Raw genomic sequence first — 1,153,433 nt, forward strand, 5'->3', positions numbered from 1 at the left:
AATTATCTTCTGAAAAATTGTGTAAGCTGATTTTGTTTCTCATGTAAGATATATGAACACCTTCTTTTCCCAACAGTGAGAACTCCTCTCTGTGGAGAAAAGGATTGAAACCAAATCAAATGCTCAAATCTGTTTAGTTTGCACAGTGTGTTACACTTTATGAAGAAGAATCCACTTGAAATTCAAAATACCACTTCATATTTAATCACCTTCTACACTGCACAGGGTGTGCTAACATTTGTGCTTATCTAAGGAGCATTTAGATACATGGGAATGAAGAATTATTTAACACTTGCTAATATAAACGAACACACATGTGAGTTACACAAGAATACGGCCAAATATAGGACCACCTTCTGTCTGTAGAGATACTAAATTCCCACTGAATGCATTTGAAGACAGAACTGAGTCCCCCACTTCAAAGAACTTGACTGACTGGCAATGTGCAAAAAAAGTGGACATGATAGTTTTGTGTTGAACTGTTTGTAGCTAAAATTGATAATAGACACAAGGGAGAGAAAAAATAATTTGCCAACACAATGAAGAGATAGCAACTGCTTAATTTCACTGACTTGGTCATAATATTGGATTAAGTAAGTCAAAGTCTCTTTTCAGAGAAGCCCTAATGAATTCTATGGATCTCCTGAATAAAAATGAATTTGGACTAGGTTTATAAGGCAAGCATTGCCAAAGCAAGTGAAAAGAGGGGTTCCAACACCTTCTTATGACATGCATTTGGAAAAATAATCAGATGAATTCATAACAATTATGTATTTTGAATATTTTTTTATAGGAACAAATTAATACACTTATTTGGCAGTGGAACATTATCTTATATGCACTATTTAACAGCATTTAATCAAGGTTAAATGTCCAAATAACGGAATAACAGATAATTCTGTCTGTTCAAATACCTGGGCATTGTCCAGACATTCTGTCTATGTGCATTTTGTTAAGTTCATTTCAATGTTTAGTTTTTGGTAATTCAACAAATGAACTGCATTTTCTTATATGCTTATTAAAGCCTCAGAGGAAAATATTCCTTTCATGCTGTACTTTATTGAAAGGCAAATATGATCTTGGTCTTACAGAAATAATATCAGAACTCCTTGGGATAATCTTTAACTCATTACAGATAAGAGTTTTTTTAATATAATATACTCACTATTCTGTTCCTTTTAATAGAAAATGTAAATGCTCATTCCTTATCCAATATGCCATTCATAGCATTTTCATTTAATTTTCCTTCCAATTAAATCTATTCTTTACAATTTAATATATGCAGTAATTATTTTGAGTCTTGATGCAATCATTCTGAGCATAAAGAATTAAGAACTTCAGCTAAGTTTTTCACACATCTGTACATCTTTCTCTTCCTTGCTCTCTCTGTGCATATTTCAGATACCGTGTGGATTCAAGGTGATAAGCCCTTGAGAAAACCATAATGTGATTATCTTGCAGAGAGGTGGTAGAATAAATAAGATTATCCATAACAAGCTTAGCCACTGATGAGTTCAAGCTGTGCTGATACAGAAAGTCCTGACACAATTGTAAGGTAATAACAGAAAAAAGTATGTGTTTGCAAAGGAGAGAATACTGTTTGAACTATGAAACCTTCAATGATTAATGCAAATGCACCTATAGCCCTTTTATAAGAGTTTCACTACATTTTCTAAACCTCTTTCACAGAACATTCCATTGCACAATGGAATTTAAGACTCTTAATGTCTATCAGCATCACTGTTATTTAAAGTGTACTAAATTTCCCTTTTCTACTTCTTTTTATTTTTGCTAATGGCTTTGAGGATGTCTAGCATTTGTCTGAATTTACAGTTACCCCTGATTTGTGTTTGTGTGAATGCACAGTTTGGATGAATTGTGTGCATGTGACCATGCAGGTCGTAACAAAACACCAGAATATGCAGACTATCTTCCGAGAGCATGGAGACAGCTACTACATGTCATACACACTAATTTTATTACAGAGATGACTAGCATTACTTATTTTATTTTATTCTTTTAGGAAACATCCATTTGTTAAGAAGTTTCTTATTTTAATCCATCTTTGACTCCAATAGTTCACAAGCCTCTTCCTCTCTTCCCTCCAGACCACTAAAATATGTGGAAAAGTTGTTGCTGCAAAAGGTAATCTAACTACTTAATTCACTATTTTGGGAATAACAAACAAACAAGCAAACAAAAAACACATATTTGACTGTTGTATATAATAAACATATAATTATATATATATATATATATATATATATAATAAATATATATATTATATATATATAATAAATATATCAAGTAATCAAGAAATGAGTTTATAATTGTTTTCTAATATTCCTCATGTGAAAAACAGTATATGCAGAAATCAAAAGATTTCTGCAGTATCAACAAGAAGTACACAATTTTAGTTAATATAAAAATTCTACGGTGAGGTTTTCAAATACTATGAACAGACTCCGCTTGCTACAACTTAATTTCCAGAAGTTTAGTGTACAGGTTTTTTTAAGACTATTGGTCATTAGGTCATGTCACTGTGTATGTGTGTACTAGCCTACAGATTTGGCTAAAGAATTTAGTTTTAGATAATCAGTTTAGAGCCTGTCTTCCAGGCCAAGATAAAATCCTTGTATTTTTTTCCTAAATTATATCTAGTATGGGAACTATCTGATTTCAGGGACATTGTTGCCTTCAGCTATTCATTGTGCCAAGGAAAGAAATTAAAATCAATGAAAAGAAGCAGATTCTATAAGGCTCAGTTGAGTTGATAACAACAGATAAGCATTTATTATTAATACAATACAGATAAAGGAGCTGACAATCTTATTATTTCTAAAGTGGTACATAAATGTAAAAGCCTTTGAAGAGTTTATAGTAGAAGACAGAACTTAACGTTTTCATATGTACGTTCATATATTTTTGTTTAAAAACATATGCTGGAAGGTGTATGATGCAATCATACCTTTGCAGTTAATTTTAGTGTGAGTGAGGTCAGAATCAGATTCCTCTTGTTCAAAGGAACTAACAAGTTGCTTTGGACAGCCTGTTCATTAGTGTCTGCAGAGAAATACTAGGCCCTACAGACAATCGACATCCATGGTGAAGTTACATAGCTGCCACCTGGTACTCTAATGAGATTGAAGGCAATTAAAAATAATTACCACAGGAAACTCATTAAAATTCTGAAGGTTTGTTCAACTCTGACCCTCATAATTGCTGCAGAACACTTTAGTATACCTCAAAAATTGCAGTGAAACTATCTATCATATTTTAAAACAAGAACTGAAAGTTAATCACAAATGTTTATTTCAAAGAAGACGGCATATTCTTAACTACAGAACACTGAATGAGAAGGTTAGCATTTACATATTATTGTAGTATCAGTGTATCCCTTCACCATATTTGAAAGTCTTTCTGTACATTGTTCCCAGGTTTCAAATTTTGATATGCATGTACATACACTTGTTGTTCTTAGTGCTTTGAAAAGTAAAGCTGTCAGGAACTTTTTACAGTTTTCAAGGCAACGTAACAGATGTAATGAAAATGTTGAAGTATGTATCTTACTATGTAATGGTTTCCATAGGATTATTTACTAGCAGTGACATGTGAGAATTCACAGCTTTTTGTTGCATCTGGTGGGAGGCCTTTAATTTCAGTGACTACAGGAAAACAATTGCCTTTCCAGGTAGGGCCCTGCTTCTAAACAGCTAAGCAGTAAGTGGTGTCACTTACGTGACTGGAATTTTGAGATCGCTACATCTCTTTGGGCAGTATCAGCTTTTTACAAATGTAAAAGTGGTGCATTTATGAGGCTGTAACTGACTGGATTCTTTAAAAGCATGTAAAGACATTTATAGGATCCCACTTATATCAGCCAAAGTCACTCCTATACTCCATGTATGTTGCACTAAGTAAACCTTATGGTTCTTTCTGATCTGAAAGAGATCTCCAAGTCTTGAATGATGATCTAGACAAAGTGAGCTGTTTAGATTTTTCTGTATTCTTGTTCTAAACTTTTTAGCCAGACAGGAAATAGAGTACAGCATCCTTTATACAAGATACATATACCATACCATGCATACAGGGTGTTAGAATCTAGCTTATGAACAGTACAAACCTTGTAAATAAAAACAAAGGTTAGAGATAATAGAATTAGATTAGAATAGAATACAATAACATGGAGTACAGTAGACTAGAAGAGAAGAGAAGAGAACAGAGGAGCAGGCATGGGAATTTTGTCAGTTTTAAAGAGGGGGGAGGCAGGCCTCCAAGTGGGACTTTAATGCAGTCTAGGTACATACTTCCTGCATCCCCTTAACATAAAGTATTGATCTTCTGGCTTTCAGTTGTCTAAAGACACAGTGCAATTCAGATGCACTAATAACCAACTAGAACATGAGATAAACTGAAAAAACTACATTAATAGTTCACAACATTCAACCTCCGCTATTGTATACTACCATAATGCTGAGATAGGTATGTCCATAACCTAGGCAGTTATAGCTGGGCTGGTTACAGAGCTTGATACAAGAAATTTCAGGATTTTTTTTTTTCAGTCTAGTTATATATTCTTATTTTATGCAAAATCACAAATACTGTATTATGAAGAAATGCTGTATCATAACCCAAGAATTTACTAAGATGATATTCAACTCTAGAAATTTTCAGATTTTAATTCCTCATTGCCATAATTATCCTTCACATCTGCTTTCTCTTACAAAATCTATTAAAAAAAATAATAAAATGCATGTGCCAGGGGACTGATAACTTTTCCCAAAGGCTCAAATCTATTTTTTCCCTACTCACAGTACAATTATTAATGATGGCAATATGTTTCTCATTTTCTTTTTCTTAGAAATGTGTTACTTCTCCATATTAGCAGAGACAAGCCATCATATTGCAAAAGTGTGCTGTCATTTGTCATTATGGACAACAGCATTTACATACTTTAACAACTGTCTTTCGCTGTTGGTTTATTGGTATTGAGTATTTGAACAGCAGCTATGCTGGGACAGCCAGCATATAACACATTTTATCACTGCGTGAGAATGAAAATGTTCATCACTACAGAAATTCAATATACAAATTCAAAGAGTGGAACACTCCTTTTGTGGGCTTCCTGTATTTATATTTGAAATACTGCAGTTGCTGTGAGAGCACATGGTCACAATAGCTGAACACAGTTTCAGAGGTCTAATGAATTAGGTTTTTCCTTGGCTCTCATGAAAACACTACAATCAGCAGTTTCAGCAACAGCAAGCTCATCTAATTAAATTAAGTGCCTTAGCTATTGATGCCAACAGGACTGCATAAGGCTTATGTACTAAAGTTTTCTGATACTGTTTGGCATACATCCCAATGAGATGATTGTACACATTTTAGAGAATGACTATAAGGTCATAGAATATTCCAAGTTGGAAGCAATCCACAAGGATCCCTGAGTCCAAATCCTGGCCCCACACAGGATGACCCAAAATTCAAACCCCATGCCCGAGAGAATTGTCCAAACACTCCTTGAACTCTGTCAGCTTGGAGCCACCAATTATTGCCCTGGGGATCATGTTCCTGTTCCAGGGTTTGACCACCCTTTGGTGAGAAACCTTTCCTTGGCACCTAAACTGACTGGTCCCTGCTGCATCTACATGTTGTACCCTAGGGTCCTGTTACTGCCACTAGAGGGATCAAGCTCCTGCCCCTTTGCTCCCCTCATCAGGAAGCTGTAAGCCTGATGTCTGGATGGTGTTTGAAATGCCGAAATCAGGGAACAGCTGTAGCCAAGTCAGGATGAGTGGGGAAAACGTAAACAAGGGCAAGTTGTTTATTTCAGCTGGAGGCTGGACAGGAGAAAAGCAGCTACCAAGGCATCTGTCATTGGGAAGATGAGGCCAGGGTCTGGGTTTCTGCTGAGAAATATCATCATCAATACCACAGTAGTGCCAGGGGGTGTGAAGAGGTGCAGTGTTGGTGCTAGATGGAGTGCTGTGGGACTGTCAGGCTTCCCAAGGGCGACAAAACTGAGCAATTAATTTTGATGCCATGAAGTCATGATGTGTGACATCTCCAGGCAATGGACTGTGACCTCACAACTCTCTACTGCATACACTGGGCTGACAGTAGAGCCTGTCTCAGCCTTGCTTCCTGGATTTTGTCTGAGCATGTTTGCAAGGCCTGGAGGCTTCCAGAGAGGCTTTGCTTTGGTTGTGCTGTGGGCAGCTATCAGCTGTATTCAGTGCTAGTCTCCACATCATTGCCAGCACTTTTCCAGCCCTGCTGGTTCAGTGAATGGCTGTGGCCTTTCCTTGCAGCATGCAACATCCAGTGGCACCAGTGAAGGGCGCAGCTTCACCTTCAGCTCCTCCCACCCCACTGCAGTGTGAAGAACATGGCTATGGAGGAGGTACGTTCATGTTCCATCTGCCATGACATGAGAACTGATGTGGCCTATGTGGCTCCCTGTAACCACACATTCTGCCCCAGCAGCATTCTTCAGCAGACCAGGAAGAAACACATACTCTCTTTCTCTAGGAGGCTTAGGAATTCTACCTGCTTTTCAGTGAAGGCCGATGACTGTCCAGCATGCCATCACACTTCCATTAGAGTCCACAGCTGAGAGAAGTTAGCCTCCCTTCAGGGCACTGTCACTCCAAGCCTTGGACCATCTGTCAGCTCTGCAGGTCCCAATGAGCAAAAGCCACCACTCACAATCGGTCACCAACTAGATCTAACTCCATTCACCACAACAATCTGGGCCCCACTATCCAGCCAGCTCTTTACCCAGCAAAGAGTGTATCTGTCCAAGCCACAGGCTGCCAGCTTCTCCAGGAGAATAGTGTGGATGACCGTATTGAAGGTTTTGCTGAAGCTTATGTAGACTACGTCAACAACCTTTCCCTTGTCCATCAGGATGGTCATTTTGTTATAGGAGATCATGCTGTTCAAGTAGGACCTGCCTTTCATGAATGCATGCTGGCTAGTTCTGATCCCCCAGTTTTCCTGCGCATACTGAGTGATCTTCAAGATGATCTATAACCTTACCAAGTTCAGGCTGACAGTTCCCTGCATACTTACAGCCATTCCTGTAGATCAGTCACACTGGCTAGCTTCTAATCCTCTGGGACCTCTCCAGTTGACCAAGAACACTGATAAATGATGGGAAATGGCTTGACTATCACTTCTGCCAGCTCCCTCAGCACCCTGGGGGGATCCCATCAAGGTCCCATAGACTTACAGTAGTCCAGATGGAGTAGTAGGTCTCTAACTGTTTCCACCTGAATCATGGGGGGTCTATTTTGCTCCCAATCTGACACATCCAGGTCAGGAGGTAGAGTACCCTGAGGATATAACTGGTCTAACTTTTAAAGACAGACATAAAGAAGGCATTGCAAACCTCAGCCTTTTCCTTATCCTCAGTGGTGAAGTAGAACAATTTTAAACAAATATTTGAGATGATCATAGCCAAATATAGAATAAGCTCCAGATTTTTCATAAAATAAAAGTAAAATTCAACGTTTCCACATGACACAGATTGGCATATCTTTATTGACATCAGCCAAACCCGTATCTCTGCTAGAGAAATTCCTGTTTCTTTTCCTGAAACTATGGTATTGTGCCAGCTGAAGTATGAGTTATCAAATTCATTATGTTCTCATTTTGTTGCTTACTGTGGTTGTTAAGAGTGGGATAAGGTTGATAACGTTTTAAATTCTAAGTTAATTAAGCCATTCTCAGTTCCATAAAGTTTGCTTATGCAGTGCTATTCCCTTCAGATAAAAAGCTGTGTGCTTTGATTGTATTCACATGTTTTCTATTTTTTCTTATTATTGAACAGATTTATAAAGGAAATATTATTTTATATCTGCATACATTCCCTAAAGAATATATGCAGATCTAAAGAATTTCTCTCTTGATGCATAAGTGATTCTTTAATTGCATCCTGGGTAGTATCATCCCTTCCAACTATGTTAATACAACAAGCCAATTTTCAGCCAATATTACTAAGCTATTCCTATGTAAGTATCCTTGCTAGATGCTAAACTAAATCAGTTCCTTACTGAAGTGATGTAATTCTCTTTTCCAAAGCAAAGATCCTTCTAGCACTCACTAGCTCTCAATATCTGTGCAAGTCCACTTTCTCAGTCACGGCTCGCAGAAGCTCTTGCTTAATTCTATACTGGTGATGTTTAGATTCCTGCCAAATTTTCCTTATCCAAAGAGGTTTTCCCTACTTACAAACTTTCCATTGTTCTAAATAAATGAATAGGTTCCATTTTTTTCTGACCATCTGGCGTTCCTCTTGATGTTAACAGTAGCCTTGAGGAAATAACCTTGTTAGCAGCATCATATCGGTATTTTCAAAACTAGGTAACCCCGGTTTCTTTAAGGACATTGATATTCTCTGCAGTATACTCGCTGCTTTTCCTGCTTTCCTGCTTTTCTTCCTCTAAAGCTGAAGCTGATTTGAATCCATGCAGTCTGTTAGATCACCAACAAATAGCCAAACTAAGGCACAAACAAAATAAACACAGCAACAGTTATGTAAGCAGTTCCAAAAGTAATGTCTCCTGTTAACTTCCATGGAAACAACAGATACAAAGAGCAAAATAACACTATTTGACAGAGGAAATTGTCAACTTCAGAACACTACTTTTCAGTGTAAGTCGCCACCACTAGCCAATGGTATCAATGAATATCAATGGGTACCATTTTCAACGCATGAAGGAACATGCACAGATTTGTGTATGTATCTATACAGTAAGGACTCTATGTAGTTTGTTTCAACTACAACTTCAAAGAAACGTTTATAATAAGATAAGAAATAAAAAAGATCTGATCTTTTTTAGTTGAAATAGCAATAGTAAGACAAGTAATCTCTACATAGGTCCTAAACAGTCTGTCCTTTCACCCTCTCTTCATCCCCTTCTCATCCTCTCCATAGGCAATAAATGGATAAAATTCATTCTAACAAGGAATTTTCAGTATCATGTGGGTCACTGGAGAAAATTATGTGAATCAACACAGATTTGGCAATTTGCTGTGGGCGGATAATCTTCAGAGAAGAAGTGAAAAATGTTATGCTTATTGATGAAATAAAACACACATGAAAACATACATACACGAATGAACTTTGCTTTTAGTTCCATGGTTATTCCAGGATATGATAATGGGCATGTCTAACATGATGAAAACAGAGAATGCGAAGGAATGGGATAAAGGCTGAAATTCTGTCTGTCTACCATTTTTTTTCCCTTCCTCTTCAAAACTGAAGTAAATTGTATGGTGTCGCTCACAAGCTTAAGCACAATCCGTGCTCTGTTCTGAACTAGAAACCCTTTGACACGCTTGGAGTAGAGGTTATGAACACCTACTTTTTGCACTTCAGTTATTTCAGGTCCAGCTGTCTTTTCCCTCTCAATTAAGCAGAGCAGAAAGATTTTGCCACAGTTAGCAATTTGCTTTACATACAGCATTTGTAATGGTAGTGAGTGACTTCTATTGTTTGACAATAGATGCCACTAGCTTGTATTAGTCATCTTCCTGAAGCCATGGCTTAAAATCAACTTTGCCCTTTATTTATTTATTTATTTATTTATTTATTTATTTATTTATTAAGAGTAGAGGCTTGTCTGTGGCAAAGATTAAAGTGTTCTTTCTCTTTTACTTCAAAATATTCAATTTTCTTTTCTAGGTCGGCATCAAGCTATCCAAGTACTACCGCAACTGACTTTTGCTCCTCCAGCAAGAGTAGCAACAACTGCAATTTACATATTTGGCCTAACAGGCACACCAGAATACACCACAAAAGATCAGTTTGCATTTTGTCCCTTTTGGTCTCCTAGCTTCATCAGTGATTTTCACCAAACTATCAGAATAAATAATAGGTGGATTAGACCTTTTCCCATTGGATCATCACACAGTTTTACTGTTTTAATAGTTAACTCGAAACCCTATACTTAATTTGCAAGAAGAGTCCTTTAAAGATTATTTTAAATTATGTAGGCATTTAAGAAGGAAGTTGCAAAATGAAACCTTTAAGAAGTGACAGCAACCTCCTGGTTTTTTACAGAAAATTGAAACAAAAGTTTTCTCCTTTTTTCCTCTTCTTAACTTCTAATTTAATTGCAGCAAGGCACCTCCCTCCATTCTCAACCCCTCAACCCAGTCACAGCATTATGTTCCCAAGCAGTCCTTCATTTCAAATGACAAATAGGTAATTTACTTACACTGTGATGCAAGGCATCTCTGTCATCATTTCTCTGCTTGAAGAGAATTTTTTTTTACAAGGAATGTGCCCTAAACATTCATTTATGGATGTTCTAGTTCGAAGGGACTGTCTGCATCCTGCTGAAGCTGTCACACTGAATGATGAACTTACTAGCTGCAGAAAAAGAACAAACTACTGTTATTCAACAGTCAAGCAGATGGCTTCACTTTCTTGAGTAGGTTGATCTTTTGCAATGAAAATTTTGCTCTTTCATAGTAAATATTCAGGATTTTGTAATGGAAGTAATAGTATCTTCGCACAAACAAGAAAACTGGAAGGCAAAGCAATGAGAAGCTCACTCTACCTTCCAAAGCTTAGATCAGGGCAGCTGAAGCAGCTTTCTCCACTCTGCACTGGCAGAAGTTGAAACATTTTTGATCCAAGCATAATTTACACTCATCACTGTAATGACACCCCAGCAGACAGTCGACTACCAGCTTTGCAGAACATAAGAGGCAACTTTCATATTCTTAACCTCTCTCTCATAAATTTTATTAGCTTTTCATTCTTTGAATTTAAAGCCTTTAGTTTCTACTGCTCAACATACAGTATGAATGCAGCAGAGACTGACATCTAGGGCTTTCGTGTACCTGTTCTGTTAGTAAATTGAAAATTTGATTCATATTTATTTAAGTATCATGAATAAATTTGCACAAGTGCACAATCTCAATTTCCTGAAATCTCTCTCGTGTTATGCACAGTCTCCAGGAATTGACAGCATGCTGAAAGACAATTGGAAGTGCTGCAGAACAGACTCCACTTTCTGTATGGGATTTGTTAGAGATCACAAAGACAAAGATCTTGATAGTGTAGATTTTGACATATATGGAGGCATATAGTAGCTGAATTTGAGCTGTAATAAGAAACCAAATAGAAAAGTAGTATCCCTAAGCATCTTCATTAGCAAAACAGAGTGATGTGAGAGGCTTGGTGAGTTTCTATTAGCAGTCTTACAGTGTTTTATATCATGGACAAAAACATAACTACAGGGATTTGTAAAAGGGAAGTTTTGAGCCCTTCTGATACATCTTCTTGTTTCCTGACTTTGAATATAAACCACATACTTCACCGGAAATATGTAAGAAACAGGTTTCTGGGGTATATATCCCAGCCTCATTAATTACCTCCGATGTTCATGGTAATGATAAGTCAGTCATTTCTTCCACATATTCAACTAAGGATGCACCCAAGCATTTCTAATATTTTCACAGTATAGCAGTCTTGCAGGCAATTGCCCCAGTGTCCTTCATCTGCCTGTTCTCTAATAAATGCAGGTGTTTCTATTTCCTGTTCAGCCCTGCTAGTACAAAAATGGGTCTCAGATATATCTTGTTCACTTCGCTATATCTTGTAATTGTGGATTAATAATGCTGTTCTGTCTTCTCAACCAGAAGGGTCACAAATGTGACTGGCTTGAAAAGTAAGACTATGTCCACCACATAAACGAAATCTTTTTAGTTTCATTATATTCCCTTGGCTGGGCCAAAAGAAGTGTAGTTCTTATAGTCCATCCTGAAGGAAAACAGACTGGGCTGCAAAATCGTGTGGCAGTCAGGAAAGAAACATGTCATGGCCTTGCTTTTCAAACATGACATGTTACATGGCCCAAGTCATGCTACCCATCACTTAGATAACATAGAGCTCAGGAAGTCTAACAATTTTATTGATTAGTAGATGTAAAGAGTGAAAAGAGCCATTATTAACTCACAGTCTGACATCCTCTAATGGCAATGGTTGTCAAACTTTCTGCAGTGACTCCTGCACTACGCTTTTTAGCATCCTTTAGGTGGTGCAGGGGAAGAAAATTGATGGAGATATTCTTTTCCTCTTGAAAGCCTTAAAAATTACCCATTAGCTTTGATGAAGCCAAAAATGCTTTTTCTTGTTTGTTTGTTTTTCTTTATCTCCTCACAAAACTGCCTACCCTTACACTGTAGAATTTCTTCCATAGAATATTCTACAGAATATGTTCTATAAAGACACGTATGTTGTGTTCTTGTGTGAGAAAAAAAAGTAACAACTGCTCTGTTTTCACAGTCCAGAATGCTACCATTTCAAGAGCAGATTTGAATGACTATTCACAGCTGAGGAAAACAGAATCTAAGCAATAGACACTGAAAATAAACATACCTTTGCTCACAGTCATATTGTCAGCAAATTTGCACTGATTTCATAGAATCATATAATCACAGAATGTCCTGAGTTGGACTTCTAGTGAGAGTTGACATTTTATGCGGTCCTATCCACTATATTTATAAATATGTATTTATAAATCTTCAATTTTATTTGAGAAGTAATGTCTTTGCTTTTTGTTTTCTTATGTTTGCTTGGCAATATAACAGCTATATGGGAAAATTCTGACCGCAGTTTAAAATGTGAACAATATACACCTCAAAGAATGCCTCTCCAAATCTCTGGTACTGATGTTATGCAATACCCAAATTATAGAATTTTATCCTCATTGTTCTCTGATTTCACACCAATGTGACAGACAAAAGAATCATTCACAAACTCAGAAGCTGATCTAGAGCAACTGTCTACTGTGAATTCTTCTAGCCCATGGCAAAAGCAAAATAAATTGAGTTTGCTTAGCCTTGTTTCATGCTAACTTGAATTAAGTTGCATTTGCCACAGGCTAAGAGCACTCAAACAGATATTTATTGTGGATCTGCCAGCACACAGTAACTTCTTACCCTGAAGTAATGTATTTGTGTGATGTCTCAGGCAGAGAAGTTCTAATGTTGCAAGTTTTCACATTAAGCAACAAAATTAATAAGCACTTCACAATTTAGTGCCAGATCCTGTGTGGGGAGGTGTGAGAGGGGAGGCTGCATAAATTGGAGTCTGAAATTCTGAAGTCATTTTGTGGACAGAGAACAGAAAAGAAGTTGGCATAGTGGTATCAAAAACGAGTCCATTCTACTCATGAATCAAAGAAAACAGAGAAAAAAATATAACTTTTTTGTTAGAAATCTGTTCAAAAATATCTGAATACTTGAAATTAGTTTTGGATGTTTATAAAAAATTCTTCTAACTTATCTTTCTTCCTTTTTATAGCAGAAATCTCAATCATGATTAACAAATTAAAATCTAGCTTCTGCCAATGGTATTTCTCTTCTGTCACTTTTGTCTTAGGCTACAAGATCATCCTGTTCTGGATTTACCTGGGATAATTTTCCTCCTAGTAGCTGAGCATTTTGCTGTGTTTTGGATTTAGTATGAAAATACTCTTGCTAACACACTGATATTTTAGCTGTTGCAGTGCAGTGCTTACAATGAGACAAAGACTTTTCTGTTCTTCGTGCTGCTCCTGGAGCACTGGGGGCTGAGAAGGAACACAACAAGGTCAGCTGACATGGCTGACACAATTGATGTACCATACAAAATGGCATCACACTTAGCAATAAAAACAGGGAGAGTTGGCTGGGGACTGGCTGACGCTTGTTTTGTATATTGTGTTCATATTTTTATTGTTGTTCTTCTTTCCTACTTATTAAACTATCCTTATCTCAGTTCATGAATTCTTGAACTTTTCTATTTGCTCCACCATGCCACTAAGGGAGGAGTGAGGCAACCGCTGTGTTAAACCACAACACTCATAATTTCCCAGGCTTTGTAATACAAAAATCACTACCATTTCCACTAGCTTGAGAAAGCTGTTATTTTTACGTATGTAGTTCTTTATACATAAGTATACAAAGAAATTTGTTGGTGGATCTATATTCATTTTGCACAGGCACACTTACATACTCTTTGCAATAATAATTTCAATATTTCACTTATGTCAAAATTATTCAACTATTTGCTCTTGAGAAGCAGGAAAATTGGAAAATCTTACTTTTAAGAAATGCTAAAAGCAGTTGATTCTCTGGGAGAAAACTAATATACCTGGTAGTCTTAGACAGATTCTCAGACAGAGTGTCTGTATGAGATTATTCTTTTTGCACCTTTCCTTGAAGGCTTGCTGGGGAACACAGATGGCCAAGACCAGGCAAGTCCTCGTCAAAGCTGGATAAATCTTTTGTCTGAAGATTTGTAGGCCAGGGACAAGAGGAGAGAGCTGAGTAGCATCTCAGTGGCAGGGAAGTGGTCTTCTGCCTGGGCTTGAGTGAGAAAGCCATACCTGCATGCTAAGGGGTGCTGCATGTGACCCTTACCTAACTGCCCAGGACTGCCTGCACATGACTCACCACAGTACCCAGGAAAGCCACACTGGCCAAAGAAGAGGATTAAAAAAAAAAAAAAAAAAAAGGGCCTACAACCAAGAGGGTTGTGTCTGAGATCAGATGCCTCATGACATGATGCCTGCCTACTGACAGACTTCTACTTAAGGCCGGACACTCTGTTGCTGCCCTCCACTGTGCTTTTGCTCCTGCACTGGCCACTGACCATTGGAACAGCAAGCAATGAGACGCTTCACCCCAATTCATAATAGTTGCTGGCCTTCCCTTCCTCATTTCCCTGATTGATTAGGATTTCATAATAAGCTGGCCAGACCATTGTTTGGACCTCTGTTTCTTAATGTCATGTTGGGTATTCACATGTCAAATAACCTTGTCTTGCTCTGATAATCAGAGCAAGGCAGTGTCCTACTCAGATGTGGGCCTCAAGGACCATTCTCCTGATAAGAGAGAACCTTAATTGCCTAAGACATATTAAGCAGTCTCCAAAAGTACTTGCAGAGAATGTAGACTATAGGGAAATAAGCCTTTTTTGATCTGATTATCAAGTTAGTCACTAGTTGCAGTTACTGAGCCATCTAATAGCTAGGTAGCTGTAACAAAATATCAAAACCAATAGCTGTTGGGTGGAATAATTAGAATTAGTCATATCAAATAGAATTAGATTAACCTCCATTACTGCTGCTTGTTTTCACTGTGTAAAGACAGCACTACTGTGCTGAAGGAAGCCCTGCTCAGGTACCTGTGGCCATGCTGATCACCTTGCCATAGCTGCCTTCCCCTTAGGCTCTGAACATCTGCTCTATGCCCTTCTTCCTCATCAGGGAAGCTCTGGCCTTGCTGCCTAATGGCACACCATTCCCTTCTGGGCAGGAAGACTAAGCTATTTATTTGTCAAGGGGAGAGTCATTCCTGAACTGATCTGTCTGCTCATTTTTTTTCACTTAGTCTGCTAAACACAGCTTGCTAAACACCAAATATAGCTGCTAAATACAAAATAGTAGGGCCAGCTGTTTTTGTTTGTTTGTTTCTTCTTGTTTGTTTTTAAGTACTAGACAGGTGGAAGAAATTAAGAATTTAATGTCAAGGTGGAGAACAGTGGTGTGTGACATTTCTCACAGGTTGGTAGTGGGACAAGCACTATTTAACATCTTTTGTCAGTGGTGGGGCGCAACACCAAGTTGAATGGTGCAGTCAACATAATGGAGGGAAGAGGTGCCATACAGAGGGATGGTGACCAGCTTGAGAAGTGAGAATTGGGCATATGTGAAAAATGTTGTTCAACAAAACTAAGCACAAGGTCCTACACCTGGGTTAGGGCAGTCCCACAACTGCGTACAGAGTGAAGAGTGTAGCCCTACAGAGAAAGGCGTGGGAACACCAGTGGATAAAAAGGTTTATAAGAGCTAGTAGTATATGCTTGCAGTCAAGAAAGCCAACTATATCCCTTTCTACTGTTGTTAAGACCCTACCTGCAGTAGAGTGTTCAACTCTATGACCTGCAGCATATGAAAGTCATAGACTTGTCAGAGTGAGTCGAGAGCAGGACCACAAAGATGTTCAGATTGCTGAAGAAGTTCTCCAACAAAAACAGGTTGAGACAACATGGGTTAATTTAGCCTAGGGAAGGCTCCAGGGAAACCTTACAGTGGTTAAAGAACTGAAAGGGGGCCTACGAGAAAGATGGGGAAGGACTCTTCATCAGAAAGAGTAGCAGTAAGACAGGAGGTAATGGTTTTTAACTAAAAATTAGAAACAGATCTGCAAGGATGTATAAAGATTAAGGTGCTGGTATAGAACAGCCAGGGAAATCTGGAGATAGATCAGGCAGGCAGCAGAGACAGAGTAGTCCTCATCACCATTTCCCTAGACATGGCTGCAGAATTTGTTCAACATGAGAAAACAGATGCTGCTACAGCAGGATTCACAATCACTGGCCAAGTAGCCCACTGAATCATTCCAGATGACCAATGATTACAGATGTGTATCCAGCAACCTGAGAGGCCCACAACATTTAAGACTCTGTTTGCAAGGTCTGGGTAAAACAATACCATGTAACAACACCAACCTTTCTTAGGAGATCTCCACATGAAAACCAGCGATTGGAAGTCTTTAACCTTTCTTAATTTTCAGAGCTGAATCCCTCCAGAGGCTTCCCCATTTTCCTCAGACATACAGTGCTTCTGCCGATACAATATGCTGATGCATTTCTACGGTGGAATAAAATTAATTTATTATAGAACATATTGTGGCTGTCCACACATAGCTAAAGTTTAGAATACATTCAAAAATTTTGGAGAAGGTTGTTCTTGAAATAATATACATGCATTATATACACATATATATATGTATATATATAAAATCAGTGAAATATTATTTTGATGGCTCAGTTCTCACTTAAAATGCATCCTCCTTTACAACTAAAATGGATGAATATCTTAACACCTGAAGTACAACTATATACTTAAGTCAAGCAACAATCACTTTCTTACACTGCAGAAGTGGAGGTTAATTTTAGAAGATAAACTTTTGATCTGGGACCTGTCTGTTTAATTGAAGAAAGCTTTTCAGTAGCAATGTAACCATGATCATTCTTAATGATGATATAATCAGATACAGCACCAGAATTTTAAACAGCTAAGTAATTCAGGAAACTCAAATCCCATGTAGAAATATGACAAGTCTCATTGTGTATATTCTTACACACCAGCACTGAAAACAAGCATTTCATATGCAAATGATTTGTGTACCCCTGGGTAGGCACAGTTAAGAGATGATATATACACCATACATCTTGGCTGCACTCCTGCAGAAACTGTGCACTTTAAATACAGTCTGCTAAATTGTTACCTCTACAGAAGAAAAAATACTAAATATTACAAATTAATATATAAATGGAAACTGTCAAGATAAGCAGTTACAACTTATTTTCCTGGCCTCACTCATTCAGCTGAGTAACAGAACCTCTTTTCTTTCAGCACAAAATGTAGGATATCACAAATGCAGCACATGAGCCTGTGTGCATTTTGCTCTTGGTGTATTTTAAAATAAATGTTTCTGGAATCTCCAATATTTTCTTAGCTATCTACTCAGCAGAAATTATTCTTGCTGATGCTGCGTACCATTTTATTGGTTTATGGAGTCACTGAACTTAATTTGAAATTCATTTCCAACATTATGTGTGTTGTGCAGAACACAAACTGCTGGTCCTACCAACCTGATCTATACTTTCTCTCCTTTTCTTACCACAAACGAGTGGAAATCACTCACAGCTACTTTGATGTGTCACACTGCCTGACATAAAAAATTCATTAAAAACTATTCAAAACTGAAGAGTCAGCACATAGGAAAGCCAAAGGATCTTAGTATCCTATCTACAGAAAATGCTCATCAAGACTTAGAGTGAATATCAGTGTAATCACTCAGGTATTTATGTTGCCGCCTAGTTTTACTTCAATGAACACCCGTTTTACAGCAAGTTACACTTGCATTAGGGGAGCTGTGAAACAGTATAGTGCCAGCAGAATTTAGACATGCTATTTCCTGTTGTTATGTAAAGCCTCATCTCTCTTCCACAGAACATCTGTAAACTGAAAATTCTCCTTTCTCCGGAAGGGAAAACAAAACAACAACAACAACAACAAAAACTTCCCACAAAATACTTCAGAAACCACTATGTTTAATTAGGTATTAATATAAATGTTGTTGCTCCACATTTAGTTGTGGATTCAAGGACACAGTTACATTTCAGAGAAAAGTGCTGATGCTGCTGCAGCAGTTTCTCAGGTCATTACACATGTACAAAGAAAAGTACGATGAGCTAGTATGAAAAAGGACAGTCAAGAATAAAAAGGGACTAATACCTAATCTGGGATGCTGCAATGGTGGGGAGACCATCTGTGGTTTTAGCTTCTAGTTATTGCTAGGAAAATAAGATTACTGAATCTAAATCTCTTCTTCAGATTTGAGTCAAAAGGGTAATAACTGGTCTGTTGTAGAGATACATCAGCTGACTGCTGACTAAACAAAAGGGCTATGGATCTCAAATGAACTGTGGTATCTCTCTGGACCTTGTGTGATGCATCCTGGTGAAAATATTACTTCAGCTGCTCATGTTGCGCACATATGCCCACACAAAGCCAACCTGTACATTTTTTACCCCCATCATCATTACAGAGACCCAAGATATGCAGGCAGAGTGAGCAGTTCAGAGTCAGATGCCTGGACACTTGGTAGACACTCAATTTTTACTGTTTAAATAGCCCTATAGAAAGTAAAGGTTTTGTGCTGGAGTAGCAGACATATGACTTCATCAGAAGCAACAGATACTGAATGTGACAGTGTGAGCAGGAAGAGCAATTGAATAAGACCTCATTCCTTTGTACATCAAAAACTACTGGAAAAGCATGACCAGAAAACAGCCTCATTACACTGCTCTAGGCCTGGCTGAAATAGTGTTGAATTTCTTCTAGTAGACTGTATGGATTTGTGACTGAAACAGTGTTGATAATGCAAAAATGTTATTCACAAAATCATAAATGATGGAAAAGACCACTAAGATCATCTAGTCCATGGTGGGCCAACCTTTTGGCTTGCCCAGGCCACAATGAGTAAGGAGGAATTGTCTTGGCATGCATATACATAAGTTGCCTCTAAGGTAATGCCTCCTATTTATCTATTTATTTATTTGGAAACTACAGCTACTACAAAGAGAACAATATTTGATAGAGCAAATTCTCAGTTACAAAATACTATTTTTCAATATAATAATATAAAATTTTTCAGTCGCCACCACTAGCTCTGTGTTTTCACCAGCAACAAACAAGAGCCTGCATGCCATACTCATAAAAATATGCATCAGCTGAAGTGAGCCACTGCTGCTACAGCTGAGAAGCACCATCCATTGCCTCTGCTGACCCCACTGTGTGGTCTCCATAAATGTTCAGCAAGCATCAGTGAATGTCAGTATATGCCACTTCTTCCACATGGAGGAATTCAATAACACACCTCTGCTTTATCTGCACTTTCATGTCAGACAGCGTTTTGTCAGTCTGCCCATCTGCTGCTATCTGTCGCACAGTAACAAAATGTAATGGAATGCTGTTGGGAAGGTTCAACCTCTACTTCTGTACCACCACCCTTTGTCCCTGATATTGCGGGCCAACATAATAAAACAGAAGGTATTGCTTTTAGAGCAGCCTTTGTAAATATGCACAATACTGTTACAAGGAAAGTAACAAAACATTTTAATATTTTTCTTAAATTTTTTAAAAGGGAGAAACAAAAACATAAAACTAGTGGGATACGTAACCTTGTTTTTGCAAAGCTGAATCCATCAGCCTTGCTCAGTGGCAGTGGTTACAAATCTCAGTGTGTACTCAGTGTGTTCATCAAAGACTTCCGATGAAATTTTACTCTTTCTGTACTCCAGCCTTCACAACTGTTCACAAATTTGCATACTGCCAAAAAGTAAGGACATACATAAGGCATGGTTGTGAAGTGGAGGATATTTTTCTCTGGTAAAAGAGATCTTACGGATGTCTGGTAACAGGTCATAATCAGATTTCTGAATTGAATATCTGATTGCAACCCTATACATTACATTTGAAAATATGCAGGTAATATATTTACAGGAGAAAAGTATGGTAGCCAAAGGTCCCCTACTGCTTGCTGCCTTGTAATACTATAAGTTCTGGGCCTTTGCTGGGCTCCTGGTAGTGCTCTTTGGTCTCTGATAGCAGCAGAAAAGGAGCTGTGAGCCACTGAGCAGCAGCAAGCAAGGAATAGGACAAGGATGATGGCAAAGTAGAAGAAGACAGTGACTCAACACATGGGATCTGGGCATAATTTGTAAAGATCACCTTCAGTGCCCAGTGCCATACATAGCTGACAAGTGTAAGGTTATGGAAGAGAGCTACTGGCTGGTTTTCTTGGGACCTGCCAAGAAACACCTTCAAAGAAAGATGCAGTCAGTCACTTGTGTACCAGAAGATCAGACTGCCCAAGAAAACAACATTCTCTGCTTGGCTTATGCCAAGGCCTCCCTGCGGGCACACCTTCCACCAGGAGCTGGGTAATACATTGGACATTCTGGTGAGGAAGTCCTGCCTATGTGTGGCACCAGAGTCAACCCGCATGAGACTGACATGAAGGCTGCTGGTGGGCACGCTGTGCTTTCTTCACCACATACGTGACAACCTGGAAGGAAAACATGAACCCAGCCTCCATAACACCTCCTGCAAGAGCTTGTATCTAAATACTGAGGAAAAAAGCTGTTGTTTCCAAGCCTTGGTGAAAGAAACCTGTGAGGTTCTCCTTCAGTCACATCACTGCTGCCTGACTGTGCTGCCTTAACCTATCCTACAGTGTGAGGAGGACCTGGGCCTCCATTAGTGCACTATCTGCTGAGATAATGGTCAGGATGCAGCTCAATGACTCAAACATCTTCCTTGAAAATGGAGTAGATCACAGTCAGATTCACCAGCAGCATAGTGTAGCCAGAAAGCTTTGCTGCAGCAGAGATGCAGTTTGTTGGACATAAAGCCAATCATTCCCAGCACCATAGCTTCCATCACAAATATCTGTAGACCTGCACACATTTACTGGTGACCAAAGATTTTTCCCACAAGCCTCGAAGATGGCTGTAATTCACCACCTGATTACTCTGCTTAGCCTGGAGCAAGAAAGGACTGCCCCTGAAGCTGGGTAATCTCCTGTGGTACCTCTGCTGCAGCCTGGAGAATAAACGCCTCAACCATTTCTTCTCAGAATGCCCAAGGAAATTGCACAGCCTTTGACCTTCCAAATGGCCAGACCACTCAACCTCTTCCAATACCCAGCATAAGAGATTGCCATCCACACAAGTCTGAGGAGCTATGAGATTGGCTGATGATTAGGCCCTTCCTCTGCTCATGCTGGAATAGGACTTTTCACACAGAGCTGTGTTTACAGGGCTCACTGCTGGTGGCAGATGATGTCCTGCTACCAGAAGAAAGAAGCAAACAATATGTGGGAGATGAAGAGGAAAAACAGCCCTGTGCAGCATCCCACAGCCAAGAGACAATGTTTTCCTCAGGAGGTTTCCCCAGCGCAGTATCCACTGATGACTGCAGTACTGCAAATTGCATAGTGATAAATTTTCACTCTCTTCACCTCACACAGCCTTGCGTGGCCTAGGTAGCCATTTTCAATGCTCCAGACATTCCCCCTTGCAGCTGTGGTTGCACAGGAATGAAGAGAGAGGCACTGCCAGTTAGCATCAGTGTGCTTGCCAACAGCAGGGTGGAGAACCTGACATCCCAGAAACTCCCTGGACACTGGTGTCCCAGGACAGAGCACACTGAGCACACATAAAATGCCGCCCAACAGACAGTGGGAGATACCTTCACACCTTTTCTCCACAGCTAATCCTTTTTGTAGAGATGGACCTCATGCAGCTGAGGAAGATGCTGCATGGAATCCTGCAATAAATACAAGCTTTAGCATCCAGGCAGTGACCACCCCAACTCACGGAGAGTCCACTTCTCAGGGATATTCAGCATGCACATGAGGGAAAAAAAAAACAACTGTTTAATATGTCTTCTTTTTATGAGAAGGTTACCCATCTAGCTGACCAAATAAAGCCAGCTGGTGCCATCCTTTCAAAATCCACACAGCTTTGAATACTGCTTCTCAATTACCCTTCTGGGCCCACAGCATACAGCTAGATGAATATGTAAAACAATGGGCTAACAATTAGCCTGCGCTCCAAGCATTATTATAGTAAATGAGTTTACACCAAGCTGGCAGTCAGTTACTCATGGGGTTCCAGAATGCTCTGTTTTAGAGCCAGTTCTCTTTAATGTTTTAAAAATGATCTGGAGACAATACTCAAATGTATACTGAGGAAGTTTACAGAATTTTCTACATTAGGAGGAGCTGTTGACTCTCACAAGCATACAGAGACCTGACAAGAGAGGATCTGGCAAATTAGAGGGCTGGGCAGTTACCAACTGCACGAAATTTAACTATTTCAAGAGCCAGCTTCTGCATCTGGGATGGGGCAACCCTAGATCTGTGTACAGACTGGGCAACACAAGGCTCCACAGAAATTCAAGGAGTTCAAATTTCAGCTTGCCACCCCATAGCTCAAAATTGGCAAGCTTGCCTTTTCATATTTTATCAATCAGCCCTGATAACTCCTGCACAAAAATCCATTTTCCCCTCTGAGAAATGTACATCTCACCATGCACCCACAAGCCTGGCATTATGTAGACCATCCCACCATCAATAAACCCAAGGTATGGAGCCGCATCCTGATCAGCTGGGTCTGCCTGTTCCTTTCAATGTATTTTCCCACTACTGGAGCTGGTATGAAGAAACAATTAACCAGAGAGATGTACCAAGCTAGTGAGATTTTTAGTAACACCTCTTGCCCAGGTCCCAGGGAGGCTGAAGACTTCCCTACAGGCCAGGTCTGGCCAACATACTATGCCCTCTGTTCCCCTCCAAGAAGTCACATACGACACCTCTGTTCTCCCCAGAGAGACCACCTATGGCAACAAGCCCCTCTTTGTGACTCAGTGGATGTAGTCAGGATGCAAAGAGCAGGTTGACTAGCCCTCGGTGACTCTTCCAATCCAGATGGGCCTTCATCCACATCATCATTTAGCTGCCCATCAAGATCCTGAACATCATAGCTGCTATAAGTTTGGTAGAAGGAGGGCAGGTTGAGCAACAATCCTGCCTTGTCCCACTGTCCATGACTGCATTCCCTGCTGCCCTCAGAAACTGAGGAAAGCCCTCTCAGTGTACATGCTACATCCTGAAGCCTAAATGGCTGTATGTTCCCTCTGTTTCTGGGGCTGGAGAGGATGCAGAGCACACAGCTCTCTACCCCCTGCTCTCCAGAAGCCGCAGCCGAATTCACTGCAAGAAATGGCTGCAGCGCCGCCGGCCCCACCCCCGCACCGCAGCAGCAGTCACAGAATTACAGAATCACAGCATGACCCGGGTTGGAAGGGACTTCAAGGATCGTGTAGTTCCAACCCCCCTGCCTAGCAGGGCCACCAAACATACGCCTTTACTAGATCAGGTTGCCCAGGGCCCTGACCAACCTGGTTTTGAACACCTCCTGCCGGAGCCACCCCAGAGCAGGGGCGGCCCTGAGGGTTGCAAGGAGCTGATCGGGTAGCGTTGGAGTCAGACATATGGCTTACATGCAAATTTTCAGTTTAACAAGGAATCTGTTCCCGGTTCACTCAAATTAGAGCCATATAAATCGATTTGCTCACTAGATAATGATATTTGCTGTGCAAAGCCTCGTATAAATGTAATTGTCTTTATTCCTAAAAACCCTTGGAGAATAACTGCTTTTGAATCCCGTTCTGATTACGGTCTGGAGGGGATCAATAATACCTACATTAAAAAAATAGAGTACCATAAGAAGTGTCTGACAGTGCCTGTTGTTTATATGTTGTCAGTGTTGGTGAGTGACTGGTTGGTGTTCCGATGTGTATCTATTTTCCAACAGAATGAGGCAGCAGAGGTTAAGAGACAGGTGTACAACAGATACCTATTTTAATGTATGTCATAGTTCCTGACGGGTCTGAAAGATTTTCTTTACCACTTTGTTGTTCTGCAGTGGCCAGCGTGGAGTAATATGTGAATATTTCATCTTTGTATATTGGGATCCAAACACAATTAGTTAATAAGCATAAATGAGTGCAATTATTCCTTTAGACCATAAGCTGTTGGCCATCTGGATGAATGTCAGGGCTGTGGATTTGCATTGTTGTCACTTTCAGGACTGCAGCGCCGTTAGTATTAGAGGCAATACACTGCCTTTATAGTCCCTATTATTATCTTCAGTTCAGTTCCAAAATCTATTTGAACATTAGGGTGGAGGCTGTAGCTTGATTATTCCCCGCTCAGAATTCTCTATGGACTACTCACTGACTGTAGGATGGGAAATTAACCTTGCTAAACTAAATTAGTCTCCATGAACACTGCTTTTTATTCCCTCTGTCCTTCATCCTACAGCCATAGCTTACAGATAACCCAAACAGAATACACAGCTGAATGCAAAATATTATTTTTCCTTCCAAACATGATAGATGCCTACCAAGGTACTGGTCTCTGTTTTCAATAGGGCTGTAAAAATAACTGGCCCCTAAAGAGGCATGATCTGGAGTGTAACAGTCCCTTTCAGACTTTGATTTCAGTTAAGAGTACCTCAGAGTTCTGGTCAAAGTATATTAGCAACTTGATTAAATTTCTTTCTGTTTCTCTCAGACAATGCCCTTAACCGCTTCTGTTGTTTCACTGTATTAAAGGCTCATCAGAGTTATGGCTTCTGACTTATAGGGTATTAATCACCACTGGAGAGCACCGCCAGGGCAAAGTCATGACATTACTGATACACTTCTGCGTGTTTTATGAAGGTCAGTATCACAGAATCACAGGATCACAGAATCGTAGGGGTTGGAAGGGACCTCAAGTTTAACCCCTTGCCAAAGCAGGTTCCCTTCAGTAACTTGCAGTTATAAACTTTACTAAATTGTAAGTATTAGCTGTATTGAATTGGCATTTGTAAGACAGCAGTTCTAGATTTAATTTTTTTTAAGTGTCAAGAACCTGTTGCTACTAACTGGATATGTGATGACAGTTTCAAACTTCCCTGCAGGCCTTCTTATTAAGACATATAAATGTCACTATTGTACCTGTATGTGATCTGGGGAAAAAAAAAAAAAAAAAAAAGCAGTAGTTTCATAGACGTATTAGGTCATTAAAAGTGATATCGCTGTTATCTATACACATTTTATTTTTTTGTTTCATTTACGTTATATTTGTAGAGCCATATCCACTGATACACTGTTACCTAAAAAGGTACGTACACATACGAGCTTGATATTCACATGGGGGAAAAAGTTGATATGGCCCACATCAGACATGCGTAAACTCTGTTTATACTTAATTTGACGGGACCTTTAGCTGCAGAAATATGAAGGTAATGTGAAAGCAGAATTCTGGATTATGATTATTAAAGCAGTAGGTGAGCAAATTTGACTGTGTTCTCTGATTAAATTGTAGATGTGCTTCTTTTACTAGATAGATTTCTTTCTGAAAACAGGTAAACGTCACTAGCTATCCCTGATGGTTAATGTTGCTAGCTGTTCCTGATCAACAAGGTAGCTGTGTGTATTAAAAATACTTCTTAGATGTAAGCCTTCAGAAGAAAAGGGTATGGAAAACTAGTTTATGGTTATGGAATTGGAAAAATGATTTTGTCTTGTGTTTTTAGATACTTAAGTGTCATTGTGAACAACAAGTCTCCAACTACTGAAAGTTGTGCCAATGAGTTTGAGGCTGGCTAGTGCCTGTACATTTTTGGTATGCTTTTCCCCCCCATCTTTTTCACATTTTTTTGGTTATTGGATACAGTCATATATTTAATGATTAATCATTTGATATGAGCCAAGGTGACCTTTTTAATGAGCAGTAGCACTACTTGTTTTATGTTTTATGATGGCAGGTCATTTTTTATTTATCATTTACTTTCTTAGTAACAGATTCAGGAGAGATGTTTATCAGGACAGTTAGTAACCCTAGGGTTCTACTGGTTAAGAAAACAAGCCAGAACAAAACTATAACATCCCAGCATGCTTTTGATCAGCTGCAATCTGCTCTCCGTGGAGTCAGAGAACATGCGCCTTTGCCAAGAACATCTGGCTTTTGAAAAGCTGATAATAAGTTTGGGATTCCTTTAAGAAAAACAGAAATGAATTGTAAACCCAGGAGTAACATGTAGTTTTTTCAAAGTAGCATCAGTTTAATTTTGCTTGGGGCTGAAGAGCAGAATGGTAAGTACTTACCAGTAAAGCTGGCCTAAACAAATTACGCAGTAGGCACATGTAGTTCTGCAAAACCCCAGAAGTTTCAATTTTATCTTCAGTTTGCAAAATATGTTGGCACCTGTACAATATGAGCATGAAGCAGTGTGATAGATTTTTGGATTTTTGAAAACTTCTTTTTTTCCCCTCCCCAGTTCTCTAGGGATTGACCTAGTTATCAGTTTATGCATGTCTAATTCCAAAAATATGATTAACTTTAAGGAGGGTTTACTCATTTGCTTTAAGTCCAACGTGTCACTAAAGTAATTTTCTGAATTAAGGTTCACATTCTGTGACAGCAAGAATATTCATACTTTTTCCAGCTGTGATGCAAACATTGTTAACTTGACATTATAGCTAAGTCTTTTAGTTTAATTCACACTGCACAGTGTAGCTACCAAAATCTAATTACCTTTTTTGCATTTCCCAAATAATAATTAAAATTTTTAGACCATTATCAAGTATATTTTGTCTTCCTTGATGTAGAACACATTGTGTTCTGATGATTATGCTTTCCCCAAAGTCCAGACAACTAAAAGATAAAAGCAACCAGGACGAGGGTGCAAAGGTGTTTTCTTGGTGACACAGATGTTGTCATTTTCCATACCAGGGAAATAAGAAGCAGAATGACTCATCAACCAGATGCATTTACTTTTCTGAAGTATCTTATCAGTAAAAGAAACAGACTAAAATATAAATTGTGCACACAGATGAGTTTTGAGGTCCTTTATTTTGCACAGATGTATGCTAAGCAGCAGTATCACAAGGCCTCAGTGAAAGGGAAAACTGATCTTTTCTCTATGAATATATAAGGTTGTCCTTGGTATGTCCTTCTGACATATTCCACTTGTGGTTTTTTTTTTGGAGAGCAGAGTGAAGGCTGACTAGAAGCCAGTCTTGTGTGCTGCAGGAAAGCTAAAATTTTTCTGTTCAGCCCCAACATGCTGCTACCTGGGAGGACACAGGCTTATGTGTTTTGGGAAGACAAGCATGAAACAGGTATAATTACATATGTTGTCATTTATGTGACAGTAATCCAGTTCTTGGTTGTGTGTGAGCATTACTTCAAAGACCTCACTGAAATCAGTGGTAAATAGCTGTTGTAAATTAGCAGTAGTTTGTGAATATAGACGAGAATTTTGTTTGTTTTATATGTTCATTGGTAGTATGTTTTTAACATGAAGTGTTTGCAGTAATAAGGTGTACACTGAATTTGGGAGAATGTTTAAGACTGTTAATGTTTTGAACGAGTGATAAATTTAACCTATGTTAATAGTATTTATTTACTATGCAGAGATATTTTGTTTCCTTGCTTATCTTTCTCTAAATATGCAACAAGATCCAGTGTCACAGAATGAAATTCAGTGAGCTATCCCTTTTTTAGAGATTGGTGTATTCTTCATTTACGTAATTGAGTGAAGTATGGCTTGTGGTATTTTAGGAGGAAAAGATCATAAAGAATATTTACATATTTAGAGATCTGAAGAATTAAAATCAATATCTAATTAGGTTTCATAAGAAATACTACATTCTGTGATGATCATAACACCAAGTGCCTTAATACTACATTCTGAATTGCATCATTCTGTTTGCATCTTATTACCTTTTTTATGTTTTTCATTCCAGTTTTTATCATTTACCTTGATGAAAGTTCAGCATAGTACTGGCATGTGTGTGTAACTTTTAAGCACTGGATTATCTGTCATGGTTTTACAAATTCTGTTATCAGTATTTCACCATCATAACATCATGTAGTGCACTGGGATTTAAAAAGTTAATGCGCCAGCACTGTGTATTGTTGATAGTTCCAGGTATGCCTTTATCAAAAGAGAAGAAATACAGCTTCCAGAAGACTTCATTATTCAATTTCTGTTTTGTGTTCAGAGGGAAAGATAAAACTGTTTTGGAGTCACAAGACCGCCCCTTCTTTCTGCTCATCTCTGTGGTGTGTGCTTCCTAGCCATCTCAACTTTAACATTAGAGTAAGCCCTTTAGTTTTGAACACTCTCATTTTATTTATTAGCTTCAATTCCAAATATATTGTATTATGTCGTATTATCTTGTAGTCCGCTGCCATATTTAGTAAATTATTTTTTTTCCCTTAGCTCATTGCCACTGTTTTGTTTTTAGTCCCATCTCCCTATTGTCCCTCTTTCCCCTTTTCTGGGACATGAGTCCACGCGTCCCTCCGCCACATTAGTCATGGAACCGGGACAAACTGGGTTAGACCTTGACATTATCTTATTATCTGGTTGCACTTCAGCTCTTGTTGACAGCCCTGCCCATACAACAGTATGCACAAATATACAAAGTTTTACTCATCATGTAGGAATGAATGACTGGCTTGGTGACTTTAACATAACTTTATCATTAGACCCTGCTAAGGAACTTAACCAAGTTTGATGTTTGAAGACCTGACATGGGACAGCATAAGTCCATTGGAAAATAGAATTTGTAACACACTCTGTGAATATAATCAATAATGCGGATTAAAAAAGGAGTAGGGGAAAAGATTATAGTATCAAAGATAGGGTGATTCTGTAATGCAAATTTAATCAGAGTCTTCTGATTTTTCATTTAGAGAGAATGGAGAAGGCTGTTAAATGGCCTTTCTTAGGCAACATACTCTTCTGGCTCTAGCAGCAATACTGATATGATTACAATTTCAGGTTGTTGTGCTTTTTTTTTTTTTTTTCTTTTTTATTCTGCCCTACGGTGGTTAATATAGTTACCTGGAAAATCACAGTTTAGATCAGGATACTGATTTCAACCTCAACCTTTGATTAACATCAGATTTATTAAGAGAGAAAGTTAAAAGACTGGACATGGAAAAACAAATGAGAAGCGTCAAGTGAAGGAAAGGAATTCATTACAGTTACTACAGAAGACACACACATGGGCAAAGAAAGGGTACAGATTTTTTGCTTTAATGTTTTCATATCTGTCTGTGATTTCTGCTTTTTTATTTTTTAAATAAAATTTAAAAACAGTGCCGTATTGGAAGGATGTTGTGTGTCTGCTGACAGCAGCAGTAAAGGAATATTGTAACTTAAAGTGTATAACAGTAATAGCCATTGTATGTTATAATCACATAGGATTAGTTTATGAAAGAAAAATAATAAAAATATCAAATGATAAATAATAGAATAAACAAAAGCATACTCCCAGACCTTGTACACCACTGGTTACACTTCATATTTTGAATCTGCTGGGAGGAAATATTTATTCTTCCCTGTCTGCTAGTATGAGGGAAGTCAGCTTCTGATTCTCAGAGCAAGTGACTGTTATTATCATCTAAAGCCAAGTATAAATTGAGTGGCTAAAATGCAAGCTGCCACACGCAGTTTACCAGTCTGCTGCACTGAACTATTATGCTCTGCTACAGTCCTTTAATGGCAGTTTAGTGATTAGAAATAATGTTATTTGCTGCACATGCAGTGACACAGTGGCTTTGTCTAATTAAGGCAATATTAAAGAACTGTTCCCTTGGTTAGTGGTAAATGACCATTTTCAATGTGGGGTGTTCCCATCTTCAAAAATGCAGTGGAAAAAATGATTCTACCTCTAGGCACAATAGCTTTTTCTTTCATTAGGCCCACAGCAGTTGGACATACCTGAATTAAACTGTTGGAAGAACTGCAGGGGCAGTGTAAGGAGAACACGGATTGTATCCCAAAGCTCAGGTCCTTGGTCACGTGAGAAGTATTAAATCTTTAAATAGCTTTCCTGTGTTCCATTTTTCTGTGTGTTAGAAGATTTGTATAAAAGAGACTAATAATGTCTACATTATTTTAAGGATAATATCAATATATTGTTCTCCCTTTCTAACATTTCAGTTTCATGTTAGAATCAAGTACTTCAGTTAAAGAGAACAGAAAAATACTGCAGAAACTGGCTGTATCAATGATTCTTCCACACATACTGTGCGTCACTTCATTAAAATGTACTACCTTAGGACTTAATCTCCATCCTCAAAACCCACATTACAGTCATAAAGTGGCCTGAGTATACTACACATTCCCACAACTTTATATTAAGTTGTATTTTTATTTTTTTTTTCAGGGTCTGGCAGGTGGGTTGTTCACTCATTTGCTTTCCCTGTACTGCAAGACTTCAGGTCTAGGAGATCACTGGTCTCCAGTTCAAGGGGGATTTCTGGGGAATGCTTTCTATTTGTGTTTGTATATATTGAATCTGTGCTTTCAAAGTCTTTTTGTCCTCTGAACACTTTCTTTCATAGGCTTGTGCGTATTTTTTTTTCCCATTGTAATAACATACTTCTTTGAGACTAGAACCCAATGGGACACATACAGCTAAATAGCAATTTTCTGATAGAGAATAGAAAGCAAACAGAAACTTACTAAAGCAAATCTTGATTTAGATGTTGCTTGAACTACTTCTAAAATCAAAGGGGAAAAGACATGTATTAAGCTTTTGCCTGTTAAATTACTTGAAAGTCTATCTGCAGGCTCAGCGCAGATTCTCAGTAGCAGTTGAGCAAGCTGTATTCTATTAAGTCTCTTTTTGAAAATATTTCTGGTTAAAAGGAACATTCAGAAACATTGATACAAAAACCACAAAAGCCACTGGGATGAGTTTACAAATGATTTAGTGAAATAGTAAGTTGCATGTGCTATCGGTGTTTTTGCCTTCTCTCACATAGTATAAATTGGGGCAATTTTAATGCAGTAAAAGAAGCCTAGAAATGCAAGGACAGGTAACTTGCAAATAAGGTAGCATACCTATACCAGCTGAGCATTAAGTGATTTTTTTTAATATGGAATGATAAGCCACATTTGTCTTTGCGTATAATAGAGATTCTTTGGCTTTTTGGTTTGTTGTTTGTTTCAGCATCCTCATGTAGGTGCTGGTGAAGAGTCTCAGAAACATCATTTCTAAGTTAGAAAGAAAATACACAAAGATTGTGAATATATGGAAACTGCATTTCAAAGAGCAGCTTCATCTTAGACAGTCTCATCTCCTATTGATCTACTGTTGTTTTCTTAGATTATGTTCATGTTCCAGAGTTGACCTGTAGGCATCTTTTTGTGCACATGTATACCACAATTCATTGCCACCTGAGTGTTACACAGCTGGAAAATTCACCCATTATCATGGCTATCTGTTCCAGGATAGCAAGAGAAATTACTGTTCTTCATCAGCTGACACCTGAAGAAAACGTAAGTCTTTCCAGGGTAAGGAAGCTGAACGGGTAATTCTGAGCACTGCACATCATTTATTCAAGTCACTAACACCAGTATTTCACTCAAAAGTATTTTAGCAGGAAAAATAGTATGCATAATAAATTGAAACCAGTAATCAATCCAGATATCAAAAGGCCCTTTAACCAGTATTACTGACTGATTTTAACATGGCTTAGAGATGTTGTCAGATTTCAGCTTTTATTGCATCATGGTCTCTTTGAAATGACTGGGCTCTTTTTCTTACCAACCTTTTCACTGGTTGAAGGTTTAGCTTTTCACTCAGTCATCTGCTCAGAACTGCCCTTAACTGTCCATAAAATCGAAATAAATTTCAGCAGTGTCATTTTCACATTAACTGTAACTTATCAGGTTGCTTTTGGATTCTCAGTCATTATTTTAAACTCACTATTTTTTATAATGATAGCAACAATAAGAAAATCCTGTTGTCCAGTAAGAAAACCAAATTGTCTTCAACACTGTATTTTCAGAGACAGAAAGATGGAAGTGAAAACACTGAGGCACGCACATCTCCTGCCCCAGACTGTGGCACTAAACCCCAGTGTCACATTGTGATGAGAAGCTATGTGCTGACAGCTTCCACCCTTCTTTCCAAAAAATTCAGAATATAAATGACATGCAGGGATATACCAGCACTGTTGCATAGGGCAAATAGTTAGCATGTACAGAGCGAATCTGACACATCCTGATCACAGTTTGACTCTGTGAATAATCTGTGAAATGGAGATACTCGGGGGGCTCAAGTATATTATTGCATGGAGCTAGCACTGCACCAGACATGCATGGTGGGGCACTCTGGCATATTTCTGTGCACATACTACACATTTGAACTCTGCCATCTGTTCAGGACATAAGGGCCTCGAGCAGGTTTTCCAAACATCTGGAAACTTTGGACTAAAGGACTGAAGTGGATGCTGTTAATAATAAAGAAATACAGGACCCTTAGTCCTTGCCTTAGTCTACAAAATTCTATGCCTCCACATGAGCTCAAAATGCTACATGAGTTTGGTTGTAAATGAATAGCAGGTGTTTTCTTCTGACAACTTACAAGCATTTCAGAAGTCATGTTACTTAAAAAAAACAACACATGATTTATAATTCATGAGGCATTACATCTCATTATTCCCTAGCAAGATGCATGAAGAGACCAAATCCTCTGAATGAATTCTGCAGTGGAAGCTAAAAGAATTCCATTTTATTTTTTTTTATTTTTTTTTCATGGATAACCTGACCTATCTCTTTCCTAGAAAACAGTGATTTGTATTCATCAGCAGAAATTTTTCAAGGCTATAGAGAGATTCAGATGTTCAGTTTCTTTTTTCTCATGTAACATTCATTAAGTCTACAAAATGATGCTAATTTCTCTTAATATTTTGCTGTATTCCCATCTCAGTACAATTAAGAAACATAGTGTTTTCAGATCTCCTCTGGGAAGAAGTCTTTTCATAAAAATAGAGTGAGATACTAAGTGAGACCCATATATGTATAATACATGGTTCTGATGTACCTAGATGTCTCAACTCTGTAATGGGCCATTTGATTGCACGCAACAGGCAAGCTCTCACAGTTTTACTATTCCCCAGTTCTCCCACTCATCCCACTGTTAGAAGTAAACAAACAGCTGTGTGGTGCTCAGCTGCCAGCCAGGTTAAATCACCACAGTCATTTTGGTGTCCAGTATGACCTCTGAATCCATAAACCACAAGACTAAGAGTCTCATGCTCTGCTAAAAAAAATACGTAGCACTTCAGGAATTTTCATGTCATCTTTGTGCAGGGGCCACTCTATTCTTCTTTCCAAATCATACACTAGGTTTCTTTGGATGATTATACAGTCAAGAATATAGAATACAGGATTGCAAACATCAGGGTCTTCTAGAACTTAGTAGATGAAATACAGATTTAGTTATGTGGGAAAGGGTGACTAAAGTCAATTTAGTGAAGTAAGTTCATTAAAAAACAAACTTTTTTGCTTGTTTGAAAGAACCCTTATGTTTACACAGAATTATGTATAAATAATTACTTTGAGGAAATTGAAAATTCAGCAACTGGTCAATGTAGAATAGGTTACTTCTAAGGCTTCTTTCAGTTTTTAATCCAGAAATGCCCACAAAATTCAGTTCATACCTGACGTAACTCATTTTCTAGAAATGCTTTATAGTCTCCACTTGATGGTTTGATATCCAGGGACAATCCTCAAAATTTGCCTGAATTTTCACATGGAAAATTTGGCATGCATTTTTCTCCTGAGATCTTAATGGTGGCCAAGAGGATGAAGCTTTCTTAATTCCAGCCAGCTGCACCACTTGGCAGCTTTGTGCTAAGATGGTCCAAGGGACCTAGGGGAAGCATTTGTTAGACATTTACCCTGTAAGTGAGGAGAGGACCAGAGTCACACCTCTCATTTTGTAGCACATGAGGAATTATCTATCATTTTCACGGCACTTAACAAATTGTATTTGTTAGAGAGCACTTATCTTAAGGTCAGAAATCCAATTTGATATGTTTATTCAATCAATGGGATCTCCAGATGATGCTAATGCTTAAGAAAGTTTAAAGAAATAAGTATCATTAACAAGCATCTATCTATAAGACCGTAACTGATTGCTGAATTGAATTGAAGAGAGGAAGGATGAATGTCTAACTTTTCTCTGCACTTGAATATGATAATAAGTATGTTTGGTTTTGAAGTAGTAGTTTGAGTACTAAATTAGTTTTTGCACAACAGAATACAATGAAGCAGATTTTTCTATGTGGAAAAACAGACAACACACAGGTTGTAAATTACATAATTATCTCCTAGATAATGAGACTGTTAAAACATATGTAAAATAAAGTAAAACTGTAAAATGCCCGCTTAAAGGACTGCTCTCTATAAATAGACACATTTAAAACTCATTTGTGAGGGATTAAGAATTACTGAAGCCCTGAAATTTATGGTTTATATAAATAGACATTGCTTTTATTCCAAAAGGTAGTTTGTGTCAAGTTATCAGTCTAGAAAATAATCTCTTTATTCATTTATTCTTAGACACAGCTATATCATTAAAAGTATCTAATCAATTTCTGCAAGATAATTATAAGAAAAAAAACCACAACAGAGTATACTTCTGGAATATTTATATGCTAGTACTAAATTGTGTCATTCTCTACCTATTTTATTTGCATAGCATGCATACTTATTTATTTCCATCTAACTTTATTTCTTTCCCATTCTTTGTCATTCACACTGTTTTGTGTTGCAAATCTCTGTAAAGCAAGTTGCATGTCAGAATTATTCCAGTATTAGCAAAATGACTTGTCTTCTACACATTTCTCTGACTTTGTTTATAAAAGTAAAGTTCATATCTCTAAGACATTTGCTTTTCAACATTGGAAGAAAATATTTAAGGTAAAAACATAAATTCTGATATGAAAATCGTGGTTAAATGTGATTTCTGATGAGGAAATTGTCTACTGCAGAATTCTTCAAGCATTTCAAATAGAAATAAAGTTTTTGTTTGTTTCAAACTGTGCCTACTATGCAATCCATACAATTAAATATACTGTAAGAAAAAGCTATTTATTTCATACACTTAATGCTTAAATATTTATACTTCTTTATTTATTTTTAGTATAAATAGACTAGTAATTTAATATCCACATCTTACCTCTGAATGCTGCAGTACCTGGAAGAGTTTTTGCTCATTATAAAATTATTTCTGTAAAATGTCAGGAATGTGACCAGTTAAAAATTATGAGCAATCTGATGACATTAATATCTGTTGAATAACCTAGACTTAGTTCACAGAATCACAGAATCACAGAATTGTAGGGGTTGGAAGGGACCTCTAGAGATCATCGAGTCCAACCCCCCTGCCAAAGCAGGCTCCCTACACCATGTCACACAGGAAGGCGTCCAGGCGGGTCTTAAATATCTCCAGAGAAGGAGACTCCACCACCTCCCTGGGCAGCCTGTTCCAGTGCTCCGTCACCCTCACTGTAAAGAAGTTCTTGTGCACATTTGTGCGGAACTTCCTATGCTATACTTTCATCCCATTACCCCTAGTCCTGTCCCCACGCACTACTGAAAAGAGACCAGCCTCACCACTATGGCTCCTATACCTCAGGTATTTATAAACCTGGATCAAGTCCCCTCTCAGCCTTCTTTTCTCAAGGCTAAACAGACCCAGTTCCCTAAGTCTCTCCTCACAGGGGAGATGCTCCAGGCCCTTCACCATCTTAGTGGCTCTCCGCTGGACTCTTTCCAAGAGATCCCTGTCTTTCAATTGCATTAAAAGAGGTTGCATTATTATTATTATTTATTAATTAATATTATTATTAAAGTTAATCATAATAATATTAAAACAAAAACAAAAACCCACACACCATATTTCTCTCATGTAACAAGAAGAGCAGCTTGAATATGCATTTTTCATAATTACTAGTGCTTACTGTTCACTTTTTTTGCATGATGGGTAAGAGAAAAGCATCAACAATGTGTCATATAAAACCAGAGTGTGTCTTCAAGATAATTTTCTCTGTTCCAGATTAACTGGTGGAAGTATAGATGTAGCTGTTTGTGGAGGATAAATTATTTTCATGATCTTTTAATATATACATGAAACAAGACAGCAAATATTTTGTATATAATAGCCCAGACCAACTTAATTCTACTGTCTCTTTAACAGTCTTTGTTTTTGTATCAAAACATTTCTACAACCATGAAGGTGTACTAATGTTCTTCATACTAAAGAGCTTGTAGTGTCCTGTGGACCAATTGGCAGGCTTTTTGTAATATTAGAGAAAGCGTAATTAAAACTCTAATTCAATGAAAGAAGAGGGGGGGAAAAAAAGGATCACTACTAATTAAAAACAAACAAACAAAAAACCCAACATTTTCAATTATTTTAAGAGTTTCTGTGCGATTTCTACTAAACTAGATGCTGATTCAGAATTTTGAACTGAAGGACACTGTCCCTATTTTTCTTGGAATGTACAGTATCTATGGTATGTCATGAGCTTTGAGACTTTTTGAAGATTGTTCTTTTTCTATACTTCTGTTAGCAACCATCAGTAAAGCCTGCATTCACTAGATAAAACTGGATAGTTAGAATTATCTGTTTAACAAGCATAGTCCTAAGGAGTTAAGACCAGTGGGCCAGTGAACATCTGTTACACAGGCATGTACATGTCAGTGCATGCAAGAACACATGCAGATACTGTTTCTAAAACATTTGTAATTAAAACATTTCTTGGTATTCATTGAATTTCAAATCCAATAATGTTTTCCAATGTTATTTTTGTAGGTGTAGAAATGACTTACAATATTTCTACTCGGAACAGTAACCTTGTTGATTTGTCATTCTAGCACTTGGATGGATGTGATAGGCAATTGCATATGACAGTTTTTCTGAACAGATTTTCAAAAAGCGTGTAAGTAGAATGAACTGATATAGAGAAAAAGCAGTAAATAGACAGATTACAATAAATAACATTTTGAAATTGTAAAGCACGGTTACAATAAAGAAATTCAGGAGAAATTAGGCTACAGAACTCAGAATTTGGTTTGGAAAATAATCTGTTAGACACTGTCAGTCTTAACCTTAGCTGATATAAATCCTGCAAACTCCACAGGCAATAATAGCACCATTTTGATCTGTCACAGCTAAAAAGCTAGCTCTAAATCTTTCCAAGCAAATTTTCCTCTTTTAAACTTGTGCTCTAAGTGCACTTTTAAATATGACCATCTGAGCAAAGTAATTTCTCAAATACAATAGGTTTTAATTACGATGGAAATTAATTTAATTTCCAGAGTCAGAACTATTTCTAATTTATTTGAACAGTTCTTTTTTTCCTATTTGCCATGTATCTTGGTGATAGTTAATATTTTGTTTGTCATCGTTAAGAAATTTCCAGAGCAATGCAAAAAGCATGTCCTCCTGCTTGTTATACACAGAAGCCCTGAGTATTGATCTTTTCTTATCATGTAGAAATGATCTTTGACAAATTAATTCTGGTGTATCTTGCTCCAGCAGTGTAAGGTGAATGCATGGCCGTCTATTCTGGTAGAGATTACCATGCTAGTGGCAGAGCTAGGAAAAGAGACTTTGGCCCCTTAGTTCATGTGCTTCTGTAAGCAGCCTATGAATCTTATGACATTTACTGATACTCTGCAATCCAAAAAAATAACTAACTGATAATGCACACAGCACATTTCAGGCCACACGTTGTAACTGCAATGTACATGCAGTCTTCTGAGTGAAAAAATAAATAAATAAATAAATAAAAATAATTGTATTAGTTTAACGGAGAGGTCTTTAAAATCAGAGTTTGGAGAGACATACCACGAAATGGAAGAAGGTAGACTATTTTGTGCATGAGTTGGAAATGTAAACAGTGGAAGGAAGGAAAATTTATGAAAATACATAAAATTCTGAGTGAGAGGCTTTGGAGGTTTTGGAATAGTCATAAAAATGAGAAATGACAAAAACTGCCTCATTTGGTGCTTTAAAATTAGATTTTACAAGATAATAAGGAAGGGAAAAGAGGGAAACCGATAAAAGGAGCACAAATTCTTTAATCCTGAGGCTAGCTGAGTTTCATTTATACATCTTAACAGCAGTAACCTAGGCTGATCTAAATTACATTGATAGCAACAGCTCCCAGAAGACAAGAGTTATGCTCCCTACATTGCAAGGCTGACAAAAGGAACAAAAGATTTTGAAATGAATGTTAGGTTCAACTAATTTAATTCAAATAGATTAGCCATTTGAGAAATGTTTTGCTCTCTGAAGGAGACAGGAAGTACTGGAACAAATTTTTTCTTTTATATCCTTACTCTCGGTAGAATTTTATCAAATTTAAATTTGGAGTGCTCCAGTGCAAGGGAGCAGTGGAGTTCTCACATTTTTCACAGCAGTGAAGTGCTGAGTTTGCTCAACTCGTTGCTGGATTAGAGATTACCTTTCAATTTATGTGAATATGTTTTATGATCTATTTTTAATTTATTCCATTCCATTCTTTCAAGACTAACTTAAAAGAAGTTTTATCAGAATCTAGGGAAGTTTGCAAAATCCAATCAAAAAATGAATGGTTATATTTCCATGACTGTTAGTTTTCAGAGGGCCACCCTTGCTCTCTAAAGAAAACTTTGTAGTATATGCAGTCTAAGGATATCTTTCCGCTCAGTGAATTCAATGAATAGTTAGTGTGGTTTCAAAAGAAGTTGTGATGAGTTATCATGCTTGACTGCTTCCTTAGAATATTTTGCAGAGCGAATTTGATTGTTTTAGAAAGAAAGAGGATACAATTTACTGAACTTACATTTTCAGAAGATAAACACAGAAGAGAAACAATTACAGAAAAAAAAAGAAAAAAAAATCAGTAAAAGCTATCAAACACTCTTTATTAAGCTAGACATTATAAAAAATGAATAGATTATTTTGCAGGATTGATTCATAAATATGACTGGAATCTGTGAGTTCGATAAAAAACAGTATTATTTTTCAAAACATTTATTGTCAAGGATACAGTACTTTGCATAGAGAAAATGGTAAAAAAAGACTGACTAAAAGATAAAAGATAAAGGGAAAAATAATTAATAAAATGTGTTATGGTGAAATCACAGAACTGATGAAAAAAATCTAGCTTCAAATAGCTTCTTATTATTTCTAATTTTTTTGTACTGCTTGAATAAAAAGGATGGAAAATTCTCCAATCACAGAATCACAGAATGACCCGGGTTGGAAGGGACCTCAAGGATCATGTAGTTCCAACCCCCCTGCCTGGCAGGGCCACCAAACATACACCTTTACTAGATCAGGTTGCCCAGGGCCCCATCCAACCTGGCCTTGAACACCTCCAAGGACGGGGCATCCACAACCTCACTGGGCAGCCTGTTCCAGGGCCTAACCACTCTCCTAGTAAAGAACTTCCCCCTAACATCCAACCTAAATCTTCCCTCTTTCAACTGAAATCCATTTCCCCTTGTCCTGATGTTATCAGCCCTTATGAAGAGTTTACTCCCCTCCTGGATATAGGTTCCCTTCAGGTACTGAAAGGCTGCAGCGAAGTCACCCTGCAGCCTTCTTTTCTCCAGGCTGAACAAGCCCATCTCCCTCAGCCTGTCTTCACAGGGGAGGTGCTCCAGCCCCTTGATCATCTTCATGGCCCTCCTCTGGACCCTTTCCAACAGCTCCATGTCTTTCTTGTACTGAGGGCTCCATACCTGGACACAGTACTCCAGATGGGGTCTCACAAGAGTAGAAAGAGAGAATCACCTCCCTGTCCCTGCTGGCCACCCCTCTCCTAATGGAGAGCAAGTGAGATTTTCCAAGGTAAATATGCTGTGAACAATTGCTCCAGAACTTACTGTAGCACAGAAAACAGAGAGAATTTGGTAGCTCTGTGGTTGCTTGTGATACTTGCTTGTGAAACATTCAAAGAATGTTTTTAAAGCCTTTGGCTAATCTAACTTAAGGACTTCTTAAAGAAGAGCATTTAGAAAGTATTCAAAATTAGTAAGAAAAATTAGATTTTAAGTACATACACACTTTCTAAAAACAATAAGCTCATCTTTATTTTTCCCTTAAATTTAAATTCTACTGGATACTTACAGTACTAGCTTAAAATGAAAATTATACAGTAAGAATAACCAGAACACAGAAAATTATTCTTTAAAATGAGAGTAAAATAGAAATAGTCTTTTGCACCTGCAAATAGAGTTTTCTGTTAGCTCAAGGGTTCATAGAAGATCACTGAAAGTAACTCTTCCAAAGATCCGTATTTCAACTGGAATTATTTTTTTTTTCAGAAAGGAAATACCTAATAGTTTAAGAATATACAGTCTTGAGTGCTCTTACTGCAAATGTAGCCTGGTTTCTTCAGGTCATTCTGGATTCTGTTAGTTGCATTTGCATTAGAATGCATGTATTTCATCAACATACTATTGTAAATACATCCTTCAGAAAAAATGACCTACTGACTATAATGTGTAATTTAATTTCAATTTCTGTCTGAAATTAATTATAAGCCCTGTGAGACTTAATAGAAAATAGCATTTTCCGCTTTGCTTTTTTATTATTATTATTATTTTTATTTTTATTAGTGGCAATAAATTCATGCTGATTCTTCTTGAATTATCTTTAGGTTTTACTGATATAAAGCTTTAACTGATAATACTAGAGAGATGGCAATAAGTAAGGTGAAATATACATGAATGCACTTAATCATGGTTTATGATTAACCATAAAAAACACTAGTTTTTTGAGCAGCTTATCTTTTTTCTAATGTCCTTTATTGTGTCTCCAAGGCTTGGAATTAGGTAAAATATATGCTGCTCTTACCATGAATAGAAATTAAAACTACAATTTATTTACAGGACATTTTTATAGCCATATGTATGTGTACTGCTGGTCATAACCTTGTATGAGGCTGAATGAAAATGATTTCAGTGTAAAATATGTTGCACCTGATATCATATAGTTTGCAGCAGTACTGCATAGAATGCATAAAAACAGTCACATACAATGGCTTGTATATAATGGAATACATTTCCATCTATATAGCTGTTTTCTTATTGCATTTTTTACAACCTTTATGTTAAAAACTTGGACTTCATAATGTGAAATGTAATATTATACTAGTTTCTAAGTAGCTTTTGTTGGAGCTTGGTCTAGTCTCGGGGCTTTCTTTTTTATATTGCCATAGACTGAATAAAAAATTTAAGGTCAGCCTTCTTTCAGATTAGGTTGTTTTACATTGCATCCAATATCAGATGTAGTTAGATACTAGAGAAGAAGCAAGCTGCTAAACTTTCAAGTTCTATAATGCTTGAAAGAATGCCCTTAAGGCAAAAACCAGAGTCAAAGAAGTTAAATCTGTTTTGGATGGGTGTAGCAATATCCCAGAGTTACCAAGGGAGATTTAATTAATAAAAACATGTTAGCTTCCTGTTCTGCATTGGAATATTATCTCATGATCTCTATTAAGATATTTAACAGCAAAAATTCAAATTGCAGCCTCTATTCAGGCTGCTTAGATATATCTGCTTAGAAAACAAGTGTCAATATTTTTGGAATTTAGAGAGTTTTCCAACATAAATAAACGTACTTCTGAGTGGAAAACCCTCAGATGCTGAGATTAACATATAAACCAAAGACAGGTGAAAAGTCATATGTAGTAACCTTTACAAAGCATATCCTTCCCCTGCTTATCTCCTTCAACTTGATGGTCTGAGACATAAAAAGTAATATCCAATTTCTTGTAGAAATTGCTGAATTTCTACTTGTCATTGGCAAAACACTGGTGCAAGAAAATAAATAGATAGATAGATAGATAGATAGATAGATAGATAGATAGATAGATAGATAGATAGATGATAGATAGATAGATAGATAGATAGATAGATAGGCAGATAGATACCATATTAAAGTTATCCACACGGATTATGTTGGAATGAAGTCAGTGATCCAGAAAGAAACTTCACCTGACATAATGTCCGTTAGGCCATTCTCAGTCTTGGTGTTCAGAGTACCAGAAAACTATTACAGCAAAAGTAGTTGAAGGCAGATTTTATTGTTGCTTCCTCTCCAGCTTTTATGCTGTCTCTAATTGTAGATACCTTCCTGAAATTCTTTTTCTTCTGCCTATCTTCTCTGTTTATTAGGTCATTTCATCATCAATTTAGTTTTACTTATTCTATTTTCTTCCATTACTTAAAATTTTCCTTTCTGTCAGTTTAATCTGTCATGCTGAGTTGTTCAATAACCATAATTAAACATGTCATCAAATTATCAAACTAACTAAAATTTCTGGAATATGATCAACTATTGCAAAATACATTTTTTATATTCTATGAACATAATCTAGTTGGTTTATTAAAGATATTTTCGTATACAAAAATATGAATTTCTAGCTATCTACTCTCATACTGTCGTCTTCCACAGATAAATACACATTTTTAGTTCATATCAATAGTAGTGGACACTTCTTTGGGTTAATGACCCTTTTGAGAACTGTGGATCACTGGCTCCCAGGAGATTGCTGATTCTTAGAAAAAGCCCTGTTCTTCTGCTTTTATTATATAAATATATTGTGTGTGGAATTGTTCACTGCTATATAACATAAATTTTGGCCAGAAAAGAAAAGGCAAGTTTGCAGCTGAGGGGAAACAGATATGACTCAAATTGACTTTATCTTATGCTAACAGTTGGATGTTAGCAATTCACTCCTCATCCCTATTCTAATAAAAATTTCTGGATAAAAGACTGCCATTTACTTTTTCTTTATAAAGGACCTGAAGATAAATTGTTTTGAGAGCAACAGATGGAAGTTTTCAACCATAACATGAATGAAGCCTAAACTATTTGCATATTGTTCTTCTAATTTGCATCCCAGAAAAAATGGCATTACAGCTTTTGTTTGTTTGTATTCATGAAATTATATTTTTCTTTCCTTGTGATTTGTACCACTGCCTGTTTCTACCAGGAATAGGACAACCAGAATTAAACCATTATATTAATTATAGCCTCAGTTGGATTTGGTGTGTAAAATATTAATTACAACTTTTAATAGGTGGAGCACAGTAGTAAAATAGACTTCCGTAGTCCTACAGTTAAAATAATAATAATTTTTTAAAAAGCTTTAATAGCAACCCCATTCTATTTTCTTTTATGAGTTTTGTTGGGTTTATTTGAGCCTACATCTAACTGGCTATTCTTAATTTGAGAAGGCTTGTCCATGTCTATGCTGTGTATATCACCAAGTTGTTAACACACCTCATGGAACACAATGCATGGTTAAGAGACAGTAAGAAATCATTACTGTTGCAATTTCAGAGCTGCCAAAACTCACTCTTTTCTGTAGAAAAAAAGTTGGCATAGATGATAAACCTCTGTAAGCAGAATTGAAAGTATAGACAGGAAAAGCATTATTTATCAATTACTTCTTCTTCCTTTTAAATCTTGTTATTGTGACTCTCTCTGTGTTTGACCAGCTTTGTCCTGTCACATTTTCATTAGCTTGAATACAAGCCCTTAAAGTTTTATAAAAAATGAACAGGCTGAAGTTAAATTCCACTGGAAGCCAGAATGCCAAATGAAAGGTTATAGTGATTTATTTTTTTTCTAGATTAATATTTTCTATACTAAATTTTTATCAGTTTGACTGCCTTTTGGACCATCTATTCACTTGCTAAAGAATGATAATACATGCAGAGATGACCAAATCATTTTTATCAGAAGCATCATAGTTTTTTTGGCAGCTGAGTGACCAGTCAGAACTGTTCTTCAAAGCTAAGTCAATCACTCTGATACACAGTGAAGAAGTGTATGAAGTCCCCAGATCTGCATATTCCATATAAATTATTATTCCACATTTCCACAAATCACTGTTGTCTACACTGAAGCTACTGTGCAATGCCAAGGTAGACCAGATAAAAAAATCTGTATGCAGAACTCCTTATATTAAAAAAAAAAAAAAGTCTCCTTGGGGGCCCTGGTGGACATAGAGCTAGATATGTGCCTGCAGTGTGATATTGGACTCTTGGGCTGCATCAAAAGAGGAGTGACCAGTAGGGAGAGGGGCGTGATTGTTCTGATAGACTGTGCCTTTGTGAGGCCCCATCTGGATTACTGCATCCAGGCCTGAGGCCCCCAGCACTGGAAGGATGTCTGTCTCTTGGAACAGATCCAGAGGAAGCAACAAAGGTGATGAAAGGGCTGGAGCACCTTTCCTGTAAAGAAAGTTGGAGGGGGTTGGGTTTGTTTATCTTGGAGAAAGCTCTAGTTAGGTCTCATTGCAGAGTTCTAGTACTTAAAGGGAGCTTACAGGTAGGAGAGGGATTTGATAGTGACTGGAAAAGGAGAAATGGCTTTAAATTAAAAGAGGGGAGAGAGAATTAGGTTACATGTTTGGAAGAAGTTGTTTACTCTGATGGTGCTGAGGCATGGGCAGAGTTTGCCCAGAGAAGCTGTGTGTGCCCCATTCCTACAGGTGTTGAAGGCCAGGTTGAATGGACTGCTGGGCAGCCTTAGCTGATGGGGGTAAGCAGGGTGTAAGAACAAAGTGGCTTTTAAGGTCCTCTCCAAGCTAGACCATTTTATCATTCATATGATATGATTCTATGATCCTTAATGGTGACAAGATATGCAGTATTATATCTACACATAATTGAGACTTGAATCATAGCAAACAGTTGTTTAAATGCTTACATAGTGTGTAATTAGATTGATTTCTAACAAAACCTTAAAGCAATTTGTGCCTGATCTGGGACATGCTTTAGAGACTCAAGGTCTTCAAGTGCCCAGTGTTTTGCTTCTCAGTGCAACTTCCAAAGCCTCAGCTTCTTCAAGCAGCTAAATGTCAAAGTTCTACTAGGAAAACCAGGCAAGGTACATTTTGCTTCTCCTGAAATGCTAAATTCAGTGGACCTTCTGCATTTATTACAGAACAGAGGTCCCATAATTCACAAGAATAATTTAGTTAAACACATAGGATACTCCAAAAGTAATGCCCCCTGTTTTTTTCCATGGAAGATATAGGAAAGACCGCAGTAAGACTATTTGAAAGAGCAAATTCTCAGCTACAGAACACTGCTTTTCAACACCATAAGCTATGCATTTTCATTAGTGATGAACAAGAGCCTGCATGCCATACTCATAAAAATCTACACTAGCAAAAGTGATCCACTGTTAGTGTTGCAGTTCCTGAAATGCACCACGCACCACCTCACTGTGCTTACACACACTATGTGGTCTCCATAAATGTTCAGCAAACATCAGTGAATGGGAGATGTATTTTTCCGCATGGAGAAATACAATTACACACCATTGCTTCATATACACTGCCATGTCAGATGCCATTTAGTCAGACTGTCCTTCTGCTGCCATCTGTCATACAGAAACAAAATGTAATGGAGTATTGGTGGGAAGATTCTACCTTTAGTGCCATACCACCAACATCCATCTCTGCATTCATAGGCCAACAATATAAAATAGGAGGCATCACTTTTGGACCAGCTCTCATAGAAGCATGGCACACTACCTTCTCATTCCTCTACTAGTCCTTCTTAATCAATAGCATAGCAACCCTATCTGCATAACTTGGTCTTTAAATGCTTTTTTTTCTGTAGGGAGAGAGACAATGTTCACCTGTCCCCAAATCTGCATTTTCAGATAAAGCAATGATCATTCCAGGGCAATTTTTGTAGAAACTTTTCAAGTCTTTAAATCAAGGGGTAACTGGAGGGAAAAATCACACATGCATCTTTATGATTCCTTCCCAAATTTTATTTTTCTCTATATACAGTGCATTTCAACATTTACTGCTTTATGTTACACTGTGGCAACTTTGATCACTCACCACTATCTTTCAGCCTCAAGTCAGAACTTCCTGCTTTAGGGCTTGCACTTGTTTGGATGACCTCCAACAGAGATTAGCTGGGGAACAGAATATGAAATCAATTAAAAATACTATTTATGTGGTCTAAAAATGAACTATGGAATTCAGACTCACCAGAATGTTGCCAAAATGATAGTTAAGAGGCACGGAGGGACTATTAGATGTTTTCTATTTGAATTTATAAGTATCAATACAAAAATTAGAGGTAAACTTCAACAGTATAACACAGTGGCTGTATAATGCTGACCTGAAGTGCAGAAAAGATCTCAGTGCTTCTCTTTATTTTATGAAAATATTGAGTACTGGACTAGTATATGTTTGTCACTGTATTCTAATTATTCTACCTTTGTGGGTGAATCATTTGCCCAGAAGGATTTCTATACATATACATAGATAATATATATATTTGTGCTCTGTTTTGTTCTGGTACTTTCACAATACAAATGTGGACTTTGGTACACTGGGACTTATTTGTAAACTTAAGATGTAAATACAGTCATAGTAAATAAGGAAAAATTCTTACATTAACTGCATATTCTTTAAAGGGACTACAACAAGGGTTAACATTAATATATTTCATATGAGAAGCAGTATGGAACAAAAAGTAATGGACGTGACTGCAGTATTTTGGAAGATATACAAAATAAAATGCATTAATCAGTCTGCTCACAGAACGACTTATGCCAGAAATCCCATTAAGTGCTTAAATTGATTTACTCTTCCTCCTACAAAATAATAAAATAAAATTCTTCAAGTGTCTATTAAATCAGACAATAAATAAGGGTAGGTAGGCAGAATCCTTGGGGAAAAGGGGGACCTTAAGGCCATCTGATTCATATTTCATATCTCTACCATTTCTCCATCTTTTTTTTATCCTTGTTGAAATTCATACATACACAATATTAGAAACTAGTGTTACTTTAGATTCAATTTATTTCTCAAAAACAAACAAACAAACAAAAACAACTACCAGAACAATTAATGTGGACTGAGGCCAAAATAGTCTTGTGAAATAATGTGTTTTTGTTTTTTTCATTTATATGCAGTGCCATGTCTCTTCACTGAAGTTAATGCGTTTTCCCTGAAAGGTAATTCATTTCAATTTAAATCAATACAGTATCTTTGAACTAATGCCTTCCAGAAATGCTGTGCTTGAATCAACAGCAGTATGTTTGTTTAAGTTGCAAATTTTATTGGTAATTGCACCAAAAAAAGGTGCTCAACATAAAAAATTTTGCTTCCAGCCAGTACAGAGCATGGACATAATTATGCAGATATTGTTTTGTTTTGACTTGGTATTCAGGAGTTTTATGGGTTTTGACATAAAGACTGGAAGTAAAAAGCTACTCCATTTATCTTAATGCAACCAGGTATAATTCTTGCCTAAAACATGCTTCCATGAAAAGTGATTTTGGGGCAAATTTAGGGGGTCACTAAGTCATCAGGGTTAATGTTGTAAATTCATAACTCAAAATCACAGGCGTGTGCATCAAGCAGTTATCTAACAGAGGTTTTAATATTCATGAAAATAAGAGCTTTTCCTAATAGCAAAGCATGATGAAGAGCTTTCCTGATAATTTTTCCTGTCATAAAGGCTTTCCATGACAATTTTGTTCAAGATGGAATGACCCAACCAATCACACAGATCACAGAATGACCCGGGTTGGAAGGGACTTCAAGGATCATGAAGTTCCAACCCCCCTGCCTGGCAGGGCCACAAAACTTCCATGACCAATGTTTTGTAAGAGGATCATGCAGCCTTATGTGGCCATTCAGCAGCCCAAAGTCTCAGATATGTACTTCATCCTCCTTTTTCTTCATATAATTTTCTCCTTTAACTCACCGTATGGCCACCTTTTTTCCCAAAGAAAAGGAGGGGGCAGAAGAGTGCTGTTATGTTGTATATTTAAGAATAACAGTAAGGTGTCGCTTTTTTTTTTTTTTTTTTTTTAATCACTTTATCTTTCTGTGTCCAGTTCATTGTTTGGATGGGTATTGATCTTTAAATACAATACCTTTCTGTATGCTTTTGACAGCTCTCTTATTTATTCATTTATTTATTTATTTATTTTCCTTCCTTCCTTCCTTCCTTCCTTCCTTCCTTCCTTCCTTCCTTCCTTCCTTCCTTCCTTCCTTCCTTCCTTCCTTCCTTCCTTCCTTCCTTCCTTCCTTCCTTCCTTCCTTCCTTCCTTCCTTCCTTCCTTCCTTCCTTCCTTCCTTCCTTCCTTCCTTCCTTCCTTCCTTCCTTCCTTCCTTCCTTCCTTCCTTCCTTCCTTCCTTCCTTCCTTCCTTCCTTCCTTCCTTCCTTCCTTCCTTCCTTCCTTCCTTCCTTCCTTCCTTCCTTCCTTCCTTCCTTCCTTTCTTCCTTCCTTCCTTCCTTCCTTCCTTCCTTCCTTCCTTCCTTCCTTCCTTCCTTCCTTCCTTCCTTCCTTCCTTCCTTCCTTCCTTCCTTCCTTCCTTCCTTCCTTCCCTCCTTCCTTCCCTCCTTCCTTCCCTCCTTCCTTCCCTCCTCCCTTCCTCCCTTCCTCCCTCCCTCCCCCCCTCCCTCCCTCCCTCCCTTCCTTTCCTTCCTTTCCTTCCTTTCCTTCCTTTCCTTCCTTTCCTTCCTTTCCTTCCTTTCCTTCCTTCCCTCCCCTTCCCTCCTCATCCCTCCCTCCCTCCATGGCTTCTTTTCTTTTCTTTTCTTTTCTTTTCTTTTCTTTTCTTTTCTTTTCTTTTCTTTTCTTTTCTTTTCTTTTCTTTTCTTTTCTTTTCTTTTCTTTTCTTTTCTTTTCTTTTCTTTTCTTTTCTTTTCTTTTTCTTCTCTTCTCTTTTTTTCTTTCTTTTTTCTTTTCTTGAAGTAGGAAAGCCTAAAATGGTTATATACTATATATACTATATATAGTATAGATACCATTAAAATATGCTAAGTAAGGTAAATGTGTAAGAGAGAGAGGATGCAGACATTTTTAAAGGTTATGATCTATTGCAATACTTCTTAGCTTTAGAGTCAGTTTAATTGAATTAATTGCAGCACTGAAGAAGATGAAGAACAAAGAGAGTTCTGACTCTGAATGTATTAATGGAAAATATTTGACCTTTTCAATATGTTCCATTTTGATTGGCACTCCTTTTTACTGTAGCTCTCTTAACAATTATTTCTTTATATTTCCTCATGAAAATAAGGTAGGTGTGTCAAAGAGCCAAAGCACAGCAGAGATAATTGGAAAGAGCCAGAATGAGAAGCATGCAAGTATATAGGTACACAATCTTCCATAATTGATAGAACGTTAGCAATGGGGTTTTCATTCTGTTGGCAAAGCTTTTATCATAAAGAAAACAGCAAACTAATATAAAACTATTTTTTTTCCAATTACTATGCTAATTTCAGACTTATTTTAGTTTACAGAATCTAAGGAACCCACTCTTCACAAGTTTTTATCTCTGCTAAAACCTTTTCCCCTGCTATACATGAGAATAAAAAAGGGTTTTTTTTGTTTTTTTTTAAATGTCATTCATGTTATTTCTTAACAGATTAGTCTGAAAATTGAAAGTACTTTTTTTTTTTTTCTTTACACATTTGTAACTTGCTAAGATAAAATCAGTTTTCTGAAAAAGCAGCAAGATTTTAAGTTATCATGACATTTACCCAGGATATAGACATTTCTTTTACCTCTTAATTCTTCATCTTAATTACTAGATGCATGCTGTTCTCATATTTCACTGTGTGCAGTCTGTCCAGTTCCATAGCCTCATGTTTATGCATTACTCATTCCAGAGTTCATTGGTGTTTTCAAATCTTTTCCTTATGATTATCACACAGGACTGCTCCATAGGCAATACCTCCTACTTTATTATGTTGGCCACAGAATCAGAGGCAGATGCTGGTGGTATAGCAGTAGAAGTTGAACTTTCCACCAGTATGCCATTACATTTTGTTGCTGTATGACATGGCAGCAGAGGGCCAGTCTGACAATATCACATCTGGCACAGAAGTGCATAGGAAGGAAAGGTGTATTTCAGCAGTGGGTCTCCTCTGCTAGTTCAGATTTTAATGAGCATGGCATGCAGACTCTTGTTCATCTCTAGTGAAAATACATAGCTAATAGTGGTGGCTGTTGAAAAAGACAGTTTGTAGTTGCAAATTTCTTCTATCAAATAGTGTTATTGTGCTCATTGTGTCTGCTATATTTTACAAGGAAATAAATAGTAAATATTGATTTTGGAGCTACCTTCATATATAAAAATTCAGGTAAATGGCACTTTATCAGCCTAGAAGTGTTCTCTACAAGAGCTTATACAGTCCTGGTACACCCTGAAGACTTCAGGAACAGTCCTCACAGTATTCTTATAGTGGATAAGGGAAAAATACCAGGTACTATTGTCTGTTCAGCCCGTACTGATTCCAGTGCGTAGCTTTTACTGGAAAACCTGTCTATTTTGGTTTTGTTTAAAACAAAGAAAATGAAAACAGGTAATATATGAGTTACTGATGTTTTCTTGTTTATTGAAAATACCCAATTTCGCTTTACATGCAAATCTTCTCTAATCCCTCAAAGGTGAGGAAACGTGTATTTCTACACAACCAATATCTCTTTCTGTAGTGCTGTAATTGTATGCAAAACCGAAACAGAAATTGTTTTTCTCATTTGGATTAAAGCATGCTCAAGGCAAATATCTGGGCTTGTTTTCAATTGATGAATAATTTTTTTTACACTACCTAGGCACCATGTTTCTGTGCTGCTGTTGCATCTCTTTAAAGTCCTTGTAAATTGTTTAGGAGCAAAATAGCGATTTTGATCTTTAATAGCTGATGGGTATTTTCCTTGTGTGAAGTTGGAAAGCCAGTAAGTGTTTTGGGCTGGTTCCATGTAATTTACTGATTATTTTTAATTGCCAAAACATTTACAAAAAGTCTCACAGTGTGCCCTTGCCATTATAGGAAGGATATCTTTTAAATAACTTTCTGCTTCTCATTTTAAATTCCCGTTGACTTCAGTTTTTGGTGTAGAGAAGCACTTCACATTCAACACATCACCAGATCACTATAACCTCTTTGAAAATGCATTTCAGAAGCCTTGACGGATCTCTTGCTCAGCAAGTGGCCTTGGGAAAGTGTACTTTTTGTGTCATACTGAGTGTCACATGCAATAATCTGTCAGAAAGTGAGCAGAAAATGCAATGGAAGGCTGAAAATGATCTTTTAGCATTGTGGCGTTATTTGTGCATTTGACACTACAAGAGATAATTTTGTCATGCATATGGTTGATGTTGATCTGAGGCTATAACCGGTGAATTGGCTGTGTGTCTGGTGTCTGAAGAGTTCTGAAGCATGACTTAACCTGCAAGTTATTTCAGCTTCTCTCCATAATCTTTGAAGACTAGGACTGATAAGATCTCCTACATAAGGTGCTCCACTGAAGTGAAGCTGAATGGTTGTGATGCGTTTCCAATTGCCTGCAGAGCAATTTTGAAGGAACTGAGCTTCACTTTTATTAACCCCAGAGGTCTTTCCATTTGTTTGGCTTTCTTAGTCTGTGTCTACCTTTTACTGTCCAGCTAAATTGACAGAGCACTGTCCTGTTTCATATAGCATGCTTCTTTGTAGGAATCCCTTTAAAAGCTCTAGCACTTAAGAAAAATCAATAGCACTTACTTATGATGTCTTGCAGGCATCCCCTCTCCTGCCCACTAGATTCTTGTAAACCCATTATTAGCCTGGCTTGAGTTACTGTAGGAAAAGGAAAGTAAACATCACATCTTGAAAGCACTCTTTTGGCATTGCACTTGAATAACGTTGTCCGACCTTCTAAATGAATTTATTGGAGCTGTGTTACTGTTATATTTGGAAAGAGAAAGAACTGTTCAAAATGCAATGTAGACACAGCGAAGTATATTTATTATATACAAGTCCACTGAAATAAAATGAGCCTATAAAAATAATCATATTTTACACAACTCTTTGAAACGTCAGTGATTCTGAAGTCTATAAGATATTTTTCCTCCAGATTTATTTTTTAAATCCCTGAAAGATTAAACTTTAATTTATTGCAGGGGGAAAAAAGGAAAAAAAGAAAAAAGTAAAAAAAAAAAAAGGATAAAAAGAGAAGAAAAAAAAAATAGAGATAAAAATGTTCAGTGAAAAAAAAAAAAAAAAAACAACCAAAAAACGTGGCTGAACTTAAGAATTTAGGAAACAGAAACAGCAAATACAGACACCTAAGTTTCAAACATACAGTCTCCAGATGCTTTCACATGGTTTCTGGGCCTGTTATAGTCTCCGTCTTGGAAAGAGATCTGAAAGAATGGAATCTGGAGCCATCTGAAGCTGAATGCAGGTCAGTAAGAATAACAGTTTGTCTTTAATCTTGTTCCTTCTGAGAAGAATGAAGAGCAGAAGAGCATACCTCAGGGCACTGAGTTGTATGCTGGTTTCCTTTACTTGTTATTGGCAGTTTAGATTCTCTTCATGTTTAGCATGCATGTGGTTCTCTAGGGGTTATAGGCCTGATGGGTTTCTTTTATAAAAAGAAAGCTGTGGAATCTGTTTTGGGTGGTTGGTTTTTTGTTTGTTTGTTTGTTTGTTTTGTTTTGTTTTTATGGAATATTCCATATAGCAACACAGAATATCTGAGTCCCAGTTTCAAGCTCCTTATTTTCTTAATTAATCTTAATTCAGTGATTCAGATATTCATTTCCATAGAAAACAGCTAGTTTACCAAGGTGCTGTCTAGTTCAGCAGTGTTTCTACGCCTATTAAGAGAGGATAAGGAATTTCCTATTCTGTATGTTTAAGTGTTTTTCCTTAAAGTAAAACTATTAAAGATTTTTATTCCAAGAGTGACAGTGTGAGCTTAATCCTGTACTCTGATGATGATGATTACGTTTCCTGGAAAGAATCCAGTTTTATTCATGCAAAATTTATTATTTATTTATTTGTTTAATTATTTACTTATTTTAATTAGTCATAATGATTAAGCAGCCTCTGGAGATTAGTTTATAAGCTGAGTTCACATCTTCTCACAGAGTGTGCCCTGTACATCATGTTTAAGTGATATGATCACTTACTGAGTCTAGATTTTCTTTACCCATTTATTTTTCTGCTCATAGACCTGCGATTTACCATTCTTCAACCCACTTTGGTAGTTACACCATGTTTTGCCAGTATGAATAGAGTGAAGGTAAAATTCACTGGACTTAAATGTGAGGGTCTTGCAAGGTGAGTGTTCTGTCACAGTAGAACATAGACCAGTCTGTCTCTACTGAGTTTTACAACAGAATGTTTTTCTCAGAATTTGAGTGAAGGCAGAGTACATGCATGTCCTCACAGAAGAAAAGGAAAACCTATTTTTCTGATCCATATTGGTCTTTTACTTGTAGCACAAAGTACTAGATGATGACAAAAAACAGTACTGGATGTTCCTCCATTCCCTCCCTCCTCATGGTTATGGTACAACTGCACTTTGTCCCTTTATCTTTAATGCAGATACAAGATGTATTTTGTATTCTAAACTTGATTGCTGACATGAAAAGCAAACAAGCAAATAAAACAAACAAACAAACAAAAAGAGACATTTAAAACAAATTACAAATGCATACATAGCAAAGTGAGAAATTTGAGGAAATGGTCTTCTCTATGGTAAAGAAAAGAAGACGATGAATAGGCTTTGCAAATAAAGAAACTGTGCAGTGGCATGACGCCTTTGGTTTATTTATAGCCTAAATCTTGCATATTTACTGTCAGATCCATTTAGGATGAATCTCTCATAATCTGCTTCTTGTGGAGGAACATATTTTTTTTTCTCTGATCTATTATAATATTACCATCAACAAGTCTTTCCCCCCTTTTGAGCACAGAAAGGAGTGGCATTTCACACCTCATCTGCAGGAACAATGGGTTTTGGCATCTTCTATGCCCAAGAGGATAGTGTGAAGCATGCCCAAGAGAATTCCAGATTTGTAGCTACAAGGAGTGTGATCTTTGTTTTCTGTCACCTTTGCTGACCAAAGAGACAAGAATACTTTGTATTGCCTTCAGTAGGTTTAGGATCAGGTTCTAATTCCTTTATCTATAAATTCATTATTTCATACCTAATATATAAACTACACAAACTCAGCATAACCTTTTTATCTATCTATATTAAGTATACAATGCTTACAGTGTTCCTTTTGCTGTTATGACATACTGGTGTGGGAGCATCTCAGATTTAAATATTTCAATAAATCTAAATATAAATTTAACATATTTTTCTTTATAGTGTTATTTGAATTGTAAATTTTGATGGAATATAAACACAGTAACATATCTGAAGATGAAAACTAAACATTATAATCCAGAATAGGGGATAGAGCTGGAGAAAGGAAGCTGGAAGGTTTAACTTCAATCACTGTTATATAATAGACATAAACCACAAAATAATTCTTTCTGTGGCTGAAAAGAATGTGGAACGCAGTTTAATTTCACATACAAGACAGCCTTTTTGATAAATGATCATATATGAAAAAGTAAGGAAAGTGGCTTGCCATATCTTAAGACGAAGTTCACTATGATTAGTAAAAACAGTCAACCGTACTAGGATGAGGTAAACTAATTATATTAAATACTAAAATTCCTGTGTATCATCATTTAATAATCAAACTATGTAAGCATGTGACCTTTTCTTCATTTTTAGTATTTTATGGAGTATTACAAGGTAGGGAGTTCTTCAAAACTCATCATCTTCATGTACAAGAATCAAAACAACTCTGTCAGCTTACCAAGGATTTATCTATTTATTTATTTATTTTATGATGTATGGAGAAATACATCTACAGAAGATAAACACTTGAGATAATTTATCCAAATTAAGCTCAAATCAAAACAGGAAATAGGTTTGTTTTGCTCAGACCAATAGGAAGGATCCATATTGGCACGTCATTTAACATGATGGGTAGTCCTGGCTTAGCAAAAACAAAGATAAAGCTCAGGTATATAAGCAATGCTGTTTGAATAAAATTCACTTCTGTCCAGTGATATCAGCACATCTTTTGTATTTTTAAGAGAGTAATAGAGGAAAAATAGTAAATCGGAAAAGCAAGAGGAAGCTGCTTTTTCATTTATGACACCAGTCTCTGTTCATATTGCATTCAGTGCATGAATTGGTTAGGTCAAAGACTGTCAGTTTAAATTTTATGCAAACTGGAAAACTGATTTAAAAGAAAAATTACTTTAAAATCTGACAAGCAGACAGAAGGTAACCTAATGCATCACTGGACATCATCACAAATTGTGACTCAAGATTGCACGAAGAAGTAAACTGTGTATTGTTTTCCTTGGTGCTGTGGTATAATGTAGGCAATATACAAACGTAGCTCAGTAGTACTGGAACAAGCAGGTCTTCATTTTTTTTTTTTCCAGTACAGATGATGCAAATTCTCAAAATGGCTTTTAAGAAGCCATTACATATATATATACATATGTAAGCCATATATACATATATATATATATATATATTACTGTAAGAATGTCAACTTATCTCTTGGTGATAGTGCATTTTCTTTACAAATGCTTAGGTTAAATGGAAGTTGTTGACCTTTATTCATCCACATATTTTCTAATCAGGTGAAAGACTGACCAACCTCCCCTCCTGCTGCTCAAACAACAAAAACAAAAACAGGAAAGCTTCCAAATAAATACCTGGCAGCCAGGGAAAATGAAACCCTGTGGGAAAATCTTGTTTGTCATCATGTGCCACTGTTCTGCCCACTCTGATGGGTAATCATTTTGCGCAGTTTCTCCAGATATCTTTTGCCCTGTGGGAGAGATGACAGTGCTTTTCATCCTGTCTCCAAACTAGGAAAAATTGTGGTCAAATATTCACAACTGCCAACTTCAAAGCAATTTTTCCATGGCAACCATACCTCAAAAGCCTGGATTTGCAGAACTTGCCAATTAGCAACTCCAAAGGGGGCCATTAGCTCCTTCAAAAACATAGCAGACACTGTTTTCAATGACCGTTGTTTTTTTCAGCCTTACAATAAACACTAAGCTAACACTATTCATACAAGTGTAAGACTGACTACTTAGAAAGAAGTTGATGATGCATGAAAAGAATAACACGTATTGTACTCTACTTTTTAATAAAGAATAATTATTCTCGGTAAGCTATTTTATTGTTGTTTAATTAAAGCAAGGCGTATTTTCTCATTATCACCAGTGGTAAATCACGCATAACAGCAACAGAATTTGCTGTTAGTAGGAATTTCAGCTAGATTGCGGAAATGAACAGGTATCATAAAGTAAAGAGGATAAGCATAAATATGAACCAGTAAAAGGAACTGTCTAGCTGTCAAAATGTTCTGAGAAAATGGGAGAAAATAAACATGTAAGAAACAGGAAATGCAGAAATCAAGTACACTGGGTCCTTTGCTTGCAAGATCACTTTATCTTCTTTGAAGTATGTGGAAGGCTATTACATTTTTAGCCATGAAGTCTAGATCTGTATTTAGTTAAGATTTGTCTGTACTTACGAGGAAAAGAATAAACAACCAAAGCCATTTATAATAATTAAAAGAAAAAAAAAAAAAAAAAAAAAAAGCAATACAAAACAACAAACTATTTGCTGTTCTCAAGTAATTATTTCTTTATGAACATAAATGATGTGCCATGTCCTTTTAGAGGTCACAATATGTCAGCAACAGAGTAAGAAATACATGAACTTTACCCATTTATTTAAATAGGATGTCATTTGTGAAGAGCAATTATTCCCATTACCATTTACACTGCAATGCTTCTAACTAATTTATCACCTACAGTCCTATCATAAAACCCTCGTTAGCCAGCTATTCTTGTGTTTCTGGCTGTGTTCATGCCACTTTGACATCTGGTGCAGTTGAGAGGAAGGTCTGTGTAAATTTTGACTGCTTACCCAACTTATGTGCCTCTCCAAGAAGTTGAGATGATGTTTACATAAAATCAGAATATATCAGAAGAAATGAAGCTTACCATGTTTTATATGAAACCTGTCTCACTGTCTGAATGCTGATGTGCAAAACGCTGTTTTTAGAAACATAAAGAGTAGGAAGTGTACTGGATTCAAGTGGCAGGTGTTGTCCCAGTCATATCAGGCCATGAGACTGAGCATGGGACTGCTGGCTGTTGGCTGAATTTCACTCCCTGAAGGCCTGACATGGCATAGTTTCACAGGGCATCGCAGGCTGCAATGGCTTGGCAGTGCTGTTGTGCTGCTGCTTCACCATGAACCTGTATAAAGCAGCTCAGATTTTTTGTTGGAAGCATGAGAGATGCAGGCCATGGGAAAAGGCTGTACTGTGAAGGCAAACTGAGCAAATGCCATATGCAAGCACAAGTCTTGACAGATCAGGAGAATAATGGCAGCAAAATAAAATCATATCTTAGCAATTTAAAACCAGATTCTGACAGGCAGATATTGTCCTATCCAGTAACTGGCTTAGTGAACTGGTAGCTGCATCTGGCAGGAACTGTTCTAATCAGATTGGTGTTGTTAATACATCTATTTGAATTATTTCAGTCCCTTAAAATGTAAGTAATTCTGAAGTGCTCTCTAAGGATGAAAATCAAATAAGTAATACCTCTTACTTGCATCTCTATGAAAGCCGGGAAATTTGGGTTTACAAGAGTCTCCAAGATATTGTTATATCTACAGATACAATTTAGCATCCACCAAACAAAGCTGATTTTATGATATTAAAATCAGCTGCATGGTCTACAGGAAGGTTTAGTCATGAAATATCAGTCAGTGCTTTAAAACACTTTGAAAGGAAGCTGGTAACATTTCAGAGATGCACATTTTCTTGCACACTCCTCATTGGTATTTCACTGTTAGATGTCTCACTTCATAAGGAAAATTCATATTACTGCTAGTTCAGACCACATTTTTTTGAATACATTTTCTGTAAGCAAAGCCTGTAGATATGCCCTTTCTCTGATATTTGGTCCTGGAGTCAACAGAGTAGGGAAAGGATGGATATCATAACAGTATGTATACCGTCTCTGGGCTGCCTGGTCTAGCGGCTAGCAACTCTGCCCATTGCAGTGGGTTTGAAACTAGATGATCTTTGAGATCCTTTTCAGCCCCGGTTATTCTATAAGTCTATGGGATTAGAAGCCTTAAATCCAGGAAAATAAAAATATTTTAAGGGGAAACACTTATGTGTTGCACATACAGAATATATTTCCTTGTTAATTGTGTGATTTTTGCTTATCTGCATTTTTTGATAGTATCCTAGAGGGGCCCTTGACATGCAAAAGTTGGAGGAAGACTATCTTAAGGGAAAAGAAAAATTGCCTCTCAAAGGCTGTGTACACATGCATAATTATGTACTGATGGATAGCTAACATCTTTTTTTTTTTTTCTTTTTTCTGTTACTACTGAAAAATAAAGGTATTTAAATACTATTCTGGTGCTTTTCCCTGCTTTACATTGCTTTTATCCTCCCAGTTACAACTTTATATAACAGCAGAAGAACATATTAAATGTTGTGTTTTTTTAAAGTGAGTAATGTGTTTATGTCACTTATTCTGTCTGTACTATATATCACTTATTCAATACAGTGAAGGTAAAAATGTGAAAAATGCATGCAGTGTCAGTAATAATAAAGTCATTTTGGGTAAAGTTCATCAGACATCCTAGACAAACACTTGGGTGGTACACCAGTAGAACATTTCCCAAACTACTTATAGCATTAGTGTAAAACATAAACTGCATATTCCTTCTGTCATTAATCTTTAACAAAGTTTCTGCTTTTTCTAATATCATTACCTTTTAAAATACAGTCTTTTGCAAAGGCAAGCAGATGATACAAACCTGAGATTTGTTATCCTTCACTATATGAGTACCACACATTATCCCAGCACTTGCAATTTCACACACTTTAATCACATACCCAAAAGCAAATATGCCATCTTCACTATGTCATAGCTTATTATAGACTGCTTTCTGGCAACCAAATACCTTGCCACTATCAGTTGAAAATGTGTCTGTTGAATATCACCAGAAAATTCTATATTAAATCTATTATTTGCAACTGTGAAAAATATACTTACAGGTTCTCACTCATATGAATTAATGAAGTATTTCCATTGTTATTATCCACTGGAGTTGTAAAGAAATGTCCAAATGCATTTGTAATAAATGTTTTCACTTTTTTTCTGTGAATTTATAAATACATCCAAACAACAGCACCACTGCTACATACATGAGAGTAAAGAAAATGGTTACTAAATCTTGCTTAATAAAAATGTCACAAAGGATTCTGCAAAAATTGAGAACTTTGTGCTATACTTCACAACATATATGGTAGTTATAGCAGTACTGCATGATTACTACAGAAAGTTTGAAAACAGAGAATTTAAAAACACTTGGATGAAATGTTTTAAACTACATATTTACTTTTAAACTTCATGTAGTTATGTCCTTTGTTTAGACATTGTCTTCATTTTTTACTCCCTCCTGCCCATTTCATGGGTGTAAAGCAACACTTTTTAAAAATCATGAACACTCGTGAAAAATCATGACTACTGTTGAAGTTTTCTGCAAGAAGGCTTTGTGAGTCTTCTGGTCAAAACCTGCCTTATGGTGACAAAGGCCATGACACATGCATGGTACAGTGTCAGGAATTGGGATGTGAATTGGACCGGTTAAACAGTGAAGCATAACTGACTAGTGAAAACAATTGCACAGTCAGAAAAGAGATTTTGGAAAGATGCTGGAAACATGGAAAACGAGTCTGCTTTTGGTTAGTTTTTTCCCCCCATAATCTCTCCCCCCACCTACCTCTCCACACCCCTCTCCCCCCCCTCACCTCCCATTCCCCCAGGAGGAAAAAGAAAGAAAAAAAAGTAAAAAAAAAAAAAGTAAAAAAAGACAAGGAACTATTTAGTCATCTGGCATATTATTGTTCTGCTTGCTTGATTTGCCATTACAGGCTGAAAAGTTCATCAGCCATCCTACAGAGTTATCACATCACTTTTAACTTTGATTGTGACCATTTTACTTCAGCTTGCAGAGTTGATGGCCTCCTTTCACATTTTACTTGATTATTTTTTTCAGAATCAGTTTCTCTCACTAACTGGAACAAGGCAATGCAAAATGACAGTTTAAATGGCATGGGGGGTTTTTTGTTTTTGTTTTTGTTCCTGTTTTTTGGGTTTTTTTTTTTTTTTGTTGGGTATTTTTTTGGGTTGTTTTTTTTTTCAGGTTTAGATTTATCATTTGTCTAAAATCGTAAAAGACTGACAATTTTAATACATGAGCATATACATATTCTTTTACTTTACAAAAATCTTAGCTGCCCAATGATCCCAAAAACCCCGCTGTCCTTTTCTTTCATGCCTGTAGGTTTTCCTGACCACTGAAGATTTGCTGTGGATCTGCTGACTGTGAGCAGACTGGACACTGTTCAGAAGGTCCTACATGATCTCCCTCTGTACACACTCATATATATTAAGACTTAGGGATCAAATATGTGATGAGAAGATGAGAGTGTGGAACTACAGAAGATCCAGAGCACTCCATAATTCTTTTTATGAATTGAAAACAGTATTTACATATATTCACTTATCTCTTCCTAGCATGGGATTGAATTTTGACAGCTTCAGGAAATACTTTTAAGAATCATAGTAACATAGTCTCATGCAGGTTGGAAGGGACCTTAGTGATCATCTAGTCCAACCCCCCGGGATTCGAGCCTCCTGTGTAGCAGAGCGGCACTTTTACCACTTGTGCCACAGGGGAAATTCGAACACAGGGCCTCCGGTGTTGCAACGCGGCATTCCTACCACTGCGCCACCGGGGCAATGGAGAGTAATGGAAGTAGCTTTTGAAAACACAAAGCTTGCTTTCAAGGAATGGACTCATCCTCTCATTTTAAACCTCTAAAGAAACTAGGTCATGATTCATCATGTGTTTGTTTTAACTTGTTTGATTTTCTAAAGCTTAGCAGACTAAAATGTTCTAATTTCAAAATGAAGAAACAACTAGAAGACATTGCTTCAAACACGTGGCATCTGTTCCCAGAGGAACAATACTTTAATTAAGAAAAGCATATCAGGATCATGCCCATTGACATGCTTTGCTACAGTCTCTGTTATCGGGAGGGTTCAGCCAATGCATAGTTATGCTGCCCAGTATTACTTTGCAGAAAAAAAAAAAAAATAATAAAACCAAAAATATAAAAACAGAAGAAGAGAGACAAGAGAGACTGCTACTCAGTAGTTTCCTGATAAGTCACAGTGATAATACAAACATATGGAATGATTTTCTACATCCCCTTGATTAAGAGCACAACCTCAGATGAGGACACACTGCTGCTTAAAAATCCAAGGTGAAAATAAAAATGGAGTGAGGAGGGAAAGAAAAGGAAAAACAATGATGGAAAAAAAAAAATTAAAATTGCATAAGGTGTTTTAGGAGCCAGCTCAATTACTCTCCATTCTATGTACTGTACTCTTCTCGCTGCTGTGATGGAAGATCACCTTGTCCTTAATTTCCCCTCTCACTATCAGGATTTTCTAGTGAAACTCTGCTAGGTTGGAACACATTTTTTCTTTGCTTGTTTTTCCTGTTGGAAATATCTTGCACCTGCAGGCAGATGTTGTCACAAGTACAAGGCAGTTCTTTTCCTAGCATGTACTGAACATGAAGGATGTGTAATGAAAAGTGTTAGTATTCTGCTCTTGACAGTGCATCCCATAGAGTAACCTTCAAAGGTGCAAATATTTAATGACTGGTATTACATAGCTCCCCTGGGATCATGCTACTGCAAGTACTGAGATTGCAGCAGAACTCATGAACATGTTTTAGCTCAAACTGTAGCCTTGCAGGATCTTTACTTGGGAGACCATGTTAGTCATTGTGCAAACGTTATGAGTTGTTCCACACCTCAGTATTGCTGTGGTACTTGCTATTTTCTTTTTATAATCAGAAATTCTGCAGCAACAAAAATACTAAGGCTCACTGAGAATCATGCTCTTCATCCTTCGGACTTTGTATTTTTTTTTTTTCACAGAGCTGACAGGGAGAAATCTTTCAGGGATCAAAGCCTGACCTGGACTGTCATAAGTATTCTCATAATTTATTGAGGATGCTGAGGCTGCATCTTGTGAATTGTATTGGGCTAATTCCTGTAAGGGTCTCTGGAAAACCTGTCCACCATGTTTTATGACCTACACGTTGTTACAGTTTCTAAGCAGTCTTGTCCTAAAAGCATCCAGGTTTTGCCTTACCAAGTATACTTACTCTTTCCTAGATGTTCCTTTGATCAGGTAGATCAGGAAGATGATTTTGGTGATGTTACCTACTACTTCTATAAAATCAACTTTTTATTGCAATCATCATTCTAGAGAGAGAGGCTTATTCACTCTGTATATTTTGAAGTTTCTATTTTTAGGATAGAATACAAATGCTTAAATACATTTTCATTTGGAAAGCAAGTTTATTCAACATAATTCATTTATTAATGAAACTAAAGTTATTCCGGCAGTGGTTTGCTGAATTGAAACAGATAAAATCAACAGTTTTAATGCAGCTGATAGTATAAGATTTGCCAATTCAAGGTAAATTAATGCCTAAGGACAAATCCGTAACTCAATTTTCAAATTTTTGCTTCTCATCTTATACATTAATTGCATGTTTTGAAGGGAAATGTGTGTTCTGGGAGATATGTACAAAAAACTGACCTCCCCTGTAGGTTACATTGCCAGCAATAGTATCATCAGTAGCAGACTCCATTGTGCACGGATAAATCTTTTTGCTACTGCTTCAGACATGGCAGTAAATTTTGAGACATTTAAGGACTGCTCCAAAAGTAATGTCTCTTATTTATTATGCTGTTAATTGGTGCCATTTTTTTCTGCATGAAAGAATTCAATTACACACTAATGGTACTTTGTACACACTTCCATGTCAGACGCCATTTTGTCAGACTGCTCCTCTGCTGCCATCTGTCACATGGCAGCAAAATGTAATGGAGTAATGGGAAGAAGATTCAATCTATACTGCCATATCACCAACATCCGCCACTGACACTGTGGGCCAACATAACAACATAGAAGGCAGTACTTCTGGAGCAGCCCTAGTATGTCAGAAATGCTCAGCCACACAGAATAAATTATCATAAGATGCTGTCTTTGAGGAAGAGAAAAAGAGTGTACTACTATACAAGTAGAGCTTTTCATTTAGATGTATGCAATTAAAGACCTAGAGTAAAAAGCAAGAGGCAAAACCTGAGCAGAGGAAAATTGTTCTGGGAAACCCCAGGGTAAAGAATTTGGCTATGGAAGAGAGTCAGTAAAGCTGCATTTCTAATTTGTGCAGATGAAGGAAAGGCGTTGATCTGGGTCTCACTGGGAGTTGTGGGGGAAGTCATAGAAGGAATATTTCCAAATGCAGAATTAGGAGTTTCAGCACAGCCTATGTTTTGAAGAAGAACAAAGGAGTCACAAGAAGATTTACACAAAAGACAGAATGTCCGTAGGGAAATCTCAGTGAAGGAAAGCCATGGCACCTGGTAGTGAAGCTTATTCTGCATATTGAATGAGGTCATGAAAAAGCAATTTTGCCAGTGATCAAAGCGTCTCTGGAGAACTTGAGCAAAAAGCATCAAAATGCTGTACCAGAACTACAGACCAGACCCTGAAATATTAAGAATATACTTTACTATTCCACAGTAGAGGTCAAGAGCTCTGTAGGCAGACCTAAAGCATACAGTAATATCTCACCAGGAGCACTGTTTGTAGAAGTGATGCACAGAAACTTCCAACTACATGCAAATTTATAAATAGAAGATATGATTATTTTAAGAGCCTACTGTCCTGTTCATTGGCACACAATCACTCGGAAATAAAGCACCAACCAAAACAAAAATAATTCATTATCTCCTTTTTCCTAAATAGGACAGATTGAATGCTTTTTTTTGTCATTAAACATGTATGGGTATGCAGAAAGGCATATTTATATTTATATTTCTTTATGTTTGTGCATTTATGCAAAGCACATGGAGTTCATGTATATATATATTTATATAATTACATATGTATGTATCTGCATATATTTTTGTACAATATAATATATGAATTCATGAATTCACATTCATTCACAATGCAGTGTGAGCACACATTTCTTGAAAACATGATGAAAAAGTCTGCTGAACTGGTTACATAAAGTCAAGTCTTTCTAGTCTCAAGTAGACCTGTTTCATCTGAGCTTTGCAGTGTAGGCGTACATAGCCAGTGTTTCAGGGCAGTGGAAATATGCCATATATAAAGAGAAAAATCAATGCATGCAGGGGAACAGCAGGACAACAGAAGCTATAATACAAAGCCATACTGCAGAACTGAATTTTTAGGAATATGTTTTATTATTCTTTCAAATTTCTAGACTATGCAATTAAACTGCCCAATTTTTTTTTTAAATATTGATTAATAGTCAGCACATCACAGAACAGTGAGAGATTGACTTTTTCATTTTATTTATTTATTTATTTGTTCATTTATTTATCTCACTTATCACTTAAGAAGACCACAGGTATCCTGTTTGCTCGTGCACTTTCCAACTTCTGTGATGTTGCATGGGATTTACACTTGGGTGGAACGTGCCTATGATTCCAAGTGATTTTTCTGCATGCTAACTGTAAAAAGGAAGGTCTCTTCATCACATCAGTTAAAAATAAATAAAGAATCACTAAGTAACTGTTCATTTTGAATCTTATTTTTATAGATATTTAGTTGAATTTTAATATATATATGAATATATATATGAATTTATTTATTTATATATATATATATATATATATATATATAGTGTGTGTGTGTGTGTGTGTGTGTGTGTGTGTGTGTGTGTGTGTGACTAATGAAAACAGTCACTAGTGCCCTGTTGCATAAATCAGTGGGGGACTTCCCAGAGCCGGATTTGTCAGAACATCTGACAAAGGCACAGTTCAGAGAGATTAAATGGAGAGTCTTGGTGAAGCTGCCCTGGTGTAATATACTTCATTTGCCCAAGGGAAATATATTCCAGAATGTTCCTTCTTTGCTTCTGAGTTTATATGGCTGCCTAAAATTCCTTATAGTCCGCTTGAAGAACTTTGCACTTATTAGAAAATTTGGTTATAGATATTAAATGTAACAGCCAATCATAAAGCTCCAGTTATACCCAGCACTGCTGTCTTTCAGAATGGACTTAACAGAGGCACTAAGCAATTGGCTGCTTTCTCAGGTATTTAGAAAAGGACTTCTTCAGCAGTGTTCTGAATGTGCAGTCAAAACAATGTTTTGTTTTGCTCTTTTTGGTTAGAAAACGGGAAGTCTCCTAGGTAGCCAGGACCAGAAAGAAGAGAACAGGATAAAAAGAGAATAAAGTCATACACACAAGGGAGGAAGGTTAAATGATGGCACAGCATCTGAGCAGCACATTGCAATTTTGAGCAGATTTGCTTTCACTGAATTAACAGTTGCTTCTTTCCAGAGACTTCAGCATAGCTGAAGAGCGTAGCTCCATAGCTGTAGTCACTTTAGGTATCACTCTACTCTCATCACTCTCAGCTTGTACATCTTAGTCATTCCAGATCAAATAGTTGACACCACACTGCATGTGGACTCATTAACAAGTCATATGTGCACGATGCCAGCCAGCTGACAGTATTCTGGGAGAAACAGATTTCAGTGGTATTGAATATAACATTTTGAGTGTCACACGAGGCTGTTATCCCTCTTACCAGGAGACAGTTATATGCAACCATATCCCATACAGATGTCAATAGTGGAAGTGTTCTTTTTTAACTGTGCTTCATATTTTCAGATTTGGGTGTCACATGCAGTTTTCAAACAATCCTAGAGACATATAGCATGTGTGCATCATGTAAGTGGTCTTACATGGATCCCTGAAGATGTTTTATTTATGAATTGCTTAGGCTCATACAGATTTAGAAACTGAAAAAGAAAGAAAGAATGAATGAATAAATAAATACATACATCCATAAAACGAGGGCTGCTTCAAAAGTAATGCATTATATATTATAATATTGGCTTGTGACACCAGAGGCAGATTTTGGTGATATCGCTGCAGAGATTGAACCTTCCCACCAATATTCCATTACATTTTGTTTGTGTGTAACGGATGGCAGCAGAGGGGCAGTCTGACAAAATGATGTCTTATGTGGAAGCATGGATGAAGAAAAGGTGTGTCACTGAATTCCTTCATGCAGAAAAAAAAATGGCACCCAATGACATTCACAGACACTGTGTGAATGTTTATGAAGACCAAACAGTAGACGTGAGCACAGTGATGTGGTGGATGATGCATTTCAGCCATGGTGGTGGAGATGAGAATGATAAGCCATGTTCCAGATGGACATTCAGATTTTTATGAGTATGGACTGAAGACTCTTGTTCATCAGCAGTGAAAATGCATAGCTGATCCTGGTGACTATGTTGAAAAAGAGTATTTTGTAGCTGAGAATTTGTTATTATGCTCTTTGTTTTTGCTACAGTTTCCATGGAAATAAATAGGAGGCATTACTTTTGGAGCAACCTATGTATGTGCCATATTTTTTGTATTGGATGTCAGTTTTAATTGGGAAAATGTTCTATCCAAAATACTTCAAAACTACCCCTTTTACTTTTTACAATAGAAACTGATAGAAACTAAATTTTTAGTAGTTTGGGTTTTCTTTAGGATCTTAGATCACATTATGATGAGAAATACAAAACAAACAAACAAACAAAAAAAAAACCCTCAAATTTCGCTTCAATGAGAGTCGAATTGGAGGAACATGGGCTTAGAAATTTGAGCTATGATAAGTTATGGCAAACTCTGTGGGAATACAAGAAAAGCTGTTCAGAGCAGCAGCTGTGGAGCAAGATAAACAGCATGAGAACCAAGGACACCTCTGCAAGAAGAAGAGTCTCACAGCTCTGATTGGATATGTGCCTGCATGGACAGTTGAAAAGTGTTTTGTAGAATGCTTTGTTGACATGTAAGGTGTTTGGGAAAGTTGTAAGGGCGGATGGGAAAGTTAGAAAATAACAACTTGTGAAGGTATATAAGGGATGTGAGAACTTGTAATAAACGATTTGGATCGTTCACATCTGAGTCCGTGCCGAGTCGCTGCAAAACTCCAGAGACAAAACCATGTCACCATGGCATCTCCAGTACTTAGTGTTCTCTATGATCGAGAGCATATGTACCACAACAAACTGCAAGATATGAAAGAGAGGAAGGAGAGATCAAGAATAAAGTCCTGATGCAGTCCAGGAAAGTTATGGTATTAACTATTTCCTGAGGAATTAAGTATAAGAGAACTTATTGAAGTCATAGTTGCATATTCCAGTGTGAAGATGAGAAAAGTTGCCTTTGTTTGCAAATAATTTTCTCCATGTTCCCTCTTATATTTGCTATAGATTAATAAATAAATAAACAAATAATCAAGCACATTATTTCATCCTCTGTTTTCATAAGGAAAAGACCAGATTGGAAAGTTTGTTTGTTTATAACCACAAAAACACTCTACAAAACACAGAGTAGAATCAAAAGGGAAGATAAAGGACAGGAGTTGATGCCAAGTAGCCTGACCATAGAAATACTTTGACGGTAGTGAGGTTGAGAAACTTCATGTAGAAGAATAAACTGAAACAAAATATTCCAGATCCAAAATGAGGAAATTAAATGGCCTTCAGAATTGCCTGCATTTTGTTTATGTCCAAGTCTCTTCCATACTATTTGGCCATCTCTTCTCTTGCCCACATCCAGCATCTATATCCACAGAATTAAGCATAATCCTATGGCTAGTGTAGCCCTGTGATATGGTGATGTTCGCTTGCCAGTATGATTATGGAACAGTTAAGAAAAAGGAGTTTTATGCGCGCTATGTGCTCTGGATTTATATAAAACTATAAAGAATATTAAAATTTAACTATACAATTTTAATTTTAGAATAGAACTTCTTTTATGTATGTATATATTCCATCCTGCAGGTATACCACTTTAAAATCCAGATTTTAAAAGCCATATTAAACTTCTCTGTAGTTGAATGTCCAGTACCACTACCATAGCAGCACAACAACATAGTGTTTTAACAGTGAATGGTTTTAACAGTGAAATGCTCATGAGTTTGCAAGTGTGCTTCTGTTAGCTCTGTTGATCATTTTTATGTCAGATAATTCACCTCAACAGTCATGGCTACTGAAGGCAAAAAGAAAGTGGGATCCCTGTGCAGCAAAGGTTACTTTTCTATAGCTACTAGTTTCTGCGGAGGCAAGACAAATAGCGACCCTAATGATGACACCTGGTGTCTTATTAAACAACTACAATGAAAATAAACTTCAAGCCTTTTTAATATGAGTAGAAATGGGTTGAATTTGTCCAGTTAAAATTAAAAACATAACTTACTTGTTTATTTGTAACATAACTTACCTATTTATTCATATGTCTTACCTCTTAGAATCATAGAGTTATAGAATCATTAAGGTTGGAAAAGACCTCTAAGATCATCTGGTCTCTCCACCTAACACTAGTATTGTCTACTAATTCATAATTCTTGAACACCCCTAGAGACACTGTTTCAACAGCCTCCCTGGGCAGCCTGATCCAATGCCTGATCACCCTTCCTGAGAAGAATTTTTTTCTAAATATTCAATCAGAACCTCCCATTGCAAAACTTCAGATCATTCCCTCTAGTCCTAAATCTAGTTATCTGGAAGAAGAGGCGAACCCCCACCTCACTACAGCCTCCTTTCAGGCAGTTATAGAGAACAGTAATGTCTCCCCTGAGCCTCCTCTTCTCCAGACTGAACAATCTCAGCTCCCTCAGCTGCTCCTCATAAGGGCTGTGCTCCAGATACCTCACCATCTTTGTTGTCCTTCTCTGGATACACACAGTGGGGGCCTAAAACTGAATACAGTATTTAAGGTGTGGCCTCACCAGGGCTGAGTACAGAGGGACAATCGCTTCCCTGCTCCTGCTGGCTGCACCATTTCTGGTACAAGCCAGGACGTTGATGGCATTCTTGGCCAACTGAACTGCTGACTAACAGTTAATTGAGCATCAACGAATATCTCCAGGTCCTTTTTCTCTGTGCAGTCTTCCAGTCTGCCCCAAGCCTGTAGTGTTGCCTGGCGCCATTGACCAAAGTGCAAGACTTGGCACTTGGATTTGTTGAACTTCATCCTATTGGCCTCAGTCCAGCTATCCAACCTGTCCAGGACCCTAAGCATTTTCCTACCTTCAGGCAGATCAACACTTCCTCCCACCCTGGTGTTATCTGCAAACAGTGAGAGTGCACTAAATCCCCTCAACCAGATCATCAACAAAGATATCAAACAGGGCCAGCCCAGTATTGACTGTTGGGGAACACCATTTGTGGCCAATTGCCGGCTGGATTTCTCATCACCACCCTCTGGGCCTGGCCCTCGATCCACTTCTTAACCCAGCAGAGAGTGTACTTATTATAGGTATATTATTATATTTTGTTTATAGCTATAAATAATTGCATAAAGTCAGGACGTTCTTTGATTTATGACAGGACACAATAGCTTAACAGAGATCATCTAGTATAAGATCATGGAAAAAAACAATTTATTGCTTAACACCTGACAGTCACATTTGTATTGGTGGAGGTAAACAGTTCAGAAGCAAAATGCAATCTGAAGTTTTATTTGTTGTTTCACTTTAGCTTTTGTGAGACTAGCACATAAGGCTTATCATTCTTCTTGTAAATCTGCTCTCTGCAAGTGGGTCTTCTTTTTTTAACAACCCATCCGTTATAAATAACAAATTTCCTTACCAGTCCATTTTTACAGGGGATAGAAATAAAAAGACGGATATATCCAAACACAGAATCGGTGTTCATTTCCCACATGCAAAATTGTCTTTGGCAGATGGGAATGAAAAGGAATATTTTAAAGGAAGATGATTCAGCATGTTAGTGCAGTAGACTTGCCCTCAAGAGCTGTGAGTGACAGCGCCCTCTGTGTCAGTAAATGTTTGCTCAGGACTTAACAGAACCCAAGCCCAGCCAGCATGCTTTATTCTGCTTGTTTCTGTACAGTAGTTGTGATTGTTAAACTGTTCTAATATCTGAACAAAACATTACTAGGATTTACTTATCTTTAACCCAAAATTGTCTTCTGTACTTTTAATTTGTTCTCCTTTTTTTCATAGTTTTTTTAAAATAAACAGTCATATTAGAACCATTGAAGAAGGAAATCTTAAAAAAAATTACATCATTAGGGCTGTTCAGGTATTCATGAAGTACTGAAATATGGATAATGACTTGAACATGTCAGGAAAATGATCATCCATCCCCAATTAATATTGATGTATTGCATTTGTGAAGGCTTTTAATGATCACATTACTAGGAAATTATTGCTTCTCATATAATTTGTTCTTATAATCATGTATTTATCATAGATACAAAAGACAAGTTCCCCAAGAGGACTATGAAAGCCCATATTCTGCTGATGCTTAATTGGTAGAGAAGACAGTCTTTACACTTATGTGGAAACAGCCATCTTTTATCAACACAACAGACTCTTTTTAATTACAGTATATATATGCTACACATACCATATGTTTTATGGACATGAGACATAACAAGATTTCTGAAAAATAGCTGTATGTCACAGAATAGATAACCAGTTAGGCAAAAATCAACCTGAGCAACTTTCAGAAATTATTATTAAAAGGGAAAGTGATAAAATAAGAATATTAATAGTTTTTTCTCTGCATACATTGGGTACCAATTTTATCTGAGATACTGAATCACAAATACTTCTGTAGCTCATGGCTACAGGTATTGGATCTCAAGATAATGCTACAGGTATCTGAAAGCGGTGTTCAATGGAAAGATAGATTTCAGACCACTGACTTTTATAGGCTCAGACATAAATGAGGCCTCCATGGCTAATCACTAAGTCTTAGTCTACAATATGAGTTTATTTGTCCAACTGAACTGCCATAAAGAAGTTAAAACAGTTGTTGTATCTTCCATCTTGTTCTTTCTGTAAATTAATGCTATACATGGCCACTGGGTATACTTTTTATTATGGTTAAAAGTCCTGGAGCCTTGAAATTATAGTTTGCTGTCTATGTAATTTAGAATGATATCTACTAGACCTTGTTCCTTTACAATAGAAAAATATGTTGGACTTAGGTCTTCTAAATATGAAATTCACTGGTTCTGTTTCTGTAATTCTAGGGCAGTTATGACTGTTAACTTCAGAGGGTATTTTGCTCATAGGGACTACCATGCCATATAGGACTGTAAAACAATATATTTAAATTGCGAAGGAATTATTACAGCTAAACTTTTTATATTTATGTGAAAAATGAAAAAAAAAAATACTGTTTAAATGCTGTTCAGACTTCTCTAGCAATATTGGTGTTTGCTCTAATAACTAAGACTTTTCATGAACAGAATGTAGTTTTCTATTAACCTTCCTAGTTCCAAAATTTCAGTTTCCATGATTCACTTCAGTTATTTTGTACAGAGAAGTCAGGAAGCAAATGCCTTCAATGTAAATGTGAGAAGTGGATTAAGGCTGCTGTTTGTTGAGATATACACATACGAGGGAGATGGAGAGAAAGTTGACAGGTCTCAGCAACATCCTGGAATATCTCTCTTTGGCATGTCACAGGGAGTTAGTATCACAGCCATTCTGTCTTGAAGAGCCAGGAGAAAATGCCTGCTCTCACTGTCCTGCCTGGGGTTACTGACAGGTGACCATAGTAAGCTCTTGCCAGAAATTGGCCCCATCAGTGACAACTAGTCTCCAGTTCTGCTTTATTAGTTATGTATGACAAGCCAAATGATAGTTTCTTCTCCCTACCCCTGACATTATTGTCCAGGCTCTGGTGTATAATGAGACTATATGCACCTCATTCTGCAAGGTCTCCTATGAAATCACCAACTCTCCCTCAACCCTCATAAAGATTATTTGGAAGACTGACTGCATCTTTTTTGCCTTGGGTTCTGTGTTTTTATTATACAATGCTGAACTGTCCTTTTTTTTTTTTTTTTTAATATAGCTCTTTATTATAAAAAATACTTTTTTATTATTATGTTTTTCCTTGGGGATGTTGGTTTTTTTGTTGTTGTTGTTGTTGTTTGTGTGTACCTCTAATTGTGTGTCTAGATTCCCCCAGGGAACTCACGTGGGCTCTTTTATACAACATGTGTCTAGCTGTGTAAACAAAGATTACAGGTCTGTGTTGTATTGTACTTCTACCTGGAATAAATTACTTATCATATTCTACAAACACACTGAGTAATTGCCAATTGCTATCATTTTTTTTTTTTCTCCCAGAAAGTTGTCACTTATATTTTTTCATAAGAATAAAATATATCTCTGCTGACAGAAATTGCAAAATTCCTATATCAAATAATCAAATTGGCTGATAGTCTCATAAACGAGAATGAAAATACTTGAAGCTCATCAGAAACTTAACCTAAGTGATTGCAATTAACATTCTAATGATATGTGCAGTATGCTTGCAGGAAGCATGAAGATTTAAGATGGCTAGAACGTTTTGTCTTCCAAGCGGAAATGTGAAAAATTTCCTAAGTATAAAAAAGTATGTTTTAAGTATGTTTTTTTTTTAATAAAATCAATGACAGAACAGATCTATTTTCTTCTTCTTCTTTTTTTCTTTTTTTTTTTTTTAATTGATCTATTTCACTTTTCAAAAGAATTTACATATATTTTAAAATTGACACAGTACTGAAAACATATCTCCTAAAAATGACTAAAACTGAAACATTTCACCCCCCAGGTAATTTTTAAAGAAATGAATACAGCAAAGAAAAAAAAAGAAAAAAAGAAAAAAAAAAAGCATCACCAAACAAACAGATTTTTTTTTTTCCTTCACTGGAAAGATTTGAATACAGAGGCTTTGCAGCCAAGACTATGAGTCTCAACCTTATCATGTTCTTACCCCTCTAGTTACAGCATATCCAATGTCAGCTTCTCTCAACCTTTCCTGCTGACAAAATAATTCAGCACAAATAGTTAAACTCTTAGGTGAGGATATCGGCTACAGGGTTAAGGAGTTGTGTTAATCTGTTTGCTCATGGGTTCAATTAATACATAAATACATTGCGTATTCCCAGTAGGCAATGTTGCAGACATCCTAATTCTGGTAGTTTACTGAGGACAAGAGATATTGTGTCAAATTCCTTCTCTGAATAAGGTATCTCTGTCTTTTGTCTCTTTGTCTTTTGTCTGCTTTTCTGGAGACTTGCTTTCATTACAGAGTCTAAGATGAATCTGTTGCTTGTTGGAGGTGGAAAATAAATTAAATATATATTGGTCTAGAAAGCAAATTTAAGGATGACTTTAATCAGGAACAATGTCTGTGAAGATGAGACAGGAAGAATGCAATCTTTCCCCTTGAAAAGGCAAAATCAGATGAATGGCACAAACAAATGAGACCCTTTTCCTTCTTGTTTGTTATTATCCCATTTTCATGGGATTTGTAGATACAGATTACTTTGGAATAATCACACTGAAACTGTGAAGTTGTTTTGTTTTTGGTTTTTTTTTTGTGTGTGTGTGTGAGGTCCTATTAGGGGCAGCTAAATTTTGTCTAAGAGAGGACTACCACAGGTGCTATTTGAAGCTATGTAAGTTCAAAGAAGTCTATCTGAATATTGCTTGGATATAGAACATTTAAACTGATAATTCACAAGATTCAAATGTTACATAAAACTTTGCAGTTATGATATAGACAATTATTTTATTAACCACAATTAATTATGCAACTGTGAAGAATAATTCCTGTAGAAGTGTAATACCTACCACTTAAATATAACGCTTCAGAGTAAGAGAGGTGAAAGATCATTTAGACAGACCATCTGATGTTAACAGTTTCTGAATTCATTTCTGCTGTTCCACAGGAGGCTTCATTCATCACACAGAAAAGTGGAGGTTGTATGAACATAGGTGTAGGAGGCAGTCCTGCCTTGGTCTCCGTAGTAAACCTGTTTACCTGGAAGAACTGCTGTTTATGGAGAAGGCTGTGGCAGATAGAAGAGACCTTGTACGTGTACCTAATATGCACTTGTGAGTGTATGTTTGAAGCAGAACCATAAAAAAGCAGCAGGGTTAAGCAACATTCTGGTTTTCAGTGATATCTGTATTTAAGACTTATGAATAGTACCACAGTTACCCTGTCCTTCCTTCAGAGAAGACTGTAATACATGGTCCAAGTTTGTGTGACAAGTCTTATAAAAACTGTGTTTCTTTCTTCTCCTTCCTTTTTTTTTTCTTCCTTTTTCCTTCTTTTTCTCTTATTTCCTTTTCCTCCTTATTTATTTATTTATTTATTTATTATACAGGAAAGGCAAAAAAAACAACCTATGGCAATTCTGACAAGTTGCATGGCAGTTTCAGTTAGATATGATGTAAGGCAGTCAAGTTATAAACCCTGAAGAATGGGGTTTATAATGGAAACAGCTGACCCTGAACTTCAATGTCATGTGCACATGTGCTATAATAGCTGCTACTTGACACTCACTTTCCATCTCTCAATTCAATCAACAGATAAATAAATATGCAGCTTATTTATTAGCTTATATCTTAGGTTGCCCATGCGTGGGCATTCAATTTCTCCTCTTCATCTGGCTGTTGCATATCCTTCTAAGAATCGCTGATCAGGGAGATTTAAGCTTTAGTTTGCTTCTTGTGAACTCAAAATGGTTGCTTTGCAGATTATCAGTTAGAACACAACGTTTTGTGGGTTTGGAAGATTTTTATATGTTTGGGTAGTACTAAGAAATTCGTTTTCCAGACCTTATTCAATACTTTTTCAATAAGAAGTTGTTGTATAAAGAACTAACAAGATCATATTATTCTATGTCACAATGGAATTTTGGCCTGTTTCAGAGCCAAGATGCTCCAGAGTGAAACAGCAGTCTCCCAGAAGTGCTTGCCTAGCTGGAATAACATGAAGGGTAAACAAACAAACAAGCAAACAAACAAATACCTCTGGATAGACATCTAATAATTAGAGACTTCTTTCTATCAGCTTTCCCACAAGGAAACGTTAAGAACCATATGACTGTTTTGTCCTTTTCATTACCAAAATACAAGCAGTTTCCCAGCTGCTCTGTTCCTTCTCCTTTGATCTGCAGTGTCTTACGTAGGGAAGGTGAAGGGCAAAAGTACTTCATGGAATTGCTTCTACAGCTTGCAAAGTAAAAATAGGTAGTTCTCAGTTTGAAAGAACAAAACTAATTTTTCCATTAGGAACACAGATAAAGCAGGTGGAGCTACAAAACTGATGGTCTCTTTGGATGGGTGTACAGTAGGCAGAAATGGATGGCTAAAAAATTAATGCAGAGACTGAGCAGATAGGATTGATCTAGATTAAGAAACAACTGATTTACAAGGAGAAGACAGACAGGTGAAGAACTGAGCCTTCGAACACTTTCCCTTCTCTTATATCAGAGTATCTTTCATCCGCAGATCAATAATAATTTCACAGAGCACAAAGCCTGAAAAGGAAAACTATGTATGCATCACCTCTGCACATCAATAGAATATGCAGAATTTGTCAAAGTAAAGTCAGTAGTAAATTCCAAATGGATATAAAGAAAATCCATCAGGCTGGAGCCATGGCAGGGGAAAAAAACAAAATTCTTTTGCAGAACAATCTTTGATTTAAGAACAATATATTTGGAAGTGTTGAGATTTTAAGAAGCATACATTAGGTGAAAAGAATAATAAGTTTGTTGTATTAGGCGTGCACGAACACTCAGGATGTAACACGATAGGCCCTCCCCTGTTTGGTCATGCATATGTAGAAGGGGTCATCCATATGTAGAAAAGGTATAGATGAAACAGGATACCTATATAAGGGACCCTCACATTCCAATAAATGCCATTTTACCGCTCACCATATTGGTGAAATGAACACCTGTAACTTGGTCGGGATCGTCAAGACACATTCACGGAGGGACTTCACTTCCCAGGTTACCAGATCGAGGTAACATAAGTTGACCCAAATTACTGCTTTATCCTCACAGAAAAGCCATTAGCAGATCCCAGTGAAACCTAGAAATTCACCCGGAAAACTGAAATTCAAGAGGTCTCAGGAGCTTTTTCCAAAATACATGACTTATCTATATGTCTATCACACTGAAAAGACGTATCTTTTTTAGACAGGTAAAGGAGAAATACTGAAAAGCTGTCCCTAAGCAAAAATCTTGGATGTTTTCTTTCCTGTGCAACAAAACTTTTGGGAAAGAGCATGAAAAAATAGCTCTAAAATATTTTTACATTCAATGGATGTATCTGGACTAGAAACATTAGCTATTTGCTGGATGTAGAAATGGCAAGCATGCTAAAACTCTACAGAACTCAAGCTGCTTAAGAATCCCACTGTTTTCAGACTTCTGAAAGGGTCACAGCAACTCATACCTACAGATGCTGTAGACTGGTGTGGTGTCACTGGCTTCAGTTAAGCCATGCCATTAGAAGATCTGTAGGACCCCGTAATGATGGGAGCTTGCTGGGCTTATATTGCATTTGATGATTGAGGAACCAAAGCACATTCTAACAAACCACAGTGATTTTTTCCTTAGTTTTATATTTTTAAGAATGGTGCTTGGGGGAGGAATTTGTATGAAGTACTGATGTACTGGTACTAGAGATAATAAAAGTACTGAAGGTTTCAAAAGGGAAGAATTCAAGCTTGTACTGAGCCTCTCTTTTGAAGCAGAACACAGAAGTAAAGGCTTAAGACTGTCTTTTAGAATCTGAAAGAGTACTTTATATGCTTTTAAACAGGAAGGTGAGGATAATTTCTGAATAATACCTGAGAGCACTTCTAAGGGCACCTCACATTAGGTGAGTTGACCTTTTCTTAATTGCAATTAAAAGACTTCTGTCATCTCCACATACTTATATAAAAATGCTGAAGAGGTTTTATGATCTATAGTTTTAAATGAGTATGTATTCTCTTCATTTCTGTGGTTCTATTTTTCACATGAAGTCAATACTTGACCCAAATGACAATGTATGGAAAACAAAAATGAACCAAACAGAAACAAGAAAGGTAACAAATACAAACACAAAAGCTATATCCCCCACCATGAACAGTCTAACTTCCAACATTCATCTCCAGTGCCCCCTTTAAGAAAGAAACAGCCATTAAATGCTCCTTCCTGTAAAGTAGAGGAATTAATAGCTGTTACATTTAAATACTGCTTACATTGTTTAAAAGGCAGACTTTTATAATGTCAAGTTAATGAGAATGCCAATCAAGGAGGAATACTGTGTGTTAAACTATGCAAATGAAATGTTAGCATAGTGAAGTTGCTGTCATCTTTAAATTGTGAGAGATGTTGCCAATCCACGAGAACTTCTTCAGGAAAAGGCCAGATTGCAATGAAAAAGACAAACTTAAAGTGCTTACTAAATTCATAGTTTGTCACTTCCATGACAGCTGAGGGAAGAAAGCAATGTCAGACCATGCTCAAGCATAGCTTCATTTTATGTAACTGAACAAAAAGCACAATTTATGACATCTTGAATACAACAACTGTAATCAAGTAAGAATTAAATTTAAAAAAATAACCAGAGATCTCTTAAAGTGATAACTGAGAGAAACAGCTTGTAAATGCCCTTTTGCAGGCAATTTATTTTTATCTTTCAGGAGATTATTATTATTATTATTATTATTATTATTATTATTATTATTATTATTATTATTATATTTTATTTTTATTTTTTTTCCAGAGTGCTGAGTGAAAGTAAAAGTAGCACTTCCAGCCTGTGCAGCAGTAATTTGGTGAAATTCTCAGCTTAACAAAGCCAGAGCTCTGGGCTTGTTGGTCATTCTGCAAACAGCTTTAATTAGAAAATGCTTTCTCCAGGCTCTATGCAAAGGTACTTCTAGTATTACCATATAAGAATGAATTGTCAAAGTTAGCTAAGCTCCCCCTGGTGAACACTAATTTGGACACCTCATCTACAGTGTGCCACTCTCAACTTATGTATTTAATGTAAAGATCTAGTCTTGTTTTATTTTGGAGGGTGCGGTGGAGCCTGAGGATTCTGGGGCAAAAGATGTGTGTGACTACTGTGTAGACAGTTATGGGAAATGAACCTCTTGGTTCAAAGGCCTTGAAGCATACCGATTGCAAAGCTATCTCCTCCAAAAGTCTGTTGAGGTTCCAGTTTATATCTTCAGAGAATGTATTTCTAAAGCATATGTGCCACATACCATACAATAGTTCCTACTGGGTCTGAATACTTTTCTCCAAAAATTCCAGGGAATTTTTACTATCTTGGGAAGTTTATCAGAATGCTTAATTTTTTCCCCACAATTTCGATGCTCAAAAATGACTGGTTTTCTGGTCTGTCACCAAGAAAATCTGTTCTGTTCCTAATCTATTGACAAATTGCTTAAGGGGAAATTTTACTTTAATGCTGCTTCAACATAATTTATGTTCTAATAAATACTAAAATGTGTTCAGGTGAATGTCCCATTGTCTTAACAAGTTTCATTATTAGAAATACTGTTTTAATATGGACTCGTCTGTAACATGCCTGAAGCGAGTTCCTATTATATATTGTGCACATTTAATTATTTGTTACAATGGCAAACATTGTATTAATCCCTCTCTATTCTATAACAATGCCGTGACTTTGGAATTTTCTTTCTCTTAACAGAGGCCAGAATTTAGGATTTAGGACAATGTAGAATATATTTTATCTGTCAACATATTTTAATATACTTGTATTTTAACATTTGCTGTCATGACTGGAGTGAACTTAGATTCTCTCTTCCTTTGTTGTACTGGGGAGACTGAAAATATGAGACCTTATAACTTTTTAATACAACAACTTTATCACAATTTAGTATAGCTCTGCATGTGTGTGTTTTGTTAACGGTAAGTAAAGCTTAATCCAAGCTGCAATCCTTCACAAACAAGTAAGGAATGTGCCAGATACACACGGTGCCAGCATTTGAGGCTGAAAAGAGAAACTTCCCTCATTGTGCTGCAACCACATATCATCCAGAATAGTACCAGGTACCTCTTGGCTTTCATCCTCATTTCTTTGCCTTTGCCCAAAGGAAAACTCTCACAAGACCACTGCATCTTCTCATCATGGCAGCTGCAAATCCCCTCAGCCCCTAACATCTTTCCATGGCAAGTTCGAGGATGCTTGGTGTGACTGACTGCCTGCTCTGAAAGGCCAAAAAAGAATGAATCCCACTGGGCTGAACTGGATGCACTAAAATTTTATCCTCACCTTTAAAACAGTGGGAGGCCCTGCTGACTCAAACCAAAGTTTAGCATCTTGACATAAAATGAAATGTGGAACATGGCACGTTGCCTGAGTAGATGAAGAGTAAAAAGGCAGACTCCCAAAGGTTAAAATAAATAAATAAATAAATAAATCTGTCCTGGTTTTGGCTGGAACAGAGCTGATTTTTCCTTTGTAGTTTCTGGTGTGATGTCATATTTTGGCATTGGAAGTGAAACAGTGCTGGTAACTCAGCCATGTTTTAGTTCTTGCTGAGCAGTGGCTGTACAGAGCCAAGGATGTTTCAAATTCTTATACTGTCCAGCCAGCGAGGGGCCTGAGGAAGCACAATGATACTAGCTTGGAAGGAGCTGCTAGCTGTGTCAAGGGTGGAGAGGCCTTGCAGAGTGATCTAGACAAACCAGAATGCTGAGCAGTCACTGACCATGTGAAGTTTAACAAGAGCGAGTGCTGGATACTTCATCTGAGAAGAGGCCACTCTGTGAACAGACTGGGGGATGAGATGCCGGAGAGCAGACCTGCTGAAAGGGATCTGGGTTTCTTGGTCAACAGCAAGCTGAACATGGGTCAGCAGTGTGTCCATGCAGCTAGAAAGGCCAACCATATCCTGGTGTGCATCAGGCCAGCACTTCCAGCTGGGTGAAGAAAGGCATCATCCTGCACTAACGCAGCCTTATCTTGAGTACTGTGTGCATGTTTGCATGCCATAGTACAAAACATAAAACTGTTAGAGCGTCCCAAGAAGGGGCACAAAGATGGGGCAGGGTCTGGAGGACAAGATGTATGAGGAGTGGCTGAGGTCCCCTGGTTGGTTCAGCACAGAGAAGAGGAGCTGATGGTGGCTGCAGCCCCTCACAAGGGGAGCAGAGGGGCAGCGCTGAGCTCTGCTCCCTGTGACAGTGGCAGGACTCCAGGTATCAGCATGGAGCTGTGCCAGGGGAGGTGCAGCTTGGGGTTGGGGACAGGTGCTGCACCAGAGGGTGGTGGGGCCCTGGAACAGGTTGCCCAGGTCAATGGCCATTGCTCAAAGCTGATGGAGTTTAAGCAGTGTTTGGAAAACACTCTCAACCATAAGCTCTGATTTTGAAGTGGTTCTGTGTGCAGCCAGGAGATGGACTCTGATCCCTGTGGGACCCTTCCAACTCAAGATATTCTATAATTCCACAATTCTTTGATTCTATGATTCTAAGGAGCTGGGAGGGGGTATAACTGGAACAGCTGTCCTAGACTGGCCAAAGGGTATTGTGCACCACATGACATTATGTGAAGCAACTTTTAAAAACTGTGAGGAACTGACTGGGCACGAGTCAGCCACTGCTCAGGGACTGGCTGGGCACAAGTTGGTGGGTGATGCACAGTTCTTTTGTACATTGCCTTTGTTGAATATCATATTATTATCATTACTATTTTCTTTTCCTTTTCTGTCCTAGTAAATAGTTTTTATCTCAACCTGCAGATTATACTTAGGTTTTTTATTGTTGTTGCTTTTTTCATTCTCTCCCCCATGCCTCTGGGAGGGGGAAGTAAACAAAAGACAGTCAGGTGCTTAGCTTCCTGCCAGGTAAGCCACAACACTCTCCCCCTAAAAAACAAAACAAAGCAACAGCAACAAAATAACCCTAGGACATTATTTAATAGATCTTTTGCTTTCAAAGGAACTCTTCACAGGACAGTTTCCTGCATTAGTACCTGAATGGCATCTGGGAAAGCATGGATGATGCTTTGTCTGGGTTATTGCACTATATTGTCTAAAAGCCCTTGTAAAATGACCAGCAAACGAAGTGAGGGTTTTACATTAACCCCATTAGGTGTCAAATTAATACAGCAGTTTCATAAAACTCATTCCTTTATTCCTTTCTTTGTCTTCTATCCAGCTGTGTTTTATGAGTAATCCAAACCCTGTTTCAAATCCTGAAGGCACCTGACTGCCAGTGGGTTTCCTCCTGTCACTGAAACTGTTCATTTCCATAAATCAGCAGCAACTTCAAAACACACAAACGCCATCACAGCATTCATTTGCAATATCCTTTCTGGTGTAAAATCTCTATTTTGTGCTAGATATTTTTGTTTAACATATTATCAATCTTTTTGGGTTTTTTTTCCTTTTGATTCTGTGATTGATGATAGAACCTTCATCTGCTGAGTGTATTCATATTAGGAAATTTTTCTAATAATTAAGAAATAAAGCTCTAGATTCTTCTTTTTCTTCAAACATGTAGTACCTGAGAGGAAAGACACTAATTAGACTCTCTCCTATTAGCGCTGAAATATGACAGGGATTCAGAGGCGTTAGTATAATTTTTACAGAGCTAGACTGGAAAAATAAATTCCATTTGAAAACTGAAACCTTTGACCTCAACTGTCTTGGAAAACTGTTGGATTAATTTGGATAAAATTTAGCTAAAAACTGATCTTATCAAGGGAGGACACACAGGCTGTTTCCATGTGAGAGGGAAATCTCAAAGGTGTGATTGCTTCTTCTGCACAGTTGAAATTGGAAGAAAGAGACTGGTCAGTTAGAGGTCATATACTCACCACATCACTTATTTATATTCATATGCATATAGGCATATTTTGTTAGAATTTTCTGTATCTGTTTCAACTTCTCAACTAATTTCCAGCAGTTCTCAATGATCTTTGAAATAATCTAGCACAGCATAACTAATGAAGTATAGAAGTATTTCAGAGAAAAGAAGCCTATAAATTATTACTTTAAATGGGGGAATAAAAAAATAAATTAAAAAAAGTAATAATTCCTTTGGTTTCCTTCATTGTGTAAAAACTAAAAGAAAGATGAATGGTTTGGAGCCAACAGGTATTTAAACATTAAGATGGCATTAAGAATGTTTTGGGAAAAATATGCCTATAGTCTCGTTTTTAATTCTGTGGTCTACAGTGGATAAATGCATTCTGTGGTTCATTAGTAATGTAAATATATATTCTTGAAATAAGATATGCTTCAGTAGAAGGAAGACAGTTTCATAATAAAAGCTGAGGAGTTGAACCTGATTCAAGCAATCACAGTCAGAGTAGAGGGAAAGAGGAGAGACTTCATTCCACTGACAGTTCTTGGAAGCTTTCTGTATCTACAGCACATGGTAAGGCAGAATGCATTTGCAGTATCCACAGAACAGATGGACCATCTCTGAATCAACTTGAATTAGTTAAATATTAGCTTCAAGGAAATTTCAGGTGGCCCCATATTAATATTTGTCTAATTTTGTCTTTGTGTGGCTCTTTCTGACCTGTTTTTGTTGGCAGTGGTAGGGCTTTCTTTTTCTTTTTTTTTTTTTTTTTTTTTTTCTTTTTTTTTTTTAACAAATGCTTCCCTTGTAATATACAGTTTGAAACCACATAATCACAGAATTGCACAGAAATGCAGTGCCTTTCTCTAATTCTACCTGCATGATTCCAATGAAAACGTTTTCTTAGTATTTACTGGAAGTAAAATGTAAGTATATATGACAGGGTAAATAGAGGGCCATTTCATAAAATTAATTAACATTTGTCTTATGTGCATGGATGAAATTCTAAGATTGTCATATGGTAAGACAAATACTGAGAGGAAGATTTTAGTAATATGTTTTTCCAGGTTCTTCCTTCTTTGTTATCTTTTCAAGTTTTCTACTAGATACACTTAGGAAGGCTGTAGCAACACAAATTTAGAGCATAATGATACCAACTCTGTCTTTCATATAGATCTTTAGTAGAATTACCCTCAAAACTGCAGAATATATATTGAGAAGAATCAAAGAATTTTCCACAGAATGACTGGATAGCTATAGTCTGTTTTGTTAGTGTGCCTTCATTTTACTTTAGCACTCTACATGCCTTCTCAATAGCAGCTGCGTATTCACGTGTATAGAAATACTTCCCAGGCTCAAATAAAGGAAAATAAAAATCAGAATTGAAAAAACACTAGAGTTCTGTTTTTCAGTGCAAGGCCATTTATGTGAACCTTAAAAAGTAGTTCTTTATTAGATGACTACCTTGTAGTTTTTTCCACAAGATTCCCAAGCTCTGCACACATGATGACCACGTGCTGATGATTAGGGAGGGTATATACTGTGAAGCAGTGGTCTGGATCCTTGCTGACTGGAGAGAAATATATTCTTGAGTCTAGATTGACATTTTCAGTGCTGGAGAAAAACATCCTGCAGTGCATGAATATTCATCTGCTTAGATCTCTCCCCCTTCATTTTAATCTCTATTTTTATTCATCTAGCATCACTCTTTAGTCCCTACTTTTCTCTCATATTTCTAATGTCCATATTCAATCACTTTCAATCTCTTAAAGTCTCAGATATCTACATCAAAGAGTTTCTCTCAAACTTGCCGCCAGGGTGTCTCACTTTCACCAGTCTGTCACTACAATTTCTTATCTACCTCTGCCTGTTTCATGCCATATCCTTGTTCCATGCCAGGTCTGCCTGCCCTTCTTATTCCTCAATTCAGTTCTTTCCCTGCTGAAGGGGGCTGTACAACCACAACTGATATGTCTCCAGTACACGTTTTCAGTGTCTCACCCAGTAAATGCCAAATGATACCTGTTCCAGTCACTCATTATCATCCTGTAGTTTCCTTATACAAACCCTACGGTGTTTTCTGTTCTTGCTTACAGTGGCCACTATTTTCTTCTTTTACATGGACTGTCTACTTCTTTTTTTAATAATCACTCTTCATCAACCTGCAGTCATTGACTCAGTGGACAAAAAATACAAGTGAGAATTTAAACCCCTTTGTCCTACAAATTCATGTCACACTTCACTGTCCCAGAAAAGGACAATTGGGATACTGAAGCTCTTTATGAAACAGTAGAAAACATTTGTTTTTCTGCATTACCATTGAGCTCTTATGATAATGATAAGATGTAAAGGAGAACTTGTGTGTTGGTTTTGTTTTTTTTTCAGAGAAAGTGGAATATGCATGCTGAAAACCAGCTACACTACACCAGCTGCTTCATCCTGGGTTTAATTTTATTTCCGTTCTTTCTCTCCTTGCCAGTGGGGAAGGCTGAGTAATGTCATTGTCTTCCCAGTCATCTTTATCACTAACAATCATTCTGTGTGGCCTATGTTAATCATTCTCACCTGTCTTCATCTCTTACTATTAGATTAATAGTTGCCAATTATGCATACTCTCCTCTGCACAGCTATTGTTTATATACTCTCTAATTCTCTTCATTAGACCAGTGAGTAGGCATAATTATGGTTGTAAGTTATCCATTCATTTTCTTAAGGACAGTGAGAAATTTAGTACAACAAGTGTTTGATTTCATGGTAACATCTTGGACTAATAAAAAGGAAGTTCAAGCATTGCATTATGGAGTCCTATCACATGCTGTGGGGAAAAAAAAGGTCTCTTGTTCAGTACAGATGTATTAAAACTGTAAATTCCTTGTGATTTAAGAAATTTTAGGTGGAACATGTAAACAGTTATACACTATTGCCTCAGTCCTCATTGCTTTCCATTTCAATGGGGAAAAAAATAAAATGAAATAAAACATTAGTATTCTAGCAAGCAATAGCCAAGACAGAAAATGGGTAGTGGCAAGGTGCTCAGTTTTTCAGCATTTTTGATATAAACTGGAGATAGGAAGTACACGCAAGGGAGCCATTGTTTATTTGCTGAGATGAGCAATCAGAAAGTTCAATTAGAAGTCAGCTAAAGATCCGTTTTAAGGATCAAATCTTAAAAAATATATTCGTTCTGTAAGGAAATTACTGTAGTCATTTGATTTATAACATGCCTCTGTTAAAGGTGTCTATCTTTATTTGTTTTGGTATCATTTATTCAAGAGATAGTAACAACAAACATTTACTTCATATTTCTCATTAGCAGATTTTCTCAAATAAAAATAGTGTGTGTACTGAACAATTAATAGAGGAAACCTCTCTGTAATTGCAATCAAAAGTTTATTTACAAATAAGATGACTTCACCAGTCCAGAAAAAAAGGCTGAATATTTTGTAATTGATTATCTGATGCTCTCATTTAATCAACATATACAATCAGAATGCACCAATACATGAAACAGCATTTTAATAATCCTTTTATAAAATGGGAAGCAGACTAAGCTAGAGTAACGTTATTACAGTAAGAAGTTCAGGAATGTTTTCTTAGCTTTTTGTGCTAACTGCTAAATTAGTATCTTTTAAGTCATCTATGTTTCATATTTAAGAAAAATCTTGATTTAGTGACCTTACATTAATTTCAGATTATGTTCTTTAAAGAGTTTCAGCTATCTTCTCTCATTTCACAGAATACTTGATTTGGCAGGAAAGTTGTCTGGTCCCCAAGCAGGACCATCTACAGCAGTCTGCCCAGAACCACATATGGGTAGCTTTGGAAGATCTCCAGAGATGAAGGACCCATAATCTCTCTGAGCAACCCATGCCAGTGCTCTGTCACCCACCCAATAAAGACATTTTTACTGATACTCTAGAATTTCTGATGCTATAGTCTGCATTAGTCTCACTACTTGCTTGTTCAAACAAAACTTTTTTTCTACTACTATGCTTCCATATCTTGTATACAGGCTGTACGGTTTGTACATTGTAGCACATTGTATTTGTAGCGTGTTACTTCCATTGATTAGTTTTCATGATTGCAAGTGTTATACATGGTAGTTCTCAGTAAATGCAAACCCTTGAATAGTTCCCTGAAGCTTTATGGTGCGAGGGGAAGGAGAAGAAATAAATCAGTTAGGATATCTTTTCCACTATCTATTGTGATTAAAGTCTTGTCTGCGTAAAGTGCTTCACTATTTCTTCTGTGATCCACTGTTTAGACTTTCTTCTAGAAGGGAGTAACCATAAAGATGGATCTCCCTCAAATCTCAGCCAGAACAGGATCAGTTCAAATGATGAAAGCAAGGAGAGTTGCAACACATGGAAAAACATCAAAATTCAACAACAAAAAGTAATTGATCCAAAACAAAAAGAGTACTGATGTTTTTATTAAAATGAAAGTAGAACACACAAGTAAATCCACAGAATATATCTAACACTGAACACACTTGACATGCTCAACAAAAGACTGATATATTATTTGATGGAATAGCTGGGACTGAATCTGATGTGTGCAGAAGACATGGAAGTCAAATGTCCTATAAATTAATGTATTATTCAAGAAATGCTATTCACTGATCAATTAAAGAGGCTGATTGTAAAGTGTATATAGCATATGTGAAAATGTTTTGATAAATACTATGTAGCTCTTTTCAGTTAATTTAGGTTAGAAGATTCTCAGATGGCTTATAACTAAATAAAGACAGCAATAAAAAGTTGCATGCTGTCTTGATGATAAATCCAAGCCTTCTGGTTTGAAATGAAATGACAAGCAGCCTTGCAATTATCTCGTAAGTGTCTTGTGGGTTTTTAGAATTTCTCCCTGAAATTATGCTTTCTATTCAAGCACTTCCAGTGGAAATCTATATCAAGATACTACATGTACAAGCTCCCATTTAAATGTTATTTGGGGTAACAAGATCCACGGGGTTAATTAAGAAAGCATGACACCGTCCACTACTGAGGAATGGGCTAATGACTCCAGACCATAGGGGACTGAACCAGTTATACAAATATGGGACCTGAGAGGATGGTTTAATGGGGGCAGCAATAAAAGCAGAGCAGAAAAATTTTACTACCCACTGACGGTCAATAGCTTTCTTAACACAACATCTGCGACAGCTTGGACTACTCTGATCATCGGTAGTCATCCCAAATTAGAAAATGAGGCTGAATAAAGGCCCCAGAAATCTTTTTCTAAAGTAAATAAGAAAATCTAAATTTATCTCCTAGACTAACTGACCCTATTTTATAATATTTGCTGAATCAAATCAATCAGCTTAAACTGTTAGTTACAGAGGCATTGAAGTGAATGAAGCAGTGTTGATTTGACCATCGGAGTATCTGGTTTATTAATTCATCCTCTGAACAGACAGGAAGCTTTAACTCTCTCAGAGCTCAAATTGCTGATATGGAACTCCAAGACTGTCATTTCAGAATAAAATATTTAGATTTATACAGAAAAGTCATGGGCATTCAAAAACAGAACACTTAAACTTGAGATAAAATAAATACAAACAAACAGTAGTGACAACAGTGACAAAACATTTTGTCAGTATGAAAAGATGATGCCTTAGAAACACTGAAAATAGCTTTTAATTAGAAAGAGTGATAATCATTATATGTTTATATGTTTTTGTGTTGTTTTTTTTTTGTTTTTTTTTTGTTTATTTTCAGACCTGAATTTTGCCAGGATTGTATTTCTTGCATACACACAGGTTTGAAAGTCAAAAAAGAGATCAAACATTACTTGCGTAGGAACAACACAAGTAATGGTATCTTTAGTATCTGTTACTAACTTAAGATGAAGAAATTGGATTAGCTAAAAAGCAGGGAACCATTATAAGAAATCAAAGAAAGCAAAGCTGTTTGATGAAACAGAGATCAAAGTATCAAATATGCCAGTCATTCAGAGCATCATTATTCTTTCTGTCCCATCAAGTACATGTGGCAGAGCTCAAATGATGCTAATCACCCTATTTATTTTTCTAGTTCACTCATTTTCAGTCAAAAAGGAACTGTTTCCTACATTATTACTGCAACAATTTTGCTTTCTAAGAAGTATTTGTTTAAACTACCTATTACTGGATATTCTCAATTTTTCTCTCATCATCTCAGAGATGATGTGTTGATCTTTTTTTATATAACTTGTATCATTTATAAGTCCTCTAAATATTGTATATAGATGCTGGATTTGACTTCTTTTTCTTTCTTTTTCCTTTTTTCTTTTTTCTTTTTTCTTTTTTCTTTTTTCTTTTTTCTTTTTTCTTTTTTCTTTTTTCTTTTTTCTTTTTTCTTTCTTCTTTCTTTCTTTTTTTTTTTTTTTTTCCCAATTTATACGATATAGTCATAGGAAGGATAGCATTATTGCTGGAGAGAAAGTTGTTCTTTTTCCTTAATTTAGGAGAATTTTCTGCTTTATTAGAAAACAAGTAATTCCAGGAGCACCAAAACTTTGAGAGTTGGTTCCCTGTGGATTCAAGGTTGAAAGTAATAAGAGAGCTGAACCCTTGTTACCAGTTTACAGGCTGGTTCAGCCCAGTTCCAAGACTAGTGGGGCCGAGGACCCATGCCTCCAGAGAAGGGAAACAGAGGACCCCAAAATAATTAGGAAAAAAATCATCAGCAATGATCTGAGTAGAAACAAACTAATTTTGCTAAATATAGTATCGGAATGCAAAATAATTGAGTTGAAGCCAATAATCGGGTGTAATGAGAGAGTATCTGAAAGCTGTAGGCCTTACAGTAATTGTGCAGTCAGGACGAGCAACAGCAAAGCAGAAGAGCGGCAAAGAGCAAAGCTGAAGGGAAGCAAGAGAGAGTCAGATGACCCAACACCGCCTTATATGCGTTCACCCTGTGTGGAAATGATATCAGCACAGCAAACAGTTTTCTGAGGAACGTAGTTTCTTCTCTTTGCTCTGTGGACCTGGGGCATTAACACTTTAGACCACAGTACACTACATGATGTGATGATGTGGAATACTGATGATCATAAAACCACAACAACCCTTCTTTCACTCATGGCAGAGACAGTCTGTATTACTTACTGTATTTTCTACATGAAATTTATTTTACACTGATTGTGAGAAAGACTGTAAAGAGAACATCATTATGCCCATGCAGATGCAAACAAATGCCACAGCAGGAATCAATTGGCTGTGTAATGACCGGTGTCAAACAGTTTCCCTCTCCAGTGTCCCCTTGTAACAGGATTAGCTTGTGAAGAATTGAAAGGTTAAAGCAAACTTTTTCTGTTTTACCTTTTGCATTTGCAAAGTTTGAACAGGTCTTCAACTTCACAGGAACATCCAAATTTTAACAGATCTCTTCATAAATATCTGAGTTGACGGTATAAATTTTTCCACAGGAGAAAAAAATAACAGGTAGGCACTGATAATGCTTTTAAGTTGGCAGTTTCAAACAATTAGGCCCCAAACAGTCTGACAGTTGTCTAAACATACCATGCATCTTTGTCTTAATTTTAGTTGGGACAGAATTGTTTTCTTCAGACTGCCCAGTATGATGCTATGTTTTGGTTCTAGAACAAAAACAGTGTCTATAGTTGCTTCTAAGCAGCGCTGTACAGAGCCAAGGCCATTCTTAGTGAAAGCTCCAAGGAGCTGGGAGGGGGCAGAATTAGTACAGCTGATTTAAGCTGGCTAAAGGGATATTCCATACCATATGTCATCATGCAGAAGGAGTACTGAAGGGAGTGGAATTTCATCTCTCTCTTCCTCTGCTTGGAAGGTTAGCTGGGCATTGGTTGAGGAGTGGTAAGCAACTGTTTGTACATCATTTGTTACATATATTCAAATGTATATAAATATAATATAGTAATAACTATAATCATTTTCCTTTTCTCTATTTTAATAAATAGTTTTATCTCGACTCACAATTTCTACTTTTTCCCCCCCTGATTCTTTCCCCTATCCTACTGGGAAGGAGGAGGTGAATGAACAACTACATGGTTCTCAGCCACCTGCCAGGTTAAACCACAACAGACTTATATACTTCATTTTCTAAGGTACTTTTTTTTCTTTTTTTTTTTTTTTCTTGGGGGGGGGGGGGGGGGGGGGGAAGGGGAGAAGGGAAGAAGTCTCAAGTTGTTTCCTCCCACAAAATCAGGTAGAGTCTAAACACTTGCCAGAACCTATCATCTGATCTTACTCCTATGGAAAATGATAAAAATATCATCTTTCTTGTTTTGGAATTGGGTTAATTCCTTCAGTTGTCTCTCTAAATAAGGCATTCTTCATATCAATCTGTTCATTGTTAAACTATGACATTAAAGATAAAGACTAAAATATCATAAAATAAAACTTCTAAAATAAGTTTTTCATTTTTTCTTGTAACAGTTTAAAAACACTTAAAGATTCCTATGGTCATAGTGTAAAATATATAGATATGTTTTTCTGTATGTAATAAAAAATAAATGAAAAGTTAACAAGGTTACTTAAAGGTTCTGTAGGATCACTGCAGAGGTTGCAGCCAAATCCTGGATCACCCTCACTGAACCGTGATCAAATCTACATCACTGTATTTTATCTTTCTTTCCATGAATTTTACCAGTAAAACAATATATATTTTAAAGTATTAACAGAAACAAAATGTCCCAAAGCACAAAGCATAAAGTGAAGTTTATACTTAGAAAGCTCAGCTCTTAGAAATCACTGGATTTAGATTTAGTTCCTTTCTGACTTTACTAGGGAATAGCCCAGTTGCAAACGAGAAACATGACTATTAAGTAAAAGGCAGTTCCCTTACCAGTGGCGCAGAGAGAGACTGGAGCAAGCCTTGAGTTGCTTGAAGCAACACAGCCTCATTAACACAGTGCCCTACCCTGAGTAACTGCATGCATTTGCCCTGGCTACCTAATTCTGTCTGCTCAGGCAGAGCTTCAAAGTAATCCTGTCTTGACAGCTTCCAGCCTTTAGGCTGGGTTATTCACAGGTCACTTCAGTAGCCCTGCATTGCATGTAAACCTGTCATGTTAATGCTTCTCTCTCAAAGTGACTACTCAAAAAATTCTTTCACTTACATGTTCCCTAGAACTAGGCATTGAAATAATGGTAGCACAAAACTTACATATTTCCTTAAATGTCACTTTCAAACATCTGTAACTGAAAAGCAGGAGGATTTGTGGTTGCCATGTTTGTTTTTTGGGGGTTTTTTGTTTTGTTTTTTTTTTTGGTTTGGTTTGGTTTTTTTGGGTTTTTTTTTTTTTTGCTTTCTACCACAACGCTAGCAAAATATGGTATCGGAAGCAAACTAATTCCAATTTGTGGTGTTAATAACAATTTGTCCTTGATATGAGGTGCATTTCTTGTCACTCTAGCATTTTGATGGGAGCAATGAGTAAATTTTTGGTGGCAGCCCTTACAAGTTCCACCTTCTGTGTTTGTGATCTGTGCATACCAGATGCCAGTCAGAAGTTCTGTGCATCCACTGCACAAAGATAATCCAGATATTTATTTTGTAACAAATAGAAGCAGAAATAAAATATCCCACTAAGAAGAAATGACATAAACATTTACTAGCTGGGAATACACCACAGCTACTCCTTATTGGAAGGGGGAACGTCTGCCATTTTATGTTTGCACAGTTCCTAGCAATACAGGATGCTGTGTCATTTGGCCTCTAGATGGTACCAGAATAAAATGATTTAACAGTGCATTACTGTTTTAATCTCTAGAGTCAAGGAATTCTTTCTAAAATCTCCTCTAAATCCTCAAGTCTGTTTATCTTCTCTCGTTTGCAGTGTTCTCAATTTCTCATGAATTCCTAGTTTGCTATCTGTATTTTCTCTCATCTGAATTAGATTTATTTGCCTTTTAAGTGTGAAAATATTTTGGTCATCTAAAAAGAGTTCCTGGTAGAAACATTCATACACAGCAGAATTTAATGCAGTTAAATTTAATCAAATGTTCACATTTTCAATATTCATGAGGGGTACCGTGATTTCTTAATCTGATTGCCTTTATAACTGCTAAACACTCCCGTATGCTTAGACAGTTGAAACATTAAGAGCTGAATTAGATGGTGGATGATTTGGAGATAAATGTTTTTTTGTTTTGTTTTGTTTTGTTTTTAATTATGCTTGCTGCAGTAGCTTCTTAAAGCACATACTAAAATGTGGATATTGGTGTGTCTGTCATGCAGAGGCCATCTGAAGTTTCTCTTTGCCTAGTCCAAGTCATGCTGTTTCTCTCAGTTTTATTATTTATTTTTGTTTCTTTCATCTGTATCTGTGAATCTTTTTCTTCCACGAGTAGGTTTCAACATGCTTTTTGGGTCAGCACATTACACTTTTCATCTGTTGATAGCAAGTGACTTAAAGCATGTAGAGCTTTGTGGCTAATTTGCTTTCAGAGTCCACCAGTCAATGCCAATCTTTAATGAGTGAGAGAATAGGAAAAATGAAATAGTCACCTTAATGCATTAGCTTTGTATCGGTCCCAAAATCACGTAATAATTATATATTGTCTTAATCGCAATGCAGTGTTTTCATGGAGTGTGTTACAGGATATTTTTTAACCTTAACATCAAACATGTAGACATTTTTATACATTTTACTTCCTCAGTTGGGTAGTTTAATAATATTTTTCCTCTGGGACAAAATGAAACCAGATCATCCTTGTAAATCTGACCTGACATACTGAGTTATCCACTTAATCAGGACAAGAAAAGTAGGAATAGAACCAAAATGAAGTTAAAAGAAAATTATTACATGTCCACAGATTGGACAGCTCTGTATTTGAAAAGTAAAATAAAACAAAATACAAGCTTTGGAAGTGTAATTTTTTTTCCCCCACTGTTCAGCTTGCAACTCAGGAGGAACTCCACTGATTTTATTATCATCATTGTATGTTTATACCCTTGTAAATAAGAGTAGTACCTAACCTTTTGTCAAATGCTAAAAACATGTATGGATCTTCATCTCCCATTGTTTTCTCTAGACACGAGCAGGGCAATCCAAAAAATGTCTCATGTGGAACATACATATTATGACTCTTGCAAATTTTTGCTACAGCTCCCATTCAATAATCCAAAATCAATTACTTTTCTTCTTTTTTCTTCAGGATAGAAAATTCTCACAGAGGAAATTAAAGACAGGAAACTATGTCCTGTAGTATGTTTGTTACCAAATATAGTTCTTATCTAGTCTTATCATCAATCAAGACATTTTCCAAATTCCCCATTACAGTATACACCTTTACCTCCTTTAAGAAAGCCAGAATTAAAAGCCTAGAATTTCTACTCTGCTCTTTTAAGACCCCACCTCCAGTACTGCATTCAGATCTTGGGTCCCCAACACAACCTGCTGTTGGAGAAGGTTCTGATGAGGTGCATGAAAATTGTCATCTCTCCTTTGAAGACTGATTGAGAGAGCTGGCCTTCCAGTAAACCTCACCGTGGCCTTCCAGTACCTAAAGTGGACCTACAGGAAAGATGGAGAGGGACTTTTTACAGGAGTGTACAATAAAAGTATAAGACACAATAGTTTTTAACTAAGACAGGGTAGATTTAGTTTAGATATAAGAAAAGAATTATTTGCTATGACAGTAGTGAGGCACAGGAATGCGTTGCCAAGATAAGCTGTGGATACCCCATACCTGGAGGCATTCAAGTCCAGGTTGGATAGGACATTGGGCTAGTGGAAGTTGTTCCTGCCCATAGCAATGGGGCTGGAGCTGGATGACCTTTAAGGTTACTTTCAGCTCAAACAATTATGTGATTTTATGAAAAAACTCAGTGATACTATTTATAATTTGAAAACAATTACAGTTTACATATAAATGGGTAGATGTGCTAATCAGTATCCTGTTTTGTGATTCAAGTCCAATATTAGTCATTTCTTACAAAGGAATTCTGTGCATATACTTCCCTAAAAGATTCCAAATAATGCCCATTTTGTTGAATGGAAGCTAAAGATATACCACTTATCCTAGAAATGCTCTTTTCTGCATGAGGCTAAGTCCAGATGGAGAAAGAAAAATATGGGTTAAATGTTGGATATCTGAATAACTCACAGCCCAATTAGACCCACTGGCACAGTTACAAAGCTGGGCTTAGAGGAGAGCTCAGTTTGTGTGCACAAATGGACACGTTTCTGCCCAGACTGAAGGATGTGTGGGTGTCCTGCCCAGGGTGTCTGACAGCAAGATGACTGTGGTGCCTTCTAGCACACCACACAGCTGAAAGTGTTTGTCTGTCTATAAGTAATCTGTTTAAAATAAATAAATCAATCAATCAGAATTTGTAATCTCTTTGAGCAAAGCCCATTCATTTATTGCATATTTTAGTAAAGATTTATTGTCCCACTCTTTGAGATTCTAGACACAGAAGCCAAGTTAATGGAGGAATTTGGGTTCCTCAGAATGAAAATAGGTAGATAGGTGTAGAATTGTAGAATTTCTGAAACTAAATATAGGAAATCTTTGTCCCTAGCATGCTACTAAGATACATAGACCAGTTTCGGGCACTATAATATTTATTTCTCGGTGGAAACAGTTTCACTTTATGTGTTTTGATTAAATTTACTGCCAGGACAAAAATATCTCCACACCTATTTGTCTATTTATTTATTCACTTACTACCTTTTTATCCATGCTTTTAAGCAGCTGTGCTCTGACCATTTCAGATGAAGCCCTAACCATAGCATTCAAGGTTTGCTTAAAATTGTAAAGCCTATAAATCCAAAACAATCTAGAAAAAAAACAAAGAGTGCTTATATCAGGTATGCACAAGCAAGTGTATCTGATGCATGAGGTGTGTGTGTAAGCACATGCTGTGTCAACCCATGTGAGTGGATGTAGAAAAGATCTGAGATAGAATACTCTGGTATGAAAAGCCAGCAATACACAGGCAAATAGACATCACTGTTAATATTTTATCATTTTTTTCCCTTGTAATTTAAAGTGCTGTGTTAGCTTTAACATGTGAGTTATCGATTGTACACGAATACTGTGCAGCTTTTTTCATTTAATAGTTATCCAAACACAGATACTGCCAATTTATTTTAGTGTTACATTTATGGGCTGAGTAGTAACGTAAGCTATAACAAAATCACAACTTCTGGAAAGCCTGGGGCATTTCCCACTCTCTCTTCCAGTAGATGGTGCATTATAGATTTCTGAGAAAGAAGCAAACAACCGGGGCAAGAATATAATTGGGCCAAGAAAATACTCGGAGGGTGTAGAAGAATGATCACCTGGCAGATATATGTGATGGCCCTGAAGATTGATATCATGTCTAAGCTCAGGAACAGGAGATGTTGGGAAAAGAAACCTTTGTGTACTCTCATACTATAACAGGGGGGGGGGGGAAGAAAAAAATAAGTGGGGGGATTGATTGTGAATGGTTATGAAAGGTAAGAGTGAGCTATGGATTGGAAAGTGACAGAGCACGGAGAGTGATGGTAAGCGTACATAAGTATAATAGGTTTAGTTAGAGGAAAGACAGTTAAGAAAAATTCTCTTAATGGTTTCTATGCCTTCCTCCCTTTTTATGATTGATAGTTTTTCTGAAGCTTTAGCTTCACATTTAGCATTCAAAGGACTAGGCAATATTCAACTACAATAGATTTTTAAAAATCACACTGTAGTCACACATGATAATATTACACGATTCAGAACAGTATTTAATACTCTACAAAATGAGAAAAAATAAATCCTGAAATTAAGTATGGGAAAAAAGGAAGAGCTGAAAGGACACACATTTACAGGCATCGCTATTGTTAAAAGCTACCTGATGGCTTCGGCTATTTATTAGAGTACCTAAGAGACTGTCAGTTTATCTGAAGGCTCCATAGTCTCTTCAGAGAAAAGAGCTCTGAAAGATAAATAGTAGAAAGTAGAAGAAGTATCTCCTTACAATTTACTTTTCCTCTATATAAGTTCATTAAATTTCCTCTCTCTTGAAACCATCGTGCATAGTTTCCTGAACAAATAGCTTCTAAATATAATGAAAAATATCTCTCAGTCACAAGCAATACTTTGTGGATCAATACAGACATACAATAGAAGACGAGATTTATTTTTAAAACCACTGAAGGATTAGCAATGAAATACATATATATTAAACACTATGAAAAATGTTACGATGCCGACAATGAATCTAGCACTATTTTCACAGGTATTTTTGTCTTCAGATTAGTAGTAAATATTTTCTTATATCAGTTCGTATTTAATATTGAGTCCTAGTCATAACAAGGCAATTAACACTAGGTGCCTTCTAGCGGCTAGTACTGCCCAAACATGTGAAGTGTGCCTTCATTATAGCTACTCCCCACAGGTTCCTGGGAAATATATGTCTTTTGTTAATGCTAGAAATAAAATTCTCCTCAAATGAAACTCATTCATAGCTATGCAAAGGTTCATGTTAACATCATACACCAGCTTTTAAGAACCTCTAATTAAATAGTGAAATTTGAAAGAATTTATCTCCCCAGTGGCCAGCAAATATGTACTGACAGGTCTGACTTAGTTGGAGTATCTCATGTTCTTCAACTTCTTTCTTAAATTTACACCCACTGCAATCAAAAATTTAAGGACATCAAAGTATGAAACTGACACTGAAAGGTATGTCAGCATGTTACAAATTGTTGTGTATATCAGTACTATTTAAAAGACATTGTTAGCTCGAGTGACAATTTATTTATTTTTTTTACCAGTCTTTGATAGCAAGACACCTATATGTCTCTTTTATTGTAAGCTTGGTTACATGAAGATCTGCTTTTGTCCACCTCTCAAAGGTGCATAGCAGCTTTAATTATGAAATAAAATCCACATAGTTATCATTCTTGAATAAACTACTGAGTGATTAATATCTCTGCAGGGTTGTGTGTGTCTATGTCCATACAGTGATTGAGAACTGTTTAGTTTAGGAAGATTTGGTTGGCTCAGGCACTCAAATCTAAGATGCAGTGCTGAAAAATATCCAGTCAAACCTGGTTTTTATCACAAAGAAACTCTGTAGTATTTTCACTTTTTTCTTCCAAGATGAAAGTCTGCTTTCAAGACCTGGTCATGTTCTTGCCCACAGTAAATAACCTATGTAACAAACTATTCATAACAATGAGTGGCAAGTAGGATATGACAACTGACAAATGTATGCTTCCTTTAATCAGCAAAAATGACAGTGCTCATTTCCTAAGTAATAGGATAAAATTTTTCATTAATAATTCCTTAAAAATTACTGGAAAACATACATATGATGATTTTACTATTCTATTAGTTCTACACTGTGTTTTTAGTGTGAAAGAGAACGGAGAGCAAAAGAGTGATAATATATTTAATAAATGAAAAAATGGAATAATCCAGATTCCTGATTTTGGATATTACATTAATAGGTATAGTTCTTCTGGCCCCCTAATTACAGGTGTGAGTAGTATTCTTGGGATGGTGTAGAATGGTATCCAGCACTGAAGGCAAAATAGTGAAAGGGAGTCAATCCCACAATATATTCATTTTGTAATTTCTTTGTATAAAATATGGGAGACCTGAAGTGTAATTTTTTTGGGGGGTCATTATCATTGCTGCTAATTGATCTAAAGGTCCTGTGGATAATAGTACTGCCTCCTTTCAAGATGCAAGCAAATCCCTAAGAATTATGTTGCTGAGATATGTGTATTGGGCACAATTTTTTACTGGCACAAAAGGAATCCAATTTCCAGGTTCATTACCCAAAACAACATAGAAATTTGAAACAAGAAAACATTTTAGTGCTTGAACTATAGATCAAACTATAATTCATAAGCCACATTCCCTCATGGATAGTGAGGAAAAAGAGAAGGAAAAAAGCAATTTTTCTGCCCACTTGATCGATGTTCTATTTGACCTCTGAAATGCCCTCTTGCCATAACCTTTTAAATACCATCTGCTCTTTTTGTGAAGAGTGTGATGGGAAGGAGTCACTTCCAGACAGCAATTGATTACAAAAGCATTAATCAAGGACGAGGATTATCTGCAGCATGACACTGTTTTCTGTAGTTAAGCAATTTCACCTTAAATGTGATTGGAAAGGTTAATCCTGTTTCTCAAGACTAATTTAGATTTTGTATCAAACAACTGAAGACATCATAAAAACAACAGTAGCAAACAGGAAGTGAAAAACTGTCAGCTTATATTATAATGTACTGTAAACTTTGGCTCTGAGAATACATATATAGTATGTCTGTAGTGATGACCTTCAAAATTGAGGTAATTTTGGTAGCTTTCCATCTCAAGTCACTGAAATTGTTCTTTTTTCTGCAAGACAACATGAACTTCTTTTTCAGTAATTAGTATTCTAACAGGTAACACTGACCATTTAATTGTTATCTACCACTGAAAAATAAAAATGACCTTTACTGCCATACATTTATCCTCAAGAGGTCTGACACAAAATTATCACTGGGCTTGTTACATTGGTGGGTGTGTTGCAGATGAGGCAGAAATGCAGAAGGCAAAATCTTGTGGCACAAAGCAACCGAAGACCAGACAGTTACCAGAGCTGCACTTCAGCAACCAGACTGCTCTTTCTCATTAGCACTCCCCTTCATGCTTTAGGGTAATGTGTGAGAAGTTAGCTCATGGATGTATGGCAACTGCTGATAGAGAATCCTGCAATAAATATGTGTCAAGTATATTGTAGGGTTAAGGTAATTTATTTTTATCTGGGGCTCCAAACAGGTTGATTATGCTATGAAAAATTAGGATATTCTGTACCTTTCTCAGTATCTGTTGTCAGCATCTTCAGATAGTGCAATTTGCAATTAATAAAGTGACCTGTCAATGCTATTGCATTTAAAGTAATCACTAGGGAGCTTGGCAATGGTCAATTCAGACAGCTGGAGTGGATGGGAGTGTATGAACATGTTAAGGAAGTCTTCAAAGGCCAGCAAAAATAGCTTTAACCATAACATATTGTTTTGGGAGAACTGGATCACAAGAGAAACACAGAAGGTCAAGCTGCCATTAAGAGCTGTATTCATATGTTTCATGGTAAATTCCTTCTAACGGAGAAGGAAGCTTTAGCTTGTTTTCATGTCCATCTATTTAAAGTGATCTTGCTTCCCCCAAAGTCATTATATAAGGCCACGGTTTTTAGCCTACTCTGATCATTAAATAAGAATATTGGAAAAAACAAATACACTGAGGGAAATAGCTTGTTTTACTCCTCCTATCTGCTTTCTGGTTAATTGTTTAATTTCCTGTTCCTGCAGACAACATCAGGGCACACGTGGTCTGTAAATCACGAGCATGTATTACAGATGGAAGTTCTCACCTCAGAGACATAAATACCACAGCTCAGAAGCAATAAAAACCCAAAGAATAAATGCCAACACAGCACCAAGTGTGTCAGTAACCTTTCTAAAAGAAAGCCACGTATCCCCTATGTATAATCCTATATGTAAATAAAAGTTAAACAAAAGTTCCTGTTGAGTAAGACTAAAGATAGTACTGTTGTTTCCAAAGAGAAATGTGGAGTTCAGTGCCATTTATGTTTTTTTCTTGATTGACCTTTTTTCCTAAATTGAAAGCATTCTTCTACAATATAAAAGAATAACAAAACAATAACAACAACAAAAAATCAGTAGTTACATGCTTATACACACGAAGGAGATCAGTTGCCAGCACTTCATTGTTCTCAGATGCATAACAGAAAATCATAGTCCCAAAATACCTATTCTTGGAATTTCTGTTTACTTCTAGTTCCTTTTTCAGTTTAACAAAATGATGTGTACTCATGGTCAGGAAGCACAGTTAAAGCACATTTTAAATCATGTCTTTCATGAATCTGAGAACAATATTTAGTTGTGGATTCAGTGGTGGAGACTGACAGATCTATAATCATCAGTCATGGAGCTCATTAAAGTTCTTGAAATTCTTGAAACTTTCCTGTCATACAGAAAATATATACTGTTTTTCTGGCAAGTTTACTGTATTTTGATTCAAGAAGATGCGGAGAAGAATTCCAAGAGCTGGTAGATGCTCCAGCTGGAAGCAGCAAGATTACCTGCTTCTGATGACTCCTGTGCTCCTTTTGTCATTTTCATCTTGAACTTCATGCTGAGTTCTGGAATAAAAAGAAAGAGATCTAAAATCTCTGAAATGTTTGAATGTTTGAAGGGTTTGAAGTTTCATTCATATTGTCTAGTGAGAAGAAATGCTACTTATGCTCAAAAAACTTCTCCGGTTAGAAATATCACTTGGATTGGAAAAAGAGATGGTTTTGTAAATATTGTCTAGGTATAAATTTCATATGTTGACGGGAACTTTTAGTTTCAGTTCTTCTGAATAACAGTAGAGAAACAATCTCCTCAGTCTAAAGGCAAAGAAAACATGATTTCATGAAAGCTTATGGAGTACATTTTCATTTAATCTTGGAGTCTGATAAATTATGTGTTACTTGAAACTCTGGGTGAATTTTATTTTTCACCAGGCTTTTATAATCAGAATTTCTCTTCCACTCATAAGGCTTTTTAAAACATGGCAGTGGCAACTGTTGCAAATGCTATTACAGCATGCAGTTTCCCTGTGATTTCAGGAACTTGAAATCTGATGACTTAGCTTTAGCATTTCCTGATCTGGCTGTGCTTCCCTTACAAATACTCATTAATGATGTCACATATATCTTTCTACGGGGCTTTCATTTATTTTAGACTTCTGCTGATCTTACAAAATACTGTGCATAATTTTATAATTTTCTGATTTAATTTTAAATTAAAAACTTGAGATTTTGCATGTTTCTCCTTCCATTCATCATCACAGGTTTTTCCTTCCCTCCATTTTTTATACTTCAAGTTATATTTCAGGTTTTAATTTTGATAAATAAATAAATAGAATACATGATGCAGTTCCATGATATTATCGAGATCCACAGAAACAGACAACTCAAATATCATTTCCCTTCTCAGAGCAGATCTCAACCTGACAAACAGCTACAGTCATAAGGATCAATAAAACTTATAAAATTACTCTAAGAGGCTTGATTCATAAAGCTTGTTTCATGTCTGTACAGCTATAAATAGATAACCAAAAAAATAACAAAATGCAGGAGCTTGTCTTCAAGTGCTATAAATGAACTTTAGGCTTTAAAACATTTTAAAAGATGCATTTGGGCCAAAGTCCTTTCAAGTACGAAGAGAGCACAAGACAATGGATATTTCATTCATTTTGTCTTGGTACAAATGACAATATGACATTCAGGGCAATAGGACAGAAAAGGAGGCCTTCCATACCAAAAATATATAGCTCATAAAGTTCTATGTTTTTGTTTCCCGCACAAACCTGTCAGCTGACTGAAATATGGCCCAAATCTATTGTACCAATCTTTGGAGGTTTTAATGAGATGCCTAAGTTTGAAGTATAATCACTGCAAACTTCTGAAACCCTGTATGTCCAGTCAGATTATCAACTGCATGCAGTTACAGCTCTCTAAAATTCTGTGTTGGTTAGCTCTTGCTCTACAGAAACCATTAATGATGTATGAGAACAGAATGTGTAGGATAACTATGCTAACACATACACTAATGCCTTGTGAAGTGTGATGTACTGTCCCAGCATCCATTCATTCCATTAAAAAAAAAAAACACAATTTGATGTTTTATAATCCTTGGATTTTCTTGTTTCTAGTGTGATTTGCCATTATGCATATTTCAGTTGTTTATGAAACAGCCTAATTATGGTAATTCATGACCTTGGATTGCATGATTCCTTTTAAATACATCAAAATGAAGACATCAGCTCCAAATCAGCATTCTGTTTTCCACATAACATTTAAGTATCTTTAAATGTAATTAACCAAGGCATTAATGTTTTATAGAAATGATACATTTACTCTCACAAACAATACTTAAAATATTTATCTCAAGAAATATACACACATGAAATCACTGCCTGCTTGCAGGTACTGTCAGAAGACAGCAGACATTCTGTAAGTACATTTGTTTGCAAGGGCTTCCATTTATCTGGCAGCAGCAAGGGGGTGTGTGCTGGAGGTAGCTTGTTTGTACTCCATTTTTTCAGACCACTTTCTGAAATCTTTTAGAACAGAGAACAATCTGATTCAGGGAGTAACAAAAAACATTATTCTTCAAAAAATAACCTTCCATTCTTCTTACAGATAAATATATATTTTTTACTTCCTCCAAAGAGCCCAACTATATTGACATGTACTTTAATTAGATCTCAGACAATAGAACAGAAAGACAGCCAACAGAACTGCATAAATTCTTGTTCAAAGGAGCATAATTAGAGAGTTAAACTAAGAAGCAATGAACAGCTGCATAAAAGAACTACAAATTCATTAAACACTTTTTACTGTTCATTTAACATCTATTATTGAAAATTAAACTATGCAGGTTTCCAATGTTGAAATTACTATTCTTCACTATTTAGGCTGTTGATGGGGAGTTAAAAAATGATTGCATCTTGGCACTGTCTTCTCTGTGGGGATTGCAGACAAAGCAACACAACTAAATATCAAGGACAGGCTTAACAAAGAGCTCTAAGCAAATCATTGCTGTGTGTTTGTAGGTATGGGTGCTTTTCATCCTTTTGGCTCTGAAGCTAATCACTATGGTAAGGTAAAACAAGATTGAGTAGGAAAATTGTGCCAGATTGCAATGAGATGAGGGGGGAAAATAGAGCCAAAAAAAATGTGGCCATCTTTTGAAAACATAATTTTCGATCTTATGCCAAAAATAATGCATTTAAATAAGTGCCTGTCAAGTAAGCAATAGTTATTCAGCCATTTGAAATTAATGACTCTCAAATGCTTGCCATGAAATACAGAGCTGCTGATATGAAAAATGATACAAAGTAGAGCAAAATGATTCTGAAATACTGTCTTAGATTTCCATAACCTTAGAATTTACATACTAAAGGAGAAAATTATTAAACTAACAGCAGTAACTTCTTTTTTCACTGTAGCATGTGTCTGACAGGAGAATCTAGAATCTATGCCAAGGCTCCCAAGTGGCTGAAGGATGCTCAGTGAATAACAGGGGAGACCCTTTGACCTTAATGAATTTGGGTCAATACTTAGACCTATTTTATTACCTGGCAGTAAGTCTTTTGACATGCTGATGCGGTGACAAACTCTGTAACACCTCACTCTCTTTCATCTTGAGAACTTCTCTATTCTGCACAGTTTGTTAAGAAATTCTTGCTACACCTCCTGGCTACCTGAGATATGTTCTCACTGCAATTTTGCCTGGAGAATTAATTAGTAATTTAATCTAACAAGGAACTAGGGCCTTTTGCCTCATAAAAGACATTATTCTTAACACAAGCACCATTTAGTTGCTAACTAAAAGCCTAACAAGCTTTTGGTTTTCCACTTAAAATACTCAAATCCAAGTTAACTGGGCAGTAAATTGATATGTTGGATAAACCTATCTCTGTCATCCAACACTGTTTAATCCAGAACCCCTCCTCAGTTGGGAAAAAAAAAAATGCATATGCAGAAAAACTATACATATATATATGTGCACACACTTATTAAAAATGTACCTGTACTTTCTGAGGTTAATTTACATTCCAATGCAGCAATTTCATCTGACCTGACAGGGCAGGAGTGGCATGCCACCAAACTGCACTGCTCAGTGAAGTGTGTGTCAGTTGGAATATCCACTGTTTAAGATGTGAATGACATCAAGCTTGGGCAGGAAGAGGGGATTACCCAGGCAATCACAACAGGCAATTTGTTTCCCCTAGGTCTTAAGTAGAGTTATCACCATATTCATAGCAATGTTTCACAAGAGAAGACTATTGTATTTGAGTCTGAACTGATAGACAGTACAGGGTATTTTTATCTTATTTATTATTATTATTATTATTATTATTAATCAAAGTATATTTAAAATGGATACAAGATAGAAATGTTTCTTTTTCACTTCACCTTCCATGTCAGCTCTTTTGCTTCACTGAGTGGGGGAACAACTCAGCCCAGAACCAGCTCAAGGTGGTTGCTGCCTGCTGCCAAATGTGAGTTTGGTCATTGAAATGAGGCATAGTCAGACCTGCTATCCTTGTTCCCCACCTCCCAACACCCACCACTGGGCACCTGACGTGCTGTAGCACTTTAATCATGTTTCAGGAGATTCAGATATACAACATTCAGGTTTATCACTACGGGGTATGCAAACTGAATAAGGTCACCCAGTCTCTGCACGCTAAACAAAATGCAAGTGCCCAAATATATTTTGTGGATGCTAAAGTTGATTAGCATTAGGTGAGATCTTCCTGTCTACATTTTAAAAAGCATTCAGACCTATTATGCATTCCAGGAGACCAAATCCCTCGAGGTTTGAAAGTTTTAAGCTTAAAATTGTGCATTCTTGTCTATAGGCACTTACCAGGCTTAATTGCAATTCTGAGCACACTTTTCTTTCACTTACAAATCTATTTCACTAAATTGCATTCATAGTACCTTATCAAGATTAGTTAAAAAACAAAAACAAAGACAAAAACAAAACCACAAAACACAAAAACCAAAAACTGAAAAACAAAATGAATTTCAAACACCCTCCAGCTCTCCAAGTATTTTGTAAGAAAAAGAAAAAAAACTGAAAGATTGAATTCATCAGCCAGAAAGAAAAAGAATTGGTGATGCAGAAAATGATATGCTCCCGTGGCTTAGCAAAATATGAAGTAATATAACCAAACCAACAATCCAGCATCACAAAGAGGACTCTGCAGTTTTCCTGAACTATATAACACTCAGACTTTCTTTGCTAACAGTATCTTCTTTTTAAAGGAACTAAAATGTTATTTAAACAATTATATGCTATTAAGTAAAAGATGAATTACGGAGAAAATTGCACCATTAGTCTTAACTTCATGCAATAAAAGATGGTAACCTTTTTGTAATGGCTTTTCAATTTACCATTTATTATAAAAGTCTAATTTAGAAGCTAAAATGAATTCTCGTTCCAGTCCTATTACTCTGGCTGTTACATTTCTATGGAAGTTTTAATTCATAACACAGCTAAAGAAAAATTAATGAAGAATATCTTAAGATAATTTAAGATCTTGGTTCTCACGCTGAAATAAGTTGGAGATTATACCTTTGATTAAAAAGATAAGGAAGTACATTTATAAATAAAGAATACAGAGAACTTCTGATATTTAAAATACATCTCCTGCCATTCTTGTTTTGTATTTATAAGCCTTTCAAAACATCACAGTGTTTCAGAGAAACACTGTAGTAACTTCTGGAAGTTTGGGTCCTTCGTTGTTCCTTCTATGAAATGCTATCATTTCTGTTTTCTTAGTTATTAGGAATTAACCTGTTTTTTAATCCCAAGATAAAGTAAAACTGAAATATAGTACTGGAAAAAATTAATATTTATTTATTTATTTATTTATTTTTAAAATTATTAGTATTATGGGATTGCAAATACTAGCAAACTTGCTAATTAGTGATACTGATGAACTAGGATGACTGGTTCACATCTTTTGCTTCCTTATGTCATTCTGATAGTCCCAAAAGGCAAAGTGACCTCAAAATTTGACCTAAAGTAACTAATCATCATCATCATCATAGTATCATAGTCTCATGCGGGTTGGAAGGGACCTTAGAGATCCATTATACTTTCAGCAGAAGAGAAATAAATATTTTAGTTAAAAGCTACAATAGGTCACAAGATTTTGGCAAACTGGTGGAGATAGAGATGTATTTCATTAACTGATTTGTATCTGTCTTTATTTTAGCCATTCCCATACTGTCTCCATGGTGCAGGCACTGCATCTGTGAAAATGGTAATGCTAATAGCATCACCTTAATGAGAACAAATACCTTCGTTTAAAAATAACTGATATTTCTTGATGCAAAGCCTGAGATTCTTTCTCAGTCAGAAAGAGAAGCGAAACTGCAACACCTCAGGCCAGCAGTCATTTTTCCATGAAGCTGTCACCATTAAAAAGCTAACATGAACATCCAGATGTACCTGAGACACCACAGCATGTAACAGGAGTTCTGGTACCAGAGCAGGTAATGACCTTTGGTGTTTCAAACCTATTTAAGAGAAAGGGAGCTCACACATACATGCTGTACCATCTTAAAAGGCTGACTTTTTAACATTGACAGCTATTCCTCAGTGAGATCTCACAAAACAAACCACAGGTAGTTAAGAATTCAGAGAAAGAAGCTTTGGAATAAAAGGTAGAAATGTGCTTTTATTTTTCTGCTGTAGAATTCACTGTTTCTCATGCTGCTTTGCTTCAGTCTTCATAAGAATTGCAACCATATTACAAAATGTATATTGATTATTTCTTCATAACATTATGATCTGACTGAGGCTGGACTAACATCTCTCACCTGACCTTTATTGAACATAGCCTTAGCATTTGACTTGTCTTCTTTCTGTCTAGGTCATTTTCAACACCTAGCAAATACAAACACAGGACTGAATAATAATTTCTGGTTAGTTTGGGGGGGGGGGGCTTTTTTTGTTTTCTTTCTTTCTTTTCTTTTTTTTTTCTTTTTTTTTTTTTTTTTTTTTTTCCCTCAGTTAAACATGTTGGATCAGTGCCTTGGGAATTATGAGATGAGTAAACTAGGGAATTCAATCCACTGGATGTTCAGGTCATCTGGTTAAGCAAACAATTGTAGATGATCTCCTTTAACAACCTCAGAAATTTAAGAGAAAGGTTATCAGCTTTGCACAATCAAAAGCTACCATATCCACAATCAGATGTTATACAGTTGGGATTAGCATCATAGGCTATATTCTACAGAATAATTTTCCTTTTCATGAAGAGAGAAGAAGTCTTGATGTTGGTGTCTCTATGTATTTTTTGTACAAGATAAGTATTCATCATGTATCACAATGGTGTATCTATCACTTGCACACAAGGACAAATGAACAATGCTGACAGCTTAAGTCCTTCCCAGACAACCCTCAGTGGTCTTGTATTCTTGTACAGATCCTGATTCAAAACAATAAAGCTAACTGTCATCAGAGCAACAGAAGAGTTGTCAGAATGTACAAAAGGACTTCATCAGTGCATTGGGAGGTTTATTTATTTATACTTAAGTCTGAGTTTAAAAGTGAGTAGGAATATTCCAAGTAATTCCCAGAGTCCTAAAAGGCTCTTTTCATGGGAACAGAAAAGGAGAAAGATTTTAGTGGGAATCTCATATAAAAGGAAGATGAAGGAGAACCATGGACTTTATTATCAGCTCTTCCTAAACTTGTAATAAAATAAAATAAAATAAAATAAAATAATAAAAAAAAAAAAACAAAAAAACACCTTTCTAAAACAGATTATTAGTAAATTGGTCATGCTATAAATAAACAAAAATTATTAGCAGAAACTTAAGTTTAAATAAATAAATAAATAAAAAGACAAAACTGCTATTTGAAACCATGGCCTACATTTCACCTTTCAGTGTATAATAAACTGTCATGAATCCCTTCCTGTTTAAAACGCAAATGTACATGTGCATAAGGAGTTACCATGGAAGAGCTGACATGCAGTAATGTCAAACATCTTGCATGTTCTGTGACCATGTACTCTCATACCTGCTGTTAGAATTCTGTGCCTAAAACCTAATTCATATGCTAAAAAAAAATGCTTTGCTCTTTGTATCAAAGACTGCAATCCCTGCATCATTAGCAAAATACACCTTCCCTTCATGGTCTCAAGACCCTCCTTTCATTGTCAACTAACAGGCAGTGCCTCAGGACTTTGCTTATCTCTCTGTTAGACTGCTAATCAATTGTTTTGAGTAAATATTTTATTTCAAAGAGAGAAAGGGTGCCCACATTCAAAGCCTGTTTCCAGTAATTTTAGTGAAATTAATATGCCAAATATTAATATAGATAACAACATTAAACAAGAATAAAAATGCATTTGCTTGATCTAGTCACTTTTAACTGAACAAAGAGTTCAAAAATCATTCAAATGTTTTGCAACAGATGTGTCTTTTCACAAGACAGCTAAACCATATTGTATAAATATTCTGGCATATGTGAAGATGATCTGACTTTCAGTCATAAAAGAAATAGAGGTTATGTAAAGAAATTATAGGTTGATTGAAATATTTTGAGCCATAAAACACAGGATTGTCTGCATATTGTTACTCTGAAGAGGTTACAGAATGATAGGTCTAGAAGAGAGGCCAGCTTCTTCACTCACTGTTAATAGCACACTTGATTAGGAATACAAAGTGTAATGTAGTCACACTTCAGTAACCAGATGCTCTGTTGATACCAGACATCCCAGACCACCTGTTTTCACATCCTTTACATACACTTTAGTCTGTCATTCAAAATGGTTTTGTGCAGCAATTTGGCACTGAACATGCCTATTGCTCTGGTAGTGAGCCAGACCAAAGCAAAGTGCTCTCTGTCAGTAAAATCAAGCATGGCCATGAAAAGTGATAAAACCTGTGCTTCCATTTTTATAAGCACTGGTTTTGTAAAGAGAAGGAGGGAAGAAGCATGTGAAATGAAATGGTTATATCTCTGCAGTTACTGCATAATCCATTCTTGTAAGTGTTCAGACTTATCTGTTTCCCAAACACCTCGGTTACTCTGTCTCTCGCAGTTCTCCAGATGTTCCACAAAACACATGCATGTCACAATGCTGTGAACATACTACAAATTGGGAAATATCAATTACCTCACTCTTTGCTAATATAACTCCTAAAGAGAGGAAAATATATTACAGCCATCTTTCATTTTGATATCTTACAAATAATAAGAAGAAAAAAGAATCTGCCTTCCTGGAACACTGTCAAAGTTTTGGCTTCTGTTCTTGTATCTGAGAAATTTCAGATAGATGTATGAACAGGTGCATAGATGCACATCAAACAGCATCACTTGAAACTAATGCACTCAGAAGGTCTTCTGTGTAGAATGTCTGCTTAACAGCTCTGCATCGTTCAGGTTACATACATTATGAAACTCAGCTGTAACAGGGTCATGTGATATGCAAAACTGTGAAGAAATTGACAAATCTTTTCCTTCCCTCCGCCTTTCTTTTTGTCTAGTCAATTTAAAGGCATACATATGGGCCTCTGTTCTGCCTCACACCACATTCTTCATTGTTGTCCCCCTTCAAAACTTCCTATACAATGATATATTTTAAAATACTGACTGGTCTTCTTTGTTTGTGTGTGTTTTTGGGTTTTTTTTGACTTTTTTTTTCCCATCAGCTTTGCAGTGGATATTAAACTGAAGGATTTTGCCTAAATATCTTCACTTAAGGTAACCAGCTGTACACCCCTGCTTAGAGATTGGAGTATCTTTACAGTCCCCTCAGACAGAGAAATGAGTTTAGGTTAAAGCATTGGCAAATACAGGCATGGTCTAATTGGTCTGACTTTGAATTCAATTAGGAATATGTAGTATAAATGTCAGAGCTGTATAGTAGCACTTGCTGAAAATTCATGAACCACTATAGGCAGACAGTTTTCAGCTGACACATTCAGATCCAGGAAAGCATATATAACCTTTTAACCAACCTTAATCCTCCTGGAATTTTCTTGCATGTTCTGCTGTCATGAAACTCTTTTATATGCTGGTGTTCTTCAGTTTCTTCTAAGTTCTTCCATAATTCTTCTGACAACTCTTCAATGAAGATGCACAGTGTTTGGGGCACAGTCCAGCTAAACAGTGTTTCATTTATGTGCCTTGAAGGTGGACAAGATGGCTTGGGTTACCAGAGGGCACCAGTTACAGAAGTCACTGTCTTCTGGTCAAGAAAATCAGTGTATGTGTGCACAGACAAACCTTCAGAGAGAATGGGTCTCATAGCAGTAGGTAGTGAGTGCAATGAACAGCAGGCAAGATGAGTGCCTGCAGGTCTCTTTGCAGCCTCAATGACATCAAACCTTCGTCTCATGAAGATCTTTCAAATATATTTTCAGTGAGGGATGAACCCCTGGTGATTTGTGTGCATCCTAGCCATCAGGTGGGGCTCTACCAATGTTCCTCTGAGAACCCATTTTACGTTGCATACATCTCACTTAAAGGGAGAATAACTGTGAACTGCTCATTCTCTGCAAGAGTGCAGCATGTGTAACACTGAAGTATTTACTGTCTAAATGGAAAATCAAATTTGTTCTCTGAATTTACACTTTTTCATGCTTTCAGATAATACTCAAACTGTCCATTCCATTAAGCATTAGGAGCCAAACAGCTATTTTTTCCCAGTGTTTTATCATATTTCTGCCACTATCACTATCACTGCCACTATCCCCTCAAAGGAAAGAAAGGAAAAATAAACTACATGTTATATTTTTTTTCCATTTGTATTCCTCATCTTGCCAAAGTTTGTGGTGTAAAAAGATGATGAACTGTTGTAAATATTACATTTTCCTTTTAATAACATTTTATATAACCTCTGGTCTTGTGTGTGGAAAATGTCACATTTAAAAGGTAGTTTATGCACATACTATCAACAAAAGTTTAAGATTTTAGGTAGACAAAGTTAAGCTTTACAAAGGAAAATTAAGTGCATCCATATTGTGGCCAATATTATTTATGTAAATCAAAGTCTCATCCAATAGTGAAGAAAATGCAACAGCTAAGATTGGTACCTTGCTCCCAGTTTGAGGCAAGCTCTACATGGAACTGGAAAGGCAGTTGAGAGTCAGGCTTATGCTGAGAGTGCCTGATGCTGATGCTTTCAACAACTACAGTTGCAATCATAAGCAAATAACATTATTCAATTTCATGCTAATGCATATTTTGCATTATCTCACGTTGTAATTCCCTTGAAGTAGTCACAGATCATCAGATTAGGAGGTGGAGAAGAAAATTTTGTGGATTGTCTAATAGGGCTGGCTATCAAACTAATTATGAGTCATTAAACTTGCTCTCTTAAGGCTTATGCACAACTCGTTTAACTGAAATCAGGGGGGTAATAAAGTTCAGAAAAAAACTGTATCAAAGGAAAGGGCCATCAACATAGAGATGCAGGAGATTCTATTGAATACTTCAAATTAGATATAGATTAGTCACAAATCACTGAGAGAGTTTAACAAGAAATCAAAAGCAGCACCTTGACTATGGAGGCTCCCTGTCAATACACAGCTCACTAATGTGCTACATGATCAACATTTCAATGTATTACACCTCACTAAACCAAATCATACCTTGGTTGAATTGATGTGATATGTTTATACTTTGATATAGCATTCAGAAATCATGAGGTACTCCAGCAAATGCTTTGGTATGAGAATTTTGTTTAATCACTTATTTGGTCATTTTATCTGACTACCACCGGTTAATCTTTTTTATAATTTATTTGATTATTTATTTATTAAATTTAGACTGCTTACATTTTTTGCTATTATATAATAACGAATTTCAAATACAATCCGATCTGAAGATTAATTACTATGAGATTTCCAATTGAACTCAGAGGGTGCTGGACGATACTCTTTCTTCAGAGTATACTGTCATTTAGGTGGTACTGTCAGTCAGAATATATTTTCCCCTCAATTCAACTCAGTCACCTTTCCTATATTTCATTTACTCTTCAGCTGGATGATAAAATGGTTTAGATCTTCTAAAGATGGAGTGACTGTCTCAATTCCTGTAAGCCTGCAGGTCAGGGCTTACTTGTCATAGAAACTTGTATGACATCTTATGTGGTTTTTGCTTGAGGAAAAAAATAGAGAAATACCACATGTAAGAATCAGATTGCCACTTGAAACTCCAGTGTCAGATTAGACTTTTGTGTACTCAGTAGACCTTGCCTTCAAAAGAAGCAAGTTATAAATAATGTGCTTCAGCAAAACATCTGAATGCATATTTTGTATAAAATAGTGAAAAATTCTCATTTAACATAAACGATTCCTGACTAAAAATTATCTTTTCAAGGGCCTTGACATTGGTCCAAGTTCCTTCACATTCTTCTTCTATAACAATAGATTTTCCAGTGGGTTCTCCAACAGCCTTAGATTCAAAGAAAGAGTAAATGTGTGATACCAGAAGTCTCACAAAAATAAATAAATAAAATAAAATAAACAAACAAATAAATAAATAAATAAATAAAAAGAAAAATAATCTCACCTCTACCAATTCTGATTTGATAACTTCCATATATATTTCTGAAATTGTATGTCCAACTTTTCTTTGAATACACATTTAAAATGTTGTGTACTGCACTCTGCAGGATACAATACAAATCATATCAGAGGGAAGAGTAAAACAAAAGTAAAGCAAACAGAAAGGGGAAAGGAAAGGGAAGAAATCTTTTTTGGATATTTGAGAGCTTAGTATCTGCAGTTGAAAACCTAATTGCTGATCAATGTCAGATTGAGATACTGCTAATGCATAGATGTGAGCTTCATCTTATACAAAGAGCAGGAGTCTGGCTGGCTCTGTGCTGAAGGAAAAACAAGCACTTTCTCAGTGTGATGACTGTTCTACGTATATCACTAATCCAAATTTCACAATATTAAATAAACTTTCTCCCTGTGCAGGCAATATATATATTTTAAATGTCACCTGATAGCTTTTTCTTTTTTAAAGAAATTTTAAAGTGCTTCAGGAACGACAATTGTAATGAGTATAAATCATCACATCAGAAGGAAATAGTATGTGAAGGTAGAATTCCAAAATGAATATAAACAATCAATCAAGCAAACAAATAAATAAAATGTTTTTAACTCCAATTAGCTTAGGAAATAAGGATCACCACCCTGGATCTGAATTTGTAGACCTTTTCATAAAAGCAAGTATTTATAGTAGATGCAAACACACTCAGTTTAGAGAGATACATATGATTTCATATTATTGAAAAACGTGATACAGATTTAGATTTATTTTTAAAGTAGAAATTTGTTTTCCAGCACTGTCTTACCTCTTGTCCTCTATGCATTCTATTTTTCTGAAACATAATTCAAGAAATATATCATATTTATTAGCAAAAATTACATATTTCTTTTTCATAGTACGATGTACATGATAAGGTCTCCCCAAGTCTCCTCTTCTACAGGTTAAAGAATCCCAGTTCCCTCAGCCACTCCTCATGAGAATTATGCTACAGACTCCATCACAGCTTCATTGCCCTTCTCTGGATACAATCCAGGGCCTCAATGTCTTTTGGGAACTGAGGGGCCAAAACGGAACACAGTACTCAAAGTGTGGCCTCACCAATGCTGAGTATATACAATGGAATGATCACTTTGCTGAACTGGTGTTTCAAATTTTCATCTCCATCTTTATCATTCACTTTTCCTACTCAAAGAGTGAAATAGGTAAGTAGCAGAGCAACAAAGAGGAAAATAACTTTTATGAAAGGCATCGTCCTGTAAAATGATGAATAAGTAGAGTGAAACTTCTTTTTTTTTTTTTTTTTTTTTTTTCCCCTGTGGTAATTCCAGTAAAGTCTGATGATTTAGAAAAGGGATGAATTTGCTTCACTCTCTTCCACACACAGATGAATTTCTTCATTGAGAGCTCTTCTTAGTAACTGAAGCCAGTCTTACAGCAACCAATTGAATCCATGATAGACTTACTGTAGAACGTCATTGAAATGAAGCATGATACTTCTTCACGCTAGTCTGTTATTACAGAGGTGCTTATCTGGAATCATCATGATGAGACAGAGAGCTAAAAAAAAAAGATCTAATTTTTGCAAGTGGAGAAGAAATCAATGAGGTAGGGTTTTTCATTTGTATTTCCATTGAGAAGTATCTGACCTTATCTGCCATGTCTCTAAAGACTCTTAGAAGAAAATAATCACTACACAACATGGAAACATTTATTGCTTAATGATATTAGTAACAATTAAAAGAAGAATAACAATGACATTTATTTTTAAGAACATGTCTTCTATTTATTTCAGTCATGTACTGCAGGAAAACAACAAATAAATAAATGAAGATCTCTTTTGAAGTTATTATCAGGGAAGTAGTGGGGTAGCAATGAAATAAAGTTATCTCCAAGATTCATAAAATAAGTCAAATATTTAAATAATAAAGAAATGAACGATGACAGAATAGTGCTTTACACTGAAATAAAAAATGCACAAGGTATGAAAATAATCCAAATGTAAAAACAGTTGTTTGTTCTTACAGTAAAACTTTTCAGTAGAGGGATAAGAATAATCTTCTTGCCACTCTTAGTTATCTAAAAAAGCAAAATTAGCTGAGGCTATAAGGAACCTTCCTTTATTATACTTACATGATACACAGCTTCATGTCCAAACCATCTAAATGTGTGTCTGTGTGTGTATAAATATGTATACGTATATGCAGCAGTAGGTAGATTTGATATGAGTGCTTCAATCATATCTTTCTCCCATAGGTGATTTCTGGTTTGTATCTCAGCTTGAAAACTGTTCTGGCCTTGAACAGTATACCTTCCTTCAACTCTGCTGCTGCATTCTTTAATGAATTTTCTTTTCCTCAGTGCAGGAGACAAACACAGTGAGCAGCTCTTAGAATCAAGTGCCCAAGACCACAGGGGTACGTAGATCATCTGTAGATACTGTACGATAACTGTATAATGGAAGATGCATTAAATATTAGTATTCCAAAATTTTTGCATGCATGAAGCTTTGCCAGGATCACGCCTTTCAATTGTCTGTTTAGCAGCTCAGATAAGTGAGCAATTAACTACTCTCAGAGAATGATATATGATTGACTGTTTTGCTCCAGCATAATTTAACAATTTAAATAAAATGAAAAATAAAATTTATACTATATAGAATTTTTCTGAAATGTGGTCCTTTTGAAAACATGAATTAGTTGTAGAAACATCACTGTTACATTTCTGAGTTTTGGAATCAACAAAATAAGCATTTTAAGCAATTTTTAAAATTACTCTATACTAAAAGTTATTTTCTCCTGGTTTCAGAAGTACTATCTTATGGGCTTAAAATAAATTCTTTTCCAATAATTACAAATTTAATGCAATCAAAACATACATATAATTTCCAACCTATTCTGGTTGCTATCATTGAAGTGTGTTGGCTGGCACAGTTACAAGATAGGTTTACAATCTGCTTTGCTTCAAATACTGAAAATATGGAAGGTTATGTATATTAATTTCAATCAGTTTGCTTTCACACAAAACTTGTCTTCCATTTTTTTCATTGTGCTTACACATTAAAGGCAATGAACAGAATGTAGTTATTGTATTACGTGTACGCTTGGGATAAAAAACAATCACTTGCTATCTTTAACAGGATTTTTTAAAAAAATAACCAAGGGTTTTAATTCAGCACCAAAGCAACAATAAAGAAAGAAGACAAAACAGTGAAGAAATGGATTTCAATTCACATTTTACTTTCAAATACCAATCATTCTACTTTTTCACAAAGGCTTGGATTAAAAGAAAGAAATAAGGCTAAGGGTCAATTGATTTGAATTATTTTGTACTATGGAGAAAACCAGATTCCAGACAAAATCCTGTTGCAGTGGATAGCCAGTAATCTGTTGTCTTCTCTAATGATGAGATCCAGCTTCAGCTTTCATGATCAAAGAGCTAATGAAAAGGAAACAAGGCTGTCTCTGAAAAGTAAGTCTCAAATCATTTAGGCCTAAACAGTTAGAGAATTAAATGCTGTTGGGAGACAAACATAAAACAAAAGGAAATCTTTCAGCTCTATTGTCAAAAATTCAAAATAAATATCTGTAAGTTTTGGTAGTTGTTCCAAACATACTTTTTGATTTCCAGGTGTAATTTTAGAGAAACAGAAAGGGATAAAGGAATTTCTGATTTCTGAGTAGTCCTGAAGTGAATCTCATAGTCTGCCAACAAAGCGCTTGGAGTTTAATTGATTAAAAAATTAATAAGATTTTTTTGTTTTTTTTTAAACAAAGCTAGTCAGTGTAGATGCACAATTTACAACATATGGAGGTCTTTCTCAAAAGTTTCACATATACTGAATATAATGAATACTGATAATACATCGATAAGAAACATTTCAGTGTACAAATTATATCATTAACCAGCCCCCTCCATGTCCTCATTTCAGCGAGACCACATTCTTATCTTAAGTTGTTATTGATTATTCTACTTTATTTTTTCCCTAGACAGATTTAAAATATATACATCCTGATGGCCAAGATGCTTAGTTTGGAAATCGGTGCAGGCGACTCTTAACCCCCTTCCAATTATATCTTGTGAAACAGATACTCTGGAGATTTTCAATAAAAATGTTCTTTCATTATTACTCAAATTACATCTTCAGGTTTATTGACAATAATCTCGATGCAGGTGAGTTTCTGCTGTAAATCAGCTTTGACCATCAGGAGTAAGGGTTGTAAGAAAACGTGCATAAAATCTACTGCAGAAATTGTAGGATTTTATTTCTACAGAATGTTGAGAAAATGGCTATCCTACTGAACACATTGCTGTTATAATATTAGAAAAAAAATAGGCTTACTTACCCTGAAACACCATTTACAACCTTAAATGATACAACTTGTAACAACAGACTATCATCTAAACAACAAGGTACAAATCAATTTAGAACATGAATGATAAAAACCAGATCGTGAGCTGTATTTCAGAAGGTATTATTTCCACTGTTTAGTCTGATGGATGACTATTCAGCAGGTTTGCATTACTTTAGTCCCTGTTCAATCCAGGCACTTAAGGAAAGAGAAACATAGAGAAAATACATTTAAGTCAGTTTCTGAAATGAACTGATTTTCATTACCAGCTCCTAAACACTGCAGAATACTTGTATGATGTGTTTGAAAGGCTTCCACAATCTGCTCAGCCTCTTCCACATTCAGTAACTAATTAACTCATCATTTTAGCTGAAAGTAACTTTCAGGTTTGGAGGTTTTTAAATTCTCATTTCACATTTAAGTAGAAATAATCATCTTACAAGTAGGGAAAAAATTGGAACATAGTTTTTGAAGAAGAATAGGAAAGAAAACTCATACAAAAATATTTTAGCTACATAAGTATGAAATTCATTTCACTTGCTGAAACCAAATTTTCTAACATTATTAAAAGAAACAATCTCAATTTCTGTAGCCTGTAGTAGTAGGAAAATATAAATAACTTTTTAAAAAATATATTCAACATAAAATTACTTCTTTTTTTCTAATATTTTTTCTATTCAGACATGATATTAGAAATCCATTATTCATATAACACACTGTAGTGCCACTTCTTTAAGTAAATTGGTTCCACCTTGCTGAAGTAGTTGCACAAGCAGCCCAACAAGTTAGAGATATATTGGTCTCTGATTCAATTTAAAATTATTAATTCCTCATTATTGTATAAAATAGCCCTTTACTATATTATCTGTCTAAGCTAGAGGCTTTATTTTATTACAAGCATTACAACGAAGATGCTATGCTGCAATCATGTCTACCGTATTCCAATCCAAAATGAGGAGGATGTTACCACTCTGTCCCCACAGATGCCCTCACATTATCTTTTGGCTTTATTGCGGCTGCTGATCAAATACCAGTAGAAATTCCTAGTGGTAAACAGAGTTGCCTACTCTAAATCCAGACCAGCTCCCTGTTTCCATTAGCTCCAATATTTCTACTTTGTTTGGATTAATCACTGTTTCATAAATTGCAACTTCAACAGCAGCTTACAGAGCTGTGACATCTTGAAGATGGCCAGCACTGGTGCGACTGATGAGGACCATATGTGCCTGGCTACGGCCCCTTAAAAAAGGTACATACTTCACAGTCCTGTTGGTGGTGTTTCATCTGCACTTTTCACAAATGTTAAGGAAAATGTGATAAGACAGAAGAAAATAGTAATATTAAGCTGCTCCCATGATATAATTGGAAATGACCATGGATGCATTTATTCAAAAAGATGGTGCAATACGAAACGTTCAAATGTGACACTTGTATGGCAGAGCAGTTTCACATGTAATGCTTAAAACTCAAGGATTTCAGTGGACACTTTGCGTGAACAAATACTGCATGGGAAAGAGTTGTGACCTCCAAGATCCCGGTGCCTGACAACTGATGGCCAGTTGCATTCTTAATGAACCCCTGGGGAATTCTGATTTCTAGTCAGTTAGTGAAAAGCTGTTTAGCTCTAAATTCATCTGGTCATCTGTTTTGTTTTTATTATGATTATCACATTTTCCCTGCAATTGTATACAAAGGATAATGAAAAATCTCAGTTTGGTTTGGTTTGGGTTGGGTTTTTTGCATACATTTCACAAAAATTCGTTATTTTCTTCACTCTAATTTGTAAATGTCATGAATTTTTGTAATTTTGCATTTTAGTAAAGACAGTTGAATAGACCATAAATGCTCTGAAGCCGGAAAGAAAATTTAAAAAGCCACAAAAACAATTTTAAGAATAAGCTGATATTTCAGAACAGCCTGATCAAGCTATACTATTCGACTCCTGAGTTTCAAATTCTTGACATCAGAAACATAAGATTAAAAAGCTGAAACCTCCTTTTACCCTCAGGCCTATTAATAAGCAGACAGTATCTAGGCACTGGCTGCCTGTCATTTATGTCACCACACAAAGCAAAGATGTATCCCAGGCTCTTCATAATTTCCTTAGATTTACCTGCCTTCAGCTGGTTAGAATGTTTTCCTAAAGACAAACCAGGAGAAAAGCAGTTTACTTCCCTATCCTCCTTGCTAGTTTCTCACTAACCATATTTTACAACAGTCTTTTGCAGAATTAGAGAGTGTTTTATATTAGTCACTTAAAAAGGCACATTAAGAAATACAGTTTTCACCTACTCTTATGAAGTTCTCTCTTCTCAGATAGACACTGATCACAGTTCAAATCTTTGTCCAAGTTTTCCAGGAAAGACGTTGTAGAAGATGGCCTTCTGTACCCACCCAGATTGATCAAGACAATCTTAAGTTAGAGTCTTGGTTCACTTGGTAAGTGTCCACTACTTAATTTGCCAGAGACCAGGAAATCTACAACCTAAACAGAGGTAGGGCCGACATTTAGTGGGTGATCTCCTCCATCTTAGGAAAGTGTATACTGAAAAGGTGGGAGTTGATTCAGGTAAGATCTGGTCACATTCACGCAGCCTAACAAGAGCTCCTCAAACTATGAGAACATATGGTCCCAGAAGATATTACATGTTCATTATGTAGTATAAAATGAGACAATTTGTTTACTAGAGGAAAAAAAAATATATCATCAGTTTCAGGATGGTGGGATTATTTGAAGATGAACAGTGTAAGATATTCCTTTCTCAGGGGAAACAGTAACCCTGCTTCTCCTTGATGACTACTGCATACAGTTTTTGAAAGCTGACTATTGAACACCAATTGAGTCAATGATTTTATCTCTACTCTGATAAATGAGTGTGAATAAACAAACCATCAGGTCTTCAAGAGCACTTTTTCACCTTCCTGTGAAAACCTTGGGCTGGGAAGCTCCAGGGTATATACTGGAGCACGATCCTACCTTTCAGTGTCTGTTCTTAAAGGAAAGAGTGTCTCAGCAGATAGGATGTCTTGGATCAAGAGACCAGAGGATATGAAGTGGTTCTAAAATTGCTTTTCAGGATTTTCCTAGAGAATCTTTTTCTGATATAACCATCTTCACACAAGACAATTCTCAGCTATTCCCAGAACCTAAAAGATTGCTCTTAAGGGTATACCCTTTAACTTTCCATTTCTGTTCCAGTATATTTTCCAAAGTCGATAAATCTATTTTACTCTGTAAAATCTGTACTCTGGCTAAAATCTAAGCTCTTTGTGAGTAAAAATTGTTATTCTGTATTAATCAGCTTATTTGTCTGCAAAACAATTCAATGAGAAAAAGTAAATGGAATGAAGGTGGCTAGCAAGAGAGCAGTGAGCTGATTAGCTTCAAACACCTCTTTTTGTTGACATAATGGGATAATGCTATCATTCAGTTAGTTAAAAAGCATGATACCTGAGTAGTGACAATGTAATTTGACCTTTCAGCTTGGGCTACACAAATGCTTCTTGACCCTTCGTTCCATGCATTTCTATGTGACTGGCTTAATGCTAGTATAAACTAAAGAGAAAAAAAGATGCTGTTTCTTAATCAGACATTGTTCCATACAGAAATCAGGCCGGGAAAGACGTGTAATTGATAAAATAACTAGATTTCCAGCACTTTATCCACTAGAGAATTGGATGTTAATAGCACACTGAGCTAATGCACTTATGGTTTTCTGGTTAGCATCCTGATTGCATGGATGTTAAAGCACGTGTCGCTAAATTTGGGAAACAAAGAAAGAAAGAAAGAAAAAAAAAACTGCTTCATGTGCAGGAGCTAAATAAAGTTCCCGAGGTAAGTGAGAAAGCAACCGCAGAATCACAAACACTTCTTGAATGTGATTCTCAAAATACATAAAGAATACATGAGAAGTAGAAAAGCAGATATGGTTTCATTGGATTGTGCGAAATGCACAGGCTGCAACATGCTTTTTTATAGTGCTGTGAAATATATCAGTGTATTTTAAGAGCTTTATTAATAAAACACCATTGTGAATTCAAGTAGAAAATACTAAAACACTCAAGGGTATAGTGTATGGTTTTTAGAAACTGTGTATTTTAAATACTGTGTGTAAATTGAGCTGAACAGAGAGGTTATTTGATTACCATGACTGCTCCTAAAAAAATATACTTTGTTTAATGTGTACTTTTAAGTGTGATTTTAATTTGATGCTTATTTTAAGTGCACATAAAATGCTTTGTTGCAAGTGTATATGCAATTATGTTATGTTCCTTTTTGTATAATCTACTTGTATTGTAGCCCTGTGTGTTGGGAGATGCAAACATTCATTAGATTAACTCTGGATAGCCTAGATTGTCTGTGTGAGGCTAGAAATAACACACATATTCACTAAACCAATCAGAAAGAAACTGATCAATAATGATACACTGATCAATTTTCATTCTGCTGCAACAACATAATTTTGGATGATTTTGTCTACATCAACCATTTAGTTTAACAGATAAAAAGTAACGAGAAAGGGCATCATCACAGAATCAATTTATTCCTACACTGTGGCTAATTTTCTCAGAAAATGTTCTGCTTTTCTAATGCAGATTTCAAAATCAACATTCCATGTTGTCTTGTACAAAGTTGGAGTTCTTGCAGCATTAAAACTGAGCTTCTTAAAGGTCTCTCTTAAAATACGTTTTTAATCTGCTTTTAAGAGAAAGGGTAGAACTGAATCCTCTTTTCAAACAGAGAATGTAGAGCACTCACACATAAAACTATTCTTCAAGTAGGAATGCTGAACATTACTACTATCTTTCATCCCTTTGTCATCTGTTTTCTCAGGCTGCTTTAATCAGACATTATCTAGGGTACTAAGCAAACATGCTAAGGAAATATACAATATTTGATTCCCCATGTCAGAGTAGGTTTGTCTAACTTTTCTATTTAACTAAGACACGTAAATTTTAAAAGATTATATATATGTTACCATTATCATTATTATGTTTTACTTTGTAATGCTGTTTCACAGGTACAAAGCAGAGCAGACAGCCAAGAATGTTTCTGGAAAATAGTTTTTCTTTTCAATCCCTATGTTTGAACAACTTAGTTCCATTTTCTTGAAAATCTGAGAAGGCTCAGAAGAGATCAGATTTTGGCAACTGAAATGCTGGAATCATGAAAATGGCAACCTGCCTAAAAATTAATTAATTAAGTATAATTAATAGTCATGGGACTTAACTGGAATTCAGAGAAATAAGGCTCACAAATTTTCTCAAGTTTTTACAAGACTGTATGTTGTTTGGTAAGAGATGATATTTAAGATGTTTTACATTGCCTAAAAAAATTTGATTTTTTGTCGTTGTATTCAAAGTAACATCAATCTGTGAAAAGTATCTCTCACTGCCTTTCAGAAGCGTTCCACAGGAAAGAGTGCAAGCTACTTCAGAGCCAAACACGTTTTTGCAAAGAATGCAGAACAAAAATCTAGCAAACTGTGCAGTATATCTTAAATGCTCTACCATCATACAGTAGTTTTATGTCCTGATCCCAGCCATTTTGTGGATTTGTTTTTGCAGAAATAAGCATGTGAGCCTGTTTTGACTCTCCAGTTAATATTCTTCAGTTATTCCCTAATTTTCAAAATTTTAATGTGCTGGCTGATTTTGCTGCAGTCTGTCTGAGTGCAGCAATACAGCCATATGGAGAAGATTGCAGAAGTGAAGCCTAACATGGCATGGCAGAACACAGAAGAAAGTCAACATTCTGGCATCAGAACAGTTGCTCTTCATGTGTATGGCCTAGGTTTTAGCTATACCTACTGCTGGAACAGATTTTTTTCCATCCATCTCTGCTCTCCCAAATCTAACTGAGCTTAGTTTTTGAGGTTACTGTACTTGTCTGATTTCTTTGGCAGAAAATGCAGAACACAATGAACTCCTAAGCTAAAAATGCAGATTGCACTTGCAAACCGAAGACAGTACTATTACAGACTCATTTTGCTTTTCTCCTTTTCTTCTTGAAAATTGCATGAATCTGTGTTCTGTCAAAGATTTTGCAGAAAGAAGTGTTTTATTTGATGATGACTTTCGCAAACGTACCCAAATTCTCCTCTTTGTTTTTATTTAAATCTGCGCTTATTCCTGTCACAAACAAACAAATATACCTTCCTGTTTGTAATTAGGACATTTGTTCTTCTTCTGCAGTGTATACTTTCACTAAATAGCTGCAATGTTTTGTGCCTTCTGTCAGGTGGTGAATAAGATGTTCAACAGACCCTATAAACAAAACATTTGTTGCACAACTGATTTTGATGAGGTAGGGTTCAAGTGGTTCTCTCAATCCTGCTGTGTATGACCATAATATTAAAATAAATGATAGATTTTTGTACTCTCAGCAAAGCAACTTAATGCCAATATGTCGCTTTTAATGGTAATAATAGTCAAACACATATTTCCAGTTGTTCTTTACCCGTCTTCTTCCTCCTTGATCATGGAAGATTAGCTAAACGCTACCTTCTTGTAATTTTTTTCTTTCTGAGATGAACAAATAAAAGTCCCTGTTGTTTTCACTACATCAGATCCCCCCATGATGAATCAATACTTCTCTGCTAGCCTGTCACAGGAGGACAGCAGCAATCTGAATTTAGATTATAGAGCTCTCAGGAGAGAGATGTTTCAAAATAAACCAAAACAAAAAAGAACTGCATACAACCACTTCCCCTGACAGCTGGTGTTTAAAAATATTACTAATTCTTTTTATGATTTAAGACCCTAACAATAAGAAATTCAGAAAAATATTCTGATTGCACAAGATAATTCTGTTCACAGATCAATGGTGCTTCTAGAAAACTACGGTCCATATAGGCAAAGTTTATATTTTCCCCAAAGTGTCAAGATAAAATTGCCAAATTGCCTGGAATTTACATCTGAATTTAAATCCCTGTTCAACTGTAAATAACCAGATGCTCGGAGTAGGTGACGTAAAAGAATAGCATATTAGTATTTTCCCCTGCTAACAGAAGAATATTTAGACTGTTGTTGTAGCCTAGACAGAAGTACCCAGAACTTTTGTGGACTCTTAGTGCTAAGCAGCAGGAGAAAATTTGCTAAGAACAAATTAGAGAAACAAAAAATGCCTAGAAATGATGTTTAACCAGCAGATTTAATGACAGTCAAGAGTAGCCTATCTCATCCCAAAAATCTGTATGCTCTCCTGTGATAGAGTAAATTTTCACAAATCATGAAACACTCCAGAAAAAAAGAAAATGAATTTAATTTAATCTACTCCTTGCTACAGTTGATCCTTCAACTCAGAACAATGGATGTGAGACATGGGAATTTAATTAACAACACATTGTTCAGTGTTTTAGTCTTCAATACACTATTAAGTGTCACATGTAACTCAAGTTCACAAAAACTCAGATTTTTAAACATATTTCATGTTTCTTACTGTAAGAACTCATTGAGATTCCCTGCATGTCACATGGACAGTGTGCACACAATGAAAAAAAGAATAAGTAAATATGTGAGAATTTCATAAGATCTTGGAAAAAAATAATGCTTCTGTGGTTGTGGAAATGTGAAAGGTATTTCATGTACATATGTTTTCTACTTTAGTTGAAAAAAAAATCAACAACAAAACAAACAAACAAAAAAACTCAAAATAACAACGAAAAACAACTCACAAAGCTATGAAGACCAGTGCTCATATTTGCTAGCAAGTCAATATTTCTTTCAGACATCAAGAGATGACCTCTTAAGACCCAAAGATTTATCAAGTCAGCAGTTTATTCCCTTAGGCCACCATCTTCAGCCTCTTCCTCTTCCAGTCACGTCTCTTGAAGGACTTTGCAAACCCCCATGAGGAAATGGACTAATCTACTTCTTTCTACAGGACAGGAATGATGCTTATACTGACTGTGCTCTATGGAATGAGAAAGCTAATAAAGGGAAGGAGACTACATCTATTCGTGAAAGATTCAGTGCGGTGTTTGTATTATAAGAGACAGAGTTAGAGGGCTGTAGCTGTCAATCAGAAAAAGTGATTTTGTTGCTCAGCATCTGCAACCAATAATGAGAAATTATTAAGGAAATCCATTGACCATTTTATTTTATAAGCCTAAAATATCACTGGATTCATGGAGAAATTAAATGACGGTTTGAATGAAAAACTTCAATATTTCTTCTCTCACGTGTAATGATTTAAAGTGGGGAAAACAAATAAATAAATAAATAAATAAATAGAACACACAATTTATTTATTTATTTTAATGTTACTCCTATTTGTTTGTATTATATGGTTGTACCTAAGCCTTTTGTCATCATTTGCTTAGAAAAATCCGTATTATTACTTGTAAATATTGCACTGGTAAAAGGAAATGGTAATACAGTCGCTGTATTGCAACTTCATCAATGTATATACTGTAGAAAATATATTCTAAACATATAACCAGGTTAAAGCAGTGAAAAGAAACAAGAAACAATCTCTTTTAGCCAGTCAGTAGTTTCTAATAAATAAATCCAAACTTTTTTTTTTTTTTACCTTTATATGTGTACTAAGCTCTGTATTATTCTTCTCACTTTGGTCTGTTTGGTGATGTCCCTGAACTTCATGTGTCCCTCTCAGCCGCCTTTTCGAATGTTTCCATCTGCCTATTTTTAAAATATAAACAAAGATTAACTTCATTCCCTTTTCTTCATATCCCTTCACTGTGAGATTTTTCTTTTTTGTCATGGCAGACAGCATCTAATTTTCAGGTTCAGAAGTGCCCCATTATCTACTCTGCTGGCTGTTACAGTGCTGAAAAAGTGTTACCATGGGGAAGGATAGAAATCAACCTGTGAGGCTCTGATAAGCAATTCTAATGTTTATTTTTGAAAATTTTGTGTAACCTGCCAGTTTAGGAATCTGACACTGAAAATACACAAATCAAACCAACTGAAAGAAAACAATAAATATATATTTTTTTATCTTAAGCAGTTTAGAGTTATATTAAAGACTACATGCTAAAATAAATACTAGTAATGAATTTGCCTAATTCCCCTTTTGTAAGTTAAGAAAGAAGATACGATCATGTAAGGTATTTCAGGTCAAGGAGTTCGAGGATCGGGTATCCTAAATCACAGCGGGATAAACTAGCAACAGTGCTGAGGGAGTATCCACCTTTTCCTCCAGTCCTGTGATCAACTACTCAGTTCGGATACTTCACTAACTGCAGGGCAGACACCAGCCACTCCTGAAACTTCCCACTGATCCATTAGAACACATTTTGAAAGTTCCATTGTGTGCCGTCAGTCTGTCACTACTTCACTGACTGCGTAGAAGCTTTTCACTCTCCCACAGCAATGTGAGCAGCGACAGCTCCTTAAAAACAACGGACTGAACTCATTGCTCTGAAACATTTGGATGCCTCCTTCTCTGAAATTTCAGAGAAGCCAGGAGAATGCATTCATGGTTTTCCACATTTGCTGTTTTTCAATTTAAGGCAAGCAGATTAAATTAAAAAGGTCAAATAAAGACTTATCAGACAACTAAAAGGAGCAATGAAGCTTAATACAAAGAAGAGGAAATAAAAGATATACTGGGAATACAAAGAGCATTGAATTTAAAAAATAAAAAATAAAAAAATATCAGGCTAGGTCCACATTTTCCCACTAAAGTACTGGATACAGCAGAACATGCCTACAAATGTACTAAAGGCATATTAAAATCATACACAGCTCATAGTTCATAGCTGTTCTCTTTTAAATAATTTACTGGATATGTAGAAAGTCTGTAAATCTATCAGTGTGCTTTGGTCTTGATAAAGTTGAAGATCCATTAACAAGCACATCAAATGGAATTACTTTGTAGGAAAATGAAATTTATTTGTAATGTTGTTGTGCATCCTGAGGATTTTCCCATGCAAATTACCATGTAAGATGTTCATTAAGTCATAAATCCTTGTTTTATTTGCTGTCCCAGACACCAGTAACAAAATGTATATTTTAGTTCAACCATCTGACCAAAACATCTGTTACCTGTTGTTATATTTTGGACCTTGAAATCTGTCTCCTTTTCAGTAGATCCCCACTACGTGTTTTACAGTCTGCAACTGGCATAAAAGTACATAGCAGATGTTACTTACTATTGGACTGCATGATTTCCCATTGTCCAAGGCTGCAAATCTTTTCTTAAATACATCAGCAAACATAAGGATGCTTCCATAATCCAGTCTTTAACACAACTAAACCATCTACAGAGACAGTCACAGCCTGCAAATGCCTAACAAAAATCCCCTTTTCTGCATTTTGTTCCATGAGAGTAGCAGTCAATAAAAGAGCTGTCTCTGCAATTCTTCCCCTAAATAACTCTCTCAAGCCTATTTCTGCATATCCTCTACAGGCTGTAAGAAATTTGATGGATTAACACTTTGAATGCACTTTTGTCTGTAGTTCCTATGTAACTGCTGGATTTTTTTGCTTTTTTTTTTTTTTTTTTTTCAGTTTCCTATGATGTATATTTCCAGTGGAATACAGAAGCTATCATCATCATTGATAAAATTCTACCACCATATGCCAATTTTGCAAAGAAAACTAATGTATATTCAGTTAATGAAATGCTTGGGATTCATTAAAAAATCCAGGAGAACATTTCAGGACTTACACTAACCCAACAGAGTTAAATAAATAAATAAATAAATTGTCACTTTTTTAAGCCTTTTCAAAGGGGTGGTAACTACAATTTGAGAAACAAGAAACAACAGCCTATAAGGCTACATTTTAGGTGCATGGTCTGATAAACTAACAATTTATTGTTTTTTAATTTTTTTTTCAGACTCCTTTCTACTCTGTGTCTCTATATTTTATTTAGTGAAATGAAATACTGCTTTTATGGTGACAAAGAAACAGCAGAGAACATAAACCATCTGCAGCATCTCACTCATGTGAGCATATAAGAGTAATTCTGGATGCCAGATCCTGAGTCATGTCTGGGAGCAAGGAAAGATCAACACTTATAGTCAGTGTCCTCTAAAGCAGTCCTCCGTAGCCCCAAAGTCCCACCAGGGCCACATTCCCTCAACCAACTTCAACACACTCAGGAAGAAAAGAAACTTTAAACCAAACTAAGCACCATGTTGGTCCACAGAAAGATTTGCTATGGACTTCAGTACAACAATATGTTTATCAGCAGGCTGAAGAAAATAATACAGGAAACATGGCTACAGTACTGTTTATTTATTGTGCATTACACTTTCCTAAGATCTTAAGTTAAAGACTGAGTCTGTAAGTGATTTTGCTCAGTACAAACACACAAAATTACATATTTATGAAAAAGTGATGACAAAAAAAATAAATAAATAAATAAAAAAGACAAAAGATGAAAAAAGCATGACAATCACTCCACATGCTACCGTTTCTTTCCAACATCTTAATTCTTTGTAAATTATTCATGTTATTTGGAATGAAAATTAGTTATGACTCTCTTAATGGGAAAACATAGGCGTTGAAATCCTCCCAAGCCATTGATGAGCTGTCAGCATTTCAGAAGTTAAATTTTTGCTATTAGTATCTTAACAACTGTCTACACTGCTTTTCATCTAGAACTGGTCATGAAAGTGTGTCTAACATGTCTACTTTGAATTTTCAGATAGTGATCTTAGTTTTGAGGCTGCCACCGTACTTCCTTCATCCATCTGAACTGTCTTCTGGCCAGGTGACTATTCCACTACTGCTCTGTTTCAGTGTAAAACTTTTTTTTACACTTCATCTTAGGTAGGAGATGAAAGACACTGGAAAACTGCAGAGTACTGTCAATCTGAAAATGTTGTTGTCAGCTAAGTGGCTAATACATTAGATTTTCTCTGAGGCCAAATGGAAGAATCTTTGTACAGTTAGACTCCAGTGCTACTTGTATATGGTTAGATTGCTATCTAACTCAGGATTAACAAGATATTTCCTGTTTTATTTTGTTTTTTGGGTTTTTTTGTTTTTTTGGTTGTTTTTTTTTTTTGTATTTTTTTTTCCCTTTAGCCATCTAAAAATTAATTTTACTCATGTAAATGTAGCTTCTCTCTCCAAATGCCAGTTATTGCTCACATTTTGTTTGCTTATACATCTTCCATAAAGTTCTATTTTCCTCATGTTTAGTCCTCCTTTTCATTGCTTTCAGGGGTTAACTTACATATTAAGAAGTCCTCTCTATTATAATCTTGCTCGCCCATGAAAATTTGACCTCTGATGTAGTTTCACAGGTTGCTCTAAATGCAATACCTCTTATTTGTTTCCATGGAGATTACAGCAGATACAAAGAGCACAATAACACTATTTCAAAGAGCAAATTCTCAGCTACAAAACAACACAATTAGCTATGCATTTTCACCAGCAATGAACAAGATGAACAAGAGCTTGCATGTCTCACTCATAATAATCTGCACCAGTGGTAGTGACCCACTGTTCCATAGCTGCAATGCTAGGAGAATGTTCCCATACGTTTCACCTTTCATCAAGCTGAACACATGGAAGTAAGAAGTACTTCTGCATCTGAGAGAATTTTATCTTCTAATTTGCAGGCCTTCCCTATGTATGTATGAGAGCTGGAACTAGATGATCTTTAAGGTCCCTTCCAACCCAAGATACTCTATGATTCTCTTTTCAAGTGCACTGTTTCCACTTCCTTTTTTAAAACTTTTAGACTAGTGATTCATGGAAAATATTATATGTATGGAGAAAATTACTAAATATTTTATAAATAATCTTTAGAGGTTCAACCAGAAAGTAGAGCTAGCCTTCTAGTTAGTCAGTTATATTTTAGTAGCTGGTGGATTATCTCCATCCATGATTGAGAGCAAACACTTAGGTCAAACTTAAGTTTTGGGTGGACACAGAAGAGCAGTAGCAGTACTTGTATAATTAGAAACACACAAAAGAAGATTTAGGAAGCAATTGCCTCCTCTTATTAGTTGTCTTTTAAGTGAGAGGAATGCCTGTCTCTGAAAGAGTGAACTGACTTAAGCAATTACACTAACGTGGTGCATATTCAGGGTTTTAGCAAAATAAGTAGAAAGAGCTAGGGATAAAGGGCTAAGTCACATTTTGAGCAGACACTGTCTTACACAAAGAACAAAAATACTACAGCTTTTTAAAAAAAAGCTTCTAACTGATTTAAGATCTTAAATGCCATTGTCTTTCAATAGGATTTCAATTACTTGTGGCTACATATTTGCAGGCATTCAAATCCCCAGCCCCCATTGAAATCAAGGCATCATTTCAAGCTTTGAAAAATACACGATTCAAAACATGTTAAGTAGGTACTTAGCACTAATTCCAGATTCTTTAATTTTTAATGAATATGTGTGCGTGTTTTCTGTACAAATAGTGAAGGAAATTTTGAGCTGTCTTCCTAAGCAGAAAAGTATAACTCTCATATTGGTATGTGTTAATTTCAGCATCCCTACCACAGGATCTTATTCCTCTGAGTAATTTATTATTATTATTATTTTAGTGAAAACTTTACCTTATAAAGACAAGGAATGTTCCTTCCACATCCAACCTGCCGTTCTTATTTAGGTGTCTGATTGATTTTTCCATCTGAAAACAAACAATTTTTGCAATTTGATAGCAATGAAAATTCAGTCTTTAGGCATTCCTTAATACTGTAATTAGTTGACTAGCAATACATTAAACCTTTCTCCTGGATTCCGAAATGTCATTGTAGATATCCTACTCCAAAAGCAGTACTGCTGAACTGGAGGAGAACTGGCATTCTGGTCAGAGACAGTTTTCCTCAGGGGTGTTTACATTGCTTTAACACTGATCTGTGACAAAAAGGCTCTGTCAGATTCTTATTGCATTTAAGAAGGTTTTGGTGAGATTTGTATTGATTTAGAATAAAGCAACTGACAACACTGCAATAAATTTTTACTACTTAGTACTGATCAATATGGATTTTTTTCAACCTTTCTCAAGAAAATTGCTTTCTGTTGCTTCAGATATGGCCAAACTGCTGCTAAATTAATTGTATCTCATGCAACAGGTCACACACTCTATATAGACCTAATCTCTGACATGAAACCATTTTTAAAAGTCTAGAAAAACTTTGTGCCTACATCTATAAAACTTACACCTTGCTGCCCTAACAGGAGTTCATCAGCAGCCATCTATGTCATTAACAGCACCTTGATTTCCAGGTAAAATTCTGTTGTTGCATCAGAAACTGGGAGTATCTACCACTAAAATGCTAATACAGAATTTTCTTCAGGATTTTCCATAATCTTGTTATCAGTTTTAAGAATTTACACTTGCAGTTTAGTTTTTCCTCAGCTAAAGGTACAGCATCTGAGCTTATCACAGAATCACAGAATTTTAAAGGGTTGAAAGGGACCTCTAGAGATCACTGAGTCCAGCCCCACTGCAAAGCAGGCTCCCTACAGCAGGCTGCACAAATAGACATCCAGATGGGTCTTAAATATCTCCAGAGAAGGAGACTACACATCCTGCCTTGGCAGCCTGTTCCAGTGTTCTGTCACTCTCACTATGAAGAAGTTCCTTTGCATATGCTGCTGGAATGCACATAACTGTGTTAGAGAAGATAGTACATCTGTGATGTCTCGCAAACAATAATGTTGAGATCTCTGCCTGAATTGATATGTGAAAGACATGCACTAGTGATGCACAGGCTGTCTCTGCGTGAGTAAGTAGTGTGGAACGAGAAGCATGGATGTCACACACAGAGGAAGTTTTGAGGAGCTGATTAACTATAGTATCTATGCTTCAAGAGGTTTGCCTTGGACCAGCTGTGGTCTGATTTTGAGGGCCTGACACCTATTCAGAGATAGAAACATGTTGGCATCTTTTGTGTTACTCCATTTCAAAGGAAGTTTATTTGTACTCACCAAGGTAACAACGCAAACTACAGCACAACAATATGATAACAATCTCTCCCCAAGAAATTTTGTTGTCGTTGTAAGATGCCTTCAACTATGGGAGTTACATGTAATTGAGAGATCAGGCAGGATGAGCAACATTTGGTACAGTGTCTTTAGAAATTAGTTTTATAAAATCTCCATAACACCATAATTCTGCATCAGGTAAAATGACATACTGTCCCAAAAATAAGTGTAAGCCTATATTTCTTTATGTAAGTTTTTAAATAATTCTCAAAGACTCTAATCATAATGAAAAGAAAATATATTAACAGTCTGCCATTTTACCCACTGGCAAATCATAATGATAGCCCCTCTAATTAAACCAAGACTTCATTAAAGTGTTTCTCATTATCATTTGCAATATTTTATGATAATTATCTGCCTTTTATATAATGAATTAAATTGATGTTTTTAATAACACCTTTAACCTTAGCGTAGGTAATTCTGAATGACAAACAATGTAATGAGTACACTTAAATGCATACTTTAATTGCCCATCACATTAATTATTTTATAATGAAATAATTTAGGTAACTCATTAGTTTTTCTTTTTGCATTGCAATTAAACACTCGATATGCTTCATAAGCAATGTTAACACAGGCTGAAATTAGTTCAGCTGCATTAGGATGTTTATAAAACATCAATATTGAAGAATTTTGCAAGTGACATAATTTTTTTTATCATTCCTATTACACTGTATTGATTGAATTAGATTATGCTATGGAAGCAAAATAAAGACTTGTAATGTGAATTCCTATCAAGAAAGCAGTACCACAACCATGGGCTAAAAATGACACTGAAAATCAAAATATCATGAACCTTCAATGGCTTAGATCTATACGAGTTACTTTGCAGAATTCTGGAAACATCACTCTGATTTGCCTGCAGCTGAATTTTTTTAACTTGAAACCTCAGAATTTCCAGTAGAAAGCTGAGGTTTGGGCAGTCATACATGATTTTAGGATTAAGGCTCAGAGGTCGAAAACCTACTAAGTCTGACCACAGGGCTTTCACTCAGGTTCACTGAAGTAATTTCCTCACCACATCCTCCTCCAGACACAGCAGCATGTTATGAGCAATACAGTGTTGAGCCTAAAACAGTATTAATCAGAGTAAGATTTCTTTATTTTGCTTAATCAGGAATCTAATGGATAGTACACACACATGAATAAGAATGTGGTGGGGATTTTTTGTGGTTTTTTTTTGTTGTTGTTGTTTGTTTGTTTGTTTGGGGTTTTTTTGTGGTTTTTTTTTGTTTTTTTTTTTTCTCTTGCTTACAAAGAACATTTTAGGAATAAGTTTCAGAATGCAGGTTAAGGAGAGACTAAAAGGCATCTTTTTCTTTCTGACATATGATATAATAGCTGCCACACTGTCAAAACTAGAGTAAGGCTCACAGGATGGCAGCTGCAGGGTAAGTCAGAGAGGGCTGGAGAGATAAATAGTGCAAAGATTTCAAATTTCCTTGGAATTTGCATACATAATAATAATAATAGAATCTACTTACTGCAGGTAAATTTCAGTATTTATTTATTGATCCCAGTTGAGTTGTCCTGCCCAGTAGAATTGATATGAGACTAATACACACATTTTTAGAATTTAATTCTGCATATTCGTCACTTAAGCTGTCATAAAAATAACCTGATTTTTTTTTTTTTTAACAAATTGATTTAGGTAAATGTAAGGTGTTCCACTCTGTTATTTTGGAAGTAAAAAAAGCAATAAGTTTCCATAGGTGTATCATCAAAACCAAATTCAAAAGAAGTTGGACAGTCCAGCAGTAATTGTCGTAAAAGTTAGCTAAAAGCTTTCTCTTTTTTTGCCAACTTTTTTATTATTGTTACTTTTTTCTTACCAAGCAACTATTCCAATATGGAAGCAAGGTAGATTAAGTTTGCCTTGACTTTTTCTCTTCAACATGGGTAGGTGACAAATGGCTTTTCTTGACAGCACTCTTAATGCTACTGCTGCAGCAGTTGTCACCAAGCCATTTGTTATTTTCTTACTACTTTTAAATCCCAAAACATTTGCTATATAAATTGATCAAAACTGATTTGTGACTCACACAATTTCTAGTTTAAAATAACAAATAAATAAATAAATAATCAGAAGAGGTGCTTGCAATTTTCTATGAGACTATTATTCATGTGATCACAGCATTATACTTGCTAGAAGCACAACTGCTTCTCTATTACTGTAAAATTAATTACAGAGCCTTTCCAAAAGCCCTCCCTCTGAGTCAGTTATTTAACTGATTCTGGTATCTAAATATGTCTAGGCATATACTACAATACCTGGATAGACCTGACGATAACATACATCGATCTCCACTTGACACAGAACTGTCAGTTTTACAGAAAAAACATCCCTATATTTACAAGAAAGAAGACATATACTTGTTCTAAAGTGATGCTAACCTATATGAAGGACAAAAAGGTAGATCCAGGGAACTACAGGCCTGTCAGTTTAACCTCAGTGCTGGAGAATGTCATGGAGCAGATTATCCTGAGAGACATCAGCTGGTGCGATCGAGCCTGGCCAGCATGGATTTATGAATGGCCAGTCCTGCCTTACTAACCTGACCTCTTTCTGTGATCAGGTGACTCTCTCAATAGAAAAGGGAAAGGTTGAGGATTTTACTCACTGGGGCTTCAGGAAGGCTAAATTTGATGTTTCTTCAAGTTTTCCCCTGAAAAACTGTCTGATCATGACACGGACAGATGTACTGTTCACTCGGTAAAAATCTGTCTGGATGACTAAGCTGGATATCAGAAATAGTTCCTTCATAAAGATGGTGGTAAGCCATTGGAACAGGCTGCCCAGGGGCTGGGTAGAATCGCTATCTCTGGAATTATTTAAGAGATGTGTGCTTGTAATTCTTGGTGGTATGGTTTAACAATGAACATGCAGTGTTATGTAGATGGTTGGAATTATTGACATAAAATATCTTTTCCAACCTAAAGGATTCTGCAATTATATACAAACAAGAAAGACTTTAAGGAGGACCCAGTCCTATGTAAGGACTAGAAAAATATCTTTTTTTCCCTTCCTTTTTTTTCTTTTCTTCTTTCCTTGCAATTAGACAGAATGATACATTGCTTCAGCAAATCCTTTTGAATGGACTGCTTCACTGTGTATCTACAGACCTAACAGGACCTGATTTTAGAACAACCAACTAGGGCTGCATGTACCTTGTAATTCAGAGGTGTCCCCCATGGATGTCCCACTTTCTAAGAGAGAAAAAAGTACAGGAAGTCAGAATGTTCTTACAAGCACCAAAGTAAGATTTCTGATTGTATTATTTGGCCACAGTAACCCCATGCAATGCTATAGGCTTGGGGCTGAGTGGCTGGGTGACTGTGAAGAGGAAAGGAACCTGGGGATGTTAGTTGATGCTCGGCTGAACATGAGCCGACTGTGTACCCAGGTGGCCAGGAAGGCCAATGGCATCCTGGACTGTATAAGAAGTAGTGTGGTCAGCAGGTGCAGAGAGGTCATCATCCTCCTGTACACAGCTCTGGTGAGGCTGCATCTCGAGTATTGTGTTCAGTTTTGGGCTCCTCTCTACAAGAAAGACATTGAGGTCCTGGAATGCATCTGGAGAAGGGCAACAAAACTGGTGAGGGGTTTGGAGAACAAGTCTTATGAGGAATGGCTCATGGAGCTGGGACTGTTTAGCCTGGATAAGAGGAGGGTAAGGGGAGACTTCATTACACTCTACAAGTTCCTGAAGGGAGGTTGTGATAAGGAGGGCCTTGACCTCTTCTCCCAAGCAACAAACAGGACCTGAGGAAATGGTCGCAAGTTGTACCAGAAGAGGTTTAGATTGGACATAAGAAGAAACTTTTTTTCTGTCCCTGGCAGTGTTCAAGAGGGACATCATCCGGATGAGGATCTCCAGGATATGGTTTAGTGGTTTGCTGTAGCTGGGGTGATGGGAGGACGGTTGGATTAGATGATCTTGTAGGTCCCTTCCAACCTTGTGATTCTATGATTCAGAGACAACTCTACACAGATGCTGGACTTGGAAATGACCTGGACAATATCTGTACAATTTATCAGGGTTCAAAGAATGGGACCTATCCACCTTTAGGCATCTTTTTGGAGCCAATTATATCTGAGCTGAGGAACTGTCTCTATTTCTTAAAGCCAATACAGAAAAGGAGACACTTTCAAGACACAGTCTTCTTTAAGTTATTCAGTCTAGAACATAAACAGAAATGCATAGTGGTGCTAACTTCTCTGCTTTGGTGAAAAAAATCATGGAACACTGGCCAGCTGTAGTTGTTTAATTGTTGGATGGACAAATCTGGCTGAAATGATGTCTCATTCTGCTTAGTGGATTGTGAGGGAGGTGAGTCTTCTTTAATTGTTCTGAGTGTGGGATTTTTCTGGTCTGCAGGACCACATGGTGATTGAGTCAATGTGACTCAGTCACTGCACTGACCAAGGGAATGTAACAAGATTAAACAATCAAACCATCTTTTCAATGTACTGTCCTCAATATTATACAAGAGCTATGCGAAATAAGAAGTCAGGCAAATCACATAACAGTAAAAAACACACAAAACAGCACTAAAACCATGCAAAACAGAAAGCTGGGCAAATAAGGTAATAGTGAAAGTCAAACATAATGGCAAGGCTTGAGTACAGAAAGAGAGTGAGAAACAAAGAAAGATAAAGAGGCAGATAAATACATAAATTCACCACCTTGGGATCCAGCAACACAGTCTTCAGTTCTTTGCTCCAAGGATGGAAAGTTGACTTGCAGCCTCCCTTGAATGGGTGCTTTTACAGAATCAGCAGCTCCAGATTCTTAAGGGGCAGTGCCTTATTTACATCTGTCTTTAAAAGTCAGACCAGTTATCTTTAGGGTACATGAGCCAGCAATGTGCCCAGGTGGCCAAGAGTGCCAATGGCATCCTGGGTTGTATCAGAAAGAATGTTGCCAGTATGAGCAAGAAAGTAATCATACCTCTGTATTCAACAGAAGTGAGGCTTCACCTCAAGTACTGTATCCAAAACTGGATCCCCTTGCTTCAAGTAAGTCCTTGAGGCCCCAGATCATTTTTTGAGCAGTGCAGCTAAACTGGTGAGGGGGTCTGGAGCTCAGGTCATGTGAGGAGTGACTGAGGGAGCTGGGACTATTCAGTCTGGAGAAGAGGAGGCTCAGGGGTGACCTTTTTACTCTCTACAACTGCCTGGAGTATGTGATGAAGCGGGCTTTGGCCCCTTCTACCATGAAACTATAGCAATAGGACTAGAGGGAATGGCTTCATGTTGTGCAAGGGGAGATTCAGGTTGGACATTAGAAAATACTTCTCAGAAAGTGTGGTTAGGCACTGGACTTAGGACCACAGAGGTGGTGGAGTCAGTATCCATGGAGGTGTCCAAGAAACATTTAGATGTTGTACTGAGAGACATGGTTTAATGGGAAACATTGGTAATAGGTGGACACTTGGACTAGATGATCTTAGACATCTTTTTCCAAAGTTGGTGATTCTGATTCTATGATTTTATCATTTCCAGAACACTCAGCATTGCTGTTTCATGTTAAAGTCAGTGAAAAAAATCCAGTAACTTCAAAGACAATGACAACATCACATTTTGAAGCATAACCTAAAACATAGATGTTTGATGCTGCCTCTGCCTTCACCAGTAAATAAATCCAGTAGTTAAATGTGTACACACACTTTGCATCAAACATTAGGATACCTAACAAAATACAGAAGAAAAGGCTTAAACCACTTGTTATAATTTTGCATCCATATATATACAGCAACCTTCTACTTATTTCCCAAATTTCTCTAGTTAATCTGTTCTTAGGCACAGTCAGCTCATATAACCATTACCCTTGTATTCTGAGGGATGGCAAGAACAGACTATTCAAAGGAAAAAACCCTTCATAAGCTGCAGTTACAAAAAGATCTGACTAAACCTCGAGTGCATTTTATTCTGTGTCCTACTAGCCATTCTTATCCACTTTGAAAAATCCAGGGAATTCTAAGAAAGATTATTTATGAAAAAAAATCTAGACAGGGAAATTGTAGAAAAATCCATTTGAACCCAATTGGTGATACATCTCCACTGAACTGACAAGCAGCAGGGTACCAAAAAAGTAGTGACAGTATAAGACCCTGTTGAATTGGATCTGAGAATTCATTTATTTTCCACAAGTCAATTTTATATTCAGTATCAACATGCCAGCACTCTATCAGAAGATCTTGTTATTAGTATAGAACACAGTTACTTATAGAATGGGCCACTTACATCTGAGGCACAAATATAATGTTTTTTGTAATTATATTTGTAAAAGACTGTTAGCAAACATGAAAAATCAAGAAAAAGTCTTGTAGAAGACAACTTTTACCTCTTACCTTAATTTCTTGTTTGAAATTCTTGGAAAAGTACCGTATCCTATAACAATGAACAAATTACATCTGTGCTGCATCAAAAGAGATCACTAGGAGAAAGAATGCATTCCATTTTGAAAACAAGTTCCATGTTGAAGATGATAGAAAATGATAGAAAAGCATCGAGACTTGACTCAAATCTCCTCTAAGAACATTGGTCTGAAAATATATTCTTCAATCACTAGCTTCTCTACTGTTAACATTTTTTAATGATGCATTTTGTTAACATCCATGAACACCTCAAAAACAGAACCCATTTCTTCTTTGTGGAACAAAACATAGTTTAATGCTTTTGTACAAGAGTTGAAAGAATGTAAACAGAAAGTTGTTCTGTATATGAGAAGTACCATATATACAGTACGTGTTTTACAAACCAAACGAGAAGCATATAGGAAAGAAGTCAGACACATTGTAAACGTAAAATTTTCATATTTTTAGGACTTTTAATGAAATTATTTGGTTTTGTGTGCCTTGTACATCCACTGAAATTCTCTCAAAACACATATAAAAATGTATATATGAAATCATTGCTCTTCTCTCATTTAATCCATCAAATATTTCCTGCAGTTAGATTTTCATCAATCTCAAATTTTACACTGCAATATCTTTTTTAAATTCCTTGGATGCACAGAATCAGAGGATGATTGAATTGTTCAGGTTGGAAAAGACTTTCAAGACCATCAAGTCCAACCACAGTCTAACCATAGTACCCTAACTTTAACAGCCCACTGTTATATCATGTCTCTGAGCACCACATCCAAATGGATTTTAAACACGTTCAGGGATGGTTACTCAACCACCTCCCAGGGTTGAGAGCATTACTGACGTAGTGATGGCAATGCTCACCTTTTCAATAAGAAAGTCACATTTTATTAATATTTAGACTGCTCTAATTAGTGACAGTAGCCAGCAATTTAATGCCTTAATTTTTAAAATTCACAGCTAAGTTTAATGTACTTTTCAGATAGTTTTGCCAGTTCTATAACGTGCCAAATCTGATTTCATTGATTTGTGTCTTTTTTTATATGACCACTAGTGATGACACTGACTGACCTGATCTTCCTGATCTTTTACCATTTTGGTTAAGCAAATACTAAATTAAATCCCTGTTTTCTGGGATGACACTGGACTTTCAAGAGTATTTACAGCTCTAGACTTGTTCTATGTTCTTAACAATATGGAACTTGGGTTCTTATAGGGGATAACTGATGTGGTCAGATATCATGGGAAAAATAAAAAAGGCAAAATTCATTTACAGCATATAAAATTAGTCTATAACAATCTTTCAATTACTTTGTCATTATTATCTAATGTACTTGTTTCTTTTAATTCAGAAATTAAATAAAATTACATTGTATATGCTTGTATATATATATATATATATATGTATATATATATATATGCATATATACACCTTCCAGTGAACTTGTTTTTAATATTATATGTGCAGTAAGATCTGCTCTTTCAACATGCAATTGATTTGCATGTTTGCATCTATTTGACATCTGCTACAGAAGCCTAAGTAGGATAAGTATCTTGGCAGATACAGTCACACTAACATTGTGGTTCAAAGGGCAAGAGTGATACAGTAGTGGAGAGAAGGAGAATACTTTGACACAGAAACTAATCAAAGAAAATACTTACTTGTGAAAATTACAGACAACCTGAAAGTGTTATGAGAAGACACATCACTAATTTGTCATGTAATAGCAATCTTTATTGTTATAACAAGATTATCTTATACCATTCTCTGGATCTCGGCTTCTGCAGTGCCTGTGGTAAAATATAACACAGTTTGAAACAGAATTTTAGGAACATCCAACATGCAAGTCATAAATTATAGTTCTTCTGTTACACAGAAATTTTCTCCATCTCACTTCTTTTTTCTCAGTCTATGACACGAAGGAACATGAATCATGTTTTCTTTTATTGCATATTCAAGATTTCCCACGGAAGTAGTAAAACTTTACCATAAAAAGCAGCTGTATGAAACACTAACAAAACTTTTATAGGGAAGCATCCGCAGTTAAAGATCTCAGTGTTCTGTTTGCTTTTCTCCCTTTCTGAGAGTCATAATGTCCACCACCATACTTATCAAGTTTAGCAAGAGAAATATGTATATAACCTCGCTCAGTAACTTCCTGGGTAATTTGCACAGTTCATCCAGATATAATGTTCTGTTACGTCAGTCCAGGAGCAAGATTAATTACACTCATGAACCACATAAGGATGAAAAGATTTAATCTAATTAACAATTTCCTTTAATACTAAATCTCCTTTCTAGTGGAGATTTTATCAATCGTTATTTTTAACTACTTAGAACAGATTCATCAGTTTTACTTCAGTATCAACATTTTCTTTTCAACTCTGCATATTTAAAGACTAAAGTAAAAAGAACTGGATTGGCACTGGAATGCCACTGAGAAGTCTTGGAATACACAGAGACCCAGTTTCCTAGCATAAGTTTTGCTTTAATGTATGCAAAGCTAGCATTAGTGAGAAATGTCTCACACTCAAATTTCTTTGACACACAAAGACACACACACAAACCTTAATCATATGTCATTACTTTAAAAAACATCGATTGATCCTCACTTTCTAAAGCTCCTGAAGTTGATAACTTTTCACTCTTGCAGCATGATCTTTTGTAAAATGGTAACATTTTTAAACACTTGGACACTGCTTATAGGGCTTCTTTGGAAGGCCCACACTCTAATGTCTAAGACTCATCCTCTGAACTACTGCTCTGATCTCAGTTTTCTTGTAAAGCCTTGGTCAAATCTAGAAACATTCTCAGTAGCTATATTTGAAAACCATCTCCATGCAAATACGATCTATTAAAATATTTTATGCTGAATACATAAATAAACTAAATATTTAAATGTGAAAGCATCTTCATCAGTTTGAATTCTATTGCATTTAAGAACTAGGGACTACTGTTGTAAAAGATAACCGTATTTTAAACAAAACCAAAAAAAAAAACCAACAAAAAAACAAAAAAACAAGCAGCAAAAAAACTTATCTTTTTCATTTTACAATAGAAAGCAGGTGAAGTTACAGCTAGGGAGACTTTTAAACATTTCTGATGCACTAATATATATGCTTGAAAACATTGTATTTTGATCACAAAATTGCCCACCATTGCAAGTTACTGTGAGCTGCTCTGCTTTCAAAGTGGGATTTTGAAGCAGATCTGCAAGTTCAGGTTGGTTTCAAACTGAAATAAATTTTGCTTCAGTTTTAAAAACAAAGCATTCTCTTCGTAGATACTGCCACAGATACCTAGGTTCAGTCTGAGAAATGAAGGAAGGAATATTAGCACACTGTCACTTCATCACAGCTGTTATTTTATCAAAATAGCCATGTGAGGCATGAATGATCATAGAAGGAGGTTTCTTTAGATGATATGAATTTCCCAAATTCCTCTCTGCATCTGGTAATATTTTATTTTATACTGACAATTGGAAAAAGCTTGTCTAGTGGGAGCAGCAGATGTATTTCTGCTAGTTTTATACTTTCAAAATTCTAGAGGTGTACTACATTTTTCAGAAAGCAAACAGTTTTATTAATAACAGTAATCTTCTATTACTAGTTCAAGCGATCCAATTTAATGCACTTGTTATTTCTGACAGTGAGTCTTTTGAGCAGCAACTTTAACCACTCAAAATGGCTAGCCTTGCCATGTATATGAAAGATTTGTCATTAGCAGTGTCCTTCTGGAAAAGAAAATAATGATAATAATAAGAGAAAGAAAGAAAGAAAGTGAAAAAGCCTACCTTTTATTCCCAATAACTAACTTAAATATAGCAATTAACATGTTATCTGGCAGATCTGCAATCATCATCATCTTTTCCAAATAGGTAAACTCATCATTATGCATTTTAAGCTTCAAGATTAATGTATTCCAAAAACACACTGAAGAATAAAAGTACTTCATGGCTGTCTGATTTTAGGCATCTTCCCATCAACCTAAAGTGTAATCCCCTGGAGTGATCATGTGTGAATAATTTAGAAAAGTGCACGATGCCTGAGGTTTATAGACATAATGTAATCCAATATTTGTTCAGTGGCATGTCCATGGCACTCCAGATAGACTGTAATGATCTTGCTGAGGGCACAGAAGACAGTTCACATGTACACTGACCACTCTTTCACCTTAGAGCTTTATTTTTTCTTCATAAAAATAGGACTATTAAACTTAATTTCAGGAATGCATGAAAAAATACTTGCCAAAATGTAAGCCTATCCCTAATAAAAAACTATGAAATGTAATACAGCAACTGGAAGAAAAAAGAAAAAAGCCAAACAAAAGATTAACTGCAATTTTCAGCATCTGTGTCATTTAGAAGCTGAAATGCTATCAAATCCTAGCAAAAGAGTTCAAGTTCTCAAGTTTCCCATGAAAGTTATGTGATCTCTTGTCTTGCATAGGTAACAGTTTTTTTATGCATTGTTCATTTCTGACAGAATGTTACACAGTTATGTTGTATCATCATTGTCACTCTACAAACAGCTGGTTTCTTTTCCCTTCTCACATGAATCCCTCTCTTTGTGGAATAGCATCTGCTCCCATATAGAACATAGTATTTCTTTCAGACATGTCACTGAGAATTTAATCTCTAAAGATGCCCGAAATACTAAAGTAAAATATAATATTTTGCACATCTGTGGGAAATTAACACAAAAGGGATTAAAAAAAAAAAAAAAAAGGCAAAAAAGAAATTTATGTTAGTGATGTTACAATCTCAAACATTTGTAAATAATTTATGTTTTCCAGTTCCATTTACAATTTATCAACCCTTCCTCAAAGAATAAAGTTCTATATCAGGGATTTCTAGATAGGCTTTTATTTTATTTTATTTTATTTTATTTTATTTTATTTTATTTTATTTTATTTTATTTTATTTTATTTTATTTTTTGTCTATTTCCCACTTCTTTGTCTAATTTTTTGCATACTCACTTGTCCTTTCATTGAACCAGAATGGTTAGTTTTGCACACAAATTTAAAGAAAAACACACTGAGTATAACTATCTATCTGAGGTTAATGCTGAAGAAGTAGGAAAAGACACTTTCCTACATTTCTCCAGTAGAAATGTCTATAGTTCTAGTTTATTAAGTACGAAATATGAAAGCAACCTCCATAACAATAAAAGCACTGTTTTGTATTAGGCAAGGTGTCCCATTCCATCACACGGAATAAACTGTAAGGAAAACAACTCAAATACACATATAAGGCATATGTCAAATTCAAAACCTTTGTGTGATAAAGTAAATGTAGAATTAAAAACCGAGTTGGCAATTTTAGTCGACATTGCATATTATTGCTAATATTTTACTACTTTGTTGTACTTGATAATTCTGCCTTCTAGGATCACATACCTCCAAGATTCAACTTCTCCAAGACATCTTCCAAATTACAAAGTATAGCAACATTCACACAAATTGAATTTATTTAGCTTTATCTACAAAAGGCTGACCATAAAATCTGGATTCAGGTTAGGATTTTTATACCTGCTCTAAAGTTTGTATACAAGATGATCTAGCATTTATCTGGATAAATAAATTAAATAGCAATTCAAGTCATTTAGCATATCTGTTGAAAGTAGAACTTTGTTTCCTTTATCATAGTCTTCAAGATTATGACTGATATTACTATTTATTCATCTGACTTCTGATGGCTATGTAATTTTCTTGGAAAGACAATGCTGATTGATGTTACCATTGCATTACTATTTCATAATTTGATTTATTAATAAAGTTCCAGTATGACAACATAGTTATATTGATTTGTTCATTATTATTGCATACTTGTTTTGTTGATCTTAACATACAATGCATAATTTAATAAATCTTAAAACTTTATAGATTTTCCCAAGGTGCAATTTAAATGTTAACAATGAGTTATTGACTATATTGTTTTATTCCTACATATAAAGTACATATTGATCACAGTAAAATGCTTATACTGTATCTGAACATTTGTTTGTATTAGTACAGAATTAACCAAATGACAGAGCTGGTCTTATCCATAATGTATGGCGGCTTATGAATTTGCTTTTAACTCAGGACTTGGTAAAGAACTGGGAAAGGATATATTCTATGTTTGATGACTTCTTCAGTTACCTGTTATCTAAATGGAATCTAGAGGAAACAAACATAAATGCTCCATGTTAGCATAGCTGTATGTAGCCTTGTGTTACAATCTACATTAGGGAACATTGTCTATTTCTCCACAGAATAAAGGGTTTACTTTTAACTTTTACTTTTTACAAGACGAACGTGGCCCTCCTGGAAATAAAATAAATAAAATTAAAATAAATTAAATTTTAAAAGAAGTGTATTCTTTGTGAAACACATCTTCGAGATTTCCAGTTGCACATTCCTAATTTTAAAATGCACTAGTAAAGTTTTTTTCGTGTAATTTTTCTACTTTTTGCTTTATCCTTCTAAGCGTATAGAAGATAACATATTTCTCTTTCAGATCAATTGTGTATTTTTTTTTTCCTCTTCTTTGGATGGTCTTAAACTACATTCCCTTGAAGAAGATAATTTTTGAACTGTAATCAGCTCATTTTGCTGTATTCTCTTAAGAGATTTAATCAATAGAAGTAATTCCTCACATAATGGTACTGCAGTTACAAAGTCAATCTCATGTTGAATTTTATAGTTATGTTTTAGACACTGATTAATAATTCCACAGTAGCAACGTCTACTGTTGAGCATTTTCTTAACTTTGTGTACTATCAATATGCTTAATAGAACTACCAAGTTTACCACATAGCTGTACCTTGCACAGAACAAAAAGAGAGCAGAACATCCTATTCTCCTTCTCAGGGCAACTTCCTACATTCCTCATTACCTCCTTACAGCTGCCAACAAACAGAAGAGGCAGTCACATGTGTAACTACTACAGCTTGGTGCCTCCTATCCACATCATATTTGTGTGAAAAGGAAGAAGGGAGGATACCAAGTGCTGGCCCCACACCATGAAATGAGCAAAAAGTCAGAATGTTGGTTCTCCTCAGCTTTCCATGCCAGCTACTTTATTCCACAAGAGCAAAGAAGTGGGAGAGGACAGAGATCTAGAGACACTGCTTCTTTGTGAGAATGAATTCAAAGATTAGATCCAGTGCTGGTATTTTTGCTATGGAGATTAGGGAGCTGCAACTTAACACTGATATACAGCATTGGTTGGATGCATAGTGGCACTTTTAGTATCCTATTGTATTCAAAAGAAAGCCACCCCCAGATCAGGCCCATTGTAATTTCACTGCTTTTAGAAGAAAACAGATATAAAATACTAAAAATGTCTTAAAGAACACTTTGAAGCATTATTTTAAGAGGCTTTTAAGGTTCAGGTAGGTGCAACTGTAAGTGGATTGAGTAGAATACTTATAGACAAAAGCCAAGCATATCAGACTGTACAGTTACAGTTCTTGCAACTTTCAGACAACTTTCACTTATATTTCAAAGATAAAACTAATGATAGGTCTAAGCATGGATTTATGAAAATATGGCTTGATCTTTCTCTTGAAAAATGTTTGCCCAGGAAAGCTTATTTAAAGATCATGTAGCAACGTTCAGTTACACTCTAATGCAAAGTAAATTAGAGACTAGAAAGCTAAATCCCTCATTGTTTGCATCCCTCTTCAAATAATCTGTTATTTTTTTAAACACACACAAAAAAATTGCTTTTATTTCAATTTACGCCTTCTGAGACATGATTTACAAATCACTAAACCTCTAGCTTCCCTGAGAGGTCAGCTGGATAAACCACAGCTCTTTCGTCAAGACATTAGTTTTGTTATCACAGTAAGATAATGCTATATACTATGTATTTTTCTGGTAAGATTAATGAATAACTGCAACACGTTACCATGCCTGTTTACATGTATATATGGAAACACTGCCCTACAAAAGTACAGAAATTTAATAGGAAAAGCTATGCATGACATTAGTAATACCTTTGATTTTCATAGAAGATTTTCAGTAATATGTCAAATGTTTAGATAAGGTAACTAATTAATGGCATCTTTAAGCATCTAAACAAGGTTGAATTAAATTAATTTCAATAGATGTCCAGTAATTATCAGTAAGTCCACATGAGGAGTGCTACATTGCACACTTACTATTCTGTGCAGCAATATAACTTCCTTCTTTGTACAAATTTTATTAAATCCTTGATTCAACCTTCTGATCTCTAGTGTTATGAATTTTTGAGCAAGCTACAGAAGAAACTTGGCCAGAAACTTAATTAGCCGAGATGTTTAAACAAAGAATTCAGTGACATAGTTCAGAATTCATAATAGCCTCAACCTTAAAACACAGGGCTCTGCAGAGACTTCTATACTGCTTTTGGCAGAAAGCTAGCTAGGTTTTTGTTTCTTTATTTTATTCAACGAGAACATGTTATAACTGCAATGTTAAAATAAAAGCACACCAATTTAAAAAAATAAATAAATAAACAAAACAATCCCAAAACCAAAGAAAAACAAAGAAAAATAAGCAACAACAAAAACCAGGTATCTCAAAGTCCACAAAATATGAAAGAACAAAGCAAAATAAGACACAGATCAGTCTGAAGAGAACCTAGTTCAATTTATAATATATGCAAAACTAAATTGTTGCCCTGTTTGGGAACTGGTTTGATCTAGCAGCTAGAGCATCCACCAGTAATCTGTCCGACTGGACCATAGGATTCACATTCAAGCCACAGCCTCTGCATTAACCCTGCCCAAGGCAGGGGACTAGGTGATCTTAAAGGTCCCTTCCAACTCAAGACATTATTTGACTCTATAATAAATGAATTGCAAACTCACACACTACTTTGCGATCTAATGAATGAACTTAGTCATTTCCTGCTCTACTGCATCTTCAGAAGCTTTCAAGGTTTTCATTGTCAAGTCATGGATATCATTCTCAGAGAACCTTTGAAATCTGGATTGAAATGCTAGCTGACAATCATGCAGCTGACTCAGGCACCTGTTGGAAACTCTGCACTTCAGTTCATCTTGTGCAGGTTGTCTGCCCAGTCTTGGGCTTGGCCTGGAACCCAGTAAAGTCCCATGCAGTGTATGCATCCTGTTTTCCAGAGGGGCCTCACCCCTAGGCTGCTGCATGGCACTTTGTGAGAGGAAAGGGTTTATGTGAATCACCTAACAAAACAGCAGATGCAGAATGGACTTTGTTCACCTTTCCCATTTCTTTCACGTATTGTAAAACACAGAGCCTCTTGCCTCATATTGTTTTGCTGAAACCTATCTTTCCCAAAACACAGCTTTTGTTTTTTTAAAAATACAGAGGTATAAGAACTGGGGACCACTGTATTTACTATCCTCCAAACACCATGAAGAAAACAGATTTTATGGCATGTTGTCTTATCAAATGATTTCACGAGAGAGAAAAAAAAATGAGAGTTCATAAAAATAGAAACACAGCCAGATATAAAAACAGAATCTTTGACACACAAATACTAGACTTCATGCAGCTCTGTAATAGCAATTGTCTCTATTTCTGATTGTTCCTCTTTCCCTTGGCACTCAATCTGAAAGTCCAATTTGCCAGAATAATGTATCTGGTGTGAGAGACAATTTCTACGATTGAAGTAACTGTTTCTTAGCAACCAGAGATGCTCTAGGAAAAGATTTCATTTTCCCCCATACCCACTGAGATACAGAATAATTGTCAAGTTAATTATAACACATTTGTGATTATTTCTGTAGTTTTTATGTAATTATTTACAGGACTGCTCAATAAAATGGAGTGTTAATTGACCACAGCAACAAGGATCCATGCCTGATTTATAGATAGCCACTAGAAATCAGAATGAAATACAGTAGCAGTTGACCAGGGTTACAGATTTCTAGCCTCATAAACACATTGCTATGTTTTATTTCCATCATTCTAATAACAAGAGAGCTCTTAGCTCCTTACTTTCCCCTCCTCCTCTGAGGTCATGGTGCTGCTGTAACAGGCACTGCACATACTTGCAGAAAGACAGCTTGTGACCTGAAAACCTTGCTACAGAAATATACAAATGACGTGAAAAAAGAGATTGTTGTACTTCTCAGAATTTAGAGGAAACTAAGCAAAAGGAAGGACAAAGAACCAGGTCCTTTGAGATGCAATTTTAACAGGTTATGTAGAAAGCCCCATAATCCTCATTCTTAGTGTTGGAAGACAAACCATAACATGTTTCTCATCCCCACACTGTTAGAGATATGCGGATAAGCATCTCCTTTCCACATGCTGTGGCTACAGGGTGTTGTAAGCTGATTTTAACCTAGGCTGCTATTCCTCTTTTGCTCAGAAGAGAGCACAGGGCACTCTGTTAACAATTAACAGGTGAGAGAAAATACGACTCCTACTATTAAGACAATGAAGATGCATACTGAATTAATAGCCTGTAATTGTGAAACGTCATTAAAATGTAGGAGATGTAGCTACAGAAAGGTGTCTTATTGTTAGAGCCGATAGTCTGGGAGCCCTGTACTAGGAGAGGAATTGTTCCTAACATCATTTCCTTTTTTTTCAATCAGTGCAGATCTCCAGGATTAAGCTAATATAAAGAGTTCTCACCCTCAGTCTACTGGATATTTGCTTTTTTCAGGTGACTATGACTGTCTATGGAAGACAAAAATCTCTGATGCTGTCACTGCATCAATATTATTTACTTACAGAAAATGAGTTGACCTTCACGTTCCAACCATTTTTGTCACCTTCTGCCGTCCAAACACTTCTGTTATGATTGGATCCCAAAACAGTGTATTACTGAATTATAGTTTCTCTCTGGTTTGTGTGCCAAATTGGCCCTGGGCTCTAGTCTCCCAGGTAGCTGTAACATCCTTTAGTAAACCTTCTGTGAATGATTATGGTAAAACTAGCTTGCAGCAGTTTCTATTCTAGCTACCTTTTTTTTTTTTTTTTTTCACCCACCTGCTTGTGTTTTTCTTTGTTGTTTATTTATTTATTTATTTGTTTGTTTGTTTATTTATTTATTTATTCCTGATTTTCAATTCCCTTTCTTACCCTATACCCTACAGCCTAGTAGGCTGTCATAATACACTTCTTTATCCCTGCTATCTCTCTATGTAGTCACTGATAAAGTATGATTTTGAAACCTTCCAAGGTAAGTAATTTTCTGCTAAAAACATTGGTGCTAAGCACCCACAGAAATCAAAATGGCAGAGGTAAGATCATTTTAGAAACAGCTTAGGTACCGATTTTCATATCAGTAGCACTTTGAAAATATAACTATAATTCTTCCCTCCACTGAATTCCTACAACAAGGTCAGCATCTCAAATACTGAAGTAAAAATGATGTTCAAGATAAGGCCAGTCTTTAAAAACATGATAAGGGATTTACCAATCTGTGATTATTTTTAATTCCTTATTTTAAAATGAAAGAAAAAAAAATCTAAATACTTTAACTCAGTACAAACAGATACAAACATAATACAATTGTGTGGATAAACACACTGAAAAACAATATGCAGTATCAGCATCAAATGCAGATTCTCAGAATTTTGGGGGAAAAAAGATAGCAGATTTGCACATTTTAATTAATTGCTAATGAAGAATAGCATCTTTCTGAGCTGAGCTGGTGTTTCATAACAGAAGACTCTATATACTGGCTCTGCATCACCACCTGAGGGGAAGGATCTTACTCAACAAAACTGCTAATAGAATTGGCACAAAATTTTGAAATACCTCAAACTTATAGCATTCATGTTCAGTAAAGAAATAAAAGACACTCTTTGCTTATTCAGCCATTGGCTAAATATCATCTTATGTATCCTCAGGACTCTTTATACAACCATAAATTATGCATGTACAGGAATCACTTCAATTACAAGTGAAAGCAATCATTTCCAAAATGGAATACAGCAACTGTTTAATACCAGAAAGCACTGCTCCAAAACATTTTTCAGTAGGAGCAATGAAAATTATCCTTTTTTTTATGCATATTTAGGTGAGTAGTAATAGAATCTTAGCTGGGACACTCAGAATTATAAGTTTTATGAAATCTGACATGGCAGGAAAGAATGATTCTCAAATAGAAACTGTGATTTTAAGTAGCACATAAATAAGGGCTTTGGTTACTAGCTTCACACCTCAGAAACCCAAAATACTATTCAAAGTGGGATTTTGGTTCTGAAAAAATGGATTGATCTGACTTCCCTCTATTTCAAAAACTTATTCCATGTATGACATGGAAATTTCTGCAGCAGAAACAGTAGCTTTTTGGGATTCTGTGTTAAGATATATTTTAGTTAGTCTGTTCAGCTACTGATCCATCTTAATTTATGCTGCTAAGATAGATTTCATTTTGTTACCACAAACAAAGGAGTCAGTTCAAAGCTAAGCAACCCCCCCTTTAAGTTAACCATCTTATTACTTTCTAAAATAGTCCCTTTGTTTTGTTTGTTTGGAATCTGTTCTGGCAACTTGTCCCAAAAACTGAATTGCTAGTAGTTCACAGTGATCTTGTAAAGTGTGACTTACACAGTCAGCATTCAACTAAGTTTACTGCATTGAAAATTTGCCTTTGAAGTGAAGTTATTTGAATGATAGATTACGAGTTTATTCCTTCCTCTTTCACTGATTTCTAAGCAATCTAGAAAAGCATCATTTTTAACTACTGTACTTCCTGGGAACAGGGCTCTTTCTACTTACATACAATTTAAAAAAATATATTTAATATCCTGTCTATTGGATTAGGAGGAGTCTAGTGAAACATCACCAGATGGCTTTTTTTTTTTTTCACGTTTACATTCCAGGAGCTAGATCATATATAAAAAAGTAATCTCCAGCTCCCTATTACTAGCTGTTTTGGTTGTTTGTTTGTTGTATGCTCTTTGTTGTTGTTGTTGGTTTTGTCGTTTCTTTCCCCCCCCTAAATAAATAGATTTTCTGTGATTTCTCCATTTCTCCCTGGATGTTCTTTACAACATTTTATTTTCATTAGGTTTTAAATCACATTTAATTATTTTTATTTTTTGTGAGTGATGCGTGAGTTTTGGTTTTGCACAGAGAGAAGTCATTCTACCAGTCAGAAATCTGTTCCCATCCCCCATCACTATACCAAAGAAACTGCAGTGGGAAAGGACTTAGCTTGTTTCAGTGTTTATTATCAGAGCACTGAAAAGTTTTCTGTGTTTTCTATGAATCTAAATGACATTAAACTACTAAACAGTTGTAGGTTTGGTGTAGCATGAAAAATGCCATTTAGTCTTGTGTTAGCATTAACCACTCTGCAGAAAATTACTGACCTTAGTAGAAGGTAGCCATAAAATGCTAATTCTCTTTTTCTACTTATTTTAGCATCAACAGTATCATAAGCATACATACTTACCCTCCTTGGAGAAAATCTATGAGATTAGAAGTAAAAATGCCAGTTGCTTACAGAATTAGGCAGTAGGAGTTTTAAGCAAGTAGTGGTGGACTTTATTCCAGAGCATTCAGTACCACATAGTTTATTTAAAAAGATATAAGGGAAAAAAAATGTGAACGCACATATATGAAGCTGAAGGCAAACACATAATTCTTCCCCATCACACTGGATATTGCTGTTTTACTATGTTCCCTTGCCCTTTTGTACTTACAGAAATACTACTTCAAAGAGGCATTATACCTCTAGTTTGCTAAGACTCATTTGGAAAGGTATTCACAGTGAGGTCAAGCAAGACAGTCTACAGCTGCTCATTGACAACTGCAAGATCTGGGACTTAAGTTATTTAGAAGGCTCTGTGAAAGTATACATGCTTATGTGATAAAGGTAGAAGCAACTGGTCAAGGAATAAGGGGGTGAATATATCACCTTCAATTGAAAGGTAGTCAGTTTTTAGGGGGGGTAAAAAAAAAAAGAGCCTAGGAAAATGGGAGGTGTGGAGGGAAGGTTTTGTTTGTTTGTTTGTTTTTGTTTTTTTTACAGTTTTTGTTCTGTTTCTCACTCTCCAACTCTACTTTAATTGACAAAAAAATTAAACTAATTTTCCACAGTTTGAGCCAGTTTCACCGACTACAATAATTGATTTCCCTGTCTCTATCTCAACTCATTTCTATCCTATTTTCTTTCCGCGTTCTGTTGAGGAGGAGCATTCAAAGGTCCACGGACCACTGCACCATAACTTTTTGGAAAGTGGTATTATGGACCAACTTGCATTACATGACTATTTTCTAAAATAGGAGATGGCTATTTAAACAAGTGACAATTATTTAATTCAATTATTTAATTCACCATGCTAAATCACTGTTCTGGCTATCTGCAAGTGAGAGCTTTATATGTCTATGCCTGACTTTCTTCTTCATTTATTACCATTTGAGACTTTTGTTCATTTCTTAAATGACAATGATATGATTGATATCTAAATGAGCAGAATCATTGACTCAAAAGCTAGATTTAATAAAATGACAATTTTGTTCAGTTGCAGTATTGGATTCAGATTTTTCATTTATAAAGTCAGAAGGAAAGCCGCCAATTTATATGATGAAGACTTAATTTAACATTTCATCTATAAAACTGCAGTTTATAAAGTTAGCTACATAAATCACTAGCTCTGGAAATATGCTGAAAAATCACATTGAAAATAGTCAGTATCTTAAAAGATCCACATCATCTATTCCAATCCATGGTAATACCAGATAGGATGGAATATAAATTTTTCTTCTGTGTAGGCAGAATGAAGTCTGACAGTATTGGCCATTTATTCTTAAGGGGTAGTCTGTTCCCAACAGTATATATTAAGGAAGTAATTAAGGAAATGTCTCAGAATGCTAGGTTGTCAGAGTAAGGCAAGAAAAGTGTAAAACCACTTTTATTGCTCTTGAAATATGGTTGCTACACTGTTAAATCAGAAGGAAGCCAAATCCCAGCAAATATCAGAGTAAACTTTAAAATCCTTGAACTCCTTGAGGCTTTGGTTATGGTGGGCTTGTGGCTCTGTCTACATGGGACAGCAACGATCCTTAAGCAGATATGTTGAACTTTCAAGAAAAAAGCATCATCAGTTTCCTCCCAGGCAAAAGTGCAAGTAGTTCTAACCACAGTATGATCACCCAATTTCTTTTGCATCTGCTCAAATATGATTTCTTTCACATTCTCTCTTCAAATTTATATTTGTGTTCTGCGTTGCAATAAGCATATGACAAAAGATACATAATAGTCAAGAGCAATCCCAAGAATGCATAGTTGAAAAGATCAACTATGTAGAATCCCCTAAATTATCAAAAAATCAGTGAATTTTAATTCACTGAAAGCATTCAAGAAAGTATTTGTGCAATGAAGACTTAAATAACTTAGAGACAAAAAGAAAAATCTTTCAGAATACTTTCATAATGAACAAATCTTGGATATTTAGACTATTCCTACATATTAGAATTTTATAGTTATATGATATGTTTACATTAATTGATGTCCTAAAGATATTCTCCCCTGCCAAAAAAGACACATTTTTAGTTTTTATTCAATCATTTCCAATGACATAAATACCCAGTTGGATTTTGTGTCATTCAACTCAATGTTTGCATTTCTCTTTCAAACATCAATTAATCTAAGAAAAGCGTCACTTCTACTGAAATACCAAATGCTCTTTAAAACACAAGGCATCATTTAATTATTTTATTTATTTTATTTTTTAAATTCAGAGTACTATACTGACTGCTGATACACTATCCTAGTGCTTGTTGCCTCCTCCAAAGAACTCAGACAGATCTGTGGGTCATAACTTCCCATTACTAAATCTAAACTGATTTTTAAACAATATCACTCAGTCTTATTGTCCTATTTTCTAATATTCTATTTTCAAGGTCTCAGCTGGCACTGTAAAGAGTTCTGATTTCTTTGCATGAGTCTCTCCACAGTGCCCCACTATCATCCTAACTATTTGCATTTATTCTAGATCTGCTTTCAGAGAGATGCTCATTCTAAACATGAAGTTCACCTATACAGCTTTTCTGATAAGAATGTTTCAAACAGAGTGCTTCTCTTGTGTCAGCTCACAGACATTTGTCTTCCCAACAACTGAAAGTGGTGCATTCCAGTTTCACTATTTGACAGTCCCTTCTGTCAGGAGCCATCAGTAGACAGTAATGCAGCCTGGGCCATTAGTGAATGCAACATGCACTTCCTCCAGGTCATGGCTCTGGCTGATCACAGGGCTGTGAATGCTAATGAGTATGTGCTGCAGTGTGCATTGCAGCTGAGTCAGGACATGGCTTGGCCACTGCCAAGACGGAGTGCAGAGAGTGAGAGCAGAACAAAAGGAAGCACTGCTTTTCAATGTATTTTGCTCCTTTGTAACAGTGGTAGCTCTGGGCCTTTGCTGGGCTCCTTGTCCCATTCTTTGGGCCATGCTGGTAGTTCAGGAAAAGGAGCTATGAGATCTGGACAGCAGCAAGCAGGCAGCTCCACAAGCAAGGAAGGAGAATGAGAATGACAAGGTAGAAGATTAATTCTATTGATGCTTGGGGTCTAGGCAGTTTTGGCTAATCATCTCCAGTGGCCAGTGTCATATGTGGCTGACAAGTGTAAGGTGATGTAGGAGATGGTGAAATACCATTTTGAGGCCGCTGAGAAACATTTTCAAGCCATTGTTGCAGCCTGACATGAAGCTTGGGAACATCTACAAAAGCTGTTGTGCCCATGAAGATGATCTCCTCTACCTCCTGCTCACGCCCCCAAGGCTTCCCCCCCCCCGCCCCCCCCCCCCCCCCCCCCCCAAGATACACATTTCTGAGCAAAAAGTAGGCTGCAACCAGCTCCACCAGTAGTACAATGCAAACAGAAAAGTGCACTGTAGTAGAGATGCAGTTTGTTGGGTGCACGGTCAGGCAACCCTGGCTCCACAGTTCCCAGTTCAGCTATGTGCAGACTTGCTGGTGGGCACAGGATTCCTCTCACACAGCCTGGCTCAACCCAAGATCCAGAGAGTCCCCCTTACTACTGTGGCTGCATAGGGTCTAAGCAAGAGGCACTGGTGAGGGCAGTGTAGGGAACATGTCTGGTGCAACAGGACTGAGTATACTCAAAAGTCCGTTCAACAGGCAGTGGGAATTTTCTCCACAGCCAAACTACGTTTTAGAGAGCAGCTAATGTAGATGTTGGATGGAGGCTTCCAAGAGAGACTGCTGCTAACATCCAAGCAGTGACTGTCCAAACCCTTAACAAGAGTCCATTCATTTAGGAAGCTTCACCTTGTGCACAGATGCCAGTAAGTTGCTTGTGTGAACCTCTCCATGAGTGTCTGCCCAGCACTTTTTTGATGAGAGATGAGAGGAAAAGCATCACCTGCTAGCAACTTTTTTCCTAACAGTACAGGATACAGTCTAGCCTTCTTTACGTCAAGGAAACAGTAGTTGCTTGTGTTCAGCTTGCTTTTACACAGGGAACCTCATTTTTTATTTTCAAAGGTGCTTTGCACTGCTCTCCCCTCATCCACTGTGTTTTTCATTTCATTATAGCAGCTTATCAACTTGGTGGAGCATGGTAGAAATCTTCTGCAGCATGAAAAAGTAGTGAGGAATGGGAACAAGATAGACTCACAAACATTGGTTGAGAAAAGTGAAGAATGAATCCCAAAACAAGAGAAAAAAAAGCACCTATGGGAAGGTGGGAGACGAAGAAGAAGAAAAGGAAAATATAAAATACTTAAAATAACTTATTAAGAGAATTTTCCAAGCAAGATTTTAGTTGGCTTTGACAGTCAAAAAATAGTGAGGCAATATGGTTGCTAAAGCCATGGAAAGAAAGCATGTAAAAGTAAAATAATGTTTTAAAAATTCAGACCAATTTTTTTTTCAGTCCAATTTCTGTTGTGTTGTTTTTTTTTCTCCTGCTTTTTTTTTTTCTTTCTTTTTTTTTTTTTTTAAACTAATTTCTACTTTTAATGAGTTTAGCTGGTAAATGTTCTACTATGAAGAGCTGTGCTTCTTTTTACTGCAAGATAGTCTGATTATTTTGCATTCATAAATATGCATAAAGACATGTGCAATTAACAGAACTATTAGAATTGAATTGCTTTTATGCTTCTGTGAAGATCGGAGGAGAATTACATTGATTTTGTTTCATTATTAGTACAGTTGCATAAAATTATGTCTATACTTCTAGAATACTCATCAATACTCATTGCATATTCTACAGTTATATCAATATACTCTTCTGACAACTGTAACCTGCGAATTTATTTTAGAACAGAAGTTATTAATTGACTCAAACCACACCCTGGAAGCAATCTGAAATTGTTGCTCATCAGATTTCTCAAGCAGTACAGTTTTAAACTATCATTAATAGAGAGAAAGAAGTCATGTGTGAAAAATGCTGAGAAAATTCTGCAGAAAACATAAAGATATTATAGCATTGAATTAATTTTGCAACAAGTTCCTGCCTATCTACATAGCATGTATTGCACTGATATTTTCCAGTTATGCTTCCAGTTTTCTTACAACATGCATATTAGTTTTGCGTCAATCTAAGCTGTAGTTAAATCACTGATGAAGCCTCAAATTTGTTTTTAGTTCAGAAGAAAACTGTGCTTATTTTCTGACTTGAATTCAAGATAAGTGCTTTTGCACAAGGCAATACAAAAACCTAAACTTAGTGCTTTTGTCAATATTGTTGCAAGTGCATTGCAGTTCTAAAAGCTTTATTGAAAGATGTGGCAAAATGAGGAAGAAAATATTTTTGTCTATAGCTTTTTCTTCATCTTTCTGATCAACACTTAGATCTATTCCATGTATTCTTGCTAAAGCTACTATATCTGGAGTGAAAGAGAAAAGGCTACAGTTGGAGTGGGCTGAGAAAGACTGAGCAGGAGTTTCAGACATCCTTCAGTTATCTTCAAAAGAAACATATGGACTTGTCAACTGCTACTTTGAATTAGGCAAGACATCTCATGTTAGGAAGAAGTAGTTAGAAAAGAAATTATAAATAGATGAGAAAATCATGAAGCTTTTTTTTTTTTTTTTTTTTTCCTTTTCTTTTTTAAATTCAGTTCAAAAGGACTTTCTTTCCTCTGTACGTGTATTAAGCACTACAGCTCTAATAAACCAGGCTTTCACATCTCTGAGGGCTTCCAAGGCCTGGAATATTCATCTGAATTTATTAACAACTGTACGGATCTACTATCAGTACTTTGATGGATTAATATTTTCATTTTTTCTTTCTTAGAAGCAGTATTTTTATTCCTCTTCACTTTCTTTATACAGCTGTTCTTATACCCTGAGCTCACATGGTGTCATATGTTACAATTCAGTTACTGTAAGGTTGCTGGTGTTATCTTACTATAGTGCATTGCCTTTTTTGTTATTTCCAAATGATATGTCATACAGCAAATTTCAGTAGAGACCCAAAATAGTAACAAGATTTGACAATTTTTGCCAGGATTTTTCTGCCCAGCAACTGCATTCACATTGGAAAAATGGAGCAATTTAAGTAAATAAGGTACAGACAGTCTTTTCTCTCCTCATAGCCAAAATATCTACTGCACTGATTAAATTAAGTGCATTGTTAAAAATAGAATACTTCAGATATATTAAGAGATGTCAGACACTCCATACATTTGTAGAGGCATCTGGAGGTGTAGAATTTAGATTCGTCTGTTCTGGAGCTGGAAAGTCCCAGCACCGTTATTTTGAGGCTTAAGATATCAAGCATTTCCAGTACTATTATTTTCTGGTGATTGCTGGTAGAGAACAAGAACATTCTGAAGCTTACCTTTGTCAGAACTATGAAGGACAATTTATTTGGTTAAAAAATCCCAAAGATGGGAACCATTCTGTTGTGAAGCCCACCTAGTATAAGATAAAGGCTTTCTGGTATGACAAAGGCCCCATAAGAGCTGTAGATGTGAATCAAACAGCACTTGCTATGGGCATAAAGGCCTAATTGAAAGATGAATCACTGCAGTCATCTTCTTCCAAATCATAAAAAGTTATTAATTTATACTTATTTTTATGAGACATCTTAAGTATAGAAAAACCTAGCAGTCATTTATCTAAAGTGCTTTCTAGCTTTGCTGTGTGCCACAAACTGGATGATGACTCAGTGCCGTGCAGGTAGAAATCTGAAGAGTTTGTTTTGTTATAGTTTCATGAAATAGCAACTAATTCGTTAATGTTTATTAATGTCATGGTAGGATACTCCTTCAATAAATTTAAGTCTGAGATTAATATTTCTCTTCATTTTTGTGAAGGGATCTGAGTTAGCAACTAGCCTGTTGAAATGACAGATCATTATACTATTTATCAGTGACATAATAACACATGTGAAGTTTATGATTTGTACAAGTAATCAAGTACAGCACCATACTGACCCAAGAAAGACAAGATGCGCTCCTTTCCACTGATGAAGTGACAGCAGAACTAACCTTTTGTGCCACAGGATATTTAAAACTCTGTCTTTTGACACTGGAGGAATTAGTCAGTCATGCATGAGCAACCCTGCTGTTACTGATGGGAATTTTATTATATAGTTGACCATAGAGTAGTGTTATTAGACTCAAGAAAAGGAGACATTTAAATGATCTGACATTGTGTCGTTTTTCTCCAAGAACATTCTGCAGTATCTGCTGTTGTCCTCTGAGATCTCTCATCAGTTTCTTGAAGAACAGGTGCCATTAGCCTTTGTTCCCCACCAGTCATCTCATTAAGACTTTTTTGTTTTTCCTTTTTATCATCTGTGGGAGCAAACCACCAGTAGTGTTTTAGTGAATGCATTAGGCAGTGAAGCAGGAAAGGTAACTCTTACCTTCTGTGTTGCTATCAGCACATTCTCTTACATTATACCAACATGATCACAGAATGAAGAACAAGAAGACTTATGAATAGTTAATCAAATCTAAGAAAGGTATTCTCATGAAGAAGAAAAAAATCAACAACTTTATTCCTGAGAAATTAATTATTTTAGACAGGGATGAGTGGTAGTGAGAAAATCTGAAGCCAAAAATTCTCCTGCTTCTTTCTTGTCTTGTAACTAAAAGCACAGACTCAAAATTCTGGAAACCTTTGGAGATCCGCTTCAGTAAGTGCGACTTTTACACTTAGTACTTGTTGATTTATTGCATAGACAGAAGAAACTGCACACATAGACGTATTTGGGTCTTTAATTTTTATTTATTTAGTTATTTAGTTATTTCTATTGTGTTCTTCTTCAGTGAAAATTTAGGGAGTGAACATGAGATCCATCAAAAAGAAGGGGATTAATATTTCCTAATTTAGACATTCTAATAATTTCAGGTCTTCTCTGAGGATAAAAACTGGTACTTGAAGGTGTCATTTTATGTCTCTGAATAGGATAAGGAGAAGGATGTTTAAAAACTGCTCATTTCTCCTTTGAATATAAGGGAAGTCTGACATGACCAGCTTAGATGTAAGTGTTGGGCTGTAAATATCTCAACTTTTCTTTTTAAAGAATAAAACAAATTTCTCATAGGATCAGCTTCATTCACTTCTAAATTGAAAATTAGTTCATTTACTTCTAAATTGGTCTTACTTTGTATTAGATTGGACAATACATTTCTGGCAATTCTCTTGTCTTTACTGGTGCTATTGAATTTAAGCAATTTATGCAATCTGTTAAGAACAGTCTTCATCTATAAGTACTTCTATAACTTCCAGAAGAATTGCTCTGAAAATATATGACATGAACATGAGTAGCAGGACTGGGTCATGCTTAAGAAAGCAGTTTGCTTACATTCTTCATTCATGTGCACCTACTTATACAGATATGTATTATTTTTATTTTGCCATTGTCATTGTGAATATCTACTCTAGTCAAAAGTTAGACAAGTTATACATTTTAATAGATTTATTGTTTGGAATTTTTTTCTCCTCTGTGTTTAAATTACCATTATACTTAAACATCTTTTTAAATATTGAGGAGATAATTATTAATCTAATGTTGTATCACTGTATTATTACTTTCATTAAGAAAAAAATAATTGGAACAGCAGAGTATAACAACTAGAAACTAGAATTTTACTACTAAATAATGAATGACAACTCTTAATTTATAGTTATGAACTAAACTCTCCCATTCCACATATCAATATTTCATATATATTTTGAAGAAATTTAAGGAAACACTGAGTGTGCATAAAACGTACAGACAGCTAGTAATATCAAAGGGAAGAATTTCATGTATACATAAATCAATCTTAGCAATCTATGTATTAGGCAAAGGGAATATTTTTGATATTTTGAACAATAATATATTTAGTTGCTGCCTTGGGAATGATTTAATTTTAGAAATGTAAAGAACTTTTCCATAGCACTGCAGAAGCAATAGAATACTTAATTTCTCCAGCCTCTCACAGGAGGTTAGGACATGCTACGCTGTAAGGTGTATATTCTGTTGAAGTATATGACTGAGTTCAAAATGGCTTTATCCAGGTATCCCACCAACATTTTCTAAAGACATGCAAAACAGATGTTTGCATTAATGCATGGAGACACACACAAAAAAACAACAGAAATAACAACACAAAACCTCACTGCATCTAAGTAGCATGTGCTGAGATAAACAGAGCAGGGAAGGAAAAATGAGCAACTGTCATTGTTACACCCTCCCTCCAAATGCATTCAGATGACCAACCTCATTGGTTGGTCTTTTAAACATTTCACATTTTATCATTTAAGCACTTTACTCAACAAGTAGCTCCATTGATTACTATGTAGATAAAAAAAACATTCTAATAAACAGCAAATAGCAGAATACAACTTCCAAACTAATTATGCCTGTTAATTTAAAACTCAGAATATAATATTTCAAACCATAATTGCAGCTACAGTGGCTGTGAATTTTGAGATATTTGCATTATTTGCAAGCAACAATGTTAAATTGTGTTATATATTTTTGTTTGTATACTCAGAATGAGATTTATATTAAATTGCTCTGGTTTCTGTTTTAAAAAAAAAAAAAGTCTCTAGTTTGAGTTTCATTAGGAGTAGCACTTCTACAAGAGAATTTTTCTGTACTATTGCCCCAAGAAACATCAAAGAAACAAATAAATACTAATAATAAAGAATTCTGTACTAAATGTGAATGCTATAATTATTGAGCTTTTTCATCTTTATTTTTTCCCAAATCCACAATTGGCAGATGTGTATAAACAATATTCCTTCAACCAATCTCTCCCTTTAGAGATATCTGAATTATTATTTTTTTGCTATATCAAATAATCACACTTTGGTGAAATACTAATAAAGGTGTTTCTATTGCTTGAAACCAAATGCAATATTTTAAGATATTATCAATTTTGATTCACATTGCACTGTCTTGATCTAACACAGTGGATCTACATAGTCAGTTAGTAATATCTAAAATATCTATTGAGAGTTCCAGATCTCAAACATAATCTGTTTTTCTGAACTACTTCATTTTAGTGTCCTTGAAGTATAACTATTTTTAACAGTTTTTTTTTTTCCCTCCATTTTACATGAAGGTAGTTGGGATATGAGATGTAATGTTCAGTTTTCTTGAGCAGACCTTGTGCAAGATTTGAACCAATATGGTACCAGACATTATTTCACATATAACTCATCACCTTCTTAAGCAAAATAGCACTGTTTCTTCAGCTTTGTGTTCATATAATGTTTCAAGTAACACATAAAATAATTAAACACAAATACACACATTCTAGGCTTCCATATATACCACTATTTAACATAATGCAACACGTAATATTAGGTTCATTCAGATATGAATATATCTGAATTACATGACCTGTAATGTATGAAGTGTTCAGGAAAAATAATGTCTGAAAAGGTGTCCATTACAGAAATTTGTATGTCTATTGACTTAGAAATTACCTAAATGTTCATTATGAAATGGAGCCTTGCATGAAGGACTGCATGCAAGTGCTACTGATTTAAAAGCTTTTCTTCTCTTTTCTTTTTTCTTTTGTTTTCTTTTTCTTTTTTTCTTATTTTTCCTATATATATATATATATATATATTTTCCCCAGTAATGTACTGATTGACAAAGGTCTTTCGTACCTTTTAAGTTTTTCTGCCTGCATTATAGGCAGCAGTTAATGGTCCTTCTGTGTTACAAGAAGACTATACTAAGAATAGAAAAAAAAAAAAAAAAAAAAAAAAGAAAGAAAAAAAAAGTCAAAAAGTCAATATTTGCAGGACATCATTCATTTACATTTCTTCAACTAGGTCAGTACAATAATTCAAAAGACTAAACTGTCTGCTTGTAATAAATATGTAAGAATTTAAAACAAAATATACTGAAGCATCCAAAGTTATCAAAGATGTGAAGACATAGTAAAAATAAACCTCCTGAAATTATATATATATATATATATATTTTTTCTGTTTTTTGTTCTACATTATATGGCCTTTCTCCCACTTGCTGACAACTTAAGTTTTTAGGAAACAGATACACTGGAAAAATACAAACCGAACTAATAGAAGTAGCATGAAGGGCAAAATGAACAAGTAGCTGGAAAGAGGCCAAAGAGATCTGCAATACTGAGTACTTTATACATTTCACCTTGGTACAGTTAATGGTTTCCAAGTGAATTGATCCAAAGTTGTTTTCCTTAGTAGTATTAGATAAAAAGGTAAAACACACATAGTAAATCAAACTGTTGGTCTAAGATGACTTGGACAACTGCAAACAAAGGTTTGTGTTGTGTTGAATGTATCACAATTTTGTTACTTTAGGCTCTCTTACTAAAAATAGCATTGTATCTATTTATGAGCTATATGTTTCACATTTTCAAGGACAGCACTGTTGGAAGGTCCTTTTCTCTTATTCTGATGCCAGGCAATTAGTCTTAGGAGGAGAAATGGAGAATTTATTTCTCCTTGAATCGTATCGAGATTCACACACCAAAGAAGCAATTTCGTAGTCCTGAATTATGAACTGGTCATGGGACCTTGAAGCTGTCTGAGTTAGGAAGCAGCTCCTATTCACAACTTGACAAAATATCATATTCGTTTCTAAGCAGCAGTGGAAGGGAAGGCTGTAAATGCTTCACTGTACCAACTATCTGAGCCATCAGTCCTAAAAAGATGGGCATCCTGTACTCCAGAGCAAATGCACATCACATTAAATGTCCTACATTTCCCCAGCAAACCTGGCCAAGCCTCATTGTACTGTCCAGTGTTAATGTCATAGCATATAACATGGATGATTCCAGCTAACCTTATTGGGTAACCAACCCACTGGCAGTGGATGTTTTTGTAGGTTTTGAAAATCTTGCTTTATAAATATAAAGGTTTAAATATAGAGAGATACTCTGATGATATTATAAGTTTTATTAAAAATAAGTTTTATTAAAAATAAATGGCCTAATCCCCCAGTTCATCACTTCAGGATTACATTAATGAATTTCCATGGAGTTATAATCAGTGAAAAATTCAAGATCTGTGCAATCATAAACCTAAAGTAATATATTGTGGAGTTTTTGCACATTTGGGGAATAACTGTAGCAGAACACTTTCAGTGATGAAAGTTCTGAGTGGAAGTGGAAAAGTGGGAGTGAGTCTTTCTTCCTTTCCCTTCTTTCCATTTTTTATACATTATGAAGAATTTGTGAGATTAGTTTGCTTGTCAAGTGTCAGATGCCCTTGTTACCTATTTGAAGGAATCATTTTTCATAATAAAAGAAGTAAGAACAGATGGAGAGTGTTTTAATATATACACATTATTGTTTCAAATATGAGTACCATTCACTGAAATTTTAGGTTTTATGACTCAACTTTTTTAACAAGAAGATGTGAATGTAAGGCATTTGATGGATTTTATTTTGAGAACTTCAAAACAAAACAATTGGCTTCCAAATCAATTGTTAGTGTTTTGTTTTGTAACTTAATATAGCTTCTTTAGCTACAACAGCTTCGCTTACTGTACCAGAACACTTTACTTTTCAACTGCTATCAAGAAAGGAATATTATGTATCTATCATCCTTAATGGTTTTACTCATAGCACTGAGCTCAATACTAAGAAGTAGGTATTTGTAAATTTGAGCTGTGATACACATTCCTAACACCAGCTCACAAACAACATGGAACAGAGGAAAAATTGCTTTGCTGCACAAAATCTGTAGCAGTAACCTTTCCAAGCAATGGTAACTGTTAATATCTTTGCATTTGTATTCCTTTTTTTTTAATTGTAATTATAACACCCACTAAACAAAATTATATTAGTTAGTTTAAAAAAAAAATTAAAAAAATGTTTTCATCAGATGTAGCAGAAAGCAAGATTAAGGTAAAAAATGTTATTATCTATTCTTGGTAGATGAAGGACTATAACTGAAAGAGTAACTTTTCTTTTGCACTCAAGTATGGAGAGTTCTAAGGTTGAACTTTAAAGCTGTTACTGAATGTTGCCCACAGAAATATGAATAGATTGGAGTAAGAATAAAGGAAACCCTCAGAAATGCTAAAAGTGCAGTCAGAGAATTTCTCAAAGTCATATCTTTCATAGCATCAATCTACTATAGGAATCTTTCTCTCAGCTCTTTTCTATCTCTGTGCAGCAAGACTGTGAGAAGCAGAAAGAGGAGCAGATAGTGCCTGTATGTGTCTAGGCCAGCTAGTTCTCCTGGGATTAGACCATAGAATGCTGGGAGTTGTTTTGGCTGTTAATTGTTCTAGGGTTAGAAAAATGGTATTGAAGCAATTTTTCTTTCAGCTGTGCAATAATATGATCACATAATCCCATGTATTGATTCTATAATAGTAGATAAAGGATCCAAGATATGAAAGGAGATTTGATTCTGATCTCAGAATTGTTGGCTGTAATAGTACCGCTCCAACTGGCAGAGAGTTGATCTTTATTTATCCTGCTTAACCAGAAATTGATACAATCCCAAAGAAATTGTCACAGATTTCAACATTTGGGTCACTAATCCCAAAAGACCATAATGATATTTTACTTTTGCACTTTAGGCATGAAAACTTGAAGCACTAGTTTCTTTGTCTCTGTTTGGATAAACATTGCAAAAGAAATGATAGCTGGAGACAGACAAAGTATATAAAAAAATACATTGTATAGATTTAATTGTCACTCATTTTAAGTTGTATAATATAAGCAAATTACTTCCAGTTATGTTTTGGCAATACACTCACATTTACTACGAGCTGTGGAATTACTCACATTTACTACGAGCTGTGGAATACAGAAAAATAAGCTTGAGAAAAAGCTATTTAAATTCAGTGCAGAAAGAGAAGCTATTCTAACAACAACAACAGTAAAAATTATGTTAGAAAATTAAAAAAAAAAAAAAACCACAATGTATTTATTGTGGCTTAATTTGGAAAATAACACAGCAGTATACCAATATTTCTATTAAATTCCAAGTACTCTGAACTATTTTACATTGCTGACAGGTTGGAAATCAACACCTTGTAGAAGCAAACCACCAGGGAAGATTTCCAGCTTGATCATAAATAAAGATTTAGTGATTTGACAAAGCAAATTGGAACATGACAAAGAAAGTTTGATCAGCACAGATCATGAAAAATCACCAGCATAATGCAGAGTTCATATTCTTTTGTGGCCATGTGTATTCTGTAGATGTTCCTAAATGAAAAATCTATTCAAGCCAAAAAGATATTTGACAAGCATGACACCAAATCTGCAATTTAGCAAAAAGCAACATAAATAATTGTTTCATATTAGTAGAAAGAGTCAAAGGCTAAAAAAAAGAAGACATTACATGGTGCAAGAATGGAGTGGAATTTTTTGAGATTTCTCTAGTGTGTAACAAGGTATAATTCAAGGATGTGTTTTCCTATTCATTTATATGCCTGCAAATGCTGAATGTCTGAAAGAGACTATACAATTGTGTACAGGGATTGGTTACCTAATTTTTAATTTGTTGCTATTTTTCCTAAACACGACTTTCCTCCAAAAGATAATAATATTATAAGTTCCTTTTTAACCTTCAGTAAAATAATTTAATTTATCTGAATAGTATAATGTTATGTGTTAACATGATTATAGTGTCATCTAAGAGCCTTTGGTATTCCACCATATTTTTATGTAAGGATACTTTAAATCATTTCCTTCTGTGAGTGCAGTGCATGAAGACTGCCCTGAAATTATTGCCTCCTATTTTGTGATGCTGACCCATGACATCAGAGGCAAGTGTTGGTGGCATGGCAGTAGTGGTTGAACCTTGCCACCTGTATTTCAGTACATGTTTTTGTCTTGTGAGAGATGGCAGCTGAGGAGCAGTCTGACAGAATGGCGTCTGACATGGCAGAAGCAAAGATGTGTCATTGAATTTCTCTGTGTGGAAAAAATGGCACCAACTGACATTCATCAATGCTTGCTGAACATTTATGGAGACCAAACAGTGCATGTGAGCACAATGAAGCAGTGGGTGGTGCGTTTGAGCAGTGGGAACAGCAATGTGAAACACAAGCCTCATTCTGAATTATCATACTCAGCTTTCACATCATGAAATGAGCATATCAATCAGTTTATCCCTGTAAATTGGTTAATGGTGGTGAATGCTGAAAGATAGTGTTTAGTAGCTGAGAATTCTCTCTATCAAGTAGTGTTACTGTGTTCTTTGGATCTGATGTAGTTTCCATGGAAATAAACAGGAGACATTACTTTCAAAGTCACCATCATATATCTCTTCATAAACTGCATAGATATCATTGATTTTCCTACTCTGAAACTAGTAAAAGAAAGAGCGTTAACCAGCAGTTCCACTAGGGTTTAGTCGTTTCATGATTGTTTGATGTAATTATAAAACAAATCTTGTGGAATCACTCTATTCACTATTTCTCTATTTCAGGCTTCCCATGCAATTGCTGAAATTAGTAAACAAAGAAAATCCATTTTATTTTGACTTTTGACCCAACAACTTTTGTAAAGAAGACTCTGAGAATGGCGTAGATTGTTTTGTGTTGGGTTTTTTTGTTTTTTTTTTTTTTGTTTGTTTGTTTGTTTGTTTTTCATGTGGATTTAAAACTTTGCTTCCCTTCAGCCTGACAACACCTTCTACCATTGTGTCCTGTAGAAGGAAATTATGCCAGTTCCTCTGGGCATGGTTCCATCTCTGGACCTCAGTAGTGCTGTATATATATTAGCAACTCAGAGCTTTCAAGATTTGAGTAGCTGAATGTATTTGCTCTGATTGTGAATTTGAGTATTGTTAATACTGTGTCTCATTGGGCAGCCTTTTCAAAATCCCCACTTTGGTCTTGATGGCGAAAGTCAAAAGTATATAGATTAGTGGATCCAGAATAATGCTTTTAAAAATTATATGGGTTTCTTTATTTCATTTAAATAAATGAGATTACCGTGACTCAAAAGCCTTAAAAATCCTATGAACTGATTAAGAAAAAGCCCTATTCAGTGTAAAATTGAAGTTAACATTAAACATTTTTCAACCAAGAACAGGGACATGATAATATTTTTAGAAATACTAAGAGGTTCTTTTTTACCACTAGTCTGAAACTCATGAATGTAAATAAATATTATCTTGTCACATTTAATATTTATATTACAGAGATGTAAAAAAGACTGAAGTTTCTTCAGTGAGATACGGATTCAAATTCAGAGTTTTTCCATCAAATTTCCTATGTAACCTCTGGAAAGGCACCTAAGACTCTCCTGTTCAGACTGGCATATAAATCTGCAGAACATTCTACCTGGAGAAAATACATATTTTTTCAGGTAAATAATATTTAGGAATACATGCAAGGGATAACTACACACCACAGACTCCTCATCCTTTATGAAAATCCCACAAAAATTAAAAAGTACAAAAAGGAAAAAAATGCAAATGCATTCTGCTGCACCTTTTCTTTAATATATGTATATATATATATTAAGTATAACTTTAATATATATTTTTTTTTTTAATATATTTTTTTTTTCCTATAGAAGAAGACTTACTTAAACTGAGACCTAAACTGAGATAGAAGAAAAGCAAAGGACAATCAAAAATGAGGAAAATAAAAGCATACATTAAAAAAGCTTCACAGAATAATTTTTAAAACTTTGGTGTAACAAGGTTGTTGGTATCGCCAATAACATAAGGAGTACTTGTACAAGTATGGGATTCCAAGATAAATACAAAGAAATTGTTTAACTCTTCTGCTCATATCCAAACAAAGGAAGAATATATTAAACCATAGAAGAATAAAAAACTGATTGTAATTTTTCATTCAGATATCGTATCTACTATCACAATATTAGTAAGTAAGGTCAAACCATACAATCCAAAGAGGCTGAGGCATTACCATGTCTTATGAATGAATCAAAATCTCTGGAATCTTTTAGTAGAGTTTGCTTGTAGCTGGGTAGCAGTTTAAGTGTGAACTTTTCTTAATGACCATGAATGCTCAGTGTTGAGCTAGAAGAGTTTCATAAACAGTATGTTATGTAGTTCAGACAGCAAAATAACTTAGTCCTTCTCAGTGCTGAAGCTAGGATTGTCTGGAAGTGTAACTGAAATAAGGTTTTTGCTAACAGTAATCTTAGTGAAGTTAAAGCTTGAATTAATAAAGTAACATTTTTTTTATTTTATTTTTTAATGTGAAATAATACTTCAATTTAATAAAGGAAAGTAATATCTGTATGGATCCATACACCCATGTGAACTGTACTCAATGTCTTTAATAATGAATATGGAATTTACAGAATTTGTTTTATGCAGCGCAGACTGGAAGCAAAAGTAAATAGGTGTTCTGAGGTTCAAATTCTAGAACTGCTACCAGCACCAGTCTCTCCCCAGTAATTTCATAGGCCTTCCTTATTTCTGTCTTAATCTAACCTTTTCCTGGATCGAAAATACAATCTCCACCACTTCTTTTTTTTTTTTTTTTTTTTTTTTTTTTTCCAGCTGTGATGTTATATTTTACTATTTTGCACTTCCTTTGGGGCTCTTTCTTTTCTAATTATCACACTAAGTGGATCTGGCTCTCTTTCTCACAGCTTGATCACTTTTTTCCTGTGTGATGCCATCTGCCTAACAGGGTTTCTTAAATGGCTTAAGGGAAGACTGCTATTGTAGATTCTGCTATATATCCCCAGAGATCTTAATCCATGTTTTCTTATCATTAAAAAAAATTTTTTCTCATTTTATAACAGATTTCAGCAACAAGTATTTTAGCAGAGCATGCTTTTCAACAGCATGATCATACAAAGCTCATAAAAAGGTTTCTTACACAAGACTACAGCCAGTTAAAGTCTTTTTATTCAAATACATTTCTTGAAGAATTATACAAAATATGCATGCCTTGAAAGAAATATATTTCCTTCATTCTGTCTACTGGCAGAATAAAATTTTCACCTAGCAGAAATCAGAATAGATCTGGTTGACTTTAGAAATTCTAATAATATGATCATGAGAGCAGGCAAAACAAAAAACAAACAAACAAAAAACCAAATATATATTATATTTATATTTATATATATATTATATACTATATATATATATAATATATATAGTTGTTTCTGTTAGATTAATTAATAATAGAAATGTTCCAAGAAATTAAACACTCTGCTGCCACTGGGGAGTGTGGGTACCTAGAGCTGAACTGAGATGAGCTTACATAATTTTGTATCCTTTCTGGAGGAAGGTTCCTGTTCTTTGTAAGCAACAATGCCTGTGGCATAAAAGCCAGAATATTACTGTCTGATTTACTTATTGTATGATTCATTGATTAATCATTTCTTTGCATTCAGTGCTACAGAAAAATATACAGAAGTAATCCAAGATAATACTAACCTAAGGCATACAGGCACACACACACACAAAAAACAAACAAACAAACAAAAAAACTCCTTCCCTGCTTTGTATCACAACTATGTGAAAACCTGGCAGACAATAACAAATTTGGATGGAAAATATGTTGCTCTGAAATTTTTAACTTCATGAGGGATTTCTTTGTGTTTGATCTGGTGAAAGAAGTTGTAATTGATTTGTTGGTGGTAAAACACAGTATAATCCAGTCCATGCTAGAAAGCATTCTTGTACTTTTCCTCACACATCCCCTCAGATTTTTTAGCTAAGTCCCTCTTGATTTCTAAAAGGCCAAGTCTACCTATACTAAGCCATCATTCACTATGTTGGTCTATGTTTTTAATGACATCATACTTACATATAAATTGTTTTAAGAGTATGATTGCTTACCATTTAGCTTGAAACTGTTCATCTCTTACATTTTTCTCTCTAATGTTGTATTTGTTGTTAAATCGTAAAACATACTGGACAAAACAGCAGGTTAGCAAGTAACATGATGAAATTCCAATGACTTAGGCCCGGTTTGTTGGAGCATATGAAATCACATACCTGGGGATGTGGTGCTACATAGAAAAATACCAGTTTCTCACATCACTGGACAAGGGAATTATACAAGTCTTCCCTGAAGCTCTGACGGAATTGTTGAAATTCTGGCCATGTGGTATACATCTCACAGGCACTTGCTTTGATTAAGTTCATAACACATGTTCGGATTAATTCCTTTCCTTTGACTAGCGGGTATGTGTAGAATCACCGTTTTTCTTTTTAAATCAATGCTAATGTCAGACAGGATGATGTGATGATCTAGGTGGCAAAGGAATGTTGTAGAACATGCGCAAATATTTAATGAAGCTACACATTTGTTTGGTTTTGTTTCATTGTAAGTGGAAATCGTGTTCTACTCCACCCACCTGCATGCACTGCTATTTGAGCTGAAATGTGCTCCAGTGCACACAAAAAAAGTATTCTGCCATATGCAGAATGCCAGCAAAACTAATACACAGGGAATCTGAATGTGGTGATAAATACATTAATCTTACTGGTAAAGCTTCTTCACAAATCAGTATTATTTCAGTAGTTCCTCTATACTAACCTGACTGAAAAACTACAGAAGCCAGTAAATGCCAGTTAGTGATTAACTGTGACATCAAAGGTCCCCCACACACCTCCATTTTCATTACCATTACTTCATTTTATGTTTCTGTGAATACTGTACGAACTCTCTGGAGTACTGTGGTACTGAATTGTTTGATCTCTCAACCAAGTTTCTTAAGACACACCAATCCAACAAATTCAGTATCTACTACATATAGCTTAACTTGTTCACCTGTGAAAGACATTCAGTTTGAGAAGCTTTCCATTGTGAGAAGCATCAGGCATTGGCTTTGACTTACAAGATCCTGTTAATTTTGCAACTGCACTGTGAGTAAGACATCTGGAAAGATACAGAACAGTCACTTGGTTTGAAATATTGGCCAGTTAGATGTATATTACATTGTGGTCAGATCCACCCTGTTCTTGAATTGATCCATTATTTTCAAAAATACTTCACTAAGGGAAAGAGTACAGAACCTTTTTTCTGTCTTGTCAAGCACACTGGCTTATCTAAAGTTTATAATTTGAGGAGATTACAACAGACAGAAATAAAATCATAAAGTATAAGAGGGAAAAGTCTCTATGAAATAAAAAACACAAGTGTAACTTAACAAAAACAATCATAATAATAAAAATAATAAAAAATATGAGACCATGCATGCAGAAGAGAAAGACGAGAGACATTATCAACTTCTATAAAAATAATAAAGTTCAAATCCCATTTAATTTCTCAATATTTTTTTAAAGGGCTGGGGGGGGCGGGCTCGGGGGGAAGAGAGAGTGTTAAAAAGGAAAAAACATAATGGGGAGATTCTATTTATTCTACTATGCTACGTGGAAATACTACTATGTCAAATTTAATATCCATACTTCTCAGTAAGGTAAAAGGAAGGTTTTCCTAGGACTGTCTAAATTTTAAAAACCCTTGCAAATTACAGAATGACAGCAGCAAGTATGATAGTAACATGAACAGCTAAAATGAACAGAGATCATTGGTTCTTTCTTCTACAGTTTTCTGTCTAGTTCACCTACAAAATACTCTGTTCTGTTTCCTCGCTTCTTTGTTTTGGTACACAGATAAATATTGGGGATAATAACAGCTGCAAATTGAGTGTCTGTTTTTACTAGCATCTGCTTTATAAACACTGGAACTTTTTTTTTCCCCTGATAGCCCTTAACTGGATGATGATTTTTGTGTATGGAAGCAACTAGTCCAGACAGGGAGAAAGCCAAATTAAAAATACATTTTCTGAGCCTGAAGGAAGCTATTTATTGTGAGAAGCTTCAGGCACTGCACTGCAGAGTAGCTCTAAGTTCTAAGATCTTGGAAGATTATTAGATGAAAAGTTAAATTATTTGCCTTTGGACCTACAGCTTAGATTATTTTTCTCAAGTCCTTTCCTAGCTCAGAGAAAGATGGCTGTGTAATTTGTATCATTCAGTCTTAGAGGTGAAGTCCCTGGTATTAAATCCAAATCATCAGTTAAAATATTTCTAATGATCTTAAAGATGATGGATGTGAAAGGAAAAAACAATAACCACAGATATTATAACTGCATCACATCTATTTATAATATATTCAAAACTGAAAGAAGCCTTTGATTTTTAATGATTGGTATTGCTAGAGAAAATTAAGAATTGACCCATTCTGAGCAATCTGGTGTCTGCTGATGACAACCAGAAATGTGGCAGGTCTCCTGAAAATGGCTCTTCTCTGAAAGGCATTACTTAGTGAATTAAAGCACTTCACATACCTGCACTCAAAAAATTTTAACCAAGGATGTATGTGAATTTGGTATCAAATACAGCAATGTATTGTAATAACCAAGTCTAACAATTCAGCAACCAGAAACAGAAGTAAACAAAATATTTGTTTGCTTGTTTTTTAGGGTTTTGTGGAGAGAGAAATGCTAATTGGACCAAAGACAGCCATTGCACTTTGATACTTCCCAGTCCCCTGCGTCGCTCTATGCCATTTATCATCAGACTGTCTTTTGATACCACATAGACTATTACTAAAGGAGAAAGGGAGAGAGGAAATGAGTACCTCTCCCCTTCCGGAAAGCCTCTTCAGCACTGCACTTGACAGTGATCTACCTACACTTCTTTCTAAAGTAGTTCTTCCTAAACCCCTAAATCTTAATTGAGATTCCTCTGTTTAGTAAACATTTTGCATTTTGTCATAGTACATGTTAAGGAAACAAATAAACAAACAAAAAAACCCAGTAAGAACCAAAATAAACTGTTAGCTTGATGGGTTTCGTTCCAGCAGAAAGAAATAGCATGCATATAATTATGGTACACAGTCAAGCATTTTCCTAGTGAAAATATATTAATCAATATATATACAATAGGAAAAAAAAAAAAAAGTCACATGAGCTTACCCCTGTTCAACTCAAGGGCAGCTTGTTTCCTTTGAGACAACCCTTATTTTTGCCATGTAACCTGGGCAAAATTTTAATGTTGCTACAAGCCCTAGCTTTTCCCACAAAAGCTTATCTATTACTAATTAGATAGCCATTAGCTAGCCATTGCATTCATGATTTTCTTTTCCACTATTTTTTCAGAAAGTTGCATTCAGCCTCAACAATATGTAATAATTATATATATTTTTTTTAATTCCTGGCATCGATGAAAGACTTTTCTCCCATCTCAGACAGCCCACAACCCTCCCTCTCTTCTCTGTGTGGTATTCAGATATATTTATCAGCATTTGTAGATGAGTTTTTAAAATGTTTTAAAATCTGTCTTTAACTATGGAACACTGACTGTAATTATAATTCTGGCATTATTTGTAAGATCAGAGTCTACTTTCCAGGGAGAAGTCTTCCATTATTAGTCAGTCATGGATTAGAAAAGATTTCACAGGTAAGCACAGAATATAAGCACTGTCACTCAAGAACTTTCCTAAGAATATATTTATAATTCAAATTAGATTAAAAAAAGCAGATATAAAGTGTGTATTCTATTCTATTCATTTAACATATTAATGTTAGGTTGCTAGATGGATAGATAGATAGATAGATAGATAGATAGATAGATAGATAGACAAATAGATTAATCAGACAGATGCTGTTCAAATTCCTCGTCTTTTAAGAACTAAATGGTGGAGTCATTACTATTACATTTCTTCAAATCATTCTAGGTACACATATATACCTTCAACAGATAAAAGGGGCCACTTCCCAGATTCCCCATCACGTACAAATGGTAGATGTTCTGTGTTACCATAGTAATGGAACAGCACCACAGAGCCATATAATCATGTGTATATCTTCAGTGAAGACACACATAACTATGCTTAAGGAAAGGACATGCTGGGATTACCTCCCAAAATTATGATGACCTTGCCTCTGAAATTGCTTCTCATGACATCTGCAGTGTTTTCAGTGACTGATTTGAAAGCAGGGTACAAAGGGGAAACAAAAGAAAACCTTTACTGAAATTCCATACAGACAATGAAAAAGTACCCAGAATACAGAAAATGTAACAATGGCATTTGTTTTCTTCAACAAAGGTGTTGGAAAAAAAAGAATAATTAAATAATGAGAAACTAAAGAAATTATAAGACTGGAGAAATGAAAGGAAAGCAGGAAATGAAGAGGGAACTAAGGATGAGAAACATAGCTGCAAAAGGCAGAAAAAACAGACCAGAAAAGGAAACAGAAATATGAGCAGTAGTACACAAAGGTGAACAGGAATAGGAAAAGTAGAGATGAGAATAACAAGAAGAAAATGCCTAAGAAAAATTGTTTTGGAAAAGGAAGCAGTGAGAAGAAATGCAGAGGAAATGCCAAGATTTGAAAGGAATTTAGCACAAGCTGACTTACTGAATCAGGTAAATGTCACATACTTTGAAGGCAAAAGAAACAGATATACTTACTTCTTCTTAATGTCAATAACAAAGCAGTGTTGTATCTCACAGTATCCTTTTATTTCAATATTCACAGACATTAGAAAACAGTATGAGAAGAGACTGTGAAATTTAGCCATGCTTTTTATTTCTGGAAAAGGATCATCCAAGATCTATATGATCATTGCATATGTACTTTAATTCCCACACAGGTATTCCATCACTGAAAACAAATAAGTAATAAAGAAAAAGATGCCTGGTATTAAAATCCTAGAGCAATGTTCAGATATTAGGTACGTGATGGGCACCTGACCTGCTCATGAGATATTCAAAAGACATAGGAATTGACAGCAAGAACAGCACTTCTGAAATACTATTTGTTTATTTTTATGTGTATATAAGAAATACGAGGTCCTCTTTTTTTGTTGTTGTTACCTTGGGTTTTTTGGGGGTTTTTTTGTTTGTTTTTTTTTTTTTTCTTAATTTTGGGCCTTACATAGACGCTACTCAATGAGGATCAAAGAACATAGATAAATATTGTATAAGTAAATAAATAGGCTAAATTATTTTTAAAGAACTCTCAGACTTTAGTCTCTTTCGATCTTACAGTCAACTACTCTCCATCTTTGGAAAATACTGTGATAATAAGAAGATCCTTAAGATTTACTTTATAAATTGTGTATGTTTTGAAGGGGGAAAAAGAACGTTACAACCAGCTGCCTTTTAATTTGCTGAGATTCTCATTTGTTTTGGCCAGAGCGGAGAATTTTTTAGTCTGTCAGAAGACTTACCATTTCAACAAAATAAAGTGTCCTGAGAAGACATTTTTAAAGAAAGAAGACTGCAATTATATGCTGTACAAATTTACAAACATTTGTTTTTAACTGTAGCAAGAACTAAATGAATAATCAGCAATTTGTACAGTGTTATTCAATCCAGACTACTCAGAAAACAAAAAATAAATAGCTATTCATGCCTGAAAAAAAAATAATAATATTAATTATAAAAAAAATAAGAAAAAGCTCACTTTCTTACATCATTCTTACAGAAAGATATTTCTGCTTCTGTATAATAATTTATTTTGGTTTTGACATAACACAATATGGAAATTAAGTCCAGAATATCAGACAATGAAAAAGTCACAATAAAACTATATATATGTATACCTGAAGCTCTGACAAATGATAAATTAGAGAGGGAACCAATCTGCTACCTTTTCCCATGTTACACTCGGGGACAAATCTCTGAAGGCTCTTCCACTGTTGTCAAAGTTTCATTAAGACTCAGCATCCTTCCTAGGCTTCTCCAGGTGCCAGTTTGATGGATGTGCACTAAGCAATATCTGCTGGGCACTGAAGGGGGTTGGAGTACCTGCTGTACAGCTGTCAGGTGCTTGTTAACTTCATCGCTTTAACAACAGAGGCCATGTAAATACAGACTAAAAATGCAAGGCAAACAAAGGCATAAAGCTGCAAAAGAAAAACAACACCTGGAAAAATCCTTAAGTCTGGAGAATTAAGGCTGCTGTGGGGAGAAAATAATTTTCAGTTTCCACTGGTGTCTTAAAACTTTTATAAACAGAGTTTCGACGGTGATTTTTATACATTTTTTTAGAAAACTATATTTATTTGTCCTCCAGTCTAAATATTCAAAAACGTGAATTGATTATTGCTCAGTTTTTATTCTGTTACAGACTTTTTATGAAAACAAAAATAGGTACAATAGAAGGAGCTAAAACGTTAAGCATAAGTGACAAGTTATTTTTTACAGTGTCAGGTAAAAAAAATAAAAAATAATAATTAGGGAAAAAAAAATCAGAAGAAAAATTAGACTAAAACTGCATAAATCTCTTAGTAATGTTAATTAACTTACAAGTAATATAGCCTCTCTCAATTTCCCAAAGGGAATACAGTGATAACAAAGGTTTGACTTTCTTCTTGTAAATTCAAATATGTAATAGCAATATTATTTTAATGCTTATAATTGAAAAATAATATTTGGTTTTTAAAGAATGAGTTAGCATTATTGAAGGTTGAAAGAAAAACCTTATAGAAATTCAGTGCAGCAGTACTGTACCTGCCATCACAATTCCCTATGAATAAAATTCTTTGCAATTCATAAATTAATTCATAACCGTTGTAATCAACACACCAGCACCAGTGAAATCACGAATGTACTGTGTAGAATTAACAACTCTGGACAAGACAGTATTATGTTACTAGCTATGTTCTTCAATTAACACATAAGCAGGGTGAAATGAAGAAAATATTTAGACTGTATGTAATTATTTAGAAAACCCCAAATGATCTCAAGTTTCTCTAGTAACTGGTTTAAGATTCACTCCAAGTTTACAGTTGAATGAAAGGTTATTTTTAAGCATATATATTCTACTGAAAATAAACTTTAACGTTTTAAGCATTAACTTCTTTCACTCTGTACAAAAAGATAGAACATGCTAGCAATACATACTGAGAATATTTGTTTATTTGTTCCACTAAAACTGCTTGGCTTATTGTTCTACTCACATGTAAAAGTTGTTAAAGGCTACACAGATACAAATGTACATTTCAGCTTTGGGGAAGGCAAACAGAAAGTTTCTTTTTTTCTGAAAAACGGAACTGATTTCCACTGCATGTAGCTGAAACACTCTACTGCGAGTTCAGGCTCTCAAGGAAATGGAAAACAGGTGGAAAGAGACCTCGTGCTGTAGGCGAGTACATCAAACACTCCCTTCGGAAGTCTTGCAACAGAATTCATATGGCAGCCAGTTAAATTCCAAGCACTGCTTTTCTTCTGTCTCAAAGCAGAGGGTTCAAAAGTTGCTTTTAATTTCCAGCACAGAATCATATACACCAAGGTTGTCTCTATTTGTCCTTTGACAAGAGTTATTCTTTCACTGAGAAGAAATTCTCCTTTCTCTACACTTTCCTCTTAGACATTTAAGCACAGCTTTTATTTTGCTAGGACTTTTCACTGACTCTATAAGCAAGGCTCCCACTTCCACAAACATTCTGCTACACTTTCATTTAATCTTCCAGAATACAGGCTGCAATAATTGCACATGGTGTTGGAACAGATATCTCGTCAGTATTCTATATGAAAGAGTAAGAATAGTCTATTTATGCTTGAAATAGCTCATTCTGTACATTTCCCATAATGTCAGTACTAACAGGAGTAACAACCTCCCCTTGCTGCCAGTGTCTTCAATTCAGAGAGAGATTTTTGATGAAGGTCTCAAAAAGCAGAGCAAAAGAATCCCAATGACCTCAGAAGGTTTTTGTACTAACCCCTGAATTTTGCACCCCATCTGCAAAGTCTTTTCTTCCTCTATGCACATCTTCTGTCCTCTTGAAATTGTTTTATGGAGCACACACCTCATCCTATGTACAGGTTTTTCTTCCTGTGAACCAGTACTTTCCTATTTTGCTGAATCATCCTTGTTTTTTGTGAAGCTTCCCTTCTTTGGTGAATTCTCATATGCTTATCCTACCTTTCACCATTTTATACCAATCATACCAATTCCCACACTTGTGTGTAACTTCCAACCTATTCAGTTCTCAAGAGAGAGAAATTAAAATTAGTGTTCCAAAAGCCAGCTACATATTATGTTTGCCTTATCTCCTTATTTGTTATTTTTGTGTACTCTAATGTACTGTCTGAATGCTCCTTCTTTAGTAGATAACCAAGAAATTTAGTGGGCAATTTGTGTGTATTTTATTATCTTATACTCTTGAGTCAGATTTGGAACATATGTTAATATTCCAAGCTTCACGCTTTTATGTGAGAGATGACAACATTACAAGAACTGTCTTCTAAACAAATTACATTTAGAACTGCTGCCCCATGGATAATGCTAATAATCATGAGCTCAGTAAAACACACCGCCGTATTCATGTGATAAATTCAGGGCCCCATCCAACCCAGCCTTGAATGCTCCCAGGGATAAGGCATCCACAGGTTCTCTGGGCAGCCTGTTCAAGTGTCTCATCACTCTCTGAATAAAAGTGCAAACCAGATGTTTCTCAGTCATGGGCATCCAAGAATCCTTCCTCCTAATTACACTGAGCACTTGCTAAAAATTGTGTTCTGGTTGGCAGATCTGTTCCTGACATTAGAAATGAGGGGATGGTGAATGCCCCTATTCCGCCAACCTCCCATGTCACCTGTTGCTGAAAAAATTTTGGAACTAGAAGCAGGTTAGGGAATCTCCAAGATAAATAGAGCTTTTCACTTCCTGAGCAAATGCTGTAACCACTACTGAACTAGATAAGATGTACCATACTTGTACAAAATATGTATGTTTATAATCGCTCCCAACATATACTTTAGCAGAGGTCTCATTTTAAAGAGAAATGTTCTACCTGCTGTGGATATTAAATGAGGAGAGTTGGGATCAATCTTGGCTCAGGCGCCTGGGTAAGAGTGAAAAGTATACTAAGAATATTATTTTTCAGGGCCTGTCTCAGATTTTGCAGATGACAGAGCTAGTCCATATGAGCAAATAACAGGTTTTGTCACTAAAAATATCTCTGACCAAAAATTACCTTCTCTAGGATTCCATGTGCAACACTGAGCAAGTCCTTAAGGTGTCATCTGTTCTTGGTGCCCATAGACATGCCTGTCATGAATATGTCTGGACGACTCTGCTTAGATACTTTAACTTCAGGTACTATTGAGGCCAGACACTTAAAAGGTAGATGTTGTAGCACTTAGCCACTAGATGTCTGAATCTTTAATTTTCTCTAACCCTGGGATGTAAGTGATAGGGGACATTTTTACACTTAACAAGCCTTCACTTACAAAAATGATCTGTGCTTCATGAAACAGTCTCTTCTTCATGAAAGAGAACAAGCTTCAGGGCAAAAAATGTTCTTCTACTTTGAGAAATTACTAAGTAAGATTTTCTGCAGGCAAGAATTTCTGGCAGAGCTGTGGTCTCTTTATACCCTGCAGAAATATCTCCCTAGCTCCCTGTGTGAGTGAAAATCTATTTTGCCTTCTTTATCCTTTACTCAGAGCATGTATTCTTAAATGTGCTTTATCCATGTCTCTAAATTTCCCATCATTATGCTCTTTGGAGAGCCTCATTAGCCCACGGTGCAAAGGCCAAAGGTATCCTGGGGTGTATTAAAAAGAGTGAGGCCAGGAGGTTGAGGAAGGTGATCCTCCCCCTCTACTCTGCTCTGGAGAGGCCACACTTGGAGTCGCATGTCCAATTCTGGGTTCCCCAGTTCAGGAAAGACAGAGATCTCTTAGAACGAGTCCAGAGAAGGGCAACAAACATCATGAGTGGCCTGGACCATCTTCAGTACAAGGAAAGGCTGAGTCACCTGGGACTATTCAGCCCGGGGAGAAGACTAAGAGGGGATCTGATAAATGTTTATAAACATCTAAAGCATGAAGGTCGAATGGATGGGGCCAGGCTCTTTTCAGTGGTGCCCAGTAACAAATGACAGTGGGCAAAATCTGCAACATAGGAAGTCCCAGCTGAATGTGAGGAGTAACTTCTTTATTTTGAGAATGACAGAACCTTGAAACAGGCTGCCTGGAGAGCTTGTGGACTCCTCTGGAGTTACCTAAAATCCTCCTGGACACTTTCCTACTGTAGGCAAATGCTTTATTAGGGCATTGGACATCATGATCTCCAGAGGTCTTTTTCAACTCCTATGATTCTGTGATATTCCATTACATTTGCAGTGTTCCCTGAGAGAAGAGTGGTTAGGCTCTTGTATTAAAATTATGCCTATCTATTTTAGATGATGATTATTCACCACAAAAAAAAAAAAAAAGTTTCTGGTCTGAACCGTATCTGATATTTCCTACTTCCATTGCAATTGTAAATGTAGAGGCAGCAGGGATAAGTCTTCATTTGTAAAATATGTATGGCAATTCTCTATGATCCATGATTCTCCTACTGTTTATTTTCAAGCCCTTATGCATTTACTAAAATAATAAAATTAAATATAGTCAGCCCTGTCTTGAAAGGCAGGGCTTGAAATAATTCTGAATAAATAATCTGAATCTTGTGCTCTATTTTGAAATTCTTTAAGAGATGAAGAGCAATAAAACTGATAGGTAAGCTGGAAAACATAGGTACATTCTGTCCTGTTACAGCCCATTGCAGTGGTATTTTGCACACTGATGTTTCCAAGTTTTAAAGGAGTGACATTTTTATCCAGACAATAAACTTCAGTCAGTCTGTACCAGCACATTTTTCTGACTTTTAAAACAGGGACAAAAGTTTGAATCTAAGCCTTGACTCAAGTGTGTCAAATATAACACACTGCAGATTGAGTCTGCTGTGGGGAATTAGAAGATATAAATCACAATAAAAATAGGATCAATTTCACTGGTTATAGAGAAGAAAATTTATTTTCTGAGATATTCTTAAAAATGGAAGGGAAGAAAAAAGTAGAAGAAATCACCCTGAGAATTGCTTTATTTCTGAAACTATCACTGGAGGCACGGATAAGGGCTGGCAGCCGAACTGTTTTCAGCTTTAAAGTCGCTTCTGCTTCATGTTCTATGATACTGCATATCAGAATCAAAGTAAAGAAAAAAGAAAAAGGAAATAGATAACATTAAAATAATGTGAAGAAAAAACTGGCAAGAAAAACACAGCAAATTACTTGAAAATATTACTGTCACTCCTCTAAATGTATATATATATACATTATTATGATGATGATTATCTGTAGATCAAGAAGTTAACTTTTAAATTGTGCTTTGGAGGATAATTTAATAAGATATTAGCTAGTAACACCGAGGGCTTGAAAGACAATGTCAGCGTGTCAACGTTGCACTTTTATTTTCCTGTAGATGAACCCTTTTCTGAGACAATTCTCAGTGCCTGTGGGCCACAGTAAATTTGCTTAAAATGCAGCAACTGTTCCAAAAGAAACTTTGTAAATGGCAGTGAATGAGAACTGAAGGCAGTTGGAAAGTTAGCTAATTCTGAGAATGCTTTTATGCAAAATAAGAAAGGGAGTAGTGATAGAAAGCTGAATATTCAATTTTGATGTTAGTTCTGCCTCAATTTTTAATGGAGACCAAACACACTTTTAAATGTCGATTTACTTAATTACAGGTTTAACTTTAGAAATTGAGTGAAATATTATTGCAACAATATATATATTGTGCAAATGGAAATAGAAAAATAAATGGACTTATCTCCATTTACAGTGTTGAAGTTGATGACAGTGATTTAGCACACACAAAATTAAAGAAAGAACATTTTACTTATAAATACAATTCTAAATATGTACGTAGATAACAGATTTATAACTAAATGTATAAATGTGAAGAGATTTCTTATTCCAAGTCTTACACCTCCTCTCTCACGTCTGTAATATTACTATCATAAAGTTTACTCAAAAACTATTGAGAGTTTGAAGGCAAGCACAGGGTAATATTCAAGGGAAAAACACATATAGAGTTTTATGTTCTTCTACATATCTGTAAATACATGTATTTGCATATAAATTGACACACATACTTGTATGGCATTCATAGTTCTTAAAACAAAGCTGCTTTAAAAGTTACTTCTAGGACAATTTTTTGAAGGCCTGAGACTACTGCCTCAGGTGTGCTACCTGGTTTGATCTGTGACTGCAGAAAGCATCCTACATTCCCTGCACTGGAAAGAAAGTCCAAGGCTCTCATTGCAGTAGCCTGCAGTATCCCATAAAAACCTGTTCCTGCCTTTTTTCCTTTATTGTTAAATTACAAACTTAGAATTACCTTTCAGTCACTGTTCAGCTTTGCTGTGAGATTGTTATCTTCACCCTCAGCTTGCTCATGTCCATCTCCCAGGCTTTCTTGCTGCTAAGCCACATGGATTTCTTACAAGGGCAGAAGAGCAGAGCAGCATTGCTTTACTATGCTGACTCCTATAGCTTTCCTGTTGATAATCAGCCTTCCCAGGTCAGTGAGGATTAATAACAGAATTCAAATCATTCCACAGACAAGGCCTCAAGCTACAGCATGTGTTAGAGCAGTCTGGGAAATACTGGTGCCTGATAATTCTATAAAATTGCATAAAATATATACAGAAAATTTTAATAGTATAAAGCAGAGAGGTTGAAACTCAATGATCTTTAAGGCATCTTCAAATCTAAGCCATTATATTAAACTAATTAAAATTGTAATCAAGAAAAAAATATTAATTATTCATAATCATTAAAAATCATCAGGAAAATATTTTTTAAAGATTTCTTTATGTCTGGAAGTCCGAATATAAAGATTGAGTAATTAGAAAATCAAAATCCAAAAAGTTATTGTAAAAAATCTTGTTCATGGAAAAATCCTGTTGGCTTTTTAAAAATTAACTATTGAAGAACATTTTCCAAAACTAAAGTGTAAACATTCAGAAGATAAGAGAAATAACCATTAAAAGAATGCTAGTATTTGAACCACAGGAAGCTACAGTGGGTGTCTGAAGCTGCTGATGACTTTCAAAAGAACAAAGAGAATGTGAGGTACTGTTAATAAGTCTTTCAAGAGAGCTGGACTTGAGCCACATAGTGCTTGGTCTGCAAATACTATGTTTAAAAATCAATCCTTTGCTTCACAGGAAGCCAATGCACTTTTGTCAAAATTAGAGCAACATGAACATCTGTCTTGGAGCCAGTTAACCATCTCACTGCTTGTATTTTTCTGTTTTGTCCTTTCCCCTGTAAGAGGAGGAGGGTAAAATTAAGCTTCCACAGAAACACAAAGGTTAATATATTGGCAGTGGTGTGGCTGTACCATATGAGCACACATCAGGGTCGATGATTGAAAATTCAGGCAGGCATCAGTGCAAGATGGAACTGAGGATACTATATTTCAAAGCAGAACCTGAAGCCTGAAAGTTAGAAGCAATTAAAATGTTGAGAATAAGTGAGAAAAGATCAGCACGGGTTATCACTTCATGTCTTCAAAGTTGCCTTTTAAAATCTTTCAAATGTTCTTTGAGTCTGATTATTAGGAAGCACTAACAACAAGGTGCTGGCAATAGAATCTAACTGGCATTGCTTGCCCTCAGATTTTTTTCTTCTTTTTGACAAAAGCAAAAGAAAATGTTTTTTTATTATTTTTATTTATTTCTTTATTTATTTTTTCCTAAGGATAAGTCAACATCATTAGGAAAGGCAAAAGGAGATTCCTACCAGAAATAATTTCTTCACAGGATCACTACTAACCAAAGGATTAAATAACTGCTACCACAACCTCTGCTCAGCTGAGAATGCTTCTCTTTTTCAGGAGGAGTATGTGTGTGGATGCAGGTGCCATGTACAATGGAGTGGGATTAGGATCAGCCTCAGTTCTGCCTTCTGAATCCTGCCTTGTGGACCACCTGGACTAATACTTGCGTCACTTAGATGACATTCCCTTCCCATTTCCTTCTTAAGGGCAGGATTTTGCCCTAGTTCTTTGCAGTGTCATTTTGAGGCCACAAAAATAAGATCTGATTACAGCCTCAGTTAGTAAAGAGATACGCAAGTGAAATGTTCCTACTTCAAAGCTGTCACAACAGGGACTGGAAGGCTATGCCCTGAGCCTCATGCTGGTAACAGGACTTGAAACCCTGCAGCAAGCAGCAGATTAAATACCTCAGCTTCAGAAGTGCAGACACATTGTGGATATAGTGTGACACACTGGGTATCCAAAGGGAGGATCTGAGATGCTGCATCTCCATTACATCAAATTCTTAGGCAGCACTATCTTGAAAACTGAAGTTTGCAATAGATACTGCTGCTACTAAAGGCATGTTAGTTCCTGTTTCCTCAGCCCTGGTAAGCCACAACTTTTTACATATTTGAAATGCATCTGTCAGGAACCTTTCAGTCCGTTGCTATACAGGAGACTTCATCTTGGGCTATTGGGTACAATAAATAATATTTCAAGCTCTTAAAAGAAGATTACCATATCTTAAGAAGAACATTCTTAAGTGGGGAAAAAACGTATACATTTATATATGTATTTAAAAGGAGTCTTAGCACAGGCAAAATAACTATTGGTTATCAACTGCCTCATGGAACCAATAGTAGACAAGAAAAATAATTTCATGGACATACAAGTTCAAGAGTAATATAATGATTATTTTTAATATCATCTGCTGCTTTCTGTTAGAAAGTAGTTAGAATTTTCATCTTTTTCAATATTGTGAAGAGGATAACAGAACTTAATGGGGATTTTGGTAGTCTGCACAGCCTTTTCCTCTCCCTTGAGGGATTGAATTTCAGACAGTATGCTAAAAATCATCAAGCTCCACTTCCCCCCATATGTACATGTTAAACAAACCTTTACAGTGCAGTAATCATCAGTCTGTGTCTTTTGGAAATCAGTTTGTGCTCTCAGTCCTGTACACAAAGTCTTCTCAGGTAAGAAATAAAGTCAGTGAGGAACCTGACTGTGAGAATTTCTTGGCTGCTTGAACACAATTGTATGGTTTCATGGTAAGGCACAGCATTTCCATTTTCTCCCTAGGTAGCTTACTAATCATTTTAGACTAATCTTTGTAAGCTGAAATTCACTGTTACATCACAAACTGTATGAGAGTCACAGAACTCTGGGATTTGTGTATTAAACTCAGTAGTAAAATGTTTTAATTTTTCTTCTAGACTTCACAAATGAGACGCACTTTAATAATAAGAGAAAGCAATAAATGGGACTGAAGGAAATGCGATTATGACAACTTGTCATGGAGTATTAAATAATGTAGCATTGATATAATTAAGGATCAAAGACATGGATACATCAAAATAACTTATGTTAATTATTTCATTTGAGGGTTAAGAAATATTGCATAAGCATCCAGATCCATATTTATGTCCTTATTTACATATTTATAGCATTTTAGCTATACTAGGGCAGTGTCTATTTTCATTCTGCTTCTTATAGAGCCTCCCTGCAGTGCTAATCAAATCCTGACATCTGACTCTAACACTAAGAGTTTTAAGATAATTAAGCACTTTAACCTAATGAACTTGCATTTTAATCCACAGTATTTGTTTAGGGTGAACCCAGGAGACCAGTAATGAGATATGGAATTTTACACACATTTAGACTGAAGGTTCTGATTGAGCCCGGGTCAGGACTGAGGCAGATCTGCAAATTCATCTTGCAGACAAAGCACAACGAAGTGATAGCAGAATACATTACATGAGATTAGATTTTTCTTGCTGTAATAAAATATATTAGTTATTTCAAGGTTTTCCTGCACAGAGCTCCCCAAAATAAAACTGCACTGCAATCAACTTTAATTGACACTCTCAGCAGGCCAAATATTGAATGGAAATGGAGCCTGCATAAGGACTTTTTCTCTGTGGCTGAGCCAGGAAAAGGATAAGTTTTGCAGTTGAAACAGCAAAAGGAAGCTTGCAACTGCCATCACTGTGACTTTGGATATCAGTCCCTAAGTGTGTTTCATCAGCATTGCATTCCTTTACACTAAATGATATTGCCAGCAGCTAGAGGCACGCCTCTGGTATGCTCAAATCCATGCTAGCAGGCAGAGTTATCTGATGCAGAACTCCACAGGGAAATGCTTTATCAACCTATTCACAGCAAACCTCACCAACATGAGGGAATATGAGCTGGCCATGTTTCCTCAGTTTAATAAAGAAAAGAAACAGGTCCAGGAAAGAGATTTATTTTTTGCCATATCTGCTTAGGCTGTTTTCCCCTACCCCACAAAAAGTTTTAAGAATTCATATATTCTTTTGTTTAACTGAAACAAGCCAGTATTTTTGAAAAGGGAGAAAGGAGACTCACTCCTTTCCAGAATAATTACTGCTCTGTACATAATGCAGGGAGAGGAGCTCAACATTAACATACCTTTTGGAGGCATCTCCTAGTCAATTGGTCTTTTTTATTCCATCAAAAACAATTTAGAGATTTCTTCTTTGGAGCTGTTCTTTTCCTGTAATAAATTACTTTTCATCATCGTGACTCTATAGCCCTGTTACTGGGCTATAATGCAATGCATGTGAGAGTAAAGCTGAAGTCATTATAGTAGTTAAGGTGGGATGATTCCTGAGGGGCAGACCAAGACATCTACAATGCAGTACACCCAACAGCCTGACAACTAGAGCACTCCCCTGAGCTACAGAAGGCTGGGTTATGTTACTGTTCTGCTTCAGCATATGCTTTTTTTGGCAGCTAACATGCTACTGATAGTATGGAAACAAAGACACCAAATTATAATGCATAGCAATACAGCTTCTAACCATTCAGAAATAATGAGCTGTTCCTCTCTCCCTAAACATTTTTGTTATCTCTCTTGGTTTTCTTGTTTATAGATTTTTAAGGTTGCATTTTCAAAACATTCACTACGACCATGAATAGCGAAAGATTTGGAAATTTGCACATTCATTAGCTGAAGATGTCGAGCACTAACCTGATTTTCCTACACATATTTTTTTTTAAAGTTTCCCACTGTTTTCAAGCCTGTAAAGAAAATAGTGACACAAATGTGCACTGGCAACACCGAATAGAGTTTCACTTCCAGTTCCATGCCATGTGGTCATATGTAGGAGGGAGAACAAAGTAGAAGCACTCTTATGAAGGGATGGCCCTTCAGTAAACAGGGAACAACCAGATCACAGTGAGTATGGCTCTAGTTGTGTTCAAATCCAGTAATAAACAGAACAATTCCAATTTCTGCATACATTTGCTTTTGTTAATTTCTGAAGGAAATCTTCATAATAATAAAAATGTCTTCAGTGGAATAAGTGGCCAAAAGAATCTTTCCCAACCTGTTCTGATAGGTAAGAGAAAATTAATTTATTATTAAAAAAAAAAAAAAGAAAAAAGAAACATTTAAGATAGTTCACTATTTTAGTAGTCATTTTCTTTATAGCTGTGAGATGAGAAGCATTATGTATTTAATTTTCCAATTTTCTTTCATTTCCTAAAAGATTAATGTACAGTGTACATCACTTTCAAGTTTTTCACTCAGTACTTTACATGAGATCAGTGTCTGTCTTCATCAGCTAAGCCTGTGTACAAGCCTGCTGCTAAGCAATCCTTTAGCTAAAGATTCACAAAAGTAATCAAAAAAGGATCCACAACAGTGGCAAATCGTCTTCCAAAAGTTAGATAAATGCACATGTATGTTATTAAGTCAATGTTAACAGCTTTTCTTATTCTTAACACAGTCACTGAGTTTTTGGTAGCTGGACTGTAGCCTACTGAGTTCACTAAAAAGAGCTGAGGGCTTCTGATAAGAGTGCTTATGTGGATTATCCATTTTTAGCTCAAATAGATTGTTTAATAGAAATATAGTCAAAGGACTCTCCAGCTTGAGTTGCTTGGAGATTTAGCTAAGCTGTTTTTGTTGTTTTTTTTCCCCACTCTTTAAAATTCTATTTTTTTCTGATGGAAAATTCATATTCTATTTTCTCTCCAGATTGCCGTCCACCATTACCACTATCACTGACTATCAGCTGAAACATGTACATGATCTTCAACCTACTCTGTATTTGAAAAGAGGATTTTAAGAATCACACATCAATACATGCATCAATAGAATGCACATGAATTTTAGAAAAAAAAGTTTATGTAACACATTTTTCTTTTCATCTCTTATTAGAGATACAAGATTATTTAGTGCTAAATATTGGTTTCAGTTTAATTTATGAAAAAATATATTTTTAAACTTGCAAAGTGGATAATTGTACTTGATATAGTTTTAAATGTCATTTAATAATTTCCTTAGTCAAAATATGCAGACAAATGTTTCTTTTTGTAATATTTGTAACAGTTCCATTTTTGTAACAAAATATTGTACTTTTGTACCTATGTTATCATATTGATTTTTACATTAAACATTAAATTAAGACAACTGTGCTATCTATGATCAGATTAGTACTCACTAGTTTCAGGCATACTGTAGAGAATATAATATATTTATCTTTCCTCTAGAGCAGAGGAAAGTATTTAATTAACTTCATATAGATTAATGATGTGGCAAACAGTTGTTTGTTTCTGTTTGATGGTGATCCCATGAAACCATTAGAGGTCCAACTTCAGCTATTAGTCACAATTCAGTGGCAGCAGAGCTCCAGAAAAGCCAAATGCAACACATCCCTGTGCCATACTGCACTGAAAATCTGATGAAATATTAATCTCCCAGGCTCCACATACAAAACATAACAGAAGAGGAAGTCAGAATAAGAAAAAAGAGCACAGCAAGGGTTCTGTATATTAGCATCAACAAGCCACATTTAAAGGCTAAAGCAAAATGCAGCAATCCTGGCCCCACATGTTTGTAATTTTAAAACTCTTGTCATAGCTAAGTAATAGCATGGCCACAGCAGGATGCACCAAAATTAAAGGTAAAAGCTCTCCTAAGGGGTGAAGAGAAGAGGTAATGGTGCCAGAATGGTCACGGAAAAAGCCATTTATATTGAGAGTGACAGAGAGATCAAGGCAGAAGGACTAGATTAATTACAAAGATTCATTTAGTACTATTATCTTTTTCCTATGTGACATCTGAAAGCCTTTGACTATTATCTCCCGTTGCAGAATTTGCTCTGGTGTAGGCATTTGGTCATTCATACATGCACTGATTCTTGCTGACACAGAAATAAGCAGTGTTCTGCAAGTGACACCAGTCTCCCCAGCTAAAAGGCTGTCTTGAATGAAATACTTCAGGAATTTATGAGGTGTTCTCCAATAACAATAAGAAAAACAAGTACACAGACATATTTAAAAAAAGGGAAGACATAGTTTGTCAAAATGCTTTCATACGACAAAAATGTTTATGTCTAAGTTTCCTAATGTTTCAGATTTTGGTCTTGTAGCAAACAAAAATGAGGGGTAAAATAATAATTTGCATCTCAATTACCTCATCCAAATGTGCTCTTATGCAAAATATTACAAGATCAGTTTAGCACCAATTTCACTTTAATTTCACCAGTTATGCACTTTAGCAATTGCACCAACTTGGACCTAGAATGTCAGCAAAAGCCTAGAAAACACCTACACAAAATGCCCTTAGTTTCATTAGTTTCATTAGCTGTTTTGATAACTGCTGCAAATCTATGACATAAAATTAATGGCTATCATGTTCTAACTTTTTCCACACACCATCCCTGCTGACTCCTCAGCAGCAAGCACACTATTATCCTTATCTACCCTGTTCAAACTATCATCTTCCTCCTTCTGACTGCCACAGTTCAGTAAATAGGCCTGTTTCTTACATTAAGTAACATATTCTGATCAGATATCTGTCATTGTTCTCAAAATGTACTCAAATTGTACAGGAGCTTATGTATATAAAATATTTCAGCTTTTCCAATAGTATCAGGATTTTCAGTAAGCAGTAACATCCATTATCTGTGAACCTGAATACAAGCAGGAGAATTGGGCAGAGGAACCTCTTGAAATTCAACACAAAGATAAGTGCAGTCTTACATCTGCGGAGTAACTGCATGCAGCAATACAGGTTAGGGGTTGACCTGCTGGAAAATGGCTCTGTGGAGAAGGACCTGCGTGTCCCAATGGACAACAGGTTGGCCATGAGCCAGCAGCATGCCCTTGTGGCCATAAAGGCCAATGGTATCCTGGGGTGCATTAAAAAGAGCATGGCCAGCAGGTCAAGGGAGGTGATACTACTCCCTGGTGAAGCCTTTAGACTACAATTAGACTACTGCGTCCAGTTTTGGGTTCCCTGGTACAGTACAGACATGGAACACCTGGAGGAAGTCCAGCAAAGAACTACTCAGATGATTAAGGGACTGGAGAATCTCTCATATAAGAAAATGGTAAGATAACTTGGCCTTTTAAACCTAGAGAGGAAAAGGCTCAAATCGTGTATAAGGATCTGTGGGGAAAGCATCAAGAGGGTGGCACCAGACACTTCTCAGTGGTGACCAGCAATAGAACAGCAGGCAACAGACACAACACAGGAAATTGCATCCGAACTGGAGAAAAAACTTCTTTGAGAATGACAGAGAACTAGAACAGGCAGCCTAGAGAGGTCATAGAGTCTCCTGCTCTGGAGTTATTCAAAACCCACCTGGACATTTTCTTTTATAGAATACTCTGAGGATCCTGCTTCAGGAGGAGGGTTGAACTGGACGATCTCCAAAGGTCCATTCCAGTCTCAACTATTCTGTGATTCTGTGATTCTTCCCCTAGGTAAAAAAAAAAAAAAAAAAGCTGTAGTGGATTTTCTAGATGTGATCATCAACTAGGGAATCAGATGAGTCAGTGTTTTAATTCCAGCTACAGTTACATGTGAGAATACTTGGGTATTATACTCTTAAGTACTCATCTCAGTTATACAGAAGTTGCTTAGCAAGAGTCTCATGAACAAATGTTCCATGATGTTCCATGATGTTCCATCAACTATCGTATTTATACACTGACATGACATAGCAGCAACTTTAAACAATTTCAGTCTGGGATTATTGCTGCTGCTCTTTTCTTCTCAAAAGACCTTTGCTTACTAGGAAATTACTATAGTCAGGCAGAATAGTGATGCTCACATAGCCTCAATTTTGAATGAAGTATTGATTTTCAATTCACCTTGTAGTATCTAAAACCATTTACCAGGTTACATATCAAGTCCTCTCATTGCTAAATGAATGTAAAGTGTACACATTATTATTAATGCGAGGGGGGGAAAAGGAAACATGAATTGTACTTTTTTTGCTAAATTATGCATTGGTTTAACCAAAATATGTAATGAAAAATAAGTCAGTATAGTTGATGTTTCTGTTTCATGCAAGGTTTATTCAAACAGATGGATGATGGCTTCTTAGAAATAGATCAGACCTTTACACCAACAAAGAAAAAAATTAACTAAGGTAGAGAAAAGGAGAAAGCTTTGGCTTTATTGTTGCTTGTTGTTGTTTTGTTGTTTACTATCAATTTTACCAATCTATAATTTCTTCCTTCTTATAGCTTTGTTGTTCTTTTTTTTTTTTTTTTTAGTAGACTAAGATTTTCAAATGTGCAAAAAAATCAGAAGGAAATGAGACAGTTAAATAACAGAGTTCCATATCTTTTCCATTATGTGCCATCATATGAGATTCCAGAGTGTAACACAGCAAAGGTCACGGTAGAGGCACACCACAGCTGGACAAGTAATATTTGAAGAGCATCCTGGAGTGCTCAGTTAAATTGAAGACTACAGCGAAATCCCTCTTTTTCTCTGATACCAGGCTCAATCTTTCTGGTTTGTAATCAGTGATTAGGATGCCTTGCTGCATCTCATATTGGACTGATTTTTGTGCCCAACGCATAAATGAAATGGGAGCTTTCAAAAGAGTGAAAGAGTATCAACCAGTTATCAGCAAAAAACAAACAAAAAACCAAAAAACCAAAAAAAAACCCCAAAAAAACAAAAAGCCATTACATTCCCCTTTTTCTGTAAACTGAAATTCTTCTACAAAAGGTACACTGAAGGCCCTTGCCATTTGACCTCCACCCTGTCGGTCAACACTAAAACATTTTGTTATTAACCCAAAGCCTGGAGACTTTGCAGGCTTCTCATAGCCCACTAAGTACAATTTTTTTACACTTCGAAATAAAGGCCACAGACTTCTTACTGAGCTGGCAGCACAGAGACTAATGTTTTGCACAGGCTCATGCTGGGGTGCCTGGCAGCTGAGACACAGCCACCATGGCTTTTGACTTCGGCAGAGACAAGGTCAGGGTTCTGGAAGACAAGGGTATGTGGGAGAGGGCATACTCAAAAGGATGCCAGTGTCTTCAGCTGCAACTACAAAGGACAAACCACTCATGAAAGGTAATATCCATTTTAGGAACAATGGAATAACTAAACCCAAAAACCTTGCACAATGTTGAACTTGGAACCAACAGGGACAGTGCAGGATGTTCTAGAAAATCCTGTAAATAATGCCATTTCAAGAGGAGGTGGAAAAGCTACCTCATTCAACATGCTATGCCCAGCAAAGAGAGATAGCTTGCCATTACACATGTTCCCATCCTGCTGAAACTTTGGCCTTACGGCTCAGGTTAATGCAAGAGTGACCAGAGCGCCAGAGAAAAATGGGCAGGAATTAGTAGGGTTTTGTATGAAAATTTACACTGCATCATCAAAGAGGTTTTTCTTCATGGATGATTTGTTTGCAGGCATTGGTATAATTGAAGCTGGACCAAAAATCTTTTCTTTTTAATCACGCTGAAAAAAATTTAAACTTAGCATAAATTGTTATTTCTCTCTATAAAGTATGTTCTCTTTTGTTACAGCAAGACTGTGAATTTAACATCCTTTCCAACTTTGCAGTTTTACATAGTAGGGTAACGTACCACCATTTATTGTTTTACTACTCTGCCCTCCCTTTCATTTTGAAAATTTTACTTAGAGGACTGAGTAAGCAAATTTCCTCTACCAGCTTATACAATAGGGTGTCATTTGGTGCCTGTGAAAATGAAACAATGTGGTAGTGACTGGAGGCAACTTTCAAGGATTTAAAAAAAAAAAAAAAAAAGTAAGCAAAAGAGAAGCACAATTACATTCTTTTACAATTAACTGACTTTTTTTCCCATGTCATGTGATTAATAAATAAATAAATAAATAGATAAATGAGTAACACATTTAAAGGTCTGTAAATACATACTTGTTTAACTTTACATTTTTATTAACAATATCAACGTAAGAAATTAAATTAGGAGTATGCAGTGTTTTGCTGGTTACTTTCACTCAGAGCTGAAGTCAGCATCTCTACGTCCATGTGGAAGCCACTGATGAGTGCTGTTCCTCAGCGGTCGGTATTGAGACTACTGAGACTAGTACCATTTAACATTGCAGTTGGCAAAACTGGCAGTGGGACTGAGAGCACCCTCAGCAAATTTGCTTTTGACACCAAGCCGAGTGACGCATTTGGCACGCTACAAGGACAACATATCATCCAGAAGTACCTTGTCAGGCTTTAGAGTTGGGAAGTTACAAACCCAAAGCTCAAGTGCAACAAGGCCAAGTGCAAGGTCCAAAACTTGAATGCACGCTGGACAGAGAATGTCTTGAATGCAGCCCTGAGGAAAGGGACTTGGGGACATTGTTTGAACTCAGCATGAACCAGCAACTTGTATCCTGGGATGCTTCAAACGAACCATGGCCAGCAGCACAAAGGTGATGATTCTCCCCCTATTCTGCAGTACCACATGCAGCTTGGACCCCCCAGCACAAGGTCATGGACCTGTTAGAAACAGTGCAGAAGTATGTCATAAGGATATTCAAAGGGATGAAGGACCTCTCATATGAAGTCATGCTGAGAGAATTGAAGTTGTTCATCCTGGAAAAGAGAAGGAGCCGGGGAGACCTCAAGTATATCTAAAGAGGGCCTAAAAGAAAGTCAGAGACGATAGAGCATTTATTAGAGAGCAGAGTAACATACCAAGAAGAAATTGCTTTTCTCTAGAAGACTGTAGGTTTAGATTAGGTATTAGGAATAAATTATCCATTATGAGAGTGGTGAGGCACTGGCACAGCTGTCCAGAGAAGCCGTGGTGCCTCATCTCTGGAGGTGTTCAAGGCTGGGTTGGATGGTGCCCTGGGAAGCCTGAGCTGGTTGAGGCCAGCCCTGCCCATGGCAGGGTTGTTGGAACTAGATAATCTTTAAAGTCCCTTCCAACCCAGCCTGGTGTAAGTTGCTGTACTTAAGTACAGTAACTTGAGTAACCAGGATACCATCTTTTAGTAGTGAGTTATCACAGGTCATCTTTTTTAGGTAAATCAAAGCGTGTTTTCATTTACTTTCTCTCCAGACCAAAAATGAAACATGTCCTTGATTATCACTTGCTAATGGACATTTCTGTAAGTCATCCATTGATTATATCCGTTTGATTATATCATCAAATGGGCTCATCTTGAAAAATGCTATTTTGTATCATCAAAAGAAGCTTTCAGTGCAGAAGATGTGCAGTAAATTCATGTTTAAATGAGCATACTAATATTGAAGCTCAGATCCTGCAGACTTAGCTAGGAGACTTGGGAAATTACCACTGTGGAAGATGGAAACAGAGTAATCATGACCACCACATCACCTGTCCACACATCCCATCTTACTTTGTCATTATGGCATTTCAGATACTAACAAACAGAACTGCACTTGATGCTGTTTCATGTTGCTTTTATGTGCACATTTATAAAAATATGTAAATGATATTTAACCACTAATAACTTGTACTTTACCTAAGAAGATCACAGCAATGTCTGCTTTCTAGGTCCTAAAACAGTGGCCTGAGGAAGTTCCAGAATGGGAGATAACATTTTAAGATATACCATGGCTCATCTCAAGTTTATTCAGGTAAAACTGTACCAAAAATACAGTCCCAAGATTTTATTACATAGAAAATGCAGCTTTTGAAATGAAACCTTCCTGTGTTCTCCTTTTGCATTTCCTTGTGTTCTCCTTTTCATCTCAGCTATTTATCCCCTCTTTTTTCAATAAAGTATTGAATATAAAGAGGAGATTGATTAGGTTGAAAATCTTTCTTTTTTAACTAAGTCATTAATTTTTTTGCCACAGTTTATTATACATCCAGCAGAAATATGCCTTCACATATAGCTCAGTATTCTTTTTGTCTTTTGAAAGTAGGCACTGCATTGTTGTCTTAGGCATCCACTGAACAGACCCTGTAATGGAAGAAATGATGGTAAAATATGAGAAATACCCTATGAGTCATGTCAGGGATGCATGAGAAGAAAACAGATTAATTTGTCACTTTTATCTCCTATGTATAGAATGCAATCCTGGTTTTGATTTGTTTGTTTAGGCAATTTGCATTTTCTCCACATTCAAATCAACTTTCTCCTCTCATGTCACAGTATAAAAAGGCTGATCATCTTGAAAAAACAGAACTGATAGTTTGGAAAGTGTTACTTTAATATTCAGATGCACAAAGGGAAGCTATGCTTTACATCTGTCAATAGAAAACAGGTACTGTTACAAGGGAGAAAAAGCAACTGTTGGCTATTTTCTCCCGAGCGCTGAAATTAGCCATTTTACTTGTTTACATCACATTTATTTAGATTGCAGCAAGCCAGACACAGATGAACAGAAGTACATCTGCAAACAGACCTAAGTGGCTCATGGTTCACCAGCGCCAAATCACACTGGTGGGGTCAGCACCAGATGCAGAACAACGCTGCTACCTCTTTCTCATTAAAGAGACAGAGACCAGAGCAGCTTGTGGGCACTTCGGGACTTCTTGGCCCTCCCTAGCACAAGCGGAAAAAGGGCAGACACCAGCCCAAAAGGCTGCTGGGGCAGCTGGCACTGCCAGTTCTGGAGCAATCCCAGGGAGTACGTGCATAGAAGTGCTAATGGGAGATTATGACCTACAGCAATCCTCGTAGACACTGCTGCTAAAGCACTGTAAAGCCGGCTCCCTGTGGGGCAGCAAGGGGCGGGGGAGAACACAATGGAACAAAAGAGGCTTTTGATACTCGTTTCCTAGGTAGGCAAACTGTTGTTGACCATAGTTGGGAATTATTTTGCGGGAGGCAAAATGAAAAAAAAAACAAAAAACAAAAAAACAAAACAAAGAAACATCAACAACAACAAAAATCAGGAGAAACAGCTGCAGCTTTTATTGCAGCAGTTCACAGTCCTGCTGAATACAGTAATATTTAATGAACTTCTAATAAGCAGAAAGGCTGGTGGTATAAAAAAGAGCAGTTTATCAGCACAGCTTCCTCTTCTGAGCATTGGCTGTATCCTCACAATAGCAAGAAACCATAAAAATGAGCAGCTTATAACAGCTGAGATCATATTCAAAAACACTTCCAGAGAAATGTTTAAAGTTTAAGCACATAGATATTAGGTGACTAATTTATTATTATTATTATTATTGTTGTTGTTGTTGTTATTGTTATTATTATTATTATTATTATTATTATTATTATTATTATTATTAATGGTAGCACAGACAATTAAGAGATAGGGCATAAAATGACTGTTACAATGAACAGCTCTCCCTAGGAACTGGTGTGTAGTGGTGAATAAAAAGTAGATTTCCATAAGAGTACTTTACAGGTCATCAGAGATCTCTATTATTATCTGCTGTAAGAAAAGAGGGAAAAAAAACCTATTCAACCTCTTCTTTTTAATGTAAAGGTACATTCACATAAACTTAATAGTCAAACTTTTATTCCCTATAAAAGTCATGCCTTTCTTATGAATGCTTTAGATGGCTGGGAACGTTTAACTTGGAATAGGAAGTATAAACGCTAGGGTCACAGGGAAATTAATCTAAGTGACAGCATCTGGAAAAAACAAAACACTGCAAAACAAACAAACAAAAAATAAAGTCAAATAAAATCAATATTTGCAGAAATCAATTGTGGGGAGAAAAAAAAAAAATGAAAAAGAAAAAAAGAGAGAGAGAAAGACACCCAGAACAGATTGCAAAAAGAATTCCTTTGAATTCAGTGATCACTCTGACACCTGATACCTCAGTATAAGCAGTGAGAATCTTATTCTGCATATATTATCAAAACTATTGCACTGACATTTAGAAAGCAAAATTTATTCTGTTTAATATAGACAAAGCTTTTCTGAAATTCCCAAACATTTTAGCCATTCAGAATTGTAGTATTTAATGATGAATAGACTAATTAAATCATCTGATCTCTTATAGAAAACAGTTGTTTCCAAGTTCTGCATGTTTTGTCTATTCTACAGATTTTTGCCAGTATTGAAAGGAAGAATTTCAGCTTGGACCAAATAAAGCAATGTACTTTTACTATTTTTGTGTGCTTGTTTGTGATTTACTACAGTACTTATGTTCATAGTTGTTTGATTTTTTTTCCTTCCTATTTCAGCAATTGTAAGCTTCAAAGTGCATACAGTTTAATTTCGAAACATTAGTCAGACAAAAAAAAAAGCCAACTAGAAAAACTGCATGACGCTGAGGCTTGATGAATTTTCATACTAAATAAGAAAGCTACATCAAGCATGTGAAATCAAGGTGCTAAACCTCAGGTCAAGACCAAGGATCCAGGACCTAGGGCTCCTCTGGTAATGTCTTACTGGCCTGCTCTATTCTAGGAACTGAAACAGAAAAGCTGTCAGAAAAATCATATCTAGTTATAACAAAATTTAAAAGTATGAAAAGTTGGCTTTTGGTGTTCTGAAATTTGTTTATATACCTAAACCATTCCTGTTTAAATTTGCAGTTCAAATTTGGTTTTAAATACTTTACATCAACCACACCAACCAGACTGGGGCATAAGTTCTTGAAAAGTCACTGTGTTACATCCAGGTTTCCTAGGATGTGATGTTAGAAACCTTCAACTCTAATGTAGGTACAGTATTGATAGAGTGCACCAAGGGAAATCAGGTTTATGGCCTGTACACAGGGGCTCCTGCTTTAGATAAAAACCAGTTGTCCTTAACACAAATGTTCTTATATTCTGGTAAATTAAATAAATACATAAGTAAATAAATTAGTAACAAAAAAAACCTCTGCAAATAATAGTTCTGTTTTCCTTTGTAATATGAGAGCCAACCAAGAGTTAAACGCAAGAGGAAAAGGAAGAATGATGTCAATAGACCATTTCCTCCTTCATATACCAACTCACAAGGAAATGATTTTGGGAATAAGTGTTTATCGATACCAAAACCTTCCAGGGGAAGCAGCTGCAATGGCAAAAGATTATTTTAACTTCTCTTTCTCAGGGCAGGCTCCAAGATTCCAGCACTTAAAATGTGCTAGATTAACTCGTGGTTGAATAATCCATGCAAAATATAAAATTTGTCCCACAGCTGATACAGTCCCCTTCACTACTCCCTTGATGCGCATTATAAAGTCTATTTCTAGGCTGCCTCAGAATGGCATTTCTGGTAATGAGGCTAGATCTCAAGTGTCTTTGCTATCAAGAGCTCTGTTCTTTAAGGAGAGACAAATAAACCACCCCACCAGTCCAGGCAGTATTTTACATCTGTCACTACAACAATACTATTGCAGAAGCTATACCCATTGTAACATAACGTAACAGAATATTCACATTGCAGTCTTCATCCTGCAGTTTTCTCACAGAGCTTCTGAACATTCACCATCCCCACTCATTTCACTGAGGGCTGCAGCCTGGATAGCATGGCCATATTTGCCCTCACCATTAAACCATGTGCAATGAACTGCATCAGCTGCAATAGATAAATTCTATTTTGTAGAATGTGCCTCTGATTATAAAGTCAGAACACCTAGGAAATTATAGTTTTGTTATGCACAGGTGATCTGTTCTGGCCTTATAATTGTGATAGGCTGAGAATTGACAAATGTCGTCTTAGTGATTTACATTCAGTGATAGCAATTATTAATTAACTGTACCAAGATATTTAAAGATAGGCCTTCTAAGTTTGGTTATGACTTTGAGAGATAACTGATAACTGTTCTGCTAAGTACCGTGTACCTTTTTATCTGTAATGAAGTTTATTTTCCCTTTTAACATCAACAAGAAGAAGCTACAGAAAAACAGACAAGGAAATTAAATCTAGAAGTTATGTTAAGGATAATTAACATCATGACATAATCTGACGAAAGCCAGGAAATTGAAAGCTAAGGCTGACACTCTAATGCTGTTTTTTCCATGACATGACTTTAAGCATGAGTTACAGCTTTAACTTTAAATTTCCTGTCTTTTGTCAGTTTGTGTCACAACCTCCACATATTTAAACATCAGTCTTGTGCATTAAATGCTGTATTACCCTTTTTACTACTAATTCACATTTCAATAAAACAGAACCTTCTAAAAATAGTTCTGAGAAAGGCATATATGACTTTGAAATAGTTCAAGTCTGGCATTTGACCTTCTCTATACATTTTTCTCAAATGAAAGTTAGCAGAAAACATTTTCTGGCATCAAACAAAGCTATTTCATTTATAAACCACATGTGATAAAAATAAATCTCTAGGAGAAATAGCAAAATCTATATTCGGTGGATAATCCATATTTCGTATCACGATTGTTATTTATTGCATCTGTAGATCCATCTCATATTAATAATTTTACTTTGTGGGGCATAGTAAAAAAAGAGAATAGTAACTGATTCCATGGAATGCTGCACATGACTTTAATTGCTCTGAATGGGCCTCAGACTTATTGTGTAACAAAAATACTGTATTTCAAGGAAGAAATATTACTATTGCAAAGGTCAAAGGTGGAAAAGTAGAGGAAATGTGCTTGTAAACATCAGCAGTTTCAAAGCACTGCAAATATGTTTGCATGGTATTCTACTCCATTTACAGGAGAAAAAGAAAAACTAAATTAATTAGTAACATATATCTTGCTGCTAGTAACATACTACTCCATTCCAAAAGCTTACATTTTTCCATCTCTTTGTAGATATTAGGTTAACAGGTAGAGATGATAATTTAAAGAATGCAGCTTTGTACTTCTACGCTATAGATCCAGAACAGCCGGCATTTCAAGTTGTCTGGAACAGCTGTATATAGTTTTTAACAAAATCTCATTGAGACTGTAAGTTCATTCAGACCATTAAATTCTTATTTACATTTTTTTAAAGCTGAGTGAAGTAAAAACATAATAACATTAGTTGTGTAACTATAGGCATCTTGTTAGTTCTAATTTGGTCAGTGAGTAGATAGAAAATAGCATACTAGACATTTTTCTGCAAATCGGTAATATCACATATGTGATGCAACTACATTATTTTATATCTGAACTTGTCTAAGGAAGACATATTTATTCACAGTATTCATCAGAATTACACCAAGAATTTTCCCTTGGGAATAATTTTACCTGGTGCAGATTCTTCTCCAATATAAACCCCCTGATTTGCTTTGATTTGAATTCTGACAGGTAGGTGAAGTTACATAAACACGTTGATCTGCATCTCTCTATATCTCTTCCCATTACCCACATGAGCATACACGTCATTTGGTCCAGTATTGATTCCTGGCAGCTAAATTCCTGGACATCTTTCATTATTTGCACATGTAAGCAGAAAAATAAACATGATAAACTATTAAGTTGCATACATTAGCAGTTTTACTAAAGGCATAAAAATGAAAGCTCCAGTGTATGGGAACTGTTGAGTCCCAGCTTGAACAATCAATTGACCACCTGAAAAAGGACTGAGCAGAAGGGCTGGAGCCTGACTGCACCTCTTCTAGACCCCATTTAAGGGCTGAATGCCACTAAGGCAGGATTTCTGGTTGGAGATCAATCCATTTCGGAGTTTTTCCTCTGAGCCTAAATCTTGGGAGGCAGGCAGGCATTCTTTCCCCGTTTGTTCCTTTTTGCTATTTCACTCTTGTATTACCTTTCTACTGCACTAATCTTTCCAACATCCAGTCAAAAGGCACCAAGCTCAGCAACAGATGACACAAGTTTCTTCCTTTGCAAAAATGAAGCTATACAGCTTTTCAAATCGAAGTAATTTAATATCAGACATGCACAAGTGTTTTTTGTTGCCAGTATACTGCATTCCTGTTTTGTCTAGTTGTTGATGGATACTACAGGAAGACTCTGACTTCATATCTGTTCCTCTGTGGGATTTACATTCTACTGCTATAGAAACTTGTATAGGAATGATTTGGTAAATGCTACATTTGAAAGGGAAGCTGAAGCATATGTAAAGTATACTGTCTTCAGTGTGGAGTAGAACTACTTTTGAATTCACATTATGGATACAACTGATTTATAAGTAAAATCTATGCCTTTTCTCTCTTTAGGCCACTTTTGGATAACCTGTTCCTTTAATTTTTTTATTTTTTTATTTTATTTTATTTTTTGCAAGCCTTGTATGTGAAGGGAAGGATTTTTGGCAATAGTTTAGAGAATTCCTCCACCACATATTATAATGAACTCCATCTGGCCAGTGAAAGAATTTAACTTGAACAGTATATCAAATCCCCAAGTGATATACTCCTAAATACATTGTTTCTCATTATGTTTTAAGGAATTATGTTTGAAAAGGAAATTAAGGACTTAGTAGTGTATTGATAATTAACACAGCAGATGTTTTGCGACTCTTGGCTATAATCACTTTTCTTTTTGAAAAGAAAGTAAGTAAATTAGGCAACAAGAAATACGTTATGGGGGGGCTGATTTAGTTTGATTTTTAAAATAGCTTAGCCTTATAAATATTATATTTCATGTCTGAAATGAAGATATTCTGCAGTCTTTAAAACTTGCTTTTTTGCTTGTGTAGTTTTCTGTTGGTTTTTTTTTTTTTTCATTTAAGCTCCAAACGAACCCATATTTTCTTTGATTTATTGGGTAACATCGTAAGAGAGGCAAGACTGTAACCTCAGGCAAACCATATGTAGTGAGCAGGTTCCAGAGACACTTTATTGCTTTCTACCAGTGGTAGGTTAGCATTGGCTTTCTTCCTTCTGAATAGGTTACAACTGATATCAGATGCATCTGTTCAGCATTTTACTGCAAAGAGAATGTAATGCCAAAGCAATGCTAAACTTAGATTGCCCATTTCCTGAGATTACTGTTCTCAAAAAGTTCATATAAAGTTTTCTGCTCTGTAATCTTAATGTCTGACAAACAAAATGTGAAGCAATATTTTAATTTCATACATTATCCATAAACTTCTGCAGAAAATGTAATTAGTATAATCACCATCATCTGCCAGCACAGAAAATAGATTCCAGAAATAATTTATGCTGTTTTATTCTGTTTTGGTGCTAATGTTTTCTTTGAATGATTACTGTATTTCTGTGCTCTCGCCTTGTGTGATGGACAATTCTAGACAATTGTCTATTCTTTTCTTTTTAAGAAATAGCTTGGATTTTGTTTCATACAGTTTAGATATTTACAGTGTTTTCAAAGGAGATTTTACTTTTAAACTTTCTGTTCTGTTTCCATCACATGAACTTATACAACCTTAAAACACAGAATCATAGATATCATTAAAAAAAGACCTCTGAGTTCATCTAGTCCAACCATAACCCCGTCATTATGCCCACTAAACCAGATGTGTTGAGGTGGCCAAAGTAGCAACAAAAACAAGGGTAATTAAAGCAAATGTCACTACATTCACCCTCTTGGAAGTCAAAGTCTTCCTCTCTATATAGATGATTAAGAAAAGAATGGACTATTCCTGGTGTGTGATGAGTGTTTAAGTCTGTGACTTAGCATCAGGATAAAGGTCAGTTGTAGAACATCTACTTCCATGATTGCTTGTTGTCCTTCTGCAGAATTGGTGGTGTAAAATACAAGTATTTGTTCCTGTTGTCACAGCTCAGATAACAAATGCTAAAAGCCTAGCATCTAGATTTACTTTCCCACAATTGGCTTTGTGAAGCACAGGTAAATAGTTCTCTAAATTGTGTGAGTACTTAGAGTTGTACAGCTTTCCTAATCCAGATGGATAGGAAGCTTCTTATAATAAATAAGAGCATTGTAAGGCTTTCACAACTAGAGAAGTACCTTCTTTTTCAGCTGCCCTGGGCTCATGGGAAATCTGAGATCTTCAAGAGGTTTTTCAAGACAAGACCAGTATGTCTGCTTATGCCTCCCCATGCTCTTGTAGCCTATGCGAGCATTTTAAGTCAGCATTAGGCAACATTGCTTTTCACTATGGATAAGCACCTGTAGAGGCTGCCTCCGTTCCTGCATCATTTGGGCACTCATACATGTAAGCCAGGTACAATGAGAGCAATGAGCAGTGATGGAGATAGGTGCAATGTTGCCTTTCTGTGAACTGGCTCACTGCACCAAGGCACAGGTCGTTTTAGTGGAGAGCAAACACACTGGCACCCAGACTGCAAGACAAAGTAAATGCAAGCAAACCTGCTTACTTGAATGCAGGGGGAGACAGTCCTGTGACAATGTAATACTTAATATAAGATACTTTAAGAGAATTTGTGGGAATACGTGAAGATTGTTATGGGGTACTTACAGGAATGAGTGAGGGGCCATGGACTGGAAGAGCTCATAGGACAAGTGTATGTGTGTCCCTATGTTCATACATAGCACGGATAAATACAGACTCAGCCTCACTGTTGGCTGTGGCTGGGGACCTGGAGCTGTGGCAGCTTTGCTGCATATATCAGAGCAGGAGGACACCCAGGATTCAGCTACAATGAACAATCTGCACAAGACATGTCGCAAAGTGCCATTTCAATGGCTGAATCTTTCAGCCTCCACAGTTTGTGTCTCAATATTATTTTTGACCTATCAGTTGCCTCTGCTACATGACTGCATCAAAAATGAGAGATAATGAACAAAAAAAAATCAGAAGATGGATCAAAACAATTTTATCTATATATATCCAAACCAGGTGAATTGATGACTGAAGGAGATAGATAGAAATTTACTTCCAGCAAGGTAAGGTTGAGCCATTTTTCAAGACACAATGCACTAGTTTTAGCAGTGTTTCCAGTTTTAAATTTAACATGAAAACAAGCAGCACCAGTTAAAAAAAAAAAAAAACAAAAAAAAACCAAACCAAACTGTTATATTCTTATTTCTATTTGAAATTTAAAATGGTACTAGAATATATATATGTATATATATTTTTTCCTCTTGTAATTTCTTTGTATTAGTGTTCCATGAAGGTAGGAAATGCATTACTTGGCATGATATTATAATTATTTCTTAATACACCTGTATTTATTAGCCAAGAACATAATGTTTCATGATGCAATTTTTCTGAATTTTTCAGGTGTAGAAAAGGAAATATAATGTATTGTTGTTGTTGTTTGCTTGTTGTCTCTGAAAACTTTTTTCTTCCTCTCTTTTGTAGGAAATACTTTTTGGTGATCCAAATATTTGAAACTCCTATAACATCTGATTAAGCACAAGCACATAGAGAAATATACTGTGAAGACACTTCTGGAAGAGCTGACAACATTTTCACAATGCTTAGGCACAAACCTCTCAGATTCATGAAGGAAGCCATCTGACTTAACCTGAAGCTGAAAAAGGAACAGAGTAATGCTTTCCCTTTTCCCATTTCACTGTGCACACAGGAAGCTGAGCTACATTGCCTTCTCAATGTATACATTCCTTATGTTCTTTATGCTACACAAAAAACTCTTCAGAGAGCATCTTGAATATATCTTTTCAGAAATACCATTTTTGTATTAGATATGTTTTAAGTTTTCTATGATGCATTTAGCATGAAGTTCTAGTAATAGCAGTCAATTAAGAAAAGAACAGCGGTCAAGTAAGTTACTAAGGTGACAAAAGCATCCAATTATTCTCTGAATTATTTACTTAACAAATATATTTAAAATCAATATGCATTATTCTAGTTTGATAATATAGTTGAAAATAACATTTTCTTTAAATCATTTTCATATGTAGTTCAAAAATGTATTTTACTAGAAGACTAAAATCCCTAAATCTGACTTAGTTCACACAGAATTTGGCAGTCCTGTTTCATCTGGTCCATGTAAAGCAAAGGTATAGAATACATTTCCTAGAGTAAACTTTTAATGAATTATCATGTATTTACTGACACCTGGACAAACTCTGGGAATTATGTCTATTTGTTTGTCACTTTGACTGCATCTCATCTCTTATTTCAATACCAATCCAGTGAAAGCTGTGGCCGTACTTTTTTATCAGATGAATTTCTTTATAAGTGCTAGGCATTGAATTGTGAAAGTAAATAGAAATCTTACCACTGTCACTGAAATGCTCAAGTTTGGACTATTAATATTGCAGCTGAACAAACCCCAAGAAGAATTTTTTGTTTTCCTGTGAGTGAATATACACAAACTTTCCGACATTATAATTACTGATCTAGTAACAAAGTCATGCAAGGCTACTGACACTCTCTGCTTCTTTTTATCTTGGTATGACTCAAAGCTTGTACTGAGGAAAGCACATTAAGAATGTGTTTAAGTCATAAAGAAATTAGTTTTATTTAACCATAGGCTTTCAAGGTTTTTTTTAAGGCTCGGCTCCTGCATGCTATGAGTTCAGTTGAGTCAGGACGTGCAAAAATTTCAAAGACATTTTTAAAGCATACAAAATAGTTGTGTGCAAGCCAGTGTCACTCAGCTATGTCCTAGACCACAGTAACAAACACTCATAAAGCTGGGATGGAAAACAGACCTTACGCTATCCTGAGTTAACAGTTAACTTAAGTGAAAGGACAGTGACACTGTCCTGCAGTCACACTTGAAATAGCAGCAGTAGAACAGAGAAACTAAGCTGAAACCCAACCACAGGAGCCCAAAATAGTATTTCTGGCTCAAATTGTCTACGCAGAAAAGTTTTATTCATTTTTATTTATTTTTAAAGCGATTTAGTGACTAAATTGTAAAAGAAACTAATCCAAACAGTCTCCAGATGCAATACAAAAAGATACCGGTGTGCAAGAAATTATGTTAATAACTCCTGTGTTATTGTGTATTGACTGACACAGAACTGTGTGTGTAGGTGATCTATACTGGTTGGAAAATCTGGTATCATTCAGTTTTTTGTTTTTTTAATGGGAAATTTGGAAGAGTTTAAGTGTTCTATGGAATGAATTGCAGTATTTCCCACAGCAGCAGAGGACTATTTGGCAGCTGTTCTGTTAGGAAAAATGCAGACAAATAACAGATTTTTTGGGGGGAACAAACCCACTGAGAAACCCAGAACAAAAGCAAGCATTAATTTTTAGGTTTAAAAGCTAGAACTGTTGAGAGTTCATCGTGTGTATTAGCACTAGAGGAAGGAAATAATAAATTCTATCTACAGTCAGGTATGGACACAGTATAAAGGTAGGTCAGCCCAATTTATTGCAGATATTTATGATTTTCTTTTTTTCATAGAAAACAATTAGCTAAAGAGTAGACAGAACACTGCATGAGTGAAACACATCAGGCTGTGTGAGACAAGTCTAATCTCAGCCACTGGACAAGCTGTTAATAGACATTCAAATCTCAATGCAGTTACATTTACTTTCCCCTGCTAAGTAGAAAGGTGTTTGGTATTCTCTGCAGCTGGTGTCACTAGAATGATGCTAATGATAGTTGATCTCCTCCTTGCTCTTGTGTAACTCAAGTCCTCTATTAAAATCAGAGCTGTCAAAAACAGAATGATAGAATAAAGCCAAAGGTAATGTTAATGTCCATTTCTGGCATCATCCACCCAAATGTGCAAAAATATTCTTTCCTTTATCAGATGCAATTGCTTTTGTGAACATTTACATACATGCCTCCTTAATCACTGACATTTACTTGGTGTAAAAAACAAACAAACAAACAAACAAAAAACGCCTCTTGCTGTGCAAATAAGCAAGTAGAGTGTGTTTCTCATCGGTTTTTCCTCCCTCTTTACTGATGCCCTAGCTTGTGGCCTTACAAAACATATTACTTGATCTGACTTTTATTGGTAATTTAAACAAATGAAAACCCTCTCTTGAACTCAGGGACCACTTAGTATTCATTGAGACTTCATTCCAGTTCAGTTTTCTTATTGTCACTCTCTCTCTAAAAAATAAAGTTCCTCATCCATCTTATTACCATGTTGGCACGAATCTGTCTGTACCACAATCCCTCTCTGACATGTCAACCACTTCTACATCATCAAAAGATAAATTCACCAAAAATGTTTTTCTTTGGCATCAAAACAGATTTTTTTCCATTCAAACTAGGGATATACTGAATGCTTTCAATAATGTAGTTGAATCTGACTTCCTTGATTCAGCAAAAGAAAAGCCAAAGTAGCAGTTTGCTAACGTATGGAAAATAGTTATATCTAGCTGAAGAGAAATGTGGATTTTTATTTAAACCTGTTTTGTTTTTAATATATATATAACTTTAGTCTCTCTTGAATGAGCACATTTTAATTTCAGACAGTGTTTATACAATTAATCCATAATGTGTTTGGTTCCACTAGAGCTAATACCATCACTGCAGAATAAGGCAAAGACGATGTGAATGGAGAACCAATTTTCTATGTGTCATTCTCTTTACAGTGTAAAAAAAGCATCTTGAAATTTTAGGACAACACACACCTTTTCAATCTGCTTTGCTCTGTGCTACACCAGGTCTAAGGCACCATAGAGTTTAATCATTCAAGTGCACACAAGCGCATGATGAAGGACCAGGCTTCACAATCAGAAACATTCTCTGCTACAGATTTCACTGTCTATCAATACAAACTGCTATCTCTACCATTATATCAAATAATTCTGTTGATATACAAATAAATAAATATGTTAAAATTCTCATTCCAAATCAAGTTTAGCAATTTACTTTAACATAGTAAATTTCAAAATATGGGCTTCGTCCAAGAATTTCATCAGGGTTTTAATCATTTATTTTAAATATCTATGTATTATTATCAAAGATATGATGCAAGACTGTAACAGAAACATAAGAATCCCAGAAAGAGACTGGTGAGTCAATTCACCTGGAAGCTTAGTCTGTTCCTAGAACCTAAGCTAAGGTGATGAACCATATGTGTTTCAGCCTTCTCAAAGCCAACTCATCATGTTATTAGAATATAATATCTCTATCATGTTGGTCCATACTGCGCACTACAGATATATTGTTAGACCACTTAAATAATCAGCAATCCTCTTATCTGCAAAATCGATCAAGATTCATTTCCTAGTCATAGGACTTGCACTCAAATGTGCATATGGAGAGATCTGACAGATCATTAGCAGAGCAACACTGATATAATACGACTTTAAATATAAAAATTACGATTAATGAAAAAAAACACTAAGAATTGTTGTTAAAGCTGTACATTTATTTAGATGTTTATCTAGATACATTTCTTCCCTTCATTTAAAGCGTACTTCTCAGGCCCTCCATGCAGCTAATATTACCATTACTCTCAGCTGTAACACTCCCAACAGTGAAAAAAAAAAAGAAAAAAAGAAAAAAAGAAAAGTAATTTTATGCAATCCTCATGCACTGTATTTCAGCTCTATTTTAATTTTAATGCTTATTACATATTCAACACATGAACAAACTATACAGCTACAAAATAAAATTTATTTGCAAAGTTAAGAGTGTAAAAGTATGTATTTATGTTACAGCAGCTGGATTTTTTTTTTTCTTGTTTAACCTGCTGAAATGAATAACATTTTTGTAATACAGAAAATAAAAGTTATTAATTCACCATGATGACTGATTACAGTGAAAAAAAAAATAAACAAGTAGACATTTGCATCTAGGCCAGTAAATTTTCATGACAATTTTACAAGGCTTTATTATGCAGTAGTATTAAAACAATTTGCAGTAAATCAATTTCCTCTTTTCTTATTGGATTAAAGTTGGACAAAGCTAAATATCTCCATGATTTGCACTTACTGAAATGCTATATCACAAGGATTTTCTAATTTTTGTAATATATATTCTACCACACATACCCATTATTTATCCACATTATTTATTCCATTATTGCCAAAGAATTTGCCCTCACCCTTAAAATATGATTTAAAAAATAATCATTAAAAAAAAGAAAACCAACCAAGAATGAGATGCTGATAATAAGCCACTTAGAGAAATGAAAACAATAATCTTAATGTTGGTTTGACAGTTCTACTCATGTAAACTTGGTCTAAGTTATTTCCTTAGTGCTAATTTTTAATATTTGTAACTATGGTTCTCTCAAATATCCATCTCTCTAATCTCTCAGAATACAGTACCACTTTTTTTAATGTAATGTTTTTTAGTGTCTTTTAGCAAAGGAAGAAAATTTCCTTTGTTCTACTTCATATTCCTTCTTTTGAGAGAGCTGAGGCTCTTCAGCTTGGAGAAGGCTCTGGGGAGACTTTATAGCCACCTTCCAGCACTGGAAGGAGGCCTGCAGGAAAGCCGGGGAGGGACTTGGCATGCAGTGACAGGATGAGGGGAAATAAATAGTTTTGAACTGGACGAGGGTAGATTTAGACTAGATATTAGGAAGAAGTTATTTACTGTGTGGATCATGAGACACTGGAACATGGTACCTAGAGAGGTTGTGAATGCCCCCTCACTGGAAGCATCCTTGACCAGGCTGGATGGGGCTTCGAACAACCTGGTCTGGAGGGTCCTAGGCTGTTCCTCTTCTCTAGCAGGAAAGCTTCAACTAGATGCTCTTAGAGGTCTTTTCCAACCCAAACTGTTCTGTGACAATGATTCTACGATGAAAAGCTCTTTCAAAGTGATATTTTAAATGGCCAAAATATTTCTCTCTGCAATGAAATGGTCAAAGTTCAAGATAAGAAAGTTCATGAGATATACCAATGCATAAAAAAGAGAACACAAATAATAATAATTATTATTACTATAATTATGTAAGGATGTAGAGTATCTGTATATCACAAAAATGTATCATTTGAATTACGTTTGGAGTCTGGGATTCCAGCCAAAAGTAAAAAGCTTTTAGGTTATGTTGTTTCATGTTCAAAAGATCGTAAGTTTTATTTTGTTTTAGTTGGTGTGAGTTTTTGTTGTTGCTTTTTCTAATCTACCCACAAAGAGTCAAAAGACATATGGTATGCTTTCTCTTGTTCTATCAGCTTACAGAAAAGTATTAGCATGAAGATAATGAGGACTGTCTGAAAAAAATAAATATGTAATACTATCAGTAAATAAGAAATATCCAGCCATTTTTTGTAATATTAATCTTGTTGAATGGTTTTGTAGCTTATATAGATAAATAGGCAGATTAAACACATAGTATTTCTGTGGTAAGTTATCATATTCCTTTTCAGACAGACATTGTGTGAAGATAGACTTTGAAGAAAGGGGAATCTTCTATGTCCTGTTTTCCATTGCTTCTCATCCTAAGTAATCATCTATATTATGCAGAACTGGTATAGACAGTTACTGTATCAGGACTGTTAAGGAGCGAATGGTACAAGATGATCCTTATGGCCTCAGCAGTTTGTGCAGATTTTACACATATATTAAAATAGCATGAAGCACAACTTTTCTTGTTTGAACATCTTAAAGCTCACAGTTTCATAGCATATAGCAGTTGCCTGTGAGACCTTGACTCTTTCAGATTGCTCTGTTGCTCTAATTGTTTCTACATTACATATCTCTCTTTTTCAGCTGAAGTCCCCCAGGAGCAGGATGATAGTATCTTCTAAACTTGGAATGTGCATCAAGCACTAATGAGCCATAATAATACATATTTTGCATACTTTCCTTGGATTTATTTCTTATGCATGCCTGTATACTTTAAAATAAGATGCTGATATGAAAAATGAGTCCACATTGAAGGTAATTATGGGAGGTTTTTAAACTTTAATCCTACACAGAAAGATTCAAGAAATTTCTGTCTTCAGTATTGTCTTTACCTAGACTTCAGGCTCAAATTTCTCCTGCACTCTTGTCATTTACACTAATGAAATGCTTTTCTGCAATTTTCTACCCTAAATTTATATGCAGAATAAATCAAAATATCAGTAATTTTAATTTAACGGTACAGATTAGCTAATTTTAGACAGATGATGGCTTTATTTACCTCACTTCTGAGAAGGTGAAAAACAAGTCTCAGATTTCAGGGTACATTCCTTGAAATTCTGGTTCCTTCAGTCAAATAATTAAGTATCACAATAAAGAAGAAAAAAATGTTTCTAAATAGATGGTAAGTTTATGATTATGATATTAGACTGCTTGGAGCAGTCAAAACTAAGGATTGGAACAGTCTTACCAAATTAAAATATCTGCTGCAGTTATCAGAACTCCTGTCACCAGTCTTGCTTTATTGGAGCAAAAGCAGTCTCTATGAAAAAGAGTAAAGTACTGGCTGTACGTTTGCAGGTTAGGAATCTAATAGGTTAGGTGTGAAAGGTAATGAACTTCAGAGTTTCGGAGGGCAACTCAGATTCTCTTCAAAGCCCCTCTGTTCACACACAGGAGATCCTATAATGTGCTAGAATACAGTGAATGAACATCTATGAAGAATATTTCTCAGCATGCTAATAGAATACATATATATCAACTGATGCATTTAGGCAAGGAAAGGTAACAGAATCACACAGAATCACAGAATCACAGAATGACCCGGGTTGGAAGGGACCTCAAGGATCATGTAGTTCCAACCCCCCTGCCTAGCAGGGCCACCAAACATACACCTTTACTAGATCAGGTTGCCCAGGGCCCCGTCCAACCTGGTCTTGAACACCTCCAAGGACGGGGCATCCACAAGCTCCCTGGGCAGCCTGTTCCAGGACCTAACCACTCTCCTAGTAAACAACTTCCCCCTAACATCCAACCTAAATCTTCCCTCTTTTAACTTAAAACCATTTCCCCGTGTCCTGCTATTGTCAGCCCTTTCGAAGAGTTTCCTCCCCTCCTGGGAGTGACAAATGTGAAAACACCACTTCCTTCCATTTCATAGTTCTTCTAAAGTTTGTTATCACATAGTTCTATTCTCCACTGGAAAGAAAATAATGTAATTAGTAAAGCCCTTTCAGACCTTGTTGGGTTCTTTAAAGTGTCACTGTAAAGAGTAACAGGCTGCCAGTATTTTTGACTGGTGGATGCAGTTCTGTGCATCTTTGTTGTATTCTGTAGTTTTATGTTTCCTCTATGTCTGTGTTCAGTAGAAATTCATAACCTGGGATGTATTTATTCTGGCTTGAGCAAAAACTACCAGCCATTCTAATCAGAGAACTACTCTGTTCTTCCTTGCTGTATACAACTTAATACCTTCAAGGCTAGCAGTAAAATAGAGTAGCAGCAGATACTACCTTTGTTATTATTTGTCTGTTCTACCTGTTCTACCAGTAAAGGAAGAAAGTGCTTACTCATACAAATAAATAAATAAATAATAATAAAAAAATAGTTTCAGTTTCAAAGAGTATTACAGATGCATAATGCTAAATTGTCACAGTTTTTCCGTAGGAAATCATTTGATATTTTCTAGATTACTTTTTTTTTAATTGTAGTGCCTGGTTTTAGTACTGTAGACTAAACTATATGTACATAGTCTACAGTACTAAAATCAGGCACTACATATATGTTCTTATTGGTCATATATGGATACATAGATATATATTCTTATTGGTCATATATATTTATATATATTTTTCTCAAATTTAGTTTGCATCTACAAAACATTAACAAGCACACACTATGGCAGTAGTGACTAATCTAGTTGGTCTTCTTACCGTCTGTCTCATTATGGTAATTTTCTATTTTTTACTGCTTTGTACAGTTTCTTATTTTTTCCACCAAGGTTCAAGACATTCATATTATTCACAGACCTCTGTGCTGCTAAACTTTTCAGAAGGTATCAAAAATGAGAGATACCTTCTTGGACATATATGTGATATGCTAATGTCTAGATCTAAAGCACCATCAAATAAATTGTATTGGTCAGGTGTCTAAAATTCCAGCATAACAGTATATATGTGAAGCAGCTGTGCAATGTTTGATGTTAGATATGCACCAAATTTAATTAGTGATTTCTATTTATGGAGTAAAATTGATATAGACTGTGGAACTGGGAAGGAGTCTTTGTTAGAGTCTGGCTCTGTTTCTCAGCAGACAAAGTAAGAAAACCATCTGTGAAGGGGCTCTGAAGCATGAAATCTAGCCAAAGAACAGCAGCTCGAGATCAGGAAATTGCTTGCCACGAAATAAAGAGGCAACAGTTGAAGACATATTTCTAAGTCTCAAAATGTAAGACTAATTTAAGAAAGTGAGGGTCTGGACCAAAAAACCAAAAAAAAAACCAAACTAAACCAAAACAAACTAACTAACTAACTAACTAACATTTGAAAGCTGATTTTCTTTCTACAGATTTGAAACAGATTTGCAGAGATGGCAGATTAAGGTATGACATCCTTCTACTCAAAACCACCACAAATTCTTTATTCTTTGACTTCTTCCTTCCTGGTGGCCAATATTTATTTAACAACTACAACAATATATGATGACTGCTATGGTTTATCTTTTGACAGTTCAGCTGAAAGTTGGTCCCTAAGATTCTAGTCTAGGTTTTAAAACTACTGGAAAACCACAATTAAACAACAGGTTTACTTCACATGCTTCAATACCTGAGCAAGAGATTTTCTGCCTATCTAGAAATATTCACTTTTTTCTTTGATACAAGTTGTAAAGATCATCTCCTTTATGAATTACCAAAGGCATCGAAGGGTAAAATGCGAAATCTTGAAATATACTTAAATAAGAAAAGATACATACCTTGGAAAATAAGTATTTCAAGTCATAACCATTTACTGATTTTTATTTTTATTTTTTGGTATTTTTAATCTTCACAGTATAATGAAATTAAATCTTTTGTTTTTGTTGGCACAAACCAATTGGTAAAATCCATGTTATATATTCAAGTGTTCTTCTTTTACTTTTTAACAGGATTTACAAGATTTTACAAGAAAGGGAGGAGGGGAGAACAAAATTTCTTCAGAGGGAATAGCAGAGCTTAAAAACCAAAGCCAAACACAAAAGATTTCCAGACCAGCAACTTCCTCTGGCTGTTTGATAAAAAGCACGAACAGCTACACAAGGTCAAAATAGTGTGGTAGGAAGGGATTTACTTTTTCTGTACATAAAAATGGATTTTTAAGTTCAAGGTCTAGATTTTTTTCATTTACATCTTCAGTACCTCTGGCAAAGAAAACAACCTGTTCACTTTCACATTTTCTATTTATATGACCATGAACACACTATTACATTTCAATAAACTCATGTTTACAAGCAGGTAGTAAAATATTGAGAAAGTCATGTTAATAACAAAACAGATATCAGGTTCTGTTTTAAATCCTTAGTTATTACAGCTTGCTTTGGAAACATAGCAGTTTAAACATTGAGTATTTAACAGTTTGTGGAGTGCTATAAATTTCAGATGCATTTTTATGTTATATGGTACTGGGCAAATCATAATCTGAAAGTCAGTTTCATTTCTGCAATGTGTTCTTTAATAGAAGAAAAGCAGTTTAAGCATGCGTGATTTCTGATTTTACAAGGATTTTAAAAGATTATATAAGTTGAAGGAAAAGCAGATTCTTATGAAATTTGAGCTACTGACTGAAGAAAAGATCACAATCAATAGCTGAAATGACAAAGCACTTAGTAAAATTCTAACTTTCTCTGTTTTATGAGCAATTAAAAATTTTCTCTGACATTCCACTGAGGGACAGGGAAGATGACAAAAATACCTTGTGAGCAATTCTATGATGCAAATCACTATATCTGGTTCTGTGTTATGATTTGATTCCAGTCAATTCTCAACTGCTGATTGTTTTGATTGATAACTACTTCAACAAGCAGGGTAGCTTTGCTCCTTGGGCCACATGGAAGTGGAGCATCTTCCTTGGTTTGCTCACAGAAAAGAAAAAAAAAAAAAAGAAAAAGAAAAAGAAGCAAACACAGTATAACACAGTATAACAGTGCAAAGCTGTAAAGTCCTGGAGGAAACTCTCCAGAGCAAATAAACAAATAGGAAGTACAGAATGGGGGAGCACAAAACACCCATTCTATCCTATTCTGTTCTGTTCTGTTTTGTTCCGTTCTACTGTGTTGTTCCATTCCATTCTAGAGGTGGCACAAGCCATAGCTGAACAGTGTTGGAGACCCAACAATCTGAGAACTGCTTTTCAAGAAATTTACTCTTCTCCAGCCCACCCTGACACAACAGCTGGGAAAGCCTGTGAGTCCCCATAGTGAGGCGCTAGCAGAGGGTTCTGCAGACCTTAGGAGGTTGCAAAGCATTAACAGTTTTAGGGTCCCTGCCATAGTTCATATTACTGTGTTGCTAAAGTTTTCCAGAGCTAAATGCTGGCAAACATATCCATCATAACCATATGTGACATTACTGTGTTTGAGCAATTGCAGTTGTGTCTTGCAGTGCTCACGACATTAAAGGACTGCTGCCATACATACACATTTACCTAATCACAGCCTCTTCCTTCCCTGGATAATGCTACTCTTTCGCATCTTTTTGCAAATAGCTGCTTGTATCAGAAGTTCTGCTAGCAATTTCAAGGAAAAAATAAACCTTCTTATATTCCTCAGCTTCAGTAATTTGTAAAAGGACCTACTTTCTCTTGGACCTTGAATGTTGCCTTAGTTACAGAAGATGGTAAAATAAGATAACTGAAAACAAAATATAGGTTGGAAAACTTTGGAAGGAAGCTAGTTCATTTATTTTTAAATAGTGTCTTTGCCTCTTAAATAAGAACGAATAACACAGCGCTCACAGTAGAGATCAGTCTGACTGTTAGGTCTGGAACAGGACACATAAATATTTCTTTTATCCTGTACAAGACTTCTGATGACTGGGGATTAACAGATAAATTCTAGCCAAATATGCTGTAGAAGTTAATACCCTCCCCACGTTCCTTGCTAGAGCCTACCATTATCACAAAAGAGTCAGGAGAAACTATTAGTAACAGAGAATTTGAGCTAAGAGTATACAAGTTTCCTCCTGCTAATATTGCTGGAAGGCAGCAATCTCTTGAGAAATAATACAGATCTGGGTTTTTAAAACCTGAACTACAATAGCAAGAGTTGCCAGTAGTTGTAAATAGCAGCAAGTAAACATAGTGTTTCAAGAGTCATTCTGTAATAGTGGATGAGTATTAAATACACTTTATATTAGTCAAAATGTATAGCATTAATTTAACACAGGGTTAGTTCCCATGAGTAGAAAAGAATGCAACATCTTCAGATAACTACCTATCTAGCAACACTTGAGAAACAATACAAGGACTGACCTCTTGTTGAACTCACCAGCCCATGTTGTCAGAGAGGAAAGTCACAGAGAAAATGAGAAGGACAAAGGATTTCAAACTGTTTTAAAAGTCTAAAATCACTTACTTTTTAGAAATTGCACTCAGATAAATAAGACAAATTATTTTTTATAAAGAAATCCAAATTCCTAGGTTCCAAGAAAAAGGTAAAATAATCATGAACATAATTATTTCATCTGTTACAAACTACACTTGGTGAATTTTTGTACCACTATTAAACAGTACTTTGGAAAGACCTTCTGATCACTATTTTTGTTACTGATCACGAAGTAGCAGGATTTTGAACTGGTCCAGGGATTTCACAAAACAAATTGCCATGGGAATTACAAGTGGAATTGCATTTCACTTCAGAATCAGAGATAGCTCAAATGTGATCCCTACTGAGGTGTTATCAAAAAAGCAAGAATTGAAAAGATATGGCTGTAGTCAATATGACAAGTCAATAAATACTGTTTTGGTAGTGTATTCTTGTTAATACTACAACAGTTTTGATTCTTAAATTAGTTCTGTTTATTTAAGGCTTTCTTTTTTACCTTGTATAGTTGCAGCTAGAAAAAAAATTACTCATCAGAACAGCCTGCACTACTCATGGTAACATTCCTCATGTTTGCTTTAGCCTGAAGACCAGGGCTGGTCATGGTCTTCATACTACAGTTATCATTGCTCAGTGTATTCTGGGAGATACATAGAGTATCACATTTTTTCCATAATGTACTTGGTACATTGCTCTCTGAAAATCATCTAGAAAGCATAAAGCGATTCCTGTGTTCTCAAGCAAATGTATCACTCCATAAATTGTAAACAACACAAGTAGCTCAGGGAATCCAATTTCAATTGGATTTAATCTCCTAATTACTTTGCATTAATTTCTTGATGTGAAACTTCAATACCAGTCATCAGGGACCTTAAAATCTTTATAGTAAATAGTAGGGTTATAAGTCTCATGTGGTTATTTCTAGTATTCTTTGCAAAAATATACATATATATATATATCACCATGACAGCCAAGCTAAAGCATTTGACATTGCATTATCTCTGACCAAAATCCAAGCACTTTTATTGCTACTGACCAAGAAGAAATTCTATTCGCATCTGCTTCACAGACACAACTTAATAGTATTCACTTATTTTAGATTGTTTTTAAATGGGTAACAGATATTAGAATGCAGCCACTACTTCAAATCAAACTAAGTCATGGTATCTCTGCCTGCAATAAAATGGAACATGCTTTAGGGTGCCAAGGGAGGAATATCTAAATTGAACATTAGATATAACAGACTTTCATATCATGTAATTAAAAATATACTGTCATTGTTTTTGGAGACATTCTCCTGTTGGATGCCTTTGTTTTAGAGTATTTCTGGTAACTAACACACTGTGACAGACCATGGAAACTAGGCCAACTTTTTTTTTTTTTAATTATCATCCAGAGGCTTGGTGTTTAAAGTGGCTCGATAGCAAAAAGGCTCCTTACCAGACTGCAGAAAAACAAGAGCAGACTGTTAGAAATGATATTTCTTTTCTTTCATCCAGCATTGATATAACTCCCAGAACTCAGTGCACAGGAGAAACTCACTTTCTTCTTCCCTGGGAGAGACTTTGTTTCTTCTCAAACAAGTTGCCTAATTTATATTAGGATTTTCCTCCAATGCATAAAGCTATGCCCTTGGCCTAGAGTTTGGGTGATCTTCTGCTGTGCTGCAGCCCTACTGAGTCACACTTTATCTTCAGTATAAGGCACCAGTGTGCTTTTGCTTTTATTCAAGTGCAATGAATTTGGACAACCAGGTACTCCTGACAATACCCCAAACTCCTTCTTCAGTCATAACATGATCTGAGCAGTATCAGAACAGACTTGGAGTTCTGGAAGTACATGATTGGGAGAAAATTCCAAAATTGCCTCACCTGAAACTATTCCAGTGCCTTACCACCCTCATATTGAAGAATTTCTCTCTAATGTCTAATCTAAAACTACCCTCCCTTGATTAAAAGCCATTCCTGCTTGTCCTATTATTAAATGCCTTTGTAAAGAGTTTCTCTCTGGCTTTCTTGTAGTCCCTCTTTTAGATACTGGAAGGCCATTATCAGGTCTCCCCTGAGCCTTTTCTTCTCCAGGCTGAACAGCCCCAGCTCTCTCAGCCTGCCTAGATTTGAATTCAAGCCTTGTTACTAAGACCCTGCATAGAGGAAAACATATTTAATTTTTATTTTTTCCCAGAAAATTAAAAAGACAGAGTTTCAGTCATAAATCTAACCACATACTTGGTAACAGAACCATAGGATATGTTTAAAGAGTTCAGATTCATAAAACTTAACATACTATTAAGCAAACTCCCATCTTTAAGAATAGAGTAAATCTTTAACTGATTTCTAAATAAATGTCATGTGTTCCCTTGAACACCCCCAGGGAAGTGGTGGAGTCACCGACCCTGGGGGTGTTAAGGAAAGACTGGATGTTGTGTTGAGGGGCATGGTTTAGTGGGAGATATTAGTAATAGGTGAATGGTTGGTCTTTTCCAACCTTGGTGATTCTATGATTCTATGATTCTATATTTATGTTTTTAATTGAGATTAAAAACCCTGATGAAATCATACGGAACTCTAACTGAAAATAACCACTTACCTTGGCAGCAGGACTTCATCTGCAGGCTGTGCTGAAATACTGATGTACACGCCCCTGACTCATCCCATTTACAAATAATACTGAGGGTTCTGGCAGATCTCTTGTAGCAGCTTCCAGAGGTTATTACAATATGAAGGTGAGCAACTGCCTAAACACAGAATGCAATTGCTGACAGCTGATAGGAATAATTGTTGGAGCAAATCTTTGAATAGTGGGTCTTAGAATATAAACTGTCGTGCCTGATTTCACTGACTGACAGTTTTTAGTGTTTGAGTAGGTAAAGAGCAGTGAAAATTCTTCACTTCATAAGCATTTTGAAAGTGAATTCTGACATATAAACTTTTGGCAGCAATTTTCAAGGGGGTCATCTAAAATGACTGATACAGTAGTTAGTGTGATGCAGGCGTAGCACATTTAACAGTCACTGAGCTTCGAATATGACATAGTATGATCCTAATTGCAGCACTGCAAGCAAGGCATAAAGGAGTTGCTCATAGTGCTTGACATGTATTTTATGACTGTGAAAAAAGAAAGACTTCAACAAGTAAAATTAGGACAGGGCACAAGGCTTTGCTACATTTTACAGATAAGAAAATGACATTTACTGGCATGACAAAGATGTTGAAAAGGGAATATAAGGTAAATCCCATCTTAGGTTATTTTTTTTTTTTATTCTGAGTTATATATATTCTGAATTATGTATAATCTATCTGTCACAAATGTCTCAAAATATTTACAGCATATTGCAGTTTAGGTTTTCTGACACGCTAATAAATATGGAAGTTGAAGCAACAAGATTTGGATTCTGGGGCCAGCTCCCATGCCAAAATTCAATGGTGAGAGGAACTGTTTCTGCTACATGTTGCTTTGTTATACCAGTGCACATTATTTATATCATGAGAGACCTTGGCCCTATGATTTTAATTCTATTCCACTGATGGCTTTTCACTTGAACTGCTCAATTCACATGGACCTGATGAGTCATTTTTGTAAATACTTTCACAGCTACAAAAAAGGCTAATTAAATAGATGTGTAAAATTCTTCCTGGAAATATTCTTTCTGAAGGGAATCTAGTGAGCCTTCTTAGTGTGTTTTATACAGGTATGCAAAGGGTGAGATCCAGAAGAATTACCTTTGGCACAAAGCCAACAGAAAATGTTTCAGATCTGACCTTATGTTCCCTGAAAATCAACCCAATCAGTTATCTGCACCATTTCCTTATTTTCTTTTTTTTTTTTTTTAATTGATAGTGCATTTTCTTATGTGTATTAAATTTTAAAGGATAAATATTTGTTCAGAACAGATTTTCAGGTTTTATGTTTTGTTTTTTGTTTGTTTGTCTCTATCCCTCCTCTTGAATTTATTGTTCAAGCCTCTGTCTTCTATTGTCATTTTCTCTTATTCACCTTTTAGAAAAGAAGCACTTTACATCCCAGATTCATTAATTCTTCCAAGGTATGATGTTTTCAAGCTGGGCTGGTAGACAGGAAGTCAAGATGATCAGCAAGGAACAAGATTTGTATCTTTCTGTTAATTTTAATTCTTCATGTTTATATCTGCAGTTAGTTGTTTGAGACTCAGTGAAAATGTAAGTAATTGTCTTGTTTTCTTTTTGTTATCCGGATATTTTTTAAAATGCTCTTTCTGATTGAAATTGAGCTTCCTCCCTATTACTGATTGGCTCAATTATTTCTTATATATATGGGATGAGAGATTTTAAGATAGAGTGCTGTTGAAAAACAGCTGCAATCTTCATTGTTTTGCATGAACATTTCTGCTTGCTCTGCCAGTAATCTCAAGGGTGCTGCCTAGTGCTTGCTATTCTGCACAAACCACATGTAGACGCATGTGTACATCCATGTAGTACATATCCATGGGCTGGCCTATGGGTCAGGAAGCAAGGCTCTGATCACATTGATAAAGTAGCGAAAGATCACAGCAGCATTTGAGCATTGATACGACTTCAGTTTGCTATTAGGGGATTAAAGTCTTGCCCAGTGAGCAAGAAAATTCAACAACAGAGAAAGGATGAGTATGAATCGCTTCAACTGGCAAATGGCAGTAAAACAGGCAATAGAAGAGATTTCCAGTCTACTGAAAACCAGTAGCTCAGTTGCAAAATGTCTGGTACTGGTGTTAATTTCTAAATGATTTTATCTAAAGTCATCAGAAGGATTCATTCATTTTGTGCCTAAAATGAATATTTAGTAGTCTCAATCCCACAGTTTTGACACTGTTTCCTAGAATCGCAGTATATTATTTCTAATGTGGTGAAAAGTGAGCTGAATTACCTTGCAAGTTCTCCTTAGACCAAGTTCTCCTGCCATTTAATTTGACCTAGTATAACTGCTTAATTTGCTGGTTTGAAGATCTGCCACTACCAGAGCCACCCCACTGGGGCAAGAGCCAGTTTTGTACCAGTCACTTGACATACACCCCGATTCCTTCAAAACAAAATAAAGATATAAGCCAATAAGAGAGACACAGGCTGAACAGGATAGTCAACAAAGCTGGGAACTGGGGCCTTAAAATACACCACTACAAACTCTGTTATGAGACTAGACTGCGGCTGTGTCCTCCAGGGTCAGCAGTAAACCTTTCTGCCACACATCACAGGCAGGAGCTACCTGTCCTGCAGCAGGCAGCATAGGCAGAGAGTAAGCAACCCCTTTCTTTCCAGAAGGTATTAGGAAACCTTTCCATACTTTTGTGCTGGAAAGGTGACATCATTGTTTATCTCAATGAAGAGCTTTCCAGAAAGTACACAAAGTGTCAGGGGCTCCAGACCTTATGGTTCTGAGGTGCCTCCTGCCTAGAGATATGCTTCAACCTTTATTTAATTCAAAGAGACAGGTTGAATAATTCTCATTTTCAGTTTTCTAAAATGAGGACAACATTGACCCATGAATTTTCCTGAAGTGATTGACATAGAGATAAAAGTGAAAAAAAAAAATAAATCAACTTAAATGATTAAAAAAAGTGAACAATTTTATCCATACTGAAGAACTGCAGTATTTTACTTTTCAGCATTTGCACATAACTTTGGTTAAGGGAGAAAAATAAATATAGAAATTGAAGCAGTTCTCGTGCCAAAAATTGTAAAAATTAATACCATGTCTCACAACCCACAATACTTGTATCAATGTGTTTATTTCACAGTTCCAAGTAAGATTTGCAGCATAGAGGGCCTGCAGGATTCCTTGTAAGACAGCCTGACAGGCTGTCATCGACACAGGTGAAAGATAAGAATTATAATTCAGCAAACGGAATTACAGCTGTAGTATTTGAAAACAAAGCCTGTGCCTACATGAATATATCTGTTTCTACTTTCACATCTCTCAGAAAATCCTGAAACTTCATTTTATAACACAAAACAATAATAAATCTGTTAACATTTTCAATTATATTTTAATGTACTATGAGGGCTGCTCTGGAAGTAATGCCTCCTATGTTCTTATCCTGTGTACATCAGTCTCACCCTCCCCCACGGGACTTTGTGGGGCCAGAGCTCAGCACTGCAACTCTAACCCCACAGTCTGTCACATGATGTTGTGAAATGAAATAGTGATAAATTCAGGACAGTTATGTTGGCCCATGACATCAGAAAAGGATGCTGGGGGTATGGCAATAGAGGTTGAACCTTCCCACCAATCTTCTGTTACATTTTGTTGCCATGTGACAGATGGCAGCAGAGGGGCAGTGTGACACAACAGTGTTGGACGTGGAAGTGTGTGTGAAGCAAAGGTGTGTCACTGAATTCTTCCATGCAGAAAAAATGGCATCCGCTGACATTCATTGATGCTTGTTGAACAAGCTCTTGTTCATCACTGGTGAAAGTGCATAAATAATGGCTGTGACTATGTTGACAGATACTGTTGTGTGACTGAGAATTTGCTGTCAAGTAGTGTTCTTGTGATCTTTGTATCTTCTGTAATTTCCAAGGAAATAAATAGGAGGATCACTTTCCGAGTGACCTATGCATTTGGTTCATACCACGTGGCCAAAAGAAAAAGAAATCTCTTGTAGATTCTGTGAGCAGCACTTGATGGAAAGGACATAACTTAATGCAGACAGAAATAAAAATGTTGCCAATGCATTGTGACCTAATCAAGGTCAATTCTCTTTTCAGATACTCATCACTAGACAGAAATGCCATCTAATTATTTCATATCTTTTTTTAATACTTAAGATGAAATGAGTTTGAGCACCAGCATCAACTACAAATGGACAGAAAACTATTCATAAATTTCAATATATGCACCTGATGCAAATTGTTATGTGTGCTCTTGTAATATAATTGCTGGCTTCTTCATGAGATCAGCTTTTGGTGGGGGGTTAATTTTTATTTGTTTGCTTTCTTGCTTGATTGATTGATTTAAACTGCCACCAAGCAATTTCTCTTGTGAAAATGCTTCCTCTTTTATGGGTTTATGAGGTTTACATCCCCATTTTCATCCACAGGCATGGAGCTGAGCCCCACACTGCCACTCAGGAACAGTGGCTGCCCATGGGTAGACAAGGACAGCAGTACAGGTCCTCCATACTGCAAAGAGAGAGAGTGCAGTGGCTGTCATGACCCCACCCGCGGCATGTGGGATCAAGTGGTAGGTGTAGTCCTTGCCTTTTGCCTGGAATGATAGCTGATAAGCTATCATTCAGCTTCATTGGTAAAACCATACAGGAAATAAATGGGAACAAGAGCTATGTGCAAAAGTTCCCTGACTGAGGAGTTCTCTACAGCTGCTTGCGCTGACCAAATCATTGACTTCAAGTCTAGAACATAAAATGAAGAACTTGTCTTTCAGTAGGCAATGTATCTGTAAAACAGTGACTTCTCTTTTCTTTTTTACTTTTATTTTTCATTTTTTTTAATTTTTTTTTAGTATACCTTCATGCTTTCCAATTAAAATATGGCTTTAGGCTGGCCTTAATTGATACATAATGAGAATGAAAAGTTTGTCACATTATCATCCTCTCTGGGGCCAGTCAGGCAGTGACTTATTTGATTCCTTTCCTCATTTAACTGGCAGAAGATCAGACTGACTGTCTCCATTACCAAATAAACAGCCAAAAAGGAAACAATGTCATATCACATCATTAGGTCATGAACAATTTCTTTATGGAAAACCAGATTTCCAATCCCACCTCAGGAGAGTTCATCTACCAGATGTCTCTTCTCTTCACGAGTTGCCACAAATGTCATAGCACTATTCTTTTTACTCCAAAGGATTATAGTGATTTCAAAATCACTATTTGGTTACTGATTTCCTCTTTTCATAATAAGTTTGTCTTTAAAGCAGAATTATAATGCCTACATCGCTAATTTATATTCTATAATAGAATCTCTATGGCGACTCAGTTTGTGTTCTTAGGGCTTGGGGTTTTTTTGCTGATTTTCTTTCTGCAAAATTTCTTTCTTGCTTTGTGGAGGCAAGTAAACTGATACAAGCACTAGCATGTAATAACTATGTAGCATTTCATTCTACTATCGATCTGTGCTCAAAACTCCCATTGACATGCAGGATTCAGCACATCTTTGCCAGATGGGATTTTTCCAGACTAACACCTTAAAATTTCACAATGCTGTCTACCACCTTAATTGTGAAAGAAACAGTGAAATTTCACTGTAATCTCAGATTTGTTGATTGAATCCTCAACAAGACAGCCCAGGAAAAAAAATGATGCAAGATTCCAGTGCATGGTTTTCCGCAATACTTTCTTCCCCTCCTAATGCATCTAGAAGCATTATTGAGCCTTTTCTATCAACATGACAACTAGTGACATTGGCCAGACTCACTAAAACAAAGGAATATTTTACTTTCATGCCTATTTACTTTGTCTGCCTGTCAGCCTGTCAAGCAGCAGTCATCTGCGACTATAAGGAAAATTCATCCCCTGATCAAAGCAATGAAATACAGTGAGCAGAGAGGTAGTAGCAACAAAGTGATGATTATAAAGGTCCCTATAATCTAACACAACCACCTGTGAATTTTCTGGATTGAAGTGAGAGTGGGAGTAGTTCACAGGTGCCTGTACACTGAAAGACCAACACAGCTGAAAAAATAATTGGTCCCTTTGAGTTCACATGACTCCAATCTTCTTTTTAAGCAATACTGTCTTTTTCAGCAAGCTGCACAACAGGTACCGAGACTTCTTTTAGGTTTTTATCGTATTGGTCTGTTGTGGTGAGCATGATCCCTTGACATTATTTGTTAGATTCCAAAGTCGTTGGAAAAGAAAGGGCTTCTTCATCTTCCTGTACATTTTTGCTGTGTATGGGACACAATTTGTGCAGAAAGAGAAGGATTTTCTTCCCATACCAGTGTGTTGAATTACCTTTCCTGATGTATCAATATTTTTCAGTCATGTCACCATGTGAGATATTCAGTTACTGAGGTTATCCGAGCCCTCTCTACATTTCCTTCTGTAGCATTTCTTCTGTCCTATTAATCCTTTCCAGATCCCTTCTTAGCGTCCTTTGCTTTTTTAGAACCCATGATGGCAATGAAAAGCCCAATAATTATTTCAGTTAATAACAATTAGTTTAAGTTTGTATAAACGACAACAGCCATTAATAGCAAAAAAAACACACATCTCACTGATGTTCCCTTGTCCTAGAGAAAGAGAAAGAAGCACTCTGGGGTGCAGTTCTCTACCGTACAATCACTTTCAACTGCAATGCAGTTGTTTACATCACCTGAACAGTACTTGACAAGGACGCTGCAGACCGAATTCTTCCTGCACACTGTTCTAACCCAAAGGAACAGGCAGGCCACCAAAAAGAAAACCAAACAAGCAATGCAGACCCAAGGCCAGGATTACTTTCCGCTTAGGATGAATGACTTATGCTTCTGGGACTCTTTCTATGGCAACCCAGGAAAATCAATCCCTTGCTTCCATCAATTGCAAATGCCACAACATAACATGACTTTTGATTTACTTGTTGCCTATATGACAACAGTACTGAGCACGGTATCTGTGGCCCTCATGACATTTTCCAATGAAGGAGATTCCACAACTCTTATTCAAAAACTTGTTTAATAGTAATTCTTCAGTAGAAGACCTGAAAGTTCCTCTGCTGAACTACAGCCATGCCATGTCTAAAATACCTAGGGATATATAGGATCTGTGCAAAGAGGGAGAACAAATAAAGCAGGTATCCAGATTGAGGAAGATCTACAGATATTAAAAACACATGGTTCAATCAAGATTCATCTTCATTAATTTGGGAATGGCACATCATACATCACTGCAGGATCAGCTATGTGATACCAAGACAGCTTACCTCAGAGAGACAGTCCAACATGTTTAGTTTTGAGGATAGCTGAGCTTTCTCTCCATCTCTGTGTAAACGCAAATTTCACACCTCCGAAGTATAATAAGTAGTCAGTGCTAATGCACTGACAGTCTCCAGGACTGTGTTTCAAGTCCTTAGCCTTTCTCTCAGTCTTAACCAACCACTCTTGAGCCCCCAGGACTAAGCACATAGAATCATAGAATCATAGAATTACCCAGGTTGGAAAAGACCTTGAAGATCATCAAGTCCAACCGCAGCCTAAACCATAGTACCCTAACTCTAACAACCCTTTGCTAAATCATATCCCTGAGCACCACATCCAAACGGCTCTTCAACACATCATCACTAACATCAGTGAAATGAGATCTACTCAATGCCAATAATGATATCTGAGCCAACAAATAAACTGGAATTGGCTGACAGATACCATAATGTCCTCTATACCTTACTTACTCCATATTATTCTGTTTTATACTGGAAGCAATAAGCAATTCTTAATTGATATTTGAAGTGAGTAATCCTAACAGTAAGACTCTGTGTACAGTACTGACTAATACCTCACCCCAGGAAAAAACAAAAAAAAACAAAAAAAACCAACAACAAAAAAAAACCTCATCTGCACATCTGTGGCCAACAATAATCATCACTCTGAAAGCTGTAATAGAAGGAGAATAAACAAATACTGAGTGGTTTCTTTTTCTGAGCCTAAGACCCTGGAAAGGCAACACTGCACTCCTTTCCACCAATTCTCTGAACAGCAACAGTACTGCATTTCTTCATCACTTCACACAGTTTCCAGTTTTCAGTTGCACAAAATCAGAAGTGCTTTCTTTTTATTTCCTTTTCAGAACTGAGTCTTTGTTGAAGAAAGCCAGTGGATCAAGATTTTCAGAGATAGAACTGACTTCGTAGGGCAGGATTCAATGGATTCGGTGGCTACATATCATTCTGGGCAGGCTGTGTGTTACAGATAAAATTTTATTTGCTGTGAAGACAGTAGATTTTTCTAGGCAAAACACAGAGACAGAAAAGACAAGAGCAGATATTGGATTTCCTTATTGGTTTTGTTAGTTAAAAAAGAAAATTGGGTTGGTTACACCCATATAGTATTTTGCACAGTGTATTTAAAATCTAAATGCATTTATTAATGATACATTAATATTGCTATTACAGTTCATATTTACAGATTTTTAAAATCTTCACTAAGTTTTCTTTAAAAAAAAAATAAATCCCCGTGAATAATCTCAAAGTCAAAAATGTGCTCATGAAAACAACTGAGATATTATTTCACCCTTGTATTTCCTTTCATCCATATATATATGTTTTAACCAACACGTGTCATGTCTGCTCTCTGCAGTGACATGGAAACCAGAGGCTAAAAGCTATGGAATAAGAAACAGCCTGGGTTAGCAAATAGCCCTGTAACTAGTACAAAGGGAGAGTGCTTCCAAATGCAAACTTCTGCATCAGAATTGTGTGCTTCACCATTAATGGCCCCGATCAGCATTAACCGTGGCTCTTTTCTAAGGCGTAAACCTCAAATGGCAAGGCAAACAATGCCCTGAAGAATTCATAACACTGAGAGGTCAACTGGTCAGCGCAGCAATAAAGGACACATAGTAAGTTACAAATACAGAGCAGTATTTGTAAAATATGTTTGTGTTTCTTTTCCTCAATCTTTTCCTTTACCAGCGGCATCTCAAGGTAAGGCAAAAGCAATTGAAAGGCAAAATAATCAAGAGATCACTCTGATAATCTTGAGGTAAGATCACTGTTTCCAATTATTTTCCACAAGGTAAAATTGGGGCAAGGAGAGAGGGTTTGCATAGGGTTTATTTACAAGACCTGCTGTTTAATACAGTCCTGGTGGAAGGAATTACCACTGGCAGAGCATATCACAGCCAAGTACGCCTATGCTGCAGGTTCAGTATACACAAAATCAAGGACTGAAGAAGAGCCAAGCCGTTTCTGATGAGCTGTTTTTCATGCTCCTTAACTGCAAGCTACTAGCTCCACTGTCCAAATTTCAGTGTATACCAACATTATCTTTGCTTTAGACCAACAATCAAGTTTCTCTCTTTTGCATTCAGCTTATTTCTCTTTTCTGAGTTTCTGAGTGACTGAGAGGCACAGGCTTCTGCAGTGCCAAGTGCTGGAGAAGTTCAGAACAGCTGAGGGAAAGCTCAAGCAGTGAACAGCACCAGATATTAGTTACACAAGCCTGATGCTCCCTCATTGCTGAGCACCAAAAGATCCCAGCTGTTGGCATTCAGACAGAGTTTTTTATTTCTTTTCATAGAAAAAAAGTTGACAGTAATTCTACCTATGGCCAAACTGCTTCAGGAATAAGCACCAAAAGGAGACAAATGGTACAAAGAGCTGGAAGCTGAGGAGAGCTATAGAACAGAAAGAAGATACTGAAAATCATGCTTGATGGTTCTCAGTACACTTTCTGAATAGCAACACAGAAATAGAAAAAACATTTGAAATCAAGATTTCTTTAAAACAGGAAGGAGAACCAGTGAGGCACTTTTATTTCTTGATATCACTCTAATAATTTCTACTGCAAAATACATAAAGAAACATTAAGATGCAATTCTACTTGGAACATATGCATAGAATTGGCTGAAATATTAGTCAGTAAAACTAAGAAGAAACACTGAGAAAGACTAATATTTCATGCAGCATGTGCTAAATAGGTGACATGCCCAGTTGATCAAATATGAATGTGAATATTGTAACATCATGGCAAATTCTTGTATATTGGTCTTATGTATATGATATTGTTATCCTTCTGGTTTTTTGGAGGTTTCCTTTTGTGTTTTTTATTGGTTTTCTTTCTTTCTTTCTTTCTTTCTTTCTTTCTTTCTTTCTTTCTTTCTTTCTTTCTTTCTTTCTTTCTTTCTTTCTTTCTTTCTTTCTTTCTTTTTCTTTTTTTTTTTTCCATAATATAATGCAATTTCTCATTTGAATAGTCTTATGTTTTTGATTAAAATCTTCTTAAAAGAAATAAATAGGATGCAGCATTTAGCATATGAGGGAGGCTGAAGCACTATAGAAACTAGTCTTCATTATTTTTTCTGCTTTGTATTCTGATAAGGTGATTGACTGACCCCAAAGCTGAAATGCTATAATTGGTTGACAAAAACAGGCAATAATTAAGGAATGTCTACCTCGCATTTACCCAGGAAGGGGACAAAGAATATATTCTTTTCCCATATGCAACATGTCAATGTCATATCTTTCCAATATCAGTTGTATCTTTTTCATTAGTATTTATACCTTTTTAAAGCAATGAATTTGCTAGAAACCTGGATCCTATTATTATCATACTGCATCTTTTATAGACTCATTCTCATATGTATGCTCAGGTCCTTCAACATTATTAGGTTTCTGTTGCCATATTCCTTCCATTCAACAAAGATGCATTGTTTTTTAGTGTGTGTGTAGCACTTCAGCACCCATAAAAAAGATATTAATTATGAATTTAAAAATATGAGATTAAGAATTACAGAAAACTTACTTTTTACCAAACATATTTTTTGTGGGTGAGTGATTAAAGCAAAAATATTATTAGCTGTGTGAGAAAATATTCATTTTCCTATTTCATGTGAATTCTCATGCTATTGTAATTTCCAAATGATAATGCATAGGAATTCTGTTGCTGCCATTAATGATTTAACTGTTTTAAACTGAAATACTATGACTCCTTCATTTATTAGTTTACATAGTTGAAACATCTGTGGCCAGTTTGTCTGCATAAATGAATTATATTTTTTATATTCTGTCATATTTTGCCTTCATAACCACAGCTGAATGAAAGGCAGAAAACGGCCCCAGTGTCTCCCAGCACTGGAGCATACAAACAGACTGAGAAGGGTATAATCTGCACGTGTTACTGCAGCAGCCTTCTCTTTGTTTTCAAACTCGACTCGGATTCATTCCAAAATATCCAAGTCCAAACCTAATTTCTGGCAGGACCTGCAGGATCAAATATGTCTCCTTGGCATTCACTTGCTATGAGAAAGCCTCAAAAGGACAATGAATGACAGCCAAACTGATTATCAGTTTCAGTGAGTGAAGGTCAGCAAGTGTAACATCTGCCTTGCTGGTGCTTGCCTACATATTCATGCACAACTTTCCGCTCATCCAGAGGTCACAAAAACTCACAGAATGAACAAGATCCCAGAGGAACCCTCTGCATCCTTAGACACAGAGACAGATTTTTCTCTTACGTTTGAGTAAGGAATTTTTTGGTAAATATGACTGACAGAAGTAGCTGCATGGGTCAAAATCACTCATTGAATATTTTTCAAATTTGATTATACAAAGATCAGTAAGAGAAGAATGTCCAATGAGGCATAGGAATATTTATTATATCTTTTACAGTATATGCTGACTCACTAAGCCAAGGAAAAAGCACTGATATTTTCAAACCTTTCCCATGGAACAAAAACAAGCAAAAGAAAAAGAATGCTGTCTCATCACGTAACGTAAATTAATATAACTCTGATTAACTTAGAGTATTTGCCCAGCAATCTATATAAAATCACATCTTCAGAATGTCAGCCATGCAGTTGATTGAACAGTGTCCAAAAAAGATTCTGAAATGCTATTGAAAGTGCACTGTTTCTTCTCCCACAATCTTGAGGAGTAATCTCATCACACGATGAACAACTTTAAAAAATGCTCATGAACTGCAACTTATTTTTGTAATCAAATATTACACTATTTGGATGAGTCCACAGCTAAATTTTAAAAACAGAAAGGATAATTAAGGGTTCAGAGATATTCACCTCTATAGAGGTTAGATTTTTTGCTCTGGAACTTTGGAATCTTGTGAGCCAGTAGAAAGGAAGGAAGAAGGAAGGAAGGAAGGAAGGAAGGAAGGAAGGAAGGAAGGAAGGAAGGAAGGAAGGAAGGAAGGAAGGAAGGAAGGAAGGAAGGAAGGAAGGAAGGAAGGAAGGAAGGAAGGAAGGAAGGAAGGAAGGAAGGAAGGAAGGAAGGAAGGAAGGAAGGAAGGAAGGAAGGAAGGAAGGAAGGAAGGAAGGAAGGAAGGAAGGAAGGAAGGAAGGAAGGAAGGAAGGAAGGAAGGAAGGAAGAACAGAATTGTATGTTTTTGCACCTGACACCCATTAAATTTGTGTTTTGATCATTTTAGTTTCAAAAAATAATTTTTGTTTGTTTTAAACAATATTCTGGAAGTTATTTAAAGAATGCTCCCTTACATAAAATAAATAGAAATCAGTGCATCTGGCTCCCAGTAACCGCAAGTAAATTAGTTGTCATGATACGGGATACCAGATGTGAATTCCAACATCGCAGCAGTGGAGCTGAAGTGGCTGAGGTGGAACTGCTCACTAATGGGTACATTTTCCATCATACAGTTGCAAAATCACTGTGTATTTGCACAGCCTCCTCGGTACCGTAACAGCAACAAGTATCACAATGAAAGGTGACCACTACAAAGAGCAAAAAAGACTATGGATATCGTACTACATATATTCTAATAGTCTTCATCTTCCTAGATCTATTGCTCTCCTATTTGTTTTTGTTTTCCCATGCTTTCTCAGTATTTATACTAAATAACAAAACTAAGGAAAAATGTTGATTATCAACACAGGATATAAATGCTTATTCTATTTATTAGGATATAAATGTTTATTCTACAAGCACTGAGGCTAAGTCATGGTTATTAACTAAAATTGAGTGTTTAAATTTATATCTCAATTTGACATTTTAAGTGAAACACAGGAGTACATGTAAGTGCAATTAGAGTGTATAAAAAAGAAAACCTGTTAAAGGCAGAAACAAAAGAAGACATTAATTGTAAAGTAATTCTAGTAGATAGATTGGAAAAATCAGTTTCAAAGTAATGAGTGGAACTTAATTCAACATGTGCCTGAGGCAACAACAAAAAAGGTTACATTTCCCTCCTCAATCAAATTTTATGTTCTTTCAAGAACATGTTGTTTCATATTCCTGTATTATATTAATTAAACACAATAGAACCAGGATATATCAAGGCTCATTATTAGTACAAGCTGGGGAATGTATGGAGGAAGTACAGCCCTTCCAAAAAAGACTTGGGGGTACTGGTGAATGGGAAGCTGGACACAAGCTAGCAACATGTCCTTGCAGCCCAGAACACCAACTGTATGCTGGGCTGCATAAAAAGAAATGTGGCCAGCAGGTCCAGGGAGGACCTATCCCTCTGCTTTACACTGCTGAGACTTCACCCGGAGCGCTGCATCCAGATGAGGCATCCTCAGTACAGGAGAGACACAAATTTGTTGGATCAGATTTAAAAGAAATTTAGGAAGAGATTTTTTACAATAAAGTTGGAGAAGCACTGGCACAGGTTACCTAGAGAGACTGTGAATGCCCCAGTACTGGAGACATCCAAGGTTGGACTGGATGGGGCTCTGAGCAACCTGATCAAGCTGTATGTATCCCTGTTCATTGCAGGGTAGTTGGACAGCGTGGCCTTTTATTGTCCCTTCCAGATCAATTGGAATCAATTGTGATTCTATGATTCTATGAGACACCACCATAAGGTTATATCTCCATCTGCTATAGACAGACCACAAAACTCAATGAAAGAGATATTCATTCCACAGAGTCAGATTATGCAAAATGGAATTTGTTTTCTTCCTTACCTCATATAATTTCACTCATATACTGTACAGCTTCCAAGTACTCTGAGTTAAACTACAAACTTCATACAGTAAACACAGGTGTAGCTCTCCGTTCACAGTGTCCTTTCTATCCTCTGTGTTTTAAGAAAACTAATTTTGTTCTTCATTTACAGTAAATTACTGTATGAATGGCACGAGGGGCATATTCCTTTAATCTTTACCCTTCAAATAAGTTAAGTGGTTTTTATTAATAATTAAATACCATTTGTTATTAATGAGCATTCTCTTGTCATTGTCCTGGACTACACATGGTGTTTATTAGATGATTAATAGTTGTGTGTTTGGGTAAATTTTAATTAGACCTTTGATAGCATGGACAGTGGATAGTGATAGGACAAGGAAGAACTAAGACAAGGGGAGGTTTAGGTTAGATATTAGGAAAAAGTCTTTCACACAGAGGGTGGTGGCACACTGGAACAGGTTGCCTAGGGTGGTCGTGGATGCCCCATCCCTGCAGGCATTCAAGGCCAGGCTGGATGTGGCTCTGGGCAGCCTGGCCTAGTGATTGGCAGCCCTTCATATGGCAGGTAGTTGAAACTAGGTGAACATTATGGTCCTTTTCAACCCAGTCTGTTCTATGATTCTGTGATTCTATGAACATCTAAATGTTCCTTGAACACCTTCAGTGATGGTGTCTCCACCACCTCCCTGGGCAGCCTATTACAGTGCCTGATCACTCTCTCAGAGAAGTATTTCCTAATGTCCAACCTGAATCTCCCCTGGTACAACATGAATCCATTCCCTCTAGTCCAATTGCTAGTTACATGGGAAAAGAGGCTGACTACTTCCTCACCACAGTCTCCCTTCAGGTAGTTTTAGAAAGCAATAAGGTCACCTCTAAGCCTCCTCTTCTCCAGACTGAACAATCCCAGATCCCTCAGCTGGTCCTGATAAGACATCTGCACCACACACCTCACCAGTTTTGTTGCCCTTCTCTGAACAAGTTCCACTCAATGTCTTTCTAGTAGCGAGGGGCCCAAAATCAAACATACAACTCAACGTGTGGCCTCATCAGTACTGAGTACAGAGAGATGATCACTTCCCTGCTCCTGCTGACAGTGCTATCTCTGATACAAGTCAGGATGTCATTGGCCCTCTTGGCCATCTGGACACACTGATGGCTCATGTTCAGCTGAGTGTCAACCACTGCCCCCAGGTCTGTTTTCTCTACACAGTCTTCCCATCATTCTGCCCAAAGCCTGTAGTGTTGCCCATGTTTGTTGTGTCTGAAATGCAGGACCGAGCACTTGGATTTGTTGAGCCTCATTCCATTGGCCTCAGCCCAGCAATCCAGCCTGTCCAAATCCGTCCTACCCCCAGGCAGATCAACACTTCCAGCCAACTTGGTGTCATATGAAAACTTACTGAGTGCGCACTCAACACCCTCATCCAGGTCATCAGTAAAGATATTAAGAAGGACTGGTCCCTGTAGTGACTCCTGGTGAATACCACTTGTGAGTGCTTGCCAGCTGGATGTGACTCCATTCATGACCACTCCCTGAGCCTGGCCCTCCAGCTGGTTCTTTACTCAACTCTTTACCCAGTTCTTCAGGATAAGCTGGCAGTTTCTATTTGTACTGTGGAAGCAGTATAACTCATACTGCAGCAGTCTTTCTCTCATCCATCCAGCAGATCACTTGGTCACCGAAGAAGATCAGGTTGGTCAAGCAGCACTTGGCTTTCATAAATCCAGGAAGGAAGATAGAGAGAAAGGAGAAGAGAAAAATGTTTTAAAGTAGAGTTGAAGAAAAGTTTGCTAAAAAACAAACAAGCAAAAACAAACAGGAAGTAGGGACATATGGAAGAAGCAGAAAGGATTTATACCATAGAAAAAAACACCCACTTGCCTATAGCTGATCAACTACACTTCTGATGACTTTCACTGTTCCTACTCCAAACGTTGAGGAGTTATGGTTGAAAGGCTACTTGAGATTTATGTAAGCCAGAAGGAAGATCTAATGTGACATATTTCATTAGCTATTCCTGAGATGGGAAAATTGTATCTTTTTGTACTGCTTTCTGTACTGCTTTCTGGTGTGCAAAAGCATGTGCTAGCTTAGCTTGGTAGCTGACCTGCTATAGAGCAGAGATGATCTTAACTCTAGTATCTATGAAAACAAATTGTGTGTGTGAAGCATTTCAGCATAGCTTAATCACAAATGCTCATAACACAGCTTGTCAGAGAGCTGGTCAGTTCTGTGCTAGAAGTTAATTATACATAAAATGGCTTCTACACCAATTCCTACAGTGAAAAAACATACTTTCAACAAGACGTACAAGAAGTAAGCATTTTAATGTCAGTGCTAGTTCACTGAGGGGAAAAAGACATTTTATCTATTTTAACATAAATCTTCCTTTTTCAATAATGCTGAAAACATTTAACTTCTGAGTAAAATGAGTGTGCAAAATGTGTTCTTGAGCAGTGGTCCGTTGATAAATGAAAAAGTAGGTGAGCTTACTGTTCTGTTAGATAAGGAAGCACTCTCCCTCACTGCCTGAGAGAAACTGAACAGTGTTAGTCATCTGGCAACATTCAAATAACAGTTCGCTTTCATTAAGTAAAATTAAATTATTAAGTGTTTCTTTACAGAATCAGGGGCTGATCTCTTTACATATCAGGTTTGAGGCTTTATGTAGCAGTTACTTTTCCTTTAAAATAAGTAAACAAAAGATATTTGCTTAATTGTACATTTCTAAGACTGGAAATTTTATTTCAAAATCCTTATTTATATATATATATTATATATATATTATATATATATAAACTTTCTTTTTATAGTGTCACCATTTTTTTTAATTTTTTTTTTTTTTTTTTGTCATGTAAATGAATGCAAAGTATAGCTTTCTACCTGGAAGTAATGGGGAAGCTCCTATGTTCTCAGCTTTTGAGCTAGGTATGCCTGCCTATGTGGTTTGCCAAGAAAAGTGCCAAGCAAGTCTCATTTTAGCACAGTTTTTATTCTAATCTAGGCAGAGGTCCTTGTTCACATGCTTAACCTTAAACTTTTCACAGGAGCTGACTGGAAATATGGACTTCCATGCTAACTCATGACAGGTATAAGATATGAGCGAGACCATGTCTTTGTATCAGAGGAACGTATGTCATGTCCTCTTCAGATCTGACTGAAAACTAATTAATTTGGTTCTCGGGTTCATTTTACTGAATAACATTTTCAGAAATTTTGATCTTAAGTTAATACGTGGGAAGAAACACTTCTACTTTGAGTTAAATAATGTATAAGAAAAAGTGACTCTAAGCTAAGTTTCCTATTAAATCTAGCAGTCTCTAGTTGAGTCATTTATGTGCAGTTCATGAGGTCAAACAATTTACTTTGTTATGGTTAATTATAAATTTTGAAACTAAAAGGCCTTTATTTTGTGTTTCTGCAAATAATCACCATTAATGTGATTAAATTCATGTTTAACACTTATCTAAATTAGCTCATTAACTTGTATGGATGTTTGAAAACCTCCAAAGATTTAAAAATATTCAGCTTTCATTACATTCTTGATACTGATCTATCAGACTGTGGATACCATATTCATTACTCTTTGTATACATATTACTATATGGAATATCACTTGTTTCATACCAGTTATTATGCAAATCCCAAGATCTGCTTGCTTGACACTCCCCAGTGACAATGAAATCTTGTTTGACTTAAATAATCATTTGGGAGCCATTTGCACTGTGACTGACTATTACAGATTGTATGTAGTGGGAAATATATTTTCTTACCTTAAAAAGTAATATGAAAAAGAAAACATCAACAGAAGAATAATTTGTTTCCCTGCAACCAATACTGGTGCCCAGGTTCTTTTTTTCCTGGAGTTTAAATTACTAGATTAAAAGAAAAAAAGAAAAAGTAACGCCAGATTGGTCTGTATTGGTCTCTTGTTACTGCTGAGTTTGTATATTTCTTGTACTTATCGTGTAGTGATTTCAGTGATGTTAATCAAAGAGGTAAGCACTTGTGATAAGAAGTACATAGCTTTGTTGTAGTGATCATTCTGCTTCTCTAAAGAAAGTAGAAAATAAATAGTAAATGAGAAATCTTTCAAAGCAATTTAATTGATAAAACAACTTACATCTTACAGAAAACAGCAAATGCATATTTATACATCAATACACCATTTACCTTTTCACAAAGATCTGCAATTACATACCTATATAACTTTACAGTGATTGAATAGACGGAAAACATTAATTTTCTCTCAGTGCAACAACATAGTTTTTTATTAAGCAGAACTCTGAATAAAATCTGATTTTTATAATCAGTAGGAACAAGTTCTCAGTTGTCTATGAAATTCATCGTTAATCCTGATTTCTTTGGAGCAGTTAAAATTTCATTCTATGTTCAGCTTTTCTAACTCCATTTCATGGAATACTGAGTACTGTAATTTAAAATAAACAAATAAATAAATAATAAAAGTAAAAGCTTAAAATTATAAGACTTCATGGTATTCACTGAAACCACAAATTGAGATTCAATTAAGTAAATTTCTGCTTGCAAAGCATCGCAACATTTTGACAGAGGAAAGCTTTTTGCTCTTACTTCTCTATAGTCAAGAGAACATTAACTCCATTAATAGTGCTAGATTAAAACATATTGCTGTAAAAAATATTCACCATTCAGAACTGCTGACACATTAGTTTATTAGATAAGTCTGAAAACTTTTAACTACATAGTGTATTTGCTCATTCTCCTATCTATTTCTAAGAAACATTTATTTCATGAACAAATTTAGTAACTAGCAGACAAATTCTTATAGTTAAAAGAATAGTTAAATCACTTCTTCACTGCTATTTGCTTCCACATTCCAAAATATTTTCCTCAGTGTAGATATTTTAGGTTACATTTTTATTTATTTATTTTATTCTTGAATAATTTCTGAGCTAAAATAATAAAAATTAAATACACAAAACAAGCAAACAAAAAAACCCAACCCACAACCACAGTTAAGCAAAGCAGAATCTGTCATCTAGCACTCATTATCCTTCCAACAATTCCAATTCAAACATGGTCCATATAAATGTGAAAAAAAAATAAAAAAGCATCATCCATCTGAAACAAGTAATTTGTCTTCCATATCTGTAAATCTCAAAGCCTGGATCTCTCCCCAATTTTGATAAACCTCTTTCTGAGGTTGTCATCTAAACCGAAGTATTTCTAACCTTGCTGTGTGTGTCACCAGCACTTGACCTAATTGAGTGCCTCCCCTCTGGCAATCAGGAACAGTCTCTTCTGCCACTTTGAAATGCTTCAATTTAGATTCAGGGCTTACTTCAAGTATTAGTGGAATTCACACCTACAATTTCTTGTTCCCTCCATTCAATATAGATTTCCATAAAATATAGAGACTAGAATCTTCTGGTACTTACCTGAAAAGGATAATTTCTATTCTCAGAAAAATATTCTGAAGTATTATACCACTCATGGGACCCAAGTCTTTCCCTGAGAATGGAGTCCATCTGTATTTTATTTCCAGGTTCAATGTTCATTGTAGGCAGGTAGCCTATGATCTTTCTACCCCTCTTTTTGCTATCTGTACAATCATGTGTAAATTAGAAATACTGCCTATATGTTATCCTTCAAATAAATTATTCCAAGCTATTCCATTTGTATGGTTATGTAGCCGGGAAAGTGCATTAAAAATAATGTATTCCATAAAGGCTGTAAAGTATATTGCTCTGACTCAGGCCTGCAGTTACATTTGGATGTAATCAGAAAGACCTGTGTTTCACCCACGCATTTGTTACATTTCATAATGACAAGCAAATCATTATAACACCACAACTTAAGTTCCAGATGGGAAGCTTCCTCTGCCCTTACCTATGCTCCTCAAAATCTGTACCAGTGAAAGTGAACACAGTCACCACCTCACTGTTCTCACATCCATTGTTTGATTTCCAGAAACATTCAGCAAGCATCAATGAATGTCAATGGGTGCCATTTTTTCCTGCTTGGAGGAATTCAGTGACACATTTTTGCTCCATATACACTTCAAAGTGAGATGCCATTGTGTCACTCTCCCTCTTCTGCTGACTGTCACACAGCAACAAAATGGAATACTGCTGGGATGGTGCAGTCCCTACTCCTATACCACTGACATCACCTTTGGTGTCATGAGATTATGTAATAAAATAGAAGGCATTACTTTCAGAACAGCCCTTATATATCATGGTGACTGGGAGACTTAGTCTATGTGAGGGGAGAAGTTTGACCATTATATATATAAGAGGAAATGTCATATATGGCATATGGATTGAGTGTGTCATGGAGAAAACAACAGGTATTAGAGATGCTCACTGTCTGCTGTGAAATGCCATGGAACTTCGTGGAAACAGCTTAAAATTACATATGAGAAATACAAAATCTTTTAATTTATTTTAGAAAATGACATTTACACAAAGACGTCTTTATTTGAAATGATATCTTCTTCTGTACTGTATAAATGAAGTATTTTGATTACAGTTTAAAAACAGATTTTATGAAAAATGTGAATCTTAATTTCTTGTTCTTACTAAAAATACTATTTGAAAAAAATGTTATCTAGAAAGGTTATAAGTTCACTATTGAAAAACATCCACAATTTATAGATCTTAATATTTAATGAAAATTAATAGTCATACACTGATGATATAAAATGGACTGGTCTATCTTACTAGATCCTTTAAAAAACACTGCATCTCAGTAGCCAAAGCAGGCTGTAGGGAGGGATGGGTGTGAGGCTGACTCCTCTAGTTAGTTTTCAATTCTATCAACGTTCACATAAGGACCATTTGTACTGAACTGCCAGAGAACACATCAAAGAACATTTCCTGCTGTTACTAGCAAGAATATCTATCTAACCACAGTACTGGAGACTGGAGTTCACCTACCGAAGGGAAGATTTTGTTTTCACTTTTAAAGCTTAATCACTTGCTCTGTACTTCCACTGCAAACATGAACCTGAGCTCGTCCTGTGGAATTGACGGAAATCATTTTCTTCTAACCATGTGCAATAAGCATATATTTGTTAATAGCACTGAAATGCTTAGGTTATTTTTCAGTGGGACTAGAAGTAGTATTTTAAACTAGGAATTTTTTATTATTTTTTTTAATCTGTCAGAACACAAATATGTTGAACATTAATAGGTTATTTGTATCATTCCAGGATTATTTTTTTCCCAAACCACAGACAAGTAAGTGCTAAGAAATTAATCGAATCATATAAGAAAGATTCATAAGAGCAGCTTAAATTTGGATCGGTAGAGCAGGTGTAAAGTAATATCTTTTAATAGCAAAAATGTTGCTCTTTTAACTGTCTCCTCTTTTGCAAATAAGATTTGAGATGGAAAGAAGAGAATTCTGAAGTGCCACTGTTTATCTGTGTTGCTAGTGGCTATTTGGCTCTGATCTGGTATGCATTAACAGAGCCAAAAGATGCATAGCTATCCATTTGCAATGCAAAATGTCCTTTTAAGAGTATTTCACCATAAGAAATACAATCTACTATAATCAACTATAATTCAATAATGACTTTGATAGTTTAGGTGTGCTGATTCCTTCTATCAAAAGGAAAAATATCAAATTGTGACAATTAGTCATTTACATAAACTGTGGGAGACTGCATGCAGGCATACGCACTGCTGTGAGTACATCTTCTGGTTCTTCTTTCACAGTAACAGGAATCCATGTTTTCATTTCTTATTGTCAGGGGTAGGACATCTTCCAGCTATTCCATTTCCTTAGCATCATTCATTCATATATGCATATGAATAGTACACAACAAATATCATGATCATTTTAGAGATAGATGTACGAAACAAAAGAGAAGCCAGTCCACGATGATAACGTCAGAAATAATCTTTTAGTCTGTTTCCACTCTTCAGATCTTACTACTTTTCTATTATGTGTATAGGTTTTCTTTTTGATTTTCAGGTGAAATAATGGGATCTTCATCTGAGAAAGAGTACTTGTTTCAATGTGTCTGCACACTGCAGAATATAAAAAAACACGTATACGTATAAAGGACTACAAGCAAACTCTGTCTAGATGTTTATATTAAATACACACGCAATGTTTTCCATTTGTAAGAGAAAAAGCGCCACAATCTTAGAGTGCACTTTATACGTTATCTTGCCACAAAGAGACAGCCTGCTGAGATTAATTGAAAATGCATAGGAAAGCTGCCTCAGCATCTTAGCACTGTTGAGCCTGCTCTTACATTCGCCAATTCAGACCTGCTGCCTCCATACTTGATGGAAAGAAAAAGGAATACGCTTTGGGTGTTCACATACTGAGATATGAAGCAGAACTTGCAGAATTGAGCAGTATGTTTATATGTGTTGCTAAACTTGTAGAGTCATTACTTGTGAATGCATACAGTTTTACACAAGTAGACCATGATAAATACATATTCGGCTGGGATTTTTTTACATTATCTGCATCTCCAAGGCATTTGGGAGACTAATATACTAAGGTTAGAAAGGTAGACTAGTGGTGTCATTGTCAGAAGTTACATTTAGTTACACTTTTTGGAAAATGCTCTGTATTTTTGGGGTAAGAATAGGGGAAAATTGTTGCCTATACACTGGAGTAAACACAAAACCAAAAAGGGACATGGAAGGGAACTACTGGGAAAAAAAAAAAATAAAAAAAATAGGAGCTGATGTGAACATATTTGAGCTAATTAAAGAAAAAAAAAGAAAACTAAAGAAAAACAAAAACTTGGATCTGGTCAATACAGGAAACTATGGGAAAATATATAGCACCTAGGTAGATGTAAGATTAGGTTCATGTGTGAAGGACAGGCAAAGAGTACTTGAACAAAACAAAAGGATAGGGAAAAAGTGTCTCTTGCAAGATAAAGTGGATAAAAATTTTGTAGAAAGGACTGTTGTGAAGGAAGAGCACAAGCCAAAGAGGAGAAAAAAAAAAAAAAAAAAAGGTCTCTTTAGTTTTCTCTCTGTGAACGTGGGATCACAGAAGTAGTTAGTAGTGGAAAAAGACTTCACTGGCACATGAAGCCAGCAGGAAAGTGGCAGAAATAGAGGGTGGCCAGAACAAGTAGAAATGCAATGACTCTCATTTAGTAAGAGAAAAAGGAACAGGTGATCACAACAGCACAGTCCATTCAAGTAATTGGAATGAAACCCTGAAGTTATTAAATACATCCACTCTGTCCCATCTAGAATTATTTCATACTCTGTAGGATCATGTGTGTTCTGGATGCACTCTGAAATGTCACGTGGAAGACAACCAATGAGTATGGATATGAAGGAAAGCTTAGCTTTCACAACACATAATATTCAGTCCTACACAATGGACCATAACCATGATCTATACAATGGAGAGCAGTAGTCTCAACTCAGATACTTTTTAAGGAGAGTTTTGGTTATATATGATACTTTGCAAAACCAGTGAAAAGCATTCATGGATTTAATGAAATTTTATAAATAAAGCAAAATAAAAGTAAAGTAAAATAAAAAAGTAAAATAAAAAGTAAAATAAAACAAAATAAAATACACAGGGAAGAGGAGTGAAGAATGTAAGAAGCTGGAAATGTTTAATGAACTGTGCAGTTTTCCATGCAACATATTTTGAGTCCTGAAATGTAGTACCACCAGAATGCATCCTCAAAATGCATGAAAGTGTTGTAAAATTTGCCTAAAGATATCAGCAAATATTTATTAAATGTCCCAGCTGTGTATACTGAAGAAAACCAATAAACATTTGTTCAGAAAATCAGTGAATTTTGTTAGTTCATATTTTTCCCCATCTGTTTTTATAAAATGCATTTTGGAAATATATCTTTCTTTAAATTCTTCTAATTAGTTCATTCTCGACTCTGATTCTATGCCAACTATTAATAGACACTTTTAAAGTTGTGTGGATGCTAACATCATAAATGTATTAACCATTTTCAGGAAAATGTGAAAGAACAGTGTACGCCCATATGAAAGTTGCTTGATGGGAACGGTGAAAAACTAATTCTGAAAGTATTTTTTAATATATCTGGGGAAAGAAAAAAAAAAAAAAGCGCAATCAAGTATAGCCTTATTTCATATCAGTCTAATTGTTTTCACTCTGACTTTCCTAGGGAATAGATTTCTAATTTCATTTTGTCAAAAAGGCAGCATATTCACTGTGCTTTAGAGAGCTTTTTTTTTTTTTTTTCCTGAATAATATTGCTTAAGTTCTTTTCTTCTTATGCGAGTTCTATCTGGCATGTTAAACACAAGATTAACTTTAATCCACAATGCTCAGAGATACCCAAGTTTCTGACTCAAGTGTTCATTCTCTCGGAAAGATGGAAATTGACGTAGTATAGAATTTGCACAAAAAATAATAAAATGAAAAAATAAAATAAAAAGGACGAGAGATTTCTTTTTGTTAATCACCTCTTTTGGTAACAACTTACATAGAAAAGCAGAAACGATCTCGTCAGAATATATCATTTATTAAGAGGATTTTATGTCAAATGCAGGTGCATTGGAAGGCAGCTGCCTTCCTAAAAAGTTGTCCTGTAATCATCATACTAATCATTGTGTTCATAAATTTTAGTTGGTATGCTTACGAACGGAAGACCCATGCTTCCCCTTTATTTACAACAGTATCTTAGCTTTACTGCACGTAGATTGTGCATACATAAAGATGGAGATACCCAGTATAACGAGATAGTCCAATTCAGGTATCATCACAGTATCAGTCATGCATATATTGTGTCTGAAATACATTATTAATCTTAAAATAATATTTCTATGAATATGTAGTCATTTAAAAGCAGTTAGCCAAACATTTCATTTTCCAAATGCCTCTCAGCAGCAGAGGTTTCATTCTCTATTATAATTCTCAGTCTATTTTATTATCCCAAGACAGAGAGATCATATAATTAAATTAACTGTGACTTTGCAACTAATTTTCAGATTTGAAAAAAGCATATGGTACCTTTCATGGGACATTTATTCTGTTCATTTATTAAAAACTTTGACCCCGCAAGAGTTTTCCTCAGTTCAATTAAAATTCTATTATAATATTAGTCTATGCATCAGTGTCCTGCATTCATCATATCTCAACAAAAACCAAGCATAGTGACTAGGTAAGTCTTAGGTTTAATTTCAGTAACATAGTGTATTGTCTTTGTAGCAGACACATTTTCCTCTTTCTCATCATTTTGTAAGCAGATTTTATATGTTAACTGCTATTTTCTAAGCATGAACCTACACGCTCCACGTCCTCAGGAGTGTGCACCAGAGATTCACAAACTTATAAGAAAACACAGATCAAGTCTTTGGAGCTAAATACAGTGCTGGTCAACAGAAAGAACATGGACAAATGCGCTAATATGTGTTTACATTGCCAATGTGACTTTGTCTTTTTCTTGCTGCTATACCAAACTTAGTACTCTCCCAGTCTGTGTCTATCATCGTGTCTATCATCTGTCTCAACACACCATGCCCCTGTGCATGACTGTTGCATATTCAATGTCATTTTATAATGTAGGTTTGTGAAGCAGATCTCTCTTTTCTCAAGGCATCTGTCACTATCAGCCACAAAATACTGAAAGCCACTGACCCAAGGACCAAAGAGATCTCCATCATCAGCCATAGCTAAAAGAGAATTTCTCTTTGATCAGTTTTCAAGGAGGTCATATACGTAAATGTTTTGATAGCATACTATTGCATTGATTAAATTGGGAAGTGTGACTGGAAGTGTTAGATTTTGAGCACAGGAGCTCCAGTCTCATTGAAGCTTGCTTGGCCTCAACAGTATGTCTTAAAGAAAAATTATGTGACCGCTGCTTTACAAAGGGCCAGTCAGTGAAGACAGTCTTTGAAAATCAGGTACAGATGCAAAAGAAATGTTCTGATATGAAATGTCTTACTATTGAATGGATCACTCATGTGTGCTGAAAAAAAAGAAATGAAAAGACAATGGAAAATAATTTCAGGCTACATAGTAATCAAGTCTGAAATATTAGAAATAAAAGAAATATGAAAATGGAGTTCAGTTGGAAGACAGGGAGAACAAAACCACCGCTAGTTCTGATAACTGTCTGTAGCCAGCTAGCAGACATTGCCAACTGCATATAGACAACAGCTGGAAATACTTTCTAACAACCGTTCTATGTGGTTTCAAAGCTAATCAGTTTTCTTTCTCTTCTAAGAATATGCCTGTCTTAGGAAGAACTGTATGTATATATCCACAGAACTATCAAACTTAGGGTAACTAACATTTTAGGAAGATTAAACAAAGAAAGCATTGTGAATCCAATGTGTTTACAGCAAAATTATCAGCTCTCTCTTAGAGAGTTTCTAGGGAGTTTCCAATTTCCAAAAGAATTTTATGAAAATAACATTCAGAAGGATGAGCCAGTTTCTAAATCTAAGTAAAGAGAGATGATTTCATGTATGATATGAACAAGGACAGCCATACTGTTTCTGGAATTGTTTCCAGTTAAGAGTGTGTTCATGAAGAGAGTTCATGTACCATTTTCAAATATGGTACATTCCAGGAGAAATCATAGAATCATCGAGGTTGGAAAATATAGGAATGTGAATGTAAATACTGAAAAATAATCAGTAAAAAGAAATATATTTTTAAAAAATTGAAAAAGAACTGTTATTTCTGAATCTATGTAAGACTAAAAATTCTTCATGGGCTTTACTGTAAAGGTGGGTATGGTATGCTGCATATAGTCAATATCTTTAGGTGTTTTCTGCATCTTTAAATTATATCACTCAGGTCTGCATTTTGGAAGAGATTTTCAATAGTATTAAAAATCTATAAACATCCAATTTTCTGGAGTCCATTGGCAATGTGCTTTTTAAATCCTTTAGTAATTTTGAATATTTGTTCTTCATTGCAGGATTCAGATATTATCAGAATTGTCTGGTAGATTGGTAAAGTATCTTTCAACAATCACTATTCAAACCAATGCATATTCATTTTTATTATTATGAGAAAATGGGTAACCTGCTAAATCATATGTAACAAAAACTGAAGATTTTCAGGACAATCGTATAATTATTTCTAAATCCTAAATATCTTCACATCTGTTTATTATCAAAGGACTTAGATACTTTCTTAATACTAACATCTCCAGAAATGTTCCTACTATTTCTTACTATTTTCCTCAAGATGTACACAAGAAATCTTCAGGCTGAAGACTGCTACATTCCACATGTTTGTAGTGTATACATTCATTGTGTTACACATCTAAGCCAAAATTTTGCCTTTAATTTTTGAAAGTGATTGAGCTTATCTGTCAAGAGGATTCATCTCTTGGTTTGAGGTTCAGGAAAAACATCAACTTGTTAATGAAATTGTTTGGTATAATACTGAACATTTACAAAATTCTAGTCTATTTGCAAACACTGAATACATGTGAACCTGCAAGTACTGATTAAAAAGAAAACCTGATTCCCCAGTGTTGGCGAAGCAGTCCACAGTTACACTTAAGAAAAATAGCTCTTGTGTGATCATGAAATGATAACACATTCCCTGTGTAACCCCTTTTCATACAGTAGCATCTGAAGAAGTACTATTCCTGTCTCCCACTCAAATCTCCCTGCTTGTCAAGTAGTTTCAGAAGCACCCTTGATATGAGCCAAGGGGCAGCCTCAAGTAATTGTTTCTTTTCCATCACACCTGCTCAGGGGCTGCGTCTTCAGGGAAAACATGCAGAAAAGAGAAATATTATTTCAACATTTGCTTCCTTGTCTAGCTATAGGATTGTAGAAGAGCAGAGTAAGAGTTCAATTACCTTTCCCCGCTTAAGCCTAGAATGGCTTATGGTTACCTACAGAATTCTTCAATCAGATGGAAGGAAGAAGAAAAAAAAAATAAAAGTTTGAAATGAGTGATCCACTTATAATTTTCTGATCATTTGTCCCAGCCCTTGATTGCCAAAGGAACTGAAGTAATGTGTTCTATTTTGTAGTCATCTCTAGAAAGCAGGAAGGAGGAAAATGGTACATTATCTTGTCCTTCTATATTTCAATACAAGCCCATTGCAGTTTACACAAAACTGAGGTATAAAGTCTTGCATTAAACAGCTGTGTGATGTGTGGCCTGCACCAGTTGCAAGAGGCTACAAGTGTTCTTTATTCATTCACATTATAACACCCACTTTTCAGAAACAGTGGAACAGGATTCAATGAAGACAAAGTTTGAACTACTGTAAAACGGTATAAAACGCTTTTGATATTTGCAAAATAGCAAGCTCTTCTGACAGTGATATACTGAAGGAGTTTGGAGATTGAGTTTCCATCATAGCACAGATTTCAAAGCTTTTGAAAATAATAAATGGTTAGAGAAAGCTGAAGTGGCTTTCTTCTAAATTTATAGTTTTAGTAAGGGTTTACATGCTTGCAAAGTGTACAAGACCAGTTCTATTGCTAGAAATGCCTCTGCAGGGCTAATGCCTTCTGCATGACCTGCAGTTCTGACACACCTCTGTGCTGGAATAGTATCTATCAATTACAATTGTTTCTCTTAACTGCTGACTCAGGACGTTATCACTACTGCAATTACATGCTGGAGATTTTCTCAGGATTCATCCCCTTTCCTCCATAGTGTTGAGAATCAGAAGAAAAATATTAAAAAATGGAAGCTAAGGTTATCATTTTACTGTAAGTTCAAGATGTTGGCCCTAGATATATTTAATTTTTACAACACAACCTGGATGTGCTCTTCCCCCTCTAGTTTTTTATTTTTGTTTTAAATAACTTGCTTATCATCAGAAAAAGAAATATCAGTTTGCATCAGTGATATTATTCATGCCATTCAATGTATTTTTATACTACATTAATCCAATTCACTTCCACTTCCCAGCCTGTCTGGTATGTTATCAACATCCTTCATAAGACTGCTATGTTAATACAACACATAATGCCTATTTTTTTTTTTTTTTCCCCAGTTTGTCTGTTTTTTCTTTCTTGGACAATTTCCCAGGCTCATGTATTCTCTCTATATTGCTTCAGTTAATTACTTTTATTTGATGGCCACCCCTGCAAGCCTTATTACTTATTGCCACTCGTGAACTGCTATAACGTAAGGTGTTTGTCACTTACATCAAGGTCATAGCTAGTCCTGTTATCATTTGGTTGCATTCCCCATCTAGTAATATTGATGATGGTATAGCATGAAGCATTTGCAGTTCACACTGACCCCATATGAACAACGATGTGTGTTCACCTTACATTACTTCTGCTGAGTAAGCTTTTAGTTCTTAGCAGCACAATGCTGTAAATGTTAACTGTAAGTCATCATGGGAAGCAACATAAAAATTCAGACGCTGTAGCTTTTGTGGCTTGAAAGGTGACATTGGTCATTTTTTCCTGAAGCCTTTGCTGCTCACTGCCCCTCACAAGTGGGAGTAAAAGTAACGTGTCTCATTCTTTAATGACAACTATGACACCAAATCCCTGTCCTTTAATTTAGAAGGACATTGCTCACTTTTATGCTCCTGTGATTTGTCTTTTTATATTTTCAGGAACCTGATTATAGGTATTCTACATTATTTTATTAGTATTATTAACATCTATATTAGCAGTTTCAAGTTGACAGTTTTGTGATATTTGTGTTCAGATAAACCTATGTGCTTCCAACTGACTTCATCCTGCTGCTGTGCTTTAGAAAGCACTGAGTAACTCACTGCAAGTCTTTTTGCTACAACATTCAGAGCTGCATACTGTCCCCAGTTTCCAAGGCTGGCACTCCCCAGTTGTCTTCAGGTCTTGTTACTTTTATCACAAATAGCCCCCATTTTTATTTTATTATTTTATTATTTTATTTTATTTTATTTTATTTCATTTTATTTTATGTATTTATTTTTTTTCCTGAGGAAGTGTTACAAGTTGACTAGGTTACATATTTTTATTGTTCCTTGGTATCATCAAGACACTAGACTGGATAGGATAATTAGGACTTCATCTATGTGACTGAACAAAAGAAAAAGAAGAAAAAAAACAACCTTCAAACTGCAGATATCACTGAGCTTAATGGCATTTTGGCCAAACAGATACCTTGTCTGGATCTGAAGTATAACAGCTCTTTCTGTGCTTCTGTGCCAGGGCTGACGTGCTTAGTGGCAGTGAGCCAGTCACTGGGTTTCCTTATACCTCAGTTTTGCCATCCGTCAATCACAAAGATAATGACCTTGAATCCCTGCTTTGTGTTCTTTCAGATGCTGCTTAGAAAAAGAAGAAAAAAAATGAAATAAAATGAAATGAAATGAAATAAAATAATAACTTTCAGATGAAGTTTTATCCTATTCTGTGTTCTGCGCCCTGATTTCTCTCTTTTCCTTTGAACTGTGTAATCTTGTAAACAAGTATCCGTTTTTATTTGTTCAGAGAACTGTTAGACATATCAGTGCAGTGGTTCACATAAATACATACACAAACTCACAGTCTTAAAACAAATATACCAGGATATGCAAGTAGAGAAATCATCCTGTAGCTTTGAGTGGCATTGCAAGAAAAAATATTGAAGACAAAAATAAAGAAGTCTTTGAGATTTTCCAAAGTGCAATCTTATGCACAGGCAAGTAGTTTATGACTTCTGTTTCCCACATTCCAGCAGACATGGTACAAAAAAACTACAAAGTAAACTTAAATCAAGGTCTCACAGTTTATTGAATAAGTGAAATTGAAAAGTGCTCTGGTCTAAACCACAATAGGCACATGATATTTAAGGTTATTCAGAAAATTCCAGCATGCCTGAAGAATTTTAGTGAGTCTTGAGAAAGTGCCAATAGTAGTACACTACTGAAAGCCAGATAAAGATTTAGCTGGGACAATGCATTCCGCAAAATTCAATTACTTTTGACTTGATTCTTCACTTAATTTGATTGAAACCTCAAGAACAAAGTCATCTTTATGAAAAATATCATTTGCTTAATATTTTGATCACTCCAGCCAGATATTTGTGGATAATTTCCTGTGTAGTGTTACAAAGTGCCCATTTAATTAAGAAAGAATGATGGATAAACAGACTAGAAAAGAGAAATAGTAGTGAGCAAAATAGGTCTGGGAAAGAATAAATAACCTTGGCATTCAGGATAAGGTGGTAAAAGTAGAGAAGTTTGGGGCTCGACCTCAGGGGGCAGACCTTGGTTAGTATCTACCCATATTATTCACATCAACTGAAATACATCCACTTCTTATTTCATTACCAAACTGACTATGGAGTCTTTTGTGACAAATAGTGAATATAGGCACATCGGTGTTATGGAAAAAAAAAAAATTAAAAAAAAAAAAAAAATGGCATCCCAGTCTTTGCCATTATATTAGGTCAAGTTTCAAATTTAAAATAGTTTGGGAAAGGTATACTATTTTCTCTTGGTATACTATTTTCTCTTATTTTGTTACTCATATTTATCTAAAAGAAGACAAAAGTCAAATTTTAGAATAATGCAGGCTGAATTTGAGCAGATCTCACAATGTGGACAATACTCCAACTATGGCAGCATGGTAAGTAAAATACAGAAAAAAATAGTACTGTACATAAAATAATTTTAAACTTCTAACTAATTCTACTTCACACACAAAAGCATTAACTTACCATCTTAAATATCTAATGTTTGTACTTCTCCATTAAAATGTAACTTTCTCATCACCTTTGGTTAAAGAAGGCACATTCTAATAATTCTTCCTTTTGTCAGATATCAAACATTTTATCAGGATGAAAATATTTAGAGAGGTGGAACCATGTCAAGTAAACACAGAAGTTTTTGTAGGTGACTACACATTAGTGTGCTAATGTGGTTGAGGGCCCATTTTTATTTGATATTTGGTTAGTTATCATAATGTATCTCATAATATTCTCAAATTTTATTTATTTCCACTGTAAAAATGAAGACATTCTCAAAAAACTCCCAGTGGTATGTTTAAATGAATTTTAAGACCTTATTGAGGTTTTGCTGAATCTGCCCTTTTTGTAATTTGTTTTTCTATCTTCTCCATTATGCATGCATTCTGTCTTAAATGACAGCCAAGCTTGCTTAGTTACACAGAATTATTAACTTTTATATATATATTTGATGGTGTATTTAATGAGAGAAGAGTTTATAAATTTACTCCTTGTCATTTTCCTCTTACAGGATAACGTAAACAAAACATAACAGACCAGTTCCTTAACCAATATAAATCAGCTCCACTGAATCAAAACCATTTTACATCTACCACAACATCAGGAATGTATCATGAATCCAATGTTCCTAAATGCAAGGTGTTATTTAAATAGTCATATTGCAATTTTGTGCTTGTCACATGTGTAAAATAATCATTTCTTGTAACTGTGCTTTATACTGATTGGTTTGATCTTACTCTTGATGATGAAGGAACCCCCATCAACTAATGTGGTATACAGAGTATTTCCTTTTGAAATGTTTGAGGCATTGTCTGGAATATGTCTCTGAAGAAAATCATCAACACTTGCAGAGAAAACTATCTCTATCAGTGTTTCCTTCCTGAAATTAAAGATAGGCAGCTTGGCAAACGCTGAGAGGTGGCTGTCAAGAAGTCTGAGAAACAGAGTTATGAATAGAGTGCCAAAGCAAAAAGGTCTTGGAAGACTACAACATTCCACCGATAGAAATGGAATCAGACTCATATATTTGAATCAGTCATATATTTTAGAGATAAAATATGTAAACCAATTTAATTTTAAACAGGCAATTAGCATGTACAACTATAAGCAGTAAACATCTGTAATTACAGAGAAAAATGAACACATCTTACAGTTTTGTGCTTGATCATCAAAGTGTCACCCAAGGAGGTACCACGGAAGTTATTTTTAATTCCCTGGATTAGGTCACTTGATAAAGATTGAAGACTTAATGATCTGCCTGTAACACTGATTCCACTAGATACTACAACAATACGTGCTTGTTCTGACTGTGAAGGAAAGGATCAAGGCAAAAGGAAAACACATCACATGAGCAAAAAAAAAGATCATTGTAAATGGCCTAAATTTCCAGAAAAACAGAATGACACTGCTTCTTGGAGGGCACCTGAGCATAACTACAGAATCTGCACATTAATGGCTTTCTGGACACAGAAAATCTTGCTGTTGTCAAACACTTCTACTTTCACCAGTTTGACAACTATGATAAATCTATTTCCTTTAATTTATTTTCGATTTTAAATGTAGCAGATTGTTGATAACCTGTCTGTACTTGGAATCTATTATAATCACACTTATTTATCATATTTAGGATAAATAGATCCCCACCCAAGCAAAGACAAGAATTAGGACAAAAGACAACACCCTTTAGTGGGGGAGGGGGATAGGGGGACAAAGCAGAAGGGTAGAAAAAAGCAAAGATACTTTAAAATACTCTAGCCCATCTCCTTCTTTGAAAGAAATTATAAAGCCTCCTACAAGTTGAAAACAAATTTAAGTTTATATATTAGATCATCTGTAAGAAAGATCTTTTCTGACTATGGAACAGAGAATGTTGTAGTGGAGGAAAAGGTGCTTATCCTTCAGAGAGAAAATCCATAGTGTCCATTCCCATCAAATAGTAATTAAACTAGCAGACAAAAGAAAGAAGGCAGTAATCCTGAATCAGAAGACTGCATCAATGAGGCTGACAAGCAGCTCTGGGATTGTGCACTACAACAATCTTTTAAAAAAATAACTATGTGTCTTTCGCCCTTACATAGTTGTAGTAGTCTATACCTAAGCTGTCATTCTAAAGGGAGAAAAAAAAACAAAACAAAAAATAAACAGTTTAGGCTGAAGAGCTCTGAGCCTCCTATAGGACGAAGTTGTCTTTCTAAACGGCAAAACTTAGTAGAAAGCAATCAAAACTTTGTCCAGGCTAATCTTTCCAACTACATAAAAAGAAGTTTAAAATTATTTTGAACCAAGAGTTCTTACTTACTAATATTATAATAAGAATAGCGGTAGTAGTTGTACTAATTCACCATATTAACATCTTTTTTTTTTCTGCATAGAACAAAAATGCAATACACCCTTTGAATACCACTGTACTTATCTAATGTCTTATTACATAGAGCGCTAGATGAAATGTTGTGAAGTCACTGAGCTATCTAAGAGGATTTTTACCCTCCTCATTTTTATTTTTTTATTAACAAAAAATAAACCATTAAAAAGTTGCAACCTGTGGTAGAAGTTTCAGTCTTAAAATAGGTTATCCAGAAACCTCAGCCCATCAAACAGCTCCAATTTATCATGAAACTCCACAACACACAACAGACACCAAATGCAACTAGTCCACCCTCATAGATGAGAAGCACAAATCTGCACAACTCACACACACCCACTCCAGCAGACACCTACAGCAGAGCAAATGCCCCATACCTCACATACCTTCCCAAAATGTCTAGGTGAAACATAATTGATTATAGGTATGTAGTGAAGCTGTGCAGGAAGAAAATCAGAAAAGCCAAAGCCCAACTAGAACTGAACTTGGCCACTAAGGTAAAGGAAAGCAATAAATATTCCTAGAAATACATCAACAGCAAGAAGAGGGTTAGGGATAATCTCCGTCCCTTGTTGAATGCTGAGAGCAATTTGGAGACCAAGAGTCAGAATAAGGCTGAGGTACTTTATGCCTTCTTTGCCTCAGTTTTTAATAGTAAGACTTGTTACCCACTGGAAACACAGGCCCCTGAGCTAGTAAATAGGGACAGGGAACAGAATAGGCCCTAATCCACGATGAGATGGTTTTGGGCATGCTTCGACAGCTGGGTTCTCACAAATCCATTGGGCCAGATGGACTGCACCCTGGAGTGCTGAGGGAGTTGGTAGATGTGGTTGCCAAGCCACTCTCCATCATTCTTCATCAGTCCTGGTTAACTGGGGATGTCCCAGTAGACTGGAGACAGGCAAATATGACACCCATCTTCAAAAAGGGCTGCAAAGACGATCCTGGTAGCTACAGGCCTATCAGTCTCACCTTAGTGCCTGAGAAGGTTATGGAATGGATAATCTTGAAAGCCATCATGGACCAGTTAAAGTTCAACTAGGGGATCCAGTCAGCATCGGTTTAGGAATGTCCTGTCTGACAAACCTGATTTCATTCTGTGACAAGGTGACCTGCTTAGTGGATGAAGGTAAGGCTGTTGATGTGGTCTACCTGGACTTCAGTAAGGCCTTTGACACTGTCCCCCATAACATTCTTGCGGAGAAGCTGGCTGTCCATGGTCTAGATGGGCATACACTCCGCTGGGTGAAGAACTGTCTGGATGACAGGACCCAAAGTGTTGCGGTCAGTATAGTTAAATCCAGTTGGCGGCTGGTCACAAAGCAGTGTCACCCAGGGCTCAGTACTGGGGCCACTTCTATTTAACATTCTTATTAATGATCTTGATGAGGGGATTGAGTGCATCCTCAGTAAGTTTGCAGATGACACCAAATTGGGAGGGAATGTTGATCTGTCTGAGGGGAGAAAGGCACTACAGAGGGACCTGGATAGACTGGATCAGTGGACCAAGGCTAATGGCATGAGTTTCATGTAAGTTAAGATCAGAAGTAAAGATATAGTTAACACCTATTTACGGACACAGATACCAATTATCTGTTATCCCATGGTCTAAGTAACACAGCTAATTAGGTTAGAATAATTGTTTTCAACTCTTGTTTAGTTTTAAAGAATGCTGTTTTTCATTCAGGCATGAAGATCTTATGCCCCTCCAAGCTTAGTGGTTTCTTCTAAACTATATTAGTTGGTCTAGGATAATTTGCTTTCACTTCTGGACTATAACAGTTACAGTAATACCCAAACCCTAGCAAAATACTACATAAATTTAAGCAGTCTAATTGGCTTGAAGACGTTAAACTTTAAAATACACATAGCAGTAAGAGAAATGTCTGTGAAAGCCATTTTAGACCAACAGGGAAATGAAGATAAATATAAACTCTGATACTTAAAGCTATGATACTCAGCTCCTAACAGAAAAATATATATATATATATATATATATATATATATATATATATATATATATAAGGAAACGTGGAATGGAGAGCAATAGTATTTCTTAATGTAGAAAATATACATCAGCTAAAGTAAATGTTTAACTGAAGAGCTCTTCCTGTCAGAAGGCAGGAAAAAGTTAGTGAGAGGAAGAAATAGGAGTGGATTCAAAGACACAACTAGAGACTGTGCATAAAAGATCCATATGCAACCAAGATTTATTTCACCATGCAACTTTTTTATGTTTCATATTGCTGACAGAAAATTTAAAGGAAAGCTATGTACCAAGCTATGTACCCTAATTACTGAAAAATACGTATAAGATTTATTCTTAGGGTCACAGATACTTAAAATTCTGTTTTCTGATAGAAGATATTTTTTCTTTTTTTTCCCTGAAAATACGCAGTCCCCTTCAAAACATTCACCAATAATGCTTGTTTCTGCTAAGATCACTTTCTCTGTTGTTGTCTTTCTATTTCCCAAATCAATGCATGCACTGGTCAGTGCAGCTCCGTAGTGTTAAAAAATAAAATTAAAAAAATAAATAAAAAATTTAAATTAAAAAAAAAAAAGGAGTAATCATAATAACAATAATCTCCATGCAAGAAATTTATAAGCAGAACAGATTCAGACTAAATGAAGATAGTTATACTCCCCTCACTCAGACCACTACTCCCATTAAGATCTCATTAGTCAGCCAATTGCCTCATCCTACTTAAGATATTAAAGAAATGAGTGGGTCATAAAACTCTCATAACCATTCATTTATATCAATGTATCTTTGCAATAGTATACTTTGTGCCCTCTGATGAAAAACAGCTCAGACTTCTCTGAACACATTGTTGAGAACTCCATTAAAACAAGGTCATTTCGTTCAAAACTGTAACTGTGGTGGCCATCAGATCGGATTACAAAATATTTCAAGCTTCTTTTGGGTAGCTATCAGTATCCAAGGAAACAGAGGTGTTTAAAAGAAGGAGAGGAGCAAAAGACCTCTTTAAACCTAAGCAACCTATTGCAATCCTTTATTTAAGCACAAAGGAGGCTCATAGCTACTGACTATATGCAGTCTTAAAGATTAGACACAGGACCCCCAAATGTCATAACTCACTAAGAAATCTAGTATTTCTTTTTAATTTCCCATTTCTTTTTTAATTTCCTTCATTTCTTTTCTGTTTCAGGAAAATACTAAGCTTTACAGACACAAAGTTCCACCTCATGAAAGGTCAGACCATGTCTGTGCTTTCCTCCCCCGTCGTCCCCTCCCCCAAATAAAGGTATCGTCCTCCACAAATAAAGGTGTGTGCATCTAATGACATGCATTGTAGTCCAACAGTGACAACTGCTAAAAGGGATGGATTCTATCAGTTTTGGATGGAGTCACTGAAAAGCACAAGTTTTCATCTTTAATTTAGGCGGAGAACAAACTCACCCACACTAATCTACTCCAGATGCTTCAGAGGAAAGAACAAGGGAGTCATAACATACATGTGCACAGTGTATTAAGAGAACAGTGAAAAAGGAAAAGTAGAGGTGGGATGAAAGAATAAACAGTAATATGAGTCACAGGGAGGAAAATTAAAAGAAGTAAAAAAAAAAAAAAAAAAAAAAAGAAGGTATGTGAACTCAAATCCTCACCCTCTTTAGAATGAAAAGGAAAGATCTCTTCTAGGAATATTTTCATACCTACTTGCAAGCTTTTCAGGAAGATAACTTAGCAAAAACATGTGGTACCAAAGCAGTATTTTAAGATTGCTTTTTTACATGCTAGAAGTAAAACAGCACAATTACTGATATTTTGAAATTGTTGAAAGGTATTCACATCCAGCTTAGCTGCCACAAGGAAAACAACCTAGATATCAAAAATATGGGGACATTATTTATTTATTTTGTAACAGAAAGGAAAGCTAAGCAAACATTGGGCCTTTACGGTCACTTTTAATGGAGAGAACCTTTTGTTTATTTGTTACTCTGAATATTTTTGCATACATATCGGTCAACATTAAATAAGCCTACGGGATTAAATATATTTTAATCACTGCTCTTAATGAGAATGCCACTATCATGTCACAGCATAGCAAAGAGTATTAACATCTTTCAGAGATACTAGCACCTACTGTCCAGAAGGGCAAGAGTCTCCAAAACAGAAATAAGCCCATGGAATGGGTAGAAGCTTTCACCTCCAGGATGATTCTGCCCACCACCCACAAACACTTCTTGATCCTTTGTATTATGTCAGTAGCAATAAAAACTAAGTGCTTACTCTTAATTCTAGAAGTTTACTGTTTATTTGTTTAAAAAATTGAAGGCCTTAAGTCTATCTTCCATTACTTTAACTTTTAATTAATTAGGGTTTAATATTATCCTTTAATAATAGGTATTTGAGAGCTTTACAGACATAGATTTTTCTGGTAGTACTGTTATATATAAAAATTGTTTGCAGAGTCTCAGAAAATAAGTTTTAATTTATCCTTTTTTTCTTTTTTCTTTTTTTTTTTTTTTGTTTTTGTTTTTGTTTTGTTTTGGTTTTGGTTTTTTTGGCCGAACTGAACATTTCTCTGATCAATAGCAATTTAACTGTCGTCCTTCCAAGAAGAAAAACATCAGGCTCAGTTGTTAGTAAAAATCTCACTACATTAAGAATTCTCTAAGACAAATGTTTTAACTAATGTTTCAACTCATTGTAAAGTTATTAAGAGGAGCAAAGTACTTGTAGGACAAACAAGTGGTATAAGAGTGGTATAAGCTCCTAAATAATATCCTTTACATAATGTACCTGGAAAAGGGAGTGTGTATGGTACTCAGAACTAACATAGTAATGGGAAATAGAACTGTATCTCAGAATTTTATCGTATTTCTGACTGTGCAGTAAGCTAGTGAATAGAGGTCAGCATCTCATAAATGAAAGCTTTCTCCCTGACTCTGCCTCTTATGAACTCAGAAAAATCATTTAATCACCCTTCAATTCAGTTTCCCAGTGGAAGAAAGTAATACCCTTCCTGTAAGAATATTTTAAGATTAATGATAAAAGCTAGTTGTTATTAATTAGTACCACACACGCACAAAAGAGTGAGAGGAGAGAGTCCTTAATTTCCAGGCCTGACAGTCCGCTTAATGCCAGCACCAGCCTCAATTTTGTCAGAACTGGTGGTATCAAATTTGCTTTTTTTGCAGTATGTGATGAGAAGTTACTCATCACAGCTACTAAAACACCACGAAGATCTCAGAGCACATAGATAACTAAGCTGGTGATTGTGGAGCTTATTTTATTTTATTTTATTTTATTTTATTTTATTTTATTTTATTTAAAACCACACATACACACACTTGAGCCTGCTGATAATGTGTCTATGCACTTCTCTATCCCTCTGCCTTGGAGTGCCAAGAAGAGATCTGGACCTTGCTTTTTTCTTCCTACCCTCACCTTCACTTCTCACCTCTTTGAAACATCTGATTCAAAAAGACAGAGGAACCAAGCACCAGCCTCAACACCCTTGAGTGGGCGCGTGCTGCCTGACATGTACCACAAAAACAGTTCTTGGCAGTTTGGCTCAACATTCACATTGATGTGTTTGAGTGGAAAATGCAAAGTGACATGCAAAGGTGAGAGAAGAGTTAACACAAGGGTGAGCATACCACAGGAATAATGCAGATTCAGACTGACAATGAAGTTGACATAACAGGCAGGCAGACTGCTTTCTTAAAGGTATGATTCCTTCTGTTTTACAAACAGGGAAATAGAGGCACCAGGAAGCAATTATCCTTACCCAATTCTCATGGGGTATTAAAAAATTTTGAATCAAATCTCATGATTTTGCAGTTCTTTTACAGACAGTTTGTCATGCAGTGTTGCATCATGTTCAACTTCAGTCTTATGGACTATGTTAATTTATACTTATTAGTTGGAAAATCCTAAGTCATTGACAAAATATAAATAGGTACTCCTGGTGGTCCACTAGATACACTACAGAAATTGTAAAAGCTCAACATTTTAAAGCACTTAAGTGTTTTATAATTGTAAACCAGTAGAGATGACCTGCTGTCACTGTCCCCTCTACTGAAATGTACCACCTACTGCTTCGCTGTGCTCATATCTACAGCTTGGTCTCCTGAAGTGATCAGCAAGAGTCAATGAATGTCAATGTGTGCCATTTTTCACTTGGAGGAATTCAGTGACATACATTTGCTTCACACACTTCTGTGTCCGACATCATTCTGCTAGACTGCCCCTCTGTTTCTGTCTGTTACATGGCAGCAACATGTAATGGGATATTGGTGGGAAGATCCAACCTCTACTGCCATACCATCAACATCTGCCTCTGATGTTGTGGGCCAACAGAATAAAGTAGAAGGTATTACTTTCAGAGTAGCCCTCATATATTAAAAGACACATTTCTTTCCTGAAAAACATAATGAATTTCACAAAGAAAGATACATCTAGGAATCAAGAATCTGTGTCCTCAATTTAACTATTTCCAAATGTATAAGCAACAAAGAAAAAAATCTTTAATAAGACAAAATATTTTTCTCCAGGAAAAATAAAGTACAAAACAACACAGTGTTAACATTTAAGTGTCGTCTTTAAAGAAAAGTTTGTTTCAAACTGCAAAGTGCTGCTGTGATTTACTGGTCACTTTTCAATTAAAATTTTATTTTAAAAAGTAAAAGGAGCTAAACAAAAATTGCAAACATTTACACATACATCACACAGCAAAAATTCCTAATATATACATATGTATATATTTTTAAACAATCTTACATTTCAATGTCTTTTTATAACCACAGCCTGATATGCCATTCATACTCAAAAGCCTTCCTCCTGAAATATCTGGTAAGAATGATTTCTTGAGGGAGGCTACAAAAACTAACATGATTCAAACATTATCCAGAACACAAGCTGGCAATGCATCCACAATAGATTACCTGATACTTTAGAGCCACACTGGCCAGAAGCTCTGTTCTCAAGGGCTAATTTGTCTGCCCCAAAGCAGTTTATCTCAAGGAAAAGTGCTTAGCTGAGGTATTTTATATCATACTTGCATTTTATTTGATTGCAAGTCTATGATGCTTTATTTCTCTGTTCATTGTTCATTTTTCCTAAGTCCCCTGTGCTGGCAGTGACACTGGTGATTCAGATAAAGGAAGGTGCATGGCTGAAAATAACACGGCTGTAAAAGCAGAAAGAGAAATAGCCTTTCTGCTTAGATTAAGTTTGGATACAGTTGGAGATGTGAAGCTAAAAAATAAGCCCTACTGAAAAAGAAGGTTATCTCAATTCCCCTGAGTTTGAACACACAGAAAACTCTGAATCATAGAATGACTTGTGTTGGAAGTGACCTTAAAGCTCACATAGTTTTCACCCCCCACTGTGATCAGGGCTGCCACCCTCCAGAGCAGGCTGCTCAGGGCTCCATCCACCCTGGCCTTGAACACCTCCAGAGATGGGGTATCCATAGGTTCTCTGGGAAGCCTGTGCCTGTGCTATCCTATTTTCAGCCCACACATCCCTGCTTCCAATGCCCGTACTTTACCTTCATTTCCCTCAGTTTGATAAGCAAGTGCTTGCTTTGCCATACCATTTCCCACCTCCTCTGCTTGATAGCTTACTCTGGGGGATAGAGAGCTCTTTTAATATCAGAAAGGTGTCCTTAAAGAGCTGATAGCTCTGCTCAATTCTTATGGCCCTAAGGACAGTTTCCCAGGGGATCCCATTCAGTAATTCCCTAAACATATGGAATTTCACTCTACTGAAGTTCAGGGTCCTGACTCCCCTTTGCCAGGCCCACATTCTTTGAGATGACAAACTCAAATAGGGCATGGTCACTACAGTCCAGACTGTCTGCAGTCTTTAGTGAGCTCATCTGCATTGGTTATCAAAAAATCCAGTTACATTTTTCCATTGTTTGGATTGGCTAATACCTGGACCAAGAAGTCTCCTGAGTCGCTTACAACTTTTTGCAATTTCTTCACAGATATATGAGCTAATATATATGCAAAAATAATTACAAGGAGGGTTCTGAAATTCACTTTTAAACCTATGTTGTAAGAAACTAAATACTTAACACTGATCAGAAGAGTAGCCAAAAATTAAGGCATAGAACCTATTTTGGACATACAAAATTCTGTAACTGTTTATAAGATTTTAATGACTTTTTAATTAAAAGTTGTATCCAGAACAATACCAGCTCAACTTGCATGTTTTACTGACAGTTTCATTTTAAAGATCAAAATTTAACTTGACTGAGGTGAGAGGCATAATTACAACACAATTGTTAGCACATCCAATTACCTAACCTTTGGAAACTTTACAGTCACTAAAACTGATTCTGCTTTCTTCAGGCTTAACAACACATATTAATAGGGCAAATAACTGGCAAATATTGATATCCCAGAAAAATGGAAACAAAACACGTCTTCTTAAAAAGATAGAGAACGGAATAACAATCACCACCACATTCTGCATACATCTGCTTTTATTTACTTTCCCAGTAGTAAAATTCCTGGATGACACATTGTCAGGTTCTTTTTCGTCTCTCCAGTGAATGCAACTGATATTCCTAGTGTAAATACTATGCAGTTGCAGCTATGTAGATACTTGCTGGAAAAATGAGGGGTCCCTGTTAAGCATGGTACACACTTACCTAAAAAATTTGGAGACATAGGAACTGATACACTAAAAAGTAAAGTTTGTATGAAAATTTGTGATTTATTTCAGTTCACAAAGCAAAAGATTACACTAACTGATTCATTAAAGGATAGCTTCTATGAAGTTGTTGAAAGTAACACGCCTGATCCCATAATACCTGGAATTTTTTTACTTTATAGAGAATTGGTATAATGGCCAATAACATGGCAACTTTTTAAAGAATTAACTGTACAACAAAAAGAGTGTTCTATGCATTTGTCTGAAATTACAAGCTATTTTTGAACCACATGATTATTTACCAGTACATATTTAATGTATACCACTGTACTCTAAGGTGTAGCATTCATTGTACTGTCGTGAGCCATTGCAGATTATGTTCTTGCTTTGATTAAATTTGCTAAAAAACTCACCTGTCATTCTCTGTGAATGGCTAATTTCAGTCTTCATACTCTCCACAGCCACATAATCAGAGAATAAAATATATATTTCTTAATGGAAGAATGGATGTAATCTTATATTGTCCTTATGTTTGTTATTTCTTTGTAACAGACAGGTTTTCCTTCATAAGTTAACTAAGACTGATATAACTGTCCTCAATTAATCTGGTAGGGTTCTGGGGTATTATTTTAATATCTCTTGCCTCAAAGTAGACATCATGTTATTCATTGTTTTAAATAAGCTTATGCTGGCAATAAAAATCAAGAAAGAGAAACCTAAATGGTGGTGTAGAGCCTGAGGGAATATTGAGTTCAGTCATGAAATAATAACATTTCTTTCCTTTGCAAGTCTGAGATTAAAGGTTTGTGGGTTTTGTGCAATTGTCATGAGTTATGCATAGAAGTGACATCTTTTTATTGCATGAGTTCTCCTAAAGCACATCTCTCTTTCTTTAAGATAATTCAGGCAATCAACAAGGCAAAGGCAACAGATCACATTGTTCTTAGTGATAATCGATAGTCCAAAGCAATAAAATTAAATGTTTTGAGCTTTATTAAACTTGGGAGACTGCTGGTGAGTAACTAGAAAATAGAGCAACATTAAAAGTCAATTAGCATAACCATTATAGCAAAATATTTGCTTTTCATTCCACTATAATGCTGAATTATAAAACAAAATAAGTAAGCCTGGAAGCTCATTGTTACAGCCGTGTGAGTATTATATACCCATTTAACACCAATAGGAATAAAAAACTAGAATGGAAATGCACACTGAGGTAATCTACATGAAAATCCAATAGATATCTGTTCATATCTCTGAGCTGAAGAGAACAGTGACTAACTCATTATGTTGCTTTATTTCAGTTCTTTTAATATTGCAGAAATTCCTAGGTGATTAGAGGTTAGTATGTGCTGTGCACTCATGACCCACATGTCACAGTGCTGAGCTTGTTGTAGGTCAAGAAGCTTCTGGATAATGCACTCAAACATTTGGTCTTTATTTTTAGATGATGCTGTGTGGAGCCAGGAAGTGGACTCTATTATCCCTATGGGTCCCTTCTAACTTGCAGTACTCTATTGTTCTAAGTTTTTAAGGTATACTAACAGTCCATTAACGTCTATTAATTGAAACTACTAGTATAGTAGTGCTGAGAACTAGTGTTCCCAAGTACACTATGCACCTAAGCATTTTGATGGATTTACAGAATCATAAAAATGTTAAGGTTCGAAAAGACTGCAAAGATCATCTAGCCCAACAGCAGACTGAGTCCCAAAGCCTCCAGATCCTAGACAGCTCTCAGACGTGTCAGTTACAGTTCAGATAACTTTCTCATTATGGTTGTTTATTAAAAGATGTTAAAATCACTGAAGTGATTGAAATTTGGTTTGAATTGAATCAGCAAGTATAAATTTTATAAACAAGAGCTGCAGCCAAATGAAGCTTCTGCTGTATATAATTTAAGCATACACAAATGCATATTAAAGATTTTGCAAGTCCCATCTGTGGCCAGTGTGTCTAAACTGAAGCTTGGGAAAGAAAGAGATTAATCTGTTTTAGGTAAGATTAAACATAAAGTTAATGTGCAAAACATGTTTCTGTGTCTTATTTGTGAATCTAGATTTTCAAACTGCATGTCTCTTCAAAAGATTATTTTATCCACATCCAGATACTGTGTAATGCTACATAAATAATGTAATAATAATCCCCATTAGAGCTCTCTGGGGGGCTCTTGAGAAATGGTGGGTGTAGAGGATGATATAGTTTAGCTATGATTCAACTCACTTCACAGCAGAATGTATACTGCACATAGCTTGTGCAGGATAAAGCTGTTGCTTTCTCACTTTGGTGCACTTTGCCACTAGAAAGCTGAGAACAATGCTAGTCTCGTTACTCAAAACTAAAGCTGGTTTATTTTCATTGATCCATTAAACATCTGTCTTTGCAGAAGAAAATAAAATTTCAGAATCCAATTAACATGAAGAAAATTCACCTTCCAATGATCTGATGACTGACTGAAAGCCAAATATCCCTATAGCTCAGCGCAACCAGGCACTTTCAGTATCAGTGTAAGCATCAGCCATTGCAGGTCATGCATCAAAATGGCCACATGTTCTTCTAAAATTCACTTAAACTATGAACGCTTTACTTTTCATGAGCACTTTTCCTTTTCCAACAAATTTCTATTAAAATGAAGACTCAAAACCCTTTGAGATATTTTCAACACATATCAAGACTCAAAACTTTTATTGTAGTCTTTTCTTTAAAATTTAATTCAGGTATTTCCCAGTTGCTTTATTCATTAGATCTTCCACCACTTCCAGTAATATAGGCAAATTAGGTAAACTCAATATGATGCTTGTAAAATAGGAAAAAGGTTTAGTTTTCTGTTTGTTTTTACATTGGCATGCCACAAATAAATGTTTTGGATTTCTTTTTGTTACATATTCCAGGAAGATCTCACCCCCTATCAGAAAGAAAAAGAAAAGAGAGAAAAGATGCACAATAAATCTTCCTTCTTCTTTTAAACCTAAAAGAGGAAGATTCATTGAAAACAGTTTACAGCCATCGTACGTGCACATATTACCATGCAAGCCAAGTGTGGCTTCAGCTATCTTTCCAAAAGTATTCATGATTACCCAATACATCCAATAATAATATTTAATATTTCAGTAGCACTTGTATACACCAAATAAAGTATAAATATTCATTCACTTACAATTAGCGGTATTAAAGGAAGAGAGAGAAAGATGTGGAAAGGAAAGCAAAATTTCTAAATCAATCAAATGAAATAGATAAGCGCTTATTCACTGATTTGAACTCTGGTAACCTTAACTGAAAAAACAAACAAACAAACAAACAATAACCCCAAACCTTATATGATCTTGAGACTGCTTAAATACAAAACTGGTATGAAGTTCTTCTGCCTAATGAGAATTTAAAATAATTCTTCTAACATACACAACAAAATGCAAAGCTGAGGTTTGAAGGTGTTTGAAGGAACATCATGAGTTTGTGATACTCCTCGAGGACTAGAAGTAGAGCAAAGATGTGTTTGCTTTTTAGCAGCAGTGGGAGGGGGTGAGGGTAAGAATTTCAGTGGTTCACTGTTATGCTTTTTGAATAAAGTTTATGGATATGTTTTAGGAATGGATTGGCTGATGTCAAAACTATGACAATTCACTTTAAAGATGTTTATAATATTTTGAAAGAATGTTTTCCTCCCACATTACATCACCTTCTTATGACTTCTTTAAAAGTAAAACAACATGATTATTGGCTTTGAAACTTTTTCATCAGTTTAGTGTAAAGTAAATTTAATAATTTTTAATAAACAGATTACTCCAAGGTTCTTCATAAGCACAAATGAAGAATGAAAATGCAGGAAGCTACATAAGAATAAGCTAGGAAACCTCCAACAATTTCATTACCAAAACAAGCTCACAAAAATAACTTGAAATCTCAACAAGCTCCTTATGAGATATCAAATTTCTGCCAATTAGCACAAAATTTGTATCCTTACTCTCAGTACCTTTCATCAGAAGCTAATAGAGATCAATGTAATTCTAGGAAATGAAGTAGAAAAACTCTTCTCAGGCATCTGAAAGTTTAAGTGTTATAAAACAACAAAAACAAATAAACAAACAAGCAAGCAAACAAACAAACAAACAAAAAACCAAGCAAGATTTAACAACCTAAGAATCATACAAAAAAAAAAAAAAAAAAAAGTCTTCTAGTAACAACACAAAATTTGGTCAGTTGATTCACTCTGTCTTTCCCATTGGCTGCACCAGAACACCTCTGAACACCACAAGACTTAGTTAAGCAGAAGAACATATATTCATCAGTTCAGAATAACACTTATAAGTAAGGAAAGACCATCTAAATGGGCTTTGGTGAAAACAACACATTTTTGGGAACAATAATCTTTATAATATTTCATATCTTGGGTATAGTATAATCATGTAGAATCACAGAGAATAAAAAAAGGTATATCAAAATCAAAGAGAAAAATTCTTAAATTCTTAAATTCTTAAATAATTTACAAGTAATGTGTTTAAAAAATCTCTACAAGTTCAGAACCACTGCTTGTGAAATATTTGTTAAATGAATTTTGCAGAGTAGTCATTAATAGTATGAATAAAGAAACCTCTTAGTTCCTTTTTCATCATCTAAGAAGCCTGGTTGGTGGCAAGTTCTCTCAGATATTTTAATGCTCTTTTTAATCCTTTATAATATATTCATAATCCCGTTGAACATCCTAATGTATTTACTTGTTCTTTTACTTTCTGTCTACCTCTTTACTTCTCACTGCTTGCACAGGATTTTTATGCCTCGGGAATACCTTAGACATGGATACCCACTTACCAGTTTAATGGAAGTCAAAAAGCATGGAACTAGTTTAGTTAAACTAAACTAACTTTGTAACCAGAGCAATTTTTTTTTTTTCCTTTTATACATAAAGTAGAAAAGGTTTCACACCTCAAAATGTTCAGGTTCAGAAAGCTCTTACATACTAAAGTTAACTCAAGAGTTAGTAAACAGTTGTAACTGCCTTCTCTTTTGTCTATAATGATTACTTCCAACCTGTAAAATGTAGTGGAATGTTTAATTATTTTTAATAAATAAATAAATAAAGCTTTATTCTGCTCTGATATGAGAATATCCTGCAGGTAATCAAGAATTACTTTCCATTCAAAAAATATTTTCAGTACATATGGAATACACAAGCCACAGTGAAGCACAGCTTAGACCAAGCCCAAGCCCAAAATTAAGATGATTCAGAAGTTCAAAAGTATGACAACATACAGAAGTAGCAATATACAACAGCAGTTATTTTGAATATAAACATACAGTTAAAATGTTTTAATTTTCTAGATGTCAGCTGTTCAGAAGGAAGATAGAATTCCCCTCAGAAACACCTAAATTTTTTTTGGCCCCTTAATGAATAGCTGAAATACTCCCTTCAACAAGCTTTTGAAGCTTTTTACTGAGCTCCTGACAAAATCTCTTTTGCCAAATATGTAGGGGCTTTCAAATATGATCAAGTGTAGCTGAATGACCTTAGAAGTCATTGATTAACAACGTGTATGAGTGCCAACAACATGGCCTGCTTGACTTCAGTTATGTTTGTCTCCCTTGTCTACCCAACTACCTCTTAGCAAGTATTAAAAACAAAACACCCACACAAAACAAAGAGTAATTAGAATTGCTACCCTTCTTGTATCTACTGCTTCTCCAATAAGAACTCAGTCTGAGCTAAAGGACCACACTCAGTTTTGCTAATCTGCAGCAGCTGGAGACCCATACACTCCCATAGAGGGTCCAGCTCATTGAACCTGAATGTCAGCTGCTCTGCTTCTAACCATGGTCTGCACTTCCTGCTCTCGTGGGAAACATAGTCCTGAGGTTCAGGTACCTGTGACAGTCTGCATACATCTTAAGCCTTGAACAGATATATGAATATTGCATGTTTTCAGTGCTGCTGTTTCCATCTATATTAAAGCCAACATTATCTATACACCATTAGGAAATAATTCCTTCATTCAAGTTTAATATCTCATCTTGACACAGTGTATTTTAAATAGAAGAGGAACTGTCAAGGTTTTGTACAATACTGAAAGCTGAATCTGATGATCCAAAAAGAACATTTCCAAGTTTGTGTTTCAAACAAAAATACCAATTGCTGTGTTGGTGTAACTGTTGTGGTCTAAGGATGAAAGTGAGATGGAAAACCTTCAAGAACCTGTAAGGTCAGCCGGCTTGGCTTCCCACTCCCCAGATGTACAAGTGGTTCTAGTTAAAAATATTATGTCTTCCTATGTTGAGACTTATTTGAGATCGAAAGTGATGTAATCTGGAATGGATATCCTCCATCGATTCCGCTTTTTAACCTTACTTTTTCAGTTGCTGGTAGAAGCACCATCAAAAACATTTTCACAATGACACTTTAGTTTCCTTTGACAAAGGGCAAAAGAATGCAGAATATTAAAGATCTCAGTGTCTGAATTTTCTTCAGTACTCATTTTCTTCTTAATTTGCAAGTTGGAAAAGTTTCTCTCTGGCATTTTACCTTCTTATGATAAATACTTTTGAAGTTCTTATTCTCTCCAGAACTCTTTGGATAGCACTAATTCATTTAGCTTTTTCTTGACATTATCTTTCCCATGCAGCTCTCACTAAGTGGATATGCAATCCATTTTTTACAGTTGGTTCAAAGTCATTTTAACCCTCATTCTTTGTGTCTGTGACAGAACATGAATTAATCCTTGTTTATATATATAAAATATATACACTTATTATTAAGCTCTAAAAAAAAAATCCCTAAGTGGACGCTATATAGAATAACTATTCAATACTTAAGGAGTCCACAATTCATTTAGGAAAAGCATTACTAGAGAATTCTCTCCTTTAGTTGCTTTCCAGACTTTCTTAGAGAAAAATGTAACTGTACTGCATGGATGAACAAAGCAGTGCTATCAGTATACTGAAAGTATCTTGTTGTCTTTTTTAACTCTTTAGCAGGAGTTATACAACTCAACCCAAAGCAGCAGCATCTGAAATTCTAGAAAAATGGAAACAGCTGAGAGCCAGTGGAATTGTGAACTGTAACCATTCCTTATCTGCTAACAACAGCTGTCAATCAGACTGGAAGTGTCTTAAGCTTTGGAATAAAATGATTGCTTGGAGGGCTAACTATAATCTGCACAAGGAAATGGCATACAAGTTGGTTGCTACCAGCTTGAGTTGCACAAAATCATTATCTAATTGCATCTTTGTCTTATAATTCTGTTGTAATCAAGACTGTTATTCTTTATTATTGTCTAATCCTTTGTATAGACAATTCTGATCAAACTTTTATAGTGTAACTTGTGCATATATATAATTTTTTACTTTTTTTATTCAGCTGTTTTTTGGGTTTTTTTTGGTTTTTTTTTTGTTTTTTTTTTTTTTTTTTGAAGCCTCAGTTTCTTACCTTTTGTTTCTCCATTCCCAATACTTCCTTTCTACCTTTTCTGACAACTCATTACTAGACATGCTGGCAGTTGGTTAATACCAGATACTTGAGAAAGACCCAGTGCATTATTCTGTTAACTTTAAAATTCAGTTCCACACTCTGTTGTTGTTCTTCAGAAATCATCCTTCTACTCTTTTCCTTGCAGAACTGCCTGACATTCAACTTCTGTCCTCATCAGTATGGGGCTTTTTTTTTAAACTGATATTCAGAAGGCACCTTCTGCTTTTATAAATGGGAAAGGCAGAAAGGGATGAATCCACATTTTTAGAATCTAGTTTGATCCAGGAAGGATGAAATGGCAGTAATCCCCCAGACTTTTCTTCAAATACATTACCGACTACAGATAAGCAAGGATGAAATTTATCTCCAAGTACATAAGTGAATCTGGGAGAATAACAGTACACAAAATCCTTGTTAGGCTTCATACTACTTCTGCAGGAGCACAAATTCTGTTCTCACAACAGAATGAGAAGTCTGTGTTCCATTAGTATACTGCAGCAATACCTACATATTTACCACACATAAATTGAACATTTTAAATATGAGCAAACTTATATATTTTCTAATTATTCTTGCCCTGTAAAATGCAAAGCAGGTTTGTCAAATGTGTGACTATTCTGCATAAGACAAAGCATTCAAATCTTAAAAAGAAATCCTCAACATACCTCTGTGCAATGGGATGTAGGCACTATTTTTCATTAATTTATGTAGCAATATGTGAGAAACCCTCTGAAGTTCACAATGAACTTATGTTTTTTTCTCAAACACTACCAAACTTTTAACAGAATCTGTGTCTCTATTGGTAACATAAATACATGCAGTTGTTTTTTTCTCACTGAATAGTCACTACAAAGCATTTGCCCTCTTCATGTTCAAGCTACACTGTGTGAATATTTCCACAGATGAAATAAGTGTTAGATTTGACCAGGGGCTTGGATCAAGGGGACAAGTCAGCTCGCTACCACAGACTTGAGATCAGGCTATCACATGGTACTCATAGTATAGATAAGCAAGTTATTTGCCTTTATATGCTGTTATTTTATTTCATACAAACTCAAACGTTAACACTTGCCTTCCTACATAGGAATGCATGCTTTGCTGATTACTAGAGATAGAAAAACGTAATGCTGATATATGACAGTCACTGTTGGCTATACTTCCTTCTTACAGTGCCCCACGTCTACATGAACATCATTTTCCAAAGACAAGTTGGAAACAGACTTGTGTCATCACACATGCTGACTTTGGAAGCTACTCCAAGAAGAAACTATTCCAAAACATCTTTGATTGGTAAACATGTAAAATGTGAAGAGTCTTCAATATCTAGAAAACTTAGAAATGTGTTAAATTGGTAATCTAAGGTTGTGTTAGGTACTTAACCACAGCATGCTTTACCTTGACTATGTATCATTGATAACTATCTTGTAGAGCACAAATAAATAGCTCAATATTTCATGCACAGCCTTGCTAATGTTATGAAAGATACAGGTATTAGATACACACACAAATGAGGAACATATAGATATATAGATATTGTCATTCTTCAAAGAACTTTGGTTAGTGTAATGTTTTATTTATTTGCTTGTCCTCCAACAAGCTATTAGTTGGTGTGATAATTGATCAAGCAATTGCATTTTAATTGTGGTAATAGAGCAGCTTTGTGATTTATTCCTCTTGGTTTTGTTTCCCTACAAAATCATCATCTTAACTCAGATGTTTAACCACCCACCCCATTTATCTGCTAAAACTGTTTCACAGCCATATTTCATTAATCTCTGAAGGCACTACAATGGGCAAGGCAATTTCTCTCCTTCCCACAGTAATTTCTTAATTGTGATGGTGTTGATTATCACTTCTATAATTTGCACTTACACCAATCTACTATTTTTGCTAAATTTGCAAATGATGGAAATTACCCACTATTTTACATTATTTTGTTACATAAAATTGATGTTAATCAGACATGTCTTTAAGGTTGTCGTAGAAACAATAGGGCTCATGGAAGTAACAGGTGAAATGTGTATGCTGAACTCTTAGTTCAGCAGAATTTGTCATAAGTAGACTGAAAGGAAAATAAATAAAATAAAATAAAATAAAATAAAATAAAATAAAATAAAATAAAATAAAATAAAATAAAATAAAATAATGAAACAAAAAACTGGTCTGAATGGTAAACAGCTACAATATCTTCCTTTACAAATTTTACTCACTAGTGTATTAGTCACCTGTTTTCAATGTAACATAACTGAAATGTAAACTTGTTTTTGAAAAAGAAAGAACATGATATCTGTAAGTAGGGTGATAACTGAAGAGTAAGATTCAGAGGAGGTTATTAATTGCACCAGTGCATCCTTTCTGACAACAGAAACACTGTAGTGCTTTGGGCTATACTTGTTACCTAAGGAGTAAAATACCCAAACCAAAGTAGGAACCGCTTTTGGAGAACAAAGAATTGGAATCCTCTTCCAGCAAAGCACCAGATCTTACAGACAAACTGTGAGGTGGTCTGAAACACAGCACTGGAGACCTGACTTTGAACTGACGCTGTAATGCCTCCCTTGTCAGAGGCACTGAAGCACAAAAATGCTGATTCCCTGCTCCTCTCTCTGCTGCTCTCTCCAAGGCACACAGACTGCTCCATTCAGAGAATGTTTCAACTACTACTGTTGATTCTCAGAGTGCAAGGCGCATTTAAGCATCGTATTTCCCTACATGCTGTTTTAACTTTGTCTTTTCCTGCCTACGAACCAGGTGAAATCATGGGCTTGTGGCTAACAATGTTTTGCTCTGAGTTTGACATTTCAATATTTGTAAAACTGCATTTGTTGTAACATTTGCGCTTGGTAGCTCCCAATTTGAGTGGAACGACATTGCCACATTAACACTGCCCTATACACAGAACCTTTGGGACAATGTCCCTTGTCACTGACTGCTATTCTTCTGTGCAGGGCAGTGGGTACTGACTGGATCTTTAACTGCCTTGTGCATCATGATATATCACAGGATGTATTTCCAGATGGCCTTCAAATATTACTTAAAAGATTTCAATAATAACTTGCAATTTACAACCCACTACTGTGCATTTCCTAAATATACACTATGTATATGTTGGATATTATGTACAAGGCAGAGATAGAAGTTGAGCTCCGTCTGCCAATCTCACATATGCCAGTGCCTACATTGTTTTCAGTTCTCAGTTTTGCTGACCTTTGCCATTACTGTCTCACGCTTACTCCCTGTTTAGCAGTCAATAATGAAACGCTGTATCTGGTTTTGGTCTTTTTACTGCCTGAATTTTCAAATGGGATATCTTCTTTCAGTCTGGTGATTTCTTCTTTCAAACAAGGGCCATCATTAAAATATCGCAAACTAGCAGTCTCTCCATTGTTTTTCTTTAATGGAAAAAGCCAGTCTTGATCATCCATTCTACTTTATCTCTCATAATTAAGAACAAATAGTCTATTTTTTTTTTTAATAACACTTCTCCCTCTTTGCACAGAGTGATATGCCATAACCTAGGAAAGAACAAGACACCAGTAAGTGAAACGCAATGAGTAAATTACCACTGAAATAACCACATAATAATTAGGGACCGTGATGGATAATTTCCACAGCACAGAAAGAAAAGCAGGATGAGGGGCTTTGGGGGAGCTAGGGGGGGAGGAACAACCAACAGGCTTAAGGTAAATAAAGCCCTGGATTTATTTTGTTGAAATCGGACACGCATTTCTCACACCAGGCTGCACAAAGGCACTGGGAGAGCAGCTCAGAAAGGGGAGCTTGCATGACATCCGCTCATCAGGCGGCTCGCTCCCGGCCGAACGCGGCCACACGTCCCACAATACGGAGGTAACGAATCAATTAAGCGGGCCCGGCCCCCACCCCCCCTCCTCAACCCGTGCCCGCGCGGCCGCCGCGCTTTGTAGTTCCCGGCGCCGGAGCAGTAGGACCCAGGGGCCCTCCGCAGCCACCAATAGACGCTGCTACCGGGATCTATTTGTATGCAATGCCTCCTGCTCTGAGCATTAATAGTAATACAGATAACGGGTCTGAAAGAATTCTCTTCTGAAGAAGGATTTGGTTTTCCAGGGTCCTGATACCAGGAAGAAATCCGGTTTCATCCCCCTTTTGATTTAAGCCTCCCCAGCAGCTTGTCGTCTGAAGCGCTCCCTCTCCCTCCGATACCGATACCCATCCGTGGCTTCGCTCTGTGCAGGGAAAGTTGCACGGGGCCGCCCGCCGGATGGAGCCGCGACTTCTCTGAGCGCTGCTGCCCCGAGGTGAGTCCCAGCGGAGCGGCCGCGGGGTGGGAGCCGGGGGTGGCATCCCTGGGCTGCGGGCGGCCCCGGGGCGATTGGAGAGGGCGATGCGGGAGAGCCGAGCTGAGCGGCCCAACAAGTTTCCCTCCGGTACCGGGGCGGGTTTATTGTGAGCAAAGTTGCCGGGGTTAGCTCCGCGGGACGGCATCCCGTTTTATCGTCTCGTTCGCAATTAACAAAGAAGTTTGGCCGCTGCGCAGCCGGCGTCCCCCGCTGCGGGGCGGCTGCGCGACACTCCGCTGGTCGGGGCTCAGCTCCGCAACTTGTGGCGGAACGGCGGCTTTGTTTCGCCCCCGCGCCCGCAGGGATGCTGCCCGGCCGGGGGGCCGTCCCCCTCTGCCGACTCCGGGGGAGACCGAAAAGCAGCGGGGAGGGGGAGAAATATAGGCGTTATGTGCAGTGAGTGCATCATGTGCGTGTATTTCTATGTCTATATAGAGGTGTAAGAAATGGAGAGCGGGAGGGGGCTACACACTCGGGGGGGGGGGGGGGGGGAAGGCTGATCTCCACTGGGGCTCTTAAGGGGTGCTCAGTCAGCGGGTGTGCGGCCGTCTCCCCACACAATGGAGGGCCCCCAGCGGGGCGGGAGGGGGGAGAAAGAGGAGGAGGAGGAGGAGGAGGAGGAAGAGGAGGGAGGTCTCCCGCTCCGCTGCAGCCTCTGCTGCAGTGCCGCATCCCCTGTCCGCCCCCGCCCCGCGGGGCAGCGCCCCCGAGCAGCGCGGAACCGCCGCCCCAGCGCGTAGCCGCGGCTGCAGGACACCGCCCCCCGGGCTCCGTGGCGGGGCCGCAGGTGCCGCGGCAGCGGGGCTCCTCCGGGTGTCCCTCGAGCCTCGGAGCGCTGCCGCACCTGGAAAACGGGATGGGGACGCAGAAATGCAAAAGGAGGGGGCGATGAAGTTGATCTGCAACGTGATCAGCGTTTGTAGTTTTCTTTTTTCTGAGTGTTTGCAGATGGTTTTTCGTCATGATTTGTTAAGGTTAATTAATGACTGATGACTCGAAAATCAATTGAAGCGAGCTTGGCTTGCTCCTAACTCCGATTTCACTTGCTCTTGTATCACAATTTGATTTAAAACTGCTGATGGTTGTGAGTACACTGAAGAACTTCCTGTCAGAAAGCTTTTTTTGGAGGGGGAGGGATAATTGTGGCATACTTGTATGTCACAGAGCTATAGGTAGAAGGGATACTGATATGTAACCATTGTGCCATATATCGAGGCTCAGATGATAGGCATTCGAGCTAAGAGCACTTTTCAGTAAACCTAAGTTCGTGTGCCTCACTAATGTAAAAAGAAGCTTTTGTTGAATGCAGTTTGTAGAAAAAGATAGGAACGTCCTGCTAAAGTGTGGAGTAATAAGGGTAATTTCTAAGTATCGCGTCTGACTCTTTCTCGATGGGCTGCTTTCTACGTTCATCTCACATGTCTAACTGAATGTTTTCTGCATACATCTTAGGCTGATGGGAATTCCAGTGGCATTACACTGGTGTAAATGGGCTGTAAACGTGTGGCGGCAGACCTACTATTTGGTGATTAGAGACAAGAAAGGAAGGTGGAGAGCTAATAAAATTATTCTAGTGTTTGCCAGACTGGATAGCTCATTCTTTTTCAGTCCTTCAGCAGTGACGCTGGACTTTCACCAGCTGTCTGGCATTCGTGTCCAAACCCCTACAATAATGGGTTCTTATAAGCATTTTTGGTACCATAACTGACCGTTGACCACAAACCTTACTGATTTCCATAAGAATTCTCACTTGAAAGACAAAGGATGCCATTGTGGCAGTGTGAAGCAGTTTGCCTGCTGCTTATTGACTTTTTAGTGAGACAAAAACTCAATCCTCATCTCCTTCTTTTCTTAGTCATAGTGAGTATTGAACCACTCGAATATTGCAGAAATAAGGAGGACTTGACCAGTTCTGCAGTGAAGTACCTGTAGATGTCTTTGCTGAGGCACAAACAAGTGTCTCATTAGACATACTCTCCCAATAGGTCTTTGAAAGGAATTAAATTCTTGAAAGGAAAGGCTGAGTTCTGTAGCTTTCTCTTGTTAATATTTCGTTTGTTACTAGATACTTATATACATATTTAATTTCGTGGACCTCATGCTTTGTTGTTTTCTTTTGCTGTAACTGTATAAGATAAGCAACATAATACTTCAAGTGCCTGAGATAGAGCTCCCTAAAGTAACTTTCTGTGGTCTGTGCACAGGTCTGAACCTCAGCCTGAGCAATAGAGGCAAATGCGTAAGCCACAGAAAACTCAGATTAATAAATAAATAAATAAAAAAAAAAAATTGAAGATGAGCAAATACCATATACTTTCCTCACATAATGAAATCTTAAATGAAGCTGAGAGCAGAGAACTCTGTTCTGATGTCCGAGCTGTGACATGATTGTTGTGGCATATGGCGAGGTATAATTTCAGCTGACTAGTACAGTTAACAAGCAAGTGAGAAAAACAAGGGTTAAGGGGAGCAGAGGGTGGGAGAAGTCAAGGATTTATATTCCCTTGGCCTTTCACATTAAAGGAATTCCATGGGATTTCATCCTTTTGGAGTGAAATCAGTTGTCAAGCAAAAAGTGGAAGTTGACTGTGAGTTTGTTTGCCTAAGTTATGAACTTGCTCTCCTGTGTGTTCCCCATCCTAAGAGACATTCTGCAATCTCCTGTTGCTTAGTGTCAGACCTGGTAGCAGGTGACAGAATTTACTTGTTTGTGGGATTAACACATTACTTTTTTTGTTTTGTTTTAAATGAGAGTTAAATTATGTAAATTTAACTTCTGTTTTCTTCACATGTATGTCTTTCTCTTATGTGGCTTCAAATGCAGAATGGAAAACAATCCCACTTCTTCCCTGTAGCACATGTCCTGTTTATGTGGATATATTTCTGCATGTCCTTGATACTTTCCCTGCTACATGTTTGCTAGGGTGCAAATTCAGGAACTTGAAGTATTTTGATATCTTGAAGGCAATACCAGAGTTACTGAAGATCAAGAATGGAGTTTATTTGCAACATTATTTGTCTACACTTTATTTTTACAAACAATAGTCATGTCCTATGAAATTGCAGGTTCAGCACTTTGCTCTAGATTTGGGAGGAGTTTGTAATCTAATGATTTTTGCTCTTTTCCTGTGTTCTCTAATCTGTAACTCTACCAATTGGAATGGATTTGCACGCAGATTTACTTGAATTATAAGAAAAATGACCCCCTCAAAAAACGTAGACAATTTCAAGGGTCATTGAGGTGATAAATTACACAGTAAGGATAAGAAGAGAAACACTGTGTGTTCTCCTGTGCAATTACAATTTGATAGAATTTTTAAAAAATAATCTCTAGAAGGGAGAGTAAAACTGAATGGGCCTTTAAAGAACTCTGAGATAAACATAAATACTCTGAGCACATAATTTAAACATGCAGCAACACCATAAGGCTTAAGAATACTCACATAATGCTAACCCAGCATACTGAAGGACATAGTGAAACATCTTCAGAAGACGTAACAGATACCCTGTGTTTCACCTGTAACATCTACCTGTCTAACCTACTCAGTCTATAAATCTCTCATTCTTTATCCATCTTGTAATCATCTGTCCCATCAGTTCTCTCTCAACACTGTCAATTTATAGTCTGCCAAACACATCAATCCTTTGCCTCAATTAACTCCTTCTCTTTTCCCAAATTCTCCAATCATTATGCTGTCCTTGTCTATCTTGAGGCCCATGTTTCAGCCTCCTTCTTGCCTTCCCTGCTCAGCTCAGCATAACTTCCATGAGGGAAGATTTGTTTCCCATCTGCTATCACCTGTCTTCCTTAGTGATTTCTCGGTCTTTACTCCAGGACTGCCAGTTCATGAGAGTTAATCATATTTTCACATCAAGTTTATTTCTTTGTGTGTCCTCTAGTTTTCTCATTAGGGAGCACAGTGAGTGGATTTGCCCCTTCTCTGAATTAGACTTGCCTCTTTCTTCACAGTCTGTGTAAACAGATCCTTTCACCAACCAAATGAGCATGACAGAGTTGGCAGGAAACAGAAATGTGACTTAGTGGCATCTTGATCACTCCCAACTTATGGAGGACATTAATCCTGTTCCAAATTTTTTTGTATTAAATCTGACTTCAGACAAATACTGTGTGTTTGTAATGTTCAAAATCAGCTGAAAGAGCCCGAAAGTAGTCAGCTGAGTGCTTGAGATCCTGGCCCACAGACTTTGCTTTACATGTTTTTTTGGCTCTGTCCCTTCTTGTAGCCTGGTGCAATAAGGATAGAAGATGCTGTTTGCCCATCTTCCTTAAAATTTCCTTGAGCATTCACACAGGATAGTTTCAGTTTCAGCTGATGAAATATGACTACTGGAAAAACAAGAACCATAAGACCTTAACCTCTGGCAAAAATGTATTTGGAACTGAGCTTCCTTACTTCTGCATGAAGCAATTCCTTCTCATTTGTTCTTCTTCTCTTTCTGTAATATAGTAGCTGTCATGATTTATACTGCAGTTCATGCTGCCTGGATCTTCACCTTGCTCACTATGCAGTGTTTCCTTCACTCCAGAGAATGGCACTGAACTCTAAAACCCTTTCATCATGTTTCTGAATTACAGTGGAGTTGATCTGAGTGTCCTTCTTGAGGAAGTCCTACATTGTCTCTATGTTTCAGGAGAAATGTTCAGGCTGAACAGAGAATCACTTCAAGCTGTACTTTGAATGTGGATTTTTCCCTGTTTAATTTAGGATAAAAGATTCTGCATATATTTTCTTGTATGCTGTGGATTTCTCTCACAGAGCCCTTGGCTGGGTAAATAAACTGTGAGGGGAAAGGGTGCACCCGAAGAGTGGATTTGAAGTCTATCTTTGTCACTCCTTATAAAAATATGTCTGTTCCACTCCTAAAAATAGCACAAGGAAGAATTTTACTGATCTGGTAAACTAGGATATAGTTGCCTGTGATTCTTCACAGTACCAAGTTTACTACAATGATTCAACTGTAATATATCACTTCAGATACATGTAGTATTTTCATGGGGTGTTTGAACTTAGATATTGTAGTTCATTAAATATTTGTATTAAATGTTTGGGTTTTCTTGTTTGTTTGATTGTTTTTGGTGCTAAGGGTGATACTATCCTTGTACTTTTCTTTAAGAGGAAACTGCATAAAGATAAAGGAAAAAAGTTAGTAAATAAAAGGCACCAGCTTTCACTGTGTTGGCACTGAGTTGCCATAATCACACTATTTAGTCAATTATTAGTACTTTCTGTAAAAACCAAGACTTATGTAACTTCATTAAGATTTCTACATTTACGGGATCTCAGTGTTAAAAAGTAACAGAAAAACTAAATGTGAAAATTGGTGATCTTCTGAGACAATGTATAACCAGAAACAGATCACACCACTCCAGGAGGACATAACTGCTTGTGATGTTGCCCATTAAAAATATGGAAGTCTAAGCAAACTGCAGTTATTTTTGTAACTCACCCTTCTTTTAAGAACACAAAGACTTTAAAGCAGTATGTTAGTATGAACATCTGGGCAATATAGTTGTAGACTCATTTTTGTTCCTTATAAAACTCTCAACTCACTAAACAACAAATGTTTCCAAATTTCCAGTCTTGCATACCAAACTTAACATCTGAAAGTCAAATGTTTTTCATTCTCGCTCATTTATCATCAGTGGTAGTTGTGACTTGGATGAATTCTACAAGTTTATGCCTTAAATCCACATGTTATATCAAGAATTTTATTAGTGATAAATGCACTTCTGCATATGACTTAATTCTTTGAACCTATTTGTGAGCTTTTATAGCTAGTGAGTGGGGGGGCGGGGGAAAGTCATCTCTGCATTAAAAATGAAACACGAAAATTAAACAGATTATCTGCAAAAAGAATTGCAGGCAGTTCTAACTGAAGTATTCCAATAACATAAAGCCAAGTTCAGTTCCTGGGTAAGCCCCTCATTCATCTGAGCAGCTTTGGAACTTCTGAATTTTTAAAAAAAAAATGGATGAAAAAAATGCTATTAAAAACAGTGCACACACAACATCTAAAGAGAGTTGAAATGTATCTCTCTTTCTTGTATCATGGTGTTGAAATCAAGCCTGACCACTTATAGTACTGATGTTGAAGCCCTAAAAAATATTTCCCTTAAATTCTTTTTGATTGAGCATATTGTTTATGGAAGAAAGCAAGACATGCTTTTGAGCTATCTCCAGTATGGTATGAAGAGATAGGAGCACTTCCTCTGTATGTAATAGGAGATGAATGAGAGGATGGAAAGTATGGCAGAAGGAATTGCAGGACTCAAACACATTCCATCTTGCATGGAGATTTGAAACTGCAAGTTAATTTCATCTTTGTTTGCCAAAATACATTTTGGAATAGTATCCCACAGCTTATTCTCCATGTACATGAGGAAATGCCATTGTAGAAAACAATCTGTAAAATAGTGGTAAGGAGAGACTCAATAGATATTGAAATATATATTGAAAATACAAATATGAATAATGGTAGTGACTACAAGACAAGTGAAACCTGGAGGCTTTATTAGGGATGTTGTTTACTCAGAAAAAAATGTGGGTTTCTCTTTCTCTGAGTGTTACAGACATGGACTGTTAAGATGGAATAAGGATTGTTATATCACACAAGTTGCCTTTGATACATTACCCAAAGCAGGACTTTTGTTTCCTAGATCCTCAACAAGATGTAGAATATTATACTTAACAATAAAATGTTAAGTACAAATACAATGATTCTTTTGTACCTATTCCCATGGAATGGCAATGGAATTATTTCACTTTACACAACTGGCAGAAATAAGCAGTACTTCAAAAGATGAAACCAGACAAAGCTGATCTTAGTTTGACTTCGTCAAGTTATGCTGGATATTGTAAAGAAAAATCTTTCATTGATCCAGAAGGACCCCAGCCACAGGCGAGTTGATGTTTTTTGCAGCAACAGGGACCAAGTTTGAACCTTGCAGGTTTTATGCTCATTTGCTTATCATCTCATGTAAACACAACAAAAAATTCAGAAGGGGAGTTGATGTACTTTGCTAATAACAAAATAATCCAGATTTCTTATTGCTGACCTCTGTGTGGCTCTGCAGCACATTGCTAATCCCAGATTATGTGCAATTTCTTATGTCAGGATTAACGTACAGTAAAGACAATCACTAAATATTTTTTTTTAGTTTGGTTGAAGAAATTACTGCTCTGTTACACTCAGATGATCATGCACGACAGAAATCTTTTCTCATGTTATTCCCACTGAGCTCAGTATTTGTGTTTTAATATCCAGGGAACCATTACTCAGCTGTCTTTTGCCCACAATAACCAAATGTTTTTTAATCTCAGTGGAAGATGTTACCGTGAAGTAAAGTAGAGCTTCTGTAAGAGGCACACATCTGTAGGTATATATGCTGAAGTACTATGAAACTAATTGCCTAAGGAATCAGGATCCAATACATAAATCCATCTTCTTTTCATAATATGGTACTCTTCTATCACGGTCTTGTCTAGATTTATTGTGTAGCATATCATACATGTGGTGTTTGTTTGTTTTAACTACTATGTGCCACTCATCACAGGGAAGATTCCCATGTATAACAGCTGTTAGAACAACACAACCAGCAGGCAGTAATGTGCTACTATGCTTACCAGAGTATACAAGTCACTTGTGTGGATGCTGTCTGCATGCCCTAAAAGGGGGATTGTATACCAGACTCCACAGCAGTCTGCTGTTCCAGAGGTGAGGAGGACAGGAAAGCATGTGGGGTTCCAGCTTTTCTGTATACATCCTCATTTTCTTGTACAGCTATTCTCTGCCAGGGTAGATGGATGGCTTGGACTGAGGCCATGTCTCCTTGCAGACTTGTTTGTCTGCATGAGTTACAGCTGTTCTAATGAGTCTTTCTTCTGTGCTGTGCTAACCGTTCACAGGACTTGTCCTAACCAAAGTATTTGAAGTACTTTCATTAGCGAATGATTTGAATCCGTTACAGTATTTACCACATAGAAACTGTGATGTATAGACTTAACAGTTCAGGAGTTTTCTTGGAAAAAATAGCTCCTTTGCAATCTCTGAGTCTATCCTGTCTCAAATATACTTTGGGAAAAATATTGTAAATAGAAATGTTAATATCTTAGTTATTTATCAGTTATTCATAATCTGTAAGCTCTTAAAAATACAATTTTTTCAGAAGCAGATAGTCTGTCATCAAACCCTAGCAATAAGAGAGTATAAATGAAAAAAAATATTATGTGTGAATTTTTTCAGGAGAGAGGAAATAAGCTACACATTTCTGCTCTTTTCAAGATGAGTTTCTTGACTATGCTGTCCCTTGGCATTGTAATAAAAATAAATATTACATGAAACATATGATTTTTAATTAAAAATGTATCCCACATTTAGTTAAGCAAAAGGAAGTCATAAGTTTTTTTCTTTTCTGTTGTTTTGTTTTGCTGTGTTTCTTTGATAGAAGAAAGAAAAAATTGCTATAAAATATGTTGCATAAATGGTCTTTCATGTTCCAGTTTTGCTCCCTCCATCCCTTGTGACATCAAGCCATATTTCACATAGAAGTTTAGCTGTTATCATATGTGGCACTGAAATGTTCGTCGGAAATTTAGTTACTGAGCCTGCTACTCCCTCTTGTTGAATGGATACAGTTTTTGTGAATAATTCTGGAGAAAAATAACGGAAATTCACCAAATTGGAAATTTATTTTTGTTCTTCTTCATATTTCTTGCAATATTGTGCAGAAAACATTATAGGTAAGGACTGCTGCAACAGGCAACTAAGCTAACTGAAATGCTGCTCTACCTTGATCACTGAGTATGGTCATTTCTGGAGTGCAGGACTACAGTTTTGTTCCTCTTGCTTTCAAAAGTCCTTGATGTAGAGCAGCAGGGAGTATTCTAGGCATGTGACAGCAAGTTATTTGTCTGTAGCAGAGATGCAGTACTCTTCTCTAAAGCTCAGCTTCAAATAATAGTGTTCTTAATTGGTATGTAGCAATCATGTAAAGTGATATGTTTGTAGGTGAAAAGTGAACAGCACTTTAACGTCTAGTTTGAGAAATAGTTGTCTTAAAGACAAGTAAATAAAATCATGCTGCTGAAATGGAGCTAGTGATGATTCTTAAGGAGATGATACTGTGTGACAATAATTTAAATTAAAAAAACAAACAAACACACAGCACAATAATCATTAATAAACCCTCAGGAAATGCAGTATCAGAAATGACATTAATGGAAAGATTATTCAAACAGTTTTTGTTCAAATGTACAATTTTTGTTTCCTTAGCAGTAGATTATTGATATAGAATAGAGGTTTGCTGTGGGAATGGTGATTGTATGTCTGTGATAGGTTTGGCTATGGAATATGATATGTATGTTTAAAGTATAAAAAAAAAAAAAAAAAGAGGAGAGAGAGAGAGAGGAAAAATACCCATATATATGGTCATATTATTACCCATGAGCAATTTTCAATGGTTTCCAAGAAAACTGCTTGAATAATGCATAAAAATTTGAAAAGGTAATACGAAGGCCTATTACTTGCCTATGTCAGTAATGGCTGAAAAACACTCATTTGTGATGCTGATGTCTGCTCATTCCCCCTTCATAACAACTATCAGTCCATTGCTATCTTTAAAATAGAATACCAGAAGCTATCACAGTATTAAAAGATCAAAGTTGTGTATGTGCTAATACAGTTCATTAATAAAGTGCATTTATTAATAGTTTGTGGCTTTGAAAGATGTTAACATCATTTTTAGTTGTTATGTATCAAATAAAACTGTTCCATAGCAGTAACAGAGTAAACAGTCACCAACATCATGACTTAAACTTGTACCTAAATAAGCTAACTTTGTCTTCTGTAGGTTAGCTAGAGTATATTCACTGGAAATAAATCACAAGGAACACGTAGGATCTAGATTCTCTCAAGGATATAAATAGTACAAGTGGAAACAAAAGATTGGAATTTTCCAGAATTTTGCTTGAGTCTTTAAAGTCTGTTGTCACCTTTTAAACTGCAAAATGTAAAAGAATGGCTGCAGTGGTAAAATAAGGTTAATAAATAGGAAAAATACTGCATAGTACTTTGTAAATGTTTTCATAAGTATATTTTTCTTTAAGTGGTATATGATTTATGGAGTATGCCTGTGTGAATTGTACCTCCCACCAGTAGCTTCTCCACATGGAGAAAGAATGGCTTATTGCAGCTGTCAGCTAATGAAATGACTCCTGCAGTTCAAGTAGTTGCAGCTTTGGGCTGAAAAGTGTGGTTCTGACATTTTTTGGCAACGTCTACCAATGTCCTGTGGCAGAGGGTTGTAGTTCTTTGTCATGATCACAACTACTGCAGTGAGCAAAGACCTGGAAGACTGGAATATCAGATATAATTGTATACTTTAATCTGTGATTATTTTTTTTTCTTGGTTTTTTTTTTTTTTTTTTTTCCATCTGAGAAGCAGAAAGTGCCAAATTTTGTAATTTTGTGAAAATGTGATATTAGAGGTCAACACACTGACAGCATATAAAATTACTTTCTTAAAATTGGAAGGAAAAAAAAGAGAGAAGTCTTCACAGAAGATAATCACAAGTTCATGTAGGAGACACAGTATGGCTGTCTGGGTATAGGAAAAAATATCTTCCATGTCATGTTAATACCTTTATTTGTGAAGCCTTCAGGTCATGGATTATGTCCTCTTGAATGTATTCTGCTTCTAGGTTTCTTAAAAATCACTAAGTCCAGATAGCATGCAAATAAATGGATAAAGTAGCTGAAAATAGCCTGTTTCATCACTGCAATATTTATGGCTGTAACTCAAAAAGAAATGATTGCAATGCTAGCATTCGTACCTGATTCCTCAGAGTGTAAATGCACCTGCAGACCTTTTATTACAGTCTAACTGGAGGGCTGGTGACTAATCTCAGCATGGTTGAGCAGCAAATGTTGGAGGATAATTGGATCTGCAGGCTAAGATAGTATGAATGTGGAAGGTAGGGAAGACTGCTATGTAGTTATTTTACATTGTGTTTGAAATCTGCTGTTTGTTTGTAATTTTATGTGGAAGATAACTTACCTTAGAAGGTAAGAATTATAAAATTTCATTGAAATGAAAGATTGAGATTAATATTCCCAAAATAATGCTTTTGTAGTCATCAGCTGGTAAGCAGCATATGCTGAAGAGCTCATTCAATAAAGCTTTTAAACCTTTAATAAACTGTGAACATATTTACAGGTTGGTTTAAAAGTGGATCTTTGAATGCTGAATTCCAAGTTGAGTATTTCAAGTATTATATCTACTACAGAAATAGCATACTCGCTTATAGTTTCTTTTTTTCCTTCTAAATGAGAGTTCAATAGGTTTTTCTATGGTAAATTACAAACAAAAAAATATCACCAAGTTACTCTTGGCCCATTCTGGCTTTCTTCATGTCATCTACAGTGCTGAAGGTGGAATTTTTTTTTATTATTTTTTTATTTTTTAGCAGGGGTAGCTTGAACAGCTGCTACTGCTGCAGTGAGTCTTGAACTATATTATTAGTTCCCTGCCTGTCCATTCTGTTTCCACTTGATAAGAAATCTGTTCTTTCATGGTTCTTTACATTAGAACACTTAACTGCTCAGGGTAAGATACATTTTGTTTTCTTCTTTGCAAAGTTATCTTGATGAATGCATATTCAATAAAACCGTAGTTTTTAAGATAAAACTTGTTTGATGGGAGGGCAACACAATCCCTATGGCTGTCAGTCACACTGTTGTGATTAATCAGTCATGGTGTTACTCATGCTAAATTTCAGAGAGGTGTAGTCCATCATACATGGAGTCTAGCAACTTCTAGTTGTAATACTTTGACATTGTCCTCTTCTTATAGGGCTCAAAAAAGTAAATTAAAAAAGCCTGCCTCATTACAGTGATGTTTGTTCTCTCCTTACAGATGACTTTGGAATCTGCTAAGAGAGTTTCAGGTCTTAAAAGACCTAAATTACAGTAAATACTGGTGTAGAAATGCACACATTAACATCCATATAAACACAATTGTTGTTTATTCTGTTTATCTTGCTGAATGATTGATCAGTATGTATTTAATTGCTGGCTAATGAGTAGCACCTTGCTTCAGATGAATCCCAACTCCTTGTCTAGTTTGTCTCTCTGATTGACATTGGTATGGGCTGGAGGAGGATTTGGAGAGAGTTCACCAGTTGATATGTGAATTTTTCCACTGTGGGTGGAAGGAGAATGATTCAGGACTGGAATCACTGCAGAAGAACTGGAGAAGAGGTCTGGGATCTGAATCTGTATGGAGGGTTTGCAGAACAAGTGGTTCATTGCAGTCATTCATAGGTGTCCCCCTATTCCTTTATTACAATTTGTAAGCTGGGCTTACAAATTTCAAAGGGGGAATAAAATTGAAAGAAAAGAAAGGAAAATTTAAAAAAGGGTGTGGGATGGTGGGAGGATATAGTCTCTATCAGTAATAGTTCCTGAAAATACAAGTAGATTTTCTAGATTTACTGTGAAACCAATCCATGAATCAGCCTTTTCTCTCTGTTTGGGAAGTATAGCTATTAAATCCCTCCATTCCAATCAGAGAAGATATATGAAACAATTTTACTTAAGAAGTTGATTAAATATGTGAGACTGAATAAAATGTGAAGTATTTAGCTTTTATCACTGCAAGAAAGGAGAACTGGCATGTCTTTAGCTGTTATCATTCACCATTAATATCTTAAATGAGTAGTGCAAAATGCTTAAAGGTGATTTTTCACTTTAATAGGCATATTTAATAGCTGGCTCTGAATCCCACTATTATAACTGCAAATAAATGGTGGAAACTCTAGGTAGTCTGATGCAGTTTAAGTGGTATTTTTACCAGCCATCAAGCCTTTTCTTTTACCAGTGTTCTGACAAGAATAATAATGGATTATTAAAATTTGGGATAGAAGTACAGACTTGCACTTCTGTGATTACAGTCTGAACATTTCAATTCTATGTTATGACTGAAAATTTCAGTATTTTTCCTTCCTGGCTTCACACTGAAGTACTTCAACTTCTTTGAAGTAATAAAAGAATATAAAAATTGTGAACAGAAGTTAGAGAATTAAGGAAGTAAAATGAGCTTTAACCAGGTTTTGGCCCAATTGCTATAGCAGATATTTGGGATTTAGTCCTTCATTTCACTCACACTTATTACACAATATTTGGCACCCAGGATTTTCTCATTTCTGGGAACTAAATTAACCTTTGGCTGGAGAAATCCTATTGAAAAATGTATAATCCATAATTTCATATTGTTATACAACTTGGTTTTGGAAAAGGACCTAAGCAAATTTAATAGCATTGCTCAGTGCTTCACAAATCCTCTGTCACATTTGAATCAAAAGATAATTCAAAAAGTCTCTATTAAGCTTACTTGCTTACAAAGAAACTTTTCTTTCTAATAAGATGTACATAAATACTTTCCTTGTAGGCTTCTCAAGCTATAAGCACCACTACTATCACACTGTGTGTACTTTCCAGTAGCCACCTGTACTTTGTTAAAAGTAACATTTGCATGCTCACAGCATGCTTCAGACTAACTGATGGAAAACAGTTTTTTTTTCCCTAAAAATCATAAGCAATGAAGATTGTGTTAGAAAACCATTGTGTTTAGCTGATATTTTAGAAGCTACTAAAACAAGCATATGTTGACAAATGTATATTCAGAGAAATTGTAAGCAGATGGTTTAGTTCACTTACAAGCAAAATATGGTAGTGTGGGAAAAAAATCTGCCAAGGTGTGGACAATCTCATAATAAGAATACTGCCTGGTAACTGGTATCTGTGAGTTTGTCTTTTTCTGAATAACTGCTTTCATGGCCCACCCACATCTCCCAAAAAAACTAGGAAAACAGTTAAAAAGTAAGCTAGCCAGATTCACACATATGCAGAACTAGGTACTTCTAGTGAGTCTAAGCCAAAAGACAGTAGCTGTAGATCCACCTCTTTGTACATGACCATGTGACCAAATACGCCTTTGGGCACAACCAGAAAGAAAGTAGGTTGCTACAAATATAACAGTGTTCCTTATTTGACAGAGGAGAATTTTTTGTTTCTCATTCATTTCTGGATACATTTTGAGAACACCACAAAAGACATAATGAGAGAGCACTGCAGCATGTTTACTGTGCAGTAAATGAACAGTCCTTGTGCAGAGCAGTCTTGAATAACAATGCTCAGATTTTCATTGATCTCTGTGGAAATAGGTAAGTATTTCTGGGAATATATAGGTAAGAATGAGCAGTTTTCATTAAGTGAGGGTGTTAATTGTGATTGCATTTCTCCAATGTCTGGAGATTCTTGTTTTTAGATAGTGAGAACCAATTGGAGGAAATCACAGAAATAGTTGTAATACAAAAAAGAAAAAAAGAAAAAAAAAAGCAGGAGATGAAGAAGAAAAGGCTTTCTGGTAGGTGTAAAACAAAACAAAGAAAAAAACAACAAAAAAAAAAAGACAAAAACCAACCAAATAACCAACAACAAAAATTGTAAACCTAAACTGGTATCTGTCAACATGACATACAAATTGAAAATGTTGAGTAATGTTAAAGAGGAAAAAAAATCAAAGGAAAAATGGTAGCTCTTTATGTGCTTCTTAGACAACAACTTTGAAATTTTTGCCTTTGGGAATATTTTAATGCTAATATACTTAAGATGTAAAAAACATGACAGCAAATCTTTAAATATTAAAATATATCATTGACTTCAGTGTGGCAAAATGAGTAGCATTATTTTGTTTTTTGGGTTTTTTTTGTACATTTTATATATTGTATATACTATATATTTTGTATATAATATATGTTATATTTCATATATTTTTTTTATAACTTACAAGTTGAAAGAGTTCACTCCCATTATATCTAAGTAAGTTAGCAGCTGCTAATCAGAATATTGAGCTTACATGGGAGATGTTGGAGGACATGACAGTTACAATTAATTCTGAAAGAATAAAAAATAAATAATTCCATTATCTGTATTAACAGAAATGAAAAAGACTAAATTATTCTTGCTTTAGAAGTTTAAAATGAGTTAGTATGGTAGTAGATTATTTCTGTTGCATTCCCTCTGTTGTACCACCAGCTTTATTGATTGGTTTCAATTAATGTATGCCAACAAGTAAATTAACATAGCACCTGAGGCAGAATTCTCTGGTGGTTCACGTACACTGATTTCTTACCGTTCTTGCTGTTTTAACTCCTACTGAGCATATTGCTGGGAGCTACAATATTTTTCAGTCTGGACACGGACATTACCCATGGCTCTAATGACAGGTCATTTACAGCAAACTCATGTTTCAATGCAGAGATGTCTCTTTAAGTGACATCTTATCAATGGCAATTCAATTAGTCAACCTTAAGACTTTGAGATATATCTCACGCTGTGTCACACAACACTAGCAGATTTGCATTTTAAATGTTACCTTTTGTCATTGCTATGCCTCTTTGGTATACATAAAAAATGCATTTTCATTCCAATTCTTCATTCAGAACTCCATGGAAAACATTTTCTACATTAAAATCAACTGCCTTCATTTTCAACAGTGTTGTCATCTAAAAAGACTTATGGACGTGTTCTGTAGACAAGTTTTTTCAGTGCTGGTGCACACCATAAACCCATATCTGACATGCCATTACTGATTGATAAGCATAAGATAATTGTTAGCACAAGTATCTAAAATATTCAGCTACTGAGATACAAATATATATATATATACATATATACACACACACACACACAAATATACATACATACATACATATATATATATATATATATCCAATTTATATATATATAAATATTACTGTAGTGGACACAATTTGTACATACAGGCAGAAATAGGAGATGATTTTTAAGTAGAGAAGTGGCAAATAATGTAAACCCTGGACCTTATTTTTCTGGGTAAATAGCAGTGAAAATATCTTAGCAAGACATGGCCTCCTCACTCAGCATCAGCCAGTTGAACTCCTTATATGCTGCTTTTTATACTAAGTGGTTATTTTCTGTAGTGTTATGATATGTTTTGTAGGGTATCTTTTACATCCCTGTGCAACTACATCATTCATTGATGTATGAGAACGTGTGTACCAAATTTACATCATTCAGTAAGCATTAATTTAAAGCAGAGGAGATGGTGAACAAATGTAAGCTGTACTATGCAAAATCGTGATCAACAATTTGTGCTAATGAATGTAATGCCTCTTGATAAATGTTACACATGCATCTAAGAATCTGTACTTTGGGAAATGAGATGTGTTTAAAAAACACAAATACTCCACCAAATATCTGTTGGTTGGAATTGGGCATAGGCTCTTCTAAACTCATGTAAACAACTTGAATACTGAGAATTTGATCTCCCAGTTTCCTGACTTCTTACTCCACTGTAGTGAGTGTGAATGAGTAAATACACTGGCTCTGGGTTTTAATTTAATCGTCATCTAAATTCTTAACATTATCAGTCTTTGAAATCATGGTAAAATATTTTGTAGGTACTCTGTATTTCAAAACCAGTATTTTCAAATGCTCATTTCTGAGGTTGTTCTTGGCATGGAAGAATCTGGATTTAAAAATGGATTTTGCCAGTGCTAGAGAGAAATAGTACACACTTGTTATTTACATAGGAAGAGTAGTGCCTTGTAAATTTTGCTAAGGCGAATCAATCTATGTTTTTGAAGAGTTTATGAGATAAATGTACACAGACAGTTTTCCTGAGAAGCTGTGGGTGGTATTGCAGAATATGAACTTGATTAACATACATTTTCTTTTACTAGAATGTACAACAGCTGATTCAGATTTTCCCACTGATGGATAACTTTAGTTTCAAATACTCAAGTTGCTATTCTGAATTAAATTTTTAATGAAAAAAAAAAAAACCAACAAAAAACAAACAAACAAAAAAACACAAAAAAAACAAACAAAAAAACCCAATAAAACAAAAACCAAACCAAACCAAAAAATAAAAACATGGTAAGGCTCATTAAAAGATATTAAAATTTAAGTAGACTGAAGTTAAACACAAATAGTAGGTGAATTAATCTAGATAGATCTATATTGGCTATGTAGAAGAAGGAAAGAAGGAAAGAAAGAAAATAAGCTGATGAAGAAAATATATTAAAAGTATCCACCAGTTTGTGTAGAACCACTTTATTATTTATGTTAGCAATATGTATGTGCATATATGTGTGGGCTGAGATATTCAGAAGTATTTTCATGGTGAATCTTTGTTAGTTTGTTAGCTTGAATCAAGAGAATGCTTTTGTAGTGTTTCCGTTCTTATTGTGCTTTGGTTTACATCATGCGGAGCTTTTTCAGTGCCTCAACTTGATTCCTTTCAGATGAAACTAAGATTCAGATTTGGAAGATTTAGCGCACTCCAGGAGTGTAACTAATGCACTCCTCCTGCAAATGAGCGTTCTGCTCAGAGAACCAAACTAGAGTTAATCTGAAATAAAAACACTTGAAAGGTGAATGTTATGGACATTTTGTCAGCATTGGATACAGGGTTGCCCCTATCCACCTGTAATGTGTCTGCTAACCTAGGCAAAGTTTCTGAATTCTTACATTTTAATACTAATTCTTGTTTAATGATTTTGTGTAAAGGAAAATACACTATTTCTACACAACTATAGCAGGCAACTCTGTAGTACAGCATGAGATGCATGCGTACATGCATTCAGTGAGACAGCCCATTATAACATCTTCATTACTGTATAATATTAATACGTTGCAAAATGTATGTAGGTTGGATCTCCAAGCAGAAGCTTGTATTTGTGACCTGAGACATCTTTTGCCACTGTCACTGATTGTTAAAAGCTTATCCTGAAGACTGTGGATCTGTTTACTCAAGTTACTACAGAATTCCACTAGGCAAGAGGAAGGCTATTGAAGTGTGTATGAGCTAACAGCCCTAACATTAATCTTAACTGAACTCAGTTCCTCATTCCAAAGTATAAATTCCAACATGAAGAATATATCCTATTTTTAACAAGAAGAAATTATAAAACATTAATGCTTGTTATGAGCATGAACTACAGTTTGCAATAGTTGTTTTGCAGGGGAAAATAAAGAAAGAAAGAAAAAAAAAGATGTTTGAGAAGTTTTAAAACCCAAATTTAGTTTATGCATGTATCTTAAAAGCATTTGCTTTTGTTACTGCACTGCTCAACTGTGCTTCTCTTTTATGAATTTGATTAAAATGAAATCTCAGGGGAATATTAACCCACATGACAAAATCATCAAGTAATTTGGCAGAAGCATAGCATAGCTGACAGAATCTGCTTAGGGAAAGCCCCAGGAAAGAGCTAGCATTGGGAATAAATTCACCTTTGACCAGAAGCAAAAGGGATGCCTTTTAGACTCAGAATGAAAGCCTTGCCATAAAACAATCCATCTGCTCCTAGACTAACCATTCAAATACTTGCCACAAGAGCACTGAAATCTGAGCTTTTCAGAAATGTAGAATAAATTATACTAGTGGTTATATCCTTAAAATTATTCAGCTACTTCCATGTTCTGATAAAGATGTTTGCACTCTTAGCTTGATCTGTGGAAAGGATAACTTGGAGGACATCAGTAGTAGGAAAAATGATTTCTTTTGACTTCATCAGGTTTTCCCATTGGTGTTGTAGGAGCTTCCCAAGTGTTGGTTGTCCAATTCAGGATAAGGTAACCATTCAAAATGAAAATGTTACTATATTATCTAAGAAAGGCGCTGCTTGCTACTCAGCTCTGCTTTCCTATGGATGATGAATATATTTAACTTCAGTGACAAACAAACTTTTCTTTGCTATGTTGTTGCATCTTCTAATCAATTTAATATATAATAACTTTTTATGTGGTTTTTATTTCACCTTTTTTTTTTTTCTTTTTTTTTTTTTTTTTCCCAGCCACTTATAGATGGAGTGGAGATCATGAAGATATATGTGCTGTTTTTCTTTCTTCTGAAAGAAAAAAAATAGAAGAGTAAAGATGAGATAAAGGAGGATGAAACTGCTATTAAGAGGAATATGAAATAAGCTAGAAATGAATTGGCAGGCAGAATAATATTTTTTTTTCTCTGAATACCCTTTTCTCCTTTGTCTAAATCTCCACATTTCCTTAGTCTAAATCATTGATTTTTGAATGCTATGAAATCACTTCCATCCTTTGCAACTTTCTAGTATGTATATTGCTTACAAACTTCATTTTGTGACTTTGAGTTGTTTTAATAGAGTCATGATAATTTATCTTAGTCATTTGTAAGATCACATATAAAAGAAAACGTTGGCTACAAAGCATGCCTGAATCATAAAGCCGAATACCTTGGGAGGTTCTACTGAATCACTGAATCTCAAAATAATCCCTGGTTAATCTCTATCTATTCAGTACTTAAATGGATACATCCCAAGAGAAAGCTGGTTTTGTAACAGAGCCTCAGAACTGTCCCTAGGGTATCTATATTAAGGACACATGTGTTGTATTTCATGTTTAATTTAATCAGGGTGTTAAATAGTGCAGTTTAGGAAGAAAATGCTCAATATTGTTTTGTTTTGTTTTGTTTTGTTTGTTTTGCTTTGCTTTGTTTTTCAGAGAAGTTTCTGGGATATCATTATACCTCCCAATAACTCATTAATAACACATTTTATAAAAATGTTAATTTGAAGGAAAAAAAAAAGCATGAACATTTTTTTCCAAACAAAATAAACTCATTAAGTCTGATAATGATTTGTGAATATTTTTTACATCCCCTGATGAAATTGACCTTGATCATTTTGCATGATCAGTTTGCTGAAACTATGGAATCATCACAAGATTAAAAACAAAACAAAGAAAAACAGGCAAAAAAAACAAAAGTGAGGTAGCAGAATTATTTTGGCTAAATAGATGCTTTTTGAAGTCCAATTGATGGCCATCTATTTTACAGCAACTATTCCCTAATGTGTTCTTTCTAACACCTTAGCATTTCTACCTTGAATCCATAACATAAGTGTATTTGTTTTTCTTTGCAACCTTTACAAGGATTACAAAAAACTATGCTTCATTTTGTTTTATTTGTTTGTTTTATGATTCTGATCTAAACAAATAAATAGCTGTGCAGATAAAATAAGTCTTCCTTGCAGTAAGTGCAGTGTTTATTCTCATTGGCTTTTTGAAAGAACCCAGGAAATGTTTTGGTTACAAACAATGACTTGCAGCAGAATATCAGCTAAATATTGTTTAGCACTTACTTTGGAAAAGGAAAATCCCAAAGTAAACTAAAAATATTAAGGAATGACTTATTTGAACTATGATTTGAAGATGAAGGTTAGTGCTTGTAGTCCCAAAGAAAAGAATTTTTCATATAAATAAGGAAACTTAGCATTTATTAAGCATCTCAGGTGCTTCTGGGGAAAAAAATCCTACAATGCCGACTATACTGTGTTTTTTTGTTTGTTTGTTTGTTTTTGTTATTTTCTTTTCTAACAAATGAAAGAATAGTTACCTTAATCATAAGATTAAGCCTCTTCTTGTTGCTTGAAAAATAATAACGTGCGAAAAATATAAATTTTGGTATTCTTTTTTTTTCCCCCGTTATATTTCTTATTCAGCTAAATTGTTGAGTTGCCTAGTGGAAAATATGATTTGGGACATGTAGTATTCAGATTCTTCTGCTAGCCAGTGCATTTCATAAGGCACCCTTCTTAGGACATTCTTAATGAATCTCAGTGTTAGGACAAAAAGAAAAACATACATAATGAAAAATATATTTCAGGTAGTGAGTAAAATCAGTTAAAGGGAACAGAGGCATGAGTCACAGAAGCTACAAAATTATCCTTCTAAATTGCATTTGGGCTAAGTTTCGATGAAAGAAAAAGGCTTCAGAATAACTGTTTTGTTTTGTTTTTTCCTTTCACTTCTCCTCTGGTTTTGGCAAAGAGAATGAATTGTGAGTTTTCTATAGCACCACATTGTAGCTTGGATGTTATGGACAGCCCAAAACGTTATGACATCAAATAGCACAGATGCTGCTTCTAGATGGGATAATCAGGGAATCACAGAATCACAGAATGACCTGGGTTGGAAGGGACCTCAAGGATAATGAATCTCCAATCCCCCTGCCAGGCAGGGCTACCATCCTCCCCATTTACTAGACCAGGATGCCTGGGGCCCCATCTAACCTGGCCTTGAACACCTTCAGGGATGCCCAACCTCACTGGGCATCCTGTGCCAGCACCTCACTATTCTTATAGTAAAGAATTTACCCCTGACATCCAAACAAAGTCTTCCCTCCTTCAACTTCAAACCATTTCCCCTTGTCTTGCTGTTATTTACCCTTGTAAAGAATTGACTCGCCTCCTGTTTATAGGCTCCCTTTAGGCACTGAAAGGTTGCAATGAGGTCACCCTGCAGCCTGTTTTTCTCCAGGCTGAACAAGCCCAGTTCCCTCAGCCTGTCTTCGTAGGGGTGGTGCTCCAGCCCTTTGATCATCTTAGTGGCCCTCCTCTGGACCCTCTCCAACAGCTCTCTTGTATTTCTTGTAATTGAGGGTTCCAGACTTGGACACAGTACTCCAGATGGGGCCTCAGGAGGGCAGAGTAGAGGGGGACTATCACCTCCCTGTCCCTGCTGGCCACCCCTCTTCTGACAGAGCCCAGGGTGCCATTTTCTTTCCGAGCTTCAAGATCACACTGCTGGCTCATGTTAAGATTTTCATCCACCAGAACTCCCAGGTCCTTCTCTGCAGGCCAACCTATTCCAATGTCTCACCACTCTCACAATAAAGAACTTCCTAAAAAAGTATAAATCTACCCAATTGTAGTTTAAACCCATTTCCCTTACTCCTGTCACTACATGCTGTTATAAATATTCCCTTCCCACCATTCCTGTAGACCCCCTTCTGGAAGGCCACTATAAGGTCCCCCCAGAGCCTTTCTTCTCTAAGCTGAAGAACCCCAGCTCTCTCAGACTGCCCCTGGAGGGGAGGTGCTCCAGACCTCTGATCATCTTTATGGCCCTCCTCTGGACCCACTCCAACATCTCCATGTCCTTTTTGTGTTAGAAGCCTCAGAACTGGATACAGTACTCCAGATGGGGTCTCAAGAGAGCAGAGTAAAGGGGCTGAATCACCTCCCTCAACCTGCTGGTCACACTTCTCTTGATGCACTGTAGGTGGAGATTTAATATACTACTGTATTTGAAACTTTGTTAAAAGCTATGATCATAATAGGCACATTAAATTTACTGTTTCATCTACCATGTATAAATTGAGTTAGTCTTGCCATTGTTCAAGTGCTGCCATGTCAGCTAGAAGTGTTCTTGAAACCATGGATTTCTTAAGGCTGCAGAGGTTCTGCAAAGACATTGGTACCAACAACAAAAGCTAAAAATACTCTCCCCCCACTCCTCCCCCAACTGAAATCTTATTTGTGTAATAGTGTTTATTAAATATGTTGGCCCTATTTATAAATCCCTGCTGAAGTCATCTGAAAGGGTTTGTCACCTCAGTGAAGTCTCATTAGTCCAGTGATCCCCCTAAGATAAAAGTTAAACACCATTATGTGGCTTTGATTAAGGAATTAATCTGCTGTGTCTTAGTTCAGCTGGTCAGAAATCCATTACAGGATATTTGTGCAAAGGTATTAATTTGTTCCTACTTTCATTCATTGAAAAAATATATTTAATGTGGAATTAATGTGTAATAAAAGGAGACTGTTGGTCTGCAAAAGGCTGAACATAAGCCAGTAGCATGCCTTGGTAGCCAAGAAAGCCAATGGCACTATGGTCTGCATCAGAAGTAGTATGACCAGCAGAACATGGAAGTGGTTGTCCATTTTTACATGGTGCACCTTGACTGTTGTGTTCAATTTAGGCCCCTCACTTCAAAAAGACTGTTGAGTTACTAAAGGGTGTTCAAGGAAGAACAATGAAATTGGTGAAGGGATTAGAAAACATGACTTATGAGGAATGGATAAGGAAACTGGAGCTCTCTGGTCAGGAGGAAAGGATGCAGAAGGGAGACCTCATCACTCTCTAAAACGACCAGAAAGGAGGTTGTACTGAGGAGGGTTCTGGTTTCTTCTCAGGTGACAATTGTTAAGATGCAAGGAAACAGTCTCAGCTTTCAATAGAGAAGGTTTAGACTGAACATTAGGAAGAAATCCTTCATGGGAAGGATGTTTAAACTTTAATGTTAAGCATCCCCCACCCAGGGAGCACTGTAGTCTCCATCCCTTGAAGTACTTAAGAGGCATGTGGACATGGCACTGAGGGACATGGTTTAGTGATGGGACTTGGTAGATCATGGTGATGGTTGGATTTGGTGATTGTGAAGGTGTTTTCCAACCTAGACAATTCTATGATTCTGTAGCTGGTAGTAGAGATATTCTTCTTAACTGTGAAGCTATGAATAGTTTTTGGAAAGTGTCCTGACATTTACTTTCCAGTACAGAATATTTACAGCACTAATAGAAATGTCTGAGGCACAGTTAGAGTCAGGAACAGTACCTCTTGGGAACACAGGCCCTAAACCAGTAGATTTTTATTTTATTTATTTATTTATTTATTTTATTTATTGAGAAATGCCAAATATTTGAACACCCTAGAGCTGTAATTTCTATGCCTTTCTGTCCATCCAAACATTTTAACCATGAAATGCATGGTTACTCCTACAGCTGCACAGATGGAAATTTCAGGTTAATTGTGAGTATGAGGCTTGTAGACTGTATTATGAAGTTATGTTGCAAAGAGACTTTCCATAATTCCAGGTTTACCTCGCCCCTCCTATGAAGAAAAAGTGGTGTTTTCAATTTGCTTTGAGAAACTTTAAAAAATCCACTGCAGCAACACGTAGGATATGCCAACACAAGATGACTGAATGAAAATAGTGGATGCTAGGAACGCTTCAGATTAGTGTCCTTTATTTTTTGTACCTGAATTATCTTTATCTCTTCCATTAATCTGAATGTTTGAGAGTTTTCATTACAAATAATCCATTTTTCTCCAATTGCTCCTTTAAAAATTACGGTTCTGGCCCATGACATTAAAAAACAAAACAAAAGAAAACACCACCACACTTGGAATTTATAAATCCATGACATTTTTAGGCTCATTGTGTTTGTGGATTTAGGCCTTGACCCAGAACTAGTTAACAAGTTTAAAATTCAAAGCATGCACTGTGAAGTCATCAAAACTACATATGTGTTGAATCCTGGTCTTATTATGAAAATGGAGGCGATGACCAGTATGCTTTCTGCTGTTTACTTTAGGAATTCTCTCACAAGACTGCTCATTAATTTCAGTGTGATCAAATATTAATTTTTTGAGTAAAAGGCTTGCAGTCTTGCCAGTGTAATTTAGAAATGCATGTCTACTGATCTCTTTACTTCAGACATCACGAATCTGAAGTATGATATCTATTTTCCTTAAGTTCATGCATGATTAACGAAATCCAGATGCTTTAGACCATTCTGTAGCCATGATTCAAGAAATTATTTTTCTCTTGAAAGAAAAACACTGTGCTTTTTCAGTCCTTCTTGCATTTACTAAGTTTTACTTCTTTTGTTTGTTTGCTTAACTCCTTAAAATGTATTCTTTTCCTTAAGACATCAACTACTACTTGGAAGTAGTGAGAATGTACTTAATGAATGTCTGATGCAATATTAAGGTGCCATGTTAAAGCCAGATAATTCAGTGCAAGTATTCCAGAAATAGCTTAACATTCTGACCTTCAGCCTGAGAATTCAGAAGTTATCTGAAGGATACACATTATTTTGAAAAACAAAGGTTAATGTTTGAACTATTGATAATATGACATTTTAATATTCTGACTTCTGCTACACACATGGCAAATATTCTAGTTTTCCTCAAAATTCAGGCAGTTACTTTCCACATCTTTCTCTTGAAAATTATCTTTGGTGAGAAGTTAAATATTCCTTTTTTTTTTTTTTTTTTAAATGCTAGATCCTTCTAATTAGCTAAATATTTCCATAATACAATTTCAAAACATATATATGAGGCTGTTAAAATGGTATTCTAATAAATAGCAGAAGCGTTTGTAGAGAATTAGTAAGGAATATAGGTGTGAATGTCCCTGGACTGCTGAAAACTGTATTTTATTTCTGTGGCTTATTCATTTAGGTATCAAATTAGACAGGAGTCAGGATCAAGCAACACTGCTTGCCATAGTGACTGATAAATGATTGCATAGCTCTAATGGGACAAATAGAAAGAAGAAATGAAAGGGTAGAAAGACATCCCATCATGCCTAGTTAGAACAGTACCCTGTACACTAATGTTATATTTTATGGTTATTTGTCCCCTGGCACTATTTAACACCACCAATTTTGAAGATAAATGTAGTAAAAGCATTTTTATCCTGCTGCTATGAAAATGTGCTTTTAATAGATTTAGGTTTTCTCGGGTCATAAGAAAGAAACAGAAAGATTTTGCAGCTTTCTGAAGAGCTGTATTATAGACAGAGTTTAAAATGTCATAAAGCAGCTTGAAACACTATGGGGAGTCTGTGCAGTAATTGGAAAAATGTTTCATACTAATGTTTGGATTGCATTAGTGTGAGCCGTTGGCATACATTTCATGACAATAAACATGTCTTTGCTTAATTGTAATTATAGCTTACAAAAGGCTTGAAGAAAAAGGAAGTGAGAAAGGTACTTTGGTGCAAATGGGTAATGACATTTTAATACACTTAGGACACAAGACAACAATTCTAAAGACCGGTTCTAGGTAATAGACAAGCTCTACAGTTTTATTTAATAAAATTTATCAAGAAGTCTGGAGAGTTTGTTAGGATCCCTCTGTTCCACTCACTCTCTCTGCAGATTAAAAACTGGCATGGTTATCTTCCTGTGTTTTCAGATTAAATTCCCATTCATAACACAAGCAGATTCAGTTCTGTACTAGAGTCTTATTCATGTTGTGGTCTACACAGGACCACTCCCATAATAAGTTTTAAGTAGTATAGCAAAAGACGGGAGAATGAGAATCTCCCACCTATTTGAAATTTCACTTGACAAGTGAAGTTCAAGTTTAGAAGTAGGAGCCGTATCTCATGCCTCCACTGTAACTCATTGTGAATACAAAGCTGGGTTACTCTGTGCAGCTTTGAACCTTGTGCAAATAGCTGGACATCTTTATCTATTCAGAAGTTCAGTTTTAGGCAGCTTTAGATAAAGATTTTATGTTTGAATTCTAAATAACAGGGAATTTTCGAAATTTTGTAAAATCATTCAAAATTTGAAGCATTTATCATCCTGTTGTCACTCGCTTCCTGAGGGATTAAGACAAAAATTTAGAACAGGCTTTGTTTGTTTGTTTGTTTCATTTTGTTTTTTGTTTTTAGTAGGATCAGAATAGCTTCTGGGTGATTTTATTCAACCAAATGCATGTATTTTTTTTTTTTTTTCTTGTTTTTTTTTTTTCCCCTCAGAAAAGAAGGCTTTTGGGATTTCAGGCGCTCTTTAATTATGGTAGAGTAATAACAATATCTAACTTATTTCAAGTCCCACTGAGTTTGTTTTGAGATGTAAATGATTCCCCAGAGTAATAAGTGTTCTTTCGAGTACCTCTGGGTACTATTGGATCCAAGCTTCCACCTGGAGATCGATGTTCTTTGACAGATCCCTGAAAGTGATAATAGAGTGGCAGCTTTGCCAGTGACTTATGGACTTTTTAGGGAATGCCAGTCAAATTGGACAAAGGAATTGTGCACCTCTCTATCAACAGTCTTTTGAATGTTTCTTTATTATTTATAATGCTGCATTTTCTTTTTCTGTTTTGTTTTAATATTTTTATTGAAAGGTCACAGAATCATAGAGTAACCCAAGTTGGAAGGGAACCATAACGATCATCGAGTCCAACTCAATAATATGAATTATGAACTTCATGTTATCAGCTTCCTAGTCAGTTTTCAGGGATATACTACATGTCAGTTTAACTATTTGAAGAGCAACATTCTTTTAAGTGTATCCTCTGGGTGACTGGAAATTCGCAGTAAGTGGTTGAATACAATGCAAATCCTCTTTTGCAGCAGGAGGATGCTAAGAGAGGACAACAATTAAGAATGAATAACAAAGAACAATAAAGGTACAGATCTGATATGTCTACCAGAGGACAGCCGTGGATGCCAAAAGGCATTCCCCCATGTCAGGATAGATTGGGAGATTATTATATCAAGAAGCTGAGAAGACATGGCATAATTCCTTTTATTTGAGGATGCTGTACCAGAAAGTTTCTTGGAGCAGCACCTGCATGTGAAGCAATCTCTATCTCTCCTTCAGTGACTCTTAATGCCTTGATGTCTTTCCACTCTGAAAAAACCCTGCCAAGAAAGCCATGCAACAACGGAAATAACACCTTACAGGCCTGATGCACCTGTATGTCCCTAAAGATCATAGTTAGTTCCAAATACACCAGGAACAGTGTTACATATTTAATGTAATTTTATGCCTATTGCTTGAAGGTGATTTTGAACAGAAGGAATATCAGACTAGCTAGTTTCAGAATAAGCATTTAATCTGAGTGGATTTTTACTTCACGAGTATCACTTTTAAGTTACCAGAGGCACTTTCAGAGCTCATGTGCAAGACAGTTGTTTATGGTTTGAGAAAATCATTTATTTCCCAGTTAATCTTTAGTTTAATCTCACTGAATTTTAGTACTGATCAAGATGACTATGCTTTACTTTTCCTGTTTTTAATACATTCATAGATAAAATTAATGGGCATAGACTGAAGTTTCTGGAAATAAGTCAGATAGTTCTACTTTTTATGTGTTTCTCCTGAAATTCCTATCTTAAATCTACTGTCAAAAGCTTGGGGAAAAAAAAAAAAAAAAAAAAAAAAAAAAAAAAAAGGCTGAATTGCATTTTTTTTATCTTTCATAGGCCAAAACACATGAGCTCTACAGCAAATAATCACTGTCTGACTGACTCTAGAGAGCATCCATGTCAGTTTGCAGAATCCTTTTCATGTAAATAATTTGAAGACATCTGGGACCTAAGGATGGGTGTACTAACACAAGATCTTGAGACAAACCATTGAGAAATCCTCCTTCTGACATGAGAAAACAAACCACTTGATATATTCCATATAAAAACATCTTGAATCATTGAAAAGCAAGTTCCCAAAAGGGAGGAGAGAATTAAAAAGTAAGACCCTACAGTAAATCTAGGAAATAATTCCCCCCACATAATATCCTTGGAGATATATATATATATATATATCAGGAAGTTTCTAGAAAGGTTGTCTTTCTAAATTAATCATCTACAAGACTCCAAGCTTGGATCTTTTTCTTAATATTCATTGGAAATCACTTACTGTTAGGGTGGGAAGGTAAGATTTTAATGCAAGGAGCAGTTGCTATCTTTCCATAATTCAAGACATTAATTCAGTGCCATCTCTTCATCTTATTTCAGTTTCAGGGCAAAATGTTAAAAATTTCTCTACTGTCTGTATTAAGGGATATATGTAACTCTTTTCACACAAACATGCAGTGACTCTGTATGTTGATGTTAGACCTTATCCAGTGTTTCCAGAACATTATTTCTGCTGGTTAAAGCTACTTGCTCCTCTTACCTGTGTTTATGTGAAGCCGAATAGACTGCACTTGCATATTTAGACCTCATTTTTTTCTAAGAGCTTCATTCATAATGATTATATGTTCTGCTTGACTGACAGTTTGTGGTAGGGCAATTCATTAAGGTTAATTGAATTCTGAAGGGAGGAAAAAAAAATCTTTGGACATAAATCTGAACTACTGAGAATTAATGTAATGTGCAGACTTATAATCTTCAGAGTATATAATAACATACTTATTTTTAAAACAACAAAGGGAATTTCAGGTTTGAAATAACAGAGATAAAAATGAGTGTGGAAGAAAAAATGGCACTTTTTGCTTCCTTATTAGTGATCATGATTGTTTAATCAATAGTAAGCATGAGAAGTGACACAAAAACCTGCACTGCTGCTGAAGCAGACAGAATATCGACATTTAAACAAATGCTTTAAACACACTGTGCTTACTCTTCCAGTTTTAATATGAAAACTTGGTGAGGAAGCTTGTCATACTTTATCATTCATATTAATCTTGCACATATAACAAATTTAGGATCTTTTATTTTGTTATTTTCTATATGAAGAGGCTCAGACAAACCTATCAAATCCTCATTTTTTTCATTTTCTTTCAAGTGATCAATTGAAATCTCTGTAACATCTGGGACTTTGGGAGATGTTTCTATTGATTTCAGTTGCTATGAGCATGGCTAATGTCCAGAGTGACCCAAAACATGATTTCTTTATCTTAATGATTCATATCTGAAACTTTTCAGCATTATACCTGACTTCTGCTTCAGCAGAAAGCCCCAGCTCCAGTACAGCATCACCTGTAGAAGCTGCTTCATTTTGATGAGGATTCTTTTGCAGGTGAGGAGTCACAGGACTGACAGGCAACCAAGCTTACCTATAGCTATTCAATTACTTAATATCAGTGTTGTATTTTGTGATACTCTGATTTTATGAACTATTAAAGATGTATAAATGTGTTTGTGGTAAAATTAACATGTTAGGTTTTGGTTTTTTGTTTGTTTGTTTTTCATAAGAATTATGAATTTTAAGCTCATTTTTATGCTATCAAATGAAGGACATATTGACAAAAATTATGTTCTGTCTGTATAGTGTGACTAAAAGTGTTTAAATAGGTATGATTTGTTACATGGATTTTTTTGTTTGTTTGTTTTGGTGCTTTAAAACTCTGTGATTCATGGAGCATTTTAATTATTTTGTGAAGATGTTCGAGGGGATTTTTTTTCTTTGAGCCTGAATTACGAGGAACGTGACTCTAACTGACATAAGAGACCCTTGCAAGTGTTGCAAGAACACTTGGTAATTTATGTGAATAAATGGAACAGAAATACCTTTAAGTCTATACTTGTAAAATGGCTGTGTTCAACAGAACAGATTTTAACTGAGCCCTGAGTAGGAAAAAAAAGTAAATACTTCTAGGATCCCTTTTGTATTTTTTCTTTTAGACATTTACCTTTTATTTATGTATTAATTAATTTTGCTTCTGGCTCATATCATGCTAAACTCTTCAGCTGCTATGAGGGCAAGTGTCATACTGAGCTCCCTAGCAGCTAAAGTGAGGGAAGGGTCTGACTGCTGTTTTATAAGGATATGTATGGTTTCTCTTTTTAGGTTTTGTATGTTTTTAGTGTTAAACATGTGGAAATGTATTCATCCTCAGATTTATAATTTTCTCATCTTCTTAGGCTATTAGGTATGAAAAATCATATCATAGAATTATAGAACAGCCTGGGTTGAGAAAGACCACAATGATCATATAGTTTCAATCCTCCTGCCACAGGCAGGGTCAACAACCACTAGACCAGTTTGCCAGGGCCAACAGTAACAAGCAGAAGTTTCAAAATGAGGAATCTTTCATGATATTAATCTCTCTTCCACTGTTTAATTTCTTATGTATCTACATAATATGTTAGCAGAGGCAAAACAGTCTGAGCTCTGGGATGTTCTGCTTAATGTACTGCCAGTTAACACAAACTTTTTAGATGTCAAGGAGAAAAGAGAGTGTAAGAGCACTAGCGCTGGGGCAAATACCTCTCTTCCCCCTCACCCCAGCTCATTTGAGTCCAGACCCTAAGGTGTGCCTGCTGAGCCCCAGCACACACACAGTGACTGGATTTGGAAGGGATCACAAAGATCATCTAGCTCCAACCTCCCTGCCACGGGCAGAGTTGCCAACCATTGGATCAACCTACCCAGGAATCCAAAGCCTGACATTTAATGCCTTCACAGATGAGGCACCCACAAGCTTCTTTGGGCAACAAATGAAAGCAGATCATGGAGATTTCTGTCCAACTCTTCGGTTGGTTGGCAAGCGCCAACATCTTTCCTTCTCTTCCTTCCTAGTAAGATAATCCTGATCCAGTTTTTACAAAATGTGAGTGATTGTGTTATTGTTAGGGGGAAGCATTTCTCACAGTTATTTTGAGGGTGGGGAATGTGCAAAACCAAGGAAGACACCTGAACAAAACAAGTGAGGAGCAAGAGCAACTTCAGAGCCCCATTGGGATGCATGTTAGAGGCCAAAGTCAATCAGCCAAAAAAACAGTGTTTTATCAAGGCATATAGGTAAGTAGTGACAACACACATTTAGTCATGGAAATCTGTTGTTACTAGCTAATGAATATTTATTAGCTGATTTCTGACATGATTGAATTTATTTTAAAACAAAGATTTCTGGGTGAAAATTAAACTTAATGTTTCATCTGATTTGCTTGCAGTTCAGGACAAAATGAGATTCTGACCTACTTAGATGATGAATTGCATCTATTTAAAGGATGATTATAATTAGTTGAATAAATATCTAGAAAGTAATGAGCTGTAAAGATACTACTATTCAACTTTCACACACAGTAATGAAAGTAATGGAAATCATTGGTGTGCTGATTTACCGATGAAAATAATACCTGTACAGGATATCTTTGATTCAGAATGTGGTAAGATACTCATGCTTTGAAGATTCATGTTTGCAAATTTATGACAAATCAGTCCAACCAATTATGAACTGAAATTTGGTTCTTCTTAAGTTATTTTCTATCTTTCCATCTTTCACTGTGAATTGTTTCATACAGTCAAAAATGCATATTCAACTTTCAAAGCAATCAAGTTGAAATTTTCTCATCTTAGACTAATTGAGACGCAGTGCTTATCTATGGTAAAAATAACTTCAGCCTGTTTTTAGAAATACTGCTCTTGGATTTGAGGGTGAATGAGAGAAAGGTTGCTTTGTTTTCTCTAGGTCTGTGAGGTTTGGTCTTTGATTTTTTGATTTACTGCACCTCTCTACAAATGTTGCCTCATGCATTATACCAAGATTATACCAACATTATACCATAAGACTTCATTATTAGGTAAATAAAGCAAGTTTTATCCTGCATTTCTTCTAATTCTTATCTCACAAAAGACTTTTTCTTATGCCTTTGATAGATAACATCGTCAGTAGATTCACTTAGGCATTAGAAATGACAGTATTCAGAATTCACTGTTTATATCTTAAAAGAGTTTACAGGTTCACACAGGGCATATATGACCGTATTTGTTATGGAAGAATACATAAAACATCATAAATGAAAAGACAGAAAGTAAATCAAGAGCAGACAAAAGGATTTCAAGAGAAGATTTGAATCTGGTATTAATGTAGCATTTTATTTTGTTTTAAGTCAGGAATTGGGCTCATACAAAAACATAATTTTCCAATTGACATAAAACAATTTAAGTAAGAACTTTGATTAATGGCTGAAATGTCAGGTTTTGAATGATTATAACTTGTGATTGTAAATTTACCAATAAATGGCAAATGAGTGTGACCATATTCGGAATGAAATTATGAGTATTACCTAAAGCTTGTGTTAGTTTAATTATGTGCTGGTAGTTAAGCTGATGTAAATTGTGTTGACTGAACTTTCACTGTCTTGAGCATGACTAGGAGCATATGGTAAGGAAAAAAAAGTACAGCCATTCATTTGGGACTTATAATACTTATACTTGATACTCTCTTTACACTACTATAATCTAGAGTGACTACCTGTAAGGTGGTGAGTTGAGGGAGAAATTTTGGTGACCATATAAGCTAAGGAGTTTTCAACTGTTTGTCCTGTCTGTGCCCTGTCAGCACAACTATATTTCAGGCTGCTGTGCTCCAGACTAAGAAGATGTTAATTAAAACTTTTTAAAAAAGTACCTTTCTAAAGTTGCTTTGGAAAAAAAAGAAAAAAAAAAAAAAAAAAAAAAAGAAAAATTCTTCATAGCTGTCTCTAGTTTTAAAGGTAATGAGCCTCAGTTAGTAAAATCAGTTTTGTTCATTCTTAAAATCTAATGTTTTTTTAATGCTCTTCCTGTCTGTTTCTCTCTCCTGTAGCCCAGTTCTTATTTCCTGTGGGCCAAGAGGCCATCCTGCTTTGGGATCAATTACGTCTTCCCTACATTGCTTTTTATCTTTTCCAGAACAGCAAAGGAAGGTCCAACTGCTGTATTTTGAAGGGGTAATTTTCTAGCCCTTGGTTAACCTACTTCCCTTTGGCATGAGTGGACTCTGCCATTTCAACGAGGCTTCCTTTTGAACTATCTGTTTAAATTTTAACTGCTTTCTGGAGTGTTCCCCTGGGTGTTGTAGAGAAAACTTTAATCTCATGGCTGTGCGGAGAGGCATGAAGGAGGCCCCATGGTAGTTCCTTTTGACAGGGAAATAGATGCTGTCTCACAAAGGAAGTTTGAATTTTACTCCCTAAGTCTCCAAGCAGTTCCTTCTTAGCCTGGCTAACAAACACGAACACCACATTAAAAACAATGACTTAAAACAAAAATGAAAACCTAGCTGGAGTTGAATTTCAGCTGGTAGCATACAGCTTTTCAAAGTCTAAATTTTAAATCTGCCTTATGGCATCAGAAGCCAACTTCTGAATTCCATATTGAAATGCATTCAGAAAGTTATTTAAAGACTTTTCACTGAAAATATACTGGGGTGTCTGGATTGTCCTTACTTTCAATCAATAACCGCTTCTTTAATGGCATAGAAGCCTGTTGACAAGAAATGCATAGTGGAAATATATGTCTCTAAATCAGTCAAAGAGGATAAGCCCAGAGAAAGAATGGAAGCTAAATTCCCTAGATCAATAGTTACTGTAGTATATCTGTCACCTCTGCTGGGGAGCAGGAAACATGGTTAAAATGGAAGGAATTAGGGATACATTTCCAAATTTCAAATGTTCAGTCACTTGAAACTACTTAATAGGAGTTTTGGAGCACCTGATTAGCAATTCTGACTTCACTTACATGCTTGGAAAATTACAGTAGATATTGTATTTTTCTTTTTAACTTTTGTAAACCCTTGGGCTGCCTTTTCTGAAGAAGCTGAACTGACTTCCATAGAGCACACAGGACAGTCACTGCTGCTGTAGTTTTTAGAGCTGCAAGCAAGTGCCCTGAGCACCTCTTCTAAAAGGAAGGATTCACAGCTAAAAACACAGGTGATGTGGTGCTCAGTCTGAAATATAGCGAGGAGAGGACAAAGGAGTCATTCACTGCTTGTCTTAGTGTAGTTTACCTAACAAAGCTGGATTACTATTGTTGATATTATTTATTATTTAAATGTGCTTGTTATTTTTGCTGCAGATGGAGTCTACTGTACTCCTTACAATTTTTGAGTAGTACAAAATGTGAACCAACTACAACTGATTAGGAAGGGAGGAAAATGAATAGTAGAATTGGAAAGTCTGGAAAAACAGGAGTTTTTATGCAGAGGAGGAAAACATAATTCTTGTCTAAGGTGAGCCAGTAGCATTCACTGTCACTTGTGGAGTTACATTGCTCAGTGTGAACTGAGGATGTGCCTCTGATATTCTGTACTTCTCCTCACTAAGTGGGAATGAGTGGCTGGGAGAGGAAGCTCACAAGGGAAGGTAGGAGAACACTGATACAGAATACTTGTTACCGAAAGGTGACCCTCAAACCAATTTGAGATTATTAGACAATACATGCTTAGCATCCCCTGAATAATTGTGCTTTCAGCATGCTGTTATCCAGCTCTGCCTGGATTACTACTTCTGTTCACAGACTGACATCACATCAGTTTTGTTGGGCCATGAAGTGACCTTATAGGAAAGCATCTTTCATTGAACTGCACAGTTGGCAAATCATTTACTTTTAACTAAGTGAGATAAGCTTTTTGAAAAGAAACTCAGACGTTACATTTGTTGAAGCTAAGACATATATGTCTTCTCATGTTAATGGCAACCCTAACAAAGAAAAGATTTGTAAGAACCTTAATAAAGTTGAACAGCCTCCAGCCAGATGAGAAGCCATCATCTTTGGGATGTGCCTGCTATTGGGATGAAAAGACTGAGAACTCTGTGGGAAGAGGATAACGCTTTTCAGTACACTAAGATCACATTAAACTATTAAGAACGAGCCTGAGAACCTGCTGGGCCAGATGCATACATTTCTAAGGAAGAAGAATTATATAGGGGAAAGAAATGAGACGATCTCAGAAAAAAAAGGATTTTTCAAGTGAAGAGTGAGTTAACTGGACTGTTTACTCCAGAGATCAGAAAACTCAGATATGCCAGCATTCTTTGAAGATGCAGACAGATGTGAATAAACTCTGCTATGTGATGATGTGTGAGTCTTTTAAACATCTGGAAAGTCTTTTCAGTGTTAGAGATGGTAAAGCAAGAATCCACATAGCTTTATTATTAATTTCTTATATCCGCTTATCTACTAATAGAGGAAGTGAACTTGGATCATGCTGTGCCTCGAGCAAAGACTGAATCCACCTTCTTTGAAGGTGAACTGTATGTCTCTATAAACCTTCAGAACAGAAAATTGTGCTGCTGAATTATTAGCAAATGCTCTGTCAAAAATTAATGATAGTTCCACGAATATATTTATTTTTAAAATCCTAATACTGATAAGAACTATAATTTTAGACTTGTTCTGGGGGTTTTACAACTGCACACATACACCCACATTCCTTGAAAAAATAGTAGTTATAGTTTAAAAAAAAAAACATTAGTCAAATAAATGCTAATGAGAGTGGAATAGGCAATAAGATCAGACCTTTACAGAGAAGGAATACATTATTCAGTAGAGAAGAATGTTAATATTAATTTGAGTTTTTCAATTTGGTTGTGAAGTTATATTCAAACCCTGTGTACGGGTATTGAGGTCAAGAAGTGCTCATTATGTGCCCTTAAATAGCAATTTATTATACTTACACATACCCGGAATGTTTTGGTTTTTTTTAGAAATACCGAGTTCCATACATAAAATATGAAACTATTAGGAAAATGGAGAAGCCAGCTTTAGAGAGTGGAATTGCTTATAATTCTGAAGTACAACAAGATGACCCAGCACATGCTATAAAAATATTAATTTAGGAAAACGCATACATAGAAGTGATTTGATAGAAAATGGTAATTATTTTCCTCTGTATCGCTGTAACAAAATTGGTAGGAGATGGATTTTGTTTTTATTCTCAGCATAAAGTGTTTTAAAGAAATAAATCTGTTGTCAGCTGAAACCTTGCCTGCAGAGTTCCAGCCTTAAGCTAGATTTTTACAGTTGAGTTTTAAATCCCTTGATGTATCTGTGTTTGTAATGGAAATGCTAACATAACCTTAGCTGTTACAGGGCAAACAATATTGCAATAATAAATAATGAACAAAGTGGTTTAATAATTTGAAGCAAATCATGTCATAGGCTTGGCAAGATTTTACGACTAAATTATATGGGCAGGAGGAATCTATCAACAGACATGCTGCATAAATACCATAAAAAGATGGACTAAGGATGTGCATTCATGAAGCTGAAACCACAGTTTCCATAATCTAGGAGATGAGATGCTGTATAAGACTGTAAGAAATTGGGTAGAAGCCTTAGGCAAATCTCAAAAGCCCGAACAAATGGTCAGTGTGGCAGTTTTTAATCAATGGCTACTATCTCTAGTGCTAATGATCTGTACAGTGGCTCACAAAATCTGCTTGGCTTCTGAATATGGATGTTTTGGTTAACGATCCATTATGTGGCATGTTGGTAGAACTTTGTGCCTTTTAGTACCAAACTGTAACACATATTGTGTGTGTGTGTGTCAGTTTGTTTTTGGGCTCTCTCTACCCTTTCTCCTTTTTTCCTTTTCCCAGGGCAAGGATCTGCAGGTCCCCCCTGCCCTAATAGTCACAGAACTGAGCCAAACCAGCATGTAAATCCTTGGCAGTGTATGTATGTGTAATATTTCTTTTCAACTTCACATACAATCAGATTGAATATTTTCCTCCATATAGCTTAAGATATGGACTGTGGCACAGTGTGGGTCTGGTTCAGTTATGTTAGTATATTTTCTAACCATGCCTACTGTATAGTTCTAATAGGATGTAACAAATCACAAAGTAGTAAATGGCCAATTAGTTTATTCTTTCCTGATCTTGCATACCAAGAGCAGCTCTTTAGAGAACTTGAAGAGCATCCATTTCCCATCAAGATGTGTATCCTCAATCTGTTCTTTGACATAGATCATGGACGATACAGGATGAGGGTGATGACCAAAGGCACAGTTTTTAGTTTCTAAAACTGTGAAGGAACAGGTTTATGATTTGCTAGAAGCTGAAGGACAGGCAGGATATGGGAAATAACTGCATCTGCAGAGGCTGCTGCCCAAAAACGGGGGAGGAACAAAAGACCTCTGAAACCCTGGTACCAGCCCTGTCTTAGTCAGGAAAGGTCTCTGCTTAGGAAGTTTGCTGGAAGGAATTGCTAAATGGACAAGAAAAGACTATTTAAGTGGCAATTTAGTATTAGGTAGACTTTAGTGCTATGGTAGCCACATGATGGAATCCACAACAGTAGTGACAAGGCTAAGATTTTAGAAAGGCTTTGTTTCCTTTTAATCCCTATGAACAAATGCAGTACTTTAGAAGGAGGAGGTTGAAAAGGTGAACAACTTTATTTCTTCCTGTGGAATTTTAAAGGGCTTACATCACAGCTGGCATTTAGAAATGTCCTGGCAGTGCTAAGTAGCTCTTTGCAAGTGTCTAGCAATTTTCTTCTGCTTGTGATATACATGCACAAGTAATGTATTGTACTAGAGTTAACACATTGATCTTACAGCAATCTGATGCTTCTGCTGACTGGATTCATGGTGGTGGGATTGTCAGGCTGCTGTACACTCAGAATTGAAGCCAGTGAGAGAATGATTAAGCATATCACTCTGTAAAGCTAGGGTAAGACTAACTGAGGTAGGATGTGAAGAGCCGTTATCTAAGAGTCTTAAATCCAGGCCAAATTAGCTCTTGTTTTAGAGATGATAGTTTACTCACATGTGAGAAAAAAAAGACTGCATTTCCTTAATGTGTAAAGGGATCCAAACTTCATAGAATGACTTGATTTTTCTCTACCTGTCTCCGTGATTCAGTTTTCTTAATGAGAATGCCCTTTCCTTGTTTTCAAGGCAGCCAAGATAGGGCACTGTGATTTGGTACCTTTTAGTATTCCTCTCTTAACTCATCTGCTCACAGAAAGGCATGGCAGATGTTCTGTAAACTCTAGGGAAGGCTCTGTGAGCCTTTACCAGGAAATCTGTACTTGCAGTCTGCCACATGACAGGGAAGGATTTCTTTTAGTAGTGCTCTCCTAAAGACACACTGAGCACAATACTAAGGTTCTTGATACAAGAAGGTGAACTTTGCTGCAATTTCATGTCTCAAGGAAGAAAAAAAAAAAGGTTATAAATGTCACCTTGCATGTTAGAATGGTAAAATTTATGTGTGCTTCAAACTTCTGTTTAGGCAAGGTGAAGGTGGAAACATCCTCTAGTAATATTCTGTACCACTCACTGTAAATTAACACTGTGGATTCAACTAAAATTGTCATTGTAGTTTAACTACCTTTAATGATTTAGTATCCTATTAAATCAGAAAATACTTTGTCTCCCATCTCAGATCATAACAGTTTAAATCTATTAAGTCATGTCTGTTATATATTAGAAGGAATGCAAGGATAGCCCCACTAGCAAGATAATTTCAATAATGGGCCATTAGTTTTACAGTTTACTGTCAAATATAAAAACATACATTGTTTAGACCTCAATGAAGGGCTGCTTTTTGTCTTCTTCCAGTTCTCAGTTATTAAACGATGATGTTATTTGTACTCACTGTTTGTTTGTAACCCAGATTTGACAATTCATTATTTCTCTTTTGTGAGGCGCATTTTTGTGTTTAGAGCAAGATTTTTTATATTTTTTTTATTTTATTTTATTTTATTTTTCCTCCCTGTGTTCACAATTACTTGGAATGTTAGCTTAGCTTCTGTATGCTTTATAGAGATATTTTTGTTTTGGGCTTTTCAGTGTTAAATGCAGCTGAAGTCACATTACCAAGGTCCTCTGCAGGAACTGGCAGTCAGATTGCAGTTCCTCCACCCCCAAACATTTCAGAAGCTCCTCACTTACAAGTTGTTTTCAGCAAATGAAATTGTATTATAAGTTATATAGGAAGTGTGTCAAAGTTTACGCTTTTCAGAGTGAGGAGAAGTTTGATAAGGTTGTTCTAAAGGAGAAAGAAAGTGGAAAACAAATGAAGAGTTATTAAATTATCCCATTTTTCTTCCAAATGTGAAATTCATGCTTCAAGGCTTCTCCAAGAGAATCTCTGAACGGAAGAATCACCCCAGTCTTCTACAGATACTATCTATTACAAGCATTGAGAAGCATTCTGGAAAATCCTTCTTTTGTCTTTCTAGTACAGGATGCTTACACTCCCTTGTAAGTTTCAGCCCCTTATTCCACAGACTCCAACTCTCTGTCCAACATGAATTAATGAACATTCATGTTTAATATTTTACCAAATATGCTAAGAAGATATTGTATAAATTACCTTAGCTTTGACTGTTTTCTGACTTTGAATTATAACAACTCTACTTGCAGTTCCTTATTGAGAAATAAAAATAAGAGAGGAAAAAATTCCTGTTGTGTCAGAAATCTGCATGGTAGCTGAATTTGACATTTTGAAACACTGTAATTTCGACAGAAAAATGAAGATATTAGAAACAAGGTGTTATTTCCCTGTTCAGAGGAAGGGAAGGTTGTTTGTGTGACATACGTCACAGAAACAAGTAAGAAATACATTAATACCAAGATGTTCAACTCCCCTATTGTATCAAACTGTCTGTGTAGCACATGTCCAATTAAAGTGGCAGGATGTGCTACATAAAACACAGTAATCTCTCTTGCAAACTTTCAGAACAGTTTATCTGTGCAGTTGGCAGCACTGGTAAATATTTAAGGCTGACAGACATGGATCAGGAGCACAGTGTTTATGTGGGGAGAAGAATCTGACAGTGAGAAAGAGCTGGTTGTATTTGGAAAGGTCATTCTGTCTTTGTCTATCTGTTTCCAACAGCTTTGTGAGATGTTCAATCCCTGGGAAGAAGAGACTATGCTAAATGCTTCATCTGTTTTGCTTCCAGCTCCTCAGGGCTGAGGGCCTGTGCTGTGTCATCTGAAATCTGACAGCCGGGTAGAAGGCAGGTACTGCAAAGCATGGTAATCCATGCATGGCAGTGAGGCTCAGCCCAGCCTCAGGCCTGGGATCCATCAAACACCTGGAGACCTCTCTCTCCTCTCTTGGATCCTATGTGTCCAACAGCTGTCAGTAATGAAGCTGCAAACAACCCATGTGAAGTTGAAGGTCAAACTCTTAGCAGCTTGAGTGGGGATGCTGGGGTGGCCTGTGGGAGGTGTGGTTTTGTGCCATTGGTCCCAGTGAGAGGTCCAGTGGTGTCTTTAGCTTCTTTTTGCTTCATGTTCCCTTGAGGTGACAAGTGCCTGGATAAGAGGGTGGGAGAAGTTCATGCAGATGGACAGGGAGTAGTTGCTGTCCCTTCTTCCTCTCTAGCTCTGGACTGGACCTGTCATCACTGTAGTCGTCTCTGTTTTCCTCTTCACTGTGCTCAGCAGCTTTTTAACTTGAAGTTCCCACCTGTGATGCCTGACCTCTTTAATATCAGCTGCTTCACTGCTTCTGCCCATCTTTCCCCTGCTGTTGTGGCTCTTTACTTCTCATCTTGTGCAGTTAACACAAAACATCAGTTTCTATGGTGTGCTGTTCCCATCTTATTTTATCCTGGGAAATTTGTTCTGCAGAAGGGAAAGAGTGGTATAACAGAGCTGTAAGGCAGATAGGGGAGGGTAACAAAGGAGAAGGGAGATGAGAAGAAAATTTGAAAACTATAATACTTTAGCTGGTATTCTTTTTTTCTTTTTTTTTTTTTTAATTATTTTTTCCCTGTTATCTCAGAAATACATTTATTTCAAAAATAATTCAGTAGGGAGCTGAAATTAATGTTATGTAATTGATGCCTGTCCCTCACTGAGGGGGGAAAACACAGTTACGAATAGCCAAATTCTTTTTTCAAGGGTAGGCACTGCAGTCTTTCTTCTTACCTTGTCAATCACACATAATTATTACTTTCTGTGCTCAGAAGAGTTTTCACTGTCATGTAGATTGATTAGAAAAAAGCATGTTTTCCAAGCCCACGGTTCTTCTGATGAATTAAATAGTCTTGCCATTCAAGTTAGTAAGAGCAGAATTTGACACACATTATGTATACTTTCTGTAATATTTGAAAGGCTACTTCAGTTTTTATAGGATTTAGCTTTGGCTCACAATACCTGCTATCATAAACATAAGCAATTCCTCACAATAAAATGTAGGGCTGCATTTGCTATCAGAAATGCCTCTTCATGGAATATATGCTATTTTCTGCCTTCTGCAGGCTATCACTCTAAATTTGTATTTAATTGGCATCTATGTCCTATTGAAATTGACATTCCACCTAGGGTGTGGGCTCAATGCCACACTGCCAGATGGACATCAGTGCTGGTATGCTGGAGAGCCAATATTTGCATCATGTACAAGCGCAAGAGGCTAGATTTTCCTTTACAAACAGTGAAGTTGAAAATCTTACAGGGCTTTCATCTTTGAGGTGTGAAGGATGTGCCAAGTGCATTCCAACTCCACAGTTGGGGTGTAGTAAAAAAGCTGTGGTGTTATGAAGCAGCTGTTCAGCTTTCGTAAACCAGGGCTGCTGTTCAGAGGAAGGATGATTATAGTCTCCATCCTCGATTAGCTCTCCACAGGGCATGCTCTGATTTTTTAGTAATATTATTTCCGTGACTAAGCCAAGTTTCTCATGGAATACCTCTGCTGAATACCGAAATCTGATCTGTATTGCATCCCATGTAGAAGTCTGCCTATTACTTCTGCTCAATAGAAGCTTTAAAAAGACAGCTTTAGCTACAGAGCATTGCTCAAATGGCTATTTAACTTCCTGGTGAAGAAGCTAAAATGTTAAGAAAAAGAAAAGAAATCAGTAAACGTGATGCCTTATTATTCTGCAGCATTTAATATACATTTCAATACTTCCTGTTCGGTATTTCTTTTTCTTTCTTCTGCCAATTAGCTGCTAAGATAGAAACATAATAAAAGCTAAACTACACAAGAGAAGGGTTTTCAGCCCCTTGCTAATGCAAGTACAGACTCCAAATCTCGACCTGAATACTCTTTGCAGATTGACAAGCGGTGCATTAGTCACTCTGTATTATGTGTGAAGAGTGCCCCAGCTGTGTCATTGCTGAGGTTAAAAGGTGTTAGTGCTTGCATTTTTTAAATGAGCATAGTAAATGAAAGTGAACAATTAGGTAAGAAATTTGGCTTGCTATCTCTGCGTGCTGTGTTTTATTGTGGAGTTGCCAGCTTCTCTGAATGAAAATACAAGAGCAAATTAAACAGCTTTATGAACTCGCAGGAGGAGCAGTTGTTCTAGTGGCTTTCATACAGATGTCTAATTAATTCTTGAAGTAACCCAAATTGTTCTTTTGTGATCTGTGAATGGGAATTTGTGAGGAACCTGGGCAGATGAAACTCGGTGAAAGGAGAACTGGGATTTAATGATTAGCTGGCAGTTTGCGGTTGCTGGGTCCAGAACATTTTAGTTATTTTTCTCATTAATATTACATTACTAAGTTAATGAAACATTTGGATGAATATGTTATAAGTAATAAGGCATTAATGTTATTCTTTCGAGCAGTCAGTTATGCTAATGGGCATCTGTCATAGTTTTTTACCAGTGTTTATTTGATTTATTTGTGAGAATCCTAAAATAAAAGCATGTAGCAATAAAAAACCAATACTAGAATATTGTCTACATTTAGCTAGTAGCTGTGTGCTTAGACCAAAAGAAAGCATTACTGCTGGAGAAAAGTTCACTACCTAGTAACTTTAAATTCCATCTTGATTACTTTAAAAAGCCTCAGGTTAAAATGTTGAAGGTGTTCATTTTATTTGCTCCAACACCTATCCAAAATACATTCATTAAAAAATCCATAGAAATAATTCATACTGAAGTACATAGTAATTTTAAACAAAGCAAAACAAAACAAAAAACAAACAAAACTCCTGAAATTACTGAGTTTAACCAAAATTATTTTTATGGAAATGGTATTCCTATTTGCTGTACTACTGCTATGATGTTACTTTCCCTGGAGAAAACCAATTTACTACGGTGGTATCAAACCAACAGCACTTTCACAGTGCCTCCTTTTGGAAGTGTATTTTGTGTATGGAGTGCTTGTATCCCAGAAGTGCTATCAAAAAAAGTCAAAGTTCATTTTAGTAACGGTTGAAAAGGTTTTGCTCTAGACTGGAATAAGATGCCCCGTCCCTGGAGGCTTTCAAAGCCAGGCTGGATGTGGCCCTGGGCAGCCTGGTCTAGTGGTTGATGACCCTGCACATAGCAGGGGGGTTGAAACTAGATAATCTCTGTGGTCCTTTTCAACCTAGTCCATTCTATGAGTCTATAAATTCTGGGTTCACACTGGGCAACGCTGCATCACCCTCTCCATGCTTTAGGGCACATTGTGAACAAGGAGTGCCCTGCACACTACCCATGCTGTCAGTGACCCTATAGAGTGATGGAGACCACAAAGGAGTCGCTGGCCAAGCTCTGGCTGTGGTTCACATGGTGCCAGGCAAACAGTGGATCTGTGTGCCAGCTGTGATCCTATATGCACATGTGCTGCCTACAGACACCCAGGCTTTTTTGCAGGACCACTTCTTTGTGTCTCTCAAAGAAATCATTTCTGCCTGAAAACAGGAGAGAGGTTCAGTATCCTGAGCATGTTGCAGTGCTGGTGCTTGAGCCCACATCCCTGCTGGCATTTTGGGTGTGCAGTGCTGTGGAGTTGACTACAGCCCTTCCCTTCACCACAGTGGGCTGGTGGCATAGGCTAGTTTTTCCTGGCCAGATATCTGTGAGACTGAGGAATTTATGAGGCCAAGCTACCTCACCTCATGCAGCTGCAAAGTCAGCCAATTTATACCTGACTGTTCGTGAGATTCCTGCCCTGGACTTAAAAGGAGCTGGGACAGAGAACTGAGAATAAGCTATATGTGTACGGTTTTGTTAATAGCTCTTTCTATAGAGGAGGATGGAGTTAACAGTGTGGATGGGCAGATGTGAAATTTGCTGAAATGAAACTGTAAAATGATGCTTACACTTCCCATGAAGGGACCCTGAAAGGAACTTTGCACTTCCTTGGAGAATAGAAAAGATTTCTTGCTTCATCCTCAGTTAAAAATGCAAACCTTATGACTTACTGTCTGCTGTATTTTTGTTTAACTTTGTGAGCAGCTAAGAATTCCATTACTGTCTTTTCTTGGATCAGACTTTACTGATTTTCAGGAAGATCATAACATATTTGAATTTGCTTCTAACTTAGCAGTACCTTTCCCTTTAAAATTTCCACATATGCTTGCTCTTACAATAATTTGAATTGAATGTCAAATTAAGCTCACCAGAGCTTTAAATCAGTCTGATTTAACCTATTGTTTTCATAGTGGAGATGTAATTTAGCTCCACGTAGTATGATTGAGTAGACTGGAGTACGTTTCCATAGATTACAAAGCTTTATACAGCTGGTCTATAAAATGTAAGTAATTTATTGTAAAATAAAATCTCTTCCCTTCAGTGAGATCTAAAATAAGCCCCTCAGATGAAAATCTGTTAAAAAAGAAATTTTGTGTTACAAAAGCTCACTTTAGGATAATGATATAAAAATATGTCATTGTGGCTGGATATATATATATATATATATATGTATAATGTTTCCTTTTAGTTTTTCTTACTATTTTTTGTTTGTTTTTCTTTTTATTTCTTTAAATACAAGCTTCTGGGAGGTAAAAAATCCTGTTTTTGTTGTGTGTGTAGAGTAGGAAATGTTCTGATCCTGGATAACTATGAAAGTATTGCCTGAATACAGTTAAATCATTAACTGATAAACTAATTTTTTCACTGTAATGTGACCTATATTAATAATGATTAATTAATTGATGTGGGCAGCATCGCTGTCAGAAATGACAGGAAATTGGCAATACTGTGGTTTAGTCAGAGGCAGTGTACCAGAAAGCATGTATTTTCCACTGTAACAAACAATTGCTAGTCAGTTGAAATTATATCTGATACAAATCAGTATCTAATAAATAAAAGTAATCTGTACTCAGATGTAATTGTAGCTTTAATGTTTTTTTTTTTTTAACCCTAAGCTATTTGTACTCAGTAAATTCACACAATACCTTATGAATATAAGGATTTTGTTTATGTATATGCTCAGTGTGTATTAACTTGCATCCCAGTGGAGTGTTTTCTTTATTAAGAGTCTGCAAACTCATGTAGAAGGAATATGAAAGCTTAACTGGAAGGAGTTACAATAAGCCTGTAAATTACAATTTAATAAAAGAACAGTCTTTGCCTTTGTGACAAGCAGCACCTGATCAATATTGTACGGCCACCTACCTAATGACATAGTCTTGAAAATCCTGCAGGAGGAAGAACAGTCTGTCTTTCCTAGCTCATGTAAATCTGCTTTTAAATATGTGTATGAATAAGCGTATTTTGTGAGTAACTCTGAGAATCCAAAATGTTACCAGCATCATGAGTACTTCAGGGATTATAACGATACTTCATTTATTGCATCTGCCTATATGGAAATCTAAGTTATCAAAGCGCGTGTCACAGATATAAAATAAAGAATAGCACTGCTTAGCCTACTTGAATATGCTTACAAGGCATAGGCTACACTATTGCAGTGTGCATGCATAACTCTTAGGGCAGTAAATAAGTGGCAGTTGTGAGTCTGAAAGTTTGTCTCAACTCCCACAGAGATAAGTATAGCCAAAATTTAATAACCTATGTGCATGCTCACACACATTTTAATAGGTAACAGTTCCTCATCAGATTGTCACTCTAGTGATACCTGGAAGTTTCTGAAACTTCAGAGCAGTTGTATGCTGTAATACAGACCATGTTAGTCATTCTTTGCCAAGTGCAACCATATGTGGTATAGCTAATTCTCCGTAACCCCTTCAGTTTTCTGTCACAGTTAGTGCTAATGCACTATATTATTTTCCTGGACCTGTGACTTGTGCCTGATCTCCCACCGGGCTGTAAGTGACAGCTCAGTCAGGACGCTTAATGTCTTCCACAGCCATGTGTCAGCTGCAATGCACTGTTTTGCACCTTTGTTCAGTGGCAGTGGTGGTGCTCCATAGCAACGTCAGCCTGCAAGCTGTGCACAGGCCGCTGCGTGAGGCCTATGGGGAGCCATTAGGGGCTGTGGAAAATCTCCAGGAAAGATGCAAGGTGCCAGGCACACAAAGCAAGGATGGTGGAAGTGCTGCTGTTGTCTGTGTGTTAGCACCATAATCATTTCTAAGCCCTCATGAATATGCTCAAGTGTTGCCAACGTGCACCATTTGACAATATACTCTTTTCATATTGATTGGAAATCCAGGATAAATATTAATTTATAAGGTAATCAAAGGTACAGTCCAGAGTGGCTATCATGCATGACAACTGTGAGATTTGAAAGATTTATTTATGCAAACTAAAGAATAATATTATGTGTAAAAGTTTTTGGAATGAATTTCTATCGACTAATCCTAAAACTTCCTGCAATAGGAATGGAGTCCTATGTGTCCTATGTCCTATCAAAATATTTTTCTTGTGAAACTAATGAAATATAAACCAACAACATATAAAGTCAGTGCAAATCTTAAAGTGAAGTGCTAATTATCCTGAAATTTCAGCATGTATAGGTGTTCTAATGAAGGACAGTATTGTGAATCAAGCCTTCTTCCAGAATTGTATAGCTTGTTAGCTACTGCTGTGCACAACACTGAGATTTCAAATCCTCATTCAGAAATTTGTGCTAAGCATTTCTGAAAATCTTGAAATCTAAACTTACAGTAGTAGCTCCCTTCAAGTACTACAAGACAGCAATGAGATCTCCCTGTAGCCTTCTCAAGACTGAACAACAAATCTCCCTCAACTTTTATTCATAAGAAAGGTGCTCCAGCCCCTTGATCATCTTTATGGTCCTCCTCTGCTCCATCAGCTCCAGATCCTCCTTGTGCATGGGGCTCCAGGCTTGGACACAGTACTCCAGGTGAGGCCTCACAAGGGCAGAGCAAAGGGGGACAATCCCCTCTCTCTCCCTGTTCTTTCAGTGTATTTCCCTTTCTTTGTGATCTTGTTCATTAATATAAAGCTTGTGCAATAGTGAAGTTTTATTCTTTTTTTTCCCCCAATTTTATGGCAATTTTGATGTATTCCTTTTATTGTGGCTAAGCCATATCTTGCAGAGTACTGAGATGAAATAGAAACTGAAGACAAAATTACACTTATTTATTTATTTTTAATTTTCCAGGATATTTCACCCATCCAGAGAGTATGGAATATGTCAACCAAAGCAAAATATCTTTTTTTTTTTTTTTTTTTTTTTTTTGGAAGAAGTTGTTTTCAACAGAGGAAAAAAATCAAAATAAGATAGTCAGTATTTATGCCTTCTTCCTTCCTGAATTTCAGGTGGGGAGACAGTGATGCAGGGATACCTTAGTCAGTATGGATCTGAGTTAACATCAATATAGAGCACTTCAGCTTCCCTTTACACTGAAAGTATCAAGAGGTTATTTACAAAAATTGACCATACCATCCTTTAGATCCAGTTTCTAGGGGAACAGACTTCTAATTTTATTAGAAGTGGATGAACAAAGTGAAAGCATATGCATTTCATGCTGCCCACATGAAAATTTGCAGAACGGGTCACCCCAAGCCCAACTGCCTACCTAGCATACTAGCTCTTCACTGTACCATCCATATCAGCATTTGGGCATCCATAGTCCATCACCAAAGATTATCCTGTTTGCAAGGAGCACCAAAACAACCAATTATCAGAGTATGCATATAAAAAACATATTTTTTTAATTTATTTGTAATTTAAATGTAAAGGAATTGCTTATTGTAGCACACAAACCAGACTGACAAAGAATGCCTTTATGGCTGAAACAGATTATAGAAAAAATATTAAATAAATTGAAGAAAGGAAAGGAAAAATCTGTCCTGAAAATGAAGAGTAAAGTTGTAAATTTCTCCCTAGACTGAGGAATGTGCCCCAGCTTCTAGCATCTCCTTGTTGAGGAGCTTTGTGTTTACATTAATCTTGTCCCTCACTGACTGATGTGCTCAGAGAGGGTATTAGCTTGAGAAACCACTCGTTTGTGAAAGTACTTTTGCATATGTAAAATTATCACTAGCTATTTCTCCCCTCCTATTTTGCAGTTGTAAGGCTGTTGACTATCCGGTGCGGTATCAGTTAGAATATTAACCTTTGTCTGTATAGGCCTTCAAACTGTCCCACTGAGGATATTTTTATTATCTGGTGTCTTTCTCCTTTGCTTATTACAATAATGAAGCAAGTCTGAATATAGAGGATTTAAAGTTTTAATCTGTGGCAAAGAAGTTTGCTGAGTAGAAATGGCTGTATAGCATGAGGTTAAATGCTTTGCTGAACTGATATTCCTCTGTCTGTGCACACACATAGAATTCTTCCTATGTTATTAGAGGAATAAAAAAAAAAATTAAAAAAAAATAAATTCATAATCCAATTTCAAAGTTCCAGAACAACGATAAATAAAGTATAATACTCCTTGTTCATACAAGCGACACTGCACAATGGTTTGTCTGCACTTATATTTGCATGTTCTGAATGTTCTCCGTTGACTTTGTGTTGACAAGGAAAAGTTTGCAGGATCATGTCCTTAACATCAGGATTTGGCCTCAAGTATTTAGTGACCTTCTGTGCCAGAAGTGTTTTGCAGGGGCTGAAATTAATTTTACTTACTTCGACACGTGCAGATTAAGATGTTCTTTGCTTCATCACCCATGAGAAGTAGCATTGTGAGCAAAGGATACAGACTCAGCAGTTTTAAGAGCTTCGGCGGTCTTAGTATCAAAATAAATTTTCCCACCATTTTGTTGGGTAATTTAGGGTGCCAGGGTCAGTCAGGAAGTATGAGACAGTGAGAGAGACCTACTATTGTTGAGTAGTTCACTTTATCTACTCTGCATCTGTCACTGTCTTTCTTGATTTACCTACTATAAATATATTACAGCCTATTCAATTTTTGTAGGAGAATATATAATATTTCAAAAACAAAAAATCCTAAAAAAATCTCAAAAATATCTTCAAGCCATATGTTGTCTTGATATTTGAGAACTGAGGTCTTGCAAAGAAGAAGGAACTGTAGACAATGCTTGTTTTCTCCTCACAGGCTTGTAGAGTAGTTCAGCTTAATTACTGTGGTTTTTGTTGTTTTTTTTTTAATTTTTTTTTTTCCTGCTGGACATTTTTTAAACTGTTATTAATTCATCTTTTGCCTAAGCTTCTGAATAACAGCTTTATTTATTTATTTACTTATTTTGAATAAACGGGTATTTTGATATGACTTCATTAGTCAGCATATGTGTAGTACAGATGAAGAATAGATTCACAAATGAGAGACAGTAAGGAAAAAGGCTGGAAATGAGTGAAGTTTTAGATATACTGAGAAGGGAGGAGAAAACCATTTAGTTGATTAGTTCTGTGATGGTTCCCCTTGCATAAAGCATAGGAAAAATGGCTTTCTAGAACAGCCCTTTCCTTTCCCTTCCCTTCCCTACCTTTCCCTCAATGCATATAAAGTTACTCAATGTAAAAATTAACTCAGTCTTCTGTGAGGACTACTTGCAGATCGTTTGCATTTAGTATAAATATTTTTAATTTGAAACACACCTCTGATACATCAGCTTACGAACTCCCAGTATGCAACACTGTTGCTGCAAAACCCACCTGGTGCCAGAGCATGACAGGTTGAACTTCTCGTAGAAGTAGCAGTTACTGTACTGTTACTTCTGCTGTTTATCCTGAAAGTGCAGCACCTAGGTATTCTAATGAAAGACAGTATTGTGAATCAAGCCTTCTTCCAGCACTGTGTAGGTTGTTAACTTCTGCTGTGCTGGCTGTACGAGATGTTTCTCTTGTATGTTAGTTCCGTTCTTCGACATTTCCCAATATTTTCTCACATACTATTCTTCTCCTTTCTTCCTTCCATATAATTGTATTCCACATATAAAATCTTTCTGCGTATGAGGTATGTTTCATAATGAACTCCAAGTGAAATACGGTATCTTCAGTATTCCTGGAAGTAAAAGTGAAAACTAAGTGCAGTTCATTTTTTGCTTGAATTTTCCTTTCCCAAGAAGTTATGAACTGTATCAGCCTGGCAGCATAAGGAGGAATGCTGCAGAAAGGATCTGGGTCTCCCACAGTTCTCTAGCCACACAAACGTAAGATGGACCTAAGATGACAAGTGGCCTTGCAGAGGATTCTGCTACTTCCTCTTAGTTATGTGAACCAGCTGAGGCTTGTGTCACATGGTACAAATTACTGCAGTAACCTATTGCAAGTGGTTTTGCTTCAACAACAACAACAACAACAACAACAAAAGTTCACAATTTTCTGTCTTTTTCAATTTATCTTTAATCCCTTATTTTCCTTCTGGACTCTTTACTATGATTTACGGATTATTGTGGTTTTGTTTGGTTGTGTGTAAACAAAACAATGTAGCCTGAATGCTGCCAGGAAGAAGAATTAGCAGGTTCTGAAGGAGATGTGAATAGTAAAGAAAGAAAATAAAAATAGAAGAAACAGCAGGACTTTATTCTTTTTATTTTTTTAATGTCATCCTGCTACCTCTTCCATACAATACAGAAAATACATATAGAAAACTGGCAATGAATGTGAAATAAATAAAAGATTGATGGGAAATGTCATTTCAAATTCAATAGGTCAGATTCTCAGCTGGTATAAAATAAAGCATTGTACATCTCCATTTGTTTAAGGTCAGACCTAATATATTCGCAGAAAGCCATTCTATACTGCCATTTTATATATTCATATAACTGTTCAGTTTGTTTTTTATTCCATTCCAGATTCTTCCTCAGTTGATGCACATCTAAAAATCTATTAAAGATCAGGTGTGAAAACGTAAAAGCTCAGGTGAAACATTACGGCTTTAAATGAATTATTCACATCATGTTTTAAAAAAGAAAAAAGTCCAAGAAGTAACCAGTTTAGAGCTTTGATCCTACTTTAATGTCAGTCATTCAGGGAAAGTTTGTGTTGCAGTTCTAGCTGGAAGGGCACTGGCATACTTTTTTGGGATGTTTCCTTTCTATGTTCACTTTATCCATAAGCCAAGCTGTTAATGTAGAGATCAAGAGTCTTTTTTTTCCCTGTATAACATTATGAGAATTGGAAACTTGTTATACAGAAAACAGTTAGCTACATTTCAATAAGTAAAGGAGGGAAAAAGAAAAAAAGCTTATGTGGTGAAGGGCTGATTCTGTCTGCAAGTGATTGCATGTAGAAATAAGACGGATGGATATTTTGCTGAATAAACTAAGGTCTATTGCTTAAATGATCTTCAATGCCCTTCTTAGTCTTTACTTTAGAAGCCTTCTGCTATGAATAATGACTCTGACCTCCCTGGCTTTCCTCATGGTATTAGGTGCTGGCCAATATGCACAGAAACAGCAGGAGTATGTCTTTAAAGGAGCCCTAGTTGGATGCTTTATTTTCTCACACTTTTTTGCATTGCATTTTAAAGTAACTGACATCATTCCTCATGTCAGCATAGAATGTTCCCCAGCAAGAATGCTGGAAATTCTATAGCAGCAGAATACAGCAAGTCACTTGAAATTTTAAACTGAATTTGTCCATCTTATGTGTTGTACATAACATAGTTGTTTAAAGTTATTTAGTCATCTTACCAAACACAGGTTGCTGTTAAGTTTTCAGAAATCAGTTCTGTGAGTTGTCTAGTAATGTAGCGCACAATACTGAACTCGATTGTAAGATATATTTTGTTTTTAATTTCATATTTGCTGAAGCTAAAGGTCATCTCATTTTTCATTACTTTTAAAATTAAAAGGTTTTTTTTTTTTCTTTTTTTTTTTCCTTAAATTTCACATCCAGATCTCAACTATTGCGTAGGGGTTTGAGCATCCAGGAGGAGTCTTCATAAAGGCTCTATTTAGCAAAGCATTCTGAAGAAAGTTTTTCAAAGGCTGTTATTTTGTCCATATTTTTTGTTGTTGTTTTTTCTTCCCATTATTTTTTTAATTTAAAAAGGCGATGCTATTTGCATTCCCATTAATGAATTCTTTGTATTGCACTGATCAGTCTCTGAGAGTTTCAAAAGGCAACAGTAGATCTTACTTTGTGTAGTCTGTCTGCAGCAAGGCAGCTAAAGGCATATCCTAGGCTAAGAGGTTGTTCAATAATGTCAAATGAATCCCTGGAGCTCTGCTCTCTGTCATATTATTTTCTGCGAATGCTGACACAAATGAAGTGAAGCATTTATTTATATTCACATACCTATTATTATGGTAATAGGACTGCTATTGTAGTATCAATATGAGAATTCAAATATATGAGGTGTAACTTTGGTTCTTTCTTTTTTTAAAATATTATTGTTATCTTTTTAAAATTTTATTTTATTTATTTATTTATTTATTTTTCCAATTTTCCCATAGTTGGAATGAATGCTCGCGGGCAGTTGATAAATAGTGTGACTTGATTTCTGCAAAAATAAGGAAAGAAATGGTTTGAGTGATTAGATAGTTTTGCAGTAGGTGGTGGGATATACTGAACTGCTTTCTGTGCGTATATAAATGACATACACCCAGTAAAACATGGCAACTGTGTGACTGCAAAGGATACCTTAGACCTTCCACTGTGTTGTGAGGCAGAAGGAGAATACAAGTTTTTTTCATTCCCCAGAGAAGAGTACCCATTGTGAACTCCATTTATTGAAGCGCATTAATGTGCTCATAAAATGCTTTTTGGTTATGGTTCAAACAGAGGAGAGACTACTTTAACCCTTAGTTTGCATTCAAGCACTTATAATTCCCATTTAAATTAAACACTGAAGCATAACCTTGTAAAGGGAAGCAGATTTAATTTCAGTTGCCTAACTGACCAAAAAACATGGCTGATTTACATCTCTTATTTGTAACCATATGCTACGTGAGTATGTATGTATAGTTTTTGCTCCTATCTGTTTCTGAACTTCTTACAGTCTTAAAGGAATTGATTACAAAAATGAAGGAAGCCACTAACTCGTCCTTCCTTTCAGTTGTTGCATTTGAAAAAGATTTTAAGGGAAAGTATTGAATGTTTTTGAAGTTTTAACTTACATTGTGCTACTATTCTAGTTCTAACTTCTGTTTAGTTTTCCATATGCAAGGAATTGGGTATATTGAGATAAAGCTTTTTAAATTAAGCAAACCACCGTTAATTTTGTTTCCTTTTCCACTTTCCTGCCTGTTCATTATGTTAAATAGGATGTCATGGAAAGTAATGGAAAAAATAGTGGAAAATTTTGGGCCTTATAAATGGTTCTTTTCTCTGTTTTCTTAATGTTAACTTGTTTATCCTTTCTCATTCATAGATGTTGGCTGTTATCCCTTCCTCATTAATTTGAGGAATCAGTGGTTGCTATCAATTCATCTTCTGTTATTTTTGGTTTTCTACAACTCTTGTGTATAGATACATAGTCACTTTGAAATGTTTCTTTCTTTTGATGTTTCTTTTCATTCTCTAGTATATCACTCTCTGATTTTTGTCATTCTACAACATCCACTGCCTCAGGCTAAGTTCAGTAAAATCCTGCAGGAGTTTGCTGAGTCTTTAAGATGTATCAGTTTCTTAATAACATTATAGGAGTTGGTAAGTAAAAAAAAATGCTGTTTTTAGTAGAAGTTAACTAAATTTTGACAGATTTATTAATGCATCATTTCCTTGAACTTTCTATCAGGATGGTCTCTACACTTTCTGTTGCTCAACATCAACTCTGGCAAAATTTATGTTCAAGCACATACAAGACTGAGTAGGTCACTCTAGAAGTTATTTCCATGGAAACCACAACAGGTACAAATAGCACAATATGACTAATTGATAAAGCAAATTCTCAGCTACAAAACTTTTTTTTTTTTTTCAAAGTAGTCACCACCACTAGCTTTACATTTTCACCAGTGATGAAAAAGAACCCACATGCTGCACACATAGGTATCTGTACAGCAGATCCACAGTTGTCACTATTGCTGAAACACAGTGGTTGCCACCTCACTGTGCTTGCTTCCACTCTTTGGTCTCCATGAACATTCAGCAAGTGTTGATGAATGTCAATGGATGCCATTTTTTTCCGCATGGAGGATTTCAGTGACACACCTTTGCTTCATATGCACTTCCATGTCAGACACCATTCTGTCAGACTGCCCCTCTGCTTCCATCTGTCACACATCAACAAAATGTAATGAAATATAATTGGGAGGGTTCAACCTCTACTGCCATACCACCACCATTTGCCTCTGACGTTATGGTCCAACCTAATAAAAAAGGAGGCATTATTTTCAGAGCAACCCTCATATGTATACATTCATATAAAAATGTAACATTCAGATTAACGTTATTTTCCTGGTTTTGAATTTTAATCCTCCCGTTCTTAATCTTCAAGTCTGCATCTCAGCTATATGATAGAATGTGCGAACTCTTTTCTACCTTTTACGTTTTTGATGCTGTAATCAAGTGTCTAGGTAGCCAGCAATTGTTCTGTCCCTGGTCATGAGTGTCTAAAACAGATTTACCAGTCAGAGCTGTCTTTCTGTGTAATCAAGAAAATACATGCTTTTTGTCTTACACTATTTTATTTCTGTATTTTATGTATTCAGTGGGTTGTGAAAAGCTCAGGGGTCTACTTAATGAGAGAATGAAAGATCATGTGAGAGAGAATATTTCACTCTTAGGTCACTAGTTCAAATGCAGACTAGCTTAATAGTTTTGTATAAGTTGTTACTATCTGACAGCTGCTCCATAATCTGTGAGAAATGGAAAATTTCTTTGGCATATAGATCTCTAATATCAACAATTCTACAGATAATTATCTGTACAGGAATATTGTTTATTTTACCCTAGCAGAAAATAAAGTGGAATATTTTTAAATAGAATGCTTTATGTGGAACAATGTTGAAGGTTATTTGAAAGCCACTGTGAGAAAGTAAGAGATACCACATACATACTCCTGTCTTTTACTGTGCTGAATTTTTTGCCTAATTGGTTGAGGGCAACAAAGATACTCTGCATCAGACAACACAAGTGTAGATTTACTGCAAGTTCACTGAATGAGTGCAGAATAGTAGTTTCAAACTGATCTTAGAAAACAAACCAGATGCATTAGCATTTTTCCTTCCAATTCAAAATCAGAAGTGGTAGTATCTATTCCAGATAGTAGCATAAAAAAATATTAGATTATACTGCCTAGTGTACTAATGAAAGATAAGGAAAAAAAAAGATAGCTGAGGTATTTAATGCTTAAATTAATAAAATAAACATGTCTATATATTGTATACATATCAACTATGTATATGTATATAAGATCACAAAATCATAGAATTGCAGGGGTTGAGAGGGCAGTTTTTTTTAATAGGCTTTTATAATAATTGGAAGAAATTTTCAGTTCTTAAGTGAGGGCACCAAAGTTCTTACAAACTGATTCTGTAAAATTTAATAAAAAAACAAAGTAAACCCAAAACTTAGTATGTCCATGTGTCTATGAGTCCTAAATGGTGAATAAATTTCCCCTTACCCCCATGCAACAAAGTACTGCATCAATATTAAAGTCAAATATTACCACAAATGGGAGAAGAGCACACTATGCAACTAAGTATGCAAGGGTCAGAGATGTGTTACCTTTCCTTTTTCTGATTTAGAAATACAATATCTGTGGATATGATTCCTTTTTAAATATGAAATGAAAACTACTGACTCCTGTTCTTGTTGTATTTCATGAATCATAGAATGGTCTGGGTTGAAAAGGACCACAAAGATCACCTAGTTTCAACCCCCTTGTTATGTGCAGGGTCACGAACCACCAGACCAGGCTGCCCAGAGACACATCCAGCCTGGCCTTAAATGCCTTCAGGGAAGGGGCATCCACAACTTCCTTGGGCAACCTGTTCCAGTACGTCACCACCCTCTTTGTGAAAAATTTGTCTGCTTGAAGGATATGGGAATGTCATCATCTCTTATCCATTCCTCAAACCTCAAACATACTACATGGGTTAGGATTTAGTATGACTTCTCATTTATTTCAAGTTAGCATACTTTATCAGTTTCTTAATGACCCAAGGTCTCAAGCCTTATTATCAGCACTGCACAGCATCTGTATACACTTTTGACTTCAGCAGCCATTACAAGTGTTCAGTAATTGTCCAAATCAGACTTGCAATCCAGAAGGAGCTTCATTTTCATCAGAGTAAATTCGTTTTGCTCTTTGTGCAAATTGTGAAAGCTCGTCAGGTTAATGCAAGCCCAGTCCAGCTGCTAGGAGCAGAGAAACCTGATCTTGAAGATTTTTGGCTGTTACAAAACATAAATGATGCATAGTGCTGATATATTTGTAAGGGAAAATAATATCATCTCTGTCATATTATAAAGCACATCTGAGCCACTGCTTTTTATGTGTAATTAGAAGCCAGATGTGGTAGAAAGCTGGTCATTTAGCAGCAGTTAACAGAAGAGATTAAAAACTTACTTAATTAAAAGAAAACTTATCAGCTAGTTCATTAACAGATGATGGAAATTGGTAAGCATAAACCAGTTTTGATTTAGCTACAGTGCTTACCATTAATTGTGTGTCAAAAATAGCATCTATATTTATATACATGTAAACAGCTATAGTCCATTTTGACATTTTGTGAATTACAATAATAAAATATTCATTTCAAATTTTTATTTTATTTTATTTTATTTTATTTTATTTTATTTTATTTTATTTTATTTTATTTTATTTTATTTATTTTATTTTATTTTATTTTATTTTATTTATTTTATGTATTCATTTCTGAGTGTATTGAGAATTTTGGATCATCTGCTCATAAAAGACCCTTTTGTCTGGTTCAAACACTTTAATTAGCTCAGGTACCCATATTTGGAAGGTTCATCCTTTTACTTTCTTCAAATCAAAGGAAGAGAGAACTACTTTTCTCAAAAATGTTTGCAGCTTTCAAACCAAATAAGGATGTATATGTTTGCACTAAATACCTGACAAATTGATTTCTTAGAATTTTAGTGTCTTGTGGCTTTAGTTGAAAACAGGACTTTAAATAAATTTAGCCCATGATCAGCAAGCGGAATACAGTCTCCATTCTGCAGGCATTTCTATGTGAAGATGAGACACTAACCAACAAAGCCCAGTATTGAAACTGCTTATGCATGCAGTTGTTTCTTACATTTTCAGGATGCACACTTGTTTCTTTTCAGTGTGATTAGTTTGTGATATATAGTCCAATGATAGAACCACTGTTTGCTGTAACATTAAAACACCACAAGATGCTACGTTGTCACAGAACTTTATGATTTATAATTTGTTTTCCCCACTTTTATTACCACTGCAACTTTATTTATTTATTTATTTATTTATTATTAGCTCAAAATTGTCAAAACAGCAAAAGAATTTCAGTCCCTTATTTGCGAAGTGAGATGTTTCACATGTACGTTGGTTCATTTTTCAATAGCTCCCAGTCTGAAAAGCATTGTTTCATATGTGCTGCTTTCTGATTTGCTTTGCAGCTCACCTCTGAGAAAAATTGTTTGCTTAGGGCTAATGGCTCCAGGGTTCAGAACTCTGAGACAATGTACTTCAGATCATAACATTCTCTTAAATTCTCTCTTCTCTTTATCACCATTTAGTAACAGTCTGACACAACTTAATACTTCATTCTTACATATTATTTATTAAAAGAGCCCTATAGCAGTGAGTAGTTTATTCATGAAATCCTCTCCATTTTGCACAAGGTAAAAGAAATTAGTTTGAAGAAGAATGTGTATTTAGTACTTTGCAATCAAATTTGAATGAACAAAGTAGGCACAGCAGAGTGGAATGGAGATTCACAATGGAAGTACCACGTATCACATACTGTTGAACACATGTACATAATGTTTTGCACTGCAGTAGGTGCTCACTGATTCAGACTTGTCTAGAATTGAAGCCTGCAAAGTTGAAGTTTCATGGAATAATAATGCAACTTATGTGCAAATTCACAAGAACAATGTGAACAGCGGCAAAAAAAAAAACACACCAAAAAAACCACAACCAAACAAAAAACAAAACAAAACAAAACAAAACAACAACAACAAAAACCAGCCCAAAAAACTAACGTCTTTCATGCAAGGAGGAAATGAAAGTGGTACTTCTGGTTATCAGAGCCTTTTGGATTGCCAGAGCATTTTTTAAGAGCACAGAAAAGCCTATGTTCAGTGTAGCTCATTGAGATAGCACAGCGTATATAGTATTTTTAAAAATGGTGAAATCTTTGAATAATGAGGGAATGAGGGCATATTTGAGAATAATGTGCTTTATTATGTTTCATTCAAAGTGGAGTGGGCAAGGGCAGAGACTGTAGTATGCAGTTAAAATACCATCTATCATATATGTTAGACTGAAAAGAATTTTCTACTTTGAATAGTGGAAGGAAAGGTCTGTCTGTAAAGGAACAGAAATTGCAGACAGAAGAAAAGCTGAAAACAAGGGGAAAAAAAAAAAAAAAAAGATACCATTTTCACCTACCTGAATTAGAGCCTACAATGAATATTGCATTTTCTGATTAAAATTCAAGCTATTCTTTTTAATAGCTTGGGACTTAATGTGATGGAAGCATTGGATTGCCTAGATTGGATAGTGCTTCTCCCAATCACTTTTTCTGCATTGAACTTTTCTTTTGTAATTTATGTACATACAGATAAAACAAAGATGGGAGTTTATAGCTTGCTATTGATTAAGCTCTTATTCCAGTTGATTTAATTAGGTCCTTTGCTCCTTGAAAATCAGATCTGAAGCTTAGACAAGGTTACATTGCTTAAGGCATTCAGACTAAGGTGATGGAATGAAGCAATGAGTCCATTGTGTATTGTTTGGGATTGAGAGAGGTGGGGGGAGCCAGAGAACAATCACTCGGGATTGCTTGCCTTTAATGGAAGACTCTAGGATTGAAGCTGGGAACAAAGATGTGCAAATGAAAGTGCAGATATGCAGAAATGCAGACTGATAAAGAGGGGGATTCAGCAAACTCTACATATTTTTATATTCTTGATGTGATTAAAAAGAAATGTAGCAGACTGAAAGACGGTGTTTGGGATTTATGCAGCAGCATGGTGAATGACTTTTATGTATAGTTATTCCGAATGGATGCAAGGATGTTAGTGGACTGCATACCAAGTATTATTAAAAAGAACTTCTATAAAGCAGGAACTACTGATACTGCTAATTGCTAACTAATTTCTATTTGGTAGTATTTATTTTTAGAAAAAATGACAAGTGACGATATACTTAATCTGACAACTGTTTTCTAGCATGGCATACCTTTTGTGGAAGCTCTTTCCTCCAGTTAAGACATCTAGTTTTCAACTCACTTGTGCAAATATCAAACAGTTTTTATATTCCCTATATGTTTTCCTGTGAGCTGAGAAGCAACTTTATGTAAATATGGAGATATAATCCTAGCTCTAAAATAGCAAGTTATTTCTGTGTGTTTAAGTGTGTCAAAATAAGAAAGTCCAAAATAATATTTGTGTAACTCCTAAAATAATTTCAGCAAGTTTTAGTTCAATAAGCACGTGTCTTTTCAACTTCAAATTCCAACTATCCCTATTAAAATGCTGAGAGTTAACATAATAAAGTCTAAGTTCACTTAAGAATAGCACTTGTAGTACCAAATCTTTAGGCTGGTTTTGATAAAGTAAAAGTTATTTTTTTACTTTATTTATTATTTAAAAGTGTTATTAATGGCTTCAACATCATTACATTTTCTAATGCTGTACTGTAGAATGCCTGTTGAGGAAAATGATCTTTTTTTCTTCAAGCATGAGTAGTACATAGGTATTGTCTTTTTTGTGAACACTACCAACTGTCTTCTTTTTTGATCAGATGACAAGACAGAGAATCAGGATTAATGAACTGAAATGGTGGAAGGAAGAAGAGATTTTCTCATATATCTGTAGTTGGAATATAAACATGTAAGATGAAGTGTGCGCAAACATCAGTCTTTGGCAGCTAATCCCAACTCCTACTGAAAGCTGCGCTAACTTCACAATTCACATTCTTGATATTTTTCTTTATATTTTCTTCTATTTATTAGATACTAAAATAAAGACTACATAATAAACCCAAGGCAAGTTTTCAAAATTCAGAAGGCAAGAGAGACAGGTTTGCTTATTTCTGCTACCCAGTACCATATGAGCAAGGCTAGCGCAGTGTAAACTAAGAGAGAATAGGGAGATATGTACCATCTGTCTCACACTTCTCCAAGAAAAACAAGGATGTCTCCAACAGTTGTAAATGGGGCTTTACTTTCTGTGGAAACAGTGAGATCCAGATCTTTATGTCTCAGTTCCTTTGAGTCATTTCTTTTTCTGTGCTAAACCCAAGTAGGAGAGCAGGTAGGAAAGAAAGATTGATTTCTGATAGAAGAAGGTAGCTGTCTGCAAATAATTAAGTGCTGACAACTTCAATCCTAATTGGCTTACTTTTTCAAGGGAACTTTCAAAAGCCTTTTCCTAGGGTCAATTGCTGTGATCTCATAACATTTAAAATGATAATAATAATCATTTCTTGCAAGAGCTGGATCCTGTTGTCCCATTTTCTTACTTCTTCTCTCAACATATCAGGGATGCTTCCAGACCTTGCTGGGCTGGCAAGACACTGTTTGAAAATTAAAAAAAAAAAACAACTGGTTTCTACAGGCTGTGGGAAGGTGTGTATTTGTGATTTGAGTTTTGCCTCAGATCGCATGAAGAACATTTTAAATCTCAGAAGATAACTACTGTATTTAGGCCTTCATTTTGTTGCCAGAATACCCTTACTGAAAGAGAACATGCCACCTTTTTTCCTCTTTGATTCAGGATGTCTAGAACGAGTATAGTCTGTTTTAGAGGTGGTTCTCAGTATGTGGAATGTACTGAAAGATGGGACAACATGTGCACAGTTCTGACATAAGGATTCTGTACACTCCAACTACACCATATCTCCTTTGTGATTCATATAGCATCACTCCACTCCCTCTTGTGGAGTACCATTTGATGTGGAATAGGTGCGTCTAGACAAAAGCTGGTGGTGGTGAAATAGTTACAGGTACATAATATGCAAGTATAATAGAGATGACAATGGGTGAGTATTTGGTATTGGTACCAAGCCACAGATTCCTCTAAATGCCTTGTAGTGTGAATGTGACCGGGCAGCTCTGAACAGAGCTCACATAAAACAGTATGGATTTCAGCTGCTCTGAGCCAGCTGACATGCGAAGTGGTAATTGATCTGAAGTGGTTCAGGAAGACAGTATGGATACACATAATCCATGACAAACTTGGAAAGACTGTTGTAAATCTTCCTGTAATGCCAAATAAAATATCACACAAGCTGAGTATTGCCATAGCTTTTCCATAAGATGCTTTTTGGAAAGAGTGTTCAGTAATATGACTTTAGACTGCTTCTCTCCTCTTCCAACACAACTGGCTCTTTCCCAACCCTTATTCCCAGGCAAACTTATTCTATTAAACATAGAAATTTCTTTCCATGTCTCCAAGGGTTGAAATAAGTTTGTTTCCTCCATCCTTTTCCAGACTTTTAAACATGCAAGCAACTAATAAGCCATTTTACTCTACTCAGAAGTTTCTTGCATTATCATAAATTTGTTAATGCAGTATCTATATGCATGAAAGAGGATAAATGTATTTAATTATCTTGTTTTGATTTGTCTAGAGATACAGCCTAACAGATCCTGGTTTTAACACCTTCTGTCTCTTCAGTAACATATGTTTTGAGTATGGAAGGATACTTGGGTATCTTCATTTTAGTTCTGATAGTTAGAAGGTAATTAAATTTAACAAAAACATACATTCAAGGAATGCATAGAAAAGCCCGAGTAATTATTCCCACAGACTTCTAGCCAAAGTATAGGACCCAGTGGAAATAAGCTAGCATTGTTATTGGCAGCGTTTTATAGCACTATTCATTATGATATGATATAAAGTAAATGAGTGATATCCAGGGCTGGTAGTTGTGAGCACTGTATTCATTGAAGCTTACTGGAGGAAACCAAAGGAAGTCCTTTCTGAACTTCTGGGGAGGTGTAAGAAAGTGTGAAGTTCATCATGAAAAACCATCTTTATCAACAGGTTGTCAGGAGTAATAGTGTACTCTCTCATGGAAAAACACATCCTGCCTTGACATAATTATTGGTCCAAAGCTCTCCTTCATAAGAAACAAGGAAATGCTTCTTGAAGTATGAGTCACTTCAATATCCTTTACTGTCTGTTTCTCTTGATTGTATCTTTTAGCACAAGTGGAGTCTTGAGAGTAGTGGCCAAGTCTGTGATATACTCACATCTGGCAAAGCAGTTCTGGTTGTACATTGTTACGAGATTAATCCTCAAGTCTCCACTGGGCTCAAATGACATTTCAGCTAGCAGCAATTAAAGGGAGAGGAGTACACACTGTTATATGGAAGATAATATCAAATGATTAATATGAGTGCTGGCCATTTTATTCCCTCATTGAAAATGTGCTGAATTATCACTTCTGCCAGAAATTTTGTAGTGCTTCATCCCTACGCATATCTCATGTGAATCATTTTTGGCTCCAGTACTAGAGGCTTTTTATACAGGATACTTAATAATACATATTGAAAAGGGCAATTCATATTTCTTTGATAACAAGAGCTTTGGATTCAGTGGTTTGTTTTTCTTTAACTGCAGGCTGTAGGTAATGCGTGATTTAATAAAATTACTTGAGCATTCCCTTCTGAGCACTGATCATGATAGAATAATACAAATGATTGATACTCAGCTCCTTTATAGTAAGCCAAAAAAAACTGATCGTGGTGTCATAAAAAAGAAATAGCATTTTATAGCAGCAATCAAAGTTGAATGAAAGCTAATGAATTAAAGGGAGACATTTTAGTACCTCTTTCAAAGAAAATTCCAAGAATTTTATGGAATGCATTTATGTAATTCTAACATGGGGTTCTTTTTAGAGAATAGGTAGGATACATTTTACTGTCACATTTAGTATTTAACAAAAGCATTCTAGCAGCAAAGAAGTTGTAATGGGGTTTACTAAATAAGACTCCAATGCTTTGATTAAAATAATTAAATATTTGTCTAGTTTGTAGCTCTGTAATGAAATATATAAAGGAAATAACATGTATTATTAACGGTGGAAGGAAGGAAGCGTGCAGTTCATCTACAGTAATTTTGTTAAGTATAAAACCTACTTGTGAAGACTCCTAAATATTTTCACTTTGAGGTTTTATTTTGTTGGGCTGTTCTCTTTCACATATAATACATTCATCCACCTATCCAGAAGGCAGAGATTTATTATTGCAAATCTATTATAATTTAGTTGCTATCTGCTAATGGATTAATTCTGTGTTTGCGAAGTCCTCTTACATTCTTTCTTTTTAAAGCAAGGAAATAAACTTTAACACTTGCAGTGTTACGAGTTTTGATCTTGATAGTTGGGGACACAGGAAAGTGAGAAGAGGAAGTCAAATCCACTGAACAGAGTGGAAATTGCTGCTGTCATTTTCATGTCAGAGGTGGTTGAGGGTTAATTGGGAGTCCAGGGACAGAACTTGCTATTTAACAGAGCTTCTAAGACACACCATTCGTAGGGAGGCATTCCTCAAAAGTGCCCTGGGTTGGAAATGGCAGCTCTCTGGCTGGGGGCTGTGAACTGCTGACTGCTTTTCCCCTCACCACTTGCCCTTCTGGGACAACATAGGACCAGGTGCTTCTTCCGTAGCTTAGATGTTCAGTATTCCTTGTGACACTAAACACTGGCTTAGTGCATAACCAACTGATTGTGGATCAAGTGGTAGTTCATTTTGTTCCTCGAGTCAGTTGTGAATCACTGTTGTTATTTTAATGCTGACTCAGCATGAACCAGCTGCTCTATGTGCATTGTCTCTGCTCCATGTGCATAGCAAAAGAAAATAATTTTCTCTAATATTTTCTAATGTTTTTGTTTACTCTTGGAAAACATAGGCAGCAAAACTGGTCTGTAATATGTGAGGGATGAGAATCCTAGGTAGAGATTATCAGAAGACAGTAAAACGTATATATGGCAGAATTTTAAATTTTGGTGTTTCACATTTTGTGTAGACTTTCTGTATAAGCTATTAAACATTTCCTTTTTAATAGATATATATTGTACTTTATTGTTCCCACTGAAGACTCTTGTCTCACTGTAAGAAACTCCTCTAATCTGAGCAGTACCTGGATGTGGGTGGCTCGCTTTTGCACCAGGTTGTGTGGACCAGATGTTCAGGAGACTGTCAAGAAGATCATGTCCTCAAGCACCCTGTTGTAAACTAAGGGGAAGCATTTGAGGTGTTTATTCTCTGGACAGCAGCAGAGGTGCCACAGGAGTTCATTCAAGCACAGGGGCATTACCTCTTGTGCCAGGCTTGATAGGGATATGGTCATAAGATGGCAAATCTTATGGCCATCTTACAGGCCTGAGAGGAAAGGTTTGTGCCCACCAGAAGATGAGTGCAGGTCTGCAGACAGTTGAGGAGGAAGCTGTGGTGCCAGACATGCCTATCTGTCTGACTGACAAACTGCATCTCTGTCACAGCATATTTTTATGACCATGCCATGCTTCTCTTGAAGTTGGCATCAGCCTACACAGTGCTCAGGAAGGTCTTTGAGTCATTGAGATGCACCCCAAGCTTCATCTCAATGGAGAAGGTGTGCATGGAGGGGGTGATCAGTTTGATCTTGCAGGATCCTTGAGAGGGCGGCAACTTCAGACAACAATCATGCAACTTAGCTTTCATCTAGTTCTGGAACCAGCAGGTGGTTTTTTCCATGCACTGGCAGTATGTCCTTGCTGACATCTCTCTGTATCTCCCTGCTCCATGTGGAAGATGTGCCTGGGAGGAGGCCTCAGGGGCACTATCAGGTTGTAGAGGAAGTTGTCTTCATGGGCATTGTAGATGCAGGACAATCTGATGTCTGGTTACAGCCAGGGCTTTAAGAAGGTCATCCACCAGTTCTTCCACCAGCTGGCTCTTATCAGCCATGTCCAGTGCTGGCCAGTGGATGCTGTCAACCCAAATTCTGCCCAGGTCTCATTTCTCATCAGGGTTGTTGACTTCTTCTACTTGCCTGCCTGTGTCTCCTTGTTTTCTCTGGGAGCTTTCCTGCTTGCTACGGCTATCACACTTATGTTTTATTCCCCTGAGGAGCTGCAAGAGCCAAAAATAGCAGGATGAGAAGCCCAGACAGGGCCCAAAACTTGCTGATTCTCTCTGGATTGTGTCCCCCTTTCTTGACACACCAATAGATGCCAAACAGCATGAGAAGGACTCCAGCAAAGGCCTGGAGCTGTGAGTTCTCCAAGGTGGCAAAGTGCTGGGCTCCCTTGGCCACCCCACCCTTCTCCTGGCTTCCTTGCTCCATGCTGTGCAGTGGACAAGCCACATCTGGACTCAGCCTCTCTGCATGCTCCTGCACTTCCTCACCCATATGCTTAAACCCCAGCTCAGGCTTCTGTATGATTCCCAGCAAGGCCACGGTGATGAAGACCACATGAGCCATGGCTGCTAGCAGGTGCATACTGCACTTACTGAAGGACTAGGCTGCCGTGCCATAGTGCTGCTTCTTTTATATTCGCCTGACACTTCCCCCACTGGGACTCAACCTGCTGCTGTCACAGACACAGCCACATCACTCCTTCACATTCCACTCTCCTTTCCTTAATCAGTCAATGACAAAACTTAACATGCAGCGTAGTACAGAAGTTTCAAGATTTCTGTAGTATTACTTTATACCTGAATAAAGAAAAGAATAAGGAAGGAAATACAAACTCTATGTGAACAAATAATTTAGTATTTTCATCAGAAATTATCTTCTTACCTTTCCCCCAGATATGTCATCCTTTTATTTGTGAGCCCAGTGCTTCCAAGTGTACTGCTGAAAACCATAATGTAGTTTTCTGAAGTAAGAATTTCAGTAACTGTGATACAGTTTTGGATTTCTCCTTTCAGGAAAGCTCTCACATATGAACAGAGACAGCTGTCAGACAGAAATAATTGCCTTCCTTTTCAAGGAAAAGTGCATCTAATGTTGTACAGATCTCTACTGGCTAGAGCAGACTTTTTCTGAGGACATAGTGTAATTTTGACTTACCAAACGTGACTATATGTTAAACTTTGAATAATGTTGTTGCTCTTATTTATTTTGATGCAAGTAAAAAGCTGTATTAAAATGCAAGATGATCAGTGATCAGTGCTTCTATTTTCCTTCTTAATTTTTTTCTTCATTATATTACACGGATTAAAACAATAACCCATGTGTATGAAGTACAGAAAGGAATACAGGTATGTAGGGTGAAAATGCAAAACAGAGGAGAGCAAGCTGGTCTAAACATGGGGAAAAAATGGGAGGCTGCTTCAAACCAGCAAAGGCAAGCACAAAATATGACAGCCACATTTCTGTAAGAAGCTTCAATTTGTTGTATATCATTTATGTACATGTACAAGTATATGTCCTATGTAAACAGTTTTTTTCTTTGTTACTATCTATCTTAGCACTGACCATCTTAAGAGACTTAGCTGACATCAATAAACTGTTTGTTAGAATTAGGTGTACTGTAAAAGACCTGTTCTCTGAGCATATTTTATTGCAAAGTCATGAAGTAAAATGTACTTTTAGACATTTATGGGAGAAAGTGATAAAGCCATGTATGAGATGGTATTAACAGGGGAAAAAACTGAATTTAAAATGCCAAGAGCAAAGAGCAGACAAAAAAGGACAAAGTTGAGAAATGATCTGAAGACACTGGTGCATGAAACACAGAAGGGTTGCAGAGGATAACAAGAGTGGATGAATGTGCAAAATTGTCTAATTTCCAAGATACTTAGTCTCAGAAGTGCTGTTGTCAGAAAAGCTTTTGTGGATGTTCACGTGTCCAATAATAATCTGCATTTTTAGCTGCATGAGTGCTTACAAAAATGACCCATATCCACTTAGAATTCTAAATGGATTCAAGAATCTTTGATTTTTAGGCTGTTTTATGCTTTTGGAATTTTTACCCATTCTAGTCAAACCTAAATGAAGATAAAAGTAGAAGCTGTATTTAGAATGGGTTGAAAGGGAATGGCTGATGTAACATAGCTTGAGAATATATGAATCAAAATAAGAACCAAAAGCTTAAGTGAGCATTTAGCTGTGCAGGCAAAAAGGAAGAAAATTATCTTTAATGTGTAGAAGCAGCAGCAGAAAGAATTATGTGATATGGATTAGGAATGCTAGGGAAAGGTGAAACAAAAATGATGTTTTCATTAAAGGCTTGAGTGACAAGGAGAATGCTGGTCATGCAGTGCTTGAGTGGGAAGACAAAGAAATCAGTTTGGGTCCTGTTAATCCAATGGCGAGCCATCTAGGTGAGGTATCCCAGAGACAGCTGAGGGAGGAGATGAGGTAGCAGAAAGGTCAGGAGTGGCGTGTTTAATCTGGACTTGTTAATAAAGCTGCTTATTTACTGTTTAGTAAGTATCTTCATTAGATACACCTTATTAAGTGTATGCTAGGAAAAGAAAAAAAAAAAAAAAAAGAAGAAGAAAAGAAACCAAAAGATATCGATGGTGGCTAAATATTTTTAATAAAGGATGTATTTACTTTAAGTTTCATGACTTGAAAGATAGATCTGACACGAGATGTTTCTTTCACCTTCTATCATTGTAACATTGTGTTTGATTTATGTTTGAATGGAGACAGCAATCCATTAAAATAAATTGCCTGAATGTTTGCCCAGCAGGTCAGAGTAACTTTCATGTGTGAATTTAGTATTTTAGACTTATGACTAGACTCACAGGTTGCACTATATGGAAGAACAGTAAAACTATATTGTGTCATTCCTGCACTGTTTTGTAACTTCCTTTCTTTTTTCTTTTTCTTGAGACTGTTGTACATGCTGTGCAACTCAGGTTATTCCAGACGTTCAGAGAAGACATATTTTCTGTATAATCTATCCTGTAAAAGGGAAAACCTGAAGCATGGTTTGCCAAGTAGGGAGTAAATAAACTGCTTAAGGAATGTGATTATGTAGTTGACTTCATTTATATGTAAATGTGAGCAAGGCTATTTAAAATTAGTACAGCAAATTGCTAAAAATTGAGTTTTATAAATACCGGTTTTTGAAGACCCAAATCTGAATATTTAAACAGGGAAAGTTTTTGGCGGAGAAATTTTGATTTTCTGAATATCAAATTTACCCATTTAAAACACAATGTTTATTTCCTGCTGGAAGTTCTATTAATGCACTGTGTTTTTATTTGCATTGGTCTTCCTTGCCTGCAGTGATAGAACAGCATCTACTGCTTTGAATCATGTTAGCAGCTTGCCAGTTGTATGTTATTTTGTATTTGATTGTGTTTGATCTGTGAGAATATTTTAAAGCTGATTTTACTGGAAAAATGATGCAGTGCTTATCTAGATATTCCTAAGGGTGAACCTTTTCCCTGTGTTCTGCTGTAGCTACTGTCTTCCAACATGCACAATAGAGTGAATCCTAATGTCTATCTTTTTAAGGCCACTGCAGAGCAAAGCAGCATACGTTGGTGTGTTCTTTCTTCCTAATTTAAATTTAACTTTCTTTCCTCATCAGTGGCAATTTCAGAGGTGAACTTTAAATGCTGGGAGAGATAGCGTTCAATTTATGAAAAGGAGATTTTGATTTATCAGCTGATGGCACTTCAGTTCATGGCCTGAACTGCTTGAAAGCTTTGCATGAGCAGCGTCTTCTGGAAGTAGAAGATACCTTGGGGAACTGTGAAACAGTTCCTCATAGCATCATCACTTCAGCCCAAGAGGGAAAAGCAGTGTTATTTCAACTGTTACACATTTACTTCAATTGCTGCGTGTTCATGCCAAAGAAGCTCTATTTTTATTAAACGTCCATTTATTAATTATGAGCATATATAATTTGAGGTTTCCAATTTAGTGCTTGCTATGCAGGATAGTCTTATACTGTGAGCACAGATGATTATGGTAATGCATACTCATTTTTCTAGAAAAACATGCATAGCTATTACTTTTCTCCAGTTTAAAAGTTTATTTTGTACTCTATAGAGCACACTCTTTGTGATACTTAACAAATTTAATTTTTGTTTGCTGATAGAGAATAGAGAATAGAGGTCTAGGAGACCAGAGCAAATTAAACTTTTTTTTTTTTTTTTTTTTTTTTTTATCCCAGGAAATGATTGGAAAGTGGCTTGTGTTATGAGTTGGCAAAGATATGAATGAGGATTTAAATTTATTTCCCTCTTACTAATAGGAACAGAACTAGAGGAGAGTAGCTCTGAATCAATTTAATGTGTGTAAGAAACGTGCCTTTGAGGCATGTTTTGAACTTCATTAATACTAATTAGTTCATCTGACTATATGGTGAATCATAATCTCAAAATGTATGCAAATATTTATTCTAACTATATGATCCTGCTGCTTTCTTCTCACTGTATTTAGCATTATTGCTGCAGAAAACCCATCTCTGTGGACCCAGGTTCCCAGACCTTTTGGGGAGGGGATGGGGTTGGAGGAAGTAGAGGAGGGAAAGGTAAGGTAATAATTAAAAGAAATTATTTTTTAAAATGAGCTAGAGTAAATGAATAAAAATTACCTTGAGTCCCTTTCTTAAAATACCTTTCACCAAGTTTAGTTTGCCTTTTCTGTAGTCCTAGAAAAGCAGCACTGCTTTCTAAAAGGAACAGTACAGCACAACAGCACAAGCCAGCACATGCACAACTGTTTCTAACATCTCACTAATGGCCTTCATTTCTGTTTACATTTGAGAAAGAGTGTATATGATTTTGTTGCTTGCTTTCTTGTTTCTGGCAACACAGGACTTACTAGAGAAGGAATGCAAGTTTATTTCTCTTATTTCCAAAGCAGAATGAAATACTACTACTCCAACTGGACTGGCACAAGTCCACAAGCCTGGATGAGATTCACCCAAGGGTGCTGGGGGAACTGGTGGAGGTGATAGCTGAGCCACTTTCCACCATCTATCAATGCTCCTTGTTCACTGGTGAGGTCCCAGAAGACTGGAGGCTTGCCAGTGTGACTCCCATCCACAAGAAAAGTTGTTAGGAGGACCTGGGGAACTACATGCCTGTTAGCCTAATCTTGGTGCCAGAGAAGGTTGTGGAGCAGATTGTCTTGAGGGAGATCATGTGTCAAGTGTGGGACAACCGGGGTATCAGGCCCAGCCAGCATGGATTCATGAAGGGTAGGTCCTGCTTGACCAACTTGATCTCCTTCTATGATCTAGTGATCCGTCTGGTGGACAAGGGAAAGGCTGTTGATGTGGTCTACCTAGACTTCAACAAAACCTTTGACACCGTCTCCCACAGTATTCTCCTGCAGAAGCTGGCAGTCCTTGGCTTGGACAGGAACACCCTTGGTTGGGTAAGGAACTGGCTGGAGGGCTGGGCCCAGAGAGTGGTGGTTAATGGAGCTAAATCCAACTGGTGACCAGTCACGAGTGGTGTTCCCCAGAGGTCAGTGCTAGGGCCTGTCTTCTTCAATATCTTTCCTGATGACCTGGATGAGGGCATTGAGTGCACCCATAGGAGGAGCAGCTGAGGGAGCTGGGATTGTTCAGTCTGGAGAAGAGGAGGCTCAGAAGGGACCTTATTGCTCTCCATAACTACCTGAAGGGAGGTTGTGAGCTGAGGGTTCGCCTCTTCTCTCATGTAACTGGTGACGGGACAAGAGGGAATGGCTTCAAGCTGTGCCAGGGGAGGTTCTGGGTGGATGTTAGGAAATACTACTTCTCTGAAAGAGTGGTCAGGCAGTGGAATGGGCTGCCCAGGGAGGTGGTAGAGTCACTGACCCTGGAGGTGTTCAAGGAACATTTGGACATTGTGTTGAGGAACATGGTTTAGTGAAATCTATTGGTGATGGGTGGATGGTTGGACTGGATGATCTTGTAGGGATTTTCTGTCATTCTGTGAAATAGAAACTTTCTTGAGAGTCAGAAAAAAACATTTCTCATTAATCACTCAGCCTTTTAAAAATTATGCTAGTACAAGGCTGTATGGTAGTCATTCCTTTAGTAGTCCAAGACTATGGGAAGTGCTTAAATGAAATATGCTAATACAGGTGATTATTAAGACACTATTATGTGAATTCAGCCTTTTTTTTTTTTTTTTTTTTTTTTTTTTCCTGTCTTGTTCCTAAGAATTCATCAGTGGTGAGTTAGCTTGACTGTCGTGGTTTACTACTAGGAAATTGCTTGTTCCCATCTATAAAAATCCAATTGACAGCTTTAGTCCAACTCAGGAATATTTAAGCTGTGATCTCTTAAGATTTAAGAGTTAGCAATTTAGTTATTTGGCCCACATCTTGAAATTCCTGCTGATGTGACTGAATTTGGTGATTCATGATGTTTTATTTTCTTGCCCACCTGAGAGTGATTATGCAGCAGTTCCTCTATTAGGAAAGGTCACACCAGTTGTGGCAGGCACATCCATAATTTCTAAAATATGTTTATAGCTGGTGTCTGCTACAGTTACAGAGAGTGTGATACATATGTGAGCATCTGATTATGCATCTGACAGAAATAAAATGTGTGAGGATCTGTGCTAGAAACTGGGGACCTGTCAAAATCTTAGCCAGCTAATCGGATTTTTTGGTATGTTAGGCAAACATACTGATAGAAAGAAATCTTTTTTGCTTCAGCTGAATTTTTCCACCAGGAATGTTCCTGGCATGAATGAGAACTGCTGCAAGGCTGTGGTTCACTCTGCAGTCTGGGTAGCTGAAACTCCAGAATGTACTAGTGTGAGATATGTGTTTTTCATTGTATACCCACGCATGTAAATATTTCTTTGTTTTCCACCAGAATTTTTCAGTTTGAGTAACAAAATCTAAATTATCTGTTGTACATTTCTGGTCAGAAGATTTTTAGGAGGTTTGTCATTTCTTTCTTTTTCCATGGTAATACTTAGAAACAAAGCTTAAAACACATGCTCTAATTTATTGTACTTCACATGCCAATATACGCTAACGGTTTATTGGTAAAAGATGGGAATCGCTGTCCGGAGCTTTGTCACCTGGGAGGTTTTCCAGGCTGAAAGCATTTGGTCTGTCAGATTGAGTTCTGCTAGCTCTTTAACATACATCTTCAGAATTTAATTTGTGTTCCAAAACTGAGGAGATGATTAAAAATATGTTGTAATGGATTAACATAAAAGCAAAGAATCAAGGTCAGGGGTGGTGTGGAGAGGCATGATGCTCTTTAAAGGATTTATCTGCATTTTCAAATTCATGTTTAGAATATATATATGTATATGTATATTAACATATCTTCCTAAACTTTTAAAATGCATTTTATTTGGAATTTCAATTACATATTGAGATTTCAGGTGTTGCCTTAGATTCTCTCTTCTCTCCTACTCGTAGGGACATGGAACCTATTACAATGTATCTTGCCAGCAATATATTTATTTTTCATAATTTGTTGATACCACATGAACTAAGTAAATCCCTTTCGTAAAGCACAGTCAGTATTTACAGAAGAGAACCTCCCTGAATGTAGTGTGTGGGCCCCTTGCCTCTGATGGCCGTTCTCCTTGTGGAAGTAGCGGAGCTCGAAGGACTTCTGGAAGGTTTAAATCCTGTTCTGTTTAACTTTCTCCTTGAAGTAATTCCAGATCGAAGAGGAGATCTGGAATTCATTCTCTGCCATACAATGTAAGGCTCACCTTTGTGTTGCCTGGCATCTTCCTATTTAGCTGGTATTCAGCAGTGCATGGGCCATTAGACAGAGAACTAGTTACAGCCTGTCCTCTCTGGATTTGTCTCAGGGCTGGACATGGCAACACTGATCTTTTCCTTTGGTCCAAGGACTTGCAATCTCAGGAGCAGCAGAAATGAGGCAGCTTAGGTTCATTGTGTTTCTCTTCACATGAAACTCCTTGCATGTGGAGTGAAGGCAATGGTGAGATAGCAGGGTCTACTTCAGGTATGAAACAGCAAAAAGCTACTCTCTGTGTTCCCAGAAAGGCTAGAAGGCAATAGTACTTCTCTCACAAATTGAGAGAAGCTCGTAGACTCTCTGGAATGAGGACAGGATATGGCCTTCCAGAGGTGCAGGCAGTCCCTAGTTTTCCCCCAAAGTGATGGCTGTACCGCTTGCTGCCCCATGCTGCCGCTGATTGCTGAGGTCTCATCCAGGGAAGCAGAGGAAAGGTTGCTATTAACAACCATGACAACTTTATCAGATCAGTCTCAGTTTCAAAGTGATTCTGCCACTCTTGTCGTATCTTTATGAAAGCTGGAGTCTTCTTCCTTTCCCCCAAGGAGTAAACATTTCACACCAGTCTGTTTAACCAAGATGCAGACAATGTAGAAAGCCCCTATATTATTTAAGCTTCACCTGTACTAGTGACCCCAGAAGGATGAATGTATTTCGGGAGAGAGCTGAATACCTTTGAATTCTTATGTAAATTTCTGCGCCTGAGAAGCTTGTTAGTTGGGCAGGATTTGCAAATCCTTTCTAATTGCTCCAGTTCCTACTAAGGCCAAAAGCCAAGCTGTTTTTCTCGAAGTTGAACCTCCAGAGGAAAAGAATTCTGGCAAGTATTTTGGCCACCAGGGACTGCAGACCATAGTCCTAATATGCTTGTTTTTTCAAGAGCTTTGCAGAGGAGAGCCATTTCTCTCTTTTGCTTTGTGCACTAAGTCTTTGTCTAGTATTCCTTTTATTATTATTATTATTATTACTATTATTATTATTATTATTATTATTATTTATTATTATTATTACGTCACACTGATAAAGTTCTGTGAGGTCATTTACTGTGATGACAGATAAAAGCATAAGAAATACAATGATTGGGTGAGTACAAACATTTCTTTGCACACTGAAGTTCAGTTTGGGCTCTTCCCTGCAATGAGGGACTATTGCTCAGGAATTTGAGAATGTTAATTCCATGTTGAAGAAGTTTCGCAACACAGGTTATGCCAGAGCTGTGATCTGAGTTAAAATCTTAATTTGCTGACCAGCAAAACCTCAGAACTTTGTTTTCCCCACTGCCTATGTCACCTTGCCTCACAGAACCTGAATGCTAGCAGTATGTTAGGTCTTTTAGGCAAGCTTCAGTTTCTGTCTTTCTGTGAGATAAATAATGATGCAAACAGAAGTGCTGTCACTTAATTGGTGAGAATCTGAGAGGAACAGGTTTTAAAATGATCCCTATTTGTTCTTGGCTATATACTTGCTACTGTTCCACGCAACAGTAAAATCAGTTGTCTTAGTTTAAGTCTTTGCCCCCACATTGTGTACTCAATAGCATTGACTCACCTCTTTGCTCTGTATATGCAGTACTTTTTTTTGTCTTTGTTTTTAAATTATATGACTGAGTTTTACAGAATGGCATAGATTCATCCTATTTCAATGTATTTACAAAATTCCAATCAATTTGGTCCAGTGTGGGTGTAGTGGTATGTCAGACATATACTTTTGAGATTGCCACCCCAGATCTGCTGCGTTTTCAACAACGTAAACATGTATTTCATAAAGCCTGAGGAGTACATAACTTGGTCAGTTTAATAATGTTATTAATTACGAATGTTATTCATAATCTTCTGCTTTCCACCTCTGCCTCTGATCTCTGCATCATTATGTTGTTATTTCATGCTCACCACTCCATTAACAGGAAGTTTTTTAGGGGGTCAACACCAGAAAGATTACAAGACTGGTATTTATAGTGTGAACTTTAGAAAGCTTCACTGAAATCTCGGATGCTTTTTATACCTGTGTTTTCTTTTGTTTTAAATTGTGAAAATGTTTCAAAAATGAAGGTACTCTTAAGTATTAGTATTTTTCAAAAAACAGGAGGTAGTTTGTGAATATTTGCTTCACTTTGTAAGCTCTTTCTAGTGATCAGTCAGCTAAGGCTCTGTCGTGGAAGTTTCCTTCATAATAGCAACAAGATTGCAACACATATTATTGTTATTATACAATATTACATTTCAACAATAGTAAAGGTTGGTGTTCAAAAAAATGAGTGGTTTTAAGTACTTGAACCTTTACTGTCATGGATTTTAGAATATAATTGTTTTGTCTCAGTCTTCTTTTATTTGAAAGCAAGCACTTCATGGGTAAAATATTAATATTATTATTTCAACATTTTATGAATATTTTGTTTTCACTGGGGACTTCTATGCATTTTACCAGCCTAATAAATGAAGCAATTCACAAGCCAAATGCTTCTTGCTCTTGATGGCTTTAGGGGACCTTGTCATTCCCTGTAGCCTTCTCTCAGACCCAGTTGTGTGGCTCTGAAATCACTCAGTTGGTAATTAGGTATTTATCAGATTGTTTCTGAAAAGGGATGAGACAGTTATCTGACACAATTATCTTTGAAAATTGAATCCCTTTTTTCTGGTCCTGCTGAGGACATTCAAAGGTACTGTGAATGTTTAAAGCTAAATGCCTTTGAAAAACCCTTGATTTTTTATGTCAGGTATAACAGAGGAGTCCAAATGCAGTCAAAGGAATTTTTTTTAACCTTTCGGGCACTGATTTTTCTTTTCATCAAACACTATTTCTTTTTCTCTAGGCTCTGTTTGGAAGTTCATTTGACAAACAACCACTTTACTCCTTCAAATATCCCCTATTTAAGAAATACTGTTGATGTTCATATCTTATTATGAATAATTTTTTAAATACAGGTTCACGAATTTTCTTTGGTAGTTATTAACCTTTACGTTAATTGATTGATTAGAATATGTAAATGATTTAATCTTAGTTCCAGTTTTACTTTTAAAGAAAGTATGTAACAACTGGTGTTTTGAAACTATATGAAGGCATTACTGTTTTTCACCTGAGGTTTTTTTTTACCTATGATCTTAGAAACTTTAAAGTGGTTTCATGATTAAAAAATGATGAGTATTTAGTTCTAGAAAAGCAGTTTCAAAACACAGCATGTCACTTTGGGAAGCATGCAACAGATGCAATACCCAATCTTTCCAAACAGTCCTTTGAAAATCTTAGAAGTCAAGATGGGGATTGCTGGTTTAACAATCCAGAGAGTAGAGAAAGTGGTAATACATCTGTAGCATAAGATATGAGTTCTTGTTTTGTTTAGATCATCCCTTGATTGTATTTTCAAAAACCACTAACTTCTTAGTGTTTAAACATCTCTTAAGATGTGTCTAATGTGTCTAACACAGGAATGAGTCAATTTAAGAAGTTCAAACCTCTTGGAAGGAATGTTTTATGGTTTAACCCAGCTGGTATCTATGCATCACAAAGTTGTTTGCTCAAGCCCTACATTCTCAGTGGAATGAAGGAGAAGTATCAGGAAAAAAAATAATTTAAAAAAAAAAGAATTCATAGGTAAAGATAAAAACTATTTACTAAGACAGAAAAGGAAGGGAGATAACAAAAATAAGATAGTAGTGGTAATAATAATTTACCTACAGAACATGTGATGCACAAGTAATTGCTCATCACCTGCTGGCCAATGCCCAGCAAGTCCAGAAGCATCAACTCTCTACCCTCTCTACCATTCTTAAAGGCTTTTTTTTTTTTTTTTTTTTTTTTTTTTTGCATGAAGTCAAGTGGTATGGAGTATCCCTTTGTCCATTTCAGGTCAGCTGTCTTTGTTATGTCCCCTCCCTGCTCCTTGTTTCCCCCCCCAGTTCCCACACAGGTGGGACAGTATGCTCAACAGAAAATAAAACATTGGTGTGTTATCAACATTGTTTTTCTACTAAAGCCAAACCATAGCTTCATGCCAGACATAACAGAGGAAAAATGAACTCCGTTCCAGGTGAAACCAGGGCACTTACTTAAGTCTGAACAGAAGATACTCAATTTCTATATCTCTTCATTTTTTTATGAAGAGTTTATTCAAATGGAAGGTAGACATAACTGATATTGTAGAAGAATATCTGTCTTCTTATGCATGAGTTTTTCTGCATTTTACCACCTGTCAGCCACAAGTAGTATTCCTAATGGGAAACTTCCTCTTTACTTTTGATTTCTGCTTTTTCCAGATTTGAGAAACAAGAGAAATACTAATGTTTTTATCTCATTGCTATTGCTTTTTTTTTTTTTTTTCTTTTGTTAAGTAGCTGTAGATGAGCATCTGATGCTTGACAATCATATAATTTGAGTTCAGAATCAAGTCAAAAAATTCAGTTTCTTTCATGCTTGTTGAGTTGCAGGCAGAAAAGTGAAATTTCACTAAAATAGAGCAAAATACTTAAAAGATAGAATCCTTTTACACAGTCCAAATTTCAAAATAATTTTATTTTAGACCTGTATGGATTGAGTTAGTTGAAATTCCAGGAGACTGCTGTTCTGCTTCTTTGTCAGGCATCATTAATTATAGAGAAACCAGTGAACTGCACCTAAGAGACAGAAGTGTCACTTTCTTCTAGGTTCTAGAAAGCAAGTAAATTTTAATAGATTAGAGACATATCTAAAACTACATCGACTCTTCTTCTCCAATGAGTGCCTGTGAATGCACACCAGTAGTACCCTCAACTGTAAAATATTTATTTTTATTTATATTTATATTCTGTCCTGCTTTCTTATATGGCTTCTTGTCAGTAAGGATGCAAATGTCTTCTCTCTTTTCACAGCTTTTTACTATATAAGCAGTTTAGGAGTTGAGCAAAGTTTTGTCCAATGAATTCACTGCTGAGTCTCACGAGTTATCTCCCCCATGAGTAGCTGAATATAAAATAGATGACAAAACATAAAATACTGCAAGTCTGTGCAAGACAGTAGTTTGCAAGTTAAAACTGACTGTTGCATTTCAGGGGAATAATCACCCTGAATATACGAACTACTGAGATGACAATGGACACAGGACACTGCATTTTGTATTTTTGCTTTAACTGTATTTTCTGGTAGCCTGTGGAATCAAGAGGTTATTCCAAACAAAATTCTCATCACAAACCTCTTCAGCTGTCTATTTTTGACCATGTCCATTTTTGACCATGCACTGAGGACTATTTACAGGACAAATTATTTTTCCTAGCGTTTGTATACCTTTTTTTTTCTTTATGAAGTCCTGAAACACATGCCAAACACAGTAGCTCCATTCTGTCAGTCTCTGCTCCCAGGCTGCTTGATGTTGATATCTTTTCTAGACAGTCCACCCTGAGGATATTGTGATTAATTTTCTTTGACATTCTTCTTTCATTTTATGCTTTATTTTACTACAGCATTTCCTCATACAGTATATTGACTGTTGATTTTGGTGCTGTGATTTCTGAACAGTGCAGTAGTGGGCTTAAAGCCACCTCTGGGGACTGTCTGTTCTAGTACTGTATAGGTCGAGGTTAGAGGGTTACCATGGTGTACAACCAGTCAGGTTTTGTATAATCTCAAAGAAGGAGACTCCACGTGTTTCTGGGCACCTTGTTCTACTGCCCAGTCACCCTCATGGTAGAAATATGTTTTCTTATTTTTAAATGGAATTTTCCATATTTCAATCTGTGCATTTTTTCATTCCTTCCAGTCAGGTCTTTATAAACATGGATCAGATTCCCCAGTGCATTCTCTCCTGGGGCCGAGAAGTCCCATCTATCTCAGCCTCCTCCCAAGCAACAGATGCTTCAGTCTCTTGGTCATCTTTACTGGATTTGCTCCACCAAGTCTGTGTGAGTCTTGCAATTAGGAGCCAGTGCTGGACCCAGTACTCCATACCTAGTCTAACCGGTGCAGAGCAGATGGGAACGGTCACATCCTTTGACCTGCTGGTTACACTCTTTGCAGAACAGCACAAGTTACTTTGGCCTTCTGTGCAGCAAAGACACCTTTCTGATTCAACTTGCTGTCCACCGGGACCATCCATCACCTTCTCAGAGATCAGAGGTGAATCTGACTGGCTCTGGGTCTTCCATCTTGAAAATACTTTTTCAGTCTTCCAGATCTTGAGAATCTTCTTTTGATTGTCACAACCTTCCAAAGCTAATCAAGAGTAGCCTTGCAGTGACACTGGTTAAATCCTTTGGCGCACACATTTTAGTCCTATCATGTCCCAGGGACTAAATTGTGTTCATGTTAAATGATCCCTAATCTGCCCCTTTTCTACAAAGGGCAAGTATTCCTTAGTCTCTTCAAATCTCGGGGGCCTGGAATTTGTGAAGGCTAATCTTTACAACAAAAATTGAAGCAAAAGAGGTTGTAGAGTACATACTCATTTTCTTCATCCTTTCTCACCCCTTTTAGCAGCAGGCCTTCTTTTCCTGCTCTTCCATTTGATGCTTAAGTACTTGTGGAATCCCTTCTTGTTGCTTTTTACAAACCTTATCAGAAAACCCTCCAGGTCTTTGTGGGTTTTCCTAATCTCATTCTTGCACATTTGGACATTGTCTTTATATCCCTCCAGCCACTGCAGGCAAAACAAAACAAAACAAAACAAAACAAAACTGTTACTTTTCTTGAGTGGCTCTAAATTGCAAAAGTATTGGAAATCACTGTTTTCTTTGGATGATATTTTTGTCTTGGTTTTATTATTATTATTTATTTTGCTTTCTCTTTATACTCGCTTTTTGACTCATTCCAGGTCTTGCATCATACCTTGTTTTGCACATATACTGAATGATGAATATATTGATTTCTTTTGAAGAAAGCATGTCCTATTGCTTGCTGTCTCACTTATGGACTCTTCTCTGATGAAATGCTTTTGTTAAAGCTGTCTATTGTTCAAAATTAATCTCGGTTTGTTTAGCCAGAGAAGTGAAGGAAACATTACAGATTAGCAGAGCTTCTGGTAGAGAGATTACTTATGAGACTGGTGGGAGGAAAAAGAATTTTTTTTTTTATGTTTGACTCTTCACACTGTTTTCATGTGCAAGCATCTCAGTAGTAGGTATTTATGATTTACACTACATCTTATGTTGCATACTATACTGCTTGTCAGGCTGATACTTAAGTTCGGGTTTCTGTTCCAGACTCTCAGTAGAATTCAGTGGATGAATATGGACATTTTTTTTTTTTTTTTTCAATTTCTTAGAGTTATTCTAAGTGAACTACTTCTGTGGCACGGCTTAGGCAGTAAATATAATATGCAAAAAATGAAGTTACTAAAATCTCAGTAAATATATGAGTTTGTTGCTTGCCTGGCTAGAAATGCAAAGTGAGAATGTAGAGTACATTTTTGTTTTACATAGTGCTTTTCTCACTGAAATAAACAAAACAAAAAGCAAAAGCAAAACAAAACTCCACAGCATAAAATAAAAATAAATATTATATCATAAATTGTAAAAACTTTCCTAGCGATTGTTTCTTAAAAAAACAAATATTTTGCCATAGTAAAACATTAAGCAAGGTAAACTTTGGTAATAGATACACATGCCAGTTCCCTGAAGCTGTCTACTGGAACTGTCTCTGAAAAGATCACAGTCCAGATCCACAGGTTCTGCTACCTACTCTGGTCTGAGTAGCTTTATATTTTTATAGCTGATTTCATCTTAGTAGCGTTAATTTACTTTATAACCAAAAAAAGGAGATGGACATTTTTTCCTCCTAGTTCATTTTTCATTCTTGCTCCAAAATGGAAACAACATATGGCATTACTTCTTTCTCATCCTCCTAGAACTCCAAATAAATTCATTTTAACAAAGACAGGATATTTAAAATAGTAGTGTGAATTTCTTAATTTCAGTGATAAATAACCTTACTGATGATAAAGCAGAGGAGGAATAAGCTCAAAATGTAGTGTTAGTCTAAGCACAAATGATGAGATAGCTGGAGTCTGGCTAATAGACATATGGAATTCTCAGGAAAAGTACTGAATGACCGATAAGCTCCATTTAATATCAGCAGGCCTAATGACAAATGAAGAGTTTTAAAAATAACTTGCATTCAAAAGTAGTTTATTTTGCTTCAGAAAGAGTTTCTTTTTTTATATCTTCAGTAAATTTTTGTCAGTTGACTCCAGAATGGACTTTGGGTACATAGCATATAAAACTTAAGATTCATCTTGTATTTAAGGTATCTTCTTCAGCATAATATTTACCAAAGACTGTAAATCTCATAAAAATAATATAAAATTATTTTTTATAAGTTAAAATCTTAATTGCTTGACTTCTGTGTCCTTTTCTTCAACTCAAAATCCTGTGAAAATCTAGCCTTAATGAGTTGCTTGCCATTTCTGAGAGAAAAACATAATCAAATTGCTGTTTATTTTAAGTGGTTTAGAGGGAAAATGATTAAAAAATAAAGGAGAGGGGAGGAGAGAGAAAACTAGCATTTTTTTGGGGGGGTTTGTTGTTGTTGTTGTGACTTGATGTCTTTATTTCTGCTGCTGCATGCTGTGCTGACTGTAGTGATAAATAGCAGTATGCTTGGAAGTGGTAGAAAATAATTGATTAGACTCTTTCTCTTAATTTACAATAGTGCTTCTTTCTCCTCTGAGTTTGTGCAGTTTAATTTGCCATTGATTCTCTAATGATTATAATGTCATAGAAGAAACAGTGTTTATTTTCATTGTGTAGCATGGACAAAACATTGCACTTTAACCTTCTCTTGCACATTCTGGTAGATCTGCAGTCATTTAGTATGGTGTTATGTAAGGTCTCAGGCCAGCTGAAATTTATATGGCTAATGCATCCTTCTGTCAGTGGCAACACCTAATTAGTGCCAGTCCTTGTTCTACAATATTAGTTTTGTAGTTCAGATACTGGAAGACTAGTACGGGAATATTTAACTCAATTATTATAGTCAAAATGTACTATCACAATGCATAATATACTAAGGTTACTCTGGAATTAATACCTCTTCTATTATTAATGGCACATGACATCTGAGGCAGATGTAGGTGGTATGGTAGTAAAGGTTGAACATAATGTTGGGGGCATCTTTGGGTAAAGCAGCCATGAGATAGTGTAGATCTTACATGAAGAAACAAAGTAGGATTGCAACCCCAGACTTCAGGAGAGCTAACTGCAATCTCTTCAGCAGCCTACTTGGAGACATTTCATGGGTTAGATCATTGAAAGGTAAGGGGTCTCAAGAAAGCTGATTGACATTGAAGTACCACTTATTCCAAGTTCAAGATCTGTGCATCCCTGAGTGTAAGAAATCAGGAAAAGGTGCCAGGAGACAGTCATGGATGAGAAAAAAGCTCATGAAAAAACTGAAATGGAAGAAGAAAAGGTTTCTGGCCACTAAAGACAAATATAGGAACACTGTTGGGGCATGCAAGGCTCCAACAAAGAAGGCTAAGTTCCACTTAAATCTGGTGAGGGAAGTCATCAATAACATGAAAGAGTAATGTATGTCAATAGCAAAAGGGAAACTTGGAAAAAGTGCTTTTGAATAAGTGCCGTGGTAACAGAGAATGCAGAGGGATGTGTTATAAAACACCTTCTTTTTTCAGTCTTTACTGCTAACATGGTCCCTTGGGAATCCTAGAACCCTGAAATAAGAGAGTCTGAGGAAAGAAAGACTTCTCCTTGGTCAAGGAGGATCTAGTCAGATATTGTCTAGGCAAACTCAATACATACAAATCAATGGGCTCTGATGAATTGCACCCATGAATACTGAGAGAGCTGGCAGAAGTGACTGTCAGGTTTCTCTCTATCATCTATGAAAGGTTCTGTAGAGCAGGAGAGATTTTCAAGAACTGGATGAAGGCCAGTGTCACCCTAGTCTTCAAAAAGAGCAAGAAGGAAGAACTGGTAATTATAAGTCAGTCAGCCTCAACTCTGTCCCTGGGAAGATGATGGAAATCTTTTCCTGGATGTCACCACCAAGCAAATGGAAAAGGAGGTTATCAGAAATAGTCAACATGGGGAAATCACACTTGATGAATTTGGTAGCCTTTTATGATGTCATGACCAGTTGGATACATGAAGGGAGAGCAGTGGATGTTGTCTACCTTGACTTCAGCCAGGCTTTTGACATCCTTGTAATGAAGCTTATTAAGTGTGGGATAGATGAATAGACAGTGAAGTGGACTGAGAACTGGCTGACTGTCAGAGCTCATAGATTTGTGATCAGTGGCATAGAGTCTAGTTGGAGGCCTGCAACTAGTAGTGTTCTCCAGGGTTCAGTACTGGGTCTAATCTTGTTCATTATCTTCATCAGTGACCTGGGTGAAGGGATACAATGTACTCTCAGCAAGGCTGCTGATGATACAAAGCTAGAAGGACTGATTTACACACTAGAAGGCTATACTGCCATTCAGTGGGACCTGAACAGACTGGTGAGTTGGCCAGAGAGAAACCTGATGAGTTTCAACAAGGGCAAGTATAGAGTCCTACACCTAGGGAGGAATAACAGTGTAAATTTTGTGCTGACCTGCTGGGGAGGAACTCTACAGAGAAGGGCCTGTGTGTCTTGGTAGAGAACAGGTTGACCGCAAGCCATCAGTGTGCCCTTGTGGACAAGAAGGCAAGTGGTATCCTGGGGTATATTAAAAAGAGTGTGGCCAGCAGGTCAATGGAAATGATCCTCCCCTTCTACTCTGCCCTGTGGAGGCTGCATCTGGAGTCCTGTGTCCAGTGAATAGAATCCAGTGGAGGGCCACAAGGATGAGTAAAGGTCTGGGCCATCTCATATGTGAGAAAAAGCTGGGAGACCTGGGATTCTTAAATCTGGAGATGTGAACACTGGGGGAATCTTACGAATGCTTATAGTGGATGGGTGTCAAATGGATGAGGCCAGGCTCTTTGCAGTGATGCCCAGCAACAAGACAAAAGGGCAATGAACACAAACTAGGAAAAAATGTTTACATTGATGGTTACAGAAGCACTGCAGCAAGCTGTCCAGAGAGACTGTGGAGTCTCCTTCTCTGGAGGTATTCAAAACCTGCCTGGACACTTTTCTGTGTCACCTACTTTAGGGAACCTGCTTTAGCAGATGGTTGAACTAGGTGATCTTCAGAGGTCCCTACCAACCTCTACAATTCTGTGATTGTGTGGTTGTGACCATTTTGAAGATCTCTGAGGATGGAGACTCCTCAACATCTCTGAGCAGCCTGTACCAGTGCTCTGTCATTCATACAGGAAAGAAGTACTTCCTGTTGTTCTGACAGAACTTTCTGTGTTTCAGTTTGTGCACACTGCCTCTTGTCCTGGTGCTGGGCACCATTGAAAAGAGCCTGGCTATGTCTTCTTTCTACTTTCATAGCTCTGTTATGATTTTGTCAGCTGGCATTTAGGAATCATAATATTGTCAGAAAAATGAGCCTAAAAGTCACATTTAATCAAAATATTATTTTCTGTAAAAGTCAGTTTTTTTACCAGTCACTTGGAAAGTTTCATCCCTTAATAACACATACTTAATAGAAAGATACATTAACAGCTGGAGTTATTAATGGGTAAAATTAGCCATCGTTCTTATTGAGCAAAAACACCACCTCATAACAGGAGGATTGTTGTAGTTTTAACTTGGGTTTTATAGAAAGCCAAATGCTGGTGAAGCACATTTTTAAAACATAAGAAGCTATCTTGTTAAATTTCTTGATAGCTTGAGTTCAATAGTAACCAAATAACATGCAGCACTTTAAAATATATATTGATACTCCTTATGCTACCTTTAAAACATCTTTTTAAGGGTTGGCTGTTTCTGTAAGGATATTTAATACATTTTTGATTATAGTTTATTGCTTTCTAGTTGTTAGGAAAAAAATGACATATTTATTTACTTTTATGTCTATCTGTATTGAAAACAGCATACTTGACACAGTTTTGCTAGGTAAAAATATTTGGAAGTAACTTAAATTTATCATTAATTAATCTGTTCTTATTTCCATTGCTCATTGCAGGTAACATTTACGTTAACGCTGCTGAGCTGGTGTAATGCAAGGAAGGACGCATCATGAAATGGAAACATTATCCTTTTTTGGTAATAGTAGCTGCATGCAGCCTTTCCAGATGTCAACACTTACTGGGTCAGCTTATTCCAGGTAGGTACCTTTTATTTAAACATAAAGTTCATATTTTTAAGAATCATTTTTATGATGTCAGTGTGAATATGTGCATGTATATACATAAAATTCTCTCTCCATATGTTAGCATGTACATGGGGATGTGAGTTTAGTAACTTCTAAGCATATCTGCATATCAAAATGCAGAATTTAATAAGTACTGTTTTGTCTGTGCTGCAATTAATTGTTTGTCTTGATAATAAAAAGCAATATATATATTAAAAAAAAAAAAAAAGAAAGAAAGAAAAAAAAAAAGTTGGCCTGAAAATCAAAGTAAGAAGAGATTAAGGTGGCTCTATTAAAACATTCCTTTGATTAGTACTGTTGGAGGAGGGAAGAATACAAAGTGCAGAAACTGACTTGAAGATCAAAGAGAATAGGAAATCTATAGAGAACCTTCCTGAAGAAGGAAAACAGCAGGCCGTTGCAAATGGGAAGTAGCTGAAATGCTGCATCTTCAGTGAAATTCTACACGCTGGTAATCACACCAGTGTCTGTATGTGGAAAGTCTTACTAACACAGAGAGAAGTAATAAGTATGTTTAAAAACAGCAAAATCTGTGTGCTTTTCTTTTTTTCCTTTCTTTATAATAAATTGGTAAAAACATCTTCTGAGTCATTCTGAATTATTTTCAGTATTTGTAATAAAAAAACAAAACAAACTTTGATTGTTACTGTTAATAATGTACACTCTTTCAGTAAAATGTACGAAGAACCAGTAGACATACAAAGAAAATATGAAAGTAATGTACTGATTCTTTGGTCTTGTATTTTTCTTTCCTGTTTTGCATTTGAATAGTAATGTAAAGATTGTTCTGCCTGGATTTCTAACTTGAATACACTGTGCATGCAGATGGTTTTTTTTGCCTGCACAGCTCTTCATATATATGAAAACAACTGGTTTAAACTCAGTGAAAAAAGAAAGGAAAAGATTTTCCCTTCTAAGATTTCTTGACCTATAATGAATGGTGGCTCACAGAATGTAAATTAAGGAAGTGAGTTAATACTGTTTTTTGTTGCTTTTTTTTTTTTTTTTTTTTCCCCCTACCTAATTTTGTTGGATTCAAGTGCATTATGTAGGGGATGCAAAAAGACTCCAGGATAAAGTAAGATACAAGTTAAAATTATCATTTTAAAAGTTTGACCTCAGACTTCAGAAATCATTTCAAAGCAATTTACCTGTCAGAAAGACATCTACCACTCTTTTAAAAGGAGCGCCTGCAGATCCAAATGTATTTGCATGATAGCTACTTCGAGCCACTTGCACTGGTTTCAATTTAGCCCAAGTTTTGTAGGCACTACTAAAAAGGCTGTTGGCATTGTATTACTTTTTCCATCAAATTAGTTTCAGAATAAAATCTCAGACGGCACTTTGATTTTGTCCCTGCTTTGTAATTTTCATCAAAGATCCAATGCTTGAACCAGGAGATTACTTTCCTTAGCCCGACATCAGTGTGCTCAGCCTAGCTGGCAGGGTGCCAGGAGTGTGACTATCACAAATGAACAAATATAGCATGGAGTTGTTTTTTTGTGGTTTTTTTTTTCTTTCTTTCTTTTCTTTTTCTTGTAGCAGTTCAACCCATTCATTTTTGCTCTTTTCATGACTTTCTCTTACAAAGATTGTCTCTCATTGTATTTTTTTTTTCTTTTTTTTAATTGCAAAGAAAGAGATCTGTGCAAAATCTGAAACATTTCCATTCATTTAATTGTAGGGGAGAAATAATGCTTCTTTGGAATTCTGCTGTATTCTTAAACACATACAGATAGATACATCAGTATAGGAGGAGATAACAGCTTTTTCTGTGGACTACTTAGAGCAGTAAACAGATAAAACATGTCAGATCATAGCACTGCTAATTGGTTTATTGTGTGTTTTATTTTGCATTGTTTTGTTTCAGTGAGAAAAAAAATCGTTTCAAAAATCATTCAATTAATTATTTTTAGATAAGTTTTTCCCTTGCCAAAAAAATACTTTAAAAATGGAGTTTTGTTGTTTCGCGCTCTCAACTTCTCAGCATCAAGAATTGTTCTGGCTTACTGATGACAAACTCTCAGAATCAGAATTCTTGACTTCAGTAAAATGTGATGAATTTTAATGGTGGTCCTATAACTTTGAAACATTTATTGCCTTTTTTCCTGAATCTTTTCATATATTCTTGTTGTGTCTCACTCTTTTGCATATGGGGTCCACAGGGAAGAACCATCTCCCCCCTTTATTAAAATCATGGCTGAGCCTTTCATCTCATGTCATTACATCTTACCTCTAATTCACATTTAAAATACACTTGCTGTTCCACTATGGCTGTCTCCTGAGGCATAAAGTACCTCTGCCTTGGCACATCTTTATTTAATCAGGAGTTGAGCATTATCTGGAAGGATGTGATTTTCTTTCCAGTTGCTCTGCATATTTAAAAGCAGAATAACTTGATCGTTGATTTTAAAGTGCTCTGATCTAAGAAAACATGGCATTAACTAATGCTTTATTATGTTTGGATGCATACATTTTTCTCCATGTTTTCAGTTATGTCATTGAAGTGTTTTAAAGTTTGCATTTACTACACTGTCAAAAATACTCAAGAACAACAGAAGAACTTCAAATTCCACAGGTAGAAAAAGTCTTGAATAATTTAAATTGGACATTGGTCTATGGTTTTTTGTTCGTTTGTGGTTTTTTTCCGTTTTTGTTTGTTTGTTTTGTTTTGTTTTGTTTTCAGTTTAAATTAATAGAGGTGGGCACAACCTTTTCAGATTTGTCATTTGATAGCAAAAGCAGTAGAAGTACTTCTCATGGACATGGCTGGGCTTGTGATCAGGTCCTTAGAAAGCAATAGTACTGTGTAAGTGAAAGTATCCTCCATCTGTAGTGGAACTGGTGCCATGTATATGGGAACCGATCAATGTTTGAGCTTTATAGACATACCTGGAAAAACAAAACCTTGTAAAACCATATAATAACAGTTTTTTTAATGCTCATAAGAGAATTCTTGGAGAGAGGAGGATGAGGAGAAAACTTATTTTGAATTTGTTTTTGGTTTTTTTTTTGTTTTTTTGTTTTTAGATTTTGGTTGAGGTTACAGACCTCCATCATTTACAGATCATATCTCCTAGTACTTGAGTAAATGTTAATGTTATACCGTTATCCCTAATTTTCAAGTAAAATGGATTGATTGTTTTTCTGACATCTATTTTGATTTTTAAATGTTAAATGTATTTTTTTCCTCCACAAAATAGATTTCCCTTAGGAGATAGAGTTAAATAACTAAGCATAATATGTAAAATATATGCAACATGTAATGTGGAATGTAAATTAGAGAATAATGTTTCACCAGTGTAAGTTTTAAACAGAAAACCCTACAACCTTACCTGATAACGATAGGAGCCTGCCGAAATCATGAAGAGAACCAGCCCAGGACTTTGCTTCCTGTGGAGCAGACAAGAATATATTGCAAACCTCATTTTCTGTAACACAGCTTATAAATAAAATACTGAATACAATACTTTAATTATCATAGTTTTTCTGTTTTGACATGAGGCAGTTATTAATCATAATTAACCTTTCATAAATGGAATTTTTATTTTTCCACTACCTCTAATGTTTAAGTAGAATATGTATCTTTCGCCTTCCTTTAAAGCCATGCTAGGGAGTAAGTTGTTATTTTAGGAATCTAAAAATTCATAGTTGAGAGCTTTCGTCAAGTCGATCATAATTTACTAACATAAGTAGCTATTTAGTTCAGCCTCTTGAACGATATTATTTGGCATGATTTCTTTTTAATATCAATTAATTTTTCATTCCTTTAGAATCTGTGTTTTCAAACTGCTGAGATTATCTGATTATGGTATTCTGGGTTTATAAGTGTTTGATATATTTTAACAAGAAATTCTATGTTATTGTGGTTTCCCTATAACCTGCGAAGTCATTGTGAAAAGATGGCTCCTAGCACGGAAAGATCCCCATTTGCTGCTTCATAAAGATTCATTCCTCCTATAGTTTTAAAGTGTCTGAATGAAATTTCGATTAGATATCCAAAATAAATCTCTCAATGATCTGAGTAAAGTATGGAATGGTTCAGTTGAAGAACGTACTTACTTTTATGGTTTTGCAGGTTTCTCTGAGAGCAATATTAAAAAAAATGAAATGTTCAGCCCCAGTTAATCTACAATTTAACTACTGTCTGTCTTTTGACACTGCCTCAGAGGCAAAGGAAAATGGATTCAAATTCTGTACAAGCCCCTGTTTCTGAAACTGTAAAGGACTCACTGAGCTAAGGAAATTAAGAATGACCAGTACTCCCTTGATACTTTTTAAAGAGTAGAGAATACAGATTTGCATTCTTTCATCTGGAAAGTACTTGAGAATAGATTTCACCCATTCTGAGTGAGTTATGTAGCAGCTGAGCTGGTAGTTAAAAAGATGGAATTTCTTTTGATTTTATTACTCTATCAGTTTAAAGTAGTGATGTTCATAATTATTTTGTGGTGGGCCAGTAAGCATTACCTGGACAGGAAAGTCTAGTTTGTAGGTCAGTGGGGAAATAAGGGAAAAGATAGATGCCCCAAACCCCATGACTTATGTAAATTCCTTCTCAGGAAGAGGTCTTTTAGTCCCAGAGGAATATTGACTTTGAAGTTAGAAAGACATGATTTCACATGATCAGAATTTTATGTATGTCTCCAATTCATCTTATTGTTTAGTCAAATATGAGACAAAATGAAGATAACTTCGAGGTACTTCTGATTAAAGACATATTTACAAGATTGAAAATGTGTAAGTAGGCACAATCACAGAAAAACTGAGATTTCAACGCAATGCATGACTGAGGGTCATCTAGTCTGATTTTTTGCTCAGAACAGTACTATCGTCTGAGTTAAATCAGATTGTGAAAGGTCTTGTCTAGCTGAGTTCTGAGTGTTTTCTACGATGGAAATTTCATAACCGCTTTGGGGCACTTTGGTGTATTTTTTTTCCCTCCTTAGAGTGAGTTGAAACTTCTAGTATTGCAGTTTGTGACTTTTGTTTCTTGTCCTTCACTGTTCAAGCCTGGCTGGCTCACACATTCTCAAGACTTTCTGTAGCTGAAGTCTGTAATTAGACTCCTGTCTCAGAGATCATTATGCTAAACCAACCTAAGTTCTTTAACCTCTCCCTGTTTTTCCATATGCCTCAGCCACCGACCATCATAGGGGCTCATGGGTATTCTTCCCCATTTTTCTATTTCTCTCTCAGAGCAAACCAAGAATGGATTCATTCTTCTGTGTGCAGACTCACTAATGACAGCTGGAAAAAGCAAGTCACCCCTTTACCTGCTGATCTTGCTCTCACGAAAGCATCCCAGATTGTTGGTAGCCTCCTCTTGGCAAAGGCATGCTGCCAGCTGAAAGTCACCTTATTCACTGGGACTTACTGCCATATACCTTCTACCACTGAAAGGATCTATTGACAAACTAGTGACAAGAAATATTTTATTTTGGTGCACATTTTCTCATTTTATTTTCAGACTTTAATGTATATCAGTATTGACTATAAGTTACATCTTTGTGATTCTGTTTTGCTTCAGCTTTGATGAATGTATCTGTAAGTGATGCATAGCAAGAGATGATAATGTATTGTGTTTTTTTTATACATTCCTCCAAGTTTGTAGATAGTGATCAAATTCAGAGAAAGTATTCAGACAGGTTTGGCCTCATAGAAGCTAAGGATCTTGTGGAAAGATATGTTTCTATCATTTGCATCCAATAAACTTGAAGCAGACAGAACACAGATTTAAAAAAATGAATGATAAAATACATACCTTTTGTTTAGCCCCTACATTGATGAATTTTACAGCGAAAATATTTTATGAGGTAGACAAATAACATTTTTCCTCTCTTTTCTTCTTTTTTTTTTTTATTTTTAAAATTTATTTATTTATTTATTTATTTATTTTTCATTGGTCTTCTCAGAAAGACTGGTTTTCTCTGTGTAGGGGCATAGTCCATACTGTAACCTTTTGTGGAAGGGAAGCAGTACAGCTGAAATCATCTTATCTGACCACTGTGTATACTGATTCATATGTATAAAAATTTGTAAATATAGACAAGAACGTCTATTTATCAATTGATAACCAACTGAAAAGACTTTCTGTCTCATGTAGTGTCCTTCGAAGTGCAGGTTAATATGTCATAGTTGCAAAATATTTGAAAAACGTATTCTTAAATCACAATATCCATGAACTGAATTCTCAGGTTATTTCACATTCCGATGCTTTGTGGTGTCACTTTGTTTTTTCCTATTTTTTTTTTTTTTTTTTGGCGGGGGTGAGGTGGGAGGGGGTAAGGGGGTGGGGATGTAGACAAAGGTTTTACCAGTAGAAAAATCACACCCTGAAAGAGGACAGATGCTGAAGCAGGGAAAGAAATCTGGCACATGTCTTCCCTTCCAGAGATAAATAAAATAATAAATAAATAAAATAAAAATCATAATTAATTAAAATAATTAATAAATAAAAAGATTCCCAGCTGTATTTCAATTAATGGCTCCTTTAGTAGCATTTAAAAAGAAATAAATAAAGCAATATGCTTTATTTAATTGTTTGAATATATGGAGATAAATAAAGAGGCAGAGTAAGCTACAAGACTCTTAAGGAAGAGATCCTTATTCTTAATCTAGCTGTACATCATGCAACTATTCTGCTTTGATGATGTGACCTCTGTGATGAACCTGGCTAGTAGAGCACATGTGCTGTACCGTATTCCTAATTAAGTCATCAAAATGCACTGGAGCAAACAGTGACTTGCATAGACCAGTATAAGTAATTTTAGTTCCTCTATTGCTTGGTTAATAGAAAGTGGCACTGTTCTAGATTATGACTGATAGAGGTTACATGCTACAGCTGCTCTTATTGTGCCTGCAGGTAGACCGATTTATAAGCAGTATCTGTACTTATGTAACAAGAGCACTGTTATTTGTTTCCCTATCTTACTTTTTGAGGATGTAACCACAGAGACATTTCCTTTTTCCTTTTATTTTTTTTTTCCTTTTTTTCTTTTTTTCTCTCTTCTTTTTTTTTCTCCTAGAAGCCATTATCTACAATTATTTTCAAAGCACAGGCATAGTCTACTTGTTTTGAATTCAGTAAAGGAATGTTTTCCAAAACAGATCTCAAAAGGAAAGGATGTCTGCTGAAACAAATAAAAAGATAAAGAGGAAAAAATGTCAGCAGTGACAATTGGACTCTTAAGAAAAAAGGAAATACTTTTGATAGGGATTTCATTGGCCTCAGCTTAAGCTTTTGTAAACATGCAGTATGGATTCTGAAACTTTTGTTGGTATCCTTCACAAATAGTCTTACTTGAAGCTTTTGGGGAGAAATATGATAGAGACAAAAATACAAAAATGATCAGACAGGCCTTGAAAATCTCTCACAGCCATTATCTATACCATAAAAACATTTTGCTGTCTACATAGTTCCGTGGCACTCCAAAGCACATAGCAAGGCTACTGTATGTCATAATCTAAGAAGGAATTTTCTTGAATTGTGGAATTTCATGAATGTTAATGAAGAATGTATGTATTCATAGATGGTAGAATTTTGACCAGAAATTGATCCACATTAATATTAAATTAAAAAAAAAAAAAGTTATATTTTAAAATTATTTTTAATTATTATTATTTTTTTTTACGTAATTGATAAATTGTCCTGAGAACAGTCTAGAGTTGCAAAAGTGCAGAGCAAAATGATATAGTCTCTATTGAAACTAATCTTTGTTTAGGTGATCAATCTGTTAGACCTTCTAAGCAACTTAATGACTTTAACGTCAATTACAGAACTAATTTCAGTCATATCAGCGGAAGAATGTAAGAATTTACAAGGATGTTTTCACACTTATGACTACTCAAGGGGTTTCTTCAGGCTTATCTATACTTGCTAATTTATTTTTAGTGCTGTGTAATATGGTGCCTAGGGATGCTTTATTAAATATTTTAATAAGTGTCAAATATATCTGTACAATTTCTGCCTTGATAAAAAAAGTAGTTTACATAAACCTTCATCTACATATAGGAAAAAAAAAAAAATCCTTTTTTCAGAGACTGTCACCTTATTTTTGCACAAGATTCACAGGAAATTCCTACCTTCTGTCCAATCTGAACTTTAAATCATAGTGGAACTGTTGAAACCAAATAAGTCATATTTCAAGCTTTTACTCATCTTAAACTATTGAATTAGTTTGACACTAACATCTATGGTATTCGTACTGTATACATTATCATGTTAACAGCAGTGAGTAAATGACTAGTTGCTGTGCATTCCTTATTCCATTATTTTTCAAGTTTATATTTTTGTTATTAACAGCTTAAGTATTTTTCCTACACTGGTGATTGTATATTGGCAGTCAAAACAGCATGTCAAATGTGGTGTGTATATTACTTCCAAATCAGTCAACCAAATTTACTCTGTTAAATAAAAACAAAAAAAAACCACCTGTCCTTTACAAATTATTTTTGCTTACAGCATTCTTACAGGCTACCATGAAGATAAAAGACCCTTTAACAGTGCTGTGAAGCACATCTGGTTAGCCATTTACTATTAAGCTTCTACGTTTAGACATTTCTTTAATTATACTTCTGTAAGCTTTTTTCTTCCTTTTTTTTTTTTCTTTTCTTTTTTTTTTTTTTCTTCTCCCCAGCATCTCCCTATGGATAAAATTTAATGATATTATTTATAACTTGGTTTAAAATTAGATCATAAATGACTGAAGTTTATGCCTACTTCATTTTGACATGCAGCTGATGCGACCTCCAAGGTCATGCTTTTAATATATGAAAATAAAAGGGAAGCTAGGCAACTAATGGTACCTGACAAAGGGATGCACTGCTGTTTATGGTTTTTTCCTTCCCTCTCTTTCTCTCTTTTATTTGCATTTATACCCTCCAGGGTTTCTTTTACTTACTGCACTCCCTATTAAGTATGATTAAATTGTTCCCAGTTCTCTGTACATCCATCTGAATCTTCAGAGTTAAATGTGTAAATGTAAACTTTAAGATTTTCATAGAATCATAGAGTCATAGAATAGCATAGGCTGTATGGGACTTCGAAGCCATTACCCCTTATCCTATCACTATCAGACTGTGTAAAATGTCACTCTCTCTCTTGTTTATAAGCTCTCTTCAAGGCCACAATGAGGTCTCCCTAGAGCCTTCTCTTATTCAAGGTAAACAACCCAAACTCCCTAAAGCTTTCTTCATAGGAGAGGTGCTGTAGCCCTGTGACCATCTTCATTGACCTCTGGATGTGTTCCAAGAGCTCCACATCTTTACTGTTCTGGAGGTGCCTGGCCTGGAAGCAGTGCTCCAGATGGGGTCTCACAACAGCTGAGTAGAGAGGGACAGTCCCCTCCCTTTCCATGCTGGCCATCCCCTTTTTAGTGCAGCCCAGGATACCGTTGGCCTTCTGGGCTACAAGAGCACACTGCTGGCTCCTGTCCAGCTTTTCATCCACCAGAACTCCCAGCTCCTTCTCTGCAGGACTGCTCTCAATGTGTTCTTCTACCAGTCACGTGCAGTAAAAAATATTTTATTACATTCAGTATTTCTTCCCTAAAAATATGGCACCACACTAACACAGGACCAATCACTTGCATGTTTTGGAATTACTCAGTATTTAAGTATGTCTTCCTTCCCTTAATCATATTTGTTGTTAAAATGTAGATTTTCATTTTTGAAATCTGCTGCAGATTTAAGTTTCTTTGACGATTTGGCATGTAGCACACAAACATGATTTTGAAAAGTGTGATGTTCCAGTGATGCCATTTCCATGATCTTCTCTTGTTACATCTCTAAGTGCAGATTTATTTACAGTTGATAGTTGATAATCTGGCTTTCATCTGGCTATCAAATCAGGACTAAGCACTGTGCTAATTCAAAATTGGACTGAATGAAGAGGCCAAAGCCTGTGGATGTTCATGACTGTATCTTCTGCTGAGGAACTGCTGGGACATTTGGAATTGGAGTGTATAAGATCTAAATAATATCTAAATCATTGCTTGGTTGCATGTATTCAGTTGCCTGTTTAATTTATTGTCTGATAACTTATACACAGATTCATTATTTTCGAGTTCCTGATTGTTTCTTTCCTGTTTTTTTATTACTTGCTTTTATTACTTGACATTACCAACTATTACCATCTTTTTATTATCACACATGCTCACGGTTGGCTTTTCTGTAAGCTTTAGGTTAGCTTCAACCAAGATTGCACAAAGAAGTTAGCATCTGTTCTAAAATGTCAGCAGTTTGGCAGCATGCCCATTCATTTTGGTTTCTCTTTCTACTTTTAAGCTGGAGCTGTTCCAGAGGAGAAAGATTCTTTATATTATTGTTGTTTTAGCATTTGCTTTTAACAAAGTAGTTTTGATATGGCTTAAATATGCAGATCAAAACTGATACTTGAATCCCTTAGGACTGTGTCCAATTTTTTTAAAAAATACACACTATTCTAAGTTAAAACCAAAAATGCAGAAAAACTAGGAATGATGATTACTGTCTACCTTCCTTCCTAGTTTATTTCCCATTTCTTTAAAATATATCATTTTTAAAATTTCTATGTCCTTGATAGGGCTTGCTGTATAGAGTGGTCAAAATGTTAATTTCAAGTTCATTTCTTTCCAGCATTCACACAGCTTACCCAAATTGAGCTCTCTGCTCTCTTGGCTAAATTACTTATGGGACCTGAGCTAGTTTATTTAAAGCTAGCCTGGAAACTTGACTTAACACTGCAATCTGCTGTTCTTTCACTGTCTGCTATCTTTATTTCATACTGCAGCTTTTCTTGCAAGATTTCAAGATGGTGGGTTTTTTTGTGTTCCTCCCCCCTCCCCCTCCCCCCCAAGAACCATTATAAGAAAAACTTGTGCATGCTTTGGCGGGAAATTCTGAATCATCAAGTATTTCAAAGGAATTAAGTACAGTGAGAAAAAGGATGGCTTAAGGTCAGTCACAGCTTATGATAGCATTCTGTCAGTGTCAAGTCTGGCTTTGAGCTCTCATTCAAAATATTTAACCTTTCTATTACTAGAGAAAGTCCAATCAATCTACGTTACAGTCAACTTGCAAGAAATAAAGGAAATCCCTTGGTCAGCATTTGCAGAATAGTCAGCTTTGATAATTCAGAAGAACTGTCAGAATCCTGTCATTAGAATTGACTTGTCTATCCTCTTGCCAAGAAAGACTGGAAGCAACAATATTGTACACGACTACAGCAGTAATATATATATACATATATATGTATGTATATATGTATTTGAAACTGAAGGAAAATCTAGAGTAAAACTGCTTATTTCTAGTCTGATCACATGAAATATTTATTATAATAGATGATAATTCATGTACATAGCAAAGCATAAGCAATATTTTAATACTGCAGAGCCAATTTAACAAATTCCATTCAAAGGCCACAGGGCACTTGTAGTCACCATTAAATCTTGCTCATGAACTGATATGGCAAATTAAAAAAAGTATCACTTGATTTTGATGAAGACTTCATCTAACTTCCCATTTTAATCTTTATGTATTTCTGGACTGGGAAAAAGTAGCATAGGGCAATAACAGGAATAAGAGGAAGAGAACAGAGGGATTGGTGCAGAATGGCTGCTAATATAGGAGCAGAAATAACAGGAGGCCGAAGCTATGTGTGGGAAGTCTGGATTTGATGTTCTACTTTGCTTTACTGGATTGGATAGTATGAAGGGATATGTATTTGTACCTTCTTTAGACTACAAGGCAAAGTATAGTGAAGGAGATGCTATTCTGACTTTCATATTAAGATGACTCTTGGGACTTAATGCTCAGTCCCTGGTGAGCATACTTTTATTCTGAGACTCTCTAATTCCTTATGATGAAGGACAGTAGGAGGGTTGGCCAAGGAAATGCCAGAGAATGGATTATATAGTGAAATAAAATCCGAGTAACAATTATAAATGATTGGGTTGTGAAAAGTTCGTCACCATTATTTAACTGAATGGAAATCTTTTGTGTCAGTTGAGAACATTCACACTCAAGGTCTATTTATGTCATATTACCATGTTTAGTAAAATAAATAATTTCATGCTGTCCATACTGTCAAAACTGCTTTTGAAGGTACCTGAATGTGTACAATATTATTTTGTATATACTTGAAATATCTTTGCATGTTTAGTATTATCTCCTGTGTTCTTTTTATTTCAGTTTAGATAGATCTAACTAGATGGCAGGGAGGACAGAGGAGGAGCAAGAAAGGATAAAGTGTGCAGAAGGATATAAAGAAGGGTACAGGGGAAGTAGTTGCTCAGAGAATTTCAGAGGAGATTTCACAAATACCTAGAAGAATCAATCAAATTAGGAGAATATAATAGAATAGAGGACTGTGTTTTTATAGATTTACTTCTTAGGGGACAATTTCTTTTTCTATCGTATTTCAGTAATACAGTGCTGAGTGCATTTTGCTTCCAGACTGCAACCAGGGTGCTAACATTAAGAACTGCTGATGTTATATTGTCTGTTGTGTATGCTATGTACCTACAGAGAACTGGAGGCCATTGATGCATCTGTCAGTGGTTTCTTAAGTGGTGCTGAGCAAAGAGGCTTCATTAGAGGTCCACACATCATTTTGTGAATTGTCTAATTTGATTCTTGGGGCCCCTTTTTCTAGCAGCTCTCAACATTCACCATTAGAATTAAATATAATTAATTTTTCCCACCACAGCAGAATATTCCTAGTGTGTAAGAAATTTTTTAAAAATGATATCTGCTATGTCTCATTTTACCTGTACAAAAGTTATGGAAAAATTGAGAATTTTGGATGATAGGAAAAGATGATTCCTTTCCATTATTATAATGGTAGAAATAATACTGTAAAGGAGAAAACTATTTTTAATACTTCTGAAGTTAACATAAAGAGCATAGTGTGCTAAGACAATGTTAAAAGAATGCAGTATAAATTGCACTTACACTGCTTTGTATTCTAGCATATCTGTTCATTCATAGGTCTGATTTTCTTTGTTTACAGGATTTGGGGAGGAAAGATTGATAGTTGTATACCCACAAGTTTTGGAACTACTGTATGTAAAACATTGAATGTAACCGTTCAGAAATGGCAACCCAATAATTTTATTATGAAAAAAAAAAGAAAGAAAGAAAAAGAAAGAAAACAAACAAATAAACAAACAACTTGAAGGAATACACAAATATTTGCAAACAGAGGAAAGAACATTTACAATTTTCTTCTCAAAACAAGAAATCCTGATTATGCACATTTTCTGTTTCTGTAATCTCCAGCTCAGTTTAAGAGTCCAGCCTACTGTCCAGCCCCATCAAACCTCTGTGAAACATGCAACATTTTTCATCTCTGTGCTGACACTTGGTATTCTTCATTGTACTAGCTTCATCAAACTATCTAATGTTTTAGAAACTTGTATTTGATTGGATTCCTTATTGTATGAGTATGATTTACTCAATAAGGAGAGACAGTTGCTGCATACTAGATGGACTGTTGTTGGGATTGCCCTTTGTTGTTGCCCACTGTCTCCCTTTAGTAAATAAAGAGTTTGGATTCAACTTGGATGGAATAAATCCCACCCTTGGTGTCTGCAAATTCTCTTTTGTCAACTGAACTGCTGCTAGACTAAACAATGGATATGCACATGTTCATCTTGCAATTATCCAAGTCAAGGATCAAGACAATACTGTGGCTGTATAGTAGCCCACATGTTCCTGTTTTCTTTCCAAGAAAACTAATGTCCCGAGATAGAGACTCTCAGTGCTTGCCTTAAGTAATGATCAAACTGAGGAAGCAGTGCAGGGTTCCATAGTTTAGATGTAGCAGGGCAGTCTTCATCAGATTTGAAAGGTCTAATGATGATATATTACAGGAAAATTATTTTTCCCAGCTTATTGTGGCAGCAAGGCCAAAGCTTGTAGAAGGCTTGTAGCCCTAGCACAGAATGGAGAGAAGTATTTGTGAATTATTAGTAAGAGAGACGATGGCAACGCAATACATTTCATTACATTGTTTGGACAATGTGCTGTCAGAAATGAGGAATTTCGAAACCCTTTGGGAAGTCTTGAGCTCGCTCTTGGAAGGGACTGTGGAAGGAACCTTCTGAAAATCTTGAAGCATGAGTCACAAGCTTCAGCAGCTGAGCCAGAGCATGTCTGGTCTCAGAAGGGGAAGAAGAGTTATGCCTAAAGTTTAAAGTCCAGACACAGTGCCTGAAAGCTAATCAATCTCAGGAAACATAAAAGCTCAACCAAGTAAAGCACAAGGAAATAAATTAGAGAGTAGTTACAAGGGTCTGAGTTTATTTCAGCTGGCATTTTAAATGGAGGTATCTGAGGTGGGGCCCCCTGCAGACAAGGTTAAAGTGGGTTGAATTATTCCTTGATTACTTTATTTCTCTGCCTTGACTAAAGAAGGAACCAGTAATGATACCTGGTGAGTCTCTGATGTTAGATCAAGTTTATCAAGTCCGTTTTCTAATCTACAAATCTTCCATCTGAACAGCTTTCTTGGCAAATACTCCAGCTTCCCTCTCTAAAATAATAATTGTGTTCTCTCATTTTCTGTTGAAACAGAAGTATGTGTGCTATGTACAAAGTAGTACCAAAGCTGTGAAGCAGCCTTTACATTACTTGCTCTGATACGGATAATTCTTATTTACACTCCTCAGATCCTCAAGGATTTTGATCTGTCAGATTTGGAGGATAATTTTGAAAGGTCTTAGAGAGAGGTGTTTAAAATGAGAAGTATTGCTCTTTGTGCCTACTTTTCTTTCCTTCTGCGGGAAAAATAAATAAATAGAAAAATAAATAAATAAATAAAAAGACTAACATATGAACGACCAGGGGAAGTAATTTATTTCCAAGAGTTGCTGTGAATAATAAAGCATTAGTTCACAGTTTTAAGGATGACAACAAAATGAAACAGTGTAGGTAGATATTGTGATTAACGTTCAGCTTATAAAATGCAAGAAGCTTTACTATATTACATGCACAAATGAATAGAAAGAAGTTGAGGTTTTACATTAAACTGCTACTCTGTTATTTCCCAAATGATGAGTTTTATAATTTGCTCTTTTAAAAATGTGTATGTAGTTTTGCATAAAGCCAATAAACATATTCCATTTAGTCTGAAAATTGGGATCTATATCTGTTTAAGTCACTTGGCACATTTTTATAAAATTCTGCAATAACAAAATGATAAATAATGAGAAAAACTTACTCGAATTAAGTTTTTATGTTTTGAGTGCTTCAACCACAGCATTGTGTCTCTCCCAAATATATGTTTCTATATGTGCTTTCCTCAGTAGCATTAATATTTTAACATGTTTTTACACTGTGTGCTGCATGAACTTCGATTGTACAAATTATTTACTTGTGTTATGGATTAAACTCAATGAGTAACATGATTATTTTACAAAGCAGCCCCACAACCAGTGGCACCTTTCTAAGTAAGGTGGTGGTTGAAGAATTCAGAAAAAACAGACTAGAGCAGAATATATCAGCCTTTCACAGAAGCAATGCTGGTGTAATGTAGTGTGCACACTGTGTGTGAGAGAGACATGTAGCTTTTTAGAGATTTGTCATTGGAGAACAGGGGAGCAGGGATAAGAATCAAACTTTGCTGTTAAACTTGATGTATTTGCAAATTTTTCTTTATGATAGTTAGAAAAGAAACCAGAAATTTACAAGTTCAAGTGGCTTTCTGCTTAATTTTTTTAAATGACACTGGCATTTTCAGTAAAAATATTTTTAATTGTAAAATTATTGCATATTGTAAAAATAAACAGGAATTGTAAAAATGAATAAAAATTAAAACAAACCTATATACATGCATACATAGATATATATATTGAATGTGCCTGACCATGTCTAGACTGCTGCTCCAGGGAAAGACTTTTAAAGGAGCAGAAATAAAGTTACGGAAAAAGTGCTTTTTATAATAATTAGAAGTAACGTAACTAAGTTATTTGGCTATTTAATGAAACTAATTTAAATTTGTGAGACCTATAGATAGCATTTGCATAATCTTACATGCAGGTAACAAATTCTCACAACTCTGTTTCATTTTGTGATAGTTTGCTTTTTCTCTCTTCCTCCTATACTCCCAATCAGAATTGAGAAAATTTAAATTTTCTCACTATTACTCATATTTTCTCATATGGATTATCAAAAGCCTACGATATTTTATGAAACACGGTGGCTTAATGAAGTGGACTGGAATTTAGAAATCTCCGATTTCTGTACTTGTTTTCGTAAATATTTTGTTTCTCTTGGAGTATCAAAGTAGAAATGGAAGTATCCTTGGAATTACTGTGGGAGCAGTGGAGGTTAGAATCCTTGACGATTAATTGCTGCTCATAAATTCACCTTATTTTCTGATTAATGACTCAAGATGTTGATGGTAGTGTTTTATTGCTCCTGCATTTTTACATATTTTGTGAATTATAGACTGTCATCACCCAGCATTGCAGGCAGAATGAAAATACACATATTATTATTGCTCTTCCTTTGATACTGTTTATTACACAGATTTCTGAGAGAATGATTTGATTTCTTCATTAATAAAAAAGCCCCTTGAATTTACACATATCTGATTTGATACCCAAATAAGGTTCTGATATAATCTCCATATTAAGGATGTAGTTAAGGATGTAATTCAGTGTAGTTGTTTGCTGTAGGAGTGAGTATCTATCTATACCTAAAGATGTGAAATACTGTATTATTTGTTGATTTCTGAAAATTGCATTGCAGAATATAGTCATCAAACTTCAAACTCTCAGTTCCAGTAAAAGAGTGGTGATCCAAGTTAATATGCTGATAATGAAAAGAAAGAGATGGATGATTTTCAGTACTGACAACCTGCCAATTTCATCATCTATCAATCAGTATTTTTCCATACAATCCTTTTTTTTTTTTTTTTTTTTTTTTTTTTTTTTTTTTTTTTTTTTTTCCTTTCCATTTTAATGTTGGGGTACTGAGTAATTTATTATTGGAGCTGCTGAAGAATGAAAGCCATACAACTGCAGAAAGCCCATCAAGTAATGTCTATTTTTTTTTATTTTTTTTTTTAATGATGAGCTGTATGGATTTTGAGGAGCAGAGCTTCTTTGTGTGTTATGTTTTGCAAAACGGTGGTGTCCAAGTCCTGCATGTAGCCTCTATTGAAAGGAACACCAGATTGCTCATACTGTGAAGTCCTTTCCTCCAAACTTAGCAGTGATAATGAGAGCACAGCATAAAAGTATTGCGGAGATGGATAGCAAGGGGGAAAGGGGAAACAGCTAGATAAATAGCTGAGAAGTGTTCACTAAATACATTTGTGAAACTGATTAAAGAAATGCAACAAAATAGAGAAGAAAATAAATGATGGATGTCCTAGAGTTTATATCCTTATAGCATTATTTTTGGCATATGCTCGCTAGCTATCGAAGAGAAAATTTGACGATGAACAGCCCCAGTATGAGAATTCGAACTGTAGTCCAAGGGCAAGAGAAAAGGCAAAGATGGAGCCCTAGAAATAGTACATTTACTTTCTAAGGGAAAATGAGGTAAAAGGGACATTAACTAAAGGATTCAGCTCTGAGTGGTGACATGTCTGGTGACATGCATTAACCTCCAGCATGCCACTATGGGAGACTTTTTTGCTCACAAAATACAATTCAGACATGTCAGACAGCCACTGAAGTTTTCTTACAAGCCTCTGAAGGCACTGTATCATTTTAATACTTCTCCATTAAAACACTAAAAGAACTCAGCCAACTACTATACATTCAGACAAATGTGCCAGAAAGCTTACATGATCACATATAAACTATTTCTAAATGGATTCATCTGGTAATAGTTGTATTAGGGAGTGAACTTGGAGTTAGTGATATACTGTGTAAATTAGTGTAGGGATTAGAACTATTATAAAATCTTAAGCTCAAGAAGAAGTGGTTATTATTGTAGATTGCCTTGTAGAAAAAATTCACATGAATTTTACAGAAGAGTTTTGTACAGAGAAGTTCATCCCAAAACAAAAAGGTAGTTAGGCCAGAGAGAGAAATGGATTGGTAGCAAGAAATTCCAAATATTTCACAATACTTGTTTTTGGGTGTTTTTTTTTTTTTTGTTTGTTTGTTTGTTTTTTTAATTATTTTATTTTTCAAATGATCAATCATAATGATTTTATACTACAACTTCCGAAAAATATTCAGTCTAAATATGCAAAATTATGGAGTGAGCAGATTTCAAGCATGTAGAATCCAGTGGTGAAAATGAGATGGATTCAAAGAGGGGAACTGCCAGGTATAATAATGATTATCAACAGAGAAAGTGCTCCCAACATGTGCTTCCTTGTAAATGCAGTGGGGGATAAAGGAGAGCCAGAAAAGAATGTAGACAAGTCTTTTTGTCTGGACACTTCACAACTCTGGATGAAGCAGAATACAGCCTGAAGATTTGGAAAATTGATTCACAGAAGTTAACAATAAAATACTGTGTAATAACAATACTAGTAATCGCTCAAGCTAAAAGCAGGAAAGACTTTGGTATGAAAAGAAAATCTGTACAAATGTGAGAACATATCATCAATTACTTTTATATGTCTATTTATAAAATGTTCACTAATATAGAATCTACATAGTTGTTTTGATTCAAATGTGCTTTATTGCTAGTGTGAAGATTCAGAATGAATCCATGAATTCCACTATGATTCCTGTTAATACTATCCTGGCACATTTTTCTCAGTCAGATAACTGATTGCAGTATATAGACTAGTCTACCTAATTTCTCTGGTTGAAGGGGCATATTTTGTAAGTGTTGACTGAGTGTGAAGTTGCCATATGAAAGGAGATCTCCACCCAAAAGATATTTATCCATTATTTGTGTTACCTTAATATTCACATTTTTCCCCAGAAGATATCAAAACACAGTAAGATGACAACACATTTATATGCAGTCTTTCTGTGCAAGTTAATCTCATGTACTTGAGAATGTGCACAATGTAAATCATAGCATGGTACCAGGATAAATTTCTGAGGAAATTTTAGTTGGGTCATGTATTGAGTGTGTATGTAGGCAGGTGTGCCAGCAGTTCTGGACACCCAAGAGCAGAGTTGGGTTGTTTGTTTCAAGGAACTTATTATGTTCCAGGTGAGAGCCTGTCCAAGAAGTCTGTAGCCAGCATGGACTTTCCTGGAATTTTAGAGCAGCTCAGATTGGAACAACCTTGGCAGATCCCTTCTGCCACGGGTCAGCTACAAGGTCATATAATTCTTGTAGATCTCCAAGGACTTACTCTGCACAGCTCTGTTCGAACTTTTCTGATGATCAGCTATCCTCATGGGAGCAAATTCCTCGTATCCAGATAGAACTTCTTTTATTTCTGTCTGATTACCTCATTTTGTCACTGTGCACTATGGTAAGGGGCCTGAATCCTCACAAATGGATCTTGACTTTTCATCCCAGCATGTAGGTCCATCTGTCATGTCAGGAAAATTTTCCATAGTATTCACAATAGCGAAACAAATCAATTGAGTACAATTCCGACAATTCTTTTTAACGTTTAAACAGAAACTGTTTACATGGCTTATTGAAATGTGATCATTGATCACACACAGTCATTCCAGTGTGTGACTGTAATTTATCAGAAAGATAATGATACCTTTGTGATTAATCCTTTATTACATATTTTTTTAAAATTGAAAGAATATCTATAACGTTTGCTCAGTATAACATGCTGATCATGTTGTGCAATATTGGATTATCTAAACCTATGTTGTTTTTTTCATTACAGTAAAGCTAGGGAATACAGATTTTCTACTTAGGTACTATGATCTTATTTCTTATATTCACGCTGTGAAATTAATTGAAAGAAATAATGACTATTTCAGTTTGTCTACTGTGGCCATTCTTACGTGTAGGGTGGGATGGGATAAGCTCTTTCATCTTTTCCCTTTATTTCAGAAAGTTAAAAAGAAATTTCGAGTGAAAAATGAATACACTCAGAAGATTCAGGTTGTGTCTATGAATGGGAAAGGAAAAGCCATTTATTTTATGGCTTTTCTATCATGTCGTCAGTTATATTAAAGTAATTTTAAAGTATTTTATTAATATTAATATTAATCTTCAAGTAATTATTTCAAGTTTCAATTTCCTATTTTTAATAAGTATCATGAGGCTATAAAGGATCAGAGAGCAGAGAAGAAAGTTGCATCCTCATGTGAATATTTGCGCTACATATTTACATTCTGTGTTCTCTTACACAGGCTAAGTAGTGTTTCTTCAAATGTGAAACATGTATATATGATGTCAGATTATTTGAAATGAGCTGTCAAATACCAGTTAATTCAGTACTTTCTGTTTTAATGACTAAGGCCAGCATCTGCTCAGCAGACTGAAGAAAGCAATGGATTTAAGAGGTTTTTGAAGGTATACTTTTCATTTGCTAAAAAGTAGTGCGGAGATAAATAAAAAGAAAGTATTCTCACATTCCAACTGAAGAGGGTTTTATTTTGATTGTTTTTTTTTATGTTGTACTTTTTTGTTTAAAAAAAATTTAAAAAAATTTAGTTTACCTTACCAATCAGGATAAGTACACATCGTCTCAATCTGACTCATTTATAAATATCTACTATAAATATGTATGCTATAAACATGTGTGGTAATATTAGAATTAACATATGGAGAGACAGTAGAGTGGTTTTTACAGGTTTAGAGATTTATGGATCACTGCTTGCAGAATAAAAGAATACTATAACTAAAATACACCCTTTGTCCTCTTTCTACTTGTTATAGAGTTGAAGAGGTGGGGAAGGTGAGCAAATGAAAGGAATGCAGATGGGTGTATCAGGATAGAGCTTTATATCTTCCCATAATGTAGTGTAATTCCAGTACATTTATGCTAATTGAATTGACTATATTGCAAGGAAGCAAATTCTTTTGCTAACTACCTATGAAATTGCTTACAGACATGTTCTGGTTTCACCTGGGACAGAGCTGTTTTTCTTTGTGGTGTCTGATAAAATGCTGTGTTTTGGCTTTCGGAGAAAAACGATGTCCATAACATGGATGTTTTACTTGTTGCTGAGCAGTGCTGTATAGAGCCAAGAATACTTCAGTTTCTCAGCTTTTCATGGTTTCCTGCCAGTGAGGGTACTAGGGAGTCAAAGGAGCTGGGAGGGGACAAAAACAGTATGGCTGACCTCAACAGACCAAAATGATATTCAATGCCATATGACACAATGTGAAAGAATTAAAAAACAGAGAAGGGTTGGCTGGAGGGGCAGTTGCTACTCAAGGATTGGTTGGCGGATGTTAAGAAATTGCTTGTGCATTACTTGTTTTGTGTGTCTATGTACATATATGCACATTTTATAGCTGTAATTGCTGTTATTTCTCTCTTCCTTTTCTGTCTCATTATACATATGACAGTGTATCATCTCTTAGTAAACATATCTCAACTTAGAAGTTGTACATTTCTTTTTCTTTCCAATTCTCTCTCTCACCACACTGGGAGGTTTAGTTAGCCCCAACTACCTTCACTCTATCATTTGAGGAAGAAGGGGGATTAGGAAAATTGTCTTTATTTTCTGCTGTATCACTTAACTGCAAATAGATATCAAGTCTCATTAATATCATCAACATATTACTATGGAAGGATCAGTCATTTTATTTATATGCATTTACATACCATTCGGTTTTGCTGTGAGATTATTTAAAACTATTTTAATAAACATACACTGAAGCTGGAATTAGTCACTTTCTAAAGGTCTGCAGATGGAATGTGATTAATGTTGAACGTAAATCTTTCTAAGGAGTTGTCAAGACATCAAGGGAGGGAAAATAAGGATGATCAGAATTGACACAATCCATGACTCTTTCTAGAATACACATTCTAAATCTTTAACATAGTCATGGATTGCAGCTTCTGCCAGTCGTTTTGGGGTCATTACTTCTGATATGGAGATTTCCTTTGCAACTGATGGGCATAAAATACACATTTTTTTCCACTTTCTTTTCCATGTTAGTTTTGAGAAAACATACCATGAAATCAGGTTATTTTTATCTGAGAATTAGGTTAGTTTTATATCTCTTTGTGGATATCAACATTCCTTCGTCTATTCAGATGTTACCTATTTCAGCTGTAGAAGGTATTCAGAAGAAGATATAGAATATTGTATGATGATGGTTTTGATTATTTTGCAAAAGAATGAAAGAAGGCAAAGAGAAAAAGTTGAAAAATGAAGACAATTTTAACCTCCACACAGAGACAAATCAATCAGGGACCGGAAGGTAAGAATACATGGTAGTACTTGATGGAGAAGGGAGGTCACCAGCAGAGTCATTTTAAGACATTTTAAGATTTGGATGTCTTGTGTTTGCTTTCCTTCTTATACTTTCTACTACGCTTTCTACTGTGGGAAGAGATTTCCAAAATACCTTAATAAATAATTACTAGTTGCAATGCTACTGGATGTTATTATAATCTAATAATTGCCTGGGTGGGGTTTGCAAACTCAGATCTTCTAAAGTGGTTGTAAATTCTTGAGTGTGTAGGGCATATGAAAGCTGAACTTTCATCAGTGCTAGTGACTTAAGTTTTATGTGAAATCATATTATATTTAATCTCTTTTATATTAGAGTGAGATGTTAATAAAAATATGTTGTCAGTGTGATATGTCGTGTTAGCACATGATAGTGCATCTGATAATTTTTTTTTTCTACAGGCCCTAAAGTAGGAAAAATAAATAAATAAATAAATAAAAATTGTCAGTTTCTGAAACTTTTTGTTATAGCACTATTGCTGAAGGAGGGTGGGAAAAGGAACAGAGAATTGCTGGGGTTATCTTCTACTCTTTGTAGCCAGAAATGCCTTTCTGCAAAACATTTGTGTGCCTGAAAGTCAGGAGAAACAGATTGCCTTGGAAAATTTAAAATGATGCTAAGGAATCAAATCTTTATTTTTCACGTGACTAGAACCAGAAAAGATGGAGAAATTTTGCCTTAACTTTAATATCATTCGACTTATATGTATATATATATATATATATATATATATAATTGTTTTTCTGAGGAAGGTGAGGGGGTGAAAATGATTAGTTTCATGCAACTACAAAAACATTTATTTAGAAACAAATTTTAGAACTGTTATGCTAATGAAAAGTTTCCACTATTATGGGTAAGTGTTACTGAATGCATCCTTGATGCATAGATAATATCTCCCAGAGGTAGTGTCAGTAAATGATCATGGGTAAAACATTCAGTAATGAGATGAGTATTCTTTCCTTGATTTTCATGCAAACTGCTTGCGCAACTTAATTTGGTTCATTTAATATTATTATGCAGTTTTGAGTTATCCTGCACAATATGTAGCAATACTTCCTAAATCATAGTAATATAAGAGAATAAACATAACTGGAAAAGTGAGATTTTATAGTTATAATATATTTATATGTACTTAGAAAAGTTCTTAATGTGACCCATTTAAAAACAATAATACACTGTATTAAGTTCAGCAAATTGCTGAGCAGAAAACCAATTTATATAAATGTAGTGACCAAATGACTATTGATATTCATCCTTACTCTTCTTTATAGTGACATTTAAACTTAATTTTCTTAGGGAAAAGAAATTGAACTGTGAATTATACAAATTTTGATTGATAACTTTGGCATATAATGCTGTACAGACAGTACGGGGATCAAAATTTTTAGCCATGTACCGCAACTTCTAAGTCTACTAGAAGTATTTATCTTTGGTCTGCAAAGAGTATGAAGAAATTGATTTCATGAACATCAGTTCACTGCTTATTTTTCAGCTCAACAGAAAGCTTTTTAATGAGTGAAAGGAAATCAATTGATAGCAGTAGCCTCTCTAGTCTCTTTAGAGATTATCTACCCCTGGAAACTAATCCATGAAAATATATTTGGACTTCAAGAGTTAGTGTGACTTGACTTCATGAATTAGTCTGATATCAGAACCGGCTTAATCTGTCATTTCATGATAGATATATAGGATACTTGTTTTAACTTCATGGTAGAAGTCTGAAAAATACACAATTAAAGTAAACAAATAAAGCTGTATAATTTAAAAGTAATGAGTCTGTACAATTTTCAGTACACTTCAATATTCAAGTAATTTTTATTCTTATTACAATGTCTGCTATAAGCGTTGCTCAAATTTATGCCATTACACATAGTCTCTTTTCTATCTGGATGTGAAATTCTCCTTTTTGATATCAGCATCTATATATTTGTTCATTTTATGTGTATGTTTTGTGTATGTATGTTGATCTCTCCAAAAGTAATGCCTCCTATTTTTTCAGTGGAAATTACAACACATAGAACACAATAATACTACTTGATTGAAGAAATTTTCAGCTACAAAATGCTATTTTACAATATAATCACCACCACTATTTCATTTGTGTGGATGAGCTGATTAAGCTGGTCTTCATTTTGTGGTGTGACATGACTGTCCAGAACATGGTTTTTCGTGTTGCTGTCACCACTGCTGAAATGCACTGCCCACCACCTCACTGTGCTCACATACACTGGTTGGTCTCCATAAATGTTCAGCAGGTTTGAATTTCAGTGGGTGCCACTTTGTCCACATGAAAAAGTTAAATGTTACACCTTTGTTTCATACCTACTTCCATGTTGGACACCACTCTGTCAGACTGTCTCTCTGCTCCCATCTATTGCACAGTAGCAAAATGAAATGGTGGCAAGGTTCAACATCTACTGCCATACCACCAGCGTCTACCTCTGATGGCATGGGCCAACATTATAAAATAGGAGCCACTAATTTCAGGTAACCTCTCCTACAATGCACATATATGTAAATGCAGTTATTTAAATGAGATATATATTTTAAACTGGCAGGTATGTTTATTTCAAAATGTCTTAGCTATTTAAGTTGTTGAAGAGCATCATTGAATGTTGTACTCAGAAATATGGTTAATGAAAGGAAAGGATGCTGGTTTAATCTGGTGAAAAGTAATAATATGAACTGATGAAGCAACATACAAGCAGGTTGTGTAGTATCTGTGTCAGAGTTATTGTGCTTGAAATCTGATCAAAGAAAGGAATTATTAAAAGGAAGTGTTTTAGAAGTGGAAATTTTTCTTTGACAAGTCAAGACAAGACTGCAATAACCTTGACTTAGACGTGGAATCAGAATGATTAGAGTCAGTGCAAATTTCAAACCCATTTCCTGACAACAAATAAATGGAGGTGTCGAGTCTCATTTTGATCACCTTCAGTAATGACCTTGAGTGCATGCAAATGTGAAATTTGCTCAATGGGGACTGTGTGGCAACTCTGCGATTCAGCTGTGAAATTAGAGAAGCTTGTATTTAAACAGGAATTTCACACCTGCTGAACTAGCAGTCTGTTTCTGAGTTCCACAGGAAGGAAAGAAGCACTTCACGTAGTGGGGTTTCCATTTGTTTATTTGAAATAATTTCTTCTTTCCTCTGCTACAGCTAAATCAGCTAGAAGTAAATTTAAACCCCTATTAGGGGAATCTGAGACAAAATAACTAAGATGTATTTTATTTGAAAGTAATGGATACTATATTTTTAAAATATCTTTTATTGTTGAAATAAGTACTACAGTCTTCGCAGATGCTGAATAAGAACTTGCTGAAATACGATATGTGCTCTTACTGTTCTTGAAAAGGAAACAGCATCAACTGATAAGTAAAAGGTTTTTTACAATTACTAAATTAAAGAATAATAGATATCAACTTGATTTCATAATTGAGTCCACATACTCTTTGGAGAAAAAGATTTTTTTTTACAGTGGAACAGAACATGCATTAACTGAGGACTAGTATAGTGCCAGTCATGCTGTATCACAAGCACTTTCTGAGGTAATCAATTAAATATTGGTTCTGTAGGCAAACAATGCTTACTGCATTACAGCAGTGAGTATCAAATAGAAATAGATATTATCAAGCATTTTTTTTGTGTGTGTGTGTGTAGCAGGAATTGACATTTCCTGGTTACATCTAATTGCATAATTTCCTATCTTGGTTACCAACTCCATCCAGGTTCCACATCCAGTTTGCTAATGTCTTAAGGGACTGAGAAAATTAAAACTTAAGCAGTTCACACTGACAATGTTACTGGGGGAGTGATGTAACTTATTTCACAGACAGGCATCCAAATATTTTATCTGAAAGTGTAATTTCTCAGAGTTTTGTGTCACCATCATCTCTGTCATGCTATCCTGCAAACTGTATGAAGGAAGGACCTCTTCCTTGGTCTCTATGAAGAGATATACTAACTGCACATGAGATGAACAACTTAGCTGAACTTCTCATGCTGCAGGGCAAGTACTGCATTTTCCTCAGTTCTTTCTCTCTCTTGGCTGTCTTCATATCTCGTAAGTTTCCTGATATCTGAATTGCTTAAACGGAAGCTTGAGGGGGGAAAAAAAAGTAAAGAAGGAAGTATACTTTTCTACTCTGGTGGTTAGGACAACTTTCCAGTCTTCAGACTTTCGTCTTAATGTTTTGAATTGAGTTGAACTGAGTCCATGTCCAGCACATGTCTCTTCCTACCACATTTGTAGGGGCTTTCCTCCTCTAGATATTGTACTGCTATAAAAAGAGAAGACCCCTGCAACCATGGTCTTCATATACTGAGTCTATCCACAACAGCCAAGTCACTGTGTGATTTCAACCTCCATTTATATGCTTTTATATTTTTATTACAATTTTCAAAAGAAAAAAAATTACTTGAAATGGAACTTCAGTGTGCATTATCAATGACTACTTTCTGGGATTTGAAATCAGTTCTAATTAACTTACTGAATTTCTTTCCAGATCTCACTGCACGTCACAGTGAAAGAAATGTAAGCTTCTGCATTTCCCTGAAGTTCTGTAGGGTACACTTTGTTTTGTCTGATGATATTTTAATTATTAGTTAAATGTGTAATTATTGCAAGCTAAATGTGTTTCAGTGTAGTAGTGCAGAATCCTTGGACTCAGTCTGGAAAATGCCTTAGGCAGATGCTTATCGTTAGACTGATGAGGTCTGTTAGCTTTGATAAAATTGAACTTCTGCTCTAAGTCAGTTGTTGAACTGGGGCCATAGACTGTGTAATTGAGGCAGATTTTTATATTTAGTTCTTTATCCATTTGTTAAAGTTTTGATGAATTTTGTTCTTTTGTACAGAATTATCTTTGTTTGATGCTGCTGGTTCCCTAATGTAATTATCTTCATAGCAGGCTTCATTAATCATGTTTAAAGTACTTTCAGATATTCATGCATAATTTCTGTATATTAATATTACTTGGTTATTTAAATTTATTCTATCTCCTTAAATATCAGAGTACTTACCTGGATATGTGTCCTGTGTATGTTTGGTGGCCCTGCTAGGCAGGGGGGTTGGAACTACATGATCCTTGAGGTCCCTTCCAACCTGGGTCATTCTGTGATTCTGTGATTCTGTGATATGTGTCCTGGGTGATAGACTGATCTTATTCTCAAACTTAAGTATACTTGTATTTTTATAAGGCTTAGCCTTAATGGAGAGTCTTAACAAAGTGAAGTGTTTCACATTCTAACTACAGTGAATACTCTTCCCTCCTAAATCAGGCCTACTAAAACCTCTACTTCTAAAAGTTTTCCAAGGAGCAGTAGACAGAGACTGCTCACTTGTTAACATTACTTTGCATCAAAATCTATTTCAGCAATGGTATTTGTGAGAAACCAGTAGAAAGTAGATAACGGTAGCTCACATTTGACAGTGAAATATATTTTATGGTGAAGAATGTATGGTCCCCCTTCTGTAAGCACAGAGTTTAGCACCACTCAGAACGTCAAAGCTTTCAGACATGAAGTGTATGTGATTTATATATACTTGTACAGTATGAATCATTAAGATTCTAATTAACACCTATGACTCCTGCTTTAAACAAATAATTATATTCATATCAGGAAATGGGTACATTTTGCTAGTCTTAGGAGACAAGAACATCCTGAGTACTTCAGCTATTTCCTATACATTCTAATAAGTCTCAATCATTCTCCATTAAGCTAATTAATTACTACAGATATTAATAATTAATTATTAAACAGGATGAGGAGGAATGGCTATAAACTAGAAGAGGGTAGATTTAAACTAGATACTAGGAAGAAATTATTTACCATGAGAGTGGTGAGACACTGGAACAGGTTGCCCAGTGATGCTATGGGTGCTCTCTCCTTGGAAGCATTCCAGGCCAGGCTGGATGGGACTTTGAGCAGTCTGGTCTAGAGGGAGGTGTTTCTGCCTATAACAGGGAGGTTAGAACTAGATGATCTTAAAGGTCTCTTCCAATCCAAACCATTCTTTTATTCTATGATTAATTATTACATAATTATAGTTCTATAGAACTGGTAATGACTTAGAAAATTTTTAAGAAGTTATGAGATAATATGCCTTGAAAGGCTTTTTCATAAGCTCAGTGTGTGTGTTGAAAAATTTCAAAATTTACTCTGAGAATATTGAAGCAATATAATTGTTAGATTGTACTTCTGTTGATTTTTATAATATAAGAATATAAAATTAGTGTATGGTTTTACCTTTTAATATCCAACATGTTCCTTCTTAAATTTAATTGTTCTTTTTTTTTCTTTTTTTTTTTTCTTTTCTCTACCTGTATACTTAGCCACAGTCTGTATCACCTGCTAGTTCACAGCCAGAGATTAGTGCAATTACTGTAGCTAACAATGAGTGATTTAGAAATCTTCCTAGAAACTGAAAATATTCTTCTAAATTGTCATCTAAATGGTCTATAAGCACTCATTCATTAGCTCCCACATATTTCACATGTTTCAGTTAGAGACAGGGCAAGACTTGGGTACATTCTGTACTTAAGATTTTATTCCTTCATCCCCAGAAACATGCCAGGAGGGAAACTGCACATCAGTAAAGAAACCCAAGGGCACTGTGAAATGAAACAAGGAGTTCTGTGGTAGTGCAGTTTTAAATATTTCCTGTTTCGGTAGTAATCTTCAAAGACTCCTTATTTCAATTGTTTGTTTTCCTATAATGAATTAATGGGGAAAATCTGCAGGATTATGGAAGAAGGCTGCTTCTAATCTAATGAGATTATGTATATTCATTTGATAATTTTGTTGGTATTCAATTTTAAAGTGTTTTAATTCTAAACACAAAGAGTAGGATCTGACCCATATTATTTGTTCATTTGTATATAAAATACCAAAGTAGAAGAAGCAATTTTGTTGCTTATAGTTCTTTTGAGTTATGACTATGTCTGGGTGAATGGTTCATCCCATCAAATCTGAACCGAGCTAATAAAAACAAGATTGTTTTTGTTCAGCTAATGCTAATGCCTTTGTATGTATTAGGCTTACTCTTCTGAACTATTCACCCCTTCTTAATCGTTAATCAATTTAGTGACAGGTTAAACATAGGAGTAACTTTTTTATGACATTCTTATCATGCCTTTAATAGCAGAGATCAAATGTTTCAGAGTTATGCTTTCTGGAAAAGATGCATTTCTGCAGCTTCTATCTTCCTTTCATTTTATGCATTTCAGGGTATATGGTCAACACTGAGCAGTACAATGTTTAACTGTCTGTCTTTGTAAGTCAATGCTGAAGACACTATATGTCCAGTTTACTGCCATATAATTTGCTGATGGAAGAAAGCTGTTATTGTTTGCTGCATTGCCCAGTAAAATGTGAAAACAGAGTTTTATGTCAGTTTCTACTTCTTTATGGCAATGATATAATTCAGTGTTCAGCTGAAGATCATCACTGCTGTATTAATTTGCATTCACTGTCGCTTCAGTTGAGAAACGGTGGGGCCTGGAAGGGCTGCATGCAAAAGACAATTTTATTTTAAAACGAGATCATAGCTTTATCTCTGTTATATGATAAATAGAAGGGAAAAAATAAAACAACAACAACAACAACAAACAATAACATGCACAGTTTTATTTAGATATTTTTGTTCCACCTAGGCTTAGTCAATTAGACTCAGGTAAATATTGTCTGTATATTGCAGCACTAAATTATACTGCATATAACAAGATGAGTTTAAAAATTGGAATTAAAGTTGAAGAAAACCACTTCAGGTGCTTCTCAAATAGATATATTATTCTAGGTTCTTCATATGTAGAACACATAACTTTGTATCAGAAATACTTTCATACCACTCCTTCAGACTCATTTGTATAATACAATCCTTTTTGACTTAGTTACCTGTAAGAGAGAATCCCAAATGTACACTCATAAAATCTGTGTGCCAAACCGTGTCATTGGTACTCTTTCTGAAATACAAAGTTGGATCCAGTATCTATTATAGCGGGTAAGAACATGAAAAACTGAAGGTTGCTTAAAACAGTCAGTAGTGCTTCTTGAATATTCTTGGTTACATGGATGCAGGCCAAATTTACTGCTTAGCATTGAAAGCAGCTATTAATTTTCTAATTGTATTTTTCTGTTTGCTCATTTGAAAAGTACATGAGTGATTTGAGAAATATTATTGAGCTTACATTCACACAATTGCAGCAGGATAAGAGGATGCTATTATTCTAATTCATAAATGAGGATCTGAAATGCAGAGAAGCAGCTGCTTTGTGTGTTCCACAGGAGACGCCTGGGGTGTGGGTTTTTTTTTCAGGTTTTGCAGCTCTCACTGCACAGACCTCAATGTCTCACTTCGCAGCTGTGAGCACTTGGCAATTTTGGAAATCAGATATTTTGTAACGGTGTGTACACCTACGTCTGACTGATGCGCAGAGGTCATCAGTGAGATCATTGCTTCCAATATGTCAGCTATCACAACATAAGAAAGGGCTCTAGGCCAACTATTTTCAAAGGCTTAGCCATAGAACTGTTTTTTTCTGTTCTTACCTTGGTGCCTTATTCATGCTTTCCAATTCCTATAGCAAAGAAAACATAGCTGGAAGAAAACTGTTTCTTTTTATTCATAATGGTTCGCGTTTAACTGCAAAGTGAACACTCTCTTTGCAGAAATTGATTTGAGACTGTGAATAGCTTTTTGCCTTGTAACTAATGGCTGTTGTAGCAAAGCTGCTGACAGTCAGTGTGTTTAAATACAAGTAGAAACAAATTATAAATTCTGGTATTTCCCCTAGTTATGAGGCTTAGCTGTGCAATGTGAAGTATTTCTTTATATTTTCTAGACTTTATGATAATAATAATAATAATAATAATAATAATAATAATAATAATAATAAATTTCTAGAAATCTTTTTAAAAAATGAGAAATTTTTGAATTTTAATCTGAATCCTTTGTTATGTAGAGCTTAATGAAGTAATAACCTATTGGGAAAGTAGAAAATGATAACTTCATATGCTTCATCATTGTAGAAGGATTTAGTGTTACACTATTGTATTTTCAATTACTGAAAAGCTGAATCAGTACCCACATAGCTTAATGTGTTTTTATTTTACACCTGATAATACCAGCACACCTTCTGCCAGCACAAAAATAGACTTCACTATTTGTGTAGAATGTTTAAACTACTATTTTTTATTTAATTTTTTTCATGAATGTTTAGAATATACCATTGTCTTCTGTGATAAAAAAGGCTCATTTTTCACAGTGGGTCAAAACATAAAAGGAGTTGTGTTACATTGTTATACTGTTTTCATCAAAAAGGATCCCTTCATAATCCTCACATCTTTAGGATGTGCTCATTACAAGTCGAAACCTTGGCCTGACGCTTATCATGTTATAGCTTTTAAAAGAAAGTACAACATAGTGTTTCAGGATTGGCTGTGCTTTCTCAGTAGGTTTGGTAGGTGGGAGCATGCTGCACATGCTCATAAGTCATTATCATCCACATGCATGGTCTCAAAATTATCTGTGCAAAGGTTTCTGCTCATTGACAGATGCACTTGACTTGCAAGTAACAGATAAAATAGCAATAGAGGAAGCTAGGCCATGTAGCATCTGATTACAGGTCAATTTTAGCTAATACTTGGCTGTACTTGTTAGTGATTACATTTGGTAACCAATTTTGAGATGTTTTTTTCAAATACATCTGAATATATATGTTTATATGTGTGAACTTGTATGAGTAAATAAGTGTATTTACATTTACCAGTACAGATAGGTTGTACTGTTGGCCATATGCATTACTAAAAGGTGTGTCATAGCAACAAAGACACTGTATTCTGTATTCTAATGCAGTATTCTGAAGGAAGGGAATTATTTAATTGATAATACTGACAGCTGTATAAAATATGGAAGTACTAATGTGAAGAATCGATGTTTATTTTTCTTAAAATAAAATGTACAAGATAAGTCATGTATATGCTGTAAAATAATAACATTTCTTTCTTTAATAAATGGTAAGAAGATATTTACTAAAGGAAACTATCTAGTGCTGTCATTAAACTAAAATCAGAGAACATCTGATTTCAATACAGATTGAACAAGTAGTCTTTCTATGTTGTATATAGTTTTCACTTTGTCAAGAGAATGGTCTCTCCTATGATGGTATTAATATTAGCATTTAGTTCAAAGACAGTTTGGTTAGAAAAAGGTGTAATTTTAATGGTGTAGGGTAAATGTTGGGTGTAAGGTTCCTTTGTTTTGTTTTGGCATCAGAAAACTATTTTGGGTCAAACACTAGTATACATAGAACTCAGATATACAGCCAGATATTTTGTCTCAGAGGTTTATTGTCATAGTAAATGTTTGCTTCATGTGCTCTATCATGTAGTATACTCAATGATGTTGAAGTGGGCAAAATGTTCTTTATCAGTGCTTATAAAGATTTTTTCTTAAACTGCTTTGGTCAGAAAACAGGATAGTACACCCAAACTGCACGTGTATTTGCACTGTAACACTTTTCTCTGGATTACCAGACAGTGGTCCCAACAGGACTTGTTTTGTGTTGTATAGTAACTCTCAGGCAATATATTCCTTCTGCATAGCATGCAAAAGGAAACAGGAACTGGAAAATTTGGTGTGTGCACTGTACTTATGACCAGCAAGGATGCAGCTCCTCAAAACTGGAAACTCAAAACAATACTTCAGTATTTTTGCCTGACACATTCTCATTTCTCAGAAGCTCTTTACTCTCCCTCCCTATGTTCAGTTCTCTAGGTTAGAATCTTCTGGGATCACACTGTTTATACATTGAGGATTTGTACAAAAACAGACTAATTTGTTAGATCCATGAGCTTCATCTCCATGTGGGTCTTGAACAAGGCCAAACATTGACTGTGGGCACATTGGTTTGGTATCTTAAGAGAAGTGGTGTCCTATGCATGTCAGCTCTGCAGCTTGATGCTGTAAAATGATTTGATGCTGTTCTCCTGTCAGTTGTTTTCCATGGTCTCTTGAGAGTCAAGTGGAAGTCCTTCAGAGAGGGAACTGCAGTGGGGCTAGAAGAGTATTCTAGTATTGCTATAAAAGTCAGCATCACTCTTGGCGTATTCCTTGAGAAATGAAGCAGTACAGAAGTGCTGTAGGAAGAGGATAATTCTGAGATTAATGCCTATCTACCCTCCCCTGGAATCTGAGGAGTCAAAAGGAGTAACTATCCTACCATAATTAGGCTCCTTGTTGCCTCATTATTCCTAGGTAGCAGAGAGGGAATATAGATGTTTTGACCTAAATCAGAGCTGATTGCAATAGTCTAGGTGCTGCTCTCCTCTTGAGCTGAAATGATTTAAATAAATGATTTTCTTTAACAATTTATTCATCCTACAACTTAAAACTCACTACTGTACTTATCATTGTATAGTATTAAAAATCAGAACACATTTTCAACTTCCTAAATATCTCTAATCAATATTCAATGAAAAAGAGAAAATTTGTCTTTTGTTTGACTAAGCAATAATATTCCTGTCTGTAAATGTATATTTACACATAAAGCTTGGGAGCAATACCTTTTAATATGTCTTTCAATAGCAATTAAAAATAAACAAACAAACAACAACAACAACAACAAAAACCACTCCCTCACAAATAAATAAATAAATAAAGTAAAACAAGCACAGGTGGCAGAAAAGCTTATTTTCACAGTGGAGTAATTGATAATTTGTGGATTTTTTTCCTCTGTGAAGCCTTCAAGACAAGCAATTCCTTAGCGTATTGCAGTAGCATGCAGTACAGATGTAAGGGAAAGCTAGGTGTCACTCGTTAAGGAATCCTGTTGGTATGACTGACACATAAAGCAAATTTTTTTGCCATTCTGTTGTGTGCTTTCTTGTGGAGGGATATCTCAGAGACAAACCATTGGAGTAAACCCATTCCGTTGTCATTTGGTGAGAAGATATTTATTTTAATGAAAGCGATCTGTCTTGTGTGCAAACACTAGCCTTTGCTATTTGATATGCACAGAAATTCAATCAGATGCTTAATTACATCTTAACATGAGTTCCAAACAGCTGGCTAATTCCCTTGTTTCTGATTAAAGAGATTACAAAAATAAAATTTAACATTGCATTTACATACAGCTCTAAAAGAGAACAGTTGCCCATAAGTTTTAGTCATTTAGGAAATTCATGCCTCTTCAACGCTAGGGATCAAAGCTTTTATCATGATAAATTACAGAGTGACAACAGATTAAAAAAAGAAAAAAAAAAAAAGAAATAGCAAATAGAATCTGTCAAATGTTCTGCTTGTTGATTACAGCAGGCTTTAGCTTGAATATATGATTTTATTGAAATATGCACAAAGTCTTTTGTTTCAGACTTCTCTTTTCCTTTTTTTGTTTGGGGTGAAAATATGGAAGTTAAGTTTGTTCACTAAACTTTCCAATCCCATGTGTTCAAAATACTATTTTTCAGGTAGGATTGTTCTGAGTATATACAATTGTTATAGTTGATCTATTAAATGTTATATACTAGGGTAAAATTTCAGCTGTTTACTGCCTAGTTTAATGTTCAAGTGTATCATTTTTTATTCATTTCAATTTCCATTTTTAATTGAAAGTATAATTATTCTAATGTCAGAGTGTTTGACATTTACATATATCTTCAGCAGTGATAGTATAAAAATTCTCTGATGCAAAAGCTGTAATTTTTGTATCAATGCATGCACTTGAGGTGAAACTAGTTTGAATAACTGCAAAAAAAAAAAAATAAAAAATGAGTAGGGTATGGATTCCTAATGTTGTCATATTGGCTTAATGGAGATTCATTTGAATGCATTTGCTCTCTATAACTTCCTGAAGGGAGGTTGTAGAGAGCTGGGGGTCAGCCTCTTCTCTTGTGTCATTAGTGTTAAGACTAGAGGGAATGGTTTCATGCTGCAACAGGGGAGATTTGGGCTGGACATTAGGAAATATTACTTCTCAGAAAGGGTGGTGAGGCACTGGAATGGACTGCCCAGGGAGGTGGTGGAGTCACCGACCCTGGGGGTGTTCAACAAATGATTGGATGTTGTGTTGAGGGACATGGTTTAGTGGGAGCTATTGGAAACAGGTGAATGGTTGGACTGGATGATCTTTTAGGTCTTTTCCAAACTTGGTGATTCCATGATTCTATGAGTCTATGATTAAAAAGCTATTGTTATACATAGAGAATTCATATGAAAACGTTAAGAAAGTAAGATGTGTCAGTTATATAAAGATAGGAAATATAAGAAGCTTTGCACAGTGAAAAAGCAGCGAAATGAACTGTATGTATTGCTCTCTGATGCTGAATGTTAGGAAAAAATGTACCTCCTCCTTTTGGCAATAAAGACTGTGCTTGGAGCGATTCTGACACTACTCACACTTCTCAAAAATCAAATGGGACATATTTAAGTCTGTTGAAAGAAAGTGAATATAAAATGAATGAGAGCCTGTTAAGAATGTGCAGATTTATCTTAAACTGGGAACTGGAGACTGACAGATATCACATCCATATTTTACAGATATCTGACCTCCAGATCATATACTTCAACCTAATACAACAGTGAAAGGGAAGACCTGGGAGACCATGACCAGACCAATCTAAGCAGAAAAATCTGTTTGAAAAAGTAAAACTCTTCCTTCTTGGTCTTTTCATGTGTTACAAACATGTAAATAAATGAGAGTATTAACAAGATTATATATGACATTTCATTTAGACTCTGCTGAGATTTTTAAGAGATCTACAGCACTTAGCAAATATACTGAATAGTCATGGGAAGCAAGCTATAAGATTTGTGTTGTATCAAAAATGGACTTAGATATAGGTTTTAAGAACTGAGAACAAGTGACCAGATTTCAGTGTCAACACCACCTCTTCTCCCCAAAGATAAAAAAAAACACCAAAACAACCAGATTCTGAAGTTTCTACATGAGAGTTTCTGAATTATCCCTTCTAAATTATCCAATGCAGTAACAATGGGACTTTGTCAGTCTAAAGGCTCAGCTTGCCTTTTACTGGCTGATGGTTGAAAAAGAATGGCAATAAATTGGCGTTTCCCCTCACATGCAGGTTAGGTAATTTTAGATGAAAGACTGCACTAAATAATGGTGTTTAATAGTCCTTAAAGGATTTTTTCTTTCCATTAATTGATGTAACCTCTTTGGTCTGCATTAGAGTCGAGAGTTGAGTTCACCCTTTATGATATTCTGTGTGTGAAAGGTTTGATGTCTAGTACCAGACTTTCTTATTTGACGTTATCTGACCTTACATGGGATTTTGATTTAGCAGTTTTATAGTGTTGCATGTAAATCAAAGAACAAGTACTCTTAACAGAGTATAACAGTGGCAGGATAGCTGAGGTGCAATACAATGGCAGAATGTCCCTGGCTGCTGGGAGGGAGTACATGGGTTCAGGCCAGCTCCAGGTCTCTGCTCTCTTCAAAGTACTTCTTGTAATTTGTTCATTTTTCTCTAGTCTGTGTTGGACTAAACCACATGTTAACCTGCATTTTGCCAGTCTGACTAGCTCAGGAGGATATTTGCACTTCTTTGATTATGTCTGGGATGAACAGGTACAGAGTTGATTGATACATGCAGCTGATGTAGGTGGGCATTTGTCTAGCCTAAAGGCCACCCTTTGATGCCTCTGTGTTGCAGTGAGTTCAGCTTTGTCTGCATCACCAGCAGTCATGAGTATGAGCCATGACTCCTCCAGAGCCTTTTCTGTTATTGTAGATATTCAGTGATAAGTCCCAGGGTCTACTTTTGATGCTCATAGGATATGGTGACAATGAGGACATAATTTAATGATACCATGCATGAAAATTAATAAATTTTATTGATCATTAGGAAATAAATGCAACTCTTATACAAAATCAAGAATGTCATGGGGAAGATTATTTCAAAAGTTTTACACTATCAAATAAAATTATGAACTCCCAGATTCAAAACCTGAAAGGACTCAGAAACTGAAGGGTCCTAGGCTACCTTGTTTCATTGCTTTTTCCTCTATAATTTCTATTTCTGCTGTGTAGTGTCTTTTATTATGTGTGGTATACAAGATGTGGTATCTTACTTTGCATTCCAGTGCTTACATACATTCCCTCTGAGCATAGCTAAGACTATCAGCTGTTATTTCTATGTCATTGTAATATCTCCTTTTCCCTTGCCTCTCTGACCAATTAGTACCCTATCACTGAATCACAGAATGGCTTAGCTTGGAGGGGACCTTAAAGAACATCTATAAATTCATTCAGTAGAAATGGTGAAGATAAAGGGAAGAATTTATTGATTTATTATTTATTGAAAGCTTTATTGATACCAATGAATGAAACAAAACAAAAGTAGTACAAAAGCTAGCATAAAAATACTGTATGTCTAGAAATGAGAAAAACCTGCTCCAGGTAATGACAAAATTATATGTTTTTTGTATCATCGATTAATTACCTCTTTTGTAAGCTAAACAGATCATGGCTAGTTAATCTTTTTCTAGTTAAAACTGGTTAAATATCTTATCATCGATGAAGGGAATTACTCTGTAAACAATTTGAAGGCTTATGTATCAGAACAGAGGCTTAAAATTTCCAGGAAGAAACAAGGGTGACTGTGAGCTCTTAGTACAGAGTTCATACACTGAGCCATGAAGATCTTCATGTATTCTGCTGAGGACCAAGATATGCTTTTGCAGGAATGCAGTAGTGTGAACTGTCAAAGTGAGACTGAGAATGAGGTGGAAAATGAACTGTAGAGATTGATGTGGAATGTGCAGGCCATGTGGTGCCTGAAAAGACTGAGAAGGTTAACAGATTTGTTGGACTCTGTTAATCACTTCCAGTACCTTATTTACGGATTTAATTAGGGCTTATGTCTCTGTCATGTCAGATATTCAACTGCACGCACATTACAGGCACCCAGTGATGCCTGACTGAGCTCCAGATTTGCACTGGCTCATTCCACATGCTTCACTCTTGAAGTTTTCCTAGATCTTTTATCATCATTTTAACCAGATTTACCCTCTCCCTTGTCTGTCCACACACCTGCAATCTTAACTGCTTGTTTGAAGCAGCAGCTTGTACAAGATCAGAAAAGAAGCCTTCTCTAGAATGTAGTTGAGAGGTTCGGTACCACACTCTTAATCTTTGTTTCTCTTCAGAATTTCTCTTGCCGTAGAGGAGAAATCACCATCTTTATAAAATATATGCAACATTTTTAGCTTAACTGAGAAGTCAGCAAAGCACATTAACTTAATGAAAGTGTAGTGTTTCAATAAGGTCGAAGTACTTTAATCTCGAATTTTTATTTTTTTATAGCATCATAAAATGTTCATAATTAGACTGTTAAAGTTGGTATCAGAGTAGAAGTCAATGTTTAGTGGGAATCAAGAAGTAATAGGACACCTCAGTAGACCCAGAAATGTTAGTTGTTCAGATTTTGGTAATGATTTATTCTGCCTTTCTGTGACTTCTAGATGGTACAATGGATGCTAGGATGGAAGACAGTTTTAATTATATATTTGTGGAACATTTCATTGCAGTGTTTGTTGAATATAATCTATGTAAATACTCAGCTGGTGTTGATTTGTAGTAACAGTTTTAACTGTGGTAGGATTCCAAGGTCATCATAGACCAACATTAGCTTGGTTGTTCTTTGTTTTGTTTTGTTTTATTTTCTACCTGGAATATTTTTTTTTTTTCTAGAATGAAAGTTTAATTATTAAAAACACAGTGCACCATTAATTACATCCATTATAGAAGAAGGATTTCCAAATGTTTTAAATGCTGCATTTATTATTTCTGTAGATAGTATGTAAACTAGTCTCTTTCATTGCTATTTTAGAAAGGGGGGCATTCTTGATTTGTTAAATGGTTATATTCCATTACTGGGAATATCATTACTGTAAGTGCTACTGGTGTACAAAAGTGAACAGTAAATATGTAGTTGTCATTTCTGTTGAAAATTATTTTGGGCAAAATAAAGCTACTAGTCATAGAGTGTCCTGAATTCTTCAACTGAATTTTTTATGATGCAGTATTTCCATGCACGTTACTTGTTTTAAAACTGGACCTCAGTATGCTATTCAAAATACCAGGTAAAAATCACTAGAGCTCTTTCCATGAAGAAAAACATAAGGTCAATTTAGGCCACAACCAATTTTGTATTGCAGTTATAGGAACTTGAAAAAACTACTAATGATCACTGTATGTGTCTATCCATAGTGCTGCTCTAATTCCCATAAAATAAGGAGAACATTGGCTGTGGTTATAAAAAATTTGCAAAACCAAAAAAGGGTTCAAAAATATCTTCTAGTTATTTTTTAAGTTCAAACAAAATATATCTTTATGTATGTGTACATTTTTAAGGCAAAGTATGTAAATATAGCACATGTAGAACTAATGCTTTTGTAGCTAGTTCTGGAGCTCCTGAATTTAAAGAAGACATAATGCTACCTGGAGGCTCAGCTAAAACTGGTTCTGGATGTGAACGTTCCCCAAGGGAAAGTGAAGACAAGGCTGAACTTGGGGTACACCTTTTGTTCATGACAGTGTGACTGTTAAAGCTGTGATCCTGAATTTGGAATACAAATGTGAAATCATTCTCAGTGTAAGTAGAAATGTTTGTGTGCTTACAGAATGTAAAGATCACTAGTAATGGTGTTACAATTACTATGACCAATGGTGGGAAAGGGCATTTTGCTGTACTCACAGTCTTCACTTAAAAAATTCAACAACATTTATGTTTAAAATTTTACATTTTAAAATGAAATTAAAAAAAAAAAAAAAAAAAAGAATGGAAAGTGTGGATTTTTAAAATGTCATTGTAAGCATATAAGAAGTTGATCTTCCTGATTTTCCTTCTTCTGCTGTGGGAAAAAAGCATGCTGATTTTAGGGAGCACTGTAAGTTCCTTTGTGATCTTTAATTTTTATGAGATTTGAAGTGGGACCTGAATGTATTAAAAAAATACAAGTAGAACATTCCAAACTCTTTGCATATACATTGCAAATATCTTGGAATTTATATAAGATTAGAATAATCACATTATTGGTATTTTCACTTTGGAATTCAAGAAGTATAGTACAGATTCTGCTAGGAAGTTACACATTCCATTATTTTAGAAGCCAACATTTTTACTGTTTTCAAGGCTATGTAAAATTGAGAGGATAAAAGCATATGACAGATAACTATACTTAATTTGTGGAATTTAGCTTGAAATGCAAATTTCTTCATTCATCATCTGTCTCATCCAGCAGGTATTGTTTAGGCCCCACTTAAATTACAATTATGTGTAGAAGATATTGAGGCAAGTTTAATACAGCATATCATTGTATCTGAGAGTTGAGAAGTGGCCAAGAAGACTTAAATAATGCCAACCATGCTATATTCTATTTCTGTATCATTTGAACTGCTTGTCATGATACATGGTGCTGTCTTCTACATTTATTTCCTATATGAAGCGTGCTTCTTGGGGGGAAGGAGGGTAATGTGAGAATCACTGCATTGCTGTTTCAAGACAATGTATTTTATTACTACTGTCAAAAATAAATTTTGAAATACAGTAATTTGCAAAGGACTCATGTGTCCTCTGACTCCTCACAAAACACAACAACCTTACCAAAAGATTTGGTGAGAGCAGTAACGTATGGGATACACTCCCAGATTGTCTTTGTTCTAGGTGTATCACTTTGGTTCTAGCTTTATTCTCAGGAAATAGTTTGACACACAGTACCTCAGGCACTGACATTGCCAGTGTTTATTCTTATGCTTGAATAGGAATGTGTATTTCCTGCAATAATTTTATAATTAAAAAGTATGTAAGTGCTACTGATTTGGCAATATATGTCTTGTGATAGTAGAGACAGACATGAAATGACTGCATGTGGCTATGTTTATCCAGACTAATCTAAACTATCCTTTAATGATGACCCCTCTGTCCAGGAGGTCCTGTAAACTCTCCTAGGCAACATATATACCAATCCTTTATGAATGCATGAATTTCAGTGACATCTTGGCAAAGCCTTTTGCCAAAGGCTTTGTCGGTAGTCTTCACAACTACTGAAAGTTAAATTAAGAGGAACAAGTATAAATGTTGTGTTGTGGAAGAAAGAAAAAAATGAAACATTTTGAGGAACTCAAAAGTATTCATAGTAACAGCTGGACTGCAGATCTACCACTAGTATAAATCAGGACTGAGAAGGACAATATTCTACAAAACATAAATTTTTGAAATATGTTCCCATGAAGAGATGTAAGGAAAACAAGCATACATATTTGTGTAAGAGAAGTACATTGTGTGTATGAGTATAATGAAAATGGTGCAAATTATTAAATACATATCAAACAAATAATTTCATTTAGAAATACCTCATTAATATTCAAATCTTTTTTTCTTTTTTAATGGGGATTGAAATACAAAATAATTATATTTACTACTTTGGAAAGTAACAAATATCTTAAAAATTAAATTACTGTATTCATTATAACCATCTCCTGAGACAATTCATGTGATTGTTTCATGTGGAAGGAAAAAACTAGGGAAAGCAGCATTTCCAAATTTGATATGGATTGTATTTGTCACTTCCCTGGATTGAGTTTCTAATCTGGAAGGAAGGCAAAGAGAAAGAATCACATTTCAATCAGCCTTACTGGTTGATGTTTGAAAAGTAGTTGATGAATGTGAGGTGTAAAAGTTGTGTTAATACCACAAGTAATCTTGTTGTGGTATCTGAATTATGAGAGAATCTAAGCCTTCTGACTTTCCTTCCTAATGAAAACTCAGTGAAAAATATTACACTTTTATGACTGAAATAATTAGAACAAGTTTAGTGCTCAAAGGTCAGGAAGAGTATGGATTCATTGACTCTACAGATTAAGATGAGTTATGTGCCACCCACTCTTCTTGTTCAAGACACAGTTATGAAATTCTCTGTCACAATGTATTATGTATGTTGCAAGGCTTACCATCAATTGTTATGTCTTAAGCATGAATCTAGCCCAAAATCCAAACTGGAAAATGTTTTTCCATTGTAATTTAGGATTTTATTGTTACCTTTCTTTTTTTATTATGAGTGTATGCACACAGCTCAAACATATGTAAAAACAATTTACAAAGACTTTGGAAAATTTCAAAAATTGTACTTGAACACTTTGCGTGTGCAAAACAAAAAAGTGGCAGAAGAAGCACAGAAAATTGTGCTTTTTGTCTCATATTTTGCTTGGTAACTGTGAACAAGGAAACATACCAATGTTTGTCTGCTTTAATCACAAGTAGGATGTGCATGAATCTTTTTCTTCAAGTTCAAAATTCTCTTTAATTTTATTTTTTTTGCAGGGGCATTCAGTGTCACAAGTAGTTTATATAGTAATCAGACAGAAATATCCTCTTTTTTTCTTTCTCTTCACCCCCCTCCCTTGGAGTCTGTTCTAAATATTCCAGAATTCTGTCTTGAATTTTATTTCTAAATTATTAAAATATGGTTATACTGCATTCTAGTGGTAGATGAAAGAGTATCAAGTTGTTTTATCTTCTTTATGAACTTTGCAGTCCTGCATGTACAGATTCTTATTCTTCATATTTGATGCAGTAACAGAATATTCACAGCTTTTCTTCTCTCTGATGCACAGCTTTATATCAGTGTAGATTTATTTTAATGATTTTTGCTAATTGAGGTCAGAATGTGTAAGAGAATGTGAACAAAAGATCAGAATATATTGCTGTTTTACCATGGGTCTTAACTCTCAAGGTTAAAGAATTCTGTTAATGATTCAAGAAAATGATTAGTGTAGGCTAGCAGCTGTCATTTCTGCTGGAAATGGGCAAGCAAAATATTACTTTACCTCAATTCGAGCTTATCTGTGTTGGATGGCAGCACGCACTTGTGAAAAGAAGATATTTTCTGGGGAGAGAGAGTGCAAACATAAGTAGCCCAGACTATGTGGAGGTCCATTACCATCAGCTCAGCAGAGAGAAATGTCCGTGAATGAGAGAGATGATTGCTTTTTAAAAGGAAAGAAGTGACACTGTGCACTGACCTCTCTAGGAGAACAAAGGCTTAAGTACTTTCACTGTGGTAGTGATACCACTAGTTAGTTTTAGACTGAAACTCAATCAGTCTGCCCACAGCATTTTGTTCAATTTCTTGCAAAAGAACTGGAAGGTGTACTACTCATTACAAATGTTCTGTGCTTACGAAATTGAAGTATTAGCTTTCTGTCTCCTTGGTTTTTTTGTTTAGGGACAAAGTTAGTACAATTATTAAAGTTCAACTAGTGTTGAATAGTCACAGTAATTGTACTGAGATGATTGAAGTAACATGATGCTACTGAATGATGTATTGGTGGGTAAATGCTGCAGAGCAGAATGTCTGGGGATTGGGGTCCCAGTGCCTGCTGGACATGTCTAGCCCTGGAATCCCAGTTCTGACTTCAGCAGAAGTGATTATTCCTTATCATCTTGTGATATGCATATTGTCTTTCTCTTTTCAAACAATACCAATCAGTTAAACTCACAGAATCACTCAGAATCACAGGAAGTAGAAGTTTTAGCAGAATCCACACTTCAATGTATTTTAAAAACTGCTTCTGATTATCTAAAATTGCTTTCCAGAGCCAGATGTCTTTCTTTCAATATTTTAAGGCTCATGAACCTACTTGTGAACTGACCTACTAGCAATCTTGCAATGTCTCAACCTAGATGTTAAGAAAGAGATCTGGTGCCTCAGAATAGCTGTGACTCCTGCCCTTCTTAACTACAATTATAAGAAGAATTTGTATAATTCTGTGTAATTTACTTGTGTGATAAATCCATTCACAGAAATCTCTAATACACAAGACAAATGTCACTATGTGCCCTTATAAAAAGTCCCTCCCCAGCTTTCCTGTGGGTTCCCTATAGGTACTGGAAGGCTGCTATAAGGCCCCCCCAGAGCCTTCTTTTCTCTAGGCTAAAGAGCCCCAGTTCTCTCAACCTGTCCTTGCAGGGGAGGTGATCCAGCCCTCTGATAACCTCTATGGCCCTGCTCTGGACCTACTCCAACAGCTCCACGTCCTTTTTGTTCTGGGGGCCTCAGAACTGGATGCAGTACTCCAGGTGGGGCAGAGTAGATGGGCAGAATTGCCTACTCCAGGTGTGTTAGGCTAGCATGTCATTGTAAACTGCCAGTGCTCGCATGCTCACTTGAGCAAACTACAGAGGATACTGTTGACTGCAGAGCTTTTGCCACTTTTTTTTTTTAATCTATCTGGCTGCTCCACTGACAAGCTGGCCCCAGCATCACTCCTGAATTTAAGCTGTTGTTTATCAACAACAGTGCCGGAGGATCTAACAGTCTGAATTCCCCTGTCAGAGAATAATATACAGGATTTTCCAGGGGATTTAGATTTTTATTGCTTTTATTTATGGAGACTGCTCTAGAAGTTTAATTGGGCCTGAAATTTTTTACAAAGCCAGTGGCTGTAGGCAGTTTCTGTAACTATCAGTGACAAGATGTTTCTTTTCAAATAAACCAGGAAAGCTCCTGTATGCAACTAGAAAGTCATTTCTTTAAGACAGAAACTACTGACAGCTTCCAGTTGTAAATTACAGCTGAAGTTATTCTTTCTCTATTCAGAAAGGTAAAGTAAAAATTATCTGAACTATCTCATATACTTACCAATTCTTGTTTGCTTGATCATTTACAGTAATGTTTTACTGTTAAAGAGATGTTTATATAATACATAAGTTTAATAATAAGTTTATAAGTTTAATATAATCAAAATGGTTTCAGTCTATGCTCATTATTAGTGAAGATGACATGTTTTTACCCATGGTTAAATTACTAACTGAGGATAGTTCCTAATGAGAAAATGCCTCTACATAGTGCTTTTTATATGATACGTATCTAGACTGTAAAGTAATGTAATGTAATGCTGTACTCGTGCAAATCATTTGGCTACCACACATGCAAAAATTAAAGGCAGATTTGAAGTGCGGCCACAGTGAAATCTGCCATGACCCCCCAAAAGTATTGTTAGTACCATTGTCACGTTTGCTGCACTGCACAACTTTTTAGATAGGGAACACATCTTAATACACTTAAGCAAAATGCAAGCTGTTCCTGTGAGGTGGTGCAGTGGGATTTGTCAAAGACATGGAGAGTTACTGGAGTCTGTGAGCCTGGTTGTGAACAAAGTGGTATCTTGATTGCTTTCAGTGGCAATGCAACTTTTATTTAATTTGTTTAGCTGCATTTGTGAGCTGTATTCTCTTATGCATGAAGCTGATCAGGTGAGACAAGTTAACTACTGGTCTCTTTATTCAGTTAATATTGATTACAGAGAGCAATCCCATATTTCTGTCTTTTTAAATCCTCTATTCATTTCTGTATTCAAGCACTTTGTGTCCAAGTATTGTTTCTGTGTGTCCTACCATTAGATTCCTTGATAAGTTCAATGGATATTTTAGCCATGCTTCAGAGTGAACTCTACACTCTACATACACTTCTTAGTCTCTTTCTTCTTAGACCCTTGCCGTTGATGTAATTTGCCTTCAGGAGCTGTTCTCATGGGTGCCTGATGCTGCTGCATACTTTCATGGGTGATGCTGGGGGGAATGGGCCAGGAACTTATCCCATTGTCACATCAAATTTTCTTAATGGTAAAGTAAAAATATATATTTATAAAAATACCTACAATTTTCATCAGGAAAATAAAGAAAAATATTTCACCTGATATCTTCAAAAAGTTCCGCGGCCTTTCTGTCAGTTTTACTATGGCCTTATCCTGCCATCTAGTGTTTAAGGTATTAAATTTCAGTTTCATCAAAGCGGTGAAGAAACTGGGTTTAGGATTGCAAAATTTAAAGCTATGAATGAGGTGAAGAAAAAGCATGTGAGAGCATGAAATACTTGTAACAAAAGTAACACAAGGCTCCATGCAAGTGATTGCTTTCATATTCTTGAATACAGCTGGTCTTGTGGATGGTAAATTCACTTTTGGAGCTGTAAAATGTTTTATTACGTTCCCATGATTTTATGCTTTTCTTTGCTTACTTAAGAGAAAATGTTTTTTTCAGGAGTGATTCCAGATGTTCTTTGGACTATATCTGTTGCCATAAATAGGCACTGAGCACTTTGGTTAATTAGGTCTCAGATTTGAGTCTGTTTTTCAGACTGTTTACTTCAGAGTATTTCACATTCTGTCTTTGGCATGCTTGACTTCTGAATAATTAGTTGATTATAGGGACTTCTAAAACTAATTATAAAATAAATAGTGGTTATCTAAATCCAGTGAGGTTGGGTCTTCTTTAACAGACAGATTACTTTTGTCTCAGTAAGGTGTAGAAAGCTATTTAAACTGAGGTTATTATGTAAGATAGTATTCTGTGTCCTCTGAGAAATGCTGGAACAAAAATGTTATCATTTAAATACAAATTTTAATGTGTTTTGTATTGGCTTACAATGCTTTTGGACATGGCAAACTGAAGGAAAAATATTGGCTATGTTAGAGACAACAGTGCATTTTATCTGGAAAACTAGGCTGTGCTATGGTCTTCTAGTTCCTGGATAGAAACCACTTGCAGATTTCTAGTAAATCTGTGGCGGTAGAACTGAATACAAGAGTGGAAGCAGTGGAAGTATTTCTATTATTTTTGTTACCCTATGAGAGAGAGAAAATGTTGGGGGAACAAAGGCAACTAAAAGAAAGACAGGAGGTAATTTGAGGAGAAATAAATAAAAGAAATACTGAATAAGAATCAGATCCATAATTATTCCAAAATTATAAAATCAGATGCTTTTCCTAATTTTTATGACATTCACTGAACTGCCCATCATGAAGGCACACAGAGATTTTTGTTTTCTTTATAAAATCATTCACTTCATGCATGTGGAAGTCCTGAAATATTATTTTGAAGCTGCATTGCAAGATACTTAGAAATATTTAAATAACATAGGTTTCAAACCAGTCACACCGGAGACCAGAAATTTTCTAGTTATTTTTCATGAGAAGAGATGAAATGATGTCATTAAACTGTTGTCATGTTGAGCAGCACAGGATAGCACGGATCTCCAGAAGAAAGATGGATAAGAAAGGTGTATATTGTATCTCTAGATGATTCTACACTTCCACTTTTCTTTTGGACTTGGATATATGTATATATATATTTGTTTCTACTGGTAACCCGAAAATTTAGGGGCAATTGGGAAGAAAAAAGTCTGTCTTTCATTCGTGAAAGGTAGCGTGTGACAAGACATCATTGAAAAAACAGAGTGGTGATGATGTTTTTCCTAACATTTCTCAGCATATTTTGAATTGTGCATAACATCATCAGTTTGTTCTTTCCTACTTTGAAGAGAAGGAAGCAAATCCTGTTTGTGTATATTTCATAGATTCACAGAGGTTAGGAATGGACCTCAAGAGATTGAGTCCAATCCCTTGCTAAAGCAGATAAACTACAATAGGTCACACAGGTAGGCATCCAGAAGACTCTTCAGTATCTCCATAGAAGGAGAGTGCACACCCTTTCTGGGTAACCTGTTCCAGTACTCTACTGCCCTTACTATAAGGAAATTATTCCACATGTTAATACAGAACTTTTTACATCCAAGTTTTAGGCCATTACTCCTAGTCCTGTTGCTACACATCACTGCGAAGAGCCTGACCTCATCTATTTGCCTCCCACCTCCCTTCAGATATTTTCAAGCATTTATCATATCCCCTGTCAGTCCTCTTTTCCCCAGGCTGAACAGACCCAGGTTACTCAGATTTTCCTCATGTGGGAGATGAACCACGCCCTTTATCATTTCTGTGGCCCTCTGCTGGATTCCTTCTATGAAACCCCTATCTTTTTTGAACTGAGGAGCCCAGAACTAGATGCAGTGTTCTAAATGTGGCATCACCAGGGCAGAGTAGAGGGGTAGGACCACCTCTCTCGACCTGCTGGCCTTGCTCTTTTTGATTTACCCCACTATACCATTGGCCTTCTTGGCCACAGACACACTGCTTGCTCATGTCCAAACTTATCCATCAGGACCCTCAGGTCCTTCTCTGCAGAACACCTCTCCAGCAGGTGATCTACTCACCTGTACTGATGCATGCAGTTATTCCTCCCAGTTGCAAGGACTCAGTACTTGCTATATTATTAAACCTCATCAGGTTCCTCCCTGCCCAACTTTCCAGTCTTTCCAGGTCTTGTTGAATGTTAGCACAGCCTTCAGGTATGTCGACCAATCTTCCTAGCTTTGTATCATCAGCAAATTAGCTGATGCTTCTTTTTTAGTTTTAACATTTTGACATTTGAAGTACATTAAATGGTAATTTCTTATTTCAGACACTTATTTTATCTGAGCATAGCACAAGTTTTCATCTTTCCTCTCCTCCAGTGCAGGAATGCCCCATCCTTAAAGAGCTGCTTCAGCGGCAGCCCTGAAGGCATTGCAGCATTCTGTGGCTCTGCATCAGCTTGGCTTTGAACTGTAATCCACAGTCTTCCAGCGTTTTTTCTGCTTTCTGGAAAACGCAATACTATCTGCTGCTATTTATTGGTTTTGTATACTTAAGAAGTAAAAAATTCTGCTTTGTTTTGTTTTCTGTCAGACAGTTCTTATAAATTTAAAACATGACTTTGTTTATGGAGAAGGATATTTGCTCCTTCTTGCTCTATCAAACATGAACTTTATTTATGTTTTAAACTATTCTATCTTTAATCTTTTACATGTTTTTTTTTCCGGTGTAAAGCAACTTATGTCCAAGAAAAAGTGTGTAGTACATAGACATCAAGAGCCAAATGCTCATTTTATTGCATTTACAAGCTAAGAATATTGCCTGCTGCTTGCACAGAAGGCCCTTGTCCAGTAAGTTATATCTGAACAAATGTATTCTTGCAGCTGTTAAATTCAGTTGATTTGATCAGAGTTCAGTCTCCCAAAAATACCTCTTACAGTGTGTTTTGTAACACATCATCTGGCTTTCTCTTTATTCCTTTCATAACAACTTCTCAACATCCAGAAGTATCCAAATTCTTCACAGATAAACAGGATTAACTGTTTTGAAGTCGAAGTCAACATAGTTATTCTGAATTGTCAAACCTGCATACATTATTTATGCAGTAGTAAAAGTTGATAGATAAATAATTTCAAGTGTATGTTGAAATGGAACAAAATAGCTCTGCTATTTTTCCAGTTGACTGCAGAAAAAAATTGTTTCATGTGTGAATTTGCATCTCAAAAAGAAGAGTTGCTATGTTTACTATCCAGTAATTCCAAATTCTTTGTGCTTTGCATACTTAAATGCTTTTTTTAATTATTATTTAAAATTTTTTAGCAGGTATCTGGATAATTCTCCATATGCACAAAAATTGAAATAAAAAAATATTGTTTAATTGCCACTAATAGTGAGGAGGAAAAAGACAAAAAAAGAATTCTATTTGCATCTTGAAATATCTTTAAAGATGCTCTGATATCCATTTTAATAATGCTACAAGAATAGGCTTTCATGCTTATCCCCAGATAACAGGAACATTTCCACTGAGAGAGGGACCAAAATGCCCATCTCTAAGACCACAGTTCTGACCTTTCTTCAGTCTTCTCTAGAGTGTGTTCGAACAAGCATACAGTGTGTGTTTTGCAGGGCAGTTTAAACGAACATTATGTAACTCTGAAAGAGAACAAGATATAGGAAGGGAGGGGAAATTTTGCCCTTTGTTCATAACAACTGACTGATGTATTATGGAGCAGCAGACAGAGAAGGAGCCATGCCAACATGTAAAGCTGGCTATGATTTCTTTCTCCCTCCTCACTCAACACACATTTCTTCCAGTGACTGCAGCTGAAGAATCGTGTAGAGGTTCAGACTGATCTTTTTTCCCCCTATTATACTGCACATTTGAAAAACACTATGAAAATGGCCATTCCATCATCATGTGTGAGCTGATTAACTTGGAATTAATTACTTGTTTACTGCTATAAATTATTGGAGTTAACTCTTAGGTCTAATAATACACTGGGTTCCATCAGAAGAGAGGTGGCCAGCAGGACAAGGGAGATGATTATCCCCCTCTGCTCTGCCCTCATGAGGCCCCCAGTACAGAAAAGTACTGTGTTCAGGTCTGGGTCCCCCAGTACAGGAAAGACATAGAGCTTTTGAAGAGGGTTCAGGGAGGGTCTACAAGGATGATCCAAGGGCTGCAGCACATCTCCTATGAAGACAGGCTGAAGGAAGTGGGCTTGTTCAGCCTGGGAAAAAGAAGGCTGCAGGGAGGCCTCATTGCATCTTTCAAATATTTAAAGGGATTTTATAAACACGAGGGAAATTATTTTTTTTACACAGGTTGGTAGTGATAGGACAAGGGAGGTGGTTTTAAACTAGAGGGGAGATTTAGATTAGGAGTCAGGGGGAAGATCTTTACCAAGAAAGTGGTGAGGTGCTGGAACAAGCTGCCCAGAGAAGCTGTGGATACCCCATACCTGGAAGTGTTCAAGACCAGGTTGGATGGAGCCTTGGGCAATCTAATCTAGTACTTGAGCTAGTAGCTGTCATCTCTGCCTTGGCAGGATGATTTGACCTTAATGATCCTGGAGGTCTCTTCCAACTCAAGCCATTCTATGATTCTATATATGCAATCAAAGTGCCTAGTTTTGCTTTGCATGCTGTGTTTATGTAAGCATATGTGTATTATGGAGAGACAGACAGCATCTAGGAAGAAATTCCTACATACGACTTCACAGATTCAGGTTACTCTTTGACTGAAGCCTCTTAAATATTTTCTTAATTGCATGTTACAGTTTCAAAACTGTTTACTGTAAATAAACATAGCTCTTAATGCTATATTTGGCTGTTGGTAAGAATACATTTTTTAAAAAATAGATTTACCCTTACTGAATTTTAATCTTCATTTTTCCACATGAACAATGAAAATCAGTGAGGTATATTTAATTTTCAGAATGAAAATAATACTTTCATGTAACTGGCTCTCTAAGGTGTCAGCAATGCATCTACATTCAATCTCTGCATCTCCAAAATATGCTGAATTTTAGACTTTTTAACATCAGTGTTACTGGCATCCTTTTCAATTGTCAGAAGCTTTTGCAGTGTTATTCAAGAAAAAAATGTTCTGACAAAATATGTAGCTTATAGACAAAATACACATTTTAAGAGATGTTATTTCCTTTTTGAGCATGACATTACTTTAATAAAAAGCATTTTGTAACTTCCCTATAAATACTGTTGCCTTCTTTAATAAGTGCATGAAGACATAAAGTGCTACTCTTTGTTTATAAACGACAGTCTTCTCCCATTTTTAATAGCATTTTCTTCAGATGCATGAATCTGGCAGTAAAGGTAAAAGACATATCTTACGCTTCATTAAATATCCTAGTTTGTTTTTTTTTTTCTTTTTTTTTTTTGCTGATATTTATTTTGATGTTATCTGTTATCTTCTCCAAAACCGTACTGCTGCCTATGAGAATTTCATAGACCAGTAATCAGAGATGAGATTTTTCATGTTCAACCCTAACTCTGCTGCTAGACATTACATACTGTGTGTGAAGGTCAGGTTACCATTGTCTCAGAGTATTTATATGGACATACATACAGTGTACAGAGTATTTCTTTGTCTTAGAGTGGCCCCATGGTTCAATTTTGGAAAGAAAAGAGGAAATGTAAAGGACTTTCCAGACTCTCTACAGCTGCTGTGCCACCCCAGAGGGTGGGCTGCAGGCTGTAACAAGGCAGGCCAAGCAGCTGTTGGACAGCAGCTGAGCACAGATGTGGATTTCTTCCATTCCAAAGGCCAAGAGAGGTGGGTGTTTGTAGGTACCTCCTGTGGTCTTGGTGCCACTCGTATTCAAGTAACATGCTTAGAAATATGTGCATATCTTTGCCAGTTTTTCTTCTCTTTTGCTTACTACTGTGGCAGAAGCTCTCACCACAGTTATGGACAATTAATTTGCAACTAATTTGTAAATTCATGGAAGCAATTTGCATGGAGATCAAAATAAAATCCAGAAAAAATATCCAAGTAACTGAAGAAAATCACAGAATCACAGAATTATAGGGGTTGGAAAAGACATCTGGAGATCAAGTCCAACCTGCTGCTAATGTGGATCCCTACAGTAGGTTGCAAATATCTGTAACTGTTTTTCTTGACTATTTTAAAAAATTTTTTTTCTTCCCTAAAATGTAATGCTGGAACAAACAACTTGTTTTATGTGTTTCCTTAAGGTCAGACTTTCTTTCAGGAAAGAAGCCCTCAAAATTCCTATGTAAATTTGGTGGTAGTGTCCCCTTCTGATTTAGGGTTGCTTTTATGTACCAGGAGGTGGGTTGGTTGTCTGAACCTTCCCTTCCCTTCCCTTCCCTTCCCTTCCCTTCCCTTCCCTTCCCTTCCCTTCCCTTCCCTTCCCTTCCCTTCCCTTCCCTTCCCTTCCCTTCCCTTCCCTTCCCTTCCCTTCCCTTCCCTTCCCTTCCCTTCCCTTCCCTTCCCTTCCCTTCCCTTCCCTTCCCTTCCCTTCCCTTCCCTTCCCTTCCCTTCCCTTCCCTTCCCTGTCTGTGTAAAGCTCTGATGTCTTGTCCATGCTGCTCATTATCATCAGCCGCAAGTGCTGGATCCCAGTAGTTAATGGAGGAAATAGTGATGGATAGGCAGCTGGAAAAGGGGCTATGACTTGATTTCCTTTCTTATTTCAGAGTACATTTATCTGCTTTTCTGAGCATTTTTATCTGACCGTGCACATTCCAACATCTCCAGATGCTCACAGCACTTCTCAGCTGATGGCTGTATTTTGTATAACTCATTCCTTCCACATATTGTGACTTTGCTCCTATAAATTGCATAGGTGTCCCATGAAAGTAATTAAAGCAATTCTAAGGGAACAGTATTGATTTAAACCACTTAGGGAGTTGGCTCATATGTTAAAAGCCAGCAGTCTAAAAATAAAGGATAGAGGTCTTGAAGTGGAGGCATGATGCTAGATATTTATTTTGAAAACAATGACAGAGAACGTGGAATAGGAATTGGGGATTTTGCCAAATCCAATTAGCAAGAACGCTATGGCAAAAAGGGAAGAACATTAAAAGGAATGGAGGGAAGCAGAGCATGAGGTGTAAATTTTTCATCATGAGGGATTATTCAAGCAGAGCTGACTCAGGTCTTCTCAACAACGCAGACAAACGTAAATTTTGCACTCCCAGATGCTATCAAGTAGAACTTTGACAGAGTGCTGGCTGAATAGCAAGGAAAAATGTTTAGTGTTAGACTGGCTGTGCTTGTAGCCACAAGGCAGTCAGAAGGCATGAAGGCTGAACCAGCTCTTGGGGGCAGGAGATTGAAAATGAGGGATTCATCCTTGACACCCTTCTTCTGACTTGCACTCAGTCTCATTTTCCAGGACTGTAGCACAGGCTGACAAGTTAATGAAGCTGTATATGGTATTGACGGTCAGATGGAGCACTGGGCAGGGCAAACTGTATTCAGTGCTTCTATGATGTGAATGAATAAAAGATCATACCTTGTATAAATTATCTTGTTAGTTTAGAATTTACATTCTGAGGCCTGTGTAAATAAATGTTGAGTGAGGTTGGATCAATTTTCTAGGATCTAGGATCCACCTAAGCTCCTGAGTGTGGACTTCAGGGGGATACCCTAAGCTAAGATGCTGGCTTCTTTCATCCATCATGTCTGGTGGATGTGTAAGAGTCAGTGGGATAACAGTAAAGCAGATAGCCAGAAGTGACATAGAAGTGATAAACATTTTGATTAAAGATATGTAATCTCCTTTTGTTACAGGGATTAACAAACAGAACAAATGAACAGAAAGTTTTACATTAATTTAAGTTATGAACTTGCTACACACATGCATTCACTATGGAGAAAAATCAGCAGAAGATTGAAGTATCACATAAATAATTTACTAGCTGGAAAGCACAAAGAATGCCAGTAAGGCTAATGTTTTGGTCTCTTGCCTCTTTACACCCTTCATGAAGTGTGTTAAGTAAAAATATCTTGAGTTCTGGATACCAAAAATAAAAATAAATACATGATGAGGAAAGACGGTATGTTTTGAATGTTAATGACACCCAACACAAAGTTCTTTCTTTTATTTTTGGACATTAAAATGTTGGATTTGGGAGAGGTAGATTCAGAAGTATTTTGAGGAACAGACCTTCATTTAATATGTTCTTTAAATACAATAACTCTTGAAGGTAAAATGTTTTAAAGCATATTGATTTATGTGTGGAAAAAAAATAAAAATAAAACAAACAAACAAACAAACAAAAACACTAGAAAATATAGTAAAAAAAGCTGTTTTACTGAACTTTTGAGACATTCAGCCTCTGGAATGTCTATTGAACAAGGAGCTCTTTCCATCCATCTTTGTAAGGAAGTACATCTGTTAGTCTTAATTCATCAGGACATGAAACATTGATCATGACCCATGAAATGTTGTATCCAGCTGAAAGGACTTTGTGTATAGAGAATGGCTTTTATTTGTTCTCAAAGGGACTTTTGGCAGACTTCCTTAATAGTCCTTGGGCTGATCACTGTGCCAGTTAAAGGGACTAGCAAGTAGCAGCTTGTATAAGGGAGTTATTCAGTGAAGTATACTAAGCAGAAACCACTTTTTTTTTTTTTTTTTTTGTAGTGTTTGAAAATGTGTTTTTATTTTTTTATTTTTTTATTTTTTTTTTCCCCCTGAAGATATAAGTAGCTAAGGGAATGCTATAAGAGCAGAGGAGAAAGTGATCTCATAAATTCCATGTAATTATTAATTGATTACTGCTACAGTTATCAGTGAAAATCAGAGCATGATTTCACACACCACGCTAGTTACTTCTGTGCTGAGCTTTAGTGATGAAATTCCCACCTAGTATGATTTTTATTTTAATTCTGGTAGAAATAGGCTTCATCATCCCTCCTAACCATTTGCTTTCTAAGCATGAAATTCTAATTCCATTTTTTATCCTTTCTTTTGCTTTCATTTGCAGGCAAATTTCCTGAGATTTATCCATTTTCTCTACAACAACTATCACAAAGTGAAGCTCCTGTGGAGGCAGTTTTTAGTATTTTTCACTAAAAGCCGTTTGGAAATGAAGGAGATTGGCAGGCATGTGGGAGGTTAGGACTCTCTTCCCACACTGACTGCAGTGTTGAATACAGCCTACATTTTTCTTGAAACATTTCACACCAGACCTCTTCACCTTTCATTTTCTGCAGATCTAACACTTCCTATTTCCCTCTGCAGAAGTAACCCAAAGATAGGTCTACCCTTCTGGGAAACTCTTATACCACTCTTGTCATAAGAGTTTTGACTGAGCAAACTATCAGGCTGGTGAATACATAAAGTAATTCTGATTTGCCTGTATCTGGCTTGCAAAGAACCCTTGGTAGAATGACAGTAGAGATTTCCAAAGGTTTTTTTTTTGTTTTGTTTTGTTTTTTACTGAATGCAAGGCATCTGTGTTTATGCCATGTACAGAAGACTGGTTCTCACAGTTTTTCATGTTTCTCTAGTACTTTTTCATGAACAAAGTGTTTTTGACACACTGTTAATTTTCTGCTTTGCACAAATCATTTTCTGGAATCACCAGAAATACCAAATGCCTTGGCTGTTCTTCCATGCCTCTCAATAGTAGAGAGTTCTTTGCAAGGTCATTTACCAGGTAGATAAGATAGAGGGGTAAATGGCTAAGTGAGAAATCAGAACAGTGTTTTGTCATTTGAAATGAGAGCAATTTCTACCAGGATATTACTAGTTACTAGAGCTATATACAGCTGATATATATATATATATAGAGCTGTCTACTTCTGAACAGCCATTAAAAAAAAAACAAAAAAACCCACAAAAACCAAAAAAACAGTCACCTTAATATACCTTTCCATTTATCCATGGTTTAGATGTTTCAGTAATTACTTCTAAGATTTCATGACCCATACCTTTCATGTGTAAAGATCAGCTCTGCTATGTGATGCTCCTTCATAGTAAATAATGTTAGAGAAGCTAGTCTGAAGGGCAGGGGCTGTTTCCGTGCTGTTGGTCTTTGTAAGCGTGTAAGCCAAATGCTTTGTGATATATGTAGGTGGGTTTGGATTTTATTGACCTTAAACCACTAAAGCCTCAGCTCACCCAGTTCACCTAACTGTGGCATTGCTTCACATCTCAGTGAATTCAAAGTAAATTGACACCTTTGACAAAAGAGATGGTTGTGTTGTCCCCAGTGCTCTCTGCCAGGCATCACTTCCATTACCCTTGAGCCAGCACTAACAGTTGTAAAGCTCCATGGTCAGTTAGCTCTAAGAATTGATCAGAATAACTCTGATGTACAACTCTTATAAAAGGTTTTTGGTCTTGCCAACTAACCACATACTGACATAAACCTTGCAATTTTATTTTTATTTTTTTCCTATTTTAGTAGCATCTGAATTGTTTTGCTTCACATTTACTAATGTAAAATGACAACACTTTAAAAACTGCAGATGCTGTTTGCATTAATGCACTTCTATGAAGGAAGGATAACTCAAGTAATTAAAGACCTCTGAGAGTGTTTGAGCAGATGTTAAAATACATATATATGTGTATATGAACATGCACAAAGGTAAGCATGCATGTAATACTAAAAAAAAGTGCAGAACTAGATTTAAGGGATCTTCTAGGTAAAAGTATAAAGTAGAGGAGAGGTCAAGAAATGCAGAACTCATCTTAGAAAACTGCTGGAAGAAATTGATCTGAGGATACTAAGTTGTTTAGGTCCTTATCGGACAACATATCTTCAGTTTATAGGATGATCATTAATCATTGTTTCCCTAGTGCAGGCAGAAGCTGTAGCCAAAAACTGCAGATGGGAGGAACAAGGGGCTTCCAGAAACAAAACAAAGCTTTGAGGACTCACATTCATCCAAATATTTATCAGTGACATCGTGGCCCCAAATTGTTCACAGTCCCCATAAACAAACTCATTTGAAAGAATTCAAATGTCATGTAAATTTACATTTTTTTCCTGAGACAATCCAGCCAGTTAAACATTGAGGCCTCCACCCCTTGAATTGATTCCATCCAGGCAAGTCAAGGTAGAATGTTTAGTTTGTGCCAGCACTTGGAAAGGGTCATGGGACAGGGTGAACTGAAGTGTGTTAGCTAATCACAACCTCCCTTCAGCCTCTTCTTCTAAACTAAATAAAACCTCGGGTGGAGAATAAAGCAGTCACACCAAATCCATCAGATCCTGCGGAGCTGTCAGTGACACCTAGCTGTCAGCAGTATCAGAGGTCCTTGATAACATTAACATGAACATCTGACCTTTGTCCACAACTGATGGAAATCTTTGATCAAGGATAGAAGTGTTGTACTAAACAGACTCATGTCTGAAATCAAACTGAAATGATAAAAACAAGCAAAACAAAACAAAAAAACACCCAGCACTCCTTGGAGGTATCTGACGTTTCCTTGAATATAATACTATTCAAATCTGTTAAACATACCTTCTGTTGAAGTAAATTCTAAAGGAGTTAAAATATTCATATTCTTATATAAGCAGTTTTTTTTTTTTTTTTTCCTGTGAAACTTAAGGTACAGTAAGTAAAGTTTCCTTTAAACCATCCCTTTAACTTCATTAAAATCTATTTTCTAGCTCTCTAAAGTGTGATTAAATGTTTAATTTAGGCTTCCCAACATGGTTCTAACAAAAATATTTCTCTTAAATATACATGGGTTGCTCTGAATGTAATGCCTCCTATTTATTTCCCTGGAAATTACAACAGATACAAAGAGCACAATATCAAACACTGTTTGTTAGAAAAAATTACCAACTACAAAATACCATTTTTCAGTACAGTCAGTCATCAACATTAGCTATGCGTTTTCACCAGTGATGAAGAAGAGGCTGCATGCCGTGCTCCTAAAACCCTGTACCAATATAGGTGACCCATTGTCACTGTCAGCACAGCTGAAATGCACCACTCACCCCCTCACTGTGCTCACATTCACTGGTTGGTCTCTAGAAACATTCATTAATCATTGATGTATGACAATGGGAGCAGTGTTTTCTGATTGGAGCAGTTCAGTGACACACCTTTGCTTCATATTTACTTCAGTGTCAGACACCATTCTGTCAGACTGCTCCTCTGCTGCCATCTGTCGCACGGCAATAACATGTCACACAATAGTGGTGGGAAGGTTCAACCTCTACTGCCAGAAAATAGAAGGCATTATTTTTGGAGGAGACCTTGTGTATTAACAAAAGGATTTATAGTGAAATATGAGACATCTGAATGATTTCTTTTATGTCATATGTGATGCAGGTTATATCAATCATAGGTAAAAGGTAAGCTATGCTTTTCCATTAATAAACAGCAAAAAGTTCAAAAGCCTTTTGCACAGTTGGAAATTCTTTCTTTAACCTTTGACAAGGATCTAAAATTATATGTAATACTTATTTTCTCTTTCTCTTTTTTCCCCTCATATGAATATTAACTAGTATTTGAAGTCCCTACAACTCGCAGCAATTAGTTCTAATTTATTAGAGTTAATTACATAGACTTCTTTGTCAAATCAAAACAATTACAGACATATACGCAGTGTTTTTCATGGTAAACTGTTCACCTAGTGAATTTAATAAATCGTCTCATTCCAGACATTAAAATATCAGTTCAAAATCATAATAAATAAAACATAACCTGTAGTTTATACCAGATTCCACAAGAGGGCAACATGTACCAGGCATTGAGCTTCAACAGTATTATTAAAATCCTTTCATTGTTCAGCAGACTTGGATGAAGTTCACTGATTTTTCTATTTAGCATTCTACTGTTTTAATTTGTACTGCTATCTAAACTTTGCACATTGGTAGGTGTTAATAGAAACCAGTCCTGCTTTGGATGGCACTGAACTTGGGCGTTGTTACATGTGCTTGTAATAAATTACAATTAAGGCTTAATAGGCATTTCATTTATCACTTGGACTGTCTCAACACCAGCAGCCTTTTATTGGAAATGCCATCATGGCTAACAGAAATTTGCAGATCTTTGAAGAAGGTCACACATTGGCAAAATATATGTTAATATTCGTGTTGTATATAGGTTAACAGCAGCATTAAGAAGTTTTCTGAGGAAAGAAAGGAAGAAACAAACAAAACAGTTTTTTGCACAACAGAAGGGCAAAACCATTTCAGAATGCATAGAAAAGCAACTAAACATATAAAGGAAGTGTGATTTTTTTCTGAATGGTCTTCTGGCTGTAGCTTGCTATGGCAGGAGTTTGCACGCTGGATGGCACTTTTCTCTGCATATAATGACAATGAAATCAATTACCACCTTAACAGAATAAGGGTGGTCTAACCTGGTCCAAAATAATTAAATCAGTCCTGCAAGATTTACTGCTGATCAATGCTGTTGGCATAAAACTCACCATCTCATCAGTTTCTGAAGACACACAATCTTCAAACCAAATAACTGAGTGTTTTTATTTTTCTCATTCTGAAGAATGAGGACATGTAAATTTCCCTGTCTTTTGTTTTTCTTTTTTTCTGTGTATACTACACAGAACATAATGAAAACTTTATATAGACCTATTTCAAAATAGTTCTATTTTAGAAAAATTCATACATCCATATTTAAGCATCAAAATGAGCAGTATTATTATGCAGTATGGTCATTAAATATGGTAGGATGCTCACTGACATGGTAGGATACTGAAACTCTAGGAAATATATTTAATATATGTAATATAATTCATTTTCCACATTTGTTTCATCTGCCTGACGTGTAGGATGAACAATTTGCCATAACATAGAGAAAGCGTGACACTTTCAATAAGTACTTAGAAATAGAGATAGCCAGTCACTTCCCCCACAGAGCACTCAAACTGACTTCTTTCTTGCTTACTGTATTACCATCAGAAGGGGCACAACTGTGCTGGAAAAAACAGAAGCTCCCTATGCAAAGACTCTAAAAAGCAAACAAAAAATATTGCTTTTTAGATTTTCTTCGAACAGTGCTCATTGGAACAAAAATTATAAACTATATGCTACTATTCAATTTGCTATGAACTCACTGTCTAAATTTAACTGTACCATAAAAAGTGAATCTATGTGGAGAGTGATGTCTCTCACTTATGAAACAAAAGAGCCATACCCAAGAAAGCCTGGATATATTTAAACTACACTCACATAAGTTAGTTACATATATGAATTATTCCATAGTGAGGTCTATGCTGTTACAGCTGATTGACTACTAAAGCCCAAGCCAGATAAAGATTGGCTGGGTTATCTCTCTGCTGCATAGCACTGTGTACAATGTAGACATGATTTATCTCTAGTATATCTGTTCTGTTGTACTTATCTTTGTTGTCTGAGAGTCTCATTATACAATCTTTTTTTTCACTTCTATTTGTCTCATTTTTCCTTTGCTTTCTCCTTCAGTAGTGTGTATCAGTGGTATTAGGAGTTGTTTCAATTAACTAATTCCTATTTTTGCAGTCTTCTTGCCCAGTCAGAAGACACTGTTTCCGACAAAAATGGAAATTCTTTTGTCCTTAGGTCTTCCAGGTGCACCTGAATGAAGTACTCCTCTGCCTGCATGTCCTTTCCACTGACAAGTTCTTGATACTGTTGCTTATCACTGCTTACCCTTATCTCCTTGAACAGGCAAATTACAAGTGTGTAGTTTGTCTTCATAATATTACTGAGAATCAGAATATGGAAGCCATAGGTCTGAACAGTCCTCTGAACCCATATCGTTTTCTTTGTTGTCTTAAGCATTTCTGGCTATGATAATTACCCTTTGTGAAGTGAGAAATTTAAGTAAAAATTATGTTCATTTGTTTTTTCTTACCAAGGTGTTCTAGTTTCAAGAGTTTTGTTGTGCTTTTAAGGAAATCAAGATAGTTTTGTTTACAAACTGTTACAACTAACAGCCTCTATCATTTCTATAAAATTTCTAACAACACATTTGAAGCTGAATAACATGGGAAAGTCATATTAATTTTGTCTTATATTTAGGAATTTTTCAAATCCCAGACAGTAGTAACATCTGCTGGAAAAAGTGTGTCTTATAGTCCTCACAAGGAAAAAAAAAAAATGTAGTCTTACTTTCTTTCACATACTGAAACATATATTGCAACTGCCACAGTAAGGAAGCATGCAGTGAAATGAAAGTCCTCTCCCTTTCCTTAACCTTTCAAAAGCTATGTGTCTCTGAAGCTACTGGTATTCCCAGGAAAGGTATGCGAGGCAAAACGTCTGCTGAAATTACTGATGCCATTGATCCCCTTATTGACAGGCAGTCACAATGTGTAGTTCACAGTAAAATATCATGTATTAAGTGTCTGGATGTGTTCCATATCATGGTATAAATTCCTGATTTCATACTGGGAGCAGAGGGGAAGACATTGCTCCTGCATCTTGCTATATGCATCCAGCTCTCAGTGCATTACCCTAACCCTTTGAAGATTATGGATAGCCTGCAATATATACTGCTGCACAAGGAAAGGATATGATCCTTTTATTTTTCTTATCTGGGAAACCTTTCCTGATGGTAGGTCAAGGGTGTCCCAGGAGTAATACAATCTCTTCTGGAAATTTCAAAGAACTCGATTATCTGCAATTGACTGAGGACATCTGTGCTGGCACACTGTCTCCCTACCTAATTGATTATCCTTTATTCACACAGCTACATTCAAAACCAGGGCCCCAGCTGTACAGATGTCATGGCTAACATCCCCTTGCATTTCATCAAAAAGTTCTACAAGTGGTTTGTTTTCCATCAGAGTGATGAACATTTGCATATACTGATTGTATTTCATTAGATTTACTTTCTGCATGTTGCAAAAAACCTTATACGGCATCACCTGGCAGCTCATAGGCAACTGACTGGCTATTAATGTACTTGTGGCAAAGCAATAGCCATCTTTACTGTTGGTTCTGGGGTAGCAATACTAATATACTAGTTCAGAATGAGTAGAAAGCTCTAAGGGCTTTGTCTGGAAAGCTCTCTTGGCTCTTCTCCCAGGGAGCTTGTTTCTTCATTTCCCAAAAAAACCCTGAAACATACAGTAAAACCCAATAGTGCACAGTTGTATATGTGTTTTTCAGTGGGGTAGATGGTCACTTCGACTTTCTCTTACAGAAAAGTAATTCTCCTTTCTGGCCTCTGCAGTTTCTTACATGTTCTGATTTAATATAAATATAAATTATTGAAGAAAATTCTGATAACCAGTAGTCAGTCTAGTTGCTCTTTATTGCTGACAGGTGTTTATCATCACTCCTTCCTGCAGAAGAAATGTCATCAGTCTTTAATATAACATGGGACTCTTCTCAGCATATTTTCTGCAGCAATCTACTAAGCAGATAACAAATAATGTAAGTGGGTATTACAGTATAGTTTCTACAGTTTCCTAGTACTTAAGAATGAAGTCTGTCATTTTCTATCTTATGTTTCAATAGCTTACACTTCTGTGGAGAGCAAAAAACACTGAATCAGTTTTAAGTTTATGATTCCTGCAGTTACGGATTGTGTAACTTTGCAGAAAAGGTCTGTTTAAAGCAAATGGAAAACACAAAATGAAAAAAATGATACTATCTTTCCTCTGCTTATCTAACTTACCTTTAATGTTGGTGGCTGAAAAAATAATCTTTTTTCAAACTGGTTAAGTACCAGTTCTTGGTGCCAGTCATAGCTGTAATACCTTTGAGTGTATTTTCCATAAAAGTGAATGGGTGAATCACTTCACAGTAGCTCTTCTTAAACCTCACTGCAGGTTACACTGAGTTTTATTAGTGATCTTAGCTTAGTGTGTTTTGAATATCAGAACTAGGATGCAAAGCTTACAAATTGGGTGGGGTCTCTCATTAAAGGGAAGGACTGTGGATTACTACTGTAGTAACAAATATGTCAGTCCATTGAAGATATGTTCATTCAGCTGATCACAGCTGCTGATTTCTCCGTGCCTATTTCTACCTGTAGATTAACTACATCATTACCTGATAAAATCCATCCTGCTGTCTCCATTTTGGTGAGGGTAAGGGCTAAAGGGAGAAAAGAAGTTCCGGTTTCTTTGTTTCCCTCAGTGTAAAATGTGCTGATCACAGAATCACAGAATGGTTAAGGATGAAAGGAACTGGAGATAAGGGTTGGAGGCCATCTGATCCAAACCATCTGAGCAGAGACACCCAGAGCAGGTTGCTCAGGCCCATATCCAGGTGGCTTTTGAAAATCTCCAAGGAGGAGACTCTAAAACTCACTGGGAAACCTGTGTCAGTTTTCTGTCACCTGCACAGCAAAGAATTGATGTCTGTTGTTTAGATGGAACATCCTGTGCTCTAGATTGTGCCCACTGCTTCCTGTTCAGGCACTGGACACCACTGAAAAAAAGGTAGCTCCAAATTCTGCACTCTTCTTTCAGGTATTTATACACATTAATAAAAACATCCCTAGAGCTTCCTCTTCTCCAGGATGAAGAAGGCGTCTTCCCACTTTGGCTATGTAATACATAATAACGTTAGGCTGATCTGATAGAAAATTAGTGTATAAGCATTTCCCAACAGCGAGAGGAAACAGAAACCTTTAACAACTAATTAAACAGTTGAATAGTTAAATGTAATGAAAAACCTGTTCTACTCTTTTTTAATTATTTTTTATTATTATTTTTCTATTTCTTCCCCCTTGGCTTTGGAGAAGTTTAAGTTGCAGTTTGGCAGATATGATCTTCGATTTTCTACCAGTATCTGAACTCACTTCATCTTGCATCATATTTTCTAGACTATTTCCTAGGATGAGTTATACTCAGTTAATGGTTTAGTTTCACCTATTTTAGGCCTTCTTTTTGATTAAGAAATTGGATGCATTTAGCAATTATGTATGACATTGGTATTTGCTGATATAATGGAGCTCCGAGGAAAAAGAATGGAAGTTGTCTTCAAAAAAATGGCCATTCAGGAACTTGTGACCTTCTTCAGTCACATGATAAGAGAATGTAAGGGAAACTCGTAGTTGTATAACAGAAAATAAGAAGTTATAGCATGACCTTGCAGTAAACACCATTTTTACTATTTTTCTTTTAACCACTTCTGCTGCAAAATGTCATCAAATCATTTGTTTGCATCACTAAATTGCTAAATTGAAAAACAATTCTATGTATAGAGAATAAGCTAGTAGAAGCATTTCAGATTACAATAACTTCTGTCCAGCTTTGAATTTCTGAAACTAATCCTCTTCTATTTGAAGCCTCTATCTTTTTTGCCTTTACTGCTGTGCAAATAGCAGCTTAACAGTTTAATAGCAGTTAATATTCTTATTCCAAAATGAGGCTGGTATTTTCTCTCAGGTATCCTTGTGATTTGTTTGTGAAAAAGCAAATGGATACAGCAGATAATTTTATCTCCTTTGAGTTCTTATTGCACTGCAGCATTTACAGGATTGGCTAAGGACTGAGTTATTCTCTGCTAGCAGTGAATTTTTCTCCATTTAAACTCTTCATGCCTTAAGTTCAAGTCAGTGCAAGGAGAATAAAAATACTTCCTTTCTCACAGATGTGTTATAAGTACATTGGAAAAGTGGTATGTTGCTTAGATACTGTGGCAAGGGGATCACTGAATGAGAAAAGAGCTCTCACACTGCAAAATAGCAGTAGAGATAGCTTACCAGATCTGCAGACTCAGTGCAGTCCAAGTTGGAGTGGGTGGCTACAGAGTTCTCATAAATATGAATTATCTTCCAAAAAGACAGTAGAAGCTGCACTCACACATGCAAAATACACTACATATTTGAGTGAAAAAATGTGAAGATGAAAATGATAAATTCGTTTGATTGAGAAATATAGATTACTGAAAAGAGACAAAAGGGTGTAAGCTATTTAGTTAATTTAATTTAGCTGTCTAGTGCAGAGGTTACGAGACAATGATCATTATTCAGCTTTCCAAAGGAATTCAGTTCAGTATGAGAAACAAATGGTGTATGTTAGTCTTTCCCATTTCTTTAAGTAACAGAAGATTCACCAGTAACATTGCATAAGTACTTGGCCTGTTTACTTTTTGTCTGCATCAGCATTGCACCAAAAGGGAACAAACACAACAGTCGTATTATCTACTGGAACTATAAATTGTTACCTACCTATGATGCCTATTCTGAGAATCTGAAAAATAAGTTAACTAAATACCTGTCAGTTTTGATCTATTGTTAAGCAGTTTCCCTTCATAATTCCCTGAGTAGAGTTGATCAGCAAAACCTGAAGCGCAATGAAAGTGTTGGCCTTAAACTACAGTATGGAGGGAAGGCATTTTATTTGCTGTCAAAATAGTGAGTCAGTGTCTTCGTTTTAGAGACAGATGCTTTCCTTAATTTCCGGGGAAGAAGAAATGTAGAGACATCAGAAGGGAGAATTGTTTTGTAAGGATAAAGTATGCTCATTTATGTTACCATACTCATTCACATTGTGAAGAAGTTTTTCATTAAGAGTCAGTGCTGGAGGATATTTCTGTTGGAGAATATTTCTGTTGATATTAAGTAGAATTATTGAATATTGGTATTTTCTTTGAAATTACCAAGTATAGTGCTAGCATATACATAAACAACAAACATGCTCAATCAGATTTCCTTTACATAGGGACTGTTTTTTAACTAAACTGATAGTCTGGTTAAAAGGAATATTTTAAGAAATATAAGAAGCTAATATTCACATAAAATATTTAAAGCTATTTGTTCAGGGGTATGTGTTAAAAATGAATTTCAAATTAAAACAATTAATGACTGCAAACTGATAATTAGCTGAGGTATTTTTCAATACCGTTGGTCAGTGGAAAAGCCACTTCAGTAATATCGAGCAAAGGATTATCCCAGGGTGTACTGTAAATTGCATTAAGATATCAGATAGGGTTCACTCGAGCAGTAAAGGTTGCTGCATACTTGGCTATAATCAGTTGAAATGAAGCAGTAGCTAAGATTATGTTTGAATTTAGCTACTCTCTGGCAGGAAAAATCCTGTTAGTCATGCATTTCTTTAGAATATTCAAGTGCAGCCCGCGTTGGTTTGGTAGAGAAATAATCCTGGTTTAAATGTTAAGCTTCTGAGGGCCTGCTTAATTTAAAGTAGATAAACCTTGGGATTGTGTAAAGTATTTACCATAAGGAATATGCTCTACAGTTGAGATAGTACTTAGTAGCTTAAAGAGCCAGAGTAATCTGAAAGTCTGAATGCCATAGAAATGTTGAAGTTTATTAACACTTTTACGTATTCCATTTCTATGTATGTAAAAAACTAAGATGCCCAGCAGCATGTGTAGATGGCTTCTGATGGTGTCCAAGAAGGGAGACTGTAAAACCTCTCCATACAGCCTCTCTAAGAGCACAATCACTTACACAATAAAGGTGTTGCTGAACGTTTGGGTGGAACCTCCTCTGTTTCTGTTTGTGACCTCTGCCACTTGTCCTGCAACTGAGCAGCACTGAAAGAGCCTGGCCTCATCCTCTTTGCACCCTCTCTGCTCCAGGCTAACAAGTGCTAGCTCTCCCAGCCTCACTTCATAAGCAGGGTGTTCCCATCACTTCATCATTTTTTGGGCCTTCACTGAACTCTATTCATTTTGTCAATATATCTCTTGTACTGGAGAGCCTAGAACTGGACTTAGGCACATATTTCATTTATAAAGAGGGGGGAAAAATAGAGATAAGGTTAAAAATCAAGATTGCAAAAGTTCCTTATTCTGGTTAAAAGTAAGTTTAGAACTGTTTCAAACAGTGTTTTGATATTTTTGAAACCAAATTTAGTTCCTTTTGCTTCTGAAAGAAGAACTTCCCAGTTGAATTCAATGTTGTTTAATTAAAACCATATAAAATTTTAAAAATCTTTACTATAAAACAAATCTGCTTTTTTATTTTTTTTCATTGTCTTGCATGAAAGAGTTCATTCCATCTGCTGCTTTTCTTTTGTCATTACCAGTAGGGTAGGGAAAAAAACACATTCACAGTGTCCTACTTAGAAGTACATTATGCTGAGGACCATAGAATTAGAGAGAAAAAATTAAAGGACATTCAGAAAGTTAACTGTTTCCAAAGGACTGTCAGAAGGGCTAAGTTGTGTAGCCAATACAGAATTTCTATTTATTTCTATCAAGGATTTTCTGCTATTTACTGTAGTATTGTTATGATTCGGTATTTAATTAGAGAGTGAATGGTTGCGTATTACAATTGAGACTTTTGTATTCCTATGGAGTTATAGAATATTCACTATACTTTCAAAGAAAAAGGATTAAGATTGCTAATAACATATGATTTCAGAATGAAACGTGCAAAATAGCATCACACTATAGCTGGAGAGATTATTTGAATTCCATACTCTGTGATTTCCTTGCAAATTGTGGATGGACACAGCTAAATATTACTGGAAATCACATTTTGTGATATGAAATCTCCCCTCATAACGCAGCTAGGCATAGTTAATCCACACTAAATGTAGACTTTATGTAGAATGATACTACTGAGGTGGCAATATTGTACTCTGTCCTTTTGGATGGAAGGAACTTGACAATAAAGAAAGAAACTAAACATTTATTGGCTTTTTTTTCATACATGACTTTATATTCCACGGTGTATTGAAGACTAGTTAATGAAATTCAGAATCTCAACCAGACAGGGCAGAGAATGAATACTGGGACATTAAAATGAACAATAGCAAACATAAACGAAATTTCTCCTCCAGATTCTAATTACAATAGACCAATTGCTCTCTCTATTTTTCTGTTCCAAAGGAACACATGGAAAATAATATTCATTAAAGTAGCACATACGTTTGTAGCAAGCTGTCTAATTCTATCACACACGAAGAACACCTTTCTACAATATAGTTTACCTTGTTTAATGTTGACACGTGCTAGCTACAAGGGGTGCTCCAAAAGTAATGCCTTCTATTTTATGATGTTGGCCCATGAGATCAGGGATGGACGTATGGCAGTAGAAATTGAACCTTCCCACCAATAGGCTGTTACATTTGTTGGGTGTGATGAATGGCAGCAGAGGGGCAGCCTGACACAATGGTGTTGGATGTGGAAATGCATAGGAAGCAAAGGCCTGTCGTTGAATTCCACCATGTGGAAAACATTGCACCCATTGACATTCATGGTTGCTGAATGTTTCTGGAGACCAGCTAGTAGATATGAGCACAGTGAGGCTGTGGGTGGTGCATTTTAGCAGTGCCAATAGCAGTAATGAGACATGTCTCTTGGTGCAGATTTTGATGAGCATAGCATGCAGGCTCATGTTCATTGATAGTAGACATGTGTAGTTTGCAGCAGAAATTATATTGAAAACGAGTGTTTTGCAGTGGAGAATTTGCTCTATCCAAATAGTGTTACTGTGCTCTTTGTATCTGTTGTAGTTTCCAGGGAAATGAATAGGAGACATTACTTTCAGAGTGAGCTATATATTTTGTTCACGAGTGAAATAAGGGAAAATGTAGTATAAGGTAAATTCAAGTTTTCAAAAATCAAATTTTCATTTTATGTATAGGCAATTTTTGAAGAGGCCCAGTATTTTCTGGTAGTAGCAAAATGAGCAGGAAAACAGAATATCTATTATTAATAAAGGGAATATATGGACAATTCTAAACCAATCAACACAGCAATATGTGTTTATTGTGTGAGTAGTGAAAACCTCATCCATAGAGACCCCTCACATTGTTTCGTTTGTTCTTATAATCTCATTTCCTTTGCCATTATTTATTAGTTTGTTTCTTTAAATGACCTCAGACATCATCGTCTGTGGCCTTTCCCTTTCTTCTCACACTGTTGTTACATCTGTGGCTTGGTTCATGCATTACATTCTGAATCTTGTAGATAACATTCTGTTAAACATATTATCATCTCCCAAGTGGAAATTATGACAGTTGTTTTCTTTGAAAGCCTAAAGACCTTTACCTGAGATTTCCTCTTTGCTCACCACTCTGAATGCAGCTGTAGTGACTGGTGGTATTCCATCAGGATTCCCCCGGGGGAACCTGACTGATGACTGGACTGCTCAGATTTCATACCAACTCTTCCATTTGAAATTCTCCCTCATGTAGCTTAAGACCTTTCCATACTGTTAAAAATCCCATTCTCTTGATTCACACTATTCAGAGAGAGCAGGGAAACCTAAGATACAGCTGTGTGTGTTTGTTTGTATAAGAGACTGCTTCTCTTTTTTTCCTCCAAAATTCAAGGACTGGTAAAAGGTTTGCTTTGAGATTCTTCCTTCCTCCTGTTCTTTACTATTGGAAAATTATGGAAATAAACAACTGCTTGTTATTTCTGTAAATCAAGGCTCACTTGCTACTGTTGATAATTTTGCTGCATTCTGTGACTGAAACTCAGTTGTTACTTCATAAGGAAGAAAATCAATCTTAGCTATGTTTTAAGTTTAAAATTTCCTACTTTGTGAAACACGCAAAAAAATTCCATCCTACAGATGGCAGTGTTTAAGGGAAAGAGGCCCAAGACTTACAGAAGAAAATGCTTGACATGTTTATGGAGAAAATAAAACATGAGTAAGATGGAAATGGTATTCAAATATAAAGTTTTCAAGCTAAATCGTAGGTCATATAAATGTTAACTACATATTGATTTTTGCATAGAGGGTTTTCAGAGAAAGAAAGAAAGAGAAAGAACTGTAGTTACTTGCTACCTTGCTGAGGTGCCCCTTTTTGGGGTAGCAATTGAAATATTCTCCCAGATGGAAAGCACATAGCAAATATTGAGCTATACTGCCTTGTGCACATTGCAATAAATCTTAAAGCATACTCCTTGGTATTGTTCTTTGCTTTCATTTCTCATCTTTCTCAAGTTGAAGACGATGTATCTGCATAATCTGGGGTTTGGGCTGCAGTACAGATTCAATTTGCAAGGTAGCATGATGTTACAAATACAGATCTGTCTTCGCTCCATAAATGGAAAGAATGGAATTGGACTCACACCAGGGAAATACGTAACACAATAAAGGCAAAGGTTCATTCTGAAAGACTAACGTGAAGAATCAATTCTAATCCATAACCACTTGTCACAAGTAGCACTTTCATGCATGAATAATAATATTGAACTTCACGAATACTCAGGTGGTTGGTTTCTGTGAGATAGCTGAGTGCTCTTTTTTTCTGCTTCATGATTCCTTGTCAAGGTAGTACACTGTATCATTAAAGAAAATAACTGAAATATTAAAAACACAGTAGATAATAGAGGACTTTTCCTCTTATAATAAAATAAATAGTTGCTTATATATTTACAAAGTTCTGTGGGTCTTGAGCATCTGCCTGGGTCCTGGTATTACACCATACCACAGTCTCTGTTCTAGCATAGAAAGTGTTAACTACCCTGACCAGTAAATGTGTTCCTTCATATTTGTAAGCTTCTTTGATGATTCCAGTACTTGTTAGGGAGGACTGATTTCTATCTATGGCTTGAATTGCTTGCTTTAAAAGCACATTTTCTTTCTAAGCCAAAAATAATATGATTGCATGGTGAAACATACGCTGTTCCAGCTTTCTCTAAGACCTAAATCAGAGAATGACAAAAGTGTGACTGACAAAGCTACTGGTACAGCAGTTATGAAAGTGCACCCTGGCCTGCCATGTGTATTGCCACATTTCTTTGCATTAACATTGACTTTAAGTTATGGTCATTTCTTTTATTGCAGTTTTCACAGGGAAATCACATAGTGGCTGTTAATATGCTGTCTCCAAGATGCTTGTGTAGCTGAACCTAATATTAGTATTTCACTGACCTCACTGACCTTATAAATTTTTACCTTTTGGTTTATTTGTGGTTTGTAATGGATTCTTTTTTTTAATTTTTTTTAATCTTTTTTTTTTTAAAGTTTATTTTTTTTTTTTTTAATATTTAAACTATAAATCTTCTTTGATGTGTTAGAGAACAAATAACCTATAAAAAACCTGATGAGACTGTCCCTTTCAATTACAAAGACAAAGGAATCAATGGGACTCATTTCACACATCAAATGAGGTTGGTATTATTTAACACTGCAATGAGGGACAATAATTGATGACAAATTACAAATGAAATCCTATTGGATTATGCATTACTTTACTCATTAATTAAATTGTGTAGGAAGCTGCAATATAAGTAGTTTTCTGAACTCTGCCTTGGCTATTGAACCATAAGATGAAATGTTAAGCATTTTTTTCATTTTTACTCCTATGAAGGAAGAAAAATTAAGTAATGATTCTTTTTTTTTTTTTTTTTCTGTACATTTATCTAAACAGATTTTCAGAGCACTTTAAGTGACCATTTTAGCAATACAAGGAAAAACATAAAATCAGAAAAGAAATCACGAGCAATATCAGATCCTCAATGTGTAAGATACCCTTTAAGGGAAGGAAAGTTGGGTTAAAATATGTCTTTTAGTTTGTAGTTTACACAAAAGAAATGTAAGAAATGTATTTACATTAATACTTCCTGTACTGCTTTCATCCACCAGATCTTAGTATGCATCCCAGCAGTAAATGTTGGGGTTTTTTTTGTTTTTTTTGTTTGTTTGGTTGGTTGTGTGGTTGGGTTTTTTTGTTTGTTTATTTTTCATCTATATATTTTAATTTGCATGTTTAATTGGGTGGTTACATGAGACTCGATACTTATTTCTTGAGGATCCATTTAATACCCAGCTCCTTTTACTCCTACCTTTAGTCCCATAATGTGGTTACAGTCTCTCCTAGCACTCTTTGCTTTATCATGTGAGCTCAATTCCTTCAACCAGCTGGCTTGAAATTAGCAGGGAGATTCCTGCAGCCATTCCTGGTCTCTGGGAAGTGTCCATTTTATTGGACACTTCATCAACCAGGACAGTTGTTCCAACACAAGACTGGATTGAGGCTGAAGTCAGTACTGCTGGGTCTTTAACCGGGTACTAAACTGATTTGCTTGAACATCTTGCTCAGCTCTTTTAGAATGTTTACTTCTTTCCTTCTCTGTGCTGGCTGCCTCACTTCACTGGAGCCTATAAAGAAGTCAGCCTTATTGCTGGGTACCTGAATCATAAGGACCTCCCATTTTTCCAGTGGTAGGCAGCTTCTGCAGCTATTTTTTATTATTTTTATTTTTTATTTATTTATTTTTTAATTCCTGTCTCTTTTTCAGGTAGGTAAGACTGAGAATGGTATAGTATGTCACAGATGATATCTCTCCTGCAATATACCATATTGTTTTCTATTGAATATAGGGCAGACTAACCAAAACAGAGCAAGTACTATGACTAATGTAGGTCACTTTAGGAATTCATTTGGAGAAGTTACTAGATACCCTTTTATTCTATGAAATGTAGTATCAGGTGAGATTGCTCAAAGTTTAAAAACAAAACCCTTTATCTTTTCACATGAATAAAGATTTGTAAGGAGATCTTACCTTCTCCTGGAAGGTACGCTATTGTATATTTCTTTTTCCCACTGGAACTAAAGATAGAAGATTAGATATGTAACTGGAAGACGCTTCCTAAGAAATACCTTTCACTGACCTTGAGAAGTGTTTGGAACTAATCTTTAAGATTTTATGCAGCCTGTTTGGTAGTCCCTAGAGTATCTTTTTTCTTTTAGTGTTTGTATGTAGTGATTACAATACAGTAAACTGTCAATCATTACTAGTTCATGGCTGTCTTACCGTGAGTGTGAAGGATTGTGGAGATATCATGGAGCAAGGGAAGAAAAATTAGAAGGCAAAGCCATCCCTCCATGGCTTTGCCTTCTAATTAAAGCCTGCATGGGTTTTAAAAGTTACTTAACCTTTTTAAACAGTAGCTGTCGCAAGCAGACTCAGCTATGCTCATTCTCCGTTGTTCTGGATGAGGAAATATCTGCAGTGTTTCAACATCTTGTACTTCTGTTTCTTGTTTCTGAAATTCTCATCAGCTGCCAAGCTCATGGTAATATTAGAATTTTAAAGATTTTTTTCTGTTTCATTAGAAAAAGATATTTCAACTGTCTCATAGAGAGTAACTTTGATGAGAAAATCTTAAAATCTTCAAGAGAGTGCATTTTAAAATAATAATCAGGGAAGCTGTTAAAAGATTAGAACAAATTATCTGTAATTTAAAATCTGGGGTTTTCGGAGGCATTGTTACTTAGTATGATACTTCATGGACTAATTATGATGAGATTTGCGCTTCTTGCTAATGACACTTATTGCATTTTTTTTCCCATAAGAAATGTAGAAAGTGCTAAGCTTCTGTGTACTCTAAAATAAGTTTGGAAAACCAAAGCTTCCTGAGAAAAAAAATCAGATTCTGTTATTCCACAAAAATGAAAATAAGGTGAAGAAATGTTAATTGCACTGCTCTGACTCCAGGCCATCTATCATTATGTTGACAGTGGTGAAACAATGATAGAGCAGAGCAATAATGTTATAAATTGAATAGTTGTTTTTTTTTTTTCCTGTAGGTGCACTTGCAAAAACAAATCATTGGGATTCCCAAGTTTTGACAATGTAGGAAGCTGTGATTGGGGGAAAGAAAAAAAAAAAAAAAAAAAAAAGGTGGGAAAGGGCTTTCAGTGTGCAAGTCTAGTTCATTGACATGAAATACGGAACAAATTGTATTTAATAACCTCTTTTTAAAATTCTTTCTAATTAGTGAGATGCTTTGGCAGGTGTGCCTTCCTTTTCAACTTTGAAATTTTACTTTTATTTTATTTTGACAAATCAGACTCATAATGGATACAAAAGAAAAGTCAAAGCATCTAGGTCATCTAATCTACAATTAACTATATTGATTTCCTCAGTGAATAAAAAGATTGATGTAAAACATTATGTACTACTTGATTTATCTGAAGTACTTTTAAAACCAAGAATAGAATGTCAGGGCATGTTTTTTTCTGTTGAAGGTACACCTCTGTAAGGCACAGTGCTTCCCTCTTTGAAATAAAAGCTTTTCCCATTCATGTGTTAATGCAGAAGGTGAGAAATTAAACCTAACTCAGCGATGTGCCCTGAGCCTCTCACTAGAAGCTTTCAAGGCCAGGCTGGATGGAGCTTTCAGCAACCTGGTCTAGAGGGAGGTTTCCCAGCCAACAACAGTGAGACTGGAACTAGATGATCTTAAAGGTCCCTTCCAAACCAAACCAGTCTATGATTCTATGAATTTACTGTTGCAGTGGTAGAAGTAACAAAGAGAATGTTTATAACAAATGTTTGCATGACCACTGTAACTTGGAAGCCACAAGTACAAAATAATTAACGGGGAAAAATAAAAGAAAAAAACAATTTAAAAACATAATATTAACATAATATTAATAAAAACTCTGCATTAATCTTTTTGAATGTCAGTTGCCTATTACCTCCTCACCTTGGGAATTAGCAATACAGGCACGATCTACAGCTATGAGGACATAGCTGCAGGAATCTGTCACGCGGAGGAAGGCATTTTGTGTGTTAAGCATAAGCTTACATCATGTAGAACTTTTTCTATTTAAAACTAGTGCATTGAATTCTTCCAGTGTGTCCTTTTGTACTTCAGAGATCTGCTAAGAGCCTTGTTGTAGCACACTCCTGGAATGAAAACCCATGTAATCCCAGAACACCAAAGGGGTTCACATGTACCGTGATTATGGAAACCTTCAAGGATGACACCTTGTCTAAAACTGGGTTTCTAGCAATCATACAGTTAGGTATCAAACACATGAATACCTGTGTAATATATTTTATATTGCTGAAAATTATTGTAGTTTTAGCCAGAGACAGTGATTAGTAAAGCTATCAAACCATAATACAACCCTGTTGTAAGCAGCAACAAAAACTCCTGTTGTTTTTGGCAAGATCAAGTAAATTCATATAGAGTGTCTCCGAAAATCCTACTTTTTAGATGCTTTAGCTACACTAGCCAAAATTTACCAGATCTGTTTAAACTCATTGTCATTGACACCTAGTGTTCTTAAGGCCATTTGCAAGAGAATTTGTGTTATGCACTGTGCTTTAATTTTGTGGTTGTATGTTATATAAGTATGATGCTATACATTTTTATTTATTTATTTATTTTTAATCATCCTGCTTTCTTTTGGAGGAATAAAAAGTCTTTAGGCATTGTCTATTCTTTCTAAGAGTAGCACTACAGTGTTACAGAGTGGGCTTTGTCAGCACTCATGATGCCTTTGATGCTGTCATGCAGTGGTTATGGGATCCTCTAATAGCAACTGCCCAGGCAGGCTGTAAATCTTGATGTTTCCAATTATATTCTTCATTTGCTGCAAACACTTTTGTCTCCTCTAGTGTTCACAGCCAAACTTCTTTTCTGTTTGTCCTAAAGTATTGATGTTCTCAATTTATATACTCCATTCCTCTATTCTTCAGTCAATTTCCTGTGTTATCTAGGAAGCCCAGTAACAATCAGGGTCACCAAGAAGAAATGACTGGCATCTGTTGAAAGGTATTACTTAACACTAAGAAAATAAAAAATGAACAAACAAACATGGAACTCATACCATAAAGTTTACAGCTTCCATTACAAGGAAACACTAGCTGTGTTCCTGTAGGAAACACTAGCTGGAGGCAGATACTTGGATTATGAACTAAAAAATAAAATTAAATTACTTAAAAAACACACTGCAGATTTCTAAGTGCCTATGGTTGGAACTAGATAATCTGTAAGGTTCCTTCCAACCCAAATCATTCTATGATTCTGTTATTTTATTTCTAAATTAAAAGTATGTGGATACCAATAAGTAACTTTTTTTTTCCCTCAGAATGCTGAATTCTTACATTTCTAGAGCTCCTCTAGATATTTTTAACCTCCCAGAGATTGTTTCAAAAACTGTAAATGTAAAGTACGCTTCTGAAAACACGTGTTTCTTGGAAGACTTCTTCCAAAAGAGTTTGTTGAGCACTCCAGAATATTTTTCAGTTTACTTTCCAGTATTTACATATTCATCCAAAGTAAAAGAACCAACACCAAGTAAAAATAATAAGCATATGAAGAGACACCAGGAATCTTGACATTGAGCTACAAAAAAACCAACAATAAAAAAAAAGCCAAAATCTGATATTCACATGCACACATACACAGACATAGTGAAGAAGAGAGGGGCAAGAGATATTAAGTGAAAGTTCATGTCTACCAATCTCTCAAACAATCTCACCAATAATTAAAAAAAAAAAAAAAAAAAAATCTTACTGCAGGTCAAGTAATTATTCACTGCTGCTTGCTTGTTCTTTTTTTTTTTTTCTTTTTTCTTTTTTCTTTCACTTGGCATTGCTTGAATAGAGATTATGGACTCTGACCACAAATTTCAACACACATTTCAATTTTTCCTCCACCCCTGCGTGACACATTTTTTATCAGCACTGGAACATATTCCAGTGAGCTTCAAGTAGCCTGACAGCTAACAGACGGGTTGAATAAATAGACACTGTGTGTCTGGGGGTCTACATTTCCCCGACTCTGTCTTTTCTCCCCATTCCTGTCTCTCTTGCTCTCCCTCTCCTCATTTCCTGGCCCTGTCAGCTGCTTTAGAATTCCATTTTTAATGTGCTGTGCAAAGTATATACAGGACTGTGTGCCTGGGCAGGCTCTCCTTAATCAAACTTTACACATTCTGTAGTGCATATCACAGTAAGAACAATAGTATTTTAATATTTATTACAAGGTATTTTACATACAAAGGCCTGTAGGTATTGTGCTTCCAAATATTATATTCCTTTAATATCAAATTCACTGCAGCATATGTGATGATAGTAAACCAGACAGTTGTGCCTTGGCTTTGTTCAGGATTGTCCCTTTGATCACATTATGCTTTAAGGAGTCTATTTTACAGCAAATATGAGTTGTCCCCCTGACCTTAAAGAAGAATATCGTCTCTTTGCACTGCAGTAATGACTTCTTTTTCCCACATATCCAGAAGGATGAAGCTTAGGAGCAGTATTCTTAGTAGATTATACTGACAGGCAGTCAGTCTGGTGCATTTGTTATAGTTTTGCTTGCTTGCAAGCTGCCATTTTTTTTTTATTTTTTTATTTTTCCCTCCTTGGCTGAGTATAAAATTGAGTTTAGATTTCACGCTTACAAAGCTGTGGATGTGGGTATTTCAGTTTTCAATTTGTTTCCCCGCTCATATCAGGACCTTTCACTAATTAATTAATTAATTATTTTTTTTCTTTGCTGTGCCATGTAGCTGGATCACACTAACTCACTCATGGAGACTTGGGTTCTTAATTACCAGGAATTTCTACCCTGATAGAATGAATGGAAGAAGGAGGTAGAACATTTATGGCACAGAACTACATTTAATGTCCAGGTCTTTTTGTGCAGCATGACTAGATAGAGACTCAGAAACCAAACATAAGCTTTAATTTTCTTATGTAAGTTGTTTTCTTTGGCTCAAAACTTACATGGCAGCTTAAGAAGGATTAAGTGTGAATATCTGGTTCTGATCCTTCTCAGGTTTGAAGTATTCAGCCCAGAAGAATAAGACTACCTTCTAAGGTGTTAAGATAGATTCCTGATCCCCGACCTAAGTGTGTGTGAGCGTGGGAACAGTAGGACAACCTGAGTTCAGAGCTGAATTTGGCCAGTGGCAGTGGTTGGCTGAAGTTAACTAACCGAGGTGATCTACAAACAAAATGCATACTATCATGAGGCAGAGTAGTTGCTACGCTAAGCTGTGTAGCTGAAAGTGCGATGTGTTAAGCAGTTACTAAACTGCATACAGAACTCTTTTATATTGAAACACTACTCTATACATTGTGACATCTATGTTCTGATTCATTTTCCTCTTAAGCATCAGGCAGAAGAGATGGATGAAGACCATGGCAAATAAACTGATAAGCTTCCTTGTGGTAACCCATCTTTACTCATAAATACATTTCCTGGACTTCTTGTCCATGTCTGAGTAATGACTCCAAAAAGACACTTCTGCTTTCCGTGGACAGATATTAACTAGTTCACCGAATCCCTGAGCTATATGTTGTAACGTAATTTCTGTAAAGCACAAAGGTTAATTTCAGCACTAGTTACATTTCATAATGAATTCTTAGAAAGTGCAATTTTGACATCTTTGACTTCTGTGATTTATCAATTCAAAGCCTCATTTGTCTTGACTGAATGGTATGTGATAATTTGAGAGAGATCATCTTATCAACTGTGCTTTTATCACTTTACTGTCTTCTTTACCATTTTATATTCTATGCTTTGTAAGTTATATTGAAAAACCATTTTCTTTTTTAAGACAATTGTATCTATAGGATATTTCCAAAATTTTTGTTTTTTGGGGGGCATTGTCTATTAATTCATTAGATATTTTGTGCGGTCTGAGATTCATTCAGAACTGACTATAGCAATCCACTTGAGGCTTTTGTTCATAACCCAACAAGGCCTGTCTATAGGCAGATGATTATGTTTATTCTGTTTTGTTTTTGGAGAAATTATCTTAATTATGTGCTCTAGAACAGACAGTGAAAAATGATGGTGAGGGGCATTTTTATCTATCTGCTAGCTTTCCTGTGGGAAAAAGTCTTCTTAGGTCTCACATCTTCATAGCATTATGTACAAAAGTTAAGTTTTATAAATGTATAATTTGTATTTTTATAGGTTTATCAATTTTATAAATTTATTAATACAATTCTTAATGCAGGAGAACTTAAACTTCAAAGGTAGTCTTTGGTATAGGAATAGGAATGCATTTTGGTAATATATTATTCACTGTAAAACCCACTAAATTAGAATTAGTATTTGCTTTAGGAACAATGAGCACTATAATATATTCTCCTGTATTAAATTAGTTTGAGTGTCAATAATAAGAAGCATGGGTGAGAATTCTGCTGGGGGAAAAAAAATAAGCTTCTCCACACACGTTTTAAGTTCTTGGGATTCTTTATTGTATATTTCTAAATTGGGCAGTGATTACATTCTCATCCTTACACATCCTTTACAAAAGCAAAAGCAATTCTTTTCCTTGAAGGAAATAATTTTGTATTTTAGGATTTATTATATATATATATATATATTAGCACTTAAACAGGACTTAGAATTTTTGTTGCATGGTTATTTTCTAGAATTTAATATTTCTAAGCAGAGTTGTTCTTTGCTTCTTTCCTTAGTCATCTGATTAAATGGTGTTTTTGAAACAGATAGCTCTTTTCCTCATGGGTTTTAACTAAAATTTTGTGTAAACCAGTAGAAAAATTTTCATCGATCTCCACATGGCTAAATCACCTCTGATGTTGTAGTATTCCATAAGGCTATTTTTGTATCTGTTAGCTACACTATTAGTTGATATTCTTAACAGCTTTTCATCAAAATATGTCTAATGTTTTTTAAACATGAGAAGAAGAGTTGAATATAAAAGATTTAATTCAGCAAAAAAATACCTTGAATCTGGTTCTATGGTGTTGCAAGCTTAATATATTTTAGTTTACATAGCTTGTTTTGAAAATTGGGTTTTATTATGAGTTTATAAATGCAATTTCCTTAATTTAGAGAGAGTGAGGGAAAAAAAAAAACACAACAAGAAACAAACTTTAATAGTATTAATTTCTAGCAGGTTTAGTAGTTTCTGACATTGCATGAGGTAGGAAAATCTTAAAATATGGCATGTGAGCATTTTGTGATGTTTAAATCCTACTACCTCATCTAAAAATTTCACTAGAGTTTTATTATGTGCCTGAGAGCCATGAGATATCTTCACATCTTTTGTGCAGATCTCTGACATCTGGTTTTATTTTTGTGTTTATGGGGCTAGGAGCAGCCGTCGTAGCTAACTGAAGACTTGTTGCTCTGTTCTCATTCTTTGGAAAAAAGTGGATGACCCAAAGTCCCCTGTGAGTCTGGAGCTAAACTGAATAGAATTAATTCAAAACAATATTATTGAGCATATATGATAGTGTAATAAAATTAAAGCTAAAGAGACTTGTTGTAGGGCTTACACTGGAATTAACCTTAGCCACGATAACACACCTTGTCTTAAATACACTGAGCCTAAGTACCTAGTATTTTTATACTAATTAAAAAATATAAATAATAATAAAAAAAGAAACAGTAAAACTTTGCAAATGTTATAAATGGTAACTGGTCACTACCTTAATTCACAGTGTAACATTCAATTTTTTAAATAACAAAGCAGGTATAATATATACATTTTTTTCTGAACAAAATGAAGAATGAGAACACAGTTTTAATAATGAAAAACTTTACTAGACTACTCTCTTACACTGAAAATCATGAAGATTGTTAGTAAACTTATAGTAATAGTATAGTATAGTGTGTGTGTGTGTATATTCATATATACAATTGTAATACTATAGTATTGTAGTAAATAACATTGTCTTGCTCCTGTCTACTTAGTGACACACATATATAAATGTATATATGCACATATATATGCAAGTATAGAACCAGGCTTATTTTTCTATGTCTGTGAAAAATCCACTATGTTAAGGTTTTTAATAAATAATATATCTCATTAAAGTTTCATAGTAAACAAAGCTGTATGCATTACATACATTATTGTAAAATACTTCAGTTTTATATTCTTTAATTATAGACTATTATAGCCACATCGACTATTTCAGAAAAATGTTTTGATGTACTATGTCTAATAGATTTTTATTTAAAAGAATTTCTATAAAAAGAATGCTAAACTTTAAGTTTTACTTTATGGATTTCAGGGAAACTAAATGCACAATAACAAATTTATTGAGCAGTGGAGACTTCAGTTATTTCACTCCTAAAAAGAAAAGAAAAGAAATTCTCTAGTGATTTTAGTTTTTATGGTTTTTTTGTTTTGTTTTGTTTTTTTCAAATTAAAAAAAGTTTTCTGACATCAGTAGCAAGCACAGTGCAAAGGTCACCTCTCCTCTCCTCTCCTCTCCTTTTTTTATTTTTCATTTTTTCCCAAAAAACTTTTTGAGTAGTTTATCAGCTTCACAGCTCCCAGCAAAGTACCTGACAAGAATCTGAACAACAAAAAAAACTCACACCCCCACCAAACCCAAACTTTTGTTTCCTATTTTTTTTTCCTTCTCTTTTTGATTTTTAGTATTAGTTTTAACACCACAATTCTTCTTCAGTTTTCATTTATCATTCTTAATATTTTACTTTTGAAATTCTGCCTTATGATTACCTTCATTACTATTCCCTTCTCTGTCTTTGAAGTACAAGCATCTTATGCATTTGTTTTCATGAGGAGTTGGAGAAATCCTTTAAGATCAGCAGCAGAAATTTTGCATACAGAACTATTTTGAGACGGAAACTGGGAGGGTGTTTTTGAAGGAACCATCTGCTGGGACAGAAACATGGAACAAAAGATTAAGTACTCAATACTATTCATATGCATTTTTAGAAAATTTAAAAAAAAAAACCAAAAAAAAACCACACACACAAAAAAAACCATTACCTGTCCCTTTAAAGAATGGTGAAAATTTTATATCTTTTGAAATTACTGGAAAAGATTGACTATTACTACGTGCATATGTTACTGTTTGAGAAATCATATCCATTCCTATACATAATTTAGACTTTATGCTTGCAATAAAATGAGCTGTGGATTGCCTGTAAGAAGGAAATAAGGCATACAGTTGTAAAATTATTTTGCAGAAATTCACAAGTTAATTCAAGACCCAATAATTATTCATGAACTTATGGTGGTTAACATTCAAAAGCATTTATGTTTCTGTTCTGTAACAGATTTTATCCAGAGACACCTTACAGCCCAACCAAACCAACCCCTGCCATGGGCAGGGCTGTCCCCCACCAGCTCAGGCTGCCCAGGGCCCCATTCACCCTAGCCTTGAGCGCCTCCAGGGATGGGGCACCACAGCTTCTATGGGCAAATCTGCAAAGGATTTAGAGAATATACCTTAAACCTTTCACATCTCAACATTTTGCTGTGAAAAAATATTTCATTGTAAATACAAATAATGATCTTCATAGTATCTGCAGTCACTTCTTGCAGCCTGCATTTCAGCTGGCTACCTATTTGGTTCCAAATGCTTGTAGATTTGATTATTTAAATCCAATACCAATGAAAATGAGTTTTAATGTCCATATTAAAATTGTTTAAAATCCATCTGGCTATATTGATGTTAATCATTACTATCATTTGCTTCAAGTGTTTAATATACTAACACGTATATTTCCTTAAACATAAAAATGTTGTTAAAACAAACAAACAAACAAACAAACAAAGTGTTTAAAAGCTATTGCTCTGCCCACTTTCTTTGGAATTAATTTTAAACAGTCAATACAATAATTCTTAGCTGGAGATTTTATAGACTGTTTCATTACTTTGTTAAGCGCTGAGTAGGATGTCTTTTGGCTGAAGCTCCTGTAGATTTGGGGAATATTTTTGTTCTGTCTTTTTTACTTGTCAGGTGAAGTATCATTTTCTAAACTATGACATGGCAAGTTACAATTCCTCATTTCTGGTGTACATGGCATTATGTAACAAAGACAGTAAGCCCAGTAATGTATGAAGCAGTTGCCATGTTACATCTCAGAATCATAAATTCAAGATGTATCAAATTCTAAACAAACTGAGCAGGAATGTGAATTACAAATATAAATTTACTCTAGGGACTTCTATGTATACACTGCATAATTTTGCTGTATGCCTACACTTCAGAGTCAGAAAATGGACCTCACAGAGTGAAACTGCCAACATATGTTGTAAGCAAAGAATTATGTCATGTAGTGCTAAGGCTAATAGCTTAAATTATGGATAAATGGTAATGGATCCACAGGTGGCCTTACAATCCACATTACGAATTGTAGCAGCTAGTTAAAGGAGAAGCTGTTACCTTACAAAACAAGATGTTAAGTGTTCTTTTAATTTTAGTCTCCACCTATTCCCTTAAAATAAACAAATAGTAAATATGTATTTTGGTAATTTGTAATAAATACTATGCACATACATATATGTGTGAGGAGACATAGCCATGAAAAAGACTTAAAGTACTCCAAAGAGAGAATTGTGTTGCATTGATCTTATTAAAAGAAAATTGTTAAGGAATTTCTAGAAAGTTAGACTGAAGGGAAGATATGTATCAATTCAATTGATGAAAAATCTGAAAAAAGATTGTGTAAATATTGAGCCCGATAAACATTATGTTTAATGAATGAATTTTAAATAAACTGAATTGGAACAACAGAAGTTATGAAGGGGATGAAGAGGTGAAGGAGAAAATGAGGAAGAAGATGAAACAAGAGGAAGGAGTGTAAGCATGGACTAGCAAAGGGAAGAGCCCAGTGACATTTTGGCAGGGTGCTCTCCCCACCTTCTTTGTTTCCAGATGTCATGGGGCATATGTGGGATCAAAACCTGCCGTGAGGTTTGTGAACCAAATGCTTTAGATTTCTGTAGACTTCTTGCAGAGTTGCCTGTTTTATTTATTTATTTTAATTGAATTAATTCATAAAAGCTGTCTGCAAAGCAGAGCTAATGGTAGATCTTGGAAGGTGACGTGCACTGCATGGGTACACATCAGTCCCCGGGGGTGACAGTCACCCTTTGCACTTACCTTCTCCATAGCACTACTGGTCTTTATTTTAGCTAACATAAAGTCTTCAGTTTGACAAAACTGTGGTACTTCCTTTGCATGTACAGGCTTTGTTTTCAGACAACTGTGTCCTTATGAACTCTGCAGTCCTGCAAATAAGACTGCAGAACCAGTGAGCTCAGAGGATAATTTTTACTCCTTCTTTCTAAAACCTTGCCTTCTAAACTATACTGGATTTTAGTAACATACTTCTGATGCTTAAAAATTTATTATTTATTCCGGTGAGTCTGTGACTGCTGTTTTAAGATCTGACATGAATACAAAGAGGAGAGTTTTTGAATTACTTTCTTTTCTTGCCTCATAAATTTGAAACTATTGTCTTTACTGGCCTACTGAAAAAGTCATGCTAAAGCTTTCATCTTTAAAATAGCTCTGAGTGCACCTAGAATAGCTGTCAACAGAGCAGAAATCTGTGAAATGTAGCAGAGAACAAAACCACATGTAAGTGAGAAGCAAATGTGTTAACTTAGCTAACATGGGAAACCAGATTAGACTAGTCTTAATAATAAGAGGAAAAACAGGTTTTCTATGGGATGCAATGAGTTCAGACACTGAAACCGTTTTACAGCATTCAGGGTACATTCATTTTCATCTAAAGGGATTCATACTGATAACTCCAAAAGATGACAGTCATCCTTCTCATCTTATGATGGAAATCACTCTCTCATTTTCTCTTATTACTGTGACTTTCCATTTTATTTTTCTGTTAGACACACCGTATCCATCTTCTCTGGAAGAAAAAAAAAAAGGGGGGGGGGAAGGCTGCCAATAAGTTTTGTTACTACAGAGTTTTGTCTCTTAAAGCTTCATATTTTTCATGGCATGATTTTTCTATATTTCATCTTCCAGAAGGAGAATTTGATTATTAGATCCATACTGTTTTTGTTAAAACCACATCTTTCACTTAAATGTATCATTTTTTATTGCCACAATGACAGATAAAAAAGATAACATGAACCCAAATCCAAAGGAAGCCTAGTGGTGACATACAAGACATTTCTTCAAGTGGATGACAAAAACCTCTGTGCATCTCTTGAACCAGAGCTTATATTGGAAGCAGTTACCAATTAATATTCATTTTATTATTGAAATTATTAATTACAAGTCACTCATATACTTAGGAATGTTGATTATCCTATGTGTTAGTTACTATGATATCATTCTATGACATAACACTCATACTGGTGATTATCTAGATTAAAATTTTAGTACTCATTGAAAACAAACAAACAAAAAAAAAACAACATATTTTTATTGTTGATTTCTATTAACACATCTGTGTATAGTAATACTCTATGAAACATGAAATGCTGCATGCTCCCCTGAACCAACTGTGAAAGGATTTTACTGTATGATACATAAATAAAAGCCAAGCATAGTGGCCTATGTATTGAGAAGCTTTATATTGCAATACACAGAAGAAAAAAAAAAAAAAAAAAAAAAAAAAAAAAAGAATATTTGTGTTATATGTCACTTGATTGTAGAGTTAATATGAGATTTGATTTGGTAGCTTTAGCTCCATGCTCTTTAAGACATATCAGCTAGTGATGAGACATTTTTATTTCCATACAGCTATTAGGGATATGGAATTTTTAATTCCAGCAGCTCAAGGCTTAGAATTTAAGGTAAATGTTTTCATTTAGCTTATTGATTCTGTTCCAATTTACAGGATTACCCCATAGCTCTAATTCACCCAAAGAACCTCACTAGGGAGATTTTCAAAGAAGTCATACCACTAACTTTCATTGACTGCTGAAAATGATATTACTGCCTTCTCTCCGGATGTATGGCAACCCAGCTCCCATTGTTCTCTTAATAGGAATGAGCATCCATCTTTATCAAGTAGGCTTTGAAAATGATGATCAAAGCAGAGAAGTCCAGATGCTCGCAGTTTAACGTAGCTCTTCTATGGTCAGTGAATTATTTGTGCCATTTGGGACACAAGCCATGTCATTACTAAAATGATTATGAGTTACTTAGTCTCTAAAATAACTAAATTCAGCATTAAAGAATTAAGTTTTCCCATCTAGAGAGGAAAATGTTAAAATATGTTTTTTTTTCTTTAATTATTTTTTAATCCATTCATTTGCACCAATGTCATTGCCTGCTGAAGGCATCTATACGCTGGGATTTCTTTTTATGTCAGTTATGTGGCACTGACCTTCATTCCTGTTATGATCAGTAGGAAGGTGCTGTGAACAAAATGCCTTCACACACTTGAGTAAAGATAGTGTAATGCTCTCAGTTTAGGTTGGAATAATGTTGGCAAATGCAGAAAAAAAAAAAAAAAATTGCACCTAAGCTTTTGTACCTAATTTTATGCATTTAGTCTTATTTTCTCTTGGCCCATCTGCCAAAATGCTAAAATTCCCTGCACTTCTGGTGCCACTCAACCCAGGAAAAAAAAAAAATAAAATTGTATTTTGTGTTCTGCCATCATCCCCAGCTTAATCTGAACGTGTAGAAAACAACTGATTTTCTTAAGTAAGCAGAATTAATATGAATATCTTCATCTTCTGGGCAAAAAAATAAATAAATAAATAAAAAGTCATATTTTTAATATGTTTGGTAGACTAGCTCCAGTTTCTAGCTTTTTTAGCTGAAATGTACAGCAAGGTCATCAGACAAGGTATGATGTGCTTTTTATTTTTATCTCCTGAGATTTATTTAGAAGGCTGCTGAGATTGCACCACTCTCAGGTTGATCTCTTATTATCTGTTATTCACTGATGTTGGCAGAGTCCTCAGCCCAACCTTTCCTTTGCACCCCATATGGGGTCTCAGCACTGAATATGGGCTGGTTAAATGGGGATTAAGAAAGGAGGATAGGAACAGTAGGTGGGGGCCTTAGTGGAGAGTTAGTAAAAAGGAGAGTTGGGATGCTGAGACAGAGAGTGAGGAAGCTGAGTTAGGTGAAAAGGAAAGCAAGATTTCAGTAAAAATTAGGAAAAAGGGAAGAAGAAATTTAAATTACAAGTAATAAAGAAGAAAAAAGAGACAAGCTTTGTCTCTCATTTTGCAATCATAAAATCTTCAGATCTTCTGTGAAAACTTTCTTGAAACCCACTGGTGTTATATTTTAAGTGTGTGAGAAAAAAGTAAATATAGAAATGCAAATAAGGCCTGGCAGATTAGGCTAAGAATCATTTTTGGATAAACAGGACAAGCACAGTTTATTTTCAGAGCCAAGTAGGATGGCATATTTTTACATTAAACAGTATTCATTTAGTCTTGCAGCAGTTATTTTTGTCTAAACATATCCCTAGAATTCTTCACCACTCAGTAAACACCCCTACATTTGGCTGAATTAATAGGGATAAGGATAAGGATTACCAGTTTGTTAGAACACATAATGATAAATTGCTTGCATAAATTAAATGTGTTTAGGACATTTTTAATCCATAAGTTTGATGTTAAAAGCATGAACATTATATTACAAAATTTTGCTATCAATACAGAACAGGAACTCTGCCTGCACAAGTTTCATGCAGCTTCTCATTTGTGACAACATAAAATGGTGGCTATGCTGAAACATCAATTCATGCATAGCTGTGTAGGTCTGTTAGTTGTATGGTCTCACATAAGTATCATAAATAATCATTACAAGAAGATGTGCAATGACTTCTGTTTTGGAGTCAAAATAACATGAGGCAAATTGCCTTTGAAAGACTGCAGTGTAATATCATAATTTTGAACTGAGGATTTAGTGCCAAAGCTAAAATAGGATTTTGAGATGTGGTGGTGTTGCAAGTTTTACTTTCTTTACTAAAGGTGTGTTAGGATTCAGAGTCTAATGGTAATTCATGCTTTTAAGGAAGAAGTTATTTTTATTGCATATTCCCTTATTTTTGTTGTTGTTGTTGTTGTTGTTGTTGCTGTAGAAGGAGAAGGTAAAGGAAGGAACTAGGTTTGATAGCCTGTGAGAGCATTTGCATCACTCTGATATCCAGGCCTGCTCAGCTTTCATGAGAGAGCACCACTCTTTTGGTCCTTAGCAACTTGGTAGTTCAGGTTGTTTTTTGTTGTTGTTGTTGTTATTGATACTTTTTACCAACGTCTGAGGATGTATGAGCAGTCCAGGGATGCTGTGTTATAAAGCTGAAGTTATCCACCTTCAGTATAGATAGTGGCCCTTAAGAAAGATTTGCTGCTATAGACTTCATAAATAATGGCTCAGTTCTTTAGTTTCTTTAGGAAGGATGATGTGGTTTTTTTTCCCCTGAATGTAAGTTTAGATATCTCTCATAGGATCTAGTTTTGCATTCCTAGCCACAACAAAACCACTTATTTGTAACATGTTTACAAACCTGTTTTTCTTTCATTTATTTTCTGATGGATTTAAAGCATCTGTTGCAAAGGAAGAATAAATCATTTATAATGAGATTGGGGGGGGGGGAAAAAAAAAAAAGTCATTTGTCGTGCTTTTCTCATACTAGTTAGGCCAACAATGTAGAATTTCTTGTAAAATATATAGTAGTTGTTGACCTAGGCTTCCAGATATTTACTAATGCCCATTCAACTGCAGTCAGATGGAAAAATAAGTCAGGTGCTATTCTTCGATCTTTGTTTGTGTTTTGAAGTCTCTTTTGTATTTGATGGCCTCAGACCCATGCACTTCAGAAGAAAAAAAAATCTGTGCTACCTTGAGGGCACAAGGATAGATGGTAAACTGATAAGGTGCAGAAATAAGAAAATTATATTTTATTCCCTCAAAAACCAAATCATATGCTTTAAAGTTTTCATTAAGTGGAACTTAAGAATGTTAGTTTTATAAAATAAATGAATATCTATGCAAGGCTTGTTGGCTTAAGCCAAGTTTCTTTTACACACACGGTACTTCAATCAAGATGAAGTAATATGTTGCAGAACTCTTTTTTAATCGTCTTACTCTTGCTCTGCTTATGTTTGTGAAGTTATTAGCAGGAGCATATGTACGTGCATGCATGCATATGCAGTTCAAGATTTATACGAGCTGAATGCTTTTTCCTCTAAAGTATACAATTTAAAAGGTAGCAAATATATAATGTCATGATCATACAGTGCTTAGTGCACTGTTGGGGTTCAATAAGTAAAAACAAAATGGAAAGGATGTGTTAGTAGGCTGGTGAATTTTGCATATTTATTAAATTTTATTGGGTTGGATCTTGATTTTAATGTACTGTTAAGGCAGGTTTTGGTTTGATTTGGTTTGATTTGGTTTGGTTCGGTTTTGCTGGATCATTAAGAAAACTTTAAAGGAATGGGTAATTTGACAAGAAAAAAAAAAAAAGTGAGGTGTGTTTTGCACTCTTCATGCATCTGTCTCTATCCTCTAGGTGTTTTGTTTGGGTTTCATGTTTAACAACCATGTATCACAACAAACAACAAAGCAAAAAACCATCTAGAGCTGATCTGGCAACTTTTCCATTTCCCCAAGCTTGTAGGAATAACATGATGTATAGGTCTGCCTACCCCCTATACTCACGAATTATGCAAGTCTGTCATTCACTTCCCAGAATCACGCTGTTTTCAAGGCAAACCGCCTCTGTCAGAGATGATCTCCCCAAAGAAAAGAGCGTCACGTGGGCTGCAAAATAAAACCTGGGTAACTTTTAGCTTTACTGAATTCTGTAACTGTTGTCCTGTCATACCTTAAGTCTCTGCAATTGCCTCACAGAGGCTTTCTAGTAGTCACCAGGTTTCCTGTTTCTTTTAAAATTGGAGACTTTCAGAAGTGCATCAAAGGCAACATAAGAAATCTGTGTAGCAGTAGTTTAAGTATGGCTTGCACAACAGAAATAGAGACCTGCTTTGCATTGCAAACCTGATAAAGACACTTTAAAATCAAGGACTCTAACGGGGGCAGCTCATTGCCCTCTGCAACAAGAGGGAGAGAGCAACTACACAGCCTTACTTCTATACTGAAATCATCCTTGCATGGCTTTCAGGAGAACACAGCTCATGAGTCTGTGCTGTGCAGGCCAGGCTTTTCCTTGTCTGCCCTCTCAAGAGATAATATCACAGAATTATCAAGGTTGGAAAAGACCTAGAAGATCATCTAGTCCAACCATTACCAATACTTCCCAGCTAAATCATATTCCTCAACACAACATCCAAACGTTTCTTGAACGCTGCCATGGTCGGTGACTCCACCACCTCCCTGGGCAGTGCATTCCAATGCCTGACTACCCTTTCCAAGAAGTAATACTTCCTAATGTCCAGCCTGAATCTCTCCTGACGCAGCTTAAAACCATTCCCTCTAGTTCTATCACTGATTACAAGAGAGAAGAGGCCAACCCCCAGCTCACTACAACCTCCCTTCAGGAAGTTATAGAGAGCTATAAGGTCTCCCCTGAGCCTCCTCTTCTCCAGGCTGAATATGGTGTGTGACTTTCTGGAACAAGCCAGACTATCCATTTTCAGCACAGCCTCTCCTTAGGAGAAGTTGACAGAGAGCTCCCTGTGTGAGGAGGTGGCTTTAGCTGTGAGGAAAGTGGAGGGCATCTGTTTGCATAAGAGCTGACCTTGCTCCTTACGGACTTCCAGAGTGAGAGGCTGAAGCTTTCATCATGTCTCAAGGAGAAAAGTATCCCCCAGCAGAAGAGAGGGAAGTTGATTTAAAGCCTTCTGGGTCTGGGCCAAAGTGCTGCAAAGATCTCTGCCACCCTTTAGAAGATAAAGGTGATGTCTCTAATGGAGGGAGAGAGCTTTAGAGAAAGTTCTGCTCTTCATGGTTACAAAAGACGAGAGATATCTGATCCAAGGACAGAGCTGTGCAGTACATTGATAGTGACTTTTATCTAGCACATAGTAAAACAAAAATAGACAAGCTAGCACATAATGAAAGCTGAGGAGAAAAGAAATTGAGTGTCTGAAGATTTTGGAGAATGACATATATCAAAGCTGGATGGAGCTACTGTATGTAAATTCATTTTGTAATTTTGGTCCTTAATCTGACCAAGCTGCAATGTATGAATCAGACAAGTGCCTCATCTTGGCATAACCTCTTCAGGTTTTCTGCTGCTTCTATGAAAAAGATGTCCACGTGACTGATTCCAAAAATAATTACGTTGCTTTTGAGTAAGCTTTCAAATTGCTAAGGAGCTCACATGAACAGGAATTATACTTCAGAAACTGAAACTAGTTACATGAGCTATAAAACACTGAATCACATAGAAACAGGCCACCTTTTATTGGGTTTCACACCTCTGAATGCTTAATTAGTTCAGTTTTACTTGCTGTTCTAGGGGGGAAGGCAGCAGATTTGCATTACTCCTGTGGCAGTTACTGCCCACTAAATTTTGCTAACCTTAGAAATATGGTGCATAAGACACTCTGTTACAGAAGGTGATACAAAAGCCTTTTTGGTAATACATTTTCCCTTTCTTACTGCCCTTTCTGTGTGAATGAAGAAAAAGATGGTCACTTAGTTGATGCTACTTTGTACATCCTTTCACATCCATCAGGATAAGGGGACATTTTCTGCAGGAACCCAGGCAGGATAAATGGATGCAACCTCTGCAAAAAATGTCAAGTTTTGTAACCTGAAAAGTACCCTTTCATTATTCTTGTAAGATAAAAAGCCATCTGGCCTACAGTTCTGAAACTTTCCTGTAACTCTGTGAAGAATTATGTACTAGACAAAACAAGTGTGAGGTGTGAGGGCTCAGCAGACATGTGTGGGAACACCAATTGGCCGTACCATTTCGCTTTTGCTCAGAGCAAGCCTCAACGAGCTTTGGACTTAGGATACTGGGGTTTCTTCTATGAGGCACGTCTAGATTTTGGCTTGCATCTGTTTTGCTTGGCTCATCCTGGAATCCCATGCTTTGCCTTTTCTTTTTCCTGGAGGAGATGAGAAGTGGATGTGTGTCTTGGGGGAAGCCTGAAAATCTCTACCTTCTCCCCCACCAGCAAGCAGTGCACTGCAAGCCACAGAATCACAGCTTTGTGCTTTTGATGCTCAAAACTGAAGCTATCATTTGAAAAGGCAGTTTGTTCTGCATTCATAGTAAACTGCATCTTTCAGCATTACTGTTGATGTACTTCTGAAGGACCATATTGTGTTAAATAAATGTTTTTCTCATTCTGTGTTTTGATGCAGTAAAGAATTTGGTGCATTCAGCTATCTTACATAAGCAGCAGTATGATGAGTCATCATCAGAAACTGAATATTCACATGCTTCCCTGACACATGTTATGTGCTAAAAAAAGGGAATCTGAAATTTCCTAGGACTTTATTTTAACACTGTATGTTCCCATAGGAGTTATTTTTGTTATAGGCAGAGGCCTGATGGCAAGCAAAGGGATGACCCTCTGTTGTTCTTCAGCCCATAAATGTGATTCCTGTAGAATGAAATGACTGCAAAAAATCAAGCTTTTGCATCAGGAAATACCTCTGGGACTGGGACTTGCTGACTCACTGACCAGACTCCGTGCTGGCTCCTCATGCCAAAACCACCACCTTCTGAACATCTGTACATGGGAGATAGATTAATGTGTCAAGTGTGCCAGGGCCAGGGCAAAAACCGTAATGTTTAGCATTACATACTTGTAATGTGTAACATGTGTGGGGTTTGACAGAGCCAGGTTCTTTATGCCCTGCGCTGTAAATGCTTCAGTTCTTGTACTGAATATAAAAACTGCAGAGAGAGCCTCTCTCTGCTCTTGATTTCTTCAGTTAGTTAGAGTGATGAAACAGAGCCTTCCCATTCCAGTTCCCTGACTCACATTTGTATCCCCCTTTTTAAAGGGCTTCTTTAATAGTAATGGAAGAGACTCTGATACAATACCTTTGCTATCTGATATTTCTAGGTGAATGATTTGCTCTTGGTCTCTTTTGGAAAGCTATCGTCACTAACATCTGAGCATCTAGAGATGAATGGCTTCAGGTGGCTGTGTTTTAACTGGTCACTGTGAAATATCTCAACAGCAATAATCATTTTGAGTTCAGATTTCATAAAGAGCATTGGTTGTGAACACCATGCATTAACAGATAGACATTATGACAAAAATAGCTTATTTTTTCTCTTCTTTCTCTGTAATTGAAATCATATCTAGAAATTTATTCTGGTATTTTATTCAAAAACATCCTTCATTCTACAGTTCAGTTATAGTCATAGCATATACCTGACAGCTAACATGCCATGTGTGATGCATAAGGTCAGATTGTAGAATGCAAATTCTCTGCTGCTCTGCTCTGTTAAGAAAATGAGTTTTACCATTGTAAGTATTTCTGAGGCTGATGATCCTGGTGTTAAAGAACTAGATATTTTCTAAGTTCTTTTATTACGTATAAATGTAGACTTAATCTAGACTAAACTGCTCCATCACCACTAGTGAAAAGCATTCCAATCTTCTTATAGCAATTTTTGGCTCACAGGATCTAGCTTTTCCAGGCTTCCACAGGCCATGTGGGATGATTTCATAACTGTGGTCCATAGATTGTTACTATTATGTTTCTGCTCTGAAACTGTTTAGATCTCCTGGAAAAGCCTGTAATCCTGCTGCCCAGTCTGGCTGGGTGCTGTGTAAGATGGCCCTGCACAGCTGGCTCAGTGGGCAGCAGGGTGCTGGCACAGCTGGGTTGCAGGCACAGCTCTGTTTGTCAGCAGATGCAGGCAGGCGAGGACAGCATCAGTTCTCAGTGCTCCTTGTTGCATGCTTCTCTGTTAGCAAACTGCACCATTCCTTCAGGGGCTGCTGGCAGAAACCTGGTTAGCATTGTTTGTATTGCTTTCCCTGGAAATAGAGGATGTTTATGCTAAATAAGCGGCAGAGTAATTGAACATCATAAAAATATGTTTCTTTTTTTAAGCCTTTCTCCTCCTTTTTCCTCCCCGCCCCCTCCACCCACCACCCTTTTGCTGTGAGTAGGAGAGGCAGCTCCACAAACTGTCCTTTTGCACCGTTGACAAATGTAATGAATTTTGAGCTTCGACATTAAACACTCCGTGTCACCTGCTTGGCGAAACTGCAGTGAAGTATGCAAGTCAAGGAGAAAAAAAGCCAAACCACCACCTCTGCTTTCAGCCTGTCTGTGCCCGGAGTTGCAGTGCTGTGGGGAGCACTGATAAACACTGGGAAGAGCTGAGAGGTGGCAGAGGCAGGTTAGGAATCAGTGGCTCCTGTCAGACCATGGAGATCTTTCCCTACGTCTCCTGCAGCATCTGAGTGCCAGATTCACCTGCTCAGAGGAAGCCTTTACAACTGTTCTGTTTTCACATGCCCTGGATAAAAGGAAGAAATGATGCAATGGAAATATAATTTTTAGTAAGCATTTCTAATAGAAATGATATTTTACATCTCCCTCTGCCTCTGCTGAGTAAGTGCTATTTAGCTCCAATTATTCATTCCTAAGGAAAGTCTCCTAATTCATCTTTATCAGTACTCCCAGGTAGAGGTTATTCATTTTTCTTTACCTGGCATGGCTGTGCTGTCACTGCTGCTGCTGCTGCTGCTGTGGCTGGTAGGAGTCACTGCTGCTGTGGACATCTCGCCTAGAATGAGAGCGGGGTCAAGGTGGAGAGGTGAAAAGAACCGTGAGTAACCTGGGCTTTTCCTGCTCTTCTTCTCTGCTCTGTACTCAAAGAAATGTGTTAGGCCTCATTTAGCCTTGTAAGTCCTCCTCTCCAGGAGATTGTTCTTTAATAATAACCTGAAGGACATTTAATTATTGATAGTTAAATATGCATGCAGAAATCTGAGGCCACACCTTCTGTACTCTCCACACATCTGCTGCGCAGTGCTGTGTTTCCTGCAAGCTTCCCAAACAGCCTGTGCTTGTTAACTCCTGTATTTCCAGGGAGCTGCAGGTCTTCCAGGATATCATCAAATGTGCCTTTTCTATTTACAGCCTTACCATGTTGCGCGTTATTTTAAATGTTGGCATTGATAGAGGAGTAAATTTTAAAGGTGTACTGATTATGTGAAGGAAGCTTGTAACCACGGTGATTATGCTCAGTAAATTTATTGGTATAAGCAGCAAAACTGCAGCTTAAATCAACACATTTAGAAGATGGGATTTAACACAGCAACATTTGTCAATGTTGCACTTACAAAGGAAGAAAGAAATATGACTATTAGAAAAGGGAAGCAGATGAGTCATGACAATATTTGGAAGTGAGGCATACAGGACTTTGTGTTGCATACACAATTGTTTGACTGAATATCTGGATGAATTTTTTTTTTTTTTTTCATTTAAAGGCAACTCATACTTGCTGGGATTATTCTTTATTCCTGTCCAGCTATATAAATAAGCTTGCTTATTGTAGGCAACATACTGTTACCACTACACATGTGGGGTTTTTTTGCTGCACTTCTTTTAGAAGTACCTAGACTATTAAAAGAGGAAGAAGTGTTGAAAGTGGAATTAAAGATTTCATTTTAATTCAGCTGAATGTGATGTGACTGACTTGAAAATGTATGCAATGAAAGTCATTAACAGAACCTGGGGAAGTGCTGTTGGTATCCTTTGGATGCATATCATCTTGACTGCGCTGTTACCTGAAAACTGATTCACAGCTTGAGTAACACTTGTATTTCCTAAAACATGGATATACGTAACAGTAAATCTGCCCCCAAATCATCATCCTTAAAGGAAGAGGTACTGGACAGAGTGGAACAGAGAACAGAATCATCCATTAATGAATAATTTACATACAAAAACACTCACTGTCCAAACTAACAGACTGTTAATATGTGCATTGATATGTTAATATGTGTGATATGTGCATTAAATGCTGCATATAACATCCTGCAGTTTGTGAATATTTAAGCACAGTTGCTAATTATGCCTAGAAGAGCTCTTTAATTTAATGGATACTCAAATTTGAAACTGAAATTTTACCGGAGCATGTTTCTTAGTGAAAAGGCCATCTAAAATACATCTGCATATCTGTTCATTTACTACCTGTTAGAAAAAAAGACAGCACCCAGAGTAAACAGACTGTATCTCCAGTTTTGACATACTGTTTTTCAGCTGCTTGAAAGTTCATGATGCTGAACTTAGAATGAAAAAAAGTGAAATAGATGAGGTGTAAGTACTGACCTCTCACAAAAGCATTACTGAACAAAAGTTAGTCACTTTGGGATGGCCTTTAGCCACGATGAGTAAATTGCACAAAAATTCAGGTTTGAAATCACCTCACCTTTAAGCATTTGTTTTGCACCTATAGAAGGTCGTTTAATGTCTTCAGTATTTAGCAATTAGACCTTATGGTTTCAAATTTTCTCTTTCTTCTGTCAGCACAGATCTTCTCTGTTTAGCACATACACAAATTGCTGATGTGGGCTTAGAGGAAAAACAAAGATATAAATTAGTTTTTATATCTTACTGATACCACAGCACTTAATTGTAGAATGTGTTAATAGTTACAGATCTGAGCCAAGTCTCCTTGCAATCCAAAGAAGATGTTTGGATCAGATCCTAATGGTCCTTTTGTTTAAATACTAATTAATATTTTCACTAGGAACAACTGTTCTGATAAAGAGTTCTTAAAAGAATCTTATTTTGATTCTGTGCCATTTGGCTTTTGTTATCCATGATGCCAAAATTCCTCTTTTTGCAGAATGCAGTTATCTTTCAAGGGTGGATGCTATGAGAATCAGACAGCTCCTCCTTTTGGGGAAAACAGAAAATTAAAATACAGTGTAATCCTAGCTGCCTGTTTCTCTGTGAGTAGATATTGTATGTTCACCTGGGAATTGATTGAGTACTGAAAGTCTTCTCTTGCTGGTTTATTCTTGCACATCATAGTTAAAGTACTACTAAAATATAAAAAACAACAACAATAAAACTCTCTGAAGTTGTGTGGTTACATAGTACTGTTTGTTTAGTAGAGTTGTGGTTACATTCCACAGTCCAAGCAACAAATGCGGCTAAATAAAAGGGGACATAGCTGGTTTCTTCTGCTCTTCAACAAGGATTTTCACTAGAGCATTCAGTATTAGCAGTTTTACTATGCTTTGAAAGATTTGTGTACAATACAGACAAATTTAAAAACAGTTTTATTCAAGTACTCTTTTAAAGGATAGAATAACTTTCTGTTTCTATGGATTAGAATCCTTCTTAGGATTCTCTATGATGTTTTTCCTGATAAGATCATACTATATTAAGAGGAACAATGAGTCATCCAGAAAAGTCACAATGATACAAGTTCTATCTGTGCTTCTCAGGACCAGAGTAGTCCAGCAAGGACCACAATAAACTTTCTGTATGAGATGTACTGAGGGAGTTGCCAGAAGTGTTCACCGTGCCAATTTCCATCATTCATCAACAGTCCTAGTCAATTGGTGAGGTCCTAGATGACCTGAGACCTACCAGTGTGATCCTCATCTACAAAAAAGGTCAGAAGAATATCCAGAGAACTATAGGTCAGCTTAACCTCAGTACTAGAGAAGGTCATAGAACAGATAATCTTCAGTGTGATCAGGTGGAATGAGAGAGCAGGGGATCAGCTAGCACGGCTTCATGAAAGGCGGATCCTGCTTGACCAACCTGATCCCATTCAATGACTGCTTGACCCACCTGGTGGATGAGGGAAAGGCTGTTGGTTGAAATTTACCTAGATTTGAGTATAGACTTTGACACTTACTCCCACAGTATGATCCTGGAGAATCTGCCAGCCCATGGCTTGGATGACTTACACTATTCACTGGGTAAAGAACTGTCTGGAGGACCAGCCCCAGGGAGTATTGGTGAATGGAGTTAGATCCAGCTGGTGATCAGTCATGAGAGGTGTTCTCTAGGAGTCAATATTGGGGCCTCTTCTGTTCAGAACCTTTATAGTTAAAGACCTGGATGAGGGGGTTGAGTGCACTGTCAATAAGTAAGTTTGCAAATTACACTAAGTTGGGAGAAAGTGTTGATCTGCCTGGGGGTAAGATGACCCTACAGGGGGATTAATGCGCTGAGGCCAATTGCATGATGTTTGACAAGACCAAGTTGTGAGTCCTGCACTTGGGTACTTAGAACCCCAGGCATTACTACAGGTTGGGAACAAGGAGCAGGGAAGTGATTATCTCTTTGTACTCAACATTGGTGAGACTATACCTTGAGTACTGTGTTCAGTTTTGGGCCCCTCACTACAAGAAAGACACTGAGGCACTGGAGTGCATCTAAAGAAGCATAGTGAAGTTCGTGAAGGATTTGGAGCACAAGCCTCACATGAGGAACAGCCAAGGGCATGGCAGTTGGTTAGCCTAGAGAAAAGGAGGCTTAGGGGAGACAATATGACTCTCTGTAAATACCTGAAAGGAGGCTGTGGCAAGGTGGGGGTCAGGCTCTTCTCCCAGGTAATAGTGATAGGACAAGAGGTAATGGCCTCAAGGTCTGACAGCAGCTCAGAAAGAGTGGTGGGGCCTGGAACAGGGAGGTGATGGAGTCACTATCCCTGGAAGTGTTCAAAAAAACAGCAGACATGACACTGAGATAAATGGTTAGTGGGCATGGTGGTGATAAGTTGACTGTTGGACTAGATAATCTTAGAGGTCTTTTCCAACTTTAATGATTATATGATTTTATGAACATATAAAAACGTGTTTTAGAATATGTAAAATGAATTGCTAGAAAGTGATGCCATGGTGTTGTCTTCTGGCACATTATTATTTTCATTCATATTGTTTTTAAGAATATCAGTGATTGTTATTTGAATGCCTGTATTTAATAACTTTCATGCTTATGATCATGGGAAATAATACCAAGAATTTTCATTGCTATTTTGGTAACAAATTGGAAATATATTAAGACAGTCTTACTGTCCCTCAGAATAAAAACATAACAAAAGAAAAACAGTTTTATAGAGTCATACCATTGTTGTGTTGTTATTAATTCCTGTGTTGCATGCAATATCCCCTCTGAAGACTATACAAGCATTTATTGAAACATTTATAGCTTTACAAATCTATTGCTATACTCTGCAATTTTTTTTTTTCTTTTGTTGTTGTTAGAAAACTTTAAATGGTTTGCTTACTCCAAATAAAGCACATTATTCTCATTTTACTGAGAATACAATTGTAATTTTCTGGGCAAATTATGGACATTACATGAATTACTGAAGAGAAAATGTTTTTCTGATTTTGTTAGAAGTACTTTTTGGTGGAAGAACTTTGTGCAGCTTTAAATTTTTACAAGGCACTAAAGCTATTATTTTACTGCCAAATTCATTTTCTATTAATTTCCTTTCTCTGGACAGTGAATGTGTTTCATTTTTCAAATTAATTTAGAAGTAGTAATAATTAAAACTCAATCTGTTGAGAGATACATTGGAACAGAAAGCTGTGAAGTTCTTGTAATGTGAGTGGTAAAAAGTTATAGAAATAATCTTCTCCAATTACTTTCAGTACTCAGAAAAACTGAGAGTAGGGAATTAACTTAAATGATTCAGGTAATCGTAATTTATTTCTAGATCAAAACATACTTTGCTTTCTTCAGGCTAAGAGGGAATCTCATCAATGAAGTAAGAGTGCAAAGAGGACAGAGCCAGCTCCTTTCAGTGGTGCTCAGTGTTAGAACAAGAGGCAGTGGTCCTCTCAGAGAGAGGTTCTCTCTGAACATCATAGAATCATAGAATGGCTTAGGTTGAAAGGGATCTTAAATACCATCAAGTTTTAACCCCCTGCTGTGGGCAGGGCTGCCACCAACCAGATCAAGCTGCCCAGGTCCCCATACAACTTGGCCTTGAACACCTCCAGGAATGCAGCATTTATAGCTTTCTCTGTACAGTCCTTTCCAGTGCCTCATCACTACCCTTGGAGGAAAAAAATTCATTCTGAAATCTAATCTAAATCTCCCCTCTTTTAGTCTAAAGCCATTCCTTCTTGACCTACCACTACTGCACCACACAAAATCTCAATCCTCCTCCTGCTTATAAGCTCCCTTCAAGTACTGGAAGGCCACAATGAGATCTTCCCACAGCCTTCTCTTCTCCAAGTTAAACAAGCTCCAGTTCCCTCAATGTTTCTTCAGAGGATAGGTGTTCCAGCCCTCTGATAATTTTTATTACCCACCTGCAGACTTGCTCCAACAGCTCCACGTCTTTCTTATTCTGGGTTTCCCAGGCTTTGACATGGTACAGATGAAGCCTCAAAAGGGTAGAGAAGAGGAGGACAATCCCCTCCCTCTTCCACCTGGCCCATCCTCTTTTGATACAGCCCAGTATACTCTCTGTCTTCCAGGCTGCAAGCATGCACTGCATGATCTGCCCTTGGGAAAACCATGCTGGCTGTCTTAGATCACCTCCTCATTTCACATGTGCCTTAACTTACCTTCCAGAAGGATCTTCCCAGACACAGAGATGAAACTTACTGGTCTGCAGTTCTCTGGATCTACCTTTCTCCAGTTCTTGAAAATGGGAATGATATTTCCCTTTTTCCAGGCACTGCAGAGAGCTCACGTGACAGCCAAAACTTTTCAAGTATGATGAACAGTGGCTTGGCAAAATATTATCCAGTTCCTTTGCTGTGCAGGTGACAGAGCACTGGCACATGTTGTCCAGAAGGTTGTGGAGTCTTCACCTGTGGAGATTTCAAAAAACCTGGGCAATGTGCTCTGGATGTCTGTGTTTGAGCAGGAGTTGGACCAGAGGGACCCACATGTCCTTGCCAATCTCAGCCATTCTGTAGTTCTGTGAAATACAATATGTGGCATTATCTACCATGAAGAAAAAACTTCAAGATTTAGTAGTAATATTACAGCCTCAAATGTAAATATATTTTGAATCAAAGCCATTAATGAAAGAAATTTAAATAAATGTCTTATGGCTAAAGCTCTTTAAACATAAACAAATGTTTTTTACAGTGCTAATAATGCATTAACTCTATATGTTGTTTCAATGAAAACGTAATCTCTGACATCACGGGCAGATCCAGGCCTGTGAGCGAGGTACATACAAGTTGGTTTTGACTGTGACTACATGAAGTACCTAACCTATATGAGCCTTCCTGGAGCAGCTTCCTGTACCAGTGCTTCCCCATTACAGCAAGCAGAAAGAAAACACCCTTTCTGGAAGCACTGGCTTTTTATTATTTTCACAGATCTAAGCTCTGCATCCAGCACAGCTCACACACAGCTTAGAGATGAGGGTGGGACAGAGCTCAGCAAAGAAGAGGTTGCTTCTGCCAGAGCAGTTAGTGTAATCCAAGGGGACTATATGCTGCACACTACTTTTAAGAGGATCTTCAGAGCAGGTGGACCATCGTGTTAAGCCAGGTGGGCTGCCTGGGCAGCAGCAGGTTGTCTGTACTTGCTGGTGAGCCAGGGCCCAGAGGCCCACAGGTGACTCTGCTTAGATGTGTCTCTGGGTGTGGAGGTGACCACTGAGCTTCCAGGCAAACAGATGCTGGGAGCAGGCAGAAGGTTAGATGATCTGCTTGGGTGAACTCTCCTGGTTTGGTATCAAAAAGTATAGATTGAGCACACCTGCTTTAGATTACTAAAAATAAGTGTTCTTTCAGAGAAACCAGCAAGTTTCTTATCTTACAGAAAGGAAATAAACATATTTATCTCAAACTCTTACACAGTAGTTTTTAATGTTAAAATTCTTTTGTTACAATATTTACCCATCGAATATCTGTAATTTGCAAGTTTATGTGTTAATATTATCATCTTGCACTATGTGCTTCATTGAAAGCTTTAAAATATATTGAAAGACCTTCTTTTTCATTCAGTCTTGTAACATCTGCTAAGGCAGGGATTTGTACATTCTCCTTTAAGTATGGTTGATGATTATTTTTAATCACACTGTAATCAAGTTTAAAACATTGGATATAATACCTGCGAGATTTGTTTGTATTTTGTGTTTTGTTTTGTTTTTAATTTGTTGTTGCTTCTTTTAGCTGTTGTCTGAGGACAATTGAAGAATTAATAACACTGTTGTACATGAACTCCACCAAAGCCCTCTATGCCTGGTTTCCTTTCTTTTTATTAATTATCTTCAGTAGTCAGGCATCCTGATTATTCATCTTCTTCTGTCTCTTCACTTGGTGATACATGGACACATTAGGACTGAGTACTCAAATGGGAATGTGAAAACCATTCACTTCCTAGATACGTAGTTTATGGTGCTCCTAGTCTGTTCTCCTGCTGAGAGCAGCATCATTAACACCAAGATTTAAAAAAAAAAAAATCACAAGGTTAATGTTAGATGAGTAAAGAAATCTTTCAGTCATGATCTTACAGTCCTGTGCTTGCATTCATTTCCTCCATTTTCATGCCGTTTACCAACATAAGAAAAATTCAAAAAGTCACCACTTACCTCCAGAGCCTGAAGCTGCAACTGGTACAGTGTCTTGTGTCCCACTGCTTGACCCTTGATTCCTGCCCACCCCTCCATGGGATGCTAACTGGGAATACAAGAGTATTGTGCTGTTTCAACAAATGGTTGGGAGTATCTTTATCCCTTCATCTCATGTGTTGATTTCTTTTCTGTCTTTTCCTTATTCCTTTTTCTGTATTGCATAATTATCTGGTGGCTCAGCTGTGATTCTTCAGCACTGTGTCCACTGCAGCTTTTCTACTGCCATGTGTGATCATTGCCAGCCCTCATGGCAGTGAGTCTGGGGTAGCCATGGAGCTGAGCCAGCTATGGTCTAAACTATGGGTTATCCATGGGATTTTACTGCACACAAGGTGAACTGAGGAAAAGACTTGTATTTCCATCATCAAAGTGACTTTATTTGATTTTCTGAAGCTCTTTCTGCATTTCACCAACATGAATATCTTGCTATCACTGCATAATATCAGGTTGGAACATAGCATTTCAGGGCTTTTTGTATTGGCTGGGAGATGTTTTAGCAAAAATAATTTGTTTACAAATGTTCTCAATTCTGTATTGTAAGTTGAATAACTGGTTTGACAGGGAAATATTTTGTTTACATAAATAATATAGGTGATGCTGTTAATACATACTTGTCTCAAAGCTTCAAAAGAGTGACAAACAGAGGAATCCATTGGTACCTTCAAGACTTCTGTAAGTTTAAGTCTTTGCCTGCAAGTAAGGCTTTATGGATACTTTTTCAATATAACTTATTTTACCAGAAAGCAAGTGTAAATCTAGTTGTCAGTTCACTTTATTTATCATATCATAGGTCATAAACATTTCTCTGATGTACCATTTTTTGGTTTGTTAATTCTTCAAAATGAATGGTTGCCTGATTCATCATTGTCTTGCTTCAGGTCTCCAATGAAATAATTGGTTTGTACTGATTCATCACTCTACTACTGATAGGATAAATCTTATCTACTTATGACAGATGAAAAACTCCTTTTGGCAATGAATATTCACAGAAATACTAATTTCTTTTTGAAGGACTAGTGAATGAAGATACCATTATCACATCAAGATATGTACATGCACTTTTAGAAAGAACTCTGTCACACAGGATGTACTTCTACGGTGTATAAGAACACAAGTAGGAAAAACAGTGAAACAAAATTTAAAAAGCAGCAACCATGAAATGTCCTCTGTATAGAGTACCTCCAGAGCAATACATACATGATAGTTCTTCGGTTTTCTTGAAGAGATATATTAGACAGTTTTTATATTGAACTATAAAAGCGCCAAATCAGAGGAGACTCTTCAAGAAGCAGAAGTGGTTGGAAATACTTCTTTTGCCTTTCCAAAACTACAGGAGAACAAAAAGACAGCAGTTGGTAAAAAATGCTCAAGAAGAACTTGTAAGCATGAGTTTCCTTTCCAAATGGCTGTTTTTTTGGGTGGTCCCATCTGTTACGTATTTTATTTCCTTTTCTCAAACACTCATTTAAACTGGGTTTGTACACAAGTGATTAGAGAATGCCTGCTTTTTGTGTAATTACCTGTATTTGCTTTCTTGCAAGCAATAAATGGCAAATACTTCAACTATTCTCATTATCTTTAAAGTTTGTAATCCAATTAAAAACCAAAAGTATGGTAGTTCAGGGGCTAGTCACATACTACCCATGGAAACTTTGTACAAATATCAGTAAGCAAATTTGTTGGATATTTAGATTTAAACTTACAGAAGAAGAGGTCTTTCTTTAGAGGTTGTATTGCTTGCAGTCATGAGGAATACATTTGTAGAAATCAGGATTACCTGCTAGGGAATGAAAAATATGTATTAGAGAATTTATTTGCCATAACTGGTTTTTGATGTTACTGTTACACAAGATGTTTTTCTGGGACAAAAAATGACTGAGGAAATCTGTCATGAAACATGATTTGTGCTCTGCAAATTGCAAGGATTATCAGTATCATTATATTCTAGGTCAGTTCTGATGTAAAGCCAAAACAAAACAAAAAGTAGAAAATTAACAAACAGCAGAAATAGCAAAGCCTATGAATGTGTGTCTCACATCAGATATTTTCTGTATCTTTGGACACATGTGCATCTCTTACTCTGCCTTTATCTCTCTCTAACACAAAGCTCTGTCCTTAAAATCAAATTTTCTTGCAAAAATAATGCTTACAAGGTCTCTCTCTTCTACTGAGCTTCTTGTTTTAATGCTTCTTGTAACATCTGAGTTTCTTTGAGAATCTCTATGCTGCGGGCTAGGTAGGAATTTTGACAAGAAAGGAAAAAAAGACTTTTTTTTTTCATTTATGAACTGCAGTGTAGTAAGGCACTAAACACTCATAACATGCTAAAAATATGAGTAATTAATGTGAGAGCTGCAGCCGTCATAAAAAATCTACAAAAATTAAAACCTTTCTATAACTGTGTAGTAAGTGCATGTGAAAAAAACAGCCTCTGATGACTTGAGCTGAAAGATGTAACTACTACAGAAAAACACACTTATTTACTATTCTTTTGCATATGTTAAGAATCAGTCTGTTCCCCATTCTCAATTACAATGCCTTTCATCAAGGTTTCTATGTAATTCAGCCCCAGTTTGGTCAGGCTGGGAAATTATGCCCATGGAATGTTCTCTCATGTATTTTACACTCTAGAAAAATGGAATTTCTTTTGTTATTTGTGTTTTTATTTGCATTTTTGCCTCAACTGGCTTTGTTGAAAGAAGATACCTTCTGGAGGTCCTATTCTCTTTGGTCTCTTTCTCCTTGCTCTCCCAAAATGATTCTTGGCTGTCACACAGTGCATGGAGAAAGCCCCTTCATGTTTTGGGGTGACCTAAAGTGTCTCTTGCTAGAACATGATGAGATGTGGGCACTCTAAACAGAAATTATCAGCAAAGAAATGTCTCCCAGTTACTGAAGTTGCTTGTTAAAAATGCTGAATCAAGGTTAGGGAACTTATTCTAAAATCCTCAGTTCTGGGACCCATTTCTCTCAGATTTCTGTGACAGAAACACAATGTGCTACAGAAAAAAAGTAAGGTATTTAATGAGAAACAGATGAGGCCTGTGTATTGTTAGTGGAGAATGACTACTGTTTTGTGGAAAGAGAAGCCAGCATATAACATTAGGAATAAAAACATAGAAGTTTACAAGACACTGTAACAAGAAGTTAATTTTATTCTTGCTGCTTAAAATGTTAAAAAACAAAAACCAACCAAGCAAACAAAAAAACCTACACTAATAAAAACTTAATCTCTCTCTCTCTTTTTCTTCTTTTTAGTACTTTCAATATCATTTTACTGGTGCTTACTTTATTTCTCAACTCCTGTTGTCCCTTTACAACAATATTGAAAGACAATATTTTTCTCACAATCAGGTTCTGCTTGCTTTAACATCTGTTGATATGATTTATTAATGTTCAGCTACCAAAAAAGATACATTTTTCTTTTGTGTGTGTGCGTTCTGAAACATAGAAAGATTCTAAAAAAATGCTTCCTTAAAAACAAAGCCTCCCTGACTTAGCTTTTCCGTCTTTCTTTTTCCTTAAAGACCACTGGGAATATTATAGTTTTACATGTCAGCTACTAATGGTCTTATGTCCAAGATTTGATTTAAAAATCACATGACCCTGAATAGCAGTGTTTGTTTTTTTAGCAACGCCTGCTTAGTTTCTTATAACACTTTGACATTAATGTCTTCTTTTTACTGTCTGTAAACATTTAAGTTAGAATTTTATGGGCAGCACCTTTAAGCTTTAATTGGACATCTGATAGTCTGTGTATATAAGCACCTACCAGATAATGTGGAAATTGTAGACTAAGAAGCAATGATGGCATTGTGCTGTTGGGTGCAGACTTTTGCTTGATATGTTAGATTGTCTCCCAGGAGTGTCTGCTGTATTTCGGAAACTCTTTTGATGTGAACTGCTAGAGAAATATGGAAATGATGAGGCAGGTGCCAAAGCAAACCCCTGACAGGCATTTTATCCCACCCAGATTATAAGGTTCACACCTTATTTTTTATCTTGAATATTAAAACCTTGAACTGTGAGTCTGGTAAGGTTCCATCTCTGACTTTTGATATATGTTGCTTCTGTTATCGTATAAGTACAATCCGTCACTGTTGACGCTTCAGTCTATAGTACATCTTCCATTTTGGAGATTTGTGCTGCAGCTAGGAAAGAACAAATACTATTTATTCATTCTTCTGCATCTGAAGCACTTTTGTATTTGTGAAAACGTGTATGATCAGAATGAAATAATTTTCCTTTTTTGAGTCCTTGTCATTCCTTCATTTACTACAGGAATTCACTACAGTGGTCACCTAACAGTGTGGCATTAAAATGCAGTCTGAAGAGTTATTTCATCCTGGTTTCAACCTTCTGGGATGATATTTTACAAAAAACCATTTTGTATTGCAAGTAGCCTTAGTCTAGCGAATGTAATCTAGCAACCTGTTAGCAACTATAGCACATAAACAGGTGAATTGCTCTTTTCTCTTTAAGTCAGTACTTGGTGTTATCGGTACAGTGTTTGTTATCTTCACCTCATGGATGAGATAACAGTAGACAAAAGAGGACAGATGAAGTGTGTGAAAATCTAAAACAGTCATAGAGAAAATCATCAGTTTTACAGATTCTTATCTGTTAAATCTAAGTGTATGAGAGCATGATGTTATTAAAAATAACAATGTACTGGTATGAAAGTATATAATACAAAATCTATATGTAGGGTTTCTGTTGTATTTATTTATTTATTTATTTGGCTCTGGATACATTTTATGTTTGTTGCTGATTGTGTTGCCATATGTTATGAGCAGCAAGTGAAATGGAATAAATGCAGAAATATCTGGAGTGTGTGAACTTCTGGGGACATTGCAGCAGAGGTAGAAAACAAATACAATTAGTTTAAGCATGCCTGCATTGATAGAAGCATTTCTTCGTTGATAGAACTGTTCTGGGGAAGATTACAGTAAAAATTTTGCAGAGTCCAATGCAGTTATGTAGCACCACTCTATCTGGCAGTGTGACACAAACAAGGGAATAAGAACTGAGGTTACAGTTTCAAGACTTAAAGAGCCCAACAAAATCTACAGAAACTTTTCATGATAAGGGAAATGGGGAGAGGAGAATGAGTTTCCTCTAGACTGGAGCAGAAGCAAATGTTTTACCATTTTTTTTGTTGTCCAAGAGACCAGATGTACAAGTCAATTAAGGTAGTAACTAAATAAGAGTAGTATTTCTATGGAGGCTGTACATAACCTCACTATCCCAGAGCTTCTCAGAGGAGAGAGGGAGACTCATTTGAAAGAGCCAGTAAGGGGAGCCTGGGGAAATTAACCTTGTTAGGCTGAAGTTTGCCTTTGGAGCGCTCAGCGTGCAACAACATTTTTTGGACAAGTCTCAGCTTTGGGTTTAGGGTCTTCAATAAAATGGAAAATATGTTAGAAGCCAAGAATATGTCCAAGAATGAATAATTCCAAAGCAGACAGGAAAAAAATGTCTCAGGAACAAATGTTCAATAAAGCATGTTTCTCAGTCAACTGAATGCCCACAACCAGATCAGTTTCATTGACATGTGAAGTTGAAGATTTCAATTACACGATAGTGTACTGAGACCACCTTAGAAAATCTGAGTCCCTGTGCTTTTAAAAACCCTCTGCTTTGCATTTAAGTGATATATTACTCATTAACTGAGAATAAGGTGTTACCAAGCCATAAGTCTGGCTTGAAATTACACATGGCAGTCTCCATTACTTACACAGAGAAGGAAGTATTAAAGAAAGTACAGCCTGATGCTGAATACTCTGCCAAGGATAACCCACTCAGTGGTTGAGTACTTACTGGCAGGTATGTATTCTGCTGTGACAGAACTTGATAACAGACTTACAGAACTTGTGAAGTATGCACAGAGGAATATGTGTCTGTCGCATATACCAGAGATGTTTAGCTGTCACTTTAATAACTGCTATTTTCTCTAGATATGAAGGCTGTTATTATGTTGGCCCACACCATCAGAGATGGATGTTGGTGATATGGCAGTAGATGCTGAACCTTCCCACCAAAATTTCATTACATTTTGTTGCTATGTGACAGATAGCAGCAGAGGGGCAGTCTGACAAAATAGTGTCTGCTGTGGAAGTGTGTGTGAAGCAAAGGTATGTCACTGAAGTCTTCCATATGGAAAAAAAAAAAATGTCCCCATTGGCATTTATTGATGCTTGCTGAACATTTCTGGATATCAAACAGAGGATGTGAGCACAGTGAGTTGGTGGGTGGTGCATTTCAGCAGTTGTGACAACAGTGTGAAAGACAAACCATGTTATGGATGGCTGTGCACAGCTGTCACACCACAAAATGAAGAACATCTTGATCAGTTCATCCTCACAAATCAGCAGATTATGACCAGTGAACTGTGTACAGAACTGAATAATCGCTTCGGTGCTTTGGAAATGGTGGTGGCAACATTAGAATGTCATAAAGCTTTCCCCATGTATCCAAAAAATGATCATGCAGGAACACAGAGAACACCATGTGCAAGTCTGTCAGGAGCTACTGAACCAATATGAGAATGAAGGTGACAATTTCCTGCATCACATCATTATCAGTGAAGAAACGTGATATTATCACAATGAGCCAGAGTCAAAATGGCAGTCTGTAGAGTGGCAACATGTAAATTTCCCATTGAAGACAAAGGTCAAGATACAGCCCTTAGTGGTTAATGTGATGTACAGTGTCTTTTGGAAAAGGAAAGAGATGGTCCTTCTGGATTTACTGGAATCCAGATAAACAATCATCTCTGACCACTACATTGCAACACTGACTAAGCTGAAGATTCAAACTTCCAGAGTCAGGACAGAGAACAAGGCAAAACAGTAGGAGCAGGCACCAAAACAATTTGTAGATCATGGAACACATTGCCAGCCTTGGCTGGACTATCCTACCACATCCAAGCTATGGTCTGGATTTGGTGTGTTCTGATATTCATCTATTCATGCAGATTAAAGATGGACTCCGTAGGCAATGTATTCCTAGAAATTATGACATTGTAGCAGCCGTGAATCTGTGAGATACCCATGATAATGCAGATTTTGATGACTGTGGCATGCAGGTTCTTGTTCATAGCTGGTGAAAATGCACAGCTAATGGTAACTGTTGCAAGATTATGTTCTGTAGCTGAGCATTTACTTTATCAACTAGGGTTTTCGTGCTCCTTGCATCAGTTGTAGTTTCCACAGAAATAAATGGGAGGCATTACTTTTGGAGCAACATAAGCTACATAAAAGAAGCAATGAGCTGTCAAGGAGGCCCTTTTTGGAACAAAAGGAAGTAGGAAGAAAATTGTTACTAGATCATTACAGTGGACCTAAATAAAGATATTTGAAAATGTGCTGCATTAAATATTCACATTCAACTTCTTCAGTTTAACAAGATTTAGACCAAAAAAATCATGGTCATAGTACAGCTGTACAGAGTTTAGAGATGTGACTTTATCTAGTGCTAATGTCTGTGATTTTCTTTTTATTTATTTATTTATTTATTTATTTTTTTCTCAGCAGTATCCAAAGCATACTTTATTTTCTAAAATTTTTGACTAAGAGAGAAACCTACTTTCATATCAATTTCATATCAAGAAGTCTCTAGTAACAGGAAATAAGGCAGAACAGATCAGTTTTCACTGTTATTTTAGCGTGATAGGAAATTGTTTTCTTAGGAGTCAGCAAGGTCAATGTTACTGTTGCCAGTGCAGGCTAGATTCCAGGTTCTTCTGCGACACTCAGATATAATAGGTGGCCGCAGTAGACGGCTAAAGCAGGCAGGACAGAAACATCTCATTCAGCATGGAAGTACTAAAGCTGCTTTAATTCATACCTTCACACAATACTATTGGTTCTATTTAGCAAAAACTCCTTGTCCTTAACTTTCCCAGTTTAGCCAATCGTACCCCAGTTTTACCTTATTTGAGACTAAATTCCACTGTCTTCTTGAAGCCAGACTGTCAGAAGTAACTACTTGAAAATTTTCATCTTCTGTAAATGAATAAAAATAGATTTTAAAAGCCCAAGTCTCCTGCAGATGGAGAACATAAAAATGTCAACTATGTTCAGTCTGATAATATGTTGGTGATTATTTGTAGAGCTCTTGGGCTATTTGAAATAAAAAATCATTGCCTTGAAGTTGAGTTATACCTATTTCAGAAGGCTAGTGTTTGGAATAAAATTAGAAATTACCAAATAATACACCAGAGTTGCCAATTTTGTTTCCTGTGATTTCATGCTCAGACTGAGAATGCTATTCAGTGTAGTTATTTCTACGGAAATGCCAGAATTTAGACTAAAAGTCCAGTATTTAGTTTGTATTTGTATTACCAAAATACTTTTGATCATACAAAGACATGCTCTTCCTCTTTGCTTGCCATTATGTTACTGCAGAGTCAGGCTGGTCCAAACATATGCAACCCTAAAGAGGGGCTGCTGGAGGAGTCATTTAACATTCATAGGATAAATCTTCATTAGATTACTAAATGTTCTTCTTTCTCAATCTGTTTTACCAGTCTCAATTTTTGTCTGGCTCATTTTATATCTCTTTTCTAATGTTCCAATCTTCATTTACTTCTTCTGCTCCTTCACCTCTTGCAGTTCAGCTTTTACAGTGGGTCTGTGGTTAACCCACGTGTTTTTACCTGCTAAGAAAAATGTGAATATCTAACCCGATATTTGACTGCACAGTCTAATTATCTCTGCACATTCACACAGCATGTTCTTAGGATAAAATTTCCAAGTTCGAGGAAAGAAACATATCTGGTGTATTTATTGCATAATTTCAGTGTTCAGTAGGAAAACCGGTACTTTCCAGATTCAGATGGGCACAATGGTTAAGATACGGATTATGCTGTTGATTTTATATTCCAAATTACACTTGCCCCAGTTACTCAAAGTAAACATACCTGTGTGCTTAGTTTTTCACTCAAAATGAACAGGGTGATTTTTTGATTAATTAAAACCAATCACTTTCATGTGGAATGGCAGTATGGAAAACTACTAGAATCTCCGTGGTGAGAATTACGAAAATATGTTAATAACACAAAACAAAGGTAATAAAAGGAATCTACTGTTTACTTTTGCCTCTAAAGTTCTACTTGTGTTCTTGTCATTAGTACTCGTATACTTCTGATAACTAATAAGTTAGACCTGTAAAAGTTAGAAAACACAAAAAGGAGACTGAGAGAAGCATTGTGAAGCATTTAAGGGCTGTTTATTAAGAACTTTTAAGGTTCTTGGAGTAATATACTGTAGAATTGCAGGACACATTTATTTCAATAACGTGCTTTCTTTATTGTCAGAAATTCTGCTTTTTTCCCCTTGCCCTTCGCCTTACAGGCTTGGCATTACAGTAAAATGTGTACGTAAGAGTTCTTTAAAAAGTAATCCCGAAACTTTAGTTGAAAAGGCATTTTGACCTGGATCTAAGCCTTTCAATCTATACAACTGTCACCTGCAACTGTTATTCCAGTCAGCTGAAATCAACTCTCAATGCTTCACAGGTAACAAGAAATTTTGCTTAATTTGCAGGATGTGCATGCAGAGGATATGAGTTTGAATTTCAGAGGGGTGAACAAAATAATGTAGGAAAGCTAGATTCATGCATTAATTCTTTTAATGTAGTTATTCATGCATTGTCTAAAGTTACAGTGTAAATCTCATTTTGTACAGAGTATTTATTTAGATAGTTCAGTTTAAACATCTGAAACAAAAAGACTTCTAGAATCCTGCCACAGCAAACAGCTTACTTAATTCTTGAGTCATGGGAAATTCAACTGTTATATTCAGTGAGATGAATGCTGGTAGGTATTGGTCTTAAAAAGAGCACTTGAGCTTTTAAGATTAGTGTTTTATACTGCAGGATTCATATGATCATCCAGTCCCAAAGAGAGGTGTTAGGGAAAGGAGTGGCTTGGGAATTCTCAGACTTTTGGGTAGTCAGCTGTCTGCAAGCAGTACCAAACAAGCAGAGATTTTGTGCACACCTGTTCATGAAGGAGAGTGAAAGGCTGCTTTTAAACTGGCTGAATGCTATGAGTCACCAATATGAGCACCCTGAGTCCATCTATTGAGGGAAATCAGTGGAAGAATGCTCTTAGTCTGAAATAATAAAGCCATACTCAAGACTTGCATCTGATTTCAATAACTATTTAATATATTGTCGCAGATCTTTAAATTGTTTTTATTGTCAAGAGTTTAACAGCCAGGGGTCCAAAATCAGGTGCTGTTTAAAATTCCTGGGCTGGTTCTGCTGCATATAATATGTGCTTTGTACGCATATGACAAACAGGATTTGACCTGCTGATAGAACAGAGTGAGATGAAAAAAATGCATTGTTGATGAAAAACTTGTGAGCAATGTAGTCTTGCTGGAATCAAGACTTCAGAATTAAGTAGGAACTGAAGAATTTATAGAACATATAGCGTTATAGAATTGTTTTGTAAAATATGAGGATATCTTATTTATGTTATAGAAGTACTGTTGAGGCTCACCACAAAAACTCCACAAAGGACCAGTCTCCAGAAAGAGATACTACCTTAGTGGTGGTCAGCCATTAAATGGCATCTAGGAGGGGGTGGAGCTTGACTCCTTCTGGGAGCACAGCTGAATTACCTTCACCTGTGCTCCCACAGCTGACTCGTTGCTTGCCTCAAATGGTTAATCAGAGGTTCAGGCTGTGATCAAGTTTTCCTTACAAGTATTCAAGTATTGCTTTTTGGTTTGGTGGACTTTTCCTCTCAGCTTTCCTGTCTAAATTTAGTCTTGAGTAGGCCTTTTGTTAGTCCCGTAGTTTCAGTAGTGACAGTTTGGAAAGATTACTACTGGGGCTTCACTGGGAAACTGATGAAGTAAACTGCAAAGGAGCAAATCTTATGAGTTCCCTTGCCAAGGCAGGGAGAAAAAACTGAGATGGGATCTGTGCTGTCCTGCAATGGAAATGCTGAGTCACAGCCTGAAGCAGTGATTGATCACCTGGTGGGAAGACAGGGTCTACCCAAGGGATCATGGGTGCAAGTGATGCAGCTGAGTGACTAGAAGTGGTGGAGCCAGGCTTCACCTGTTCTCAGAACTCAGTTAGGGGTTGGCAATGGAGGTGACAATATCTTTTGCTGAGGATCTCTGTCTACGTGTGACCTTCTGAAGGTAAGTTAATTTTCTTTTTTTGGGTCTATGGCTGCTGCTTTTGGGATTGTCCTCATTTGTTGGGGCTGTATGTTTTGCCACCCTGCTATTATTGCTGTATTTTTGTAAGTCCTAAATTGGTATTGGAAGGTGAGGCTAACTCTTTTTTTTTTTTTTTTTCCCTCTGCTGTGCTGTTTAAATAACTTTCTCTGTGTTGTTATTCAGATTTATGTGGTTGAAGTGTATCTCTTGGTCTCTTTTTATGTTTTGCATGTGGCTTTGTTCCCCTTATTCTTTGTTCCCTGAAACCCCTTTCTTTTTTTTCCCCCTTTTATTGCAGCTTTCTGTTGATTGTAGGGTCCCAGGTATGATGTCTGATAGTTTAACACAGAACATGGAATATCTATAGTTCTGGTCTTAGGAAGCAACTGGTCTCATTAGGAAGACTAGAATAGTGAAGTGAGTACAATTGTCATTCTCCCAGTGCTTTCCCTCCTGAGCTTGAACTTTGTTGATCTTGCTGGAATAAGGCTGGTGGTAAAAGCAGAGGAACCCTTTTGATTACATGAGATTAAAGTATATTTGAGAATTTTACACTCACTGAAAGATAAGTGTGGGCCTGTCACTTGAGTAAGCTACATGTAACTCAATAAGGAGCTGTTGAAGTTGTATTTTGCCTTTAACTGTAAGGTGGGAGAATTCTTATTTCACTTACTCACAAAATCTGACTAATATAGTGTGTTCCTGATTTCTGTATCTTGCAGTGTGTATGGAATTAATAATTATGCTAAAAGTTCTTAAATGGTAATGTGTGGTGTATAGCTAATACTTTGAAGCCATGGGAGTGGCTTATTTTACGGGAAACTCCCGCTATATACTTCATGTGAAAATAGCTTGAAAAGAAGCTCATAGTTCTATCAAACTTTTGTTTCTTCAAATTTGTTGCTTTCTGCCCAAAAGAGGCACGGTGGCAAATAACCAGTTTGTGCATGAAGCTTCTGTGTAAGGAAGACTAGCATCTCTTTGCCATTACCTCTACCAACAGCACCTTGTATTGACTTGATGGTATTTAATGCATTTTGTTGGGTTTTTTTTGTTTGTTTGTTTTTCTCTTCAATGTTGATACCTGCTGTCTCAAAAAGCATCCTGTCATCTCTTAAAGTTATCATTGACCTCATGAAGTATGAGACTGTGTTTCTGAGGAGCGCTTGATCGGTGATTTAGTCTTAATTCTTAGCACACTTTTTGCTCATAATGATACTGAATTTACTACAGTCTTAGCCTCACTGCTCTTCTATTATGTGTGCAGCACTGTTACTATTTGTCTGAGTGGAGGTTTTTTGCACTGTAGTAACATGTGCTGCACTGTGTGTTTGTAGTCAAAGGTCTGGCAATTGACATTCAAAAGTGCAGCTCTGAAAAGGTTTCTCACTAGTTTACAGAGCAAACCCTGTCTACTTACAGAATCACAGAATGACCTGGATTGGAAGGGACCTCAAGGATCATGTAGTTCCAACCCCCCTGCCTAGCAGGGCCACCAAACATACACATTTACTAGATCAGGTTGCCTAGGGCCCTGTCCAACCTGGTCTTGAACACCTCCAGGGACGGGGCATCCACAACCTCCCTGGGCAGCCTGTTCCAGGGCCTAACCACTCTCCTAGTGAAGAAAGACTTACAGACTATGGTGTCCTTTAATTCTGACATATCTTTGATGCCCGGACATGGTATTCCTGGCTATCTGTATGCCTTTAACAACTTCAATAAATCAACATTCTCTATGGAGTAATACACATATGGAACATCTCTGTGGGATTATTTCACATCTGAAAGTGAAGTTTCCTTATAGTTTAAGATGCTCTCCTATTCCATCATTGTACCTATTCTAAGACCACTTTCAAATGCTACTTGCCTTTAGATACCTAGAGCCCAAGGAGTTTAATTTGGGGATACGAATCACTCTTTATTGATGAGCATTGCTAGCAGCATTTACCTTACTTTACGTTTTAAAGGATAGCTCTTGAAAACAGTCTGTGAAAAACTGATATTCATATTATATGTCCAAAGCTGAGGCAGCTCTATTTGCTCTGACTAACAAACTCTCGGAAGCTTTAAGTCATATGTCAAGACCCAAATCTCTACTGTAACGTGAATGTTGCTGATTTTTTCTTAGCTTTGTGGAAGTTTAAAATAAAGAGCCACATCTTTCTGAAGCACACAGCATTGCTGGGTTAATTCAAAGGGAAAATTGAGAGCTGTAAAGTTACAGCTATTATGGAAGTAGATAAGGATATGAGCAGTTGAAAGAGACTTGGCATGGTCGGGGGAAATGAACAATGAAAGTTTCTAGGTGATCATAATTTTTAATGTGCTCAGAGGGGAATAGGCAGGGCTTACCATGAGATGCATGTGGTATGGCTAGCATGAAACAGTACTAGAGTTTCTTGGAAACACTTTAAGAAATGAAATGCAGTTCAACTGTATTAACACCAATTTTACCAATTGTAATTGTCACTTAGGAACAAGGTTCATAGCTAAATTCTATCTTTAGTTGATATTGGAACAATTAAGATAATATATTGTTTTACTGTTAAATATTTTTATTTTTTAATATATTGTGTTTATTATTATATATTTATTTATTTATTTATTGCATACTTTGCTGAAAGGTCAGTGAATTCTCCAAAGATTAAAGATCCTTTCTGATGAGCTGTGATCTCTGGTCATCTGTGCTTCTCTTGTGCTGTCTGGTTGATTGGAGGAGGGTGGAATAGAGATTTTTGGTGGGAACATAGGTGTGGGTGATTGTTTCTGATTTTGTGCTCTCAGTTGATCTGGCAAATATTAATATGTACAAGAGGTAGGTCAGGGGCACACAGCTGAGCAGCCGCTGTTTACAGGGAGCACTGACTGTCATGGACAAGGAGCTGTTAGTTACTGCATCCTGTGAGCATGAGCAGCATTTTCCGTATCTGTAAAAGAAGCTATTTGCAGTTAAATATTGGAATAAGCAACACATGCAGTAGTGTTTTGAGAATGAAGTTTCAGCTGTGATAAAGACTAATTATTTCCTACTTTATGACTGGATTCTAGTAATGATATTGTAATGGTGAGCTCAGAACAGCTTCAGTTAAGCTATAGGTCTTCACCTCAACACATGCCAGTTTTCTACAATTGAGAATCTATATTCTCTGTGACTAAACTTGATTTTTTTAAATGAGATTACAGTGTTGGCAAGGAGTGGAGAACTGTACAAGCTGGTCTCTGCTCTTTAGTGTTATTGCAGGAAGTCCACTGCTGGAACAAGAGATCACCACACAACAAATACTTTAGCTTTCCTTTTGTCTTCTCCAGACAGCTCAGTAATTGTCCAGTCTCTCAGGTATAGAGTCCAGTGAATGACTGTCTTGTTGCTTGCCTGACAGATATTAAACCTGCTACAAATTAAGTTGTCTACTTGTTTTACCGGCTGAATGGTGCTGCATTAGTCAATAGTTAAGCTAATAGAGAAAAAAGAGGAGGAATGTGGAATGTTTGCTGAAACACAAACCAAAGCCTTGGTCATGGGAACTTCCAGGGGTTGGGTCGGGTTTGGTTTACCACTGATGATTTTGCGTGGAAGTTGATGTATCTCAAGTGGTAAAGCCATCCCAAATTTCTCTCGATCCCTGCTTATTGGATGGAAAGCCAAATAATCAGTAGGAAGGAATTGCCTTTCCACATGTTCCAGCACAAGCCTTTGTTGATACAAAACAGATGATAGTGTGGAATTGTTGGCTGAGTCTGGGGGTACTTGGCAAATATCCTGATTTTGTATGTGTGGCTACCTCTGATAGATGTGCTCTTGCATTCATGAGCCTATGTACTTAGCTTTGATAAGACCATTAAGCAGCAGCAGTAGTTTCTAATCAGGTCAGAGGTTTAGGTTTATTTGCACTGATATTAACTTTCTTTTTGTACTACTTCAAGTTGCAGTACTAAAAAAGCTGCCTAAGTACTGAGGAACCTTTTTCTAAATAGATATTAGCGAGTTAGGGACTTAATGCTTAATTGTGTCTTTTATGTCCTGATTTTCTGCCATACAGTTCCTTTCTGCAGAAGGCACTGATCGAACTTCATAATAGCACTATTTCTGTGCATTTGCTGCTTCCTCAGCTATGTTTTCTGCAAAGCAAATCATTATCCCTTCCACAGCTGAACCTTCTGGAAAGGAGAAGAAGGAAGAAGCTTCAGGGGGGAAAAGGGGAAGGCAAGCTTTTGTCATTTCAAATTTCACACAGATTGCTCAGGGTAGCAAAACAATGAATGTTTCATTATTACCACAATAGATTAAAACATCTGCAATAAATAATGCTGATGGCTATTTGTGATGGCACAAAGTATTGTTTTTGTTCTCTTTTATAAAATTACAGCTCATTAAATGTCATAAAGCAAGGATACCATAAATAAAGCAACTAGTAGTGTTTCATTTCCCAGAAATGTGAAATCCTGCTGGTTGGGAACTTTGAAAAGTTTGTTTTCTCAGCTGGAGCAGTCAAGTATCTGAGTCTGTCACTCCTGTGGCCAGAGAAATTATGAGGCTTCAAACAATTGTTTGTCCTCTTCACAAAGCTAATATTGCTCTTATCTTATCACGAAGTGCTATTTTGGCCACAAAACACCTGCACTGATAGACAAAAATACTGAAGTGCCCCAGGAATTACAGAAGCGTGGTTATTGCAAAGTAATTAGATAAGTTGGTCTGGTTTTAGTATAAGGTGAACCATGCATTGGTTGCCCAGATATATCCTCATGTTGAGCCAAATAATTCATGTTTATAGTGGTGTTTCAAGAAAAGTCTAAACTTAAGAGCAAGTTGTTAATAATAATCCAATTGGTCCTTCATCAAAGATCACCTCATTTCACCTGAGATCACTGTGGTTTTGTGTGCTCAGTTTTCAAGCCTAAGAACAGGCTTGAAGTGGATTGCTCATTTTGCAGATGTGCGATGGTATAATTTCAGTTTTGTTCCCACTTTATTTTCCATAGACAGGCTTTTACATAAAAAGTCTGCTCTGAAAGTAAAATAATTCAAACCATACCTCATGTCTCAAGTTCTGAACGGTGGTTCAAATTTCCAGTCCCAGATTTTCTCCTGCGAGTCCTGGTATTTGTGACAGTTATAATCATGTGGTAGTTATGGGATTGCTAGGAATTCTTTCCCTGGCTAGGATGCGAGTCGGGTTCGTGCCGGAGCTGTGGACTGCACACATGCTGAGTCTTGTGGCGGAACACTTGAGCCTGCAGCTGTAGACTGCACAATAGGAAATCCTCCTCTGAATTTAACATTTCTCAACATTAAGGCTAAATTTGTGTTTTGGCTGTAGCTGTGTGTACTTTGAAACAACAGAGCAGTGTACAGCACTCTTTGTTCCTTAGGCCATCTAGGATGACATGAAAAGAATCTGTGTGGCAGTCTAAGCACTCAGAGGCCTGCATGATATAATCCCCCAGATTAAGGTTCAGCAGGCATCATGTGACAAGTGGTTTTCTTTTTATTTTTCTTCTTTTTTTCTTCTTCTTTTTTTTTTTTAATACACCCAAAAAGATGTTTCTGTTACTATAAGAAGCTGCATTACAGAATTCTGCCACAAAAGGGGGTGGAGACTGGAAATGTGCAGGAACCCAAAACCTACTGCAGAGATATGTTTAAGATTGCATGGATGAGAGAGGAGCAGGGGGAAAAAATGGAGTATTTAATAAAAATGAGGGAGATAGGGGGTGTCTCTGGCTCAGGAGGTACTTCTGTATGGAATACTTATACTTCAAGGAAAGTATCAGTTCTATGTTTACGCTTAAACAATTTCTTGAGCATCTGCAACAGGACACCTGTGTGGAAAAGGATACTTGTTTGATTGGCTCTCTAGTGGTTGATCTTTCTGGTAGTGTTTATTCCTCTTTGTGAAACTGCCAGTGGAGAAACACATTTTTATGAATTTGGGATTAATTCAGTATTACAGCTGGGATGCTCACATTGTATTTATAAGTTATAGCTATATTTTTTGACCAGGAATAAGCCCAAGCCTTTTTAAAGGGTGAAGGTACCTACATGATAGATACAGGATGTCTGTGCTTGCTTCATCTAGTGTCTGTGATAATCCTTTAGAGAGTTTCATTTTGCTTGCAGAATGGGCTGCAGGAATATTTGACCTCATTTTCCCTCTGCTATGCTGATATCTTCTTTTTTTGGAAGCCTGAGAAATATCCTGCTGTGCTGGTTTAAAAATGAGGTGAAGCTCCCAGCTTTACTGCCATCTGAACTGAGCACTTTGTAGGATTTTTTTTTTTTTGCTTTGACTTCGGGAATAAGTAGTGTGGCATAGCTTTCTTAAGCCATGTTTTTAAGAATGCATTTCTGGGTGAAGAGTTCAATACAGCATTCAGAAAGATAACGTGCACTGCAGTAAGTGATTTGACTAGTTATTTCACCTTTAAACTCTGGAGAACAAATTTCAGGGTAACTGAGCAGCATACAGCCATGTTTGAAAACAAACAACCCACTTTATTCCTTTCTGTATAATTAAAGATATGTGCTTATATAAGGGCTGCTCCAAAACCAGTGCCTGAAGTGGTGTTATGTTGGCCCACAGCATCAGAGGCAGATGTTGGTGGTATGGTAGTAGTGGTTGAACCTTCCTACCAATATTTTGTTACACTTGGTTGCTGTGTGACAAATGGCAGCAGAGCGGCAGTCTGACAGAACGGCGTCTGTTGTAGAAGTGTTGATGAAGGAAAGGTGTGTTATTTAATTCCTCTATGTAGAGAAATATGGCACCTATTAACTGTTGTTGATGCTTGGTGAATGCTTCTGGAGACCAACCAGTGGATGTGAGTACAGTGAGGCATTAAGTGGTGTTTCAACAATGGCAATAGTGAGTGACTGTGGATTACTCCGACTGGTGCAGATGTTTATGTGCACAGTATGCAGGCTCTTGTTCAGCACTGGTGAAAATGCATAGCTAGTTAAGGTGACTGCTGAGCAATAGTGTCATTGCGTTCTTTGTATCTGTTGTCATTTACATAGAAATAAATAGGAAGCATTACTTTTGGAGCAACTAATGTTATCTACAGCATAATATCTTTGCAGCATTTGCAGTGCGTGGTTTGTTGGATCTTTTTTTCTTTTTCCCAATTCCTTGTTTCTTAACAGCAGTGAAGTTTGTCATCCTTCAGGCTTCAACCCAGACAAAATTTGTGCCTAGAAAATATGCCAGCTTACTGTCTGTATGTCCATGTACAGTCTAATAAAAAGTTGCATCTTGAAAACATCAGCTACTCCACACAAACATGCATACGTCATTGCTGTACAACAGAGCTTTGTGTGGGGAACAGTGGCCAGAGCCCTGAAAGCAGCGCAATCCTTCTGCAACTGGTCTAAGCAGGGACCTTGTAGCTGTTTCTAGATCTCTAGCTATTTGCTCAGAGCTAATGGAAATGTTTCTGCACACAGATCAATAAGAAATGGTGCAGTGCAGATGTTCCTTGCTTTATGGAATTTGGCACTGCTGTGTGAAATAATTTCAGTGGTCTGAAGCCCTGTCACCATCAGCATCACTGTCCTTCAGTAGTATCTTTGGCTGGCTGAGAATCAGTGATGACATATCTGTCTATAGTTTCTATCCATATGTACTTTAATGTATGATTTGTGTGGGCTACATATGCTTAATGCTGCTGCTGAACAACCTAATATTGCATGAATCTATTCACTGCCTTGTAAATGAAAGGGCTCTTTTGCCTTTAAGTCCAGAAAACATTAAATGACTCTGAAATGCAGAAAGGAAGCATTTCAAAGCAATTTATTTGCAATGAAGGGTTTGTCACCACAGTGCAGAAGACATGGATCAGTGGAGAGTTTTGTGCATGTCTGCTCTGGTGAGATACGGAACAATCTCAATGGACCATAACTTAATTTACACCCTGGAATGTGCTAGACAGCTTGCCAAACCTGGGAGATTCTGGCACTGAGCCTCCTATCTGTACCTTGTCTCAGCTATTCCTGAGTTATTTTATCTTCTGCTATCGTAATAGATAGGCAGGAAGCAATCTCTAAAGAAACACTTGTTCATACTGAGCAGTCTAAGTGACATCTGTGAGCATGACATGCAGACACAGCACTTCCTGTGTGCTGCAGAATCTGACTGCTCACAAATAACTGCAGCTGAGGTTGGCTGAGGACATTCAAAGCAGAAAGTATTTTACATCTGACAGTTATCAGGTTGGTTACCATCCCTGAAAACCATTGTCAGTTTAACACTTGGAAGTAACCTGCAGAGAAATCTTGATTTATAGGATTGTGTGTACATGTGTAATTTTTTTGTACAAATACACACACTAACTGTAATCATAATACAGCATAACAGAAAAGGCTGAAAAACACAAAGCTGAGAATGTGACATTCCTCAGCTGTACGTAGCCACTTGTGATGCTCCACCATGCACCCTGATAATCCCGGGATGCCTTTAGAGCAGAAGGTGATATACCAGTTATATTCTGTGCATTGTGAGGTTTCCTGGGAAACTGGGGGGAAGGGAGAGTGCAAAGCCTCTAGCAATGAACCCATCTGGATTGATTTACAAATCAGCTGTGTATGATGTTAGAAATACCGCTGATAGTAATACTTCTAATTTTTCTCTACTTGAAAATGCTCAGTAATGAACAAAGCACTGAAATAGCAAGAAGCATCTTCTCAGTGACCTACAGGTGGCAGACCAATATAAGAAATAAGAAATGCTTGAAGTATATTTCTTTGAATTTCAAAAGGATAGTACACTTCATTAATTGAAGACTTACACTGGGAAAGATGTTCTAAGTAGGTCACTATAAAAATGAAAGCACTCTTGAGTTTCTTGCTCAGCTCCAGGATGTGTTCAAGATTTGTGCTGTAAGTTATATTGGAAATTAAATCCAAAGGTTCTGGAAATCAGTATTGTTGGATTTACCTGAAGATGCTGATAATCCAGGCTGAATTTTCCAAAGCTGAACATGTACAGAAGCACGTGAAGTATAGGCTACATACAAAGCCTATCTATAAGTAATTTAATTTTTTTATTATTATTATGAACATAACATTTGTTTCAACTGACATACTACTTATGTTTTTTATAGATCAGGGGCTGTTTTTTGTTCATTGTTCCTCTTGTCCCATGGAAGATGCTAATAAATGAAACAGTTTTTCATCATTTAATATAAAGCAAAAATCTTTTAAAAGCCTTTGGTCTGGAAGGAAGAAACGGATGCAGTAAAGTGTATTTTCTTTTCCTTTTGGACACTGAATTTTAATGAATGTTATGATACTCGTCTGCAGCTATTATGAGCAAACAAACCTTTTTGGTTTCACTTTTTGGAGAAAGGAAAAAGAAGTTACTGATGGTAGGGTAGGGGAAAATATTAAGATACTGTGAGATTTTCCTAACTTGGTTGCTCAGTGAATAGCTAATGGAAAAGGAATCTTAAACTTCATGCTCCCCCAACTTTTACTTTTATTTTTTTAACTTGCTATTTAAGCACTCATTTTAAAGAGCTGAGAGAGAAAAGCTCTTGTATGCGGTGCAACCTTCGTAATGGCATGTGGCTAGGAAGACAAACTCATTTTAGTGACAGCAATTAAAATAGGCATATTTGAAATATTGCAAAGGATGGAAATGATTAAAACCTGCCAGAAAAGGCACTACTCAGGAAATTGGAGAACAGGGGCTTAAAAGCAGACCCCAAACAATGGACTTGCCAGACTCTCGTGAAATGCTTCAACTGCTTCAACTTCTTTAAACTGGAAAACCCTCAGTTTCAACTGACTGATTGGAAAATATTTCAGCTTATTTTCAAACTGGTTTATATTATGGAAATCAAACAGACTGTCATGACAGATTATCCTTTAAACAAAGAGAAAGAATGCTGCTCTGAGCACCATGCAGGTATGTGGGCTGTGCTCTGCTTTGGTAAGGTTGTCCTAATTGCTAGTCGGAGAGCATTATTCTGGCTGTTAAGAATCTAGTGAACCAAGAACCGAAACCTGATTCTTTTGGATGATGTATATTAACTATATAAGGTGTCAGGAGATTTATATGCCGTCTCTTTGAGTTTCTCATATGCAGAGAAACTGTAATAGGAATGGTCTGCTCTAGCTTGTCATGCATATGTTGGAGTGGGAAGAAACTGAATTTCTCAGTATGCTAGCTTCAAAAATGAAAGGGAAACGTCTGGCTATATCATATCTACTATGAAGATGAAATGTCAGAGTCTGCTTAGGTTGTCCCTTAAGTTAAGAGTCTTGCTGTATCTCTAGAAAGGTAGATGTTACTTGACAAAAGCAATAATGAAGGTCTGCTTCTATCAGAAGCCTGAGGGCTCCCCCACTGAGGAGGGAAGGAAGGTGGTGACAAAGATAATGAAGGTATTCTGACACCAATGGTGGTATGTACCACATCTAGCAAGCAACTAGTTGGGGATAGGTTGCTTTTTCCTTATGCTTTTGTTTTTTAAACAGTTTTAAAAAATAAGGAGGGGAGGAAATAATCTCACATTGACAATGGTTGCTGTCATGGCACCAAGCAACTACTTCTGAGACTACTCAGATACCAAGGTGTAATTAAATGCAAAAATTGATCAAATAAACTTTGCAAGTCTTTGCTGATTCACATGAAGGGACTTTTGTGTCAGTGTTAACATGATATGGAATCATATGCATAGATATGTCAAATGATAACTTTCTATAGTCAGTGACTTACAGCCTGAAAATCAGAAATTCTGATAATGAAAACATGAATTTTGTTTTCTTGCACTTTTCACTGCACTCTTCTAAAAGACAGGTTCTGACCTGCTTTCCTTCTTTAGACTGAAAAACTCAGATTTCTCTCCCATATACCAGCTTATAGTATCCTTATAACAACAACTGTATGGCCAAAGTTACTTTGAAAGGTAATACAGTGTGCTTTCCCAGTAATGTGACTTTGCAGTTAAAGGCAGGAGGTTAGCAAAGATTATAGAAGCAGCTGTCCGCTTTATGCCACTCCTACACATTCCACATGCCAGACTTTGAGGACCTGACAGGGCAAGGCATATCATGGACAATATCTGTCTTTTTCTTAAGGATTCAAATCAGCATAAAAAAGTAAGAATGGATTCAGAAGTGAGTTGTAGGAAGTTCATTAGGTATCTACCTATACAGGGAGAAAGACAACTGACATAAATGCTGTTGTTTTTGACAAAAACATTCATTTACTTAGTCCTACATTCAGTCAACATTTTGTTCCAATTGCTTCTTTCTGTTTTTAATCTTCATCTGATATTATGCATAAGCTCCCAACCTGTGGTTTACTGTATGCATATGGGCAGCTGCACCTACGAGGAACTATGACAACTTCAGTGAGGCAGCCCACTTTAATTAGGCACAGCAATATCACTGTAAATTTCAGGATCAGGAACTTTAGCTTGTTTATCAGGTGTTCCTGGAGGAGTTAGGCATGGACAGTGACTGTAGGTTGGCAGCATGTGCTATGTGCATTTTCCCACATAGTTTTGCCAAGGCATAGCATTCCTGACGTGAAACCTTATTCCTTCTACATGATCAAGCTGATGACCATCTGAAGACACAGGACTGTATTGCTTCCCTTGAAGTAAGGGCAAAGCAAATCTTGCTGTGCTAAACCCATTTTAATTGTTTTTATTCTGCTAAAAAGCAAATTAAAAGTATAAGACTTCCAGACTTCATTCCTTTCAAGATGAAATACTTTGAGCAGGTTTTCTGTTGTTGTTCTTTGAGGTTTTTTTGTGTGTGTCTTCTGATAGTGGTGTTATTGTCTTGTTCTGTTACTATGTCAGCTCTTGCCTGCACATGAGGTTTCACAAGTATACAGCAAGTATAATGATCCTTTCAAGACCTTTAGGGACAGAGGCACTGCTAATGCACCTTGCAAGGAACTGCATCCACCTGCTCTAACCTGGCTGTGCAAACTTGCATGTTTTTTATCTGTCTTATCTCAGAGCTACAAGTCCGGTTTCTTGGGTACCACCATCAAAGGAGACTGTTGTACACAAACAGCAGCTGGTTCTGGCCCTAGGCCAGGCCTCACACAAATACAGGAGTCATGTCTACTGCTACACCTCCCTCCTTTGCTCCAAGTATTAGGCATACATCAAATATTTTCAGAATTCTTGATTGTATGCAGTTATCACTCAGTCTGCCTATAGAAGCTATTTTTCTCACTTGACTGATGTAATCAGTTTGATTTTATAGTATTATTACTTTTATAGGGAATGTTAAAACAAAGCTGTGCAATGTAGCATAGGGCCAAACTGACTGTTAAAGAGCGTTTTGTGTTTCACTCCAGCATTCATGTGAATGAGCTGCACAATGGTCTTGTTCTGTTATTTAATCAGAACTAAAAATTGCTCTCAGTTAGTAAGGGTATCAAAGAGAGTTGTATCATGTTTCTGTGTTTTGAGAAGGCTGAAAATAATTACCAGGATGTGGGTAATTAAATAAATATAGTCTTACTTGTCTCTCCTGACTGAAATTTCATAAGGAGAGTCAACTTACATGAAGATACAAAGAAGATAAAAGTAGCAGTAGTGTATGTTAAATACATTTTTGCTATGTGCAGTCATACTTCTATCTAATGAAAGAGTTAATATCTAAGGGGAAGCCTGTGGTTCTCTGGGATTGAACAAAATGCTTTCAAATACTAAAAGGTCAAGTTTATCTTCCAGTAAAACTGCTATAACACTTGGAAGATTAAGTTTTGTGTTAAGCCCAAATAAAGCCATGAAGGGCTAAACCATGGCTCTCTCTCCTGCTCTGCCTTTGCAGTAAGGGTCCAGCCTTGTTCTGGGTCCTGCAGAAAGTCAGCCTCTGCTCTGGAGCAGTACAAGTCTAGGCCTGCAGCCTCCTGCTTCTCTCAGTGGTCATTCAAGCTGTTTTCTATGGCTGGCTCCTAGCTGTATTCACTGATTTCTCTTCTGGGGTCCATCCTGCTGCCCTTAGACATTATGCTGGGCCCTGTCCAGCTGCTTCCGAGGAGCTATCTTTGGCTCCTCCAAGGAACAATTTGGAGCTGGGTCACTTCCTTTTGAAAAAAGGAAGGTGATTAAGAAATAACTAGTAGTTATTGTCCAAAATGCAGAGTAATGGTAAAATAAATATCAGCTAGATAATCTAGTTGATGTTCTTCCCATCTCTACTTCTGCTAGAGAGGGACATAAAAGGGTAGTACTGGAGTACTGGGGATGGTTTCATTTTGTTTTGGTGTTGTTGTTTTGTTTTTTTTTTTTAGTTTGGAAAGTCAATGAATCAACACGATGCTATTGATCACTTCCTTTTACTGCTTTTAGGCACTGCATTCTACAGCATTATTGTTATAGAGGAATTAAAAACAAGCCTAATGTGTCTTTGGTGCAGTAATTTTGAAGAACAGGACGTGTGACTATAGTGGAGCGACTCCTTTGACACTTCACAATTGTCCTGTAGTATTCTTCTGATTTAATTTCCATTAGATGTTACTAGATTAATCTCTCTTAAAATGCTGAACAGGCAAACAAATTACTGCCTTATTATCAAATAGTTTTAGTACTGGATTAGCACAACATAGAGAGCTGATTTTTTTCTAAATTGAGGGTTCAACCTGGTAAACAGGTTTATGTAGAAGAGGTGGAGAACTGAAATATTTTTCTGTTCTGTAACTGTATGGTGATGCTTATCTGAATAAACAGTTGTCCCAATATTTGACATTAGAGTAGATGAGCATGTGTCAAGTGAAAGATTACTGTTGCAATAAGCGCGATTCCCACAAATGTTTTTGTGAGTATTTCTTTGGTTTTAACTTTTGTTTCCAGAGTTGCTTTGGATAAGATTTATTACAGCTAACTTTGTTAGCTGTGGAGTTTTGCCGTGTGAATTTTGAATGTCTAAATCAGTTTACTTGCAATATACTAGAAACTTTAACTCCTCATTGGTTTCTGTCAGAACTTGTTTTTATTTTAGTTCACTGGAGACTTTGCTAGAACAGAGAAGTGTAAGGAAAGATACTGATTAAATAAATAAAAATAGAATCTTGTCATGTACTTTCCAGTGTAAATGAGCAATATACTAACATTTTCAGTCTTTTTAAAGCAGTGTTATGTGTTTGCTTAAGTAAGTCTAGCTTCACGAGATGCAGTAGGGGAGGTCCAGAAAGGGCAGGTGCAAGAATATCTTAAGAGAAGAAACAGAAACAGGTCTTAGAAAATACTTGTAGGTATTTCAAGATTTTTCCTTCTGAAGTGAGGAAAAAAAATGAAAAAACACAACAAAATGAGGAGGAGAATAAGAATGGGACAGATATCCAGGGCTGTGATGTCTGTCATGAATTAAGGGGCACGCTTGAGGTGTAAAGGTGTAACCTCACCAAGGCCAAATGCATAGGTACAATGCCTTCCCTAGTCCTGCCATCTGTGCACTTTCTGGAACAAGCCAGGATGCTGCTGACCTTCTTGTCCACTGAGAAGACATCTGACTCAGTAATTTGATCCTGTTTTTTTGTTTGTTTGTTTGTTTGTTTTGTTTGTTTGTTTTTTTTTGTTTGTTTGTTTGTTTAGGTAACTGAATCTTTGAAACTGTTATGATCTCTACTTAAATAAAATTATTCTTATTAGTCTTTGTCTGGAGAAAAGCAACAAACCTGGGGAGGGGTCTGGAGCACAATCCTCATCAGGAGTGGCTGAGGGAGCTGTGATTGTCCAGTCGGGAAAAGAGGAGTCTTGGGGATGACCTTATTGCTATCTATAAATATTGGAAGGGAGGTTGTAGTGAGCTAGGGGTCATGCTCTTCTCTTGTGTAACTCATGATAGGACCGGAGGGAGTAGCTTCAAACTGTGCCGGGGGGAATCAGGCTGGACATTAGGAAATGCTTCTTTTCCAGAAGAGTGGTCAGACACTGGAATGGGCTGCCCAGGGAGGTGGTGGAGTCACTGACCCTAGAAGTATTCAAGGAACCTTTGGATGTTGTGTTGAAGGACATGGTTTAGTGAGAACTATTGGTGATAGGTGGATGGTTGGACTGGATGATCTTGAAGGTCTTTTCTGACCCTTGTTGATTCTAAGATTGTATGGTTATTTTACTTTAGTAAATTCAGATGTCATTTATTTGGTCATATCTCTTTTTTTCTGGAAAGTGCTGGGGGGAGAAATTTGCTAATACATTTTTTTTTTTCTATTTCTGCTCTATAGTATCCCCATCTAGCAATAGCTCTTTAGCAATTTAAAAAGACAAAATTAAGTTGTCTAAATATGCATTTTTCTTGCAACTTTTAGTTGCTCTATTGTATTCTACTTACCTTTCTACTTTTCCTGAAGTCTGTCATTAGTGCCCCTATAACTTCCTGTCTGGGATACTCCAAGGTGTATAAGTTATCCAGCTGTAAAATAGGAAGAATATCATAAGACATCCAGATGTTGCCAGGCACCTGTGTTTAGACAACCGCATGTAATAAAACCAGGCAAATCTCTTTGCATTAGAGTAAGGCAGCATTATCAGATATGCAATATTGAACTTTTCTTGATGCTTTTCTTTCCAAGGATAATTATGCTCATATCAAAGGGATGTTACTAGAATGGTAAGCGTAATGTTGGATGTGATGTTTCCTTTCTTTAAAATCAGCCCTCTGAGAGTAGAGACTCTGATCTGAGAAACTGCTGAACAGCATATCCTGAGAGAAAGCAAGGCCTTTTTCATCATTGTGTCATATCATATTTAGCAGTGACAGAATCTTTGATACTTAGACCATTGAAGTCCTGTTCAGTCACCTTGCCACACTGCAGTTAACAATGTTTATACTCTAATTTCTATAGCAGATGGAGATAGTCTATATATACTTCATGAGAGATGGTGAAGTGTAACGATCATCATCTCTCTCAGCAGTAATTCCAACAATGTGAACTAGGTTGGGGTTTGGGAATCTGCCTTAAAGAATTCAGTGGTCTATGGTGGTTGGTGATGTACAATATGGAAAAAATGATTTGAAGCATTGCTTCTTATGGTCTTTTGTGTGGAGCTGGCAGTAGGGACATTGAATGCTCTGTCGGGATGTTATGTCGTGTGATTATGTGTTAATGATATAACTTATCTGTTTAAATATTATGTAAAAGTGAAAGTATTGTATTACAAATATCCTTTAATGTGCTTGAATTCCTTGCTCCTAATGCAAAGTGCTATGAAAGGCTATTGCTGAATTAATTGCTGCATTTTATATGCAAACCTTAGTAATTCTTAACTGAGACCTGCGTGTCCCAACTTCCCCTCATATATCACCCTTGACCTTAGTAACTAACTGTAGATGTGCTTTTCTGTTTATAGTATAACTAGGTACTTGGCATTTTCTTTATGACCCACAGTGGTGTAGCCCTGCAGCTCACTGTGGGATACCAAGCTGCTCAGCAGTTCAGGAGGTCATTCCACTTGAGGAAGTTAGTTTTCTTGCTTAATGGACACTAAGGGCAGGATTCTTTTCTCTTGCAGCAGTTAGAGAGAAGCACTCTGAGAGACAATCTTTTTCTTATGAAGGAAACCTATGAATGATGTCTTAAGCCTTTACAAGTAACTTGGATTCACATCTGCACAAAACATAGAAACTTATGCTTTAATCTCAAATGAATTGTACTCTGTTAGATTTCAAAACAGGTATGATGAGTGAAACAACTGTTGATGGTTTTTTGTTTCTTGTTTTTTGTTTGTTTGTTTTTGCTTTGTCTGGTTTTATTATGTAGTTACAGCTGTGAGGTCTTTAGTATAAATCTCTAAGTCTGATGATATTTACTTGGCAACTTCATTCCTTGTGCTTGTAGCTGGAATTCTGCTTTATAGATAATAACTTTGTCTACGTCCATTACCAGAGTGCTTGGGCTTTTTTTCTTCTTCCTGTAAAAAAAAAAAGGGACTGTAGTAACTTCAAAAACAGTGAGTTCTACAGTTTTTGTTAATGAACACTTACTACAAAAGAGGGAAGAGTTTAAAACTAAAATTTTTTTAGATTACTCTTAAAAATACATTCATGGTATTTTTAATAACTAAGCTACACATTCTAATTTTAAACAAACCAGCTGATTCCTGTGTGTATCTATCAAATGTAAAATTTCTTTATTGGATTAATCAACTAGCTTGTAATAAGGCAAAGTTATTTAGATCAATACATATGTAGGGATGTGTTTGAGGTTATACAGAAATAATATAAACATTTCCCTTTTTGTAAGTTGAATTTGCATATCAAACAATTGTTAAAGAATTTTTTTCTTTTATAAATAAAGTATCTAAAAGATGCACTATGGAAAAATAACTCTGGGGTTTGAAGATGGCCTGAAATAATTGCACTGTTGTTTAAATTACACAGTCAGTGACACCAGGAATGCTACCTATAGTGCAAACCTTATGGTCTGGTTTTCCTGTGAAACAGGTATGAGATGATTGTGACTACAGTCAACAGAAATAATCTTATTACTGTTTTGTTGTTTTTATTTATTCAGTGGGTGAAGGCTTACTATAATTATTAGCTAAAAGATGAAGATCAGGACGTAAGGATAAGGGAGACTTTTAGTTTGCATTTTAATATGGATTTCTGATTTGGTTTGTAAATACTGTAGCAGACAGAGATGGAGTATCTTGAATTCATTACTACAATAAGAGTAGTGAATTGACTTAATTTTCCTGAATTCATTTGTCTATTGTGAATAAAAATCAGTTTAGATCACAAAGCAATTCCGTGTATACAAGCAGATGCAAGTCTTCTAATGCCTGTTTCTTGTTAAAGCATAGGCGTGCTATATACCTCTTTCAAAGTTCATTGGTGATTGGGGATTATAGCCTTCTTGAAGGGAAATTCACTCAATATTTTTAACTTCTTAGAAGTGGTTGGTCAAATACTTGTTCCAATGATTGCAAGGATGGTTTAGTCTGCAAGAAATTTAAATTTGTTTCAAAAGACAGATTTGAAGATGGCACTAGGAACCCAGTAATACTAAGGGTCCTAAATGTTAACTAAAGGATCTTGAAACACTATTTATGGATGTTTTAAGAGTATATTAGAGTTCATGACTTAGTAATTTCTTCAGGTTTCTGTCCACAGACAAGATACGCTGTATCGAAGCTTTCAGATTCTCATTGTCCTTCAAATTTCTTATGGTTGTGTATGAACTAAGATTTAAGAATGCAAAACTTTTCAGCTAACATTTGAAGATTTGACAGCTGGAAGTTAATATCCTGTACTATTATCCAAAAATCTTTCATGAAGATACATTTGAAGAAAAGCTGCTTTTTAATAAAGCATTATAATTTAAGCTTAGTGCTAATTGAAAACAAATCACGTGAAGCTTGAAACTCAAAGCAGTATGTTTGTTGCAAGGCTTGTCATATGTCCAAGGCTAAACATAGGGTCCAGTATAACTTGTTTTTTGTTTACGCCTGGAGTGGTTGGAAAATTCATCCCCCAACAGAATGTGTGGTGCACAGATTTGTATCTTACTTCTGATGTATGCTGGTATTTCCATCTCTGTGTCATTAACCCTATTCCTGGTCAGTTCTAAGTCAAAAGGTGAATGAGTTTCTGGGAACTTTATTCAAATGGTACTCAGCCTGCACTGGTGCACTGGCCAGAGCATGTCTGCTGCCTCACACCTGCTGTAGGGCTGGAAGACACAGATCTTCAGGTAGTGCATTAGCTTTGCAGAAAGCCAAGTAGTTGTTATTAGCACAGTTTACTTTTTCTTTCAGAGGACAAAGTCTTAAGTAGAGTTTCCATGATACCGTAATATGTGTGCAGGGGAACTGGCTGTAGTCTGGGGAAGAGTTAGTACCTACAGAAGATGAGTGTGTTTAAGGAGGTCTAAACAAAAGGTCACAAAATCATAAAATGGCCTGGGTTGAAAAGGGCCATAATAATCATCTAGTTTTACACCCCTGCTGTGTGGAAAGGTTGCCAATTACTAGACCAGGCTGCCCAGAGGCTCACTCAGCCTGGCCTTGAATGCCTCCAAGGATGGGGTATCTGTAGCCTCTCTGAACAACCTGTTCCAGTGTGTCATCACCTTCCATGTGAAAGACTTCCTCCTGTATTTAACCTCAACCTCCCCTGTCTTAGTCTAAAACCATTCCCCTTTGTCCTATCACTTTCCACCATTTTAAAAGGTCAAATGATTCATTGTGAAAAAGGCTATGTGCTGTGTGGGAAAACAAGAAGGGCTGTATGGAGCATCAGCTGTGGAGCAAAATAAACAGCATGAGAACCAAGGACACCTCCAGAAGAAGAAAGAACAGCTCGCGGTTCTGATTGGACAAGTGCCTGCATGAACTGTTGAAGAAGTGTTTGTGGATTTTTCTGTTCATACGTAGGGGCAAATGGGAAAGCTAGGGAAAGAAAACTTGTGAAGGTATATAAGTGATGTGAGAACTTGTAATAAACGATTTGGATTGGTTACATTTGAGTCTGTGCCTCAGACACAGCATGCTGTAAGTCAAAATTCACGAATTTTGCACACCTTGTCTTTCTGTGCTTGCTCATTCTACAGACTTATTTAATCTGATTCAGTGCTTGGTCTCAAGCTGAAGACCAGAGTTGCTGCTTGCTAATGCAGTGGTGCAGAGCCCCCAGTGCTTCTCCAGGTACCAGGCAGCTGGCTTTTTTTTTTTTTTCCTATACTACTTTCTCATATGCCAGCTCAGGCCATGGCTTTTTGTGTAGACTGGGTATGTGTTAGTCCTATCTGGCAAGGATTTGATTACTACTTATGGTAAAAAATAAAAAGCTTGACATCATTTCACTTTGAAATGCTTACCTTGTGCTGTGTTGGCATTTTTCCTCCAAAAACGAGGAGGAGAAAAAAGGTTGTCACTTTTGATCTCATTGATAACGAAGCTATGAAGAGCTTCTTCTAAAAATATAATTACAAGGAACTTACAAAAACTGGGTATTGATACTGTGTAAAAGACAAATTCAAAAGTCATCAGAGACAGATTGTTGATGGTATTATCATATGTAAGAGGAATGCATAAGTGCATATTCTGAGTGCTCCTTTTTTAAAGAAATGGCATAATTGGAAGCTTCTAGCACAGATACCAATTCATGTAGTATCTGCGGTTGTACTCTACATAGTTAATCTGAGGACGTCTATTAAAAATAATTTTTTAAAAAAAGCTTTCCCATTTGTGATGTCCTTGACTTAGAGTTTTTAGTAAAAATCTTTTCAACAGTTCTCTTTTGCCTTGTGAGTGATACTCATGTAGGTGGGTAAATTCTTCTTCTTACTATTATTATTTTTCTTGAACAGAATCATGGAGCTCAACTCATTGTTTGAGTTGAAAGGGACCCTTAAAAATCCTTCAATCCAACTTCTCTGCATCTGCAGCTACATGAGAGCCTTGTCCAGCGTGACCTGGAATGTTAGGAGGCATTCACTGTCTCTCTGGGCAGCCTGTTCCAAGAAGGAAATATATCTATTCGTAGCGTTCAGGGCAGATTACCTACTTGGCAAGTCTCTGCTAGTGGTAAATTGCATCTACTGTTAGGATAACATTCTTACTCAATTGTTTGTTTATTTTTCTCATGGAAATCATGAGGTATAATAAAGTACAGCCATTTACATTTGCCCATGTAGATGTGCGAGCCCTAACATGATTCTCACATGTTGATGACAGTGCTTTGACGTCTGACAGGTCAGGAGTGAGGACTGTGTCAAGTTGAGTGCAGGCCTGCTGCTGCATGTTTCACAGTGAAAATACCATCCTTTGTGCTTGGAGCAAGCTGTGAACATGGGAATGCTCAAGTACTATTGCTCAGCAAATAAACAAGAGTTTGTCAAGATGTACATCTTTCTTGTTATCACCTGTTTATACCTGAAGTACATGCATATAACTAAAATTCTCATCCAAGTTATTTCATGCATTTCAGATGATCTAGTGTATCTCTTCAGACTTTTGACAAATGCCATCTTGTTCAGTTCAAGTGTGGCATGTGAACTGTAGTTAAGACTTGAATATTCTGTGACAATAAAAGTAATAATAAAAAGAGGAATGGTTGATGTGGTAACTCAGAAAATTATCTGTATGTCCCTCTATATAGATCTAGTTCATGTAGTGTACCCTGAACTCCCTCAGTATTTTAATTTTATTCCTTTATATTCAGATAACTGATAAAATGAATTTGTAAGGCACTATGAGTTTGTGGTTTTTCTTTCTCCTTTCTTCAGACTATGGATGAAGAAGTGATGGTTAGTCACTTAGCTGTGTTTCAACAGTAGCATCAAAATAAATTGCCTTAGAGTTCTGTGAAGGAGGAAACTACTGACAATCCTGAAAATACATTACTTCTATTTTTCCTACATTTGTCATTTTGTCTGTGCTCTCTGTCTGTTTGTATGTAACGTTTTGCTACATCTTAAGTTAATCTAGCCTCTCTCTATTTCAGTTGAAAAAATGACAGTTCTGATATATTTCCAGCGTCACTCACTAGATTGTTTCACCGTATTTTCTTCCTTATTGTGCAAGATGAGAACCGAGGAAGGATATCCATACCTTGTAAAAGTTCAAAACTTAATTTCTCTTTTCCTTGCCAAAATTCTGGTAATATATTCTTCTGTAAAGTAAACAAGGGCTGTAACCAATTGAAGAGAAAACTGCTTTTACAGACTGCAAATGAATGCAGGGACACTTCTTGATTATAAATAGGAACAAGTCCTGGTAATCTCAAAGGCTGAGATTGGTAGTGGTACAGGATTGAGCATATGGCCCTCATACAGTGTGCAGTGTTCTTCATTAAGAGTTCTTCAGCTGTCAGTGGTGGGTCCTGGGATCTTCTGCCCTGGTGGAAATCTGTGATGTGGAGATTAATAAAAATTTGGGACCTATGGTGAAAGCTATTAGCTCCTACAGAACACACTGTGCATACAATGTTTCCATGCCCAATGATTTGGTGTTTCTTTTTTAAAATATGTATAATGGGGTTGCGTAAGACAAAGACTTATTCAATAAAAAGCTTTGAAAGATAACTGAGAGTAGGTAGTTGGTTTTTTGTTTGTTAATGTGGCAATAGGTCTCTCAGATCTAGAATTAGGAAGAGGGGAAAATGAAATATTTTCACTGTCAGAGTAGGATGTCACTAACAAATATAAGAAAATGTGTGCTCTTCCTATGCATGTGCATACCTTACCTTGGTAACAGAAGGAGAGTTAGGCTTGTTTCCTGTGTACCAAAGCTAGCTTTCCTGTTACTGGACGTACATGCTATTTATTGTCTGCATTTGCAGCAGTCTACAGGGTGAGTGACTGTAAACAATTTCAGCATCAACTTATCTTGCTATCTTGATCACCTGTTTTGATGGGCCTTGCTCATTCTTGATGTTTTTTGCAGAATTGGTGAAGCAAATGGAAGTCAAAGGAATATGCAAAATTGCTTGTTCTTATAGCTTTGCTATTGCTTGTCAGCTCTGTTGAGCTTGATTCTGTACTAAGATTCATCTTAGTGCATTAGAGTACATTAAATATAATCATAGAATATCCTGAGCTGGGCAGGACCCATGAGAATCTCTGAGTCTAACTCACAACTCCCCATAGGGCAATCTAAGAGTTAAAACCGCATGTGTAAAAGTGTGTCCAAACACTTACTGAACATGGACAGTCTTGGGATCATGGCCACTTCTCTGGGGAGGTTTTTGCTGTTCTTGACCACCCGCTCAGTGAAGAATTTTTTCCTGATATCCAATTTAAACTTCCTTCATACAGCTTTAAGCCATTCTCTCACATCCTATCACCTTAGAGCGGAGATCACTGCTGTCTTTTGTAATATAATACAAATACACAGAAGAAAACTTGTGAACTCTTCACACATCCTCCAATTGACATGTGGATTGTATTCACCCAGGCATTTTCATCCAGTAACACAATAGTAAAGCAAAGAATAAAATGGAGGCATTCTCTCTGTGAGAGAAATGAAGAGATATACTTATAGCCGGTGTTTCTGCAAATGCTATTATATTGAATGCAACATCCAGATGTTGTCTCATGAGTTTAGGTCATATGCAAAACATTCCATTAGTAATATAATGCCACAAGAAACCATAAAACATAAATTAATCTTGAGTTCATCAAGAAATGTTGAAAACTTATTTTTAATTGTTGATAGGCCCCCATCAACATTTCTTCCCCCCGTTGTCGATTCCTTTTTTTTTTTTTTTTTTTTTTTCCTTTTGCAGTTCAGGATGGAATTTGTTATTGTAGAAGCCAACTTAGTATGGTGGTCCTCTCAGTAAATTATCCTGAATAATGGAGAGTTAGATTAGTTATCAATTTCTCTTCAAAATCTTTTTTGCGTTGCCAATTAACATTAACCAAATTTTTACCTTTGGTTATATGCTATTCTGTCCTTTGGTTATATGTAATTTAAAATACTAAATACCGAACATACTTTAGAAAGTGCAGCTAGGGAGTTGTTACAATTTTATGGTATGATCATCAATAGTCTGTACTGGAAATTCTGATTTTTTGAAGACAGATGATGGTTTAGTATTGGTTGGATTTGGAGGTTTGGCATGGGTGATGCAGACAAGCATTGGGTTGGAGTATGCTTAATTGCATATTTGGCATTAGGGTTTAACTATGGTCAATAATCAAAAATTTGGTTTTATCTCAGAGTAACTAAGTCAAACTTACTTGACATGTGTACTGTACTGTGTTAGAGACTGTTAGCCACTTTGAGGAAATATGGTTTTGAAATAATATCTCTTTTTCAGAGTACAAGTCTTTGTGAGCTGGTGTAGGATTCTGTCACAACAAATGTCTCCTAAACTTAATGATTGTACTTCTGTAGGCTCTTCTCCCTCCTCCAAAGAAACATCTTTCCCCACCCTTATTGCCTCTCAGAAATAGAAGGAATATGAAATATGGATATCCTCCTCTCCTTCTGAGGAGTCTTTTGGTATCTGGTGATGTTACAGCCCTGTGAGAGAATAGTTTGCGTTAACTGATAATATTAAGTGCCCATCTTAATGCCTGCTGCCAGTCCCTGAATGATGCGTGAAGAGAGCTTTCCCATGGTTGTTTGCTGCTTTTCACACAGCAGAAAACCTTTTTCCCTCTTTGTATGACTTTACAAATCGTTAACTAGGCACAATGTATTTTCATTATTTAATGAACTGTAAAAATACCTCAGTAAATTGTGAGAAGAAAATTCAGAATCAGGACAATAAAATATTAAGCCTTAAAGCAATTCATGGAAACACGTACATAGCCTTAAACTACCTTTTTCATAAAGTCACTTGTGTGTAAGTTTCTCAAAGAGGTCATACTGCTCCAAATGCATATTTGAGGAAAAGCTGTATTGCCAAATATATGGAATAGTTATGGAAACGCAGGGATCTTGGCACCTGTTTGTCTACATCAGGAAGGCTTGATTAAGAATTTAGAGTTTTGTCCTGCTGATTTCTACATTCTCAGCAGAAGATGCTATTAGTAAAAACAGTTGGAAATGCAATTAGTTGTTTACTGTCTAACCAACAACAGCTTGAATAGTAAAATAAGTAGAAAACTGTAGTGTTTTAGGAAAAGAAAAAGCAACGGGACACTCAAAAAGATAAAACTTTAGCATACTCCTTTTCCATTAGTACATCTGACCTTCATCTGGAAACAAGTACTTCCACACTGATAAATATTATCATGATCACATAAGGTAGAATTAAACAAAACTTTGTGGTGCTGAATAGAAATATCCCCTTATGTAAGGGATAAATACTGTGCAACAACAGGGCATGATTGTACATAACATGGTAAGTCAATCTTTTAGACATATTTATTTTCCTAAATATTGTGTAAGAGTGGAAAAAAATGATATTGTGATATTGTATGCAAGAAAAAATTGTTGCTCTAATGTTAGTTTCCTTTTGTATTTAATCTCCCATTAAATTTGTATTTACATTTTTATTGGTTTGGAGGTCATTATTTGTGTATTCTTTGGCATTAGTTTTCTAAATTGCAACTTTGTGCTTTCAAGCATATCAAGCATTGAAAGGCGATATACTGGAAATGTGCAAAAGAGCCAACTGTTATTCAGTGTTCTCCAAAGCTTTTTCCCTGGATCTAATGACTAGCTCTTTAATTTGGTCTAGAGGAAAAATGAATGAAATGAGTATATCTCTTATGTAAGTGTAGATCTTCTAAGCTGAAAATCTTCTATTTAAAAAGTCTTTTGTTTGGGGTTTAAATCACTCTGACTTAACTTGTTTAAGATCACTTAAACTGTTTGGGTTTACTAGGAAGGGATTGTTGCATATTTTAAGCATCTGGTATATGTGCAACTACGCCATATGCAATCCCAGTCTTTTGAAGGTGAAAGGCCAGTGTAGTGGTAATTTTGCCCTCTTTGCACCAGATGTTAAAGCTCTGCAATGTCCCTGAGTGACCATTAGATCACATGCAGCTGGGATTGGTGGTTTATGTTTAATTTATTGTCACACTATTAATCTATCTGACTGCCAGAACACTTTCTTCCTCATCATTTTCAAGCTCTTATATTTTAGAGACATCTTATTTTGGCTAGCTATTTATGTAGATGAAGCTTGGCACCAGTGGATGGTCCTGAGCATGACAACAAATAAGTATAGCAACTCATTAAAATTTAAAAGTATGCCCAAATTTATTTTATGCTATGGATTAAAGCAGTTTTCCTCCAATCAGCTTGCTGTTTAAAACAATAAATAAATAAATAAAAAGACTACTGGGCAACAACAAAAAAGAAGAAACAAAAAGCCAATGTAGGTGTTTTGGAATTGCCAAAAATATTTAGATTTATCTGATGTGTTTCTTGGAGATGTGGGTGGAGTTGGCTTCTTTAGATCTACTTAGTATTTTTATGCAAGTGAGAAAGAAAGTGAGAATAAAGACTGCTGGGCAAATAGAAGAGATAATGACAGTGGTGATTTGGGCCTGGTGTTTGCTGTTGGTTATGCTTGGAACATTTAAAGCTAGAAGCGGGCAATAATTGACAAAGCTTTTTAATTTATTATACCATCAAGATGTTTCTGTGCATCAGTAGTTCAGTAGTTCATAGGCAATTTTAACAGCTTATTGACTTAAATGGGGTGGTTTTGACTTGCCTTTATTTGGGGGGGGGGGGGGGGGGGAACCAACAAAAAAACAACACGTGATTCCTGCATTTCTTTCTGCCTTGCATCCCTGCCTACTACAATGCCAAATACTTCCAGTGCTGGCTGGGGAAAAATTCCCTTTTTTAGTATTAATATTCTACTCCATCAAGTGAAACTTTTATCCAAGTAGGGTGTTAATTGCACCACTAAAAGTGATGTCAGAGTCAATGGGACTTGTTACTCTGTGCCACTATCCCAGTTTCTCAATCCTACAGGTGCCAATTCTGTTGTAGAGCTACCGTAGGAATAGGTGATGAGCTACTAGATTCCATTACTGATTGCCACATGGAATGGCACTACAAATGGATTATATCCTCACTAAGTCTCATTTGCATGTTTAACCACAAGAAATTAATGGTTCAAATACTTTTTTTATATTTTATTTTATTTTTAAAAATTATTATTATTATTATTTTTGTATTGGGTTTTCTGCATGTATGGGCCCCAGGATGCTGGCTTCAAACACAGTTTAGAAAGTTTTCATTGTGAAATCCAGAGCTCTGGAGGATGTGGTCTTTTTCTTTTAGGCATTGCTAAACTTTCTGGGTAAAGAAGGCAGAAACTGGTGCAATTCTGCTAGTACAACACAGCAGGTATTTCCACATTGCTGTTCCTGTCCTAATAAACTTGTGCACTCCAGTAGGATACAGCACATGGAGAGGTTTTAGAAACAGAGGGATAAGTGCATGAAATTAAATTAATTAATTTAATTAATACAAATTAAGTATTCTCTTTCATTAAGTGACAGTGAATAAAAACAAATAAAACAACCCCATAACTGTGAACAAACAAGCCCCAAACCCCTTTCTCCAAGCACATGTTATTAGGCTCTAATAATTTCTATCTACTGAAGTAGCTGAGTGGCATTGCTAATGAGTTGTGTGTAATATGCAGAATATCAGCACTTCAGAAGTAGGCAAGTTTTGGAACTCAGGAGTTAGAATCTGTTTTCTGTGTGCTTATGAGCAGCTGATTCCTATAAGCTGTGTGTGGATAACTGATAATAATCTTTAATCTGTCAAAATGTATCTCCTGTGTGTTGACGGTATGTGTTCTGTTGGTTCTGCTGTCGTTTTGAATATACTAATGGAAAACTAGCTATATGCTAACTTCTTTAAGTTAAAGTATTCTTTAACTTACATTAGAGCAAAAAGTGCTTGAAAATTGGAGTCTTGGTTATGTGGTGAAATCCGGGTGAATCTAAAAGAGTACACTGCTGGCATTTCAATGGGACCTAAGGGAATGTAGATATATCAACTAGCAAAATACACCATGAGTTCTGTTTTCTATTACACGAATATAAACTTGCACCATGCTTTGTTAGTTGATATAAATTTAATAAAATCATTCCCAGTAATTTCAAACACTCATTTTTATTTACAGTGTTTATTATACAAACTACATTATTCTTTTCATGCAAATCTTTTTGAGTGATTAATGGCAGTACATGAAGACTTGGAAAAAATCCTTCCTATGGAAGGCTTCGTGTAGTGAAGTCACAGTATCTTAAAATAGTGGGTTACTTTTTATATGTACAACATTTTGCAAAAATGATGATGTTATTCAAGCTGTTAATTTATAGCAAGTTTTACACATGGGATTTTTATAAATGTTCTGTTTCTGCAGATATTATGATGCTTAATAAAGAACAGCGATCAGGCAAAAAAAAAATCTGCACAGATGTGGATTGACTTGTACTTATTCATTTGGTTAAAGCTGCAAAAACTAGCAGGGCAATCTGTGTGCTTAATACTTCCTATTTTTTGTTGTTGTTGTATGAGGGCTGCTCTGAAAGTAATGCCTCCTATTTTATTGTTTGCCCACAATGCCAGACGCTGATGTTTGTCATATGGCAGTTGAGATTGTCCCTTCCCCCCCAGTCTTCCATTACCTTTTGTTGCTGTGTGTTAGATGGTAGTGGAGGGGCAGCCTGAAAAATTGGTTTCTGACATAGGAGTGCAGATAAAGAAAAGTGTGTCACTGAATTCCTCCATTTGGAGAAAATTGCATCCACTGACATTCATTGATGCTTGCTGAACATTTCTGAAGATCAACTAGTGGATGGGAGCACAGTGAAGTGGGGAGTGGTGCATTTCAGCAGCAGAGACACCAATGTGAAAGACAAGCCATGTTCCAAACGGCCATGTGTAGCTGTCACACCACAAAATGAAGAGCATACTTAACAGCTCGTCTACATAAATTAGCAAATAGTTCTGTTTATGTTGAAAAATAGTATCACGAGAATGTGCTCTATCAAATTGTGTTATTGTACTTTTTGTATCTGTTGTAGTTTTCACAGCTACAAATAGAAGGCATTACTATTAGAATGATCGATTTGTAGTTGCTTGCAAAATAATATGTAAAGAGTTTAATGATGATTAATGTAAGTGGGATTACATTTTGTCTTGAATTAACACTTTAAACTCACTTTGGCTAGTGACCAAGTTATAATGGCTTTTTAAAGTGCCTACAGTTCCTACTTTTTTTTCTTTGCATACATATCAGAAAACAAGGTCTTTCTGTCCAGTAAATTCAGATGTTATATTGTTGTAACTGTATAAGTTCCACTGATGGTAACAGAAATGCTGTTATTATAATTTGCAATTGATAAATTTGGATTACTTAACAGAAAGTTCTGATTTTGAATCCAGTTGCAGTAAGCCCTACTTGTAGTGCAGGATCTTTAAACAAAAGTGGATTAATCACTGATGACGATAGAACAAGAGGGAATGGCTTTAAACTACAAGAGGGAAGATTTAGGTTAGATGTTAAGAGATTCTTTATTTAGAGGGTGGTGAGGCACTGGAAAAGACTTCCTAGGAAAGCTGTAGATGCCCCATCTTTGGAGTCATTCAAGGCCAGGTTGAATGGGGGCTCTGAAGCCCTAGGCAGCCCTGCCTATGACAGGGGAGTTGGAAATAGGTCATCATTAAGGTCCCTTGTAACCAAAGTCATTCTTTTATTCTATAGAATTCATTCATTAAGGTTTTCATGTGAGTACTGTCTTACTAGTCTTTAAAGACAGATCCTTTTCAGCTATAGCATATGAAGAAGGAAAAACTGTGAGATAGCATTGCCTAAAGTCCTTTAAAGCAGGAACCTATTTCTTTTGCTACTGAAGTGGGCAGCCAGCAGAGGCAGCTGCAGCAACCTGCCTGTGGCCTGGACCTGGCAGATCACTGAGGATGGTTGACCTGGCTCTCTGGGACTAGAGTGATAGCAAAGGTCATCATTTGTCACCCCCAGAGTTGTGTGCTTCTGGTGCCCAGCAGGTTAATGCTCTGCACGAGAAATTGAACAGACTGCACAGTACAAGGCAAGGATCAGAGGGCCTGAGAGGGGCTGTGCAGAGAACCCTGTTAAAAGGTGTCTGCACAGATTTGCACAGAAAAGGGGCAGATGGAGGCTGTTTGGTTGAGACCTAAACAGGGAGTGTTATCATAATGAAAGCTAGGGGCTAGTTGTGGCTCTGCCTGCCTCCACTGATCTGCACTTACTCTGTAGAGCAGATTTGGTGCTCTGAAGGCTGTTGAGGCTCTGCCAGCCCTTGGATGGTTACATCTGAAATTCTTCCATGGAGGCACCAGCAACGCTGCCAAGGGAGAGCGGGCGCAACAATGTCATTCTTGACCACCTTCGGGAAAGGCCAAAAAGGATACTTTAAGGTACTAGAGACTTCAATTAAGCCTCTGGGGGGATCACATAGTTGGTTCACGTTCAGGCACGTGAAGGCAGTGACTGGGAATAGAGAAACTGTAAATTATGCCTGATTACCTGATGAAGAAATAACTAGATTCAGAAATATGGTAAATGTGGTACGCATTGTTTACCTTACTTTTAGCAAAGCTTTTCCCCAGTATCTATGTAATGTTCCTGTTACCAAACGAGGCCACTGCAGCCTGAGTGGACAGGTAGCTACATAGGTAATATACTGATTGGCTGAATTTAGGCTGAAGAAAAGAACCAGCAAGGGATATAAATTCAGCAAGAACAATTGCAAAGTCTTACATTTAGGAAGCAACAAGCCCTGACAACTGGATAAACTGGGAATCAGCTTTGCAGTAAACAATCAAGGATCTGATTTCAGCATGAGCCAGCAGCCTAACCTAGCAGTAGAAATGTTCAACAGTTTCCTCAGCTGTATTAAGAAGCAGCACAGCTGATATGTTGAAGTAGTAGAAGTAATAGAGAAAAAGGATGTGGTGCCTCAATTCTGTAGTAGATACTGCATTCTATTTTGGTCCCTAGTACAAATAAACTAGAGAGGGATGAATGGAGGGCTTTGGAACTCCTGTGCATGATATCACTTGTGGGAAGGCTAGTCCTCATGTGAAGAGCCTGAAGTATAGAGTCTTGATCTCTGTGGTTAAACTTATATTTTGTGTAGAGGAAATGAAACTATATAAGCAAATTGTGGGATGTGAAGACTTAAGTAAATTAGCAAGTTTTCTCATTTACAACTGAACTCTTCTCCAAAGGATGAAATAACCATATGGCATTAGACTTCAGTCTAATTTTAAATTTGTGATATTTAGCCTCTGGAAATTAGTTTATGCAACAGATTCTATGCACGGTACATTGTAGTATGCATGCCATCACATTTATCTTTTTTTCCACTAAAATGTTGGTAGTATCTTCTAATATGATGAAAATCTTACAGTGGACACCAATCATACAATAATCTTTAGAGACTAAATAATATTAAAATCTAATGAAGTTATGTTAATGTAGAATTTGTTGGTATCTGCTTTCTGGCACAGAGAGCAAACATTATACATGTGCTTTCAGTATATGAAAAAAAATATATATATGCTCTTATATAAACTATATGCAGCTGTTTATATGCTGCTTATGATCCTGATTTCCTAGGAAAAATGGCCTGATAATTGAATGAGTTTTTTGTTCTGCTAGATTCTTCTTAATGCATCTTATGCTATGAGATCTCAAATCGCTGCAACATACACCATATGTGGACAGTGGATTATTAACAGCAGGATTTTAGTTATTTAAAAAAAAAAAACAAAAAAACCAAAAAAACCAACCAACCAAACAAACAAACAAAAAACCAGAAACTTAGACATGATTTTAGGTTAATATTCAGAAGGCCAGCTCATACTGCTGCAAAGGGTTTGGGTACTGTGACAGCAGAGGTTCTATTCAAATGCAGAGATTTAGTTTTGAGGCTACTCTGCGTATACTCCTTTGGAAGTCTGCTTGCGAGTGAGTTGCCCAGAGTTGAGAAAATGAAGGAGGCCTGTGTTTCATGCAGCAGTTTATACTTCAGTCATTTTCTGTTATCAGCAGAACATGAAATCTGGTTGACTATAATAAAAATGTAATGAGAGTTGTACCCAGTGTTTATAAATGTACTGTAGGTAGGTGGAAAATAACTACTTCAAAGAATTTGTTTTCAATGGGCAATAATACAGTGCATACCTAAAGGACATTTTGATGACGTTTCAGAAGATGAATATGTAATAAATGGGTTATTTCATTACTAATAATAAATTTTAAAAGATAACCAATTTCACATTGTTCGTGGTACTGTCTGCTTGGACACTGGACACTGCTGAAGAAGTAGTTACTTTTATTAGAAACATTTTGCTTTTAATTTTCTGTTCCTTAATGAAACTTTATTACACATTGTTTAGGGCTTCCTATGTAATGGGATTTTGAGGTAACATCTATTAAAAATTGTCAAGCAGAAAGGAGCAATTATTGGTTTGAATTAAAGCTAGAATTTGCTTTGTTTATGTTTTCTTGCTAGACAACAACTATGGCAGCAGTAATGTGCACCTCTTCCTTGTGCCTTAGGATTTTCACTCTCCAAAATGAATAGGCTACAGGAACTTACAGCAGTGGAAACTGCTGAAGCAACTACTAAAGAAACTTTGCATTTGCTTCATTTATTCAGTTTTCTTCATAAAACTAAACTTTTAAATACAGATGCAAATCTTGAGGCTTTTTTCCTGTTGTGAAAATTGACAGTGCAATTAGGACTTGTAGTATGGAGTACTTTTTCTTAGGGAATATTTGTTATAATCATTAAGTAGAAAAAAAATATTTTGCTCCTTTTATACCCCCCAGAAGTGTGATACAGAAGAAAAATCAATTATGATATGTTAGTAGTGGGATAAAGTATTAAAATGCATTTCTTACTAAATATCAAATATGCATTATGAAAACCTCAAACCACCTAAATATAGGTGAAAGGTTTTGATATGTCATAAGATTATTAAAATACACTCAAAGTGCTGCTATGGAGAATTACTTGCAGAACTATAGTGTGGATAACTTGCTACTTCTGATGTGGGAGAAACAAAAAAAACCAAAACAAAACAGCAGCAGTACATTAAAAATAAAAGGAATTTTGCATTGTTTTGTCTTCAGTTTTGTCACACCTAGGAGTTTTGTGGTGGGTGTTGTTGTTCCTAAAAGCCTTAATTTTTCCAGAATTGCAACTTGCTGCTACAAACATTGTTTTATTAAGCCATAGTTGAACAGGCTGATGCAGGATGAAATTGTTCATAATAAAGCTAAGACTTTTCTTTTACCTCTTACCTTTGCTTTTTGTAATCTGCCTTGTTCTGAGGACCCAGCAAAAAATACTAGACAGAGTCTTAGTGTCTCAGGAGTGTCAGTAAGAGCAAAGCACTCCCATGTAGCACGACAGAAAAGGCTCTGCAGTACCCACAGCTGCCGAACAGATGAGCAGTTTTTACGGAGCTAAGATTCACAATGGAGTCTGGGCCCAGAACTAATCAGATCTAATTAAGACGGACACGTTATAGTCCAGCACTGTTGACAAGGTCAGGGTTCCTGTAGATCTAAATGAGGCATGTTATAATTATGATCTAATTGAAAAGCTGGGAGTGATACAGAACCTGTGCACTGCAGAGTCTGAAAGAAAAGTTGCTCTTCAAGTTCTGCTGTATTCTTTATTAGGTTGTTGACACTCAATTAAGCAGCTGTGCATTGGAGGGGGGAAAAAAAAAAAAAAAAGGTGGACGTGACAGTTCCACAGGGTTCAAAGAAAACCTATATGAGTTTTCAGAATCTGGATTTGATTCATGAAGTTCTACTAAATATATGCAGAAATAAGCCTTTGTGTTTGCTTTTCTCCTTGCAATTTATCTTGATAATACAGCAAAGCAAAAGGATCTTAGATTGTTATCATGATTCAGAAATATACTGGAGGCTTTTCAAAGTGGAGTATGTGCATGCATCAATCTGCAGAATGCTGTTTGAAATTTAGAGGCTGTATTTTCCAGCTCTAATCTGTCATTAATAAGCTATAAAGGGGCCAGGGGAGGGACTTTTTCATTCTAGAGACTGTGATCCCAGTATTTCTGCTGTATGACTGACATACGGGCTTATATAAATTATCATACCTCACCACAGATTACGTCATATACAGTTTCAGTTTTCTTGTGTGGAATTTATGGCTTAGATTTATTCTTTTCTTTTTATAAGATCATGTCTGCAATGAAAGGCTTTATTAGAGAGCAGGGCATCTTGTTCCACCTTGGAAAGTCATTCACATGCACTGAATACACAGAAAGCTTTTGCCATTGAAGTGTGGAGTTCTGCTTTCATCTAGTGTACTCTGGTATCAAGCATGCCAGAATAAGAAAGATTCCCAGCAAAATATGTTTTGCTTAGCATGTTTCACCTCAGGGACTGGAGATTGCTGACTTGCATCCAATTGTGCAGGGATTTGAGTGTCACAAAATATTTTTGTTCAAGACTTTTCAAGATGTTTTTCAAAAACATTTCTACAGAGTTGTCTCTCAACAAAAATCCATTTTGAAAAGCCGACATGATCTCTCTGAAGCCCTGTTGTTTGGCATAGCAAGAAAGCTATAATGCTTTGGGGCTTTTAACATTTGGGGGCATCCTCTGCAATCAGCTGAATGTCGACCCAGTCACTTGCTAGTTCCCTTGTCTGTGGAGCTGGGAGAGAGTATGAGATGAAAAAACTTAGGTGTCAAGGTATGGACAAGGAGTTAGTTTTGCCCATGACTAACAAATAAGCAGACTTGGCTTGCGGAATTTATTGCCAATTGAAATAGATATGGAAGGTGAGAAACAAAATCTAAGATACCTTCCCAAGCTCACCATCAATCCTGTACTCCCAGTCCATCTACCTCTGGTACCAAGAAACAGTGTAGGGCATGGGCAAGGTATGGTCAATCTATTTCAGAGTTGCTGGAGTGAATCATCGAGAGAGTGGTCACAAAGATTATCAGGGGGCTGGAACACCTCTCCTGTGATGAAGGACTGAGGGAACTGGGGTTGTTGAGCTTGGGAAGGTCTCTGTGGCTCAGGCTGCTGAGAGAAGCTGTGGATGCCCCATTCCTGGAGATCTTCAAGGCCAGGTTGGATGGGGCCCTGGGCAGCCTGAGCTGGTGGGTGGCAGCCCTGACCATGGCAGGGGGTAGAAACGGGCTATCTTTAAGGTCTCTTCAGCCTGAGCCATTCTGAGATTCTGGAACAATATATCTCTGCTACCTTCTCTCTGCTGTTCTTGCCCTTTCACATTTAGCCCCTGCTCCAGTGTGGGCTTTCCACAGCTCTCAGTGAATCTCTGTTTTGGGACCAGGGTAGCACCTCCTGCTGCCACTTATTGATGTGTTCCCTCTCCCCTTTCTCAGCTGCTGCCCTCACCCCTCCTTGCTTGCTATGTGCCCTGCCCTTTCAAGATGCCCCAGGGCGGCTGATGGGCCCAGCCCAGCCCTGCATCTGCTGCATGTTTGGACTGGGGCAGCCCTGGCTAAGCGGTAATGTTCTTCTAGGAGTAGGCAACAAAATGCAGTTCTACAAACTTCTCATCAATTAGTAGCTGAATTATAAAATCATTTCTAGACAGACTTTATTTATTTTTTTTTTTTTTTAGGTTGTCAATGAGGGGTTTACAGGTTCCTTTGCATATACCATACATATACCTGCTGCCTCCCTCAAATAAGCAACAGAATCAGCTGCATGGCTAGCCAAGTGGCATTAAAAAAAAAAAAAAAAAAAAGAGAGAGAGAGAGAGAGAGAGTGAGAGAAAAAAGAAAGAATGGAATTCACTACTATAATGTACTATAATGCAAGTTCGGGCTGTTTCTGCTTTCTACATATTTCAGGCCAAGAGGCTGGTGCTTTCATGTGCTGCCAGATGACTCTCCCTGTCTCCCTGGGGCAGCAGAAGCAGGCTTTTCCCTTAGTTGCAAGGGCTTAGCCAGGCTGGGAAGGAGGCAAATGATTGTACTGAACTGCTCATGTGCTGAGCTAGCAATAGTCACAGCTGCCTGAAAAGCACTGCACTGATTGCAACCACCTTTTTGGAGGCTTTGGTCTGAATTTCGCAATCTTGAATGCCTGAGGAGACTTGATTGCATGGCCAGGGAATGTGGATATTTATAGTTCTGGCTTTGTGTCAGTCAGTAGCACAGCCATCCCTACCCACTGCTGTATGGGAAGAAGGAAATGTGTTAGAAACAGCAGCTGATGGGGCTTAGCTGTTGAACCCTCCACTGCTCTGACCTGATACTTTGCTTGGTCCACACAAGCAGCATTGGTCAACTCAGTAAACAGCTACAGGAGACCATCAGCAAGATTGAGTCTTTCAGTTGTGAGCTGCTGCTCATGTGTTTACATGGATTTTTTTCCAAGTAGGATCTATGTCTGCATCTCTAGGAATCTCAGAATTGTGTAATGGTTTGGGTCAGAAGTGACCTCAAAGATCATCCAGATCCCACAGCCCTGCTGTGGGCATGATTCCCAAGCACCAGCTCATGATGCCCAGGGCCCCATCCAGCGTTGGCTTGAATACCTACTTCCAGGGATGAGGCACCCACAGCTTCTCTGCAAGCTTGCTTCCATGCACATAACACCATACTTCTGATGTTGCTATTACATCTTTGTGCTCATGGCTCAAGATACACTATCAGTAAGCATGCTTGGAATGTAACTTCTAGGTTGCTGTCAAATAATGTTTAATAATTTTGTTCCTGTAAGAGGTTTACAAGAGTTTATTCTTGCCTGCTTCTATCCCAAAATTACATCTACTACACCGTACAGTGATCAGATCCGTTAGTGATCTAATGGTTTTTTTCAAGAGTGTGTGGAGAAAGAAACCAATAATAAAAGAAATTCAGTCACTTTTATCGTTTATGGAAAACAGTATATTGTATTTGAGAATGTTTATTTGTAAGAAAAACTAGGATGCCTTATAGGGGCTATTTTTAGAGTCTTTTAAAAAGATACTGAAAAATGAGCAGTCTGGTGTTTCAGTGTTCTATTTAAACAATCTTAAAAATGTGCATAACAGCTTAACTACTTACTTCACTTAAAATCATGAAGGTCGTTGTAGATGTTTAATACACATTTTTTTCAGATAATGCTAATCTCAAGAATTAGAGAAATAAATCTCTTTCCTTATTTTCTCTAGCTTCTAAAATATTCCAAATTTCGTATGCAGTTTCAAAATTCTGAATTTATTCTGATTAAGAAACATGCAGTCTAATTCTTATTTTCTGTTGAAATTTATACTCTGAAATTATTAACTAAGGTGTGAATTTATGTTTCTTAACCTCTTCTATAAAGACCAGAAGTGTTGGAAAAGGTTAAAAGGATATTCTTTAATTCCTCAGCTGGAAAACTTTTAAGAGATTTTGCCAGTTGCATGTGTTCTTAAAATTCATTCTCATTAATTTGTTCTGCAGCCTTGATCTCTGTGCAAATGCATTTGATCTTGTAGATCTTCCTGTTATTTTTGGTACCCTTCTTAAATCAAGTCTCGCTGCACACCAGGAGAAAAGTAATGGAGCTTCTTTTAAGTGTAGGTGTGGGAGGGGGTTGTTTTTCTTCTTGATTGGTTTTAGTTTTGTTTTTTGTTTTTTTTTCTCTAATAAGAAATTCACATTAATAACAATGTGACTATGCCTATACATGTTTAGCCTGCTGAGAAACTGACCTTATTGATGGAGAAGTCTGGTCCTACAGTAATCTCCAAATATTTGGAGAGTGCATGTGTCAAGTACTGATAAACTTCAAAATTAATTTCTTTTCCACATGAGTTATCAATATTTCATGTGAGCTGGCAGGATGTAACATTTGCTATTCTGTTTTCCTTCCACTGCACTTTATTTTGCCTTTTCAAGATACAGTAGGAAAAGTACTTAGTATGTTAGAGCTTCAACATATAGGGTAGATCTCTGGATGTTGTTTCTTGTTTCTACAGCAGCATGCATTTTTTTGTCTACTGTGGGATTTTTTATTTTGATGATTTTGTGAATTTGGAAGAATTAGAGGAAAAAAAAAAGAGAGAGAGAGACTATACAGACTCAATCTTGCTTTTTATCCCAAATATCATCTTTATATTGAGGACCACTGTGCAAAAACGTGTCACTTTAACAGCAAGACAGCATGCAGAGCATCTGATCTTAGATCGCTTGATGGACATAGTAGGTAACAAGTTTAATATCTACATGAAATGGGAAGGCTTTGAAGAATGGCTGAAAAGTACAGTGCGCACTCACTAAAACAAATAAACAAACAAACAAACAAACAAAAACCAACAACAACAGAAAGCACAGCTAAGGTTAAGAAGATGCTGCATTTATTTCCCTCACAGGCCAGCACCTGTAACATTATTAGGTGTGCAAGGATTTACATTGTTTGGCACTCTGTGTCCATTGGAAAAACACCTTGTTTTTTGCTCAAAACTCAAGGACCCAAAAAGCTAATTGGATAGTGGATGAGTCTAATGTATTCTACTCTGATCATTCTTTCAGTAGCAGTTGGCTTTTGCAGAAGTTATGTTACTGCTCTTTCATAGGATCATACATACTCTCTGTATATCTTCTAGATCTCTTTCAGCTGGATCCTAGTGGCCTGTGTCTGGTGGTACAGGAGAAACGAGAAATATATCTGCTTGTTGGAGAGCAGCTGGCTGACAGCCACATCATAATATCATGAACTGCTTTAGCCATACTTTAGCCATGATAGGTTAGGAAAAAATAGAAATATTATTGGGATAAGTATGCAGAGATCTTTCTTTACCTTTATACAACAAGTACACGTAACAGCCAATTTATCATTAAAAATATTCAAGTAGTCTAATCCCTAACATTTGAATAGATATTTTAATATATACATATATACATACATACATACATATATATATATATATATATATATATATATATATAAAAATCTGGTTTTTGGTCTTAGAATTTGGCCTCAGTACTAGACAATGTACATTTACTTTCTTACTTATTTTTCAAGAGCATTATAATATTTATCAGTCAGATTACAAACAGGGAAAAAGAGGGAGAAACAGTTTTTATTGTTGCTTGAGTAGTATTAACCAGATACTAATGTCACAAAACCTGTTGTACAGGGAAAAATATTTAAGGTTGTTTCTTTAGTTTGGGTATAGTTCAATGTTTTCAAATCAGTTTGATTGATCGTTGCAGTTCTCTTAGTTTACAATGCAGAAATCTGTAACCGGTGCCATTATCTGCTATGCATAAGGCTTGTTTGTTCTTGTTCTTTTTATTTTGCTAATCCCTTCTTCTCTTCATTCAGTCTTTAGTAGTTCAAGTAAAGCTAGAAAAACTGCATGCTGATGGTCGGCTTGACTTTAGTCTAGTGCATCCAGCGGTAGGATTTGTCTTCATGAATATACTAATAATGGCATGAATCCCTTCGCCATGGAAGAAGTGGAGCTTTGTATTCTCATTTCTCTCTCTATGGCATGAATGTTCTCAAATGGTGGATTTAACAGTTTAATCCATCATTGTCCTCTGTTCAAAAATAACTTTCTCCCATCCATCAGTTTTGGGAACAACAAAAGTATTAACCAATAGAATTCTGCAATTTGATTGTTTTGGTTGTGCATCATGCAGGAGTAAATGAGGTGTGTTGTATCTTGCATAAAACTTAATTTTTGAGCATGGTCCTGATAGAAGAAAAACAAAGCACTAGAACACAGAGAAGCAAAGATAGTCTTTACTCTTTAGATTTGTAGCTAATGTATCATTGATGAACTTGTCTGAAATTCTGATTCCTTAATTCAGAGCTTTAGCGTAAGCTATAATTGCTATAATTTTGGACTATTTGTTGAAGGGAAAATAGTTATCTATTTTTTCAGTAAGTAGTATAAGCTGAGAGGTTAATCCATCATTACATACAGTGCCTGTCTTCCTGTTCTACTGACTGGAATGCTTTGTCCAGGAGAGAATGCAACATGTAATAGTCAAGTGCAATATACAACCCCTCACAACTAGTGAGAAACAATGCAATAACTCAAAATGAAGCTTCCCTACAGGTTTATCTTATGGATCTCCTGGGTAATTTCTCTGCAAATAACAGTAAGGAAGACTTCTCTGCTTTGAAATAGCATTGTGACAGGTCTGGTCTTCTTCCAACATCTTTATTTTTCATTCATGCAAACAGGAAGCATAAAGCTAAGAAGAACTGGTGCCCATGACATGACTCATGCCATATTATCTCAAGAGTTTTCAAAATGTTGAAAACAAAACTTTCTCATGGGTTTGGAAACTAATTTCAGGGAGAACAGAAAAAGTGAAACCTTGCTAGAGAAGTAGGAGATTTTTTTAATGCATGGGTTTTTTTATTTTTTCCTTTTGTGGAAAAACTGAAGCAAAGCGTATAGATAACCAAGCTGGAGTGGTAAGAAACTGCACAACTATATTTGTTTTTGAGAAAAAATTGGGATGCCAAGACAGAAAGTGACATATAATCTTTTCATCCTTTTTGTGCTTTCTTTTCAATGTGTACTTTCTGTACTTCAAACTTGCCCTTTTCATTTTGCAGTCACTTAAAAAAAAAAAACCACACAAAATTTTGGTTCTTATTAACTGCTTCTATTGCTAGTGCAGTTTTCATCTACTTATTTTATATTTTGCTCTAGTCCCAGTAAGTCACATTCCATATTAATTTACCTCAAAACCCTGAAGACTGTACTAAAGTCTTTAATCTCATTTAGCACATTGAGGAGAGAAACAACTGAGTTGGCAGTCGTTAATGAAACTTCTGTAGAAAGTACAGAATTTTGCTCCCTTGCCCTTTCTACAATCCTTTGATATTATTAGCTTTTCTTATTTCTTTGGCAAAAGCATGCCTTCCTTCTTTCCTTTATAGAGCTATTTCCACAAATAGCACTGCAGATTAATCAACTGTGTTTTCAAATTATACTGTTAAAGAACATATCAATATTTAAATTCAGATCAACTTGTGTCTGAAATGAGGTTTCATCTGAAGAACTGCAAAATGTGGATGTACTTGCACAGTCACTCTTACATATATATACTTTTGTTGTGGGGATTTTTAAAGCATTACGCTTTTTCAGCATGCAGTATGAAAATTATACTACAGATGCTTGCTTGTTTGACTTCAGCAGATGATTCCATATGGCCATTTACACTCTGTAGTAATATTCTTCTCCATAACTTTTGAATTTTAGATGTGAAATCAAAGAACTTTTTGTGGAGTACCTTCAGTAAGTTATCTATAATGTATTAATAAAAGTTTTAGCCACTCAAACATGCCTATTCAAACATGAAGCTGGTAAATAAAATCTTGACAACAAACTGCTGGGAAGGAGATGTTTTTCACTTTTGTTCTGCAGTGATTTTCTAAACCCCAAGTTGAGCTTGGCATGTGAAGTTCATAAAGAAATGACAAATAATAGCTCTGTCTTCTGAAATATCTTTACTTATTGTTTCTCCACAATTGCCTCTTTCCTCTCCTGATCACTTATTACAGCGCTTTTTCAAATTAACCTTACAAATGACTGAATGCCATGAAGAGATGCTCTTTCAAAATGGACCATACTGCTAAGGATGCTTGTGTTCTGCTACCAAACTGGATACAGCATCAGAAGCACCATAGTCCTGCACTAACTGTGGAAAGTATTTTTCTTTACTTCTTCAGGAAAAGCTATGAAATCTTCCAGGTGTCCTTTACAGCCTTCTTGGCTTTGGTCTTGTGAACACTAGTCTTCATCAGTGGACGAGAGACCAGTACACTAAAAAAGTAGGCTTTAAATACTTGACCTTTCAAGCTGCGCAGTCAGAACTAGATAAACCAGGACTTCTAAATTTTGGGCAACATTAACTCCTTGTCAATCATGCAATTGGGACATATTTCCTATCCCTCGTTTTTCTCTACATAAACTTTATTGTGATACATTTCCCTCATGCCCTATCACATAATAGTATTTCTTCTTTAACTAAACCCAACTCAGTATATGTAAGAGAATAATGTTTTGAATAGCAGCAAGATAGGAATGGATAGCCTCTTTCTTTAAAGTATCTGAATATTTAAGGCTGCATTTTCTACAATGCCATTTCACTGTATCTGTTTCAACGTAACAAGGTGGTAAATAGATCAGTGTATTCTGAACTAGTTTTATTTCTTTTAAATGCTGAGAGAACTGGTACTTTATTTACAAGTGGTGTTCATTTTTCATGTCATTGTTCCCATGGGAATTAACATTAATCAGAAGAGCTCAAACATTCTAATTTCAGTGTGGGACTAGCAGCTGTTTCCCAGAAGTTCAGACATACAGAACTTAGTAAGTTGTAAGTCAGACAGGCAGTCAGCTATATCCAGTTTCGTGCTCAGATATATTCACACTACATATGCCCACTAGACATTGTGATAACAAAAGATTGTTTAGGGCTTCCAAGAAAGTATGGGCTTAAGTAAACAGTTATGTATTTTTTCCCTTTCACACTCTGTAAATCATAGTGGTATAAAAATGCAGTCAGTTAGTGACAAGTTCTTTGGAGGTACACAGTAATGAACTGGCATAGAAATGAGAAGTTAAGTAGCAAAGCCTTTTCATAGAATAATAAGCATGCATATAGAAGCAGATGAATGTAACGTCTGGCATCTGGAAAAAAAAGTAAATAGCATCTACTTTATTCCTCTGATCTGTGATTGTATTGTGCTAGTGTAATCCACAGAAAGAAAGAAAAGCTTTTATGGGAGGAGCTATAGACTCTTCTTTGTCCGTTTTGGAATGGTGGATTTTATTGGCTCCATTTCTCAACAAAAGATCAGAGTCAGTGCCCAGCATATGAGAAGAAAACAAAGACAAGGGAATGAGCCTTTATTACCTATTTTTAACTGGTCAAGGAATTGAGTTGAATATTTACTGAGTTTTTTATATGGATGTATTGTGCAAGATCATGGAAAACAATAAGTTTAGAAGAACCTTCTGGATATTTATTTGAAACTCTCAATTTAAGACCTAGTGCCATGACCTGAGGATGAGGTCTCCATTCTTATGAAGAAATTATGAAGTCTCTGATAGCAGGAAATCTAGAGCTTCTCCCTGCTTTTGTGTAATATGTATGAGAATGGAATAGATGAGAGAAACACAAGTTACACTGTCTTCCCATTGCGCCATCACTTCAATATAGCTGGGATCAAGATATATGTGTACTTAAGTGTGCTCATGATAACAGTGGTCAAAAATCTGCAGCAATTAACTACTGTAATGTAGGTGTGGATTTGTGTATAATTGTGTTAAAATACGCATTATTAACAATTCTTAGAGAAAATAAAAGCAATTTTTGATTCATATTTTACAGAAAATATTTTGTAAAAACCACTTTGAGAACGCTTGGATTGATTAATATATAATTTCACAGAGTTAGCCCCATGTGGATATTGATTTTTTTGTTTGTTTGTTTCTGTTGTTTTTTTTTTCTCTGAAGTCTTCCATTTATTACAGTGAAATTTCTACTCTGACACAGAATGCGTTCTGGTGGTATATCAGTGGAAGGAATGGTCAGCACACAGCCATCAAATGGCACTGCTAGTGAGAGGCAAATTTATGGTTCTGATTTAGGTATATTTTATTTTCTCAAAACATGCATCTTGAAAACTGTGTCAATTAAATACACAGCACATATAACTGATGAATGTAGCTATCTAATGACCTGCTACTTGATGGCCTCCAAGTTATTAGCATTTTCTTCTTTAAGTACACACATTACTTATAGGGAGAAAAGTATTTCCAGACTTTTTACTTCAATACTAATTGGAATTTACTGACGATTTACTACATTAAGCCCGAAGGTTCCATTTGGCTATTTCATTAATATGACTGATCTTTCTTTCACAGAAAGAAAGCATTATCTTACTGTTTTTTGGTTTTGGGTTTTTTTTTTTCTTTAAATCTCTAGCTTCTTTTATTTCCTTTTCCAAAGGCAAGCTGAAGCAGAATGAGATTGATGAATGTAGAAATAAGGAGGTTAGGCAGAATGCACTTCTGTTGACTTTTGACTTTGGCCTAATAGAGATATATTGGGATATTTTAAAAAAGGCAGGTTGGGTCTAATGATTTATTTCCTTATAGTATTGCTTAGATCTCTTCACTGTCCCGATTATGAAGCTTTAATGTAAAAACACTTGGTAAACAGATTTGAATAATTTATTCACTGAAAGTGGAAATTTAAGTCATTGTTATATATATAGAAAATATTCTTAAAAACATATAGAGAGATGTGCAGTGATCATTCTTGTAAACAAAATTACAGTAAGTGTCATACTTAGGATGGCAGAAAATATTTGTAGTTCATAAATTGATTCTTAACAGTCAGTTTCAAATAAAAGCATAAGTGTTTGCAAGAATAATAAGATTATTCATGTCTTCTCTATTATATTTAAATAATTGCTAATTATACTTGACATGTACTCAGTGGTGATAGCTTTTTGAAAATAATGATGACTTCATAATAGCTAAAAAGGGAGCACATATAGCACTGTGAGCCTCTTCAACATCATCAGGTAAAAAGAAATCTGTCCTGGAAAGTCTTTTATTTGAAACATGTTTGGATATGGTATCTGCCCAGGTAGATCTTGAATCCTACTTACTAACTGCCATATGCACTGATCCGTTCCAAATTCTGTACCTGCATCAAACATGTAGCTAGTTCAAGGAGAATAGAAAATGTGCTCATTTTGTGTGCATTTGTTATCCTTTAGGGGGAAAAATAAACAAAAATAATCCAGACATCTGTTCCTGGTATCCTATCATTAATTAATTTTTTTTTAAAAATTAATAACTTACACCTCAAGCTAGGAAAAGGATCTGTTTCTATTTTAAGGATTTATTTTTATTTTGAATGGCACCTGACCCTTGGAAATGGGCTTCCTGTAATAACATAGCAGGCCATTCTCCCTCCATTTAGTCTGATCAGTGATATAAAATGTACCAAACATCTTGCATCAGTGTCCCTCTTTTTGATTGCACATTAATGGAGCAATGATAATTTGTTGAATAGTTATTAAAGTTTCACATACCAGTATGTTCAACAGATGTGCTCTTGCTTGAAAGAGTAATTTAAAATGAAAAATAAAAGACAGTAGTTGCTGATATGCGCTAAAAGGTATCGTGTTAGTACTCCTTGCAACACCACGTCAGGCAAGAGGTTGAAGGTCAGGCTCTGGGGGCAGCTGCAAAGTTCTGAGGGAGCCGATTCAATAAAGAAAACCACAGTGCTGGGGGCAGGGAGATTTATTGCCAGACTGGTGGATCTGCATCTGCTCTCTTTGGTTTCATATGGATCCAGAATCGGAGTTTTGGATTGCTTATCAGCACATGACTTAGGCTATTGAGAAACAATTCCCATCTGAGCTTGTTCCATTCTATTTTATGTAGGTAGATAAATTATCTTGTCATGTGGCACAGACACGGTAAATGCCATGGCGACTGTGATTTCTTCGGTCCAGATAGAGTTTGTTTGCACACTGATATGTTAGTTTTTCTGCTAAGTAGCTGATAGTATATTGGGGAACAGCACCTGATGCAGCTAAAGCTGGTTTGAAGGAACAAGCAAATGCAATGAAGAATTTCCCTGTATGACATTCATCTACCCCAGTAGATACTCAGGGGAAAATGGAAGACATGCATTTCTCTTCTCTTTATAGAAATTGCCTGTAAACAGCATAAAAAAAGATCTGGAGCTACTGGAGTAATTGAGAACATCCTTACTTATAATATATGCAGGTATCATTAATTAAAATCTTTCCTGGAAAAATAAATCCATATTATTTCTAAACATTATATTGTGTAAAAAATATCTTGTGAATCATAGTTGTAGAAATTACTTTTTTTTTTTTTTTTTGAAATTATTATTAATTAATTTTAAACAAAAGGGGAATCATACACTCTGTGTAATACAGGTAATAAGAATGTATCGATAGTTAAGCAAGATCTGGTCTGATTTAAAAATATGTGTGTACTAGATTACATTTCAATGGCACTGCTCAACTATAAGTTCATTTGATGGAAGTGGAAGTTACTACAGTGAGCACATCCGATACTTGAAAACATGCACTGAATTAACTTGTTTGCTTGTTGCTGGGGGTTTTTGGTTCCTTTTCTTTTCAAAGGCTCAGTGCTTCATGATTTCTAAAATTTCTGGGGAATTTGCTCTAAGGATTTTCTTTTTTTTTTTTTTTTTTTTGCAACCGTTCCCAGAAGATTGTTTTAAAGATATTTCCCTCCAGGGTTGGCAGGTGTGAGGATGAAATATCCAAGCCTTTCTGCAATACCAGGTTTAGAATTTCTTAAGGGAATGAGAGTGCAACCAAGGATGGTTAGTAGTTCAGTAAGCCCTTTAAAGCTGGGAAGTTAGCAGGAAAAGCTGAGGAGTATCAGTATGCAATGAAGCCCATTCTGAGATCACAGTGTGTCATGGAGATTCAGTGTTTGGGGAAGGCTATGCAATGAAGCATTCCAGTATTTGCTCTTCCACACATTGTGTATTTCCATGCAGCTGTTTGAAGTGGGCCACATCTGTCCCGCAGCCATTGCAGTGGCCTTTGATCATTTGGCTGCAAGGACAGCAGCGTGCAGTGGGTCCCACCAACCTCCGGACTTCTGTCTCACATGCTGTTGAAGCTAAAGTTGCCTCCTGTCTCTTAGTGCTTATCAGCAGTCACTGTACTGTGAGGTGGACTCTTGCTCCAACAGGCAGCAGAAGATAGTATTGTTGATCATGTTCCTAGCACAAATGAAGTGCAGAGCTGACAGTTTGTGTTTGACCTAATGCTACCTTGTAAATTAAACCTGTCATGTTTTGACTCTTCTCATTTATTACTACAAACATGAATACAGCACTGGAAAAGGATGTAACAGCCTGAATTCACATACATTAGAGTGATGTGATACTTGTGTAGTACACTGAATTTTAATGATAGGATCACTTGACGTGAAACCAGCAATGCTATGGGAAGCTCACTAAATTAAAAGAAAACTGTGCCATTGTTATTTCGGCTCTTTAACCAAATATTTCAAGCAATTATCAGGCTTTCCCATACAAATATCTAGCTTACAATTTTAGAAATATCATTTTTATTTGTGATTGTGTTTATCATCCCAGTAAACAAAATTCTTCACTGTTACCCACAGAAAACAGTGGCTTCCCTTTGAAACTTATTTACCTTTTCCTGAGGTGCTTGTCTTTCTTTCTGGACTGTGGGGGAAGGTTTTTTGTTTTTATTTGCTTGTTTGTTTTTTCCCACTTCTGGTATCTCAGAGATGACAGTGTTGCCAGCTGCCACTATGCATGGGAATACTTACTGTGATTTGGACACCTGTCAGCAAGAAACTGAGAGCTACACAGAACACTAAGCAGCTGTCCTGTGTAATGATTTAATATTATCAAGCAATAAGGAGCTAGGATGTGTTTCTCTTTTTCTGTTGGTCAATGAAATAAATGATGCAACCGAATCTTTTCTGTGACTACCCTCCAGCATTTGCCATATGCTGTCAAGCATTTCATAAGTAAAATGAAGACTACTTTACTAACATCTTGTTTATTAGATTTTAAACTAATTTTATTATTTGGCATGCTACAGAATTTAGGATTTCCTCTAGCCAGGCATACTCAAAACTAACTGCGTATTGACCCATGTTTGTCAGACTGGAATTGAGCCAGCATCTCATTCATCACCATTAAGAGCATGATGGGGAGCTGTTCTCTCCGCATATGTATATCTATAGGCCAGAATGTTACTGTGCAGTATTTCAGATCTACTTGGTTTTATACACATCCATTGCAAATTCTCTCAAACCAATTGAAGTCAGCATTTCTAGTCTGAAAGTAGAGCTGTATATATATATAACTATGCCAAACAAATGAGATCAATATATATATATATATAAAAAATTGGAAAACGGAAGTTGAAAACATTAAATGATGCTCCAAAATGCAACATGCAACATGATAATAATTAAAATAAAAGTTTTTAGTTATGAATACAAAACATCAATATTAACACACATCAGATTATTCAGGGGTATTCCAGGTCTCATGCACCACATCTTTTTCAATACAAACAGCAGTACTTTGCAAAATTAAAGGGGAGAAAGTGTATGAATTCCTTGTTCTCAATGACACTGTACATATATCTCCATCATCTCATCTAGTGATCTTTGTCCATATCCCAGTGGGCTAAGTCAAGGATAGAGCACAATAAGCTAATTCACATCTTGTTTTAAAGCTAGCTCCAGAAAATAGGCTTTGGAAACCTTCTAAAATACAAACATTTGTACAGGTTGACACAGATAATTTAGTGGTTAGAGAGGGCTATGCTTTATTCTGATTTCTGTTTAATTTCTGTTTTTATTACTACAAGTTAAAAAAAAAATAAAATCTAAGATACCTAGTTAAAGCCCTACTATTTTCTTATGTACAAACACTGAATAAAGCAGTTTTAAGAATAAATCTGGTGTTTAGATCTGACAGAATAAGCTGTGTATTTCTAAGCCCTTCACTAAGGAAAGGCTTAATGCTGGAATGAGAGGGTGGAAGAGGGAAAGCAGTGGTTTTATATGAACTTGAAAGTAGACCAGCTTTGACCTCACAGGAATGTGAAGTCTAGTGAACTTGATGCTATCTTTAACTGACATCTGTGGCATTTTCTGAAAATCAGTGTATAATGTTTGTTCCAGTAGTTCACAGATTTTTGTGACCAGTTGGTTTGGACTTGAGTGAGGTGATCCTATAAAATACAGCCTAATACAGATTTCAGTACTGCCCTTTGTCAAGCAAACCATCTAAAACCCAGTTGTTTATCGATCATTTGTACTTCTATCTGTATTTATTAGTTAGCTGGAAACAAACTATAGGAATTATTAAACAGTGGGGTTATTTATTTATTGGAAAACTAGCTTTTATAAACCTCAAGATGCTGATTTGTTTACTGCTGGGATGCTGGGAGTTGTTTAAAGAAGAGAAAATGTCTATACAGTTTGATTAAAAAAAAATAATAATTTATTCATTTATTTTTAAAAAAGGATAGTTTCAGTGATTGTGTTGATCTGTGTGTAGTTTCTCATAAAGTGAGTTCTATTTGTCTGTTTTTAGATTTTTTGCTTGTATTCCCAGGCATAGCCCCTTAGGGAAGCAAAAGCATTGACTCCTCAGTGGTGCCATTTTTCACACTGAAGGGTTACACATTTTGAGGAGGATAATAAATGTGCCCTAAGTGACAGAGCTGACATCTAGAAATCTGGAAGTGGTTTTGAATAAGCTGTTCACAGGGTACAGCTTGGTTTTCATTTGAATCTATAAGAAGTCAGATGAGTCAGTTCTAATTCATTTCTATACAGATTATACCTTCCTAAACTTAATTACTATTCTTCTGCTGATATGTCCCTGAAGATCAGCTATTTTACTGCAATTACTGAAAATGAAAAGGAGAATAAAATGTAGTGACAGTAAACTAGGCTTCTCAACCTTACATATTCATTTTGGGACTCTCTTTTTTGCTGCTTTTCTTTTTCTCCTGATGAATGAAAAACAGCTCCCACTTCATTATGAATTTAACAATCAGGCTCTTTACAGCCATGAAACTAAGTCTGTTCTTGTTAATATTGTATTGGCATAATAAGGCACAGCTATATATGAATTCAACTCATTTGTTTTTTGTTACTGTAAGCTTAGGATACTTGTTAAACACCAAATATTAAACAGTGTTTTTAGTGTAGATTCAATCACTGATTATTTTCTCTTAAGTTTTCTAGGGTTTTTTTTGGGGGGTGGGGGTGCGAGGGGTGGGGGAGGGATAATATAGAGTAGAATTATTAGTGCATTCATTAAAGCAATTATTTTAAATATCTTCAATTAGTGGTAAGTACCTGTGTGGGATGTACATCTGGAATGTAATTAGTAAATGAAATTGGGGCTGTACTGCATGACTACAAATTTAATCCATGCTATAGATGTGATGCAATTAAAACTCTCAAGCAAAATCAAAGTGGTAAGATTTATCTCCTGACCTCAAGAAATAAGAAAGTTCCAGCAAAGATAAGCTTTAAATTTCCAAGTGGGGCTTTGTAAGACTCAAAATGATGGAAGAATTTAGGTTTTCCTTGGGGCTACAAAAGAAAAACAGAGTACACACCTTTTATTTTTATTTTTTTAATTATTAAAATGTACATGTGTATATCATAGAATCACAGAATGGCTCAGGTTGAAAAGGACCATAACAATCATCAAATCATCTAGTTTCAATGCCCCTGCTATGTGCTGGATCGCCAACCACCAGACCAGGCTGCCCAGAGCCACATCCAGCCTGGCCCTGAATGGCTCCGGGAATGGAGCATCCACAACCACCTTGGGCAACCCGTTCCAGTGCATCACCACCCTGTGTGAAAAACTTCCTCCTAATATCTATCCTGAGCCTCTCCTATCTCATTTTAATACCATTCCCCCTTGTCCTATCACCATCTACCCTTGTAAACAGCCATTCACCTTCTTGTTTATGTGCTCCCATCACTCCATCATAGAAGGCCACCAGATTGGTCAGGCAAGATCTGTCCTTGGTGAAGTCATGCTGGCTGTCTCAAATCACCCCTTTGTCTCGTATGTGCCTTAACATAGCTTCTAGGAGTATCTAGAAGCTTTCTATCTTTTCCATGATCTTACCAGGTACAGAGTTAAGGCTCACTGGCTGTCACGGTTTAAACGAAAATCCACCTGCGTCTGTGACAGGGGGGCCACGGGCCCCGCAGGGGCCCTAGGCCAAAAGGAAAAGTTAATTAGGAAAAGAAAACAGAGGGAACGGTCTAAGGAGGCACACTTATTTACTAAATACTATATAGAAATACAGGATAACACAATATAATATAATATAATTGAAATTAAGCTAATGAATCAAGCAAAAATAGAAGAGAGAATGAGTCCTGAAACTGAGAGGCCTACTGTAAAATTCTAGGTGAAATGGTGAAGGCTCCCACACACTTCCCTGAACGCCAGAACTAAAAAGATGTCAGTCCAGCCTGCAAGAGAGATAATATAGTGTTCAGGTCCCGTGACCCATCTCTGACCGTGATGTTCTCTGGGATATGTAGTCTTCTTCTGTAAGTTGCAGATTCAGTAAAATTATTCATGTTTTATATGATGTTATGATGTGGAATACTGATAGCAAAATTACAAAATTATTAAACCATGACACTGGCCTGTAGTTCCCTGGTTCTTCCTTTCTCCCTTTCTTAAAAATGGGAATAATTTTTCCTTTTTTCCAGTCACTGGGGACTTCACCAGACAGCAATGACATATGTGACATATGAATATATATATGGTGTATATATATGTGATATGTCACATATATATATATATGATATATATATAATGTGTGTGTGTGTGTGTATATATATGTATATATGCAGAGTTTTTAAATGTCTGCTTTTCTATCTTATGAGATTTTATTATTAGGCTAGAAATATTGATAATTCATTTAGAGTAAAATTAGGAATCAGAAGCCATGAAATTTCGATAGCAATTCCGAGACACAAGTATTGTAGTAATTGATCACAGCTTGAATAGTTGAGCCTCTATGAAAACTGAAAGGCTGGACTATGGTGAACCTGAGTGGCTGCACAGGACTTTTAATTCTGTTGTCTAAAAACAAGTTTTATCTTCTGGAAATTGGAAGAGAGTGATTCAAGCTTGGCTTTTTAGGGCAATACCTGTGTATGTCTTAGATCAATTAAAAGACTTGCTCACTTAGGTCTTGTCCTCTTAAGATTTCAGTTTGAGGTGGGTTCAGAAAGGAGAGAGAAGACATTTACAAATGTTCAATAATCATACTAATAATCATGTCCATCCTCAGATCAGATTTGAAACACTGAAGGTAACTTTGTAGTCATTTCTGAAAGCTGCTACATAGCAGACAGCAAACTAATATGTTTTGTTTAAGCTTGAGATACTATTTCTGCATTTATGAATGTTTATCTAGGTTACTAAGTTCAGTTTTTAAAAGATGCAGAAATTGCTTATGCTGAGGATCAGAAGTTGAAAGCTCTGAACACATACAGCAATTGAGAAGTATGTTCAGAATCATTGAATCAGGAGCACACTGGCAGAGAACTGGTTATTAACTGATGCCTTCTCCTCATTGCTGTATCTTCATGTACAACCTTATCGTCAAATAAACTTCTGAAAATGATTCTCCTTACCTTATTGCACTCAGAGAAAGCTCACAAGTTTGAATTATTATCAGAATAATATGCTCTTTTTAATTTCCCGTCTCATATCACTTTCCACTTCTCTCTGTTAAAGAGCTTAGCATCCAACAATTTAATGTGACTCAAGTGTAAAAGTTATGTCATTTCAAAAAAGTTGCAGTATCTTCTGCTTGCCATGATTTAGAGTTGATGTTTATGGCAGAATTTGGGTCATGTTGTGTCTAAGGAGTAGAAACTGATCTTTGCACTCTGAGAGGTTGTATTCCACAGTGGTTGTAGGCGTGTGGGTTGTATGCTTACAAATTTTAGGATAAAGAGCCACATTTCTATGCAATACATACTGTGCAAAAAGAGGCTGCCCAGACCATAAGGGAGTCATTTTTCAGATGATAATGTTAGTAATTGAGGGAAACCATGAGATAAATTACTCTTTTAGTAAAATAAATTGGCTTTATTTGTAGAGCCAGTTCCTATCAAGCTTCATTTTCTTTGATTATTTGTTATTTAAATGTGGCTAGTATCATCATTACATTTTTAAGTATCTGACTAGAACAATTAAGTATTAAGAAAAGAAAACAGTTTGAAACTATTAAGAACTGTATAAAGGTAGATATTTATTTCACTTAAATTTTTGTTCTGTATAACAAAGATGCTGTTTGAAACAGATGTTTTACTATATTAGAAGGTGTATATAATTTACTGTATTAGACTGCCTCCAGCAATGACAGATGATTTCATGTACCATAAAAAGGAAAATTAAAGAAAAAAAAAAAGTGAAAACAATTGTGTAGTTAATATGAATAAAAATCAATATATAATAAAGGAAGAGATGTAGTATGAAAAATACGTTGTCAGCACAAAACAAAAAAGGTGCTAAAACTCTTTGGATGGTATTAGTATTTGGCATCAGCAATTTTCTGACAGGTAAGTATGATTGTACAACTTATAGAAGGCATTAAAAAGGCACTTGTTTGTGAATGACTCTCAAAACCTGTAGTATGTTATTAGTAAGTGCTAAGATTCAAAAAAAAAAAATAAAAAAAAATCAAACGTGTCAGCAGAAATTTCTCTTTATTATGTAAGTGAATTTAAACTGAGTTTCCTTTCAGGTAAACTGGCATCAGACTGTTATGTTTGATGACACATGAGGCTGCTGACTTGTATGTGCTGATGAGACCAAGCTGGATGACAGAAATACCACTATCTAATTTAAATGCCTGTATGCTATGTGGTGAGGCTGAGCAGAGGCACACGGAGGGCACCTCCGGTTCTTATTTAGAAAAGCATGCATAACAAATAATAAATAATATTTTAAGGAAAAACCCTAGTAAGAAATCTGTCCTATGCTATGAACATATGAGATGACAGTTTTCTGTGGAATGGTATCTTCAGATGAAGCAGTATAGGTTTTTCTGAGATGAACTAATGAAACAAACAGATTCCCACTAATAGACATAGTACAGGACTCTTCCTAAAGCCATCTTTGCTGAGCTAGACAACCCATTTTAACCTATTAAAAAAAGTTTTTCTTTGTACACGGACCTTTAGATTTCAGAAATGGTACAGGGACGTACCGTGGCTTTGAAGCTTTATGCACTGTGTTTCCCAGGGCTTTGAGGATACAGTTAGTCCCAGTAACTGAGAGGCGACCATGAGTGCTGTGGGGATGGGAGGATATCTTTGAAAAGTCCTGGTCCACTTGCAACCCTTGACTAACCTCTTAAGAACTGAAAAGGAAGTCACAGTTCTCAAGGTTTTTGATTATTTACAGCAAGGGGACCAGCAGTGACATAGTTGTAGGAGAAGTTTTATGCAAACATCAGAGTTAGAAAGTAATATTCACTCTGTGAGACCATGCAGTTTTTTTTTCTCTGTGTAGTCCACTGCCCAACATACACACGTTGAAACTTAAGTAATAGACTTACAATGACTTAGTGTTGCATTTTCAGGTCAGATTGTTTATTGTTAAACACTGTAAGCAACAGTTGTCTGTTTAATTATGAAAATACAATTTAAAGGTGATTCCTTTATTCTACTTGTGACTGGATGATTTGCATACCTCCTTCTTTTTGGAGCCCTTATTTCAAAGCACACTGTGTACGTTCTATTTGTGCTTGTACAAACTAAGGGCCAGAAGAGAAAACACACTGCCTTTGGATCAGGGTTCTTTTTTTCATGTCACTGTTCAGCAGTTAACACTGAAGTATTTGAGTATTGATGAAGCATAGCAATTTTAAGAGCAAGCACAGTGACACCCTCCAAAATAAAGGAGCCTTGATAAGACCAAATGCCAGGTCCTGCACTTTGGCCACAACAACCCCAGGCAACGCTACAGGCTTGGGGCAGAGTGGCTGGAAGTCTGTGAAGAGAAAATGGACCTGGGGGTGTTGACTGATGCTCGGCTGAACATGAGCCAGCAGTGTGCCCAGGTGGCCAAGAAGGCCAATGGCATCCTGGCTTGCATCAGAGACAGTGTTGCCAGCAGGAACAGGGAAGTGATTGGCACCCTGTACTCAGCTCTGGTGAGACTGCACCTTGAGTACTGCATCCAAGAAAGACATTGAGGCCCTGGAATGTGTTTAAAGAAGGGCAACAAAGCTGGTGAGGGGTCTGGAGCACAGACCTTATGAGGAGCAGCTGAAGGAGCTGAGATTGTTCAGTCTGGAGAAGAGGAGCCTCAGAGGAGACCTTATTGTTCTCTATAACTACCTGAATGGAGGTTGTTATAAGCTGTGGGTCGAACTCTCCTCTCATGTAGCTGGTGACTAGAGAGAATGCTCTCAAGCTGAGCCAGGGGAGGAGGTGAAGTCGTGTTGAAGGACATGGGTTAGTGAGAACTATTGGTGATGGTGGGATGGTTGGACTGGATGATCTTGTTGGTCTTCTCCAACCTTGGTGGTTCTGTGATTCTGATTCTGTAACAAAATGAGGTCCTATAGGACAGTATTAATAAAGGTCCATAAAGAAAGACTTCTAAATAAAATTAATTATTATATGGAAATTCTTTTTTGAAATTTCCTATTGTTATGCATGTCTAACCCATGATGTTCCAAGATTTTAATTTTCTTCTTTTTGTTTTTCTATAGGCTAACATAGCTTTTCTTCCTTCCTTCCTTCCTTCCTTCCTTTCTTTCTTTCTTTCTTTCTTTCTTTCTTTCTTTCTTTCTTTCTTTCTTTCTTTCTTTCTTTCTTTCTTTCTTTCTTTCTTTCTTTCTTTCTTTCTTTCTTTCTTTCTTCCTTTCTTCCTTTCTTCCTTTCTTCCTTTCTTCCTTTCTTCCTTTCTTCCTTTCTTCCTTTCTTTCTTCCTTTCTTTCTTCCTTCCTTCCTTCCTTCCTTCCTTCCTTTCTTCCTTCCTTTCTTCCTTCCTTTCTTCCTTTCTTTCTTCTATTCTTTCTTTTTCTTTTTCTGGTAAAAGCTATGCAACTGTCATAAGTCGTTTAAATTGAAAATTTAACAGCGTAATAATATCTTCTACTGGATTGTTGACATATAAGGGAAGGTTGATATTACAGTAAATGAAAAATAATATGTAAGCAGTAGAACTTGTTCAAATACCAGATGATGAGTCCGTTCTGTCCTGAAATTCTGAATATCATTAAAGAAATGCTGAGAATGGAATTTCCAAAGTGTGTTTGAAGTAATACAATATTTATGATGATAAAGTACGTGCCATTGGCTTCCCACAAAATCCCTTGAGGCTCGTTGGCTGCATAATTAACACAGGTATTAGATTTCAGAAAAATCAGATGACAATTTCACTTCTTAGTGAAAAGACAAAGGCTCTATGAAAAGACATGCATCAGAAGACTTCGTAGCGTATGACTGCCTTTTTAAAGTGTCTGTCAGTGGCATACGATCTTGTGTCAGAGGCAAAAATGGTATTATAGCTGATGGCTAAAAGCAGGAGATTGCTGACTGGTGTGATAAAGACCTCTGCAGTCATTGATGAAGGAGTTTAAATATTGCACCAATTGATTGTTTGCCCTTAGTATGAATGCTTAATCATCAAAGTCAAAAGTCACTAATTAATATGTAATCTAACTGAAAAAGTGGACTTCTGAGCTAAAATAAATTGTATATTAGATTTTTACATGGCTCGTATCTAGACTTGAAAAATCCTTCTAGGACTGGAATTAGAGAAACCAAACCATCAAAATGACAAACCTTTATGTATCGCCTTCTCATCTGCATGGCCTCTTATCATGAGGCCACCATCCTCTTAAGAAAACATTCAGTTCACTATGCTGGCCAGAACTGACACTGGTAGTGTAGGCAGTTTTAATAAGCAAAACTAAAATACTTTGCTTTTAAATGCAAACTATTAATTATTATTAACTAATTAACAATTTTCATTTAATTATTAATTATTATTAACTAATTAACTACTGACTGCAAGCTTTTGTCTGCTTATCCAAGCTTGTGGACAATTATCTTCATTTCCTTAGAGAAAGACCCTTGGTTGAAATCAGTGTGCATTTTGACACTTCAGTATAAACAGGAATTGTCTTTCGATTCTTGAGTAAATGTAAGTCAATGAAAACGCAAATAAGCGTTTGGTCCAAAAATTAAAAATGGTGTTCATTTCTGAAGTCTGAGTCTGCAAAATAGTTTCTCAATGAGAAACTGCTTGGTATATGTCATTGTGGAACAATTTCTTTGCAACATATCAGGTATTAAATGAGGTGATACTTTGTGGTTCACTGAGAAAAAACTCACATTTTTTGTGGTGTTCAAATCAACCATGGTTGTCTAGTAAGTTTTAGTGGATCTTAGTTGGTAGAACCTGAGACATGCTTGTATAAACTTCAGTGTTGTTTGCTGGTTGCTTTGTGTGAAATTTAAATAAATAAATAGGTAAAGGTCATAGTTTTATTTTTCATTATAAGAAGCAATTATTGACTTCCCTGTCCTTGGCAGAGTGTAAAGATTTATTAGCATTAGAAATGAATATTGATCAAAACTCAGATGTGGGTCAATGAAAATTAAGTTGAGGAATTTTTATCTTCCTAAGGCTAAGCTAAGATTTTACTGTTTGATTTCTGTCCTAGGCTTCTGGTTTCAGATATGCTGAAAATGTAATTGCAAATTCAGGATTCTAACTAATTCTAAATGTGCTTTGTTATGTGACAGTAAGCACCAGGCAGTTTTAAGACAGGTGGGAATGATTATCAAAATCAGGCAAGATGTTCTTTTTTGTTTGTTTGTGGTGTTTTTAGTTTCTCCTTAAAGAAAAGGGCTGGAATCTTACTGTACATAAATGGTTTGTCCACACTTCAATATTAATTCCTAGACCTGACTGACATAATGGCAGATGTGCTGATGGCAGGTTATCTAATCACAATATGTGTACAGAAATTGCTTTTATGTACAGATCTTATTGATCCTGTGTCACCTTCAGGTGTCAGGGAAGACTTTTGCAGAACTGAGAATCTGGGAGCTGGTAGTGCCTCTATAGGTCATATTTATTTTACTGTCTAATTACAGCCTATTTCCCTAAGCATAACCTTTACCATAGATAAACCCTTCTGAACTACATATGTTTATTTCTATTTTAAATAAATTGTTTAATTTATTATTATTATTATTATTATTATTATTTAACTGTTTGATTATTATTATTATTTTTTTTTTCCCACATTCACTGGAATACACTCCAGGTTCTGTTTGGCTTGATGTTTTGAAATATTAGTCGTGCGCTTTGGTCAATGCTTATCTCATGTGTTCCTTTGCTTACAGCTTCTCCTTCCATACTATATTTTGTTAGCAAATAAAAGAATATCGATTTTTTTAATATGAAAAATAGGCTTTTTTAAGCGATGATTTGAATGAAAATTAAACTTAGCACTTAAGCCTAAAGATTTTCTTTACATTCTCTTTGCAGAATCATGTGTATAAAGAACTATTTTGACATCTGATGTCTAAAAATCAGCTCCTGCAGCCTTATTAACTAGAGAGGCAAAAATGTATAGCCAGTCCATAGACTAAGATGGTAATTTACACGCTTTCAATTAAATCTATGTTGGGACAAAATAAAATATAAGGTTGATGAAGTTTTTAAGCTTGGAGAAAAATAAATAATGTGCTGTTACTTAGGCATAGGATTTGTCTCCTATTTCCACTGTTGAGAAAGGAAGAGATGTTTTTGCCTTCCTATGTCTATTTCCATTATATTTTTTTCATCTTACTATCTTAGATTTAGAGATGGAAGCATCTCCTGCAGCATCCTCAGTAATTAAAAAAATTAAAAATACTAAAAGTAAAAAAAATAAAAAAAAATGTGTCCATACTCAATTTAATATTTGTTAGAACACATAGTTACAGACCGGGGTCTGAGAGCCAAATTAAATTATATTCAAAGGACAGTGAATTACACTTACATATCACTTAGCAGTGGGTGCCAGACACATGTAAAATTCAGTCATTGTGAAATGTTCATGTTGGGAATGGGAATACAGTATTAGGGAATGGCATGTAGCATAGAGAACTAATAAGTAATTAATGATGGTAGTGCTGAGTCCAGTTTTAGGTTCTACGGATCAAGTAAAACAGGTAAGAACAACACTGGGAAAGAGCAGGACAAGGGAGAGGAAGGTTAACTAGGATTTGTTCTTGCTCTTCTCCTTCTGTGCTGTTCCACCAGCCCTTCCCCAGACCTCCAGGACCACAGAGGCAGCAGCAGAAGTCCAATGACCAGAACGTTGCTCTTGTCTCTTTCTGGTTATGTTATAAATTCTGCATTTTTACACACAACCCTCTTTAGATCTATGCCCATGCCTTCTCCTTTGATGAAGCAGAAAAATTACAAACCCTACAGAGATATTCTTTTGTGTCCCTAGCACCCCCTGCAAATAGAAGAGGGAGTGGGATTTCCATGGCTGGCACTTGCTTAGTTTTTGCTGGTGCTCAGTAAACTAGTGAATACAACAGGGTCCAATAAGCAATACCAGCAATACCTTTACTCTGTTCAATTGAAAGCTGAGGCTGTCCAAATTTCTGTGTTCCTATGAAACAAAATGTACTAACATTTTTCTTAAATAGCTATTGGTAGTGCCTTGGCCTGTGAACCATGCAGGAAATAGGAAGGGGTTCTGAGACTGTGCCACCCTCCTGTTTTTGACTGATTTTGAAGCCCAGCAATTACGCGCTGTCCTATATACTAAGTTGATTTGAAATGTAATTTTGTACTTGTAACATGATTACTTAAGTGATTCTCCTAATTCTCTAAGAATTCTCTATTTCAATGTCATGTCTAAAGACTGAAGTACCAAAACTAAGTGCAAACACATGGGTTTGAGATGACAGATTTGGCTCCAATGCTCAGTTTTATTCTGTCAAAAGAGTCCCCAATTTGTATTCATTTCCTGCATCTTTTCTTCTTTCTGCATTTAGGTAAAAGCTTGAAAAGTCCCTTATTCTCACTGACTTTATCTTAATTTCTCTTTGATCCTTTTTATTTTTAGTTCGTTTTTCCATTTTAACCTTTCTGTAGTTGCATGTGTTTTCTAAAGCTGTTATTCTCCAAAAACCTATTTCCTTTCCTCAAGATAATTTCTGTCCTTGAATAGAATTTTCAAAGTAGCTCAAGTCTCATATTCAGAATATAGATAATTACTTAGAGATCTTTTCTCTTTGAGTATCATTTAGCTAAATGATAAGCTAATCACTTTCAAGTACTGAATTTATGTTCCCAACTTACTTTTGTAATCTTCAACATTTTGTCTTTGTCCTTTTTGTTTTCCTCAATTGTATGTAGTTCTTCCCCTCTCTACTTTCCTAGTTTTCTCTTTGCTCTATTTTTCTGTTTTTTTCAACTCAACCTTTTTTCATGTATTTATATTCCATTTTTTTCCCATTGGATTTTATCTATTTACTTCATTTACAGTCCCATCAAGTCTTCTAAAATACTTTTTTTTCCTAACTTTCACCTGGTCTTTTCTTCAAAGTCTCTGCAAGAGCAAAGCAAGAAAAGAAAACAATGATATACCAGCTGAATCTAGTCTTTTATTCATCTTCTTATATTCTGCTGATAAGACAGCCATTTCATATCCATCTTTTGGCTCATTTTATGAAATGCATGCTATACAAATGTCTCTTAAGGGAAGATTTGTGAACCTCAGCAAGGTAGACTGACAGCCTCAGAAGAGAAAAAAATAATACTTTCATTAAGCATAGCTAAAAGGCAAAGATATTCTTCTTTCTCTAGTAAATTCCCGAAGCACTTTCTTTTCACAAAACGGCATAAAGTTATGAGTTCATTTTTATGCATTCAGGGTACCCTATTACATTGTAAATTACAGTCCAAGATTTTTAACCTCTCAGTTCTTTGTACAGATTCATTCTTCAACAACTATTATAATTGAAAAACTTAGAAAGATTGATGCAGAGAAACCTGGCACTCCCCAAAACTGTACTTGGCTATCAGTGTGCAGAAATCATGGTGTGAGCATTTCCTATGGAAAGCAAATATTGTACCTTTCTAAAACAAAACATTTCAGTACATTATGACAGTGCTACAAACATGTGTGTGAGTATTCACTTGAAACTAATTCCTCTTTTTTTGAAAATAAATGAAAATGAAGCCTAAAAGTATTTTTGTTCATGACCATATAGAATATGATACTAACATATGTCAATATGAAATATTGACTCTCATTTAAAAAAGAGAGTATGCCTATCTGACAACAGTTTGCAAACTATTTTTTTAAGTCATGCATAGTCACTTTATATTTAATGGTTTCACATTGCCATTACTTGTAGGCATCTGTATTTCTCAAATTAGGCCAACACAAGATAGTAGTCATGTCAAAAAAGTGTTAAAATTGACCTGGTTAAGTTATGAATTGTGAAGTACTCAGGAATGAAAGATAAGATTCTGAAAAATCTTCCTGGGAAGAGTCAGAACATAAGTTTACTCTCTCAGTGAGACATCCTCCTCTGGAAGAAGTCCTTCAGATAAAGGTGTGGCTTAAATTTGGATGCCAGCTGATCCTGACACCTGGTTAGCTGGATAAATTGAGAAAGAAGCTTCATGGAATTTAATTGAGGTAGAGATAGTTGTAAGGAGTATTTACATATCTGTGTATGCCTTCTGTTAATTCCTGATCTTTTAATTAGGATAAGTAAATTGTCTTGAGTATCCAAGTGATTTTCAAGTTAACTGACAATCTAGATGTATTATTATAAAAATCATAGAATGGCCTGGGTTGAAAAGATCACCTAGCTTCAATGCCCCTGCCATGGGCAGGGCCGCCAGTATAGTGATATAGTGAGCCTTAAGCAAGCTGCTTCTCAGCTGCTTTTCTGCAAACTTTTGGCTTGCAGTGCAAACTGCTGGTGTGGTAAGAGGCCCTTTCTGGCTCACTAGCTAACTCTACAGCATGTGGCTACAGCAGTTGATACAAAATACTCTTTCAAGGGTATAGCGCCCATCAAAAGCTATTATGGGCCTATTATAAGAACAATCCCTCTATTTACATAAAAGAGTAGATTTGGCCCTTCCTCTGGTATATTCTGTTTAGTGTAAATTCCACATGAAAAAAAAAAAAAAAATCAATGTTAGAAGTCAAAGGCATGTTTTATATAAACTTTTCTGAGGAGTTACTATATTGGCATGCATTTCTGCTGAGAACTTACTGATGGTTTATTGACTTATTGACAAGATCTTAACTGATAAATTGCTTCATGTGCATAAACTTAACTTAAAAAATTACTTAACAGCATTCAGCTGTTAGAAGCCTACATTTGTCACTATTCTGAATGGCTTTTGTTTCTTTTTCTCTGAATTAGAAAAAAACTTTTAAATGGGAATAATGGTACAAATAGATTAAAATAATAAAAAGAGATGAAACTGGAAAAAATCTTAGGTTTTTTGAAATACTATTTTAAGATTTGTGTATTTAAATTTCTTTATGTATTATTACATGGCAGTAGTGATAGTAGTACACTTTTTTGCTATGAAAGTATTAAAAAATTCTCTCCTATTCTTATTTTAGTACATGTTTGAAATCACTGTGGACAGCTGCTGCAAAGTAGAATATCTTTTATTTTTTTCCCTTCAGAATGTCTCTCACTCATAAAAACAGCTTGTCAGAACTTTCATGTAGATACATCTATTTCATCTGCAGACATGCTGTACAGTGACAATAACAAAAAAGATAATAGTAAATAACCAAAAGGTTATTTACAGGAAAAACTCAGCTGTATGGAGGCCTTTAGGCTGAAGGGAACCACTAAGGCAATCCCCACCAAGGAGCAATCTCCAAGAGATGCTGCCTTAGTGGTGGTCAGCCCTTAAATGAGGTCTAGAGGAGGCAGAGTCAAGCTCCACCTTTTCCGGGAGCACAGCTAAATTACTCTCACCTGTGCTCCCACAGCTGACCCAACACTTGCCTCAGCTGATTAATCAGAGGTTCAGGCTGCAATTACCAATTTCCCATACACATACACAGTGCAAACAAAAGTAAATAAATGCAACAATAAATACAACAGATTTTTTGCTTGGGAAAAAACAAAAACAAAAAACAAAAACAAACAAAAAAAACAAAAAAGAAAAAGGTAAGATGTAGTACAGATTAGTGAAATCCTTAATTTCTTAAGGCAAAATGTTAAAGTAGAGGCACATTTTCCCATGAGCATTTTCTTCAAAGGCAAAGTGTTTTCCTGGAGGTCTTCCTTTAAATGAAATAATTCCATTCCGCTTCTTTCCCTTGTCTATCTTCACCTCCAAGAGACATGAAAACTTTCTTAGTAGCTCAGCACATAGAAATACCTCTAAATCGGTGATCCTAGACAATTATTAGAAACTAATCTCCTAATGAAAATAAAAGGACTTGGTGGAACCTCATCAGCACAGTTACAGCTTTATGCATTAGGATATTACAGCTGTTGTGATTTAGAGAAGAGTGTTGATCATAATTTATCTGTGACATGATGTTCTTTCACATTTTATGAAGATATTTCAGGTTCGGGATGAAATTCAGAGCTACTTCTCAGGTATTATATACCACAGCAACAGCTTTTTGGACTATTGCATTTCTGCACATCACAGCCATTGCCTGGGTCTCAGTGTGCTGCAGCTGCTCAGCAAATGCAAAATGCTACAATTACAGACTTTATTTCTCTTTCATTTAGGTTCTAGGGAAAAAGTAGATCTATGCACTGCCTTCCCTAGCTGCTTCACTGAACATAAGTGCTTTTCAAGCAGTATTTCTAAAAACATCAGGATTTTCTTATGCCTTCTGTGTCTTGGCACTGCTGTATTCATGCCTGCTGAAAATTTATCTTTTCACTGCCTTCTAGACTTTTTGGACTATTTCTAAATTAGAATATTCATATGAACAGAAGGTTATTCACTTAATCTCATTCTTATTTGTAAAATAAAAGTTATGGAATAAAAATTATGAGTAATAGTGTTCAGTATACAGTTTTATTTTTTTGTGAGAACGAAGCTGACAGAAGATTACTTTGATGTACTGTTCTGGTTATTCCTCGAAGTGTAAAATGCTCTGTGTAATCTGTGATGCATTTGAATGCTATGAATTGCTTGAAAAGAGTTTTGGTTTGATTTTTAAGAAAAGAAACTGAAAACAGAATCCAGAAATCTCAAATTCCAGGATGTAAAATGATGTTGGTGCTCTTTTATACACACCTGCAAAGCTTTCGTTGTCCAGCAAGTAATTCTTTGCCTGGGTAATGAAAAGTATTAGTCGTTGCAAGCTGAGCCTTAGGAGAAGAATCAGCCACACACCACACAACAATAGCAGTGAATGTGATCATCTTCATCAACTACAAAAAACAAAATACAAAATTCTGGGGAGCATCTAACTGCAATCCTTTGCCACTTTGCCAGAGATTTCCTTGGTCTTCTTGCGTGTTAAACAGGTGTTTCTTTCAAGTGTTCCCAGCTTGCTACATTTTACACACTCTGGACTCTCTTTTGTTCCTGTAGTGCGAGGTATATTAATTGAAAAGCTTAGGATCTTTTTTTTTTTTTCTTTTTCTTTTTTTTTCTTTAGTTTTTCACTATTATGTTGTATGACTTCTTTTATTCATCCCTTCTTGAGTGGAACGTGGGAAGTTCCACCTGAATGTGAGGAAGAACTTCTTTCCTTTGGGCATGACAGAGCACTGGAATAGACTGCTCGGAGAGGTTGTGTAGTCTCCTCTGGAGCTGATCAGAACCTGTCTGGGCACTTTCCTTTGCAACATATTGCTGGGAATCTGCTTTAGCAGGGAGCTGGGCTAAATGATCTCCAGAGGTCCTTTCCAACCCCTGCAATACTGTGTTTCATCTTTGCCTCTGCTTATTCTAATTCATGGATCGTTTCAGAAGTAAAGGATTTACCTGCACTTTATACATATCACAACTGACATCTTGCCAGTGAAGCCAGTTTCATTTTAGTAAAAGCTGAAACTACAGTTGAAAAGCAACATATGCTGTAGCAGGATATGCCTTCTATTATTAAACTGTTGTTCCACAGCACAGAACCAGATGCAAAAGATATTGCTATTCAGTTACAGAACCAAGAGAACAAACTCATGTATACCATACTGGTATAACACCAATGGGTAGACTGACTTATTTTACCATTCATCTGAGGACTCCTTTATCTGGAACCTTAAAAATCAGCAACTAAATAAAGTGATTTCTATGTGGCATGCATTTCTTTGTTTTTGGATTGAAATATGACTTCTTGTAACCTCCTAGGAAGAGTTGTTTTTCAAGTGACATCCACTTCATAAAGCACTTTGCAAAATACATTTCTTTTCAAAACGGACACTTGGAGATTCTGGTGGCTTATTAGTAAAATTTCACATTTTCAAGTTCTTGAAGAACTAAATGCCAACAAAAGAGATTTTTTCTTTACTTTTTAAAATTATTATTATTATTATTATTATTATTATTATTATTATTATTATTATTATTATTATATTATATTTTATTTTATTCTCTGTTATTACAAAGAGAGTACTTGCCTTATTTGAGTCTGGCTCTAACAGCTGAAGATCAAAATAACATCATAAATGTTTACCATTTGAAGAAAATCCATGGTCTTATTTCATAAAAACCATGGATGTAAAAAGGTCTGATCATTTACAGATTTCCAGCAGGGCAACACATTCCCAAGTTCAACATGTCTACGTAAGTCTCACGTAAGTCTATGTGTGTGTTGTTAAGATAAGCTTATTTATTTAGTGAACACAGCTTTCAAGTTAAAATATGGTCTTTATGGCCCATTTCTGTTTTTACTTGAATCTGGTGTACAAATTGGTTTTTGTTTACTGTTTCTGCACTTTCACCTTTTACTTGAGTCAGCAGCTTAGAGAAGATCCAGGGTGCCTTGTGAGCATCTGTAGCACAAAGGGCTGAAAGCTTTTTCTTTCTTTCCTTATGGAATTCAGTGTTGAAACTCAGACATTTAAGTACAGTTGTTGAAAAGCTTCTGTTGTGAGCAGAGCTTGAAAAGAAAACAATGCCATAGCAAGTCACTTGTTCTTTTATTGCTTCTCCCTGTGCAGCCTGCTTTTAGCTGTTTATTTTATGCTGATTAAACAGACTTCTTTCATTAACTGCACTTCCTTAGATATTGTTTCTTCTGCAAACATAGCAAGTGCCAAAGACAGTCATCTTTTGAGTCTGGTTCGACCTGAACTTTTGCTAATCTATTCGCATGTACTCTGTAAATAATAAATATCATTTGATTCCATTAACCTAATTAATCATCCTTGCACAGCAGGAGGATATTTGACTAAGTCAAAAGCACATTTGATAATACATTGTGGAGACAAATAAGCAGCTGGTCGGTAAAAGAAATCCTGAAAAAGATAGGTAAACTTTTCAGACTGTTTCTTTCTATTTGCCAGCCACATTACCGTAAATCTTTTTCTGACATTTAGAAAATATTCCTAGGATTTCTTTGGTAGAAAGCGTTCCATCCTTCAAGGTAATCTGAGTGTTTTTTCCAGCCTTCAGGAAAACAGAATCTCATGGCATGCGCTCTGTAGTGCTGTGCAGATGCCTACTCCCCCATCCCCCCCAAAGTGAGACTGCAGGTCTGACAGGGCAAGTTAATTAGCTAGCTGTGAGCTCTCTTGCAGAGCCACTTGGGTACTTCTGCACAACACTCTTCATTGTGTGAGGTGTATTCACTGTGACAGGACGCCTTCCTGGCTCTGCTCTGGCGCAGGACAGGACTGTACTAACATTCTATTGCCTTTCCCTCCTGTTCTAAGCCAGCCTGCGCTGCTGAGTTTGGCCAAGTGGGTTGTGCCTGTCAGGGACCAAGATGGCACTTGAACTGGATCAGAGCTGGCTGTGGCATAGCTGGACTGGGGCTAGATAAGGATGAAGTGGAACCAGTGTGGGTGTTTTAGAGTCCAGAGCATAGCTATGTAACAACTGTTTAAGTCACCATGGGGTAGTAAAGAATCAACTGCCACTTTAATAAGAGGTAAATGGCCAAGCTATTAGGTGTTTGTTCTTGTTGAATATTACCTCGCCTTGTTTACTCCCACCATTGTGGCTATAGATTTCAGGACTTCCTGAAGATTATAATTTAAGAAGGAAAACAGAGTGTTACTTAGTATCTGAATTCCTTTCAGTCTTGGAAAAAAAAATGAGTGCTCTGACCTTGATCTGGTGTAAATATGTGCTGGTCCAGTGGTTCTCCTCACTTTATGACTTTAGAGATTTCAAAGATCAGAACTGAAGAAAACAATGCAGTTAGTTATTTCCTTATTGCCTGCCTCACCCCAACCACTGAATTTTTATCACTAGCAAAAAAAAAAAAACAAACAAAAACAACAAACTCTTTTATAGTCTTTTCTCATTACCAAAGACCAAATTTTACAAGGTGATCATCAGAGCTGTTTGAAACAAATCAAAGCAAGGAAAGTTTTGTTCCATAGTGACTTTTGAATGTTTATGCAAAAATAAACATAATATTTGCATGATAATAATAATATAATATCAGCATAAAAGTAATGTTGCTTCCTTATCTGTATTGGTGGGTCTCAATTTATATTTTCCTTTCCAATTCACATCTATTTTTATAGCAAAAGTTGAGCTTTATATAAGGACCCATCTAGTGGCTTAATTGACATTCTTTATTTTTAAGAACTAAGTAGTTGTATGTCTTATTTATATTAAGGCCCATAAAATCCAGGTATTTTATTGTCCAGAAAAACAGTTGTAAGACATGTCAGTGACCTTCAACTTTTTTTCAGATCAAATTTTCCTACAATTTCTGTATTCTCATTTCTTCAGTACTTTATAAAAAAAAAAACAAAAACAACAAAAAAAAACCAACCAAAATCAAACAAACCAAAAGCTTCCTCTATAACAATACACATATTGTAACAGAATTTTGGGGGTTGTGTTTGTTGAGCAAACATGAAACTACTGTCTATAGGTTGACTCATTCTTGAAGTCATACTGAAATATATCCAACAGAAACTCAAACACATCTAAGAAGCACTGACCCATTGTTTTATTTATTTTCCAGGCTCCATAAACAAGAACTGCTCAACTGTCTTGTATTTCATGTAGTTTTCAGATCCTTAAAAATGTGTGCAAGAAACTTTGCAAGTAAAAGGTCTGTCAGTTAAGCTGGCTGGGGGTGAGAATAAAATATGATGACCAGGGCTGGGATGTGAAATGCTGTCAGTTTCAGAGCAGTGCAGTGAAGTGGGAAGGTGCTTGTGCCTCTCTTGCTCAGACTGTTTTAGTCTATCTGTTCAATCTATCTATGAAGTCACCACAGGTCCAGAGTAGAGAGAACTTTTGTTACTCATCTGCAAGGTGGCAGCAAAAGATAGCCTTTCTGCAATGAGTGAATATATCCCAGATACAGAACACTCTGAAAGAGACAAGTGATATTATTTGGTGTTTAAGATGGAAAGAAGGAACTTCTGGAACATATCTGGGGAAGGTTAGACCCTCCGCACTCTAAAAAATAAAGAGGTACCTCACTCATCTACTAACCTATTAACCTTGTGATACTCAAGTAGTGTCTTAGAGTTCTCTGCAAGTTATTTTCCTACTGTGGAATAAAGCTTTTGATAATTGAAATGAAATTAATTGAGAATTCAGCTGATACTTTTAGAGCAAGATGAGCATTTTCAACAGAGCTGGCTGAGAGATGCAGTTTGTTTTAAATTTGTATGCTTTAACAAATCCTTCAGGGACACTGAAAAGCTAAAGTAAATCATTAGTTCTGTGAATCTGGTCATTGATTTTTGTTATTGTGTTTTTGTGTGTTGTTTTGCTGTTGTTGTTGTTGCTTGTTTGGTTTTGTTTGCTTTTAGTCTGTTCTTTAGTATACACCAGTGTGTAGTATTTCCATTTTAACTACCATATTTTTTCTAGCACTGTACAAAAGTATATAAACAGACACACTCTTATTCTAAAAACCTCTGAACAGATTGTTGAAGGTTTCCCTCCCATTTTCCTTGCCAGATTTATAGCTAGAGTTGGCAGCAATACCTATAGCTAAAGTTTCTTAACACTTTCTGTTACTAGGTCTGTTTTCAATTGCTTATAATTTTGCCAGCTTCAACTGCTTCCTAGTGTTTTTAGACCTTTTGGCTTGGCCAGTGGTTTTGAGCTTTTATGATACTGGTGAGTTACTTCTGAAGTTTTATGGACCTCATCCTGAGCTGATCTAAATTTGTGTAACTCAAACACTAGGCTTAGCTACACTTTCCTGGATATAGTGCTACAGAAAGAAGCCCAGCTGGTTTTATTTACTTTTTAGAGCATTGTGATGTGAATGAGAATGAGACAGACAGTAAGGAAAATGGAAGGAAGTTGGGCTGGAAACTCTACAGTCATGACATGTAGTGACTTCTTTCTATTATTCTGACTTTTCATGTTGTATAAGCATGTGGATTCCATTTGACTGTAGCCAACTCTGCCCTTCATCAGGCTCAAATTTCTTGCTATTGCAAAAGCAAGCTTGAGGGAGTTATCCTCAAAAAGAAAAACTTCAGTCAGTAACTGAGTGCATTTTTCTTTTATACGGGAGATGTAGAAGTTCCCTCCTTTATTCAAGCAGACCGACATTTGTGACCCCCTTTAGACTGAGCTTCCCTGCCTGCTGTAGGAGCAGCTCCTCTGGGATGCCTGAATTTCTGCTGTTGATCTGAAATAGCACAATGTCTGTAGCAGGAGGTTTCCTTCAGTCTGAGTGCCAGATAAGGGCAGCAACAAATACTGCAGTCAGAACAAGACTGATTTAGTAAAGTGGGTTGCTACACTTCCAATGGCAGCAGTAAAGCTGTGCACACTGAGAGTTCACATTTACTGCCATAAGGACTATAAGGATTTTCTCAATTTTATGAACATAAATAATCTGAATGATAATTTCGTCGGAAGGATCTGAGACTTTCAACAGTGTTTTATTTTCATAAAATGGACCTAATCGCCATATACTTTGCTAGTTCTGCAAATAAACATTCTAAAAATCTGACAGAAAGCAGATGAACAGTATCAAGGAAAACAGAAACATTTAAAACTAGTCAGTGTTTTCCAGCAAAAAAGTGAGAAGGACCTTGCTGTATGTTTGCAAACTGATCAATATTCACCTCCTCAGGTTCTTAGGGCTCAGAGCAGATTTTCTTTTCTGTGATTCAGTTTCACCATGCTGAGATTTCTGGATAATTAATCATGTAACTTACTGTAATTATGACTTTACCATTCAGTTTATTTTTTTACCCTTTAATGCACATCTGAGTGTTTGCATTTAATATTGTTCTGAACTTGATTTCATATGTCATTCAGAAGTGATGTGCATTTTTAAGTAACTTTAATGCCCTTCTCCATTCATTTACTCTGTGATTTCAACTTTTGGACTTTATTCTGTTTTCTCGTCAGCTTTTCATCTTTACCTGTCTGGAAGCAATAGTTCCTTTTAGACTGAATTTGTGCTTATTCTGTTTCAGGTATTTACAGGTTACAGCAGACAAAGTCTTTGTGTAGTAGACTGTATTTATTTAATTTCCAGTACTTCACTGAAGGTGTCAGTATTTTCAAGGAGACTCCAGTGTTGCTGAATCAATTTTATGTACTTAGTAATATGGATAAATCACACTTGCAATAATTTAAAAGAGATACAATTAAATACTTAAAGTTCTGTTTACATATCTGAACTCTTAGTAGAGTACAAGTAGTAATGAAGTAATGACACAACTGTTGCATTTTCCTTTACGAAAGTTAGGGGCTGGGAGAAAGACTGATGCAGCAGCTTATTATTCACATCAAAATCTGTTTTAGATTGATCATGCAGAGACAGTATGTTGTGCTGCTTGAGGGAAATTAGGGAGAAGATCGATACAAAGAAAGATAAAAAGACATGTACAAAAACCCCAAACAGATTAAATATAACCTGAGCCCATTCTGGAATACAGTTCACTTTGTGGTGTCAGGCATTGCTGTCCTGGCCCCACCAGGGATGTGCGCTGCTGCTTCAGTCAGCATTTCTGCTGTCTGTAGAGCTGAGGTTTGAGTGCTGCACAAAAACAGTTTCCAGACAGCGGGTTTGTTTAGACCAACAAATCAATACTTTGATATTATCTGTGCGTACAGCTGTTCCCACTCTGCTCCCCAGGAGAGCCAGTGCCACAGTAATCATTATAAAATGTGCAACTTTGTAGAGGAAAAATGTTCAAATTACTTGAAAAAGTAGTGAGCTACTTCTCAGGAGACTCTCTTCTTATTCCATTTGTAATAACATAATGCATGAATCTAAGACCTCCTGAATGTATTTACTTAACTGGGTTTTCGAAGAAGGCCACCATTTCAGTTTGGTCTTTCAGAGACTGCCATAACTTTCTGAAACACTCATCCTGCTTTGCTCCTCCTTCACCACTGAGAATTCTGATTCTTTATTTCCCCCTCTCTGCCTCCAGTCAACTCCTGGTACTGGTTAGTGAACACATCTTTTAGTGATACAATCCATGTCTCTCATTGTGCATGGGTGCAGAACTCACACCTTTGAGTTCAGACACGCTGACCTAGCAGGATGCAAGATGGGGTAGCCCTATCATCCCTGGATCACTAGGTGTCAAGATCTGCTTTCAGACTTTATGTCAAAATGTTGAATACTATCTTTTTCTTTTCTTTTCTTTTTTCTTTTTCTTTTTTTTTTTTTTAATTTTTATTTTCTTTTTAATTTATTTATTTTTCCTCCAGAGTGTACTAAAAGGTAACTTAGGAGAACAGCAACGCTCCAGCAGTACCCAGTAATGTGCTCTTGATAGCTAAGAAATATGCAGGTTCCTCTTACCGGAATATTCTATTTGCTTGTTGTTGGCTCTTGTAATCAGGTGAAAATATAAACTACTCCCCTTTCTCTGTTTTTTATGCTGTCCTCATGCTCAGATGATCTCTTGGTAAACCAAAACAGCACAGAAAAGTAGTAAAGGGAGAAAGCTAAGAAGGGCAGATTTTTTGCTTCATTAGTGAGCCATGTCAGCTCACTATTAAGTTATGTTAATACTGCAATCAGTGCCAAATAGGTGCAGGTATCTGGGAACAACAGTATTGGGAGACAGCAAGTCATGGACTGCCTCTTTCAGCAGCCTTTTAGGTCAGTTGAGCTGTCTTGCCTGCCATCACTCTAAATTTTGTAGTCTTTTTATGCCGGCACAGACATGCAAAGTGTGTGACCCACAATCTGGCCCTTCATATTCTTGAGAAAAGTCTCCCAGGAGGAATAGTATTTGAAGGAGAACACAAGATGACTCTTCTAATGGACCACAAAGTGCTGACAGGCTGCTTTTAAAACAAACAAAAGCTAAAACTACTGAAAATCTTCACTTGTTTTCATTTGCTTTTGGATTTTAATTCCTCCAATGTGTGTAGCTGTCATACATAATATTAAAATTCAAGAATATTTTAGGTCATCAGTCTGTTACTTACAGGATTAAAAAATTGTCTGAAAAGATATTATGATCTGTCTGGAAGGCCACTGAAAATGTATCCTTCTTGTAGTAGTTAATCTCCACATCTGCCCATATACAATGCTTTCATGTGATCTGTCCATGTTGTTTTTTAGGCTTAAGTGACTGATGCTAGATAAAGATTATATAGATCAAATGGGAAAGAAGTGCGATTATTTTACATACAATATAAAATTCAAAAAGCATGCTTTCATCTACCCACTCATTTAATTAAAAAAAAAAAAAAAGAGAGAGAGAGAGAGAAAGTGGGGGGAGAAAGGTGTCAGACCTCCATACTCAGGGGATAATTATCTTCTCCTGCACAGTGAATTACATAAGAAATGTTGAACTCATCAATATGAGAATATTGCCCCAAGTTATAAAGAGAAAAAAGTAGAGGGTTGAAACTAAGAACAAAGGCTTGTCAGACTAAAATGGATACAGCTGTGCCTACAATTTTAATACTGTTCTTAAGGAATTGTACTCAAACTTCCAGGAAAAGTATTAGGTGATCACTAAAGCGGACGTTACTACAATTTAGAAATACAGCAATAGCAGAGTGTTTTTAAATTAGATTTGGAGTATCATTCTTGCTTAGGTATGCTATACTACTGCTTGTATTTTAAACACTGGCACTCATTTGGCCACACCTTGCCATAAGCTCAACATCTGAGAGCTGCAGCAGCTGCTGGGATATTAGAACACGTCGGTCACTCCGAGCACCCCTGCACTAAAACCTCAGAGGAGTATGGTAGCTAATAATGGATGTAACTGAGATTTTAAAAGAAAAACATCTTCATCAGCTGCTGTTTTTTTTATCTTTTGAGAATATTAAATGATTTCCTGAGCTACTTCCGTGGTAGGAATAGTTGGTAATTCAACACATGCAAAGCATGGGAAGGATTCTGCCTGAGAAAATCACTTGCAAAATCCCAGTAATTTTGCATGCAAATCAACATAATATTGGTTGTTCTTAGTACAAGTCAATATGATTGATGACCTTCTTTCAGGGTAGTCGATTTGCTTTATTGAGGACTTCTAAACAGTGACTGATAGCTCTGTAAGTCAAAAGAAAAAAAAAAAAAAAAAAAGGAAGAAAGAAAGAAATAGTTTAAAGCACTGTGAGTAAAAGTATGTAACATAAAATAACATATTTTGAAATCAGAATACTTACCAAAAAGTTTCATGAAAACAATAAATCTCTGCACTTCCTCTTCTGAGGAAGAATGTATAGCTAGAAAGTTTTAAGTCTTCATGACAATACAGTATTTGTTTTGTGTGTTTGATGACTGCTAGGATATAAGTTTCTTTATTTATTCTCTGTGTGTAGTATCACCATTCAAAACAAGCCATTACCGCTTAAAATACAGTGATATGTTTATCTGTCAGAAAACAAAGCATATAAACTGCACAGAATGTCTTCAAAAGCACGTGTCTTATGTAAGGCAGAAAGCATTTTCAAAGGCATAAGTGGTAGGAGAAAGCAAACTGCTGTGACTGTGGGACGCAGATCTCCCACTACCATACTACCTTCTCCAGGTCTCTCTGTGGCCTGAACTTCACTGGCAGTCACAGACTGGTGAAAGCCAGCAGACACCATTTGATTTTTCTCACTTGGTCCACCTGCCTGCTTAGAGTAGGGTCAGCTATGGGAGGTTGCTCAGGCCATGTTCAGTTGGGGTTTAATCCTCTCCAAGGATTTTTCTGCACTTCCTAATACTTAAAATGTACTCTGTTCATGCTACTGGTTCTTATTAGGAGCATCTCTCTCCAGGAGCAGTTCTGCCTGGGAACTACACACAGATTCACAAGCTCCATGTCCCTTTGTACCTTTTCTAAATTGTACCTGGCATCTTTCAGTAGGCATGCAGTTTCATAGGCAGAATGGACCACTGCAGAGCTCTTCTTTCTGTACACTTCTGCTGGCTTGGTTCTTTCCAGTCACCTAGTACAAGGCTTATTACTATGTGGATGCATCTTCAGCCACATAAGGGATCTGATCTAGCTAAAAGCAACATTCTGTGTTTCTATTTATATTTATTTATTTTTGAAGGATGTGAGATTACCTTTTAGCTGAATCTGTTTATGACTGAAGAGAAGCAGCAGAACTGCTGAAGATCAGAGGTAGGCTGAGGCTTCTCAAGAAAATGTAACCTGCAAATGGAGGCTGCTAGGCTTTTCATTCTTCCCTCCTGAGCTTTTTTTGAAGATACTATTTTGCCCCCTTTTATTTGTGTGCACTGGTGTTTCTACAGTCAGTCTTCTCCCCTGTGGACTAAGCGTGTAGCTAAATGAACCTATTTGTTTAAAGTTGAAATCCCTTTGGATTTATTTCATCTTGTTTTAAATCCTAATGTTAGTGTTTGCAAAGAACTACTGCTTGGAACGCTGGGAAATGAGGTGCCTGCTTTTTCACAAATAAATTCTGCTTTAGTACAGACAATGGCTAGGATACCATTTCAGTGATAGAAATCAACAGTAGGTTGGTTGTCTTAGAACAATTCTCTGCTATAATCCTCTGATTCAGGTGTCTCTGGCAAATGTATTCATACCTTCTCTGTGACCGCATGTTATGAAAACAGCGTTTCAATATTACTGTTCAACCTAAGGTAACATTACTAAAAAGGACTTGATAGTGTTAATAAATTTATTTTAATATCTTCACCACAGCTTTATTTATCAACATTGGTAAGGTGCTATTATGAAGTAATAGAAGTAGCTGTTATTAGGATGTCAACAATAGTTTCTATTAGTTATCTGCCAGTTATTAGTTGTCAACCATAGGAGGTTGAAAAATATTATGGGACTTCTGTGTCTGTGGTATTAAAAATTATGAGTCCACACCCTTCTATCCTCGCCCCTCCCCACTGTATACTGTTTATGGTTAGGGAAACAAAAATACAGTGATACCAATATATCCATAGGTCACTAAAAATAATGCCTCCAATTTAGTTTCATGGAGACCACAACAGATATAAAGAGCATCACAATGCTATTTGTATGAATTAAAAAAAAAAAACAAACAAACTCTCAGCTAAAAAATGCTATTATTCAACACACTCATCACAATTAGTTATGCATTTTTGCCAGCAATGTACAGGAGCCTGCATGCCACACTCATAAAAGTCTGTACCTCTGGTTGGTCTCCAGAAACATTCAGCAAGTGTCAATGAATGCCAATGGGGATGTTTTTTTTCCGTGTAAAGAAATTCAGTGACACAATTTTGCATTATCCACACTGCCATGTTAGATACCATTCTGTCAGAGGGCACCTCTGCTGTTATGGTGGACTGTACAGTGGACAAAGAACTGGCTGAAGAACCAAGTCCAGAGAGTGGTGGTCAATGGCTTAGTGTCTGGATGGAGATCAGTGATGAGTGGCATTCCACAAAGATCAGTGCTGGGACCAATACTCTTTAATATTTTCATTAGTGACATTGACAGTGGGCTCAAGTGCACCCTCAGCAATTTTTCTGATGACACCAAGCTGTGGGGTATGGTTGACACACTAGAGAGGCAGGATTCTATCCAGAGGGACCTAAACAGACTTGAGCAGTAGGCCCAGGTGAACCTCATGAGGTTCAACAAGTTCAAGTGCATGGTCTTGCACCTGCATTGAGGCAACCCCCACTACCAATACAAGCTGGGGTATGAATCATAGAATCAAATAATTGCTCAGGTTGGAAAAGATCAAAAAGATCAATGAGTCCAACCACAACCTAGTCATACTAACCTAACTAACTATCCTCCACTGAATCATGTCCCTGAGCACCACATCCAACTGGTTTTTAAAAACATCCAGGGATGGTGACTCAAACACGTCCCTGGGGAACCTATTCCAGTGCTTAACAACCCCTTCTGTAAAGAAGTGTTTCCTAATATCCAACCTAAACCTAGCTTGGCACACCTTGAGGCTATTTCCCCTCATCCTGTCACCTGTCACCAGTGAGAAGAGACCAACCACACTCTTTCTGTAAGCACATTTCAGATATTGAAAGAGATTTTGAAAGCCTCCTTTTCCGCAGACTAACCAGACACATTTACTTCAGTCTCTACTTGTAGGGCATATTCTCCAAGCCCTTTTTTAAATCCGCTCCAGCACCTCAATATCCTGTCTGTACTGAGGTGTCCAAAACTGAACACAGTACTTGAGGTGGGGCCTCACCAGTGCTGAGTACAGGGGCTGGGTTTCTTCCCTAGTCCTGCTTACCACACCATTCCTGATGCAAGCCAGGATACCATTGGCCTTCTTGGCCACCTGGGAACACTAATGGCTCATATTCAGCTGACTGTCCAACAGTACACCAAGGTCCCTTTCCATCAGACAGCCTTCCAGCCACTCCTCCCCAAGCCTGTAAGGTTGCCTGGGGATTTTGTGACCAAAATGCAGGACCCGACACTTGGCCCTATTGAAACTCATACAATTTGCCTTGGACCACTGATCCAGTCTATCCAGGTCAAAAGAACTGAATGCAGCCTTGCCTGCATTCAAGAGACCTGGGGGTACTGGTGAATGGGAAGCTGGACATGAATCAGCAGATTGCCCTTGTAGCCCAGAAAGATAACTGTATTCTTTGAGGATTCTATGAAAAGAAGATACGTGGATAGGTAGGAATTAGGAAATGTTATTCTCTTGTTTACAATTTTGCAGAACATATGGCTCATTTGACAGAGTTCCATCTTTTCCTTCTCTGTGTGACTTTGCATTGCTGGAGGAGTTGATCAGTAAACTGTACAAATCAATGGGATGTCTTTCCAGTGTTTAACAGATAGGTATGAATGAGCTTTACATAGTCATTATGTCTGCACTACTAATGAATATTTGTGACCACAAGGCACAAAAGATCAGAGAAGAGAAGGGCTGCTCTTCTGACTTGCAGCTGGTTGCCTCAGCTCCATCAGACTTGATTACTGAAGGGAAAGGGAGTGGTAGTCTGATGATTTCTAATCTCCTCCAACATCAGTAGGTCCGGCATACATAAAGTGAGATGGAGAAGAAAGACATTTAGACTTTCCGAGCAAATGGAGGGTGCTTTGTGGTTGGAGATACCACTTCTTCTATGTCCTTCAAACGTAATTACAGAGAAATCTGCCTTATCAGTATGGTAAAGGCACCTATACAGGAACCTTCTGGGGTTTTTTTTGTTTGTGTGTTTGTTTGGTTTGTTTGGTTGGTTCGTTTTGTTTTTCCCTCTATTATTTACACGTTCCTGGACTAGTTCTCTCAAGTCTCAGTGTGTCGAAGTTTTATGACATTTTCACTATGGAAGGGTTGTATTTCTGGATAACTGAATTTCTTACAAAGCATATGAGCATATGAAGGGCTCCACTTTCAAAAATTACATGTACTTATAAATCACTTGGAACTGGGTGAGAGTTTTGGCTCTAGGGACAAAGCTTATTGGGGATTCTTACATTTTTTATTAGACTAGGTGACACAGTTGGAAAGTACAGATTTCATGGCTCACAGGCACCAAGGTCAGAAACAGCAAACTTCAAGCTAATCACAGAACAGAAGAGTTGCTTCAAGCTTAACTTAATTATATTAGGGAATTAAAGAGAGAACACTTGTTGGTACTTTTCCGAGCAGAGGCGAGTGTGAGCAAGTGAAGTCTTGATAAGGTCATAGAAAGTCTTTAACACTTTGTAAATGAGAAGTATTGAGAAGAGTAAAATGCTTTTAATAGCAAATCTCTTGCTGTTAGGAAGAATAGTTCTGAGACCAAAACAGATGCAAAGACTGCCTTCCTTCGTCTCTAAAGGCTAAAGCATCCTCATTCATCCTTCTAGCTATAACTCCCTGCCCAATTTCTACTATATTTCTGTTTAAATTCCTGTTGCTTGCCCTAGTCTCAAATATATTATTTAGCAAATTCTTAGGTAATTCTGAAAATGCATTACATTTTCATCAGCTGTTAAAAGCAAAAATACTTGCAAGACATTGAAGATTATTAATCAAAGAGAAATCATTTAGACATAAGTTAGGAGAAATTATTACTAGATCTTTCATATGAATGTTCTGTTACTTGCACAGTTCTATAAATGTACATATTTTTGCAAATAAAGGGAAAAATCAAATTCATCATCAGTTACCATCCAAACTGTGCAAAGATGTGGCTATTTTAGGGGGAAAAAATGAAAAAATGGAGGGGAAAAAAGCAAAAACACCAACAGCAACCCCCCAAACAACACAACAAAAAACAAAAAAGAAAAAAAACTAAAAAACAAAACAAAACAAAAAAAAACAACCCAGAGAGAAGCTCTAACCTGTTTTAAATGACTAAATCAAACATAGTGCAGCTGGGTCTATGCTTTCCCTCTTGGGATAATTAGGGAAGGGAACATCAAGCAGCCATAAATTTTGTATGCTTAGATTGGTCATGTAAAGATGCTAGTTTCCCTAACTGATTGAATACTATTTCAGTTATGTTTTATTTATAGTGGTCTTCATACAGATGGCATGAACTAGTAATTTTATGTTTACTGAAGAACAGCAGTACAACAGTATAGTCCAAGAAGGATTAAAAGTGGAGATGAAAAAGCAACCACTTCTGAGTTCATGGCCTTTGTTAAATGAAATGGATGAATCAGATTAAGAAAGAAAAAGCATACATTAAAAAATAAATAAATAAATAAATAGATTTAATCTCACATTAAGTTAATATGTATGACATACATAATACAGAGATGCCTAGAACTTTTGATACAACATTAACATAAAGACCCTCTGGTTACAACTTGCTTATTAAAAACTTTAGGTTCTTATTAGCAAAGATCCCTAGATCTTACTAAGACATCAGAATTTTTAGGATTATTCTCCTAAAGGCATTGAAGAATTTACCAATTCACTGATAAAACATACACAAACTTGGCTGTCAAAATGAGTCTTCTTTTTGTGAATACATTGCATGAATGAACAGTTGCAAACAAGAACTCGTCAATAAACATTTGATGCATCAAAGCATGGATAAGGCAAGTTCTTCTTTTGTTCCATGACCATTATGTTTTAAAAGCAACTGTTTACAATTATTACAGCATATGTGCTTCCATGTGTATACTGTATATTAGTGAATAAATATGCAAATGCATCTTCTGTCCACTAACTTGGAAAAGACAAATTTTACTTCAAAGCAGATAGCAACTTCAGAGAACTGTTAGACACTTCTGTATGTATCTATGGAAAAACATGCCAGTGTCTAATTATATGGGGAGAAAGAGAATTGATTTTTGTTCCAGCTAACAGGACAGATTTTCACAGGTGTTATCACAGACTACATTTGATGTTATCCAAAAGTAAAATAAACTATTTTTACTACATTATTATTGGGATTTTCATATCTTGTTGTATAAGTAATTTTTAAATCTCTTATTTTTCATTTTTTCTACCCATATTATCTAGGAGGCAAAAAATATAGAACCTCTGTAAGAAAGAGAAGTACTACTTTTTCCATCTTTACAGCTATATATCAAGCTTTTAGTTCACATACACATACATTCATATGGATATCACATTAGCAGAGCTGATGGAAGAGATCGAGGACATTATGAAATACAGTCCTGATTCATCACCAAGCAAATTATAATTTCCTTGATCATCTCCATAAAAACTGGTGACAGTACATTATCACACACTTATGAGAAAAAATGAACAGCATGGCGTAAAAAAGCAGGACAATTAATTAAATAATATGCTTGTTCATCTTGCAGGTCAAGCAGTTAATTGCACCAAGAATTGCTTTGAAATCATGCATGCCTCAACTTAGACCTTTTGCCTCCTGAGAGAACCCCTCAGGTCTAACCAAGTATCACGCTTCCCGGGGATGCCAGTCTAATGCTAGCTAATCCTGTTAGCAAGTATAATAGATACAGTGATATCTGGAAATCTGAATCTATATTCAGTAGTACTACATACCGGTGTAGGAGGAAAATGAAATCTTTGTGGCTTCCTGAACATGAGAGCAAAGTATGATTCATGGTTAAAATTAGTGCCATTTGCTACAATAATTCATACTTCACAGAGTAGAGAAATAACTGCAAGCTGGGATTAAAGATTTTTCAATTACTGTGTACATTTTTGATATGCAGTCAAATTTGGTTTTGAATGAGTTTCATGCTTTTCAACTCCCTGTGTTCCTGTACATATGGGAGTCTAATTTTCCAGTACAGTTTTCCTTTTGGAAATGGCATTTTCTGTATAAATCTCTGTCAGAATGGGATAATTATAAGCATTGATTTGATTTTTTTTTCTCTGTTTTAAAAGGTAGAAATAAATTCCTTCTGATTCTGAATCTTGAATCTTTAGAAAATGTTCCAACAATGGAAAACAGTCTACAGTTGAGTAGCTCACCCCTTGTAGGCTTTGGTCCTTCCTTGAAATAGACAGTCTAAGCACGATCCCATGCTACTAGAATGTCAGTAGAGTAATGCAAAGACCAGGTCCAATTGAGTTGTAAGATTTGTTTTGGAGTTCACTGATTTGAGATAATTCAGATGGAATTGTATTATGAGCACTCTGTTGTATATGTTGTAATATTGTTTGTTGCTTATACTCTAGCATACTGCATATATTATACTAGCATATATTTTACTAATTTCTATGTGTGCTTTCCATGAAGAAGTTGTTTGACACACATAATTTCAAGTTGCTAAATATTGTGGTTAAATAAGGCTGCCTTTCAAAATGCATTTTATAGAAGTACTGTTATCAGAATTTCAAACTGTTAGGAAAAAAATAAAAAAGTAAAGCCTGAGAGGATTGTTCAAAATCAATATTTACAGTTTTGGAAATGTTGGTAAGGTGTCAGAGTTTCCTTAGCTCTGAATAAGTGAGTTTTTAACTTTACAGGCCATTAAGAGTCCTCAAAACATTAGTAAGTAGACTTGTGCCTGTCACAACAAAATGACTTTGTATTAGATGAAGAATATACAACTCAGTGTATATTCCTGTCTACATCCAAGCTGTTGCAAAGAGTTTTTTTGCTCTCTCTTCAATGCAATAAAAATGTTTTTCAATTTCCTGTTAGAGTTCCTTTTAGAAACTGAAATCCGCCCTTCTTTACAAGAATCCCATCTTTTTAGAGGGTATTATGATGCACAAAGATCCAGTAGGATCAGGTGATCTGCTACAAGTTCATACCATACAGTGCAGTATGCTAATAAACCATATACACCAAATTTGAAGGAAAATACAGTAGGCATACTGCTATTAAAAAAAAAAAAAACCAAAAACCAAAAAAAACCCCAAAAACAAACAAACAAAAAAAAACAAAGTTCAATGTATTTAAACAAAGCTAACTTTGCTTAAATGGAATCAGCTTTGTTCATGAGGAAGGAAAAATATCGTGTTGCTAATGCAGAGGTCTTTAAACGATCTAAATGCTTCTGGTTAGTACATGTAGGTACTTCTGGGATTTACATTTCTGAAGGGTTGCATACAGTTTATGTTGCCATCTCTGTAAAATTGAAAAGAACTTTCTGTCTTCATAATTCTTTTCAACCTCTGTGTTCAACAGTTAGGGAAAGCAGATTGGTTTTCCAAGGATGTTCTGTTGATAGCCATTCTTTCCTGGTATCGTGACTCAATAATTATTTCTTGAATAACAACCATCTATATGCCTTTGCAGGCCCTGTAGTATAGACTGTACATGCAGTAACTATTACTGTACAAAGCTTCAACACTGTAAATGCATTAAAAAAAAAAAAAAAAAAAAAAAAAAAAGAATCAATGGAACGGAAAGCCATTTAAGAGGCCAAAAGTTTCCCATTTTATTTGTGGAAAGTCTTCCATAATAATATGTTAATAACATAACTTATTTATTTCAAAGCTAGGCTAGCTTTTTTGATATGGCATTTACTGAGATGCCATTTTATACCTTCTGCAAAAGGCCATGTATTCATTGAAAAGATCATTGCTTTTCCAATGTTTCTGTCCTTCTTTCTTCTGTTAGTTTGGAGGGCATTAGTTGATATTTTCAAAGACATGAATAGAGCTGAGATCACCTGATGTTTTTTCTAGAAGTGCTGCATATGTATTCCTCAGGAAAAAACTGATATATTCTTCATAAAAGAATGGTTTTATTGCATCAATATAACTCTTTGTGCTTGGTATTTTCTGTGGGATTGATTGCTGAAAAGATAGAAAGACTGATTAAAAAATGATTTACTCATCCACATCTCCAGGTATTGTAGGCTGTGTTTTTCATGGGAATAGAAATTCCCTTTTTGACTCATTCATTTCATGCTGGTTCAACGACTTCATGTTGCTTGTAAGTCACAACCTGCATGCTTCTAGCCATTTGCTAGGAAGAACTTCAAGTTTGAGCCATGAAGAAGATATTCATAATAGTTGTGATTGTTAAGGATGTTGGAATGGGTTATTTTGCTGTCTATTAAAGTCTCTCTTATCTGTAATCAAGGAATTTTTATTTAAGGGGATGAGAGGAATCCCAGGCTACAGATCAAGAAAGCATTTTAAAGAATATATCAAATTTTATTGAATTCACCACTACTTAGAGTGAAAATAAGTATGTGCTTAGAAAGTTAGTTTTAGAGGGGTGCTTTCCTGGGTTGGGACCTCTATTGAATCAGAGTCCTATTTAGTCTACATTCTTAAATTCTTGCTCATTTCTCTTGTGAATACCTTGCTGTCTTAGTTGTTATGAATAGGGCTCTTTGTTTTCTGTATCTGGAATTTAGTCTAAATAATGACCTCCAATGAAGTACTTCTGTAAGGTCACAAATGCCTCTCATAGCCAAGCTAAAATAAACACCCTAAATAATGATATTTTATTTTTTATGGACTTAATATATCACTGACATATATTGAAAGTTCCACAGTAAGGGAATGGCAACTCACCACCTCCATTTCATTGATCTGCAGACTGCTTTTCTTCTGAAGAGGTTTCTGTTTGCAAAGAACTGATCTTGAATAATCATGTGTGGCTATTTCAAAGCCAGCAAGTCTCTTTCAGAAGATGGTTAAAACAGGCTGAATCAATATTGGTGACAATCCCTCTGCAAAGCACTGTAGATACTACTTATTTTGGAGCACATGCTTCTGATTCAGAGTGTCATGGTCTGTGTAGATTCTCACTTGAGATGTCTAAGCAGAAGATCTGCATTTTCCATTAAGGAAAAATGATAAACTGAAATCCTGCACACTGTGTTATCTGATACCATTATTAGGGAAGTCTGCAGCTGTCCATATTTTCTCTCCACAGCACGTGTCACTGTGGCAAATGGAAAATATTTTCATCCTCTAGGATTACAGAGCTGCTGAAAAGCCATAAACAAAATATAACTAGAATTGTGTATATAAGTGACAGTTAATGTGATCTCAGAAAAAAAGCAAGCTAGAAAGAAAAAAATAAACAAAAGCACAAAGCAAAATTTATGCTTTCTTTTGAGATAATGTGTTTCAGAAAGAAACCCTAAGCAGATTATTACACAGATCAGTGAAAATGTTTTGCTTCCATCGTTCTCAAACTAAATGCAAACACACAAACCTGTGAAAAATACTGTAGAAAGAGGTGGATGTGTATGCATATCCATGTAAAAAGTAAAGTGCCAGTGGGTGAAGTGGGGTTCACTTAAAGTCATCCATACCAGTAAACAGATGCGTCTATGTTAATGCACTTTAATGGTTTTTCTACCCATACCATTTGACAAACATGCATTCCTTATTGATAAAAAGGAGATACTTCAATACTCACACTTGAAGATCTGATTTAGAATCAAAGTGCTTTTTCAAGGTGGAACAGAAAAACTGGGTCTTTATTCTTCATGCAATCTTGCTAATCCCTGTCATGGTGGTATTACTATTTACTGGGGAAGAGAAGGTGGCCTTAGAGTGTTTCTCAATGTTTTTTTGTCCTGGAGAAGAGTAGAGTTTAGCTGAGTTTAGCTTCTTGTTTATATGCTGAGGAAAAGATATAGCACATGAAAAGCCTCTGCTTTTCATACTGAAGATGTTTGAAGTGAGTACTGAATTTTAACCAAATTACCTCATGTATCTCCCCAAAGTCATGGCTTTTATCAACATGATGTGGCAAAGCATAAGCATGTTGCCTGTCCTCCTGGTTTCCATCAAACCCTTGCAGAGCATGGCTACTGAGGATATCAGGATTACAGGCTTCCGCTTGTGGGGCATCATTTTGGGACTGTTGCGTAGCAGTGATTTGGGTATTCCTGAATGAATGCTTGACAGCTTAAATAGGGAAATGATAGTCAATGTGTGTGTGTAAGAAGGGTGAGTTCACTGAGGTGACATCGTAATGTAAAAAAGGTATATGTCAGTGTCAGAAACTGCTCATGCAGCTAATTAGAGGAGACTTGATAATCTTTTTTTTCTTTCATTGAGTTTTTGAACAACAAGAACAACAAGAAAGAAAAAAAAAAAAAAAAAAAAAGGAGTTAAACTAATAAAGATGGTGACTGGGGAAAGGGCTTTGATTTCAGTCTTGGAATCTGTATGTACTTGAGTCCAGCAGAAAGCAGTGCAGCTGGGCTGTGCTGGCAGCCAGCCACTCCCAGAGCAGGAGGAGTTGAACCCATGTTTCCCAGTCCCTGGTGCGCCACCATGCAGGAGATTCTGTGGGTGTTTGTTACAAGTGCAAGTGAACCAAACTCCGTGTGGCATGGCCCCGGGTCTTGTTAGGTGTAAGGCTGTTGCCTGGGAGCAGGCTCCGAAATGCGTGATCTTTACAGAAGGCCTTACCTTTGTGGCTAAAGAAGGTTTTCTAATTCACTTCCATTGCGTTTCCAAGTATTAAAACTAGTGTCTATAAATAAATTCACCTAAACATGTAGGAACACAGAAAACAATATCTTAGGGTTAAAAAAATTAATAGTGAAGATATATACTACCTACTGTTAATAAAAAAGTGACATTGTTACTACTTAAAAAGTTATCTGATAGATGTGATTTGGTAACCAGCTGGGACTGAATGTTCACCTCCTTACTCAAAGCACACAATAGAAATATCAAAACCTGAAAAAGATTAAAACTACTCTTTTCCGTAAGAGGTGACAGGAAGGCCACAGTCAGCAGGGTTGAAAACACATATTTCACATCACAGACATCAAACGCACATGATGTATTTCTAGCATCAAATCTATCCATTGCATTAAATTACATTTTCAAAGATGCACTACTGAATAGCTTTGATTTACTATCTGTGTTTTGGTGATTAAGAGGTACTATTTTTTATTTTCCTTTCTATCTTTTTTAGTTCTGCCCCTTGGAAAGAAATGTTACATGAGCAGAAAGTAGCTGAGCATTTTTCATGAAGAAATTATCTTTTGCTTGAGTTTAATTCCTATGAACAAAGTGCTAGGGTAAAAAGTGATTTTACAGTGTTAATAGAAGGGCATTGGGAACTATATGTGTTTAGAAACTGTACAAAATGGACATTCAAATATTTGAGACTTTTTCAACTAAGGGAAACAGTTTTGTGTTTACAATTGGGACATGGGTAAGATTCTGTTTTACTGGATCTGGCTATCATGCAATTTTGAATTTTACTTTCCTTTGGTTTGTGCAAGGATTACCCTTGTAGATATAGACTACACCTCTTCCTGCTGGTTTATTCTTTGTACTTTCCCCTAACATAACATAGATGTATACCACATGGTGCCTGTTTGTAGCATGTGTTCAGAATATTCCATCTTATTTTAATTTCTAATTATCTAATTTATCAATTACATATCCAGAAGGAAACAATTCATTGTATGAGATACGCAGTAAAACACTTTCAAGTTTGTTTTTCTTATCTACTTTGGAATATGACCTCATGAAATGTGGCCCTATGAGAGGAGCCATAGCAATTCAGCATGGCTACAGCTGAAGTCTGGATCCACAGGGTCATCACAATGTCCGATGGAAGTGACTAGTTGTGTCTCCAAGTGGTACAATGATGTCATTCCCTTGCGGGGAAAAACAAACAAGCAAAAAAAAAAAAAAAACCAACACAAAAACACAGCTAAGCTTAGGCTTTGGAGATGCTGATCAGAGTGGTATAATAGCATGAAGTATGAAAATTCCTGACAGTCATGGCTGCTAAGATAATGTATAGTTTAAAAGAATGTGGAAAATTTTAAAAAATCTATCTTTATGATAGCATTCTCTTGCATTCACCTGCCTTGCAGCTTGGGTATTTTAATTGTATCGGTTTGGGGGGATGGCACCTGAATGACACACTCTCACTTATTATTTTGAAATATAGCAAGGTGTATAATTAACACAATAGGGTGACTGCATGAATAGCTGGCTAGTGTAATGAATTTCTCATTCAGAAGCTTAGATGGAGCTAACATCTATTTTACAAAGGAACAAATGGCTTATAGGAGCAGGTGGCTGTTCACAGGAATTACTCCAGCAGGTCTGAGTTTAAAAGGGAATAATATCTTGTGCTCTATTTTAGTTATGCCTATACAGTTTCACTACAGATGGCAGTAGCAGTTTCTCTAGCAAGGCCTTCTAAAGACTTCAGTGATTAACCATAAAGCAATTGTTTTCTATCTTCTCCAAGGCACAAAAATCAGAACTGTACCTAAGGAATTCTAGAATTCCTTTGTAGTCACAAGAATGTTGAGGTTGCCCTCTAAGGTATCTGAAATGCTGCTTTGCTTGAGCTTAATCTAGAATTATCATCTGAAAACACACAGAGTACATTTCTGTGTGTGTGCTGTATCTTCTAACATATAATCTTTAAACTTCATTTCAATTGTAATGACTTTGATTTTCTGTGACCATTATACTTATGACTCTGTTTGGAAAGCTACTGTACCCCTTGTACAAGAATTTAAAAATATATATTTCTTATTGTTGTTGGAAGGATATTTTAAAAGAATGAGCATCTTAAAAGGGAGCTGCCCAGTAAAATGCAGAATTCCAAGTAAGTTTTTGAAATGCACATTTATTACTTGACATTGTTAATGTTAATTCACTTCTTACATATTTAGAGTTTGTTTCAGAAGTTGAAAATTTTGTTATTTAATTTTTAAACCAGTGGCTATGTATTTTTGGAAATCATAAATCCATTGGTTTGGAAACCATGAATTGTTTTTCTAAATCATAAATACTTTGGTACAGTTTTGTGCCATGGATAAAGTAAGGAGGATCTGAGCAAGAAAAGGATTTAGAAATCTCTCTAGAAAGAGAAGAAAAGGGAAGTGAAATCTAGTTAGGTTTTTTTAATATTATTTTTTTACGTTTATTACTTGCTGGAACCTCATTGCCTGTGTGATGTTTCTCTGTGTTCCTTCATTTCATACTGCCCAATGAGATGGCTGTTGTCGGAATAATTTGTATAGGGCAGACTGTGACTATTTAATGGAAACACATGTATATATAATTCTTCAGATAATTAATCACATCTATTCTGTGTCGTATTTGGCGCACTTACAAAACCAAGACAGATCTGGCCAGATTTTGGCTCTCCCTTTGGGAAAATACAACTACTGTATGTCAAATCTTGCCAAATTACTGCATTTAAAATCCCTACACTTGCTAGGGTGGTAATATGTCACATTCAGATACTTTTTTTGCAACCATTTTATTATAAATGTTTACTTAAGAAATTAGTTACTTCACTATTGTAAATTTGACAGTTATCTGCAGTTATTAATGGAATAATGCTAACTTATATGTGATTATACTGTAGATCTGTATTTCTAATGAATAAAAGTTACTTGGAGGGAGTAACAGAACAGGTCACAACTATCTGAAGCCAAGTGTTCTATTATGAACACTGTGGACAAGAGGATGTGTCCTTATAGGTACGGTGATACGGTGTAACTTCCTTTCTTCAGTCTATGGTGCCCAAAGTCCCCATTGACGTCTAAGCAATGAGTCATCAAAAGAAAAAAAAAAAAGTAAAAAAGAGTAAACTGGTTATTTTCTTTAAAACTCAATTTTATATTATTCATGCAACATGCAAAGAAAAAAAAATATTTTGCGGTTCAGTGATATTGTTTGTGAACTAAAGCACATCATCCACTGCATCTCCATCTTCTGAAGATGAATTCCTGTATGTGGGAAGGGATCCGTTGCGTTGCATCGCTCTGATACTTTCCAGAACTGAAAACTATAGCCAACATTAAAGTCATTCTGTGGTGGTTTTCTTGTGAATTTGACACCAATGATAAAAAACAGCTCCACAGCCCCTACAGTTGACTGCTAAGTTTGAGGCGCCTGTGACGTGCTGCCGTTCTGTGTCCATGAAATTACCCGTGGCATGCATTTCCCCCTTCTGAAAGTCCCTGCGTTCGAAGTAGCTGCAGGAAAGTGGCCCCATGTAAATGTCTTGGGGGAAAAAGGAGAAAAAAAAACAAAAACAAAAACAAAAAACAAACAAACAAAAAAAAACAAACAAGATTTTGAAGGTGGATGCTATGCTTAAGAAAAATATGTCTTATAAGAATAATGCAGCATCCAGAAAATCTATATCCTTTTGGCAAAATGGAGAAAAAAATCCAGTATAACAACCATTAGAGAAGAGCTGATGGGTTTTAACTGAAGTATGCGGAGGATTTTATGTTCAGAGTCCTTACTGGAACCCTTATTCTGAAATTACATGTGTAGGCAGTGTGTCATTTCCCTCTATATCCACCACCTCATTAATACAGGCTGGCAGTAAAGAAGAAAAAAAAAAATTAAAAAAAAGTTTGAACAAAATTTGCTATATACATTTAAGTGTCTTTTTGCATACTGTAAAAACAGGTTTCCTTTGGATTTCTATCCTTTGCTATCTTTCCTGTCCCATTGATGGGTGCAAATAATGTTTTCTTTAATAGATGTCACTATCTAATGGTGGATCCAAGCTTCCATAAGACCTACTAACCAACATATAGAGGCCTGGGACTTCATGTAAACAAATTCACAATGCTAGTGAAGTTGAAACAAAAAGATTTTTTCTCTGTTTTGGGTGTAAGTATGTATTTTATTTGCAAACCCTTGCATTTCATGTATGAGTGTGGAATTTGGATTGAGGGTATAACAAAACATGATTATTGAGGGAAAGATTTAATAACAGTTTGCTCACACCTAATATTTCCGTGCTTGCAGCTGTGAAACAAAGTTGTGCTGATTCAGGCTTCAACCTCATGAGAGGTGCAGAGTCGTTCTTTCTGAGGACTGGGAGTTGTCAGACATTGGCTGTGGGGAATACATGTGCACAGACTCCCCAGCTTGTGGCTGGAGACCTGGGAATTTTAGTGTGTTGGGACATCTGTAGCGGGTTTACTTTTCATCTGTAAAGTAGCTGAACTGGTTCACAGCCAAGGTCAGGAGTCTCTGAGGGGCTGAAAGGCTCACAGGGCCACGTAGGTTGTTAAGATTTGTATTTATTTATTATTATTATTATTATTATTATTATTATTATTATTATTATTATTATTATTATTATTATTATTATTATTATTATTATTATTATTTGCTTTGCCATTGTCACTGGCTTGGAGCTTCTCTCACTTCTATTTTTGTGGATGAATTTTGCTGAATTCACGGCAGGACTGAACTTAGTGTCCATCTGCTTCTCTGGTAGTGGCCCTGTATTTATCCTGTCTGAGTCAAAATCAGAATGGTCAGAAGTCACTAAATCATGGTACATTTCATTCGAAGTGGTGGGAAGATGACTCAAGAAGGTTACAGGAATATTAGAGTGTCATATAGGAAAGGGAGTGCCTCTCTTCCAACTTCTCACTAATTATTTTTATGTTGCAGTCATAACTATCCTCCCCACTTGATTTGTAATGTGTACACCAGTGGAATGTAGCTTTCCAGTTTTTAATTAGTCTCTTTTTGCAGCTTCATATTCATTATACCTACACATACAAAGATTCTTAATGCTCCCTATTTAACCAAAGGTGTTGAAATTATCTTGCATCTTCCCTTTGTATGAAGTGTCCTCTGTGTTTTTAGTGTACTAGAGTGACTTGACTTCAGCTAAGTTTAATTTCAGGAGTTCAGAGAGAAGGAGAAGTGTTATAGATTCTATTCCTTTCAGGTCTTTTATGACCTAAACTGTTTTTCGTCATGGAGTCTAATGCTAAAACACTGTTCTGAAAAGAAAATACTGTTTACAAAGTAAACATTTTTTCTGGCTGAAAGACTGTTTGCTGTCCAGGAAGCAAACACATTCTACTTCATTACATATATTTTGAGTATATGAAAGGAAAATAAGTTTATACATTTTAAACATGCAGCTCACAGACTTTCCGGCTGGAACCCACTTGGGAGCCATAACACATTTCCAGGACCTCCCCTAGCGAGACTCCTCAGATATCAGAGTCGTAGTGACTCATCGACCGCAGGAGAGGCAATTGAATTAAAACTTAAATATTTATGTGTCTGACTCACTCAAATTGCAAAACAAATACAGCCTGATTTCTGGGTGAGATATCTGTGTTTCTCAAGAAAATTTGGAGCTGGTATTTCAAGTGCAGTAATGGCCCAAATTTGGCTGTTTGTCCTTTTTTCAGACCTTTCCCCCCCCCCAAACCCCCCCCCCCCCCTTTTTTTTTTTCCTTCAGAACTTTTCACAGCTTTAGAACTATAAGGCTAATATAACTTTATTAAATATTTCTGGAGTATTTAAGAGCAGTGACAGAGGTGAAATTTCTATCTGGTTGTTCAGTGTGTTCCTCTATGCTCCTGACTAATGGTTTTGGATGAACCAAGGGCCTAAGGTCAAGGTGACCATGTGCATTGCTGCATAGGAATGGCATCATCATGCCTGAAATGTAAATGACTGTCTTAGGAGAAGTACAATGAAAAACTGATAAACAGAAGAGGTGCTTTAACTACTACTGCCAAACTATGTTTTACCAAGTCCAGAGACTGACAGTAACAGCCACCAGGGAGAATGTCTTCTTGTCTCCAGCACACCACAGTCTCTGCAAATAAACTGAGCTTGAACCTCTGAGTGTTTCTTCTGAAGCTGGCCTTGCCAGACTAGTACAGTGCAGGCTTCTGCTGCCCTTTCCTCCGTTGTCAGGTACTGAGGCTGGCGCTGCCTTGTTCTTCCAGGTCAGTCTTTTTGGAGAAGGCTATTGTATATATGTAATTAGCTAACAGCTAAGAAGGTCTTGGTGGATCCTACATACTGAAAACTGAGCATGTGCTTGCCACAAACATAATTTGTACTCTGTTTTATTGCATAATTTCTGCTCCAAAATCCTGATTTCCAGCTTGCCTTTCAACAAGAAGCACTGACACTTGTGTGTCAACAAGATATGAAATATTTAATGAGACCAAAACCAAAGCTGTTGTTCTGCAATTGCAAGTATATCAAGTGCTTGCTTTTCTCAAGACAGCTTTCTAAACAACTCAAAAGTGTGATCTGAAAATATAACCAAATGTCCTATTCACTGCTCTTTATTTAATGAATGTCTTTTGTTCTACTGCCAGTATTTCTCAGCTCTCCATGGTCCATGAAAAACAAACAAACAAACAAACAAACAAAAAACTTCTGGTTATTTTCTTATGTTCTTATTTAGCATTGCATCTTTTTTTTTGGGGGGGGGGGGGGGAAGCGGGGAGGGAGGAGAGGCGATGCTGTTATACAAAGTGTGTAGTTCATCTTTTTTTCCTACTGGATGAAGTCAAGATGATTCCAAAAATTAATTAGGTAAAATCAAATTACACCGGATTTGTGGCTTGTTGTATGTTCTTTGATCAGCTTCACAAATGCTTTCAGCTAAATTTAGATGATTTGTCCCATTCCTAGTTGTAGTGTTCACTGTTTTGGCATGGTCCAAATGTCTAGCAGAATAAAATTGAAATGTCTGTATGAGTCTGTGATTCAGGTGTGTGTTTACAATCTGAAAGAAATTCTAGGATGGTGAGATATTAGACTTTTTTAGCTAACAGAGCAATTTGGCTAACTTTAAGACTGCTCTTGTCTCATATATTAGGTACATCATTTTCTTAAAATCTATTGTGCTTGTTTCTGGGAGTTTAAGTCTTTGGCTATAATAAAATCAAGGAAGTGTTCATCCAGTGTAAAACAAAATAAATATAGCTTGCTGCCACCATCTCTGAAGGTCATAAAAATATTACGGATTCGAGAGAGCTTGATCAGTTTACTTAAGGGATTACAAAATGTGGTTGCCCATAATACCAAGAGACCACACTGTATGGCCTAAGAATTTTCTTCCAGTTTTTCATTATTAAAATCCAGTCATAAGAGAGGAAACAAAACCATGATACTACTGACAGTAGTTTGCTTAGACAGTGAATGCTGTGTTGCTGAAGTTCACCAGCTGGACTAAATGAATGGCACAGCTGAGCATCAGATGCTGCCCAAGCTGAGAATTGTACAAACCATTTCACGTATTTCTGTTAGCATATTTGCACATTGTAAACAGTATATACCATGTTACACTGGGAGGATCTAAACTCTAATACATGTGAGAAGGTGAACAAATGCCAAATCTTCCTTTGGGGCTTCTGTCATGAGTAAACTAAAAGAGCATTCTGTCTGGTCTGCTGAATGCACAGTCAAATCAACAGCACTTTTTGTTCATAGTATCAGAAGCTTATTAAAAAAAAACACTTGAGGGCAGCCTTCCATGGGTCATTATGGTGATGAGGCTTTCATTCCATTTCCACATAATTTCAGAATAATTAGCAAATATTAAGCAATCCAGTTGTTCCTGAAGTTTGCTCATTACAACTTTCATAATAACTCCTTACAGCCTGGCAGCTCTTTACTCAGGTTAACAATAATGACATTTTTTCTGCTTTCAGAAAAAAAAAAAGATACCCCAAATTTGTTGTAATTGTACTCTTGTTGGAAGCTATTAATAAGCATTGCTGAGTCCTTGATATTTTTATGTCAGCGTTATATTTCTATCTGTTCCAGATATATTTGATGAAAGGCACATGTGATGAAATAAAAATAAAAATAAAATAGCAGAAATGGCCCTTCTAGAGGTTTTCTTAAAAATAAATAAATAAATAAATAAATAAATAAATATTAAAATAGTACATTTTAGTATGCTTTTCAGGTACCTACTCATGCCTTAAGTGCCTGCAGAGTACTTTAGTGAAGCTTCTAAAGATCACCTAAAAGGTTTAATTATGTTATTTTATAGTCATTTTAATCACATCATTATTATTTTTAGGAGATTTGAAAACCTAAGGAATGTGCAATGAATTACTACATTCATAATTAATCTGCAGCTATGTCAGAATAAAGGATGCACTTAATGCTTCGCATATTAAAAGTAGCATAATTTATACATGGTCAGTGAAAAGAAAGGTAATCCATAAGCCTTGTATTTTCTAGGATGTCTTGCCACTGGGCTGACTTCTATCCTTTTGGCAAACTTGCTACTTTGAAACAGTAAGAACTCATTAATTGCTGAATCTTGTCAGACGTGTTAAGTCAAATCTGTACATGCCTTACTGATTTTCCTTAGTATTAGAAAAGAAAAAAAAAAACAAAAAACAAAACAAAACAAAACAAGAAAACCCAAAAAAACAAAAAAACAAACCCACAAAAATCCTGGCTTTGTCTGTGTAAAGCTCTGGGACAGCAGCCCCATTTTTAGATTTATTAATGCAACGGGATGCTTCTGCTCTCTAAAACTGTACAAAAATTAATAATACAAAACAAAATGTGTTCTACTGGTATTATACATACAAATGTGTGTTACCCGTAACCCACTTTTGGCAAAATTAATGGCTGTGGAGTACTACATAATATGATAATTTAACTGTCTTTCCTTTTTTAGTTCATCTTATTTTGGGGGTTATTTTTTAACACACCTCTGCTGAGATTTCAAATCATGCAAGGGTTTTCACTGATGATATTTCTTGTTTCAGGAATTTGATGAACAATAATTACCTGACTTGCTTTTGTTCACAAGGTGTTATTATTTGAATGAAAAGAATGTTTTACAAATGATGGGTGGCAAGAAAAGGATAAGCAGAAAAAAGAATCAATTACAGCCAACTGTGGAGACAGAAGCTCTCAGAGATCACCACAGGCCAGGCAGCATGGCTTTACTAAACAAGTCACTGCATGAAACAAAGGTCTAAGGCACATACACAAAGGCAAAGGGAGTAAGGGGAATTGTTATTATTTTTTTTTTATGTTGCTTTCCTGTCTTTTCTATACATGCATTTTTTTTCTGGTTTAGAAGTTAAGAGATGTAGGTTTTATTTCAATAACACCTGGTGTTTGGTGCACTTGATCCACTTTGGATATTCGGTGTAAGGGAAAAGTCTGGGCTCTACATTACTGGCCTATTCCGTGACACTGTGACATTGTGCAAGAAGTAGAAAAAAGCCCAAGTACTGGTACACCGCAGATTTCTTGGTTTTTCATCATGCCACAAAATACAGTTGTTTAACACATCTCAACAGGTCTACTCAGCAAAAATATTAAAGCGGTTGTCCAGTATTGTTTCACATACAGAAGTCAGCTGACTAATTTAAGTTGCAATTTGGTTTGGGTTGTTAGGAAATTGCAGCAAATGGTAAGAATGTTAATGACATCAGCACAACAGAGTTGACAATGTAGACAGCCCCAAGTGCTTCTTTGGCTAAAGAATGTTTTTAGCTTTGTTTGACACTTTTCTTTTTCCATTAGTCAGTACAGATGTTAGTATTGTTTCAAGAGAGAGGAGGGTGCCATAAGGCAGCTGTGAGCAGTGGAAGCCTCTACCCTAACAAAGAGGCTCTGTATATTGATGCTGGATTTCAGTGTTACATGAGCTCCCAAGTTCATCTAGCATGCTATAGGAAACAAGCGAATGCTTATACACCCAGGTGAAACAGCTGAAAAGTTTCTGAACAGAAGGGAGCACATTAGAGTGCAAAGATCCAGGTCATCACCAGCTTTTCATGAAGCAGGTTTCTTAAGTACTGGAACAGGCTCACCAGGGAGATGGTTATGTCACCATACCAGAATATGTTTAAAAACCATCTGGATGTGATGCTCAGGGACATGATACAGTAGAAGGTTATTAGATTTAGGGTAGTGTGGTTAGGTTGCAGTTGGACTTCATGATTTTGAAGGTCTTTTCCAACCTGAGCAATTCTATGATTCTATGAAGGGAAACAGAGCAGAAGTCAGGCTGTGGCAGTGCTTCATTCTGCTGTCTTCAGTTGTTTCTTCCTCTGCCTTCTTGGTATAGTGTATAGGGTTTAGAACGTTCAAGAAATGAAATTTTAAAATTTAGACAATTGTCAAATTTATATCCATTATAACCTTTCTGTAACAGGAAAGACCAAATATCTTTCCAGGTCTTTTGAACAGTGTTCTCTGATTTTCCAGAGAAGGCCCCTCCAAAGCACTCGGTTTCTCAGACTCTCGGTAAATGTTAGCCCAGAAATTAAACCAAGTGTTATTATTGCCTGCCAGTATAGAGCAACATCTTGTGAGCAGTCATCCTATGAAGGTGGCAATCTCTTTCTGAGTCTTCAATAGTTAAAATGCTGCTTTTAGCCTCTGCTTTCCCTCCAAAGTCATCATTAGGAAGAGCATTCTCGGTGCATGCAGCATGCAAACATCATTCTGCCTTTTACGCACTATGGCTAAGGGTCTAGAGCTTCATTGTTACAGAAACCTGTTAACTTGATTTTAAAGAACCATTGTTTCTACTTCATTTTGAAGACAAAAATGTTATCTGAGATTTTATCTGGATGAATGAAAAGGACACATCGACAGAGAAAGTTATTCAAACATCCTATTTTCAGTAACATCAGTCTATGAAATATGAAGTTATAAACTTTTGAATGGATGCTGCTGTTCCTGCTCTGTGCACTGGGTTCCATGTTATGGTGCCATGGTAAGGTGGAGGCCCCATAGATGTCTGTGTGCCTGCTTCTGGATCTGCTGTCAGCAGTTTCCTGTCTGGCCCAGCAGCCATTTCCTTCATGGGCTGGGCATCTAAGCTGCTCCTTGGGGGGTCCCCATTCAGTTCTCTGGGGAGGGGCAGCCACAGCTCTTCTCTTTTGGGCAACTTTGTTCTTGCAGAGTTCCAGCAGCTCTGGGTGATCTTTCCTGAAGTATGGGCTGTAGTAGCAAAGTAACTGAGAATACAAAGGAGAAGAGTTGTGATCAGTTTGGGACTGAAAGCAAGGTACAGAAACTTGAACCTTTTATTGTTAAAGACTAACGTGGGTATTAAAATGTCTATTGGTCAGTTTAAACTTACAGCTTTGGCTGACTAAAGCAAGATGGGTTGAAATAAATAGACTAATCATAACCTCATTTGTTTATCTCTCTGTTCCATGGGTTCAGATTCACTGGATAAAACCCTAATATATTTTTCCTACATTTCTAGTACTCAGCAGTGCTACCTCTAAAATTCCTGCAAACAGCCAGTACTTCAATCTGAAAGATTTCTTGGTCAATTGAAAAGCAGCTTCCATTCTGACCCCACCAAATGCTCCTCTTACATTGGTGACTTTTGTCCAGTACCCAGCGCTTCTCTGGAAAAGTGAGGGCTGCAGAGATAACAGTGCCTCTACATGTGCTCTCCTTGTAATAAGCATGAGGTTTACATTTGATTTCCTCCTAATGAGTATAACTTAGTGCATCCTTTTCATCCATTTTTGATCCACATGCCGTTCCCTTATTCTGACCTGGAAGATAAGGAGAGCCAGGGGACTCATCTGAACCCTCTGCATCAGAATGAGAAGTTCCTGCTGCAGACAGTTCGCTTTCAATATCTACTGTCTCAGTAGACTGTGGTTTGCGCTTGCAGCCAGTTCTGCAAGGAGCTTTGCCCTTTGCCCTGCTGGCTGGCAAGTGAAATCACACAGAACTGTTGAGGGGTTCCAGGCGAAGAGGCTCAAACATCACCATGGTGCCTATGTGACATCATGGTGACATCACTGTGCAGTGCCTGTGGCCTGTCTGGTGCAGTAGCCAGAGCAGGTGCTGCTGATCTACCCTTGTTGCTGGTCCTGCACAGAGCCATGGGTATTTTCACTTGAGTGTACTGAGTTTTCTCAGCAGGTAAAGTAACCCCAACTGATAGAGATAGCATAGCATGAGCCAGCAGTGCACTCTGGCAGCCCAGAAAGCAAATGGGATCCTGGGCTCCATCAGGAGAGGGGTGGTCAGCAGTGATAGGGAGGTGATTGTCCCTCTCTACTCTGCTCTTGTGAGGCCCCATCTGGAGTACTGTATACTCTCCCCATGGAGATTTTGGAAAGGGTCCAGAGGAGGGCCACAAAGATGATCAGGGGGCTGGAGCACCTCCCCTATGAGGACAGGCTGAGGGAGTTGGGTTTGTTCAGCCTGGAGAAGGTTGCGGGGTGACCTCATTGCAGCCTTTCAATACCTGAAGGGAGCTTACTCCCAGGAGGGGAGTAAACTCTTTGAAAAGGCTGATAATAGCAGGACTAGGGGAAATGGTTTTAAGTTAAAAGAGGGAAGATTTAGGTTGGACGTTAGGGGGAAGTTCTTTACTAGGAGAGTGGTTAGGTCCTGGAACAGGCTGCCCAGTGAGGTTGTGGATGCCCCGTCCTTGGAGGTGTTCAAGACCAGGTTGGACAGGGCTCTGGGCAACCTGATCTAGTAAAGGTGTATGTTTGGTGGCCCTGCTAGGCAGGGGGGTTGGAACTACATGATTCTTGAGGTCCCTTCCAACCCGGGTGATTCTGTGATTCTGTGATTCTGTGATTCATAGCCTTGAGTCCATGGAGATTTATGGTTATCAGTTCAGCTAAACACTGAAGTGCTTCTATCATTAATTAGCTCAGGTGTGAATGTTGTTTCTGACTGGTGATCACCTCCTATGGAAGTCAGATGTAGGATGTGCATACTTGTAAGCATTCAGGGACTTAAACAGTATATAGAAATGAATGTTAAAATGCCAGCTGTATTCTGAACACTTCAGCGCAATACAAGAACATGCAGTGGTGAATATACAAACATTCAGAGCAAGTGCTGAGAATGTAAGAAAAACAGTAATCCAGACTTATACCGGTATAGCCTTCCTTGATTGCTACCACTGAATATCCTCTAGAATAACCTCTCTCAAAGCTGAATATGTCACACCTTACACCTGTGCTCCAGATAAACAATTTGCTTCTTCTTCTGCTATAGACTTTTTTGTCTATGGCCAGAGCCCAGCTGAATTCAGAGCCGTGACTTTTTGCATAGTCAGTGATTATGCTCAGTCCATCTTGCTTAGTGACGCTTGTTCGATTTTGCAGAAACACAGTCCTAAGAAATGGAAAGATCTGAGAATCAGTTAAGGAAATTAGTAAATAGGTTTTACTCTGTGTTGGGGAATTACTTCAGTTGAAAAGTGCCATGTAGATATTTTATCTTGGAAATCAATATTTAATGGACTTGCTTCTCACTGTCAAGATTTGCTTTGTTAATGACATACAAACCTATTCTCATAAATGCAACATTCATTTAAATATTACAGGAAATAGGCTTGTAAATGATTTCAAAATGTCTCCCAAGATGCTGGAACATTCTCTTATGAACTGCTCCAATGTATACTACCTAATTTTGCTATCAAAGCATTCCTGTAACAGAAAGAGTAACCCAAGCATAATTACCTCCTGATTAATCAGCTCATTTGCATGTTTGCCACTCCAGTGCCTGCAGCGATATTATGCTAAACACAGATGGGTCCTCTGATTCTCCTCGCTTTTAGGTTTTGGTGCAGCTGCGTGTGAAACTGGTAATAGGAATAGCAACACAGATGTGGCTACAGTCAGTCCGGAGAAACCTGAGCAGAGCAGTTTCACCTTTATTGTGTGGAGATGGAATTCTTCAGGGGTTATCTCCTTCTCTGCACATATTTGGAATTTTTGCACTAATCTTGGCCTTCTGCATCACATCCTAAATACATTTAACATGTGGCAGTGATTTCCACTCCAAGTGCATTGTTTGGGGCTCCTCTAGTTGCTGGAGTTAGCAGCAGTTACTGAAATCTTTGGTGCATCTCTCTGACAAGGAGTATATCTTGTTTCTATATAACTTGTTTTACTCTTTTTTCCTTAAAAAAGTAAGCTAACTCATTATTCTATCCATAAATGAATTACAAATGGTCTTCCTCCTTCCAGCACGGACAGAAATCTGGGCTTGATTGAACCAGTTATCAGATTTACTATGGCTGGTCCTGTATTTCATCAGTCTCTAGCCACGCTATAAAAAAGATGCCAGGAAATAACATTGTGCTCCATGATTTATCACTTGCTTATATATAAGCAGACATTTGTATCCTTTTTAACTCTTTCCATCTCCTCTAACTCACCCAAGATTAACTTGGTTTGTAATTTGGTGGTTTAGTTCCAGTTCTTGTCTGTCAAAAGCTGCCGTACTCATCCAGTAGGCTGCAAAAGCAAGTGCTTAATATTATTGTCCAATATTGGAGAGACAGTTTCAATTGATACAAATGTCCAAAGTTTGGGGTGATTTGACAAGATGTTTTGCTAAGAATGCATCATAGAGTTCAGAGGCTATGAGAAATTAGCTTGCTCTTTTGCACAAAACTAAACCCCACACTAGTATTGGGGGAATGGGTAGAGGTATGAATAGACAGGGTATATTTCATTTTTCAGATGTGTTTCAAGTACTTCTCAACACCAGCTTACTGAAAGTTTTATGAATAAAAACAGCTCAGCCACAGCAGAATCAGTTGTGTCTGACCAGAAAGTAAAGCAGTGATTTCCTTGTAGATTTGTCTTCAACCTATAAGAAAATAAATATTGCTTAATAGCTAGGTACTGTTAGAAGAAATAGATCTATTAAAAGTGAGTTGAATAACTACAAGTAAAAATCCAAAGGCTTTCACTTGGTACATGTCTGATGTTTTTAAAAAAACACAGAATGTTACCTTAAGTAAAGTTTGTAGAAGGCTGTGTTTGTGTTGTATTAGCTACAATTGAGGTCCTGAAACAAAAATCTGAAAGCAGCTATAAGTGAAAATAAGAAATGGACAATAATACATACAATATGAATAAAAGCATAATATTATCACTGTATTTTTCTGTGGTTTTTTAGTTTTTTTTGGTTTTTTTTTGGTTTTTTTGTTTTTTGTTTTTTTTAATCCTCTAACTTATTAATTATATTTAGTTTGGGAAGTACCTATAGCAATTCCAAAAACATGTCATTTATATTCCAATGACTTAAATGATTTAACTTCTCAACCATGCTGCCAGATGGTATTAGTAGAATCCTTCACATTATCTACAGTGTAGGTGGTAGAGTTGGCTTTTCTGTTTTCTCAAAATGTTTGGCCCATGTGGGAAATTAAATTTAGAAAGTGATGTGATTTACTGCAGCAGCAAATTTGTTTCCTGGACATTTTCCCTGCAGCTCTGTCAACACTAGCACCTAAAATTTGCACACTGGTGTTCCTGGGAGTTAAAATAACTTGTAAGTAATCACTCACTGAAGTATATTGGAAACTAACTTTTAGAATGAAAAATTTTAATACAAAAATTTTAATACAAAATACCATCCTTATATTGGTAAAGTTATATTATGATATTCTGTCTTCTAATAACAACATAGCTTTTTTAATGATTTTTTTTTTTTAGTTTATTGCTTTTTTAAAAAATAATAATAATAATAATTGAACAATAGCATTTATTACAGCACATATTTTTGTGATTTCAATGTATTTCCCTGGGCATAGAAAGGGATTTCTGCAGAGGAGTTACTGTAGATACTGGAATATGGTGCACGGTGACATTGATTAGTATGTGTATGGCTGCATAAAGAACATTCAAAGGCAAAAAAATACCTTTTGAATCTACTGTGGAAGTAATGCCTACTGTGTGCTTTTTGAATTCAGGCTTTCATAATATGAGTCTTTAGGAGAGAAAAATTGTTGTCCATATTTGGCTCTTTTGTGCTACAGCCACAAGCTGTTCCTCATCAGGAACTATACCATACCAGTCTGCTCTTGGATTCCTTACCTGATCACATGTAATTCACAACACTCTCATTGGCTTGCACTGATTTTCTGTCATTCTTCATCTGACAGAATTTGAACCAGTAACCTACAGGTGAGAGGCCATATATTCTTTAATTCTCTGAGTATTTGTATCCTTCCACCATTTTGTCCATATTTCAAGATTTACAATAAATTACATTTCCTTAATTTATAGTCCATGTTTCATTATAAAGAAATATTATCTTTCAAAATACAGATCAGCCTAGTGGTATGTCCCAAATTTCTCCCTCTGAATGTCATTATAGGCATCTTGCAGACCATGTCTACATAGCTTCAGACTGAAGGATCAGGGTGGTTTGGCTGAACTGGATACTTTTTTTTCCCCCATCTATTCTCTATCTGGAAATACTTTTAAAATAAGAAAGATTATTAAAATCCCTGTGTATGTACTCTACTATGTTGACAGATTAATGTCCAAACATGTAGTTCTACAGTCTCTTTCTCAGAAGACTTATGGAGCCTCATCAGTGTCAGCTGATAAGATTACAGTGCTCCTCTTAGAGAATGGGAATTTTTATCAAAGGCATCTTTAGGTTCTTTTAGACATCTCATGTGTCAGGAATCAATTCTTCAGCTTCTGTATTTCTAAATCCAAAGAAAGGCATAAAGATTTTAGCTCATTGCCATCAAAAAATGGGAATATATAAAGAAAATGTAAGAAAATTGAGTGATTTTAGAATTAACAGGCATGTAAAAGATAATAATATTCAAGAAGATAATATGTTGATTTCTAGCTATATTTAATGTTTTCTTAAACTGATGGAACATAAGTGATTTAAGATTCCACATTTTTTCGCTTTGTAGTTTCAAAAAAAACCAACACTTTTGCAGATTACAAGAGTAAGAAATAAAATGTAAAAAATAATACATTGCATGGATACATAAAGATACGCTTGTCCTATGCTTAACATTGATTATAATACTTAATATACGTGCTGGAAATGTTGCAAATATCCAGTAACACATGTTTTAATAGGTTGTTTACAGAACAGTGGATGAAAAAAACTTTTATTTGTCCTTAAACCACCTGAAATTTTCTGCAAAAGCACAGAGATTGTTCCACTGAGTTGTATGTTGTCTATATAAAATTTATTCTAGCTCCAAGTACTCAAGGAATACTCCATAAGTTATGGAGGGCATCCTAAGTGCTGCCTTTTTTTTTGCTCAAGGTGTTGAACTGTGAGTGGCAATTTTGAGTTCAGTCATCCAGTGTCTTACCACAGGAATAACAAAATAGTAGATGTCTTTAGATGGCACTTACCTTTTATTGCAGATAAGACTGTCATGACACCAGAAGAATGCTTAATGGTAGTGCTTTGATATTACAGTGGTTTGCCTGCCACATACTGCCTATGTAGTTTCTGTCCACAGAGCTTTCCATTGGGTGCCAGACTGCTAAGAAAAAATGGAAATTGGAATGTTATGATAACAGTTGATACACAAAGACTCTGACACAATTGCAATAGGACAGTTTATAGTGCAACTTAATCTATTGCTGTTCCATCCATTAATGGCTGTAGAAGATTAGAGATGTTTGCAGAATAGTTTCACGGAAAGATAAAAGATCTGTAAAAGATGTTAAATAGAATGAACAAATCTAGCTTTCCTTATATTTGTGAATATATTTGTGAGTTTGCCTTTTTTAATGATAAGCATAAAAAGAAAAATGAAAATGATTTAAATCCAGAATTGTCTTCTCCCTTTACTATATCTGATGAGCTTCAAGTTTATATAAAGAGATTGATAGATTTCCATACACAAAATTAATAACAGATGAAACTGATCAAATGTATATATCTTCCACATAATCACTTACAGATTACATTCCTATAAATTAATTTGTCATGACTATGGGGTCTCCATAATACATATTTATTTCTTTTGCCTCCATACAATGTAACATAAGCTTAATTTTCAGTATATGAAGTGAATGCCTTCTTATTATTCATAATGTAGAATGGTGGTGTGTTTTTTTTTCTGCCAGGAAGGTTAGTTTGTGTAGTGTGAAATTTCAGCCGATGGCTCTCCTGGAGTTTGTTGAATTATCAGTTAAGTCATAGAGGGAAAGGTGTGCTATGTATTGATGGAAGATTTTTGTAAAAGTATCCTTGATCAGATCTCTGAAAAAAATTCCTGTATATTCTTTAAGGAGTAACTGCAGTGGCACTTTTTGCATCTTCGTATTGATATGACATTAGCATTGCATAGAGACAGATGCATATGATTTCTATAAACGAGTAATATCAAATTAAAAATTTGATTCATTCTTGCGGAATGCAAATACTTGGAATCAACTGATGGTTTCTTTTCTTACACACTCACATACGGATATGTTCTCTTATAGTGTTAGTGATTGATCTTTGATTAAGATGTTCTCCACAAAAAAAAATGTGGGTATTTTTTAGAAGCAGCTGTGCTTGTAATCAAGTTTCAGGATATTCTCTTTCTTTTGTGTAGCATACCTCACTTCTAGCAATCAGCATATTAATGTTGTTCCTAATTTTTCTTTCTAGAGTTTGGGTCTGGTGGCCCCATGATTCTTCCAGTATTAAAGATGAATAGGTTTTGTTGGTTTTTTTTGTTTTTTTTTTATTTGAACATGAAGATCTTTATATTTTTGCCTAGTTTTTCTTATATGCTTTTTTTTCAGTTTTATTTTTACAAATACTTACAGCATACCCAGAAAGGTAGATTACTACAACGAGCCTGAATTCTACAGTGAAAGAAGTAGAGGTCACAGTCATTAGCTTTGTTCTGGTTTGTTTGTTTATTTAGACTTTGTTTTTGTACTTTTTCATTTTCTGTGAAGAAATTTTATGAGGGCATGTAGCAACAGGATGAGGGGAAATGGCTTTAAACTGGAAGAGGGTAGGTTTAGACTAGGTATTAGGAAGAAATTCTTTACCGCGAGGGTGGTGAGGCACAGGAACAGGTTGCCCAGTGAGGTTTTGGATGCCCTCTCCCTGGAAGCATTCAAGGCCAGGCTGCATAGGGCTTTGAGCAACCTGGTCTAGAGGGAGGTGTCCCTGCCTATAGCAGGGGGTTGGAACTAGATGATCTTAAAGGTCCCTTCCAAACCAAACCAGTCTATGATTCTACAATGTCAGTCTGTATATTTTTCAGGACCATTTTATTCAAGGGACCAGTTAAGATGCCTGAAAATGTGTAGACATCATCCTCATCCTGGGATCAGAACATATAGATGCAAACAAAATTGGTATAACTAGTGGATGAAAATTCAGTAACATTACACATGGGAGGGTTAACATTTCCCCAGTATCTCTCAGTTCTGATAATCATGATGCCTATGGATGCTTGTATGATCTCATACACATGTGACTTAAAACTCAAGATATGTTTAAGGAAGACTTCATATTATATTTTCTTCCTAAGCAAGAATAGAAAAGGCAGTACACTGAGAGTTTTCCATATCCCATAATTAAATTTTCAAAGCTGTGCTTTTCTGGTTAGTGACTAAGCATTCCTGAAGAACAAGATCTAAATCTCAGTGAGATTATTAGAAGTCTTTGGATCCAGCTCAAAATCATGAAATATTGTGTTAAAATGTGGTAGCTGCTGTCTCACCCTATAACTTCTCTGCATTGGCAAGAGGGCATACAGCAAACACCAGGAGCTGCAGAAGAATCCAGTGGATCAAACACTGTCATCTCCAGGAAACTGATGAAGCGCAGTTATAGGAATTACATTTGGCTTCAGGTTATAAAACACATATGGATTTAGCTAACCTCCTAGTGCAGACTTTGAAAAAAATATAGGATTTCTTTTTTCACTGCACCACTTTGTGAAGGAGTATTTACTACAGAACCCCAAATCAGATCCTTAAGTTATACATTTTATTATTTTTTTTTTCTAATTTTCAAACAAATGTATTTGCTGTCATTCCAGTTATTTTTCTCTACTGCTTCTGAAACGTTACTGAGGGGCAAAAAAAAAAACAAAAAATGGTGGGGAAACGGGGGGGGGGGCAAAGCATCTGATGTACTTTGCCCTCTTTGTTGAAGTTCCACTGAGTCATTCTGAGATAAATGGAATTTTCTTCTTCAATCCAAGGCTTAATTATGGTAATTAGCCTGTGCAATTTGTAAAGTTTGGCAGTCAATTCAGCTCCTAATATGCATAAGCCTCTTTCTATTACAAATTGAGTAGGTTTAATCAGTTTTAAAAGGACAGTGTCTCACTATGTCTGTGTCTGCATGGCACACTCTTAGATTTTCAGATTGGATGTTATTCCAAACTCTGCTACATCATTAGCAGTTTTGATATTTTTAATATTCATGAAGCTTTCATTTTAGCATTAATCCCCAGCATCTGTGATTATGACGGGTACTTTCGGGATCTGTTTATTGTGTGTCTACTGAGAATGAAAACCCCAGCAGTTCCTGGCAGTAAATTAACCCTCACAATGCCAGTTGGTGATACGCTCCTTTTGAAAAGTTGCCTTCTGCTATGTTCCTTTCTATTCAGATTTCACACTAACGGCTGATTCCCTCAGCAGAGACCGGCTTCATTTCATCCTGACAGCCATCTGTGACACTAAGAATTTTTCTTTTCTTCATTCAAAGAATGTATCTTTCACCATGTGCTTTCTCCCCCACCTAGATTCAGTATGGTAAGCACATGAGGGAAAAATAGAGCTCTGAATGCAAATTTTTATCTTAAGTGAGAAGCTGAAGGCATTAAAGAATTTTATTTTTTCAGAATTCAAGAAAAGAATTTTCTTTTTTTTTTTTTTAATTTTTTAATAGTGTTTATTGCAAGATTTTTTTTTAGTGGAGGATTTTTTGCTTGACTTCTGAATGTGTTTATGTGAAGGTCTTTGACTGCAAATAGTCTAGTGAATAGAAAGAAGACCTTGAAATCTTGGTAACTATTTTTCTCTCTGCTAGATTGTGGCATATAACAAACTAAGCTTCTGTCTGTTTTCCTTCTTATTTAGAGCTGTTAGTGTTTAGGGGTGGAACTACTGCATTATGAGCAGTTGTGGTATCAGATCACCTATTTTAGGCATGCAATTTTGGCTGCTTATCTTCTGCTGACAAGTACATAATGAATGAAGTCTGACTTTTCCAGCCAGTTTAGGTACCGTGAGTCACTGCAGAGGAGCTCCTCGCTGTGGAAGGAGCCTCAGAGGTAAATGGCAACCAAATTAGTACAGCAAGTATAGATAGTATAAAGTATGCACTCTTCCTGCTGTGCAAAGCAGGAAGATGTCAGCATCATCAGGATGTAAAAGTACAAAGCTAAAAAGATAATATACATAAACACTTTGGCCACTGGCATGACTGTAGTAGATCTTTGCAAGTTGTCATTTACACTAAACATTGTGCGCACTTCATATTCTGGAGAAGTTCTGAGTGGTTGAGGTACCTTTGGATTTATCTTCGGGCTCTGTTGAAGTCCCTCCAACACAAGATTCTCAAGATTCAAGTCTCTCTTGGCAAGAATCACCTGCCCCTAATTGCCTTATCAACTACCTACTGGGCTCTGCTCACAAATGTGGGTTGTCATGGTTTGTTACCTCATCTCTTGTTCCAAATTTTCCTTATCTTTTGCTGCTTAGAAACTTTCCCTACTAGGATTAAAAATATATTTATTTTTGTCTTAAAATGCATATATAAGCATATGGCTTTTAGCACAGTCTAAATAAAGGTGGAGAACCCTATTGTATTTATTCATTGAGCCTTTTCTCCAAGATTACTTTGCTATTTACTTAAACCATATGGGCTTGATTATATAGTTTTGGAGAAGTACAATTGTGGGTAAGTTGCTACCCTCAAAGCTAATTGCCCTGTCATTATGAGCCCAGTACTGCCTTAGCTGCTTGAGGATATGATAGGAAGGGGTTGGTGGGAGGGTACTAACAGCAATATGGAGAGCAAAGAGGGATCCTCAGCAGCTGTTAACGGCAGTGAGAAAGCTAGTTATGTAACATAGAAATATGTACTGTGATGGACCAGAAATGAGTAGCAGAGAAAATAGGAGACTGTGATGTTTTGATGCTGATGAGCTTTTCCAGCACCCCAAAGGGGCAATCCTAAACACTGTTCATTGTGCCTGGAGTATTTTAAAAGCTGAGACCGGGCACAGCAGTATGCTAAGTATCAAAATGAGTGGCACAGCTCAGAGCAAGTCTAGACATCCTTATAGTGTAAAAGAAAGTGTCACCAATCTTTCTGCCTTGTGTGCTGCTGGCAATCTTGACAGCAGTTAGCATGCTGGAATTTTAGTGGGAAAGTGGACATCAGCAAGTGCGCAGTAAATGATATGTGTGTAGCCATGTCCATGTGTCGCAGGTTTTAGATTCCATCTTCCTGTCTGCTTGTCACATTTATGAGGTGAGGAGGGCAGAGTTTTCCTTATCATTTTCTTTCCAGCTGTGCAGCCTTTTCAGAAAAATGATCTGAACACTGCAGTCCCCTCAGTTTTTTTAAACTTGCTATCTTTATCCATGTTTCTTAGTTGTGATGTTTTTGCGATAACTTGGGAAGACAATTTGTAGGCAGATACAAGCTTTTGCTTTGCCCAAAACCTTGTCTTCCTCTCTCTAGATGCATGATATACACTGTTTCTCTAACACATGGGAAATACTAGATATTCTTTTCATGTCAGTAGACATGCCCTGGTGTTTAGGAATACAGGGCAAGCATATAAAATCTTTCTTGTTGGTCTGGTCAACATTTTGAGATAGAAAAAGTGAACATGCTGGGTGAGCTTCAGAGGTATTTCTTGAACCCTGTTTGCCCAGCAGATTGTCTTAATAAGAAAGCATTCTTCATGTCAGGACAGCAAGAACTGAACTGGCTTCTTCTTTGTCATTCCTTGTCTCCCATGTCATCTGCACCATTCTACCTCACTGGCACCCACTCTGCATCCCCTGCTGCGATCTGCGCGGGAAAGAACTTGTAGGTAGGTTGGTAAAAGTGAAAATGCTCCGCTACATCTTTACAAATTGTGTGGAATCTTTTCATTCCTTTGGTAGGACACCTATTAGGAACTGTATTCTCTCTGTTTAAACTCTGATTTTTTAGTTACCTGATCCTAAGCACAGTAATCATGAATGACTTCAAGCACTAATGATGGAATGTAGAGGAGGTTCGGTTTTTATTACTAAAGGAACAAGAGCTTTGCAGTCTAATAAATGAAAGAAAGGTGACAGGGCTGGAATTTGATTTAAGGAAGCAGAGCTCTAAAACATAATTCCTTCTGTGTAATTTAATAGCCATTGAGGAAGTACTGGAATCTACAGTATGTGGTCTGTTAATCTAATTAATCTACCCTAAAGGTTAAGTCACACAACCAACAAGTATAAGTGGATTTTGATCAAGTTTTACTGGGACTATAAAATATAGAAAATATGGGGACATCCAGATTTACTTGTGTTTGCACTGGAAATAGTTCAACTTTGTAAAGGTGCATACCGATATAGGCATACACAGAGGAGCATTTTTATTTTCCTCTCTATTTCCAAACACAACACGCTGTGGATTTCAGAATCAGTTTTTATGATACTAAATGTCATTGAAAAAGTACAGCAATAAAGGAATGAGAAAACTGCTGTTCTCTGCCAGTAAAGGTCGGGGCTAAATGAGCACTGACTTGAACAGCCCTCGTCTAGTTCTGTGCCACGCAGATCAGTGTCCTTCATTTGAGCACACCCTGTCATCCCTGGAAGCACAGAAGGCAGAAGGTGAATTTCTCTGCTCTTAGCTTCTCTTTATCTGCCAGCAGGCTCCTGTGACACTGACTTTTCATGAGAAAGACAGTGCTGAATGAGCTGTTCCAGGGGCTTCAGATGAGACTATGTCTGTCTTGCTCTTACCTAAACCCTGATCTGGGCTAAGCGAAAGCTAGTCAGGATCTTAACAACTCCAGCTCCAGTTAATAGAGTGAACCCGATTTTTTGCAATTCTATGGAAAAGTTTGGTTGACAGTGTCTTTCCCATCTGTTTACTTCCCATCTGTATTTCCAGTTCTGTCATAACACAAGATTAGCTTATTTCTCCATGGCTTTCAATAGGTCTGCTGCCTCCCTGCAAACAGCTCTGTATGATATAATGCATATATCAATATACTTCTCATTGGAGGTTCTCATTCATTTGACAATATGGCAGCCATAGTTCTGGTGACAAACTTCAAGGACACCTGTGCATAAATGTGAAGTTCAGAAAGGGAAAGGAGAGACTGCCAAATGCATTTGGGATCTCCAGGAGTTTTTGTTGCCTTCTCCTTCCCCAGAGGTTTTCTGTGTTTAATCCAGGAAGCTGTTTCCAGTTGCATTCAGTCTTTGCTGCATCAGAACACCTTGTCACAGGTGTGTGAGGCCAGGCCTCTGGCAGCAGCACCAGGAAAGCAAGAGCTCATGGTGAGACCAGTGCTCAGCACTGCTGTGTTGGTGAGTTGAGAGTGGAGTACTTGAACAGATGCTCTCCAGGAGACTCTCATATGTATCATCATAGTTGTGTTCATTTTGAGATGCAAATTAATTGCTTACCATGGGAGAATATTATGTAACAAGGCTCCAGAGAACATAAATATTTAAGCATGTTTTTAAATACTTTCAAGTGTGTGTGTATGGAGAGAAGAGGGGTTAGTGGACATAATGTATTCAAATAAACATGTTTTATATTCTATTGTATAACATATCAACCCTGCAAATTCATACTAATTAGTATTTTGAGCTCTCATGGTGCTGCTAAATCTTTGGCACCAGATGAATAAAGTATTTAGAAAACTTTTTCATGATCTTATTGGTGCATTCACCCAAATCAATGACAGAAATTTATCTTGCTTTAACAAATCGACAAATTTCTTTCTTCTACTAAATGTTTTTGGCAACACAGATGGAGAACACAGCAGTCAGGGCCTTGCTCAAAGGCGCCAGATAACTGAATGGGTTACTTCCTACATTAAAACCAGCTTGTTGACTTGGCAAAGATCCCTGGTCAAGTAATACAACCACTGCTGCTGCCATTTGTTAATTCTGTATAATTAAACATCAATTATACATAGTATTGTTTTGTAGCAGGCTCCTCAGCTGGCTTTTCTTTATTATGATTCTGTGCCAGTTTTCTTCCTTATTACTGAAAAAGACTTATTTGTTATTGTAATTAGAAGGTTTCAAAGATATCATTTTCTTCTCCAAAGAGAGAATAGCAAATAATTATGGAAGTAGGCATATCATTGTACAGGAAAGACCTCACATATAATAAGTATTTTGATTTTTTTGTAAAGTATGAGGAAGATGCACTGCAATATTATAGGATGCTCCAGAACTACTAGATTGGTGAATACACCAAAGAGATGAACACATTTACAGACCACTTTCAAAATCTTTCTTAAAAGATGCCACAAAATTCAAATGTAGAACTTACATTCATACAGTTTTTATCCTTTTTATGAAAGAGATATAACTACTGATTAACCACATGCTTCAATCCTGTTGAAATGGATATAGCTTAAACTTGCTTAGATGAAATGTATACTTAACCTCTGTTTAAGGAATAAAATAAACTATGTGCTCAATGTTTTCTGAATTGGAAGGATTTTATGAATTGTGTTGTACTACCATGTATTTGGAGACCACGTCACAGAGGACTGCATACATCATCTTGGTGCTTAAAACTGTGTTGTTGTCAATAATGCAACTCTATTAATAACAACAATGGAAAAAATTAGAGAAAGGTTTTGCCTCTGTTGCTGTCTTAAAGTATCAGCTGCGGAGTGGGATGATCAGAAGAGTGAAAGCAGATTTTATTCTTATCTATGGTTGATGTATTTCCCTCAGTACTCACGCTGTAAAGACTAAATGTTTATTTTTTATTTTTTAACTACTTAAATTTATGAAAATAGTCTGGATTATTTTTTTATTTTATTTTTTTTCCCCCCTATTTCTTCATGATTGATTATGTAATGCTATCACCAAAGGGTACCATTCAGCTAAAATAGGCACATAAACTGTCTGGAGTCTCTGAATGCATATTATGCAACTCACAAACTTTATTGAAGGTAAAAAGAGAAACTTTCAGGTTTCATAGTCATTAGAATTTAAAAACTTTGGAGCGATGTTAATGGTGTCTGTGGATCTTAATCCATGACTATTCAGCAGTCATGCATGCCAAATCCACATGCTGAATATCCTCATGAACTTCATTGAGAAATGATTCTATGAGTCAGCAGCTACAGCTTATTTCTCAACAACTTTTTTTCTTCCCTCTTCTGTCCTCCTGACTCTACTCGTGTTCTCCATCCTTCCCTTCCTTTCAGTCAAGATAATTGCCCCCTGAACAAAAATTCTCAGTTTCAGACTTGACAGTTCTTTCTTGGTTTGCTAGACCACAAGTCAACTAAACTGTTAAGAGAATACATGGTTGCCTGCTTAACCTTGTAAGCCATAAGGTCAATTGGACTTCTCACAGTGCATAATAGAAAGCACAAAAGTCTTGGAAAGATGGGGCATTTGGTTCATGTTACAGTTGTGTCAGTGGAGCCATTGTAAGTTGTAATTGTCGTGAAAGTAAGTCATTTCTTAATTCTTTATAAGGAAAATTCAGCTGTTTTCAGTTCATTCAGCTATTCTGAATCATATTGTGTCATGCATGAACCATATATATTTTGAATTCCATAAAATCAGTAAAACAATGGCACTTTATCTTACTTGCATTAACATTATTCTGTAATTTCCTTTGGACTAGCTATTAGCGTAGCACAAATTCCTCCTGTCTCAGGCACACACTTTCATTTCTGTTATGTTATAAATGGAAAAATGGATGACTTGAGGATTGTTTACAGACATCATAGTTTGATATGTTACTACCGCAGGTACACCATCATTTTACAACCAGATCAAACACAGCAGAGTATAACTAGTGATCCATTTTCCATATAGAAAGCTTCCTTTTTGCCTCTTACCCCAAAATAAACATTATGGAGAGAAGAGTAATTGAAAATAAAACAGAGAAATTTAAGTAAAAGGGAAAAATATAACCAGTGGAAATTACAGTGATGGAGATGGAGGAATTATTATTATTCCTCAGTGGCAATTCTTCTAAACAACTCCAAGCTTTGGAATGCTGTTTATTACTGATGTTACAATAATGCTCTGAACACAGCAAGTACTGAAGTGTTTGAAATTGCTACAGCCAAACATATCCCAAGTTTTGTGATGTTAGAAGGTAGTCTGAAGAGTAGGGAATTTTGTCAAATTGGCCTCAGTTTCACAAAAGCTGCTGAAACACGCAGGTGATTTCTCTTGTAGCCTGTGTTATTGATTTGCACAGCACTGTTTAAAGACCTTTCCTTGGTCATGACATCAAGATTTTACTTGAAGCAAAGTACCTGTTTAAATCTTATTTTGCATTAGAGTGATTGGGAAATACACATAAAAGTAGAAAAAAGGCTTATCACTTCTAAAATCTCAAATTTTATTACATGCATATGTAAGCATACATTTGTTCACATTCTGAGTGTATCATGATATTCCACTGATTAATTGTAGAATGATGTGATAAGTTGCATTTATAATACATCTGGGAATGTTATCCTATGGCTGTGCTATTGAAGCAAATCTCCTGGAGTCACTGCTAATAGTCTTCCCAGGATCAAAGGTTGAAGGTCACCTGGCTAACAAACCATGAAGGTTAGAAACAGGAGCTTCAAACCATGAGAAAGGATGGATCCTCAGCTTCGCCTGGGGAGAACATTTGCCTTAAGCCATGGAAAGTCCCAAAACACCTTAATAATGTGCAGTTTTATGCCTGGAAAAGCCATTTCAAATCATAGCTAGCGGGTTTTTTTAAGCTAATTATTTTTCTCAGCTTCTGAACTCAAAAATAATTTAACACTTCATCCCAGATTTAGAAGACAAGGAACAGGAAAATAATACTACTACTACTAATAATAAACTCAATATATTATATTTATATTAGGGAAAAACACTTGGAAACTCCGTATGGCAGTTGTATATGCCAAGGTTTTTTTAATCTGAACTTCTTTCTCTTGAGAATAAGCTGGATACGCTGATTCTATCCGAGCTTTCACGAAGCAAAATATTTAGACCACATCACCATCTACTTTTTCCAAATTATACTTTTCATTATATTTTAAAGGTCACTAATTCCTTATACTATTAAATAGCAAGTGATTTTGTCTTCTTCACCAGATATAATCTCAGAAATTTGTTTGGTTATAAGGGGTGCTTCTACGTAATAAGAGAATTAAAAGCAACAACAACAAACTCAGTTTGAATTTCCTTACTTAGTACAAATTAGCAGAACCTGAGCCAACATTTGTAGAAGCTACTAATTAAATTTTTCAAATGGATTGTTTTTAGTGATACTGTGGGAAGAAAGTATTTCTCATTTGTATTGCACCGAGACGTAGTGCAAACTGTCATGTGTGAATGTTTCTGGGAAATTCTGTAGTACCATGGGAATGCCAACAGCAATTTTAACCCTAGTTTATAGTAATGACAATATACTAGTCTTTTAAAAACTAATCCCATGTAATGTAATGCTTGCATTTGGTAGACATAGTTAGATTTTGTAGCTTAGAAATCTCGTACTAAGTTGAGTTTGTAAGATGAAATTTAAGATCATTTAAGAGACTTGGTATTTTAGCACGCAATATATTGGTATCAGTTTTTCTCCATGTCAAAGAAAACCCTTGTCATTGCCCCTGAAACACAAATTGTGTTATGAGCAATAAACTATTATTTTACAAAACACTGAATACACACTCGTCAAAGTGCTTGCAGTCATGAGCAGAGGTGAAGTTAGACTTAATAAAAGTATTTCTTTAACAAGGTGCAGCAGCCAATGTTTCTCAATATTTAATTGCAATGCAAACACAGTGTTCTCTTCAAAGTTCAGGATTAGTATGACAAGAGTTGTACGTACACAGCTGTTAAACTTTCAGTGGTTAAGAAGGTTAAGTAGTTAAGGAATATCTTAGACAAATTTATGTGCCTCATAACTTGTTAAGAGGCCTTTGGAGATTATTACAGGAATATTTTTGATACTGTAGTTTATAGTAATAACAAATACATTAGACACATTTCAGTTCTATATGGGCATGTATATTTTATGATTTAAGAGCTTTTTATTTCAGCAAGAACATAACAGATTAAGATATTTAAATTCAGAACATAGTAGCTGAGGTAGTTTCCAGGTGAGACAACTTTCTTTCAAAATGTCTCTCTCTCCAAAAGAATTCCTTTTCCATAATCTATCCTAATTCAAAGAGCCAAAACATTCTCTAGAGTCAGGTATTCTTTGTTTTCCTTCCCTTCAAAAATCAGTCATAAACCACTCCCTTATCTCATATCAACCTTTGTCAACTTGGCCATGTTTTCTGCAGCACATAAAAAAATTTGCCTCAGCAACCAATTATCTTATAGATACATACTTGGAAATAGGTTTGACATTTTTGCTTTGTTGAGAGAGGGACCAAGAAGAGGAAAGACAGAGGAAAGCAGTCAAAGTTTGTATTTGATTTATTATTAGCCATACAAATATAAATCTAGATTTTTTAGGTCATATATAACATCATTTAAATGTATTTTGCAAAAGTAGACATTAAATATGGATCTAATTCAGTATTTTATAGATTAACTATTACAGCATTTAAGCATGTCCAGTGGAAGTGAGTAAAGAATGTCATATTTAATAATTCTTTCCTAGGAACTGGAAATGCTACTTTGTAAATTAATCAACTAATTATTCATTGGCCTAATAATGTTCATGAAAGTAGAAGGTGTCCCCATATGGGGCAGTTACTTGCTTGGTTTCTTGGGCCATTTTGCCTAAAAATATAAAACTAGTACACCTTGTGCTATCAGCAGACTAACAGCTCCAAAGCACAGAGATCATCAATGGTTTCAAACATCCCTGGTTTTCCCTTCTCCCTGTTATACTAGCTACAGACTTACAGGCTTTTACCATGGAGCTGGAAGCCTCAGTGGTGAATGCTGAAGAGAATAGCATTTTTTTGGAGAACCTGACTTGAACCACACTGGTGTTTCAAATCTCAGTGTTTAAAAGAGGGATGATAATATTGCCATATCAGCTCAAAGGGCTCTGGAGAAAATGTAGCAGTGTCTGCAAGTTTGTTGGTTTTGAAGAATTCCGATTCCTCATCAGCATTTGTACTTCAATTGATATAAGGCAAGGTCATTTAATGAAATGAAATTATCATTAGAGCAGTGTTTGGAATCCATACGAACAATAATGAGAGATCAAACATATCATGGTTGCTTATTGATTGAGCATCATCTGCTCTGTGCACTGGAAGAATACTTTGGCATTGTGAAAATAATGACTAAGACATGGCTGGAGAAGCTGCAGTGCCTCTTCCCTTTCACAGTTTCCCAAGTTTCAAGTCTCTGTCTTTCTGACTGCACTGGAGTCTTTTTCAGGTGTGAGAGCTGTCTTGTAACTGCTTGTTACTTGATGCTGTTGGCTAAGACTGGTGACAAAGTTAAAGTATATTTGGTTGTGCTTGCTTCACTGGGACTCAAGCAGCAGATTGTACTGTTTTAAATACATGGTCATTATCATTTTATTTCTATTCTCTGTGGATGCTTACAAAGCATAGAGACAGAAGAATTGGGCTTTCAAGTGATGCTTTTTGTCTCCCCAGAGCTATTTCTGAGAATATGGAAGGGATGAAAGCAAAGCTGTGGTGTTTCCATCCCTTTAGACATTCTGGGCTCCCCCCCTCCCTGCTATGATTTCATCTCCTCCCTCACATCAGCAGCAGCTGGAGCTGAGCTCTGGGGCCCTGCTGAGCTGTCCCTGAGGCACTGCCGCACCTCCCTGACCTCCACAGGGCTCACAGCCCAGCTGCAGTCATCAGGGCCTCATCCCAAGCCCAGGTTTTCCCGTTGGTTCAGCACTAGACAGGGAACCAGACAGATTTTACTAAGTGTCTTTGCAACAGGAGATCTGGTTCTGTTTTCCTCTGATATCTGTTTTCAGTTTTTCAAGCAATAAAAATACAAAAGAAATCAATTATTTCCTTAAAAGGAGCCACAGACTAAACCAAATGTGCTCCCTTTCTCTCTCCCTTTCTCTTACTTTTCTCCAAAGATATTAAAGCAATCATAAGATACACTCACCCATCACCTTGCAGCTTCTCCTAGCACTGAGACTTTTCAGCACCTAATGGAAGCCAGTGTGAATGCAGTTTTCACAGAGATGTGCCTTCCATTTTACTTTTTACATCGACTATTGTGAAATGTGCAAAAGGCCAGACTGATTGAGGAAAAGTGACTGTGGAAAAGTTTGCTCTGTAGAAAGAGGTTTATAAGTGAAAAAAAGATGGAAAATATCCTTGCAAAGATCACACTTTCTAAGTGTGAATTATAGCATAATAACTGCTTGAATTGTTTTAGAAATCAAGAATTCATCATCAGGTGTGCTATTTACTTGGAAATTCAAAGCTGAATAAACAAGGAAGGTAGAATACTTGGCATATATTTTGAAAGGCAAATAAAATTTAAGAAAGAACCAAAAAATGGTGTTTTAGGATTTTTTAAAAAGGTATACTGTGTTGATATTTAGTATTGGGCATGTTGTACTGTGTTTTAGTTGCATACTATTCTAGTCTGCGTCATGTCTCTCTTGACAGATTGAAGTCAATTGCACAAAGCTTTGAGCATCCTTTCCTCTCTGGAAGACTGATCATTTCCATTTCTCTCATTTTTTCAGAAAAGATAAACATTAGGTTGTAAGTTGTGTGCTGTGCATTTTACAGCTCAGGGAAAGTGGAAAATAATGAGCTCCATAAGATGCCTCTGAAATCAGATATGCGTAGAAATAGCATGTTCTTTCCTTCTTCCTGTCTTCAGATACTGGCAGGCTGGAGTAACCCTGATCTCAGATACCTATTTTGTCATTAGTCTCTGAATAATCAAAGGTTTTCAAGCAACACAGTACTCCTAAATTTATTGTAAAAGTAGCACTTTACATGAATGTGATCTTTAACTGACTCTTGGAACTAGATGATCTTAAATGGCTCTTTGCAACTTAAAACATTCTGTGACTCTATAATGCTGTTGAAGTCTGTTCTAATTATTAATACACTACTTACAGGGTTCAGGTAGTGCATATTATGTGTTATTTCCCTCTTCAATTAAACAGATATGCCCTATAACTTCAGTACAAGAAATGTACTGTATAATGATTATTCTTAACTGCACCTTTGAGTATTTATCATCAAATCGTTTTCCTCTGAAATTAATATCTTATGGTTACATTCACTGCAGCTGTATATCAAAACGTACACAATACAGAATCAGTATAGTCATTAACTGACTCACTCACTGGATATGATAAATGAGGGACCAGACTGAATTCAACAAAATTTTCTTTGATACTTTGTCTTCAGAAAAATCATCATGGGATTTTTTTCTCCTTCTGAATTGCCTTTTTTTTTTTTTTTTTTTTTCCTTTTTTTATTTTTTTCTTCTGGTTGTAAGAATCTTTATAATTGTTCACATTGCAGAACTGGAGCCATTCATTCAGATTTGTGAAATGGGTAATTCATATTCAGAGTAGCCATTCAAGTTATCAATATAGAACGATCATCTGTTTTGCAATGCAAATGAGTTTCGCACTTTTATTTTCATCTGACTTAGTAAAGAACAAGGTTTCTGTTATCACACTGTCTGCATCTCTTGCACATGCTTCTATAGAGTCTTCTGAATTCACTTGATAATCTCAACCAAACTCTTGATTATAGATGGAAGTTCTCTCAAAGGTATGTCTGTAATGTTACCTTTGGTCTCCACATTAGCTCCAAGTACCACCTTCTCTCTGACCTTTTGGTTTCCTTGAGAAAGGTACCAGTGGCTGGAGGCTGTGAGGAAATCAGGGGAAGTTTTGTCTAGGACTTTGGTTTGGTGACTGGGGGGCCAGGACCCTGAGATAGACTTAGCCTGAGTCTCATCAAACATAAATTTGTTCAAGTTTCAGGCTGATGAGAAGAGCTTGGGCAGACTAGGGAGACTTCTTAGGCATCGGTGTCAATCAGTATAAAGCCAGTTAATGTTCAGTCAGTGCTTGTGAGAATATTTCTTTTTTCTTCTTTGTTTAGTGTCATTTTTTTACCCAGTTTACCTTTGATCAGCAACATGAATTACATATGTTTTATGTACCAATGCATTCTCATCTAAACCTAAACATGTTTTCAGAAACAGCTATGAAATAAATAGCAATGATATGGTCGTTTACCATGTGGTTATTAAGAAAACTAAAACCTGGATGGAAAACATTCTGGATTACTTTTATTTTAATTACATTATTTCCAGTGACAAATATTTTTGTTTTCCTTTCTTGGTGTAGCTAAGAAAATTCACAATTTTTAAAATTTTAGAAGATTCTGCTGAAGTGAGCCTGAAATTGTCGTTATCTTGGATGGGAATTCTTTCACTGACTTGTTTAATGTTTCAGTTATATTCAGCTTTGAGCATTTACATACACTTGCAGCTTCTTTATGTCTAGCATTTTGCCTCCAAGATAATATCACATTTCCTTGGTCACTCTCCAGTCAGGAAACAACAGCACAAGTTTCAGTAGAGTTAGATATCTGTAAATCATGTATAATAGAAATAACATGGTAAAATCAGCACTACTTCTTTTGTTATAAAGTTTAAATTTCCTCACCATCTTCTGAGGCAAGTTTTTCTAGTTGAGACTTTGAATTGGTGTAATAAAATAATACCATTCTACTTATTCTCATTTTACTTTCTAAGCAGTGTTCAATGTCAGATCAGTTTGATTTGTTATTTGATCCCAAGTGTCAGTCTTGTTTTTTTTCTCATCCCACACCTTCTGAAATTACAACATTTCTCCAGGAATTTTCTGTTGTCTGGTCTCCAAACATAAAAATGAAAAATGATTAATTGCCTTTTATATGGTTAATATGATTTTCTTTGTTTAGGTTCTTGTATGTTTATTTCATTCTCTTACATTTACTTTTTCCATAATTTTTCATACCTGTAAGTAAATGAAGTAATTTTAAAGTCTGTATCTGAAATATTTGACTTTTTCAGTCTGTTCTATGGTAGAAATTTAGTGTGCTAGTTACAATAACTTGAGCTGTTTAATATTTTAATGTGATGAAGATCCAAACTAACAAGACTGTTGCCTTAAATTTAGCAGTAGGAATCATGTATCACTGAATTGTGAGCCACCATTTGTTTGTAATTGATAGGTTATGTGCACAGATCTGGTTCTACAGCTCCATGCTTATCAGTGGATTGATCTTCTGGTACCTTCTGTTTTGTGGTACATTTGTATTGTGCTCCATCTCTTGAGTTTTAAAAGTAAATATTAACGGTTCATTGCAATGAACTGTTTTCTGCTAAAGACCTAAGCTGATCATTGGTTCCCTCAGAGTCCATATAGGAAAAATGTTACCAAGGGGCATTTGATTAGAATGTTGACACTTCTGCTATGGTCTGAGAGACGGTTGCCCAGCAAGGGCTAGGGTCTGCCAGCCCCACTACCACTCAGTTTCAGGAACCACTGAGTTGCAGTCTGGGATTCCCATGTTGAGGTCCAGCTGTGAGCTTATGAAGAGGGTCTCTGAGAGCACCAGGACATAAAGGAGTTTGGAGGAGACTGCCGGCAGTCACCTTAGGGCTCTGCCTAATTCCCTTCATCAGGAGCCCAAGGGAGCACTTGGTGCTCAGGTTGAAGCCAAAACATCATCTTCCCTGTTGGAGTTTCTGTGCTGGATCCCTACCCTTCAGGATAAAGCTTCTACTTCTGACTTTTATGCAGTCTGACATATTAAAATTTGCTGATGAACTCGGCTAGAGGTGCCCAAGGGCCCCAGCAATATGGAACCAATCATGCTTGCAACATATGATACATATAATATTGCTTCAGAAGTATTTTTTATTTCCTGCTCAAAGCAGCTGCACCAACACATGTAACAAAGTTAGGACAAACAAACAATTGGAGCTTGCTAAAGTATTTTTTCTTTCTTCAAGCTCTCACTCTTACTTCCTACACAATGTTATACTTTAGTTAAGTGACATTAAAGCTGTGTCCTGGCTAGCAATGATATACTCTGGAAACACTTAGTAAGTAAATCAGACACAAGATACTCTTTGTCATCTGTGGTTCCATTTTCAGTTCATTGCTGTGATGATGAATGAGTCCCTTACTGTGAAAAGTCTAATTTCCTGATCTCCAGCACTATAGGTTTACTGGTTTTGCTTTTTAGAGGTGATGTATGATTTCCTTCCACTTCTTCATTAGATATTGTTCTGTCTCTACCATCACAGAAAGTGAAGTTTCTGATAAAGTTATGCCTTATAGAGCAGTTTATCTGAAAGTCAGAGTAAGTTTTTCAACATGGATGTGGGATTTAGTCTGTCTTGGCCATTTTCATGCTCTTGTTCATCACAGTTTTGATGTGGGTGCTTTTGTTATTTACACTGGCATTGTTCTCTTCATGTCTGTGTAGCTTAAAACATATCATTTTGCAGCGTTCATTCTTTACTACTTGGGGTCTCTGCTTTCAGTTAAAGTTCTAATTATTTCAGAGATTCCCATGGATATATTGAAGGTTTTATTTGGTTTAAAAATTACTGCCCCTAGCTAGTAATTCCCATGCTCAACGTACATGGTATTACAAATTGACATTATCTAGAGATATCTGTAGATCCTTGTAAACACAAGTGTAACTTGATGTGTTGTGTGATTTCTTGCTGCGATTTCAGCTCTGCAGAATTAATGCCAAATAAGATAAGATAGGAAAAAAAAAAAAATAAATGAAATTTTTGTTATATGTTTAATTTCATTGTAGTACTGTTTTGTCTGGATTTTGAGTTTGTAAACTCAGAGTAATTTTTGACCCCATGCTTTCTTTTGGGGCTGACATTAATCACCTTGAAAAATGAGATTTCCAGCTGGAAGATGCTAACAAACTACTGTAAACTGTTAAATTAACATACTACCATTCTACAAAGCTTTCCTGGTTTAGATGCTGAATTTTTAAGTTGATTGAGACACGTGTATGTTCCATTATGACCTAGATAATAATTGCTAATTCTCTATTTGTGTCTCTTTCTCCTGTTTCCCTGAAGTATTCACAGCTGTGCTAACAGAACCCTGAATACAGTCAATGGGAGCATTTTGCTGCTTTAACAAGAAAGGACTTCAGCCTAATATCAAATTTTCCAGGCAAATGCTTACATGCTTGGTCATTTGTTTTCTTAAGGATATGATTTTTACTAGCTAGTATTCAGCTCAGGTAAACAAAGAAAGGAGGGACACCTGTTGTATGGCTACTCTTCTCTCTAAGGAATGAACTTAAAAAATCTTCCATTATAGGAAGGCACATTTCATTATGTGGCTCAAAAGTGATAGCTCTTAGGAAAAGCTTTTCAGAGAGAACCCCTGTGATCTAATAACAGAAGACAAAACCTTCCCAGAAGTACTTACTTCCATTTAGTTTGAGAAAAAAAAAAAAAAGAAAAGAAAGCATTCTTTGGGTTAAGAAAAGAAGTTAAATTGCAAGTGAGAATCACTTGATATCTCCAGCTAATTTGCTGTCATGGAAGATTAATAGGAAGGGGAATTCTGGACACTCAGCTTACTACTACTTTGTGTGCAAATGTATAAGTGATTTGATGGCATTTGTAGCTTACTGTAAATTTATTCATAGAGTGCTGTATTGATTGACACGGTATGTTTTTCCACTCCATGTCATTTGTTTACATTGTAATTTGCCTTTTAGTTTGCAGTGTTCACTACAAAATCACCAGTGTACAATGCTAATTCTAAATGAAATTCTTCTTAGACTACAAGGATTTTAACTGTAAACTATGACAGGGTCAAAACCTCCTTTGTTTAATCATCAGATCACCCTGTAAGTTATGGTAATCACTGATCTTGCTTTACACAGAAGATAGGCTAAAGGTCCCTACTTATTTTCAATGGAAATTACAACAGATAGAAAGAGCACAATAGCAGTGCTTGACAGAGCAAACTCTCAGCTACAAAACATTTTTTTCTACAAAGTCACCGCCATTATGCATTTTTGCCAGCAATGAACAGGAGCCTGCATGCTGTGCTCATAAAAATCTGCTTTGGTGGAGGTGATCCAGTTTTGCTGTCCCTACTGCTGAAGTGCACCATCCACCACCTCAGTGTACTCACATCCACTGTTTGGTCTCCATAAACATTCAGCAAGCATTGATGAATGTCAGTGAGCACCATTTTTTTTTGCCTCATCTGCACTGCCTTGTCAGGCGCCATTTTGTCAGACTGCCCCTCTGCTGCCATCTGTCATACAGAAGCAAGATGTAACAGAATATTGATGGGAAGGTTCAACCTCTACTGATACACCACCAATATCCACATCTGATATTGTGGGCCAACATAATAAAATAGGAGGCATTACTTTCAAAGTAGCCATTATAAATAAATACAAAGAGATTGATCACTGGCCACATGCTTTTGCATAATTCCAAGTAACCTCTTAATTAATTACTTAATCCTGATTTAATGGCTTTTATTGAATGTAGCATTGAAATTAAGGGATGGCAAGCTATTTAACAACTTCTGTTACTGTCAAGATTTCAGTTGTATGTATTGTTTTTTGAAGACAAAATATGTCTGTTCTCATCAGAATTGTTTTTTCTTCTGCCTAGTTATTAATGTTTCTATACCTGTGTGAAAATGTGTGTTTTATTTTTAGAAACATAAATATTAAGATGCTAGACCATAGTAGTATAAATTATTAATTAAAAATATCTTTATGGATTAATTTGTAACATTATATGAGAGCAAATTCTTCCCATTTTCCCTTAGCTTAAACCATTCTTAACTTTTAAGATGAGGCAGGCAAGCAGTGTAACTTTTAATGAAGAACTTGTTAATTACTTCTGAATAACCTCAGCTGGTGAAAATGGTCATAATTCCCTAAAGTTATCTACTTTAAAGAAGTTAGAGCACTGGGTGAATGTGATTATGTCTATAGAAAGTTGTGGTATTAATTCTTATTAAAAATAATACTATATTTCCCTCCAGCTAATACAAAGCATTGGAAAGGATAGTTTCCAAATTGATTAGCCATATACAACATAAGCTTCTGAAGTAGAATGTAGTGTAGTTGTGATTGTATAATGGCTTAATTATTCCCAATTCTTCATATTAGCTTGAAGTTTTTCCTTTTCATCCATATGTGAGGAATAAGTCTACATTCTTGAAAGCTTGTCTCTTTTTTGGTGTTTTCTTTGTTCTTTTCTTTTCTTTTCTTTTCTTTTCTTTTCTTTTCTTTTCTTTTCTTTTCTTTTCTTTTCTTTTCTTTTCTTTTCTTTTCTTTTCTTTTCTTTTCTTTTCTTTTCTTTTCTTTCCTTTCCTCTCCTTTCCTCTCCTTTCCTCTCCTTTCCTCTCCTCTCCTCTCCTCTCCTCTCCTCTCCTCTCCTTTCCTCTCCTTTCCTCTCCTTTCCTCTCCTTTCCTCTCCTTTCCTCTTCCTTTCCTTTCCTTTCCTTTCCTTTCCTTTCCTTTCCTTTCCTTTCCTTTCCTTTCCTTTCCTTTCCTTTCCTTTCCTTTCCTTTTCCTTTTCCTTTTCCTTTTCCTTTTCCTTTTCCTTTTCCTTTTCCTTTTCCTTTTCCTTTTCCTTTTCCTTTTCCTTTTCCTTTTCCTTTTCCTTTTCCTTTTCCTTTTCCTTTTCCTTTTCCTCTCTCCTTTCCTCTCTCCTTTCCTCTCTCCTTTCCTCTCTCCTTTCCTCTCTCCTTTCCCCTCTCCTTTCCCCTCTCCTTTCCCCTCTCCTTTCCCCTCTCCTTTCCCCTCTCCTTTCCCCTCTCCTTTCCCCTCTCCTTTCCCCTCTCCTTTCCCCTCTCCTTTCCCCTCTCCTTTCCCCTCTCCTTTCCCCTCTCCTTTCCCCTCTCCTTTCCCCTCTCCTTTCCCCTCTCCTTTCCCCTCTCCTTTCCCCTCTCCTTTCCCCTCTCCTTTCCCCTCTCCTTTCCCCTCTCCTTTCCCCTCTCCTTTCCCCTCTCCTTTCCCCTCTCCTTTCCCCTCTCCTTTCCCCTCTCCTTTCCCCTCTCCTTTCCCCTCTCCTTTCCCCTCTCCTTTCCCCTCTCCTTTCCCCTCTCCTTTCCCCTCTCCTTTCCCCTCTCCTTTCCCCTCCTCTCCTTTCCTTTCCTTTCCTTTCCTTTCCTTTCCTTTCCTTTCCTTTCCTTTCCTTTCCTTTCCTTTCCTTTCCTTTCCTTTCCTTTCCTTTCCTTTCCTTTCCTTTCCTTTCCTTTCCTTTCCTTTCCTTTCCTTTCCTTTCCTTTCCTTTCCTTTCCTTTCCTTTCCTTTCCTTTCCTTTCCTTTCCTTTCCTTTCCTTTCCTTTCCTTTCCTTTCCTTTCCTTTCCATTCCTTTCCATTCCTTTCCATTCCTTTCCATTCCTTTCCATTCCTTTCCATTCTTTTTCATTGTTGTTTGTTTGTTTGTTTTTTCCTGAGTGAATACATACATAATTTTATATTTCCTTTCACAAAAGCTAGTTTTCACAGATATATTAATCTAAGCAGTAGTTCTCACTGAGAAGCTACCATTACTTAACTATATATTTTTAGAATAAAATGTTTTATCATTATAAATAACTAAGGAATAGAATTAAATACTTAGTAAGACGTGTTCTAATGTATTTCTAATGTAAATCCAGTGAAGATAACCAGAATAAATCAAATTACTGAAGAAACAGGCTACTATTTTTTTTTTTCCTCAACTTAATCTCTGGTGGCCTGTCCTGCTTTTTTTTTCTTTCTTTTTTTTTTTTTTTTTTCATCTGTATCAGTAGAAGGGAATCAATGGAAATTGATCCAATTTGTAGAACACAATTCTAATATCGATAGTAGTTTATATTCATTTGCTTCACCCTAATATTTTAATAAGGGTCATTTGCAAATCCTACTCATGATATTTCCTCCAAATTTTGTACCGTTAAGTTGATGGTTGTGAAGGTTAGAGAAACAGAGCAAAAAATAAAGGAGTGGTATGTAATTTAATAAAGTAATGCAGCAATTGCTGTTTTTGTAGTCAGGCATTGTTCAGCAGGTATGATAAGGTATGATCAGGGTAGTATTTCATATACAAGACCCCCACAGTAGTAAGAAGTGGCGCCTGCTCAGATCTTTTCAGCATTGTTTGTGTCATCTGGGCAGATGGACTGGGGAATCAATACTGAATCATTTAGGGACTTTTAAGAATTCATCTTCAATAAGTCTTGTCATATAGACATATCTCACTGGTACAGAAGTAGCAGTAACTGATGGTTTAACTTTCTGTTACTGGTGGGGAAAAAAAAAAAAAATGATTACAGAGACCGAAAAGAATGTTTAAAACAATATTTGAGGCTACGGTTGCACCAGCCATGTGAAAGTAGATGCAAATGATCAATTTTAGGTGCTGTAGTAGGTGAGGTAATGAAAAGCAGGTAGTTAGTATTTGGATTTTCCGACCATTTTAGATATACTTAAAGATGTGTAAATCAAAGCATAAATTGTGTTTAGTGGATACTGCTGCAGTCCAATAAAATTGATTAAGTTAAAGATTTTTAAGTGGAAATTTCAGTGAACAAGATTCCATACATAGATAAAGATTTTGACACTCTTGTTCATAATTTACATGATTAAGGCAAGTCCTCTTGCTGCTTTGCAGGTGGCATCTGAGGTTGGGCTGCACTAGACCATTCACTGTTGGGAAACATAGCACTTTCCTGTCAAGTCAAAATATATGATTTTATTCTAATGTCATGAGATACTTGGTTAATTTAATAAATAGTGGCTCCAGAGATGGCTATGGAAAGAATAAATCAGACTTTTTTCATCATGGTGAGGGGGTTTTGCTTCTCTAATGAGTTGTATCACAAACGCTCCTGTGAAAGGAAAGTGTCATAGCAACTGATAACTGCTGTTCTTTCTCTTTCTGGTAGTCAAGGCATCACTTTTTGTTGTCTTCTTCCAAGGCATACACTTTTGGAACAAACTAGCTTGTTTGGGGAAAAAAAAAAAAATAAATGAAAGAAAAATTTTACTTTTTCTACTATTTCTGCAGTTTTACACTATACTGTTTCTGCAGTTTTACACTCTTAAAACTAAAAGTAATTAATCAGAAGCTGTAGCTCAAATCTCTTCTGAATTTGAGATTATGAAGTTCAGCTAAGACATCCATCTTCACTGGAGAGGTGTTTTGGCAGATGTTTCTGTCATTTTTGTGTAGCCTCTACCCCATTATATTATTTGGAAATAAATAAGAGCCTTGCTATAAAGTGATTGTGGCATTTACCTGAGTTCAGTACCTTCTTTGACTTGGAACAAGGTGTAAATTTTTCATGCATCATTTGAATTTTCCAGATTATCACATTCATTTCCTTCCATCTATTTATTTATTTGTTTGTTTGTTTGTTTTGTTTTGTATGGCAACTAGTTCAAATAGTGTAGTGATCTGAAATTATTAATTATGTTTAGCACAGCCAAATAGAAAATTGCCTGAGCCTACAACAAGTCAAGGGAAATGCATCATATCTTAACTCTCAGGCCTTTCGCCACACATTCAGTGAAATGCCTTCGTAGCAGTTTTATGGTGAAACGTACCATTTAAGTCAATTGTGTGAAGCTAGATCTTGTGATAGGGCTACAATTAAGTTCAGCCCAGTGCAAGGGGCTAAATCGCTAAATGCAGAAGTGCAGAGTTATTCTTCAGCAAAATGGGGAGAATTCACCAACAGCAAGAACTGAACTTCTATGATTGTCTTTAGCAAAAGCAGTTTTCACCTGTAATGTAACACTGGATGAATATCATATTTTTGACCAACTTGAAAAGTTGAACTTCTCAAAGAAGATGCGAGTGAAAAATCTGTATATAATATGTTATGGAAAAACTGTATTCTCATTAGCAGACACCATGTAAATACAAGTAGGGTTAAAAATAGGCTAACCCCCTCATTTCAATCACTGCTGGGAGTGAAGGCAAAATTTTCAAGCCTAAGTGACTACTAACAGTTGTAGCCTCATTTTAGACCTGCTATTGGCTGGAGCAAATTCACAGGAATCCTGAAATGGAGACTGCTCCTGTTTAACCCTGCAATGTAGGCCTCACTGAAGGATGTGAGCATCTTTTAGATGTCTTTCACGAGGATGTTGGCCCTCTCCTGGGAATGTTTTTTCCTAAGCAGTATCTTGGATAGAATAGACCAATTCCTTTTGCAGTCATATTTTGCACAACATCACACCTTAGGCTTGCATGAGAACATGAGAGGAGTTTTCTACACATCTTTCTTCTTAATTATCCTGATTTTGGTTAAATCTCCTAGAAGGCAATTATCTTTCAACATGATGATCAGCAGGTTTGTTGCTTGAAATCTCAGTCTGAGTTTTCTGTCGTTGGTTATAAACAATTTCCCAAAAGATTTTAGGCACAGGCTCTGGATCTTATTTTAATAAAGAAGTCCCATCTTTCTCTTCTTTACTGCTGTAATTTAAAGCTCTGACCTAGACAACCCTTGAATGCAAATAGGCGAGCAATCTAGAGAAGGAGAATGTTGAACCATTCACTCAACAGCCATTTCCAGAGTAGGCTTTAAAGATGTGCATGACATTGGCCAATAGTGAGTCAGCAAAGATGAATTGATCACTAAATGAATGTATTTCACTTTTTGCATCTGCCATGATGAAGCACCATCTTAGCATTGTGTGTTGTTTAGTGTTTGTTTGTTCATTTTAATTTTTGTAACATTAGTTTAAAAGACATGCTGTCAATTCTTTTAATTGACTATTTTTTTAAGGTTTTTTTTTAATTTTATTTTTAATTTTTCCCAGAGTATCTAATCCTTTAAGCTTGTTAGTCTTGAAGATTTCATTTTGTTTGTTTGTTTGATTGATTGTTTTTCTTTAAGAATTCCTTAGAAAAGGTCTGGATTTATGATTTTTTTTGTACACAAATGGAGAATATGAATGTTCAGTATCACATTTTAAACACTGTATGAACAGAGCCAGTAAAACTTTGCAACCAGAAAACGAAAGAAAACAAAACAAAATAAACTATGTTTTCTGTATTTCAATTTCATGCATTTTTCCTTTAGGAGTTGTGTAAATGCAACATGTTTTTAGCAGTATGTACCATTTACTGAAATAGATCAATTACTTTCAGTCATCATGGAAGTCTACGTCTGTTTGTGTGTGTATGTGTAAAAAATCTTTTCTATTCATGTTCTTTAAAATTATCAATTTTTTAGCACCCATCAACAAGAAAAAAGAAGTGCAGCCTATTGTGTTAATGCTATTCTTGGGAACAGATTTGCTTCTTGCAGCTTTTTAACCAAAACATGTTTTTCTAGGCATTATCTGTTGAACATTGTGATATCAAAAGCAGATTAAAAAAAAATATATATATAGAATTAAAGTTTTATTTACAGCTTTACATTAACGGATGAGAGTAAGAAGGTATTTTGATATTGACAACAAATTCCTTTGGGTTGTGCTGTTTTGTTTCCAAAGCCACTGGGATTCTGGTTTTATTTTTTGCTTTGAATTATTTACTTCATTATTATGGGTTACCTTCACAGTGCTTTATGGCGTTTTGATCAGCAATTTATCTTGGAGTCTTAAAACATGTTCATTTATGTGTTTAGCTGACCAGATGCCTTCCTTTCCTTTTTTTCTTTTTTTTTTCTTTTTTCAAATGTGACGTGAAAATTTGCGAGCATCTTTCAGCTCAGAAAATGCATCTTGCTTTTCTTCTGCTGCTAAACTATTGCCCTTTGAGAGGGGAGACCTGCCCCATCTTGCAGAAGAGGCAGAACAGCCCCCCTTGCTCACCAAGACACATTCACCCCCTCCCAGCTTCTCCCCACAAAGAGGTGAAGTCCCCTGGGTCCGTAATTGCCAGGAGATGGAGCGATGATGGCGAGTGATCACAGTCAATAGCTTTGATTAACAATAAGGTGGAAAATTAGCAATGCTAGCATTCAGCTCCCCTGCCTCCCTGTCCCCATATGCTCACAGCAGCCTGTACAAGCTGGTGGGCCGGGTGCTGCACAGCACAGACTGCAGAGAGGGAGGCAAGGGGCAGGAAAGCTGGGAGGGCAGCAAGGGGCAGCAGGCAGTATTTGGGGGCCTGGGGCGATGCCGGCCGGTTTACGTCGGGCATCACCATGCAGTTGGGAGAACACCGTGCGCCGCGCGCTGGCCCTTTGGCTCTTGCTGTCATGTGTGGATTTAATTGTGTCTGGACATGTTTTGATCGAAATGGCAACTCCTGTTACTCCTGTGACCCCATCAGCAGCTCTGGTGTTGTTTCCGACAGACTCTGACGACCTAGAGAGGGGGAACGACAGCGGGACGCCACTCCCCACCTCTGATAATGGTGACAATTCGCTGGGCTACACAGGTAGAGTGCATCTTTCCAAACTTCTCCTGACTGTCTCCTTATGACACTTTCCAACCACATCTACCATTAACACCCGTACACATTTTTTAACCGTCATTGCAGGCTGGCTTTCTTTCCCCATCGCCCTTGAAGCTCAATGCTGTTAGTACTGTTGGGAATTATTCTGCTTTTTAATTCACCAAGATGACTGTCTTTTATTGTGTGTTATTTCAATTATTTAAATGTTTAAAATCCATTTCTACTAAGGAACATAACGCACCAATTATTTTCCTTTAAATTGTGTATACTAGTGCATGAGGTATCATCATCTCAGAGCAACAGAACTAAAATGTATTGCAGTGGGGAAAAAAGACAAAATGAAACTAAGATGCAATTAAAGAAGAGTCATAGACTACAGTTTTGCATGAACTGGAGAAAAGCCTCTCTAGGCCAAATAAAAGAGGCTCCAGATAAGCAGCATCGTGCTGTGTGGTGCAGCAGGGACCCTTAGGGGTCCAGTTCTGCAGCTCTTGAAGTGACACTCAGCTCCAGCAGCTGTGCTGCCTACTGAGTCTGGACTCAGCTACGGAACATCTGAGTGCAGCACTCTTGAAAGATGTCTGCTCCAGAGCATTGGGAAGATCTAGACCTCAATGAGTTTTAGATTGTGAAGGTAAGTATTAAGTCTTATAATAGAAGCAATTTCTGGACAGCAATGAAGGGTGAGTTGGAAATTTAACTGAAATGTGTTCGGTAAATACTTTATCAGTGGACTACTTGTACAATTACTGCTCACACTGTACAAAAGTGTATATAGTCAAGTGCTTAACAAAGTGTTGTATTCAAATATTCATAAATAAGACAATCGTACTGAATATAAAAAGAGAAGAGCAGGTGAAAAAGAGGGAGTAATGTCTCATCCATTCAGAATAGTTCAGATCTGCTATACATCACTTAGATGATTACAGCTTTCATCACCTACTCTCTGCAATCATCCCTGCATGTGGTTTAAAACCTTGACACATAATTGTATTCTAGTTTAAAGTACATTTTTATAAAAGGGTAAGAAGGCAAAGCAATATAAATCCATACTGAGTCAAGAAAATGGATGCCTTCTTAGAAACACATGGGAGCTCTGGTGTATGTGAATCACTTGGACTTCGCTACGATTTGAATATTCCTTTTTTTTCTCCCCTTAAACTTACTTCTTTTACTTCCTCTCTCAGAGTTTGGAACATTTATCCTTCCTGGTGTCTTTGGGCTCATCTTATTCAAAAAATACATCTTCTTTTAATGTACTGCAATATTTTTTTCTTCAGAAAACAGGGCTGAGACTGGTAGTCCTTGAGTCCTGTGTTTCAACAGCCTTTTTTGGGACCTGCTTGTATTGTTAATGTAGTCCCCTCAGTTTTAGCTGGGGGCACCTCCCTTGCATGGGTATGGCTGCAGCCCTGCAGCACACCCTGCACAGAATGGACATGGGTGGCTGCCGCATCCCCACATCCCACAGGGCTAGAAGAGGGACTCCCACAGGTACCCCATTGTCAGATATCATTGATTCATAGAATCATTAATGTTGGAAAAGTACTCTGAGTTTAACAAGTCCCATCATCAACCCTATCATCATCTGCCCACTAAACTGTGTCCCTCACATCTATGTGTATGTGTACACATCTGCAGGATGCCCACCACATTATTTCTGAGGAGGGGTAGAGACATGCCTCTTTCCCTGGGATGGGATTCAGCCCTGCAGCACAGCCAGGTGGATGGCAAGTACTACTCAGTCCCCCTGAACAGGGGGTATGTGCATAAGGCGTATAAGGCAATGTTTAAGGCAATAGCTCCCTTCAGATCATAGGGATGTGGGAAGGTTGTCTGAGCAGATCATGGAGTCCTCTGTGTCCTTTTAGGATGAGCCTTCCGTGATGCCCATTTGGACATGAGCACCACATCCAAGGTCAGCTTCTGTATTGCCACTGCTGAACCTGCTTCCAAGAGACCAATAAGAGTCATTGGGGAAGGCTGGAAAAATCAGACCCCAATCTAGTCACTCCCTGGAGGCTCTCAGGATGTTAACTCAGAGGCCATGTTTTAATAGGTGTTTTTCAAGAAAACACAAAGGTCAGGATCAACTTAGAAGCAAACACAAGCTGAAGAAAAAGGAAAGCTGAAAGGACATCTCTGTTTAATTGGAGTCTTTGTGCCTCTATTTGAATGAACACTGAATGAAGACCAATTTTTTTTATTTTTTTTTTTTATGTTTTAAGATTTAATTATCAATTGTTGTTCCTTCTCTGTGTAATAATAATCACTTGCACAATGTGTGTATACTTTAGCTTACATAGAAAAGCCCTGGGGTATTTGTTATAATTAAACTAACAGGCTTCTATAGCAATCAGTAAGGATTTATAAAAATAATATTAGCTGTAATACAATCTCATAGGTGAAGTTACTTTTTAAAATTTTTCCTAACTCACGGGCCCAGTTGATGTTGTAATATGGAATTCCTGGATTTTATGGATGTACTTTTTGTTCTCTCTTAACTATAGACTTTCATACTCCAAAAGAAAAAGCATTCCAGAAGTTATTTGTGCTGAAAACTACCTGATTCTTTTCTAAAATCATTTACATGAAGTTTGAATCTAGAGGATGTCTAGACCTATTGGCCAAAAACAAAACCAAGCAAAACTAAACAAAACCAAACAAAAGCAAACACACAAAAAACCAAAGAGTTTTGTTTGAATTCTGTATTTATGTTGTCTGAATGCACACAAACTAAATGTCAGCTAATGAGTGATGTTATACTGTAGGAACATGATTTTTGGGGGCATGTTAAGAGCAGTGGTACGTCTATAGGATGTTTCTACTTCCTAGCTCTCCATAACTGTAGTTGTTGAGACAAATAAGGAAAACACTGCTTTTGTGGGAACTTCCAGAGTTAAAAAGTGCTTCAGTATGATCTCCTGAAGTCCAGTTAACATCAGGAGAAATTTTTTTGTGTACCTTGCAAGGTGCTAATGTATCCATTTTGGATCTGCATACTTGCCTTTAGAAGGAACCACATAAAAAATAGGAAATACATCACTTTAAGGGAGAGTAGAGGAGTGGCAGCTCAAGCTATTTCAAATAAACACTGAAACTGATGATAAAATTTAAGTCAGTTGTTTTGAGAAAATGATCAGTTTGTATTTGGATTTTTATAATTTTTAGTATGTATAGCACCAAAATCTATACATGTATAGCACAAAACTAGCCTTTTTTTCCCCTAGTCAATAGAGTAATGTCGTATACTACACAATGTGGCATGGTTGCATATTATCAGGTTGTTATTATCACATTAATTACAACTGGACTCAGAGAGACTATTATATGTGCATATATTAAAGATAATCACTTTTTGAAAAGTATTTATAATTTAAGTAAATAGAGGGTGAAAAAGTCTAGAAAGGAAGAGGTGTAACTGCACCCATTTATTCACTGAGACTTGCACCATACTCATGGCACTGCTGTTAGATAAAATAAGATTACAAGGTTTTCTATTGCATATTTGAAATGAGAGAAATGCTAAGAATGTAAAGCATTTAAAAGCTGATGTGTTCACATATTAGAGGTTCTATATGTGTCTGGATTGATTCAGCAAAGGAATTAGTGTTTAAAACCAAAATATTTGAACTATAAATATGTAATTTAAAGAAACTGATCAGGAATATTCCTTGTTGGCATCTTCACAAAACACCAGTTCCACTCTGTCATGGCCAGACTGGAAAGTGATTATATTAAGATAGGTAATAATAAAAATCTAAATGACTGTTTGAACTCTGTGCATAAGGAAGAGTCCAGTATGAAGTGATATTCAATACTGTGAAAATACATTATTTTAATACTTTGTGTTGTGTTTAATTTATCCTAAGGAAGATGCCTGTAGTTTTCTAAAATGCTAACTATATCTGTTTCTCTGCACAGAGTAAGGAAATCCTGGGTGATTGGCATGGTTTAAAGATCTGAAAATGACAGTAATATATCTTACCAGTTCCATGAGTTTGGATCTAGATTCTGAAAGGAGAACCAGGTGGTAGGAGAGTGCACTGGAGAAAATGATGACCAGAGGAAGGCAGAGGGATGGAAGTAATAGTTCCATTCTTTGTCAAGCTTAGGCTGCAGAGATGTCAGACAGACTAAGACTATTGTTTGGACAGTTGTTAGAGTGGAAAGAGATCCCTAAGTTACCCATCATTACTTTCCCCCCACTCCCCAACTAAAATCCCTTAGGTATATACAGACAAACAGAAAAGAAAATGAAACGAATACAAGTGTAGGAGATTTTCTACTGAATATCAGAGGGGATATATCGAAAATTATCCAAGTAAGACAGCAGAGGAACTCTGTATAGGAAGCAGATGGAAACTTTGGAAAGAAGTTCATAGAAGGAAGAGTGTCAAATAACATCAGGATTTCCAGGAGAAAGTCTTGTGGTTACTGGTCAATAGGAGCAGGTGATGTGCTGAATGATGTTCCCTTGTGCCTGAGAAGTTTTGAGAGCCACAACCCTGCAGCAGGGATTGAGGAAACTTGAATGAGAAGACTGTATAAAGTAGTTTTGACTAAAACTATGAAAAGTATTTTTCTGTTTAATATTTGATTAATGCTTCTGTAGGAGAAGATTTACGAGAACAGATTAAAGTAATTAATATTACCACATAAGAGTTCCCATGTGTTTTGCCAACCTGTTCGGTAGAGTAGCTATTCACTCTCAGCTTTTGGGCTTCCTTTTTCATCCTCAAAATAGTGCAAAGCAGTTAGCATTGAGCGTGAGCCTCAGTAATTTTCCACATAATCGATGGCTGCAAAGCAGTCTCTGAGATTGCATTGTGCTGTGTTATTGAAGTGTGCATATGCATTATATTCCAGGAAGTAGCACATTTCCTGTTAAATCAACTGTGACATAAATATCGGGGATCATTTAACAGATCACAGAGTATTGCTTGTGTTACAGAGAACAGAATGATGACTTGTTAAATTAACACTATATGGTCCAACATTTGCAGGCAAGGATCACCACTCCTTATTAAGTAGATGCATGGTTTTTTAAAGGAATCTTTCCAAATAAACTTTTCATTCACAGTTTTCTCAAAAGTCTCTTCCAATATGCAAAGAAATCTCATGGTTCTCACATGTGACCCATAGCTAGTCTTTGGCTTTTTTTTCATTGTTTTAGTCACAAATTCATCATGTCACAGTTCTTTTGTATGAGATGAGATCCTATCTTTTTTTTTTACTAATTTGTCTTGCGATAAAAAGAATTGTCCATAGTGGACTACCAGCCATACCACATCAAAATGGACAGGTGCCATTGTGTGAATATTTTAAGAACAAAAAGGTAAATATATTTAAAAGGAAATATATAGTAATACTTATCCTGTTAAAAGTGAAATGTGTTTGTGTCACTTCTTTTCTAGAAGATTAGCAGAGGTAGTAAACTTGGGTCTGAAATGAAACAGTGAGGGGAAAAAAACCCTATATTCTGTAACAGGAAAACAAGAATGCCGTAAAGAATCTGTATAGTTCAGTGTCAAATCAGTTAGCAACTATAATTAGTTTAAGGATTACTTGGAAAGAACAAACTGTTCTGGGGAAAATAACACATGGAATAAAAGCTGAGTCTTGATAATGGTATGTAAAGAAGTGGTGAATAGGTTAAACAGTGTTCAAGTGTTGAGGGGGAGACTGCAGAAAAACATATTTCAGAAGTGGAGCTGGTAGATAAGGATGCATAGAAGCGAGATCTTTTTATTCTTTATATAAATATTCCGACTCTGCAATTGGCATTTCTCAAGTTGCATGGAGTTCATGAGGTTCTACAACCCAAAGAGTAACAACAATTACTTGATAGCATTGCAGAACCAATGAACGTGTGACAAGAGTTGAGTAAAAGACTATATAACAACGTTTTCTTTTCTTTTCTTTTCTTTTCTTTTCTTTTCTTTTCTTTTCTTTTCTTTTCTTTTCTTTTCTTTTCTTTTCTTTTCTTTTCTTTTCTTTTCTTTTCTTTTCTTTTCTTTTCTTCTCTTTTCTTCTCTTTTCTTTTCTTTTCTTCTCTTTTCTTCTCTTTTCTTCTCTTTTCTTTTCTTCTCTTTTCCTTTTTTTTTTTTTTTTTTTTTTTTTTTTAATTTAATCGCCATTACAGAGTCCTTACTGCCACAGGTAATACACAGAAGTACACAGAAGACTTCTACTTGATTTTTACATCTCAGGATACATTTGCAAAACTAGCAGTTGGGATGTTTTTCATAATCTTCCTCCTTTTTAATACTCCAGCTGAGGAAGTGTACTCCTGAGTCACTGGGAGAATGAACACATAGCCCCATGATATTGATTTTATAACGATACTTCATACAGTACATTGGCACTCTAAATCCAGGAACAGATGGTTATTGTTATGCTTATTATGAAAATAATAATAATAATAATAATAAAATCCCATGTTCTTTTCTGTCAGCAATCTTTCTGTTCACTGTGTCAGTCTAAACTGCCAACAAGGTCTTTTCACTTTTGTGCTTCTCTGCATGAATTCTGCTGACATGCATATTGGAGTGCTTTGTTGTGTTTTTTAATATGTATTAAAATAGAGATGTAAATAAAACACCAATCAATAGAATTGCCTCAGAACAATAGCAATGTTCAGACAACATTCATTAGTTAAAACATATCATAGCAATACTGGAGCATAACACTAACATAAATCCTGACAGCTTTCATTAAAAGTTTATACACAATATCCTCTTTTAGTTACTGTGTTATACTTTGATGTTGTACTAAAACAGGTACCAGTGGCAAAGTCCACTGTTTCTCAGCCAGTTCTCCAGTAGCCATGAGACCAATTTTAAATAAAGAACAAAGCGAAGAAACAAAAAGACAGCTATATATTGTGAAGAGAATGTTTATAATATTGGAATTAGTAGAATTATATACCCCTCGTATAACTGAGAAACATGAATTTGGACTAGAGCAGGGACAGAAAAAGCCTATTGAAGTTATTGAGGAATAGAAGCTCATTTTAACAGAGACCTTAATGAAAGTGGGAATCGTTAGGGATTGGCATTTCTTGCTAGCCTTATGCTCATAGAGAACACAGGGAAAAATTATTTTAGCTACAAAGCATGTTGACAGCACAACTTGGAGAAATCCAGTTTTTGGCAAATAGCCTGCCTTCAAACTGTTTACTTATTATTTGGCTACATCTAAGTTTATACTCATATACTACCACATACCTGACAAAAGAATAGACAGGTATAAATAGGGGTTTAGTTTATGTGGGATAGAAATATAGAGTGTTTTACAGCAGTAGATTCTAAAATAGTTTTCAAACAGGAGCTTGATATGCCTTTTACAAATATTTAAATCTGTTATAGGCTACAATAGGATATGCATGCTAGATTTATTGCCTAGGATGAACATTTTAATCTTGCGTTTGTCTGTTCCTAATTAATCATGAGATGAGTTAAAAGCCTTCTCCTCAAATTGTACTTTCTCCTTTCCATTTGACTGTCACAGTCAGGAACCTGTGGAGCTGATGAGAGGCTTTCTGCTGAGGGTCTCCTAGCAAGAGCAAAGACAGAGGAAATTGCCCTCAGACACTGCTGTCAATTTGGTGAACTGAATATGCAAAGCAATTTGTGAAGATATTCAAAAGTGTAGATTTCTGCCAGAATGTCAACATTACCACAGGATGTATTAAATAAGAGAACACTCCCCATCCTTATTAGTGTATATTGCACAAGTTAGTCTTTTGTTTTACTCAGGCAATTTGTTTTAAAGAAATAGGAAGTTGATAACACATATGTTATTGTTAATCACATATCAATGTAGATATGATTAGATTTGCTCGTTGTGTCTATAATCATGCTGAACTACCTTCAGTATTAAAGAAAAATGCTGAGAATCATTATTGATCATTTTCATAATAATTACTAGATAGGATCATCTATAACTCAGGTTGGAAGCAACTGTTGCAGTTCTCTAGTCCAACCTTCTTTTCTTGCATGGTCATCTATAAGGTCAGACCAGCCTGCTTTGGGCAGCTCATACCACTGCCTGCCAGTCTTCATGGGGAAAATTTTTCTCATTATATCCAGTCTGAACCTCTCTTGTTTCAGCGTATGCCTCTTAAGCCACCCTACTATGACCAAGAAGAGCCTCTATCCGTCTTCTCAGTGATCTGCCTGTCCATATAGGAAGGTAGCTGTTACTTTGCCCCCATAGCTATCCACACTGAACAAGCTCTGGTCCTTTATACACCGCTCAAATCTTCCAGCCCTGATCATCTGGTGATGCTGTTGAACTCACTGCAGTTTATCAACACATTTCCTGCACTGGGGAGCCCAAAACCAGATATAGTTCTTCAGATGAATGCTGAGTAGAAGGAGGTATTTCCTTCCCTTGATCTCCCAACTTACACAGCTGATGATGCTGCTGGCTGTCTGCTGTAAGGGCAGGCTGTAGAGTCAGTTCAGCTTGATGCTGATCCAGATCCCCACATCTTTCTGGCAGGGCTGCTCCCCAGCCTGTGCTGAGGCAGAAGGTTCTTTCAGCTGTACTAAGGGAAGCTTCTGCATTTGTCCTCCTGAAATTCTATAAGGTTCCTGTTGGTTCAGTCCTCCTGCCAAACCTGTCTTTTTGCAGGTGGTAGCCCTACCATTATGCATACAGTGTGGTTTCCCTAGGCTGGTTTAACTTGAAAACATGAATATACCATGCCTAACCTTCTCCATGTCATTAATAAAGTACTGAAGAAGGTCCTGGGACAGACCTAGCAGTCCTCTGCTTGTTACTATCTTCTATACTGGCTGAAGTCCATTAACCATTACATTCTAAGCCAGTGATCTATCAAGGGTTCACCTATACGATTGTTCTAAAATCTAGAACACAATACCCCAGTTTAGAGACAGGAATATTATGGGAAACGGCATTGAACTCTGTATGGGAAATTGGTAATCACAGCCCAAACCTCTGATTAATCAGCTGAGGTAAGTATTGGGTCAGCTGTGGGAGCACAGGTGAGAGTAATTTAGCTTCCCATCCCGGAAGGGGTGGAGCTTGACTCCACCTCCTCTAGAAACTCATTCAAGGGCTGACCACCATTAAGACAGCATCTCTTGGAGACTGCTCCCTGGTGGGGATTGCCTCAGCATTTCCCAGCAAAGGCATTCATATGGGTGAGGTTTTTCCCTATAAATGACCTTTTGAATATTGGTTACCATCTTTGTATCATTCCACCTTACAAACTCAAAACATGGAATTCTAAAAGTCTAAGAATATATGAGGAGGATTTCCCATCAAAACTGGTTTGCCCTTTTAGCAGTGTCATTAATGGCAACCTTTGTCCTAGAGTTGCAGCTTCGTACATAAACAGTGAAAAATAAAGTAATAATTACAAGAACAGCAATTGGCAGACACACAATTTAGTTTTAGAAGATCTTTCTGGAAGTATTACCAAACATTTATTTCAGTACTTTTTGTGTGTATGTGATTCTTTCACATCACTTATCCATGTTCTGTAGCAAGTTGAACCATCACCTGCAGGTGTTAAAACATCATAGAGAGCTTTTCATAAAGAACTGTATTGATTTTCAGTGACCCTGAGAAAGGAGACACTCTTCTGTGGTACAGTTTATAATTTACTAGACAATGTCTTATTTATAGAGTTTCTGTCTGATTCTTCCTAAAAATAGTGAAAAATTACCACTAAAACTCACTAGTTTATTGCATAACTATAGGTAGAACACCAACCTTTGTTGTTTTTCACACTATGAACTTATAAAGTAAACTTCCAAATCAACACAAGTTTTTTTTGTCTAGATTATTTGCGTGCTCCTAGACTTTTCCTATTATTCCTATCAGATGGTTCTTATAAGCTAATAAACTCCAGCTGCTGCAGCCTCCAGCTTTTTCTTTTTTCTCCCTCTTTTCCTAATTTCACAATGCATTTTTGAACACTCAGCAGGAAAAGAAGGGTCGCAGTTCAGCTAAGCTTGGAATGGAGTAACTAGCCCTCTCATAACCTACCCACCCCATATACACTTAAAAACTAATTTTTTTGTTTACTTTCATTTTCTTTTTAATTATTTCTTTCTAACCCTTAGCAAAGTTTGTCTGTCTTGCTTCTGGTTTTCCACATAGCTAAATAAAAGATTTGGCTTTTTCTTTTAGTAGAAAGCATTCCATCTTGTCCAAGAGAAACCCAATTGCTTTTCAGTAGATTTAAACATTTAGATGGCAAAATAGCATTGACTTTATTTTCAGAAAGATTATTTTACTTGTATTCTGATGTCTGATAAGACCTTTCACCATTTTCTATGTAAATTATTTTTACTTAAAAACAAATGAATAATCTTGCACTCTTTACATCAAAGGAAACAGTACATTTTGAAAGGAAGCAAGATGGAAAGTAAGAGATAAAGGAAGGTACCATGAACTGACTGATGATGTGACTGCACAGTTTGCATTTCAGATGTACAGAACATCAAACTATGCAGTGTACAGAGTTAAGGACCCTTTTTTAATGAACCATGAACAGTAAGCTCAAAACAGGAGCCTGAAAATGGTTTTGGAGGTTTTTTTTTTCCCTCCAAAATTGTATAAGCATACAAATTTACATAAGTGTTTAAGGATAGAAGTATCTTCTGGATGCATTATGAAATGGATAATATAGAAAATGTCTTTGGAAAATGTAAAGTGGAAGCTTATGGAGAATAAGTGTGAGCATGGTGTACCATAAGCAAATTGTTGTCAACACAGTTTTCAGTTTGAGGCATGCATTATCACCTGTGAGGTAACTGAATTTTTATGCATAAGTTCAAATAATGCTACTATTTGAATAGTTTCTGTGACTCTATTAAAAGTCATTTAATAATATTATGTCCAAAACATAGTCAAAATGATCAATATGCCATGAGAAATGAAACACACACTCTCAGTGGGGGAAGAAAAAAGGAAAAAAAAAAAACAAAACACTTCAAAAAGAGCTGACATAAATATCCCAACTAGCATTTGCATGTTTAGAGGTTTTTTGTTTTATGTTGCTTTTTGTTTGAGAGGCAGCGGGCACAACTAGAATAAAAGTGATTCCCTCAGAATATTAAGCTTCTGTGCTGTGCAGGTGACAAAACACAGGATGCCCAGAGAGTTGTGGAGTCTCCTCCTTGAAGATCTTCCAAAGCCATCTGGACATGGGCCTGAACAACCTGCTCTGGAGGGCCATTTGAGCAAGGGTTGGACCAGATGAACCCAGAGGTACCATCCAGCCTCAACCACTCTGTGATTCTGTAATCTAAGAATGTAAAAAGCAAAATTAAATGAACTGACATGATAAACCTCAAAGCTTTACTGATCTTAGCCTACCTGAAGCTTCACTAGAAAAAAGCTTCACTGAACATTTATTTTGGCTGCCTGAGCAAAGACGGATGGATGTAGACAAGTGTATCAAAGTAGTGCATTTCGAAATGGCTGAGTTAGTTTTCCTAGAACTGTGTCCCTGTGATAGTCCCTACAATAGTGCTCGCAGTGATGTGTAGTGCGAGAAAATGGCGTACATCCCTTTAGACACAGTTTGAACAGAATATAGTGAGAAATTATGATTCACTGCAATTTATTGTTGCCTATATTAGTTTCCTGCTTGCCATAATACTTATATTGGTAGTAAGGTGGATCCAACGTCCATCCAACTGTAGTTCATTTCCTTCCGCAAGCAGCAGATTGCATAATTATTATTTAAGAAGGGCATGAGTCCAATTAGAGCAGCATAAGCTTATAAAATGCATTCCCTCTCTCCCCCCCCCCCCCCCATATATATATATATATATATATATATATGTCATTCATTTTTGTTTCAATTTTGCTCTTTTTTGTAAACGTTTATTATCTCAGCCTGTGAGTTCTGTTTTGTTGCCAGTTTTTTTCCCTCATCACACTGTAGGGTAGGAGTGAGCAAATTGCCCTGTGGTATTGAGCTGCTGACAAGTTACACCACAGTGGAGGAAAAAATGAGAGTCTAGAAATGAAAATTAGATATGCTGGAACATTTGAATGTTTCCTGTAATTTTGAACTCATGTGGAAGTCCAAATAGAGATTTCGTATTAAGCTACTAAGAGTTATGATATGATACAGTGTATGCAGGAAATGATATGTGTTCCTTCAAAATAATGGTGCAGACTTCTTGGTTAAGGTATGGCTTAACCAATAGGCCAGATTACTACATTTCCTCAACAATCATCCTGAGGAATAAAAGGACATAATCAATTTTCATATTTTCCTGTGCCCCTTTGCAATTTGTACTAGTCTACTCTCATAGAAAACATCTCATCTACATGTACTTAGTGGTGCAGAAGTCATAGAACTATACTCCTGGGGTCAATGAAAGTATCTTCTGCCATCCACAGAGTTAATTAAACAACATTTACATTTGAAAAAGCCCTTCCTTTGAATCACTGTTAGTAATATCCAACTCTGCTCTCCTTATATTCAGTTTCTTTTACTGATAAAAATCAATATTTTATAAGCAAATCTGCAAGAGGGTTACATAAGAAAGCAGTCTTTAAAGGTATATTGAAGGCTCCTACTGTTTCACTGCATTAGATCCATCTGAGAAAGAGACACTGGGTACGTGAGTTTTAAGATTAATGGTTTCTTGCATTTTCAGTCTCTAAACAGCTTAAGGCTCACCAATTATACTGGTTCTGGAACTATCATAACAAGAGTATGCATCAGAACATGTTTTAGATGGTCAGCACAGAAGAACTAGGTCACAGAGCTCTTGGGACTTAATCAAAAGGTTAGAAAAGTTAGTGTACCTTGAGCACCAACCACTGATGCTAATGAGATCTCATTTAAATACTTTCTTAGAGAACAAGAAAAAAATACCTTCTTTTGGGAAATGAAACTTATTCTGGTGGTTTTATCATGCATCTAGAAGTCAGCTGTTGGTTTAAATTCATTTACCTTTGTCATAGTTAGGACCATAAACCGATCTAACACATAAATGGTCTTTAAAATAGATCCACTGAAGATTATTTTTCAGTTTTTTTGCACAGAAAGATCCTTTAGCAAAAATGGATACTGCAAAAAATATGTGGCCAATGATGCCCTCAGCATCTACATTATTTGAGAATGATTTTCTCTGTGTTCTTTCTAATTTGTCAATAGATGTATCAGCTTTAAATGCAATTCATCCCCATGTAGCTTAGTAAAGAAATGACAGAGAAGCTAAACAGTGTTTGAATGCAAAGCCAAAAAATAAAAAGAACACAGAAAACAAGCAGTAAGCTCATACTTTGTGTTATTCTGAAGTTCTTTTTCTCATCAAGGTATCCTTCCATGCACAGGCAGAAATCAAAAGGAATTTGAAACAATTAAATTTCCTTTAAAGAATGATCATCTTATGAAATCCTGGTAGTATACCACTAACATACTAGAAATTAACTGTACCACTGTACTCGTAACTACATTTCACAGCTTTAGGTTCCCCAAAGGTATCTCATATATGTGTTGTACTCAGTCAGTTTCTGATTTATAGAAAGAAATTCCTCTTGTGTGCTAAGTCAAGCATAATGGTTTTTTGTTTTACATTGCATGGCTCCCTGTGATATGATGGAAAATTCTAAGTCACTGAAAAGTTTTTACTGTAACACCTGACATATATCAAATTTCTTTTTAAAAAACAAAAAATAATAATAATAAAATCCAGATATTCTGAATTTTATGCGGTAGCTCTGTATCATACATTTTCTTATATGACACCCCTAGAGATTTTCATTGTATTCAAGTGAGTGGTGTACTGAGGGGATTTCATTTTTAGCTATGACTTAAAAATAAGAACACCGAGGTTTCTCAAGAAAATTCTCGAGTTCTTTTCTTTTTCAAACAGTTAAAAAACTAGAACATTGAATACTGAGATATAATTTTTATTTGTTTGAAATGCCAATAGATGAAGCATTATTTTGGCAAAGGTAGTCTACATATGATCCAAATACTGTAAGAGACCTATCCCTTCCCCTTCCCCCACTCCTTGGCATTGGTAAATTTGGTGAGATTAGATTTGTTGATTTTTGCCAAGTGCTGTCTTGAATTATTCCAAACTAAAATGTTAGATGTGCAGTACTAAATGTTATGATCCTATTTATGTTGATTAATTTAATCTATGGAACTACAAATCAATCTTATTTATTTATTTATTTATTTATTTATTTATTTATGAAGATGTGATTCTATTCAAAGTGGCCAACAGTTCAGGGAGTATTGCTCATTATTTCAAGTTCTTTATTCAGTGCTCCTCAAAGCAAAGATTAAGCCTTGTGATAGTTTATGTTTGCCTATGCCTGGAAACTCATCTGCGTGTGGATTTGATCTCTAGAAAAGTCCACTCCTTTTCCTCAAATATATTCTGTAGGGAAAATAGTAGAAATAGGCCCAGTTGGATTTAAATCAGTGGGAATTCCACTAAGTCAGATGTGTAAATATGCTAAGTAGTTGTTTGACTCTAACAGTGAACATTTAAATTTACAGTGAGCACCTACTCTGCAGCTACCAGTTATCTACACCCCCTAAGAGTGGATAGAACTGAATATCCAGCTATGCTTAACTGATATGACTGATATGATATGAAATAATGTAACATTTTTGCATATGATTAAATAAAGTATATCGCTCCTAAAATGAATATTTTTATTAAGAAAAATAATAAAAGTATGGGGGAAAAATGGAAATTCCTCAATAAATAAGCTCTAAGTAAGCCAAATAAGGGTAGAGTAGTTAGTTTTCATATAGCCTCTTCATTATAAGATATAATAAGTTATATATTATGGTGGTTGGCAGCCTTGCTCGTAGGAGGGAGGTTGGAACTAGATGATCTTTAACATCTCTTCTAAGCCAGACCATTCTATGATTCTATGATTATAGGTCCAAAACATTAACCAAATGGAGTTGTGGATTAAAGCATGTTGAATTTCACAGATGGCTGTGTTACATAAATACTTTTCCACTTATGAACTGTTAAGATAAACAGAAATCAGTGATGAAAGAAATATTCTTTATTTATACGTCAGAGTGGATGGATTTACACTTTTTTTAATCGTTGAAGTTGTTTCAATAGATGACTGTATTAGAAATACAAGATATGATTTTTTCGTAGATAATCACATCTTATCACACAAGTGACAAGACAAATCTATGGCATTTCTCAAATGGAATTTAGAGAGTGGAAAATTTCATATTGTTACTATACATCAGAGTGAATTAAAATTAAACTGAAAATAAGTTTCTCAATTGAAGAAAAGCATCAGAATACATCTCTTTTTTACTGGCTTCAATAGTCTAACAGCAATCTAATGATGCTATATATTTTATACAATATCAGGTTGCATAGCAAGGTATACAGTAAGGAGCTGTTTGTTCTGTCTCTAGCATACAGTACCTTGGTTCTAATTAAATAAGACTGAGCTTCACAAGGACTGAACAATGAGGGTTTATAAAAAGGTAGTGTTTCACAACTTAATTTGATCATAGTTATTTCCAATTTTTTTTTTAAATTAATGCTACATGTAATTCCAACTGAATAAAAAAAAAAAAAAAAAAAAAAAAGATGCCTTTCATATTTACAGTCATACAGAAAATTCTATTTTAAATGACTATTGCAAGTATTGCATGTTGGAGAGTAAGTGTAATACAAATGAAAGATACATTACATTTTAAGAAATTTCAAATACATATTTTAAAAAGCACAGTTAAGTAACGAAAGCAGAATAGATGTTCAACAGCACAATGTACTGAAAACCATAAGGCTTGCCTAATGTTGTTATGCATTTCAGCTCTTACTAGTAAATCTCTGTTTAAAAATGAGTTAAGAAGTCCGGAGGGTTCTTCTGTAGAGAACATAAACCATAATAATCGGACATTTTTCAGTCAATAAAATGTTAGCATGATATGTTAAATAGCAAAGAAAAACAAAGTGTATGCAGCGCTTGCTTCAGAGGTAGGAAAATGCATCAAAGTAGTATGAATATTTGATAGTGAAGGGCAAATGTATTTTTTATTTGTCCACATTTCTTAGTGGAAATGAAAAACTGTTTTTGATTGTAGCCCATCTATTAACATTTGAATGCCAATTAAATTTGACAAAGAGGAGAAAGATCTGTTCTCTATAAGGCAGGTCTCATTCTGCTTAGACTGCTTGACAAACCAACAGAAACATGACTGCAGACTGCCTATAGTGTGGGCTGACTCCTAGCCAGTCAGTATCTCAAAAGCAGTGAACAGAAGACACGAGAGAGAAGTGGAATGTTGTGATGGGAGAGGACTGGGAACTGATGATAGAACATTATGCTGTGGACAGTGTAGAAATCTGGAGCAGAAAAAAATAAAACAAATTGTGACTATGTGAGCATTGGGAGAAGATGAAAGAAATCACCCCTTAGTAAGCCAGGTTTCATTGATCTAACAGTTTAGGAAACCGTTTGTTTTCATGCCAGGTGTTGTGGGTAGTCATGCATTATTCACTGCTGATGGCACTGAACAATTACTGTGTAATTTAAAAGAAAACTAAAATTGCTATCATTTTAAGGGATATAACATTTCCCAGTGCCAATTTTAGGGGCTTAAAAATATATATTTTTTTTTTTCCAAAAGCATTCTATTACTCAGTGAAATTCATGCTGTAAAGCAGGTAAGCAGACTAAATGTCAAGCATTGATTTGGTAATAAAATAGTTGATTCATTGTCATTTCAGAAATACTCTCTGTGAAGTACTGTTTCTTACTAGAAAGTAAGTACATCTAGCTAAAATACCTCCAGTAAATTAAACCATTTTACAGCAGCACAGCAGTAGTTATGTAGAAGGCGCTCTCGCTTAGAAGTGCTACAGATTCAAGGGTACACACATGTGCTTTCTATTTAAGCTCAGGGACTATTGTAGAATTTCCTCACCTTGTTGACATATTTACAAACTTTGGCAGACCTAGCAAAAATTTTTGGCTCATTCTATAAGATTCTTCTAGCTGAAGGATGAAAGGTGATGACGTGATTGTCATTACGATTACCCTCCTTATGGGAGAAATACTGAAAATCTTAGTATGAACAGGTTTTTAAAATACATGGGCTTCAGAACTGAGTTAGTAATAAGGGTGCAGAAAAATCAAGGTGAGTAGACAGTTCACTTGTCCTAAGTGGGCATCATTACCCCAACGTATTGCAGCCAACACACATGCTCTATCCACAACAGAAACCATCTGTCTGGATGGCTTAATGCCTGAACACTGATGATAAGATCTTTGTCCCTACAGCATGGATGCCAACAACAATAGACTTAATCAGGGAAACAGCAACCCTGTGAAGAACCTCTCATCATATAGGAAGTCCTTCTCTCTGTTAGCCTTGAAGTATTAGTATCACATGCATCTTTTCAGTTGTTAACAGCTGCTAATTAATAGTAGCTGTATTCTGAATCTCATTCTTTAGATTACATCTTGTCTAACCACGTGGCATAGTCAGAAATAGAACTGCTAGGAATAATATAAAGTTGCAAGAGCTCTGGAGCAGAAATTGCCCTTTTAAGAGCATCATATTGCAGTTGGCTCAAAGTAAGATTTTGAATGTTATTGTAAAATAGTCACATGATTTGAATAAGAGACTCAAACTATGAAAAAAATACATTAATAATGAAAAATTGTAAGTTTCAGTTGAGAAGGAGCAAAAACTAATAAAAGAAACGAGATCTGACAGCAGGACCCTAGACTTCAAAGCTTCGTTTCTGGATAAAAGCCTGATGCCAAAAAAGGAAGTCAGTTGTGTAGTGAAGAAGCTGCATCCCTTATATTAAGGGAGAAGAGTCTGTTATCAAGCACCATTCCTCAAACATGGGTGGATAATTGTCAATTAACTGCCTCCACTTACCAATAGACAACCTACTTGATTGCCTTGTGTAGATACCTGTCTTGATGAGTTGTAATAATGCTGGACTTCTATGGCAGATTTGCTTTTTAGTTCCAGCATTATATGCACGTATGTATTCCATATATGTAGTCCTATTTGCATTACATTACCTGGTTTCTCACATCATATATCAGAGATGAGGAATAGATGAACCAGGTCGAAGAAGAGGCAGATAGATAGTCTGCAACTTGGCTTAAATAGAAAGAGCTTGTTTTACACAAAGTAAATGAAGAAAATTCTTTGTGTCTTCTCTCAGTATAAATACAGAAATTAGATGTGTTTTCTTTTCTTCAGTGTTCATGTTTTATCCTTTTCTTTGTTTGTGGGTATGCTTGGGTCCTTTTCTCCATTGGGGTAAAGTTTATATTCTGAGGATCTGTAATTCTTAAATTCCTTCTCATACTCTCATTACAGCTATGTGTTTATTTTAGTGTTATTCATTGGTGTAGTAGTGGTGTCTTGTAAAACATGTCCTTTGGCATTTTAAAACTATTCTTTATCACTAAGATACTACAGTTCAACATAATTTGCTTGCTGTTACTAGTTTCATTTAGATTAAAGAAGTAAAATTAATACTCATCCAATTAGTCTCCATAATAATAGAGACTTAACTTGAATGCATTTGAGCAACGTAGGAGGTTCTAGCCGATGTCTTTCTAGCAATAACACCAAAATGAAATAAGATTTTGATTGTTTAATCAACTGTGTTCCCAAGTGCAGCAACAGAAGGAAACAGTTAAATTTATTCTCTGTAGAAACATATGTAATAAATATAGGTCTCTCTCCGTGCCTACATGATTTTTCCATTTCACACAAGACCAATGGAAATAGAATGAAAAATAGCAGATGACAGAGAGGCAGTGGTCAAGATTATGCTAAAATGAAGATTTTGAACAAGCCCTTTCCTATGCTGCTGTATGGTATCTTTGCTTCTGGCTGAAGTAGCAGCATGTTTTGGGGCCAGGAGAATTTTAAAATTTACAATACAGTGGATAATCATGTGAAAAAGTATGTTGTGCCATGATAGATTTATGGCAGCCTGGGGCTTCATTAAGTGACAAAATAGCTGTTCAAGTCTGACTCCCATAAGATAATGAGACTGCAAATCTGGCTCTAACACAAAATGCATTAAATAAAATTATCTGTAATGAGGAAGAAAACAGAGCTTAAATAGGTATTTAGTAAACTTGGTAAGGTGTATATAAAAATCTGTTTTTCCATATCCATGAATCAATTTTAGCGAATTGTTTAATCATCCCTTGGCAACGCAATTCTCCTCTATTCAGTATTGTAGATAATAAGTCAAATAGAAACTTCCTATTTTCATATGCCTAGTTCTGGTACACGGAGAGACTTTTATTCTTCCAGTTAAATCATCTGTATATTAATCAAATGCAAAATAGATACAGATTGGAAGAATGGATCTAAAATCCTAACATATTTGAGAAGCCTAGGCTTTTAGAAGTACAGTATATGGATAAGAGTTCAAGTGAAGAATTCCACTCATGAAATACAAATGTCTTGAAGGTAAGAGCTGCATAATAAATACAGTTAGAACAATTTGAAAGGACAGAATGAAATCAGATTCCTATTTAACTGTAGACTCTCCTAAGAACTCTGAGCAGTACTCCATTACTCATTTACAAAAGCAATGAAAACATTAATTGACCTCTTGATTAGTATTTAAATAATAAATACCACTATGGATTAATGTACTGGCCTTTTACCTCAAAGACATAGTTTAAAACTGTCTTGACAAAAAAATCAATTTAATTACATGATACGAAAATTACAAGCGCCAATAGGTGAGAGTTTCCATGCACACAAAGCCACACATCACATAATCATGCCAAATTGGAATTTATTCAAAGCTTTCTCTTTTTTTTTTTTTTTCTTTTTTTTTCTTTCTTTCTTTTTTTTTTTTTTTTTATTTTAATGAATGCATGTATGGTGTGTGTTGAAAGAAAGCAGGCTGCCACCTGCCACAGAAATATCCCACACAGCAGCTCCCATTCTTATGAACTAAAATATTTGGTTTAAATACAAGAAACCTAAAAACTGACACAGTTCCATTATCACATTCAGCTCATAAGAACAGGTGCTTTGTGGAAACAAACGCGAACGGTTTTCTATGATGCATATATTTTGTAGAATCAGTGCACACTTTGATTTGTGGAAAATAAACTAAGATTTCATTTTTTAGGAAAGTCTTGAAATGCAAACTTGATATTGGCCAACTCAGCCATGCCTGGTCATGGATGTTTGTATTGCGTTAAAATAGTGCAAAGGTGACTGAAAATGACTTTGAGAGCTGGGAAATATCTTAAACTGCTCTTAATAGGCTTCTGTCCTAAGGAGTGGAAATCCCATGAGGTTACCTATTCCTCTGAGTTTTCTTTTATCTCAGTTTGAAACTCTGTAAAAACAGCTGGCCAAAATAGAACTGTAGAAGTGTCTGCATCCACTTCTGAATAGATTCTAGAGGAAAAATCCTTTGGGCCACCTCTGACTTGTAATATTTCTTGTGAATGCATTTAGGTGAACACTATTCTTTAGGGAAATGAGTTCTGAACCCCTATACTGTGACTGTTATCATCTTGTTGGCTTATAACAGGTAAAAAACAACAACAGGGAAAAAAAAAAAAAAAAAAAAAAAAAAAAAAAAAAAAAGTTCCTCCAATCCATTCACTAAACATGTGGGAACAGTAGTCCTGGCTGTACTGTATGCAGGTGAGATTATTGTAGCATTTATAGGCAGACCCATATTTATAGACATATTTGTTAAATACTGATTGTTGCATAAGCCCCCAAATGAACTATTTGCTGAAAGGACATACTCTGTTTTCATTTATACATACATATTTTTCTTAAGTATGATTATGCAATTAGTCTGGCTGAAATTTTCTTGCAACATATGTGAAAACTTACTTTCTTTTTACACTGTTTTATTTTTTTCTGTTTTTAAGTAACTGGGGGTTCAGTTCTGCCTACTGAAGGTCATTCTGACTGATCAAGTATTTGTAGAAAAGCAATTTATGGAAACAAACAAAAAAAGCAAAAATTCTCGCTATAGGCTCATTTATATTTTATAACAACTATGTATATTTCTGGAGTTATATTTGCAGGAATTTCTCTAACATATACAAATTATGTTTTTTTTGTTTGCCTCTGCCTATGTTCTAAACATTTTGATTCTACAAAAACGGCAAGAAGATTCTGTTAAAATTCAAGAACCACATAATTCTAGTAGGAAAAGCAAATGAGGTTACTTCAGTTTAATCAGTCTCTGCTAAATTGTTTCATTTTTGTGTGGTGAACATAAGAATTTTGGCCCTGTTAAAAAAATCTTATTAAAAATAATAATAAAAAAAACAAACAAACAGATTTTTGCAATCAACAATGCAATTCTGACAGCTGGAAACATTGAGGCAGAGAGACCATATGGTAATTCATTCTGCAATCTTAATTTTCTCTTTCCCAGTGCTATTCATACAAGTCTCAAACATTAGAAATTCTATAGGGCAAGAATCTTTGCTTTGTTCATTTCATAAAGCACAAATGACAGCTTTTTATGGCACCGCTTATGACACTTATGGCAACGCCTATAATTTTCTCTTCATATTTCAAAAGTCTTGCTAAGAATCTTTGACCACTTTGGGCTTTTGAGGAACTGCAGTTTTCTGTGTTGTTTCATACTGTAGAAAGTGCTTTTAGAAAGAGGTTTTTTCAGTTCATGGAAGTGATGCATCTTTGTAAACTATTTTAATTAATTAAATGTAAACAAATGGAGGTCTGGTTTGAAAGGATGGATCTGATTGTTTCCGAACTTGTTCTCATTCACATAAAGTACTTTAGATGGAAAAAAACAGTTACTGAATTATTTATAAAATTTTGTTACAGCTATTTTTAAACTTCATCACAAATCCTTCCTGGTGCTCTGTATGTCACAGCAATTTGTTCACTTTTATACATTTCCGTTTAGCCCAAAAGACATAATCTAGCCATGAAAGCTACACCTGCTTTATAATAAGACTCACTTAACTCTACTCATGAAAATTACTTACAGCTACAGTGTATAAATTAGCGTTGAAATTATGTACTTTAATTTTATTCAATTGATGCTTCTTAGCATTAGTCGAGAGGCAGATGCCCTTCAATTTGGAAGGATGATGGGCATGTTCCACCCTAACAAGTCCGAGAAATTATAGGCATAGTGCAGTTGCAGTTTGTGTCAGTGTATAGCTGTGAGTGTGTGAACATTCACAGTTAATGTATAAATGGATTTGTGCTGAAGTTCTGAAAATTTGAGTAGTCAGAAAATTTGACAAAAATTTGACAAATTTGAAGGCTCAGCTCACTGAAAGACTAATTCACATGTACGACTTCAATTGTACTAAAAAAAAACCAATTTCATTCATAAGCATAAGGATCTTGCTTATTTAGAAAGAGATTTTGGAGCTGCAATAAAAATGCACTGATAAACCAGCTGTTGATACAAGGCACCTATCTCACAGACCCACAGTCTTCTGGGAAACTAAAAAGTGGTATGACAGACTTCTACATTGGCGCTGTTTTGATTGAGCTTACAAGATTTCAGATCAACAGTAACTACCACTTAAATAATATTAGTCACATTTTTTCTGAACTTTCATGTGTTTCAGAACCTATGAGAGATAACGTTAACAATGCAAGGGTTGATTTTTGACAGGGACTGTGAAGCTCATCATCTGTAGAGATGCAATTTTCTTTAGAAGTGGTAATCAGCATGACACATTTTAAAAGCAATATAATGTATTTTGGCAGAACATAAATGACTAGCAATCCAAACAATGCTGTTCTATCTGATCTCCTGCCAAATAATTCAGTGTTGTGGCTGAATATTCATACAGGTGTTCTTTTATGGTTGTTTGTTGTGGGGACACATCGTATTATTAGCGGTCTAAAATTTTCACAGTTTCATTTGAGATGTTGTGTATAGTTAGGGGGATTAAAACAGGACCACACCTTTACTAAATTTTAGAATGTACATATTTGGATCAATTGGTCAAAACTTTTTGAAAAACAACAGAAAAATAGTTCTGAATAAAATGGAAACAACTTAATTATAAACAACCTTTATGTCTCAGCTATTTCATTTTGGAAATTAGCGAGTACTGTGTTCAGTTTTGGGCACCTCAGTACAGAAAGGACATTGAGGTACTGGAGCAGGTCCAAAGAAAGGCAACAAGGCTAGTGAAGGGCTTGGAGAATATGTCCTACAAAGAGAGGCTGAGGGAACTGTTGCTCGTTAGTCTGGGGAAAAAGAGGCTGAGGGGAGACCTTATTGCTCTCTACCAGTATCTGAAAGGTGCTTACAGTGAGAACAGGTTGGTCTCTTCTCACAGGTGACAGGTGACAAGATGAGGGAAAATGGCCTCAAGTTGTGCCAGGGTAAGTTTAGGTTGGATATCAGGAAACACTTCTTCACATAAAGGGTTATTAAGCACTGGAATAGGCTCCCCAGTGAGGTGGTTGAGTCAACAACCCTGGATGTGTTTAAAAACCATTTGGATGTGCTCAGGGACATGATTTAGCAGAGGGCTGATAGTTAGGGTAGTATGTTTAGGTTGTGGTTGGACTCGATAATCTTTATGTTCTTTTCCAACTTGAGTGATCCTATGATTGATTCTATGATTCTATAATTATTGAATCATTTTCTATGGCATAACCTGATAGGAACATCACTCTCCATTTCTAAGAGCTAGGAAGAGAAATGCTACATGGAATTAATTTTGGAATAAATAAAAGCAGAAGTTGTAAGAGGATAAACTATTCAAATTCTCAGTACTGCAGCCTGTTTAGTACCTCTGCGGCAAAAACAGTTTTCCATACTAGCAATGCCTATCATTTCAAATTGTGTACTGAAGTTCTGCTGGCAAAATTGATTTTCACTCATCAGTTTTCAACCTTTCTTTTCATCAGCCTGTGAACATTCTTACATGATACGATAGGATTAAAAAAAATAATAATAATAAATCTGAAAAAATGTGACCATTTTGCTTTTAATCCTTTACTTGGAAATTAGAAATGTTATGTACTTAGCCTACTGAATTCAACAGAGATTTTTGCTTGATTTTGATGAGCCTAGGGTCCCAGTCTTCACTATAAGCTGCACTTCTTTGTTCAAACTACAGAATCCACCCCATATGCCTGTGTATGGGAAATTGGTACTCACAGCCTGAACCTCTGATTAACCAGCTGAGGCAACTGTTGTGTCAGCTGTGGGAGAACAGGTGAGAGTAATTTAGCTGGGCTCCCTGAAGGGGTGGAGCTTGACTCCACCTCCTCTAGACCTCATTTAAGGGCTGACCACTGTTAAGGCAGCATCTCTTGGAGGTTACTTCCTGGTGGAGATTGCGTTGGTATCTTCCAGCAAAGGCATCCATATCGGTGTGTTTTTCCCTATAAATAACCTTTCTAATGTTGGTTACCATCTTTGTATCATCCCACCTTACAACCTGCTTTTATATTTTGATATTAAACAATATAATTAGTCACCCACAAAGTACAGTTTATGTCAGTGTCTACAGTTTTTATAGGCAGGTGGACAAAATGTCTCTAGTTCAAAAGCTTATTTCAGAATTTATCAGGGAAACCTGATAAACTCTCATTTGTAGACATCTACTTGGCTTGCAACATATCTTCTGTAGATCAGAATTCTACATGCAAGCCTACAGGATGGAAGGATTTCTACCTTTTGATTCCTAAAGTTTGTTCTGTCTGAAGATGCTGAAAAATTGTTGGAAAGTCTCAATTAGCCTGTTCTGTATTTCTCACTGAAAGTTTGCTAGAAAGCTTATTTTGTTTAGCATAGTTATTAAAAACAAGATGAAGGAAGGATTTTGTTACTGTGTTTTACTAACTTCAAAAAATAGATCCTTATCTCTAAGAAAGCTTATGAAATAACTGTGAATGGGAACAGTGAATGGCAACCAGTTAGTGCTGTTGTGCTCATGTTAAGTGGCCTAAACTATGTCAAGATGCTTGACTGGGAACAGACATGATGTCCCTGGCCTGTGTACAGAGCAACCAGACACTGGGACATGAACTTGCACAGACTCCAAACTCATGTTCCTCATGGTTCACATGAACCTAGCTTTGCCACAGCTAGTCTATGTCTATAACCCTGCAAAATGCTATGCAATCATAAAGATGAAGGGAAGGGGCAGGCATGTTCACTAAGGTAGCTAGCAATTCCTTGTCCTTTACATCAGTCTCATAATTAGGTCATGGTGACACCACAATCTAGCTGAATTGGTTATAATTGTTCATACAACTTCAATTTGCAGATGTGATGGAGAAGTCAGCTTATTCAGTCTTCTCTTTCCTTTTGCCTTGCTGGAAGCATGGAGGGCTTGGTCTCCAGCAAGCTGCTTGCTCCTGCAAACTCCCAAATCAATCAGTGAGGGAAATGTACAAGTCACTGCATAAGCTCACATCATTCATTTTCACTGAAATAGGTCAGAGAGGACCTGTATAGACACCTGACTTCCAGCAGGGAGACATTACCTAGTGACAAGAGGATAAATCTTCTTCAGTTGGCATACCTTCAGCTGAAAGATTTGTGAGTAAGCACTGTGTGAGTTAAAAACTGGCTACCCTCCTAAAGTAAGTTATTGAAACTTTTTACTCTATCTTACTGTAACTTGTAGCTGCCTACTGCAGAATTTTTGTAGGCTATGGTATGGAATCATATGTAATAATCCAAAATAATAAGACGCCTATGTGAGTATACAGCAATTTCACTACACTGTATTTATGAATAAACGTGTTCATGAATCTACTGAGTGGAAAACGTGTGCATTTCATGCTTCTAAAGACAGCAGTTCCCAAGACACAGAAAAAAATCTGTGCACAATTACGGCCGTGTAGTACAGTACACCTTTTTTCAGCTGTACTTCAGTTATTTTCATCTCAGCTTTCCCAACGTACTTGGCAGCATGGAAATGCTTGATGAGTCATCAATCTGAGTGTACATGTAAGTGCCTGTGAACTCAAACAAATGTAGAAATGAATCTGCACTCTATGCATGCTAATTTTCCCAGGCTAAAGCTATCATCCTTTAAATGGACTAGTGGCTTAATTTCTCTCCTTCTTTGGTATTCCTTTTAAAGCTTGTTTTGTGTACTTTCACAAAAATTCACAAAAACTGGATTTTTATGTAATACAAGAAAGTATTTTTAGGAATTATTCCTAGTTTAAACTCAAATTAAGCTTTGCATTACTGAGTTTTAAGGAAAAAAGCTAAGAAGCTTTCAGTTCTGATCTGATAAAATTTCAATCTGAAAGTGAAATATATTTTTTCCAAAAGATATTTTTAAATAAGGTCTATTAAGAAATTAGTCTTTACTTTTAGGAATCGACATCTAGAATATTACTTCATATAATTTTCGTCAGATATAAATAGCATGTACTTTAACATCTACTGTTAGCCCAAATTATGTTACTGTCCAAAATAAGGAAGGGCAGTGTCCAAAAACCACATTTGTATATCAGTGTGAATTCAGTTGATATCATATGGCTTTGTTTAACCAAACTTTAGACATTTACCTTCCAAAATAATTGCCCCAGTGATAAAACTGTAGCACACTTAAATAAAAATTGTGGCTTTTCTCTAGTTAATTTAGTTGCTATACTCTTCTGAAGAATATACAAAAAAATGCACAGCCTTTCACTCATCTATAGCTGCTGTCTTCACAGCTGTTATTAGTAGCACTAGTGTTTGATGCTAGACCAGGTTGGAGTAGGACCTTCCTAGAAGTAGGAGCAGGTTGGACTCCTGTATCTCTTGAGAGCAAAGAACCACCACTGAATTCGAAGGGCATTTTGAAGGACAAGATGATCTCAGTACTCAAATAAATTGCTTGGCAGTATTTTGAGGCAGCGTGCTTGCCAAGTCTGAAATTTTACATCCTCATATGATCTATTCTTATTTTTCACAGTATGATGTTACTTAATAGAGAAAGAATGGTGTCTCTAATTAAACACCTTGGTAGAAGGACAAAAATAATTTGAAGATGCTGGGAGAGGTGAAGCCCACAGTGTGGGAAAATGTGGTCATAATTTCTACTGGCACTTGTAGAAGTAGAGGAACAAAACCTTTACAGAAAGTCAAGTAATGGAACTGATAGATGGCTAAACTACTTCTATTTGTACCATAACATACTTATTTCAAATCAAATAAGCATTAAGGCATTTGAATTTGGAAATGTCAAACATTTCAATTCTGACAAAGCAAGTAAGGTTGAATGAAATAAAGATTAAACAGGCATAAGACCATATAAAAACAGTTACTTTAACGAGTTGAAAAGTTGAAGAAAAACAGCAGAACAGTCTGAACTGGAATTTAAATACATGCAGAGAAATACCCTTAGAAGCAGCAGTTACCTGAAAATGCTAGACTATGGCTCCCACGCTCAACTAGCTGCTCATATTTCTCTCTATGGCATTGAATTGAAGGAAATATTGGGTTTAAAAATACATGTTTAACATAAAGTTATTGTTTCATTCTAGATCCCAGAGGCCAGATCCAGGACTAGATAATAATGCAGAATGTTGATAATGATACAGAAGCTCTTATGTTTTTGAAACATTATAGATTATTCCCTGATGGTGGGCAAAGAGACCATTTTGAAAATGTCCAATAAATAATCACTTCCTTTTTCAGTTATGAAATTTTATCTTAAAAATATCTGGGTGCAAGCTGAGCAAGAATTAGACTATTACCTGAAATCTTCAGTAGTAGTAGGGAAAAGACTATGGAAAATCAGCATTTTTTTTTAAACATTCTTCAACAATTTTTGTAATATATGTGATACTAAAAGAAATCATGTATTGTTACCTTCCACTAAGTAAATATGATGACACATCCAGGGCATTTTCAGAAGACCAGTGTTAGAAAATATTTCACAGTGGTGGGAAATCTTTTATGCTACATGTGAGTTATCACGGGATCAATTTGAATTGTATGAACCCTTCATATTAAAATAAACATGTCTTTACATAGAGGTCTACTTTTGATACATATGGTATGTTCTCACCCATTTTGCCTTGATTGGTTTAATATCCCAGCTGGGGGTTGTTAGTATTTCACTCTTGCTTTGCTGTTTCTGGGTGTAGACAGTGCAGAACTGTGGTAACATGGTTAATGAACAGTCATCATAGAGAGGCCCAACACCGCTACTTTTAGGAGAGAAGGGTATTCCTGTGTGGTCATTAGAAAAACATGTAAATCTACATAGAGTCTGGGGACACCTTCTGCTCCTAAAAATGCAGTGTACAAAGAACATGGTTACAACTGGATAATAACAACGAGTAAAAGTTGTAAATTACGGGACAAGATGTTAAACACCCTTCTTTGGTTTTATATGCTGTGACTACATTGCGTTCATTTAACTTTATCAAAAATAGATACTAAAGTAGAACATAATTTCAGGGTTTTTTTTTGCTGCTGTTTTAAGTTCTAAATGCTCTTCTTCAGAGAACCGTCTGCTTCTTCCATGATATAATCTGAAATCCATATGTATTTTATGTGCTTGAATGTTTCCTTAGATATCAAATTATAGCATATGTAATAAAATGCAGAGAAGTCAGAAAAAAGCAAACCATCAGTGTGGTCCTGAAGCTGTACTTATTGAGTACTTATGTTTATTTTGCAACTGCAAGATGCATAAGCCAAAGTGCAAAACAAAAAGCTAAACGAGGTCCTAGTAAGATGGCTGACTCTAGTGTAAAAATGTTGTATCTCACAGAAGACAATTTTGAAATGACTGAAATCTATACCTCCTTGCATATATTTGCAAAAATCTTGACAATCAGGCATAGGTGGGTTCTTGTTATTTAATGTCAAAATAGCAATGTACCTAAAAACGCTCGTTTAAGGAAATATAGGATCTTGCTGCAGTCATCTTTTTTTGGCCACAGAATGATTTTCCTGCTTTCTGCCGATCTCCCCCTAGTGGAGACCCGTAGGTCTACATGCGATTAAACTTGCTTTTCTCTCCACAATCTCTCATGCAACACAGACATGTAACACATGATGCATATGCTACAAACATCTGTTTTCAGTAATCAAGATGAATTCTGTCAGTTCCTGCAGTGAAAAGCAGTGTATGCAGTGTACACAGAGATCAGAATGACAAAGCCTTGAAACTCGAAAGCCCATTAGAGAACAGCCAGGAATGCAATTTGTTTGTAAAACTCATTCCTTATGGCTTGTATTTTTACTTTTTTTAGAGAAATTGGGCTATATTGTTTCCAGTGCAGATGGAAAAGGGAAAAATAGAGAAACAGGTGTTTACAGAGACTTCTTTATCCCTCATCCTTTTGGACTGAGCAGGCTCTCCAGGGGATAGAAGATAAAGTACGTCTTCACCTCCCCTAATCTCCACACCAGCCTGCACTTGGAGTTTGGTATGCAGAAAGAATACATTGCACCCCATAAATCAATGTCATGCCAAATATGCTGTTTCCATCACACCCATGTTTTGTGCCTTCAGACAAGAAGAGATCTCTAATGCTGAATGTCTTCCTGGTCCTTCTGCAGAGTGCTGTCACTCAGCAGCCTCATTCTTCCCTTGGGTGGCAGCTAGTGGTATGACAAGCTGCACTTAAAGCATGCACTAGTGCCTGGCATATGCAAATTACAGGGTTTCTTGGGCAGTTATTACCTTTGGTATCCTTCTACATAGACAAGCAAATATGTATTATGGATACTATGGATAAAAACATAAAAGCAGTAGATAAACATCTGTTCAGTCACTTATGTATACCCGCAAATGCAAATTGGTGTTTGTTTCAAAGAAGACAAAGTAGTTGCAAGATAACAGAATGTTGTTCTTCTGATATCAGTAGCATTAATAATATATTTCACTGAGAATATACAATTTTAACATAACTTTGATTAATGATAGTGTCAGTCTATTTAATCAAGTGCAAGTGATAGAGTAGTAGCTCTTTGTGATTATTTCTCCCCTTGACCTCATCTAGCTGATGAGCAATGTGAGTGAAATCAGTGAGTTCCACTGATATGAACAAGGAGGCTGCAATTCCCATCTTTGGCCAGATGACTTCTGAGAATTCCAGAGAAGAGAAAAGGGAGCAAATCTGGATGTTTCAACCAACATCAAATATTACAGTGGCTACAGTCAATTAAATCAAGTCTATGGATTCCAACTTAGAATAATTTGTTCTTGTCCTAAGCCACACACTTGCACGTAACTCTTCCATTTCAGATAATTTCCAGTTTTTGCTGACAAAGGTTAGGAAATATTTACTGACACACAAAAAAATGTTATTGATAGAGCTGGAAACAGACTTCTGATTGGCAGACCTTTGATTCAGAATCCTATACTAAATCTGCAGGGTTGGAATGTGGCTTTAATTTTGGCAAGGTTTTGAGCTCTCTTTCTTTCACAGTTGCCTTTTTTGACAACACAATGGAGCCTCACAGTTCTCTGAGTGTGCATTATTACCAGCAGTTTGTAACCTCTAGTGATCTGACACGAGCAGCAGAACAAAACCAAATGGACTGGGCTTGCAAAGGAAAAAGACTAAATCCAGCTAGCAAATCTCACAAAGGCGTAGGGAAAAAGGGGAAAGAGATCAGAAGGAAACAACAGGAAAAAGAAAAGGAGATGAAGAAGGATAGGTAAACTGCAATGCTCATTGCTGCATGTAAATGAGGTGGAGATGAGAATCATGTACTAGTCTATCTGAAAACACAGAGAGAAATCTTTACTTATAGAGTCTGCAAACCATTGCAGCAGCCCCCTAACCATTTTTCCTTCTACTGTACCCTACTTAATCTTGTATTGGCCTTTGTGTGCTTTCAGTAATTACTTTTTGGCAATTGCTAGGGGAAGTGTTCTAGTGGGCATGGCATTATGTCAGCTCGCAGGAAGTATCAGCAAGAATTTTACCTGCCTGTGGCAAAGATAACTAAAATGCCTCCTGGGGCACTTTGCCAGCAGCCTGCAGAAGCAGCACTTCCATCGCACCTTTAAACTGGGCAGCTTGTGTTGTTCACTGTGCCAAATACAAATTCTCTTGGTTTCTTTTTGACAGCTCTTGAATCATGGTAAAGGAAAAAAAAAAAAGAAAAAAAAAAAGTAATAATCATAATAATTTAAAATATAAATTTAATAAGTACTATTTTTTCCACTCACCACTAAGACAAAAATGCTGAACAGATTGAAGGCAGGGGGATGGGAAGAGAAGAGAGATGAGTAAGGAGGAGTTCCATTGTGCTGAGACCAATTATAGAGGTCTCAGCCCAAAAAAAGACTCTTTCAGAAAGTCACAAACAAATGGAAACAGAAGGCTGTGATAAATCGTGGCACAGCTTTAGCAGCCTTAAACCTCTTGTTCCCCCAAAAGCTATAATAGTAAGCAAATTGTAATGGGTCATATCCCTTTGAGGACAGTAAATTCAATCATTATATTAATGATTTGCATCTTCACTCTATTAGAACACTATGTCTAACAGTTAATGAATTACAAGGTTTTCAATTAAAAACAAAACAAAACAAACAAACAAACAAAAACCCTTCAAAAAATATGCCACTTTAAAAAATGCATTCATCTTTCTGATACCCTAACATAACTGACATCCTTACAGCTTGGTGTTGGAAACGTAATTAAGCATCATCTGGAAACAGCTCATTGTGTTGATTATTAATTCATATGACTCTTTCCATTTCAAACTATAACAAACACCTCAACCAGGCTTATTTCTTGTATTTTTCTCATATTCTTGCTTTTTTATGCTCTCTGAGATTTACCTCTCCTTTGCTACTGTGGATGTGTTTGCTCTATATGTTCTTCACCTGGCATATCCTCCCTAAGTGTTTCCAAAAACCAGCACACACAGACTGCTGTAGAACCTCCACTTCTTTCAAGCATGAGAGAAACTAACCAGATGATAATCATTAGGATGCTGAAGCTGAAGACATATGACATACATGTGTAAGCACAGCTTTCATTAAAAATACTGAAATGTCTGACTGGAGTGAATAAATCTGTCTTGAAGTTACTCGGTGATACCTATCATAGGTGATCACAACATACAAGTTACAATCTAGTGTTTTCTTGTCCATATCTCAAGGCAATTTGGAAGACAGATTATGTCACCACTCCATTTCTGGTTGCCATTATTCATGCTTCTATTGAATTCCATCTATTTCTGTTCTCATCATTGTTCAAAAAATACTGGACTGTGCCACCACTGTTGGGAATCAGTAAGGATGATCGTGCCAGTTCTAAAAAAGGAAAGCTTTTTGCTTTCACAAAAAGGCTTTGTTAATTAGTGCTGCACCAGAAGGAAAATGACAAAACTCCATACTTTTTCATTTAAATGTTTGTGAAAACGATTTTGTTTAAATTTCTCTGAGTGTAGCAGGAAATGTTAAAGCTGAGAAAGAACATGCTAATATACTCTGGGGTGGGAGTGAGAGAGGGAAAGGACCTGAGGATGATATTTTCATTATTCATATTTTTTTTCTTTTTCATTAGAATACTGTGAAGATCATTGGGGGGGGTGGGAGGGGGGGGGGGTGTGGGAGGGGGAAGGGGAAAAGTATTGATTTGGTGGCCCTAAAGATAGAACTCTTCTTTGTATAGAGAGCTGATATAATATAAGCAGTGACAGTACCAAAGTCCTGTTCTTTGCCAGTATAGGGACAAAGGGAACAGTTACAGAGCCAGGCCAACATCTATGCAAGATCCATCTTTGCATACATTTGGATCACTACTTTATTGTTCTTTTACACCAGCCTAAAATTTATCCAATTGTTGATATTTAATTAGAGGAATTTAGTTTAATTTTCTTATGTTATGCAGGTGACAGATGAAGAGAGAGACTTCTGGAGCAAAAGTTAAATCTCAAATTGATTCTTCCCTGACAATAGAAAAACTGTAGGATGCTTAGGCTCTTAACTTAGATTCTTCAATAATATGCCCAAAATTAGATGGATGAATCTAGATTTCAGCACATCCATACAAGGAATTAGTGCTGAGTAGCAAATATACTTTTAATTCACATGCTAATTCACAGTGCATTCATTTCCTCATATAGACAACATATAACTCACAAATGGGAGTGTTTTTTATTAGTATGGTTTAGTAAGATTCTGGTGCAGCTGTAAAAGATAGTTTCTGGAAACCGTATTACTACACCATCAAAAAACTCATGCTCTATACACAAAAACATTGCGCCTAACTTTTGGGTTTTTTTTTTTGTTCTATAGAAGCAGGGCTGTCTGTATCAATAAAATTAGGTTTAAGGCAAGTCCTAAGACTATTTATTTACTGGTGGAAATGATAATACTTATTTTGGCAATTAGTATTGACCTAATAAAACACAGATTTGTGAATGGAACTATATTTGCATTTGTACAGGGATCTACAATTTATAGTGACCTGGGGACTCCTTGTGTCCTCAGTGATCCATAGGCTTTGGATCCATGCTCAGCAAAACCACTGAAGATTTTCTGAACTGACTTCAGCATCAAAGAGGGAAATGTGGATGCGCCTTTATATAATTAATTTCCCTTTCTCTGATTCTTCATATTTTTAACTTAATTCATAAAAATCCCAAACCAATCCCTTGTGGCCAACTAACTTTTCTTTTTGGGTAAGAAACTGTGCTACTAAAAATTATACTGCTTTTGAAACTATTAAAAGAGATATTTTCTTTAATCTTGCCTATCCAAAGCAGTCTCTCTTCCATGTAATCAAACATTTTGTCCCATATCAGACCACTGCCTTTATGACTGATGGTCTGTTTTGCACAAAATGTATCTGTATCCCAGAACAACCTAGAGAACTCCCAGGATAACTTGGATTTATGCCCATTTGCCATGTCTTGGAGGGAGGAAAGGGTGTTCTGACAGCCAGTGAGTGTGACCCAGCTCCAGCCATGTTCACTCTCCATTCGTCAAATATTTACTTCATTTCCTCTTCATCAGGGCATACAACTACAGGTAACATAAATTTGCCTTTAGAAATGTCAAGCCATTTGATGATTTCTATACCTATCACATCTTTTGGTGTTTGTGCCAGAAACAAGATAACTTGGTGCCACAAGAGCACTTTAGAGCAAACACAATTGTGTTTGTCATTGTTTAAGACTTTTTATCCCACATGGGGATTAAAGAATAAATATTATTTCCCATCTAGTCTGCAGGTTCATCTTACAGATTTTGCACTTCAACAACATAATTTTGCCTGCAAAATTTTAGTATATTTTTTGTATTGTAGATTAATACTTTACTGGATTAGATTGAATGCTCTGTTCTTCAAAATTTCTACTTTCATCTTTTTTTGTTTTGTTCTGTTTTGCTTGAGGCCATTCTTAAATGCGGGCATTACTAGGAGCACTTCTACCTTAGGTATATTTGAGTCATCCTTGAAAGTCAGTAGCATTCCATAAAAACAGATTCAGAATGCCATGGAGAAAAATTCAGATGAGATATCACTTGGCTTGCGTTTAAATGTCTCTGAATTCATCTCTGACCTGTAACACTGAAGATTGTGGTTTAATTCCCTAGAAATTACCGTGAAATATTGTTTATTCGATTTCCAAGAGCAGGACTGAGTTAATGTTTTTGTATGAACTTCTGATCCTCAGCAAATAAGTGTTGGCAAGTAAAAAACAATTGCCTGTGAAATGTCATGCATAGTTTATCCTCTTGACATCTACCTAAATCTTTATCCCATGTTTCTAGTATATCTTAGAAAGAAACACATTGCAGCTGCTTATTGCTGAGGCTTTTTTCTCCTTAGATTGTGCTAATTGACTTCATTGACAATCTTTTAGCATCACATGCAACGTGAGCAACAGTTTTTAAGATGGATCATGAATTTGGCTCATGACATATAGGTGTAAAGCTAGCATCACAGCATGAGTTCTCACCTGGCTGGTTGACTTCTGGAGGTATCAGTATCTGTTAAAGCAGATTTGCTTCACAGCAGAGCTTTTCATATGAAGTACTAAAAGCAGAGCTAACTTAATGTTTCCAGATTAACCACCATATGTATTTCTCATGGATTCAATCAGATCAGTATGGTTTTGATTTAGTTATATGAGTACATATCTGTGATTTCTAGTGAGACCATGAAGTACATTCATTCACAAAGAGACAACAGCATACTACTGTGCTTCAAAACATGCATCTGCTTTTTGGGCTTGCATATTGCAAGAGTCTGTTACTTCTGCTTCATCTAATACTTGATATGGAGTTATAATATGCATACAGGGAACAACTGTGCTGATTTGTCCTGTGCTACTGCACCGAAAAGCAACTAATTATGGCTTTTGAATGTGACCTTTGAACTTTGTATCTAACTCTTCAACCCCAGTTGCACTGATTCTTTTTAATTGTAATGCAAAAATATAAAGTGAAACAGAAAAGAAAATGAAAGTGAAACTGTGTATCTACTCTGAAATAGTAAGAAAGTAGAAAGAAGCTTCAAAAGCCCCTCAGTTCATTAAAGATGCATCAGGTTTTATTATTTAAAAAAAAAAAAAAAAAAAAAGGGAGAGGAGGAGAGGAGAGGAGAGGAGAGGAGAGGAGAGGAGAGGAGAGGAGAGGAGAGGAGAGGAGAGGAGAGGAGAGGAGAGGAGAGGAGAGGAGAGGAGAGGAGAGGAGAGGAGAGGAGAGGAGAGGAGAGGAGAGGGAAAGGGAAAGGGAAAGGGAAAAGGGAAAAGGGAAAAGGGAAAAGGGAAAAGGGAAAAGGGAAAAGGGAAAAGGGAAAAGGGAAAAGGGAAAAGGGAAAAGGGAAAAGGGAAAGGGGAAGGGGAAGGGGAAGGGGAAGGGGAAGGGGAAGGGGAAGGGGAAGGGGAAGGGGAAGGGGAAGGGGAAGGGGAAGGGGAAGGGAAAGGGGAAGGAAGGAGAAGGAAGGAGAAGGAAGGAGAAGGAAGGAGAAGGAGAAGGAGAAGGAGAAGGAGAAGGAGAAGGAGAAGGAGAAGGAGAAGGAGAAGGAGAAGGAGAAGGAGAAGGAGAAGGAGAAGGAGAAGGAGAAGGAGAAGGAGAAGGAGAAGGAGAAGGAGAAGGAGAAGGAAAGGAAAGGAAAGGAAAGGAAAGGAAAGGAAAGGAAAGGAAAGGAAAGGAAAGGAAAGAAAAGAAAAGAAAAGAAAAGAAAAGAAAAGAAAAGAAAAGAAAAGAAAAGAAAAGAAAAGAAAAGAAAAGAAAAGAAAAGAAAAGAAAAGAAAAGAAAAGAAAAGAAAAGAAAAGAAAAGAATGGGTGAAGAGGCTATCCTCTACAGTGTGATAGAAGCTAGGCTCATAGGCTCATATAAAACAAGCCAAAGAATTAGATCCTTTACCAAGGAATGACATGAAACTCTAGCCATGGTAGCTGTAAAAACAGTTAAAGGTCTTCTTTGTGCTCATTAGCACCACTGTGCTGGTATTCTGTGTTGGCAGCTTTTGGTTCTGCTGAGGCAGTCCTAAAGAAAGTTGTTACCAGCCTATATTCTACAGTTCACAGGCTCTCAAAAAGGACACATTAAAACAGTTAGAATCCCCAGGGCAAATGGGGAGATTAAGTAGCCTTCTCCCTCAACAGAAGCCCCAGCAGACAAAGCTTGGCATTGTGCATTCACTACACTATCTCTTTCCAGCACAGAACTTTACTTTTGTCCTCCCGGATTCTAGTTTACAAAGTGTTTGGGGGACTTTGCGTAACGGTTCACTGGCACCACCATTGACAGCCATCTGAGTGTGGGAACTTTTATAAAGGACGTGATGCCCACAAAATGATTGGCCTATTATATCAGACCTTAAGCAGACGCCAGTGGCAGTTTTTAGGATTGAGGGGGGGTTACTTTGGAGCTTTCCCGGAGTCTCATCTTTCACAAGAATACAAATTCAGACAGGCAAAGCAAACATGGATTATTTGTTTCCCAAAGGATCAGGCTTTTTCAGGATTTCTAACCATAGTGCCATGCTACAGAAACTTCCATCACAGAGAACGCAGGCTGCCTTGGAATATATTTCTTGAGTTTTTAGCAGCTATTGAGAATGCATTATTGGGGAAAAAAATCTGTGCAGTGCTTCTGAAATTTGCACATCTTGTGCTGAAATTTTTCAAAAAGATGTTTAATGAATTTCAAAGAGCAATGGTAAATGGTCTCATCTGATCCTAAGGCAAATTCCTTTTGATACATTGCTTTTGAATGTAGATATAAAGAGGACCCTGGTATGAAAGAAGCAGCCTTTCTGGAAATACCAAATTTGGAAAACATACTTCAGCTGAACTTAATATTTCATTTTCAGCTTGCTCTATATAGCTTGACTAGATTTTTATTTTTTTTCCCCATACTCTACAGATGTTAGTTGTGATGCCTGGGAAATAGAAGAGGTTTATTCCATACAGACATATGTTAAGGCACTGAGTTCAGGTGAAAGGCACAAACTCCCCTTCCCTCAGCTGCTCTACTGTGTGCTCCTCAGCCAGACTGCAGAGTTCCACCAGACCTGAGGATACAGAAAGAAGAGGCAGGTTATAGCAATGCAGAAGGTATAGAGCGTGGTACTTGTAAGGAGAGGTGCATGGTAGAACTGCTGGTGAAGCAATGAAAATAAGCACTGACTTGGTGGAAAACAAAGTAGGAAGGAGATGATAGAAGACCAGAGACAGAGTAGGAGGGTTTAATGAGAATCTGGAGGTCCAGTTTAAAAAATCAAGGAAAACATGTCCTGATTTTTGCACACTGGTAGTATTAGGTCTAAGCTGAAGAGAAACTGCAGTTTTGCATAGTTTCTGTTTGGAGTATGGTTGATGGAAAAAGACTGTGTGCTGACAGGCACATTGATTTTTACTCTGAAAAACACTGTGACTACAGTAGCATAAAATGAGATTCATATTTATGTCTGAGAAAGGGAGGGGTAAAAGGAAAATGGAATAAGATTTTAAATAGCTGATGACTCTGAAGACAATTAATGGGATCTGATATTTTTCATTGATAACTATTTCTTTGGGGTAAGAGAAAAGCAGACATCCATATAATATTGTTTTTGTTCTAGGTAAGCAAAATATTAAAGTCTGTTGGAGAAAACTGAACCTAGTGTAAGACTGGTAAATTAAGTAAGTAGTGCAAAGGGTGATGATAACAAGGAAACAGTAGAGACACAAAAGCTGAAGAAAAATCATGGTGGAGCCTTTCAAACATTTTTCTTTGCTCTTATCTAGATGAATAATTTTCTTAACCATCCTTGTGCGAAGTTATATGGTAAAATTTGAAGATACCATAAATACAGGGAAAGCTGTATTGAACACAAGGACAGAACACAAGGGCAAGCTAGACATAGATGGGATTGAATGCAGTCTGTGAAGAACAAGGACATAAAATTGGGGACCTACATTATCTACCACAAATTGAGAATTCCTGATTGTGAAGTGAAAAGGAAAAACACCTGAGTGTACACATCAGTCACAGAATGTCAACTGGTAAACAGTAATGCAAAAACAGTGGTGTGTGAGGTTTGCTCCCAAAAGTATTCATCAGGAGATATTCATCAAAGAAAGAGAAGCAGCAATCAAACAAAGATACCTTTGGCAAAAGCTAAAAAGTTGTAAGATGGCTATAGATAAATTTTTAAATTAGAAAAAAAACATTTGGGTGTCAGTGCAGTAAAACTCTGGCGTGGATTTCTAGTAGAGGTATCTGAAGCAAAATCAAATTGAACGCAATTCCTTTGAAGGAAAGATAGTGTTTGAAATGTGAGTTAATGTTCAGCAAAACAGTTTTTCCTCTGAAATGGTGATTTATCAAAATTCAAACATTTCAGAAAAAAGAAAATAAAAGAAAAAAAAAAGAAAAAAAGTGTCATAGTAAGAAAAGGAGTGAGATATTTTCCTTTTTGTAGCACTTCACCTAGAGCTTAGTATATATTTCATTAATGGTCAAACTCACAGAATGCGCTTTTCAGCAACCAAATACTTCAGATGCAATATGTCCTTTTTATTCTGTTCTTGAATTAAAAAAAAAACACAGAATTGCAGAGTTCCATATAAGGTCATGAGTACAGTTGCCATTCACCTTCACTAAATTCTGCTACAAGCAGCAGGTTTGGGGACAATGATACTGCCAGAAGCAGTGAGAGCAGAGGGTTTGCTCTCTGGCCTCGATCCAGCCTGCCATGGATTCCCAAATGAATAGATGCTATGGTATTTGGGGACAGAAAAAAAAAAGGTAGTACATTACTATTAAGAGGGTGCAATGCACTGGAGAGCACTAGCTGACTGTCTGCTGCTCTGGGGGAGAGCTGACTCAAAGGAGCCATTTTAAGGCAGGTGGTGTTATTGTGGACACAAGGAAAACCACCAAATGAATGCTTGCCCTAGTAGATTCTGAATCAAAGGGTCTGTTATACATCTCCCCAGGCATCCAGTCATTATGTCCATGGCCTTTGCAAATTTTTATTCCGTAAATCCTATGTAAACTCATGACTACAGAACAATATTAGAAATTTTGTAATTTCTAAATAAGCTGTTTCTCAGGGGGTTATTGTTTATTAACATTAGTGGTATGCAAAATTAACCTAGTCCTCTTCTCCATATACTCTCTCTCCTTCTATGCATGTTCCTGTGAGGGAATATTTATTTATAGGCTCATAAATAAAAGCTTAAACTGGTATTAAGTTAGAAAATATGTGACCTCCAATCTTGACACTAATTGGTGTGTACGGACTGTGTTTCGTTTGCATAATTTCCTCAGCATGATGTCCTCACTCATTTTTTATTTTATAGGGGAAAAAGGTCTTTATTTCAGTAGTGAACTGAGAGTTTTAAAAAAGAAGACTTTCAGACTTCCAGATTAGTAGTAGTTCCATCTTGTAGTAATTGGATATTATTCTGTCACATACTTTGTGACCTGAAATGCAGTCAGAAGCTGAAAATTACATTTGTAGGAACAGATCCTCTTTAAGTAAGAGTTACCTTTGCTCAGTCCCTTCCACAATGGGGATGTAAAGCAAGATGTATATTCTAGTGAATCTATGCTTCCCATGGCAATTACTGGAGAAAAACTAGTCTGAGGAGTCCCATCTTACCCCAAGCTGGCTCATTGGCTGTTTTCCCCCCTGCAACAGATGAGATGTAATCTCAGCTCCCTCCTTATAGCTTCATTTAAGGAAAGAACTACAACAACACTGCAACAAAATAAGCCTTCTGTTGTCCATACACTATCTTCCAGCTGCCTACAAATGATGCCAAAGTAGGGATAATTTCTGACCTACTGCTTTTGGTTAGTAGTAGGACTTAGCTTTCTGTTTATTAGCTTTTCATCTAAAGTAGCTTTAGAAGAACCAGTATAAACCTGAGGTTCAGGGAGCAAAATGTCCATAACTGAGGTGCCCCAAATTCTCTGCTGCTTTTTGCAACTTGTTTTAAAGAGTATTTACAGTTTATAGAACTAATAAACAATGTATTAATTTCTTTCCAGGGCCAGCCACAAAGTGGTTGTACAAATAACAAGTGTAACTGTTCCACATGGAAGCAGAGAGAAGTTGTGCAATTATAAACCCATTTCTCTTACTACATAGTAGAGTGACACTGCTTGTTAGCTAATGAAAAATAGTCCTTTGGTTTTAGATCTGTTTTTAGTATTTGCTATTGTTAATTCTGTGATGATTGTAGTGCATGCACACAAGAAATAGGCCAAGAGTTGCTGAGCAGGTCTCCCATGTCTTGTTAGTTCAAATGTAAAATATTGCTTTAATTCACTGTTGGAATAGAAGCCATACAACATGTTGTCATATAAACCTAACATAAGCATGACTTAGATTACTTAAGGAATAAAACACGCATAAAGCCTGTAGTTCTGTAAGTGGACTGTTAGACTTGTATGCAAGTTGCAATTCAACTTTAGATGTGTAGAAATGTTGTAAGATTTGATTGAAGATGGTAAACTGTGACCTCTTAGGTCTGATCACAGCCCTGAATCTACCCTTTCCTTTTGTTGTCTGACATAAGGTATTATGCCACTTTGCAGAAACCTTTCTATTTATATGACCTACCTGCTTCACTCAGTGTTAGAAAACCAGATTAGGAAACTCAAGAAAGCATTAGTAAGTAAGAACTATTAGCACTGTAATTTTGGAATATGAATAGAAAGTTTATAAGATCTGTGTACTTGAAGAGAGAAAAATGACTGATTTATCATCTCTTGTTAGGTGGGGGGAAAAATGTGAACTTATGCCAGAGATGGAACAATGAAAGTGCTCACCCATACACCTCTGCTTCAAGAGAAAGAAAATCTTTGAATGGCATAGTTAAAAAGGGCCAATACAAAATGAATTTGGGATTAAATTACCTTAATCTTCACTGAGATTAGCATACTTTAAGTAAAAATATTATTCAAGGATAAAGCCAAACATATAAATAAAAGTACCCATACTTTGAATGTGTAGTGTCTGCTAACAGGTGAACAGTATTGCTCAGAAATTGCTCAGAATGTGGGAATCTTACGGCAAATCCTAACTTTACAACAGTTTTTAGATATCTGTTTCAGTGTGGTTTAACAGCAGTACCATTTGCCAAGTTTTCTGTAATCTGACCAGCATGTTGATATTAAACAAAAGAGAAACAAATCTCAGTGTAAAGAAGCTGAGAGTGAACAAATTAGATACTCTTTTTAACCATTCACCTCCTCCTGTTGTAATCTGATTAACCTATCTAGGAGTCAATTGAGGCACGCATTTCTGGGCTTTTGTGCTAGAAAAGTGCCAGTGAAATCCAAAGATTTTTGTTATGCAATTGCGAAACACAACTCATATGACATACATTAATCCCAATGTATTATTGCATAAGCTAACATACAATAGCTGAAAAGTAGCTCAGTGGCATATTGGTGATGGGGCTAGCACATATGCAAAACACTATGAAAAGCACTCTACAAAGCACTTGTTAAGGCAGCCCTTACCCCTAAGGAATTTACAGCCAGGGAGAAAGAGAGAGATAAGATAAAATGCACCTGGTAACCAAGAAGTGATGCTATTTACATTTTTCTTTTCTGTTTGCTTTCTTTTCCCTATGTTTCACCCCTGTTTTATAATGAGGTGTTGGATTGGTTGATGTGACACTTGTGAGTCTCTAGGAGGAATCTGACTGAAGAAGAGTAGTGGCTGGCACCAGGTTTGGGAAATCACATTTTGCAAGATAGGCAGCAGAAAGGAAAATACAGACAGTGATGACTGCAGATGATTCTTAAGGCCCAGTTGCTGTCAAGCAATGCACATTTTGACTCCTGTCAAAGAAAATAAGAAGGGAATATTCTTCAGAAAAGGATAGAAATTCACATATACTCAGAGGATGACTTATTTTTTCTATTCAGATATTTAATGCATAACACTGTCCTATTCTCCACAGTGCAACCTTTTGATGAGCAGCAAGTAACTGTCATAACACTGTAATAGGAATTGAAATGGTGCTGTTGCAAAAGATTTTCATTTACCTCGACAGCATCCAGACTAGAGGCCTTGTTTAAGTTCCCGAATGTCATTAAGTTTCTCAGGACTATATGCTACTGTGACTTGCCACAGCTATTCCAGTCCATTCAGATTCTCATTAGAGTATTGCTGTCACTTCTCAGCTTCTGCATTGGCCTGTTCCCTGGTTTTCTTCAGTATATGCTATTCCATCTGTCTCCTGTATTACTTCCTCCGTTTTCTCTCCCTCATCTTTCCCCTTGTCTCCTTCTGGAAGCATAATATCATTATACCAAAATTCATGAAAAGTTCCCTGCTTCCCTGCACACAGCTACTCATGCCTCTCTGTTGATACACCTTGCAACAACAGCTTAGTCATACCATCTTTTCCAGTGCTTGGTGTTTTTTCTTTTTCTTTTTTTTTTTTTTTTAATAGTCTCAATTTGATCATTTTGCCCACCTCAGAAATGTTTATTGATACTTGGTTACTGTAGTACAGTAGGTGACAGTGACTGTGAGTCAAGTTGAATGTTATCCAGATGCACTATAGCAGTAAGAGTATTATATTTATTATAGTTTAGAAATGGAACAGTATCTATAACAAGTCCAAAACACTTAACCATGCCCTCAAACATGATTTGGAGTAATTTATCTGAATAGAACGTGAAGCACCTCAACTGACAGTTACACTCAAAGCAGAAAAATAATTTGATTAATATAAGGCACCTGTACTCTTTAACTCATTTTTAAGATGGCATCTGTTTTCTTGTGAGATTAATTATATTCGATACCTGTATTTTACCTCTTGCTCATTTGTCTAACAATCTCAAAAGTATTATAAATGAAATATTCAAAGCAGAGGACTTAAAAGAAGTAATAGAAAGTTAGAAAGACAACAACAAAATATGCTTTCAAGACAGGACTTTTTCTTTTCTTTTCTTTTTTTTTTTTTTTTCCCCATCTATCTAAAGAATTTTGGATGAATGTATCATGTCTTTGAAAATGAGCAGTAAGGATTAAACAATTGCTTGGCAGTTAAACCTCAAAAGAGATGTGAAAACAAAGAAAGGCGAGAGGAAACTTTTTGTTATTAATCATCCTTCTTATGTGTGGCATAATATGGGGAACTCCATCTAGATTATGCTGGAAGAGATCAGCTTTATTCACCTCTTTGTCTGCTTAGTATTATGTGTACCATGTTCAGAAAATAAGGCTTTACTTTGATATTGATATTTTGCAAAGATTCACTAAAATTTCTCTGTTGTCTTCATAATTTTCAAAGGAAAATATTCCAAAATCAAGCAAAAGAAACATTGCACCTGATAAACAATGTCCTACAACAAACCCATTCCAAGGTCAGAGAAATAAAAAGTTATCCTGGAAATTTTTACTGGAAGGATGAATAGTGTTATTATGTGCTCTGCATTATTAGACTGTTGATGCAAACTTGATGCAACTTTTGTACATTGACAACATAGTATCTGTAAATCAAGAAGTGATACAGCTTCACAGGAAAACATGAAAAGATTCTTTTGTTGATAGAGATTATTTTGATGTTCAGCATCAAGGAGACAGACACCTTAAAGCAAGTCTGAGCACTTCATTCAAAGGGAACTTATGAGGGAGATGAGACCTCTAGTATGGATTTGAGGACAAGATCATAACGGAACAGAGAGTTTGTTATGGTTTCTTTCTGAAATACAAAAATGGCTGAAAGTCAAAGGTGGCAAACAGAGCGCACACATTGTGTGCAAATAAAACTAAATGGAAGTCCTTTACTATGGATCAACCGATTTCCTCTTGTACTGCAAAACTGCTCAGCAGGGAAATACAGTTGCACATGCCTTTATGTGAAAAACTTTTCCAAGTAGAACAAGGTACTCCACACATGTGGACAATGAGTATTATATATAAAGGTTGGGTTTATCTTGCCACATTTCAGGTGTATAGAAATTTCATAGGTCAAGTCTAAAGGAACTGTCTCTCTGAGGTAAGCAGGCAGAAATAGGCAACTGTAAGACGATGCATGCATTAAAAAGACCTTTGGAGCTGCCTGTTTTTCTGTGTTGGCTGCAGATGGAACAGGGATGGAACTAACTTTTAGACAGCTGGCCTTCTGTGAGACAGTATTCCTGATAAGGTACAAAGAAGTCGTTAGTGCAGGGAAGAAAATGCTCTATTAATGTTTGCTTTGGCTTTTATTTATTTATTTATTTACTTATTAAACATTTGTAAAGCAACAAGAGTAAAAGAAATGATCTATGACTTTTCTTAATCTCTGATATTTAGGCTCAAGGGAAATAAATCTGGGTTTAACAGAACAGACTCCATTTTGAGGCCAGGGTTCCAAAGATCTGTACAATATATGATGTTGGGAAAACATCAGTAAGCTGTTTGCATCAGTAAACACTGCTGCACTCTTATCCACCTGAAAAACTTGAAGATTGAAAGAGCATACTCAACACTGTCAGTAGTGGGGGCTTTTGCTTAACTCAGTTTCCTCCATTAGACAGTATTATCTGTGCATTCCTTATTAAAGCATTTCTACCCGTCTGTTTCCAGAGCATGGAGCAGGAAAAAGAGAGGGGGAATCACCTCACTGAAAACAGTTCTCATTCTCTATGCATTCTTCCAAATCTTGTGAATGGTGATGGCACTTGAGGAGTCAGCTTTTCTGTAATGGCAACTTCTCTATGATGTTTCCATTTAAGGATACAAAACTATATATCATTTTTGAAAATATAATCTTTTTAAGACAAGTTTTATTTGATTTTATTAGAAGCGGTATTTTATATGTAACACCACTGACACGACTGAAATTACTGCTAAATACAGGCGATATGGTTTAGTTTAGTTTCAAGTATTTTCCTAATCCACGTGCTGATTCCACTGTAACATATTTTATCCTGGTTTTACTAGTTCCTCTCTCCACCAAGTTCTACATCAAAACATTCCAACTTTCTTGCAAATTAATAATTTGAAATGAAAGGAATCCATCATTCTAAAATGGGAGAAGACAAGAAACATTATCTGGAGTGCCCACTTCCTTGATTTAACTTACAAATCCACAGCCTAGTGACAAAAGCTTCTTTGTCTGATAGTGTAGCAGTGCACTGTATGGTAAGTAGGGCAGGATATACATTTTTACATATAAAGTTTGTTATTGACATCAGTAGACAGCATAAAACTAGGATAATGAAACAGAAAAGTAAAACTTTTAAAGATACATATATCTTCAAGAAAAGGATTCTTTTTTCACCTGTGTTAAAAGTGCTGGAACACAGAGATCATAAAATCTGAACATCGTCAAACATTATCTGATGCCACTTTCCACTTCAGATAGCTCAACCTGACACTCTGTTTGGTTTACCCTTTGCTAAGATGGAAGCCTTACTCTGAAATGACCTCTTTGGCTTTGCAGTGAATTGTTTTAGTAAACAGATGGATCATTTGACTCAAAGGAAAAAAAAAAAGTAGAATATTCATTTAGGCCTGCAAATCATTTCTCTGAATGAAAATAGTAAATTTGAAGTGCCTGAGGCGTCAAACCTTTCAGGAGTTGGAATACTGCATGCAAGTGGGCTGTTAGTGTCTTGCCCTTCTTTTATGTGATTTATTCTGTGTACTTCATACTAGAAAACCTTTAATTCCTTACTGTATGGAAACATTTGAGGAGTCATATTCATTTCATTTTATTGGCAGCCTTGTGGGGCAACACGTAGTTGTATTTAGTACAGCTATGGTACATCTTTCATTAAATGATTTCTTTTCCAGTCTTACCCATAATCAAATGAAGATATTACTTCACTGAAGATATGAAAATTCCCCTAACTCTTGTAATTAGGAACATGAGCATAATCAACTTACTTTTGTTAGTCTATAAATGGAAGAGTTAAGAAAGCAAGATCTCTTTCCCATTTTGTGGGTATGGACTATCACATTTTGGATCTATGTTGATTTTTGTCAATAGACTAATCTTTTGCAATCTGTGCATGGTTATAGTTGCAGTGACAAAGAAAATGTTGTAAATTAGTTGAAATATATAAAATCTTTAAAGTACTGATGCTCATGTCCTAGCTACAGTATTATTTATTATCACTTGCCTGTTGTAGCATGTGATATAGAAAAGACCAATTGATCAACAATTATAAATTTATAAAAAACATTCAAATTTCATTAATTTAACCTGTGTTGGGCTCTGTGATGCACACTTTTGTCTGCTTAAGGCTTCCAGAAAAGCATTTTATCTTCTTTACAGGAATTAAGAAATTAAGCATTCACTACGATGTAACTGTCAAATATTTTATTGGTAAGTTAGGTAATATGCCTATTGCCCAATAGGTTGTTTTTAATAATGATAACAACAATAAAAGTAATAATAGTAATGTTTGTAAATATCAGCTCTGGAAGTTCATACATGATTTTAAAAACGAAGATCTATTTTATATGTTCTCCTCAACTTGTCAAGAGTTTGGCAGAAACACATCCAGAAAGCTATTTATCTGTTATTTTTCCATGAGAAAAAATGAAATGTTCCTTAATTTTTCCAGGATGGGAACTACTCTCAGGCAGTGGCTTATCACCTCAAGCTGTTAGGACACAGAAGGTGCAGTAGATACAGAAATCTACAACTCCCTAAGGATTGGCCTAAGTCTACACAGTAGTCTAAAATGCTAATGTTTGGCTTTAATATTTTTATTACCACCTCAACTTTTGTTTATCATTTGAATCCAATGCCATTTTGTCAAAAGTTTTGCCATCTGAAATGATGTGTCAAAGCAATATGATATAATCTATTGATTCAAAATTTGTCTTATTGGAACATTTTTGATTATTCAAGCTCAACTTGTACTTCTATTGCAATAAAATTATCTCTTTTTTATTGTTTAAAATACTCTGTGCTCAAATGTGGAGAAGATAGGCTGGCTTTGAACAAAAGCAGCTCTCCAGGGAAATGCATGTCCAAATTGTAATCAAGAAAATCCTTCATGTCTCTTGTTAATTGGTGATTTTCCCTGCATATCTGATGGGAAGATTTATGGCTTTGAGCAAAAACCTCTTTCAAGGGATTCTTAATAAAGGTTTAAGGGTGGGATTTTGAAGAATGCCAAGGGGACTTCTTTTGAAAGCAGTTGAACCTCCCCCTCCCTCCATCAAAGCACATTTGAATCTCTCATTCATGTTTCCAAGAAGTCAAATTTGGCAAATGTTTATATTTTTTTGCCCTGTGCTCAGAGAGAACTAAATGACAAAGCCAACAAAAATATCCTAAATCTCATTTATTTATTTATTTATTTATTAATCAGTACTTTGCCTATTTATGGCAATTCTAACAATTCTAAGAAAGCAGCTGTGAAACATGACATGGCACTTTTAAAACTGTTACTTGATTAATTCTGTGCTCTGGAAGATGTTGGCATGTTTAATATTTATTCATGAAAAGTATTAATTAATTCCTTGGGAATGGGTAGAATCTCACTAGGCTTTCACTAAGAACTCAGCAAGCTGGACAGAAAAAGTCTCAGGCTGATCTTCAATTTCCTTCTGTTCCTTCCCTAATAGATTTTTTCACTATATGTACACTTACCCATCCAAACGATCATTCCAATTTTCTTAAAAAAACTACTAAAAATATTGAGCAAGGATATCACTTAAGTCCTAGTGTTTACTGCTTTAGCAGTGGCTTCATTCTATAGTTACTGTCATGTTCTGGCTGGGTGAAATATAAGCCAAGAGCTTTAGAATTTCATTTGAAATACTGAAAATCTAACATGACTACTCTATAATCTATATAATCTGTTATAATCTTCATAGTCTTGATTTTCTGACTTAGAATTAACTTGAAGTTAAATGGACATCTGTTTTTTGTTTGTTTGTTTGTTTTTCCCCATAGAATTTGTGACTTCAGCAAATATTTTTGCTTGAGAAACCTTGAGAGTTCTTGAGTACTTTGTAAAAAGTTCTGTATTGTTTAAAACCAATATGGTTGTTTTTACACAGATTCTCTGTATTGGTAGAAGTATATGGTGGCTTGAAGCTTCCATCTTTAAACCAGTCTTAGAACTCTAAATCACCTAAAAAGGAAATCTAGTTTGCTTTTACCAACTCATTACCAGCAGAGGGCATTGCAGCGTAGTTCACAATAAACAGTACATTAATCTTGGAAACGATCTTGAAAAGAGCAAACAAAAGTACATTGGAGTTTTGATAACGATCTTACTGAAAGATGTGCAAACTCTGAAATAATGTTACTGAAATTGTTGCAAAGGTATTCTCATGGTAATCATAGATCTCAAATCTTGTAAACCTCACTTGTTTCGTTAAATCAAAATGCAAATACTGCAACACGAGCAGTACTGCATACCTCAAACTGACATCAAGAATAAATATGATCTACTTCCTTAAAATTCAGGAAGCAAATTTAAATTTTACAAATAATAATAAATTAGAAGAAAAAAAGAAAAAAAAAAACCATCAGTAAAGAGAACCAACTCTATGTGTGAACATAACCTCAAACTTCTCATGCAAATAGTTTTCTATCCCCATAGCTAAGAAAGGGTTGCTTAGTAGTACCACATTTTCATGGCAGTATGCAATGTTTTGGTATTGCGAACCTTTCTAACACCATTACCTTGCTGTTGCTTTTCTATTTACCTACCTAAGTAATACTGCTACAGGGATTACTAGGAAGGAGTAGATCCCAGGTAGCATTCTCCCCTTTCCTGTAAGAATTTCACCTGGGACTTCCTTTGGTTTGAGTATGTATTCAATCTGATATTGCTATTTGAAATACTATTCTGTTGCTGTCCCCTTCAAGTCTTGAGATTTAAAAAGCATCTTTTTCCCATTCTTGTTGCATTCTTTGAGGTTAGCTATGAGTCCTTGCAGCTCTGATGGTGCCCTTGAGCTAAAAGTAGAATGTTTTCCCAACAGTATAGTTGAGGGTAAATGCAGATAAATTGTGTCTACTCAGTAATAACTTGGGAAATAAAAAACTTGTTCATTTACATAAAAGAGAAGGGGAAGTTTTCAACTTTTCTTTTGAAAGCAGATGGCTGCATTTTTATTCCTCTACTGATGGTAACTCTGTAATTTACTCTTGTATCTTCTCTGAAGAGCTGAGAAGAGAGAAAACTGGAATTTGTTCTTGTGATCCTTGCTTACCATCATGCGTACACTGGAAGACTCCATAATGGCGTGGCACAAATAGCACTGATTTGCAAGAGGCAGTCAGCCCTCCACAACCTTTCACAAACACAGTATTTTTCAAATGTTCTTTTTATTTTAATGCCTGTACAGTTTTTTTTTTTTTGTTTTTGTTTGTTTTTGTTTGGGTTTTTTTTTGTTTTTTTTTTTTTGGGGGGGGGGGGGGGGTGGAGGTGTGGGGGGAAGGAGAAGAAGCAGCTGCTGGCTTTAAATTAAATGACAAAATCTACGGGAAGAAGAGGAGGAACACACTGACGGCATGTCTACACAGTCAGGAGCAGATACTTAAGTGTTTGCTTCTTGCACACTGAGAGCCAGGCACACAGAGCCAGCTGCAGCGCAGCAGCCATGTAGCTGTGTTATTACAGTAATGAGCCTGAGTTAATAAGGCCTGTTGAGACACAACCTGTGTTAGCTCAGCCTTGGCACTATGATAGCATATTTACTCAGCTTCTGGATTGGAGCTGGCTCGTGTCAGGCCATCTCAGGGAGTGGGAGGAATAGTTGTGTTACTGGATGCTCCTAACTATGTAGACATACCCTGACAGATTTGTCCTTTGGGAGATTTTAAGGAGAACACATGCAAGACCAGTTTTCTTTTTAATGAAATATTTACCTGGGGCCCAAGGCCTTTCCTTGAGCTAGTTTTTGGTTGCCTTTTTTTTAATTATTATTATTTTTTTTTAAATTCTGAAGGCAGCCTGACCTTGTGTGAGGAGGTGCATGCAGTATGGGAGCCTGGTACTGCTGTTTGCTGCACAAAGCTGGAAGGAACTCTTTTAAAAGAAAACAGCCTATTGTGTTCATGGGTATATAAGTCTCACTGACAGCATCCTCTCCCTCAGCAGCAAACCTTATTTGCCCTGCAGATTCTATGCTTTAGCACTGTTTTCAGCTGAACTTTATAATACATTTGACATGGGTCTTTCTTACCAGAGTCTTATAAGTCTTTGACAAACAACTTTCAGGGAGTAAAAAATAGTAGAAAGAAAACTTGAAAATAACTCCAGATCCCAAAAAGGTAGAAAATGCTTCTAGCAGCCAGAGAAATTTTTATTGTGTAGTAGAATCAGATGCTTCCGTTACATAGAACTCTGCTCTCTGTTTTGTGGGTTGAGAGTTAAATATTTTTCTTTTTCTTTTTTTTTTTTTTTTTTTTCTTGTATTGCTTACTTCATGCAATTTGGTTTTACCTAAACACATTAAATACATCTGTATGCATTTTTGGTTTGGTAATTAAACTAAACAACACGTGTTTTCACAGCTCTCTGAAAGCGTATTTTTAAGTGCTTTTGATATGGATAAGGGTTGCTGAGGTGTTTGTATCTTTAATTTTTCACCTATGGTTTTCTGCAAATAACTACAGATTGTTTGTATGTACTCTGAATGTGTAGAAAGGGCTGAGATTGGGCTAGCCCTTACACGTAGAGGATGGCACTTCCACTTGTTCATTAAAACAGACATATTACCACTTCAAGCGAAGCATACTGCTGGCATAAGATTTTTGCTGCTCCTTCCAGTAGCATACTGTGCCTACTGACGAGTGGTGTGCACTTCTGACACCAGCAAATAAGCACATCAGCTTAGGGCAAAGACTTATTTCTCCTCTACCCATTCTAGTCACACAGCATACACTGAAAAAATTCAGGGGGTGTAATAAAATATATGCTCTAGGCATTAATATTGGATGTCTCTATCATTTGTAGTCCTAACTTTTTCCCTTCCTTCACTCAGGGGTAGAACATAATATTAAAACTATAGTAAGCTTTTTTTTTTTTTTTTTTTTTTTTTTTTTTTAATTAAAAGAGGTTAAATATATGGGATCAGATAGGCTTTCATCATGTAATTATAAATTGTATGCTGGCTATTTGAAATTTCAACATGCAATTGAAAATTGTACTGTGTGAGCTGGCTCGGGTATCTGCTTTGCATTTGACTGAGTTAATTCACTGCAGGTATTCAGCTTTAAGTGGCGTCTGCTTTAAATATGTGCAGTAATTCAATCAAAGAAATAAGATGGATAGTTTATGTAATCCTTTTCATCTCCAGATTGCTAAGGTTAACATTAACTATTCCTGAATTATAAATGCATACAGCAATCTCGAACTAATATGTGCAAAAAACCTTTTTTGATGGCCTGTTGAAAACCATGGAATAGTTCCTTCTTTCAAAATATAATTAAAGGAACCTACGGGCCCTGTATATCATTTCTTCCACTTATTTGTAACCTTAAACAAAAGTTTTGTGCAACTCATTTAAAACAGTCATGTGTGGTAATATTAAACCCTTCTCCTGAGCCGGGAACGTAGGTAATTTTCTCTTCAGAATTTTGGATACACCATTCTTACTGCCCTTTTCAGTGCCAGCAGATTCTGTGACATAAATGGGAACCCAAGGGGAGACCTTACAGAACAATAATGCTCTGTTGAAGCCTTCACAATTTGAGGAGTAATTAAATAAAGAAGAAGAAAAAAAGAATAATTTATGTTTGTTAGTTCATTCATTGCCATTTGGATGGGTCTGCTTGCTACCTCTCTAATAGGCTATCTGAATGATCCACTAGGTGACACCCTCAGACTCTTCCTACATTCTGTATAGAAACAAGGAGACAGTGAATACTGAATGGCTCACACATTAAATAGCTAAACCAAGTACTGAGATTTCAGGGACAGGTCTGTCTTTGTTCAGTAATATCAGAGATAACACTGGTTTTGAAACGAATACTGTGTTGTTTGTATATAAATTACATATTAAGCTGATTAGCATTTTATCATTATCAAAAACAAAGCCATAGAAGAAAAGTTGTACGTATTATTTCCTATAATTATAATAATTTTAATAGGCATTTGAGCTGTTGTGCTGAGTAGGCTGAATAGAAAATATGCCCTTAGCATTTCTTACTGGAGGAACAGAAATAATGTTTCTTTAGTGTTTTTTTTTTATTTTTGTTTGTTTGTTTGTTTTTTTCCACTGGGGATGTGCTATAGCACCTTTCTGACAGGAATAAAAAGCCACATACACCCTTAATATAAAAAGGTATTAAAGAATAAACATCAGTGGAATTTTAAGTTGCTAATGGTGAATTTTTCTTGTATTCCTTTATGTTGATAACGATGCTTTATAAGTCCTTTGAAGAAAGGATCTTTTGTCATGTTGTTTTTATACACCTAGAATAATGAGGGTTGAGCTTATTTAGGGTCTCTATCTATGAATTCAACATAGCAAATAAAACCTTAAATCTTACTGCTGTTATTCCTAACTCAGCAATGGCCATGAATACTGTTCTAAGTGCTGTACTGACCCAGTGTAGTTCATACTGAAGTCTGAATACACTAACTATGCAATCAAGTGCAGCATGAAAGAAACAGAAGTTACATATCCATATTAATGCAAACAAAAGGAAAATCATCTTAAGGCCTTAACAATCAAATGCAAGAAATTATTTCTTTGAATATCATGTTTAAACAATGACCATACAGGTCAAGAAAGAGACATAAATTGACTGATGCTGAGATGGAAGTCACAACATTTTTTGTTACATATATTAATAATCCAAATTTATTATGCAGCAACTACAGGTTTTCAAGGAATTATCTGAAGGAAAAAAAAAAGGAAAAAAAAAGAAAAGAAAAAGAAAAGAAAAAAAAGAGGAAAGGGAATAGGAAAATACTTGTGGAATTACACGAGTTACTATGGGTGAAATGAGTTACTGTAGATAAGTAGAAAATCAGCATTGGTTGTTTTTGTGGGTGAGGTATGGTCTGAATCTTTCAGGTTGATCATATGAAAGCAGACCCAAAGCCTTGAACCAGACGCTATTAAAATCCTGGAAAAAAACCAACTGTGAAAATAATAGTTAGAATTATTTGTGCAGACATCTTTACAATAATCTGATGGAACACTAACAATGCACTCTAATCTGAACAAGCTCCCTGTGATGTCAATGAAAGCTTCGTACTATATAATCGTGCTATATAAAATAATATTACTGATTTTGTCAGACTCGTTGCCAGCCTCAGAATGCTTAGAATGATAAATCTTGTGTGTATATATGTATACATGTGCAGAAGTGATTGTATAATGTACACACGCGCTCACAGAAGTATTCCTGGCAGCTAGCTCATGGAGATAACTGGGAGGCAGTGTGGTAGTTTGAAGACCAGAAAGGTAAGAGTCACTTGAAGTTCAAAGAGGTTTTTGTAGAGAGGGTGAAGCTGGCCCCATAGCACAACTAAGACAAGATGTATGTATGATGCCTTTAGAGAAAAGCAAGCTGGAATCTTTAGTAGTTACAAAAATTCAAATTCTTCTGAGTAATGTGGAATAAATAATCTTTAAAAGCACATTCTCTCTTGTGTCAGAGGCAGCTCTGATTTCAGTCACTTCGAGGAAAGAGTGCCATCTGCTGAATCACAACTATCATTTCTAGGGAACCTTTTCTTAAAGCTTTTCCAGTCATAGCTCAGTGTCTCAAACATAGGCACAAATTTGTGCACAGGGGTACTGCCTCTCTGCTGCCATTTGTCACACGGCAACAAAATGTAATGGAATTTTGTCAGGAAGGCCCAGCCTCTACTGTCATATCACCAACATCTGCATCTGGCGTTATGGGCCAACAGAAAAAAAATATAGGAGGCACTATTTTTGGAGCAGCCCCTGTATGTATCTTTATAAGTCTGAAATATGGATGGGGTTTTGTAACAACATAAATACTAAACTAAAAATTCAGCCCTTCAACTGTTATATATTCAACGCTGTAAGAAATTTGAATAGAAATATTAAATGCTGGAAATTGGAGCTAATACTTCACTGCAGTGAATTGCAGTAGATGGATGTTCTTGTACGATCAAAAGCATGCATTTTATTTTCTAAAGTCTCAGAACTTACCTGTGCTTTTGAAATTCACTTAAAACCAAGACTTTGTCAGAAGAAATAAGGTGATTCTCTCTGTGCTTTTTGGGATCAAAATTATCCATTGATAAATTCTAAAGCGGAATGTAGTTATAGATACGTATATACGTACATCTCACCATCAAGGACAGTAGGGATGCTTGAACAGCACACATTTTGTAAGAACATCTGCAGAATTAAAGACGTCAATTACTTATAAGATATTCTAATGAAGTTTTGTGGGCTTACAATTTGAAGAAATTCACTGAACTGTGCAGCTGTTGTATATTATTACATTCTAAAAGAATTAAAAAAGATAATTAGACCAGTATATATCCACTCCCAGTAATTTTTCTGAAGTAAGAAAACACTCACAGCTAACCATTATGCTGAGGAGTATTTGAGGGAGTACAAACAGAACAAGTTTTGGAAGCTCTGGTGTACTTTCACTCTAGGTGCCTAACACACAATGGATTCACACGTCTCAAAGGATAAAGATTTCCTTACAGCGATAGCAACTATCTTACATCTCTGTTAAAGATAGGGCAGTTGAGGCACAAAACATTTAAAATGCTTTATTTTACTCTCACCTCATGATCAAACGCTAAGGTCAGCCAAGCTTCAGAGCTTTAATCCACTTCTGTGGATTACAGCGCTCTGTATCAGGCTGCCCAGAGGAGGTTATGGAGTCTTCTTTGGAGATATTCAAAACCTGCCCACGTGCTTTCCTGTGTAACCTACCGTAGGGAACCTGCTTTAGCAGGGGGTTGGACTGAATGACCTCCTGGGGCCCATCCAACCCCTGCGATTCTGTGATCCTGTATTTAGAATATCACTACATCTGAAAGAAAAATAACATCCAGAATACAAGACTTCAGTACAGCATTACCTGCCTGTTTTCCGAATGACCTGAGAAAAAAGAATGCATTGATCTAGAAGCCTGTTATTTCACCAGTACACGGGAAATAGATTTATCTTGAGTAGAAAATCAGTAAACGCTTTATTTACCTTTTCTCTACAGCATATATGCTTACAGCTAGATATAAAAGAAATGGGTTCATTTATGTTGTAGATGGTACATACATCATATAAATGAATTCAAATGATTATTTTTTTTAAAGACTATGTGGAGTATTTACAGTTTCAATTAAAAACAGAAATACCTACAAATGATACAAGTAAATGGATATATGTATACATTAATTATATTCACATTCACAGAATATGTAAGTTCCCTGTAGAGTGACTTGCTTGCATAATCATGGTTTTGCCCTTTTTTAAAAAAGCAATAGATTAAAATTTGTAATCCAGCACTAGAGAAGTGAGCCTGTCTTGACAATGATAGTAGTATCACTACAGAAGGAGTAACAAAAATGCCCTCAGAATTTTATCTGTGGTGGTATTAAGTTTTTTTCTTTCATCCTGGAGACGACATAGTCTGGGCACCAAGGCTGTCTATACGGGAACTGGAACAGATACTTGAAGTGGATATGAATTCCCAGTCATCAGAAATTTTTATAGATTAAAATGGGTTAAAATATTTTTGCTGTTAAGATTCTATATATCTGACCCTGCCTTGGAACAAAGAGGTGAATTATGCTAACTCCTGAGACTTCTTTTCAGCCCTGCGCGTGACTCACATTTATTTAATCAAAACAAAAGAAAAACTAATTCATCGAAATTTCAGACTTCTCACTAGGGTTCAGGGATTATCCAGGACCTATTTCCTGTTGCTTTTTTTTTTTGCTGTGTGCTTTAATTCTGGAGGTGCTATTTAAGTTGTCTTTTATAAAGCACAGAATGATTGCATGAGGACAGTGTTTGAGCTGAAGGAAATAGTGTTGGTGAAGTGCGTCTTGAAGAAATCCCTGTGAAGAGGGGATGTGCTCATTGTGGAAAGTAGACTAACATAGATTCAGTGTACTCACAAGAGCCTTTTTTTTTGTTGGACTTTTAGTCCTATGCCACAGTGAGGGAGGTAAAACGGGGCAAACTTTGTGGCATGCCAGCATGAGTGTGATGCGATTGATGGAGGCTGTGACCGCCAGAACCTGTTTGGCTGATAACAATGGAGGGTGCGCATAAATCCTACGACGGGAAATAAAGTAAGGTTCTTTCTCTGGAGTTTTATTATCCTGCTGCAAGAAAAGGCTCATTTGTAATGGGGTTAATATCTTCAACATGTTTCTTGGAAATTAAATTTCTTTTTTACATCTCATTCAATCCTTACAACCTAATGAATCAATCCTAGAAATACATGTAGCATTACTGTGAAGCAGCAGTACCACAATATGTTGGACTTGTCTGACAGCAGTCTTTCTTTTAAGCCTCCCTCCCATTTCCACCCATGGCGTTAAGCCTTCTTGCTCCACCACTAACTAACTCTTGTGCCACATAATAAAGCCCATAGGGGCTACACCACGCTGATCATGGTGTAGGGCAGCTCACAGGCCTCTGTGCAGGACTTGGCCTTGCACCCAGTTGTAGAGCAGTGATCTGATAAGGCTTATGCCGGATGTTTGGCCTACGCCTGTGGCACAGCCAAGCCTGGTTGTCAAGGATCATTTGACAAGCCACAGCCGTGTTGCCCCACTGGGAATACCAGGCCACACTCTGACTACATAGACGTTTATTTGTTATGCCGCCTGAGAATGCAATTGATAATTATGGCAAGGGAAAGGGAAGGGAAATAATCAGGGAAGCCGTGATGAGAAAGCAGGGCTCCTTGGCCCCGAAGGTGTTATCCAGCATGGGGCCACACCGTCTTTGGGATGAGGGTGTGTAACCCTGCAGAATTTCCCAGCAATTGCAAACCATGCTTTCAGTACAAACAAGGTCTTGACAAACTCAAAGCTATTTCCAGCCTTTGGGGTTCTGGATGTCTTAAGGGCTTTTGCTTGAGTTTGGAGTGGGAGCTGCTCTGCGAGCATTGCTGCCCACCCGCCTCACGCCGCGGTCCCCCGCCCGAAGGCAGCCGAGCACCACGCCGAGGCGCTGCCAGGGGCAGCTCGAGCCAGCCCGGGGCACCTCTGCCGCTCGCCGCGGGCCGGCGCCGCCCCGCGCGGTACCTTCTGCGGGGGCGGGGCGGGCCGGGCTGCGTAGGGCGGAGCGGGGCGGGGCGGGGGCTGCCGGGCTGCGCCGCGCCGGGTGCGGGGCCGTGTAGGTGCGGCGCCTTCGCGGTGTCCCGTGGCGGCAGCAGAGCTTCGGGGGCCGGGCGGGGAAGCCCGGGGCGGCCCAGCGTGACAGCAGAAAGTTGAGCAGCTTGCTTAGGGGCAGGCGAGCAGTGCTGCTCCTCCTCCCGCCGCCGCCGCCGTACCGAGGGTGGGTGGGGGCGTCGGCCCGGGGAAGTTTTGCTCCCTCTCGCTTCCTTCCTTCTTTCCTTGCCCCCTCTTGTGCCCTCCTCCGGCGCTGGGGTGGGGGTGAGCGTGCGGTTCTCGCGTGCAGGGGGCGGCGGCGATGCTGGGTAGGGCCGGGAGCTGCCGCCGGGGCTCCCCTGCGTGAGTGCGGCCCCCGACGCGCCCGCCCCGCCGCCTTCCCCCGTGATGGGAGCGGGGGCCGCCGCCGCTCCGCCGCCGCGCTCTGCCCGCCTCCAGCCCCGTGCTCAGTGACTCGCGGCAAGGAGGGCAGCGGGAGCCGCTACGTGAGCTTCGCTCCCGGAGCTCTTTGTTGTGCGCGTCCCGGGCACCGAACAAAGTCTCGGGCCGGAGGAGTAACTCGTGAGCGGCGGCTGCGGAGAAGCGGGGCTCTTTTGTGTTCTGTCTTCGCTGTGGATGGTCCTGGGAAGTGTCACGGCGGAACGCCTGGGCCGACGTAGAGTAGAGCGGGACCGGCTTGAGCCCGCAGCACCCGGGTGTGACAGTGCCGAGCGCCGCGGGATTACGGAGCCTCGCTCGCATCGAGCCGCTGTGGGATTACAAGTGGGGGCTCTTCTGGCATGAGACTGTCTGCAGGCGCCACCTGAGGACAATGGTCGCGGAGTTTGCTCACTTTTACCTCTGTGGATTACTCTGCCTCGCCTCAGGTAACCGCAGCCGACGGGAGAGCCAAGGGGAGCGGGACTACGGCGGGGGGCAGTAAGGCTGCTCCGGACCTCTCCGCGCTTTCCGTCCCGGCTCCGCCGGCGGGGCGCTGGGGTGGCTGGAGCCGGAGGGGGGGAACGGAGCACGGCAAAGCGCGTGGGCTGGGGCGGGCCACTGGGCGCACCCCATCGGTGGAGGCGACGGGAAGCGGCTCCCTCCCGCTCGTTCCGCTCGGCCGGGGTTGGGAGCGGGTAGCGGCTGCAGGTAGCGCCTCTGCCCCGTGGCCGCCGTTACCGTGTGCGAGGGGCCGCCGCCGGGACGGGGTCTGCCTCGCCTCCCTCCTCGGTTAAAGTTTATCCATGTGTGCAAAGTGGAGTGTCAGCGTGATAAATGGGAGAAGGAGAGATGGCTGTGGAGATAGAGGGGATTAATGGTCATTAGTCACTGTTTGAGCGGGGCTTATGTGTGTTGGGGCATCTTATCGTGCCTGTAGATTAAAGATAGGGCCGTACTAATAGGGTATTGTTGATAGCAGATTCTGTTCGCCTGCAGATTCTCTCTTTAAACGCCCTATCAAATTGTGGTGTTGAGGAATGCGATGGAGCAGAGTGTAATGACTTCAGGCCGGGTCCGGGTCCCTCTGCTTCGCGGTGAGGCTCTCAGTGCCGCGCTCCGGGTTTTGCGCGTATCTTAATCCGAATGGAGCGGTCCTGGGGGGGATCTGGTGCTTGGCTCTTGTTCTCCTTTCTGTATAAGCTTCCTGTTATTCTTAGGAGACCAGACCTATCTGTCTGCAGCGTGCCTCCACGCTCCCAGCAGCTCCTTTTGTCACGTGTTGAAGTGAGCTATGACTAAATACAGCAAAACCTCGCGTTACGCCTAACATACAAGTCGGTGCCCAGGCTAACCTTAATTGATTTTTATAAGTTCGCTGAGGACCCCTTTTTGTAATTAAAGCTGTGGTAGTGTGGGACACCTGGTCAGTAAATGAATGAATGAACTTTTTGAAAGCCTTAAGTACACTGCCTGAAGCTTTAAAGTCTTAATTATGTCACTGAATGCAATAACTTATGTCTGTTTCTAGATGGTATCATAAATTTAACTATTACATTTTTTGCTGTTAGGTATTAGGTTTACCTCTGTGGCTTTGAGCGTGGAAAACTTTGCATTTCTCTCTCTTTTGAGAGCAGCTCTAACCTTGTTCACTCTAAACTGTCAGTTGTGCCACCTTTGGCTTGGTCTTCTCCATGTTGTGGTTTGTGACCCTGCACACAGCAGAGAGGTTGAAACTAGATAATCATTGTGGTCCTTTTCAACCCAGACCGTTCTGTGATTCTATGCTACCTTTATTTAATGGAAGAAGGAACAGAAATGGGCAGTCCTTTTCCTTCTGTACCAATCCTCCCTCATAAGTGGTCTCAGACACAGTGTACTAACTCCCTTCTGGACTGGGATATTCCTGGTTCCAAGTTAAGCAACAAGTTTTCAGAGTTGTGTTTTTGTTGTTGTTTGTTTTGTTTTTTAATTCTCTCATGTATCTCTGAAATAAATGCTGAATGTGTTTGTTGTTTTGGTGGTGTTTTTTTTTTTTTTGGGTTTTTTTTTGCCTTGGGATAAGGACATTTTCCCTAGTAATGTTGACTCCAGCTGAGTTCTGGGGAACAAAGAAACAAAGGAAAGTCATGAATGTCTGTGGAGGTTTTTTAAATTTAGCCTTGTAAGTAAAGCCAATAACAAAGACCAGAGGGGGACTTTATTCTTACTCCCTCACCAGAAGGATTTCTCTTTCTCTAAGTTATGATGTGGTCGAACAGTTGGTCTTGCCTGGAACAATAGGGATGCTGGAAACCTTAGGCGTGACAAAGTTTGAGGGCAGATGGTCTTAATGCAGAAGGAAGGACAGGAGTCACCTATGGCCGTTTCTGCATGGATATCCTTTCAGTTCCATTGACAGCTGATCTGCTTGCAGGTTGATTGATCCTTTTCTCCCCTTTCCACTGAAGGTTTGCACTTCCCTCACTTGCAGCTCTTCTAAATGAACGGGTTGTGTGGTCACGCTCTAAAGTGGATGTTGGGAACTTCTGCTGAGAGGTGGGAAATAGCTGGGGGATGGGGAGCAGGCAAACCTTTACAATAATAAAAAAAGATAAGTAGGTTAGCGTTTGTTAAAACAGTAATTGGTAAACCACTTAATATTTAAAACCCCTAATTCTTACCCTGATGTTGCCTCTGTGAAGCAGCTTCTTTCATCTAAGCCTGTGGTTAATGAATGCTGCATAAATTTAAATTTGGAATCGTTTTGAATGCTGGAACATGGCTGCTTATTCTAACAATGTAATTTCAGTGCTGCTTTGCATAAAGGTGAGAAGAAAAATTAATTTAAGTGGTACTTCTCTGGTGTTCTTGTTTTCTTGAGTGTTCACCTGCCTTCCTGCCCCTTTTCTTTCTTTCCTTTACAATCCATTGAGTTATTATCTCTCCTTCCTCCTCCCAAAAAAGAAAAAATAAAAATAAAACAGATTGGTGTGTTTGGGGAAAACAAAACGTTTTCAGTAATCTGCAGAATGATGTGCATGGACACTTTTGCTGAGAATGGGAATGTTAAAGTTGTTGGTTTTTTTTCCATGCGCACATTCACTGCTCTAGCAGTCTGTAAGGCTGAGTACATCATCAGTTGATTTTCTGATCTCTTGACAGAATTTTTTATATTTCTACATAGTGTTTTACTGCATAGCTGATTCCCACCTGCTCAAGGTGTTTTTCACCTACCCAGTCTGTGATATCTCATACCGATTACTGTACTTCAAACAGGATTGGGAAATTTGATAAAGGGATTTTAGGCTGGGTGAAATAGGGCCTCTTACAGATCTGAGGCAGGCATGGTTTCCATAGATAGTTCTAGCCAGTGGAGGGCAAAATTGTCTCTTACATTCCTTTATGGGAGAGTCGTCTTCCAGTGGTTAATAGTTTAAGGGTGTCTATGGAGTGTCCCTGAGGTCCTTTCCAGTTGGCTGATTTACCTATTGGATTAAATAGATCAGCAATTTCTTTGTAACATCTAAGTTTGTGCTTAAAGGGGGAAGCGTTCCTTCTGCAATGAGAGAGCAATCTGTAGCTTTCATGAAGTGGTATTGGAGTATCTCCAGTAACATTTCTGTACTTTTGCCATAATTTCAGTCTGAAAATTATATTTGGAAGAATAATAATTAAAATAATCAAATTGGTTGCTCCTAAAGTAATGCTAGCGAAGGTGACCTGCTGTTGCTGCTGCTCAAATCTACTGGTTGGTCTCCACAAGCATTCAGAGAGCACTGACTAATATCATTTCCACATGGAGGAATTCATTGACACACCTTTGCTTCATCCATGCTTCCAAGTCAGACACCATTCTGTCAGACTGCCCCTCTTCTGCCATCTGTCACATAGCCACAACATGTAATTGAATATTGGTGAGAAGGTTCAGCCTCTACTGCCATACCACCAGCATCGCCTCTGACCTTGTAGGTGATGTCACAAAATAGGAGGCATTTATTTCAAAGTAGACTTCATATAAAAATAAAATAAAAAATTATATATATATATATATATATATGTGTGTGTGTGTGCGTGTGTATATATATATATATATATACAATGACACACTAATTCAAAGGTTTCTGAATGTCTGAGTGCATGACCTGTAACCAAGTAATCCATGAAAGCATTAAAGAAGCCTGTGTTTTTTCACCTATCCTTAATGCGCTGTGTGCTGTTCTAAGTAATTCTGCTGTAGGAATGTTTAAGAAGGATAGCTGCTTGCAGTTTAAAAAGCTGGCCAAACTTGCAGTATGTTTGAGTTCAGACTGTAAAATAAATCGCCGTGTGCTGTTATTATTTCCTTACCTGTGTTGGAACTTTTTCCAAGTATCCAGGTGTTTGACTGATTACTGCTCATCTGTGTGAGCACTGATGTGATATGTTGACAACAAACCTCCCCCCACTTAAAACATTTACATTAGTATTATTTCTGTTGTGTTTCAACTTTTTTCATACAGTTTAGTAATTAATTTGGAAACCTTTAGAAAAGAAAAACATCTGAACTGTCTTTTTTTACTTGCTGTGGTCAGTGTTTGTTACCAAATGCTTTCTTGCTTCTGTGCCGTGTATTCCTCTAGCAGTGTCCTGAACTAACATAGCGTAAAGGCACCAGCTGTAAAGCTTAGGGTTTTGAACTTTGCAGGACTAATGTGTGCAATCTGTAATACTTAATGAGAAAACATTAAGTCATATGAAGTGTACTTTATAATCTGCTATTCAGTCTATGGGATGTAGTTTCTAGTTTATTCTACAAAGGTAGATGAATAGTTACGCATATTACCAGAAATTAGCAGCACTTGGGTAGCGGTACTGTTTAATGTCAAGTAGTAGCGTGTGGTATCCATGCCAAATGATGTGTTGATGTGAAATACTCAGGAGGTGATTGCCATGGAGGTTCTGTGGGGGATCAAAACCAGTCTTCATAAGAGGTACAGATTATAAATGATCTCTTGAGACACTTAACTCTGAGAAATCTTCTGCTGTACTTGGGAAGAACTTATTCACTCTCAAGTAATGCTCCTTCTTGTTTGGCTCTTAATCTTCTTAAATAACTGAAAGTTCTGTTTCACAGTCCTAAACAATGTAGCATTATGCCTCGTTAGAGGATGGTTTTGTCTCATTAAAAAAAATATACTTAGGTTAGCAAGTCCCATGGCTTGTGCAGCTTCAGAAATTTATTTTTTATTTATTACTATAATCTTTAAATACCCTGTATGAATAACAGTCACCTGACTTTGTACCATGGTAGCTATTTCAAAATCTTTTTTTGAAGTATTTCTCTTTCATACTGAAGATCATCCTTGTCAATGTGTTGAATTTCTTGTGTGCGCACACTTGTACAGCAAAGAGCATGACTTTTCTTTGTTAACAGTTGTTAATATTTTGAGGTTATTTTGTGGTCAGGAAGTTAGTAAAGACCTTGCTCTTTCTAAGCAAACTAAAGAGCACTCAAGAATTTTATATGTTGAGGTCCTGACACATTTTATGTGTATATTCAGCTCTATAACCTCGTTGGGTGGTGATAACCTTCCTAACTTTTCACCGGAGTGCCTCTTCATAAATTGTAAAGTAAATAGTGAAATAGCTTAAGTAGTGACTGAGGTGTATTATGAGTACAATAAATTGTGTAAACAAGAGAAATAAGAGTGTTTTCCTGCTGGTGACTAGAAGCTTCAACAAGAGGTGAGTGTAGAGTTGTGTAGAGATACTTTCAATATCTAAAAAAGTGAAGAGGTGCTTCAGCTGCGCTTCTCTTCACACCTTCCTTAGTATTCAAGTAGCTAATTCTAGTGTTAGAATGTAATGGTATCTTCCACACATACGTGAATGTTTCTTGGCTGAAAATTGCATCACCCTTAGATCAGTTTTGGTGTGGACAGAAGGGCATATTATGTGAAGAAAGAGGATGTTTCATGAGCACAACTATTTTTGTCTACAGGCTTGAGCTACTGATGGTAGCCAACTACATTAAAATCTCAAATTTGAGACTCTGTACTATGGAAAATCAGGACAGGTGAAACTGAGGAACAGCTGGGAGGCTGATACTAAATTACAGATTTTCAGTCAAATGTGCAGGGTTCTATTATTCTGCTGTTGTATTCTGTTTTCTTTTTCCTTGTTAATTATCAGAATAATGAAAGACTTGGGCCAGGGACTGTAAGTTACCATTCCATGACATTGATTATAAGCTTTCTTGAATTAATGTGCTGGATTTCATTCTGTATGCCAGAATTTTTCTAAGTTGACAAAATGCTTTTTGAATCATCAGAAAAATCATGTATTTAGCCACATAAATGTTAATGCTTGATTCCAGAGCATTTTTAAGAGATGAGAGGTTATGCCTCTCAGGACAGGAATGCTTTAATTGGTGTAAAAACAGCAACATAAAATTAGCTAGAGGAAAAGTTGGTTAACTATTCTCAGTTATGAACCTGAAGTTCACTTCATGTATAAGTAGAAGTGTTCTTCATGTTGATGATAGATGAAAGTATGGATAGAGGGTAAATGGAGTGTGTATAGTACTGTGTCCCTCATGAACAGAGAAGCCATTTCTCCTTTGTGTGTGTCTTCCGAATGGATAACCAAGTAGTGTATCTCTCAACTATTTTTACCTGTAAAGAGAGAGCAACTTTATGTTTTTATGCCTTTATGGTTCTCAAACATATTCATGTTTGCTACTTCCATCTCTATCCAAAGAACTGCACATAACTTATGCATTTTGTAATGTAACTTTTAGGGAAATAGTTTTAACTCATTGCTGCAGGAGCTTAAAACTTGAGAATCTAACTTGGGCATGCACTTCACCTTCTGACATAGAAGCTCAGTACATATATTTCTGTAACAGCAATAGCACTTCTCTTCATCTTCAGTGTAATTCTTAGCACATTTGGTTTTGATCTTGTTTTCTATGTACACTCTATAGTGTATCAAAACATGAGTTTTTAATAAAGATGTCTTAAGTATTCGTCTTTATAGTCAGAATCCTGACATTCTATATAAAATACTTGTGTTAGCATGCATACCTTCTCAAAATAGTAACTGTGTTGGTGGAGCTTTTTCTCACTTGACTTTCAAAGAAAAATCCATAAGAAACAATTGGATTCCATATCTAAATAAGGGGAGAGTCCCTCTGTGGATTAGCTTGACTGATGGTAGAGGTAAATTCCAGAGTGTGTGTTTACCTTGTGTTCTCTGCTGCTAGACTTTACACTTTCGGAGCAGCACAGAACTTTTTGTACTTTGTTAAATATTTATTTACATGTAGATAAATCACTAAAATAAAAAGAATGTTTGCATTTAAATATACTGTAAGTTCTGATTTGTTGAAAATAGTTATGTAACGTTATTGAAGTGACACAGATAACTTTTTGATCAGAAAACATGCTTGTTTTCTGGACTGCTACAGTTATGAAGCACATATATCGTTTTTGAAGAAATTTGTAGTCTGATACACAAAAATTATTGAAACTGTCTTTTTTTGGTTAGCAAGTATTTGCTCAACGTGGTGCTGCATTGCCTTAAACCTAATGCTAATATGATGAATGATTAAAATAATATGAAAGCCCCTTAGTGTCAATTAAAGATTTGCAAACGTAACTTTCTGGTGCTGAGATCTGGTTCTAAAATCTTCAAATTAATATTTTGCTTTCTACATCTTTGATAGTTGAATAAGCTCAGCTTTGAAACAGTACATCTTCTTAGACTTGGAGTACAAGGTATATCATGGTGACTTTCCATCCACTGAAACCTGAACATCATCCTCAGCAGCAGTGTGGGAGAACTGTATGGTCAATGTACTTCTTGAATTAACCCAGTTTTGCAGTCCTTTGTCTTTTTTCTCTTTAACTGTCTTCTATATAATCAGTCTCTTAATTTCTTCAGTATTGTTGAACTATTTCATGAGCGAGCACGCTGGTATCGCATTAAATTTTGCTTGGCTGGCAGTTTTGTGCATTCTGAAATTTGCATATCCCCAGGCAAGATTTTGCATTCTGAGTTAGTTGTATTGCCTACTATCTAATTACTTAACTGCCATTATGTTGAAGGCTAGTTATACAAAACAGTTTACTATTTTAAATCCATATACAGAAGATTCCCTTTTTGTAATTTGCTTCTTCAGTAGCGTAATAGGCATCAACAGCTTCTGAGGTGAAAAGTTAGAATACAGTATGTGACCGAGGAGATAGGCCTAGAGATGCATGCAGTATGAATTCTCCTTTCTTTTGGAAATAAGTAAAGGGGAAAAGAAATGGGTTTTTGATAGTAACCAGATGGGCGTTCTTTAGAGAGGACTTGAGTTTCAGGAAACACTAAAACTCAGATTCTTGTAATCCATGACACTGTGAGTTGTTGGGAACCTACAGCCAAAATTTGGAGCCTCTTAAAATCAGTAATACCTTTTGAAACTCTTGATTCTAGTGTTTAAATTAAATTGCATGAAATGTTTGACATTATTTTCGGCTGTGAGTGTTTATGGATCATTGTGTGTGCTCAGCCCATGTGAAAATGAGTGGTGGTGAATGTTTCCTTATGAGCCAATTAAGTGAGAAAGCTATGTGCCTTCGTTGAATTTGAATGTATGTGTGTGGATCTATGTAGGGTGAGAATCCAGTCAAAGATATGTTTGAGTATTTATTATTTTATAAGCATGTATTCTTGTATATAAGAATATAATTACATATGGTATTGTATTACATATGTAATTGCATATTCTTCTTCCCTTGTCACTTTTGTAGTACGTTTTACTACCTTTGATGAAAAGCAGTACTTTTCATTCCCCTGTTGGCAAATAAGCGTGAATGTGTAAACCCTGAACAAGGGTAGAAGCCCTCAACTCCAGAATAGATTGTTGCTTGTGCTTATTGCAGAGAACAAAGATTTTGGATAAAAAAGCTCTTTTGTGTACTAGGAAGGTTCTGAAATTAGAACTCTGAATTCTGAATATCTCCCCTTCACCTCCTACTCACAAAACAACTCTTAGTGCAACATTTTCTCTTGGAAGGCAGCTAGTGGCCTAAGTACAGCAGTTGGCAAAAGCTTTACAAGGAAAGTGTTGCATAGTAGGAGGTGATAAAAAAGAAGGAATAAAAAAAAAAAAAGGTTTGAGGAACAAGGAGAAAAGAAAGCTGGGCTAGGATGGTAAGAAGAAACTATTTTACCTTTTACAATCCAAAATAGGAGTTAACACTGAGTTTAGGATGGCTATATTGCAGCAGCAAAACACGGGAGGCAAGAGATACGGAAGTGTAACTAAAAGCAATTTTACCAGACCAATGCTCTGGCATGGAAGTGACTGGCAAGGAGGCCCTGTGCAAGGAGTGAAATCCTGTCTCCGTTAATGTGGAAAATTATGGCTTCAACTGCAAAAGCTGTTAAAACTTGGAAGGAATTAGCATATTGCTTGCACTGAAGGGCACCTGGAGCTGAATGGTTAGGTTAAATCATTCAATAATGATTAATGAGATTCATTGCTTAGGTTATACAGCCTTTAAAAATTAAAAGGAATAATTTAAAGCTAGACTCAGAGCAGAAAGAAAGATTCATGGCTACTATTTACCTCTTGAATGCAGAAGGTGGAGGTAAGTATTCTTAACTGATATAAGGAGAAATCTGTTAAGTGCCGCTATTATGATTAGAAACTAAGAAATTAATTTCTGAACAATTGATCTGTGTAATATTCTGTGACCATAAAAACATGAATGCAGTAACTGAAGTCTTCCAGTATGAAAGAACATGCAGGACTGAATTTTGACGCTAGTGAGTACTTTGCTTTTTCACTTTGCTTTTATATACTTATAGGTAGAGTAATATAGTAAAAAATAGAAAGGGAAACAAGAATAGAGACATACAGGGCATTTATTTTAAGTTTTCTTCAGCACGATTCTGGCAGTTACTGAGCTGAATGGTAATGTAGTTTGGTATCCTATCAGGAATAACATTTGAAATGTTCAAAGGCTGTCATTCTACAGGAGGATTGTAGTACTGATGTGAATATACTTTGGTTTACTTTCAGGTTTTTAGCGGAGAGAGCAGAGAAGTCCCTCCACTAAAATGAAGCATGTGTTCATTAATATTTCTAACAATAAAACAATCACTGGCATCATTTATGATATTACCATTTAAAATAAGTGGCTGAAGTTAACAATTTCATAGAGGTAGACAGTAAGTGAGGTAGGCCCTTTTGGAATAAGTTGTCATTCCTCTGGGGCTTATGGCTACAAGTACTAAAATAGAATTTACCTTTAATCTCTAGAGGTTGAGGTTCCCTAAATTGCATTGCTGAAAAAAAATCTCTGCTGACAGCATTTCTTGGCTTTTTATATTGCCTTTTTCCCCACTTACTTGATGTCTGTCTTGGTTGTCTTTCAAATTTTGATTTACTTATTCCTTCAATGGAAAGCAAGCAAGTAAGAATTTTTAAAGCCAGACAATTGCTCCATTCTTATCTGTATGCATCCATTAGCCTAATGTGGAATGAGAATACTTAATTCCCTGCTGCTCACTCCCCACCCTACCCACGCTCTGTCAGATGGGGTTGTTTTCCCTGTTATTGCTGGTGCAGGTAGCATAGAAAATCCAGCAGGTTTAGGTTGATCTGGTGCCTTAGTGTTCTCACTGGAAGCAACGAAAGCTATTTATACAAGCGGCTTTTGTTTTTGTTATATCTTCTTATTTTGAGTTTCATTGGTGTTGCAAACATCTAATTGTGATTGATAACTTACAAATTTGGAAGAAAAATGCCTGTCTAATAGTGATAGAACTCAATTTTTTTATTCCATGAAGACTGGTTTAGTGTCTTTCCTCAGAGTATAACGTCATTAGGATTATTATTTCTGTCTTTGTTAGCAGTTTACATTTTACTTTACAAGAATTTACAGAACATACGTTTTATTTGCCTGTTACCTTATTGCAGGAAGGACAGCAGCAATCTCATAGCTAAAATCTCATGGTGGACACTCCAGCATTAATTAGAAATAAACTGTATTAGTTATTTAATTTTGGCCATTTCATCACAATTACTGTAGGCTTGCAGCTGATCACTTTGCATCTCGTAAAAATAAGTTTTATTCTACTCACTTTATACAAGTCAAGTAAAAAGCCACATCCACTTAATGAATCCTATTTTTTGCAGTGAGCTGGACATGGCATTTGTTTTTGTTTTAGCAGTCATGAAATCACAGGGTGTTGGCGACAAGTCCATTACTGGCACTGTGCACCGTGTTTGAGGGCTCTTACTCCACCCAACACATTATGTGTACATACTATGATGTACTTGTTAAGACTCGTTTTAAAATAAGGGATTCCTTGCTGAAAACAAAACAACAACAAAAAGCAGTAATAAAGAGAAAATAAAAATAGATCCCTGTTCTGTATTAGCAGAAATGAAAGAAGCAGCCACTCATTCCTTTCTTGGCTTAAGGAAGAAAAGCAAAACCTGGATGAATTTTCAGTTCCTTTAGGTCAATGGAGTTCTCACTGCTGATTTTGATTTTTACCTCCAGCTGTATGTCACTATGCGATGTCTGTGTGACATTACGTAGAAAAGAGTAGTAGAGGAGGGAAAGAAGGTGATAAATCATGTCACTTGTGAACTTAGTGTGGAGAGTTTCAAGGATAATCAAGCTCCACAATTTAGTATCCATTTTTATCAATCACTGCAAGGTTTGCTTTGTTGCGCATCCCATAGGGTTGGTGCTGTTGGTAGATATTCTGTGAGACTCATTCCTTTCCTTATTTTCTAAAAAAACACTTTTTTTGTTGTTATTTGTTGTTTTTTTTTTTGTTTTGTTTTTAATATACTTTGATTGTTTTAATTTGCTTGACTAATAGCTTTTTCAAAACATTCAGCTTTGAATTTTAATGTGCTGTGTAACGTGCTTTTTTTCTCTGACTCTTAGCCAGCATTGTGAGAGAAGTAATAAATAAACCTTAGCATTTTGTTTTGCATGGATTCTGATTTAAAAACAAACAAAAAAAAGCCAAAATAGAAGTAGTTCAATATTTTTGCTGTCTGCGTAGGTTTGAAAATGAATACAGAGTCTGGTTCCTACTAGATAGAACTTGGAGGGAACTATCATATTTTGTAAATGAAACATTAAGCACAGATCACTTCTTTAAAGGAAGAACAATACTGGCTGTTTAAAATTAAGGCGTGCTCGTCAAGTTTTAGAACATGCTATTTCCAAATCTCTATTTATTTTCTGTTTTTACAAGAGCTTTAAGAAAAAAGTAAGTCAGACTTCCTGTGTGACTAGTCTATTTTGGTTAGAAGTACCAGGTGTCTGATCAATAGCATGTGCTGGGAAGCATGAATTTCATCTCTGCAGAGACATTAAATGCACTTATTTTAAACTTTCATGAGCTACAAGTTTTGTGTTTTGTTTTGTTTTGCTTTTCAACCAGTCAATGCTAGGTAGAGTTTTGTTTTTTCACTGCAGATTTAGGACACAGATATATACATATTTTTCTTCAGGCTTTTAAAGGCTCAATTTTAAGTGGTAGATCATTATTCTACGCATCAAAAGTGAAGGGTGATTAACTCCGTCTGGGTGCATGCAGTGTAATTTTAGAGGCTACAAATGTTGTTACAAGTCAGGTTAAGGTTTAAAGGTGAAAGTTTGGCTGAATGCGTTTTACAGCTTTAAGTTAATGCACGCAAACAAAGAAGCTCTTGTTTTCTACCCGTTTATGTCTAGTGAGCAAGTAGCTAGTGTGGTACAGAAAAGAAAATGTGAAGATTGTGTAGTTTGCCATAAAGTTCAAACTACGTATTTATTTCAATTCTTAAGTCCCATTAAGTAAACTGAATTGAACACAATTTTGATTTAGGCTGTTCATCTTCTAAATGTGAAGTGAAATGATGATGGCTTTGAAGTAAGTGGTATCTATTATAGCTTAAATTTTAGACATGAATATATTTTAGATTTGCTCATATGCCATTAAATAATTCAAAGAACCTATTGAGCTACAACCCCAATAAAACTTCCCTAGTGTATTTAAATTTTCATTCTAGATGGTTCTTAAGTTCTGTTGGTAACTTGAATTTCTCTCAATTTTCTCACTCCCTGTTGAACTGAAGTAAATGGAAATTAGCTATGTGGGATGGGAGTGTGTTCTTTCAGTGAAATTGAAGTTTTTTAAAAGAAATTGTAACCTTTTTGTGTAAGATGCTAACCTGATTAACTGTATTGAAGTTGGAACAGGTTGGACTTGTCAACCCCAACTCTCCCTCCCCTTTGTAATTGAAGTTTTCTTAAAGCCAAACAATTTGGAAGCTTTTTTGAATTTCATTTATCTATTTCATTTGCATCAAATATAAGCAAAATGGTGCACATTTTTATAGAACCCTGTACTAGTGTAAGAAACTGTTCACTCATGTCTGAAGAGGTGACCCATTCTGACAATAGTTCTGTTTGCAAATGGCTTGGCATATAAATGTAATAAAACAAAATGGAAGTGATTAATGGAAATAAAAACAAACACTTTCTGTTCTTGGTAAATGATACCTTTAAAGCACAGCAGCCTTGTCGAGCATAATTAAAGTTGTAAGAACTAGGATAGGATGAGTGGCCTCTATTCTCTGAGGTCACAATTGGAAATACAGAGGTCAGGGTTTTGCACTTAGCCTTGTGTAAACAATGTCATGCCCTAGTAAGTATAAGAGCTGATTTAACAAGGTTAAGCTAATTAAAAAAAAAAAAAAAAAAAAAGCAAGTGTACTTACTTGATATAAAAACTTGCTTACAGTCACAATATCCTCATTTAACCAGCTAATGGGGAAAAGCATACAGGGAAGTTAAGAGCAGTGGAAGTGCAAGCTTTTGTTTATGCTTACTTGTGGATACCTGTTGATACAAAGTGATTCCCTTGTGTCAGGCCCTTAGAATAACATTCTTGCAGTTTTCCCAGTGCCTGTTCCGTGAAATCTACAGATAAACAGTTCATTTTCACTGGAGTTCCGGAAGAGACTTGCTTTCATAGAGCACTGAGGTCTGGGTGTTGCTTTATTTTGCTATAGAGCTCATGTCCTTATCCTTCTTGTGCTACTTGAGTAGTTGTGTATATCTCCCAAACATGTTAAATCACTGGTTCCAGAGGTATTATATTTTGGTTGCATTGGTGGTTTGGATTCTGTATTGAAACCTATGTTTATGCATGGTAGGAAAAGAAATTGAAGGGTGTGGAGATATCCTAGGAATTTTCTGTTTGGAATTGCATGAATTTTCTTTCCCTGTGCCTCATCTCCAGCCCTTTTTGTGTCAGGCTTCCTTTCCCTATGGTGTGCTGCCAGTCAGAAGGAACCACTAGCTCCAGACAGAACACGCCTCTGACGGTTGAAAGAAGTACGGCTGGCAAGATCTAGAGTAATTCAATTGAAAACAGAGTTCTGTAACCTAAAGTCTGGCAGCCACAGCCACCACTCCCTTTAAGAAGTTCCAAGGGCAGTTGTTCAAGCTTTCACATGCTTTGTCTAGCCATCCAAAAGCTGTGAATGGGACGGGGCTGACCAGTTAGATCTGCAGTTAGAACTTTGTGGTTGTGTAATTGGTCATTTTTTTATCACTACAGCGTAAAAGGAATGAAGGCCCTCAGAGAAGAGGAAAGATAGGCATGCATCATAATTGAGTGTGCAAAGAAAAATGCACTATGGTTAGTTTGCAACATTCTTTAGGCAAGTTTTCCTTAGTGTGAAATGCTGCTTTAATATAGGTCAGCTTAAACTGTTTTAAATGAGTACATTTCTGATGAAGTCAGTGAACCAGTGTTAATTGCTTCACTTGAGAATCTGCCCAAGTAGATGAGCAACTGGCAAATTCAAAGGCAGACATCCTGCAAGAAAAGTTCAAGTCAGTCTGGTGTTTTGTATTTGTTTTCTTCTCAACTCTTCTGAGAAAGATGTCAACATTCCTACATCCCGATTGTGCTTATTGCAAGTAGAGCTTTATTCACAGATGAACCAGTTGTAAACTGTTGCTGTTTTGAAAATAGAGAGATAATGAGTACTTGTGCTTCTTGTTCCAGATACTCTCTCCTCTAATAAAAAGAGTGTGATCTAAGTTGAGCTGAACAGTGGTTAAGATCACAAACCACCAGCCATCCCTCAGCATGACTGACATAATTAGCAGCTTCGAGGCTGAGGAGACCGAAGTTTCCTTTTATGGAGACTGCTAACATTTGTCCCATTCATGGAATAGAGGTGTAGTGTAACCCAGGGCTTTAGATATATCTGGTGAAGATGAATTCAATGTCATGTTTCCCACCCTTTCCTCCCAGGCCCCTAGAGCTTATGTAGCTTTATTGTGATTTGTGTATACCCGACACTCTTAAATAGTACAAAGAAGAGGGCATAGTTACATCTTTGAGGCACATGAGGATGCATGTTCTATCCATGATAAACTACCTCACTTAAGATAGCCTTTGATTGAGCTGCTCCCTGGGTTGCCAGTATATGCTGCAGCGGTTTGCAAGAGTTAAGCATTTCAGTTGGTCAAAAGTGGCCTTACAGGTCAAGTGAAAGTGGTGGCCCTGTTTGTACAAGCTAGATGAGACGAAGGTTGTGACTCCAAAAACTATGTCAAACTAAATTGAACCAGTAAGGTTTTGTGTTCTAATATTATCTAGTAATGCTATCTATAAGCCTGAGGTGAGTCAGATGCTTTTAGGACCAGCCTGCACACTACTTAGAATATACAATAAGGAAAAAATATATATCTAAATTTATATAGCTTACTATGTACTGCACAATCTTCCAGTGGACATATAAGTAATGAAAAATGTACAAGCAATTTTCCCCCCTCAACTTTTTTGTTTCCTTAACAATTCAGTATTAACTAGGGACTCTTCAAGACTAGACCCTTCCGAGTGACAGAGGAAGACTAGCTGTCATTTCTAGCTGGGACTCATCAGAGAATCTCAGAGTCATGAGATATTTCACCTCCCTGATGTATCATTTCAGGAAATGTAAAGAAAGATTTGTGCAAATACAAAGAAAGATCCATCCGTGTTTTGTTTTTTTTTTTTTAACCAGATCTATGGTGTGCTTTATACATATAGGGAAACTAGTGATTGCATGTGGTTTTGTATGTACTGTAATCTCACCATGGTTTCGCATCTTAAACTCTCACAGGTTGCAGAGGTGAGTCTGGTATTTACCATTTTTGGCCCTGAGCTTGCACAGGAACTTATTTTGCTAGAGATCACATTCACAGAATAGGGTTTTTCTTTTATTTTGCAAGTCAGTAGAATTGTAGAAATGAGTGATCTGAAGCCTTGTGCTGACCTATGTGCCTGCTGGTCGGAAAGTAGTTTTCTAGGTCTAGGTCCTCCACATTAGTAGAGTTGAAGACACTTGTGTGCAAGTACTTGAAAAACACTTTTTAACATGATATGACTGTAAGAGTGATGGAGATGGCTAGTGGAATAGCAACATGTACTAATTATTTAGACAACAGCCTTGTGTACAGTAATTGCCCAGCAGTTCCTTCCTTCCTCATTTGAAATTCCTTAGCTCTGATAGTGGTGTAGGAGAATACAGCGGAAAGCTTTGTGATTTAACTTGGTTGTCTGGTTCCTCTGTTTTTTTTTAATGCATCACTTATGTTTTTAACAGTCTCTCCAGACGTCCTGCCCTGCCCTGCTTATGGGGATTTACTTTTAATTACAGCTTGAGTTAACTTTTCTTTGAACATGTCAAGCTATGTTTCTAAAATACATATGTATTTTTTCTTGGGTCAGGTATTATATAATGCATCTGGTATGTTTTGGAACGTGCACAGTTCCTTGGCAACTGTTAAGCAAAATTATGCCTTTATGTTTATTGTAGTGGAGGAAATTATTATTTTACTCTTAAGTTACATACCAAGCTAACTTTTTTGAAAAAATATGAAGTAATGCCCTGAGGGATAAAGTGGGATCAAAAGCTGTTTCTATTTAAGAAGTTAGTTTAAATATAGTCAGTGTTAATGTTGCAATTTTGCTAATATTCTTACCCAGTGAAATGACTTGGCAGTCTTGAGGTCTAAAAGCAATTTTTGGGACAGGTGTCAGGTGAGGCTATTTCCTTTCAAACTGTTTTCTATGTCATTAAAGACTAAGTCACAATAGTCGTGATCTATTTGTATCTGGGGCTGAATTCAGCTAAAGGAAATAGTGTTTCCAGAATTTGCTGGTGAAAAGTGTCAGAAAGTGTACTAGGGCTAACACACGCACGCAGATCACGTATAAAGTTTCTCAGTTTTCATGGCTGTAGCTCACTTCCTGAAATTAATAAACCTGGCTTACGGGCATACAGGCTTAAATAAATACACGAGCAGAAATAGCGGGGAAAAGTATGAGAAGTAAATTGTAGTTTTTCTGAATTGGAATCTGACTAGAGGATTACAGTTGAATAAAAATCATGCTGGATTATTACCAATATTACAAGTCTTTGCTTGGTTTTTATGTATTAATTCATAGTACTGCTTTATTGTTTTGAATGCATCACATGTACTTGAAATGTGTTATATTAACAAGTTAAAGGTAATAATATGTTTTTGAAGTTCAGAATATCTCCTAGTTTTTCAAGATAAAAAGAATACATTATTTCTTTGAATTCAATTTTGGGAGCAGCAGGAAAAGTATTTTCTAGATTACATGTAGTCTCATTTTTTTTCTCTCACTGGATGAGGATATTCCTACCACAGTGATAAAATCTTAACTATTTTGGATGGGTTTTTTTTTCTTTTTTTTTTTTTTTTCTTCTTCTTCTTTTTTTTTTTTTTTTCCCCTTTGAACAGTATTAAGGAGTAAACCTTTCAAACAGAGATTATATTAGTTTCCAAAAATAAGTTCTTTCTCTCCTTCCTCATTCTCTAGGAAATGAAAGTAATTTGTCAGGGGAATATACTTCAAAGTGATGTCAGTGAAACTGATAAATAAAATCATGCAAAAATAATTAAATACTTGTTGGAAAAGTCAAGTCAGACAATCCATATGGTGAGTGGTTTGGGTGTGTTCTTATCTCAGTATCAGTTAAAATAGAATTGGATTTGGAACCAGGTAACATACCATATCTAGGATAATAGTTCTCAGCATGGTAAATAGTTTAATATGTATAGTATTTTGGGGTAGGTACATAAATAATCAGTTTCTGTAAGATTTTGCTAGAATAGAACAGTTCAGTTAGAAGGGACCATCGCAGATCATTGAGTCCACTTGCCTGACCTCTTCAGGGCGAACCAGAATATAGCACGTTAATGAGGGTATAGTCCAAATGTGTGTTGAACATTGAAACTCATGGAGTACCAACCACCACTCTAGGAAGTCTATCCCAGTGTTTGACCAGTCAGCCATTATGAATGTTTCCTACTGCCTTGACTGACCCTTCCTTAATGGAGCTCTGTGCTACTCCCATCTTGCCATTAATTCCCAGGAGCACAGCCCGGCACATCCCTCTGTTCCCTCTTTAGGGAGCTGCATGGAGAAGTGAGGTCACCTCTTGACCTCCTCTTTTTTTGGACTTAGCAGCCCAGAGTAAAGCAGCCTTTACTCTGACATACCTTCAGCCCTGTTACCATCTGTGTTCTCCAGTCAGTTTTAAGTCACCCAAGTATTTAGCATTTCCTGTATTGTTTTTTTGTTTGTATGTTTTGGCATTGCTTTGTTCAAAGGAAATAAATATTACTGAATTATAAACAGGAGCAGCACATGCAAGTAGCAGTGTTTACTAGGTAGTAATTTATGTTGTTTACTACATTATTGTAATTGTCCTAGCTATGGAACACTGTTTATATATATTATTATTAAATATTGGGATTATTAAATCCTATCTTGAAGGCAGTTCACTGTTTTAAGACAAAAGTGTCTATTTTTTTCTTACATAGTTCTTTGTTGTGACTTTTTGTTGTTTTTTTGTTTTTATTTCCTAGCACATTAATCCTTCTTTAACAGTTTTAGGACTTCAGTCTAAACTACTACTGCTTGTTTCCTGTATTTCAAACACAAGTTGAGGTACTCTAGAGAAGTAAAGGAGACTATATTCATCCTTAAACAGAAGGTGAGGTGTCCCAGAGAGTTACTAAAATGAGGAAGTATGTATTAAAAAACAAACAAAAAAACACAAAGTGAAATGGGGAAAAAAATAAATAAGTAACAACAACAAAAAACCAAAATATGCATTTTCCAGTTGTGTATTTAAGCAGCCTGCTGGTGTAAGTTGGAAACTTCATACAGGAAAATGCTGTTTATAAAATACTTCCCTCATACACACCCACATTAGAGTAGTAAATGCCATTTTAAAAAATATGTATGACAAGCAAATCATTGCATCTGCCATTCATTTTTAAGGATTTCTATGTGATTCCTTGTACATCTGTTGTTTAGGAAAACAGTTTGTTATGTTAGTGCTACGATTTTGGTACAAAATGCCACTCTTCCCCCTACCTCTGCACTCTCATATCTCCCTACTTTGCTTGATTCTGCTGTGTGAGCTTAACACCATGCTGCACCTATTACTTCACTTCCCATTTGGGAAATGCTGGTACACAGACTAAAACTCGGAACAGATTTGAACTCTATATCATAAACTAGTTACAGAGTAGAATTGCTATTGCAATATAAATGGACTGCAGTGCCAGGGCCCTCCATTTTTGTCTCTGACAGATTGCGGTGCTATGGTGGAAAGCATTTATATATTGCAAGTAAAAAGTAGTTGGCTCAAAAAAAGTGTTTGAAATTAAGTATTGTAAGATGTGTTTAAAGACACAGTGTACTATAATACAAATTTGTTTATAGCACCACTGTTAAGTACCCATATGAAAAATGATTTCTACTTTTTTTTTAAAATTAATATACTATGTAAATTGTAAAAAACAAACAAACAAAACAGCAAAACAAAACAAACAGACAACCTTGTATATTTCTCTATACAATTATGGAATTAAATTTAATATAAAAGGCTGTAAAGATGATAGCAAGTCCTTTCTATCCATGTGGCTCTGTTGTATTAAACTATGAACATCTGAGCCTCGTGGTCTGTTAGTAGTTTGCAGCTTACAACTAAGGATCCATCTTCAAGGAAGGACCGAAGATATACTTCTCTAATGACAGATAGAAATGGAGAAGGAGAGGAATTCTGGAGCTGAAAAGCTGAATTACTGAGATTTCATGTTACATGTTTTCTATGTACACAGAAGTATATGTGTGCATTTATCTTACTTAGTCAGATTTTGGCTTACCTATAAATCTAACTTCTTTAGACTGAAGATGATATCCATCCTAGGGTTCTGAAAGAGATGTCCAGTGTGGTTGCCGAGCCTCTCTCCATCGTATTTGAAAAATCATGTCTGTCAGGTGAAGTCCTCAGTGACTGGAAAAAGGGAAACATCACTCCCATTTTTAAGAAAGGGAGAAAGGAAGACCCAGGGAACCACAGGCTGGTGAGCCTCATCTCTGTGCCTGGGAAGATCATGGAGCATATTCTCCTGGGGGTGACCTGTGTTAAGGCACATACGTGACAAAGAAGTGATTTGAGACAGCCAGCATGGCTTCGCCAAGGGCAGATTTTGCCTGACCAATCTGGTGGCCTTCAATTATAGAATGATGACGTTAGTAGGTGGGGGAAGGGTGATGGATGTCATCTACCTGGACTTCTGCAAAGCCTTTGACATGGTCCCTCACCATGTCCTTCTCTCTAAATTGGAGAGGAATGGATTTGAGGAATGGACTGTTTGATGGATTAGGAACTGGCTGGCTAGTTGCAGCCAGAGGGCTGTGAGTAATGCTTCTATGTCAGAGTGGAGTCCAGTTGCAAATGCTGTCCCTTAGGGGTTGGTCTTGGGACCAGTGCTCTTCAACATCTTCATCAGTGACATAGACAATAGCATCGAGTGCACTTTCAGCTTGCAGATTATTCCATGCTGAGCAGTGCAGTTGATACACTGGAAGGAAGGGAAGCCATCCAGAGGGACCTGGACAGGCTGGAGAAGTGGGCCCATGGAAGCCTCATGAGATTAAATAGGATCAAGTGCAGGATGCTGCACTTGGACCGGGGCAGTCCCAGGTATTTATACAAACTGGGAGAAGATATCCTTGAGAGCAGCCCTGAAGAGAAGAACTTGGGGGTCCTGGTGGATGAGAAGCTGGACATGAGCCAGCAGCATGTGCTTGCAGCCCAGGCTAACTGTGTTCTGGGCTCTCCTATGAGAAAAGGTTGAGGGAACTGAGCTTGTTTAGCTTGGAGAAGAGAAGGCTCTGGAGAGACCTTGTTGTGGCCTTTCAGTACTTGATGGGAGCATGTAAACGGGATGGTAAATGTCTGTTTACAAGGGTGGATAGTGATAGGATAAGGGGGAATGGTTTTAAACTGAGGCAGGGGAGGTTTTGGTTAGATATTAGGAGGATGTTTTTCACACAGGGTGTGGTGATGCAGTGGAACAGGCTGCCCAAGGAGGCTTTGGATGCCCCATCTCTGGAGGCATTCAAGGCCAGACTGGATGGATGTGGCTCAGGGCAGCCTGGTCTGGTGGTTGGTGACCCTGCACATAGCAGGGGAGTTGAAACTAGATGATCGTTGAGGCCCTTTTCAACCCAGGCCATTCTGTGATTCTTAACTAGTACTTCATTTTCTGTACTTACTCGCTGACTTCAGGTACACGTAAAAGTTTTCACTTCTTTCACAGTAACAAAGACAGGAAAGGTACTTGAAGATGCCTTTGCCATATTAGCAGAAGCTTGGTTATAACCATAGATTCTTTTATAATTAAAGCAGAATGACTCAGATTTTGTGGTAGGCAGGTGGAATGCTTTGTTGTGGGTAATTAAATTACAATTCTACTCTTAGGTCTTGACCACTTTCCAAGGAGTTTTCACAGCAAATGTATTGCCTGTGATAAGACCAATCTTGTCTTTGTTTGGCACATGCATTCCTTTTTACATGAGTAATGGTCAGGATTATTAGAACTATGATTCCTTCCTGTCTGAGGATGTTCTTTGTTAAGCATCTATTTTAAAATGGCAGGATTCAACTGTTGTGCCTTTCTTATTGAAGGAATAAAATAGGATAATGGGATAGATTCTGACTTCCTTGATGTTCTATATATTTCTGTAATTTAAAGTGAGTCTTTGAGCTCTGCATCACTGAATTTCCTGCTTAACCTTATTACTACAGCTAATTTTTCAAAGGTGAACAAACAATGAGGAGTGGTAGTCACTGGATATGTGTATATATATTTTTAAATGAATTTGTTCTCTAATACAGTGGTATTTATGTTTATTTGTTGAACTTAACCAAATACATGTATTTAATAACAAATTCATAATTGTACTTTAATATAAAATTGATTTTATTCATAGTGTATTCAGCTGTTCTATCAGATTCTGTCTACCTTTACTGTCCAGTCCTATTAAAATGCTTTGTGCCACAGGGATAATACTTGAATTATAAAATCTGTGGGATTTTGTTTTGTTTTGTTTTACAGGACTTCCTCTTTAATAGAAACTAGTCAAGTTAATTTCAGGATTTACAGAAGACTTTAATGTTCTTATGTTTTCATTTAAGAATTCCTTAAGAATACCTCATTTGTATCCATTGGCTTCAAATATTCTTGGAATGTGAATTTGGAGAATTCAAATACAAACAAATACAGTTTTAAAAAAAGCATTTAAGAATTAATAGTTGATAATTTCAAATTGTAGATCATGCTAATAAAGAACCTTGCCCTAGAGTTGGGAAGGAGCATTATCAGTCATGACACTCATCTTAAATGGCGTAACAGTGATAAAACAGCACTATGTGTTGCCAAGATAGCAGAAACAAAGAAGCAGACAGTCTTTGATAGTAAAGCCTTTAGGTACAACTTTTTTTCACCTGTTAAGGCCAGTTGTCCCATGTGGGTTTTTTTTCTGTTGCTGTTACGGTCCATAAAGCCGTAGCATAAACTGCAGTCTCTAATACTAAAAGTAATCAGATTTACCAGAAACGTAAAAAAAAAAAAAAAAAAAAAAGTGTGAGAACTTTGAATTAACTTCTTAATGTACTTCTCATGTTTATATTGAGTTTTTTAAGTGGCATTTTACAAACCCTGTTACAGTACTTCTGCTGTCAAACTGACTAATAGACTGATCTATTGACACCATCTGTCTAAGGAATCCACAGCCGTTGTTTCAGTGTCTGGTTCAGTTTTGAATAGAAGAACATTCTTTGTAGGAGGAATTGTTTCTGCATTCTTCTCTTTTCTTCCTTTTCTTCTCTTTTTCCCCTCCCAAGTATCCTCAGTGTTGATTCATACTGGAATTTCCCACTATTTCCCCCTGCCATGCACACAAAACACACTTCCTTTTACGCATCTAGTGAATTTCTCTGTTGATTCTCCAGTGTACTATAATATGTTGGCATGTTTTATCACATTATAGGAGCTGTAGGGCATCTGGACAGAAATAAAACATCAGAAACTCATTTTGCAGATTATTCTCTTAAATTATTTTGTTCTTTTTGAAACTATTTGATGTATATAGATAATGTTTCTAGAAATTAAGTAGTGATGTGTTAACCAGATTTAATTGTCTTCTGAGACACTGTTAAGAGATATTTCTGCAAGGTGAATGAGTCAAATTTTACTTAATAAACATTATGCATATTTCTTTGAAAAATGTTTATAATTGAATGTTACATGGGTGTTTGTGGATAGTAGAGCGTACATAGACTGATATGCAGTGTTCCAGCAGTAACTAATGCTGTCCAGTCTTGCTGTTTATGGTTGGCAAAGGCAGCACAATGCTCTGGGCAAATTACATTGCTAATGGAGATTATTTGGAGGGACAACTGCATTTATATTAAAACATAAACATCTGTAAATATGATGTTCTGAAGCACGGTGGTGCTTTTGCTTGAGGTTTGCTGAACCATTTGCTAATATCTGTGAAGTGAAAATAGTAAATTCAGTCTCCAGACCAACAGTGATTGCTGAATGATCTAGCAAGTTAAGCAAAATTAAAGCCAATGCTTCAGCTATTCTCTTGATTGTATTGAGCCATGTAAGGTAATAGCATTTCTAAGTTCATCTGCTTACACATTCTATGAGACTGTTTTATGTTGAAACAAAATTCAAATGTAAAAGCTATTTACTTAGACTGTGCTTAGGTCTATTCAATCAGTATAATCTAACTACAGAATGTTTTTGCAATGAATTGTGTACATTTTTGGAAATAATTAGCATTTGTGTCTACTGAATTTCTTTAGAGATCACTGAGAAAAGACCTAGCTTGGCTTTTTCTGGATTTCCTGCACTGGTTATTCTTAACAGTGACATTTAAATGTTCTTAAATTCTTTTTCTCTTGTCCCAGAGAATTAGATTACCCACTGATTTATTCACATTAGTGAAATAATTCTTAAGATAACTTTCACCATCATAGAAACAGCAGTTATTGTCTCTTAATCGTGTACTGTCTTCTAAATAGCATTGGGAGCAGTATTTACTACTTCACTTTTGTCTACCTCTGCAGACTTTTTTCCCAGTAGTTGAGCCAGAATACTGTAGAATAATAGGTTTTCATAAGGACAGAAATCTTCTTAATAGGGGTGGGAGTATTGTACATTAGTGAAGGAGAATATGTAAGTTGTTGCATGGAGAGAGAGGAGACAATAATGATTAGCACTAATAAGCATGCAAGGCTTTCGGCACTTGTGTTCACAGCAGTACTTTGTGGAGATGGCCTCTTTAATGTTTTTTGTCTTTTTTCTTCCCTTCCCCTGATAATTCATCCTTGTCATTGTGAGAGCTTTTAACATTAAAGTAACGATTTTTAGTAATTCATTCTAGGCTTTATGACAGCATTAGCAGGAAAGTGGTGATTTTCCTATTGAAGTGTACCAAGAAAGACTTTTTTCAAGGTCAGAAATGATCTCTTCTGTGTCTTGATTCTGGAAGTTTACATGGCTGTTTCTTTTGCAGTTAATCACTAATGATAATTAAATTACAGTGAAATGCATTTTGGGGATCTCCTCTACTTCAGAGTAGTGTTTCAGTTGGTTTTGCTATATAGTTGTATTTATGGGAATATGAGCGAGATTGTATTCTGCATTTGTCCTTCAAACTTGTCTGACTTTTCTTGGAAGAAAGAAAACAAACAAATAAACAAATGAACAACAGAAAAAAAAACTCTCCAAGTTTCCTCTGCCTTTTTCTCAAAAATATTTTAAGTTTTTCGGTTCTCAAATAAGCTTAAGTATTTAGGCACTCAGATTCCATTGAAGTGCACTTGGACTTGGTACTTTTTGTAGCATGAACTCTTTGAACCTATGATTTCAGTACAGGTCTGTGAGCTCATTTATTTTAAATTAGTTAGAAAAGAGCACTTTCAGTGTGGTTATAAAGGCATTGACACTGAACAAAGTAATTGTTATGAAAAGATATTTTGGGAATGTTGCTTTTTTAGTATTAGGAATGTTTTGAGACCTTCAGATTAAGTTGTGTAATACATGGCACTTTTTTGCAGTGTGTGTAAAGTGTGTAGCATAACCATCTGAATGTACATTATCAGCTTGTCATCAGAAGACTAAATAAATACTGTGTGTCTTTATTTTTGCACATGAAAGTATTAGAGATTGTCTTCTACTCAGTTTAAATTCAGCTATGTCTAATAGACTCCTAATCAATTTGACATTTTCTCTCTGTGCTATCAGTTTATTTCCAGTTCTCAACTTCTAGTTAGAGGCTTTTAGTAGCTAAGCATTTATAGAAAAGTTGGTCTCTACTGAGGTGAATAGTACAAGTCCAAAAAAGCACCCAGGCTTTAACCCAGTCCCTCATGCCTTCCTTAATTAGTCAGCAGGTGACTTTCTAGAGAATTACAAGTACAAATATGGAACTTCTTTTTTTTTGTCTCGTTGCTAGTACTACACACAGAAAATAAAGTGTTCCACTTTCCAGCAGGAGACAAGGCTTTCTTTCCTACTCATAGTTATTTGTGTTTTTAATTTTCTATTTTGAATCTTCTGATTTTTCCTCTGTACTGTAGTGCTTATATGTACCTAACAGAAAGTGACAATTTTTACTGCAAAATGCTAAGCACTTAGTGTTTACCTGTAGTAGTTTCATTTAAGCATAAGTTAAGAGAGGAGCTAGCATGTCCTCTCATCACTTCTCTGAGAGAAAAACATATGGCTGGGTGTCATTCAGTTTTTTCTGATAGCTTTGAGCTTTCAATTAAACACATTCCATTTTTTTTCTTAATGATAACTGTAATACTTTAGACCTTGTTATTTTCCTTCTAAATCTTATGTACCATTTTTCATTTTATATTTCATTATATTGTATATTAAAGTTCTTGAATTGTTTGCTCTTTTGATAATAGCATTTTCTAGTGATGATATGCTCTTTTAGTATTTAAGCAGTTATTGCATATAAAGACTTTCTAGCTTTTCTCCACTGTTTTCTTCCTAACAGCCTTGAAAATTAACTGTCTGCTATAGTCTTTATGAAGACCCAAGTAGTGTTGAATAGATCCTATGTAACTTGGCTGTTCTTGGTTATTTCCTTATGTGAAGAGATGTAGCTGTTACAGTGTGGTATTCCTAGTGCAGATATACCAGTTTATAAGTACTTATAATGAATTACATTACAGAACAAATCAAAACTTTTTTTTTGTTGTTGTTGTTGTTAAAAAGAAAATTAAAAAAGTAAAACAAAGTAAAGTGCAGCAGGCTGGCAACTCTTATGAAATAGATCTGTTAGCACTACTTAGCTTTTGCTTTTAATCAAAACACTGAGGGAGAGTTTACTGTTATTTAAAGTACTAATTTAAAATAAAGACAGATTAATTGTCATAAAATTGCCTTTAAACTGATGCATGCACTGTAATGCCTGCTAATTAGGCATATAATGGTATATTAAAGAATAGAAAGAATGAGATTAGTACTCGCCCTGTAGAGAAGGGACAACTGATACCCGTTAATGAATTTAAACCCCTAACCATACATTTAATTCTCAGCTTTTGCTCAGAGTACCAGTGAGCAGCTGTGAGCCTCAAGGCCTACTGATTCTGACTAATTAGTCCCACTGAAGGCTTTCAGCCTATTCAAGAGGGCTTAATTTAGGTTCAGGGGGTTTGTTTCAAATACCTGTTTACATAAAGCCGAGAAGTCCATACACTGGTTGCCTTTTAGAGTTCAGAAAATATGTCATATGTGTATTTGTTTGTATATAGCCTTGAAAACCTTACTGGGGAGGGGGGAAATGAGCGCCTGCCTGAAACATCGAATAGTCCCTTGTAAGGATGAAAATAGACAAAGCCAGTCTTTGAATCCACCTCTTGAGCTGTGGCTGATAGCTTACCTTTGCTATAATAGAGATGTATGCGAGCAGCAGTTAGTGAGATTATTGATGTTTTGGGCTGGCAGTAAAGGTTCCAGTCTGCTTCTGCCTCTAGAGAGATTGAGCAGGTTCCTTGTGATGAAGTCATGGGAGAAAGGAAGGAGCTGGTACTAGGTTTAATTGTCACCTCCAAACTCTTCATGTAATGGTTAGAGAGAAACATGCATTCTTAGAGAACTGGCAGCTTCATTACACTATCAGATGCATTGCAGTTGCCTTAAGTAGTAGAAGATGAGGTATTTGTATCTGATTGAATATATGCTATGTGAATGTAAGTAGCTTTTTCCTCAGTATTTCTACATATTTGTAAAATTCTAAGCTTGTAAAAAGTTCAATTTATTGGAAGGAAAACTAATAATATCAGTCAGTCTTACAGAGAAGAATAGCTTTCTTTTGCTAAAGCAACATATTTAGTGTTGCAGTGGACTGTGTGAGTCTAGCTGCCCAATTTTGGTAGATTTTTTGCTGTAATTTTCTACTTGTCTATCATTACACTGTGAACGAAGAATTGTGCAGAGAAATAATTTGTATTTCTTAGATCAACTGATAAATTTGGATGACATTTTTTGGCACATGCTTTTCTACATTTTATTAATTCCCGATGATCTATTTTTTTTTACTGCTTGAATCCCATAGCCACATACTGACTGATGATAGAAGTAATAACAACAATTTCTTTATCTTATTTTCAAAGAGTTGTTTTCCTCCTTAATCATTTGAGGCTGCATTATAATTTGTATTTATATACCATACAAGCCACTTCTTACTGTTCTGCAGTTGTGTTATATAATGCATTCTAATCTTAACTCTGTTCTTCCATTGTTTTCATTTGCTGTTGTCTTTTATGTTCAAGGTTCTTGTGTCTTTCTTGTGAAGCTCTTCTGAACCCTTTGGGATTTTTCTCAGTCCTCATTTGCTTCTTACATTCATCTCTTTTGCTTTCCACTCAGCTCCATGATTACGTACTGCCTCTTTTCATTCCTTTTGCCATCCTGACATCTAAATATTGATCGGTTTCTCCTTCACCACACTAAACTCTTCAAACAACCCCTTAATAATAGTAATTCACAGGCTAGTTGTTATGTTAGCTTTTAAAGACAATTTTAAATATCCAGATAGAATGGCACTCCTGCCTTCTTGCTTTTTATTAATAAATAAATAAATATTCTATTCCTCATACTGTTAAAATGTTCTTCCCTCTTTAAATTTCATCCTCAACAGCCATGGCCCGCCATCCTTCTTTAATCATTTTTTCATTACATTATAAGTTCCAGTAGGTACTTTAAACAGCATATTTATTTATCTGTAAATGTCTCACATTTAAGCTTACCATGGAAGCTATAAAGAGTGCCTTCATTAATATTCTGGTTATGTCAGGATTTGCTTTTAAGGTTGAAAATTGACTGAGGTGGGCTGCATACCTCTAGGGATTTGTTACTAATCCTTTAAAAGGCCATTTCAAATATTTTGTTTTCTAAAAGTATAAATTACTCCAGACAGTTGTGCTTAAAATTGTGGTTTGGCCCTTTTTTTTTTTTTTTTTTTTAAAGAAGTTAATAACTCACTGAATAGTGGCACTATTTAAACATCTTCCTTGAATCTGCCTATCATATTGGACATCTCAAAAGCTCTGCTTTAGATGCTTAAATACCTGTCAAGCTGTTGAACACTTAGACTATTAGCTACAGATTTTTCCTGAACAGCAAATTCTTCAGATATAGTCTTTTTTATGTTTCTTTTCACCATCTCTTTTAATGGTGACAACTTTCTGGGGTATGTCTTTTTTTTCTTTCTTTTTTTATTTTTTAATTCTAGATAGAGAGATTAAATATAATTTTCATACTTGAAACTGAAGTTAGTATCTACTCTAATTGCTTTGAAAATTAGGTTTGCTTTGAAACTATTTCCTTTGTGTTTTTTCTTCATTCACAGGTTCTGTTGTCTTTTGAGATAGTCATAAACACACACAAAGCATTGCTACTTGCACTAGCTGTCTATATCTGTGTATATATGGTATAATCTTATCTGGAGAGTATGTGTTTATGTTAGGAATGCGGAATAGATTTTTCAGTGATCTTCCCAAAACTGTGAAGTTAAAATGAAGGTTCTTTGCACTGTTCTCCTATCTACCTACACCTGGAAACTTTACTGTGCATAGATACAACTGTGGCTGGGACAGTGCCTTTTGTAGCGTGTACCTTGGTCAGCCCTTGTCTTCCTTATTATCTATGTCTAACAATTAGCTCATTGGATGAAATACTTAGCTACAAGATCACATAGGAATTCCATTGAGATTCTTGTTTTTGTTTGTTTTGTTTTGCTATATAAAAGTCTGTGTTTTTCTACTACAATCACTTTAACACAGCTGTTATTTACAGAGAGCCAATTTTTCATCTTTGTGTTATTGGATAGCTAAGAAATTTGACAGCTTGCACTGGTAGAGGATATGGAGCTGAGCAATTTCCTGCGTAGCTCTGTTTTTGGTTATGGTCTTTCCAGAGAATTTTGCCTGTAACATGATTCAAAGCTCAAACTATGAGAACTTTGGATGACTGAAAGTTTATGAAAGATTAAGAGTTTATGTAAGAGTAAGTTTACAAGCTTGAATTTTTCCAGGCCTTGTTTTTTGAAACTTTGCAGTGGCCACTCAATGGTACTCGGGTCTTCAGTGTGGTAGTTTATAAGCTGTAATGCCATTTTTCACTCTGATCAGAACTAAAATCCAGTTGGGACTGTGTAGGAGTGGCAGCAATGATCGTGAAAATTTATAATGATTTTTCACTGTATGTTCATTGACTATGCTCTGTAATAGAATTTCAGAAATAGTTGTTAATTATAGCAGTAGTTCTTCATCCACAGAGGAGAAAAAAAAATCACTGAGTGATTTCTGGGCCTGTCCTACTGTACATTTAAGAGAGTCCTGGGTCATTGTTTTCTATGTAATGCAGTTCATCTACAGTAGGATGTAATGTTAGAATTATGAAGTTACGGTTTATGTGAAGGACTCAGTACAGTTGTAGATGAAGAGATCACTGTTCATAGAATCATAGAATGGCCTGGATTAAAAAGGACCTCAAAGATCACCTAGTTTCAACTCCCCTGCAATGTGCAGGGTCTCCAGTCATTGGACTAGGCTGCCCAGAGCCACGTCCAGCCTGGCCTTGAATGCCTCCAGGGATGGGACATCCACAACCTCCTTGGGCAACTTGTTCCAGTGCATCACCACCCTGTGTGAAAAACTTCCTTCTAAAAGGAAAAATTGTACTTCAATTTAAATTTGAAACCACTGAAATCTTTATAAAGCCAGTGAACCAGTAATGTGAAATTCAGACATCTTGTTTTTGGAAGGGAAAAGATTACACAGTTGCTCTGACAAAGATGATTTTGACACCATTGATATGTGGAAGTTTATTTTTAGTGGAAGGTGATGTTTGCTGTTTTCACAGAGCTTCAGTTTCATGGAAGACAGCAATAGAAGATTTTAAAATCATTGAACTGTGATGTCCTGTTGATTGCTATGCTAGGTAACTCATAGCTTTCTCAGACAAATAGTCTGAGTTACAGAGTATGTGACTGAACCACGCTTATATGGGAATGTAAAAATATTTCCCAGGTGTTCTTTGAAAGTACTGTAGTAGTACTGGTTTATTGCTTCAGACAGAATCGTCTCTGAGTCACGGAGTCTTCATTGTTAAGCCCTGCATTTCAGTTCCCTTACCTGTGTTCTTACCAGTTCAACAGCTGTTTCATTCTAAACCTGTGGGATCGGAGGTCATTTTTTTCTTCACATAGATGAATAAATTTATTGCTGTCCACTGGAAGCATGCTATGTTTCACGATTAATACTTTATGTTTAAATAAAGTAAGTTGTAGAAAGTGGATGTGGATAGAGTTTTAAATCTCTGGTTATTTGATTTGGTGTACAGAATTCATTTTGCATAAATATAAAATTCTTTGAAACTGATATGCACATTTGATGTGTATTAAACAACTAATAGGATTTAAGTTTCCATTTTTCCTTTTGAAAATAAAACATGACAGTACAGTGTTCTTGCAGTAGCAACACTTAATTAAAAATGCCTGTCCTTTTTTGTGATTGTCCAAACTTACTGTTTTACAGCAAGTCAGATTGACTTGAATGGAGTGACATAAATTTGTACCAATCTAAACGTTTAACACATTAAAATAATAACTATAAAGTAGCTAAGTTACCTCACTTCTATTAGGATTCTTTGTTTTCTGTTGTTAATCTCCCCTAAGTTATTAACATTAGCTAATTAGAGCATTAGTTTTGAATTTATTCCTGAGCTGGCATAACCCTCCTACAAATACCTAACATTTGGATTCTAAAGGGCAGTTCTAGTATTTCTTTCACCCTTGTAGATGTTACACATTCATAATCATATTAAAAAGCAGGAGTTTTGTGAGGTATTTTGAATTCCTATGTTTCTCCATGCCATTTATTCTTGTTTTTAAAATAAATTTAATGTCAGTTGTTTGAGATTAGCACAGGCATAAGACTAGGGCTGCTGTTGGTTGTTATAATACTTAACTTCTGTTGTCTCAGAGTTGAACCACATTTCCTGATACAGCTGAGATGAGAAAACCCAAGGCTTTATTGAAGCTTGCTGTTTCTTTGAATGTAGTCCTGAGGAAATGAGAATCCTTTATCCCTTTCCGCTGCATCTCTTAAACATTTGATAATGCTCATTAAGATCAGATGGTCTCACCCTGAGTCTGAGATAGCAAATGAATTACATGTTAATATCATTAAACATGGCAAGATGTATGTTCAAGTCCAAAATAGTATAGGTAGACTCTGAAATACATAAGTCATTCTGAAAATAATGCCTCCTATCAGTTTCCACGGAAATGACAAGAGATCCAAGCAGCACAGTAATACTATTTGAAAGAGGAAATTCTCAGCTACACTAGTCCCCACCATTAGCTGTGCATTTTTGTGAACAATGAACAAATTCCTGCATGCTGTCCCTGTGAAAGTCTGTATCAGCTGAGGTGACCCACTGTGACCATTGCTGAAACACAGCACCCACTGCCTCACTGTGCTCACACCCACTGCTTGGTCTCCAGAAACCAGACTATCTGGTCTTCAGTGGCAGTGAATGTGAATGGGTTCTGTTTATTCCACATGGAGGGATTCAGTGATATGCCTCTGCTTCATCTGCACTTCCATGTCAGACACCACTTTGTCAGACTGTGCCTCTGCTTCCATCCATCACACAGCAACAAAACGTAATGGAGTATTGGTGGGAAAGGTTCATCCTCTACTGGAATACCAGCTCTGGTATTGTTGGCCAACGTAATATCATGAGAAACATTACTTTCAGTGCTGCTCTAGTACTTTCTTTTGGTTATTTCCATTTAATTTTTAATACTTTGCAGTGCTTATAGCCTGTAAATCTGTATCACCTCAGTTCTAGGGTTCTCAAATGCTGGAGTGCTTAGCATTCCCTAGCTGATGAATTCAGGACCAAAATTGAAGCTGGTACCATTTTCTCTGGCACTAGTTCTCAGACTGCTAATACATATTTCCGTCCAAACAAGAGCCATGTTACACAACCTGAAATGTGACATCCATGTAAAGTTCTCTCCTTCTGGCTGGAGTTTCTAATCCCAATGTATAATTGCTTACTGCTAGTAGATCCCTTATTCCTCCGGCCATTCACTTTTTTTTTCTTGTCATTTTCACTTCCTTTTTACTTTTGAACAACAGAAGTCACCTGACTCTCCTAAGAGGCTCTCCAGTCTAATTGAAGTTCTGCATCAACAGCTTTTCTGCCTATATAATTGGAAATCCTAGGCATTTATATTCTTAGAAGTTTGCACAGTTCCTCCACTGCAGCTAAGAACTCCCATTTTGTTGGCTTATCTTTGTTTTTCTCCAATTCTGTTTTCCTGTTCCAAAAGATGTCAGTAGGTCACAAGCCATGAGATAGTTCTACTGTATGTAATAAAACTTAAAAGACAAGGATCAAAAATGGACAGGAGGAGAGCCTGATGGGCTCTTCTTTGGTACTAGTCTTACTCAGTAGAAAATAAAACACTGGAAACAGTATTTTTTGAGTGTCTCATGCCAATCTTTGTTTGTACACCTCACTTTCCATGGTTGATTCTTCCTTTCAGATATGTCAGCGAAGCTGTGAGCAGATGTGAGCTCCTAACCCAACTTTGTAAGGAAGTGAGGTGTTAGGGAAGAAGAGGACAGCAAGGTTTGCTCTGAGCTGTCTTGTACCTCACTATGAAGTACCAGCTTCTCTGTGTCACCAGTGATCAGTTCCAACATCTCAGCTTTGTTACCCACAGAATTACCTAATTACCATTGAATTCCATCCCTTCAATATGATGCCAGGGTCTGATTTCCTAGCGGTCTTCCAGTTACTTCAGTATACCTGATATACACAGGCTCTCCATAATCTGCTTCTGTTGCTGCCTCTTCTTCCTAAGCCATTCTTCATACTCTTGACTGCAATTCCAGAGTTATCACTCTAGCAATATTTTAGTCTTCTTTGTTTTCCTCTGTACCTACCTGACTTCACTGCTTTACTCATCCTGCAGTTTAATGTGAATCACTTCCAGCAGTTTGTCATTTTCAGACTCTCACATTCCAAACTCCTAAGACGATCTTGCTTTCAGATTCATCTCTCTCTTATATGCTCTTCTTCTGTGTATTATCCCAGTGCCAGAAAGCTCTTCCAGAGCAACTGCAACCATTTCAAAGGAAGAATGACTGATGAAGCAAGCTTCATTAGCTTTGTATTTGTTTGTGAAATACGGTGTGGTTGCTCACTGTGTCACAGTTAATTTGCATTATTAATAAAAACACTCCTGTAATTTTATTAATTTTCTTCCCAAGTTACCAGTTTGATGTGGGATAATGTAACTTTCATTCAATGAGGCTTTTCTATTTCCCCCCCCCCCCCAAAAGTCAGTGCTCTAGATGCTGCCATCTCAGTCTCCAGTGTCCACCAAAGTCAGATGGGATGAATATCTTTCTGGAGAGCAGAAATGAGGAAGGGAAATGAAACTAAACGCTTACACTGGGAACATCACCTACTGCCTGAGGTTTTATGCAAATGGCTCACAGCATCACAACTCAATATAAATGCTGTTACTTAAAAATTTTATTTCAGCTACAATTAATGAATAACCACATAATGACTTATTTATGCTAATTGCTGGATAAACCAGTAGCATGTGTTTGTGTGATGAAAGTTCTCCATGCAGCCATGCTTCTTGAAAATGGTTTCTCCAAAAGCAATTTAAAGAGTTATAATTTGGGTTAAGAAACTAAAGCATAGTTCTTAGAGTTATCATTTCCACCTTCTTTCAAAATGAGAGACTAATCTAGTATTTCCTGGGAAATATAAATTCCTGGATTAAAGCAAAGTTGGCGTTAGTATCTTTGCAATACAGTATCTGTTAATATTTGTTTCATCTCTGCCAGATAGAATATTTAGCTCTAGAAAGCCATCATCATTCTAGATGCCTTTCTGACTAAAAGCTTGTAGCCTCTTTTGACCTTATCATTTATGTCCAGAGTTATTACAGAATAAAGAGCAGAAACAACACATTTGAAACAAGATGTTGCCTTTTTTTTATTTTTTTTTTTTTTGTATTTCCCTCCCATGTTTCTTTAGCTTATTGCTTTAATAATTCAGCTATCTCCTATACAGTTGAATAATTTGAGTCTACTCTGAGAGTAATGCCTCACATTTGATCATGTGGAACAGCTACATCAGAGGCTGATAGTGGTGTTACAGCAGAAGAGGTTGCACCTCCTCACCTATATTCTGTTATAATGTATTGACACTTGACAGCAGAGGGTCATAGAAGCTGTGAAACAGTGGCTCACCTTTGCTGGTGCACATTTGTATGAGCACACCACGTAGGCTCTTCACTGATGGCAAAAATGCAGAACTAATGGTGATGACTCTGTTGACAAATAGTATTTTGTAGCTGAGAATTCTCTTTATCAGATAGTCTTATTGTGCTCTTTGCATTTCCTGTATTTCATGGAAATAGGAGGCATTACTTTTGGAGCAACCTACATACAAAAATATTGTGTAAATTTTATATCCTAAGCTTTGCATATGTTACATCTTGTTGCTGTACAAGAGCCAGACACTAGATCAGTCTGGTTCTGAGGCATTTTTTAGTACTGCTCCCATTTAATCACCTTGCCTGGGGAAAGTTTCAGACACAGCTTGAAACTCTAGGCTCTTTGCGGTTATTCTAGATTTTTTTTTTTAGTTTACTGTTAATGTGTAGTAAATTACAGGCTTCTGACATCTCCTGATAGTGCCATAGACAAGACAGAAATGTAATATATAATTCATAGTGTGTTAGCAACATGAAATACTTTAAGGTTATCTTTTACAGTGGAAAAATGTTTTGTGAGTGCCTGAGAGTAAGTTTAAAAGCCACTGCCCACAAAATTTCTTTTAAGGTTTTATGAATTCATCATATTTAAAGTGCATCCTTTTTTTTAAAAAAAAAAAAAACAAAAAACAAAAAACAAACCTAGAAATATATCCTGGTAACATCATGAAAACAGAAATAATGCTAGAAGGTTTACTTATTTAATGTTATCAGAAGCAGAGCCTTCAGTGTCAATTAAAGGACAAAAACAAAAGGATTCCTTGGCTTAGTGGTGTCATCTAGAAAAAGGACACACAAACAAACCCTAGAAAATACTGACAGCAAACTCTTTTTGAGGAACATCACAATAGTTTCATAGCGGGGGTGATAGTGTCTGCTGCTTTTCTTTCTCTTCTGTTTTCAATTGTCTACTTAAAAAAAAAAAAAAGGAATGAATTGAGCAATTCCAGCTTCTGCTGATTCAAACTGAGTATCTTGCTTATCGCTTTTTATGGTATCTCAGATATTGGAGAGATCTGGACCTGTTCCCCTGCTTAATATTTGGAAGCATTAAACACACCTTAAAAATGCATTTCAATAAACTTGTAGACCTGGGTGGGCAGTGGTGGACTGATGCAACAATGCTGCTACATTCCAGCCATTCATTTTTCTCTTTAGGATACAAACATTAGCTCATTTGTAGCAATGTAACACCTCAGTTTGTAATCTTTTATTCATAAAGGTGGCATCATTTAAAAGCATTTTCGGAAAAATGCAGAGCCATAACTGTGCCAAGTTATAGCAGGATTTAGGTATGAAGCAAAACTTGCATTTTTCCCCAAAACTAGAAGTTTAGTACTCACTTGTTAAAGATCAACAGCTGTTCTAAATAAAACTCTTCATAACCATGCAAAGAGCTAACTCCGTTCTCATATTGGAGTGTTCAGTGAAGTTTTGGTCCATGTGCTTTATGCCTAAGATTCCAAAAGTGAAATTTCATTGTTTAGCTGAATATTTTGGAAAATCTGAAGGTATAGACAATTCATTAATTACTCCATGCTTTTGGCTATGATTGGAAGATTGCAACATCTTTAAAGGATATTTCAAAATAACTTGCTTCCTAAAACATACTATTGCAAGCTGCCAAGTCTGGGAAACACAATCTATTTAGACTAGATTAGGATGGTATATAAAAAGCAAAAATACTCTAAAAGTAGGAGAGACAAATGGAGTTCTTCACTCATAGAAGTAAGAGAGAAAGCAAGTGAACATCTCAGTGGGCTTTGCGTCCCCTTTTTCTTTCAAACTTGGGATTGATCTGCTCTCCGTGAGAACAAGTAAGCTCAATAGATTAGATTTTGTAGAATCACTAAGGGTAGAAGGGACCACTAAGGTGATCTAGTCCAACCACCAAGCCATCAACATCATACCCACTAAACCATGTCCCTGCGTACCATATCCTCACAGTTCTTGAACACATCCAGGAATGGTTACTTCACATAATTCTGGGCAACCTGTTCCAATGCTTTACCACTTTTTTTTTTTTTTTTTTTCGGAGAAGAATCATAGAATCACTCAGGTTGGAAAAGACCAAAAAGATCATCAAGTCCAACCAGAGCCTAACCATAGTACCCTAAGAACCCTCTGCTATATCATGTTTCTGAGCACCACATTCAAACGGCTCTTAAATACATATAGGGATGGTGACTCAACCACCACCCTGGTGAGCCTATTCCAGTGTTTAACTACCCTTTTTGTAAAGAAGCGTTTCCTAACATCCAACCTAAACTTACCTTTGCACAACGTGAAGGCCATTTCCCCTCATCCTGTCACTTGTCACCAGTGAGAAGAGACTTGCCCCACTTCCACTGTAAGTACCTTCCAGATAATGGAAGAGAGCAATAAGGTTTCCCCTCAGCCTCCTTTTCCCCAGATTAAACAGCCCAGCTCCCTCAGCCTCTCCTCAAGGAGCTGATCTTGCAAGCCCTTCACAAGCCTCATTGCCCTTCTCTGGTCCTGCTCCAGTACCTCCATGTCCTTTTTGTACTGAGGTGCCCAAAACTGAACACAGTACTCAAGGTGAGGCCTCACCAATGCCTAGTACAGGGACAGGATGACTTCCCTAGTCCTATTCACTGCATCATTCCTGATAATCATGACAAGCCAGGATGCCGTAGGCTGCCTTGGCCACCTGGACACACTGCTGGCTCATATTCAGCCGACTGTCCATCTGCACATCAAGGTCCCTTTTCATCAGGCAACATTCCAGACACACCTCCCCAAGCCTGTAGGGTTGCCTGGGGTGGTTGTGACCAAAATTCAGGGCCTGACACTTGGCCCTATTGAAATTCATGCCATTAAACTTTGCCCATTGATCAAGTCTATATCTTATAGACTTTATATATAATATACATATAGATCCAGTCTATCCAGGCCCCTCTCTAGTGCCCTCCTTCCCTCAGGCAGATTAACACTCCCTCCCAACTTGGTGTCATCTGCAAACTCACTGAGGATGCACTCAGTCCCCTCATCAAGATCACCAATGAAGATGTTAAACGGAAGCAGCTTGAGCACTGAGCCCTGGGGGATGCTGCTTGTGACTGGCTGTCAACTGGATGTAACTCCATTGACCACAACTCTTTGGTCTCAACCATCTAGCCAGTCCTTTACCCAGCAGAGCATACGCCCATTCAGACCATGAGCAGCCAGCTTCTTCATGAGGATGTCATGGGAACAGCATCAGAGGCCTTACTGAAGTCCAGGTAGACCACATCAACAGCCTTACACTCATCTACCAAGTAGATGTCATAGAATGAAATCAGGTTTGTCAGGCAGGATCTACCATTCATAAACAGATGCTGACTGGGCCTGATCCCCTGGCTGACCTTTAATTGGTCCATGATTGTTCCTGAGATTATTCATCCTATAAATTAGGAAACATTTCCTAATATCCTACCTGAAACTCTCCTGGTAGAGTTTAAAGACATTTCTTCTCATTCTATTACTACCTGGGAAAGGAGACTGACCACTACCTCCTTGCAACCTCCTTTCAGGTAGTTGCAAGGAGCAATAAAGATCTCTAAGGTTTGTTGCTTGTCTTTGTAGAAAAGTCTCTTCATAGAAAAGTCTCTTCAAGAAAAATACTTTGATTCTTCTGCAGTTATTTTTCCCCTGTGACATGGCATCTCACTGCCTTGTAGTTTGCTCTTGAAGCAACATTTTAAGCCTCTTTGCTTCTTAACTGTTTATGGTTTGACAATGTCTATTTCAGAATTTATGGAAGAGTTATACATGCACTGCCTGCAGGTACATTTAACCTGAGAAGCAGATACAGTTTTCTGATTACTAGAGCAACTGCAGAACATCTTTCTAATCAGTATAAACAAAACCACAGGAAAATACCACCGGTTTCTGAAAGAAATTACATTACATGGAGTGAAAGTGCTGGTAAATTAGGTTCTCTCATATGTACAGTTGTAATTATACAATTGTAAAGTTGACAGATAACCAGACATTGCATAGAAAAGATTAATAACAAACACTCACCAATGTTGAGGCTCACAGTAAGGATAGATGCTCACCAATGCTAAGGCTTGCTGCAAAACTCCACACAAGCACAACCTCCAGAAGGAGTTCCTGCCTTAGTGGTGGTTAGCCCTTAAATGAGATCTAGGAGAGGTGGAGTTGAGCTCCACCCTTTCTGAGAGCACAGCTGAATTACCTTCACCTGTGCTCCTGCAGCTGACCCGTCTCTTGCCTCAGATGGTTAATCAGAGGTTCAGGCTGTGAGCAACAGTTTCCCATACACTCATATCCTTATGAAGCATAATTATTTGCAAGAATTAGCTAACATTGATTTTAAAGCTGTAGCTTTGTTTACTAGTTTTTCACTAATATCATTTATAACTCAGGTTTTATGTTGCACTATAAAGCATTTCAGTAAAAGAATAGAATGGAGATTAAGTGCTCTTAAAGACAGCATTAAATGTTGTAGCTGTGACATGGAAAGTGAATGGGACGTTGCTCTTCCCTCTCTCATAGCAGACCATTGGAACATTTGTTCTCCCTGTCAGTAGCTTTCTTATTATAATACACATTCCCTGCTATTTTTTAATGCTTTGTATGTTGTACCAGTAAGAAGTCTGAGTCAAGGAGAAACACAATTTTTGCCTTTGCAAATTTAGCATTCATCTAATGCTAGCTTTCTTTGAACCTTCATGCAAATGTACTTAAGTTTTCTAATTCTTGTAAAAATAGTTGTGCCACAGTCTAAAAAAATGGAAACATGATTTCTTGTAATTGTCCTTTTAAGTAGCATCATGAAATAATTAGTATAGCATACTTTAATTGGTGGCATCCTGTTAGCTTTTTATGAAAGGCATGAATAAGAACGGAAGCAGAGAGAACTAGTTGGTTAGATCCTATGGCACATTGCTGTCATCTTTTAGGGCAGGGAAGAAGCAGCTCTGTTGTATATTTAATGGCAGATCCAGTGCGTAATAGGTCTTCTGTTTTGATTATTACTTTTTTTTTTTTTTTTTTTTTCCCAACTAAATATCCCTTTGGGATGGATTTTTGACAGGAAAATTACAGGATTAGTGCCCACTGTATGACTGATAATGGAAGCAGCTTTTTCTCAGTAAAGCATAAATGCATCTTAAATAGGCTAAAAAGGAAATAAAGAAAGATATATAGTTTTAAATATAAGTATCTATAGATATGTGGAAAGATTATAGCTTGGTTGTGGCAGTTGCCACTAAATCTGTGCTTAATGTTGGCTGTGTGCCAGTCATCTGCTTGTACAACTTTTTGTCCCTTTTTTGTAATTCTTTTAATGTTCTCCAGAACAGTTACTTCATAAAATGACAATTTAAAATAAATAACAAAGGAACATTTCTGTCATTTAACTTCTCTAATACTGTCCAGCATAGAAATATCAAAAATATATGAGCCTTCCTGGGGTTTCCTGAGAACTTGACCTTGTATTAGCACTCTTTCCTGCTCATGAGTTCCAAGTCTCAATTTTCAAGCAAGTTTAGAGGTCATTCTTTAAGCATTCTTTCTGTACAATGCTTTCAGTTAGTGTACGGTGACTTGCATGTTAGTATAGGATATGAATATATATGAAAATAGTATTTCATTTATTTGTAGTCTGGGCCTGGCTGACAGGAACAATAGAAGGCTTGTACCGTGTTGTCTGCTGTCTTGCTATCTGTACAAATACAAACCTGAGATACATACTATCACATACACAGTCTTGGGCTTTTGAAACTGTTAACTAACTTTAAGAATTTTGCTACATTTTGTTTTTGACATTCTAATCCTTTTTTTTTCTGTATCCTTCCTTGTGAGATACATAATTAGTAAGTAAAAGTATAATCAAAGTTTTGATGTGTGGAGAGGAAAGCAAGCATATTTTAGAGTAGTTAAGCCATACTACCATAGATTTTGGGATGGTGTGATTGGTTCCATGTAACACTTAATTTGCATTGCATATCTTGGGGCAAAATTAACATGAAATATACATTCATGTCAAGTTGTATTTTTCACATTTTTTCCCATTTATATTTTACATATATAATGCACACACTCACACACACAGAGGTGTCAGTGACACCTCCACTAGTGATTTTTACGCGTGCAGCACGCAGGCTCTTGTTCATTGCTAGTGAAAATGCATAGTTGATGGTGGTGACTGTTGAAAATGTGTTTTGTATCTGAGAATTTCCTCTGTTATCTAGTCTAAATGTGTTCTTTCTATCTGTTGTAGTTTTGATGGAAATAAATAGGAGGCCTTACTTTCAGAGCAACCTATGTATATACAATACATTTAGTATTTATATGTTATGTTATATTTTTGTTATATATTATATAGAAAATTGAACTTTCTCTGGAAATCTCTTTGTCTTTCCTTCTTTCAAAACTAATTTGAGTTTTTCTGACCTGCAGTGAACAGATCTCTTATGTCTTTCTGGTTCTTTAAGCTTTTCAAATGTACACTATTAATGCAAATGAAGAATTTTGGCATCTATAATTTTAATAATCAGGAATGACTTATCTAAGAGACTAATGTTGACCCTTGTGAAATGATATATGAAGAAAGAGAGAAATAAGGAGGAAAATAGCAATTTGAAAAAGAAGAAATAATGTAAACCCACACAAGTTTAGATAGCTGCCTATTCCTAATTTTAAGTTCCTGGGCATCCAGCTTGTTGTCATATTTTTTGTGCAACATTTATCTATCGAGAGTATCGTAATACTTCTGTGCTACTGTGAGCTCATAGTCTGAATTTGTTCAAATTTGAATGCCTTTCTAGAAGAGTACCTGGTTTTCCCAATACTTGTGTCCCATTTTTCCTTTCCTTGGAATTGCACATTGAATAATGGGTTCAAGACAGTTAAAATGTAAGATATAAGAATAATATATATAAATATATATATTAGGAAGTAGCTCTAGTTTTCCCTGACACAACTGTAAGAAGTACCTGGATGTTCTGTGTGTTTCTGCATCTGTGATACTTCTTAAGAAGTCACTTAGAAAACTGATAGTACAAGCAGAATAAAGCAATTGAAGGTGCTAGGCTTACTTCACAGACATTATATTAACTGACAGGCTTTACAGTTGATTGAATGAGATTGAGCACTACTTTGTGTTATAAATTAGAGTATCTTTGTGAGAGATAGCCTGATGACTTCAGAATATCTGTAGAATTATTTTCATAATTATATGTATACATATTCATATATGCATATATTTGCATTTATTTCAGTATTGGTATATTCTTGTATATAATTTAGGAACATGGCAAGTTTAGTTCCCTAATATAGGTCACCTTTTGGAAAAGCATTTCTAGTTTATTTGCTTAGGGGAGATAACCTTGCACACAGTGAAATAAAATAAGGGGCTTTTTTTCTACTTCAAAAAGTTGTTAATAGCTGTTCTTACTAAATCCTAAACTGTCGGGTATTTGTTATGCAGTTATATTGCAAAACACTTGTGACTGCCTGGCAAAGATCTAAAAAGTGATCTGCATGGTTTTATGTTGTAGGCTCCCGTCTTCGTCAAGAAGATTTCCCACCTCGCATTGTTGAACATCCATCTGATTTAATTGTTTCAAAAGGAGAACCAGCAACTTTAAACTGTAAAGCTGAAGGAAGGCCAACACCAACCATTGAGTGGTATAAAGGTGGAGAAAGGGTGGAAACTGACAAGGATGATCCTCGTTCTCATCGGATGCTGCTGCCCAGCGGATCTTTATTTTTTTTACGCATAGTTCATGGGCGCAAGAGTAGGCCAGATGAAGGAGTCTATGTCTGCGTGGCAAGGAATTACCTTGGGGAAGCTGTAAGTCACAATGCATCGCTGGAGGTGGCAAGTAAGTACAGTTCTTTTTTTTCACTTTTCAGTAACAGCCCCTTATAATATTATTTGAGGATTTGGAAAAGAAAAAAAAAAAAAGTAGATGCGGTCTACTCTGAGTCAGTAACTAAATGTACAGTTGTTTTTTTGGTTTTTTTTTTTTTTTTGTTTTGTTTTTTTTTAAATAATAATTATTATATGCCTGTTAATGTGGTTATATCACTATAAATTTCAATATTTCTATGTCCTCAAATGCTTCCATGGAATTGTGATTATTTGATGTTTATTGGGTTTTGTGTAATTAGTTTCATCTTATATATGTGTATTTTTTTCCTCCCTAAATATGCATGAAAAGCACATTATTTGTTAGGAGGTAAGATAACTGGGATTTTATTCAATAAGGTACATTTGGAATTGTTCTTTTACAAATAATTGCTAGGAAAAAAAAAAAGGAAAAAAAATGTTTTTAGAAACACAAAATAACCTTTTTTGCTCTAAAAGAAGTGGTCTACAAATTATCTCTTCTAAGTATTTGGCCAAAGGAAGGAACAGTCAAGTGTGTTCATATCACTTTGTAATGCTTATCTCTTCCTGTATACTCTTTAATCTCTGCTCATTTTAGAGGAAGAGAATTGTACATGAAAGAGTTTTGAGCAGGCCTTGTGGAGGGCCATGCGTAGGTCAAAAAATGTCAGTTTTGTGGTATTTAAGTATGAAAGAAAGCTTTCCAATCCGAAAGTTAGTTATTTCTCTTCAGTTGCTTTTGTAAGTTTCCTCTGTAATCTATTGTAATTCTTCTGGTGCTGAGTTGAAGAGACAGTTCCGAACTGGATGAATCTCTCTTTGAAAATACTGACCTCTCCACTGACTAAATGTCTTACATTAGGAACCTGGACAGAGCTGTCCTTCACCTTCTAGGCAAGTTAAGTTGATGCTGGTAATGGTTCATGACTTTAGAAAAAAAAGATTTCTAAGAATTGCTAGATTTTCATAGCCCCTACTGAAGGCAGAGTAAATGATTGTTAAGTGCATTTATTTCAGCCCTTTACCTATCCTTGTCTACGTTTGCAGAGTACTTTCATAGTGCTTGTATCAAAAGGATCTCAAGCATTGCATGTAGAACATTAAATATGATTTTTATATGATTAAGATCTATGACCATGTTGTTTCCTTGTTACCACTTCTAGTGATAAAAGTAATTGGTGCTTGGCTAATTGGAAGTATGTTTATCCAGCAAATGTATAACCTATTTAAACACACTGTTGATCAGTTACTCACTAATGCTATATGCAGTGTCTTGTAGGTGTAGTTTTTTTTTAGTGGGCATCCATGTTTAAGTGATTCTGATGTTATCTGAATGCTGTTACTTTGTAGCACTGCTTGTAGAATCTTAAAGAAGTGTTCTGTCCATGCAGTAAGTTCTTGGATTTGTTGTGTCTCTTAAAATGATGTTTGAAATGATTGTACTGCTTCTGCATCTTCTGTGAGATACACTTAATAGCTGATACACTATTGCATATATAAACTCAAATGTTTCATAGTTGCTAGATGAGTTTGTAAATTCTGACTATGGTTACAGTTGCAGTCTTTTTTACAAGGTCTTAAAGTGAAATACAGTTATGAGAAGAAGGTTTAAGAGTGCATCTGTTTTGAGCATAACAGCATTTACAGTTCTGTGCATGTAATTGTATACACATACATTTGCAACTTTGAAATACTTAGATTATAATTTAATTTCTGTATGTTTGCAGTTTAAAATTGCATTTCCATTTACAAGGTACAGAAAGTCATTTGGATTACTTGTATAGTTACTTCTGGTGCTTGAAGTTTAACCAAAAAAACTTTTGTGAAACATAGGAAATAGAAGCTTTGTATGTGCTGTAACTGCTTGCTGCCACTGGAATAAGCAACTCCTGTCCACACCACCTAACATTTCATAATGTGGTAGGGAATTCAGCACACCACTTGTTTCCGTCACTTCTTAGAGTAACAAGTTCAATTAGATGGTGTTCATTCACTGTTCCCTGAATGTGTGTATTTAACTTAAGATTTAGGATAGTACTGCAATTTTTCATACACATTATCTCTTCATTAAGCTTATTTTAGAGGCAGTTTCAATGCTCATGTTTGAGAGGAGTAATTAATTCTCTCTGTGGACTGTGTCGTAAGCTGAAGATATCCTGTAAGTACACTGAGCATACATTCTGCAGGGAAAAGGAAGGAAATATAGAGGGAATCATAGAATCACAAGGTTGGAAAGGACCTACAAGATCATCTAGTCCAACCATCCTCCCATTACCATAGCTACATAAAGCCACTAAATCATATCTCATAGCTCCTCATCCAGACTCCTCTTGAACACTGCCAGGGATGGCAACTCCACCATATCCCTGGGAAGGCCATTCCAGTGCCGTACCACTCTCTGAGAGAAAAAGGTCTTTCTTATGTCTAGTCTAAACCTTTTCTGGTACAACTTGCAGCCATTTCCTCGGGTCCTGTTTGTTGCCTAGGAGAAGAGGCGAAGCCCCTCTCATCACAACCTCCCTTCAGAAGTTGTAGAGTGCAGTGAGGTCTCCCTTGAGCCTCCTCTTCTCCAGGCTAAACAATCCCAGCTCCCTGAGCTGCTCCTCATAAAACTTGTGCTCAAGACCCCTCACCAGTTTTGTTACCTTTCTCTGGATGCATTCCAGTCCCTCAATGTCTTTCTTGTGGTGAGGAGACTAAAACTGAACACAATACCTGAGATGCGGCCTCACCAGTGCTGAGTACAGGGGAATGATTACCGCTCTGTTACAACTGGCCACACTATTTCTTATACAGGCCAGGATGCCATTGGCCCTCTTGGCCACCTGAGCACACTGTTGGCTCATGTTCAGCTGAGCATTAACCAACACCCCCAGTTCCTTTTCCTCTTCACAGTCATACAGCCACTCAGCCCCAAGCCTATAGTGCTGCATGGAGTTATTGTGGACAAATCCCAGGACCCGGCACTTGCCCTTGTTGACCCTAATCCCATTCACCTCAGCCCAGCGATCCCTCTGAAGGGCCTCTTTATCCTCAGGTAGATCAACATCACCTCCCAACTTGGTGTCATCTGCAAACTTATTGAGGGTACATTCAATCCCCTCATCTAGGTCATCGATAAAGATATTAAATAAGATTGGCTTTAGTACCGACCCCTGAGGGACACCACTTGTAATGGGTTGCCAGCTGGACTTAACTCCATTAACCACTACCCGCTGGGCACAGCCCTCTAGCCAGTTTCTTACCCAAAGGAGAGCATACCTGTCCAGGCCACAGGCACCTGGTTTCCCCAGGAGAATACTGTGAGAGACTGTGTCAAAGGCTTTGCTGAAGTCTATGTAGACTACATCAACAGCCTTTCCCTCGTCTACCAGTCTGGTCATGCAGTCATAGAAAGAGATGAGGTTGGTCAAGCACGACCTGCCCTTCATGAACCCATGCTGGCTGGGCCTGATCCCCTGGATGCCACCTACATGCCATGTGATCTTACCCAAGATGATTTGTTCGATAACTTTCTCAGGCACTGAGGTCAGGCTGACGGGCCTGTAGTTCCCTGGATGCTCCTTACAACCCCTCTTGTAGATGGGAGTCACACTGGCAAGCCTCCAGTCATCTGGGACTTTTCCAAGTTAACCAAGAGCACTGGTAGATGGTGGAGAGTGGTTTAGCAATCACCCCCGCCAGCTACCTCAGCACCCGATGGTGGAGCCCATCCAGTCCGTGGACTTGTACAGTCCAAGTGGAGGAGGAGCTCTTTAACTTTCTCCACTTGAATAATTGGGTGTGTATTTTGTGTTCCATCCCAGACTTTCAGATCAGGGCATAAAGTGCCCTGAGGATAACTGGTCTGCCCATTAAAGGCACATGTAGAGAAGGCGTTGAGGACTTCAGCCTTCTCCTTATCCTCAGTGGTCACATTCCCCGCTGAATCAAGTAAGGGTGGGCATTTTCCTTGGTTGTCCTCTTACCATTGATATATTTGTAAAAAGATTTTTTATTCTCTTCTACTGTAGTGACCAATCTAAATTCAAGTTGGGCTTTCGTCTTCCTAACTTCCTCCCTGCATATCTTAGCAACTTAAACTCATACTAAAAATTCAAACAATATAAAGTATTGCAAACATTTTTATCTACTTAAGTATACGTGTATTTTAAGAACATTAAAACAAGTCAGCAACAGCAACAACTAAAAAGCTTTAGATGTGATAGCTACAATGGAGGAGAGATTGAAATCCCCAGTAAATCATGGTAAAGTGAAGAATGTTTTTCCTCTGCTTTGTCCTTTTTCATTTGTTTCCTTTCCACTGGTGATTTGACTGATGTGTGTGTGTCATTTAATCCAAAGCTTGCAGCTTTATCTTCCACTTATGTGTATCTCAGTCATGATAGTGCAGCCATTAATGAATAATTTTGAACAGGACCTAGTAACATTTATAATATCAGCAAACTGAATAAGAAAAAGGCATACTTAATTCAATCTGTGCCTCCTGTGGCCCTTGTAAAATGCTTGAAGATCATGCGTCTATACACATGGCATTGTGGATTTGTTATATCCTCTCAATAATATTTGGTACTTTGTTGTTGTTCGTTATTATTATCATTTTTGCAGCTTCATTGTGGATGCTTCTGTGAAGCAATCTTTGTACCACAAACTTCTGAAAATGCCTTCAAACCAACATGATCCTCCGGCTGATACAGTACTATCTTTCTTAAACCTATCCAACCAGTACTTGAACCCTCAAGATTACGTTGTTTTTCTTCACAGTACAAGGATTATAACTTATATAAGTTTCCCTAACCAAATAGGTAGCCACATGATATTTCAAGAATTAAAATCTCATACACTTTGTAAACTAGTAAAGCTATTTTAAGTTAAACAGCATGTGAAAAAATAGCTTTTGAAATTGATGTTAAATTACATTTTCTGTGTAATTCCAGATCTTTAAGTTCCTCTTAAGTGGAAAGAATCTAAATTTGAGTAAACAGGAACTCAGCAAGAAGTTGAATTACAGGTCAAGAGATGTAACTTCTATTTAGTTTGGGGATTTTTCTTTTTATAGTTTACTGTTTTCACCTTCATTTGGAATGCTACCCCTAGAAAATTTCTGACATTGAAACTGAGCTTGCATTATATACTCAGTTTCAGTGTGGTAGCCCAAAGAGAGAAGACAGTGGGATAATCAGATAAAAGCCTGTAGTCATCCTTTACAGATTTACTCTGCTGAGTCCATTTGCCTCTCTCTTCTTGACTTCCTGAACTCAGCCTTTTGATCTCTGGAGACTTACTTAAATTAGCTGTGTGTTTTGTTTTTGAGGAATGTTAACTGGTTTCAACTTACTACCTACCAGCGACACATTCTCCGGTGCTGAAAGGTCCTAAAGAATTTGATAAAGGGCATGTTTCTGTCAAAATGAAACTGAGTAATTCCCTCTGTAAATGTCAACTTTACAGGTGAGAATACAAAATGGAACTATTCTTGTTTCTCAGTGCTTGAGATTGCTTTGGCTACCATGTAAACAATTGGGAAACAAGTGTTGTTTTTCATAGGTAAGCAAAAGTAGTTTTGAAAAAATAGAAAGTTTAGCATCAGCAAGTAGGATGGTGTCTGCATCTGCTTCTTGTACTTGGATCTATCAAGACTGTCTGATGGATGGATGCATCTGATCAAGATCAAATTCAGTTAGTGACATGTTATAGCTTGTTGCAATATTTAAATTTTCTTTTCATACTTTTATCCAGATATCTCTCTTGTAGGAAAATGGCATCTCTGGATTTTATGGCTATCTTTTATGTAGCATTATATAGAAACTTAGGCGTATCAAATGTGGTAGCAGCAGCTGCAGGGCTATTTTCGTCATTATTCCTCCACTGTCAAGTTTTTGAGGAAAAATCAAGTGTGAAGTTGGCTTTGTTTGCTAGTCAGTGGATTCTGAGGTAAACTTTCAGGGGTAAGTTCTATTGTAACACTTCCATTTTCCATTGATATATGGATTTGTTTCTCATAAATAGTGCATTTGCAAAAGTGTTTGTAAAATAAGTATGCATGTATGTTACCATTAACCTCAAAAGCAGCGTATTTTATAGTAAGCAAGCTGTAGCATATAGAAGAATGTTGATGTTTCTTTTCCATTTACTCTGGATAATACTTCAAATACTTTTCACCATTAGATCCCAGGAGAGTCCCAGTTTGCATGTGTACTATTCTGCAACATTTAAAAAAAAACAAAAAACAAACAAAAAAAAACCCCTTCCATAGCACAGAGTTGATTAAAAACGTGATTGAACTATCAGAGATAATAGTGTCTCTGTGTGTGCTCTCCTCATAAGAAACATTTGATTTCCTCCTCATTAGGATGAGTTATGACATGCTTTCACCCATTTTTAATCCCCACACAGTTCCCTTATCCTGACCTGGATTGCCAGGAGAGCCTGGGGATGCAGCCAGACCCACTGGATCAGAACTGGAAGTTCCTACTGCAGACAGCTTGCTTTCAGTGTCTGCTGTCTCAGTAGACTGTGGTTTGTGCTTGCAGCCAGTTCTGCAGGGAGCTACCCTTTGCCCTGCCAGCTGGCAAGTGAAATCCCACAGAACTGCTGAGGGGTTCCAGGGGGAGAGGCTCAAACATCACCATGGTGCCCACGTGTCATAATGGTGACATCACTGTGCAGTGCCTGTGGCCCGTCTGGTGCAACAGCCAGAGCAGACATTACTGACCTGCCCTTGTTGCTGATCCTGCGCAGAGCCACAGGTATTTTCACTTGAGTCAAGGAGCAAATCAAATTGTACTTGAAGGGGAACATTCCTCATCCAGACCTTGCTTTCCCTTCCCTATGTGGTCTCTTGAATCACTCCCTTCTGGACTCCTTGGTGTCCCTTGGGTTCTCCAGATGGGAGTGGAAATCAGCACCATTAACAGAAGAAAATAGCATTGCCATTGTGTCACTATTTCTTGCAAATGCTCTCATTTCAATTGCACAGCTTCTGTAAGGGAGTAGCAGTGCTCTGCCATGTCAGCGGTCTCCCAGAAGCTGCTCTGTAGGTCCAACTAGAAAAAGACATGAAGTGCAAACAGGAGCTGTGCAACCCCTCTGTTTTTTTGTTTGGTTCCTATGTTTTTATTTGAGGCTCTAGAAATTTACAAAGCAGTCCCACAAAATCAGTGGTGTTCTCGAAGCCATCTAAGTTGCAGTCCTCTTACAGGATCAAGTGTTTTGTGTGTAAACCAAAGATTTGACCTGGAGATTGTGTCTTGCTTCAGAACAGAGTAAAATAAGGGATGTGCCTTACAGGAAGAGGAATTGAATATTCACACTTTGCTGATTAACTTATGCATTAAGGAATGAAGGAGGTACAGATTTAAAAAAAAACAACACAAAAATCTGTAGAAAACAAAGAAGAAAAAACACAACCCAAAGCTTGGCTGAAGATACCGTTACTTAAGTATGTATCCAAACTGGCATACTTCTTTTGTATGGCAGAATTTCTGAAATTATGTGCTACTCTATAATTTAAGGAAAATAGCACATGTGTTATTTAAAAGACATTGGGAATATCTAAGTAACATTTAAAGATCTGGAGGTTATATAGTGTGCATGCATAAGGTTAGTGTTTTATAGTTTTGGTTGTTTTGTGCAGATGACTGGAAGCCCATATTGTTAGCCTTGTAGCTGTGGATTACAACAGCAATAAGAAGCATCGAGTAAGGGAGGCATCCTTATTATATGAAGAATGAATTAGAGATCTTGGCACTACAGTCTGTTTCAATCTCAGCTGCAAACTCCTCTAAGTATTAAGTGGCATACTCCTCGATAGGTCTTAAAATCATATGCTTTGTGACTGTAAAAGACAGACCCTGAAGCAGAGTTCAGAGGGAGATCTATGGTGGAGTTTAGCAAATGGATTGGGATCATTTAACATTGTTTTGGATTTGTTGGTGTTGTTTGTTTGTTTGTTTGTTTACAGTTAGTGGGCTTTTTCTGTTCTAAGGTAATTTTTAAATGCACTTTTCAACAAATAAACTAGTATCTTCTCCGGCTTCTGCTTTAAACTGAACTTCTTATTCTCTCTGGCACACTGAGGTAACTAAATGAACCAAATATGTTAATTCTTATAATTAGTGTTTACATTTCCTAGATGATAGTATAGACAAAGCATGAAGTTAAACAGAATGTTGTCTCATAATACTTGTGCATTGATGTTTGGTTGCCTTTTTATCTCAGTCCTACACTGTAAAACACATTTTTCTGAAGTACTGAAACACCTACTCCTGAGCTAAATTGGGGGATGAATGTATGTTATGTTGGTACTTTTTACTGTGTGAACATAGAACTTTTGCCAAGTACTTCGTATGAATGAGATTTCATTATTATTTTGAACTATCATCCACCAGAAAAGAAAGATAACAGCTGTATTTAAAACTGTGAAGAATTTTTTATTTTTTTAATATTTTTTTAATATTTTTTATTTTTTTACTGTCAGCACAGTCAAATCTTTCTTAAAAATCATGCTGCTGACAGAGATGGATTTGCACTGTTGTGTCTACAAACTGTTTTGATGAGAACTGTCTGACTTGGATCCTGTATGTAAATTGATTTCAGCTGATTGCTTTGAATTTGAAAGAAATTTAATTTGAAAACTGCCCTGTTCTACTCCCTGTGGTAGTGGAGGCTTCTCTACGTCATCTGTTAAGCAGTGCATAGTCAGCATATGGCCGTTCCTCTTCTATTTAAACTGTTTTCTCCTGAGAAGGAGAAATTCCCTTCAGACCAGACAGACATCTGCTGACTTGCTCTTGCAAGCAAAGCCACTGAAAAGATATCCTTCTCGTGATTAAAAGGAATATGTCTGGAGGCGCTTACTTTTTGTTTGATTAATCAAAGATTAAACACATGTGGACTTTCTAAACCAAGCGTCTTTGACCTTCTGTGCTACCAAAATTGATTGGAGAAGAGCTGTACACTAGGTGGGTCTTGACTGATATTTTTAATATCTTACCTATTTGTGCTATGATTGGAGTCTAAAAGTTCATAACAAAGTGAAAAAATGCTATAAAAATAGCTTTTATGATATTACAACTTAAAACTTTAAAATGCTTTCGATTAATATTCCTATGCTTTTCAAAAAAATAAAGTCTTACAGATATACAAATGTACTATTTTACATACCGTTACCATTTTGGTTTTTCTACCAATTTCCAGATATAAAGGCAGTCTTGGTTATTTCTGTTTCTGAGTCCCTATTAGTAAAAGGCTTGCTATTGTAAACTTCCTTAAGTCTGGTATTCAGCTCAGTATCTTAACCTTACATAAAACTTCTGTAAAGTTAGAGTGTATAGAAAAGGCCTGCAGTTTTTTCTCTGATTTAAATACACATTGCTTTTTTCCCCCCACATTTATGTGTGCAGAATATATGGACTAAAGATGCCAGAGCAATAAGATGGTAGTAATTAAGCAGATTCCTTGAATAACATGGTGTTCTTAGTTTTCACCAGTTACGCGTGAGTCTTTCTCATAGACATCTTTATCTCAAGATAATTTGCTTGGCTCCAGTTTTTTATTAGTGGAATTAGTTCTTTGGTGTAGTTTGTAGTCAAGTTTTAAAACAGGAAAGGCTCCACTGATAAGATGACTTTTCTAAGATACTTTATAGAACTGTCTTGTCTTCTAGACTGCTCTTTCTAACTATCATGTTTTTGACTAATTAATCAGTTTTTCTTCAATGTATTTGAAAACTTATCTATGTAACAGTTCTGAAATAAACTGAAATACAATGGAAAGGACCATCCTTTGATAAATACACAGCACAGTACTTTTGTCAAGATACTTCATATGATGGCAAAATTTCCTAATATAGATGCAGTATAAGAATGTTAACAATAATCAAATAGATAAATACTTGTGGAATTTGCATGTAAAATACAATAAAATAAAATTTAAAAAGGTGTACCCTTATTCATTAATGGCTGAACCAATTCAGTGATGTTAACAAAGGATCAAGGGTAGACCTTGCAAACCGCTTATTTTTAAAATGCTGAAAACTGTTATTTTATTTTATTTTATTTTACCTGGAAGAGTTACAGTGTTCTCTAAGAATGAAGAAAACAACCATCTGTCTAATTTCAATTTATGTCCCTATATAGAAAATAAATAAATAAATATGCTTTGTTTCAGCAGTTTATCTATTGCTTTGTGATGTTTTGTTTTTCAGAGTATCCTGAGAAGTCCATGCTTCCATAACTACATTTATTTATTTCAAGTAAAGTTTTTAAAGCTTGTACTTGCGTAGGAAAGAGGTTTTTACTATTCCTGTTCTGTAGACAGAAAAACTGATTCAGGGAGAAAACGAGGTATTGGTCTCTGAGAGTCACAAAGACATCTGTCAACTGTAGAAGGATGTGGGAACTCACTGTTATATTTGTTGCTCACAAGAACCCTCTCTTCATCAGTAAGCTTTAAGGACTATTTGAGATGTTTCATAGCTATTTTTAGTACTAATTGCAAATAACTTCAAAAGTCCTTTTGAAGCATTCCACAATTATCCCCTTTGGATGGTGCTTGGGATATAAATTTAGTTCTGTAGCATGTAATTTTCAGTTTCCCTTCCATGGACTTATTTCTGTAGACCCTGAATTGTCAGTTCCGTATGGTTATAGGCCGCCCCCCCTTTTTTTTTCCTCCCAGCTGCCCATGGATCAGATGAATATACCAAGATGACTGTTTTAACCCTCCATTATCCAGAGAGGGAAAGCTGTAAAACGGAGATGTGAATAGTATGTAGCTGCCATACTCTAGATAACCTGATAACAGAGATGCTTGCTTTTCTAACTCCAGTTTAATGTGTCCCTGTTGCATGAAGGCTATTCCTGCAGAAACTGGTTGGTGTTGTTTTTAATTTCATACATGCACAAGGAAAACCTGCAAGGGTCAAATATTACCCTTCAGTTTTACTATATATTGCAGGGAATTAGGGTGCTTTGTGCCCACATCAGGAACATCCAGTGTAACTCTGCTACAGGATTATAATCTTCATTAGGAGATACTGTAGGCCCCATACAGGAATAATGCTAGCTTCACTCTGTTTTGGAATACTATCTCACTGTTGGTATGCCATAATTATCTGGAATTTTGGGTAAAGCTATCTCTTAAAAGGCTATTGTGAAAAGATTGTTGGATCTGGAGTTTAGTATGGTTGTGGGAGTCACTGCAGCAGGAAGCTACCCTTCCCCTCATTTAGCCCTGGAGCAGACCCTGTGAATGACCCAGCCTGCTTACAGCTTGGCTCTGCCTAGTTTTGTTTTAGCTGCTTTTTGATTAGGGAACTGGACAAGGTGGGACTCACTCAGTTTTCTTTCCTGCTGTACTGTGAGCTAAGCAAATTGTTTAGCATAGTAGGGGTTGAGCAGACTTGCTCCAGGCCATTGTGAGAGCCAAATGCATTGTCTTGTGGGACTGGATTCAGCCTTCAGGTTGTTAATTAGTTTTTCCTCTTCTGTAGGGAAAATCACAACTCATGCATATTCCCGCTGTATGTTATGGAATAGATGTAGCGCTTCAAAGTTAAGAGGATTGGAAATGGGAGTAATTAGCAGCCACGGTCCCTGGGTTTACTTTCTCAGTATGCTGTCATCATTTAAATATTTTGTTACTGGGAAGAAGAAAGTAAGTTTTAATCTCTTCCTGACTTCAGTTATTGGGGGGGGGGAGGGGGAGGGAGGAAGGGCAGAGAGGGAAGCAAAACCACCTGACCACAGTTATAACACTGAAGAAAGTCCAAGCAGTTTTGTACCTATACAGAATGTACTGCTAATTCTGCTTCACATTAACTTTCACATAGCTCTGTGAATGGAAAGCAGCACTGATTTTTCATTCATGAAATTTATTCCTCCGTTAAGATAACAGTAAAAAATACTAGAGAAGGAGAATGTAGATACACAGTTTGTTTTTTGGACTGTTTTTATGTCGTAAGTAACATTTGCATTTTGAAGAAATGTTTGTTGTTGTCTTTCTTGTTGTTGTTGTTGTTGTTGTTTTTTGGGTTTTTTTTAAACATTTAGTACACAAATCAGTTAATCCAAGAGAAGGAGGAGCAGAACAACTACAGATGAAACTTTAGAAGCACTTGTCAAAAAACAGTAGTAGTTATTAATATGCTTTTATCCCATAGGAAATTGAGACTCCTTCGAGACATGGTTTAGTGGGAGCTATTGGTAATAGGTGAACCGTTGGACTGGATGATCTTTTAGGTCTTTTCCAACCTTGATGATTCTATGATTCTATGAAATATTGTTGTACTGGAAGTGAGCTGATGATATGCAGGATGGGGCATTAATGGAATTAATTCTGATGGCATCTTGTAAATTCATAGACTACCACATGAGCAGACAACAATCAGAAGTAACTTGTTACATAGTACAGTTGTGCTTTGCAGGTTTCACACAGAAGCTCTTGTATTTTGATGCTTGCACAGTACAGAAAAAAATAAATCCTTATTCCTCAGCCACCTCTACCTGTGGGCACTCAACTACATCCAATCTGTTAGTTGCACCTTTGTAGGAAAATAAAGCTTTCCTTGCCCAGTTGCAGGTCCTCAGTGCTCCATGCTTCCTCCCCTCACTCCCCTTATGCCCTGTTTTTACGTGTTATTTTCTCAGTCTCTTTCAAAGCATATCTGTCTTCTTCTGGCCTGATGATCTTATTTCTTGTATCCGTGGATTTAGTCCTTAATGAACGATCCTTTGTCTTAATTCTTACCATGGGCTTTTGATGGTTTTCAAAAGCTGGACTTCAGGACTGAGCTCACATGGCCTCCAGAGGTAGCTGTTCTTTGTGGGAGCTCCTCTCAGGGCTTCCCACAGGATCCTTAGCCACAGCAAGCCAAGAAAGCTATTGGCAGTGGTTCTAAGCTATGTCAAATTTTGTCAGTCTATCAATTGTAAATTTACATACTTTCATAAACTGTGTTGAAGGCCTCTTGGAATTCAGTAACTGCTTCCTTCATGAAAGCAAGCACATTTTTCTTATTGTTATATGTTTCTTCTTACTTTTATGTATTGTTGGTTGTGAGTTCAGCATTGTATTGTGGATAAGTCTCAAGCCACTGGAAGTTAAATTAAAAGTAATGATCTCTGCATGGCTGACCTTAATTATGTGAGTTTTTGTCATTCTCTTTAAGAGATTTGGAGAAATCTTCCCTTGAAGAGTATTACTTCTGGTTAAGATGATTTGCTGAGACATATGGCTGAGTGTGTGTGTCTAATGCCTAGTGTTCTTTGTTTTTTATCTTATTGTTCCCATACACATGTATTGGAGACTCTTGTGGTTGATGAGTAGAAAGCATATCTGAAATATGTATGTATAGTAGCAATAAATAACCACAACTCCTCACCAGATCTACTCATTCTTTAACTTTAGCAGTTTGTCAATCATTGGAATGCATTGCACTCCTCTTTTTTAATTGCAAGTAGAAACAAGTTAAGTGAATGGCGCATTAAGGCATGGCAGTGATCACATAGATGCATTTTTATAAGTAATGCAAATTAGATAGCATACCCTAATTTTCTTACACTGTTCTCAGTCACATGTTCATTAGTTTCTTGTTTAAAAAGAATGTTTAATGAAGTACATGTGTATCACTTGAGTCATTTATTTACTAGTTGATGAAAAAATTCAGGACAAATTTGAGAGTCTTGTTTAAAGCATGTTAATTTAGTGCATAGAGAAACACTGCCTTAAAAAGCAGACAATATTTTTCAATTAATTCATGCAGTAAAGACTTTTCATAAGAAGTTGTGGCTTTGCAATTGTATTTTATTAATGCACTAATTGTGAAATGTTAGTTTTCACTTTCTTGAGGAAGTCCCAGATGCATTTGGGAAGCTGATGCTTAAAACAAGAATTAGAAAGGGCAAATGCTGTAGAAGAGCTGATTAGAAGGAAAGAAGTGTTCTTTAGGTCTATTTGAAAGAGGATTTTATCAAAAGTACCTTAGAAAATGCTTTCTCAAAGCTCTCACCCTTTTTATGTCTAGAAATAGATTTAGTGCTGTTGGGTATTGTGTTCTTCATGATGAGGACAACTAAGCTTTATGGTGATTGTTTCCATGATGAAGAGAGAATAACTATAAGGTTAACGTAATGACTTTGATGAAGTAAGAACATTCTTTCTAAACCTTGTAAGCATCTGATTTCAGTGATAACAAAGATGATCTTTGTGACCTATTTAAAGAGAAAGTAATAAGGTGTATATACACTATGTAAATGGATAAATTAGTATATATTTGAATCCTTTTTTTCTGCTTCTTATCTGGATGCTTGCAATGTGTAAGGTAAAGGTAAAAGGAGAGGCATTTTGGTTTGTCAGGTATAATCGTTGTTCTGGGTGTTCATAATTCCTTGCTATAAAAAGGTGGAATAAAAAAAAAAAAAAAAAAAAGAAAAATACAGTATTTCTTGTAAGAGAAATTATTCTAAAAAGAAAAGTTGGGGTCCTGAAATTGAAAGATAAAGGAGAGTTATATGTTAATCTCTTGAATGTTATCAGCTAAGGGCTGATGAGCTAAAATTTCAAATTAAGATAAATAAAAATGGTTTAAATAAAAAAAGTTTTGAAGTAATATTTCTCTTTTCTCTTTATTTCCCAGTACATTTTAGTTGATGATGAGCTCTAAGAGAACAAAAAATACAGAAAGGCCTACATTTTTCAGTAGTTTTGAGATGTAAGATGTTATTAGGGAGAAAACTAGTTTTTCTAGTGAAAGGTAGCCTTCCCTTTTGACTTCAAAGATGCTCATCGGGAACGTATCCTTGTATAATGACCAGCAATATATCATGCCATTTAAAAATAAATAAAATAAAACCAAAATGAATCATAAATTGATGTAAAGAGGATCTGGTATTTTACTTTTTTGTTGTTGTTGTTTTATACTTAAAATAAGCTTATGGACTCATGGAAGCTTTTGTAGAGGTTTGTTATAGAACTTGTTAGAGAAAATGATTTGTTACAGTCTCTTTAAGTGGCCTTGCACCTTTAGGGCCTTTGTGAACGTAGTCGAATGTTCTGTCATTTAGTGTGCATGAAGGTCTTTTCCTGCAAGTTTAATTTAATAGGCGTGGTACTGAAGTTAATAAAGTTTTTACAGAAAATGAGCCTAGGAATATTTCTACTAGTTGGAATATTTAAAGATGTAAATGCAGCAAACTGATTGTTATAAAATACAGTCATAACACTTGTGGTTGGAGGGGACCTATGGTGAACATTTAGTGCCAACCCCCTCCTGCTCAAAGCCTGTCAAGCTTTTAATCATAAGGAAGGAGTTCAAAGTAATGTCAATGCCACGCTACCTAGGTTTGAGTTTAGTGGGGAAAGTAATAGATTTCAGGTTGTCATAAAGCTGATGCAGTAAAGCATCTCGTATATCCATTGGCCATCACTTATTGCAGTGCTTTCTTACCTTGAAGGGAATACAAAGGAGGCACTGAAGAAAGTCAATATTTATCTAGTATAGGTTTAAAATTCTATTCTCTCAAGAGATAGTGGATATTTTAAAAAAATGTATTTCTGCAAAAATATTTACAAAACTCCAGTGTATGCAGTGTGGTTTCATTTTAACTTTTCTGTTAAACAAATACAAGTATTTATACTCAATTTAAATCAAAACCTTATAGTGAAAATCTCAAATAAATAAAATCAAGGAATGTACAATCCACTTAAAAATGTGTTAGTCTGGGCAGCAGGAAAGAACACTTAAAGGAACCTAAATGAAAACTGTTTTTTGTTTTGTTTTAAAATTAAAGAAAATGACATCAGTTTCCTGTATAGTTTTTCAAAAAACTCTTACTTAGATGAAGAAAAATTGTGTGCTTAATCTTTAGAAATATATTTATATATATTTAGAAATATATTTATATATATAGAAATATATATATATATACACATAATGTTTGGAAACACAGAAGAGCCGTAAGCAGAGGCTATATTGGATCTATGAGGAATTTCTGTGCTGTGGAATTTACTTTCTCTAGATCCCAGCTGCTGAAGTACTAGACTTAATTGTAGGCAGATGATTGATCTCTTTACTGTGTTGCTCAGAAAGTAGGGATTGCGAGATAACCTCATCCCTTCCCTCGGTACATGTGGCCCCACAGAAGTTGGGAGTTGGCTGAGTGGGATGCTAACCGTTTTTCTGTCAAATTAGGTCAGATGCGCTCTTCTGGCTACAGTTAATCCAAGTTAAGAGGTTTCAGCCCCAGCTGTTTCATTTCTGTCCTCCCCTACAGTTATTGCAGCCACACTCAGACATGCAGTGTAACTGCATGTGTAGCTGCTGTCTAACCCAGTTCTGTCAAAGATGATCTGTTTCTAGAAGACCTCAAATAAACTATGCTATTTAAACTGTATGGAATTAGTTTGACAAAACTAAGTTAAGGAAAGGCTATACTTGGCCTATATTTAAGCTAACATTTTAAAACAGATCTCTGCAGAACTGAAAGCCTTTGGTAAAGGAGCATGAATAAGCAGCTGAAGATGGTAATCTCATCTCTCCAGCAGGATAATGTGTGTGTCTGGGTCATACTGCTGCTAGTCTGTAACTGCATGTTTGGTACATGTAGGAAAAATGAACAGTACTCTTTAAGATTTTATCATCATTTTGTGACTTCTGTGTTCTTATACAGTACTTGTTTTCTGTAATTTGAATTTGGCAACAAACAGCTCTTTTAAAATCCCACCTGTTGATATTCTTTATTTTCACTTGATAACATTAGCCTAACTATTGACATCTGGTGGGAACCTCTTTCTCACGTGGATCAAACAACTGTGCTCAACCACAGAAAAAAAAAACACCCGATCAAAGTTGAACATCAAAGTTCTTACTGCATGAAAGATCCTTTCTTTCAAAGTGCTTAAACTAAAAGTAATTTTACAAGAAGAGTTTATTTCAGCTGATTTTAAAGAAAATGTCTGCATTTAATGTAGTAATTCACTCCGTGAATTTTTGTGTACTGTATTTCCAGTTCAGTACAATGTAATCTCATCCTGCTGCGGCATTTTCAACAAAACCTATTAGCCTTTTTTGTAGGGGAATAGGCTCTTACTGCATACAAAACTTATAACTTTAGGTAACTTCTAAGCTTAATTTTTCTTATATTAAAATAAATGTTTATGTATAAAAGAGCTTGAAGCATTCCTTAATCTACTTTAAAAAGAAAAGAAAAGGGGAAAAAAAAAAAAAGTAACAACAATAAAAAAACACTAAAAACGTCCTGTTAATCTGTATTTTTTGCCCATTAAAGATAATCCCTTACTGATTGCAGAGTGCTTTGCGCATTGTAACTATTGTTTAATGGACTGCTATGATTCAACATATCTGGAATTAGAAAAGCGGACATTTTGAAATTGAAACAGAGTTGTATTTTTGACAGTTAAGTATTAGCTCTGAAACAGGTGGCTGGGGGCACAGACATTGCAAGAACAAGGGTGACATGCTGCGTGGAAGTGCCACAGTTGTGACATGAACCAAAGATAGGATAGATTATACTAAGAATAATTCACTTTCAATATTTCTTTCTCTAGTTTTATGCAGGAGGCTTAATGAAAAGGAACTAGGAAACATTAAGTTCAACAGTTTAAGTAGCTGTTCAGTTTAGAAGCTAAAAAGTCACCCAGAGAAATGTATCGATGCTTTATCAAAAATCTGATTACATTGTAGTACTGGTCAGTGGTTCCAACAGATGTTAAGAGCCAATCTTGGCCAGAACTGCTCTTTTGTATCTGTTATTTCCTCTGATAGATAATATGCCTGTGATTGTCCCTAAAATTAATGATTTTAGTTTGCAAATATGTGCAATTCATATTAATCCTTAAACTAGTTTATGCAGTGTTTCTTCCTCTGTTTGATTATTCTGAATGGTATAGAATGTTTTTTTTTTTGTTTTGTTTTCTGATTATTGATAATAGTAACTAAATATCAATTTATTCATCAAGCCACCTCCTTTGAAATCCCAAATTTTGAGAAAATTGTTGAAAGCTCACTTTTTTTCCTCCACGCTTGTAATGGAAGCACAGCAGTACAGAAATATAAGCATGTTTTGTTTAATATGTATATACCCAAAGCTGACATTGTCAGGCTGGATCCAGTTGTATGATGGGAGACTGGGAAGCTAAATTAGCTGCTGGTTTGACTTAGAGTGTAATAGCTATGGGAGTGACGTATTTGATCCTTTTCATATGTGGCTGAATATTCTTAGAGGAAACTGGAGGTAATTAAGTTACATAATCCTTCCTATACATGAAGATTCAATATGGTTGAATAATGCATCTGATGTTCAGATGTAGGGAATTTTTTAAGTGGAGTTGCAGTGTGTGTGTGAATATATATATATATATAACTAAGGGATGTATATTTATTTTAAATGTTCAGGGAACCATATCTTTAAAGCCCTGGAAACTTTCTTAAAAGTCATCTCAGTTCCTATGTAAGCCAAAAGAAGAAAAGATTTGACTAACTACAGCTGAGATTAATATGAGTATTGTCAGCTTCAGTGAAGTGGAAGCTAATCTAATTAATAAATAATTTTAAGGTGAATTGTCAATAAATTCTGTATCTCTTGCATCTTGAGGTCTACTATGGCATGCTTAAAATTAAAAATTCCCTTGATTTAACTTTATGATAACTTTCATTTTCCTTATATGTTTTGAACTGGGGATTTTCCAATCCCTCAGAAGTCACAGTTGAGAAAAACATTTTGCAGATTTGGTTTTGGTATTGTGCTGATTCAGGAGCCTATTATGAAGTAAGGGCAGAGGAGAACAAATTGAAACCTATTATCAAACATGTGGTGACACTTCAATTATTTGAAAAACTGAGAATTTTGAACTCCTAAGGAGGCTAGGTGGCATATTTGTGATTTGAAATCTTTGTAGCATAAACTTAGACACTGTGTTATGCTTCTGCTCAGCTATCGCAAATTTCGCACCTGAGCTTAATATGAATGTTGTATGAATGAGTTACCAGAGCTTTCACAATCCTTCCTTTCAGTCTGAATCCTTCAAGGCTCTGGTACTGCAGTGTTTTCCAAAACTGAAAGCAGCATATGTGAATACTTGATTCTGGCTCAAAACCACAGTGCATTGTCTCAGAGCCCTGCAATAACAAGCAATTCTGACCATAATGCAACAGCTTCGTGGAAAATAATTATTACAACATATTTTAAAAACCATTTGTTCAAACAAACATCTGAACAGCTGCTGGGCCAAATGATTTACAGGATTTGCTAGGCAGCACCCCAAGTCTGTGAAGTTTCAGAAGCATTTAAAATTTGGGACCCTTCATTTCACTTCTCATAGATGCTTTTCTGTCTTTAGTTCAGATATCCTTACTAGTCCTTGCAAATGATACCATTTTCAGCTACTAACATCTGGCAGACAGACAGTGGTCAACTGTATTCCATACAAGAAGTTTTCAAGTGCTTTTATTTTATTAGTTTTTTTCCTCGACACATAGAATGGTAGGAAAGAAAAGAGCCATGTTTTAATGAAGTTTGCAGTGTCTCTGGGCTGGGAGGATTCAATTCAAGTCTGCTTTTGGAGCTAAGACAAGGTGTGTCAATCTGTAGGTGATTCTCTTGCTTATTTATACAACTCAGATTATGTTAGAAAACAAGTTACCCAGATCCATATTTCAAATATACACTCAGTTAACTTGTAAAATCATTGTGTGATTCTGTCCAACAGGAAGTAGTTTAGAGTTTCTAGTTCCTTGCCCTTTTAGAGCAGGGATAAGTGCTGATCATTTGTTTGTATTAAAGTGGCGTGTTCTGCTGATGTTAGAAAACTTGCTGTAACAGATGTGTTTTTCTTGCTGGATGGGATAGAAGAAGATTGTTGTTTCTAGTTTTTTTTGTTTTTTTTTTTGTTTTTGTTTTTGTTTTTGTTTTTTTTTTAAAGCTGCAACAGCATTTATCATCTTGTAGTGCCAATCATTTGGTGTATTGCTAAAATGTAAGCAGGACTTATCATAGTACATAAAGCTTGTCAGTGCTCGTTTGCTGAACTGTGTCTTAAAGCAGTTCTTCCCTAGAACCAAATGTTTTTCTTCCATTTCAGTGTGTGTGCATGTGTGTGTGTTTGCTTTCTGTTTTTTGCTGAAAGTCCTAATGTAGTGATAACACGATGTACTGTAGATTTAGCCTCCGGGGAGATAATGTAAGCATGAAGTTTAGCTTCTAGCTAAACATCACTACTGGACTAATTTAAAAGGATCCATCACGAATATTTACAAGTAGGCAGAATGCAGCTCAAAATTAAATAGCATATGGGTACAGTTATCCCTGTTAAAATGGCCAACGTGCCTTGTATTGTGTGTGAAAGATAACTGGACAGGTGGTAATCTGTCTTCCCTGAACAGAGACAGCTGGTATTTTCCTTGGGCTTCAGTGGTGCTTTTCTGTATGGTATCACCTACCAGCTGATATCTTGTTTGTTAGGACAATACAAAGTGTATGTTAGCCCTTTTATCTATTCCTGTGCAATGTCCAGTGGGAGAAGTATCAGACTGTCTGCCCAAAAATATAGTGATTAATGTTTCTAGCAGTACAAGATGGGTGCAGCTTGTCTTACTGACCTCAGTATGTTAATTAGCATGTTCATATTTATTAGTAAATAAATATCTACTGAAACTTCTGAGGGAATGTTTGAGAACAACCCTTTTTCACTCAGTTTAGGAGGACCTTATAGGTCATATACAAAAGAAACAAAATTGTTTCTTGAATTTACTTGTAATTTACTGTGTTTCCTGATATTTAGGCATCTGTAACTTTTACTCTCTGAACATTAATTTGATGCTCTCCCACTCCCCTGGAGAAATTAAAAACAGCTATTGTATTAGAATAGATTTTTCTCTTAAATATTTACAAATTCTCTAAATTATCTAGGAGTTAGATACTTGCACTCTGAGAAAGATGCTTTTCTTCTTTAGGGGCTCAGCTTCTGTGCCCTGATAAATAGAAGCCAAACTTACCCATCTCTGCATGTGGCTTTGTTCAGTTAATTGATAAAATCAATCAGCAGTTAGATTATTCCATCACACCTGATGTTATAGTAAGAGCAACAGACAAGACCTAGAAGGCTGTCAAATCAGCCAAGAGGGTGCTGTAATTGCATCAGCTTGATTAGATCAGGTTGGAAAGAGATCTGAGTTTTGAACACGCTCAAAGTAAAGCATTCTTCTATTAAGTAGAGGATGAATTGAGGTTGTTTGGTAATGCTATTTATTTTTCCAGTGACCAGTTGCTTGAAACCTAAATAGATTTGAAGGTCAAGGAAATATTTTAGCTTGGCTAGTAGATGTGCTTCTGTCACACACCATATTGAGTACTGTGTTAAAGCTTCTGAAAATTATGTTACACAGTGTCTTATTCAGTGTGACAACATGTAAGTAAATTTTTAGTTATGGTTGTTCTATACAAGATTGCACCTGTCTTGGTAGGTGGCACTGGGACATCCCAGGAGGCATAAATAGAACTTTAGGGATCATCTGATCTAATGGATTTCACTGTAATTGCTTTCAGTTTGTTAATCACCTGTGTCCTGAGAGAGCTGGAACTCTTTTTCCTTTTCATTTTTACTTTTTTTTTTTTTTTTTTTTTTTTCTCCTGTCAGATTGTTTTACCAGATTCATACTGAGTGACTGTTTCCTAATCATGGAAAATGTCCTGTTCTGTCCATGTGTTGTTTTAGGTTTCTTTGTTTATTTGCTTGCTTTTTTTTTCCCCTATAAAATCACCTACAACAAACGAAAATTATTATCCTTTCAGAAATGAAAGTGATTTTAAAGACACCTAATTTTCAGTCTAGGCTGCCAGGATAAGTTCCAAATAATTTTAAAGTCCAATATTTCATGAGCTGAAATGCTAATAATGTTCAGTGCTGCTTGAAAGCTGGATTTTGCCTAAAAAGGGAGAACACTGTAAAAAGGAGTGCTTGATAGATTTAGTACTTTATGCTTTGTTAATTGCAGGAAATCAAGCTTGGAATTTAGGTAATGAATCACAGCAAACTAGTGGAAAAAAAAAAATTGAAGAATTTTAAGGCTCATCAGCTGTAGTGTGAGGAATAAGATACTAGAAATACAGACTCAGTGGTCTTGGTGTAGTGCTTTTTCTCTCTCTGTTTACAGTTTGTTTGGTGTTAATGACTTCTTACTTTGTGTCCCTTAAGCAATCAAGTTTCGCCTACAGCCTCAAACTTGGATCAGTGTAGCTTTTCACTGTATAGGATTTGTTGCAGCTCAGGATTCAAGATGCATAAAAGATTATAATGAGAAGAATATACTTAATTCAATTGTCTGACATGCAAGCTCCAGGACTAATTCATTTGTTATATGAATGAAAATAATAATTTGACTTTTCAGAATAGCACGAATAGCAAAAATTGAAGAACTTAGGGGGGGACCTTCTGCTTTTCTTTTTGTCTATTTTTTTTTTTTATTTTTTTTTCCCCCTTTTTTTGTAATACCAAGCAAAACCACTGTTATTTTTATTTGAATTCAACAGCTTCAGTTGATCACTATCCACAGATATGTATCCCCTTAAAGAGCAATCAGTGAAAGTTAAAAAGAAACATGGTTGAAACTAGAACGGTGTTTGCATTCATTCAAAGAATCACTGATAGATATGGTAAATTTTATAAAGATAAAATATAAACAATTTAATCCTAGACATGAGTCATAAAAGTGGAGGAGAATTCAAGGGAAGTTCAGTGGAAGATTTAAAAGTAAATGTTAGATGTATTTTGAACTGGTCACTGGTTAAGAGTTAACTGAACAGTTTTATAAATGCATGTACTTACCAGATCCTGCTTCCAAACAGCATATATGACTAAAGGCATAGTCCCTAGTACTGTGAAGATATGTGGCCACTGATGTATTGAATATAAGAAAGGTACGTTTCCAAATATTGCTGCACTTGGAAAGCTCTTTGACCAACACCATCTCTTTTTCTTTGTCTCCCTAAAATCTCAGGGGTTATGAGTTTAGTGATAAAGCATGCATAAGTCTCTAAAAGGATGTTTCCTGTGCTTTCTGCTCAACCCATACCGGTTTCATCAAAAATGGTTTTCCAAAAACATTTCAGTGAATTGTAGTCTAAATTAATAAAAAGTAGTCGATGTTTGCAGGAAATTCTAAGATACATATATATATATATATATATACATATATACACACATATATACATATATACGTACACATACACACACATACAGATATATATACATACACACACACTATTATATAAATATATATGTACGATATTGTATATGGTAATGTATGTATATATATATGTGTGTGTAATAGAGTGTGTGTATGTATTAAGATATATTAAAGTCCAGTAGTGTAGTTATCAAAACCCCATTTCGAGATGCTTGTTTTGAGTTTGAGAACTTAAGCACAGGGCAGTAAAGTCCAGTTTGAATTCTGGTACTTGGAAAATAAGGAAAACTTGTTGTGAATCAAATCTTTAATTATGTAATATTTGCAATATTTAGCAAAATGGATGTTAATGCTTCTGAATCTTTTAGGCTTTTTGGCTTTCTGACCAGAGAAATTTATATTTCAAAGTAAATAGAATTTGTAATTTGCCTGAGGAAGAACAAAGCTATGGACTATTCCAAACAAGTTTTATGCATGGGCCCATCATACCTAGCAAATCATTAAGGCTTTCATGAAGTCTCTGTGTCAGGGAAATGAAGACAGAGTCAGTGACAAGCTTTATGCCTCTCCTATCCATAACGAGTTCCTTAATGTATTCCATTTTAATTGTTACTTGGAGTCAATAATGATCTCACCTACAGCTACTGACAGGAATCATCAGTTATGTGCATGATGTTTTGCAAAATTGCAAATTCACAGTACATCTCTGTTCAATGGCAGCAATGTATAGCAGCTCATTAGCTTTTGGGCTGTGCCTCTTGGTCAGTTGATATTGGCAAAGACAGCCAGCCTAGCTGATTTGCAGTTGTATAATAGCCAAGGTGCACACTGCAGTGTAACTGAAAGGAAACACAATAGAATGAAATACTAGCTGGAGTAGGCTTCTATTCACTGGTAGGCTAAAAAGGTAATTAGAATTGGAATAGAAAAGAGACAATGTTTTGGTTTTTTTGGTTTGTTTGTTTTTTACTTAATTTCTCATTCTTGATTGTTTAGATTGATGTTTTTAATATCATTTAAAAAAAATAAAAAAATAGGACCATTCCATCGATTTATTTTTGTAAACGTACAACTAGAAGCTACTGCATGTTTTAATGTAAACTGTGAAGTTTCTGCAGTAAAATGTAATATCAAAAATAGATGCCACATATTATACTGGATATAGTCATCCCCCATAATATAAGGCAGATACTGTGAGATATGTTGTCCATGGTTACAGTTTAGAGGCTTTGTTCTGATTTGCTGACATCATATTACCCTAGTGAAGAGAGGCAAGTGGTGTAATGTAGCACTGGATAGCTTTTGTAGACATTTTTCAGTACTTAACAGCTAAGCAAGTAAGAAGAGGGCTCAGTAATTCAGACAAATGGTAGTATGGTAGAAATTACTACTGTAGAACTATGGGATAGTAAAATTGAAAACAACGGACCTATTTGGATGGTTTTCACTAAAAATGTGGGAAAACTATGTTGATTCTGAAGAGACTAGGACTGGAGAATTTTCTTATTAAGTGTATGTTGATGATAGCGAGTGGGATGTGAAAACAGCTCTTGTCAAGATAACCTGTTTTCTTTCTGGATCAGGCCAGCAGTCCAAACTAGCATGTATTAAATGCTTAAGGAAAGAAAGATTACTAAATGTCAGATGTACTTGAAACATTTAAACAGATTGATACTGACAGTGATCAAAAGCTTGTATCTAGACTTCATCTTGTGAATGAATTCACATTTTGGTCTCTCATATTTGAGGTAGTGACACAATTGGGACAATAGAACTGTGCAAGGAGAAACCTCAAGAAATTGACTAATGGGAAATGCAAAACTCTCTGCACCTTGGAAAGAATAACCATATGTACCACTTATAAGCTGGAAGCCAACTGGCTGGGAAGCTGCTCTGCAGATAAGGACCTGGGGAAAATAAAACGTTTGTCAACCATCAGCAAGCCTTTGTGGCTAAGATGGCCAATGGACTTTTATGCCACATTAGGCAGATCACTAGCACCAGAATGAGGAGATCCATCTCCTCTGCTCAGCACTGGTGAGACACATCTGGAGCACTGGCTTCAGTGCTGGGCTACCCAGTAAGAGGGAGACATGGATGTGCTGGATCCAGTCCAGGGAAGTGCCACAGAGATGATTAAGGAGCTGGAGCATCTGTCATACGAGGAAAGAGTGATTGCTGGGACTGTTTAGTCTAGAAGAGAGAATTCTCAGGAGGTTCTTAACTGAGAAGCAATGTCATTGAGGGAGCCAGCAACTAAGTCAGGCCTAGTGACAAGAAATTAGATATATGCACAAATTAAAGCACATGAAGTTCCATCTTAACACCAAACAGAAAAAAACTAAGTTTTTGTTTGTTTGTTTCTTACTATGAGGATGGAACAGATTGTCTAGAGATGTTGTCTCTGTCAGTGACAATATTCAAAATTCGGCCAGAAAAGAGTTGACCTGAACTTAATACTCAGACAGACCCTGCTGTGAGCAGACTTGCATGATCTCAACTTCAGTGATTCAATAAATAGCTCCACAATGCTAATGAGATGTTTAAAAACAAAAGGAAATGACAAAGTTTTATTTTGAAAAAGATATAAGCAGATCTGTTGTCTGAATTTTTTTTCTGTTCATGTCCCCAGTTATTCTGTTAAAGACAACAAAATATAATGAACCTCTAATAGGATCTTTCCTCTTTATAAGGATGGTGAGGCACCGGAACAGGCTGCTCACAGCAGCTATTGATGCCCTATCCCTGAAAGTGTTCAAAGCCAGGTTAGAATGGGCTTTTTGCAACCTGATATAGTGGAAGATGACTCTGCTCATGGCAGAGGAGCACAATGATCTTCAAAGTCCCTTCCAACCCCAAAACATTCTATGGTTCTATAATCTTTGATAGCTTTCATGGTAGCTATGAGCACATTATCTTTTTAAGTTCTATTCATATGTTCTTATAATAAAACTTCTGTGTGATTTCTGTTGTTCCTTTTCAATTCTAGTTCATTATTTTCCCTCTTAGATGTTAATTGTAGTGTGTTATGGTTATTATTTTAAGTAGGTCTTCATTATTGATGGTTTTGTGCTTGAGACCAAGTAAACAGTTGTTCCTTTACAATTTTTCTGTGGTACTTTTTAAGGATTCTGAGCCTGGTATGAACTGTGCATTGCTCTTCACAAATAATTTTTTCCTAATTTGGCTAACAAATTCTTAGTTAATTGCAATGTATTGTACACCTGACTTAGAATGGATGAACCTAAAATGTGCTTGATCTTTTCATGCGTTCCTCCAGTGAGCAGTTTGTAAACTCCCCAGGTAGTCAGCAGTGCTTTGCAGTCTTTAGCACTGAAGAGCTTTTCATTGACTTTGACCTGACTGTGTCATTATTATTGAAACAGCAAGAATTTATTCTTTGTCCAGAACATAGTATAGATGGAGAGTGCATGCATCTTTTTCTTTTTTTTTTCTTTTTTTTTTTTTTTTTCTATTTTTCTGTGAGAACTCTTTTCATCTATTCAAAGGCTATTATGACTCGTTCTTTTGCCTAAGAAATCTCAATCCTCTCTGGTCTCTCCTCTGTAAGGGTATTTCTGTCTTCTGATCATTCATTTTATACTCTTGTGGACTTTTTCTGATGTTTTATTTTATCCTTTAAGTATGATGCTGAAAATTGGACATGGTATCGTAGCATAAGTCATGCTAATGGAGACTACACGTAGTCTCACAGCAGCACTGTTATTGGCTCAAGCTCTTATTCCCTGCAGCTCTAGATGTTTCTAAGATTCCAGAGTATACAAAGAATCAGTGCCCTGTATAAAAAAAGAGCAGATACCACAGACCTGTAGTTGTATAGGAAAGATCCGTGTGTCCATTCCTCATTGATATGCCAGCAGATAAGAACATGACAAAAAGTTTTGACTGCATGAGTCTGAATAAGTTCAAGTTAAAACTGGCAGTTCAATCTTTCCCTGTGAAAAAGCTGGATTTACTTGTATTCTTCAGTGATTATATAATTGAACAGTAATTAATGAACTGGGCCTTATTTTTCCAATGTCTTAACAGCAGATGGTCTGTAAGTTACTGCTGTTCTTGTTCACTAAGGAGTAGGCTTGAGGACTGTCAGTAGAGCATCCATGTGCTTGATGATAAATTTTCCTGAAACATATATTGTATATTACATATATATATATATAAGTCTGTATTTGATAGCAGGATAAAAATATTAGCTTAGTTACTGAAAACACAAATTCACAAATGTTACCTATTTTTGATGGAGTAGCATGCAAAATTCTGATCATATCAACCACAAGGAAATATGTCACATTTAAATAGATAATTGATGATCTTTTGGGTTTTGTATATGGTAAAAGTGTTTTAGGGGCATTTGCCTATTCCTTTAGTTAAGAAAAATAAGGGCCCACTCTCCCTCTAGCACCTGTGACTTTCTATAATCTTAAATATTTTCATTTTCTTTTTTTCCTTTTTTTTTTTTTTTTTTTTTAACTGGATGTTCATTATTTCAAAAAGACAGCAAAAAAGATTTAAAGAAGCGTCTATTTATAAGCACTTTTAATATTCTTTTGTTCTTTTCAATTTGTCTATTTTAGGTAAGAATTTGAATTCTAGCCATTAGGCCTGATTTATTGCTTAGTGGCCTGTGTGAAATGAATAAGTGAACATTCACTAATTTCTGGTGTCCAGGTGTTGAAGTCATATATTAAGTGCTTTAGTAATTTGCATTAATTGGCAAGCTGTTGTCAGAGAAATGCCAAATATTTAGGCAATAATTTTGCAAAGTATTGAAGCTCTTTTGTGTGTCACTTTGAAATCAGTAAGCTAAGTATGTGAAATTTGCCAGGTAATCCAAATGTCTTGCTTAACAGTCTCAAATTACTAAATTAGAGCACAACAACTAGCACTGAACCACTCCTCTCCCCCACACCCCTTGTTTTTGTTTTGTTTTATAGAAATCCTTCCTTTATAGTTTAGACATATTTAGTTTTTAATTCCATAGCAAATGAAATCTTGTCCTTTGGTGGTATTGTTCTGCCTCTGTTATGCATAAATGGATGATAAGATTTTGTCCTATTTCACCTATCAATATTTATTTGAAAAACAATTTGTGGTGATTTTGTTCGCTCAATATATGGTCAGTGTTGGTCATCAGGAACTTTGACATGCTATTAAAAACAAGCTGTAATTATTGATAGTACCTATGACATTGTTTAAAATGCAATAAAATCTTGAAATCCTTGATTTATAAGTGTTACTGTTCAAATTATGTTAAGGATTTGTACACCATAATAGTAAGTGGAATCTTAAGGTTAAAAATACATTAATCAGGAACTAAGCTAAAAAATGTTAATAAATGTCAATAATACCTGGTCTACAGATTCAGAGATAATTGAGGACATTGTTTATCATTTTATTCTTGCTGCTTTCACTTTACTTTCTCTCCATCAAAAGCTTTACTTTATTTGACTTCTAGGATTGCTTAAGATGACATATGATAAAATACCCACAATTTAAATATGATTTTGTTTCAGTACAAAGCTAATTGCAAATATGCATATCTCTTAGAATAACAGTAATGTGCAATCTTAGTAAAAACATTTATTCTCGGGACTGGGTGATGTTTTAAGTTTATCCAATGTGTACTAAAGCCAGCAGAGGATAAGGAAAAGGAAACTGATAATTTGTACTGGTTTTATAAATCTTCCTTTATTGCCTAACCTTTTCAAACAAGAAATGGATTTATCCTTTGCGGAGACAGTAGTATAAAACCTGTCACTCTCTGGCTAGAAACAGCTCTAAAGTTCTTCTTTGATCTCAGATAGTTGCTTAATTCCAAATAACTCTTGTTCTAATTTGTGCATCCTCACTACTTTTTTAAACTCCAATATAAAAGTCCTTGACAATAAATGCTGTATTTAGAACAACTGAATAGTTACAACATGCTGTGGTTATTGGTCTGTTATTTCATTTCTGATTATTTATTTATTTATTTTCTTGAACTCTGTAGTGATTCTAAAATAATATTTTTCTGTGTTTTACTTTAAGTAGTGGATAGATAAATTAAACAGCCTATTCACCTTCTCTTGGACTAACCATCAACTTTTTTTTTTTTTTTTTAATGTTATTTTATTAAACCTATGTTAGAGTGGGGCTGTGATGGGGATACAGAAAAGGGAAAATCTGGCATACTGAGAGAAGGAAAACAAGCATGAAAATGGCCATCAACGAGGGGAAATTGGGCTATCATAGAAATTATTAGAGTAGACACTTGATGGGATCTAATTTACCAAAGGTAAGAGTGTCAAGAAGTGATAGCTAATGTGCCTTCCACGTTTTAGTGGACAGGAACCAATTCATGTCTGTCAGCCTAACATTTTATATATGTAAATCATTTCTGTGTAAGAAGATTGTTCATCCCCACCTTAACAAGAGTATTTGTTCACTACCAATTTTACAATATTTCTCCTACTGCAACACTGTAGGGAAAAAAAAAAAAGAAGTGTAAAGGAGGTTGGTGCTTCAAAAAGGAATCTTTACTGTTATCTTTTCAATTCTTCTTTGCTTCAAAATACTGTTTAACATGTGTCAGGACTTATCTAGTGTTCAGATAAGGTATGCCACTGAAGTGATACACTTTAATGAAAATGAAATAGTTGATTAACGTTCCATGACTCACAGCGATGACTGTCTCTTTTCTTGGATGTCATGTCATTGTGAGCCTCTGAGTGAGCTCTTATAAGAGAGAAATTAGTGTTTCCTTGCTTACTCCAACAAAGAAGATTGTTTTCTATATCTTTTCCAGTACTGGAGGTCTTGCTTCAAAACTGTATTTACGAGAGTCCTAGCTGAATGTAGAGGTGTGAAATTACAATTTATTAAATATTAGTTTTAATTTTAATTTTAACTTTGGCTATATAATGATAATGAAAGTTAATGCTGAACAAAGAGGAAAATATAAAGACAGTAAAGTGGGTATATATAAGGAGTAATGACCTAAAACTTGAACGTAGAAATTCACATACAAATGTGAAAGTGCTTAGTTATGGTAAGGGTGACAGAGTGCTAGAATAGGCTTTGCAGGGGGAGTGTGGAGATATTCAAGACTCATTTGGACACCTACCTGCACAGCCTACTGTAGGGTACTTGCTTTAGCAGGGGGGTTGTACTCAATCTCTTATGGTCCCTTCCAACCCCTGAAATTCTGTATTATATAAAGGTCCTTACTATTTTTATTTTTTTTTTAACTTTTTTGTTTGGTTACTTGCATATTAATTTACTCTAGGCTGATATTTTTATTTTTATTTTTATTTTTATTTTTTTTTTTCTAAAAATATACATCACTTCTCATAGACTTGCATGATTTGAAGACTATCCTTTGTACATGTGAAAACTACGATAACTGAATAGTCTTTATGTCATTATGGGCAGTCAAATTTGTATTTTGGGTGAGTATTGCAAGTCACTTCTTTACATTCAGAAATCATCTCTTAACCATCTTGTTATTCACTTATATTTTTAAAAACCAATAAAATCACAAAGCAGGATAATCAGAAAAAGGACCACTGTGCATGTTTCTAGACAAAAAAACAGTAAGGGAAATATTCAATAAAGAAGAACAGTGTTTAGGAGCTGCAGGAGCATGCATTTAGCATCATTTTTTGTAGTTGCATTTTGTATTTTTTTTTAAACATGGTACTTTGCCAAAGATGTGTAAAAGCAACTTAACAGGTTTTAATTCCTATAGTAACTTGAAAGAGGTATTGCACCTTGAAACTCATACTCATTGGCCTATTTTATTCTAGTTGTTTTCTCACAGCAAATTAGAGATGAACTCCATGCATCTATGTTTTATATTTCTGTTTATTTAGTGGTTTTCAGATTAATTTAAAAACAACAAAATTGCGTGTCTCATTTATTTTGTAAGAACTGATCTTATGGAACGCTTGTGACTTGGACTCATGGGGTGTCACACCTTCATGCTGATGCACTTGCAACACTTTGTTTGCTTTTGAAAGTAGGTTTTGAAGTTGACTTAAATGAGTTCCATGACCCAACTGACTATTTGCACTGGTTTCAAACTGCTTGTGTCAGCTTGGCTTGTTTCAGTGTATTTACCGACGCATGTTAAAATATACAAGTCAGTAGTAGATCCATTAAATTATGTCAACATACAAAGTTGAACTGATTTATTAACTTAGTCTGCTTTTGTATGTGGACCAGATTTCAGTTTCTGTATGGAAGCTTCCCATTGCACTCCCCATATTTGTGTTGGTAGTAGCAGAACCAAGAAGGAAGTCCTGAATTCAAATACATGATTGTTAAAGTATTTTTGTTTTAAAGCTCAGTTGGGAAGTGGGGTGGAGTTGTCAATTCACTAGCCAGCAAACTGATTTTTTTCAGGATGCATATCTGAATTCATTCGGTGTGTGCTGGAGAACAAGTTACCATGTCAAAAGAACCTTGCTTGGAGTAAAATTAAATATTAATTTAACTGTTGTATGAAGGCTGATGTGGTAATTCTGATATAATTTCAGGAGCTACAGTTCTGCATTACTTCACTTTCAGAGTTCTTGTGGTTAAAATCTCTAAATTGCCATGTCTTCTTGTTTCCACCTTTTCCTGGAGCTCTGATTGCACTTCTGTCTATGCGAGCCTTGCAATAATAGCCTTATACTTTCCAAATTCCCACAGGCCTCTCTCCTTGCTTTCAGCATTGACTGTTTTTTCTTACAAGCAGGAATGTCTTGCACTAGCAGGATGTGAGGATTGGCCAGTAACTATTTCTGTTGTGCTTTTGAAAAATTATTTTTTTATTACTCAATTTCAGTGTTTCTTACAAATAGTTATGTTATGGTAGTTTTGGTTTACAGGCAGAGTAGCAGTCTCTCTATAACTTTTACTCCTTTGAGTGTAGTATCAGTAAAATCATCTGAATTGCATTGTGACTCTGTGTCTGTGGTGAGCAATTTCCTAATGGTGCACTACCATCAGCTGCAATGGCAAAGAGTAACTGGCAACTCTTGGGTCTTGTGGGCACTGACTCAAATGATAGTAATGCTTCTGAAATTCAGAGGCTACATTGCTGTTCTTTAAGCATGGTAAACAGACTCCCATTGCCCCCTCAAAAACAAATTTGGGAAAGGACATAGCTTTAGTCGTCCCATCTGTGTGATAATGCCAAGTGGTGAACAGTTGTGGCATGTGAAAGAAGTAATTCGTGCCTACTTGAATGCCTCAATCACTTTTGCTTGCTAAGCTGCCTCAAGTCTTATTTAGATATAACATCAACAAATTCAAGAAGGCAACAGATAAACATTTTCTCCCTTTCAAAAATGTATTTAATCCACAAAATCACATAATTCCAAGTACAAAATAGGCAAGCCCAAATGGGCAAATCAGTGTCTGAATTAAAGCTTTATTTGGTTGTGGGTTTTTGTCCCCCCCTTTACTTCAGAGTAAGGCTCAATAGCACTGGGAAAATGGTTGCATGCACAGGTCCATGTGAATGTGGGAGAGCCCCAGGCAGCGGTAGCATTGCTCAGCTGTGAGGTGCTGTGGGGAACACTGTGTGCATCACTCCTCCGGGTGCCCCTTTGCCCTCACTGTCAGTAAATCAAACATCATCACTGTTGGCTGATAATGAACCATCAAGGTTGCAGGAGGACCAGTGGGCACACTTATCATTTAAGTTTTTAATTAAGAATGTTGTTAACCATGCTGTGGCCCAGCTGCAGAGCAGCAGCCGGGAGGGCTGCCTGTTTTGCGAAGCAGTGTGTTGTGCTGCTGGCCTTTTGGATTCTGTGACAGTGATCTCTGACCTGAAACTAAACCGAGAGGGTGAGAAGGCATCAAGTGAATCCCTTCTAATAGGGAGAAAAGCTGTTTCTGTGTAAAATTTTTACCTAAAAACAGTTCAGTGTGAGGCACCATGGCGTAAATGAAAAAGCTTCATGTTTGAATGTAAAAAAAAATTATTATACATGTGAGATCACGCCTCAAGTAATAATATACGAAAAGTATTTTGTTTGTCATCACTTTCATAATCCAGTCCTGAGCCCTCCAGTGCTTGGCCTTGCATATAACCTTTAAAAACCTGAGTACTTGGACTAAGCCTATCACTTAAATGCTTTATGGAGGCTTTTTCTTGTGTTCCAAAAAGTTAATTATATTTGTTCTAATTTGAGTAAATTTATTCTTTTCAGATCACATTAGCTTGAGTAGAGCTACTCTGCATATGACTTCTCGTAGCTTAAAAAAATATTCTGATGACTTAGTGGTGTCTACTCATTTCATTTCATTCTATCACAGTATTGTGACTAAAACAAATTCTTTTGATTTAAGTATGTTCTAAGACTTTTGAAACGTCTTATCACATGTGATCTAAGTTGTATGGTCAGTCCAAAGTTAGTTTTTAAATAACAGTTTGGAGATCTATAAGGTTGGGAAAAGATCTTTTGTATCACACAGTAAGAAAGCATTACATAGTTCACATATCTTGAAAGATTCCTCTAGTGTGTCAAATCTGCTAACCAGATAACTCCACAACTGAATGGGATTAATGGTATCAAGAGAGAGGATTAAATTAAAGGAGTTTAAATTCAGATACATACTTAATCCTGTTCAGGAATTATTATAACATAGTCATTATTATTATGTGTGTTTTTTATAGCTTTTGTGATAGTTATATTCTTTATCTCAAACATTAAGTTAAAATGTTTACTTGCAGGATTGGGTTAATTAAAAGAAATCTACAAGGCTGTTTTGTTTTCTTTTTAAATTGAAAGGTAATTGTTTAATGGATACTTCAGGGATGAAAATAATTTTCTTACTTAGTATATCAATATTTTAATATTAAAATTTAAACAGTTCTTCAATGAAAGGCAATTCAAAGTAATAGCAACAAACTGTTCTATCACCTTCCAAATAGCTTTAATATGTTAATATGCATCTAGCTCATAGTGAGGAAAAAAGCAGGAACCAGGGCAAATACCTCACTAGTTGATAAATTTATATTTTAACTTCTTTTTTTTTTTTCTCTTACAAGAAACCTCTACCTTGTCTGGTTTTTTTTTTGTTTTTTTTTTTTTTGTTTGTTTGTTTGTTTGTTTTCCCTCCCCCTTTTTCATGCTGACATCAAATAAGTGTTTGAGTAGAAATGTAAGTCATGACAGTCATAAATTGTACTTCTCAGATTGAGAAAAGTTCTTCTCAGAGGCAGTGCATGCCAAAGTCAAAATTGTTCCATCAATGTGAAATACAGCTTGGACCTTGGGCCTTTAACCCCTGGGTTACCATTCTGAATTGGAGTCACAGCGATAGTGCTCAAAAGTACCAGTTTCAAAGAAATCCTGTTGCTTGAGTGGCAGGACTTATTTGATTTAGGGCGCTTCCTCATCTACATTACAAAATCCTGTCATTATGCTGTGCTTGTCCCAATAGACTCCACAGAGGGCAAAGATCACCTAGAACTGTACGACCCTTGCAATTAATTGTGGGCCTGTATGTTTAGAATTTACTTCTGTGGGCAAACATGGGGCATAGGGACACGGTGTTTACTTGTTGCATGCACGAGGAGTGCTGCAGAATTAATGCCTCTTATTTTTGATGTTGGCTTGCAATGTCAGAGGTGGATGTTGATGGTATGGCAGTAGAGATAGAACCTTCCTGCCAACATCCTATTGCATTTTGTTTCTGTGTGACAGATGGCAGCAGATGGACAGTGTGACAAAATGGCTTCTGACAGGGAAGTGTGGATGAAGCAAAGGTGTGTCACTGAATTCTTCCAAGAGAGAAAAAAAAAAATAAAAATGATCCCATTGACATTCATTGATGCTTGTTGAATGTTTATGGAGACCAACCAGAGGGTGTGAGCACAGTGAGGCAGTTGGTGGTATATTTCAGCAGTAGTGACAGTAGTTACAAGCTATTGTGCTCTTTGTATGTGTTGTAGTTTGCATGGATTTAAAATAGGAGGCTTTACTTTCAGAGCAACCTACATACACTGTGGCCTGCTAAAATTAATCACTCTCAAAAAAAGAAAAAAAGGAATTGTGAGAAAAACACTGTCCCTCTGTATGACTTTCTGGAGCTACACACTGTTTATCTGTAGTTATTTCAGCATTGTCTAGTGAATACTATTTCTTAGACTGTTGAATCAGTAAATAATGCGTGCTTCCAAAACTCTGCCCTTGAGCCACCCATTCTTTTCTCTTCAGCAGGAAACTACACTGCCAGTTTGGGCTAATGGATTAATTGGAATAATTAATTGAGAGATACATTTTTACATGAGGAACTTGGCTTGAATCAGCTTGATTTCCTATGGCCGAAGCTTTGAATTCTAAGTATGACAGGAGATATAATATATGTTGTTCTCATCCTATTTCATCCTGTAATCGGGTTTTGAAAAGGACACTTGATTGTAAATTGTTCCATAGCTAACTGAATATTATCTTGGCTCTTTATAATCCTCCTCATTTCTTTTTTTTTCCTTGAATTGCAGTTAGTGGGGTAAAAAAAAAAAAAAAAAAAAATTCTTCATGGTTGATTTGAAGTATGAGAACTTTATATATGACAGGCTTAACACTCGCTCTATTTTTTTCTTCCCTTTTTCTTTCTGTTGTCATCATTAAGAAGGATATTTAAATAAATATCATGGTGAATGACTCTACTGGATTTAAATCAACTGCAAATTGACTGAAATAATGCTACCTGTATTTTATTGTTGATTTCAGTTTGGATTTTATAATTGTATTAATGGCTTTCTAAAGCCTATACTTCTGAATCACCGGCTTTTTTTTTTTTTTTTTTTTTTTTTTTTTTGAGTATGTTGAACATTTTCCAGACCTGGTACGTTCTTTTAAAAACTTTTTTCTTATCATTATATTATTATTATTATTCTTTAAAAAAAATAGAAATACAGAATGAATAGAAATGTAGAAATACAGAATAAATTTCACCCACGTGTCCTGTTTTGTTCTTGAATTTCTTCAAGAAATTTCTGTCCCTGCTTCTGTTCTTCAGTCTTCAGTCCCTGCTTCTGTTTTTCTGTCTTTCTATCAAATATTTTTAAATTTAGATGCAATTTTTAGATGTGAATGTGTGATTAGAAGCTTTTGTTTAGGGTCCCAAATTCAAAGCTGTTGCTTTAGAAGATTATTTATTTATTTATTTTTATGTACTTATTTAGGATATGTAATAAAGTGCTTCTGTAAATCTTTATGGAAATAAATTAATTTTAAAAGGTCAAACCTTGGAAGTCAGAGGGGGTTTATTTATCTGAAAATGTTGGCTCAACTGATGTAGATGTGGGATGTGGAGTGCTTTTTAGTTTATCACTTTGTTTTTTTTTTAATTAAATTTTATTTTAAGAATGCACGATAGACAGTGAGGCAAACCCATTTAGTATAATATTAATGAGTTTAATACTGTACAGCCACATGCTACATCTGGTTTTGCAGTGTTCTTTCAACTGCCAACCAAGGCACTGGAGAGAGAGAGAGAGAAAGAGAGAGCGCGTTTAAAGCTGGTTCATCGAAGATATTATATCATGAAAAGCAAAGTAGCTGATTATTCAAGAAATTGTGAAGACTTTTAGTCCTTCAAAGTAGAACACAATCCTAAATTTCCTTGAAATAGCAAAGAATAAATGTTCATAAACTTGTTGTATTTAGCTCGGGTTTTCGGACAGATCACAAAAAACATTTGCATTTACATACATTGCACAGATGGCACTTTGACACCATTCCAAAGTACTGTCTTTCAGAGCTCATTGAGTACACTTTTAAACTTGTGACCTCTAGCTATTATCATGCTCTTTGTGTTTTGTGTTGCAGTGATTTCCTCCTTCTTGCTGAAACAATTTCTTATTGTTTCTTATTTCTTCAATGCGTAAGCGTTATGAGTTCTACCATGTAATTATATTTATTCTGTTCACATTACAGTAATTTGTATCTTATGTGAAACTGTGAGGGGTGCTGTAGTAGTATTTTTAATTTAAAAAAAAGAAACCACAAAAAACTTCCCACAAAAATTATACATACTGAGATAAAATTTAAATGACAGCCAGATAGCTACCCTGTAATAAAACAGAAGTGTAGTTGTTGATTCTGATTTTTTTCATGAGGGAAAACAAATATGTAGATTTATGTGTAAATTTTTTGGTCAGAGGACTTCTTGTCTTTCTTTTTGAGTAATATTTATGTAGCCTGGACTTCTTCAGAAGATTCTGCATTGTCATATTTACTCAGGACATAAGTGTATAACCAGAGAATACGTAATTTCAGAGATAATTTTGGATAAAGTTTTAAAAAGAAATTCCTTTTCCCTTCAAAATGAATGATGCTTTTGCAGCTTCCATCTCTGGATTAAATTAAAGGGGCTTCAAGAATGCTGAAACTATAGGAACATAGAAAACTCAGTTTTATTTTTCTGTTTAAAGACACACAGCTTGAAATCTTTCATAGTCTTCTGAAGGAGGTGTAGATATCTTAATTTATAACCTCAGTTCCAGGCACTTCTAAATGACATTTAGAGCATTATGTATGTATAATGGGAGCATTCATGACTGTGAAAGCTTTAATTTTGTGGAGTCTCAGCAATTATAAAATTCTGCTAATCAAAGTGAGGCATTGAATCTCTTGGGGCACTTTGTGGTTATTTATTGAGGTGGTTGCCGACATTGCGTTTCCCTTCTGTGGCAGTTAAACGGAGCAAATTTGGCTGTGCCTTCCTGCACCCCCATCACCTCCCCGTTCTTCTGTCTGTTGGTAGCAGCTTCCAAAGCACCAACTTGTTCCATGTCGAATGTGTGTTGGGCCCCATAATAAATCATCAATGAATGGCTGGCTCTGTACTTCTGTATTTAAAGCAGCCCTGAGCATTGATTAATGTGGCTTTTCACTCACTGAACAATTGCTGATGCACATATGCACATGACAAGCTCTTCCAGTGCAAGAGATAGCTTTGTCCTGCACCCTGTATTTTCCTCTTCCCTCTCCCCTTCACTTTAAATTATTCCCTTCCTGGGCTACCTCACCCCACAGCTAATTGATTGCCAAGACTTCAGGTTGCCAGAATGGGGCAGCCACCCTTGGCGGTGATGAGGGCCTTGACAGGCTTTGCTGCTGTCTGGGGAGATTCCTGTGGCATATGGCTACAGCATGCCATGGGGCTAGCTGGGGCTTGGGATCCCACTTCTATTTGACTTGTAATCTAAGGGTTCAGTCTTTCTGTCTATCTGTCTTTCAGTATGTCTGTCTGTCTATCAGTATGTCTTTCTGTCATAATGGATCATGAGCTTCAGTTTGCAGATGACAAAATGGCAAAGATTTTCGACTTCTGCCATTTCAGACTTGGAAGGGTGTGTAGATGTTATGAATGGGGTTATGTGGATTCAGTACTCATTTCACTTTTTTGACAAGTTAGTGTTACTCACTCATGCATTTTCGCATACTTCTGCCTATTTAAAACAAATCCCTGTGGCAACCCATATGGCCTTTCCTTGCCTTTGGAGTGCACATGGGTTCAGTGGCATCAATTAACATTTTGAGGAATCTTGCGCAAATCAGCCAATTAATGGAGTTATGCCAGTGTAGAACAGAATAGCACTGTTGCTCATTTCAAAAGTTTTCCATGATTTCTACTGCCATTTTTTACTTCTCTTTTTATGTGTGTGTGTGTATATATATATATATATATATATATATATATATATATATGTGTGTGTGTGTGTGTATACACACACACACACACACACACACACATATACATAACATACATACATATACAAACTACTGATTATGTAGTGAACTCAGCTACCCACTCTTTAGGTTACAGTATAGTTGGGATACTGAAAACTGTTACAGAATGCTGAGGAATTCATATGGAAGTTTTTCACCTTACTGGTTAGCACCTTGTATGCCTCCTATTGCTAGTCCTATGTGAAATAATTGTGTGAATATTAGAGAGAATGAATAAGGAAAAGGTACCTGTTTAAAAATAATAATAATAATAATAAAATATATATAAAAATCATATTAATTAGAAATGGCTGCAGTCTTAAATGTGATTTTTCTGTAATCACAATAATGTATGCTTGTTTGTACTGTATGTTTACTTATTAAGTACTATATGCTGTGTTTGTACATAAATAGCATTTATTTCTTCATTCTGGTGAAAATTATAGGCAGAAATTATTCACTGTTGGAGTTGATTATTATTATTATTTTTATCTCTATCTTGAGAAGAATTAACAATCATAGAATCATTGAGGTTGGAAAAGACCTGTAAGATCTTGAAGTCCAACTGTCAACACATCCCTACCAGTAGCTCCCAGTGAGATAGGGCTGCTGCTAGAGGAGAACAAAAGGAAATTGCTTGCTAGGCTCACAAAAGGCAGGCACAATCCTTAGTCCCTCTATTACACTGTAAATCCTACTATGTAAAATAAAATTTTATTCCTGCTCCTTCTGAAGCTGACACAGTGCTACCCAAATGAATAATAGGTATATGTAGGAACAGTTCCAATGATTTTTGTGGATGTCAGAAAAAAGAAAACAGAAAAAGAAAGATGGATCCATGTGTGTAGGCACATAGAATGTATGAGGTTCAAGACAGCAGTATTATATGGCTGGAAGTAATTTTGGTAGAAAGGAATCTCTGGAAGGATGTTGTGCAGGATCGATAATGCATGGGAACTCAAAGCAGTTGAGCGCTGTATAAAAATATGATATACACTGTTATATGTAGTGAGAAATTGAGTTGCTGCATTTGCTTTAAGTTTACCTACATATATTTCAAAGTAATGGTTCAGTCCTTAGAGGTTCAGGGTTTATTTTAAAACTGTAAGAATGATGGAAAATTAAGGCTCCTGCCTACTTTTATCTCTTGTTGGATCATTTGAATGCATAAAGATCTTTATTTCAAATGTACAAAGCATGTAAGCTTTTCATGTCCCAAACTGTTCCTTTCTTGCTGAAAACTTTCAAGTTGTTTTTTTTTTTTGTTTGTTTGTATGTGGGTTTTTTTTGGTTTTGTTTTGTTTTTTTTTTTGTTGCTGTTGCAAAAGACATCTTTTCCCACTTCTTTTAAAATCCGATTAAACTCAAATAACGGCCTTAAAGAAGAGAGAATTTCACTCAAAAATGTACTCGTAATAATGATATTTAAAATACTTCAGAGGAGTCGAAACCAAGGGGATAGAGGGGAATATTTTAAGTTTGCACATCCTTATAACTTAAACCGGAAAACCACAATTAACAAGGAATCTCTAGAAAATCTCTTGGAGGGTTGATGAAAATCAGTGGAGAACTGCAAGCTTGTTTATCCAAGGCAAAGAGGGAAGTGTGCGTGATTTTAGTGTGCTCAGAGAGCACCATCCCTATCCCAGGTAAAGGCAAGAGCAAGCAAGGACAGGAATTAATGTGCTCCAGTTAAACTTTTCCACCAAGATTTTGCTGCTCCTTGGGGCTCTACCTTCCTCAGAGTTGGCACCCTGTAGACTCACACTGCTGATTTTAGGGCAATGTCATTACACTTGTTGGAGGCCAATCCATGCTGAAGATGGATGACTCTCCTGAGGCTGGCCTGGGCTGTCACATCCCCTTCTTCCACACTCTGCCTTTCTAGGACTGGTGGCCTCCATGGAGGCTGAGGCAGTGTTCCTGATGGCTGAGAATTGCTCTGCAATGTGTTCACAGGTAGATGGGTTATGTGGGCCAAACCCTGCCTGTGGAGATACCCAGAATGTGTCTCGCTGACGTCATTAAACCTCTTGATCTTTCTGAGAACCACAGGGTCTGTGTCCCAGGTGTCCCTGAATAGCTGTCCCTGCATGCTACCAGGCACAAAAACAGGGTAGCAGGTCAGGGGGTGCAGTCACATGTAGAGAATGTCCCTTTCAGCAACACCAAGATCTTTACCAGATCCCAAGGTTTTACTAGATCTCAAGGTTTTCATTGCTTTGGTGATGTGTTTTACCTCTTTAATTTTTTTTTGTTATTGCACATTCTTCTAGTGTTTTCCACTGCAGTATTTCTTTACTTTCACTTTGGAAGAAAAAGAAGAAACTCACTTGGAATATCATAAGCCTTGTTCTGTAATTTGTCATCTGAACCACTGTTACTCCATCTTCCAACGAGTCCTTCCTGACTGAAAATTTTACAGAATATGAGATTCAGCTTCATCTGATTAAACTCTGCCAACATATTCGAAAGAGCTGTTTGCAAAGTCTGACTATGTTGATGTTAAGAAATACTGCAGTAGAACAGGAATAGTTATCAAATGTGAAAGAGCTTGTGATAAGGTCACAAGATCTACTTTTGCTTTAAATTATCTTTAGTTCGGAAGCTTGGCTTGAATGATTTTAGGTCCTCCCCAGGAGTCTGTCTTCTGTCTTAGGTTTGTCTGAAGGGAGTTCACACAGTGCAGGTCTGCTACCTGTTGAAAATGGAAGTACTGTAGGTAAATATGTTTGGGAGTTCTTTGAAAAACAGACTTGTCTAAATGTAAACAGTGATGTATGTTTGTGTTCTGAGACATTGTAGGCAGAGGTGTTATGTAACTCAGAGTCCTTCATCCTTCATTGAACGTGATCCAGACAAGAAAATCCATGCTTAGTTTAAAAAATAAAAAATTAAGTGTTCTTGAATTTTATCTATTCATAGATTACTTGTTTCTTTGTTTAATGTATCCTCTTTCCTACTAAACCCCTCACCTGGTATAAGGAAAGACATATATTAGGAGGGAGACTGGTAGAAAGATATTCGTGTCTGCTTTATCATATACCTTCATCTCTTCTGTAATTTTGTTACAATAAGGAAAGAAGGCAGGGTCTTGAGGAAATCCATTCATCCAATATATTTATCTTTTCTTCTGTGTGAGCTCATACTGGAGTCTTGCAAATTCCCATTCATGTGGATATTCTTGTAAGTTGTCTATGTATCATAATGCAAGCTTGTTTTGACATTCTGTCAATAAGATAGATAGTTTTGCTCTGCTCAGAAAGGGACTGTTGATAAAGGAATCCCAAGGCTGTGCCCAAAACTGGATTTTCTTTGAATTAGTACATTATACTACCTTCTTGAGCTCAAAAGAAAGAGATGATTATGTTTGCCTGTGTTCATCAATTTGCATTCATTGAAGGATTTAGAAAATTAGATAAGATGAAAAGTTAAACCTTAAGCTGTTGGGTAATAGTGGAAGTGTTTCATAAACAACAACAACAAATGTAGATACAATGATAGTTATTGGCTGAAGCTAAAAATAAATAAATAAAGGGTAATTTTGCTCCACTGCTGATATCTGCACCCAGCCATAAGCTTCATGCCTCTCCTAATTAACTTCATGCTGCTGAGCAGATTGGGAATGGCTCTAGTCAGCGCTAAAAATGCCTGGAAACATGCTGTTTTACAGCCGTATGCAAAGTTACTGAATTTTTTTAGATCACTGCCAAAAGCCACAAGACATAGATGCATATGTTTCATGCTAATCACAAAATAATAAGGTAATTGATATTCAACAACTTAAAACAACAAACAGAACTCATGCTATAAATCTAGCTGGCTGGTTTTAATTAATACTAGTGCCCACAATTTGAGTGGAACTAGAGAGGAAGTGGCAGGAATTTGGTCTTTCCCAAAATGTTGATAAGGCATTTTAGTAGCTCTTCATGTCTCTAGGAAGACAACTGTCATCTTTCTTTTGCTGCCTGTTTTAAATCTGATAGGCAATGGCAAGATTGTAGGAAGGTTAACACTCTGGAAAGGTCTGGAAGGATTTTTGTTTCTTTGTTTCTGCTTAGTGATTGCTTCTTAAGAATTTGTCCAGATGATGATGATTTAAAACTATACCTACCCTAAGGGAATATCTATGTGGCACCTTTGTTCTTCTGTACTGTGAATTAACTGACAATAGAAGTAGTTGTATTGTTAATGGAAAAAAAACAAAGGAAAAAAAAAAAAAGTTCTCTAGAAGGGAACAGAAAAGGTTCTGGCTTTGACACAGTATTCAGAAATAGCTGTTGAACTCTGGGGGATTTTATGGATGATTTTTAGTTGATTTAGTTCTCCAGTACACAGTATTCCAGCATGAGATGTCAGAGTTTGTATACAACTTGGAGGGCACATCTTCAATTAAAACTCATATTTTATTAAAATTGCAGAATGGCTTAGGTTGGAAAGGACCTTAAAGATCATTGAGTTCCAATAGCTCTGCCACAAGCTGGGTTGTCAGTTATTCAGTTATAGCTTCTAGGTACTGGACAGTAATACTGAGGAAAATAAATAAATAAAGTATATATAATTCCCTTCTCTTTTCTGGAAGGCCACTGGGAATATTCTGTTGTGTGAAGCATGATACTACTTTCATTGTTAGTTTGGCTTGATTAATTTGGCATTACATTTTGTCTGTGGATGTCTTTCTATATGATGAAGAGCCTTTATTGTGTCTGTGTTCCACCTGTCCTTCCCTATATTAACGATTACCTCATAAAACTTAAAATTCTATTATATGATCTTAGTATAAAGATTTTTGCAAAGGTCTGAAAGAAATTTTTTACTAAGTGCTTCCAAGAAAATGTTTTTTCTTTGGAATGACAGTCATGATAATGTTTTTTAAAAGCCATATTCAAGAAGGAGCTTGGGTAATTTTTCTCCTGGAAATGCTTAGGAAATTAAGACTTAGCTCAGTTGAGCAGATTAAGTAGTTATTATCAGAAGGAAAAGGCTTAAGGGCATAAACATGGAAAGTATTTTTTTCTTAGCGCGTGTGTTTTGACATTCTGCATGGGACAATCTAGAAAAAATCCTCCCTTTTAGTTGTCCTTTCTAATTAGAATGTATTTTTTTTAAAAATTACATGGTTTCTGAGGCAACTATCAGAAAATTATTTTTTGTGTTTATTCTGTCTCCCATTAAACTTAGAATTATGTATTTTTTTGCTTAATTGATGTATTGTTCTGGAGAAACTCTGAGGCAAATTACTGACTGAATTGAAAAATCTCAGCCTGTTCTTCATCTTCTAAAGTGATGAAATGCCTTCATTGGTTCAGTATTGGTACAAACAAATTCCAAAAGTAAATAACTACAAGGGATAGATCTTTCAGTGGCTACTAAATACATAAGTCCAAATGCAAGCACTTTCATATATGCAGTTTCTGGCTGCCAGAAGCTGAACTCTGTTTTGGGAAAGCAATCATTGTGCTAGAGGTGTAATGTAAGGATCTTCATCTCACCACTAGTGGGGTCTCAGTCCAGACAGTGTTGACCTCTAGCCTAGTCCTACAAGGAAGTTTTTGTATTCCAATGATTTAAAGGTAGAGATGAGCTGAAGAGGCTGATGTCTAAACAACAAAGAGAATTATAATATGTGGCATTCCTTAAATATTCAAGAGAGTTCAAAAAGGCATATGAAGCGTACAGCCTGGAGTCAAACTAAAGTGCGTTTACACCATCCTTGAGTCTTTCAGACTCTGTTGCCTCAGGCTTTCGTTCATTACTTAGATGGCCTGCTGGGTCCATTTTCCCAAAGATGCAGAAGCCTCAGGAACCTCAATGTAGAATTTCCAGCTAGTGAAATAAACATATCATTGTTGGTTTTTTTTCTAAAGACAATTTAAATGTGGTACTTAGAAACATGGTTAAAAGGAAATGTGGTACATTTTTAATACTAAAGAACTGATGACTTACTAGAGATGATCATTGGGGAGATGTGCTGAAATTCTCCCACGCTTCTGTTGTTGTCCATGAGTTTAATTTCCTATGACTATTTCTTGTAAATGCTTGATGAATTAAGCCTAATTCCATCCCTTATAAACTGACCTTTGAGAGAGGGGAAGGAAAAGTCTGCAATGCATTACTTCTGTATTCTTCATTCAAATCTGTGGCCATGGTAAATAATTCAACTCCAGTGTTTGTTTTTCTGTAGTGAACTTCTTGTGTCTATACCTTCTGGGGATTCATCTGTCAGTAGCAGAATACAACAGGCCTTACTTACTGTTTCTGCTACTTCAACAGGGTTTGCGTACCAGCACTTGACACTGCCACTAGACCCTGCCATAACGGCAAAGCCATGAGCGTGGGGTTCTTAACAAACAACAGTTGGGGAGAAAATGAAATCTAGCATACTATTCCAAGTACAAATAGTTCACTTATCTGCCCCGAGAGCTTTGTAAATGCTATGTTTCTCGGGACATAATAATAATATGAAGTTGTAAAAACAAAACAAAACAAAAAACCACCACCAACAACAAAAAAAAACAAACCCAAAAACACAACAAAACAGAAAACCTAGATTGGCAGACACTGTAATAATTAAGTTCAGTTAGGAACTTAATAGAAAAGTAGAAGTGAAAAGTATGCTTGGCAGTGAGTGAAAAGAAACAGTTAGTTTCCAGCTCACTTCTAGGTTATTTTTTCTGTAGAAAGTTAAAAATAATGTTACGCTAAAAATAATGAATTTCAACACGTTTGGAAATCTTCTACTGATTTGAATCAGTGGATATTTCAAAGCCAGTTAAGTTTTATACATACATGCACACATATATATTTATATGAAATATATATATATATATATATCCCAGAATGTTCTGGATATGAGTAATAATATTTTATTTACCAGTAAACATTACTATGTTTTTGTATCCACACCACTGGTTATTGAAATTTGCCTTTAAGTTATGTTGCAGACAGAACTTTGATTTCTATTTCCTCCCAAATGTAAGCTTTCCTGCAGAGATTTTTACTCAGAAGTTCTAATTGTTTTGTTGTTATTGTTTCATTTTGTTTCTTTGTTTGTATGTATGTATAAATATCCACGGTAAAACTAAAGTTCAACTTGAGGCTGGACCAAAATCAAAAAAAGCTGAAAAAACTGTGGGAGAAAAAAATACTGGGGAAATTCGATGTCGCAGTGCTTAATATTGTACAACTATATACTTAGCATAGGAACTGTTACTTGGGTGTAATAAAAAAGCCATGTATTATGCATACAGATTCATGTATGCATAAAGAAAATGAACAGTTGAGTAAGGAAGTCCCCACCCAAAACAGCCAAAGTTATTCTGCGTTGCTTAGCTTACAATTTAGCACTTGAATACTTCTACTGATCAGCATAGTAGGAAATTATGCTTCTGAAAAGCAGTCCTTACCCAGCTGTTGTACCTACAATTTAAAAGATCAGTTTGGAGATTCCTTGATAGTTTTATTCTTTCTGAGTGTTTGCTATGAAACATGTATTGCTTCTAGTCAGTTCTTGTTATTTCTCTCCTATGTTGCTGACTTGGGCTACTCAACTAAAAACATCTTTCAAAATAAATAAATAAATAAATAAATAAAATAAAAATAAAAAATTGTGTAAAAAAGTCTAAAAGCAAAACCAATAACAAATCCTTTTTTTTTTTTCTCTGATGACTTTTTCAAGCTGTTAGATTTTATTTATTTATTTATTTTTTTGTGTGTGATGTGGATAAACTACGTATTTTAAAATATATATTACTGTAGGTGAATGAGCAAGAGGGAAGCGGCATGGCAGGTACCCAGTTCTGGGCAGTTCTTTGGCTCACAAGACAAGCAGGGAAAATTTTTAATGTGGTGCCACCTTGGTTTTATAGCCTTGAGTTGGCTTTCGGAACAGTGAGGAAAGCTTCGCTGTACCAGTATAGAATGAGATGCTTCTTCTAGGTGAGGTGTTGAAAATGGAGATAAAGTTGTTAACCTTTGATAATTTATTAATCACGCTCATAAAAAAAAAATTAAAAAAAAAATATTCTAAAAATAGCAGTCATCTTAAAAGATATTTTTGATGACAGAACTATCTTTTATTTTTTGTAATTTTGGGGGGGAAAAAACACAAACATACCTTCTTTGCCTTACACGTTATTAGATTTTATTGCCCTCACTGTCAAGCTGTGCCCTTGGCTTTTAATGTATGTATACAATGTTGGTAACAATTTTGTCTGTGTAAACATTTAAAGAGCAAATAGCAGTGTGTTGCAAAGAGTATGTGGAATTTCTGAGGTGAATACCCTATAGGTAATGTGGACTTTGAAGAGTATTCCAGCGGAGTGCTGACTTTTCCATGGCTGTCTCTGCTGCTCAGTTGTCCTTAGCTTTGCCCAGAACTGTGCCATCAGTATTTCCTTCAAACTATTGGAGAAGCAAATAAACCTTGTCTCTACTGGGATTAATTTACTTCAGCCTGAAGCAGCAAATCTCTTCTGGCAACCATTCATAAACTGACTAAGCAGCATCCTTGCATCTGTTGGCAATAGGAGTTCATTGAAGAAGCCAGTGTTTAAGAAAGCACTAAAATGTAAAGGCTGGAAGTCTGAGTCTTTAACAAGTGAGAGCTATGGTTTTGAATATGTTGCAACTACTATTGGCATTGTGAATACTGTGACACAGTATTTGTCTTCTTTCTCCAATATTTATGTAGCTCAGATGGAAGACCAAAATTATTATGCTTTGAGAAATTTGTTCATTCTGGCTTGACCAGTAACTGAATATTTTCTTGGTTCTTGTTATAGTTTTGATTTTAACAAATTACTGAAACTTTAATCAAAGCGTATCATTTTAGTAAATTTAGTAGAGCCCTTATTTTTCAGAGATACTTCACAACCTGGCTTAAGTAGTAAAAGGAATTATGTTTAGGGATTGTTTCTTTAATAGCTGGATGGACAGCTATACTTAGCAAATCATTTTAAAACTTTATTCCATATAATCAGGCTTTGGTCCTCCAAAGCAGCGCTAGATTACTAAGCATGGGATAACAGTGAAAATCAATTACGTTCAGTGCTAAAATCACATTGAATAACTCTGTGTTTACTGACATCAGACATTTCCTCTTCCAGTTTAATTACTGTACTTCTGTGATCATTATTACTAAAGAGAGCCTTTTAAAGGTATTTGGACTTTACCTCAACACCCAAATTATCCTGTCTTGGGAATGTAACTGCAGGGCTCTGGAGGCCAAAAGTTCCCCTTCTACTGACTTATCTTATAAAACGGTATATTAATTCGACTATTTGTATGGTATTCTCCTAGCTGTACCACTGGGATGACAATAGGCATTGTGTTTAGTATTTCCATAGTCTGGAAATATGTACTCCTCCTGCAGGAGTACTCTAGCTTAGCTTCAAACTGGGAAATGCTTTCAGAAAACAAATCTTTTAAGTCTATGATAGATAAGATGTACACATGTATTCATTCAAGAAACAGTCTAGCTGCATGATTGTGATTCATGACCAGTATCACATTTTGATTTTTTTTTGTCAGAGTGAACTAACAGCAGCTGTTACAGGAAAGAAAAGAAAAAATGTATTGAATAAGTTAAATAAATAAAGTCCATCTGTTTGTAACTATTCAGTGAGCCAAAAAGAAAGGTATTGCACACATTTCTCTGAGTGAGTTCTAGCTCTAAAATTTCCTGTCAATTTGTTTAGTATAATATAAGCTGTTGGAACTTGTCAGAATTAGTGTTCAAAATACAAAGATCTGATTTTCCTTTAAGGGTTTTGGTTGCGTGTTGTTACTAGCATTCATTAATTATCCTGTGATTAAGAAAAATGATTTTGCAAACAGAAACAGTTTTAAATTGATGGTGAAGCCTGTTAGTTAGTGACTGTGTTTTAATAGAAGGTAGCTTTGTACATTTATCACTTCTGTTTCTATAATTATTTGGTTCTAAATGGATCTTGGGATTTTTGTATAGTCAAACTCTTTTTATATATTCAGTACAGCTTTTACTTATGTTTATACCTCATTTATTTTGTTTAAGAACTACTTATGTGCTTTTATCATTTAGTTTTCTATTGTTGGTGCCAAATCCTGAAAAATTGGTCCCTGTAGTGTGCTGCAGCCATTAAATAGTGGTCTGTTGCAGAATATCATTTGAAAGTATTAAAATGTGATTCATCTAGTGCCAGGTTTATTCACAAGCTGGGCCAAGCATTATACATCAAGGAAAGAAAAGGAAAAAAAAAAAAAAAAAAGACACAAGCTCCCATGGGTAGAGTTGGACAACCGAATTCTGTGAGGTTTGTCTGCACTGGATCTGATAGGGTGCTGCTGTCCTTTTTGTGTTCTTCACTTATGACTTTTCGAGAGTGGCCAAGGGAGCAGGCACTTGAACATGTGAGCTAACAGAACTTATGTGGTCCTAATCCCCTAATTAGACTATCTTGCACAGATGGTATTTAGATTCTTTTTTTGTGTGTGTGTGTGTGCGAAGAAAGCATGTGGTAACAATATTCATGAATTTTTATAAGATCAAACATGCTACTTAGGTTTTGCTTGCATATTTCTTAACCTTGTATTTGGGCCAGACCACTGGGTGGAAACAAATGTGAAATTGAACCTAAGTACACAATGAAATTCTTACCAAATCACTTTACAGCATGCAATAAATAAGTAAAGGAATTGCACTACACTAGTGGTATTTGTGACAAGGCAACAATCTTTTTTCATTATCTTGGTCATTGACCCCAGAAGTAAAATTTAGTGAAGTTTGCTTTATTGCACTCATTCCAATGTTATATACAATAGTATTTTATAATGGAACTATGGAACTATATTTTGGTGTGGTTTTTTGTTGTTGTTGTTTTTTTTTATTCTATTTTATTTTATTTTGTTGTTGTTGTTGTTTGTTTGTTTTTGTCTTAAGTAATAAACACTGACAAAGATATTCTGAATTGTCAAATTGAAAATATATAGTAGGTTAATTTTCTGTAGAATGATTTAAGCGATTTTAGTTCATGTGTTTAAGTCTTGTTGATGTCAGAGATGCATTACTGAAAAGCACTTGCACTGGAAATTCATTGGACCATTTTTTGTTTGTTAGTTTGTTGTTTTCATAGTAGCTATTACTATTGAGAAAAAAATAAATTGCATACTGGCAAAATATTTCACATCCTGATTTCTTTTTGCATCACCATGGAGCCAATAAATAAATAAAATATATGTAAAACTTCATAAAAGCTTAGACTTTGTAGTAACATAGAATGACGTGGGATGGAATGGACATCAAGGATCATGAAGCTCCAACTCCCCTGCCACATTCAGGGCCACCAACCTCCATATCTGATATTAGACCAGGCTGTCCAGGGCCCCATCCAATCTATGGATGGGTTGCTGTGTTTAAATCTTATTCTGAACTTGCCGTTTATAGTGATGGTTTTACATTCTGTCTAGCCTATACAATAGTGCAATTAAAATCAATTATGCAGCCTCTAAATTGTCCAAGGTGGATGTGCCATCCCTCTATAACTGAAAATGAATATTTCTGGTGTTATGATGAAAACCCAGATTTATTGCTTTTTGCTTGTTTGTTTCTTTCTTTTTTTGTACTGTTACTGAGCTTCTTTGAAGTGTTGAAGGGATTCTTGGATGAGCTTTTAAGAGAAGCTGGCATGCATGTAGATTCACAGTTCAGAAAAAGAAGATAAAGAGTGGTAAAAGAAAAAGTCAAGTAATCAAGGAAAGGGAAAAAAAAAGTTAATAACTCTGTTTTTTAACCAAGTGAATCTCATATGAACAGAATTCGAGAGCATTATACAAATCCTTGTATTTTAGATATTATGCTGAGTATGATATAAGGTTAAAAGACTTGGAAGGGATGCCATGAGAATAAGTAGTACAGCTACATGGATTGAAGTTCAAATTTCAAATCTTGGTATGTGTGCTGTCTCACAGTTGAAAATGTTGAGTTTTGTCTCCAGTTTCTTGGCCCACCAGTAGGAAAAGGAAAAAGCTAAAGAATGTTTTGGGTTGAGAATTATAAATTGTTTTAAGTAATGGCTCTATTCTCTCCTTCTGTGAAGTTGTTTTTTTTTTTACAAATTTTTATGTTCACTTTGATAAGTTTAGCATTTCACACGTCTAGAACAATTTATAGGAAGTTATTTGAGTTAGCCATACAAAACTTGTCATTTCATGTATTATTTTAGAACTTTTAAGAAAATGTTGTCTTGTGCGCCTCTTAAGCAGAGATGGGGTGCACTTTGTTTAGCATGCATATTTAAAACATGACTGTTGTGACTATTTTATATTGTAAACAAAGTTACAATTCTTGTTTGGTAACTGTGGGCATGGCTGTTTTTTCCTAGCTCTCTGAATGTTACCATAGTCTTTCTCAAGTACTGTGTAGAGTAAGGATTGCACAGCACTTATCTTCTGAACTAACTTGTCTGCCAGGCAGATGAGAACAGGCAGCATTTGAAAGCCCTGCGTTCTTTGGGAAGGGAACATGTCAAGGTCATATTTGTCAGCTAGCTGAAAGGTTGTCCTGGAAAAGAAAAAACTGAAGAGTTTCCTGCCAACAGGAAACATGAATGACAGATGTTCAGGAAGAATTATAAGACATGTCTCTTGAATTGGTCTCGTATCTGTCCTGGTAAACGTCTGATCTGTTTTTAAAGGCTTGCAACCTTGCAGGTTCCTCTGTTGTGGGTTTTGTCTGTTTCTTGAATGGCTATGCATGCCAATGTTGATTACTACTTAAACAGGTGAATGAAGGACTAGTCCCTCACTTATGACCACTCAATATCCTTTCCAAATTTTCTTCCTGTTCAATATACTAGTACTAAAATATTCCAGACTTAACTGTTTTCTTAAAAAGGAGTTATGTATTGAATTGTACTTAGCTCACTTTTAGGAGGAGGCAGACAGGTGATTTCAAACAGCATGGATGACAAAGTAGCAATGTTTCCTCTACAAGAAAAAATCAGGGGACTATGCCACAGTCACAGAATCACTCACTGCAGTGACAAATAGCTGTTTTGTTTGCCATGTGCATTACACAAAGATTAATTAATTCATTTGGATTTAGTCATGGTGGGCAAGAGGAAGATCTCTTCACTGTGTTTAGAGATCAGATTTTGCTGATTCAGAAGCTTCTTGGCAAGGCTCCTGCTATTGAGGTGTCTGATTTTTAATCTCAAGAAGGAACTATCGGGATTGGAAAGAAGTGTGAAAGGAACACTGAAACTGATTAACTTTTCAAGCAATTGTTGAGAGATCCCAGCGGTATTGAAAAGTTTATGTAGTAGCCTGGGAAAAAAAGGGAGGCTTGGTCTGAGCATACTACTGCAGACAGAGCTTCAGTTGATGGACAAAGAAATATGGACAACTCGGAAATAAGATCTACCAGTGTAGCTGGCCCATCTATTGCTCTTTTGGAGGAAAAGAGACAGCAAAATCTGATATCTCCACAGGGAGATAATAGTGCAAACAAAAAACAAATCCTTCTGAAAGTCACACAGTTACCTCAGTTCTCTTGAAAAGGTGAATAAAAAAAATCAAATGTAAGAATAGCATCTCTTTATCAGGCAGTTTTTCTTTTGTAAAGAAAGAAGATAATTCAGATTGACAAAAGTGAGAAAAATGAGAATTTTTTTAATTGACTTTGATAGTTTAATACAGTTGTTCTAGAAGTAATTTAATGACTAAGGAGTTCTTGCAAGTAGGGGAGTGGATACATTTTCTTAGATCTGCGTTCTTTTTCTCCCAGCACTGAAAGATTTAATGAGAAAGTTGAAATTTCAAAGTGAAATTAGATGCTTAAATTAGAAAATTATCTACATTAAAAGGAAACCACATTGGCTGTTGCTCAGTGCAGCAAGAAACAAAATGTATTCTTAGCCCTTTGCAATAGCTAGGAAAGCTATGAAGATTCTGGTGTTAAAAAGTAGTGTTTGAAAACCATATAATTTTTGTATTGCATATTGTTTTTGTTTTTGTTTTGTTTTGTGTTGGTTTTTTTTTTTTTTTTTTTTTTTTTTTTTCTGATGGGAAAACTGAATCTGTTTTTAAATGTGAGAAGAATAGTTATTTTCCACAATTTTTGTAATACTCTCGGTATGTCTGATATTGAAAATGTTTGAGTTGCAGCAGCAGAAGATGGGGCAATTCAAGAAATAGATAGAGCGAGTTTTATGAAACCAGCAGTTAGGGTAGACTTTAATGAGAAGCGCCACATGTCTTGGGATTATATCTTGTAAAGAGGTGAAGTTACATACAAATCTTCCTCTGCTCTACAGCAGTGACAGCATTAAAAATGTGAGGTTTTGTGTTCTAGGCAGAGAAGCAAACCCCAAAGGACCTGCCTGTCTTTAAATTAGTCTGTGGTTTATGGTAATGATCCATTATTATGAATTTGTTTCTCTGTAAGCTGCTGGCTAAGATCACCCCTACAAAGGGAGGACCCAAGATGCCTGCTTTAGTGATGGGGTTTAAGATTGTTTTCCTCAGCATTTCTGTTACCTAATGACAGAGAACTTGCTGCTGTACATGCTGACTTAAAGCTTTTTTATTCAGCACGATGGCTTTTCTGCATCCTACTCTGAATATGTTACTCCCCTATCAGCAATCTGATGAAAACTGCTGCATTTTGGCATTAAGAAAAAGAGATTAAACCAGCATTGCAAAGGCCAGACACCCTATAATCATTGCCATTGGGATTTTGTTTCAGTAGTGAATATGACAGTGGGACTATCAAATGGAACTGAAAGGAAAAGGGGCTGTGTTCTATTGGAAATTGGTTTATTTTTATATTGATTTTCATTTAGGAGCTGAATACTTGATCATATGAATCTGCAAATATTTGTGTTAGGACTTTACCCAATAAAAATGAGAAAATAATTTTCAGTTCTGTGTTAGATGATGAACAGAAGGTCCTGCAGTTAAGGTGAATAGCAGAAATGACAAATATGACTAATTACCTTAGTAGTTAAAAGTGAATGCAAATGAGAATGTGTAAAAAGATCTCAGAAGGTGACTAATCTCTGGTGAGACTCAGCTTAAAAATGCTGTATGATTTCGGTTAAGTTGTGCAGGAAGCATTTGTGGCACTGTTGAAAGTTTATGCGAGATATCATCTGCAATACTGCATACAATTTTTATCTCACATAAGACATGAACTGAGACTACTAGTGATGCTAGGGAGAGCTGCAAGAATGGCAACAAGAGTGATTAATCATGGTTGTAAGGAGAGACTGTAAGAGTATCTTAGCTTAGTGAAATCGAGAAGTAAAAAAATCTATACTGTGAGTGGTGTGGAAGGGGAATCTCACCATTTAAGACTGGATTTTAGCAAGAACACATGAATAGAAAATTTCTGTGGATAAAATCTGACTAAAAGTATAAGAAGAGGTTTAAAACATTAGAAATGTGAGGTTTTGACGTGGCTTTTTAGTTGGAGTACTGGGACAAAAGCATAACTTTTTAAAACAGATCTAGTAAATTTATGATGGATTATATGCTTGGTATTTAAACTAAGGACTAGCCTTATTAGTCCAGAACACCTGTACTAACTATTTGTTGTTATGAAGTATGTGATTGATAGGAAAAATATTTGAATGGAATTTATCGAGAAACAAATTTCAAGAACAGATTTTATGTTATTTTAATTATGTATCCAATTCTACTTGCATTTGACTAAAATTTTTGCAGTGTAAGACAAAACCTTGTATTCTGATAGTGGGATGGTTGGTGCTGTTCATTTCAAGTGAATGTCACATGCTGCAAAGTATGTGACTGTGTTGCCTTGTAACATGTTGTTAACTATTATTTCTAGTATATATTTAATTCCCAGCTTGATCTGAACATGAATAATTACAGGTAATGAAAGACAGATGTGATGTACCAAGCATAATATTTTTGCCTTTTATTTTTGTTTGAATGGATAATGCCACTGACTGTCCTGTCCCTGACTATGAAATCTGTACTTAAAGTTGTAACTCAGATTGTATTGAAAATCTGTTTTTTATTCACTTACAAAGTTCTTTCTAGGAGCTGAATCCTGATATTCTTTCTTCTTCTTTTTCTTCTAATTATTTTGAAAAGATTGATTTGTAAAAGACTATTTATGTACACACACACACACGTATAACACATCCTATATATATATATATGTGTATATATATATATATGTCTTATAATAGTGTATTTTAAAATCTTGGAGAAGCATGCATTCAAATGTTGAATTCCCCAAATTCAACAACAACAACAACAAAAGTCATTTTACATTTTTTTTACAATGTAGTTGTTTCTCTATGAAAAACGGCAGTTTCTTTGTCACTGCTGTAGTTTTTGCAGGCCTATTTTGCTTAGTAGCTCTCAAATTCTTACTTTGCATGTTGTCATTTGAACAACTGTATTATTTTCTATATATTCATCTGGTAATTGTTGAATCAGTTATGTCCAGTCTAGGTTTGTTGTTATTTCGGAGACCATATATTTATTTCATTTCATCCCAATGGAATTTTGGATAACTGTTTAAATAACCTGGTTGTCTCAGTCAGAAAGTTGTAACCTCTGTCAAATGACGTGCAATATGAATTCTTTGTGCATTCATGGAACTTGTACTAAAACTGTCTTACATGCAGAGCAATCTTGTAAATTCCAGGTTTTTAATTTTCTGTGTTTTTGTAAAAAGAAATCAAGATGTTTTTATGAATTTCTTACCAAACTTCAAATTTAACAGTTTCACAGTTAGGTCCTTCTATATTGTAAATGCACCTGAGTCTTATCTAATAGGTTAACTGAGTTCATAGGCGAAGTAAATAGGCTCTCTGGTGGGAGAAGATAAGCTAAACTGGATACAGCCCAAAACATACACATTGTAGACATGAAAACTTGGAAGTAGTGTATTAGTAAAATTTGAGCTGTCTCTATTTCTGAATATTAAACATAACTGATGTACTTTAATTCGTTGCCTAGGTGTTTGGTTTTTTGCTTCTTTTAAAATCACCATTTATATAGCTTAGTTTAAAAGGCTACTCCTTTGAGTCATGTGCTGTTTTTTAATGAGAGGAGTTTTAATGATTTTGCCTGTGAGCATACACATATGTCCTCTGCTTAATATTCTGTCCTTTGAAATGCGTCTGCAACCAGTTGGATGCTGGTTGCTTTCTTCAAGGCTGCATTTTCTATCTGAAACAGTGTCAGCCTTAAGCTAGTCATTCCAAGTCTTGTGAAGCTTTCAGCTAGTACACAGCTAACAAAGTGGTAAAAATGTATTCCATATGCAAGTGTTCCTGGCCCATTCCTTCTGGAATGAAGCAAGTCCACAGTGAAATTCATATTCGCAATCAGCTATTCATATCTTAAAAGCTAGTTCAGTTGCAATTATTATCTTTACATTAAAAAGAGATAGCAACAATTGTTTTGCAATGAAAAGTGCAAGTTAAAACAGAAATAGGTTTTGTTTATCTGTTTAGAGTGGAAGAACTTGCCTGCTCAGAAAGGTTGATCTGCATCATTTTTTGTTAGCTTTATGGGCCACTTTCCAAAACTTCAGCTACAGCTTTGCTTCAAGTGTAAAGAAGCTGTTACCTTATCTGACTACTCTGGAACTGGTAATGATAAATCACTTCACTTGACGGTGAGACTGTCCATTTCATAGAAAAGAAATGTAACCTTGTTTTCTCCTCATATGTGTATTTGCACGTGACTTAACTGCTTTAGTAACTGTGGCTCTTTGCATGGTTCATCTGGCAAAACTAAAGCATCAGCAGCAGAGATGAGTGATTGGGGATGCATCTCAGCAGAGAGCTTTCTTCACATATCTGTTCCTTGATTACCATTCTGAATATGTAAATCTACTAAATGTTTTCCAAACTATATTTGAGCTTTTTAAATCCAATTCTTTAGCTCTCAATAAGCTGTTAAATCTATACGCTTATCTATGTTTTGACCCCTTTGGCTTGTCCTAGAGATATTACTAGTTGCTTTGCTGCCCTGAGATGGCCTCTGTTTCTCTTGCCTATATCCTCATGCTTTGTTTAGGTTAAAGACTATCTTATGTGAAAGCAGCCAGTAGTAAATTTTTGTGTCTGAAGTTTGTTATTTAGTGAGGTGCTCCCAGGACTTGGTAGCGTGCCTGGTTGATGCACAGCTGCCAGCATGTATATGGCGTGTAGAGATGAAGTCCTAAAAAGACAGATCTTATCAAACACTTACAGAAATGAATAGATTTAAGTGGAACTTCTTAAATTGAGTAACTTTTCAAATTTTTACATTTTTTTTCTGTAATGACAGTGGTGTCTAGGAATTAGTAAATGCCATGAAGGAGGAGTTTATTTTAGTCAGGCATTAAATGACTGAGGACAGTTGGCATTTTGCACTCAAACTCTTGTGTGCTCATTTCTTGAGAGCAACCCAGAAGGAAGCACACAGAAGTTGAGAGGATCACTGATGGATGAAGTCAGTGAGAACTGAACTGTTAATGAAGGAGCAGAAATGAAATAAAGCATCATTGCAGAGCTGATGCCTTTTGAAGTAGCATAGTAATAGGTTTAAGCCAAGCTAAAAAAGCAGATGACTGAAAGAAAAGCTGAAGCTGAAGCCAGTGCCGTCAACTGAGTTACAAAACAGTGCGAGTGGAAGGATTTAAGGACAGAAAAAATGAAGTGCGATATTTTGATTACAGTAAATAGTAACTGGAGGTTTTGGCAAGTCTATTGGAATGAGACAAAACTAGTACACGGAATCAGAGTGTTCCATTTATCTGCAAAATACTTCCCATCAGATTCAGAAATAAAAATTTAAACTTGCACATAAACAAGTATGTTTTTGGGTTGGTAGCTCAATATAATCCCAGAGCTCACAAGGGTCATTCTTAGAACAGTCTCACTGTCTGGCTGCACAGCACGGGCTCATATAAGATGACAGGAAAGTCTTGATTCCATGTACTACAGCAAGAGCAAGTCAGATGTTTCCATTCCTGTCTATTGGAACCAATTTTTTTTTATAGCCTTGGCTTTTAGTACTTTAGTAGCAACTTCCAGAGGAACGGTATCTAATGTGGTGGCTAGGAGGGTGGTCTGGTTTAGGAGATGCCTGATGCAACATCTGACTTCCTGACTAGTATCTTTTCAAAGGCAGAGAGAATTGTTTTACTGAATAGCCCCTTGCTGGGAGGATTATGCTGTGAGAATTAAGAAAATGAGAGAACGCTTCATGCGATCCAGCCACACAGTGATTAAAAAAAGAAATAAAAAAAGAAAAGTAACTCTCCCGGATATTTTTTAGAGCCACTGATATGCTTGCTAAAAACCAACAACAAGAAGAACAACAACAAAATGTAGGGACATTTCTGAGTGATAACTGCAGTGTAAGACACCTGGAAAATTAGATATGCACCTAGGCAGCTGGGTGTCCAATTGTTAATACGTAAAACATTACATATGTATAATTGTATACAGTTACTTTCCCCAATTATTCATTTAAAAAAGAAAAAAAAAAAAAAAAAAAAAAAAAAAAAAAAAAAAGAAGAAGGGGAAAAGCAAACCAGAACTCTAGAACTTACTTCCTCCTTCCCCTCCAGGTGAAAAGAATGCTGATTCTGGAATTTTTGCTTTGCTGCTGATTGCTTTCCATTTATCCTAAAACGTTGGGAATAATATAGATAATTTTTCAGCCCAAGGGAGATGGAAGGCTCTAAGACAGAAAGCATATAAGGAAGCAGAGAAGTAGCTATCCAAACTCTTCATTCTTAGAAAATTTGTAATTGGAAAAAAAAAAAAAAAAAAGAGTTTTTCATCATTTAATATATATAGTATATAATTTTAATATACCCAGCTTGTTTTTTGTTTCTTTTGGATAAGGAACCATTCACCTACTCAATAGATCTGTTCATGTTTTGAAGTCTTTCTCCAATGTAATACTATCTTACATTTATTCTTTAGTTTTAATTTCACATTTAATCTATTTTCTCACTAGCACTAGTGAAATTTACATGAGATAATTTAGTGACCATGCAGTGAGAGCTAGTTTATCCAAAATCTAATGTTAACAAATAGTTCAAATAGTGATTTTGGAAACACCCATTTTCTAAGAAGACTATTTCTAACAACTGCTCCTTTCTTTCTCTCAAGAGTCAAAGATTTGGCTTAGTAGCTGACATATTAATTAAAGTGTTCACAGATCTTCATGTTGGTGATCAATTTGTTGTATTTCTTCTTCCACCTCTCAGACATTTTCTAAGCTTGGTCCCTGATTTAAACTGGAACTAGGGAATGAATACTCCCTTGAGTACTGTCATGTAGACACATAGTTGTCTCTTAGAGTGCAGTCACATTTTGAAAGTTGATGCACAGAAATTCCACTGTAAGTAGGTCTGTTCACTCAGATTCACACTTGCCAGCATTTTTATTGTCTTTTAACTCTGTAATCATTCTGGAGCCAGCAAGGCTAACATGAATTTTAGTTAGTTAACTCCACTAATGCTGAATTGCTATTCCCAGCATTTCAAAGACAAATTTTTGTGGACAATGGATACTGTGGAAAAAATTATTTGTAAAGCTTTGATTAATGTAAGCAAGGTTGAGAGCTTAGTAACTGGATGTCTGGATTCAGTTTGATTTTGTAGCTCAGGTAATAAGTGAGGTGTTTTGTTGTTTTTTTTTTTTTTGTTTTTGTTTTTGTTTTTCTTGTTTGCTTTTGTCCCAAGTAGATGGAGTGTTTTTGTTTTTACAAGTAAAGGTGAGTGTTAAGGTCCAAGGCCGGGGTATTTAATGATACTTAGGAGTTTTCTGCTGTACACTGATGCTTGTCATGTATGACAATTCAAAATTACTTCAGCAGGCATTCAAGTAAAGGGATAATTAGGTTGGGCAAACATATTTCAGTAAGTCTGTTGCCTGATAATCAGCATTCCTGAATTCATGACTTTATGAATATTTAGGTGCCTGCAGCTCTGCTCACTGGGCTCTTAACACCTGACTTGTACTCATCTTGGGCCAAGTAGATAGCCTGTTTCTCATTACTCTGCTGTAAAAAATTTGCCTAGCAAGATATTAAAGTTTGGAAGACGCTATTGTATGAAATAATCTCAAGAGAATTTGATGCCTCTTTTTCCTGGCGAATGCTTTGTCCTCATATAGTGGATTCTAGTTTATGAGAGCAAATGTATGGTTTTGTCCATCTTACTGTCTCTCATGTTTCCCTTAACTTAATGACCATTTTTGTCAAAGAGCACGAATAAGAACTGTCAAAATCCCAAATCCAATATTTATGTAAAATAATGCAGGGCAGATACAGCTGAATGTGCTCGTTTTGCAACGTGTTCAGTAATTTTTGTCTGCTCACTGAGCGTGAGATAGAATTTTCAACTAGCAATTTCAGATGCACTTTCATCTTGCAGAAACCATTTCTGGCAATTCAAAGTGTGTGCCGTATTTGGTTGGGTAGCTACAGACATTGTATGTTGATGTGATGCCTTGTCACTCTCTTAGCGAGGTGCCCTGTTTGCAGCTGGAGAGTAAAGCATGGTATCATAAAGAAAAGATCTTCAATGTGTATATGTGTATACACATGCACCTGTGCATATACTTTCAAACTGAGAATAAGCATTCTTTATCTCTGCTAAATGCGTGCCCCTTAAGCTTCCTTACTGGCTTTTCATTTGGCTCAGCTGTTACTTTTGTATTTACGAGATGTTTGTTTCTTTCTGTCACTTAAAGAAATAAGTTACCTCAAGATTTTCTCATGTTTTTGCTGCTTCGGCTTGTTATAAAAATGTATGCTTTACTACAACATGTTACCATTTAGGCTGAGTAGCATTCATGTCTAAGGAATCTCAGTGACGCGTTTTGAATTTTGATAATGATACTATAATAATATAAAATTGATGATATTATGTAAATGCTGCAGGCCATGAAATACAGAAAAACTGAGCTTGGTTGCAATTCCAGCATGTGTGCAACTTAGTGCAATTGCTTTCTGTCTGACTTGTCATCATCTATTGGAATGAAGAGGAAAATCTCAACAGTATCGATTCATATTTCAAGTCCTTCACTCATGCTAAATGTCAGATAAAGGTGCTTCATGCCTGCTTTACAACAAAAGAGACTAGTATGATTTTTTATTTTTTTTTTTAATATAAAAGGCGTATGGAAGATAGAACACCTAATAGCTTGGATCTCTTTTTCACACTCTGTTAAGTAACCTGAACCACACATGATTTTTATTCCTGATTAATGTAATAGCTAATAATTTTATGCTAAGTGCTGCTGATTTAGAATAAGGAAGAGGACACTGAAACTGTCCATATCTGTAATATGGGCCTTTCGTGAAAGATATTTCTAAAATATTTAACTAGATATTTTTTATTTCATTCTATACAGTTTACTGAAGATTATTCTTATTTAGGAATGTAGCAGGTTTTCTTTTTTTTTTGTGTGTGTGTTTTTTTGTTGTTGTTGTTTTTGTTTTTTGTTTTTTGTTTTTTTGTTGTTTTTTTTTTTCTTATTTTTCAGTTTTCTTCTGTACTTAATTGTATTGAAAGCCTGTTTAAAAAAAAAAAACCTTGGTTTGGATGCCAATGCAAGTAATATTTGCCTTTAGTCTTTCTTAACTTATTTAAGTGTTGTAGTTCATGTGGTATTGGTTATCATTGAATTAACAGCATATATTACAAATAAAGATCCAAGTTTGTTGAGTTGAGGTTAAGCATTTGTGCCAATAGTGTCTTGAAAGATACTGCTACTGCATAAGCAATGAGTAAACATGCTGCTATTTCCACGTCATAATGAGTATTTGACAAAAAAGTAGTAAGATTGCTGTGAAGTTACCACTGATGATATTTTATTACACCTTTCATAGAAGGTGTTGTTTCACTTAGCATCAATAATCTTTTTGTGATGCATCTTATTTTAGGCTCGTTCTTGATATTCAGGTTGCTAAGTCAAAATGTTTTGTTCAGTAGGGATAGTATAAGTGATATGTATTCTTTGCTTTGTCTGCTTTTAAGTGTGACATAAAAACAGTTTGGATACCTAGTGAGCCCTAATATGTCCCTTGTGATATGATATGACTGGAGGCATTCATGGTCAGGAGGGATGTGGCTCTGGGCAGCCTGGTCTGGTGGTTTGTGACACTGCCCACAGCAGGAGGGTTGAAACTAGTTGGTCACTATGATCCTTATCAACCCAGGCCCTTCTATGATTCTATGTATAAAAAGTCAGATGATTCAATATTGTGCTCTGGAATTCCATAATAACTCTTTCTGGAACTTGATATAAGAAGCTTGGCATCAGGCAGCTAAGATCATGGATTTGATCACTTGATCACAGACTGTCTTTTACACCTTAGGAATACTTCAGAAGGCATCTGTTTGTTAAGCAGAAGTCCTCAAATATTTTAATTTCTCTATGATCTTATTTTAAGTTTTCATCTGAAGGAAGAGCCATTTTTGCAGGATTTAAAAAGTGCATTTCTTCAATTCCAAACAATTTTTTTTTCAGTATTAAAATAAAATATTTGAGGATGTGTAAGCATAGTATCCTGACAGCTATCCATTTTGAAGAAGCCAAACTAAAAATAATTCCTTTCAGTCATAACATTACAAGCAGTTCTCAGTTTTGAGCTAGACGATGTCATTCTTCTGCTGTAAACAAACAGTCATGTTTCAGTCTGTGTGAGCATTGCCAAGATGTAATTGCTGCTAAATATATCAAGAGAGTTTTCGCCAAAAAAAAAAAAAAAAAAAAAAAAAAAAAAAAACCAAACTTTTTTTTTTTTTTTTTAAAAATCTTGTTTAACACCCTTCCCTTTGTCCTTGGCTTGCTGAAGTTATCTTCATTTCCCCTCCCTTGATGTGCTCTCTTTCTTTGTAGTATCTCCTGAGAAGGCTATCCGTAAAAGGGTACTCAAACAGTAAATCTAGAACTGATTCAATACATGTAATAGCTAGAATAATGCTGTATGTGACAAGTTGCTAGTTTCAAAACTTAATGTTCTTCCTTTGTGTATAACAAAGAACATGCTTGATAAGACAGGGAGGGTTACATCATGGTCTCCCAATTGAGCCACACACCCCTTTGGTAGCAAAATTAGTGTCTGTAATTACTAACTGCTTTATTTTTGGTATGATGAATTTACTTCAGTAAATTCCCTCTCCACTTGCAGTGTTATTAAACAATTAACTATCCTTCTTCAGAGTTGTTCAGAATTATTTCTCATGTTCATTTGTATTAGGGATTTACTGGAGCGATACTTTCAAATACACAAGTAGAGGCCACACTTAAGTGCCTGCCAGTTTCAATGAAAGTTTCCCTTTTGCCTTAGAATTCCCTATAGAATTCCCTATGCATTTGGCTGTGTTTAACTGAAAAACAAACAAACAACAAACAAACAAAGCACCATGTTTATTTTAATGAAACAGTAATAGAAATAAATTTTTATTTAGGACACAGACAATGTGAACTATTGGGTAGAGAGCAGTAGAAATCACTGTCATCTTGAATGGCTTCTTTTCACATTACTGGTTTTCTTATACAGAGCATGAATATTGTGAATATTGCAGTTTCATTGTTAAGTATTTTCCTGTTGTTCAAATGAAACTCTTGAAGGACGAAATTGTGCTTCCTACTTTTAATCCTTACAGAGTAGGAGAAATAGAAATAAAAAAAAGATGCTACCTGTGTAGAAAGCAGAAAGCACTTCATCCTCTAATATTGTCTAAGGTGGTGCAATTTATTGGTTTGAAAATAGTTGCAAGTCCAGGTTTCAGCAAGAAGACTCTTAAGTGAATATATCAAAACTCAAGTGCCCCTTCTGGCTTCCAAGCAGTGCTTATACTGTACATTAGAAAGAGAGAATATGGTTACAGCTATCTGTTTCTTTTCTTCTGGAAACCTTATTTCTACATTTAGGATGAAAGATGCTTAGTGGAGCCTGCATGCATTTTCAAAGTAAGTCACACTGTGAGGTATACAGTGGCAAGTCATGTGTTGAAGGCTTTCTTCTTTAATAGTTTTCCTTTTAGACATCAATTGTGAGTAACTGTGGGCATTTGGTTTCATTTCAGCAAGATGTGACTCTAAGGAAAAGGCAGGCTGTGAAGCTTTCAAAATCCTCTCAGTTGCAGGAGGTGGGACGACTGAGAATCAAATCCCAAAGTTCAAGCTTATTTTTCTACTTTAAGTCCTATTGTTAAAGTTTGCTTGGACTAAAAACTCATCACCTTTTGCACATTATTTTACTGATATTTTCCATATTATTTTCCATAGTAAGAATGAAAGAAAAGTAGCATATTTTTAAAACAGGATTATTTGTAGATAACTGGGTTATTGATGTAGAATTATTTTTTTCGAATGTATACTTGCTTGTTCTTTACTTGTTATACTTTTTAGAGTGGAGTTTATTTTTCCTCTGGCAAACTGCTAATGTGCAAATAATATTTGGCTTGAAAGTCAATGAAGCAATCATCAAATTTGAGTTCATGAGAAGGTAAAATAGTTACTGGCACACACTGCAAATCATGTTTACCTACTCAATCCTTATTTTGAATACCATGGATTTATTAACTATGCATGTTTGGAAGGATTTTATTTGGTGTACTTTTTTTTTTTTTTTTTTTTTTTTTTTACAAGTTGTAGATTAACTGGAAAATGATTCATTAAACATTATTAACATTTATTTTCTGCCAGGGAGAGACAAGCTTGAAATAACATTTTACTGCCTGTGACAATGGAAGTGAAGTATGGTTGGAACAGGTTATTCTGGCAAATGGCAGTTTATCTCCAGAGTAGATTTTAGTGGCTTTGAATGAATCTCCATCTTTTCCTTATTCTTCCTCATCAATTCCTTATAAACTCTTAGTCATCATATAATGAAAGCCTGCATAACTGAATATGAATGTAAATAAGTATTTTGTAAAACCTGAAAAGACTTTTGTCTTTGATTAGACTGAGTCAGTTAGCTCTGATTTGATAACTGAAGAAAACTACCTCAGAAAATAATCTCTTTTTATGGAAATTATTTTTTGTTTTCGTTCAGCTTTGTCTTCCACTTGATTGTACCATCAAATTTTCATTGTAATACAATAGAGTAGTTCAATTTATAGTTAAATATGTTTATTTCTGTGAAATGGTGCTACATCTGGAGCAATGTTAAGAATAGTTTTTTCCTTGCTATTGTGATAAAAATACAGACAGTGTCATGGTGAAAGAAAGTTCAGCATTTTCAGTTCATACCTCCTGTTGCCATAAATTTCTGAATATGATACATCAAATGGACCTTTCAGGTATAAAGAGCAATTGCTTAGGGAATATGCTTATGTAAGGTTGTACATTGAAATTTTCTACATATTACTCATAGAAATTTATTACTTGTATTATTACTATGTCTCTTATTATTCTATCTGATCACTTAATACAACCCAATGCTAAGAACTCAGGAAGCAAAATTATCATACATGTGTGCAGGGAATATATTCAGTGTAAGCCATAGGAGTTGATACTTTCTGACTCTTAAGAATATTTGGCTGAATTTTATGGAATATTAACCACTGGATAACTTGAGAGTCAGCATGTAATTAGAATTCTTAAATCTGGAAAATATATTAAAAACTGTTGAGTGTTTGATCTGTTAGCACTTAGTAGGTCAAAGAAGTTTAGGGGTCACTGCACTTCCACAGATAAAGACATCAGAACAGCCAAGGGGGTTGCATAAATTATTATTTCTATAATAGTTCTTTTGGAGGATTAATAGGCTGGCTTTATAGTTTTTATTTAATAGCTTTTAGGGCACTCAGATAACTGGACTTCTTTCACTGTTTATTTGTTTTTGTGTGTCAGCTTTTGTTTTTTATTTTTCCTTTTAGTATAAATATTCACTGTGTTACAGTGAGTGAATGTTTTGCTCTGTAAATCCTATTATGAACCTTACCCTTTTCACTTGCTCTATTTGGAGAGATTTTGTGACATTTTGTGAGCTTGAGCACTGGATGGAAGTGCATTTAGACTTCTTGTATGCATACTGCTGAGCTTTCAACAGCAATGCAGATAAAAATAAAAGTAGTGAAATATTTGCCACACATTATGTCTGGGCTTTCCTCTTGGAATGTGGGAGCAGTTGTATTTCCTGCCTGGAAGTGGTGGAAGCGGTTACACATGTGAAGTTCTTCAGCAGTATCTAAGTTGTGTATATGTTCAGTTCAGGTGGTGTGAGTTGTTTTGTTTTTTTTTTCTTGGTTGGTTGGCGTGTTTGTTTTTTAAAGCAGTCTGAACATTTTTTCTATTTTTGAATTGTGTCTGTGTGTGTGTGTGCATGTCCTTCCCTAAAGCCACTGCTGTCTGTTCAGAACAGTAGAAATGGCCTGATTGTTATTCATACAAAATGCCAAATTAAAAAAAGAGACAAGCTATTAGGAGACTGGAACTATTTACTGATATTTATGGGTTCTCAGATGCCATTTGTTATACATGAGCAATCACAGCTGAAAGATACGTGCAGGATGTACAATGTGTAGCATGATGTTGTGCCAGTTCAGCTTCTGCACATCTGGCAGAAAAACGGCAATGATGTGTTGCCAAAATGCTAACAAGGGCCTATGTGTATCTTTTCCACTGAAATATTTTCTGAGTCACCAGTGATCCATGTGGCAGTTGCCGATTTCAGAATGCTTTGTTCATGCAAAATCCACTAAATTACAATCTGAATATTAAAGTCATGCACTCCATCATCCCTCACTGCTCTTTCATCATCTCAAAGAACAGAAATATTGCAACAGCCTTTCTATCCGCTTCCTGGCTGTAGGAATCATCTTTCAGGCAATCATGGTGTTGGAATTGAAGTTTCTGTGCACAGCCGTAATGACATGCAGTTTGACCTTTGAGGATATTTTCTGTAGAATCACTGATCTGTAAATGAGCTGAATCTTTTAATAGAGGGATAAATAGCCTGTTTCCATGTGTATCTGTAAGGGACTCTGGGTTTTCCCTGCCTGAAGCTTCAGTTCTAAACTAGTAGGCCAGTTAGCTTTTGTAGCAATTGCACTGTACTTCTAAGTAATGTAGAAGCATTCCCAGGTTCATATATTTACACAGGGATTTAACCACTGTAACACCTTATAAGTTTATAAAGTATCTTTTTTACAGAAAATCACACTCAGTGTTCCAGATGCAGCCCAACAATTTATGAAGTGCTTGGCTACGTCCACAGCACTGTGCTCCTCAGTGGAACGTCACTGGCTGAAGGGGCAGTTTTTGACCACTCTTTGGATTGCTACTTCTTTTAAACCCAAAAAGAAGAGTCTCTCAGTGAGTGAATCTTTTGCTTCATTAATGTTCTTGGCAAAGCTCCACTTAATCTTACTTTCCAAACCTTTTTTCTTTTTTTTTTATTATTTTTAAATTTTATTTTATTTTTAATTTATTCATCCATTTATTTATTTATTTTGAAGTAAATATTGTATGCTGCTGTTAGAATGGCAACACATTAACTACAAGGGGATAAACTACAGGGCAATCTTGGCAGTTACTGTTCTGAACTTTAATACATTTTCTAGTGCTCTTTTGTGCTTCAGAAGTCATATCCTTTCTAAATTAAGAAAAGTGAAGAATAAAGTGTTACATTTTAATTACAAAAGAAGTGCAGTGCTCAAGTTCTTTCAGACAGTGAATGTGATACCTTAATGAAAGTCTTGTACCTTCCACTTAGCACTCTTTGCAGAACAGCAAAAGCACATTCTCTCCTGCATGCAATAAATGTAAGCCATATAGCTTGACATCTATTTGTGATGCAAATTATAGAAAAATTAGATGTGATTTCTGCTATATTATTATTTATGGTTTGTAATTGTAAATTAAACAATTTCTGAATTTGAACTCTATGCAAGAATAATCATTCAGATATAAAACTCCCTAAAACCCCCTATGCACATTTTTGTGAACAAACACATAACTGAATCATTTTACAAGCCTAAAAGAAAGTATATTAAATTCTGTGAAACAATGAAGGTTTTATAATCTTGTTTGATTGAGTTGTATGGATTGGAGTAGGTGATCTTAGAGGTCCTTTCCAATTTTTATGATTCCGTGACTTGTTTTGCTGAAATACTCAGGTAATAATTCTTTTGTATTTGAGCACTTGCTGAAGTGGTTATTTCAGTATGGAACAATTCACTTGTCTTCACCATAGTCTTTCACAGGGCTGAATTTAGCGGAGGTATTGAGTAGTTTAGAAGAAACTGCATGTCCAAAATAGTTTTGTTTCTGCTCCTGATTTACTAACACTGCTTTTTACCTTTTAGCAAAATAGAAAAACAGTAATTCTGTGCTTGGAAGAAGTGCAATTAGATTTGAACTATCATCTTGAAAAAAAAATGCACATAGTTCTACCCAAATGCTAAAATATGTGTTCATTTAAGTCAAACATTTATGCTGATAACACGGTATCTCTGTTGTTTTCTGAGTGATTCAATTAGCCATTTGGACTTCTACACTATCTGTGTTGCTGTACATAGCAAATTGCCTTTAAAAAGGCAACCTAAGTAATGTAGTCATGTCACTTGAGGCTCCAAGAAACCCAGTATTCTTGGCTATCACTTAGAGACTGTCTAGATGATGAAAAAGCTGTATCTAGGAAGAAGATTCTACCCTCAAATAATTAAGGAGTAATCTTTGGTTTTCAAGCTGGATGTGAGTTTAATTCCTGCAAAAGTGGAAATAGCTACTTTTCTTGTTCAAATATAAAAGGATAGTGAACATCCTATAAATTGCAGTCTATATTAAACCACTGATCATCTTGTCCATGCTTAGCCTGAAGCAGTCCCAATCCTTATGTCTATGTCCTTATTGTGTGATAGAGATACTAAATATTTTAAACCTTAAGAAAAAACAATAAACAACAAGAAAAGGCTCTTCACATAATTGACAGCTTTTATGTTAACTGACTTAAAGAAAGCAACAAAAACAAAAACAACACAACAACAGCAACAAAAAAGCCAAACCCTGAAAGAATTCCATTATTATCTGTTTTTTTTACTTCAGAGGTTTAAGTACATTTTCCAACCTTAATATACAAATTGCGGCTTCTTTCTGAGGGAATCAAAAAGCTACACTGGAAGATGTATTAATTGCATAAAACTTTGCTGAATTTTTATAAAAAGAAAATGTATACAATGTATGACATTGATAAAAGCTTTTGAATTGCAGTCAAGTTATGAAATAAATGGAGCTCTAAGAGACAAAAATTCATTGTTGACTGAAATTAATGACAGTTTTATTATCTTTACTGAAAGTACGTGTTTTATGCAGATGATGATAAGCTGCTGGTTGTGAATGAGTGAACAGAAAGTGCTCATTTGCAAATCTTTAATAGCTACAGTCACTGGCAGAAGTTTGTTGAAAGGAAGAAAAATAAAATGAGATCTAAGATTTAACTATATTCACATTTTCTAGGTTTGAAGTTAAATGGGGGACCAGAGCCATAGAGATGCAACTCATTTTGGTGACTTTTTGATCACATATCAACGTACTTTTCTCTAGAACCTCTTTTCCTTTGTGAATATGCTCTGTTGATCTGTAAATGTACTAAAAAATATCCACAGTGCTACTTAAAGCCTCAATATTTAAAAGAAAAGTTCTTTGTAAAAGAAAAGTTCTCTGTAGAACAATAACAACAAAAACAACAAAACTATTAAAAAGTAAAGAACCATTCAGAATGTTAATGAATGGAATTTAATTTGAAATTAGTGAATCAGCCATATTATTTCTGGGTGGAAAGTGGTGTTTCCGTAAGTGATCTTTTTGACATTACCTAAAATGTACTAAAACAGATATCTTCAACATAAGCATGATGTTGCTCTATACAAAGTCCTTATGTGGCTTCAGGGCTGGTAAAAAAACATTAAGAAATCTCACTGCTTACCAGAACTGATGTTTCATTTGCCAGCTTCTTGCCCTAAGTTATAATACTTTATTGAAAAGCCTTTTGAACTATAGGAGTATATTTAATATATATTTATTATTATATTTATTTACATTTAATGTATAACATTTGAAAGTTAAGTAGTATTTACCCGAAATGGTTAGTTCTGAAATAAATATGTTTGTTAATGTCTGTAATTTTTGGAATAGAGCTACTATTATTATATATGCTGCAACTTAACCAGAAAGGATATCTTGTTACTTATGTCACTTCTTTCAGAGGTGAAACATTTACATATCTGATAATTTAGTTAGATTCTATATGGCTTGCAAAGTTCAGTAGTAAACACACGATCCGCAGGTTCCTAGTGTTCTTTTCTCAATGTAAGGCCTGGAAATGGAGTTGGTATTCTGCATAATTAACATATCTCAAGATTGTAAGATTTTGTGGTTTTGTTGTTGATTTTGTTTGTTGTTGTTGCTAGGGGGCTTTGTTTTTATTAAAGAAGAAAGGTAAGACCTTCTGATGTATAATTAACATAATATTACTTTTGTCCTAATATCTTATATGAGTATTTCTTTTTCCTGCTCTTAATGCTTATACTTCAATGAAACATCTATGATAAATTAGGTTATTTTTATAATCTTTTAGTGGATTTTGTAAGAACATAAAAAATCAGTAAAATCCATACCTTTACCACCTTTGGTATCAGCTTTAAGTACTTCTCCATTACTTTATTAAACTTCAGTCTACATCAGTTTATTACAGAAATAGTTATTTCCATGTCTACTCTAAGAAAAGTAACACCATGATCACCCTCGTGCAGAACAGTTTGCTTTGTCTGAATAAGAAACAGTGTGTTTTTAGGGAGATCTTCAAAATGTTGTAAAGTGAGGCCATAACCTTGGGCAGAGCCCGGTCTTGTGATACTGGTAGTTAGGTTTGGCATCTAGTGTTGATGAGATCCTTCTCCAGTACTTCGTATACTTGGTTTTATCTACTATTTCTCTTTTCTCACTGAGGGTCAGATGAGAAGGCCATTTCAACTGCTTTCCCATGGCAAAGCCTCTTGATAAACAAGGAAGTAGGAGAAATTTTCTCTCTTCTATCCTCTTCCATCTCCCAGTCCATGACTCTATTCTTCATGTTTCAAATTTTTGGGTGTAGTTGCCTGCAATAACTCTCAAATTTAGGTCATATTTCCCCACAAATAACAGTATTTCCTGACTTTCTTAATGCTTCAATTTATTTTCAGGCATTTGACTCAGCAGTAGTGTGACTCTGGCAGAATTATTTGGTTTTACCACTGTCCACAAGAATTTGTAAAAGCAATAGTGGAGCTTGAATATTTTCTTAACTTCAGAGCAAGAATGCCTACAAATTTTTGTTGTAGCTGATGATGGTTTTGAAGATTTGATATTTTTTTTTGTTTTTTTGTTTTGTTTTTTTTGTTTTGTTTTAAAATAGTGACTTAGATCCTGCAGAGTGTCATCCTTTTTATGTAGGGAGTAGTATTTTAACACCAAATATTGAAAGCTGTTATTGATGTTTATGACATGTTAATATTCTCACCCTCTGAACTAGGAGACTTCAGTTTGATATTGGTTCCTTATCTGCTGTGCCTGGATGTACAGCAGAAGACATAAGGTTGAAAACTGATTGTTCTTCAGTTTCCATAGAATTATAGAATCATAGAATCACAAAGTTGGAAAGGACCTACAAGATCATCTAGTCCAACTTTTCTTCCTTTACCATACCTACAGAAAAACACTATCTCCTAGCTCCCTATCCAGATGCCTCTTGAACACTGCCAGGGATGGCAACTCCACAACCTCCCTGGGCAGGCCATTCCAATGCCTGACCACTGTCTGAGAGAAAAAGTTCCTTCTAAACCTCATCTGATACAACTTGTGGCCATTTTCTCAGGTCTATGAATGTGTATGGACTATAATAATGAATGGGATCTCACATCAATGAGGAGAACCAAGTGTGGAAAATGATGGAAATTCAGTTTTAACTATGTACAAAATTGGAGTAGCAGTCATCAGTACAAGGACCAACAAGCTGCTGTGACCTGCTCTGTGGTCGTTTGAGCTTTGTGTGAGAGTTTCTACTGTTTTTTTGTTTTTAGTTTTTTGGGTTTTTTTTTGGTTTTTGTTTTTTTTTTTTTTTCTGAAGCCCTGTCTAACTACAGGGGAGATGCAGCAGGGCATCTATTCTCCAAAGCAGAGCTCACCCCGGCTCCCACAGTGTTTCGGAGTTCTTTCTCTCTGCCTGGAACCCTGCCCTCTGACTTCAGGGATTGTCTTTACTTCTGACTAACGCTAATGCGTTATGATCCCTGATTAGATAGCACTGTTTGCTATTTGTATTTAAAATAAATGGTAATACTACTTCACAGGCTGCTGGGATTAATGAAGCCATTTCTGTGCGGGCTTACTGGAATTTTTTTCTCAATGAAATTTCAGCAGGGCTGCTCATTTTGATAAAGAAAGCTTCTAAAGTATGAAGTGAGAAGAGTCCAAAATAGGGGGGCTAATTGCTAGCTTAGGAGGAAACATACTTTGAACGGCTAGAGAGGAATTCTGGGACCATGACTGTGAATTCTTGACTTAACTAGGTCCAGAATCCTACCTTAAACCAGTTAATCTTTACCTTGCATTTTTCAGGAAGGTTGTGCTTTTGTTTTTTCTTGACTTCTTCTTTAAACTTTAGAATTGGAACATGTGTTTGGAAGCTCTGAAAATTTCTGAAATCTGTTCTCTAAATATAAGCTAATTAAAAACAGCAACCTAAAAATGAATCACTTCCCACACTGCCGAAACAATAGCTTCAAACATTTGCACCTGCCACTTGAAAGAATAGAATAACTATGTATTGCTGGCTTCTCTGTGAAATTCCTTTCTCCGGCATCTGCAATAAAACATGCACAAAATCTTTTTTCTGTAGACACAATTCCACCATTTAAAAAGAAAAGTACATAAATTAGTAACAAGGAAGAAATAAATGATAATTTCAGAAGATAATATTCTTTCGGGAAATTGGATCACAGCATACCTTAAGACTCCTATGTATGTTGTGTAATTAAACATTCAAAGTTTCTTTGTCAAATAACAGTAGCTTTCTTGCCATATCTGTCACCTGATGGCTCTTAAATGAGGTTTACTGTGGAGATTGACTTTTTTCATTTGTTTACCAACTTAACTGTAAGGAACCACAAAATTCTACTATCCATCCTCTGACATTAAACAATATTGATTATATTTCAGTTTAAAAACAGTTTATCAGCAAGTAATACTGGATTTGTGGCTGTCTAAATGTGTGTTTTCATGCCTGCTGAGTTACATCTTTAAGTTCATATTGACTTAAAACTGCCTGTGGGGTTTAGCTAACTTAATAGAACTGTGACTGTTTTGATACAAGCTGTTATTTATTTCACCTTTTTCACTTCTATATAAGGAAGAACATTTATTAGTTAATCATTTATTGGGAAAAAAAAAAAAAAAAAAAGAATTAAAAAAAGAGAGGAAAGACAGTCTCGAAAGATACCTTTTATCATTGCCAGGGATGGGTTTATAAAACAAAACAAAAATACATAAGCATTTAAAGCTACTTAGCAGTATCAGTCTTTGGCTGATAGGGAGAGACTCTGTTGTAGATGGTTGAGGAAAGAAAAATAATTCTCAAACAGCTTGTTAACCCTCATGATGTTTTCTTATGCTGCTGAACTGATCTGATGCAATACCATTATATCATCTTTCAAGTGCAGCTGTTGAATTTCAGTCCTCAAGTTTTTTTACAATTTTGGGAAGATAAATCTTTCATTTTCTTCCAGAAAATGAATTCCACAAGCAAAATAATCATCAATCTGCTCCAAAACAGGATTTTTCCTTTTAAATTAAATTAAAATGCCAGATTTGAAGTGCATTTTCCTTCATAAATTTTGCTACAAAATATCAGAGGCTGCAAATGCTTTTTGAAGAACTCACTGGTATGTTTTGAAATAGGTGTTTCTTAGCAAACTCTTCATTGCTGATCAATAATGCAACACCGCAGAAGGAATATTCCTCAAATTGCTGTGTTCATGTTTAAACAACTTTAACTTCTTGAACTAGTGTGATCAGTATAAGTTCAACAGTTCTCAGTGTTCTCATTTGGAAACTGAAATATCTTGAATGCTCTGTCTGGAAATCTGAGTTTGAGGTTCCGTTTTGGTGCTTTTCCCTGTTCTTTACAAAATTTTATTATTTTTCTGGAATCTGAATAACTTCAGTCAACCAACAAGACATTTACATTAAGTAGCTGCAATTACTTACTATTACAATAAGAACTGCAACTACACATCCATTTTGTAGTTGTAAATAAGTTCTGAAATAAACAATGTAGTTGGAATTATGTATGTGGAATAAAATGCTTATTTTTTTCCAAAATCTATTTTTATGAGGGCTGCTCAAAAAGCAGTGCCTCCTACTTTATGATGTTGACCCATGACATCAATCGCAGATGTTAGTAGTGTGGCAGTAGAGGATGAACCTTCCCACCAGTACTCTGTAATATTTTGTTGCTGTGTGACAGCAGCATAGGAGGAGTCTGACAAAATTGTGTCCGACATGGAAGCATGGCTGAGACATGGCTGTGTCACTGAATTCCTCCATGTGGAAAAAGTGGCACCCAGTGGCATTTGCTGATGCATGCTGAATGTTTCTGGTGACCAACTAGTGAATGTGAGCACAGTGAGACAGCAAGGGATGTGTTTCCGCTGCAGCAGCAAGGATGTGAAAGACAAGTCACGTTCTGGTTTGTCATGCAGATTTTTGTGAGCATAGCATTCCGGCTTTTGTTCATTGCTGGCAGTAATGCAAAGCAAATGGTCATGTCTGTGTTGAAAAAGTGTTTTGTAGCTGAGATTTTTTTCTGTCAAATAGTGTCGTCATTCTCTTCATAGCTGTTGTACCTTCCATGGAAATAATTAGGAGGCATTATTTTCAGAGCAGCCTTTGTTTCCTATCCTCCATGTTCTCCATCCTCAGCAACGTCCTTGTGAAGGTCCTAGAGCAGAGTGCAGTAGCATCACAGAATCACATGGGAGCTGAGGGCTTGGCAGCTAATGAGCTGTTGATCTTAAAGATCTGCAGTCCTATCTACTCAGGTTATTATTGCCATTATTCCTAGAAAATACCCTTCATATCACACTTACCTTTGTGTCTGCTCTGATCGATATTTAATGGTATTAAATTTATGTTTTCTAATATTCTAAAAGAATCTTCTCCAAGTATTTCATATATATGCTACCGTTCATTGGTTAAAATCAATCTTAACATATGTGCAGTTAAAACAAGCAAATGTTTGTTTAAAAGTAAAAATAAGTACTGACTCACAGCAATGTCAGTTTCACACAGAGATAATAATTCAGGATTTAACAGAACCCAATGTTGCTAAAATTAGCCCAGTTCAATTTCCAGAGCTCAAAGTCTGAAGGTTGATTAACTGTTTTGATTTATTATTTTGTTTATTTAATTTAGGGACTGCTTTTATTAATGTATTCTTTAAACTGAGACACAAAACATTATTGCTTTCTCGATCACTGTAGTAAGTATTGAGATCTGAGAGGACCAGCTGGAGCAGCTGTTTTCCCCCTCGAATCTGGAAGCTAAAAAACTTTCATCTCTGTTGCTGTCTCAGCTGCTGGTCTCAGGCTATGGCCTTCCCATAACTCAAACCAATTTCAAAGCAACATAAGTAGCCTCATTGGAATGCTTTTGGAAAACCACAGGAAGGTCTCTTTTTCTTTCTTTCTTTCTTTCTTTCTTTCTTTCTTTCTTTCTTTCTTTCTTTCTTTCTTTCTTTCTTTCTTTCTTTCTTTCTTTCTTTCTTTCTTTCTTTCTTTCTTTCTTTCTTTCTTTCTTTCTCTCTTTCTCTCTTTCTCTCTTTCTCTCTTTCTTTTTTCTTTTTTCTTTTTTCTTTTTTCTTTTTTCTTTTTTCTTTTTTTTTCTTTTTTGTCTTTTTTTTTTCCCTCTTTTCGTTTTCTTTATTATTAGTAATCCTGTTCCTTTTTCAATTAATGCTTCCATTTTAGGATAATCTGTGCATGATGTCTGTTTTAAGCCTACAGATCCATCCTAAATTCAAGTTATGAATTCTGTTGCTGTTTTTTAAAAGGGAAAAAAAAAAAAAAAAAAAAAAAAAAAAGTCCCGAACAAAACAATGATTTTATCAGGCTTGAAGTTGGAAAGACTAAGCTTAAGAGGCTTGTTTTAATCTTGTTAATAGTTGGGTGTAAGTGTCGGATCTTTGAGTCATTTCACACACTGATTTTTATTTCAGATGCAACTTTGTTATAGCAAGAAAATAGCATTTCTGTGAAAGACCTTCAAATCATTACTAAATTGTGTTGGCAGAATGGGCAAAAAAGCATTGAACAATAGCAATGCAGTAGTAGGATGAATTCTGAGAGTGAGTTGAGAACATGCACATATATGGGTTATTCATTTCTTCATGTTTCTGACCTTAGAATGAACCTCAAGTATTTTTAATTTTCTTGCTGGATTCCAGGGAATGTCCAGCAAGGGACAAATATCTGCTACTAACTTTTATCAAAATTGAGAGAAAAGCATTTGTTTTCTTCTTCAGAATCTGAAGACTTTTGTCATAGATGCAGAATACAGGCAAAAGCCCCTCCCTATCCTGCAGAGCAATGACAAAGTGGCTTCCAGTCTTGCTAGTAGGAAACTGACAGTGGACAGGAAGCTGATCAAAATGCTAGGTCAGGAGCAGAAGATTGCGGAAAGCTATAGAACTTTAATGGGTCAATAACAATAATCAGGCAAGGTGCTGACTTTCTGAATGCATTCACAAAGTAAACACTAGGAGCCTCAGTTACAGAGTTTGTACCAAGAACCATTGAGGACTCTGAAATTCAGGTAACTAAATGTTTTATGGTTTAATTTCGTCTAATTAGATGAAAACCATCAGATATTAGCCATCTAATTATATGGTTTACAGCAGCTTATTTTAAGATTGGATTCATCTCTTCCAAAAGCAGACACCCAATTCATGAAGTTCTCTTTTTGTTGTGGACAATGAACATGTTTGTGACTTTCAAAGGAGTGTCAGAACTAGTCTGGATTCATCAAGACCTTTCTATTTTCAATATAAATTCAGTCTTTTGGCCTAGCCCTGAACTTTCTCCTGCTGTTTGACCCGGGTCAGGGCACTGCTTTCTGACAGGATGAACAGTGAGACACTGCTGTAGGAAAAGCCAGCAAGATACAGATGGATTTGCAAGGTAAAAACCCAACAGTCTATTGTAAATGCCCAGTTACTATTGCTCCAGTTCTTGCTTCTTCTTGGCTAATTGCAACTGTACCCTGTTCTGACAGCTCCTTTTAGATGCACACAATTTCTCTAAAGCAAAAGCATGCTTGAGTGACAGACTGTCACTGCCTACTTTCCCTTTCTGGTTATTGAGCCAATTAGTAGTCTCATGGTGAATTCCAAATTAAGTGATATTTTACAGTACTAGCACAGCACCAGTAATCACTCTCTTAGGCCAGCAGGGAAAGACATCATCCTCTTAATTTCTGGTGTCAGGGGAACTTTCAGAGTGAATTTACAGATTATGATTTCTGTTTCTTTCCCATGTATGATTAGTAACTGAATGATTTATAGTTTATCATTTTGTCTTTCTGTTCAGTAAAGGACTGATACAGAAGGAGCTTATTTTAGGGTTTTAGAAAAATTGAGGGATTTAAGCAGAAGGTTTCATTACTATTCTTTGAACCTTCTAAATGATCTGACCTTTATCTATGAAGTGATCACTGTGGTCAACAAAGGCTGGTATTGATTTACTGCACAGCTAGCTTGTCAATTCTAAGCTCAGCCTTTGACCTTTTGTTTTGTTGCTGGAAAAATTATGGTACATGCCTGAGTCATACTGTTCAATAGTCTTTTTTTTAATATTCAAAAGGCCAAAAGACTCATTTTAAATAAACCAGTGAGCTTAATCATCTAGGTGGCAGGAAAAAGCAAATTATCTGTAATGAAGAAGTTCAGATAATCTGAATATGCAAGTAATAGTTGTAAGAATTAAACAGTGAGCTTGTTAGAAAACAGCAGATCAATGCAACAGATAGCTTCCTTCTGTTATCACATGTATTTTTCTTCTTTCTTTCATGGTTGTTTGTTCCATCAACACTGACCAACAACAAACAGAAAAAGTGCCAGACAGGGTTGCTGCATTTTTCATGCTGTAAGTTTCCTCACTGTTAATGTTGCATATTCTGTCAAAGACCAAAGTGAACACCACTGAGACTATTTTCTTCCTATTTGTTCTTCTTAAACAAAATACGTCTACCCAGTTCTCTACAGGAAGGTGTGCTACTTCATAGCAGCTTTATCCTCAAAAGCATAGAAAATGTATATGTACGGTGAATACCAGCTGTTTATTTCTGCAGAGCTGGCTACAGTATTAGTGTTGGTGGATGGATTTCTAGCATTATACACATCATCAGTCTGAAAGCATATTATACTTTATAATTTTAACTTAATATTCTCTGCTTATCAATGAAAAACAAAAAAAAAAAAAAAAAAACTTCCATTAAGTATGTACAAAATTTCCAGGGAATCTGGAATGTGTTTAAAATTCTTCTACAGCAAAATTCGATTTTTACATTTTCAAGGAAGTGACATGATTTTGTTTCAGAGAAGATAAAAGCCTTAACTGTTAGCATTCTTGGTTGCATTCAGGTTTTTCTTCTGGAAAATGAGAGAGAAATGAGAGCTGTTCCATGTCACACACAACACACACCATTAGAGTTTTAATATAGCACAAAGAGAAAAAATAGACTACTTAAGTCTACTAAGGGACTACTAAGAGGAAAAGATCAGCAAGCTACTTTTGTTACCCTAGATATTTTTTATGTATTTGCATGAAAGAAAAATGTCTTTATTTCTTTTAAGGTGGATAGCACTCTTGTTACCTGTCACAGGTAACTGTTAGTACATACAGCTCTCTGAAGCATAGAATATTGTTGGTTTTTTTTATTTATTTATTGAACAATGACTCTGTCACTAAACCAGCATTCAGAATACCCTGTCACCCCCCAACCCAGAGTGCTCATACACTGAGATACTCTTGCAGATTCATTTTTATCTAGGACTCTAGTATGATGTTGCATTAGATACGCTTGCAGGAATACACAGCTGTATGATAGTTTGTCAATACTAACCCTCCCTTTAATGATCATTCATTTTGAATTCAAAATTCAAATTGATGCTTGGATCTTGTTTCCATGACTACAATTGCAGTTTTCGGAGGCTGGTAATATTAGATACCTGTTTATGCCAGCATTTCATGTACTAGAAATACATAGATAGGTGTAAATTAATATCTTTTAGACTCCCTTTTATGCAAAGAGTAAAACAGAATACCATTGGAACCTAATACATAACTAGCAGACTTGATGGTAGAAAAAGTGGGAGGATATGTAGTTATGTGCAAAATTAATGTACTGAAAGTCATAGCTAGACTCAGCTGATTTGGTTAGGCAGGCAAACTCCCCAGCTCTACTTACCCCAGGGAAAACAGATGCCAATGCAAAGGAAGAGTTTTAATAATAGCAGTAGATTTGCCATCTGTCACCTTGCTGGACAAATAATCAAGGATTAAAGATTTAACGCCTGAGAAGGATTTTTTTTTTCCTTCTTTTAATGTCTGTCCTGGATTTTGTACATAAATCCCTTCAAACACTATAGTGGAGTTTATTTAACTGGCTTTTTCCTATGGAAACAAACTTCAGCAATCTTCTCCTGATATCTTCCCCCTTGTAAGCAAGTTCGGTAGAACATGTGTATTTACCAAGGGATGCATCAAGGAGGGAAATGTGATTCCTTTTCATCTGAATTTTTCTTCTTTCTCTTGTTTCCCTGCAATGAAAAGAAGAATGAAGTAGTGATTGTTGCTATGTGTTGCTACACTACCTGAGATCTGAAAGCACAGTTTCAAGGAAACTGTTGATCTCAAAAGTTACAAAGGCTGCTCTGAATGTTATGCCTCCTATTTTATGACATTGGCCTATGAACTCAGGGATGAATGTTGGTGGTAGAAAAGTAGAGGCTGAACCTTCCCACAAATATCTCATTATATGTTGTTGCCATGTGACAGATGACAGCAAAGGGACAATCTGACAAATTGGTATCTGACATGGAAGTACATATGAAGCAAAGGTGTGTCGTTGAATTCCTCCATGCAGAACAAATGGCACCCATTGACATTCATCAACAGTTAACATCGATGGAGACCAACCAGTAGATGTGAGCGCAGCGAGGAAGTGTATGGTGTGTTTCAGCAGTGGCAACAATGATGTGAAAGACAAGCCATGTTCCAGACAGCCTCTAACATCTGTCACAGCATGAAATGAAGAGCATCTTGATCAGGTCATCTGCTCAAATCTGCAGATCATGACCAGGGAACTATATACAGAGCTGAAATCTCCTTCAATGATTTGGAAATAAAGGTGACAACAGTAGAATATTGCAAAGTTTGTACTGGGTTGGTCCCAGATGGACAAATCACCAAATATAACTGTTACATCAGCTGAAGCTGAATGCTTGAACTTCCAGAGTCAGGCCAGAGAAGAAGACAACATTGCTGTGACAGCTCAGTAACACCAGACCCTATACTAGCTTGAAGACTGTGGAACACATTGCCACTCTTGGCTGGGCTTTCCTACTGCGATATAGCTCAGATTTGGTGCCTCCTGACTTCCATCTGATTGGGCTGATTAAAGAAGGACTGTGTAGGCAACTTTTTCCTGGGAATTATGCGTTCCTGGAAATTTGAAACAATAGATCAGCTCTGTTTACCTCACTGCTGGTGCACAGGTTTTTACTCTTCAGTTTACAAGCACAGCATGCTGGTTCTTTTTTGTTACTGGAAAAATGCATAGCACATGGTGGTGACTATGTTGAAAAATAGGGTTTTGTAGATGAGAATTTTTATTATCAGATAGTGGTGTTGTTCTCTTCATAGCTGTTGTTGTTTCCGTAGAAATATATAGAAAGCATTATTTTCAGAGCAAGCTACGTAACTGTAAGGGTGCACTCAGAAATGAAAAACAGATACTTCTTCCTGATGTAATTTTGTGTGACATCTTTGTGTCATAACTTTCAAAAGTTTCAACTTTCTGAAAGGTTAAAAGGTACATTTTGAATTTTGGTGTTAAAAATGTCTCTTCCTTTTAGGAGTAATGAGGTTGCCTTTCTATCACTTTCTAACACAGCAGTAAATAGTCACTGTTGTCATTTCAGTTGCTAAATAGGGAGAGAAAATAAGAGGTGAAGAAACTTGTGAGCCTTGCATGTCGTGTATGATACCATGCACAGTGCAAGTCTATAATATGAAATAGCACATAAATAAAGAATGAGATAATGTAAGCTAGTAATGAAAGAAGTAGATGGTAAGTGATGATGACGGTCCATCAGCATCCTAGCAATTTTTGAGTTCTCTGTAAGTATTGCAATTGTACAACTTTGGTAGAAGTGCTTGGTGACTTTCAAACTTTTGTCTGAAGCATTACTATTATAGGGATGTTATTTAACTATCACAGAACTAGCATTTTGTGGAGAAAAATCCAGTATAGGAAACACTGATCAAACACAAGTTGCAAAGATGGAGATGTAAGAGGCTAAGGGCATTGAAATTGAAGATTATAATAGAAAAAAAAATCCACTTGAACTGTCATAATGATAAAACTGGAAAATGCATGTGCACCCTTCAGGTGTGTGACTGAGAAACCCAGTGGGATAAGGAGGGCAGCATCTTTTTGAATATCTGATCCCAGCTGTGAAACAGGTTGTGAGACAGACTCCTGTCTCAAGGAGTAATGGGATTAAAATTATCTCATGTTCATGGCCTTAGATAAGAAGTAATTTGTTTTTCTTTGCCAGGTACATCACAATATGCCACTAACTTTTTGACAGTATTTAAGTAAATGAGCATAAGAACTTCAGAAGCAATTTTCCTATCATGCTCTGTGTCTTCATAACAAGGAAATCTCAGACACACGTAATATTTTTCACTTTGGAGGGATATGGCATGGATAAAATGTCACAAAGCTGTGAAATAGGTGTTCAGAACAGGAACATTGTTCTTCTAACTGAAGAAAACTTATTAGACTGCAGTGGTTACAGTTTTGATGTTACAGTTTTTCAGAAGAGACTGCATTGGGAGTTCCTTGAAATTCCTTACTGTGAACTTAAATTTCACTGAATCATTGAATGGTTTAGTCAAAATGGACCTTAAAGATCATCCAGTTCTAAGCCCATGCCACGGGTAGGGCTGCCCCCCACCAACTTGGGCTGCCCAGGGCCTCATCCTTGAAGGAAGCCTTGAAGTCCTCCAGTGATGGGGCACCACAGCTTCTTGGAGCAACCTGTTCCAATGTCTCAACCCAATTACTCCCTCTGAGTAAAGAATTTTCTCCTAACATTTGATCTAAATCTTCCCTCTTTAATTTTAAAGCAATTCCTCCTTGTCCTATCAATATCAGACCATGTGAAAATTTGTTCTTCCTCCTGTTTATAAGCTACTATCAAGTTCTAGAAGGCTGCAATGAGGTCTCCCTGGAGTCTTCTCTTTTCCAGACCGGACATACCTATCTCCGTCAACCTTCCTTCATAAGAGAGGTGCTCCAACCTCCTGATCATCTTTCTGGCCCTCCTTTGGACCTGTTCCTATAACTGCAAGTCTTATTGTTCTAGGGGCCCCAGACCTCCAGATAGTACTCCAGTTGGGGTTTCACAAGGGCAGAGCAGAAGGGGGACAATCACCTCTCTCTCCCTGCTGGCTACTCCTCTTTTGAGTCAGGTACTTCTGCTGCAAATAATTGCTATATACAGAGTTAAGATTTGCAGATGAGGAGGGAAGGAACTTTGTTGAAGAGTTTATATTTCTAGACAATGTGAAAGATAAACTACCCCCCCAGAAACCTCTGGTGATGTTACCTTATATTTGACCTTTCAGTAATTTAGTTAAGTTGGTGGCTTTTGGTTTTGTTTGTTTGTTTGTTTGTTTGTTTGTTTCCTGTGACCAATGGAAATATTTTGGCAAAGCTGAAGCTTTTGGACTCATTATTTCACTGTATAGGTGAAAATTAACAACACACATAAAATGTTCAATAGTCGTTATCTACTATGCATTTTACACCCCTAAAAAGCTTCTACCTTTGCAAAGGATAGAATCCCTTTTACTATTATGTCAGAAGTCCATGCCTATATTTTTAATGAATCATTTGCAAAGGAATTTTCAGCTTCTTAGAACTGACAGCAAATCTGAATCAGTACTTTAAGTTGTACCATAGCATCTTGGGATGAATAAAATTATTGTCTTAATTTGGCTCAGATGTATCTAACAGTAACAGTATGTACATGCTGTTAGCCTCCTCTGATGTTATCAGAGAGCTTTGAAAATATTTAGCTCACAAGTAGGTAGTTGTTTGGGAATTAGTAAGCAGATTGCTTCTGCCCTTAGAGTGAGAGTCAGGATTCTTTTTAATAACAGTATGTACAAGTTATCTGTCCTTGGAAGATATGATTAAAGGCCTCAGATGGATTGTCATTTTACAGGAAAAGCAGAATTACCCAGAGCTAGTAGCCTCATTTTACCTACAATTTTATTTACTATTATTTTCCCCCCCATTTTAATTACTGAGGTTTAAATTTATTGTGTGCAGAAGAATTAAAGAGTGGGATTTTCAAAAGACTCAGCACTGACCTAATCTGTACTCAGTGAAGTTAGTGATAAAATACTCAAAGCTGGATTTGATAGAATTAAGCAGATTTACACCATCTGTGAATCTGCCCCCCATTAACTTTAGTGGCAGCAGATTTGACCAACACGGAGTACTTTTGAAAACCCCATCCTAATTTGGTAGCAGATACTCTGACTACAGAAACGGATGATGTCAGAGGTGCTAAATAAATACACCAGGTATTTCCAAAGCTTGAGTTTTCATTTCCCTGTGTAGTTATATCATTTTCTGTGTAGTATGTTTCCAATAATATTGTGCTCATGATGATGAGTAGATTTTTTTTATGATTGTTGTCTTCCATCCAGTCACAAGTGAAAAAAAAAATAAAAATTTGCAAACTGATTGTTTCTGTGGAGCCAAATACACGATGGGTAGACATATAGTTCTTCTGGTGTATACATGTTATTTTGAAGACTGAGGAGAGAAAGATGGAACATAGTAAAACAGCTATGATGCTTGGTTACATGATTATTAATAAATAATATCACAAAGCTACATGAAAATAATTTGTTTTCTCTGTGTGTATACAGATGCATAGTTATGTTTGCATATGTGTTTTTATATGTATATCTCAATGAACTTTAACACTTTGTGAATGTAATTGTGATTTCATTACCAAGGCTTCTGTTAATAGGCATTAGAGTAGGCCTGAAGTTAAACTTTTTAGAAGAAGATGCCCTTTTGAGAGCCAGTGGTTAATTAATACTGAAGATGTCAAACCGATAAGTCAATACATCCTTCTTCAGAATTATAGAACAGAACATGGCAATAAACTGTCCTGATTTATTGCTTTTAATTAGGAGAAATGGAAAGCTGGGCTAGGTAGATATGGGCTGTTACATGTATAATTGTATTGAAAGGGACACTAATTCTACTTGTGGTCCAATCTTTTTCTCATTTCATTTGCTTACTGAAACTCCATATCATTTACTGTACATGAATAAAACAAAATACATTGTTAAGCTCAGGATGTTCTTAATCCTGTATAGGTTTGATGATGCTTTTAGAATGTCAGGAATATCTTATATTTACATAATGGTACCTTCCATTTGCAATAGATTCAATCACTTTACGTCATCCTGGGCTTCTTATGGCAAGAGAGAGAGGGGCTGGAAATACAAGTAGGCCAGTGTGTTTTTTGCCTAACACAGGGGTTGCCTGCCAGAGCGCTCTGTCATATTTTCTTCAGTTTTGTTAAAATTCCAGATCTGCAGGAGGTCAAGGAGAAAAGCAATGTCTGATGGTTGTTTCTCCATTCTTTCTCAGTGTGTTTGTAGGCACACTGCCTAATTCTCATGTAGCTTGCGAAGATCAGGTGTACCATGGGAATTTTGTGTCTGCTCTGGTTTTGTGTTGTTTTTTGAGGCAACTACTGCCTAAATACTGTGATCATAGAATCGTAGAATGGCCTAGGTTTAAAAGGACAGTAATGATCATCTAGTTTCAACCCACCTGCTATGTGCTGGGTCATCCAGAGCCACATCCAGACTGGCTTTGAATATCTCCAGTGATAACCTTTTCTACACTGGAAAAAGTAACTATACTGTTTTGGTTCTCATTTCACAAAACCTGTAGTAGTATAATGGTCTCTAAGACTATACTGAAAGTGATTTTATGGTGCAAAGCTATTAGAGGCTGAGAGTTAAGGAGGCAGATGGGTAGCGTCCACATAAAATTTGTTTCAGTAGAAAAGTTATCTATAACAGCAACTTTTATTTGAAAGCATCACTCATGTAACACTGAATCTTTCAAATCACACTGTGTCCTGCAGGTATATTAGGTAGGAACTGTGTAGGAACTTGTTCTCACAGACAACAACCTTTAAGGTGGAAATATCCCCTGCAGCAATGGCAGTGTTTTCAGACTTTACTACTGAACTGTTCTGGCTTGTGTATGTTTTTGTACTGCCTTTACCATTTAAGTGGCTTTGAGTTGTGCATTAGATAAAATGACAAATGCTGTTTCTCTTATCTCTCTTAGGGAAATAATTTTGTACCAGAAGCCATATTTGGTTTGGTTATTTTCATGAATTCCATGTTATCCTATATTTATAATAGAGAAGAAAATACACAATGAAAATGCATATTTTTTAAATGCAGAAAGACCTTGTTGCAATAGTCCTAAGAATCTGAATAGGAAGTTATGTCTATCAAGAGCTACATTTTCCAGGTCATTTTAACTTTCCCATTCACCATATTGTTCATGTAGGTATATTTCTCTTAGTCTGTGGTTTTGCATCCTACAACTGATGACTTGAGGCTTTATAATTACAAACGTCTAATACCTGAAACTGAAAGATTTATTCACCTGTGATGCTGACTAGAAATGTGAAGAAAGTATTTGAGATTCTCATCCTTGCCAACCTGCTGCATTACATCTCTGTCTACACAAAACATGTCAAACCTTTCAGTGGTAGAGATTTTGCTAAGTATTGTGAAACCTTTTGAAATTAGGATTAGACATCTGTTCACTTGCCGTCATATCTCTACATTCATCCAAGATAAATTAAAATAACCGAGTTAAAAAATTAAGTCTTCTGCCTCCAAATTAACTGTCATTGCAGGCAAAATCAAGTTTACTTTGGTATTGTTGCAAGGAGGTCTGTGATGCAGTTCAGTGAATCTGGGACTACTTTTATCAGTAGGTTATTTGTTTTTAAAAAATGAAATAATGTTTTAGAGTTGTTTTGTTGTTGTTGTTGTTTTTTCAGTTTATCATTCAAAGTGAATGTAAGACGGCTATTTTAATAGCACAGATCAAAGGATCATCCTATTGTCACCTTGACAAAGTTCAAGCTTGAAGAATTAAATCAGAGCCAATCAAAATAAAATATTTGGGCACTTGAGGATGTCATGCTATATAATTTTAGTAGTACAATAAATTTAACTTCATACTTTGCACACAGGTCAGAGGAGGTATAATTTATAATAGAATTCAGGAATTACAAAATAGTCCTCAACCGTTCACATAAGCTCTTGCAAATCTTACAACGAACTGTGTCCAAGTAAAATTTTTCAGCAGTGTCTAGGAAAGTGAAACATGCCTGTTAATGTTACTAAATTACAGAAAATTCATTTTTTAACATAAGCAAGGAATGTTATCATGTCTCCCTTGGACTTATCCATTCTTTAGATAACTATTGCTTCCTTTTCTTCTGACAACACATCTAGGTTTTCTGGCTCTCCTTTCCTAATTTCCTTTTAACTCTGTGCTGTTAGTTGACAACTTCCTGAACTGCAATGGTGAAGCTCAACCGCCAGCTGAAACCCTGTGAGAATCATTGATTAAAGTATTTCTGAACTTTCAGAACACAGCTAAGGACTTTAAAAAATAATTAAAAAACAAACAAACAAACAAAAACCAGATTAAATATAGGTATATTTAATGAATTCTTTAGATTGGGCAGCATTATGGGCAGGGATTTTGTGGAGAGACATGAAAGAGGCTATCATTTTGTAAAGCTGGAGGAAATTTCCTGTTTATGTTAGGCCTTCTTCTGGCATTCTTTTATTAAATATTGCTTTTATTAAATATTTGCTTTTTCAAGTACATTTTGTTGATTAGTTTCATAAATATATGTGAATCATATCACAGTTGTTAAGCATTATCAGTAGGTCAAGTAAAAATTTCTGGAGAATTTATAATTACTAGGCCTTTTAAATCTGGGTTCATGAACATCATAGAATCACAGAATGGCCTGGGTTGGAAGGGACCCCAAGGATCATGAATCTCCAGCCCCACCACTATAGGCAGGGCCACCAACCTCCATATCTAATGTTAGACCAGTCTGCCCAGGGTCCCATCCAACCTGGCCTTGAATACCTCCAGGGCCGGGTCATCCACAGCCTGTCTGGGCAGCCTCACTACCTCTTAGTAAAACTTCCCCCTGACATCCAACCTAAATCTTCCTCTCATCAACTTAAAACCATTTCCCCCTGTCCTGCTGTTATCTTCCCTTTCAAAGAGTTGATATGTGTGTGGAAAAAAAAAACATTCAGAAAAATGCAGTGGCTTTTTGTTTCTTTGTTTTTGGTTGTTTTTGTTGTTGTTGTTATTGTTTTTTGTTTGTTTGTTTGTTTCTCATTATCTTTATTACCTCTGTTGTCTACTTGTACTGTTGCTTGCAGTGTGACACAGGGTTTGCAGTGCTGTCCTGTACATCTTCTACATTTTGTCACATGTAGAAGACATTTTTAGGATAGGAGCCCTGCTGATATCCAAGCTGATTTTACGCAGTGGAACAATAAGGCAAAGTTGTATTCCTATGCATGCAGAAAAGCTGTCATAACTTCTTATTATGCCAGTTCCATGTGTGTCCTAGGACTGAAAGTCTGTAGAAAGTGTGGCAGGATTTCCAGGGAGTTGCTCAGTGTGTTGTGTTATTTAAACATGGTAGAAAGTGATGAGTGAGTTCACCCCTTTGCCTTCTATTTCCTTCTTTCTTTAATGGAATTTAATTTAAAATATAGTAAAGCAACATATCCCTTATCTTTAATCAGTCTTTTCTACTTAACCTGAGTTCCTTATGAAAATTTTAATCTTCGTGGCAGGGAATGTCTGTAGCACAGAACTAAGATATATCACTACTCTTGCAAAATGTTTAATTTGTCTGTCTTGGTAAGTTGAAATACTGAAGATTAATACAGCATTAAAAATGCATTGGAATGTGCATTTCCCAGACGGTTAAATACAGGCAACTTGGAATTCTTAAGTGTGTATAATTAATCTGTTAGACATATTGCCTCTGTAATACTCAGGTTATATCTTTTCCCGGTAGGAATTTTATGTAAAAAATTATTGCTTTATAATTTAACACTAAGTGCTCCCTGTAGAAAAATGAGATTGCTGTCTTGTAATGTAAACAATGTAGATTGCAGTTTCATATACTTAGTTGAATCTTTGTATTTCAACCATATTTATAAAATTGATTGTGAAGCATTTGGCACCAATTCACTTTCTTTAAAGCTGTTGAAAAAATGTTCCAAACAGGTGTAATATTATCTCACAGAAATTTTATTTCTGCTCATTAGAACCCATCCATGCAGTCATACATCCTCATCACCTTTCTGTTGATTGCTTTGCTTTCTTTAGATATACAAAATGCTAAAAAAAATTTTTAATTACCAAAATGAACTACATAAATTTTATTGAGAAAAACATTTTTCCACTATCCAACTTTGATAAAAAATAAGAGTAGAGTGGTCATTCATGAAGAAATGAAACTTCATACAGCCTATTTAGCTGTTATTTAACTACAGCAGCAAAAACTGTAACCCAAACTGTTGACATTCTTGTTACTGATTTTTATTATTTTTCATTCCCATTAAGCCGTTCATATAGACAATTTAGTAACCTATTTACATAGATAGAACCACAAAGCGGATGAATGACCTGTTTTTTAATCCTCATTATAGTTTAATTCATTATATTGGAGATGGTATCTGACCTTGATTTTTTTTCCTCTGAATATTTAAGCCTCCTGAGATGGGAAACATAATTTCAAAATATATTTTGCTTTCTTAATTTATCTTCTTTTGTCAGGAAAAAATGTTTATACCTTGAGCTGTTGGGTCAGTATAAAGTCATGTTCCTGGAAATGAAATACTCTAATTAGAATTCCTTGGAGGCAATGTTTTCTTTTTAACTTGACATTACAAGAGAGGGACTTCAAAGAGTTCTGCTACTTCAGCTGATAGCAGAGCAACTCCCTAAGGCAGGCTCAGTTAGACAGCTTGGGGATGGTCATTCACTGGTAGATAAGGGAGTCTCTGAAGTTAATGAGTAATGCTGCCAGTTAAAAATGCTTTCCATTTTTATTCGTTGATGAAAATTACAGTTTTGACATCTTAGTTAAAAGTTGAGTAGGAATAGGGAAATACTGTAAGAACGATCAGAGGTGATAATGTCATAGCACTGGACGGTAAGCAGTTTAGGATTAAGCACTTTTCCCCCCAAATACTCACAGAGGATAGAAACTTCTTAGGGCATCCCATCATGATGTACATTTACTTCCTGAAGGATAGAATTAAGCTCATGTTGAAAGTACTTAAACCAACGTGCCTATCACCTCACTGGAGGAGCTTTCCACAAGCTAATTTTTCTCTGCTTAGTTTCATTCCTTTCTTCCCAATTTCATTTATTTTTGTTTTCATTTTAAATGTATTACTGTGTTTTATTTCACTCTTGCTTTTATGTAAGTCACGCTATTTGGAGAATGGCTGTGTTCCAACATGCAGCTTTTGAGCTGCAAAAGGTAACTGTTTCAGCCATAGTTCTGTGTTCCCAGCCTGTGTGTCGATAGTGCTGGGGTGCATAGCAGCATGGTTGGGTGATTAGGCCTGGGAGATGATGTTACACAGCTCAGAGGAGATGCTCAAGATGGCAGGCTTTTTTGGGGAATGGCATATCCACACTGGCTTGGCCTTAGCTGAAAACATGCACGCACAGGCAGCTTTCAGCCATATTCTGACCTTGGGTTTTTAATTCAGATGGGAGGTTCCCTTTCTGTGTGCTTAAATGTATATCAAAAAGTCAGTATAGTAAGCATCAGTCACAAACTGGAGTTGGGAGTGGCAGGAAAACAACATTAACAGTATGGGAGGATGGAAGACTTGTGGGTGCAGTATCTCTCGCACAGATGAGCACCTGTCACTGCTGCTGAGACTGGCAAGCAGCGTGGGAGGTTAGCCTGGGAGAACAGGTTATCCTGAGGTGTTTGTTTCCATAATGCTTCTGTTGACATGGGCAAGGCCTTCTCTGAAGGACCCCACCTTCCCCTGCGAGGCCAGTTTTGCTTATCCTGGCCCCGTGTCCTCCTGACAGCTGAATTGGGATGAGCTGCCTGCAGCTGTCAGCTGGGTGCTGGCCCACTAATAACAGAAGGAGGAGGAAAGGCCTGTGTAACCCCATGGAATTTGGGCCGTCTCTTGACGCCGCACGTAGCGCTGAGTCAGCCCAGCCTGCTGCACTGCTGGCCTTGGAGCATCTGGGGGGTCTGGCCTCCACAGCCTGTGTTTCATCACATCTGCAAGTTCCAAGCTTTGGTTTGAAGTTCAAAGCTCAGCGTAGCTCTCAGTATGAGTGATGCCAGTAGACTTGAGTAGTCCAAACAGGTCCTCCTCTTTTATGCCCTTGATACCCACAGACAATTTTCTTGACGTTTTCAGTTCGTGTCTTATTGAAATGAAAATTCAGCATGTCAGCATACTTCTGAATAAACAGCTATGCTGGATTTTGTTAAGTTTTTAGATAGCTCTTCTTAAACTCTCTTCAGTTTGTTGAGAATCTTTTGAGTTGTGTGGCAGGTTCCCTGCGTAACGCACTCAGCACTACATATAAAATGCTTATAATATTATTGTAACTTTTTCAGTTTTTGTCACGGGGAATTTTACAGACATTTAGCCAGTTTATTTTTGATTTGTGTGAATAGGAAGGAAAATGCACACCTGCTGTTAGGTACGGAAAATGATAAAAATCCCTTAAATTTAGTTATAGTGTTAGTACTCTAAACTATTCTGCAGAACTGCAGAACAGTAAACTGAGATGGTATCTGCATGGCATAATGGCAAATTACTTAATTAACATTCAGTTATTTTAAGTTATTTGGTTTTGTTTTTTTTTAATATTGAGGGTTTTTTTGTTTGTTTGTTTTTCTTTTTAGTGCAGCAGAGTATTTTTTAGAGCATGAGTTCTATTGCTAGAGTTAGAAAAATGCTGTCATATGATAGAGGTGAATTCCTCTTTGTTTGGAAGAAAGAGAATGCAGTTTGAGTGCCTCCTGTGTGGCTGACCTTCAATAACATGCACTGACTTCAAAAGTCACAGAAATGAAATTATGTGCTACTTACTTCTAAAGTGCCTTTCATCTCAATGTAAATGTAGTGGTTTTAAGGCCAGGAATGGACCTCCTTCATAACACAGGCCTTAGAATTTCAGTCTGTAATTTTGTCATCCAACCTGCAATTTGTGGTTCAGCTACAGCATATCTTTAGGACATGCAGTCTTGATTAAAAGATTTAAATGAGAGAGAATCTACCACATGCCTTGACTGTTGAGTGCTCTATATTTTTTCTGGATTGAATTTGTCCAATTACAACTTTCAACAATCGAATTTTATGTTTTAGTTGTCCAGATTCAAGTATGGTTCTTTTCTGAGTAGAAGTGTTCATCATTTTAGATACTTAACTAGGCAATGTGTAAGGTTTGATGTGCTACTGACATAATGAGGGTGATGTAAAAATATATATATATAAATAAATACACACAATATTTAACTGTATTTTTTATTATTGTTAATAGTTTATGGTGCAAAATCAGTATTTCCTAATGTTCTCCATACATCACAGATATATGAAAAAGAATCCAAATATATAGATTCCAGCATAGACATACGTTTACCAGAAATGCTATAAATATGCAGTGTGAACTCACTTTCAGAGTTTTAAACACTAAGATTCATCTAAAAATAAAACCAAACGCCAAACCCAAAAAACCTTCATATCTTAAGGGCTGTGATGTGTACTATTTCTTTATCTTATTTTTCCCTGCAAATCTGTTGTGATAAAAGGACTTGCAAATCTATTGTGATAAAAGGACTTGCAAATCTGTTGTGATACTACCATCCTACTGAATCTCAGGTAAAGAGCAAGCAGTACAAATGTGGAAAACATAGATTAGTTCAAGAGAATTAGACTCAGTATGTAACAGCTTTAATGTATAGCATGACAGGAGTATTGCAAGATACAATGCCCATGCAAAATTTCACTAACTAATCACTTTAGTAACTAACAAATATTTATCAAGCAGTATCTTTCTGCCACATATCTTAAGATTATCGATTAGATTTTAAAACTAATTTATCTTTCTTTTTAAAAAGTGATGAGGTATTGTAAGACTTTTTATGTCTTTTGCAGTTATTTTAGGAAGAAAGAACATTCTTTCAATTAAGATAAACTCACAATAAAATCCCATTAATGGCATTGCTCTGACGGGGTGACTTGACAGCACACAGTGGGTAAACAGATCTCCCAACTCACATTTCTTAAAGCAATTTTTTGTTAAAACTTTCTTAGAGAAAAACTGCTTTGCTTCATATTGTCTTAGGGTAAGAGTTGTCCTTTAAAGTGTTCAACTGAAAAAACAAAACAAAACAAAAACAAAAAAAAAACAAAACAACCCTAGACATTGTTTTAAAATGTCTATTTCTCTATTGTCATCACTCTGGCTGTAGCATAATCTCTAAGGATTACCATTTTAGCTAATTCAGGAAGCAAATGGAGCCAGCTGACGTGTTCGGTAAGAGAAGAAGGTCAGCCTAGCAGCTAGAAACACAGCAAACAGCAGAAGACTGCATTATTACTTATTTCATACCTTTTGGTAGTTCTTAGGGATTTCCATTATGACCAGGACATTGTTGTGCTTGATACTGTACAAATGTGGTAAGAGTGGTTTGTGGCCTGAAAGTTATCAAATCTGATGTAAGCAAAATATCTATGTAAATTGCCTTTTTACTTTATTTTTAAATTGGTGTATATTCAGGAAAAAATGCAAAAAGACCTTTTCTGTCCCCTATTCTTGTCTGTGATTCAGATCTTTTGCTTTGATGAGTGTCATTAGACAAAGCACGGGGCAATTAGTGGTTTGTTCATTCCGCCTAAAAGGACATATATCTGCATGGAAGCATACGTGCAATAACTGCAATAAGTGATCCACTCAGTAGTATGCTTCACCATATCATACAACTTTAAGTGCAAGTTATTTCATATTGCATTGATTTCTTTGCTGTCTTCCCCTAATCACATTCCCCCACCCCAAATTATCATGAGCCACAATTGTTTTCAACTGGGAATTCGTCATAATTCGGACCTGTCTGAGTATGCACACAAGATCTGGCTTTCATAATGTTTAAGTCTGCAAAGGATCAATAAGCCATTTAATCTCACTGGGACCTTGCATGTCACATCTGCTACATTTCACCCAGTTATCTGCATGCTAAGACTGGCAACTTAATGAAAACTTGGTGTTTTCTTGTTTCTTTCCTAGAACAGCTGAAAACAATGGAGACATTAGCTGTTTCTGAGGTCTCAACAAAGTGATTAGTGTGCTAAGATGATCTCAGCATGTGTGTCATAAAGTATACTGAAAATAAGGAGGACTTGCTTTCTACAATATACACCTCTGATTGTACACGAGGTGATCACCATAAGCCTTTCTGATCCAGTAGTATGTGTTATTCTTCATTAGGCTGTAATCAGTGTGTAAAATTTTAAAGGTATTGTGAGTTTACCTTTTATTCTTGCTTTCTCTCTCCCAGAAATGGTAAAATAACAGCAAAAGTTGAAAACTGAAATCAGGCGGGTTAGAATTTATATGATCACTTTTTTAGAGTGAGCTGGTTTTCCTTGGAATCGAGTACAGAACAGGATTCCTCCAAATACAGTGCAGATTCCTTCTGGAAGGTATGCTTCTAGTTCACAGAAAACAAAAGTTACTGGTGACAAACAACACAGCTTCACTGAGGATGAATCATGCCTGACAATTTTGGTGGCCTTTTACAACAGTTATAACATTGGTGGAAAGAGCAACTGACATCACCTATCTTTAATCAAAGTGTTTGATACTGTCCCTTGCAGCATCTTTACCTCTGAATTGGAGAGAGATGGATTTGATGGATGGGCTACTGTGCAGGTGAGAAATTGGATGAATGGTCACAACCAGAGGTTGTAGTCAGTAGCTCAAGAAATCCAGGTGGAGACCAGTGACAAGCGGTGTTCCTCAGGGATTAGTACTGGGATCAATACTATCTGATATCTTCGTTGATAACAGAGAGTGGGATTGAGTGCACTCTCAACATGTTTGCCAACAACACCCAGCTGAGTAGTGCATTTGACATGATGAAAGGAAGTGATGTCATCCAAAAGGACTATGATGGACTCGAGAAGTGGGTCTGTGTGAGCCTTACAAGGTTCAGCAAAGCCTAGTGCAAGATCCTGCACATAGGTCAGGGCAGTTTCAAGCACAAATACAGGCTTAGCAGTGAATGAATGGAGACCTGCCCTGTGAAGAAGGTCTTGGGAGTGTTTATTGATGAGAAACTCGGCATTAGCCAGCAATGTCAGCTTGTAGACTAGGAAGCCAAATGTATCCTGGATTGCTTTTAAAGAAGCGAGGAACATGGTTGTCCCCTTTGACTCTTCTCTTGAGGCCCCACCTGCAGTACTGCATTTGGCTCTGGGACCCCGAGAACAAGGACATGGACATATTGGAGCGGGTCCAGAGGAGGCTTGGAAGATAGTCAGAGGGCTGTAGCATCTCTCCTGTGAAAACGGGCTGAGAGAGTTAGAGTTAAGCACAGAGAAGAGAAGGCTTTGGGGAGACCTTATATTGGCCTTTCAGTACCAAAGGAAAACCAACAGGAGAGCCAAAGAGGGATCATTTATTAGGCAGTGTATTCACAGGACAATAGGTAATGGCTTCAAACTAAAACAAGGGAGATTTAGGTTAGATGTAAGAAATTCTTTACTGAGAGTAATGTGGCACTGGCATAGCTGCCCAGAGAAGCTGTATGTCCCATAACTGAAGGCACTCATGGCCAGGTTGGATGGAGCCCTGGGCAGCCTATTCTAGTGAGTGGCAACTTTGCCAGTGGCAAAGGGATGGAACTAGATGAACTTTTATGGTTTTGTAATTCTCTTTTCTCACAGTCCCTAATTTAGCTTACAAAAACAGTTATATCTTAAAATGAAGAAGTAGTAACTGCCTTGCATTATAAACTCCTCTCTGCTGATTTATTTTCTCTTAGGCAAAACCACTTTTCTCTCCAAGGTGTAACTAATCTAAATTCAGCTTTTAACCATTTCATTCTGATCAGCTGATTGATCCCTCACCATTAAGTTTTGCTCTTCTTACTTCTCCCATATTCTCTGTGTCTGCTTATATAGTGATCATATGTCTCTTAAACTTTGATCAGAATAAAATGAGCTCCTTAAACATTGCTTCTTAGCTTGTTTCAGCTAGAGTTATTTTTTGTTGTTGTTGTTGTTGTTTTTAATCTATTTTCCTACATCTATTGTGAGCTTTAGGAGCAAAAATTGATAGGTTGCATTCTGCTTCTGGTGTAGCCAGTTCTCCACTTGTGTATGATGTTTCTCATTGTATAAACAATATTTATTATACTGACTTTGATATATATATATATCTTTTTGTGACATTATTACTTTAAACAGATGCTAAGGCAATTAGCTGCAAGTATCACTACATGGCATAATTTCCTTGATTTGGTTGTAAAAGCAGTACTGCAGTTTATTGGCTTAAAAGTTGGTCAGAGCCTTTACTATGGCTGAGGGGAATGGGCTTTCATAGGTCACATGTTCGTATTTCTTCTCCTGCATTTGCTCACTATTCACCCATACTTCAGCTTGGATACAAGTCTGCTCATCTGGCACACTGGTCCATGTCTACAAGTGCACTACAGCTGCATTCTGGCTAGAAGCGGATAAATTTGCATTGCTTTTTTAGTGGTAGCATACTGTAGAATTCATTTCACTTGCTTGTGGCCACATTGTCTCTCAGTGAAATATTGTGCCAAAGTTAGTTCAGTTTGGCTAGATGTCATTGTGCTGCAGCTATACTTCTGCCTGTCCATTAGCTTTTCCTATGGGGGCTTGGTATCTAAGTTGTTACAGTTGTACTGTATTATGATCTTCCTGATTTTTGATTTTATTATTTTATTACCATAAGCTGTCTGTTCATCTAAAAACATGATCTCCAGTGTTTATTAGTGTAAAATATATTTTATTTATTTCCAATATTTTAACCTGGTAGATGACTCTGTAGCAGTATCTAATTATTTATGTACCTACTAATCTCTCTTTCATCTGCATTATTCACAAGAGATTTTATGTTTAAATCATGATTACAACCTCTCTCCTCCTCCTTCAAGAAGCAAAACCCACAATAAACGTGGAAATAGTAGTGGACTTAGAAGAGACCCCTGGGGACTTTAAAACAGTTCTTCTCATTCTTTGCGAGGGAGAAAGTCATATAAGAGGAAACATACAATGTAGATATTTAATAAGAACAAGTTCTACAATTACACTGGAAATAAAAACCTGGGCTATCAACACAAGACAGATCACTCACATCATTACGAAAATCCAACAGTATTGTTTGCTAGTCCTGATAGTAGACATTATTGATATTTATAGACCCTGTTCATTGTTAGAAAATTGAATGTGCTTCACTTGTTTATAGTTTTCAATGCTTGAGTATTTTGGGTTTTGTTACTTTTTTGGTAATCTGAATTACTCTTATATAAAAGATTAGGTAGATTAGAAATTATGCTAGAAAATGTAAAAACAAACATTTGAGTTCTCAAAAATGTCAAAAAAGACATAAAGAAAATCACTACATTGTGTCTTCGTGATTCCATCTTTTCCTTAAGAAAACTTATTCATTCCTTAGAAAATCAAATTAGAAATATAATGCAGATTGTAAATTAAACTCTACTCTTGTAAATATTAGTCAGTTATTAATAAATACTTATTTCCGCTGCCGTTGTAAACAGCAATTTTGACAAGTATACCAGCATGCAACGCTTATTAGGGACAATTTTAAATTAAGTGCAATTTTACTCCCAGCCACAGAATAGTATGAGTTTGATCTTGAGCTGTACAAGATCAAGCGGAATTGAAGCAGTTTCGTATGTCAAAATTTTGGGCATACAATCTGAAAGAAACAAATCTCCAAATAAGCTATTATAATTGAGAAATTCTGTTGCTTCTATATCAGGTGATGCAGTTACTAGGAAATGTAATACAGCCCCAGCATTTTTTTTTTAATATATTCCAGCTGGCTGTCTTTATCAGTGTAAATAGAAAATATGTTCCAGTTTTCTCTGTTTCCTGCAAAATAATCTTACTAGTTTGAAGCCAAGTCAAAACACTCAAGATAGCCTTTTTGATATGCACCAGTATTTACAGAATGGCTCTGGGCTTACTTGAACCAGAAACATTAGTAAGAGATATGGAGAGAAAGTTTTTATTTGCTTGCAAAAAACAAATGAAAACAAGGAAACAAAATGAAAATTTATGTAGGCTAAAGTAATTAAAAAATTAATGGTCAATCTATCCAGTAAACTTGATTTTGCACACTTGAAATGAGGTTAGATGCTTATTGGATTGCATATTTTAGGGCCATATTCTTGGTTGAAGCAAATAGAAGGAGCTGCTGTGATTTCAGTTAAGCTTTTGCATAATGAGATTTTAGGTTTTCATATTAAGTTAAATAAGAAATCACGGACTCTGTCCATACCTTCTAGGCTAGACAGTGTACCTTTAAAGTTACCCAGTTATACATGGATTACAGTGCACAGTAAGCCAGGTAAGTAGATAAGACAAAGTGAGACCTATTAAACCAGTCTGCCCTGAAACTTGTCACAGCCGAGTACATTAAAAATGGTGGTTGTAATCCTAATCACTTTGGCATTTGGAAATATAAAAATGTGGAATTTTCCCCTATGTACAACTCTGTTAAGTCATCTTCTTTCAAATATAGTGAATAATTCAATCTTTAGTAGACTGACTGATCTTTTTTTTTTTTTTTTTTTTTTTTTCAATCATCACTTTTGTATCTAATTTAGTTCCAGATTAGGACAGCATAAAGTATCAATTTACAGTAAAATTAATAAAAATAGCACTGTAATTTCTGTCCAGCCTTGCTTCCTTGCAAAGTGCTAAGCTCCTTGTTCCCCAGAGCAAAAGAGTTAGAAGGCTCATGTGGACCTCGGTTGTCCTGATTTCTGTATTAGTTGGTTCCTTGTGTGACCTTGATCTTGTTGGCTCATCTGTGCTTCAGTTCTGTATGTTGAAAGCATACAATTTTTCTTTCCCTAGCCATAGTGTTATTTTGAATTAAGTATATGACAGGAAAGATCACTACAGTGCAATTGCTTGTTCACACATGGTGAGTTTCATATCCTCTAGATATAAGTTGTGAAAATCTTGTCTATACCTACATGCTCATGTATCAGTCTTTTAGAAATCTTTTTTCTCAAAGAACTGAGTAGCAATCCTGGCCTAGTATTTTTCCTCCTTTTGTTCACTTGGAGGTGAATTCAGTTGCATACTCTTGTTAAGATTTACCTAGAAATTCAGATATTTAAGTTCTACCAAAGTACTAGAGTTGGAAGCACAAGAACATCCCAATAGAAGGTAAACACCTTTCAAAATGTTTTCCAAAATCTCTCTTTTTTAATAGGAAACAGAGAATCATGATATATTGCATTACAACCTTCTTTTGGAGTTCTGCATAAGTTCTGTACCTATTAATAACTGCCTTCAAGGTTAATGATGTTAGTATTTCAAAAATTCCTTTCTTCTTCCATCTTCAGATCAGATCTTGGGACACTAAACTGGCTGCAGATTATCAGTTTAATTGCCACAATTCTGTTCCTCATTAGAGTCTTATTAAAGCTGACTGCTGGAGCACTTTTCAGTGTAAGACCGTTTACACACAGTTCCGTTTTTACATTTCTGTCTTTTTTGTTTGTTTGTTTTGTTTTGTTTGTTTGTTTGTTTTTAACCCAAGAAACGTGAATGTATATGTTCCAGAAAGAAAGCTGTGTTCTCCAGTGGCAGTATGTCTTGATGCACATAGGAAATGGTTTGGTCTTTGTTTGGGGGCTCCATTCTGTTATTAAATCAACAAACAGCATTTTGACAGCTCTCTTGTAAGGTGAATCTCTTGATACTGCTGGTTCAGAGCGGAAAGTGAAACAGTTAATTGTTGCTGTTCTAAAACAGCAACTATATAAATATTCAGTTGTTAAATAGGCAAGTAAATATCCATACGTAAAAAGGAACTATGGTTATGCATCAGGAGGAAATGGTTTTAACATTCAATAGTAAAGCAATTCATTAGTATCATCAGGAAAGAAATTTCAGCCACCAAAAATCCTGTGTCTATTAATCCAATGATTAAGAGGTGTAAGTTGTGTATCCTGTTAGGAATCTGTGGTATGCAATTCTCCAGGTTATCTTAAAATGTTTTCAGCTGTGTTATGTTTTTGCTTGACTTCCCCTTGGGATGGGATGAACATGTCTGAATACTTCTGTTATCTAATCTGCTCAACTTAAAAAACACTTTTTAGCATTTCCTTACTTGTATCCCTTCAAAGAACGCTTTGATTTGAACAGATTTCTTAGTCACCTGATTAGATAAAACCTGAAAGAGTTTAGGTGATTTCCAATCATATGCAGTCATATCCTCTGAGAGATAAACAGCTACAGTTTCTGTAAGGTACTAAGTATTTTAAAAGCTGAAGAGATGTGTTTTTCATGTTTTTCCAATGTAACTTGCTCATGGCTTCCATTGATACTGACACCGTTGAAGCAAATTTATGTTCTCCATGCATTTTTAAAAAGGAGTGAAAGAAGAAAGGAAATGTGAGCTAAACCCCTGATTTTAAAGAAATAACTGTATTATCCTTAGATTTTTTTATTTTTTATTTTTTTACTTCCCCCCCCCCCCCCCCCCATTGTTTCTATGGTTGCTGTTTCTGTAAATTGTCCTTATTTTGGTAAGTTTGCCTTTTAGAGATTAATCAAGGCATAATACTTGGGACCAGTTTACATACAGTAAAATACACATAACATTTTTAAATGCCTGTATATCTTTCAGCATAACCTCTATGTTTATAAACACTTCTGAATTAGAACTGCTGTTCATTTTAGTAACCCATTTTGAGCTTAATGTATATATTTTAAAAGTAAACATCTGGTTCTTTTGGAACAGAATCCTAAAACATACACAATCTGGTGGAACAGACAGTATTCCTGGTTTGTTGTTTTTTGTTTTGTTTTTCTCTTGTTCTTTTCTTTTCTTTTTGGTTGTTGTTTGTTTTCCATGTTGAGTTATCCTGAGATGCATTTCTTTTGCTATTTTCTATTTGTACCATAGTCTCTCTAGAAAATGCATTCCTTCATAATATATCCCTTGTTTGCGGTAGGAAGTAGATCTAATAAACCTAACATTTATATTATTGATTGAACAAAATTTGCAGCTGGCAGCTGATTTCTGTGGATGCGTATGTGAAGTCCACACAAGTGGGCTTTAAGTGTCCACAAATATTTTTCTTTATTCAGATCTGTCCTGGTGATTTCAAACCATGATAAGATCTCAGTAGGAATGATGGTCTTATTCTTTTATATGAACTCAGAATTCACAGTACTTAAGCCCATTGTGTTAAAATTTCTTGCCCTGGGCAAGGATGCCACCCACCAGCTCAGACTGCCCAGGGACCCATCCAGCCTGGCCTTGAGCACCCCCAGGGACAGAGTATCCAGAGCTTCCCAGGGTAGCCTATGACTGTGTCACAGTGCCCTCTGTGTTAAGAATTTCATCCTAATGCAGTACTTCAGATGAGGCCTCATGAGGACAGAGCAGTGAGAGACAATCCCCTTCCTCACCCTGCTGGCCACCCCTCTTGGCACAGCCCAGGATATCAATGACCTTCTGGGCTACAAAATCACACTGCTGGTATATGCCCCCTTTTCATCCACTAGTACCGCCGGGTTTTTCTCTGCAGGGCTGCTCTCACTGAGTTCTTCTCCCAGTTTGTACCCGTATCTGGTATTGCTCCAACCCAGTCACCACCTTTGGCCCTGTTGAATCTTATTTGGTTCATCTGGGTTCATTTTTCAATCATGTCCGTGCCCATTTGGATGGCATTCCTGCCTTCTGCCATGTCACCCATGTGCCATCCGCATACCAGCCACTCAAGCGCTCTGGAAGTGCCTTCATGCAGTATGTGTATATATATATATATATATATATATATATATATATATATATATATATTCTAATCAGGTGATATTCCATTCTTTCAAAGGTATTTGCCCCTGTATCTATAAATAATTTTGTCACATTGAGGTTTTAGTTGACATTATGTTATCCACAGGACACACTGCTCATAAACTGCAGCTAGTGAAGGAAGAAAATATACTTAGCACTGATGGTTTTATCCTCAATACAGAACTCAGTCTTATCTTCTTAATTATACAGCTTGTCCCATCTTGTGTTTATGAGGTCTTCAGGATAGAAACTATCAGGATCATGTCTCTTTTGTGATGTCAACTTAACTTGAACTTTCCCACCATGAAGCTTCCTCCCTTCAGCTATCAAAGTCTGATACAGACTTAAGGTCATAGGTGGTTTGAACCAACTAAGGAGTTGTTATTTACTTTAAAGAGAAAAGAAATAAAGATGTGTAAATTATTTGTATTAAAACCACTTTTTTCTCCCTTTCCAAGTAGTCTGGATCACTTTTGCACTAACTATAATTCTCATGGCTTATATCCCAGTACAGAATCATCTGAGTCTTTTAAAAGTGTCCAAAAACTTGATTATTTCAGCTTATGAAAAATATTCTTCCTTAAAATCCTTTTTTTTTTTTTTCTTTTTTTTCTTCTCCCTTCTGTGTGCAATTGTTCTATGTTTTTTCAGTCAGTTTTTCAAGGCATGCTGTTTCTTATGAGAACGGGTACTTGATGTGAAATCATAGGCATAAACTGACCTGGGGAGAAATAGTTCTAACAAAGGGTTGAATCTTCAGTATTGAAGACATTGAAGTCTAAAGTACACTGATTAAAGACAGCAGTATTGAGTTTTTGCCATTAGACTAGAAAGGCTGAATTGTTACTAAAAGCCATGGAGTGGGGGACTCTGGAATTTGTGGTGAAAGGAAATTGAAAAGAAACAGAACATTTGGATTCATGTTTCATGAAATAATGTGTGTGACAGAATAGGAAGGCAGTCTGAGGGAAAATTGACATAATTTTTTCCTGCAACTGAGAAAGGCCAGATAAATATATCAGTGTTAACAAATGAACTATTGTGCACTTAGAAAAAGAGATTCAGAACAATTTGTAAATACTAATTTACATTAGCCTTATAAGCATTTTATATAATGTACAATAGGTACATTTTTTTCTGTAGAATCTTTGAGACTACTAGTTATAAATCTTCCCTTGCCACTGTTTAGTTTTATACAAGCAGTTCCCTATTCAACTTCACTTACCTTAATTACAAAGCTATAAAATTAAAGATTTTCCACTCTATTTTGTTACAGCCACATGAGAAAGGGAGAAATAGTATTAAGTTTTACTGATAGAAAAAAAATGCATTAGGGAAGGAAAAAAATATATGATGAGATCCTGAGAGTGTTAACTAATAAGAAAACCTACAAGAACAAAATTGTAAAATAACTTCTCTTTCTCCCAACAAAAGAACAAAAAATCTTCAGACATAATGTTCACAGAGTAATGAAACTTAGAAAGGCAAACAAGAACAAAATTATGCTACAGTATTTGGAATAAGTTCTCAAGTGAATCAGGTCACTGGGAAATAAAATGACTGTGCAATAATGGACTTGGGATAAGCCACATTATTAACTACAGCTACAAAAATAATAATTCCACTTTAGAAGAAAGACAAAAATTGGGAAATAATCTCCCAAAATATGGCCTGATCCTGAAACCTTCTATACTAGAACTGAGCTTTGACAAAAGTAGTAGTATCAGGATTTTAAACATCATATTTTAGCAGTAATAGTGGAAATTTGACGTTTTTTCAGACTCAAAGTGAAAAGAAGTAGGTACTTTTTATTGATATATTTCAGTTCATGGATTTTTTTAACAGCATGTTTCCATGAACTCAAGCAAGCTGTTTACTTTAGGCACAGCATCATCAGTGTGTGTTCTCACTGAAGTTGCATTGTAAATATCTAGAAATAGACTTTGAGAAAGAAGAGGAAAAAAGTGAAAGGAGAATATATTTGTTTTCTTGAATTACTCCTTAGTTATTCTGTAATGTAGTCCTTCCACCCAGGTAGTGCACAGTCTTGTGACCTTTCTGTGGACCATAGAACATTATTTACTTTGTTTTAACTGTTAGTTTAATTTCTGATTAAAGAAAATGCCCATATTCAGATAAAATGTGAGGCATATAGGTGAGTAATTGCTAAAAAATAAAGATTTGTGGGTAAGTAAATGTATATCGGAACAAGGCTCCTTGTTTGCTTGTATTCCCTGGTAGGCAATAGCAACTTCTATAAACAGAAGGCAGCATTACGGTTCCCTTTCCTGAAAACAGAACCTACAAAGCTTATTAGCAAACTGGCTTCTATGGGTTCTTTGCTCCAAGACATCCTATGGATAAGCACTGTAAATATTTAGTTTGTCAGCTGTTGTGATGCACCAATGCAGCTTGCACGATATAAGGTTGTTTATGTAATTAGCGTTATACTGTTGGCGTTGGTGGCCATAAAGCACAAGTGTAAGCTGCTTGCCCGTGTGCTTTCTTTGTTTTCAAATCTGAAAGTTCTGGTACTGTTCTGAAGATCTTAGAGCAGTGGAGAATTGAGACCTGAATGTTTCTACACAAGAGTGAAGGAGGGAAGAAAGCAAGAGTAGTAGAAGGGATGTGTTGCAGAAGTTCTTGACTTGTATCTTCGGTCAAGCAAATTCCATTGATCAGATTAACCTCCCTCTATTATTTACACCTCAATCTGACTTGAGTGAAAGCAGAGAAATTACTCTTGCCCTCAGTGAAGACTTTTCAGTCCATCATTCAATCATTTTTTCCCCTCGTTCTCTGTGTTTTTGTTGTAAATGGAATATTACTTTGAAAGTGCAACTGTTGAACAAATTTAATGTCAGAAATTAATGTAAAAGACATAATAGTTGCATAATCTCTGCCCCAAATGTGCAACAGTCAAAAATTTACAAAAAGAGAACAAAAGTCATCAATAAGTGCAGATTTTTAGAACTATCATGTCCGTCTTTTTGCATGAATATTTGTTCTGGAGGGATTTCATTCAGATTATGCTTTTTTATAGCTGTCTGCAACCCCAGAATGTGTGCAGCTTGAATTCTTAACTTACACTTAGAATATTATTTTGCTCATTGTATGATATTATTTTGCATGTCTTGTTGTTGCTCTCCTGATGCCTTCAATATCTTTTACATCATCTTTCTTCTTCAAAGTTTCCAGTGTTTCTTCTTGTCTCTTTTGCAAACCATGTACCATGTAACCTTTAGCAAAACATGTAGCTTAGCATTATTTAATTATCTTTAAATTCCTGGGATTTAAAAGAGTTTAATAGTCAGGATTTAATAGATAATGCAGCATCATACCATGTAATGGTTAGAGCATGTTTTAGAAGAAAGTGCAAAGATTTCTCCTCTCACCCTGCCCCAATGTTTCTGTAAGAGAATAGCTCTCTTGCAGAATTAAATGCATTTACAGGTAACCGAGACACTAAGATAGACATAATTTTTTTCAAAGATAAGATAGCATGTATTCTGAGAGCATGAAAATTGTACTTTATCAGCAGATACAACTTCTATATGAGAAGGTTTTCTGTGTTACTGTAGTCGAGGCCAAGGAAGACCTAAGAAAGTATTTCTTAGATTTTATTAAAGTTCAAAGTCGAGTTCTGTTTCTTCAGAGTGCTGGACAGTCAGCTACATTGCTGTGTAATAGATTGGTACCATATTTCATTGCTTCATTCAGAAATGTTGTTCTACATCAATGTGTGAATTCAAGGGTGAGAAAAAACTTGGACATAAATTGTGGAGGAAAAAAAAAAAGAACCAGAGAAAAAGGGAAGTATTGAGCATTACTGTATGTACAGCTGATTCTTTTTGGGAATAGATTTTGTGAGGGAAACACTCTGACTGCTCTGAATACAGTGTTGATTGGAAAGAAGTAGATGGCAGTTGATTGGAAGTGGACAGACTGAAAAAAATGTCCCCATCAAGCTAAAAGCCTCAGCCACATCTGTTGCTGTTTTTCTTTATTGGAAATTTTCTTGTGAAAACTGGTTTGCAAGCTGGAGTTTGGAATAACTTTTCTTTACGTTGGACTCTGTCATCCCTGCAAAAAGCAATTAAAACCATATGTATTACTTTTTTGGATGTGAACTTCCCTTTGTCCCACGCAGACCTGGGAGCATTACGGGTAACATAAGAGCTGAATTATGAATGTAGTTACAGAATGAAGTTATTTTTCCAAAGCATTTTACAAAATAATTTTTTACCAAATGCATAAACAGTTTTTTTTTGTTGTTGTTTGTTTTTTTCTTTTTTTGTTTTTTTTTTTCTTTTTCTTTAAACAAAACAGTAAAGAAGAAAACAAAGCAACATGGAAAACCTGGTATGATACTTCACCTTTGGCATTCCTAGGAGCAGTTACTGACCTTAAGTGGTTTTAATGCTTTTTAAATGTCAATCCTAAGCAACACATTCTGTTATTTAACACCTACTGAGCTACCTAGGCAAATGTATACTGATTTGTGTAGCTATAAAAACCACATGACTGGAAGCCAATCATATTGATCACTTCATCCAATTATAGTTGTACAACACATGTTTATCCCATTTTATTCACTAATATACAGTACAGAAGGCTGGCAGCTAATCGATGCTATACAATAAAAGGCTCATTACATACTGGTGTGATATCACTTCTGTGAGTGACAAGGCTTGTAACATATTTAACAGTCTTCTCAGGAGTACAACTCTGAGTTACTGAGACAAGAAAAAATATTGGCACAATTAGCACTTGGTTGAGAAGTAGCAAGTCCCAGCCAAATAAAATGTTTTAGATTAAAGTTTGGATTCAGCAATATATTTTTAAAGGAAAACTGTTGACAAGGCTACAAATATTTTGAAGGTCTGTGCTCTGAGAAGGTTGATGTTGAAGTTATTTCTCCCTGAGATTTTTTTTTTATTATTTTATTTTTTTTAATTTTTTTTTTCCACTTGGTAGCTCACATATCTTAATAACGAAGAAGAAAACTGCCATATACCTGCTGCTTTCAGACACGTTACCTAGACTTACCTTGACTATACATGGGTTTCATTTCATTTCAGGAGAGATACAAAACTAGCTCTTCTCTAAACAGGTTTGTAAAGGAGGTACGTGCACATACAAATGAATTTGCTTTGAGGCTTAGCTAAAAGTGAAATACTACACAATGCCATAGGGTTTCCTCATTCCATTGTCATTTTTGCTCTTCTGCTGTAAGAGTCTCTGTTTTATAAGTCATTCTGTAGTGCTAAGATCCTTTGAGCTAAAGAGTACCCTCCTTGAAAAGGTCAAGCTTGTTTACTGTCATTTAAAAGTTTTGTGGTGGTTTGGTTTTTTGTTTTTTTTTTTCCTTTACCTTCTATTTTCATCCTTCTTTACAGTGTCACCAACTAGCTTTGCTTCTGAGATGTTCACTGAGAGTAATGTTGAAATTCACGTGCCTTGACCTCACTACTGTGAAAATGGCCAGCAAAGCAAATATCCCAAGGCAATTTTGAGCCTGCATGCTTTATGCTATTTGGAATAATCTGTTTTACTAATGTTTGCCAAACCATGGGTGGGACAGAAGGAGGGAATCACATGATCCTAATTTAGAAATAATATATCTGGAAAAGCTGATATCAAAAGAATTGTTTAAAAATGTTAAATCAGTACTTTAGGTATGGCTGCAAATAGCTGAAAAAATCAGCTTGAGTTTGTATTTTTTAACATATTTTTAATGGAACATATTAGATCTATATTATCCATCATTTCTCTGTTATGAAATCTCAGTTCATTAAGTCTTATCTGTAGCCTTTGAATAGAACATGGTCTTTCTCTCTCTCTCTCTCTCTCTCTCTCTCTTTTTTTTTTTTCTTTCTTTTTTTTTTTTTTTAATATATATTAGCAGGGCGGGTTGTTCTTTATCAGCTGCTAGACCTTGCAGATGTTTCCCTTGTAGTCATATATAAAATAGCTGATATGGCATGAATCTCTATATGACAAATAACCTTCAAATGCCAGAATCCTATTTTAGATTTAACTTTCATCTCATTCATATCTTTCTGTGATATGACAGTCCGAGGTTACAAAAATGACTAATTAAAGTATGTTTTTCAAGAATACTTACACTGTTTTAATAAAGAATGCACAAAAGTAAGTTTGATGAGATATGACTTGCTGTGTGGTAATGCACAATTGGAGAACAAAGCTGCATAAGGAACTATAAAGAAACATTGTTTAGATCTTCTTGGTGGTATTCATGTCTTCAGTATTTAAAAGTAGAAAATATGAAGCTGTACTGATGTTCTAATGGAACCTGTGATCCAAGGCATGAAGAATGGACTCCTTACATTCTTGAGGTTTGGAGCCTATGGAGTTTCACATTATTTCAGGGCTTTGGTAGTGATTTTGTTAATGACATTAAATCACAGCATCACATATTTGGTGGCACAGAAAAATTATGATATGAACATTCTAAAAGATATGAAGGAGCTGCTGTCAAGAATTTGGTTCTTCTTCAGCGGTTTTTCTGTAAGGAAGCAAAATTATTGTGTATTACTACTTCTGGATTGATGAGTCAGATAGATTGTATTTACAACAAATAAATTTACTTTCCTCATACCTTAAAACACTTCATCTAGGCTGTGTATTCTTATTAGCAGCATGGATTTCATAGAGGAATTCCTAGCTTCCTTAAGTTCCATTGTGGTTGAGCAGATGTGAAGGAACAGGAATGAGACAAGGATTGGACCGTGTTGTTGTTCTCATTAGGATCCAGTTCAGTGTTTTCTTAGCTGCACTGACTTCTTTGGTTAAAAAAAGAGAGAAATAGTGTGACAATGTTCAGTAAAGTTTCAGATGAAATCTGAAGAAAATTCCCATTTTCCAAGTGGCTGATGCCACATTTTCTTATTCACCTGCAATTGTTTTCTTGGTGGATGGAATTACCTATGCCGTGTAAGCAGCTATCTACATTTGAACACTTGCTGGAAGTGTAGATAGAATCTGACCACCCTCGAGCTCTCTTATAGAGGAGGAATTGGCGTCTGAGAAATCTTGAATTCCTGACACCAAGAAGCAAAGCCACTGCTGACCTCTAGAAATAGTTTTAAAGCTTGAACTTATGTAAGATGCTAAGCAGAACCCTGCTAGCTAAAATAAAAGGTAGATGTAGGCAGCTGCTGTGCTGAGGCTTGCACCACAGACTGACTCATTCCTGGAAAGGAGCTATCAAGAGTCTGGTGCCAACATCAGCTCAGGAAGCAAAGTAGCATGCAGAAGTTGGGAGCTGTGAGAATGCTTATGAGTGTACGGTTTTTGGAACCTGATCCAAAAAAGCACAGCAAAGAAATCTGGAGAACTGCAGAAAGCAAGCTAGCCCAGAGATGTCTGAGTTCCCCACAGAAAGAAGGGATCAGGAGCCACAACTATTGGGAAGGCTTCCAGGAGGGAGGAGGATTTTGCCAAGAGTCAAAAAGGTTTTTCTTCCAGTGAACTAAACAGCCAAGCACTGGCAAGCTGATCCAGGCTGATCCAGGATGTGCCAGATCCCGAGGCAGATGCAAAATAATAATCAGTTGTGTTTATTTTAAGGATTCATTGAGGAGACAGAACTTTTCTTTCATTTAATGTTCTATTTTCCTTTTTCTTTTCTAAACTGGAAAAAAATTGCAGTTATTACTTCTAATTTAATGGAGGCCTGGGGTAACATTTTAATGCACAAGAACATTCATCTATAAGTTTTGCTGCAGAGAAATGCATAGTATGAAAGTTCCTAACACTTTCTATATGTATGAACACGCAATAATGAAATTAACAAATAAATAAACAAATAAATAAATAAATAAATTTAAAAAATGGAGGCAGATTTTTCCCTCTTTTTTGAACAAATTGTTGTGAGTTTTACAAAAATTTTCAAAGGGCTAGAGAACTGCCAAACAAACTGGATATTCTGAGCATTTCTGTCCAGATTTGCATTCCTAATTATGCTCACTTGTGTATCAGATTTTGTATTACAGTGGATATTTGCCTGGTGTCTGATCGATGAAAAGTACAGACTAAAAGTCCACACCGACTCTGAAATCCAGAACACCTCTGGTTTGACAAATGCTGCCAAATAGTATTTGCATATTTTTGAAAGTGAAAGAATATATCCTTCTTAGAAATACGTTTTGTGACTAACAGGTTGTTAATCGTATTCGTATTTTAAGATAATTATAGACACAAATAAGTCATACTCATTCTAGTAAATTAAAAGAACAGGCATGTGTACACTAAATTAGAATTGAAATTAGAAAAGAAAAATGAATATGTTAACAAGACATAATTATGACATATTTCTAAGCCTAAACACTGTAGAACAACTTCTGAGATCAACGTATTTCTTTAATTACTGGTTTCTGATTATATTCCTGATACAGCAGATAATCACTGACAGCAAATAAGCCTTCAGAATTAAACCACACACTACTTCTGTCACTATGAATTTGATGTTGCCACTAAGTATATTCTGAGTGTTGTTGAAAACACAGGAGAAATGTTAGTAGAGTCATCCTGGATGGAGTTAGTTTTGATATTTACATTTCATATTTTCATTGTCTGGCTTCAGTTGACATTGCCTCTCCCTTCCTAAGTAAACATAAGATCAAGTGCACACCTGGGATGTGGCATTTCATTTACTAGGCAAAGAACTTTGGTTGTCTTCTCAACTGAAGTGCTTTAAACATCACATACTAAAGGAAACATTCCTTATGCAAACTTGTAATAAGCCTCCAGTCTTCATTGTGCCCCCAGCATTTGAGAACGACCTACTGTGATGCAATAGGAAAAGCTGGAAAGAACGAGAATGGTGATTCAAACATGCATGAACATGGACCTTACTCACACTCAGTTTTAGGAGACCCTGTCTCAACAACTGTTCTACTGATTCATACAAATGAAGATAAATGCTATGAATTCTGCCAGACATGAATTGTACCAACAAAAACACATGGGCTGTTTTAATTTTGAAGATAGCTAAGTAGTGCTACAGAACTTCAGGAGTGAGCAAAAAAAACTTTTCAGTTTTTATTACTGATCCAGATTATAGTATCTATGCTGGTAATCACCAATTTTGTACCACTTTTAAGCTATTTGTTTCAGTATGTATAGATGTTGAAATATCCTAAGGTAGTTTTGCTTAACTATATATATTGGTATTGTTTATTTTCTGTTTATGATCTGAGGATATATGACTGCCAGTGCTTTTATTGGAACAGGCTGCCCACGGAGTTGGTGGTGTCACCATCCTGGGAGGTGTTCAAGAAATGTGTAGGTGTGGCACTGAGGGACACGATTTAGTGGGCATGGTGCTGATGGGTTGGTTGTTGGACTATACTTTTGGTGGACTTTCTAACCTTAATAATTCTACGATTCAGTGTTTTTATGTTTTGTCTAGATCTCTTTGACAGAGATGATTAAGTACAAATTAAGTCTTGCTCCATTCAAAAAGGAGACTAACTCCTAGGTATGGAAAAAGTGCTTGTAAGTGAGGAAGTTGTTAAAGCTTTTCTTTTCTTTTCTTTTCTTTTCTTTTCTTTTCTTTTCTTTTCTTTTCTTTTCTTTTCTTTTCTTTTCTTTTCTTTTCTTTTCTTTTCTTTTCTTTTCTTTTCTTTTCTTTTCTTTTCTTTTCTTTTCTTTTTTCTTTTCTTTTCTTTTCTTTTCTTTTCTTTTCTTTTCTTTTCTTTTCTTTTCTTTTCTTTTCTTTTCTTTTCTTTTCTTTTTTCTTTTCTTTTCTTTTTTCTTTTCTTTTCTTTTCTTTTTTTCTTTTCTCTCTCTCTTTATATTGTTTAATGTTACTATTTCTAGATCTAATTGTTCTGCTGAGGGTTTTTATTTTATGATTATTATTTTTTTTAAAGGATTGCCTAACAGTATGGTCAGCACACTGCATAATTGTGCCTTTGTTTGAATATTTCACAATGTAGCTGCATTTTTTATTGTTTCCTGCATTTGCCATAGAAGCTGTTAAGGTAACCATTTTACCTCAAGAATTGGTGTAAAAACAGCAACTAGTATTCTCTTAATGAAATATTCAAATGATGCAAGTTCCATATTAGAAGCTTCTCATGAGGAATACTGAGGAGAAAATGCATCTCCTCTGGCTACTGGAGACAAATAATGTCAAGCCATGGATATCAAATGTCAAGCCATTTGGAATAGATTCTTGAATACAAGATGTCTTTTTTGGGTTAACTTAAGGTCCCTCACTTGGTGGTCTTGAGCTTTCTGCAGAAGATGAGAGAAGAAATGCAGGGTATAAAACTTAAGAATTCTGTGGCATCTGGGGTGACTTCTGCATAGTGGAGGAGAGGAATGTGAGACTAGATTCTGTTGCCCTTCAGGATCCATCACAGCTCTGTGTTTTTGTGTTACTAGGAGGACACGTACCACATTATCATTTCCAGATGTCTTTTGAAGTTGGATGTAACAAAGCATTTGTTAAATGGTTCACATATTGGTCTAAGAGACACTGAACCTGTGTACTTTGTCAGAAGCAATGAAGAGTTCTTCTCCTTAGTATATAGCATAGGACTACTTTATGGCTATACTTGTTTCTAAATCTCTTTGTTTTCCAATTCATTTTGTTACATCAATTATGATACGTATTTTATTAGTGGTAGAGTTTGAATTACCCAGATGTACTAATATATGAAATGAAGAAGATAGAAGTACGTAGAACTTATACGAGCGTGGCCAGAGAAAAGAGAGGTATGAGCAGACATGGACAAGTTATATCAATATATTCAGAGAAAGAAATCTTGACTGTACTGGAATCAGAGATAAATCTTACATTTACTTCAGTGGGCAAGAATTTGACATGGAGAAAATAGGAAACATACCTTATATAAACCGAAATCAAGATGCATGTCCTCTGCCCCACAGAAAGAGGATATTTAAAATATTTACACAAATATTTTAAAGGCTTGCCAGTTCAGCTTTTTAAAAGGAACCTGTATGCATGTTGACCTTATGTTTATTTGTTTCATGGAAAGCTCATGCAGCTGTTTTTCATAACTGTGTTCACATCTGCTCTTGCTATGTCATTTTTAGCCTGGTTTCCGAAGGAAATGAGGTTTATAAGATTATAGTTTCTGTGCCTGGGTGTGCGTGCACACGTGCATCCACATGCGTGTGAATGTTTCCCACAACTACTTCTTTTTTCTTTTTTTTTAACTTGCTAATCATTTACAGCCAAATCTGGTGGGGTGAGGGAAGGCCAGTTTCTCAGATAATCTTTCCTGAAAATTTCCCGTCATATAGGCATCTAGGTAACAATGCCAGAGAACAAGAGACGTTGGAGGAAGTATTATGAGACACCAGAGAAAAGAGCTGTTGTAAATGACCTAACTTGTGAAAAATCTTGAATTTAAGTTGCCCCCTTCTTTAGTACAAGATTAACCACTTATGAGATGGAAATCCATAAGAAGTCAGGGTCAATTAATTTTGCAATTCATAAAACTAAATTTATGTATAGCAAATTGACTTTTTGTTTAAAAAAAAATCTTATAGTTTTTCAGTATTGGTAACTGTGGACTACTTTACATGAGAGGAAATTTTAAACTTGACGGAGAAACAATGCATGGAAGGGTGGTTGTTGGTTTTGTTGGCATGGGCTTTTGGTATTATTGTGTGTGGAAGATGTAAGTTAGTTCTGCATCTCACTGAAAGAAAAGACAAACCAAGCCTTTATGTTATACCAAACCACTCTGAATTCTTTATGTACCACATAACTTGCAGTCTAGCTTCATAAAACTCCCTTGCTTTATTTCTCAGCTGCAGTGATATTATTCCTCATAACTTTTCTTGCTTAACGGAATTCCCCTCATACAACAAGTCCCCCTGTGTATTATAAGCAATACATTGCAGAAACCTTTAAAAATTGTCTCATGTAGCTTTTCCATACATTTTTTGTTTATAAGATGTGTTTGCTGTGTACAGAGGTATATATTGAGCTGTGTGTATCCAAATAGATATACATACAGAGAGAGTAACCCAGACTAGAACCAAGATTGCTCTTAGTGGTAAGGGAATTTGTAGCTCACTAAATGCTAGAAACCCTCTGTTTCCAGCACTAATGGGCTGTGAAATATTATACCTTAAACCTGTCACTGTTCCAGGACTGAGTATTGCTTTTCCTGTACCTTAGGGAAGTGTAATTTAGAGTGTATGGGGGTATTTTGGGGATAAAGATGTAAATGGAAATTCCATAATGGGGGAAAAGAATGGAATTGTTTTCTGGTGAAAGGGAGAAGGGGGACTTTTTAATTTTTGTCTTTAAGAAGTGATTGAAGATGATCAAATGTTTGAATGTAAGATGGACCTCAGGGAAAACAGATTAATGAGCACAGAAGTACAGAACAGGTGAGTGGTCAGCATGAGGAATTAAATTTGCTATACATTTACATGTTACATTACATGGTTTTTAGCTTAAATGAATTTGTAACATATTTGTCTTTAAAGGATTAACGTATACATGCATATCCTTTAGGGCAGAGATAATGCCTTATTTTATTTTATTTTATTTTATTTTATTTTATTTTATTTTATTTTATTTTATTTTATTTTATTTTATTTTATTTTATTTTATTTTATTTTATTTTATTTTATTTTAATTTAGTGTGCCCCGGTGGCGCAGTGGTAGGAATGCCGCGTTGCAACACTGGAGGCCCAGGTTCGAATCCCCTGTGGTGCAAGTGGTAGAAGTGTCGCTCTGCTACACAAGAGGCTCGAATCCCGGGGGTTGCACTCGATGATCTCTAAGGTCCCTTCCAACCCGCACGAGACTATGATTCTATGATTCTATGATTTTATTTTATTTTATTTTATTTTGGGGCATACTTTTATCTGGGACATCATTGGTTCTACAAGGCAAACTACTAAAATGTATTTTTTTTTTGCAATTCACATTATTAATATAGCCCCAACACAACACAAATATGTTTTAAGTATAATGCAGATGGAGAGTTTATCAGAAGAAGGTTTCAAATATGCACTGTAATGGAGAAGTACTCTTTTGAAAGCTAAGGAGAAATGTCAACTAAAGATATGCCATGGGTTTGCTGGAATACTCCACATCACAAGTTGCAGATAACTGCTGTCTGCCATTAGAATATAATTCAACTAACGGCTAAGAGAGAATATTAACAGTCCTGCATCCCTCATTTATCGAAACATCAGCAAATGAACACTTCACATTTCTTTACGTTTTATATATTTGACTGGTGATATTCAGGAAGATGTGATGCAGTTTCTTTGATCTCTGTTGCTGAACATCTGTAATAGTTTACTTGGCACATGGTAACAATTTTGAGCTGTGTGTATGGCAAAGATGTGTATGTCTCTGTACAGAAGTTGAACTAGTGAGTCTATCACATTTGCTTAAAGCATTTCATTTATCCAGCCTTTATATAACAGTATATCAAGTTAAAGGTCTTACATTGCTAAGGGCTACAGTTTATGTTTAAATGTACTTTTGAATATAATGCCCAATAAAGCCAGAGCTACCTTACCTCTAGAGCTAATATATTTTTTAAAGATTTACATATGTATTATTCACCACCGATTCACTGAGAATCAGTTTACTTCTGTTTTAAGTGTGGGCTCCATCAAAACCACTGGGAATTCAGCTCCTGTTTCAGGGGACATCACATAAAATCCTTAGGCTCTGGGTAAATATGAGAGACTTTTGTATGGCAGTTTGTAGATTCAGAACCTTTTTTCCTTTATTTTTGTCTTGTTCATTTTCTGTAAAACATAGGAAATAAATATTTTTATTTGTGTGATATTTTGATATGTAGTGTAGAGAAATGGCTGTTAGCTTGCCTGCTTCTGAGTTCCTTGATGGACCAGCGCTTACCATCCTACAGCTTCTTGGAGACTGCCTCCATTTACAGACCAGCAGAAGACACTGGAAAAAAATTTCAGGTAGAGGTTGTGAAAAGAACTATGGGCAAGGTCACAGGGTAGAGTATCAGCATATTACAAGGCACAAAACTCCTCTATTCTCAGTGGCTTGATTAAGTGGTTGATAGTACACTTCCATTTGATCCAGGACAAAGCTTCAGTTTTAATTTTGTACCTTTTGTTGACTAAACCACTAGCAAATCAGTCTCCCCTCGTTAAAACCATTATTTATTGCCTCTCACTGGGCATTTGATATGCGATATTTTGGACTTAATACGTTCTACAAGTACAAGACTAAAATGTTGGCTGCTTACAGAAAGTTACTTTGATTGTAGTGATGTGTCCATGAATGAATGCAAAGTGCACTGTGTTATATTTCTGTCAGTGTATACAGAAATAGCTGTCTTTTGCAACCATTTGTTACACAGATTTGTATTCCATGTTAGAAAATCTGCGTAGAGTTTACTTAGAGATTTAATTCCATACCAGAATCATCAGAAAATATTGTCCTTAAACTGAGTGTGAAAGGCACTCAGTACACTTCTTGTACTTCTGCCCTGTGGGAGGCATGTAATGCAGGTCCTTGATTTTGATGTTTTGAGAGTCCAGTATTTGCATGAGGAAATACTTCATATCTCCTGGTGGGAATAATTACGCTGGATTCCTGTGGTGTGAATAGATGGCATAGATTTTATAGTGCTCCATTTTTTTGTGTGCATAATTGAACAGCTTTGTAGTAAGTGAGCAAAGGCTAGATGTGTGCAAGTTGATTTTGATTAGAATACCTCTCCCTTCTGCTTTGTCCAAGGTATCTGAAGCCTTTTTGCAAGGAGCATGCTAATATACTACTCCGGCATTACACTGAAATTGAATTCTTGTAATTTTTAACCTGCCTCAGATACTAGATGTCTGGGTAACACACAGGTAACAACAGCTGCATTTGAAAAGAACTTTGAGAGCATCTCAGTGTACTCACACAAAAAAAATCAGAGCAGGTAGTGTTTGCTTTTGAATGATCATTCAATTTATTATACAGCATAGGTGAAAATTTCTAGCAAGCAAATGTTCCAAGTGTCCATTGGACAAAGCAGCTTAGCAGGTGTGCTGTTATTTTAAAGAAGTTTTGATATTATACTGTGCAACAAATGTTTTTGATGTCTCTAAAATAACCTCTGAGGACCTCCAACTCCCCGTGCGGTGGTCCCATCTCTAGCTCTATCTGTGCTGAGCATTCTTGTGTTCCAGGTCATCTAATGATGATTCTGCTCATTGCAAAAAGAGGTGCATTTTTGTTTTGCTTTGTTCTTAGGAAACCTAGTGTCACTGGACAGTGCAATTTCTGTCAACAAAAAATAATATTCAACATTTGAAATATTGGTTGGAAGAGTCTTAATTCTGCACTCACTCTTAAAATGTTGTACACCAAGCCTGATTTATCTCAGCATTGTGACACTGCTTGTGGCACAGTGTGCATCTCTTCATTATTTTGAAGGCAGCAGAGCTGTGCAGAAAATTATGGCCACTGGGTGGCCAGTGGCTATAAAACTTTTACCAAAAACAACTTAAATGTAGAACAAACATAAGCACTGTGAAAAAGTCACACGATGGCTAGGTAAGCATCTGGTCTTCTATAAAGCAGCCCTGCACTGACTTGTGAGGGAAGGCAGAATAGATGCCTTCCAGATCTTGCAAACAGATGTATGAGCAGCCTTCCTTACTCTCTCCACAAGCCCTAAGCATGTCTCGGTGACCCGGTGTGAGTCAGGTGATACCCTAGGGTGGGAGGTCCACGAAGGCATGGCCTTGCCAGGCAGTGCCATCCCCAGAGGTGGAACTGGACAGTATTGAGCACCTCCTGTGGGCCATTGCATGAGCCCAGCTCTGTGAGACCATTGCAGGGCAGTGCTGCAGTATAGCAGGGCCATAGCTCAGGTGGGAATCAAGCACAGAGCCTCAGTGGAGGGCCAGTTAGTGCTGCCTTGGGACCTCTACCCAGTGGGATGGGACTCCCCATGGCTTCACAGACCTGCTAGCCCCACGGCCCTGCTATCAAATGACTGATAGGTGAATATGTGCCAGGCACCTAGACTGTCCTTTGAGCATGTTTAGCTGTGAAGACACTGTTTTGAATCAAGTGGGGATAGCAACTAGACAGAGGAAGTCCAGGGAGCAGTAAGTTAGTGATTTAGCCAAGTTATGTACATGATGAAAGATACATTCAATAAGATAGACTGTCTTTTGCCTTCTTACAGTCATAATTAGGTCAAGATAGAAGCAGTATAGCACAGGACACGTTACATATTGTTTACTGTCTGAGTCACAAAACTAGAGAAATGAAAAAAGGGTTTTGTTGTTTTTGTTGTTCTCAAATAAAAGTAGCAAAACTTTTGCACAGCAAACATATCATGATTATCGTCTTGTTACATTGGGCTTATTTACCCTAACTTGATTTTATGAGTGATAGCCTTAGTGGCATCATGACATTTCTGCTGGCAGAAAAAAAAAAAACCAAACAGATGTGGTAATACACTGAATCTCTCAGTAGTTCTTGTGCTGTTTTTATAGTGAATAGTAATAGAGTTTTTATTCAAGCATTCCAAGCATAGATTTTGAAGGCTTTTAGGAGGGGTCACTATTTTTATTTTACTTGGAAACTGAGGCACAGAGAGATGGAGTAGGTTGCTTAGGATATCAAAAATGCTGAGTCAAAACAGCCAGATCTCCTTACTTCAGTCCAGTGCCTATATGTGTGCACTATGTTGCCACCCCAGAACTGCTACACAGGAAACTGGAGATGAAATCTTTTGTTTGATGTGGAGCACTTCAAGCCCTGGGGGATTTGAATACTAATCTTTCATGTGACAACACTCAAGTATCAAGCTTACAGATACTAGGGTGATGAGTGTGTTGTAAGTGTTTGGGTAGATAAAAAATAAAATAAAATAAACTGTTAAAATGGCTCAATATTTTTTATTCTCAAACAAAAATCTCAACTAGACAAGATATGGTCAGTGCTAAGAACAGCTCTGAAAGAATGTCAAGATAGCGTTACTATCAACATGCATGTCTGTGGTGATATAAAACAAGTAAGCTGAGAAACAATTTTTATTCATTCTTGCCCCTGGGGACACGCTGACTAGTGATGACTTGTCTAGCTCAGCTCTGTGTGGTCTAATTCACTTTACTTGCCAAGATCAGTCAACACTCATTAGAAGTAAACTTCAGCACTTAGTTCAGATTGAGTAAAGAAGTTTATTAGTTTAGGTGGAATAGTCTTAAGTCCTTAACCTCACCCAGATGACACAGTTATCTGGGTGTAACAAGAAGAGAGATTATTAATAAATGCTTTTATTTTCTTAATGTCACTGACTTGGATTTCAGTTTCACAAATAACCTTGTCTTTTCTTGCATGGAGATTCTTCTGTTAAAGACACAATATCCACACATTTTATCGAGGTGTGAGTTTATTTTTAGTTCAGATAATAATCAAATAACATGACTGTAACCAGCTACTACAGATATAAATGTAGACTAGACTCTTGAGGTTTTATTACTTATTCCACACTGGAACTAATAAATTGAATTAGTTTTTAGAATAGATATAATCTGTGTAGTGATAACAGCTCTGTTGATCATGTTGAAGACATATTACACTCATATGTATAAATGTACTAAACTGTTTTATGTGTGTGAAAGTACTTGAGCTACCAGTATCTTTCAGGAAACTATTCTTAAGCACTTCACAATCACAACTGACTAAAGTGGAAGAAAACAAAAAAGAGAAGAGTTGCCTTTTTTTTTTCTGGAGATAGTTTCATGTAATGTTTCAACATTTAATACTGGCCACTCCTCGTACAAAATCATGTTTCGGTGAGGAATGAAATTTCATTCGAACTTTTGACTTTGCTTTATTGACTTACATTTGGTGGTTGGCATCACTTTAACATTAGCTCTCTTCCACATGCTTTTCTTCGACAAATGCATTCAATAACGTTTTGTGATCAATGAGCTTCTAACAATCTTGTGGATTTCCTGCTATTCTGCTCAAGACAGAGCCGTTCTGAAAAGAAATTTGGGGACTGAGTGATTATTGTGACAATTTCTCATGCTATTGTCCCAAGTGCCTATCATCTGAGTATGCTTGTATGCAGTACAGCTCCATGAATGCATGAAACTTCATCATGCTTTCTTCCTATGATTTCTTCTAGATGTTTCTGAACTTCAACTATCTGCCTTGAATTTGAGTTAACATAATTACTTCTTCTTATAATTACTATAATTTTAAAATAGAACAGTAGTTAACTTCATGTAGTATCAACAGAGCTATAAGGAGCTTTTTAAAGAATGTAAATTTAATTTGACCATACATAAAATAGTAGCTTGGAATCAGATATAATGGTAGCATCATTGTCCAATAAAAATCAGTGATGTAAAGACCTCATATTTTTTACCCCAGAAGTCTGACAGCCATTTACTGATGCTGTGAGAACAAATGAAAAGATGAGATTCAATTATGGTACTTCCTGTTTAAATCTTCATCTTTTATAAACTTTGTGTTACCATTAGGACAGGTGAATGGAAATTATCAGATCCATATCATATACATAATCACGGTGCTTTTTATTTTAAAAGCAGGCAATAGCAAATTTTGCATGTACAATTTCAGTATGACTTATTTATTTATTTATTTAAACGACTGGTTTAAAGGCCTTCATTTCAGAATTAAATGTGAGTATAACAGTGGAACATCTTCACATACCATCTCAGGGCAATACATTGATACTGTGGTCTAGGAAAATGTCTCTCTCTTTTTGGTAAAAAATATGACTTCAGGTACAGAAATATTCAAATAGGTTGCATGGACTTCTGGTGGCCTGGAAAGGATGGAAGATTTTTCATTAACATAAAACCACTTTAGTTTCCGAAGGTCACAGTGATCTAAATCCTCTCAGTATTTATCTATGTTTAGATTTAGGTCATGTTTTACATCTATTTGAGGCTTTCATAGTGCCTTCATGTTTCTAATGTTTTATGACCTTTATCTGTGTGGTAAGCTGTGTGTTTTTGCAGACAGAGAACTTGGACTGGAGAAAGTACAGACATGTTAATGCTGCAGAGGCTACCACCATGCTTTTGTTCCCAGATCTGTACTCAGACATGTAGGTTTGTTAACTCAGGTGTGGTGCTACGTGACTGTGCTGATTGCAGACCTGCACTGGGATCCCCACATCACCCACACTGCTCTGTGTGGATTTAGTAACTTGACTGTAGCTTTGGAGTTGGCAGACAGTAGATACACCTGGAGTGGTCCAAGCTCTCTATTCTCTCAGAGCAAATATTTGAAAGCATAGAGGATGACAGGCAGACAGTCTTTTTAGTCATCAACTGAGGCTGCTTGTGTTAGGCCATGCACGGAGATGAAATGGCTCTTCTGACTCATTGTCGTTTTTTATATATGAGAGAAGATTGACATTGTATGGGTGATTCTTCACAGACAGATTTTCAGAGAAGTGTCACCCACAGGATGTTAAGTTTTCATTCAGTTGCCTATAAAACTGAACTAAAAAAAGAGGACAAGCCTCCTTACCTGCAGTTAGTTACTAGTATATGCTCTGCAAGGGAAACAAACGATAGATAGGTAACACTATTAAGTGCTGGGGAAAAAATAAATAAATAAATAAATAAATAATTGCTCTTAGCATTTGCAACTTGTATTTTTTGTTAAGCATATTTCAGGTATTTTCAGTCCCTTTGTTGTAAATGAAGATTGATAAAACACATCTTCAAATTTGATAAACAGGTTCATCCCTTTTTATGGTAAGAAATAATACAGTAATTATGCATGCATAACTGCTCATATTATTATAAAGCAATTGCATATATTGTTCTGTAGCAATAATGAGGAAAAGCAAACACATCAACTGAGCTGTTACACCATGAGTAGTCCCTAGAATTGTGGTAGATTTGAGTCATTTTTCCTTTTCTGCAAATAAGATTAGATAATGGAATAGAATTGCCTGGGTTGAAAAGGACCATGATGATCATCTAGTTTCAACCCCCTTGCTACGTGCAGGGTCACCAACCACTAGACCAGGCCGCCCAGAGTTGTGATGAAGCCCTAGAGATGTGTGATGTTAGTATCAATGTGTGACATGAGTGCCTCTTTGTCTTCTTTATGTCTTCATTGAGTAAGTATTATTTGTATCTAATCAACTAATACTAGGAAAAAAATGTCTGCTGTTAGAAGACAGCACAACAATGTTGCTTAACTGCTTAGATGGGTAGTACTTGTCTCTGGCCCATGCCTATCTCACCAGAAGGTGGCATCCTATTCTTCAGATGTAGATTCTTATACCCTTTGAAAGCTTAACTCTTTACACGTGTCAGATAACTGCTAATCTTTGTCCTTCTTCCCAAATACAGTTGTCACTCCTGATGGGGGGCTGAAAGATAGAAAACATAACACAGTGAAGATCTCTCAGATTTATCCTACTCCTAGATATGTTGGCCCAGACATTTCTCAGTGGATAAGTCTGTAACTCAGAAGGCAATTTTCTTGTCACTGCTGTGAATCTTTCAAGTTCTGTTCCAAACTCATCTTTTCCAACATATACTAAGTTACTTATTTTGATAGAAATTATTGTTCTTATACAGAGGGACTCTGCAGTGTTCTAGCTTCAAATTGCTTATCTTTTTATCTCTCCGTTCCCTTTTTCTGGTTTTGTGTCTCCTTTTCCTGTCATGTCTCTGTTTAGGTTAGACCAATCTTGGTCATTCTGTAGTGAACTCAGTGCCGTAATTGATGACTGACACTGATACATGTCAGTGCAAGGTAATTATTAGTGATTGTTTGTTTTGGGAATAAGCTGGATGTTAAGAACCTTAGCTAGCAGCAAAGAATGTTCAGTAATGTTTTTTTGGATACAGAGTAAAATGATTTTTTGTAAGACTAAGAAAATTCCCACAGCTTGGTAAACCTTCCTGAGCAAACTTGTAATGGAGAAAAGCCCCTAGAACTATACAAAACAGTGTACATCAGTGCTATTTGTGGTCCTGTTGGTGGAGACAAGAAAGTGCAGCAGCAGTAATGGTTGCACACGGAACTTTTCTATTCCACCAGCGCTGAGTTTGTTTGTCTTTTTGCATACAAATATAAAAGGTTTTCTCCAGTATATTCATCCTGCTTTGAAAACCTCTTCAACACTTTAAACTTGATAAATACCATAGTTTACATTTTTACAGTTTACTAAAATTAATCATTTGTTTACTAAAATTAATCATTTGTTTTTCACATGTTGATGCTTTATTAATACTTCCTCTCACTTAAAACCTTGTCTTTTTTTTTTTTTTTTTTTTTTTTTCTGCACCATCAATAGAATGTAATCTTGTTAGAAAAATCTGTTGAAAATTCACATTATATTTGTTTATGTGTGTCTGGACGTATATAAAACAGTGCATTTTAAATAGAAATCACTGTGAAGCAAAAATCTTTGTTTTCTTTCATGTTGTTTGGTCAACTGAAAAAGAACATCTGTACCGTCATCCTCATTGCAATTTTCCACCCTAGCAATTACCCACATGAGCAAAGATCATGTGCTGTTTTAGAGAGCAAGATATAATTGTGCAGGTTTTCTGTTGATCTGGGTAATTTAGTGGAAAAACTCTGATTAGACTAAGCTTGCCAAAGGGTAGTAAGGGACACATTAGATCGTTTACCTGTAATTTAGCTTTCTTGTAGGCTAGGTACAAATTGATGTTTCTGTGTACACAAGAAGACATCAGAAAAAGATGTATTATTCATGGATGTTTCTTCTTAATGGAAGCTAAAACTTTTTTAATGCATTCTCACTAAGGCAAATAAGTCCAGTATTTCATATATGTCAAATATATTTAAATATTAAAAAATCAGTTACATTTTTTCCTACATTTAGTGACATATTTCAGAAAATAGATTCAGTGTTGTAAGTTGTTTCTAAAATGCATTATCTAGTTAGCAATTGAATAAAATATTTATTTGACATGCTGACATAAAGATGCACTATCACTGTAGTGTAATTCTTTTTACAGAGGTTATACAGTGAGGTCAAACTCAAATTTGCATTCATTCATAGCCACAAAAAAAAGGTTACTGGAAGGTCACCTCTTCTGAATGAATAGAGCAGCAGTTAACCCTAGAGAACAATGAAAACTGTTCTGTTGAATCTTTTATCTTTAAGTGTTCTTTGTGTAACTGCAGAGAATTACAGCAATTGTTGAATCGTATTATTTTGAGGATTGCAACCTATAGTAAAGGACTGAATCCAAGCATCATGACAGTCACTGTGAGGATTAGTACTTGAAAGGATACTGGTAGAGCCTAGTTCTGTTAGTGCTTTGCCTGTCATTTTCCAAGACCTTTGAGACAAGCATGTCTGGCTCATCAGTTGCAGTTGTTCATAAAGCTGCTTCCACCATCAAAAACTGTGAATCCATTAAGAAATCTTGTTTTTCACTGTGATGTATGTGACATTCCAGCCCTTCTCCATAATATGTTTGTGGAAAGCAGCCTGTCCTGGCTTCAGCAGAACTTCTGTGTAAGTGCATGGATCTGAAGACCCTGACAATGCTGGGAAAATGGCTGCTAATGGAAGAGGTCACACACAGATGTTGTTAAGAGTAATAACTGTGAGCAAAAATATAAAAGAAGAGCATACCACATATACCCTTCTTTCATCCCTGTCACCTTCTGCAGAGGACTAAAGCACATATTACTAGTTTGAACTCTTTATCCTTTCCAAATCTGCTTTTCTACAGTTTTTCTTTTCAGATGATTTGAGCAAATACACAGTTCTCCCAAAAAGGTAGAGTGCAGAAACAACTTCAAGTGTGCGTCATGCCGTATTTTCAGCAGTGCTGAGTTAATCCGCCTACCTCTCCTTCCATCCCCCAGCCTCCCTTTGCATTTCATGTTCTCTGTTCTCAGACATTTATTCAGAAAGTTTTGCTTTGTTTTATGTTCCTTGATAATGATACTTAGAATCGCCACTTTCTTACTTTGGATCTTTTTTTTTTTTTTTTTTCTTTCTTTCTTTTTTTTTTTTTTTCCCCAGCACATTATGTTGCCAGTCTTGTACTTAAGGACAACAGTTTGATATTTCACCTTTCATACTGCAGTTACTTTGATCTATAATAGCAAGGCAGAAGAGAGTAGTGTGCCATCATTACTTAGTTAAATTCGTATCTGTAACTTCTGCTGACATTACTAAATATATAAATGCAATTTAGGAAGTGTGTGTTGTATAGTCTGACTTTTGACCTTTTATTTTCTTTCCTCAGTATCATTGTCTGTTGTTATTAAAATGTTAAGGACTTGATTGTCAGTGGCGCTCCTCAGCCTGAGTTTCAATAATTCAGTGATGAATAAGTCTAAAAATCAGATACTTTATGTACATTCTGTTGGGCATTGGCTTTCTGTAAGAGATGTGATTTTTATTTTTTTTTATTTATTTTATTTTATTTTATTTTATTTTATTTTATTTTATTTTATTTTATTTTATTTTATTTTATTTTATTTTATTTTTTTCCCACATCCAATCTTGCAGCAATACCTGTGAAACACATTTTACTGAGTTACAGAAATAGTCAAAATCCAGTATGGTTTCTGTAATCTAAATGTACATAGTGATGCATGTTACTTGTCAGGTTGCTTTATTCCTTCTGCTGTAGAAGGTAGTGATAAACCTTGTGTTTTTCCATTCCAAGTAAAGCTTTCATAGTTGCTGAGTGTTGCACTAGTGTTTCCATTGCACTCTTCTTAATGATATTGAGTGGTTGTTTTTTTTTGCTGACAACCACCATTTAATTTGTTACTAGTGTATATGTATGCTTGTCTAGCTCAGATTTCATTTCCTAGGTAGTCAGTTGCACTTGAGGCACTTAATTTCATTTGCTGTTGTGCTGTATATTTTATGGCTTCTGATTGGCTTTTTCCTCAACTCAGTGCTGCAAGCATGAAATAATTGGTATGGGAAAAGGCTGTGCACAGGGATTATGCATAAAGAGACCTAATTGATTAGCTTTGCAAAAGATTCAAGTTTTGCTTGGTGTAGGTTGGCCCCAGTTCAGTCAGTAATATCAGATTTTTACCAGTGGTTCAACACATCACAAAAATACTCTCTTTTTCATGGGATTGGTTCCTCAGTCTTCTTGGGTACACACCTGCAAGACTTAACACTGTGTGTAGGTTGCTCTGAAAGTAATGTCTCTCTTTTTTTTTTTTTTTTTTTTTTTTAATTTACACGGAAACTACAACAAAGATCACAATAACTATTTGACAGAGAAAATTCTCAACTACAAATCACTAATTTTCAACATAGTCATCACCACTGGCAATGTATTTTCACCTCTGATGTGAGAAGGTTACCCACTGTCACTGTAGCCACTGTTGAAAGACACCACCTACCACCTCTCTGTGCTCACATCTACTTAATGGTCTCCTTTAATGTACAGCAAGCACTGATGAATGTCAATGGGTGCATTTCTTATTTTTTTTTCCACATGAAGGAATTCAGTTACACATCTTTGCTTCATCCACACTTCCATGTCAGATGACATTCTGTCAGACAGCCCCTGTGCTGTCATCTAGCACACAGCAAAAAAAAAAAGTAACAGCATAATGGTGGGAAGGATCAGCTTCTATTGCCATCCACCAACTTCTGCCTTTGGTGTCATAGACCATCATAGTAAAATAGGAGGAATTACTTTTGGAGCAGTCCATGTATTCAATAGAATCATAGAATGGTTTGGATTGGAAGGGACCTCTACAATCTTGAAATACATGGCAAAGGCTTTTTTTTACCTTTTTTTAAATTCCTTGGATGTTTTCTGATTTGTTTTGTTTTGTTTTAATGTAGGGTTGTTTTGTTTGTTCTTACCAAAGGTACTGTGTTTCTATTAGTCTCTGGGAATCTTTATTATAAGATATTTAAGTATCAAAATGAATTACAATGGCTATAGGGTTAAATAACAACTTCATTGCTTTAAGTTTTCAGTTTGACCTTTTCTCTACATGTTGTATTATTTGATACTCATTATTTACTTTGCATTTTGTGAAAAATGAGGACCTAGTTTCATAACACTGGTAATTCTTCGCTCATAGAATAGAAGAATGTAAGAAGTGGCATTTGTGGTTAATAGGAATTATGAAGACACTACTAAAGTAATTGATTCATAGAAGTACTTAAAAGGAAAGTTCTGCAGAAGATGTCTGCAGAAACTTTTTAAATCAAAGAAGAATGTTTTTCACTTTAGCCTTGCCAAAAGATTCACTTTAGTGATGTGTTTTTTTTTCATTTGTGCTTCAGCCTAGCGCTTGAGAAGAGAGCTGTGAATGTAAATAAATACAAATCAGTAGGCGCACTGTTTTATTATTTCACTGGGAATTTCTGTACAATTTGAGAGGAACTTCCTGTGAGTTCAGCAGACGATTAAGCCTAACCTTGATCTTAAGCCAGCTAGATTGGCTTACATTCTATCAGCAAGGGATTTAAATTTACTCGGACACATTTTAATTGGCATTTATGCAACATGTACTCACAGATGCTAAATTCATTGAGAAATTCTGAATGCCATCTGTTTAACCCTATTTTCCTTCTATTAAAGTATAATAAAATACTACCAGATCCTTCTGGCTTGCTAATATATTTATCTTTCAGAATACAATATTGTAATTAGCACATTATTAATGTGTTGTGTTGTGCTTGAAAACGATTTCTGTGTTTGATTAAAAGTAATATTATTTGTTTGCACTTTTTCATAGCTGTTCATTTTAATGATTTGAAACATCTTATACTAAAATTAAGGGGAAAAGAAAAAACAAAGAATCCTTAAATGGCCATATGTGGCCAAAGCTATTTTGAATCCATTATATGTTGCATGGAACTGGATCTTTATATGGTATACGCCTTTATTACTTTAGTTAAGTTGTTGTTTTTTAAATAAGTTTATGCACAATGTTTAATCACCAGTACCTTAAAACATTGGTATATGTAACTAAGATACCTGTTCCTGTCCACTCCTTTGCAAGAAATCTATGTGAGTGCAATTCCCATTCAGTAAAAGTTGCAGTGTTTGGTTCTGTAAAAGGTATTAGAGTTTGACTTTTAGCTGAACACTGTATTTGTAACTTCAGGAAGATTGAAGACCTCTTCCTGGCTTCCAATGTCAGGGGAAAACTGTCAGGTCTCACACTGATTCCAGAACACTTCTAAGAATATCTTAAACTCTGAAAACATGGGGATATTCTTAACCATTTTCTAACTTAGGTCCCAGTATTTATCTTTCACTTTTGTATTGGCAGAAGCCACGGAACCGATGTACGGTATGAATTATTTTGGTGAGGAGTAGGAATTTCCTTGCTTTTGCTTTAGAACTTCTAGTTGCTCCCAAAGCAGTCACCTTGTGGGTTGTTTTTTGTTTACTTTACTTTTTGTTTACTTGTATTTAAAGAAAGAGGTGACATTGGTACATTTTTTACAATGAAATTTACTTATTAATTTATCCTGTATTTTCATATTTATTTTTCTACTGTATCTTTAATCAACTTGCAATTTGGATACATATAACAGCAAGGAGATTTTTATATAAATAGTAATAAAGTGATGATAGTGAAATATGTGTATTCACGAAGTAACAGATGAACATCGAATCACATGCAGTCTTCATATTTGCATCTGTTTATTTATTATTTATCCCAAGGTTGCCTTTTTAGGATAAAGAAGCTCTTACTTAAATGTACTTACTAAGGTTATAAAATTCTTCTGTTTCACCTGTCCAAGATACTTACCTTTGATAATATGTTTGTAGTGCTCTTCACGTAAAGCTTGTTACAACAGTACATCAACTTTCATCATTTCTCCATGGTGCATTATATTGAAATAATAGTAATTCCCTTGCATACTATGCAATTAACCTTGCTAGATGGAATTGGATATAGAGATTCCGTTTCAAAGGAAAGGTTAAGACATCATTAATATCTTTTCCCTTTGAAGTACAATATTGAGACTTCATCTTGGACTTCTAGTGCACTGGGGGCTTAAGGAAGAATGCTCATCTCCAGTGCTAGCAAATCAGATTGTTGTTGTCTCTGTGAAAATAGCACTCAATATAGCACTGAAGTTTCAAATAGCTGAGGAGTTGATCAGGTAGATGTTGATGGATGCTGCAAATTCAGTTTCCAATCACACTAGAAGGAAAAAAATAAAAAAAAATCATAAACAAACAACAACAACAAAACGATAAACACATACAAAATATACATGAATGTAATAGAATTTCCTTTATATTTATTTCTTTACTTGATACTAGCACTACCAAGCTATGTGTATTCCATCTTGGAATGTATCATTTTAATTACCCATATGTTTTTCCCTTACCTGTTATTATTCTGTCTGAGTTAGTAGTTGTGTGTGCTTGAAATGCTGTGTAGATTAATTTCACTTCTAGAAGCCTTAAATTATTTATACAGCGTGCTAATAATGTTCATTTCCATTGTTCACAGCTCTAGTGTTTCTGATTATGTAGCAGCAGTCTTGTTTTGCTTTAAGTGTTCTCTCTTGATTAACTCTCTAGATAGTTTGTTAATGCCCTATATCCAAATGATGTATATACAAATCCCGATTGTTGCCATGAACATTGAAAAAATTTAGTAAGGTATTTGTTATTGAGGTGTTTTCTAGATAAGTACGAATACAGTTAACACTTCACTCTTTAAATAAAAGATTCCTCTGAGAGATTAGATAGTTTTCTGTGTTGTACAGTTTTACATTTTTAAATAATGAGGTCTACCTAGACAGTGTTCTCATAGAGTTATACTGAGAACGGAAGTTTGACACAATAATCATTATAAATGTTAATTGCACTGCTTACCTCTGTTTACTAGAAAAGCCACCTTTTTTTTTTTTTTTTTTTTTTTTTTTTTTCCTTTCTTTCTTTCTTGCTTAATATCAAGGGTTCATAGAGTCATAGAATCATAGCATGCTATGGTTGGAAGTGACCTGAAAGACTTATTTCTTGCTCCCTGTTGTGGGCAGGGCTGTTACCCACCAGATCACCCTGCCCAGGAACCCATCCAACCTGGCATTGAGAACCTCCAGGTATAATGCGTCCGCAGCTTCTCTGGGCAGCCTGTTGCAGAGCCTCACCATCCTCTAAGTTAAAAATTTATTTCTGGAATCAAACCTAAATTTCCCCTCTTTTGTTTCAAAGCAATTCCACCTTGTCCTATCGCTATTAGATTGTGAAAAAAGTCCATCTCCCTCCTGCCTATTCACTCCCCTAAAGTATTGGAAGGACACAGTGAGGTCTCCCTGGAGTCTTCTCTTTTACAGGCTAAACAAACCCAAATTCCTCCAACCTTTCTTCATAGAAGAGGTGCTCCAGCCCTCTGATCACCTTCATGGCCCTTCTTTGGACTCACTGCAATAGCTCTACATCTTTCTTGTGCTGGGAGCCCCAGGCCTGAATGCAGTACTCCAGGTGGAGCCTCTCAAGGGCAGATTAGAGGTGGACAATCACCGCCCTCTTCCTGCTGGCCATCCCTTTTGATGCAGTACAGGATACTGTTGGCCTTCTGGAACACAAGTATGGACTTCTGGCTCATGACTCCCCAAATCCTTCTTTACAGGGCAGCTCTCAATGAGTTCTGCCAGTTTGTATGTGTGCCTGGGATTGTTCCATCCAAGTGGAACACCTTGTTCTCGGCCTTGTTGGACTACATTAGGTTTCCACAGTTTCACTTTTGAAGCTTGCCCAGGTCCCTCTGAATATCATGCCTTATTTCTATTGCATATTAATGCACTTCTCAGCTTGGCATCATCAGCTATCGTGCTGAGGGTAAACTTTATCCTGTTGTCTGTGTCATTGATAAAAATGCTGAAGAGCACCAATATGAAGACTGAGCCCAGGGGAATACCGTTCTCTTTTTAGAGCAGGTTGGTTGATTGAGCACATTTTTGGTTACCATGATTTCCATGACTGTTAAGAACACAAGATAGACCTTTTTCTCAATGAATGTTCAAATTATGCAAAGATATTTGAACTTCTAGCTGTGCTATGCATGTACAGCATTTTCTATACTATGTAATTCAATGTACACATTTTATTTCTGAGATATGTATCTCATTGCTCTATGGGGAACAAGAAACACAACGAATAAATTTTACAGTTTGTGTAAGCATTAGGGCTGCCTGTTTAAAAGCCTTTTCTACAAGAACTAACTGTAGTTCTTCCACCTGAAAGTTCAAGAAAGGTTTTCACTAATCACCAGTGATTGTGAACTACTGAAAGATGCCAGACAACTTCTTTTAAGCACACAAACAAGAAACCATTTTCTTAAGCAAAGAGAATTTTTCATTTTGTTGCAGATTTTGATATGTAAATGAATGTTGTGACTTTAAAAACTTTTGTTTGATGTCGTGTATCTTCTTATTTCCTGACAAGAGAAGGCTTGCATCGTCTCTCTGTTAGTTTTGTATTTGGGCCAAAATGTGTACTATGTGTACTAAAGAAAACCTATAATATTAATGTAAAACTTGTCCTTTTGGGCCTCCTGACTGGGCAAATAGTGTGTAAATATTGACAGTAGGCATGAAACTCCTCTTATCCCCTAGAAATTTACTGGGCATGCAGGAGAAAGGGCTTGCTCTTATTGAAGGAAGACCATGGTGTGGTTGTTGGAAGAAGTAAGATGATGAAGGACTGAGTTTGTTATAATGGATATGAATTATATGAATTATAATATTTTATTTTTTAGTTTCTGGTGCATGTATATTATGTCTCCAGCTAGTTGCAAGTAGTGCAAACCAACAGAAGTCTATTTATAGAGGGAAACATTTGGCCTGAGAACTGATAATTTGTAGAAATATGAAGGGGGTTACACATTTTTGGTTTGTTGCTTAACGTCCACTGAAATCTGATGTTCATCTTCTACTGTTTTTCCATCTGCCATCACCAGTGGTTTTCGGTATTGCTTTTTTCTCCCTCTTCACACTGATGTTTCTGAGTGAATTGCTAGAAGATATCAATAGTTTTTATCTTGAAAGCTTTTTGGCTTTACTGGCTTCAGCATCCTGTTTCTTATAAGATTATTAGTATTTGTTTCTTAAAACTGTCCTTAAAAATGTATGAATTCTATTTTTATGCATCTATTGATTAGGTAGAGTCTTGTAATGTTTTTCAAGCTTAGTATGCATACAGAACTTTTTGTGCTTAAGTGTACAAAGAAGAACTAGTCCACTCTACTGACTGAAAATTTAATTATATCGAGAGTTCGCAGATTAGTGAATTAATCTCAGTCTCACACTGTATCATATTTGCTTTTCATCCTTTTATCTTAATGAAAACATGTAGTGTTATGGTTTACTAAGAAATGAACCAAAATATATGGGCTGCTTGGGACTGGTGGGAAATGAATTACCAATGTTGATGGGTTTTTCTAGAGTGCATCGTAATAATCCACCATTCAGATTCGTAATGGCTAAGAAAATCAAGCATAGGAACTTCTGCTAATTGTACCTCAGCTGAATTTTGATCAGGAATTCTGAAATTTCTCAAGTTTCATTATTAGGTGTTAGAAATGGCCTAAACAAGGAAAACAAATCAACCAATGAACAAAAATGTCAGTGGTTAGTGGGGGAAGGGGGGGGGGGGGGGGAGGAAGTTACTGATAATTTACTATTTTCATTTTTCTAATGAAGGCTAAGAAAATGTCACAATCATGCGCTTTACTTTTGCATGTTATTATGAACAGATGCATTGTATCACATGCCACAATGACCACAGCAGCCCACTGTGCCTCGCAGTGTTATGCAGTTGGGTAGCAATGCATGCCAGCTCCCTTTTTGTAGCTGTTATTAAAGATGTTATCTTTAGCTAGAACACTGAAGTTACGCAACTTAATGTTCCATCTCTGTTAAAATATTAATGAAAACACAGGGATGAAAACAACGAATGTGACCCAATATAAAAGGAAACATTTAATCAAAATGAAAATCTGTGTTAATGAAATCTGGTTGTCTTTATGTGTGTTTGTGTTCATGCTGAGCATTGCCCTCTGTTTCTTTTTGTTAAGTCCTAGTTAGACTTCTGGCTGCTGTTTCACCACATAGGGTGATCCAAAACTTCATGCCCTCCTTCCTGACAGTTTTAAGGCATACTCTGCTAAACAGGCAATGTTTATCTGATTTTTGCTCAGTAGCATTTATTGCACATTAAATGCTGACATACTGATCAATTGGCATGCTGCCTTTGACTGTCTCATAGGAACTGAAGCCAAAATAAGAGTAGAGGTGCTTTTCTGCATTGTTTTCTTGTCTTTTGCTGTAGTGTATTAATTTCCAAGAGATGAAGTTCAGAGTTCCATCTTGGGAAATTTTGTGATCTCCATTACCATTTTTCATTGTTGTAGACGTGACTATTTGTTATAAAGCTCTAGGTGGAGTTTGAAGCCTTCAGATCTTTGCCTAAATGAGGACCTGTCAGTGTAATTCATGAAGATACATCTGGAGATTTTTCGAATTTTGAACAATAAAAATCATGAGTATATGCTATTGAGCAATGCTTCTTTATTTAGGAAGCAGTATGAATCGTATCTTAGAATATGTCTGAGAGAAAGCAAACATTTTTCTGTACCTTCGGGATCCAACTCAAGGCAGTTAATTGAAATAGATGAAGACCATATTTCTCTGTGACTTCTGTGTAAGGCTGCCTGCCATATTTCCCATAGGTGTTTTCCTGGAATGTTTTTTAAAATCAGTACAATTAAGGAGATCGTAATTTGAAAAGTATATCATATTTGGCCCAAATGCAATTTTGAAAAAGTGTACCAGCTCTCACTGCTGTCCATTGAAATGTTTTGGAAGGTGAAGAAACAGGATAATGTTACTGTAAGAATGACACATGCATGCATTTGGGCATGTGGAGTATAAGTAATAAAATCCTACTATATAATTAAGATATAGCTTTTTTTTTTTTCCCCAACAGCTTTAACAGCATAATGGGATTCTTTTCATGGAAACAGAGCCTTTCCAAAGAACTTTGATTGTGGTGTGTCTGCTTAGACAGGGATTTTCCAGCTTAGAAACCATGGGAAGAGAGACACTTTCTCAAATCTCAAGCCAGCATAGTTGTGGCAGCACCACCTTTTCAATCAATCGCACTCTGGTTCAATTGACCCGTGGCATATATCAGAGCTTTAAGCTCTCACTGAAAACTGCTTCTCACAGTTTTCTCACTGCTTGCTACCTTGTTGTCCTTGTCACCTGTGTTCCTTTATTTTTCTCATTGGAATCATAAATAACAGAATCATAGAATCCTTAGAGTTGGAAGGGACCTCTGAAGGCTGTTTAGTCCAACTCCCCTGCGGTGAACAGGGACATGCACAGCTGAATCTGATTGCCCGGGGCTTTATCCAGCCTCACCTTGAGGCCTGGGCATCAACCATGTCACCGAGAAAACTGCTCCAGTGCCTCATCACCCTCACTGTAAAATATGTTTTCCTTAAATCTAACCTATATCTACCCTCTTTGAGCTTGAAACCATTTCACATTGTTCTGTCACCACAGACCCTGCTAAAGGAGTCTGTCCCCTCTTTCCTGTAGCTCCCCTTTAGATACTGAAAGGCCACTATCAGGTCTCTTTGCAGCCTTCTCTTTTCCAGGCTGAACAGCCCCACTTCTCTCAGCCTGTCCTCATGGGAGAGGTGTTCGATCTCTTCCATAATTTTTATGGCCCTCCTCTGGAAGTACTTCAAAAGACATGTGTCTCTCCTGTACTGAGGACTCCACATCTGGATTCAGTACTCCAGGTGAGGCCTCCCCAGGGCAGAGCAGAGGGTCAGGATCACCTCCCTTGACCTGCTGGTCACTCATCTTTTGATGCAGCCCTGGGTACAATTTGCTTTCTGGGCTGTGAGAGCACATTGCTGCTCTTGTCCAGATTCCCATCTACCAGCACCCCCAGGTCTTTGTCAGCAGGGCTGAGCTCAGTCCTTTCCTCCCCCAGCTTGAATTGGTAGTGGGGTTACCCTCGACCCAGGTGCAAGACCTTGCATTTGGATTTGTTGAACCTCTTGAGGTTCTCATGGGCCTACTGCTCAAGGCTGTCTGGGTCCCTCTGGATGGCATCCTGCCCCTCTGGTGTGCTGACTGTACCCTACAGCTTGGTGTCATTAAAAAAAAAAAGAAAAGAAAAAAGAAAACTAAAAATACTCACCAGGATGCTGGTCTTCTCAGCCTTTCTTCCTCATCTTTTGGTCTTGATCTCTTTTAGTTTACCTCTCTATGCTCTCATTTGCAGAGCCAAGAAAAGGTCTCAGTTCAGCCTGTTAATCTAATTCTTCCTTTTTTTATAGTATGCTTTAGAGGAAAGCTGGTACAGCTAACCATTCAGACTAGATATTAGAACCTTGAGTTGGTATACACAGCAAAAAAGCTTTATTTACAGAATATACCCATATTTAGAGATGTAAACTACTCTTTGCCCAGGAAAATCTAAGCTGTGATCTCCCAAAGACAGTTCTTATGTGAACTGTGTCTAAAACCCATTGGTTTATATCCACGAGTTTAGAAATCTGCTGTTAGTCATGATAAAAATATTATCTGTTACGAATATGATTCAAATTATGAAAAACAAAACAAAACAAAACCTAATTATTTAGCACATGTAAAGGGGAGCTGTCTCAGCAATCTGTACAAATGAATCTGTTCTTCCATGAGATAAATTCTGAATTAAAGATAGTAAATGACTTATTCTAGATCATAATATGTGGAAGATTGTGAGATGAATCACATTTTGTACACAATCAAGTTAATAATTAGGTCCATTCTCTATATCTATTTTCAGTTTTTGATCAACCTCAGGGATATTCTCAGAGCCGGATGCCTGAGGCACTGCGGATACTTCAGTGTTTAATTAGGATTCCCAGTGCTACATTGTGTTCTCTTAGGTTGCCACTTTCTCATCTCACAGGAGTTAAAGTTACTGTTTATGTGACTTCTCAGATTTGGCCATTTAATTGATACCCAATTCATCATCCACTTAGTTTACTCTTTCCTATTCACATGCAGAGGTGCTGGTACAGGATGATATCTATCTTGCCCAGTGGCAACACTTAAGTCCACGTCTCCAACTATTGAAATAAAATCATAGTAATTGTGGGGTGTTTTTTTCCTACATTTTTATAACCGCCATCTATAATTTTCAACCAATGAGTTGAAAAGACTGAATGAAAAAAATAAAAGGCTGTAAATATAATATATTCAAACATCTGCATTTGGTATGTCTTTTGCCAAACACCTCAACATTTAAATACCTATGCAGTGTAGCATTTTGCTTGATTCACTGTTGTATTTGTCATCAGCACCTTTAAAAATATGTGATCCAGTAGGCGAAGAACTCCACGATTTCTTTCTGCATTAATGGATTAGAAGCATGCAGGTGTTACATCTGCTAGCTTGTATTGCTGAATATAATGGGGAGTGACACTTTTTCTGGAGAAAGTAGCTATTAACCTTCAGTGTATATTAAGATGCCGTTTTTATGGTTCTGTATTAAAAAAACTATCAGTCAAAAACATTGCTCTTTGGAGAGAATACATTCTAAAACATCTTAAAGGTTACTATGACTGAAAGTGCATTTTGTTAATATTTTTAAAATGTGATCAAGCTTTCAAGTCTCTGGGGAGGCTGTTGCTATTTCATAGATCCAACACCTGTGTATAACTCAGCTGGTTGTGCATTGGATTGGTATCAAAAAACCTTTCTGTGTTTCCTGATTGTGGCAATCGCCGGTGATCCTTACTGGTGTCATTAGCCAGACATTACTAATAATGTTAATTCTAAATTCTATAACTTTATAATGTGTTCTTTCAGGAACTTAATACCCCTCCCTGATACTGTTAGTTTGTTATCATTCCTACAACAGAATTTACTTTTTTTTACTGGATTCAGTAAAGTCTTTACTGGATTTGCATTTTCAATGAAAATAAAAGCAAATTTCCTTTGCCTGAAATTCTGCTTTGCTATTCTAAGCACATGGAACGAGAGTTTCTTGAACTTCTCTTCCAGTAATTATTGAAGTGATTCTACGTGCATCATTCAGTCTTCAATTCATGTATTAATTTATTTTCATTTATTCAAGTCTATATTGTTGTTTACTTCTCACATTTCTTCAATTATTGGTAGCATGCATTGTAAGATTCAGATTGCACATCATGATATAGCTTATAGGTACAAGGCTGTATTTCCAACTTTACTGGGATCTCAAAAAAAAAAAAAAAGAAGAAGAAGTTATATATTTTAAAACAGCTCAGTACTTGGAGGAACAGTGATTTTGGATATCTCTGTTTTGAGGACAAAGAGGTGCTGTTATCTCCATTAGAAAGATTATGGGTGATGTTATCAGCACTTATGCATATAAATACAATTGAATACTAAGCACAAAAAAATACCATCACTTGATCTTAAAATAATTCAGGGTCAGCAAGGTTTACAAAATGACAGAGTTCAAAGCAGAGCTCGACAATGCTACATGAAAGCTTTGAGTCTGTTGTCATAGATGCATGGCTCAAGATTCAAAATTGGTCAGTACTGTCATGATGTTAAGTGATGATCATCAGTTATGATCAGTCTCTTTAGTACGAGCAGTCTCTTATATCTGGAAACCTATTTAAAGTGAATTCTCTACCTGATTCGAGGAAGTCCTGTCTCATAGGAAGAGCTGACTGTGTGAGAGTGTTCAACTGTGAGGTGCAGTGTTTCAGTAGTTTTGAAGTTCAGAGGAGGCGTAAGGAAGGTTAGAGATCTAGATAGTGAACTGATTGCTATCTGCTTGCCTTCAGAAGGCTTTTTAGACCAAGTGACAAAGGTGTAATAGGATCCAGTAGCTGAGGTCAAAACGCTTCAAGGTAGGAATCTGATGGGAAGAGAAAATGAAAGATGAAAGAACTGGCCAGGCTGTGAAAGGAAGTGACTCCCTGCCTGTCAGAGTCTTTATAAGAGGGTAGACATCTTTAAAAACATTCAGTATCTTAGTGGTTTATACAATTACTGCATAAAATAATTGTTTGTTTTATGTGAGTGTTGTTGTAAGATGATCATAGTAGTGTTTTCTGACTATAGCCATGCGTCTACTATTCCATTTTAATGGCTGTACAATGGAGATAAAATCAAGGGATTACTATCTGTTTTTTAATGTCTTCAGAAGGGAAAATAATTTAAATAATTGTCTTCAGAAAATAATATTGCTCACTTCTAAATGATCAGATTTTCTTGATAACATTTGTATAGAGTTTAATAGGGTCTAAAATACTCTCTGGTAACACAGTGGTCTTAAATCTGAATACATGTAGTTCATATTATTTTTTAACTGAGGTGCAAAAATGTTTTCCTATTGCTGGAATAAATGTATTAAAAATAATATTTTGACATCAGTATAAATTTCATACCAGCAGTCTTTAGAAAAGTTGGTATAGTTTAGGGTAATGCTGAAGACAGTTGAGGTCTGGTTATTTTCTGAAGCAATGCAAGGAATGATCATTCCTTCTACTTATTTCACTTTCCCAGTCTTTTACCCCATTTTTGAGGCACGGTCCACCATGCAAAGAAACATGTAAATGATCTTCATGCTGAAGGAGTGATAACTGTTGGTAACCCTTTTGTTATATTTTAGTGAGAAATACCATCTCAGTGTTCTCTGATCACATGTCTAACAACCAGCCTGGTGAGGTTGCGTAGTTTGGCAGTGACAGTGCAGGAGAGTTAGCAGAAAACACATCTGGATGATCACAGTAGAACAGTAAGAATGGATTAAGGTTTCCTTAATCTGATATGTAAGTGCACCCCAAACATCTACATTTCCCTCTCTTCCTGTATTCATCAGGTGACCAAGGCTGTAATAATTTGGTTGATTAGGAATGCTAAATATATTTAGATGTATTTCTTTGAACAGCAACCAGTATGAAGTGTCTAGCCAGTCTGACTACTATAGACCTATAGTAAAATTTTTCAGTAGATTTTCTTATCTGAAGTTCTTAAATTATACCTCTGTAAAGGAGTACATGTCCCTGGTATGTACTGGGAATTAGCATATTGCTTAGAAATGCTCTTTTTTTCCCACTTACTGACTAGAGCAATCTGGTTGGTTTCTTTTTCTTGTGTATTTTCATGTTTTTCTTTGTTGTCTTTGAAATAGATCACAGTTATTTGATGATGAAATTTAACAATAGCATTCATTAAATACTTACAGTGAGTATATGCAAAGCAATAATCAACCAAGCATTGAGCTACAAACATGTCATATGGATTTTATTTTATTATTATTATTATTGTGCATATCAAGTCAAGATTATATACTAGATATATAGGTATGCTTCTTACTGAGGTCCATTACAAGAGAAGAAAAAATCCCATTGATGTTTGGGTAAATTCCCCAGAACATAGTGCTTCCTCTCATATCATGACAGGCACCCAGTGACCAAGATGTGAAAAATATAGCCAGTGCAGTAGGAAAACTGTGGCCATCTGGGTGCTAACAGCATGGTTTAGAACTTGCAATAATAGTTGTATAGGTATTAGTGAGTAGTAGTACAAGTGACATGTAGCTGTTTATAAATAGAAAATACACATTTCTTTCCCTGCCTTCATACAGTTTCTATTCCAATTGCTGACAGTTTAGAAAATTTTCTTTGAAGGAAAACCTTGAAATACAGTTACTGTTTCACCGAGTAATGACTCCAAACTCTTTTTCTTAGAAACCAAAGAAAAACTTAAGTAAAAAAAAAAAAAACAAAAACAAAAACAAAAAAAAAAAACACTGGATACTACATTTTGAAAAACACTGTTTATGGTTTGTACTAAAAATAATGCCTCTGCTCATGTTGCTTGTCAATAAAAATATATCCTCAAGTGATTGCTAGTTCCTTTCTGCTCTGGGAAGGATCCTCTAGGGAAAGTGTAATTGCTTTATTGATTGAATAGTACAAGGTTTTAAATAGCTGTATGAGTTGTTGACTTTTATGTGAAGTTACAAAAGTTTCTCTTCAACCTGATTAATTCAGCAAGCAGAGCATGAAAGTGTTTCTGCACAAGCACAGAGTTCACACGACAAGATCACAAAGTCATTCAGCTTTGCAAGGCTCATTGCCTTGTCCTAGCTGTACTGTGGTCATACTTACAGTTTTCTATATCAGGGAAAATAAATAAATAAATAAATACATAAAAAAGAAAGAAAGGGAGTAAAATGGTAAAATGCTAGAAAACCTTACCCATGGTGTCAGAAATGTGGATTTTTGTATATGAAGATTTTACATTAAATTGGAAAAACAAAGCCACAGCCTTACTTTTACCTGCTTTCAATCCAACTGCATGTAGAAAAACATGTATGTGGTGCAATTTGGCCTTTCCGTCACTGAAAGCATATGCTGTACTGGATTACAAACTACACTTCTAGTTTATCTTTGAAAGGAAATATATTCTCGGCTTACAGTGAACTTGACTCTGAAGAGAAAAAAATGATGATGATTATTTTTTTGCAGTTAGTGAGGGAATTTTATAACTTATGTAATATTGCCAAGGCCTGAGGAAAATAAAATAACAAATATGTGGGAAAAAAAAAAAAAAAAAAAAAAAAAAAAAAAAGTACCACAAAGAAACAGCTAATATCTACTTTACAGCTGCAAAAATAACTGTCTGTGGAGTAATCTCTAGTAGATTACGTTTGGTTAGCATTTTTTTATGTAATGTTAGAGCCAAAAGAAAATCATGGTTAAGTGGAAAAAATATACATATTTCCCTGTGTATATGGCCTGGACCTTTGATGTTCTCCTAAAGCATTCTTTTATGGGTTCGTTAATTTGTGAAAGGTATTCCTTTACAGGCAAGGTACTACGGTTGTAAACCTGATCTAAGAAAAACAAGTGCAGAAATTACTGAAGTAATTCGTTTTTGTTATGCAAGTACTGGACTTCTTTGTTGCTTTAAAGGTGCTAAAAGCCATCTGAGGAGCTATCTGATAGGATTCCCTTTGAGATTTATGAGGTCTCTCAGACTTGAAAAGCACTACGGTTCCTTGAGATCACTTGATTATTTAAAGCAAACAAACAAACAACAACGACCAAAAAAAAAAAAAGTAATAAGGTCACTTATATTTATATTTCTCTTAAGTTTATCTGGGTGATGCAATCCTCAACAAGAATAGTTTCTTACCCACAGTTAAGCCAACCCTTTTACTGAGTTGGAATAAAACTGTTGTGTAGCAAATAAACCTTGTACTTCTGTGTTTAGTTATTGGAAACTGGGCATTTGGTATTGAGTAACTTGATGCAATTTCAGTTTCAATTTCTTTTATGTTTTTTACTTTGGAGATTTAAAAACAAAAAAACAAAAAAAAAACTCCCTTTCTGAAAACATATTTCATCTAAAGGTAACCTGGATCAGGTTTGTTGTTATTGTTGCTGAAAACATCATCAGTGTTTTCTAATCCCCGGAAAGAAAATATCCATGTTACTTCCTTTTTGTAGGGAGAGATGCTTTGTTCTTAAGTGGAGCATGCTTTCTCATGTTTCTGCACACCAAACAAAAGCTTCATTTTGTTTTGTTTTGTTTTGTTTTGAGTATTTGTTTATAAATGATGTTTCTTGGCCAGATCTATTTGAGACAACATAACGTGTTCATCAAACAGCAAGGAGGTCTCATCCAACCTAATTTTCTCATAACTTCTTCTGTATTACTTTGTACTGTTAAAATGGTGGATCTGTTTTATCCCTGACTACCCCCTTGAAAGGCATAAGTATCTTCTGGTTCCAGGACATTAAAAAAAGTTTAATTTTTAGATTGAAGCTTCTGAAGTCTGAGTGCTTCAGAATGGAAGAGGATTGCTAACTTCAAATGATGAATTTACAGCATACTTCTATCTTCGTGGTGCGAAAGTGTGTTTTAGTGCATCCAGAAATTATATCCTGTTTCTAGAACAGTGGTATAATATTTGGTATTAATTGCTTTTGGTTTCCACCCACATTTCTGTTACCAGTCTTGAACTTTCCTGTTGTATATTTTGTGATTAATCAAGCTATACATACCTGTGATTATAGCCATGGAATTATGGGGTATGAGGGCATAAGATAGGCATATTTGAGGAACTTAATAATTAAAATAGTCCTCCTGACAGCATTGTTTGCCTAAAATCTCCCCAAGCAGAGTCAAAGAACTATTATTCCTTTGTGTGCTTCAGCTTCATTTTAGATTATTTAGCACTGCAGAAAGTAGGTGTGAGATTTCCCTCTCTTCCAAGTTATGTGGCCCATTGGCCCTTAGACCCTTTTACAGGATCTATATGGTATGGAAGACCTTTAAGGGAGAAACAGTTTGATGACAAGGCCATACATCTACCTCTATAAGCACACAAACATTCCATAACATCTAACAGTAAGTCATAGTTTCAGCTGGGATGGAATTGTTTTCTTCAGAATGTCTGGTGTGATGTGATGTTTTGGTTCTGGGGAAACACAGTGTTGATAACACAGCACTGTTAATAGTTTCTGCTAAGCAATGTTTTACAGAACAAAGAACCCAGCAGTTCAATCCAAGGAACTGGGAGGGGACAGAATTAGGACAGCTGACTTCAAGTGGCCAAAGGAATATTCCATATCATGTAATATCATTTGGAAGGAGTTTTGAAGGGAGTGGGAGTTCATCTTGCTCTCTTCCACTCACCAAGGAGGTAGCAGGGCATCCCATGGTGTGCAATTGCTTGTGCATCACCTGTTATATACATGCATATGCATGTGTGTTGATATGTTGATAGTCATAACTATTGTCTTTTTCCTTTTCTCTGTCTTAGTAATTAGTTTTATCTCAACCCCCAATTTCTGCTTTAAAATAAAATAAAATAAAATAAAAAATTCTTTTAGTTCTCTTTCCCTTCTCACTGTGAAGGGAGTAATTGGGTGAAAGACTGCTTAGTGCTGAGCCACCTGCTCAGTTAAACCACAGCAGCTTAGATGCATCACTAACAACCAAGTCAGTCTTCAGTAATGTATGCCCAAATGTCTGTGGTCAGTGGCTCAGGGGACATATTCTTTGCTACAGATTCTCTTCACTGTACAGTGTTAACACAAAATCGATGTGGATAGCAAGAGTGATGGATAGCTTTGTCAAAATCATAGGAGTCTTTTGGTAGTAATGTAATATTTTTCTTACTATGTCCTTTGTTCAGTGTGGATGGAGTAACAGTAGTGGAGAGGTCTAGACTGTTATATTTGTTATAATTTGAGTCATTTATTTTTAGATTAAACCTGTTGTCACTTAGTTGGCAAGGCTTAGGAATGCCATTATTCTGTTAAACTGGGTCTTGATGTAATGGTCTGATGAACACAGTATGATTTTTGTTCTTCTCCTAAGAAGAAAAATAATCCCACAGATATTGACAACATTCATAGTAAATGAGTGCATAGAGCATGGGTTGCCTAGGCTTGGCCAAATGAGAAGAAAGAGCAAATTTTAGTAATGAAGCCAAAATAAAAAATGTTTCCCTCTGTTAAAAGACTGAGTCCTTCCAAATAAGGATGTGGTCCTGGATCAGACTGAAGGATGACTCCCATTATCAGGAAACAATTATTGTTTTGTTGATTTGTTTTGTTTTCTCAAAAAGACAGAAACCAAATTGTAAAAATGTTTGCCCACTTATAGTGTCTCCTAAAAACTAGAAAGTAGCTAGGATATTCAGCTAGCCATAAATTTAGAGTGCAGTTTATATGGTCACTGACCACTTTTTAACCCTAAACCTTTGACTAACTGTCTAACTGAGAAGAAAACATTTTTTCTTCTTCAGATGTGATAAGTATTTTCTCATGAGGCAGAAACTATGTCAGGTAAAAGTGAGGCAGCTGTTCCCTGCAGGCAGTCAATCTTATGTCTGTGTCAGCCTTTTTCCTCTGTCAGAGGCAATTGTATGTGGTTTTTCTCTGTTATAATTTGGTGGCACTAGAGACAGTCCTCGGATGGTGGATGAAATTCATGAACTGAGCTCTTCAGTAGTATAAATAAAAATGACAACAGGAAGTACTAAGAACCAAAACATTTTGCTGTCCAGTTGGTGTACTGCTGGGTAATTTTTTTTACCTTATTTCCTTCATTCTTTCAGTTCTACGGGATGACTTCAGACAAAATCCATCAGATGTCATGGTAGCTGTAGGCGAACCTGCTGTGATGGAATGTCAGCCCCCAAGAGGTCACCCAGAACCCACTATATCATGGAAAAAAGATGGGACTCCTCTAGATGACAAAGATGAGAGAATTACAGTAAGTATAAGAAGGGTATTGTGTAACTCGATGGGTGAAGTCAGCTAATCTGAAACTATTCATCTCTTGAGCATGTGGGTGTCCAGCCATGATACACTTTCCAGGTTTAGTCCTTTCTTGCCTAAAAGGCAAAGTTAGGTGTGTTCAGCTTGGAATGTATTCTCTAGTCTCTCATACTACTTCATTGTACACTGTGCATTTGTTTGTTAAAAACGACCACACAAAACTTGGGTTCTTCTCTTCCTTAAAGAATTTATAAGCTTATACATATATAAGAATGTTAAATTCATTATGTTTGTCGTTGTTCTGTAATTTTCTTCTTGTTCATACACTTAAAACTTCTGTAACCTCTATCTACCTTCTTTAGTAGAAAGAGGAAGTGCTATGTGAGACTTTTTTTTGCAATTGCTTTGAAAAGAAACTGTGCAAAAGAGCTGTATGTTATATTAGAGAGGATAAGAAAGCTTTTGGGATAATTTTTACAGAGATGATGCCTTATCCTGTCCTCTCAAATTAAGCTATTTTTCCAATGAAGGTGTTGTGATGTTCATTTGTAGCTGTAGCTTGCTAAATAGTGTACAGTTACTCAAGATTATGTAAAAAGCAGCTTCTCAAATCACATAATTATCACTCCTAATTTTTGCTAAGTAAAACAATAAGTTAGTGAGCATAAGTGACTCACAGAAATTATAAGAAAAAGCTGAGTTCAGAAGTCATTTGTGGGCTGGCAACTTGGTGATCCAAAACATCTTTCCATATGGTAAGAAACTGTCATGTGAATTTACATACTATGTAGGATCTTGCTGGTACTTCAAGGATTTTTAGTATAAAACGATTGGAAGCATATACGATTTATATACCTCAATGATATGTTCAAATGAGGGAAATTTTTAATGGAAGAACACTTAAAACAGTAACAACCTGAGTAAAAGATTAGCTTTTGGGGAAATTTAAATTGCCTGTTGCTTTGTTTGCTTTTTGCTATCAAGACAAAGCTTGGGCATTCTGAATGTCTAGCATATGCATACATTTAAATTTTTAAGTGCCCTGTAGAACCTATACTGATTGCTGGCTATTAATGTAATTCCTCCAATCATGCTTAAAAAGAACTTGCAATTTCCTTTTCAAATTTCCTTCCTACTGTGACAAGTCAATTGATCTGTGATAAGGAGAAGATTTCAGTGCTGCTTTTTCTTCAGGAAGTGCTTTTTAAAGTCACGTTTTCTATTGCTGTAGTCTCCTGATGGAATTTCAGGTGTTCCCTATTCAGCACATTCCCTTTGTTATACATTAAAACTGCTCTTCTTCCAGCTGTCAGAACAAAGACATACCCAGAACAAAGGCAGCTGTCACTGATTGGCAACACCACCTGTATTTATGAAAACTGTGCTTATGGTGGAATACAGCCGCTCAGTTTGGTTTTCTTTTCTGGTTATTTTATATAATATTCACCTGCCTAATATTCACTCATGAAGACATTTTGTGGAGTTATGTTGTGTTACCAGTTTTGGCTTTCAAAAACCAAACAAATGAAAATGAGTTTTGATGTAGGAGTAGAAATACGTATTTCTTGTGCTGAAATGAATATTTGTGTTCAGAGGTGTAAAATAGTGGTACTGAGACAGCTAATTCAACAACTGAATTATTTTATGTCCTATATACCTGGAAATTTCTTAAACAGCACTTTGAATATCATGGCTTCTTTCTCACAGGCAAGAGGGTGAAGCTAACATTGTAATGCAGATTTACAGTGACTTACAGCTGCAGCAAGATCTTCCCAAGCGGACAAATGTGCATTTAGCTGTACCTCTCAACAGCTTTGCTGTGACCATCTGTATTACCTTGCAAGGGCCTGGGAGACAATAGGAGAATGGGACCTGGAATAGAGAATGTGCTAAAAGACAGATGGGCAAGAAGTATTAATTTTGAAAACTGCCTTAGAATTTCTCAGTTTCTCTTATCTCTTTTGAGTTATTTTGATTTGTTTTTAAAAACAGAAACATAAAGAATTAATTCAAAAATTGAAGAAAGAATGAATGTGGCAGATTTTGGATAGACTTCTTTTTTATATGAGATAGATCAACCTTATTTTTCTTTTTGCAAAATTATTTTTATTTAGATGTATATATTTAAAGTTAACTCCAAAAATAATTAAAATTTATGCTAAAGCTCTCAGTGACATCAATAAGAATAAATTTTAGGCAATGTGGCTTACAGGCATTACCTTCCATTTTTTTAAGCTATGGAATTGCCAGATCAGGAAATGTGAAAATGTATGTTTTTGTGTTTAATATATATATATATAATAACAGCCACAGTCAGTGAAAATGCTTATTGTGGCACCACTTTTAAAGGATTTCTATCTGCTTTCATTCTTAAAGGTTTGTTGATTCTTGAATCAGTGTCATTTTAAGCGATGTGTAGAGCTGTTTAAAGCATTTAATATTCACGCATTTTTGACTGAAAAGGGATTTAAAATAATCATTTAGATTATACTTTTTAGGTACAGCGGGTGATGTATGGCACCTCTTTTCTAATTCATATCTGTACTTTCTTCAAAAATGTGTCCATGCTGCAACCTTTCTTTTAATGTAGGGAAGGCTTCTTTCTCATCTGAAATGGCACTGTTCATCTTTGTGTCAGCAAAACTGGGCTTTACAGGCAGGATGGTAAGGGTCCTGGAGAAACAAAGACGGTAGCTAGGTTCCTGACAGAGATCTTGGAGCTAGAGATTTAGATAAATAGCAGTTAAATAAGATCCAAGTTAAGGCACAGCTTCCTTTGGAATGCAGTAAAAAGAAAATATTATTTTGTCCTGGTGGGGTTAAGGAAATTGATATGTTTATGTAGGTGAGATAATAAAAATCAAAGTGCTCTTTGCGTATTTTTGGTCCATTTGTAGGGCAAATATATGTGCTATGAAAAGAAATAAATTTATATGTATTTCAGGTTATAAGCAGTAGTGAGTGGAACAATTATGAAATGAAAGTATGGGTCTGGGCACAGATACCTGTGTTAGACTATAGAAAGAGACATTACCTTAAAGCACAGCTCTCCCAGTACTGCTCTTTTTTACTTCAAGTTGTACTCAGTAAAGGCTGTTAATTTTACACATATCCACTGGGTCAATCTGATAAATAATCATCATCGAAAATTTGTTTCTCTTTGCCCTTGAATATGTTATCCATAACCTGATTTATCAGTGCAGCGTAGCTAAATGTGGTTTTTCTGATGTGTATCTTTCATACCACATTATGGAAGCTTATTTTGATATGGCTAGTGCCTCTATGTAAGTTGCAAAAGAAGGAAAAATGATAGTCTTGCATGTGAAGCAAATGCTTATCTTGAACTTAATTTGTTGAATTGAAAAATAGTTATCATGAAGCCAGAGCCGAATTAGTGAGATTCTGTTCTCATCAGGGTAATTTCTCTCTTGGGATCACTGTGGAACCAAGAATCTCCACTACTACACACAGCCAAAAAGGAATACTTCAGTTATGCCCATTAAGTATCTTTCTTTTCTCATTGTAAACGATTTAAAAATAAGATATGATTTTTCAGTGCTAAGATATTTCATCTGTACTAGGACCTGGAGCTGAGATATTGTGAAGAGAAAAATTTTAAGTTCTTGACTACAAATAATGGAGAAGGGAACTCATTGAGCTATGGAAATTCCTCAGCCTGTTTATAACCCTTACTGTTGTTCATGCACTTGGAATTATTGTCTTGACAGATCAAATTCATATTGAATTCCTTGGAGCAAAGATCAAGGCCAGGGCCAGGAGCAGGCTTACCTCAGTAGTCTAGCCAGCCTCTTTACATGGCAGCCCAGTTTCATTAGTACATAGTCACGTGTTTCAGACACTTCACTCGGAGCTGAAAGCTGTGAGTTTGCATTGCTGTAGGTTAAGGAGGAAGTGGAGTCAACCTTCTAATTTCTGCTGACGTTTCTAATCACAGGGTTTGGTCTTTCCCACTGTGTTTAGTCTAGATAGAGTTGGCAGGAGCATCAGTGGTTGTGAGTAATGACTCACTTAGGCATTAACAGATATTGCAGTGACTAATGGCTACTTGTAAGCCTATGAGTGAAGAAGCTCTAGCTTGCCTCCATTCCCTTTCCAGCCTTCCTGTTGTACCCTAAATCCTTGCACTACCTTTCAAATGGTGTCCTCACTGCTTTCCTACCATGTACCTCTAAAATGAAATTCCCACCTTGTCCCCCATCTGTTTCCTCCATCTCACAGCCAGCTCTAGTATTTACCTAGTCTTTCTCTCCCACATGTCTAGCCACACTCTGGCATCGAGGTAATAATTTTGATGTCAGATAAGCAAAATATCTTGCTCTATACTGGAATGTAAAGGGACTCTTCCTTTGCTTTGCTGATAATTAAAATTTCTGGTGTGCTGTGATTTGTCCTTTATGTGGCGTTGTCTGCCTGCATGAGATTTGCTTAGAGCCTCTCTTAAGGAGCTTCATTGCAGTCCATCTTTATGAATCTGAAATCAACTGCTTGTGTACAAAATGCTGACATCAGTAATCTAACCAAGATGGCAGGGGCCTTTGAGCGTGTCTTCAGGCAAGACATGGCAATAATTACAGACTTTAAGAAGTGCAAAGCATTCAAAGAGGAGGTTGTGGCTCTCTCATCTAGACAGGGGAGCCTTCTTGATTCTCCGTCTCAATTTGTCTCATATGTTAATAGCAATGTCTGCTTAATTAACTAAACCTCAAAAAATTACAATGCAGTCAGAAGGCCCATAAATATCAATACTTTCCCAGTAGGAGAATGTGTTGCTTAAGCTCCAGAGCAAGTTGACGATTGTGCCAGAGTTGGAGGTCAGAGCTTCACAGCTTCTTCTCTACTTGCTACATGACAACCCCATGCTTCAGAAGGCTTCCTAATTGTTCATGTGCTGAAAGGTGGTGGGAGAAAAGAGTTATGTATACTGAAAATGAAATTTTAATAGCTAAAATCTTTTACATATACATGAAAAAGAAGGCTGGTACCTAAAAAAGAAATCCTTTGTAATTGAATACAAAAAGCAAAGCTCTTTGGTTCAGCACCCTGATTGCAATTTCCTCCTCTTTCGCATTAACTCTTATCTATCATTTATCCTGAATCATCCTCATTTGATTTTTGAAAGAAAAACCTTGTGAAGCCATTTATCTTTCCTTGTTCAAGATTCCTAGCTTTTAAGATCAAAGTTATAGGATGAATAATGCATACAGGTTTTCATTCCTTTTGTGTGTGGCTGTCTTGTGACGATTTTGAATGACTTACATTCTTATTTTAGTTACGTTGTAACTAGAATTCTCGATTACTCTTTGTTACTCTGACCGTTAAATAGTACATCAAAAATACAAAATATTTATTCTCCTGCACAATGTTATTTTTAAACAAGTCAAGAAACTGTTTCCTACAGTTTCTTCTAAAAACAAAATTTTTAAGCCTCTGATCATTTGCGGTGACAGGAAAAACTCTTCCAAATTGCCATCCACAGGAAAACTGTTTATATATTTGACCCATTTCTTTTGCTAATGAATTGTCATGACTTGATTCATGCTTCTTAGTGGAGACCATTCACAACATCTTCAAGCTTTAACAGGTTTAAAACAAGATAGGGAATCTCAGTGTGTTCTCAGTCAGAAAAAGAAAGTAATGGAATAAATTACTATACATGTAATTTAAAGAAGTAAAGAGGAAGCATTGGAGGGAACAGTGGAAAAAGAAAAAGTCAATTCTGTGTTTATCTAAAGGGGCCTTTGCTTCCAATGATAAATTGTAATGGGAAGAATTGCAAAGGAGAGGTAAATCAAGAAAAAAGAAATAAAACCTGATTGAATTTGTTGCTCTGCACTGTTCAGGAATAACAATCTTAACTGCTTAAAACTGTGTTATTCCTGAAACAAATCATACAGTTATTCAGTTATTGTGCCACTCTGAATGAATTCAAGATGTTCATCCTAATTTATTTTTCCTCACTTATTTATTTATTTATTTATTTATTTCTGGTCTCTTTCCTTTTCATTAATTTCTTAATCTTCAGTCTTTAAACAGCTTAGTCTCCCAAATTACATATTCAAGACATGTAGCAAAGGAATATAAATTTATGTAGAAGATGTAATACCTACTTTATAGGTTAACATAGTCTGTCCTGTGGAGACCTGCATGAAGGATCATGTCCTGGGCACACATACACGAAGCAGTATGTGTAGGGGGAGCAGCAGCTAACTCCAGTTAAGTGTTTTATTTCATTTTAATTGTTTTTCTTTTGGGAGGCAGATTAAAGGGCAGGCAGCAATTTCCTATTTCTTTCTAACCCATGAGGGTTAGAAAGTGAATTGTATTTTTTTGCTGCTTCTCAATATGTGTTTGTTGCCTCCCAGCAATTTCCTTTCTTTCCAGTTCCTTTTCTTCATTCTGTCTCTTGCTTTTACTTCCTGAGAGAATTGGCTTCTGCTTTACCTCTCTTTTTCCTTCATCTGCTGATCTCTAGGATGGTGGCTTCCTCAAGGATCAAGAGTAGTTTTCATTAATGATTTATACTTCTTCTGCTATTAATATTGCTTCCTCTGGCAACACAATTGGAGCTGCTGTGAGTTAACTTGGCACCCAAAGGGGAAAAAATGTGAAAGATTGTGAAAAAGAATTTGAAACCACATAGTTATCCCAGAGGATGATGAGAATGTTTCTAAATCCTGCTTTTTCTTGCTCTTAATTTTTCCAGAATGTGACAATTGTTTTTCTGTTTTCATGCTTAAAGCCCTGTTTCAGGGTCCCTGTTGCTCTTGTTTTATTCTTTCTACTCTTCAATTTCTTTAACACTCACTAATCATTGAAAATCTATCTTCTGGATAGTCTTACTTGTTTCCTGTGCTAACCTTGCCAGATGTCATTCTGTTGTCCTGCATTTTTGTCCAGATGACTTTCTTGTATTCCTCCTCAATTCTATCTGCATGTTTGCTTTCACCTTCAATGTGTCTAAACCCCTAGAGTTTCCAAATCTGCACAACCATTGGGAAGACCAAGATTTCTTCAGAAGACACAATGGTGTCTTCTGCTACTGAGCTACTTCTCAAGACTTTTTTTTTTTCTTTTTCACTGGGATATCTGAGCTCTTATCAGTGGTACATATATCTTCATGACTAGTATTTCTTGCATCATTTTGAGTGTTCTGGTGTGTGCTATTTGACTAAGTCCAAAAAACACTGTTCTTCAGGTGACCTGTCTCTTCTTGGAAGACTGTAAATATCTGACTAATCCTAGTAGCCTAAGTACCACTCAAGGATGAATGACTTTCTAACAAAGAAAAATGATGATAAAATATTTTAATACATAAACTGCTTTATATTCCTTGTCTTCTTCCTCTATACTTAGAGGACTTAACCATACTCTCATCTTATTTAGGACTGTCCTTTGAGATGAAAACACTTTGTCTCCAACACATTCATGGTAGTTTCCAACTCTGATCACTGCTGGTAATAGTGACAACTTCTATTCTACAAGCATAGAAGTGAACGTGGATTGAAAAACAAGATTCCATCCTCACAGCATTTTGCAGGTTTGCCGTTTTAAAGAGCACAGCTATGCAGACTTTGTCAGGCAGATGTGAGCTCATTCAGTTTGCTCTTTGAATCAACCAGAAGCCATATGGCAGTGGTTAATGTGGCGCCGAGCCTGAGCTACTAAGCCCTGTTGAGAGACAGGCTAGATCACTCAGGCACAGTATTGTACTAATATGGCCACACAGCTTCTGTTGTGCTGAGAGTAAGGGCAAAAGAGCTTGCATTGGCTTGAGGTCTCTACATGTCAAGCCAAAGAAAATGGCCTGAAATCATGCATGTGGACACTGTCTTACTTCTCTATAGCTCCTGAGAGTCAACTGCCCCAGTTACTTCTTAGGAGAATGAACTGTGTTCTCCGTTAGCACAGTGTGTTTTCCGCAACAGTGAGAAAATGACAGTTAACAAGTTAGTCTAAAGTGTTTTGAGTCGTATTTAATCCCACAGTTTGTTCTAACTGACTTAAATGAGCAATTGCTTACCCTGAACGTTCAGTGTTTTGATGCTGAATAAAGTGTAAGACATGATAAACCATGCATTGGTTCACACTTATTGGAACATGTTTTAGAAGAATCTAAACTGAAGAATCCAGTGGAGAGGGCTGATGAGCCACTTAGTGCTCACTGGTAGGGAATAATCAAAGCCTTGCTTCTTTTCAGTAGAAATCTCCAAAAGGAAATGGTGGTCTGTGAAAATAGTGGAAAGGGAGGGAGCAACAATATGGAGGGCCAAGGGATGGCCAAGTATGTGCTGGATATCATAGAGATGAGATTTGCATTTAGGACAAACTGATCTCCTCTGACTCCAGAGGCATTTCTTATCAAAGTATAATTTGTTGTGCAAGGTTATGAGATTTAGAAACTGTGTTCATGTGATCTGAAAATAGTGGAATTATTTAAACTCATCATAATTCAGTGTTAGGCTAAAAGGTTGTCTGTGATCATTAAGTTGCTGGCATTTTTAATCACATTATTGTTGATTATATTGTCAGAATTTTTTTCTCCTTGTAGCTAAGGATATCTGTCCCTTCTGCTTTTCTCACATCTGTGAAAAATGCTCTTTTGCATCAGTGATGTACATTGCATCAGCTGTTTTATTTTTATTCTCATTGCTTAAAATGTCAAGCATGTGTAACTATGATTTTCCTTATTGTTTCATTCTACAGTAATAAAAAGTACTCATTTAATGTGAGACAAGTACATAGTTTGCTATACTCTATTTTACAGCTATTTCTACTGGGAAAAGAAGAAAATAAAAAGAAAGAAAGGTACTCTTGCAAATATTCTGTAGACTTACAGGAATTAGAAAACTCCTCAGTGAGTCAAAATTCTCCACAAATTTCTTTTGTTCCTACTCACGAACTGATGACCTAGATAGTAAAAGAAAACTTCTGACAGCAAACATGATATGCGTTAGGAATGTGAGTTTTGAGACTTCCTAGACATTAGACTAATCAGAATTTTCTTGTAAAATGGCTTATTGAGTGTTTTGAACCTGTGGGATCATCTGAAATTATACAAATGGAATCTGTGTAGCTTTTCCTCCTTAAAAAAAAAAAAAAAAAAAAAAAGAAGAAGAAGAAGAAAACACAAAACTGGTGTCTGTTATCTCAGACTAGGTTACTTAATCTATCCAGAGCGTGTAAGACTTTATGATTTGAGCTGTTAGGAGCAAAGGTGGTTTATGCTGAGAAAGTATATCCTTTGTGTTGTTTGGCTGATACTCTTGTGGGTTGTTTTTGGTTTTTTGTTATTTTTTTTCTTTTGCGGGGAATAGGGTAAGGGAGATGAAGAAAGCATGTGGGAGGAATATAATTTCTTCATTCATTTTATTCTCTTAATGAAAAAGAAACATTTTTGTTTGGTTAGGCTCTTCAAGCAGTTGGGAAAGGAGATTCTGTTTATGTTATGCACAATAAAGATGAGGACTGGGTTTAGAAATTTGACTCTTCTCTCCCCCTCTTCTCATCAGCTGTGTAGAAATACTAAATGCAGTGGGGACTGATTCCTAATGATGTCAAAAACAGTGAGAAACAAAACAATATTGGAAATACCAAACATTTAAAACTGTCTTTGAATGTGTTACACCAGACATCAGGTCTCATGCTGGGAAGTCTGTACACAACGTACAGTCGCAAAACGTACTCAGAAGAAAGTTCAGTCCATTGTTCATGGGACAGAACATCTCTACATATCAAATGTGAAAAAAACTAATAAAAAGTGTCTGTGTTCCTAGTTCTTTCATGCTGTTTCCTGGACCTGCGAGCCTCTTGCTTTATTTTTCTACTGTGTTTGTATTGACTCTATACTTGTGTACAGAAACATTTCCTTTTGTATGGTGTGTGAAAGATGTTTAACAGCCAAGTATCCAACAGAATTTGATGCATAATTTGTGGTAAGTCTGTCTCAGTGAAGTGAATTAATCCAACTTCTCACTTTCAATGTTTAACAAAACACTGAAACCCACTTGGTTTAGAGGGGGGAAAAAGTACATTTCTGTTCTTGCAAGTCTCTAGTGGACCTTATAAACTTGATTGTTCTTGGCATTTCTGATACTCCTAGTTGCTTGCACACCACTGCAACCACATGTTGTCACTTAAAATCTAAATATCGGATAACTGCTAACTGAAACTTTATTGTATATCATGTTTTTTTTCAGAATTAGTTTTGTAAAATAAGAATGACACTAACTCTAAAAGCATGTTTAATAAAACCTCAACAACCTATGTGCTGAGTTTGCACATATAATGTTCTCATAATCAAAAGAAAAATGTAGAATAAAAATAGTAGACAATAATAGTGCCCATTTTTGGAGCCTTGAACAGATGTAAGTGATTAGAGCTTCTTGTTTGGTTTGCTTTGATTTTTTTGGTCTACTTTTTGAAAGTTCTGTCAACTTCATTTTTGCTCATTTCACTATGTTTGGATAGTTTTGCCTTACTGAATTTCCTGTGATGCTTCTGGTTAAATGAAAAGTATAGTCCAAATCTCAGCACTTCAAAAATAATAATTTTTCAGTTCTTGGGTTTCCTCAACCAACCAGAGTACTTCTCTCTCTCTGGGTAACAATATACTCACAATTACTTACTGCCAAGTTCAGATAGCCCCACACTGTTGCACTAACATACACTTCATACACTTTGCAGGGTATTATTCCAGACTCCTGTGTGATATTATTCAGGTCAAAGCCTAACAAGAAACCCATGACTTTCTTTCCTTATCTAGCTAGAGAAGTTGTTACTAACATACCTCCTGCATTTAGATGAGTGGTACAATTGATCTTATTTTTTTCTCCTCAAAAAAGAGGAGAAGGTATTTTACAGTTTGTGATACGTATTTCAGATTCCAGGAATTAATGGTTCTCTCTGGCAGACCTGTATTTTGAATAGAGTTAAACTGTTTATATCATGAGACAATGCATTCATTGCAACATGGTTTTTAAAAGAGAACTGCAAATATTTTCCTATGGAGAAAATTATTGTTGTACAGTAAGGGAAAGATTGCTTTGAGGTAGAAAGTCTGCAAGCTAAGCAAAGCAGATTGCTGTGCTGCTGGAATCTTCCTGTGAGATTTTCGGCAAGCTGTGAAATTACTCTGTGAAATTACTCAGTGCTTCTTGTTCAGCATTTTGTGTGTTGTGAAACTGAATTCATTCATACATGTAAAGCAGCCTGACGGTATTACCACAAAGTAATTTTGTGCCACTTGGCCAAAGTGCAAAGTATTAACACATCCTAAATCATTATTATTATTATTATTATTATTATTATTATTTTATAGGCAAAACAGTAGAATAATATTCATGCTCTCATACTCAGGCCATGGCACATGCATAGTGACTGCATGATACTTGCAGGATCTATCCCATATACAAATATTTTGATATTTCCTTTTACTTTAATTTTTAATTTTATTTTAATTTTATTTTTTATCCACTTGTGGTTTAACCCAGCAGCAGCTCAGCACCACACAGCCTCTAAACCCCTCCTGCTTCCCAGTGTGATGGGGGACATAACAAAAAAAACAAACAAAACAAAATAAAACAAAAAAAAAAAAACAAAAAAAGCAAAGCAGAACGATGAGGAAAAAGGATAATAGTAATGATTATATATATATAATGTGTATATATATGTATGTATATATATTTACAGAGATGCATAGTTGCTCACCACTCACCATCTGATAGATGTTCAGTTAGTCCCTGAGAAGTGGCTGCCTGCGCTGCAAGCTCCCCTCGGTTTTCCAAGTTTTTTTTTACATGATATTGTATGGTATGGAATATCCTTTTGGCCAGTTCAGGTCCACTGTCCTGGTTCTGTTTTCTCCATCTCCTTGTGCCACCCCTCAGACTCCCTCACTGGCAGAATATATGAGAATCTGAAAAGCTAAAATGTCCTGGGCTTTATATAGTACTGCTCAGCAGCAATTTAAACACTGGTGTGCTATCAACATTTTTCTTCTCCTATAGCTTTAGCTTCATACCAGACTTCATGAAGGAAAAATCAACTCTAGCCCAACTGAAGCCAGGGCCCACTCAAGTTGACTGTTGAAGCATCAAATTGATGTTGAAATTATTTTCCCTTTCATTCTGGATTCTCAAAAGGTTTTTTTGTTTTTTATTGAACTAGGAATGTCTTTATAGTTGGTACTTTGCATGATCTTGGGAAATTTTCATTCACAAAGACAGTGATCAGTGTGTTTTATGAAAATGCACTTGTACTCATAAGTACATTTCAGTGCATTATAGAAGGCAGTTCCTCATCTTTGTAGTAGATATGTATCTCAGATTTCAGTGTCAGTTTTACTATGCTGTCCGGTCAATGAGTCACAAATTCACCTTGAAGGATCACCCTAGGGATGCCAGCTGAACCTTTGACCCTTTTGTTTTGACTGTCACCAAGGTTAACACATCATTACAGCTTCTGATGTTTTAGATACTTGTTCATTTGGAGCCTTTCTCAACCTACACCATTTCAGACAACTTAAGTAGAAGCTTCAGTGATTTACTGTTGTTTCATAGGAATGTTTTGATGATTTTTGATGAAGTTTATTTCTCACTGGTTTTGTATAAAAATAGATGTGAAACTTTTTCCTTTTTTTTTTTTTTTTTTCCTGTCTTACTAAGACACGACCTGTATAACAGGAAACAAAAAATGAAAAGTTGAGGAAACATCTTATTTCTGAATTTGAAAACTGAGTGATCCATGCCTGAATTGCTGATTGCAATACAAAACAGCTGCATTTTGCAGAATAGTGTGCGATTGCAGATCAAAAGACATCACCAAGCATTGTCTGTATATTCTATCTACTCACAGGTTAAAAAGACACATAGATTTAGTTTATTTGGATCTGTCCTACCAGTGTACCACCTTGGATAATTAGTCTGTTATAATTATAATGCGTTTTGATTTACCAACCCTGAAAATTATGTTTGCAAATACTGTTTCTGTCTGCGTGATTGGTCTCTAGCCATGAACACTATTTTACTAGAGAAGTCTGTTGATGGAGGTTTTACAATTTCATATTAAAATTCCATTATTTTATTATATTTTATCCTATAAATGCACTCCTAATGAAGTCCAGTTCAGGTCTGTCCACTGATAAACCAAATATGCCGTTTGATTGATGAGACTGACTAGTTGTGGTTAGAGATAAAACACTTCATAAATACAAAACTGGTGGTTTTATTTTCCTTCCTGTTTTGTTTCAAATGACTTCCAAATATTCTTTTTGGTGAATTAACGGCAGGTAATGTTGAAAAGTTGTATAAGGTAAAGGTGATCTATTTATTCAGTGGAAAAAGCCAGTGCACTTTTGTTTCTGCTAATGAATACTTTTTTAAATCCCATTTGCACATAGTCCACTGGATCATGCTTTTGTATATTTTATCCCTTAGCTATGCCCGTGTACCTGCATTACTCAGACTGTACATAATGTTATTTACATCCTTTAAACACTCACTTGAAAAGGCTGAGATTTTAATAGGGCAATGCTGTATCCTCTTCTGCCATTTCTGATCACAGTCTTTTAGGCGGCAAGCCTTAAATCACATATTTCTTTCAGTTAAAATTGTCATTTTCTTTCTCTTAGACTTGTCTGGAAACTTGTAATGTCAGCTACATTGTCTCCAGTTAGGCATGACACCATAGTTTTTCACTTTGGAAGCTTTTGTGCAGTTGTTTAACAATGCCACAAAAGAGCTTTCTGAAAAGGAAAGTCATTTATTTAACCACATGATCACACAGCTAAGGAAACAACACTTCAAACCAGTCTGATTTCTACACACTTATCTGACTACATTAGCATCTAAAGTTTATTTCTGATGGAATTCGGTATGTATCCTTTCTTCCAAAATCTTGCCTAATAAGCACTTGCTCTTTCACTCCTCAAGAAACTGTGCATGTCATTAAATTCCTTTTCCTGCTTTGGTTTTCATCTTCTCCTATGTCTCAGGGGCAGAGTTCCTTTGAGCTACAAACTTGTCGGTCTCAACAGAAGCCCAGCCCTCTGTTTCAGGATAAACTTCTCCTAAGCATTTGTTGAAAAGTTACTATTAGGATCATAGACCTACACCTTTCTGCTGTTTCCAGGCAATCAATGTCTTTCTTGTAGTGAGGGGCCAAAAACTGAATACAGTACTTGAGGTGTGGCCTCACCAATGCTGAGTACAGGGGGATGATTACCTCTCTGCTCCAGCTGGACACACTGTTTCTAATGAGGCCAGAATGCCATTGGCCCCTTGGCCACCTGGGCACACTGTTGGCTCATGTTCATCTGGGCATCAACCAACACCCCCAGGTCCATTTCCTCTTCACAGTCATCCAGACACTCAGTCCCAAGCCTATAGCATTTCATGGGGTTACTGTGGCCAAAGCTCAGGACCTGGCACTTGACCCTGTTGAACCTCATCCCATTCACCTCAGCCCAGTGATCCAGGTTATCCAGATCCCTCTGTAGGGTCTCCCTACCCTTGGTCAGATCTACACCACCTCCCAACTTGGTGTCATCTGCAAGCTTACTGAGGGTACACTCAATCCCCACATCTAGGTCACTGATAAAGATATTAAACAAGATGGCTCCATCACCGCCCCATGGGGGATACCACTTGTAATGGGTCATCAGCTGGACTTAACTCCACTGACCACTACCTTCTGGGTATGGCCCTCTAGCCAGTTCCTTACCCAAAGGAGGGTATACCTGTCCAGGCCATGGGCAGCTGGTTTCCCCGGGAGAATATGGTGAGAGACCATGTCAAAAGCTTTGCTGAAGTCTAGGTAGACTACATCAACAGCCTTTCCCTCGTCTACCAGTCTGGTCATGCAGTCATAGAAGGAGATGAGGTTGGTCAAGCATGACCTGCCTTCATGAACCCGTGTTGGCTGGGCCTGATCCCCTGGATACCACGCAGATGCTGTGTGATCTCACCCAAAATGATTTGTTCATGACTTTACCTGGTACTGAGGTCAGGCTGGCGGGCCTGTAGTTCCTTGGATCCTCCTTACAGCCCTTCTTGTAGATGGAAGTCACATTAGCAAGCCTCCAGTAATGTGGGACCTTTCCTGCCAGCGGCTCAGCAATCAACCCTACCAGGTCTCTCAGCACTCCAGGATGGAGCCCACCCAGTCCTATGGACTTGTGACAGTGAAGATGGAGGAGGAGCTCTCTGTCTCCACCTGAATCACTGGGGGTATATTCTAATATTCTAATATTATTCTAATAGTCTAATACTGCAATGATTCTAATACATTATTACAGGCAACTCTTTATACAGAGTTGTATTTGAACATTCTAAATGTAGAATGCAGACATGCCACATTAGTCTTTGCAAAGATATTTGAAACTGTCATTATTCTTATCTGTAGTATGGAATTTATGCCTTTGTTCTTACAGGTCATGAAAAAAAAAAAAAATCTTAATCCTAACAATACTTGCCAGAATATTTAGTATTCCAAAATTTAAAGACTAGTTAACCGTTTTTCTGAAATATAATGAAAATATTTACAAAATATTCCAACAAACATTCATTACCATGCTTCAGGCTTGTAAAAAAATATGTAGCATTTCATTGTAAATTCCCTTAAGATTTTATGACATTTTTGTCAAATTTATACTAGTAAATTGAACTCTTTGAAAGGGAAAGAGAATCATAAGAACCTTTATTTTTAATTTTTTCCTCTATATCAGACTTTCTTTAAAGTTCTAACTTTCTGTGTCACTTCTGTCTTTATTTTCAGTGGAGTTTGGCTATATTCTTTCTTCAAAAGATACTGTCTTAGGAAAAGATTGTATGAAGTACATGAATTATGATATAAATAGTATAAAGCAATGTATAATGCATAATTGATAAGTCACTTAACTATTATGTCTTTATGCTTAAATGCCTGGTGTTTTTTTTAGATCTTTTTTCACTTCTTTTCTGTTTTGTTGTTTTGTTTTTGTTTTTGTTTTTTTCTACATAGACTTTGTAAACCCCATACCATTTTAAAATGAAAAATTAATTTTCAAGGCAACAAATAAGATTTCTCTTCCTTTTCTGAACATAAATAAGCAAAACCAGTGGATCTGTGTGAGAACAAAGGTGTTCACTAAAAAAGAGTGAACTATGTCTTGCTAACAGTGTTTTTGGTAAGGTTGTACATTGGTGCTAACAGTAGGGTACAGTAACCTACTGAGATTTGTTTATGCGCTCTTAATAACATCAAGTCTTGTGCCAGCACTTTCAGCCCATGCTGATATCTGAGAGGAATAGTAAGAAAATGCTGCAGATACAGCAATTATTCTAGCCCCCACAGGGCCCCATCTATGGTTTGGGTGGCCATTTACCATGGGCAAATGAGAGAACAACTATAGGCGAGGCCTGTTTACCAGGCTTCTATCTCTTCAGATTCCTTGTCTGCTCATTGTGTAACCACTTCTGTTTACACACTAAGCAGGTTTCAGCTCCAAAGTTAAGGGCTGAGTGAGAAGAGCTGAACTGCCCAGCAGTGTGTCTTGTGGAAACTGGAGGTGGATTTCTCAAAGGTAACTTATTAATAGGCTGCAAATGAGGACACCTGGAAGTAGCATAGTTTACAGATAGTCATGGAAGATGTGTGAGCACTAGGGAGTAATGGTCCCACATAGAGATTTAGAACACTGCATGCTTTATTTGCTTGATTGCAGCCTGTGTTGGCCAGTTTTAAGAGTAATTTGGAATCTCACTGTCTGGAGTTTCACAGTGGATAGTGTGGCTTCACTATCTGTGAAAGACAGAACTGGTTTTCTTTTGTTGTCTCAAAGCTTGCTTCATGAGGCCTTCCTGATGATAAGACTCTGACTGACCCTGGAGGGCGAATGGTGGGTGCCAATGTGCCATAGTGTTTCTGATTACAATTGCAAGGGTAAACAGAAACAGGAAGAGCAGTCTTTTCTCAGGGATGCTGCTCGAAGGAGCGGACCCCTGGGGAAGGCGATAACGCTTGTGTCCGGCAATAGAGACACCCTCCTCCCCCGTCCTTGCTGGCTTATCTGTGGGCCAGGAATGCCACAAAAGTGGGTTTTAAATCATCTTTCGAAGAATGGTTGCCTGTTTGTTTGAAAGTTTGGTATTTCCACCAAAAATGCTGAGCTGCTGTTCCCAAACTTCGAAGAGGGAAAATTCCCACCGAAATGGGGGATAAAAGGCCCTCGCTAAACTGGGGACTTTGGAGACAAACTCCCGAAGACACCTTTGACGGAGAATTCCCTGAGGGGAAAACCTCGTCGGAAGAACCCCCGGGACCGGCTTGCTGCGGAGCTCCCTGGCTGTCTCCCATCCCCCGCGGTGATCAGACGAGTTCCTGAGATCATCGGACCTATTGTGTACCTCGCTGGACCCACGGTGGTGACTATATCTCTTTTGCTCTCTGCAAAGACTCCTTGCTTATATTTCCTACTTTCCCTATCGCCTACCTTCCCTTCCCCATCTCCCTAAAAACGGCTAGGACTTTAATAAACTGGTTGGACCAACATTTGAACCGTTGCTTCTTAATCTCACGCCGGGTATATACACAAAAGAACCTTGCCTCCCTCCTGTAAATTGGAGCGAGACATTTTTATTGGCGTAGTCGGCAGGATACCCGCCATGAGAGTGTTGTCCTCCCAGATATAGTCTAAAACTTTTCTGTGTGCACCTCCTGGAGTTGCAAGGAGCGGTAATTTAGGTAACTTAGATGTGAGCACCTCTCCAGGAAGATCGCTCCATATTCTGAAACTTTACTGTATTACGTGTGCATCTCTCGAGGACATATGTCGTGTGCCTCCTCGGGAAGACTATTTTGAATATTGAAAGTTTTGTGTGTGCGCCTCTTGGGGAAGTTAGGACATATGTGCCTCTCCAAGAAGTTTGTTGCTTTTTGAGAAAACTTGAAGTGTTTTGTAACTCTTGCAGCTTGAAACTTGAAGTTCTTCTGGTCTGACAGGGTAGCCAGGAGTGAATTAGGCGTTAACGCTTTCTTTGCAAGTGTTGATTGGTCTTCTCAGTCTTTTGTGTAGGGAAGAAGTGCTTTGAGTAGTTGCTGGATTTGTTTTGTTAAGTGCTTGTCTCTCTCTGAGGAGATAAGGGGTCACCTCCCTCTCCCCCAGTGTAGATTTTGTTGCCTGTAGAATTCGTTGTTTATCTAGATAATGAGTGATAGTATTGCCACCATGAAAAGTGAAGATGTGTTATTTGACCTTTTAGAAAAACACGGTGCTCGGCCCTCTTTATCAGGGGTGGATTGGGCACGACAAAACTGGCATAACTTGCAGAGCGTTTCAGACCGTATTAGTGTTCTGCAAAGGAATGCTCATAGCCGGGCTGGAAAAGGCAAATCGTTTATTTGTGCAGTATTGGGTTCTGCTCTGGTTGCTGCTATAGAATTCCGAGACCAACAGCTTAAAGCAGAAAACCAAACCATAGGATCTCTGCAAGAGTTAGTTCAGACTCTGCAGAAACAGACAGAGGAGCTCAACAAGCAATTAGAATGTGAAAAACGCGATGCGGCTCTTTTACTAGAGGCTCTGAAGGAACAATTAAGGTGTAGGGATACTACCGACACTGTCGTTCATAACTTGCCGCAAGAAAAGGTCTATCCTTTAGAAGGACTGAAAGAAATAAAGTCCAGGCTTAACAAGTTAGAGGACTCACCAACCCACTTGCGCCCGTTGATAAAAACCGAATATACCTTTGATAACAGTGAGGATTTGGACCCTCAAATGAATGTTAAAGAAATTCCCTTCTCTGCCACTGAATTAGCAAAGCTGAGAAAAGAGTTCAGCCGCTCTCCAAAGGAATCAGAGACAGAGTATGTATGGAGAGTCAGCTTAACTGGTTGGACCAACATTTGAACCGTTGCTTCTTAATCTCACGCCGGGTATACACATATTAAAGAACCTTGCCTCCCTCCTACAAAATTGGAGCGAGACACTATCCATTGCTGAAGATGAACTTTTATCTTTGTACTCCCTTGAGGTAACACAGGACTGAAAACCTTGTGAACTGCTTGAGATCTACAGGTCAGTCACTGCCTATTGAGTCTATCTAGAGGTTGAAAGTTGAGCGTGAAGGGAAAACAAAAATAATGACGCTAGACTCCTGTTTAGGCTGGGGAAATTGGGTGAGTGGATATTCACCTCTCTGCATATTTTTTCCTTCTTATTCATGTATGTTTAGGTTTTAGGACCATCTAAGCAGGAGTCTTTAATGTCTAGCCTGGTGGCTTTTCAGTGTTCCTTCAATAAAAATGAAAGTTACCATCAAATTTGCTTTGATTTCCTGTAGCAGCAGCTTTTTAGAGTAATCCGGTAGCACAAAGCTTGTGTGCAGACCACAGAAAATACATTGAAAACTATGATTTATGGCTTGCATATGTTGCAGCTGACAAGAACTGCAGTGATCTCTGATCGAAGAGTGAAATGTGGCAGATTAATATATGACTTTTAAATCTTTGTGAAAATTGAGCAACAGAGTATGCGTTTTCCATTTTTTTTCCCTTGAAAGTGTGTTTCATAAATGATGTGAAATGACGTGAGAGTCTTAATATCTTCGCAACTCTGTATGTTCTTCATTGTCTTACTATGAAAGTTAGAGCTGAGTTTGGGCTCAGCCAACTATAAATGCAGTAGAAATATAACCCAGGTTTATGTGCTTTTCTGAAGCATGATGCCAGTACTCCCTTGGATGTAAAATTCAATGCAAAGTTTTGAAAAAAGAAGTATCACAGTCTTGTGAGAGTTGGAAGGGACCTTAGAGATCATCGAGTCCAACCCCCCGGGATTCGAGCCTCTGTGTAGCAGAGCGGCACTTCTACCACTTGCGCCACAGGGGATTCGAACCCAGGCCTCCAGTGTTGCAAAGTGGCGTCCTTAACCACTGCGCCACCGGAGGCACAGAAGTGTCAATTGAGAGATCAGATCTGTCTCAAAATTCAAAATTATCAAAGTATCAATTTAAAAATGTATGAAAGGACTCTGTACTTTTTTTGCTGTCCTTGATAACTTTTTTGTTTGATGAGTTTGGTCCTTGGTTTGTTTTCAGTACCAAATAGGGCTCAGGCTTTCCCTTTGTAAAGAAGGAAGAAATTGGAAGCTTGGGAAGCTACTGAGCTGCCTCCAGGGACGAAAGCTTTCATAGTCAATCAAGTGTAGGAAGTGAAACAGTCACAGGAAGGATGTGACGATCTGTAATTCATATCCACTTCAGTCAGCAGTAGGCAGCCAGTCTCAGAGGGACATATTCCTCCTTGGGAAAAATGGGAATCGATGCCAAAAATGTTGTGACTCAGAAGGTCACTAAAGCCAATGCTGGAAATAATGACCTGCTGCACAGACCCATTCCAACAGAAAAGAAGAAAAAGAAAAAGAAAAAGAAAAAGAAAAAGAAAAAGAAAAAGAAAAAGAAAAAGAAAAAGAAAAAGAAAAAGAAAAAGAAAAAGAAAAAGAAAAAGAAAAAGAAAAAAAAGAAAAAGAAAAAGAAAAAGAAAAAGAGGAGAAAGAAAAAGAAAGAAAAGAAGAAAAAGAGAAAGAGAAAGAAAAAGAAAAAGAAAAAAAACAATATGTTGTTTTTGTTTGTTTGTTTGTTGTTTGCTTGTTTGTCTTGTGAGAGCTCACTGTAGGAAGCTTATGAACCTCTGCTTCAAAGCTCTTGATAACTGGAATCCTGTTGCAACAGTTCTCTTTAGAAGATCCCACATCAGGACCTTGATAAATCATTTATTTTGACACTGTGGCAGTGAGAGTTCTGCACTCTGAGCAGTGTCTTTCCTCAGATTACAAGTCTCAGTGAAGTTTTGCCTAGCCATGCATCTCAGCCATGAAACTGAAAATCAGAGTTCTGCTGTTGGAAACTTTCAACCTGCACAACTGCTCTTCTGAGAGGACTGTTGGAAGTTTCCTATTGAGTAAATACACATCATACTGAGTTGTCTTAAATCAATATTGCTGTCCTGCCAGCATAACTCCAGATTTCGAACTGTAAGAAGACACTGGTCAATACCTCCAATGACAGTTAGGAAATTAAACCCCTTGAAGTTAGTAGGAGTCTGTACTTCTCTGAAATGTTACGGTGTTCCTCCTCCCTGTTAGGTCTTGCACAGCTGAGACATAACTCTGCGGCAGGGTAACTCACTGGATCCATTCACGTACACTGTCCTTGTGCAGTCTGGAGCGATGGCCTAAAATCTCTACTTGACTTCATTCTTGTGAACTTTTTGTTACAGTCCTAATGAATGGCCTTGCATCTTAGTATTTTGCAGTTTAGGCATGCTTAGTGGGGAATAGGCTGCTGAATACCTCTTTAGATTTGGGCTATACTGTTTATTTTGTGGTTACTGGGTCTTAAAATGTATGGTTTGTTCAAACTGCTTTCCCATATTACATTTGTAATACCTCAGGTAAAATAATAAAAACTGAAATATTTGTGTGGTGAATTGGCCCCAGTTAGTCTGGGATTTTATCCTTGCTGGTGTGCAAACAACACATTGGTGGTAATGCTTTTAAAAATTTCTGTATAACAGATCCCTGTGACTGAAGGGGAAAGAAACTTAGATATATCAGGCAATTAGATCAGTTTTATTTCTGATTTCAGTCACTATTTGCAGAAAGCTACCTACACCAGTACATGAAGGGGGGATCATGTAGCAGGCGAGATATTCAGTTCAGAAGAAATATCATTGTTGTCAGTACGACACATTGTTCCCATCTGTGTCAGTAACATTTGGGTTCACCTGAGCTTTCTGTGCTGCTGGAAGGATGGTTCATTCCATAGGTTTTTTAGTGACCCATGGAATGTGCTTGTATGTTGTGTTTCTCAGTAGTTCATTAGTTAACTTTAGTATATTGGCTGTTCAGTAAATAGTATTGTGAAAACCAGTTTCTGAAGCAAAGATTTGGTTTTTTTTCTTTTTGAGATCTCAGCAGAGTAGATTTTTGGCCATTAAACATTTCTTCTAGTAGGAGGATTTTAATCTTGCTTTATAATAACAAAGGAAGTATTGCAGGTTTCAAGCAAGAATTTTAGTGATTCAGATATTTTCATATAAACATAGATATCTGTTCAGAAATTAGTTCTTATTAGTGTGAGCCAATATGGCCTATTTTGAATTAAGTCTTTATTTGTTGTTAACCAAAGCCTAATGTTTGTAGAAAGCAAGATGGAGATTGTTACAGTTTTAAATACCTGTGAACTGTATAAACTGAGATACAGATTTTTTATATATATATATATTTTTCATGAAGTTGTTTTCTTATGACATTTGGCATATATATTGTCCATTTCCACTGTCTTGTGCAAAGTATTAAGCACCTATGGTAATTCTGATACTTGGTGTCTCACCAGAATACCAAGTGCTAAACAACCTTCAGCTTCCTCCGAAGTCACCAAACAATTCAGGCTGCAGATAAGCCTTAACTCTTTGTAGATTTCTATCTTCTTGTAGTATCTACAGTCAATAGTAATAAGGTCATAAAAAGAGGGAAATGTCTCATGAGCAGAACTGTGTCTGATTCTGACTTTCCATGTATTCTAGCCAATCTGTCAGATGTGCTATAAGGAGCAGCTTTTATCTGTTGTTATTTTTATACCTTAAATACTCCTTTTTTAAAGGAAAGCTATCTTCATATCCATTTTGCCCCATTCATTATAAACTCTAATTTCTGGTCTGTCATCAGTGCAAGACTGTTTTGTTGGGAAACAATTAAATTGCATTTTGTCATCACAGATGTATTGGAGAAAGACCAGATGAAAGGGGGTTTTTTTGTTTGTTTAAAATTAAAAAAAACACCACTTCTTTCATGTGGCATTTTGTGTTTGATCTGGAGGAGGCAACACATATCTTTTTAAGGTCCAAAAGAACGGAAGCAGAAGTGAGAAAGAATCACTTGAACTTTGAAGTTGAATATGAGCATTGTTGAAGACCTGTGCCAAACATGTTTTGATGGCTAGTGTCTTGCAATGATACTTAAGCATGTTGTTACAGGTAGAGTACATGGGATAAACAAGGCTTGTAACAAGATACACATTTTTAAATAAAAAACAAGTAGGAATTCATTTATCTTTTTTTATTCAACTGCTCTTAAAACTTCAAAATTCTTGTCTATTACTTCTATTCCATGCCTTTCAGTCTATGATGCAATGGTAAGTAATAAAGTTGGTATGCTAATCTGTTTGGGAATGCTAGACCATATGGACAGAAGTATGCAAACTCTTTGTTTCCTAAATAGCAGAATTTTACTTGTATATATCGTTGTTGATACTGTTAATTACAATTGCTTGTACTCACCGAGTTCCACAATCACTGTATTATCATTAAGAAGTGGAGGGTACACTTTTAGAAATATAGAACATATCAGACAGGCTAATACCTCATACCCATTGCATTTCATTCTAAATAAAATGTGATATTAAGTTCTACTATAGAAGACTGAAATACGTGAATTTTGTGATGTTACATATGCAGAAACCGTGGTTATACATAGAGGTTAATGTTTCATTCTGTAGCCTAGGTTTGCTTTAGAATTATTACTGAACAGGACAAATTTCATTTATTAAATGGAATGCAACTAGGAGGTAAAAGAAAAATTTTAAGAAGATGCTAGTCGTCATTATATTTGGATATATTGCCAATCATTTTCTCATGTCTTCTTTTTTTTCTCGTATTACATAGCAAATTTCTCTGAATAGAAAACGAATCACCCACATATATAAAACATTTAATATGGACAGATAGGTGTGGATTCATATATACAGAAATTTACAAACACACACAAACTTAGGTGTATAAAATATGGTTGTAGGATAAGTATATATTTGTACAGCTATTTCGAATACCTGGTGGTATGTTGTAGAACCCTTGGGTAAGTTTTTATGGATTTCATTTATTGGCTGACCAATTTGATGCATTATTTCTATGATTTTAGGATGCTGGGTGGTCATAATTTACAATTCTGGACAATTCTAGTTAACTATGTGGGTGCCTGGAGTTTTCTGTATCAACATCTCTAACTATTTTAAAGAAATAAATGAAGTAGGCTTGCTTGAATGGGCAATTTACTCATGGGAAGTAAAATATAATCAGGCAGGTACATCATAGACAATAGCTTTCAGAAAGTCTTTGTAAATCACCATGTTATCATATATTCTGTTAGCATCTGTGTTACTACATATGTGTTACAGGCAACCAGAGATCATCTGCTGATTGCAATCTTCTTTTTCCCATCAGTATTCAGTACTATTTTCATATTGTTTACTTGCAGGACCCTAGTAAATTGATAGAGCAGAATGAAACTTCGAGGAGATGTTAAAAGTCAAAAGGTGTCATAGCATCATTTCTGTATAAATAAAATAACATACTTGCTTCCATATTTTCAAAATCTAATTTAAGGCTTTGGCAGCTAGCAAAGCAATTCTTTTCCCAAGGTATGCAGCATCTACGGGAATAAGTTTAATGAAGTTTAATATGTCTTGTTCACTGGGAAGAAAGGAACTATTTTTGTATTTAGTATATAAAAACTTTTCTGGATGTTTGCTATGTAATGTTGCATTGCCTCTTGCTTATTCAAACCATTACTACTTTGAAGTCCGGTTGGCATGTTCTGAGCAAAGGCACAAATATGAGAAGAAGGCTTGAAGCACTCAAACTAAAATTCCTGGTTAACTGTGAAGTGTACACAGACTATGAAAAGTTCTGATGTGTTACAATTTCAGATTGTACCTCCAAATGTGATTTGGCTGCTTACTGCTTTTAATACGAGATATGATACAGCTACAAAAATGCACATACATATATTCCATTGTGTACTTTGTTAGGCAAGGCCATTGGTTCATAATACTTAAGTATTTGTAGGAATTTCTATAGAGAGAAAAAGTGGCAAACATTGCACACGTAGAACATAATTTTGTCATAGCTACAGATTTGATTTGCAATGTCTTGTTAATAAATAGAAGGTTTTGATTAGTCTTACTCGGATGATAGGCAATTAATTGTTAGAACTCAATGGAAAACCTGGGCAGTGGACCAGCAGAGGAAGTACAATTTCTTCTAGCCATCTGTGAATGCTTAATTATAGATGTGTGTAATTCTGCATTCACTTCTGATACATTTTATCATCATTTTATCATTATGGCATAATTCATCATATTTTTATTCATAGGTTATCTTCATTATTGCTAAAGTTCTTAAACTCTCTTGTGCTTTAAAAGAAAAAAAGAAAAAAAAAAGAGGTAAAAAATAAAGCAACACAAAAGTCTAAATGCATTAAGAACTTCTATCTTGGAACCACAGTTACTTTCCGTAGGCATGCCATATGTTTGAAAAATCTGCCTCAAAGAGCATGAGACTAGAAGGAGAATGTTCATAGGTTTATGCAAGACATCAGAGAATATTTCCTCTAAATCCATATGTAAATCTCAAATAACTTGGAAGAAAATCAGCTTTCAGTAATTTTTAATTGTTCAAATGTTTCTGCTCTAAAGCTTATTTTCCATCTGTGCTTTGAAGAGGATTTGTGATGATTTCTTGAAGAAATTCATAAAATAGTTCTTGCCAGTGTTTAAAATTTGTGCAAAATGCACAGTTGTGTCAGGGTGTAAGGGCTTTGGAGAGGATTTTCTTAAATGCCAAAGTCACAAAGGAGCACAAGTACTACTGATTGTCAGTAGGACTTAAGCTATTAAGACGTGTGAAAATCACAGCTTCCAGTTTACATGGATGTGGAATCATCAGCAGGTTCAGTAAATTCTTGTGATGTGCAAATACATTTCTTAGTTACACTCAGCACGTTCAATACTGACGTTTTAATTTCTGCACATATATCTGAACATATAGGTATTCCTAAATAACTATGGAAATAGTTCTGTAATTGCTTTTTAAAACCCTTTTTATTGATTAATTGAAAGTAAATTGTATTCTGTGATTTAGGGATAGGTAAAACAAGAAAAATATAGGTAGATTATCAGCTTAAGTTATGCTCTCCCCTCATGCTTACTGTTTCAGGAGGTTAACAATCTAAAAGTTTCAAGTTCTTCAAATATGTGCATTTGCAGGTTACTTTTTATTATTGTTATTATCCATACTTGAAATCCCCATTAAACTTAAAGCATTACTAGGCTGTGGATTAAAAAGGATGCATCTTTAATGTTCTCAAACAATGAGTGCCAAAGGCAAAAGAATGAATTTTGTATGCAATGCTATCTATGTTGCACCTGCATGTTCATTTATCTCAATAACTGACTGTCATCTTTGTGTGTGTACATCTTACAATGATGATAAGAGACCAACACTGCTCAAGATGTCACGGTTTCAAGGATAGATTTCTAGCTGCAGGCAACTTGTGCAAAATATAAAGAGTATGCATATATTGAACACCCTCTTCTTGTCACTGACCACATTAGATCCTTTTATGTAGTTTCACCCATGGCTTTTATTTATTGTTTTCTTCTATACGTTCCTTGAGCTTCAGTATTTTTCAAGTTAATAAATACTGTTAAATCATTCCTTCCTCTTAAGTTATTTTCTATTGTCCTTGATTTGTCCTAGATCAGAGGTGGAAAACTTATGATCACATACACAAGAAAGAATGATGCTGGCAAATATGTTTGTGTTGGAACAAATATGGTTGGAGAACGTGAAAGCGAAGTTGCAGAGCTCACTGTTTTAGGTAAGAACTCTCCTTTAAGTCTGTGTTAATGAAAATGTCCACAAATATGAAAATGTCCAACTTTGTTTTTCCTCAAAAGCCTTTTAATTAAGATTTTTCAGTGTTTATCATACAATCATAGAATCTCCAAGTTTGAAAAAGACCTCCAAGATTCTCTAGTACAACCATCTGCCTACTACCAGCATTTCCCAACTAAGTTACATCCCTTAATACCATATCCAAACATTTCTTGAATACCTCCAGTGACGATGACTCTACCACATCCCTGGATGAGCCTGAAAACCCTTTTAGAGAATAATTTTTTTTAAATATCCAGTGTGAACCTCCCTGATGAAACTTGAGGCCATTCTTCCAAATGTTGTTATCGTATCTATTGTCTTTAGAATATGTCTATTCTAAAGAATGGATAGCAATTACATTCACAGAATCATCTAGATTGGAAAAGCACTTTAAGGTAACCTTGTCTGATCATCAGTTTATGGCTTTGCAATCATTCTTGTTTTGTTGTACTTTCATATTTGGTTTTCAAACCAAAAATAGTGCCAGTGTCCCTTGACTGGGTCCTTAATATACAATAAGACCAACAAAAATACAAGTGACATCACTAAGAAGAGGCTTATTTTTTTTCCTTATTGTTGAAGCAAATCAGTTATTTTAAATTTCTTTTATTATTTTATTTTATTTCTGATATCCAGTCTAAAGCTTCCTCAGTCTGTTTCCTTCTGTACTATCGCTTGTCAGTTGAGAGAAGAGATGAACACCCTCTTTGCCGCAAACTGCTTTCAGGTAGTTGCAGAGAGCAGTGAGGTTTCATCTCAGCCTCCTTTTCCCCAGACTAAGTAGCCCCAGTTCTATCAGCCAATCTTTATTTTATTTTCTAGTCTTTTTACCAACTTCATTGGTATTCACTGCACACTCTTGATTAACTCAGTATCGTTTCTGTAGTGAGGGGCCCTAAAACTAAACACAGTATTTGAGGTGCGGTCTCATCAGTATCATGTACAAGGGGGCAATCACTTCCCTAGTCCTGCTGGCCATGCTATTTCTGATGCAAGCCAAGATTCCATTGGCTTTTGTTGCCATATGGACATGCTGCTGATATTTGTTGACTAGGACCTCTGGGTCCTTTTCTGCCAGGCAGCTTTCCAGCCACACTTCCCCAAGACTATATTACTGCATGGGGTTATTATGACCCAGATGCAACACCTGCATTTAGTTCTTTTGAATGTTATGCAATTTGAAGTGTTGTATCAATCCAGCCTATCCAGATCCCTCACCAGAACTCTCTTACCCTCAAGCAGCTCAACTCCCACTCTGTGCTGTCTGTAAACTTAGAGTACATTCAGTCTCCTCATCAATATAATTTATAGATTTTAAACAAAACTAACCCCAACACTGAGCTCTGGGACACATCATTTATGACTGGTTGTCAAATGGGTTTAACTCCACTTGCAGCAACCCTTTGGACCTGTCCATCCAGGCAGACTTCTACTCAGCTAACAGTACCTCTGTCTAAGCCATGAGTAGACAGGTTCTTCAGGCAAAAGCTGTGGGAAACTGTATCAAATACAGCCTTGCTAACTCCAACTAAACTACATCCACAGCATTTCCTTATTCTACTGAGTGGATCATCTTGTCACAAAATGTTTTTGGGCTGGTCAATCAGGATCTCTTTCATGAATCTATGCTTGCTGGGCCTGATTGCCTCATTGTCCTGTATATGCTGAATGATTTCACTCAGGCTGATCTGTTCCATGACCTTCCCTGGCACCAGGCTCAGACTGACAGTCCTGTAGTTCCCCAGATCGATTTTTCTGCCCTTCTTGTAGACGAGTGTTACATCCACCAACTTCCAGTAAACTGGGACATCGCCAGTTAAAATATGAGGGCTGGTAAAGTATAGAAGGTTTGGCAAGCACTTCCACCAGCTCCTTCAGTACCCTTGGGTGGACCCCATCCCCGTAGATTTGTAGATGTGGTAGGTTACTAACCATTTTCCCATAGATTATTAAGGTTTCATGCTGTTCTTTGCCTTTGTGTTGAAGCTGAACGGGCTGAATGCCATGAGAAAAAATTACTTTTACTAATAACGACTGAGGCAAAGAAGATGTTTAGTATCTCAGCCTTTCCTTATCTCTTGTCAGTATGTTTCCATCATACCCAATAAAGGATGGAGATCTCCTTAGTCCCTCTTTTATTGTTTATGCACTTATAAAAACATTTTTATTGTCTTTTACTGTAGTGGCAAGTTTAATTCTAGCTGGGTTTTGGGCCTTATAATTTCCTCCCTGCATAACATCATGACATTTTTTGTAGTCTTCCTGAGTTGCCTGCTTCATCTTCCAAAGGTCATAAACTCTATTATTTTTCATGAGTTCCAGAAGAAGCTTTCTATTCAGACATGTTGATCTTCTTTCCCACAAGCTTTTCTTTCAGCACATAAGAACAGCCTGCTCCTGTGCCTTCAAGATGTCATTCTTGAATAATGTCTGGTCTTTGTGGACTACTTTGTCCTTCAGAACTGCCTCGCAAGGGACCCTGTCAACCTGGTCCAAAATCAGCTCCTACAAAAATCCAAAGTAACAGTTCTGCTGACTGCAGAACTTTTAATTCAGTTTTAAGGTCTGTCTTGTCAGCTTTGCACTGTCATCTGTCTTCACTAGTTTTTAGAAATATGATGCAAGCAACTTGAAGTCTTGTTCAGATTTTTATATGAACCAGTATTTTCCTTAATAAATGGAGCTTGTATGCCATTTTTAAACTGTTGAGTTCAAATATCCGGCAAGATAGTGTGATAACTTTTTAGAAGCTAAAGGAGACTTCATTTGATTTACATTGGAAATTTATCACTAAATAGCCTTTAAAAACTTCCAAGCAAAATCCAAGATTGAAAGAAGAATGTATTTATATAAGTAATCTGGGCTCCTACTCAACTGTAATGGTATCAGCCTACTACAAACCAGAGAATCACTATATGAACTGTTACATGTAAGTTATGCTGGAAAATATTACTCTTTCTGAAAACTTATAAGAGGGACTCAGTAGAGAGATATTTCTTTGAATTTTACTCCATGTGGTTTTCTCTTCAAATATAATTCTGATATTCATCCTGGATAAACTAGTGAGCATTTCTTTCAAAAAAGGACAAGCTTGGACTGTCTTATCAAGTCCAACTTCAGATATAAGTCAAAAAGCATGAGAAGCATTCTGACCTCATATATTAATATCTTTCAGCATAAATCTGTTTGTGGTTTTTTGTTATCTGGAAGTTGAAATTTTGCTTTAAGGCCTGCTTTAGATCAGAGGGAGGATTATAAGCCAGAGTCTGTAGCATTAGAAAGTTTCAAAGTGTTCCCTGCTCAACTTCCCTTGCATTTACCAAAAAATTGTCTGACAAAGATAGACACTCAAACTAGTATCAGTGCAATTCCTTTAACCACTTGAATAACAGTGTTATGAATAAGCAGACAAAAGCTCTTGTACTATTACTCTTTTGTAGGGAAATGAACTAGGGAACAGTATGTCCCAAGGTTCAATTCTGTTCAACATTTTTATCAATGTTCTGCATACAGAAGCAGAGTGCATCCTCAACAAGTCCGCTTATGATTCTAAACTGGGAGGTGCTGTTGAATCCTTGAAGGGTTGAGAGTCCTTGCAAAGTGATTTAAGTGTATTGGAACCATCAACAACAGCATGAAGTTCTTCAAAGGAAATTCCAATCTTGGGACAGAGTAATACCTGCCATAGGCACAGTATAGATGATGAATGAATGGAGAACAGCTCAGCAGAAAGAGATCTGGGTGTGCTGGTGACAGCAGGCTCAGTGTGAGTTAGTAGTGTGCCCTGGCAGCCAAGGGTACAAACCACATCTTGGAACTGTATTAAAAAGAGGCAATTCTCTTGTGTTGAGCATTGGTGTGGTCTCACCTTAAATATTGTGTATAGTTATGGGCTCCACCATACAGAAAGAATGTTGAGACCCTTGAGAGCATCCAGAGGAGGGCAACCAAGCTGATAACAGCACTGAAGGCATGTCCTGTGAGGAGAGGCTGAGGACACTTGGACTGGCCAGTCTGGAGAAAAAGAGGCTGAGAGGTGACCTTATTGTCCACCATAGCTGCCTAAGAAGGGGCTGCAGAGGGAGGTACAGGGCTCTGCACTTGGGAACTAATCACAGAGCATGGGGGAAGGGCACAAAGCTGCTACAGGGTAGGCTTACACTGCACACTGGGATTCATTTCTTTAATGTAAGGGTGGCCATACACTGGAACAGTCTTCCTATAGGGAGATAGTTGAATGCCTGGTGCCAGTCAGTGTTCAACTTCCAACTGAGCTATTCAATTCTGTTCTCTTCAGTGCAATCCTCAATACATAAACATATAATATTCAATACGTTAAAAGGAATTAAAGATTAATATGCAGGAAAATGTAAGGATTGTAGAAATACTTTTTTCTTCCTCACTCCAAATACATTACTCTGTTGTTATCAATTCCACTGTCAGAGGACAAAGCTAAGATATACAAAATATGCTGAAACTGCATATTGTAGCTGATCTTGAATCCCGAATATAGATCTCAGTCTCGAGATGGGTTTGATGGGAATCTGAAGAGGAAGAAACTGTCTTTGGGCAAGTATTTCCTAAGTACTTGCAATACAAATTGATCAGGCACACAGAAGAGACTGCATTTTATATTGGAAAAAGTTTTTCTGCAACAGTAATCATTTGACCAAGTATGTTGTCAGTTCATACCTCCTTGGTTTTACATTACCATCAGAAATTATGTAAAACAGAACCTTAAAACTCATTGGGCAATCATATCTTTACATCAGATTTCAGGAGTCATAGTAAGATAAAATCTGACAGTGGGACAATTGTTCTGTGATGTTATTCTAATTTAATTCTAGCGTTTTTGATATTATGGCTGTATTGTGTCCAAATGAATATATGTATTTTGGGGTTTCCTTTACTGACCTTCTACAATGAAATCTTGTGTGGATCTTGTCATCTTGTCGCATAATCTAATCTTTATTATCAAGTGTTGTAGATTGAAACAATGCAGCGTTGTCCGTATAGTTTCTGATTGTGTTGGGGAGTTTTTTATTTGTTTGTTCCTGAATGTTCACTGTTTGGTTTTTTTTTGTGTGTGTGTTTTTTGTTTGTTTGTTTGTTTTTCCCATTGGTCAGCAATCATATTCTTACCAGATTGGTCCTTTTTATTTTACAGAATTAAGTTGAATATTTTTTCCCTTAAGTATTCTTACTGTGATTTTTAATCTGGTATATTCAGATTGCATCTTTATTGAACCTATAAGAAAATAGATGCATGTATGTATGTCTATAATTTTTTGTTTGTTTGTTTGATTTTTCTTGTTTCAATTTTTACTTACTGAATATGAAACAGGGCTTTTATTGACAGCATAAAGATCAGCCTGCTGCATTGTCTGTTTAGTATCATAAAGCAAAACAAAGGTAAGTTTTCAGTGAGACAGGTGTCCTGGATCTGGAAATCCTCCAGACTAATAGAAGTCCTTTCATATGGTTTTGTGTTGTGTTTTCCAATTCAGTCCTTTTTAAACCATTTATTGAGGCTTTATAATGTTGCATACTAAGAATATGAAGCTGTCTTTTCTCCTGTCTGGTTCTTTTGTACTCTTGTTAGAAATATTAGTGTATTTTTTTTAATATTTTCAGTTCCTCATTGTGCCAGTGGCTTCAGACTCTTCCAGTTTTAGTGGGCTGATATGTATTTCATTAATGTGTACATGTCTAAGCATGTAGCAGTCTTCTCAACTCCCTTAAAGTTTTCACAGCTTCATCTGCATTAAGCAGTGGAACATGCAAAGCATTCCCATTCTCTCATGGACACCCTGTTGTCATCTGATGCTGCCTTTCCAGATGAGTAATTCCCGGAGTATCTCAGTAGTTGTCAAAATGCTTTTCTTTCTTGTGCCTGTGCAAACCTCACTGTCCCCCCAGTGTAAAAATCTATGGATAGCACAGCATCATAAAGCTTCGGACCCTGCTGTAGGTAGAAAAATGTATTCATTTCTTTCCTGAAATTTCCAGCTTGTAGAAGGGTTGCCACAACAGTATGGCCTGTGCTGAGAAATGTATATCTGACTCTAGTGAGATAACCCCCTAGAACTGGGGTAATCTATGTCCTACCATGTATGTCATGAATAACAGCAATGTTTGAGAACCAGAATTATGGAAAAATACAAAATCTTTTTGCTTACTTTAGATGTGCTCATGAAAGAAAAATGTCTCTTTCTAAAGTAGCAGTGGAAATATGTCCACCAAAATAGCTGCTGCAGAGGTGTGCAAGCATCCTCATAGAGATACTGTGCCAGAATCTAATGGGATAGTATTTAGTTTGTGCCCCCTGTTTGAAGCTTTGCAGTGGATAAGTAGTCATTTGTCTGAGGCCTTGGAGTAGGTCCGCTTCTTTCTGAGGACCTGTACATATTCAGATTAGCTGTTTAAGTTGCAGTTTCCTTCAGTTACATTTGATATTATGATATATAAGAAAGAAGACTTTGTTTGGATCCTGAGGAGAATAATACTAGCTGCCTACATGGCTACAGAATGTGTCTACTGGCTGAGATCTTATCCCAAGTCTAGGAACCAGAGGAACAGTGGTAGAATTAGCTCCATTGGATTCATCCCACTCTTTCCATTGCTCTAACAAGTGGAAGTTAGGGAAAATCACAGTTTCACAGTTCAGGCACAGAACTGCTGGACTAATTCTATTTATTTATTTATTCATTTGTTCATTTTCCCCTTTTAGAAAGACCATCTTTTGTGAAGAGACCAAGTAATTTGGCTGTAACTGTGGATGACAGTGCCGAGTTTAAATGTGAGGCAAGAGGTGACCCAGTCCCTACAGTAAGATGGAGGAAAGATGATGGGGAGTTACCAAAAGCAAGGTATGTGCAGTAGATATGCAATTATCATTCTGTTGACAATTAGTTTGGTACATGACATAGCCATCTGACAGCTAGCAATATTTTTTCTTGAATTTAGATAGCCTAATGAGATATTTCTAATTAACACGGAGCTCTGAAATTATAATTTATATTAAAAATTAAGGACTACTTCTTCCAAACCTTCTGTTGTGACAACACACAAATGTAACAAAAAAGAACTCAGTTGAGTCAGTAATATTTGAAACAGATTAATTCTCTACCTGATAAGTCTTCTGTAATTATTAAAACTGATGGGGAATGTATAACAGATAAATTAGGTTACACCAACAAGAAGTATTGGAATTGCAATTGATGTGAAATGCAATATGGTAATGTACCAAGCAGCCTTGATTAAACCCGGTTTTGTTATTAAGAGTCTAACTTTTTTTCCCCCTGTATTTGCTGCAATTGAGACCAAAAAGTAATATACCTTATTAAAAGGGCACATAATTCTGTGATAGATTACTTAGTTATTTTCTTGAAATTACCAAACTTCACTTAAAAACCTGATGGGGACAGTGGAAGGGAATTGAAGAAGACACAGTATCAGTTGTCATTCAAATTCAGATTCCTGTTAATCTAGTCTGTAGCTTCAATAAAAGCTAGTGCATTTTTAAGAGAAATGTCTGTTTTCCTTGAAGAGAAACACATTGACAGCATTATTTAAAGAGGAAGAAAAGGTGACAAAAGGAGAGGAAATGGTAAAAGGCCACATTATTCTTTAAAAAAAAAAAATAATTGAATATTTTGTGATTTATCTTGAATTTTAAGTAATTCTCATCTTTCTGAGGACAATGTTTTCTTTTCAACCATATTAAATGATAATAATAAGTTATAATAATAAAGCAATATTCAATTCAGATGGAAAAATTATGGTGAAAATAATAACTACTGTTAAACTATTATCAAATTTACCTGTTAATAGAATTCTAACACTTACAAGGTTCTTCAGTAGAGCTTTACAATTGCATTACACTAGAGAAATTCTAGTGATGTCAGAGAAACTGATCAGTGCTGGAAATTAAATCATAAACAGGTTTGCATATTTATAGATATATTTTGCTTTGAAAAGTTTGTTTTTACGTTCTTGATTCATAACAATTTACAAATACAGGAAATGGATGAATAAAAAATTCCAATGGAAAAACATTGTGCTCTTACCCTTTATAGAAGTTGTACAAGGTTCTGACTTAGGTCTTAGTTTTTAGTTCTGTATTGCTTACCTTAGTTATATTTTACTATGTATATTTAAAGATATGAAATCCGTGATGATCATACCCTGAAAATCCGGAAAGTTATGGCAGGAGACATGGGATCATATACTTGTGTAGCAGAAAACATGGTTGGAAAAGCTGAAGCATCGGCAACACTAACAGTGCAAGGTAAGAATATTTCATTATGTATTGCTCCAACCTGCAGTTAAGGGAAATGGGTTTCATATGCAGCAACTTCTTAGGCTTGGTATAGACAGACTAGTAGAGTCTGGGAGCAACCCAAGTAACAATGTAAGCACAGTTGATAGTTATGTAGTATCTCTGTGCTGCACTGTAAAAATGTATTGCGAAAATATAGTTTTAGTTTAAATTGTACTCTTAAGGAACAAAAGAATTTCAAACGTAGCATTTCTTGTAAGCAGACTTCATGTTACTGGGATGGGGGATTGAGTACATTCTGAATTTGTGTGATCAGAATTATGTTACGTACCATCTTTGTATCTGAAATGCTAATGGAAAGAGTAAAACCAGTTGTGTCAAACTATTTTGCTTTAATTTTAGCTTCAGGTATCTGCTGAACTTTTTCAATTAAATGTAGTAAAGAAGCAGTGAATGATAGATGTGTGTGTGTATCTTTTAATACATTAACCCAGACCACTGGAATTTCTGTTGCTTTTTCATTATAAAAGCATAGCGTAGCACTACTGTTTCTTTGTAAGATAAAATTCAGCGGAACTCAGTGAACTAATATGTATAAAAATTCTTCATTGCCTTTATACACACAATCCAGATGTTCGCTATTCAGATAATCCTTCTCTTCCTTTCCTGGCTAGCAGACAGGCAATGATGTCATACTGAAGCTTTTTTCTTCTGCACACTGATGGTCCTTCTGTCCTTTTTTCTGTTTAGAGGGAATTAGTCATTATGGAGTTCAGGGGAAGTATAGGCTTAGAAGCATTTTATTTAGTAACAGACCTTTCTTTTGACACATTTACTGTAGCAGGAAAGGTCTTGTCCTTAACCTGCTCCCCTTTTCCACTAGAAACATTTGGTGTTCTTAACACCTGTAGCTGTTAGGAAAATACAGGAAAGAATTCTTTGGTTGAAGCTCTCATAAAACCAAGAAATTGGAGATATTGTCTTCCATTAGGCATCATGTTTATATATCAAAACCAACACCTTATGTTTGAAAAAAAAAAAAAAATCAACTCTTATGCTCAGCATTTTAAAATAAAAGATTAACAGATGAGCAGTAAGCAGTTTATTTAAAAGAAAAAGGCTGAATTCTTTTTAACATGGCCATTTGTTCTGAAGATCATGTCTTACATCAAATGTTAATCTTTTAGAATGTTAGCATTAAGAAAAATCCCATTATAACTGATTGAGTGGTTACCTTTCAGGAAGTAAGCTATCAGTAACCTTAATCCTCCTTATTCCTATTCAAATAATATGCAAACACATTCTGTTAATTCCATCTGGGTTTATGGTACTACTCAGATATGAAACGACAAGTTTATAGCTGTTAGAGATATAGAATGAGATCTTCTGAATTTAGATAAGAAGACAGTACCTCTCTGGAACGATATTGTAACCTAAGTCTTGATTAATCAAGATTCTTGAGTTATGTTATTTTGTAAGTACTTATATTATACCAAAGATATTTACATAGTAACAACTTTGCTCTGTGGATATTGTCATAAGATTTCCCAATCTGAATGGATTATTTCCTGATCCATTTTTCTGCACTGATATGTCTGTAGAATGAATTGATATGAGAAATCTTAACAGGGGAGGCCAATTTTTAGTTTTAAAGGCAGTAAATTATGATCAAAATCCATTTATTGGAGTGTCCAGGAATCCTAAGTTTATGGAAGAAAGTAAAAAATAATAATAAAGAAAAGATTCCCCTAGGAAACATACATTTTTCATTCCTTTTTATTTATTTATTTATGTATTTATTTGTTTTATCATATTTTTCCTCCTCTTTCTCCTGCTTCTCTTCTCATAGTGCTCTTGTTCTTTTCTAATCAAACCTTTCCCTCCTGTGCTTTCTTGTTCAAACCACATGTTTTTCTGAAGGGTCAGCTAATTGCCTATACTACATCCAGAGAGGTAGATTTGGCCCTCTTGTTTCAGTGCTTAAGGTGACCTTGATCATAACAGCTTTTTGAAGAAAGCATTGTTTTTGTTTCTCCGAGTTGTATTTTTTTTAGGTTAATTATAAAAAGAAATGCAAAGACACGTCTTGTGGACTTTTGGTATGTGTTCGGTTGACTGAGGAAAAATACTTAAGTTCAGAATTATTTTATGCTGAATAGAAATATTTCCATTACATGTTTGTAAATAGAGAGCTGTGCTACAAATCATGCCCTCAAAAGTTGAATCTGCCACCTGTGTGTCCCTTTTAAATTCAACAAAGGACAAAGAAGGTTGGTTGGTTTGTCTGTTTGCTGGTGATGTTTTCATACCAGGTTGCCTTTCAAAGAGAGGAAATGTTAGTGGTAACCCCAGAAGATGTGTGTCTGTTTTAGGAGAGGAGCAGTCATAGTCTGACAAGAGTCCATGCAGTCAAACTGCTGTCCTGAACTAAACATGATATAAAGCAGAATGTACTGAGCTGTGCTCTTGAGGACACTTCTCAGGACTTAGAATCAGTGGCACTGCTGAAAAGATAATAGGTCCTGTGCTCATCATTTCTCAGGCCTCACACACTGATTGAAATGTGTATGTTCTGCAGCCCAGGATTATCTAGGGTATTGAGAGGTGGAGATTGTGACACTGGCTAATTGAGATACCCAGGTGACAAAGGATGTGTTGACAAGAGGCGATTAACAGTGAACCCAGTGTCTCACCAGGGAGCTAGCCAGAATCTAGCAATACTTCAGAATTAGCTATAGCAGAATTGAACCTTCAGTTCCTCGCTGACCCTGTTTGATCTGGCAGGCATTGGGGTACAGAGGATATGCCCTACAGTGCTCCATACAAGTGTACACTGCGGCATCTAAGCTAGAAACAAACTTTCCCTGTATCCACAGACCCATAATTGTCAACTGAGATGATTCAACTGTATATAATGGGAGGCTAATGGTAGGAAATATAGAATGTCAAAGGGATATTTCCATTCCAGTGTTGTTCCTGCTTATGGCACCAGCATCAGAGGTTCTGGATATTAGAATCAGTATTTCCCAGCATAAAGATGCCAAATTTGGGGAATTATAAGTGTTCCTTCTATCTGAGTGAGGCATAGATACTGTTTTTTTTGTTTTTGTTCTTGTTGTTTTCAGTTTCACTACTGGTACTAAACCAAGTTCAAAGTCTGAACCACTCACTTAGGATTTTAATGTTGCAGCTTAAAAGTCATTCCATTCTAAAAGCTGTTTGTCAAGTTATCTCTTTCTTCCTGAAAATTTAAATAGTTAAGCAAATTTAATCCTGGTGTTGTTTACATTTTCTTAAAATTAGAGAGCTGCAGTCATCTACTTTCATTTGGTATCAATATTTAGTGCATATGTTAGGCATCCGTAGACCTGCTGAAAATTCATGGGAGAGTTTTGTTCAGGAGATGATTAATTATTAAGTACCTAAATCAATACAAGCTGCCAGGAAGCAGCCTGGAGTACAATACGTTTTATTTTACCGATCTGTAATAAGTAGCTGATGTGCTCCAGCAAAGGGAAATGATGGCCAAAAGTGTATCTCTGGATCCACTGGATTAATGTCTTAGTCTCTAGAACTAAGCAAATCGGTTATATTTATTGCGCACATATGTAATATATATGCAAGACGCTTTTAATTTTTTTCATGGAGATTATGTTTTGCTTAGTTTTATATACAATTTAATCCTGTTTTCCTGAATCCTGAATCCTGTTTTCTGAAAATAAACAAAATTACCAAGAATACATGCCTCAAAACCTCTGTTCTAAAAAAGCATTCATTTTACCATTAGTGGAAATAGCAATAGGCCTTCTTCAACAACATGCAAAATTCACATTTAATCATAAAAGTGCTTCTAACTTAATCTTGCAGTGAAAAGTTTTACGTAGTTTTAACTACTTTCACTTGTTTTTCTCCTGTTTACAGTACCTGATTAGGATTTTTTATTTTTTTTAAAATCCATTTTAAAGATAAGTCTATAATTTATGCTGAAATGAAACTTACTCTCTGAAACCACTGGACATTATGATTCCAGAGGAAGTCCTCTTATGCTGTTGGACAAGAGACCACTGTAGCAGTGACAGCATGGTTGCTGGTCATCAGGAAGAATAAGTTACGTAGGTCAGTTGGAGCGGTCTTCACATGGTGGTGTGTTTTGATTGGTCACCAGTTGGTGGTAGTAAACAGCAATCCTTAAAATTACATTATTTTTAGCTCCTTTTCCTCAAACACTGAATGTGAAAGAGCTAGTGATATTTGCCCTGCCTAAAACACACCTACACATGCTGAAGCAGTAACTGAACGCTGAATTGTAAATGTTCAAAGGCACTGAACATATTTAATGCTGTCCACTTGGCAGGAAGATAGAATTCCTGAGGAAATCAGTTTGGCAAATTCTTATTTTGCAGTGGTGATCTTTGATATCAAGGCTGTTTCATCTTATGATGTTATTAATGTTAAGGTCAACAGAAATTGCCTTAAAATGACATGAACTTTCCATAAATGACTTCTGGCTGTGATTTTGCTGGGCAAGTCAACTGACAGGGAATTTTAATTTGAAAAGGTGGCACATGTATCAGGTCTGGAATTTCCTCCACCTTCTACCCCTCCTTGTGTAAAGTTGCTTCAAGGCACAATATAGAGACATTTATTTAATTAGGTTTCTGGATAGGGTTAGGAAAACTACCCTGAATGAAAAGAAACAGGATTTTCTCTTTTATCTGTCAGATACCATATAAATGTTTCCGCTGTGTCAGGCTTCTGGTGCACATCATAAATTGGTGTAAAAGTAATTGCTCTATAGGCATCTGAGATGCATACCATACATTAAAGTAAAAAAAGAAAAAAATCTGATTTTTGTGACTTTTTTTTTAGTGCTGTTGTGGTATAGGGTGCCTAATATGTGTTCCACTGAATGCTTCACTGGGTTGTGGGTGGATTTAAACAACTGATTTTTAAAGCAAGGATTTGGATTTAAATTTGAAAAATTATACTTGTGTACTTGATCTCTCTTTATGCCGCTTTTTCTACTTTTTGAAGAACTTGTTTTTAAGCAGTGCACTCTTGTACATCCCCATGAAGGAGAAAGAAAGGATAATGACTGTCTTGTGAAGATTAGGGTTTTTTAATTAATAAATTTCTGGCAGGATAAATGAGAGGAACAGTCTCTTGTGATTTGTATGGCTTAAAGGGATAGCCCTTTCCCCGTTAATTACTGCTGTAAACTATGACAGTACTTCAGATTCCTATCAATGATCTGAGGAGTCTGACTGCAATCTATTTCTTGTGAGGGATTATAAATCTTAGAAGTTAATCAGAGGGAAGCGAGGAAACTATCTCAAGAAGAAATTAGTGCCCTGAAGGTTCTTGTTCTACTGATGCAAGCGATGAACACTGAGATTCCTGAAGCATTTGTAAAACTCGGGGAAAAGGAACCAGTAAATAGTTGAGTGAAATTTAAAAAAAAACAACAACAACAAACAAACAAAAAAAAACAAAAAAACAAAAAAAAACCAACGAACAAACCCGCAGAATGAGAGAGATTTACCATTGCTTCAAATCCATGTAATATATTTTGATAAATAACTGCTTTTATGGCTTTTCAGTTTATAACTGGACTTTTTTTTATTTATTTTTTTTATATTACATCCCATAACAATTAATGCAATTGCTTACAGGGAAGTAATGCCTTAAAACTTTAGAGAACCATTAGTGCAGTTTAGTGCTTTGAAACAAGAAATTGAGACAGATGTTTCTGAGTGAGTAGAACAGGAGTCCAAATAATTTGGAGGAAGATTACTGCAGAAATATGTTGAAGCTAGAGCTTTTCTCCAGTGGAAAGGGTTTAACTGAGGCCTCATATGAAGTGCTGCATCCAGGCTGGGCCCCCAGCACAGGGAAGCTTTTGGAAAGGGTCCAGAGGTGATGAAGATGATCCAGGGGCTGAAACACCTCTCCTATGAAGACAGGCAGGAGGAGATAGGCTTGTTCAGTCCAGAGAAGAGAAGGTAACTTGGAGACCTCATTGTAGCTTTCTGGTATTTAAAAGAAGATTATAAGCATGAAGGAAATCAACTTTTTATGTAGGTAGATAGTGTTGAGACAAGGGGGAATGATTTTAAGCTAATGGAGAGGAGTTTTAGATTAGATGTCAGGGGGAAGTTTTGTACCAATGGAGTGGTGAGGTGCTGGATCAGATTGTTTAGAGAGATTATGGATGGTCCATGGAGGTGTTTAAGGCTAGGTTAGATGGGGCCCTGAGTGTCCTGATCTAGTGCTTGATCTAGTGGCTGGAAGCCATGCCTGTGACCATGAGGGACTCTGAGGTACCTTCCAACCCAAGATGTTCTCTGATTCTGTGATTCTATATCTTTTAATCTCTCACCGCAGAGAATTTAAGAAGGTAGATTTGAATACAAAAATTCAGAAAAAGTAAAAAGTAGCAAAGACTTTTTTGTAGCTCTTGCAATTTCTTAAAGCCCATGGCTAAGAAAAATTCAATCAATGCTGTGATTGCAATAGACAAAGTAGCATTTTACTGCAAGTTGTTGTGCATAGGGATTTGGGGATTTATGTATAAAATTAAATAGATTAAAGGAATAATAACTTACTTTGGTTATTCATTAAATAGTACTTCTGCTAAATGCTTATTCTGAAATAAATTTAGGCTTTATTAAATTATACTAATTATCTTTTAAAAGGTAACACACTTTGTTGGCCGTTTTGAAACCAATAAGTAATTTTTGTAAGGACTTGCACACTGATTATAATATGTTCCTCTATTTTTGTAATATTATGTACATAATTAAAATCAGTCATCTCTGTGAATTAGTTCTAGACAAAAAATACTGACTTGTAACAGTGATGTGTTCAAACATTATTATGTTAAGCTGTCTGAGGCACCATTTGAGTCGATGAATTATGTTGTGTTTGAACACTAAAATAATTCATTGTTAGATGCTGAATAACACTCAAGAACAAATATAGGTAATGAAGTATCTAGCAGTCTTTATGTGCAAGCTATGTCACTTAGTAGGCTTAGTATCAGGAGCTTCCAGCACAAGAAAAAACCTGCTTAAACTGATAAACTTCAAGTACTCTCATGTTATTCTCAGCAGAAGAAAAATGCACACTTCTTTTGTCCCTATGACCATACATGAATTCCTAAGATTTGGGTTGATTTTTTTATTTTTTTTTTTAATTTATTTATTTTAAATTTGATTCTGGAATAAGGTGAGAGAAGTGAGAAATAAATAAATAAATGGTCTGAATGTACATCACCTTGTTTGTTGTATCATCCTAAATACCCAGTACTCTCTAAAAACAGCCCTGAGGGTCATTCTCTTCTCTTTTTCATCTTTCAGTGGCTTGTAGGACTTCTATTTACTCAAATGGAGCAGCTGCTCTCACTTTTGAAACAGTTAAGGTAGCACATTGATTCTTGGATCTCAGAACAGAGGAAAAAGTCAGCCAAGAGTTCTGCTTCAGTCCAGTCTTCCATCAGCAAGATCTGATGACCTTGTCTGTACCTCTTTTTTGAGTTATTGGGTGCTTGGATTGTGTCATTTTCCCTCAAAGAGTGTAACTAACAGAAATAAAAATAGAACCTCAAAACTTACTTGCTAAAATCCCTAGACAACCAAACCTGCAGCAATACTTCATTTCAGACTACTAGTAATTTTAAAAGCATTACAGTCTTTTGGCAAAGGTGAACCACTACTTCTCTGTACGAGAAACAGACAGTATATTTTTATTTTTAATCATTATTATTTATTTTTGGTTTTGCAGATTGTCTTTAATTCTCTTGGTAGCTTATTCCCTGTTCAACATGCTTAAGAGTAAAAATTATTAGTACCTAATGGTTATTGCCATTGTATCGAGTTCTTAAATGTTGCAATATTTGCTATAATTAAAAATTGTTAATGCATCCTGAATACCTTGCAGATAAAACATCAGAAAAGTAAATTCGGATGTTAGCGTGCCATTTGTAGACTTCAGTTGCCTGTATGTGGGAATGTGTTGTCCCAATAGTGAGAGAAGTACCTCTTTCATCTGGCATACCTTACTGAGCATCACCTATAAAAAAAAAAAAAATCTGCGGAGGTTTACTGTCTTTCCATTTTTAGTGTGTGCTTGGAATCCATTGATCAGAGGGCTCGGGCCACTTCTCGCAAACAGCTTTAACTTGCTAGAAGATGTTCACTATAGACTGAATACCTTTTTTAAAGAAGAAAACTCTGCTGTCATAAACAGCTTGGGAAAAAGAAATTACATTCCATTTCCTTTTCCATTCTACTACCTTTTATTATAAGTAAAAAATGCAGTGGATAGCTTCTAAGAATTCTTCAAATAGTATCCAGCCATCATATTCTTTTTGTACTTCTGCAAAACTTATTTAAAATGTGTCTATCTCTTTTCACTCTTTTAAAAGGCTTTAGTATAAATATTTGTAGGCACGACTACTTAGATTACAGCAGTGCCTAAAATTACCTCCATTCTTTTTAAACAGAGGGGAAGACAACTCTTCTTCAAAAGGAAGCACCTGGGGAACAGGACTCCATAGTTTACTGCATTGCTCCAGTTTTAAAATAGATGGAATTAAGCCTCTCCTAAGTGCTCCCACTAAATTGGGTTTAGTTTATACGATGTTTTAGGAAGACGAAGAACAAGGTAGGGGGAAGAGAGAGTAGGAGAGGAACTTCTGGAAGGACTTAAATCTTTCCCCTCTCTCTGCCTTCTACCCCACATGTTTCAGAGCTCTCTTGTCACGTTGAGTCGTTGACTACAGAGTTTATAAATGTTATAAACTGAGAGTATTGCATGAATTAACCTGAGAAGTGCTGCCTTTGAAAACCACACTGCAAAATCTCATTCCACATTTCTGATTTTAACATAAAAACCTTCATGACTCCTGCAGAACGAGAGATTGTGAACTTCTGATTTTGCAGCTGGCATCAGCAAAATAAGTTGCAAATAAAAAAATAAATCTTGTGTAAGTATATTGTGTGCACAGATTTTTGCAGTGGGTTTTTCTCCAGTGCATATATATATGTACATTCAGTTGCATAACCCTCTTCATCTTGAATCTTCAAAGGTATTCTTAGTGAAGATTTGCTGTGAAGCAAATATTAATATGATATAGTTTCACAACTAATAGAACACTGGATTTTACCACCTAGTTCAATCACTTTGAATTTAGAAGGAAAAAAAATAAAAATAAAAAAATCACATCTTAGCCCAATTTAAATTTTAAAGGCTATAGTTGTACTGTTATGACAAAGGAATAGTACTTGTTTTTTTCTTTCTCTTAGCGCACATTAACTTTACTGAGTCCACAGTCCCCTGTACTTTTTTTCTGGGTACCAAGTCATCAGGTGTAAGCCCTTGACCTCTGCTCAGTATTAGAATATATTTTGCTAGCATGGTCAGAGTAAACATCAGGATGGTTCAGACTCCAACTGCCTCATGGCTGCTAGCATGGAGTGCAGCAGGTAAGCATGAAGAGAAGTGAAGCTGGCTGTCCATAATGCCCCAGGGGTGACATGGCCATGTCAGTCACGGACCATGGTCAGCCTGCTCCCAGGCTACTGCCCAGCATGTAGCAAGTCTTCACTGTTCTGCTTCAAGGGAATGTGGGTTAATTGTAAACAAACAAACAGAAAGAAAGAAACAATTTTTTTAAAAAAAGCTTGTTGTGAAATATGTTGAGGAGCACAGCAACTAATTGATACTGGGATTTTACCTTTTCTGTGCACTAAGCTGAAACTTTACTGTGGGTTTTTAGATAGAATCATAGAATTACCCAGGTTGGAAAAGACCAAAAATATCATCAAGTCCAACCACAGCCTAACCGTAGTACCCTAACTCTAACACCCCTCTGCTAAATCATATCTCTGAGCACCACATTCAAATGGCTCTTAAACACATCCAGGGACAGTGACTCAACCAACACCCTGGAGAGCCTATTCCAATGCTTAACTACCCTTTCTGTAAAGAAGTGTTTCCTAACATCCAACTTAAACTTACCTTGGCGCAACTTGAGGCCATTTCCCCTCATCCTGTCACTTGTCACCAGTGAGAAGAGACTTGCCTGCTCTCACTGTAAGCACCCTTCAGAAACTGGAAGAGAGCTATACAGTCTCCCCTCAGCCTCCTTTTCCTCAGACTTAATTGGCCCAGCTTCCTCAGCCTCTCCTCATAGGGTTGATTTTCCAAGCCTTTCCTTCACTAGCATCGTTGCCCTTCTCTGGACTTGCTCCAGTACCTCCATGTCTTTTTTGTACTGAGGTGCCCAAAACTGAACACAGTACTCGAGGTGAGGCCTCACCAATGCCGAGTACAGGGGCAGGATGATTTCCCTAGTCCTTCTCACCACATCATTCTTGATACAAGCCAGGATGCCATTGGCCTCCTTGGCCACCTGGGCACACTGCTGGCTCATATTCAGCTGACTGTCCATCAGCACACCAAAGTCCCTTTCCATTAGACTGCTTTCCAGCCTCTCCTCCCCAAGCCTGTGTAGGACTGCCTGGGGATTATGTGACCAAAATTCAGGACTTGACACTTGGCCTTATTAAAACTCATGCCGTTAACCTTGGCCCATTGATCCAGTCTATCCAGGTCCCTCTGTAGTGCCTTTCTCCCCTCAGGCAGATCAACACTCCCTCCCAAATTGTTGTCATCTGCAAACTTACTGAGGTTGCACTCAATCCCCTCATCAAGATCATCAATGAAGATGTTAAACAGAAGCAGTGTCAGCACTGTGCCCTGGGGGATGCTGCTTGTGACTGGCTGCCAACTGGATTCCACTCCATTGACCACAACTCTCTGGGCGCGGATCATAACTCTTTAGGCCCAGATGTTCTAAAGTATTTCTCCTATCAGAAGTGTTTATCCTAATGCTCAACCAGCAGTCTTATTTTTTTTAATTTTATTCTCTTACCATTATAGAAAATAATCATCTATTTTTCCTCTCCAGTCATATTAGATTTTTATCTTCTCTTTGCTCATTTGAAGTTACAGTAGTGGCTTGTTTGTATAAACTTAAGAAGTACTTATCTGATACATCAGCAGCAACTCAAAACAGGATTTTTCTAGTAATCATAAATTTAATTAAGTATGATCTCTCTGTTGCTGGAATTTGGAATTGCTAGTCATCACTTTTGATTTGAAACATCAAAAATGCACATATAAACATTCTGCTTTATCCATATGGGGCAGTGGCATGCTTGGAGCCAGACTATTAGAGCGTTCCTCAGAAGTCTGTACCGCACTGTATCATATCACGCTTCATGCCCTGGGGCTACATACTCTGTAAGCATTCATGGCGAGTATGGCTGTCCCAGTCAGGTCTTATAAAAAGGTAAATTTGAGCAGAAAATCTGTTGAAATATATGTATTTTTTATATATGTATCTAGACTTTAAGAAATGACAACAAAGACTAATGAGGATGGGAAGGGACACACCCCGATTCTTTTGTAATGTGTCTGGTATAATTTTCCCATGTTTTTCACATTTTGTAGCTAGGAGACAGCTGAATGACAGCATTTATATCTTTTTGAGAGCAAGAGATTTTGGGCTTTGTATATTTATTCGTGGGAAGTAATACTGCAAAGAAACTTGCATATCAAGGTTATTGGGTTCTTCATATTGCTTTGATTAGAGCTTTACAATCACTGAAAAGGAGATGAAATGTCACATTGTCTTAGACTAACTACCTTAGTAATAGTTTTTGCAAAGAACCAATGTAAATTTCTCTTAGATATGTAGCAGGAAGGCATTCAGTTGACCTTGTTCAGATATTCATTCTCCAAGAATTTATGACATTTTCTGGAAAGCAAAAGGTTTCAGAGTTTAGCAGGTTTAACAGTGAAATATATTCATGAGCAGAAGTTGGCAACTTTTTAGCTATTTGTTGTTATTAGAAAAAGAGTTGAAAAAGAAAATCTTCAAACTTTATTAATATTATTATTATTTTAATGTTTAAGAGTAACAAGACTTGGATCCCTATGTAAAGCATATTAAAACTAACACTTCCTCTGCATGTACCTCCAATACCCAAACTCTCAGTACTTATTTTAGCCTCCTTTTTTCATATAGAGATTAACAGCTGAGTTCAAAAAGGTTTCAGTCATTCAGAAAACTGCAGTGTTTCATACAAATAACATAGCAAATAGCTGTCTCTGTTCTATTTCTATCACTTACTCTGGAGTTTCTCTTCTTACCATGTATAGTCTCATCCTGGCCAACCATATCATCAGTGCAAGCTTCTCAAGCTCTTCATCTCATCTCCTGCCAGTTTGTTTCTACATGCATTTTCAACCATTGGTATTTTGTGTTTGAACTAGGATTAATTTATCACAAAATTAATTGAAAGTATTCCAAATGTCATTGTGACTGCCTTTTCCTAGATTAATCATATGCTTAAGGATTTATTCAGAAGATAAAGACTGCCTATTACCTTCATTATTGCACGTAATTATTGACCTGTAGATTGTGGTTGTTTAATTTCTCTGCTGTAGAATTATACAGTCTTGCTACCTTTTATTAGCTTCTACATGCTGTAAGGGTGTCAAGTAGTTCTTGAATGCATAAAGATTTTCATTCAGATAATCAAAAAGGAAATACCCTGAGCTTAAATTGAAGTTATTAAGCTTGTGTCAGCTGAGTAGCAAGATACACTCTGAGAATCTATGAAGGTATTCACAAATAGCAATAGTAATAACAATACGTAATGAGTATTTAATATGCAGAAAAACTTCTGTTCAGTAATTAACTACCACCTTAAACCCCTGAGTTTCAAGAAGCACTTATGAGTATAAATGAATGAAAATTTCAATCACTTTACTCTTTGTGTGGTAGATAATTACTATCACGGCTTTCAGGAATGACATACTTGATTATTGTAGATTGTCCTGTACAGACTAGGAGAAAAAAAAAAAAAAACAAAAAAAAAAAACAACTCTGTAATGTTTACTTTTAAATAATAAGGAACTGATGAATTTTAGAGAATCACTTTGTCAACATTTGAATTCACCTTTGTGAGAAGAATTAAAAAATGTGTTATTTAGAGATGATGTTGGGGTCTGATTCATGCATAAATCTGAGGAAAGGCTAAGAGAATGGTTTGTACTCAGTTGAGAGGAGAGATGGCTTCAGTGGTGGAACATAACACAACCCGCAGTAACTACAGGGAGACTGACAGTAAAACAGAAACAGGCTTTCACAGTAGTGCATGGTGGGAGGACAAGTGTCAGGTTGAAAGTTGAAGATGAAAAAAGGGAGAGCCAGGCTTGATATGAGAGAATTCTTTGCTATGTGAACAGTCAGGTAATGGAGAAAGCTGCCTGACAAGTTACTCATTCTCAATTCGTGGAAATTTTCAAGATCCTACTAAATCAAGACATTGCAATGTGATCTCACCCCACATCCCAGCACTGTTTGAGCAGGAGTTTGGAGTAGAAGCCTCTTGAGATTACTTCTAACCTGAATATCCAGTGATCCTCCACTACTTCATCTATCAAACACAGTACTTGCTCCACTAACATCTGGTAAATGTACTTGTCTGTAGTTTGAGTCCTAAAACTACAAATTCCTACTCCTGAAAGTTGGTTTAATAATAACATTAGTCCATTTAGTCCATTAGTCCATTAATAATAACATTAGTCATTAGTGAGGATGATAGAATTGCTGGCAAGACATTAGAATATCATCTCACAAGTTTGGAAACTGTCTTTTATTTGTGTTTTGTTTTTTTATTCAGTGAGCAAGCATGTCTTCCCCGATAAACTTTACTTTGGTGTAATTATCTGAAAAACAATATCATTCTTTTGGTTTTTGTGGTTTTACATGCTATTGTCCTGACTTTTCAAAGAAGCTGTTCCTCCTTCTGTCCTGTGAAAAGCCATGCTAAACACATGGAAAATTAATTTACTTAATAGTTTACTGTAAGTCTTGTAAAATAAAGTATGCTATAACAGAGTAAAAATTATTTACTACTCAGTTTCAGTAACTTTAGATATCGATAGCACATATATGTATGTATGGGTATATGTATCAGATGAAGAAAGTAGTCTTTGCTGTAGCTGTTTCTGTTATTGATATTCTTGTAAACCACATCATTTCCCTCTCTCAGAACTGTTTCAATTGTTTTTATATTATTTATTTATTTATTTTTTAAAAGAATGTTCACCCCTTGCAGTGGCCACAGATTTGCAACCAGTGTGATGCCCTGTTTCTAAAGAGATTCATTTTCATGTATCTGTATTCCCTGTTTTTACTGGTGGGCAAAAAAGTATATTTTGTTGGCAAGATTATTTTTGACATACAATAACAAAATCCTTTGCTAAAAAAGAAAAGTGGAAATTCAGCACTTAAAAGTTAATTGGAGTTGTAGAAATGTAATTGAGTGACCAAGAGAGATTTCTATCTGTGAGAAATTTCATGTGAGCTTTCAGTAGGAGGCTCAGGAAGCTTTGCTTTACTGACAGGAAAGTTTATGTTTTTGTTTGTTTGTTTGTTTTTGCATTTATTAAGTGGCAGAGTTGTATCACATTATGTCTCTTATTAGACCAGTCCATGTAGAATATGAGATATGTTTTATGGAGAAACATTTTTAACTCCAGAGCAGGTCAAACTGTATTTGCAACTTTAGTAGAGAGATTTTCAGTTAAAAAGGACTGGTTACTTTGCCATATAATTACACATGATGAAGGAGCTCAGTGTTGGGGACAAGTATATTACTCTTGGGAATTCTTGTCCAACATTTCTTGGTCTCCCTTCATATCAATTATAGATTGGCCAGTATAGTCTGAGCAAAGTAGTACACACTGATTTTCTCTTGGGGAAATACTGATATCACACACTTTAAGATGGCTTAAGATTCCTTTAAATTTTTAAGGAGATTTTTAAACCACACTTTAAGATTCTTTAAAATTTGAAATCACAACTTTGAAAACTGTGCATTTTGACTTCCTCTGTTTGGGACTGTGTCCTAAAAAAACCCACTAATAACAGAAAAAAAAAAATATTCTCTATTTGAAGATTTTACACCTTCAGTTGCAGCTGCTTGGCATGCTCCAGTTTCCAGTATAATAGCTGATTCTCTTTCAGCTTCATTTTCTTAATACAACTTAATACACTGTTTATTTGAACTGTAAGCCAGTATTCTCTATGTCTAATGAATTTTGATATATAAGTGAAAATAGCCTCACAATATCTGTGTTGTTTACTATTAGATAATTTACCACTAGAAGATTTCTGTTGAGAAATACAGTGCTTCATGACAGATCTCAACTTTTGACTATTTTAATCAAATTTTGATTTTTCACTGGGAAGATAAAGGTTAATAATACTTTATAAATAAATTTCAAATGTGGTTTACTTTGCATTTGCAATTTAATACTGAGCATTTTGACCCTGGTACAGCAATTTTATACTGAAAAGACTGGTATAGAGGCTAAATGCTTCAGCATGTTGTTAATTTTTGAGTGAGCTTCAGTTGTGATAGCTGATAGACTAAGAAAAGTATTTTCTATTTGTAGATGTTTCTGTTCTTTGAAAGGGGTATAAATGCAATTTATTTCAGCAGTGTTGCAAATTGCTATTTACTGGATATTTCAAGTTAATTATACTGTGAAAAGCTCTTGATGCCAAGAAATATTAATATATTTTTAAAAGAAGTTTTCTTCAATGTTGCACAAGAACCGTTCATAGGAAGGGACTAGAAAAGAGCCCAAGTTGTCTGATCGTTATTTTAGTCTGTTGCCTATTTTACTTTTCAGCCTGCTTTCCGTATGATTGAGATTGATTAAAAAAATAAATTAAAAAAAAATAGAAAATTTGCGATTCAGCATTTTTAACCTATTTTTCATGTAACAGAATATATGTATACTTTCTAAGGTCCTTTCCAAGGTCTTTTTTTCATTTTTATTTTTAAATTTTATTTTGCTTTACTCTTTGCTTTGTTTCATGTCTATTCAATTTTATTTATTCCATGTTTTCTTTTTGTTTTGTTTTTGTTTTTAGTTGTGTCTGGTAAGTTGAAATTTTATTGACCATCTTCTAATCATCGTGTCACTGTGACGGGAACATCTCCCCTTCCCATCCATCCCCTTCCATGTCCTTCAACCAATCAACTCCCATCTTTTACTTGTTATTGACAAGAAACATCGCACAGAATAAATTCTGCATGAAGTATGGGTAACTTAATGACAAAGAGAAAGGTAACGGGTTGCTAACTTTTCTGTTTATATGTGATATAGAGATTCAAATCATAATGTCTTCTGTCATCAGTTCCTGCATTAGTTGAACTTGTGTTCTACACAAGAAAATTATTTTTATTTTAAAGGTCTCAAAGATAGAAATATTTTCGTTAAGTGGATTATTAATTCATCAACTTTAATAGTATTTTCATAATATGTCACTTGTTTGTGTGACCCAAGGTGTGAAAGCAAACTGAATTTAAAAGGAATTCTGTTGAAATTGCTTTCAGTGCAGTAAAAACAATGAAGAGAATTTATGGAAGTTTCATTTAATCCTCTATTAGTTCTTCAGAAACTGAAGTGAATAGGATTTCCATTATTTACTTTAATAGGAATAAATTTACAAGACTACATATGTACATCCTGTGCATAAATACATTGAATAATATACATGTGAAATGCATATTTAGAGTAACATGTAGAGGCATATACTAATTTATAATTCATAAATTCTACCATGGTTACCTGGGAAATTACATTTTCCATCTTTATTGTTTTTTTGTTTTCAGTAGTCCTTGAACAATAATCTTCAGGTACTGCAATAACAGGCTTTCAGCTGTTTCTCCAGTAGTGACAGCTGTTTGTATATAACTGTATTTATCCTCAAGTTCAGCGTAATGTTCAAGTTGATAAATCATATGCACTAGCACGGAACTGAGCAACTTTTAGTTTTGTTCTGTGTGGTACTATGTCACAAACTAGTACAGAACCAGCCAAACATTTATTGAACTATATGCTAAATTTATTCTTTTTATTAGAATTCCAAGAGCATAATGAAGGTGCTTCACCCTCATCTCCATTTTCCCAATCACACCTTACAACCCACTGGTAAACTCCCAACAGCTTCACCTTCCATTCTAAATTAAACATGCTATCATGTCAGAATCTTCCCTTATCACCCTCCAAGATATTGACTGAGTGTTTCAGAGCTAAATGCTTTGAAGTTTGCTAATTGTTGTAGCTCAATTGCACCTTAACATGATGTAGTTTCTTATCTAAGATAATCCTGGGAAAAGTAGCATTTACATCTAAAAGTTAAATACAAGTATGTCACATATTAAATATCCCTTCAAATCAAGAGAGTGATAGGAGGAGTATAGTCTATGTTGAACTCTGTGGAGAGCAGAGACACAGGGGAAGAGGAGCAGATAGCTAACTGCAAGTACTGGCCCACCTGAACACTGAAAGAAAATTTTTTAGAAAAGGTTTTGTCTGGAATGAATTCAGTAACAGTAGAAGTTGCAGTTTTTATTAAACACATAGAGCATTATCATCAAAAGATAATTTACACCCTTTCTAATGAAAAGCTTTTAAAAACAGAAAAGTTTTAAAGGAAAAATAAAAACATTCATGTTATTAAAGTTGAATTCAAAGCATCTCCATTATTCCCAACCCAAACAAGAGGGGGAGATTAATTGGTTTTGGACAGATGATCAGAAGGCATTGGAACTGAATAAAGACTAAGTAAACAGACTTTCATTTTGTGCACATTGTTCAAGGAGTGAGAGTGAACAGCCTAAAACAAAGCTGGATTTATTCTCCTGTTCTAGCCCCAACAGTGTTTCTAATGCTGTCAACTGTACCCATTTTTTTTTAATGTGACTGACATAATTTTTTGACGTTCTATTTACTACTGGATGAAGTGGTTGTTGAAGTCTGTATAAATCAAACAGTTTGAACAATGCTGGCACTATTTATAATGTTAGGCTGAGCAGATGTTTCAAATTTGCCTTCATTTGCATATATATTTTGTTTGAACATGCCCATGCCTATGTAAATGAGGAAAACACGCAGTTCTGCTATTGCTTTAAATTCATTCCTCCTAGTAATTGAAGATTTTTTAAATGGTTATCATTTGTTAAATAGTATTCCAAGGGCTTTTGAGTTAAACTGAAAAAAAAATGTTGAGACTCCAACTGCATCAGAAGTCTCTTACATAAAGAACAAAAGGCTTTTTCTTTCATAAATCAACAATGACTTTTGCACACGTGAACCTGAATTCATGATTACTAAACAAGGTTTATTACAGCTCTTGACAAAATATGGCCTGTGGTCTGGCCAGTTGTTGTTCAGAGCTTTCTCAGTTGTGACTTCTGGCCTTTCCCCTCTCTTAGAAACCATATTCTAACAGATTTGTTAATATTGGTGTCTGTTGCTGTGGAAGTTATCTCGTTAACTTTGCGGGACTTAATTTCTTGTACAGCTGGTCACTATATTAAAAATCAAATTGTGCACAGTCTGAATTCAGTAACAGCAAAGGCGATCTGAGAGCTGATGAAGCTGTGACTGTTAGAGGTTCACGAGCCTTGGTCCCATCTGTCCATACTGAAAACACCTGAATACTGTAGTATATACCATTTAAAGTCAGCAGTCAAATTGCAGCTTTCACATAAGCTAACTTCAGTCTTCTGACTGTAGCATAGTATTTTTGTTTTTTTTTTCTAATGATGTTTTCTCCTTTCAGAGCCTCCACAGTTTGTTGTAAAACCTCGTGACCAGGTAGCTGCGTTGGGAAGAACAGTGACTTTCCAGTGTGAAGCAACTGGGAACCCTCAGCCAGCCATCTTTTGGCGGAGGGAGGGAAGTCAGGTAAAACAGACTTCCTGTCCATTCCTACTAGCAGTTTCTTGATATTGTTAAGCAAGTGAAAAAAATTCTAAATTCTTGTATTTAGGTTATGGAAAATAGTTCCAGAGCCTGGAGATGTTTGATATTTCTTCTTCTTCAAGGCACATGTATGCTACATGATGTCAACTTTTCTAGAAAGAATATTTTTTGCTTAGTCACCAGTTTTCTCCAGAAATGTAACAATAAATTTATGAAGCAAATAGAAGCATTTTAAGAGACAAAAAGATTATTAATGCCAAAATTTGCTTTAACTCCCAAATACACCTAAGTTTTCAGAAAATTTGTCTGTTTTTATGGTGCAGATATTAGTGTGCCAGTTGCATATTTCTCCCTGGTAAATAAATGGTTTGCTCCACTTAATCAATGCCTGAACAGGACAACAACTTGGAATTAAGGAGATCTATTTTTCCATCGAGTCCATTAGCTCACAGTTCTCACCCAGCTTCCTTATTTGGAATTATGATTATCAGCTTCTTTGTAAAGAATCTTGAAAGCCAGTGAATAGAACAAAGTATAGTGTATATCAAGAGAATCACAGTTTTCTTTCAGGCTTTTTTTTTCTTTTCTTTTCTTTTTCTTTTTTTTTTTTTTTTTTTAGGAGGGATTGTGATGCAAAAGATTCTTTATTGAACACGTCTGTTCAAATGTGTAAGCAAATACAGAGGATAGTCTCTAACTGTAAAAGTGTGCTGGTGCTATTTACACTTTTGTATGACCTAGATTTCTTTGCTAACAGTTGAGGAAATGGAGGATGTCAGTAACTAGGGTTTGCTAATAATAAAATAAAACTTAGTGCCCCGTCCTTTCAGATGATTTTTGGAAGTTCAAAATAAATTTAAGAAAGAGAGATGAAAAATAGCCTTGCTCAGCCAAAGGTGTACATTTTAAACCAATATTTGATTTAACATAATTATACTGCATTGTTTTCAGTTTCACTTCAGGCCATTTCTGGTAAAATACAATGCACTTAATACCAAAACTATCTATTTAACTAGAAACTGGTTTAGGATTAAATTATGTATTTCAAGGTTTGTTACAGAATATAAAGACTACAATTACAAAAAACCAAGCACCATCTTTTTTTTTTTTTTTTTTTTTTTTTTTTTCCTTGCATTTTTAATACAGTAAACGGAATGTCCTGGATGAATACATGTTGAAGCAAATTTTTTAGGCTTACCAGTTTCTTGCACCATCATGGCATTTGTACATATTAATTTTTTGCTAGTGCCTATTAAAGTTTGCTTAAAGCTCAGTACTGACTAAGGAAATTATTAGAGCAATCCTGAAAGACATATACAATCAGGGCAAATGTGTGCCTATTTTATCACCAAAAAAAAATTATAAAAGCTATTCTTGTTGTGTACAAAAATGCTTAAGGTTTGAAGAGCAATATGTTTTATATATATTTATGTATATTTAAGATTATTAATATCTTAATTTATTTAACACTTCTTTTTAAACTCTCTTTCCTAAACATCTTCTAGAATCTGCTTTTCTCATACCAGCCCCCTCAGTCATCCAGTAGATTTTCAGTTTCACAGACAGGAGACCTCACCATCACCAATGTTCAGCGGTCTGATGTTGGGTACTACATCTGTCAGACTTTAAATGTTGCAGGAAGCATAATAACAAAAGCCTACTTGGAAGTTACTGATGGTAATGATATCCCTTGTTTTTGTTGTTGTTGTTTGTTTGCTTGTGTGTTTTTGTTTTGTTTTGTTTTGTTTTTTTATCATTTCCAAGTTTTTATTTTTTATTTTTATTTAAATATATCAGTGAGAGTATGTGATGTTATTTTAGTATCTGCTTTACATGAGCACATATTGCATGCAGGTTTTTTTTGAACCTAAAATCCTGTTTGGGGCATCTCTATCATGAGTTTCAATTTTGGATATTGTGTGTTGCCATTTTGTTGTGTAACAACACAACTTTAGACACAAAGCTTAGACACTTGTCATAGTTAAATATAAACTATGTGTGAGCTTAGGTTTGACTTACTCTGATGAGAAAGATACTAATGGTCTCACAGTGCTTTGCAGAACATTACAACAGGTTGGGACAAGAAGTAAAAGGTAAATTAAGCAATTGAAAATGTCAAGTGTCAGTTGAACATGCAAATGAAATTACAAGAGTTGGAACTTAGCCAAAAAAACCCATTGCCAACACCCTGTATGAAAATAACCTAGAAATATCTGATGTTCTCAAATTCAGAATTTCAGGTTTATATTTCAACAACCAAACCAGCTTTTAAGTTAAATCAATACCCATGGCACTGCTAAGCTCAGTTATGTCACTTTAAGTTATGGCTACTTCTAAATCGACAGCCCATGTCATGTTGAATGATACAGGAAAGAGAGGGGTCACTCAGTAAGATAGGTTTTACTTATTTTCTTGATTATGCATTGAACAATGGGGGAAAAAAAAAAAAGAAAAAAGAAGTATAGTCATATTTCTGTTTCTATGAATGCTGAAATTATTTATATTTTTCTTTGCATAGTTATTAAATAATATATCAAGACCATTTCATTTTCATTGTTTGCAAGATGCAGTAAAACTAGTGCGAACACACTGTGTGTTACTCCATATAGTTTTGAGCTAGTATTGCAGGTGAAGTTATCATAAAACTGGAAATCTGAAACTACTGGAGAATAATTCTTAGCTGAAAAGTTTTGATACAGTACTTTCATTAGCTTTGTGTTTAGTCTACTGGAAGGCAAATCCCAGTTAGGAAACTGCAAAAATAAGTTGATGGTTCACAGTATTTAAGACAAAAAAATATATACATATATATCCTGGATATTTGCCATTTTGTTCAATGTCTGCCTACCTGCTTAATATCTATCACTGAATCTTGAAAGTATTGAATTCTGTTACACAGGTGCTCTGTATGGTAAAAAACAAAACAAAACAACAAAAAAATGAACAAGGTAAAAACTGAATTGCAAAACCATTGGGAAATCCTTTCTCATTTTGTTATCACTTTATGAAGACACTGCAATTACAGAATGCCTATGTAATATGTAATTCTTCTTTCCCTTCTGAAATTAATGTATTGTATATCATTATAAATTCTGTAGCTGTGCATCATTATGATGCACCATGCCCTGAATAATGCATGCCTCCAACTTTAATTACTTGTTTAATTATCTTTAGTTTGTTTCAAAGCCTCAAGCAACTGCTGTTGCTTAGATGATTAGAAAATTGCTTCCAGTCACAGAAATCTATGTCCTGTTGTTTCTTCTGGCAGTGATTGCAGACCGGCCTCCCCCTGTTATTCGACAGGGTCCTGTGAATCAGACTGTAGCTGTAGATGGTACTTTAGTACTAAACTGTGTGGCCACAGGCACTTTAACACCCACTATACTCTGGAAAAAGGATGGGATCTTGGTCTCTACCCAGGACTCTCGCATCAAGCAGTTGGAGACAGGAGCATTACAGATCCGATATGCCAAGGTAGCTTGAACTGGCCAGCTCTTTTTTGTGCTGAGTTTTGTTGTTGTTGTCTGTTGATTATTTCTCTTCAGGTGATTTTTTTTCATATTGGAAATACTACAGTTAAAATTAATGAAATGTTAAATAATTGTATTAAAATATCTGATACTTCAAGTTTTCAGATGGTTCATTCCTTAAGTTTTACACCATGTCTCGTATAGCCTAGGGCCTATTATTTCAATGGAAAAATGCTTTTAAGTAATAAGGGGATTATTTGCTACTTAAAACATGAAGGAAGAAGCAAAACTTATATTTCAGTAAGATGAATCCTTATATAACTTGAGTTTCATCACTAATAGATGAAAATTATCTAATTATTTGAAGCCTCTGCTAAGGATACTGCAGTTATGGAGTCATGTTCACAGATTTTTGAATATAACATTTATAATTTAAACATTTTTACTTTATAAACATAGTATAGCCCTGGCTTAAAATGGTTAATGCCTGTCAAATACGTGGCTTTCTTAGGGAACTGTAGCAAGTGCCTGTTTTTCCTGGTCAGTATTGCTGGTCATGCCTGGCAAAATGGAAAATTCTTTAAAATGACATTATGTTTTTGCCTACTAACTCTCTATTATCTTTTATGTGGTTTGAAATGTATTAATTCTTAAAATTAGGCCAAATACATGGCTTTACTACTTTTGCTAGACTTGTTCTGTTACTAATTACCAGTTACACTGTAAGAACAGGGTTGGTCTCTTCTCACTAGTGACAGGATGAGCGGAAATGGCCTCAAGTTGCACCAGGGGAGGTTTAGGTTGGATGTCACAAAAAGCTTCTTTACAGAACGAGCAGTTAAGCACTGGAATAGGCTCCCCAGGGAGGTGGTTGAGCCACCATCCCTAAGTGTGTTTAAAAACCATTTTGATGTGGTGCTCAGGGACGTGATTTAGCAGAGGGTTATTAGAGTTAGGGTAGTATGGTTAGGTTGAGGTTGGACTTAGTGATCTTTAAGGTCTTTTCCAACCTAAGCATTTTTATGATTCTGTGAAGGAAACCAGAGCAACAGTCAGGCTGTGGTAGTGCTGTCTTATGCTGTTTTCAATTATTTCTTGCACTGCTTTCTTGGTACAATGCATAGTGTTGAGGATGGTAAAGAAATGAGATTTTAGAACTATTATCAAATTTTTATCCACAATAACCTTTCTGTAACAAGAAAGACCAAATATCTTTCCAGGTCTTCTGAACAGTGTTCTCTGATTTTCCAGAGAAGGCTTCTACAAAGCACTTGGTTTCTCAAACCTTTGGTAAATGTTAGCCTGGAAATTAAACCAAGAGTTATTATTGCCTGGCATTGTAGAGCACTGTCTTGTGAGCAGTCATTCTATGAAGGTGGTGATCCCTTTATGAGTCTTCAATAATTAAAATGCTGCTGTTTATTTTGTCTCTACCTTCCCTCCAAAGACATCATTAGGAGGAGCATTCTCAGTGCATCCAACATGCAAACACCATCCAGTCTTTTGCTCTCTATGGCTAAGGGTCTGGAGCTTCATTGTTACAGAAGACTGTTACCTTGACATTAGGGAACCATTGTTTCTTCATTTTTTGAAGAAAAATAAAAATGTGATCTGAAATTTCACCTGGATGAATGAAAAGGCCATGGCAATAGAAAGGGTTTATTATTCAAACATCCTACTTCCAGAAATATTTGTCTATGAAATACAAAGTTATAAACCTGTAAATGGGTACTGCTGTTCCTGCAGTGGGTTCCATTTTAGAATGCCAGCTGCTCTCCTGTATCTACAGGGCATCTCTGTTCTTGCTGAGTTCAAGCAGCTCTGGGTGATCTTTCTCGAAGTATGGGTTGTAGTAGCAAAGTAACTGAAAATACGAAGGAGAAGAGTTGTGATCAGTTTGAGACTGAAAGACAGTGAGGTACAGAAACTTAAACTTTTAATTGCTAATTACAAACATGGGTATTAAAATGTCTATTGGACAGTTTAAACTTACAGCTCAGGATGACTAAAGCAAGATATGCTGAAGTAATAGACAATACTCTCGTTTATTTATCTTTCTGTTTTATGGGTTCAGACTCACTGGATAAAACCCAAATATATTTTTTCCCACATTTCTAGTACTCAGCAATGCTACCTCTAAAATTCCTGCAAACAGCCAGAAGAAGAAAGTAGTATCAGAACATTTCCTTTCATCCTCATCTCCTCCATTACTGAGGCTTATTTTATTGGACCCTCCATCTCTTCCATCAGAATATTATGAGAGTTGGTTCATGTGTGGAGCAATTGACGTACCTTTCTGTGGGCTGCAAATGCCTCTTCCTCTGCCAGAAACTCAGGAAGTGAGGGAGATCTTTTGGAGTCATGCTGAGTTTTTGCAAATCCATACACATTAAGTTGACAAATAAAGCTTTTTATGCTTTCTGTCCCAAACTCTCAAAGATCCTTTCTTTCCCAGTACTTCAATCTGAAACATGTCTTGGTCAATTACAACACAGCTTCCATTCTGACCCTACCAAATGCTCTTAAGTTGGTGACTTTCTGCAATACCCAAAGTTTCTCTGGAAAAGTGAGGGCTACAGAGATAACAGTGCCTGTGCATGTGCTCTCCTTTTAAGAAGCATGAGGTACACATTTAATTTCCTCCTCATCAGGATGAGTTAGAACATTCTCTTCATCCATTTTTGATGCCCAGGCTGTTCCTGTATCCTGACCTGGAAAATCAGAAGGAAAGCCTAGGGACGCATCTGGACCCTCCGGATCAGAACCAGAAATGAGCATTCATTATCTACTGTCTCAGTAGACTGTGTTTTGTGCTCCCAGATAGTTCTGCAGGGAGCTACCCTTTTCCCTGCCAGCTGGCAAGTGAAATCCCACAGAACTGTTGAGAGGTTCCAGAGGGTGAGGCTCAAACATTACCATGGTGCCCATGTGTCATGGTGACATCACTGTGCAGTGCCTGTGGCCCATCTGGTGCAGCAGCCAGAGCAGACCTTGCTGACCTGCCCTTGTTTCTGGTCCTGCGCAGAGCCACAGGTATTTTCACTTGAGTCAAGGAGCAAATCAAACTGTACCTGAAGGGGAACATTCCTTGTCCAGATCTTGCTTTCCCTTACCTGTGTCGTCCCCAGAATCATTCCCTTCTGGACTCCTTGGTGTCTCTTGGGTTCTCCAGACGGGAGTGGAAATCAGCACCATTAATAGAAGAAAATAACATTCTCTTGCCATTGTGTCATGATTTCTTGCAAATGCTCTTTTATTTAAATTGCACAGCTTCTGTAAGGGAGTAGCTGTGTGTGCTGGCAATGTCAGCAGTGTTTCCCAGAAGGTGCTCTGCAGGTCCAATAGAAAAAGAAGTGCATTTTGCTGATCACAAAAGCAGGAGTTGTACAACCCCTCTGTTCTTTTATTTGGTTCCTGTATTTTTATTTGATATTTTTAGAAATTTAGAAAGCAGTTCCACAAAATCAGTGATGTTCTCAAAAGCTATCTAAATTATGGTCCTCTCTACAGAATTAAGTGCCAAGTAAGCTATCATTCAGAAGTGGATGAGAATAACATACGGAGATATTTTTGGGGGGTCTGCCTTAGAGTGAAATTTATACTAACACAAAGAAACCAGTAGGTAAAAGGCCTTGTGAAATATTTAAGCTTTGTTTTAAGAACAGCATTCTCTACAGCTCATCAGTCCAGAAAGTCCCTAAGCATTACTTAGGCAGAAGACTGTATGGGAATCTTGACATCTAAGTTCTTTTTCAATTTATTTCTTGAGGACTCTACAGGGTAAGGAGTAAGTGCTACAAGACTTGGTCTTCAGTGTGTGGATTTCAGAATGGGCAGTGTTTAATAAGAATATGCAACATTTCTACTTTTTTAAAGAATACTCAGAAACATAACCCTTTTCATTTTGTATCATGTAAAATGATTCCTTCTAATGTAAGAAGTTTGTTCAAAGTTTCTGCAGACTAGAAGATTTATTCATATTCATAGAGTCATGTACAAAGGTATAATTACTTTTCTAGCCGACTGAGTGCCTGATTGTTTCAAATATTTATTCTTCTCTTTTTCCCACTCAGCTGGGTGACACTGGTCGGTACACCTGTGTTGCTTCAACCCCAAGTGGCGAAGCTACATGGAGTGCCTACATAGAGGTCCAAGGTAAATCAATTATGTTCTCTCTGCATGGTGTAAATGCATAAAAGAAAGTCAAAAATTGAAATGCAGTAATTACCTGACAGTCATAAATTACCAGTGCAGATGTGAGTAGCATTTAGCTTACAGCTGCTTCCTGTCTGTCTGTACTCAGCGTTTCTCTCTCCTTTGTTAGAATTTGGAGTCCCAGTGCAGCCACCAAGACCCACTGACCCAAACTTGATTCCTAGTGCTCCATCTAAACCCGAGGTTACAGATGTCAGCAGAAATACAGTAACATTGTCATGGCAACCTAATTTGAATTCAGGTGCAACGCCAACCTCTTACATAATTGAGGCCTTCAGGTATATGTGTCTCGTGATCTTGCTGTACTTAAGTTTGTATATAATAATGATATAATGTATTTTTAAAGAAGCACGTGCTAACCTGCTGTTATGTGTGTTTTATTCTTAGCCATGCATCTGGTAGCAGCTGGCAAACTGTAGCTGAAAATGTGAAAACAGAGAGTTTTGCAGTTAAAGGGCTAAAACCTAGTGCAATTTATCTATTCCTTGTGAGGGCAGCTAACGCATATGGACTAAGTGACCCAAGCCAAATATCTGATCCAGTGAAAACTCAAGGTAAGCTTTTGGTATTGAACATTTTAGGTGTCCACATTGGCTGCTACAAGTTGACTGAGAAAGACTGGATGCAGAAGTTTTGCTAGCTTTTAACTATCTGTGCTGGCTGGGCTATATGTTAGGTAGTGAAATACATTGTTTAAACTTGCATTTCCCTGTAACATAAATTCTAAAAGTTGCTTAGACAGCATATTGTGCTGCCTAAGGGATTAATATTATCTCTTATCCAAAAATAGTTATGTCTTACAGAATAGCTCTTGTTAGCAACAAAAGTGATCTCTGATTTTTGAAGTTATCAAGCAAATCCTTAAATTCTATGGAAATGTTATTATTGTGTCCAATGAACCAAATGAAGCTTAGAACTAGAGACAGAAACAGCATATGATCTAATTTGGCTTCTACAGCATTAGGAAAGAAAGAGATTTAAAATTTGAAGGAACTGGGCATTGTGAGTCACTAAAGAACTTTCAGCAGTGTACTGAAAGCATTGCAGTAATACTGCTGTTGAAAGCAAACAGCAGGAAGGAGAAACAATACTTAGAGATAGCTAAGTGAAAGACAGAACTGGGTAGTAGCTTGTGAAAGAGTCACCTGCTGACTGAAGCTACAGGTGAAGTCTAGCTATGGACTTGATCTATCTATACAAAATTCTAAATAAGTTCACATTCATTGTAGAAAATGATACTTAGGGTAGTGTTCAGGAAATAATTATTTGCAATTTCAGGAAGAGAGAGATGGAGCTGTTCAGCCTGGGGAAGAGAAGGATCCAAAGAGACCTGAGAGCAGCCTTTCAGTATCTGGAGGGGGGCCATAGAAAGAAGGGGCTAGATGCTTTAGTGGGATTTGTTGTGATAGGACAAAGGGAGATAGTTTCATACTAGAACAGATGATATTTAGATCAGAGATAAGTAAAAATATTTTTTATAATAACAGTAGTGAATCACTAGCAGAGGTTGCCCACAGAGATGCTGGATGCCCCATCCCTGGAGATATCCAAGGTCAGGCTGGACAGGGCTCTGAGCAACCTGGTATAGCTGTAGGTGTCTCTGTTCATTACTTAGGAGTTGGACTAGATGACCTTTAAAGGTGCCTTCGAACTGAAATGATTCTATGAACTTTGCAGCCTTTATTGTTCCAGTGCGAATGCTTTCATGATTAAATAGGGGAAAAAAAAAAAAAAAAAAAAAAAGTTTTTCAAAGAAAAAGTAACAAAAGTCATCTTCCTTTTTTTTTTTTTTTTTTTTTCCTTGCTTTAGTAGAGAATTTGATCCATTGGCTTATTAAGATGCCTGTGATATATTTTGATTTATTTGTTTGCAGAATTAAGCATGTTTGTTTTTGGAAGGAAGTTCCATAAAGGAAACAAAAAATCTTCATTTAGGAACTTTTCATTTGTTCTGAAGTTGGTCTGAAAGCAAGTTTTTCTCCCGTGGCGAGTGGGCAGTTTCATATTCCTATTGTTTGTTATTATGCATTTATTCTGTTTGGTAATGATTTCAGTGGATGTATAGACAGCATAGTTATAGCTGCATAGAAAATAGGAATTACACAGTTTCCTAGGACTGCCTCAAAGAACAACGTGTTACTGTGTGGGCAGGTGAGCTGCAGTGTTCTGTACATGTCAGTTTTTCATGCAGTGTAGCATTCCACAGGTTTTCAGTTTGAGCTTGTAAGTTAGTTCAAAAATTTCCCACTTAACTTCTGTTCATAGAAATTTATTGCCTTGTCTTAAATTTATGTCCAGATCAGGAATCTAACTTACCTCAGCCTTTAGACCTTACCAGCATTAAAAACATGCTTAAGTGTTCTCACTCACAGTCCCTGTATTGGAAACTTCAGAGTCTAACCAAGAAAACATAGAATAGATGATGTATAGTCCTGTAGCACAGAACTGCAAAATTGCTGAGTCTGTTAATCGCTTTAGTCATATTGTTGATGACTCATCTTTTATAATTAGTAGTGAAAATATCACTAATTATTAGAATAACTTTCCTGTAACATTCCAAGTAAGTTGATATTTAGGCAACACTCCAAGTACGATTTTCTATCTTTAGAGCTTTCAAAGCATTAAAGAAATGGTGGGAAGGGAAATGCTCCGTTAAATGAACTGTTAGGCAGAAAATAATAGATATAGCAGTAATATTGTGATATTCATTTATTTATTTATTTATTTATTTAATGTAATCAGCATTCCTTTCTAAGAATCTGTATTTGTCATCTACTGATTGCTTGGTAATCTCAATTTTCTTTATTAACTTCTGAGAGATCTCATTGTTTTGCAGATATTTGAGTCAGCTATGTGACAAGACTGCAAAGTGGCATCAGCTTTATATACCAAAAGGGGAACTGTATTTTTGAGAAGCTGTTCTCACACTGATATTTTTTTTCAGTGCAGCCTTACTAACTTTTTAATATTGCTTAGACAAGGCTTAAAACTTTAACTGAGAGTTTAACTACTACGCAATAAGGATGCTTTCCATCTTTCTCATTTAATTGTAAGATGTATTTTTAAAAAGGAACTATTGCAGTAGTTGTAATAGATATATACACAATTTCTTTGTACTCCCTTTTGCCTGTCTAGTGAGCAGACAGGTATGGAATTTACCAAGGTCTTTGGAGAACTGAATCCTTGAAGGTTTTCTAGTCTAGAGGAGATGAGACAGAGGAAGTAGTAGGCTTGAGTAAGGTTTATGTAATGCATTACTCTGTATCTGGAATTGTATTAGGAAAAGAAAAATACATTCACTGAATTCCCCAGTCTCTGATTTTAACGGTTGTCAGCAAGGTATTTTCTAAAATGAAGTGATCAAAGGGAAACATATGAAATCAATATAGAGACTGTGTTCCTCCGCTGTCTGTTGTACATGTATATTTGAGACACTCTGTTAGTGACTACCCTATAAATTTTATATATGTCTAGGACAGTCATTAAATTTCAGATAAGTGTTCTTTTCAAAGGCACTGCATGCAGAAATGGGTTTCCATTGTCCTACTGCCTATTTTGAGAGGAATTTGTCCCTTCATGTATATGTCCAATTCTTTTAGCTGTAAGATAGACTAAATGTCAGAAGAGCATGACAACACTCAGCTGTGCTCTGCCTTCTGTTTACAGAAGTCTCCTGCTATCAGAGTGAAATTGTAGCTATGTGACATCCTTTTAGTTTCTACATTTTTTGTTTCTTTTGTAATTAAAAATAGTAAGTTTGCCAATTAATTTACCTGAAGGCAAAGCATTCACAATGGCCCTTTCATATAGTTTTTGTGGTCTCTAATGGAATTTGGAGTAGGCAATAGAATTTTTTTTTTTTCCTTCTAGCAGGAAAGAATAAAGAGATGCTTCTGTCATCATTTTCCAAAGATCTCTCTGAATATGGTTCTTTCTTTTTATCCATCATTTCCCTCCTGTTTCTTCCTCCTGTTTTTGTCAAAGTATATTAACTCAGTAAAAGACTTTCTGTAGATTTTTCTTATGTTTCTGGAGAGTACCTATGATAACTTTAACTGATGAAAACTTCCTTTGTTTTATGATATGTTTATTTGTATTTATATATACTTAACAATTGCATATATTTGTGGGAATTGAATCTTAAATTATTACAGATGTTCCACCAACAAGTCAAGGTGTGGATCACAAGCAAGTACAGAGAGAACTAGGCGATGTGGTACTACATCTGCACAACCCTACTATCCTTTCATCCTCCTCAATTGAAGTTCATTGGACAGTAAGTACAAATCTGCATCATGAAAGTAGTTACATACATTGCTAAAGTGTACTGTTTCACCACTGTGGAGTCACTCTTCAAGAAGCTGTGTAGTTTTTAAAAAAACTGGCAATGTTTTTCATTTTAGTAAGTACTACTAGGGCTTTGTTTTCATACTTCATAGAACTTTATCCCATTTTCACATTTCTTGTCCCTGTGGAGAATGTTGCTTATAATATGGTGAGAGTTCCGAAGTCCTCCTCTGGATATTAAAGAATTGATCCTAAGCTTTCTTAGGTTAAATCATTTGAAGCTTTTGCACTGCTTTCAGTAGGAAGTGTATTTAGTCCCCTAATGAGATAATGTGGCTAGCCCCATCTGTCAGACAACAGTGGAGGGAAATACTGCATAGTTATCTTTCAGAGTGTTTCCTCCATCCTATATATGTACTGAGAAACACATCCAAAACAAAATACTGTCATATGAATATACTATTCTTCCCACAGTGCTATGAATGCATATAACACAAATAGAAGAGACATAAATAACAATTCAGAGGTGTTCTGTTGGTGTTGTTCTGACAGGAGGAAACAGGAAGTTGATCATGTGAAGATTATAACAGGGAAATGGGAGAGTAAGGAAACAATATTGTAGAAGTCCTGAAGCAAAGTAGAAATGAAAAAGAAAGAACAATATAGGAAATCAAAAGTAAGAAACAAGAAAATAAAATACAATGAAAATAAGACCAGTTTAAAAAAAAAAAACATATAATGAAGACAAAAAATGGGGGAAAGTTACACAAGGCAGGAATTTATCAAATGGGATTGAGCTTTGAAGTCTTTTCAGATTTTCCATCTAAACAAGTCAATATTGGCAGTCAGAGCACAGGATGTAGCCCCTGCCATGCCATGAGCAAGAGCAAAGACATTTTTACTCTGTAGAAGAGCCCTAGCTATGACCAGGGCTCTTCAGTACTACAAGGTAGTATCTGCAGTGTTCCATCCACTTACCTGCAGCAAGGCCATCTGCGCTGTGCTATTTCCTCTTTTAACTAATAACATTAAAACATCCTTGAGGCTCCTAGCACAATTTTGTTTGACCTTTACTTACAGAACAACCTTTTTCAGGCAGCCAGTTTTTTTTTTGTCAGTTCCTTGGGTGGCCTGTGGCTTCTCTGCAATTTTAAAAGTAAGCATTACTTCAGTCTTAGCTAACACATGCATTCTTTATGTGCTTATTAAAAATGAAAGGTGTTTTTTTTTTTTTCTTTTTAGCAAGCAAATGGTTTTATTACATTACTGTGTGAGATTTTTGAAAATAAGGAAAATCTGGTGCACCCTTTTAAAGGCTTCTTATTCTTGCATTTGGACTTTCTTATTCATCAGAAATTGAAATTTGTTGTTAATGCTGTGCAAGAGGTCACTTCTGCAAGATAACTTTCTGCTGTGGTTACAGCCAAACACGTTGAACCCTATCCTAATTTACATTAAGGTTTCTTTCTCCATACATGCAGTATAAAATGGCCTTAGTTTAAATCCCTTGGGACCATATTTTTTTGATCTGTTTTTCCAAGTCTCATCCTTATTGCCATGCTGATTTTGTAAGCATCTTAAGAGCCCTCTTAAAACAGCCCCTTCCCTCCAACAGAGGAGGCTCCTGCTGAGTCAGTGAACGCCGAGGAAGTGCTTGGGCAGATCTGCCCTTCAACAGCCTCCAGCCTCATCAGAACAAAGCAGATAGTGCCAGTTGGCTGCCCTTTTAAATCACTTACTCCAGAAGGAAGCATGCAGGAAACAGTGCTCATTTCCTGAATTTTGAGAGGCTTCACACCTCAGGAGAGCTGGCACACTTGGTGCTTTATCTGTGTTCATCAGAGCCATTGATCCCCTGCCCTGGTCTTCTTTCCTGACCAATTCTGCAGAGCACATTTGCATGGGCAAAGTCTATACTGAGTTCTCCTGACTCCATTCAGCTTCTCCATTAATGTAAACGTGGTTCATTTCACAGAGCCACAGTGTGTTATACAATTCTGCTATCTCTCTTTAATGCTTCCATAAATCCACCGAAACTGGTGCAATTCAACCGGCATCAATATTAATGTTCTTTTGAATCAGGCCTATACTTTGCTGTAATTCAAGGAGCCTGTATCAAGTTCAGCATTGTTTATTTTGAATAAAATAAATGGAGAGACCAAGGACTAATGCTGCAGACAGCATGCACAGTTCCTAATAGTTTAATAAATTATTCCTAATTGTTTAATAAATTATTAAAAAGTGCACAATGTGTTGTAAAGGTTGTTTTTCTGCTACTTTTCCAGGTGGACCAGCAATCTCAGTACATTCAAGGATATAAAATCCTGTACCGGCCAACACCAGCATCCTATGGAGAGTCGGAATGGCTAATTTTTGAAGTGAGGACTCCAACCAAAAACAGCGTTATCATTCCAGAGCTGAAGAAAGGTGTAAACTATGAAATCAAGGCCCGCCCTTTTTTTAATGAGTTTCAAGGAGCAGATAGTGAAGTGAAATTTGCAAAAACCCTAGAAGAAGGTAAGTAGGAGCCAGACTGTCTTCATCTTTCCTTTTTGAAGTAGTATTCTGGTCTGCTTTTCTCTGATATGTTCATTATTTGATTTTGTTTGAAGTGTGTGCTGTTTGAGAACAGCAGTCTGTAGCAGAGGAGAATGTGTTGGACTGATCATTAAGTGAGTTGTTTGGTGACATCGAAGTAAATATTCAGAACCATGTGTGAGAGACAGAGAGAGAGAGGGATGTGCAAAACCCTCCTCCAGCACACAATGGGAAATGTGCTTTTTATCTTCACTGCAGTGTGCACTCCTCCCTGCTGAGTTCATGGTCTGGTCACAAGTGACTTCTGTCAGATTCAAGCACTTACTAATCACTATCTTGAGTAGATAGCAGACACCGCAGAAATCATCAAAGCAGTGTAGCTGGGGGAATGGAAACCACATTCTTAGAAGGCTTTTATATCTGCATCAATCAGTAATACAAAATGAAAAGATGAATGAGGGCAACAGATATAGTGGACTAAATTATGTATTTCCATCTCAAACGCATGCTAAAAAGAGAAGGTTCATAAAGCTGTTTCTTTTGTTGTAGCTCATCTGGTAGTTCAGGCATAATAAGTATGTGCTTCAGAATAGGGATTTCAGTGCCTCTGCTGGGATGTGATACCTTTTTCCTTATCTCTTTACTACCTGATGTAAATACAGTGTAGCTCTTGTTTATTTCTGTGGGTGGTTCAGGAGGTGTGCTTAATCGCAGTCATCCCAAGCATCATCTAAGCATATTGTTTTTAGAAAAACTATTTAAAATTCAAAATATAAATCTTTTAAGCATAATACATTCAGTTCTGATTTTAACAAGGTTTGTATTGCTCACTATTTTTCACACAGTGGAGCAGCTGAGGTTTAACATTCTGCTAGGATCTGTTTACAGATTTCATTTTTTAATACTGTTGATCATGGATGAGATGCTTTGAAACCCTTTCAAGAATTCTGTGCTGTTCAGGTAATTGTTATCTGAGTTTGGAGTGTCTGGTGGGCTGCCTGACTTTTTCTGTCTTACAGAGACAGCATAGCAGAAATAGGAAGCCTGCCTGTAGGTTCAGATCACTTACCTTGTATATCATTATAGGGAGTAAAATAATACATTTTTGTGGCCCAGAAACCAGTTTTCCTTTAAAAAGAAAACTAAAATCCTTCTCTGTTGCATTTGACAAACATAACCATTCAATCTTTCTCCCCAAACAAACAGCGCCCAGTGCTCCACCTCAGAGTGTTTCAGTAACTAAAAATGATGGGAATGGGACTGCAATTGTAGTCACCTGGCAGCCACCCCCCGAGGATAACCAGAATGGAATGGTTCAAGAATATAAGGTAATAATTGCATATATCCCCTGTCAAAGTGTTGGCTGGGTTCTGATGAGTAAATTGTTTGTGGATGTGTGGCTCCATCTACTGGATAAAGTTAGAGCACATCGTTTGGAAAATGATTTCTTTGAAGAATCAAGCTCCATATTTAGTAATTCTGTCTAAATGGTAGAAAGCAATTAAAGCCACCTCTATAAAACAAAACAAAGGTCAGTGCTAATAATTGAAACAACTGCTTTCTTGTCTTTGTTATACACTGAGAAAAGCCTAGGCAAGCTGAAAGGGAACCCTACCTTTTAGAGAACCATTTTGTGACTCAAAGACATTGGCTGCAATAATAAATATAAACAGGCTTAAGGAGCTGAAAGGCTCAAGGATAATAATTAATGGTGTTATGATATGAGGAATTTATTTTTAACTGAATAGTCAAATAGAAAACTTTCAAGTAAAGAATGTTCTTGTACAATACTAAATATAGTAAATTTATAGAAATTTTCTTGTATTTTTCACAAAAGAAAGGTCTTGTTAAGCTATATAATTTTTCAAAAACTGTAGGTAAGTTATAAAGCATTCATTTGATGTTCATTTAGCAGCATACACAGTAATTATTTTCAGTGCAAATTGTTTTGAGATCATTTACTTTGAAAATCAACTGAAGCTTATTTTTCCTAAGCAAGCCACAGACACTTTAAATATTTAGTTGTGTATATCAAATAAACTTTTAATAGGCACTGAGTGGCAGGATCATCTGTTTTGGCTTCTTCTTCAGGTAAAACGCTGTGCTACAAACATGTGTCCCTTGCCTTAAAAACTCATTTGGCTATTTTGTTTTCCCTTAGTATTAGCAGAAAAGGGAAGAGGTCACTGCTTTTCATGGTAAATTTAGAACAATAAAATATCAGAACATGAAACTTGGTCAACAGGTAGAAATAAAATGAGTTTGTGGCTTAGTTTCAGACATATCATGTAATTTGAAAAAAGAATAAATAAGAAATTGGAAAATTGTTATATTCAATTAACTGGAAGGGTGCAAATATTTCCATCAAGCAAATGCATTAGAAGAATGTTTAGGTTGCAAGGACAAAACAATAAAATTCAGGAAATTCATATTTGCGAGTTAATATGATACCTGACTTACCTCCCACCATTCAGAGCTAATAAGCTGTCAGGTGTTGGAGCAAACTGTCTTCTTGTGCTTCTGTAGCAGCAGGTGGCACACTGGCACATTTCTCCCACATTTATTGTCTGAGTGCCCTTATTTTCCACTGTGTTTTTTTCACCATGGACAGAAAACTGACACAATGAATATATATGTTGCTGTTATTTGAGCTTTATGTAGTTATTGTTTTTCTCTAAGAATGTGTGTGTGTGGTGGGGGTGAAAGGAAGGGAGGACGGGGGGGGGAGGGGAGTGATCTACCTATAAAAACTTCTAACAAAATAAAAAAAGAACAATAACAAAAAGCCAAAACAGAATCTTGTAAAATTTTCTTTTCTTAAATGGTCATTTTTCTATCATCTCACATTTTTCCCCTAAAAATGGGTGTGAGTCTTGGGGAGGGGGAATTCTTCAGTTTTCTCTGTACTTGGTCTAAGGCAAGTGCGTACCTACATAATTAAAAGGTAAAATGTGCATAAAGAAGGATACCATCTTAACTGGAGAATTGCCAGCATCACACACAAAAAAAGCCAGAAATCAAACCATGGCAGATGTCATTCGTAGCATGAAGTTAGAAATTCTCTTTATACTATTTTTTTCTTTACTGATATGTCTGTTATAGTGTGAATTCCTCTGTGTTTCATAAGATTCTGGAAATGAGTTTTCACATGCCTGTTTATAGTACTGACAAGTACTGAACAACCTGTTGTTTAACTTACCATTCCCAATTTGCACATTTCCCCATTTATTTCAGCACCTAAGAACAAAACACTTTTACAAATAAGTAGTGCATAGTTGCAAGTACATCATATATTATTTTTCTTATTTACATATACACTATTGTACAAGTGTACTATTATAGTAATGTCTGTGAAAATGACTTGTGTCAAAATGCAGACAATTCTTTTGTTCTTCACTTTATCAAGTTCTTATAGTCTATGAAAATGCAATTTCAGAATTTAAGAACAATGTAAGTAATAATTATACCTCCTTCTGACTGAAATAGTCTGTATTTGATATCTGAATATATATAAAAAAAGAGTCTGTTCTTTTTCTGTTCTCTGACCTGCTTTACAGAAGCAGTTCTGTATGTGCTGTGTTGGGATTCTATTTCAAAGGGGCTTAAAATACATTTCAGATCCTCACAGTGTCCCACTAGCCTTTTCTCAAACCTTGGCATCCGGAGAATGAAAAAGGGTCTTAGAGTGTCCTGATGGTGAAATAAAGGAAGTTTACAGTATCCGGGCAAGAAGGACTCTATGGAAAGTACCCTAGCAATTGTTCTCCAAGTGAAACTCTAGCTCACTCACCTGACAATCTCCTCAACAGCAGAACTGCCCAAGGGATTAAGAACAGCTATCTGGGTAGTAAATCTTTTAAAAGCTCCATATGTCAAAAACATGATCTTCCCTCCTATGTGTAGTCAGCACAGGGTCAGAAATGCTGACGTTCCTAGGAAAACTTGCCTCTCTACAAATAAAGTACTGAATTTAACTAAAACAAATATTCAGTGTAGAGCAATACAACTGTGGAAAAGGAATAGAAAAAAAAAAGCAACACAGCTTCATCATTTTCTTGGGAGACCTAAATTAGCTGCTATGTTACTTTTGATAGCAGCTGAGCATTCAGCCATTCTCTTAAAAGCATTTGCCACACAGATAATGCAGTTTCCCAGTCACTTAATATGACTGAATATAATAATGGATTTCTGAAATGCCAAATAAAAGTTTTTAGTTTTGTGTTCTAGTTTCAATCAAAAAATGATATTTGACATGATCCCATTGTCTCTCAATAGAGGATAGTATATTTATTACTAATCCTCATTCCTCACTGCCATTTATTCTTTAAAAAGGTAACATTTTTATTCCAGCATGGTATCTGTTCTCTTCTGATGTCATGAAGAAAATCTTGCCCTTGCACTTGAGTGAATAAAGCCTTGCTTGATTAATGATTCTTTAACAGGAGAATTGCAAACTCATTTATCTGAATGCTCTTACTTTGTTGTTTAGTTGAAAGACTTTTGGTAAAGGGGTTTCTCTTGTTCCATGTTACTAATGCTTTTAGCTTTATTAGCACTGTTGTCATAGATTGAATAAATTGGGATAAACCCATCAAATAATGTTAATATTTGGATCTGCTCTTTGGAACAAGAAATAGCTTTCCAGTATTCAGAATGCGTAGGACTGTGATCCATGACTTCTGATTATAAAACTGGGACAGATTCTAAATCTTATCCAGCAGAAGGAATGTGTCAACCTTCCTTCTAATGATCCTTCACTGTTTCATTTTGAATGCTTATACGTGCAATACTCTTACTTCCCTGCAGGTTTGGTGCCTTGGCAATGAAAGTCGATACCATATAAACAAGACAGTAGATGGTTCCACCTTTTCTGTAGTCATCCCTTCCCTAGTACCAGGTATTCGATACAGCGTGGAAGTGGCAGCGAGTACTGGAGCAGGACCTGGAGTGAAAAGTGATCCCCAGTTTATCCAGTTAGGTAAGCCTGATGGTAATCCTGTCTATTGGTTTCAGTCATTTGTGTTTGCTTGCTTTTGTCCTTTATGGCATCAGAAATACTTTCAGGTCAAATGAAATAGATAATTGTACCTGATCTCTGAAGTGGCAGGATATGGCATTTCTGCTTGTAAACTTGTCTTGGAACTGCACTCTAAAGATAGAAGTATATCAATGTAAATGTTTGATTCTTCAAATTCAGCATTGTTTCTTGGTTGCCAACTTTTTCAAAGTGAAATTTCAAGCTTAATAATGGTGTAATAAAGCATGTAGAGTACTATGAATCCTTAAATGTTGGCTTATTTTAGTTCAGAGAGGTGATTTGCCTTGATAAGAATATTGATGCAAGAAACAACAGTTTGCAAACATTAGGAAAAATAAATATCAGCTGTGTCTAGAAGCTCTCCAGTAGAGGAATAAGAAGTACCAAGTGATTTACAATTCCTTCTGTCATAAATGCATGTCAAGGATATTGCTTTTGGGTATACCTGGGAGAAATACTTCATTTCTGTTGATTCACTGAAGAACATTTAAAGTAACCTTATGTATAATCATACACTGCTTTACCCATCTGTGCCAGACTACCTTATCATTACAGTTTATAATCTATACGTAATCACAACAAAACCTCATCTTTTGTTCTGGACTTCATTTCCATATTTCTATCATTAGTGGATCTTCCCTGTTATTTGACTTTGTATTTAAATATATATGTGTGTGTGAAAACAGGACTGAACAAGTAATATATTTGCTGAAAAATTACATGTATGAGGGCTGCTCTGAAAGTAATGCCTCCTGCTTTATGATGCTTGCCCATGACATAAGGGGTGGATGTTGGTGATATGTCAGTAGAGGTTGAATCTTCCCAACAATATTCCTTTACATTTTGTTGCTATGAGACAGAAGGCAGCAGAGGAGCTGTCTGACAAAATGGCATCTGACATGAAAGCATGGATGAGACAAAGGTATGTCACTGAATTCTTCCATGTGGAAAAAATGGCAACTACTGACATTCACAGATGCTTGCTAAATGTTTTTGGAGACCAAAGAGTGAATGTGAGCACAATGAGGTAGTGGGTGGTGTGTTTCAGCAGTATGACAGTGACATCGGATCACCTCCACTGGTGCAGATCTTTGTGAATGCAGCATGCAGGCTCTTATTAGTTGCTGGTGAGAATGCATAGCTAATAGTGCTGACTAGGTAAAAAAATAGTGTTTTGTAGCTGAGAAATTGCTCTACCAAATAGTGTTATTGTGCTCTTTTAGCTGTTGTAGTTTCTGTGGAAATAAATAGGAGGCATTGCTTTCAGAGTGACCTATGTATACTTCCCCAACTATTATCTTTGTTTGGATTACACACGTATGTGATTAATAGAGATTTTCAGAAAAAAATGCACATGGTTTATGTAATATTCCATTAATATGTCTTTAAAAAGTCATGGTTATTTGCTAGATTGTGCTTCTCTGCAGCCAGTTTTCCATTCAAATTTTAGTTTGTTCTATACAGCTTAGATTTTGAAAATCTAAGATTAATGAGTTTAAATTAACAAGGCAGACTAGAATTTCAAAGACAAACACTTTGCAGACACATTTTTTTTCCTTTTCTCTCATGATAAGTAAAAGTTAAATGGAGGTTAACTGTATAAGGCAACTTAACCACTTTGGAGTTTTGGCAAATGGAAAAAGAAATAAATGATGTTCTGTCAGTGTAAGATTTTTTTCTGACTTTTCTGATGCTAGCCTTTACTGATACCATGTTAGAAAGCATGAGGCAATCATCTATCTCAGAGGCTGTTCAAATATAATTGAGCCTTTAGTTTGCTAAAAGACATATATTTCTGAGTGTCTGGGGTTTGGTTTAGTATTTTTTATTGCTTGCTTCTAACTACGTGGCATAGCCAAGACTACATTTTTCTGTAGGAAAAATGCCATAATTTGATTCTTACAATTTCATGACAAAGATCTGGAAAGAAGAGACTTTGGGGGATTCATATCACTAAAAACTATATAAAGGAATACCTAGACAGTTCTACAGTCCTTGAGACAACTGTGGGAGCTGCTGAAAATTAGTACTTAAGAGGAGTACTCTTCATTTATTATATCTAGCTAAAGTCCTCTAGGCATGTGAATGGCTCCAGTTTACTTAACACTTGATTATGGAAAGGGAATACGAGTTCTCTTACAATTCTTACAAGACTTGCATTCTTAACTGTTGGATGAAGTCCCAGCAGGGGCGTGGAGCAGACACTGCAGTTTTCTAGTAGCTCTTCTGAAGATAGAAAATTAATTTGTTGATGTCATCAGTTGGCACCTTTCACCAGCAATAAATTACTCTGTTACAGTGAGAGGGAAGTGAAGCAAGAGAGAGGGAGAAAAGAGGGCCAAAGATGCTCCTTTTAGAAGGTTTAAAAGAGTCCTATACCAACATGCTCTGGGAACTGCATGTTTGCCTTCCTACATTTTTCACTGATCCCAACTATTCTTTCAGGAAGTCTTTTCTGATATCTGAATAAGTACAGTAGTTTTGTTGTTGTTGTTGTTTGTTTGTTTTAGAACTATTATTTCTGTGTGCAGAAAAGCACATTGTGGACTTCCAGTACTTGAAGGGAGCATATAAACTGAAAGGAGAAAGACTGTTTACAAGGGTGGATAGTGATAGAATGAGGAGGAATGGTTTTAAACTACGATGAGGAGGAATGGTTTTAAACTACGACAGGCGAGGTTTAGGTTAGAGATTAGGAGGAAGTTTTTCACACAGAGGGTGGTGACACACTAGAACAGGCTGCCCAAGGAGGTTGTGGATGCCCCATCCCTGGAGGCATTCAAGGCCGGGCTGGATATGACTCTGGTCAGCCTGGTCTGGTGGTTGGCAACCCTGCACATGGCAGAGGGGTTGAAACTAGATGATCACTGTGGTCCTTTTCAACCCAGGCCATTCTCCTATTCTGTGAAACATGAGTTTGAATTGTGGCTGGCTTTGGAATGTCTGAAGACGAGATTTAATGTGAGACTTTCTTCCCCACTGTAACCTACTCTCTTGCACACCAAACTCATTTTTGAGGTCATGCACTATGCAGGTTGCTCACCAGTTTGTGACTGTGAGTGATGGCCAGGCAGATTTCAGCCAGGTGTGTGACAAGAGGAAGCTTCACCTCTCAGAGTCCGCCTTCCAGAACAAGAGGGGAGGATAGGAGAAGTTGGATTCTCTGAGAGCTGAGGTGTGCAATCACAATACCATGCATCAGCTGAGGTGTGTGATAAGTGACCTTGTGCACGCACTTACCCTGGTACAAAGACAGGTACAAATTGTAGGCACAGAGCTCTTCCATTTTCCATGTCTCTGCTGATTTAAAGCAGTTCACTGAGCTGCAGTGCCACTGACTTGAGAGCCTCCTGGGGCAAGCCAGCAATATACTTTCTTCTTATTCAAAAATCATCTTCTGGTGTTTAAAATCATGAAGTCAGCTGAAAAAATCATGTGTCTCCTTAAAACACCCTCCTTAGAGTTTTTGAATGGCCTTTTTACAGCTTTCTGTGGACTTCTAATGCCTAGAAAATCATTTTTTGTTTGTTTGTTGTGGTTTTTCTTTTTTTTGGGGGGGGGAGGGGGGGGAGGGGAGAGGAAGTTGATATTTTACATAACAAAAAAGAGCTTTTCCACTAAGGGGGAAAAAAAAAAAAAAAAAAGTGTAAATCATATCCATGGCTCACTGTAAATGCTCGTGTTTCTCTGTGGAGAAATATATATACATATATATATGTGTGTGTGTGTATGTATATATATATTTATATATATATATAAAATACTGAAAAAAAATGATAGAATATTTTTATTGTTGCATGGATTACAAAATTTCCCTGTACAGAAAGATGAGAATTATCATATCAAACTGATCACTAGCCTTATGTCTGTCCAGTGATGTGATACCACCTATGACAGTGTCAACCTTGCCTATGCTACCATGATGGAACTAGGTGATCTTCAAGGTCCTTTCCAACTCAAGCCGTTCTGTGATTCTCTAATAGCTCTGTTGTATAACACATGCTAGTTTTCAAGTAAGTCATGAGTAGGGAATATCCTGCAACATATTTTGCACAGGGTGCCAGTTCTGAGAGATCTCACACCAATTAATATGACTCTTAAATGCATAATTCCTATTAATATGTGTGGTGCAGTTATTTATTGAGAAGTCTGTAGAATTTTTATAAATATTGAGTGCATTATTCAATTATTGAATATCTCAGTGTACAATGAAAGTCTCATCAAATCATTATTCTAATTGTTTTGTTTAGAGATATTCTGTCAGCCCTTCAAATAGTTTTGGAGTGGTAGTTGCATGGTGGGTTTTGTTGATATCCCATTTGGTAAAAAGAGACTTTTTCCTCACAGAGCAAGTCCTTCCAAACCAACTTTTGGTTGTTTCCTCACAAGCTGTGTGCTTTGGGACTGATTTGCAAAAATGCTATTTTTCCAATTTTAGAAGTATTCATTACTAGAGAGAAGGAAAAATAGCATTTTCTTAACCTGGTTGTATTTTACCATATAATTTTCATATTGCAACATTCCACATGTATTTGAGGAAGCATCGGACATCATATTGTAGATTCCAAATGTTTTGCTGGTTTTGGGTTGCCCAAATTACCAATGCCCACAAAAATGGTGTCTGTACATATTGTATACAAAAAGAGGCAGACATATTGGCAAGTACTGTACTATATGATGTATACATACAGGGCAGAATTGGAGATACCTGCACACCTGTGAACCTGGAATTTCCTGTCTTAAATCTTTGCCATTTCTATCTTAATTCTGTACAGCATTTGACAACTTAAAACTTGAGTTTTATATTATTTACCCGAATATTTTACATAGAGAATTAAAGTTCATAGTTCTGTGTGATATGAATTTTAATGAGTTTTCATTGAAGTATGAAACTTGGAGCTTTGGCACAGTCAGAATCAGAGAACCTGTGAGCAATAGCCAAATCAACATGCTCTGTGAGGTTCTTATCTCAAGGTAGAAGAAAAGGGAATGAGTCAGTTTGATAATATGCTGGTTTCAGGGAATTATGGGATCAGTCTGCTCCGACAACACTGAGGTCTTCTTAAGTACATTATAAGCTGTGGCTGCTGCTCTGACAGTAAGATGCACTTTGCCTTACAGTCTTTACATTCACTTATTATTTTGGCATGTTTCCCTGAGCAGTGCAAGCAGGAACAGGAATGATGATTATGAACTGTTTATATCTCAAAGTTTCCAAAAATTTCTTAGGATGAAGAAAAGTTGGTTGTTTTGTTGTTTTTTTTTTTCATTCAAGAGCTTTTTTCCAGACTGGTCTCACATGGGACTGTGGCAAAGAGTGAATATGCCCTTCTCAAAGTAAGGCTTCCAAGACATTGTATATGGAAATTATTAGCAATGGAAGGTTCACTAGATCTTCTTTCCCTTGCTATATATTTAGCTTGCTTTCTGTTTTTAAATCATAAGTGTGCTACATGGTTTAAATGTGGCCTTTTGAAAGCCGTTCCTTCTTCTTTTCTATTGTGTTGTATGTATGAATATACACATACACATACTCATTTTTCTTGTCACTATGTACGTAAATATATACCACTTAATTCAGTGTAAAGTCACTTGCAGTCTGCACACATAAGGCTGCTGGTGTGGTCTACCTGGACTTTAGTAAGGCCTGTGACACTGTCCACCTCATGGGGAAGCTGGCTGCACATGGTTTGGATGGGTAACGCTCTGCTGGGTGAACACTGGCTAGATGACCAGGCCCAAAGGGTTGTGGCCAATGGAGCTACATCCAGTTGGCGGCTGGTCACAAGCGGTGTACCCCAGGGCTCAGTACCGGGGCCACTTCTATTTAACGTCTTTATTAATGATCTTTAATAGGGGATTGAGTGCATCCTCAGTAAGTTTGCAGACAGCACCAAGTTGGGAGGGAGTGTTGATCTGCCTGAGTACAGTTTGTTAACTGTATGAGTTTCAGTAGGGCCAAGTGTCGGGTCCTAAATTTTGGTCACAAAATCCCCAGGCAGCCCTACAGGCTTGGGGAGGAGTGGCTGGAAAGCTTCCTGATGGAAAGGGACCTTGGTGTACTGATGCACAGTCAGCTGAATATGAGCCAGCAGTGTGCCCAGGTGTGCTGATTATGAGCCAGTGTGCCCAACGGCATCCTGGCTTGTATCAGGAATGGTGTGGTGAGCAGGACTAGGGAAGCAATCCAGCCCCTGTACTTGGCACTGGTGAGGCCCCACCTCGAGTACTTTGTTCAGTTTTGGGCACCTCAGTACTGAAAGGAAACTGAGGTGCTGGAGCAGATCCAAAGAAGTGCAATGAAGCTTGTGAAGGGCTTGGAGAATATGCCCTATGAGGAGAGGCTGAAGGGAGACCTTAATGCTCTCTTTCAATACCCAAAAGGTGCTTACAGTGAGACTGGGGTTGGTCTCTTCTCACTGGTTACAGGTGACAAGATGGGGAGAAATGGCCTCAAGTTGCACCTGGGTAAGTTCAGGTTGGATATCAGGAAACACTTCTTTACAGAAAGGGCTGTTAAGCACTGGAATAGGCTCCCCAGGGAGGTGGTTGAGTCACCATCCCAGGATGTGTTTAAAAACCATCTGGATGCGGTGCTCAGGGATGTGCAGAGGGTTGTTTGTTAGGTAGTATGGTTGGGTCATGGTTGAACTCAAACTTTAAGGTCTTTTCCAACCTGAGCAATTCAATGATTCTATATTGTGTGTAGTGTAAGCCTTGTTTCTTAACAGCAAATATATAATATATAATATTATATATTATATATATATATATATAAATATATATAATTATATAATATAAAATATATATAATATATAATCTTGTTACTATGCTTGCAATGGCTAGTAAAATAATACAGTGAAATGATTCTTAATTAAAAATTCGAACAATGAGAGTTCAAAGAGATTCTTCAGTATCTTGTAATCTTCAGATACGCATTCACTGAGCAATGCAAAATGTTTGCATATAAAAGTACTACCCTTCTGTATGGTTGTACTGTTGATATGTTTTAAAAACATTTTCATATCTTAATATGGCCTTAGCTGCAAAGAGACAAAAGATGAGAATCAGAGTGACAATTTTAATTCATTAGTCACAGTATATTTTATATGTTTAAGCCCATCTGTCCACTTGTGTGGAACTTCGCTTGGCTGTCTCTGTAAAATCTGCTGCAACCCATCTTAACCTTGCACAAATAGGCATGAAATCTATAAACCCAGCAGACACAAAGAGTGTATTAGTAAGAAAAGAATAAGTCTACTTGGTGAACTTTCCAACTAGCCAGTATGCTTAGGATCACAGAAGATAAAGGAACTGGAAATATGAAATAAAATTTCCAATAAGGTAGCAGTCAAAGGCAGTGATGATTCCTTGGCCAAACAGATATATCACAGAAAATGAAATGCTAAATTCTTCACTGGAAAATGGTTGTTATTAATGTAATAATTTCCCACTCATGAAGATATCCTTTTCCAGAAGAGGTTTTGGTTTTGTTTTGATTCCATATTCTTTTTTGTATTGTAGTTTATTATTTTGCTTAGGCTTATTTTGGAACAATACAAGATGGGTCACAGTGGTATAATCTATTCACTTGTTAGTCCCTACAGAAAATGTGATGGTTTTTATGTGAACAAGTCTTCATATCATATGTAGTTTCTATTACTATTACTTGTAACAGTACCTTTCACCTGAAATCGTTTTTTCAACATATGATGTCACTACCCATAGTAAAAGAAGAAAAAAAAAAAAAAAAAAAAAAAAAAAAAGAAAGAAAAAGAAAACAACTTGTTGGATTTACACAAGAATAAAAATGGGTATTTCAAAGTCTAAGCTTGGAATGTGTAAAGCAATATCCGCTCTGACTAAAGGTTTCAAATTCCTGCCCTCACCCTATGCAGTAATGAAATTTCCAGTTAGAACTCACTGTAGTGGTTAAAAAATCAGGAAGACAGTATTTTATCTTTGAGTTGCTTCATTTCAGCTAGCATTTTTCAGTAACTGAATATTTTTACTAACATTCCTAGAAGGTTCTACTGAAATGAGAAAAAAGAAAAGAGTGCGGAAAAGGAACAAAAAACAACTATTGGTTGTGCTTTCTCTGCAGGAGAAAAAAAAAAAAAAAAAAAGTAAAAAAAAAAGTGGAAAAGTGGAAAAAATACATATTCGTTACTTAAATTTGGAAATTTTAAGGGTTAACAGTATTTGTAGAAGGCAGTGTGTCCAGTAACAATGAGACTGCTTGACTATTATTAACAATTTAAAACTCCTTTTTAGTCCTCCTTATGCCTTCTTAAATATTCAGTCTTTTTTAATTGAAACTAAAGTTGAAACCTGCAAAGAGTATGTTAGACTGTGTAATATATTTAATTCATCTGTCAGGAACCGCTAAATTAAAATGTATCCCTTAACATTAGCATCATGTTACGCTTCTTTGAATTTGTCGTTCTTTTGTGACTTTTTCTTATGAGAATGTATGTATGTGTAGCTGACTTCTGCACTTTCATAGAGCCCAGGAACAAACTAAGCTTGTTTTGTAATTGAGCTTTCTTCTATGCTTTTTTTCTGACTTCTTGAATAATTTTCTGAGACTGTCTTTGGTTTGGTAAAGTGAAAAAACAAACAAACAAACAAAAACAATCCAGTAGCCTTATTTAGCAATCACTACAATCAAAACACAGTAGAGTTGGAGAAATGAGTCTTATACTGAAAACAGATATTTCTGCCTAGACCTATAAGAAGAGATTTTGATGAGCAATCTTAAGCATATTGCCTTGAAGAAATGGATGCAGTTCTGTCAGTTCTTTTTGTGTTGCCTTTTACAGTTGCTCATACAGATTAACTACAGATTTGTGATGTCCTTTTTTTCAGATTCACATGGAAATCCTGTGTCTTCAGAAGATCAAGTCAGTTTAGCCCAGCAGATCTCTGACGTAGTAAAACAGCCTGCCTTTATTGCTGGAATTGGTGCTGCCTGTTGGATTATCCTCATGGTCTTCAGCATCTGGTTGTATCGCCACAGGAAGAAACGAAATGGACTTACTAGTACTTACGCTGGTATCAGAAAAGGTGCCATACTATGTTTCAATCTCCATGTTGCAGAATCCCCTTTTACTGACAATTCATAATCAGTCTCTTGCTCTTTTAAGATTTTATGCTGGAATTATCAAATTAGGTCACTGTTTTCAGGAAGTTTGAATCAGAAGCTTATGTAGAAAGAACTATTATTTATGCAATGTGTTGACTTGACTTCAACTTGTCTTTAAAGTATGAGCATTTAGAAAAATAACTAGGTTAGCCTTTCATAAAGGTACTTGTACAAGTGAGGAAAGTACAAGATTGATTTAAGTCTGAGAGCTTCCAGTATGTCCTTACTACCCAACTCTCTGAACCATCTGAAAAGAAAGCAATTGGATGGTTGCTTATTGTCCCTCTTATTCAGTCTTTTGCTTACTGCTAAGAATACTAATAGTGGTGTCAATTACAGTGATGCTTCTGGTGTGTGTACTTGAATTTCCTTATATTCCTGGGAATGTGGTAAAAGGGCTGTTGGTGAAAGCACAACAGTACATAATACTTTCCAAGACTCATTCATAAATGCTCTCAAGGGACCTTTGTCTGGGACTGAATTCTGGGGCTATCAAGTCTTGCATCTGCGTTCATTTGGGACTAACTTTAAAGCACTCTTAGTTTTCATGTTATCAATACCTTTTATGTCAGATTGTTGGGCAAGCAGTGCTTTACATGATACTCCATGACAAACAAAACAAGAATATCTACCTGAAAGATCTTCTGGAATAAAATTCTCTCCTGGTACAATAATCGTTTGATTAAGCCTGGAAGTTAAAGCTGAATTCAGTATGATACACTTCATTATATCTCAAGGCAGTACTTTGTGGGTGTGCATGGAGTGAAAATCATAAAGTCTAGAATCAATTAGAAAATAGAAGATCCTGTTTTTGAAAGGATAGTGAGATTTTGGTTCAATATTTGGCCATCAAAAAATAGACCTAGGCTGCAAAGGTGCATATATCTTGGGTGAAGGGTGTCATGAGACTGCATTGTTTAGTCTCTTCAAACTGAATGAATGATGAGTGAGACAGACAGGCAAATATAACACAAATGTTTTTAACAGTAGTAGTATGTTGCTGTGAAAAAGAAGCAGTGTGAAAGTTAGCAACAGTGTGAATGGGAACCTGAAAATTGTTTTGGAGTGATGCAGTGTTCTGGTGCACTCCAAGCTTTTAAAATATCAGTGCTTTGGGTAACCTTTAGGGCAAGTGGTTTTATTGGAGTTGTGACCACAGATATCAGGGACAAATTCAATTTTCTTCTAGGTTTTCTTAGACAGACTTCAACACTCTACTTCATTGGCCTGCTCTGTTTTGTTTTACTAATAGCATGCTGCCATACTGCCTTTCTACAATTCTATCAAACTAACATCAATGTGATTTCAGCAGTACCTACAATTAAGCAAAAGGCATGCAATTTGTCCTAAAAAACGGTCACTTTATTGACATCAACTATTGCTTGGAACAGCTGTGTTATTCAGTATTTTCTAAAAAATACCTTTTCTGTAATTTGGTGTGGATTTTTATAAAAACACATGCCAAAAACTAGGGTGTACATCTACATTATCTCTTCCTCAAGAAGAAAAAAAAGAAACATCCTCAAGAGAATGTAAATTGTGAAGTAGTCTGCCACTCTGCAGTGCATCAAGTCACCACTTCAAGTGCAAACTTTCTTCAGTCTTGCATTTATTTGTTTATTTTTATGTTTAGCTTCAGGCCTGACATCTGCTAAAACTCCCACACACACATATTGTACTAGTACTCTTACACACTCAACCAAGTTTATTATTAGAAGCTCTGAGAATTAAGTTGTTCTTTTGTGTGGTTGCTGTAAAAATTTCATTTAGTTGAACCTCTGTTCATCTGTTCCCCGATTCTTTAAAAACAAGCCTAGTTTTATTACTTAGCTCACAGGCAAGGAGTGAAACAGTAGTTAAAGATTTTTTTCATGCCCTCATGATTGCAAGTTAATTTTGAGACACTCGATTCTCTTTTGAATAACTGTTTTTTAAATACACCTTCTGTTTAAATGAAAGCTTATTAAAACGGTTCTATGTTGTTGAATGTAGCTAAATTAAAGCTGACTGTGTGAAAAGGCCTAGCTCAAAGAAAATACAGTGGAAATCTCACAGTAAAGAGCTGTACTATGAATTAAGCTTGGAATAGGTAAAATGCTTAAAGGTTCTTCTTTTTGCACTCTGTCATATTCCTGGAAATAAATCAGCTTAGAAAAAGCAGGGAGAACCTAGAGCATTTTCTGCCTTATGAAAACAAGACATTCTGGAGCCTACTCCCCAACCTCAGAGTTATTGCATAAACTGCAGTAAGTGGTTGTTCTCTTAGCTAGAACCTTTTCTTTCTGTGACAGATTTGTTGATCAAATTCCATCTGATCAACTCTTCTAGTGAATATTTTATTATTGCTCTTACACTGGTCTTTGTTTTTACTAGATCAAAAAGAGCAATATTTGCCTTTGTTTTACGCATCATTGGTAGAAAAACTATACTGTCTTGTCAACAGGAGGGGGAGTATGTGCTAATAGGAAAAACAGATGCTATCTCTCTGTATTTGGATTAAGGGCCCTATTGATCCAAAGAGGATTTATAGTGGCAGTGAGAGTGAAGATTGTCAAGCAATGTCATTGTTCCATTGTTAACCTTTCCCTCCTAAAGCCATAGCTTGAAAGGTAGAAAGGTATTACATCCTTAAGGTAGATAATAACTGTTCAGCAATTTCTTCCATGAAAACAAAAATGAGTTGCTGCAGTAGGTTTTAGGGGCTTTTTTTTAAAGAGATGGTGCAACTCTTGAATCAGATACAGTAAAACAACAGTTGTCTTTTGTCCTTTAGGTGATTATTTTCTTACTGAATACCTAAATGTACCTGTTAGTTGAGCATAATAAGCATTTATTTGGTGAGCTCCAGATAAAATTCAATGGGAGTTAGATAAGGCTTTGTTAAGGAATTTGTCAGTCTTCATTCTAAAATGATTAGCAGTGTAGGGTTTCTGTTTGTAGTAGCATCTTCAGAAAAACAGAAGATAATGAATTGAAGGGTAGTCAAAGGCAAAACCACAGTAGTTCCCTTCAGGAGCACAGTGGAGTATCAAACTTTCTTTCAGTGGTGCCTGTGGAGTCAATCTTCTGAATCACAAACTTAGTTTTACTTCTGTGTCAGTGTGACTGAACTAATAGGATAGTTATTTGCATTTGTTTTATGTTCAGCTGTCTGCTGATTTATACTAATGTGGTATGTTTCCCTTTCTTTCTTCAGCTTAATAACCAGTTTGTATTTTGTTTTGATTTTTCAGTCCCGTCTTTTACCTTCACACCAACAGGTATATATTTGCACTTTTCCCCTCTTCTTGTTAATTCAGCATGTGTTGAACATGGTACTGTTTCTCCTTTTCTGACATAACCCTCCCAGTTGTTCAGAAGTTTTTAAAATAATTTCCTTAATGACAGGTATCATTATGTTGTTCTCCAAGTAGTCTACTTCCTTTGTAACTGACACTTTTATTCCACTTGCGTGTACCATTTTGTCATATATCATGTGATGCAAGCACACCATTTTATAGCATGCTCCTTTCAGTTTGTACAACCCGAGCTCTCCCTTCTTGCATTGTAATGAAGTAGTGTGGCCTCCTGCATCTAGTGATATTGAAGGCACCTCTGTTGGAGGAGAAATGACTTTACATATCCCAGGTGCTGAGTTGTAAGGGAACCAATGGGATTATGTTTGGTGAAATACTTTCCTATTGTCTTTCCTCTAAATCTGCATTAAATCAGTATCCCAGGAGTTGTAAAAGATACAGAAAATCAAAGCAAATTATCAGTTAAATTTCTTTGCTGCCTTAAACTTGCCTTTGTGCTACAAAATCATAAAGCAGTATTCCTGTTATACGTAATTAAAGCTACATTTCAAATTTGGGATGGGCTTAAAATCATCATTTTTTTTCTTTTTGCTTAATAATGTATGAAATATGTCCATGACATAAATCATGCCACAGACCACCATAGTCAGTGCGGAAGTGGGGGGAGCCTTTCTGTTCTGTAGATGGGACCTTCACTGAGTCTCACAGTCTGGGAAGTCAGCAGGTTCTCCTTTGCAGTGGATACAGTTCAACACATTCATACCCACCACTGCAGTCTGTACATTCCTTTTAGCTACAAGCTGAGTGAATAGACAGGTCATATCTTCCTCCTTTGTTCTAAATCCCTTCTTTTCACAAGAGGCCTGTGTATATCCGGGGAGTATAAAGGCCACTTAATTCCTCCTCTGCAAAATTAGCCAAAAATATCTAGCTCAAATATTAGCTCAAAATTGCTGTACTGATTTGGTCCCAGGACAACAGCTGTGTCACATCCCTCCAGGTTGGACTGCAACTGAAGCAAACTCATGTCTCTCTGCATTCCTTGACACAGACCTAGTGGTAATTGGTTAGATTCTTATCCACATATTTTAATCACACTGAATAGCATCTTGTTTCAAAAGTCATCCTATTATGTTCAGTGGATTTGCTTACTGTTCAGCATGTGCCAGAGTGGCCCCTAATGTTTCTGAAGTCCTTTGAGATCCACAGTGGAGACTAATTCAAATTATTATTTTGCTGTTACTTTAATTGGCTTAACAGCTTCTATTGCAGTTACAATTGTAGCATGCTACTGAATTTCTGCAGAGGTTGGTAGGTTAGCTAATATGCATTTTCTCAGTTGGGTTCTTAACATTAAAGGAAAGTATACCGCAGCTCCATAAGATATGCCGGAGTTGCAAACTAAATAGCACCGAGATTTTTAAAGAAATTGGAAAAACATGAACTATGCAAAGCATTTAAAGGAGAAAATTTTAAAAAATCCCTTTTCAAATCCATGATTCTAGTCATGCGTCCTGTTGACTTTAAACGGTACCAGACCCTCTTCTTTAGCATTACCTACAGTAAGATTTACCTGTAGAGAGCATCCTACATTTTAATCCTGTTATTGTAATCACTGCCAGCATTTATCTTTCTCTTGCAGACTCCTTGTTTGGAGTTCTTCTAAAGAGCAGAATTTGGCTGCTTTTCTTCAGTACATTCCTAGATGGGAAATATAGAATCCATGAACATTTGCAAGGAGGCAGTCTCCTTAACCCTTTGCCTAGTCCACTGCAAACCTGCAAAACATATAGCACTGATTCTTCTGGGCTCATTACTTATAACAACTTCTTAACGATGACGCTTCCTGTGAGGGATATGCAGTCCTTGCCAAAAAAATAAAAGCATGTGCAGATACACTTAGTTAATATGTAATGCTTATGAAGTAGCAAAAGCCATTCCTACTAATTTAGGAAGCAGTTTTTTATGCCAGTGATTTTTTAACAAGATTTATACATGTACAGGTTTAGATAAAGAGCCATCATTATTAAATCCAATTGTAGGATGCTGTAAAATTCAAAGCTTCTGTGGACTTCTAGAGTAAGCTTGTTCCAGGAGTATAATGCAGAAGCATTCAGAAAAAGCCTGTGTTTCTGTAGGAGATTCAGCTGTAACAAGCCATTGTTTACATTGGAAGTAAAGTATGTTATAAAATCATGCTACCTCTTTAATCTTACCAAGAGAATAAGGTAGAGAAAAGCTTTAACATTTTCTCATTCATGAAATAAATATATGACCTAAATTCTTCCACAAAGTAATTCCTCTGAAGTCAGCAGAGCTATGTTAAGGATAAGTTCAACCTGATGTATGGCTTCCTGCTTTCTTAAGCAATAGGTGTGTGTGTTTGTGTTTTTCTGAACAGAACTGAAATATGAAACTTTGATGGAGCTAAGAATAGCAATTATCAAGAAACAGAAGTATTATGTATAAACTTGCATTAGAAAGAGTGACTGTCAGGATGAGACTGAATTTATATTTAAACACTGTACATTTACTGTCTTAGCTGAAATGAAACAAAAGCAGGTTTAATACTACTGTTTAAGTAATCTTTTCTGCTTTTTAAATTATTTCATTTTTTATCTTTAAATATTGCAGTAACCTATCAGAGAGGAGGAGATGCCGTAAGCAGTGGAGGCAGGTAATTACGTGCTTTATTTTTATAGCTATAAATTGTGTACAAACACCTTTAAATATCCTGGGAGTACAGTTGTCCTTGTAAGTGGTGCCATAACAGCAACTTGAAAAAAAATGCATTTTAATGTGTAATATTAATGTATACATTTAGACCATCTATTTTTTTCTCCTTAGAAAAAAGTGGTTTGAGTTTCTAGGTTGGTTTCAGAAGAACGGGTCATGGGTATTTTTAGCTGAGTTGCTTTGTTAACCTGTAAATGCTGCACCTCTAAAAAATGAGCAGCAGAGGGAGCACTTTAACTTCATAATAGAGGTCTGGTGGTGGTGGCTGAGGGAGCAGAAGTAATTAAGTCGTGGCATTTATGAAGATTAAGAAATATAGATGGTTCACAAACACAACAAAGAAAAAAACGTCAATTGGACAATTTTTCTGAAGGCACAATGTGTTTGTAAGGTGAGTTGTTAAGAAAAAATCTTGCTATCAGTGCAAAACAGTTAAAGCATCACTTTCAAGAAATGTGCTGTAGAAGGGTGGGAAACAGGTAGGTTTTTAATTTAAAGCCCCCTGCCTGGAGAACCCAGTCTATTACAGATTTAGGAGTTAAGTAAAATATGTTTATTGGCTTTATGTTCTTAGTGAGTGGCAATGGACAAGAGTGATTTATGTTACCCATGTAGAGATGGAGTTATCCTCAGGACACAAAACAATAGCTTTAGCAATAAATAAATAAATAAATAAGGCATGTCCAAGCAGTGCCACTTATTAGCACACCTTTTTTTTATTTTATTTTATTTTATTTTATTTTATTTTATTTTATTTTATTTTATTTTATTTTTTTCTGTAGCATTTTCCATGCATTCCCTTGTGTTAGCGTTTGAGTTAAGGATTTGGCATGATATTGGAATATACATTCGAATCTCAGAGAACAGCTGGGTGATAAATTCTCATATCAATTCCTGTTTCACAAGTGGTATCTTGTTGTTCCTAATTAGCAAGACTGTACAAAAATTGGGTAATGGTAAAGATTAGGCATAAAATTAAGCATTCCCAGTATGCTAGAAGGCTACGCAGAGTAATCTGCTGCTGCTACTGAATCTGGCACAGTAAGAGCAACTACAGATCTCTGTGTCCTAAACAGCACACTGCTGCGTTGCTGTAGCCATAAAACCGAGGAGGAAAACCTCTAGAATAGTTACCATGCGATGTTTGAGTGGACAAACCTGTAAATCACTGGGTTGCCACCTTCACCCCAGGATAGTAAGAAAATAAGAGAGAGCAGATAGGAACCATCTTTCCCTGACAAGGTTGTTCAGAAGGATACACTGTTAACAGCCTTTTGTGCTCTTTGTGCCACTGTGCTTTCTGTTCTTCCCATAGCATGAGGTAGACAAAGCACAGTCACATAGATGCAGAGGACAGAAATGAACCCAGAAGTGTCTGCATCGTGTGCAGTCATTTTGGAACTGCTGAAGAAGCAGCACTGTTTTTTACCATCCTTGTTCTAAAGATCAGTGTCGCAGTCTAGCAAAGTAATTGGTTCAAGGTGCTAACATCTTTGCTTCTTTTGTTCATTTGAGTATATGGCATTTACAGAGCATCTAATGTTGTACAGTACTTAGTTAGAATATAAAACACAATTCTGCTATGTAAAATATCTTTGCATACAAAAATCTTTACTCTTAATTTCATATTTAGTGCTTTCACTTCCCCACATTATATTCACAATATTTTTGAAAGGTTTAGCATTTAGTCAAGTGCTGTTATACAAGCATGTTAAGTGGTATTTAGAATTCAAAATATCACATTCAACTATTTCAAAATAATGCATGCTTCCATGATGCTAAAAAATATCCACTTCTGTGACAATCCCCTTTCCGGACAGAATTCAAGTAATGTTAATTAGAGTGGATTGACTCCAGCCAGCATCCAGGCACCCACACAGCTGCTTGTTTGTTTCAGACCAGCCCAGACCTAGACCAGCAATTCAAGAATTCAAGTAATTCATTGCAAAGGTTAAATATCTTTAGAAAAGATGATCTCCTATCTTGTACCAGCCATGGAGATGCAATGCAAACACCTCATGTTCACAATTCCACCTAAATGATTCCAGCAGAGTTTTCCACTGCTTATACACCTCACAATGCATTTCTTAATGAACATTTTGCTTAAAACCAAAGCTAATTTTAGCAGCAAAGGAACTATCGCTCTCTATACAAAAACCCAGTGCACAGGCCTTGGAAGTGCTGGAACATTCTGGAAGGCTTTGTCTTCTCCAAATGCCTTGTGACATATTTTCACTGCAAGAATTAGGGGAAAAAATAATAAAGGCAGGTTATTTCAAATTGGCTGGACTGTTCATGGAACAACGTAGGTGTACATTTATTTCAGATATACAAAAATACTTGTGTAATGCATGTGTTATTTGCTGGTTTGTTAGTCTAACAGTAAGTCACACATCATCACCTCCATGTTAAATTGTCAGGTGACATATGCTGTGGAGAAATATAGTTACATATGGATGTGTAGATGTTTTAAACATCATTCTGAGATTGTGATTTAAGCCTGCAGCTTAAATCACATGTATATAAAGATTATATCCCCCTTAACAAACCACATGCAGTTTTTATTCTCAACTTGCCCTTTCAGAGGTTAACATTTTATTTTTTAAGAACATCACAATATTATAGAGACCAGCTTCTGTACTATCTCCAGTGGTTTCATGTGATCCATAACAATAGTGGTACCCAATAGTGATTATACCTGTCTTCATAAATTACCAAAAATTTGTCACTATTCACTTGCAAAATTTTTTGCAAGTAAATCTTATTTCTCCATATCCATCTTACTTCCATGCTTGAGGTTTGTACTTGTTTGTTTCCAATTCCAATTTAACCTTATTTTTCTTAAGGAAAAAGGATGTGAAGAAAAATGCATTTCTTCGTTCCTATCTCACCCTCCCATTTAAAGGGTGCACACAAACATATAAGTAAGTGCAGTTCAGCACTTCAGAACAGTAGTTGATATGAAAGACTAAAAACCACTATACCAAGGAATTGAGCTGTGTTTTCCAGTGCTCAAGCCCTTACACTCAGAGGGCAGTGAGGCGCTGGCATAGGCTGCCCAGAGAAGTTGTAGGAGATGTTCATGGACAGGTTGGGTGAAGCCCTGAGCAGCCTGAGCGGGTGGGGAGCAGCCCTGACCACAGGAAGGGAACTGGAAAAAAGTGATCTTTGAGGTTCCTTCCAACCTAAGCCATTCTGTAATTCTATGAAACATGTGACATCTAACTTTCTATGAAGGATATAATTGCAGCTTGAAAATGTCTCTGTTTAGTTTTTGAAGTGACCAAACTTTGTTTCTAAAGGCCAGGACTCCTAAACATCAGTGAACCAGCCACACAGCCCTGGCTAGCAGATACTTGGCCTAACACAGGGAACAACCACAATGACTGCTCCATCAACTGCTGCACCTCTGGCAATGGAAACAGTGATGGCAACCTTACGACATACAGTCGACCAGGTTAGATATGTTTCTACCTTGTTAAGGAACTTTCTTTACATGGTATATATTATAATACATGAGAACAGATTTACTTTTCTTTTTGATTTCCAGTATGTTCGCATTTAATGTAGTTTAATTCTGCTATGTCATGATAATGCTTTCTGTCCATTTTTGAATCCCAATTTTTACATCCTTTTCGATCCTCTGTCAGTTGTTTAAAAACTGAAGGAGCCTTTGCAGTGTTCCATGTTACCAAAGGTTGCACTGAATATGTATGTTCTCACATCTGACAAACGCAAGACAACTTCATTTTGTTTTGTACATCTTTGTTACTTGGATGGAGAAGGACAAGTACCAAAATGATACCAGTGACATTTGCAACTTGTTTTTGGGCATGATGGGAAGAAAGAAATAAACATCACTACAGTACTTGCCAGACACTCTTTGGCACATTAAGAACCTCCTTTGGGATTCCATTCTGTACAAAAGTGGATAGTTGGTTTTCAATTTAGGATGTGTGAATAAAAATAAGTTAACTTCACTATCTGAAAGCAATTGTGAAATGTTAGAATAAGTGCTAAATCCCAGGAGCTTGGGCAGGATTCAGAGAAGTCTTAAAGAAAACTTTTTGAGTGCAGTAGGAAGACAAAAGGAGAAATCTATCTGGAAGTACTATTTGTTACAGAATTTGTTTTACAAAGACCTGACACTCCTTTTGTTTTAACACAATTAGTGTAACTGGTGAGGAATGAAAATGTATCTTTTGCATATTGCCTGCACTCTGCCAGCATCTGTAGCTAATTTTTGCTAGGAACATTTCCTAGCATTTCTGAAAGGAAGTATGATTGCCTATAGTGAACTTGCATAAGTGCAAAACAGCTTTACCTCCAGCATAATTAATGTGAAACCAGCCATAGTGTGATAGTGGTAATTCATCTCCTGCTGCATCCTGTCTGACAGTGACCAGTGCCAGGTGCTTCAGGGGAAGGTGCAAGATTTTAACATTAGGGATTTGTGGTTTTTTTCTGCCCAAGGATATTATGCCCATAAATAGCTATGTAAAAAGATTTCCGATGGTGACATGAGCCAGCAGTATGCACTGGCAGCAATAAGGGCAAACCACATTTTGGGATGCATTAAACACAGCACAGGGAGCTTGGCAAAAGGGGAGATTACTTGCCACATTTAGCGTTGGTACAGCTTCACCTTGAATGCTGTGTGCAGTTCTGGGCTCTACCATATAAAAAAGATGTTAAGGTCCTTGAAAGTGTCTAGACAAGGGCAACAAAGACAGTAACAAGGCTGGAGACATATCCTGTGAGGGGACGCTGAAGACCCTTGGGCTATCTAGCCTATAGAAGAAGAGGCCTAGAGATGACCTCACTGCTCCCTGTTTCTCTGTAAGGAGGGGAGGCATAGGGTGGTGCTGAACCCTTTTCCTGGGAGCTGATAATAAGATGGGAACAGCACAGAGCTGCACCAGAGTTTGTTTGGGCTGGACAGCAGGGAAAGTTTCTGTACCATGAGGTTAGTCAAACTCTGTAACAGGCTTCCTAGAGAAGTGATTGATACCCCGTGCCTGTCAGTGTTCAAGAGGCATTTGGACAATGCCATCAATATAATGCTTTAACTTTTGGCTTGCCCTGAATGAAGTACTCAGGCAGTTAGACTCAATAGTTTTTGATAGTTCCTTCCAGATGGACTATTTTCTGTTCTATTCAATTGTTTGATTCTGTTCTTCTTTTGTAGCAAGCACAAATGGCAGATTTCAGTATCTGAAACTTAACAAATTCAGTAAAGGAAGACAATGCACATTTCAAAGATGTGCAAACTGTTGAAACAACAGTTAAAGCAGCACATTCTCTCTTGATTTAGCTTTATTATTAAGCTTGGTTGTATTGCGGAGTTTTTCCTTCCTTTGAAGTAAAGCTTGTAAGCTTGGGGGTCAGACAAGGATGGTGTAGTAATGTCTTCTAACTTAACAAAAGGGGAACATGTTGTTCTAAAGCTAAATGCTACAACAATGTCTAAAAGGATAAATCTGCTATTTCAGTGGGCAAGTTTTGTTTATGTACTTTGTATGAGGGATTCTATTACATTTATATTAAAAATGTCTCTTCTGCATATACTGTATAGATTATATTGCCCTATGCAAAAATCAGATGCAGTTTAAAATGGAAGCAGGTGAGAGTATATGTCACAAGTGTCTCTATGAGAAGAATATACCAACGTATAAACTATTGGGAATTAAGAATATATTGGATGTATAGTTGCCCAGTATAATATAATGCTCTTGGAAAGGAGAAAAGACTTGTGTGGTCTCAGTAGTTGAGAGAAAAATCAGAAATGAAGACATTTAAGAAGAAAGAATCATGAAAATTAGGATGGTGAGACAATAAATAAATAACACCTCATATAAGAAAGAAAAACATATCAAACAGTAAAACCTTCAAAAATACAAGCTGAGGGGAATGCAGTGTATAATGAATAAATTGTATGTGGTGTGTTCTGATACTGTTCCTTAATCGTTGTAAATGGGGATCACAGATTTTCTTCTGTAGGTATTATTTTGTTCCTCCTTCTTTTAGAAAATATTTCTCAAGAAAGATGTATGTGTTAGGGAATATTTTCGAACTGAATGTCTTTTGTATTTAGAAGTTATTTCATGTAGTACAATAGTCAAATCCTGAGTTCTGTACTTAGTTTTACTTGGCAGCCTTTCTAGTAAATTAAATGTAGCCTTCACAGGTAATGGACTTCAAGTTTTGATTCAAACTCATTAACATAAATGCTACGTATTTTTAAAGAGGAAAAGTATATTCCTGGTGATTGTTACATAATTATTGATGAATTAATCAGCTGGCAAATGATAATTCTTGTTTCATGACCATGGAATGCTGGTTTCACTCAACCTTCTAAATGCCTATCCACAGACTGCATTACTCCATTCATTATTCTTCTAAAAGACTGGTTAAGGAAAGGAAAAAAAAAATTGCTGAACTACTGTCACAGAAGATAGAGAAGCTGGAAAGGCAGACACATTGATTCACACAGTAGTGGCCTCAGCATCAGTGCACATCTGGTTGATATATGATTGTGATAAGTACTGATATAATGATGCAATAACTATTAGAAGAATGGATTCATGCTATCTGTGCTGTCTACATTTAGCACATCAGGACAGTGGTATCACTATGGTATTACTCTGAAGTATTCAAAGCAAATAGCAAAAATCCAGAGTGTTTTCCTGTCTTTTTGTTTTAAACCAAATACAATACTGTACAAGGAAATAATGATAAAATAAAGTTTTGCTTCTGGGTACTGAGTTACCTTTACCATTGTACTGTTTCTCTTTAATTCTGTTAATGTGTAATCACTTTTCAGTCTGTTTTATAAAAAATCTGTTGTACTGCCAGTTTCTTACATTGATAACAAGAGTCTAAATTCTGTTTATTCTGTGTTGATGCAAAATGACGGTCTTGTTAAGTTATTTTTTCCTTTAAATGAAAGTTATCTCAATGATTAATTGGATGCCCATGCTGTCAATATGGCCAACATACAAGGAAAAAAATAAAATAAAATAAAAGGAAAAATAAACAAGGTAAGTCATAGTAGATTCAATTCAGTAGATCTCAATTTACAGTGAACCAAGAGATACTTAATACTGTAAGCAATAACTTATGAGGTAACCTATATTATATAAATTATTTAGTTAATTACAGTAGCTTGTGGTGGAGAACCTTATAGTTTTGCACTGAAAAGAATTTAAAGGGAATTTCATTGAAAGTATAGTGTAAGCGAACAGAATGACCTTTTCTTTTTTCTTTCCTCTGTGGTTAGCCGATTGTATAGCAAATTACAACAATCAGCTGGACAACAAGCAGACAAACCTGATGTTGCCTGAGTCAACTGTATATGGTGACGTGGACCTAAGCAACAAAATCAATGAGATGAAAACCTTCAATAGTCCAAATCTAAAGGATGGAAGATTTGTCAGCCAACCTGGGCAGCCCACTCCTTATGCCACCACTCAACTCATCCAGTCAAATATCAGCAATAATGTTAACAGTGGCAGCGGAGATACGAATGAGAAACACTGGAAACCCTCTGTTCAGCAAAAGCAAGAGGTTACACCCATACAGTACAACATTATGGAGCAAAACAAATTAAACAAAGGTGAAGAGTTTTTAGCTTGTTTCTCCTCTTTAGGCGTCAGAGGAGTTTTGACCTTCTGGTGCTGGGAGTCTAAAGCTTTGAGGTTCAGCAGTTACAGACTTCTGTGGTGCTTTTAAATATCTTCCTCTTAAGGTTTAGAAATTGTTAGCTAACAGTGTCAGAAAGTTAATAAGCACCAAAATAACCTTCAGATATTGAATTTATAATAACAAATAAGTTGTATCTTAAGAAAAAAAATGTATAAAATTTATTTTTTATGGATTTGTGATTAATTTAGATTTAATGGTAGTGAAGGGATTGGTTAAGGCAGAGGCCAGATATTTTATTAATAAGCCAAATGCATGGTAGTTACATTACACTCTACCTTAAATTTTAAATAGGTCAACCTACTCTTCCCAGTCGTGGATGGAGACTAATTAAATCTACATGAACATGTAAATGAATGAAATTTTGCATATCAAACTCTGTAAAATTGTATTGTATTGTACACTGGGGACAGAAATGGAACTATACAATTCATTTTAGACTTATTCTTAGCAAGCCTTCCATTCACATATTCAGAGACAATGCTACTGCACACAGTTTTGGAAACTAAATTCCTTTGTTACCCTGAATGAAGTCTGTGGATCCAGAAGCTAAAAATAAATTGATTTCAGTGTTAACGTGAAATATCAGAATGTACCTTTGTGGCCTTGAGGGCATGTGGGAGTTGGAAGAAATAGGTATGTGATTTCTTGCTGGCCCTCCGGGCTACCATGCAACCTCTTTTAATAACCTGATTTGCAAAACAGTATCCCTAGGAACTGGACTCATTCTAACTTTGAACTTCTTGCATGGATTGTTGTAACTCAAGTGGTCGCATAGTGATAAAATATGTAGTAAAAAGATGCACTTCATTACAGGAATGTTGATTCCTCTACTGGACCTATCTGCTCATAGAGTTCAAAGGGTGATATAAAATGTGGCACCTTCTGTTCACATAAACATTTCAAAGGAAAATTCAATTTTTGTGGCTCATTAATAGAGGGTGAAAGCTGTATTTTTATTTATTTATTTTTTTAAAATTATGTTTTATTTCATAAACTGTGTATTACGTATCTGTTTTGGAATTAAAGCACATTTTGGTTTTATATCCTGGAAGATACTGCATCTTTCAAACTGTGTATATTACAGCTGCATATTCTCTAGCATGTTGTAGTGTGGAAGGCCCCCTTAAAGCATTGTCTGCTGACAGTCATATATACATATTTCAGAGTGTTGATTTACTGTTTATCCTCTGTGTAAACATATGCAGTATGTAGAACTTCAGCATGGTCTGTGGAATGCAGCTAGGCTGAGAAACTATTACAGAATACACTCTGGTGTGGAATTCATCATTTTGCTCTTTTTCCCATGCTTACATTATGACAAACAATTTCTGCAGCAGATGGGGACTGGATTCTTAGTTTTGTTTATTTTTGTTTTCTTTTAGCATTTTATGAGTCAATATTCTGATCTTGGATTTCTCATTTCCTAAGACAAAACTGTCTTGCTGACAATTATACCTATAGCTTTTGTGATGGGAAATAACCATTTTGATGAGTTAAATGCTATGTTTCATCGTAGCTACTTTATGTCCAACGGTTCTGTTTATGATGCAGTTTTATTTGCCATATGAAGAGTAACTCAGCTCCCTTATGTTCTCTGTAAATTATAAATGCTTTTTGGCATGAAAAGACTGTTTTCTCAGATGAGCATTTTACTTCTGAAAACGTTTTGGGGATCTGGTTGCAGAATCTCGATTTAAAAGTGATATATGTATCAAGTGCTTCAGAACTGGAGAATGTGGATACTGTAATAGCCATTGGCAAAAGTGATCCCATGCATTGCTAAGATTTACATGAGTCAGTATAAATAGAAATCTTCTTACTAGCAGAGGACATTGAATGAAGACATCCTTTGTTGTAAACCAAATTCAGTGGAGCTGTGCTGTCGTTCCAGCAAAACATTCAGCCCTTGTAGTACAGGACTGACTTCTTTGTGGGTTAGTCACCTTTGAAATACAAAAAGTAGCTACCATAGTCCAGTGGCTGCCTTGTATGCATAAATTAAGCAGAGATCATGTAAATCATGTAGATCGAGGTGACGGTCTATTCATATGCAAAATGCCCACATAGGTCTACATATCCACTGAGACTTAATCATTGCAGAGACACTGCCAGTATCCTGTGCAAAGGATTTCAACTTACTTCATTTTTGTTATAGACGTATTCGCATGATTTTCCTTAAAATTACAGATACAATATAAAAATAAATATTTCATTATAGAATGATTTTCCTTTTAAAAAAAAAATCAGATTTATTTACTTATTTATTTATTTTCAGTATTCTCAGCAAATCTGCTTTGTGTTGTGAAGCAGATATATAAAAGTACATCAGTTTCTAAAGGGTAGCATTAACTATACTATTAAACTTTCAGATTACAGAGTAAATGACAGCATTGCTCCAACAATTCCATACAACCAGTCATATGACCAGAACACAGGTGGATCCTACAACAGTTCGGATAGAGGCAGCAGCACATCTGGTGAGTATCTAAAATGTTTTCTAAATGTTATAGTATTTAGACCTTCTAGCCATTGTTTCCACGTGTTACTGGACTTAAAGAAGGATGAGACACTAGAAAATTTTGTAGTGCAGGGACGTTAAGCAGTGTGAAAATTGGTTCAGTAGGTGCCTGTATTTTTGTTGTGTTCCCATGATTGCTTAGTGCCACCTAAATGTACATTAACTGATTGTTGAAAACTGTCAAAGCAATGAAATCAAATTGAATTTGGATGCTCTTACCCTACTGGTTAGTGCTATGATCTCCAGATAGAAACGTCATGAGAATGATTTTAATTGATGTGTTAACTGTTAACTTCCTTATGCTGTACTGACTCCTTTTCTGTATGTTAGCTCTGTGCACTTGAGAGAATTTTATGTCCAGAACAGTCTCAAGATACCCTAACCAATCCCATAAACTTTAAAAGAGCATTTATGTGTACAACTATTTTTACATGTACAGCAACTATTTCTACACACTTCAGTCACTATATATCAAAATACTCTTGTACATCATCCAGTTGTAGACAGTAAATAATTCAAGTTAAATTTTGTTTCTTCTAGTCATCTGCTGTGCAAAACACCTAAAAGTCCTTTGTAGAAATCTTGAAATGAAACTTAGATATTTCTACTAGGGAACATTGACCAGCGTACTGAAATTGTGCTGTGTGCTCGGGGGCAACAGAATATGGTTTCATTACTTCTTATATTGGCATTAACTTCTAAATTTCACCTTCTATATTTAGTAGAGATGTGAGAGATTTTCAGAGGCAAACCAGAACCATGCATAGGTTTAATTTGGGGCTTTATTGTAAGTCTGGTACTTAGCCTATGTTTATCTCTATTGAGCTGATGATAGGCCGAACTATGATCACAGTCACAGACTTGGTGGGGTTCTGCTAATGAAGTCTAGGGCTTTCCTTTCCACTTTCTATTCTGCTGTCTTCTTTGATAACCTTGTTGCCTTAATCCTAACCTGCACTCTGTCTTAACCTTTTATGACTGAGGTTGTGCATGTGGATGATTGGAATTCTCAATGGCTGGGGTGAGATGGGTGAGCATGGCTCCTAATTCTCCTATCTGTTCATGGTGTTCCTGAAGGAATCAGCCTTTTGCCTGGGTCTACAACTTAAGAATGTGAAATTGAGTCTCCTCAATGGCTTTAAGATCTTACATTGAGAATGAAACATTTCAGGGTGTGAACCCATGCATATTCAAAAAGAGAAGGTTATATTCTGCATGCTGACACTTATTATGGTTATTCTAATGCTAAAAATTTATAGTCCTATACCACAGACTCCAGTGGGAATGAAGCAAGGTGACCAGAGTAATAAATTAATTGTGCTGAACTTAGTATATGTCACGGTGCTTAGGAAAGAGAATGCAGATAATGGTCACCTTGGGATTCTTAAGGGTCTTGCTTGACATACTGATATACCAGAAAAATAATTGTGCATAGCAAAAATATACTGATATACTGATATCTGACAGCTAATGTGGGACAACAATAGGTGTAACTACTGTCTATAAGAATAGAAAAACTTAGGCAGCAGAAGTGAGAATGACAACCTTCCTAAATCTCACTGGAAAATATTTAATCTTGTGTCTAGGCTTAACTATGACTATAAAACTGTGTCTCAATTGAAGAGAGAAACAAGAAAACATATTTAAAAATATGGTGACTTTATCCACAATTAATGAAGTAACAGTAACAAAGAAGGAAAAAATGTACACAAAGGAACAATGGTAGAATCCCTTCTGATCATAACCACGTCCAACGTTAAAATTCAAGACCACCTGAATAATTGTTCTTATTCAAAGTTATTGGAATTGTTAAAGCTGCATTGTTCTATTATAAGCTATAATTTCCCAATTTCCCAGTAATAGTAGCTGAAAACATTTGAGCTGCACTTCATCGATCTTTGTTATTTTAGTTCTGCCAGCAATTATTTTCAACTGCACCTGCCATTTAGACTAAAACTGGTAATTTCATTGTGCCTAAAACGTTTCAGTGGACAAGTACAAATTACATATATTCAGTGACTTAATGCAACATTGGAACTTTAATAGATCATATCTGTATCATATTGTATTTTAGGTTCCAGCAATTAAATAATATAAAGGCACTTTTGAAAATACGTCTACAGCTCATTTGTTTTAGATGATAATCTATTAAGTAATTAATAGAAGTGGGAAGCTCATTCTTAATTACACTGCTTGTAAAATTATTTTATGGTTTTATCACATTTTGACTGTTTATTAACAATTCAACTTTTGTCTTCTATGTGTTTTTTTCCACACTATATAGATTTTCTAGTTAAATTCAACTAGTTAATAACATGGAGTAGTTCTACAAAAAACGTACAATAGCAAACTGGTGTAAAAAGAAGGAATACCAGTTTACTCCAACTCATCACAACAGAAAATTCCTAGAAAATTCACAAGAGCATGAGATTATGGGTATTTTGTTTTTCAAAGTGCAGGAGTTAGCGGTTATTTAAAAGTATTATAAATACATACTTTTTATTCACAGGGAGTCAAGGGCACAAGAAGGGTGCTCGGACTCCAAAGGCTCCCAAGCAAGCTGGCATGAACTGGGCAGATCTTCTTCCACCCCCTCCAGCACATCCACCTCCCCATAGCAATAGTGAAGATTATAGTCTTTCAGTCGATGAAAGGTAAGAACAATGAACACATTGTCCATTTCTACTTTTAATTGTTAGTTAATTGAACACTAACTTATTCTTCAGGCTGGCATTGAGACATTTATTTGGTACAATTCTGATGCTGCTTATGAACTAGCTGTAGACTATCTATTTAAAGAGACTTAATGACTGTGGTGTACATCCTTCCAGGCAGCTTTACTTAGCTGTTTTCAAGAGCACATATGAAAGGGATTTTTTTTTTTTCCTGAGCTCTTCATACATGTATCAAATATACCAATTACACAGTAAAAATATGTGTTCTTATTTTCTTACAAAATTAATTTTAGCTATGACCAAGAAATTCCATGTCCAGTCCCACCTGCAAGGATGTATCTGCAGCAAGATGATCTAGAGGAAGAGGAAGAAGATGAGCGAGGTCCTACTCCACCTGTCCGAGGAGCAGCTTCATCTCCAGCCGCTGTCTCCTATAGCCATCAGTCAACTGCCACTCTCACCCCTTCTCCCCAGGAAGAACTCCAGCCCATGTTACAGGACTGCCAGGAGGATCTGGGTCACATACAACACCAACCTGAACGGAGGTGTGTCAATGCAAATTCAGGGAGGAAGATGTGACAAAAACTGTCTTGGTCCCACTGAAAATTCCTGTTGAATTCAGTGAGGTCAAGATTTTTCCCTTGACATTTAATCTTTTAATATCTAACTTCTGATCCAGAATACTAGAACTATTTATAACCTAAGAAATATGTCATTAAATTGCCTTATTATTAAACCATGGTAAGAAATGCAGTATATCACTTTACAGTACATCCAGTGCTGACACAAGTTAACTTCACAGTTATCAGGATATTAAAGGGGTATCGTTAACACAGCTTACCATATAATTACAGTTCCATTGTTTCCAATAGATTTACTGCATTATTACCATAAAATAGCATGCATTATTTCACAGTAACTGTGCAATTAACTTGTCATCCATATGTATGAATATATATAAATATATGATTTATATAACCTATAGATTTTTCTCCTTTCATAAATCCTAATACAGAAATTACTACTTGCAAAATTTTCTTAACATTTCCTCCTAACCTCATTTAAAAGAATGACCAACATTAACAAAGGTAGATATTTGTTACAGTGAAATTTTGTTTCTACTGTGAGTAGCTTTTAGTGCAAACTACTTTGCATGTATACTCGCTCAGATTCTGTTCCATAAAACACTGAATTCTGAATGAGGCCTTATATGTGTTATGCTTACTTGTCTTGCTTTTTGATAATATGATGCAGCTTTTGCATTTAAAATTATTTTCCTTTTCTCCAGTGGTTTGCTGGAGTTGTTCATCATCACAAGGATACCAACGTAACTGTAATATTACTGTCATACTTTTTGTTTTGAGCAAACTACACGCTTGTTTTGAGCAGATTGTGTAACTTTCGATTTTTGAAAAGTTAGTTCAATTTTTTGTGTTTCCATTTTTAAGTAAGCAGTAGTTATTGTTATTCTTTTTTAATGGCTAATAACTGCTTTTATTTTTATTCCTTATTTCTGCTTGATCTGCCTTATTTTGTATCTCTTTTCTTTATTTGCTATGGTAACACTTCTTGTGCTGTTTATTTTTCTTTGTCCATCCATCTTCCTTAATCTTTATAACCACTCTTTATATTAGTGGATAGCTGATAATATTTTCCCATAATTTTGAGCAGCTCTAATGTGGAGGAACACAAAAGTGTTCGTTTTAGCATTTCTGTTTGCAGGGGTATTTAGAAGTTAAGCTAACTGGATGCTTAAAACAAAAACAGAATTACTAAGTAAGTTACTTCAGATTATGTGTTTTGGGAAGTAAGATACACTGAATGGAGTAGGCATTGGAGCATGTGTGTGCAAACACACATAAACAGAAAGTTCTCTCAACTTAACGACTCAGAGCAGGCCACCATAAATATCTTCTAAGTCACTGAAAAAATTCAAGTTTCATATCCCAGGATATTCCAATTTAAGCTCCTAGGGAATATTATTTACTCATTGAATTGATAGGAAAAGAAATTGAATGTCTATGTTCTGTTTTTTCCTGCAATGACTAAGCCTATTTTTTCTGAAAGTCTTACCACTGTTAGTGGGTAAGTTTGACTTTATCTAATTTACTTCTTCAAAAATTGTTTCTTTTATTTCTGCTATAGTCATCACCTCACTTTAAAATGATTCATATAATTCTGTCTACTTAATTGGCAAGTTTTTGGTGATGTTCATTTGTATTTAATGGTGTTGATATGACCTAAGGCATTGCTGTTTATGTGTTGGCTGTGCTCAGCAGTTGTAGCCCATTCTGGAAGAATGTTCCTGCTTTGAAAATAGTGTGACAATGCTTTTCAGTTAAAAATGCACTGAATGTTACCTGTCTGCATTGTTTTCACATTCTTTGCTAAATGGTAGTTTCACAGTGAACATAATGCCAAAAATACTGGTTTCCATACTTTTTATTAGCTTTGTTGTCCTGCCAAATTATCATCTCAGTTTCTGGTGAAAAACAGGTGATGACGATTGTGCACAGTGACATGTCTGTCTGATTAGCTTGATAAATTTATAGGAAACTCAAGTCTGATGTTTGGAAGAAAGGACAAGTAGAGGAAAAACTAATAATTAATGGGGTAGCAGAAGATGTCAATATTGGAATTAAGATCAGAGATGATGTCATCACTAAAGCAAGAACTGCTGCATCAGATAAAGAGGACCAAGTGTTGTAATTCTATATATCCAAGGACAGCGGCTCTAAATTAGCCTATTCTTAAAGACTGACAGAAACACTGTATTCCAAAAATGCTAACATATTTTGTGGTCAGTTACCTGTTTCATAATACTGAAGCCTAAAGAATGAAGAGACTGGCAAATATCTTGCAAGGGCAATTCTCACACAATTTTGAAATTAAGGCATTTAAACTCTACTGAGCAAATCAGAGCTTCCCATGTTCTAATTGCTTCTGTTCTTGTTTCTTCCATGAAATGGTTATTGGTGGATATCCCAAACTGACCTTGTCAACATAACATTTAGTACCTCATATTGGAAATGGAAAGTAGTGTCTGGATAATGCAGTCTAGGGAGATAGCAGCTTATTCACGCTACAGAGTAGTTTGTTTTTTTTTGTTTGTTTGTTTGTTTTACCTTCCTAAATTGTCCTTTCAACATTAGTAGTTCATTTATTAAAAGAGAAAAAAAAAAAAAAGAAAAAGAAAAAGAAAAAAAAAGTCACCTGCAAAAAGAAAACATTTTAACATTTTTGTTAACCATCCATTCAATGAGGTCATAGAGAAAAATTTCAAGAATGGAAAAATAACTGGAAATTTTTGCAAAGTGGACAGCAGTGTAGTTTTCTGGTAAGCAAAATAAACAGTCCAAACAGTCCAGCTATCACTGCAGAATGCATTTCTTTCTTTGAGACAAATCATAATTAAAGATCATGCTTGTGGCCCTGCAAACAAAGCCTGTTGTCAGTGATAGTACCTGGGACTTTAGAGAGAAGTTTTAAGTAAACAAAATGTCAAAGTAATTATATCTAATACATTACATCTTTAAGTTTCAGAAATCATTGCTGATGATTCTCAAGCTCAAAATAAATTAACTATTTACATGAATTCTGGTAAATTTAAGTTGTAGCATTACAGTAGAACATTTTTTTTTATTTTTATTTTTTTTTTTTTGCTAGCCAAGATGATTTTTTGCTAGCCACGTAGGCCAATTTGAAAAATAAGGAAACATCAGTATCTTTTCTGTTATCTTTTTGAATCATTGGGGTGGGTGGAGGGAAGATAATGTTTTTTGAGCAATCTGCTTCAAATTATCAATCTGTTTCAAGCTTCTAAAGTATAGAAGTATATATATATATACTATAGTATCTATAGTATATATATAGATATAGATATAGATACTATATATATCTGTAGTATAAAGTATACTGACACTTCTTTTGCTCTTACACTCAAGCATGCACAAATGACTTTAAATTAGTCCCATAAACACCTCTTCTACTACCTGTACGTGAATGATGTTAGGAAACAAGGAGTTTTATGCAACATAGGCTTCTTGTTTTGAATGATTTACTCTACTTTTTCCTCTAGCAGTGTTACGTGACTTCAGTTCTTCTTACCTTTGTATTTTTGTGCAGACGTCAACCTGTGAGTCCTCCACCCCCTCCAAGACCTATCTCTCCACCACATACCTATGGATATATCTCAGGTCCCTTGGTCTCTGACATGGATACTGATGCACCAGAAGAGGAAGAAGATGAGGCGGATATAGAGGTTGCAAAGATGCAGAACAGAAGACTCCTTTTGCGTGGCCTTGAGCAGACACCTGCCTCAAGTGTTGGTGATTTGGAGAGCTCTGTAACAGGGTCCATGATCAATGGCTGGGGTTCAGCTTCTGAAGAAGATAACATCTCAAGTGGGCGGTCTAGCGTTAGCTCTTCAGATGGATCATTTTTTACTGATGCAGATTTTGCACAGGCCGTTGCAGCAGCTGCAGAATATGCTGGCTTGAAAGTAGCCAGACGTCAAATGCAGGATGCAGCAGGAGGTGAGTCTGTCTTGTATATGATATGAGGAGGAGGAAAAATAAACCTCCCATTATGACATGTACTTATCCACAATCACTTCCTGAATTCCTGTTCATGTATTTGGAAATTCAGTTAGGGAAAAGGGGAAATTCTTACTTGTGGAAGAGGCAGAAGGGGATTTTTGCTGAAGCTGCTCAAATAAATTGCCTCTCTTTGTTCTTTCACATAAGTAGTTCCTATTTTTATTTTTTTTATTTTTTTTGTCTCATTGGTTGCTGCCAAACCTCAGCCCTGTTCATGGATTTCCAGCCAGAACTGAATGAGCCTAGCACAGTCTTGCCTAGCCGTGCATGACTTACAAAGCAGTGGAACAAACTTTGGAAATCACTACTCTACATAAAGCTGCTTAATCAGAGGTAGTGCTGTGTGTAAATATGAATATTTTTGTTATTATAGTTTTTTTTTTTTCTCCAAGTTCACTGCTCTGATGACCATTTTTTTAAATCCCTGCCAGATTTTACACTCCAACATTTCCTCTGAAAATTTACAGTTTCAAAAATATGACACCTTAATTATAACTGAGTGTGTTCTTACTCTTTCAGAAAAGTTTCCAGTCAGTTCTTTTCTAATAGGTACTGTTTTTTCCTAAGGGGTAATAAAAAAAAATAATTACAAAATTATATCCTTTTCCCAATGTAAGGCTCCAAGTATTTTCAGTCACTCTTTGTAAGAGATTTAATCTCTCTGTATTGAAATGTCCATATAATACTAAACCTTCAGAGTCTTATTTTCCCTTTATTTAAAAATATTTGTAATTGTTTCCCATTTCATATTTCATTATTAATTTTTGGAGAATGCTATTTAGCTTTCTGCTGTATTATTGAGATGAACCGGCTTTGTGCTGATTTCATAATTTGACAGCTGTTATTAGTTACAGTTTAGATGATAGATTATGAATATGTGGGAAGAACATTCCTTTTTTCTCCTAAATCACCACCAAAGAGATTAGTGTTTTGCTGTTGCTTTGCAACATACTGGTTATAAGCAATGGCAGCTTTATGTAGGTAATCAGCAACTTAACTAGTCCTGGTGAATATTGTCATAGTTCAGCTAAGAAATAAGAATAGTGCAGTATGTAATGCTAATTTCAAGCAGATACATTAATATTTTGTCAATCCTACTGAATTGCTAAACCTTGAATATTGGGGACCCTGACACAACTGTGTCCACGCTGACTCCATGGATTTGCAACATTCCTCTCTCATTTCTGATATCCTCTCTGAGTTAACAGTCCTTTGTTTCATTTCCACACAGCTGTTCATCATGAGGAGTGAGAGGGGAGGTAATTTAGTAATTCTGGATGAAATCCTGGCCATTTGAAGTAGGTGGCAAAGCTCCCATTCATATCCATGGAGCCAGGATTTCATACATTTTCTACAAATGCATTCATGCACATATATGTGTGTGTGTGTAAATTTATATATATAGAAAAGATTTTTTGACATCTTGTTACTACTACATGTAGATAATTTTACAACTGTCAAGTTCATGCAACAGTGACTTTTATGTATTGATATTACCTGTGCCTGAGTGCACATCCTGGAAATGTGACAATTCTTATCTGAAAATAAGCTATGATAAAATGCTAGTCATATATCTACAGTGCATTCTTATTAATTCAGCACAAAGCTGTGCTGGGGCCATCTGTAGCTAAGTCCTGCTAGAGACTTGCTCTACTTCTTGTGTAGGGGAATTCACTGTGTCCAAGCCAGGGGATGTGAAGCCCATTTAGAGAGTGAAACATTTTGTTGCCTGTGTAGGACTGCTGGGCTGGAAGCCTATCTATGCTTGACTGTGCATGGTTCTTAGGCTCCTTGAGCAAGAACTGCTCTTACAAACCAGTTGGATAGTTTATGTGGAACTAAGCCAGCTTGCCTATCTGTAGGATAGCAAATGTTTCTTTTTAGTTATGTCTTACTCTAAAACTGCCTACAGTAAAGATGAGAATATTAACAGTATTACAATGGTATTTTTTTAAGTGCTAGGTAGGCAGCTAGTTCTTCTGTGAAAAAAGAGAAGTGTGAATCATCTTATTTTGGATGGGAAAAATTATAGCTATTGTTCTGTAACAATTTTCAGGCCGTAGACATTTTCATGCATCACATTGTCCCAGACCCACCAGCCCTGTATCTACTGACAGCAACATGAGTGCTGTTGTAATACAGAAGGTCCGACCTGCCAAAAAGCAAAAACACCAGCCAGGACATCTGCGCAGAGAAGTCTACACAGATGGTGAGTCCACTGAAATGGGTGAAAACATCAGTGAACCTTTCTAACTATGCATTCTGTGTGTGTGTGTGTGTGTGAATTTTTTCCACAGAGATAACATTATGTTTGAGAATTCAGTGATTTGTGTTTCCTGTTGCTAAACACAGTGAACAAATTAATCATTTTAAATGCCATAGTTCCTTAATACTGTACACTGATGCTGCCACTCGAGAGCCTTGCACCTGTTTTCTGTAGTGTCCTAATCGGCTAATTACCATCATTATTTAAGAGCCCAGATAGATAGTACAGTCATTGAGAGTAATGTGTGGTTAAAATTAAAATCTTCATTCCCGTGACTAAATATTAAAGCATCTGGAATGTATTTTTTTCCTCTAAAATAAATAAATAAATAAAAATAAGAAACAAAAAACAAACATTAACCATTCAAATGGTGGACAACAGAAATCAGTGAATCTTAATCCTGACCACAGCATTCTTGCAAGCAGTTACTTTGTGAGTAGGAGCAAAATTTAATCATCTTCTCTCATGCCTTCACACACAATATCAACTCTTGCTGAAAAGGTAGTGCTTGTATTCCCATGGTACCGCAGAAGGATAATGCAAACATTGTGATGTTGTCTAGAGAGAGCCTTTAATGAAAATGCCTCAGGTGGTGCAACTTTTATTAAACCACTACCTTCCAGATTTATAAAACAACCCAAGGGCTTTGTTGGAAATTCATGTAAGATAAATTCTCAAAGACTTAACCCATCTTGTCTAGTTTGCTAAATTTGCTAACTGGGGGAGGGGAAAGAAAGGCACTATTCCCCACCTCCTGGATCTCAGCAACAACAATCTGATTAGGACTTTCATTACCAGGCTGAATTTTTTCAAAGAGGGGCATCATTTGCCATTATCATATGAAAGCCTAATATTGTAGATCCTTATCCAGGGTTACTAGAAGGGAGTTTTGAGCCACTTCTCCCTATGATTCCTGCCACTTGATGAAAAAAAAATTTAATACAAAGCGCACAGCACGATGAACAGAAGTAATTTAGCAATGAGTGGTTGTCCATGCTATTATCTGTACTTTATCCTGAGTATTTTCTCTCACTAGCATATATCAGATATTAGACTGCATTAAATGCTGGCATGACACAGTGCACCTGGGCCTCTTGGCTTATGCCCAGGCCCCTTCTGTCAGTGAGACTGAGCTGCTGGAATATTATCTGATTTCAAGAGGTTATTACAGTGGTTTTGTGCATGTTTGCTTCTGTGAAAGGACAGCGTAAGGTGTAAATCCCCAAACTGTTCCAGAAATGTTACATTTATTACACTCCTGCAATGGCATTTTTGCAAGCTTTTAAGTACATTTTATCAGTTTTTCCTATCTTGAAAGGAATGTTCTTAACTGAATATTTGGCTGAGCGTCAAATCTTGGCATAAACACAACACACCAGAAAGAAATCTGGACTGGAGCTTTGTATGGCCATTTTCTTTTAACATGGGAATAAATAAAAGCAGAACCTGCATTTGATGACAGGTCTTTGAGAAAGTAATTATACAAAGTTAAGTCATAGAGCATTGTGATTAGGTATTGCAACAGATTTGACAATTGTGATCAATATTTGTTTTGTGTTGCATAGCACATGCTTACTTCAGCATATTTCCTAATTAGAGAATTTTTGCTAACCAGTTTGGTGTGCAATTCAGTGTGGTTGCTCAGAACAGCAAATTATGTCTTTAATTCCTGCAGGCATGATAAAACCCAGTTCAAGCATTGAAGGGCTTTCTTTGGTTTTGTTTTCCTGTTGGTATTTTTGTTGTTGTTGTTTCAACCTATATCAGTTTACATAAGCATGTTTGAAACCTTACTGAAGACTATAACCATTTGCTTTAGCAGCTACAGCTATTAAGTAAACTGTCCCGAATTAGCTATAAAATAACATCTACTAATTGTTTTTCTTAAGTGGAGGAAAGTGATGTGAAAATGTGGATGAAACATTTGAGCACATCTGACCTTCCCCAGATCAGAATAGGCTTTTCTGCTGGCTTGAGTGTTACTTATCTTTTTTGTGAAGTATTACCTATCATGAAGATTTCTTTGTTTCCTCAGTGGGTGAGCATGCACGTTTCTAGTAGAAGAAAACTGCCATTATTCATCTAAGCATTTATTGCTGGCCACAGCCATAAAGTAAATAGTGAAAAGTGAAAAACACATTACTTCATTATTTTCTCAACCTTTTAAATTGGATTTACTTTCACATATAAATAATTTTCTACTGTTCCCAAAGAACCTGAGTTAGTATCCGCCAGTTCATCAAAATGCTTATGTTGGAAATTATGCACTCAGTTGTTGAAAAGGATATATAAATAAAAAACATCTTTAGTAAAAGTTGAAGAATATTATCAGCAGAGATGTACATACGTCATGTAAGATTCCGTAAAATGGTTCTTTGCACAGCCAGGTTTGGCAAAGAGGTTGGTGTTTCTGAATGTGTATTTATTACTACTGTAGCAGTACAAGGCCTACCACTAACACTGTACAGATAATATCAGTTTTGTATTCTCTGCTAGCATAAGTTCAAATGAGTTTCTCCTTTATGTGGAATGAAATTTTAGCTCAGTCACCTTATTCTTTGACAATCATCCAAGTGGTTGAATGTTCTCCAAATTTGTTGCTAAAAATCTTTGTTCATTAGATGGTAAGGATTAAAGTGCATGATTTTTATTTTTTTTTTAATTTCTCTTCATCTTTTAGAAGTTAGTTACTAAAGGTGAATTACAAGAACCAGCAAATGTACACACCTTCTCAACCTTGTCTGGCCTACTTACATATCATGTTTAAGAATGAAATTTTAAAGTAATGTTGTCTTTTCTAAAACACTGTATATGAAAGTCACTTCTCAACTGTGATAAATTTATTCATCAGTAATGTCAATCCTCAGAATTGTAAGCATGTAGATTTAATTAAAACAAAAAGCAACCAAACAGAAAAAGACCCACAAGGATAAAAGTCTATTGTCATTGCTTAGGTTCAGTAGGTTTTTCAATATAAATTACACCACTGATGCTGTTCACATGAGATTTGAAGTCCTGATTCTTTTTTAAATCTTTCAGTATCAAAGGAAAAAACATATATATTTTAACATTTTCACAACTACCTGTTCAGGTCTGCAACTGAGATATTTAGCTGTGTTGTCAATGACATGACATTAGGGCAGCTCACACAGGGTAACTGAACATTCACCTCATATTTACCCCATACTCACTTGGATTTTCATTTTGAAATGTAATGGCATGCTACTATGCATGCCAGCATCATTTGTACTTGTTTATGCCTCTACCTGTGAAAAAACCTACCCTGCACAAATTCCAGCAAGACAGAAAATAAGTAGGAATGCATTTCCTACCTCTATAATAAAACTTGCTTTTTATTGATAATATTTTTTAGATTTCTGGTCTCCTTGTAGTCTTTAATTCTGATTCAGATATTTGCTGATGTTGATTTTGTTGCTGAGGGAGGTTTTATGGAGTGAAAACTGGTTTAATATAAAAACGTTATGTAAATACACATAAAAGTAATAAAATAAATATAACAGCAACCCACTGCTTGTATACATCATAATGGGTGTCACCCAGTTATTGTGTATGTTTTGAATCACGTTTCCTTAAATATAAAGCATGAAAATAACTTCAATACAGAAGTAATATTAGCTGAGGTTATTACATATCTAAGAATCTGAAATGATCTTGCAAAGTCAGGGAAAAAGCTTTGCATGTTTGCATGAGTTCTGCATGCCTGCAATAATATGTAATAGAAAAAAATCCACAAAAATCTTGTCAAGTATTACATCAAGTCTATAACTACTGTTTTCTTCAGGAAATGACTGTAGGAATCTACAGCTCTTTAGGAAGAGTTGTCTAATAAGGCCTACTTCCTTTATCACTATTTGCAATTATTTTTTCTGCTTATTTGTGGTTTCTACATTTCAGTGCAAAACAAGCTTAGTAGATTCTTCCCTACTGTCTTTCTGCTTCTCCCATGATTTCTGCATCCATTGTCATTTAGAATGTTATTGAAAATAGTCATCCACCTTTCAAATGACACATATGGGAGGTTTCCTCTGCAAACTATGCATGCTTTAAAATGGCATCAATTGTTTTTGCTAAGTGGGAAGCAGTACAACAATAATACAGAAGCATGAATGAAGCATGTGTGTACTTCTGACCTTTAGAAAACACTTCTGAATTCTTTATATTGGTTTGACGTTGCTCTGTGATTTATTTTTTTATCCCTTACAATGGAAGCTTCCATTTTCCTTTTAGTAAAAAGTGTGCCAGTTCGTTCTAAAGGAGGGAGTCTGAATCTAGATTTTCTCTGTGATGTGAGCTGTTAAAATAAATACCACAGGGGTGCAATAGTGTTGACCTTGATTTTTTTTTCCCTCCATACAGGATTCTTCTCAGTAAGGAGTACTCTGTTATAATGAAGATTTTTTTTAGTTTCTCTGCAGGTTGCAAAAATGTTCTCAAATGAGAATATTACTTTTCTGTAGTTATTGTACTGTAGAGCTACTGATATTTTGTGAAGCTTTTTTTATACGAGTGTATCTTTCCTTTTTATGGTCAAGACTTAACACCTCTTTGTTCATTGTCCTGTGTGGCTGGGCAGAATTCTTGTATAAAGTGGCTTGTTCCAAGAAATATTTTATAGGCAACATGAAATATGCTTGGCTATGGTATTAAGCCAGTGCACTGGTATGCTTAAACTATTGGAGAATGTCTCCAAGAGTGACCAAAAATGTCAATATTAAGTATCTAAACTCTGTTTATTATCAGAAGGACAATTCAGTGCTCTGATAATTAAAAAAGACAGCCACTGGGGAATGTGAGACACAAAACATTGCATGACATTCTGTGGTTCAAGAGGCATACAGTTCTCAGTTAGAGATTTGTCGTTTGAGTACTTTTATCCACCTGGGATTCTGAGAGAAGACATAGTGAGGAGGATGATTTTCTGAGAAAAAAGTGTGTATTTCTTCAATTTAAAGCAGAACTTATTGTTACTGTTTTATTTTGTACTGAACAAGTTATATAATTACTAAAATATTCTCCAGAAGTGGTAAGGATAACATTTAGAGCTTTGTTTGTGAGCAATTACCTGATGTGCTTTGGCATGGACTTGGTAAGGTCTGATGCACTGGGCTCTCATGGAATGTATCATGTTCAGTACTGGACAGAGTTCACACGATCCTAGTTGCTGATTTACTTAGAGGATGCACACTTCTTGAGACCAACATTTTGGAGCAGATATTGATAGTGCAGTGAATTTATTTAGGTTTGGCTCTTCTGAGGCTAGAGTTCACAGGGCACTTTGATATGCAGTGGATGTAGACTGAATGCTGTTGCGATTTATGGAGTTTTGTTGCTAAAAACATTTAGGGAGTTGCAGAAAACAAAGGAATGCATCATAACATAGCTCTCTTGACCAAACAAGTTGTAGTTGATGTTTGAGAAGTTAATGAATGAGATGTTTCCTGCCTGTTTTGTACTTATAGTTCCTTCAGATGAACAGGTACAGTACACTCCCCAACTTACTGTCCAACTTGTATATAGCTAACAGGAATAGACTGAAAGACAGTTATTTCTTGTAAAATCATTTGGTACTTTCTTCAAGCCAAATATTAAGACACACAGAGGATATGTCTTGTTTTGTTTTACCAAGATGATGGAGTTCATGCAGCAAAAATGACATGAGTCTCATGTACCTAAATCCAAATTGAGAGGAATAATTCTGTGACATCTTTTTTCCTCATCATCTAAGTCTAGCTGACAGCTGATAAAATATCCAGTCTTACTTAAAACAGTTCAAGACCAGTTTAACATGGAGGATGCTAGTCAACTTGCATACAGTATCAAATTCTGTATTGCTGCACCTATCATCATGGCTAGACCAAGCCATTTGTGTTTTGTGTCAATGGAAAACCTCTTGAAAATTTCTGTCATCTGTCATATCCCAATTTATACATATATGTTAGATTCCTATTTTCTTCTTATGCATAATTGCTACATTTAGTCGTGGTCCAATTTAGTCAGTTTTCAGTTGAGATGTCCTCTTGAATAGACTGTATATTAACTGTAAGTATATATAGTGATGCTGTTTAAATACCACAGCTGCTCCAAGATTTTTATGGAAGTAGAAAGAATGAATGCACACTTAGAAAAGGCTGAAGTAGTAATTTTTAATTAACAGAGCTGTTCATTTTTCTTAGCAGTCTTATTTGTGAACATTAGCCTCAGAAACATCTTACCACCCTCACATTTTTCAACCTGTTTTTCTCTTATATCTTCGTGATTTGAACCCACAGTCTTTTTCCTTCACATTTTGTGTTCCACAAAGCCCTGTTATATCCAAATGAACAGTTTGTGCTTCCTGGTTTTCAGTTTTAGTACAGCAATAGAAAAATGTAACAAATTGGAATGCATGTCTTATAAATTCTGGTTAAAAATACACAAAATGTTAGAACTCTTTAAGCTGTACTAATTTTAGACAAATTGGGAAGAGTGGGTGTCTTTTAGTTTTGTTTTTTTCTGGCTGAGAGGTTGTTACATCTTTGATTGAATGTGGGTTGATTATATATCATTGGATACAAATGTCAAGAACGTGTATGTTAAAATTAACTTATTATCTTGAAAGAAGAATGTAGTAATTAAAGCAGTCTATCCCTACATGTATCAGCAGTGTGCCTGTACATTCTTTACCCCAGCTGACTTGTTCTAGTGCTCAGTATATTGAAAACCATGAAATATAGCAAAAGCTGTTGGTTTCTTGTATGAATTTCACAAAAATACTAAATATCAGCAAAATTAATAGCAGATATGCTGATATTCAAGTGCCTGAAGTTACTACAACTGTTTTGTTTTGTTTTAATTATTATTTTTAAGAAAATAATGTGATTTGGGTCTTTGCATTTGCAAAGCTTGATGCTTGGAAAAATACCCATCAGCAGTTATAATAGTAATGTAATACTTATTGAGGTTAAGAGAGAAGGGCAGAGGGAGGGCTGAAATTAAATAGGGCATCTGTTTCTTCAGCAGACATTAAATATTATTTCTAATTTTACTAATGTGTGATGTCATTTTAATTATTATTCTTTTTCTAATCTGTAGACTTGCCACCCCCTCCCGTGCCACCTCCCGCTATAAAATCACCAACTGCCCAGTCCAAATCTCAGCTGGAGGTGCGACCGGTCATGTTGCCAAAACTGGCTTCTATAGAACCGAGGACAGACAGATCTGCAGAAAGAAAAGGAGTGAGCTACAAGGGAAGGGACGGGGTGGATGGGAGACAGCATTCGGACATGCGGACAAATTCAGGAGAGCGGAGAGAATCACAGGAACAGCAAGGCGATGGGAAAGTGCGAGGAAGTAAAGCACCAAAACGAGAAGGCGCACCAGCAAAAACTCATCTTCTTCAAGGTTATTTTTCATGCCGTGGGTTTAATGAAGTATTATGTTGATGACTGTAGGGAAGAGACTAACTCTTTTCAGGGCTCTCACATACACCCATGAATGAAGCTCTGTTGACAGAATTGCCAGCATTTACCTTTAAATACGCAGTGGTAATAAAGGTCACATTGCAGATTTTCACTAGAGTAAAATGCAACCAAAAGCTTATAAAAACTGCTTTTCTGTTTTTTACTCCTTATTCATCCATCATATCTTGAAGCTAACAGTAATGAAGCCCAAAAATAAATATTCCGTGAGAGTAATACAGATCAATGTCCTTGCTTCTAGCATAGGTTCAGAATCTAGCTGTATCTAATCTAAGTATATTCTAGTTTGTAGGGGAACTGGCTGAAGTGAGATAGTATATCTGCAAGTCAAATATCTAATGTTATTAATGTTATTAATGTTAATGTTATAATGTTATATCTAATCTACCAAAGAACTGGTGCTTGGCTCATTTTTCTTTAATTAAGAAGGAAAGTGCCTCATCCTCTTAAAAAATAAGAATGCCAGGATACTGATTCATTAGATATTAGTAGTAACTGACATGGTATTAAATGTACCAGATCTGATCAATCAAATCTCTTTTTATGGAAGATGGTAAGATTACTAGTAAGTAGAACATGATTAGAGAAATTTGCCAAGTGTGCACTAAAGCTTTCAACACAGGTTCATACAAATGCCCTGGTCCTGTCTTCCTAGAGGCATGCAAGGTCAGTATCAGTGATGACTGGGTAGTAAATTGGTTTAAAGGACGCATTAGTAAGAGACTGTTACTAATTGCAGTTAGTTACTGTAGATAAAAGTTATTAGAAGGTTGCATTTGAGGATGACACAGGGACTTTAAAATATGCCTCTTTGTTTCTAACTCAACTTGGGAAATATAGGGTCTAATATTTAGATGCAATGAACTCCTTGTTCTAGTGAAATGTCATGCATGCATTGTCATTTCCTCCTACTCAGTCATATAGAAAATATACTGCAAGGGGTTTTTTTGTTTGTTTGTTTCATTTTCTTAGAGAGCATTGCAGGGATCATAAATTGAAATGAAGTGGGCATTAATCTTGAATAGTTTTTCTGTGGTGAACGTTACTACATGAATATTATAAATTTCCTCAAGAAAGCTTCTATAATGCTATTATGGAAACAGTGTATTTCATATTCTTGTCAGGCGTCACTGTAAACCTACTGAGGATCATAAAAAGTAAAATAAATCAGCCATCTGCAAAAATTTTGAGATTACAGTATCTCTGAGGTTGTAAACATAACAGTGTGTATATCTGATTATACAGAGGACATCCTGCCATATTCTAGACCAACATTTCCAACGTCAAATAATCCCAGAGATCCCAGCTCCTCCAGCTCTATGTCTTCGAGAGGATCAGGAGGGAGACAGAGGGCAGATCAAGCAAATATAGCCCGAAGAAATGTTGCAGAAATGCAAGTACTGGGAGCGTATGAACAAGGAGAAGAAGATGAGATGGAGGTAACTGTAGTTGTACTACTGACCATAAGTAGATAAATAGAAGTTTATTTTCTGTTCTTAGATGCCAAGAAGGTACTTTTCAACTCTAAATATTCTCCTCAAAAAATCATTACCTTTAATGTCTATTAACAGTATGCGTAAACCCAGAAAATAAATTCTAAGAATGTGTCAGGAACATAAAAGCAAGATGTTGCATGGAATAACTGTCTCCACACTAAAACTTATGGATCAGAACTTGCAGAAATAAAATATTTTAATGTGCTTCATTCAAAAGTCAAAATAAGGCATTAATTCATCTATGAACAATTTCCTTTCACAGTTTTTGAAAGTTTCAGCTTCTAGATTTTAGTAAATTTTATGACCTGCAAGCTCATTTTTGTCCCTGCTTCATGATGTTAATTCAATTTAAATCCTGACTGTAGAAGGAGTGTGCAACAAGCAGTCATAGTGCCACACATACTTAAAAGTAATAATGAATGTTTAAAGGAAAATCTCTATAAAGTATGTAAAACAATCTTTAAATAATAGAATCTAACTTATAGTCATTGGTGTCTTTTTTTTTCTTTATTTTCATACAGGAAACAGAAAGCTGAAGACAGCAACATGTACTGTAACAGGCTTTTGAAATCTAAACAAAAAAAAAAATCACTTAAGATGCCTCAAGTCTGATGATGTTTGACGCCAGAAATAATGTTCAGTGCAATCAGAGTGTACAATTTTTAATTTTTTTTTCATGCCATCAGAATGCTAGTTTTTATTTTACTCTTTCTTTGTAAACCCTCATTATTAGGAACAGCTCTTGCTTGTTCCCTGATGCTACATTCATCACCTCACTGCCCAAGAAGGCAGGTAAGCTGCTCTTCATGGTACGTAGTTCAGCTGCTGCTTCAAATTTGAGCAGACGCTTGGGATCTCCAAATTCCTCCCCTGACAGTCAGTGCTCAGTGCACTGCTGGTACACCAACGAGCCAATTGATAGTGTAACAAGTAATACAGCATTGACTGAAAACGTCCACAAAGTGAATATTGTGGAGAGCATTCTTTTAGTCTAAGGATTTTACTGTAGTCTGCTGTTAGTCAAATGGCATCTTGCAATTTCAGAACAGACCGTGTGTCTTGGTTTTTTTGCCAGTCTCTTGCTAACTTTTTGCAGCAGATACAGTTTTACAAATACAGATGATAACAATTCAGGATGAGGTGGCTCTTCTTATTGTAAATACGTACTCATTTTAAATCCCCTGTGGTACTTTGTCTTTCCATTTTCAACTTTAAGTACATTCTTATTAAAAATGTCCCATGGGATGAACAAGAGGTAAGGCAATGCGAATGGTATTCATCTAATCACGGCATGAGCGAGTTTATTAGAAACGCTTTCTAATTCTCAGCCTCAACAGTGCTGATGAAAACAAGAAAGAAAAGCAGTGGACATTTTTAATAAAGACTGGATAATATCATTGAGTGTTACTGGCCCAAATCTCAGACCTCTACTTGTGTCAATTCACCTTAAAGAAGTGCCACTTAAACAAGTTTCATTTGATCTTGGCGGTTATGTTTTTTGTAATGCACTGCTTATCTTTTTTTTTTTTTTCCTTGGTTTTAAAAGCACAATCACTAAACTTTGTTTGTAAACCATTGTAACTATTAACCATTTTTTGTTTTTTTGGTTGTTGTTTTCTTTTCTTTTTTGTCTTATTGAAAATGTTAAGCATTTGTTTGGAATATTTTTCGTTTTCTTTTTTGTTAATGCTCTATGTTTGTATTGGGAATATTTGAATGATGACAGATGGTAAAGTAACGAACCTTAACGTGGGCCATAATCAGAACACTTCTCATTTTTCCAGAACTTACAGAAAATTCTCAATTTTGTTGTGGCCTCTCTCAACATTGGATTATCATTAAAGCTGAAATAGAGGCATTAGTTGCATTGAATTTGCCAAATGATGTCCTCTGTCTGTAGAGTTATTGATCTTTTTTGTAATTATAAAATTTCTCTGTAATTGGTGCTAATGGGAAAAAAAAAGAAAAAAAAAAAAGAAAGAAAGAAAGAAAATATGTGTTTGTTTATGGAAAGCTATCAGGACTAGCCCCAGTGGAAAAGAAAAAGAAGGAAAAAAAGAAAAAAAAAAGAAAAAAAAAAAGAAAAATAGTGTTTTGGTGTTTACCGAGGACTGAAATTTTTCATTTAGCTAATTTTTAAAGAAAGGTTACATAGAAAGGATGTGCAGTACTAAAGGAACAATCCATGTGATTAATGTTTTCATTACGTTCATGTAAGAAACCTCATATTTTAGCCATAATTTTGCATACTGAGGATCCAATAATCAGAAAAGTAATTTTTGTCACATTATTTATTAAAAATGTTCTCAAATACATTTTCTTTCTTGTGTATTTTTTTGTGTTCCCTGGTGCTTAATTTTAGGGCCAATTCTGACCTTATCTCTAATGATTTGAATCAGAATCTATTCCACAGAAATCGTGCAGTTTACAGCGTCAGAAGCAGAGTAGGAAAGCTGGATGCAGCATAAGATTTTACATAATTACAATTGATTACCTTCAAGATCTGATATTTGGTGCTTCATGAACTGTGATAACTAAAATGTCCCTTAGCCTGCCAATTTCCAGAGGGAGCTGATGAAGAAAATCTGTACCAACAAAGGCATTCACCTCAGGGGTGTGATACATTGGTTACAAAGGAAATAAGATCCAAATACAGGAATGAAAATTATGAGTCATGTTTTTGTTGGAGGTCTGTACAAATACAAGTTTTCTTAACAGCCTGCTGTGGCCATTCTGTGCCCTACAGAGTCCTGCTGTGGACCACGATCAAATAGGTAATGTTCCCTTTTCCACTCTTGCATTTTCATAGCCCCATTCTTGCTTTTTCTTTCTGTATCCCATTATTCCACCAAAAGACAGAAGAAAACACTTTGCATGAAAAATAACACAAAACAGAAAAAAAACTATGTTTTTTCACTTGAAACCTTTTGGCTCTTTGTCACATCCATACTTTTTCTTTCCCAAGAGCTTAAAACATTCCGGAGCCAGATCCAGAGATGCTGCAGAGAACTACAGCCCCACATGTTTTGCTACTGAAGATTGCCAGAGCCTTAATGATTCAATCAGGCATAAGCCATAAATGTAATTTATTTCATAATTGGGCTTCAAAGCAGGTCTTAGGATAGTAGCACAAGTTAAAAGTTACAGTGTTGCATTTCTGTTTTTATTAGAGTGGAAGTTTTTTTGTGTCTCCAGTCTTTGTGCCTGAGCTCAGAGAACCATACGTTAAGCTACCAATGTAGTACAGACAGGATCCTTCTGGCCAGACTGCGCCACAGAAATCATCCATCTAGCCTACACCTTTCCTTTAGAGGAGTCAGGAAAGGTCAATTTGTTGAGCACAGACTGCTTCAGCAGCTGATCATCTCTTGGTGCTAGGCATGGCCTGATGGCTTGGGCTCAAGCCATTGCCATGGCAGGGTGTGAGGATCAAAGTGGAAGGCAGTTTTCCTGAGTTTGTCAGCAGCTAACCCTTTGAAACCACTCAATCATGGATCCCAGAAGCAAAGATTTGAGACACAATACCAAGGAGAATCCATTTATATAGCAGTGAAGATGGGGAAATAAATAAATAAATAAATAAATAAATAAATAATCTGTTCTATACAGAAAGGAAAATGAGTTGGTAAAACTGGAATTCTCTTGCTATTAATGCCCTAAAGTGAGAATGCAGACTGCAGAGGAGGAAATGAAAAGAAAAAGGAACTTAAAGAGCTGAGGAATCCAAGACTCATGAAGCTAATGGCAAAATTCCTGTTTAATGAAAGTGACTTGGAAAGGAATTGCTTCCTTACAGACTGGTAAACACTAGCACACTAGCCACCAAAGTGCAGTAAACACTGGAAGAAGAATCAAATCCTTGCTGCATGCTTGTTTTGTTCTTCTCTCTAGATGTACACCATCATTTTCATCTACTGGAGGAGGCAAGTGGAGTCTTTATTCACCATGGCATTCCGCATTCTTGTCGCATGAGATGATGGGTGTGGAACCTACTAATTTCTTATCTCTATATCTGGCATAAAGTGGAGCCAATTGCTTTTCAGATTTTTTTTTGGAATGTGACAGTCAAAGCCATGATGACAAAAAAAATGTGTTTATTGATTTTATTTTTTTTTTATTATTTTTTTTTGCCTGACCTAAGATATTTTTAGCAAGAGCAAGATCAGAAAATGCAGAATAAAAGTGTTTAGTATTGACATTTATTCTTTGGCTTCCCACCAGTATTAAAGCACAGGTGTGATTCAGAGTCAGCAACAAGGGATAACAGCAAAGAGGCCCTTATAGGCTTGAATGCATACAAGGACAAAAATGAAAAAAAGAAGGAAAGAAATAAACCTCTTTCAGCAAATATAACTAACAAGGTGTTCCTAAAGTAATTGTATAGCATAAAAAATAATGGCTAAGAACTTTATATCTGCTGTTAGTTGACACAGAATCAAAGATTTCATTATATTCCTGAAGAATGTGTTTACAAAGGAAATTGTAGTGTACTGAGCTGAGTACAGATAAAGGCAGAGATTCTTGTGCTGAGTGAATGCCTGAAAAAGTGAGGCTCAGAACTGGCTCCTGTCACACTCAGCATCAAGCCAAGTCTGTACCTCACTGAACACTCACATTTCTAATACAAATGAAAATTGAAACAAAACATTTGTTTCTATAGCCCTGATTGAAAGATGCTACAAGGGTGACAGTATTTTGTGGTATAGAAAATGTTAAAATTCAAGAACCATCATAATACTGATGCCTTTAACAACTTTTTTGGTATGTGTACCTGAAAGTAGTGTATAATGTAACAATGCAAGGTAATAAGTCCAGTTATATAGGAAATAAGCTGTTTAGGCAGATGCAAACAATACTAGTGCCAACTGACTTTTCAGTGGTGCATCTGTTGTCTGTTCCTTGAGCTAACCTCTGTCACAGGATCCACCTGAGACAGATGTGGATAGTAAGTATTACATCCCTGCTACTGTAAATTGAATGCTTCAGGACTTCACCGGAACCACCACAAGCATTGTGTGTACCATAGCTAAAGGAAGACATACAAAAAATACATTAATTTGCCCACTGGACTAATATTTTCTGCCCTTCTGTGCATTATGACATTGTTTTCACTAGCATTTTTTCCTACAAAAAGGAAAAAGCATACAAAATGAAGACTGACTGTCTAGTTGGCACAATCTTTTTGTTGGGAGAGTACTTCCATGCTTAGTGAATGTTCTGCAAGTATTTTCTTCAGGCAGAATTTTTATTTGCCCATTAAAGCCATGTGCTGTATTTTTGGTACTGTCATACCAAAATTATATCTTTTTTTGGGACCCTAATCCTTGAAAGCTTGCTTTGGTTGGCGTTTACAGAGGCAGGTGGGAAATTCAGACCCCACACTACAAACACTCTGTACTATCTGTGTCTTTAGGTCGGGCAGTAACACCATTCCGGATATAAGCTGGAGGGGCTGAACAAGTTGTTGGTTCCAGAATATTAGTGTCAGACCATGGAAGAAATCAGGGTGTCCAAGCTGGTGAACAACCCAAACTTTAGGTCCTTTGAGAACAAGTAAGCATTGTGTTCCTACTGTATTGCATATGGAAACTTTAGTGAAACAAATGGTAAGTGATAACTTCTATGGAGATGGCCATTTTTTGCTATCATGGTAATTTCAGCTTCATCATTTTTTGACTGACTGTTTGATAACACTGTACAAGATAAAAAGCAGGATGTTTTGAGTCAAATTTTCACCTGTAACAAAGCATCTTTGAAAGAACTTTCCCATGAAAACAACAAACAGCTTAACTGAGTTTCCTGCAGTAGAAAGGTGCTATGGACACTTTTGTAGCAGATATCCTTCAGACTAGTCTGAATCCCTGTGACAATTATAATTAATATATAGTGGGATTCATTTGATGTTTGCCACACAATCTGAGTATGAGCATTTCTGTATGACATAAGTAGTACAACTTATAGTAGAACTTAGAGTGTCCGTTTTGCTTTAGGATCATAGTCAGGATGGTTTCTCAATAGCTGTTGGAGATCTTTTATTTGGTTAGTTGGTTGGTTAGTTAAATCTATAAAAAAGGGAAAACAAAAAGTGGAATTTGTGCGAGTTCCTTGCTTACTGCTTGTAGGCTTGCTTTCTTGGAAGCATTCACACTGTCACTATATTTTGACATCATGCCCACAATGTGGAAATGCAGATTCCAAATGCCAGGAAAACACATATGTACTGATTTCAGTTCCTTTATGCTTCTCATTCAGAGCAAACTGCAGAGAATGCTAGTCTAGATAACATTTGGAATCTTTTGTTACTATCAGTGGCATATTGACAAAGTTTGTAGCAAAGTGGATGATTTAATAAGTTAATTGAGTTTTAAATTAATTCAAACGTTGCCACTAGTTAGAACAAAGCATCAAATGACAACCGCAGAGAAAAAATGCAAATGATATATACCTTAAATACTTGCTGCTTGCAAAACTTCAACGACCAGAAGTTATTTAGTGGTTATGATTATTGTCGTCAAATCAATTATCTATCAGAGAAAGATGGTGTGTTAACAAATCTCCCAGAAATGCTAGAACTAATGTTGAATTTTTTTTTTCTTTTAAATATTTATTAATCTCATTCAACAGATCCAAAGACTGCTGGTGTGACAACGTTCCTGTTTTTGAGGAATGTCAAAGCAACATTCTGGATATTTCTTTGGGCATTAAAATAGGTTTAGTGGGAAATAACCTGTAGCACTATTCATTTCCTTGCCAGAAACTTAAAAATTTCAGCTGTAAGATCAGATGGATTGTGGCTTCACTAAATGCAGGAGAAAGAATTGTGGTGGAAACATAAAAGTTCGGTTACAGGATAAATAAAATACAGAACAGTGTTTGTGTTGTCCAGCTGTCTGAGAGCCCAGGACTTTCAGGCAAATATCGTGGTAACAGCAACAAAACTAAACAATGAAGTGTTAACTACACTCAGTTGCTCCAGCATGCATGTTCACACCCCCAGCTTTAGGTGTCTTTGCTGCTTGGTTACCTATCTGTTCACAGTGGCAAGTTGGGGTACCAGAGCTTGTCCTTTTTTACTGCACCTCAGTGGTCTGAGCTTGGTCCTGTGTTTCAGAGCAGCACCACATGGCTGCCCTGCAGTACAGTGAATCATCAAATGACATATATCAAAGGTATGGCATGCTACCTTGGGTGTGATAGTGTCGATCATTTTATGTCATATTCAGTCAAGACTTCCTACTATATTATATGAAATTATCCTTTTGAATATATAACCTATTTGTTGTTTGAGAAATGATGACTTCAAAAATTATAAGTGCTTTATTTCTGTTGATGAAGAGGATAATGATTTAGAGAAGATAGCTAGCTTTTTCATAATTAAACCACATTGGTATCCAGCAGATCTGCTTTGGATTCCTTGGGCAATTATGTGCTTTTGTTTGGCACTGGCTTTGGGTACTACTTCCGAACTGTCTCCCATTATCATATCTGTTTAAACTGTTGGCTCCTCTGGACCAGGGCTGTCTTCTTCTGCATGTATATGTGCATAGTGGTAGAAGGTGGTTGAGTCTAGTATTGCTGCTACGATGTAAACAATACTAAAAACAACAATGAGGAAGAAAAAGGCCTGAATAAATTTGTTTATCTGAGGAAGTTTCAAAAGCTTCCTCTGAGTTGTTACCTGTAAAAAAACAAAACAAATGTGAACCTAAGAACTTCCATAAAATGTATTTCCAGTAGAAAGAAAAGGAAATATTATGTAAAGCAGCCAAATGTGTCAAAGAGAAATTTGCATTAATGTACTAGTGAAACTTTTTAATAGGAAGTATGATAGATGTGGAAAAATGTCTGTGTGTGTGAAAAATAATTTCTATTCCTTGATAAAGCTGGTCTATAATTCCAGTGAAATCCTACTCCTTTTGACAGCTGGACTCATCAGGAGACTCATGAAAGCACGAGATGCATCTCTTCCACTGACAGTGATTTCTGAAATTGCTTCTGAAACAGGCTGGAATTACTGTACTCAATCTATCACTTTCAGAGCGAAGTGTCAAGGTTAATACTTAAGTCAGGCTTTTCCATCCAAATCTCGATCTAAAGAAAAAGAAAAGTGAACAATCTTCATAGTGGTCTTGGAGAAATGGCAAGTGAAGCAAAGTACCAATAGTTTGAAATAACCTACAGTGGTGAAGTTGGTTTGACCACTCAGATGGTTAAATGGATAGACAGAAAATAATGAACTTCATTCTTGTACTGACTTATTTTCTACTGATGGATCGAGAGTGTTTCTCCTTAACTTGAATCTGAGCTAGATGTATCTTAATCTACGGGGAAAGATAACAGCTAAAAACATCTGGATGACTGAGAAAGGTCAGGAAAAAAAGTAATACAAGGAAGTAGAAATGAGTACATGTGGAAAAGGGAAAATATAAATTCTCCGAAAGTAAACCTGAGGTAAAGACACAGCAACATGATCCATAAGACAAAAGAATACACCTCTGTATGATTAAGGAAGTTGCCAGGAGACTGAGGAAAATAAAATACCCTGTAATCAGAAGGTAAATTTTGATTTGCTATTGGAGCAGTGTCAGCGTGGTACCAGAGAAGAAGTTTCAGTCACCAGAGGATCCCTGGAGGTGTTCAAGAAACATATAGTAGTGGTACTGAGGGATGTGTTTTAGTAGGCATGGTGGTGATGCACTGATAGTTGGACTGGATGATCTTAGTGGTCTTTTCCAATCTTTATGATTCTGTGATTCTAACACAGTAACTGGGTTGCTCCTGTGAGTGAACAGATCACATCCAGGCACCAAGGAAAGCTCTGCTGAGCCTGATGATAATTCTCCAATGCCACATTAACAATGAGCAGGTCTCTGTCTTACAGGCATCAACACAAACCCAGGAGCAAAAACCAGGTTCCCCCACAAGGGAGATACTACTTCTCATTCAGATCTTCTTGTGATTTTGTTAGCCTAGCACTTTATTTTAAAGGGCATAATGTATTGCTCTTATTGCCTTTCTGTCTGCATGCATAAGTGATGCTGTTTCTGAGAGCAAATCTTTTTCACCCATAGTGCTGTGAAAATGAAATAATTTTCAAATATGCTTAAATTAAATATGCTTAAATTATTTAGAAGCCTAGGATTTAGGCCTAGAATACATTTTACTATACTCAAATATTTGCTGCCTCTTCACATGGTAGTTATGCAGTTTTTGGCATCTCAGTGTAATTAAAAATAACCTCTTCCCCAGATATTTCATTATAACAATGTTGCTGCCTGGATAGCTGAATCCTACACACAAAGGGAAAGGAGATTTATAATGGTATATAATGCTTTTATTGATATTCAAGTATTTTACAGTGACACAATACTTAAATGCTAGTACAATTGTAATGACAGTGGAGTTTATGGAGCAGTAAATCAACCACTCTATACTGAATATCAGTTCTGAGGCAAAAAAAATAAGTGTAGTTTGCTGTTAAGTGTTTTTGAAAATCATATCCACTACCATAGTATCCTCATGTATTTTCTTGACAGTCACAATTTCTTGGCTTTTGCCAGGGATGTTATACACAAGAGAATGAAAGCTGTAGAGTGTTTTTTTGGTTTTTGTTTTTATGATAGAATCTACCTATGGATACATTCCCTAGGAATACAATTCCCAGTAAACATTCTTCCTCCTGAAATTGCCTTTTGTATCCATGTTAGATCATTGAAAGGGAATGATGTCCCTAAGGCTCTGGAGCAGATCTCTAGGGCAAGCATTTCTACTGGCAAGTCTTGTCTCTCAGCACCCTGGGCAGATTGCCTGGTTTGACAATCTGGCTTTTAACTGTAACCTCTAGGTTTTTATTATCATTATTGTCATATCTGCTTCTCTGTCATTAAGAGACTTTCCAGTTTCACTTTATTCAGCTGGGAGCTTTAAACCCTCTGGCCCATAATTTCCTTTACTTTTTTTGGCATTTCTTCTTCTCAGTCCTTTCATGAAACTCGTCTGCTGAGTGACATGCCCTCTGTAAAACATAAGCCATAATTACTCTAGGATTGCTCATACTTGGCATAAATAGTGTACTTGCAAGTATGTAGCTTATAGCAGCAGCACAAGTCACATTTAATTAAATTGCAAAACTACATCTTATGGTGTTCTTCAGGAGAACGCAAAAAGTGAGAGAGAAGGCAAACTTGTCTCAAAGAATTTTTCATTCAAGCTGCTGTGTTTAAGCAAGAACCTTTCCTGAACTGGCTATGTAGATACGTTGAGAACAGATATCTTTCATTTAACATATACCTTTTATATGGAGGACATACACCTTTTAACAGGATGACCAGCTCAGTTGTTTACAGTGTTAAGATACAAGCATTATTGTTACCGCTAAGGTAACCTTTTCTTGAGCATCTCAAGTAGTTCCTTTAAAGAATACCCAATTTTAATTTATTTTATTTTTGGAGGATGGGCTTTTATATTGCTATAATTCTTAGAGTTATTAGAATAATATGAATTGCTACTCTAAAAAAGACAACAGAAGCACTAGTTTACTTGAAGGCTAAAGTTGTTGCTGCAGGCTAAAGGTCTGTGTTGCTTATGAGGCTATTTTCTCTTTGGAAAGAAAGAAATGGATCACTTAGAATTTCTCATTTTTATCAGTTCTGTCACTACTGGCTAAAAAAGCAAAACTGAAACATTATTTAGTTGAAAGGTTTCAACATTCTTGGCATTATTTTCAGCCCAGCCCTCCCCCTTTTTTCTTTTTCTTTCTTTCTTTCTTTCTTTTTTTTTTTTTTTTGTTGTTTTTTATTTTATTTTAATAATTTTAATTTTTAAAAAATTTATTTTAATCTATAATTCTTAGATCTCATAAAGAATAAAAGCTTCTCAAGAAGAATTCTATTTTTCTGTCTAGCTGTGGATATGTTTAGACACTGAGGCTTAAAAACGCTGGCTTAGGAAAGTCTACTATTTCAACCAAACCCTTCTGGCTTTATACAAATGCAAATATGATGAAAATCTCAGTCTTGTTTAGAAGCCTTGCAGCAGTTTTCATTCAAAATCCTGATCTGTTTTGCTTCCAAACTCTAATGATGTGAATTCTACTCAGATCAGTATTGCCATCTTTCAAGCTGCCCTTCTAACTGAACTGAACCATAATCTCAGAACAGTTTTAACAAGTTTGTGGGAGATTGATACTTACTGGTCTCTCTAAAAGTAATGCCTTCTATTTATTTCTGTGGAAACTACAACAGATACAAAGTGCAAAATTTTGATTTTTGATAGAGCAAATTTTTCAGCTACAATACACTAAAATTTCAGCTACACTATTTTTCAATGTAGCCACTACTACTAGCTATGCATTTTCATCAGTGATGAGCAAGAGCTTGCATGCCATGATAGTCAGAATATGCAGGACCATCTGGAACACAGCTTGTCTTTCATGTCACTGTAACCATTGCTGAAATGCACCACCTACTGCCTCACTGTGCTCACATCCACTGTTTGGTCTCCATAAAAGTTCAGCAAACAGTGGTAAATGTCAGTGGGTACCATTTTTTCTGTGGGGAGGATTCAATGACCCACCTTTGCTTTATCTGCATTTTGATGTCAGACACCATTTTGTCACATGGCCCCTCTGCTGCCTTCTGTTACACGACAACAAAATGTAATGAGATTGGCAGGAGAGTTCAACCTCAGCTGCCAACATCAACCTCTGGCTTCATGGGCCAGTGTAATAAAGTAGGGAACGTCACTTTTGGAGCAGCCTTTATATTTATAAAAATACTGTGTCAGGAAGTTCTTTTAGTCTCTATAGCTAGAGTTAAAATTTTAGTATAATCTAATTTTATTCCTATAAATTCTTGAGTATGGTTTTGTAAAAAGTTAATGTGAACTTGCCAATTATAAGTTTTTATATATAGTACATGTCATGTAGATGACAATTTTTAGATTTATTTATTATTTTTTTTTTTTTAATGCTTAGAGTGTATTTATATTAGCAGGAAAATGAGATGATAATGTTTCTAAGTTTGAATCCCATTCATAAATAATTTGGCCAAATACTTACTGTCCCATCAAACTAATTCTGTGAGAATAGTTCATGAACTACATCAAAGGTGCGCATAATACAAAGTACTCCTAGGGCAGTGCAAACACTGTGAAATTTTAAGCACAAATTTATCATCACTGAATGTGACCAAACTGTTCATAATATTTCACACTTCTGTTCCAAAAGTCATTGGCTACAATTCTGTAAATCCTCTAAATGCATGTAAACCTGGTACTTGTAAGCCTATAAAATGTTATCACTTCAGCCCTATCTATTTTTAAGCAATCCCAACAGGAATTATAACCCTGACTTTTAAAGTGTTTACTTCTTGGTGCTGTTTTCCTCTCTGAATCCTGTAATACACATCTCAGTAGTTCCAATGGTTGAAGGGTTACTGGGTGCTATTTTTCTTACTGTTTTAATTTAGGTAATTTAAAGAGGCATTTGACACCAAGTAGGAAAAAAACTACTTCATTGTTCAGCAAAAAACATTTTCATTACTGCTGCAATTAGCTATGGTAGCTGACCTTCATTTTTATCTAACAAATATTGCTTTGTCTAAAATAAATTGTATCCCTGCAAATTCCCCTGAAAAACAGAGATCTTCAATAAATGGTCCCAGCACTTTAACACAAACTGAGTTTGAATGCTGCAACAATAGGAAAGTGAAATATTCGTTAATATATTTATTTCAATAGCATATGGACACCTCTCTTTAGTTCTTGTTGGTGGTGTTATGTGGAATATCTAAAAAAGAGATAATCAGCATTAGTTATAAAATTACTGTTATTCACTAAACACTTTAACAGACAATTTACTGTTTTTTTAATGTTGCCTATCATGAGCATTTCTACAAAACACATAAACCTAAAATCTCCAGTTGGAATTTGCACTAGCAAGAAAACAGCTGACTTACGAATATTATTATTAATCTTAATAAAATCACAGAGAGTGATGAGGTCACCCCCGAGCCTCCTCTTCTCCAGACTAAACAATCTCATCTCTCTCAGCTGCTCCCCATAAGACTTGTGTTGCAGATCCCTCACCAGCTTAGTTGCCCTTCTCTGTACTAGTTCCAGGGCCTCAGTGTCTTGTAGTGAGGGGCCCAAAACTGAATGCGGTACTTGAGGTGTGGCCTCACCAGAGCTGAGTACAGAAGGATAATCAATTCCCTTCTCCTGCTGGCTTGGCTATCTCTGATACTTATGTCTACGCTGAATCTTTCTTGGTATTTTCAGTAACACCCAGTGTTCAGTACTGAATGTGTTTTCTCTGCTATCTAGATACTTACTATGTCTAACTTCAAGAACTGGATGCCTATAACCCAGCTGTATGCATCTTACAAAAACTAATGAAAAATCTGAAGTAGCCTTTGGAGTAATTCTGACAGATCAGACCTCATCCTGGATCCAGGTGATGCACAGAAATCTTCTTCTGCACAGTACCCCAGATTACAACTACAGTAAGAATTTATAATGGTTTTTGCTCAATGGAAACAAGACACAGTGCTGGCAATAGGAGTATATATTCTCAGCAGTTCCCAATTCCAGTCACAGTAGGACAAACTTACAACCTGTCTAAGCCAAGTAATATTGATATCAGTATTAAAATAATCCTTTTAAGTTGAAATATATAACCAACTGACAAGTAATCTCTTGCTTCCAAGCTTACTCAGAATCATGATGGATTAGATCTGATGAAATATGTATTGCATATTCACCTCAAGTTATGCAAGTCGAGAAAGCCTGTAGCTTCTTTCCCTTTGAGCCTTGATTTGTTGGTCTTGTTCAGGTCTGCCTCTCTCTTGGTGTCAGGGTCTGCTGCCACAGCATCTGACAGCTTCAGTATGACAGGTTACTGGAGTTAATAACATTAGCACATAGTTCAGGAAAAACATTCTTCTCTGAAATGATTTTAAACAATTAGAGCTGTTATCCTGCAGGCTTTGTCAGAGTTGCCTAGCAGAGGTACCAAAGCAGTCTTAATAGAGAGACCTCTACATACTTACATCAGAACTCGAGTTGCTGTGGATTCATGGTGATTCCTGGTGATGGTGATTAGTGTTACATTTTTACATTTTGGTTCTTGGTTGTTGTTGTTGTTTAAATTTAGAAACCAAGGAAACAAAATTACTTCATCTGTAATGAATGTTTGAGGAATTACTAAGTTGCTTTTACTTTCCAGTATTACGGCTTTCTTGTATTAACACAGGTGGATTTTTACAGTCTATTCACACTTGCAGAGATAAAATAGAATCTAATAGCAGTAATAAAGCCTTTTTTAAGAAGAAATGGATTTGGATGCTTTAAAATACAAGATTATACCTCACTATGCTGTAAAAGGTTGATACAGTCAATAAGTCACAAAAGGTAACAGAAAGTAAAATCAAAGTTGAAGTTATTTTCTGGTCTGTGGAATTTGAGCCGAATTCACTCCTGGTAATATTCAGTTGGAGATTCTAGGTGGAAATGTTGGTTGTCATTTACCTACATAAAATCAGAAAAAATAGGGACATTCCTTATTTATTTGTTTGTTTAAATTAAAATTCCACTTACTGCTCTGTTATATAGTTATAAAATGGATATGAACTACTGTGTTATCTGATTGTCTTATAAACCGTGGTTAATCAGTGCCATTCATGACAGCAAACTGGCTCACAGTGAATAGGACCGATTGCAGTTGCAGCTCAGAACTTGGTCACTTAGTTAACAATGTAACTGCTTTTAACTAACATTTTTTTAATAGTAATAAGTTTCAGTATTGTTAAGCTGAGCCTGGCTGTGTTGGTGATACTTGGCTTCTGCTCTGAACTTAACAGGGTGGGCAAGAATTAATACAAAAAAGCTCGCACACCATTGCTTAATGGTAGCATCAGAAATTTGGGTGTAGCTGTAAGGCTGGATTTAGCTATTTGTGGGCCCATGAATGTCATCTAGTCTAACTCCCTGCCGTGAACAGGGACATCTGCAGCTAGACCTGGTTGTTCAGAGCCCCATCCAGCCTAACCTTGGATATTTCCAGGGATGGACATCCACCATCTCTCAACAACCTGTTCCAGTGTCTCATTACCCTTACTCTAAAAATCTTATCTCCTCAGAGCCTTCTCTTCTCCAGGCTGAACAGTCCCAGCTCTCTCAGCCTGTCCTTGCAAGAGAAATGTTCCATCCCTTCGATCATTTTTGTGGCCCTTCTCTGGACGCGTTCCAAAGGTCCATGTCTCTCCCGTACTGAGGACTTCAAGTTATGGAACCAATGAGGTCCTGGCAGAGTGCAAGCTGTGAAAGGCTTTCAGAAGAGCTTGGGATTTTTACTTTAAGGCATCAGCGTATGCTGTGGAATCTTTAAAGTCAGATCCCATTTCCTTGCATTTTTAGAAGTCATACATTACTCAGTGAATTACAAGTTACTGTTAATAAGTGTATGAGCATACTATTCTCACAGCTATAAATTTATTTACTCTTGTTTGTCAAAACTTTTTGCTGTCTTAGTGTAATTCCTGATGATAGCATGTTAACAGGAACTGCCTTCTAGCTGAATTGTTCAACTTTCATGCTGAGCAAAATCAGTTCTGCTTTCAGGCAAAGCTTTTCCACAGTGATTGACAGAAATGGATGGCAAGGAAAGTTCCAATTCAGTGCTGTAGGAGACATTAAAAATGGCCACAGAGATTATTACTGTGCATTAATGGCAATGCAAAGGTTTGTGTTTCATTGCTGAATGATGAAAGGGCTTTGGGGAGGTATTACCATGCTGCAGTCCCTCAGCAGCACTGCCCTGCATCTACATCTGAAAGATGTTTTCTTCCTCAGAGGGACAGACAAGATAAGGAAGTTGGAAGTGTTTATCCCAAATTGAAACAAAATTTAGGAAGAGACAGAAAAGTCCCTGTATCAACTAGAAGATAGGTAAAAAACTGTGTAGCAAGAGAAATCTAAAGACAATTTGGCCATTTGGTATTTTAAGATGGTATAGATTCCTTAAATCCCAGACACAGAAGCTCTAGCTTTTTTGATTGAAAGCCACAATAAGTAATAAAGTTCTAAGTATTATGAGGGTGCAAACACCAGCAAATCAGAGTGATACAGTGTGAAATCTGCCACATGGCTCTGCAGTCAGCAAAAGAACTCTCCCTCTCTTGCCAAGTGAATAGCATCAAAATATAAATCCTTCAAAATATGTATTTTGGTTTGCAGTAATTACAAAGGGGATCACAGTGGACAAGGCTACCCCACATTTAGACATACCATAGAAAACAAAAAATAGAGGAAGGAGGGGGGAGTGAAGAAAGCGATTTGTCTCTGGAAGATTACTGTCTCTAGAAGCTCCTAAGTCAAGCAAAAGCCATGAGCATTTGGTGTAACTCTGGGAACAGCTTTGTTGGCACAGAACACTGAACATTAGACATGGTCAGTAATGTGTTGATAGCATGCAGAACATGCAGATAGCATGTTTTCCCTTTCTTTCTTAGGTTAACCCAGAAAAAACATACATCAGAAAAAAAAAAGAAAAAAAAAGGAAAAAAGAAAAGCAAGCAGATCTGCTGTAGCTGACAGTGGCTCAAGAATATTCTTTACATTTTATCTTTTTCGTGGGGAAAACAAAGAAAAGAAAGATCTGGCGAATATGAAATGTAACTTTCCTCTCATGACAGACTTTCTTAAAAATTGCAGTCAAATGTTATCACCCCCGTCAGATGGAGAACAGAGATACTATAAAGCTAATGACCCACAACCATATACTTATTTCACAGATATGTAGTTTCTAGCACTCTGTTTGGCTGCAGAGATCTCATCTGAATAATGACCGTGTTTCTGCCAAACCGCAGTGCTTCTGCCTCTCCCCTGGCCCTGGCTCACCCGCATGAGCGTGCCAGTGTGCTCCCACTGGTGCTGGCTCCTGGCTGACATGCCCACTGCACCGTCGCTCCTTCATGCTCCGTCACATCCATCATCGTGCTTCCCTGCTTCTTTTGCAGATATTTAATTATGGAAGAGCAGTGATACACTATGGCTTTATAATGGAAAGGAGGGCACTTAGCCTGTCCCCACCAAAATTAAAAAAAAAAAAAGGGGGGTGGGGGGTAGGGGGGTGGGGAGTGGGGGGTTACTGAATAAACAGGCACTGAGAAACTGTCAGTAGAAATGAGGTAAAACTTAACCAGAGGTTTGTGGCCAGGATACAGGAGCAAATTTCGATTGTATAGAAAGTCAGAGTTATTAATATTCAATAAGCAATGCAGAGATGAAAGAAAATATTGTTTCCAGCAGCTGCTTGTAAGTTTGGCTCTTAGCAAGCTTTTAGTCTAAAAGAAGCAGTCTTTGATAAGCCAAGGAGGATGCTGAACTGTTGCTCAGAGGTAGTCTAGGAAACATCAAAAGTGAGGAGTGTTGGATGTATTTTGCCACCCATTTTACCTACCTCACATCTCTGGGAGCAGTTCTCCTCATGTTGCCTTTAGGGCACAGAAGCACATTTATCTCCAAGAGGCAGACTTCCCTTGTACTGGTAACAGCTTACAAAAGTAGTCCACATTAAGAAATGGAGAAGCCATTCTGCATTCTGCCTGGTAAAAACTGGCATGCCCAAGGTCTGACACTGTGACAGCAAGCTGTCTTGGCACTGGCATCTTAGCTTTATTTCTTCCATTAACTGAGCAACAGCTACCTGCAGACTCATTTCACCTTTGGGTTGCACTTGTTTCTAAGCTATTTATTTCACTGACTTTTTGTCCTCCCTCTGCTTACTCTCCCTCGTGCACTGCACTTTGTACTGCTGGCTTCTGGACTAGAGAAAATATCTGTATCAAGAGAGTAAATTGTTGGTCTTAGCTATTACTCTGAGTCCCACTTAAGAACTTGAGGTAAGATTTCTTTGTGTCTGAACTGAAAAGAACTCGAAGTGTGTTGCCAGAAGAAACATAAAGATATGCACATAACTAAGCAGAGTAGCAAAGAAGAAATAATAGCTGTAGATCTGGGAACCTAGTCAGCTTTGAGAAATTTTTGTCTTTTCAGTGATCAATACACAGTTATAACCAATATTCACTAGGGGTTTCTAGGAGAAATGTTTTGAGCATGCTCTATTAATATGTTTAAACTGGCTTAAGAAATCCCTGTTATAAGAAATTTTGAAAGGAATCTGGCTTTGTTCTTCTTCCTCTGCTCTTCTCATTCTGTTATTTTACTTTGGCTATTTTCTTTTCCATTATGCTGTACTCTTCCTCCTTGCTGTTCTCGCCAATCCTCATTATAGTCCACCGTTTTGTCTTTATTATGAGCCTGCTAAATCCTTTTTACTCATAAAATCATATTCAATACAAATAATTATGAACAAAGGAAGCAGCTACTGAGCTTTTATAAGTCGTGTAGATCCCATCCCTGCCAGGTGCCAACCACCCTTTTTTCTTAGTTATTTCAGTGGAGATGAGGGTGCTTAACAGCTCCTGGATTTAATAATAGCAGAGATTATAGCCCAAAGAGCATTTTGAGGTGGCCTTTTCACTCAAGAGCTAAATGTTTTTCTTGCCTTTATCTGCAGTGTTGACACAGTAAGGTATGTATGTGTGCAGTTACAAAGAAAGAGAAATAAAGCAGTACAGGCAGGAAGGTAAGTCTCCAGATTGGAACTGTGTCCTTGTACAGTACATCAGGAATATTTTCCTGCCATTGAGTGTAAAGAAAGATTTGTGACTCGGACACCATTCCAGTGGACTGAAACATGCATAACAAATCCAAATTTGTCACTTGGGGCATTTATAGAATAATAGACCTGCCTGATGCGCTGCATGATAAGTCATGAAATTCAAACTGTGAAAATTATGGACTCAGCTGAACTGTAAGTCCAGTCCTCAAAGGTAGAAGGTAGAAGTGACCTCAGCATGCTGGGTGGGTTTTGTTGTTGTTGTTGTTTGTTTGTTTGTTTTCTAAATTTGGTCATATTTGTAACCTCTAAAACTGATTTGGGTGGAAAGATATTCACAAAGCCTCTCACAGCAACACAATATGTTACTGCTATCAGAGTTCAGAGAACACAATAGGCACCATGTGTGATGTGATGCATTTCCGGACAATTCTTGACATTTGAGTTCAGTAAAAGCTTCAGCTTGTGGTAGAACGCTGTTATTATCCTGAACTAAATGTACCTTTTTTTGCTATTGAAGCTCCACAAGAGTCCATGTTTGGTTTGAAATTAAACTTCAATTAATGTAGCGCAGTTAATTTTCATGCTCTGAAAAGTTCTTATTAGATTTGCTTTTCCTTTCATACAGCTACAGTTATTTTACATATATTCCAGATTTGCCAGCACTTCAGTTTCAATAAATGAATTTATTTTTAAGAATGTGAAAGTGCAATTATACGCATATGCTTTTCTACTAATTGGAATGCAGATGAAGAGCCACTTTTAAACAGAGAAAATTGAGTAGTGATAATGTAACAATGTATATAATAAAGAAAGTCTATTTCAGAGCTTTTAATGCCAAGAGTCTCCTTTTATATGTCAGGAAAAGATATCAGGTTCAATATTGACTATGTTAGTTAGACCATGTCTTTTAACCAAAAAATGACTTCTATTTTTCAAGAGCATTTAACAAAGCCTTGAAAGTTAGTTTAATTTGATGAATTTTCTGCATTTGTCTAAACAAAATTAAAATTAAAATTTATTTTAAAAAAATCTACTTTACACTTTCTTCATTTCTGTTTTTTCTCTATTATTATTATTATTATTATTATTATTATTATTATTATTATTATTATTACTATTATTATTATTATTATTATTATTATTATTATTTTCTGTTCCTTTCTTATTTGTAGCCCCAAAGGAAAGCAAGAAATTGAAGAACAAAGCAATCGCACATACCTTTCAGTGATATCATTTAAATGTTGTATCTATTTAAAGTATGTTCAGAATTGGATATATTTTATGCCTATTTATGTTCTTTTCTCATTCTTCTTTCACAGTTATGATCTACTTTGATGACACCTTTTTTGTCATTGCAGACACAGTCTGAAGGATTTATTGAATGCTCAGATTTTCATTTCTAATTTTCTTTTATATAATTCTAAGAAATTCTTCTCATTCTTCTTTATTAGTCATTCTTCTAATTCTTCTTTATTAGTCAGCATGAGATCAGTGCATATATATATATATATATATATATATATATATATACACACATATATATATAGAGAGAGATGTTATTAACAGCAATCTGGCAGTCCAGAGGAATGAAAATTCTCTTTGTTCTAAAAAGCACCATAGTCCATGAAATGATTATCATGATTGGGAGATTATAATGTGCATGTTTTTGAGACCCCAACATGTATGTCTATCTAGAAACACCACCATACTCCAGTAAGGCAAGGGCTGATGGAGATAACAAAAAAAGTAGTTTTGAAAGATACGATTTTGGAGTCAGGCAAACTTCAGCCTTCACTGATAAATACTTTAGAGCAAAGAAATAGTGTATTAAATGGCTTTATGATATTGAATTATTGCATTATTCCATTATAACGGAGCATAAAATATTACATTAGAAAAACCCTTTTGAATGACTAATATATACAAATTGGTTGACTTCAGATTTCTAAAAGGTTCCATACCTGCCTAATAAGAAAATGAATAAGGTTGGTGAAGAATATGAGGAAAAGGGTGAAGACTACAGCACTAGTGTTGTCTAGAATTAATATGAGAGCTATATAAGCTGGTAGAGAACTCATCGTTAGCAAGCAGCCTTACTGCTAAGCCACTTTAAAGATTTTTGCATTTGCTCACTGCAGTTTGACTGATAAAGATATGTCAAAATATTATGGCTGTAAAAAGCCTTTTTAACACTCTCGAAGCCATATTTATATAGAAACCTCTCCTACATTTTGTCATGCCCTTCAAAGATGGAATGGGACAATGGGGACCAGCCTAGTCCGTGTTTAATTTGTAATCATTACCTCCAATCTTTCGTCCATCTGGCAGACTTTACTTGATGGTAGCTTGAGTTACAAATACCTATGTAGAAAAAGGCCATAGGCTAACAAAACACTTGTGACTAAGATGTATTTTCTATTCTATTTGTTCATATTTTTTTTTCTAACTATTTGAAACATTATGACAATGGAAACATTTTTCAGTATCTTAATTTTCTATCAGTTTTTATAACCTTTTCATTCTCAAAATACAACTGCCTAAAGTGAAAATAGGTAGTAGCATACTAGGAGTGAAACTACCACAGCATCTGTTATATCAGAGTGTTTTGCATTAACATGAAGTTGTGAGGAAAAAAGGAAGACAATAAAGATAGAAGGTACTAATGTTCTGGTAGTTATTATTCTTCACAGAGAATGTTCATTTTTATGTTAACACTGACCAGTATTTGTTAAAAGATGTTTTTAAAGCAATTTGTAAACAGAAAATGAAAATGTGACAAAATTTTTCCTTCGTAAGGATTTTCCCTGTAATAATTGGAGCTTGGCAATTTTTTGATTGTTGGTGTAGGTCTGATATTTGATTCATGTACAGGCTTGGTTCAAGGAGTTTTCCTGTAATAACACAGCAATGACAGCTGTAGAAGCAAATGTTTTAAGCAAGCTTGAGTCACTGGGGTCTCTAATTTTTCTTTTACAGCTATACTAAGCATTTTTCTAGCCTTGTAAGTTATATTTTCTCATTGCCCTCTGACAAGAAAGCAGTGGAGATCATCCTCTTCAGATATGCTTATGGTTATATAGCAGCAGGGGACACCATTTGAATACAGCCCAGCTTTGGGGTTTATGTTGTGCTCAACTCTGGGATCGGTTTCAAGCTCTCTCATAAAGCCAAGCATCTCTTCTCATAATTTCTCCAACAATGGGCCTATGCTGGTGGCAGCAGGCAGTGAGCAGTGGTACTGAATAACACAGATGGTGGTACATCTGACAGTGCAGATTATTCTACAATAAAAAAATGATTGTCATTTTCATGCTTGCTATTATGAGGACACCTGTATTCAGTCTGCTCATGGGCAATAGAAAGTAATGGGAAAGAAGAGTATGTTGTGCTAAGTATTACATGTCTGTTCATTTCGTGTATGTGTACAAAGACGTGCAGAAACATATGATGAAAAACTACATATATATTTTGTTTGTGAACAGTGGAAAAATTTAAATTTTAGAACATTAGACACATTTGGTCATATTTATTGGTTCTTAAGAGATAGCGATTATTTATTTATTTATTTATTTATTTAAATTCAACAATATTTTCTGAGATAAAGATTTATTTCCCTATTCTGTTTTGAGCTGGGTTGCTTATTTAGTAATTCCAGTTAAAAAGAGATAAATAAATAAAAAGGAAGAGCTCAGTGTCTATGAAATAAGAAAGATAGAGTCTTGGAACTATCAGTATGTTTGAAACTAGTTTAGAGATTATGTTATTCTGGTAGTCAAAGCTCACTTAGGAGGTCACAGTGTAAAAGCATAATCAGTTCTGTCACTCATACTGGTCTCCCTCTTCACTTGTCTTTCTCCTTTGTGAGAGTTTTGCTAGAATAGTATTCTGCTTTCTCTTGTAGATGAAAGAAAGAAGGAAAGAAAGAAAGAAAGAAAGAAAGAAAGAAAGAAAGAAAGAAAGAAAGAAAGAAAGAAAGAAAGAAAGAAAGAAAGAAAGAAAGAAAGAAAGAAAGAAAGAAAGAAAGAAAGAAAGAAAATACATGTACAAATAATGGTGGATTTGACTGTCAAACCAGACCTTTTTTTTTTTCCTTATCTTTTTTTCTTTTGAAAATAATAATAATGATTAAACAAACAAACAAACAAACAAAAAACCAAAACAAGGTTACTTCCTCTTCAGTAGAAAAGTAGCACTTCTCTTGTTAAATAAATGTAAAACAACTAAAAATAATCTATCCAAACAGGGTTAAGTGATTACTGTGTCTTCAGGTATAAGTCAGTATCTCTTACACCAAATAGATTCTGTATTGTTTGGCTAATCCAGTCTAAACTGAATGAGATACAACATTGTGAAAGTTATAGTTGTCACAGAACTCTTTGAAAACGCATGGATAGGTGTAGAACAGAAACGTTGTCATATCCTTGAACAAAACAATAAAACAAATCCTACAACATGAGCTCATATACTACCAGACACCTGAGGAACCAAAAGGGAGATATTCATTTAAACAGGCCAGCTCACAAAGGAAAGCTTGCATTGGTGTTTACATCACCCTAGACATGGAAGTCAATAAAGCTTAATCCAAGGAAAGCAAGTCTCATTAGTTTTATTTTGTTGTTGTTGTTGTTTACAGAACAACACTTTTGTGTTAATTTTTCTGGCTACATCTTTCTGTGAAAATAGTTGTTAGTAATATAAAAGATTGGAAAATAATAACAGAAGTAGCAGTAGTGGCATGGTTACAATAAATTGAAAAAATAGCATGTTCTTTTTCTCTAAATGTTTTTGGGACATGCTTGATATCACCCCATGTTGTAAAGCCATATCTAGCTTATGTTTAAATTTAAAGCTCTAATCCAGCATGTGTTTAGCTTTAAAACATTATGGACTAAATCTCCAAATCTTCTTATCTTCAAAATTATGTCAGCAGCTATGACAAAATGACATCTGTTCCAAAGAATACAGCACTAGTTGACACTTAGTTCATTCCTGTTACAGTACAATGTCTGCCTCCCTCATATCGGATGCAAGGATTCCTCTGCAGGATGTGCTCGATTCAGCCAATAAGCATTCCTAGTAAGTGGTTAGTAATTAGTATTTATTGCTTCTGTGCTAGGGAAAAAATGTTAGTAGTTTGCAGAATTTGCATTTCCAGAGGAATGTGAAATAATTTTCCAAAATTAGGGTAGGATGCTACTTTGTTTTCATTTTTTCCTCAATTTCCAGAACTGTAAATTGAGAAAATGGCACAGCAAAACCACTTGCTATCTCTCCTCGCCATTCATTGTGTGCATTTAGTCTGTCAGAAACGCTCTGCTGCTGCAGTTAATGCTGAGCAGAGATTGATTGCAGGCTGTTGTTCCACCAGACATGGCTGAGGCAAATTAATAGCTCATTGCTACTGAAAGGGGGTGGGGGCCCCTTCTCACTTCCCTTATTTTTCTAGTAATCCTGGCAAGGGCACCTGTTTCTTACCTTGCTTGGGGGGTCAGTCCTTGGAATCCTTGGACCATTCACATATCTTTCTTAGGGGGTTGCAGCAAACTCAGCAAAATCCCAGCTAAATCTGTGGGGAAGAGAAACTGTGAGAGAAGGACAGGCCTTTCCCCCTGGGGACCATCATGCTTTTTATGAGCTAAGCTGTCTCTTGGGCTGCCTCTCATTCACTAATGGCACATCTGGCCAATAGTTGCTCCAAATCAGGGGCTTAGAGAGTTTTTGTGCCATGCAGTCTGGCTGCTCACTGCTGTACAATGTAATGCTCCAAAAAGCACACCAGCTGCAGCATTTCAGCTCTCCTGCAATGCCTTCCTAAAGATACTTCCTATTCCCATCTTCTGCAGCCAGCCAGAGTGGTATTAACTAGTAGCATTGCAATGAACTGAGAGATTTCACAGCCTTGTTCCCTCCTGTAAAGCAACAATATTCCTGCAAACTCCAAAGTGCCATGTGTTGCTTTGCAAACATGCATGTTTCTCCATAAACTTCAGCAGCACAATTATTCCAAACTGTCCAAGCCCTGGGACTGAGCAGTCTCAGCCTGTTGTGTCTGGCAGAATGGCAGGAGCACTGTCTGTGGTCTTCCACTGTCATTATGGGAAGTGATGCCTTTTTAGCATGTGCCTGTGGGATCAGAACAGCAATCTGCAGGCCTCTGGCACTGCCGCTGCTGTGTGTGACCTTAGGACTATTTAGTGTCTTTTTCAGGAATTAGTGGAAGCTTCTTCACCTCCAAATCACAGTAAGGGTTTTGTTTAGCACTCTCTGCTTTGTTGCACTTTCACATGAGTGCCAAATTTCTATTTTCTGTCAAACCAGATGTTATCAGTCTGTAACCTATATTTCACTGGTTCAAAACTGTAATCTGTAATTGCTAAATATGGATAAAGGTCTGGCTCTAGAGTGTCTTTCCTTGTTTTCTATTTAGATTTTCAGCAGATTATGTTGAAACATGTAATTTGCTGAAAATTGCCCGGTCATACCCACTGTTTCAGAGACTGTGGGTAGCAAAAGTAACTGTTAAACTGAACTATTATCTAGTACAGCTGTCTAAAAGAAGTCAGTCTAAGGAGTCTAGGAAATGGTCAGAGTAAAAATAGTAGTGAATACCTGATAATTTTTGTGTTCATTTTGTTGTGTTCACTACATACTTCAGATTTTGTTGTAAATATCTTCTGTCTATTTGAGATGAATATAGAATCTTATAGTCTTCCTTTTTCTTTTTTTTTTTCTTTTTTTTTTTCTTTTCAATTTGCTTTGCTTCAGCCTGTAATGGATATCAAATTTCATTTTATACCTCTTAATCTCCAACATTTTATGGTCATCCAACCTATACTTTTCAGGAGAAACCATTGCCTTCTGCATGGACTCCTCCCATAGTAGCTTGGATGTTCCTGACACAGTGTCAGGAGAAAAATTGGTTTCAGTTATTTGTGTTTATATGTAGAGAACAAGTAGCATATCATTGGATTCAGTCACTGATTTTATAGTGGCCAAAGAGGATACCGAGCCTTTTGATTGTTTACTTATCTTTCTGTTTCATGGAGCTTCAAGAATGAAACCTGCAGTGGGTTTACTTGCTCAGCTGAAAAAATATACGCAGCTCCTTCTTCTAACTAAGGGCAGGACACTACCTTGCTAGTTGCATTGGCAGCAGCATGTGACACCTTTTCTACTCTCCAGAATTCCAGGGCAGAAGAGATCTCTTTGTTAGATATGTCTTCTTGAAACTTGTTGGTTAATCACTCATTTGCTTTCAAGCATTCCCTATCACCTATTCCTTGCTGATTCAGCCTGGCCAAATTCCTTCTTTACAAAGCTGGGTCTTTCTGCATTTTTTGAGCACTTTGGACAAAGCCCCTCTTTGGACAAAGTCCCGCCTTCAGTGTGGTTTCTCATCCTCCTTTACTTTTTCCCAGGTGCTGAGTGGCTTTTCAGGTTTTCATACTTTCAATTTTGTATTTAGTGTCTCTTGCCTGTGTTAACTAGAAGACTTTAAAGAAATTTAGGTACTTCAAGAAAGCCATAATGGTTACCAGAAATAATACCACTGAGGTAAGAGCAAATACAACTTGAACAAAATCCTGTTAGCAGTGAAGCTATCCAGACTTTTGGGTGTTAAAATTTTTCCAAGAAGATGAAGGGTAAGACAGTAGGGTAGTGAAACATAACAAATAATTAGAAAAGATATTTTTTAGCCATTTGTTCAGGAGTCTTTGGGTTGGGCAATGTCAATTACTACATAACTGTGAGGAGCTGTTGAGAGTCTCGTAATAATAAACACCGTTTTTTTTCAAGGAAGTGGCACCACAGACTGTGTGACTCTTTTCTGCCCTGCAGTAGTGTGAATCATCTAATCTTCCAAAATGTTATGATACCATTAAGAAAATAAATTTAAAAAAATAAAAAAGACCAAAAAAAAAAAAAAAATCCCAACAAATTATAGTGACTCCTGTATGTAAATACGAGTGAATCTTATAAATGGTCAATATAAAAATACTGCAGTTTTCAGCTATCAGACTGCTTTCTTCAGGCATAACATGTTGTCACTTCTGCTACAAGTGACTTCCAAAATAAATCCATCAGTAATTTCCAAATGTGGTGATAATCTGTAAAATGTCACATAACTAATCAACCTGCACCATGCAGTTTTAGCAGCTGAGTTTTGGTGTCTTGTAACTGCAGCAACATTTCTTACTCATTTTGCATATGTCATTATGTACCACACTAGCTTCTCTTTCCACATATATGTGGACTGAAGCCCGAAAATGCATGCAAAATGGCAGCTTGGGACTGAAATCACTGCTTAAATTAGTGGCACAAAGGGTGGGTTTTCCACAAATACTTGTTTTTATTGAGGGTATTCTTTTTCCTTGAATGGCCTATTAATTCTGAAGGCCATCTTAGGTTAGGATTCTTAATCTGAATTATGTTGTTATTCGTGGCCTCATTTTATGTCTCATCATATTCATTGTTTGATGGCTATTTTATATAAGGCTTTTAAGGAAAGGAAAGCTTAAGAAAAGTGGTAACAAAATAATATGCTTATTTTACCCATTGTCATGGTCCTATTCCACCATACTTACCACACGCAGACATAACATTAGATTTCAAGTGTCCATTCATCTTAGTGAAATTAATTACAGAGCAAAATAGACAAAATGTGAACAAGGATTCAAAAAATCCAGTTTGAAATGATTACTGAAGAAAATGACAACATTTTGCTTTGGTGAATTGCCATTCAGTGCATAATGGGTGGATGTAAATCCAGTGAGGCACTATGAACCCAGATAACCAAAATGGCAGCTATATATCAGAAGAGATTTAATTTGGAAAAGAAAAAACAACAACAAAAAGACACAACAACAACAACCAAAACTGAGTTGATCAGAATATCTTACAATATTGATGCTGTAATTCCTTCATGTGCTAAATATAGCCTAGATTGCTGTCTCAGCTCAGCAACTGGAAATATTTGCCTAGTGATAAGCAGAAACACTTGAAATTGTACTTGTTTTGTGTTTCATAAAGGTATATATGGAAAATGCTTGTAGAATATTCATTCTAGTTTTTCTTTGAGTGCTTAATTCTCAGTCCAATAAGTTTTTAGACAGGGAAAATATATTTTGCTAAAACTTCCAGTAAACATAAGAAATAACCATTTTTGCACACCTTTCAGGTTTGAAAAAGAAATTACAAACATCAAAGCTAGATACCAACTGAGTTCAATTAGCTGCATCTCAGACTATGAGACAAAAAGCATTAGGTCCACTGCTGAGAGGAGATGTTACTGCTGAGAAGAGATAATAAGGTGCAGGGAAATGGAATGATAATTTATAGCCTCCAGAACATGGAGGGATTAATAGGAGTGCAGGTGAGCATGAGACTGAGGAAGTTTTAAAACTAATAACCATAGGCCATGACATTTTGGGTATTTTTAAGATTTGCAAACTTTTTTAGCTTGTGTCTGGAAATGTTTTGCATATTTCTCCTGAGATGAGGGCTGGGAGAACACCAACAGTGGAGCTCTTTTATGGCAAACACTCTCGTGAGTCACTGGGGCTTTCAGCCTCTCTATTCATCAACCATTTACAACAATTTTGGTGAAGACTTTCAGGGTGTTAGGCAGCTGTCAGACGTGATGATCCTGGTCTCTTTGTTCTGGAGGTATTTATTATGATGACTTTAAAGATGTGTCAGCAAGTTTCCAAAATTTATGGTCTGGACTTATTCAGCACATGTCAGATCATGACATACTTCCCTCCTACTTATAAACATGGTTAGACCCATTAAGATCTTGCTGTTTAAAAAGCTGAAGTAGATAAAAGACTGCATTAGTATCACACTGCTTCCCTCTTTCCTCTTGGGTAAAACAAAGGCTATAAACAGTAAGACTAAGCACAGATATAAAAGCTGACTGAAAATGCAGCAGGTCAGTGTGGCGTGCTGTGTGTTTTGCAGATGCAGAACAGCCACACTGGTAACATAGTATTTCCTCAGGGATACCACTGCATGATGTGGTTGTTCTGCCTTCAGAACCTCAGCTACGCTGTCTTTAGTCACAAGGCATCTCTGAGTGGTCTTAATTTATAGCTGTGGTAATTACTGTGTACCTCCTGCAAGGGAGCTCTTTGTCTTGGTAGAACCAATGGTAACTTTTCAATTAAATTCTTGAGCAAAGCATTCTTCTAATGAGGAGTAATCAGCCCAAGAGAAACCCACATCTTCATCTGATGTAAAATGGATTATCTCCATCTGGTTTGGACTCTCCCCTGGTACTTTCTGTCTGTTTTCTATTACCTGTATCTGATTTAGAGGATAAACACCCTAGGGCAGTGTTTGTGCAGTGCCACATGAAGTGACAGCAGTCAATAAATTATAGGAAAAGGTGATCATGTAGGGTTGTTTGCAGCTTCATCCCCCATCCAGATACACCAAGCAGAGAAGGGAAGCTGTGTCTTCGGAGAGGGTCACAGCTTTACACCTGCACACATTTCGTTTTGAACCAGTATTTTCCTGCTAAGGGCTTTAAGGCATATCCATTCATAATTTAATGAGTTTCCCTTGCTAGTTATTCGCTCCCTTAATTATTCAAATACACTGCAGATGTTAAGACATCTAGTTGTAGACAGCTACCAAACAACAACAATAAAAAATTCCCTGAGCAATTTTCTCCTTAAGTCTAAATGACTTCAAAATGACTTTTTCTTTCCTTCTTGCTGTATTTTTCCCCCCTACTTCCCACCTGTGCTCTTTTCCCCAAAGTAGGCTTCCTCCAAGATTCTCATGCAGTTTTTCCTCTTCTTGGGAGGCACAGAGGCATATCCACAAATGCATTTAAGTGTCCTTTAATATTTGAAAAGAAAATGTTAATTGGGGAAGATATGCTTTTCACTATAACTTATTTAAGCTATCTCACACAAGCTTGATTTTTTATACTTTCTGCATTTTTATTGTTCACTGAAAGGAGGACTTAAAACTTGAAACACAAAATGCGCAAGATTGGTGGAAACTGTTTCATATATGTATTTCAGCATTTATCCCAACTCACTTCTTTGTGTTTTCCTGCATTCCTGTATTGTTTTCTTTCTTTTCCCTCACAAGTATAGAAGAAATATAATAAGAAAAGCTGATCTTCCTTACAAGCCCTCCCACTTTGAATTACAAATAACAAAAAGATATCTGTGAATGAATACATTAAAGCTTTTCAAATTATTAGTCAAGATATCTAGTGGGCTATGCTTCTTACGTGAAATGTATAGATTCCCCCAAATTACAAGTTAAAATCTCAGCATTACTGAAATGTGTACTCCAGTTTTCAGAGACAGATCAAATTCTTTTCTACTTACTCCTCAGTTTCCATTAATGTTAGCAGACATAATTCTTTCTGCTTCTGTTAGGGACAGTTTGATACATATGTGAGATCCTTTGAAAAACTCTTTAAAATACAGCCTTCTGCTTTGCATGCACTTTAGAGCTTTAGTGATCTCAGGATACTTCTTTGTGTCTCTGTGGCCAAAATGTTATCTAATACTTCTTGTAAGTAATACAAGAGAGATTTCTATGCTGTAATTGACCCTAGACTCTGTGCCACCAGTCTGTTTGACTATACTTTGCCCACAGGGTTTTTTGCTGGAGTCCAGGGGAAAGCATCAGGAGTTGAAGCAGGATGGGAATTTCCTTACTTTTTCACAACTCAGAAGCAACTGTATCTGTTCAGCTGCTGGGCAAAACAACAAACAGAGAGGAAGGTGAAAAGGGGAGAAGCTGGTACAGTTATCTTTGCTTTCCAGTTCAATGGACCAAAGATATAGACGGTCAAGTCATTTCTCCTGAGGAGCCTCTGAGCCGTGCTTTGTGTAACAGAGATTTTTTATATCTGTTGTATGGGTGTTCCTACCTCTGCTTATAGATACCTTATGTAAACCCTTGAGTCCCTAGCTCACAACACATTCTAACCAGTTTCTTTTGGGTAGTTTTTCAGTGCTAAGCACAAAATCAGAGCCTTGGATTCTTTTTTGTAGCTGTGTTTTATGTTATTAGCAAGTCTTAGGTGGCTGTTGCAGTATAGCCTTAACTGCTGGGCTGCCTTCACTATGGCCATGCCAAGAAGTGTGCTGCAAAGCCTCAAAGGCACAGAGTGTTTGTGCACATCACATGATGCAGCATGGCTTTTCCCTTGAATGTCAGCATTTCTACTATCTGTAGATCACTTGATCAGGACAGCGTCATCTGCAGGGCATAGAATAGGTTCTGGCAGTGCTTTGGCTCTCTGGTAGCAGCTTTGCAATGCACAGTGAAGGAGAGCCCTGAGGTAAGGAAAGGAGCCTCCCTTCCACAGTAGAGCAAGTCCCTGAGTGAGGTATGTGAGGGAGAGGAAGTGTGCCCTCCTTCTTCCCACTTGCCCTTCTTTTTGTCCCTCCCACAACAGAGGTGGAAAAGCCACTGTCTGGGATTTGCTGAGTCAGTATGGAATAGCTGGCTCTATATCACAGAGCTGGTGGACATTTCACCACTAAAGGGGTAGCTTTTGCCAATTAAGTAAGCCAAGAGGGTGATTCATATGCAGGATTTAGTGGAAGAGACAAAAAAGTGCAACACGTGTTTCACATGTGTGTCATGCAAGGGATGCTCCACACATGCATGTGACTTCTGATTCCTGTAGTTGAACGTCATTTGATGTTTGTAGAATGTGTGAAAATCTGACATAACTGATTACCCACATGTGTATCATCTAAAAACAGATGAGCAAGCTTCCTTTTGTTTTTCCAAATTGATTCTTTTCTGTATGTTATTAGTCCACCTGGCCAGATAATTTACACCCTTCTTGTGGTGTCTCCAAAAGAACTGAATCACCTGAAAACTAAAGGTACTAAATCTCAGTATTACTCAAATGCCCCTTTTCTTTTCTAACTTGTACAAAGCTGGAGTGTTTATTATCACATTTAAGGCAAATAAAGTAATTAAAAAAGTGTTCACTGGTGCTGATATTTATAGAAATTCCAGTAGCAATTGTGTCTTATTACTCGGTAAATTCTGGTGGATTGTTGTTTTTTTTTTAATCATTTCTGATTTTTTATTTGTCTTTTGTTGTTTTTTTTTCATTGTTGTTTTTGTTAGGTTTTTTGTTTTGGTTTGGTTTTTTTTTGTTTTCTTTAATAAATATTAGGATACTTAGGCACCACATTACAACAAATATTCGTTTTGGTTGCATTGCACTTCCTTGTCAATGACAAAGAGATATTAACTAAAACAATATTTTATTTCCTACTTTAATGGTGAGTACATAACATTAATTATATTATTAATCCAACTAGAAACTCATGTACAAAGCTATTTCGAACCATTAGTTGCTTCGTTGTAATTGATGGATTACTGCATTACCATTTAATTTAGTATTGTTTTCAGGGCATTATATCCTGTTTCATTCAAGTTAATTGTATAACCAAATAAGGGAAGAAGTTGCTTCATGAGCATGAGTGATGCAAGAATGGATTCTTCCTGATTTCAGAAATATAATGGGATGTGATCCATGTAGCAATTCTGTGCAAGGCCCTCCAGTTATCATTACCTTGCAATTTACGGCAACAAGAAATGAGGGAATGGACCAGAAGAGTGCCTGGCATTTGGATTCAGCATTGTGATAGTCTTGTCTGCAAATGGAAATTAACATCAATTATTCAAATCTAGTTATGCTTTCAACCTTCTTAATTGCAAAGTGTTTTCCATTCAGTGATCAAGCCCAATTCCCTAAACATAATAGCAATTATAACTGTGCATCCAGAGGAAAATATACTCTCTTTGGCCCAATTTTCAGCTCTTACATGACCTCTTTATGCTGTTTATTACACAGAGGGGTTGTTAAGATGGAGCAACCTTTCTATTTTTTAAGATTTTTTATAGAACCTGTCCCAGGGCAGTGTAGAAACACAGACTATAATCTTCTTAATTGCCCCAAAATAAAAGATGGTACAAGGAAAACACAATAGCTGAGGTTCAGCTGCCTAGACATGAATATATAGACCATTTAGACAGATGTCCTTATGTATCTGAGACACCTCCACACAAATAACAAATGCAGTGTAGGACTTGGATATGATCTGTAGAGCTGCAGCTGGAGGAAGCGCTGGAGGCAATACTCTAGGGCATCTAAACTAGCACATTGATTAGGTGCTTAAATTACTCTGATTACACCTGACAATGAGGACAGCTCTTCTGGGCTATGCAAGGGTAAATGTAAATTACATGATTCTTGAAGCTGAAAATTGTGTTGCGTACTGCACTGAGTAATATCACAAGTTTCTTTCTCATGATCACAATTCTTATTTTTGGATGAAAGTAACTTCAAGCAGTTTGTGTCCATCTTGTAGCCTTTTTGTATCAAACTGAGGAATTTGTTGCACACTGAGTGTTTAGCTCAAAAAGGTATACACACATATAATGGTTGAGTTTTCTGGACAAAGAATTGGATGACTGGCTGGTTCAAAGAGTTCTAGCGAATGAAGTACAACCCAGTTTGCATCTGGTGACCAGCAGTGCTGTTCATAGCTCAGTGGTGGGACCAGTTCTCTTTCATGTTTTAATCAGTGTGCTAGGTGAAGAGACCCAGTGAGGACTCAATGAGTTTGAAGTTGATACCAAGACAGACAAGATTATCAATCTGCTTGGAGGTAGGAGGGTCAGTAGAGGGACTGGATAGGGACAAGTTAAATCTCATAACATTGAACAAACGTATTCACCAAAGGTTTGCATTTGGATCACAACAACCCTGTGCAGTCATATAAGCTTGTGAAGAGAGGCTGGAAATTTACTCAGCAAAATCCTCATCTGGGGATGCTGGTCTGCTTCAGAAATATCATGACCAGCAGGAAAGTGATTGTTCTTCTGTACATGGTAGAGAAGAAAGCATGCCTCAGGTGTGGTTTCCAATTTTGTGTCCTTCATTTCAGGAAGGAAATTAGAGCTACATGAGCATGTGCAGAGAAGAGAGAAGAACAATGGAGCTGGTGAAGGGACCAGAAAATAAGACTTAAAAGGACTGGTTGAAAAAAGTGCAGTTGTCTAGTCTGGAGAAAAAGTGGCTGATGAAAGGCTTCAATAGAATTACCCGAAAAGAGGTTGCTACAAGAGAAAGTTGTTCTCTTTTATCAAGTGACAGGTGATAGGAAACTATGGGAAATAATCTCATGAAGGTTTCAACTGGACATTTCTTCATGAAGAGGGTGTTTAAATATTGGAATGGCCTGCACAAGAAAGAGATGGAGTCAACATCCCTGGAGGTTTTTAAGAGATGTGTGGACGTGGCACTAAGGATCACATCTTCACTGAATGGGCAGTAAGAACCAGGGCTTAATATGAAGTCCCAGTCCTCATAATAGCCATGATAAAAACACAGCACAAATGAGCACAAATCTCCTTTCCAGCCACCTTCTCTGATTACATTTGACAGTATGAAAGTGGGAAGACCAGGGAGCAGCTGATGAGAAGATGTCTTGTTTGATATTTGGGGACAACTACAGGTTTGTTATTCCTTTACCTTTAGATAACAATTTTGGGACATGAAAAATCGGTAACATTTCTACTGATAGAGAAGTAAGTATTAACTTTTTGAAACCAAACAGTTACATCAAATTGGTATCCTGTGAATTATATCTATTAGAGCTACAAAGAGTTGGCGAAGTCAGTTATTTCCCTGTTGCATTCTCCCTTGAAAAAAGAGAACAGACATTTCAGTTTTCTGAAAACTTTAAGAGTCAAAACTAGGACTACTTATCCTTAGTTACAGTTTACAGTTTATTCCAGTAGATCTCTCCTTCTCCAGGTTTCCAAATTGTGCTTTTGAGGAACAGGTTGTTACTTGTTGACTTTTCCATTTTCTGATGTAATGTTTTTGATTTATCTTGAAAAGAATAATCTCATTGTCAAAACTCTTTGGTTAGATTTCAGCCTATATTGCTTGGCCTGTTTTGAGCAGTGATTCTTGTTTCAGCTTTCTCTGGCAGAGAAATTTAAGTAATACATTTGTTCTGACTAAAATTTGGTTCCCTTTTCAATTACCTTCAACTAATTGCAATTTCCCAGAAAAAAATAATACAGACAAGTAAATAGTTGATGACATGGATGGTCCTACAAGCTGAAAAGATATGATTTTGGAAACTCCTGATTTGAGTATGTTTGGGTGAGATTTTATTGGCTATCAAAGCTTACCCTTCTGAAACTGAAAAGCTACTCTTCTATAACTTAAATGTATCTGAGAATAGAATAAAGACTTTATCACTCTTGTTTTCAGCAGCAGTCTGTGGAAACTGAGGAAGCTGCCATGGTAAATATCACTTTTTTCTTGTTTTCAAAGATACTCCTTTACTTCCAAAGAATCGATCCAAGATTTATGCAACAGTGTAAGCTTGAATTTGAGGGGTTAGAGAAGATTTCACTTGTGCCCAGGAAACAACAGTTTTGTTTTTCTGCAGGGGCATAATTTCAAGCTTTGAAAGAACTGGAAATGTTAGTTGGCAGAATGAAGTTTGCATCCCATGCTAACAGTTTCACAGAATCTGTTCCTTTCATGAAAGACTGCTGCTCATGTACACTGAAAGATTTGGTTTCTATTACTCTACAGATATATGTGGTAGGTTATACTGATTATTATGATTGGAGTCTATACATGATGATATAGTGGGATTAGAGTTTATCTCTTCTTATAGTTTACCATGGGGTTTTTATAGTTTTATGTGTATTTCTGATGGACTGTATTACTGCTATCTGGTAACTGACCCACAAGAAATGAGATACATTAACTTCAATAATCAGACTGCTGTCCTGCAACTGATCTAGTATAGCACAATCTGCTCATTCTTCTAGGTGCTTTTTTATTCATTATTTTGTTAGAATGAATTTCTCATCCAAGGGAAAATAAAAATAAAAAAGAAAAACTATAACACAGAGAAATTGCTCTAGAGGTGGTAGCACAGAGAAACATTTGCCTTGGGCCTTGGTTGGAGCAGTTGCCATATATTTATGTCATAATATAATGGCATACTGTGGGCTATTCTTGTACGCATTCTCATTCTGAGCTCGTTTGTCATTTGTCTGTGTAAATTCAAAATCTTCCTCATCTGGGGAAGTTTATATATCTCCTTGCAGTTGACTGTAAACAAATTGCAAGTGCTGCTTGGCAGATGACGGATAGATGCAGTTGGTTGGGTAAGGCTGTAGCAGTCCTGGCACAATATGAAAAATTTACACATTTGAGAAATTCCAGGCTGCTGCTTTCTTGGGTAGAATTTTGGGATACGACAGCAGATGTCAGATTTTAAAAGGGGAAGAATGAGATTCTGTGAGGATTGAGGTAGTTTGTTTTATTCTTAGGAAAGGTATCCAGGCACTTAGGTGGCTTGCTGCTGTAATTGGTCACTTCACGAACACTGTGTAAAATGAGCCCAGGCTGGGGACTCTATTACTGTACTCTGCTAGAGCAGAGTTTTGTTGCTGATTTTCAGCATGTGACAGCCTCCAAACCTCAGACATGCACATTGGGATTGACATGCTCAGGTTCTGCCTGGCTTCAGGGTGGCTGCACACATATGCTGCTGTGGAACTCATTGCAGCAGTGAGGCATCTGAATATTTCTGTCTTGCGTGATGGAAAACTTTAATAACACACACAAATTTAATTTGGACCTTTTCCTAACACAAGTCTTTGAAGTCAGTGGGAAGTACATAGGACTTTCAGCATGACAGTATTTTTTGTTTATTTCCATGTGTTTAGCTACCGGACCCATTGAATTCAGTCAGTGAGTCATGGTTGTTTCTATAGCCACCTCAGGTTATTTTAATATATTAAAGCAATATGTATATGTTACTTCTAGGTGAGCAACCTCTTACCTCTCAGATGTGGAGAAAGGTGCTATGCAAAATGAGTAAAAATAAAAATGGCAGCATTGTTCTTTGTGCGTCACTATGATATTGGCCATGTAGCTTTAACTCTGGGCACTCGGAGAGCAGCTGGGAGGCTTTGGGAGGGGGAAGAGTATTTTATTTTTTCTTTCTTTCTTTTTTTTTTTTTTTTAATTGTTTCTTTTTTCTTCTACTCAGTAAGAACTGAGACTCTGTGATTGTTTGGGTAATGTGTGCGCTATTGCACTAGCCTTTATTTGGAAAAAAAAATCCCATTGTAGTCCATGGGAGCATAGAAAGAGCTCTTGGGATCATCAGGGATAGACACAGTCTGCCTTGTGTTATGTGATGGCATTCACAATTTTATTGAACCCCCTTCCATTTAGGCTCCTTGTTCATATTACTCGTACTGGAAATTTGCTTCAGAACTACATTCCTCTGAAAACCTTCTCATTTTTCCAGTGGAAGCTTATTCAAGGCTGTGTTTTACTTTCTCTTTGTTCTTGTGCCAAACGCTACACTGTCTTTTAGTGTAAATAGCTTTTCTTTCAAATGTTTATCCTTCTCCTTCCATAATGCACACACATGCACATCTGAAAATTATACATATCTACTTACATGCATAGCAGCTTTTCCTCTGAACGGAACAAAGGAAGTCCTTTTAGTACTTGCTTTATCCCATAAACCCTTCTTTTTTTTGTGTTCCAGCTTGAAGTTGTCTTACTTGGGTATCCAGGATTAGGACTATTCAAAGTATCACTGTATTATTGTACATAAATTGTCATTGGAATCTTATACAACAGAGTAAATATTGTGTCACCCTATGGAAATATTTGGTTTGCATTGCTGTAGAATCGCATATTAGCTTTTTTTTTTAATTTATTATTTATTTCTTTTCTTACTTTTTTAAATGCAACTGTTGTTTGTATTCACCCTACTTATACATTTCATCATATTCTCTAGTTTAAAAAGCTAACATACTCATATTTTCTTCTGAGATATTTTCCAAGCAGATCTTGCATAGTAAATTATAAAATAAAGTGGACAGAAAAATAGAAAAATATATAATCCAGCACAGAGCAGCATATAGACTGTGGAACCTACCTCCAGCAATTTGTGTCCCTAAGGACCAAACATGTAGAAAGGGTTCCTTCCAGGCATTTTTTGAAAATGCATATAGTTACTCAGGGTAACATGTCAACAATTTCGTATGCTATTTTACCACTGACATGAACCAGAACAATTCTTACTTCACTAGTTGAAGAAAGAGTTAATAGCTGTATTGCATAACACTTTGAAATATGATGCAGGCCATTTTCATCAGTGGTCATTCTGCATATGTCTTTCAGTGTGATGTTCAGAAATATTTGTGTTATAGGATGAAAAGATTTACTTATTATAAATTATATTACTGTATCAGAACCCATCTGTTCCTACTAAAAACAACCATTCGGTCCAATAATGTGTGCAAATGCCATTTTCTGAAGAATAGCTTAGAAGTTGAATATATTTTCCATTTTAACCTTATCCAAATATTTTCCATAAGCTTAAAACTATTCATTTTGTAGGGCTCATCAGTTAAATAGTCAGATGAATCTGTATCAGTTTTTGTCCCCTTTGCTTACATCAAATCTGTTAAAAGGGATTTTTCTTATTGCTCTGATTTATAGGAAATATGGAGGAACTAAAATATATGACGGGTTTAAAACAAAGAGTGATTTGAATAGATCCCATTATAGCCTCCTGTATTTGCATATTTTTCTAGCAATGCACACTCACAGTGAAAAATATACATATGCTTCCAAGTAGTGCATTATGGGGTTTTTTTGTTTGTTTGTTTGTTTTTCCATTCTCTGCTTGTATGTTTGAAACCTCTGCAGATGTGCTTAGCTTAATGTGCTGACCATTTCTTTTGGTGAAAAAAGAAAAAGTGCATACCCATGTGCACGTAACAAGCGCTACCCAAAGGACTGACTGTGGATACATTATTTATTACGAGTTACCGATGATCTTATAGCTCATGAGTGACAGAGCAAAACAGAGTGACGAGGTGGTATGAAAGCTCATCAATAACTTGAAGCAATAAATAATGCATTTTTCATTTGCCAGTTGAATATATCTTTATGCATTACTATTATTTTTTTTTAAATGTTTAATAGTTATTTTGGAATGAGATAGAAGATTGCATCATCTAGATTCAAGGATATACTTTTTAAAATTTCATTTTATTCTCTGGTACACCTTTGTCTAAATTATATGCAGAGATACTAGTGATGAGCAAATATTCTCAATGAATAATTTACCTGAATTTAACCTCCTTTTCTACCACTGGAAAATTCAAACAATAGGCCACGACTTACTCTGATTCATATGTTATTAAAATTTTATTTGACAGATGTCTCTTTGAGGTTTATGTCTTGAGAACAGTTACTAGAAAATGTAGCTACATACTCTAATTCTGCTGAAATAAATGGACCGCTTTCTACCTGATCCTTGATTAGCTGCAATTGGCTTACTGAATCCCAGAGTACTCCGTGCCTTGGCTGTATGAAAACAAGCAATTCTTATGTGAGTATTTTATGTGGAGAGGTAAAGGTCAGTTTCTGCCAATTTTCATGAATATAACTGAAGTTGCTTTCAATAAAATTGTTGGTCAACTGTGAAAAGCTGCTGCAAAAGCAGAAAGAAAGAATTTCTTCTAAAATTTTAAACATTTTCCCTTGTGGACTTTTAATTAAGCTCACCACTGAGCCTTCTTCTTTTGCATCACTTTTTTTCTACTCTGAAGCATGTAATCTGATCATTGCTGGTGTTCACTTGCCCAGTCTAGAGACCATGATCTTTTTATATCTGCTTCTTTCAATTCTGAGTGGATAACTGAGGATCCTATGTGATGCACATTGGGTGAGTCTTACAGTGTTCGTTTTGTGATTGCTCTCAATTTGGGCACCCTTTTCAATCAGTACAGATAGTGACAGGAATCATGCAAGAACTATTTGGATCACAAGTGTTATGAATTGCTCTCTGGATCATCTTGCCTGCACACTGATTGTAATGGGAGACCAGGTGGCCAGAGACAAGATTTACCTAACTGAAAGGTGGAGGACAATATTGAAATAGGCATTTCTAGACAATGATCCTTTCTCTTTTCCTTCCCTTCTCTTCCCCACTTCCCCTCCCCTCCTCTCCCTTTCCCTCCGCTCCCCTGCCTCCTCCCTTCCCCTTTCCCCTCTCCTTTCCTAAAAGCAATGAAATATTAAGACGGCTAGCTCAAGCAGAAACCTCTACATTTTAAATATCTGAATTTTGATTAAATTAATCTTGTTTTCTTCTGGGTGTCTAGTCACAGTGAAGTAACCTACATTACATGTGTTGTTTTTTTTTTCATGTGATAGGGTATGTGTTTATGGATAGCAACACTAAAAACTCAGTTCTGCTTGGAGGGGCAAAATTCTAATTGCACCACTGAGAGTAGTTCTGCTCCTCACCTCAGTTCTGTTTATTATTATTATTTATTATTATTATGGTTTTCATTAGACTTTGCAGGTTAGATTTATTTCCAAACTGAATTCCAGGCCAAACTTCTGATTTAATAACTGATTTAATTTTTAATATAAAACCCTGGAGAAGGCTTTGAAGGGAAGTAAAAGTGGACCCATGCTGACTCTCAGGTCAAGGGTGTATGTCTGGTTCCCAGACATTCTTGATAAACTTCTCCTATGCATGTATTTACAGTTAATATGTGGTCATACAAATGGTCTAACAAAAACAATCTTGTACACATGCTTCTTTTTCACAAATTCTGTCAAATGGTTTGATAAGATATATTTTTAAGATGCTGGTTAAATGTAACCTAAAAGTGTTGTATTATTTTCTGACAAAACATCTCTTGCAGAATCTCAGAGATGGACTCCCAGTTGGTATAATTTGCCATCTTTCAGTTGAATTGCCATTGGATTATGGCAGCTCAAGAATTTGGCCCATGGCTCTTCTTCCACACTGAATTTTGTGATTCCTTTGTGCCCCATATATTCCTGTTTTATTAACCAAACTGTGATAGGAGTGATGGGTTCCCTTTTTGCCACTGCAAAAAATAACACAAATAACAGGCCAGAGCAAGCAGGTTTACAGCTGCTTTATGTTGACAAAAAGGCACAAAGGAGCTGGAAGATGCTGTTGAAACTAGGTATGTACCTGATAGCAGCAAGATGGATAAAGGAGCATATGAATCATAAATACATTTGGATTTGACAGTGTTCCTAGAACAGACTTCCATTTCAGTGCTTTTATGCGCTAGAAAAAAATTATCTGGGGGAAGTCCTATTCTGAATTCATATTCAGACTCTGTTGTGTGATTGCAGACTTCTCCCATCTGTAACCCAAAGTGCTGAGAAGTCAGACAATCTGTAGTAATAGCTTGGTCAGTTTGTTGGAGTAATGCTGTGGTCAGCACTGACCATAGATTGATGCTGCCAAAAGCTGTTACTTTAAAGACCCTAAAGCACTTGCTGATACTAAGAGCTCCTACCGGAAGTCCTGCTGTCTTTAAGGACCTTTTCCTTGGAGAAAGCCATTTTAATTAGGCTTTGCTTCAGTTCTGCTACTTAGCAGAAAATAAGTATTCTGAGATTCAAAATTCACATGCCACTTTGATATTTTCTTTACTTTTAACACTGCTGAAGCCCAAACAATAAAGATGATTACAGCAAATAGAGCTAGTTGCATTATGGGAAGAACTTTCTGATCAGTCATAATTTATTTCCCATGACACTATTTATTTGATATTCCCTCCCCCCACTCCTCCTCACTCAACCCTCAAAAGAAAAAGGGTGAAGGAAGGAGGATGAGAGGGAGTTCACAAGAAAATGAACCTCTGCATTTTAAAAAGACTAAAGTTATTGAGGTTACAAATCATATTAGTCCCCAGACAACAAAGAGGATGAGTCTGCCATCAGCAGCAGTGGGGTTAATAAAAACATGTTCTTCTGTATCTAGCTTATTTTACAGGTCTCTGTGCTTTTTTCAAATTTCTGTAATGAGCATGTTGTGCCTGTCAGGGGTTGGTTTCTTCAGCAAAACCTTCACAGTCACTTTCATCCCCAAAGTCTCAAACTTCTCGTCAAAACCTATAATTACCTCCCAGAGTCAAATGCGCCATTAATCATCTCAGAAACAGTTTTGCAAAGCCTCATCACTCAAAGCGCTTAAAATGAGCAGGGACCTCCTGTATCTGTGCCACTTTCTTGGCCTGAGTTGTTCTGTTCTGGGAAAACCGAGAATTAACTAAAATAATCTTTGCTGAAATAACAAGGATTTCAAATAGTACTGTTCGGTGTGAAGATAATGCAGATGTCTTTCTTCCTCTTTCACTCCTTTATTTCTTTCATCAAAGGATGGACATGCACTGCCCATCCTTAGCTACAATACAGCTATAACAATTAGAGGGGCATGAAGTGTGAAATATTTTTCCCAATCTCTGTATTTTGCAGAACAGACCCTGTCAAAAGCCTAGAAAGAGGACTTTTTTTTTTTTCTTTTTTTTTTTTTCCCGTTAGGTTATAAAAAATCAAGGTAAAAGCTCTATTCAATTTTTAATATTCTAGGGAGAGAGCAAGAATTTACTCAGAAAAAGAAAATGCATCTTTAATCAGGGGTGATTCTTCTTCTTTTACTTTTCATTTTCTTTTTTCTTTTCTTTTCTGTTTTTTTTTTTCATCTTATTTTCTCAATTTTTCATTTTTATTACTTGAAAAAAAATCCATGGGAGAAGATGGATAAAATGCTGATTTCTTAAACTAAAGTCCACAAACCTCCAGAAAATTAAAATAAATAAATACATACATACATATATATATATATATAAAGGAAACAAATTTTATGCTTAAATGTTTATTAAGAATTTTCTCCAAATTGTAATGCTATCTGAATACTAATATAAAAATGAATATAAAAACTGAGAAAAAAAAATCATTTCCCAATGATGTGTTAACCTCACTGTGTATATCCAATTCGTTGCTGAGAAACTGAGAGTTTCAATAACAGTGATCTTTTTGTGTGAGTGTTCATCTACCTAATGCGCAATTTGCCAAGAGAGGTGAAAAAACGATGAGGTAATTAATATCCTCCACAGGGCATCAACACACGGTGAGCTCCATGGTCACATCTCCACCATGATCATCAGGTAAACAAAAGCCCATGTGAAATGGTTGTATTTCTTACCTCTTTTGTTTAGACTAATTTATTTAAGTGGGATAGACTAAAGGCACGTTTCAATCCACTTTCATCTTTCATTTTCATTTTCTTCTATTTTTTCTTTTAATTTTTTTTCCCACTCTGGAAGATTTAAATTAAGTTCTATGGAAGATGTTTATACCAGTCCCCTTTTTCCTTTTTTTTTTTTTTTTTTTTTTTTGCATATTAGAAACTACTGTCAACATTTTGTTTTATAAAAACAAAACTGAATTGAGATGGTGGTGGAGAAGTGGCAGAGCATGAATGGTCAAGCCTTGGGATAGCTCAGAGCACTGAACTAAAACCTGTAAACCATAGACAAGCACATGAATTTTAAAGCTTTAAAATCTACAGTGGTGGGACATCTGTTTGGGACATCTGAATCCTAATGGGAAGTATCTTAGAGTTCTCAGAATTTTGGAACTTATTTAAAGCTTTCTTTCAGTATTTATCACAATCACAGGATTCTGTGTCTAGTTATAGAAATTGCATAATAAATTTACTGTTCAAGTGGCTAAAGGCTTTATAGCCATTTTCATGTAACTCAGAAGGAGATGCATGGAAAATAAAAAAAGTAAGAAATGGAGGGAATTATAGCACAAACAAAGATGGACACTATTGAAGTTCCACTGGAATAAGAGAACTGATTTGATTTTGGATAATTTTTTAAGTAAGAGGCATGAGGCTAATTTGAAAATGATTATTCAACACAGGCCAAATCTTTGGGAAGATAATGAGAAGGCTGATTAGTTCATCGAGAGAAATTAGGAAGATGAACCTTGCTGCATTCCTGAAATGAATATCATATGGGGAATTTGCAACTGGAAGTGTTTTAGAAATGCATGCATAGAATTGTATTTGCAAAAGAAAAGGAAATATAAAACAATTTTCTATTATTTTTTGGTGGAAGATGAAGAAAAATAATAAAAGAATATAGGGAAGAATATGGATAATCAGAGATCATAGTATATATATTTCTTTGTCCCATTTCATGTTGTATTCTGCACAAACACCCTTGGTTTTGTGCAGGCTTTTCATCTTTTCTGTCCACGTAGCTTCCCTGTGATTCCACTGTCTTACTTCAGTGACTAGGATATTTTTCTATATATTGATGTCCCTTCTCTCTACACCAGCTCCTTCACTGGTGCATTGCTACTACCCTGAGAGCTGCACCCTCATTTTTCAGTGATTCTGGGATCAAAAATCTAATCAACTTGTTTTCTGATCTCTCTTGCTCTATCTGTCTGATCTATCAAGTCCCATTTTCCACTTGAAAGGGTAAACAGATATCCATTTCTACCAACAGCATTTATACTGACAGCAAGGGCAAATCGTGAGCCTGTGACTACAAAACCCTGTAACTCAGCTAAGGAAGTTGGGCAGAATTTTGCATGGCTATTAAATTAGATTCTGAAGTAGCTGCCTGAATTCTTTTATGCTATATGTAAGCATCTTGTCCTTTTTTTGTTTGTTTGTTTTTTCCTGTGCATGTACACTATCTTCATAGTTAATTATATTTTATTTACACAAAAGTTTTTATTAAGAATTTACTCTTATTATCTTCAAAGAAAGATAATACGAAGAATACAGAATCTTTCTAAGAGTTAATTAAATTAAAGCAGCGAACAAGAGAACTTCTCAGGCAGAAGGTTGATTTGTGGAAAGAAATATCATGTCTGACATAGAAATCTGTATAGATATAGAAATTAGAGTCATAAAATGGTAAGTTGAGTCTAGGATGCTATAGAGGGAGTTTGCATCTCAAGAGTAGTTAAAATATCACAGAATCAGCAAATGTTTTTATACGTTGGAGAATCCTTTAACAAGGCAGGATATTTGATCCTGGCAGAGTTTTAATTACTCAGATGTTGATTTGGATGCCACTCAATAAAAAAAGGGAAAAAAATGAAGAGGAGGAACACATTTTTAGAGGGATATCAGGATTGTTTTCTTCTATGGCTTATTGAAGCATTCAGATGGTTGGAGGCTATTTTGGAGCAAGTACTAGAAAATATACAAAGTATGATTAGTAAGACTGAAGCAACAAAACACCTAGGACATTACAATATCATTAGTTCTAAATACTTTTGGAAGCTGACAGAAACAAAGTGAACATTCTAGACTTCTGAGAAATCTGACTTTGTGAAAAACATGATGTGTTTTAACAGATTTTGGTTTGTATTATACTGGTTAAAATATTATTATGTAGAGGGAAACTAGTGGAGATACTAGGAAGTGTTTGGGAAACAGTTGGTTATGAAATTAATATCCATCCCGATTCAGTCTAGTGGGAAAAAAAGGCAACAGATGCAAGTTTGTTTAAGTGTTAATGTGAAAATAATTATAAACAGAAGGCTCCTTTAGAAAAATATACAAACTGTTGTCAGGGGTGAACTGGGAAATCTCTAAAAATAAGCATAAAAAAGACAAGAACATAATTATCATTGTTGAATATTTAGGATATTCCATCTAACAAAGGAATACATATAAATATATGGTATGTTTATAGTAAATGAAAAATATAATCAGAGAGGGATATTGGTGAACTAAAAAAGTCTAATAATAGATTTCAAGAAGAGGCAGAAGATGGCAAGCTGCTCAGAGCAAGGACTACCCTTCCTATTTTAACCAGTTATCAACATTTAACAATGTATTTATCACTTTAAATGCTCTGTACTACCTGATAACAGATGCAGGGTATTAATCATAGCTCCATTTTATGGACAAGGAAGCAGGGGCAGCATTGTGCTAAGGCTGAGAAGAGAACCTAGGCAGCACTGATGAAATTAAAGGGGGACTTTGACTGACAGTTCCCTGCCTCTCCCTTCCCATTCTTACTGGACTGCCAAATTCTGATAGTAGGCAGAGGAGATAGATAACAAAACAACAAAAGCAAGAGAACAGGAAAGAAATTAAGTCTCCACTTTTACAAATCTTTCAACATTGTCAGGCTCCTTTCACAGTGACATTGAGTTGTGCAGTGGTGCGTGTGTAAACCTATTTGGAATAGCTTGTCAGAGCAGGGTAAGGTCTTTGTAGGAACCAGGAATACGTGGAATATTTTGGGACATCTGGGGAAGTAAAGACACTCAGGTTGTGTCTTGTCAGTGTAATCTGTACTGTACACCTAGGCTGCAAGCAGACTTTCTTTTATCCATCAGTGCTTCCATCTTTCCTATCGTGCTTCTACTGCATAGTCTCGTGCAGGTTGGAAGGGACCTGAGAGATCATCGAGTCCAACCCCTAGGATTCAAACCCCTGTGTAGCAGAGCGGCACTTCTACCACTTGCGCCACAGGGGGATTCGAACCTGGGCTCTGGTGTTGCAAAGCGGCATTCCTACCACTGCGCCACTGAGGCACACAAGTCCAAGCAAGTCCTGATCAAAGGTTGAGAAATCCTTTTTCTGAAGGACACAGATGGACAAGGCCAGGGGCAATGAGAGAGAGATAAGCTGCAGTTGAATGGACAGAAAGCAGTCTTTTGTGTGGGCTTATCTCAAGGAAGATGGCCATGTCCAGGGGTGCTGCACATGACTCTTACCCAAGCACCCAGGAATGTCATATAAGCAGGAAAAAGGAAGATAAAAGAGGGATCAACAACCATGAAGTTAGTTTTTCTGACATCAGATTCCTCACAAACTGACACCTGCATGCTGAAGAAGATGCCTGCATGCTGAAGAACAAGATAGGTATCTGGCTTCAGAGCCCTCACTGAAGCTCTGCTGCTGCCAATGGACTCTCCTGGGCCTGCTGTGTGAGACTCTGCTGCTTCTTCCACCACTGTGCTGACTGGCTTGCTGCTTGTGGCCAGCCACTCTGCTGCTGCTTCCTTCTGCTGCTGCAGCGGGACACTGCTGCATCCATTTGGTGGCTATCCCTGCTTCACACAACTCTTGCTTTCTTCCTACCTTTCCTATCACCCGCTTTCCCATCCCCATCACCCTAATTCCCAGTAGTCACTGTTCTCTCTTCCCCATCTTCTTGGTTGATTATTATTTGTAATAAACTGGTTGGACCAGCATTTGAACCGTTGTTTCTTAATCTCACACCGGGTACAATATAAGAAAGAACCTTGCCTCCCTCCTATAAATTGGAGCAAGACACCACCTCCTTGAAGTTGAGAACAAATTTATGTTCTTAAATGTTTTGGTGGTGTGGTGTATACAGCGTAGACTAAATCATAAAGTAAAATTTCTAGCATCCTAAGAAAAGAAAATGAGAGGGCTGCCCCAAAATGCAATATCTCCTATTTTATTATGTTGTCTTAGAACATCAGAGGTGGGTGATGGTAGCATGACAATATAGGTAAAACCCTTCCACCGATATTCCCTTAAATTTTGCTGCTGTGTGACAGATGGCTGCAGAGAGGCAGTTTGACAGAATGATGTCAGACATGGAAGTGCATGTGAAGCAAAAGGATGTCATTCAGTTCCTCCATGCAGAAAAAAATGGCACCCACTGACATCCATGAATGCTTGCTGAGTGCTTCTAGAGACCAAACAGCAGATGTGAGCACAATGAGGCAGTGGGTGGTGCATTTCAGCAGTGGTGACAGAGACAGTGGTTCACCTCCACTGGTATAGACTTTTATGATAACAGCATGTAGGCTCTAATTCATTACTGGTACATGGTGCTGACTATGTGGGAAACTAGTATTTTGTAGATGAGAGTGTGTTCTATCAAGTACTTCTATTGTGCTCTTTGTATCTGTTTACTTCCATGGAAGTAAATAGCAGGTATTACTTTCAGTGCAGACTATGCACCAGGATGAAAATAAATCATAGACCTACGAGTTCATGAAAATGAAGACAGAAACAGATGAAGTCTTTGGGAAATTATTTTCCAAGTTCCTTGATGAGAGTACTAGAAAGTTGCAAACATAATGTCATTAGTTTGAGATAGGTCTGTGACATCAATTATGGAAAAATATTTGCAAAATTGTGTAGGGTCATTGATGGAGCATGCTGTGGTACTTAATTTCTTTAGAGGCAAGTAACATAAATCTATGAGACTCTGGTATCACTTAATTCAATTGCTTTTTTTTTTTTTTCTTTTTTCATTCCAGGTTATATTATGTGATATTGTGCATTCAGTACAGGAAGAATTTACTTCATTTTATTTTGTAGTGCATAGCATTTTCATCACTGACAGTGATTCATTTCATGAAGGACTTATCTTGGAGAAAGTGGTAAAGATATTTTAGCCTTTTTCTCTGAACACTGAGACTGTTCCCACCATTTCATGTGATGTGCTTTCCAGATGTATAGATTGGAACTACCTATCACAGAATCACAGAACTGTAGGGGTTGGAAGGGACCTCTAGAGATCATCGAGTCCAACCCCCCTGCCAAAGCAGGTTCCCTACACCACATCACACAGGTAGGCGTCCAGGCAGGTCCTGAATATCTCCAGATAAGGAGACTCCACCACCTCCCTGGGCAGCCTGTTCCAGTGCTCTGTCACCCTCACCGTAAAGAAGTTCCTGCACACATTTGTGCAGAACTTCCTATTCCACCCTTCTGGCCAAGACAGAGAGCTAAGATGAGTTTCCCCTCCTTCAGGCCTCTGTGTGGCCAAAGCTCAGTTCATTGTGTCAGATACTGCCAACACATTGCTTCTGGCTTTGATATACTTCATTCTGAGAGTGGAACCACAGCCTGCAGGTAACTCAGTTTTTATCAAAAGGTACAACTAACTTGTTGAAGACTTCATACTTTCCAAATTCCTCAAATAATTCATAGAAAATATCAATCGAAAGTTTACTTGTGAAGAAGCATAACTCTGAATGGAGACCATCCAAACAGGAATGTTTAAAAAGAAGTAAAAATAATTCAAATGTTGAGATACTTTTGCTTCTGATCAGCTTTATGATGCATTTCTCTCCTTCAGTTGTCTTCCCTTCTCCTTACTGCATTTCCTAAAAGCCTTCAGTTGTGGTTTATTGTGGGCTTGAGGCAGAGAAGAATTGTCCATCAAACAGCAAAATGCTACTGAGTTTCCAGAAGATGGCACTCTCTCAGGGTTGCACATTAGAGAACACGTAACTGTGCAAGCATAGAATTTTCTTGGTCAAGATTACACACCTAATGGTAGTGTAGAAGCAAAGGACTATTGCAAGATTACTGTTTCAGTTAGAAAGCAAACTGAACAATTTGCTACCATGTCTGGATAAGAAGATGTTTACCATAAATATAAATATTTTAGTCTTTACTAATTATAATTGATATTATATTCCATTTCTCTAATATTGTGACTGTTTTGTATGCAGGATTGGGGTTTGTGACTGAGGAAGCAATATGTTTCAGGAACACGCAAATAAAATATTGAGGTAATGAAATTCAGAGTAATGAGTAAACCCATGATTACACCTGCATGAGTGTTGCCTTCATATTAGAGCTTGGCTTTGTTGCTGAGGGCTACCTGAGCTGTAGCATACCTGTAAAGCTCATCACTCCACTTGCTTTATCAGATCCATGTCCTCAGCACTGCTTTTGCTTTCTGGCACACATTGATTTTTCCTTGCTATGGTATGTAGGATACTGAGAATAAAAAAATCCTTTAATGATTATAAATAGCTACCTTACAAAGGCTTCATGACCCAGTTATACATTGTGCCTCACCCTGTCAAGTTAAATCTGCCAGTCAAGTCTCTAGTTAAAGTCCTTAAGCAGTTATATTTTGGTTATGAATTATTGACTGACACATTGAACAAAAAGGATTTTTGAACTTATCAAAAAGCAAGTACAGAATACCTCTGAGAGATGTGAAAAAATATTAAACTAGTTTTATTTCCATAGTGTCCACAGCTTAACCCCCAACCGGTAGCATCTTCAGATTTTGTTAGTATTGCATATGTTTGAAGAACACTGTGAAGTCATAGTATAGACTACTGCACAGTTTTTTACTGTTTACTACTGATAGCACATCTGTAAACAAAGCAAATGTTAAGAAATGGTTTGCCATTGTATCGGAATCTGTTGTACTACTGATTCAAGGAGAAAGATGATTCAAATATATAGGCAAAATACCATCTCACATATTTAGTTATAACACCAAAATTACTTTTTTTTTTTCTTTTTTTCTTTTTAATTAGCAAACCATTGTGCAACATCTGTATCTTAAGGAAACTTCATAATAGTGAATATGGCCTTGAGATCCCCTCTTTCTCCTGGTTCCTGAGGCTGTCATAAGTAGGCTAAAGTGCATGTTTGTAATAACAGCTATAGGAAACTGAAGACACAAGTGAAAAACAAACAAACAAACAAACAAACAAAAAACGAAAAAAGAAAGGGAAAGAAAGAAAAAAGGGTAGTTATTGTTTATCAGTTCTTGAATTCCTGACTGCTCACAACAGTACTGGAAAAGACAAATAAGCTATAGAGGCTTCTCCATAGGGAAATAAAATTGAAATGTTATTGTGTGCTGTACAAGCTACTGGACAGAATTTATCTAGTTCACTTTATTTGGCTTCAGCAACCTTCTGAAAGAGAAAATCATGCTCTTCTGAATATACAGAGCATGATGTCAAGGATAATTCAAAGTGATGGGAAGAAAATATTCTTTATGAAATATAATAAATAACAGAACTATCCCTGGGTGGCTGTATTGTGAATACTTACATTTATGATCCAGCAGAAGTCCCTGACATGTGTGTTTGTGGGGCACTTTTCAGGAAGAAGCAGTTTTCAAAGTAATGGACAATACTTTTAGTTAAAAAGACTGAAGAAGGAAAAATAGAAATATAGCATCTTTTTTTTTTTTTTTTAAATTTTATTTTTATTTATTTATTATAATTCTTCATTAGATAAAGCATCTCATAACTGAACATAGTTAAGCTGGTTTTCCAACAAGAGACTCGTGTCTTAAACTCCTGACCCAGAAAAGTCACTGAACGTGAACAGCATTTTGAATTCAGTAGGTTTACTTGAGTTGTGTATTTGCCTAAGTGCATGGCTGGACTGTGACCAAAGCTCTATGGGGAAAGATTTGTAACATTCTGGTGTTGATATTACTGCAACACAAACACAAAGGAACAGTAATTATTGTGCTGTTTCAGAGTCATTATTAAAATAAAACTTTATCTTGTTGGCTCCTTTAGTTTTTTGCTAAGTTTGGTTACATAGATTTACCTTGTTCTTTCATGGTATTGTAATTATGTTAAAAGACTTGATTACATTTTCTTTTTTTATTTTTCTGGTCTTAAGAAGCAATTACTTGGTGGCTCAACTAAAGTGGGAACTATCTGGCAGTACATGTTAGAACTGCCAAGGATATTTTAACTAGGATTTCTAAAACATGGGGCAGCCACATCTAAAGTTGAGGTCCTATACAACTGCTTTTTATTTTCTGTAAATGGCATTACTTCACATAACACACTTCATGTATGCAGAGAGCTATGTTGTGATGGGACTGCCAACTAAAACTTAATAATGAAATTAACATCAGAAATTCAAAATGAAACCAAAAAAATTCTTCACGAGTTAAAAGGTTCTGTGATTTCTGTCTTAGATTTCTAACACAGAAGATGCTCATGTAACACAGAACCCATCCATAATTTTTCACATATCCAAGACTCCTTAGTCATGTGGCTGCTCTATACTAATAATCTGACTTACACAGACTAACCTACAAGGACTACTCTCCAGAACTCCATATCACACTCGTGTGTGTACAATTGGCATCAAAACTGAACTGCACTCACAGTCAATCCTCTGCATCTCAGAGCCAGTCTGCACATGTATGTTGACCAGTTGCATAGGATTTAGTGCTAGCTACCCCCTTTCACTAAAGAGGATGAAAAAGTAACTAGCCAAAGGGGTGTATTTAATGGTAATATCTACAAGCCAATTAATAGCATTTTCATAGCAAACCCATTAAAGCCACGTATGTCCTGCAGTTATTTTACCAACAGTTCATTGCTTATTATGTTTCCCTGGGAAATGGCTTAGAGTGAAAGGCAGCAGCATATATGACATTAATTAATTATTTCCGATTAATAAAGCAATTGGTTATTAGTCCAAATGCAATAATAATTTACAGAATGGATATGAAAACGTAGTCCAAGTAAGTATTCCTATGTAAATGTATCTGCAGTTGAAATAGTTAATTATAGCATCAGACATACACTGCAAATGGAAGAGAGGCAAAATTTTTGTCAGGATTCTGCACCTGAGAAAAATATTGAGGTGAAAACCATGAGATAAAATTGTGAGCTGCTGACAGCCTTAAAAATTGCCCTAATTGAGAAGACCGTGCAGCGCATTTAACTGTTGCTGGGACCTTGAAAGAACTGGCACTCAATCTTCTAATTCAGTATTATGGAGCAAACCTGCAGTGTTTGTGACCTTGCAAAATCAGTTTGAGCCTAGCTGAGTTTTAAAGCCTTAAATCAAGATCCCGCCAGAACGAGATAATTCTTGTAAGAATGATAACCCGCAGATAAGGCAAAATGAAATCTAGTTGGCTCTTGAAATGACTTGGACAAACTCTGGCAATGGAAATGTCAATCACATGGCCTTCTGCCAAGGTGAAATCTTAACTTCCCTGTGATTCAACTGTCTGGACAACTTGGCAATTGTTTCCAGCAAAAATATCATAGAAAAGCAAGAAATTTCTGTTAACAGCTGGTGTGAGGTGACTTGAAACACTTTCTAGCTTTAACTAGGAAGTAAGTGCTAAAAAAAAAAAAAAAAAAAAGAGGAAAAAATGATTGTTTTGCATAGTAACTGGTCTCCAGACATATGCACACAAACCATCTCTTCTTGCTCATATGTTTAAAATGTAGAGGCAAGTCAAAGGGCTGTATTTTCCAGCTAAAACTGGACTACTGACAAATGCTTTAAGATGAACCTGTACATTCAGGATTTCAGATAAATTGTCTTTTGTTAAATTCTTGCCATAAATTCTAAAGAACACTTTCTCTCCACTGATATTTTGCTCTTATTTCCTGAATGCTCTTAAATTAGACATGACAATTTCAAACATGAAAGTACAAGAACTTCAGCTGGTTTACAGGGAGAGTATATTAATAGCCTACAACTGCTCTTCCTCCCATTTCTTTACAGTATCCTGCTCTCTCCAGAACAATGACATCTGTCACTTGCTTTTAAGTGCTTTCCTTCCTCATTTCCCTGGCCATAGCTGAAATGTTACAATTAAAAGCTTCTCTCTCTTAAAGGAAATGAAATTACATTGCAGAAGAGGCTTTTGGCTGGACTCCAAGCTTAATTTCATTGAAGTGTGGCATTGTTTCTTCTTTCAAGGAAAAACTGAGAGGAATCTAGGATGTGTTCTGATGCTGTGACACCTAGTTTGAAGTAATTTATTAGATAATAAGCAAGCAGTATTTTTGTTGGATGAATTTTATATTAGACATGTTTTTAAACATAAAATTTGTGATATAAGCTTTGGAAGGCAACGAAACTTGTCAGCATAGGTTATCCAGTCATATGCTATCTGCTCTTGTTGCAGAACTGGTCGTGTATGTTAGTAACATGTAACATTCCTAAGCTTGGAGAAGTTCTGAGTTTAGACACTGTATCAAAATGTATGAAATTATTTGCCATAACTTAAGCTTGCCATAATTTGTTTCAATTTGAATGCAGTTATGGTTAGAAACATAGCACAGATAAATTGATTTTCACCTTGGAGATACATTTAACTCATTTAAATGAAGAGTCAAATCCACAAGAAATGCTAAATCTGCATGTTCTGATACACATTTTCTTTTTTATTCCACAAACGTCTTCATTTCATTTAGCAAATCATAATTTGTTTTTAGCATTTTACCCCAACATAATCACCTAACTTCAGAAAAGTAAATTAAGTCCCCATAATCAGCATTCATAGTTTTTGTGAACTCCTGTAGCTAGAGATTATTTAATCCCTTGGAGTTATGAAAGTCACAGCTTTGTTGACAATTTGCATAACACTGCCAATTTTTATACCTTTTGCTCATAAATTTTATTGATTTACAATGCAGTGATATTTGATCAAACACGAGTTTCTGACAAAAATTACACTGTCTTCTGTTAATTTCATAAGCTTCTCTCTTTTACCAGACATCATCAGGGCTCCATTAGTAGCTATACCAAATACATTGACAAAGGTTAAAGAAAATTGCTTTCATTTAAATTTTTACTACTTGTTACAAATCAAGAGATTTAGGTGTGTCCTTTAATGGCACCAAAGAAGCCATTTCTTCAGTCACATTGCGTTCATTATCAGTACCTCTAAAAAAATGACAATTGAGCTGTAAATGTAGAGTCAACATTGTCATCTATTGCCAAAGCCTAAAACTTGAAAATAGCAGCTTTACTCTCCAAATTTCTCTCAGTAGATGTTTCTGTTTTTTCAGTTTGTCTGCCTACAATCTGAGGAGACAAACTGATCTTAGAAAAATATTCTTTATTCATCAGAATACACTTTATCTTCATTGCTTTCCATAAATTACCTAATAAACTCAAATTATTTTGATTGTTTTGCAGTACCACATAGCTACTTCCTAGCTACATAGTGTGTTTCATTTGTGATGTTTAAAACATTCTTTTGTTGAGACAACAGATTTTTAATCAGTTCAACTGTTTTTTTCTGTATTAAACATTCCTTGATATGCACTGAATTTGTGTCTTAGTTTCATCTGGGATGGACTGCAATATTATTACCAGCAATCACTATGTTTTATTTATGAATTGGCACAAGTGCATGCTATGTGTATTGCACAAGGGTTTCACTTTGACTAAGAGTGTATGGTAGGTGTAAGAAGTGGTGTTCACACTTCACTATGCCCTGGTTTCATATGAAACTGCATTAATAGCTCACCAATGTTTTGGTTGTTGCTGAGGGATGGGTGCACATTGAGGGCTGGGCGCACACTGAGGGCCAGGTGAACTGCTACTATGATGGTACAGGGCAAGGGGTGGCTGCAGTATGAACTGTGCTAGGCCATGGGTTGGATATGCCTGCTGTAGAGAACTGTTCCCAGGAAATGCTTGAAAGCCTTCTACTGTTCTGCTTCTATTTCTTTGCTAAATCTGCTCTAAGCAGATCAGTTCTGTTAGGTAACCGACGTTACGGAAGGGACTCTGTTGGAGTTCTCTGAAAGGCAGAATACAGTGTAGATCTGTAAAAATGTAGAAAATCTGTAAGGCAGTTTTTCTGGGTTTTGAATTATTTTGTCTGTAAATTCTTCTTAAGTATCTGTACAAAGATTCTGTGGGGATGTTTGATCTGGGATGAGAAGTATTAAAAATGGGTATAGATCTGTGAATTTGCCCTCCTAAGTAATGTTTGATTGAGGATTCTTTCAGAAACACTATGCTTTGTTATGTTTTGCTTTGTTTTGTTTTCCAGGTAACTGTACCCTGTTGTATTTGATGTCTCCCTGTCATTCACCAGAGAAAGTGAATTTGTCCTTTTTTTTTTTTTTTCCGGGGGGGGCGGGGGGGAGGGGGATTTGGAATATGTATTATTCCTCATGGAATAAGTAGCAGCTACTGAAGGTTATTGAGGTTATTGTACCTCAAAACTGAGCCTTTCAGTTTTGAGAATAATAATTCCACCACTGTCATGCATCTGGAGTGAAAGTCTATTTTAATCTTTGTCTTGAAGCATTTGCAAAGAAAAGTCAAATTTGAAATTTGATAGGAAAAAGAAAACGCTAAGTTTTATGAAGATAAATCGCTGTATACAACTTCCTTCTCATCCTCAGAACTATGTGCTTACATATGTACAAGTAAATTGAACTTGAAAAGAAAGGATCCAGGTCATGAAGGCAAACTTTCTGAAGACAAGCTGAGTCTTTTCTTTGTAACATTCCTTATTCCTCAAAGTGCAGTTGGCTGTATGAAAGCTGCTGAACAGTACTGGCTCTGGAATGACCTGTTACCTGCCTGAGTTGTACCCAGGAACTGCGTGGGAGATAGTAATGTGAGGCATCAAGTAAAGGTGAGATGGATCATCTAATAACATAATAGTATTAAAAATCGTACTCCATCTTCCATGAATTACTTAGGTATCTCAAGTTCAAAATGGCAAAGAAAGCCATCAGTTTTCTTCACTTGATGTTAGAACTTGGTCTGTTTTACAGAAGAGAGCATCCTCCTCAGTAAAAGAGTTTACATTTATTTGATAAATTTGAATTAATTTTATTTATTTGATAAATGTAATTTTGCTGCAAACTTGAAGATAAATGAGCTGATCATAAAATGTGGATGGATTCTACTTTAAGATTCTTGCCAGAAATCCTTGTAGATATCACCCAATTTTGGAATTAATCTTTCATTTTTTTAAAATGTAAAATAAAATACTTAATATTACATTAAATTCTGAATATTTTGAGTCCGTTCTGGATTAATTGTTAACTCATTACTGCAAATATGATTCTAACAGTAAGTGAATTATGCAATTTTTCAAAAACCAGCTATTTCAATAAGTAAAATTTCTCGATCAGGTCAGTTTCAGAACAAAAATATCCAAATAGGCATTGCTTGAGTTTCAAAATTTTTGAACTATAAACAGAAAAGATATTTATTACTTAGCAATAGTTCTAAATACTTAGAGCAATGAAACACTTATCAGTACCTCTGGGAATATTCTGTGTAACTGGATCAATTTATTCTCAAGTGTTTTCCTGAAATTCAGTGCAAATTATCATTTTCTTAGTGTCATTCTGTAACTCCTACACATCCTCTGCCTGCTTTTAATGTATTTGTCATGAAGCTTCAGGTAAATCCATTATTATGTCTATTAGGTCTCTGTTTCAGTGATAAAAAACATATTCCATGTCAATCAAATTCTCCATTAGGGCCTAGCTAATGTTGATTACCTAGGCCCTGAATGACAAATTGTTTAGAGTGGACACAGAAAATAAGAGGAAGAGATTCTGTACAAAAATATAAGTCTTCCTCTTTTTGTTCCTGAAAGTTTGGATAAAAATTATTTCACAGAATCACAGAATTATCAAGGTTGGAAAAGACCTAGAAGTTCATCCAGTCCAACCATCACCAATACTTCCCAGTTGAATCATATCCCTCAATACAACATCCAAACGTTTCTTGAACACTCCCATGGTTGGTGACTCCACCACCTCCCTGGGCAGTGCATTCCAGTGCCTGACTACCCTTTCCAAGAAGAAATATTTCCTAATGTCCAGCCTGAATCTCCCCTGCCGCAGCCTGGAACCATTTCCTCTAGTTCTATCACTGTCTACATGAGAGAAAAGGCTGACCCCTAGCTCACTACAACCTCCCTTCAGGAAGTTATAGAGAGCAATAAGGTAAATTGTAAGATCCTGGGACAGGGTTCCTAGATAATGCACTGGTTCATCCTCAAGCAGGAGAATGACGACAAAGTGCTTTGAAATAACTTCAATTACATTGAAGCTGTTTTATTAAAAGGTAGATAGATACATCTTCATTTTGATAGGGAGTATTAAGCCTGAATAACACATTTAAAGTTCAATACTTCAAGTTTCATGTATCTTTAAAGAGTGTTATCTCTAAATACTAGAGAGTACAAGATCAAAATATTTTGCATCCACAATGGAAGAATCCTAATACTAGAATTCAACCTGAAAATACTACATCTTATCCTGAAAAAAGAAAGACTGTCTATATGGAGTGAGTTATCTGTACTGACTGAATGCATTTTCTCAGTAGACCTTAGGCTTACAGGTAGTTACCTCATAACTGCTGAGGGTGCAAAAAAATATGGTTGATAGAGTTGCGGAGATAACACAGCACTGAACATTGAAATACAATTTAAAAAGTCATGGGTTTATGAATTCAGGTGTCTGAGTCAAGTGGAAAATAAATGCCTAATAGAAACTATGATTCAAAAAAAAACAATGGTATTGTTTAAAGCAGAAATCTGAAAAACTGCTGACATGTAAGGAGTTTCTACCACTAAGAATAAACATTCTTGAATGATTAAATTTGGAGTCCAATTTGAAGAAAATATTACTTAATACTTAAATAAATACTGAAAAAAAGTTCAAGGAACAAAGAAAATGGTTAAAGAAATTCCAAAGTATCTAATGGTTTGTCAAACATGAAGTTAACCTCATCTCAATTTTTTAGTGAGGAATTAAAAATGCTATCAAATTCTTAAGTGCAAATGGAAATATCTGAACAAGATTCCATTACTGGAAGCTAGATAAAAATTGTTGGAGATTAAATTTGAAGCAGAAGTCAATATAGTCCACTGTATTTATTTACAGATGGATGTAGTCATGGTTCTTTGTATAAGAAATCTCTAAACATCTAATTCTAAGCACACATAGGTAGTTGCCATATTTAAAATAATAGTAAAATAGAAAATGGAATGAAAAATGGAATGACAATGTGCTTTTCTGTCTTGTGTTTGGTTTTTTTTTTGTTTGTTTTGTTGTTTTTTTTTAAACTGGGACATTTATCCTATTACAGTGGTTTTTTATTCTTCAACTTTTCATTGGAGTGGACTGTGGTATTTTAAAAACTTTATCTCTCTCCGTCACCATCTTTCTCTTTTTTTTTTCTTTAAAACAACAAAAAATGATTAACTACTTATTTGTGCTTAGCAGTCTCAGCAGAAAAATGAGCCGTTAGCATTTTGCAGAATGATTGCAACAAATTTGTTCAAGGGAATGTGAGTAAATGATGATAGTCCACAGGCACAAGTGATGCTGTATTTAAGCTTCAGACACTGGAGTGTATCATTCTGATAACTGAGATGTATAGCTATATTGATATATATACAGAGATTTACTGTGATGCTCTTGCAGTTTGTTTTCAAATGCATCTCAGCTTCTTCAGGAAATCAAATGTAGTTCTTGCTCAAAAGAAGAGTAAAAAGTCTTCATACCATTTGTATTGCATATGAAGCAAAGCCATTATGAAAACTTCATTAATATGTAAATTGCAACATTTTGATTAGCACTTGCAGACCTCTTTTGTTAAGAAAAGAGACGGAAGGATCTAACCAGATTGCAATAATTTACATAATAACTCAGTGGTGGCAATGCCATCGAAAGAGAACCTAAGGAAGTCTAAATCTTTTTTAATAGCCTAGTGCTTTATTAAAACACATAGTACAAAAGGAAGGAAAATATTTTTCTTGAAACTGACAAACTCTTATTTGTCTGGTAGTAGGATAAATTAAAGATGTGCTGGTGCTTATTTTTAAATAATCATATATATATTTACTTGGCAAAGGAATAAAAACTATCTGAGGTCATTATACAATGATCTGAAATTATATGAAGAGTAGTTTTTGTTATTTATTTCTCTACATTTTTCTCTACAAGGATTTTGAAATGTGCCAGATCTTATTATTTTGGAAAGCAATGGAGGTTTGTCCAGTTATTCCAATGAACTTGAATCTGTAGTTCTGATTTTCAAACTGCTTGATTTTTGATTTTTCTCAAACTGCATTGGAACATGCATTTCTCTCACGGAAAGAAAGGATCAGATCACAACATCCTTGCTGTACAAGATGATATCTGGATTTCTAAGTTCTGATATGTGCATCAGAGAATTATAGAATCACAGTATCACATACCAGATGGTGACATCTATCCATAGGATTTGTAAGTATACTAGATTTTGAGTTGTTTGAGCAATATCGCAAACCTAGGTTGCTATGTTTTTGCTTATTGATGATACTTAAACTGTTCAGAACAATAAGATACTGATGTCTATCTCTAAATATCAGCATTTTGCCTCTGCTACTGGTCATTTGAAATATATTTCTATATTTGTTTACCGTAGAGGGAGCCCAGTAGCAGTTAGGTTTTCCCAGACTTTTTGGCCACTGTCAAGAAACAGTGGAGTATCTACAGCTGGCTTACAAAAATGTGACTTTCCTAGTGGCAACATGGTAGTAACAGGGAGAAAATATATATATATATATAGAGAGAGAAAGAAAATAATACATTTTCATACACTCACCAACATTATGAGACCTCAAGGCTAAACAATAAAAAGAAGAGAGAGAGAGAGAGAGAGAAAGGGTTAATTGAAATGCAAATTTCAACAGCTCTGCTTGGTGCTACTTGAAAATATATTATAAGCATCTTAATAGATTTATCTGAAGAAGTAACTGTGATCTTCTAAGATTAGTGTTATTTGTGACATATTCTGCTTGTTACAATTCCATAGGTGTTAGGGGTTTTATTTTTGTGGGGTTTTTTTTTGTTTTTTTTTTTTCCCTGGCTCATTTCTATCAAAAAGGCTTCATTATGATGTAACTAAAACAAATATTGATCTAGGAGTTAAGAACAACAATATAGATTTTTAGCATTAAAAGGATATTCTGTCAATTTGGGAAAAGAGTTTACATGAAGCTGTGTGCCCAAAAGGAACTTCAGAATAGCAATGAATGAATCTGCAGAGATTGTATTTTATTTACACGGCTTTGTTAAACCCTTAAAACATTTAGAGAGGTTTTTTATGTTTTTTAGCCCATTGTAAAAACGCAAAGCTTTGGCAAACATTTTTCAGAAGTATTGAGGATACAGTACAAAAATATCCCAAGTAAGTGGACAGGCTTATAGGAATGATGGGGCTTTCAGCTGGTGACTATTAGCCTTATTCCATTGAATTTGATAACCATATGCTGCCTGCCTGGTGTTGCAGGCCTGTACAATATGGAGTCTTCCACAAAAGCATTAGCGTAGCACTAAATTAGGAAACATTTTTTGAGTTGATAAGATTATGCTAATAAACAACAGGTAAAGGTTTGGTAGACAAGATGTATGTGAGTCATGCATGTGAGAAATTACCTAAACAGTCCATAAATAGAACTACTAAATATTATCTGTGATTTATGACCAGTATGTATTGACTAGCCCATGGGTGTCCAATATTTTGACTTGCCTTGGTTGCGTTGACTGAAGAGAAATAATCTTGGGCAGCATAGAAATATAAAATATAGTTAATTTATATAAGTAACAAAGCTTATTCTTTTAATATTTTATTTTGTTAAAGCATTAACAAGAGAGCAATTGAAACATAAGACTAGCGAGATATTTGACCTTGTTTTTGAGAAACTGTGCATCACTGATTTGATGGAAGGGGCTGCAATTCTTAGTGAGTTCTCAAGGTATTTGTCAGAGATTCTTGATTAAATTTACCACTACTTTATTCATAAATATACAAGTTCACATATGTACATACTGCCAAGAAGCAACAATATGAATAAGGTGTGCTTGTGAAGTGAATGTTATATTTCTCTGATAAGGTAGGTTTGATAAAGTGTAGTGAAGAGACATATTCTTTGAATTGAATATCTGACCACAACTCTACTCATTCCCTTTGAAATTCTACTGGTAATTCATTTATATCAACTGAAAATAGACTTGCAAATTTACCATGCAGCCCACAGGTTGGACATGGCTGGACTAGCCTGTGTATTATTAGTGTCTGTGTGATTATCCCCTAACAAGATTAGTGGATTCTCTTTACCAAATATTCAAATTGCTTTTCCTTCCTTCCTTCCTTCCTTCCTTCCTTCCTTCCTTCCTTCCTTCCTTCCTTCCTTCCTTCCTTCCTTCCTTCCTTCCTTCCTTCCTTCCTTCCTTCCTTCCTTCCTTCCTTCCTTCCTTCCTTCCTTCCTTCCTTCCTTCCTTCCTTCCTTCCTTCCTTCCTTCCTTCCTTCCTTCCTTCCTTCCTTCCTTCCTTCCTTCCTTCCTTCCTTCCTTCCTTCCTTCCTTCCTTCCTTCCTTCCTTCCTTCCTTCCTTCCTTCCTTCCTTCCTTCCTTCCTTCCTTCCTTCCTTCCTTCCTTCCTTCCTTCCTTCCTTCCTTCCTTCCTTCCTTCCTTCCTTCCTTCCTTCCTTCCTTCCTTCCTTCCTTCCTTCCTTCCTTCCTTCCTTCCTTCCTTCCTTCCTTTCCTTCCTTCCTTTCCTTCCTTCCTTTCCTTCCTTCCTTTCCTTCCTTCCTTTCCTTCCTTCCTTTCCTTCCTTCCTTTCCTTCCTTCCTTTCCTTCCTTCCTTTCCTTCCTTCCTTTCCTTCCTTCCTTTCCTTCCTTCCTTTCCTTCCTTCCTTTCCTTCCTTCCTTTCCTTCCTTCCTTTCCTTCCTTCCTTTCCTTCCTTTCCTTTCTTTCCTTTCTTTCTTTCTTTCTTTCTTTCTTTCTTTCTTTCTTTCTTTCTTTCTTTCTTTCTTTCTTTCTTTCTTTCTTTCTTTCTTTCTTTCTTTCTTTCTTTCTTTCTTTCTTTCTTTCTTTCTTTCTCTTTCTCTCTTTCTCTCTTTCTCTCTTTCTCTCTTTCTCTCTTTCTCTCTTTCTCTCTTTCTCTCTTTCTCTCTTTCTCTCTTTCTCTCTTTCTCTCTTTCTCTCTTTCTCTCTTTCTCTCTTTCTCTCTTTCTCTCTTTCTCTCTTTCTCTCTTTCTCTCTTTCTCTCTTTCTTTCTCTCTTTCTTTCTCTCTCTCTCTCTCTCTCTCTCTCTTTCTCTCTTTCTCTCTCTCTTTCTCTCTCTCTTTCTCTCTTTCTCTCTCTCTTTCTCTCTCTCTTTCTCTCTTTCTCTCTTTCTCTTTCTCTCTCTCTCTCTCTCTCTCTCTCTTTCTCTCTCTTTCTCTCTCTCTCTCTCTCTCTCTTTTTCTCTCTTTCTCTCTTTCTCTCTTTCTCTCTTTCTCTCTCTCTTTCTCTCTTTCTCTCTCTCTTTCTCTCTCTCTTTCTCTCTCTCTTTCTCTTTCTTTCTTTCTTTCTTTCTTTCTCTCTCTCTTTCTTTCTTTCTTTCTTTCTTTCATTCATTTTTTTTTTAATTTATTTTTTTATTTTTTTAAAGAATGCTTAATGAATATATAGCATTTCTAGCTACTGTAGAAGTCATGAGTTGTTACATGATAAGCAAGTCTTGTTAACTGGCATTTGATTCATGTGTTTGCAGAAAAATCAGCACCAACTCCCCAGTGTAGATTCCTGAAGAATGCTTACTAAAAGGTGAATGGCAGAGGCTGAGCTGTAGTTTGTGACACGCAGTACCCAGAATGGGTACTGAGATGGGAGTTGAACAGCTCTTTTAGCTTTCTGGACCAGAGTATCCAGATTGCCTGAACTGTGCTTTGTGAAGACTCAGAAGGGAAAACATGACATTTCAGTTACCCTTTTGCTCTTTCTTTCAGGACCTGCCAGGTGCCTGTTAAGTCTTTGCCACAAATCATTTATCCTTGAGCTTGTCTGTTTTATGACTGCCAACCCATAGTTGCTGGGGCCACTGTAGTACCAGGAGATTGGGAAATGCAAAGTGCAGCTTCTTTTCAGCTGCATCCATATTGGCAAAATGGTTATTTTGGGAGCTATTGTACTACTGTAAAATCAAAAGGATATGATTTTAATAACGGACTGGGATGAATCAGACTTGCTAATCAGGTCTGCTGTCCACACTGCCAGTGCTGCTGCTTTATGATAGCATAAACAGCGCTGATAGCCATTATGTGTATTTAACAGAGGCATCTGGGTCTGCGTTAACATTTTCTTTGTAGCAGAGCTAGAACTGTTTTGAAGCAAATTGCAGATCATCTTCCCTTCCCAGGAGTCAGTGCAGTTCAGAGAGTCAGTCTGGTGTGTGCAAACTTGACTTCATTCAAGGGAAACTGAACTGTAGGATCTCTTCCCAGTAGGCACCAAACATGTTCCAACAGTCACTGAAGACCCAGGAATGCAACACAGTGACTTGTTCACAATAGCACAAGTCTTTCTGCTCATGGCAAGTATCTTAGTTTCAGTTTGGATGGAATTGTTTTCTTCAGAGTATCTTGTGTGTTGCTACATTTTTTGGTTCTAGGAGAAAAACAGTGTTGATAACTCACTGATGTTTATAGTTGCTGCTAAGTAATGTTGTACAGAGTCAAGTATATTCACAGTGAAATGTGCAAGGAGCTGGGAGGGAACAGAACTAGGACAGGTGACTTGAACTGGCTATAGGGATATTACATACCATATGATGTCATGTGGAAGGCATTTTGAAGGAATGGGAGTTCATCTCTCTCCCACTGCTCAAGTGGCTAGGTAAACATCTGTAGGTGGCTGGTGAGAAATTGCTAGTGCATCATGTGTTGTATGCATTAGTATATATACATACTATTTTCATTTTCCCTATCTTATTAAATAGTTTTATCTCAACCCTCAAGATCTGTTTTGTTTGTTTGTTTGTTTTTTCCTCCCAATTCTCTTCCCCACCCCACCTAGAGGGTAGGAGCGAGTGAACAACTGCATAGTGCTCAGCAACCTACCAGGATAAACCACAACACCAAGCATGCTTGTGCCACCCAAATATTTAGAAACCAACAAGAGGTCGTGAAATGTTTAGAAGAGCTCTTTTACGCTGTTTTGAGATTCATTAGATTTGTATGCCTTTAGATTTACAATTGATCATACAGCCATCACTTCATTTAAGATCTTCTCTCTTCTTTAAGTTCTTTATCTTTAGTTTTTTTTCTACTCTTTCTGCTTTTGTATTCTATGATTCTTAAAGAATTATAACTCCTTTCTTCCTGCAGAAATGGCAGCATACTTCCCTTTGTTCTCACAGAAGTTCCAGAAAGGTACATTAGTGACACAGACATCAATCTGTGTCCTGAGAGGCCAAAACTTTCACTGAGGTCTGGTTAGAACTTCATTATCAGCAACTGAAGAAATCCACTAACTTAATGACTGCAATCACATACACAATGGCCATATTAAAATAGAGAAGATTAAGTCCCTTTTATTGAAGGCACAGGACAGTAAGTTCCATTTGGAGGTGTGCCCCTACTACAGAGTCTTCACAAGCAAGTTTTGGTGAGAACACCAGACTGAGGCCCCACAGTGTGTCTTGTACTCACCCTGAAAGGCAACACTTCTGCTGGAGCTAATTCAGGTCCTTACTCACAAGCATCACAGAAGACATCTACAAAGAAGTGTTTGGGGACTCCCCATCATGGTCTTCATCAGGAACACTTTCTGCTTCAGATATCATCCAGGGCAAATGCACTAGTTTTATACTCAACTTTGTAGTGGGAGTATGAGGGAGAGAATATGGAATGAAAAGGAATAACTAAAGTCTATACTGGATGGGAGGATGTTAGTCATATCACCTGAGTCTGACTCTCAGGTCTGTCTTCATTTGCTTGAAGAACTGAAATACTACTTTGCACTCTAGTCTGCCAGAGTCTGGCAGATCCTGGGGTCACAGGAAGCTGTGGCCACTGATTTGAATATGATTTTGGACTTTCATGACTTTGTCCAGCGACAGAGAACAAGCAAAACCAGATTGCAGATAAGGGTCTCTGCTCTGTTCTAAGGAAAACTGCAGTAATCTCTCTCTAGTTCTTTCATCCAGCCCAGATCTTCAACATAACTCATCACAAAGCAGTGACTGTGATTAGATATAATATAATGAGTCTTGTTTCTCTCTTCTTTTGTAGGAAGAACCCTGCCTGCTCACTCACAGTATTGTCCAGAGTAGAAGCAAGATGTCATCTACCCCTACAAAGCCTTTGTTTGGACAACAAGCAAACTCAGAATAAGGAAGTGTCTGGGAAGAAGACACTAGAAATTGCCACCTTTCTCATTTTAGTAAGGCTTGTTTCTGTGTGTGATCATACACATGAACATAGGTGCAGCAGTGACATTTTGCAATATTCTGCATGAGAGCCAAAAAGACTTCAGAGAACTTCTTAGACTTACCTATATGAGGTTCTACATCAAGAAAGCCAAGATTTTAGAATTGCTTTGCTGTAAGGAGGATAGTTGTACTAGATGATCTTGTAGGCCCTTTCCAACTTTGTGATTCTATAAGCATCAACGTAAGGTGAAAATAACACAAAGATGGTAATAATACAAGAAGAACGGTGATAGATATCCAAAAAGTTATCTATAGGAAAAACTTACCAGTATAGAAGCCTTTAGTCCGGCTGGAAAACACTGAGGCAATCTCCACAGAGGAGCAATCTCCAAAAAATGCTGCCTTAGTGGTGGTCAGCCCTTAAATGAAGTCTAAAAGAGATGGAGTCAAGCTCCACCCTTTGGGAGCACATCTGAGTTACTCTCACCTGTGCTCCCATAGCTGACCCGACACTTGCCTCAGCTGATTAATCAGACAAGCTGTGATTACCAGTTTCCCATACAATCATGCATGCATGGATGTTCAGCCAAGCCAACAGGCTATATCTGCTCTGAAGCACACACCAAGATATGCATGGTACACATGTAAAGGTGTCATCACCTACTGTAAGAGGCCATGCTTTTTACACTATTGCCTCAAAGTTTGCTAAAGAAGGACAAGTCCAGACAAGCCCTGGGCAGGGGATGAGAAATCCTTTGTCTGAGGGAAACAGATGGACAAATCTGTGGGAGACAAGAGGGAGATAAGATGCTATTGACAGCAACACAACAAAACCATGACAGATGCAGATGAATGGCAGTAAAGTGGTCTTTTTGTGTAGGCTAATCTCAAGGAAGATGGCCATCTCCGAGGTACTTACATCACTCTGACCCAAGCTCCCAGGAATGTCACGTAGGCTGGGAAGAAGTAGGATAAAAAGAGCATGGACAAACCATGAAGATAGGTTTTCTGACATCAGATGCCTCACTACGTGAACGCCTGCATGCTGAAGAAGATGCCTGCATGCTGAAGAACTTTTAGGTTTCTGGCCTCAATTGTCGTCCTACTGCTGCCAACGGACTCTCCTGGGCTTGCTGTTTAGACTTCGCTGCTCCGTGAGATCTTGCTGCTCTTTTCACCACCTGCTCTGCGCTGCACCAATCTGCTCCTTGCGGCCTGCCACTCTGCTGCTGCTCTCCCCTATACCTCTTTGGCCCCGGACCAACGAAACTACACTGCTGCATCCAGGTGGTGACTATTCCCTGCTTTTATGCAATTCTTGCCCTTTCCTACCTTTTCTATCACCCACTTTCCCATCCCCATCACCCTAATTTTGGTATTCACTGATCTCCTTTCCTCATCCCCTCAGCTGTCTATTATTTCTAATAAACTGGTCAGATCAACATTTGAATGTTTTTCTTCTTAATCTCGCACCAGGCATAACATATCAAAAGAACCTTGCCTCCCTCCTAAATTGGAGCGAGACACCTACCCATCTGTTAGTCTGCTCCTATTGCCCCAAACTTCTTACACTTGATATCAGGTGACTTGTTTTTTGGTTGTTTACACTTTACAGAACTTTCAAGGAGATCCAGACCCAGAGGATGTCACAAAAACAAACAAACAAACAAAAACTCCTACAGACAACTTTTTAAAGCTGTAACTCACCTGGAGGCCACCCTGATCTATCACACACTCAATGCATCAGTTTGTCTATTCCATATTTTTTACATATTCACACAAATGTTCATGATACACTTTCTAGAGAGATGTTTTCAGTTTTTCTGTTGTGCTTTGTAATGTTGTTTGCTGCTGTAGCAAACTGAACTGGTACGTCCTTCTGTAAGTGACCATGAGGGCTCTTGCTCTTACAAATGCCTCTTCCTTCCCACCCTACACTCTGGCCAAGTTTGAGGCATATGCCTCCTGGCCCTGCCTATCATTCACTGATCTTGAGATGTTTTATCTGTGTTAGGATATTTTATTAATCAGTATTACTTTGTGAAGTGCCAGAGATGACAGTCTTTTGCATTTGTGTTCTGATAACGTGATGCTTATGTTTGTGCCTGTAGCTGAGCATGCCATGAAGATGTGCAAGGATGCAAGACCTGTTAGCATCAAAAGACAGGAGTCAAAAGCAGGAGAAAAACCTGGTCCAGACCCATCTTTATCGCCCACCTGAACACTGCCAGGGCAAAACTAACTATGGAGCCATGCCTGGATTTTAGCTGGTGAGAGGAACCTATCTGTTTTTCTCCAGAAGGGATGCTGAAGGCAAGCAGCTAGGCTGGTCACAGGAACAAGGCACTGAAGTGAAACAAAGAGTAATTTGAATTGACAGTGTAAGTTCAATCACTGTGTCTACAAGCTGTAGGAAACCTGGGGGGGATTTATTTGAGACATACAGATGGTGCAAATGCAATGAAAATTAGTTAAATGTGCTCTTCTCATTCTTAATTTATAATTTCCTATAACTTGATATAGTTTTTTTGCTATGAAAATTTATTGTAATCTCAGCAGTGAATGTCCTTTTGTTACTGAAACATCTGATTAATTCCCTTTCCTCTCCTAATCCCACATCACTGACATGGTTACAGCAACTCTGGTCTTTATGGTTTCTCTTTCACTGTAGGAAATATGCCTTTGTCCACTGTTTTTTCTGTCAATCTTCAAAAATTCTGTCACTATCTAATTGTAGAGTTGTGGCGTATATAAATATAATGCTGATTATGCTTTTGAGACTTTATTTCCAGGATCTAAAACAACGGTACTATGATTCAGTGTTTTCAAATGAGTAGTGTTCATGTGAAAGCAAATTGTGGTGAATGACACTCAAAGAACATTATTGTGTGTGAATCAACTTAAAGCAATAACTGTGGCCTTGGACACACTGATAATCATTCGCTCATGCTACAAAGCAATCATTTTGTCCAAGAAGAGAGAAAAATAGGTTGGAGCAACAATTTGTTCCTAAAAAAAAAAAAAAAAATGGAATCAGTTAATCAATTGGCAGTATCTATCTGATTTATTTGTGTAATAACATGACTGACAATTTACAGCCTTTGCCAATAAATCTCAAACTGATGATTTGCTGCAGCTATAAGCCATTTATTTTATAAAGATGACCTTTAATCTCTCTGATGATTGATTAATCAGTATATCATAAATAGAGTCATGAGAGGTGAAGAAAAAATTTCTTGATGATGACCAATTTTCTGTTTCTAAAGAGGTTTGCAGGTGTGTCCAGCACTCAGCTTCATTAAAGACAGCAGAGGAGCGAAGTGGATGTGTGCTACTGCGCTGAGAGAAGATGAAAACAATAAAATTATCTAATTTGTTCATTCAAAAAAATACAGTGAACAAAACCAGTCCTTCAGTTATAAAGGCCTTGACTGTTGCCTGTAGTGCTCCTAAATAAGAGGGAGTGTGGGTGCTTAGCCACTGGACAGAAGAAAGAATGAGCTGTGTCTGTGATTTCAGTGTTCTCTTAACCTCCCCCACTCTAGGATGGTGATTAGGTACTTTAGTCTATTTGGTAAACACTGTTTTCAGACATTCTACCGAATGACAAGAGATTTGTACGAGATTGCAACGAGATGGCAACGAGACATTGCCAGCCCTTTCCTCTAGTCAAATGTGGAAGAATGAATAGCACGTAAGCATCATCTACAATTCTCAGTCATCAATTAAGTATGTGTATATCATCTCTCACTGTCTGGAGATTTGTTATCTTGACTTTCTTGCCATCTCTGAAAAAGGGGCTCTCCCTCCCATCTAGCTTTCCCTGTCAAGCATGTGCTCCTGCTTTCTCTGACCATGGTGTGGCACTGAGGTGAGTAAACAGTAACTGCTCTTAAAAAGAGGGAACGGGGAGAGAGGTACTTGGGGAAAAAGAGGCATTTTTTCATCCATTTGGCTGGTGACAATTTGAGCCATTGGCTGAATGTCAGAGCCATTATAAGGAGGAGGGGATAAGAAGAGGTGAGCATTCAATTAGCTCAATTGCAAATCTGAATCTATACCCATGGGGCTCCTGAAGTACAGGTTCTGCTGTTCCTTTACTCCTGATCGTGCAGCTCCCTTGTTCTCATGGTCTCAGTCAGTTCTGTCTGTGGGCACACTGGCTGTGTATGTCTCAAAAGTTGGCTGCTCACTTCTGTGAAAGACAGAACTGGTTTTCTTTTGTTGTCTCAAAGCTTGCTTCATGAGGCCTTCCTGATGATAAGACTCTGACTGACAACTGTTAAGTATGCTGGAGGACGGATGGTGGGTGTCATTGTGCCGTAGTGTTTCTGCTTACGACCGCAAAGATAAGCAGAAATGGGAAGAGCAGTCTTTCTCAGGGGTGCTGCTCGAAGGAGTGGACCACTGCAGAAGGTGATAACGCTTGTGTCCGGCAACAGAGACCCCCTTTTCCTTCCTTGCTGGCCCATCTGTGGCCAGGAATGTCACAAAAGCTGGTTGTGAATCACTTTTCAAGAAGTGTTTGCCTGTTTGTTCAGAAGTTTGGTATTTCCCCCAAAAATGCTGAGCTGCAATTCTCAGACTTCGAAGAGGAAAATTCCCACCGAAATGGGGGATAAAAGGCCCTCGCTAAACTGGGAACTCTGGAGACAAACTCCCAAAGACACCTTTGACGGAGAATTCCCTGAGGGGAAAACTTTGTCGGAAGAACCCCCGGGACCGGCTTGCTGCGGAGCTCCCTGGCTGTCTCCTATCCCCCGCGGTGATCAGATGAGTTCCTGAGATCAACAGACCTACTGTGTACCTCGCTGGACCCACGGTGGTGACTATATATCTTTTGCTCTCTGCAAAGACTCCTTGCTTATATTTCCTACTTTCCCTATCGCCTACCTTCCCTTCCCCATCTCCCTAAAAACGGCTAGGACTTTAATAAACTGGTTGGACCAACATTTGAACCGTTGCTTCTTAATCTCACGCCGGGTATACACATATCAAAGAACCTTGCCTCCCTCCTACAAATTGGAGCGAGACAACTTCCAAGCCTTATATTATAGAGTAGTTCATAAAGTGTTACCAAAATAAAATTAAGATACCTGACACCTGTTTTTTTCCTTGATTTATAGAGCTGCAAATGGCTATATCAGATGTGATAAAGTGAGGAACCAGGACTACAGAGTATTAAGATGCTACTTGTGACTGATAGCTCTGGAAAGCCTGATGATAGCTGGAGAGAGCTGGTCTGTGATTTTATTCCAGTCCTCTATTCCCTTCCTGAACTACAATCTCTTTATCTTTATAAATTGTGTAAGTGGCAGATTTAATAATTCTTCTACTCCTTAGGCACTGTCTGCGCAGGGACAGTCTCTCGAAATTGTATCTTTGTGACTTACTGATCTGAAAAAAGCTGTTGTGTGAAAACGTTAAGTGAATTTAGGCTTTCTAAGAGCTCCAAGTTTCATATTCTGCTAAAATCTGTTTCTTTCACATATTTTAAAGTATCAAAATGATAAAATACAAGTCAATTCCCATTAATCTATTAACCCAGTACTTTGCTTTTATTTAGGCAACTGGATACAGAGAAATAAATCTATTTCCTTCACTTCTCAGGGTAGAGGAGTGAGAGACTATTGATACAGTGTATTCATATGCTGTGGAGAGAAATAAGCTACCCTTATTCTAGGATAAGATCCCTCTTTTGCCTTTGCAGGTGGACAACACTGTGGAGAGGCTGAACACTGGTTCTGAATGTGAGGAAAATGACACGCTTCTCAAAACAGCTGTTTTCTAGACTTAAAAAGCTATGTAACCAGATCACTCTTCTCTCCTTACCTAATCTTAATAAACAGTAAAAATCTGTTCTGAAATCTTTTTAAAATAGCAAGGTCTTTACATTTATTTAAATAGACTGTGGGACAGGCCCTGTAAAACTCAACTGCTGCAGATGCTTATCTTGCTGAGCATTTGAAGTCTATTTTAGAAACACAGCTATTACAGGCAAATAAAGCAAATATTCTGGATGCACAAAGTATTCTAATGCTGCTGTGTTCATGTTGTAAGCATTGCATATACCTTTCTGAGTTGTTACCTAGAATAACCAATGAAGGGGCCAGTCACTAAGGATATGTGGTCTAACTCCCAGAGTAAAGTTGTGCAGACCAGAGGATCTACCTCAGGAAGAATGCGTACACAGGTTGGATCCAGTTTAGTGACACAAGGGACTTCCAGCAATGTTCAGACCTATAAAATGTGAAATCATTTACTCTCAAAAGAAAATTTGACAAGTGATAGATTTTCTTGTTCTCACACAGATGTTATAGGGCAAAAGTCTTCACCATTTCAGCCACAGATACATGCCTAAATGTGGTCCATTGAAAAACTAAAAGATTTTCTTCCAAATTTAATCATAGAGTGCTTGGAAGTGCCTGTGGGGTTAAGGTAACAAGCAGAGGTCAGACCTACTGAGATTTAACAACAAGCTGTGTGGAGTTATGGTGTTTAGGTCCCTAGGACAGAGGCAGAAAGAGTGCAAGCTGCTGAGCTGGGCAGGTGGCAGAGTAAGGGTGCATGCCTTGAGGGAAAGCAGTGCACAGAGGATGGCCAAACTGAGCTGTGACATGACCCACACCTTCCTCTCTTACAAATATTCAATCCATTTATATCTCTGCAATATCAGCAGTCAGCAGGTTGGCTGGTCATTTTCCTTCCCATATGCCACAGAGTTATCCCTAGATCTGTCTGTGTTTGTGGCAGGGGGACAGCAAGCCTTCAGTCTCACTGGCCCAAAAAAAAAGTGGGGAAGAACAGAGACGGAAAGGAATAAGGAAGAAAAACAGCAGTAATGGTCTGAGGAGAAAAGTTAGATTAGTAATTATAATAGTAGAAATACAAGTTAATTGGGATTGTAGCTAATAAACCAAAAAAAATGAGAGTGTTCAAAACCATGGGCCTTACTCTGAAGCTGAAGGTGAGTCAGCTAGGGAGCACACACTACTGAGACAAGCAGTACAAGAGAGGGAGTCTCATGACTTATGAGCAGTTTTATCTTTCCCTCTGAACAGAAAGCAGAAATGCAAAGTCTTCTGAGATGTGTAGTTCTTTTCTTCTGAGAACCAGGTACCTGGAAAGAAGCTGGAGCATTTGTTTTTTAACTCCCAGTGCTTTACACAATGTTAGGATGTGGAATTATGATAACAAAAATCATAAAAACGTGACACCATCTTAAGATATTTTTGCTGCTCATTTTCAAGTGGGATAGACTGATGGCACAATCTGCCCAGATTCCTCAGGCTTTACAGACATTTATTCAATAAAATTTGAATCTCTATTGAATGGCATTCAGCAGCTTTGTTAATGTGTGTCCTAGCAAGTAGTTCTGTTCAGTAATTTGTTGGCTCAGTTTCTCTGTTAGAGGATGGATGAAATTACAGTATCCCTCCTCTATTCATGATTTATAGGCATTTTTAATCCCATTATTTCTCTAATATATATAATACTTGAAAGAATCATAAATGCCTCTAGCAGGGTTTTGAATTAAAAAGAAATGCAGGACTTCTATTCAGAGGTTAAAACTCACCGAAGGTTTGATTATTTTGTATAGTGATGCATCCAAAAGCATCCACTACAATAGTACTGTTTCACGTTTGCTTGAGAACTGAATTTGGTCTGAGAAAATCTAGTTTCAAACTATGGGTTGACAAAGTCCAATATTTTAAATCCAGGAGCACAAGTAGGGCTGTTCTGAAGTACAATGATCTTTGCAACTCCACCTCCTTTCCAGCAGAGCTTGTTTCCACCATATAATTAACTCTGTATTTCTCCTCATTTAGCCTGTACTTTTAGTGAAAAGAAATAATATTGTTGTCAGTCCCATCAAACAGACACTGCCATAGGCTCAACAATGCAATGGAGCAAAGCATTAAGAGAAGACAAAATTGCTGTATTTTGAAGCTTATATTAAATTGGCTTCCAGAACATTTCAACAGGAACGCCAAGCCAGCCAAAAGGCCTAGCCCATAACCTCTAATCTTATGGAGCTGAACTCTATTATTTGCCATTAAAATTAGATGTTACTGAGTTGTAACAGATGTCTTCAGCAGACACGTTTTTATTATTGAAGAAGTTTAGGTAAATGGAAACTGAGCCCCAAATTTTATTTTGTAGATTATAGGACTGCTTTGCTTTGTGGTTGTAGCTGGCACTTTAAACACAAATTATAAAAGCTTTTAGAAACCACGCACTAATTGATGTCTCAGCAGTTCTGCTGAATCACAGTAAGAATGAGGGCTGCCATGAAAAGGATAGTTGTAATAACCTGTTACCCAACACACTGGCCCATTTTGCACAGTGACTGACACTAGTTATTGGGTCCAGGTTATACATCTCTGTGGAAGTATACTGATTAACTATTCTGAAGAAGCAAGCAAGGGGGTAAAAGGAAAATCTTTCCAAAGACCTTTAATAAAAACAAGCAGGAAGTTGCATGAAAGGATATGAAAGATCGCTACGAATATGCACCAGCACAGGTGTCTGAATAAAGACAAGAAAGATTAAGATGATCTCTGTATTTATGACAGCTAAACAAGCAAAAATGTTCAGAAACCACAGGTGAACCTGTTTCAGTGAAGCTGTTTAAGCTAGGATATTGCTTTACTGTGAAGCTGCCCTCTTCAACTTGAAATGTCTAATACAAATCTGAATATATTAATATTCTGCAGAATATGGATATGGCTTCATGTGCCTCTAGCAGTGGATTAAAGACCCTGGCACCAAAAGTGCAGAGATATTCTTTTTCCAATTTAACAATACTATTCAAAGGCACTAGACAGTAAAATGAACTTAATCATTTCAATAACATTCTCTTCTCCCTGAAGGTACAAGGGGAACAGACACTTAGATATATGGATCATGTTTGCTTTGTGAACTTTTCAGGAAAGAGTTTGCTGCTTCTTCTTATTTTGCCTTAAGGCATGCTATTTCAGTGATGGTAAATGTAAAGGCATAATTTAAAAAAAATTAAAAAATTAAAAAAAAATAAAAGTAGAGGGTCTTTTCAGTGTTCTGCTTTCTGAATGTACTTCATTGCAATAGTAATGGTAGTGAGAAATCTGGACTTTATGAGCCTTGAATGATACTGTGAATGTTATAGGGAAAAAAAAAAAATCATCCTTTTAGAACTACTTTTGTTACCTTCATAACCAACCTTAAATTACAGAGCATGCTGTAAATTATGATTATGTGTACAACACATATTTCTCTCCATTTTATTATTTTACTCCATTGAATGAATCTCTTTATTTTCCTTTTAAAAAGCTGTTAGCATGAAGGTTGGAAAAATAAGTTTGTGAAGTAAGGTGTAGGAAGGAACATTGCCCTTGGGAAATATTTCTATCTTTTCCCCCATAGTACCCTGCACCAATCAAGGACATATTTGCTGCATGTTAACCTCACATTACTCTGGCAGAGTAATTAAAATCACTATTTTGCACCTTGACTCAATTGTTGTTTCAAAATGCCATTGTGGAAAGAACAGAAAAACAATATATTTTCTTCCATCCCTAATTATCTTCACCATGCAAGAGCTTTATGCAGAAAGATATGCCATTTCTGTACTGCTTTAAAAACAGTATTTACTGTTTTTAAACTGAAAACCAGTTCTGACTTGGGAGAGGTTGTAAAAGATGTGTTTGTCAGGAAGCATATTTCAGCGTGCTGAAAATGGCTTTAGGAAACATTTATTTTCTGAACAGTTTATGAGTAATGGCTTTGTAAATACATATTAGATGTAATCTGCCTTATTTCTCTATATCTGGTACATGGGACTATACACTCCAGCTGCTGGTGTTTCTAAATAGACTTGACTCATAAATCCATGACCTGAAGAAATCATGGCTTGAAGAATGTATTTCCAAGAGCATCTATGTTTTTATCCAGTTCTATTAGTTGGACTCATATGTTGATTTTTTTTTTTTCTTCTTTCTCCTTATGAAATACTCCATGAGTTAGAAGACTAAAATTTAATTTATGGTGGCATATTTTTATTTTCATCAATATCATTAAACAACTTTGAAAACCTAAGTGTTTTACAGAGTATGTGCATTTTACAACTGTGTAGAAATTACGACATTACAACATTAATTGTAATTACATTTAATTACAATTAATTGTAATTACAATTAATTGTAAAGTTGTAATTACATTACAACACATTGCTGTTACTTCTGGATTCAGATGGAGATATAGACTATACCCTTCCTTTTTCTGCCTTTGAGACATATGGAGCAGGAAGAGAGAAGGAAAAAAGGAGCACAGCTGCTCTTGTGGAGGATTTCAGCATTTGAATACTTGTCTTCTCTCATGTATATGCTCTTTAATTACACTAGGACTTGTATGTTGAAGAAGATCTGGCCTAAGGCAACTGAAATTGGATCATACAGGGTGGAAGAGAGCTCTGTCAAATCTTTAGGCTATGAGAAATTGCTGATTTTCCTTTCTGAATTATTAGTAGCTGGGTAAGCAAGAGGCAGCTTAAGGATGTGTCCTCCACGTTGGGACAAAAGGAGGTCTCCACTTTGTTTTTTCTGAACAGACTCTCAGCACTTAAGAGTGAAAAAGGAGCAGGGTAATGGCTGCTTAGTTCTGCAGCAAGCAGGCAAGCAGGCCCTTTCTCTGATGCTGCATCTTCCCTTGTCTTATTCAAGAGGAGATGGAGAAAGAGCAATATAGAAAATAAAAGATAACATGAGATGCAGAAGTGATGCTGACTGTTAAAGTCAGAGCATTTGGGGGTTGTTAGAGCTGAGCTGTGTGCAGAGCCAGGGAAGCTGAGGCAATGAAAGGCAAGTAGATGAACAAGGCAAGGAGCTTTGGGATGACAGTCATACTGGAACTATGGGGGATGATACAGAGGAGGTGATATCTTCCAGCTCCTAGAGTTGAAGAGAAGACATCAGTTCCTTTTTCAAACACCTTCCTGAACTTCCTCTTAGACAACATTTCTGCTCTCACCTATCATAAAGGAACAAGTGTGTTACCAAAGCAATTGATTGAATTTGGAGATCTTGTGGAATAAGAACGGTGAATGAGTTTGGATGATGCTGTCTTTGCTGTGGCCAGGAGGGTCCTAGGAAATACTACACCCACAGCCCCTTCCTTGTTGCCTCAGCACAGTGTGGACATGGCTGAAAAGATCACTGGCTTTGTCTGAGCTGAGCTTCTGTTGTGCTTGTGTTTTCTCAGTGCTCTGAGTATTGAGATACTCTGTTCTCTCTCAGATTAATTTTACATCTGTTTACGATTTGCTTTCACTGGATTTAGGTTAAAGTCTTCTTAATGCATATGTCCAGATTTATTCAATAGTCTGAATATACATTATATTAATTGAGCAATATATTGGCCATTACAGAAAGATACACCAGGTATCTTTCTGCAGAGGAAGAAATAACAAAGGACTATTGTTAGGGCACAGAAGGTTTTATCTGCACATAAATAGTCTAATTCATTAAGAATATGCTTGCATGCTTACATATATATATTTAATTATTCTAATTTCAGTTTTTAAAAATAGTTTTAATTGTCAGGTTAATCATTAATAATTTAAAAACACTGATAGACAGGCACTGTATTCACCAAGATATTTTAAGCCCCTGTGTATTTTTTAATTGCTTAAAAAATAAGTAATGACACTCCTTTTTGCCGTCAGCTGAAGAATGCAGAAATAATTGTGCATAAAGGCCATACATATAATTAGTAGTTCACACTGCACATATAAAAAGAGAATTAATGTTGAGCATACAGCCCTACATTTGTCATTTTCTGACTTTTCAGCGCTTGACTGTGTAACCTGAATGCTTGTCTTTTAAGGTAAGTTTCGTAGGGAATATGCTTAAGTTTTCTGTTTCATGACCTAGTTCCTTTGTTCAGAAGCCTCAGTGCTGAGGTAAATTGTCAGAGCCCTGACAGCTGGCACAACAGAAATACTGGCATTTTTTTTAAAGCTTATCTTGTAGATTAACTCCTCAAAGTGCTTGCACACTTGAATGGCAGACCCTTCCAGATTCCACTTTATCACAGTCAGTGCTTTGACTTTTGCCTTCGCTGAACAGTGATAGCTCAGAATTCATTTGTTCTCTGCCAGGTTTTTCAATATATAAAGCTGATTTTCTATCCATTTCTTTCTGGAAATGTGTTTTTCTTTAGCTAGATTTTAAGAATTACAGATCATTTGACACCCTGGCTGGAAAGAGTAGCAGGGTAGCTAAAGATTTCTGTAGTTCTGAAGCCTACCTGTAAAGGTTTAACATGAATTGTTCTAAGACAATTGATGAAATGTTTTTTTCAGGTCAAGGCTGAAGTGAAGAGAGCAATAGAAGTATGAATGTAATTGTGAAATGTGTATCACAGTCTCAGCTGCAGCAGTATATTCCCATTGCATTTGAAGTCAGAAAACCAATAGCAGTTTTCATTAGTTAAGAATTTACCCTATGGTCCAAAGTCGTTAGTAAAGTGCTTTGTCTAATATCAAATTAGTGTTGGTAAGGGAAAGCTTATGTTGACAGTTCAACATGCCAATACTATAGATGACATCATATTTGTTCAAGTATTACTTTATTTTCTGAAAGTAACAAAATAAATGGTAGTTTATTTTTTATTAGTACGCTGTGTTTTAAATGATACTTCATGTGTTGTCAGTCCAGTTTTAAAAGAATTAAGCAGACAGAGGGTTACTGCCCCATTTTCAGATGTATAACAATGAACAAAACATTTTGGAAACATCAGAATTTCCATAATTTGAAACACTCATTGCCTGTGAGAAAAATATGCCCTTTTCCAACAAAACCATCAGAACTTCTTTTCTTTCCCTCCATATCTGTTTATTCACACAATTGATGTATCTATAGAAGTGACTATACTGGATGATGCTAATACATTCTCCCTACTCGCAACAGATACCTCATTTACTGTATTTTCACATATCTAATAACAATATTGTAATAACCTCATTCTTAAAATCTATGTGAATATAATTTTAATGACTTGATTCACTTGTATGTTGTTTTATAATTTGTATCCTAGTTGAAAATACAAAAAGGATGTAAAACAATTGTAGAGTGTCCAAAGGAAGGTTAAGAGGTCTGTCTTCTCATTTCACCTTTGCATTCTCCTTCTCTTCCACGCAAATCCTCTCTTGTGGCCAAGGCAGTGTTGATCCAGTGGTGAACTAGATGTAAGAAATGATCTGCAATAAAAATTATCTGCTATAAAAATGATCTGCTATAAAACTAAACCCCCCAAACCTGCCCAGCTTTCAGCTTCCCAGTTCACTACATGGGTGTGCAGAATCCTGACTTGGCACAGAGAGAGATGAACTGACCGAAGGAACTGGGGCTGTTTAGTCTGAGGAAGAGGAGACCTTATTGCTCTCTTCAGATTCCTGAAAGGTGACTGCAGCAACGGCAGGGTTGATCTCTTCTCACAGCTGACAGGGGAAATGACCTCAAATTGTGCCAGGGTAAGTTTAGGTTGGATATCAGGAAAAACTTTACAGAAAGGGTTGTTAAGCAATGGAATAGGCTCCCCAGAGAGGTGGTTGAGTCACTATCACTGAATACGTTTAAAAACCGTGTGGATGTGGTGCTTGGGGACATGATATAGTGGAGGGTTGTTAGGGTAGTACAGTTAGGTTGCTGTTGGACATGATGGTCTTGAAGGTCTTTTTCAAAATGAGCAATTCTATAATTCTATGATTCTATGAAGGAAACCAGAGCAATCAGTCTATGGCTGTGGTTCCTTACAATGTCTTCAATTATTTCTTGTACTTCCTTCTTGGTACAATACATGGCATTTAGGATGTTAAATAAATGAGATTTTAAAATATAAGACAATTGTCAAATTTATATCCATTATAACCTTTTTGTAACAGGAAAGACCAAATATCTTTCCTGGTCTTCTGAGCTGTGTTCTCTGATTTTCCAAAGAAGGCCTCTCCAAAGCACTTGGTTTCTCAGACCCTTGGTAAATGTTAGCCCAGAAATTAAACCAAGTGTTATTATGCCTGCCAGTATAGAGCAATGTCTTGTGAGCAGTCATCCTATGAAGGTGGCAAACTCCTGCTGAGTCTTCAATAATTAAAAAGCTGCTGTTTAATTTCTCTCTACTTTCCCTCAGAATTCATCATTAAGAAGAGCATTCTCAGTGCATGCAGCATGCAAACATCATACAGTCTTTTACTCCCTGTGGCTAAGGGTCTGGAGTTTCATTGTTACAGAAAACTCTGACATCAGAGAACCATTGTTTCTACTTCTTTTGAAGACAAAATAAAAACATGATCTGAGATTTCACCTGAATGAATTATAAACCTACAAATGGTGCTGCTGTTCCTGCTCTGTGCAGTGGATTCCATGCTAGGGTGCCAGCCGCCCTCTTGCATCTACTCTGTCAGAGCAGCAGGTGCCTATTGAACAATGTGGGGCTTTCTTGTCAGAGCTGCAGGCACATGTTGCACAATGTGGGGCTGCTTTGTGGGAGCTGCAGGTGCACGTTGGGCAATGTGATACTGCCCGTGGCCCCCAGTTAAGTGATGTCATCTTGGTAAATGCCAACATGGGCACGGCAAAACATTGGCTGAGATAATGCTGGGAAGCCCCAGGATCCTGCAGCATTGTTTTCTGTGGGGCAGGGGAAATACCTGCCACACTGAGCCAGGTGTAAAAGTGGGTGCCTTGAAGGGCAGAGCACTGTAAGCTGGAGGAGCTGAAATGGTACCCAAGATGGGACTGCTGCTTGGTGGCAGCGGGGAAGGGGCCAGAGGATGGCAGTGGGGTCTGGCAGAGGTGGAGCCCTGCCTGCTTAAGCTTTAGTATGGGCTTTCTTAGAATCATAGAATCGCAGAATTGCTCAGGTTGCAGAAGACCTTAAAAATCATCAAGTTCAATCTCAACCTAACCATACTACCCTAACCCTCACAATCCTCTGCTAAATCATGTCCCTGAGCACTACATCCAAATGGTTTTCAAACACATCCAGGGATGGTGACTCAAACACCTCCCTGGGGAGCCTATTCCAGTGCTTTACAACCCTTTCTGTAAAGAAGTGTTTCCTTTTATACAAACTAAACTTACCCTGGCACAACTTGAGGCCACTTCCCCTCATCCTGTCACCTGTCTCCAGTGAGAAGAGACCAACCCCTTGCTGTAAGCACCTTTCAGATACTGGAAGAGAGCAATAAGGTCTCACCTCAGCCTCCTTTTCCCCAGGCTAAACAGCCACAGTTCCTTCAGTCACTCCTTGTAGAGCATATTCTCCAAGCCCTTCACAAGCCTTCTTGCCCTTCTTTGGATATGCTCCAGCACTTCAATGTACTTTCTGTACTCAGGTGCCCAAAACTAAACACAGTACTCAAGGTGAGGCCTCACCAGTGCTGAGTACAGGGGCAGGATGACTTCCCTAGTCCTGCTCACCACACCATTTCTGACACAAGCCAGGATGCCATTGGCCTACTTGGCCACCTGGGCACACTGCTGGCTCCTATTCAGTTGACTGTCCATCAATACACCAAGGTTCCTTTCCATCAGGAAGCTTTCCAGGATTTTCTTGGGTTGCTTGGGTGGTGGGGGCCCCATGGATGGCCCTGTCTGTATGCCTGCTTCTGGATCTGCTGTCAGCAGGCTCCTCTATGGTCCAGCAGCCATTCCATCCATGGGCTGGGCATCTGGGCTGCTCCCTGGGGGACTCTAATTCAGCTCTTCCTGTGGGTTAGGGGCAGCCACAGCTCTTATCTTTTGGGCAACTCTGTGCCTGCAGAGCTCCAGCAGCTCTGGGTGATCATTCCTGAAGTACGGGTAGTAATAGAACAATAACTGAAAACACAGAGGAGAGGAGTTGTGATCAGTTTGGGACTGAAAGACAGCGAGGTACAGAAATTTAAACTTTTAATTGCTAAAGACAAACATAGGTATTAAAATGTCTATTGATCAGTTTAAACTTAACAGCTTAGGCTGACTAAAGCAAGACATGTTGAAGTAACAGACTTTTCATACCCTCATTTATTTAGCTTTCTGTTCCATGGGTTCAGACTCACTGGATAAAGCCCAAATATATTTTTCCCACATTTCTAGTACTCAGCAATGCTGCCTCTTAAATTCCTGCAAACAATCAGAGGAAGAAATTAGGGTCAGAACATTTACTATCATCCTTATCTCCTCTGTTACTGAGGCTTATTTTATCAGACCCTTCATCTCTTCCATCAGAATATTATGAGAATTGGTTCGTGTGTGTGGAGCAACCGATGTACCTTCCTGTGGGCTGCAAATGCCTCTTCCTCTGCCAGAAACTTGGGAAGCAAGGGAGATCCTTTGGAGTCATGTTGCATTTTTATGAATACATTAAGTTGACAAATAAAGCTTTTCATGCTTTCTGTCCTAAACACTCTCAAAGATCCTTTCTTTCCCAGTACTTTGATCAGAAACATTTCTTGGTCAGTTACAACACAGCTTCCATTCTGACCCCACCAAATGTTCTTAAAGTAGTGACTTTTGACCAGTATGCTCCGTTTCTCTGGAAATGTGAGGGCTGAAGTGATAACAGTGCCTCTGTGTGTGCTCTCCTCATAAGAAACATGAGGCATGCATTTGATTTCCTCCACATCAGGATGAGTTAGAACATCTTTTTCATCTATTTTTGATCCACATGCAGTTCCTTTATTCTCACCCAGATGACAAGGAGAGCCTGGGGACGCAGCTGGACCCTTTTGAATAAAACTGGAAGTTCCTGCTGCAGACAGCTTTCTTTCAGTGTCTACTGTGGTTTGTGCTTGCAGCCAGTTCTGCAGGGAGCTACCCCTTGCCCTGCCAGCTGGCAATAGAAATTCTACAGCACTGTTGAGGGGCTCCAGTGAGAAAGGCTCAAACACCACCGTGGCACCCATGTATCATCATGGTGACATCACTATGCACTGCCTTCGCAGTGCATTCAAACCATCCCTGAATGTGTTTTAAAACCACCAGAATGTGATGCTCAGAGACGCAATTTTGCAGTGGGTTGTTAGAGTTAGGGTTGTATGGTTAGGTTGGGGTTGGACTTGATGGTCTTGAGCGTCTTTTTCAACCTCAGCAATTCTATGATCCTATTATCCTAACCTTTCTACTTGTCTCCAAAACAGAGCAAATTGGGTGTGACTAGGTGCAAAGACATAAGGTGAGCCATATACTCCTTTAAACTGAGTAGTAGCTGTCCCTGCCTAGGCCGGCTGAAACTTGTGCTTGTTTAATACAACGATTATCATTTCTTTGTTTGAAGTGTGCAAGTTCATTACTGAACTAGTAAAATAGCTATTTAATCTTTTCACTTTTTAATTTTTTCTTTGTCCACCAGTTTTGCTCTCACCCTTTCTACCCAGTTAACATTCTAACCAGGACTGAATATATCACTGCTGAAATTTGACCAGAAGGATAATTCCTAATCAAAATAGCACTAATTTTTTTTCAGTACAAATTATCATCATTCATTGTAAATTTCCTCTTCTTGAGCTATGCCAATGTGTGGGATTTTTGAGCATTTGGAGACAGCTTTCTATATATATCAGATTAAATAATATACTATTGTCTTTTTATTATTTGTGCTGCATATTTTCATTTTAAAAAATTAGCCACAAAGACTTATTAAGTATGCGTTACAACTGCTACAGAAATATTTGAACTCTTGTAGGTTCACATACCAATATCAAATTATTCCTTAAAAAAGGAAGAATTCACCTGAAAATGCAGACAAACTAAATGACATGACACATTGTTTATCTCTTTCTTGCTGAAACAGATCATCCATAGGGAATACAGAGATTTCAGTACACTGTGGGGGTGCCAGTGGAGATTTTTATTCCTACACCCAATGGCTATTGTTTTATAAACATTGCAAAGGTGACATTTGATGTTATGAAAATGCTGTCATTTACCAGTCACCCTAGGAAACTGGGCTTCCCAATTGGTGTGATTACATATTTTACATAGCATTTGTGATTTTCTAGGCGTCACTACATGTATGCCTACTCACAAACTTTGTCTTTAAAGCTTCCAGCTACAACCGTGTTTTATAGCACCATCTGTTCAAAGGATGGGCTTCATCGATTTATAATAGTGACATCAGGCAAATAGCTCTGTAAATTGCAAATATGGTTAACGTATACACAAAAATAAATAAATAAATAAATAAATGAAAAATAAACATTAAACACAGCAATTATGCTTTTTTTTTTTTGAAAATCTTGAAATAAGTGTCTGGGTACAATTACTTTTTACTGGTGTTGAGGGGTACTGCATATCTATGTGCAAACAGGATTTGGAACATTTGGTTAATTGTGATTTTTATTCTTTTATTTGGTAATTTCTCTTACAGAAAGCAGGAAAGATCTAATGTTACATTCTTTACCTGTGAAACTATTGTATACCATGTAAGTGAAATTACTGAAAATATTAGGGAATTAAAACACATGAAAGCAAATAATCTGTAGCCAAAGTTTCTGCTCAAAATAGTTTAGCTTTGGTGTTATTTTAGTCTCATGGATCTTTTTAAGAGGAAGAAACTGCAAAGAGAGGAAAATAGCTTGGAGTAAGATACATAAAACTGAACTTCTGGCCTCATTCATTTGAAATATGTTAAAACAATAAAGTATTTTTCACTAGGATGTTTGGATAATCCCTTCATGTCTGCACAAGGTATGTAATGCATGCATATCCGGCTATCTGGTAGTCTGGGAAATGATCTAGATAGGAATATGAGAGGGTGGTGTGATGTTCTCTAAATCCAATAGAATCATGGATGCCAAATCACAAAAGGCAAGTCTGTGTTCCACTTGACAATAAGATGATCTTAAATGCTATAATTAAAAACAGGCGTTACTTTCATTAAATACTGAACCCCCATTGTGCCAATTATCCTCATAATACTTTGCATAATGCTTGTGAATCTATAATATTTAAAGATATATAATGAGGCATACTGAGAAGACAGTAAGGGACAAAAGAATTATTCTTTTTCTCTTTTGCTGTGTTCCTTGGTTTCCATCAAATGAAGCTTAACACTTAAGATAGAAGATGAATACTTATACAACCTTATCATCAACTGTGATTACTTGGAAGTCAAACAAGTGCATTAGGTAAGTTACTATATGTAAAGGATATAATCAGCTATTAAATCTGATATTGTTTCCAGGGCCAAGCACTGAGAAAAGGATGTAATATCAACATGCAACAGTTTTTGTTTTTTTTATGTAACCCTCACTCACAGAGGATAGTTGCAATGCAGGCTTTGTGTCTGGAGCTGAATGTAGCTGTTCAGGACACACAGAGGCTGTCTCCTGTTATTTCTTCTGAATGAGAACCTCTTTTTTTTTTTTCCAACTGTGCACAAAGGCAGAATAAAAACACAGTCCCTTCCATAGGTCTTACATACTCACAAAGTTGATAAAATGCATGCCACAAAACTCTGAGTGGCTTTTGTGATGTTTTATAGAAAGCTCCTCTGAAGAACAAGCATCTACATTGCAGAAAGCATTAAATCGTTTAAAGAACTAAAGGCTACTGTTATAATCGGAGTAGACTTAAGAGGCATCATTTTCAATACTAGTAAAGAAATGATGGATAAGGTAGGAAAGTACTTGAAATTAAATAAATAAATAAATAAATAAAATCAGATTTTGATATAATAATATAGGAGAATCAGTGGTATAAAGGATTACTCTGGTTATGAGCTTTCTAGATAACTGATAGGAAACTCCTAGCTACCTGCTCCTATCTGTTCCTCTGTAATAGAGGAGAATTTACTATCTGAGTAGAACAAAAGCCTTACCCATGTCACAATGCTTAAAAGAGCATAAAGACTATCTCATTCAGTCTTTCATGCTATGCCTTTACACAGCCCCAGACAACTAATGGGAGGATGATGACAATAGCTAACACATATTCAAAGAATAAGTAGCAGGAAAGAGGGTCTTTGGATGATGGAAGAGGAACAATATTGTGAAAATTAGCAAAATCAGTATTTTGGTGATAAAGACATTTCTAGTGGTGTGAGGGAGAAGAGACCACTGCAACACATGCTATCGCAGCACAGGTCCCTGTCGCACCCTGGGTGCTACAGATTTTGTTCCTATCACAAGTGAGAGTGGGAATGAAGCCTCCGAGATAGAAGATAGAAGGCTGTAACCTGGCTCATGGCAAAGTCAGCCAACATGGAACATGGAGAGGCTCTTGTGTCAAATAAGACGAGCTTCCTTCCCTTGGCTCAGCCTCAATTTTTCCACTGCTAGTAGGCCCACGGTCAGGTTTTGCTCCAGTAACTTGCAGTGTAAATCTTGCCATCAACCCTACTGTTGCTCTGTACTCTCCTGTCATTTCTTATTTCCAGGCTTATGTGCTTTTGGCTACTCTATACTGCCTGAGGTTTTTGTGTTCTTTTTACTTATTTATTTATTTATTTATTAAACTGTTATCAAAAGGAGCCTGAACTCAGAAGATGCCAAAAGACATCAGTTTCCCATGTCAGTAGTGTAAACTGAGTGTGTTCCTTTCCTCTGAATTTGACAGAACACTGCCAGGATAGATCCACAAGTATGCACTCATACAAATCTGAAGTTTATGGGGCAAAGAACTGTATTACATTTTTACCAGTGATTAATATTATGTTTTAAAATGAAATTTCTCTAGAAACACTACATTTTGAGCTCATAGGAAGTGTACGTCTGTGATGAATTAACTCTTGGATGCAGCTCAACACCATGCAGCTGCTTACTCATTCTTCCCAGGTGGAATGGGGGACAGAATCTAAGAGGTAAAAGTAAGAAAACTCACTGGTTGAGATAAAGGCAGTTCACTAGGTAAAGCAGAAATTGTGTGTGCACAAGCAAAACAGGACAAAGAATTCATTCACTGATTCCATTCAATGGGTAGATGCTCAGCCACTCCAAGGAAAGCAGGGCTCATCAAGTGTAATGGTTTCTTGGCAGGACAAACACCATCAGTCGGAATGTTCTTTTCCTTCTTCCTCCATTACCCCAGCTTTTATTGCTGAGCATGATGCCATATGGTATGGGACACACATTTGGCCAATCTGGGTCATCTGTCCTGGCTGTATTCACTCCCATCAAACTGTGAACCCCCAGCTCCTGGATTGCAGAGTAGCACAAGGAGCAGAAAGGTCCTTGGCTCTCTGTAAGAACTTCTCTGCAACAACTAAAATAATAGTGTGTTATTGACACTATTTTCATCATAAATCCAAACCACATCATCATACAAGTCCCTGTGAAGATGATTAATTCTATCCTAGCTAAAACACTGGCAACCTTGTTCTAGAATTGAGCTCACTATGTTGAATGGTTCAGATGAACTCCACATAACTGCGGGCAACCTAAATGAGTCTCATTCACTGAATCCATTATAACTTAAAGAAATGGTTATAAAGGCATTTTTCTTTAAAACGATGCTTAGTATTATTCTTTTTATAGAATCTTCCACGCAGCTTCTCCCTCAGCATCGTTTGCTTTTTACTATCCCCCAACAGTAAAATTAACAGAGTTGTCATTGTTTCCTAGGGTATCAAAACTTAATTTCATGAATGTTCTTCTTGAAATGAAGATAATTTAATACATTGCATTCAGTTTGGTACATTTTAACAGTGGCTACAGTCCATTTAAAGAGTTATCAAATAGGAAATGTTTGTGTATGTGTTAAAGATATATGTCTTTAAACGTGTGATGAAGAAGTCCCTAACAAGAGCCCTCATATCACGTACGGAATGTTTTGCATGTGTGAGTGTGTTTAGACAAACGTCTGTATGCATTTCTCATTGTGATATGATAATAGCTCTGAAATATCACCACCACAACTGTCTGGTACTACATAGCAGGAATGTGTTGGATTGTCTGTGTTCTGAGTGCACAGATGTCCTGTTGCATTATGCCAAAATACTTTCAACAAGGAACCTCATTGCACTTCTATGAGTATCTGAAAAAAATAATGAGAAATGGGACGTATTCATTGAGTACATAGGATAAATGCCTACAGAGCATGGCAGATCTCAAGGAAATGTGGATGTTTTTAGTACTGTCATCCATCACCATAATGAGTGCCAAAACTCCTTTGAAAATTAGCTGTCTGTGATTAGGCAGGTTTCAGAGAGCAGGTTGTTTCTGTATCTGATTCTGAAATATATTAATATGAATGTTATGCTAATTTGTCTACTTTTGACCTAGAGCTTATCTCAAAGATTCAAGAGGATATTGCCTCATTAACTAATTCACTTACAAAGTAAAACTACCCTCACCTTCTCACTTCATTAGATGGAATTGTCACTTTTCTTCTTTTAGGATAGAGTGAATAAACAGGAATCCTTCAAGATAAGTTGCTTCTTTCAACCTCAAGTACAATTGTATTGTGCATCTATAATAAAGGTATAAAAATTAGTATTCAGCTCCAATTCTCTCCAGTCTATCTGTTAGTGTTTTGATGAGTTTTGGAGTTTCTGTTGTATCTGGGAATTTTAGTGATGAAATAAGGCAGACAGAAAGCAGCTTGATTTTCGTAAGCCAATTTGACCTCACAGGACAGAGCAGCATAAAGCTGTTTATTGTGAAACTGAATAAATGTTCCTATCATGTATGTGTAAAACAAGAGAAAACGCAGGCACCTTTTAAAATATTCCAGACTGACCAGGAATTCTGATTATTCCATTTCTGGAGGAAAAAAATAATCTCTTTCAAAATGAAGGTCAGGCCACATTTCTTTATAATATAAGTCTTATATCTGCATTTTCTTGACATTACAGAGAAGATGTTTCCTCCCTGTAATCAATGACAGAAGTTAGCTAGATTGTAATATGGTCCTCCCTCCCACCTTCCTTCACAAGAAGCTGTGGACATGTTTACTAGAGAAGGCTGTAAAGGGATGTTTGTAGACATAATCTGATCTACATTTACCTAAAATTGGAATGTGTGGAATCCATAGACTGAAAATTTCCACTTTTTCTTAAAAAATTAAAATAAAATCCAGAGAAATATAGAGGAAAAAAAATATAATGACATGTTAGGATGAAAATTCAGTTTGAAAAATCACGCAGAAGTCTTTTATTAGTGCCTTGTCACAACCATCAAAAATAATGTGCCAATAACTTCTTTAAATCCTCTTTATCTTTCTGAATCCATTTCAGTCAAATTATTACTTAACTAGACTGCTTCCTTACTGCTACTTCTGACCTAAACATCCAATATCCTCAGTGATCCCCTAGTCTTTTTCAAGGCGATATCTCTAGTATTTGATATAGGCCTAATTTTGATTTACTTCCGCAGACAGTCAAAGAAATCCAGGGACTAGTATCTTAGAAGTCTCTAAGCGAAGAGCTGGTTCCTAAACTGGAGTGATTGCTTCTATCATTTAATTTACCTCTGTGAATAGCCCAAAGAAGATTAAAATGATTCCTTCTGCCCCCTGAGATATAGAGCTTGGCTGAAATATGTCTCTTGACCTCTTCAGTTGATCTGTAATATGGAAGCTAATAGACCTTGTAACTGTTCTCCTGCCTAGTGTAACTGTACTTCTTCATAGATTTTGAGTGGTGTGGTGTGCCTTTTCTTCTTTTAATCTGAGTGAAAACAATATAATCTTGTGAGGATAATTTCTCATCTTACCACTTCAGTCCCAGCAAATATGGCTTTGTTTCTTTCTTTCTTACAGCAGTGAGTAGTTTGAGTGGATATGTCTCAGAGATTCCAATGTGTGCCTTCAGTCATGAAATGTTCTTAAGCGACTGAAATACCTTACTGAGCAACTGAGCTATCTCTGGAAAGGTAAAGGTTCAGAAGCAAGTCTCTGATGAAAAGTTTAAAGGTATTTGGGTAAGCCCATGCATTTTTTTTGAACCAGGGGATCAAATACTTCCGGTTTCCAGCAATGTAATACTTAAAAATCCTGGAGATGTTTTGGATCAGAAATCTGCCTCATCTCAAGTAGTAACATAAACTTCTAGACAATATTTTCCTAATTATATTTCGTCCACACATTACTCATGAATAATTAAATCACCAGGAAATCTATGTTGGTGTACCTGAGAGAAAATATGTTCCCCTGTTCTGCCCTGAGGGCAAATTGTAGGCATATGTAATGCTGCTCAATGGGAATGCTAATATTTTCTAATTCTGTAAAACCTGGCTTTTATCCCGTTAAGAGTCTTTGTAGTATAGCGAAGTAAATGGTTGAAGGTCATTATATGAATGATAAATATCATGCCATGTAGATAGCAGCAGAAGCCATTGATGGAACTGGAGCAGTGCTTATCTACATATGCTACAATGATGTTATTTATATTTGGGATAAAAACTAAATTATTTGTATATCCTCTTGGCTACCCCTTTCTCCACATGCTCACATATTTCTCATGGCTCTTATGGCAAAAAACAACAACGCTAAGAGATAAGAATATATAAATCTCATTTGGACCACTAGAAAGAGAGAATATTTGCATTTTTGTTGTTGCTGTTGCTGTTACTATGTTTTAAGATACTTTAAGGCAGAAATGTAACCGCTTTTGCAAATTAATCTTTTCTTAAAAACGAACAAAAATACAACAGCAAAAAACATCCATTAAAAAAAAAAAAAAAAAAAAGCAGGCAACAAAAAATAACAAAATGAAACACACAATAAGTAGGTAATGTAAAAACAAAGGCTGAGTCCTGGTTTGGCAGCAGTCAGTTAGTGTTTCAGTCTCAGACATTATGGAGAAATCTGCCAGAGCAGCCAGGGGTAATATTTGCTAAGGAGTCAGTCAGATGTCAGCTTCAGCTTCTTAAAATTGCTGTACTAAGAAAGATGGCACAAATCTGATTCTTTCATTATTTACAGTTCACAAAAATTTGTGCTTTTTTTATGAGCTGATTGCTACATAAGATTTGTATTGCTGCATTCTGGAATCCAACTTTTTGAATGATACAACAATTAATTAGATGCTATTTTCAGGAGGTGTGGAGGGGAGCTGGTGATTGATGGAGGGAGTCAGTAGTGTTTCTTTTAGCAAAGTAACAATGCCCGGTACTTGTTATCTTTTTTCTTGGTGCTTTGCAATATGTTCTAAGGAGCAGACGTTGTTTGCTATAGAATCTTAAATGTCTTTATTGACAAATAGTAGGAGACAGACCCTCAGGAAGAGTGGCTTCATTAGCATGCAGCTTATACTATTTTTCAAGAATATATTTGAGTCTTTACACTTTTTTTGGAACACTAAAATGTTGATAGTAAATGACAGTGGGAATAAGTGCAGCTGGCAGGATAAAACCAATGGTTTAAAAAGCCTCAATCTGTTTTCTTGATCTGTTTTCACCAAGTGTGATGCAGTCTTAAAAGCTATACATTTTAAAAGATAGATGCAGTATTTATAGTAGTGATTTTGACATTTTCTTTTGCCAAGGAAGGGCAGAGAATTTTGTATTGCACAGTTTACTAGCAAGGTATCACAATGTTCTTTTCCAAAGAACTGTTACTGGGCAAAGACAGAATCTGTGAATGTGACTGCAGTGATAACTGCTTTGTTTGAAGTTCTTGGCTTTATTTTTAGAGGCCTATTTTGTTTAGACTGTTTAAAGGTGCAAAGTATCAGTGGGAAAGAAAGATGGGAGGATTTCCTGGTGGGGCTTTCCTTCACTCATGTGGACTATTACAGCCCATGTACTATGCAAAGAGTAGGAATGGCTTCCAAGGTTTTCCCTGGAGTCACACTCCACACAACCACCCACGTCAAAATCTGTGGGTAAATAGTGATCTCATACCTACTAAAACACTTTTTTTTTTTTTTTCCCCTCCCTCTTTTCATATAACTGAGAGCTCCCTGGCATTATTCTTCTCTCTCAAGTAGAACTGAAGAAGAAAAAGCTACTATTATGGCCCTTTCTGGCGATGAAAAATCATACCATGAAAGGATAAGATCTGTTTTGCTCTAGGAGACAATAATCCCCATCAGTAGGATCTGTGGGCTATTACCTAGGAACAGCTGCCTGTGCATCTTCCAGACCAGTTCCTGTCTATGACAGCCAAGTGAAATTAAAGTTCTCACTGAAATCTCCTCTGATGAATTTACATGAAATCCACAGGTCATAGACTTTTCAGCTCATCTCTCCTCACTTGTTCCCAATATACTTTGCCTTGTTCTTGCCTTTCACTCTGTCTTTCCTCATTTTCTCAAAGATTCTTTCCTTCCTCTCTACACCCCCTGAAGCTGTCAATTTACCGCAAGCCTCTCTCTGAATCTTTATCAGCTCTAACTTCCATGAAATAATAATTCTGTATGTCAAAATAGGCATCTAGCATTGTTGTTAATCTAAGAGCTAAAGAAAGCAATGAAATAAAAGAGGGACAAGATCAATATAAATTTTGAAAACTGTTATATATTTGTTCTCAAAATAAGTATATAACGTGTTTTGTGCCTTTCTGCACATAAATGCACAGGTGTCTAGAGGACAGCATTAAAATAAATAAATAAATAAATAAATAAATAAATGTTAGTAACTTTGTCCTATGGTTTAGCTGAAAAAGATGACAGTAAATCAGGAAAAATCTTACAAGACAGACGATTCAAAGATAAATTTTACGATTATTTAGATCATCATTTGAGGAAAAGAGCATTTAACACTCAGTTCCATTTTCTAAACACCTTGAATAAATGTGAATGTAGAGTGTTTTTTAGTGATTACCATCTTGCTTTTTCTACACTCCTTCTAAAATCAAATTTCTAAATGTTAAGATTAAATAATCTATTAATAGACTGGAGAAATCTGAGGCTTTCTGCAAACACATCTTGCTATTCTGAAATGGATGAATACAAAGGAACAGAGAGCACTGCAAACACAGAGATTTTATGCTTCTTTATATACATAAGTTGCATCTTCAGTGTTCGAAAGGAAAGGCATTTGATGTTGCTCAGCTCACATCAGTGAAAATAGGAAAAGGACATTTTTGTGTATATAAGAGTCATGACACAACAGTTCACCCTGTCTATAGGGTACAAATTTCATAACTTTTACTTCACTTTCTGACTAAGAGGAATTTCAAGCCCCTTCTACATTCCTTCATCAGTAAAGCTCAGTATTTCTCAAAGTCTGTCTCTTCAGAATGGAAATCCATATTTTATTAATCTCAGTTGCAGTTAAATTCAGTCATGACCACTCAGTTCAAGGTTATTTTCTGCAAACAGCACTTCTTTATTGCCCTTGTCACTTATCAAAACCTCCTCTAAAAACAGCATAAAATCATATCTTGCTGACTCAGTAGGTATTTGGTGAATAAATCTGTTTACAGTTATAACCTGAAATATCTGAACTTTATAATTGTACTTAATTACTTAGTCTTTGTCTATTACCCTATTTCTTTTACTTTCGCATTTTACTTTGTAGTACATACTGAGCACAATACACAAGTCATGTATTTTCTGTGTACTGTATTGTGCAGCTTCAATACCAGTGCTATAAATAAAATTATTTGGTTTTTCTTTCACATTTTCTTGAAAATTAGATTTTAACTTTAATGCTTTATTACTGATACTTGTCATTGATTATAATTTCTGGACAGTTTCTACCTTTATTCCCTTCAACTTTAGAGACTCAGAGCTCACAGGAGTCTACAGTCATTGCAGTACTGTCCAAAAACTATAACCATGCAATAGGGATTTTAACAGCCGAGGCTGACCGTCACAGCATAAAAACCCGAAACATACAAACAAACATAAATCCTTAACAAATTAAAACTAAACCCTACAAAGCTTGGTTATGTTTCTGTTTCCTTAGAGTCTGCTCCTTCTTCTTATATTGTTATCTCATTTTAATACCTGGATACCTTACATTACTTCACAAACAGCAGAGATTTTTCTCACCGTCCGTCCTTATAAATTTCTGTCTCCCAGCTCATTGATACTCCCTTACTGATAGCTGAATCCCTATTTACCTGTTTTTTTATTTGTTTGTTTGTTTGTTTGTTTCTATATACTAAACCCAGATGGGTTTTTTTGCCTGATTTTTAAAAATTTATTTTATTTTATTTTTTGTAACCTTCTTGAACTACTACTTTGTTTCTTTTTGCCATTTAAACCTCATTAAATGTTACTTAGTCAGATAATTTATTTTTGATTTGCTACCTGGCATTTGTGCAAAGGTGCATTTGTTGGCATTTCAAATGGAGACCTGGACTCATGGGAACTGCATTTTTTAATGAACAGCCTGAATGAATATGTGGTAAGCATATACTAAAAATAAATCACTAGAATGAATTTAGAACTCAGTCTTGTTATGAGTATTTTTTCCCTCCAGGCACCTTCCCTATTTTTTTGCAGACTAGCTTTTCAGTCACTCTGTCACTCAATGGTCACTAATCTGAATTTAATACTTTTTCTTCCTAAACAGTTAAGATTAGAGCTGTGTACAATATTTGGAACTGATAGTTATTTAGAATTAAGAACATTTTTATGAAAATCATATTCAATCCTAGCCAGCACAGATTCAGACTGAGAAGCATGTGCTTCCTGCAGTGCAAGGCCTCAAAGGGATATGTATAGCTAATTTGTACAAAAAAAAATACATTTAATTTCAAATGATCATGCTCTGTCACAAGAATTACAAGCAAATTCTCCTCTCCTCTCCTCTCCTCTCCTCTCCTCTCCTCTCCTCTCCTCTCCTCTCCTCTCCTCTCCTCTCCTCTCCTCTCCTCTCCTCTCCTCTCCTCTCCTCTCCTCTCCTCTCCTCTCCTCTCCTCTCCTCTCCTCTCCTCTCCTCTCCTCTCCTCTCCTCTCCTCTCCTCTCCTCTCCTCTCCTCTCCTCTCCTCTCTTCCTTTGTATTTTTGATCATGTAGAGTTCAGAAGATGGACTCAGAGAGTGGTGAGGTGCTGGAACACGCTGCCCAGAGAGGCTGCAAATGCTTTCTCCCTGGATGTGTTCAAAATCAGGTTGGATGGAGCCCTGGGAAACCTGGTCTACTATCTGGAGGCTTGTGGCGCTGCCTGTGGCAGGAGGGTTAGAACTCAATGATCCTTGGGATCCCTTCCAACCCAAGCCATTCTATGACTGTGTAGGTGTGTGGAAAAATAACTCAAAACAATGTAGTGATAATGAGGACAATAAGGTAGAATTCCTAAGAGACCAGAATCCCTCTGATTCTGTTGTCTGATGTTTACCTCTTCTATCAGGTTAAACAGTTTTCTAGACCAAGCATTGTTGGAGAAGCAGTAGCCCAAGGCATTTGATTCAAGAAGAGACATCATGAAATCAGGAAGATATAAATGACTGAGGAATTTAAATTACAAAGGCTTGTTGGTAGTTGCAATTGTGCTTGTTTGAAGTAATGTAGTCAGATGTCATTTGTGAATAGTGTGTCCAGACAGAACACTCAAACAACAAGGCTGAATATTTATATTATATTTTGTGTTAAGGATAAATGAGTTCTTAGCTGTCAGTTTGTCTTGTGTTGTTGGAAATCAAATGTGTCTGGCGTTCCCAGTATGTCTAAAAAAAAAAATAAAAAAAAATAAAGTTCAAATGCATACATTTTCTTCTTATTTAACTTCTCTGTTAATATTTGTTAGCTTGTTAATCTGGTACAGGAGATAATGTAAAAGAGAAGTCAGATGTATGGCATAAGGTTCCCAAATATTCTGATATAGAAGAAATTTTTACTTGTATAAAATATTTCTTTCTTCATATAAAATATATTTGTCTATCCATCCAGCCATACATATATATAAGTACACAATATCTATAGATAATTAATATAAATTTATACATAAGTTATCCATACACATCCTTGTACTTGGACATATGAATCTATAATGTAGAACTATCTTAGGGGTACTAACCAATAAAACTGTTTTGCACCTTTCTAAAGCTTTTGAAAAAATACTCCATTAATGTGGAGCTACTGTATAAAACTGACAGAAATTAGGATCTAAAAATTATAAAAGAGTAATGGGACATGAAGCCTAAGAAAAAAGACCTTCATCCATAAACAGGCCTTTGCCCCGGAGCTCCACAGGTACAGTGTTTTGTAAAGTAAATATATGAAGCTATTTGAAGTTTTGAAGTAAAATTGTATTTTTTAAGTGTAACCATAATAATATATTCCATATTAATGTGTAAATGCAGTTCAAAAACCAGAAAGATAAAGTACTTATAATGTTAATTACAAAGTAAAGCAAAATGCTGAATAATCTTAAGAAAGTTTTTTTATAAAACCTGATAATACATATAAAACACACAGTCAGAGATACTCACAGGTCTGAATTATTTGTAATGAACTTGGCTATAACTTTTCATTTTGAGAGATAATACCATGCTTCTAATCCTGGGGATGCAAATCTTCCAACATCTAAGAAGGATTAAAATAAATAAGTGAAGATTTAGATTGATTTTCAAAAAGTACTACTGTGCAAACCCACTAGCTTAAATCTTGGGCCTTGCAAAACTCTTTTGTGAACCTGTGTGTTTTGATAAGGACTGTCATGTCAACTCAACTACGCTGCCAGATACAAGAAAAAATACACTTGGAAGTGTAAGCATACTGCTAAAAACAAAAAGTTAGTAGAACTTAATAAAATGGAAAAAACTCAGAAATAAAACATAAAGACACTAGAAGCTGTGTTTCTTAAGTTTCATGACTTACTTATACACTTTATTTTTGCTTACAGATTTAAAGATGTATGACTGAATGTCAGAACAACACAATGGAGACATAATGAAGCATGAATTGAGCTGTCTGTTTTACTCAAGTATTTGAGTTTTCCAGTGTTCCCATGCAACCAAATCCTCCAAACAAAACAAGCTGCTTTTATTCCTTTGGTTTTGACTTAACAAAGTGATTTCAATTTCACTAATACTGAGCAGAATAAAACAAAGGTCAATGCACTTTGTTGCTTTAAAGCATCAAAATATGCTTATTAAGTGAGACCTTTTTACAGTACTAATATAAACAACTAAATATTTAAAGCCATGTGGATGTAGAAGTATGTCTTCTATGTCCTTTATGAAACAGAATGTTTCAGTCTCTTTTCTTAAAATGTATCTTAAGGATGTGGATATGTGTAGAACAAGGAAAAAAAAAAAAAAAAAAAAGTAAAATATTGTGCTATACAGACTAGGTAAAGATAATTGCTTTTTAATGTTCACAGCTATAAAATAACAATGCAGCCCCCAGATTCTAGAATAGTCCTTAACAGAACTATCTCATTGGTTTTCCTTATTTTACAAATTGGCTAAATTTCGATTGTTCATATATGAAATGAATTTCACCTTATCCATTGTTCCTGAAGGAAGATATACATATACTTTTTGTGTGTTTCTGCAGTCACTTCACAGGCTACAGTTGACATACATGTCATTGCTGTTCCACAAGCCATAAGCAGAACACCACTTGAGATTACTCAGTGATGGAAGTTGCACAGGGGCAACTGATGGTAAATATATGTTAGAAAACTATTGAGAACATATTTTAACTTGTTTGCATTTCCTGTGTTGTGATACAAACTCATGGAAAGCCTCCAGAATTTTCCTTTAATTATATGCCCTCATACTATTTTCCCAGTTTTTGATTCAAAGACTTCTAAACTCAGACACATTTTTTTTTCTGTATTTAATAGCCCTCTATAATTTACTCAGTTGTCCCTTGAATTCATGGAAATTTCAAGCACCCATAGGATCCCAACAAGATTCTCAACAGCTCAAACTTGAACAATGCATTGTATGTACATCCTCCTCTTCTTCATTCTTTTGATTCTGCTACATTCTAAGTTTGTTTGGTCTCCACTCCCTAGCTGAATTACAGCAGCCTGTAGGCAATCAGTCCTTGTTAATGCAATCCTTGTAACCACTTCTTGCTCCCACTAACATTTCTTTCTGTTATGTAACTTTGTTCATGCCTTTAACAACACAGTGGCTAATAATAGCTTGCTAATATATTGGATTTTTTCTCTTGATCTTTTAGTGCTGCTCTAAGCAAAATAAATGGTTAAAAAAAAAAAAAAAAAAAAAAGTAACTCACCACTAACTCTCTATGATAAAGTAAACCAGTTATTGTGCACCAATATAATTAAAGATGCATACAAATATGCTTGGTTATACGTGGTCCTGTAGGGGATCTTTCCAAAAAAGGCTAAATAGGTTAGGTCTACATTAGTTTTCTCCGTTTGGAATAATAATGTGGTATAGGAGCAAATATCTTGGTTCTCTCCTTTTACTGCTTGCTGGTTCAAATTTCAGAAAGCTTTCGCTTGTCATTTTATGAGTGTTTTTTCAAGATGCTCAATTATATCATTTTTCAAATATCCAAATTTTCATTATTCATTTGAATTGATAACGTATTCTAACATATAATCTTATATAGTTGGTGATGGTTACTGTAAGCCTATACTAAGACTTTTCCTTTGTCTGCTTTGTTTCAATATTAATTCTCTCCACTGTAGAACCTTGTAAATTTATTGCTTTGATAAACAGTACATACGTGTATACAGAATGTTTATTTTAAGGGAATGCAGAAAGGGAAATTATCAGATGCAGTGCTCACAGTGAAAAATATCAAGTTCTAACTGAAAGAAATTGAAATATATAGGGGATAGATGATGAACATTATACTGTTGCCTTTTACTATCTTTTTTTATTAGTTCTTGAAGTGTAAGTGGACACTCACATCACAAAATCCAAACAAGAAATAGCTGCACTGAAGGGAATAACAGACACTTGGTTCTTGGTTGCTTATATTTGTAACTGGTCATTTTGCTAGTCATACTCTGCTAAAAAAATATATTTTGCCAATGGATTGTGTCACAGGTCACTGATTTATTTCTCCTAGAGATCTTCACCACAGTAATGCATGAGTGTCTAACCTATTTATTGCTGAGACTGTAGATCTGAAATGTTCCAGTGCTGTCACGGAAATGTCTGTAGGAAACAGTTTGTCATTAGTGACCACTTCAAAGTGGTCACATTCATACCAGCTGAACTTTGTATGACTTCAGGTTAGAATACTTGTTTGTTAGGGAAAAGAATTTTGTCTGACCCTTTGGAAGTCAGTTAAGTGCGTTCTCCTGGTTTGTGGGTCATCCTCACTCATAATTACAGTGAAGATACAGTGCAGATTCAAAGATGGTTCATTCATTCACCTGTTTCGAGATTTTGGAGAGAAATTCATGCTGACTTTTCTAGAACTGATCTGTTGATGTTTTGTATACAACAATCCCAAGGTTAAATGCAGAAAAGGAAAATAATTACTCTATTAAAATGTAACATGAAAAAAATAAGTTTTGAGACATTTTGTAACAAAAGTCCAATTTCCGATAGGTTCCTAGAGTAGGAATTAAGGCTCTCCATATGTTTTATTAATATACAGTGCACACTTTCCTACAACATTCTCTGCCTTTTGCAATTTTAAGGTTCCTGTTTCAGATGTTAACCTTACTAGTGCTTTATCAGCACTTCAGTGATCACTTCTGTTGGACCATAATTGAAGCGCAAAAATATTTCTGCCCTGTCTTTTTAAACTTTCTTCTTTCAGCAGTGTTCTGCAATTTTAAAACTGGCCAAATATCATTTTTTCATCAGTTTACTACTTCTAACAATGTAAAACTACTGTTAACAAGGATGTTTATGTGAAGAACAAAAGAACAGCACTTCACCCTTTATGAAAGGTAAGGACAACACAAAGCTAAAGTAGATGAAGATATATGTTTTCTCAACATGTGCTCGATTGTAGTTTTCTTAAATATGCATTGTATTAAAAGGACAATGGCAGAAATATTTTATCAAGAGTTTTTACAAAATCCTTAGAACACATGAAAGAACAAATGATAAAACTGAAACCTAGTGAGTGAGCATTGACTCAAAAGTTACCTACTGTACATTAAATGTAAGGCTGGATACAGCAAATAAGAATTACACTAATCACAAATGTAAAATAGCAGAAACAGGCTTAGACATTTGAAAGTTTGAATTATGATCTATAAATCTTTAAGTTTTTATGTGTGCATGAACAGTAGGGCAGGAGCCTGTTCCTACACTCTGCCTGTACTTGTGGATTAGAGTTACTAGCATTTCTGTAAAAATTAAGATCTATTTATTATGTACCTGTTTTCACTTTGAAATGGCTGTTAAACCCACAGTATTTGTCCTGCACAGCCCGCTATGGACTTCCCCAGCTTCTCATTTATTCTTTCCCACTTTCAAGCCAGCACCTTGCCCGCTGGTAGAGCAGACCTGTGGAATGTATCAGAAAATAGTGAAAGCCAAAGTCCTGCTTTTTTTGTCATTTTAAGGGGTTTGTTTCAGCTGCTACCATCAGTAGTATTTTGCTGGCACTTTTTTTCTCTTTTTTCTTTGTGTGTGTGTGTGTGTGTGTGTGTGTGTAATCAGCTGCTAGACTGTTCAAAATTGAAGCTTAAATATTTCTAGAAAAATGACTCATTCATTTTCTGGGACAAGACAAGATCAGAGATGCAGAAGAATGAGGAAATGTGTGTGGACATAGATTTGTCTAGGATATATTCTTCTCGTAATCCTCAAATAATACCACTTATACCTACAGCACCTCACTGTGCTCACACACGCTGGTTGGTCTCCAGAAATTTCAGAAAGTGCTAATGGATGGAAGAGTAGGTGCCACTTTTTCCTTATAAAGGAATTCAGTGGCATGCCTTTGCTTCATATGCACTTTCATGTCATGTGCTGTTTTGTCTGACTACCCCTCTGCTGCCATCCCTAATAAAATATTTTAATTTCAATATTTTTATTAAAAGTTTAGAAAAAGAATACAACAAAAATATAAAACTAATGGGCTATTTGAGCTTGCTTTTGTGAACCTAATGCCTCAGTCCAGTTTGATGAAAAAGGTTGCAGATCTTCATGTGCTTTCAAGGTGTGCATCGGAATTTTTTGATGAAATTTTACTATTTCTGTGCTATATCCTTAGCAATTCTTCATAAATGTACAGACTGCCAAAAAGAAATGAAACAAATAAGGTGTGATTGTTAAGTGAGGAATATTTCTTGCTAGTAATAGGAATCTTATATAAGCTGGGTAAAGATAAATGATAAAACTTATGAGTTGGATATCGAACCGCAACTCTATACATTCCATTTGAAAATTTGCAAGTAATATATTTATGTTAACCAAAAATAGAGTTGCAAACATAAACTTGAAGCCTATTCTCAAATTCCCTGATCAAAACAGAAAAGTGGCTGCCTAATTTTCACTCTTCTGAGGATAATGTTTAGCCAGTGTGTCAAAATGCATAAAATTATTTGCCATAGCTTGAGTAAGCACTGCACTGCTTTCCCCGTGTCCTGGTTTCAACCCAGACAGTCAGTGCTCATTGCACACCAATGTTTGATCGCTGCAAGCTATAGGGAGTGCCTTGAGGCTGGTCTGGGGAAGAGCCACTTCCAGAGGGTGTGCCATACTGCAAGCTGTGCTGGGCTGTACACAACCCATGGGCTGCAAGTTGGACATGCCTGCATTATTGGCTTAAAATTTTAATGCAGTTTAGTGGTGTTTTTGCAATAAAAGTAGTGTGAATGGGCAATCTAGCTGGACAGAACAGAGGGTATCTGCAGTTTGAGGAGCTACAGGTTTGAGTGCAGTAGAGGATGGACCATATCGTCTGAGCGACCTTAGAAAGTGGTAGCTGACCTCCTACCCTGAATTTCACACAGTTTTCACTGCTAAGTGAAACTCCTGCAATACTCTTTCCAGAAGTGGTGTGCTGCAGTTGCTGAGGATGTCTCAGACATTTACAGAGCTACCATGCAAGGGATTATCCATAGAGTAAAATAACAAAAAATCCACAACCTTTGTGGAAGCTTTGGCAGTTGGGACAGCTCAATCTGCTTTTTGTTGAAAAAGCACAACTTTACCCACAAGGATAAGATTAAGGGTAGTGATAAGGATTGGGCCATGGTTGTGTGGAGATGGTGGTCAAGCAACAAGAGATCACTCCAGGCTGTTATGTTGAGAGTGCTGGTAAGGCCAGGCTACATGACAGCAATGAAAGCATGAGAGAACATTGAACTTTTAATGGGCAGATCCCACAGTGTGGAGTAATGCTGCTGCTCAAAATGCTCCCCACAGTGACTGGCTCGGGAGCCAAAGGTGCTCGTAGAAGCCTGCCAAGAAGAAAGCCGATGTAACCTTGTGTGTTAGTGTGTGCTCTAACTTTCCCCTAAAGAACTAAACTTAGAATAAGTTAAGGTATTTTAAAGCAAATAAAATCAAATTTACTACTTATCCTTTTCATCAAAATTATTTTTTTTTATGTTCTTGTTTTCTTGCATCAGTTGAGGAAAATCCTGAGGGTAAAAATTTATAATTCAGAAATATATCAGTTTTCATAGTTGCGACTTTAATAGTGCCTTTTCTTGAAGGATCTGAAATAAATAAATATTTTTAACTTCTCAGAAAATATTTGAGGATTTTAATTATGGAATAAACACCCTTTTTTATTTAGCTTATGTCATGCTTTTCCTTGACTTTACAGCTATGTAGATAAAATAACTTATAAGAAAAGAAGTTTGGGTCTGAAAACTTGAAGAAGGGCAAATTATTTATTATTGAAGCAATTCCCTTGTGTTGAAAAATAAAAACCTCAAAAAAAAAAAAAAAGCAAAATAAAAACAACAACAAACATCCAACATTATTACTATGTGAAAGTGTCAGCTTTTTGCAGAATTTTTAACAACTTCTTAGAAAACTCGGTTTTAACTGTATTCAGTATTTTGGGTTTGGGATTACTTTAAAAAAAATTGAATATTTTATTAGCAGTTTTCTTTCTCTTTCTTTTCAGTTTTCCACACAGCTTTACTACTGAGTCTTCCCTGGAATTCTTGGATGTGAGTTCATCCAGTACCTGTAATTATGTCATTTAGAAACTTATGAAGCGTTACTTATATCAAGATTACAAGTAAAGGGAAATAAAATAAGTGTCTGTGTTTCATCTTAAACCTGGCAATGCTGCAGTACTTTATTACAGCATCTGGTAAAAATGAGACAGAGGAAAACTACCTGAATAGCTGATGTCACTTTTAAAACAAAAATTTGATTTAATGACTCGGAGACACAAATACTTCTGTAACATTTTGGACTGGTTTGAATAAGATTAAAAAGAAGTGTAGCTGGGATTACATTCTTTGTTCTCTACCTAAAGTAAGATCAGCTTAGTTTTCTGATACTCTTATTTTGAGTGCATGAGGATCTATTCCTAATTTTTAAAAATATAATTTTTGCCTTGTATTTCACCAGAAATCACTGGGTTTAATTGCAAGACAAGTAATTTAAACAAATAGCAAACTGCTATTTTTTGTTTCTGTGCATGGCCCTGTAAGATGTATATACACTGAATGAGACAAAAGCCTGGCAAGTAAAACACAATTTTTATTGAAGTGAGATTTAATTAATTATCTGTTTTAAATTATCTTTTTACTCAGCTGAATGATGCAGTATGTGCTGTGGTTCTTAAAACAGAGAAAGATTTATCATGTTGTTTCCTGTGTTGAATATATTCTTAACTGGTTGCTATGACAATCCTCTTCCATTTTTCTTCATTCCTTATATGCTTATATTCTTTTGATTCTATAGAAGAAGTTTGCCAAGATAAGAAGTTTCTCTCTCTCTCTCTCTCTCTCTCTTTTTTTTTTTTTTTGCCTATACTTCAAGGGTATTCTATTTTGAAAAAATGCTACAGCCAAAGCCTTCGATTTCCAGTATGTCTGTTGTTACTCTGTTTTTCAAGATTTACAAGTGAAATATACAGGATTTTAGTTTTTACAAGTGATATTTTTTTCACTTAAAATCCTAAGGCTAAATGATCTTGTTGTCATAAATCAAACCTCTGATGACAATGAGGATTATTTCTTTAGTAGCTTACCATGGGCAGCACCACACACAGTACATATATATGTGCTGTGGGGTACTACATGGCTTAAACTACTATTTCATACTTCTGCTCATTTGGAATTTTGGTTCTCTGGTCATGCAGAGGATCTTGCTTAATGTTACTTGTAGAAGCCACTTGATGAAAAGTATGAGCATCTGGAACAAAACCAGATTTATATGTTGAATATGTGGATACTCTAAAATTGAAACAGCTTGCCTCAAACACCTTCATTTGCGAGACATCTTTAACAGGTTCAAGGATCATCCTCTTAAGAGTCTGGGGAAAGACTACTTGTGACTTTTAAGAGAAGGGATAAAAGCAAGAGGAGGTTTAGTCTGTCTTTTCATGTTTGTGTGCTGTCGGTCTGCATTCTACCGTGTAACATGACAAAAAATGCTCTGTTCACAGATATACTTTCCATTTTTTTATGTGATCTGTAACAAATCTTCCTTAGCATCTTCACTTGCAGATCCAACTTCTTACTGCAAAGAGCACCAAATATTCAAAGAGAAAGTAAAATATATATCATTAAGTATCTTACACAATGGATTGAAGAGTATGTTTAATATTCTAAAACATTCCTATGTTTTCATTTAATACTACCTTTGGACTCTGTGGCCCCTGGTTCTCTTCTTGGACTCCTTTTTTTAATGTGCCCTGGGAAGATTTAGGAAAAGAACACAAAGATAGTCATACTGGATAAAACTATTCAGTTAGGTTGCAGATTCAGTGAGGTTGCATGTGACAGCTGCCCAAAGTAAATTTACATTGAAGAGTACAATCACAGAATCCCATTAAAAAAATGTCCTGTCAAACTCCAAAACTTTGTAGCTCAAGGATTTCCTGTGCCAGAAGTTTTTTTTTGTTTTTTTTTTTTGTTTGTTTGTTTTTCCATGTGATTAATTATCCTTCCAAGAACTTAAAGCCCTAGGAGGCATGAGAATTTTCATTCATGCCATCCTGAGTTAAGAAGTTCCAAAGCTTAGCAGTGGGAGTGCAGAAAGATGTATTCACTCTTCCACCATTCTACTTATGCCACTAATGATTTTATTGATCACATCAAATTTTATATTTTGAAGCTCAGGAATCATACCTGACTGTCTTCCTAAATAAATATTTTCATAAATTTCTCATTAGTGTTGTCCTTTATTAAGGCCTGAAGCATATCCAAGCTTCTGTTTCCAAGCTGCAGAATACCACATGTGTACACAATTTCAAGTTTAGGTATTTTGTGGTTTCATACAAGAGTGCAACTGTTTTGCTCTTTTTTTCTTTGTTATCTTTTTATTTATTTATTTATTTATTCATTTATTTATTTTCACATACCATTAAGCATTTGGTTTAGAACTGTTTTTCCTCCCAGATGTCATTACCAAATGAGTACAGTCATGTTAGCATTCACCATTTTATATATTAGGCAAGAATTGTTTTTAGTATAGCACACTATATCTACCTATCTTTATTTTCAATTGTCATTATCTTTAACCATTCTTTCTTTTGGTAGGCCCTTTGGTTTATTCAGCCATCATCTTTACCACTGTCCTTAATAATTTGCTTTCCTTATCAGAATTTACCATGTCCCTTTCCACATATCTTATGAATATGTTATAAAATAAAAGAGTAAATCCCTGTGGATGTCTCCTTTGGTTTGAAACTTCACCATTTATTAGTACCTTCTTTTTCTTTTCTTTTAACTAATCCTATATCTTTCGATATTTCTTTACTCTTATTTAATGGTTGTGTGTTTTTCTTAAGAACCCACTGTGAAAAGACTGAAAGATTTTCTGATATTTGTGGAAATGAAAATAAGAAAGGTCGCTTTCATGCAAATAATTTAGGCTTCTTTAAAAAAATGCAACGACCTGCATGAATTTCTTCATGTGACTGTGATATAATTAAAAAATTCATCTTGTGTGTGTGTATGTGTGCATGATGATATGAAGAAATCAATGGTCTAGTTGCTATTGCTATTAAAGCAGCATGTGTGTAATATTTCAATCTCAGTTCTTTCTTATATGGAGCCTTCTAATAACAGCTGTTTAAGAAAAGAAAAGGAAGCTATGACTGGCAAATATTAGGGAGACAATATGAAATAGTGCAAATCCAGAAAAAAATGTTCCCTGTATTCAAGAAATGTTTAAATGTTGTACTTAGTGACATCGTTTAGTAGTAGCTGGTTGGTTGGACTGGATGATTTTAGAGTTCTTTTCAAACTTTGGTGATTCTACAGTACTATGATTCTATGAAAGAAATGTTTCTGTATCATCTAATCTGTAGCACTACTAAAGAATCTGTAAGTGCTGTATTTGGAGTGTGAGCAGTGCTGGAGGTCTTCCTCAGACATATTTGAGAAAATTATGTTGTAGATTTTTCATTTTGTGTTCAAATTGTTTTTCACATTGAGTTTTTCAGAATGGACAATCAATGCCATTCATTTGCTAAATCCAAATGAAAATGGTATTTCCTCACATTTGGTAAATGAACAGTCCGTGGTTATTTTCAACAAAGTTTGGAAAATCTTTTGAGTTACAAATCCTGCAAATTCCAAAACAGTGTCACTCATTCTTCTACCTAATCATAACAGGCAGGACTATTTTGACCATCTATCCTTTCATTAAGTGGCTACTATCTTCCCAGACTGGGTGAGACCCATGACATAGTCACATAGTCACGCGTGGCAATGTAAGTACCAGTGAATCAGTGAGCTTTACTTGTTTCTCTAAGTACAAGCCATCTTGCTGTGCTGGAGGCTGTAACACAAACCTCTTGGACTGTTCAGGCATGGTATATGGAATGGTAGATTTAATAGTATGCACCATATAGATAAGAAAAGCATATTACAGTTTATGAATGCAGACACTTTTGTCTGGTTTCTTGCTTGTATCATATACTGTCCTGTTTTTCTCCAAAGCAAAGTTAGATTTGCTCAGGTTTTTTTTTTGTTTTTTTTTTTTTGTTTTTTTCCAGTAATTGAAAGGCTCAGATTTTAGAGAATTGTTTTATTTTCGCTTTGCTGTAGTTAAATTACTTAAATTGACACCTTTTAGAATCTTTTTCTCCTATTAAAGAGTTCGCTGTGATAGTTCTTTGTTTCTTGTTTGAGCGCTGTGCCAGATTCACTGTAGTCTTTGTAATGAAGAGTAGGCAGCTGTAGCTATGCTTTTCCAATGTCAAACAATCTTTGTCAGCATGCCTGTTCTTCCTGTATAAAATATTTTTTGTTTGTGTTTGGCTTTCTTTTCATGGTGGAGTCACAAGGGATATAGCACTAGCCAACCTGCAGTGTCTAAACTTTGGTGTGGTTGAGTTTCTCAGTGTGCTAGTAGAAAACGAAAATGTGCTAATCCCATATTGGGTGACTATCACAAATCAAATTCATTTCCAAAGTGTGGATTTGGAGAACTCTAAGCATCCCTGTCATGTTGCATTTTATGTAATATTGCCATGTAATACATTTAGGCATCTCAGAGTTGAACCTGATGGATGTCATGATGAAGAATTAGAAACTGTTAGCAATGCTTCTTGGCTCTAGCGTGATTAGAAATATGAAAAATCAATTCTGCCAGTCAGTCTGTCATGCAGATCTTGGTAAAGAAGGAAAAGCATTTTTTGTCAATGTGGCAATAACATCTTCTCCAAGATGACCTGATAAATATACTGGTACTTTTTTCTTCTTATGTGAAATATAATATTTGTTTATTTTATTTATTTATTTATTTATTTATTTATTTATTCTCCTCCTAGGTGGTTTTTGATATATATTTTTCCTCTAAAAGGACATTTCCCCAGTATTCATCTAGCTTCTGCTGAGTTGATGGACTTATACTTTGCTGAGGTTCAGGTTTCTCCTGAGATCTGCAGACAAGTGGTAAGAAGGCACAGGACTCCTACATTTTGAATATTTGCTTTACTAAATTTTGAGTTCTCACAATCTGTGAATCACAGTTCTTTAAATAGATGGAAATTATTTTCGGAGCAGGGGTGGCAGCTCTGCTACTGTTGTGCTTGCAGGCAAGCAGGAGCACAGAGCTAGGAAATAACTTTCTGCAGAGACAAGCAAGCAGCCAGAAGGCAGCAGGAACTCATTCTTCCTGGGGAAGTGGGCTACTTACCCCTGCAGAAAGCAACATGTTTAGCTGAATGCTGAGTTCAACAGTGAGTTGTGAAAGAGGAGCTGCATCTTACAGAGAGGAGAGCATACTTTCCAACAGAGTGGTGTTAGCTGACTTCCAGAAGAGGAAGAGACCCTTCTGGAACAACTGAGGGCACCTGCTCCAATGTCCCACAGATGAGTGGTGACAACATAATGCCAAAAAAAACCTCTCAGACCAATCCAAGCCCTGGAAAAGCTATTGCTTTTATTCAAGTAACCATGTGTTATCCTCCCACTCTTGCTTTGGTTATGAGGAAACATTTCCACAGCTGATAAGCATTTAGGAGTCACATATAGAAATACACTGATGCCTCTGTTACCTGTTCTCTTGACACTGACCTCTGAAGGGAGTTAATTATAGTTCCTCAGTAGGGCAAGATTAAGCCTGTTAAGTTTTTCCACGGTTTTGAAAGTTGTGAATGCTGAAGGCTAAGCTGAGAGGCAGACTCTTTGAGGATGGATTTTTAATTTATTTATTTTAAAAAATTTTTATTTTTAATAGCTTTACATAACCTGTTGCCTGTAACTGAGAGGAATAAGAAATAGTGACCTTATGAATGATGCCACAGTGCTGGCTCTTCTAGCTACATGCAGCATCGTACTGTGATGGCCAGGTGGCTGAGGAGTACTACATCTGTATCAAACATTTCTGATTGCTGCAGGAATTCTGTCCAGTGACATCCATCAGAGGGGTGAGTAAAATTCGTCCAGTAGTATATCCTTTGGTAAATTAAACAGGAAGGTAAACTTGGTTTTAGTTAGCACAAATTCTTACTGCCCTGAGTATATGGTGGTTTTGAGTGTGATTTTTTTAAAAAGTAGGTCAATATTCTTTGTACATAATGGCCCAGTTTCTTGTAATACAACTTTTCATAGAAATTTTTAGTTACTTAATCAACTTTTCTGTAGTGTACTTAAATTATCAATAGGAATTTTTTTCGTTGTCATTGTTGCAAGCATCCACTTGCTGGTGTAGAAAAAAAGAATATTTTTTATCATCTTGTTTGCTGACTTTTAAATAGACATCCTGGCAACGTTTGAAGATTAGTTGCAAAGCATTACATAGCGTTAGATGTGGATTTTGTATGCACTTCTGGCAGTCACTTTTATGGATCTATATAAAAGCATCAATAGCTATTCCTCAGCTTTTTACTGAAAACTTTTCTCCTACTCTCTACTGTTGGTAAGAAAGACTGACCTAAATAATTCCTTCATAAGACTATACGAGTCTGTAGAATATGGGACATCCAGTGCCCATTCCAGCATTTTGGGGATATTCTGAATTGAACAATCCATTAAATCCCCAAACAGTTATAGATGCTCTAATCCCAATTATAATGAAAATCAACTCTAATAACATGATCAAATGTGTTGCCAAAACTGTCATAGTAACAAATAGTTTCGCTCTTAATGATGTAAAATATTTTCTTTTGTAATATTGCAGTGATGTGTCATCCAGATTCAACCTTAAAGCTTTTATCTTCCTCTGTATTGTTTATAGAGTGAACAACATTTGGATCAGAACTCTCATTGTGCACATTAATGTGGGGCCATTTTTTATTGTTTGCATGCAGGTTTTGAGACAATGATTTAAAAAGGCTGATGGGATTTTTGGTATGTCCTCTATGAATACTTAGTATAATTGCTATGAATCTGGCCAGGTGTAACTAAATAATATTTCAGGCAAAGTAAGAGGAAAGCTTTTTACACAATTTCCTGGGTAAGGTTCAACAAAATGAAAACTCATCAGAAACCCTGCTGGGATTCCATCAGCAAGCATTTATTTGCAGTTGCTGGTACACCTGCTTACACAGTAATAATACACCAGTGAGTTAAGTCACTATGCCAATGCAAATTAGCTTTATTTTTGAATCAAACACTAGATTATAAAACATACGATGAGCAAAAAAACTTTAATGCTGCTAGATGCATGCAGAAATTGATGGGAATGAAATAAGAAAACAAAACAAAACCAACCCTGAGCATTTATTCTGGTATTATCTATTGCTGCTCTTCTGTATGATTATACATCCCATAAGGGTACCTAGTCTATTTATAGTATGTATCTGGAACATATGCTTTTCTCCTCTGCTATAGCTAGATTTTATTTAGCCAGAGCCTTGCTGCCTGCAATATTACGTTTTTGGGTTTGGTTGTTCTTTCTTTTTTTTTTTTTTTCTTTCTTTTTTTCTTTTTTTTTTTTTTTCCAAAGATGATCCCGTATTTCAGTCTAGGGACAAAATTCTTAAAATGGTCTTTTCTGCCTGTTTGTTTAATATGATCTCCTCTTATTAATAGATGGATTCGGGTTTATGTAAGGTCAGTTTATCCTGCATGTGCTTGTTTTTGGTGGTGCAGTAACCGATCTTGGATAAGGATCTGATATTACCACATTATGCCATGATTTTTTCAATTCCATAGGATGGTTTTCCTATGCTTGAATGTTAACTATTTTATTTTCATAATTTTCAAACAGAAATCTTATTGTATGTGCTGGGATTATCAAGATAACATGGGGAATCAGATGCCCAACTCCCACTGAATTCTAAACTCCCTTATGGTCCTCTAAAAATCACAGCTTGGGCTGTAGGCATTCAGTGATCAAAACGATGAGGTGTGGGATTTTGAAACTAAACTGAATAGTGAGAATGTAGATGCTGAGCCATATAAAAAGAACCAAGATCTGAATGTTATCCTGTCTTTTATATTACAGATTTATTCAAGTATTCTTTCCCCTTAAGTGGGTTTCTTTTGTTTCCAGGAGCTATGCAAAGGTTTACTCTGGTTTCTGCCAGCACAGCTATCTTAATCAGGAATATGAAGGCAAAGCCGTGGTGACAGAAGAACAAGCAAAGCGCTTGTTCTGGCACTGAGGCCCCTGGCAACTTTTGTGAGCACAAAGAGAGGGTAACAAATGCTCAGGAAGCAGAAAGCTCATGCGCAGCTCTGTCTGCCTTAGAGAAATCCTTTTTGTGAAAAGAGATAATTGCTGATGCGTTGTCAGGAACCCTTTGTGTGGATGCAAACGTGAGCATGGGAAAAGAGTGTAGATATGGAATCGCTCCTACTTTCTGGGGCCCTCTTTGTCTACCATACAGATACGAGTTCAGAATAGGACTTTTCTTCAAGGAAACATGAAGTTTCCATTCTAGACAAATTTCAGGTTGGTTCTGGAAGAGGGGCACATCCCTCTCTGCAACTACTTATTTACTAGGTTATATGGATGAGACAGCATTGGGATTGGCCTTCTTCGCACAGACTTCCAATAATATTCTAGTAGAATCAGCACTTTCATGTTTCATTCATTAAAATACTCTGCATTTCCTAACATTAAAAATGACAAGCCCAACAAACTAATAAAAACCATAATCCTTTAATGGCCAGTACCACAATCATGACATTATTTTAGATATCAAAATGAAAACAGACAAACAGAAATACAGATGGCAGAAGTGCACCTAGGCAAGGATTCTGTCTAGTATGGTACCCTTGAAAAACAGGCCTTACCTTTGTAAGGAACTCTTTCTCTCTCAAAACATGTTTATGTTGCATCCATACTTGCATAGAGGTGACTAAAACCATAAGACTTTGCCTGCAGATAGTCACCCAGAGTTTTGTGGTGCTATGGAGGGATATCAGCTTTCAGGACAATCTACCTGATTAACTGGTTGACTGTATGCTTTCTTATCCTGGTACTGACTTGGAAACTGCTATCTTGGGGGCTTCTAAACTGAAGTTTCTGAATTTCTTCAATGAATGTTGCAAAAGCACATCTGCCCATATTGAAGTTGAGGAAAATTCCAACTTGAAAATTAGGGACAATCAAGCAAAGAGGCAGGTTAACTGTGTGGATGAGCAAGTCTCGCCTCAGTACCTGAAGAAAGTAGAGAAGAAAATCATCCTGGAATTTCCAATCAATATTTAACCTGGATTTATGAATTGCAAATCATGCTTAAACAACAACCTTTTAAATTATTATAGTGGTACATGGGGGAAAAACAGCTAATAAATGTTTTTTGTAGACACTTTTTTTACCGTCTTGCCAGTTGACAATGTATGGGTTAGATAAGTGGTTTCAAAGCTGAATGATCAGGCTCAGAGGTAAGTGACCGGTGTCAAAAAGTCCAGTTTGAAGAAAGTCACTAGTCTTGAAATTAACAAGGAACAGGTTAGACAGGGAGGTTGTAGAGTCATTGTCTTTGGAGACATTCAAAACCCAGCAAAAGTCCCAGACAGCTTGGTCTACCTGACCTCACCTGAGCTGGGGTCTGAACTAGATGATCCAAAGGTGTCCCATCCAACCTAAACACTTATTTGATTTTGTTGTGCGCTAACTCCATCTGCATGCAAAGGTGCATGTACTAGGAGTGTAGTACAAAACTGCTGTTCTGCTAAAATTTGTCCACAGATAATAGATTTGCTGGTAGTTATATAAATAGAATATCCTACAGTGTATATGCAGGCAGACTTCAGTGTACCACAAGGGATCTGTTTCACCAAGACACCAAGTGAACCACAAGACAGTTTGTGCCTTTAATTAGTTTTGTTTAATGCTGCTCTAGCAGAGTTCTTGATTCTAAGGGAAAACCAATATCATCACCTCTTGATGACTATACACAAGAACAGTTTTGTCTGTACTTGGTGCTGTAACTTTCCCTTATTTGACAGACTAATGTAACTCTTTCTGATATATACCAAGCTACTGAATACCAAGCAACTGACCTGCTGTAGTTTCATTTGGAGACAAGCTGGATCTTGTATTAAGACTGGCAAATGAACAAAATGATATTTAAGAAACTGAAATCCTGTAGCTGGGTCAATTTTATTTATTCATTTATTTATTTATTTGTTTGTTTGTTTATTATTTTTCAAAAGGAGCTGCATATTTGGCTTTCATCTAGTCATTTCCTCAACTACACTATTCAAGCAACAGGAATCTTTTTAGCTTAGAAGATACATGATGATAAACATTTTGACAGCAAGAAGAAAACATTTTTAAAAATATGTTAATAAAACACGCCTTTGACTGTACTAGTGGTCTCCAAACTAATTTTTCCAGGTGACTTTGTTACTCTTGGAAGATATGCGTGTGTCACTGAACACATGATGTAAATAAGTGTGCTCTTGAGAGGTTTTCTGATTGTGACTCTTTAATACTATTTCAAGAAACCTTTTAAGAAAAGCCACAGTATTATTTCTTTCTTCATTCTTAGAATCATATAGAATCATAGAATCACCAAGGTTGGAAAACACCTAAAAGATCGTCCAGTCCAACTGTTTACCTATTACCAATAGCTCTCACTAAACCATGTTCCTTAACACAACATCCGATTGTTCCTTGAATACCCCCAGGGTCGGTGACTCCACCACCTTCCTGGGCAGTCCATTCCAGTGCCTTACCACCCTTTCTGAGAAGTAATATTTCCTAATGTCCAGCCTGAATTTCCCCTGCCACAGCTTGAAACAATTCCCTCTGGTCCTATCACTAATGACACAACAGAAGAGGCCAATCCACAGCTCATTACAACCTCCCTTCAGAAAGTTACAGAGAGCAATAAGGTTTCCCCTGAGCCTTCTCTTCTCCAGGCTGAACATTCCCAGCTCCTTCAGCTTCTCCTCATATGGCCTGTGCTGCAGACCCCTCACCAGCTTTGTTGTCCTCCTTTGAACACATTCCAGGACCTCGATGTCTTTCTTTCAGTGAGGGGCCCAAAACTGGACACAGTATTCAAGGTGCAGCCTCCCCAGTGCTGAGTACAGGGGAACAATCACCTCTCTGCTCCTGCTGGCAACACTGTTTCTGATGCAAGCCAGGAAGCCATTGGCCTATTGGCCACCTGAGCTCACTGTCGGCTTATGTTCAGCCGAGCATCAATCAATACCCCCAGGTCCATTTGCTCTACACAGTGTTCCAGCCACTCTGCCCCAAGCCTGTAGCATCGCCTGGGGTTGTTGTAGCTGAAGTGCAGGATGCAGCATTTGGTCTTGTTGAACTTCATCCCGCTGGCCTCGGCCCAGCTCTCCAGCCTGTCCATATCCCTCTGTAGGGCCTTGCCACCCCCAGGCAGATCCACACTCTCAGCCAGCTTGGTGTCATCTGCAAACTCACCCCACTGTACTGAGCCAAGGACATTTCAGTTTTTCAGCTTCTCATCCCAAACTGCTTAAGAGGGGCTGAGGGGACACAATGAGCTGGGAGGAGTCAGAATCAGGACAGCTGACCTCAACTTGCTAGAGGGACATCATGTGCAAAATGACCAAAACCCTATAAAAGAGAGGAGAGTTGGCTGGAGGGACACTTGCTATGCAGTGAGTGACTGGGCATCAGTGAGTGGATGGTGGGCAATTGTTTGTTGAATCACTTGTTATGTAAATACATACATGTATATAATCATAATCATTACCACTATTTTTTTCCCCCTTCATTTTCTGATTTAATAAATAGTTTATATTTCAAACTACAAGTTCTACTTTTCTTTTTACCTATTCTCTCCCCCATCCCACTGGGTGGTAGTGGATTAAGTGAAATGCTTTTTGATATTTATTTGCTTGCTGGGATAAGTCACAACATAAGGGAACACAGGGTTATAATAAGCAGACAAATATAAATTAGCTTGAATCCAGAAGACATGTTTTAATTCTACAAAGATGTATCTTAGATATAAGAACTCAAAAAGCAAAGAACCATGGAATGGTTTGGGTTGGAAGGGATCCAAAAGATTATCCAGTTCCAAAGCCCCAGCTGCAGGCATGGACACCTCCCACTGGACCAGACTGCATAATTCTCCATTGAACCTGGCCTTGAACAACTTCAGGAATGGGGCATCCACAGTTGCTCTAGGCAAGCTGTTCCAGGGCCTCACCTACCTCATTAGAAAGAATTTCTTCCTACTCTCTAATTTACAGCTACTTTCTCAGCTTAGGACCCTTTATTCAGTCACTGTGCTCCCTGACAAAGAATCATAATCATAGAATGGCTTGGGATGGAAGGGACCTCAAGGATCATCAAGGTCCAAACCCCTGCTGCAAGCAGTGTAGCCAAGGACTAGGTCAAGTACTAGATCAGATTGCTTAGGGCCCCATCCAACCTGGCCTTAAAAACCTCCAGGGACAGGGAATTCACAGCCTCTCTGGACAACATTCCAGTAAGTCACCACTCACTCAGTAAAGAACTTCACAATGACATCAAGTCTAAATCTTTCCTCCTTTAGTTTAAAACCGCTGCCTCTTGTCCTGTAATTATCTACCAGTGTTGATTTCCCTCCCCTTCTTTCCTGTAGGCCCCTTTAAAGTACTGGAAGGATGCTAAAAGATCACCTTGGAGCTTTGTCTTGTCCATGCTGAAAAACTGCAACTCCATCCACCCCTGTCTCAAGGGAGAGGCTCTCCAGAGGATGATCAGTGGGCTAGACTTGTTCCAACAGATTCTTATTTCTAAATTTGAACTATAAAGCCCTGTATATTTGGTATACTAGATGTTTGGTGTTCTTTTTCCTTATGATTTCTCTGTGTAATGTCCTATCAAATAAATTAAATTATTAGCTACACAGCGAAGTACTTGTTTGAGTGAGAATTCAAGGTGTGTATCTTAATGTTATTATGAATATATCCTGTAAAAGTTATGATCACACAATTGTATTGTACACATTCTGTTGATAAATTCCTTTTGCATATGCCACCCTGAAGGATTTAGTAAGAATATAGTTTACATTTTAACCTTGTGAAAACTGTTCGCCCTTCCTCCACAAAAGGCTAATTAGCTATTATCAATTTAAAATTTACTGCTTACTTTTCAGTTCTATTGTTGTTGTTTACTTTTAGAAGAACAATTCAGAGTTCACTTGGATGAAATCATTCCTTTGTTCAGATGTGTTTGTGTAAGTGCAACAGTGAAAGTTGCAAAATAATAATAATAATAGTAATCAGGATGACAGAAAATAGCTAATATTCAAACTTTCTTCTACTTTTGTCTGAAATGTTACAGGTCTATTAAAAGCAGGAATATTGGAAACGTAATTATAGTGACTAAATTTGACAACAAAATCCAGAGAAAAACCAACCCTAGGTGGTCTGCTTTTTATAAAATACGTAAACAGTTATTGAAAATTAGTTGTGGAAATAATATGTCTTATTCCTCTGTTTCTTTTGTGTAATAACACTGAGGTTCTGAGGGATGACAAGAAAAATTAGTTTCATTTACTAGGGCTTGAATTTTAGTGAGTTTAAATATATAATTTTGTGACAGAATGACCCTGTACTATTTTCTCTTAGTTACGTCCAAAACAACAAGAAAAAGTCTAGTAGTGTTTTTGATACTACAGAACTTCCTATGTTCTCTTTTTTTTTTTCATGTATACATTTTGCTGTTCATTCTTGAAACTCTCTTCCTATTAATAATTGATGCTGAAATGTATACATATTTTATTTTATTTTATTTTTTTAATCCTGAGAAAATAACTAAAAACCTCTGAAACTTTTATAGTGGCTGCAGATCATCACCCCACAGAAGTGCTGGAAACCCACTAATTCTGTGTAAAAACCTTAGAAGACATGCACTTTCTGCAAGCAACCCTGTAACTTAAACTGTATTTACTCAAAAATGCAAGCTTAGGTAAGCATTTGTATATCACTAACATTTCTACATACATAAATTATACATACAAATGCAATTTTTAGATATTTAATGCATTATTGCTAATTTTACTCCATAAACCACTAAACTGGTTAAACCAGGAGAAAGGGAAGTGCGGTGCAAATCTATTTATTAGTTACATCATGCTTGATGGAAATTATCAGGTAAGTTGGAGTGACAAAGGCAGGTCACACTGCACACAGTGAGTATAGGAGGGCTTTGTGACTATTAAAGACAAAATGAGACTACCTAAGCCAATTCTGCTGATGGAGAAACTTTGATTTGCTTCCTTCTGGCAGGAGCTCCTTCTCTCCTGGCAGCATATCCTGTCCCCGGACTTATTTTCTCATCTTTGGATTTGCCCATTGTCTGTGCTGCTAGTGAATGATCTGCTGCTCTGGGGGTATTTTATCTGACTGTATGGTCAAAGAACAGTGGGGGTGGGGAAGAAAACCTCTGTAAAGAGGTAATAAAAATGTGAATGTTCTGCAGCAACTTAACTTGCAATTACTGGTTTTCTCATTGTATGTTAGTGTTTGGGAATCCTTTTGAGCTGCAAAGTACTCAGACACTGAAAAATATGCAGAAAATTCTTCAGTGAAATTATACGTAGCTCATACTCCATTCCTTTGTTCCTCTTATTTTTATTCATATTATTTATTTATTTATATTTATTTTGTCACATGTCAAGATAACTAGATATTATTTTTTGCAGTGCTTCATAAGCATTCGGTATTTCCCTGCAAACAGGGTATTGTGTTGTTTATAGCTGTAGCACTATTAGATATTGTAGTGAAATATTAGCTACAAGTAAGGGGTGAGGGGAGCCTCATTTGATATATTCTCGGAATCTGTTTTTATGGTTCTTTATATAAAGAATCCAAGGGAACCTCAGCATAACCTCCACAAAGAAAACTCTTATTGTTATGTTTCATCACTGAGAAATGTTTATGGGTCCCAAAAGATTTCACTCAGATGTTTAAATAATTTGTGTAACCTTTTGGTCATGTAATTTATTTGATTTATCTGAAATGATTGTAGACAAGAAATTTCATCAGCTCTGCTTTGTTTGTGAATTTTCTTATAAAGCAATGTAAAAAACACAGTTCTCAAGTTATGTTAGTCTTAAAGTAATTGTTAGCAGCCACTATGAATGCTAGATTAATTATGAATTTTCTCCTGATTTCATCCATACTATGTGCTTGTCCTAGATTCATGGTATATTTTGATCTGAAAAGACAGAATAAAGATTTGCCTGCAAAAATGCATGTCATCTTTTAAAGTGGAGCAAAATTGCAATGGCACCTTCCTAAGGAGATCACAGGGAGACTCCTTTGGGAGCTCTGTCCCATGGACAAGGAACAGATGTATCCACATGCTCTTCTGAGCTCAGAATCTGCACTCTGTATCTCATCGTAGCTTTTTACATAAAAATTTCACAGGTAAGCCTTTTCACTTAGGGTTAAGATTAACTTCATCAGCATTGATATCCAGCTGTGCTAAGATTCAAGTAATATCAATAGTACCATAAGCTGTCTTTTAATCAAGCATGGCTTTGATTATTAAGGGTTTGTACACAATCCTGTAAAAAAACTTATTTTGAAAAGCTTCCTGTTTCTGTTTTTGTCCTTCAGCTTGAAATGTCTTATTACATTCTGGTTATAGCACTGGCTGCATTACCTCTTCTGTGTTGTTGCGTACATAGAAAGCACTGAGCAGAGAAACTATATAGGCATATAACTATGGAGGCTGGCAGAGTCTAATCTTTTCTGTACTCAGCCAGCACCTTAGGTGAGCTTTCTGGGAAGCATTGACTTCTGTAGAAGAATAGATAGCACTGATAAAAGGATTGCTTAGCCCTCATGAAAGAGCTTTAAAAAGTTAGAAGGATATCCTGCAAATAGCAGACCTGAGCTATGCCCCCTTCTCATCAACCTGTCAAGGCAGTTTGCACACCACACAGCTCAAGTTTTCAGTTCAAAGGAGCACATATAAAAAAAGGTAGTCCCATTTACACTTGATTCAGAATTTCAAAAAATGTCCGAGAAAAATGAGAACATTGTTGAAATAAAGGGATTTTTATATGGTTATTTTCAAAACCTCAGACAAAGCGGGAGCAGTCTAAGTGAAGTCAGATGAGTTATTTCAATGAAAAATAACTGAGAAGGAGACTGGAGGCAGAACTGTCAAATTAGTTCACTTTATTCTCATAATGATAAAAGCCCATGACTGCTCATTATGTCAGGAAGAAAGATATTCTTAGTGAATTTATTAGTGAAAAGCAGGTGCTTTAATTCACGATCTTTCCTATGCAAACGTTTTTATTTTATTTTTTTTAATTCCTGGAGGACTCACAACTGAAAGGATTAATTCCAGCAGTGACATACTAATGTACCTGGCAATAATGATCATTCCGGACTGTTAAGAGGTTGTGAGGATTAACAGGACAAATTATTCAAACAATGCAAATGCAGTTTAGTTATGGTAAATCAAAATCTTTTGCTTCTTTTATGATCAATCATGACAGAAGAGAATATTAGATGGTGATACTAAAATTGGATGTTGCTTTTGATTTTATTTCAACTCATAGGCATATTTTTGGGAATTGGACAATATGATCTTTAAAGATCTCTTCAAACCCTAACCATTCTATGATTTTATGATGTCTTGCCTTGGAAACCTGTTAGGCTGGGTACTTTTGTGCTGTTTGTTTTTCATTTACTTCCCTTCCTGCTGAAAGACCGTATTTTAGCACATTTTCCTTTGGAAGAACCACATATAATGCATTTCCTATTCTGTGTAGAACATGGAAGCAGTGAATGCTACTGTGAAGGTAGAACACTTCTGTTTTGATACCACAGGAAAAAAATATCTTCTAGGGCTATGAACAGAGCAAATTTTGAGATCATTTCCTTTTGATTGAGCAGTGGATAATTCAGTATGGTTTCAGTATTTAGGACAGTAAAGTAAATTGATTACATCATCCAAGCTGTCCTTTGAGCGGGATAGCAGGTTGCTGTCACTTGACCAGTTCAGCTGCATCAAGTTGTTTGGAATGCCTATACAGATCTGTTGAAAGTGAAACCTGGTAACTGAAGTATGCATTTAAACTTGATTCATCTTTGATGCATCTGTTTTGTGGTATGTGTTTTGATGAGTGGGAACAGAAAAAAGTTCACACCTTGTAAGATGATTTGGTATGTGAGAAAACTGCATTTCACAGCAAGATAAAATCAACCCATCCAGATTTACTGCCACTAAAGACGTATCTCAATAACCTGAGGAGAGAAAAGGATTGGATGTTGCACTCTAGCCTCCCTAAAACTTGTTCAGAAAAACTGACACTTTTCCACAATGCTTATGGGTTATCAAAAGTTTCATTCTTGTCCAACAAGCTTTTGAGACTGAAACAGTAATAGTTGTCTCCTACAAGCATATGCCAAAGTAATTGAGGTCTCTTCATTCCCTTCTATGTTTTAGGAAAATTTTGATTTGTCATATTCCACCTGTTCTCATAACAGCAATGCTTTTCACTAATCAAAAATCATCAGATGTGTAGCCTCAAGGCATGATCTAGGTGTCAAACAAAATTTAGTTTTTACCTCTTCATATCCCTCTGAAGTGCAGATGACATTGACTTGGCAGTGATATTCCATACTGAAGCAAAGCCTTGGGGCTTCCAGGTACAAGACATGATCCTCAGTGGAGAGTTTGTGCAATAGGTCTGGACATAACTTCAATGAAGTAAGCAAAAAAACCCCTGCACTTTGCAATCACAATGTGAGCTTTATTTGAGAAGGAAGGTAGCTATGAAAAATATTTAATTTAAATAAGAATAGCCACTTTGGAATAGAATAACATTTAAGAATATGAGTGAACTTTGATAATTAAATAGATCATGTATAGTAGCTCTTGTACAACCATCTGTACATTTTATTCAATTTTGAAAAGCCTCATCTTCAGTGGCATCAATAAGCCACTTGACTAAATCAAGATTTTTCACCAAATCAGACTGGCAATTTCATTTGACAGTCTTCAGCATGTATCCAGGTTATGGTCCAAAACAGTCTTTAACTGTTAGCAGTCTAGAATAAGCCAAAGCCAAGGTATGACCTTTGTATTCATTGACTACAGTTTTTTCAGTGTAATAAGATGTGCACAAAATTGTCTGCATTTAAGATTTTTGATGACTTCTATTATCAAATACAATTCCAAGGTAAATGAGTGTTGTTGAATCTTTCACATTTTCTAGCTACCTAATAGCTTTCATAAAAACTGCATCTTGAAAACTTGAATATTCCCTAAAGTCCCTTTCCCTCCATTGGTATATTTGTTAAGAAAAGTGTTTCTGCTAATATATGTATTTTACAGCTGATCTTACTTCTGCATGCTTTCAAATTCCCTCATTATACCTTTTTTTCTTTTTTTTTGGCAATTATTTTTGGAGGCCAAAATGTCAGACAAACCTTTATTATCAACATGCTGCTTTTGCTCTCTTTATTCAATATTTATTGACACCACCTTCTGCCTCCTTTTATTTAAATACCGAAGTAATATTTTGCTTCAGTTACTTGCTCATTTTTGAGAACCTAAAACTTTTGACTTTAAGCAAGAAATAGAAATTTCTTAAAATAGCCTAACTGATAATATAAATGTAGTTCAACAGCTCTTGTTCTGGTATCTACCATTTAGTCTAAACATGTGTTTGTGGCTATGTGAGGCAATCAGATTTCGACTTTCCTCAGTATTTCAGTATGAAGTATCTAGATGTTAATGATAAAGCACTACAGGAATCTTTCTTCCAGAGAGCACCTCCGTCAAATAGCTTTGAATCATACATTTTAATCTTTCTGGGTTCAGGTGGTCAGCAGGTTATCTATTTCAGCCCCCACGCTTCATTATCTGAACATTACAGTTATGCTTGAAAAAGATAGACCCCCCAATGAATCTTATGCAAATGTTGTGGTGTTCAAATACATTATATTATTGGTATTAATAAGATGAAAAATTAAACAGTACAAAGCATACTGTGACATTTTTCAATTCAGAGAAAGAAGCTTTCTTCAGAATATATCTAAAGGAACATATGACAGCAGGGAAAGAGATCTGAAGCATTTTATTTATTTATTTTTTTAAAAAAAGCTTACCAACCAAAGAATGATGGGAAAAGAATGTGGAGTCTGGGTTAAAAAGCATTAGTAAAATACACATTTTACATAAACAGAAGAAACGTTTTCATCAAGATCACCAAATAATATGTTTTCACATAGAAATAGACTGGTAGAAGAAAGTCCAACATGCTACAGAAATGCAAAAAATTCAAAGAACAAGTGAAGTATTTCTATTTATGAAAGCAACATGAACATTTCAGTCTCTTCAAAAGAGGCTAAAACCCTCTTTACTAGGAGGTACCTTACAATAACAAAGAAGAAAATTGACAGGGAACTCAAGTCAGAAAATAGAACTACAGGCTGTATTTCAGTTTAATGCATGACATATATAATACATGGCTGAGGAAAACCTGTACAGTAATTTAAAAAATTAATACTATTAATGTTGAGCTTCCAGATCTTTGTATTAAACATTCTGTCAGACTGGAGATACCAGCAGTACTGAGGAAAGCAGCACAGAGTTTCTTTCAGATATCAAAGTAAAGTGGCACTATTCCTCTGCCTTGGAAACACGAGTACTGCTGAGGCTATAATTCAAATATATAATAAATATATATTAATATATATATATATATATATATAATATTATATATTATTATTATTATATATTATATAATAAGTAATTTGTATCCGATTTAAACACTGAGGAGACTTCAACTGATCATTGTTCATTCTTATGCCCTGTATAGTTTGAGATGATTTTTCAAAATCCTGAGAGTATTGAATTAGTAAAAATGTATCTTTTATGATTTGAAAGTAGTTTAACTGTGTTTGTATCTTTCTAGATGTAAGACTTCTCATTAAAACCACTGCTATTCTTATCTTAAAAGTTATCAGCTTTTAGAATAGCCAAAAGTTCTCCACACATGGGAAGAATAGTTTACATATGTCAATCTGTTCTCCTTTTCTATCTTGTCTGTGTCTCCTTTCACTTCTGCATATGGAGTGAAAAATAAACGCAAGGACTAGCAACACAGAAGTTACCATAGAGATACCGTACAAAAACTCAGCCCTCTAATTTTGTTCATTATATTCAGGTGATTCTTTCTTGAATTGCACAGAGAAGAAAACAGGGCAAAAGGAGCTTGTGTATTAAAAATGCAGTGGTAATAGCATAAACTATTATGGGAATATGTTATGATATAGTAATGAATGTGATTTAACCAGTGAATACTACCAAACTATACAGTTGCTCATTTTAATATTCTGAGTGAAGAGTTTTGCCAGTGTACCTTTTATTGTTTGTTCCCATGCAGCTGAACTCTAGCAAGTCTGTTGTACTTCATAAAGTATGAGGGCTTGTCCAAAAGTAATCTGCTGGTGAAAATGCATAGCTAATGGTGGTGACAATGTTGAAAATTAGTTTCATAGCTGAGAATATACTCTGTCAAATAGCGTTATTGTGGTCTTTGTATATGTAAATAAATAGGAGATACTGCTTTTGGAGAGACCTACGTACTAGAAAGTACACACACTCATTCATCCCAGTAGCTGACTGGGAGTGAGACTGAGCAAGAAGAATCATTATTCATACTAGTAGTGGAAATCATTTTTTCTGCCCACTTGCTTTCAAATTGTTACGTGACAATCCTGGTTAATAATGTATAAGTATTTAATGAATGAGTACAGACACCACTGGTATGTTGAACTGGGAATAATATAAGAAAGGTCTTGAACACTCTAAGTAATAATGTAAGTAATATTTTGGTATATACATGATACTTCACATAAATATAAACTTCATCCATCTTGTATCTTTCACTAGTGATGGACATAAGCCTAGGTATCCATTCTAAGCATCATTTGTTATTTTTAAATTAAGGCACAATTACACTTTATTTTAAGCAAAGCTGTATCAATAAAAGCCTCTGCTCAAGAACATGGGGCATATTAAAGTCCACATCAAAGGTAGGAGTATATTTGGCAATCTATTTCACATCTACCTGTAGCTGTGGAAGGTTGTGCTGCTCTTCTGCTGAAGAGTGATGCCCTGTGCAGTTCAGCCCACAGACAGCAACTTCTAAGCACTGCTTTGTCTGCCAAATCATAAAAGTAAGGACCTGAGTATCTATGACTGGGATAGGGTAAAATTTCTGGGTCTGCAATACAGAAGAGTTACCCCTATTTTTCATGCCACCTCCATTCGCCATAATTTGTCTGTAAATATAGGAGTGACTGACATTTCAAATCATGTTTAAGAAATAGACAGTCAGAAGGCACTCCTTAAGTCTGCTTCATTCCAGGGATGGAGCAAATATTTTGTACAAGAGATTTGTTGATGTTATCATTGGAGGAAAAAGCATATTACTTCAACTGTGAAAGTGCTAGGGAAAAAAAGTTTGGAAATTGTGAGAAAGAAAAATGCTTTTCTTCTTAATTTCTGCATATGTTATAATTAAAAGAGTAAAGAAAAACAGAAATTTTAGCTAAGAAATATTGTGGGGTTTTTTGTTTTGTTTGTTTTTGTTATTAATTTGTTTACATTTCCCAAGCAGTTCAGCTATAGGAAAATTCTGCACTTTAATTGGTTGAGCTATAGTACTGAAATATCAGATGAGACATCATTTCTCTTCTGTTATGATAAAAAAAATGGTAAAAACACAAAGGAAATCAACCAGAAGTTAAAACACTCTGGGCTTTGTTACCCCTTCTCAAAACATTGTAACAGAAGGAAGGGATAACATATTTTAAGTGCTGATATTACAGAAAATAAATGTTCCACGTGTCAAACATAAAGTTGTAACAAAAAATGTTTACATTTAGGTGACTTGGTAAAGCATCTCTATTTTGATTTATTCACAGACACTTTCCAGTTCCTCTGTGAACAATGAACTTATAGTAATTATAGGATGGTACCCAATGTTTGAGTGTTTTTTGTTGGTTTTTTTTGTTTTATTTTAGTATAATACTGGAAAGGAGAACAAGTATTTGGAGTGGTTGGGGTTGGGGGCGGGAGGTGGGGAGTGGGGGGTAGAACTTTGAATGTTTTATCTGGCTCTGCACCAAAACAAATGGAGTACAGGGAGGGCAGTGGCTGTAGGGTGCTGAGAATAACTGTCAGACTTAAGTACTGAGTGGTCTTTGTTTACCTCTAAAAAGAAATAGAGGATGTATATGGAATATATGTAAGTATGTATATACATAGCCAGTTGTTTCAGGAGAGTATTAAAAACAAAGAGCTTATGTGAAGTGATACTATTTTTTTTCCATACTGAACGCCGTTCAGTCTTGGAGAAGGATCTGGGGAGGCATGATAGCAGCCTTTCAGTATTTACAGGGGAGCTATAAGAAAGAAGGGGACAGACTCTAGCAGGGTCTCTTGTGGTAGGACAAAGGGAAATGGTTTCAAACTAAAATAGAGGAGATCTAAATTGGTATAAAGAAGAAATATTTTACAATAAGGATAGTGAGGCACTGGCACAGATTGAGCAGAGAGGTGGTGAATGTCCCATCCTTGGAGACATCCAAGGTCAGGCTGGAGGTGCTCTGAGCAACCTGATCTAACTGTACGTGTCCCTGTTAATTGCAGGGGAGTTGAACTGGATGGTCTTTAAGGGTCCCTTCCAGCTCAAACAATTCTACGATTATATGATTTATAAGTTTAATCAGTCAGCATTGTGCAGAAAGGGACAAAATAGTGCATTCATTGTAGTTGTACTACTGTAGCAGCACAAATATAATACATTGCTCTGTCTGTTTCTGATGTTTCTTAGAATGAATATGTGATGCACTTTGTTGTTGTTTGTTTGTTTGTTTTTTACCATTTGTTCATTAAAAAGGCATTCGTGAATCTGATCTGAGATGGTTAAAAAATCTAAATGCTAGGAAGTATATTCTCTCTTTGATATGTTTTAGTAGGAGTTGTGTCTAGGGATGAGAAGAAAATGGGTCTGCCTTTTTCTGATTGAGATTACTTCTTTGGAGTTACAGAAAGTCACTTTGTCTTAAGCAGTGATGTTACTTAAAACTGCTTTATTTGTTTCTCAAATGCAATAAACTAGAGCTGCCAGCTGCATGGAAGTAATCATTTGAATTTGAAAAATACTGTTGGTTCATAGTGTTGGAAATTATTTTTGAGAACCATAGGATGTGAGATTTACAAGTCTATAGCATGTGAATAAAGAAGACCTTAGAGCTGTAGAGTAAGCCAGGCACACCCAGTTTTCTGACTACCTTCAAGCATTTATTTCCTTTGTCCCTCTAACATCTGGCAACAAGATAAATTCTTACGATTAAAATGCAGTACTGGGGCTTAATTTATCAGAGCAAATTCAGTCTAAATGGTTTGCTGTAAAATGTGTTGCAATGAACAGCAAAAAACATAAAAATTAAATAACTAATTACTAGGATGGATATGCTTCCATGATCTCTCAATGAAGTATCAAACTTAGAAGTCATCTTTTAGTATGGCAGCTTATCTCTCCCCAGAAGGAATTTAAAATACTGGGTTATTTTGTTTCATTGGTTGTTTATTCTTTTTGAAATGTTAAAGGTATTTAGAGCCCTGTCTTTTTGTTTACTTTTAATGTGTGCTTATACTTAACAAAAATTCCTTTTTTTTTTTTTTTTTTTTTTCCACAAGGTTACTTACTTGCATCACTGAGTGAAGAGTCTTACACCCCAGCAGTAATACATCTTCACTGGGATTAATCAGAAAAGAGAGATGGCACAATGGACGTCTTGAAATCTTTAAACTGTTAAAATACCAATTCTTAAGCTATCAGTTTTTGCTTCCTGCTGGTCTGATAAAGAATCAGTTTTTCCCATTGGCTACTGCACTCCATAGCACAGGGTGTGCTCTACTAACACTGGTCAGAATAAGTGGTAGTGCAGAGTAAGAAGATCAAATTTTAAATTAGCAATGTATGTCTCACAGAGAAAGAACAAGTCCCACATCAATAAAACATTTGGCATATGTCAGCATTGGTGGTCTTCAGTACAGCATATTCTTCAGTGTTTTTTCCCTAAGCACATTTCAAAATGATCTACAACCCCAAATTTACTTCACTAGTCACCTGCTTAGAAAAAATATATTCAGCACAACTATTCAGTGCAGTTTCCTCATTAGGCAACAGAGCAAGCTCATTGTACGTGTTTTTTCTAAACACAGTGCAAAGTTCCACCAGCAAATTGAACTGATCTCTTCAATTTTCAATCCTTATAAATAAATAAATAATTATATATACACACATATATTATTTTCACTCTATAACCTGTAGGGTGCAGTTAGTTTTATTCTCCAGGTACCTTGCCTATAATAACTCCCCAGCCTGGCCACTCTATGCAAACCTGTTTCAGACTACTACTTCTGTCACATAAGAATATACTTCATAATGATAGCAAGGGGAGAACATAAGATCTATTGTTGTATAAATCACTTCAGTCACGACATGGGAAATATTTTCAAAAGGAAGACACATTAATAACTGAATACATCTTGAAAAAAAATGATTCTCATAGGAAGTGTTTAAAGATTTAAATCTGAAGTGCAGGGAACAGTATTCCTGGGCTCCCATTTACTCAATCAGATGAATAGACCTTATTTCATATGCATTAAATCTACTGTACATTCACCATATAATCACTTTGCATGGATGGGAAAATCAAGAGGTAGATTCCAGCTTGCTGAAATATGCAGCACAAAGTTTCTCTGCATGTGTGGGTCTTGCCTCCATAAGAATTGCCATTACTTATGCATGCACATCTTTTTAACAACAAAATGGAGGTATCAGACTAAAGCAGATATTTTCATTTTACATAGGTTTATGTAAATGCCCATGGTACAGTACTTCCAAAGCAGGTGGTACAAGGATGTCAGTAAGAGCACATCCTAAAGGCATTTCTGCAGCACAGACTACTCATTCGACCAATTAGACATTTCTAAATGAAAGATTGAGTTGTGCTGCTTTGAACAGCTGTCTCCATTGATTCGTGTTTAATGTGGGAGGGTTTGTTTGTTAGTTTGCTTTTGCATTCATCTTTAGCTATTTATCAGTATGATAGATTCATAGAATCATAGAATCACCAAGGTTGGAAAAAATCTTCAAGGTCATCCAGTCCAACCATCTGCCTATCACCAATAGCTCTCACTAAATCATGTCCCTCAACACAACGTCCAAACATTCCTTGAACACCTCCAGGGTCGGTGACTCCACCGCCTCCCTGGACAGCCCATTCTAGTGCCTGAGCACACTCTCAGAGAAGTATTTCCTAACATCCATCCTTAATCTCTCCTGGTTCTCCTCTAATCCTATTACTAGTTAACTGGAGGAGAGGCTGACCTCCACCTCACCACAGCCTCCCTTCATGTAGTTGAAGAGAGAGATAAGGTATTATGGTTCCATTGTTTTTTTTGTTTTTTTTTTTCTCCTTAACCTCCTTTGAGAATGAAGATCTCTGTTTCATTCACTCTTGAGTTTGAATCCACAGTTTTAAAGTAATCCTACTAACTCTCACATTTTTCTTCATCTACATTTATTCCCGGAATTGTAGTGTAGCTCTGTTTAGTAAATGCAGTGCAACACAACACTACTTGCATTACGCTGTACTAAAATACAGCATAATTTCTTGTCAGAAACTTGTTTATTAAGAACATTTCAATTTGAACAGCATTTATAGCCAAGTGTTGAAGCCATTTCCTGTGCAATAATAAAAATTTACTATCACTTTTTGCGTTTGGTAACATTTTATCATCTACAGTAGAAGAATTACAAATCTAACCAGTTCAGTTATAAGCGATATATTACCCAGCTTCATACTGGTATCCTTTTGCCTGGAGGTCATGTAATAGCTTTAATTGCTCCCATTGTTTACTAAAGAAACAGCAGCAGAGTGCTTGAAAAAACTCTCTTTGTATTATGGAGCACAAAGTTCAGGGAGTTGATGAAGGAGTCTCCGCATGCAGGTGTGAAACTTCAGAGTAGTTATTGGTCTGTTTTTGCAGCTGTTTTGAGCTCTCAAAAAGATCATGCTGAGCAGGAGTTAGAACGTAGGAAATAACCGAACACAGTGATCAGGTATCACTAACCCCATAATTCGTCTCCACTATTTCAGAATAATGTTTACTTTGCATTTTCTTTTTATTTCTTGTAAATTAGAAACAAAAAGGAGGAAATTGGTTTAATTATTCCATTGGAAAATGAGTCTTGATGCCTGCTTTGTATACTCTTTTTCTTTTTATTTTGCTTATTATTCTGGTCGTGTAATTTTTATCTAAGGAGATAAAATTTGGGCAATGATATGAGAGTACTTCACTCGAATCTTGATGAGGACACTTGAAAATTTCAGAAAAGACACCTCTCTGAAATAATTAATTCCCAATCATTACATGGCCCTGATGAATACTGTGAGAATGCTAGGAATGAGATATTAGCAGCTTAGTAGCCTACTTGGTAGGGATTTTTCTCATTAAAACAGTTCATTAAATCATTTAGCAATGGCACTGAGGCCAAATATAGAATATTCAAGGAACTAAAAGGCGTTTTCAGAAGAAACAATGAAGTCTGATAACCTAGAAGAAACTAGAAAGAAAATCAAGTGTGGAACTGTAACGTTTTTATATATGACCTTGCATAGAAGGAAATGAAAGTCAGGAGCATTGTTTCAAAACAGCTTCAAGTGCATCTGAAGGAATGAGGCATAGTCCAAAAGTGGTTGTGAATGCTGCAGCTCCTGTTGTGTGCAGAGGTTTGGAGGAGTGGATCCAGAGCCAGCCAGACCCTGAACAGGAACTTTCATTATTCTGGGAAGGAGCGAAGTTAATCTCAGTATCAGAATTAATATATATATATATATATTTTATTCTAGCTCTATTCATATGAAAGTCACTGCAGAAATGAGGAAGTTTTATTTTTTTGTTGTTTGCTTTTTTTTTGTTTTTGTTTTTGTTGTTTTTTTTTTGATTTTTTTTTTTCCTGTAACATACAACAATAACAAACTTCTGTTCATGATTAGGCATAGCACAGTAGTGTTTCTGACGTAAAAGATTATCAGGAAAATGACTGTATTCAAAATCAGACCCTCACTCCACCATATCTGACCTCTCCTTCCAGGTTAAAGATGCTATTAGCCCAATTCATAGATCCTGTGATTTTCACAGGGAGAAATAGTATACAAATGAGCGTTATCATTGTGACCTATTCAGAAAAGTTAAGCACACAGATTCCATTAAAAATAGTTTACACAAGGAAATCACAAAGAAAGTGTTCCCTGAATCTTTCTCTAATAAAACTGAATCAAGTGAATAATTTATGTAGTTCAATTTTATATTATTTATTCTCCATTTTATTCAGAAGTAAGAATTACTCTTTCTTGAAATATCCTTAAGAAAAGAATTTAAAAGAGAAATGATGGAAGTTATTCACCATTTATAACAGAGAAAGGACTGGTTTATGATGCTTTTACTGTTATTCGTGCCATAATAATTTATGTGACTTTATAGGCTATGCAGTCTTGCATATAGAAACTTGCCTACCCCAGGGGTGGTAGGCTGGTAGCTGAGATTGAAATAAAATTAAAATCTTTTTCTCTTTCCATAATGCAAACTATTCATGCTTCAGAAGACTGTACTGTTTGACAGTTCTTCAGATAGATGCATTCTCCTGATGATGTGTCATGCTTCATTATGTTAGAGAGTTCTGTTCCTGAGGGTTAATCAAATAGCCAGTGGAATTTTCTCACACGTTTTTCATGTGTGCCTCATGTAAGTTTCTTTGCTGAAGGAAGACATTTAGATATCACTCCAAAATTTCTTTTTGAGAGCAGTTCCCTAAATGATGAAGGGCGTACCAGGGCCCAAAGAGTGGGACGGGCCTAATGCTCCAATTGCTTACACAGGTGTCCTACTAGTGCAGTCCAGTTTTCTTAAGGGAACTTGTAACTGCTCTGGGGTTATGCTGATTTCCAGTTATGCCATCAAATGAGAGTTCTCCTGATGGTCTTCACAGTAGTCACCAACAAAAAAAAAAAAAAAAAAAAAAAAAAAAAAAGAACAAAAGTAGTAACATGGTAGAAAAAGAAAAAAGGAAAAGAAAAAGGGAAGGGAAAGGAAGAAAAGAAAAGAAAAGAAAAGAAAAGAAAAGAAAAGAAAAGAAAAGAAAAGAAAAGAAAAGAAAAGAAAAGAAAAGAAAAGAAAAGAAAAGAAAAGAAAAGAAAAGAAAAGAAAAGAAAAGAAAAGAAAAGAAAAGAAAAGAAAAGAAAAGAAAACCAAGAAAAAAAGCTGAGAAGAAAAGCTGAGAATTAGCAGAATTATGCATGTGCTGGTAAAGGAGCAACATTTCATAACTTCTGTCAGAGTCATAGCAGTGTGTTCTAACACTAATGTATATGTTATTTTGGTGCTTTGAAGGACCACAAGTTCCCAGTGAAAATTTAGGGTTATATATGCATATATGCTTCTAATATTCACATGTGTGCTTTCCTTATTTCACCTTGAATTTAGAATTTTATTTTTTATTTCCTTGCACTGATGAGTATATTAGTCAGACCTAAAATATCTATGATTTTAGGTGCTGAAGGCCATCTTCTGTTCTTTGAAGATTGAGAGGTCTAAATCAAATCTGATCCATCAAAGAAGTCTCCTAAGAATTCTGTTGTCGCTAGCAGGTAAATGTGACATGTTTTCAGGGGTAATGAGGCTGTATTCTTCCTGCAGTAGCTGCCATGGAGGTATCACTGCAGGGTGTGTTCAACCTGAGGGGCGACATCTCCACATAACGTCTGGGGTTGCTGCACAGGACAGTAACCACTTTGTTTACACCAAAGCATACCAGAATATCGACCTACCTCAAACTCATTGCATTTTCCTACAAACTCAGTGAGAACAAATCTCCTTACATCAAAAAATTGTGGATTTTTTTTTTAATTGGAAATATTTCATATTTACATTCTCTGAGCATGAGATAAATCCTTGGTTCATCTGGGATAATAACTGCAGCTGAGGCCTGATCTACTACTTGGTTAAATTGGAACAAAGATCTTGATAGAATCAAGTTCTAGGCCAGCACCCATGGTCATAAATTCACTTGTACTTGGAGAAAATATGCCAATCTCTGTATTGTTGCAAACTGCTCAGTTGCAGAGACTTATCCCAAGTACCATCCAGATGGTGATAAACACCACTGCCTTTGTGTCATGAAGATGAGTAAACATTATATCACTTTCTTATAACTTTCAAAATAAGAGCTACTTTTTCCTTATAGGGAAGAAAAAAAATCATTTCAGTTTTTGTTGTTGTTATTGTTCAGTTGTTAAACACCAACAGCTACATGCAAAAGCATACTGAAAGTCACAGCTTTTTATTTCTGTTTTGTTATGACTGAGCTGGACTGAACAGCATAGCTCTGGGTTTGGTATTAGTCAGCTCCTGCTGCTCCAGAGCCAGCAGAGGGAGCACAAAACACTCTGCGTTTGTTTTCATTTCACGGTGGTGGTGTCATTGACTTAAAAATGACAAACACAGAACTCAGACATCGTTAGAATCCATAAGGCTTTTTTCTATCTGTCTATTTAGAACTAGTGCTAGTGATAAGATACTATCTTTCATGTATTGCTTATTTTCTTTTGAGAATCTATCAGAATTATGTATTTAATTCGTGTTAGTTTAGCTAATGTGAGCTGTCTCATCTCTGAACCATTTTCCAGATGTCCAAATAAATGACAAAAGAATTAGGAACATGTAGAATTTTCTACTTTAAAATAGACTACATTGGCTGTTGTAACTCTGGAGCAAGTTAGCATCACAATATTGTCAATTCCATTTTTATATCCTCCCTGTGTAATACAGCTGTGTGTGTGTTCTACAGTTCTTGAAATATCTTCCTCCAGCTCCACTGCCTGAGGCCATAAGTGTGCAGTGCAGTTCTCTCTCCTGAAGAATGTCAAACATAATGAAAAAATGAACTTGCAAAGAGCTGCCTTTTGTATGCCTTCCTGCTTGGCTTTGCTGCCTGCTCTTTTTGCTTTCTCTCCTTCTCACAGGTTTTATATTCTGTTTTTGGAACTGTATCCAAAGCTTCCTCAGAATGAATCACTTTTAAAAAGCTTTCTCACAACAAGGCTTGTCACACACATGAATGGAGCATTGCTGAACTCTCACAATGTGGCACAAGCTGACTCCAGGTTTGGATGCCCACTCTCAGAATCAGCATTCTTGTCTAACAGTGGTTTTCGCTCCTTCTCTTCCTGCTACTAACACTTGTGACCCGATGTATTCAAGATATCACACTCACAAAAATAAATGAAAAGTACAAGGATTAAAATGAAGGTTAACTTCATGGAATAGGACAACTTAAGAGTTAGGTTATCTTCCTTATCCCTTGGACCTCAGTACTGTAGCTGAAGCAGAACAGTGAGTGATCTTGCAGTCAGTGCCAAAGGTGAAGGCAGTTTTTCTTCACAAGGGGCAAAGACTGCAAGATTTAAAAGTAACTTCAAAGAAACTACTCTCGTGGCCAAGGGAAGGAGAACTGGGCCACAGGAGCATACTCTGTTGCTTCACCAAGGAAGACAGAAGTGTTCAAGATCTGTTGAATTCTTAGTATTCCTTTAAACCTCTGAACAGCCTCAGAGGGAAGGAGATAAAGTGTGAGAAATCTGTACTGAAGTAGTTAAAGCTAGAAGACTATAGGCTAAAAAGCCTTCCTGATGCTTGGCTGAAGACAGCAGCAGTAAATAGAAGAAAACTGAAGCATCTTTGCTGCCTGAAGTCCTGAGAGCTGAACAGTTTTCCCTGGAGCTTACACCTGAATTACCAATGCTAAGCAGCCCTGAAGTTGTGTCTGTTGTGTTTCTCTCACATTGCAGCTAATCATCTTCAAAGTTCTGGAGCATTTGGAGGACAGAATTCTTCCCAAAGGAGTCACAGGATGCAGAAGAAACAGGAGTGAACATTTCTCTGAAATCCTGCATCTGCATTTCACACATAATTTTAACACTGTGAAGGAAGGAAAGAGACAAAGAAAGAGGAGAGAAGAGGGAAAGAAAAGGAAGGAAAAGGAAAAGATTATGGGCACCAAGAGCACCGAGTAGTATATACTGATAAAATGTTCCATAGACTAGAAATTAAAATGACATTCTATTAAATTTTTAAGAAACCACAGTAACATTTATTTTCAATCTTTAGATGTGATTTGTAGAAGACTCCCATGTGGATCTGGCAAACTTGCTTCTAGGCTGTGAGCCAGCCATCCTTGAGTGCTGGAAAAGTCCAAGAGTCCTAGTTAAAATGAGAGTGCATTATATGGTATGCATGGCATCCTCTACAATCAGAATGTGAATGTATGATGACTACAGGCAATTTTCATTTCTTATCTTTCTTTGCCTAGTATTTTTTGCAAAAGCAAGCAGTCTAGAAGCATTGTGTATGGTGGACATCATCATATTTATTCCATATGATGTTTTAAACCTTGTTTGCACCAGTGACCTTGCACTATCTTTGAAAACCTCCATTATTTCACTGATTAAGCTGATGGATTGACAGTTTTCTGCTTTCTATGCGAATGATGCATAACACCTTGCTTGATTACAGACACAATTGCACAGAATTATTAGCATTATGCAGTAGAAATGATGAAAGTGCAATTTATGATCACTTGGCTCCCAGCCTGTTTTACTTCCAGCAAAAGAATATTTTGGAAAAGAAAAATAAGAAGCAGAAGAGGTGTAGCTGATGATCCGTGTTCTGTTCTACTTGAGACAGAAGCCAAGCATGAAAAATTTAACCTAAAATGATTAACATTCCTGAGGTTATAAACCATACTGAAAACTAAAAGCTACGAAGGAGGTTATTAGAAAACCTTAATTAAAAACATCACTACCAGCTCTTCACATAATAAACACACTTGATTTAGTAAAAGAAAATGAAGTAAATAGTGAATACACATTTGAAACAAAATGATTTTACAATTTCCTGTTGGGGGAGCCCTGTAGTTGAGGCTTACCCCCTCAGCATGTGTCCCCATGGCCCCACTTCAGTCAGTGACAAGGGATAATGGTGAAGCTGCTTTGGTTGGAGAGGATGTATATAGTCACAGCAATGCACAGAGGGAAGCTGAGAGCACGGCACCCACTTCTTCCTGAATTATTGCTAGTCAAAGAAGGAGAAGGACAAGTGTCAGAACCCCTGTGGAGATCACCTGACAGGAGCAGCCTTAGACAGGTCCATGCTAGCTAAAGCAGAGGTCAGGCTGAGCACATCAGATGGACTTCTCAGAGGAAGTGGTGCTGACAGCTGACAGGAGCACCACAGTAGACATAATCTCCTTGGACTTCAAGAGGCCTTTTGCTGTGGTATGGCTTCAAAGAGCAGTTTTTTATAGCTGATGTTGCTGGCAATGCTTTAGCAGTTAGAACAGCAGCAGAGTGAAAAAGGCAAGTTAAAAGCTCATTTAGATTTGGTGCTAATCAACTTGGCAGTGACACTTTGAAATAATAAGCATTTTAAAATAGACTTTGCTTGCTACAGCAAGTACTGCCTATACTTAACCAAGCAAAGAAGGCTGATTTCAGTCAAACAGATGAGCTTGATAGCTTTAATTAATTCTTAATAATGGAAAAATAGAAGCCAAGAATTTCATACTTATGCTCTATGTCTCACACATAGGAGTGTCAGAGTAAATTTATTTCCATTTATTTCCATGTGTGAAAATCAATTGATGTTGTAATTAAATCCATGATTAAAAGTATAACCATTTCTATTAGGAGGCATTTTGTTTGTTTCAGTAAGAGTTGCATCACTAGTGGCAGACAGGAAGTCTCAAGTTGCACATAAGCTATAAAGACTCAATTGTACTTCTTTCTCCATTCCCCTCCCCTCCTGTCCTCTCCTCTTTTACAATAAATTAGAAAGATGCAGACTTGGCAGCCACTCTGTGCTACTCTACCTCACTACACTACCAATCCAGCTTTGTCAGTGTTGTTTTGCTGTTGTTTTCTGTTTGTTTGTTGGCTTTTCTGAGTGCTTGATATATGAGGAACAGGGATCCCCAAACAATAATGCTAAAGAGGAGAAATCTTTATAAATTTACCCTTCATCCTCTGTTGTTTTCTAGCTCAGGAGTTAGTTAAGTCTAGATAGTAAGTACCAAGTAAAAATTGCTGACTTTTGTAGATTTAGAGATTATTTATTTATTTATTTATTTATGTATTATAATACTTAATTATAATGCTGTTTTGCCTTGGGGCTATTTGAGGCTGAAAAACAAGACTTCAGTGATAAAATACAGAAACAAAGACAGGCTACTCTTGTCAGCGTCAGAAAATAAATAGCATTAATCTGTCTTCATTACTGCCATGCATGTTGTAATACAAGAGTCCACCAGGTGGGAAAAAGAAGAATATATATAACCTCTCTGCAAGTGCTAAGAATCATGCTGAAACTTAAACTGTAAAATTTTCTTTGATCAGCAAAGTGACAGTCACTTTTTCTTCAGAAGCCTTTTGACATCTTTATGTTAGAATGCTGAGAGAGTGCAGGATCATATGACCTGACCTGTCATCGCCAGTTCTCAATAGGAGGTGCCTCACGGCCATTTGTGCCTTGAAAACTCTGCCTCAGCCATACACTGTAGCAGCATGCTCATTCTGGCTGGAGTTGCAGCTCTTCCCTGCTTTATTGTTTTAAAGTATGAAGTTTTAATTAGCATGTAGTCACATTTTAAAGTGCTTTAGAATACATCGTCTTTTTACACGCTTTCAGCAAATTAACTCTTTTGGTTGTTTGCTTCCTCCCCCTCCTTCCCCTCCCCCCCCAAACCTAAAAATTATCTAAAACTTCACTAACTGTTTTTGAAAGTAGGACTTGGTCACCCACAGCTGTGCAGTTCACTTCAGTGATTTACACTATATGAAGATCTGGACTATTAATTATTGGAAGCCTACCTTTTTAAAAGCATTTTTTTAATCATTTTGACACCTAGCCATCTGGCTTCACTTTCCCTTGGTATGCACTTTTAGGCATGAGCACGAGGAAGCTTTGTTTAAAAATGTAGATTACCTAGGCAGTGTGTAGATGGTGAAAGATGCAGCCTTGTTTGCATGGTCTATTTCTTTGTGAAGTTGTCTTGGTTAAACTTCTCATACCACTCAGAAATGTGTTTGTTCTACTGGTTGGTTTACTATAGTTTTGTCCTAATGTTCAAGCATTTATCTGGTGGTGTAAGGGAACAAATGCCTTGGATTGCACAAGCAGTGTATCTGCCACAACAGCCCATCTTCCCATGGTGGCAATAGGAGATGCTGTTTAGGGAGTGCATGTGAGCCTGAGCTTTTGTCAGTCTGTTCCTCTGATTCATCTCTGTAAAATATAGGTGTGATGTGAAAGAGTTAAGGCTGTGCGAGCATAATCCATTCTAAGCATATTTCACCACTCATTTGCATCTCTTCTATTGGGAGAGTTTGGTACCTTTATTCACAGATTTCTCTGCTTTCCCACCTGAGCAGGTATTGGGGTCACCTCTCACTCCTGAGAATGCTTGCAGACAGTGGTTCTGCCTCTGATGGGCTGGAGATGTAACTGCACTTAGCCAGTACTGCTTCAGCTGACAGGGAGACTGAGCTAGCATAATTGCCCTGCAGAGCTGATTGTCCAGAGCATTGTCATCATGTCAAATGGTCAGAAGCTGTAGTTTGGGCTGTGAATTCACAGAAATTTAGGCCACCACTAACATGCTTCTGGCCAGGAAGAGAAAGCTCCACAGACCCTGCCCTTAAATTTACAGTTCCTTCTTTCATATAGCTCCTACACACAGACCATAATTTTCTTTACCAGCAGACAACAGTCTCATCTATAAAGTAAGAATTAGTGTTTGAACACAGAATTCTGTTCCCTCAAGGGGCCTTGTTTTACCCAGCAAAATATATCCAGAGACAGCAGAGTTATTGACTGCAGTTTGTCATACTGCTGCACAATGGAAACCTCTGTGAAATCCCTTTAAATTGTCGATCTGCCATTGTTGTATGCTCAAGAGTGGCTTTAGAAGATATTGCAGGACACAGAACTGAGAAGAGCTTTACATCAGTCCACTTCTTTTCACTTTAGTCCTTCTGCTGAGCTTTCTCCATTCATTGGATGTGGAGACAATCTATGATCCTGGACAGCAGCATGTGCACCTTTGCAGTCCCAAGCTGCTGCCTCCTTCATCCTGCTTTCACTTCACAAAAAGAATGCACTCCTGTCATCTGATGTGCCTTGTAGGAGAAAATGCCCTATGGCTACTTTGCTACCCCAGCTGTGAGGCTATTAAATTTTTATTGATAAAGTCTGAAGGTAACTTTTTTATTGTAATAAAAATTTGAGGGTTGATTCATATATTTATTGTTAAAAGAATAGGGAGGGGAGCCAGTGATTGCCGTTTTTTTTTGATGAACTGAATTTTGTAACATTTGTGACATCTCAGTTAGACCACTTATTTTATCAAATCCAATGGCATAAACATGGCTAATTTTTAAGTTCCTTAAGACTTTTCTTGGAAAATATATTTCCTTTTGCCACTGTAATTTTTTCACTTTTTCAATAGGTTTATAAACAGCTATTTACTTTCAACATCTTCGATTCTTGTATGTGTTATTAATTTAGCAAGAGATTTTTGTATGAAGAAAAATAGCATAAGCTGCATTAAGATCCTCTTCATCCCCAAACCTGTGATGCTGTTGAGGATTCTGCAGTCTACATGTGCAGCTGAATTTCATAGCTCAGTGTGCGCATCTAACAAAACCCATCATCAGCCAATTGGAAGTCTGATTTTCAAGGACCATTGAACACTGAGCATTGCCAGTGAGTTGCAATTACAGAAACAATTGTGCTAAATAACTTTGGACCGATGGTCTGTGAACATCAGCCCTCCCAGCTTCCCGTCTCTTATTTCACCTACAGTCTGATGGTGCACAGGCTCACAGAAGTAATATTTCAAGGAGTGCCATGTGCTTCAGAAACTGACTTTTTGTCAGCTTCCTGTAGATTATGCCAATGCTTTATGATTCCATACAGGGAATAGCCTCATTTCTGCAGTTTTATTTGGTGTTAGGCAGAAAAAGGGCAGGGTTTGATCTACTGAAGGCAAGGCATCTTCAACTCTGCTAACATAATTCCATTTCAAATTTCAGTCTTAGCAGTGTAAATCAGAAGAAAGCTGTATGTCTCACTCTTCTCTCTTTCCACAATGCTGAACATATTGGCAAACATATGAGGTTGTTTACTCAAGACAAATAATAGATGATATCAGAAAAATCCATCTTTGTTTATTAACCTTGTAAACTGTTCATTTTTGCATTTTTATTTGGCACGCTGGAATGAGTTAATGTGCACTGTTGTGAGACTGAAGATTTCAAACCTCCTTATAACTCCAACAAAACCTGTGAACAATGTAAATTTTTTTGTCTGAGATTAGTATCTGGTATCTGATGCCAATGCATGTGTCATGAACTTGTGTCATGCTGATCAATAAAGTCAACTGTAGTGCTGAATGTAATAGCTTAGCATGATCAGTAGTCAACAACCTGCCTGAAAGTGTTTATATATGCCTTGCTCCTCTCTGCTAGCTCTTTGGATGGAATACCACACACTGCTCATGACATAAGATTTTTGTATCTGATGATATTTCCAAATTCATGTGAAGATGTTTAATGGTCTCATTAAAATTTATTAATGAGCCTACACACAATACAACATCTTTTCTTTCTGGTCACTCCTGAGTAAGGATAGAAAGCTGCACAGTTGAGATAAAAGGGCTGCTCTGAAAATAGTGCCTCCTATTTTATGTTAACCTGTGACGCCGGAAGCAGTTGATGGTGGTATAGCAATAGTGCATGAAACTTCCCACCAGTATTCCATTACATTTTGTTGCTCTGTGATGGATGGCAGAAGAGTGGCAGTCTAATAAAATGAAGTCTGATGTGGGAGTGCCTATGAAGCAAAGGTGTGTCACTGAATTCCTCCATGTGGAAAAAATGGCACCCACTGATATTCACTCATGCTTGCTGAACATTTCTGGAGACAAGACAGTGAAGCACAGTGAGGTGTTGGATGGTTCATTTCAGCAGTGATGACAGTAATATGAAATACAAGTCATGTTCCAGATGACCATGCAGATTTTGACTAGCATCAGCATGCAGGCTCTTGCTCATAACTGGTGAAAGTGCACAGCTAATGGTGGTGTCTGTGCTGAAAAGTAGTGTTTTGTAGCTGAGAATTTGCTCCATCAAATAGTGTTATTGTGTTCTCTGTAGCTGTTTTAGTTTCAATGGAAGTAAATAGGAGGCATTACTTTCAGAGCAAACTATGCAGAAGGTCTTGCCTCATCACTTACTGCAAACCCATTTCAAGTTGACTTCCAAGGCAAAAATGTGGTGTAAACATTGCACAAATTAATTCTGTGGAGAGCCAAATGATATGTGTTGCAGACCTGCAAATTTGTTTCCTGCAGTGAGAACAGAACAGATATAGAATGTTTTTTCTGCTACGGAGTATTAAATGTAATAATTAAGAGCAGCTACATATTTCTCCAATCCTATTCAAACACAGGTGGAAGTGCAAAATATATTGTGTAAACAACAACTGCAAGAGGTAATACCTAAATAGTGATGCATTTTGACAAGGTATTTAACAAAGTGAAAGGATAAATGCCTGTCTTTTGCAAATGGGCTTGCAGGTACAGTGAAGATTTGAAATACATGAAAGCTTACTGAGAAACTTGCATCATACTGCCTCTCCCAAGTCCTGTTTCTAAAAGTGGACTTCCATTGTTAATCTAAAGGGATGAACTGCCAGAATTAGAAACTTAACTGAGTGAGAAAGAAAAGATTACTTCTTGCACGTCTGTCTGAAAGAAGAAGGTATTTATATTCTGATCACAGAATGGAAATGAATATGATTTACAGTTAAGATGTCTAAAAGTAAGAATTGGAAGGCCCACTGGGAAAAGACATCATTCCAATAAAAAAAATACTTAATAAATATATTACGTTTGAATGTAGTGTGCATTCAGTTATTAGCAGACCTAAAATCAGAAGGTGATAAATAGGTGTTGTACATTATTAGTTTTATTATTCCACTACTTATATTACAGCATTAAATATTTATTAAAAATAATAATAATAAAGACATAGACAGGGGTTCTAAGAAATTGCTTAAAAATTTGCCTGGAATGAAAACCAGAGCAGAACAACTTCCTTCATTTTTAATATTAATAGCAATGTTAATTCTGCATTTTTAAGTGTGGATATGATAGAAGAAGGCATGTGAGGAATCAAAGACTACATTTAAAATAAAGGGTAACACCTGTGAGGCTTTTGAGGGAATAGATGACAAACTTAGTAAAGTGGTAATTTATTTGGCGCTGAAATTTTGCATTCACAGTTGAAAGGTATTACATCCATAGGAAAACTCACATGATGAGGATTTGAAATTAGGGACCTTCTAAACTCAGAACAAATAGCTCCCCTAGTATCCAGCAGGTAGTAGGGGTTCTGACAAGAGATAATAACTTCAGAAGCAGAGTCACACTTCTGTTGTCCCTTTCTCTTAATTTCTCTGTGTGCAACATGATGCAGGTAAGGAGAATTTCTTAATAACATGAACACAAGAAAATTCTCTTGGGTGATAATGTATTCAGCACTTCTGCTTTAGTTTGTCTTCACTTGAGGCTACAAATAGAAGGTGAGACTGGGTCAAAAATTTCAACCTATACTCACTATAAACAAAAATTTATTGTTCTTAGAGGGAAGAGATGAGAGCAGTTGAGTGACTGGTAAATCTATTGTTTAAGGTCTCCCTTTCCTCTCATCACATGCAGAAATTTTGCCTGTGCCCAGGATTTCCACTACAGTACCACACATCAAGTCATGGAGGGTACAGATTTTTATCTGGTGAAACCACTGGGATATTTCCAGGATAGGATTATCCCAGCAGCCTGACACCTTACAGTAACAGTTATCTGTGAAGAACAATGGTAGTTTAAGCAGTGGAAACCTATTTGTTTTCTTGTGGGTTATAGATAGGGGTATTTATTTATTTATTTATTTATTTTGAGAGTAGAAGAGCACAGGAATATGGACCATGTGGGTGTTGGTTGCTATGGTAACTATAAAATCACATCCTCCAAAGCCTTTCTATTTAATTATATACATCACTGACTATCAAGTGGAGTAAATTTCAGTTTTTCTTTAAAGCCATGGAGTGCAAAGGGAAAAGATTGCAGTTTTAACCTTTCCCTTTGTCACTGATATTCTTGAGAAGAGAATTTTATTCTTTTTTCCAGGCATTTTTGCTGAAGTTCAATTCAGTTTTATTGATACAGTGAATTATTATATTGGGCTGTAGTGCCACATAGTTAAGGGTTAGAGGTTTGTCATTGTTTCCTGGGTATTTATAGCCTAATTCTCCAGACTTCTCCTTGATGTACGTGATTTGCTCCCAGCCTGTATGCTACTGAGGTTGTATTTCAACTTTGGAAATACCTGTATCATGCTGAAAATCATGTCTGCTTGAAGACTGCTTGAAAAACACCAAGAAAAAAAGCCAAGATATCAAAACCAAAACTTAGTTTGTACACTGGCTTAATTGTACTTTATGAACTGTTCCCACACACCACAGTGATTTATGAAAGTAACAATGTGAGTGGGCATTAATAGATCTCACACCAGTCTGTATTTACATCTTTCTGATAACTTCTTTGTTCCTAAGATAGCTTAGTTATAATTATTGACATTTCAAAAATAATTTTTGACATCTAGATAAAAAATATTACTATCATTTATCCTAATGCCATACTTAACTTTTATAACATGTTGGTCGTTTGTTGTTTGTTGTTAGCAGAAGAGACATATATGTGACTCACTGACTAGAAAAAAACAGTTTCTTGTTTTTTAAATTATATGGAACATGTAAAAAAAAATTTCTGTCATAATATTTTCCTTTAATATCTATTTTTAAAGATGTTGTGAGAATTGATCTTCACATAGGTATAATGTCTGAGTCATATCATTCTTTCTTCATCAATCTAATAATTCACTGTCATACCTTACTAAAATGAACATTTTCACATCAATACATTTTCCATGTTAAAATGAAAAATCTAGGTCCCACACAGGATTGTTACATGCAGTCTAAGTGCATCTGTTATTGGAGGTATTCCAGGCAAGAACACACATACTACTAATTATGCTTATTAGCTAAAGTAGCATTACAACTGCAATCAAAATTATGCATTGCAAAGTAAGTGGAAAGTAAGTAATAGAACTGAGAGATGTATTAAGACAGTTTATGAAGGCAGACCCTCTGAAATTGCTATACAGTAGGCACCTTTGGCCAGGTATTAAATAAATACAGCATTATTTACAGAGGTAACTGGCATAAATAATATTTTTTTTAACTGAATTCATAATATTTATTATACTGGACAAAGTAATTTGATATCAGCATAAGAAAACAAATGCATACTATAGATTTCAAAACTAGAATATTGGTGACAAAAAAAGAAAAAATTATGAAAATCAGTGTGAGTCACTGTGGCCAGAAGTTAGCCTATTGCTGTTATTAAAAGTGTTTTGAAGTGCACATTTATCCAATTTGATATATTCATTTAATGTTAATGGTATTGAAAAAATAGAATGATTAACATTTCTTTGGGCATTAAGAACCAATCTTTTTCATGTTATAAAAGGAATTAAGGGGAAAAACATGGAAAAACACTACCATGTGCCTGAGTAAAGAGCCCAGCTGTCCTAAAAGTCCTAGTATGCAGCGTAGAAGTGTGCATCCCAATCTGTAGCTGAGGTTTATGAACTGGTGACTGGAAGTTCCAAGCAATATTTTGTCCAGTGTCAAGCATCAAGCTACAGGTGCCAATGATAGCAATTTCACACGTGTTGTGATCCTGAGACAGTCCTCAATTTTTATTTTCTTTATCATCCTACTTCCAAACATGGGGATTTTTGGCTAATTTGGAACGTGCTTTCTCTGTATGGATGGCCCAACTGCTTCATGGAGTTGTATCCTCTTAGCTTTTTGGAACCCAAAAGGAAGGCACTGGAATACTGAGCACAACATACCAATTTGTTATCTCAGTTATGGAATAAGCTACTTTTATACCAGTCTATTTGCTAGGCTCAAAAGCTTGTAAGAAGGAGAATAAGCATGTTATTTTAATAATAATATTGTTATTCTAATATCCCTTAACAGATTAATCACAGAATAACTAATAGTCCAGTTACAGTTATCTTAACACTTATGATTCAAACATAAAATTACAATTAGTGTACACAAACAGTATAGTATGTCCGTGTTTCTCTGGTATTACTGCTATCCTGCATTTCTGGGTCCTGAGGTTGATAACTGGTTTGGGAAAGGGAAAAGATGACAGCCAGTCAAAAGCATCATAATCATTTTAGGAGGACTGCTGTGTTCAGCATTCTTTCCTCCTATCATCTGGGTCTGCCTGAAGGAATTTCATACGTTTTTATAATATGCTCTCTACCTTTGTTTTTCTTTATTGGCTCACATCTTCACATTACCTCTGAATATACTGTGCATTTACTTATATTACATATTAATTTAATGTTGTCTTAAAACCATCTTTACCTTTCTCCCAGTGTTGCATTCCTTAATGATCACTGACAGATCATTGTTAAATTCTTTATAGCCCTGAGGACTTTGAGATCATCCACTGCCTATAATTGAAACACCACTGATGTCACCCTGTGACCATACTCTTCTAGTCTGCATTTTATCCTAGGTCCATAAATGGCTCATTCTCTGCTCCATAGCTGCTTGCTATAAGCCCATAAAATTTCTCATAAGCAAAACCCAAGTTGATGGTCGTCACCTGTTATTGGATAATTGCTGTTGCAATTGAACAAGCCAGAATATGGCTTCAGCTAGGCCAAAACAAGTCAAGACAGAGCCTGATAATTTCTGAGTTCTGTGTTGTTACAAACACTATTTTTACTGGGAAATAAGTGCAATTCTGAAGCCCTGACTTGACATAGATGAGTTATTTGCTGATTAGCGCTGAAACAGTACAGTATGCAGAATCTAATTGCCTATTTACTTACTGTTTTGCGGTGTAGAATAGAACTAGAAAGAAGTAGAATAACCAAACATATTGCCATGACCACACTTAGTAAGAATTGTCTTAAATACTATCGTTTCTCAGTTGGCTTTGAGGTTGTCAAAAGAGTTTCTGTGAGCTATCCCCCCTCACCCCCCACCCTTCCCTCCCCGGTTGGTACCTTTCAGAGAGTTCTTGGAGCCAAATGGCTTCTGCTTGAACCATTAGTGTTTGTTAGAGAAGCTATTTGGAACATTTTCTTCCTTGGCCCATAATCAAAGGATCTGTTTCTTTTCTCTTTTGTTTACCTATGCATCATTTTCCACTGTAAGAGTGCTGAGACATAATATGGTGCCAAGAGCATTATGTAATCTCTTTCCCCCACCCGCCCTAAATTTACTCAATTAACATTTTTATTGCATATCTTAATTAGTAGATTCTTAGCTTTAGGCATCAGCATGCTTTCTCCTCCTTACAGACTTCCTAGAATGCACTGAATTCTTTTTACAATCTCTATAACATGGGAAAAGTTGTTGGTACAAAATCCTTCCCAAATTTAAATATTTGGTTTGTTGCGAGTTTATATAGAGAGAGTGATAAAAACATAAAAATGATATGAGAGTTTGCATCTGAGAAGGAGCAGCTTCTTATTTAAGCTCCTCTGGATTTCAGTAAGCTCATTTATATTGGCAAAAATAAAAATAACATGACCTTGAAGTACAGTATTTAGAAACAGATTTTTGGAATTGCAAGAATTTAGTGACATCCTTTTCCAAATACAAAGGAAAGCAATGTGTAGTATTGATCCTTCACTAACTCAAGATATGGAAATGTAGGTATTTCTTTCTCTAGGTTACTTGAGAAGTTGATCCAGAAAGTTGTGTCAAAGCCCTTTCAGATCTACAGAAATCACGTCTGGAGAGCCTATAGTCTTTTCTTTTTATTGAATAGCTAAATGATTATAGAACTCATTTGTAAAACAATATAGCAGGTACTTGAGCACATTTGACAAACCTCATGGAGCTTGCTGATCTCTGCATACTCTGATTACAGGGTATTCTGATTCAGGACTTCTGTGTTCTTTTCTTATTGAAACATTTGTGCTTCCTATAATATCCTTAAGTATATTTGATGGACCAGTGACTTGAATGCTACGCTGAAAGCTGAGTTATCAGTATATTATCAGTCTTTCTTACATTGTCTACTTGTTTTACCCCCAAATATTTGTGATTTGGAGTGCAGGCAAACAGCTTCAAAAGAACACTTCCGGATTTCCAAGCAGCCAGGTTGGGTTGGTCACTGGTACACAGTGACTACTGGATACTGTTTTCAAGGAGATTTCTGTGGTTGCAGATTCCACCAGGTGGTTGGTTGAGTACAAGTTGTCTTCTGTTGAAATCTCTGTGGGTTAAGATTAATGCTAACAGTATTTTCAGGCAATGGGATAAACAGCTCTGTTTCCTGTATTTCCTTTATTTTTCTAGACATAAGCTGTGAAGTATTCTTTACTTGTTATGAAAGCATGTGACAAAATTATGTGCTGGAATCTGTAGGTTTTTATGAGAGAAACTCTTCTTTCTTTACTGCACTGCTAATCAGGTGGCAATGTCAATTTTTTATCCCCAAATCACACTGAGAATAACTTCTATAATTATCTTGTGCCTAGGAACAATTTCTTTGCTAAACTTTCTGGCTTGTTTTACGTGAAAATAATCCCACAAATTGGAATGAAGCCAAACATTACATTGGCCAAAATATGAGGTGATGAGTATAATTAGTGTTTTATTTATTATGTGACTTGGCATTATGATATCTGAATTATCTACACAGGCCTATGCAAGCCATGCAAGAAAATGAGCCTGCTAGTTGGATTCTGTGCCTGGAATTAATCATCCATATGTTACTTGTTTCTCTTCTCCCTTCCCTTTTCCTCTCCTCTCCTCTCCTCTCCTCTCCTCTCCTCTCCTCTCCTCTCCTCTCCTCTCCTCTCCTCTCCTCTCCTCTCCTCTCCTCTCCTCTCCTCTCCTCTCCTCTCCTCTCCTCTCCTCTCCTCTCCTCTCCTCTCCTCTCCTCTCCTCTCCTCTCCTCTCCTCTCCTCTCCTCTCCTCTCCTCTCCTCTCCTCTCCTCTCCTCTCCTCTCCTCTCCTCTCCTCTTATTCTTCTAGCATGTCAGAATTGAAATTTTGGTCCCACAAATAACAGAGTTCCCATTGAATTTGTCCCTGTAAATATGCTTAGATTTCTTCAACACATGGCATGGGAAGAACGTTTTTCCATACAAAACAAGAGAGAAAACACATACTGATTATGAATCAGTATAAATTGTTTCCATATGTTTTCCATATAATTTACTTTGTCAGGTAATTCAACAGTTCATGATAATTCCAGAAGAGGAAATATTTTAAGTCTCACATCTATAGAAGGCTAGGAAACAAACATGTCACTTTTAATATTCATTTCTGAATAGGAAAAGTACAAAATTCCTTTGTGTATGCATTTTCTTACATGAACTCTGAAATATAATGAATTTTGCAAAGATGTTGTGGTGGAAAATAATACACTGATAGGACTAAATGCCCAAAAGATTATTTTATATTAAAAAGTGTTTTTTAATTATTAGATTCCTTTTTTAAAAATATGAATATTGAATATTATTACTTTCAAAAAACATATAACTATTCAGGCAATCTGAAATTTTGGACTGCTTAAACATTCAGAATTCACAGTGTATCAATTTTCCTGGATTCCGTGATTTGGCAAACATATTTATGAACCTCCTTTGTAAATAATAGCATTGTACACATTATAATCAGTGTAGCTGTAATGGTAAGAACAATGATGTAGCTACAGTCCTATAGAAGGGAAATATCAACAGCATTAATCCATCTCCTCAGAGGAACAGTATTGCTAATAAAGCTGAATATCAATCTGATTATAAGTGCATAACATTTCTCTGTCTTCAAGGCCTTACAGTTGGACTTCAGATGTGGATATTCAGAAAGCTTCAGTGGTCGATATATGAGGAAACTGCATTGTTTAATACTGCACATAGCTCTTCAGAATTGGGAAATTAGAAAAGGACTCAAATACATATCAATCCTTGTGATTTCCCAACACACTATTCCCAGAAAATAAACATAAATTAGTCTGAAATTAGTGCAATGGAAAGAAATCAGTTTAGAATACTTTTCTCTACTCCAATGATTTTATTCCTTTTAGTCATGTCTCTTCAGCTCCATGGAAAATACATTGTATTACCAGAAGCTTGTGTCTTTTCCTTTATTTTCTTAACAATTTCTTTAATGATTTAGTGTAATTTACAGAACTGTGTAATGAAAAGCTGGTGGCTTTACAGTATTATCCTAATAAATAATGAAAACAAAAATCAAACAAGGAAAGCAAATTAAATTATTTATAAATGGTGTTATGAAGCCTGTGTTCGAGCCACTGACTATGCAGTAAAACTGTATCTTCCTTGAAATTTTCCTCTCTCCAAAGGAAATAGTAATTTATTATTGGGAAAATTAAGATTATTTGTATTTATTGTAGTGTCTGCTACCAAAATATTTCATGTCAGTCATCACCACGTAATTGCTTTTCATCAAATAACAGCATTACTTTGAGTCTTTTGGCCTCACACAACAGTATTCAGCAATTGTAGTAAGTGAAGGACAATATGGAATTTGTCAATTTAAATGACTAATAGTGAGAATACATACATATGTGTATGTGCATATTATATATACACATATACAAATATATATTTATTACTTTTTTGCATGACTCATGAAGCTCTTTAAATAAGCATTAACTTCATGATATTTCAGTAGTTCAAACATAAGTATGACAGACAATTCCAAAGAAAAGGATAGGTTCTGCTGATATTACACAAACATATTTACCTTTCTGTCATGGATTCCTAGGATTTCATTATCATTATTCACAATAATGTAAATAATGTAATAATGTGTGTGGTAGGATCTTTATTGAGTTAAATTAAAAAAATAAAGAGGCATAAAGTTTATCAAATTAGAAAGGAAGCCTCTGGGAATCAAGCTTATTACTTGAACTATACTGTAGTCTTTGCAGACACCCACAACACTTGAGGATGAACAAATTTTCTAGTATACTGTACAACTTCACTCCCAGCAGATAAGCAAATTTTTTTAATATATTTTTTTTAATTTTTTGTTTCTATTTTTTTTTTCCCGAAATATTTTACTACCTTCTAACATAGTATTGCAGAGATTAGAATAAAAGGGCTTCAGGTAAAAACATTTTGACCTGATCCCTATCCTTATGGTGTCAATGAGTTTTTATATACTGCCTGCATAATTCTATGCTTCACCGTAAGTAGAAATAAAAAAAAAAATAAAGCTCATCTACGTTTTTACTGGAAAAGGACAAGGAGAACAGAGAAAGAAGGCAAGGACATAGTGCTATTTCTAACTCTGTAAAAAGAATTCTATAGCAGTCTATGAAAATAATTTTTGCAAAACTACTAAAATTATGATCTTTTAAAACCAGAGGACAACATATATATATTACCTTCTTTTGATTGAGAAAAAATGCCATATTAACAAAATAAGTCAATTAATAGTAATGTGAAATTGAATCAACTTGCCATTTCACATTTTTTTCTTGTAATTACTAAAAATGCATGTAAATATCCAACATTCAACAGCAATGTGAGCCACAAGGAATCTGGTTAAAGATGTCTGGCACAGGTTAGAAAGCAGATAGGGAGTCTGAGAATTCACAGTGACATAATGTATAAACCAGTTATTTTGTGAAAGAACTCAGAACCTTGGTAGAAAAGAAAATGGAGAGGAGGAAAAGCTTAGATTTATAGGTCACCCAAAATATATGACAAATTCTTAGCGTACAAATTTGAGGTTGAAAATAGATCACTTCTTTTAGTTTTTCATGATAGTTAGATCCAGGAGAGAGTAGTTAGTTTCATCTGGAAAGAAGGAAAAACATTTCTTCATCTTTATTTTAAATTTGTTCTCAATAATTGAAAACTTATTTAAGGAAACAAAATAACTACAGCAAACAAGGATGCAAAACCTATTTGTTTAACTTAATTGCATTAATCATTTCTGTTTCTCCTTAAGATCAGCAGTTCTTGATCCCCAAGAGCACTGTAGATCTATTGAAGAATTTTTGGTGAATGTGTTTTGACAAGCTTAGAAAAAGAAAATAATCAAAGTATATCCTTACAACTCTGGGCATTTCAAGTACATATAGAAGCAAATTGTACTACTTCAACTATTGTTTGCAAGTATTAGTAGGTTATCAGATGCTATTACATCTGATCGAGAACATCTCAATGTGTCTCTAGTCCTCAGTGAGATATTCTAGAAATACAGACATGGTAATTGTTCCCAAGATTATGAAACTATTGCTATTTCTGCAAACAGAATTTTTCTTTGAATAGTCTTCCTAACTTCTATGAGTTCATTGCAGTTAAAAAATAACGGTAATAGGCTGAATGTCTGAATCCAACTTTTTAAAGTCATTTAGTTTTCAAGCATTTTGTATAAAACCTAAAACTTTACCCACTTTCAAACTTAAACAAAACCAAGGTATCCACATAAATTACATCATCTGTAAGCAGTCTTCTAATATTTGGCCTTTGTTGGGAAATTTTCCTGAAAAGGATTGTCACCTACACTACAAATCCTTTTTACATCAAACCACTAAGTTCACTGAATGAACAGGACTCCAATTAACTGCAGCCTGCTGACTCAAAAGTGGTTTGGTCTTTCATTAATTACTCAGGTAAACACAGGAAAAGCTCTTTTAGTTTGCCTGAATTCACAGAACAAACAAACTCCTCTGTCTTTGATGATCCAAGACAATCTTGTCTTTTGATGCTTATCACTTAGTTGTTCAATAAAATGTAATTAAAAACAAAGACAACATCCCCCTATCACCAACCCGGAGTTACAGTTGTTAGGCTTTCAAACTTACTCTCACACTGCAGAACGTATTGTGCTTCAGGTCAGAGGACTATTTGTTTAATCTCTTTCCTCGTGGATTGCCTTTTTTTGAGTCTCACAATGGGATTTTTGAAGGTAAGTTTGGTTACAGTTTTTGGAGATTTTTCTCCATTAGTTTTGTGTAGAATATAAGCAAAATCCAAAAGATTGTATATGCTTTTATTACAAGGTAGAAATCAGCTCTGCTAGAAATCCATAACTATTTATAATGCTTAGCAAGCTATATAATCAATTTCTTCTTCCTTTTTATATGGAAAAAAAACAAATAAGAAAAAACCTCATTAAATAAGTGAAAAACATTAGAAAACATATTAAAAAATAAAAATAAAAACCCAAGTAAATCAAATCCAGAAAGTGCAAAATCAGTAGAAAACACTGAATTGTTTATTGTGACCAAAAGCCATCAATGCCTTCAGAAATTAAACTGAGAAGTGATAAGATATGCAGTAAGTAATGATTAAAATTAATGGACTGTTATTCATCTAGGGTTTGTTTTTTTTTCATGTTAATGAACAAATTAGTCTTTCATGTGAGTATACTGCATCTGTTTGTGCAGACATACCCAGAGAAACACATCCACATGTCACCCAAGCTGGCTTGATTGCACTTTGCAGGACATATTTGTATACATTTTATCACTGCTTCTGTAAACACCACTTTCCTTCAGTATGTTTCATGCTCTCTGCCTGGATCTTAATGGAAGTGTTAATTAGAAGCACAGTAGGAATACAATTTATGCTCCTAAACATGTCTTGTGTATGGAGTTTGAGTAATGAGAAAAAACAGGCCAGAACATTTATAAGAACAGATCCTAATTACTGTTTCTGAGTCTAACATGCTCACTCCTATTGCCAAGTGTATACCACAGAAATCTGAAGAAGACAGATGATGATTTTAAATAAGCAATGATAAGGGCCAAAGTCCCTAGTAACCAAAAAAGTCAAAAGTGTTTAGCTGAAGGTAGAATAATAATTTGCTTTCATAAAACTTCACTCTTCAGTTTTCTTCTGTAGTTTGCTTCATGTCTGTTATCTCCAACATCTATGCATGCTTACCTGGATGAAATTAATGATAAATCTGAAACAGGAGAAAAACTTTTCTTTATCATAACTACTTGGTTCAAATGTAGTCTGCATATACCCAAGTGACAATTTCTCTAGTCAAAAATCTAGTTCATAGATGCTCAGGACATAATAATGCCCCATTCTTTATTCCTGTAGTTAACTGAGAACTTATAAAAAATGGGGGGTGATAACAGGATGGACTTTAGTATGATTAGGTAGAGAGATTACACTGACATTTATAGTAATGGATTATTAACTTTATAAACCAAAGAACATTTAATCCTGAAAGTAGATTTGGTAAAAAACAGTATAAAATTGCCAAAAGGGCAATAAAAGGAACAATGTGGAAAATGTTAAGGAGAAATATAGATGATATAAAAGGCAAAAAGAAAAGTTCAATAGGAAAGAAAAGATGCTGAAACTGCATGCGACTTCTTTTTCTTGCAAAGCAGCTAAAGCTAATGAAGAGTACAGCTTGATTATTTACCACATGGTTTCATTTATTTTCTTTTAAAGAAGTTCATTGTACATGATACATCACACACAGTTGGAGTGGAACAGAAAGTATATAATTTTCCGCTACTTAAGTACACTATTCACTGTAAGTTGAAAACTTTCAGCTGGCTTTAAATTTTCATACAGCCAGACAAAGTGATCAGCAGTTTAGTCATCCAGAAGTACAATACATGCCTTCAGAATTACATTTTCTGTTTACCTGTCTTGTGCTTTTCTAGCTGTTTTAATTGAGAGGGGTGATACAGCTATTGCCCTTTCCTCAGAGATGTAGTCAATTACACAGTGTTTCCTAGTTAAGAGTAGTACAGATAGGTCTGTGTTTTGTTTTGCGGTGGTTTTTTGTTTGTTTGTTCGTTTTTTATGTGACTCACTGTAATTTTGTAGATATAGTAGACATCAACAGAAAGTTAATAATATTGCAGAGATGTACATAGTGTTTATACTATGTATAAACATGTATATACCTATACACATATATACATACCTATGTATGTGTATATAATGAATGATGCATGCTAAATTATTAATAGTTAAACAAAAAACTCCTTTTTTCCTTAAATGTGAGCATCAGCTTTTTCTGTGTTTCTTAGTGTCTGGTCAACAAGGAAGTCAGTAGTGAAATCATCAACTAGATATGGATCAAGTAAAGAATCTAAGGCCCCAGTAAGAACATTGTTACCTCTATTGCGAGGAAACCAGATGAATGTAGAATTTAGGTTATTGCATATAACAGTAATTTCTAGAAAGATGTGCCCAGAAGAATAATGCTAAGGGTTCTGAAAATATTTTATTTCATTACAAAACTTTAAAAGGAACCCTGGGGCCAAATGGTTGAGAAGAGAGATTCATGAAGGCGGTATTTCATTAAAGCCTGAGTCCTTGTGTGGAACCATATCTAACATCATTTCCTGATGGCATTGATACAGTTTATCAGTTTGGATGTATTTATATACCCTACTATGCATGTTTTTTTAAAGAGTCCTCTTTTATTCTCCAGCGTTGATGAGAATTATCAAACAGATGACAGAAGCAGGTAAGAACACCATGAAAAGCTATCAAATTTGTGGCTTCAAGAAATAAGAGGATGAAAAAGAATGTCGATTTGAAGAAAAGTTGAAAAAGAATAGTAAACATATGAAAATATGCAGAACATGAAATGCTGAATGCAAGATTTAACAGCAAAAATTATGTCCTCTCATTTGGCCAGTCTTTCCAGCTTCTAATTTTCTGTCATAGATCTTTGTCATCAAAGTTTCAATTTGTTTCTCCATTATTAAAGTGCGGACATTCATCTCACCCCAGTCAACACTGATAAAGTAGAATGCTACATCAGCACTAGTCACTTTTGTTTCCCTTGTAGTCACTGAAGACAAATGAGCACTTCATGCTGTGACTCATCTGACGTATTTTAGGCATTGATGCTAGCATGAGACAAATGGTGCCACAGAAGTGCTTGTTCTTCTCCAGTGTGAGGAACTTTCTCACATGACTACTACACATAGTAACTACAGTAGGTTAGAAAACTCAACTGTTTTATATCCTTGCATTTAAACAATCAGGTGACTTGTAATAGCAGACTAAGTAGATGAAGCCTTTGGCTCACTGTCAGAACCCGAATTCCTTAAAACTAATAGAGTGCTAAGTTATTTTTCATTCTTCTGTTTTCTGCATGCTAAATTATAAACTGAAAATAAAGTTATTTTTCAGGTGTGTTATTATTATTTTCCACAATCTAAATCAAAGCTTTTGGTATTTTCTTTTGTAATCCCTTAAAATATATATTTTGATACCTTTAAAATTTATAAAAGATCCAGTTTTATTTTAATGTTGAGAAAACATTCCATCATATTTTGAAATGTAATCTTTTTTCCTTAAAAATATTTGGCAGATTTGTTATTTTTGGCTTGTGTTAAAAAACATTTTTGTCTAGTAAAAGATGTGAAAAAAATGCTTGCCCTGCTCTAATGGTCAGATTAATTACGTTTTTTTTTTTTTCTGAGTATGTCTGTGAAATGATTACTTGCTCTTACTATGGGTCATGCCTAAGTACTGTACATTAATTTGCCTATGCAAAAGCTGGCAACATAGTAGTTGGCTGCAGACTATGTCTTGCTTTATGGAGTCTGAAGGCCTGCTGGGTAGGTTCCTAATTGCCCATTAGCATCTGTGATAGAGAACATGAGAGCTGTGACTAACATGGGAGCATTAAGCGTTTGGAGGAAGCTGTGAGATTTAAGGAGTAAATCTGAAACAGAAATGAACTTTCTTCAGTACATATTGGTGTTTGGATTCTTACTGGGGTATTTAGTACCTGTAGACTAAGCTAGGAAAGAGATAGCCTATTAAGTTTTCCCTTTGATGAGAGAAAATGCATGTTAGCACATGACGTGTGACAATGGCAGTGCATGAGTGTCTCATGCAAGAAGCTGTGGGACTTTGCTGGAAATCCCCACTTATGGTCCAAGTACACAGGAAGGAATGAACACATTCTTTGCTTAAATCTGGCAGAGAAAGGCACTAGTGAAGAGTTACATGATGTAATTTAGAAAAGATAAATACATATAAGCAAAATTACACAGCTAGTAGCTGCCTACCCTAAATGTATTTTACTTTCCATATGTCAGTGTGCCAACATCTTTATTTTTCTAATCCTTAAATGCTTTCAGGAATTGTCTCTTAGTAGAAGTGTCTCTACACACTGGACTAGGAAGTCATATTTTTTACTGTAACCATATCTGTCAGGTAAATGCTATAATGACTAATTCTTTGTGTTAGGACTTGGGCTTTCCCAGTGTTTCTGGCACTCAAGTCTTATTAGCATAATGTATTTTTAGTGAACTTTGTCAGCACAGCACTGTATGGCTAATCAAGCACTCATTGGGGATAAATAGTGGACTTAATATTCTTATCAGGCTACCAGAGCTTAGAAGTTAGCGACCCTTGTTCCACTTATATCAAAGCCACTTACAATGCTACTAGCTTGTAGCAAATTCATTTTCTGTTCATGTCTGATTGCCTGTAATGGTGCCTAGAAACAGAAAACAGAGAATGGGAATGGGAAAGCCCCTGTTGCCTGAGGCCTTAATGCAGTTGGAGGATATTGATCACGTTGAATACTTCAACTTAATCCTCACAGTTTCACAGGCTTTGGGAAAATAAATAAATAAATAAATGTTCTTCATAAGTACATTTTCAATTGTGTTTGAAACTTAGTGATTTAGTAACATTATGGTGTAAGATGGTCTGTTTAATATCAGTTGCAGCTGCAAACTAAGCTGGGGATATTATTAACTTTCTCTACTATTTAATCTTGTCTACCGTCTCTTCGAAGTTTAGATAGTCAAGGTCAAGGTGATGTCGGGTATCAAAACTAGGAGCTGCTTCCCTATAATGCTCTGCCTTTTCCCTAGGAAAGATCAGGACTGATTCTAAGCTTTAGTGGGATTCAAATCTTTGTATGTTGCAGAGAAAAACATTCTAGCAGCAAATAGGTAAATATAGTGCCATAAAGAGGATTTCCTCATGAGACGCTTCTGTCTTAAGTTAATTGGTCACCAGGTGACTTAAGGTAGTAAACACGCTCATTAGAGGCTACAGGACACCATATAATTTTCTGCTGCAGATTTTGGATGTGTCTGCTTTGCCCTAAGCCAAACTAATATTAAAAGACTGGCAAATTTTCAAATATTGATTGAGTTGCTCATGAACATAAACTTGACTCTTCTAGAATAAAGTAACACTTTTTAAAGCTGGAAGATGTGTAGAAGTCATTGTCCTGCTAGCATTTAGCAGCGTTAATGGCTACCACAGGTTTTTCATAAAAATCAAATATCTTAGTGCAATGTATGTAAACCTGCTTTGGTGGAAGTCTTTAAATAACAATTAAAAGGTAAATCTTAGATATGAAATGACCTAGTTGTAAAGTGATTTATCACAGGACTAACACTTTATCCAATGTTTGCCTCACTCTAGGTTAAAAGAGACAATCACTAATAGCATGTTGAAACTGATCTCATATTGAAAATAAACTAAATGAAGATCAGTTTTTAATTTAAATGAATATTTTCAGTTTAACATGATTCAACAAACCCAAAATAAATGTCTTTCAGAACAAAGTTTTAGAAAATTAGTTCCAAAATACAATGTACTACAGGCATTATTACATGAACAAGTCACCACAGGATCAGCAACTTACAGATTTGGTTACTTTGAAATAATTTTGTGTATGCTACTATGCAAATTATACAAGTAAGATAACTTACTATACTTACTGCTCTCAAAGCAGTATCTCTACCTTTTTATTGAGTTTGACATCTGGAGCATCAAAAAAAAAAAAAATCATAGCTTCTAACTTCTCAGGAAATTTCATTTTAATTTAGCACTAAATGGTTTTTAATTACTGAAGAATAAGCAAAATAGTATGCTTTAGTACAAGAAGAATCAACCCTCCACTTCACTTCTGTGCAGCAGAGATGCATAGGAAGAAATGGATTTATAGTATAGGTTCAAAAATAATTGTGTCATGAACTTAAAAAATATTTAGAGCACACAGGATGTTGTTTAGCTATTTTCTTTCATCTGCATTCATAGAATTGTAGAGTCATAGAATCATAGAATTACCAAGGTTGGAAAAGACCTCAAAGATCATCAAGTCCAATCATAGTCTAACCATAGTACTCTAACTCTAAGAACCTTCTGCTAAATCATGTCTCTGAGCACCAAATCCAAATGGCTCTTAAACACATAAAGGGATGGTGACTCAACCACCTCCCTGGGGAGCCTATTCCAGTGTTTATGGAATTCATCTTTTAGAAGTAGTAATATTTCTCACAGAAAAACAAAAACAAAACAAAGCAACAACAACAAATTCCTAAAGTAAATTACAAAACCGGTCTCAGAAAATTATATCTCCTTTTCAGAAGACTGCAAATTTATATGTGTTGTCTAAGTATCTGTGGCTCTTGACTGAAAGGGGAATAGATGACAATCAGCAGCTTGGGAAAGAGTAAAATTTTACACATGTGAAAAGACTGCTCTCCACTGAGAGTATACTGAAAAAAGTCAGACTCTTTATCTCTCTGGTGGATTTGGTAGCAGATTTTCCTGTATGTAGGTGTTGGCTGCTGGTTGCCCTTGCAGGTCTCTCTGCCGGTGGAGGGAAATTCTTCCTCAGAGCCTAGTACCAACAGGAAAAACCTTTATGCTGAGTTCAGTCTTCAGCAGATGACACATGACACATTTCCGATCCATCTCCTGGGCTTCCAGATGTCAATTGTCCCTGAAGCTGTGTTGGGATTTCTTATCTTCGGAGCTCTGGAGCATCTTACATTTATTTCCAGATGCAAATTCTTTCACTTAGTCACATCTTCACAACCTATCTGCCAGAGGTCTCTTGTTCCTTTTATGGCAGCTGAAACATTCAAACCTTATCTAGAAGTAATTATCTTTCATCTTTTAAGCACAAGTAATTTTCATATCTTTTTTACATTCCATGTGAGAAGGATGTTACAGTACATTTTTTTTAAACCACTCTTCCCTTTCCAGATGGCACTAAAAAAGGGTATAAATATTTATATTTTTATATTTACTGTTGTTCAGATTATATACAATGTACACTATATAAAACGTGAAGAAACTAACTTCAGTTTATGGTTTGGTGTATTTTTTGCAAAGACCACCTATGATGACAATGATAACAATACATTTGGCAGATTTGCTAACCAGCTCTTTGATGAAGGAGACCTTTTTCATTTTCAAGGACTCAAATTTGTTTTTCATTAATACACATCACTACTGCACAGATACGTAGGGGAAGACAGTCTGCAGTTACTATCCAAGGAAAAATTTCTTATTTCCTTGTATGTATGTGAAACTGGGAAAATCAAGCCACCTTAATAGGTACACTGAGTCTTTCAGTGTTTTTGAGAAACTAATATTATTCTACAGACTGTATGCAAAGACAGGAAGAATATCTTCTTGGAGTAGAAGGCATTAGAACAGGCTGCCTAGGAATGTGGTGGAGTTGCCATCCCTGCAAGTATTTAAGGGGTGTGTGGATGTGACTCTAAGGAACATGGTCTGGTAGTGGACTTAATGAACTTATGGGTTATGTTTGCTCATGTTCTTTCTGAAAAAGATAGGTGATTTTATTTGTGTTTTTAATAGGTCCTCTTTGACAGATTTAGTATTTGATATCAGACTTTTGTAATGCTGAATGTTAAGCATAACAGTAACAGAATCATTACAAGCTTCCTATGCAGTTTGAACTACGCTATATCCATCACAGTCTCAGTAGAAGTGTATCACAGTCTCGTGTGGGTTGGAAGAGACCTTAGCGATCATCGAGTCCAACCCCCAGTATTCGAGCCCCTGTGTAGCAGAGTGGCACTTCTACCACTTGCGCCACAGGGGGGATTCAAACCCAGGCCCTCCAGTGTTGCAACGCGGCATTCCTACCACTGTGCCACCGGGGCACACAATAGACCATGTGGCACTTCATTTAGACACTAGTTTTAATGAGCACATATACCTGTAAATCCTCAGAAAAATTTATTCTTCCTTTACAATGAATAGAAATTAGGTAGGAGAGAGGCTGTGTCTCTTATATGATAAAGGAGTTTAATTCCAGCTTTACCTTACATATAAAGCTTAAACTGGTACTTCCACAGTGTGTGCCCTGAATTCTGTTTGATGTTTATATCAATGTCCTTCAGACACCACAAGCTAAGAAAAACACTGTTAACTGCCAATTTTTAATTTGTCTAATACTAGCTGACTGATTAAAGCAAGCTTCTCTATATGCTACTGTCGCTTATGCTATTTAAAACTCAGCCTCATTTTCATTCCATTTTCAATGCTATTATCGACCCAGTCTGTTTGAGTGGGAAAGGATCAGCATGAGAAATTCCTTTCATGGCAGATGCCTTTATTTATTTATTTATTATATTGTTAGGAATATTGAGAAGATATTAAATCTGCAGTAGCAGATTTACTTCATGCTGTTAAGGTTGAAGGATATAGATCATTTTATATATTTAGTAATGTTACTTTTTGCTGCTGTTCGTCAGATTTTGTGTTCTGTAAATGGAAAATTTAAATAGCAGCAAGGCATGCAAACAAAAAGCACAGAATTATAAAGAAAATGGTTGTAATTAAAACAAGTAATAAACAGAATTAGAAACCATCACCTGAAGAAGAATTTTGTAAAAATTATCAGCAGATTTATTTTGAACACTAATGTTCTGGACTGGAATCTGTGTCATCTCATCAGAAAGACAGAGACTACCAGCATCATTTGTGACCACAACTCTGATGAGATCCATCTCCTGGATCTGCACAGTAACTCTTGGGCTTATAAAGTGGAAAGATTTGATACGAAGTAGAAAATGTTGTCTTATTCATTAAAAGTGAAGTTTGGAAATAAGCATTTAAATATAACTTTTAGTTAGAAAAGGATGGTACTGCATAGGGACCTTTCCATTTCATATGAATCTGGAGATTTGAGCACCTTTCACAACATTGGTCAAAATGCACATTTCTACCTCCTAAAACACTGGATTAGCTTATAACTGCTGCCATGTCTTGTATCTCTCAGAAGCCATCCATTCCAATGCACCCTTCCTAATCAGGTAAAACACAACAAAATGACAACTTGGCATAAGACATTTGAAATATTATCACAGTGTATATGAAACATGGGAAGAACTAGAGAATCTTAGAATCTAATCCACAGAAACTCAGTGGAAGTATGTGGATGTGGTCTTTAAGTGTGAACATCAGAGTACTGGAGGAGTTCATATTAGGTGTTAGCTGCTGGTAGTTCCTGTTAAGCAATGAAATACTCTCTCTTCAAGTAAACAACAAGGAAATTTTCTTACGCAAAATAGCACTTAGAGATAAAGTTTGGAGAAATAATTCTTTAAATGCTGTTTCATGATGTTGAAATCACATTCTAGAATATTTTGTACAGCTCAAATAACCAAATTCCATAATATTCCAGACTTACAGATGTTTTTACACTGTTTAGAGAAGAAAGAATTTAGCTCAGTATCTATTTTCTACTCCAGTCTTGTAACATTCATCACAAACAACCAGATTATATAGACTTTCTCTGACTACAGATTTTTTGGTTTCTTGATGTCATCACCAATAATATGTTGACCTCTACACAGATACACTCCAGACATAAAACTTTTAGGAAAAATATGGCTTTTCTATCTCACTGACACAAAAAGTACATGGAGAAGTTTCCAAACAAATTACAAAGATTATTATGAAATAATAGTAAGTCACTAAATATTTGGTTTTTTTTATAGAAAATTATTTAAAACCACCACAGCCTTTTAATGAGAGAAGTTCATTTTAATCTTAACTTTTGTGAACTTTGCATGTACTCAAACAGACAAACTTCTAAAGGAAAAGCTATGAGATGAGGTTAACAGTAGAATGAAAGTGGTCCATGAATGGGTATGTGTGTTAGAAGGTTAGTGACAATACAGAAAATGTTAAAAAGCTGTCTGAAGTCCAAAGAAACGTTTCTTTTGCTCTGTGCAACTGATGAAAATCACACTAAAGCAGCAGACTTGATATGCAGCAACAGTAGTATGTATCTCTAAACATATGAAAGGCACTGCTCTGAAAATGGACAAAGCCTTTCAGAAGTCTCACCTTTCAGTTTATTCTCAAAGGGACTGCTGTTTCAGAAACTGAAAGATACTTTTCGGTATTGAAAAGCCCTTTTTAATCTAGTGCCTTAGCTTATAGTTGACTCATTCAAGTAGCACCCAATAGGGCAAGTGAATTTTATTTGGAAACCCACTTAGAGCTTAACAGTTTTGGCAGTATTGCTTTCCTCTGGCTTTGGGAGATTTTTCTCCAGCTTTTTACCATGTAAATGTGCTCAGGGAGTAATTCAGTTCAGAATTTCCATGAGAATACACCCTGACAGCAAGAACCATAGCTATGCCCTAGCATACACTTTCACACAGGATAGGCTGAAAAGCTTTCTGGGAATCATTAGCCATGCAAAGTGATTATTTAAATCTTTTCCTTTCTGCATTCAAATTTCAAGGTGATGTTTCTAAGTATACCTAGCTGTTTCAGACATTGATGGTTTGAAGACATTTTACCCACTGATACTATCTCAACTGATACACACTTATGAGCTTTTCCCACATAGGAGCTTTAATGACATTTTTTTTTCTGTTGCTCATTATCATCATACTTTTCTTAAACAGAAGGAAGCCTGTAGTTTTATTTCTTCCAAAATACCAACTTTTCTATCATTTCTTAGTTCTGAGAATCTTCTGTTATGCTGTCTGGTATTTAAATTGATAATTGTTCCTTCCAGTTTATTACATTTCTCTTGCATTTAAGTTTCTAAATATTACTTAGAACCTGTGCAGTCTGACAGCGTATACAGTTTTAAAGGCAGTTACAGTTCCTCTTCCTTCTTGATATCTGGTATCCCAGTTTTATCTTCATGGTGTGAGCAAAGGCTACTTAAATGAATAAGTTCTCATAAAATAGAATTTTGGAGACTGACTCCCTTGGGAATTAGCAGCTGTGGATATAATTTTGTGCAGAGAGTTGGGGAGCTGGAAGAATTGACAACTAACCAACTGGTCAAGCACTGCTGAGAAGGGGAGACAAAACAACTATACATTTCTATTGCAGTCAGAATAGATTGCTGGAAAGGGAGAAATAAATTTGTGTTGAAACCAACTGATTAATAAGAGGATAAGAGGTTTCATTAAGGGTCATTTTATTTAGCAAAATTTGAGGATTGGTCTACTAGAAGTGCTTATGGGGGAGAATGAAAACTTTATTTTACACTTCAAAACTAGGAGGAAATAAGTAACATTGCCTGGGTGTCAATCCATTGGCTGTGACACACAAACTTATGGAATTTTACTTACATGAGAAGGAGGGGATCTGCAACAGTATATTCTTTTTAATGCCATTTAGGATATTCTTAGATGAGTACTTAGGAGTGTTTTCATTCTCAACACCTTCCATTTATCTTTCATGTAAATCTTAAAATGATTTCAGTCATGTGTAAATATTCTCTTTGTTTCTGTCGGTGAAATCAGTGCAATGATATTCAATACTTTCCTAAAAGAAACATGAACATGTTTAAACTTCATCAGACTGACACCCGCAGATTAAATCCCATGTGCACACATTTCATATCTTAACTCCAAGTTCTTAGTTACTCAGCCTGAATGCTTCTTCAAAAGTAAAATCACAGTTTGGACCCAAGTGGAGAAATTAAATTCTATCCACAATTTAGAAACTTCAGATTTATTTATATATGCTTTCTTTCCAAACTAAATGATAAGAAAATATGATACTTTCTTCTAGATAACTGTTTTACAATTCTTACTGCCAAACCACACAACTAGTAAATAAGTTAAAAAAAATGTTCTGTTAATGAAAAGTAATTGATGATAGAATGTCATCAAAATGACACTTTAGCAGTGATAAAGTTTATAGTAATATGCCCATGCCCCTAAATCGTGCTTTTAACATTCACATGTTATCAGGAAATTATCAGTTCCACTATGAGTTTAGTATTATTACTTCCATTTGATAGTTACTATCTTTAAAATGGTCTTTAGTAATCCCTACATCATCAATAAGAATGTCAGCTGACTTGTAAGTAAAGCATTCTTCTCTCATGAGCGTAATGACCATGAACCCTTTTTGTGTTGTTGAATAAATGAAGTTAAATATCTGTGCTTCAAATGTAGTCAGATATTGACAGTTTTGCTATGACAGGCTAGCTTCCAAAGAATCCAAAGAAATAAATAGTTTTTTGGTTTTTTTTTCAGTTGAATTTTAAATTTGTTGCTCTTTTCGTGGATTTTTCAGTCACTCTTGTTGCAGTGTTTTCGTGTGAAAATCTCTATATGTGGCCTCCAGCAGGTATGATTAACTTTATACATGCATCCCATGAGTTAATGGCAATTAAGGAATGTATTTACATAAGAGATAAAGGAGCAGTTTTTAATGGGAAAGGAGGAAAAGAGAAGGGTTGGAATAGAACAAAGTTTTGTTTGGATCCCTCAGACCATATCCTTCTTTGGATCTGCTTTCCATCCTTCATGCCATTTTACTTCTCAGAAAGGGTGGTAAGGCACTGGAATGGGCTGCCCAGGGAGGTGGTGGAGTCACCAACCCTGGGGGTGTTCAAGGAACAACTTGGATGTTGTACTGAGGGACATTGTTTAGTGGGAGCTATTGGTAATAGGTGAATGGTTGGACTGGATGATCTTTTAGGTCTTTTCCAACCTTGATGATTCTATGATTCTGTGATTTCTACTTCAGTAGTATCTGGAGACCTTCAGGTTAAGTCGTAGCCTCATTCAGCAAGCAATATACAAACTGCTGAACAGCTTTCCCTTATCAATTCTGACACAGCAAAGCAGTGTGTTTGCCCAGGCTGCCTGGAGACACAAATCCTAGTGATTTTAATGGATCTGCTTACCTAGTGAAACCAGTCTTATACATTGTACTTGGGATTTTAAGAGTCATGGAGATGAAGAAAAGCTTATGGAAGGTAAAATTGCTTACTTATGTCATGCAGGCTATACCTTCATAACTATTTAAAAGTAACAGCACAGGTAAATGTAGTACTAACAGCTGCCCATACAGATACAGCTGAACTTGCTTCAAGCTAGATAGCCTTCATAGTGATAAAATTCTTGGTTTCCTTCAGATTCCTCTGGAATAAGAAAAAGGAAAATCTTTTCAGCTTTTTGTAACATGAAGACTAGTAGAATCCGAAGGCTATTATATAATTCAGATAATCTTTGTTTAGGACAACAATGATAAAAGATTGTCAGGTCTTTGAATATAACTTTATTTCACCTCAAGCAGCTTTCAGAAAAACCAAACAATTGTAGAGATAGATTCTATGCTAAAAGAGAATAGGATAGTAAACAAGCATAACAGTACCAGAACACTCTGTTTCATACAATCGTGGCATCTTATTGTATTTTATCAAAACTAAAAGAGAAAAAAAGAAAAAATAAAAATAAATAAATAAATAAATACATAAAGGGAAGGAAATACAACTCTCATGAAGATCTCCTAAGATTTATAAGCACACTTTGAGTACTTGATGATAGCATTAGATCTGCTTACTACCATTTGCATACAACTTATGTATTCACTAAAATTTAACTGTAATGCATATTTGCATTGTAAGAACAGTCATGGAACAGTGTGTTTGTGTGTACAAACATGTAAATGTCTGTTGCTTCAACAGGGAACAAGATATCAGATTTGCAGGAAGGTTAATGGGGCACTACAAAGTATGCCTGAGCCATAGCTCAGGGAAAACAGTATTAATATAATTGTCCAGAAAAGCAGGAAAAGATGCACAGCAATAAGAGATGATAGCTTGAAAGTTGTAATTTAATCTGCTCTTAAAGTTATGTTTTGTGAGTTCCTCTATTTAGAAGGGTCTAGATGTGTGCATTCTATTAATATCCCTCAGGAAATTTTACAGCATCTGGATGACAGTTACCATAAATCCCATGGGAAATACTGTAATGGTACCTGTCACCAACATCCTAGCCTATAATATTCGTTCTAGTTTGTTTTTCCCCTTGACCTATGTTCCTTGCCATTCTTGATGCATGACGCTATTGTCCAGGTGCAGTCTTATAAAAATAAGAGAATATTCTCCAACTTTGAGTTTAGGTGACATGTGACAATTATCTTTATTAATAGTGCTTTACTTCAAGTTGGGAAATCAAGTTATTAATAGTTAACAATTAATAGTTTGTTAAGTACTTTTTCAATACTTTTTGAAAAATAATGAATTAATTTTAGTTCTTGAGAGGCTAAACTTGCTAATATATAAAAGACCTTCCAGACACAGGAAGAAAACCCTATTTGACCCATATAGAAACACAGAATCATAGAATGTTTTGGGTTGGAAGGTACCTTTAAGATAATATAGTTCCAATGCCCCTTCTATAGGCAGGGACACCTCCCTCTAGACCAGGTTGCCCTAAGTCCCATCTAGCCTGGCTTTGAATGGGAGGAGCATTCACAATTTCTCTGGGCAACCTGTTCCAGTGTCTCACCACCCTCACAGTAAAGAATTTCTTCCTAATATCTAGTCTAAACCTACCCTTTTCCAGTTTAAAGCCATTTCCCCTTATCCTGTCACTACATGCCCTTACAAAACATCCCTCTCATCTTTTCCATAGGTGCCCTTCAGGTACTGAAAGGCCTCTCTATGGTCTCAGAGCCTTCTCTTATCCAGCCTGAAGAAACCTAGCTCTCTCATTCTGTCCTAACAGGGGAGGTGCTCCAGCTCTCTGATCATCTTATTGGCCCTCCTCTGGACCTGCTCCAACAGCTTGATGTCCTTTTTGTGTTGGGGGCTCCCGGTCTGCACACAGTGCTCCAGGTGGGGTCTTATGAGAGCAGAGTAGATGGGCAGAATCACTGCCCTCTACCTGCTGATCACAGTTGCTGTCTTGATGCAACCCAGGATGCAGTTGGCCTTCTGGACTGCAAGAGCACATTGTCTGCTCATGCTGAATCTTTCATCAACCATCACTCTTAAATCTTTCTTTTCAGGGCTGCCCTGAAACCATATTCTGCCCAACCTGTGTTTGAGATTGCCCCAACCAGCTGCAGAAACTTGCACTTGGCCTCGCTGAACTTCAGAAGGTTGGAATAGGCAAACCTCTGGATAGCACCCCTTCCCTCTAAAGTGTCAGCTGCACCACTCAGCTTGCTGTCACCTGCAAACTTGGAGACTGAGCTGTTGATAGCAGCTCTCTGAGTGAAACCACCCAGCCAATTCCTTATCCAGTGATCAATTTTTCTCATATTTATTTATTTTTTTAACCAGGATAGCATCTAATACTTTGAGCAAGTCCAAGTAGATGATGTCAGTTGCCCTTTCACTATCCACTGATGCTGTAACTCCATCATAAAAGATCATCAGGTTTGTCAGGCATTACTTGCCCTTGGTGAAACCATGTTGGTTACCACCAATCACTTCAACTTTATTTTCCAAGTACCTTAGTATGGCCTTCAGGAGTTTATATTCCATGACTATTCCAGGCACAGACTTTCTGGGCTATGTTTTCCTGAATCTTTTTTTTCCTTCTTAAAAATGGGTATTATATTTCTCCTTTTCCAATCAATGGACTGCCGTGACCTCTCAAATATGGTGGATAGCAGCTTGTCAACTTCATCTGCCAGTTCCCTCAGATCCAGGGATGGATCTCTTTGGGTCCCACAGACTTGTACACTTCCATGTTCTTTAGAACTTAATCTTCACTTTCAGCTTGCACTTCTACCTTCTCAAAGTTCTTACCATTGCCTTCTGCAACTTAGATGGTGTGCTAGAGCCCTTGCTGGTGAAGACTGAGGCAAAGAAATCACAGAATAACAGCTCTCTCCACATCCCTCAGGATTAAATCTCCAGTTTCCTTCCAGAGAGTAAGGAAATATGAGTATCTTCTCTTTCTTGCCTTTGGTGGACTTGTCACTTCTTTCATGAATGTAGTTATATACTGGATTGTATCACTGTACCCTTCTAAAAGATTTCAGAGGAAGCTGGTCCCTGCAGTCATCTCCTAATTAAAAAAAAATAAAAAATAAAAAAATCAGCTACAGACTTATTAATCAAAGTTCAAGGAGTATGAAACTGTGGAAACCCCTAGTATTGAAAGAGAGAGGATAATTTTAATTATTTGGAAATAATGTTAATTTTTAATGAGTGGAGACATAGATGGTAATTCAAGTAGAAACTGAAAGCTGAAATTAAAAAATGTTTATGCAGTGATGAAAACTGAGCTTGGGTGCTATTTTCCATTCTAAATTCCATTCATTCATACACACACATGCCTATCTACACAAATGAGATTTCTTTTCCAGTTTCTTTCTGTGTGACTCCCTTATGTACATCTTCTCTTCACTTTTCTTAGCAGATAAGCAGTTCTAGTTCATGTTTGTAATGTTTTATCGCATATCACAAATAGGACAGAAAAAAAAAATCAGAATATGACATTTACTGAAACAATATTTGCTTTGTCAGTTTGAATAACATCTGTGCTTGCCGCTTCAATATTTCTATGAACATTTGACCTCCATTTACTCTTCTATCTCTACCAATTATGAGTTATTATTTAAGCTCTAAATACAAAAGTCTATCATGTTTTCTGACCTTGGTCATTCATGTTATCAAGGCCTTGCACTTATCTGTCCTCTCATAAATTAAACAGGAGTTCATATTTATCAGGTAGTCAGAATTACAGCCACAGCACAACTGACCCTTGATTTATAGCAGACATTAAATATTCCATAATGATGAAAGCAAACTATTTATACAATCACAAGATACACATAATATTAAATATTTTAGAAATATGATAGAATATCTCTGTTTTTATACTCTTAGCTTTTGGATACCTTCCTACAAATATGATTTCCAATTTCTCTGGTACCAAGAAAATGTGACGCATCTACAGAAGCAGTATTCCAATTAAAATATAGATCCTGTATTTTGAGGTAGTTCTTAAGAGTCAGAATGATGTTTATGCTATTGGAAACCAGTTTTGCTGATGGTATTATTTCTAGACTTGGAAGTACTTCTCGAAAAACCAGACATCAGCTTTGGAATTGTGTCTGTTGGAGTGGGTCCAGAGGATTAGAGGGCTGGAGCACCTCTCCTGTGAAGAAAGGCTGAGGGAGCTGGGTTTGTTTAGCTTGGAGAGGAGAAAGCTATGGGGAGACCTCTTTGCAGTCTTCCAGAACATCACGGAAGCTCAGAAGCAGAAGGGGAAGTGACTTTTAACACAGTTTGATAGTAATAAGACAGAGAGGAATGGCTTTAAACTAAGAGAGGGGAGATTTAGGTTAGATGTTAGGAAGAAACTTTTTACTCTTTGGGTGGTGAGCCACTTCCACAAGATGCCCAGAGAAGCTGTGGATGTTCCATCCCTCGAGATGTTCAAGGCCAGGTTGGATGAAGTGCTGGGTAGCCTGAGCTGGTGGGTGACAGCCCTGCCCACTGCAGAGGAATTGCAGCTTGAGAATTTTTAAGGTCTCTTTTGACACAAACCCTTCTATGATTCTAAGTCAAAAATTTTGCTACTATACCAATTGTTGCCGGAATGGCAAATGGAAGGAGAGAGAGAATATGTAAGGGAAGCTTTCTAAACTTGTCTCTGGGGATTAAACGTAAGGACATTTCTATTTCTTGAGAAAGACTGAAGGAGATGGCTGTTGCTGTGGGGAAGGCAGTAGAAAAGAGATCAGATCTAGAGAGGAAACCTGGGGCACATCAACCTAGACTTTTTGTTTACTCATTGTGTTTGCATTCCTTCCTCCAAGTTGACAGTAGTATGGGATTTGGAATATCAGCTCAGTCACTGGTTTGAACTTGCCTCACAGTCCTCTCCTATTTCTCACAGAGCATGAGAGCTCCCCTGAATCACCATCTTCTTCACATTTCTCTCTATCCTGCCCCCAATACCAAAAGTGGGAGAGAAACAACAAATACTATGAAATGAGCTTATGAAATTAGCTTTAACCTCAAACAGAATTTATGCACTGGATTTATTAATCCCTGGTATATAAAAGAAGTTTTTATAGTTGGTGTTTTCTCAGGACAGCAGGTAGATGTTCTTGCTTTACTTGCCATGCACAAGTAATCTACTTACAAATGTTTGTTTCTGAAAATCACTCATGCTCTTCCTGAAGATACTTAGAACAGGTTTAAAATATTCATGTGAGTGACTGAAAGACATCTTTTCAGCATGGTAATGTGATTTCATACATTAAATTGTCTTTTAATAGCAGTAAAATTGTGTTTTCTGTCATCCAGGTTTTATACATTTGCTTTAATAATTATAAGAGCAGGCCATTTTCTAGATAATTGCAAACATTGGCAATTCATATTTAAGTTTATGCATAAGGATATTATAGGCACTATAAATTTTATACTTTATGAAAGATGCAGCATTAGACTGATACAAATCTTTTATGCAGAGCCATTGATTGATGTACCAGATACTAATAAATTTTGTCTGAAGAGCTTCACTGCAAGCTGATTCTCATCCATTTGCATATGACTTCATTTTCTGAGCACTGAATGAGTGCAGCTATTTTTCAGTGACATTAAACTGAACTAAATCAGACATGGAAAGGTGAATTTTGTGAGGTGACAGAGCAGTGGTAAGTAAGTACTTGTATAGCTGAAGTATACATGTGCACAGTGCAACTGATTTTGTAGATAATAAAAAACCTGCTAAAGCATAAGGTCTTCCATGCATAATTTTGGGATTCTAAGATTGAAAAATACTTTTAATATTAATCTCTGAATGGGTGTGAAAAAGTATTATAGTATTGTTTATGAAGTACTTATATACTGTAACAATAATCAACACCAAAAAATCCACAAGGCAATTAATATTTCTGATCTTAGAAAAAGTCTAGACAGAGTACAATGAGTAAATACTAAACACATGTGTTAGATGTCAGCAGTAAAATGTTGAACTGTTACTCATTGTGTGAACAATATATTAAAAATAAGTCCACAGGAAAAAAAATTATCATCAGCTTTGATTTTATCATACCATTTATTCCAAAACACCTTAAATCCTAATATATTTATTTTACAATACCAAGCATTTCATCCTACAACCTTAGTACTGTTTTTAATAGTTCTTGCAATTTTTTCCATGATTTAAGAAAAAAAAGACAGTGAATCTTTCAGATATAGTTATAGGATAGTTTGTCTAGGCTCCCTTCTGTAGTCAACAGAGTGGCAGAGGGAACAAATGAGGAAGTCCTCCAGAAGAAAATTGAAAACATTTGTAGCATCCAGTGATATTTTATCATCTAAGATCTCACATTACGAGCCATGTGTATTCAAATTTTGCTAATGTATTCAAATTGCACATTTAGAAGTATTATCCTTTCAGCAGATATTTTCTTCACTGGAAGAGTTCAACTATATCTGTCATGTTCCAAAATATTGATTAATACACAACATACCCCAAAAAAGCTCATTAAAAAAAGGTCTAATAGTTTATTATATGGTAATGATACAATGCAGAGATTATTATTTAATAATTAAAGGTTATAAAGAGCAATGGAAACTAAAAGATTTTCAAAAAAATATAATGTCACACTAGCTTACTAATAGCTCAAGATGCAAATACTGCCTTTAATAAATATAAGAAAGATGTGGTCAAATTGCCATTTGACCCATACCCATCCGAGTTGATCCATCTCTTTGTAGAGAAATTACTATAACTAAAATCTGCCTTAGAGGAGCCTTTAAAATGATATCTCTTGGGTGCTACAAATGAACTGGCTCTAAGGCCATGGATATGAAGTTCACCCCTAAAACTCCAGTATACAGACTTTACATAAAAGTTTGCTCATCTATTTGAGTGAATGTATGTACATCCTAAACTTCCAAAAATGGATCACATTTCCAAAGGTGAGTATCTTGTCACACATTCCTTATGGTCACTGCTGCAAACCCAAGTAACCATATATATGCAGCTGTTTCAGGTTGTAACTAAGTTTGCGTCTTCTGTAGTAGTCTCCCATCTCCCTACCTTACTGCTGTGAGTTTTAATGGCATCTCATTTAACTGCTATGTGCTTCAAGTTATACTGACAAACATTTAAAGAAAATCACCATTTTCATTTGCTTCTTCTTTTTGTTTCTTTAATCATGATCCTTATATGAAAGATTCTTAAAATTCAAATAATTCAGTTGTCAAATTTGACAGCCTAGAAACAAGGCCTTTGTGCATATTATAAAATGTTTTCAGCCCATTACTGGGCAGGGTTTGGCAACAGTTGAGTTTCATTCTGTTTAAGGATCAGTTCACCTTTGCCCTTGTAACGAACACCAGGAAGATAGTGAATTTTGTTTCATTACTGTAATGTAAAGAAATAAACTTAGATTCTGTGAAATAACAATTCATGCTCATCCCACTGAAGTTACATTTGCAGCATTATTTGATTCTGTTCAGGACAGACAGATGCTGAATGACTAGCTCATCCTCATTGCTTGTTTGGTGACAAACAACCACCAGACTGTTTTTTCACCTTGCTGGGCTGCACAGACTTACATACATGTACATGACTCCTTGGTTCTGAATTAGACAGCAATGTCTGATAGCAAAAGCCATTCTCCCTGCCTTGTCCTTACTAAAAACACTGTGGCTACTGATTTTAAAACTGCTTTTCTTTCTTGCTCTCCAACCATACAACCCTCCTCACTGACTTTCACCACAGTAAATTTGGCTACTCTATAAATTCTCTAGAATTCTCTATGTGGTGAATTTCTAGTTTTTCATGCTTATAATTTAGCACCAAAGAAAAAGCAATTAATTTTCTTGTTTTCTTCCATCTCTATACAAAAAGTGTATACCACCTGTAGTCCCTCCATTCCTGCATTTTCAGTAGGTATTGTCATAAAGAAAGACAAATCTGTAAGAGGGAAATCACTGACAACTAGCACTTATGAAGTGTAAATTATGGCAGGAACAGTCCATGTGATTATTGTTATGAACAAAGACAAGCCTATGAGAAAAAATTCTCTTGCAGTGCTTTTTTTTTCCCCCAAGCTAAATGCCACCTTGTAGACTGAAGAGTAGCAAAGGTACCCAGTGCTTGTCTATTTAGCAGATTCATGAGACAAGTTAGTATAGCCCACATCCCCCATATTAACAGTTACTCTATCAATACTACACAGTTAGCGATGCTGTGACCAGTACAAATGCATTACAGAGAGCACTTCATGCAGTGAAGTCTTGTCCAAGCTTCAGAAACAATTAAACCTGTTCTTTTTCTAGTTGGAGAAATGTTATAGTTTTTTACACACATTATTTAGATTCTACCCCTTGCTTTGATTGCTTCCTTGTGTTAGAAAACTTGCATGACTATAGCAAAAGAATGTACAGGGAAGAAGCACTGCCTTGAGTGCCAGGTAAGGAAGAGACTGAAGATATAAGTGAAAATCAGGAATGTGAAGGAACTCAGTCAATGGAAAAAAAAATAATAATAAAAAAAATAGGATGGTGTTATTTTTCAGACAAGAAAATCCACCTTTAACATACTGCTTATAGGCAGGATATTATATTATTACAGAATTACGGGCTTGAAAGGTTAGTAGAAAAACACTGTCTCTAATTTACATTTAGGGCAGAAAAAGGTGAAGATAGCTGTCAGAGATCACACAGTGTGTGTGACAAAAGAAGGAGTCTTGCTTTTCTTTGATAAACTATACCTAGCTGTTTAAGAATAGTGAATCCCTGGAATTTAGTCATCTGATGGAAAGGTACATCAGAAATGCTTACTTTAAACTGTGTAACACAGCTCAAATGTCACACATTGAAGAGTTGCATGAAGTGCTCTGAAATGAGATGCAGACCGGAATTGTTAATAGGCATTATCCAGCAAGTGTATTTACGAGAGTCATAAATAACTCACAAATAGGGAGGAGGGAGTGAAATTAACCAAATCAGCAATTCATTATGAATTATTTGCTCACTCTTAAAGGAGAATAATGAGGAGCAAGGTCTCTTCCTGTCTCAACAGTAAGGTGAAGCATGGTCAATTGATACGGGCAGCCTGAGAGGTGGGAGCAGTAACAAGAGCAAAACCTTGGTCAGAGAGCAATTCCAGCTTGGACTCCTTGCATGGAGATGTAAAGGAATGCTCATAAAAGTAGTGGATGAGAGAATGAGGAAGGGAAAGTTAAAAACAAGCTAATAGACTAAATAAATATATAAAAATCATATGCAGACTAAAACGCTTCTAATTATATTTGAATATTAAGCAGATTTATATTGAGATGTTTTTCCTAACATTTTAATTCCGTATTCTTTCATTCCAAAATCTCCAAAAGGGAATGTTCAGTCTGAATAAGGTCTAAATATCAAAAAAGCTCCTACCTGGGGACAAATTCCTTAAAACAAGTTTTGAGAAAGAACATAATGATTGCGGAATGCCTTATAGTAAGTCACACAAATGTGATGGTAAACTTTTTCTAATATCCAACCTATATCCACTATCTTTGCCTAATAGCTCTCAGCCCATCGGTAAATATCACCAGCCTTTTCCACCTTTTCCTGCAGGTTTAAGTTCATGTCTCTAGTCAGTTGCTTTGAATGTTATTATTATACCCTCTACTCTGCCCCACTCACTGGATACCCATAATCCAGAGCCAAGCAATCAGGTAATGCAGTCATCTCTGGCCCATGCCATGCTGATTTGTCCAAAAAAAAACCCAACCAACCAACCAAACAAAAAAACATATATATAGGAAGTCGACTGAATTCATGTCTTTAGACAAGCATAATCCTCAGTATATATTTTTTCCTTATTTTTTTTTCCTTACATTAAAGAATTAAAAAGCTAGAAATATTTTCTTCCTTTATAGCCAACTTCTAAGAGTGAATGCAGTCTTGATCTTAAGTCAGCAGGAGGTGAATGCCCCACCTCTTCCCTGCTATTTTTCACTGCATTTCTACATTTTCCAGGTAAAATGTCAAAATATATACCGTATTTTTAATTATTTGGTCCAGCTTTTAGTCATCAAGTTTTTCTGTATTTCTTTTTTCCCCCAGTAGATTAAAATGTCCTTTGTTCCCTGCTGGTTTTCTTTTTGCATGTGGTTATAAACCATTATCAAATCGCCTTTCAATCTTTCTTTTTATAAGCTTAACAAAATGAGTGTTTTAAATTTCTCACTGTAAGTCATTAAATCTCCAGCCATTAAATCATTTTTATGGCTCTTTTTAGCAGTATCACCAACATCCTTTAAAAATATGGAGACCAGAACAGCATAGGGTATTGAAATAACAATCACAAAGAGGTAAACTCACCTCCCTCTACTCCTGTGTTTATATATCCATGGATGGCATTAACCCTTTTCCCACAGTGCAACATAAAGATTTTGTAGAGTCGTATATCTACTCTGACCCCTAAATTCCTTTCAAGTGCTCTGCCACCCAGGACAAACAACTCCATTCTCCAGACTTGTTTTCCTTAATTCTCAGTTTGTTATGTGGTGCTCAGTGACACAGAATGAAACATTTGCGTTGAGGGTTGCTCTTTTGCCAAGTTAAGTAGATCCTGCAATCTTTTTTTTCCCATGCCATCAATCATTTCAAATGATTTCATATAATTTGCAAGTTTATTAGTGATTTTCTATTTATCTCTGTGTAGTTGATGGAAATTTCTTCTAAGTTTGCTATTAAAATTTTCTCATATCCCAAACAATACAGGCAGAGGTTGGCAACAGAAGGTTAAAATGCATTTATTTATTTATTTATTTATTTATTTATTTATTTTCCCTATGCCATTTTATAAAGTCATTACTTTGCTTTGTGTATAGAATCACAAATTTCACAGAATGGGTTGGAATGGATGTTAACACACTTGTCTGTTGAGAATAGAAACAGTAGGAGACAAATTAGTGATATTTTCAGAAACCTCACTGAATGATGACAAATCACAGATCTGTGGCATCCTGTCTAACTCAGTGGTGCAATATTGTTCCAGTGTTAACTGAGAAGGTCAATAATTCAAACAAGTTCCTGAAGCAATTAGGCTTCTCTTAGAGCTCTTCTAGTCAAGTATGACACGATTTACCTGCTTCATGTTCAATTAAAACATACTTTTTTCCAGTTCTTCTGGTTTTATTATTTTTCTATAACTGTTTAAATGCATTTCTAATCTTTCAGATCTTATCTTCTGTAAATAAAATTTAGATTGTATTAGAATTTCATTTTTCTTAATTTGGTTTATAACAGTACTATGTGAAACATTTACACATACAATTAAAATGTATTAATCTAAAGGTGAGCTATCAAGTCCAGTCATTCTTTTGTTGAATACATAAATTTCATTTTCTTCTCTTAAATTATATTATCTACAACTCTGTTTTGTATTAAAATTAGTATTAAAAATTTGTGTGGATACCATTCTTTTTGAAATGTTGTAATTTGTTTCCCTTTCAATCTGTTCATGTAGAATATTTGCTGATAGTTTCATTTTAAAGTATCTAGATGAGTTGATGTACCTATTTTGATTTTTCCTCTGAATGTTTATGAAGTGATACCTGAACTAAATGTATGGCAAGTGATAAAACAAATAAACTCTAAGAAATCCCCAGAGTAGTTCTTTGCATCAGACTAGGCATGGAAGAAGAAGTAAATACAGAGTACATATATTGATTTCAAAGGATGTATTCTGAGCTGGCAGACTTACATGAGAAAACAGTATTTAGCCTATTGATTTCTACAAACTATTTGTAATCACTACACTATGTTTGTAGCTTGGAATAAAGTTTCTCAAGGTTGAATATACACTGTTTTATAAATCATTAGAAGATAGGAAGTTCCCCAAGTACTGAACATACATTTAAGAAATGGTGACAGGGAAATCGGAAAAATCAAGTGCATTTTCTGATTTGAAGTCTGCTTAGATAAGCAAGCAACTGTAACTTGCAAGTGAAAGAGATGACAGATTACCATTCTGAGTAATGAGCTAAGAGTAAAACATGACCACAGATTTGGAGAAAGAGATTTCTGGGGTAAAGAATGTTCCCCAGATCATCATATGGAAAAGAACTCTTTGTAAGCTGATCCCCTTACTGTGCTTTTTGCCCAAGATTTTTGCCTTAATTTTAACTATGACAGGTCTTCCCATATAACTAACAAGTAGTGGTAGTGATATGTTTTCTTTAACCAAGTATTAATTCTACACAAAATTGAATATAGGTGGACTACCTAGATATCTTTTTTCAAAAATTCTGTGTTGTTCTTAGATGGAAATTCTTCTGAGATAAATAATATATTGTTCTAAAGAAAAAAAAAAATGTTCATGCCATTTCCAGCCTTACCAGTGCTGTCTGTCAGTCAGTGCTCATTCTCTGGGGGGAGAGGGCTCCTGCTTTCACTAGGGTGGGCACTGAAAAAAAACTGTGGTTAGAAAGGCTCAGAACAAGGAGGTCTGCTTGTTGAGCTATGATCTGACTCACTGTGAAAGCTTCAGGTAGCAGCCACAGCAATAAAATCTATATACGGATTTTAATGGTGAAGTCCTCAAAACCTGCACAGCCCAGTGTCTCAATAATATATCTCTATAGCTTATCTTACATGTACCTGGTAGGTACTCTTCCCAAAACTTTAAATAGCAAATCTCTAGACTACTGTCCACTGTGAACTTACATTGTCATGTACTGGACTGGAAAAATAATCACAAAAATCCCCACCAATTTTCAAGACATTTGCTTAGCTTCCTTGCTCTTATATGGCAATTGTTCAGATTTTACATTTGCCCTTCTACAGAGGGCAAATCTTCTTTGGCACATCTAGATGTTCAACTACAAATTTGGCTGGAAATTCAGTATACATATATAGATATGATTCTATGATTCTATGATTACATGCAACATAGCTTCCCTTCTTTTACTTTCATGAGATCTATTCCAAAGGCAATTTCTATTACCAGACACATCCTTTGAAAATAAAATTTTAGAAAGGAAAAAAAGAAGGGTTGCTAAAAAAGAAGTTATAAAGTCTGTATCTTCTAGTCAAAATTCTGTACCCTAGACTTTCAGAGGATTATGCCAGTAAACCAAGAGGTTGCAGTGAAATATTATTGTTTGGATAGAGAAATCCAGTTTCTGAGAGTCCAAAGAACACTTGATTTTTTTTCTCAACTATTGCAATTCCTAAAAACTGAAACTATGAAGGGTTTTTATCCAACATCTTTCATAGTATTTCCTGCTATGTTCCAAAGGAAGGCACTGGAAAAACACAATGCCTTGGACATGTACCATTTCCCTTATTTTCCTTATTTTCTTAAGACTTATTTATTTATTTATTTATTTATTTATTTATTTTTAAGATGTTGAGGGCCAAGAGTCTCACCATCACCATGGCAACTTAGGATCTCCCATAGACAAAATTAACTCACAGATTTCCTGTCAAGTTTGAATCTCTAGCAACTCTGTGCATCTGGGGTGTTGAGAAGTTGCCAGATTGCAAGAAATAATTTTAGTAAAATTTTGCTAAAATGCTACCAAGTGAACAAAAGCTGATTGAAGAAGAAATAAGAAAATGGACAGAATAATAAGCCCTAAAATCATTTAAACAGTCATGGACTTCAAATAAGGAAATAAAGATAACCATGTGAAGGTGATGAAACAGTATGTATCAAGCTCTCATTTTTCTGCATGTAAGTTCTGCTCACCTATCAAACAAATTAACTGTCCATTTTAGACTTTGGATGTCCCTATATTTTGTTTTTAAATTTAATGGGATCAATTAAGATTTTTAAATCCTTAGCAGCATCACTAGAAGTGATCCTGCCCATACTTTAGTGAGAACAGAATTTCGTTTAAGATCAGCTAATAGCAAAATGTAAGTTGGAGGATGCAGTCCTTTAGTGTGAGAAAATTGTTTCTTCACATCTCTACCTCTTAACACATGAGGGTAGCTCAAACATTACTATGTGAAGATCTTCAATAAAAAAGTGGAAGGTTTCAATGTATAGTAACAGCACGAGATATAATAAAAGAGGAATGCTATATATACCACCAGACTGAGCTATGGAATCACAGTATTACATGAAACAGCCTTTAGCAAGCAGCAAAAGATTAAAGGAAAAAAAAAAAAAAAAAGAAAGAGTGAAAAAAAAAGGAAGAAGAAAAAAAACAAAGCAACAATAACAAAAAAGAGGTTTAGACTTGACTGAAAGGAATGTATCAAAATCAATCTTTTTTATTAGTTTATCTGTCTTCACAAGCAGCATTTACCAGTGAAGTGAGTGGTAACAGAGCCATAGTCTGCAAGGAAAGAGTCAAAAAAGAATGAGAAAGAATTTAAAGCTGCGTTTATCTGGTTACAGACAAAGGTTTGTTAGCAGCAGCAGGGGTCTGTCCTGAGCAAAGCTCCCATAATATGACCATGAAGTCAACAGAGCCTTAAATGAGCTACAAGAGAAGAAATAATATAGCTTTCATCATTATGCTAGTGAGTGGGAAATAACTAATTACATTTAAATGTTAGTATTGCTTAGATGAGTCATTGTCTGAGATTTTGGAGTTACATGCACTGTAAAGGTTCTGTGCATTCCCATATCCAGGATTCTTAAGGAACCTTTCTGGGATACTGGCTGGATTCTTACTGGAAGTTACACAAGTTCCTTCTAAGCTATCAGTTAACACACACATTCTACAGTCTCCCAGGCACTATATAAAGAGACAATACGTATAAGACTTCTCTGCTTTTTCTTTATTGCTTAAAGAATGTGATAAATAGAAACATAGTCTTATTTATATCAACAAACAATGCTCCTGAACACAGAGATGGATTTTACACTTGACTTTCATGAAATATCTTTTTTTCTGAATAGTCAGTAAGGCACTACAGTAAGTTTCTGCCATCTGGTTTGTGAATATTGGGAACTGATGTTTATTTAATTGCAGAGAGAATAATGTTTTGGCATTTTTCTCTAGAAAACAAGTGTTGACAAAGAAATGCGACAGGCCTGTAACTTGATAAGAGGTCTCATATAGATTTATTTTTTTTTATTATTTACTCTTGTGAGACTCTTTGAGCTTTCCCAGATCTACCGTGTACCACAGAATTGCCTGATGTTCTTCATCAGCTTTTAAAAAGAGAACTGTTGTAAATGAGACTTTACAGTGGCAGCTCTGGTTTATTTTATGCAATACCATCACATCATAATTGCATTACAAGAATTTGGCAGTATTTCACAGCTGCACTAAGTCATGTTAATGGGCAGTATCCAGTTACTAATGTTGAAAACCTACTTCTCCACAGAAGCTGATCAAAACAACTTGCTCACTAGCAAAGACTCACTCATTTCTTTCATTTTTTTAAAGAGGTCTTCCGTGATCAAATCTGGAGATTATACAATAACAATAATACAGTAACCAGCAGGTTGTAGTATAAGTCCAAAGTGATCAATCTTACATCCAGTGTTGGGAAAGTCCTTCTTCCTGACAATGGTAGTGCACTCTTTGCCCCTCTGCCTACAAGGCAGCCCTATCCTTCATGCATTCACAGAAATTCACACAATTCCCTGTCCATGCAAACAGCCATCCTCTTGGCTATCTAAAGGTTTTCAAACAACTGTGTAAGGTGATCTGCCTCCCCTCACAGACAGCAACCTTCTTCATTCATCCTGTTTGTCTGTTCTGCTGTGACTTCTGCTAGCAGATGCCTACAATTTCCAGCCGTACCCTGTCTCCACAGTCTATCTCTGTTTGCTGGGTCAGGCACAGAGGAACTACTGTAGCTACTTCTTGTCTCAGGGGAGATAGAGGGAGAATTGAAGCATCCTACTGACTGCTTTTGACTGGTGGAAGTTTCTTAACTTTCACTAATGGGTAGGTGGGTAACACCACCACCATTTTAAACTCTCAGTGTATCTCAAAAGCAAACATAATCATGGTTTCCATCAGGCACTTGTGGCAAGCTGAGTGGGCTAAAGATATAAACCTGGCAGTGAATCTTCATGAAATACAAGTTACAAAGAAAATTACAATAGACCTGAACAAACTTGAAATATTGTAAAACAATAGAAGTGACATATCCAAGGTTGCTAATTTATGATAATCCTAATTGTAGGTGTTTGTTTTTTGTTTTTCTTTCTCTCCAAGCTGTCCCTTTCTGAACTCAAGGAAACAAGAACATTTTGTTCATTTCCAGGTCTGGAGGATAGACTGAATCCACATACTTTTCAGAGTATCCTTCATGGTATGCTGTAGGTAATTCTGAGAGGTGCTTACTTGTTATACAGGAGCCTTGCAGTCTTTTATGGCTTTGTGTCAAATATAGAACACTTTATGTGGGGCAGGCAGGAAAAGAAAGTGAGCATTATGTTGCTTGAAAGAAATTTCTAAAGAACTTCTTATTGCTTTTTAAAAAATACATGTCTTTATACAAGAGGTCAAGGAACTGAGTGATGAAATACAATGTACAGCTCTTGTCTCAAGCAGCGACCATGAATTTTATTGGATAAAATAATTGTTTTGAACAAGAAACCTAAATCTTCTCTGTTTCTATGAGAATATTTAAGTCCTCATTATGGATGGGTATTATATGTAATCCCTGGCCTCCATGTCCATTTTCTGGTGTGTTCTGCTTTAGCATGCTGCATTTTGCAGTTTCTATTTTGAAACTGAAAGGTATTTGCCTTAAAATTAGCTTTTAAATGCTCATTGTTGATGGAGACCCTTTGTAAAACTACCTCTAGTGTTAAGAATCTGCATGAGACCACATCCTGGCACTTCACTGACAGTGTGGGAAGAGGGCATAAGAGTAATTTTAGAAGGCATTTGCTGGTTTAGTAAAACAAAATACCCAAGTATAATAAATGTTACAAGAAGCAGACAACAGATAACACCTTACTGCTACATGGTAAAATGAAAGGGAAAATACAGGATCAAAGAGGATTTTTCATTCACCTGTAAATGTAATGTTGAAAGAACAAAAATAAACTCTTAGGGCTACGGCCTACATAGCTGGACCATGATGACAAAATGCGGCTGACAAAGTCTAAGACTTTTAGTTAAGAAATAATAAGGGTTACACAGAAACAGGACCATGAAACATAGCAGAATATTCTAGAGGTTGAATTAATACATAGTTCACCTTTCAACACTGTAAAAAATACATTGTTAAAATAAATGGTAATAATTTAGTGTGAGTGTAAAATTGTCTGATTGACAGATGTGGGAAATTTTATTCAGGAAACACTGCTAGAGAGGTAAATTTCTCTACATTGTCATCACCAATTTTCCTTGCCTAGAAATAGCTATCATAGGGGTAATTACTATGTCAAATGCACTTGCTTTTCTTTCTTCTTTTTGTCATGCATCTTCTGTCTCTCTAGGACTTAGATTGATATTGTTGAACTCATTTATTTAGTCCAGCAAACAGATATCACACATTACTGGTCACAATACTTTGAGCCATGTGACAGATGCTGGACTAAATATTCAGTTCACTGCCATTCCAATGTGTTTGTCATTTTTCAAGTGTATCGTGGTGTACACTAGCAAGTAGTATAGCACCACAGAGAGAATTTGGTGCTGTACAGACATGCCCATGCCCCCGCCATGCTCTTGAACTTGGTCTTGAAGACCAACTCTTGAACGTCAGACCATCTCTACTCTGATGCTGCATTTGGAGTCAGCCCAGATTAGAGGTGCGATGGGGACCTCCCTTATGGGTGAAGCAGATCTACAAGGAACCTGGTCTGTGCACTCTAAGCAAGTGACTGTTCCAAAAGCTCTGCTGCCATGGAGAGCCCATACCAGTGCAAAAGAGGTAAGTAAGAAGGAAAGAGGGAAATTCTGAAGCTAGTGAGCCTTCTATGCTGTCTATAGATTAAAAGAAAATTTGAATTGAAGTTTGAACCCCAAATCAATATAAACTAGGAATAACATAACAGTGAGAAAATGATTTTAATTCAAAACAGAAAACAGAATGCATCCCTGACCATTTAAGATCTAGAAAAAAATAATTGGTTTTGGCACAACTTGGTTCATTGCATGTCTTTTGAAGTCTGAGACGCTCATCTTAATAATCATGCTTAGTATAATTGGACTAAATGGATAAATCCTTTTGAAACATCAGAATCACAAATACCATGGTGTATTTTTGCTGTACATACACCAATACTATCACTCTTCTCTCCACTGATCTAAAATTTAAAGTTTCAAATAGAAAGGTATCTAGCCTAGAATCTGAGTAGTCAAAGTTCTTTCTACATATAAAGATAATTAACTGGAGTAGAATGTACATCTGTATATTAGCTGTTTATGATGTGCAATCCAAATGTACACATTACTTTCTTGGCTTTTTTTTTCTCCCTCTTTGCCCCCTTCATTATAAATAAACAAAATAGGTCTTAATATACAGATGAACTTAAGAAGTTTGCCACAAAATAAAGAATCCATGAAAACTTTAAGCTTGTAACTTTTATCTTCATTCTAAGAAATATGGGGCATTATTACATACTCCATTTTATTAGGAAAGAGTAATAAACTATGAGAATGCTATTAACTGAAAATAGTAGTGTGTAATTTCTGTGTACCAGAGCACCACTAGTATTGCCTGCTTGTTTCATTTTGATTTTCACATCTGAACTGTTTCTGTAGTCCTTAATAAATGTAATTAAATCCAGTTCAGATATTTCTAATCATGGAGCCATAACTTTCTCAGATCAATTCCTGCTTAATGATTATACTCAGTGATATTCCATAATTGTTCTGGTGTTTTTATTTTGATGTAGAATTCTAATTTGATTCTTCTCCATATATGTGTTGTCAATATTATTTATAGTTAAATTAAAATTCTTAATGGTAGAAAGCCAGTGAGCATAGCAAAACTTGCTGCCATGACCTGCTAGAGTGATGGTCTATTATGTAGGTTTATCATGCCATGGAAAAATGCCATCATATGGAAGCTCTTTACTAGAGAATTAATTAACAAAGTAAAATCAAATCATTATGAAGGAGATTTTATAGTGTCATGTGAAACAGAAAAGGGCTATTATTTATATATTAGTAATGAAAAAGTAGCTCTCACATAAAAGCTAATAATTTAAGTGGACCTTGTAGTAAATAGAAGATTTTCCAGGAGGAATGAAATTCCACAGAAAGCTACTCAGGTTTGGCTACTTTCTTCAAATACTGAATCTCAGTGGGAAGACTTTATATGTTTCTCTTCAGCCAATAAAATCTATAATAACTTTATTTTAAAAAGGAAAAAAAAAAAAAAGAAGAAGAAGAAAAAGAAGAAGAAAAACAAAAATAGAACAAGAGAACATCAAGACAAGAGTATAATAGTATACTCATATAATCCCGTGTAAATAAATCATTCAATTTTCAGTTCCAGCAAGAGTAAGAAATCAATGTTGGCATCCTCTCCGATGCCTGCAATACAGAAAGTATTTTTTTTAAAGATACTAAATGACATCTATATTGAATGCATTATCATTTTAGTATCACTATGAATATCAACGTGAATGATATTCAAAATGGTGGGGAATGGTACTCAGTACACCAATATGAAAGGAATACAGGTTGGAAGTATTTATTTATTCTGAATAACCTCTATGTTTATTCTGCTGGAAGAAGTAATCTTCATTTTAAGGAAATTCAAAAAGTGTGTAGTTCAGTTAACTTAAGCATGAATTGTACCAAAATGTATGATAAAACATGTAAGAAGGAGTCAGAGTTCAATCAGCGACTTCTCTAATATTAAGTGTACTGCTTTTGACTCCACATATTTTATATATGCATGATGTTCAACTATATACTAACAGAAAGGGTGTGTCTTGCATTTTGCCAAAGGCCTGTGGCTAAGCCAATGGAAAAACTGTTCAATCAGAACTTGTATCTAGGCCAACAGCTGACTGGTCAATAACAGTCTGATCAACAGTCTGTAAATTAATTCTGTCATTGACTAAGAAAATTAAATTCATTAGATACCTTATCTCTCAGACTTTCATTAAAATATCCTGATTGTATTTAAAAATAAAAAATAATCATAAAACTAACAGATGGAGAGAAAGATAACATGATCCCATTCATTCCAAAGAACGTACAGAGGCAAGAAGAATTTATTTGGGTTGATGCTTCAAAGTAGTTCCTGAAAGAAATGTAGTCTGATTGGGTCTAAACTTAAAACTGTTGCTGTGACTTTTAGATATGAATTTCTAAGCAGTTAATGGAGACTTAAAACATGTTGCATATGTTCGCAGGGTCACAAAAATAAATAAATAAATAAATAAATAAATAAATAAAAATTGGTAGCTGGCAATCAAAAAGAGAAGTCAACAAACCCTAAAGAATGTTAAAAATAAATGAAAATGATGAGAAAACACACAGGGTTATAAAATGTGTATCCTTTCTCTTTGAGGTGATCACGGAAATGAATATAACACAAATAGGCTTCTGTCCTCTAAGCAAGCTACTTTCAGATCAAATGATATATCCATATGGTTCTAATGCAGTTTTTGGTCCTCCTGATTTATGAGGTTTTCTAGATAAGATGAAGTTAAAACAGTGCTCTGTGCAGAAAGGATAAAGAACTGGTAACCTTTGCTCACCACAAATTTTACAGCATCAGTAATTTTTCTTAAGCAGAAAGGCCTAATGCCATGGTTACTCATATTCAGTTTACATTCCTGATTGAAGTCAAGAGAAAATACTTTTAATTCTCATATCAATTAGTACCTCCAACTCAAAAACTGTCTTGATATAGGCTTTATTATAATACCCTATGGGCAACAAATCCCAAAGTCACAGGCATTTGAGCAATTTTTATTTTTTTTTTTTATTTTTTTTTATTTTTTTTTTTAAGAGCCTTAACTAATCAATTAAATGAAAAACATGGCAACAAATAGTTGTTCAGTACTTGTTAGTGCAATTCCTACCACAGAATACAGAAGATTTTTAAACCTAAATAGCAGATTTATGGAAACTCCACACCAAACCATTATTTTGAAAATGCATATGTAGATAATCAGCTACCACATATGAAAATCAAATTGTTTGAATCACAGAACTGTAGAAGAAAAACTTTACTTCTCACATCTCACAGATGCCTCCTCTTTCAAACAGTCTTAATGGAGACACTGATATACAACTACAAGAACTGCCTCCCTGAAGCCAAACAAAAGGCTGCTGAGGAGTTCATCCAGCATGAAGACTTCCTGAACCCCAACACAAAAAAGAAAAGCTAGTAGTTTGAAATATATCACTTAAAAGCTTGTTTCTGTAGAATTTCTACTGTCTGCAATAGATGTGGTCTTGTTCTACTCTTCTGGAGCAAAGAAATTTCCAACTAATCTCTTAATATAGAAGCCATCTAGAAATTGCTTCATATTCCTTATGTTCCCATTGTCTGTTAAGTGCAAACAAATACTCAGATATGTTATTCTCCTGTGATTTCCATTGTGTTCTTTGAAATTACATGCCAACACTGTGAGTGACAGATACACCCTCTGGTAATTTGTCATCGATAGATTATTCTTTAATTAAAGTTTCAAGATGGATTTTCTCATACTCAGGAAAAGCTGGCTTTACACTTTTTATCTGGAGGTAATATGGTGTCGATCTGTAAGAGAATGTCTCTTATCGGAAAGGTAAAGGTATATACTCATTGATAGTACAGTAAAATATAAATAATACCTTTATCTAATTTATATACATAAAAAGACGTGTTAACCCAAATATTTAAGGATCATTCTAGACAAAAAAGTACTGACATAAATCAATATACATTATAGTACACTTGTGCTAATAGATGTGTGTTCAACATATTAACATCTGAACTTGTAATGGTAATGACAAATCAATCAAGTGCAACAAAAGTGAATAGAATGACTGCTGTGGCAAAATTTGAAAAAAAAATTAAGAAGCACAAAACTGATTAACACTGCATGACCTTCAGACCACTTGAACTCTGAGAACTCTGTATTTTTTTTCAGAGAGAAACTCAAGAAAAAAAAAATCTGGAGTACAGCAGGGATGTGAAATGAGGTGGTATGTGCACTTATTTAAAGGATGGTTAATGTCAGAGATGGAAGACCACAAGTTACACCTGCTTAGAGGTATTCAAACTTGTCTCTAAAACTATTGTACTTACTGCCAGATTATCAGCTACTTATATTTTCATTCATGTATTCTGGAAGCATGCCCCCAAGCAGAAAAATAATGTGAGACAAAGAAGTCTGGAAAACAAACAAGAAAAGATGGTATGATTCTATAGCTGACAGTTTTCATGACAGAAATGTCATACTGTAAACTACTGCAGGGCTCTGAGTACAAGCCATGCAGTCTATAAGTGCCTCTCATCTTGCACAGCAAGACTTATTTTAAAGGCCTTTAGGAAAAAAAAAATCCCATAATTTTGATAAGATCAATGGACATAATTTGTATGCTCCTGCGACTTCTGAATTTTCATGGAATATTGAGACACCCATGTCCTTTACTGAATCTAGCAACTCCTGGTTATGGCAGTGATTGGGTCACTCTCAACAGTAACCTACTGACTAAGCTACAGTGTCGTCGCTGACATCTCCCAAAAAAAAAAATCTTAATCAACATAAATATAAACGACATATAGGAAATAATGAAACTAGTTATATAATCTGAATACATCACACCAGTGATTTTATATACTTTTTTTTTTCAAGTTATATATATGTACCTAATCTACAATAGAGATTTTTCCAAAAACCCACCAAACATCCCCACACCAAAACAAAGAAACAAACAAACAAACAAAAAACTAACAAAAACCCAAACTAAAACAATGACAATCAGGAAAAACAAACAAACAAACAAAACTGAGATTAAATATAATTTTTGTTTTGTTTTGTTTTGTTTTCCCAAATTGGGCTATGTGAACTAAAAACCAAGAGTACATCGACTCAAGTTCATTATTCACCCAGTCAACACAGTCAAGCATTTCCTAACAAAGGAACATTTCCCACTGAATTCATTTCATTATTTCATTTTTCAAAATATTTCTGAGTAACAGTCTGCTTTTTTTGACTTTTTAATTTTATTTTTGTATTTTTTTCTTTTTTTCCCCCCTCTTGTATGTTGCAAGATGAAGAGTTGAGAGTGAAAGAGCTGACAGATTTTCTCTTCACAGGCAGGTATTATTTAGGAGTATTGTTTTTACTTTCGGTATACTGTGAATCACACAGGTTTGGAGTGCAAGGGTTGCACCAAATGTAATGAGTCAAATCCTTAATAAATATTTACATCACCAGTGCAAAACCAAATAAACTATAGGTCCAGAGGACTGTAACCTTTCATAAAAAAATTGTAAGCTAACCCCCACAGGATATGTCAGATTCTCATACATCATATGAAATCCAACACAAACATTCAGTAGCACTAGTATGCTTTGCAGCATTTATTAAACTTGGTCCTCTACCATTCCTCCTTATGATTCTTCTAATAATGTATTATGTGGCCAAAGATTATTGCATTTGTGTTGGCTTTTTTTAATGAAAAAGTCAGAAAGTATGTGCCATGGAGACAGAAGTAAATTACACAGTTATTAGGAGAGTATACGGAACCTATATAGCAACACAGAGTAACTGCTGTGCAAGTTCCCTACCTTCCTTTACTGATTTCTGTCAAAATCCTAATTCATACCTTGATTCTTTACAGTTTTATTCTTCAGTTTTATACTGAACTAAAAAATGCTCAGTTTGTCAGTGATATTCAAGAGGTTAATAAACAATTACAGCTTTTTTTTTTTTTTACTTTTTTTTTTTTTTACTTTTTTTTTTTTGCTATCAATAAGTGATTATAAACAACTTATTGATGTACAGAGTCCATAATAAAGAACTGCTAATTAAAACATATATTCATCTGTCTTTGACCGTTTAGTTAATGTATGGTTTATAAATGATTCCCAAACAATGATCTAATCCCATTTATGAGGTAGTCAGCTCATGTTTATAATTTCCAGAATGCTGCAACCACGATCACTCTATTTTGCACATCAGAAATGTATTAAGCCCATATCCTTTTGTATCTGCTGCCTGGCTTCCTCTGTTTACTCACACTTCTTTTTTCACCATTCTTTTCTGAACATTCATTGTGCTTCATTTCAGCCAAGGACCCTGCTTTAATTTATACTGGCCATCTCATCCAAAAGACATTCCATTATGGTTAGAAAATATCTTTGCTGGAGACTGAAATAAATAAATCAATTAATTAATTAAAAATGTGGTTTAGATTATTGGACTGGTGCCAGCAGTACAAAATAACCTGGTCTGGTAGCAGCCTGCAAACAGTGAGCTTCAAACATAGTTTTAACATAAAAAAATCTCCACAGACACAAATTTTGTATTCATAGAACATGCATGATTTTGTTCAGGGTGTATTAAATCTTTTGCTTTAACTCAGGAGCAGCTATGCCTAAACTGTTCTTTTCTTCGTGAAAAGTGTAACAGTGTTCTTTTAAGGCATGCTACATTGTAATTACTGCTTTGCTCCTGCAGTATACTTTAGAGAATTGTAACTCACAGAACAAAGCTACCTTGCTTTCAGCTGCGGAACAGACAATTACCTTGCCCCAAAATGGCATGTTCATATGACAGCAACACCATGAGGAAAGAGGTCTGTGCACCATACCCTTAGCTCTCTCCTGTTTCATAGAGCCTCATGTTCCTTTGTCACTGAAATATCAGAATAATAAAGCAACATTCCACCTCCATTCCGTTCTATTCCATTTCCAACAAAGAAAACGTGCAGTAATCAGCTATAATCTGGGTATACTCAGTACACAGGTTGCCTCCTCCTTCCCACCATTTGTAAGGAAGGTACTTGGCACTGCCTGATTGAAGGCAATTTATCCTGAACCCTGGCATTTGACCCTATCGGTCCCCACATTTTCACACGCATGGAAGAGCTTCCTCCAGAAGCAGTGCTCTTCCTAGAGATTCCTGCAAAGCATCACTTCAGTTGTGTTACATCCATTGCAGATTTGCCACACATGAATAAAAATGTAACTTAGAAACAGAAACTTCTATCAAAGGAATTAGTTAAATTTTCTGTAAATAACACTATAAAAATAAGAATAGCATGGGAAAAAAATATTTATTGACAGAGTGTCTTGACAGGCAAAAAATTCCTTCATGCCTGACTCCTACCTTTTAGAGTTGACCTCTAAAACTAACATGAAAAGCTGGCAGAATAACACTCTTCACCACAGCTATATTGCTTCAGGTTCCATCTACATATTCTTCTTCCTTTTGCCTATGTTAAAATTTCCCTTTTCTTTCCTTCAGTCTCATCATTTTTCTTCTTCGTTTTATCCAGTAGAGATGTGGATTTTAGATTTATATGAAATATTTTGCTATTGGTCCTTCCTTGTTCACTGAAGCTGGAACCAAACTCTAATAATCAGCCTCAGTACACAGAATTCTTCATCTTTGCTTTGGGTAGATAGTCCCCCGGCTTTTGACTATTTCATATTCCTCATATTTTAAATGATTTTCTTACCGACTTTATGGTTTTCAAGACTCTTTCAACAGAAGGGGTATGGTCATCCCCTACAAAAGTGGAGTAAGGATTGTCCTAACTTGTTTTCTTACACTGCAGACAAGAACTCTTGAAGAGTAATAGCAGGAAGAGGTGTTAATACTTATGTTTTTCAGTTTGGTACACTAACAGCTTTGTCCTATGCATCCAAAATGATATGATTACTCAAAAGAATCAAACAAGCAGTTTTTGAAATCTCCTTCCTAAATTAACAGATGTAGAAGGTTTATTTTACATAAGTTACTCTAGTGTATAGTTTAGGGGAAAATTATTTTTTTTAAAAAATAAATAATTGTGTCACATTGACAGAAATGTACTGCTTATGGCTATTTCAGCAAGTTGCCACAGATTTCCAGGAGAATCAGATGACAGCAGGCAATTGCAAGTGCCATCAAGAAAGCAGCCACTCCTTTTAGACTCTCTGCAAAGTGCTGATGTGTCCACAGATGCAGGAAACAAACAACTTGCTCTCTGAACAGCTGAAGCAAGCTGTGTCAACAAGACAGAATTTGAATTATTACATGATGCTGCTACGTCTGTGGAAGCAGAGGAAAGGAGTACATGATTATGGCCTAGAGCTTGTGGTTAGGGAGGGAATAATTGTAGCTCTTCAGCAATATTTTTTGATGGAGAACATCTGCTTCCTTTCCCATCCTCATGAAACAAGCACTTGGGAAACATCCCCTGATGGTAACTCACTGAATTGGGTCATTTCTCTCTTTGAAATTCTTATACTGTATTTGGTCTCCTGGGAAATCATTTAAAAATCAGACTGGAAAGCATATAGGTATACAGGAAAACCATTACCATGCCACGTTTGAAACACGGCACCATGGTCAATAACCTCGTGAAAAGAGATACCGGAGCTACACCAGTATCTGTTGCTACAGGGGCATGAGCAAGCATTCCTTTCATCTTCCCTGGGGGAGGAGTTGGGAAATCCACACTCCTGCACTGGTTACAAAGAGGCCCATCACAGCCCACATTGGTACTAATCATTTTTGACTTAAGCATGTCAAGCTCAGAGGTTAACTAAACCCGCATAATGAGTGGGAGGTGGCCACTGAATTCTATTCATATAAAAATGGAGATTTCTTTCCTACTGATAATGAATATCCCTTCTTTTTCCCAGGCATGCTTTTTCATTTCAGGCCTAAAATTCATCCACGTGCTTAAAGGTAAACCATAAAACATATCATTATGCAAAAATGAAAGGAATGTGATGAAAAAGAGTGGTGGTTTTGCTTAGCCACCATGTTTTCAAACTTTGTTACCAGCACATTTAATCTACCATAAAAAAAAGCGATCCAAGGAATGTGGAATAATGATTGAAAGAGAATAAGGCTATTACAGAAGAGGTAAATTTTCATTTCCAATCCAAATTTAGCCAAAAGGGTAGCAGGATCGATTTCATGGTCTCACAAAGCAGCATTCACAAAGGAAAGAATGTGGATCTTCCATTTAAAAAATAAAAAAATAAAAAAATCTCAGATTTACAAAAGCATAAATAAAAAATAATAGTCTTCCAGCCCATGTCAGTCTTTCAAATTTTCAAGGGAGATATATCTCTACACATATATCACATGTGAGTATACACATACATATAGTATGTATTCTTGCTGATAGGAATATTACCAAGCCTTACAGATAAGGATAGAAAAGGATAACAAGCTTTTCTTTCATATTCCTTAATGATATACACACAGGATTTTTATTTTTTACTGTATTGTGTGAGTTTATGTGAAACAAGTAGATAAGTCAGGTGAGGAAGATAAGAATTTTATTTCAAGGTATCTTTATTTTTATTTGTGTAGAATGCATTACTGTTAAAATGCCTTTTTATAATATTTTTTTCACACTGTGTGCATGTCACATTGGTTACTATAGTTGTGTTAAGGTCTCAAAGTAACTTGGTTTAAAACCTTTAAGGACTGTGGAAAAATAAAGCAGGAAAGAAAGTCTTAAAAGTTTCCCCACATAATGGTAGAAAATATGATAAGCATCTCTTCACAGCTAGAGCATCCAGCCATTATGCTTCATAAATCCAAATATGTATTACTCACATTTCTTTACAATATTTTGGGAGAAATCTGGCACATGACCAGAAATACAGTTTAAAAAGCAATAAATGTCAGAGAAAAAAATCCCTTCTGTCATC

General features: G+C 36.3%; 1 protein-coding gene, 1 long non-coding RNA gene and 1 pseudogene across 17 annotated transcripts; 1 reads left to right on the forward strand and 2 right to left on the reverse strand.

Moving 5' to 3' along the window:
- Nucleotides 1-33,271: 33,271 nt before the first annotated feature.
- LOC146762574 (U6 spliceosomal RNA) lies at nt 33,272-33,372 on the reverse strand (annotated as a pseudogene).
- A 238,751-nt stretch (nt 33,373-272,123) lies between these two features.
- On the forward strand, nt 272,124-964,636 carry ROBO1 (roundabout guidance receptor 1). 15 transcript variants are annotated; one of them, XM_085547220.1, is made up of 32 exons: nt 272,124-272,217; nt 272,458-272,648; nt 357,560-357,700; nt 599,845-599,928; nt 700,823-701,149; nt 844,785-844,942; nt 871,537-871,657; nt 878,447-878,585; nt 879,879-880,006; nt 898,719-898,843; nt 900,367-900,538; nt 902,130-902,335; nt 906,405-906,486; nt 906,656-906,824; nt 906,934-907,100; nt 910,701-910,822; nt 913,119-913,350; nt 914,578-914,699; nt 918,178-918,349; nt 927,278-927,475; nt 930,788-930,814; nt 933,485-933,527; nt 936,889-937,043; nt 940,866-941,201; nt 943,660-943,767; nt 946,318-946,462; nt 946,777-947,028; nt 950,609-951,018; nt 953,138-953,290; nt 960,440-960,748; nt 962,071-962,264; nt 962,843-964,636. In XM_085547220.1, exons 3-32 carry the CDS (start codon nt 357,613-357,615, stop codon nt 962,855-962,857), a joined length of 4,959 nt encoding a protein of 1,652 aa, XP_085403346.1. In that variant the 5' UTR covers nt 272,124-272,217; nt 272,458-272,648; nt 357,560-357,612; the 3' UTR covers nt 962,858-964,636. The 15 variants fall into 15 exon arrangements, with proteins under 15 accessions (XP_085403346.1, XP_085403366.1, XP_085403377.1 ...); XM_085547226.1 differs by lacking the exon at nt 272,124-272,217 and adding an exon at nt 272,291-272,367; XM_085547240.1 differs by lacking the exon at nt 930,788-930,814.
- On the reverse strand, nt 450,562-452,164 carry LOC146762575 (uncharacterized). 2 transcript variants are annotated; one of them, XR_014946009.1, is made up of 2 exons: nt 451,920-452,164; nt 450,562-451,239 (listed from the first exon to the last, which is right to left on the reverse strand). It is a non-coding gene; the product is annotated as an uncharacterized LOC146762575 (long non-coding RNA). The 2 variants fall into 2 exon arrangements; XR_014946008.1 differs by having other exon boundaries at nt 450,562-451,727; nt 451,920-452,152.
- Nucleotides 964,637-1,153,433: the final 188,797 nt, after the last annotated feature.

The sequence above is a fragment of the Coturnix japonica genome, chromosome 1 (assembly GCF_054131305.1).
Source record: "Coturnix japonica strain WE chromosome 1, WE-NBRP24, whole genome shotgun sequence".
NCBI lineage: Eukaryota > Metazoa > Chordata > Aves > Galliformes > Phasianidae > Coturnix > Coturnix japonica.

What these genes read in the sequence shown, in the direction of transcription:
- ROBO1 (XM_085547220.1), top strand. Translation starts at nt 357,613, where the DNA reads ATGAAATGGAAACATTATCCTTTTTTGGTAATAGTAGCTGCATGCAGC. An exon ending in TTTTACCTTCACACCAACAG is followed by an intron (nt 930,815 to 933,484) that starts GTATATATTTGC and finishes TAAATATTGCAG; the next exon opens with TAACCTATCAGAGAGGAGGA. An exon ending in AATGCAGGATGCAGCAGGAG is followed by an intron (nt 951,019 to 953,137) that starts GTGAGTCTGTCT and finishes AACAATTTTCAG; the next exon opens with GCCGTAGACATTTTCATGCA.